Here is a 1,002,500-nt window from a genome sequence, read left to right as displayed (position 1 = left end):
ATCTTCAGTCATACTTCCATTTGTCGGAGCTCGGTGGGTCTCTGCTTGGATTTTTAGAGGTGCAGAGTCTCAGTGGCTTTTAACAGACCCAAGAGTATCCAGAAGTTTTCCGGTCTTCACCACATTATGGATAGACCAGTCCTGGGATTCACAGATATGCCAACAAAAGCATCCCTGGGAACTGATTTATCTTTAAGTGCTTGCTCTTCTGAGGACACATTCTGTATACTCAAGGTTCTAATTTAACAGTCTACAATGCACTTCTGAAACTCCTTGGTGGAAGGGTATCAAAATCTGAGTTTTTATTACAGGATGATTGCCTTCTTCAAAAAGTGCATATGGTTTTGACATAGGCAACTATATTTCGCAGGCCTTAAGGATGTTCTGTGTTCTTTTAATATTTTATTATTTTTATTAATATTAGTTTTAGTTATGTGCTAGCCTGTATGTGTGTGGGTGTGTTTACATTAGTACAGGTATCCACGGAGGCTGGAGGCATTGTGTTCCCTCTGAAGCTGTGGTAACAGGGAGTTGTGAGCCACCAAATAGGGTGCTGGTCTGCAAGAGAAGTATGTGCTCTTAACCATGAGTCATCTCTTCAATATTTCATTAGGGCGTGGTATGTATTCATTTATACAAAGAGCTGTGATTCATAAAGACAATTTAAAGTGTATTGTGTGTGTGATCATACTCAGTCCTTATTTTCTCCTCTATCCAGTTCTCTTCCCTTCCCATTTACATTTGGCTTGCATGATATATATATGTGTGTGTGTGTGTGTGTGTGTGTGTGTGTACATAAAAACGACAAAATATGTGTTATTCATCTTTCCAAGTCACCTTATCTCACATTATATGAGGTCTCTAGTTGCATCCATTTTCCAATATATAACACAATTTCTTTCTTTATAGAGGAATAAAACTCTGTTGTAGGAAAAAAAACCTTTAAATTTGAAAAGCAGTCTTGAAATTCACACAGAAATATAAGCAACCCAATAACAAAAGTCTTCCCCCCCTCCTCCCCGAGCAAGAACAATGCTGCCACTATCACCTGACTTCAAATTGTCATATTCAAATCCACTTTATCTATTCTCAGTCAATGTAGTCCTTGAAATCTTAATTAAAACATTAAACCAACAGAAAAAGTTAAATGCAGAGAAAAGGAAACAAAAAATGGATAAGTCATGCTATGCATATATGCAGATATCTAATGATATTATCTTAACTATAAGAGAACCTAGAGTCCAAGACTAACAATGAGGATAGTGAAGAAGCATTTTCATCAACAATATCTTGAAAAAAAAAAGCCAGGAATAAATATAACCAAATAAGTGAAAAATCCCTACAAATGACCAGTTTTAAATACTAAAGAAACTGGTGGACACAATAGGCTGCCACAGATTGGCAGAATAGTGCACAAAGGATAAATTACCAATATTATCTATAGATCAAATGCTTGGTGTCATGTCAGCTTGACACCAAATAAAGTTATCTGAGAAAAGAGAATGACAATTAAGAACATGCTTCCATTAGACTGCCCTACAGGCAAGTCTGTGGATAACTTCCCTGAATGATTTATCACAGTATCCTAGATAATGTGGATGGTACCACCTCCAGACAGGTGATTCCCAAGACATATAAGAAAGCAAGCTGAGGAAGCCATGGAGAGCAAGCCAGTAAGAGGTGTTCCTCCTCTGCCTTGAGTTCCAGCTCTGAATTTCCTTTATAATAGACTGTAAACTGTAAACTGAAATAAACTTGGGAACTTTCTTCCCAAGTTGCTTTTTAGCATTTTTTTTATCACAGCAAACTGATATATCATCAAAATTCTAAGCACATCCTTCACAGAAATATGAAAACTCAGTCTTAAAATTGACACAGAAGCATGAACAACCCAAAAACCAAAGCACTCTGAGCAAGAACAGTGCTAAAGCCTGATTTTGAAATATAATGCAGAGCCACAGTAACATAAACAACATGGTATTGGCAGAAAACAGACACGTAGATCAATAGCCAGCCAGAGCCACCTGCTTTTTGAAAATAATAGAAAACAACATGTATTGAAGAACAAACAGTCCCTTCAACAAATGGCACTGAGAAAATTGTGCATCCATGCTGTGCAATTCCTATTACTCTTCTTATTTCTTTTGAAACTCTGACTTGAGTCTAGCTGTCACAATCATAACACAGCATCATCCTGTGACCTTCTAGCACAGTGACAAGTTGGGTTTCTCAATCCTTCCACTCAAGGAAGTCCTAGATCTGAGGAGGCAGCACAGTACTTTCAACCAATCTCTCCTTCTGATGACATAGATACAAATGGCGTCTGCCCACCCTCCTTCAACTACTTTCAAATATTCAAAAATTAAAAAATGGCAATGTGGGTTGCTTTGAATAATAGTCCCAACTGGGTGGTTTTGCTTTACCACATCACATGGCAGACCGTCTCTCAGAGGTAGCAGTCCCAACCTTTGCAGGGTGAGGCAATGAGGCAATGATGGTGTGTGCCAGCCTGTGCTACCGATTGTCATGAGCTGTCAAAGGCCCATGTTTCTTTTCATAGCAGTGTCCCACTGGCAAGTGAAATCATATTTTCCATGTTTATGCCAGCCTGCTGCTGGAATGTTAGTACTCACCAGCACATGCGTGTCAAATAATCCCACATGGATATACACACATCTGTGTTAGAATCTAGACTCATGGCTATAGAAGGAATTCATGGCTCTAAAACTATATAATCCAGAAAGCTATCTTACAGTCCACCCCAGGGTATCTTATAACCCATACCTTAGGATATCCTACAACCCACACCCCAGGCTACCCTATAACCCACACCCCAGGCTATCCTATAACACACACTCCAGGCTATCCTATAACCACACTCCAGGCTACTCTACAACCCACACCCCAGGCTATCCTATAACTCACACCCCAGGCTATTCTACAACCACACCCCAGGCTATTCTACAACCACACCCCAGGCTATCCTATAACCACACTCCAGGCTATCCTATAACCCATACTCCAGGATATCCTATAACCCACACCCCAGGCTATCCTATAACCCACACCCTGGGCTATCCTATAACTCACACCCCAGGCTATTCTACAACCACACCCCAGGCTATCCTATAACCCACACTCCAGGATATCCTATAACCCACACCCCAGGCTATCCTATAACCCATACCCTGGGCTATCCTATAACTCACATCCCAGGCTATTCTACAACCACACCCCAGGCTATCCTACAACCACACCCCAGGCTATCCTATAACCCACACTCCAGGATATCCTATAACCCACACCCCAGGCTATACTATAACCCACACCCTGGGCTAGCCTATAACCCACACTCCAGGCTATCCTATTACACACACTCCAGGCTATCCTATAACCCACACCCCAGGCTCTTGTTATTCCTTCATCCACTGACAGATGTTTAGTGAGAACACACCATTCACAAATGCCTACATTTATCCTGTGATTGTTGAGTTTTCCATTGTCAACCTCAATCTCTTTCCAATACCAGCACACAAAGGACAGAGGGATTTGTTTTCAAATGACCTTGGCAGAAATTGATGTAGTAATTAACTTTTCTGCAAGAATCCCCCACTGTTTCACAGTTTACTAACTTCTGTGCACTGGAATGAGAGACCTGCCAAGTGCAGCATTCTTCTTGAGAAAAAAAAAAAAGTGAATTCTAGCTAAGGGTGGGGGGGGGGGAGAAACCCTCTACACAATCATATCCTGCTTTACTTGCCAAAACTATTAAGTCTTTTGATTGAGACATCAATTTTACTTTTAAAAAACTCTGAAACAGTAAGTTGTTCTCTTCTCCAAATCTGTGTTGAACCTATGTTTGCCATCCATGTTCTACCACAGGTAGTATATTTCTAAAATGCTTTCCCAAATTGCATTGTGACCTTTCTCTATTGAGCTATCCGCACGCTACACTACCTGTTAGCTGACATCTGCTTGCTGCTCTTTTCTGCAGCTGCCTTTGCTGTAACATTGAGTTAAATGTGACAAGTTATTATCGTGCTTGCTATTCACTGCCATTTGCAATTGTCATCTTTTAAGACATGCTGTCTCCCTAGATCTCTCTTGAATATTTCTGTGACATGAAAAGAAATGACTGCGAAATAAAAATGGCTCAAGTGTTATGGCTGGTTGTAGCTTAAAGTGAAACATCTGGGCTCATTCAAATCACCTTCCTTCTCAAATGACTTGGTTAACCATGACTGAAAGGCAAGAGGTTCGACCAGGTGGCTTTCCCCAGGAGATCCTGGGGCAGGAGTTTTCCTCCACTGGGCATTGTGTTTCTGAACTCCTTACGGGCTTTAGGATGATATGGCCAAAATTTGTGTCGTTCCCATCTTGCCTGGAAAAAGACAGAAAAAGATATTTGGAACTTCTGTTAGCAGGGTGTGCAGAGGCAGCCCACCCAGGGCCAGAGGAACACGTTGGGAATGTAGAGAATGCATCAGAGGACCTGGCCACCATCTTTGAAATTGAGCAAGGGAACCGGCTCTTGTACTGGCCGAACTAAGGTTGTGAGAGTTAGAGATCACTCCTGCAGTGAGACGGTTCCTACAGAACTCAGCTCACAGAAAACCTCCTTGGAGAGACTTTCTCTGCCACCAAACAAAACCAGATCTCCTTCCCTCCATGCTCTTGCTCATGCCATCCAGCCATCATCTCCAAATAATGCTGGGACATGGAGATTTTTCTTGAGATTTATTATTGGTATTAAACTCCTTCATGACAATAACAGCCTGTTCCCTCCTTCGTTTTAGTTTCTAAGTTAATTTAAAGAACAAGGATAGCTTTGGTATGGAGCCCAGTGCAAAGTGAAAATATGAGCCGTAGGCACAAACACATACAACATCCTTTACTGAATAGTTTCTCTAAGATGCCGAGTTCTTCGTGTGCTATCTATTGTCATTCTGAACTTTCACACTAAAACTTTAAATAGATATTAAGGAGTTAACTCTTGTTAATATAGTTTGAAAAACCTAGTATGTATGAGTAGCAGGTGTCCTTCCACTAAGGTACCTCCAAGCTCCTACTCTTTATTTTTACATTCTAAGACACCAGCTTTCCTGACACATATAAGAGCATTCACACTGCATTCAAAACTTCAAAATCACATAATCCATAGTTTGTTGTTTATATCCACACATGCATTTCATTCTTAGCATCACCATGGAAAATGTTGCATGAAGCTAACAGTTTGGGTTCCACTTCAGTCTACCAACACTCCCTTCAGCTTGTTAACATTGAAATACTTAAAGGGAAGAGGAAACTATGCATTGCTCTACAGTTCTCTTTCCTTTTCTGAATTGATTTCTTTGGGGGAAAGGGACTTTAAGTGATTTACTGATAAGAGGAAATGCAATAAAAAAGAAAGCGTATGAAAAGTTCCCTTTGTTTTTGTCCTTGATCTGATCAAAAGGGATAATTTTATTGTTGAAGTCTGAGATCATAGACCTGGCTCTAGGGAAACTCAGAAAGACAGATCCAGCCCCTCGCCTTCAAACAAATGTGGTAGACATGCAAGCAGATTACTACGGTGTGACCATGCTGGGAAGAGCAGCATGCTAGACCCTCAGTTCTTTATTTCTGTAATGAAATGCCAAGACTTCACAGAAGAAGAGCAAAGGCTCTGGCAAAGGAGCCACAGTATTTATTATATGGAGGAAAGTTTCAGTTCACATCATGAGATGTTTGCCTGTAAGTCTTGATGTTCCTGGAATCTGAGAGAAACTGAGGAGAAAATCATCAAAGGAAGAACAGGTGAGAGATTGAAGTCATTAAAGACAGGGCAAGCGCATCCTCAGACTCTAGAAGCCAGAAACTCTCCTAGTCCTCGCCTTTCTCAGTCCTGGCCCCGCCATTGCTTTACCCTTGCTTTGAGTATCACTGATTGCCCATGGCTTGTGGATCACCACATTTGTGCACATGGAACAGCATGAACATGCTATGTGTGAATGGAATACGCTTATTTATTACATTATTGCACTGGACTCGGTTACAAAGGACAGAATGAACGAAAGTATTTATAGGTGCAAGATGAGAGCAGCGCATCAGACCAAGTGTGGGCCACTTGGCTGCTCAGGCCTTTGCTGAGGAAGCCAGCACGTGTCCAAGTTCAAGTAACAGAACCCACAGAGAGAGCAGGGAACAAGTGCATATCTTCGTATCAAATGGAGAATAAGTGAACAGTTTAGAGTTGTCTGTCAATGAACTAGGCTGCAAAAATAACTTTTGTCATAACCCAGCAAGAGAGGGAAAAGGAATGTTGGCACAGCCTTTGCTCCATATCATCTATTAGAATCTCTCCTCCTATAGTCAATGAAACTTATACCTCCTTATAATTCTCTGTGGCTTCAGAGAGCATCAGAATCTTGCAGCTGCTGGAAAAAAAGTTTGTGTCCTGAACCATCCATGGTGCTCTCCATTCTAGCTCTCCATACTAGCCACAAAATGCTCTTAATATGCCATGATTTTTCACACCATGGTAATTTTGCTCAGCAGAGCTTTTCTGGGACTGTCTGCATGCTATTTTATAATACACCAACTCCTTTTGCTTCTTTAAGAGCAGCCATCAGCTCCTACTTAAGGTGATCGCTCAGATGTCATCATATTGAAAAAAGTTGACATTTATTGCTTTGAAATCCACACGAGGACTGGGTGAATCCATGTCCTCTTTTGTACTTTTCACTTAATACTTGGCCCTTGGCATGAGAGTTCGTTGTTGACTTACTAAATTTCCATATGTGGTTAGACTTGGGGAATGTTGTGCCAGGATTTAGAATACCTCTGTTACAAGTTAACCTCCACAATCTGTCCCTACTCCTTTGTTCAAAAGTTCTTCTTCAAGGAAACTGTCTTTACGACTGTCTTATTCAAGACAATAGCAGTAGAAAGGGTATGAACAATAAAGAAAAAAGATATTAAAATGGGCTTGGAAGTAAGCCACCCTAGGGATCATCTGGGTTCAGCTGTGCCTAGAGTACTTTGGGAACAAGCTATTTATGAAGTTACAGACAACAGGTTACTGCCTACGACACCCACATTCATTCTTGAAAAATATGACTCAGTAAAGCTGTGCACATGTACGGAAGCAGGACTCTGAGGGGGAGAAATCTCCATCTATTGCAGACCTCATTCATAGAGGCCTGAAGACAGTCCTCGGAACAGACTGAACTGTCTGCTCTGCATTCTCCAGGGAAATCATCTGAGGTGTTTAATATGTTCACCAAACATGGTGGTCTACTGACCATGACGTGAGGTTTTGAAGGGACCTCTCCCCGTGGAGCATTGTTTATTGTTTACTTCTCATCTCAAGTGAGGATTGCTATAGAAATGAATGCTGCTTCCATGGAGGACGCAGATTTCTTTTCAAAGAGTCTCTGAAATACACCAGATAATGCCCTCATGAATGAATGATTTATGTTTTAGAATACATTTCCTTTATTTTCAAGACTCGGCCGTGAGTGAAGCATAATAGATTTTGTGAGGACTACGAAGACTCAAGTACAAGAGACAAGATGAAAATCTACAGGAAATAGAAGCCCTGGCATTTCCTTCTTATTTCCTCTCCTTGTTTTTTCACTGTTTACCCATGAAGTGATTTCTACTAAACAAGAGGGAGAATTGGTCCTCCATGCTCCAGTTCAGTGTGAGCATCCAGACTCCAAGCCAGCTTAGCAACCGGGTCATTGTCAGTAGCCCTAGCCATGTAGTTCCCATCGTACTACTCTGTTTCTGACTATAAGGTTTTGTGTCAAGTGATAATCAAGCCTCTTATTGTTCTCCCCAAACCTGATCAACAGAAGTCATGTGGAACCTGCTAACTAGGTGCACAACGTGTGTACCCTAGAGGGTGACCATCCTTCACAACACCTTGAAAACATGTTTTAATTTCATTGCTTTATAATCTGGGAAGGGGAAAAAAATAAAAGGAAATCCTTGGCTGAAGGCAAGAATACTTTTCGGAAGGGAAACTTTTCCCAGGGTGCACTGTGCAGACAAAACTTACAGCATCCCTTCTGGAAATGTGTCTGGAACCAACTTCCAAGATGATTAATAGAGCAAGTATTTCTCACAAGGGTCTGACCTTTGAGAGTGCAGGCAGACAAAAGGCACAAATAGCCAGAGATGGATAAAGAGAGCAGCCTCACAGGATACCGGAGCCCACATTCTGACCTCTCATCAGGACACAGGGAGTATACTACCCCATCCCTCGGGGAAAGCTGCCAAGAACCAGGAGACCTCTGAAAAGCTTCTTGTCACTGCAAACTCTTCGCTTGAGGAAGATTTCCTCTCAAGTGATGGAAATAATTCTTGGTAACTGAAGAAGCAAAGATGATTTTAAAAAGTTAACCAGAGGATTCTTTCACCGAGCCATGGGCTTCAAGTTTAGAAACAAATTCTTAAATGTAATGTTTTTCACTGGAGAAGAAGGTAAATATCGAAGCCAGTGTTGTAAGAAGGGTCTGCCTTTAAATTGTTAAAGCAGATGAATATGTAAGCATTCCTATCCCCATTTCAAAGGCAGGTAGTTGGAACACGATGTGTTTGGTTAGGTCACACAGATAGGAAACACTGGTAACGCTAAGATTCAGTTCTAACAAGTGTCATTGCAAACTTATTCCCGTTCCACTATCTCAATGTGTCCAACACTGAGAGAAGAAGAATTAAAGAGGTGTTGTTGGTAATTATATACCTTACAGAAGCATACTTCTGGATTCACCATTCTGGTATGGTGAAGGCTCTGCTAAATTGCAAAGCCCGGGTAGTGATGAATTTCCTTGTACCAAGTGCTTTATAGCCAGCTTCCATTCTTAGCTGTTGGTAGATGATACTTTCCATATTTGTTTTGTTATTGGCTAAGTATTCAGCACCATGCTGGATAATGGGTATAAAGTGGTTGGTTGTCTCAGCTTTGGGGTCCTAAAACTGAGGCTCTGACTAAATGTGGTCTATTTGGAAAGTAACTTCAGAGAGATGCAAAGGGTTAGAAAAAGCAGACCAAGGAAGGGGAGACAGGGAAGCTGATGTGAGAAGAGACAGAACAGCTGCTCACACTTTGTAGCTGATGCTCAGTTGTGTAGGCATCTTTGATAGATTATATAACACACTGACTTTCGGGCTGTTTAAATCAGGCAGGTTCCCCAACTAAGAGAAAGGGAGGCGTCCAGGCCCAAAGCAGAGATGTGCAGTATAGGCTTTGGGTGATTATTGCAGATGGAGAGCAGTAAGATGCCTTGTGGATCTTGGCTAAAGTTATGGCATAAGGCTGAGGAGTTGTGATACAATGAGCAGATCTCTGATATAAAACCTTAAATGTGTAGTCTCAAGGAAAAATCAGTAATTAGAGAGATACTTATTGAATGTTTCATTGGGCTTAATAATTCAGATTTTGAGAGACCACGAAGGAAAAAAGGCAGATGCCAGGAAAGAGGCAGACAGACAAGCTCACCTTAAATTGTAATGGGGGTGAGGGAGGCTTCTCCAGGAGGCTAAATTTAGTCTGAGATTCCCAGCATAAGAAGGGGATGACCAGGGGAGAAAGAAAAGTATGCGAGGATCTGCTAAGAGGATGTCTTTGAAGGACGGAGTCAGAAAGAAGCCTAACATGACCTACTAGTGTGAGAATGAGAGGCAGTGAGGGGGTGGAGAGAAGAGGGGAGATCCCTGGAGAGGCAGTCAGCTGCTTCTGAAGTTCACTGTGGCAGGAGATGAAAAGCCAGTAACGGTGCTTTAATAGTTTGAGAGCTCTCTCTCCCTCTCTCTCTTTCTGTCTCTCTCTGTCTGTCTGTCTCTCCTCTCTCTCTCTTCCTCTCTCCCTCTCTGTCTCTCTCTCTCATACTGAACAATAGAAGGGGCAAGCTCGTCTGACGCTAGCGCTAGGCTGAGGAAGGGATTAATATTGCTCACTTAGACTAGGGTATGCCACTGAGGGAAGAGAAAACTGGGCAGGTTATAGAATCATTTTTACCTCTTATAAATGGAGTTCTTAATTGGTCTAAGTAATAGAAACCTGGAGTCAGATATAGTGGGAAATACTGAGAGATCAAAATAAATAAATAACTAATAAAAAAGGAGCAAGTTGCAACCACACCTTAGCATCTCAGCAGACAGGAGAGTGAGTTTGTGTTTCTCCATGCTTATATCCTGTTTCCCCAGCTACCTCACTTCTTGTCTGTCTCTACAGCCTCCAGATCTCTATGGTTAGGCAGTGGCAAGCTCCATTCTCCGACCTTCAGACAGGCTTTATTTGTACAAGCAAGGAATCAACACAAACTCCAAAGAGTGTGGTGGTAGATACACTATTAGGCCAATGATGAAGGAAATTAAGATGAATCCCAATTTATCCATTCACTTAGCAAATATATATTAAGTATTCAATATACACATCAGTCAGCTGGGAAAATGTAGGAATGTAAATATTGATAAAATCTGCCCTGACCCTTGAGTATCTCACTATCTGGTGGGGGAAGACAGAGAAGTAAACAAATGATTCTGGTAGATCCATGAGAGTTGTGTGTTCTTATGTCATTAAAAACTAACACAATCATATTATTTCCACCTGTCTGGATGACCAGAAGTATATTGTACTGGAAGATTATGTCCCCATCACCCCAAATTCCCTGGAGGAATCAACTGCAAGTGTCCTTTTCTTCTTCACTGGTTAGTATGGTTAGTAATTTTTATCTCACAACTGTCTAGATATACAGGCCCTAGGTCCCTAGGAGTGGTCCCTCATAGAAATAGCAGCACTAAGTGCATCAGAATCAGTCAGTTGTAAAGCAGTGCCTCTGAGTGTGATTCTATGTCCTGATGTTAGAAGAGAGAGCTAATGCAAAAATACTGTCCTCTGACCTCTATGTGAGTGCCCCCACACACACCCCACAGGGCAGGGAGAGAAACAGAGACAGGCAGGAAGAGACAGAGAGATCAATCAAGTAAGCGTTCTTGGCATAAAGCACTGGTTCCTCTTTTGTGTTTTGTTGAAATCCAAGGCCTTGGATCCCACCACCAGTACCGACTCTGGTGGTGTTCTCACCATTAATTACTGTAGTCTTCTCAGTGCTGATGTGAGGATGGCCTTGGTAATGTCAAGGGACTTCCCTGGAGCTAGCTGGATCTTATTCTCTATGCCTCTGACCACTTAATTGTAGGTCACTCCATCTGCTGTAGAACATACACTTGGCATTGCCATGAAGTATCACCTAGCACCTCCCAGGGCAGGGGCTCCAGATTAAATTCAGAAAGAGTAAGACAAATACTGCTCAGGACCCATAAGGCCAGAGAAACACTGCAATATGTAGACTTCCGGGGACTAGAAGCCTCAGGGTTTCTACCCTCTCTCGTCCTGCCTCGGAGGCCGGAGGACACCGTGTCTGACTTTCCCTCTGAGAAGATTAACATTGTGCTGAGTTGGTGATGGTGGCAACACTAAGGAAGCGAATGTGTACTTTAGAGGCGGACTTTTCCTTCTGAGTTATCACCACAGCTGCCTTCCATTCAACTTCCAAAACTTAGTGATTCTGCTTCTTGTCCTCCAGATAGTTTAAAATTTTTAATGACAACCCAAGTTGATAAAAGCCTGAAATTAGTTTTTCTTTTGAATTCAAGGAAGGCACTTTCGTTAGTTTTTAAATGTATATTTTACAGGTGGGCTGGCATATTGACTTGATGCTATGTTGAAAGACAAGATATGAGTTGCACTGCCAGTGCCAATGTTTAGTGTAGCTCATGTCCCTGCCAGAAGGTCTAACTGAACTCAGTGGGTCACCTCCAAAAGGAAGCTGTGCCAGTGGTGGGCTAGTAGGGACTTGTTGGGAAGAAGCAAGATTTTAGTGGAAGAGAGAGGGGATGAAACGAAGGTATGAAACTGTCAGAGGGTAAGTTTTTTTTTTTTTTTTTTTTTTTTAAAAGAAAGAAAAGCAAAGAAATGGGGGAAAGCAGAGAGAAGTTACAGCCTTTCTCTCGTCATTCCTGCCCGATGTTCCCATCCCGCCAACTTTGCCTCTGGACCCATTCGGGGTGCTTCAGCCCCCAAGGGCAGAATTTGATTCAGAGGTGAGCAAGGTAACCTCGTAAGGCCCACCGGAGACTCGGGAGGGTGATAAAGCCATCGAGCGTCTTCTTGTTTATTATCTCAGTCTGTGGGACCAGCATAGACTTGAAAATGTCAGTGGCAAAGTGACAAAGGAGAGAAGAGGAGACAGACGATAAGGGAGAGGGAAGAAAGAGAGGCGAGAGGAAATTCGTGGAGAAGAGGGTCGGGGTATGGAGGAAAAGAGAGAGTGGAGGGAGTGAGATCTGAAGGCAGTAGTTGAAACCCCGAACATGAGCTCTCCTGAAGAGAGCACTGTCCTAGTTTTTGTTGCTGAGATAAAACACCCTGACAACAAGCAATCTAGGGAAGAAAGGGCTTATTTGACTTACATCCAGGTGACACCCAACTTTGCAGAGTCAGAGTGGCGGCGACTCACAGCAGCTTGTCAATCACACCCAGAATCAATAACAGGAAAAAGGGATGTATATTCGTTTGCATGCTTGATCAAGCTCATTTGCATGCTTGTTTCTCAGCTTGGTTTTTGTGCTCTTGCAATAGAAGGATCCTGAATCACACACATTAGACAGGCTGGATTTCCCCACACCATTCATGGACCAAGCCAACGTATTATACACAACCCCTCTCTGAGAATCCCTTCTCAGGTAATTCTTGGTTGTGTCAAGTTGGCAATTAAAAATTACCATCACATATTCATATCTAGGAACTGAAGCATCCTGACAAGTACATAGTGTTCTTTAGCTGCTGCATTTTGGCAAGAATGCAGCCTCCTCCAGATTCCTTTGTTATGAAACCTTTGCATGGATGTATACATGCTGGAATAAAGTTTGGGGCACATGCTTAATGACACAAGAAAATCTTCATGATTAAGTGTCAACTCAAAAATTTTAAGCACGTTATAGGATATAATTGGTGTTTTATAAAATATATATCTATATAGCTATGTAACAAGACTAGAAAAACATATGCTTCAATTTAAAAGTGGTATGCCAACGGTAAGATTAAAATTAATTTTAGGTTTGTTTTTCTTTTTTGGCTTTTGGTTTGTTTGTTTCCTAATCTTCTATACTTCAAATGAACTGCCATGTAATTTTCATTAATTTATTAATGAAAATCTACAAACTTACACTTTTGGGTTAATGAAATATCTTCATGTAGCCAGGCAATAGCCACTTAGAAAGATTCAAATGTCATGTCTGAAAGCATCTAAAATAGAAGACTTTGGGTGTTTGTATTTGTCACTGTAGATACTTACCTCCTTAGCCGGTGATTCTAGCCACGTCACGTGTTAGTTACTATTCTATTGCCGTGGTAAACCACTACGACCAAGGCAACCTAGAGAAGGAAGGATTTTCTTTGGACGTACAGTTCCAGAGGGCTAAGAGCCCATCACTGTCATGTGAGGAAACCATGGCAGCAGGGGCCACACTTGGCAGAGGAAACAGCAGCTGAGAACTCGAATCTCAAATCACAAACAGGAAGTAGAGGCAGAAAACTTGAAATGGCATGAAACTTGACACCTCAAAACCCGACTCCAGTGACAGGCTTCCTTCAGAAAGGCCACATCTCCTAAACTTCCCCTAAATAGGGCTACCAACCAGGGATCAAACATTCAAATGCTGGAGAATATGAGAGACATCTTTAAACCAACACAAGCCCTGTGGCACTTTTAGTTTAAATTAGTAATGGATGATTGCTACCACTGTTAAGGTAAGGGACAGGATGGTATGCCTTCTTGGAGTCATCTGAGGACATTTATTCTTTGTTCCATCTATTGAAAAGGCCAAATATCAGATTCGTAGGTAAATAATACCAAGCTCCTGTATATGGAGATCAAGTCAAATAGGAGATGCTTGCTCTGGGTATGGAAGCCTGTTCCTAAAAATTAACTTATTGTACCATACAGATCATTGTAAAGTACATGCAGTTGGAAGGAAAGGGTCAATGGATACTCTAACTATTCTCTTTGGAGCAACCAGAATCAGATGAGGTTTCCTGGAGCAATGAATCAAATAGTAATGAAAAATGAACATACATTGGCCACTTCCCCTGGTCAAAGACTTGGTGGAAACTGCTACAGCCTCCTTGAGGGCACTGTCATTGGTCTGGCAGAGAGTCTCCTTTTGTAAAGAGCTGACAGTCATGCAAGGTCTGGCCTTCAAAACACAGGCTGAAGGAAAACAGCGGTGATGATTTGGCATTATTCTCACCCAGCCTTGGCTTCAGAGTTTGCTGCTTAACGGGAGGCTTATGAGTTTCTATGGTGTGTTGAGTGGAAACGGTCTATGCCTGGTGAATTTCACAAACAGATGGGCATGCTCCTACTTCCAAGCATGCGATTCAGCCACTTGGACCCAGCAGTAACCGCCACCCATTTCAAAGGAGCTGGTGTAATGCAGGCCTTCTATCTGAGCTCAGATCTATTACGAAAATCAAGCTGCATGTTTTTCCAGGTGCTACCATCTTGGAAACAAGGCACAAGGGAACCAAAAAATGTGCTTCAGAACCTAATGTGAAAGCCTCCAATTAGGCTTTTATTCTTAAATCCAGTTATTGCAAGCTGTTTTGGCTAAAGTACCCAGATCTACTTAAGTGTCTTCCAATCTGGTATATGCTGCTTTTGCTACTGATGAGTTATTTTGAAAATGTTTGTAAATGCCATTAAACTGTGTATATTTGACATTGTAGTCTACTTTCTTCTTTTTTCCCCTCATCTGAGTGTGAAGTTAAGCAATGCCTGTTGATTGTCAGGAAAATGAGAACGGCAGAATGACTAAATAGCAAATAGTCCCACTGTCAGAAGACCTCTGAAACCAGACCAGGAAAAACAGCACCATGGAATTAAATGTCATTCAGGGACTTTGAATCCCTGTCTATCTGTCTCTTTATGACATTTTGCATTTCAGCCCAGTCCTATTCCATCCTCAGCCCCAAAGCAACATGAAAAGCAAAGAACAATTTTCCTACTAAACACTGTTATTCTGAATTAGATTTCTTAAGAGTTTTGCCCAAGTTAGTCATATGTCTAAAAATGCATAGAGCATCCTCTTAAGCAAGAGTGTGACTCAGATCCTTGCTAAAATACTTGCAAAAGGACTTTGGCATGCTCTATCTTTGAGTGGAGTTGAGTCTAGACCCAGTAGTGGCAGCATGTTTCTTAGACATAGAGGTTACCCCTGAGATTCAGGTTAACGTATGTAAAGGGTGAGGCAGCTCCCTAGGTACCACATAAAACGTTCTGTAATACTGGGGGAAATTGAACAGGCACTGAAAGAGTCAACCCAGTCTTACTCCATGTGTCCTCTTCTTGTCTTCTATGGTGAATCTGGAATCTGCCCTTATCTTTTACAAACCCCACCCCACTCGCCTTTAGTGGAGTCTGGATGTGTTCTGGATTTGCATGCAATAATATTTTATGTCATCTCCCAGCCTTTAATACAGTCTCTTGATTATAAATATGGCCATTTCCATAACATTACAAACCTTCCAGCTTGTTCAACAATCACATGGTGGTAGAGGAATCCCTACTACCATGATCCTACAAAGATGCTCTACTGCTTTCTGAAACTTTTCTGGAAGTGTCTATGGGAAGTTTTCTTTTAATTTCAAACCGGGTATCTTGCCTATTCTTTCCATAATACTCAAGCAAATTATCCGTACCAAGTAAACAAATCCTCTGTGAATTTACTGCAAAAGGGTGGGTTGGATGTTTAAAAGCATGATTACTCTACACAAAAGTCCTTAAGTTGGTGGCACAGACATCAGGGATTGTTGCGGCAACCTCCAGAGCTAAGGCTCAGGGATCATAATGAAAGAGTGGGCAGAATGATTTCAGAAGGCAAAGAGCCAGGAAGTCTGCTTCAAGATTGTGACTTCAAGAAATGACAGGGGAGCTAGAAGCATGAAACTTAAATGATATAGAAGCATAAACAAGATCCAAACAATAACAATACTAATAGACATTCAACCAAAGAAGAGACAAGGCTCATGAGGTCCTACTCCCAAATGAAGAGCTAAAGACAGGCACTGAATGCCTTCTGAGGGAGGGAAAATTAGTCTTACCCAGGGATGAGCACCCTAGTAAGTATCCAGTGTCAAGTTGTCAGCCTTGAAATCACATACATACAGGCAACACCAAACAGACTCAGGAGGTTGTGCTCATATATTTATGCATATATATGTTAACAATAATAATTGCAGAAAAAAGAGGCCATGAACTTGAGAGGGAGCCAGCAATGAGACATGGAGGAATTGGAGAAAAGAGTAAATGATGTAATTATGTTTATTTTTTCAAACTCTAAAACTAAAAAGAGAACCACTTGGCTAGCAACTGTCACTACAGAAAGACAAAAATGTGATCTGATAATACCTCTTTGTGGCTATTTAAACACTATGTTTTTTTTTTTTTAATTACTTCTACTCCTTAGTGAGTCTTGGTAAATAAGCTATCAATGGAAAAAGCATTTAAATAATGAAAGATAAATACTTATTTAATGATATTTATTGTATTGACCAATAATGTAGCTACATACACAAACACATGTGACAAAAACTGAGATTAAGGTAGCTCTGAGATATTCATCCTGCTCTCTCCAAATATTAATTTGCTTTTGCATGATTCAAATGAACTCTAAATGACCGAGTAAGAATAGAACTCAAAACATGTACCAAAAATTGGAGCATGGACACATATAGTTATGTATGGTAAGTTTTTATGTATGTTTTGGGTGATATTTCTCACTAAAAGCCAATATCGAAGTGGCTCCATGGGTCCCTGTGATAGTTTGACGTAATTAGCCCCCATGAGGAGTGGCACTTTTAGGAGGTGTGGCTTTGTTAATGGAAAGTGTGTCTGTGTGGGGGCGAGCTTTGAGGCTTGCTATGTCTCAGTCAGCTTCCTGCTGCCTTCTGATCAAGATGTGACCAGCGCCATGTCTGCTTGCATGATGCCATGCTCACCTCCATGATGACAATGTACTGAACCTCTGAAATTGTAAATGAGTCACCCCAAACAATGTCTTCCTTTATAAGAGTTGTCATGGTCCACTGAACTTCTCAGAAGAGAATGTGGGAGGTACCCTTGAACACATTGGCACAGAAAACCACTTCCCGAACATACCAGTAATGCAGACACTGAGATTGACTACTACAAATGGGACCTCCTGAAACTGAGAAGCTTGTGTGAGCAAAGGACACAGTCAATAAGATAAAAATGGCAGCCCACAGAGTGGGAAAAAGTCTTCACCAACCCCACATCTGACAGAGGGCTGATCTCCAAAATATACAAAGAACTCAAGAAACTAGACACCAAAACATCAAGTAATCCTATTAAAAACTGAGGTACAAATTTAAACAGAGAATTCTCAATAGAGAGAGAGAGGAGGGAGGTAAGAGAGAGGTGGAGAGAAAGAGAGCGGGGAGAAGAATATGAAGGATTGGGAAGGCCGAGTTGGGGAAAGGACAGAGAAGGAGAGCAAGGAAAGAGATAGCATGATAGAGGGAGACATTATGGGGTTAATGAGAAACCTGGTACTAGGGAAATTCCCAGCAGTCCACAAGGATGACCCAACTAAGATTCTAAGCAACAGTGAAGAGGGTACTTTAAATGCCCTTCCCCTATAATGAGATTGAAGACTACCTTAAATGCCATCATAGAGCCTTCATCCTATCTGATGGAAGCAGAAACAGAGATTCATAGCTAAACACTGAGCCAAACTCCTTGAGTCCAGTTGTAGACAGGGAGGAGTGATGAGCAAAGGGGTCAAGACCATGCTGAGAAAATCCACAGCAACAGCTGACCTGAGCAAGGGGGAGCTCAGGGACTCCAGACTGAGCTGGGGAACATGCATAAGACTGAACCAGGCCCCCTGAACGTGGGTGTCATTTGGGGGCCTGGGCAGTCTATGAGGCTGTTAGCAGTGGAACCAGTATTTCTCCCTAGTGTATGAACTGATTTTTGGAGTCCATTCCTTATGGAGGGATACCTTGCTCAGCCTAGACACAGTGAGGAGGGCCTCTGTCCTGCCCAACTGATGTGACAGACTAGACTTTGATGATTCCCCCATGGGAGGCCTCACCCTCTGAAGAGTGGGTGAGGGTGAGGTTGGGAGATGGTGGGGGTAGTGGGCAGATGAGAGGGAGAGGGAACTGGATTGGTATGTAAAATAAGATTATTTTAAATTTAAATAAGAGTTTCTGTAGTCATGGTGTCCCTTTACAGCAATAGAAACCCTAACTAAGACAGTCCCTGAGTAATAGTTCGCTTTGAGTAAACTCACACTATCAAACTCAAATGGTCTGAAAGAGAAAGTCATGACTCTGTATTTGAAATATGACTATAATTGTAATCTCCACCACTGTCTTCAACACAAACAAGGCAGTACATCTTTACATAGTTAAGTAAGCACTGTATTCCACAGAACCATAATGACCAACTCACAAAAAGGTCCCACTGGTATAATAGTGGCACAAATGTAATTGGTGTATTTCTGGTTGGCTCTATGACTTACTTCACAAGATGGAATCCATGCTTAGTTGTTAGAGCCAAGAATCTATGGCTATGTAGCGCAAAGGCCTTAGGGAAGAATATTCTATTATTCGGCTAAATTTTCTGCGTCAACTCCTAATGACTTAATGCTGTCTCCATAGATCAGTGCATTCTCAGCCCTCCTCAGAGAGCCTTCTGTTTGTAGTAGATGGTGATTACCACAGAGACCCACACCTGTTCAAGACACAGAGACTAAGAGACTAAGGAATGCTTGGCCCTACGTGGGGCATTTATGTCACACCCCCTCATCCCAAGGCTCAGAGATCACAGCGAAAGAGGGGTAAGAAAAGTTTTGAGTCAGAGGTGGAAGATGAGGAAACTGCACGTTAGAACCCACAGTCACAGCATGCATAAAACTTGGACAAGCTCAAGATAGGCACAATTCCATCATGGAGCATGGAGGTGGGCACAGAGTCCCACCCTTAGCTGAGGAGCTATTGGTAGTTCATGTATGTTGGGAGACAGAGAATAGATATTTTAAGGGTGTAGCCTCTGGTAGGTCAACCATGCTCCGGTGGAGTGTATAGGTAAGACAATTTGTGTTTTTAAAAAGTGTGGTGGAGGGCCTGGATATGGGAGGACACTGCGATTGAAATACATTGCATACAATTCATAATGATTAATATGATTAATACAAATATTTAAAAATAAATCTAAAAAGATAAAACACAAGGCTCCAGATAACTTTATAGTAGATCTCCTTTACCTGAGCATTTTAGGTGAATCAAGACCTGGAAAACACAAGAATTCATGCTAATTGTCCTTGACAAAAACTCCATAGATTGTTGACACAGCTTGTCCCACTTACAGGAGCTCCATGGAACTCTTAATCTGACGTAAGTCAAAATCCAGCAAGCTGTGCTCAACACTTGGTATCCATAAACATATTTCTGTAATATTCAAACTACTTTTAGAATTTAATTTTTGTCACCTTTTCTTAAAACAAATCATAGTTCAATGAACAACCATAACATTAAATTCAATAGAATTAATTCAGTTTTTTAAAAACTCACCCACAGGTACATATGGTGAATTGAGCATGCCTTTCTCCAGTATGGCTGCTTCTCAAAAACTGAAACTAGATCCACCATGGTATCCAGTCACAACGTATCTGGATTTCTACTCCCAAACTCGAAGTCAATGTATCACAAAAACACCTGAACAGCGATATTTATAGGTAGCACTGTTCATAGCTAACCTAGAAAACCAATCTAGAACCTAGAAAACTAACCTAGAACACCCAACAACAGAAGAATGGCAAAGAAAGTTGAAGTCAAAATTTTTGACATACGCTAAATAATTCTATAAGGGTGAATCCCTAGAAGTAGGACCAGGGCCTCCTTGGTATTTTTTTATTTTTTTTAAGAACAATAACTTGTATCATACATACATGAAGTATACTGTTCGGAGAGACTGAATCTACTTTACCAGCATTGAATAAGTGTCAGGGTTAAAATGTTATTTTAAAATTTCCTATAACCTTTCCCATCCATCCTCAGTAGAGAATCTCTTTCTCGTTGTTTGGTTTCCTTGCTTTTGTAGCAGGGTTTCATGTAGGCCAGGTTGTTCTAAAGCTTGTAATGTAGCCAAGGATGACCTTGAACTTCTGATTCTCCAGTTTCTACTTCCCAAGTGCTTTGATTACAGATGTGCATGGCCGTGCCCAGCTTACATGGCATTTGTGATGGGACCCAGAGCTTTCTATAGGATAGGCTAGTATCCTAACAACCGAGCTGCAACCTAAGTCTCAGCCCTGTGCATTTCTAAAAACTGTGTAGATAGCACAGAGGTGTGAAATCACATGAGCTACCTGCAGTTTGCTGAGCCCAGTCCTGTGCTGGACCTGTGTGGCATCACTCCATGCATAAATCGGAACTCTTCAGTCAGTTCATCCCCTTCCTTCTAGTACCTACTGTACATTTCTGGAGCACTGCACACCCTTCCCTTTAGAATCCTGTTGAGATAGTTTTCTTCCTGGAATATTCTGCTTTTCCTCAGACCTACTTTTATGTGGTATTTCCATCCTACATTTGCAGCCTCTCTGAGCATGCCGGCTTTCTGTATGAATTCACTCACATTAGAGCCACTTGAATGTGCCAAGGACAACCCCAAGGGACAATACCATTACTAAACGTGCCCCAGCGCTGCCTATGTCCTCCCTTTCTTTCTGTTTCTTTTTATGAGCTCATTTCTGGTTTTGCCGGGTTCTCTATCTTGCTGTAACTCTTTCATCCCACTTTAAAAATACAGTTTAAAGCAATAAAATTATTTACAAAGGGGCGGAAGAAACAGGATGGGCTAAAGAACACACCATGTATGTGAACTTTCACTTCTACAGCTTGGCAAAAGTTGTAACAATGTTGTTTAGAGAGAAACAAAAACATTAACAGCCTTATAAGCTGTGAGTATAAACTGATACAGTGTTTCTGGAGGGTAGTTTGGAAATATGTATCAAAGTCCTTAAAAGCATTTAGTACATGCAATTCTATCTTTATGAATTTTTCTGGAAGAAATATCTAAACAAGTATACAAAGATTGATGTAAAAGCAGGTTTATTGCAACTTCATTTGAGTGAAAATGGAAATAAACAGAATGTTCAATGATAGGTAACTGTTTCAATAAAATAAGGTTCTATGTACATATGGAAATATATACTGATAGTAAAAGTATTGACTTAAAGTTTTGTTTATAGTAATGGAACGCACTCACGTTATGATATTAAATAAAGAGGGCAGGTTGCAGAGTCACTCAGTATAGAATTATTATCCCTTCTAGGTAATAAAGACATCTGTGTGCATATGCCAGAGCAGAAAGCCTGTATTCCATGTTTGCTGGCGTGCCTGCTTGGTGTATAAACAAAAGGCACTGGAAAGAACTGTTAGGGACACTGGTGGAAACGGAAAAGGAAAAAGCAGAAATTAGAACCTCAAGCAGCCCTTGTTGAGCTTAACCACCTTTGAGACAATGCCCTGAGCATGATGGGAATTGAGGGACTACACGGTATTTACCCTTGTGGAAGGACCGCTCTGTAAACAGCACACTGCTTGCTTGCCTAGCACTGATAGAAGGCAACTAGTTACAGAAAGAAGAACCTCTTATGAAATTCACACACAAAAAAGGGCATGGCTTCTCCGTGCTGGTTGATAAAGCAGCTCACATGGTTACCCAATGGGAATAGGTCAACTTCCATGGCTACCTTTAATGGGTATGGGGCGAATAAAGTCATTTGGCAAAGGATCTGGATTTAGGGTAGGATAAAAATCTCAAGGCCATTTTTGTAATATATCACTTGCATTATGTTAGGTTTTGGGTAATAACCACACAACCGTGCATTTATCATCAGAATGGCAGATAGTACAGCAGACTAGTGGACTGATGGTCCTCAAGGATGCAAATCTCTCAGTGTTCAAACCTGTATTAATTATCTATGGCTTTTGAAACAGAGTACTCCAAATTGAGCTTAAAGTCACACACACACACACATTCTCTCTCTCTCACACACACACACACACTCACACACACTCACACACTCACTCACACACACACTCACACACTCACACACACTCACACACACACACACTCCTGAGGGCTGTAGTGTATAAAATAAAAGGGGCAGAAAGGCCAGGATCCACGAGAGCATCTTTTGTCTCCCACTTTTGGAAGTTGCCGGTGTCCTTGTCATAGCAGTGGAGCGAGCTCTAACAAGGTCACCAGTCATGCTTATTCACGAGTCCACCTTACTCCAGTACAATGACAACGTGACTAGGGTATATCTGAAAAGTCACTATTACCAAATCAGGTCACATGATGCAGGCACTGGTAACTGGTTTCTCCATTTCTGTTTGAGGACGCACTTCAGCCTTTGCCACTCAGCCCTTACAACATACTTCAGTAAACACAAAAGCAGTGGGCTGACCCAGGAAAGGCCTGAGAGGCCTCGAGCACTGGGCCCTTGCTCTGGAGTGCTATCCCCAGCAAATGAAGAAGATGGGTGTAAGTCCACTGAGACAACAAACTCCTACGTGGGGTTATTTGGAGTCCCCAGTCCATGATCTGCTGTCCTCACTGCTTCTGGCCTGTGGTGAGACAGCAGCACATCTTGAGAGCAACCAGTAAAATAAAACCATTTACCTCAGGCCGAGAAGTAAGAGAAGACCCTGGAACCTCCTAATCTCCTTTGGGGATGCATTCCAATAATCTAAACGTTCTAACTCTCTCCATACTACCACACTGCAACCAAGCCCACACAAGAGCCTGAAGAAGACAGGCAAGATCCAACCTGTAGTATCAACTGCAGCAACTCTGGATAGAAAAAACAATAAAATCAGTGAGGCCAGGCCACCACAGATGATCCAGCCAAGCAGCCTGCTGTCCATCCTTACATGGATCCATTCATCTGACGCCTGGGTGAAGCCACCTTGCTTCCCAGGCAAATGACCGCCTTGTAAGAAGCTGTATAGTATTGCTCCTAGGATTGAATGAGTTTGGAGATAGCAGCACCAGAAATCCAGTGGATGTTGGTTTTCCTAAGGTATAAACACACAAGCAGGGTTGGGGTTCCTCAGCCTGCCATTCTGGAATCGTGGATTTAACTAGAATTGAAAAGAGCCTTACGGATAACACAGCCTGATTTCGTGGTCTCACAGATAAGAGTACTGAGACCCCGGTGTCACAGCAGAGGCAGGCATATCCCTGCAGACCGCTTGCTTTGCTGTTTCTTCATTGTCCCAAGTCACATGATCTCATATGAGACCACTGGTCTAAGGGTGGGGCCGGCTCATGGTCACACGGCTATTTAGTGTCACTATCAGGGCTAGAAATCATCTGTCCTAATTCTCATCTACAATTCTCTTCCTTTGGGGGGGGGTGATAAATACATGTGCCATTTGCTCCCACATTTAGCTGAGGACTGTCCTAGGAAGTGGCCTTTGTCCCCCAGGAGGGTCCTTTATCTTTCCTAGCTGTGAAGTCTTTTTCTTTCATTCTCTCCTTCCCTAAGTCCCCCAGCCCTGGAAATATGAGTAAGAATTCCTACCCCTCCCCACCAGCCACTCATGCAAGATGGATTAATGAGGTTATGTCTCCAAAGGACTTGGAGTTCCTTGGAGGAAAGGCATCAACATGCAAAGTGGTGGTTGTTATTGCGATTACTTCACTGAGTAGGGTTTCACAGCTGTCCTGATGGAAAAGGGGCCAACAAAACAAAATGCCAGTTTCCCCCAACAGAAAAGCAGCTGGGATGGATTATAAACGAGACCCGTGTGCCCGGTGTTCTTTTTTTGTCAAAGCCCATCAACCTCTCTCAATGCCCAGCTCTCCCCTTGACAGCCCAGCAAGTTCCCCGAGCCAGACAGGTGTGGGCAAAGACAGCCTCTGAGCTCTGTATGCAGGAGCCTACTTGGCAGGGACAGAAAAACCTTATATTCTGAACCAGGGCCAACCCATTACCAGTGCTCAGTAATGCGATGGATTTCTCCAGTGGTGACTTGGGGTAAGTAAAACACTCTCATTGCTCAAACTTCCCTCCACTTTATGGGGCAGGGGGGATGGGGGAGGGAGAGAGAAGAGCGGGTGCAAACTCAGAGAAAAGTTATGCTGCCAGGACTGCAGCATCTCTGCTCACCTCTCCTCCTTTCCCCTCCCTCCCTCCCTTCCTCCCTTCCTTTCTTCTGTCCTTCCCTTCCAATTAGCACATATGTATTGAGTATTGTGTCAGGCACCATGTGAGATTCTCAGGAAATACAAACTTAAGATGTGGCCCTTGCTCTCTGGCACAGAAGAGGCAGCAGAGAATGGAGCAGAGATGGATAAAAGGACCGAGACTTTCATTCCATAACATCTTCCCTCCGTCACATTTCTATGGCACATACATGGTGCCACGGAGACATAAAATAGACACTCACCTAGTTTTGAGAGGGTGTTGGAAGGGTTTTAAAAGACTAAGTGTCAGACTCGGTGTGGGAAAAAGAGCATATTAAACAGCCATGCCTCCATTGGTTCCAAAGTGTCATGAAATCAGTGTTGTATGTCTAGAAAAGAATAGCAGACTACCACTCCGAGCTACTGTTATTCTTCTTACTAAACAGTCTTGTGTCAAGCACAATAGAAAACTTTAAATATAATTGCATGTTCAAACCTCACCCGTGATTTTATAGAGCAGATTTCATGACTATGTTAATTTTGCTTTAGCTGATGAGGTGAACTGATAAGCTTAAAGCCATAGGATTAGTAACTAAGAGCTTCATGTTTGTCCCTATGCAGCTTAACACAGAGCACATACCTGGAACCCAACACTGCAAGCCCATCATGCAAAGACCAACCCACCCATGACTACCTCCATGTCTATGGACTGTGTCATAATTTGACTTCTTTCTTAAAGGGCTGTGCAAGCAAGATCAGCACTAAAGAGTGAGTGCCTAGAAAACACTTACTAACCAAAGGCAATGTGTCCCCATGTCCAGGAAACACATTTCTGAGCTTATTTGGATGAACAGGTGAGCACACCAACACTTTCTTCAGATTGGAGAACTCTTTCATGAGACAATGTCCTTGCTTTTTAAAGTCAAATCCTCATCAACCTATTTTGTATAACTTTTCTGAACTATGACATAGAACTATGTATATTAGAAGTGCAGTGTGGTATTTTGTTATACAAAGACATTACAAAAGGATTACAATATACTCAAGCTGATTAACATACTCATTGCCTCACAAAATTATATTTTGTGCACCCCTCTCCCTGTGTGTGTGTGTGTGTGTGTGTGTGTGTGTGTGTGTGTGTGTGTCTGAGGGTGCAAGGGGGAACTTACATGGAATTGAATTCACAAACACATTGGAAAAAAATAGTGTCATTCAAGAATAAAGTTAAATATGTGCCTAGAGAGCATTTGGCTCGTTTAAATTATAAATTCTCTTTGTTCATGAAATTTCTCCAACCCCTTCTTGTCTCTCTAGGTAGATTATATGCTCCCTGAGATCCAAAATCTGTTTGAATCTTTTTCTGTCCCCAATAGCTTGTGCTCCAAGGGTTAGCTTCCCTTGTCTTTAATGAACAGTTTATCCCATATCTATTAAGATAGAAGATCCCTTGACGACATCTAAGGAGACCCATACAGATTTCCAGTGAGCTGTTTTTGATCTGAAAACAGAAGACTCTTGATCAAAACTCGGGGTTGGTTGATAAATGAAACCCAAGCCAAAGGTTTCTAACCAGTTTCCCAGACATTTCTTCCACACCCTAGGCACTGTGCCCATGTAGCTCCCAGTGTCCCCCGCTTTCAGCAAATGTATGTCCTCAATCTCCTGGATTATGGTATTGTTTCCCTCTAGAGTTTACTAAATCATCAGACTTCCCCAAAGCCAATGAAGTTTTCAATGCCAGTATTTTGCTGTGGTTTGTAATTGAGCTGTGTGTGCCCTTGTGTTTATGAACGCCAGCCATTGTCTTTAATGTATTCTAGTAATCTGGCTTGAGTGCTATCTTTAGTGCTTCCTGATTAAGCAGAAGTCCTTTGTAGATATAAAGGATAAATATTTATTTAATCATCAAAATCATAGATTTCAAAGCCTTTACTTCTACTATGGTATTAGTTCCAATATTTTTAATATATCATTCAATCAAACTTGACAATACCTCTTATGGGACGGACCTTACCGTGTCCTCACTATAGTGAGGGACAATGCTAGGGCTCAAGTGGGCCCGATTCCCTTAACTCTTGTGCTTCTTCCTATTGTCCCTGAAATAATTAATTCTCTAGGCTTGACCTCATTTACTTCCCACATACACAGGGAAGCGGTGAGCACACACAGATGTGCCCACGGGTGCCAAACACTGTGAGCACAGGGTCTGGTTTGTTGGTGACTGTACTCTTCCTCTCTGCTTTGAGTAGTGGGGTCAGGAAAGGAAAGATCAGGCTGTTCCTGACAGCTTTGTAGCATGCATCACACCCAAGTGACAGAAGTAAGCAGATGTCAAAGAATGTTTGAATGCATAACCCTGTCTTTTTCAACTTCCAAGATCACCCCAGTGACAAGGACGCAGGATGAGTGGCTGACTCGCCTGCCACAGAGCACATAGCTTTCAGTGCTTACTTCATACGTGGCCAGGCATGCGTAACCCAGTTGTCACTGCCCAAACCTTTCTATTGCATGTGGCATTTCCTCTAAAGCAAGTACTGGAGGACAGGGACCCGGAAGGCTGCCTATTGGTATGCAAGCCCCCCGCCCCCAACAAAGAAACACAAATCTGGGACTTGGCATCTGGTTGAAGGAAATGCCTCTGCCGGATTTTTCCAAATTCTGAGGAATGACTGTCCACGGTGGGAGCATTAATTGCCCCGTCTCTCCAGCCCTCTGTACATGGCCTGGCTTTGAAGTCCCTGATGGCAACTGACTTCATGTGCTGATGGTTTTCTATGGTGTGTGATGTGAAAGGAACCATGGAAGCTATTGCCCAGAAGTAATCCAACTTCCCATGACGCCCATGTGTCCAAGGAGCCTCTCAGTCAAGCCTTCCGACCGCCACTCGCCTGCTTATAGTTTTCTGTATGCTACAGGCTGCGGGCTATCTTCAGTCCTTTGCTCTCGCTCTTCCCTCTGCCTGGAAACAAACAGAAAGGGAACAAAATGAATGGAGCATCTGCCATTTCAACAAAACACCCAGTTGCCCACGCCTTTCCGGTGTCCACTGCACTGGGACACAGCTCTAGAGGAAGAAAGGAGCGCAGAGCGCTACTCTATTCCGGAAGAAAGCACATCTTATTTTAGGCTTCCCTGGAACCCAGCAAAGTCTCTGATGCATAATGAATAGTAAAGAAATAGTTCTTGAAAAGGTCAATGAATAAATGAGGCTTAATTAATTCTCGGTCTTCATAAATCCAGGAAGAGGACACGAAAATGGACCATTTTCACCAGTTTGAGCTGCTCTGGATAAATGGCCCTTAGAAGAGAGGCTCACATCCTTAGCTAAAACACTCTTGGCAGACGTACTTGGTCTCACCCTCCTCGTTTCTGGGCCAGGCAGCACATGGCTCAGCTGAGTGCTTAGGAAATATCTTACAAAAGGATGAGAGATCAAAGCCCCTGGAAGGAGGTGGCTCTCTGGTATAGAGCCTGGGAAGGACAGGAAGCCCCAAACCCCAATGCCTGGAGGAAGAAGCTTAGGGAGCACAGCTCTGTCCTCCCCTACTGACTCAACCTCTGGTGATTTAGTCACAAACAATGAGCACAATATTTAAGTGATCTTTATATTATCATACCATATCATATTATCATCATATTTAAAATAATACTGATATTTCTGCCGTTTATTTCTATAACCATGACAGGTTTTCCAGTAAATTCATAATAATAATATTACTCCAGCATAATAGGAAATTAAAGGAAAATCACTACTGGGTTAATTTTTTTGTTGTTGTTGTTATTTTATGTGTTTTTGTGTTTGGTCAGCAGTAAGACTGTGCACATTGTGCATGCCTGGTGCCTGTGGAGGCCAGGAGAGGACATCAGATCTCCTGGAACTCGAGTTACAGATAGTTGCAAGCCACTGTGTGGGTGCTTGAAATTGAGCCATGTCCTATGGAAAAACAGCCAGTGAGTGCTTTTGACCTCTGAGTCATCTCTCCAACCTTCATTCTTAGGTTTTTGAAGTTTAAGAGGATATGGGGTCTGGAAGGATGGTTCAGTCAATAAAATGCTTACTGGGCAAGCATAAGGACCAGAGTTCAGTTCCTCAGCATCTGTATAAAAGGTGGACTTGTGGTCATACTTACAATTCCAGCGTTGGGGAAGTGGGCATAAGTGGTTCCCTGAGGCTTGCTGGCTGGCTTGTGCCAATAAATCCTCCAAGTTCAATGAGAGACGCTAAGAAATAACATAGAAAATATTTGAGGAATACAGCCACACAAATACATATTCACATGTTCCACAATACACACACACACACACACACACATATTTTGCAGCAAGACAACAGTGTTGGAAGCAAACATTGCTAAGAAAAATTCCCTGAATTATGATACTGTCCATTTAACATGTCAAGGGGAATCTTGAATGAATACATGCACTTTACACAAATTAAAGATGGGGACAAAATGGCGGAGGAAAAATGAGAGGTTCCTCAAATACCTGAGTATGTCTTCTCCAGGTCTCCAGAGCTGTGAGAGTGACAAGACACTGTAGACAGGCTGCGACAAGAGTGAGCACAGGGACTTTTGGACCACCTTTTGGTTTGGTTAGAACAACTGGGCCTAGAAGCACACAGAAGTGTGTGAAGTTTCATCAGTTGGTGCTTACGTTGAGATAGGGACAGGTTTATGTACCTGAGGCCTTCTTGTGCTCTGACAGTATGGATGCTGATGTGAGGAGTCCCACACTGGCTACCAGCTTCCAGGGTTGCAGCTGAAATAAACCATCACCTTCAAAACCGGGGTAGAAATCTGGTGCTTTCCGGAAAGCTTCAGAAATAACAAGGGTCCACATGCATGGAGTGGGGTTGGGGGGTCTTACCCACAAGAGTAGGGTGAGAGAATGGGCAAGTCTTCAGGGAGGAGCCCCTGGATAGAGCGAGGCAAGCAGAAATAGACCAAAAGTACATCAGCCACAGATGTCAGCTGCAGGCGCCAGCTGTGGACGCCAGCCAGACGGCCGTGCCAAGCATTCCTCATAGACACCAGGCACCTCACACCCAAGCACAAGTGCAAGCCCAGGGGCTTCCTTCCCCCAACCCAATGAACCATAGCACTAGAAAAGAGAGGCAAGAGAGGAAGACATGTGCCCTGAAGCCCTGAGCAGAGAAATCAGTGAATCCAAAGGTTCCAAATAAAAGACTGGGTTTTCAAAACTGATTTTAAACTGAATTAGACTAAGTAGTTACTGATTCTTTTCTTGCTCTTAAATCAGGTGGGGGACTAATGTGAGGGGGATCAAATACATAACGTAGCTAATTTTCTTCACATGCCTAAATGCTGTATGAGAAATTTTGGAATGCAGCTACTCTCAAGCAACTGTGATCCCAATAAGCTTAGCCACTGGGCTCAGCAAGGCTATGGCTTACAAATAAAGTGAGTGGAAGTCCTCCCAATATCAACCCAATGGTGCTCATTTCCAGCCTCAGCCTTCTCTTCTTGTTTGTCCTTTCTCCATATCTTTTCCCATGCCTGAGGCATCTCTCCCTTCTCTTCTCCTTTTTTTCTTGCTTCTTGATTCCTTTCCTTTCCCTCCGGAAGACAGAAACTACAGCAGATGGGCACCCTACCTCGGATTGGCTGCCACATGAGCCCTTCTGCACACAGAAGGAAAAAGTGAACTACTGAACTACAGAAGACCGCAGCAAACATCTCTGTGAAAAAGTTATAGGTGTCCCCAAAGGACCTAACACTATTACACATCAAACATGTCATTTACACTTTAGAATAACTAAGGAACCTGAAAGGGGAAGATGGAGCTTGGAGGAGGCCTCCACAGTGCGTGGATGACTATGCTAGTGAGTGGCAGAAACCCTCAAGAGCTGAGCAAGTGGAACATTCCTGGTGCACTACGTTAACTCAAGTAACCTAATATAATAACCATAGGGAAAAAACAAGTCATGCTCCCAAGAGACTATCTATAGACATAGAAAGAAGATGTGGAACTCGAAGTAAATAACTAATAGGACTGATCTTAAGTGTTTGTACTAATGCTATGGGCTATGGTCTCCATTTGGAAATATGAACTATCTTTGCTTTGAGGTCTCTCTCTCTCTCTCTCTCTCACACACACACACACACACACAAATAATCTTGCTTCAGTGACGTTTCTGAGCACTTAGTAATGGATAAAATCTTGGAAAATTGGAAGAGAGACTCAAACCAAGCAAGTTCAGGGCGCTCATGCAGGACATAGAGAAGCAGGTTGTGCAGTGCCCTGCCATACCTCATCTGTGGCCTCTCCTAGCCTGATGAAATCTTAACTCAGAACCATTACATTTTAGAACAAATTCAGTTCAGCACAATTAAGAGCCACAGGGATGAGTGGGGATGGAATGCTTTGAATTTAACAGTTGACTTCCTTCCATCAGGAAGGATTTCTTAACTGTCATAATCCATTGCTTGATGATAGGAAGACAAGAGTTGAGCTCTTACTATGTGACAGACACTGCATTAATGTGGATTAGGTCATTTAATCTTCACCAGAATTCTGAGTCTTGAAATACCTCCATTTTACAAGCAAGCGATCATTTGGTTTAGTTCCTTGAGTGGCTTCATTGACTATTAGGTGAGATATTTATCTTCTTCTCATAGTCTATAGATAGAGAAGCTCTATCCACATCCTCAGCATGACCTGTGTCAACAGAGCTTCTTGGTACACTGTTTTACTCTGTTTGTGTATGTGTATGCATGCATGAGTAGGGGAAATGCATGCTTGGTGTGTATGAGTCAGAGGCTAGAAGAAGACAAATGGCAATCACTTTCCACTCTTGAGACAGGTTTTCTCACTGAATCTGGAGCTAGGCTGGCAGTTGGCAAGCTCAACTGATCTTCCTGCCTCTACCCACAGTGCTGTGGTCACAATCACACATGGAGTCATGCCTGGCTCTTTACATGGGTGCTATGGATTCCAATTCATGTTTGTGCACCAACTGATCTTGCCTCCTGAACTATCTACCTAGCATCTCTGAGAGATGTTGAACTTAAGTTCTAACGTATAGTCCAAGTCTTCATTAGACCTGCAATCTCTTGTTGAATGAGCCATGAGTCCTCTTCCCAGAAAACTTGTGTATCCTGAACCCATCAGGTAGAGCAAGATAAAAGAATAAGAGAGATACTGACTGGAATTGGGGCTTTGGGTCTTATCCTACAGCTATGAAATACAATGAGTGCTCCTCTGGAATTATATAATAACCATCTACCCCTTACTTTAAAAAGTGAAATGTTTTATAGTACAATAAGAAAAGCGATAACTGCTGTGCCAGTATTCTCTACTACTGCAAGGTAACCTGAGGACCTTAAGTTTGTAAAAGCCCACAAACCTGAGCATGAATCCTAGATGCCACATGTTATGACAACACTGATTCTCAAGGTGTAAAGAAGCTTAAATATTATTCATATATGTAAATCTTTCAACACAGTGCACATACAGCACAAAGTGGGTATTTGATAACCATATCTAATTTAATACCACAGACACTCCAGACATTAGGAAACTTCTGCCTGAGATAGAAAACTACCAGCTGTGTGGCAGGCTTTAGCTTTCACATTCTTATTGTTTCTTTCTCTGAGTCAATGACTAGACTTCAGCCATAGAGTTTATGGAATAAGCACTTGGTTAAAGCTAGTTGATTTTTGATAAGATTTTTCTTCTGTTTGTATATTCTTTATTGATTAATCAAAGCTTCTCAAATATTCTAGAATTAGTGATTTATTATATAATCTTCAGATGCTGGAAATAAATCCTGCCTTTGTAATGGAAGCTGATCATACCTACTGTTGATGAACTGATACCTTACTGGCATCCTATCTGGCTTGGCCCTAGGTTGGGTGTGGAGCCAATGCGGTGCTGGAGAGTCAGAATAGGAAAGTAGGGCTGTCTAAGGAGTGCCCAGCCACCCCACTTGCTGTGGCTGAAAAGCAGGACCCGGAGTCTCAGACTCTGACTGCCAAGATTCTGTCACTCTTAATGCGCTCACTTCCAGCTGCAGCCCACAATGCCTCCTCAAACAAATTATTCTGCAATGATCGATCGTGTCCTGCTCCCTTTAGAGGGCCCGTAACCACATTTGAGAGCTGGACAGAAATACTGACTGACAGATTATATTTGTTGGGGCCAGAAGACTTGAAGTGCAACATCTCCCAGACGACTTGCCAGTGTCGGACGTGCACAGGGTCCACACCTAACAACCATGTCAATGTGCCTGTACACTTAGCAGCTTCTAAGTTTGCAGCAAAGGCCAATCTGGGTCTTCATTTCTAAAACACCATACACAGCTCCCAAAAAGGCCAAGCATGTGGCTAACTCTTTGTCTCTATTTAGCTGGAGAATCTGCTCCATGGGGAGAAAAAAAAATTGTCAGCTCCTATAAGTCCAGCTCCTCCCTATGTGTGCATTTGGCCTATAACACGTGCTTAATTTATATTTGTCAAATGATTGGAACAAAAATATAATGTGATTTCTCTTTGGTTTTCCTCAAGGAAAAATGAGCCCTAATAGAAACAGCAGGTAATAACTGAAACTCCAAATATATACAATTACTTGTCCATCAAAAATAGGAAAATGGACTAAAGTGGAGGTTTATCCAGGAAAGAACTTGTTGGTCAAGTGTGAGGGCCAAACTCTGGATCAACAGAACCCATGTAAAACCTGGTGTGTGGTAACCTACACAGGACACAGGAGGTGAAGACAGAGACCCTTAGAGCATGCTTACTACTTAGACCAACCAAATTGGTAAGCTCCAGGTTCAGCAAGAAACCTTGATTCAATATCAGATTCTCTTGATAGAGAATTATTGAGAAAGACACCAGGAAACTTCAGGTCCCCAAAAGCATGTGGACAGACAAGAGTACACACAAAATAAAAAATAGTAAACATACCATATGTGGAAATTTTCCTTATTGAAATATGAGGCAGATAGAGCTACTTGTCTTGCAAATATAAAAAAGTGTTCATTACTCTAGGGTTAGGTTATAGTGAGGTAATTTATGACTTCATTGGGTTGTAAAGATAGCATTTGAAATATTGAATAATGTGCTTACTTTTTTTTTTAATCTTTTTTACTTTTACTAATTGTATTCACTGAATAGCCACATGGGCCACCTTAGTAATTGATATGCCAAAAAATACATATAATTTAATCCCATAAAATTCAAAAGTTTACTGCTTTTATTTTGAAACATGGAAGTGACTTGAAGATTCTAGAAATATTTTTCCCTCAGATCGTGACCAAAATAGTTTAAGCATTCTTCCTCATTTCACTAAAAGTTTTTCTTCCTGTAATATGTAGCCACAGATAGCCACATGTGACCACACTAAAAGCCTATAATCTTTCCTGGGTGGCACTAGTGTGGGTTTGTTAAATTGTTTCATATCCATGTCTCTTAGATCTTGGATAAATTGCAAGCAGTTGTCAGTTTTGTTTGCGTTGCACACTCAGTGCCTAGAATAGTTCCAGAATGTGATTAAGTACTTAGTAAGTATTTACTAAATGGATGAATTGACTAAAAGTTATATTACAGATCATCGTGTCTGTGCAAACACAACTTAGAGAGAAAGTCATATTAAGGAGGACATTGGTGTCCAGGATATAACCCTTCATAAATGAAAGGGGTCTGGAAATAGGCTTAAGAACAGTTCACCTCTACGCTTTTCTAGACATAGCACCATCCAGCACTGAACCATTGAACATCCTCAAGGCTCAGTTTTGGCATGTCAAAAGTGGAGAATAATAATCACCTCAAGGATAATTTTAGCAATTACATGCAATAAAGCATATAAATGTATTTGTGAAAACTTTACAAAGACTCAGACTACATTGGGTGTTGGGCATGCATGACTATTAATGGCATAAAAACATTGAGTTGCATGAGCCCTAAGCTTACTCTGTCTGCTAAAGAGTCTTCTAATAGATGTTCAGTTGTCACAGAGGTATAAAAATTTCTGGGAGCAGGGGGGCTCATTACATCTAATAGGGATTTTTCTTAATTAACTGTGTACTCAAGTTTAATGAGCAATAGTAATTGTTTAAAATGATTTGTTTCCCTTGGTACCCTAAAACCTGCCATATATGTCTTCCTTTCTTGTGGAGAGAGGTTAGTCCTGTCTCCAAAAACACTGGGTGTGCCCAGGGATTTGCCTTAGTCAATGAAGTCTAAGTGGATATGATGCATGACACACCAATGTAGAAATCTGAGATGTGTTGGCATGGTTTAGCCTGGCATCTTTTAAGCTTCTGCCCTTCGTTATGGGAACGGCATGCCCTACTTATATATACTCCTCAGCCCGGGTTCTGGAATGAAAGTACACATGCCTCCAGGTCAAGCCCAGGCAAGCCCAGCAGAGCTACCACAGACCACGACCTTCACACAATGTAAGCACAAGTGTTTGTACAAGCCACTGACAAGTCCAGGTGGTCTGTCAGCTCAGCACAAATATGCCAGGACCCACATCTCCTCACATATTTTGAGGCTGAAGCATCTCTCTCCTGTCAACTCTTGGTGTGATCGTTGGTATAATGTCGTATTTGGGAGCCTCTCTGCTGTGCTATCCACACTCCCTTCCTTCCTTCCTGCCACCTGTCTGCATGAACAGACCCTGAATAATGCCTGCACCATAACTCAGTTAGTAGTGTTCCTGTTTATCAGGCCAGTAAGAGAAAGAGAGGGGCCCTCTGATTTGGGGATGGAGATAGCATGAGAAGCTGCAGAGACCATATGAAAATGGAGGCTTCGGGGCCACCTGACCTTGCCTCTCCAGTACTTTATTGGGAATGTGATAGAATAATTTATTGCTGAAAAAGCAAGATAAAGCCTATGGAAGAACACACTCCATTACAGGACAGATGGTTTGAATTTGTGTGTGGTAATTATTCTAGTTTCTGACAGAGCCTAATAAGTCTGTCTATGTTAACTGCTAAATTATTATTGGCTCATCATTGTCCAGCAGTCTGGCTGATGACAAGGTTTGCAGGCACCACGAGGAGCTGGAACACAATCTCCATGGTCACTGGTAGGTGCCATGCCTCTGGCTCCAATGGATACTTTGCTTTTTACTCACTAGCAACACGATAACAAAGCCAGAGCTAGTATGCTTCTGTTCTGGAGAACAATGGCCTTTGGACGCTTGTTATTAGGTTATATTCAAGGTTAAAATTATTTTATATAATAAAAAATCCTTAAAGCAATTTGGATAATGTCACAATTGTGACTGCCTCTAAATAAAATTCATGAAAGCCAGATCTGTAAATGTTCTCTCCATGACACATCTAGCTTGATATTTTAAATTTTTTATTTTATTGAAATACAATTTGCAAATATAATGGTGTATAATCAAGTTGTATAACAGGTTGTTATATGTGTATATATTCATTGCAAAAGGATTGCCATTATCAAGCTAATTTACATAATTATCATCTCATTAGGTAGCATTGTTATGTATACTGAGAATATTTAAAAGCTGCTCTGACACCAAATGTCATGACATTGTATCACTTAGTTTACATCCTATATCTCAGTTTTTCTGAACTTATTCTGTGCCACTAAAATAGGGTGTCTTTAAACTAATGTCCTTCCATTTCCCCCAAGCCCTAATCACCATTCTTCTCCCTGCTGTGAGTTGAAAATTTTCAGGCTTTTTAGGTAAAAAGATCATAAAATATTTCTCTTTTTTGTGCCTGGATTATTTCACTTAACATAGTGCTCTACAGTTTCATTCATGGTTTCACAAAAGTCGATTTCCCTCTTCTGCAAGACTAATGTGCTTATGGAATGATCATACCAAGTTTATATCCTTTGGGTATATTTCCAAAGAGAACTGCTGGATCACAGAATAATTGTATTTTTAATTTTATGAGAACCTTTGTACAATTTTTCATAATAGAAACGTACATTCTCATCAACTGCATATGGGTTGGTAGTGTGATTGTTTATGAAGGAAAAAAGGATAGGAAAATAATTTCATTGTTATTACTTACTTCTGTCTTTCCAGGGTTGGTTATATTAAGCTGTCAATCACTAATGTCTTCATAGTATAAAACAAAATTCCCAGAACCTCCACATCATGGTCAACCGTGCATAAACAATGACTGTCTGTGTTCTATTATGCCCCAAGGACCTTTTGTACAGCTTATCATTATAGAGCTTATTTGACTGGAATCAATGTGCCTTTCCTTCCCTATTCAGATACCCAGCAGGTCCAGAGGTACCATTACTCATCTCAGGCAATGGATATGCAGTAGGCTTCTTGTACATTTACTTCATCAGCAAAGGAAACTTGGGAATATTCTATATTCAAATATAACAAAATGGCGATACTTAAAACCAGAAGCTATGTAAATCCCATTATTCCTTGAAGGGGAGGTCTACAGTCCTCAAGGTAGCTGTCCTCATCTCCCATCTGAAGAGAAATGTCCTTCTGTATGCTGTGAATATATGTTTGATGAATATTGGTTGATGAATGAATGCTGATTGGCCAGTAGCCAGGCAGGAAGTATAGATGGAGCTAACAGACCAGGAGAATTCTGGGAAGAGGAAGGGATCGAGGGAGCAGTGAGGAGAGGCCATGTAGCCCCTGAAGGAGTAACATACCTGGGCATCAAAGTTAAGCCAAAACAAAGTAGAGATACACAGATTAATAGAAATGGGTAAATAATTGAGAGAGAGCAAGCCAAAAAAGAAGCCTGAGCCATTTATAATTTATACATTTTACAATTTATAATTAATATAAGCCTCTGTGTGTTTATTTGGGACTGAAGAGTGGCAGGACCAGGCAGACCAGAAACGCTGTCACCAAGTGGCACTTAGCTTTCGGCAACTATATCCACATAAATCTTGAGAGAGATTCTAAACATAAAAGAACAGAGGCAAGCATTGCTTCTTGGTATCAGTATTTTCTGAGGTGGGCTAGAGGGTTTGCTAGAGGCAAGCAGAGCCATGGCTCCTTCAAGAGAGGCTTTCTGACTCAGCATTAGCAGCAAAGTCCACAAGGCTCTTTTAAGAGACTCAGGTCTGACAATGGTGTGACTGGGACAATATATAAGGCCACTGGCAGTGGGTCCCAGATCTAATACTAATGCACAAACTGACTTAGTGGAGCCCATTCTGTATGGAGAGATATCTTGCTCAGCCTAGACACAGGGGTGTGGGGGTAAAGAGGTGCCTTGGTCCTGCCTCAATGAGATGATGGGACTTAGTCGACTTCCTGGAAGAGGCCTTACCCTCTTTGAGGAGCAGATGGAAGGTGGGGGGGCGGTGAGTGGAAGAAGCAGGAGGAGAGGAGGGAGGGGCAACAATTTGAATTAGAATAAAAAAATTTAAAAAGCCATAGACCCTGCTACCAAATAATAAATGGTGTTTATGAGCATCCAGTGGCATGCTTCTTGGTGGTGGCAATGACCTAGAAACTCCACAAAGTTTGTGGTAATACACATGGCTCCCACCAGTTCCTCCCTGATGAAGACAGCCAAGGAACAGAGCAGGGCCAGCCACCACTTTAATTTTAGCCATTCTGACTAGCAAATTAAAGATTGATGGTCAGAAAAAGATGGAGATATACAATAAGGACAGATTCAGATGAAGAAAGCCCTCTAAAGGGTTTACAGTGTGTTTAAAAATAAATGTAGGTTTGGGAGAGAAAACAAATGATAGAGAAAGTCCTGGATGTGGTGGCACTCGCCATGAATCCCAGCACTTGGGAGGCAGAGTCAGGCAAATCTCTGCGATTTCAAGACCAGCCTGGTCTACAAAATGAATTCAAAACAGCCAAAGATACACAGAGAAATTCTGTCTCATCCCCCCGCAAAAGTAAAAGAAATAGAGTAATTTTTAAAAAAAAGCCACATAAAGGTAGAAAATACACAGAGAATCTGGATGCTGTATATTGTGTTTTCTTTGAAATGTTTGACTTCTGAGGAAGGAGCAACAGCTGTTAAAAGACATTTGATTATAAATGTTGCTGGAATAATCCAACCTATATATTTTGAAAATGTCTTGACTTCAAAATTTAAGTCTAAGGACATGTTACTTTCAAAAAGAGATTCTGCTTTTGTTTCCACAGAAGATGAAAAGCTGTGGATTCCTTCCAGTCTAATAAAGTTTGATCAAGCAAGACCCCCTGAAGCAGTGGCCCAGGTGATCCAACATCCAAAACAGCTGACACCCTGCAGCCTAAGACTACTACAGCCAGGATTTGGCCATGGTTCTGAGTTTCCTCAGGATCCCCTTGAGATTGACAGCATCCCCAAACATCAGGAAGCAGTTTGGAAAAAACTAATCCCTCGTTCCCAGATATTGTTTACAAATGTTTGTTTTTATTTAAACAGGGTTGGTTATAAATGGTTAATGGTCACAGTCAATTCCTTTCTAAAGGAAAGAAAAGGAATATAATATAGAAATGTATACTTTGCATTGGTATGGATTTTGGTTTATTAATACAAATTTATAGTCAATTTTGTTATATGTATGTTGCTACTCTTGTTTAGATATTGTGTTTATACAGCTCATTTAAAAGTGTAATGTATAATGGGGGAGGGCCTAGGTCCTGCCTCAAATGATGTGACAGACTTTAATGATTTCCCCATGGGAGACCTCACCCTTCCTGAATGGGATGGGGAGATGGTAGGGGGGAATGGGAGGACAGGAGGGAGAGGGAACTGGTATTGGTATATAAAATAAGATTTTTTTTAATTTAAAAAATAATTTAAAGATATAATGTATAATTAAATACTGATTATAGTCACCTATAATAATCAAAATTTATAGCTATTTTGTTAGGTTTTCTAGATATACAGAGATATATTTCAAATGGATAGCTTGTATTCAAAACCATTCAAAGACCTACAGAATATAGCATTTAAAATGGTTAATTAGGGATTTTCATGATGATGAGATACATTTCTCCTGGCAACACCAATTACTTCAAGAGAATAATGGGCATCGAAGAAGCTCCTTATGGAGTTTGTTTTCAATATGGCAAGACTACTGTTTGGTCAAGAAACTGTTCTTGCCTGGACTGTTTGAGTGTATGTTGTATAAACTGGACATGTAGGACCCAGAGGTAAGTGACTGCTGAACTTGCAAATTAAGGTGGGACAGTCCTTGAGGGTTTCTGTTTCATGGAAGAGTCTGCCAGACATTCTACGAAATACAGAAAAAAAATGACTTGACAAACTGCCAATATAGGTGGGACAGTTTCAAATTTCCTACTTCATCAAAAAGTCTGCCAGATACTATGGCCTATGGGCTGAATATGGAGGCCCCAACATTACAGAGAAAATCTGGGGGACTGGAGAGATGGCTCAGCCATTAAAGGCTAGGCTCACAACCAAAAACATAAGAGAAACTTTGGGTGAATGTCTAGGCAGTGAAATGCCTCTGTCAATTCTAGAGTTTGTATATTATCTTTCTAAGGTATTTGATGTAGTTGAAGACAGATAGTTGTGGTTATGGTTTTCCTTAGTTATGATAAAAGATAAGTTATACATAAAACTTTATAGTCACAAAGATAGGATATGATAAACTATTTCCTTTAAATTTTGCCAAATGTAGTGGACTTGTTCTTACTTGAAAACTGTTTTGTTATATATAATTTTATTGTTAAAGTTAAAACCTTTCTTTTTATTTAGACAGAAAAGAGGAGATGAAGGGGAATGTCCTTCTGAGTGCTGTGAATATCTGTTTCTCTTACTGGTTGATGAATAAATGCTGATTGACCAGTAGCCAGGCGGAAAGTATAGGCAGGGCTGCCAGACCAGGAGAATGCTGGGAAGAGGAAGGCAGAGAGGAGCTTCCAGGGATTTGCCATGTAGCTGATGTAGCTGCCTGGGAAGCAAGAGGGCCAGGCATCATTGATAAGCCAAGACAAAGTGGAGATACATAGGTTAATAGAAAAATGGGTTAATAATTAATAAAGAGCTAGCCAAATAAGAAGCCTGAGCCATTGGCCAATGAGTTTATAAATAATATAATCCTCTGAGTATTTTGGGGGGCCTAAAGGGCTGTGGGACCTGGTGAGAAAGAAACTCCATCCTCATCTATCCCCATGACTCCCAGAAGTCTGAAATGGGTAGGTATCCAATTACCCTTTGCAAAGAGACATAACAAGCACCACTCACAGTGGCTTTAATTACTCTCTGTTATAGTGTGACTGTCTTAATATTGCTTAGAGACTAAAACCTCCACCCCTTGCAAAAGTATTCAGAGTATTCTGGCTGATGGTCATTTATACTGTGATGCACAGTATAAACTTGACATTTCATTGATTAAAACCTAGGATTTCTTTTTTTTAAATCCGGCTATTTCTTGTCAAAATAAAGGCAAAAATTCTTGAATACTTTTTTTAATTATTTAAGAGTCTATTATCCTCTTTTAAAGGAAATGCAATTCTCCTTTGTCAAAATATTATCGAGCTGTAGAAGTCTACTGAAAATAGACCTCCTTCTCCCCAGAAATCTAAATGTCAAGGTTTCAGGATCCTTAAATTTCAAGCCTGCAGCAAAGGGCCTGTTTAACATATCAAAGTACACTTTACTTTCATGCTTTTCCTGGATCCCTGGCCCTCCCACCTGTGACAGGGGTTTGTATGGCTAGCACATCCTGCCCCTTACCCTGGACTCTACATCCCAGGGACTGGACTGTCCTTCATCCCTACATAGTTCAGACATTTTGGATACCCACCCCTTTTGTACCTTTGACCTCTTGGCTGCTGCACCTGGGTTCTTGTCTTCCCCTCCCCCTCTCCTCACATGGCCCAGCTCAGTCTGGTCAGGTCCACTCTGGACTCCCCCAGATGATATGCTCTCCTATATATCTTTAGTAAACTTTCTCCTCCCATGCCTAGGAGCCATCATATCCTTTCTTTCTTTCTTTATTTTTCTTTTCTTTTCTTTTCTTTTTTTTAAAAACATGGTTTCTCTGTATTGCTTTGGAGTCTGTCCTGGAACTAGCTCTGTAGACCAGCCTCAAACTCACAGATATGCCTGCCTCTGCCTCCCAAGTGCTGGTATTAAAGGCGTGCAACCACCAAAGCCTGGCTTTCTTTCCTTTTTATTCCATTGTTTTCATTTGTGGATAAGGCCTCCCAGTCCATAAAAAAACAAATGGCACAAAAATGTACACTACCATTACTCTTAAGTGTAACAAACTTGAACTTTCACCACTAAGGTTATGAATAAGGTAGGATGTCTCTTCTAACTTCTCCTTTTCAACATTGTGCTGATGTCATACTTAATTCCATGAAATACAAAATTTTGAGATGACAGGGCCCTCTGTGGAAAAGCTGAAAGAACAATAACAACAAAAAATGCCTGAAACAACAAATAAATTAGATTGATTTTGCAGGATAGGTGGTTGTCCTAGGAAGGATGCCTATTGCTGTGATGAAACACCATGACCAAAAGCAAGTTGAGGAGAAAAGGGTTGTTTGGTTTACATATCCAGAGTCACCATCCATTGAGGAAGGCCAAAGCAGGAATTCAAACAGAGCAACAACCAGGAGGCAGGAGCTTATGCAGAGTTTGTGGAGGGGTTCTGCTTACTGGCTTGCTCCACATGGCTTGCTCAACCTGCTTTCTTATAGAATCCAGGAACACCATCCCAGGGTGGCACCACCCACAATCAGCCGGGCTCACCACCATTGATCACTAAGTAAGAAAATGCCCTATAGGCTTGACTGAAGCCCATCCTTATGGAGACATTTTCTCACTGTTTATTTATTTATTTACTTACTTATTTATTATGTCTCATTTGATATACTCTAGATGTGTCAAGTTGACATAGAGTAGCCAGTATGGTGGTTAATAAATAAACATCTTCCAATTTCCAAAGAAAGGTAATGGCCTTCCTCTTTACTAGAAGCAGAAAACTGGAATTTGAATGTTAAAGCAATACATTTATAAAACTCCCAAATAAAATACATGGGCAAATTTTGTTTTTCTTTTTACTGAAAAAATGTTTTCATATAATACATTCTGATCATGTTTTCCCCTCCTCTAGTTCCTCTCAGATAGTCCCTACTTCTCTAGCCACCCAACACCTTGCCATTTCTATCTCTAAAAATATAAATAAGCAAGGAAACCTGCCAAGAATCAGTCTCCCCTCTCTCTCATACACACATGCTACAAAATCAGAAAACAAAATATACAAAGAAAATATCAATAAGCACCCCCTCCAAAAAAAATGCCCAAACAAAGCAAATACCACTGAGTTCATTTTGTATTGGCCATCTACCCCTGTGCTTGGAGCCTCCCTGAAGTGTAATTAGTATTACCAATAAGACTCCATTACACAACACTAATTCTTCCCTTGCAAGTGGGTACCAAATGCAGATAGCTTCTTCACTGGGGGTGGAAGCCATCTCCATTCCTCTGTCTCAGCGCTGAAATCCAACATGACGTGAACACATGCAAGCCCTATGTCTGCTTTCACAGTCTCTGTGAGTTCACATGTACATCTGTCCTGCTGTGTCTGGAAATATGTTTCATTGGAATCATTCCTCTCCTTTGGCTCTTGCAATCTTCCAGCCTCCTCTTCCACAAATCTCCCTTAGCCTTGAGGGGAGCAGTTTGATGAAGGCATCCCATTTAGGACTAAGTGTCCCAAGCAATCTCCCTCTCCCCACATTACCTACCTGTGGGTCTCTGTTAGTCTCCATCTATTGTATAAGGAAGCTTCTCTGATTATGACTGAGTGGGGCACTAGTCTATGGGTATAGCCGAATGTTATCAGAAGTTATTCGATTGTTATGTTTCTTTAGCAGAAAAATAGTACTAGATTTTTTCCTAGGCCTACGGCCTATCCAACCTTAAATTCTTAAACAAAATATGTAAGATATATATGAAGATAATAACCAAAATCTGATGAAATAAATCAAATAAGAATTTAATACCTTGGACCTACTTTCCAATTGAGACTTTAAAAACCAGAAAGTTTGGACCAATGTGTTAAGTTCTGAAAGAAAACAAATACCAATGCACACAAACATCCCTAGCATAACAATCTGTTGTAATCAAAGAAGAAAGAAATATATTCCACAATAAAAGCAGGTTACATAGAGGATATTGAAAGGAACACCTCAGAATAAAGAAATAAGAACCTCTACAATGGAAACTAGGAGACCATTGGTGGAGAGGGTGAATGAAGTTCTTGATGGTGGAGAGAGGGGAAGACATGAGCAACATGAATAAGAAAGAAATAGTGGGGAGGAAGATTTAAGTGGAGAAGGGTTTGGGAAGGTAGTTAAAAGAAAAAGTTGTGGTAATAAAAGATACAGATGTTTGAAAAAGACATATAAAAATTTACTATATTAAATAGCTTAAAATGTAAATTACAGTTACAGACAAAATAGCCAATATATGCTGGTTTATGTTATATATGATATACATTATACTCATATAAAACAATTTAACTAGACTTATCCTACATATGGAACTATGCTCATTACAGAATCCATAGGTTAATGACAACAACAATAAAAAAAAAAATCTAGTTCCAAGTGAGGGAACCCTCCTCTAGAGGTTTTGATTAGAGGTTTCCTGCTATGGCCATTGTTCTTGACTCACCAGAAATGATGCACATTGATCACGGGACATGGAGAAATCCAGCCAATAACAACAGGGAAGCTTCCTCCCATAGAGCTGGAAGATGCAATGCAGTCTGCTGAGGAGAGGGCATCAAGAGAAGTTTTTCCAAGCTGTGAACCCTGTGAGCTGCAATAAAGACCAGTGTAGCAAGTTATATCCATGGGTGCAATAGTGACACAGATATTATAAAGGCAACTAACGGCTTTCCAATTGGCCCATTCTACAAGAGGAAGCCCATGCAATGCACTGCAAATCTTATCAAAAATGCAGTTATAGACCTTGAACAGTTGAGGTGCATTATACTCCAGAAAGATTTACTCCTGTATTTTATTCTGAAATGTTTCTGGTTTTATGCTTTAGCATCGATAAAACTTTTAATTTTCAGAAATCCAGTTCTGCTAGCTAGTTTTATGTCAGTGTGGTGCAAAATAGAGTAATTTTAGAAGAGGGAACCTTAATTAAGAAAATATTCCCACTAGACTGACACACAGACAAGCCTGTGGCACATTTTCTTGATTGATGACAGACATGGGAAGGTCCAGCTCACTGTGGGCAATGCTAGCCCTGGTTGATGGTCCTAGGTGCTGTAAGAAGGCAGGCTGACCAAGTCATGAGTAGAAATCCAGTGAGCAGCATGCTACCATGGCTTCTGCTTCATTTCCTGACTCCATTCTTGAGTTCTTGCCCTTACTTTCCTTAGTTATGGAGGATTGCCTGGAAGTATAAGATGAAACCATTTCCTTCCTCTGGTCATGGTGTTTTATCACAGTAGTAAAGACCCTATAACAAAAATTGATAGGAGCAGACACACTCATATTTTGGGGAGGCTTATGGTAGCATTTGAACCTTAGGCTGGAAAAGGCATTTCGTACTCGGAACTCGGTGGGCTGTGTTTTCATTGCTTGAGAAGAGACGATGCTCAGAGTCGAGTGATCAATGGAGGCCTAGCTGGGGAAGTGTGATGTTCCTTGAACATCGGGGCTGTTCAGCATTATAAGAAGCACTGAAAGGAACCTTTGCCTTGTTGGGACAATCGACAATCCAGCGTGGGCTGAGGAGTCAGCTAGGACTAAGAGGAGACCAGCACCCCTGAGGATGTTAAATTTGGGAAGTGTTTCCTCCGGGTCAGCATGTAGAAGTGCAATCCCGAGGGTGCCAAGGCTACCTCTCATGCTGGCAGCCTAGCTTGGTAGTAAGTGAGGCTCTCAGGTGGTACTGATTTTGAGGGCCTGAGGGGATTATGGAACACAGCTGAAGCTTGCCACTATGGGAGGCCAGGAGAGGCCTTTGGTGAAGGTGCAGCAACAGCAGACTAGCAGTGAAAACCTGGGCATTGAAGAGATCATGGAGGAACGCCTCAGCTTCCCTCAGAGTCCCTGAAGAGCAGGTGAGAGACTATCAGCGAAGATGAAGTGCAGTTGCAGACTCTAGCATTTTGGAGATGCCATACCATGGGATAGCCACACAGGATGAGCAGGAGCCTAGGACAGAAGCTGTGTGCTGTGACCAACAGAGCAGGAGACGTGCTGCTGTCCCGGCCCTTTGGAGCCCAGGGAATCAGGAGTCGGTCTCAGATGTCAAGGACTGAACTTTTTACACTGTTGAGTTTTGGTTTTGCTTTGATTTGATCATCAATGTGCCTTAGTTTTCCCCTCTTGTGTTATGAAAGCATTCAACCTATTTTTTTTTTTTTTATTTTGTAGGAGCATAGGGTTAAGAAATAATGGGATTTTAAAGAGATGTTAGAATTTTAGGAAGACTTTGGATGCTTTAAAGAGATTAAATTTTTAAAGTTTTGAAATTTTTGAAGATTGGGGGACTTTGAAAATCGGATTGTTGTTTTATAATGTCTTATTACTATTAGCATAATATCTTGAGGACAAAAAGAAAAGAAAGCTTTTGGTATGGCCTAATAAGTGCTATGTTTGCATGTCAAGTTGACAAGAGGTAAATTGTTCTGGCTAGTTTTTATGTCAACTTGACACAAATTAGGGCCACCTGGGAAGAAGGAATCTTAATTGAGAAAATGCTTCTATAAGACTGGTTTGCAGGCTGGTCTGTAGGGCAATTTCTTGATTGGAGATGGATATGAAAGGGCCCAGCACTCTGGGGCTGATGGCCCTGGGTGCTTTAGGAAAGCAGTTGGAGTCACAGGGAACAAGCCAGCAAACAGCTCTCCTCCATGACCTCTGTCAGTTTTTGTCTTCAAGTTCCTGCCATGAGTTCCTTCCCTGACTTCCTTTGACAGTGGACTATAAGTTGTAAAATGAAATAATAGACCTTTTCCTTCTCAAGTTATTTTGATAATGGTGTGTTATCACAGGAATAGAAATCCCAAGACCACAGTCAAAGCGGTTGTTTTTCCTCATTTAGTAGACTTGATATTCTTATCAAAACTTAATTTCTGAATTCTTAAGTCTATCCACCAGTCCAAATATCCGCTCTTGTGTGATTACCAAATGCTTTATGTTGCTATAGAATTGCACTGTTTTGACATGGTGAAATCTTTTTTAAATAACTGGCTTCTGTTTTTTATACATAAATACATTTATTGAGTTATATACAATGTATTCATTATTATTATTATTTAAAAATTTCATAAATGAGTACTGTATTTCTATAATTGCTACCCACTCTCGCCTTTCTCCATCTCCTCCCATATCTCCCCTACTCCCTCTAAACTTATGATTTTTCCTTAATTACTATCATTACACGTACACACACATATGCATGGATACACACACACACACACAGAGACATATATGAGTTCATTTACTTTTACTCAAATGTATGTGTGTTTAGGGCTGACAGATTGGAATTAGATAACCTGTCAGGGACTTGTCTCTGGAGAAGACTGAGTACCCCCTCTTAGCAGCCATTAATTGCCTGTATCTCTTTATCTAGGGATGGGGTCTTGTGAGATTTTCCCCAATCATGTTGAGATGTCAACTGGTGTTGTCATTGAACAAGCCTTGTTTAGAAGACTGCCCTGTTAAGATTTTATAGGTGTCACTCCCTGTTTTCTACAGAAGACACTACCTTGTAGCAGATGTCTGGTCCTTTGGCTCTTACAATCTTTTTACTTTCTCTGCAACAGTGTTTTCTGAGCCTTAGGAGTAGAGGTTGTGTTGTAGATATATTGACTGGGCATAGGCATACCATAGTCAGTTGTTTCTGCATTTTGAGTAGCTGTGGTTTTCTGTGACAGTCTCCATCGGCTGCTAATGCTACAAAAAAAAAAAAAAAAAAAAAAATCTTCTTCAATAGGTAATTAGAGCTGTATTTATCTGTAGGTATAAGAATGTATTTAAGATGAAGTTGGGAATTATACTCTTTTAGGAACAATAGTAGGTTCTACCTCATGGGCTACATAAAGGTGTGTTAAAGCTGGGTCATGGTAAATCTACACATTAGCATTTTAAGCATTTTCCATGCTGATTTCTGTAGTAGCTTATCCATTTGCAATCCTGTCAACAAGAGAATGAGGGCCCCATTTCCCCACATCTTTGCCAGAATTTGCTGTTGGTTGTTTTTTTTTTGTTTTGTTTTATCTTAGCTGTTCTGGCTAAGGTAAGATGAAATCACAAAGTAGATTTATTTTGCATTTCCCTATTTGCTGAAGATGTTGGACATCTTTTTTAAGATGTTACAAGTGAAAGAATCAAATTACAGCCATGTCTATCACACTGCACAAAAAAATTCCACTTCAAATGAACCAAAGACCTCAAATGTAAAAACTGAAACATGGAAACTGCAGAAGAAAATGCAGGAGACGTCCTACAAGATATTGTTATAGGAAAAGACTTTCTCAATAGAACTCTATTTGCCAAGGAATTAAGGCCAACAATTGACAAGTGGGATCTCATAAAATTAAAATGCTAAAGAAGCAATCCAGTAAAGAGAAAGCCCATAGAATTGCTGTCTATGCATCTGAAAGAGGATTAATGTCCAGGGTACACAAGGAACTCAAAAACACAAAGAACCAATAAAACAATGACCCAATTAAAATTGACCTGTGGTTCTGAACAGAGAGTTCTCAAAAGAAGAATGGAAAATAATTTCTGTTTTTTAAACATATATCGTGTGTGTGTGTGTGTGTGTGTGTGTGTGTGTGTGTGTGTGTGTGTGTGTGTCCCCTGATGCATGTCTATGTTCATACATGGATGCATGTGCCCATGGAGTTCAAAAGAGTGTCAGCTCCCATGGAGCTGGAGTTACAGGCAATTGTGAGCTTCCTAATAGGGGTATGGAGAACTGAACTTCAGCCCTCTGCAAGAGCAGCAACTGCCCTTCACAGCTCAGCAACCTCTCCAGGCCTCCACACTCACTTGCTTTTCTTTATTTCTGAGACGGGATTGCATGTAGCCCAAGCTGGCCTGGGCCTCACTTTGTAGCTGAAAATGGCCTTGAACCTCTCATCCTCTGCTTCACGGACTGGGTGCTGAGGTTCCAGGTGGGCACTGCCGTCCTTGTCTATGGAGTCCTGGGCTTCCTGCATGATGAACAAACATGACTACGTCTCCCACTTGAAACTCATGTTAGTTCTTTTAAAATGTTGCTTCCAATAAGCTACATCAGATTTGAGGGGTTACCTGAAAACAAAAATAATTCACACATACACATTAAATCCTTTGCATAGCATTTCAGTCTTAGTAATATTAACTCTTTAGTAGGGAAGTGATTAGTATCAAAGTACATTATAAGTATTGGTACAAATCTGATAACAAAACTGACTTTTTTGTATGATTACTATATACTAGCAAAAATGTTTTTTTAATTAAAATTCTAATTCTCAAACAAGGGATATACTGCCTTTTATTTAATTCTTCACTTCCTGTTCATAATGCCATAAGTAAACCAATCAAAGACCTCATCATATACCCCTATTTTCTCTATTGCCTACTTACTGTGCCTAGAACTTTCAGGAGAACCCTGAGAATAGAACTGAACCTAAACTTTGCTCTTAGAGAGAAATCTTCCAGTTTGTTACCACTGAATGTGTCGCTAGCTGTGAGCTTTCCACAAATACCCTGTCATGTTTGGAATTCCCTTTCCATTCTTAGTTTTCATGATGGTAAGATATCGGGCTTTAATTGTGTTCTTTGGTTGAATTATTATTATTATTATTTTAAAGAATAGTTTGTGTCACATGGATTCCCTTCCTTTTGCTGACTCTAGAACAGATCTCATTTGGGCATGCTGGATAACCCTTTCAATGTGCTGTTGGACTGGATTTGTAGTGTTTTTCAAAGTGAGGGCTTTCAAATTTAATTTCCTTTACTTTTAAAAGAAAATTAGAGTTGGTGAGCAAGGCATTGTGGACTTGTGTTTCAGTAAGGCTATTAAAACGTCAGTCAGAAGAAAACTGATTAGTGGAGCAAATTAACACTAAGGAGGCTCTCTCCACAGTGTATTGCTTTACCCTGGCGTTCCAACTGGCTCTCCTACATGCTTGTGAATGAAGAAGACACGCCCTTCACACTCTGTTGAGACGCTTTGGAGACATTTAATGTTTGAAGAACAAAATAAAAATTCCACAATGATGATGATTCATCCTTTCAATTCCAGCAGTTGGGACGTAGGGTCAAGTTCAAGGTCAGCCTCAACCATATGATGAGTCCAGGCTAGCCTATGCAACATGAGACCTTTTGTCAAAAAGAAAAAAAAAAGTTCTGACAGCCTGTGACAATCCAGCCATGCTAACTAGATACATTTACAACCTGGGATTGATAAAAATATTTATGGGGGGGGGACAGGATTGGCAGTCATTCCCTCGAAAAGAATAGGATGGGCTGCCTACAAAGCCCACATCAGGAAGCATGTGGGAGCTCCAGAGAAGGACTGTGAGCTGGAATTGCTGATTCTGTGGCGTCCTCAGTGCACATGTGCACATATGTGTAGGGTGTGAGGCTTGCATAGTGCTGCTTTTGGCTCTGTGGACCAGTCAACATCTGGAACGTTTATTGCTTGCAGCTCTGGGTGCCAATTTTTAAGTGACATCCTGGAACTCATCCAGAGAGAGTGACCAGGACAAAGAAAGGCCTCAAAATCATGTCAGGCCAGGAAGTGTGGAAGGAACCAGGGCTGTTTAGCCTAGAGGAGAGGAGATTAAGCGAAGGGGTTTTATAGTATTTTAGAATCATGTTAAAGTATAAACTGAAGTGCCTGCATGCTTCTAGAGCAGAGAAAACACCCTGCAGGTGGAAGTCAAAGGAAGGGAGAGGTCAGCTCTGTGTCAGAGACAAGATCTGTGCCTGGTGGGACAAACCACCGCTGGGTGCCTAGGAAGGAGCTCCCCATCACTGGGACAAGATTTCCTATACTTCCACGGCTCTCACAGGAATGCTGGGGGTACACCTGACACTAATCAGCCAATGAGTCTCCCCCTGGGATTTGCAGATTTGGGAATGAGGAAGAGTTAGGCTGCCTGCAGCTGGAGCTCTAAGACAGGATTGAAGAAGGGGGTTTTTTTGCTTGTTTGTTTTTTGTTTTTGTTTTGTTTTGTTTGTTAGTTTTTCCATAAGCAGAAGAAAAATAACAGTAGAAGAGTAAAGGAAAAGAGAAAAGACAGGAGGAGGGGTGAAGAAGGGGGAAACAGAGGGGAGCAGGGATAGACAAAGAAAGGGACGAGGAGAAAGGAAAACAGAGGGAGAACAGAGATGAATGTGTGAGCTCTGAATCCCAGATAACCCTGTGGTTCACTGCTCTGTCTTTCCACTGTATTTTCTTGATTCTCTGAAATGTTGTAGTATTAATCTATTGGCTAGTATCCACTGCCTTACCTAGCATTGAAGGGGGTTTTAAATTTTTTTAATTAATTAATATTTGAGTGTGAGAATTGGCTATTTGCTTCTACTATGTGGGCTCTGGGCGGAGAATTCAGTTTGTCTTTATCCTCTGAGCCTTCTCACTTACCCTAGAGTTGAGTTTTGTCACATTCTATTTAAACTCCCCCCCTCCCAACAGCTGTTCTCTTGGTGGTAATGAGGTCTTCATCTCTGGAGATGGTGGACAATAAGGTGGATCACAATTTGGACGTGGCAGCAAATACCAAAGAAAAACAGGTTAAATGGAGAAATGGTACATTTCAGCTCATGGAACTTCAGTCTGTCATATGCGGGAGGGTATGTCAGAACTATCTGGAAACACACACACACACACACACACACACACACACACACACACACACACACACGAGAGAGAGAGAGAGAGAGAGAGAGAGAGAGAGAGAGAGAGAGAGAGACTGACTGAGTAATTGAGTAACTATACTGGTACTTCCTCCTCTGCTCTCCCTAAGGGATGGCACCAACCATGTTTGAGATCTGCTCTACTTAACTAATCCAGTCTGTAAACATCTTCACAGACACACTCAGGGTTGAACTTTCCTTTGTTACTTCCCAATCCAATCAAATGGCAGTCAAAATTTGTTGTCACTCTGGGTAATGGGCCCATTATCTTATTTTCCCTGTTTTAAAATATGTTTTGTACATTTAACATTTTCACTCAAAAAATGATAGGGGAAGGATTCTAGCACAGAAAGAAGTTAGACTAAATCAGCAGGTCTCGAAACCCTGGGTAGATTTAGGAAGTAAGACTCATCATCCTGGAAATTATGACTGAGTTCATAGTGGAATTCCACACCTGTTCAAAGTCCTCTAGATGCCGGGTTAGATGACAGAAGGCAAATCCCAAAGATGGGCAAGTCCAAGAGAAAGAACCGCGGCTGAAATTGAGCAATGTCTTGGCTTCTAAGTTGTGGAGACTCACACGGTTAGTTAAGTGGCAACAGAGAAATCTACAATGCAATCTCACATTCTTCTCACTGATTGTTATAAATTACAACAAGTTTCTTAAAGAAATATATATATATATATATATATATTGGGTCTAGACTTCTGGGTTCAAGTCCTGGTTCAAACACTAAAATGCATGTCTCTGTGTAGCACAAATAATAAACACCCAGAGGCAGATATTAGGATTCAAGTTGAAGATCAGAGAAGCAAAGCAGCCAGCCACTGGCTCTTACCTCTACCTCAGACTTTGAGGTGGGGGTGTGATCCTGGCTCCCCAAATCCTCAGTGTGGCTGGAAACTGAATACCACAATACTGAATGCTGAGACACTGAGCCCCTATTTTATATACCTCTCTAGTGGAGGGATTAAAGGCATGATCTCTGTTACTCTATTAGACTGATTCACTTTCTTGCAGCCCATCTGCCTCTGTCTCCTGCATCCTGGGATTAAAGGTGTCTGCCATTACTACCCAGCTTCTATGGCTATGGCTAACCTTGCATTCTGATCTCCAGGCAACTTTATTAGAGCATAAACAATCTAATTTCCGTGCAAATTAAGTAAATCAATATATGTACAGTGGTTTAGACAATGGTGACTGAGTAATAGGCAAGGGTTTTCTGGTGTTCTATTTTTTATTTGCATTATATTAGTGAGGACTCCGGTACTACAGACCTACAGGACACTTCAGATGGTGACTAAGCTTTGGCAATGAAGGGCACTCACACCATAAGTCTGCTTGGGCTTCGTAACACCACGTTCATTGCTTAAGTCACAAGGTCATCCCTGGTGGGCCAGCCTGGCTCCATGATAAAGACACAACATCTGGGTAGGAGAATCTTGAAGAAAAAAAAAAAAAAAAACAATTAACCTTTGTAACTGGAAGGGTTCATCTACACTTGCTTGCTTTAGTTTTTATTTATTTGTTTCTCTTTAACATTCAATCTTCAAAAAAAAAAAAAAAAAAAAAAAAGCGTCTAATTTGAATGTAAAGAAACAACAGCAAAACAACCAAAGAAGATAGAACGGTTTTCAGAGTAACTGAAGAATGCCCATTGGGAAATGAGAAGGTGATCCCAGGAGAGCCTGGAGGAGAGCCTGGTCCCAGCTGCCTTACTCCCTGTCCTTCCTTGGGAGGGTTCCATTGAGTGTGTGTGTGTCCAGCAGGAGACCTTTCAAGGAATGCCTCAGGACAAGGACAGATTAACAATTGGGGCTCAGAGTGTAAATTTACATCTAGTAATTCCTCCCAAGACTTGGCTTTGGAAAATATATTTAAAAATGTTCAAAGAGAAAAGCTGAAGTTAATCACAAATGCAGATTTAATATTTCCTGTGGGCTAGAGAGCTACTTCTAATTCTGTGGGGAGGAATCTTCAGGATGAGCACAGGAAAGTAGGGCACAGTGGACAGGAAAATCACTCATCACTCCAGCCCCTTCCTTCCTCCTCCCATGCTTTGGATTCATTATTAGCCTCTCCAAACCTCTTCCATCTCGTTTTGAAAGTGGGATTTGTCTCTCTTTTCCACTCCTTTTCCTCTCCTTCCTCTCCTCTTCCCTCCTTCTATGTTGCCTCCGGTTTCTCCTTTAATCCAGTCTTTCTCTCCTTGCTATTCCTTCTTTAGCACAGTCTTCTTTTGGGACAACTAGGAGGCTGAAGTATTATTTAGTTAGACAGTTAATTAATTTTAATAGTATTTAGAAACTTCACACTATGTACCAAGCATACTTTTACTCATGACATTTTTGCGGATACATAATTTACAAAACTCAAAGTGCACATGCCTCTCATATCCAGCTTAAGGAACTTTTGGGCATGTGCATACCTAATTAACTAACACCAGGTGAAGACAAAAGATATCTCCAGTTTCCCTGGAGCCTCATCTTATCCTTCCTCTCCAAAGTCAATCACTATTCTGACCTCCAGAATTTTTGAGTATTCAGGAAAAAAAATTGATAAATCTTGAACTTCATTATGATTAAGAATCCTACAAGTATTTTTCATATCTAAGTTTCTTGTTCAATATTATGCTCCACACATTTATGAGAGCCATCTATGCTGCTATGTGCAGTGGGTACGATTTTGTCAAATGAAATGTTATGTCCGTAAGAGGAATGTTTCCCTTCAATAATTATTAGCCGAATTAGTCTGCCTTCTACAGAAGGTCAGTTTAAGGTGGTTGGTCCATCCACCTACAACTTCCATCTGATAATTTCATGTAGATGTGTCAGCACTACTTAATGAGGACAAAGAAGTTTTCTATGCCGGAATGTACTCCCACCTCTCAATTGAGCTAGGGGTTTGTAGATGGAGGTGGAGGGGTTGTAGATGGAGCTAGAGATGTTGTAGATTGCTGGAGGTGGGAATTATAGATAGAAATTTCAGAGGGCTTGTAGCATGAGGTTTCTTAGAATAGGTTCTCAAAGATTATCTCTGAAAGCATAGCTCTCTACAACTGAGCCATTGAGGACCAGTAACCAACCCTCTTAGGAATTCATTGATCTTACTCAACACTTCTTGATAATTCTTTCCTGCCACTAGAGGTCAGGATTCAGTTATTACTATAAAGGACTGAGTGTGAGGGGTCAATTAACAAGGGCCCTCTCTCTGTGAGGATGAGTTGAGTTGAGTCAAATTGAGAGCAAGAATGAACAGCACGAGCTTCTCAGATTGGTTGCTGTAAGAAGACCTTAAAGACTGACCTCCAACAGCAATTCATTTTCTCTCTATATACCTAGTTATTTTAATTGGCATATTCATTGTGTCTAACACAGAATAGACATTTTGATTTATTTCTTTAAGATACAAGAATGTTTCACATCCAGCAAATTTTAGGCATTCTTACTTAGAAGTTTCAGAAATTTTTGGATCCCAGAATGAACGGTAATAGCAATAGTGGCAACAGTAAATCTGACTCATGGAGCTGAAGGAGATAACTTAAGTGTCACTAAGGCTCTCCCAACAACTCAAGTGTTTATAGTTAAACATCACTATTTTATAGACCACACTTCACACTCTGAAGCTCACTTCTTAGAACTCCACTTTTAAATACCTCCTAATTCTTTATTCCATTGCCCCAATTTATCCAGAAGAGTGCCAGCAAACTACAAGGATTAGGAATAATACTGGGCCATTGTTTTCAGGGAAATGTTTAAGCCACGAAGCACTGGGTTTTGTTAAATCTAACCCAGTAACTCTGTGTATTAATTGTTAAATAGTAGATTCCCTCTGAGCCTCTTAGGAGTATGGACCAAAACTTCTGGCATTCTGCTTCCAAGTTCCCCATTAGATTGGATGCCAAGCGTTACCTGTGAAATACTTCAGTTTCAGCAACACTGTGGGGAATTTACTAGTTATTCCAAAGCCATCATTGCATGAATGAAGAAATTGAGAGCCATCCAGTATTGTACACCTCTCTCTCTCTCTCTCTCTCTCTCTCTCTCTCTCTCTCTCTCTCTCTCTCTCTCTCATCCCACACAAACGATTGCAGCTAAAATTAGTAAAAGTCATTTTGGTGGGGCCAGGTGCTTGATTGGTAAAAACAATAACCCTGCCATTCCTGGATTCAACAGGTTAAATTGTATCCTAAAAAATTTGAAATGGCCCTCCAGGAGGTTTGATCTCCTCTGAGAAGAGAGTGTTCCATCTTGAGTGAGTAAGAATCTGTTGCTGTGGACACCACATATTTATGCCACATACTGGAAAACCACACAGGAGTGACCTCAGTAAAGAAGGAGGGGCCTTCTCTGTGTGTTGTGAAGGTAGCTGCGGCTCATGCTGCTGGAGGGAGAAGACACTGCCAGTACAGCAAAAGAAGGAAAGAGAAGTCTAGGAGGGGAAGCTTTTCAGAGCACAGTGAGAACTAGAATCTAGGCAGTCACTGAGGGACCGAGTCTGACACCAACTCTTCTGACTCGTTCAGGTCTGCCCATGCAGTTATTTGAAAGTCTTTGACTGAGATGAATGACAGCATCCTCAAGTTCAGGAGAAAGCAGGCAATCGCTGCCAGAGCAGGAGCAGTACGTAAAAAGTTTACTGCTGCCTAAATACTTTCATTTTCAGATCTTGCTTGCTCCATATTACATTTTAAATGAAGGCTTTTCTTTTAATAGCTGTTTTACATGTTAAAATATTCTTGAGGATCAGAGCAAAAAGGTTCATTTTCATTTTTTCTGTGGACTTAATAAATGTGGAGTCTACTTTTTTCAGGGCATTGGGGCAACAATAAAGAAATCTGTGGACATGTGTGCTAATTCAGTTCTTGGGTCTGGGAAAGACTAACTCCTTGCACAGCTAAACAGTAGCATCACCGTCTAATATTTATCCATTTCATGAATGAGATGTGAGAAGACTTGAGGATTGGACACTCCTGTGGTCATGTGTCTTTGGATAAGTATAACTATTGAGTGTTTGACTCACCTGAGTGGGGTATGTTAATATGTGCACGATGTGACTAATGACCACATTCTATCTATCTGTTACACTGGTTGAAACTGAGCAAAGATGTGAGGCATTGAATATTCCTTAAGGTTGTATCTTTTGTGTAAATATATAGTTTTAGAGTTATTGAGTCATTTAAGTGGCTCTGTTGTTATATGCATGGCATGAAGGATGGAGATTTTTGCTATGCAAAAAGATATTAGCTACAAATATTAAAATCCCAATATTTTATGGGGATGGTCAAAGTGAAGAAACATTGTCCAATGCGCTCACCAGGAAAAGGATACGAGGTTCTGATTTTTCTCTTTGAATATCAGCTGCTACTTTGAAAAACTGGGAGCCACGAATCAGAAGACTGGTCAACTAAAAGCTCTCAATTCTGAAGAGCTTGACCTGAAACACCACTTTCAACATTCCATCCTCCCAGGGCTCGGATAGTCATAGCTTCAGTGAGATGTTATTCTTCGTAGGACCAAATCTAAGGTCCCTGGAAAGTCAGCATAGAGAAGCAAAGATTTATCCTTAAGGGCAGAGGGTCAGTTAAAAGTTGATCCTCTGCCTCAGGGTTCCAATAGAAACATCCACTTCCTAGCACCTTCTTTGAAATCTCTGTCCTTAGACTGGCTAATGGCTGGATGGAGTCACGTTTGAACAGAATAGAAGTATTCAATGCATTATAGTGCTGAAATGCTCATGTCTTTTGTCTTCACAATTGAGCTAGATCCATACCACTAGTTGACTTCTGACCTTTTGATTTATTAACCTTCCAAGTCAAACCCCAAGTCTGGCCTCACCAGTGTGTAAAAAGGGAGATTTCACCTGCAATGCTTTTGTCTTTTGGTGCATGGACACAGGGGACTGGGAGCATGAATCAGTAGCTATAAACTGAATACTAGGCTTATGGACTGGTTAAGATTATGAGTTAGTGACAAAGGCTGAGACCACATCTGTTTCTCAAGATGCTTCAGCGTGTTAGCAAATGTGATTTTATGCCTGGGATACCTCTGTATGATCAAGAGATATGCCTTGGGGCTCAGTTTATCTAGCCAAGCAGAGACACAAAATTGCCCCATTGATGATTGCATACAGCTGCTTAGATAACTATGGATGGGCAAGGGAGGGTCTCAGCCCTTCTTCTAGCAGTGAAGGGAGATGCCTGCAAGGATCTTCAGCTCCAGGATAGATTTCCCTCCAGGACAAAGAAATGGCAACATTGGAGCCCAAAATGGTTAGCATATTTCATGGTGGTCAGAATCATTCACCAGCCAGCATGTCAAATAACAAATGCTTGAATTAAAACAGCCAAGTTTGCTCCACAGTCACATCTGTAGGCAGGGTTACCCCTCAGCAGCTACACTAGTGATCAGAATTACAATATGCAACTTGTATCTAAACAGAATCTTTTGTCAGAAAAAAATAAAAAAAAAAAACTTATTGAGCACCTACGATGTGTTAAGTATTATTGTAGACGTGAACAATATAACAATGATAAAGTCTCCTCTGAATTTATAATCTAATAATTTGGGGGTGTGACGCATGACACACTGTCTCTCCTGATGCCTCTAGGATGAATGAAAAGGCATTGGAAAGATGGAGGAACAAGACGGGCTTTTCATTTGCTTGTTTGTTTGTTTGGCTTTTAACTAATTTTGGAAGGCGTTCTGCAGGAGTGAGGAGGAGAAGATATGGGGGGGCCTGAGGTGAGTGCAACTGGGGTGCACGATGTGAATTTCTAAAGAGTCGATAAGGAATTACATTTTTCTTTTAAAGAACAAGTCAATGTTAATTCAATAAATATTTCTACATACAATTGAAACCGTGAGTGAGCAGAAAACTTATTAACCTGTGCTTTTGCAAACTGGCCTCTCTTATTGTGCCCAGTGTCTCTCTTTCATTCCTAAAGCAGCCTCTTGGGCCTTCTGCTTTTCTTCCTCACCTCATGATGTTTATCTGCTGCTGTTGCTGTTTTCCCTGCTGGTCCTTACCTAGAAAATTTCTCTTCAGAGAATGGCAAGCATTCTCCCACTAAACACAAATAGACAAAGCCTTTATTCCTCCTATGATCATTTTACTGCAGCAGCCTATTACAACAGCACCTTAACAGAGGAGGGAAAAATCGTTCTCGGCCTCATCATGGGACAGAAGCTCAGAGGTCAAGAGGGACAGACATTATAAGACTCGTTTTGTGACAGCCTCAGTTAGTCCTTGGTACCAAATTCCAAAAATACTGGGCTAGGGCTCCAACCCAGCTGGAGCACATGAAGAGTTGGCAAGAGTTCCCGAGCTTCTCCAGGGAAGCAAAGATACATGGATCAGTTTTAGAGACAGAGTTGTCTCCCAAACAGTAATCAGATTCCTGTCTCGCATCCCACAGTCCCACAGGTGTAAACCACATGAACAAATATGTGCTTGGGGGTGAGGGTAGGGGTGGCGGGGAGGTGATGACAGCTCTGAATTCATAATGCATCATCTCAGGTGGCAGCTGTGCATCTGTTACAGATTTTGAAACCTCCCTCCCTTACCAGCACAACTATTTCAGCAGATAATATCTAAAACTGACTAAGGGCAAGTCATATGTTACCCAATGGCCTGAAATGGCATAAGAGATGGATAAGGGGAAGGTGTTGGGGTTGAAACTTGTATTTTACCTCCTGACTTTCAAAACCCTTGAAGTGGCAGCTTTGATTCAGTCTTAGGAACTGGACTTAATTAATGGGAACGGGCTCTCTATGTGGAGTTCTCTGAAAGGCTCTTTGGGTCCCTGCTTCCCCAAATCTGCTTCCCAACCATGGGGATTTGAACAGTTGCAGCCCTTGGGGCTCCTACAAAGTACTTCCAGCCCATATGTGACTAAAAGCGATAATCCCAACACGTTCTGCACGAAGAAAAATTGTGCTGGGAACAGTCAGTGAAGCATTTGCTGAGTTTTAGTAGGAGGTGTGAAAAATATGTAACTCTACTCAGGGTCATCCCTGCTGGCCTCACTGCTAGCCCCAGCATGTGTGAAGGGAGGGGTGGAGGCAGCCCTGAGCTCATATCCATCTTTCTGTGGTCCCATTAATCTCTCCTCTTCCTGAAAACCAACTTATCTTGCAATTGGTTTAAAATCTCCTAGGGCTGCAAATAGTGCAATAGGGTAGCTGCAACACTGATGGGTGTCTGCCCTGATTAGAAAAAGACGGTCCCCTTGGGACAGAGGTTTGCAGAAAAGATGCCCCCTTTGGGCAGACTTACTACTAAAGACAAGAGGTGCCTTTATTTGGGCTGAAATGGGTCCATATCAGGACTCTCACTCAGCGGCTAGAGAAAGGGCTGAACCCTCACAATTCAGTTGGACAAAACAGTGTTCACTGGCCATGAGGGCAAGGCAACTCTGTGGCTAAACAGACTAGAAACAACAAATTTCCAAAGTGGATGTAATTTCTTCCAACCAAATCCCCTCTCAATTTATACCTACATTCATAACTCTCTGTCTTAGCAAACACCATGCACTCAACCCCCTCAGAGATACAGATGGGCATCAAAATGAAGCAGAAGACAACAATAATGCCAGCTGCAATGTCTTATTCAACTAGATCGTGTGTGTGTGTGTGTGTGTGTGTGTGTGTGTGTAAAAGTTCTATATTAGATGTCTTCCTTAATTGCTTCTATAATAATTTTTTTGAGACATGCTTTTAGTTTTTCATTGAACCTAGAGCTCAGTGGCTAGACTAGCTGACCAGTGAGACCCAATGTCCTCATGCCCCTGTCTCATCAGTCCTGGGATCACAAGTACAAGCTTTTTACACAGGTAAAGATCCAAACTCATGCTTGCATGGCAATCACGTTATTGACTAATCTATCTTCCCAGCCTCCATTACTGGCTTTTCTTAGGACACAAACATTTTCCTGGTTGCTTTTTCTCCTGTGACAATCCCTGTATATTTTATTTCATATTTTTCCTGACATTAGACATAATTTTTTGTCTTGTTTTTTTCTTTGATTGGTTCTAATCTTCAGAAACCATTTCATCTTTTTTCCCTTTTGCCTGAAGGTATGCCTCTGCCTTCAGATTTCTCCTGTCTACAACAAAAATGCAATAACAATGATAACAATGGCTGATTGTACAGTTTCCATGTGCTGTGGACTCTGGCATGTGTTTTTCTATTGATCAGTACCTTTTAATTTGTCACATGGTGCTGACATTATTGTTGTACTAAGTTAGATGGGGGTGGGGATTTCAACTAGAGCACATAACTAGTAACAATGGAGCCAAAATCTGATTGAACCTCAGCAGTCTGGCTCAAGAGCTCATGTGCTTAATTACTATTGCATCATCTCTATTCATACACTAAAAACTCCATCTACTCTACACCTGTCCTCTTCTCTATTGTTCAATTTACCCATTCCCTATACAATGTGTGCTGAATACTGTACATGAACTTCATGGATACTAAGGATCAAACCACTAAAAAGCTGCATACTCTTCTTGTTTGTTTTGGTTGTGAGCCTAGCTTTTAATGACTGAGCCATGTCTTTTCAAGACATGCGGAGCATAGTGAAGGGGTGCAAAAGCATATTGGCAATTGGGTTGCAATGTTTCATATACAAATTATCTGGAATGTCTATGTTCTAGTCTTGGAACTATCCTTCTCCAGTACTCCTATTAAAGAGACAAACCTAGGTGTCATGTCCTTGTCATAATTTTTCTGATGGCCACAGATGTTTACAGAGTGGATTAAGACCCATGATTTCAGAATGCAGTAGACCCAATAAACTCTTATGGGGAATTTAAACTAGGTACATGGAAGATTAGGCTATTGACCATAAACAGAAAGGCTAGAAGTTAGTGATTCGACATATACAAGGTGAGGAGGTTCTTATTTGGAAAGGCTCTGACATGAACCAATCATGGTAGCTCATTGACCATTAAGGACTTGCTTTTCTGTTGGGTAGATAATTTCTTGTTTGACAGTATGACCGACTGTTGATAAGGCATTGAACATAATTCCCATGAGTAACAAAGAAATAGCTATCTTATTACCAAGTTATAACCAATGACTGGGAAAGCATTCTAATAAGGTAGTGTCTTTTGTGGTCATGAGGATGTTCAAACACAATACAAGTGGTTGGTGCTCTCAAATAGTTGTTTTGCAGATGGAATTACATGAAGGACCTCAATATATAAAGACCATGGTTCTGTTAGGAGTAAGGGTCAAGGCCATAGCACCCCCTTCCCTTTCTCTAAGAAGGTATCACTGGAGTTGTATTACTTGAAGGTTTCCTTTGGGAGTTTTTATCAAAAGAGCAAAGAAGAAAGTCTGCATGAAGTTCTTGGGATTTTAGGTTGCCTGCTATGGCTCAGAGGTGAGAGAATGAAGATATGGGAATGGCAGAAAAAGGTAAACTATGCCAGGACTTTGCAGGACAGTATGGCAGTCAATTTTGTTATCTGCAGCTAGTTACCCTTGGTGGACAGTCCGAGCGTCTTTCTCTATCATGCAGCTGGATGGTGTCCAAGCATTCTGCATAGCAAAGATGACCTTTGCTTTTATTCAGCAGGATTTGAACCACATGGTTTCAAATAATACACCATAAATCCTGCTTATTCTCAGTTTGATTCACTTTCCACACTAGAAACGATGGCATAAAGATGACCGAAATATTGAACTGAATTAAAATAATTATAAAGAAACAACTAGTTACTCCAGAATCATCAAAGAATAGAATTAGATTGTTGCTACACAATAGGAGAAAGGCCCTATTCTTACTAGAAATTTCAGGCAGACTATTTAAGTAAAAAGACTGGATAAAAAGGTAATTATAATTCTTGTACTTCATATACAGAAGCATTAATAGACTGTGGCTTCTGCAGTTAGGCAGACATGGGTCACCAGCATCCTGGAATTCTAAAATTCTAGCTTACTATGATTAACACTTTGTAAATGCAATTTAAATTTTAGATTCTCTTAGTATCAGTTTCTAGAACAAGATGATAATATCAACCTCTCGTGCTGGTTCTGTAGACCAAGGAATAAAACATAGAGCAGGCAAGGAGGCCAGTGCCTGGAATATAGTAGGCCCATAATATGTTTCATTAAACAGATGAGTGCAAGCTAATTCAGTCTTTTCATCTAAAAGAAGTAGGCTACTGTCAGTCTTTGACAGCTTTTTGAGATGATACACCAGAGAGTCTTTTGCACTTAAATTACACCAGTCCTTCTTGAGATAAGTGGTTGTAATAGATAACCCGAAGGGAAGAAAAGACAAAAAAAAAAAAAAAAAAAAAAAATTTAGAGAGGCAGCTGGGAACATTTTCCACTCCTCTGTAAATTAAGTCAAAACAAAAATCCAATTTTTCTGGTGCAGACAATACACCATGCAATACAACAGCTAATATGTCTGTAGATTTCTGACTGCCTACAATACTGGGGCTTTAGCAGTGATTGGCCAGGTATTGTGTGAGAATCCAGAAGGAGAAATGAGTTCCTCTCTGTACACCATAGGTAGCTGCCTCAGCATTGTCTCTCCATGCCACTGTGTCAACCGGACAGTAAAGTCTTTGCTGGAAAAATGTGCTGTCTGTGGTATTGTTTTAGGACTGTCTACCAAAGCAAGCCCAAAAGGGATTTACTCCACTATTCCACCTCAGAATTCCTTCTTTAATTCAACAAGGCTCTTAGGAATTCAGTTTAAGGGTTCATTAAATTTATTTGGCAAAGAGTTAGAGCTTTTTACTTTAAGTACTTAAAATGATTCTATAATAAACCACAGATATGGGGAGGGCCATTGAAATAGAAGTTTAAAAATGTTAGTGGGTGTTTTAATGAACAGAGAATCTAATCCATTGTCCAATACTTTATGTGAGGGCGTCAAATTCATAAATAGTTGTCACCCAGTCTTCAATTCTGGATTTGTATGGCTTTTACTTAACATCTTATTTTGGAGTATGTTATTTGTTTTAGCATCATGGGATTTATAGCTGCTACTTCCACAGCCTTCTATATAAAAATATATATTGTCTTATTTCAGTGAATTTATAGAAACAAGTTTACTAGCTAAAACAATTTACAGATTTGTTGAAGAAATTAGAGAACGGAACATACGAGGGGGCCAGCAGCTCTGTCAGAAGTATCTTGAGTAAATACAAGGTCCACTGTGGAAGGTCATCCATTTGTTCTGATTTTCAGACCTGTTCTGGACAAGGTTGCTACTGCCTGTATATGGTTTTTAAATTTTATGTTAAATTAACCCTAAACGTCATTAAAAACTAGGCCTTTTGCTGATGGTAACAACATTAGGTATCTACTGATAGCTGAGAACAAGATACTAAGAAGAGAAAGTTTGTTTTGTCTTTTTTATTAGAAAAAGCATTTGAATAATGAAAGACTCTATTTAAAAATGGGGTAGAGAACTGAAGAAAGGATTCTCAATAGAGGAAATCAAAAAGGCTGAAAGACATTTAAGAAAGTGCTCCACATCCTTAGCTATCAGGGAAATGCAAATAAAATAACTTTGAGATACCATCTTACTCCTGCCAGAATGGCTAAAATTAGAAACACCAATGATGACTCATGTTGGAGAGGATGTGGTGAAATGGGAACACTCCCCCACTGCTGGTGGGAGTGCAAACTCATACAGCCATTTTGGAGATCAGTATGGCAGTTCCTCAGGAAAATGGGAATTAGTTTACCACAGGACCCAGCAATCCCCCTCTTAGGCATATACCCAAATGATCCGCATCCATGCAACAAAGACATCTGTTCAACTATGTTCATAACAGCACTATTTGTAATAGCAAGAACCTGAAAGCAACCTAGATGCCCCTCAATTGAAGAATGGTTAATGAAGATGTGGCACATCTGCACAATGGAATACTACTCTGAAGAAAAAAATAATGGTATCTTGAAATTCGCAGGCAAGTGGATGGCACTCGAAGAAACCATCCTGAATGAGGTAACCCAGTCACAAAAAGAGGAACACAGTATGTACTCACTCATATATGGATTTTAGACATAGAACAAAGGATCACTAACCTATAATTCACACCACCAGAGGAACTAGGATACAAGGTGTATTCTAAGAGATTCATATAAAGTCCCTCACAGAACCGGGAAGGGACAAGTCCCCCAGAGCACAAAGGAAGTGGAGGGCAGTGAATGGAGAGAGAAGTAGAAGAAAATGAGGGGGAGGAAAGGAAAACATGTACGACCAGCAAGATTGAGCCTGGTTAGGAATAGAAGACAGGAGAGAGAGAGAGAGAGAGAGAGAGAGAGAGAGAGAGAGAAACAGAGAGAGAGACAGAGAGAGAGAGAAACAGAGACAGAGAGACAGAGACAGAGAGAGAGAGCATAAAAGAGGGAGCCAATATTGGTTTGAAGATGAAATTGAACACAAAGAAAGGTCTAGAGAACTACAAGACGGCTCCCAACTAACAATTTGAGCTTCCGTGGAAAAGCTACCATAAATGCCCTTCCCGGAGCGTGAGATCAACAACTAACTTATCCATGGAGCCCTCCACTAATGTCTGTTGGAAACAGGAGCAAACACCCATACATAAACACTGAGTTGAAGTACAACCCAGATGCAGATGGAGAGGACAAGACCAGGTGGCAGAAACACATAGAGACAGCTGACCTGAACAAGGGGGAGCTAACGGGCCACCAGACTGATAGCTGGGAATCCAGCATGGGACTGACTCAGGCTCCCCTGAATATGGGTCTCAGCCAGAAGGACTGAGCAGTCTAAGGGACCTCAGACAGTGGAGCCAGGATGTATCCCTGGTGCACTAAAGGACTTTGCAAACACATTCCCCATGGAGGGATAACTGCCTTAATCTAGAGACAGGAGAGAAGCCCTAGTCCCTACTTCACATGACCTGTCAGACCTACATGACCCCAACTGGATGGCATTCCCTACATATGGAATTGGGGTGGGGGATGGGAGGGGAGGGTGGTTAGAGTGCATGTGAGAGGGCAGAGAGGGTAAAAGGGAGGGGAGGAGGGAAGGAGAGAGGGAATTTGGATCCACATGTAAAATAATAAATTAAATAAAAAAAATGCTTTGACTCCAAAATTTAAGTTCAAGGACAAGTTACTGGGGAAAAGGATTTCTATTTTTGTTTCCACAGAAAATGAAAAGCTGTGGATTCCTTCCAGACTAATGTGGTTTGATCAAGCCAGACCCCCTGAAACAGAGTACCAGGTGATTCTACATTCAAAACAGCTGGACAAAGCAGCCTTACAGACTACAGCCAGGATTTCTGCATCTTCTTAGTATCCCCCATGACAGCGCCCCTTACCAGCAGGAAGTAGTTTGGAAAGAACGACACCCAAATTCCCAAATATTGTCTATAAATGTTTGTTTTCATTTAAATTGACTTGGATGTCATATATATATATATGACCCACAGAGGGGCACATGAGTAGAGGTGTCTGGAATTAAATTCTGGCTCTGTCATTTGCCACCTATATGACTTTGATTTGTTCAAATGATTTATTCTGACCTTCCGTTTGCCGGTCTGTAAAAGGGAGCTACCTGTAACTTCATCAGTAGTGAGAATTATAAATTACATGCTCAGTAGGTAATACTGCCTTTGCAAACTGACACACAACAGATGAGGGTAACGGAGATGGAGAAAGAATGCAGGGTTCTCCATGAGAATTTACTCCAGCTTTTGAATCATCCTCCATGAAAGAAATGTACGTTTGACAGTGCGACTCCGGCAAGAAATTTTCCGAACATCTCTGCTGGGTGCACAGCTCTCTACCGTCCCCTCCTTCACGATACTCATTGCTTCACCAACACCATGCACGAGGCATTACCTTACTTCTCCCTATTTTTCAGAAAGAATCTGAAAACTCACTAAGTAATTTGTCAGATGTGCAATCTGAGAATTAATTAAAAGTTGCAGCTAGACATGGGAGGGAGGGACAACAGGTTGTAGCTAGCTAGTGCACAATGACTTGGGGCAGCAGCAAAACATCCCATCCAGGGACCACCTCTGAACACATCTTTTCCCTTTCTCTGATTTCTTTCAGACAAGACACTGGGTTAAATTCCCTTGGCTGTTCGAAGGCCAAAGCTGCTGCCCCTTCAGAGACCCACACACCTGCACTTGTTCTGTTCTTTCTGTCACACTAACCACTTTGCAACATCTGGATAAGTGACTTAAACTCAGCATCTTTTCCTGTTGGGGGGCTCAGGCTCCCATGGACTACAATGTCAAGTGTTTTTGCTTAAGTCCACCCTCCCTCCCTGCTGTGCCTACCATTAGTGTTGTCATTTTCTTAGTTGGAGGCCCAATGGCCAGTTTGGACAACAGGTCTGTTAGAAGACAGTTTTTGCCATGGATATAAATGACTCATAAATCATACCTTTATAACCGTAATCACACTCCCTGGTGTCTAGCAGGAGGTGTGTTGCCTAATGATTTGTGGTCTCTCTGGCTATTGAGGCGACTGTCAAGTGCATACTTGTGGACTGCTTGTACTGAGTGTACCACTCCCAAGAATTCCTTTGTCTTTCTTGTTCTAGAAAGCTGTTGTTCTTCCAGAAAAGCCAGCATTCAAGATCTGCAAGCGACGTGCAGATAATCCATTTGCTTGCCTGGAATCTCACTGTGATGCTCTGTGGCCTTTTTCATTACCGGGCAGCTTTTTCTTCTTTTAAAACTTTAATTTAGAAACAATCCTATTTTACATATCAATTCCAGTTCCCTCCCATCCTCCCATGCCCCCACTGACCTCCCTTTTCACCCCCCATTCACTCCCCAGGGAGGGTGAGGCCTTCCATGGGGGATCATCAAAGTCTGTCATGTCATTTGGGGGAGGGCCTAGGCCCTCTTCCATGTGTCTAGGCTGAGAGAGTATCCCTCTATGTGGAATGGGCTCCCAAAGTCCATTTGTACACTAGGGATAAATATTGATCCACCGTCAGAGGTCCCATAGACTGCCCAGGCCTCCTAACTGACACCCACATTCAGGGGGGCTGGTTCAGTCCAATGCTGGTTCCCCAGCTATCAGACTGGGGTCCATGAGCTTTCACTTGGTCAAGTCAGTTGTTTCTGTGCGTTTCTCCAGCATATCATATAATTCTTAATGACAGGAAAGATACTGTTTGTCCAGCATGTGCAGCATGACAAGCACTGTAGTCCTGCCTCACCAATGATATTTTTGTTTCTTAAGATGCAGGGATTTTTTTGTTATGTGCATGTGTGTGTGTTTGTCTTAAGTGTGTGTGCCCATGGAAACCACAGATGTCAAATCCTTTCTAGTTAGAGTTATAAGACGTTGTGAACCACCCAACAAAGATATTAGCAGCTAAACTTCTGTACTCTAAATGATCAGGGTGTATTCTTACTGCTGAGTTATCTCTGTTCCCACCATAAGGCAAGTACTATCTTTAACCATATTTCAGAAATAAGAAAGTGAAGCTATAGGGATTTAAGAACAACACCACTTGATGTAGGATGTCCTTCTGTATGCTGCTAATAAGTGTTGCTTTTATTGGTTGATAAGTAAAGTTGATTTGGCCAATGCTCAGACAAAATAGAGCCAGATAGGAAATCCAAACACAGATACAGAGAAAAAGAAGGCAGAGTCTAGAAGATGCCATGTATCTGCCAAAGAGATAAGATACCAGAACATTACTGGTAAGCCACGGCCACAGGGTGTTACAAAGATTAGCAAAAATGGGTTAATTTAATTGTGAGAGCTGGTCAGTAATATGCCTGAGCCATTGGCAAAACAATTATAATTTATATTAAACCTCTGAACGTTTATTTGGGAACTGGTGGAAGGGAGACAAGCCTCCATTTATAACCACTTAGTAGCTTTTAAAGACTGATGACAGGAACAGTGATTTAAAATATAGCATCTCGTTTAGTCCCTAGAGGTTTTCAATAAAATAACTATGAATATGCAAATATTTCTCAGTACATCTAATGGCTACTGTTTTATATTATACAGATATGGGACGTTATCACCATCACCCAATATTCTATTTTCTATTGGCCAATCCAACCCTAGAACAATTCTGAAGGGAAGTAGAGTCATTAAATAGCCTACATAAGGAAGGGAAAAACAGAGGCTTTGGTTGGTTATGTAACTTGCTGAGAAAAGGCAAGAGATAGTGACTTGGATCCAGGCTTGGATCTAGGACACAAGACTTGTCCTTTGTACTAGGTGACCATTTAAGACTGGTCCACTGGGGTATGGGGCTCCTAAGCAAGAGATGTCCTTGGGAATTCACAGATAGCTGTAGGAGGCTCACCAGATCCTTTCTAACATGTTCTGTCTCTGGCACTAAACCAGCAATCTTCATCCCTGTCATCGTCTGGATCCAGTGTTATTCTCTGCCTCTACTGCTTTATTGCATGAGCTTCTGTAGAGGGGGAGCCCATCTACCACTCCCCGCCACATTCGCACCCCATCTGCACTGGTGTGTGCTTTCTCCCTGGTCATCTGTCAAGATTGACATGCTTACTACTGGAGAATCTTCCCAAGCCCTTATATACTCAGAAAGCTCCTGGAGGCTAGCTCAGTCCTGAATAGCAGATTGTGTCTGTGATTCTGCAGCACTCTTGGAAAGCAAGAAGGATGCAGACTAAAATGGTTTTTCACCTGATGTTTTGCAAAGCCCTCTTTTGCTGGATCAGGACTCAAGGCCTCCTCAGTGGTCCAGAAGAGGGTGTGGCACATGACCAGTTTTCTCTTCTGATTTCAGCATTGAGCCTACAATCCTTTTCTCAGCACCATTCAGTGGAGCCAAAACTTTCACTTATTCCAAGAACTCAATGTGTATAACAGTGGAAATGTTTTCCTGGGATTTCTTAGAGTAGCAGAGGCTGCACAGTAGGCCTAATAGCTTTTTGAGTCTACCTGACCTGAGAGGGTTTGAGAAAAAGTAATGAAGACTCCTTCAGCCTCTACTGCCTGTCAGGGACTTTGATGAGAACTTCCTGTGTCCCATTTCACATATTCCTCACAAAATCTTTAAATGCTGCGTGCTCTGTTCACCCCACTTAAAGGCAGAAAACTCAAAGCTCAGATACATAATTTGCTTGAGAATAGACAACTATTTGTGACTCAAATGAGGTTGATGCCCCTGATCAATCTACTCTTTGCTGTAATTATGTAAATAAATCATTGTCTATGGTTGGATAATGAGAAAAATGAACCTATTAAATGCTAAGAACCGTCTTCTAGGACACATATAAGAAATCTCAAAGCTATAAATCACCAGCCATTTAAATACATATTTTGATTATTTTAAACAACTCAGCTTGGAAAAAAAATGAGTTTTAAGAAGTACATTGAGAAGTATGAAACAGTCCTCAAATTTAAAGCATATTTTATACAGCAAATTGATAATTTTTAAGTATTACTTGATTATAATTTTTAAGCTAAAACCACCAATGACTTTTACTCTAAAATGTTCAAAATCCAGAAAAGAAAGCAAGTTCATCAGAAGGATGAAGAAAGGGTGTGTTCTGGGAACTGACAGTTTTTAAAGTCAATGGAATTCTATTTCTCTTTAAGAGAAACTCAGATGTGAAACTCAGGGCACCTATATGTGCTTCCCTTCTAGATCTCATGTTCATGGACCCACATGGAACCAGAATGAGTCATTATGTCCATGATGAGGGAAGCTTGATTAATAAAGAATGGATACATTTCCTGTTGGGAGCACTTCATTTGTATAACAATTATATCACTGGTAGCCTGAAAAATAGGTTCTTTTGGCCAAGTAGGGATATATACAGCTAAAGACCACAGTTCTGTTTCCAATGTTAAAGGGAAAGTAGACAGGCATGTATATGGTGGTAAGCTAACCACAGTGCCTTAGAAACTGTCTAAGCTAGCATAAAATGAACTCGGGTCAGCTACTCTGTAATTGGGGTCACTGTCTTTCTTTATCTCGCTTCTCAGTCTGGTGTTCTGGATAAATGAACAGAGACTTTTCAATGTTAGATAGAACAGACTTCTTTGGGTTTTATGTCCTAGAATCAAGAACAGGAAAGCCAAAACATTTTGGTTTTCTGTTTCTTTATTCAACATTCCATCCAGGGTCTTTACCAGGCCATTTCCTCCTAATAGTGGCCCTGAGAAACCATACTTGAATAGTATTCCAATGTGCCACATCTTCTTTATCCATTCTTCAGCTGAGGGGCATCTAGGTTGCTTCCAGGTTCTTGCTATTACAAATAATGCTTCGATGAACATAGCTGAACAGGTGTCTTTGTTGCGGGATGTGGATCATTTGGGTACATGCCTAAGAGTGGAATTACCAGGTCCTCTGGTACACTGATTTCCATTTTCCTGAGGAACTGCCGAACTGATCTCCAAAATGGCTGTACATATTTGCACTCCCACCATCAGTAGAGGAGTATTCTCCTTTCTCTACATCCTCTCCAGCATAAGTTGTCATTGGTGTTTTGATGACTAACTTACCCGCCATAGCTGAGGGAAGCAGAAACAGACACCCACAGATAAACACTGAGCCAAACTCCTGGAATCTAGTTGCAGAGAGGGATGAATGATAAGAAAATGGGGGGGCAAGATCAGGCTACAGAAACCCACAGAGACAGCCGGCCTGAACAAGGAGCACATGGACCCCAGACTGACATCTGGAAAACCAGAATTAGACCAACTTAGACCCCCTGAGCATGGGTCTCAGAAGGCCTGGACAGTTTAAGCAACCTCTGACTGCTAATCTAAGTATCTAGACTCTAGGGATCCCTGTGTCTTCAGCTCCCATCAGCTACCACTAAGGTTACAAGTATGCACCACCATGTCCAGCTTTTTCTATGAGCTCTGGGGATGGAAAGTGTCCTTACATGAGCGAGGCAAATACTTTGTTGTCTAAGACATCTTCTCAGACTTTAACTTGATGCGGGCCTTCTCTTTCTTTTCATTGGTTGGTTTGAACTTCTGGGAAAGAAATAGTTTCCTCTTTCTTTCTTTTTGTAATGCTGGGTTACTGCTTGTGTCAGGCAAGTACTTTTCCATGAGCTGCACCTTAGTCCAGAGTTTCGGTTACGTGGCTTACCAGTCACCTTTCTACTCTCAGTTCTACAAGTCAATGGCCCTGTGTGAATGGGCCCAGTAGAGCTAGTGGTAGGACGAAAGCATGGCACTAAAAGGGAGGTTTGGATAGAATCAAACTCTTTATGGATTTTGCTACTTTTCTACATTTTTCACTTGAATCTGAATTATGCTTGAGGCAGGAAGAAGGGGCAGATACTATTTTCTTCTCTAAGAAGTGGCAAACGCTTGGAGGACAGGTTTGCATGAGCATCTCACTGTGGGACAGAATGAGAACGTACCTCAGAGTTGTCCTTTAGTCCTCCTGCTCTGACTTTGCCTGCTTCCCCTTAATTTCCTGCACCAGAACAGCTTCTTGAATCGTTGCATTTCCGTGTCTTCCGGGGTTCTGGTATCTGTCTCCCTTTACTTCTCAGTCACTGTACTCTTCCTTGTCCCTCTTAGCCACAGCATTTGCATCTGTGTTACAACCTTTGTGCTCCATAGTCTTAAAAATAAGCTTCAGGAATCTTAGGAAAAAAAAAAAAAGCGTGTATATAAATGAGCCCATCCCCTTAAAGCATACCTATGTTCCAAAATTCTCCATGTCTAAAAGCCACTCCATAACCTTACTCAAGGGACAATGGAGAAGCCTGACAGTCACTAAAGGCACCTCCAGCAAGTTAATTAAAAAAAAAAAATAAACTATGAGTTCTGTACCCACCTCTTCACCTATAAGGGACTGACATTTTGGTCTTGGAATTTCCTAAACAACCTATCAAAGAAACTATAAAAATGATATATAGTAATCATAGCAACGATAGTAGAAAAATAGTCACTACCATTACTTTCCCTGTATGCTATAGGTATTCAAGTTATTATATCCAACACTCAGAACAATCCTACCATGTGTTTGTCATTTCCCCATTTTCCAGATGTAGAAACTAATAGGCTAAGCAAATGCCACCAAGCTAATACATAGCAGAGCCTGGATTTGAACTACGTTTTCTCTAGATTCAAATCCTTTTCTGTCCTCAAGTCCTTCCTTTCTCACCACGAGGCCTTCTCGCATTACCAACATGGACCATCAGCCTTCTCAGCATAACACACATGTGCCTTAACACACCACTACTTTGCAGTGTCATTGGCTGCAATGCCCACCCTACCACATGCCATATATTGTTCAGGACTACTGTTGGCCTCAGCATCTTTTCCTTTCTTTGGTACCCTCTCTTTCTTTATGGATCCTTCTTGGCAGGCAGCTCACATTCAAAGTTTGATGCTGTCGTTTTGATTATTAGTTCTACACTTTACTTATTGAGAAATCACTTTGATGTTCTTTTAAATGCAAATATATTACATATATATGCACATATACGTAAATAAATATTCAGCGTTTAGATGTATGCATGCACAGAAATCACCCCTGACATTTCTTTGTGTAATATTATTATAGTAATTATAAAAGAGGAGTGTGTGTGTGTGTGTGTGTGTGTGTGTATGTGTGTGGTTTGTGTGTATATGTGTTTGCTTTTTAATATGTCATTGCTTTCGAAGACCCTCTTAGGAAATCTACTGCATGTTAATAATTCTCCAAAGTAAGATAGTGTCTATGAAGACATGTAGCAACGGGAGTAAAAACTCACAATCATCATTCTGAGTAAAATAAGGCAGCCAAGTGAGCATGTGCATTCTGTGGTTCCACTGCATAGAGTTTTAAAAGGGATGACCTTGATCTCCAGTGATAGAAACCACAGGAGAGGCTGCTTCTAGGGGAGTTCACTGGGAGAAGCCTGAACAACGTTGTATGTATTAGAATGTTCTCAGTCTAGGCAGCACAGTGGGCATGTGCAGGAATGTGTACAAATGTGTATGATTGAGTGGGAAACTCTGCCAACCCCTACCTACTCCCCAGATTTATGAAATTGCTTCTTTTCCAGTTGTATCTCTGGCTGCACCTCAACCAGTCATTAATAGAATAAGAGCCATTTACTCTCTTGAACATTCAAGGATGCCGCAACCAAGTTTTAAGTTAACATGCTTTTTAGGTGGGCTTCTCTCCAAGTAAAAGCCCCTTGAAAATGGGAGGGGACAATGGTTTTAGCTCATCAAGTTGGAGCCTTTCTGTTCATAGGAACACTCACTCAAGCCTTCGCATCCCCCCCCCCTTTGCAGCTCTCAAGCACAATAGCCAGTGTAAGCTACAATCAAAAGGTCATTTTCTTCCTTCAGTAACAGTAACACAAAGTGGCTACATTTCCTGATTTTGGATTAAGTTCAAGATTTCAAATACACCTGATTAGAAAGTTTGATATTTATCATGGACTTCCCTGTCTTCCATAACCAGTGTGAGAGAGATTGGGAAAAAGTCACCTGAAAGGGACCATTCTTTTATTTAACAATTAACCCCATCTGGGTAAATAATACGAGGCGGTGCACTTGAGCCGTTGCTGTCGGGCTCTGGGTTCAGAACTCAACACGGCTTCAAAGCAGTGTCCATGAAACGATGACAAGATGCTACAGAAGTGGCTCTTTATGTGGAATATAATGCTCATCTAGAGTTACCCTGTACAGTAATGAGGAGCCAGGGGCATAAAGGCAGTAGGATAGAGTGTCTGGAAGTACTTACCTGGGGAAACACAATCTTGGTTTAGTTTAGGCCTTTAGGCCTACAAGTGCAGTATATGGTCTAGAAACTGGAATGTTCAAACACAACTTCAGTGGGAGTTGCAAGGTTTCCATCACAGGCAAATAAAAACAAAACTCCCTGGCAGGCATCCGAGCAGCCCAGAGCTGAGGTGCTTCTGAAAACCCGAGCTTCGTTCCCACTTTCATCAGATAATTTCATTATACAAAGGGGCATATGTCTTTTAAAAGTATCAAACAGCACATTAGAACCGTGAAAGCCCATCAGTCAACAAATCCTCATGATAAAGATCGATCGTTTCCCACATAAGGGGAACACGCAGACCAGGTCAATCTGTCAGCAAACCCATTCACAAATCTATACTCTGAATTGAGACAAGAAACTCTAATAAGCCGAGATTACTTTCCAAGAAAATATTTGGGTACCTCTACATGCCCAAGCCTCACACCTGACTGCATTTGGCATCCCCTGGGAAGACCAGGCTCAGGGACTGGAAGGGTGGGCGGCCAGCTTCGGTTACTTCTTAGAAGTAGACCCGTCTTGATCTCTACCCACCTGGATCACTTTTAGTAAAAAGCACAAGGAGAAATTAGTTGGGGAACCCGCTTGAGACACTAAGCTCCGATTTCTTGGGTGGATTTCCTATTGTTGGTGGGCAACCCGAAAGCCTTATGGGAAACCAGGGGCCTGGGATCTGCTTGAACAACCAATTTTGCAAAAGCCTCAGCTAGAACAAAAAGGTGTTGTCATCAAGTCTCTGTTAGTTATGGATATTTCTAGATGCCCCTGAAGAAAAGAAAATGGGGGAAATGGATTTAGTGCATCTCTATGACCTTTTAGAACCTTTAGGACCTCACTTAATTGTAGTCTTCCATCTGTGTCCCAAGGAGCACAGGGTTTGAGAAGGGATCACAGACCAAGCTTCTACTGTGTGTTTTGTAATTCTCCAGCAATGCTGCTTGCAGGGACCAGCACCCCTGTTATAGACAGGATACAAGAGTCAGGGGATAGTGTTTCTGACTCAGGACAGAGCAACTGTCAACAGTGGAGCTTCATTTTGTTTCTGTTTTTGTAATTGCAAATAGATTCTTCTCTCATACAATACATGCTGACCATAGTCTCCCCTCCCTCTATTCCACCCAGCTCTGCCACCTCCTTTCTCCCCCAGATCCACTCCCCCTCTATCTCCTTTCAGAAAAGAGCAAACCCCAAAGAGACAACAACCAAACACAACAAAACAAAATACAGTAAAACAAAGCAAAAGTTCTCATTTCCAGGCTGGACAATGCCACCTAATAGACAGAAAAGAGTCCCAGGAGTAGGCAAGAGAGTCAGAGCACACACACACACACACACACACACACACACACACACACACACACACGCACACGCACACATGCACACACACACATACATGCACACACGCACACACACACACACACACACACCAAGCTAACATGCCTTCACTGTGAAATTCATGCTGCAAGGCCACGTACTTATTATCACCACTGATGTATACTTAGAGCTTGGGCTGACCACTAGGTCCTCTGCCATATAGTCAGAAGGGCTGGCTAAAGATGTTAGACAGACAGGGAAGAGCTGGAGGAGAGAGATGCATGTACAGAGGGTAGCTGGGAAACTAGACTAATGATCAGAAGCAGAGAAGAGTACAGTCTCCACCTTGATGAATGGATGGTCAGAGTGCAGAAATGAAGAGTCAGTGGCAGAGGCTCCTTTCTGGGGTCAAAGGGATTAACCAAACCAGTTTGCACCTAGGTTCCACCTATAAGAAAATAGAGAGCTTAGATTGGGTGTGGGGGAAACAAATACAAACGTGAGAGTTGGGGCAATCTACCCATGGGATAGAGTCCATCATCTGTAAGTTCTAGAATACCTCCACCACCGGATGTAAGAAGCATAAAGATTAAAAGCAGTGATGCACAGGACCCACCCAGCTGACTGACAGCAGGGACCCTCCCTATAAGTCCTGGAAATGTTAGTTCCCATTTCTCTTTTCAGTCTCTTCATTAAGAACTGTTCCCACAATGACAATGACCCACTAGCCCAGTGTAGAAAAGACCTGTCTGCCATTTGGATGAGGAACTTCATTGCAGTTGTGATGCAGCTATTATGGAGGCCTAGAGCAGGTATCAACCTCCTTCTTCCTGCTAGAGAAGATACTTGAAGAAAACAGGACTGCTCATTTGTTTCCTACAAGACCTTGTGCAATGAAGAGACCTGAAATTCATGGGAGTCTCTTGTGGTGTGTGTCTTCCTGAGCCTAACCTTAAACCCATCAGTCGGCTGGACCACCTGCTGCATGATGAACATCATTCCTATCTTCCAGCTACCCGACCCTCATGATGCTCCATGCCATTATCCCTTGGTCTCAGCATGGATTTCCAGTTTTCTTTTCTGCATCACCTCCATGCATATATATATGGCTCGAGCTTATAAATGCTCAACTGTGTGGTTACCTGAACACAGCCAGTATAAGGATCATAAGAGTTGAGATGCCAATTTGGACAGGGCAAATTCCCTATGGTCCTGCACGTAGATGAGGAACTACAAAAACATCAATAGCTGTTGGGAGAGGGAGAACCGTGACCTCTAGGATGAACTCCTATATAGGTTGTCCAATACCAAGTGTCAGGTCTGGACATATACATATATGAGCAAAGCTAAATAGACTCAGTGGGTTTTATTTGTGTGTGTGTGTGTGTCCATGTTACAATGGTAAGAGATTTGGGAGGGGGATTGCTTTCTCTAACCAGTTCTTACATCTTCAGGGTAGAAATCATGTGAGAGTTGGGGCAACTCTTCCTTTTTGAGTTTTCCCAAGGTGTTCAGTGAACAAGGATGCTCGCCATGGGCTGAGCTAGTGTCTGACTTCTTTGGTTTTTGTCTCTGTGGGTTCTCCAGGAGAACTAATCATCATATAGAGGATGCTCCTGTGAGCAGCTAAAACAAAGATGCATAGTATGGAATAAACTGGACGGTTCTACCCAGCACCCTGGAGCTCTTCAGAGCCAAGCCATGTGGGAGCTGAAGGTTCAGTTTAGAAGTCAGAGCCTTTAGAGACTTCCACGGGAGAGGGCTGTGAGGTCACTGTGGTACACTCCTTATCCCTGCAGACAGCCGAGTCCTTCCAACCTCATCTATTTTGCTTGACAAATCCTTTTGTATTCGAGGGGGACAGAGATTCAGGAAATGAAAGCTGAAGATGGTCCTAGGAGCCTGAGACCGCCCTAACTTGTCATGCAAATGACGTTCCTTTAGTCCCCTCTCTGCAGTGGAGGGGAGAAGTGTCAAGTCAAAGGAAAGCAGCTAGTGAGCTCTTAGGAGCTGAGGAGGTGAAAGCACCTTGGCCAGCTTCTCCTTCACAGAAAATAAAGCCCCACCCCCCCCCCCGAGAATCTGAAATAGAGCATTACCTGCTAAATCTAATCCTCCCCCCCCCCCCCCCGCCTTCTGAAGTAGCAGCCATGTCCATCTTTAGTGTAGGCTGGACTATAGTTGCATGTCACATGACTGCTGAAGGGGCCTGCCCTGGCCCATGAACCTCATTTTTATTGAATTCCATGACCACCTCTGCTCTTGTCACATATAATGCAGCATTTTTGACAGTTTCAGCTGTGTGTCTTCCAGAGTGTTTTACTCTAAGGAAAAAAAAAATTAACAAATTCAGCTGCACTTTTAGCAGAACAGTGCAGCAGATTCAGTCAGGGTTATAAAGAAGTCAAAATGTGCAGCAAGCTAAAGTAGCTTGACTAGAGTCTCAACCAGGTGGCTTAGCATAACCAGAGAGAATTAAATTTCTTTTCTTTTCTTGAAGTTGATTTGCCCCTTGCATTTCTTCTCAGTGATTACCAAAGGAAATGCTTATAATTATTGGCTCTCCAAGTAATGGTTATCATATATATTTTTATTATTATTATTTCAGAGCAAACACCTCTGCAAACACATTGCTTGTGGTAACTCGAAACCGCCTATCTGGGTAAGATTCTGATTGATTTTAGCAGAACAAAGGGACAATTGCATCTCATTTGAAACCCAGATGAGGCATTCCCTATTTCACTTCAAGTTGGGAGTGAAAATAGTTGGGTGGTCAATGTTTCAAAAAAGAAGTGGGGGGGGGCAATCTCAAACAGAGTGAATGTACAGTGGATACTTTTCTGACCTGGAATTGGTTAAATGAGAATTGAAAAGTCACCCTGGTAGCCCGAACAGGAACCTACAGTCTGCAAACACTTACCCCCATCACCACGGCTCCAAGGAGGTGGCGAAATGCAGGGTCCCTCTTTCTGATCTGTGTCTGTCCTGGTCTGAATTAACAGAGGGGGGCAGGAAATGGACCAACACTGCCCATAAGTAAGAAAGCCGAGAAGGACGGGCCCCTTCTGCTTTCAATCAAGAGAAAGTGCAATCTGAAGTATCATCAGTGACTCTCAACCACTGGCCAACCCAGGCTTCTGCAGGCAGCGGGATTCTTCACGGATGGAATTACACACTTAGTGAGTGAGAACTACTTCTAGTAGAGAATACCCATCAACAGTGAACAGTGTCTGCAGAAGGAAAGCAAGCCAACTGGGTGGATTTGTCCCTGAATCTGACAGAGAAGTCCCTGCCATTGTCATTACCAACTTTCTTGTAAATATTATTTCCAGAGAGTGAAAGGTTTTTGAAAGTACCTTTCATGGAGACCGGGAGTTCAGATCAACTTTGTTTCCCAGCACTGCATTACTTCTGTTGTAGTAAGCACTGCTTGTGAAAGTATAGACATTTCTTGTGGCTTTGGGTAGCTACTAATAAGATCTGGGAACTAATTTGCTTAATTTCAATTTGCTAACCCAATGCCAACAGTTTGGGTGTCGTTTTACTGGATTTAAGTTTGTATGTGAGCAGTTGATTTTCAGCAGAAGGAGGATGAGCCTGTCTCATGGTGATTCCCGTCAGACATGCTGTTCTGGGCTTAGAAAAGGTAGGAAAAGAAATGCTCAGGTTGCCAGTCTCTTCCCAAGCCATGGCTTCAAATGTGGCTATATTTATTTATCCCATTTGAAGTAAATTTCCCAAACTGAAAATTGAGCATACATAATAGAAAACCCCATCTCTCCAGCCCTGCCTCTGATCCTCTGTTTTGTGATAGAGGCAGCTGCCTGTGGTACTGTGGATGCTCCAGTCCTGGTGAGCAGTTGGCCTTGAACTGTGATTGCTCCAGCAAGGCACTACCATATCCTTGTTATAAACTGGGTGTATCTGAACTTGAATATTGTTGCTGCTGAGGCAGCTTTTCGCTTCATAGCCCAGAGTGGCCTTGAACTCACTAAGTAGTTCAGGCTAACCTGGAACTTGTAAATCTCCTATATTAGCTGGGACTGAGATATACATTGTCCCACCTAGCTGAAACTATATTACTGTATCTTAAAAGTCTGTAACTATTTATGGAAAATACTTAGTTTTGCTTTGTTTTTTTTTTCACAAAACAAACAAACAAACAAAAAAAACCACAAGCTGGATATGGTGTCCCAGGCCTGCAATTCTAGCAAATTGGAGATTGAGACAGGAGGATTCCAGTGAGTTCCTAGGCTAGCCTAGGTTACAGAATGAGAGCTTGTCACAAAAGAAGAACAATAACAAAGAGAAAACGCCATTAGAAAGGCATGGTGGTGCATGCCTTTGACTCTAAAACTCTGGAGGGAGAGGCAGGAGAATTACAAGTTCGATGCCAGCTTGGTCTACATAGCATGTTCTAGTCCATCCGGGGTTGCATTGCAAGACAGTCTGAAAAATACACAAGACAATAAAACAAGAGCAAAATAAAAACCACAAGACAGTAGACTATGTAGAAAAACCATTTAAGTGCCACCAGAGTATAAAGATATCCCCAGGCTGACCCCAGCATCTGGAGCATTTTGGGAGCCCAAGGTTTAACAAATAAATGGTTTGTGTCTACTGCTTTGTCTAGGACAAAATAAAGTTCCTCAATGCTCCAAAATATCTTGTCACTACAGCTGAGCCTGTATGAAAGTAAAACTACTGCTAAAAAGTATGCCCATCAAGTTTGGGCAATATTTAAGCAAAATTCATGGACTTTTCCCAAGCTAGGCCTCAGCCCCAATTTGCAGTGTTTGCCTTTGTGTCTATAACAAAGGTTTGTGGTTCCATTACCCGCTGTTCCCTGACTTTGTTTTTAAGAAAAGGTTTCCTTTATAATTCAAGGGAAAATGGGCCTTTACATTCCAGACTAAGTACAACAGTACTATTGGGGAAATGTTCAAGCAAATCTTATTCATTGTCCAGAAGTTTAGTTCAAGTTAAAGAAGAATTCTACTGGTTCTGAGACCACAGAGCCATAGGGGAACTTTTGGATGGAAGTCATAATCCAACAGAGAAGGATGCAAGAAATTTGAAGGTGAAGTTGGGGACTTAGGAAATCTAATAGTGGTATCAGATTTAAATTCCTTCCAAAGCCACTATGAAACCAAGGTGGAGGAGAGGCTACTTGAAGAGTGTTGAACGTATTTAAAACTATGTATAAAAGTGTTTACCAAACCCTTTTTTCCTCCCCAACAACTTTCAAAGTAGCTCTCTGTGTTTTATTGAGGTATATGCTCTAACAATAACTATGTGCCTGCTATTAAAGATTAAATCGCAGGATTAAAAAGAGAGATTGTACTATGATTTTATAAATCTGCATATCCACCAACCAATTGGTTGAGTTCTTTAATGTTAGAGAAAAAAATCCTAAATTATCAGTTGCACGAATGGCTTTAAATCAACATCCCACCATGGCCTGATTGGCTCTGGTGGTATTTTGAAGATGTTTTCTTACATTCCTAATAGGAAACTCCAGAGGTGGAGAAAATCAGGGAACCGGGATGTATGCTATTGAGGTACCAAAGTGGTAATGAGTGTTTACTTCCCTAAGAGTTGAACAGTATGGTAATATGATTCCCCCAAGCATAGCCATAGCAGCCATTAATTTCACCTAGAGCCCGAGGATGCAATATGGTACCAAATGAAAATTACTCTTTCCCTAAAGTTCACACCACTTTGGGTCATCCTGTTAGCTTCAAGGACTCCAGGTGGCATGGTGTTTCTGGGTTTAAACCCCCACAGGATTCAGAGTTACTGAGGTTGGAAGCTTGGCTCATACACTTCCCCTTTCAAAGTCTTCATGACCTTACCTTCGGCTGGAGATTCTAACAGCAACTTCACTGACTTCCTCTCAAGGACAGCTGAGGTAAACGTGGAGAGGTGTAAGCATAGAAGACTGTTTCAGTGAAGTGTACATGGCCTGGAAGCTCCGTGCCATTGCCTAAAATACTCAAGAGCTTTTACTAGACGGTATCCTGGTCAAATGTGTGCCCACTTTATGTTCAGTTGTGTTTAGGAAAGTACAGCTAAAGCAACTGAATCAACAGCTTCACCAATTTTTCTAATGCTGTTTGGAATTTGCTGTGCAATTCTTTTGGTAAATGTTTTTGTTTGTTTACTGATAGTCTCATATCTGCTCCATGTTTCAATGATTCAACCTTGACTAATCCCTTTCATGGGATATTTGCTATCAGTGTTCTTGCTCATCAATTGAAAAAATATGAAGAACGTGTGTGTACTCTAACCAGCACTAAATTAGTTTCTTCCTGTCTCAACAAAGTTCACCACCTGTTTTTTGTTGTAATGACCTCTCTCCAAGTGTACCCATTTCTCTTCTAGAGGTTGACTCCCTTTCTGTGTCCCATAACTAGCACACCCTTTAGAACACTCTGAACACTGCCCTTGCACCTACCAGTTTGTCTCCATTGGACACCAGTGTGCTGTTTCTCCTGGAGTAACGGCTTTTTAATCCCTCTTCGCTCAATTTGTATATATCAGAGATCTACCTGTAAATACACTTGTATGCTTTTCTGAATTAAATTAATCCTAGATGTCCAGAGCACACAGACTCTATAGTCTCTTATGTTAAAGTCTAATCAGTATGTGATAAATAAAACTTCTCAGAATCTGGGTAGCCAGATTCATGTATTTTATCCTAAGCAGCACTGAAGCTGCAGAGATTAAGAGTATGGCCATTAGGAGGGGAAATGGGGTGTAATATCAATAGTCACATCCTCTGGCCTCTGCCCATCCACACAAGACATTGATGAAGCTCAAATTCCCTGTGCTTTTACCAGAACTCAATTGGCAGCTACTATGAGGCAGCCAAAGTCAGCAAAGTCAAGAAATATAAATACAGTTGTTACAGAAAATATGTGACGTGAAATATCTTATTTAAGGGTATCTGTTCTTAAATTTCTTCTTCTTTTGTGGAAATGTAACTCCTTTTAATGTCTATAAAGCCGTTTCCGGGAGTCTAACCCTTTTCCCTTTCCTTTTCCCTTTTCTCTTTCTTCTACTTTTTGTTTTTGTTTTTTTGTTATTGAAGCAGGCTGGATTAGAACTCACTAAGTAGACCAGATTGGCTTCTCAAGCCATCGCCTCTGCCTCCTGAGTGTTGAGACTAAAGGTTTGTGCCAACATACCTGGCCAGAGTTTCACTTTTGAGAAAATTGGTAATCAGTATTCCCCAAGTCACCATTTCTAACGATAGCTCTGTAATCAGTATTGTTTATAACCAGCTGCTAACATTATTCATCTTGGGTATTTTCCCCTGAAATGATTGTTCTGCAAGGCTGTGCTCAAGACAATGGGAACACTGAATAAATTTATGGAGCCATGGGAAGCCATCAAGTACGCAGAGGCGCAAGAGACAGAGAGATACACAGAAACACTGCATCTGCGGATTTGGTATCTGATAATTTGTAACAATTACTAAATGAGTGTTAATTAACCATTTCATCATCTTATTTATTATCTGCAACAACACTGAGTTAGACCTAATCGTTATTACTGTTTCACAGATGGATAAAGGAAGGCTGGGGGAAAATCTAAGCAAACTTTCCAAGGTGACCTAGTTATTAGATATTGGAACCAAGATTCAGCCCAGGTTGGCTTGACTTCAGAACACTTTTAACCACCATACTTTCTTGCAGAGGGAGGCAACAAAAATATGATCACCAGAGGCTGGCTATGGCTGAGTCTGTAAAGTCCTTGCTATTCAGTCATGAGCATGGCAGCTTAGAGGTAAGGTCTGCATATATCTACAACATTGGGCTTCAGAGAAAGGAGGATTCCAAGGGCTTGCTGGACAGCCAGCCTAGCTGAGAAATCACTCCAGCCTCAGAACTTAGAAGTTTACCAACAAAATGAACAGAAGATTTCTTGCGGGATATTAGTCCAACAATAATGCCCTTTCATATAACAAGTCAGCTTCTTTTTGTTGTGAAAATGGAATTTACATGATCAGATGAAGAACAAAGCAAAGGAGTCTATGCCACTCACTGCACAGAGACAGCCTAGAGCAGGGTGGTTTCAGACCTTACGTTGATCCCAGATTACAAGTGTGTGTGTGTGTGGTCAGGTAACCTCTGTGGCCCCTGCCCTGGACTCGTCTGCCCCAGGAGGGAATATGAGGAATTGATTCCACCCCCACCAAACTGTTCAGCTTCAGGAGGCCCAACCTCGTGATTTCTCTAGGTGTCTTAAATCCCTGGCACAGTGACTGCTACATTGGATAAATGTTTGCCGGATATTTAAAGGTGATGGGTGAAGAGGGCAAGGAAAAGAGGGAGAGGAGAGAATGACATCAGAGAAGAAAGAAAGGGAAGAAAGAAACGATGGCCTTTAGCATCTTGCCTGAATCCTGTTTTATATGCCCCCATCCTGTGTGGTCTATGTCTATGCTAGCTCCTGCTTCCCTGCTGAGACCTCTCTTTTGTGATCACTGAGATGCTCCATGCCACCTAGATGCTCCCAGCTTGTTCTCAGCTGTGACCTCCTGTTCTTATTACCACTTTTCTAGGGAGTTATCAATGAGGGATGAGGACAGTGTGGCAGATGGTGGGGATCCAGCCAGCAGGGCCTGTTCAGGGCTGGCTTACTTCTCCAGCCTACATGAAACCAGCTTTCACCCTTGATCTTCTAGGAGTTAGCTCTCCCTTGAAAAGTAATGTTCTGCTTTTCAGACAGACCCTTGTAATTTCCCCAGACTTACTGGAAGTCGCATCTTCATTAGAATCGACAGTCTTGCGCCTCCAATTTCCATACTCAACATTCCAATGCACGTGACACAATGGGTATCTTAGGCATTCATTTATTGACTGTGTACTACCAAGACACTAAATTTAAGGTTTATTGAGAATGAGAATTTGATGTCCAGTACTGGGACACCACATCATAGTAACTAGAGCAGAGACTCTATCTACAAACACCCCTGATCTAGAAAGAAGTGAAGTTGATAGCTTGATTTAACATGGGAAAAACAAAGGTATGGATTTCTCACGGACCTAATACCTACCTGAGTGAACAATGCCATCTTCCAGACGGTGAAGCACACTCTGTGAGCTCAAACTGAGGCACTGACGCAGGATGAAAAGCCAAGGTCACACAAGCAATTGGGCAAGAAATTAGGATCATGATCTCGACCACATCCCTTCTTCTTTCGGGTGTTGGCTATGCAAAACATTATCTTTGGAGCTGGTCCATATTTCATGGCTGTTTCATTCAAACACGTATGACCAAGAGTCTCTCCAAAAGAGCCAGGCTTGTTAGGTGTCCAAACCTGTGGTCACCATGTGTGATGGGACAGGTGCTGTGAACTCTCAGTCCTTGGTGAGTCTCCCTCTGGGCGGCTCCTACTGCTTCCCTCTGTTTGCAGACATAATACTCAGCTACTCCAAAACACCTTTGGTTGCAGAAAGGAAAATCTGTGGGAAAAAATTGTGAGGATGGTCAAACAAAGAGTTAACCCAACGAAAACAAAAACGCCAGTTTGAAATATTTTTACAACAGTCTTTACACTAGAGAGCCTCGGAAGGGGGGGGGGGCGTGCAGAACGCATTTTTAAGTGCTGCTCTCTTTACCCTCAGGTTGTCTGCTTTTACAGGTGGCAAGTTTCAGCGAGATGTGAGGGAAAGGCTCACACAGGGATGGGCTGCAGCAGAAAGACTTGACCCCCCCCACACACACACACACTCCTTCCCACCCCACCCCACCCCTGCCCATGCATACAACATAATCACTCAGAGAGTAGATACTAAAATAATGTCGGCAGCTGCCTGGCCTAAACTAATAAAACTGAGCACACTGAGAGTTAAGTAAGAAAGCCTGTCCTTAACTCACCCCCGCGGGCCTCGGCATTTCCTCTTCTCTGGCCTGAATTAGTGGAGCACAAACCAAATGGCTTTTTGCACCTCCTTTTGCTGGTGTCAGAATGACACTGTTGATTTTTTACCCCCTCAAAGGGCCTGACTCAGTGAGTTTAAATGTCCTTCTCTTTCTCACTCACCACATGTAAACTTTAATTAAGGCTGCCTCTGCGGAACACCAATGTCACTTAAGCGGGCAGTGAAACAGCTAGCAGAACGCTGTCTGGGGCCCTGAAAAGAGGGACATGGGAGACTAGGGACAATCACACAGATTAGCAACAATGACACTTCGCATGGTGCCCAGGTCACCCCCCACACCCTGCACTTCTTCCTCCGCCAGGCTGTAAGCGCCACCTCCTTTCCCCTCTTTCCAAAGAGCTTGCATCCCTTCATGAAGTTCAACTCCAAAGCCACTGCTCTTGTGGACGAGCTTTCTTATTTTACTATCTCTCCCGAGAGCAAGTCATCATCTCTCAGTACCCATATGGAACTCCAAGGTTTTAAAGCCAGGTCCATTGTTTCAATTACCTACTAAAAATTAGATGATCCTTTGTAAAATTAAATTTTAAAAACCATAGGATTAATAAAAGGTATCTTTTATTATAAATTATTTTGATTTAATAATATGATAAAATATGTTAATTTGTGTGTTATATATAAAATGAAAAATTATGTTACTATATAATATATAATAAAAGACCAAACAGAAAACTGACCTTGCAATTCATAACTGAAAAGTTTCAAAGTGGTCAGGCTACCCTAGCAGATGACATTCTCTGCTCATTGTAGAAGAACCCTAAGACCCCATTCCTCTGTTCTTAGTTTATGTATCTCCTTTTTTTTTTTTTCATTAAGAAATGCATCCTTACTTTTAAAGGGCAAATTAGTAACAATTAGGCTCAATTTTTTTAAGTAAATTTTTTCTTATTTTATTTTATGTGTTCAAGTATTTTGCCTGCATGTGTGTATGGTATCCACAGAGGCCCATGAAGGGCATCAGATCCCCTAGAACTAGAATTCCAGACGGTTGTGAGCTGCCATGAGAATGCTGGGAATCAAACCTGGGTCTTCTGAAAGATCAGCCACTCACCACTTCTCCATCCCCTAGACTGGAGTTTTAAATTATGTCTCTAATTCCCTGCAGATACGTCTTAAATGGGAAAAAGATTGAGTTTGATTCCTGGTTTCAGAGGGTCCAGTTAGGGATCAGACCACTCTATTGCTTTGTAGCCTTTGGTGAGCACAGTGGCTGACCGAGTATAGAGCAAAGCTGCTCACACCTTGGCCACAGGGGAGTGTGTAGAGTTATAATGGAGGCAGGGCGGGAAGGGGCTGAGTCCCAGTATACCTCTCTGGAGAACGCCTCTCTATGTCAGCCAAGTAGCCTCTCTTTCCTAACAGATCCTCCACCTGGAAATAGCCCCATCAGTTGGAAACCAAGTCTTTAGTGCATAAACTTTTGGGAGACATTGAAGATGCCACCCCCAAAGAAAGTTTCATTGCCTCCATCATTCCTACCCAAAGATTTGTTTCAGGAAAGAAAGTATTGCAAAATTCCCTTTAGATTGCAGTAAGAAAGAGAGACAAAAGCCAGAGGCAGAAATCAGAGAGGCAGAAAAGCCAAGGCTCTGAGGAGTCCTGGTTAACCTGCCATTGTAACAAATGATTTTGCTGAATATATTGGAGCATTCAACCCTCTCTAGGAATAAAATTGACAAGCTTTTACAAATTTTAAATTTCCATTTTTCAAGTATTTTAAACACATCTGGCTCTGAAAATAAAGCCTTTGAAAGGAATAGCAGCTTGGATTTTATATAATATCAACAATAAAACCAGTTAACATTTGTGAGTGCTTATATGTGTTATACCTATATTGTCTACTGAATTGAATTATTAAGTTCTAAATAAATATATGTCAATTACATTTTATTTAGACATTACTGAATATTTTCACTCTGAGGGTAGTAACCACCTAAACTCCAACAGACTGTTTTGAAAAATAAAAGCATTTTAAATATGAATAAAAAATGTAATACTCCCAATATTAGGGACATTAATGCAAAAAAGTATTTATACATATTCAAATAACTGGATCTACAAAGGCAGGATAATTAATCAGAAGCATGTGGGTCAGCATGTCTGGAGTACACAGCATGGCGGAGGAGACATGAGTAGCCCTGCCTGAACAACGTGGACGGGCGAACCCTCTACTGTCCTCCATATGGATGCTCTAGCATGTATTCATGTGCTCACTCTCCCTCTTCCTCTCTCATAAGGAAAGAAACAAATATTCACAAATGATGAAGCACATTGACTTCTGTTGACACAGGACGGTGCCGAAACAGAATGCATCACTAACAGCTGTTCTTCACTCACAGTTGCAAATTCTGTGAGGGAGGCCTGTCCCTATATTGAACTCTGCAGTGCCCATGAGGTCTGAAAAACACTAAATCATTCCATAAAACTTTACTGAATGAAGAAATTAAATGTAGAAACTGTCTATATGTATGTGAAGAGAAAAGCCATAAAAACTGTAGTTACTGCTAATCCCTACTTAGACTTAGGAGGTAGATTATCATACAATGCAACATTCTCTATTGTTTCAAGATTTTTATATCAAGAAATGATTAGATTTATTCTCGTTTCAGAGTGATAAAGATCTAACCGAATGTATGACCACAACCATGTAAAACTATATATGGTTATAGGTGAAAATTGGGAAGAAACAAGAAGAAATAGAAATGAATAATACATTAGGTTAGTGTTATCCATTCATTATTAAATGCATACTACAATGCTTTAAATACATTTTAAATGTTATTAATGCTTTGTATTTAAAAATGTTTTGTTATACTCAAATTTTTAACAAACATACTTTTGAGAGATAAGATGTATTTTATAAAATTTTACTATAAGAACATTAGCACTAGATTCCATAATGAGAAAAGGAACTTTATTGTGAAGATTGAAGCCACTCATTATTTTTATACATCATTAAAATGAATATAAAATAAAATTTAGGGGGGCTTGAGAGATGTCTCGGTGGTTAAGAGCACTGGCTGCTCTTCCAGAGGACCCGGGGTTCAATTCCCAGCACCTACATGATAGCTCATAAGTGTCTGTAACTCCAGTTCCAGGGCATCTGACATCCTCACACATGCAAGCAAAATACCAATGCACAAGGAATAAAAATAAACAAAATAGAATTTAGAAAATGTGCTGCATTTAGAAACACCTTGCCATTTGAAGATGAGCTCTTTTTTACAACGATTATATCTAGACATAGATTACATTGAAAAGCAGGCAGGATAGAATCAGAATTTGCAGTTACATGACTGAATAAATCTCATGAAGTTAAGGGGAAATCGTGTCAAGCCTACTACACCCCACTCCACAGAGCATCCTCAGTCTCCCCCATACACAGATACTGACTTATTGCTTCCCTGGGGCAAGTTGGGAACAACAGGGATGGCAACTCTGAGGACTCTTTTTCTGCTTTTTGCTTGTTTGTTTCCTTTTCTCCACAGTGCTAATGACACAGCTCGGCACACTGTGAGCAATGAAATGAGTTTTGAATAAATGAATTCTCTTTTGATAAGTAGCCCTTTAAAAAAAAAAGATTAGAAAGAGACTATAGCAAAAGATAGGGCGAGGAAAGAGAGATGAGAAGATTAAAAGAAAGAAAGAAATATTAGAGAGTAGGGGAAAAAGTTGGAGTCCAATCAGAGATCTTGCTTTCTCTGGTATTTTTACTTCTCTAGGACCCTAGCAATCAGCAAGAAGTCATGAAAGTTAAGTGTCTCTGCAAGGCTGATTTCAGTAGCTGCGCTGGCAACACTTGCAGAATGTATTAGTTCCTGGGGGAGGATGAGGCTTGAAAAGAGAGCCAGGTCTTTTATTCTGGACCTTGATCTAGTCTGAAGATACACATCTGGGCAGTCAGCAAGGCAAAGGACCAGCTCCGTCATTCAGCTGTGGGAAAGGGCAGAGATGGCTTTATGTATAATGTGAGCAAAAAACACACAAAAAGTTGTTGAGCCTGAACTGCTGTTTCTTAGCAGGTAATAAAACATGTGATAAGTCATGCCCAGACTGAAAGAGAGTCTGCCACAAGCCATTGAACATAAACCCAATCATACAGTCCAAAAAAGGATTTTCCCCCATTTCTTCTATTTGGAAGATGAGAGCTTGGAAGTAAAAGAGAAGGGTAAGGAAATATTTGAAACCTCATTTCTCCAGGCTTTTAGTGCCTTGTACAATTTTATCTCTCATTTTTGATGGGTAACAGCGAAATCACCACTCCTGCTTGCATGCCTCATTCTTTGATCAAGCAGACAGAGCTGAAGGGAGACAATATACTCACCCCGGAGCAGAGATGCTCGAAAAAGTGCTGCAAGCTTGTGTGTGCTTGAGATGGAAAAGGTAGTTTGGATTTGTTCAAGGGATTGGAAAGAGATGAGGATGTCCATTACAGTCCCCATAAGAGTCCTTCCAAGTAAACTGGAGCTCCTGTGTTACCATCATCTGCTTACCTGCCTCCATGTACTCACACCAGCCTTTGAAGGAGGCCATGCTGCTGGGCACCTTTGAATTCGTTCCCCCTTTCCCAGCCTGTTTCTATGAATGCATCCAGACCGCATTGATGAAAGGCCTTCACTGTGGCATCTTTCCCACACTCCCAACCTCCCAAACTTCCTCCTCTGTGGTCTCAGCTAAAGAGCTGTCCACTGCAGATTTGTCTTCTGTGTTTATTACATTGATTTCATTTACATTGCCTTGCAATTATCAAGGATTACAAGAGCTTTATTTTACTCCCAGTGTCTAGGCAATGCTTGGGCTAAAGGAGACACTTCTCAGAGATGTGTCATGCAAACTACATAGGGAAGTCTGAATCTATCGATTCCAAGGAAAACAGGCTGGGAAGATGGCTCAGCCTTCAAGAGGTCTTGTTCTTGTGAAGGACCTGGGTGCAGCTCCCAGCACCCATGTGATAGCTGACAACTGTGTCTAACTCAAGTTCCAGGGGATCTGATGCCCCTGGCCTCCACTGGCACTGCACAGGCATCGTTCACAAACACCATCGTAGGTAAAATACCTATGCACAGCAAATAACTCCAGGATAGAAATAAGATTCCCTGAGAAAAAACAAGTAACAGGAGTCAATATGTAATAGTAACAGGTAAATAAGTACATCTTAAAAGAAAAAAAAAAAAAAAAAAAAAAAAAAACCACTTGGGCACATCTGAATTCCAGCATTGTAGCATATAAACACTGAGAAGACAGTGTGAATGTCGAAGAAGGTCTGGCATGGACCATTTGTGCTCTATAGACTACAAATGGGGGAAGAGAATGTGGGATTTGAGGGACATAATAAAAACAACTCAGTCTAGCTCCTTGGTCTCAAGTGAATTAACAGTGTGATCACACCATGTCATGATCTTGAGAGGAGTAACTGAGTGGTCGTACCCACCTCTTCAGCTGTGTGATGAGGCTGATGTAAGGACAAATGCATTATTAGGGGCAGATGCAGTAGAGCCTGGCATGCTGATAGGCAGTTTCACAGCCCAAGAGCACTGCAAACTCCAACTTCATAGTGTCTGTGGAGCACAATAGAACCCTGCTAAAGCACGGCATTCAGCTGCCTCCCCAGATGGGATTATTTTCTACCTCGCTCTTCTTGGGGTGACATGGAGTTAAGCTGTGGGAAAACTAACTTTCAAAAGATGGATTCGCCTGTCTTGGCTTTAAAAAACACTTCTATATAGAATGGGACTTTCTGAGAAAGAAGCGCTAACATAATCTGTGATTGGTTTGTGGGTTATAATGATTGCCCTACTCATAGATAGTTGTGGGCAAGTGTTCTGTCCTGGGGAGGATTCCATGATCTCTGGGGAGCATGGTGAGGGAGAATGCTCCCAGGCAGTGGGAGAATGTCCTGGCTTCCCCTGATGTAGAAACTGAATTCAGGGAAGCCACAGCTGACTTGAATTGGAGAGGCTCTGCACTACTTCAAAACAGGTTTGTGTTTACACTTCGTGGTGAGATTTTGTAAATGGTTTGAAATGGCCCAGAGGAAGTTAAGTAATGGTTATGAAGACACGTGCTGGAAACCAATCCAGGAGCTGCAGTTGTCATGTTAGGGGCAGCGCCTGACTTCTCTCAGTTATTTACAAAGGATGGTGATGACGGGGGGGGGGGATTGGTTCAGGTTAGCTCTCTTGTCAAGGAGAGCAAGAATCTTTTCTTTTCCTCCCTAACCCTGGCCACAGGACCTTCTTGAAAGCCACTGGGAAGAAGACTGGGAGAGAAGTAACATCAGAGACCCAGAGTTTCCTGTCTCCTGTCTGAGGCAGAAAGGGTAAGGATGTACTGAGGAGTCAAGGTCTGGATCCTGGACTGCCGGTCTGGCTTGGAATGATGTTGGCGGAGCTGTATACTGACTGGAAGGGAGTTGGTCATGGGGGAAAGAGCACATATCGGAATAAAAATTCTTCTCAGATTCTTGGCTGACTCGCATGCCCTGCTCTGGGTGAGACTCCAAGGAGAAACATCAGAGAGCACAGAGGTGGCGTGTGCAGGTAACTTGCTGGGGAGGCAGGGTTCGGGGCAAGCCCTACCAATCTGGAGTCTTGCTTTCAGGCTTTCTATTAAAAGCCTGTTGTCTTCAACCTAAGAACTATCTCCCAGAACTAATGGCTATATCATTTTGAGTAAAAGCAGAACCTAATACGCCTTTCTGGATAAAGGCCTAATACCATGCCTCTGTAGAAGTGAGATAATCTGCCAGTAATTTAGCATTTGCTAGAACTCAACACTCTAAAGGGAAAAATGACAAAACCCAGAACATCTATAGCAAGTCATTTTTTCCCACTGATGCTAGTGACTGAACCCAGGCAATCATGTAAGTCAGACAAGCTGTCAGCCGCTGAGCTACATCCCTGGCTCCCCGTCTTCCTTTCCTTATTTTGAAAAATGGCCTCACTGGGTTGCCCAGGCTGACCTTGAGCTTGCAATACTCCCATTTCTCCCTCTCCAGTACCTGGCATGCACTGGTATGCCCAGCTATGGTGTCTCTTTTAAAATAAAACTTAAAATAAGAAGTTATTTACTATAACACACACACACACAAGAAAAGTGACCTTTCTGTCAAAAGAAAATATAGCCTTAGGAAAGTAACTCCTACAGAACACAAATGTAGTCATAAGAAGCCTTGAATTATCTTCAATAAATGTGTTAAGGAAAAAAAAAAACTGACTTAGTACTTTAGATATAGAGAAATTCAGAGAGCAATGGCAATCCTGCAAAGAAAAATTTGAAAATCTTGCTACTGAAAAATAAACAGAAATGGGCTTATTGGAGGGCTCAGTGGCAGACCAAGAGCCCTAACTAAATGATCAAAGCTCAAAAAGGGGAACAGTGAAAATGGAAGGTAAGACTTTGATCAACGTGCTTGATGATGTCAAGCAAACTTGTATAATCCAAACCTCAAGAGAGTGGAAAGAGAAGCAGGGACATACTTTAACTCCCCAACATTCAATGGAAAACAAAAATCCACTGGCCCAGGGAGGGAGACAAACTCCAAAGAAGACAAATGCAGGGGAAATCATACATCATCAGTCGACCATAAATTCACCATAAAGAAAGGAACTTTTAAATGCAATTGAAGGAAAACTATCATAAGGAAAAATGGTAAGAATTATGCCCGAGTTCTCCTAAGAAATTATAGAGAGCAGGTGACAATGGTACAATAGTTTTAAATTTTGAAAGGAAAAAGGTATCACTCAAAATACATAAATGCACTGAAAGTTTCTTCAAAGGTTAAACGTGGGACTGGCAGTGTACAGCTAATTAATGAAAGCTTCAGATTCAGGAAAGTAGAGAATATGTCTAGTTCTGAACTGGAAGACAATAATACCAGCTGCAAAGTAGATACATGGGAGAAAATAAAAATGTTGCGAATAGGTAAATAAAATACTCATTTTTTACTAATATATATATATATATATATATATTTAAATCATTGAATTCTAAACCAAAAATAATAGTAGTGCATTGTGGCGTGACAGGACAACAATAACACAAAGGATGAGAGGACTATATCATTTTAAGGTTATGACATCTGTATCTATATCAACTTAACATAGACTATTAAATGAAGAAGTCGTGTTTGAGTACTACTTGGAGAAAACATGCAAGCATACACACAATCGAAAGAGTTATCTATGAATGACCAATAAATGAGGCTAGATGGTGCTAAAATGTGTTTGATTATTCTGAAAGAAGGAAGAAAGAAGAAAGCAGGAAATAAAAAATAAGGGAGAATGATACGATGGTGGAATTATCCAGTCATGTGTATACATGTTCATGTGTACCTTCACCCACACATAAGTACACACATGCACATGCTTGATCTATGTTGAAATAAATAAAACATCTTGAGATGAGGTCATCATGGATCAGAATGGACCATCACTCCAACAATAGATGTTCATACAGGAGAAAAGAGAGGGAAACCCTTGTGTGGAGATGGAGGTTGGGGTGATTTGTCTGTAGAGCGAAGGGCACCAAAGAGCGAAGGGAAGCATGAGACAGTCACCTGTCAGGCCCCCACATGGAATGACCTCTTCTAACACCTTGACTCTAAACTCCCGATCCCCAGAAATGTGAGATAACATGCCTCTGTCATTCATCTCATGTTGTGTTATTTTTGCTGTAAAGGCAACATATTAGCAGTGTAGCAAAACAATGTTATGAGGAATTGAACCTTTCATAATACCACTACTTATTATGATTAGGCTATATTGTATTCCTTCCTAGCTATACACATACATATGCACATGTGGGAAGCCACAGCCCCAAGATGGCGCCTGGCTGGATGCCAGGTAGTCCAAGCTTAGCTGTAAACAAGCCTTATTTGGAAGTGCTTGATGGATCTGGTGTGCTTCCTCCTTCTGTGGCCTATCCGGGATCGCCAGGTGGCATGAGCTGATTGGGCAGTGAGCGCACATTTAAGGGTTTGCTGGGGCTGGGGGAGGCAGAAGCTGATGTACAAGGTTCCTGAATAAACTGCTTGAAGAAGAGTCCTGGTCGTGTTTCCTTGCTAGCCAATGTAGACGCAACGTGCACATATAAGTATAGAGGGAATTTATATGTGCTAATGGTTAAGAGGCATGTCACCCTAGATTTTTCTAGTAAAGAGTTCTCAAGGTAAAGGTCAGCTGGTTTTATTGCATGATCATTGCATTTTTTTTGAATCCTGATTCTTGAGGATAAGTAATTTTACATATTTCATATAAAGAGCAGAACTTAGTTTTGGTCTGGTTCTTTGAGAACAGATAGTGAATATTGTATGGGGAAAGCACATATTTATGGAATGATTCAAACGCATACAATACTAAAGATCAGCACATGTATGAGTTGACATGCTTCTGTGAAAAACTGCTTAACCCAAAATAAAATTAGGAAGCAATCACTAACTAGGAAATAATGGCATATGTCAAGGGTGAGTTTTCTTCAACCTACCAATACCCATGGTCTTAGTTTTGTTGTTGTTAGCTAGTTGTGACACATCTGAAGAAAAGTTTTGCCAGAACTTTTCCCAAAGGATGAGCATGAAAAGATAATTGCTACATTAAATTCGCATTTTACAGTTTTCCTACCACTGCCCAAACAGACACGCACAGACTATTTGCTGATTGTATTTTCCTTTTTGATACTTGGAGTAGAGTCATAAATCCCCAATTATAGCCTCTCAGTCTGCTTAATGAAAGAAGTCAGCTGTCTGGCCAGAATCTGAAGTCCCCTGTGGCCTGTGGTGATCACTCTGTGACTTATCCCAAAACTCTCATTTCTCCTGCTGTCACCCAAGTCTAGTCCCTCTTGAAGTAGTCATTCCCCATAGCAATGAATCAAAGAATCAACATCAACTATTGTGTAAGCCAGACCCACAGCATTTGGTGTTGGGCAGTTCTTGGCCTAAATAGCCCTTTTTCTTTCTTTATAGCTTAGAAGTCAGCTGTCTGGGTTCTTCTGGCTCTCCCATTAGGCTTGAAATCATTGACATTGATCCCTGAGAACACTTGTCAACACTCTCAGAAAAATCAGGTTGCACTTCGTGAACGGAATGAAATAAAAGGTGACCCCATCCTCTGGTCATTAATTCCATAATACAATCACTACTATTTTGGAATAATGGTCTAATGCCAGGAAGTGTGCTAAAGGATTAGCTGTCACGGTCTCATTTAGTCCTCACAATGACCCTGTGGACTGTCCCCATTTTACAAAAGAAGTAAAATGCACTACAGAGCTAATAAGGAGCAAGGAAGAGCTTCTGACTGAAGTCCTCCTCCTTGCTTTAAAATTATGTCTAACTTCCACCAACTGTTGCTTCCCCACTGAGCCAAGGACCACCTGAAACCAAGCATTTCCTTTCACTTTTCCACTATCATTATCCAGCCACACTAATGGCTTTGCATATCTGACCCTGGGCAGGAGCAGCAGATAAGGGGACCTTGGCACAATATATCTTTGACCTAAAGGAAATTAAAAAATTACGTAGTGTGATACTGGCAAGCCTCTTGAATTTCCCGGTGTTTCCACATTGTTGAGTAGCTGACGTTCCCAAGTTCTGAAAGCCTTCTTTATGTTTGACATTGTCATAGGATGCATATTTCCCTAAACTCACTGGCCTGGAGTCTCTTGTTTACTTAGGATGTCTCTCCTTGAATTAAGGGAATCTCATAGATAGCCCACACCGTATAGTTGCATGTTGGCATGCACCATGTAAGATTCCTACAGGGCAACTGATATCTGGATTTTCTCATGTACCAAGTGTCTTAATCCTCAGCATTAGTCCTTCTTTGCACATTTGTGAAAGCTGTTTGATGGCAAAAGCAAAAATGAAGCGTTCATTTCCTCTATAAATATTTATGCAGTGACCTCTGACTGTTGGCCAGCCTGCCTGCCAACACTCCATTAGAAATCATCCCTTTTACAATCAACTACCATCGTTTGATAACCTCTGGAGGTTAAAAGTACAGATGTAAGACCTTGGAGTTCCTGATGGGAATACTTCACATCCCAAGTATGTTTTCCCTTGAAAATGACATCACCATAGGGATACATTTTTTAAATATTTGGCTTTCATTTTAGAAAAAAAAATCCTCACAAATATAAAGAGAGAAGTACTCTGAGCCTCAGACAAAATATTTCATAATCTACAAATGATATAAAAATAAAATAACGTTCTAATTATTTGGGTCTAGATGATTTTGGTGTAGCAAGGCCATAAAACCAGGCTAGAAACAATCAGTCTACAAAGGCAGATTTTTTTTGACTTTTACATGGAACTTTAATGTCATAAAACTGAAGATAAATCAGCTTTGCCTTAGAGACAGATTTTATGCTTCTAGTTGGAAGCACAGCACAGAGATGACCGGAGATAGATAGATAGATAGATAGATAGATAGATAGATAGATAGATAGATATCCATCCTTATTCAGGAACAGAGCAATCACAAACCATAAGTTAAGATTTTTAATCTACAAGTGTCCCCCTCCCCACCAGTGTTTTTTAACAAATGTCATGAAACCATGTCTGTAACCACGCCCTTAGTCTGGCTAGGCAGTGTAAGTAAGGGCAGCATTTTCCTTTGATCAGAAATGGGTCTCTGTGAGAGAAGTATTGCTGCTGATAGCTGTCTGAATTCTAGTTTTCAGGGAAAATACAATATTACATGTGCATTCCAAGGTAAACATTTCTCGTAGTACCTAGAGTTAGGGAAAATGTACTACATTTTCATTGAGGATATACTATCTGCCATATTCTGGGTTAGACATTTTTATTCAGAGATGATAGGAGACACAATTTCAATATCAGACCACACTGACTAAGAAATTATTACATGCAAGTTACTTCTCAGTGTTTTACAGGTAATTTCTTATTTGAATTTTTGCAGCAATCCCATGAGACAGACTCCACTGTATATTTTACAAGTGAAGAAACTGAGGTTAAAGAAACTGAAAATGCAGTTAATTAGAAAACAGAACCAGTATTCAAACTCAGGCAGAATGACACCGAAGTTAAACTTCTCAAACACGTAATCAATCTTGTTTGAGTGAGTCAAGATCTCGGGAGCTGTCAGTCAACGATGTAAATCCAGAATCTATCTTGAAAATCCTCAGAAAAGGGATGCACAGGAGCACAAAGGAATAAGCAAGCTACCCACCTTTCCTGTGTCAGACTGGGGAAAATTTGCATCGTCACAGCTGATACATGGACAGACAACTGATGGAGGCTTAAGGTCAAGGAGACATGCTGAGCACAGGTACGGGCACATACAACACTGTGGGTGGCAGTCACTATAATGAACTTTTGGACTGCAGGTAGAAAATGTGATCATAGGCTTCCTGCTCTTGCCACCATGCATCTCCTGCCTGTAGCCATACCTTCCTATCCCTCTGGAAACACGAGCCCCAATAAACCCTTTCTCCCATACCTGCTTTTTATCAAGTCAACCTCAGAAACAGAAATCTTAGCTGGAGAGACAGATGTTAAAGTACAATAGCTCAACAAGAAAAGTACAAAGTTATAAATAACAACAACGACCAGTTTAGATAAAGGAAAAAGCAGCTAAACATCAAAAGGGAAATCTCCATACACAGTACCTCATCATAGAAGGTACTATACTCTTAGTTCATTTTTTCCCTCACTGGGACAAGATGGTTTTTCTTTGCTCTTAGATTTTCATTTATATCTGTCTCCATAGGTCAGAGAGGAGACCTGCCAGTCTCAGTAGTTCAGACAAGTTATATCACTGTACCTTTTCAGAGGAGGGATTTCTGTGAGTGTAGACAACTTTCTGCCTGACCTTCCTGGCTGGAGTTCCTCATGCCTTCCCCCAGGAGTCTTGTCCTTAGTGACTTAGGGATCGAGTTTTTCTGCAGGAAACTCTTCCTGGGATCCTGGCACTGAAGAGAAGGCCTGACTATCTGAGCATCTTTGTATGCCGAAGTCACTGGGGTCTGTTCATGAGTGCAGTTCACTGATAGTACCCATAATGGATGTATATCCCTGGCAGAGTCTTTCAGGGCAAGTGGGCATGGTGGCCATGGGAGCTGCTGCAGTGACAGTGGCATCCATGACCATTCATGGGAGAAGTTCACTGACATGTATGGCAAATACTGGTCGGGGATTCGGAGAGTTGTGGGGTAGGAGTGCAGTGAGCCATTGGTTTAGTAACCCTAACCTTTCCCTTCCCTTATGACTATATTTACCCACCTGCTCAGATGCTGCATCTATCTGCCACTTTACCCAGAATCACCATTACTTCTAAACCAAGATGAAAACAATCTTAGTATCAAATCTAGAATCATTTTAAATGAAGAAGCTAAATATAGGAAATTAAATCAGTAGGTTAAAGTAAGTGACACAATGCATTTGGAACTCGGGAAATCTGTCTCCAGATTGTAAGCTTAACCACTATGTTATCGCCCTTCTGTTGGCTTAGGAGTAAATTCCTAATAAGTCTTTAGGCCAATGGCTGTACCACCTAGGGGTGATGGGACACCTTGTGAAGGACACATGGTAAAGTAGGGTTGTAGGCTCTGTTCTTTTTGCTGGTGCTCAATATTTGTATATTCACTCAGATACAATTCTATTGTTCTACTTTCTCTAATGTATTATTCCATGCATTGTCCTGTTTTTCTCTACTGACTACCCTAGAACTTAATGTCATAAGCCTTGTCTGAATCTCCATGCCAGAGTCTTCACACAAACTCAGCCTTTACCACTCCATAACTGTCACCAGTATTAAGGTCAGTTTATTCTGTTTCCTTAATGTTTTGTTGTTGTAGTGGTTCACACATTTGAAACTTCAAAAGATTATCACTATACCTGTGTTTTTATATAGCTAATACCTCCTCATATATATCATATATTTATATAAAATATTTACTCAACCTTGCTAATACCTCTTTAAACTCCAAGTCTTCGTTTATCCATCCAAAATCATTTTCCCTTGCCTGAATGAAAGACCCTTGAGTATTTCCTGTAAAGAACACCCACTAGTGACAAATAAACTCCATCACTTTTGAAAGTGTGCATGTTTTTCTTTCAGCTTGTAGAGGATTTTCACCTCTCTCATTTGATCTTTTGAGAAGGTTACTTCTTTCCTTCTCACTCTGAAGAGGTTGCTTCATTATCTTCTGTTCTCATTGTTCCTCCTCAGAACCTCCTGGAAATCACTCTGGTTTTAGTTTCCTCTTAGCCAACGCTCCATGGTGTTTGAGGGATTAAATTGTAGAAGCCCATGACCCTGTGTCTGCATATGGTTATTTCTGTGTTTACCTGCTTGAGGTTTGCTGAGGAGCTTCAGTGTGTGAATTAATGTTTTCTGCCATATTAACAAGTACTTAGCCATTATCAGTTGACATTCTCTGTCTCCTCTCGTTTTGAAGTGTCATTAACATATATATTTGAATGGCTCATATTTGTCATTTGTGTGACAGGTTTTCCATTCTTTTTCCCTGTGTTTCAGTTTGTGTTATATTTCTGTTGACTTAACTTTCAAATCAGCAATCCCTTTCATCTGCCATGAACAATCCCTTGCTAAAAGCACTCACCGAGCTTTCACTTCGCTGTGATTTTCTTCTCAAAGCAATCTTTCCTTCTCGAGAATTATTCATCTTCAGACTTCACAGGTTTTACTACATTTTTAGGCTTATAATTTATCTGAGTTTTCACTGTTTAGAGAGAATAGACTGCCACATCTTACGAATATTTATTTACTGACAGTGCATTTCTTGAGACAGTATCTTTTACTAATGAGAAAACTGATCCATTATCTTTTCCAATATGTAATAATCTTCTTTTATATTTAAGAAATGTGTTTTGCTATGGCTAGAAGGACTAACTATAGTGGCTACTATATAAGAGTTTCTCTTGCTCACTTGGAAGACTCTGGATTAGGCAATGCATGATACTGTTTCAAAGCTCAGTGTTGACACCTCTGGAATCCTTTGGACCTTCTTTTGAATGTATCTCATCTCTCACCTCAAGCTCATCAAATGAGCAGAACAGCCAACTATCGTACTACTGATAGCAAGAGACCCTCAGAAAATTCAAATAATTCCGTATGTTTGGGATACAAAGGACAAAGCTGGGGAAGAAGTAAGGTGGGATGGGAAGAGCCAGGTCGTGAACAGGCTAGGGCTGAACCCAGTGGAGAGCCACTAAGCAGTGAAACTGAAAGGATTGGTGTCTTTATGAAGAATGACAGTCACAAAGCGGGACGGGATTGAAGACAGGAAGATGTGGCAGACACAGAGAGTGGCTGCAAAGGAAGGAAACGTTTTCCTGTGAATCTAGCAAATGTTGCTCACATTTGCCTGAATGAAGTCATGAGTACTTTGTGACAGCGTGAGAAAGAAACTTAGACTCAGGGTTAAGTAACTTCGCAGTGTTTTAAGACGAAAGTGTCAGAGAAGGAGTTAGTAGCCCTGGAGTCTGTGAGGGTGACCACTGTGCTGTGACCCCTTTGTAGTAAACGAGAGTTAACCTAGACACCTCTGATAAGTCTTGTAGATACACGACTTCAGGCCTATGACTAAATCAACCAAACGGATTTATAATAGGACTCTGGGGTTTTGTTCTACGTTTGATCTCACCAGCGCCAACTTTGGCTAAGTTTTCTGAGCCCCCTGGGATTATTAACTCACCTGTATGGCATAAGGAGACCAACTGTACTTTTCAAAGTTATGGAAATTAAATTGTGAGAAAAGCTCTATAAAGCTTTCCGCAAGTGAAAGGCTCTTCAAGAGTGTTCAGCCTGTTTCTTGTGTTAGGTCAAACAGCAATGCCATCATGAAGTGGACATACCAGATTCCTAGATAATCTAAAAGTCTAGAATGCTAAAGAGCCAACGGGGGAAAAAAACTGACACCGTATCGGTGGTTCTAAACCTGGGGGGTGCATGAAATTGAGAAAACTCAATCACTTCTTGTTTTTTTATTAACCTCTATCTAAAATTAAGCATGCACTTCAATATGGATCCTAAACAACGAACTTCATTGTTACTAGGAGTTAGTTGTGCCTCTTGCCACCAACAGAAATCAGGTATTTCATGTCGCATTTCAATCACTGTGACATCATGAAATAATCTTCACACTTATCACTACTTTGAAATGATATCGGCTATTTAATCTCACACTGAATCTTGTCATTTAATGAACTACACATACACACACACACACACACACACACACACACACACGTGTTTAACTCAAACTGTTTCTTAGGCTGGGGTTTCTAAGGCTATAGCTCAAAAGCTAGCACTTTTATGGCATATGTAACACCATTGGTTTGTCCTCCAGCATCAGAAAAATAAATCTGGTTTTAATCTCATAAACTTAAAAATAATTTGATATCTCAATAAAAATTTTGGTACCTTTAGGATCTTATGTATCTTGTTTGATGTGTCTAATATGATTTTGAGCCAGCAATGAGTTCCACCAACAATGAAAGACAGCCCATGGTACAAATCGAACCTCTGCACTGGAGGAGCTCACATCATGGTGGGGGACAACAGAGGAATGAAGGAAGCCTGACTACTTCAGTCAATGTACACTAAGTTTGGGTGAGGAAAGTCCAATGCTCTCCCGCGTACAACCCTGGGGCAGGATTCGGATGACCTGGGTCTGGCAGCTTCTGAGACTTTTTCTGGAGCATTCCTGTAAAACAGCAGCCACATTGCCACATGTCCCTGGAATTTGATTTCCACGCCAAGTGTCAGCTTTTCCGTGCTGAGACTCCCTCGGGTTTTGGCCCAGGTTCCCCTGCTGTCAAGGCCTGGGCCTTTCAATATCTCGACCACCTGCCAGCTCCAACAGAGTCTGGAATTTTGGCCACCACTTCTGAGTCACGTCCCCAGCCACAGGCTTCCACCTGCAGCCTTGGGAGGCCTGGGCTGCAAGGTACCTGAAGATACAGCTGGAGCTGACCTCTCCCTATCAGGGTAGCATGTCCTTCTTAATGGATCAGGAGCCTGTTCAAAGATGGATTAATTTCCTCTTTGCTCAAAAAAAAGAATTCCTTTTCTATGAGAAAGTCCGAGTTCTCCCTCTGAAACCTAACAACAAATTTACTGGAGGAAATGGTGGGGAGTATCTTGGGCCATGAAGAATATTATTGTAAAGTCATTGCTTGAGGTCCTTTAATAAATAGTCAGCTTGTGTCTCTGCGAATTGGTAAAGTTCACTCTTTGGGATTGATGAGAAAATTCTCTTCCCAAACAATTCTTCTTCAGAAGTGAAAGAACCCATTAAAACAGAAAGTATAAATTAATTGGATGCCTTCAATACAACATAATAAAAAATTTTATGGACTTTTATGTATCACAGATTAATTACAGAAGGATAAAGAATTATCTTTACATCTTAAAATTAGTAAGCAAAACTAAGTTTCTAGCTTTTTCTCTCTAGTCTAACCTCATTGTTAGTTTTTGCCATCCCAATGTGTTGTGGTCGGTCATATGACCTCATATCAGGTGGATTCAATCAAGCCTGGCTCACCTTAGATATGGGTACCAAACATTTAATCTTCATAATGTAAACAAATATAAACAAAAATTTCCCAGAGCATCTGTCTCTAATACAAATAGAAAATATTTTAAGTTAACTCAATCACACTTTAATGAACCCCATATCCCCACCTATGGGCTTATCAGGATCATGCATGTCTCCAGAGGAGAGTGAAAAGGAAACAGAGTTTTAGCTAACCTGTGTCAAATAAATGGAGACAATCAAACCAGATAATCACTTTGGGAACTGAAGGAATTATCCACTTGACCTAAATTGGTAGAATTGACCTCATATTTGCTAAATCTAAATCTTTTTGTCCCTTGGAATAATTACCAATACTGGTTTAAATAAACAGTTACAAAAATGTCCAAAAGTCTATAATATGCAGTAGAAATATCATTGTATTAGCAAGTCAGTTGAGAACTAGACAGAACTGGTCCTTCTCTAACTTCTGTTTGCTCATAATTACTATTTAGAGATTTAAAGTTCACCCTTCAGTACAGATACACACACACACACACACACACACACACACACACACATACACACTGCAAGTTAGTTGTAATTTCCCATATGCAATACTCTTGAAAATTGAAAACATTTTGTAATTTTCCATTCCAGGAATAAATTCAAACTTCTGGTTTTGGAAATAAAAACAGTAAAAACAGTTATCAAGAGTTCAATATCCTGCTAATTACAGTGCAAATTAGCACTCACAGTATTTTATTTTAATGTAAAGTGATTTTATGTAGTGTTTTGCTTGATCCTTTATTTTCTACGATTGATAGATAATCTTGTGTATTCTTATTAGGAAACAAGTTTTAAATGAGAAGAGGGGGGGTTTATAAATCATTAATTCATTATATATAATGATTTATAAATCATTAATACCATTTATAACTTTTAATCCCCGCTATTGGAGATCATGAGATTTTTGAGACTATGTCTTATATCTTTTGTATTAGTTAATTCAGAAACAGCTTCATCATACAATGTTTGTTCTCATAATGAAATTAAAAGATAATGAACTAAGAAGTGGGTTAGACCTCAATTTTAAACAATGTTTCTCTAATATGTTGCAAGATGTTCAGAGTAGTTAACTTTTATTGATTATTTCAGTGAGCAAGTGAGGTAAAGGTGGGCCAAACCCATTTTATTGATGATAACACTGAGTTGCCTTGTGCTCAAATGTTATATTTTGAATCCCATAGTTGTTCGGTATTACATTTAGAAAGACTTTTCAACTAACTGGGAGTGAACTCACTGAAAAGCAATGCCAGGTTTGACTGTGCGTCTTGGTGTTCTACTGCAAGAATATTTTCCTGCAGCGTCTGAACGAGGCAGGGGTTGACTTAGGAGCCCCACTTTGACAGCCATTCCTCCTTTGCTCTTGTCAGTGGCTTGCACACAAATTATCTTTCCAGGTCCCAGAGAAGAGGGGGAAAAAGAAAGGGGTAGTTCTAGTCCAATGGTAGATTTATTTTCTTCCATTTATTCTTGAAAATTCAAAATGTCTTGAAAAAAACTAATTTTCCACTCTTTAACATTGGCCCAGTGTGAGAAATTCCAGTCACTACAACCACAGGAGGAAAATCCACATGCAGAGGTCATGGGCATCTTTAATGCAGTTTCAGAGAGAAATCACCACTTTGTCATCTACTGGCACCTGCCTGATTGGGTTAGTTAACACATCTTTTTAGTAGAATGTGGGATACACTGAGAAATTCTATATGAGTATGTGAAGCTCCACTTTATTATACAGAACACAATGTGAGCCTAGATGAGGAGCCACACTTTTTCGGGAAATACAGTATAATCTCTGTGGCCCTTCAATAACTCTTTCCAATTGGCATCTGATATTTGTATTTGCGAAATGAAGATATTATTATAAAACAACTTTACCTCCCACCATTCCTAATGTACCATTGTAGATGTAGTTTTATTTGTTTGTGTCTTCTTCTCATTGATGTGTCTGACAAATTTAAGAACAACCAGGCATTTCCATAACAGCCTGAATCTATCCTGCAGCATCTTCCCGCTTCCATGCTTTGGAAGCACTCCTAAGACAGAATGAATTGAAAACGTCAGGGACAACCAAACCATTTGGTATTGAAATATATGTATGTAACAATTAATGAAAAATAGCCATGAATTTTAAATAGATCACACAGTCCCATATGAGAGGGTTTGGAGGTGGGGGAGGGAAAGAGGAAATAAAGTAATCTTATTATAATCTCAAAAATAAGACAAATAAAAAATATTTCTTCAAGTAGGAATGAGCACTCTCTGATAGTCCATACCATGCCTTCAAAGTACATTTTTAAGATGAGGTAAGCATAAAATATAATCTTATTGCTGTCATGAGAATAACAACCTCACCTGAAAAACCTTTCATCATACATGCTTTAAAAGCTCACCTTCTGGGGCATTCCTCTGTGAAAGTGGCTCTTTCTCTATGCGGTAATGGCAGTCTGTAGAACTTCTAAATCTCTATCTGCCCTTGTTCATTTCCTCTTTATCTTATTTTTTTTAGACATCTTTTCCTTCCTCAAATGGAAAACAAGACACTTCTGACAGTTGGTATTAACAGCTTTTTTAACAGTCACAGGTGTCAACCTTGTCTTACAAGTAGAACAATTCAACATTTTTTCCTCTTTTAAAAAATTTAAAACCCCAAAATCACATTTTTTGAGTATGTGGCCCTTGGGCCTTACTTGCTTGTATTCCCCACTCTGGCAATGGGACACTCTGGCCAGGCTCCCTCCACTGTCCTACTTCTCCTCAAATACACCAGACATTACTATGGAAACCAATGAGTACTAACAAGGGCTCTTTTTTGGCTCCAGCATTGCTCCAAACAACCAGATTAGGGTTCTAAATTCCTTTAGAATTTAAGGAAAATGAACACAGCTGCATCTCACTGCTCTACATGAGCAGTGGCTTTCAGTGTGTTGTGATTCTGCCATGCCCAACAAACAGCTAGGACCACATGACTTACACTGGAAAATTCAGCATTTTAGCAAAAACATATTCATCTAAATGTGGCCTGAAACTAAAAAGGAACTGAAAAGCCAGGAACCACCCCCCTCGATTGAGAAGTGCAAATGTCTTTGCTTTTTGGCTGGCAAGGGCAATAGTTTTTGCCATTAGACATTTTTTCTTTCCTAAGAAACAGCTGTCCAGTTTGAACCTGTCATTTCTGTGTTAGAAATGTTAGAGATAACAGAAACAGCAAAGTTACTCAGGACATTGGAGCCTATGAAGGCAAACAATCCAAACTAAACTGTATTTTTTTGTAGGGGATAGAATTACTTAATGGAAACTTAGATAATACATTTCCTTCTGTGAGTGATTGTCTTAACACTTCCCTTATCTGAAATATAGACTTTCATAATTAATAGTTATTTTTAGATATATCGTTAATTGCCATCTACCTGAGGGGAGGTGTTGATTAACTCTTTATTGGCTCTGAGATGTAGAACAAATGAGAAATAAGCAATGACACTTAAGGCTTATACATAATAAATGCTCATATGTATTTATATTACATTTTATAAAAATGTATAATGTTTTCAAGCCTATCCAGCAGATAGCAAAACCATCATTATTCTTAATCATTGTGAACTCAAGAATGAGCAAGTAACACATGCCCAACTTTCAATAGTTCTGCATTCATTAATTACATATTTTACAACTATTGTAATAGTTATCATCTGTACATACAAATGAATGCTTCTTGTTGGAGCCTGTTGCTTCATCTGCTAGCATTTGCTCTTTAAGGAAAGAACCAAGCAATTTATTTATTTCTGCATTTTTACATAAATAAGAGATACAATAAACTCTGAACAATTTTCCATTGATTCTTTGATTCACAAGACAAAACTCATGATGTTACCATTAAATTGTCCCAAATCCTTTGACTGAGTCTAAAAGAGAGCCAAATAGTATTATTATTCTAAATGGAATTAGTATTAAAGTGATCCCCTAAGTTCTTACCTTTATACCCTCATCAGAGGTTACTTTTGCAGTAGACAGTGATCAATTCAGAGTCCCTGGAATCCATCCTCATCTTGATAAAAAAAAAAAAAAAATCAGTTTGCTAATGAACAAATTAAGAGTATGAAGCAAGGTAAAACTTGATAGTTGTTGTGTCCTAAATATTTGAGGTGCTAAATAACTATAACATTGATTCTTTCAATATGTGTAGGGAATCGGAAAAGACTGTGTCGGCAATTCATCCCATGACTAGTGTAAATGTCTTAGCTGCTTAGTTCTTCCAGTCTTTACTTCTCAGAAGAGCCTCCTTCATCTTTGCTTACAGATAGCTCAGATAAGGGACCACTTTCCAACCTAAGAGATTGGCATCTCCACAGGCAAATTATACTTTTTCTATATAGAAAGAAAAGAGGCATGTATAAATTTAAAAACTACAGTCTCTTGCAAATGGGTTTTGACTGTCCCTTATCTTGAACAAATTAGGAGGCTATTCAGAACATAACTGTCAAGTGTTGCTATTGGATGCTAGCAAAAAAATCAGGTTGTAGCTCACCCTGCCTGCACCAATATGGTTGTATCATGATTATAATAATTGATGTCCACTCTAGTTGGCATTTCTGATCCACATCATTTGTTAGAAACTTTTTCTAACACCTGTGAGATCTTTTGATAGAGTTCTAGAAATATATGTTATATGTGTCTTACTCCTAGGGCTTTAATAAGGCATCGCCCTGTCCTAAATCTGGATGTGGCTTCAGCTTCTCATCTCTGATTTCCAGATAATCCCTATGAATTGGTCAGCTCTGCCATGTAGAGGAGTACCTACTTGTCCTGCCCTATATAATCAAAACCTTTCATCTTCCAGATGAAGATTTGTTCTCCCAAAAGGCAAAAATGGCAATAAATAAATAAATAAATAAATAAATAAATAAATAAAGCTCTGAACATCCAGCCGGTGTGACAGTCAAGTTGGAAAAATACATAGAATACATAAATAATGACCACAACACTACAACCATAAAACACTGACTTCTGACCATAAGTAAGCCCCTCTCTTTATGGCCTTGCAGTCATGCTGAAGAATCGGTCTTAGTTTTTCTCTCTTATTTCTTTGGAAAAGAAGACTGTTCACTTAAAGTTTAGGTTCTGTATTCAAGAATTTTTCTTTCTGTACTGCCCCACTGATCTCTCTGAGTCCATCAAGCAGGCTAACTTATATAAATTAAAATGGTGACACTCTCTATGAATAAGTTCAGATTAGGGGAAAGAACAACATTCACTTCTAGGAGTAAAAATCCATCTACCAGAATTTCTTTACTGCTTAATATATCTTCTGTGTCCAAACATGTGAACACAAGTGCATAAACCATTGTTCTGGAATTGCTTTCTGCATTATCTAATCCAAGAAATTGTCTTCTCAATCAAAAAAAAATAATAATGTTATACTTTTCAGGTATAGATCTGAAGTAATACACTCCATTTTGCTCATGTATCTTAAATGACAGGTGAGGATTTCATGGTGGTCACCTTTTCCATGACAGGTGAGGATTTCATATTTTAAAAAATGTGAACATGAGTGTCAGACTGAAGAAATATCTCAGAAAACCTACTTAGCATGGATGAAGCCCTAGATTCAATCTCCAGTGAAAGAAAGGGGGAGGAGAAACTGAATATTTAGACGACAGATGAAGAATAGAAAAGGAAGGCAGGCCTTCTGCAGCAGGTCAGTTGGCCACAGTTGATAAGCCCAAAGGAAAGTTCTAGAGAAGAACTTGGCCTATGTTTTGAGGTAGCTGTCAATTCTGGTATTGAAGGAAAGTCAAGGGACCTTGGCCTGTCCTGAAAACTGGGAGTGGCCCTTTTAAGAAAGGCTACTTCATAAAGAGGGAAATAGCGGGGTACAAGGGAACTGATCAGGCAAATGTGAAAAAAAAGATGGACCTCTAATTATGTAGAGAGAGGAGACAAGCATAGAAGGGTGAATGAAGGTAAAATTATAGTAAAGTTGTCTGAAAAATTACACAAAATCATACTATTAACTATAGAAAATAAAAACCCTATGATACATGTACATTAATGTATAAGTATACATATACTGTTTAAATGAAATTTTCTCACTTGGACTGACAATGCTCCCTCCAAGACCGAAGCTCCATCTAACAAAAACACCATCACCAAGCATGAGAAGCCCTCTTTTGACTTGTTGGTCGTGGTGTTCAAGAGATTCCTAAAACATTATAAGCTATTGCTTTAGCCCTCGGTTGCCCACTAGAGATGGAAGGTAAATACCTATTGCTGAAGACACCATATTCTTCAGACAGAGGACCCAGGGACCCCAGACCTGGGATTGACCTGAAAGTGCCCTCCCTGAAGACTAGTTTTCATGGCACTAGAAGATGTCATGTAAGCTTTCAAAAGAGAGAAGTAACCAATAGCCATGCTCAGCTATCGCACCTATGAACCACGACAATGACCAGCTCAGCACATCAACTCCAAGGGTGTAATAGCAGACACATACCTTGACAGTAGTCTGCAGCTCTCTAATTGGATTTAAGATCCGCTCAACAAGAGAAAGATCATGTATGGTACTAGAAACCTAGCCAACCACGCTGGCTAGTGAAGTCATGAATCTCAGAGAAAAATCCACAGCTGCCACTTTACTAAATTAAGACAATTCCTAACTACAGTCTGAAAATCTGACCTTACACCCACAGAGAAGTATAGTCCTCAACCCTAATCAACGAAGCTTCCCTTTACAACAGCCAAAGACCATTCAGGAAAACACAACCAATCAAAATGCAGAGTTGTGAACTCAGTGCCAACAGACACATCTACAAAAGAACTCCTGCACCAAAGGCCCAGGAACATTGAATGGGGTGGGGGATTGTAAGAGAAAGGGGATCAAGGAGTTTATTATGAGATTATGTCTCCCAGTAAAGTCAGAAGCTACACCCATAAACCATCACCAACATGACTGAGTAAACTTGAGCTGGACAAGGACAACAATGGTAGACACAGCAAAGTGAAGTGGGTGGGGGGCAGAAGGCCTCAACCCTACACAAACTACAGGTAACTAAGGAATGCAGAGAGCAGGAGAAATAGTCTTCCTCAGGGAAGAACACAACTGGTGTCCAATGCCAAGTGGTCATCCCTGAAAACATCCATCCAAGTAACATTAGACAGACTGAGATGGTTAGATTTAGGAATATACATGTATATGCATATAACAATAATTAATGAAGAAAAGACCATGAATTTGACACAGAGCAAAGAGGCGTTTATAGAAAGCTTTCGAGGGTCAAAATGGGAGAGCAATGATGTAGTTATGTCATAATCTCAAACTGTAAATGTAGTAATAAAAAAGAGAATAAAGGTTCTATAAATGCTTTCTGAAATGAAAAAGAAAGAAACCCCACTCATGATCTTGTAGTGACCTTAATAAACTCTTTGGTTCACCCAAGAATGAAAAAGGGAGAGAAAGAGGGAGGGAGGAGCCAGGCAGGGAGGGAGTCTTCTACTTGTTCCTGAGTTGTCCTCTCCACCCAGGATATTGCAGTTGCTAAAAAATGAAAGTGTAGAGAGCCACCGGTGCCATTCCCGAAGATGGTGCCGGTTTCTTGTCCATAAGCCAGCAAGGCGCGGATGTGCGATCCACATCATGGGGTGACCATTAGGACCGTTGCAGGCTGCAACTGTCAGTAACAGACACAGCTCCTCTGCAACTGTCAGTAACGGACACAGCTCCTCTGCAACTGTCAGTAACGGACACAGCTCCTCTATATAAGCAGAGCCCTTTTTCCTCCTCGGGGTCTTCCCTCAACTTGCTGTAATGAGCCGCGCAATAAACATAGCTGCAGAAGAATCCTGTTGTTGAGCATCGTTCTTGCAGGCAAGGCGATAGCGCCCGACATGAAAGAAAAGAAAGAGCCTACTCAAGGTGGGGACACCCAGAGCAGGGTCAATCAGGGAGGACGGTGAGCCAGAGGGAAGAGGCCACAAAACGTCCCACCTCTGGAGGCCTTTCCATCCCTTAAATGAGAGCTGTTCGTCCTAACAGTTTGCCATTTTGCTCCTTTCTCTCCATGGCTAGTATTTCTATGTTCCCACCCAGTTAATCTGCCATTTTGTTCAGGGGACCCTCAGAATCTCTACTTTCTGCTGTCAGTGGCTGGGGTCATGTTGGCATCCTGACTCCAACTGTCATTACACTCTCATTCTGAGTGATTCTTCATTCTGGCATATACCGATCTTTGCCTGTCACATGGAACAAACTCAGTAGTGCCCCTAGACAACCACTCTTCATCCAAGCATCTGGCATCTGTATTAGATTGCATTGCTGTCATTGATGCTTTTCTGGTGTTGCACCCACAGTTGCTATCTGCAAGCTGTCAATCATAATCTCTTAAAGAGCACAGGTTGCTTGTGGTTATTTTGCTCTGGAGAATTAAAGGAGAGGCCAGTGCACACACTCAAGGCAAAGAGCAAGGAGGAAAGCAGCGGGTGAGCGAGGAAGGCTCCCAGATAAGAAAAGAAGAAAATGTCCTGTGTTGTGGCATCCTGTTTGTGAGCCATGATTGTGTGAGTCAAAGAACTAAGTTAGTTAAGGATCATGGGGAACTGAACAAGTGGGCTACCTGTCATCAGATATGGAACTGAGCTTTAATTGGTCATTAAAAGATGGTGCAGCTTCTAGACACTGAAGATGATGAGGAAATTATTTGTCTCCTAAGAGTGTTTGATGCATAGGGCTGGCATAGAGGCACACATTGAAGAATGACTGAGTGCAGAGGTGGATGCTGCTTCAGATGCTTTTTAGTTTCTTCCCCTGACTAACTCCTACTCATCCTTTAAAAACTACTTTAAATAACTGAAATCCCCAGGCTGATGAGTCACTTCCTTCTGTCACACACAACAGGCTGCATACGCCACTGTTTTATTAAACTGTATCGTGGGTGTGTTTTTGTGTCTGTTCATTCCCGGAACTATGAAATTCTCCAGGTGGCGTGCCGTGCACTGCTCACTTGTGCATTTTCAAAGGCTACCACAAAGCAATTGTTCAATAAATCCTAAAGGAAAAGAAGAACTGATGGGAAGAAGTCTATTTCCCTTCGGTCTTTCAGCAGAATTGCTAGTTAACAGTAATATCGTTTGTCTTCTCTCCGGAACTATTATTTCCTGGGGGAATGTGGTCTGGCTTTCATGTCTTATTTCTTTTCACCAAAAGTGCAAAGAAAATCTCTCGCTATCTTTCTAAGGGCTCCAGAGACTACAGGTTCCTACCAGTCTTCTTCGTAGAAAATGTCCCTTTGGCAGCACACAGAGTGTTATCATTCACAGCCACTGACAAACTGAGCATTGTAGTAGGTGGGGGGCTCCCTAGACATAGGAGTCTCCTTAATCAAGAGAGCTCACAATCAAGCTCTGGGGATTGTTGACTAAAGGCAGAAATGATACTAGTTCCTCTGTGCTCTTATTGCTTCCCCTGACTAACAAGGCATGACCTAGAGCCAAAATAGCAGTGTTCAAACCTCACCTGTGTTCCTACCCACCACGTGTTTGGTGGTAAGATGTCTCATCCCTCCATGACCATTTCTTCAGCTGACCAATGAGGACAATATTAGTAACTGTCTTCAAAGTGTTTTTGCCAATTCCAAAGAAACCTCTCTACAAAATATATAGTACAATTTCTGGAAATAAGTAAATCTTCAATGAATATTCATCAAAATAATGGTTGCAGCAAATAAGATTAATATACCTACACACATATGAATGCATAAATTATATATATGCATATATACATATATATGTCATTCATTCATATTTGTACATATATATCATTGTGTGAATGCAGAAACAAAATATTTTGTCTATGTCTATGCAACACATATTGTATTCTCATAGTAACAAAATATTCCACTTAAGTTTTAACATAATCCTGACAACCACAATTAAGGGTCAGCAAGATGGCTCAGTAGGCAAAGGCACTTGCTATGTGAGCCTGGAGATCACTTTGGGCTTCAAACCCTGTGAAAGGTAGATGAAGAGAACTTATTTTACAAAGTGTCCCCTGGCTTCTAGGCATATGCTTTGGCAAATATGTCTCTCCCATACTCTATTTTCTAATTTCTTTTAGAATCACCCAAATAGCAACATATTCTCTTTCTCTATCTCTTTCTCTCTCTCTCTCTCTCTCTCTGTCTGTCTCCCTCTCTCTCCCCCTTTTTCTTTTCCTCTACCCCCTCTCTCCTTTGCAGCATATTAACAGAGCACTTACTGAACACAAACCATTCTCGAAGAATCAAAGATACAGGAACATGGACATCGGAGTGGCTGACCTAGTTGGTGAGCAAGCTACATACAGCACTCTTAAGTTCAGGTTGAAACAGAATCAGTGCCAGCGCTAAAAACAGCAGGGGCTGGTCTTATTTAACATTCCCCAAAATAAAATTTAATTAAAATAACATTTTCAACTAACATTTGAAAACGTGGAAAAGGCAAGAGCAATAATAAAAGTCATATTGTGATCTCTGCTCAGATCCCCGGTTGGTGATTGCTTTGTAAACCTCTGCACTTAATAAAGATTCCCAAGAGAAACAAATGTGATAGAAATCGGCAATGGACAGAGACCATTCCCTTCCATTGTGAGCAGTGGAGAGATTCATGCTGACCTTCGGAGGGAAAATCCACAAAATACCCACAATGCTTAAGCTGGAAGAGCCTCACATTCTCCACACAGCACAAGTCAGGGAAAAGGACGGGGAGAGGAATGCAGCTTGCTACTCTCTCCCACTGCCAGATAGGCCATGGTGCTCACAACAAGCTCAGGGCCACATTTGGGAACAGCACTTACTTATAACGATGTCTGAGCAAATGCATATTTAATTCTTATAGTGCCTTGTGCTTACAACGACCCTGAAGAGCAATTATCATTCTCTCAATTTCACAAACTTGGAAATAAAGACAGAAGAAAATTGAAAACACACCAAGGTTAAGCCAAAGTCTACCATAGGAAAATGGTGGACTTAGGATGAGAAATAGGTAGGTCCTGGGCTGTGCAGGAGTAACTACTCCAACCACTCATTCTCCATCTTCCCTGCCTGGTAACTGTACCTGCTCAGGAAAGCAATACTTCTCAGCTGTCACCAGAGGAAATCCAGCCAAGGAGGAAAGGCCTCCATAATATAATCTATTGATAACCTAGTCTGAATGGGCCCCTGACTATAATGTGGGGCCCATTTCCTCCTTAGGTTGCAAGTTTCCTTTTTCTCTTCTTTTCTAACAGTTCCTTGCTGATGCACCATGCATTGCTGCCATGCCCACACCTCCTAACTGCAATTCTTTACCTTGTCCACCTGTGGACCTTGCTTCCCAACTAGTCCTCTGCTACAAGTTTTCTCTTTTGGATGCATGCAAGGCTTGTGAGCGTGCTTGTGACCCCTGAACATTCATGATCCACCCAATCTTTCAGCCTTTCCCATCTTTCTGTCTCCTTTCCATGATGTTCCCTGGGCCTGAGAGTAGATGAAGTAGATGCCTCATTTAGTACAAAACTGATTACAAAGTGATGCTTCTCAAAAAAAAAAAAAAAAGCTTAAGACAGATAGAAGATAGATAACATAGTAGAAAGGTGAAAAGGCATCAGTCAAATTAGTAGCTGCATGTAAATTGCCAGGAATATGAGTTACGGCATTCCATTGACTGAAATATATTATAGTAGTAGCTACTGGCTGAATAGAGAAAATTGGTCTTTATTTACGACTATCTTTCATACCTGATTACCAGTTTCAGTAACTTAGTATGCATATCAGTGAGGATGGTCATGGCTCATTAGGAAAATCCTTTTACATCCAATGGTACAGGATTTAGGCAAGAGGTAGAACTCTGAGACAGCCTAAAACTATTCCACATAAATGACTTCATTGTCAGTTTATGGTAGAATCCAAACTTTAAACCAATGGAATCTTTCAGTTTCCAAGTTCATGTGTTTTTATACAGAGACATTATCATGTATCATTTATAGTTCAATAACATGGTCCAGTAAGATATACATACTTAAATATGAATTTTATAAGGATTTAGCCTAACAATTGTGTCAACAATTTTGTTCATATGTACTGCCAGAGTAGTGGCAGGCAGAATTCATGATGTCACCTCAGATCACAAACAAATATGGTAGCCCAGGGTTCATTTCATTTTCTAGCAAATCCCTCTCAGAAGCCCATAGCTTTTCTTAAACAAGATTAGCTATCTAAAGAAGATGGCATGGATTTGCTATAGTATATTAGGTCCCCAATAGTTGAATCAACTATTGGGGACCACAAGAAGTTCTATATAGTGTCTCTATTTGCCACTGACACATTAAACATCATTAGATCTGTTTGGCCATACAGCCAAGGTGGCAGAACATTTTATATAAATCTGGCCCTCTGCCCCTATTCCTAATCAAAACAGGCTGCAATTCAGGTGAAATGGTAAACTGGTTGTGGCATCATGCCCAAATAATTTACATGCTACCTCCAAAATCTGAAATATTCCATAAGCATTGTCATTCTTAGTGATAGGAGAAACTGGGTGTAGTAATTGGCCTTTCCCATGGAAAGAATAACTCAATATGCTCCAGACTGTTGAAATCTTAGAAATCCACCAACATGGCAGGCCCTTAAATTTGTGTAGCATTATTCTCTCTGATATGTATGTATGTATGTATGTATGTATGTATGTATGTCTGGGATAGGTTTGACTTTCCACTTACTAGGTAGGTCCAAAAATCACAGTTTTGTCAGTGTAACAGAATATTTTTTTAAAAGGCACTAAAGTTTCCGGTGGGCAGCATTATGATAAAGGGATGAATGGTAGTATAACCTTGAGTTAGGACAAGTTGCCTAGCTAGCTGAAAGCAAACCAATTCCAGTCATATTTATTCACATGCATGGGGGGGGAGGGGACATTAAGTTTTGATTTGCTTTACAAATAAGGGCACATTGGGAAAACCAGTTGCAAGTAATAGACTAGGCCCATAAGCAACACAAATCTCTTTCTCCTAGGTCTGGAGTCCGAATGCCAGCATAACCAGGGTTCAGTGATTCCTCTTTCCGGGTGCAGATAGCAGGCTCCCTGCTAGACCCTTGCAGGGAGAACAAAAGCTATGAAGCTCCCATGCTCTGTTGCTTAGGACGCACTAACTCTACCCATGAGTGTGCCATCTGTGTAACTTAATTTTATCCCCATTTCCTATCACGACCACGTTTGGGGTAGAATTTCAACGTATGTTTTTGGGTAGTATGTTGGAGGATATTCAAACATTCAGGCCACACAGGCCCTTACCATTCTTTAAGGTCATCTGTTTTCTGTAAAGCCAAAATACATCAGTTGTGTGAGATGATGCAAGAGTTTCCTTTTCTGAACCTTTAATCCCATTAATTATTTGACCTCCTCAAGCTCCTTTTCCAGGTTCTGGGCCACAAGGCATTTTGGTACTAGAGCAAGACCCTTCCTCAAGTGGGGCCAGCTTTCCCCTTCAATTTAGAAAATATACAAATTGGTTGAAATATGAAAAACAGCAATATGGTGTTATGATCGAGTTCTGAAATGTATGCCAGAGTATTGACAATAGCCTGTAATGTTTGGGGGTCTATGGGATCACACTGCCTAATGCTTTCATGGTGTTGGAAGGTACTATATCTGCTATCTGAAGAGAAATGATGACATTGACCTTATTCAGTTATAAGCAAAAGGAGCTAAAATGAAATCATAGAAATGCAAGGCCTGCCCACTTGTGCAAGAGTGGCATGAATAGCATTAGAGTAGCCAGCCTTTTTCTAATTAGATTTAAAATCTTCTCCACAAGATGAAACCATATATGACACTATTATCAGTGCTAAGCACTTGTGATTTGACAGCCATAGATCCTACTGGAGAACCTACTTCTATTACTCTGCTAAATGGCCATAGTATTAAACTGACCTCTAAAGGCTTATTGTTATAACCATATATCAGTGCACTTCTCTACCCTTCTTTCATCAGAAGAAAGCAATTAACACAATACCCCCAAATTGGTCAAGGTACAAAGAATAAGAGATTTTGTAGTGTGCAGCCCTAAGAGGGACATCTAAAACATACTCCCTCATCCCAAGGTTCAAAGATCTCTGAGGAATAATTTGAAAAACTCAAGGTTAGATATATAGTGCTTTCTAGAAAGCATGGGGCTCATGGGAACTCATGGCTGTTGTGACAGCATGCTCACATACTTCACAGGCTCAAGCATAGAGAAGGGAAGTGAGCATGAAGTCCCAGTCCTAGGAGCTATTAGCAATTGATAGGTTCTAGAAGAGGAAGTGTTTGGCTTTTATGGACATATGCCCCGGTGGGATCAATGTGCTCCAGCAGAAGGCCACACATCCAACAGTATAATGATCTAACATGTGTTTTAAAAATATCAAAGAGGACACAAAGTTGGGTGGATAAGGAATGAAAGATGGATTTTGGAGGAGCTGTTTGAGGAGGTGACTATGATCAAATTACATTATACAAAATTCTCAAAGAACTAATACAAATTGCAACAAATAATAGATTCACACTGAGACAGTAGAAACATGTCTCATAACCTCCAGGGTATTTTTACTATAATTGATACTGAATAAATAAATGACTGAAATTCATTTGCCAATGGATTGAGAACCAATTAGATGATTCTCTGTTTAACACTATAATATACTGCCTTCCTATGAGTGAGTTATTGCTGAAGGCATAAAATACTTTAGTCATAGATCGTGGCGAAATCAAGCTGTAATTCGTCTAGAAGCTTCACCCTTGCTTATAATTGAGCTTTTGGTAGTAACAGAAGACAAAATTATCCATTATTCCACCATGGCATAGATTTGAGGATTACATGATTTGTAAAATAAATGTCAATATATAAATATCATTAAAATATATAATTTTTCATAGCTTCTACATAGGTACAATTTAAGCAGAATTTATCACACTATAGTTTCTTAAAATGTGACTATATTTGAAGAGTCTATCATGAATTCATTAAAGTGTATGTAAATATTCACATCTTAAAAAGCATAAATCATTTGTATATAAAACACTTGTAATTAATTAGGAACATTTTAAAAAAATATAAGGATCTGAATGAAAAACCAATATTGGACATTTGCTTCAAAAGAAATAGCTTTAAGCAACTTCATTAACTACAGTACAAATATAATCCAAAGTCATTTCCAAACCACTTACACTGAGAACATATTTCTCAAAAATGTCAATGTTCTAAACCATGTGAGATGTTTCATTCACAGATACTTGTACCAATCAAAAGTGTCTTTCCTTGTACAACAACTTTGCAATCATGCTTTTATATTATTAAACTTAAAGAAAAGCGAAATTATGAAAATTTCAGGGCAATAGATGGAACTGGAAAATATATATATTGAGCGAGGTCATTTAGTCTCAGAAAGCAAAAGTTGTATGACAGTGGTTTTCAATCTACCTCTCTGGAGTCAAATGACCCCTTCACAGGGTTGCTTCAGACCATCAAAAATACAGATGTTTACATTACAATTAATAACAGTAGCAAAATTGCAGTTTTCAAGTAGTACCCAAAATAATTTTATGGTTGGTGGCTACCACAGCTTGAGGATATGTATTAAAGAGTTGCAGCATTAGGAAGGCTGAGAACCCCTGCTGTATGTGCTATATTATCTATTTCATGTAGATCCAGCTCTAATAGTGTGTGTGTGTGTGTGTGTGTGTGTGTGTGTGTGTGTGTTTAAATTGTAGCACAAATGGAAGACAGGAAGCTAAAAAGGAGCCTTTGACAGAGCATGTTAAGGGGGTGAGGATAATACATTACAGGTAAAATTAAAGTGTAATGGAAGATTTCTGAAACAGAAAATTTGAAATAGATAGGAGTTGGGATGGTGGAAACCAGAAGATGGGGGAGATAATTAATTCAAAGAAAGATTTTGTTTAAAATCATATAGAAACCTACTATTGTACAACCCAGTCTATTTATTTGTTTGTCGTGGAATAGAATATTTGTTTAGTTACATAAAGATGTGTTACACTTGTTTAACTATATACAGATGTGCTGCATTTGCTTCACTTTGCCTGACGAGGCACTTGATTGATCTAATAAAAAGCTGAATGGTCAATAGCTAGGTAATAGAGAGATATCTGGGGCTGGTGGGCAGAGAAAATAAGTACGAGAAGGAATCTATGCTCAAGAGAAAATGAGACAGAAAGAGAAGGTGCCTGGGGCCAGCAACCAGGCAGAGGCAAGCCAGCCAGACATGGAGGAAGCAGGAAAGTAGGACATACAAAAGGAAAGGAAGGTAAAAAGCCCCCAAGAAAAATGTAGATGAAGAGAAACAGGTTAAAACAAGTTCCAAGAGCTAGTGGGGCAAACCTAAACTAAGGCCGAGCATTCCTAACTAATAATCTGTCATAATTTGGGGGAGGGTGGTCCAAGAAAGCTTGCTATACTTATTTGTTGATTGATTGATTTTTGTTTTCTCTGTGTACCCTGGCTATCCTGGAACTCTATCTGTACACCAGGCACTCCTCAAACTCAGAGATCAATCTGCCTCTACTTCTCTAGTTCTGGCATTAAAGGCATTGGCCACAACTGCCTGGCTATGCTACTCAGTTTAAGTAAAATAAAAATTGGAGAGATATCATATATTTGAAATGAAAAAACAGGAGGGATTATTAATGGTTGAAGGGTTAAGCATGGGAGGGGAAGAGGAATTGGCAGTGAGTGGGTTATTCAACATCAAGGGTTTTAGAAAACCCTTCCGGAAACCCGCTATTTAGTAAGCTAATTTCAAAGTACAATTTTAAGAACTAACAAAAAAAAAAAAAAGAAAGAAAGAAAGAAAGAAAGAAAGAAAGAAAGAAAGGAAGAAAGAAAGAAAGAAAATAAAAAACGGAGAAAGAGAAGGATGGGGATCAGTTGAAGGTTGTGAGGCCAAAGGTACTTCCTTATATACTGTGGGAGAAATATCAAAAATCTTTGGGAGATTGGACCTTCACAGTGGATTTTAAGCGTTCCCTCTCCTCCTTTTATTGTGTCTTTGTGAGAGGTCAGAGGACTGACTCTTACTTTAACAAGACCTGAAATCAGGACCAGCAGAGCATATCAACTATAACTGAACTGTAATTATCAAATCACCCCAAAGCTGGCAAGTCAGTTTGCAGGTACAGAGCAGAGAGCAAAGTGTGAGGAGGGCTAAAAGCTGGAGATGCAAATGTTCTCATGGGGTTTTTATGACCGGTTGAACCTAATAAAAAATAGTTCCAGGTTAACAAATAAAACACCTCTGGAATACCAGTCCCAATCGTTCAGTGGTTAATAGCACTTACTGGTTTTGCACAGGACCTGTGTTTGATTCCCAGCATGCTTTCTGTAACTCCAGCACCAGAGGACCTGAAACCTCTTCTGATGACATGGAGCCTCATACATGTGGTCACATACGTATAAATACATGTGGTCACATACGTATACTGGGGCACATACACATAATAAAATAGATGTTTTTAAATAAGAAAAGCTAAGCTAAATTATTGATTTCAGCATCAGGCTTAAAAATGACAAGAGGTATCTGTACAGGAATCGGGTTAGCATAACTCTTCTTTGGAGTCTTTATAAACATGAAACACATACTCTTTGCTCATTCACAGATATCGTCTCTACCAGCCAATGTGTCTGTGGTGGTTTGAATAAGAATGGTTCCCATAGGCTCAGAGATTTGAACATGTTCTGCCAGTTGGTGGCACTGTTTGGGGAGGCCGTGGAACATTTGGGAGGTGAAGTGTTTGCTGGAGGAAGTAAATCATTGGGAGTGGCCTCTGAGTGTTTATGCTCTCCGTCCACCTTCAATTCTCTTCCTCTGCTTCGTGCTCATGGTTGACTTGTGACCCCGTTCCCACTGGCATGCCTCCTGAGGGCTGCCTTGCCTCCTGGTAATAATGGACCTTCTCTCCCTGGATCCATCAGCCCAAAGCAGTTCTGTCTGTGAACTGCCTTGGACATGGTGTTTTAACAAGTAAAAAGAACTAATACAGTTCCCATTTTGATATGTGCTGGCCAGCACTCTAATTCAAACATGGGAAGCACAGGTTCATTGCTGGTTAGAGCCGGAGGAACACCAGATTTGTTGATTAGAACTCACAGTACATGTGTGCATGACTTGGCTATTCACACCTTTTCCTTGTGACTTCTTTGGACAGTTTCCATGATGCTACCTAAATACTTCTCACACTGGCTCCATCCTTTAGCCCCATTTCTCTCTGCCTCTTTCACATTTTTGTGATTTATTGATTTAATACCACTTCCTGATATCTGCCTTGAATTTTCACTTGCACCGTGAAAACAATCAGTCTAAAGCTCAGTTTACTCCTTATTTCCCCTAATATTTCCCAATTCAAAACAAAATTCAATTCATACAACACACACAAAGAGATAGAGAGAGAGACAGAGACAGAGACAGAGAAAGACAGACAGACAAAAACATGATCAGAGCACTTAAGATTTTGACCTCCAACCCTAAGAGGGATATACATGGTCCCTTGGAGAAGGGAAAAGGGACAAGATCTCTCAAGCAAATTGGGAGCATGGGGGAGTTAGGGGGAAGATGAAGGAAGGTGGGCATGAGGGAGCAGGAAGACTGAGTCAGGGAAAGTGCAGAGGAGAGCACGAAAATAGACACCATAATAGAGGGAGCCATTACAGGTTTTAAGAGAAATCTGGCACTAGGGAAATGTCCAGAGACCTACAAGGATGACCCCAACTAAGAATCTAAGCAATAGTAGAGAGGCCCTTCCCTGATAACGAGATTGATGACTTCTTAATATGCCATCCTAGAGCCTTCATCTAGCAGCTGATGGAAGCAGAAGCAGAAATCCACAGCTAAACACTGAGCGGAACCCCTGGACATAGAGGAGTGATGAACAAAGGGGTCAAGACCAGACTGAAGAAACCCATAGAAACAGCTGACCTGAACAGGGAGGAAGCTCATGGATTCCAGTCTGATAGTTGGGAAACCAGCATAGGACTGACCCAGATTCCCTGAATGTAGTGTTAGTTAGAAGTACTGGGCAATTTATGTGGCCTCTAGTAGTGGATCAGTATTTATGCCTAGTACATGGATAGACTTTGGGAGCCCATTCCACATAGGATACTCCCTCAGCCTAGACACATGGGGGGGGGGGCTGGGCCCTGCTCCAAATGATATGATAGACTTTGAAGACTCCTTGTGGATGGCCTCTTCCTCCCTGGGGAGCAGAAAGGGGATGGGATGGGGTTTGGTGGGGAGACAGGGGAGGAGGGGAAAGAGAGGGAACTGGGATTAACATGTAAAGCAAGTTTGTTTCAAATTTAAATAAAAATATTATCATAAAAAATAACTTGGTCTTATAACATAGCTTATAACAATTTTTTTCAATACTACCTGCATGTTATAATCCTTTAATATCTTTATTCCTTCCACTATATTTGGATTCTTCTTTGACTCTGCAAGCCCATTCATAATGTCCATCTTAACATCCTTCTAATCTATATAATTTTAGAGGATTTATCCATTCACCATTTTTCAAGTCGCTGGTTGCCACAATTTCACACTTCATACACTTACTAATTTTTTGCTAGGTGCAGATACGTGTATTCTACAGTGTTGAGTAATGGATGCAGTATTGTTCCTTTACATGTTTGGCTTTGCTTTTATAGGCATTTATGGTACTTTTGAACAAAATAAATATTTTTTCCAAGACTTTTTTGAACTTTTATTAAGGTTTAGCACATATTATCTCTTACACTGAGGGCAGTGTTGTGGAATGTCTCAAGTGTGAGACTTGTAGGAGCTTAACTGCACTCCCTGAGTAGTAGTGAAGACTCCTGTCTTCTTCTGGGACACGGTTGGATATCTCCCACCCTGTGTGGGTTCTGGAAACTACTGAGTTGGTAGCTACCTTCCTGTTGTTTCAGAGCCCTTCCTACACACACTGGACTTAGTATGAACTCAGTAGAAACCTTATGCAGATTCCTCTACACCTCTCTCTGCTCTCTCTAACACTTTACTCTGAGAATTCTTACTGGTTTGGTTTTCCTGAGCTCTGATTATCTTTTACTCCCTCACTGGGTGTATTGTTCAGATTCCTCATGCTGCATGTGGTAAGAAAAAGTGTTTAGGGAGAAAGCTAAGTAATCACAGAGTTTGTATTCTGAGTTCCCTTCTTTTGAGGGGGACAACCCAGTGCCTTCTCTTGATCAATGCCTGAAAACACACACACACACACACACACACACACACACACACACACACACACACACACACGAAAAATGTCCAGTTCCAGATACAACATGATAAATAAAAGCTTTGGGCACTGAAAAAAAAAAACCTCTGGCAAGATCTATTCTTAGAGACTCTAAGCACAGTTCCTTCTTTTAAACTTTCCTGATTTGTCCTACTGTTTATCGGTGAAAGTTCCAGCTGGATCTTGTGGGAAAGTTCAGGTTTGTATGATCAGTAAGTGAAGGAGGCTGAGTGTGTCTTCAGGAGTTATTCCTTGAGGATAAGGAGCTGTGAAAGGCTCTAGGGCCGGGTTATGCGTGTACACCTTCTCTACAAGGAGGTGTGGGTTCTATGTACAATCTTCATAGCTTTCTTCTCTTTTTCTTTCTTGCTTCTCTTTTCTTCTTCCCTCCCTCCCTCCTTCCCTTCATTTTCCTCCCTCTTCATTCCTTTCCTCTCTTACCTCTTTCTTCTCTTTCTCCCTCCCTCACTCCTTCCCTATCTTCTTCCTTCCTTCCTTCCTTCCTTCCTTCCTTCCTTCCTTCCTTCATTCATTCATTCCTAGAATGGCTGGGTGAAAAGTGGTCCAAATCATATTTGCACTAGATTTCTTATTATTGCATAACAAAGTCACTTGAGGTGATAGGGGCAAATCATGTCCACCAAGAGGATGCCAAAGTCTTCAGGATTGCCAGAGCTGTCCGGAGAAACCAACCCTGATGATCTTGGACTTTTAACCTCCAGAACCACTAGACATAAGCACTTATTCCATGGTATCTTATTATGGTAGTATTATGGAATTAATACACAGAGAAAACTTTATAAAAAAAAGTATCAACTTCCAGCCCCAGAGATTCTGATTTTATTGGCCTCTGGAAAATCGAGTCATCTTTAGAGCTCTAGCAGGTGGTATGTAAGAAGCATTGGGAGCTCTGCTGGAGGACTGAACCGGTGTGGGATGGAGTCTCACTGCAGTTCACAGTCTTTCCACTTCTTTCTCACCCAGCACATACTGGGTTAGACATCCTGGAGACTTTCACTTCTTCAGGGTTGCCAATTGGGGGGAAATCATGAGACCTTAGATTATGGCTTCTTTATGATGGTTCTTATATAACAAAGTCATCTAGAATTCTGCATTTCTAGACTCTAAGAATTAACATGTGAAGTGTAGTCATATTACAGCCACAACAGCCTCTCTATTAGCTTTATGTTATTCAAGCTTTGTCCCATAGTTTATAGGGCCAGAAGACAACTGCCAAACATTTGCCTCTGTTTCCACTAGAGAGCTGTTTGTGCTATTGATGTCTGCTGGCTCACACCAACAGAGGCTCTGGCTCTTCAACAATTGTTATTTTTGGGAAGTTCTCCTTGACCCTGAGGTCCTGTTTGTGTCTAGGATTCCCAGCCCTTTTCCATTATGTCCTCTGACCCTATGCACCTGTGTGGGAACAGAGACTAATATTAACCTTTGCTAGCCTAGGCAACTGAGATTCCACACCTCATCATGTCTGGATATTACTTCTAGGAAACATCCTTGCCAAGGATAAAAGGCAAACATGAGTCATTAACACTTTCCTTTGATTAATAACTAACCAGGGAGACTGATCATCCTAAGACACTTGGAGTAGCGTTTCCTGTCGTAAAGATGTCCCAGAAGATATTAGGAGGTTAAGGGGTAGTGAGCCAAACATCCAGCAGAGAACTGAGCTCATCAGAAAACATTTTGGAACATTCAAGCTTGCAATTATTTTCCTAAAGACAACATAATGTGTGCCTCCAAAGACACAAAACTTTAAATATGGTACAAGGCAAGCATGATGGCCCACGTTTGTGACCTCTGGGGAGGCAGAGGCAGACAGATCTCTGTGAGTTTTAGGCCATCCTGGTCTACATAATGATTTCCTAGGACATCCAGAGATACATAAAGAGGCTGTGTCTCAAAATAAATGAATGAGGTATAAAATGAACCCCTGTAGCATCTACCTATGTCTGTTCACACATTACTAATCCTCCTGACACCTTTGCTCAAACCTCATCTGCTCTTCTCTGCTATCCTGCTCCATGTTTACATCTGAACAATTAATTCAGTGCATGTTCTCTGAGCACTTCTAGTAAGTGTCAGGTATTTCCCAGTGCTAGAGATTTGATTCCATGACCTTCTCTTCTTAAAAAACAAAACAAAACAAATAATAATTACTTTAAAAGTGATCCTATATAGTGATTTATATATGGTATGAAAAATACATTAAAAGCAGGAGACATTTGAGAGGCGGCTCAGTGGCTAAGAGCACTGGCAACTGTTCCAGTGGGCACAGGTTTGATTCCCAACACCCAGGCAGCAGCTTACACCTATCTGTACCTTCAGCCACAGGGAATCTGATGTCCTCTTCTGGCCTCCACAAGCAGCAGGCATGCACATGGTTCACACAAACATACATTCAGACAAAACATACGTACACATACAATAAAAACAAAGGGAAATTCTTTTAAGGATAGGAAGAAGATTTTGTTAACACTTTGGGATGAACAGAGAATAATTTCCAACAGGGCAACATAGCAACAGAAAAGTGAAGGTAGGGACACTGTGAGCCGCATGACCTCCTGACGAAAGGGTCCTGGGCAGAGGATACAGCCACTGGGATAGGCCTGTGACATCTCACTGAGAGGAATACACAGTCAGCTTATTCTTTTCCTCGGTACCAGTTCCAGTACAGAACCCATGCTAGCATGTATTTGTATATTTTAAAGGAGAGAGAAAGAATAAGAGCAGACTCCTATGTAAGCAAGAATCCACCTGTGACGATGGCTGTGTGTATTGGTTAAATTCGGCTCCTGGCTGATGGGGCAGTGCCCAAGTCACAGCAGTTGTGAAGCAACCTGGAAAGCCAGCCTGTTTATTTACTAGTGAATAGTGGGAGTTACTCTACCCCTGCATGGTATATATGACCTCTTGGATCTGGGCCAAAAACTGCTGAAGAGCAAAAGAAAAATTGTTTTAGGAGGATGAAAGAAACAAAGGATCATTCCCTATAGAACATTTAAGAGCAAGAATATGTATGGCTTCTGTTTTTGTGTTTTTAAGGGGTGTGAAAGTGTGACTATGCATTTATATTTGTTTCTTTGGCTCTGTGTCTTCTTCTTTTGTCCTATTCTGATTTTATTTCTATTATTATTATTATTATTATTATTATTATCCCTTAGATGCCTGTTTGTTTCATAAGAAGAGACAGAAAGAATGGAGCTAGAGGGGAGAGGAGATGGGGAGAAACCGGGAGGAGCAGGGGGAGGGGAACCATAAAAATAATATATTGTATGAAAAATACCTATTTTCAATAAAAATAATAATGAGAAGAAAAATTAAATTAAAAAAGAGCGAGGATATGATGAGAATGGCCTTCCCAAAATTCACATGTGAAGTTGAGAGTCACTAGGGAATCCAACAAATTACCTGATACAGAGCTGGTCTTCAGTGTTGGCTGGCACAGTCAGAAGAATCCACCTGGTATCTCCAAACCATACCCGTGTCATTCAAGATTCTTCCCAGCTTCTATTACCACACAACACAATATCCCATTACTCAGGCCCGAAACCACACTGTACATCTTTTTTTCTTATGATGATAATTTGGATAGGATTTCCACGAGTGGTTCACTTCTACTCTGTGTGCCACTAGCCGATGCAACCCTGCTAGGGGCTGGAAAGCCCACTCAAGTGAATTTACTCACATGGCTGGAAATCAAGGTCAGTGTTCAGGCAGAATCCAACCCAAGTGTTCTCATTTCTCTCATGGCACAATTAGTTGGCTTTGAGCATGGCACAAAGAGAAAATTGAAAAGGATGACATTATTACAACTGACCCTTGAAACTCATATGGCATCTGTGTGTACTCTATTTTCCAGGGCAGTCAAAGAAAAAAAACTCACCCAGGATCAAGAAGATGAGACATAAATATTTTGTGAGAATATGAGAGTCTAGAAGAACATGTAGGCTAAGAGACACTGTGGAGGCCATGTTTGATGAGTACAGGAGCTTCAAAAGCATGCTAATTCTGTTTAGTAGCCATTATCTTTTTAGTACCCCAAGGTGAAGATTGGCCAAGCTAACCTTGTTCAGCCTGATGTGGAATGTGAAGGGATCAGCTCAATCAGTCCCTCAATTGAGCTATTTCTGCTTCTGGGATCATTACCTGAAAATTAGAATTCAGAAATCATCTCAGGAAACAGAAGAGACTATACAATGAATACTATAATGATAGACATTTCCCTTTAAGAAACCAGGTTGGGAAAAACAAAAAGAATAATCAGAAATCATCTGCCTGATCATATATTATTAATTTAATTAGTTATTTATTCAACCTACCTGGACTATTAGCCTAATTCAAACTTCTTACTGTATGTGCAACTACAGTAATAATCATAAATTTTCAACTTGCCTTAGAAATGTTTGCTTTGACTGATATGAAATAATTTGCTTTTGAAGTGGAAATAAGAAGAGCCTTAAGCCTTACAAGAATCTTACCCTCAGACATGAAGGACAAACCAAGTACAAAGTATAGTGTTAAGACTTATTTAAATTTACTTTTGATTATGTTTATGTACATGTATCTATCCATCAATGTGTGCACATGAGTCCAAGGAGACCAGAGAAGTTACAGGTGATAGTGAGCCATCTAACGTAGGTGATGGGAACTGAATTCAAACCCTTTGAAAATGCAGTGCACGTTCTTAAGTGCCTAGGATCTCTCCAGCTCCAGTGGTAGTAGACACAGAGTTCATGCTGAGAAGTTAAAAAAAAAAAAACCAGAATGGAGACAGGTATGTTAACTATTTAGTGATGCTAGCCATGGCAAAATGGTGAGACCAGGGACTTCTCAGAAATATGGTGTTTACTGACATGGCCATAGGCCCTGGGAACAGTGGAGTTCATAGGTAACAGAAAATAGACAACTCTGTCCATTGAAATTGTCTAAACATGTTCTCAGGGTGTCTGGCTAAGCTCTAAACTATAACTGTGATTAGGTAAGGGCCAGTGATTCCAACCTGGAAGGAAACATTAGCATCCACCCAGAGAACTTTCTAAGTAGCTTAAAATAAAATGATTGTGCAAAAGTCAGAAATAAAGGCCATAACTAAGAATTAATAAAAGACTATTCTAGAAATAGTACCTCGGATTAATTCCAGGAACAAGCTGGACCAGGAGACCACAGAAGAAAGCCGAAAGGACTTCTAACACCAGGAACATGAATGTAAGGGCTGGAACTTCAATTTTATAGATAAAAGAAATGTAGCAAAACTTGTGAGTGCTCCATCTTTTCTACAAAAGCAATTGATTTGTTAGTTACAAAGGATGAAATATATACTGGACCAAAGAGTAGAATTACAGCCTGGTACAGACCTGATGGGATGACAAACTGGATGCTCTGGGACCATTGAGATTATGTGGAGATTAATTCTTGTCAGTTATCACCCACAATGAGAAAATGCACAGATGAATGAAAATATTTTTATATAGGGAAAATAGCATTCTACTAAGCGTGGGTGAACAAATTTTGATGTCGATATAATCAACATAGAAAGGATTAAGTTTAAACTTCGTTAGGGTAAACCCCTGGGGACTTCCTTTTGTAATTTCTGTCAGGAAAGGGCAGACACAGCACAATGAAACCATGCTTCCGAAAGGCATTCAACAGTGTTACATGGTGGGAATGGGAAAATAAGTAGGTCATAGCTAATTTTTTGACTCTCTGGTTATCCATAAGACTTCTCCTGATCTATGATGGGGCAACACTATTATATTAGTAAGTATAAATATTTAGAAGTTAAGAAAACATCCCAATATTCCATGGGTTTTGTACTATAAGAAAACTCATGTAATAAGTATAACATGAATGATATATCACAACACAATAGACACATGGGCATAGTTTTATATTTCAAAAATTTAGTAAGGGCTTATTCATTTTTTTCTGTTGCTAAGGATAAAACCCAGGGACTCACTCATGTTAGATAAGTGTTATACCACCAAGTTTATGGCCTCAATCCCTTAAATTGTTCTTTTTGTCAAAAAGAGAGATGTGTGATGAGGATAAATCTTGAGACTTTAACTCATCATTTGAATCTTTGGAGAAACAACAAGGACATTATGCTAGTGACCCAAAATAACACTGTTGTGCTATGGGCTGTACAACATGTCAGATTTTAGCTTTTCAATGTAAAATCCACATGCCTTTTTTCAGGGGAGGAAAATGCACTCACCTGTCATAGGAGACAGTATTATATTGTTTGCCTGGCTAAGGATTGGTTTTCGTGGTTTTATTGCCTAACCTAGGAATAGTTACCGGAATACAAAGAGAAGTCTCAAAGATGGCCTGTGTGATTAGTAAAACTACTAATATTACAGCAAAAATATTCACAAAAATTAATCAAGAGATGGGTGAATTTCAGACCATAGTTTTCCATAATAAAGCTACTATAGATTATGTGTATAATTTTGGTTTTCAGCAATTTCCTGGCACATGTTGCATATTGGGTCAGATTTTTCTCATTCTATTGATGGTCAAATGAATAATTTGTACAAAGAGGTAAATAAAATCTCTCAAGTGACCTTTGAGTGATCATTATGGCTAAGATGGGCTTCCCTTTTCCTTGGTCCTCTGTTTGCTGTTCTTCTCATTCTTATACTTGCCTATAGTGATTAGATTAGCTATAGCAGCAATGCATTCTACCGTACCCTCTAACGCAGCCACAACTAAAAAAAACAAAACAAAACAAAACTGAGGTCGTTGTGTGCATGGATAAGCACTAGGGAAACCAAGAAAAGTTACATCTGCAATCTTATCACTTTAAAGGAAGGAGAGGTTTACCTGTCTTTCACACAGAATACTGGCAAATGATATCCTTTAGAACCTGCTGATCTTTCGCTATCTGTAGGACCAGGTTCCCACGAATTCCCCAAAACATTACATTTCTTATTAGCATACCTCACCCCTAAATCTTTGCCTCTCAGTCCACAAAAGCCATCCTTAAGGGAGATGTCATGTGTACTATACAACAACCCATGTTACTTAGGGCCAGGCCAATCCTGACTCCCGCTGGCATTAAGTTTACCTTAGTCGTTCTCCCTAGATCCTTATCTTGGGCATTGTTTCTGAGTCAACAGAACCCATCTTCTTGAAGAAGCCATACATACTTTGTAAAGTTTCAATGTAAACATGTCTTGAGCTTGTTATACACATGAGACTGGGTTAATTATCAGATTTTTTCCTCCACAATTGTGCTGTGTTTAAATACGGCTAAAATAAGTTATCTGGTGTCAGTCTCCGGAAGTTTGAACCAGCTTAACCAAGTCAAGCTAACCCCAGAGTTTCAGTCTTGCTTCTCTGCACATTTCACTGGCAGCTTTGATGCTTTTCAGGGACCCCCATATTCTTCTGTAACCATTACCAACACACACACACACACACACACACACACACACACACAGTTTCCTGAGTCCGTTTAGATTTGCCTGCATGTGATGGATTTACAGCCGAGTCCTTGGAATTGCAAAGTCTACTGGGCTACTGGGGTCTCAGCCCTGGAGAAAGCAGATTCTCTCTCTCTCTCCCTCTCTCTCTCTCTCTCTCTCTCTCTCTCTCTCTCTCTGTGTGTGTGTGTGTGTGTGTGTGTGTGTGTGTGTGTGTGTGTGTGTGACTAGTGTGTGAAAATGTCCTTCAGAAGTGACTTGTTAGAACAGGTCTTACCTAAGACTGCATATTCCATATGTCTGTTCTGACTGTTATCTCTTTCCTCATGTAGCACACCACACCATCCAACAGTGTTGGGTGGCATTGATGGATAGCACTGTTTTCCTGCAGCTGAAGGCTTTGAAGGCTTAAAGCAAAACATTTCTTTCTTGAACTGCACCACACAGCACATACCACACAGCACATACCCACTCTCTGATTATCTAATACAAATGATGGTTTCATTTTAAGTGGAGGAGGTTGAGGTTGGTGGATCATAAAATGATTTTTACCCTGGAAAATACAGCATTAACTCAAAGGGGAGCACTGAAATATTTGAAAATAAAATTAAGTGCCTATGACAGGAAAGAGGGTGACTGGAGGATTAGTGATTCAGAAGAGGGGCATAGAAAAGCTCTTACATTTTTCCTATGTCTGTGTTCTCAGAAACCTGTCAGACATCAAACGGAAGAAACTTCTGGATTTATCTCTTGAAGCAAAACTCCCCAAAGATTAAGTAAGTCTGAGAAGGATTAGGGAGACAACTGCTGCCCAAGCCTGTCTACACGATTTATAAAGAAAGGTCACTGATTTTTACTTTAATAAAAGAATTTAATAGAAAATCCCAGAACCTGTTTGAATGTGAAATGCTTGCTGTGTAAACCTGGGACAGGGTGACCTCCAAAACACATCCAGTGTGGGGCTTTGTCCTTCACATCCATGCACTTGCTCTGTAGTGAAAATGGCGTGCTCTGGAGTACCAGGTGAGGTCAGAGGATTGTGTAAAAGACAGTTCTCTCGCCTGTCTCCACCCTGAAGATCACAGTTCACAATTGCAGCCCCAGTGTCTGTGTTAAAACTTAGCCCTAAAAAAAAAAAAAAAAAAAAAAAAAAAAAACTTAGCCCTGTGAAGGAAAATGGGGCTTATGTGGCCTTGTAGAGATGATGTGTATTTTGTGATGGTGGCAATCTCAGATGTTAACATGGGTTGTGTGCATGTGTGCATGTGTGCGTGTGTGTGTGTGTGTGTGTGTGTGTGTGTGTGTTGTGTATTTACCATGCTGATAAAATAAACCTGTTTCATTGCAAAGGAAAAATAAGGTAGCTCTTTCAAGGAGGAATGTGAATGATAAGATGTGGTAGCTGAAGAATCTTTGTTCTGTTGGGAAGAATACAGCCAGTCCCACACAGATGCATGGATAAGCAACCATTTATAATGCTTCCATGATCTATGTGCCAGAGACACCTGCCTTGGAGTAAAGGAGAGTCATCTTCTGGAGGCCCAGAGACAGATGACTCATGTCAGAATTCCGAAACAGTCAGTTGACTGTATCTGGTTGGGACAGCAGGTGGAAATTTGCCTTTCTTAGAAGTTGTGCACCGAGTGGCACTTGTCTTTATTTCCTGCCGGCATTCACAGCCTGCTCAGAATGCCAAGGCTGACCCAAACCACTATTTATCTTTTGTGAAAAGAGAAAATAGATCACTGTCCTGACAAGGCTCTTGGTCAACGAACGCAGGCCCAGGGACTCCGGAGACACCAGGAAACATTTTAAAGAACTCACATACATCAATTGTCATCCTCAGCTACTGAGATAAGCAGCACTCCCATCCCTAACAAAGTTACATCTTGAAGCTCATCAGTCTACAAGTCTCTAATCTATGTAGTCTATCTATCACTCATGTACCTTACTGGGAGGTGTTGCATGGGCCTGAAAAACATTTGAAAATTATGAGTTAATTGTAAAATATATTTTAATGTGATAAAAGATCATTTCCAGAGATATAATGGATGTTTTTCCAATAATTTCCCATTTTACATAAGCAGTTAGGCTATTTTTTAAATCTTGGACTCAGGCAACAAGAAAGAAAGCCAAAGTGTACTTATTGACCCTGTTCACAAACGCCTCAGTTCTTGGAAAATCAAAAGGGTTCCCACATTGCATAAAATGTTTTAGAGAAGCAACAGGAAATAGGGTCATTGGAACATTTACTGCCTATTAGACAAAGGTGCCCTAAACGAAGCAAAGAGACTGATGAAATGAATACGGAGGGAAGGGGGACAGAGGGTGGGTGGACTGTTCTACCACAGCCACAAGGGGTTTAGCAAAGGACGAATGTGAGCACCCAGGAGCCATGTGCCAGCTGAGCGAATATTCAGGTCATTCCACCCTTCACTACACTAAGCATCCCTATGCTCTAGGTCCAAGTCAGCTGGCCCAGAAGAGGACTGACTTTGTATCTGGGGCATCTCTGGTAATCATCAAGTAGAAGCGATGACAATCATACCTTCCTCCATAGGCCCCCAGAATAACACAGATTATTTCCATTGCTCGTGGTTGCCCACCAGAACTAGATGGCAAGACTCTAATGGTGAAGACCGTATATGTACTTTGAATACAGGACATAGAGAACTGAAGCTGAAACAGATCTAGAAGCTCCCTCTCTGTTCTTAGAGCACAACTGCCAGAAAATAATGTGCAGAGTGCTGAGAGAAAGAAGTCTTTAGTTGTTTTACCCAGCCATGGATCTAGAATGCTACAATAATGACCTACTAGGTAGGATATGTCCACTGGCACAACAGTGGTGCAGCTGTTTGGAGGGTAACCAAATATTTTCTCAATGAATATGAAGGCTTATCCATGGATAATACATGCCTTGTACTGAAAAACTACAAAAAAAATCAATTAAAAATAAACTACAGCTAGAGAAATTACAGGTCCTGGGAGAGAATCTACTACTGATGTTTTGCTGAATGGATATAGAGTTCTAACTGCCTGCCCTCAGTCTTTGTCAAGGGGATGTTTCATTTGGCAATGGTTAATGTTTAGTTCAGAGACACACAATGGGTTAAAATGCTGAGAGTGGACGACTATGAGTACTCACCTCTGCATGGGTCACCTGTATCATTCCCTCCAAGGCACAGGAAATGACAGAGAGGAAGAGATGGAGAGCAGGGGCAAGCCCATTGAAAACTGGTTTTTACAGGGCATAGCCATCATAATTGTGAATATCCAGAGGCTGTCATTACCTGTACAATAGAAAGGAATGAAAGTTAGTAGGAGGACAAACTGGAAAGAGAATAAAGGTCTGTCAGAGTGGGGAGAGGAACAAGAGAAGGTAGGTTAGGGTGCTTTGTGAAGTTCTTTAATGAGTTATTTACTTCCTATGCCTCAAAACCTCTCATTCCTGGATAGAATGTTTCAATTCACAGGAAATTGCTACACAACAAATGATCAGAAACTTGGGAATGGGGAATAATAGGAATATATTTCTCACAGTTTTGAAGAGAAGTCCAAAACTGATGTATGGGTAGGGTCATACTCTGGAGAAGGATCTTTCCATGACTGTTGTGAACATTCATGCTTCTCCAAGCTTCTGGTCATACCTTGAACCTTCTTGTAGTTTCACCACTCCTATTTGCATGTCTACCATTGCCAAGCTGCCTTGTTTATCTGCTTCATGCCCTCCTCTGCCTGGAGATGAGAAGATTAAGATAGATTATTTAGGTGGACTGAATGCCATTGCAACCTCCCTGGACCTTGCTGTGCTCTCTGAAGGTGGGGGTGTAATGACTTCACTAGACCCAAGATAAATGATAAATGGGTGTTTATTGGGGAACACTTACATAGAAAAATATACAAAGAACCATGGGAGCACTTCTCTGCTCTTCCTACCAGATCAGCTGACCCACCAGAAAGAGAGTACAAAGGAAAGCCACCCTCAAGCTTCCCTCCTTCTGCTTCCAACTGCCTGAGGCTACGCCCAATGGGTGTGGCCACTGTTATATGTTCACTACAAGATGGCTACAGCTCTCTACTTCCTGATTGGCAGTGGTAGCCACAGATCCTGCAATCACTCTGTAAACTGAGCTTTTCCTCCTCTCCTTCCCTACTGTGATGGATCCCAAGACCTCAAAACCACTAGCCAGAGCAGCTCTTTCCTCTCTTGAATTGTTTGTTTAGAAGACTATGTTACAACAGTATAAAAAATTACACAAAAAATTGGTGCCAAGGAAGTATGTTTGATTAAGCCTGACATACTGTACTTTAGCCGTTGGAACTAATTTGGAAATGTTAGTCATAGAAGCCTTAGACTATTGTAAGAAGTAATTAGTGGGGCAATGCTCCTGGGAATTTTACAAACTACTATGTCAGTAGAATTTGAAAACAGCAAAGGCTCATGAGGCTTCAGGGCAAGTAGAAACACTTTTTAGAACTGGACTAAAGATTATTCATGCTACGGAACCAACACCCTACTTCGGAGACTTCTTGGAGCAACTCTGAACAAAGGAGACCTGACTATCCACGTGGGACCACCTGTAATTTCCACCTGCTTGGTCTCTGACCCCACCTCCAGTCCTCTGCTGGAGTCCCGGGCCCCTCCCAGAGATCCGCCTATCTCTTCGGGTCCACTCGGAGTTCCTGCAGGCAAGATCCTTGACCCCCAAATCCGGGCCTCTGCTAAAGAAAGAGGCCTCAGCTGGAGAGTTCCAGTTTCCAGTGAGATCCTACTATCTTGCAAAACTTTCCCAAATTTCAGCTCAGCTCTTTTCCGCCAGCTATTGGCCAGAGGTGAGTCTGGGCCCAATCAGGGCTGCCTGTCCCCTACAACCTCTCCCCCTCCCCCCCTGCCCGAACTCCCTGGGTTGGCCCCTGATCCTGCTGCTCCTGTCTCCTGTCCCCATCGAGAGCACCCTTGGAGCTCTGATACACCCCTACCCATCCCCACTGTGAGCCTGCCCCCCCTACCCTGTGCCCTACCCTACCCACGGTCCTGCCCCTCTGGTTGAGCACTGGGACAGAGGGTGGAGACAACGGTCCACCTTGCTTCAGAGACTTCTCTGAGAAACTCTGAACAAAGGAGACCTGACTATCCACGTGGGACCACCCGTAATTTCCACCTGCTTGGTCTCTGACCCTGCCTCCAGTCCTCTGCTGGAGTCCCGGGCCCCTCCCAGAGATCCACCTATCTCTGCGGGACCACTGTGAGTACCTTCTGGCATCTTCTACTGGATCCTCATCCTTGACCCCATCCCTGGGTCCCTGTCTGGGGAGAAACCTCCTAGAGAGCTTGGACCACACAGAGTTACAGATATTGAATCTCTGACCCACATAAGCCCACCGGGGAAGGACCATAGAGAGAGGGGGGAGACACCACCAACACCTACTGGAAGAAGCTATGGGAAGTCGGCAACACAAGAGAACACCTAACAACAGAAAGACAAGGATGACACCACCAGAATCTAGGGAATCTACACCAACTAGAATGGAACACAACAACAAAGCAGAGGAAGCAGAAGGGAACGACTTAAAAATTACCATCATAAAAATGATAGAGGCCCTCAAAGAAGAAGTGAGAAAATCCCTTAAAGAAATGGAGGAAAAAACAAACAAAAAAGTGGAAGAAATGAACAAATTCCTTAAGGAAAGTACAGAAAGTCAAGAAAAAAAAAAAATTAAGCAGGTGAAGGAAACAGTTCAAGACTTGAAAACTGAAATAGAGAAAATAAAGGCAACACAAACTGAAGGAAAGCTGGAAATAGAAAAACTGGGCAAAAAATCGGCAACTACAGACACAAGCATAACCAATAGAATTCAAGAGATGGAAGAGAGAATCTCAGGCGCAGAAGATAAACTAGAAGAAATAGATTCATCGACAAAAGAAAACCATAAATCCAACAAATCCTTAACACAAAACATCCAGGAAATGTGGGACACCATGAAAAGGCCAAACCTAAGAATAATAGGCATAGACGAAGGTGAGGAAGCCCAGCTCAAAGGCGCCGAAAACATATTCAACAAAATCATCGAGGAAAACTTTCCAAATCTGAAGAAGGGCATGCCCATGAAAGTACAAGAAGCATACGGAACCGCAAATAGGCTGGACCAAAGAAAAAAGACCCCTCGACATATAATAATCAAAACACCTAGCATACAGAATAAAGAAAGAATATTAAGAGAAGTGAAGGAAAAAGGACAGGTAACATATAAAGGCAGACCTATCAAAATTACACCTGACTTCTCCATGGAAACCCTCAAGGCCAGAAGGTCCTGGATAGATGTTCTAAAAGTATTAAGAGAACACGGATGCCAGCCTAGGCTACTATATCCAGCAAAACTCTCAATCACTATAGATGGAGAGAACAAGATATTGAATGACAAAACCAGATTTTCCCAATACGTATCTACAAATCCAGCCCTACAGAAAGTATTGGAAAGAAAACTCCAACCCAAGGAAGGTAACTATGCCCACAAAAATGTAGGCAACAGATAATCCAACTACACCAGAAACCAAGGGTAAAGCAGAACTAATATATTCACAATACCACTGCCAACAACAAACCTAAATCAAACAAGCATCAACAATCAATAGTCCTTACTCACCCTCAACATTAATGGTCTTAACTCACCTATAAAAAGACACAGGCTAACAGAATGGATACAAAGACAGAATCCATCCTTCTGCTGCATACAAGAAACACATCTAAGCTTCAAAGATAGACATTACGTCAGGGTAAAGGGTTGGGAAAAGATTTTCTAATCAACTGGAAATAAGAAGCAAGCAGGCATAGCTATCATAATATCTAACAAGTTAGACTTCAAACCAAAATTAGTCAAAAGAGATGAAAACTGTCATTTCATATTCATCGCAGGAGAAATCCATCAACACAAAGTCTCAGTTCTGAACATCTATGCCCCTAATACAAAGTCACCTACATTCGTAAAAGAAACACTACTAAAAATCAAAGCTCATATAAAACCTCACACACTTATAGTAGGAGACTTCAATACACCACTCTCAACACTAGACAGGACCACAAATCAGAAACTCAACAAAGAAACAAAAGAATTAACAGAAATTATGTCTCAACTGGGGTTTACAGACATCTATAGAACATTCCATCCAAAGACAAAAGAATATACCTTCTTCTCTGCTCCACATGGAACCTTCTCTAAAATCAACCACATACTAGGTGACATAACAAACCTCATCAGATACAAGAGAATAGGAATAGTCCCCTGTATCTTATCGGACCACCATGCTTTAAAATTGGAATTCAACAACAACACAAATAGCAGAATTCCTGCAAACTCATGGAAACTGAACAATGTGCATTTGCACCATACCTGGGTCAAAGAAGAAATAAAGAAAGAAATTAAGGACTTTCTAATATTCAATGAGAATGAAGACACAACATACCCGAACTTATGGGACACCTTGAAAGCAGTGCTATGAGGGAAGTTCATTGCACTAAGTGCCCACATGAAGAAAACAGAGGATAGTCACATAAGAGAATTAACAGCGCAACTGAAAGCCTTAGAACAGAGAGAAGCGAATTCACCCCATAGGAGTAGATGCCAGGAAATAATGAACTTGAGGGCTGAAATCAACAAAATAGAAACCAGGAAAACAATACAAAAAAATTAATGCACTCTCTCCTTTCCCTCCCCCCCCCCCCCGCCCCCGACTGGAAGGAGCCATGGAGGCCAAGCAGGAGAAGAAGAAGGTTCCTGCTGTGCCAGAGACCCTTAAGAAAAAGCGAAGGAATTTCACAGACCTGAAGGTGAAGCGCTTTCGGAAAAAGTTTGCACTGAAGACGCTCCAGAAGGCACGTAGGAAGCTCATCTATGAAAAGGCAAAGCATTATCACAAGGAATACAGGCAGATGTACCAGACGGAGATTTGCATGGCTAGGATGGCAAGGAAAGCCGGAAACTTCTACGTGCCTGCAGAACCCAACCTGGCATTCGTCATCCGAATCTGAGGTATCAATGGTGTGAGCCCAAAGGTCCGCAAGGTGTTGCAGCTGCTCCGTCTTCATCAGATCTTCAATGGCACTTTTGTTAAGCTCAACAAGGCTTCGATTAACATGCTGAGGATCGTGGAACCATACATTGCATGGGGGTACCCCAACCTGAAGTCAGTAAACGAGCTCATCTACAAGCGTGGCTATGCCAAAATCAATAAGAAGAGAATTGCCTTGACGGACAATTCCTTCATTGCTCGATCTCTTGGTAAATATGGCATTATCTGCATGGAGGATCTGATCCATGAGATCTACACAGTGGGAAAACACTTCAAGGAAGCCAACAACTTCCTGTGGCCTTTCAAACTGTCTTCTCCACAGGGTGGGATGAAGAAAAAGACCACTCACTTTGTGGAAGGTGGCGATGCTGGCAACAGGGAAGACCAGATAAACAGGCTTATTAGATGGATGAACTAAGGTGCCTGTGGTATTTTTGTAATCTGGTCAGTTAATAAACAGTCACAGCTTGGCAAAAAAAAAAAAAAAAAAAAAAAAAAAAAATTAATGCAACGAAGAGTTGGTTTTTTGAGAAAATCAACAAGATAGACAAACCTTTATCCAAATTAACAAAAAAGCAGAGAGAGAACATGCAAATTAACAAAATCAGAAACGAAAAGGGGAACATAACAACAGACAGAGAGGAAATCCAGACAATTTTCAGGTCATACTTTGAAAATCTGTATTCCACAAAAATTGAAAATTCAAAGGAAATGGACAAATTTCTGGATAACTATCACTTCCCAAAATTAAATCAAGAACAGACAAACAACTTAAATAGACCTATAATCTGCAATGAAATAGAAGCAGTCATCGAAAGCCTTCCAACCAAAAAAAGTCCAGGGCCAGATGGATTCAATGCAGAATTCTACCAGATATTCAAGGAAGAACTAATACCACTACTCCTCAAACTGTTCCACAAGATAGAAACAGAAGGTTCATTGCCAAACTCTTTTTATGAGGCCACAATAACCTTGGTACCCAAGCCTCACAAAGACACAACTAGGAAAGAAAACTACAGACCAATGTCCCTGATGAACATCGATGCAAAAATACTCAATAAAATACTGGCAAACCGAATTCAAGAATACATCAGAGAAATCATCCACCATGACCAAGTAGCCTTCATCCCTGGAATGCAGGGATGGTTTAACATATGAAAATCTAACAACGTAATCCACCATATAAACAAACAGAAAAAGAAAAACCATATGATTATCTCCCTAGATGCAGAAAAAGCCTTCAACAAAATTCAACACCCTTTCATGATAAAGGTCTTGGAGAGGTCAGGGATAACAGGAACATACCTAAACATAGTAAGAGCAATATACAGCAAACCAACTGCCAACATCAAACTGAATGGAGAGAAACTTAAGCCAATTCCTCTAAAATCAGGAACAAGACAAGGCTGCCCTCTCTCTCCATATCTCTTCAATATCGTACTAGAAGTTCTAGCTAATGCTATAAGACAACAAAAAGAGATCAAGGGGATCCAAATTGGAAAGGAAGAAGTCAACTGTCTCTATTTGCATATGATATGATAGTTTACATAAGCGACCCAATAAACTCTACCAGGGAACTCCTACAACTGATAAACACCTTCAGCAAATTAGCAGGATACAAGATAAACTCAAAAAAAATCAGTAGCCCTACTTTTTTCAGACGACAAAGATAAAGAGAAAGAAATCAGAGAAACATCACCCTTTACAATAGCCACAAGCTACATAAAGTATCTTGGTGTAACACTTACCAAACAAGTAAAAGACCTATAAAATATTAACTTTGTGGCTCTAAAGAAAGAAATTAAAGAAGATACCAGAAAATGGAAAGATCTCCCATGCTCTTGGATAGGTAGGATAAACATAGTAAAAATGGAAATCTTGCCAAAAGCAATCTACAGATTCAATGCCATCCCCATTAAAATCCCACCACAATTCTTCACCGACCTTGAAAGGATAATAATCAACTTTATATGGAAAAACAAAAGACCCAGGATAGCCAAAACAACCCTATACAATAAAAGAACTTCAAGAAGCATCACCATTCCTGACTTTAAGCTCTACTACAGAGCTATAGTTCTGAAAATTGGCATAAAAATAGACAAGTAGACCAATGGAATCGAATTGAAAATCCTGATATTAACCCACACACCTATGAACACCTGATTTTCGACAAAATGGCTAAAATTATATAATGGTGGAAGGACAGCAACTTCAAGAAATGGTGCTGGCACAATTGGATGAGGGTATGTAGAAGACTGCAGATAGACCCATGTCTGTCGCCATGCACAAAACTCAAGTCCAAATGGATCAAAGACCTCAACATCAATCCAGCCACATTGCACCTCTTAGAAGAGAAAGTAGGAGGTACCCTTGAACAAATTGGTACAGGAGACTGCTTCCTGAACATAACTCCAGGGGCACAGGCACTGAGAGAAACAATTAATAAATTGGACCTCTTCAAACTTAGAAGCTTCTGTAAGGCAAAGGACACAGTAGACAAGACCAAACAGCAGCCCACAGACTGGGAAAAGATTTTCACCTGAAACAGAGTACCAGGTGATCCTACATTCAAAACAGCTGGACAAAGCAGCCTGACAGACTACAGCCAGGATTTCTGAATCTTCTTCGAATCCCCCATGACAGCGTCCCTTACCAGCAGGAAGTAGTTTGGAAAGAACAACGCCCAAATTCCCAAATATTGTCTATAAATGTTTGTTTTCATTTAAATGGACTTGGTTATATAAAATTAAATAAATAAATAAAAGATTATTCATGCTACATGAAGATGTTGACGAATTTGTCTGCATTTTGCATATATCTTAAAATGTTTGATGCCACTGAATTCAACAGTAACAGACAATTTGGCAGAAGAAATTTCAAGACCATGTGGCAGTTAGTGTTTGGCTTGATCATTGGTGGCTGCTTTTAGTCAAGTTTACTGTGAGCAGAAAGCAGAGCAGAAATATGTGAAAAATGTTCAGTTTGGCCATAAAATAGAAAAAGTGAACTTACCCACAAATAAAGAATCCATAAATGTTAAACAAATAAAAAAGAAGCTAAATAATTGTCTCTGGTTCATTCAGAAGGGCGATTTGAGGGCATTTCAGGAGTTGCTATGATGCCCATAGGTCAAAGGCTCTGGGGTGTAATAACACAAACTCAAAGGCTTCGCTTTGAAAATCTAGTGCTGTCTGGATATTGTACTGGAAAGGAGCCACCTAGGGAAGTGTTTTCCTGGGTTCAGCCACTCAGGTACTCACAGGCTCCTGTAGTTCTTGTTCAAGAGAACCCTGACAGGGATGTCTTCTGTATATATGTTCTCTTATTGGTTGATGAATAAAACACTGTTGGCAAATAGGGCAACAAGATAGGTGGAACTAGGAGACAAGGAGGATTCTGGGAAATATAGCAGAGAGGAATCGTCATGTGATTCTAGGAAATGATGTAGCAGGGCAGAAACTGCCACTAGCTAACCATAGAGTTCTGGAGGTCTTACAGACAGTCAGAAAGTGATGTAGTTGGGGAGAATTAGAGTGTATAGGCAGGGACAAACAGGAAACAGCTCTCGTCTTATCTCTGCAGAGACATTGAGCAGTCACCATGTAGAACACCAGATGAGTAAGAGGTCCCTGGACCTTTCTCCGGCAAGAGAAGGCCACAAGGAAATACTTAAATTGATAGAAAATGTCTTAATAATTAAGTCTGAGCTAACCAATAAGAAACCACAGCCAATGGCCAACAGCTTTATAACTATATAGCGCCCGTGTGCTCATTTGGGGCAGAGAAGGGTAGTGGGACCAGCTGGGCCAGAAGGAAACTCACCAAAAGAAACCCAGCTACTATTTAAACTAGTAGCAAAACTTGTTGTCATCTACATGATGCTGTTTTTCAGGCATACATAGTCCAAGGGGCCATGGTAGCTTTCATCAAGATTTTTGAGAAATACCTGGGTCATCAAACAATGTGCATAGAATCAGAATCTGTAAGAAGAAACTATCATGAGTGAGGTTACCCAGTCACAGAAAGACAAACATGGTATGTACTCACTCATATAGGGATATTAGACATAGAGCAAAGGATCACCAGCCTATAATCCACTCCTCCAGAGAAGCTAGGAAACAAGGAGGACCCTAAGAGAGACATACAGGGCCCCCAGAGAAGGGGAAAGGGACAAAAATTCCTGAACGAATTGGGAGCATTGGAGAGGGTGGGGGGAGGGTGGGGGGAGGAAGGGAGGAGGAAGATAAGGGGGTAGAAGAATATGAAGGATTAGGAAGATTGAGTCAGAGGAGGGATGAAGGAGAGCAAGAAAAGAGGCACCTAGGTAGAGAGCCATTATGGATTTAAAGAGAAATCTGGCATTAGGGAAATGTCCAGACATCCACAAGGATGACCCCAACTGAGAATCTAAGCAATTGTGGAGAGGCTACCTTAAATGCCCTTCCCTATAATGAATCTTAGAATCTTCACCCAGTAACTTATGGAAGCAGAAGCATACACACACACACAGCTAAACTCTGAGTCAAACTCCTGGAATCCAGTTGTAGAAAGGGAGGAGTAATGATCAAACGGGTCAAGACCAGGCTGGAGAAACCCATAGAAACAGCTGGCCTGAGCAAGTGGGAGCTCATGGACCCCAGCCAGACAGCTGGGAATAAGAATAGGTCCAAACTAGGCCCCTTGAATGTGGGTGTCAGTTGGGAGGCCTGGGCATTCTATGGGGCCTTTGGCAGTGGAACCAGGATGTATCCCTAGTGTACTAATGGACTTTGGGAGCACATTCCCTATGGAGGGATACTCTGTCAGCCTAGACACATGGGGTTGGGGGGACGACTAGGCCCTGTCCCAAATGATGTGACAGACCTTGATGATCCCCATGGAAGGCTTCACTGTCTCTAGGAAGTGAATGGGAGGGTCAGTGGGGAGAATGGGAGGGTGGGAGGGAGATGGAACTGGGATTGGTATGTAAAATAAGATTGTTTCTAATTTAAATTTAATTTAAAAAAAAAGAAGAAGAAGAAGAAATCTATGGGGAAAGACCCGAGGATGAAGCCTAAGGAAATAGAGCCCTAGGATAATGAAGCTGTCAGGAATCTAAGATACCCACTAAGAAAATCTGCTGGCATGAGGGAGAGCTATCGCAAGCAGGCCATTCGAACTACAAATAGCAAGGCAATGGCTCACCCAAGCCTTTGTGAGTTCACAAATGCCACTATATACTCTGAATATCAAACATGCAGCTCTGGGGTTTAATATCTGCTTTGCTTGGTTTCAGCTTTGCTTTATTCTAGTCTTTGTTTTGTACCTTCATTTGTAGGTTGGCAACCAGTACTTGCCTTATTATTATTTTTTTTTTCTTACAGGGGCTCCCAGTTAAAGAGATTCCCTCAAGTCTCAACTAAGAGTCTGGGCTTAGACTTCTAAATAGTATTGACCCTGCCAAGATTGGGGGGCTCTTTAACTTGGACTAAATGAATGTTGTATTGTGAGGCAGGCATAAGCTATTAGGGGCAGGAGAAGGTTGTTGCAGTTTGAATCTGAAAGACCAAAAATTGTCACCAGGATCCCCAGCCACAAGCACTAATTTGAGGACATTTAGGAGATTGGGCCTAGGTAGCAGAAGTAGGAAGCCAGCAAGTGTGAGCCTTTGAGGGTGGCACCAAGCCTGTTTTCTGGCTCTCTATACTTCCCAGTCTATCATGATGTGAGCAGCCTCTGCTCTGTGTTCCAGCTGCCATCACGCTTTGAGTGGAACTGCTCTAACAGGTGCTTCACCCTCTACAGTGAGACCACAGAGAACCACGTGCCAGAGTGAGCCTTCCCTTCCTTACTGTGTTTGTGTCAAGGGTTTTGATCACAGAAATGTGAAAGTAACTAATACAAAGAATGTGTCCGTGCCCATGATGGTTACAAATCACCTCAGAGGACACAAATGCTAGCAAGCATCCCAGAGTAGTTTTAAAGAGCACTGGAGAAACCTCAAAGCAGTACCATAAACGCATCTTTTAAGAACATCAGTCCATTTCTCCATTGGGCATGCTGAGCACCAGAGAGGCTAAATGTATTGGCAGCTAATGAAAGACAGCTTGGATTCCATTACATCCCCTCTGACCCTAAAGTCTGTAGACCCAACTGCTTGGCTTTACACGACATGAAAACATGTTTCTAAGCTTCAGGCTTCCAGCCATTATGTCCTCATATGTAGCTATGCATTGCAAGAAAATCACATATTTTCCATATTTTCTTCACAGAATTACAATTAGGGGAATGTATATGTTTTTGGAGAAAAGAAATCTTAGATGAGGGCTTGGTTTCTGGCCTTCATTTTTGAGCTTCACCATCTTCACCTGTTAAACCTTGAACAATTAATTCTCTAGGTTTCAATTTATTGTTCATTTGGGAGAATGGATTTAACGATGATGAAATTTCTTCAGCTGTAGTCATCATGTTTTATACATAGTGCAGCTGAGGAATTTGAGCATGGGGCTGAAGTGTTAACATTTTACAGAGTAGGTAGCAGGGATCAGCTCCTTAAGAGAAGTGTGATAGCTATCTGAGAATTATTTCAGATAGAATTTTTTAGCAACTAAATATAAACTTGAAGTGGAAGGTGCCAGAAGTAGAGGGCTAAGAGCAAATGTTACTGAATTCCCCTAATGTCCTCTTAACAAGCCGGAATTCATTGAGATAGCAGCGTGGGACAAAGAGGGATTTCTCACTGTAACACTTCTGTGTCCGTGGAGGCCCCTCTCATCCAAGCACCTCAGACTACGGAAGCTTTGAAGTGGGCTGAGGTGTGTGAGTCTCTGGGAAAGGCTTGGTGTTGAAATCCTGGCCTTTGGCCACCTGACAGAGAAAGATGAAGCTGGCTGGCAGCGACACTGCCCACTGGCAGCCAAGAGCAGGTCTCCGGGTGAGAAAGGACACCAGGGACAGCCAGAGGGTGCAAAGGTAGATCCCTGGGAGCCAGAGGGAGCCCTGTGTGGCTCCTACCTGAGTGGGTGCGGCGTGGGGACGCAGCAGCAGGGTGCGGTGGGTTTTCTCCCAGTTTCAGCTTCTGAGGCACACTCTTCTTGTCTCTCACAGATGGGAATATAAGCAACCCTGTAAGCATCCAGGGAAATCAGAAGTCTGGACAGTGAGGGGGAGGGTTGTGGTCATTCTTCTTGCTCTGCCACTGTCTTCGCTGTAATCAGTTTTTCATGGCCTCTCTCTGCCTCCAACAAGTGGATTTCCTGACAAATGCACAGAACCAAAAATGTAGTCCAATACATCTGAGGGGCTGTTTGCCATCTCACCACAGCAACCTTCCATTAATGTATGTCCACAACTGTGAGGGAACTATTAACCATGGAAAGCAAGGAATAAATAGATGAAGAAAACTTCAAGTTTCTGTTCAAGTCATCCAACACAATAATAGTAAAGGAAAAGAAAACACAACTTCAGTTGTTAAAAAAAAGTATAGGGAGTTGTGAGTGGGCGTTTGGATTAAAATGACCACATTGGGTCCGATCTCCTATATGGTTCATCAAGAGCCTCCAAGAAGACCTCCTGGGTGTTTGCTGGATGAGATCTTTGAATGTTCATGAGGTTAAGATCCAAGGTCACTGAAGTCTCTGAGAAAGATACTTAAAAAAGAATTATGTATTGTGTCTGTGCTGGGAGGAAAGGTCAACACAAAGGCTGCTTCCACAGTTATCAGATATAAAATCTTAGAGATGGTTTTGTATTCAGTAAGGAACTCAGGGGCTTTTCTTCTTATGTAGGAAATTGGGAACCGCTTATTTTCTCTGACCACCAGACATATTTGCATTCACTTTCTGCAGATGATAGCTCTGTAACCTGAAAATCTGTTTTGATCTCTTCACCTTACCCCCTGTCTTAAGTCCTTAGACTATGCACTATTTTCATCTGTAGCTGTAAGAATTTGTGTTATGCTGGGCTGTGGTGGCACACGCCTTTAATCCCAGCACTCGGGAGGAAGAGGCAGGCGGACTCTGTGAGTTTGAGGCCAGCCTGGTCTACAAGAACTAGTTCTAGGACAGCTTCCAAAGGTACAGAGAAACCCTATCTCAAAAAACAAAAACAAAAAAAATTATTTTATTATGATTAAGAAGTTCAGGGACATGCCCTTAAAGCCAAAAAAGATGCTCAGATGTTCGTGTCAGGAGGGAGGGAGGTTTTTTAGTGCGCTATCAGTGTTATGCAATTAGAACTAGGGGTTTGTTATAGAAGAGACAACCTTTACAACGAAGCTTACAAGACACCTAGCGGGGCCTAATAAGCAAAGTAAACAAAGTAAGTGTTACAGGGCAAAGAGTAGGGTGTGTGTATATACATGTTCAGAGATATTCTCAAGACCACAGTCACTCTGCAGCTCCAACTTTTAAGAATCTATTAACCTTGAGGGAGATTTACATGTGCAAAACATCCTTTCAATCAAATCATGCATAAATTACAGTCAGGAATTTAGACTCTCTAACTGATTCTACTATTCCAAGTTAACTGATATTTTCATGTTGCATTTTAGGTGATGGAATTGGGAGATTAGAAGGAAAGCTGTAGTCATTTCTTCTGCAAAACAAGGAAGCTGAAACCCCTTGAAATTCAAGGGTATTTTATATTAGTCCCTCATGTCACCAGAGTTCAACTAGGGTAGGGAATCTTTCTCAGAAAATAACATAGATCACCTTGAGTCCTGTTGGTATTGGCAGATGACCAGAAAGTTTGTGTTTTAGTAAAGATTGACATGCCAGTAAATCAGAAAATTACAAGGTCACCATCAGGCAAGGTGTGTGTGTGTGTGTGTGTGTGTGTGTGTGTGTGGTAGGGGTGTACATGGTGTGAGCAAATTTGTACACACATGTGCACACCTAAGTGGGTCATCCTTAGGTGTAATTTCTCAGGAGCCATCCACTTTGTTTTAGAGATGACTTCCCTCACTGACACACCACTTAGGCTGCCTGGCCAGGAGACCCTAGGGACCTTCTTGTCTTCACTTCTCCAGCACTGGGATTACAGGTGTGTGACCACAGCTGCATGCTCCTCTGTTTCAGTTTGGGTTGTTTTGTTTGAACACTGGCTCTGGGACAGAATTTGTGTATCAACTACTTTACTAATTGAACTTGCTACCCAACCTCATTATTGGGTGATTTTTAATTAAAATTTATAGAAAACCAGGATTTCGAAGGCAGTAAGAAAGGCAAAGGAGGTCCCAATGGATATTGCTGACGGGCAACAATGCCCTGGGATAAGCTGAACTGGCAGTTGGGATACAGGCAGAAAATCCCGTTTGGGCAGCTTGGTCAGAGTCAAAGTGTTGTTTCTAAATATCAAGTTAGGAGCAAAACTTAGGCTCCATTCTCTTCTCAACTCCACTCTGCAAGGCTTCAGAGAGGCTGCTTCATTCTCCTAAGGCCTTTGAGAAACAGAATCTTAATGGTGGCATTTCAAATCTGACATTTTACTCAAATGAACACTGTAGAACTCAAACAATTGTTTCACAGAAACCAGGAAATGGGTCCGCAAAACTGGCTCTGCTAAGGAGATTACTGAAAGAGTCCAAGTTCATAGATTGGAGGGAAAAAAAACCTTAAAATAAACTGTGATTGTATTTCAGGGGTGTAGACAATCTGATAAAACCACCTTGGGAAAGAAAAAGTAAGGGAGGCATCAGGGTGTTCTAGAGAGAGCTGCCTGTCATTTGTGTTGTGCCTGGAACAATAACGACCCAGTGAAACTGTAAGAGTCTAATCGGATGAACATTTGCATGTCAAAGCACTCAGAGCCTCCACCCCCTTCTGCAAGTTCAACATTTTCTGCCTTATGGTGGACTGGCTCACAATGGAATAGAAATACAAAACAATCGTTCTTTCTTCTCTGACTCACCACACTGGTTTTTATGTTTTGTTTATTTGTTTATTGGTTTGTTTTTGAGGGGGGCGAAAAGAGAAAGTGAGAATCTGCCAGGTCCTGCCAATGATTTGTCTTTTCTTCCCCAACTACATCTCTCAGTCTGTCCTTAGAAAATGGTGAAGCCAGCTGAGACCTGAGCAAGTGGGAGCTCGTGGACCCCAGCCAGACAGCTGACATAGGACTGTACCAGGCCCTCTGAACGTGGATGACAGTCAAAAGGCCTGGGCAGTCTATGGGGCCTCTTGTGGTGGAACCAGTATTTATTCCTAGTGCATGCATGGGCTTTGGGAGCCCATTCCACATGGAGGGACACTCTCTCAGCCTAGACACATGGGGGAGGGCTAGACCCTGCCCCAAATGAGGTGACAGACTTTGATGATCCCCCCATGGAAGGCCTCACCCTCCCTGGGAAGGGAGGGGGAATTGGGAGGGGGTTGGAGGAGGAAGTTGGGGGGGGGGGCATGGGAGAATAGGAGGAAGAGAGAACTGGGATTGATATGTAAAATAAGATAGTCTCTAATTTAAATAAAAAATAAAGGACCAGCTAAAGTTGGACTCTAGTGTCTCTGTGCTGAGTCTGGTTTCTATGGAACAGAAGAAGGCAACATGCATGTATCATGATAAGTCTTTTGTGAATAAACTACGACGCTTGACCTTAAAGAGAACTGCCTCGTGGCCGAGAAAGCGGGCACGTGGTGCTGGTGGAAAGGAGACAGGCTCTCTACAGCACTCAGGCAATGCTGTGGTGTGGCGGTGCAGCCCGCTGGGGATCAGCAGGCGAGCACTCAATCGGTCCTCCTAGGGGCAGAGCACTTTTGTAGCAGTCGATTCATAAACAAGAGGAGATGTTTACTGATGGCTCAGACCTCTGCCACTTCACAAGCCCCAGTTCTAAGGTGAGCAGGGACAAGTAGAAAAGACACAAATAGAACGACCTACATAACTTCAAACAGGAGGGCAGGGCAGGCTCCAAAAGAACAAAGCGCGGTGGCTTGGATTCCATTCCTTCCTTCCCACCTCCTTCCTTAGGAAAGCCACTTAAGAGGGACGTGAGATTCCTTGGTGACAAAAGAGGGAGAAGGATAAATACAAAAATTTCCCAAAAGGTTGCTGGCCCAGATGTGGTAAAGGAAATTATGCCGCGTGTGGGTTTGGCGTGGCCTCCTCGCCTCCTGGTGCCCTTGAACCAGGTCGGTGACTACTTTGCTGCCACCAGGAAGAAAGCAGGAAGTGGTAGCAAGAGAGGGCGGTGGAAGAGTCCAAGTGTGGTTCTGGAGCCTTCTCCACTAATATGAAAACAATTGTGACTAATTGCATTCAAACATGATAGTATAGTTTCAAATTTTTAAACCCAATCCAGTAAAGGACAATCTGCTACAAGTGAAATCCATAAGTAAAAGTTATAAAATTCTGGGGGAATTCCGTTTGGTGGTTTTTATAAATTATGTGGCTGTACTCTGGCTCTTATACTTTTTTTTATCCAGAAAATATGAGACGAAGTGATATATTGGAAGCACTTTCGGAGATACTGCTCATAAAGTTGCTTTTTAAAAATAACTTTTGGTCAGGTTGACCGCTCTAAATTGAGTTTCTTCTTATCAGCCTCATAAAACATTTCTAGAAGTGGTCCAACTTTCTATAACTCCATGGTATTTATTGAGCAGTTAGTATATGCCAGCTATTGTTCTCAGCCCTGGGGAAACAGCAATAAATAAAAGGCAAGGCTTCTGCTCTTATGAAGTTTCCATTCAGTGTGTGAAACAGACATAACTAAGAAAGCTGACATAAGTAACTGGGTTCCAAGAGAAATGGGTCTTATAAAACACCAAACAAGGCGATGTAAGCAAAAATAAATAGAAAGATCTACTTTAGGTGGTCAAGGAAGACCTCCCTCCCTCATAATGATGAATTGAGCTGAGGTTTCAGCTGAAGTAGAAATGTTCCATTGAAAGTCTCTAATGGTAAGAATGGGTAGATACGGTTTCATCAATCTGTAATTCCAGCACTTGGAAAACTGAAGCAAAAGGATGGTGACTTTTAGATCAACCTGGGCTCCACAGTAAGATTAGATCCAAACCACAGAATTATCAGATATACAAACGATAAAAAAACATAAAATACAGAGAGGAATTAGTTCTTACAGGAAACAATAAAATTCATGGTATTTTTTGATGGAGAACAGTAGTAAAGTACAGTCTGCCAGGCAAATCATGCCTACCACCTGCTACCAAAAATACAGCCTTGTTGTAACAGCCCCACCCACTCATTAACATATTTCTGTGGTCACTCTGTATACAGAAGCAGCAAACAGCTGAGGCAAAGCCGACATTGTCCTCAAAGCCAAAATATTTAGTTGCTTTACAGAAAATATTTGTTTATTCCTGGGTCAGAGCATTGTGCATTTGCTCAAAAGGGACAAAAAAGAAGCCCAGGGAAAGGCCTAGCTTTGCAATATGGCTTCTGATTCATACGGCTGGCGTTATTGGCCAAGTAACAGAGCAGGGTAGAAGGGCCTGGCCACAGAGAATGACCTGTAAGTGCTCTGTTTCTTTGCACAGCTGCTCAGCAATCTCACAATTGCTGAATGGAAAGTATTGGTGTATTTTAAAAAGCCCTGAGATTGTTTTATTAAGATCTTTTGGAATCTCAAGTCTATGATCCCACAACTACACTGCTCAAGACAACTCAACTGGACTCAACACATTCCAATGAAAATGCACCATTCCAAATTAATTGTTGTATCTTCATTTTATGCATCCCTCCATGTCACTGTCTTATCTGCCAATCCACTGTAGTGGAGGATAAATTGTCACCAGGCACGTATTTTACACCTGCTTTTCATTGAGTATCTTCTACACAATTCATGATTTCTAAAGAGTTGGGTTGGTCAGAAAGGTCCTGGCCACATGAAAGCTGAGATGTTACAAAACATTCATAGCAGAGTCTCCCACTCAAAGGGATAATAATTTTCACCACTCAGTTGAGTTGAAACATTCGGCTCTTGTATTTCCAAGCCAGCTGGTCATTTAACACACATTCCACGCACAGGAAATGTCCATGTATCACAAACCTCACTAAATAACTATGACAATAAGCTCAAGAATGTTATGGCCAAGGACACAAACAGCAAAAGGATTTGGGGCGTTGTCCAGGAAGAACCACAATTTGATTCTTGGTATTTCATGGTTCAGAATAACAACTAGCTGGTAAAGTAGCCATGGGTAATAAGACAATGGGAGAAGTTCTGACAGAATCCTAGCTCACATAAATATGTTGTTGAAGGAGTGGAGGATGATGGGCTTCTTATCCACAGAGCACAAGTATCGTTTAGGACCACTAGGAATCAAGTAGCAAAGTATTCAGCTCAGAAGGCAAAGACAATTATCTAGCAGCAGTTTAAAAGAGAACTAGATGAGACACATGCTTTCGAATATTTTACATAAGAAAACAAATCTACCTGTGCAGTAAACAGTGTTGCCCATTCCACGTAAAGTTTCTGTAGAAGAAAATTCCTGCTGGTTTGGGCCACATTGCAGCCTGGAACGAAACTTTTAACTTGAAGCAACTTATATAGACTTGGACATTCATCAAACCTTGAAAATGGTCAATTACATGCTCTGTTGAATGAATGAATTTGTGTCCTGGCAAAAATAGAAATGTATGCCAAGAGCAGGATACACTAGTAGAGCCGTGGACAGCCTCTCTCATGGTTTCTTCTGTGTGTCTTCTTTAGTCTTGCCTGTGCATTAGTTCTCTCCTGCCTAAAGCAGTCACTGGGGTAGGGAAGTCATAAGAAAGGAGGTAGCACCAGAATTACCTATTAAATCACAGAATTCTTTGCTCTCAAGGAGCCTTGGAAATCTCCTAACCACACAGTTTTTTTAAAAAGTCAGGAACCAAGCAGCTCTGCCCACAATTAAATCCTAATAAGCCTTTGACAAAAAAAAAAGAACATTAATACAGATGTTTATGTGTGTGCACCTACATGATATGTCTCCAACTCTCAATTCTTACAAATTAAGTATATTTAATTAAGAGTATTAAATTTATTTAATTTGATGACGTATATTAAAATTCCTTTTTGTTCTTTTTCTTATGTGGTGCTAATTGTGGCAGGCATTAGGTATGCATGCATGTGTGTGTGTGTGTATATGTGTGTGTGTGTGTGTGTACGTGTGTGTGTGTGCGCACGTGTGTGCTGGTGCTGGTAATTGAGATGAGGGTCTTACACTTGTTTTAATATCTTCACTTGGCAGATTTAAAGAACAGCAATGCTGCCTGATCCACTGACCACAGATGCCAAGGTTTTGAAGTTTCACTGCTAACACACATGCAATCTGAAAATCCTGCTCCTTATGGCCCCCAATATTACCTTGTTTAACTAAAAGCTTGTTATGCTGATGAAGGAACCTACCCAGATTGGGAATAAGCTTACTCTTGAGGTCAGTAAGAAATAGGGTGCTGTACTTTCTTCAGGCCTGTTGTCTCTGGATGCTGTTATTTCCTAAGCCTTGGGTTTTATCTTCTGGAGAAGCTTAGATCATGCCAGTGCCTCCTGCACATTCCTGGAATCAGCTGAAGGTTTTGTGGATGAGTAAAAGTCTGTGGCCTTTCCTGATAAATCACCAGAGGAACAATTGTTAAGTTACACTCAGTTGAATTACACTCCTAGGAGGAAGAAACACATAACATAACCAGAGCTATTTAAGGAACCAGGCTTCGTTAGTCTGAGCTAACTGAGCTAACTAGGGTTAGCATTTCAAATGTCCCTCAAGACCCATGTGCTAAAGATTACTCTTCTAGAGCCTAGTCTTTAAAAGGTAAGTTTAGTATTGATCACTAAGTCATGTCCACAAAGGAGTTGTACTTCCTAGAGGATAGTAAGTAAATCTAGACAATATAATGAAGGGGACCTACTGGGCAATCACTATGTAATAGTGACAGTAGAAGAATCTGGAAATGTAAGTTTTTCATGATTAATTAATTCTGTTTAAAAGAACACATTATCTAGGGATAGGGAAACAGCTCAATAGGCAAAGTGCTTATCTTCCAAACGTGAGAATCTAAATTTGATCCCAGAACTCGTGTACAAAACCCATATGGTAATAAACACTTGTAATCTCAGCTCTGGAGAGGGAGAGATAGGAGAATTTCTGGGGCTCCATGACTAGCTAGTTTAGCCTAACTGGTGAGTTCCAGGCCAAAGACAGATCCCATGTCAAAGCAGCTGGACAGGATTCCAGAAGATGCACCCTTAGTTGTCCTATGGCTTTCACCTATCCATGCATCATGGACATGTGCAACTTTCTTCATGCACTTGCATGCACTTGCATGCACACATGTACACACACACACACACACACACACACACACACACACATTAAAAAACACAAGCTCCCTGAGGATATATCTTTCTTAAGGAGAATCTTGCAAGTTCTCTTAAAACATCAAAATTCACAATTTCTTATTAAATTGAGTGTATATGAGAACCTGTCAGCCAGAAGATTGTTGCAATTTACAAATTTGTTTGTTTCTGTTGTCTTATGTTCTAATTATCAGTAGCTAGACTCCTAGAATAGTGCTCAGTGAGTTAGAGTAAGTTAATAAATAATTATTGAGTGTGAAAATGAATAGATTAATTATGTGAGTGTTTTTACATAGCATTTATGATAACCCTCTAGAACTAATTTCCTAGGGAACACGGTGGGGAGGCAATAGTAACCAGAAAAACATAATTGAGGGAAAAACAAAGACTTAATTCTTACCATAGTGTATGCACTTCCAGAATTAATGCAGTAAGAAAGAGGACACAAAATTGTATGTAAGACTAGAGAAATTAAACAGCCTAACCATATCCTCCTTTTTTGATTTGTACAGATATGGATCTATTGCACAACCTCTGTTCTTGGTTTTTAGAAGTATTCTGGTGCCTGTGTCCCCAACTCCCCTGTCTCCTGCCTGTATTGATCTCTACTCTGGCATCCTCTTCCAAGATGTTGACTGGCTTCATCTAAATATCAGTGATGGTTATTGTTAGGTCTGCACTTGTTACTGGGTGGGGTTGGATAGTTTTCTTTCTTACAATGTACAAATTATTGTACATTAAAGCTAGGTTTCCAAATATATAGGCTGTGTCAGCTCGAGGTCCAGGTATTCATGTATTACTTAGCCATTAAGACATTCTCCACAAGACTACAATGTGCTGATCCCATTGCATTGTCAGATCCATGTGGCTTTGAGATCATGGTCACTCAGCTGGGGAATGAACTACATTTAGAAATTTGTTCAAATTAGCAGCATAGTTGTCAAAGCTATCCAAAATATATGACTCTTAGGTAGAGGTTAGAGGCCTCTGGGGTCAAAAGAGAGGGAAACTAGAGAATGAATCCTGATAGGTCTCAGGATCCTTTGAAGATGATTAAAAAAAAAAACTTTTTGGAGTATATGGTGGTTTTCAAACACTATCAATGTACTAAATGCTATTGAGTTTAGTTTTGTGTTACATAGATTTTACTTTAATTAAAAGATACGATCCAAGGAAATCTGCAGTGCAAGTTCCTATCATGAGCTAACACATTAAGAGGAGAATGCTCCAATAGCAGTAAGTACACTACTATGCACCAAAGAGCCCATGGGACTCACTTTGCCTCATTTCAGCTTCAAGATAATTGTCTTTGTTAAGGCAAAAAGAAAATGGGTCACTAGGTATTTGTCATCATGACTTTCTTTAACTCATGTGATATAACTTATTCAAAGGAGTTTCTGGATCTAGGATGGAACCACAGAATGAGGACACTGAAATGTGCTATGACTCTGAAATACCCTATGTACAAGAGTCAGTGGTTAAATTACATATGTGAATGCTTTGCCTTCCTGCATGCATGTATGCCTTTGTGTGACCCGCTGAGGTCAGTGGAGGGAGTCAAATCACTTGGAATTATAGATAGTTGTGAGCTAGTATGTGGGTACCAGGAACTGAACCTGAGCCTCCGCAAGAGCAACAAATGCGCTTAATCACTGAGCCATCTATGCCACCCAGGCTCCAGCATTAAAAACAAAACCAGAAATGGTCTCTGCAAGTCTGGAGCTACGCATGGGCAATAGAGAGAGACAAAGAATTGCTAAGTCGAGAAAAACACAGCTGCAAAGAAGAAAAGTAAAGGGAGACCTAAAGGGAGACCTGGCCGTTTCTTTAGACGCATGGATTAGTCCCAGCTCTGTTGCAGTTTGAGGCAAGAAGCTGCAGCTGTGAAGGGGAGTATAGAGGGAGGACATGATTATGATTGTAAATGTATTTATATTAAATCATTACTGAGAGGGGCGGAACAGGACTAGGAATTTGCAGCTGGGAGGAGGGCAGGGAGAACTTAATTCTCTTCTTAGAAATAGATGTGCTAACTGGGTCTCCCAGTGGGTCAACGGGGGCAACCTCTGCATCTGGAAGTGGGAGGGCCACTGGAGACAGCGAGTGTGCCTGTCACTTTAAAATATGACCCTTCCCTCTCAGTGCAGACACCTTTACACCAGGCAAAGCACAGGACAGTGGGAGGAAGGGGCTATTCGCTTCCCAGTTTAGGGGAGAGCATAGATTTTTGTTACACAGCCTTATTCTTGTTTATTTAGCAGTGGGGGCAGGAGGGGGCTGAGTACCAACATTCATAGCATTCTTTGGATGCCAGGGAATTCCTTTAGGGCAGAAGCTATTAACCTTCCATGTAAATCCCCCCCCCCAGGTGACATGAAATCATTTTATTTAGTATGTATACAGATAACAGCATCTAATGTTTATTGGGTGTGAAATCAAGTGTAGCTTCTTAGAACAGTGTTAAGCAAAACAAAAATGGATGCCTATTCTCCTGTAGCATGTAATAATCCCTAGACAAGAAAGAGGAACAGGCAGGTGAATTTCATTTCATGGGACAGTGAAAGAACCGTGAGGGAACAAGACCACAGAGGGTGAGGGCAGTGATGCAGGGTTCCCAAAGGCCGCAGATCAACCGGAAGTCTTGCCACTCAGTGAAAGAAAGCATCCTGTTCAGTTGCAAAGTAATACATTCCTGGGGCTGGAAGGATCGTGCGTTTGGTAAAGCAAGCAACATGAGGACAAGGTCCAGTCACCACCTGCCTGCATGTGGAGTACATGGAGAACCGTGTAATGCCAGCTCTGGAGAGGCTGTGCGCTGGCACAGCAAGTCTAACCCAACTGCTGAGCTGCAAGCCAAGGAAAGACACTGTCAAAGCGGTAGATGGTGTTCCCGAGGATGACACCTGAGGTTGTCCTGTGGCTTCCACACCTATGCGTGTACCCCTCCTGGATGTAACCCCCCCCAAACACACACACAAACACACAGGCATACATATGCACACAAACACACCAAGTGCACACATTCTCTTTGTCTCTCTTACTGTCTCTCATAAGAAGTTATTGTAACTTATCCGTTATTACAGGTCTCATAGAAAAACATGTGTGCTCACTGCCAGCAGACATCTGTGGCTGCCTGACACCAAGAAATCATTCTTAGTTCAATAAATTCTCAAGTAGTAGACAGTTTCCAACTAAGCCCAGAAAAAATAATAAAAGCTAAGGCCTTTTCCCATTTGAAGACAGAGTAGCAGAAGCTCCTCATCTATTCACTCCTTAGGGAAGGGACAAGAAGATCACAGGTCAGTTAGAATTTCATTGATGAAGAAGTCAAACAACTTGTGTTGGTAGAATGTTTTAATATCCCTGTTGAACACTCAGGTCGGCATGTATCTGAAGTTAAAGTATTTGGTGTATGTGTATGCATGTGTGTAAGTATATGTGTGTGCATATGTATATATTAGCTTTGTGTATGTATACATGCATTTGTATATATGTGTGTATACGCATGCATGTGCTTATATGTCTGTGTGTTTATGTGTGCATGCACAAGCATGTGCCTATGTCCGTATATACATGTGTGTGCATGTATGTGTTTTATTTTATATTTTTATTAAACTTTCACTTTATTTAGTCTTTGTGTATTTCACATCCCATTCATTTCTCATCTCTCTGCCCTTGCAACTCCTCTGACCAAAAGAAAAAAAATCAAATTAAGAGGAAAAAGAAAAGGAAAAAACTCTCGTCCTGGAAGCTGAAGTGTGCCTTAGTGAGTCACACGGTATACCCTTTTATCCATACATCTTTACATGATAATGTTTATTGCAAAGAGTCATTGGTCTGGCTTGAGGCCTCTGGCTTCTGCCACACTATTGATGCTGAGGCCTCGGTGGAACTCCTTTTGGTTATGCTGTTGTTGTCCTGTGTCATGGAGATCCTGCAGCTTTGAGTCTGTGGGTCAGGTCCCTTCATGTGCTCCTGCATATCATTATCATAGATGGGGTGGATGATGGGGCAGAACAAGTCATAACCCTGGTTCTGGGTCTGGGTAGTTGCAGGGTTGGTTGGTCTTCTATCTCTTCCCTGTCTTCACCATCAGGATGAGCTCTCCAGCATTGCCCTGGCTAGTTCACCCCTTGCTTCAATGAGCCAGGGACAGGAGCAGCTTTCCTGCTCTTATGACTCATTCTCACACTCAGGAGTGCCATAAAAAGACTAAGGTATAATATATACACAGAGGACCTGGTACAGCCCTGCATCAGCCCTATGCTTGCAGCTTTAGTCTCTGTGATTCATAAGCACCTTGCTTAGTTGATTCAGAGGGGCTTGCTTTCCCTGTTCTTATGCTTTCTGCTTCTTCTTCTGTAGGAATCTCTGAGCTCTGGGGGGGGGGGGTGTCATTTAAATCCCATTTAAAGCTGCATGTTCCGATGACTCCTTTCTGCCTAATGTCTGGCTGTGGGTCTCTGCACTTGTTCCCATTTGCTCTTGGTAGAATCCTCTCTGATGATGACTAGACAAGGCGCTGATCTATACATATAGCAGAATACCGTTAGACGCCATTTTATTGGAAGGGTTCTTTGTTGTCATTGTTGTTGCTTTGTTTTGGACCAGAAGTTTCTGCTTCTTGATCACCCAGACCAAATCAGACGTTGGTCGGCTACTCCTACAAGTTCTGTGCTTCCATTGCCCTGGCATATATTACAAGTAGGTCAAATTGTAGGTCAAATGATTGGTGGCTGAGTTAGTGTTTACACTGGTGTTTTGGTAGCCTGCAGAATACCTTCTCACTCTCTAAAAAACTGTAACATAAAGGTGAAGTCTTCATGTAGGCACCAGCCAGATTTCTTCATGTTCAATGAGTTGTATGGGTGTTGTCCTCAGCAATGGGGCCCACACTGCCAGTTTACAGAAAACAATTCATTGTCTTACCAACAATCTGGATTGTTGGGGGACTTCCACTGAACCCTGCTTACCAACAATTTTATTGAATATAAATCAGTCCTCTGCTGGAAGTCTCATTTGATAATAAGAGATGGCCAGTTGAGACTCTGTATCCCCCATTATTAGAGACCTCATTAGGATCACCTTTACATATTTTTAGGAAGTTTCCACTGCACTAGATTTCCATCTAAATTTCTTTAACACAGACTCTTGAATGTGTCTTGCATAATTATGGACATATGGATGGGAAGAGTCGATAGCTGGATGGGTGGGTAGATAGGTAAGGTTGGGGTGGGTGGATAGGTAGATAGATAAATGCCCTCAAGAAATTGAGCCAGATACACATCAAAAAACAGCCATGAATGTAGCTAGGAACTACAGTTTACAATCCTGAGGTAAGCTTAGAAAACTTAAGACAAAAACAAAATGAATAGGAAAACATACATCCAAACTTTATTACCACATATAGTGGTATTAAATGCAGGAACTCACCTGGCTAGAGTGTCTGTAGAGTTCTCTGCCACAAATGGAATATCTATAGCACTTTCCTTGGTCAAGGCTCAGGAAGCATCATAGAAGAGAACATAGAAACACTGTAAGAGCCAGAGTCAGGGAGCATCCATCTTCTGAACATGTCAGGCCACTGATGCATGAACTCATAACAGCTGTGCTGTCTGCACAAGACCAAGCCAGTCAACATCCCAGCATGGAGGGAAATGGCTCATCAGATCTAAGCCTTAACCTAGGAGCTGTGAAAGGTAAGTCCATTTCTTCAAAGATGTAACTCCTGTAGGTGAATCATGTGTAAGTGTGGCTTTATCCCCTGGAGTAGAAAGACAGCAGAAATCAGAGTCAATGGGTCATTGTAAAAACAGTCTAGACATATAAAATGAAGCACAGAATAGGAATCTCTTCATAGTATATGGGAGACTAACTGTTCTCCTTCATGTTTTTGTAACACACTTTTCATGGTATGCTGCATTTGAATCCTTGATTTGGATGAAGGTGGCTCAGAACATTTGTTTCTTCGTTTACCTGGGAGAAGAGGAGAAAAACAATCTCTTTGTCTCAGGCTTCAAGTTACTCCTACAAATAAACTTTTCAAATATGGTAGATTTGTAATCAAATACAACCAGGCATTTCAGGGGAAAAGTATCCATCAGGTAAAGAAGGGAACAACAAACTACCGAAATCAAAAACCAAGAGTAACAGATTTATCAGATGAAACATCCTGTTACAAAACAACCATACTTGAATGATAAGGTTGAAAATAAGTCAAGAGAATAAGGAAAACAAACATGATATATTTGTTTTCTAAATACATAGCTAGAGGACACAAAAATTTTAAACATAAAATAATCAAAGTTACATGATCTTTAGTAATATAGCAGTTTCACAGCCAAATCTAACCCAAATTCACATAGGATTTTCTCAGTTTGACCCATAGTATTTTTAATGACTCAATCTTTAAACATAAAATGATTTCAAGGCAAATTTTAAAAGTAAGGCTTGTAAACTGAGATCTCAGACTCTTGAGTCAATCCCCAGGCAATGATCTGGTCACACTGGTTAGGAGCTGCCCTGTAACACACACTGACACTACTAAGTTGGTTCCAAACCTACTACCCTGACCCTTCAGGTTGACAGAGGATCTGATGTCTCCTTTGTAAACTACGTACACTAGGTTTTTCAGGTTATATTGTGTCTGTCATAAGTAATTAACCCCATAAGTTTATCATGAAAACAGCCACAAGTAATACTTGTGTTAAATAAATGTGTTATCATTGCTAAAATAAAACATAATATAGTGCTAGATTATTCCAATTTATATATTTTAAAAATGCTTTGACTCCAAAATTTAAGTCTAAGGACTTAAAAAATTAAAAAATTTCTATTTTTGTTTCCACAGAAAATGAAAAGCTATGGATTCCTTCCAGACTTTCCAGACTAACATGTTTGATCAAGCCTGACCCCCTGAACCATTGTCCCAGATGATCCAACATTCAAAACAGTTGGGACAAGGCAGCCTTGCAGACCACTACAGCCAGGATTTCTGTGTCTTCTTAGAATTCCCAAGATAGCGCTCCCTACCAGCAGGAAACAGTTTGGAAAGAACAATGCCCAAATTCCCAAATATTGTCTATAAATGTTTATTTTCATTTAACTGGGGTTGATTATAAATGATTAATGACCACAACTGATCTCTTTAAAGATCTCTTTAAAGGTAAAAAGGGGATAATGGTATAGAAATGAACACTTTGTTTTGGAATGGATTTTCATTTATTGATACAAATTTAAGGTCAACTTTATGATATGTATATTTCTCCTCTTGTTTAGGTATCGTGTTTATATAGCTTATTTAGAAATATAATGTATAATTTAGTAGAGATTATAGATACTTACCTATAATAGTCAAAACGTACAGTTAAGTTAGTTAGGATTTATAAATATACAGAGATGTATTTGAGATGAATAGGCATTCTTCAACCTTTTCAAAGACCTACAGGATATGGCATTTAAAATGGTTTAGGGTTTTTCTTAACAATAAGGCACAACTGTTCCTGGCAACACCACCTGCATTAGAAAGGAAGATGGACATTGAAGAAACTCGTTATGGAGTATGCTTCCAATATGGCAAGACAAGCCATTTGGGCAAGATACTGATCTTGTCTGGACTGTTTGACTTTATGCAGGACCCACAGGAAAATGACTGCTGATACAAGATGAACATTGCTACAGGGTTCCTGCTTCATGGAAGAGTCTGCCAGACATTCTACAGGACACAGAGAAAAGTGACTGACAAACTGCCAACACAGGGGGACATTTTGAAATGTCTTGCTTTGCTGAGGAGTCTGCCAGACACACTATGGCCTACAGGCTGAAGATGGAACATTACAGAAGAACTTCAGTTGACTGATCAGGTAGCAAGGTGTCTCTGTCATTTCTAGAGTTTATATATTATCCTTCTGTGTTCTTTGAAGAAGTTGAAGAAAGATAATTATGGTTATAGTTTTCCTTAGTTAGGATTAAAGATAAGTTACATATAGACTTTAGATTCACAAAGATAGGATAGATGATGTAATATTTTCTTTAAATCTTGCTAAATGTTAATGGACTAAATATTGTGAACTGTGGTTCTTATTTGATAACTGTGTTATTATATATATTTGTATTATATATATATATATATATATTTGTATTGTATATATTTGTATGTTAGGTTAAAACCCTTCTTTTTATTTTAGACAGAAAAGAGGAGATAAAGGGAGATGTCATTCTGTAAATGTTTCTCTTATTGGTTAATGAATAAAGCCCTGTTGGCCAATAGGAAAGCCAGGTAGGCAGGACTAGGAAAGGAGGATTCAGGGATAGGTAAGAGAGAAAATTCAAAATGTAGGACTGAGAAGAACTATGAACCCTCTCCAGATAAAATAAGACCATGTGGAAATCCTTATATTAAAGAAATGAGTTAATCTTTAAGACAGAGCTAGCCAATAACAAACACTAGTAACAGGCCAACAGCTTTATATCTAATACAGCATCTCTGTGTGTTATTTGGGGCTGATGCGGCTGTGGAACCAGGCTGCCAGGAACAATCAACAGAGTAAGACAACCTATAGAATCTGTATATTAATAAACTATATATGTGGAAGGGGGTTAGTGTCATACATATATAAAGAACTCAATTCAACAATTCAACATCAAGAAACAAACAGCCTTATCAAAAAAAAAAAAAAAAAAAAAAAAAAAAAGCAAAAGCCAAGAATCAATGTTTATCAAGTAATGGCTATGTCTAAGGAAAACTGCTGAGTACTACTAACCTCTCAAAGATACGCAAGCCCAAGTCACAATTAGGTGTCACCTTATCTTTACTAGAATGCACTAACGGAAAACTGGAATTTTGGTGCACTATTCATGGGAACAGTAAAAAATCGATGTATAGCTTCCTAAAAATATTATAGACAGAATTACTTCATGATTCAGAAATCTCAGTAATTTGTATATATTCAAAGAAAATGGAATTAGTGTTTTAAGGAAGTTGCTTCACTACAATGTTGCTGTAACACTGTTCATAATAGGTAATATATTGAATCCAAATGCCCATTAAGAGTTGAATGGCTAAAGAATACATAGAATATACCAACGAATACTGTTCAATAATACAAAGAAGAAATCTTCTCATTTGAAAAAGAGATGGGCTGGGTGGTGGTGGTGCATGCCTTTAATTCCAGCACTTGGGAGGCAGAGGCAGGTGGATGTCTGAGTTCAAAGCCAGCCTGGTCTACAGAATGAGTTCCAGGACATGAGAGCTGTTGCACAGAGAAACCTTGTCTTGAAAAAAATAATGAAAAGGAAAAGAAAACAAAATTATATTAATCTTGAGACATTATGTTAAGTGACATAAGTCAGGCACAGAGAGGCAAATAGTACAATATCTCAGTTATTTGTGAAATGTAATAAAGTTCATCTCCTGGAAGCAAGAAGCTGAGCTGTTACCAGAGACAAAGGTTCTGGGGGACTATGGTGGGAAGAGATAGGTGATGGGAAAGACAGGTTCAAGGGGGATACATTATCATGGCAAGATAAAATGAAGATACTTAGGAGATGCATAATGTAAGCAAAGTGCCACATGGTGGTTGTAGTAGTTGTCTTTTGTTTTTCTGCTCCTGTGATAAAATACCATGACAAAAGCAATGTAATGGGGAAAATGGTGGTATATTCTGTCTCACAGTTTGGGAATACCATTAATCATGGTGGGGAAAGCATTGTATCCATGTTTGAGCTCGGTAGCCTCTTTGAATTCATTAAAAAAATTCAGGGATGAAAAAAAAATACTGGTACTTTCTATACTGTCTGAGTGTTCCCCAGGGAAGGGTGCCATCCACTTTTAGGATAGATTTTCCTATTTCAAGTGACCTAATCAACATGATTCCTAGAAGGCATTCCCAGAAACTAAAGTATCCCTCACAGGTGTGTCTAGAAGTTATTCCACAATATTAACCATTACAGTGGCTCACACCTGTGTTCCTAGGTTGGGAGGTGAGGAAAAAGAATATTCACAAATTCAAAGTCATCCTGGGCTGTATGGTGAGTTCTTGACCAGCCTAGATATAGAGTGAGACCCTCTCTTTTAAAAATTAGGAAGATATAGTATAGTGTATGGTAATTACAATTTGCTACATGCTTGAAAATTGCAAATGCCTGAATGTTGGGTGATGTCACTCCAAAATAATAACTATGAGAAGTAATACATATTTACACAGCTAGACTTAGTCATTCACATATATACTTGATAACACATCATGCATTCTAAATATACATAATTTTATTTCTCAAATCAAAACTATATTTAAAGCTTCATTGATAAAAACAAGAAGTGGAATGGATTTAAAAATGGACTGTTTCCTGATCTTGCCCAAGTATCTTCACTTTTGCTCAAAGAAATATTTCTCTTTACTCACATCATAAAACCAGTAGAGCAAAGTAGGTATTTACTCAGAGAATGACGAATTTAAAGAAAGAAGGAGCAAGACCTACTGTAGATTTGTCTTCCCTCCCTGAGCTCTGCCTGCAGGCTTATATATTTGTGTCACAAAATCTAAACGATTTCTTTAAGTCGTCCCAGCCTGTAAGCTATCACACTACAAAGGAGACTATGGGAAGTGGAAGGGAACTGCAATAGGATAGAAAGGACATGCAGGTGGAAAGGGGGCTGAGGTTGGGGAGATCAGTACCCAGGAGTTGAGAAAGGAGGGGAAGACAAGAATCAACAAAAAAAAAAATTTTCTTGAAAATGCTGTAATATGCCATAATGACATGTATACTGATTAAACTGTTTTGTTAAAAACAACAAAATTAAGTAATAACAAGACTATTGGCTCATGACTCCTATCAGTGGAGTGGACATCAGCGTTCTCGGGCATTGTACCCTCCTCTTGTCTCTTACTAAGCAGGCATCCTGAGGTTCAAACAGATGTGTTAGACAGGCTTGGTGGGGACAAGGCTGTGTCTCTGTGGATAAGCGAGTGGTGTGGATAAAAACATTCATTCTTCCCACTATGATTCCTCTGCTAGTTATTTTTATTTAAATAAGGGATTTGTTTCCTAGGTTCATGAATGAAAAAAAATGTGAGGAGACCTCTTTAAGTTCTTTGAATGACAGATAATTTTTAAAAGTTTTAATACTGCTGAAAAACAGGTAAGCCACCTACCTATCCATGGAACCCTTCCACCATTCCCCTGGTTCAGTTTCCAAAGACCCAATCCACTACCGCCCATCCCATCACTGCCTACCCTGCTGCTGGACCCCTGCCCCCAACTCTACAGACTTCCCCTCAGGTCCAGCACATGACAGCCAGAAGAATAGCCCCCAACTCAAGTAAAGAAATTAGAATCAACCAAATGATGCTAGTCACCAGAAATCCAGCCCCCAAATCTGATGGAGACTTCTTTCTGGAAACAACAAAAAAAGCCTACAAACACAAGGAAACTGAATGACTCTCTACTGAATGACTATCTGGTCAAAGCAGAAAGAAGGAAATTAAACATATCCAAACTCATGGCACACAATGAAAGTAGTGCTAAGAGGAAAGTTCATAACCCTAAGTGCCTACATAAAGAAATTGGAAAGATTACATACTAGCAACTTAACAGCACACCTGAAAGATCTAGAACAAAAAGAAGCAAATTCACCCAGATCTTGTTATCACCTTACACAAAACCACAAAACTCAAGTCCAAGTGGATCAAAGACCTCAACATAAACCCAGATACACTGAACCTGATAGAAGAGACAGTGAGGAATAACCTTGAATGCACTGACTTAGGAGACAGCTTCCTGAATATAACACCAGTAGCATAGACACTAAGATCAACAACTTAATACTTGGGACCACATGGAACCAAAAAGCTTCTGTATGGCAAAGGACACTGTCAATAGGACACAATGGTACCTAGAGAATGGAAAAGATTTTCATGGACTTCACATCTGACAGAGGGCTACTATTCAAAATATATAAATAACTCAAGAAATTAGACATCAACCAAAGAATCCAATTAAAAAGTGGGGTACACATCCAAATGGAAAATTCTCAGCAGAAGAATCTCAAATGCTTGAAAAACACTTGAGATGTTCAACATCCTTAGCCATCAAGGAAATGCAAATAAAAATTACATTTGTCAGACTAGCTAAGATCAAAAGCAAAAGTGACAGCTCATGCTGGAGAGGATGTAGAGCAAGGGAAACACTCCTCCATTGCTGGTGTGTGTGAAAAGTTTGTACAGACACTTTGGAAATCAATATGGCTCCTCAGAAAATTGAGAATCAATTTACCTCAAGAACCAGCTATACCTTCTGAGCACATACCCAAAGGATGATGAATCCTACTACAAGGACACTATCTCAAATATTTTATAGCAACTTTATTCATAACAGTCCAAAACAGGAAACAACCTAGACATTTCTCAGCTAAGGAATGGATAATGAAAATATGATACATTTACATAATGGAGTATCATTCAGCTGTTTAAAACAACATCATGAAATTCAAAGGCAGATGAACTAGAAAATATCATGCCAACTGAAGTAACCCAGACCCAGAAATACAAACATGGTATGTATTCACTCATAAGTGGATATTTTCCATAAAATAAAGGATAACTATACTACAATCCTCAGACTCACAGAGGCTAAGTAACAAGGAGGGCTCAGTGGGGGAACACATAGATCTCTCTGGGAAAGGGAAATAAAATACACTTTGCAGGTGGATTGGAGGTGGGTAGGGATGGGGACAGGCAGGACCAGGTAGTGGGATGGGAGAGAATACTGGGAGAGATAACTGGATTGGGGGTGGCATTTCAGGGACCATGTGCAACCCTAATGCCATGAAAACTCCTTAGAATCTACAAGGGTAACCCTAGCAAAACCTCCTAGTAATTTGGGATACAGAGGCTGAAATGGCCATCTTCTGAAACCAGGCAAGGCTTCCAGCAGTGGAACTGGGATGACAACCCAGTCACAAAACCTTCTACCTACATTTGTTTGGCCTGCAAGACGTGCCGGGGTAATGATGTCACAGAAATTGTGGAAGTGGACAGTCAATGACTGGTCCAACTTGAGGCCTATGCCATGAGAAGAAGCCCATGCCTGCCTGGCACTGCCTGGCACTCCTGGATGGCCACAAACAAAAGACCAAATAACCCATGGACAGAGGGTAGAAGAAAACAGGATTGGTTAAAAAAAAAAAAAAGTCAATGAAATGATTCCTAATGATATTCTGATATACTCATAGGCCGGAGCCTAGCCCAATCATCATCAGAGGGGCATCATCCTGCAGACAATGGGAGAAGATGCAGAGACCCACAGCCACACATTAGGTTAAACTTGGGGAACCCAGAGGAAGAAGGAGAGGAAGGATTGTAGGAGCCAGGAGGCTTGAGAACAACACACGAATCCACTAACAAGGGATCATAGAGACTCACAGAGGCTGAGTCAGCAATCATTGAGCCTGTATGGGTCTGAGCCAGGTCCTCTGCAGATATGTTATGGTGTCATAAAACCATTGTGAAGCTTGGTGTTCTTGTGGGAATGCTAACAGTGTGAGGGAGAATGTCTCTAACTCATTTGCTCTTGGGACCCTTTTCCTCCTACTGAGTTGCCTCATCCAACTTTGATGCGAGGGTTTATGCCTAGTGTTATCTTGTTAGGCTGTGTTCAGTTCATGTACCCATGAAGCCTGTTTTTCTGAAGGGAAATGGAGGAAAGGTTGATCTGGGGGAGAGAGGGTAGATGGCAGGAGAGGGAATGGGAGGAGGGGAGGGAGAAGAAACTACGGTCAGGGTGTAATATATGATATAAGAATAAATAGAAAATAGAAGTATTGATACTCACAAACTAGATTAATCCTGCAGCATAAAGCCAACATTTAATCTGAAAGTTCACAACACACAGGACTCCACAACGTTTCATCTTTTCCTTGGCATAATCATAGTGAAGTATTGTTATTGGTATTTTCAAACAAAATCATAGTCTTAATAAAAATGGGCTTCATAAAGGAAATAGACCACATATTTTCTCTGTGTTTTCACTTCTTAAATTCATTCTGAAACATGATGCTGTGTATATAATCCCTTCAAATATAGAGACCTTTGTTTTCTCAGGCTCCGTGTACTTAGATTACTAAAATTCATATAAGCCTATATTTATTGATATTAAACTATGTCCTGGCTAGTTTTATGTTAACTTGACAAGAGCTGGAGTCATATGGGAAGAGGTATTCTCTATTGTTCAAAATGCCTCCATAAGTTCTGACTGTAGGCAAGTGCATTTTCTTAATTATTGATAGATGTGGGAGAGAGAACACAGACCATCTGTGGGTGGTACCAGTCCTGGGCAAGTGGTTCTGGGGTACTATAAGAAAGCAGGCTGGGGCTGTGGAGATGGCTCAGCCATTAAAGGCTACACTCACAACTAAAAATGTAAGAAACCAGGCTGAGCAAGCCAGTAAGCAGAACTCTTCCAAACCCTCTCTATCATTTCCTGTCTTCAGGTTCCTGCCTTGATTTCCTTCCCTGACTTCCCTTCGTGAGAACATATTGATTGCCTCTTTAAGTTGCCTTTCATCATGGTGCTTTATCATAGCAACAGAAACCCTGACTATTAGACAAACCATTCTATCAGTTCTAACATATACATTTTAAAAAAATCTTTTAACATTGACATTGCTGAGATGATTATCATAGTTACTATTACCTACTTGATAAATGTTGTAACATCAAATATATGATTGATGTCAACACACATGTATGGGTTCATAAGTTTGGATTACATGACTGGATTCTGTATAGTTCAATGATGTTTGTCCGCATGCTACACAGCCAGAGAGCTTGACAACTGCTTAATCGAAGAAGCTGGGGGCCCTCAGAACAGAGGGCTCATGGGCAGCTAGTGACACAGTCCCACTCCAAGGTTCAAAGTCTGGAAGCTCTCTCTAGGGATTGTTGGTATGAATCTGTAATAAAAAGTTAAAAAGCTGAGGTCATCCGATTTCCATGGGTGATGACAGCAGGAGCTGACACACACCCTCACTGAGGAAAGTGGTGCTCACAGACAGATTAGGTCCCTCTTTCTTTCATCTGTGTCCCACCCAGCCTATAGAAGGGTGACGCCCACATTCATGGGTGGTCGTTCAAATCCAATGGTCTCTGGAAGTTCCCTCAAAAACATCCGCAAGTATGCTTGCCTATTCTCCTAAGCATGTTTCAATCAGATCAAGGTGACAGTCAAGATTAACCCTCACATCTGACTGGACTGCACTGCCACCCAGTGCCATGATGACATCTGGGCCTGAGCTGCAACCAAGGGCCCTACTGCAGCTAGAGTCTGTGCATGGCTCCTGATCCCATGAAAGGCCATGCAGATACCCAGCTTCTGGGTCATTACCTAGGGCCATGTTGGAGTCCTGGAACCACATTGTTACTGATCCCATGCCTATCAAAGAGGCCCACACTGACACTGGGACCATGGTGATATCTTGGCCCAAGCTTCAGCTGACAGTCATGTCTCAGTCCCTGGTGCTGATACAGCTGAGGTTTTTGTTGATGTCTATTTACTCTTTTACAACAGGAGTCCAGGAAAGCCAAGTGTTGAACCATATGTTGAGGTACAAGGGATATTCTGAGCTAGTCCCACCCCTCATTAGCCCTGGGGAAGCCTCTTCCTCCCACCCACCCACCCCCCACACACCCACCCCACACACACCATAGATCTAAGCCCACCACTTGCCAGCCTGGGTTAGGGGGCTCCCTAACCCACAGCATGAGAGAGCTAGTCCCACCCCTCATAGAAGAGGTATCCTCCCATGCACTTGTGAAAGCTGGCTCCACCCCTTAGCACAGGCATGGGAGAGTTGGCTTGGTCCCTTGGTTGAGGAAGTATGGTCCCAGCAACCTTGACTGACCAACTCAGCTACCACCCAGGCACACATCCAGGACTTTGAGTTGGCACACCCCCAACCTCTACACCATTTATGACCTTCTGGAGTACATGAAGGGACTAACCTTGTGAAACCATAGCCTCAGCATCTCCATGACTCTGGGTATCAGTAGGATATCCAAGAGGAGTTTTGGTGAGGATGAGTACCAGAAGACAGAGGCCTTGTTCCTGACCAGTAACATACCGCACAATAAACATTTGCAAGTAAAGCAGTTTGGACAAAAGGGTACAATGCGTGGCACACCACAACTCCCAACGCCACAAACAGGGATGAAGAAACGATGGCGACAGAAAAGACAGGAGTGAGGAGGATTTTTGTTTTGCTTTCCTTATGTTGTTTTTATTTGGTGGGGGGGTGTTCTTAGGTTTTTTTTGTTGCTATGAAGAGACATCATGGACACAGCAACTCTTACAAAGTAAAACATTTAATTGGAGCGGCCCACATACAGTTTCAAAGGTTCAGTCCATTATCATCATAACAGGGAGCATGGCAGCGAGCATTCACCTTTACTTGCAAGTGTTCATTGCCATGGGTTATTGGTTTGGCTTGTCGCCTCTGGCTTCTGCTACACCACTAGTACTGAGCCCTCACTGGGGTTCCTCTTAGATATCCTGTTACTGTCCTGTGTCATGGAGACCCTGCTGTCTTGGGTCTCTAGGTTTGACCCTTCACCTGCTACAACAGTTCATAGATGAGTTGGATAGCCCTGGTTCTGGGCTTGGGTGGCAGCTGTGTTGGGCAGCCCACCAGCTCTCCCTCATTGTCCCTACCCAGGTGAGCTCTCCAACACTGCCTCAGCAAGCTCACCCAGTGCAGCCCACATTGAGGAGCAGGACCTGTTCTGCTCTCAAATCCTCAGATGTGGGTCACCCAAGCTCAGAACACCTGGGCTGTTTCACCCAAACAAAATGCAGGGTCCTCTCTCCTGAGGAAAAAGGGTAAGGGTTGGGGGTCAGCGCTCTCCTGCTCTCATGTCCTTAGGGTGGGCTCACCTGCACACCAGGGCCAGCCCTAGTTCTGTTCAGTTGGGATGCAGGGCCCACTCCCCTGTGTGCTGCAGCCAGTGATGGGCAGGGCTAGTTCTCTCTCTCATAACTCCAGAGCTGGCTCTCTTGCCAGCCACAGGTAGCAAAGGAAAGAGAAGGGAAGGCACCCTTCCTTCACCCATGCCACCACATGGCAGAGGAGGGGGGAAGGGGTCAGCTCTCCCGACCTCAGGCCCCCAGGGTCAGCTTACCTGCAAGCCCTACCACAGTGTCAGTGTCTGCTCTTCTGTGCTGCCCAGGTGAGGCACAAGTCTATGGTATGGGGTGGGACCATCATTCCTCAGTGCAGATACCCTTCCAGGGGAAGGACCAGTGAAGGGCAGGCCTGGCTAAGCATAGCATGGTTCCAATGACCCTCTGTGCTAATGCAAGCCAAGCACATCATGACAGACCCCAGTTCCAGTAGACCTCAGATCCAGACAAGGCCTTCAGCAGCAGCTCGGGCCCTGACATCCTCCCAGTGGCAGCATGGCCCTTGGTGACCAACATGGCCTCAGTTGGCTGACCAAACCCCAGTCATCTGCACAGCCTTTGTTGTTAATAGGAGACACAGACATCAACTCAGACCCCAGCTGCCACAGTGCCATGGACCCAGACACATCCCTCGACAGCAGCCCTAGCCTTGATGACACCATGGGCCTTGGACACCCTCATGGCCAAAAAAAAAAATGTGACTAAAAGAAAAATATGAAGCAGAACTGAAAAGGACTTGTATTAATTCAATGTGTTTCTTCACTTAAACACAGATTAACTTTCAGAGAGTGTGTGTCTCATGAGCTCAGCTGCTTGAGTGAAAGTGTGGCCCTATGATTGCCTAACCAATGAGCAACCCGCATCCAGGAGCATCTCGTGTGTGCTTGCATATGTGTGTGTGTGTGTGTGTGTGTGTGTGTGTGTGTGTGTGCGCGCGCGCGTGCGCGCGCGTGCGTGGTGTCTATCTGAGGTGAAAAAAGAACATAGGTCCCTCTGGAGCGGGAGTTTCAGGTAGTTATGAGCCATCTGATAGGAGTACTGTAAAGTAAACATGGGTCCTATAAGAGCAATAAATGCTCTTAAACACTGAGCCAATTCCCAACCCCAGAAATACAATTTTCCAACAACGGAACTATCTGTGACTATATATTATGAAAGAGACAGTTCCTGCAATTAAGACCAACCAAGTTTCTCAGAATCAGTAATAATTAATATTAAGAATAGAAAGTCAAAAACCATGGTCTCTGAATTCCAATACATGAAACGACAAAATTTTCAACTACATAATAAGGGGGAGGGGAGAAAGAGAGAGAGAGAGAGAGAGAGAGAGAGAGAGAGAGAGAGAAAGAAAGAACACCAAGCAAACATAACCCATACGAACAGGCAAAAAAATCTGATTGGGCCCAGATGTTAGATTTAACAAAGACTTCAAAGTAGCTATTAAAAATATGTTCAAAAAAATTAAAGGAAAACTATGTCTAAAGAATGAAAGAAAAATATGATAATTACTCTACAAATAAGTCATCACAATAGAAAACAGAAACTATTAGAACCGAATGAAATGTCTATGGTTGGAAAGTATAAGAACTTAAAAAAGAAGAAAGAAAACATTTTCATTAGATGAGTTCAACAGCAGATATGAGGTGGCAGAGGAAAGAATTCCTACTGACATGGTCTGAAGACAGGGAGAAATAAGATCAAAGAAAAATTAACAGAACTTAGAGACCTGTGGACAGGATCCAAAATACAAATCCATGAAAAATGGGAGTTCTAGAGCAGAGGGGACATTCAAATATTCAGGGAAATAATGGCCCCCCAAACCTCTCAATTTTGAGGAGAAACAAGTTCAATGAACATAAGGCAGGTAAACTGAAAAAGTTCCCATCTCTATACATTATAATCTAACCACTACACAAAAAGAAGACAAAACAACTTGAAAACCTCAGGAGAGAGATGATTCACCGAGTGTGGGGAACAACACGACGAGTGAGCAGCTTGTAATCAGAGGCAACAGCAGTTGGGAGGCAAGAGTATAGCATAGCCAAAGAAATGAAACAAAAATCGTCCAACATCTATGTCCCCCTGGATTCATCAAACTAAGACAAAGCCCATCTGGAGAAATGTGAGTAGAGACTCTCCTATCTGAAGGGTAATTCTGAAAGGCACTCTAAAGTGACTGAGGATGCACATACCTCTGTGTGGTAAATGTAAAAGACCATATTTCTTTCTGCTTTTACATTTTAGGTCATGAGACTGAGTAAAGTGATAACTATATTATACATTTTCTGGGTTTATAACATCTAGTTATAATATTCATGACATGAGCTAAGAAGTAAGGGAAAAATTAATAGCAGCAACTGGAGAAAAGTTACTGTATTTTAGGAAAATTAAGTTGGTATTACTCAGAAGTAGAATATCATGAATTAAGATGAGACTTGTGGACCCCCCTGTAAGGAGTAGGGTTTTTTCCTCCCACCGCTGGGCTTGTCCCGCCAGCCCCAAATAACACACCGAGACTCTGTTTTAGATATAATTCTGTTGGCCAGTTACTTGTTTCTTATCAGCTAGTTCTGTCTTAAGTATTAACTAATTTCTATTAATCTCCACGTGGTCTTGTGTTACCAGAGAGAGAGCCCGCTGACGTTCTGCTCTCTCCGTCATCCATCTTGACTCTTCTTTACTACTTCCTCTTTCCTCCTTGCCTCCTAGTCCCGCCTATCTTGCTTTCCTATTGGCCAACAGTGCTTTATTCATTAAACCAGTATGAGAAACATATTTACAGAATGACATCTCCCATCACCCCCCCATAACATCCACTAAAAGAATATTTCAAATGTGACTAAAAATCAACAAAATAATTATAATATACTGAAAATATTTAGCAAGAAAAGGCAACAAGAAAGGAGAAACAGTGGATGAGATATGTAAACCAAACAGCAAAATTAGCTGACAAAATTTTACCATCACCAATTATACTAAATGCGAATGAACTAAATGATTCTAGATACAGAGCAAGTCGGGCTGAATAAAAAGGTGAAATCAATCATATCTTACATAAAAGAATAACATTTTATTGAGAGGTACAAATAGACTGAAAAGTATGTACCATGAAAACATCAATGTGAGAAAGCTGTCCATACTATAAAAATGTTTCTAAAAACAGAGTGACATGACAGATTTTATTGATCCCTCCTAGAAGACATCACTCCCTGTGGAGTGGGGGGGATGGGATGGGAAGGTGATCAGGGAGCATGGGAGGGAGAGAGGGAAAGAAGGGGAGAGGGAAGGAGGGAGAGAGGAGAGAGAGAGGGAACTGGGATCGATATGTAAAATAATGAAAAGAAAGAAAGAAAGAAAGAAAAGAAAAGAAAACCAGAGTGACATGTCAAAATTTTCAAAAAGCATTTCAAGCATTATAAAGAAACATTAAAAATATATTTAGGTATAATTTTGAGGTAATAATTTTTAAAAGTTAAAAAAGAAAAATTCAAAAATTCTGATTAGCAGTTTTGATATTGCTTTCTCAGTAACAAAATGGAAATCACTAATTAATTTTATACACACACACACACACACACACACACACACACACGCACACGGTATTATAGGATTTTCACTCAATCCAACAATAGAAACCTACATGTATTTGTAAATGTGTAGTCCATGTGTTAGAACATAAGTCCAATCTTAATAAACTTAAATGTTTGAAATCATTTAAAACATGTTTTCCCATAATAATTTAACTAAATTATGAATAACCTTCAAAATCAAATTTGGAAGTCCCCACATTAATGGAAATTAAATAATAACTGTTCTTAATAACCATTGGATCAAAGAGAAAAATAAAGTACATTTACAAAATATTTTGAACTAAGTTAAGTAAAATCACAACCAACCCCACCTTGTTTAGAACTTACTATATTATTGCTACTCATATGCACACATGACTTGATGGCAGTCCCCTCTGTCCTCGAAACTGTCTACTTCCTTATTCCGTGATCATGTGTGTACAGGAATTCCATTTCCTGGATCATTAAGGAAGCTCTTAATATGCATGGATGAGTACCTTCCATGTAGCTCCTTCTGCCTGATGCTGAGCACAGCGCCCTTAATAAGCTCAGCTGCCACTACATTGTCAACTGGGCTGCTTACTCCTTACAGTTGACCAGTGTGGGCCAGCAACACAAAACACCGCCTTCACTCTTATACCTCACTATTCCGGGGAGGCCTCCAGATTAAAATAATTCCAACTTTATATGCATAAGATGATAGAAACCTAGCTGGATGGTTTGTTTTGCTTATCTTTACAAAGGAAATACAGTTTACTACAAGCAGAATTTTTCCTACGTGCCTTCTAGAGATGTGTTAACTGACAACTGTATTTTTGCCTTTAAACTGTGTTTGTATGGTTTAGGCATAAAGAATAAGAATAAATTGTTCTCCCTGCCTTCAAGGAGAAGGAAAAAAAAAAAACAACAACAAAAAAAAAAACATAGAGCCCTCTGGTGGTAGAATTACTATACTCACAATCAGATCCCCACAACATAAGCATTTTGCTGACTCAGTGACAAAAACCCACATATCATATCCAGAAGCTTGGCAACTCTTAATCTTCATATCTGCCTGTCTTTAAAATAACTGTACGTTTTTACTTTAGCTCTAGAATGTGAGAGAACTAAGATTTCTTGGCAAGAGTTTGGAAGTTAATAAATATTTATCCAAGCCATAACATGTCCTATGTCACGTCAAACTAAACTTGAGGTTAGCATCACTCTGATAGAAGTTGGCTACCTCAAATAGAAAATGGTTTTCCAAGCCAAACTACTTTTCAAGCATTGTAGCTTATTTGGGAAAGTGATTACATCCCACACCCAGCATCTAAATCTCTTCATTATAAGGTAATCTATTTTCTTGCAACCCTCAGTTTAAACATGCGTCTTATAAGGTACAATAAGCTTGTTTGAAATACATGGCAAAACTCTTCCATATCCCACAAATCTGTCTTTTGGAAAATAAATCAAATAGCTTTTTGTCATTGAGGAATCAAAAAAAAAAAAAAAAATCACCTGTTGATCCCCACATTTATTCAGTCTCTTACTACTGTAAAACAAGAAAACACAGAAGGCAGGAATACATTCTTTAAAGACAAGAGAGAAGCCTCCTACAGACCAACCTCCTCAAGACTAGCCTGCTATGGAACTGAGACACTGTAGAAGGCCACAATGGCCTGGCTGCACCCTGGAGCTCTTCTACTTTTTAAGTAGATTATGTTTGAAGAATGTGAGACCCCCAATCCCAGCTGAGAGGCACCACTTTCTGAAATAATGAAATTGCTTTCAAACACTCTGTGAGAAAACACTACTTGGTGACAGGCAAGGTCAGCACTGGGCTAGACATATACACTCTATATAGCTCCCAACATTAGCAAATGTTACCTACCCATGACTGGGGCTATTTCCTTACAACTCACACTATACAGTTATACCATCGAAGCCATCTCTCCTCCTCAGCTTCAATCACACAACTGCACCAGCTCTTAAAGAAATCCATACCTCCCATACCTCACAAAGAGGTATCTATTACCAGGAGTGCTAAGAAAATGTTCTTTTAATTAGATACATTTATCTTTAATCCATGTTTTGACAGAAACGCTAACATAAACATGCATAATAATACCTAAAACCCAGCTCAAAGTATGGTTAATTTTTATACTTGACAGAGCCACTTGGAAAAAATCCCTTTGACCTTTCTCCATCTTTGTGTGATCTCACGATGACCCAGTGTTAAAGCCTAACACTGAAACAGTGGCATCTGCACCTAAAGTACAATAATGACCCTTACACTGCTCCTTAAAAGTCCCAATAAAAAGCCTAATGAGACCTCTGGGCCTCATGTTGAAGCAGCTGCAATATCAAGTTAAATAATTTCTGCAAGGACTACAGTGATTATAAAACTGATTAAAGTTTACCTACACTTCATTCCTAGAGAGTTTTCACCAAGGACTTAGAAACCAGATGGTTCAAGACCAAGCCTGATGGATATATTCCATGAAGCATGTCCATAGTCAAGGGAACAACAGAAATAACATGATCTTTACCTTCCATTCCTCCACTTAAAAACTGCGCTTAAAAATCCCTAACAATGTAAGCAAAATTCAAATGAACACCTGGGTGTCAGGTCAAAAGCCAGCTGCTCCCTGTATTTTATGCTAAAGCTCAACTATTGAATTTACTTGCCTGTTTGTAATGAATACATTCACTCCCTTCAGTGGTTTTCATAATTTGGAGGCTTTTGAAACCTGCAGAGAATCGAATGAACTCATCATGCTGTATCTGAAGGTGAGCTTTGGTGATGGTCACTCTGAAGAGAGAACCTAGGGAGAGAAACACCATCCCTTTACAGCTCAGACTTGTCCACACCCACCAACTTAAGAGCTCCTTTTCCAAATTGCCTACGTGCCTTTTTGATGTGTCGTCTATGTTAAGATAGGAGTCAGATTCTTAGAAATGTGAAGGTAATATAAGTAACTCAGACCAGTTTCTGTTGACAACAGCTTGAGGGGGGAGATAACCCAAAGGCAGTTGGGAGGATAGAGGGTACTAATCAAGGGAAAATGGTAGCTCAAGGTGACTTTTGTTGAGTGTCAGATAGGAAGATGCAAGGATCACTCATACAGCTGAGACTTAATTCTCAATGCTCAGGAGAAGGAAATGGCAAGTTCCAGGTATATTGTAGAGTCTAAGGAGAAAAATACAACAGATAAGGAAACACTGGGGCTAGAAAACAATACTTGCAAGGGATAAGAACAATGGACCCTTTCCCTGAAGTGGAGGAAGTCACTGTCTACTTTCTTTGAGCCCTGAGCTGCTGGAGGCTGGTCCCCCTTGCAGTGGAAGTCCTTGGTACCACCTTTGAACCTAGAATCTGGATTTAGAGTATGTACCTTATAAATTTGCAAACAATGGGCTGGGCTGAACATCCAAACCATATAAAAATCTACCGTATGGGCTTAGCTTTAAGGGAGTTCCAGAAACAACCCCTACATGTGTCCTTTCCCTTCCAGAAAACCCTTCCACAGATTCCCCTACCCTCAAACTATCCTACAAGTCAGGAGAGCTCTGGAGTTAGTCCAATAAGACCAAATGCCGACTCTATAACTCACAGGATGCAATATTCTAGGTAGGATGTTCTATCCCTCTCATACTGACTCTCGCCAGTATCTCCTCAAATGACAATAACTTTTCATATTGCAAGGATGTTGTGAATGAGCATTAAATGGATTAGCATTTTAAAAATATCTAGGATAATCTAGACAAAAATATCAGACAATGTTAGTAGTCAGTGAGACAGGGGTCTAGATGCTGCATCTGTTTCCTCACGATGTCCAACTAGCTGCACTCCTTCCGTCATGGCCACTACCTCAAAGGGCTCCCATGTCTTACTCCTCCATCACAACTCTTACTGCTGACAACTCCATACTTCCCCCATACAAGGACCTTTGCGATTATGTTGGGCATACCTAGACAACCAGGATACTATCCTCATCTCTAAATCCTTAATCACACTTGTTGCATCTCTTTTACCAGGTAAGGTAGTGTATTCCTCCAGTGTGTATTTTTGCCATCTTTGTCAAATATCAGATGTAATAAGACTGTAATAGTGTGAATTCATGTTTAGGTCTTCTGTCTTGTCCCATTGATCTACATATCTGTTTTTGGACGCATATCATGCTGTTTTTATTAGTATAACTCTGTAATACAGCTTGAAATCCAGCACACTAACACTTCCAGCATTATTCTTTTTGCTCAGTATTGCTTTCTTTTTCCAGGGTCTTTTGTGCCCTTGCTGAATTTAATTTTCTGTTTCTGTGAAGAATGTCATGGGATTTTTATTGGGATTGTGCTGAATCTGCAAGTTGCTTTTGATATGATGGCCATTTCCACAGTATCAATTCCACCAATTCATGACAGTGTGTAAGGATGAGAGAGCCAGTGTCCTACAGACCTGCAGATGATGGACAAAGCCCCCACACTGGAACACGAGAGATGACCTCTGTCGGAGCACTACTGAGCTTCCAGAAGCTGAGGCAAGAATACTCAACCCCAAGGGACACAAGTGAGCTGTGCTTTGTAGATGACTTAATCCACACATGTGGTCATGGAGTCTTCCAGCTCCCTTTGTCTCTTTTATTTACCCAAACTTGCTCTCTAGGCTCCCTGACATTTCTAGGAACTTGTCATTCTTCCTCTCAATGCGTATCTTTTCTATTTAGATGATGTGTTATGGATTTCTGTTGCTTGAAGCTGAGAATGCTTATATAGTATTCATTTCTTACAGACTCAAAAACAAAATTAGGTAAATATAAGATCTGGGAATTGTTGTAGTACTGACATTCATTAAGCTCTGCTTTTTCTTGACCTCATAGTCTCTTTTGCTTTTTTAAAAAATTATGTTCTTGTGAGATAGTATTTCTCTTTTGACATCACTGAAAGGAAGTTGTCTACAACATTACAGAGGGGGAAATAAACTTCAGCAAGTCTCAGTAAGTTACCCAGGGTTACACAGCTATATCCAGACCCAAGATTTAAATATTTACCTAATGAAAAGATGTTCTGTCAGCATCTCCTCCACTAAAATCTCTGTATTATAATAATTAAAATCACGAGTGAAATTATATGCTTTCAATTATTTTAGATGTGTATAAGGATTATAACTATTTCAAAGACTAATTGTAATTGTTTAGTATTCTAGTGTATGTTCAAGTCACAAACTTTTATAGTAGGATGATCACCACAGAGAATGACAAACAGGAGTAAATGAGAAGTGAAGGGAGAGAGGAAGGAAGAGAATAGATGTGGGGCAAGAAGGATGAAGAGAAAAGGAGAGAGAGAGAGAGAGAGAGAAAGGGAGAGAGAGAAAGGAAGAGAGAGAGAGAGAAAGGGAGAGAGAGAGAGAAAGGGAGAGAGAGAGAGAGAGAGAGAGACCTTGACTGTACTATCTACTTTCCCCAAACCCTAAGTTCAAGCAGAAGTAAAATCTTTAAATGTGTAGTCTCTTAAATATTGGGGCATTAGACAGAAGGTTTGAAGATCTGAAACAGAATTTTGTACACAGAGAGCAGAGGTTTACTGCTTCATCTGTTGCAAGAATCAGGCAATGGAAAGGGAGAGGGATTTTCTAAAATTTCAAGAGGTTGGTTTTGGCATCACAGTCAAAATCCTGGGGGACCCAGAACACATCATTTACACCATGAAGTAGGGATGAATGCCAGGTGACGCAATGCCATCCACCCACCCGAAAGGATCAGAGAGACCTGTCATCTTGGGGTAGAAAGAAGCGGTACCCACTTGCTCCCTGCTGATGCTCACTCATAAGTTTGCTAAACCCAAAAAAACCTTGATAACAGGCTTTAGGCAATCTGAGGAAGACCTCAACAGAGCAGGTGACTTCTCAGTTGACTTCCAGACCACAAGCTGTAAGGGTGCAAGCCAATAAGGAAGAGTCTCTCAGAATCTCGGCTCAAGTAATCACCATCCCTACTAGTTAGTAAGGGTTAGAGTACAAGTTAGTAACTATGTGATACTGACAATGCCAAGCTTTCTACCACAGCTATAATGGTACTTAAGGCAAAAAGCAAGCAGAGCTGCAAGAATGTTTCAGGGGATATAGGCATTGCTTTTAAAAAAGCTTCACAGAGCCCTGAACATCCCCATGTGCTATAGAGGAAGCTTCCAGACACAGCTGCTCACACCCAACCCCAATCACACACACACAGGTGTCTGGAAAAGCTGGTCCACCCAAGATAGATCAGAAAGACCTCTAGGTTGGTCAGAAGGCAGAGCTAGGACAGAACACATCAACTGGAGTAGGAAAGACCCAGGCTTGAGGGCATGAGCTGCAGTTAGGCATACACATCAAGAAGGAGCCCAGAAGGAAACACACCAAACTCCCCAAACCACTGTGTCCGTGGTATATGTGATAGACTCCTCTTAAGGAAGAAAGATGGAAAAAAATCTGGAGAAAATGTGAACTTGGATAATTAATTTCTATTCCCTCCTTGAAACTCTTGCCTGGAAGTAAAATAGTTGTCTGCTTTCAAAACAAAATGGGTTTTTTTTTTAATCTGACAAATCTATGCTGAATCTAGTTGTAGATGAATAAAGCCACTTTTTTTTCTGTATACTCAAAATTGTGACTATAAAATCCACACTTGGTTTGTTAGTCTTAAGGAAATGTGGAATTCCCATTGGTGCAGTGTACCTCCTCATTAAGTATTCTTTCTAGTCAAATTTCTCTGATGTTCCCACATTCATGAATCAGAAAGACACATTTCCATGACAGACTGAGAAACTTTGAAACAAGAGGTCATTGGTCCTACCAGTTGCTAAGAAGCCTGGGGAGCTCTCATTTGTGACCCACACTGTGTAAGGGCAGCAGCAGTGAGCTGACAGGCAGCTTATGGGCCACCTGAAATAGCTTTGTGAGCCACTCATGGCTCGTGACAGAACAGGTAGGGAGTCTTGAGGAGGGAAAGGAAGCAATAAAACCCATAGAATGCATGAGTGCCGTGGAGAGCTGGAGCTGCAAGAAGCCGAAATACACTGCAGTGTCAATAAAAAAGGAAAAAATTAAAACATTAAGAAATAGATTCTTCAGATTCACACGGGAGAATTCAAAGACCAGGAAGGGGAGAGATATCCCACCCCTTTCCAACAGAGAAAACCAAATGGAATGGAGATTTCAGGAAACAGTGTAAAAGACAAAGCTGTACATACAGATGCTGCTCCAATTTTTAAGGGAAATTAAGACCTTCAGAAATCAAACAATAGTAAAAGATTTAAAGCAAATAGGAAAATAAACAAAGCAAAACTTCTCATGAGAGAACTTTCATTAAACACTTCACAAGTTAAATTGCTCTTTTTAAACACTAATTTGTCCAAGAGAATTCTAGCACCAGTGTAATACAAAGAGATTAAGAATCGATTATTCCAAGGCAGACATCTTAAAATCATTAAATGGTAAAATGATAAAGTTATTTACAATTTAAAAGAAAACATGTAAGTAATCACTTGATTTACAGATGCTGTCTAGGTTCCAATACTAGGAACTGTATTTAATGTGATGCTACCTTCCAGTGTTTGTGAGATGGTCCGGGTGGTAAAGGTACTTGCTGCTAATCTAGAACCTGAATTCAAACCTGAGACCCTGGTAGAAATCAAGAACTAACTCCAGAAAGTTGTCCCCTGGCTTGCACAGACATGCCTTTGTGGACACACAAGCATGCACCCACAAATTAATTAATTAATAAAAATTTCAGAACAGTACCTTCTATTAATTAGTGCCAGACCATCAACCTCCTTATTAGTCCATTATTATGCCCATTATATAATATGATAAACAATGGTTAAATGCTTTAACCCAGGTCCAAATGAAGTGAATACAAACATCTTGTTCTTAAAGGAAATGTATATTCATGTATCATGATACATGGTGCTGACTTTCTGGGAGACACAGAGACCAATAGGAAAAAAATGAGAGCCCACAAATAGATTCACTCTCTCTGGAGCTATGGCAGGTACTACTGTAGATGGAGAAAAACAGACTTTTCAAAACGGTGCCGGAACAATTAGTCATATAGCATTTCTACTGATATTGGATACCTACTTGATACCATACACAAAAATAACTCCAAATTGATTCAACCTCTAGATATAAAATGAGAGCCTATGCTTTAAGATAATAATAGAGGAGAATGCAATCGTGTCGAAGGCCTGCATGGCCTTATGTTTGCTTCTCATTGCAGGTACTATTACAACACATTTCCAAGGACATCTGCCCATGGAAGTGACTGATAAATAGCACTAGCAAGCCAGACTCATGCTGCCCTTGACCCTCCTATCCCTTCATTTCATTCCTCTTCAGTCATCAGCCGGTCGCATCCGGGGATCTGATGGAAGAGCCCAACATCCTGGGAAGGGAGAGATCTTGCAGTTTGAAGAAACCAGGATTCTCAACGATGACACAGAACACTTGTAGTGTGAAGATTCCATGCATATCAAGAAAATAGCCCAAAAGGACCTATACACATGACTAAACATAAAACTCACAAAGCCTTTGATAATTAAAGTAATGCAGGTCAAAGTTACACTTGACATTTACAAATGGGCAAAAGGAGAAAGTCTAACAGTGTAACACGAGCAAAATGAAATGGAAATTTTCACTATGTTGTTAGAGGAAGTATTTTATAAATGGTTTGTCATTAGCCACTAAAAATGGAAATATGAGTAGTACAAAGATTGAATAAAATTAAGGGTAGTTGTTTCCAATAAAAAACAAGCACACATATAACAGCATATATGCCCCAAACTATGCACTTGCTGGTAACTCAATTTTATTGAATTAATATTGAATGAATAAATAAAATTTTTAAATGATCTACAACTATACCCAAAATTGATTATGCCCACAAGCATAATATTGAATAAAAAAACAAGCCACGGAAAAATTGCACATTTTTAGTTGTACATATAAATTTTAAGGATAACTGAAGTTAAACTATATAATTTAGGTATGTTTAGACATCAAAAAAAAGCAAACAACCTTTTCTTTTAATACATCTGGATGTTTATTTTAAGAAGAGGCTTGTGGGTACATAGATGTTTGTTCAATAATGAGTTGTTAAACTATAATGGCATATTTTATATGTATTCTAGTAGATTCATAATTAAATCACACACACACACACACACACACACATATATATACATATATATATATATATATATGTTCCTAAACAATGGGAAATAGTTAAATAATAATCCAGGACCAGGGAATTGTCTCCACAGGTAAAAGTACTTGCCACCAAGCCTGATGACCTAAGTCCCCATCCCTGGGATGCACACATTCTAAGAAAAGTAGGGACTCCTACAAGTTGTCCTCTGACTCCCATATGTATGCCCTGTCACATGCAAGCATGCATACATGCAAAAAATAAATAGGACAAAAATGTAAAGAAAATGTGCTTTAAAACAAGGCAATAATCATGAATACTTTATGTAAGGTAAATGGAAGTCAGCAAAATGTAAAGATAAGAAATTCAACATTGGGAATAAGGAACTATTACTGATGGAATAAAAGGCGATAATATCTTCAATACCATTACAAAACACAATCTTTTTTTAAATTGAATCAATAATAAATTGACAGCCAACCATTGGACTAGGTCATATTTTGAAATAATTTGACTTTGTTCCAACTTCAAAAGTTCAGCTGTTATAAATTCTTTGAGGAAGAATGCATTGGGCTTCTTCAAACCAAAGCACAAATGGCTCCTGCAGAGGCACTTAAGCTGAGTTTAAAAGACTAGCCTAGCAAAGAGTGTTTCAAGCAGTGAGAACAGAAAGGGGGCATTCTAGGTGGGAAAAGAGCTGGTCTCCTGGCAGGAAGTGAACAGGACCTCCTTTGCAGAAGGGCAAGGCTGCCATTCAAGGTGGCTAAGAAGCACAGATGGGACAAAAGACTACAGGGATTTGGTGTGCTGGTTACTCTTGGCTGTCAAGCTGAGGAGACAGTTGGTGGCCATGCCTGTGGAGGATTATCTTGGTTAGGAGAGTTGAGGGAGGAAGATGCGTCCAAGGTGGACTGCAACATTTCCTGGCCAGGAGTTCCCCTGCTGTACAAGAATCAAAAGTAAGACAAGCACGAGACTGTCACACTCTGCTTTCTGGTTGTGGATGTGAAGTGAGCAACCTTGCATGCCCCTGCCTTGACTCCCTGTCACGAAGGACAGGACAATACTTTGAATTGTGAGCTGACATAAATCTTTTCTCTTTTGAGCTTCTCTAGTTGGAGTGCTTTAGTTGGAGAGCATCATAAAAGCAACTCAGTGGGTCTTGTTCTTTCCTGAAAAAAAAAAAAAAAAAAGTGAGTCCTAAAGTTCTGTAAGGGACCTTCGTTTCCCCGCCGCAGTGACTGTACCCTTCCATAGAAATGTTTAGCAGAAAAGCAAATGAGAGCAGACAGATTTTTTCCAGGGTGTGATGATCTATTTGCCCTCTCTATTGTAAGATAAGACCTGCACTATAACAACCTGTTGACACAAAGAAAGGGGGTTTTAAAGTAAACAGCCACAGCATACTTAAACTGACAAGTCTGCCTTTTCACATGCAATACATACACTGTTTCACATAGACATTTAAAAGGACAGGTATGCACCTGATTCTTAAGAGAAATTCTACATTTTCTAGTACTGAAGCACACAGGTGGTCCACATACCACTTTAGGACATTTGCCATTGTTTTTGAAGCAGTAAATGTTTCTTTTCCCCCACTTAAAAAACAAATTCCAAGTCTATGAAATTCTCCAGACATTTTGGAACCATTTTCAGAATCCTCAATGTTCAGAACACTCAAATAAAGTACTGAGCCATGATTCATCCAGAATTTATATAAAATTTAAAATCTGTAAGAATATACATTCAGAAACTGATGTGAGTCAATTATTCTATTAAATAGCATAACATATTCATTCAGAGGTAGCATACAGGAAGTCAGGAAGGTACTTATACATCATAAAACAATGCTGACTAAAATCGATCTCTTGAATATCATTTTTTCAGACATAGATAGGCGAGACATAAGTACGAAGAACTCTAAGTAGATTAGAAGCCATAGCATTACATTATGTTCAACTTATTTTATTTCTAATGACATTTCTCTTCCATCAACAAACAAAAAGTTAAAGTTGCGGTTTCTAAGTTTAGCATCAAAGAAGTAAAATTGTGTATTTGGCTCTGAAGAAATTAATCACATTATCAAAATGGAAATTAGGATTTTCATCACTACTCCTGAGGTATGATCCTTTGATTTCTTATATTCATCGTTGCTGAAAGAAAAATCAGAAGGTGGAAAGATAGATAGTAATGGTTTTTATTAGTTGGTTAGTCTTGCAAAAGGCTGCATGAACTATATTGATGGAATGATAAATCTTTTGAGTACCTAAATATACTAAAGATCTCTCTTCCTAGCTCAGTATTTGTTAGGTTCCAGACTAAATGCATTTTAATCACTCTTCTCTGGTTATACAATAATTTACAAAGTAAACATACCTAGGTATTATACAATTCCGAAGGCTTTAAAGCTAGCTTTATTTTCACTTTTATTGTCCACTCTAGTCCTTTTACACATATTACCTCTTTATTAACAACCTAGTCAGATCAATTATTGCATGTACTTGTATTACAGAAATAGTATGCTTCTTAGATTATTCCAGAACCAAAGAATGAGCAAACTGTTGATGCAACAAAAGTAAATCCACAGTGAAACTCAGCCATAATATCTCATCGTAACAAATTTATGAGGGATTCCTACAGTGAAGGCAGATGATAGATAGGTAAATACATAGATAAACAGACTTTTTTTCTTTGTTACAAAGTCTGTCCTTTGTGAAGTTCAACAGTCATTGCAAGGTCAAGGTGGTTTTACATTCCATTTTTTAAAACTCTTGCAGGTGAGGGTGGGTTTCACCTGCTAATTGTCATTCAAAGAGAGTCACACATTCAGAACACATGTCGCCCTTCCTTCTCAAATGCAACAGCAGCAGGAGCCATCCCAAGGCAACAAGGTTACAGGCAGGGCTTGGGGATTAGGAGAAAGAACTGTCAAGAAATAAACTTTGGCATGAGGACTTGAACCTTCTACCAGGGACAATTCTCAAGAGCCTACCCTTTTTTGTGATACATCCCTATTCCATTTTTTAAATGCCAATACAATATACAAACAATTAAAATGAAGATAGTTATCCTTCTTTAGAATGGCCTCCCATATTTTCAGAACTCTTCCTTCCTGAAAAGTTTCTGCACCCCAATAAGCCTCTCTGACCACGAAACAATCAAAATCGGACCAAATCAAACCAAATTGGAAAAAGCCCACGTTTAAAGGATACAATGCTCCCAGAGGGCTTTTCAGCCCCGCCCCCACCAGGAGATGGGAAAGAGAACAGAAACCCACTTGTCCTGTTTGTTTTCTGAAGGACAGTTTAAATACCCTCTGGGAGTGGTCTTGAGCATCTCTGGTAGAGGGTTCATCATTTGGCGGGCTTTCTGAGATGTAGCAGGGTTTGCAGAGAGACAGGGGAGGAAGGTTGAGGTGGATCTTTAACCAGAACACTGCAGACTCTTTGGGTATATGGGCATGGGGTAATGTGGAGGAGGGGGGAGTTGGGAGTCAATGAGCTGGCACTCAGCGGCTGGTATGAGTGAAGAAGCAATCTATCAGCTGCCATCACGAAGACCTCAGGCACCCGCTCCTTGCCGAGGCGGAGAAGGCAGGTTGCTAGGAGAAAACATAGATTGTTATCATTGGCCCTATGAACCGGGCTAGCAACGGGAAGCGTGATAACTGCCCCAGAAGGATGGGAATGGAGACTTGTCCTGGTAGTACAGAAGAGGCAAGGGTGAATGAGTGAGGCAGGAGAGCAGATGTGTCCTTCATTGGGACATCCTGGGAAACCAGATTCCACTTGAGCCTGGAGAGGTGGTACCCATGGTGAAGGCAGGAGGAGTGAACCTGCAATATATCCTGGAAAATGGGTAGGGTCAAAGTAGGCGCTAAGACTGTACTAATTTCCATCAAGCAGATTTCTTGACACAGTAGCAGAGCTCTTTTCCCAGGAACCTTCAGGTGTCTGTGAAAACATTTCCTTCTTACCTAGTCCATCATTTGACCATGCAAATAGTCAAAAGAAGTAAAGCCTGGGTATGGGGACCCAGTCTCTGGCCATCACCCTTATGTGGCATGCACCTTGCTCAATGAGCCATCTATCCAGGGCTAGATTTTTCTCCTCTTCTGTTTCACTTCAACTTTGTCTGCGTTTACTGCCCAGTCTTGTTTCTTCAGCTTGTCTTCTCACTCTCTCAAGTCCTTGAGTCAGGCTTGACATATACCTACTACCAGATCATTCTTGTCATAGTGTCTCAGCATACCATACATTTTTTTCAATTTGAAGGAATTTCTATGGAACCAGTATTGCCTTGCCCAGAAGAAGCAGATGTAGGTGGACCCTTAAAACAACAGAATTTATTCAACTATTCCAGATAAGACATTTTCTAGAGTTATCTCCCCTTCAACTACATCTACTTCCAAGTATGAAGAGAGAATATTTAGTTATAATTGCTCAGCCCACCAAGAGATAAATTTGTGATTGTATATATCCACTTTTCCTTCAAGTCTCTTGACCTTGACATGAAGAAAATTTCAAGCCATGTTCTTTTAGGCAAAGGTTTCTCTTATCCAAATACACCTCTTGAGACTGTAGGAAGGACTTGCTGATAAGGGTTTCAACAGCAAGCTCAATGAAAACAAGTTATTTCTGTTGTGTACTGTGTGGTTAGCCCCTGATGGAAAGCAGATCTTCAATGGTGCATTTTTGTGCAAATTCCTTACCTTTCTGTTTATAAAAGAAAGTGAAGACCTTTCAGGGCTATTTGTCACCATGCTCCAGTAGCCAACAATGAACATTGTCAACTGCTTAAGTTTTCACTTCCTCATTAACTCTCCTAGAAGCAGGAGCTGTCCTCAGACACAAAGCTCTCCCATTTAGCAGCCCTCCTCGTTCCATTTGACCCAGTCCCACTTGGATGACGAGCATACTGAAGCTCTAGCTTGGAACTATCTTTCACACAAAGAGAGTAACCAACAAGGCTTTCTGCAGGACAAATGAGTTATCTACTTCAGTGGAAGCCTTTTTAGAGGATTACAAAATGAAGGCAGTCTTGTCCAAACCCATGTATAAATGTTGAACCTTTTCCAAAACACACTTTCTTCTTTCATTCCCAAGGTGAGATTCATTTTCACTTAATCACTAATGATATTTCCCAGCTCTTGGCTGACGGTTTCCAGATCACACATGCATACCATATCTCCATGTATGGTGAACTTTACATAGAATCATTATTAGAAAAAGTGGAATTGTATTTTGTATACTTGTATGATACAGAAATTTGTAATACAATTCATTCCATAACAACCTAAATAATTACTCAGGTATCCTCTAGCTATCATGCTACTGTCCATTTTAATTGAGAGATATTCTACTGGTAAGATTTAGGATATAATTGTAATATTGCAATACTGCAATTTTACATACTTATGTGCAGGATTCCTGTGCTTTTCACAGGGGGGAAAGTAAGGGATAATAAAGTTAAATCACAAGCCCCAAATTGTATTCCGTCAATCATGAAACTCAGAACACTCTTGACTAAAGTAAGACATCTTTTGACCTAATGACTTTAGGATAGTCTATTCATAATAGAGAAGTAACTTGCATGATTTCTCAGGCAAGTTCATTTAGAATACTTCTAGGTCTGTGCAGTACTCTGTAGGAGCCATTATGGGAGAAAGGATGAAGGAGCATGGTGTGCCTGGCTCTCCTAACACATGGTTCTGACCTCATCCTTGTAAAGCTTTCTGAACCTCACTTTAACAGACAGAGCACTATTTCCCTAGGCTACATTTAGGCACCATCATTGGGCAGGTATCCAAGTCCACTTCCATAATATTCCCAGCTCAACCTGGATACGCAAACCACTGTCCACTGTGCAATCATCTGATTTTTACAGCTCAAATTCACTGTCATAGAAGATTGTCTTTTAATCCAGTTACCTACCAGTTCTTTCTAATTGCCTGTAATACCTATCACAAAGTCCAGTTCTGAGGAATACCGAATTTGTTGGGACAGTCACCTGAAGGGCCGACCATAATGCAATATAGATTCAAGTATAAGTGATTGTCACTGGTCCTGCAACCACTTGGCCACAAGCCCAGCTAAAGCCAGGAAGAGCTAATCTCCCTCCTGCGGTTCAGATGCAGGGAAAGACTCTCTTCCTTTATAAAACTCTTAAGGACTAGTGGCTAGGGTTAGTAAATGGAGTATTTTCTAAGTCAGGTCAACTTTGCCAGGTACTTATCAGCTGGAAATTCAAGAGCAACATAAGTTAGTTTGCTCAGTAAACCTAGGGAGGAGATTATGACCTTGAGGTTGAGTGTGCATCGTCCTCTTTATACAGGAACATTTAGAAAGCCTAGCCGGACCTAAGTGGTGCTTGCTTGCTGTTGTTAAGTGCACGAGGCAATGACACTGATCATTCCTAAGTCTAGACTTAGAAATGGTGACTCACCAGTGCCATTCAAATTTACTGAGACACTTACAGAAACACTTTCCAGGACTATCAAGCAGGAACTGAATATAAGAAACAGAACAACTATTACCTAATGTTCCCGCCCAGAAGAGTGGTATTGCTTACTTTCTTGAAGCCCTGCCTGGCTACATCTTTATTCTAACCTATACACACTGCCAAATTATAAAGTGGTAACTATGTATAGATTTTTTTTTCACTTAGCCTTGAAGTAGCCAAAGAGCAAAGGGAACAGAAAAAAGAAAGAAAGAAAGAAAGAAGGAAGGAAGGAAGGAAGGAAGGAAGGACTCACTATCATAAGACTGTCTAAGTAAGGACCAAAATTAAGTTTGCTTCTCAATACGTACTCAATGTAAACTCCACCTTCCCCATGAAAGTGCAGCTTAGAATGGGTATTACTGAGACAGTTAATCCAGTAAAGGGGGTAATTAAGAGAAGGTGAAGCTCACCAATGACTGAATACAGCAAGAGGGGAAAGGCGCAAAGAGAAAGCGCCCTTTTACAGTTATGGTGAGAGTAATGGAAGCTAGTACCAAACACCAGGGATGGGCAAGGCTGGCCAATGGAACATGTGCCAGGGCACAGATAAGCAGAGGCTTGTTAGCCCTGCAAAGGACGCGCATGTGAGGGGACCGAGAATATTCATAGGAAGGCGGGCATCCCAAGTACAACGATAAGGACAAATTCAAAGCCAATTGGAGGTGACCTGGCATCAGAACACTAAGATACTGGGAACTTGGTGATTGTAACTGAGTGGTGTTTTGCTTTGTTGGTGACTTTCTGTATAGCTAGTTCAGAACCCACTGCTCTTGTAAAGAAACATAAATTAACAGCCAAAAATCCATTCACCTATAGAAATGACACTTTCAGATACCAAGTGGGAACCAGAGAAAACACAGAATGCAAGCAGCGTTACTGAGGTCAAGCAAAACGCTCATTAGCAAATGTATGTGGGTAAAGCTTATAACATCGTTTTGCCTCTAGAAGAACATGGACACAGGTTAGCTCACATAAATTAGTAACAGGACAGAGTACAAAAGCCAAATTATTAGTACATGTGCTTTTACTCATTTTCAAAATACAAACATCCTCCCTTGACTAATTTTATAACTACTTTTTATTGAAAAGAAAGCCTAACACTCCATGCGATGAAACACCAGTAAGCAACCCAAAATGCAGAAGAGAAATGAAAGCAACTTCAATGAGGTCAAATAACAGCATAGAGTAGTGTTAGAGAAGGAATAAAAGACAGCATAGAGCAGTGTTTGAGGAAGGAAAAAAGAGGGAGGAATAAAAAGGATCAGACAGACTGTACGAATGGTGTCTCAGGTCAAAAGTGGGAGGAGAAAATCTAGACTATCAATCAAGTTACTTCCAGGCATTCTGCTGAAACTCGCTTTGTGGTGGTTATTTTTAAAAACCACAAATTGCAATGTTCCCCTGAAAAGCTTAGCTGTTAGTGTCTCCTACTTCAAACACCTGTCACTCCACCTTGTTTGTGGTATTTGTGGACCTCACACCTTTCTTCACCGCATGGTGCTCAGCTCCATGTAGTCAGGTTCCTTGTTTTGGTTGACCACTGAAGTTCTGACCTCTGGAACTGTAAAGCCTGTAAATGCTAAATAAATATCCTAGGGAGGGAGGTGGAAGGAAGGAAAGGAGGGAGGGAGAAAGAGAGGGAGGGAGGGAGGGAGAGAGGGAGGGAGGGAGGGAAGGAGAGAGGGTGGGTTGGAGGAAGAGAGGAAGAAATGAAGAGGAAAAGCCAGGGAAGGAAGGAAGGAGAGGAAGGGGGAGAGCAGATAACATGGAATTTTAAATAATAACCCACATCCCTAACTTCTAAACGGCGTAATTTGGTGTAAATTATTTGTAAATATTTTTGAGAGAACATTAATATCACTGATGCACCAAGAATGATGGCATGTGCAAAAGAATAACCCATGTAGTGGAATAAGAGATTCATTTATAACATTTGGAAAACAGGAGTTCACACAGAATGTCAATTTAACATGGAAAATGCCAGAAGTTAGGTAATGGTCAGGCAAATGAACCAACGGAATAATTAAATGAAATAATGCAAGATTCGATGGACGTAATTGCTAAGTATTTTGACATTAACCCTTCTTCGGTTTTTTTGTTGGTTGTATTGTTTTGCATTTCTGTGTTTGTACTTGATTAAAATTCTTGTAAAAAAAGGAATTGCAGCTAGCATTACAGTAGCCCTTGGAAGATTAATAAAGTACCAGGTCCAAGAGCAGTGTGACATTAAGGTATAGTCTTTAATTCAAGAGATTTGGATATTTAATCCCAACAATATAATCAACCAAATACGTTTCAATTTCTTCAACTATAAAAGGAAAGTAATGAATCATATTTTTACTCACTCAAATTATAAACATTTCCTATTTATAAAAATAAATATAAAACCAAGTTTATAGTTGATTACAAATAGGAACATTTGGAAATCAGCAACAATAGCATGTGTTATTATTCAGAGATACTTTTTCTGTTTTAATTTTTTAAAATACTGTATTTTGTCATATTTTTCCTTTATCCCAGTTCTTCCTAGATATTCCCCTACTCACCCAACTTCATTTTCTTAAGATGCAAGAACCAAAAGAACAAAACAAACAAAGTTAAATATAAACTATGCAGTCCTTTTTGCATCTAACTTCCAACAAGAAAATTGAAGTTTATAGAACTTCAGCAAATTGGTTATGAATGTCCAGGTAATAAAGGATGAAACTAGGCTTTGCACCCAGATAACCTTGTTAACTATAATAATGACCTGCCTGGCAAAATATCCCCACTGGTATTTGTATAAGAATGCACAAATATATAAAGATAATCTGCTGAGTTTGTTTTTGTTGGTGGTTTGTATATGATTTCAGGGCAGACCACTTTGTGGTGGATAACTAATTAGGAGGTTTATCCCTGGAGAAGTTAATTCCCCCTCATTAGACAACTGTCGTCCGTAGTTCTTTGTCTAGGTGTAGGACCTCATGAGGTGTTGCCCTCCTATATTACCACGTCTATTAACATTGACATTGTTCTGGTCATGTACATGTAGCCATTTCTAGGAGAAACTTTTACAGCAGACTCTTACAGCAGACTCTTATTCTGGCTCTTACAATTCCCCATCCTCTCTTCCATTATGTCCCCTGGACCATAGATGCAGGAGTAATTAATAGACCTACTAAGCTTTGAGTCCTATGAACCACAACAGAGACTACCATGGCAAGAGAGCTACAAAGGCGCAATAAATAGTACTTGACTATTGGTGATCACCAACAGCTGTCTAGTTGGATTTATGACCCACTCAATAGGATAGAAATCATGTCTGGTACTAGAAACTTGGCCAACTTCCTAAGGCTAGCGAGGTCAGGGATCTTACATGGGAATCTACTACTGCCACTTTGGTAGACCAGCACAATTCCTAACTACACTCTAAATATTATCCAATGTGACCTATGGTGGCCCATAGCTTTAATTCTAGCATTTAGGAGGCAGAGACAGGCATATCCCTGAGTTCAAGACCAGCCTGATCTAAAAAATGAGCTCCAAGACATCTCAGGCTGCCCAGAGAAATCTTGTCTCAAATAATAAAATAATAATAGTAATAAACTTTTGTTCTTATACCCACAGATAAGTAGCTACCACCTCTCATCAAAGAAATAAAGACCTTCACCAAGAAAAAAAAGGAAAGAAAAAGAGAAAGAAAAAAGTAACAAAAAAGAAAAAACCAAAAAAAAAAAAAAAAAAACAATTCGACATAATGTAGACATCAAAAGATCATGGGAGTCTTGCCCCAATGAATACATCCATTCAAAATTCCCGACTAAAATAAATAAATAAAATCTGTAAGTACATTAGTTATTTGTTTCTTTGACAAAATTCCCTACAGAAGCAATTTTAGAAGGAACTTGTGGCATATATACATCATCACAGTGGGGAAGGCATGGCAGTTGGATGAGGTGGTCATGTGGCTTTGGCTGTCAGAAAATGGAAAGCAAACAGAAAGTTGTCCCTCAAAGTCCATTTCCCATGACCTGTCTCCTCTGTCTCCTCCAGCAAGGCTTAACTCCTACGAGTTCCACAGCCTTTCCAAATGGTGCCACCCTCTAGAGATGTGAACCTGTTGACAGGAATTTCACATGCAAACCTCTTCAGTAGTGACAGAATCTGATCTGTGGTTGCTGAATTATGAAGTAGGGATTGAAAGGGGAACAAATACCATTGGAGATGATGGAAATTTGCATATTCTTTATATGGTGAAGGGTTGTATATATGCCTGGTTTTCAAAACTTGTTGAACTAAAAACTCATTCCCTACCTCTTTTCCAAAGAAATACCTAGAAAGGAATTCGGCTTATTCTCCAACTTTCTAACAGTTATTTCAATAATGAAGTTAATTTTTCTTTGCTATCAAACATTACACGAAAACCATGCTGCTTCTCTTACATTACTGGTGAACTTGTTGGCCTTGCTTGTCTCTATCAGTGATATACAGCAGTGCAAATGGAGCAATGTCCACTGCATTCGACTTCAGCAAAGCAGATGCCAGAAGAATTTGTTTGGGAGCATTTCCCGTGAATTTATATTGCCTAGGTTGCCGAGTTTTCATAGCTTGGGATCAGGTGGCAAATCCTGAGTTAAAATATCTTCTCATGCCTCCTACCTGACCCATAGTCCAGGTCTCTTCATGACTTGGCTGGAATATGCTGGAAAGCCAGCTGAAATTCAATCCCAGTATGTAAGCCTTGGCAAAGCATGCATTTGCTTCCCTCTCCTGAGGACCCTGGGGCCCAGATTTTCTGTGTTTGTGTTGTAGGTGTTCCCAAGCACAGGTTGTTGTCACTTTTCCCAAGGTTTCAAATCTATCATCCTTGATATTGGTCACTACACTCCAAAGAAAAATTAAAAATTCAGAGACAATGATGAATATGAAATTTTCTATGGCATTTTCCAAAATGGTCAGTTTTTTTAAACTTGCTCCCTTGCCAGCCCCAACCCTCACCCCAAGAGCATTCTTATGTGATCCCACATCCTGCAATGTACTGAAAGAGTCTTGCTACCCTTCCTTCTGCAGTGTCCCACAGTCCTATGTGAAAGTCTATCAGGTACATAAAGACCAGAAGGAAGTCTCCAAAGTGTGTTACTCTCACAATTAAAGTGAGATGGTCTTCAACACAGTATTTCCTTGTGCTATGAGAGACTAGTCAAGGAAATCTCATAATTTAAACCTACGTTTCCATTAAAAATATCTGTGGTTTCTTCAAGTTAACAGGGAATATTGCAATTTTCATTTTATGATTGCATTGCACTCCAAACTGTTTTTCTAAATGAAATGACTTTAAAATGCATGACAATAAAGCAAGTGAAAGAAAAAATAGAGATGGGTACAAGGTCATAAAAATATCAGAAAGCTATAACAAGGATCTCCCCTCTGGCTACCATGCAACTCAGTAGACTGACAACAAGTTTTTCAAAAATCAAGAATAAATAAGACTCTAATCAATATCAAAGTAAAGTAAAAACTTTAAGCTGAAACTTCTTCTATTTTTCCAAGGAAAAATAATTTCTTATTTCCAGCACATAAATAAAATGCCTCATGGATTCTAATTTTCAAAGGGGTTCACCTCAAATTTTCTTGTTGAAGCAGTGATGCAAAATATAACATTTCAAGAAATGTAAAATTCAATTTTCCTAGTTAGTTCACAAATATTAAAGAAAGCACAAGGTTAATGGTGGCATATAACATTTCTCATCCATGACTAGTAATGGTTCAAAGTGTTATGATTTTAAATGCAACTCAAAAATATGTTTCAGGGGTCTAGGGAGATTGCTCAGTAGGTAAGAGCACTTAACTGTTCAATACAAACATCTGAGTTCATGTTCCAGGCATCCACATAAAAGCTTGGCATGGCTACAAGGAAGCATGTATAACCCTAACCCTAACCCGACCCCAACACTGGGGGTGGATACACACAAAGCCCGAGAGTTCATTGGTCTCTGATATCAAAATGCCAAGCTTCTGGCTTAGTGAGAGGCTCTGCCCCAAGGAATTAAGGTAGAAAGTGACAGAAGTCACCTGGTGGCCTGCTCTGACCTCTACACAAAGATCTCTGATCTTACACAAATATACACACAATAGGCACACATTCATATAACACATGCACATACAATATACACTACACTACACACAAAAACAACCTAAAACAAACAAAAAAAAATCCTTAATATTCCTTAGAATAATCCTGACTAAGGTTGGATCAAATAAAAGGACAAAAAGAGATAAATACTTGGGGCCAAATTAAAAAGAAAATTTGAAATTAAGATCACATAAACATTGACAAACTGGAAAAATACCATAACTAGGAATGCATTCAGGCTTTTGGACTCAAAGAGAACTGTGTGACTCCAAATGTACAATAACATCACCCACCACTGAGTTATGTAGGAATGACATACTAGCTGTGGCCTGCTATCAAGTCTACCCTGTTAACCTAATGACCTAGTTACTTTGGTGATCAAACTCCACACAGCTATACGGTATTTTTGACACAGTGGAGTGTGTTGATGTTGGAGAGCATTGAATGAAATAGTGCATCATACTCCATTACCATGCTTGCTGAGGGTGTGGTCCATTGTATCACACTATTTTATTCCGATCTCAGGATAGGTACTTGTCTCTGATTTTAGCTATGGCATGGCTGCTGATCTCCTGAGTGTCTGTATACTTTTGTCTTCTGTATTCTGAACTGCAGATTTTGTTCTATTTCCCACTTTCCACTTCAAGATTGTCAGACATTTGGAAACAAATATGTGATTTTCTTTCAGCCTGATCATGACCTTATAATGACAGAAAATAAATTATTAAATCCTTAATTTCACTTTTGTCCTCCCTGCCAGACTGCCAGTGCTCATTCTCATACATAGGCTTAGAAATACAGCAGAACAGAATGGATAAAATTAGAAACCCTAATGACAATTTATGCTGGAGAGGATGTGGATAAAGGGGAACACTCCTCCACTGCTGGTGGGAGTGCAAATTCGTACAGCCATTTTGGAGATCAGTATGGCTGTTCCTCAGGAAAATTTGAGATCAGTCTACCACAGGACCCAACAATCCTCTCTTAGGCATATACTCAAATGATCCACAAGTGGATGGAACTTGAAGAAACCATCCTGAATGAGGTAACCCAGTCACAAAAAGAGAAACATGGAATGTACTCACTCATATATGGATTTTAGACATAGAGCAAATGATCACCAGCCTATAATTCACACTGCCAGAGGAACTAGGATACAAGGAGGATTCTAAGAGATTCATATAAGGTCCGTCTCAGAAGTGGGAAGGGACAAGATCTCCAGAGCACATGGGAGGGTTCAGTGAGTGGAGAGGGAACTAAGAGAAAGAGAAGGGTGTTACAAGTAGGTTTTCCCGCCACTCTGGTCCCACCACCACGATAACCCCAATTAACACACAGAGACACTGTATCAGATATAACGCTGTTGGCCAGTTACTTGTTTCTTATTGACTAGCTCTATCTTAAGTATTAACCCATTTCCATTAATTTAAGTATTTCCACGTAGTCTTACTGGAGAGTGGGCCCGGACCTCTGTTGTCTCCAGTCTCTCAATGCTGACTCCTCCATACTACTTCCTCTCTCCTCCTTGTCTCCTAGTCCCACCTATCTTGCTTTCCTATTGGCCAGCAGTGCTTTATTCATTAACCAGTATGAGAAACATATTTACAGAATGACATCTCCCATCAGAAGGGGAGGAGAGGAAAGCATGTGGGACTAGGAAGATTGAGTCGGGGGAGGAATAGAAGAGAGGAGAGAGAGAGAGAGAGAGAGAGAGAGAGAGAGAGAGAGAGAGAGAGAGAGAGAGAGAAATACCATAAAAGAAGGAGCCATTATAGGTTTGAAGAGAAAACTGAACCTAGAGAAATGTCCAGAGACCTACAAGACTGACCCCAACTAACAATTTGAGCAACAGTGGAAAGGCTACCATAAATGCCCTTCCCTGATAATGAGATCGACGACTAATTTATCCAACATCATGGAGCCCTCATCTAGTAGCTGATGGAAACGGAAGCAAACACCCACAACTAAACACTGAGCCGAACTAGAATCCAGATGCAGAGAGGGAGGACAAGACCAGGTTGTAGAAACACATAGAGATGGCAGACCTGAACAAAGAGGAGCTAATGAGTCCCCAGACTGATAGCTGGGAATCCAGCATGGGACTGACTCAGACCCCCTGTATATGGGTCTCAGCCAGAAGGACTGAGCAGTCTAAGGGACCTCAGACACTGGAACCAGGATGTATTCCTAGTGCACAAAATGACTTTGGGGGCACATTCCCCATGGAAGGATACTGCCTTAACCTAGAGACAGGAGAGAAGGCCTAGTCCCTACTCCAAATGACTTGACAGATTTAGATGACCCCTCCTGGAAGGCATCGCTTTATATGTGGAGTGGGGGGTGGTCTGGAGGCATGAGAGGGTGGGAGAGAGGGAGAGAGGAAAGGGGGGAGGGAGGGAGAGGTATCTGGAATCGATATGTAAAATATATATATATATATATATATATATATATATATATATATATATATAACCATATGCTTAAAACAAAAAAGAAAGAAAGAAGGAAATACGGCAGAAGCGTCTTTCCAGCATTCCTACTAAGTAGAAGCAATTTTCTGTTCTTTAAAGGAGAGACAGAAAAGCACTCAGAAAAAACTCCTTGCCTGTCATTCCCCCGTCGACCACACCTCTTTGTTTCATTTCTTTGTCTTTTGAGACAAAGCATTTCATTGGTCTGGCACTCATCCAATGGGCTAGCCTGTTAGGGGGAGGAGTCTCCTCTCTCCACCTCCCCCAGCACTAGGTTTCCAAGTGTGGACTACCATGGCCAGCTTCTTCTTCTTCTTTTTCTTTTTCTTTTTTTTTTTTTTATTGTATACTGTATATGCATACAGATTTTTTTATTTATTTTATATAACCAAGTCCATTTAAATGAAAACAAACATTTATAGACAATATTTGGGAATTTGGGCCTCGTTCTTTCCAAACTACTTCCTGCTGGTAAGGGGCGCTGCCAAACCACCTGAAACAGAGTAGTACCAGGTGATCCCACATTCAAAACAAGTGGACAAAGCAGCCTTACAGACTACAGCCCGGATTTCTGAATCTTCTTCGAATCCCCCATGACAGGGCCAGCTTCTTTTATATGTTCCCTGGAATCAAATCCAATTCCTTATGGGTGCAAGACATGTACTGACTGAGCCATCCTTCCAGACCCCACATTTTTACACTACAAATGTGGTTAAGTGACAGCTAGTGTAAATCATGATCATCAGGTCAAAATGCAACCAGTCTGCCCTGTACTGTATGAGGAACACACCGTCAGGGGTCACCATGGTAACTCCAAGCCTTATCTGAGTATGAGTCCCTGCAACAGCTCTCTCCTATCTGCTTCTGGGATTAAGTTTGTTTTGTCGGTTCTGTAGCCACTAAAGCTGTCACTCCAAATAACCCCAGTGTACTCAATCTCTGTGATATAGCTTTTCTTCCCATTTTTTTTTCAGGTGGGATAAGCAATTATTGGCAGACCTTCGGATTATCAAAGAGAGCCTAGGATTGACTTCTGCTATTTGTAACAGTGTTTGGTGGGAAGCAATAGCATAAAACCACAGAAAACAACTAAAGGATTTAGACAAGATAGTTTCTTTCTTTCCTAATTTCTCCTTGGACTAGTTATCATTTCCTCAGTTATAAGTGCACATTTAAACATATACTGCCATGCTATAATTATACATTTCATAGAAACCTAAACAATTCTGAGACACCTGCTGTCTTTTGTCCCATGCTCCGATTGTTGCTTGCTCATGTTTCTAAACAAACTTTATGGTTTTCCATGCTCTAAGCACATGACAAGGTAGAACTTCCTGGCCCTCTGCTCCTTGCAGGGGCTGTTCAGCACGGTGGGGTTTGAGTCATGATGAACAAAATAATGTCTCCATTGACTTCACAGGGTATACGAGTGCATGAGATCTGAATGTGTTCCACTTTCTAATGTGCATTCCACCCATAGACCTCATAAAAATCTCCATCCTCTCTTTCTAACTTGAGTTTTACCTTCTCCTCTCTTGCTAGGAGTCTTAGCTGAAGTCATCCTTGTAGATTCCTGGGACATTCCCTTGCTCTGAGTTTTTACCAGACCCTGAAATATTTTTTCCTATTCACTTAAAAAGCTCCATTTTACTGTAACCTGTTGATCTTCCCAATGAGAGACAAACTGGTGAAGACTTATGTGTATAATTCATTTAAATTATTTGATTTCAAGTTAGTGTATTCAAATAATTTCTATTGTCAAATATTGTAGACAGATTTTTCTTTGGGCTGCCAGCTCACAAATAATCACATGGAGACACAGTATTCATTATGAAGGTTTATGAAGGCTTGCCCAACTAGCTCTTATAACCTAAATCTCCCCATTTATATAAATCTACATTTTGCCTCATGGCTTTTTGGCTTTCTTTCACTCTGTATGTCCGACTCCCTCCTCGTCTCCTTGGTATCTCTTTCAAAAGCCTAGAATCATCCCAAGTTTCGCTCTTTTTCCCAGAAGTCCTGCCTGTCTCTCCTGCCTATCTATTTGCCATTCAGCTTTCATTACACCAATCACAGCAACGCATCTTCACAGTGTACAAACATTCTACAACAAAATTCGTTTGAAGGACAGTGTTCATTTTAACCCTGTCATCTGTTGTTCCCTTAACACAGTCATTCTTCAGCTTGCAGCCCTCTCTGGTGAGTGATAAACCCTGGACTAACTAGATAGGAGTTGAGTTTCTATCAGTCAGAGCCTGGAGTTGCAAACAACAGGGGTAAACTATGGCTAAGAAGTAAGAAAAAAGTATTAAGATATTGTCAAGCACTTCACAATCCATAGAAGACTGAGCTGTTGTGCAAATTTCTTCATCTAGAACCCAATCTGTTGAAGAAATAGATTCATATGATTAGCTCTCCATCTACAAAACGAAAGTTATTATTCTTTATTTCTTTAGCCTAGCTCCTAGATCAAATTCCAATGTGGGTACTCGTGACTGATATATTGTGTGGCTGTAAAGAAGGTCGGAAAAGCAAACCACTGGTATTTTTAGCTTCTATAATAAGACAGCCTTTGTTCTGCCTCTGCTGCCCCACATGAGGGATGGAGAGCTAAACATTCCATTGACCTTTTACTATGGGTTTAAATGCTGAACCAAAGAGAACAAAGCCGAAAATATGAGAAGTACCTATTCTCAGCATAGCAATCCAATACATCAGTGCAGAAGACATGTGGCTTCCATCAACTATGGCAACAAATACCCATGGTCCTATTCTTCCCTGCTCACTAAAACCATTGCTACTATTTGGAACATGAGATTCATTCATGAACTCTACAGAAATTTTTATATTCTTCCTTTACTATTGGCTATGTAACAAATACCCTCTCTTTTACCACACACAGACACACACACACACACACACACACACACACACTCATACATTCACATGTGCACACTTATGCAAAATGTCAGGAGTGACATTTCCATCCATACATTCAGGCAGAGTAACTACTTGTCATGAGCACAGGTGAGCTCAAAGTAACAAACCCATTTGTCCACTCACCTGGTGGTTTCCACTGGAACTCCATTTGCCAAAATACAGGCTGTATGTCAATGTTAAATCGAAGTATTTTATTCCAGGCTGAGGAGATTGCTCATCATGTAGAGCACTTTCTGGTGAAGCAGGAAGACCCAATCTTGAATCCCCAACAACCACATTAAGAAGCCAACATGGCCCATACACCCTGCAACCCACTAGAGTAATGTAGACAGGGGGCTATCTGGGGTTTAGTGGCCATTAGTGTGGTGGGGGAAAGAACGGTAGTTTTCAGTTCCATGATAGACTTTGTCTCACCAAAGTAAGGTAGAAAGCAATGAAGGAAGGCACCCAAGCCTGTGTTCACTACAAGCATGTGTGCCTTAGCTGCAGGAGTTGTATTGTAGATTTATAATTAGAACTTGGCTCCACAACTTTGCATTTTGACTAGCTGGAGTTTTCTGTAATGGCCTCTGTAGGTTGCAAAGAGACATTTCCTTGATGAAGTGTGAGGCTTACTTACTTATGGGTTTAAGGGTAAATATTAAGAACAGCGGTCTGTGGGTTACAGCCCCCTTTGAGGTTAATCATTTTCACAGGAGCTGCATATCAGATATCACCCTATGTATCAGGTACTTACATTACGATTTATAACAGTAACAAAATTAGTTATAAAGTAGCAACAAGATAATTTTATGGTTGGGGGGGGTCACCATAACATGTGGAACCATATTAAACAGTGGAGACATTGGGAAGGTTGAGCACCACTGATTGAGAATGTTCAATTATGCTGATTTAGTAAAGTTGTGGTCCTCAGGGAGGCTTCATCCAGCAACTAATAGAAACAGATTCAGAGACTCACAGCCAAACATTAAGGGAGCTTGGGGAATCCTGCAGAAAAGGGAAAGGAAGGATTGTGGAAGTCAGAGGGGTCAAGGGCATCACAAGAAAACCCACAGAATCTACTAAACTGGGCTCATAGGGGCTCACAGAGACTTAAGTGAAAACCAGGGAGCCGGCATTACTTACCCCTGGTTCCTTTGCAAAACTGTTATGGTTGTGTAGCTTGATCTTCTTGTGGGACTCCTAACAGTGAGTGTGGGGCTGTCTCCGACTCTGTTGCCTGCTTTTAGGACCCTTCCCTTTTCCTCCGACTGGGTTGCCTCATCCAGCCTTAGTACAAGGGGAGGGGCCTAATCTTGTTACAACTTGATGTGCCATGTTTGATTGACATCTCTCAGAGGCCTGCTCTTTTCTGAAGGCAGAGGAGTGAGTGGGCTGGGAGGAAGGAGGGTCAACCAGTCAGGATGAAATACATGACAGAAGAATACATTTTTTAAAAAAAGTATTTACAACTTAATAGACATAGTATATTTTTAATTCTACAGTTTTCTTCCATTTCTAAGCTTCTAATTTCATTCCACATGGTCTGAGAATGCATTATGTAAGATTCCAATACTTTCAGATTTATTGAGTCTTGTTTTGTAGTCTTGTGTGGATCTCTCCTGGAGAATGTTCCATGCCTGCACATAAAGAATACATCTTTTATAGTTATATGGGTTGTTCTATCAGTCAGTTTTGTTCTATGTAGTGTTAAGAGGGGCATAGTAGAATATTCAAATATTACTACTGATTTGTCTATATCTTTCTTTCATTCTGCCAGATTTTGCCTCGTGTATGTTGTCTGTGGGAGAGAGATCATCCTGCTGGGTGAAGTTCTTACCATCATTGTGAAACGTCCCTCTTTATCTGCAGTAATCTTGTCTGTCTGCTTGTTTTAAAATGTATTTTGTCTGATAGTGATAGAGATATTCCGTGTTCAAATTGTTATGGTTTAAGTGACTTATCTTCTTACATCCTTTTGTTATTAAAACATGTTATACATTTAAATTTATTGTATATCATATATACATACATATATATATATAGTTACTGTGTCCTTATTTTTAATAGAATATGACAATCTCAGCTTTTTCAGTTCATTTAGTTCTTTCACATTTAGTGTCATTGTGGATAAGTTTCTTTATTCCATGTTTAATTTGGTTTGTCATATAATACATCATTTTTATTCTTTTTCCATTTTTCCTGTTTTATTCATAGCAAGTAAGCCAACATTTTGCATTCATTGATTTTAACACTAACTTTTCTAGCACTTCTCTTACTACTTTTTATATATTTCCTCTAGGACTATGCACTCGGACTTAAAGGAGCACACTTCATATGACTCTCAGTAAATCCTGATAATATATAAAAAAAAGTTTCTAGCACACTTCTATTCCTAGTCCTCTTTTGCACCATTATTGTTACACATTATATATATATATATATATATATATATATATATATATATATATATATTTCATTCAGAAGAACTTCCAATTTATTGCTATTGGATTCAGCACTAACATGTGTGGACTAGAGCTGGCCTGTGATTGCTAGATATGTATAAATATATGATGTGGAGAATTAGTTCTTAGCATAGCCTCACACCTACGGAATCTGATAATAAATTTGGAAGTGATGTTGTATATTTTTATTTGGGAACTTCACTCTCATACTGGTTTGTCTCAATGGACTTTGAGAAAGTATCAGTCAGTGATAGATTGAAAATGAGCAGAGCCAATGCTTCCCCTCAGAAAGTTCCAGATTATTTACCCCAGTCTAAGTCCTCTCAAGCCTTCCTTCTTATTATTGTGGGAAGAATGCTAAACAATTAGAACTTCAAGTTTCCCTTTGGTATGCTTCTTACAAAATGTTAGTGTATGCTGTATGTATTAGACTGTTAAGGACTCATCATCACATTGTTTGCAGGCTAAGATATTATGGATTTATCGGAAGTACTGACCAGGAGACTGCATGGTGCAGCTGGACTCTTTGCTTGGGACATGATGTGAACCATATCATCAATATATTAACTGAACTGAGTTCTTAACTGGAGACTCTAGGAGAAAGTCCAACATCCTCCTCCTCAGTGTTAACAGAATTTAGCTCCTTGCAATGATAAGAGTCCCCCACTTCCTTACATCCCGAGTCTTCTCTCAGCTTCTTGACACTGTTCACAATTTCCTTATTTTACCACTTGCCTCTTGGACTTTAAGGTAATAGAAAGCAGTGTAGGGTGTTTCTTCTACTACAAACCCTTGATCTTCTCTGCTTTGACTAATCAGAAAGAGCCTTTGGGGTGGGTCCATTTGGCTTCTCTCCTTACCTTAACATTAGTCTTGCCATGTGGCATAACCCACCAAGCACACAGACCCAGCAATTACATAGCAACACATCATGTACCCACAACACAGATCAGACAACAGGGAACACTTGGGGCCATCTTGGAATTCCACCTACCACATGCTCCATGGAACTCTGTATATGAATTCAGAAACTGTTTCCTTGAATTCTGGCTGATAAAGACTCTTGACTATTAAGGAACTATCTTTACATCAATCTGCCCTTTGTTTGGAAGGAGTCTGTCTGTGTATACAATAGGCTGAGATTGTTTAATTTCAATGACTAAACTAATATTCACTAAATACCTCCTGTTTAAAAGCAAGGAGCAATAGCACCTGTGTGCTATATCACAGATGTTTAATTTCAGTGCCTCCGATTTCACAGGGAGTGTGTAAACTAAAATCGCTTTCTTTGAAAATTCATTTTGTACATTTTTGATACTCTTGAAGCTTCCCATTAAGAGGAATTTCAAAGGAATGTTATGGCTCCTGCTACCTAATTATAGAACCATCCCTTTATAACATAAACTGAAGACTGTGAGATAATTCATTCCAGTTAGAGATATAAACAGATTACTACAGATAACTTAAGTAATGTTTTTCTCTCCTGTGAATACAATTTGTGTCACTTAAAAGCTATAATCAAAAGAAGCTTAGCTTTACAGATCTTTAGAGCTGGTAGAGAGAGAAAGCAACAGCATCACTGCCCAACTAAATAATATGCTATGCATGACCTCTGCTAGCATTTGAGGATCTGTATGAAACGAGATGGGGAAAGTGTGTGTACCCTTGATAAGTATCATTTGCAACAAGCTGGCAAACTGGCAGGCACTAAAAGCCAAAAATAGCAGTTTTTCTGTGGAATTAATTTTCAATGACTTCATGGCTCCACAATCCAACTTGCATTTCTATTTTTTTTTAAGATAAAAAACTCACTCTCTCAAAGTAGATTATTCTAGAAAATTTGTCACTTTTAAAAAGTATTTTATTATGATGTTCTTGGGGCTGTGGATGACAAAGAGAAAACCAACCATTCTTTGACACTGAGCACAGCAAAGTCAAACCTTCACCTCTGGTTGATGACACAGATGTTTTAGGTGCACCTCAAACACTCCAGCTAATGCCTTGTTTCTGAATTCATTTAACTTTACTAATGTTTTCAGCCCCTATCCCTGCTTACATTTCTATGCCAAATGCATCTTAAGCGTTGCAGCCAAGAGGCCAGACATGTTTTATAAAATAGACAGCTGGTTAGAGAGTACCACACATGTCATAGTGCCCTTTGCTGTGGGAGGAGACAGAGTCACACGAAGCTAGCTTTTTGTTGGATGAGTTGACCCTTGCCTGGGTCTGGCTCATGAGGTGTCTTCCTAACAGAAGGGATAGAAGGTCAGGTTTGTGCCTTTTGGTGTCTTACTTCATGTACTGGCTTTATGTCTATGCCCTCAGGGAGTGTTCCCAGAAACTTAAAGATGTGCTTGGCCACAAGTGAAGCCAAGCTCTAGCCCCTGATATCACAGTGCCATAGCCTCTCACTCACCCTGTTCATGCAGAAGAGATCACCATTCTCAAAATTACCAGACGGCAGAGCGCAAGCGCTACAGCGGACAGATGAGAGTGGTGGCAGTTTATCAGTCCCATATGCTCCTAATGTGGGACAAGAAGTCACCACATGCCATGCTTGGCCTCACGGGAATCACCTGTGATGACCACCTAAGTAACTGGGACTGTGAAAGGCAGGCTTTGTGGGATCACAAGGGTGTGGTGCCCTCCATTCCGATGGGTAGATGTCCTTGGATCACTTGAATTTCGTAGAGTCACAGGGAAATGGAGCCCAGTGGTTTGGGGACTGGGCTGTGTGCAGCTGACAGAGCTAACATGAAAAGTAGCTGAGTGTGCACATCTCCACTGGGCGGGAGTACAGTTTTGAGTATAGTGGGCTCGCAGCTAGGTCTCTTGTAACTTATTAGATTTAAACATGTCTAAATAGCCCTTAAATGTTTCTTTCTAATAGAGTTCAGGTGATAAAACTGAACTAATTAAGATTCAATAGAATCAACTATTCTTTTGAAGATAACAGTAATAGCAAGTATAATAGCAGCAATAATCCCAGAACCTCCTTTTAAAGTTCTGAGATGGAGGAACTCCTAAAACCTCCTTGCCTGGGAGCTTTGTCGCTCTTTCTAACAAATGGTCATGGTTCTTAGCCGCCTACATACTGGTTCCTCTTACTTTTCTTGCCTGAATAATCTCTTATTTTCCACCCTGAGCAAGATTAGATGACTCCCGGAGGTGACCAGGTGTTCAACCCCCTGCTCACTTCCTTCTTGGCACAAAGTCTACCATTTCAATGATGCACTGTTTCTGTGTTTTTCCAGAAAAGTTCTATTGAAGTTGTATTTACTTGAAGTGATTCATTTCCACCTTTTTGTCCCCCTCCCTGGTAGCTTAGAAAATGCCAAAAAACTCAAAGTGCCTCATGCTTATGCTGAATCGTCTTTAGGTGTTCTTGGAATACAAGTCCGAGTTCATCAATGTGCCTGTCACCAGAGAAGTGTCCCCTGCACTGGGACTCAGACCCTAATGGGGTCATTTCTTCATATCTGTGTACCACCTCCAGGGAAAGAAGGGGTGCATGTGACAGAGGGGGACAAGCTTCAACTTGATTCCAAGAAGCAGTGCCATCAATAACATGTGTCACTCCTGATGACATTAGGTGCCAAATTCTGGACTTCATGGCCAGCCACCAGGGGACGTTTTTGCTGGTACAGTCACTATGTAAACTCCCATTTGGTCTTTTTTGATACCCCCTGCTCTGCAAGCATCCTGTAAATTTTCTTGACTTAATGTCACTAGATTTTTGAACCTGCACGTCCTTCCTGTGTACCCAGTGCCAACAGGCCTGAGGTCACAGGCACAGGCACCGCTGGGGTTTGGAGGAAGGTGACAGGAAGCAGCTGCCCTACTCTCTACTCTCCATTACTGAAAGTCACCTGCTGCTTCAGTGCAGCTGAATGCCAACTGCTTCGGAACACTCCCGCCAGCCTGCCAGTGGCCAGCCTTGCTCTCTTCATTCGTTTGCAAAGCACAAATACGAGCTAGGCACTCCTGCGCCCACTGTTAATTCCTAGCTGGGTCCACACAGGGGAAGAAAAAAAGAGGAATCATGGAAACCCATCCACAGACATGATCTCAAATCCCTTTGCGTACAATTCAAGTCCTAGATAAAATAGATCCTGAAATTTTAATATGTCTAAGTTTTTATGTTGGAATCATTTTGGGAGTGAATACTTTTCTTCAGGGTTTCTAACTGGGAATGCTAACGTCCAAACGTGGACCTTTACCATCATGTCTCACTCTGGGTGGATTAGAATACTAGCTGGCTAGAGAGATGGGTCAGTGGTTAAAAATCACACACTGCATGCTGTTCTTCCATAGTTCCAACCACCATGTCAGGCAGCCCACAACCTCCTGAAACTTCAACTTCAGAGTATCCAGTGTCATCTCCTGGTGTCTATGAGGACCTATTCTCATGTGCACATATCCATACACTGATATACACATAAAATCTTTTTTAAAAAGAACATCATCAACTAAAATGTTTTAAAGCCTGTGGCACTTTGAAAGAAAATGGCCCCAAAAGGGGGTAGCACAGTTAGGAGGTGTGGCCTTGTTATAGGAAGTGTGTCACTATGCAGGCAGGCTTTGAGGTCTCTTTTGCTCAAGCTTCCCTCAGTGTGACAGTCAGTCAACTTCCTGTTGCCTGCAAGATGTAGGACTCTCAGCACTAGCAACACATCTGCCTGCCTCCACCATGCTCCCCATCATGACGATAATGGACTGAACCTCTGAAACTGTAAGTGATTTACCTCAATTAAATATTTTCATTTATAAGAATTGCTACAGTCATGGTGTCTCTTCACAGAAATAAAGACAAAGCCCTGTGTTGACTGCAATCCTACATGAGGCCCAACTAGCTAAGACTAAGTGGAGCTATCCACACTGAAATTCTATACAACCAACCACAAACTAAACTGCTTAACTGACTAGGAAATGAAATGGGGTGGATTTTAGCCTGTAGGGGGAAAGTAACTGCTGCAAACTCATAATCCTGCCCTCTGATTCTTTCTTGGTCCTTTTCTGGCTACATAGCCATCCTCATCTGTTCAACTCATTGGATCTCTAATTCCAGAATTACAAATAAAAATAAATCCTTGAATCACATCTGTTTCTGTGAATGCTTCTTTTAAATATCTACAAAGTTCTCATAAGGGACTAGGAATAGCACTACATACCTATAATCCTTGCATCTGGGAGGCTGAGGCAGGAGGATTATTGAGTCTGAGACTAGTCTGGACTGCATAGTAATCTCTTGTCCCAAAAAATTTCCATAAAACTGCTCTAATTTTCTAAGACATTTTTATTTATGATTGGCACTTTATTTATGATTTTCTAGATAGATGGATTAGATTATACTTCCTGGTGTATGTATTGTTTGTAAAATACCATTTACATTAGCAAGCTATTAGATCCCTTAAATGAAGCTGAGGGAAAAGTTATACAGAAAATTTAAGAAAGAAATCAATGTTTATTGCTGCCCTATATTATAAAAAGAAAGCAACACCTTCACTTGTTTGAAAGAAAATTGTAGCTTATTTTCTTCTGAGCAGTATGTTATAAATATTAGATCATATTCCTACCCTAGTTCTACCCTAGTCCTTTGGCTTGTTAAGCCTTCAGGCATCTTCAAATGTCTACCTCAGAAGTCAAACATCCAATTAGCAAAATCATGAATACTTTTAGAAAGCAGGGGAGAGGAAGGGGGATTCATGTGTATCATAAATCAAAAAGTAAGATTTGCTTTCAATAATTTTGGTAAAGTATGTAAGAAAAACTTTCTGAAAATCGTCTAGATTGTTGAAGTGATCATGTGTAAAGTACATGAAATATCCCAGATGGCCCTGAGGTCAATGAGAAGAGACAACAGGCTTTAGCATCTCAATTTTCAATAGGGTGAGGTCATAAAGTCACAAGAATTTAATTTAAATAAAAACCTACACACAAAGCATTAACCTTTTAAAACCTATGAAAGAGTCTATGTGTGTTTATTGTTTTAATGAGCAAAGTGCATGGACAATTACGTGAAATAAGGGGACACTAACTTTATGAAATAGATAGGCATATCATGGAATCATGGTGGAGCAAACCACCGAGGGAGTAGAAGCCATCCCCACAATTTGAGGCACCTAAAGAAGTAATAGAAATGATGACCGATCCCACCATGCTCTAATTATGAACTCTAGCTTACAAAGACTCACTTTTGGAGAACTTTCCAAGCTGCCTGTGTTTTCTGACCTTTGGGATTTGAATAAGTGGGTTTTGTTTAAAAGTGATAAATTTGTAGTTTGTTACACAGCAAGGAAGCTATCAAGTAAAGCTAAGGAGCAAACACTGATCCCCTGCTTCCAACTGTTGCTCTGCATGGATCAACCAGTGCCATCCCTTATTCAGTTCTGTCACTCTGCATTCCTAGTCCCACCCTCGCCTCCTTGGCCCACTTCCTACTTTCCCCACCCAAAATACAGCATGACATTTTCTACCTATGGCTTGGGTTCAGTCTACTGCATTCAGTGTCTTATCCTTGGAGCTACCTCATGGGAAGGAAGCCTTTCCTGATAAAATCCTGGATCCCACGCATCCCTTTAGCACTGCTAGCCTCTCAGTTTGCACCAGAGAAAGCCTGATCCATATGAATTTTTACATGGGTTATTTGTACTTCATTCCAGAAGGCTGCCTTCCTGGAGAAAAACAGATGGGTATGGAACATTTCAGGAGAAAATTAGCCAGATTTGGAATTGGTGAGATACATAAGATGAAGGAAAATAGTCAAAAGTATGGAACTCTGGAAGCATGAAGACTGGTGATGTCACCATCCAATATGAGTAGGACATTAAGAAGGGCTGGAATCAAGACAATGAAACGGATTGTATCAGGCTGAATGTGCAGCATTACAGGAACACCCACAACTGCTATGAGCTCCTTGGAGCAGTTCGATCCCTAAGTCCAAGAGAAGTGTCTATCTTCTTCATGACCTCTAATGCTAGCTATAATTTAAGTTCTCGTTAACTGTTATTCAGTGTCTTCATGGATGTGTTACTTATTCATTTAACATCTGGGCTTCGGAGGGAAGAGTATTGGAGACATCTCTAACAGAGCAGGAAACTGTGAATGCAAAGCCACAAATACACGTTTGAGAAAATCAAAACCTTACAGGAGGTTTGGAAGGCATAAAAACCAAACCATATTGAGTATTGGTATTCTGGGTTGATAATGTGTACGGACTGAAAATGTTTTCATGCATATAGACACATTTTAGAGTATTCTTCTACTACATACTACATACTAAAATAATCATAGGTATAATTATACAATGTCTATATTTTTATTTAAATTCCCACACTGGACCATTTGAAAGGAGGAAATGGACCAGAAGGAGTGGAGGGTAATATGAAAGGATTAAGGGAGTATAGTTAAAATGCAGTGGAGATATGAATGGAAAAGAAATATACTTAAAGTGCAGTGTAAACATGGATGGAAATGTCACAATAAAACCTATTTTGTATGCAATTAATATACAGTAGTAAAAATGAAGTCTAAATACCTTGAAAGTGTGTAAGGAATAAAAGATAGTAAGAAGGAAGAAAAGATAGAGAGGGGCTCAACTGTTAGAATAGTTGCCTTTATCTGAAGACTGTCTGAAGTTTTCACTGTACCCTTGTAGTCTAGTGTAAACCCATCTCATAGGATTTGCACCTATTTCTGTCTTCAGAGATTCCATCCTTACATCATCAAGTGTTACTTCATGATCACCCCATGTGTGGTTTTATATTAAAATTGAACAAACATAAATAAGAAATAAGAATGTTATGTGTAAAAAGTATTTGGTGTTCTATTTTTTTTAACCATACAATGTATTTGGTGTGCAATTAAACATGGGACAGTCCCCCACGAACATCTGAAAATGCATGAACACCACGTTCCTGCAACAAGGACTCTCCATTAGCTTCTCATCGTGTCTCCATCAAAAGCACCTATCTGATCTGACTCCATCAGGAAAAGATAGATTTGCAAGTAGAGACCACCTGCTTCAAGAGGGGAGTTGGGAGGGGCAATGCCCAGCCAGCCAGCCCGGAGCAGCACCTTGACCTCGTCCTATAACAGCAACCCCAACAGAGAAGTTAATCTACTTAATGAAAAACAGATACGTTTCTTATTTATGTCTACTACAGTTCTGATCTTAAACATTTCCTGCCTTTGACATGTTCTGCTCAGCTAAGGAGATGAAGGTTGTGGCAGAGTAAAGTGAGGCGGGACCCAGCAGATAAGATTGCCTCAGAAAAGCGTTTCTCCTCTCATTCTTATTGTGATTCCCAGGAGATTCACAGAGAAAGATGAGCTGACGTAGTTAGTATAATAAAATGTGGCAGTTATTCTTCGTTTGTGGCTTATTCTGTCCCTCTGGTGGACTATGACCCACAGTGAATTGTGCTGGGTTTATTAAATGTCATCACTGTATTTGGAAAAGGTGTACAGCACTCCAGACCTTTCCGTGATCTCTTCTCATGAGAGGAGAGGGTAATAACACCCACATAAGAGTCGGTTCTCAAATCAGACACAAAAGACTGATGTTGCAGCCATCTGGCCCTAGTGCCTTGAGAATAAATCACAGTATAATGATGTTCCGAGTTTGGGACAAAACCTTTATGGTTTAGTCCTTGACAGATGTCTATGTGATAGTTACATCTTCCTCATTCGTGAGCTCCCTAGCTTGGAGATGGAGTCATCCTGCATTCCGAGGTAGCTGTGATGGTGAACTTAGACATTACAATGGGTAAGGTGCTGTTTAGTATAATAAATTAAGCACACGTGAATTCTTATCAGGCCAAAGTTTAAATGTGTGAAAGTGCAAGTGTACCCTTTGTGACTGCCCCAAGATGATACCTCAAGCTCCCATTTGTTCCTTACAGTGACAACATTTAATACTAATCTGTCCCAGGTAGGTCAGGTGGCCTCAAGAAATTCACAGTCAAGAGTGCTGGACACTGTCCCTTTCAACTATATGAGTGAGGCTTGCCCTTCTTTGGTTGTGATGGGTGGTATGGCCATAAAGAATAAAGCTAAGTGCGGGCTCCCTACCTGTTTTCAAATAGCAAAAAATGGGAATGAGTGCAATAGTGTTGGTCAAAAAGACTTACCCAAGAGACCCAGACCATCCAGAGTAGGAAGGAAGGAGTCCTGCAGAATTTGTTCTGGCAACACCAGTAGCAGTAGCGTCCAAAGCACTATTCTGGGCGTGGTGGAAGTTCACTGCACTGGTGTCCTCTGTCCACTTCTGACTGTAGTATTGCCAAGGGCAGTGTCATTGGCATCTAACCAGATGCTTCCTGTGCTGTGGTTTTGGCTGAAGGGAGTCCCACCCTTTCTCTAAGCTCATTGATTTTGCTCTCCTTCTCTGCTTGTGTTAGAGTAGCTTTTCTTGTTTATAACCAGTCCTGAAACCCCTCTGAGAGCGTAGTGGAAAGATGCCATCAGGTATGCGGAGTTCCACAGAGCAGCATACATGAATGGCAGTTGCTAACATAGGTGATGACTTGTTCTATACATATCTGCTGAGGTGCATACTGTTTTACCTCATCAGACGTTACCCCCTCCCTATGAGACAGACTTTTCCTCATTTGGCCCCTGATATTATGTATCACCTAGGAGCTATTATAGCATCTTCATCACCCAAGCCTTCTACTGTCTCTCTTTGGCTCTGGACAAGGTTGATCACATGGAATGTCCATAAATTTGCCTTAGGTATTGTTTTGGTCTTTTTGGCACTAAATGCTGGTGCTACCATTTCCATGAGTCTAACTTACAATGAAGTAAGGAACTCTGGTTATTTCCTGCTTCCCCAGTTCCCCACTGTGGCAATTTGAATGTATTTGGCCCCATAGGCTAATAGGGAGTGACATCACTAGGAGGTGTGGCCTTGTTGGAGGAGGCTGGAGAACACACCTTTAATCTGGGCCACACCTCCCGTTGGAAGTGTGTCACTGTGAGGGCAGTCACAGGGGGTGTGACACAGGGGGTGTCAGTGTGACAGTCAGTCGACCTCCTGTTGCCTCTGAGTCAAGACATAGGACTCTCGTCTCCAGCACCATGTCTGCCTGCATGCTGCCAGGCTTCCCACCATGATGGACTGAACCTCTGAACTGTAAACAAGCCCCCTCAATTAAACGTTTTCTTTTATAGCAGTTGCTGTGGCCATGGTGTCTCTTCACAGCAATAGTAAACCCTAACTAAGACACTCACCAAGAAGTAGGACTCCTCTATGTTTGGATTTCCAAATTGTCTGGACCACACACTAAGGTTTATACCAGGGTAGGACTAAGGCTAGCTTCATTACTGGAGATGTCACCAGATTCTGACTCTTCTCTTGTTTTCTACCAGCCTCCCAACAACTCCATCTTGGAGGATCTTATTGACAGGCAAGGTGAAATGGTCACACATAGCTTGTGTTCTCCTGTATTTAATCCATGTTCATTTTTTATACCAGGGCTTTTATATGACTCTATGTGTCACATTTTGTTTTAAAAATATATTCACAGAACTAGCTTATTACTTTATTATTAATTTTTAGTTATGCAAACAATTGGTTTCATCCTTTTATGTGTATTTATATCATACTTTGTTGATATGTGTCACTGTGATGGCTAACATTGTCAAGCTAACAGGATCCAGCATCACCATGTCCATGAGGGATTTTCTACACACAATTAATTGACGCAGACAAACCCATTGTAGTGGTTTGAGAGACACCAGAGGCTCACAAATTTGAATGCTTGGTCACCAGGGAGTAGCAGGATTTGGAAAGATTAAGAAGTGTAGCCTTGTTGGAGGAAGTGTGTCACTGGAGGTGAGCTTTGAGGTTTTCAAAAGCCCAAGCCAGGCCCAGTGGCTCTCTCTTCCTGACACCTGCAGCTCTGGATATAAACTACTCAGCCATTTCTCCAGCTCCATGTCTGTCTGTGTGCTACCATGTTCCCTGGTGTGGTGATAATGGACTATACCCCTGAGCAAACTCCAGTGAAATGTTTTATTTTACAAGATTTGGTCATGGCGTCTCTTCACAGCAATAGAACACTGACTAAGACAACCCCTCTGACTGTGGGTGGCATAATTACATAATCTGAGGTCCCAGGACGTATAAGAAGGAGAACCTGAGTTGAACCTGTAAATGCAATGTAAGCAGCTGCCTAGAGCTCCTGCCACATGATATTCCTGACATAAGGGACTGCACCTGCAGCTGTGAACTAAATAAGTCCTTCCTTCCCCTCCCTTTCTCTCCCTTCCTTCCCTCCTTCCCTCCCTTTCTCACTCCCTCCCTCCCTCCCTCTTTTCCTCCTTCCCTCCTTTCTTCCTTAAGTTGCTTTTTACCAGGTATTTTGGTGCAACAGCAGGATAAGTGACTAATACAGGCATTAACTCCTCCCCAATCTCTGCCTTCCCTCTCACCCCCCCCATAGCATCTTCTTCTGCTTTGATGATGCATGTGTTCTATTATGCTTTATTGATCCCCCCTCCACTTAGGCCTATTCCTCTCATAGTCATCTCTATACGTTTATGTTTTTCACGGATAGATGATATAAAAGAGGAGTGGGGAGGAAGGAAGAAGGGAAAGAATGAAAGAAAACATGACATTTGTCCTTGGCCTGGCTTATTTATTTATTCATTTATTTATTTATTCATTTATTTATTTATTTTGCTCATAATGATATTCAGTTACCTTTGCTTTTCTGCAAATGTCATAACTGCATTCTTCCCTGTAGATGAGCAAAAGTTCATGTGTGTATCGCTGTATTTTCTTTATCTATTCATCCACTGATGGACCTTTGGGCTGTTTCACAAATGTTAATAGTGCAGCAATAAACGTGATGTGTAAGTATCTCTGCGGTGTGCTGACTAAGAACCCTTTGAGCATATAGCCAGAATTGCTATACATGGGCTAAATGATAACAGGCTGACTTTTCATTCTATTGTTTTATTGCTTTGGAGAAGCTTTTAAATTGTATGTGATACTATTTATCAGTGTTTGGATTTGTTTCTTACGCTGATAAAATCCTTTTTAGAGAGTCGTTGTCTATGCCTCCATGTCCTCTAGTATTTTCAGCTTTAGATCTCACATTAAAGCCACTGATCCATTTTAAGCTGATTTTTGTACCAAGTAAGAGATGTGCATCTAGTTTCAATCTTCTAGATATCAGTATACAATTTTCCCTGCACCAGTTTTTGAAAAAAAATATTCTTATTCCAATATATGTTTTTGATACCTTCATTAAAAAGTTAGGTGAGGAACAGTAAGATGGGTTCATCAGACAAAGGGCTTGTCTCCAAGCCTGACAGCCTGAGTTTGGTTCTCAGAATTCATAAGGCAGAAAGAGAGAATCAACTCCTACAAGTTATGCTCTTCTCTCCACACCCACACCATGGCACACATGTGCACGCACACACACACACACACACACACACACACACACACACACACACACACACTGTACTGGATGGTTTTATGTCAATTTGATACAAGCTAAAGTCATCTGAGAGGAGAATACCGTAAATAAGAAAATGCTTGCATAAGATCAAGGGTAAGTGAGCCTGTAGGGCATTTTCTTAATTAGTAACTGTGGGGGAGTGCCCAGCCTAATGTGGGTAGAGAAATAGGGCTGGTGATCCAGGGTTCAATAAGAAGCAGGATGAGCAAGTCATGTTAAACAAGACAGTAAACAGCATCCTCCATGACCTTTGCATCAGCCTGCCTTCAGGTTCCCTTGCTGTTTGAGTTCCTGTCCTGACTTCCTTTGATGATGAACAGTGATAGGGAAGTATAAACCAAATAAACCATAAGCCCTTTGTATTCCAAGTTGTTTTGGCCATGGTGTTTTATCCCTGAAAACACACACACACACACACACACACACACACACACACACAAATAAGTAAATAAATATGAATTATGTGGTTGTAGTTGTACATAATTATTCTGGATCTTTGATACATTGATGCTGGTCTTATGTCAGTACCATGCCACTTTGTTATTATGACTCTATAATACAATTTGATGTCAGATATTGTTATCCAGCATTGCTCTCTGCTTAGAATGGTTTTTTTGGCTATGTGGGTCTTTTATGCTTCTATATATGTTTAAGAAGTGGGTTTTCTATGTCTGTGAAGAAAGCCATTGGAATTGTCACAGGGCTACATTGAATCTGCTGATTACTTTTGTAATGCAATAATTTTCACAAGATTAACTCTGCCAACCGAGGAACATATAGGTCTTCCCATCTTCTAGTGTCTTCATCAATTTATTTCTTCAGTGCCTTGAAGTTTCCATTGTAGAGGTCTCCCACCTCTTTAAATGAGTTTATTCATAGGTATTTATATTTTATTTATCAAAATTAGAGATTTCTACTGATTTATTTCTCAGCACATTCAGTATTGGTATGTTAGAAAGCTATTCATTTATTGAATTATACGGTATACCCCAATATTTTGATGCAAGTATTCATTAGGTTTAATGTTGGGACACAACCCAAAGATGAAGTCATAACAAGAATTCTAAGTACTTGTGAGAAAACTTCAATTAAGACAAAAGTCTTGTGACCTCAGTTTCTTCAGAAATACGGAGCTGTTCTTGGAATGTGTTCTCATGTCCCTCCTAGGTGTAGTGCATACGAAAGAATTTACTTCAGATTCTCCATCACAACTGGCCATCGCCATTTGTTCATACTCCCCTGGGGGTGGGGGGCTTGTTTTTGCCACTTTCAGCTTATCTGCCATGTGTCGCTTGTCCTTGTGACCGGACACTTTACTCAATTGACTGCTCTTAACCCTCAGAGTATAAATTGTCTGGTGCTCTGAATAAAGTTGGTTTTTGCATGAGACTTTAGTCCGCTTCCTTTATCAACGCCATTCTCCCAGGTCCAAATGGTGCCACGAATCAGGGACTAGAGCTGGCCACGCCCTCACAGAAGGAGGCAAGAGAGAATTAACGGGGCATAAACCACAAAAGGCTTTGCCTTCTGTCAAGCTCGTGCATCATTTCTTAAAGGAAGGAGGGGCACAGACATCAAAATCACAGCTATCAGAATGCTTGCAAGTAGTTTACAATTGTAATACCTGGTTTTCTGAAGAAGGAACTTTAGATGAGGAAGTATGGAACAAAGTTAGAAAGAATGCTAAACAGGCATATAAGCAAGGGGAAATGGTCCTGTTCAATTCTGAGTTACTTGGTCAGCAATTTGGACTGTTATTAAAGTGCTTAAGGAAGATAAGGAGAATAATAATCATGAAGAAGAGAAGGCTAATTCATTGAATGACTATCAACTAGGCAGTCAAACCTGAAAATTGGTAAAAAGGGCAAAAAACATAGACTCTTTTTTTCCTGGTCAGTAAAAATCAAAAGTGAAAAGACGCCACCAGCAACAATGTGGATGACAACGCCCTCTGCTCCTTTACTAGAACCTTCTTTAAATACGTATCCTCTGTTGCCTGAAAATGACTCTGAAAGCATGGGGTAGAACTTATAATCAATCTAATCTTATATTCCCTCCATTTCCTGATGAGGATTTATGGTGGCCTATGAAAATGCTAACTTTTCAACCTGGGCAAGCTAAGGCCTGACAGAGACAAATCTCGTTTTCTAGTTCCTCCCTACCACGTGAACTATGCTTGGTATTTCCAACACTAATCAATCTATTTAAACTCTAGAAGGAGAGGTGGCTTTGGACACTCCTCTAAAATTATCTCAAAAGGCAAGAGAACAAATACAGCTGTTTGAATCCAGGCTGAAAGAGGCCTTTGTGTATCGTGTGGGTTCTTCACTGCCTTAAATTACTTATTTTCCCAGCTAAATTGTCTCCCACAGGTATTATAACACAAGAGGATAGACCTTTGAATGGATGTACTTATACCACAAAGGCCATAAAATACTATCTGCTTACCGTAACCTTCTTGCTCAATTAGTAAATGGGGGAGGACCTGGTGTCAGCAGCTATGTGGATTTGGTCCTTGCTGCATTATATTACACTTAACTCACAATTTGTTTTTAAGAATGTTAGAGATTTCTGTGGATTTTCAATTTTCATTTGCAGATTACTATAGAAAGATAGGAAGTCATTGTCCAGATGACAAGCTATGGGATTTCCTCATAGGAACTGAATTTGTGATTACAAAAATTGCCCAACCTTCTCCCATTCCACAGGCAGATACTTATTTTATGGATGATTCATCTAAGGGTATAGGAGGGATTCATGGTCCTAGTATTCATCAATCTACTAATACCACTTTTTCTTCAGCTCAGTGGATTCATCTATTAGAGTTAAATCATAAACCTTTAAATATCATTTCAGATTCTGATTATGTTATATAATTCTTTCTAGCAATAAACCCACATTCATGCATACTCTAATCTCCCTGATTTTATTGCAGAAGTAAATAGGCGAGCTGATACATTAACGTGCTTTATTTTTACTTCTCCAAAAGAAAATCAAAAAGGGATATCCATCTGTCATTGCAGATAGATCCACTGAAACATGAATTCCTCTTCAGCTTCTCCAGCCCCAGGCCATCAAAGACAGTGTCAGAGGGTGAAGAGACAACGGAATTCACCAGCAAGATAGCAATCCTCCAGCTAAATAATGGGTAAAAGAAGATATAAACCATGTCATCAGAAGTTGTCTGCCCTGCTGGAGCCAAGTTAAAACCCTGTGCACCAAGGGAAAGGATATTCTATGAAGCACACAGAGCCATCACCTGAGAATCTCCTGGCAATGCTTGCTACTTTGATCTGTGTGTCTTCGATGAATGCCTTTGAGCACATTGATCTTATGTTCCTTCTGTGACATGTGTGTCTGTGATGAGTGACTCTGAGCATGTATGTTGATCTGATGTTCCTTATCCTCCTACTTCAACTTGTATATTGGATGAATTCAACTCCTGTTATTTTTACTAAGGACTCCGTTTATGACTGGACCTAAGGACCATAATACACTCACTCATTCATGGAGGAGTGGCTGTATTAATTTACCTTGGGTTGTAAAGCACTTCCTATGTGCATAGGACATCACAACAATTGTAATCCTAGTAAAGGCAAATATGATCTTACACTCTACAATATACCAGAACTACTAACAATGAGGACCTCTTTATAAGACATTCTCTAGGTTTTTCCTACTCAATATAGTAATGTAATCAATAGTAATGGACGTGGTTTGAATCCCTGTTGTCATATACTACTGGTTGTTATATATAGCCTTTACTATGTTTAGGTAGTTTCCTTCTGCTCTGGGGTTTGTATAATAAAATGATGCTAAATTTTGTAAATACTGTTTTCTGGATCTACTTAGATTAACATATAATATCTATTTTAAGTTTAATGATGTTACATTTATGGTGTGAATATACTGAACCTTCCTTGCATTCCTGGAATGAAACAAACTTGGCTATGGTGTCTTGTCTTCCTCACATACGCTTCAGGATTTTTTACTGAGAATTACTGCCTCTACATTCACTAGCAAAATGACCTGCCTTTTTTGCTGTTATTTTATGTCCTTCCATGGCTTTGATGTAGGAGACATTTTGGCTTTGTAGAGTGAATTAGGTAGTGACCCTGTTCTGGTTTACAGAGCAGTTAATGGAATACAAGTGATGACTCCATTTAAGGGTTAGTAAACTTAGCAATAAATTCATGTGGTCCTGGGATCATTCTTACTTCTTTGATCTTATTGTTTGTGGTGAACTTACTTAAACTGTTTGAATCCTCTGGATTTAATTTTAGTAGGTTATATGTGCATAGACATGTATCCATTATTCTGGATTTCTCATATTTTAATATGAGAAATAATATTTTTCACATTATTCCCTTATGATTCTCTAGAATTCAATGAAATTAGTTGTAACATTCCATTTTTCATCTCTAATTTTACTAATTTGTTATTTTTTTCTGTTTATTTGTTTATCTGACTAGGGAGATAACAACAGTACTTACTATTTTGAAGAACTAATTCTTTAAGTCTGAGACTTGTCCTTTCAGTGGCCACTTAAGTAATTTCTGCCCAAATATTTATTAATCTTGGTCATTTTCTGCTTTGGAGCTTGGCTTATTCTTGTTTTTCTAAGACTTTGATGTTCATCTTTGGGTTAATCGTTTTATATCTCCCTGATATTTTAGTTTAAGTGTGCACAGTTGTATATTTACTCTTAAACTTTCTTATCTTAATCTAAGACGTCCTATTAACTTGTGTTTTCATTTTCCTTTTTTTTATAATTTTTTAAATTTATATTATAAACAGTCATGTTTTACATCTCAATGCCAGTTCCCTCTTCCTCTGCCCCCCCGCCCAATGACCTCCTTTCTCATCCACTTTCTGCTCTACAAGGAGGGTGAGGCCTTCCATGGGGGAACTTCAAAGTCTGTCACATCATTTGGAGCAAGACTTAGGCCCTCCCCCATGTGTCTAGGGGAATGGGCTCCCAAAATCCATTTGTGCACTAGGGAGAAATACTAATCCACTACTAGAGGCTCCATAGACTACCCATTACTCCTAACTGACACCCATGTTCAGGGTATCTATGTTGGTCCTATACTAGTTTTACAGCTATCTGTCTGGGGTCAATGACTACCCCTTGTCAGCTGTTTCTGTGGGTTTCTCCAGCCTTGTCTTAACCCCTTTCCTCCTCCCTCCTCCCCTTCTGCAACTGGATTCCAGGAGTTCAGCTCAGTGTTTGGCTGTGGGTGTCAGCTTCTGCTTCTATTCACTACTGGGTGAAGGTTCTAGGATGGCATATAAGGTAATCATTCATCTCATAGGGGAAGGGTATTTATATTAGATTCTTAGTTGGGGTCGTCCTTCCAGATCTCTGAACATTTCCCTAGTGCTGTATTTCTCTTTAGACCTATAATGGCTCCCTCTATTATGGCATCTCTTTTCTTGTTCTCCTGTATTCTTCCCCAGACTCAATCTTCCTGCTCCCTCCTGTCCTCCTCTCCCCTCCTCTTCTCCCTTCATTTTCTCTTAACTCCCTCTCCCCTCCCCCCCCATGCTCCCAGTTTGCTCAGGAGATCTTGTCCATTTCCAATTCTCTGGGGGACTCTATATGCCTCTCTTAGGGTCCTCCTCGCTGAATAGCTTTTCTTGTGGTGTGGATTGTAGTCTGGTAATCCTCTGCTCTGTGTCTACTATCCTTATATGAGTGAGTACACACCATGTTTGTCTTTTTGTGACTGGGTTACCTCACTCAGGATGTTTCTTCTAGTTCCATCAATTTGCCTGTGAATTTCAAGATTCCATTGTTTTTTTTGGGGGGGGTTGTTTTGTTTTGTTTTGTTTTTTTCTTCTGAGCAGTACTCCATTGTGTAAATGTATCACATTTTCTCTATCCATTCTTTAGTTGAGGGGAATCTAAGTTACTTCCAGGTTCTGGATGTTACAAATAATGCTGCTATGAACACAGCTGAACAGACATCCTTGTATGAATGTGCATCTCTTGGCTATATGCCTAAGAGTGGAATTGCTGGATTTTGTGGAACTGCCATATTGATTTCCAAAGTGTCTGTACACCAACAGTGGAGGAGTGTTACCCTTTCTCCACATCCTTTTCAGCATAAACTGTCATTGATATTTTTATTGTAGCCATTCTGACAGGAGTAAGATGATATCTCCGGGTTGTTTTGATTAGCATTTCCCTGATGGCTAAGGTTGTTACAATTTCTTAAGTGTTGTTCAGCCATTTTAGATTCCTCTACCATAATAGAGGGAGCCATTATAGGTTTGAATAGAAAACTGACTCTAGAGAAACATCCAGAGACCTACAAGGATGACCCCCAACTAACAATCTGAGCAACAGTGGAAAGGCTACTTTAAATGTCCTTCCCTGATAATGAGACTGATAACTAACTTAAATGCCATCATAGTAGCTGATGGAAACAGAAGCAGACACCTAAAGCTAAACACTGAGCCGAACTCCTAGAATCCAGTTGCAGAGAGGGAGGAGTGATAAGAAAAGGGGTCAAGACTAGGCTACAGAAACCCACAGAGACAGCTGACCTGAACAAGAGGGAGTTCATGAATCCCAGACTGATAGCTGGGAAACCAGCATTGGACCTACTCAAGCCCCCTGAACATGGGTCTCAGTTAGAAGGCTGGTCAGTCTAAGGGACCTCTGGCAGTGGAACCAGGATGTATCTCTGATGCACCAAAGGACTTTGGGAGCACAGTCCCCATGGAGGGACATTCCCTTAGTCTAGAGGCAGGAGGGAGGGCCTAGTCCCTACTCCAAATGACTTGACAGATTTAGATGATTCCCTCCTGGAAGGCATCACCCTACCTTTAGAGTGTCCGGGGGGGGGGGGAGGAATGGGAAGAGGATTGGGGAGCGTGGGAGAAAGGAAGAGGGAACTGGGATGGATATGTAAAATAAGAAAAAATTATATATATATATGAGAATTTTCTATTTAGTTCTGTACTCTTTTTAATTGGATTATTCATTATTTTGGTGACTAGCTTATTGGGTTCTTTGAATATTTTAGAGATCAGTCCTCTGTCAGATATGGGGTTGTTGAGTATCTTTTCCCATTCTGTGGGCTGCCATTTTGTCTTGTTGACTGTGTCCTTTGCCTTACAGAAGCTTCTCAGTTTCAGGAGGTCCCATTTATTAATTGATGATGTCAGGGCCTGTGATACTGGTGTTATGTTCATTAAGCAGTCTCCTGTACCAAATCATTAAAGGTTTCTCACTTTCTATTCTAAGAGGTTCAGTGTGGCTGGATTTATGTTGAGGTTGTTGATCCATTTGAACTTTAGTTTTGTGCATGGCAAAAGCTGCGGGTCTATCTGCAATCTTCTACACAACAGCATCCAGTTGTGCCAGCAGCATTTGTTGAAGATGCTTTCTTTTTTCCATTGTAAAATTTTAGCTTCTTTGTCAAAAATCAAGTGTTTGTAGGTGTGTGGGTTAATATCAGGGTTTTCAATTCAATTCAATTCAATTCAATGGTCTGTCTATTTTTATGCCAATACCAAGCTGTTTTCAGGACTATAGCTCTATAGTAGAGCTTGAAGTCAGGGATGCTGATGCCTCCGAAAATTCCTGTATTGTGCAGGGTTGTTTTGGCTATCCTGGGTCTTTTGGTTTTCCATATAAAGTTGAGTATTATTCTTTCAAGGTCTGTGAAAAATGTGCCTATATTTTGATGGGGATTGCATTGAATCTGTAGATTGCTTTTGGCAAGATTGCCATTTTCACTTTGTTGATCCTACCTATCCAACAGCATGGGAGATCTTTCCATTTTCTGGTACTTAATTTCTTTCTTTAAAGATTCAAAGTTGTTGCTATACAGATCTTGTATCCTGCCACATTGCTGAAGGTGTTTACCAGCTGTAGGAGTTCCCTGTTAGTGATGTTTGAATAACTTATGTAAACTATCATATCCTCTGCAAATAGAGAAAGTTTAGCTTCTTATTTTTTCCAATTTGTATCCTCTTAATCTCCTTTTTGTTGTCTTATTGCTCTAGCTAGAACTTCAAGTATAATATTGATGAGATTTGAGGAGAGTGAACAGCCTTGTCTTGTTACTGATTTTAGAGGAATCTAAATTAATTTCTCTCCATTTAGTTTGATGTTGGCTATTGTTTTAATGTCTATTGCTTTTATTATGTTTTGGTATGTTCCTGTTATTGCTGATCTCTCCAAGACCTTTATCAGGAAGGAGTGTTGGATTTTGTCAAAGGCTTTTTCAGCATCTAGTGAGATGATTGTGTGGTTTTCTTTTTCAGTTTCTTTATATGGTGGATTACATTGATAGATTTTCATATGTTGAACCATCCCTGCATCCCTGGGATGAAGCCTACTTAATCATGGTGGATGTGTTCATGGATTCGATTTGCCAGTATTTTATTGAGTATTTTTGCATCAATGTTCATGAGGGATATTGGTCTGTAGTTCTCTTTCTTAATTGTGTCTTTATGTGCCTTAGATACCAAGGCAATTGTAGCCTTCTAAAAAGAGTTTGGCAATGACCCTTCTGCTTATATTGTGTGGAACACTTTGAGGAGTACTGGTATTAGCTTTTCTTTGAATTTCTGATTGAATTCTGCACTGAAACCATCTTGCCCTGAGATTTTTTTGGTTGTGAGATGTTTGATAACTACTTCTATTTCATTAAGGGTTATAGGTCTATTTAAATTGTTTATCTGTTCTTGACTTAATTTTGGTAAGTAATATCTATCCAGAAAATTGTTCATTTCTTTTAAATTTTCCAATTTTGTGGAATACAGGTTTTCAAAGTATGACCTGAAGATTCTATGGATTTTCTCTGTGTCCATTGTTATGTCCCCCTTTTCGGGATTCCATTGTGTTTTTCCACTGAGTAGTAAGTACTCCATTGTGTAAATGTACCACATTTTCTTCATCCATTCTTCAGCTGAGGGGCATTTGAGGGGATTGCAAATCAAAACAACTCTGAGATACCATCTTACTCCTGTCAAAATGGCCAAAATCAAAAACACCAAAGGCAGTTTATGCTAGAGAGGATGTAGAGAAAGGGATACACTCCTCCACTATTGGTGGGAGCATAAACCCGTACAGCCACTTTGGAAATCAGTATGGTGGTTCCTCAGGAAAATGTGAATCAGTCTACCTCAAGATCCAGTAATCCCACTCTTAGGCATATATCCAAAATATGCACATTCATACAACAAGGATATCTGTCCAACTATGTTCATAGCAGCATTATTTCTTTCTTTATTCTATATGTTTGGTGTTTTGATTATTAGGTGGTGAGAGAACTTTGTTTGTGGTCCATTCTTTTTGATATTCTGTAAGCTTCTTGTACTTGCACTGTCATGTGTTTCTTTAGGTTTGGAAACTTTTCTTCTATGATTTTGTTGAATACATTTTCTGTACCTTTGAGTTGGGTTTCTTCACCTTCTTCTATACCTATGATTCTTAGGTTTGGCCTTTTCACAGTTTCCTATATTTCCTGGATATTTGGTGTTAGGGATTTGCTAGACTTAAGATTGTTTTGGTAGATGTATCTATTTCTCTCAGTGTATCTTTAATGCCTGAGATTCTCTCTTCCATCTCTTGTATCTGTTGGTTATGCTTGCATCCGTAGTTCCTGATCATTTATCCAGATTTTCTAATTCCAAAATTTCCTCAGACTGTGGTTTTGTTTTGTTTTTTAATTGTCTCTGTTTCAGCTTTCAAATCTTGCACTGTTTGAGTTGTTTCTTGCAATTTTTGGTTTGTCTTTTCTTCCATTTCCTTAAAGGATTTTCTCATTTCCTAGTTTAGGGTCTCTATCATCTTCCTTCATAAAGTTGTTTCTAAGGTCATTCTAATTCTGCTTCATCTGTGTTAGGATGTTCAAGTCTTGCTGGTGTAGAGTCCCTAGACTCTGATGGCATCATATTGGTTTTTCTGTTGTTGAATGTGTTCTTATATTGTCGTCTCCCCCTCTCCTGGTGGGTATGGATCCAAGTTCTCTTCCAGTGGGTACAAGCACTATGGGTACAGGGGAGTCTGAGACACTCTCTTTCCTGGGGGGGGGATAGAGTTGGGATTAGCACTGTGATGTCATCAGACACTGGATTGCTTGGTCCCCTGGGGGTGAGTCAACCTGCCTGTATTCCTCAGGCCATGAGATCCCAAAGAGGGCAAGCAGAAGTTGGGCCTGAGACAGGGGACGATGCTTACCTTCCCGAGTGGGGGTGGTACTAGCACAGTGATGTCAGCAGACGCTGGATTTCTTGGTCCACTGGGGGCAAGTCGACCTGGCCACAGTCCCTGGGCCAGAAGATATCAAAACTGTGTTTTAATTTTCACTTTTCTTTTCCAGGTTCAAAAATGTATTGTCCACTCTCCAAGCACTTGTACAGTTTCTCTTGTTACTGACTCCTACTTTTCACTCCACTATGCCTTGACAAGATTAAAAAATTTTTTAAATTATTTTGCATTTTTTAAGACTCACTTTGTGACCTAGAATGTGATGTTTGTGGAGACTATTATACACACAAATGATAAATATGTGCATCATATCTGCTGGGTGGAATATTCTCATAGAAATATTGTACAATACATAACCTCATTAAAATATATGTGATGGAAACAGTGGTTTCTGTCTCATCTTCACAATCCCTAATAACTAGTTTTAAATACAGTGCCTATTTTCTAAAACAACACAATATTGGTACGTATTATAGATTTATTTGCTCCCTCTTATTATGAAGTATATGTTTAGATGTACTGCATTTCCTTCCTTGCAGCTTCCCTTCCACTAACACTCCAGTAAGTAGCTAAGAATTTTAAAGATATCACACACAGACAAAAAAAAAAAAAAAAAAAAAAAAAAAAAAGCGCAAGAGCAGCAATTTATCTGCCAAGGAACATATTGAAAAAATGTGGAGACAAGTGTGACAAGAGCATTATATTTGTAGAGCTAAACAGAGAATTATTCTTGATAAAAGCTGAATGCAAACGCTCAAAAATATTACCAAGAGGAACATAGAGAGAATGTGTATATTCATAAAATTATACAAATTTAAGATCATCTAGGGCATTTATAAAACAAAACCATGCTACAATATTGTGCCAGTTAGGTTAGATTCTCTCTCTCTCTCTCTCTCTCTCTCTCTCTGTGTGTGTGTGTGTGTGTGTGTATGTGTGTGTGTGTTTCTTTTGTTTTGTTTGTTGACTTGATAAAAGCTTAGGTCATCTTGGAAGAGGGAACTCAGTTGAGAAAATGCCCCATCAGATTTGCCTGTGGACAAGTACATTATGTTGCAAATAATAAATTGTAGAAAGCCAATGAAGTCTTGAGAAAGTCTGTTTTCCTACAGAGACTTCCCCTACTGATAGTTACTAAACCTTATTCATATATATGTACATACATACATATATTGTAAACCCTGTCTCCTTGTTTATCTATAATAATTCTGCTTCTTTGTTCAGCTATATACAATAACCATGCTTCCTAGTTCAGCTGTATACAGTAGCCCCGCCTGCCTGTTCAAATGCATCTAATAAATACGCTGAGCTTCCCGATGACAAAGCTTTTCCATCAGAGAACTCAGACCACAACCATGTGATTTCAGCTTTTCTCTATATGTGTGCCTGTCATTTCTTCATTTTCTTACCACCTCAGTTAGGTCAGTTGCTGGAGCTTTGTAGAGCATGGCAAAGTGGTGCCTGAACAGGGATCTGAACAGTAGACACATAACAATGGAGAACTTACCTTGGTCAGACTTGTGTATTAATCAAGGTAATGGAAAAAATACTGGAACACAACAGAAGCAGCAGAAAGGAAAATCAAAAGACAGAGGGAAGCTTTTCTCTATGTCCCCACATCTGTCCTTTCTTTGTTCCCTCATTGCCCTAGTCAGCTCAATTCTCAATTCTCTGGAGGACACAGCAATAAATACTTAATACCTTCCACAAATAAAAATATGCATTTGATTCTTAAATGCTTAATTTTTTACATCATCTTCCAAACTCTACCTAATTAGCAATCTGAAAATGGGCATTATTTCACTGGAGGAATACTGCTGTCCCAAAGAGAATTTATGATTAGATTAAAATGTAAATCCATAATGTGAATAACCGCCTCCTGGTGTCTGTACTTTGTGCTTGGATTTTGGTTTTTGGGTTTTTGTTTTGTTTTGTTTTCATTTTATTAAAGCAAAGCACCTGCCTGTACTCTTAGGGTCTCCAAGGACTCCAGTGTGAAACTAGATCCCACAGAAGAACCCCTTGATTGTTCCAAACCTTCCAAAATAAGGTTTTCTTTTTCTCCTGACACTTTAGAAGTGTTATTAAAGCTTGCTGGATTCTTCAGATTTGGAGAGTGAAGAAAAGAAAGAATGGAAACCTTGGTTTTCCTCCCCTGGATATCATGTTTGTTTTGACATGTGGGTGTGGTGTGCTTTTCTGGCAATGACTGTGAAAATTCAGCCTTGGGTGTCTACAGGACACAGCACAGTCATGTCTAGGTTGCTTAGACAAGAGATATTGCTTTCCTCACTACAAGTTATTCACACACAGATGTTAGAGTCAGGTGTCATAGGACCAAGTTGTTTTACTCTTTAAGCTCCCTAGTTACATATTAATGTGTTTGATAACAAAAAGCAGAGAAGAGACTAGTTAAAATTTTAATGAAGCATGGGTTTTGGTAGGTACGGATCTGTAGAAAAGATACAAATTAGAAGTATGATGTGTTAGACATCTTTGAAAGCTTGATGCTTGCTTCTATTTTACATAATTTGCAACATGATGTAGACAAATAGCATGTAAATATTGTTTCAGAATTTCTTTGTTGAAATAAGTTCTAATCTTTTTCTATTCCATTATTTATGGGTGATGTCCTTCTGTATGTAAGTTTCTCTTAATGAATGAAACACTGTTTGGCCAATAGAGGCAGGAAGATAGGTAGGACTAGGAGAGGAGGAGAATCCTGGGAAAGGTAGTCAGAGAGGTGCTGAAAAGAGATGTCATGTACCCAAAAAGGAGTAACAGGTCCAGGCATTCTCCACTAAACCAAGACCATGTGGAAATACTTAGATTTATAGAAATGGGTTGATAATTAAGAAAGAACTATCCAATAATAAACACTAGCCATTGGACAACAGTTTTATAATTAATATAGTGTCTGTGTGTTTCTTTGGGGCTGAGAGGGATGGCAGGACCTGGTGGGACAAGAAAACTATAGCACCAAAATGGTGCCATCATACCATGTTCCTCTTTTTGTGATTGGGGTACCTCACTCAGGATGTTTTCTTCAAGTTCCATCCATTTGCCTGTGAATTTCAAGATTCCATTGTTTTTTTTTTTTCTAGTGAGTAGTATTCCATTGTGTAAATGTGCCACATCTTCTTTATCCATTCTTCAGTTGAGGGGCATCTAGATTGCTTCCAGGTTCTTGCTATTACAAATAATGCTGCCATGATGACAGTTGAACAGATGTCTTTGTTGAAAAGATGTGGATTATTTGGGTATATGCCTAAGAGTGGAATTGCCAGATCCTGTGGTAGACTGATTCCCATTTCCCTGAGGAACCGCCATACTGATCTCCAAAATGGCTGTACAATTTTGCACTCCCACCAGCAGTGGAGGAGTGTTCCCCTCTCTCCAACTCCTCTCCAGCATAAACTATCATTGGTGTTTCTCATTTTAGCCATTCTGACAGGAGTAAGATGGTATCTCAGAGTTGCCTTGATTTGGATTTCCCAAAAACTAGAATGCAAGGAGGACCCTAAGAAATTCATACAAGGTCCCCCACAGAGCAGGGAAAAGGACAAGATCTCCTGAGCATATTGGGGGGGCAGTGAATGGAGAGGGAGTTAGGAGAAAGAGAAGAGGATAAGAGGATGGGTGAGGAGAACATGAGGGACCAGGAGGATTGAATCAGGGGATGAATAGATAAGAGCAAGAAAGGAGATACCATAATAGAGGGAGCCATTATAGGTTTGAAGAGAAAACTGACACTAGAGAAATGTCCAGAGACCTACAAGGATGATCCCAACTAACAATCTGAGCAATAGTGGAGAGGCTACCTTAAATGCCCTTCCCTGATAATGAGATTGATAACTAACTTATATGCAATCCTAGAGCCTTCATCTAGTAGCTGATGGAAACAGAAGCAAACACCCACAGCTAAACACTGAGCCAAACTCCTGGAATCAGTTGCAGAAAGTTAGGAGTGATGAAAAGGGGTCAAGAGCAGCATGGAGAAACCCACAGAAACAGTTGACCTGAATAAGGAAGAGCTAATGGACCCCCAGAATGATAGCTGGGAAACCAGCATTAGACTGACCCAGACCCCCTTGAACATGGGTCTCAGTTAGAAGGACTGGGCTGTCTAAGAGACCTCTGACAGTGGAACCAGAATGTATTCTTGGTGCACAAAAGGACTTTGGGAACACATTCCCCATGTAGGATATACTTCTTTAATCTAGAGGCAGGAGGGAGGGCCTAGTCCCTACTCCAAATGACTTGACAGATTTTGATGATCCCTCCTGGAAGGCCTCACCATCCCTCTGGAGTAGGTGGGGAATGGGAGGGAAATCAGGCAGCATGGGAGAATGAGAGGGTGAAGGAACTGGGATTGATATGTAAAATAAGAAAAAAGTAGAGGGGGAAAATGGTGCCATCAACATGGGTTGCACAAATTTCCATGTAAAAACTGACAAAAGTTTTAAAAGTGATTCTAAAAACAAAGGAACAAAGTCAAGCATGGCTTCTTGGTAGCAGCATTTTCTTGGCTGGGTTGAGTCTTTTAAGAGGCACTGCTACCAATTGAATGATGTGGTGTCTACATCTCCAAATCAGCAAGCAGCATGCTGCTTAATGGAGACACAGATCAAGGGTTTACAGTGTGTTTAAAAATATGTAGGCTTAGGAGAGAAAAGAAAAAGGATAAAGTGGTTAAAAAAGAAAGAAAAGAAGGAAGGAAGGAAGGAAGGAAGGAAGGAAGGGAGGGAGGGAGGGAGGGAGGGAGGAAGGAAGGAAGGAAGGAAGGAAGAGAGTAGCTTGGTGTGATGGCACATGTCTTTATGCCTTTAATCCCAGCATTCAGGAGGCAGAGGCAAGAAGATCTCTGGATTTCAAGGACAGCATGGTCTACAGAGTGAATTCCAGGATACCTTCCTGCTTCAGAAGATGCCCCTCCAATCCAATCTGTGACCCAACAGAGTGAGAGAGAGAGAGAAAGAGAAAAGAGAGAGAGAGAGAGAGAGAGAGAGAGAGAGAGAGAGAGAGAGAGAGAGAGAGAGAGCCTGCCTTCCACTTCTTCCCCTTCTGGTGACCTGAAGCCATGCCCAAAGGGATGTGGCCACTAACACAAATTCACTGGCAAGGTGAGATGCTACGACATATTACTCCTGTAATGCTTTTTCTGGTGCAGTCATATCTGATAAACCTGATGCCGTTTCATACCACCAGATCATCTACTTGCAGTAATTTAAACCATCTCCATTTAGTGCTCATTCCCAAAGCAACTGAGAGATAAGAATTTGTTTACAGAATTGTATCCATGTTAAAAGGAGCAGCCATAGAGGAGTGATGTAGTGATACAGCTCAGAAATCTGGGGCCCTAAAGTTTTGAGTCTGTTTCCTATTGCTTTAACAAACTACGTGGGACTGAGACATATATAGAAAATATAGAGTTAGTTGGTCTATGATTCTACAACAGCAGTTCTCAACCTGTGATTCATGACCCCTATGGGGGCCAAACGGCTCCTTCACAGGGGTTGTCTAAAATCATCAGAAAACACAAGTATTTATATTACAATTTATAACTACAGCAAAATTACAATTATGATATAGTAACAAAAATAATTTTATGGTTGGGGGCACCATAACATGTAGAACTGTATTAAAGGGTCACAGCATCAGGAATGTTGAGAACCACTCTTATAGAAGTTAGGAAATCATGGTAATGATCAATGCATCATTATATGGCAACACATGACAAACATGCCAAAGTGAGCTCACTTGTATATTTTTAAAAAGCCACTCATTTGAGAATCAATGAGGTGGTTGACAACCTGAATTCAATCAATGGAATAAGGTGAAAGGAGCCAAGGAAAAGCACCTGACTTGACCTCAGGACCAGGGCTTTAAATTCCATCAATCCCTGAGCTTGCCCCAGAATTGGGTTACAAATATCCACCAATCCTAAACCACACTAGAAAACTCTGCCCCTTACCACCACCACCACCACCACCACCACCTGCAAGAAATCTTATATAAGCTCTGTAGCCTGTTCAGTTTGCTGCTGCTTCTCAGCAGCAGCCACCCTCTGGATTCTTCCTTCCCAATAAATCTCTTGTGGAGGGTTTGTTTGTGGTGTGACACTTTCACCAGAGCAGAGCCCAGCTGCAACAACCTTTGCTAGAGCAGGGAAGAGCTGTAATACTTTTACTGGGGAAACTTTTCCTTAGTAGAGCAGAGCTGTAACACTTCCACTGGGGAAACTTCCTTAGTAGAGCAGAGCCGTAACACTTCCACTGGGGAAACTTCTCCTTAGTGGAGCAGAGCTGTAAGGCTTTTCTAAAGCAGAGCTGCAACAACTTTGCTTGGGAAACCCTCCCCTGCTGGAGAAACATTTCCCTGGAGCAGAGTTGTAAGCTGCTATGCTTACAATAACTTTGTGGTATTCCTTGTCTCTCAACTGCTAAGATACCTTTCCATCTGAGCTACAACACTTACACACGGAACCCAAATGGTGGAAGAAGAGAACCAACTGCTGTAAGTTGTCTTCTGACCCCTACATATGCACCTTAGGACATCCATCCATGCACACACACACACACACACACACACACACACACACACACACACACACACCCCAATGTAAAAAAAAAAAAGTGGTCTTTAAAAAGAGCCATGTATTTGCTAATTTGTTACTTCATTAATCCACAAATGTATTAATCCACTCATAATGGAAGACCATTATGTTTTGATTATCTTTAATGATCCCATGTGATCCCTCATAATATCTACAATTAAATTTCAAAATGATTTTAATGAAAACATATCACAGCATTTAAAGGATGTGTCAAGCAGTTAATAAGTACAGTTATGTGGCACCTTGAAACAAATGTGGATGCATTAATAACCCCATTTAAAGGAACAAACTAGTGATTTACATGAGGAAAATATGACTGAGACCTATGATGATGAAAGGAGGGATTAAACACTTGCCAGACATTTGAATGTAGGAGTGAAAAAGATATATGGTACATTAATAATGAAGCTATAGAACTAGACAGTGATTAGGAGCACTTAGGAGGCAGACGCAGGTGGATCTCTATGAGTTCAAGGCCACCTGGTCTACAAAATGAGTTTCAGAATAGCCAGGGCCATTACGTAGAGAAATCCTGTCTCAAAGAACCAAAAAGAAGAAGGAGAAGAAGGATAAGGAGAAAGAGGAGGAAGAAGAAACAGCTATAGAAATATAGAAATGTATCACCCAGCTTAAGTAGAAGGTTGGACTAAAATACGACAATGGAAAAATTGTGGATAAGATAACCAGGAGAGAACAAATGAATAATGTTCATAATAATACAGAAAAAGAAAATACAACCTAAAAAATAAAATTATCTAAAAAATATGGGAAAATAATTATAGAAAATAATACTTGCCCACTAGAATAGTGTGGTTTTTCATATTGGCTGAAGAACAGAAAGGATATGGTAGCATCTATAATGACACCAATATGTTCCAGCCCACATACTCTGTGTTAATTCATTTAAGATGAGTCTCAGTATCTGTAATTTTCAGAAAGCTCTATAAGAGAGACAAATGTCATACTAGGACTCAAGCCTTTGCCATATGAGCTGGAAAACATGAAAAGTTACTATCTATAATTTAAAAGACAGGCACAATGCATACAAAAATTCAAGGAAATGCTTGCAAGCCAACTTCAAGAATACATTAAGAAGACCATAAGCCACGCTCAAGTTGACTTTATATTCTAGGAATGAAAGTTTGGTTTAATGAAGAAAATACTTGGAACCCTGTCCTTATACAATCAAACATTGGAATCGACCCAAATGGCCACTGACAAGTTAATGATTAAATAAATTATGGTATAATCATGCTTAGTACTTTGAAGAAAATAGGAACAATGAGTAACTAAGACTGCTATATGACCAAGTGAAAATAAAAGTAATTTGGAGAAAAACATGTGTGGCATGACAATAGTTTTCCTTACAGGTACAGTTTATAGGCCACAAGTGGTAGCAACAACATGTTATCCCAGCACTCAGTAGGCTGAAACAGAAGAATTCAATCCCAGCCTCAGCTAAAGAGAAAAACTCTGTCTCAAATTCAAATAATAATAATAATAAAGTATATTTATGGATGAGTATACTATATATAATCCACCATTAATATGTCTTTATGCTGATAGATAAAAGGTAATTTGTATCATTATAGACTATACATTTTAAAAAGTTCTCTTATAAAAGAAACTCAGAGTAGTAGCATTTGTTGTGGGAGAAGGAGCTTAATGTGAATCAAATATGAATTATAACAGCAAATTGTAAACCTTTGCTCTCTTAAATAGCAATTAACTCATCATTTCTAGGAAAATGAATACTCTTTTGAAGAAAGGTAGAGCAGACACAATTTCAGAGAGTGAAATGGAAATTTCACCTCCTACTTACCCTCTGGATACACTATCTCCACACTCTGAGAACTGAGTTTTTCTTCAAAAACTCACAGCTGCTCAAGAGTAGATGTCTCCACCCATTCTGTGCATTATATGTATATATCCTACTTTTATATAATGTCTACATATTTCCAATAAATGGAATCGTAACATAAAAAAAGAAAAGAAAAAAGTTTGGTTTAACATCTACACAACAATAAGTATAATTCATCACTTAATTAGACTTAAATTATAATTCACATGACCATCTCAATTAATGTAGAAAAATATCCTTTGACAAAGTTCAAATCCATGATAAAAGCTCTCAAAAAATTGGGAAAAGAAGAAACACATTTCAACATAGGAAAAGCTATTCATGGCAAACCTATACCAACATTATTCTAAACGGAAAAAATGGGAGCATTTCTTGTGAAATCTGTGTCCCTCTCTAGTCTTATCTGATGCAGTGCTCTGAGTTTTAACTACAACAATAAGATAAAAAAAAATGGGGAACACAAATTGGAAAGGAAGAAGTCAAATTACTGTATTAACAAATGGCATGGCTCTCTAAAGACTACAACTCTAGCAGGAAATTCTTGGACCTCATAAACATTTTCAGCAAAGTAGTAGGATACAAAAAAAAAAAAAAAAAAAAAAGAAACAAACAAAAAATACAGTTGCTTTTCTATAAACCAATAATAAACTTGTCAAAAAAGTAAAAAGGGGGAAACCATCCACAGAAGCTCCCCAAAATAATTAAATGCCTAAGAATAAACCTATGAGGTAGAAGAGTTCTATAATGAAAACTTGAGGAAAGCCTCAAGTAGAAAGCCTCTCCATGCTCACAGATAGGAAGAATGAATATTGCAAAAATGGTTGCATTATCAAAGTTATCTACAGACTAAGTGAACTCTCCTTGAAAACTCTGATAGCATTCTTCAGAGAATGAGAAAAAAAATCCTAAAATCCACACAGAAGACACGGGAAATAGTCAAAGCGATCAGAAGCAGAAAGGGCAGTGCCAGAGGCAGCACAGCACCTGGCCTCAAATTATGTTACAGGTGTAGGAATGAACCAGCATTGGACTGGTGCAGAAACACAGAAGGTGAGACTCTGAATCAAGTATCAGATGGGGAATTAGTGAGCTAACATGATGCACAATGAACTCCATCCTGAGCATCGTCATGGGAATGCAAAAATCAGTACATTTCTAGGCTCATTGTTGGAACATCCGACTCAAACCTTATTTAGCTCTCTCTGTTTATGACTACATCACAGCTCTACAAGGTAAGTAAGCACTCAATGCAAAGGAAAAGTCAAAGATTTCAACAGCAAAATGGAATGTACTAATGCCTTTAATAGAATTCACTGCTAGATAAGCTGAAGGTCAAGAAAGACAAACACCAAAAATAAGCATAACCAAAAGATACCTCAAAACATAAGTTTCTAGGCTGGAGAGATGGCTCAGAGGTAAGAGCAATTAGCTGCTCTTCCAGAGATCCCAAGTTCAATTCCTAGCAACTACATGGTGGCTCACAACCATCTGTAAAAAGATCTGGTGCCCTCTTCTGGTGTGCAGGAAGAACACTGTATATATAATAAATAAATAGTAAATCTTAAAACACACACACACACACACACACACACACACACACAGGCTCCCAGACTTTGTCCATCTTGTTCCCAACAGATTCCCCAACACTCAGAACAGACCTGGCCTGTGAGTGGTGACTTGACTGGGAATATGGCACATATCAGATTCTTACACAGGTTCAGCCTAGAAGGTGATATGAAGTCATCAAAACATGACCAATGAATCAAAAATATTCACAAGTCATCAACAGTGCCATCTGTATAACTGATGTCTTCCACGGGTATTTTCATCAACTTATCTTGGTCACACCACATGTGGCAAGTACAGCAGGGGTAATTCACATAAAACATTAACTTGAAGCTGAGTGTGGTCACTTGGAATTAATACAGATAATAAAAACACTTTAAGTTGTAATACTTGCCAAGTTAATTTCTCTCTTCAGCCAAAGGCATGTGCTTTTCTACAGAGGGCCAAGAAATCTTGATGTTGAGTCTATACTCATAATGCAGGGCCAGCCCCTGGGAGCACCTCAGTTGTGGTCAAAACCTTCCCAAATGCCCTGATATCTCTACGTTCTTGTTCAGTTTTTTTAAACAAGAAAATATAGTCCTCCAACTTAGAACTTTCCAAAGAATAGGAGCTCTCATAGGAATCTAAACTACCTGTCATGACTTTGAACTGGTACCCCTATTTGAATTGCCCATCCTGGCTCTATCACGTTCCAATCGAAAAAAAAGAAAAGTGAAAGCCAAAATGGAAGCATATGCATGCCAGTAAGTTAGGCTAAGTTTTCCAAGACTGTCCTTTCACCCAGCACCCAACAACATGTATTAACCACCTACTTGTATTGGCCACTGTACTAGTGATGGGAGCTAGAAAGCTCAGGGAGTACTATCTGTTCTAGTGGGAGAAGCAAGCCCATGTCTAAAGAGGAAGATAAAAGACAGGAAAATGATATTTGTTAAGAATATGCTGGAAACAAGATGCAATGTCATATTCATTTTCTACTCTACTTTGTATCACCACACAGAATCTCTTACATAGAAGAAACCGAAGGTACAGACTGGGTATTCACTCACCCCAAGTCTCAGACCTGAGTACAGCAGAGTACAAAGGATAACCTGATTTGCCCTCTTTGGAAGTCTACATTCCTGGCCTCTACTATGCATTTCCAAGCACTTAAGCTATCAGTGACTGTTCAGTGCCATTCCAGCAGCTTAACACAAGGGAGCACAAAGGGCTCAGTGACACTGTAACGAGAGTGGCAGGTCAGGAAAGGCATCACCAAGGATGTGACATTTGAGTTAGACCATGTTAAACAGCTGGAGTCAGGCCTGCTGGATTACTAATGTGTTGATTTTTTGACTACACCTCTTGGGCACTAACCAGAGCCACAAAGTGAAGGAAGCAATAATTCTTCTCTGGCCACCAAAACTGCTGAAACGGAGTCACCTGCAATTGCTACGCCCACTGTCTCCACACAAATAAGGCTATGTGTGGAGGATGTTAGCTTAGGGAATAGCAGGTGTGTGGAGTAGAGCGGGGGAAGAGATCTGCTGAGTACCAGAGGATCCCACATTAGACAAATGGAAGTAAGCATCCCCAAAGGGGCTTTGCAGAAGTATGTGGGGCAACTGTTTTCTGAGAGTTGTTAAAAAAAACAAACAAACAAACAAAGAGATCAAGCATGGCCTCTAAAAAGTCCCCGCATACATGCCAATGACAAATCAGTGCTGTTGATAGGGCCAAATGGGGCTTTGAAGGTGCTATTTCTTTTTTTATCATGAAGTCCAAGGAGAGTCCCATAAAATGGGGAAAAGACAAGCTTCACGAAGCCAAAATCTGAGTGTGTGATCCACTGAATAAAACACACGGAGCAAACAGTAATGGAAAGTGCCCTCTTGTAAATTGTGACAAGTTTAGTGACTCGGAACTCTGAAATGAAGGTAAATAGTGGAGTGCCTCCAAAATGTACAGATTTTCTCCAAGAGGGGAAGGAAAGGGCATAGCAAAAGACTTGCTATGCTACTTCTCTACAGGACATACTTCAGGGACACCAAAGCACTTACGGAATTAAGGGGGTAACTGAGACATCTCGCCACTGACTTCTTGTCAACTGATACCAAGTGTCATTTGCTGATGAATACTTTCTTAGTATTTGTTGGGATGGGAAAAAGTTTCTCATATCAAATTTCTGTTTGTGTGACTGATCTTTGGGACGTGGTTTCATACTATATCCAAGGCTACCCTGGAGCTCTCACCATGTAGCCCTGGCTAGATTTGAGCTCACCAGCATCTTCCTGTCTCAGCCTCCTGAATATTAGAATTACAAGCTGAGCCACACTGCCTGGATCTCACTTCGGTTTTACTTGTATTTTCTTAATTACTGGGATTCATTATATCATAACTAATTTATTGACCATTTGTATTATATAAATCTAAGGATTTTATTCAATTTTCTTTTAATTCTAGGAATTCTTTATTATTATAACTATTAAATCTTTGTGACTTTGTTTTGCTGCAAATACTTTCCCATACTGTGGATGTTTTCTGTCTTTAATGAACAGAAAATTTCCATTTAAATGTGGTTAAATTTAGCAATGATTTTGTTTCACATTTATGAGTGATAAAATGTCTTTTTTCTGTCTTTAATGAACAGAAAATTTCCATTTAAATGTGGTTAAATTTAGCAATGATTTTGTTTCACATTTATGAGTGATAAAATGTCTTTCCTTCGATCTGGATCTGAGTGCAAGTTCCCTTCCTTCTAAGTAACTTCCTTGGTGCCATAAAGTACAGTGTGAGTTCAGGGGAAAAGTAATCATCAATGGTCCAACCCAACTGCACACCTCACAAACCATGCCTAGCAAGATACCCTCACTGGTGAAATAGTGACATGACTATTATGAGCAGAGGTTCTCAACTTGTGGGGTCACAACCCCTTCACAGAGGTCACATAGCAGATATTCTACATGTCAGATATTTACATCATGATTCATAACTGTAGAAAAATTACCGTAGCTAAGCATCAATGAACTAATTTTATGCTTGAGGGTCACCATAACATGAGGAACTGTATATTAAAAAGTCGCAGCATTGGGAAGGTTGATTATGGGGCCAACCAACTGCCTTCTGATTGGATCTGAGACCTACTCCACTGCCTGTTCTATAATCCTAAGAACCCATGACTGAAGAGGTCATAGTCCCAAGGGAAAACTTACTATAGCTGTCTTGCTAAAAAGAATATGGTGTTAAATCACCTTCTAAATACGAATGTTTATGCACATAGATAAGTGCTACTCTAGGCTTTCATTGAGGAATCCTCCTATTGCAGCAGATGGTGCTCAGTACAGAGATTCACAACTGGATAAAGGGCAGAGAACAAGTTACTCTGGACCGTTCAACACTAAATGGGATAACTGTGTTACTCCTCTTCCCCAAGGCTCCGGGAGCAGCAAGCAAAGGAGAAGGAAAAGAACGTAAGAGAGCCAGGGATTGCTGAGAACTGCTCTGAACAGGGTCTCCTAGGCATAGCCTGCCCATGAATTTAGGAACTCATTGCCCATGAAGTTTCGTACACAAGACTTGCACAGCACTGGCCCTGTTACCATTCCATCACTCATGTGAGGAGGAACCTAACACTTAGGACCTAGAGATAAAATGGTCCCATCAAAATAGGAGGGAGATTGTTGGGAAGAGGACGGGCTTCATCAAGGATAGAGGGTAAGAAGACAGACAGATGATATTTGGAGTGGGGGCTCAATGTGCAAAATATATGCAATATATGTGCAGGGTATGAAATCATCGAAGAATTTAAAGAAAGAAAAATGTCTTCTTTGGAAGTTCTAAAGATGATATATAGGCTGTCCTTTCTCCTGGAATGCTGTTGATTTCATCTTGCCTTGTTCCAGCTATAACTGAATGGTATATGTAGTGTGAAATAGGAATCTAACAATATTCCCCCACAGAGAGCCAGTTATTGCAGTAATAGCGATCTGCTATGCTAGTCCTAAAAGACTGATGAATCCACACAGGCCTGAGTCCTTCCTTCCACTGATTTAAAATTTTCTATTTATTGCCAAACAGTCACTGTTGTAATGACCTGTCAGACATGTGACAATCCCTGAGATCAGTTAGGCCAAATGGCACTTAGTTCTTTAGCGTCAACTCAGCTATCTGGGGCCCATCTGTTGGCGTCATTAGACTTAATCTATCAAGTTTTATGAAAAAATCAGGCTGAGCTCTGTTTTGGAATTGACTAGATTTGGGTACAAATATGAGGAGAATTGATGTAACTATAATCCTGAATATTTCACCATAGGAGAAGAAAAGGTATATATCTCATTAATGTTTTCCTACACATTGCCCCTATTTCCTTGCTAAAGGTTGCCCATATCTCTCATTATATTATTCTTAAATTACAACCTTACTTTTGTGGCTAATGTAAATAGTAACTTTCTTTTTTTAATTATTTTTATTTTTATTTTACATATTGACCCCAGTTCCCTCTCCCTCCCTCCCTCTTTCCCTCTCTCACACCCTCCCATGCCCCACCACCACCCTCCCTTTCCATCCCCCCCCACTCCACATGTAGGGTGATGCCTTCCAGGAGGGGTCATCTAAATCTGCCAAGTCATTTGGAGTAGGGACTAGGCCTTCTCTACTGACACTAGGTTAAGGGAGTATCCTTCCATAGGAAATGTGCTCCCAAAGTCCTTATATGCATCGAGTATACATCCTGGTTCCATATTCCAAGGTCCCTTAGATTGCCCAGGTCTTCTAACTGAGACCCATGTTCAGGGGCTCTGAGTGGGTCCAATGCTGGATTCCCAGCTTCAGTCTGGAGGTCTAATAGCTCCTCCTTGTTCAGGTCAGCTGTCTCTATGTGTTTCTGTAGCCTGGTCTTGTCCTTCTTCTCTGCATCTGGATTCCAGTTCAGCTCAGTGTTTAGTTGTGGGTGTCTGCTTCTGTTTCCATCAGCTATGAAATGAGGGCTCTATGATGGTGGATAAGTTAGTCATCGATCTCATTATCAGGGAAGGGCATTTATGGTAGCCTTTCCACTGTTGCTCAAATTGTTAGTTGGGGTCAGTCTTGTAGGTCTCTGGACATTTCCCTAGATTCAGTTTTATCCTCAAACATATAATGGCTCCCTCTTTTATGGTATCTATCTATCTATTTCTTTCTCTTTCTCTCTCTCTTTTCTTTTATTTATTCCTCCCTGACTCAATCTTCCTAGTCCCACGTGCTTTCCTCTCCTCCCCTTCTCTTTCTCCTAGCTCCTTCTTCACTCACTGCCCCCTCCCACTCCCAATATGCTCAGGAGCTCTTGTTCCTTTCTCCTTCTGTGAGGGACCTTGTATGATTCTCTTAGACTCCTCCTTGTGTCCTAGTTTCTCTGGCTATGTGAATTATAGGCTGGTGATCCTTTCCTCTATGTCTACAATCAATATATGAGTGAGTACATACCATGTTTCTATTTTTGTGAATGGGTTAATGGGTTACCTCATTCCGAATGGTTTCTTCAAGTTCCATCCATTTGCCTGTGAATTTATAGATTCCATTGTATTTTTTTTTTTTTTTTTTTTTTTTTTGCCACAGAGTAGTATTCCATTGTGTAAATGTGCCACCTCTTCTTTATCCATTTTTCAGTTGAGGAGCATCTAGGTTGCTTCCACGTTCTTGCTATTACAAATAATGCTGCGATGAACATAGTTGAACAGATGTCTTTGTTGAAAAGATGTGGATCATTTGGGTATATGCCTAAGAGGGGGATTTCTGGATCCTGTGGTAGACTGATTCCCATTTTTCTGAGGAACTGCATATTGATCTCCAAAATGGCTGTACAAGTTTGCACTCCCACCAGCAGTGGAGGAATGTTCCCCTTTCTCCACATCCTCATTCTCATTGGTGTTTCTAATTTTAGCCATTCTGGAAGGAGTAAGAAGATATCTCAGAGTTGTTTTTGATTTGCATTTCCCTGATGGCTGAGGATGTTGAGCACTTTCTTAAGTGTCTTTCAGCCTTTTTGATTTCCTCTATTGAGAATTCTCTCTTCAGTTCTGTATCCCATTTTTTAAGAGGGTTATTTGGTGTTTTGGTGACTAGCTTCTTGAGTTCTTTGTGTATTTTGGAGATCAACCCTCTGTCAGATGTAGGAATGGTGAACATCTTTCCCACTCTGTGGGCTGCTGCTTGGTCTTGTCCACTGTGTCCTTTGCCTTACAGAAAGCTTCTCAGTTTGAGGACGTCCCATTTATTAATTGTCAATCTTAGTGTCTGTGTTACTGGAGTTATGTTCAGGAAGTCATCTCCTGTACGACTTTGTTCAAGGGTATATCCCATTTTCTCTTCTAAGAGGTTCAGTGTGGCTGTATTTATGTTGAGGTCTTTGATCCATTTGGACTTGAGTTTTGTGCATGGTGATAGACATGGGTCTATCTGCAGTCTTTTACACACCCTCATCCAATTGTGCCAGCAGCATTTGTTGAAGATGCTTTCCTCCCCCCATTGTATACTTTTAACTGTTTTATCAAAATCAGGTGTTCATAGGTGTGTGGGTTAATATCAGGATTTTCAATTCAATTCCATTAGTCTATCTGTCTATTTTTGTGCTAATACCAGGCTGTTTTCAGGACTATAGCTCTGTACTAGAGCTAAAAGTCAGGGATGGTGATGCCTCCTGAAGTTCATTTATTGTACTGGGTTGTTTTGGGTACCCTGGGTCTTTTGTTTTTCCATATAAAGTTGAATATTATCCTTTCAAGGTTGGTGAAGAATTGTGCTGTGATTTTAATGGGGATTGCATTGAATCTGTAGATTGCCTTTGGCAAGATTGCCATTTTTACTATGTTTATGCTACCTATCAAAGAGCATGGGAGATCGTTCCATTTTCTGGTATCTTCTTTAATTTCTTTCTTTAAAAACACAAAGTTCTTGCTATATAAGTCTTTACAACATACTAGAAAATTCTGAGAAGTTATCTGTTACATAATTTTAAAGTATTTGGTAAAACTTCCATATGAAAAATATTTAAGCCCAACATCTTTATGATTTTTCTAACCATTTTACTTTGTGATGACTAAGGCTTCCCACTTTTGTTTTCTCTGTAAGTCTGTTCCCATTCATGACCTTTCTGCAGCTTTTTGCATTTCTTCTAAATATTTGTTTCAGGCACAGATTCCTGTATCCCAGGCTGGACTGAAACCCACTTTGTGATAAAAGCTGAGCCTGACCACAGTTCTTCTGCCCATCTGCACATCGCTGGGACTAAGGCATGACCACCAGAGCCAGCTGAAGCTTTCAAATTATTGTCATAAGTTCTATGTGTACTGTTCTTATCTTTCCAGTTTACTTTGTGCAAGGCCTTCAAAGGTTGACCAGTAACTTACTTTAAGGTCCAATATTTTTTGTTCTTCAATTCCAGTGCCTTGAAGTCTATACTTTCTCTAATTTGGGTTATCATCACCAAGTGTCTCTTAGCTGTACTAACATTTTCTATAGCCTTTTATACTTCTGTTTTTAATTTAATATTTAATTGTATTTAATTTATGTGTACTTTATGTATACATATATCTTTGTGTGTGCATACATCTGCCAGAGATAAATTTTGATTGTGTTCCTCTAGAGCTCTCCACTGTATTTATTGACACAGGGTCTCTCCTTGCAACTGGAGCCCAGAGAGCAGAAAGACTGGCTAGCTGGTACATCATCCTCTCATCTCCATCTTCACAATGCTAGATGCTACAGGCCATGGTGCCATGCCCCACTTTTTACATGAGTGCTGTTGATCCCAGTCCATCCATCATGCTAGCGCAGCAACCGAGCCATCTCTTTGGCCTCCATTTTGTTTTTCAAAGCAATATCTTTCTGTGTAGCCTACAGTGACATTAAAATAATGATTTCTCTCCTACCTCAAACTCCTGAGTACTGCAATGGTAGGCATGCGACTACATCGAGTCCTTAATTTTTCTTTAAGTTTAAAACAAAATAATGTTCATTTCCCATTTTGTATTTCTTAATTGAGTTAGCTAAGTCTCCTGATGTTTCATTTAGCTTTGGAATATCTGTGCTAATTCTCAGCCATGATTCTTGTTCCTACACTTCTTCTATTGTGTTTCAATATTGAATCTACCATTGATACAGTTTTGTCTGAAGGAATTTGAGAGAGTTCTAAAATCAAAGGTTCTTTAAAACAGAGAAGATTTCTACTTTCCCATTTGCCAACAACATTAACATGACTTTTTCCCAACAAATTTCTTTTGCCTGGATCTGAAGTACAGATGGATGTGTTTTCTTTGTAAAGTAGAACTTTGCTCTCCTTTGCCATTCAGTGTAACTGGGACTTTCTGGTTGGATAAGGCCTCAGCTTCAACAGGAGGACTTTGATCTAACTCCCTTCATTATAGCCACACTAAGATCTGTTCTCTATTCCTATGAGACCATTAAAGTCTAATCCCTGGATTCCCACAAATTTGCAAATGACCCGAGAGTCATCAAAGGCTTTTCTCCCAGGCTTTTGGCTTTTCTTTAAGTATGACTCCTGGGGGTTCTCTTGCCAGATTGCCAGCTAGGTCAGACACTAAAAAGCTTTCTGAAGCTGGGGAGGTAGTTCAGTGAATATCAGGGCTTGCAGTGCAAGCATAAAGACCTGAGCTCACATCCCCAGGACCAACATAAACAATCCTAAATAGACACAGCAACAAACTGCCCTCTAAATGCTTATCTTTATACCCAGAAATTAGAGCAGCCCTCAGACTTCATCAGAGAAGTTTGTTCAGTAGATAGTGGTTAACTCAGAAGCCCACAACTGATCAAAATGCAGAGAATAAGCATCATTGGAACTCAGCTACAAAATGGCTTGTCTATACTACTAGTGTGTGTTCATGTGTATGTGAGTATATGCACACACACACACACACACACACCCCAAAGGATCAAGTGACAAAGTTTGGGAAGGTTTTCTGGACATGATAGCATCACCTGCATAAGACCTGTACAAGATCAAGCCAATTAGCATTCTAGCATGGACAGGGTAGGGTCCACAAACCTCCATCCCTAACTGAGGAGTTATGGGCTCCAAGGCAGCTGATGGCTTTTATGGAGGGGGTCAATTTTCTTAAGATGTGTTCTCTGTAGGTTGACCACACTCCAGTCATACCCAGTCATATTCCCATACCCAGGAGTATATGAACACCAAAGATTGGACTCAGAGTAAATGTGATCAAAATAAATTGTATGAAATTCTCAAAGAATTCATTTTAAAATATATTTTTAATACAAAAATCTAGGCATAGCCACATAGGTCTTCAACTCCAGCACTAGACTGTGAAGTGGTAAAGACAAGAAGATTACTAGGACTTAAGTCAGCCTAGCTAGAAAAACAAGCCTCAAGTTCAGTGAGCCACCCTGTCAGAAGGAAATAAGGCCGAAAGTCATAGAACACAACATTCATGCGTGAACATGGACCCAGATGCCTGTCCATTCATGCATTTGACTGTTACACACTTTACATAGTATCTTGGATTATTCTTCAGTATAAAAATGCTTTAAAGTGTCCAATTTGTAATACTGCTCAGAATCAAAACTCTTATTTTGTTTTTATGAAATTATAGCAGTTCTTTTTTTAAATGAGAGGCTTATTTTCTATTAAAATTATTCTCATAATTATGAAAATTTGATAGGTTTCTAGAAAAAATGGAAATTATAAAATTGCACAGAATGTTACTGAGAATGTTATCTTTTCCTGTAGATATGCATGTTATCAATATTAGACTAAACAATGAAAAATCAAGAACTTCAGAACACAACCATGTGTTCCCCTACTGCCTATCTATCTCCAGTGACAATTATACTCATTTGAGGTGGTAATTTGACTCTATGTTGTTACATGTAATTTTATCTTTGCAGAAATGGCTCTCCATTTGGATCTCAATAAATATCACACCTACCATAAAAGTCTTGTTGTACTAACTTTTAACTTTAATTTTTTAATTTTTCTCTATTATGATTATTATCTCCTTATGCACAGAGAATTTCATGAATTTTACATTTCCTCTCAGAATGGTACACAGGATGGAACTGGTGATTCAAACAGTAAATGTTTTAACAATCTTGTTACCTGTCAACCAATCAGACTCAGCTGCAGGCATCAAATACCAGAAAATAAGTATCTGGAGCCCCTCTCAGTTTCCTTGTTTGGGACTTGAAATAGAACATAAGTGTGATGCTTTGTACCCTACATTGTGTCTCCTGTGATTTGTCCTCCTTAATATACACTAACTGTTCATAGTTAAAACTGTTCCCAGAGACTCACCTCACTCTATTTCATGAATACCTGAAAAATAAATCCACCAGTTCTCCCTTGGAACAGTATTCAAATGTCCTATAAAGTCAAATTACAAATTCCTAACAAAAATGTGCTCTCAAAGAGGCATGCTAATTCCTACAAATGCCTAAAATTCAGTTTCAGGCAAGTGTATATTACATTGTGTTTCCATTAGAAGAGAAATCAATTTGTTTGTCTTGCAAATTCCTTGTTATCTAAGCAGAAATGTCCATAACCTCTACATTTTCCCTCATTAATGGTAATTGGTATTAATAGTGAAGAGAGATATTCTTCACTGTTTTCTTTCCCTACCAGGACTCATGACAGGTCTTCATGTGTTTGTCCCCCCCCCCACAGTAAAAGTGCAAGGTAAAAATACTACAGTTGAGGAAAACTAAAGCCCAAAGAGGTTTAAGATTGACAAAAAACAATGAGGTGTTCAAAATTGAAATGGATTTGGCATAAGACACTGACTTTACAGAAATAGACATACATGCAGCCTGTTAAAGATACAGCTCAAAACACAAAAACAAAATGCAATCACTTTTGGTGTCCTGAAACAATCTTAGGGCAACATAAAGGCATGTGTTTTTAAAATAGGATTATTGTTGTTGTTTTGAAGTTTAATATGATAAAAAGAGAAAGAGATTCTTTGCCATTTAGAGTCGGTCTTAATCTGAAGACCCAGAGCTCAGTGTTTCATCTTTGTGTTCTGCATGGAGTTTAAAGGATGGATGCACTGGGGACCCTTAGCTACCAAGCTTAAGGAATCATGGCAGGGAAACGAGGAAACGGAGCTAAGAAAATGAATACATGGCTCTGACATGATTTTCCCTGTGGCTCTAGTTTAATCAGCAAGTAGCACCCCAGAGCAGCATAGCCCTTTCATTCAGTGCCATCATCACAAGATGCCCTCTCACAATTTTAACAGTCCTGTCCACAGCCATCAGGAAATCAGGGCACCATCCAGAATCCTGCCATAAAACACACTGCCGCCTTTAATGAGTGTTGTGCCGCCGTCAGCAAACCCGGGCTTTCCTATGTTGCATGATGTCCCTCACTCTCACCTTCCTCTCACCAAGACTCAGATGAATCCAAGGGAAGCAGAAAAGTGTGAGGCAACTGAATAAACATTCTTGGGTAGGTTTCACAGTAAACACGGAGTTTTTGATGCCATCGCCTCTTTAGAAAATAAATAGAGTATGGTAGGAAAATCCAACTCTCATGACCATGAGTTATAGATGCCCTGCACACTGAACACAAATTCAGTGAAGCAGAGGGACCCAGGGATAGGTCAAGAGTCCAGAGACACCAAGGTCGACACACACCTACGTATCTCCACAAAGAATTGGTACACACACAGGAAACAGGGAGGCAATTTTGATGAGCTGGTTTTGTTATTTCTTTATAAATAGTATTGTTTACAAAGAGCCTTACATTTGCACTGTGTTTTCAAAAATATGGTAAGTTTTCCATAATTATCATGCCAGGTTTCTGGATAAATCTATGTACTCACTAAAACATGAACATGGAGCTCTTCACATTACCTGAGATTCATCAGCAAAGTGTACACTTGTTTTTCCTGGATACCTGTGCAGCCTAGAGAGTGCTGTTGAGGCCACATTTCAACCTGGTCACTTTTTAGTCAGATGCTTCCAGTGTCCTTGAATTAAATGGGAAAAGTTTATTCCTTTTTTAAATCTTGACCTAAAGCTAGTTCTTCATTTAAAAATAAATACTACTGGGTTTAAGGTATAAATCAATGGTAGAGAACACGACTAGCATGTGAGGCGTGCTAACTAGCATGATTAGGAGCACTGCAAGAGCAGCTGTCTGTGTTGGGAGGGAGGGCGCTGAGTCAGGATCTCACACTGGAGCCTGAAACTCTCAGAAAAGAAGATGTGGCACATTTATACAATGGAACACTACCCAGCAAAAGAAAGCAAAAACCAATGGAATCTTGAAATCTGCAGGCAAACAGATGGAACTCGGAGAAACCATCCCGGGTGAGGTAACCCAGTCACAAAAAGAGAAACATGGTCTGTACTTAGCAGTCTTCTACCTCAGCCTCCTGAGGCAAAGACATGAGCCACCTGCACCACCATTGCCCCAGCACATCTTGCAGGCAGGACAAATTGTAGGTCAGTGGTTATGTAGCTGGGCTGATGTCCCAGTCCCAGCACTAGAAGCCTTGCCTGGTTACAGAAGATGGCCAGTTTAGGATCCGTAACCCGCATTACTAGAAGTCCTTGCTGGGGTCACCACATGTAGATTCCAGAGACTTTCTGCTGTACTAGGTTCCCACATTGCTCCAAAATGGCCCCAATTCCAGTAATCTCTCACAGTACTCTTCCCCCACCCCCCCTCAACCCTACTGATCCCTCATCCTCAGTGTACCTGCAAAGTTCTATTTGCCATTCTTAGGGAGATCTATATGTGCCCAGCCCCCAGCTGCTTTGGGCCCTTTTTGTTACTTAGACTCTCTGGGACTTTGGAATATACCAAGATTATTCCTTACTTAACGGTTTATGTCCAATTATAATGGAGTGCATATCATGTTTTTCTTTCTGGGCCTGAGTTTATCCCAGGATGATTTTTTTTTTCTAGTTGTATCCATTTGGCTACAAATTTTATGATGTCATTGTTTTTGACTGACATTTATTGTGTAAATGTACCACATTTTATTTAGGCATTCTTTGCCTGGAGGATATCTAGGTTATTTCCAGAGTCTGGGTATTATGAATAAAGCCATCCTGAACATAGTTGAGCAAGTGTCTTTGTGGTAGAATCGAGTGTCCCTATATGCCCAAGAGTGGCGCAGCTGGATCTTGAGGTAGATTGATTCCTAGTTTTCTGAGGAACCATTATATTGATTCCCATAGTGGCTGTACAAATTTGCCCTCCCACCTACAAAGGAGGAATGTTCTTCTTGCTCTGCATTCTTGCTAGCATGAGCTGTCATTTTTGGTTTTGATCTTAGCCGTTCTGTCAGAATGTTAGATGGAATCTCAAAGTAGTTTTGGTTTGCATTTCCTTGTGACTGGTCCAAGGTTTGTACCTTGAGAGGGAGCCCACTCTTAACACTTCCTGGAGGGTCAGGACCCAGAGGCTGAATAGAATCAAACAGAAGAAGAAGGAGGAGGAAGAGAAAAGAAAAATTCGATGAAACAAATTGTTGGGTTTTTTTCCTCTTTACTTTTTTGGCTCTTTACTCTTTTAGGGGGCCTGCCCACCCAGCTCCCAAATTAATCATACAGAATCTTACTCATTCTTATGAATGTCCAGCCTTAGTTTGGCTTATTGCAAGCTAGCTTTCCTTAACTTAACTTATCCCATTTACTTTTTGCCTCTGGGTTTTATCTTTATTCTCTATGCCTTTCTTTCTTACTCCATTGCTGCTTGTGCAGCTGGGTGGCTGGCCCCTGACATCTTCCGCTCCTTCTTTTTCTTGCACCTCAGTCTTCTCTTCCCAAATTTCTCCTTCTATGTTTTTCTCTCTGCTTGCCAGCACCCCCATCCTTTCTCCTGCCTTGCTATTGGCCATTCAGCTCTTTTTTTTTTTTAACACCAAACAGGTGTTTTAGACAGGCAAAGTAAGACAGCTTCACAGAGTTAAACAAATGCAGCATAAAAGGACACAACACATCTTTGCATCATTAAAACAAATGTTCCACAGCATAAACAAATGTAACACATCTTAAAATAATATCCCACAACACTGATTCCTAAATGATATTCTGCTATGCTCATAGATGGAGCTTAGCCCAATAGTCATCCCAGAGGTACCATCCTGTAACTCTGGGAGCAGAGACCCACAGCCACACATTAGGCAGAGCTCAGGGAGCTCTGAGGAAGAGGGTGAAGGAAGACTTGTAGGAGTCAGAGGGGTTGAGGTTACCATGAGAACATAGCCCACAGAATCAGCTAAGCAGGGCCCATAGCAACTCACAGAGACTGAAGCAGCCATCATGGAGCCTGCATGGGTCTGAGCTAGGGTCCTCTGCATACATGTTGTGGGTGTGTAGTTTTGTCTTCTTGTGGGACTCCTAACAGTAGGTATGGGGCTGTCTCTGACTCTGTCGCCTGATCTTGGGATCCATAAGCTCTGACTGTGTTGCCTTATCCAATCTTGATATAAGGATTTATGTCTAGTCTTATTGTAACTTTATATGCTGTGCTTGGTTGATCTCTCTGGGAGACCTGCTCTTTTCTGAAGGGAAATGGAAGGATCTGAGAATCAGGGGAGATGGGGGACTGGGAGGGCTGAAAGGGAAGGGAGGCTGCAGTCGGAATGTATTGTGTAAGAAGACCTCAACATAAATCCAGCCACACTGAACCTCTTAAATAAATTTGTATAGGAGACTGCTTCCTGAACTTAACTCCAGGAGCACAGACACTGAGATCAACAATTAATAAATGGAACCTCCTCAAACTTAGAAGCTTCTGTAAAGCAAAGGACACAGTCGACAAGACCAAACAGCAGCCCACAGACTGGGAAAAGATATTCACCAATCCTACATCTGACAAAGGGCTGATCTCCAAAATATACAAATAACTCAAAAAAATAGTCACCAAAACACCAAATAACCCTATTAAAAAATGGGATACAGAACTGAAGAGAGAATTCTCAATAGAGGAAATCAAAAAGGCTGAAAGACACTTAAGAAAGTGCTCAACATCCTTAGCTTTCAGGGAAATGCAAATCAAAAAAAATTTGAGATACCATCTTACTCCTGCAAGAATGGCTAAAATTAGAAATACCAATGACAACTTATGCTGGAGAGGTTGTGGAGAAAGGGGAACATTCCTCCATTGCTGGTGGGAGTGCAAACTCATACAGCCATTTTGGAGATCAGTATGGCGGTTCCTCAGGAAAATGGGAATTAGTTTACCACAGGACCCGGCAATCCCCCTCTTAGACATATACCCAAATGATCCACACCCATGCAACAAAGACATGTGCTCAATTATGTTCATAGCAGCATTATTTGTAATAGCAAGAACCTGGAAGCAACTGAGATGCCACTCAACTGAAGAATGGATAAAGAGGATGTGGCACATCTACACAATGGAATACTACTCTGCAGAAAAAGTAATGGAATCTTGAAATTCATAGGCAAGTGGATGGCACTAGAAGAAACCATCCTGAATGAGGTAACCCAGTCACAAAAAGAGGAACATGGTATGTACTTGATCATATATGGATTTTGGATCTAGAGCAAAGGATCGCCAGCCTATAATTCACACCACCAGATGAACTAGGATACAAGGTGTATTCTAAGAGGTTCATATAAAGTCCCTCACAGAAGGGGGGAAGGACAAGTCCCCCAGAGCACATGGGAAGTGGGGAGGGGGCAATGAATGGAGAGAGAAGTAGGAGAAAGAGAAAGGAGGAGAGGAAAGCATGTGTGACTAGGAAGATTGAGTCAGGGTAGGAATAGAAGACAGAAGAGAGAGACAGAGGGAGAGAGAGAGAGAGAGAGAGAGAGAGAGAGAGAGAGAGAGAGACAGAAAGAGAACACAAAAGAGGGAGCCATTAGGAACATAAAGAAAGTTCTAGAAACCTACAAGACTGCCGCCAACTAGCAATTTGAGCAACCGTGGAAAGGCTACCAAAATGTCTTTCCCAGATAGTGAGATCAACAACTAACTTATCCACCACCATGGAGCCCTCATCTAGGACGTATTGGAAACAGAAACAAACACCCATACCGAAACACTGAGTCGAAGGAGAATCCAGATGCAGAGGGGGAGGACAAGACCAGGTTGCAGAAACATATAGAGACAGCTGACCTACACAAGGAGGAGCTAACAGACCCCCCAGACTGATAGCCGGGAATCCAGCATGGGACTGACTCAGACCCCCTGAATATGGGTCTCAGCTAGAAGGACTGAGCAATCTAAGGGACCTCAGACAGTGGAACCAGGATGTATTCCTGATGCACAAAAGGACTTTGCGGACACATCCCCCATGGAGGGATAACTGCCTTAACCTAGAGACAGGAGAGAAGTCCTAGTCCCTACTTCAAGTGACTTGACAGATTTACATGACCCCACCTGGATGGCATTGCCCTACATGTGGAATTGGGGTGAGGGGATGGGAGGGGAGGGTGGTCAGGGTGCATGTGAGAGGGCAGAGAGGGTAAGAGGGAGGGAGGGAGGAAGAGGGAACTGGGATCGACATGTAAAATAAAAAAAAAAGAAGAGAAAAGAAAAGTTTAAAAGGGCACTCAGTCTAAGTAGCTCTTATTCAGTGGCAAGAAGGAAGGTGCACATTTTGAAACTCCACCCACTGATGCTCATGTTGCCATGACCGTTGAGTTTTCTAAGGTGAAACAATACAAGGTGAGATAGCATAGTCTTTAAAAAAAAAAAAAAAAGAAACCTGGAATCAGATTAAATTTAATTTCTTTTAATTTCTTTCATATAAATATATAACATCAAAATGTATAGATATAAATAATCTCAGTCTACCAAAATATGCTTTCATATTTCATTCTCAAAATTAAGATATTTTCCTTTAAAATTTACATAATATTTATTGCCCAATATTTATGTCCAAACTATGACTACTCATTTGTTTGTCTTGACTAAGTTTCTAGTATAAGTTAGGAAATACAACCTTCTGGGGAAAAGCATTTCTGAAAATCAGTTTCCTCTACTCAAAATCAGTAAGCACTTCACTTTACAGAACTTCTTTGCAGGAATACTTGTTTTTCTTGCTAAGAAGAGCTCCAGTAACCAGGATGTATCCCTGGTGCAAAAAAGGACTTTGGGAGCACATTCCCCATGGAGGGACACTCTCTTAACCTAGAGGCAGGAGGGAGGACCTAGTCCCTACTCCAAGTAACTTGATAGATTTGGTTGACTCCTTCTGGAAGGCACCACCCTCCCTGGAGTGGGAGGGGAATGGGATGGGAGGGTGATTGGGGGGGGCTGGGAGGGAGGGAGAGAGGGAGAGGGAGGGAACTGGGATCGATATGTAAAATTAAAAGTAAATAAATAATAAAAAAGAAGAGTTCCAGTAAGACACTCGTTGTATGTGTGAAGCATCTCACTTCCTGTCACATCCCAAATAGCAAGATACAAATTCATGTGATCTAGAATGAGTAAGCTGGAAAGATAAGCATATCCATGGGGTCATATTTCCACTCACAGTGATAATCTGAGAGTACCTCTGCATTTTCACAAATTAGGTTTGAGGCCAGAGTAGAACAAAACAGGTGAGGAAATTGAACTTGTTACGTTCCTTGTAATCGTCGTAGTGGGAAGTGATGTCTCATAAACTTGCCTAAGAATAAAATCCTGCCGTCCCGTAATAAGATCACTCTGTGCAGAGGAACAGTGTGAAGCCAAACTAGGGCCTACCGTGTCTTCCCTGGAACACACACCAGGGCACCTTTGCTCATACATGAGTCTGAAAGGGAGACATCCAAGTGTCTTGTCTTGAACATACTTCTCCAATTCTTCCTCAAGATGTATTATTGACACCTGAAACTCCACCAATCATGATTCATTCACCTGTCATGTGTTGCTCATGCTGTAAAGTACAAATAGCAAACAACAAAATAGCATATGAAGGTGATAGCACTTCTGTCATGTGATGAAGAATTTATTTTAGTTGACACGTGATAACTATGTGCTCACAGGGTGCAGTGTGATATTTGGCAGAAGTATGCAATGTGCCTTACTCAGATTTGCATAATCACCATATCCACCACCTCAGCTGTTTTTCATTTGTTATAGTGGGAACATGTGAACCTGTCTTTCTAAAGTTGAGGGAATATGTCAGTCATTGGTCCAGTATTTTCCTAGATGTATAAGATCCTGGGTCAATTCCCAGCACTGAGTGGGGTGACTTTCTAGTTATTTTAAAATATCTGATAATTTACTATAGTTCTCAAATATAGAACACATAATCCAATTTAACTGTATTCTTATACCCTTTACTGAACCCTCCTCTCCCTACTCTTTCCTAACTCCAGTAACAGATGGAAGAACAGGAACTCACAAAAATGGTGCTGGGAAGTTGGAGGCTCATGTGCAGAAGAATGAAAACAGACATACATCCCTCACCCAATATTAAAAACACGGGCTTTATTAATGGAAGACTTAAATCTACACACAAAATTGTGAAGCAATAAGAAAATAGGAGGAACACTTTAAGAAACTGGTAGGAGTGAAAACTTGGAGGTCAAGACTCCAAAGTCCCAAGGGACAAAAGAACAAAATTAGACAAATGGAACTACAGTGATCTACAAGATTTCCTGCAAAGAAACAATCAACAGAGAAGCCACAACTGGACTATTCTCTAACAAGGGATTGCATCCGTCATGGGATTTCCTCATTCATTAAGATCTGTTCATAGACAGCTTCACACATATGCCCAACGCATGCTGACCACTCCCATTCCTGCCACCCTTATCTGTCCCCTTCCCTCCCCACAAATTGCTCTCCCTTTTGTCTATTCCTCTTGCTTAGTGACCCACGGGCTTTAATCAAGGCCATCTGTGTGGCTATGGCTTTGGAGCTATCCACTGGAGCAGGGCCACAGTTTGCATCCACACATCCCAAGAGACCTTGCTTATTTACCAAAGCTCTGGAATGGTTTATTGCATTCTTTGAGTTTAACCAGGGTCAATATCACTCATGCACCTGCACAAATTTCAGTTTTTAGGAAAATGCTTATTGGCATCAGATTATGCAGACTTCATAGGCCAAGAGAACTCATGCCAAATAGAACACACAAGTTGGGGTTCTCAGTTGTATTTGTGAGTGAGTTAAATACTTACCCACACAGTAGCCACATACTAGGAAGAAGTGTAAGTGCTTTGAGGAAGGCAATTGGATAACAAAGAGTTAAAGTTTATAAAAGATTGTCATATACCAAGAACTATGCTGTGTTTAAATATATTAACTCACTTAATTCTCAAAAGAAAAAAAAATCCATGAAATGGGCACTATCACTAATCTCATTTCCTAACTAAGGAAACTAAGTAATAGATGGGCATATAACTTGCTCAAAATTATAAAGTATCAAATATATACATATATGTATGTAAATATCCAGACACTTGACTTGTATATATTTACACATTCATATCCATATCATGTAATACATTCTCACAGTGGGTGAGAAGTCCAATTCTTCAGACCTTATGATCATAACAAAGGTGCCATCTGGCGTTGGAACCCTCTAATTGCAGAAAAAGCACCAAGTAGAAATGAGAATTCTCAAATAATATAAATTAAATGCAAATTAAATACAAATTAAAATGCAACGTCTCTGGAAAGCTAGCAACATGAACATCAGAGGATGACTGAGCACCCTCACTCTTCTAGACATAACTACTCATGCCTGAAAGTTCACATCAGTGCTTTTCATGCTGCTTCTGGCTCGAGCTTCACAGCCTGCCAGTACCACTCCATGGTGGGACCAGTTTTCTCTTTGTGTCAAGGGACAGAGAACAACAGATTTTCTTTTCTCTCGAGACAATGCCTTGCCCTACAGAATAATATAGACACTCCCATATTTAGCACACAGAGCAGCAGCCCTATGTCAAGTGGCTAAGTTTAGAGGCAACACAATACTTTTTTCATTCATTTACAGTCAGCAAGTAAAATGTGATAATTGCAAACCTTGTCCAGGAATTGAACACATGGGGACCATCTCTGTGTTTAATTTTTGTAGCTGCTTTGTTAAACATTGGCCTTCAAACTCATGTTCCACAATAGAAGAGCTCACCCAAGAGATCCCTTGGCTAGAAGCCCAACCCCAATTTACTTTTCCATCTCAGAACAATTGAACTTGTGTCCCATGAGTTACTTTGACAGTGGAGAAGCAGCAGCATCTGTGAAGATGAAAAATGTTCCAAGGTTGTCAATCAGCAACAGTGAAACTGAAGGAACCCAGTTCTCAAAAGCTACCTGTGCATCCTTGTTTTATAGGTCCGCTTGTAGTCACTAAGAATTTTCTCAGAACTTGGACCCAACTTACATACCAAACCAGGAACAGATGGGGTCCTCTACTCTGCTTCTTTTATATAATCTGGAAACTTCAAAGCTTAAGCTACCTATTTTTGAAAGAGACCATGAAAACATCCCTTACATTAAGTCTAAAGATGCCTCAATGTTTCTAGTTTACCTACTTTTCCTGTAGAGTGAAAGCTTTCCCTTGACTCCATGGACTACAAGTGACTTCCTTTATTCGGGACCTTGGCATCCTTCCACAGGCACAGCATCCCCCATCTAGCATTCTTTCTCTGGGTTTTCACAAGAGCCAGGGTCTGAAGACTAGATTTCAAATTCTAAAACTTGATACTAATACTTGATAGAACTCTGCCATGGCAGAAATGTTACTAATTTCACTTCGAGGGGTAGATGAGGGTTTAGGATTTTTTCACAAGTCATAAACACTAGTACCTACTACACTCTTCTTTACTCTTCTTTGCATGAAACTGAGAGATTTTTTTTTTCTTTTTTTTTTTTTTTTTTTTTTTTTTTTTTTTTTTGAGGTGATCAAAGGACCGCTCTTCTCATTCAGAAATTCTCTTTAGTGAGCTTAATTTTATTTCCTCCATTATGACAGCCATCTACCAGACAAAACTCAGGATGAAAGAAGATGTTTCCACCCCAGGCTCTGTGACTATGTGCTGGTGATAGTTTCTGAAGAGGGACTTTAGTGACCAGGTCCCAACTCCAAAGAGGAATCTCTGCCAGGATGGAGATATACAGGATGCAGGAGTATATGTTTACCTCCAAAGAAGTGACATTCACAAATAAAATTTTATGGTTCTTTAGACACAGGAGAAAAAGGAACCGTTCCTAAAAAATCTCAGTCTTTGGACACTCACTAGCATAAGGAAAGAGAATCAGAATACTTTGCAATAAACAACAAAACTACAGCTTTGAATGGGAGCTGTAGACAGCTCATATAGACCATGTACAAGGCTGTTGGCCATAGAGATGTAAATATAAGAAAATAGGCATTCCCTAAGGGTCAGGAATCAAATTTTGGAGTCTGCCTGAAGCCACAACAATTCCAATCTTAGATTTTCAAAGTCAATGGAAAAGTAGCATCCGAATTCCATTATTTTACAATGCCCAAGTGTGCATTTTCAAGCCAGAAATGAAGAAAATACTAGGCTTCTTTCCAATATTACTATCTCTATTAGGTCTAATAGACTATTTGACTATTTGAATCAACTATTCAAAACTCCAGAATAAAAACTGTTAGTCATATTCTGAAAATGTTTCTACTGAGATGTTTCTACTGAGATGAGAAAATGTTTCTCTGAAATGTGCCTTAGGGAGAAAAGAAATGAACAGTGTTGAGGTGCCTGGACCAGAGATTTTTAGTGGTCTCTACCAAACTTGACCTTGCATGTGAGGCTTCTCAATGTTCAAGTATATGTTATTTTACATTAACAAATTGAAGTTCAACTAAATTCAAAAAATTAGCAATAACAAGTAAAGCTAGGTTGGCAAATCTAGTTATACAACCTAAATGTGCATATGCAACGATGATTAAGTTACTCTAGCTCCTCTAGTCATGACAATTTCTGACTAATTATTGATGTAAGGAGTGTTGCTTTAAAGGTACATTTATATGTCTAAGATTTTAACTCATTACTTTTTTCTGTACTATAGTGTGTATTTTTTACTAGTAAGAAATACAAAATTTCAACGAACAAAATTTTAGTTTCATTTCCAGCCATTAATCTTCTTCAGCTTATCAGTAGAGTCATCATATAGGGAAAGTATTTCAGGCAATCTCTATCGGTATTAAGTATATTGCAAATATAACCAAGAATAAGAAGTAGTTGAGGAAAGTGGAGGTTGTCAGAGGCTATGTCTTAGTCTGACCACCATTTTTATAATCTAATATCTGGCATATTATTATAACGATTTCTCAACTTTTTAAAACAATTCTCTTCACTCCTTATTCATCATTCACATTTTCTCACATTTTATAACAAAATGCCTAAGATTGGATCTTTAATATAAAAAAAGAAATGCATTTTTATCACAACATGGAAGCTTAAGTATGGTACAACATCCTACACATTCTGGTGATTGCACCACATAGCAGTAGGATATGCAAAGGTGGCAATCAACCCATGCTACAGAGGCATTCAGTAGAGGTATCAAGGTCCCGTAAAACAATCCACTCTAACAGGACCTAATCTAGGCCTGTGGAACCTATACTAATCCCCCTTGAAATGGTGCCTCCAGGACTTAATTATCATCCATTAAGCCAAACTTCTTGATAACTGCAACACCTAAATAAGATCATGCTGGGGAAACAATTTGCAGGTGCATAAACCTTTGGAGGACACATTTAAGTTATATTCAAACCACACCAACATTGTTTCTAGATTCTTCCACAATTCCAAATTCTTATTGATCATGGTTAAAATCAATAATAACTCTAATTTGTCTAAAGGAGAATCAGAAATGGTCTTCTTCTTGGAGAAGTCAGAGCCCTTGTCTAAGGCTTAATTTACATAGTATGAGTAGGAGTCCACTTGCAAGTTTATTTGGAGAAATTGGGTGTTGGCAAAACCAGCTAGAATTGGTAGTAGCAATAACAACTCCATCTCTTGAGCCACTCTTCTTCGCTGCCACTTGATAACAATGAAAAACGTAATAACTTCACCACACTAAGACTCCTGGAAGCCCAAGCAGAATATGATCATATCATTATAGAAACAAATATGGAAGTTTCTCAAAACATTAGATACCACAGGACACAGCTATAACACTCTTAGATGTCTACCAACTGTTTTGAATGGATAATGAAAATATGGCATATAATTTTACTCAGCTATGAAGAAAAATGAAATTTGCAAATAAAAAAATATATCTGGAGAGTTATATATTAAAGGGGGTTATCCAGTCTCAGAAAAATAAAATTCTCAAGTTCTCTCCCCTATGTGTATCCTGGCTTTTATTTTATGTATTCATGTATGCATGTATATGATTAAAAAGTGAGGGTAAGACTGAACAAGGAGGAGCTAACAGGCCACCAGACTGATAGCTGGGAAGCCAGCATGGGACTGAATCAGGCCCCCCTGAATATGGGTCTCAGCCAGAAGGACTGAGCAGTCTAAGGGACCTCAGACAGTGGAGCCAGGATGTATCCCTGGAGCACAAAAGGACTTTGCAAACACATACCCCATGGAGGGATAACTGCCTTAATCTAGAAACAGGAGAGAAGCCCTAGTCCCTACTTCACATGACCTGTCAGACCTACATGACCCCTACTGGATGGCATTCCCCTACATATGGAATTGGGGTGGGGGGATGGGAGGATGGTTAGAGTGCATGTGAGAGGGCAGAGAGGGTAAAAGGGAGGGAGGAAGGGAGGGAATGAGGGAGGTTGGGAGAGAGAGAGGGAGGGAGGGAAGGAGAGGGAACTGGGATCGACATGTAAAATAATAAATTAAATTTAAAAAAAAAAAATGCTTTGACTCCAAAATTTAAGTTCAAGGACAAGTTACTGGGGAAAAGGATTTCTATTTTTGTTTCCACAGAAAATGAAAAGATGTGGATTCCTTCCAGACTAATGTGGTTGATCAAGCCAGACCACCTGAAACAGAGTACCAGGTGATCATCCTACATTCAAAACAGCTGGACAAAGCAGCCTTACAGACTACAGCCAGGATTTCTGAATCTTCTTCGAATCCCCCATGACAGCGCCCCTTACCAGCAGGAAGTAGTTTGGAAAGAACAACGCCCAAGTTCCCAAATATTGTCTATAAATGTTTGTTTTCATTTAAATGGACTTGGTTATATAAAAGAAAAAAAGAAATCAGAAAATAGAAAATAAAAAAAAAGACATTTAACTGAAAAAAAAAAAAAAAGTAAGGGTAAGAGTGTGTATAGACCATGAAACTATATGATAGACCCAAGAAGGGACTAAAAGGTGTCAAGGAATAGGGAAAAGATAAAGTACATCTGACATGAACACAAGAAGAAAAAATGTGGGAGAAATGAGGTCAACGAGACATAAAATAAAACAAAAACAAATTTTGTTTGAAAGCTACCATAGTGAAATATTTGTATGATAATATAAAGTTTTAAACACAATTATGCCAGTTAGTCCTGTGGTTGTGGGCATTTTTTATTCTCGATTTTCTCATCTGAAAAGTGAGAGGTGGGGCCAGATAGTCTCCAAGCTCCTCCCAAGCATAGCATTCAATGGTTATGACTCATTGACCATGGCAGCTTAAACTATGGATGGCCCCAGACTTGTGCCAAGTTTACATCGCATCAGAGTAAAGAGACAAACAGCTGCTGAGCCAAACCCTATGAGTTAATCACCAAGGCACATTAGGATAAATGAGAAAGTATCAGATTCCTGTTTAAGGGACCAGGTGTTTTACATAGTGTGTGTTGTTCTTCCATAAATGTTGGGGACTTAGATCATGTCTACAGGCACAATTTCTTCTGTAAAACTGTGGCAGTGTCCACTGAGACAAACTCTGGTGTACTCTCTTTTTGCTACCTAGAACATCTTTCACTCCATTGGGCAAACAACTGAGAAGAAGTAATTTTAAAATTGCTGCATATCAATCTAATTTATACAACAAATATTTCCATATGGTCAAGAGCCAGTTTTCTGGTATTTGGAAGACAGGCCAGATCTTGGAGTGGTCTTTTAAATTGAAAACCAAATGTGGGTGAGCTCATTCGCTGGAACTTCATGAAGGAGAATCCATTTCACTGCCTTGGCATAAATTAGCTGGATGAATTAGTGTGAGAGCCTGTCACCTTTCACTGAGATGTTGCCCTGCAACAGAGGTTAGAAAGAAGCCCGAGTCCCATAGAAAATGGGGTAGAAGAGGAAAGCAAGAAGGAGGGCATGTTGGTTTCCTGGCTAGAATCTTGGAACAGGAGGCAAAGGGGTACTTACAATAAGACTGTAGGCCTGCAATGTGCTCTGGGAGAAGTTGGGGAAGCCGTAAATCCAGCCAAGGCTACAGTGAAAGGAAGAAAATAAGAGACAATTTTCTGCAGGAGTGAAGGTATATCTGTCTATAGATATGAATATCCATCACATTCCTTTCTGCATATTGACCACCCTAACCCAAGGCAAGGAACAGCCAGCTGAAGGGCCCTCTGCCCCTGAAGAGCAAAAGCACTCAACCATCATGCCAATAAGCCTCTGGGGAGGAAAGACTCTGAGAGCCAGAGGATCAGGGAATGGGCTGTAAGATTGTGTCTCCTAATAAGATCAGAAACTACACCCCTAATGTCTGACTAACGTGGCTGTCTAAACATGAGCTGAACAAAGACAACATCAAGAGATATGTCAAAGAATTTGGAGAGATTACAAGGCCTCAACCCCACACAAAGAACTAAGACAACTAAGTAATTCTGAGAATGGGAGAAATAGTCTTCTACAGGAAACAGCACACCAACTGAGTACCTGATACCAAATGATCAACCCTGAAAGCACCCATAACAGTAACATACGACTGAGAAGGCTGTATTTAGGAACATATACGAGATAGATATAGTAACAATTAATGATAAAAGAGGTCACGAATTTGAAAGAGCAAAGATTTGTTGGGAAAAAAGAGAAGACTGACATACTATAATTATAATCTCAAAAAGAAAAAACAAGTCTCCACTATCAGCCCCTCTTTTAGATGGACCCTTAAATTTGGGTAGCCATGGGCTGCCTGCTCAGACCTCTATATTCCTCAGAGAAGTTTCATTAACTACTCGTTTGATGTTGATCGTTACCTGAGCACCACAAAATCCAATCACCCACACCTCAGTACAGGCAGCTCCAAGACACACTATCTTGCCCACTGCATTTTCTCAGAAAGTGCCACCAACACCCTCCTGTTGTTACTGACTCAGTAACCTGAAAGTCGACATCAAGTCCCCTTGCAACAACCAGTCAAAACATCACACAGATTTTTCTTCTCCTTCACTGCTATAAACTTAATACATCCCCTTACATTCTTTTCCTGGCAGAATAATTTCAACTAGACTTCCAGTAGCTGCCCAGATAGACACCAGTCTTGTTTCTTGCAATTGGTTCATCATGCAGAATAAATTTTCAAAATCGTTAACATAGCCTGATTACAATACAATCTGCTTTGCTCAAAATCCTTTAGTGACATTGTGAACAAGTCAGAAGGCAACATGAACCATTCAGCATATATGATAGAAAGTTAACATCCTCAGTCTGTACAGAGTGAATATAAAGTTATGGGATAATCAATGTATGATGAAACAGAAAACTGGACAGAGTCATTTTTTTCTTTAGGAAATGAAAGATCAATACAGCTATGGAAAGCCTCCTAAACTCTAATAGTTAAGTAAGTTCAAATTAAAAGAATGATGAGATTCTAGTATTACACATTTATGTCCAGCAAAAATGAAGAAACTTGAGAACATCTAAGGCTGAGGGGGTATAAAGACTTAGGCACTCTAGTCTACTGCCACAAAATGTGAAGTTAGTTCACTCAATTCTGTCATCAGACCTTCTTGCAGCAGATGGTAATTAACGCAGAGACCCACAACTGAACAATGGGCGGAGTGAAGGACTATGTCATGGTCAATGCTAAGGAGGACATCTTCATCACAGCCCTTCTCTTAAGGCTCAGGGACCTGTGGGAAAGACTGGGTAAGAGGAATGTAACAAACAGTATCTTCCAGACACAACAGGGTACAGACACATGAACTCAAGAGACTGCTTCAGCATTTGCAAGAAGAAGACAATATCCCAGCATGGAAAAGAGGAAGTGGACACAAAGTCCCACCCCCTAACCAAGAAGGAATGTGCAATGAATATCTGCTGGGAAAGACAAAGTCAAATTTCTTCAGTGGAGTGTTACTGGGTATATCAACTATACTCCAGGGCAGGTTCAGTGCCCAGAAGTAGTTAACAAAATTGGACTCCCTCTCTCTCTCTCTCTTTCTCTCTCTCTCTCTCTCTCTCTCTCTCTCTCTCTCTCTCTCTCTCTCTCTCTCTCTCTGTGTGTGTGCTTTTGGTATTTTTTTTTTGTCTTACTGGGTGTTGTTGCTTTTGTTTTGGCCTTTGCTATTGATTTTTTGTTTTATAGGGTTTTAAAGAGAGGGAGAGAGAATAACATGCATGGGGAAGACCTGGGAGGAATTGAGGGGCAGCAAAGAATACGATCAAAATATAACATATGCAAAACTTTTAAGTAACAGTATTCCTATATCAGTTAACATTAATAAAGGAAAAAACCTTCAGATATCTCAGTCAGAGCTCCACCATATATAGCAAAAAAACAAAACAAAAAACAAACAAACAAACAAAAGGAATGGTGGACAAAAGACACCAGAATAAGAAAGGTTTTTATACTATTTTTTCAGAACTGTAGAACTACAGCCACCTAAATTATCTTCAACAGAGGAAAAGTTACAGAGTGTGTCTACAGCACAAAACAATAACAATTAGCCATTTAAAAGAATGAATACAATAATCACATTACCATGAAAAACTATGCTGAAAATATGCATGACAAAGACAGCCCAGATGTACCCCACACCTTGTGGTACCAGACAGATGGCCACCATTGTGATGAGCAAGTGCACAGCAGGGAAATGGTAGAGAAAGAGACCCAGAACAGTCACTGGAGAAGGAGAGGAGGTCAGGAATGGGCTGGTGTGGGACTCCTAGTGGGACCACCAGGGACCATAGTGATGTTGAGGCCTCTTATTAGGGCCATTTGCTTAGAAGATCTTTTTTCTCAACTCTTTACTCTGAGGTAATGTCTATCTTTGATTTTGAGGTGTGTTTCTGGTATGTTTCAGAAGGATGAATCCTGTTTTCTCATCCATTCTTATAGTGGGCTGTACCCTTGAAGGAATAGGTACAGGAGACCACTTCCAGAACATAACACCTGTAGCTCAGACACTGAGATCAACAGTTAATAAATGGGAACTCCTGAAACTGAAAAGCTTCTGTAAGACAAAGGACGAAAGACAAAATGGCAGTCCACAGAATGGAAAAAGATCTTCACTAGCCCTACATCTGACAGAGGGCTGATCCCCAAAATATACAAAGAACTCAAGAAACTAGTCACCCAAACACCAAATAATCCAATTAAAATGTGGGGTACAGAACTAAATAAGGAATTCTCAATAGAGAAATCTAAAATAGCTGAAAAACATGTAAGACATTGCTCAACATCCTTAGCCATCAGGGAAATGTAAATCAAAACAACTCTGAGATACCATCTTGCTCCTGTCAGAGTGGCTAAAATTAGAAAGACCAATGACACCTTATGCTGGAGAGGATGGGGAGAAAGGGGAAGATTCCTCCATTGCTGATGGGGGTGAAAACTCATACAGCCACTTTGGAAATCAGTATGGCGGTTCCTCAGGAAAAGAGGAATCTGCCTACCTCAAGATCCAGGAATTCTACTCTTAGGCATATACCCAAAGGATGCACATTCATACCACAAGTATATCAGCTCAACTATGTTCATAGCAGCCCAGAACCTGGAAGCATCCTAGATGCCCCTCAACCAAAGAAAAGATAAAAGAAAATTCCATTTACACAATGGAATACTACTCAGTGGGGGAAAAAATGAAATCTTGAAATTAGCAGGCAAATGGATGGAATTGGAAGAAACCATCCTGAGTGAGGTAACCCAGACACAAAAAGGCAAGCATGGTATGTACTCACTCATATATGGATATTAGACATAGAGCAAATCCACATTGCCAAAGAAGCTGGGAAACAAGGTGAACCCTAAGACAGGCATGAATGGTCCCCCACAGAAGGGAAAGGGACAAGATATCCTGAGCAAATTGGGAGCACGGGGTAAGGAGGAGGGAGAGAAGAGAAAGAGAAAGGGAGAAAAGGAGAGGGAAGAGAACATGGGGTCAGGAAGACTGAGTCAGGGGGAGAACAGAGAATGAGAGCAAGAAAAGAGATACCTGAACAGAGGGAGCATTTGAAGAGAGAATTGGCACTAGGGAAATGTCCAGCGATCCACCAAGATTACCCTAGCTAAGAATCTAAGCAACCGTGGAGAGGCTACCTTAAATGGCCTTCCTCTAGAGTGAGATTGATAACTACTTTAAATGCCACCCTAGAGCCTTCATCTAGTAGTTGACGGAAGCCAAGACAGAGATCCATAGCTAAGCGCTGAGCTGATCTCCTGGAATCCAGTTGTAGAGAGGGAGGAGTGATGGGCAAGGGGGTCAAGACCATGCTGGGGAAACCCACAGAAACAGCTGACCTGAGCAAGGGGGAGCTCATTGACCCTAGACTGACAGCTGGGGAATCAGCATTAGACCAAACCAAGCCTCCTGAATATGCATGTCAGTTAGGAGGCCTGGGCAGTCTATGGGGCCTCTGACAATGGAACCACTATTTATTCCTAGTGCACAAATGGACTTTGGAAGCCCATTCCCTATGGAGGGATACTCTCTCAGCCTAGGCCCTGCCCCAAATGATGTGACAGACTTTGATGATCCCCTATGGAAGGCCTCACCCTCCCTGGGATGTGGATGGGGGATGGGGGTCAGGAGGCATGGGAGGATGGAAGGGAGAGGCAACTAGGATTGATATGTAAAATAAGTGTTTCTAAATTGAATAAAAATATATAATAAAAAAGAAATGAATATTTAGAGAGCTTTCATTCAGTTTCCATCCTGCCTTTGCCATGAGTCTCATCACCAGGATTCCTACAGCATGGCCTCCTCCAGTCCCAGGGGCTTTCATCTTCAGAGCTAAGAGTCCCTAAGGTCGGAGACCACATCTTACTGTAAGTTGTATTCTGTACCTTATATTCTACTCAGCACTCACGGAGTGTTTGCTAACTCTGCGTTTCAAATACAGATGAGGAAAAGGTGAATGATGACCCAGATCAAAACAAGGGATCTTTGAAAATCTAGCAAGAGTTGCCTCGCTGGTGATCTGCTCTAGGACTTTGGGAAGACCACATACAAAATGGAGTTAACCCTTTACCAGATTATGAAGAAGACAGAAGGAGCTGGGAGGAAGGCTTCCTTCCTTGTGAAGAGCTTCCTTCACAAGCCTGAAATCTGAGTCCTAACCGCCCCCCCCAGAACCTACTCAAAAACCAGGCACAGTAAGGAAAGTGTCTATAATCTCAGTGTGTCCCTATAGCAAAAGAATTTGTAGTTCACCAGCCAGCTAGTGTGACTTGCACAGTAGTAAAAGAAACCCTATCTGAAACAAGGGATAAAGGCCAAGACCTCTTACCAAGGTTATCCTCTGACCTCCACATATGTGCCTGGGCATGCTGCACACACACACACACACACACACACACACACACACAATTTTGAATAAGTGTTCCCTAGATGGAGGCACTGTTTTGGAAGATTACAGGACCTTTAGGAGGTGGACCCTGTCTGATAAGCTCTGGGAGGTTATAGTATTGCTTTGAGCACTCCCTCCACCCCTTGGCCCACCACGTCATGAAATGAACAGTCTACACACACCTTAAGCTCTTGCTGCAATGGACCACCTTGCAGCAAGGATTTCTCTCATATCCAGAACTAAAATAAACCTTTCTTGCCCTAAGGTGCTTTTGATCACATTGACCAAAAAGTAATTAATGTGGAAAATATATGCCAAAAATATAGTCACTAAAATGATAAACCCAACCACATGGCTGTAATCAGGTCTTCAAATAAGTTGGTAAGAAGGATAATGGGTTTGGAGACAAGGCAACAGATATCCTACCATGGTGTGAGCATAGCATAAGGGATGATTCTAGTAGACGATGGAAGACCAGACTTTGGACAGGGAAAACCTATGCTAGAGAGTTCTGCTGGAAATTAGAGAGGCCATTTTTGTCGCATGCTGAAAATGACGCTATACATGTTCTGCTCATGTCCTGAAAACCTGAATGAGGCTAAAATCAAAAATAGTGTATCAATTAAGCTGGTAGTAGACATTTCATTTACATTTACACTGTGGTGTGGTTCATGCCCACTGCTTTCAGTCATATTTGCAGTAAGGATCAGAAACAAAAAGAAGACAAGAAAGATTTGGAAGCCGGTAATTCAGCCAGAAAAGGCTTTGCAGTGATTAAGCACTGCTCCCGAGAGTACCCACACTTCACAGGAAGGTAGCAAGACCTTGCCCACAAAGGGCTTTCCAGTATAAAACTGAAAAGTTACTAAACATGGTTTCCTTTACAAAGAGAGTGATGCCCATGTTTGTTTGGCTTTAGTTTTCAATTTATTTTTAGGGGACTTTTTAAAAAAAAATCTGTGTGACTAAACACTGAGCCGGACTGGAATCCAGATGCAGAGATGGAGGACAAGACCAGGCTACAGAAACCCACAGAGACAGCTGACCTGAACAAGGGGGAGCTAATGGACCCCCTGACTGATAGCTAGGAATCCAGCACAGGATGACTCAGACCCCCTGGACATGGGCCTCAGCTAGAAGGCCTGAGCAGTCTAAGGGACCTCGGACAGTGGAAACAGGTTGTATCCCTGGTGCACAAAAGGACTTTGGGAGCACATTCCCCATGGAGGGATACTCCCTTTACCTAGAGGCAGGAGAGAAGGCCTAGTTTCTACTCAAATAACTTGACAGATTTAGATGACCCCTCCTAGAAGGTGTCACCCTCCATGTGGAGTAGGGGGTAGATGCGAGGGGAGGGTGGTCAGGGGGCATGGGAAAGAGGGAAGGAAGAAGGGAGGGAGGAAGAGAGGAAAGGAGAGGGAACTGGGATCGATATGTAAAATAAAAATAATCTTTAAAAATTTTAAAAAATAAAAAAAAAGTCTATGTGCTCTTAAGTAAAAACAAAATCATAATTCTTCCTGGAGGAACACAGATAGAGTTCAAAACTAAGCTATACATAGGAAAAACAAGTGTTACTTGTTGTCTCTCAAGTGTAAAGTATATATTTTTATATATGTTCAATGGGTATTAGAATAACTACTAAAGAAAAAAGGAACCAGCTAGCTGGAAGGAGATAGATGAAACTAATTGGAGATAAATATGAGCAAAGTGTATGATAATATATGAAGAGTTCATAATGAAACATAGCATTTTACACAATGACGATAGAATGTATAAAAACATCATAAATATAAATAATAATCTCCACATGAATCACAAAATTATTTTAACTAGAATCTGTCCCACGCAACCGTCTCGCCAGCAAGAATGACGCGGCACACTCAGGATCCTTCTGCAGTAAAGCTTTAATGCATCTTGAGAGGGAGAGCATAAGCTTACAGAGCGGAGACGCCAAACATCCAAAACCCAACCCTTATATAGGTTCACAACCTTCGCCTCGGACGTGTCACCTCCTGATTGGCTGCAGCCCATCGGCCCATATGATGCAACAGGAGAGGCAGAGCCCAAGGGATGGAAAGTTACCCAGCACCTGCGCACTAGCTTGTTTACCATTCGGTGCCTGCCAGATGCAGGCACCATCTTGTAATGGAGAATGCAGGGACGGCTCCCTACAAGAATCAAATATAATGAACCCAAAAACAATTTTGAAATGTATCAAGTTAGCAAGGTATGACGGCACACACACTTAAGAATCTGAGGCAAGATGGCTATAGGTATGCAGCCATCATGAGTTATATTGCAAAATCCTGTCTAAAATCAAAACAAAAGAATAATTAAAACATTTTTAGATCCACATGTAAGATATCGTTTTAGAAAGGAAGAAAAAGCTAAAACTAATCACAACCCTTTCCATGCAAATGTAGTTCATTCTAACGTCTATGATCATCTCTTGGTCTGAAGACTTACTCTGAATTAACAAGCAAAACAACTAAGCAGCTTTAGCCAGTGCCATCACCATGAAGTCTTGGTCAAGCTGGAAATGGAAGAAATGTGATGAATTGTCCTGTTGTGTCCTTGGACTAAGGATGAACTAATTGTAAGATTTTTATCTGGGTAAAACCTGTAGTCTCCATCTTTTTACATCGGTGTATATGCTCCATCATAATTACTTCCTCTAGTCTGAAAATTGGGTGAAAAATCAGGTGGTATTCAAATCTGTACTCTATTAAATAACTTAGGGTTTGATTGAGTCAGATTTGTAAACAAATGATTTCCCTAAAAACACAGTCATATAAAATCTTTTACCATTAATGCCTTGTTCTCTTCTGACACCATAAATAAACCTCATTTCCCCCCGAGGATTAGTAAGAAAGGCGCACTTTGCAAAGCCTCTCTTTCTGCAAAGATATTAGGTCATTGCTTTCCTGCCTGTACTTGCTTCTCTTGAGCTCCTAATGGCAAAAGTAAACAATGTTTCAAGTGGAGCATTTCTTGGAGCTTGGCTTCAATTTCTACTATCTTGGCCTTCCTACAAAGTCTGATAAGTGATTTTCAGTGGGACTGGCTGTGGTAAGCGACATCAGTCCTGACAATGCCAGGCAGCATCACTGGCAACATTTTATCCTTGCTCCTGCTGCTTTTGCCCACTATTATATGCCCTTGTAACTCACTGTCTCAGTACTCACAGCATCCACATCAACAGCATGGGCATTCTAATGCCTTCTTTTCTGTATCCAGGAACATGTATAAGTTTCTGTTTTGGCATCACTCCATTCTAGTGTCTGTGAAAAGGCCTGGGACACAAACCCAAATGCCCCAAGTGGCTTACAATAGCAAAGTCAGAGTCCCCAGGAAGTTCTCCTACAAAGATGCAAATAACAGTATTAACTGCAAAATATATATCCAAAGGAAATGAATTTATCAAAGACAGATGCGTTTGCATATTCATCATAGAACTGGTCACAACAGCCCAGAAATAGAAACAAACCAAGTGACCCTCAATGAATGAAAGATACAGCAAGTGTGTTACATAAACATAACTGAATATTATACATCCAAAAAGAGAATTTGTGACAAGAGGGATGGAACTGGAAATCTTTATGATACAAGAATAGAAAGACAAAAACCCATCTCAAAACATGAGTGATCACTTTGGAGGGGAAAGGGGAGAGTACTCAAAGAAACTACTGGAAAAGGGGTTGCATTTCAGGGTTGCAAGGGAATCTCCCAGGAATCTGCAAGGATGGCCCCAGCTGAGACTCTCAGCAATAGCAGACTGTATATATGTAGCCTGACCTGGCCATTTTCTGTGACCAGGAAAGACTTCAAATGGAGGAGAGATTGGGACACCAACACAGCCACCTAACTTTCAACCTGCAGTCTGTCCTGTCTATGGTATGTGCTGGGGCCTAGAGATTGAGGAAACCAAATGAGAGGCCTACCGACTGGTCTAGCCCAAAACCCATGCAGGAAAGTAAGCCCACCCCTGGCACCACCCGAATCACCAGGGCCCATAGGCTGCGTCAGCCAGAGACATAGAATAAAACCAAGCAGGACTGGAGAAAAAAAATAAGAAAGATCAAAGTAATGATGCCTAAGGACATCCTGCTACACTCATAGATGGTGCCTACCCCAACTATCATCAGAGAAACTTTATCCAGCAACTGACGGAAACGGAAGCAGAGCCACAGCCAACCATGAAGCAGGATTCGGGGAATCCTACAGAAGAGGGGTCAAGGACACCACAAGGAAACTCACAGAATCAACTAACCTGGGGTCACAGAGGTTCAGAGACTGAAACAACAGCTAATGAGCTTGAGTGGGACTGACCAGGCTCTCTGCGCATATTTTACAGTTGTGTAGCTTGGTCTTCTTGTGGGACTCCTAACAGTGGGAACAGGGTCTGCCTCTGACTCTTTTACAGGCTTTTGGGACCCTGCACCTCATACTGGGTTACCTCATCCAACGTTAAAACATGGGGAGGCGCTTAGTCTTACGGAAACTGCATATGCCGTGTTTTGTTGATAACTGTGAGAGACCTGTCCTTTACTAAACAGAAATGGAGGAAGAGTGTGTTATGCATAGAGACAGAGAGGCAGTGTGTGGAGGGACTGGCAGGAGAGGAGGGAGGAGAAACTTCAGCCAGGATGTAAAATTAATTAATTCTTTTAAAGTATTTTTTTTTAAATTTAAAAACCCATCTCATAATGTCACTCTTATGGAACCCCGAAATAGTTGATCCTATGAAAGTTGAGAGGAAAATAATGGTATGAAACGCTCAGGACAGTTAGTGTGGAATGAGCTTAAACAATTAGGGGTAAGTTACAGCTAGGCATCAGAGTTAGATGTGCTATTGCACAGGGTATGACCCAGGTAGCTTTGATGTGCTTTACCTTTCACGAAACCAGAAGAGAGGATCTGACTATTTCTCCATAGAGAAATGATCTATGTTAGTGGAGATTGACACCATTAGCCCAGTTTGTTTGTTTGTTTTTGAAAACAGATCTTTTTTTGTCTTGAGAAAAGTATATGGAGTATAAACAGACAAGATACACACACACCTGCCCCTTCCTGAGGGACTATTGACAGTCAGTGATTGCTGGGAAAAGGCATGCCACTATCTTTAGTGGTGTAGCCACTAATACAATAAGCTGTCACGCTCCTGTAAATAACCTTCCAGCCAAGCATATTAAACACAGTGGCTTATACACTTGTCCTTCTTCTTTCTATTATCAAAGGACTTAAACCTTAGCAAAGAATTTGATAAGGGTCCAAGTGTAACTGCCTAAATTCTAAGTTAAAAAAAAAAATGAATGTAAGACGCCACAGACAAAAACTGGATAACAAAAAATGAAAGCAGATGACAAATACCTGTTCAAGACTAGAAAGGAATGAAAAGAAGAAGAAAAAGTTGCTCATGGTGTAATGAGATATTTACTTTGTCTCCTTCTGTGGCACTGAACACGCCCATTTGGGGTGGAGCCATGGGCAGAAGTGACCTGTGGAAGGAGGTCTGAGGAAGAGCCGGGAAAATCTCTCTTGCTGGCTGGACTCAGACAGGAGAGCATCCGGTGGAACTTGCTGGTGTTCATCTGTCTAGGTTGTAAGTTTTTTCTCCCTGAATAAACATCTGTTCAGCCTATTTGTTTATCCTGATCCTTATTTAACCGCAATATCTGGTGTCAGAAGCAAGATTAGGATTTTCACGGGACCTGGGTTTCACCCAGGCGGCAGATGCTGCTCCGCTCCCCTCCCCTACCATCCCCAACGGGCAGGGTCCCTTGCCTAACCAGGTGGACTCACTACATTATGGGATGTTATTTATTTTCTCACTGTTTCCTAAGTGAAACTGTGTTCAAAATAAAACCACCTTAAAAGATCAAAGGGCTCTGTCAACATCAAAACAAGTAATCAGAAATCATTCCCCAATTCTTAACTCATCTTCATGAGTCTGGTTAAATATCCAGGTTTTCTCTCAAAGTTCTATAGACTCCAACTCCAGAAGTGTGCAGGATAGGGCTATTCCATGCCAACATATCTTAAGGAAGTCACCCTCAGTGTTGATAACCTTCCTAAGACTTCCCTTCAATGACTTGCACTTTAGTTTAAATTTACATAGGGAAAATGGATGTCCTAGATGGGCTCTGCCATCATGCCAGGGAGCCCGACACCTACCACACAACAAGTAATCTTTGTCATTATAGAATGCAGTTATAATAAAGTCTTTCTGAACCAGATCTCCACCAATACATCTTGAGACAAGCAATCTTTATCAATCCATGCTAACTTCTTTCATAAACTGTCAATCCTAAGTGGTGCAAATGGAGTAATTCTTGTGATCTCATAGGTCCAGAGCCTCGGTAATGCCATGTCCACTTCAGTTCGATTAACTCTGAATGAAGGAGAGAGTTCTGCTTTGGATACTTGGCAATATAACCATAAACAGAAGGCTAATCTTTCAATAATACTCATTTAAGAAAACAAGAGGTGACTGGAACTCTGTTGTAATGAAATTACCCGTGCTTGGCGGTTTCAGGATGTAGTTTGTTTTTTTCTTCAAGGAGTATAGACAGAGCCCCATTGCTTCTGCCCAATGAAAGTAAATGAGTGAATGATTTCACTTGTTTCTTCTTTGGACTGAATTAGGTCGTTGCCATCTGTGGAGTGTGCTAAATACCATAGGGAAAGTAAGCTGTTTTCTCATGTCATTTATGTAATGACTGTGTTGTCATTTGCCACCTTTGAGCAAAATCAATATGGAGCGGAATCTTGGCCAGATTTTCCATTGCTGAAGTGAAATGGGGAATTGGGGCATTTGTTCAGTTCAGTTGAGCACATTTTAGAAAGGCAACTCTTTTCTTAAAATGAATCCATGCTTCAGGGTACATTTCTAATTGCTGTGGCCTAACCTCATTTCAGCTATTGAAGTCTGGCCATCAAGCCTCTTGAGGTTGGGGCATAACCAACCATATGTGGTAAGTAGTTTTCAAAGAGAAACTTTCTGCAAATAAGACATCAAGGATAAGACGGATGATAGCATCTAGAACCACAAGACAGTAGGTGGGATGTATCACGGGGCAGGATGAAGCTGGCATGAAAGAGGACTCCTGATTTCCACAGTAAATGTATGGCCTGCCTTGTGAAGCCTGAGTCATCTGTATTTGGAAATAGTCAATGAAAAAAAAAGTATCAACAGTTCTCACATTGGTAGGAGAATTCAAGGAAAGATCTAAAACCTATTCCATAACTTATAAACACCACTTCAAAAAATAGAACAAAATGGAATGAAACAATGGAGAATAAAGTAGTAGAAAGAACTGCATTAGAATAATTGTTAAGGTGTCATAAGGTCTCACAGTGAAAACAAAGTCATAAGATAAAAACATCTTTAGTGTGGGCTGCACGCTACGGAGTTGAATCCATACACACACATTGCTCTCAGCGTCCAGTTGATGGAGCACAAGGATAGCATGGAGCTGACAAACTATGTGACTTCTTTCATTTTCATTCTTTTTTATGTGGGGTGTTTAGTCTGCATGTGTGTATGTGTACCACATGAGTGCACTGTCTGCAGAGGCCAGAAGAAGGTAGGTATCAGATTCCCAGCAACTGGAGTCACAGACAGTTGTGAGCCACTGTGTAGGTCCTGTGAATTGAATCCAAATCCTCTGGAAGAACACCCAGTGCTCTTTACCATTAAGCCATCTCTCCAGCCCTGAACTATGAGACTACTGGGACCCAGAAAATAAAGGAAAACACAGTCCCAATGATAAAAGGTCATGCTGTTTCAATTCTAAAAATAAATCAGTTCTCTAAATAAGTAATTGATCCCTGAAACTGGGAAGTAAGAGTTAGGAGTGACTTTACTTCTAGAGTTATATACCTTTCACCAAGGGGAAATGTGTCAAAGGCCCAGCAGCTCAAGGACTGAGTAACCAGCACCTTCCTCTCTGCTTCTCCTAAGAAAGCCGAAGTGCCTTTTGTTTTGTGTTTTTAGCCTCTGAATGTTTACCAATTATATCATTGTCAATTCTTTGGAAAGGCTCTCTCTCTCTCGCTCGCTCTCTCTCTCTCTGTCTGTCTGTCTGTCTGTCTGTCTCTCTGTGTGTCTGTATCCATAAACATATGCGAAATTAGTTCTCTGGAGAAACAGGTACATAAGTTATTTTACTTTCTCAAAGCAGCATAACCCATAGAATGAAGTAGATTCTCCCTAAATGCTTAAGAAATAAGCTGTACAATGGCATGGCCATCTACAGTGAGAAGAGCAAAGGTCGGAAAGAAACACAAGAAGGGTTGAATTAAAGATATTCTAGGCTAATAGCCAAAGTTGGTTGCTCCAACGTTGCAGAGAGACTTTGGGTGACTACCCAGGTAGCCAGCTGTTTCTGTCATCTCTTGCATCTTTTGGAAGTCATTTCCTTGTACTTCCTGCTTGCTCAGGTAATATTTTCCTTCTCAGGTCTTTGATGAGGATGAAGACTAGAGAGTCACAGTCACTGTCCTCTCACATCTTAGCTACGGTGTATCCAGTTCGAGACTTAGACCCTTTAGGATAGAACAGCTATCAGAATAATCTCTGTTATTTGCTAATTACCTATATTTAGTACATGTTTCTTGCTTGATGTTATTCTTGCTGATTGCAGTTTCATTGTGTGTGTGTGTGTTAGTTATTATTCTTTCTTTCTCCTGAACAATACTTGATAATTGTTCTGACTGTGTATAGTTGTGTATTGGATTTAGAACCTTCTTATTTAGACAAAAGTAGGAAGTATAGTATTCGCTCCACCCACGGGCCTGATAGAGGCACTGCTTCTTGCCTGCCAATGTGACCTCTTAAAAGGAGAGGGCTGTCACTCATGTGCTCTCTCTCTCTCTCTCTCTCTCTCTCTCTCTCTCTCTCTCTTCTCTCTCTCTCTCTGGTCAGATATCAACTGGATAGTTCCATTCATTCGCCCCTATCAGATTGGAAGCCCATGGTGGCTATCTATCTTGTTATGTGTCTGTGAGTGTACCCTAATAAATCTCTGATACCCCTTTGAACATGCTCTCATGGACTCACCTACAGGTCTAAGCAGAAAAATCAAGAGACATCTCTGAAAATTCAGGGAAGGCAAGCTAGCTTGGACACAGAAAGGACAACAATGTTTTTGTTTGAAAGCCCTCTTCTCTGAGATCTCAAGGGAGGCAACAAGGAGACATGAACTTCAAAGATTATCCCACTGTAGAGTCCATCGCTTCAATAGACTTGTCTGTTTGTTTATTTGTTTGTTTGTTTGTTTGTTTGAGATAGGGTTTCTCTGTGTAACTCTGGCTGTCCTGGAGCTCACTCTGTAGACCGGGCTGGCCTCTGCCTCCGAGTGCTAGGGTTACAAGGCGAGTGCCATCACCACCCAGCACTTAGACACATTTTATACTGTTGGAAATTGTATCTTTCTTAACCAGCTATTATCACAATACGCTTCAACCTACAGAACTCAGGAAGGTCTTACCAAGGAAAAGTAGAGAGATGAGGACAGAAAGATACTTCATACACTGGGGCGGTGAGGGGTTAAAAGAACCAAGACTCAAGGTGGCAGCAGGGAAGGCTCTGCCGTTACCCCCAAAGGAGGGCATTTCTTGGTTTTATAAGCCAACTAGCAATCCATGCCCCTTTAAAACATTAAGAACAAATATACTCCAAGGAGGGAGTGGTGTCTAGTCATTAGGAACAGGACATAGAGCCAGATTTTTGACTTTTTATTCTTGGCTGTGCCACATGATCTCATTGTAATTCTGGAAAATCTTCCCTTTCAGCATCTTGAGCTCTCTCTTGACACATCTGTAAAGCGTATATAAGTACTAGGGAAGACAAAGGCTGGAGAACATCAAACTACAAGGAGGAATCATGATTCCAGTGGAGAAGGGTGAAGGCAGCAATAAGCTTCATATTATGATGACAAGCTTAGGGAGCCTACCATTGAGAAATATTTGAAAACCACAAGAGTGAATCAAGGGCCAAGAAGACCATACAAAGTAGGAAAGTACTGTATAAACTGTACAGGAGAAGTCTAGGCAAGATACAAAACCAGGCTTTAAAATAAACTTCAAAGCAGAACTGGGAAGATAGCTGGATGGGTAGTGTTTACTGAGTAAGCACAGGGAATTGAGTTTGCCTCCTCAGAACCTTTGTAAAAGCCAGTTGTGATAGGAAGCATCTGTATCCTACAACTGGGATGCAGAGTCAGGCACATCTAAGGGTTCACAGTGGGCCAGCCAGTCCTGCAGAAATGGTGAGATCCAGGTTCAGTGAGAGGCTCTGTTTCAAAAACAAAGCTTGAGAGTAATAGAGCAAGACAGTGAGCATCAATGTCCAGCTTCTGCATGCACACACATTGTCATATATACCCTCATACACATGCATAAAGCACACACACACACACACACACACACACACACACACACACACACGCCACATTTTTAAAAAAACTACAGAACTTGTACAGGACACATGAAATTACCAACAGTTAAGATTTTTAGATGTTCACTTGTAGCCATAATGTTTCTTCTGTTTTGGAGCTACTGGAGAATTTTTAAACTTCAGGCTTAGGAAACCACTTAAAGGTAGTAAAATCCAATCTTTCTTACAAAATAGAAATCTTTTCTTGCAAATTCAAAGCAGGTAATGATTCCCAATGCCACTAAACCCCTCATTGCAACACTCAGTGAGAAAGTGGTTCCTTATACTATATCCTACCAACCTCTTCTCTTTATTATATCCAACTGAGTTGTAAAAAACAGAAGTTATTCTGCAAAACTAAGATAGCCAACTGTCTGCTGTCACAAGACTTTTCAGTGCAAACTGGAATGATGCTCAACGTAAGAGTAAACATACAGACACCTTCAACAGAAGTTCCAAAAGGATATATGCTCTCCCAGAAGATAAATACACTCCTTTGGGCTGAAAGTCCTGTGGAAGCATGACCTCTCAGATCAAAGAACTGCAGGGAAGTGTAGATTTTCCTGGATCTGGATTTTCAATATGATTATTTTATTTCACTTACATGGTACATGACTGCTCTAGTATTCTGGGGAAAATTTTTTTTAAAAAAGCATTTCCTGGATTAATCAGAAAATTTCATTGAAACCCTACACCTTGTAGACAACAATGTGTCCCTTCTACAGAGTGCATGCAACCCAGATTAACAGCAAAGTAGGCCCTTTGGAGAAATTGGAGAAGAAATGGGTAAGAGGTTAGGACTAGAGGTTGGATACTGCTATCAACTCAGCAAACACAAGTGAGCAATTTAATCTTCAGAAATCTTCCCGAAAGAACAATGTTTGTTAAAACGCCAGGGAAAGGAATCTGAGCCCTTTTAGATTTGCTTGGTGGAATGTATTCCGTGAGATTCCAGAAGCCTTGGAGGAGGACCCTCAGAGTTACAGAGGAGAGTCAGTGGAGTCCAGCATAGAGAGGTGGTTCTTCAGGGAACCAGCATAGGGAGGTGGTCCTTCAGGGAAGGGATGGTGAGAATGGGTGACCCTAAGGCAGTAGAGCAACACTGAAAGGAAGAATAGTAGAAACTGGGGAGTTCATTGATGGAGACCTCCAGCTCTACGCGTGCAGAAGCCATAAAACCATCTATATGAGCCAGCTAGCAATTTGTGAAACAGTTATAGAGTCAAGGTCCCTAGAATAAAAGAAATATCAGTTTTCCCTCTGAGCAGGAGAAACCTTTGTTCTAATGAAGGATGAAGGGTAAGAAGAGAGGTTCCTACATCAAGATTCCCTGCTGGCTTCCCTAAATTGCAAGCAGCTTTGCATGAATCAAGAACTTTCCCAGGCTATCAAGGGGCAACCAACTTCTTTCTCCTTTAACTCATTTTCCTACCGGGCAAGAACAAGAAAGTCATTCAGTATGCACTTTTTTTTTTCAGCCCAAATTTTATTTGCAAATACAAATTGGCTGTGTAGCTGCAACTGGCTTGTATGAACTCCATTTGGAATAATGATGAAGTTCAAAAGGTTAATCAAGTTATTAACATTTTAAAAGAAGGGAAATTTTCTTTCCCAGATGGCTTAACAGGTGACTCCTATAAATTACACAGTACATTACAGCGGGCATCCGCTAGCACAGTTATAGTAAAGAGCCTGTCAACATTTCCATTATATAGCCCTATTTTCAAAGTTTATAACTCAGCCATAAAACTCTGCTCCAAGATGGCTCTTGGCTTTCTAGCAGAATTTTCAACTTAGCAGCAATGGTTGTTTTGTTATGTTTTCCCCCCTTTTTGCTTCGATTCTTTCTTCTCATCTCCCTCATCCTTCTTTCCCTAGTGCTAAGCATTTTTAGATGACTGCTCTAGGGCCTGGAGAGGTGGCTCCAGAGTTAAAAAGACTTGCTGTTCTTGCAGAGAACTCATTCCATTCCCAGCACCTACACTGAGTCTAACAAGCTCCTGGAACTCCAGGTCCAGGAGAACTGATGTCTTCTTCTGGCTTTTGTAGGCATCAAGCACACACATAATGTATATGCATACAGACAGACAGCAGAAAAATACACATAAATGAAAAGTGAGAATAAATAAATCTTAAAAATACTGCTCCAAGTTTCAAATGGACTTCCTCATAGGGAAACTTTTCAACCCCTTTGTATTTAAACATCATTTTAAATGCTAATGTATTAAAGAACCTTATTTCTTCCTTTCCTTCTTTCTCTCATTTTAAAGAAACCATTAAGATCACGGTATTTTCATCATAGTCTTTATAGCCATAATGAAGGTGTGAGCTTCCCAAGAAGAGATTTCGTACCAAAGAAAATCTTTCTCTTGTTTTTCTTCATGAATCAAAGTACCATGACTCCCATTATTGTGCATTGGAAAACATAGTGCCAGCACAGTATCTTCCAGAAAGAGTTTAACGGCCACCAGGGTAGAGAGAGACCAACACAAAATACCAAGTGACAAGAAAGGGGCACAAATAACAGAAGGGCCCGCGTTCCAAGTTTGGTTGATCACAGCCTGGGGAGGTTTTATGGCCTCTTCAAGCCTGGGATGCAGACTAAACAAAGTTCCCTTGACTTTGACCATGACATCCTCAGGGGCCAGGCCAGAGGGTGGGGAAGACAGATGCAAAAACAGCCAACTGCTCAAACCAGAGCCTGCCTGCTACCTCACTGCTGCTGACCTCGGAACTTCACCCCACCATTCTCATCTCAGACAGACAGCTAAGCCACATGGGGAATTTCTCTGCCAATGTAGGGGAGGCAGTGTTCCAGGACTGAGATAGAAACACTCTCCCAGGGACAAGCAAGGACAGAGTAGTTCCCGGTGGCCCTCCGCCAAATTTCCCCCAACAACCAGGGCAAAAGGGTTCATCACAAAAAGCTTCAGAGAAGTGGTCTTCCTCAAAATGTCAGCACTTGTCATGACGAGAATTTAGTGCTTCCTAAAGTTAGGCATCAGCTGCCCCCTGGAGGAGAGATGTCCCCGGGCATAAAGCAGTCAGTTTCTCAGGGAGAAACCCAGCCGTCTCCACCTACATCGAGGCCGAAGACAGGTTTCTTGGATTGCTCATCCGACAGCATTTTGGATTGAGAAATGTTCCAGTGGACAGTGCTAAGATTTATCTCTTGAAGTCGGCCCAGGCACATCTGTTCAAGAGCCTCGCTCACTCGGGTCGCTCTCCGCCTGAGTGCCTCCTCATAAGCTGTTCCTAGGTTTTGGTTAACACGCTTACTCATTAGCAAAGAGATTTGGCGCAGAAGAAAGCTGTGTCTCGCTACAGTTCATCTTTTCCTCCTCTGAGCCCTGTAGTCATGTCATAATATTTGAACTTGTGATATACATCACCATCATTTCCATAGCAATAGAAACAGCAGTGGTTGTGGAAACAGGATTTGTATTTCAGTAAGAGAAAAGAGATGGAAAGAACTTAAGAGAGAACATCTGCTCCTGCTCCTGCCTCACACAGGAACACAGCTAAGCAACCTGAGAACTGTTTTCAATCAACATGGTCACACAAGTATTATGCCTCAGCTTGTGGTTCTATAGCTGAATGCATGACCGTCCTAGGCCTGTCTAAGCCAACCAGAGCTTCAGATGGTAGGGATGTGTCCCTTCAAACCCTTTCTCTGTACTGTTTCACCCAATGTCTACAAATAGTGGATACTTACATAAGTTCATTGAATGATGGGAGTGTGGTATATTGAGCCGGAAATCACCGTAATGGCCAAGATTTGACCTTGGTTTGTCTAAGTAAAACAGCTCCTGTTATAATTTAAATATAATAAAAATTTTGATTCTTATATATGGAAAAGTAAACTTTTGAAGTACACTCATGAAATAAGTTTCATTCTGACCCCTGATGTTACTGATTCCCTGCCTAACTCTTTAAATATTCTTCTCAAAAATTAAGTTCTTCATCTTAGTAATTCCCTTTTTGGTACAGCATCTGTGATGAGCTGTTTCTTTGTTTATGTGTTACACTCAGTGGGTGATTTAAAGCATTAAGTAAGGATTCTGGAGTCCTCTGTTCTAGTCCCGATATTGCCGGCTAAGGGAAATCTTTCTATCTTCATTTCTTTTTCACACTGTGATAAAACACTCTGATGGAAGAACTGAAGGCAGGACAATTTTACTTTGGTTCACAACTCAAGGACTACTTATCATGGCTGGGAAATTAAAGTCAAAGTGACAGGAGCTTGGAGCTAAGGAGGTGGGGTGCAGTAGAGGCTCGCTCCTTCTCTCAGATCTCTCAGCATTTTCCTCAATATATGACTGTGGGGGTTTATTATTTAGACCAATTAAGAACTCCATTTACATGTTGGGGCCCACATGGCCAGAACATTAATGACAGGACAGGGGCAAATAGCCCCTCTAGAGTTTCAGTCCCATCCTGAGAAAGCTGCCAGCTGCTGTGGGCTTGTTCAGTCAGGCGGGCTGCACTTGACTCTGTGATGCTCCACTCCACCCAGCGCCATCGGCTTACTGAATTTGGTGGTTTGACCCAGATTTATTTAGACTAAGGGACACATTTCCAGAGCTCAATACTTTCCAGAGCCGGCACATCCAGTCTGGCTCACAGCTTCAACCTGCAGCTCATGGCTTCCAGCCCACTGTGTTCTGATCAGTGATTGGCAATCAGTGCATGTAGGTTGCTCCCTTTTTTACCTTTCTCTTTAAAGAAAAACAGCCCAAAGTGCCACCGGTATTTATCCCTAGTGCTCCCAAAGCCCATTAGAGCACTAGGGACACTGGGGAGGGTCTAGGTCCTTCCCCAAAACGATGTGACAAACTTTGATGATCCCCTCATAGGAGGCCTCACCATCCCAGGAGTGGATGGGGGATGGGTTCCGGGGTTGGTGAGGGGCATGGGAGGATGGGAGGGAGAGGGAACTGGGCCTGGTATGTAAAATAAGATTGTTTTTATTTTAAATAAAAATTTATTTTAAAAATATTATTGGAGCACGATAATAAGAGGAAAAAAGGTGTTTAAATTACAAAATGGTAAAAGCAGAATTTATCTGTTTCAATAGTGAAGGAGGGAAGCATCCTGCTATAAAACTGAGCTCAGTTCCAAAGACAAATGTGTGGGAAATTGATTGCCAAGAAGCCAAGGAACAGATTAGAGTTAGGATTGGGGTGCAGATGGAAAATTAAGACATCAAGGACAGGAGAGTTTCTTTTTCTAAATTGGCCTAACAGTATTCTTTCAAAAGGCAAGCTAGAATCTATATACAAGATGAGGTATGAATAAGTAACACAATATCAAGATATCTTGATTGAGGTTGTTAAGAGTCTCAGCAAATTTAGTAGGACTCTTGCTAAAACTGGGTATGCAAGTCCAGCAAAAACAAAAGTCAACGTGAAGACCTATTAAGCCACATACCCAGAGGACAATATAAGCAATGCAATCAAGATAAACCTTAAACTCAACCTTCCAATTTTTTTTGTAAATGGGACATTGTCTCACTTAGCTTTTTCTGTTGCTATTAAGAGACAACATGACCATGGCAACTCTTAGAAAACATTTAATCGTGCTGGCTCACACTTCCAGAGGTGTAGCCCATTATCTTTAAGACAGGAAGCATGGCGGCATGCAGGCAGGCATGGTGCTGGAGAAGGAGCTGAGAGTTCTAGATCTGGATTGGCAGGCAGCAGGAAGAGTTAATGAGCCAATGAGCCTGGGATTGAGCTTCTAAGACCTCAAAGCCAGCCCACTGGTAACATACTTCATCCAACAAAGCCACACCTACTCCAATAAGGCCACATCTCCTACTAGTGTCACTCCCTGTGGAGCAAACATTTAAAAATATGAATCTATCGGGGCATTCCTATTCTAACTACCACAGATGTGTATTGTGTCATTTCTAGTTAACAGACTGAGAAAATTTCCCATCAGCTCTTTCTTTTCCTTTTCTACTCTTTTATGTTTTATTGTTATTCCTCCTAACCCCTCCAGCTGCAGTAAGAATGAAAATTGACAAAATACAAAATGAAATTTGTCCAAGGTAACTGCAATATTTTATTGAAATATTCTTTGTGAACCTAGAGTCTTCGTAATTTGAATGCAGCCTCTGGGTTCCCACTAGACAAGGAGCCAAATATAGTCTCAATAAGTGCTGGAGAGCAATAGATGCAATATGTCTACAGCTCCCTTTGGGTCATATCCATAATCACTAACAATTTCAAAACTTTAGTCCTGTGATAATTATTTTTCACTGTCAACTAGACACCTTCTAGAGTCTCATGGGAAGAGCCTTCATGAAGGATTATCAGGTGGACCTGTAGGTGTGTCTGGGGGCATTTCTTTCTTACTTTTATTGATAAGAGAAGTCTCAGCCTAACAGTGGTGGCACCATTCCCTAGATTTAGATTCTGAACTATGTAAAAGAAGAGAAAGTAAGTTGCACTCAGCGTGACTAGATTCATTCTCTCTGTTGTTGACTGTGGGTGTGTCTAGCTACTTTGTATAGCTGCCTCTTTGTGAGACTGCTACTTGCACTTGTGAGCCAAATAAAGCCTTTCTTCCTAAGTTGCTTCTTTTTATGACAGTAATAGGAATAACTAAACATCCCCTGATGGCTTTCCCATTCTCTTTTTTTTTTTTTTTTTTTTTTTTTTTTTTTTTTTTTGCCTCTCTGCCACTTTCACCGGACAGAGGGGCATCCATTGGTCTTCCCTATACGATCTTAGCATAAGACCAAGAGATGTCATGTGTCTTGCCTTTCTCTTGTGTATGAGTTAATTTATGAGGAATCTGTTTTCTCATTAATCCTTTTGTATTGTGTGTGTGTGTGTGTGCGCGCGCGCTCGCGTACATAAGAGAGAGAAAGATCATCTTTGTGTCTCCTCTTACCAATATTGATTTCCTAGAATTTCCTTCCACACCTAAGCAAACCTCATTTTCACTTCACATGTTCTTCTCATGTTTCTATCGGTATTTTTTATCGTTCTTTAAACCTTAATATAGTAGTAATAGCTCAACCAGAGCTTTGTTAAATGAATTGGTGAATGAATCCATGAGGAAATAAATGCTAGAAAAACCAGAAGACGTCTAAGCAGACCTATATCTTAGCCAACTGTATGGGAATATGTGCTGATTATAGACCAACAAGGCACCCTGCCTGTCCATGTGATTTCCTAATGATCTGGATCTCATTAAGCACTTAGTGAATTAATTCCCAAGAAGTCAAACAATGATTGGGTCCTAGAAAACTAAAATGAAATAAACCCAAGCTGTGAACATTTTCAGTATGAGTGATCTTTCAAAACATTTCAAATTAATATATCTCTTTTATATTTCTGATGTTGGGAATAAAATCTGAAACAGCCAAAGCAAATACAGCATTTGTAAATATAGCCTTGATAAGTAGAACAGTGTGTGTGGTAGGTAGGAAAGAAGGCCAAATTCATGATCCCTGAAATTGCAATGTCTGCCCCACACCTGTGAAAGAAGTTGTAATTCAAATGATGGCATTTTCTAACAGAGACTGTTGTCTAATGTGAACAACAGTTTCTATCCAAATAAAAATATTTTTAAAACTTCTGACTGTGAGTGTAATATGGAAATGGATTTGAAATAAACATTAAACATGTCCTCATTTGTTGCTGTGCTGAGTCACTGAAGAATAACCCCCCATGTTCATATTTTCAGACTAATTGGTCCATGGCTGCCAGACAGGAAGAAGAAAGAAAATGTGAACGTCAGTAATTCCACTAGGCTGTAAAAGATGCACTGCAGACACATCGCTATGTTGAGATGAAGTCGGGGATTAACACTGGAGTCAGACCAGGGTAAACATTCCTAGGTTGTCAGAACATTTTGTCCCACAATTAATCATAATCAGCACATTCCAATAACCTTGATTAATTGCATGCCTAATTTTTTATATCTCAAAACTTCTATCACAATATATTTACATATCTAATCTTTAGAAAATATTGTTTCCTAATGAGTTTTGGACATACGAGGAAGAATTTGGAGCAAAAGAAGAAAAAGATAAAAAGGGCGGAGGGCACATGAAGTTGGAAGGGGAAAGTGTGAAGAATAGGGAAGGAATTGGAAGGGCGAGAATGTGGATGGATTTGACCCACACATACTGTATGCATATCTGAATACTAAGTTATTTTAAGAGAAGGAAAATAAAGAGAATGGAATGGGAGACGACAGCAGCAAGTCAGCATCACCTCGGCAAGGAAGCAGAGGAGAGGCTTAAAGGAAGCAGGGCACTCACATTGCTCTGCCCAGTTCGGCCTGTTGCTGGGGAAAGATCAACCAACAGGCAAGCCCTACTCCTGTCTCCTCAGGGTAGAGACGCACAGATACCTCCTGCCCACCTGAACCCTGACTGCTTTCAGATTCATCAGATTCAGTGTCGTTGAGTCCACTGAGTCTAAGGTAATCTCAATCACAGGTTCACCTAGCCACTTTTATAGTTTTGATGTCATTGTGGGTCAACAGCACGTAGACCTGGGGTACTCAGGATGATGCCAATGGTAAACAGAGGCAGACATGGGGAAGACCTGTAGCAGTCTCTTTAGAGGATCAGGGAAATGTCCTTAGCCAATGGGAATTTTAGCAATTTTAATTTAAACCTCGGAGGAACTGTTAAGTCTACAAGTTAGTGTTTAAAACTACGGGAAGTCAAAGGGTATATTATGACCAGACTTACTTGAAAGCAGTGAAACTGAGGCAAGAACGGCTGTGCACGTTTGTAATCCCAGCACTAGAGAGGTAGAGACAAGGGTGGAGACACCCGATTTAAGACTCACTCAGAAGTTACAGCAGCCTGCGTAAGACGGTATGGGTGAAAATGCGGACTGCAGATCAATAGAACACGGCAGACTGCAGACACTCAGCACACATGGCAGCAGTGTTAAAGCATCCAAGAGACAGACAAACCCATCGGCAAATGGAGCAGAACTGAGGAAGAAAGTACAAGACACAGCTTAGCCCATGCTTTCCTCGTCACTCAAAAGCACCTCAAAGAAGGGTCACAAGTGCAAAATACAAATCTGTGAAACTCTCAGAAAGCAACGCTCAAGGCAGTTAGAGCTGTGGCCTAAGCAAAGAGTATTCACTGAAGATGTGCGCACATACCACACACACACACAAAACAACAACAATACATTGGTTTTCACCAAAACCAAAAGTGTCATCTTTTTAAAATACAAGGTTAAAGAAATGGAAGAGCCAGACACAAACGGGGAGAAGATATTCACAAGATACCCTGACAGAGACTGTTAGGGAGAATGTAGGAGCTGCTGAAAATTCAGAGAACAAACAACCCAGATATGAAAAGGATAAGAAAACTGGTTTAATGGATTTGAACAAGACAATTTGTCAAAAGGAATACATGGATTAAATAAGTGTATGTAAAAGCTTGGTATCTTCTGACGTGCCCGTTGACTGACACATTGCTGCATACCTGCGGTGCTTTGCAGAGAGTAATACCCAGCAATGGCAGCAGTGATTGACAGCTGATAAACGGCATGATGAACACAAGACTCTAGACTCAAAGGAGTTCTGAGTAAATTGTCTCATTTACATGATATTCTAGAAAATGCAAAACTAGAGAGAGATGCATTAGCTTGCCTGTGTTTATGAACTCGAGTAAGAAAGGATTATCTAGACAGAAACCTGAGAAACATCTTCTGGAACCACGAAAAGCACTCTGTAACTTGAATGTAGCAGCGATTTTATAACTGTGTCAGTTTGTCAAAACTGATTCAGCTGGACACCGAAAATGAAGCATAAATATCATAAATGATATTTCACTCAACCAGAAGTGAACACTACAACAAACCCAAAATTGACTGCATAAATATCAGTTTATGAAACAGATTTTATTGGCATTTAATCAAATTGAATTAGAATTCACTATCATATAGACTATTAATATTTTCCTTTTGATGTGCTGTCAAATGAATAAAATATATTTTCTTGAGTGTTAATCACAAATAGAAGTTGCTTGAAGCTGATGTCTCATTTAACCTTGCTGTTATTATTTGATTTCTATAGCCTGTCACAAGGCCTACAACCGTTCCTTGAATATGATTAAGCTAGAAGTCTATAAAGGATTCTTTACCTGGACCAGTGGGGAGGGGTAGGAAGTCCTTAGAATCGTCCAGTGAGTTTCCAGAAAGTTTGATCAGGTGAGTGCTATTAGAAAAATAACTTCAGGCTTAGTTTGAGCTGCTCTGCAATGATAAAACAGAACAGCACCATTACAAAGACAATAATTACATTTAGAGCAGTGAGACTCACTAAAGACATAGTAAGTGGTCCAGAAACTATTAATTCTCTGGTTACTCAAAAACAAACTGTGGAAAAAGAAAAAAAAAACATCTAACATGGTTCTAATCATGTTTGGAGGCAAGTTAGAAGTGTGGCTTTCTGGCCATCATTCTCTACCAAGGGCATTAGTTCTCAGGCTCTGTGACTTTTGGCCCTGGATGCTACTGCATCTATGACTGATCAGCATCTCCTTATTTCTCATAGCTGTAATAAGCAGCTGCTGGTTTCAACGGCAGTGATTTCTGTGCACATGAACTCCCCAATATTTTGAGAGTGACTTTAGTGTTGATTTCATAAGAATGGCATCTGTGTGACCCCACAGGTGCCTGTGGGTAGAAGGGCCTGAATTTGGCTTAATGTCTTGCTGTCACCATCTTGAAGTTCTTAAACAGCTTTAAACAAGGGTTCTGCATTTCTTTTGCAGTGGGCCCCACAAATTATCTAACTGGCCTTAACTCCAGAAGTAAGAAATCTGATCCAAGGATTCTGAGTTCCTCTTCATGTGTAGTTGGGTCTGTGTTGACTAAAATCAGTCATCTATCTCCAAACACCTAAGAAATTAGAAATTGTAGCCAGATCTGGTGGTGCAAGTCTGTAACCCCAGAGCTAGGATGTTGAGGCAGAAGGTTTGTGACTTTTGTCACAGTATACAGCGAATGTGAGATCTACCTGGACTATATGTGATACCTTGCATCAAAGACAAATTTTCCAAGAAAAAAAATTAAATAACAATTTACATACACTAAACACAGAAAACTGGAAGGTTGGGCTGGTCTCTTGTATTTCCAGGAATGTATAGAAAGTAGGAATGTTACAGAAACGATTTTTTGAAGGCCTGGGAATCCGATGCCTCCAGACAAAAACAAAGCACAGAAAATTCAATAGAAAAACACCTTTCTTTCCTGTGCTCAACTATCTTTACATGGAGGCATGTATTTAGATTTTAGGCTGGGCTTTGATTTTTATCCTTCTTGCTTGCTAATATTTTATATGTTGCTTTATCAACTCATTCGTAAAGATAAAGGAGGCCCTATTATGTGACAGATATCCTGCTTAACCAGAGACATAACAGAGAAAGATAAAATGAAACAAATACACAGCAAAGAAAACATGAAAGCTCACTACATAGTCCTCCCTGGTCTTGCTACTTAGAGCCTTTATAATTCTCTGTCTTTCTCGCCGCCACATTGAGTATCTGACCGGTGACCCTGGGAAATCAATACGTTACATACCAGTGACATTGTGGTGTATTTTTTTTTTTTTAAATGCCAGGTTTTATGATGCAATAATTGGAGAAAGTCCAACTGTGCGAAAGTGCTCAGTATATGGTTAGAAGTGCTCCAACGCTAAATCACATCACTTTTCTTTCCTGTATGTTAAATACACACGGTATCATGGTGCCCACAGATTTGGCTTCCAGCACAGTCAGCCGCGGCAGCCAGCAGGGCCCAAAGCACCCCTGTCTGCCATAATGTGGGTTAAAAGCATTTCACTTGCATTGCAGATGCAGATGCCGAGTCTTTCTGCAAGATGGCAAATACTACCCCGTGTGCTATGGAGCGGAGCTGATGTTAAAAGCTTCGGAGTAACTGAACCTTCTCCGACTTGCAGGCCAAATGAAAACCAGTTGGTCCCCTTCAAGACTTTCTTCATCGCCAGCAGCACTACCAGGGCTCTTGGGTTCTGGAAAAGCATCTCTCTAGTGCCTTTGCCAAAATACAAAGCAGCAGACATCTGATACTTCCATGTCAGCTCCTGGGCTGAGGAAGTGACAACTGGTTGGAATTACACTGGACCTGGAAACATCCTGGGGTTCATTTATACTTGAGGTTACAAAATCACCAAGTGCTGTTTTTCTGGGGTGTAGACAAAGGAGGCAGTGTAAAGGTATCACATGGCACTTGTATATTTGAATGTGAATGAAGGGTCATAGTCCCTGACAGCTCAGCTGGAGTGATGTTGGTGACCTTCCAGTAAGGCACATGGAAGCTTTGGTCCCTCCCTTCATAGTCAAACTACCGCTGTCTCCCTCAGGAGCCTTAGTAACATCTATTTCCCTGAGACCTGACAATTTTCTTTCCCTAAGCCCCACCCCATTGGACACATGACCAGTTGGGGCCAGTCAGAATCCTCCTCCAGGTTTTCTCACTAGCTCTGAAGAAGAGCAGTCTTCTCTGGTCCCTGGACTGTGAGAATGTAAGGACTTAGCAGGCTCTCATGGAGCCCGGTGACTGGAAAAGATGGAGCTAGGATGTTGGCAGAAGTCCAGATCCATTGCACTCTTTCTCCAATGGCCTTTCTGACACTTCCAAGGGCAGCAGTCCTGACCCCTTCACTCCGTGTTCTGAAAGCTACATGTCCACCACCATATACATCAGGCAAATGCAGAAAGAAAGTGTCCAAGAGGACGAGGAAAGTGGCTCTTCTTACCCCGGGAAGGATCTAATGTTCTTTTCTGTGCCGACCGGCTGGCTATTCTGTCAGAGTCAGGAGTAGCAAATAAGCAGAAAGGGCTGAGAGGAAGCAAGGCACAGCTAACAGGCTGCTTATAGGCAGAGCCCTGCAACACACAAATGACAAAATTAAGAGCTGTACATGCTTTGGTTTTTTGTTTCATCGCTGACTTGCCCTGTCCCTACCCCGCCCCACCCCACCCCACCCCTGGCCATCAGTAGCTCCCACACCCACCCACCCAAAAGTCAAAACCAGATTAAACCAGTGCTATTCCATAATTACTAGAGAAGATAGGTCCCAGGCAGAGCAACAGTCTCCAGAGTGATTTCACAAATGTGACTTCACCAAACAAGGTGAATGGGATGAAAATTGAGGCCACAAGAACAGAAAAACTAATGGCAGGCGCATTCGCCTAAAACCTAAAATTACTTATTGTGTCTAACAAGGTTAAAGTCCAGGGGTAATCACAATAAATGCACAGTGGAAAAAAAAAGGGGGGGGGGAAACAATAAAGAAATGGCAAAATAAGGTCAAACTTCCAGTCTCCCTTTGGTGTACAGTCAAATACACAGAAGACAGAATCATCGATATTACTACAAGAAAATCCCCCCCCAAGAAAAAGCCCGAATCTGCTGATTATAAAATACTGTATTGTGAATATACCTGATTTTTCTCCATTGGATCTTTCATATCACTTCCTAACAACATCTTCTCTACATAACTTCTGTGCTTTGGGAGTATTGATCCTAGGCCCAAGGCCAGCTGCAAGCTCTAGTTGGCTTAATTCATTGAGAAATCTGCTAATGGAAGTTTCTATCCAGCCTGGTCCTGCTGCCCCTCAGTTCCAAATAAGCACACAGAGGCTTATATTAATTATAAACTGTTTGGCCTATTGCTCAGACTTATTACTAACTAGCTCTTACACCTTAAATTAACCCATAATTCTTATCTATGCTTAGCCACATAACTCGGTACCTTTTCTCAGTAAGGCATTCTCATCATGCTTCTGCTGGCGACTGCATCTCTGCCTTTCCTTTTCCCAGAATTCTCCATGCCTGGTCACCCCTCCTATACTTCCTGCCTGGCTACTGACCAATCAGTGTTTTATTAAACAAATATGATTGGCAGATTTTTACAGTGACTAAGAGAATTCTTCCATGTCAGAAGTCTTCAATCATTATTTCTCAGAAGAGAGTCTGGATTTTGTGTCTATAACTAAGATGCTACCATTCTGCAGTTTCCCTTCCTTGAGAGCCAGTTTGGCATATTTAAACTTGACTGGGATCCCGCATTTGACCCCGCTTAGATACACTTGCAGAAGCTGATCACTCATGCCATTTCAAATTGCTCTCAGTGAAATCTCCCTGGTAACCTGGAAACAGCTGTGATGGTGATACTTCCTCCACCGAAATTAGCAGGCATTACAAATTAGGCCTAAGTCTTTATATTACACAGCTGATTGTTAAACATTTGCCAATGTGACATAGAGCACATGGTCCATTAAATTAAAAGCTGAAAAGTAGGTATCAGTTTTATATCTTCAAATGATGGCCTTCTACAATCTCTTTTTATTCTGTCTTCTATTGTCTCTTAAACTCTTGTTTAGTTTTTGTTTTTAATCTCTTCATCCAGTGCTTAATTGTAGGTTATGTTCTCAGTGTTCTATCTAATTCACTAAATTTTCCTCAGCTGGATATATCTAATATCTAACTCACACTTGGGGATATCAATGACATGACTTTATTTCTAGATGTCTGTGTTTTTCAGATTTTCCTCCTGCATATTGTTCTGTTCTTAGAGTGTTTTATCACATTTCAGATAATTTTTTAGTAGTTCTATTACCTGGAGATTTAGCATTCTTCTTTAGAGTCTCCTAGCTCTCCATCATGACAGCTGATCTTTTCATGGTATTTAAATGTTTTCATTGCCCCCCTTTGCCCTCTTCCTACCCTTAAAAGACCTGCATGCCTAGGTATGCAACCGTCTTTTGCCTCATTCTGAAATAAAATTTGAAGATAGCTTCACAGCTTGGACATTCCAGCACTGAGTTAGTGATTTAAATCCCACTTTATATCTAGTTCTAGTTCAGCATTCTGAAAGATAACATTCTCAGACACACTATCTGAACCAGTTAGCAGATTTTTCTGGTTTCACTTTTCTAATTTACTTCCCTTTCCGAGATCCTGCTCACTTACAACCACTGCCTTACTTCTCAAGTCTACAAAGACATTGAACCAACCAGCCTCTAATCCAATCCCCTCCCCAGCCTTCGGAACCCTCACCATGCCTGCTTATAAGCTTGCTGCCTGAGCCTAAAATCACCTTTATTTCAGACATGCCAGGAGAGATATTTTCCAAACTTAATTTAGATATTTGAATTTTATGTTTCTAAATTGTATCTAGCATGTTCATATTTTCATGACTAGAGAACTCAAGAGTGGATAGAGATCTTGTTAAATCACTTGACTTGCTGCCAAAACCAGAAAACAACCCAATTTTCTTAAATGTATTATATGTCTTCTTTCTGTGTATATGCACAGAGAAAATTCTAGAACAATAACCACTTAATGCTAATAATTTCATGTCCAGAGACATGGGTACATTTGTTTATTTACTTGTTTGTTGAACATTCTGTATATGGATACCCACTGATTATTTTGGCAATTAACTGGTCTCATAATTTTACTGAAAAAATAAACAATTTGTTATAGATAAATGTTAGTGACTTCCCACATCTGTTAGCTAAAGACCAATTTCCTTAGCATGCTAACCAAGGATATTTAATAAGCTGACTTCTCTTTGCCTGTCGAAATCCATTTCTCAATGGTTTTCCCATTTTTTCCCCACTCTCTGGCTCACCAGACTACCCAGCACTTCCCATGAATGCCTTCCATTGCCACATTCTTGAGCCTCTATGGAGGGTCCTCCCTTGGTTGAAATAGTCCCAGCATGCCCTCACCTTCCCAGAAGATCCTAGTATTACTCACCATCCAAGATCACTTTTCTCTTTAAAACATAAAACCCTTCATTTCCTTCTTTAGTCTTCCCCAGTCCTGAATATGTCTCACATTAGATCACAGTTATTTTTCTGTCTGTTTCCTTCTTTAGGGAAGGGCAAAAAGACTGTGTCTACTCTTTTTAATGCCTCATTTATCCAATAAATGAGTTCATGAATGAATAAATGAAATGAATGTTCAGATTTCTCAAGGATTTCATACAAGTGGGTGGATGGGACACAGGCTTACTTGAGATGCCAGATTTGTGTCTTGCTCTGGGTTAGTAGTAAATTGGAACGTCTGTGTAGCCCTGAATGACTGTTGGAATTTCTTAGGAAGAAAAAGTCAATTATGCTCTGTAATGCATTATAAGTAAATTACCTTTAGTTGCCAAAACACTTTCACAATAAGCATTTCACTCAGTCCATTCAGGAGATGAGGTAAAGGCATGTGTCCAGAGAGAAAAGTGATGCTGGGTATTTGAGACTTATCCAAAGACTAAGGGAAACAACTGGGACCTATGTCTTCTGTTACCTAACCAAGTTATCTGTTCGCTGCAAACCCTGTTCCCAGTGATGTCTGAGTCATAGCAACAACCATCATCTGTGATGTTGGGGAAGCAGGACCAAGACTCAGTGAAGTACCAGTTTCTCTCTGATTTGATGGGTGTCTTAGTGGGACACCTCAGCTTCTCCAGATCCCAAATGAAGCTGCAACATTATCTAAATTCCTTATTCTTGATGGTTTACAAACCTGAGTCCATGACAATTTGCTGAAGAGCCCATGCCTAGTACAAGCTCTTAACTGCTTTCGTAGCTACATGTCTAAACTTCTGCCAAAACCTATAGTCCTGCCACTGAAAGACATGAACCATTGTCATGTTCCATCATTTTTTTAGAAACCATGATTCTTTCTTGCTGTAACATGTTCTTTCTGTTTAACACTTAGCCATAACAGCTGTAGAGCAAGGAATGGCTAGAGTTAAACAAAACATATAACAACATTTGAAGATAGTCCACAAAAGAGAAAAGTTCAGTCATCAAGTATAGTACATAAACCCAATGGATAAGTCTCATATGCCTTTTATCCCCCTTACCTCCTTGCATACCAATAACTTTTTGATTAAAGCTTTATTAGATTGCTTACCACATTTTAAATGAAAGCAAAAAGTTCTACCCAAATTGTCCAAATGAGAAATGTATATGTTATTGAGCAGTATTCCTTATTTCATATAAAAAAGTGAGCATAGTGTTTTTCCTTACAGAATCACAGGCTAATTTTCCATGGTTGTCAGGAATCTATACAAAGAATTAGGTAACTGAACAGACTTTTGTTACCTAACAGTCTTTTCAATGTTTCCATTAAAATAAGATACAGGTATTCAATCCAAACTACTAAACCCATTATTATTATTGTTGTTGTTCTTTATTGTACTGTTATTATTATTATTATTGCTCACATGTATGGTGTACCACATGTGTGCAGTACACAAGGTGGCCAAAAGAGGGCATCAGATCTCCTGGAAGTAGTTACAGATAGTTGTCTACCCCCATATATATTCTGGGAATTGAACCCTGGGCTTCTCAAACAGCAGCCACTGTTCTTAACGTCTGAGTCACCACTCCAAACCCCAAATGCTACAAAGTCTTAAAGAATAAAGCAGGAAAACACATTTCTCTGAGACCTTAATACAGGAGAGGTGGAGCTGATTGGCTTCAACTCCCCATGCCTGGTGTATGTATAATTTTATCACATGAAAACAAACATGTACCTGCTATCAGGAAAGAGTGGACAGAGCTAGGCACTGCTGTAGCAATAATTCATAGAGCTGACAAGTGATAGCTCACCAAGGCCGACTAGCTGGAATTGACTATAAATATGGCACAAAGCCGAAGAATGAAAGTTGAGTAAAACTGTTCGGCTTGTTTTACTTTTCTGATGAAATGACCATTTGTTTCCAAATAGTCCCAAAGCTCGTGTCTTTAATGGCCATTACTCCACTGCACTGGCATGCTTCTGAGGCTTCGCTTACTCCCTAATTATCAAAAAGGCTGCTGGAATTTATTAAGAAATTATAAATAATATCCCAAGAACCTTCAGAACCAAGCCTGGCACTGCCCTTAACATTTCCATCAATGACAGACTCCTCTTGTCTCCCGCGAAAGAGAATTAGGCAAATACTGGAACCACCTGAGTCGAAGATGAGACAGGCAATTATTCTCTAGTAATTGCTGTTCCCAACACTAGCTTTGAAAGCACTTCCAATTGGCACACAAGAATAAATCAAACCAATTTAATTAACAAAGTGTAATCACCAAGTTAGGTACAGCTGTTTAATTAGCTTAGATATTATACAAAAGTCACCCTCCACTTTGAATTGTAGCAAGCAAAATGTGTGCAGACAAGTCATGTCAGAGACTGGAAATCTTTTCACTGTTGATGTTTACTCACCCAAGTCAAATCCTCTTCCAGTAAAGGTTATCAACACATACTACACCTTTAAAATGGCAAAGCAAAAATAGTACTTGGTATGGTCTGAACCTTGTCTAATTCAATATCAAATTTCAATTCAACTGTAGTGGAGATGGTCTCTATGTTAATTACAATAGATTTTAGCATCATCGTATCCTGTTTTCCTTCCTCAAAAATCAGTTTTCTTCTACTATAATTTTATGTATTCTTCATTGATCTTTAATGTGTCTCAGGTTGACTCCAAAACCTCAAACCTATGCACACATGTATCCACAAAAAAACACACATACAAAGAGAGTTTTCTCTTACCTAGAATCTACAAGTGCTGATATTATAATCTATTCTTTGTTTTCACGATGAAATATTTTCCCTATACCATAAACAGCCTCATCAGTATACAAGCAGGAAATATCACGAATGCTTAGGTACACATTCATGGTATTTATATCTAATATGCACATTATTTGCATATCCATATAGAGGGAATTTTCATATAGAAATATATTTATATAATTTATTTATATATTTATATAATATATTTATAAATTATTTATATAATAATTATATCTATATAAATATGAAGAGGAGGACAAAGGGAAATGGTGAGAGACCCTGATCGAATACAAGAAAGCATGAGGCAGAGATAAATGTAGGTCCCTACATTTGTCAGCACTCTATGAGATCTTCCATTCCTAGTACCTAACATAGTGTCCTGCACAGGTAAATACTGAACAGACATTTGTTGAATACTAAAGGAAAGAAAAGGAGTATTGAAAAAGTGACACTAACAGGCAATTGGATAGATGAGACAAGGCTTCACATGTGAAAACCACCAGTGGTCCTCATTGACACTAAGGCCGGTATGAAATACAGCCACAGCAGTCATGTACATGTGTATACATGCCTCCATCTGAGGGACAGAGGTATAAGTCCTGGTCCTTGTGATACCCAACAGTATGGACATATAAATAGGAATATCCTAGATAAGAATATGGATGACAGTTGCAGCCCCACTATGAGACAAAACCTCAAAGAAAATGCTAAGCACCATGGAGCATTCTGTGGAAAGGGATATGACTGGCTTCATCTCACCTGGGTTAATAACTGGTAACAAACAGTAGCTGCAGAAAGAGGCATCTGGGGCTCCAGTGGGAAGAACAGGCATTCTCCCTCTCTCCAGTGATAGTTCCGTCCTTCTTCACCACCTTCCCATGCAGAACATCTTTCAAGATCCAAAACAAGTTTCAAATATATTGGAGAAAAAGATGGCTTCCAGGACTCTCCCTTCTGAGAACATCCACTTTCCCCCATGATCTCCCCATGGACAGCGTTGTCTTGGCTTCTTCTCTTAAGAACTTACTGCTTGGGGAATTATCATTCTTTGGGTACCTGATGTTTGATATTGATGGTCAACTTAATGCAATGTGGAATCACTTAAGAAATACACTTTTAAAATAATAAATTAAATTTAAAAATAATGCTTTGACTCCAAAATTTAAGTTGAAGGACAAGTTACTGGGGAAAAGGATTTCTATTTTTGTTTCCACAGAAAATGAAAAGATGTGGATTCCTTCCAGACTAATGTGGTTTGATCATGCCAGACCGCCTGAAACAGAGTACAAGCAGATCCTACATTCAAAACAGCTGGACAAAACAGCCCTACAGACTACAGCCAGGATATCTGAATCTTCTTCGAATCCCCCCAAAACAGCGCCTCTTACCAGCAGGAAGTAGTTTGGAAAGAACGACGCCCAAATTCCCAAATATTGTATATAAATATTTGTTTTCGTTTAATTGGACTTTGTTATATAAAATTAAATAATTTTTTTTAAAAAAAGAAAAAAAAAAAGAAATACACTTTTAGGTTTGCCTTTGAGAACATTTCCAAAGGTACTTCACTGAGAAGGAAAGACCTACCCCGTGAGCTGGGGTCTGGGACTGAATAAGAAGGAAGATGAAGAAGCGACTGAAACTCCTCTCTCTCTCTCTCTCTCTCTCTCTCTCTCTCTCTCTCTCTCTGTCTCTCCCCTCTTTCTCTCCCCTTTACTCCCTCTCTCTCAGCTTAGGACACAACGTAAGCAGCTGACTAGGTGACTCATGCTCCTACCGCCACAGCACCACCATGATAGACCCTCAAACTGTGAGCCAAATTAAGCCCTTCCTTCAGTTGTTTTTGTCCAGCATTTTGTCACAGCATCAAGAAAATTCAAACAAGGTACCTTCCAATTTTAGGTACAGGCAGAGAAGGAAACCAAAGATGACAGCATAGTGCAACTGAGAATTGGTGATTCATTAACGACAGACACCCAAACAAAACTGTGATTCAGAGAGAATGCAGAAGAGTGAAGTTTCTTGTATTTCCCTGAGAGGTTTCCAAGGAGAGTCTGGAAACTAAGCAAAATATGCAAAGGGATTCTCAAAGCACAGAGAATAGCCTCTGAAGACAAGGAAATGTGTTCTAGGTAGCTTGACATAGCCAGTGTCCACCTGTGAACCCCTAAACAAGGAATATTTTCTCCCTGAAATGTATGCCCCTTAACACATAATGTGTTGTCAATGAATAGTTACTTCTCTGGGTAGAACAGATACAGTAAGGAAGAAGGACACAGAACTAGGGTAAACCAGTAACCTGGTGTTTATGTAAAAACCATTGTAAAGAGCTTGTATGTGAAACATCCCTCACAGACTCATCTGTTTGAGCACCTGGCTCTGAGCTGATGGTGCTGGTCAAGGAATCTTTTGGAGATCAGTACGGCTGGCAGATATAGAGTCGTAGAAGCAAAACCTGAGTGAGGGTTCTAGACTGGTTCTGCTTTCTGTTAAGCACTGTATAAAAATGGTTACACAAGACTCTCGTTGCCACAGTCTGTTCTTTCCCCAACATGATGGACTGATACCCTCTGAGATGTACTCCCTGAGAGTTGTTTCTGTCAAATACTCTATCGCAAGCAATGATCAAAGCTAAACCACACAGATAATTTGTATCTAGAAGTAAGAAGTAAAGTAGCTGCTATAAACCCGGACCATGTGATCTGTAAGCCATCAGAACCAGTTTGTGGAAAGAATGTGGAGGTGTTTAGGCATATGGGCTATAGATGCCTTATGGCAAGCAGTGCTCACTGAGGCATTTCCATGGGAATGGAAGACCAGGATGCTAAATGAAACACAGACAGTGAACAAACACCAAGTTCATGCAGTTTCAGAGGAGAGAAGGGGCTCTATCAGAAACTGGGCTAGAGGACATCTGTGTTACAAAATGGTAATCAACCTGGCTATATTCTGATCATGTCCTGAAAATCTGAGTGAGACAGAATTCACAAACAGTGGACTCATTTGTTTGGCAGAGGGAATTTTCAAACCAGAATGGCATTCTGGCTGTGGCATGGTTACTGTTCAAACCTTTTAACCAGGTTTTCAGTGAGAGAAGCAAAAACAGTAAAACAGGAAGATTTTTTTTTAAAGTAGGTGCAATTTGACAAGGAAAATAGTGTGGAAAATTTTAAGGAAGGCAAGGTAATAGGATATATGTATATGTATGTTTTTCTTATTAATTGATGAATAAAACACTGTTCTGCCACTTGCCAGGCAGAAAGTATAGGCTGGGCAACCACACAAGGAGAAGACTGGGAAAAGGAAGGCAGAGGGAGGCTCGAAAGGACACCATGTAGAGACTGGGAAGATAGGATGCACCAGGCATTCTCTGGTAAGATAAGGTCATATAGAAATACATAAATTAGTGATTTGGGGTTAGTAATTAAGAAAGCTAGCCAGTAAGAAGCCCTAGCCATCAGCCAACAGTTTTATACTTAATATATTATCTGTGTGTTTATTTGGGACTTGTCAGCTGCAGGACCAGGCTGGAAAGAAACTATAGCTACAGCAAGGTACCAGTAGTCGTTAAAGAGCTTTAAAGAGACACCACACATACTTTGCATTTAGAACAGTAGGGCAGATGTCCTGAAGACAAAACCCCACTCATTCATTAAAGTTTGCTCATAAAATTGCAAATGGATCTTTAAGGAGAGTCGCTGGAAAAAAAAGAATATGTGTAAAGATAAAAATTCCAATATGATTGATTAGAGAAACATGTTCCAGATTCAGCTTCCCTTGTACCATGATACCAATGAAACCAAGGTCCAAGGAAGCCAAATTATACTTCATGTTGATAGCAGAGTCTACCCTTGTCCATGTAGTATTCATTTTGCAGGAATACAGACTACAAGAATCATGGAGTCATACTGATGTATACTAACGTTTCAGAAAGCTGTTGGAGACAGTCAGTGTGCAGGAGAACACATCCTACAGAAGAACCCTGAGAAACTAATATATAAAGCTTTAAAGGTGAAGTCTGTTAAACAGAAGACCCCAGGACATTGGAGATGCCAGATACATAGGATTGTCTCTGAAGAAATCTGTAGATACTAAGCGGAGCTGGCTCAAGAGGGACATCATGTAACCACCATTTTATGATCACCTGAACCTCAGATCCTACAAATGGGCTACAGGGTTTGATGTGCTTTTCCTGCTTTGTTGTAGTCTTTCTTTGATCAGTATATCCTTTTTATCTTCTTATTCCTTCCTTTTGAAATGGGAATATTTACTCTATGCCATGTGAAGTATATTATGCGCCTGGGACTTTTACTACCATCGGGGTTCACAGTTAAGAGATTACCTTGATTCTCAGAAGAGACTTTTGAGTTTTGAAGGTAGGCTAGGATGCACTGAAAGATGAGATACCCATGACAAGCCTATAAGCCCAAGTGGTGGAATACTGCGGTTTAATTATAGAGTGTTCTTCACAAACTCCTATGTCTGGGCACTTAATTGATCTCCACCTGGAGACATTGTTTTGGGGAGCTTGTGGAACCTTCTAGAAATAGTGTCTAACTGGCAGATATCAGGTCAGAGAAGGGCTTGATGGTTCAAGGAAAACTGAACGTCAGGTTTGATTTCTGTCCCTGGTCAACAAGCAGCTGCTCACACGTGGATCAGAAAGCTTTCCTCCACATGAGTCCCATGCTCTTCTGTGCAGAGCCATGCATGGTGACCATGGTACTGGCAGTGCCTGTGGCCTACAGTTGGCACCTAGTTGGTGTTGGGCTCAGTGTTTCTCCAAAGTACGGAAACCGAAGGCATTGCGATGGTGATGGAGTAGAGCAAGGAGTGAAACACCTGTCTCAGCAAGGGAAACTTCTAGCTTCCCAAGGAAATAGCTAAGTCCACTGAAGGGCTCTATGTGGAAATAATTATACCATCTAAAGAAGAGGGTGGAATCTACTATAAAATGTTCTGGGCAGTCTAACTACTCAGAGGAGTAGCCATGCTCAATCATTGCATCATCAAACAAATTAGAAACTCTTAACTAAGACCATCTGTGTCCCTTAAATATATAAGTTTAAATGTCAGAAAAAGTAGACCCTAGCCTCACAGGCCTATATATTGAGAATATTTACATTTTGTAAGGAGCAACAACAAAAAGAAAGAGGCATCATTTTCATTTTCTTATGATGTAGAATGGCAGTGGCTGGTTGGCTCCCTGTGAGTTTGCTTCAGCAGGGAGCGCTGTTTTAGAAGCTGGTAGATGGCATGGTGATGTGGAGAATCATTCTGCAACAGTATGCCTGGTTAGAGATGAAAAACTTCTAGGGATCCGCCATACACGATGGTGCCTATAGTTAACTGTGTGGCATTGTGCAACTCTAAGCTGTGTTAAGGGGAATGATTGCATGTTGTGTCCTCTTATCCCACAAAAACATGAACAAGGAAGGATCAAAAGGGACACAAGGAAATTTTGGAGGTGACGGTTATGTTTTATATTTCAGTTGTAGTGACAGCCTGATAGTCATATATCCAAATCCACCAAAATGTTCACATTGAATGTACACATTTTGAAACCAGAGCCCCTTGCCTAAGCAAATCCCCTGGTCCCTAACTAGTCATCATAAGTCAACAAAACTAAAGGTGGAACTAAGCATTGTGATAATCTACTCATTATTATTCATATAACTACATCCATCATCTGTCTTCTCTGTAGGTTTGTGCATCTTACTAAACCTCTGGATACATACAGACTGCCCTCTATTTAATCATGGAGTTACTAAATCAGATTGTGTTTCTCATCTTCCAAGCCACTGACTTTTCTCAGCTCAACCAAGGCTACCTATAGCATGGAAATTTCCCACATCTAACCCAGCCCATCACACACCAAAACAATTTCTGCTGAGCCGTTATGCCTTCATGCCATGAGAGTTAAGTCATCTGGTTACATTGCCGTTGATGATATGTGTCTGTTTGTCTCCTCTAATGACTTGTACAGCCTTGGGGGTCGGGCTCATGTCTAATCTTCACTGCATACATCTAACACCACTGAATGCATCATTACTGTGCATTACTCCAACCCAGTAGGGACTCAATAAAAACTTGTTGACTGACTGGTTTAGCACAGGGGTGATTATTACGTAAGCCACTTTGGTAAATAAATTTCAAATAATGACCAGCTCACACAAATGTTTTACTAGCTCACCTTCCCTGTGGAATTAACATAAAGAATGAAAATCAACAGTCATTTCTACTTGCCCAACATTAAATGTTAATTCACCCCAAGAGAGTAGCAATTTTCAAGGCTAATTTCAAGTCAAAATGTCTAAATGGGTTGTCATTTTCGGTGACACACTGGGAAGAATCAAGAACTGGTATCAAATCCAGCTACTAACCTCAATACTGAAGATCATTATTTCCAGCAATTAATTATGATAATGATACTTCTGACATATTATTTTAATTCACATTTATTCAAAAAAGATATCATTTACTCTTAAGGACTTATACCAAAAGCATTTTCAGAGGAATATCTGCTTTTAATTTTATACCTAGCTGAAATTAAATTGATTAGAACTCTTATTTTGTAGAATTCTTCAATAGCTAAATTAATGCAGTATATAGAAATGTGGCCATAAAAATAACCACAGACCTACATATATATCTGAAGATCAAATTTCCAAATAAATTTGATAAATTTCTCTTCTATTTGTTATCCCTTTAAATAAGCCTACACTGAGGTAGACAGGAACATGGAATTTTATGGTCACCATATTTTTGGCTTATAATATGAGATGAGACAGAGAGGTGGTGTAAGGGCAAGAACTAGCAAACAAGCATGGAATCAATTCCAACTTCATAATAGGCAAAATGTTCTTACCTGACAAATTATTTTGCCCAAATATCTTCAGTATCAATTAACTTTTGTTTTTCTCTACGTGCGAGATTTTTTTTTTGTCTGTATACAGTTTTTTTTATTTCTATATAACTACTGAGTAAATGACCAATTTGGGTTATAAATTTTATTTAAAATGTTGCAAACCTCGAGAACTCTCAGTGCTACTCAGTCAACGCTATTAGGTTTATTCCAGGATATTTATGGAAAATATGGTTTAGTCTATTCTCTGTGAGCTGTCAAAAGATAACCTGATTTTGCTGTTTGAAATTGTCTCAGCAAGTAACAGGTTCCACCAAATAAAACAATTGCAACATCTCAGGTCCCAGAAGGTTTCTTCAAGTCAGGCTCTACTTGATTTGCTGTGACAGTTTCTCTGGGGCTGTATCCTGAGAAGCAATAATTGTCTTTTGAGAACCTTCTGGGTAAAAACACAAAACAGCAGCAAAGAATCCAGAATGTAGCATCAGACATGCAGAGAAACACCAGAGGTCTCCAGGGCAACAAAGGGAGGGAGTACTTTAAGAATACTTGACTTTAACTTGGTCTCTCTACATTTTCTCCTCTCATGAACAAACTATTATCAAAATGTGAGACTTGCTGAGATAACTCCATTTTCAATCTGTCTGGCTTCTTGGGCCCTCCTTGCAGTATCAATAGAAATAGTGTTTTCATGAAAGAGACCCCTTCAGAACAAAGAAGGACCATGACCTAATACTGAACAAAGTTAACAAATGCCATTAAGTGAGATGGCGGGTGATGAGTGATGGTTCCGCCCAGTTTACTTCTCACAGTTGACAGATCAAAGTCCCTTCCTATGGGATAAAAATGGAATGTAGTTAGCTTAGCCTTGGAAAATTCTTCCACATAATAGGAAGTCTTTCTGGGGTCTGATGTTTGGTGGGCATGGAAATGGGCAGGAAAAAAAATGTCACACAAAGTGGTGAAAAACAAGTAAATGTTGCATCACAACATATTGACCTCTTAAAACACAGGACTAAATAATAGGGAGATGCAGTCCTACCAGATCTTCAGATATTGTGGCATACTATACTCAAGAATATCATATTGTATTAGGATATATAAAAAAGAGATTACCGATGTCATAAACAGTATACTTTTGAGACTGGAAGGCACTAAGGAGTCATTGTGTCCAATACCTGTTTCGTTCATGAACATTCTTCTGGCCAAAAGGTAATTCATCTCCTGCAGGACTTTCCTCCTGTTATATCCATGACATGGCTCTCAAAACTCCTTCCTTTTTCTGTGACAACAGGCCTAGATATTACAGTCTGCCCTGCCCTGCCCTGCCCTGCCATGTCATGCCATGCCATGCCATGCCAAGCCCCTTGAGACCAACAGAGGAAACTGAATCTTCCCACAACCTAACATCCCTCAGCTATCTGAAGATGGTTTCCTCACCCCCCATGATCACTTCAATCTTCCCCATGTCCCCCAGTGTTCTCACTGATGTAGAGTTCAGTCTTCTCGATGTTCTGATTAGGCTCCCTATGAAGGAACCCATTTGCCTCAGCCTTTCTGATACTTTTTAGGCCTGAACATAGAAACTGGTACCCTTCTGTCAGGAAGGGCAGTGCCAGCAGCTCTTGCCTATCTTGCTGTGGGTTGTTTTCTTGATTGTCCCAAGGTTTCATCAGTATTTATGGTAAGTACATTTATGGTGAGTACATTTTCACTAGTCTGGACTACGTGTTTAGTTCTTTATGCTACACAAATGGCTTTCATCTCTGTATCTCACTCAACCTTGACAGAAACATGCAATAAGGGTATTTCTCTCACCATTTTCATAAAAAGAAACTAATTTTCTCCAATCAAGGGCATTTTCCTAGAACTCGTAAATCAGGTGCAAAGCTGAGATGCAAATTCAAGTCCTATGACCGTAAGTCATGGACTTCTGTTACTATAGTTCTCTATTGCAGACTCCTTGATGGTGCTCCCAGAGCACAAGTCATGGACTTCTGTTACTATAGTACTCTACTGCAGACTCCATGGTGCAACCAGGGTGCAGTGCTGTATAACTGCAAAAGGCCAGAATCCTATGTCAAAATTGGGGAATTCCTGCCTTTAGCTAACTTAGTGACTAGTCATTAGTGATCTGATTATTTTCCAACTTGTTTCTATTTTATTTATTATTCTGTGTGTATATATAATGTGTGTGTGTGCCCACAGCATGTAGTGAAGGTCACAGGAAAATTTCTGGAGTCAGTTACCTCCTTCCATTTTGGGTACCAGGAAGTGAGCTCACATTGTCAAGTTTGTTTGCATAGCAAGAACTTTTATATACTGATTGATCCCTTTCACCAGCACTTATTGTTTAGTTTTTGTTAAAGACCACAGTTTTAATAGTTCACCCTGTTGAGTTTTTCCTATGCTCCAAAATTGCCAAAAAGATCATGAACCATACTTAAGTTCTTAGTAAATTCACACCTTAAAATGAGTTTTTCTATTACTAAACTTCTTAAATACCAACATGTTGTGGCTTTCCTTCATCTTCATGGAAAACATTGATTTAAATATGAATGCATATACATATAAATATGTATGAACACACATAAACATATTTGTATATGGTTGCAAATATACATATATATATATATAGAGAGAGAGAGAGAGAGAGACATGTGTGTGTGTGTGTGTGTGTGTGTGTGTGTGTGTGTGTGTGTGCAAATGAATGGGTCTGAGACCAGGGTCCTAGGACACCTAGAGGCCTGTTTGCGCTTCCTCCACTTTAAGAGCAAGGTATAACAGAAACTCCAATGAAGGAAGTTAGAGGATATACAGGGTTCATGTTATTCAAAATAATAATTTAATTTTATATTGAAAAATTAATAGTTTCTAGTTACAAACTGCAGGAACTGAAGCAATTTTCAAGTTTACTAGGTAGAGCCAGGGATTTGGGAGTTTTAAGAAATTTTTCCTGAGTTAATAATGTTCTATAAATCAGGATCCTTGGATATAACTGAAACTTAGCTTGCATTTCCTACACAGAGGTACACAGCGTTTTCCATGTGATTTGCTGAAAAGTCCAAGCATTGCACACATCACTTTCCTGCCTGCCAAATCCATATCCTCGTGACACATTTAACCTGCTGTCCTGCAACTCACTTGACTTTTCCCACATATATTTCTGGGTATTTGGCCAATTCTTCTTTATTCGTCTTGTATCTAAAAGTGGAAGTACCCCAGACCCTGTTCTCATCTTCTCTCTTCTAATCACATCTACCACTCCACAATTGCATGCAACTGCGCCCCCGGTGGAGCATCTCTACCCTGATGATACAGCCCAGCTTAGTCCCAAACACAGCTGTTAGCATCCCATGGGAATGTCTAAGGCAAACCCCAAACCTAACTTGCTGAACCTGTGAACTTGCTGAGCCTTCAATAACAAATGGATATAGAATAGCCATATCCATTACTGAATAATTGTACTTTTTATTGAGTTTCTCTATTAAACTCAAATATTCTAAATTCCAAAAGGGACAACTCTGACATTTTCAATAAAGAACTATGTGTTGTTTCCCTTGTAGTGGAAAAATGGAAAGAACAATAGAAAGAGAAAGAAAGAGAAGAAAGGGAGGGAGAAAGGGAGATCTCCTGAGCAAACTGGGAGCACGATGGGGGGTGGGGAGTTTGGAGAAAGAGAAGCCAGAAGACAAGGGGGGAGGAGTCATAAGGGAGCAAGAAGACTGAGTTGGGGAAAAAAGAGGAGAGCAAGAAAAGAGATACCATAATAGAGAGAGCCATTGTACATTTACATAGCCATTATAGAGAAATCTGGCACTAGGGAAATGTCCAGAGATCTACAAGGATGACCTCAACTAACAATCTAATAGTGGAGAGGCTACCTTAAATGCCCTTAGTCTATAATGAGATTGATGGCTACCTTATATGCCATCCTAGAGCCTTCATCCAGTAACTGATGGAAGATAAACACTGAGCAGAACTCCTAGAATCCAGTTGCAGAGAGGGAGGAGTGATGAGCAAAGTGGTCAAGACCAGGCTGGAAAAACTCACAGAAAAAGCTGACCTGAGCAAGGGGAGTTCATGGATCCAAGACTGATAGCTGGGAAACCAGCATAGGACAAACCCAGACCCCTTGAATGTGGGTGTCAGTTAGGATGGGGCCTCTGGTAGTGAAACAGTATTTATCCCTAGCGTACGAATGGACATTGGGAGCCCATTCCCCATAGAGGGATACTCTCTCAGCCTAGACACATGGGGGAGGACCTAGGCCCTGCCCCAAATGATGTGACAGACTTTGATGATCCCCCAAGGAAGGCCTGACCCTTTCTATGGAGCAGAAGAGGGATAGGATGGGGGTCGGTGGGGGCATGGGAGGATGGGAGGGAGAGGAAACTGGGATTGATATATAAAATAAGATTGTTTCTAATTTAAATAAAAGTGAAAACAAGGGAAGTGGCAGGGAGAGAAGTATGGGAGAGAGAAAAGAGATGGCTCTGATGCTTCCTGGTACCTGTTCAAACCCTCTGTAGCCGGTCTTCTTGACCACACCCTTCCTCCTTTGCAGAGAACACGTGCTCTGCTCTCTGATGGCAGTCCAGCCCTCTCAGCACTGTTTGAATCATTAGCATGTTATCTACCTGATCAGATTTCTTTAAAAGACTCCAAGCAATCCCCTATTAGAAACGGGTTCCAAGAACACAGTCTGCTGGGACCGTTATCACTCATATCTCAGAATTAAGAACCTGGAGGGAAGGAGCCAGGAGGGGAGATGAAGGAAGGGATTTGGAGAATTTGCAAGTGGTGGAACTTTTCACACTCTTCTTGCCCAGCCTGTCCACAGAGGGTTGATTTGAATCAGAATTCTTCAAACCCTTTTGACATCTATTTTCCCTCTGTCCTTAGACCCTCCACTATACAGGCATGGAGCAAAGAACCACATTTCGTTGTGGGGCCTTGGAATTGATTTAAAGCAAATAGTTTCCTTTAAATGTTTCAATCCACAAACTGGGATTGTTTTTCAAGCTTTTATTTCACTTTTTCTGTTTCCAATATGTTCTTGCTCTGGCCCCATGCGTAAATGATTGTGGACATATTAAATTAGAAACACATTTTTTATTGTTATCTTTATCTCTCCAACTTTTAGTCTTCCCTAAAATATCTTGTGACCTCCATAGTACCAGAGCTCCATCACATGCGTTTTCTGTCCCCTCCTTTCTAATCAGATGTGGTTACAGAACAGAAATTAGGCTCAGGGAAGTCCAGTACTTTCTCTCAGAAAGTTCAAGACACAAACATTTGGGTCAGATGCCTCAACACCTTTGTAGTAATTGGATTTGAGGCCAAAAATAAATTACCTAATAGGTTAAAATGAAGTAATGTTGATATAACGACTTGAGCAGGAACTGCAACAAGACAAGACCTTCCCCCGTGAACACGTAGGAGCATCTTGCAAGGGAAGGAAAAGCCTGCATGGTTCTCCAGTTCATGGGGACCCTTCATCATGTGGCACCTGTGAAAATGATTTTGGACAACAATATTATTGGCCATTAGTGTTTAGAGGTAGAGTACGTGGGTCTGCAGTGCAGAAAAAGTGTCCCTAGTTGTCAAGAATCTGGCGTCCCCTTCGGGATTCCGTTCTTAATCTAGAGGCAATCATTTTTTTCCTGTGAGGTGTGTCCTCCAAACATTCCCCTGCTGTGACAAATACCTGAGAGAAAGGATGTAGAGAAATGGATTATTTTACCTGAGAGAAAGAATCTAGAGAAATGGATCGTTTTGATGTATTCGTTCAGGGATTTCAGTCTGTTGTAGCTGGGAAGGGATGGTGAAACGGAGCGTCACACACTGTGAGACCAGGGAGCAGAGAGAGTAGATGCCTGCACTAGCAGGCTGCTCCTTTGTTCTATCCAGATACCCTGCCCATGGGCTGGTGCCACCCACATTCGGCATGGGCCCTAGCATCCCCACAGATCCTCACACAAGTGTCCTTTACCAACCTCCTATGCATCTCTCAGTCAGGTCAGCAGTTTCTATGGGTTTCTCCAGCCTGGTCTTGACCCCTTTGCTCATCAGTCCTCTCTGTCTGAACTGGATTCCAGGAGTTCGGCTCATGTTTAGCTGTGGGTGTCTGCTTCTGCTTCCATCACCTACTGGATGGAGGCTCTAGGATGGCATATAAGGCAGTCATCAATCTCATCATCAGGGAAGGGCATTTAAGATAACCCTTTCCACTATTGCTTAGATTGTTAGTTGGGGTCATCCTTGTAGATCTCTGGACATTTCCCTAGTGCCAGGTTTCTCTTAAAACCTAAAATGGCTCCCTCTTTTATGGTATCTCTTTTCTTGCCCTTCTCTATTATTTCCCTGACTCAATCTTCCTGCTCCGTCATGCCCACCTCTCCCCTCCTCTCCCCCCCTAACTAGCTCCCCCCTCCCTCCATGCTCCCAACTTGCTTGGGAGATCTTGTCCCTTTCTCCTTCTCAGGGGACCATGTATGTCTCTCTTAGGGTCCTCCTTGTTTCCTAGCTTTTCTGGCAGTGTGGATGGTAGGCTGGTGATCCTTTGCTCTATGTCTAAAATCCATATATAAGTGAGTACATGCTGTGTTTGCCTTTTTGTGACTGGGTTACCTCACTCAGGATGGTTTCTTCTGGTTCCATCCATTTGCCTTTGAATTTTAAGATTCCATTTTTTTTTTTCCGTCTGAGTGTACTCCATTGTGTAAATGTACCACATTTTCTCCATCCATTCTTCAGTTGAGGGCATCTAGGTTGCTTCCAGGTTCTGGCTATTACAAATAATGCTGTTATGAACATAGTTAAGCAGATGCCCTTGTTGTACAAGTGGAATTACTGGATCTTGAGGTAGACTGATTCCCATTTCCCTGAGGACCTGCCACACTGATATCCAAAGTGTCTGTACAAGTTTGCACTCCTATCCGCATGGGAGAAATGTTCCCCTTTCTCCACATCCTCTCCAGCATAAACTGTCATTGGTGTTTTTGACTTTAGCCATTCTGACAGGAGTAAAATGGTATCTCAGAGTTGGAAAAACTGGTTTTCTACAATGAAGTTTCACTGGGTTTACAAAACACTCTTAAAGCCAGGCCCCATGCCCAGAAGTAGATGGTCAACAAAAAACAAACTCAATGGCATTTTTGGAAGTTCTTTGTCTCATAACGCTTTATCGGTATTGTTGTTTGGTTTTTAAGCATTATAGGTCTTGTGTATATATTATAACTTCCAATTTTATGGGATTGAGTTGTGTACAAATATGTGTCTCTGTGTCCACATGTGTTTCTTAAGCTTTTCCTTTGGTTCTTTTTCTTCTGCTTTTTTATTTTGTCCTTGCTTGTTTTTATTTTATTTATTGTTGTTATTATTATTATTATTAATGCCTGTTTGCATCCTAACAAGAGAAAGAAAGGGTGTGGATCTGGGTGGGTGGGGACGTGAGAAGGATTTCAAGAAGGAAAACTATAGTCAGTCTTTCTTGTTGATTTTCTTTAAAACGCCAGCCCCCAAATCATAACGGAGACTTATGAGTGCTTGGCCTTAGCTTAGGCTTGTTCACCACTGGCTCCTGTAACTTAAATTAACCCATTTATAGTCCACATTTTGCCATGTGGCTTTTTACCTGTCATCCATTCTATATATACAACCCCTCCCATGTCTCACTGTCCTGCCTGTTCTCCCCTACCTCGCTATTGGCCATTCACCTCTTTATGAAGCCAATCAGACAGCACCTTAGGCAGAGATACATCTTTATAGTGTACCAGAAGATTACCACACAACAGAAAACCATAATCAGAATACACTGTCTTTTTAATATCTATTTTAAATAGAAAACAATTAGTATGTAATCCATCTAGGCAATAAATTAAATAACATATTTATCAAGTAAAAATATAAAACAAAAAAGTAATTTCATTAATATTTTCATTAATATTCATTAATATTTGTTTCTAAATTCCCTTATCCACACAGACTTGGCAGTTCCTAAATGGTGACTTTTACATCCCCTGCCTAAATGTGTACTGATGTCAAGCAAATATTCCCACCAGGACAACAGCCACTCACTCCCCCACCTGAAGGAGAGATATCACCCCTTTCCTTCTGTGTCTGTGTATGCCACCGCTCTGGCTGTTGCAATCTGTGTCTTGTGAAACGGAGCCTTTGGCTGTAGTCCCCGCAGTTTACAGAAAGGGCACACATACCCCTTAAGTTGTTTGTCAGAGTATTTTATCATAGCAACTAGACAGGAAACTAAGATATCCAGCAATAAGAACTCTTTTTCCTTTTAGAATATTTTTATCTTTGACAATTCCACATGTGTATACAATGTGTAATTGATAATCTTTTACCCTAATTCATCACCCATTCTCCCTGAACTCTACCATTACTACCCCACTCATCCTAATTTCCTCTTCTCCATTTTGTAAAATGGCCTGATAAGTCCTGTTAGTTTTGTCTGCATTTGCATAGGCGTAGAGTCATTCACTGGAAGTTGGGCAACCTAACAATGGTCATACTCCTGAAAAAAAAAATCCCTCCTCCAGAAACTATCAATCACCAACAGCTCCTCAGGGGTGGAACTTGATTAGCCTCTCTCTCTTCCAACATTGGTTGTCTTGGTCCTGTACAGATTTTATGCAGGTAACTATAGCTGCTAGACATTCCTGCATCCAACAGCTATGCCATGTCAAGAAAAAATCTTTATAAGTAACTTCTGTTCCAGCTCTTAGAATCTTTCCACCCCTCTTCCATGATATTATCTGAGCTCGGTGCAAGGGTGAGGGATGATGTAAATGTGCCATTTAGACCTTACCACTCAACTGTCACTTATTTTCAGCACCCTGACCAGTTATGAGACTCTATATTGATTGCTGCCCAACTGCAAAGAGTTTCCCTGGCCAAGGTTGAAAAGCACTGATCTATGAGAATAAACATAAGTATTTATAAGGCAGGTTGATATCATTTCCTTTTAGCCAAACAATAGTAGTAGGTTCCCTCTCTAGGGCCTCCCCAGCCATGGACTTTCAAACATGGTAACAATAAAGATGGGTTCTTTCCAATGAAGCAAGTCACAATTTCAACCAGAAAGCTGTAAATTATCCCTCTTAAAAGCCATGCCACTGTTACACTAGTGGATATATAGATTACAGAACCTACAGCTAAGTTCATAGATGACTTTTCTCCCTCAGTCATAGCCTCTTCTGTTATGAAAGTTGGTCCAGACAGGAAGAAGTTCCCACAGCGGTTCAAGCGTAATTTCTCTGTATTCTACAACCAGGTGTGCTGTGTCTTCAGCAATAGGATCTTACTGTCTAGTTATGGTGGTAAAACAAAAACACTGGCAATAGCCTGTGTTGTTTGTGGCTTCTGTAGCCTCTATGAACTATACTGGCACTGGGATTTTCATTTAATAACCCACATCTTCTGGGGTAAACTCATGTCCTCATGCAGGGTACCTCTGTTCAAACTACTTTTTAAGTGTGTGTGTGTGTGTGTGTGTGTGTGTGTGTGTGTGTGTGTGTGTTTACAAAGCTGTGTATTTACATTTAGGCTTTTCCATACATCCTTAGTTTTAGTTAATCCAGTTCATCACTGCTTAAACCTTTAGCTCCCAAAAGACCCCCCCCCCAAATTTCATAACATGTGTCCTACTTTCCTTAACCCTCCTTAAGGACTTTTCTACTCCCCTTGTCATGGTCTCTTTCTAGCTTCTTGACCTCTATAGATATTCCAAATGAAAATCTAGAAGTTTTATGTGTGAATAGCCACATGAGAAAGAATACATAGCATTTACCTTCCTGGGTTTGGGTTTCTTCACTCAGTATTATTTTTCCAGTTCTATCTATTTCCCTGTAATTTTCATAATTTTATTTTTCTTCAAATATTAATAAAATTCCATTCTGCAATATACCAAGTTTTATTGTTCATTCATCAATTAATAGACATCTGGGCTATTCCATTTCCTAGCTATTGTGAATAGAATAGCAATGGATATGAATTTGTAAGTATCATTATAGCAAGATACATAGTCCTTTGAGTACATGCCCAGGCATATAGTAGATCTGTTTTCAGCTTTTTGAGATACATCCACATTGATTTCATAGGGACTATACTAATTTATACATCCACCAACATGGATAGGAATTCTCCTTTCCCTACATCCTAACCAGAATTGTGGTCATTTATTTTCTTAATGATAGAGATTTTGATTAAAGTGAGATGGAATCTCAAAATCATTTTAATTTGCATTTCCCTGATGGCTACTAACGTTTATTGGCCATTTGTATTTCTTCTTTTGAGAATTCATCATTAAATTCCATAGTCATTTCTTGGATGGGTTGATTGATTTTTTTAACATTTAATTTATTGAGTTGTATATGTATTCTAGATATTAATCCTATATTGGAAAGTTAGCTAGCAAGGATTTTTCCAATTCTGTAGGCTTTTTGTCACCCGTTTAACAGTTTCTCTTTCTGTGCAGAAGCATTTTGATTCCCTGAGATACCTTTTGTCAACCATTATCAACTGTCTGTCTTTAAACAGATATTACTCATAAATTATAGACAGGGAGAACTACCAACCAATCTGAGGTCTCAGCTACCAGAGGTTCTCATGAAACAGAACTGCTGCTTGAAGAAATAGAACTATGAGTAAGACATGGTGTTACTATGGAAGAAAAGAAGCTTACAGAGAAACTGGCATAAGTTTAATGAGATTCTATTTGCATAAAAATAAATGCCGCTAAGAAAAAAATTCAATAAATGCAAAGAGAAGATAATGTTAAGATTCTAAGTGATGCTCTGGAGAAGCAAATGTAAGTAATACTCCAAAGTACTGATTTAAAAGATAAGAGCATCAGTGGAAAAATAGGAACTAGAGAACTCAGTAGGTGAATGAATATAAAAATGGTATGTGTTACTAAATGAGGTAAAGGACCAGACTAAGAAATCATGTGATACAGAATAAAAAAAAAAAAGAAAACTTTCTAAAAAGAAAATTATAAATTATCTGATCATAATTATTTATATTGTGTTAACTGGGCTTAGAGCAGTTAGAGTTCTTAAGGAAAAAGTCTTCCAAGCAACTGCCTGGCATAACAAGAAAAAATTGACTTGCTAGACCTAGTGGTGCAGTCCTTTGATCTCAGCACTCATACAGCATAGGCAGGTGGATATTTGTGAGATGTGGGTCATCCCGGTCTATATAGACCACATAGTGAAACCCAGTCTCAAAAGAAAGAGACAGAGACAGACACAGACAGAGGGAGAGAGAGAGAGAAGCAAGTGAGAGAGACATTATCTTACCCTCCATAAACTAGGAAGCTAGACAAAGAGATGTCATCTAAAGCCAATTGAATGGAAGGACTGAGAACCAAGAGTTCTATACCCAGCCAAGATAACATTCCCTTGTCAGATGAATAAAAAAGACTATAACATGATCAAAGATTTTAAAATGTGTATTACTCTAGTGATCCAGCTAAAGAAAATATTTGAAGGACAGTTAACAAACTGATAATAAGAACAGAGATGTCAATATGAGAAAACATAAGAAAAATAAAACTCACTGTCAATATTTTTTAATATGTGTATAGATGAGTACATGTAACTCTTCATCAAAAGGTATAGGCTATTTCTGTAGTATATAATTTGTGAAAAGTAAAAACTATTGATTGAAATGGAAGAGATATAAATTAAGAAAAAGCACTAACTAACAACAAAATTCAGCAGATAGACATGGAACATTTGGAGAAAAGGAACATAAAATGTACTTTCAAGAGGAGAAAAAAGAAAGAAAATTTAAAATATTCCACAAAGGGAGAACATAAGTGGGAAGCCACAGAAGTCACACATCTTCCTTCAAGAGAAAGCAACCATGGGTAGTGGGAGAGCCTGTCAGTCTTCAAGTGATGGAAACAAGTGATTTTTTTAAATACCAATGAAAGACCAAATATTTTAAAACAGGTTAGAGACACAACTGAAAAAAAGAATTGATATGAGCTAAAAAATAAAAACTAAAACAATGATGTAACTCTATTCTGGAACAAGCAGCTAGTATAGAAGTGGGAGAAATATTTTAAAACAAACAAAAGTATGAAACACTCAAGAGCAAGATATTTTTAAAGAACTAGGTGAATAAAACTAGAAACATTAGGCAAGACCAAGATCATGACTCTATTGGATGGGCAAACTATGCCAGTTTTCCCAAAACTAACAAGCAAATAATGGGTAACAGAATACTCCAATAAATTTCTGGCAGGAAGAAAGGGGTCTTCTAGTATTTTCAGAAAGCAATATTATAGCATTCATTAAATATTAATTATTGATATTTTATCATTAATTATTAATGATATTATTTGACTTGGTAACTCCAATCCTGGAATATAAAGGCATCAATACTTAAATATATATATATGTTCAAGCATAATTACTGTGGCATTCTTTCTACACATTATTACTTAAAACAGCTACATAAAGGAAACGTGGATAGTATGCCACCATCTTGGTATGTCGCTGTATTGCCACGCAGCCTTTATCAGGTGTCATCCCTGGTGCCTCTCCCCATTCTTGTAGGAATCCCAGTGAGATTAGATTATGGCCTCAGCCTACTGGCCTCGTGTTACTGTGACTACCTTTTCAAAGACCCTATTTCAGGTATGTTCTAAATTTGAGGTTAGATTTATTATTTATAATTGGGAGAGAAGGGTATAATTTGGTTCCATGGGTTCCATGGGTTCCAATGGGTTCCATGGGGAGATATGGAAAACAACAAACAATAAACCAAAAGAATGGGCGAGAGAAGAGAAGAGGAAAAAGAGGAGGGGAGGGGAGGGGAGGAGAGGGGAGAAGAGAGGAGGGGAGGGGAGAGGAGAGCAGATCACATTTTTTAAAACAGGTATGCAATATAAACACACACATAAATCACATTTATATGTAGGTAAGGAGTAAGGATGTAAGTGTAAAAGAGTGTCTTAAAATATAGAGTTAATAGTTTCTCATTGTCCTGGGAACAGGTCCAAATCCCTTCAGCAGCAGCTGGCCTCCCTTGCATGGCCTCTGCCTCCTGCATTTCTTACCTTGCTCTCTCTGATCAGGAAGTCCCAAGCTGTGTGCATTTGCCTCCTCAGAAACTCCAGTCTTCACTAACTTAACTTATTGTCCCTCTCTCAGAATGTTGTTTCTAGCCTATTCATTCAGACTTCAAGTCTCAGAGGAGATTTTACTTCCCTGGATGGGATTTTTTTTCCTGCCTGGATCTAGAGTTGGATTGCCTAAGCTGTCCAAGTGTCAGTACAGCCATCTCCTTTTTCTTCTCTCATGCAATACATCCTGACCACATTTTCCCTCCCTGCTTCCCCCCACCCACACCTCCCCTCTCCCCCTTTCCCTCCATTTCCCTTCAGAAAAGAGCAGACCTCCAGGAGACAACAACCAAACAGTTCAAGATACAATAAGACAAGGCCAAGCCCTCATATCAAAGCTGGATAAGGCAGTCCAGTAGGAGAAGGAGTCCCAAGAGCAGGCAACAGAGTCAGAGGCACACCTGCTCCCACCGTTAGGGTCCCACGAGCTATGAGAATTGCTGTTGATTTATTCTGAGAATATTGTCTACCATGACATAACTCCATTGAGCAAGAATGTGGTTATAATTAAGAGTCAAAGTTCCCAGCACGGAAGGAGACACAGATATAAGAATAACGAGGTTAAATGGCAATCTAGGACCCCTGGATTTGAAGTAGAAGCATCAGCATGATTTAAAAAAAAAAATAGTACCTGTCCCACAACTTTGTCTGCTAGAAAGGCTAAGGAACTCCAGAAATACGTATCTCTGGTATGTATGATTTTTGCTAAAAGTGTTTATAGATACTTGTGAAAATGGTAACTCCAAGTCTAGGGTAGGAATTACAAAAAAGAAGAAGAAAGTGAACCTGGAAAAATCTCACCAAGTGAAAAAGTAATGGAAGCAGCCGGAGACTGCTTGTCTCCCTGAGCTGAAGAAGTGTGAGACCCTCAGTCTGTGTGTAAGGAGTCAAGAGTGGGGGGGGGGTCTGAGCTGCATGCAGTTACCACGGCTGTGTGAGTCCGTTGTCTTCAGCAGTGTGGGCCTACGTCCTTATCTGAGTCAGCAGTGTAGGCTTACGTCCTTATCTGAACCTTCCCATCAGCCAGCCAATCTACCAGCTCTCAGGGAAGGGACAGTTCTCTTTCACGTTTTCCTGTGATGATTTCATTCTGCATCTTGTTTAATATCCTCTGAGCCTATTATGTGTTATTAAAACTACTTGTATCGTTTTATAAAAGGACTGCTAGGATCATGTAAATGGACTTGAAAACGCGACATAGTTTCTACTAGCCAAAACTGTAGCAACGTAAAGAGCAATAAAAATGGTGAATTAAAATATTTTAGGCATGTTTAAATATGTGAAACCTTAATGAAACTTTTAAAATTTTATTTTATATTTTTCTTATTTTACATATAAATTCCAGTTCCCTCTCCCTCCCACCCTCCCTTACCTCCCAACACCCCACCCCATCCACTCCCAAGGGAATGTGAGGTCTTTCAGGAGGCACCATCGAAATCTGTCAAGTCGCTTAGGGTAGGGCCTAGGCCCTCCCTCCTGTCTCTAGGCTAAGGGAGGGAATATCTTTCCAGGAGAAAAGTGCTTCCAAAGTCCTTTCATCCCCTGGTTCCACTCTCAGAGATCCCATAGACTGTCCAGGCCTCCAAACTGAGACACACGTTCAGAGGGTCTGGGTCAGTCCTATACTGGTTTCCCAGCTATCAGTCTGGGATTCATGAGCTCCCCCTTGTCCAGGTCAGCTGTCTCTGTAGGTTTCTGCAGCCTGGTCTTGACCCCTTTGCTCATCACTTCTCCCTCTCTGCAACTGGAATCCAGGAGTTCAGCTCAGTGTTTGGCTGTGGGTGTCTGCTTCTTTTACCAACAGCTACTGGATGAAGGCTCTAGGATGGCATATAAGGTAGTCATCAATCTCATTATCAGAGAAGGGCATTTAAAGTAGCCTCTCCACTATTGCTTAGATTGTTAGTTGGGGTCATCCTTGTAGGTCTCTGACATTTCCCTAGTGCCAGATTTCTCTTCAACCCTATAATGGCTCCCTCTATCATGGTATCTCTTTTCTTGCTCTCTTCTATTCCTCCCCCAAATCAATCTTCCTGCTCCCTCATATTCTCATCTCACATCCTCTTCTCCCCTTCTCTTTCTCCTAACTCACTCTCCAGTCACTGCCCCCTCCCCCGCTCCCAATATGCTCAGGAGATCTTGTCCCTTTCCCCTTCTGTGAGAGACCATGCATTGTCTCCTAGTTTCTCTGGCAGTGTGAAGTGTAGTCTGGTGATTGTTGCTCTATGTCTAAAATCCATATATGAGTGAGTGCATACCATGTTAATCTTTTTGTGACTGGGTTACCCCCCTTATGATGGTAACACCCTGAGTTCCATCCATTTGCCTATGAATGTCAAGATTCCATTGTTTTGGTATTTTTTCCCCACTGACTAGTACACCATTGGGTACCATATTTTGTTTATCCATGCTTCAGTTGAAGGGCATATAGTTTGTTTCCAGGTTCTAGCTATTACAAATAATATTGCTATAAACACAGTTGGACACATATCTATGTTGCATGGATTTGCATCTTTTAGGTATATGCCTGAGAGTGGAATTGCTGGATTCTGTGGTAGACTGATTACCATTTTCCTGAGGAAACACCATACTGATCTCCAGAATGGCTGTACGAGTTTGCACTCCCACCAGCAGTGGAGGAGTGTTCCACTTTCTCCACATCCTCTCCAGCATAAATTGTCATTGGTGTTCCCGATTTTAGCCATTCTGACAAGAGTAAGATGGTATCTCAGAGTTGCCTTGATTTGCATTTCCTGATGGCTAAGGTTGTTGAGCACTTTCTTAAGTGTCTTCCAGCCATTTTAGATTCCTCTATTGAGAATTTTCTATTTAGTTCTGTACCCCAGTTTTTAATTGGATTATTTGGTGTTTTGGTGGGAACTTCTTGAGTTATTTGTATGTTTTGGAGATCAGCCCTCTGTCAGATGTGGGATTGTTAAATATCCTTTCCCACTCTGTGGGCTGCCATTTTGACTTGTTGATTGTATCCTTTGCCTTATAAAAGCTTCTCAGATTCAGGAGGTACCATTTATTAATTGTTGATCTCAGTGTCTGTGCTAATGCTGTTATGTTCAGGAGCAGTCTCCTGTACCAATTCTTTCAAGGGTACCTCCCATTTTCTCTTTTAAGAGGTTCAGTGTGGCTGGATTTATATTGAGGTCTTTGATCTATTTGAACTTAAGTTTTGTACACAGTGATAGACATGGGTCTGTCTAAAGTCTTCTACAGGTCAGCATCCACCACCATTTGTTGAAGATGCTTTCCTCCTTATATTGTATAATTTTAGCTGTTTTGTCAAAAACCAGGTGTTTTTAGGTGTGTGAGTTAATATCAGGGTTTTTGATTCAGTTCCATTGGTCTACCAGTCTATTTTTGTGCCAATACAAAGCTGTGTTCAGAACTGTGGCTCTATAGTAGAGCTTGAAGTCAGGAGTGGTGATGCCTCCTGAAGTTCCTTTATTGTACAGGGTTGTTTTGGCTATCCTGGGTCTTTTGTTTTTCCATATAAAGTTGAGTATTATCCTTTCAAGATCTGTTAAGAATTGTACTGGGATTTTGATGGTGACTGCATTGAATCTGTAGAATGCTTTTGGCAAGATTGCCATTTTTACTGTTGATCCTACCTATCCAAGAGCATGGGAGATCTTTCCATTTTCTGTTATCTTCTTTAATTTTTTTCTTTTAAAGCACAAAGTTCATGCTATATAGGTATTTCACTTGTTTGATTAGAGTTACCCAAGATATTTTATGCTGTTTGTGGCTATTGTAAAGGGTGATGTTTCTCTGATTTCTTTCTCAGCCCTTTATCATCTGTATCTAGTAGGGCTACTGATTTTTGTTTTTTGTTTTTTAGTTAATCTTGTATCCTGCCACATTGCTGAAGGTGTTTATCAGCTGTAGTAGTTCCCTGGTAGTTTTTCAGGTCACTTATGTAAACTATCCTATTATATGCAAATAGTGAAAGTTTGACTTCTTCCTTTCCAATATGTATCCCCTTGATCTCCTTTTGTTGTCTTGTTGCTCTAGAACTTCAAGTATAATATTGAAGAGATATAGAGAGAGTGGACAGCCTTGTCTTGTTCCTGATTTAAGAGGAATCACATTAAGCTTCTTTCTATTTAGTTCAATGTTGGCTGTTGCTTTACTGTACACTGATTTTATTATGTTTAGGTATATTCCTGTTATCCCTGATCTCTCCCATACCTTAATCGTGAAGGGGTGTTGGATTTTGTCAAAGGCTTTTTCAGCATCTAGTGAGATGATCATGTGGTTTTTCTTTTTCAATTTTTTATATGGTGAATTACATTAATAGATTTTTCATACATTGAACCATGCCCACATCTCTGGGATGAAGCCTATTTGGTCATGGTAGATGATTTCTCTGATGTGTTCTTGGAATTGATTTGCCAGTATTTTATTGAATATTTTTTAATCAGCCCAGCTTAAAGATGTAGAACATATATTTAACAAAATTGTAGAAAAAATCATTTTAGAGTGGACCTGGGGGATCCAATGTATCCCACCTTACCAAGGCACTGACCAGCCAGAGTAGAACTGGGAATCAGACACAGAAAAGAGAAATGGCTATCAGGCTTGGAAAATAGTGAGCAATCACACTTAATTGGATGTCTTCATATATTGTGTGCTATAATGATAGACTCCCCTAAGCTCGGTCACTTACAATGAACAGAAATGTACTTGCCACAGTTCTGGAAGGTAAGAACCCTAAGATGAAGATACCAGCATTTGGTAAGATTTTAATGTAGCATAATCCCATGGGAAAAGAGCAAAGAAAAAGACTGGAAGAAGGGAGTGAACGTGTTCCTTTATAAATATAGCCCTCAGTACCACAGTAACAAATCTACTCCTTTAATAATAGTGTTAGTCTCTTCATAAGAACAAAGCCCTGTCTTCTGGACAGGATGAGACCTCTGCACTCAGGAACTCACAACAGTGCTGGTTGTCTGCAAAAGAGCTGCAAAGATCAAGCCAGTTAGCACTCTACATGGATGAGGGATGGACACATGAGCAGCCAGCCCTAGGTGAAGAGCTGTGAGCAGTAGACGGCTACCAACAGAGAAAGTGGGTTTTCTTTAAGGGTGTGATCCTTGGTAAGTTGACCATGTTCCAGGGATGGCCACACACTCATGCATATATGAGCTCTCATGCTCTAGTCACTTTTTAGGGTTACTACCTCTCAACACCGGCATTGGAGGCCAAGGAGCTTTGGCAAATATGTTTAAACATATCAACTAGAATCTAAATTGTCAGGATAAAAAGATAAATTTAATTAAATACAAAATTGAAATGCTATCAGGTTTTGGGAGATGGTGATATGACATTACCCTGTAGGGCAATTTGGAAAAGCTGATTTTTAAAATGGAGAAAACTGAGATTTCACTCCAAGAGCCCAGCATGCAGGGTCTCCTGTTTAGGCATCACCTACATATCAGGGAAACTCTATGTTCCCCTGCTTTGGCTCACATATACCACCCAGAAGCCATGCCCTAGACACCTTCTGCACCAGATCCACTTCCCAAGAAATTTTCTCCAAGAGTCTGTCCAACACAGCGTCCTGGGTACCTGGGCATCCAGCACAGCATCCTGCTTACCTGGGCTTCCTCTCGTTAAACTTGCCTACTTTGCATTTATATTCACCTGCACTTCCCCCTTCCAGTATCATAGAAGTGACATCCAGTACACAAACCCATTTAAATTGAACAACACACTGCTGAATGATAACTGGGTCAATGGAGAAATTGAGAAGGAAAAATTTAAAGTCCTATAATTGAATGAAAATAAAACAAAACAAAACTTATGGGAAGTGATGAGAGGAATCCTAAGAGAAGAGTTTGTAGCACTAAGTATCTACATCAAAACAAAAATCAAAAAGATCTCATCAATAACTTAGTAATATACCTTAAGGACTTGGAAAACCAAAAATAAATAGCACTCAAAAAGAGCATATGAGGAGTTCAGCAAAATCAGGGCTGAAATTAGCGAAACATATTTTAAATGATTTCAAAGAATAAATGAAATGAATAATTGGTTCTTTGAAAAGATTAATAAGAAAGACAAACCATTAGCCCTGGTTAATCAACAGAAAGGGGAAAGACGACTCAAATTAATAAAATATGTGATGAAATGGGGGAAATTATGAGTATTGAAAAATTCAGAGACTCATAACTTTATAACTCGTAAGAGCATAACTTTAAAAACTATATTCCACAAAACTGGGAAATCTAAAAGAAATGGACCAATTTCTAGATTATATAATCTGCCAAAGTTAAATCAAAATTTAAAAGATAATTTAAACATACACACAATCAATGAAATAAAAGCAGTAATTTAAAATCTCCCAACTAAAAATACCCAGAGGCACAGAATTCTAAGACCTTCGAAAAAGAACTAACATGAATACTTCTCAAATAATCCATAAAATAGAAAATAAATGAACAGTTCCAAAACCAAAGACTCAAAAGGAGAATTATAGGCCAGTCTTCCTGGTGAACATGAATGCAACAACTCTCAATAAAATATTTACAAACCAAATTCAAGAGCACATCAAAAAAAAAATCATCCATCATGATCAAATAGAATTCATCCCACAAGTGTGAGGATAGACCAACAGATGTAAATCAGCAAGTGTAATTCACCACAGAGATAGACTCAAGGGCAGGAACCACAGGGTTATCTCACACCACAGAGATAGATAGACTCAAGGGCAGGAACCACAGGGTCATCTCACACCACAGAGATAGATAGACTCAAGGACAGGAACCACAGGGTCATCTCACACCACAGAGATAGATAGACTCAAGGACAGGAACCACAGGGTCATCTCACACCACAGAGATAGATAGACTCAAGGACAGGAACCACAGGGTCATCTCACACCACAGAGATAGATAGACTCAAGGACAGGAACCACAGGGTCATCTCACACCACAGAGATAGATAGACTCAAGGACAGGAACCACAGGGTCATCTCACACCACAGAGATAGATAGACTCAAGGACAAGAACCACAGGGTCATCTCACACCACAGAGATAGACTCAAGGACAGGAACCACAGGGTCATCTCACACCACAGAGATAGATAGACTCAAGGATAGGAACCACAGGGTCATCTCACACCACAGAGATAGATAGACTCAAGGACAGGAACCACAGGGTCATCTCACACCACAGAGATAGACTCAAGGGCAGGAACCACAGGTCTCAGGAGACACAGGCAGGCCTTTTGACAAATAAAATATCTCTTCATGATAAAGATCCTGGAGAATTTAAGGATACATAGGGCATATATTAACATACCAGAAGCAATATACAGTGAGTCCACAGCCAAGGTCATCTTAGAAAAACAAGTTAAAGCATTTCCACCAAAATCAGGAGTAAGACAAGGATATCCACTCTTTCTACTTCTGTTCAAGTCTTAATTGGAACAATAAGACAGGAAGGGGAGATAAGATACCAGTAGGAAAGGGAGAAGGAAAGGTCTATCTATCTATCTTTATTTGCAGATGATATGATATGATTCTATGTATAAAAGACCCTAAAGACTTCACCTTAAAATCCTCATGCTGATAAACAAATTCATCAGAGTAAGAGGATACAAAATTAATACACAAAGAAATGGTACCCTTCCTACATGCCAATGACAAGTACACCGAGAAAGAAATTGGAAAAACAATCCCATGCTAAACTCGAAAGAACAAAAAATTAATCTAACCCAGGAACTGAACTGAAAGACTTATACAATGAAAACTTAGACACTAAAGAAGGAAATTGGAGAATTTACCAGAAGAGGAAAAGATGTCTCATGCTCTTGGATTGATAGGATTAATGTTGTGAAAGCTGATATCCTACCTGACTAGTTATTTTTTGTTGCTATGGTAAGATACCAATACCAGGTGCTGAAGAGATGTATCAAAGGTTAAGAGCACTGACTACTCTCCCAAAGGGCCTGAGTTCAATTCCCAGCAACCACATGGTGGCTCACACCATCTGTAACTCAATCTGGTATCCTCTTCTGGCCTGCAGGCATACATGCAGGCAGAACATCATATACATAATAAATCTTTAAAAAAAAAAAAAAGATACCAATACCAAAAACAACTTGTAGAAGAAAGAGTTTATTGTGGCTTACAGTTGCAGAGAGAGTCCGTAGGGCAAGGGAAGCAGGGCATCAGACAGCCAGAGCAGGACGCTGAACAAAAGTATTTTAACCACAAACATGCAGAAGAAAGGAAAAACAGGGATGGTGTGAAGTTGTAAAGTATCAAAGCCCAATTCCAAAGGCATGCATACTTCCTCCAAAAGGGATCCACCTCCTAAAGTTCCATAACCTCCAAAGAGTGCCATGAAACAGTGCCACCAAGCAGTGCTGTGGAATAATCCTCCTGTACACTGTGAATATATGTCACTGTGATTGGTTTAATAAACAAGCTGATTGGCCAATAGCTGAACAGGATAATTAGCTGGGACAGCCAAACAGAGTGGTGAGATGAGGAAGAGAGGAGTCAGGGCCGCCACCAGGAGACACAGAGGGGTTAGCCATTCTGGAGGACAGGTAAAGCCAGGAGCCACTTGACAATACATAGATTAGTAGAAATGGTCAATTTAAAATGTAAGAGTTAGCTAGCAACAAGCCTGGGCTATCGACTAAGCTTTTGTAAGTACTCTTGGGTCTTGATGATGATTATTTGGGAGAAGGCTGTTGGGATGGGAAACTCCACCTGAAAAGAAGTTGCACCAAATAGTGTCCCAAACAGTTCAAACACTGGTCCACTGGGAACACTCCTCATTTAAACCACATACAACCAAAAGTAAGCTACAGTTTCAATGCACTCCCTGTTAAAATGCCAATGCTAGTCTTCTCAGAAATTGAAAAAAACAATTCAAAATTTATATGGAAACATGAAAGACCCCAAACAGCCAACACAATCCTGAACAATGAAAACATTGCTGGAAGGATCTACTGCCCTCTCGGATTTCAAGTTCCACTACTTCTACTTTTTTACTATACTACTAATAAAAACAGCATGTTCCTGGCATCAAAACAAACATTTAAACACATTCATCAATTGAATAGAATTGAGAGCCAGGTATAAATCTATGTTCCTGTGCTGGTTTCCCAGCTATCAGTCTGGGGTACATGAGCTCCCCCTTGTTCAAATCAGCTGTTTCTGTGTGTTTCTCCAGCCTGGTCTTGATCCCTTTGCTCATCACTCCTCCCTCTCTGCAAATAGATTCCAGGAGTCTGGCTCAGTGTTTAGCTGTGGGTGTCTGCTTCTGCTTCCATTAGCTACTGGATGAAGGCTCTAGGATGACATATAAGCTAGTCATCAATCTCATTATCGGGGAAGGTCATTTAAGGTAGCCTCTCTACTACTGCTTAGATTGTTAGTTGGGGTCATCCTTGTAGACCTCCAGACATTTCCCTAGTACTATAATGCCCCCCTCTATTGTGGTATCTCTTTTCTTGCTCTCCTCTATTCTGCCCCCAACTCAATCTTCCCACTCCCTCATGTCCTCCTCTTCCAGCATAAGGCTGACCAAGACCCCCTTAAAGTGGGTGTCAGTTAGGAGGCCTGGGCAGTCTATGGGGCCTCTGGTAGTAGATCAGTATTTATCCCTAGTGTACAAATGGACTTTGGGAGCCCATTCCAAATAGAGGGATACTCTCTCAGCCTAGACCCATGGGAGAGGGCCTAGGCCCTGCTCCACATGATATGACAGATTTTGAAGAATCCCCATGGAAGGCCTCACTCTCCCTAGGGAGCAGAAAAGGGACCAGGTAGGGGGTTGGGAGGCATGGGAGGAGAGGAGGGAGAGAGAACTGGGATTGGCATGTAAAACCAAGTTTGTTTCAAATTTAAATTTAAAAAGAGAAATTTACAGCTTTTAAATAAACAATAATACATAAATAAATACATAATAAAACTGTATAAATAATAAATAAATCCATGTTCCTTTAGTCACCTGATTTTTGACAAGACAAAAATACACCCTGAAGAAAAGACAGTATCCCCAGTCAATGCTGCTGGTCAAACTGAAGGGCTGCATGTAGAATAATCAAATTAGTTCCTTATCATCTTCCTATTGGATCAAGGAGATCAAGAAATGATACCTTAAGTCTGTTAGAGAGGAAAGTAGGGGCTACATTTGAAATTAATTGTAGGCAGAAAGTTGAGGGGAGAGAATGGGAATGGATTTGATCAAAACACATTTTATGCATGTATAAAATTCTCAAACAATAAAAAATAGGGAGTCCTTTTACCATAGATGGGAAGAGGGTTTGAATATGGACCATAAACAAAACCAAGACACCGAAATTATGGAGTGTAGTTGAGACTGGCTTCTTGGATTAAGCTGGCTGAGTTATGAAACATTAGAAGGACAATGAGGTACAAAGCCCTCCCTTACTTGTCAAAGGGAAAGGCTGCTGAGAGGCTCTTCTGTGGTCTTATGGAGTCTTCTCAAAGAAGTTACAAAACAGAGGCCTTGCAAATGGGCCTGCTCGGAAAAATAAAGCTTGGAAGGGCCAAGGGATAGAACCGTCCATATGAACAGCTGTTGTACAGTTACTTCCTCCAAGTGGAAACATTCCATCCTAGAAAGAAGATGTGGGAAGCTCATGAGATTGACCAGATTCAAGATTCACATGAAACTTTCAAGTGCCTCCAGGCATGCTTCTGAAAAAGAAACCAATCCACAGAGCTGCCTGCAAATTGTGCAAAGGCCTCCTAGGCTATAATTTCCATGAGTTATCACCCATGCTGTGCTAGACTTTTCCTTTGAGTCACCATGCCCCTGTAAGTAGGCTCAGGAAACTCACTGGTCCCAAGTTACATTTGGGGAAAGAAGTGTCATTGACCCACTGTGTCCATGATACCTGAGGTAAAAGGATGGTTTTTTGTTGTTGTTGTTGTTGTTGTTGTTTGTTTGTTTGTTTGTTTTAACATATCTGCAGGAAAAAAAAGGCATAGAATTTCTGCCTACATGCTCAGGAAATAAAAGATCTCAATCTCTCTCACATACACACACACACACACACACACACACACACACACACACACACACAAGTCCAGGCTTGGAACTCTGAGCTCTGCCATTTTTTCCCCTGAGAAACCACAGAGAAGATTGCCAGGCTTCCTGAATTCCTCTGTAAGGAAAGCTGTCCCCAAGAACATCAGTAAATGCACAAGGCATTTGGCACAGAATAGATAAGAGTGTTATCTTAGAGTAAACCTACAATTTTACACACCAAAGGAATGCCACTTTGTGCCATGCATCTTAAGCGTAACAGTAGGTATAGGAATGACATTTGGCTTGGTCTTATAATATATACCACATTTCTATCAGGCTAAGAAGACTCTAGCTTCAGCCAAAACATTTCCTGAAAGATCAACATGCAACAAACTCCAGTGATGATCTCTGACTAGAGAAGCCAGCACAATAGAGGGCACAGGAGATGGTGGCACCAGAGGATTCGTGCTAGTGTTAGAAGGCGCATCCAGATCCTAAAAACTGTCATTCCTCTATCCCGTGCTTCAGCGGGGTGTACAGAGGTTACCAAAACATCAAATTAAACAACTATGTGGCTTTCTGGAAAGTCACAGACAGAGTATGGGGAACACCAGGTTTCTGTGCAGGCCAACTGGTTCCTCTGGGACAGCAGCCGGTTTACAAACACCTGAGAGCAAGCATGAGAGCCGGTGTTCAAGCGGCCCCGACATATCACCAAGGGCTTCAGCCAAGCTAATGAGAACCAGAGCAGCAGACCAAAGCACTTGGTTTGAAAATACCTATTTTTCAAAGATTTTTGCATTTTAAATTAAACCAGATGAATAATTGTGTTCTGGTTTCGCAGTACATCCAAAAAAGGCAAAAGTTTTATCCCTCCACGTAGAGAGAGGACACTGCGAGTTTTCGAAAGAAAAACCGGCAGAAGGAAAATGGGGTGCTCGAGCCCAGGTAAGCAGATGGCTATGGCCAAGCATGAGACTGGAAGTCCAGTTCTCTGGCCCCGAAGAAAGCCAATCCCTCTTCTGGATCGATTTTTCCCACCTGTGCCATGCTCCAAATAAGTGCTTGAGGCATTTCAAGTTCATTGATGACGAGAACTGTGGCCAGCATTGTTTAAAGGCCATTACACGGGGCAAATTTGTTTTGTTGGTGGCAGAGAACTATGTGTTCTTTCTTTTTATTGCTTTCCTTAATTAATTTACGTTCACTTCCAGTAGTTGTGTATTGCTCTCAAAGCGATCTCTAGACAAGCTGGGTAGAGTTTAACACATGACTGGATACAACCCCAGTTTCCCACAGACCTAACATTGTGCCCAGAAATAGTTAGCTCTGTAACAAATACCCTCGCGTCTTTGGAATCAAGTAAGAAGCTTCAAAAAAAATCTAAAGTGTATTTTTTTTCTGAAGAAGAAGAAAAAGAAGAGTAGGAGGAAGAAGAAAAGAAAGAGGGGAAGGAAGAAAGGAAGGAGGGAAGGAAGAAATGCATTTCTTAATAGGCTATTACCTCTACACTGAATCACTCCTTGGTGGAGGGAAGAGAATGGGCTCATTCATAACTCATGAAAAGGTCATGAGAACTCATACAAGCATTACAAGACAGGCATGGTCACTTCTGGAACTTATATAAGTAGTAAACAATGTGGGGGTTAGGGGAGGGAGAAATGCACTTCAGTAGAGCTATCTACAAACTGGTCAAGGGATCCCAGCGTTTGTGGTCATCCCAATAAACCAACTGTTTCACCAAGCTGGACTTAGATAGGAATGTTTCCATGGTCAGTTTTCACTACCCTGTCTGGATGACTAGAACGTTTGTTCATATCTACCCAGGAAAAGTTACAGAACAGTATTCAAACCCATAGAACTGTCATATAGAGGGGTGGTAGGAGGGTGTGGAAGAGCACATGGGAAGCAGAAACATAGTTTTAAGGTAATCAAGGCTAATCTTCCTGTTACTGGTACCTGTGCACACATCTAATGCCACTGAAGGGAAGCCAATGCATCCAGAGATTTACTAGGCTTTCCGTCTTCATCGCAGCTTCTGGCTTACGCACAGAAAACCCAGTGTTGTGATAAGAAATCAGAGTGCCATATATGGATTTTAGACCTAGAGCAAAGGATCACCAGCCTATAATTCACACCGCCAGAGAAACTAGGATACAAAGAGGATTCTAAGAGAGTCATACAAGGTCCCTCACAGAAGGAGAAAGGGACAAGATCTCCTGAGCACATTGGGGGGGGGGGGGCGGCGTGAGTGGAGAGGGAACTAGGAGAAAGAGAAGGGGAGGAGAGGAAAGCACGTGGGACTAGGAAGATTGAGTCAGGGGAGGAATAGATGAAAGAAGAGAGAGAGTAAGGGAGAAAGGAAGAGAGGAAGAGGGAGAGAGAGACCATAAAAGAGGAAGCCATTATAGGTTTGAAGAGAAAATTGACTCTAGAGAAATGTCCAGAGACCTACAAGACTGACCCCAACTAACAATTTGAGCAACAGTGGAAAAGCTACCATAAATGCCCTTCCCTGATAATGAGATTGATGATTAACTTATCCACCAACATAGAGCCCTCATCTAGTAGCTGATGGAAACAGAAGCAAACACCCACAGCTAAACACTGAGCTGAACTGGAATCCAGATGCAGAGAGGGAGGACAAGACCAGGCTGTCCTGAACAAGGAGGAGCTAACGGGCCCCCAGACTGATAGCTGGGAATCTAGCATTGTACTGACTCAGACCCCCTGGACATGGGTCTCAGTTAGAAGGCCTGGGCAGTCTAAGGGACCTCTGACAGTGGAACCAGGATGTATCCCTGCTGCACCAAAGGACTTTGGGAGTAGCAGGAGGGATACTCCCTTAACCTAGAGGCAGGAGAGCAGTCCTAGTCCCTACTCCAAATGACTTGACAGACTTAGATGACCCCTCTAGGAAGGCATCCACCCTACATGTGGAGTGGGGAGACGTGGGATGGGAGGAGGGGGGGTCATTGGAGGGTGGAAGAGATGGAGGGAGGGATGAAGAGGGAACTGGGATCAATATGTAAAATAAGAAAAATAAATAAATAGAAGAATGGAAAAGAAAAAAGAAAAGAAAGAAAGAAAACAGAGTGCACAAAACTAAAGAACCCTCTCTCTCAAGACTTGGGTCTGCAATGACAAGATTAACCCAAATGGCCCCCAGGATTGAGCATGTTTTAAAAACTTGGAGTTACCTGATTTGCATCCAGCCACTTTGGATGTGGAAAGAACAAGGCATTCACTCTAAACCCGGTATTTTTCTCTTACGAGTGGTGTGACCTTGAAGTAGCCTTTTTAACTTGAGCTTCTGATTCCTTAACTGAAAAACAGAGCTGATTCTTCTGTCCTTCTGAGAGGTGAGAGCATCTTTCACAGAGGACTCAGCAAACAGCTACTCACAAGTACATAGGGCATGGCTACTAAGCACCCAGCCCTCTGCCATAGCAAGACCAGATCATTGCAAATAGCCAAGTCCACAGAGTTGCTGTGGTGACATGTGCACTGTCATATAATAGTTCCTGATATATAGCTAGTGGTGTGTATGTGTTTGTTACTAAGATTTTTATGAGGGAAAAGAATAGATCACTTCAAAGTGCTACATAGTTTGACTCTCACATGTTTGGAGGGCAAGAATGTAGAATTTCCACAGAGAAGAAGAAAATACAATCTATAGTTATGACTAAATGAGCTGAGCTAAATACTTAATACTTGGAAACACAAATATATAGTAATGACTCCATGGGTGGGAGTTGCCAACCATTTTTAAAACAGATCAGAAACATTGACTTGCTTTTTCTACATATAGAACTTTCCAGGCGCTGTATCTGGATTGAGAATGTAAAACTGAATGCTATGGGTTCCTGACCCTGAGAAGGGTGTTTCACATGGAAACAGAAAACTGACACAGGTACTCCATGAAAAGTGTGGTGTGAGGAAAACAGATCATTGGGAGATCTTGTGGTTGATAGCCACTCCCCCAGATAATTACCTTCTTATAAGACTCAAAACAAGGCTCTCTAGGACCATTATCAATGAGACACCAATGTTAGTGTAACTAATTATTCATTGCTGTAGTTGGATGAGAATGCTCTCATGGGCTCTACCCTTGAATGTTTGATTCCCACTTGGTACACTATTTAGGAAGGATTAAGAGGTATGGCCTTGTTGGAGAAGGTGTGCCACTAAGGGTGGGCTTTGAGATTTCAAAGGCCCACACCTAGCACAGGCTCTGTTCCCTGCCTCTTGCTTGTGGATCATATGTGAGCTCTCAGCCACTGCTTCATCACCATCCTGCCTCCTTTCCTCCTGCCATACTCCGTGACAGCCATGAACGAACCCTCTGGAACTGTAAGCGATCTCCCAGCTAAATGCTTTCTAAGTTTCCTTGGCCATGGTGTCACTTCACAGCAACAGAGCAGCAAATAAAGACACCCACATATCACATAGCCAGGCAATTCTCCAGAAAATTTTCAGGAAGTTCTTGCTCACTTTAATGGCTATGCTACATAAATGGTAATTCTCTAAATACCTACACTAGGTCCTGGTTAGCCAAGTGTCTAGGAGTCTCGCTCTGTGATGGGAAAGATGTGGACGTGGGTGGCAGGGAAAGAGATGGGAGAGAACCAAAATGCAGGAAATAGGTGGTTCTTCAGGACTAACATGAGGGAAGATACATACCAGATAAATACCAGCCAAACTGCTGAGTCTGGAATAATTATGCCAGTGATGGTAATCAGATGTCCAAGAAACTAAATACATTTCAAATGACAAATATTTTTTAAACCAATTGTGAATTGCATTTTTAATTTTTATTTATTCTTTGGTAATTGCATACATAAACACAACATGTTTGGATAATATCCACATCCATCTTCCCCCCTCCAACTCTTCTTGAACAACCTACACACATACACACACACACACACACACACTTCCCAAATTCATGTTCAATTAGTGTTTCCCATATGTACAAGGGTATAGGGAGTCATCCACTGGAGCCTGGGGCATCTACCACAGGCTACACCGCTGCAAAATAACTGGTTCTCCCTCCCAAGTAGCCACCAACTGCCAATAGCCCCTTGCCATGTGTGGGGCATCATGGGACCCTAACCTCTCATTGCTGGCTGAGTCTTGTGCAGATCTTATGCTGGCAACAACAGCTGCTGTGAATTCACAGGAACAATGACTCTGTTATGTTCAGAAGACAGTGTTTGGCAGAAATCTTCTCCAACACATTTTAAACAAACCCCCAGAATGACACAAATACTTGCCAAACAACATGTATCAAAAGATATGCATCAGAGTTATACACAGTAATGCAGTTTAGAAAGGGATGGCCACGGGGAGGCAGTGCTTGAGGCTTTACTGGGCTAGGGAAGTAGCCAGGAATGTTGCTGGAGGTAAGAGGAAACAAGAGGTAGCACAAGATGATTTTTCAACTTAGTGAGAAATGAGTTAGGAAAATCAAAGGCTGAGAGTCTCCAACTGTATGTGGTCATGAAGGTTCCTGTGCAAGAAAGTTGAGGAAACTTTTAGCAACTTACTTGCTTATGACCCCTGCTTGTTTGTTTGTTTTACTGTGGTCTCAAGCCCCAGATACAAAGTCAAGAGTAGCCAAGCCAGAACACCTGTAAGATCCTCTCCATTCGAAAGAATTAGGACTGGCCAGGCCAGTGTGGGCCAGATGAGCAAAACAAAGTGAGGAGACTTCTGTGGGGTCTAGGTCACACAGGCTGTTCTTTGTGGTGCTCTGGACCTGACTCCTGTCACCTGCCACTTTCTGCCCTGAGCCACCCAGTCAGCCATTCCCCTCCTAGACTGCAGCAATGTCTATATCTCTAAGATCATGTGGCATAAAACTGTGACATTGTGAATAGCAAAGAAATGTGTGGACCAGAATAATATTGTAGGGCAATGGTTGATATAGTGTGAGCAGCCTGTTTTCAAATTCTCTGTGTTTCTTACAAGTTCCAAGAACATTGGTAGCCACTTTGGTTTTAAGTTTTTATATCAGCAAAACAAGAGTGGTGACAATAATGTCAACCCTCAGTGCACTGAGCATCAAATGAGAATCAGCACTCAGGAGAGTGGCACACTGTGGTTGGTCACACTATTATTACCCACCACTTAATGAACCACTGCATCTTAACTTGTCTCTCCAATAAGGGTGCGTAGGATCCCATCTCATAGTTTAGATAATGGAGGTAAAAAAAAAATATGTCAAATGTGAAATATAATCCAACTGTTTATCATTGCATGGAGTGGGCACTGAAATCAATGACTGCTAAAATATGGAAATAAAGCAACCATGGAGATGTTGGGCCAGACCCCCTTAAGACTCACCATCTTGAGATCTTACACGGGAAAGTTATTTGGAAATGTGAATGCCAGACAAGTGTTCTTTGTTAGCTATGCATGGGCCCTGGAGATCAGTGCTGCTATGTGGTAAGATCAAGTGAATGGTGAACTCTGCCAAGCATAACTCTAAGACCATCCCTCCCATGTCCCCAAAGCTCTTCTGTACCGTGCTGTGCCCTGGCCCCCATCTTAGCCACATCCCTGAAAGCCCTTGCCCTACTTGCAATAGCCTCCATGTTGCCCAGTCCCAGTTGGCATGGAAATAGAGGGCTTGGCACATTCCCTGCTCTGTCTTTCTGCCTTCACCTCAACAGGGTGCTTCTGTCTGACCGCCCCAGATCTCCAGGAGGGTCAGAAAGGAATGTGCGTACTAGCTAGTGCTGGGACAGAACAAAGCCAGCATGTCTGTCATCTAATGGGGTTTAGGCTTCCCATCATCACCATGACACAGACATAGAGCAGGCCCCCAGGAAGAGCCTGCGCCTCCCCAAGAGCTAGGGAGAGTTGCCAGGAAAGCACGTGTGATGTGGGTCCTCCTGCAAAGGCTGAGCAACCAGCACCCAGATCTTGGAAAACTAAGCAGACATTTGGCAAATGAAAAAAAAGTGTTTGTCTTTGAAACTGCTTGGCTCTACCTAAGACTTTAAAATGATTGGTTAAATTCAAATCTTAAAGATTTGTAAAGGGCCAAAATACTAGCAGTAATCGATTGAAAGCCATTCCTCCTCTAGGTCTCAACTGTACAGAAAATGCATGTGAGTGTGCACACATTCCTGTGCACATGTATAAGCACATGTGGAAAGCATAGGCTGGTGTCATACGTTTTCTTCAATCATGCCCCCACCCTGTATTTTGAGACAGGCTCTTACTGAACCTTGTTGGTCAGCAAGCCCAAGGGATTGCCAGCCTCTGCCTTCCAGCACTGGGTTTACAGTGTGCATTCCTGTACCCAGCTTCTCGTGTAGGCACTGACCTCTGGTCCACAAGCTTGTATAGTAAACACTTTACCAACTGAGCTATCTCTCCAAATCCTAGAAAACAAATGGAATTTTGATCAAGATGTTTGACCAGTATGAGAAGTGTTGTAGAACATCAATGGAATGGGAGTACTAGCTCAGCAAGCATTTGTGAAGATAATGTGCACGGTACGTTTGACTACTCATTAGCCTAGATGCTTCACACAGTTCAGAGTAGATTTTGGTTCCCTTCCATGTGAGGCTCTTTCATCTAAGTAGTACCAACACCCCACATAGCCTAGAGCCAACTGACCATACCACTCACAGCCCACCCTGGGGCCAGCACTTCCCAACCTCCACTCATCATCCATAGTGATGTCTGTGGTGATCCTCCACTCACCATCCACAGTGATGTCTGCGGTGATCCTCCACTCACCATCCACAGTGATGTCTGCGGTGATCCTCCACTCACCATCCACAGTGACGTCTGCGGTGATCCTCCACTCACCATCCACAGTGACGTCTGCGGTGATCCTCCACTCACCATCCACAGTGACGTCTGCGGTGATCCTCCACTCACCATCCACAGTGATGTCTGCGGTGATCCTCCACTCACCATCCACAGTGACGTCTGTGGTGATCCTCCACTCACCATCTACAGTGATGTGGTCTCAGTTGATCGAAATTTTGAGTCACTCATTTCCTATGAAATCCTTCAATATTTTTATTTTTCGTATGTAGAATTACAGGTATTAATTCAAATATATTGCTATTCATTCATTCAACAGATACTCACCAGGCATCCTCTATATGCCAGGCACTATGGCAAGAATGAGAGACAGTGTAGTGATAAAAGCCAGAGGCAGTACTGATTCTTACAATACTAGTACTACTTGTTCAGGTAAGCTGGCACATGTATTCCCCACAAAGCAATACTCCCTCATAGGAAAGACATGCTTGGTTCTTGTATAGTGAAACCTTTAACACATGAACACATAGGTATTGAATTGAATTGGTTTTCTATTATTATAATAATAAGCTACCACTAATTTAATAGATTAAAATAGAACATATTATCTTATAGTTCAGTGAATCAAATTTTTGATGAGTCTCACTGGACTGGAACCAGGGTGTCCTGAAGGGGCTGACTTCCTTCCGGTGGCCTTTGGGAAAACTGTCTCCTTCCCTTTTCCAGATCTTCAAAGCCGCCCACATTCCTTGTCTCATGACTCCTTCCTCTTCCATCAAAACCACCCATGTGTCTACCAGTCTCTGTGACCCTCTACCTAACACAGACTCTCGAGCCTGCCTGCTGTACTTGTGAGACCTGATTACATTGGCTCCATCTCACCCAGGTAATCCAGGGTCACCACCCCATCTCATGTCAGTACTTTAGCAACCTCAACTCCACATACAGCTTTCACTTCATGCCATGTAATACTATAATAGGGGGCTGGCAGCCATCTAGGAGATTGTCAAGCTTGTTCTACCAGTACTCTGCTCATCACAACTGTGTGTGTGTGTGTGTGTGTGTACATATATGTATATGTGCATATATGTAAAAGTCACAGAGTAAAAAAATACCACACACACACACACAAAAAAAAAAAAAAAAACATTGACCTCAAACAGGGGTATATTAGTTTTTTATTCCTACAGTGAATTTATTACTGCATAGATACTTATGAAGACAGTGAGTCTTATTTGCATCACAGCTTTGGAGTCTCAGAGTCCACATCTAATTGGCCCCATGGGTATAACTTGTGGAGATGCTCTCACAGCAAGTGAGTAAGACAGGACTCCCTGGGGGCAAATGGTCCCGTTTTGAGGCAGGAGCAATGGACAGGAAGACAGGAAGGCTGGGATTGACTAGAATCCCAAACTCTCGAGAGTACTCACTCAATGACCTAAGAATCTACCACTAGGAACCACTTTTTAAATGTTCACACCATCCCCCCACAATAATACCAACCTAGGCACCAATTACATGAGGCTTTGACTAGGAACAAAAACTATTTTCAGTAGCAGAAGGTACAATGACATCAAAATGAATGGCATATACACACTGAAGTCAATCTGCCTAGCTCAGCAGATCTCAGCCATATGTTTACTGGCCGTGGAGTTGTGGGGAAATTACTGAAGCCTTCAGAAAGGTCGATAAGAAAATGTATTTCCTTTGTTTTTGTAAGAGGAGAAATTGGTTAACACATTAACACAATTCAGAAGTTGCCTGTATGTAGTAAAAGCTCACTACAGATTTCCATTGTCTTTAGTGGGGACAAGATTATCCAAATAATCACAGAATAAATGTATAGGTTTAAGTGATGATAAATGCTGAGGCAGGAGAAGGTTGTAGTGTTGCAAGCACATGAAGTAAAGGACTCACTGAGCTGGGTGACCAACAGTTCTCTAACGGCCTGATCTCTGAACTGAGACTCATGGGATGGGCTGGAATTGATCCAAAAGGAGAATTATAATTAGCTTCCCAAGCAGAGAGAAGAGCAGGAAGGTGTCCTTAGAAGGGACATGGTGCAGGCCATGTAACCAACAGTCCAGAGTGTAGGATAAGGTGGCCGCCTGACCAGGGTGGAAACTATGTGGTATCAGATCATAGGGGCTGAGGCTTCTGTCTTCATCCCCAGCGCTACCTATGCTACCTATGTATGGAGCTGTACCCCAGAAGAGGGTATGAAGCTGTCAGGGACTTGTAGAAAAGCAAGAGAAGATGCAAAAGCAAACAAACAAGACTACTGAACAGGAAATGGAAAAGGCAACCAGGATGGAGATGAGAGAGACCCAAGAGATACGTCGAAGGCAAATCCACAGGACTTGCTGAGCACAGCAGAAAGGATGAGGTGTTTCCAGTGCCTGGTCCATCAGTGCCTCAAGCTATCTCTTCCCGACACTGGGGCATTCCCTGCCCAGTGAGAAGGTTGAGAAGCATCTGATTGGTCCTGCCCAGATGTGCGGTGACTTCTGCAGTGTTCTGAGCACCATTCTGTACCCAGGAATAAAATAAACTTTAAATTGAATGCAGCCTTCTCAGAAAGTGATGCTGGCAGTGATCCCTCTTCTCAGGACTCTGTTTACTGTGGAGGGTTTTAAGCATGACGCTTTAATTTCGATTTTTTTTAAATATGTATTTTGTAAGAAATAAACAGAGATGACTTAACTGGAAATTAAACTGGGGTCTCTTGGATCTTGGCCCACATTTCTACCCAGGGATCAACTGTCTGCTGAAGCACAAATCCATCTACTCAGCCTGCAGCATGACCAATGTGAGCTGTGTTTGTGCTCATCTTAAAATCGTGTGTACTTCTTAGCCAGAGGGCACAAGGGCCAGAGCATAGATCTGTTAGACCTTCTGCTCTAACGGCACTAAATTTGATTCCTGGTATAATAAAACTGAATTAGAGATGCACATATTTCCAAAAGTTCTCTGCATTTGTCTATGCAATGTCGAGTGTCTCCCTGCTTCCCTTTGGCCTGGCATAGCTGTCGTTTACAAACCATAGGTCTGGGTTCCCTAGACCGTGTGCCATGATAGTGGTTGGGCAAAGAATGGGAGTAGGGACAACTAGCAGAAACTAGACTTTGAGGAGAAATAAGCAAGGGTTAGGGTGGAAGGAGGAGGGCAGAAGGCTGCCCCTGTTTCTGTCATTTAGAAGAAATCAGATAAAAAGAGCCGATGTTTGTCCATCTCACTGACTCCTATATAACCCTCTGTGTGTGGTCCAGGTCATAGCAACACTGAGATTAATCAATTTACCAAGCATATTCAAAATGCCTAACACAACCACACACTGGAAGGCCAAAGACACCTGAGATGTTGTACCTACCCTGGGGGAGGCAGATACCAGTTCCTAACAGATGCACAGCACAATATCACAAATGACAGGTATGAATACACCCAAAGGAGCAAGACAAGTCCCTGGGGGCCAAGAAAGACTTCCTTAAGAAAAAACCAACCTATGTTTGAGCAGTACCACAGTGGGGTGGAAGACTGTATATAAGGCAGGAAGGAGTATAAGACAGCCATAGGATCATCACCAGGCTGGGGGGGTCCAGGGACGGCTGTAACACTTGGAGCTTCTCGGCCGGCCTTTGGAGGATCTTCCAGCACTTACAGCTTGGTTAGGTGACCACTGCAACACTGTTCCTGCTGAGGGTGACAAGTATGTGTACGGTTTAGGATTGGACATTCAGATACTTGTGTCATCACTCAGGAGCTAACAGCACAAAGGAACACAGACCACATCACTGCTAGCTTTTGACACAGCCATCAAAAGTCTAGTTTCACAGACAGTGGTAGTAAAGAAGCCAGAAGCAGCCCGGCACCCTGGGTAAAAGCTGGACAAGGCAGGCTGCCATGGAGAGCCTCAGCCACGTGACCGCTATCCACCTGTTTTGAAAAGTGGTTTGTGTTCAGAGCCCAGCCTCTGACTTAATTCTTCTGCCTTTGTGGCCAAACAACATCGTTTTATACGTTTATTTTCTGCCCCAGTCAACAGGGACCGATTTCAAATGTTTGTGTCATCTGACATAGGAATAACGGAAGAAAAACCTCACAGAAAGAGGGCACAGTTTGTTCATATAGATGTACAACTGGACGGGCCATGGCTCCATACTTTAAAAGGACATACAGTGAAGGAGAAGGACAGAGATGATCGAACAGAGACATATCAGTCACAGGGCAGTTAGGACACAAGCTGGGACACTTGGGACTCTTCCTAAAGATAGGAATGCCATAGACGGTATTGGAGCTCAAGAGAAACACTGGATGTATTTGTATAATAACTTGACGTTTTAAACCTCAATGGAAAGTGAACAGACTAAGAGGTTCTAAAGAAAAGTGTTAAAGGTAACCATGGGCAATAGTGGTCAGTTGAAAGAAATAATGATCACGCTGAGAAATAATTAGGCGACAAAATAGTTACACTACAAGGAATCTGAGCTTGAGTCTGGTGCCTTACATCACTTCTGGCACTTTACACCACTTAGCCATCCTGACAGACTGGTGACAAGACAGTTGTATTGGTTCATTTTATACTGCTATGATAAACCCTCAAGGCTGAGAACTTACAAAGACAAGAGGTATATCTAGATCACAGTTTGATAGGTTCAAAGCCATAGTGCAGACATTAGCTCTACTCTGGTGAAGGGACCCTTAATTGTATCACATTAAGTTGATGTTAGGTGGGAGTTAGCACAATTAGAAGCAATCACATGGAAACGAAGGAAGCCAGTCTTGTGCTCTCATAAAAATACCCAGTAGAATTGAAGATGATTCCAAGAGAACCATTCTAACTGCATCCAAGAGCAGAACCCTCAGTGATCCCCCATTAGGCTCCAAGTCTTAACACTACCACACTGAGGAACAAGTCTGTAACATACGACACCACACACACACAGTCCACAGCAACAGGAGATAGCTGTATTCTTGTTGAGATGAGGTGCCTTCTCAGCTCAGTTTCGGCCTCTGTAAGTCTGGATATGTTGCAAGGCAGGCAACAGTTCATGGCTCTGCATACAAAAGATGCAGACAGAGAACGTCTAAAAACAGCAGAAATTGTCTCCGCAAAGGAAGAGACTTTCTGCTAAAGACAGAGTGAAGAGGTGAGCCACCTCCAGTGAGAAAGGGAGTTGTGGTGGGTTAACATGAACCAGAAGAGCTGACAAAAGCCAGCACACAGTAAAGATGACTTTGTTTGCTGAAGTTTGTATTCCTGGGACTGAAAGCTAGACATGTGACCAGACAGGGGAGTGTTGTTCTGAACAACGGGTGCACTGCCCACGTGCACTGAAGTCTAAAAATATGAAGTCTTGTGAAACCGTCTACTTCAGAAAGTGATTTTTTTTTTTTTACCATTTGCCCAGATGTTTTCCTATCACAAGCAGACTTGATTTCTTGAGCGTGCATCCTGAAATGTTTCTTTCATCAACAATCTACTCCTCTAGCACACCAAATATCTGAAGGACTGGATGTCAAAACCCACAACACAGGAGCAGCTGTTTGTGTGTATGAAGCTACAAGTGAACAAGAAAGAAGGCCATCGCTAGAAGCACGGAAAAACTAAGATTTTTGCAGAATCTATGCATGCAGGGGTAAGCACGTGTGCTGTGGCCCAGGGAGAATTTGCCTTAGCACTCTGAGCTCTCTCGGCATTAGGAAAAACCATTTGAGTTACAGTGATTATACTTTTGTTTGAAATTTCTAACAGACCATGAGACTTTGTTAAAAAATGGTTTCCTTGAAAACTCTAGAAGGAAAATTTGGCTGGCATTATTTTTCACAGTGAATGGGTTTTCTCTGTGTTCTGGCCAGTATCATTTGAAGAGCTAAGCTGACAGACATTGGCTTCTTCTTGTACACTTGAGTGACTTCTCACGTAGGACTGCAGAATTTCTGAAGAAAGACTCAGGTCCCCATGTAGTTTCCCTAAACTAGCATTTCTGCATGAAGGCTCTACCTCTGGACTATCATAAGGACTGAAGGGTACCCACTGTAGCCTCTCTCGCCCACTTATAAGTACGCCAGATGTCCCATGACTGTCACAATTATTTGACCCAAAGAATAGCGTAAGTTAAGATAAAATGTTCAGGAAACTTTGCAGTCTCATCTATTTCTTCAGTTTTTCAAACTAAGACTTATTAGCAGGCTTCTGACAGATGATGAGTGGAAGCAATCAACACACACACACACACACTCACACACACACACACACACACACCCAGCATCAACCCACCCACCTTCCCACGTCAACCCACCCACATGTCATGAGGTGACCATTAGGACTCATGAGAAAAATGAAGTTGATCTTGAGAAGGCAGGAATGAGTTCTTGCTTCTGTGTTTCTCCGATTTTTAGTTTATTTATCATTATTATGTGTGAGCATGCCCTCAGGGGTCAACTCTCTTCCTGCCACAGCAGATTCCAGGGACTGGACTCAGGTTTGCATGGCAAGGGCTTTTGCCAGCTGATCATCTCTTCTCCCATCTCTCCCTTTGTTCAGTGAGCATGCCCTTGGGGTATTTTCTCATTTGGCCACCAGAGCCCTTTTTTTGCAAGATTTAAGGAGGAACAGTTTCTTTCATATAAAAAGACATTTTAAAGTAACTGTGTGCTCTGACCTGGGCAGAGCTGAATTTTAATAACTAAAGGGTTTTCCTACCACCTTCCCCCAACCAAGACAAACTTCCTTTTAAATTCTGCTTTCCTGAGGCTTTCTTCCTTCCAGTTTTGTTCAAGTGGTAGAAACTTCAGAGGTGGAGAGCAACCCACTCTGGCCAGTGCAATTTTTGAGTTTGTTGATTTGTGTTTTATCCCATTTCTAATAGAGTCCCCCAAACACAGAACTCAGCAAAGTGGTCTAGACAGACAAACATGAGCACTTCAGACAGCTCATCTCCATAAGAAACAAGCCGTCCATGGCTGGAGATGAGCATGGTGGACTCTTCATCTGCTCTTCCAGCCCTCCAAGCCAGTGATGTTCAGCAAAAATGACTGCAGCCACCCCATCTCTCCTAGATATGGTACCCAGGTCAAATGAGCTTTGGGATCCTGGAAGATGGTTCCGTCAGTGAAGAGTTTCATGTGAACATGATGGCCTGGGTTCAGTTCTCCAGCTCCCACATAGAAAAGTAGCCCTAACTGGGCGGTGGTGGCCTTTTACCCCAGCACTCTATGAGTTCGAGGCCAGCCTAGTCTACAGAGCAAGTTCCAGGACAGGCTTCAAAGTTACACAGAGAAACCCTGTCTCGAAAAACCAAAAAATAAACAAGAAAAAGAAAAGTTGATCCCAATCTGGGTAGATAGAGTCTAGGGGCTTGCTGGCCAGCCTGCAACCCAAAATTGGCATGCTCTGAATTCAGAGAGAACCCTTGTTGCTAGTCATATTAATATACTGGAAAGCAACAGAGGACTCATGACATCCACCTCTGGCCTCCACAGGTACACAGTCAAATGTGTGCTTATACCTGCACACACACGTGTGCACACACAAAATAAAAGTAAAGGGACTTAGGAAATTCACGTCCACTCTCGTTTCCTTGCCTTTTCTCTTTATAAACGTGGCCCTTACTGGCTGACAGGGACACATTGCCCCTCCTCCCCATCCACTCCAAGGTGGAAGGTCAGCCATTTTCCCAGCCCCTTGCAGTCCTGCAAGCTGAGTTCCATGACAAATAAATCCTACTGCTGCCACTGCCACTGATTGTATCTCAAACCAGAAAATGAACTCAATTTCAGAAACCTGTTTTCTAAAGTCCAGCAACTGAGACAGGAAGGGGCGGGGGAGGACGGCGGTGTGTGTAGACCCGCTGGCAGCGCGTCTTCCTCACCACCGACCTTTCCATGGAAATTCTGGCTGCATTGGCCTTGGCAAGGCTTGGGACTATTTTTGGACATCTAAAAACCTCAAGGGAGCGACTTTTCCCTTTATTCATGTACAGGGTCCCTACCTTTATTTATTAAAGAAATAAAAACATGTCTCCTGCTTAACTTCAACTAGCTTTCATGTCAAGTAAAACACAACTCTTTGGCTGGTCCTATCAGCTATGGGCCAGGTGGAAAAGGGGGCCCCTTCCATTGCAGGTCTGAAGCTTGTGTGACCTGGGTGTTAATCACCCCTCATGAGAGGGAAGGAGCCATAGATTTCAGAGGCTCTTGTCCCAAAGGAATAACGTTGGGAGAGTTTTTGAGCCTGTGAGTGGCCGGGGGGGGGGGGGGGAATTTAGGCAAAATTACAGCAAATTTCCAATGTGACTTTTGAAACCATTCAGGTAAGAAGGAAGAAACAGAACACTGGACGTTACTGCTTTCCACCCCAAAACTGTGACACTGACATCGCCCCAAACCAGTGGAGAGGATCACAGGGTAAGAATCAGCCCCCCCCAAGCTCTGGCTTCACCCCCCAGAGGGTAAGTGTTCAGTTTAACAAGTTGTGAAGGGCAGGCAGCCAACAGCTCAGCCTCCAGGAGACAAATTGATTCAAGGTTTCCTGCTTGAGCCTGCAGCCAGGATGCCTGTGACCACAGCAGCTAACGGGGTGCTATTGTTCTACGTCAGTCAGGGGAGAGTCAGACTCCCCTAGCTGGGCCTGGTGATCCACTTGATGGCTACAAATGGGGTAAAGAAACCATAATGGAAACTAAAATCCAGATGAAGCCCAGCGAGAATCCAGAAGGAACTCACCTGAGGACACACACAGGCCAAATACCAAAGCTGGTCCATCTCCCGATGCTATAACTAAACATCACAGACTAGATAATTTATTTAAAACACAGAAGTTTATTTAACTTGCAGCTCTGGAGACCGTTAGGTTCAAAGGCATAGTGTTAGACCCTGGCAAGAGTCTTCTTGATGTCAGAGGACATACTGTGGCAGGACAAAGCCATATTAGTTGGAGTTTCTCCCCTTTGTCTTATTAAGCTATTGTCATTCCATCCCAGAGTGGGGTGCTCAACCTCATACGATCCTGATCCTTTGTTGGCTCTAGAATTTGAATGCTTAGTCCCCAGTGTAGCCCTGTTTGGGACCCTTGATGGAGAAAGTTTGCCACTGGGGGCAGGCTTCCTGTCTTCTCTGCCTCCTTTGTTCAGTTGAGATGTGACCTCTCGGTTTTCTGTTCCCGCTGCCACCCTCCCTTGCTACTGTGAACTCTCCCTCTGTCCTCTATATGTTGTTTTTGATCATGGTACTTTTATCAACACAATAAAAAGTAATCAATACAATTCCCAAAGAGTCCCACCTCTAAACAATACTCTAGGTATTAAGTTGCCAACATGGAAACTCCAGGAGCTATTACCTAAGCCACTGCATTAACAAGACCTGGGCTCTGTATACCAGCTTCACTAACCCCTAATTGTAATTCTAGCTAGGGTGTTTACTGTATCCCAGAATGTTGCAGGGTGGCTACAAATACCTCATCCACATGAGGCAAGTCACTTTTGCTGCTCTAGAGCTTAGTTTTATTCTCTTAAGTACACGTGTGGCAGACACTGCTAGCTGCTTACCATGAATCTGTTCTTCATGATCATACGGTTTGTGTGCATTGATCCTAGGCATAGCCATGTGTCTGTCATTCTAGCTAAAAGAATATAAGCAGAAGTGATGTGTACCAGTATCAGGCCAAGAAGTAATTGAGTCAGCCTTTCTCTACTTCCTTCAACTGCCTGTCTGTCAAAAAGTGTGTGTGTGTGTGTGTGTGTGTGTGTGTGTGTGTGTGTGTATTGAAGATGGTAAAACCAAAAAACACATTCCAGTATATTCCTGTGAAAAACAGCTACCTTCCAGCCCAAAATCCGTTCCGTGGATTATTTCGTGGGTAATGAGAAGGCATTGGCTAGTTTTTGGAGGACTATTTGTTACTGTGGTCTACACTATCCTGACTAAAATAAGCTTATAAGAAAATTTACTCTGCCTAATTCAAAAGAAGGTTGGGAAATGTAAATCATGTTAAATACTTTAAAATGTGTCACATTATTTAAAACGGAAATACCATATAGAGATGGATGACCTTTGGTGAACTAAGCCAGGAACAAATGCCCCAATTCTTGCTTCGGTGTGGAAGCTAAAAAGGTCTGACTTTACAGATATGGAAGGTAGAATGGTTGTCCATTAGGATGAGAGGAGCAGAAAGGAGGGATTGTGGGAGGCAGAACAGTAGCTACTGTCTTGGTTGCTTTTCTTCTTAGTGTGATTAAAATACTCTGACAAAAGCCATGTATGGGATAAAAGCTTTCTTTTGGCTCATAGACTGAGTTTATAGTCTGCCCTGGAAGGTAAATCAAAAGCCAGAGCTTGGGGCAGCTGGCCAGGTTGCATCTCCAGCCAAAAAAATAAAAGCATTGGATGTATATGCTCAGTTCACTGTGCCCTTTTCAGACAGCCCAGTACCTCAGCCTAGGGAATGGTGGCACTCACAGTGGATGAGTCTTGCCACTTCAGTCAACCTAATCAAGATCAGCCTCCATAAGCTTGTCCACAAGCTTATCATTTCCCAGGTGAGTCTAGATCTCATCAAGTTGACAACTCAAATGAATCTTCTGAAGTAGCAAAATACAGTTACTTTGATAAATAAGTACTATTTGAAGCACACAACAACAACTATATAGTTGGCAATTTATTATATGTTTTATGAAGAACTAGTCATGAGATGGAGTTCAAAATATCCCCCACATAAATGAATGCTAAGTAGCTGAGTGGCAAATGCCAATTATCCTAATTTGGTTATTGCACACTACAATACATAATAAACATGCACACTTATTGTGTCAACTAAAAATTGATTTTCAAAAGTCTGTAGAAGGAGAAGCATTCATAAGTTAATAGTACTAAATCAAAGCATCATGTTCTTTGTTTGCTTTATAAGAACCATCTCATTAAATTCCTATAACATGTCCAAAGATTCACTTTTATCATCCCAATTCACCTGCTGAGAGGTCTAACCCTGCAACTAATATTCTGAAGCAGACATCTAGATTCAGATAAACGAGTAGCTGGGACTTGTAATTGACCTTTGAAGCATTTAAACGTCCAGCACTTGCATCATGTAATCTGAGAGCTTTGCTAGCTTGCCATTTGTCTCCATGCTGGTCCAGTCTCTCCAGGTCATTTCACACATACGCTTGCAGCTTTGTCTCTAGTGGCCGGAGTTCTGTTGAGGCCTACTTCTCATCTACAGAACTCGGTACCTGCCATCAGCTTGGAGGGTGGACTTAGCACCCTTTGGTGAATCTCACTCCAGTACACTTTCCTATTCCCCCCAGAACCTATTTTGTCAGCTTAAATACACTCAATGTAAGCTAAGAGACAAAGAAATTATGTTTAATGAGGGAAAGGAGGCAAGGACACCTCCAAGGATTAACTCATTGAAGAAATTGTAAGGCAGTATTACTTCATGGCCACCATCCGACAGAATCCCAAAGAATAATTTCTGAAGCCTACTAACAAGACCACCGAAGGTAAAGAGGCCATTATAACAATTTAAGAGCTATTGAGTGTTATGAGTTTTTACAGTGGGTTGGCTCAGAGTTATTAACTAAGCACATGTTTCCATCCTTTCGATGCATGAGGAAAATTCACAGTGTCCAATATCTCTCAAAACCACATTCCCATCGGTGTGGGACAGTAGAGTTAATAAGCATATAGAATAAGCTCACAAATTTGGATCCTGCTCATTTGGAATTCATGACATTTCACTTACCCATATGTACACCTGACCAGGCAAGAGGCTAGTAGAGTAGAGGGGATCATCATACCAAACTAGAGCTAACTAAGGGCTGTCAGGATGGGATGGGGAGCCCGTGGGGTGGGGCTTCATCACCCAAAGATCATTAATGCAGACATGTTTTAATGTTCATAAATGAATTGTGCATACAAACGTCCTGATTGTATGCTAAGATTAGGCTTGCCCTTTGATATTTGTGAGGGCTTAGGAAATATATTTAAACCCTTAAATGAAATTGGAGTACAGAGCAGAGGCGGGGAGAGGGATGTTTAACCTACTTGGCACAAAGGCAAATACAGCGTTTTTTTGTGCTTTTCAGAAATATGTTCCTCTGGTGGTTTGAAAGAAAATGACCTCTCAAATGGAGTGGCACTATTGGAGGTTTGACCTTTTTGGAGTAGGTGTGGTCTTGTTAGAGGAAGTGTGTCACTGTGGAGGTGGGCTTCAAGGTTTCATATATTCTGAAGGTACTACCCAGTGTCTCAGACTACTTCCTGTTGCCTGCAAGATGTAGGAATCTCAGCTATTTCTCCAGAACCATGGCTGCCTACATGCTGCCATGTTCCACCATGATACTAATGGGCTAAACCTCTGAACTGTAAATGAGCCACCCCAATTACATGTTTTCCATTATAAGAGTTGCCATGATCATGGTGCCTCTTCACAGTGATAGAACCCTAGCTAAGACAGTCCCCAAAAGCTGCTAACATACTTATCTCTTCCCTGGAGGATGTAAAGAATGTAAGCTTTCATGGCTGTCTAGAATACATCTTAAAAGATATCATTCTATCTAAAGGGCAAATGCTTGATTTTGTTTATTTGTTTAATCTGAAATAATTTAAGTCATAAGCAGAAAGTACGGTGGTTGGTAGAGCCTGAGGGTAAGGAGAATTGGCAATTGCCAAATGTAACAGTTCAGTTACACTAGGTTAATGATCCCTGTAGATCTATCATACAGCACTGTTCTTACACTAACAACACTGATGTGTATTCACACATTACTAAACCACAAGGATACAGTCCTAGAAATGTAGTGTTAGGTGATGTCATCATTGTCTAAACATCACAGGGTTAACTTCCCAAACCCAGGTGGTATATCTTCCTGCATTATTAGGCTATATATGATCACATATGCAGTTCAACATGCACTGAGAAATTGTCATGTGGGGTGTAACTACAGTTAAACTTTACCAGGGGGATAAACCTTATATTGAGTGTTGTTACCACAAAAATAAATAATGATAAAAGAAGTACCACAGGTAGGGGGGAACTTTTGAAAACTGTTGATGTTTATGGCTTTGTAGTGATGATGGCCTCCTTTCACAGATAATTGTCTTTAAACTTGTCAAACAGAGATAAGTCACATCTCAGTAAAACAGTTTGAAACATTAAATGCCAGCCTTCAAGACAAAGTTCAAATATGAGGCTTCCAGGGATTCCCTCCTGCAATCCCTAAGAATGGCTGCATACAGAACAGCTTTGCTGCCTGAGGTTGGCCCCATGTTGGAGAAGAGGCAGAAGTCACACCTAACTCTGGACCTGATGTTGCATGGGTGTTTGTTGTTTTTGTTCCTTTTGTTTTAAAAACAGTAATAAATAGCATCAAACCAGACTTCTAAAACCCCTTAAATGAACCGTTCTGGGGCCTGGGCTTTGTTTGAACATAGATACCTGCTCCTCCAGCCTTGTCAGCCAAGGTAATGACTATAAGGGCAACACTGTTATGTCTGGGGTCGGAAATGGTAAAGTAGGGACTGGGATGTCACTCAGTGAGTAAAGTGCTTGCTACGCAGACATGACCTGAGTTTGGACCCCAGCACACACCTGCAAGTCACACACATATGTGCATGTATGTAACCCAGTTCAGGAGATGGAGACCAGCAGATCCTAGGAGCTCCCTGACCAGGCATTTTAGCTGAGATGGTGAGCTTCAGGTTCATGAAGAGATCCTACATTCAAACAATAGCTCACTTCCCAGTGCTTCACCGATGTAAGTTTAGATCTGGATTTTCTCTAAGTATGCTGTGATAAATAGTCTCTGTGTGTATTGGAGCAAAAATGCTTTACCAGTATATACATTTTCTGGGGAATTTGATACTACAAATTGTCAAACTACACTCCAGAAAGCTCCATATCTGAGTTCACTGTCCTGTGGTAAAGCAAACCTGTCTCTCCAGCACTCAGTGTCACAGAGTCCCTCTTGTGGTTGACATTCCATTTCTAGTGAGGAAGGATAAGCACATTTGTCAGTGCTCAGGGTGTGCGTGTGTGTGTGTGTGTGTGTGTGTGTGTGTGTGTGTGTGCGTGCGTGCGCGCACGTGTGTGTGTTCCTTGGGATTAGTTTCCTTATTTGGTTTTGGTTTGGGGATGTTTGTTTTTTATACAGGATGTTAGTATGCAACCCCCTGGCTAGCCTGGGATACTCTGTCTAGATGAGGCTGGCCAAGAACTCAGACATTCTCCTGCCTGTGCCTCTGCTGAGCTAGGTTAAACGTGTGTCCTGCTCCTTTCTGCTCAGTCTTTAAACTGCTCCATAACCTCTAAACACCCAAGCTGTTTGTGCTGGATTAAGGTGTTTGCTGTTGTTGTTGTTGTTGTTAAAGAATGTTGTTAAAGAGGGATTTCTTCCCTCCAGTCCAGACCTCATGGAACTATACCCTCAGTGTCACGGCAGTGGGATTTCACAGAGGAGTTTCGGTGAAGATCCGGTGATGGTGGTGTGCCAGAAAGCAGAGGCCTTGAACCAGACCAGTGACTCACTGCAATGGATAGGACACACTGTGTGACACACTGCTCCAGCGCCACCAGGACGCATGAAGAAGAGAAGAGGGGGTTTGTTTGTTTGCTTGCTTTGCTTTGCTTTGGTTTGCTTTGGTTTGGTTTGGTTTTTTAATTTTCTTTGTCGGGTGGGGGGGGTATTCTGCAGGAGTGAGGAAAGAATTAGGAGATGAGCTGAATTAGGGTGCAGGATTTGAAATCCCCAAAGAACCAATAAAGAAGTTATGTTTATGAAAGGAAAAAGAAAACGAGAATTTTCTAAATAAAAGGCTAAACTTTGAAGGAAACAAGAGTATGGATCACTGGCCGTGACTTTGACAATCAGGTCTGTGAACCACATGGTGTTAAACCGGAAGTATAGGGACAATTATTTATCATAATGCTATCTGAATAGAGAAACTACTCAGTGCAAGAGACTGTTTTAATTTCTTCTGAACCATAGATAATACTGAAAGGGATGAAGCCGGGGGATGTATCCAGGTTCAAAATATTAGCAAAAAAAAAAATTTAAGTCAAGGTTAGCACTACAGGTGAGTTGAACCATGGTGAGAGGAGCAATGGCAGCCAGAAGCTGCCAGAAGCATGGCAGGAAATGAGAACTCACGGTCCTCCAAGGCGTGAACAGTTCCCATAGGGTAAATGGTAAATGCATAGAACTACAGTCATCTTGATGCGGGAGGAGTTAGCGAAGGAACGGTATCATATCTCCATACAAAGTCTTAAGTCAAGGGGAGGCATGCAAAGAAACAAATCCTTGTGTAAGCCCGATTTCCCATCAGGTCTCAATTTTAAGGCCTGGCAGCTCTTTGATAGAGATAAAATTGTACAAAAAATAAATAAATAAATAAAGAGGTGGGTAGAAAGCAGAAAAAAAATATAAATCTCCCACTTAAACCCCCAACCCAAAAGTACAAAATACTAGACTTTTAACACCAAAACCTCTAGACAATGCATTTGAATATAAATTGATTCCAGATGAAGTAAAATATGTGGAAGAATATCTAATAATAATAGTAATAATAATTATCACATTAAGATGCTCATATAATTGAAAGGTTGGTGCCATTAAAAACACAGGGGGCTGGGGAGATGTTTTAGTGCAACATAAACCTGAGGACCTTGTTTTGACACAGACCCATGTAAAAGCTGGCCGTGGCAGCATCTGCCCTCCCTGTGGACATCTACAGTAGAGGCAAACAGAGGGAGAGTTAGGAAATTCACAGGCCGCCTGGCTGGGCTTACATAACAACAGAGAGACCCTGTCTCAAACAAGGTGAAAAGGCAAAGACCGTAACCCAAGGTTGCCCTCTGACTTCCATGTGCCCACTATAACACACGTGCACCTGCACCCACCCCTATAACACACGTGCACCTGCACCCCTATAACACACGTGCACCTGCACCCCTATAACACACGTGCACCTGCACCCCTATAACACACGTGCACCTGCACCCCTATAACACACGTGCACCTGCATTCACCCCTATAACACACGTGCACCTGCACCACTATAACACACATGCACCTGCACTCACCCCTATAACACACGTGCACCTGCACCCCTATAACACACGTGCACCTGCATTCACCCCTATAACACACGTGCACCTGCACTCACCCCTATAACACACGTGCACCTGCACCCCTATAACACACGTGCACCTGCACCCCTATAACACACGTGCACCTGCACCCCTATAACACACGTGCACCTGCACCCCTATAACACACGTGCACCTGCACTCACCCCTATAACACACGTGCACCTGCACCCCTATAACACACGTGCACCTGCACCCCTATAACACACGTGCACCTGCACCCCTATAACACACGTGCACCTGCACCCCTATAACACACGTGCACCTGCACCCCTATAACACACGTGCACCTGCACTCACCCCTATAACACACGTGCACCTGCACCCCTATAACACACGTGCACCTGCACCCCTATAACACACGTGCACCTGCACCCCTATAACACACGTGCACCTGCACCCCTATAACACACGTGCACCTGCACCCCTATAACACACGTGCACCTCCACCCCTATAACACACATGCACCTGCACCCCTATAACACACGTGCACCTGCACCCCTATAACACACGTGCACCTGCACCCCTATAACACACGTGCACCTGCACTCACCCCCTATAACACACGTGCACCTGCACCCCTATAACACACGTGCACCTCCACCCCCTATAACACACGTGCACCTGCACCCCTATAACACACGTGCACCTGCACCCCTATAACACACGTGCACCTGCACCCCTATAACACACGTGCACCTGCACCCCTATAACACACGTGCACCTCCACTCACCATTATAACACACGTGTACCTCCACCCCTATAACACACGTGCACCTGCACCCCTATAACACACGTGCACCTGCACTCACCCCTATAACACACGTGCACCTGCACCCCTATAACACACGTGCACCTCCACTCACCATTATAACACACGTGTACCTCCACCCCTATAACACACGTGCACCTGCACCCCTATAACACACGTGCACCTGCACTCACCCCTATAACACACGTGCACCTGCACCCCTATAACACACGTGCACCTGCACCCCTATAACACACGTGCACCTGCACTCACCCCTATAACACACGTGCACCTGCATCCCTATAACACACGTGCACCTGCATTCACCCCTATAACACACGTGCACCTGCACCCCTATAACACACGTGCACCTGCACTCACCCCTATAACACACGTGCACCTGCACCACTATAACACACGTGCACCTGCACTCACCCCTATAACACACGTGCACCTGCACTCACCCCTATAACACACATGCACCTGCACCCCTATAACACACGTTCACCTGCACTCACCCCTATAACACACGTGCACCTGCACCCCTATAACACACGTGCACCTGCACCCCTATAACACACGTGCACCTGCACCCCTATAACACACGTGCACCTGCACCCCTATAACACACGTGCACCTGCACCCCTATAACACACGTGCACCTGCACCCCTATAACACACGTGTACCTGCACTCACCATTATAACACACGTGTACCTGCACCCCTATAACACACGTGCACCTGCACCCCTATAACACACGTGCACCTGCACTCACCCCTATAACACACATGCACCTGCACCCCTATAACACACGTGCACCTGCACCCCTATAACACACGTGCACCTGCACCCCTATAACACACGTGCACCTGCACTCACCCCTATAACACACGTGCACCTGCACTCACCATTATAACACACGTGTACCTGCACCCCTATAACACACGTGCACCTGCACTCACCATTATAACACACGTGTACCTCCACCCCTATAACACACGTGCACCTGCACCCCTATAACACACGTGCACCTGCACTCACCCCTATAACACACATGCACCTGCACCCCTATAACACACGTGCACCTGCACCCCTATAACACACGTGCACCTGCACCCCTATAACACACGTGCACCTGCACTCACCCCTATAACACCACGAGCACCTGCACTCACCCCTATAACACACGTGCACCTGCACCCCTATAACACACGTGCACCTGCACTCACCATTATAACACACGTGTACCTCCCACCCCTATAACACACGTGCACCTGCACCCCTATAACACACGTGCACCTGCACTCACCCCTATAACACACGTGCACCTGCACTCACCCCTATAACACACGTGCACCTGCACTCACCCCTATAACACACGTGCACCTGCACTCACCATTATAACACACGTGTACCTCCACCCCTATAACACACGTGCACCTGCACCCCTATAACACACGTGCACCTGCACTCACCCCTATAACACACGTGCACCTGCACCCCTATAACACACGTGTACCTGCACTCACCATTATAACACACGTGTACCTGCACCCCTATAACACACGTGCACCTGCACCCCTATAACACACGTGCACCTGCACTCACCCCTATAACACACATGCACCTGCACCCCTATAACACACGTGCACCTGCACTCACCCCTATAACACACGTGCACCTGCACCCCTATAACACACATGCACCTGCACTCACCCCTATAACACACGTGCACCTGCACCCACCCCTATAACACACGTGCACCTGCACTCACCCCTATAACACACGTGCACCTGCACCCCTATAACACACATGCACCTGCACTCACCCCTATAACACACGTGCACCTGCACCCCTATAACACACGTGCACCTGCACCCCTATAACACACGTGCACCTGCACCCACCCCTATAACACACGTGCACCTGCACCCCTATAACACACGTGCACCTGCACTCACCATTATAACACACGTGCACCTGCACCCCTATAACACACGTGCACCTGCACTCACCCCTGTAACACACATGCACCTGCACCCCTATAACACACGTGCACCTGCACTCACCCCTATAACACACGTGCACCTGCACCCCTATAACACACGTGCACCTGCACCCCTATAACACACGTGCACCTGCACTCACCCCTATAACACACGTGCACCTGCACCCCTATAACACACGTGCACCTGCACCACTATAACACACGTGCACCTGCACCCCTATAACACACGTGCACCTGCACCCCTATAACACACGTGCACCTGCACTCACCCCTATAACACACGAGCACCTGCACTCACCCCTATAACACACGTGCACCTGCACCCCTATAACACACGTGCACCTGCACTCACCATTATAACACACGTGTACCTCCACCCCTATAACACACGTGCACCTGCACCCCTATAACACACGTGCACCTGCACTCACCCCTATAACACACGTGCACCTGCACTCACCCCTATAACACACGTGCACCTGCACTCACCCCTATAACACACGTGCACCTGCACTCACCATTATAACACACGTGTACCTCCACCCCTATAACACACGTGCACCTGCACCCCTATAACACACGTGCACCTGCACCCCTATAACACACGTGCACCTGCACCCCTATAACACACGTGTACCTGCACTCACCATTATAACACACGTGTACCTGCACCCCTATAACACACGTGCACCTGCACCCCTATAACACACGTGCACCTGCACTCACCCCTATAACACACATGCACCTGCACCCCTATAACACACGTGCACCTGCACTCACCCCTATAACACACGTGCACCTGCACCCCTATAACACACATGCACCTGCACTCACCCCTATAACACACGTGCACCTGCACCCACCCCTATAACACACGTGCACCTGCACTCACCCCTATAACACACGTGCACCTGCACTCACCATTATAACACACGTGTACCTCCACCCCTATAACACACGTGCACCTGCACCCCTATAACACACATGCACCTGCACTCACCCCTATAACACACGTGCACCTGCACCCCTATAACACACGTGCACCTGCACCCCTATAACACACGTGCACCTGCACCCACCCCTATAACACACGTGCACCTGCACCCCTATAACACACGTGCACCTGCACCCCTATAACACACGTGCACCTGCACCCCTATAACACACGTGCACCTGCACTCACCCCTATAACACACGAGCACCTGCACTCACCCCTATAACACACGTGCACCTGCACCCCTATAACACACGTGCTCCTGCACTCACCATTATAACACACGTGTACCTCCACCCCTATAACACACGTGCACCTGCACCCCTATAACACACGTGCACCTGCACTCACCCCTATAACACACGTGCACCTGCACTCACCCCTATAACACACGTGCACCTGCACTCACCCCTATAACACACGTGCACCTGCACTCACCATTATAACACACGTGTACCTCCACCCCTATAACACACGTGCACCTGCACCCCTATAACACACGTGCACCTGCACCCCTATAACACACGTGCACCTGCACCCCTATAACACACGTGTACCTGCACTCACCATTATAACACACGTGTACCTGCACCCCTATAACACACGTGCACCTGCACCCCTATAACACACGTGCACCTGCACTCACCCCTATAACACACATGCACCTGCACCCCTATAACACACGTGCACCTGCACTCACCCCTATAACACACGTGCACCTGCACCCCTATAACACACGTGCACCTGCACTCACCCCTATAACACACGTGCACCTGCACCCACCCCTATAACACACGTGCACCTGCACTCACCCCTATAACACACGTGCACCTGCACTCACCATTATAACACACGTGTACCTGCACCCCTATAACACACGTGCACCTGCACCCCTATAACACACATGCACCTGCACTCACCCCTATAACACACGTGCACCTGCACCCCTATAACACACGTGCACCTGCACCCCTATAACACACGTGCACCTGCACCCACCCCTATAACACACGTGCACCTGCACCCCTATAACACACGTGCACCTGCACTCACCATTATAACACACGTGCACCTGCACCCCTATAACACACGTGCACCTGCACTCACCCCTGTAACACACATGCACCTGCACCCCTATAACACACGTGCACCTGCACTCACCCCTATAACACACGTGCACCTGCACCCCTATAACACACGTGCACCTGCACCCCTATAACACACGTGCACCTGCACTCACCCCTATAACACACGTGCACCTGCACCCCTATAACACACGTGCACCTGCACCCCTATAACACACGTGCACCTGCACCCCTATAACACACGTGCACCTGCACCCCTATAACACACGTGCACCTGCACTCACCCCTATAACACACGTGCACCTGCACTCCTATAACACACGTGCACCTGCACTCACCCCTATAACACACATGCACCTGCACCCCTATAACACACGTGCACCTGCATTCACCCCTATAACACACGTGCACCTGCACCCCTATAACACACGTGCACCTGCACTCACCCCTATAACACACGAGCACCTGCACCCCTATAACACACGTGCACCTCCACCCCTATAACACACGTGCACCTGCACCCCTATAACACACGTGCACCTGCACCCACCCCTATAACACACGTGCACCTGCACCCCTATAACACACGTGCACCTCCACCCCTATAACACACGTGCACCTGCACCCCTATAACACACGTGCACCTGCACCCACCCCTATAACACACGTGCACCTGCACCCCTATAACACACGTGCACCTCCACCCCTATAACACACGTGCACCTGCACCCCTATAACACACGTGCACCTGCACCCACCCCTATAACACACGTGCACCTGCACCCCTATAACACACGTGCACCTGCACTCACCCCTGTAACACACGTGCACCTGCACCCACCCCTATAACACACGTGCACCTGCACCCACCCCTATAACACACGTGCACCTGCACCCCTATAACACACGTGCACCTCCACTATAACACACGTGCACCTGCACCCCTGTAACACACGTGCACCTGCACTCACCCCTATAACACACGTGCACCTGCACCCCTATAACACACGTTCACCTGCACTCACCCCTATAACACACGTGCACCTCCACTATAACACATTTCCACCTACACTCACCCTGTAACACAGGTACACATGGACCCACCACTATAGCACACATGTACCTGCATTCACCCTATAACACAGCTGCACCTCACTCACGCCTGTAACACATGTGCATCTGCACTCACCGCTGCAACACAGGTGCACCTGTACTCACCCCGTAACACCACTATAACACACCTGCACCGTCCACTATAATATGTGTGCATGTGTGCTTGTGACACTCTAACACTTACACACCATACACACCTGCACCCACCCCATAACATATGTGCACCTGCACCTGTTACTACAGCACACCTGCACCCACCACAATAGCACACGTGCAGCTTCACACACCCAAGAGCCTAAGGCCATGGGTTCAAACCCTAACACCTAACCCAAAGTGATTTTTGTTTTGTTTTTGTTTTTGTTTGTTTGTTTTTAAATGTTGAGTGAATTTTCTTTCAAGTGGATTTATATTAAAAAGTTTAAGGACCCGAGGGAACTTCATGGATCTGCTCTGAGCAGACTAAACTCACCTATTCACGTGAGACCACCCTGAGTCCCTGACTGCCTGATCTCTGATGCCCGTCACCGGGCTTCTACCAGAGGTGAGTCTGGGACCAGTTTTGGTCAAATCCCCCTCACACCCTTCCCTGGGAACTCCCTGGATTGGCCCCAAATCTCGCTGCCCACTGTATTCTGTCCCTAGCAAAAATGCTCCTGTTGCTCTGATCCACAAACCCCCAACCCAGAACCCGACCCCCCACCCTGCAAAAAACCTAGCCCACTGCCCCACTACTCTAGTTGATTACTGGACCAGAAGACAGGTCCAACAATCCCGCCACCTCCTTGGAACTTCCTGGATTTGCCCTGAGCACACTAGACCCTCCTATCCACACACCATCACCCTGAGTCCCCACCTGCCTGATATTTGACCCCCATTGCCGGGCCTCTGCTGGAGAACCACACTAAATCCTCACCTGCCTGATCTTTAACCCCCATTGCTTGACCAATGCCCGAGGAAAGACCTCCTAGAGAGCTTGGAGAACCCAGAGCTACAGACATCAAACTCCTGAACCACCTGAGCCCACTGGGGGGAGCAGTGTAGAGAAAGAGCCCCCACCTGCACCCAGTGGAAGAAGCTATGGGAAGACAGCAATACAAGAAAACACCTAACAATAGAAAGACAAGCATAACATCACCAGGATCTAGGGACTCTACACCAACTAGACCGGAACACACCAAAGCACATGAAGCAGAAGAGAACGACTTAAAAAATAACTTCATAAAAATGATAGAGGCCCTCAGAGATGATATGAGAAAATCTCTTAAAGAAATGGAAGAACACACAATCAAAAAATTGGAAGAAACAGAGGAAAAGACCAAGCAAAGAATGCAAGAGATGAACAAATCTCTTAAAGAAAGTAAGGAAAGCCAAGAAAAAAACAATTAAACCGGTGAAGGAAATGGTTCAAGACTTGGAAACTGAAATAAAGACAATAAAGAAAACACAAACTGAAGTAATGTTAGAAATAGAAAAACTGGGCAAATGATCAAGACTATAGATGCAAGCATAACCAACAGAATATAAGAGATGGAAGAGAGAATCTCAGGCACTGAAGATAAACTAGAGGAAATAGACTCATCAACCAAAGAAAATATTAAATCCAACAAATCCTTAACACAAAACATCCAGCATGTGGGACACCATGAAAAGGCCAAACCTAAGAATAATAGGCATAGAGGAAGGTGAGGAAGCCCAGCTCAAGGTGCAGAAAACACATTCAACAAAATCATTGAGGAAAACTTTCCAAATCTGAAGAAGGACATGCCCATGAAAGTACAAGAAGCATACCGAACCCCAAATAGGCTGGACCAAAGAAAAAAAGACCCCTCGACATATAATAATCAAAACACCTAGCATACAGAATAAAGAAAGAATATTAAGAGAAGCAAAGGAAAAGGCCAGGTAACATATAAAGGCAGACCTATCAAAATTACACCTGACTTCTCCATGGAAACTCTCAAAGCCAGAAGGTCCCTGGATAGATATTCGACAAAACTCAACACCCTTTCATGATAAAGGTCTTGGAGAGATCAGGGATAACAGGGACATACCTAAACATAATAAAAGCAATATACAGTAAACCAACAGCTAACATCAAACTGAATGCAGAGAAGCTTAAGGTGATTCCTCTAAAATCAGGAACAAGACATGGCTGCCCTCTCTCTCCATATCTCTTCAATATTGTACTTGAAGTTCTAGCTAAAGCCATAAGACAACAAGAGGAGATCAAGGGGATACATATCAGAAAGGAAGAAGTCAAACTGTCACTATTTGCAGATGATATGATAGTTTACATAAGCGACCCAATAAACTCTACCAGGGAACTCCTACAGCTGATAAACACCTTCAGCAAACTAGCAAAATACCAGATAAACTCAAAAAAATCAGTAACCCTACTTTATTCAGACAACAAAGAGGCTGAGAAAGAAATCAACAACATCCTTTACAATAGCCACAAACAACATAAAGTATCTTGGGGTAATGTTACCAAAGAAGTGAAAGATCTATATAGCATGAACTTTATGTCTTTAAAGAAAGAAATTAAAGAAGATACCAGAAAATGGAATGATCTCCCAAGCTCTTGGATAGGTAGGATAAACATAGTAAAAACTGGCAATCTTGCCAAAACCAATCTACAGATTCAATGAAATCCCCATTAAAATCCCAGCACAACTCTTCACTGACCTTGAAAGGATAATAATCAACTTTATATGGAAAAACAAAAGACCCAGGATACCCAAAACAACCCTGTACAATAAAAGAACTTCAGGAGGCATCACTGATTTCAAGCTCTACTATAGAGCTATAGTCCTGAAAACAACCTGGTATTGGCACAAAAATAGACAAGTAGACCAATGGAATAGAATCAAAAATTCTGATATTAACCCACACACCTTCTAGCATCTGATTTTTAACAAAACAGCTGAAAGTATGCAATGGAAGGAGGAAAGCATCTTCAACATATGGCGCTAGCACAACTGGATAATGTTGTGTAGAAGACTGCAGATAGACCCATGTCTGTTGCCATGCACAAAACTCAAGTCCAAATGGATCAAAGACCTCAACATAAATCCAGCCACACTGAACCTCTTAGAAGAGAAAATGGGAGGTACCCTTGAACAAACTGGTACAGGAGACCACTTCCTGAACATATAACTCCAATACCATAGACACTGAGATTGACAATTAATAAATGGAACCTCCTAAAACTGAGAAGCTTCTGTAAGGCAAAGGACACAGTTGACAAAACCAAATGGCAGCCCACAGACTGGGAAAAGATCTTCACCAATCCTACATCTGACAGGGGGCTGATCTCCAAAATATACAAAGAACTTAAGAAACAAATCACCAAAACATCAAATAACTCTATTTAAAAAATGGGGTACAGAACTGAAGAGAGAATTCTCAATAGAGGAAATCAAAAAGGCTAAAAAACACTTAAGAAAGTGCTCATAAGTATCAGGGAAATACAAATCAAAACAACTGAGATACCTTCTTACTCCTGCCAGAATGGCTAAAATTAGAAACACCAATGACAACTTATGCTAGACAGGGGAACACTCCTCCACTGCTGGTGGGAGTGCAAACTCATACAGCCATTTTGGAGATCAGTATGGCTGTTCCTCAGGAAAATGGGAATCAGTCTACCTCAAGATCCAGCAATTCCACTCTTAGTCATATACCCAAATGATCCACATCCATGAAACAAAGGCATCTGTTCAACTATGTTCATAGCAGCACTATTTGTAATAGCAAGAACCTGGAAGCAACCTAGATGCCCCTCAACTGAAGAATGGATAAAGAAGACGTGGCACATCTATACAATGGAATACTACTCTGCAGGAAAAAAAATGGAATCTTGAAATTCACAGGCAAATTGATGGAACCTGAAGAAACCATCCTGAATGAAGTAACCCAGTCACAAAAAGAGTAACATGGGATGTACTCACCCATATATGGATTTTAGACATAGAGCAAAGGATCACCAGCCTATAATTCACACCACCAGAGAAACTAGGCTACAAGGAGGATTCTAAGAGATTCATACAAGGTCTCTCACAGAAGGAGAAAGGAACAAGAGTTCCTGAGCATATTGGTGGGAGTGGGGGCAGAGAGTGGAGAGGGAACTAGGAGAAAGAGAAGGGGAAGAGAGGAAAGCACGTGGGACTAGGAAGATTGAGTCAGGGGAGGAATAGACGAGAGAAGAAAGAGACACAGAGACACAGAGAGAGAGAAAGAGAGAGAGAGACCATGAAAGAGGGAGCCATTATAGGTTTGAAGAGAAAACTGACTCTAGAGAAATGTCCAGAGACCTATAAAGCTGACCCCAACTAACAATTTGAGCAACAGTGGAAAGGCTACCATAAATGCCCTTCCCTGATAAAGAGATTGATGAGTAACTTATCCACCATCACAGAGCCCTCATCTAGTAGCTGATAGAAACAGAAGCAGACACCCACAGCCAAACACTGAGCCGAACTGGAATCCAGATGCAGAGAAGGACAAGACCAGGCTACAGAAACAGATAGAGACAGCTGACCTGAACAAGGAGGAGCTAATGGGTCCCCAGACTGATAGCTGGGAATCCAGCATGGAACTGACTCAGACCCCCGGACATGGGTCTCAGTTAGAAGGCCTGGGCAGTCTAAGGGACCTCAGACAGTGGAACCAGGATGTATCCCTGGTGCACAAAAGGACTTCGGGAGTACATTCCCCATGGAGGGACACTCCCTTAACCTAGAGGCAAGAGGGAGGGCCAAGTCCCTACTCCAAATGACTTGACAGATTTAGATGACCCCTCCTATAAGGCATCACCCTGCATGTGGAGTGGGGGGATGGTATTGGAGGGTGGTTGGGGGGTGGGAGAGAGGGAGGGATGGAGTAGGAACTGGGATTGATATGTAAAATTAGAAAAATAAATAATAAAATAAAAAAAGAAGTTTAAGGACACAAAAGATACTGTGAACTCTAGATTAGAAACAAAAAGATCATTGCTGAAATGAAAAGTAAAGTACATGAAGCAGGATGAAGGGCTTTCACTGCAAGAGAGCAGGCTGAGGGGAAGGAGGAGCTCACACACGGTAGGTAGTCTATGTAGGCGTGCATATAAATGCACATATTGACACATATCCATTGCATGGGTGTATGCTTGTATGTATAACATATAGGTATTATTTCCTAGCTCTGTTGTCTAAGAGAGCCTTTGGTCAGGCATATCAACAGTAAAAATGAGCCCTTCCAGATACTGACTTCTAAATGCTCTGTTTCACCCTGAGACGAGAGAATCTTCAAAGAAGACTGGATTGGGGAGTTTATGGTGAGCCTGTAACACCTGGCCATGCAAGTATGCAAAGGACAGTGGCCACACGCAAAAAAGACAAAAAAAAAAAAAAAAAACGCCTGCGCCCAAATTAGGGATGGTTTTCAGCATCAAAGGCACTTTAAAAATCCTGTTTCAATCCATCAAAGCCAAGACCATCCGTTCATATAGATGGAATTCACGAAGAAGGAATGCTTATTTTCAGTTTGGAAGTATCTCACTCACTCACCCAGCACATATTAACTAAAAAGAGAAAGGAGAACTTGACACTCGGCAAAGTTGACAAAGGAAACACTGTCAATCATGGGATATATCAATCAATTGATAGGATGCAAAGAACACCTTTGGGCTACCACCACCTCTGTGACCGTCCTGCAATATTCATGTGCATAATACATACATGTACAGTCTAATGTAACACATTATGATATGATATATCATGTATGATCACATATAATTATATATGTAAAATCATGAAGAAACACTAGACAGATAAGCATTCTATCAACTATGTGGTCTTTAATTCTAGAAACCTCAAGGTCATGAAAGTCACAGACATATTGGTAATCAACTGCAGACTAAAAGGGAGAGAGACTATGCACATGCACTCTGTGGTTCTGGCCATGGCAACTTCACTGTATTGGAAGAAATGATGAGCCTGGAACAGAATCTGGTAGTCAAAGAACTTCTAGTTCTCCGATTTGGGTGGTGACCTCATGATTTCAGAAGAAAATGACCTTCACAGCGGGAAGGACACACTTGAAGCTGAGCACTAGAGCATCAAGGCTCCGGCTTCTAGAGCCTGGACCCATAAGCCTCTGGGTCACAAGACTTCAGTACTTCAGGGTTCAGCACTGCCAAAACTAAAAGACACCCATTTATGATGTGGGGTAGAAAAATAAGACACATGATCAACAGAAACAGATGTAGAACTTACCCAGTGTGCTGCATCTTGACTGCATCTAGATCATCGAAAGCCCAAGTAGCTGGGCATGCCTGGGGAGGATTTTCTAATCCAGTTACTTGGAGTACCCTCTCTAAATCTGGGCCATACCTTCCGGTGGCAGTCACATAAAAGGACACAGAAGAAGCAAACTGCTTTTTTACCTGCTCTCCCTCATCCTTGATATCAAGCACATCTAGCATGCTGCTGAGGCATTCCTTTATGGTATTAGAACCCACTTCTTCATGATTCCCACACAAACTGAAGACCAGCAACTCTCCAGGACTCCTCCAAGATGCCAGCACCCGAGAGGGACTGCTGAGAAATCCAGCCTCGTGAACTAAATAACAATTGAATTCTTAGCCATCCTATCATTATACAGCCATTGGTAGACACCTCAGACCACAGCCTGTAAGACACTCTAATAAATCACACATGCACACATGCACACACACACACACACACATACACACACACACACATACATAGCACACACACACCCAGCACACACACACGCATATACACATGCACACACACACATACATACACATGCATGCATGCACACATGCACACACACATGCATAGCACACACACATACACACATGCACGTGCATACACACATACACACACACATGCACACACACATGCATAGCACACACACATACACACATGCACGTGCATACACACATACACACACACATGCACACACACAACACACACATACACACATGCACATGTACACACACATACATGCACACAGCACACACACATGCATACACACATGCATAGCACACACACACATACACACATGCACGTGCACACACACACAGCACACACACACACACAGACTTTATCAGCTCTGTTCCGTTAGAGAACCCTGACTAACACACACATTACAAATAAATACTCCAGAACTGAGTCTAAACCCTGAAGAGGGTATTGCTTCCTCAAGTGATAAAGGGCTCTGTTAGGAGTAGGTCTTGTCCTACCGGCGGGGAACCTTACTCCTAACAGGGATCACTCAGGGAAGACAGGGTATTGGACTTAAGACAAGAGTGACAGTAAGAAGGCTGTGTGATCGTTTCAGTAAGAAAGGCCCAGCTGGGAACGGCAGGGGATGGTAAAATTCGGAGTGCGTTGAGGAGTGAAAAATGTAGGCAGTGAGCTGGAAATGGGAAGAGCGGTGAAGGAGGAGGTGAGCAAGGGTAGGCAGGGCCAGACCACACTGCTGGCCTTGCGTGCCGGCTCAGGGAGTGCGGGCTTTAGTCTGACTTCAACAGAAAGACCCTGAGTTGATTTACAGGTGATGAACTGTAAAGTCTCACAGCCACTTATAAGCGAATGGAGCAGTGGACGCAAGGCCACGTTCCTATACTGATGTTTGCCCGCCCTGGACAGGGTGTCCTCCACATCACGGTAATATTACACTGATCAGAGAGACCAGCAGAAGAGCCTCATGGACACCAAATGCCCCCAACCCATGTGGAGGGACAGACCACGACACAACCTTCAATCAAAGAGCTCAGCTTGCCCTGACTGTGTCGTTTTCTCACACCCTCCAAAGTACACAGTGCTAGACAGCCACAGTGTAACAGTCACCTGACCTCAGAACGTCCTACCAGAGGGTGCTGCCCGAAATATACATGCTGCACTGTATCTTGGGACATGGCCGACAAGCTCAAGATCCCTGCCATGGCCCACAGCTCCACACTCTCAAAAATCTCCCATTCAGAAATCCATGCTCAGCTCTGCAGTCCAGCCTCTCTCGTCTTTGACTCTTTGCTCAGTTTTGGCCTTCTCACTAGGCCCCCACAGAGTGGGAAAATTGCCTTGAAGGTCGACAACCCTTACAGGGGACAGACTCTAAGACGCTTAGTGAACATTAACCCCAGAGCCATTTACAGGTTTACTCGATGCCGATGGTAGAAAAACACAGGGACAGAAAAGTGAGCTATGGGGATTGCAGAATGCATAGAACTTTTGTCTATGCTCAGAGGCTGCATATTTTGTGAGACAAGTACAGAGAACTTCCATCAAATTATCATCATGGTCCCTAAATGTTCGAGAATCACAGCCTGGGAGTAACCATGGGAGAGCAGTAGAGTTAACAGTTGTGTTTGAAATAGACCAGGCACTTGTTCACAAATCTGTTGCCAGTTGACTGTATAGTGTAATCAAGCCTCTTAACTTCTCTGGGCTTGTCCACACTCTATAGAAGGAACACAGGGAGAAAACAGCAGAGAGTAACAATGAGAAGTTAGAACTGATCCTCTGTAAAGTCCAGTTCAAGACACAGAACCCCGTTTTCTTATGAACACCAACTTGTCTTACATTCTATTTGCACTAATTCCCTCCAGCTCCTGCCTAGCTGTAGAAGCTGCTGATCCTTGACATACTCCTGCTATGTGCAAACGGCTGTAGAAGAACACAGTGGAGACATCCAAGTGCAGATAACACCACTCTTTTTAGGGTTCAGGCGGGGATGCTTTGAAACGGACCAATCAACTGTGCCTTATTCTATAAATAAGGAGCCGTTTTCTATGGGCGCGAAGTTAAATCTGTGACAGTCCTATGAAGAAAACCCCAGGGTCAAGAAGCCAGTCATGCCATAGGCACAAGCAAGCCACTCTCTGTGGCACTGTCCTGGAGTAGTTATTGGTCTGGTTTACATGAGACAAGAGGAGGGATTGAAACGGGGCTAAAGTAAGAAGAGGCTGTGGGTCAACCAGCTGTACTAGCACCTACTCACTATCTCAAGAAGGATATTTTCCCACCCTCCGCACTGTCCAGAGATGTGTTGGCACAGCCCCGGAAGGAAGAATAAAAACCTCAGCCCAAGTTGCACAACACCCAAGTCTAGTCAGGAAAGATGTTAATGGTTTATGCTTTTCGTTCCGGATTTTCTTCCACTGTAGAGAAAACCGATGTCTACATGAGATTAGCGCACGAGCGCTCTCCCAAGGAGCAGGGTCCCAAACAAGCCTGAGCCACTGCCTTCAGTGGTAACAACCACCTGGTGTGATGCTTCCCACACCAAAGAACTGACAATAGCTGCCTCTTTCCCCCACGTGGCTAATATTTCTTGCCTGTGTTCTTTTCAAAGCTTATTCTCATAAAACAAGAAAGCACTTCTCTTATATGGCTTGTCAATTACAAAGCATTCTCACCTGACAGTACCAAAATACACAGGCATCTACATTTAAATTCTTCACCACTTGTGTTGGTAATAATAATTTGCTCAGACCAAAATGATGCTAATCAAGTAAGACTAGGCTCATGACAGTGATTAAAATGGTCACCACACAGAGGCTACAGTTAGTCTTCTACAGTCCAGGGATTCAACATATGACAAATAAAAAAAGTGAATCAAAGGCTAAGTGTGTGGTTTAGTGGTAGAATACGTGCTTAGCATGCACAAGGCTATTCTTAGTACCAGCCTGGTTTTATCACATACATACATACATACATACATACATACATACATACATACATACACTCTTTCCCTGAGATTTACATTGTTTAGATTTTATACGTAATCTAGACTAAAAGTCCCAACAAGGTCAACGGTGAGGGGGACAGAGCTTCATGTTGTAAAGAACAATTCTAAACTCTGAATTGAGACTCTGGTCTAAGGCGTGGCTCTGCGGCTGTCAGCTCAATGTCATGAAGTCCCTGGGCCTCACTGACTGATGTGTGCGATTACCCTCAAGTATTCATTTTCTACTTTAGCCACTAAGTGAGGTGCTGGAGATTGAGCAGAAACACCACACACTTCTCTCATATGGGAAATGCATGGAAATTATGAAGTCTACATTTTGATGAGGTGAAAATGGTGCTATAAGAGCACAAAGACAGGGCACTTGATCTTGGGAAGAGCAGGGGTTGGGAGGGGAGAATAAGGGAGGGAAATGGGCTTGGATGAAGAGTCAGGAAGGGTTCCAAAGTACAGATATTCTCTCGGCTGCTGAGTGTCATCCCAAGCACACATTCCAGAGCTAAGGAGATCACTAGGAGATGGGTTCACAGACCTGCTGAGCCTGCTTGGGGAGAGACCTCAGTGTTTCCAAAGAGTCTCTGGTGTCTGCTCTGCCTAGACCACAGTGTGGCTTTGGATCTCTGGAAATCAGGGTCAGTTCAGTGACAGCATAGATCCTCGAAGACCTGGTTATTTCCCTGACCTGAGTCAGTCACCCTGGTAAAATGCCACAGACCTTTCAGGAAAGGAAGGAAAACCTGATGTGATGTGCTGTGCTGTGCAATTGTTCTATTCCTGCCCAGTCTCCCTGCACAGCAGAGCTGTCATGAAGACCAAAGAGCGGAGTCCTTGGTGTGAATGATGCTGGACATCTGATAAAAATGAGTGTTGTGAGCCATTTGTTATGGCACTGCTCCTCTTCCATGAGCAGGAAACCACCATTTTCTTTCCTACTCAACCCTGATCAGAATTCATATCTCCCATATAAAGATACTCTGACTAGACTAGATTAATCTCCAGCTTTCAGTGTGTGTGTGTGTGTGTGTGTATGTGTGTGTGTGTGTACTCATACTCACTTTGTGTGCACATGTGGGCAGGAGGCATGTATGTGTGTGCATATACATGAGATCCATAGGTTGACACTGGAGTCATCCTTAGTTTTTTGTTTTGTTTTGTTTTGTTTTGTTTTTGAGGCAGGGTCTCTTGTTGAGCCTAGAACTCACTGATCAGGCAGACTGGCTAGCTCTTGAGTACAAAGTATCTGCCTGTCTCCACCTGGCATACCAACAGGCAGGTTTTTTTTTTTTTTTATGGGCGCTGGGGCTTTAAACCAGGGCCTTGTGCTTGCAGCCAGCTTCCAACTTCTAAGAACACAGATGTTCTGGCAACAGTAAGGAATCCAGCTGATGAACTCACCACCTCTCACCCTCGGGACCAACAGTCCAGCATGGCCTCCTCTTGTCCAGCATAGAGGGCTGCAGATCTGGACTGATGTTTCCCACCTCTGGCCTCTGCTTCATGCTGCACCTATAGATGATACCTTCGCCATTCCAATGTTATAACTGCCCTTCTTTCTTTTAATAACTCATCAGTATGAGCAACATGGCAATTTTGGGGGGGTGTTTTTTACGATTGGGTATAGTTCAATTATTTTCCAGAGCTGTGAGATCTCTGTAATTACCTAATTTGCCTGGTGATACAACATACCATATCTTCAGCTAAAAGCATGTTTATACTGACAGAGGTCCGTGGTTCTGGGAACACAAGTGAAACCTCTGAGACAATAAATCAATAAATGATCAAGTGTTCAGAGGATGAGGTCCTTCATTGACCAAGAATCTCCTGGCACTGACTTTTTCCCATCATGAGCCATTCCCAGTTTGAACTGATAAGAGGACATGAGGCAAGTGGGTCTCCAGCCTACAGTGGCTCTAGCTACTCTGTCCTGTTGCCAGACTGGCCCTCCCTAAAAGAAGTGACACTTTTAATGCAGATGTCTATAGGTTTCACCTTGACTTCTTCATACTAACTTATTTTGCCTTCACTCCCCATTTTATTCTCAGAACCACACGACTAAGGCTGTCAATGACCAGGCCCCATGAATACAAGAGGGATTTTACTCCTAGGAGATGATTCATGGACCTGCCCAGCTTTCTGGGCTCCCTGGATGACGGGTAAACCAGATGGCTGGTTCTGGCCAGTGAGCTCAGAGTGGAAGTTATATACATCATTTCTGGACTGCAATATGAAAGAGCCAATGTGGGCCCCTCTAACTCTGTTTTCCACTTCCAAAAGCACTGATGTGCATGGTGTTAAGCAGCCTCTGTCTGTGAATCAAGACCTAGAAGGAAGCCATATTAGGTAACTGCCAGACTATGCTTAAATAAAAGCTAGGCATTCTACAAGGATCCGCTAGGATTTGGTAATGCACTTAACTTTTACAGAGCCTTGCTGAGAATTGTGACTAAGTGGCCAGAAGCACCTGTCTCTCAGAAGGAGTGGAAGCTATGAACAGAACACAGTGGTCCTGCCCTCAGATAGGGCTCTTTGACCGTTCCACAAGATTATCTGGGTCACATATGACCAATTATAGTGACCATTAAACTACAAATAAAAGAAAATTAACAAGGTGAAGTGCCAAATCAAGTATGGAAAATGCTGGTAAACAGTGAAATGTTGCCCTGCCATACAGACACACTGATTGTCCCAGCAATAGACACTTAGGAGGGCTGCTGGCTTGAAGAACACAGGAGAGCATGGGAGTAGAAGCTATAAAACTCAGAGTGGAACTTTTGCTTTGCAGCCAAACCCCAAATGTTCACATCATCATCATGCCAACAGAAGGGCACGTTAGGAAACTGAAAACCTAGGAAGCCATAGACAAAATCATGAAGTTCATTTTCATAACCCGGTATCTCCTTAAAGCTGGGAGCTCCACACTTCCTGAGTTAATTGATCCTTCTCCTGAGGTATTACCATTTTAGTACCTGGTGTCCCATCACCCAGCCTTCCAGAGTCCCCTTTTTCTAGGGTCTCCCGGTGCCGAAGTCAACTTGCCAGCACCCATCCTCCAACACCTTCTTCTCAACCCTAGCTTGTTGGTCCCAAGTACGATCCTCATAGGATCTGGACAGGAGCTCAAGTGTTGCACCTACTTGGGGACAAAGGCTTAGCATTCCCAGGTCTGGCAGCATGGCTGCTCTGACCAACAGATACTCTTTGCTAGCACAGTGAAGAAATCCTTGGAGAAATGAATACTTCACCAGCCTTTTAGTCATCCTAGGGATATGGGTGCCTGCCTCCTTTGTGCCCTTGAACCAGAGGGCCAGGCATAAGTGGCCATGGAGCCTCTCTTCCTTTCCTGTCAACCATAAGCCTCTCCCTCCTGTCCTATTCTCAATCTGAACTTCCTACCTTCCTTATTCACTTGTGATGATGCATCCATGTCACTCTTACTCTAACTTTGGAGACAGAAAAGGAAGCAGAGACACCTGGGTTTTCTGCCACTGAAATTGGAAATGAGTCCTTGAAAGAAAAGAAGTCAAGGTCCAGCGGGACATATTTTTCCTTCAAAACACTGTAAATTGAGTAGAGGTTTCACATGACGCTCACGTCTTGGTATGTGTTTGTTGTTTTTAGAGCTGTGGGCTGCATATCTGAAGCAACACATGCATGTATGATGCAAGTGTTACCATGGCAAATAGCATGCATTTTTTTGGTTGAATAGAAGAGTAAATAAGAGTATAAATATTGCATTTTCTGTTACTATGGAGCTGCAATAACTTGAGCCCTTGTCATTTTGGAAACTGTATTTTATTATTTGGGCTCACTCCCCACTGTGAACATTCCTATCACAAAATCTCCAGCCCACTGCAGCTGTAATTACACTTAACCAACAAGCACCCATCAGTTGTCCTTTTAGACAGGACGTCACTAATCCCAGGTAGAGAAAATTCATCCTGTAGTTTTACTTTATTCCCAGATGTAAAATCTGTATTTCCAAAGTTAAAAACATTAATATTGCACAGGCAAGATGGCTCAGTGGCTGAAGGCACCTGCCACCAAGCCTGATTGTCTGAATTCAGTCCTTAGGACCCACATGATTGAAGAAGATAACTGACTCCTGAAAGTCGTCTTTAACTTTCAAATACCTCTCGCTCTCCCCCTACCCCCCACACATACATAAAAATGTAAAATAATTATGTTTAAACTTTAAAAATAATATTAAAAGTATGTCTCAATACCATGAATCTTTCATCTGTCTAGCTATAAAGAAATATAGTGTTGAAAATGTTTTAAACTGTTTTGTTTTATTTAGGCAAAGAATGGATTGAATGTTATTTGAATTATTACTGAGTAAAGCGTCATGAGTTCTAACCCTGACATATCAGCATAGGAAAGTGGTATCTTGATCTTTGCATCTTCCTGACAGTTCTATTGTAATCATTGATTTAGATGCTTCTGTCATCCATATCAAAATCTATGTTTCAGTCTCTGCTAAATTTATCTCTATGCTGAACAAAAATATGGACTTGGAGATTTAAATGACTTAGCCTGAGAACTGTTGGTATGTTTCTTCCCAAGCGATTGATACACTGCACAAGCACTGCTATACCTAACACCTCGTGTGCAAGGCATTGTACCGGATCCTTTTAAAGTTAGCAAAGCACAGTTATGCCACAAAGGAGCTCATTTCATTGATAAAAATGTATAGCACCGTGTCAAATCATTTCCCACACTGTCAACTGTCCGTTACTCCAGTTGTATGCCCAGTTCATTGAGACATTTCTAAGATACTTTGCAGCCAGTGTCCAAAGTTGTGCTAAATATAGGACAAACTGACTTAATTTGACTTCTGTCTATTGAAGGAGATAACTAGAGCATGAAGGAACAATCCAATTACACTGTCTTCTCTCCCTGACTTCAACCAGCTTCTGCTAGCAAATGCCAAGAGGAGGAGAGATTTCCAATATCCCCAGAGATGCCAAGCCCTGGAAACATCTTAGAACCATTTCATCCCTTTTGTTGTCAGTATCCAGACAGATAACTGGTGGTAGTGGGTGAATACACACGAGAGAGGCTTGAGACGTGCATGGCACAACACCTATATTAAAGATAGGTCTTTTGTTTTAATGATTTAATGTTTTTTCCTTGAAGGTTATGTATGTTGATAACAAAAGAAACAAACAAAACCTTTCAAACAGACAACCAAATACTCTACAGGTCTATATCCCCGTCAGGACTTTTCTCTTTCAGAATTCTTTCTCCCCTATTTCCTTTTTTTTTTTTTTTTAATCATACTAGTTTTATATGTAGCAATACAATTAAATAATGCTATACTAGACTGCTTTGACATGATTTTAAACAGAGGAAACAGGGAAATCTTGGGTTGCCGAATCATTCCCTCTAGATCCATCACTTTTTCTAAGTGAGTCAGTGATAGATGCCTCTTGCATGAATGACAAAAGGAAATTTTTTAAGCCTGGCTTTCACAGTCACATGAGTAGGGAAATGTGACATGGGCACTCTTAAACTTGGATGCAGGCTGAGACCCTTTGACATTTTTGAGAGCTTTTACTTCTGAAGAAAGATGGGAGGAGGAAGAGGAGAGTGAGGAGGAAGAGAAGGGAAAGGCTTGGCTTAAACTTAAACCAGTCTGATTTGGATTTCAGCTACCACTTGTGTGTAGACTTTTTTGCAGACAGGGACACTAATTCAACACATCTAGTATAGCTGAGATATTCTGCTTTATTGACACCTTATGCCCCTTGAGCCTGTGGTCCCTAGGGATATACATAGTAGAGAGTTTTTGTCTGACAACACAAGGTCATGGTAAAGGCCTAGGTCACCATGAGGGGACAGGGCCTTCTGTAGGCTCCAGAGGTGTCTAGATCTGCAAGCATGGCACAGCATTTCCAGAGCAAAGAGTTGCCCAGGCAGAGGTAAGCATCAGGAAGCAGGCATGAAGGCCTAAGGAGAGCAGCAGGGAAATGAGTGGCTGGAGGATCTGGGGACCAACTAAGTGGTCTAGAGAGAAAGGCAATGGGAGATCATGACAAGGACACTGACCTTTCCAGAATCTACCTGGTGGGAGGAGAGGTTATGGAGGAGTGGAGAGTGTTCCAAGCAAGACTAATGAATACCTAGTGGCATCAGAAGGTAACAAAAGCTCACAACTAAAATCTGAGTGCACAGGACCCATCTTGAGTCATCTGAAGCACTGGAGGCACTGATTAGACAAGGTCTCCACAGAGACAGCAAGACACTGGTCATCAAGTGGAGAGTGAGGATCAGGAGCTAGACAGAGACTCACAGATAACACCTTAGATTCAAGACTAGACACACAGATAACACCTTAGATCCAAGGCTAGACTCCAAACAGCAAGCCTGTGACCAGGAGACCACCCACATGCTCAGGATAAAACAGAAGAGGCTCTTGGGAACCTCTACATCACACAAACTTGGGCATCAGGAGAAATGGAAGCTCATGCTGGGAATATTCCTACAGGTGCCACCCTACTCCACTCTTGAGCCAGCCTCTTTGCTGACTCTCCCACCAACCTGTCCTTTCGGGGTATCAGCAAGTCACCTCTGAGGACACATCCCTACAGTGCAGGTCTCCCCCCCTTGGACTGCCAGCTTAGGAGACTTTAATGCCTGTGACAGAGGCTAAAAACTGGAACCCTATGAGCCGAATCTAGCTTACAGATGGCTTTGGTTTGACTCTCACTGTGTTCTTACAAACTTTGATTTAGATACATTTTAAAATAAAGATAATGCACACATACGTGCTTGCTTGTACATGCATGGGTGCACACACACACACACATACATGGGGCTTTCTGGCTTCTCTTAGAACTCAGAAAGTCTGGCAATTCTGAGCTCATGTCCCCACCTGGCAATAATCAGCTGCCACTGAGCAGTGCTGCCCTGTCTGTCACTAGCATCTGCTCTCTATAGCAGCCACCTCTTGTCTTCTTTGGCCTTTCACCTACTGTGGGCCCTGCCTGCCCCCTGCAGTTGTTAGAATTTGTTAACCCCTGAACTGACCTCCATTTCTTCACTAGCATTCCAGTAAGCTTGGGTGTGAACTACTGCCCAATATCTGTAATAGTTCTTTTCTTTTTCAAACGTCTCTTCTTTGAAAGTCCCTTTAAGGCCTTCTTTGGAGCTAGAGAGATGGCTCCATTCATAAACTACCTGCTGTGCAAGCATCAAAATCTGAGTTTGAATTCTCACATCCCCAAGAGCCCACATTTAAAAGTCGGGTGAAATAATGAGAGCCAAGCACTGTGAGAGGTAAGAGTAGGCAAGTCCCTGGAGCTCATTGGCCAAGCAGCCTGACCAAATGAATGAGCTCCATAGTGAGAGCCTGCCTCAAAAAACAGAGGGGTGGGGGTGATAGAGGAAAGGCACTTGACATCTAATGACCAGCTGCACATGTGTGCACACACCACACAAAATAGCACAACACACACGGAGATGCACACATATACACAGGAGGAGGAGATATAACCCGATCAAATGTGTTTTGAAACTGTCACAATGAAACTAATATTGTGTATACTGACTAAAATAAATGAATATTTTCTTGCATCGAGCCAACATGTCTGGCTAATCTAGAACAAGTGAGATGCACACCGTGCCTGGCCTCAGGAAGCTGATATTGCAGTAGTATTTAACCGTTATGGAGAGGGACAGCAGCAGGCAGACTGGGAGAGCTGAGAGAAAGGGGCACTCATGGCAAGGGCACTAACCCAGGGACAGCCTTTGCGGACAGAGCCGGATCTAACACAGGGGAGTGGGGATTGGTGCACTCCAGGAAAGCCAACCGGACAGTCTAGTGCCTAGAACTAAACAGAGTTCAGGCTAGGTGCACAGGGCACTGATCAGTGTGGGTGCAAAGAGACTAAGGGATGGATTGAGGAAGTGGGCAAGATCTGGATATGGTGCTTACCCCAGGGAAGGGAGAAAGCGTGGGGCCTTGTTTAGCAAGAATCTTACAAGCCAGCACTCCTTTAATCTAGCACCTGGGAGGCAGAGGCAGGTGGACTTCTGTGAATTCCAAGCCAGCCTAGTCCAACTAGGGCTGCATTGTGAAGGAGAGAGAGAGACGGAGAGAGAGAGAGAGAGAGAGAGAGGAGAGAGAGAGAGAGAGAGAGAGAGAGGGAGAGAGAGAGAGCAGGTGAGTACCACACTGCTCTTCTAGGTAATATACTGGAAAGGACACAAGGAAGATGAAAGAGTCAATACCATGTAGTGTCTGGTCAAGGTTATACATTGGATAGTGCATTTCTATATTCATGTGTCTGGCATTGACTTATTTATTTAACACAGCAATTTAAAATACATCAACAGCTAGCCATTATTATGGGGAAACAAGGGCACAGTGTAGCTTTAGGTAATTTATCTCCAACTAAGTTTTATGTTTTTGGTTGTGAGCCATCTCTCCAGCCCTCCAACTAAGTTTTCAATCATCATGTTGGTGACAATTTGTTATGGAAACTGTTTAGTCTCTCTAATTTTCAGTTTTCTTCCTCCTAAAATAGTGAGTTGTTAAAATGAGAAGGGGCATAGAAAACATTTAGTGTGGACCTTTGAACGTGAATGTTCAGTAAGGTTAGCTTTTGGTGGCACCGACCCATTATGGCTAAGAGAACGGATGTATTAGTGGCTGACTGTGCACAGGAGACAAATACAATGCAGGTCTTTGCAGGAGCTTGTCTCAAGGGAGAGGATACAGAGCAACTGAAGAAGACACCTGACATTGACCTCTGGCACACACCCGCATAGGCACACATGCGCACAGGTACACTCTCATGCAAACATGTAGTGCACCACATACATATATGTACACATACAACCAAAAGGAAGTCTGTCTATTGATGGAAGTTTCTGTCCCGACAGGTTCCACCACCTTCAACCCCAAATAAGCACACAGAGACAGATTAACGATTAAACTGTTGGCTAGGGATTCTTACTGGCTAGCTCTCTCTTAATTATTAACCCATAACTACTAATCTATGCATTTCTACATGGCCTTATCTTACCAGAGAATGCCTGGCGCATCCAATCTTCCCAGCCTCTACATGGTATCTCTCCCTCGAGTTCTCTCTCCAGCATTCTCCTCATCTCCTAGCCCCACCTATTTTCCTGTCTCTACTGCCGAATCAGTGTTTTATTCACCGACCAATAAGAGTAACATATATGGAAGGACATCCTCCATCATCTGCCCTGCATCAATTTTACATTTACTCTCCACTTTCGGTGTTTGGTCAGATGTACACAGGCATGTCTCACCTGTGTGTATCTCTGGTGGAGGGATGAGGGTTTTCAGGAAACAACTGACAAGCTATTGTCTTCCCTTTCACTTTGTACTATAAATTCCAAGCCAGCACTACCCCTGTTCCCTTTTCATCCTAAGCCACTTAACTCAGGACACGTTCATCTGCCATATACCTTATCCAGATACTTCCTTTTTTTTTTTTTTTAAGATATGTAGGTATTCTTCCACAAGGTAAGTTCACAATGACTTTCACAATGTGCCTGTCATTGATAGGTTTGCTTTTAAATCTTTCCCAACAATCCCTACCTCTGCTCTCTACATCCCACAGTCTTCCTGGAAGGTATAGTCAGTGGAAGGTGGGCATTTAAACATAAACAGTCTAGAGATAATATAATGGTTTTGCAGGTGTTGTGGTTTAAAAGAAAACGCCCTCCCCAAAGGGAGTGGCACTATTAGGAGGTGTGGCCTTGTTGGATTGGGCGTGGCCTTGTTGGAGTTAGGTGTGGTCCTGTTGGAAGAAGTGAGTCACTATGAAAGCAGGCTCTCATATATGCTCCAGTCATACCCGGTGAGACAGATCACTTCCTATTGCCTGCACGTACAAGATGTAGAACTCTTAGCTACCTTTCCAGTATCATCTGCCTGCACACCACCATGTCCTGCCATGATGCTAATAGACTAAACCTGTGCACTGTAAGCTACCTCAATTAAATGTTTTCCTTTGTAAGAGTTGCCATGGACTCTTCACAGCCACAGACACCTAAGACAGCAGTTAGTATATTAAAGGAGAAAGGGGTTCTTTATGAGTGTTGGTGCTCATCATAGTGCTATTCCTTTTTACCGGTCATGTGCTTCCTCTCTCTTCAATGCGCACCCATTTGGAGTAAAACCTGTATGTTCAACCTCCTCTACAGCTACATGTGGTCACGAGCTGTCTCAGCTACTTTTCCTGTAGAGTGATAAAATACTTTGGCAAAATCAACATGAATAAGTGTTTCTTGTGGCTCCCATTTCAAGGGTATAGTCCATCATGACAGGAAATCAAGGCAACAGGAGCTTCAAGCAACTGGTCACATGATGAATGCAGTCAGGAAGCAAAGAACCACGAATGTTCATCCTCACTTAGTGGTTTCTTCCTTTCTGTGCAGCTCAGGGCTCAAACCTAGGAAATGGGGCCATCCTTAGGGCAGGTCTTCCCAGCTCAGTTAAGTCTAGACAGTCAGTAGTTCACAGGTGTGCTCAGAGGCCTGTCTACAATGCTTCCATAAATGATACCATAAATTCATAATTGGTATTAACCATCACATGTGTCTATATTCTGGGATACAGACAATTTAAGTACAGAGTCTCCATGCTTGCCTACCTGCCTACCAGCCTCCTTTTCTCTGGTTGAACTATGATGTGACGATGAACAGCCTTGAAATATGTGAGCCAAGACTATGCCCTGCTGACCAAACGGCAAGATAAAACTTATCTACAGCCTTGAACCACTGAGCAGCGGGGTCCACAGCCACCCTGGCTTCTAGAGAGCCAGAAGTAAACTGTTTAAGCCTCAGCTATGTAGGACTAGGGCACAATCAAACTCAGCTCCTGTAACAGAACACATCCGGTACACAAGGGTGTGATAATGATGTGATTCCATTGTGGTCAGCAAGGCATCTGCGGAGACCAAACTGGCTTTCTTAAAAGCCAACCAAGTAACAGAAAGTTGCTGCCTTCTGAGTGGAACCCAGAATTTGCCTTTGAAGTTGCTTGTCCCTTTGTTCTCAAAGCATTTACTTGGTTGAGCCTTTTAATTACACAGGAAGGAAGTTATCTTAGAATTGGCTGGGGAACTTTGGAGGAAAAAAACTCATTTCCTGCAATTAGGCCAATAGTACTCCAGCAAATTAATTGGAATATTAAAAGAAAATGAACTCTTGTTTGCAAGACACAGACTAACAAGACCAGGGACTTAATGGTTCCACATATTACTTTGAATCGTTCATCATGGCCAGCCCTCAAAATAGTACATGAGGAAGTATCTGACAGAGAAGCTGGGTGAGACGATTCCATGAAATTCCATCCTATTGCCCTCTTGTAACAATTCCAACAATTCTTGCCTTCTTAAAATCAGTTCTCAGTAGTGTCTCTTCATTGCAGGAACTTTAGACAAAAAGACATCCTGCAAATGCCACCCTCCTTCCTTGTGAAGGGATAGAGAATAACCTTGGCTGACGTGACTGTGTCACCAGGTGTCCTTTGGAGATGGTCCTTCCCCTACTACCTCTCTCTCCATATTTACCTAACAGTCAACTTGTGCTCCTCCCCTTCCTGTCCTGACTGACAATTCTGTCCTGACTGACACAAAACGCTTGGCTGTCACCTGTCCCTGTCAGTAAGCTTGCTCTCGGCATCTCCTATTTTATGCTGTCCTAGTACAGTCATCAAACATGACCAACTCATACTGGGACTCTCTGTTAGGGCGGGTCTTCTATAGGCCAACTCCACAGGAAAGGGCAGTCCATCGATGGGTGTGATTTCTTCCTGATTTACAACCTTGATTGCCAGAAGCGCTGTTAGAATAAAGAGAGTTTCCATAGTTATTCAAAAGCTCCAGTTTGTAGGCTTGGTTGGGAAGATCTGTTTTAACCTTTTTGTTTTCGTACTTCCTTTTCCTTTTCTTCATCCTCCTCTTTGGCTATGGCTGCACCAGCACTGCTTTTTTTGGGGGGGGGAGGGAGGTGAGGGTATCCTTTACATTGAGGATTTTTTTATTTTATTTAGTTTTCTTATTTTACATATCGATCCCAGTTCCCTCTCCGTCCCTTCCTCTCTACCACCCTCCCATGCCCCCACCACCACCCTCCCATTCCATTCCCCCCACACTCCACATGTAGGGCGATGCCTTCCTGGAGGGGTCATCTAAATCTGTCAAGTCATTTGGAGTAAGGACTAGGCCCTCCCTCCTGCCTCTAGGTTGGGGGAGTATCCCTCCATGGGGAATGTGCACCAGGGATACATCCTGGTTCCACTGTCTGAGGTCCCTTAGACTGCCCAGGCCTTCTAACTGAGACCCATGTTCAGGGGTTCTGAGTGGATCCAATGCTGGATTTCCAGCTATCAGTCTGGGGGCCCATGAGCTCCTCCTTGTTCACTGTGGGTTCTTGTAGCCTGGTCTTGTCCTCCCTCTCTGCATTTGGATTCCAGATCAGCTCAGTGTTCAGCTGTGGGTGTCTGCTTCTGTTTCCATCAGATACTAGATGAAGGCTCTATGATGGTGGATAAGTTAGTCATCAATCTCATTATCAGGGAAGGGCATTTATGATAGCCTTTCCACTGTTGCTCAAATTGTTAGTTGGGGTCAGTCTTGTAGGTCTCTGGACATTTCTCTAGAGTCAGTTTTCTCTTCAAACCTATAATGGCTCCCTCTTCTCTCTCTCTCTCTCTCTCTCTCTCTCTCTCTCTCTCTCTCTCTCTCCTCTCATCTGTTCCTCCCATGACTCAATGTATAGTGGTGAGCATAGCTGCCTTCTCCTGCCATTATTTAAATGGAGAATTAATCTCAGCTCATGGACCCTAAGTCCCTGGCCTTTGCCTTTCCTACCTGGCACAAGCCCTGTATGATCCCAAGGCTCTATTTTGAAAACTGGGGTTATCTTGGAGAGATGAGGCAAGTTGCCAACACCAGCAACAAGTGTCCCCCTCTGTCCTAAAGCCCACTGTGTCACCAGTCCTCCACTTTGACAGGAAAGCTTCACCATCCTCGGGCACAGGCTGCCTCTCTGTGACTTGATTTCCTTCCAGTGCTTTCTCTGCCGGTGGCTCTGACTGTAAGGGTGCGTGGAGAACTAGGGGGAGAGAGTCAGTACAGGGACTCCGGTGAGGATAGTGTTTGAAGGCACTGGAATGGCAGGAGCTTGGGGGAGTGTGAAAATCATATACGCTGCATCCTCACAGCCGACCCTGATCATGCCCCAAAGGACATTCCTCCCAGGGTCTTCTCCCCTTGAGTTCTTGAAGCACAGAATCACTGCCACCTGCTCCTCCTGGTGGGTAGAGTCCCTGGCAAAGTGATGGGAGGCTGAGGTTCCAAAGTGTCCCTGGGCATCATTCCAAGCAGAGGGCCCTCCAGGGTGCCTCCCATCCTGGCTTGTTTATATTTGGAAAATGTGGCTGCATCCATCTAACACCTCTGCAAAAGCAAACACCTATAAAGCAGAAAGCTGGCCCCGCCAAGGACCGTGGAGGTGAGATTCAATTCGCACAGGCTTCGGCGGAAGAATCACAATCTGCAGGAAGCAGACCAGAAATAAAAGTAGATTCCCACCTCCCACTCACCCAAGGCAAACTTGAAAGGGCTGAAGTGGCCACAGCTGGGCTGGCAGGCCTCTGCCCTGGCAGTGCCCTTGGCTCTGGCACCCACAGGGTTTGCTCTGAGTCTTGCCTCAGGGTTTGCTGGCCAGGAGGAGCCCCTTAACCACCATAAAACAACACACTCAAGTGTGTTTTTAGTTACGATAATGTGTGCTTTGAACCTCCCTCCTATACTGGGAAGGAAAGATACAATTAGTGTATGGAATGGAACCTTGGAGAATTCTAAGCTAAGCAATTTTTCTGTGCTTCAACTTCCACGTCTGAAGTAGGGAATGGAGGCCAGTAATTTCTCAGGTCCCACAGGGGTTGAGGCCAGGGGAAGAATGGTAACAGAAAACAAACAACATTATGCACATGCAGCTCCTCTCTTCAGTTCCACATCAAGATGTTTACTTCTCTACTCCCTGAATGAGTTTGGCCACGTCATGTACTCTAGGCAATGGAACACTAGCAAACAGTGCAGACGGCCTGGGTGTAAGCTCGCGCATTTGGTGCTTTTCCCTCTCTCGATGTACAGGGAAGTGTCATGTGGAGAAGCTGAAGTACCTCAGCCATGAAACCATCTTAGAACTCTATGTCCCTTACCCACTGTTAGGCAGTGGATGAGTGACCGACCCCAGAAGAGGCCGAAGCTGCTGCACCGCTGACTATCGCCACCAGAGAAGTATGGACATAGAACCAGGGACTCAAGATTCATGGGATTTGGAAGGGCAAAGAGACAGAAAACTAAGTAGAATCATGAAGGGAGGTGTCCCACTACGTCACTCTGGCTTTTCCCAGGGAGAAGAATGGCCAGCAATTGGCAGTGTATTCTGAGAATAAAGAAAGCTATGCAAGGATGTCTGTTCTGGGAAAGATCCACTCTACACATGAGGGAGCACTGCTAGGAGGAGGAGGAGCACGGACTGCTGACCATTCTGCACAAGAGGTAGGGGAGGTCAAAACTGCTGAGCATCCCGCTTCCTGTCACCTGGTACCCTGGCACAGAGGCAAGCATGTCCTCTGAGCGCTGTGAGTAGGCAAATTCCAAACTTTATTCCTCTCCCCCACTTTCTAAATTCAAGGAGACCAAAAAAGAAGAAATGGACCTTTAAAATGATCATGCCCAGGATTTTACCCAGTGGAGATATTATTTAGAATATTGAAGATAGTCACGACCAGAAAAATAATCATTTGAAGTATGTTATCCAAGAAAAAAAAAACTTCCTACTTTGGTAGCTTCAAGGAAGATAATTGTATAGTGCTCTGTTTATCAGAAAAAATAAATTAAAAGCAAAATATAAATGATTTGTAATAAATTTGATTAGTAAAATATCCATTGTTTTACTTGCATGATAAATAACATGGGACCAGTGGTTAGTAAGAAAGACAGGCAAAGAAAAGATGAAGACAAAACCAGGGTCAACGCGATTGGGAAGCTCCTCAGCACCAGGGATGAGCTCACGTTATTATTTATTTCCCTGAATGGACATAGTATCAAACAGCCATCAAAGCCATACAACTGACATGCTACCTGCTGTGCCCACAAGGCACCGGAGCCCTCTAAGCTACATTTCTCTGTCCATTGCTTGGCAACTCTCAGATTTTAGCAGAGAGGTTTTCTGTGCAGTGGGCAATGGTTAATGCAGAAATTCACAACCTGCCGAAGTGCTGGAAATGTGTCTTTGGAGTACTCGGCCATGAATGGGACTCAAATCATGTTCTTCCCCATGTGTTAGTAATGGTTCCTGGCTTCTGGAGGAGGGAGATTCAGTTTCCTTAATAATGTGACCTCTGCCAGATCAGACACCGTCCAGTGGACGGTCCACATCCACGAATGTATGGGCAGCACAAATATGGGGTGATGGCTTACAGTTCAAACGAGGTCTAAGAACAACTAAGAAAAAGAACCATGAGTATGAAAGAGACCAAGAATGGTACATGCAAGGGAGAGGAAAGGAGAAATTATATGATTATATTATAATCGCAAAAAATAAAACAAATTTAAAAGGAGGATATGTAGTTCTATGAGGGTTAGGGTTGATGAGTGAGGAGCTGGGCTGAACACGAACAAAATATGTTGTGTGCATATATAAATTTCTCAAATAATTGCTTTAAAAACAAGAGTAAAACAGTATAAGAAGCACAGAGGCTGCAGTGGTGGCTCAGTGATTAAGAGTAGTCCGCTCTGCCAGAGGACTAGAGTTCAATTCCCAGCACCCACACACACTGCAGCTCACAACTGTCTGTAACTCCAGTTCTAGAGAATCTGATACCTTCCTCTGGCAAAACGCTCATAAACATAAAGACAGTGAAATAAAATCGCCCACTATGCTTTACAAATCTTTAAAGAAACACTTAGGACTAACTTCAGAAACACACAAGCACACTAGCACACTCATGTGTGATGTCAACATTTGAGAATGGAGCAACGTATTCATTTTGTAATATTATAAGATGTGATTGGCAAAGACACTGAAATTTGTGTTTGTGTTTTCATATCCATGGACATAATGGCACTGTCTCTTCCTATTGAACACAAACAGTAAATGGAATTAAACCATGGGGAGGAGACCCTGGCTCAAGTTCTGTTCCCTTTTCCTCAGAAGTAATTCATGGTAGTTACATAGAAAGATTGGCACAAGAAGGACTAAATACTTCAAAATTAAGTGGAAAGGAAGGACAAGTATAGTTCAGAAACACAAAGAACAAAAAAGAGTCATAAATTCCAAGGAAACGATCAGTGTCTTTTTTACTAGAATCCTCTACCCCTCACTGAGAACAAACTCTCGTGTGTGTGTGTGTGTGTGTGTATGTGTGTGTGTGTGTGTGTGTGATTTTTATTTAAATTTGAAACAATCTTGTTTTACATATCAATCCGTTCCTCTGCCTCCCCTCCTCCCTTGCCCCCCCCACCAATGCCCATCCCATCCCTATTCTGTTCCCCAGGGAGGGTGAGGCTTTCCATGGGACTTTCAAAGTCTGTCATATCATTTGGAGCAGGGCCCAGCCACTCCCACATGTGTCTAGGCGGAGGGAATATCCCTCTGTGTGGACTGGGCTCCCAAAGTCCATTCCTATACTAGGTATAAATACTGATCCATTACCAGAGGCCCCATAGACTACATAGTCCTCCCAACTAACACTACATTCAGGGAATCTGGGTCAGTCCTATGCTGGTTTCCCAGCTATCAGACTGGAGTCCATGGGTTTCCAGTTTCTATGGGTTTCTACAGCCTAGTCTTGATGCCTTTGCTCATCACCCCTCCCTATCTGCAACTGGATTCCAAGAATTCAGCTCAGTGTTTAGCTGTGGGTGTCTGCTTCTGCTTCCATCAGCTACTAGACTAAGGGTCTAGGGTGACATATAAGGCAGTCATCAATCTCATTATCAAAGAAGGGCATTTAAGGTATCCTCTCAACTATTGCTTAGATTGTTAGTTGGGGTCATTCTTGTAGGTTTCTGGACATTTCCCTAGTGCCAGATTTCTCTTCAAACCTTTAATGGCTCCCTCTATTATGATATCTCTTTTCTTGCTCTCCTATATTCTTTCCCTATCTCAATCTTCCTGTTCCCTCATGCCCACCTCCCCCTCATCTTCCCCCTAACTCCATCTCCCCTCTCCCCATGCTCCCAATTTGCTCAGGAGATCTTGTCCCTTTCCCCTTCTCCAGGTGACCATGTGTGTCTCTTTTAGGGTCCTCCTTGTCTCCTAACTTTTCTGCTGGTGTGGTTTGTAGGCTGGCAATCCTTTGTTCTATGTCTAAAAACCATATATGAGTGAGTACCTACCATGTTTGTCTTTTTGTGACTGGGTTACCTCACTCAGGGTGGTTTCTTCTAGTTCTATCCATTTGCCTGCAAATTTCAAGATTCCATCCCCCCCCCACTAAGTAGTACTCCATTATGTAAATGTAATGTACCACATTTTCTCCATCCATTCTTCAGTTGAGGGGCATTTAGATTGCTTCCAGGTTTTGGATATTACAAATAATGATGCTATGAACACACAGTTGAACAGATGTCCTTGTTTGTATGAATGTGCATCCTTTGGGTATATACCTAAGAGTAGAATTACTGGATCTTGAGGTAGACTGATTATCATTTTCCTGAGGAACCACTATGCTGATTCCCAAAAGTAGCATATGAGTAGAGGAGTGTACCCCTTTCTCCACATCCTCTCCAGTATAAACTGTCACTGGTGTTTTTTGGTTTAGCCATTCTGACAGGAGCAAGATGGTATATCAGGGTTGTTTTGATTTGCATTTCCCTGATGGCTAAGGATGCTGAGCACTTCCTTAAGTGTCTTTCAGCCATTTTAGATTCCTCTATTGAGAATTCTCTATTCAGTTCTGTACTCCAGTTTTTAATTGTATTATTTGGTGTTTTGGTGACTGACTAGCTTCTTGAGTTCTTTGTACATTTTGGAAATCAGGCCTCTGTCAGATTTGGGTTCTCCTTCAGTAGCACCTATGTTAAGGTTGGAACAATCAAGAGAATATTACCAGTGACCCCTGGAAATGGATGACATACAAATCTATGAAGCATTGCACACATTTAATTTCTACTGAAGATACTCGAAGGGCTCATACAAAAAGTAAAAGGATAAACACATTCATGAGTATACAGAAAAGAATCGTGTCAGAGCAGTAGAGACTGTCAAATGAGGGTTAGGGTGTAATAAGACATTACCAAAAAAAACAACAAAATGACAAGATTGTTATACACGTTTCAATAATAATTTTGAATGTAAATATTTACTTATTATTTCCAAATAAAATATTTATTTATTTTCTAAATAAAATACACAGGTTGGCTGACTGGATGGATAAGACCCAACTGTTTCCATCTATCAGTGAGAAACCTCACTAGCAGCAACAAATACAGAATGAAATGAAAGGATGGGAAGGGGGCCTTCTGAGCAAAGAGAAACTGAAAGCACAGGGCGGGATGTCATGCTCGGTGCAGTGTGACCACAACATAATCCCAGGCGTGAGCTGGCTTGTTGGAGCCAACTCCCTATGGCGGGATGCCATGCTCAGTCTTAATACAGGGGAGAGGGGCTGGCCCTGCTCCAACCTATTGTGCCAAGCTCTCTTGACTCCTCATTGGAGCCCTTACCCATGAGGAGGAGTGGACTGGGGGTGGGCTAGAGGGGAGATGAGGAGGGGATGGGAGAAGAGGTGGGAGGGAGAACTGTGGCTGAAATGTAAAATGAAATAAAAAGAATTCAAGCCAAAATTACAGGAAACAAGGTCACCTCATATGGATAATGAAAATACTCCAGCAAGGGATTATAATGTAACACATATATGTACCAAATATTGACACACTAAATTCCATAAAAGACTATTAGACATAGAAAGGAGAGGCAGACCCCCAAAATAATAATAGTTAATACCTCATTCTCAGCAACAGAGACATTATCCATACAAAAAGCACCAGCAAGCAAAGGTCAGCTTTAAATGATGCTATGCACCAAACGGACTTAGCACACATGTACACAGTATTCCACTCAATAACTACATAATACATATTATTCTTAACAACATGTGAAGTGTTTTTTTCTAAATACATAATATTGTAGGGCATAAAGCAAGTCTTAAAAATGCAAAAAAATAATTTATATAGTTTATTGTATTTTATCAGATCATATTGTAATGAAACAGAATTCAACACAAAAAAGTGCAGAAAAACATGGAAATTTAAAGTACACTTTTGAATAATTAATTCGTTATTAAAGAAACTAGGGGACAAGCACATTTAAAATTTCATAGACTCAAATGAAAATTAGATAAACTAACCCAAGGGAAAGATGATCCAAATCAATAAATTCAAATAAAAAAAAAGAAAAGATGTTAAAACAAATACCAATAAGGTCCAAAAAATCACTGCCGAATATTTTTGAAAACTTGTATTTCAGAAAACTGAAAAACCTAGGGGGTGGAAGAAAAAATAGCTACATTCCTGGACATTAATGTCAATCAAAATGGATTCAAGAAGACATTAATCTAAACAAATCAATAATGAGCAATGATGTTAAACTAATAATAAAAAGCCTTTTCCCTTCTGAGTTCTACCAGCTCTTTGAAGAGCTAATATCAACAGTTTTTCCCTCACACTGTCCCATAGAGCAGAAAGTGAAGGAACTCATTTACAAAATGAGCATTACCCTGACAGTAGAACCAGATAATACAACAATAGAAGCTATAGGTCAATTTCTAGATAAACATAGGTCTAAAAATTCTCAACGGAAAACTTACAAACTGAATTCAAAACACATTGAAAGGGCCAGACACAATGGCCAAGTTGGTTTCTTCCAAGGGTATTCTGAACAAAGAGAAAGTGAAAGCTTGACAAAGAAGATTCGAGCCAAAATTATAGGAAACAAGGTCGTCTTATATGGATAATGAAAGTCAAAATTCATAATGCGGTATGTAAATAAAATCAGGGTCAAAACTACATAATCATCTAAATAAATACAGTAAAACTCTGACAGAACTTGGAGTCCCTGTGATAAAAGCCCTAAATAAACGGGAATAGACCAAGCATGAGAAAGGCTATATAATAGACAAATGTCCAATTTTATATTAATTTAGGAAAATCTGAGAGCATTTCTTCCAAAATCAGATGTGAAAGCACTCTTTACTTTTACTCAATGCAGAGCTTAATATACTAGCCAAAACAATAGAGAAAAGAAAGAACTGGAATATGAATAGCAAAGGAAAAGTCAAGTTACTCATATTTCTATATTTCCATACACTCTCATAAATACTTACTCTACCAGGGACCTTTAGGTCTGTTAAGAACTTTCAGCAAAGTAGCAGAACACAAATTAAAAAAGAAAAAGAACAAAAACAAAACCTCACAACTATAATGAATATAGGATTAAAAGTATACAGCAAAGAGAAGAAATAAAAAAAAAAAATAATGAAGATACTGAGAAAAATAATGAACATACTCAGAGAGAAACCAGGAATACAAAAATGAATAAAGAAGATCAGAAGATGGCAGATTACACCCACCAAATTCTAGAATGTTTGGAAACAAATCAGAGATAGCTGAAGAGCAGCTGTCCTGTGAGGTGAGAAAAGGTGGGAAAAGTCAGCTTCAGCCTCAAAAAGGAAACACTAGAAAAGAGAGCAGAGGGGGTGGAGCCTGTTCCGGGAGGCTCAGCCCGGCAGAGTGTCCTCTGAGAGCAGGGGTAGCACGTGCAGAGAGACTTCAGTACCAGATTATCTAAAGGAGGGAGACAGAGACAGAGCTGCACAGAGAGAGATGGTGAAACAGAGAAGTCACAGATGCTGTAACAGAAGACAGGGTAGAGGACTGTACGAGAGGAATTTCAAAGTCCAACCAATATCAGACATATCACTGAGAAGATCTGCAGTCCAACCAGATAGGAATCTTGGTGCATAACCATTTAGGTGCCAGGAAAAAAAATCCTTTCTTCTCAGTGTGGGCTGGAGCAGTGGCCAGGATCCATTTTTTTTTTCAAGACCTTTGCTAAGTCTGTGGCCTTATTCTAAAGCAACTTCCCCACATACTCCAGTCTGGAGATCCAAGGCAAGTGCCAAAGGACTATACCCTGAGACCATGTCTGCAGAATATCCCAAGCTAGAGAGGAGACTTTGAGTCAGAACCACAGTGTTCTGTATGGTTGAAACCTGTTCTGAACTATAAACTGATTCACTAGGTCCAAAAAAAGATGAAAAAGCAATGTGATATCTTAAAAGGGCTAAAGTCTAAGTTACAGCACATGAAAGCAGGTTGACAGGTGTACCAGTTGGCACCTAGAGACAGAAAACTTAGCCCATAAACCACACCCCTAGCTGTAGAGCAAACAACATGAATACTAGCACAGGAAGCAAATCCCCACAAGGTCCTACTCTCATCAGAAGACACCACCCAAATAGCCAAAGAAGAAAAGCAAGGCATAGAAGCAGACTGCACCTGAAGGCATAGAAGACATGCACTTCTTCCAATAAATCCACCCGGCTGTGCTGTGGAATAATGCCATTGTACACTGGGAAGATTTGCCACTCAGACTGGTTTAATAAAGGGCTAAATGGCCAACAGCTAGCAGGTAGAGGTTAGATGGAACTTGCAGGCAAAAAGGAGCACAGAGAAGGAGAAAGGCATAGTTGCCAGCCAGAGACAGATGGAACAGGAGACCAGCATGCCATGTTAAATGCTAAAAAAGTTTTTGATAAAGCCCAGCACCCCATCATGATAAAGGTCTTGAAGAGATCAGGGATAACAGGAACATACCTAAACATAATAAAAGCAATATACAGCAAACCAACAGCCAACATCAAACTAAATGAAGAGAAACTCAACTTGATTCCTCTAAAAAAAGGCTGTCCACTCTCTCCATATCTCTTCAATATTGTACTTGAAGGTCTAGCCAGAGCAATAAGACAACAAAAGGAGATCAAGGGGATACAAATGGAAAGGAAGAAGTCAAACTTTCACTATTTGCAGACGATAGGATAGTTTACATAAGTGACCTGAAAAAGCCTATTGGGAACTCCTTCAGCTGATAAACACCTTCAGCAGAGTGGCAGGATACAAGATTAACTCAAAAAAAAAAAAAAAAAAAAAAGTAGCCCTACTATATAGAGACGATAAAGAGGCTAAGAAAGAAATCAGAGAAACATTACCTTTTACAATAGCCACAAACAACATAAAATATCCTGGGGTAAGGCTAACTAAACAAGTGAAAGACCTATATAGCAAGAACTTTGAGTCTTTAAAGAAAGAAATTAAAGAGATACAAGTAAATGGAAAGATCTCTCCTGCTCTTGGATAGGTACAATCAACATAGTAAAAATGGTAATCTTGCCAAAAGCAACCTACAGATTCAATGCAATCCCCATCATAATATGAACACAATTCTTCACCAACCTTGAAAGAGTAATACTACACTTTATATGGAAAAATAAAAGAACAAGGATAGCCAAAACAACCCTAAACAATAAAGGAACTTCCAGAGGCATCACCATCGATGACTTCAAGCTCTATTATAGAGCTATGGTCCTGAAAACAGATTGGTGTTGGCACAAAGATAGACAGGAAGACTAATGGGATCAAATTGAAAATCCAGGTATTAACCACACACTTGTGAACACTTTATTTTTGACAAAGAAGCTATAATTATACAATGAAAAAAGACAGCATCTTCAACAAATGGTGCTGGCATAACTGGATGCTGCTGTGTAAAGGATGCAGATAGATCCATATCTATCACCATGCACAAAACTTAAGTCCAAATGGATCAAAGGCCTCAACATAAATCCAGCCACACTGAACCTCTTAAAAGAGGAAGTGGGAGGTACCCTTTTATGAAGAAGACCACTTTCCTGAACATAACACCAGTGGCGCAGACACTGAGCTCAACAGTTAATAGATGAGACCTGAAATTGAAAAGCTTTTGTAAAGGAAAGGACACAGACGACAAGACAAAACGGCAGCCCACAGAATGGGAAAAGATAATCACCAATCCCAAATCTGACAGAGGCCTGATTTCCAAAATGTACAAAGAACTCAAGAAGCTAGTCAGTCACCAAAACACCAAATAATACAATTAAAAACTGGAGTACAGAACTGAATAGAGAATTCTCAATAGAAATGGCTGAAAGACACTTTAAAAAAGTGCTCAACATCCTTAGTAATCAGGAAAATGCAAATCAAATCAACTCTAAGATACCATCTTGCTCCTGTCAGAATGGCTAAAACCAAAAAAACACCAGTGACAGTTTGTACTGGAGAGGATGTGGAGAAATGGGAACACTCCTCCACTGCTGGTGGGAGTGCAAACACATACAGCCACTTTGGAAATCAGTATGGCAGTTCCTCAGGAAAATGGGTATCAGTCTTCCTCAAGACCCAGCAATTCCACTCTTAGGCATATACCCAAAGGATGCACATTCATACAAACAAGGACATCTGTTCAACCATGTTCATAGCAGCATTATTTGTAATAGCCAGAACCTGGAAGCAACCTAAATGCCCCTCAACTGAAGAATTCATGGAGAAAATGTGGTACATTTACACAATGGAGTACTACTCAGTGGGGAAAGGGAAAAAACAATGGCATCCTGAAATTCACAGGTAAGCGGATGAAACTAGAAGAAACCATCGTGAGTGAGGTATCCCAGTCACAAAAAGACAAACATGGTAGGTACTCACTCACATATGGTCTTTAGACATAGAGCAAAGGATCACCAGTCTACAATCCAACCACCAAAGAAACTAGGAAGCAAGGAGGACCCTAAGAGGGACAGGCATGGTCTCCCAGAGAAGGGGAAAGGGACAAGATCTCCTGAGCAAATTGGGAGCATGGGGGTGGGAGAGGGAGTTAGGAGAAGGGGAGAAGAGGGGAGAGGAGGGCATGAGGGAGCAGGAAGACTGAGTGGGGGAGATACAGGAGAGCAAGAAATGAGGCACCATGATAGAGAGAGTCATTATAAATCTAGAGAGAAATCTGTCAATAGGGAAATTTCCAGAGATCTACAAGAATGACCCGAACTAAGAATCTAAGCAATAGTGGAGAGGCCACCTTAACTCATGGAAGCAGACTCCCACAGCTAAACACTGAGCTGAACTCCTGGAGTTGCAGCGAGAAAGGAGTGATGAGCAAAGGGGTCAAGGCCAGGCTAGAGAAACCCACGGCATCAGCTGACCTGAACAAGGGGGAGCTCATGCACCCCAGCCTGATAGCTGGGAAACCAGCACAGGACCAACCCAGACCCCCTGAACATGGGTGTCCGTTAGGGGTGCAGTCTCTGGGGCCTCTGGTAGTGGATCAGTATTGACCCCTAGTGTACAAATGGACTTTGGGAGCCCATTCCACAGAGGGATACTCTCTCAGCCTAGACACACGGGGAAGGGCCTGGGTCCTGCTTCAAATGATATGACAGACTTTGAAGACCCCCCATGGAAGGCCTCACCCTCCCTGGGGATCAGAAAGGGGATGGGATAGGGGGCCAGTGGGGTGGGGAGGGAACAAGGGAGGAGGGGAGGCAGAGGGAACTGGGATTGATGTGTAAAACAAGATTATTTCTAATTTAAATTTAAAAAATCATAAAAAGGTACTGCCACATGGTAGATTATAGATGATCTATTTATATATATATGTGTGTGTGTGTGTGTATATATATATATACATACATATATCTGATGTAAGAGCCAGTCAGTAGCAAGCCTAAGGAGTGGGCTGAGCATTTATAATGAAAACTAAGTCTCTGCGGTTATTTGGAAGCTGGCTGGTGGTACAAAGCTGACTAGCAAGAATGAAAACTGCTGACACTTCTGTACATTGTTGCCACAGCTATGGCATAAGGAGTTACTCTCTTGGTTTTTCCGTTGCCAGGTTTATTATTGGTCTGTAAAAATGCCACTGTCTTTTGCTGGCTCGCTTAGTGTCCCGCAACTCCAATCTCTTAAACCTGTGATGTCTCATGTTCCTCCTCATCACTCAAAGAAACTTAGCATGCACTAGCCACTGAGATAGACAGGTTTTGTTTTAGTTGCTCTTACTTTGGCTGTAATGAGCTACTTCTAACCAATGCATTGTAAGGAATAAGATTTATTTTGGCTCACAGTGGCTGGGGCATAGAGTCAGTTGTGATGAGGTTGACTGACAGCAGGTAAGAAAGTCAGGTGGCAGAGCCAGAGGCTGGATGGTCACATTGTGTCCATACTCAAAAAGCACAGAATGAACTCAATGGGCCAGGGCTGTAAAGCCCACCCAGGGACTGGCTTCCTCCAGAAAGGCCTCCTCCCAAAGGTTCTACCACCTTCCCAAGCAGTCCCACCAGCTGGGGAGCAAGTGTGAATCACATGTGCCTGTGAAAGACATTTAACATTTAAACCACAGCTGCCATAATGCTCATAAATAGGGACTTTGCTATGTCTGTGAGTTGTTACAAAATACCCACACAAGAAATGGAAACCCTGTCATCCACTGGAATATTGTTCCAAAATATCATGGATTTCATCTCATAATATAAAAATCAGAAAAATATTTAAGTAGATGAAAATCTTCATACATTCTAAAATATCAAAAAGAATGCTTTCTCTCTCTCTCTCTCTCTCTCTCTCTCTCTCTCTCTCTCTCTCTCTAATATCAGCGAGTCACTTGTCACAAAAGCTGAGGTTAATGCCTCCCTTCTCTGGAGATTTCCAGGGGGAAAGTTAAAAGCAATAAAACTGACTTGGAAATAAGGAAAATGAAGTGTCAGGCAACCTGGGGCAGACGACAAGACTGAGTGCACACGCTCCTCTCTACCCTGGGAACAGAGGGGTTTTTCCTCTTGATGCTCTGAAAGTAGGGCAGGGGCTAAAGTTTACAACTGTAGTCCTGGAAAAGTAGAGCCTACATTTTCTTCTCTTCAATAACTCTCCTGAGGAGAGCAGAAGCCAAGTGGCCATTCTCTTCATTCAGCAAACACTTTTGACCAGCATCGGAAAGAAAGTAAAGTCTAAGAATCTAGTGAAAATCTATTTGAACCCATAATCTATTTTATTAAGTATTCACTCAGAATTATAATAGCTTTGAACGAACAAAAAACATATGTAGTGTACTTGTGAGTAAGCAGTTGGGGTGAATCTCTGTGGGAAAACTCCATCCCCTCCCTCCCCATGAAGCAGCAGGAAGCTTGAGTAGGACAGAAGGACTACCTCCCAGTAGGGCACATGCAGAAGCCTGGCAAATGACTGCTGGCTGACAGCTACGGTCCAAGAGCCTTGGTTCTTCTCCACAGAGACCTCTCCATGGGATACCTGGAATCCTTCACAACATAATCTTCTACATTCTATTAGTCAATCAACAAAGACTAGCCCAGCTCAAGGGATAGGCAATTAGACCGTCTCGTTACAGGAGGTAGTAACAAAGAATGGGTGCCCTCTTTAATCTGTCATAGCAAGAGGCTGTTATAGTCTAGTCCATGGCTCCCTTTCCATTGTTCTGGGAAGTTCTTTTACCTGTGTTGTGTCTAAAGAAAGAATTTCTGAAGAGTCACTGAGGAATGAACTATCCAGGAGACACTATGGAATTGGCATGGTAGTCTGCTGGGCTTTAGACATTCAAAAAAAAAAGAAAAATACCACTACACCACTATACTTTAGGTCTGTTCGTGTGAACATGCATACATGTGTGGGAGGGAGCATTGTGGGAAGGGCATGCATGTGCCACCCTGAGGATTAAGTCTGGGTCCTCATACTGTCAAGGAGAGTCCTTTCCAACTTTCACCCCAGCCCCTCCAACCACTTTTTCAGAAGTTCTTTCCATTAGCACATACAGGTACGCTTCATTTAAAAAGGTACAGGAGAAAACCACTGGCTGGTTACCCCAATTAACACATCCCCCTCCACTCACGAAACCGCAGTTTCACTCAAAATAACCTTCTCTACAAGCCACATACTTAAAGAAAAGGGAGATCCTAAGACACAGTATACACAGATCTGCAGCTACTCCTGAAGTCTCCATTTGTGATTTTATCTACTAACTTAACTTATTCCTAACCCCTAAATGCAGGCCGTGGCCATTTGAAAGATACACGTGTATAGATTTGATGAAACCATGAGCCACTTATCATGCAGCTTCCCAGTAAAACAAGAGCACCCTTAGCCCTGCCTCGATTCTTGCATTGCAAATGAGAATCTTTTGGCGGCGTGTTGGCAGCCCATGATTTGAATTTTTGGTGATCTTCGTTACTCTTTGTATTTAAAATGGCCCCCAAGGACTAGGGAGGCAGCTCATTGGATAGAATTAGGAGAACCTGAGCTCAACTGCCTCAAACCAGAGCTGTGTGTGCTTCCAGCATGCCTAAGAGCTCTTAGTGGCCTGGAATCACGGCCAGATGATGCAAGGTAATTCACCTCTACATCTAATCACCATTAGCAAGTCACAGCATGTTACAGTGAGAGGCTCAACCTTCACGGTCAGAGATATTACAAGAAAGCTTTTCCAAAAGCAGAGTGTTCTCATAAAGCAGCTATTTTCAGCCCAGACCTGGCTGCTCTCCCCAGTTTCCCCATCCCAATAGCACACCTTTGCTAACATGTCACTTTGACCTGGCCTCTCCTCCCCACCCTATTAGACAGGCAGGTTTCTTTCCAAACACAGTGTTTGACCTCAGATTCAATGTCCCCTCTCTATACTCTGAGCCAGGGGTCTATCACACTTTCCATGTCCAGCCTGAACGATAGCTCCATCTTTTTTTTCCCAAGTGGTGACATCTTGCATTGGCCATCATTGAAGTCAAGAGCACTAAATCCTACACTGATTTAGCCAATACAGGCTACTTCCACCACTGCCAGAACTTGGCCAGGACCCTAAGAGAAGGGAGTGTGGGTCTGTCCTCTGCAAGAAGAAGGAAATTTAGACCCTCCTGGGGCTGGTCCTTATAAGCTGGACATGCTCCTAACTTAGATGACCTTGCCTAAAAGGCTGAACTCAAATAATGCTCCCCAGAACGTTTTCCAATTCCTTGTATGTTTCAAATTAGTCCCGATGCTTACTGAACCATCTAAACCTTAGAAAAGCTTTCAATGAACTGACAAGTGGGTACTTTTCAGCCTCAGCATTCAGTGGCTTACTGCCAACATGCCCTTCTCTTTGCTTTCCTCTCCCTCTCTGCCCCGCTCAGTCCCAGGTGTCATGGCTTGCTCTTCCTCTCCAGGTCATTCTTGGAATCTCAACCACCTGGACCTAAGCTCTCCCCTGCCCTTCATGATAGATTCACACTCAAATCAACCTTGGCCCCACGGTGGCTTCACTTAGCATGTATTAATGAGCCCCAAGTTTATTAGCGCAACTCAGACTTTTTTGAGCTTTGTAAATAGGCACCAATAGCATTCTTTACATATGTGGATCTCCTAGGAACTTTAAATGATACCCACTTTGCAGATAAAGAGACCGAGGGCCAGGCACCATGGTGCATGCTTGTGATCCCAGCACTCATCAATCAGAGCAGGAGTGACAACATGCCCGGGATGCTGTGCTATTGAGACCCTGACTCGAGGAAAAGGAAGACTGAAGAAAAGCAACCTGAGGGACAAAACGAGAGTAACTTTCCCAAATTCACACAACGGTTTTCCATGTGGGTTCCAGAAGCCACACAAGACCTCAATTTCAGTTCAGTTGCTTATTCAAATTCTTATTTAATGCTCATGAAACTCAATCTGTCTCCTCAAATCCGGTCTTCCTCCCCTGTCTGGGGAATGTCACCATCACTCTCCGTGATCATTCAGTTGCTCCCCCAATCACATGTCCAAACCACTGCCAAGTCTAATCCAGCCCACCACAAAGCTCCTCACATACACAAACCCCTCCCTCCCCTCTGCACTCATGCACACAAGCTCCCTCTCCTAGGTACACACTCAAACACACAAGCTCCTTTCCCTGTGTGTGTGTGTGTGTGCGCACGCGCACGCGCACGCACACACCAGCCCCCACCCTCCCACACCCCCATCCCCCACCCCAACCCCCCCCACCCCACCCCCACCCCCTTGCACTCACACACACAAGCCAGGCCATCTCCGGGAGGGACTTCTATGCAGTCTTCCTGATGGGCCTCTGCAGGAACAGACCCCTACCTCCCCACTTTCTGGTCATGTCACATCATTACAGGTTCCCAGTCCGTAGAAGCAGGCACACAGTCCTCCTAGGGCTTTCAGGGCCCATTTTCACTCAGTGCTGTGTTCTGCCTCTCATCGTACTTCCTCACATGTGAAACACCCTCCCCTCCACTTCCCCTCCGCTTGTCTTCTCCCTGACGCTCATCTCAGAGTTACTTTTTCTCCTACCCCAGAGCATCCTCTGAAGTTCAGTTGTTTTGCTTTGCCAGGAAGCCATTGGCTTCCTCACAAGCTACTTAAACAGCAGCCTTCCTCATTAGACTATCAGATCCACAAAAGCAGAAGCACATTTTGTCTTGTTTGCTACCATGCTCCTAGAACCTGTTACCGTGTGCTGAAGTGTAACTTTCAATGAATGGATGGCAGACTCAGCCATGATGCAAACATTTTTAAACATCAGGTCAAAGCTGACTCAGCAAAAAATTCAGGACAACCATGGTGTTCTGAATAGAACATGGGAAGGGCCAAGGCCACATTGGGGACATTTATTTAATGGCAATGAACTGCATAAAGCAGGTGAACAGTTCCCCCAGTCATGTACAAGTCAGAGTCCAGACTGACAGACTGGTGTCAAGAAGTCCAAGTGGGTAAAATTAAAAGTGAATAAAAAATCTACAGTGCCCCGTGACCTCAGTGGCTCCCTGGGACACAGAGACCTACTGCACAGATTGAAGTGAGAGAAAGGACAGACAGGATTGGGACAAAGACACTACCTTCACCAAGGGGAAGAAGAAATGGGTAGATTTCAATGAAAGAATAGATTCAACAACCTAAAAAACAATACAGCAACACTAGAACCTAGTGGTACTACATCAGGAAGACCTTAACATCCCATCACAGAAGATGGAGGAGGGTGAGGAAGAGGAAGAAGAAGAAGACCCTAAAACAACTTTATCAAGATGATGGAGGCCCTCAAAGAAGAAATGAAGAATTCCCTTAAAGAAATGGGGGAAAAGAAAAAATTGGAAGAAATCAATAAATCCCTTAAACAAAGCCAAAAAAAAAAAAAAAATCCAAGATTTGAGAACTGAAATGAAGTCAATAAAGAAAACACAAACTGAGGGAATTCTGGAAATGGAAAATCTGGGTAAGCTAACAGGAACTACAAATGCAAGCATAACCAACAGAATGCAAGAGATGGAAGAGAATCTCAGATGTTGAAGATCCGATAGAGGAAATAGATCCATTGGTCAAATAAAATGTTAAATCCAACAAATTCTTAATACAAAACATCCAGGAAATTTGGGACAACATAAAAAGACCAAAGCTAAGAATAGCAGGGATAAAAGAAGGAGAAGAACTCCACCTCAAAGGCACAGAAAATATATTCAACAAAATAATAGAAGAAACCTTTCACAACCTAAAAATGGGCATGTGTATAAAGGTACAAAAAGTTACAGAACACCAAATAGACTGGACCAAAAAAAAAAAAAGTGTCCCCTCATCATATAATAATCAAAACACTAAACATATGGAATAAGGAAAGAATAATAAGCAGCAAAAGAAAAGGGCCAAGTAACATATCAGAAGTACACTCAAATTCTCAATGGAAACTCTGAAAACCAGAGGTCCTGGACAGATGCTTTTCAGACACTAAAAGGCCATGGATTCCTGCCCAGACAACCATAACCAGGAAAGCTTTCAGTCACCATATATAGAGAAAGCAAGATATTCCATGACAAAACCAGATTTAAACAATACCATCCACATATCCAGCCCTACAGAAAGTACTAGAAAGAAAAGTCCAACCCAAGGAAGCTAACCACACCCACAAAAACACAGGCAACAGATATTCTCACACCAACAAACCCCAAAGCCGTGAAATACACAAACACTAACACCACCAAAAATAAAATCAAATCTAATAGGAATTAACTACCACTGGTCATTAATATCTTTAAATATCAGTGGACTCAACTTGCCTATAAAAAGACACAAGTGAACAGAATGAATAAGAAAATAAGACCCATCCTTCTGTTGAATACAAGAGACATACCTCAACTTCAAAAACAGACATTACCTCAGAGTAAAGGGTAAGATTTGCCAATCAAATGGCCCTAAGAAACAAGCTGGTGTAGCCATCCTGATATCTAACAAAATAGACTTCAAACTAAAATTAATCAAAAGAGAGGATTTCATATTCATCATAGGAAAAATTCATCAAGATAAAGTCTCAATTCTGAACATTTATGCCCCAAATATAAAGGCACCCACATGTGTAAAAGAAATATTACTAAAGCTTAAAATGTACATCAAGCCCCATGCACTAATAGTGGGAGACTTCAACACCCCATTCTCACCAATGGACATGTCTGCAAGACAGAAACTTAACAGAGAAATAAAGGATCTAACTGATGTCATGACTCAAATGAACTTAACAGACATCTATAGAACATTCCACCAAAACTCAAAAGAATATACCTTCTTCTCAGCACCTCATGGAACCTTCTCTAAAATTGACCACATACTTGATAACAAAGCAAATCTCAACAGATACAAAAGCAATAAAAATGAAATAACCCCCTGTGTTTTATTGGATCACCATGGCTTAAAGTTAGAATTCAACAACACTAATTGCAGAGAGCCCACAAACTCATGGAAACTGAACAATGCTCAACTGACTCAATACTGGATCAAGAAAGAAATAAGAAAGAAAAATTAAAGACTTCCTAAAATTCGATGAGAATGAATATACAACACACCCAAACTTATGGGACACTGTGAAAGCAGTACTAAGAGGAAAGTTCATAGCACTAAGTACACACATAAAGAATTTTGAGAAATCTCACACTAGTGACTTAACAGCACATCTGAAAGCACTAGAACAAAAAGAAACAAACTCACCCAGGAGGAGTAGATGATAAGAAATAATCAAATTGAAGGCTGAAGTCAATAAAATAGAAACAAAGAGAACAATACAAAGAATGAATAAAACAAAGAGTTGGTTCTTCAAGAAAATCAACAAAATAGACAAACTAACCAAAAAGCAGAAAGAGAATATCCAAATTAACAAAATCAGAAATGAAAAGGGAGACATAACAACAGACACTGAGGAAATTCAGAGAATGATTAGGTCATACTTTGAAAACCTGTACTCCACAAAATTGGAAAAGTTAAAAGAAATAAACAATTAAATCAAGACCAGATAAACAATTTAAATAAATCTATAACCCCTAAGGAAATAGAAGCAATCATCAAAAGTCTCACCAAAAGGGGGGAAAAAGCCCAGGGCCAGATGGTTTCAGTGCAAAATTCTACCAGAATTTCAAAAAGCTATCTCCAATACTCCTCAAGTTTTTCCACTCAATAGAACATAAGAAACACTGCCAAACTCTTTTTATAAGGCTAGTCGCCCTGATACCAAAACCACACAAAGATGCAACAAACAAAGAGAATGACAGACACATCTCCATCTCCTTCGTGAACACTGATCCAAAAATATTCAATAAAATACTGGCAAACCAAATCTAAGAACACATCAAAAAATCATCTACTATGATCAAGTATGCTCCATCCCAGAGATACAGTAATGATGCAACATACAAAAATCTGTCAATGTAATTAATCCATCATATAAATAAACTGATAGAAAAAAAAACACATGATCCTCTCATTAGATTCTGAAAAAGTCTTTGACAAATTTGTACACCATTTCATGATAAAGGTCTGGGAGAGATCAGGGATACAATCAACATAGCTAAATATAATAAAGGCGATATACACCAAGCCAACAGCCAACATCAAACTAAATAGAAACTCAAAATGATTCCACTAAAATCAGGAACAAAATAAGTCTGTCCATTCTCTCCATATTTATTCAATATAATACTCAAAGTTCTAGTTAGAGCAATAAGACAACAAAAGGAGATCAAGGGGATACAAATTGAAAGGGAAGAAGTCAAACTTTTGCTATTTACAGAGGATATGATAGTATACATTAAATGAGCCCAAAAAAAAAATCTACCAGGGAACTCCTACAGCTGATAAACACCTTCAGTAATGTGGCAGGATACTATATTAACTCAAAAAAATCAGTAGCATTCCTATATACAAATTATAAATAAACTTAGAAAAATCAGAGAAGCATCACCCTTTACAATAGCAACAAATAACATAAAATAAGTTGGGGTAACTCTAACCAAACAAGTGAAAGACCTGTATGACAAGAACTTTACGTCTCTGAAGAAAGAAGTCAAAGAAAATATCAGAAAATGAAAAGATCTCCCTTGCTATTGGATAGGTAGGATTAACATAGTAAAAGGGGCCATCTTACCAAAAAGCAATCTACAGATTCAATGCAATCCCCATCAAAATCCAACACAATTCTTCACAGACCTCAAAAGAACAATATTCAACTTCATACAGGAAAACAAAAATCTCAAGATAGTCAAAGCAATCCTGTACAATAAATGAACTTCTGGAGTCATCACCATCCTTGACTTCACACTCTACTGTAGAGCTAAAGTAATAATAATAATAATAATAATAATAATAATAATAATAATAATAATAAAAGACACTTGAATCAATGGAAGAGAATTGAAGACTCTGGTACTAATCTATACTACACACACACCTGATTTTTAACAAAGAAGCCAAAATTGTACAATGGAAAAAAGAAAGCATTTTTAATAAATGGTGCTAGCATAACTGGATGCTGACATGTAGAAGAATGCAAATAGATCCACAACTCAAGTCCAAATGGATCAAGGATGTCAACATAAATCCAGTTACACTGAACCTCATAGAAGAGAAAGTCTGAAGTAGCCTTGAATGCATGAGCACAAAAGAACAATTTCTCAATATAACACCAGTAGCACAGACTCTGAGAGCAACAATCAATAAATGGGACCTCCTGAAACTGAGAAGCTTCTACAAAGTCAACAAGACAAAACTACAGCCGAAAGAATGGGAAAAGATCTTCACCAATTCCACATCTGACAGAGGGCTTATTTCCAAAATTATATGAAGAACTCAAGAAACTAGACGTCAGAATACCAAATAATCCAATTAAAAAATAGGGTACAGATATAAACAGAGAATTCTCAACAGAAGACACTCAAATGGCCAAAGACTTTTAAGGAATTGTTCAAATCCTTAGTCATCAGGGAACTGCAAATCAAAGTGACTCTGATAGGTAATCTTACACCTATCAGAATGGCTAAGATCAAAAACACTGACAACAGCCTATGCTGGAGAGGATGTTGAGTAAGGGGAACACTTATACAGCCACTTTGGAAATCAGTATTGTGGCTTCTCAGAAAATTGGGAATCATTCTACCTCAAGACCAAGCAATGCCACTCTTGGGCATATACCCAAAGGATTCTCAATCACATCACAAGGACACTAGCATTCCTAGCAATATTGTTTGTAATAGCCAGAACGTGGAAACAACTTAGATGCCCTTCAACCAAAGAATGGATAAAGAAAATGTAGCACTTATACAATGGAGTATTACTCAGAAGTAAAAAAAAAAAAAAAAAAAAAAAAAACAATGACATCTTGAAATTTACAAATGGATGGAACTAGAAAAAAATCCTGAGTGGGGTAACCCAGACCCAAAAGGACCAACATGTTATTTTTTTACTCATAAGTGGATAGTAGATGTAAAAGCAGAGGATAATCAGGCTACAATCCACAACCCCAGAGAAGCTAGGTATAAAGGGGGACCCTAAGAGGCACACACATAGAGGGCCCTAGGAAGTGAAAACAGTTGAGATCTCCTAAGTAAACTAAGAGTAGGTAGAAGGGAGGGGATGAGGGATGGGAATATGCAAGATCAACAAGACCAAGTTGAGAGAGACCAATGAAAGAGATATCTTGGTAGAGAGAGCCATTATGGGGCTAGGTAGAAACCTGGTGCTAGAAAACTTCTCAGGAATCTACAAGGATGATCCCAGCTAAGACTTATAGCAGTAGTGGAGAGGATATCTGAATGGGCCTTCCCCTTTTATCAGATTAGTGACTACCTAATAACCATCATAGAACCTACATCCAGTAACTAATGGAAGCAGATGCAGTGATCCACAGCCAAGCACTGGGCTGAGCTCCTAGAGTTTAGTTAAAGAGAGGGAGGAGGGATCATAAGAACACAGGGTGTCAAGACCATGATGGGAAAAACCACAGAGACAGCTGACCTGAGCTAATGGGAGCTAATGGACTATGGACTGACAGCTGGGGAGCCTGCATGGAACTGAACTAGACCCTCTGAATGTGAGTAACAGTTATGTGGCTTGATCTGTTGCGGGAGGCCCTGGCACTGGCACTGGCTTATCCCAGGTACATGAACTGGCTTTTTGGAGCCTACTCCCTATCCCTATGGTGGGATACCTTGCTCAGCCTTGATACAGAGGGTTGGGGCTTGGTCCTGCCTCAACTTGGTATGCCAGACTTTGTTGATGGGGGATCGTAAAGGGGGAGGAGAAGGGGAGGGAGGGGAACTGGGGTTGGTAATGAAAACTAAATGTTTTAAATAAATAAAACAAAGTGTGCCTCCACTCTGTCAGCTGCCTCTCTTGTTTCCTTTGCTCTGCCTAAGTTTTTTTTTGTTTTCCTGCACTCCACTGGCAGTTCATCTTATTATATCTTGAGCAACTGGCGGCCTTTTCGGGGTCAAGATACAGTCTTTGCTTACACATTTAAAGATGTCAAAATTGGTGCAGGCTGCGGTTCCCTATACTAATGGGGTGGGGTTTGCCAGACTCTTTAAGTCATTTCTTATCACACTGAGCACAATGCAAATGCTATTTAAATCAGTTACTATACCATTTAGAGAAACACGGAAAGGAAAAGTTTACATGAGGCCAGTGTAGACGAAATTTTTCTCTGAATATTTTCGATCAGTGGTTGGCTGAATGCACGAGTGTGAAGCCATGAAGACAGAGGGCCTACTGCAGGCACATTGATTAAAACAAGGGCAGATAAACAATTATATTTCCAAGAACTCTCACTCCTCTCCAGATAGTGTCAAAAAGAATTTTACCTGTTACAACTTAAAAACAGGTCAACATAACAGAAATCAAAGCCTTTTGGGTAGTCCTGAAAAAGAAGGAGGTCACAGGAAGGGAAAGGGGGCGAGTAAGGGTAATGGGAGTAAAGCTGATCAAAGCATGTTACACAGGATGAACATGTCATAACAAACCCATCATCTGTACAATTATTAGGCACTAATAAAACCTTCTAAAATGCCTTTCTGCTTGAGTCACACTCTCGTTCTCACCACCAAACCACCATGCCTTAAGTGTGAAACTGGAGTTTCGTTAAACTGCTAATCTGTTCTTTGTTTCATTTTTCCCTTTTATTGAAAATAGATTCTTTTCTCATACAATATATCATTATTATGCTTTCCCCTCCCTCTGCTCCTCCGAGTGCCCCCTCATCCCCTCCCCTCTGGACCCACTCCTTTTCTGTCTCTCAGAAATAACAGGCTTCTAAGAGATAACAACAAAACATAACAAAATAAGATATAATAAGATAAAACAAAAAGCGTTATCATGTAGACATTGGACAAAACAAATCAACAGAAGGAAAGGAAGCCAAGAAAAAGCCCAAGAATCAGAGACTCAGTCGTTTACATGTTCAGGAGTCCCATAAAAATACTAAACTGAAAGCCATAATATATCCTGATCTACTTTTAAACCTCCAGCTTCTCATGAAACAAAACTCCATAAAACATGTTATCAAATAAGCTGGCTGTGGTTACCAATACGCAATAATAATTAAAATCACCCATTGTGGTTATCAATACATAATAATAAGAAAGTCACTGACTGTGGTTATCAATACACAATAATAATAATAAAGTCACTGGCTGTGCTTACCAATACACAATAATAATAAAGTCACTAATCTGAGTGTCTCAGATTACAGGTCCCTTCTGATTTCCGCGTGCAAGGCGTTCTCCATCATGCATATAGTAAAGGAATGGAAAGTCAGAGGTAACCCACACATGAGATGGCACTTAAGTTTTGAGGGTTCCCTTCATTGGCCAGTAAGTACTCATGGAGAACTTCAATTTTCAGAGATGGCTCAGCTATAAATAAAATACAGGGTCATATATAAAGTGTCAGCCCACATTTATCATTCTTGACCTTAGGTTCTGTACTTCTAGTTGATGGTAGCTGAAGTAAATGACACCCACCATAGTCTACAAAGTATTTTGGATGTATCATATAATTTCTCACCCAATAAAAGCTTGCCTGATTCAAAATACATTGGAATTTTTGTTTAAAATGCAACATTCTATGAAAATCTGTACAGAAACTCACAATCCCTCACCATTTCCCAGGGAGGCTATAAATGAGTTTGATAAGGCAAATCAGAACTGGGCTTCCATTAACTCACTATGGAGCATTTATTTATCCCAGCCTCCATATGGTGACCAGCTTTCCATGTTTGTGTTAACATCTCTCTTATCTTAAAAATCATGATTTATCTGGACCAACTTTTAATAAGGTCAGTGGTTATATCAACAAAAGAATAGTATCTGGTCTTAAAGTGAATGGGGAACTCTAAGCAAAATGCAATTAAGGACAAAGCAATAATCCACTCAAATCAAGAGGAAATGGCTTGAATAAAAACAAATGACTTGAATTTTTAAAAAATAAACCATTTTCGAATTATACAAATGCAATTTCCCACTCTTGTTTACTTTGGCCATATTATTTTTCTATTTTCAAATAAGCCAAGAGGGGTCTGAGGGCTGATTTCATCATCAGAAAAAAACAACAGAGAAGCAACAAAATACAGTCCCCACCATGACAGAAATTACCCCTGCACAATTATTAGAAATCATTAGCTGACCTATTTTTACCTTCACCCAGCACTAACTTTATCCTTACAACAAGCCAATGTGCCCACGTTATGCATATCCTAAGAATCAAAAGTTTGCACTGCCAGAAATATTAGGTCATAAGCCAGCATGGGTAAGAGATGTCACATGAACTTGGACCATCAGACTGTATGTCCATTCTACACACACACACACACACACACACACACACACACACACACACACTATGGTGTGATAAACAGAGATCAAATTCCTGCTGCCTCCCAGGGAAAGAGGCTTCCAGTCTGAGCCTAGCAGCCACTCTTCTCTTCCTGATGGGTAGACTCACCACTGTAAGTTTCTCAATTAAAAAGATTAATTCCATCAACTAACCTCTAAAGAACACCCCCAAAAGTTTCCAGATATCCCTCTGTTAAGGCTATGGGTCTTAGATCTCATGAACCAAATATTTTCATACTTACAAAGTTTTTAAAGTGTCACTTCTTCCGACTTATCTATCATAATGATCGCAGATGCTACAGCTACAGCTAAGGGAAGCTATGGTTCTGAGACATGGATGACCTTCCCAGACTACATCACATGGTTACCCTTTCCCATAGTTGAATGGTTTTGTAGGTAGCACCAAAACCATTCCATATAAATCTACATCCTTGGGGTCAAGATGTAGGCTGTGATATAAATAAGAGGTCTAGACACATTCTCTCTCTCTCTCTCTCTCTCTCTCTCTCTCTCTCTCTCTCTCTCTCTCTGGTAAGACCACATGGAAACACTTAGATTGATAGAAATGGGTTATAGCTAAGACAGAGCTAGCCAATAAGAAGCTCTAGCCATTGGCCAACAGCTTTATAACTGTTAGAGTCTCTCTGTGTTATTTCGGGGCTGATGCAGTTCTGGGACCAGGCTGGTGGGAAACTGCTCATAACAAAATGGCGCCATTGAAAACAGCTGGGACAAAGCAGTCTTGCAGACCACTACAGCCAGGCTTTCTTCGTCTTCTTAGGATCCCCATGGTATAAACAGCATCCCCAATCAGCAGGAAACATTTTGGAGAAAGTAATGCCCATATTCCCAAATATTGTCTATAAATGTTTGTTTTCATCTAAATGGGGTTGGTTATAAATGGTTAGTGATCACAACCAATCTCTTTTAAAAGGTAAAAAGGGGATTATAGTATAGAAATGAATACTTTGTTTTAGAATGGATTTTCAGTTATTGATAACAAATTAAAGTCAATTTTGTGATATGTATGTTTCCACTCTTATTTAGGTATTGTATTTGTATAGCTCATTTAAAATGTAATGTATAATTAAGTACAAATTATAAACAGTTACCTATAATAGTCAAAACTTAGGTTTGTTAGGTTTTTAATAGATACAGATATATTTCAAATGGGTAGGCATTCTTCAACCCTTTCAAAGACCTACAGAATATGGCATTTAAAATAGTTTAGGGTTTTTCTTAACAATGAGGCACAACTGCTCCTGGCAATATCAACTGCATAAAAAAAAAAGAAAAAGAAAAAGAAAAGATAGACATCGAAGAAACTCATTATGGAGTTTACTCCCAATATGGCAAGAATAACCATTTGGGCAAGAAACTGCTCTTATCTGGACTGTTTGACTTCATGCTGTTTAAACTGGACATGCATGACCTACAGGAAAGTGACTGCTGATACAAGATGGACATTGCTGTAGGGTTCCTGCTTCATGGAAGAGTCTGCCAGACATTCTGCAGGACACAGAGAAAATTGACTGACAAACTGCCAATATGGTGAATAGTTTAAATTAAAGCTTCCTGCTTTGCTGAGGAGTCTGCCAGACACAATATGGCCTATAGGCAGAAGATGGAACATTACAGAAGAACTTTGGGTGACTAATCAGGTGTGAGATGTCTCTGTCATTTCTAGAGTTTATATATTATCCTTCTGTGGTCTTTGATGGAGATGAAGACAGATAGTTATGGTTATAGTTTTCCTTAGAATTAAAGGTAAGTTACATATTAGACTTTAGACTCACAAAGATAGGATAGATGATACAATATTTTCTTTAATTCCTTATAATGCTGTTAATTAGGTATTGTTAACTATAGTTCTTATTTGATAACTATTTTGTTATGTATTTTACTATGCTAAAGTTAAAACCTGTCTTTTTATTTTAGACAGAAAAAAAGATGATGGGAGATGTCATTCTGTAAATATGTTTCTCTTATCGGTTAACAAATAAAGCCCTGTTAGCCAATAGGAAAGTAAGATAGGTGAGACTAGGAGACAAGGATGATTCTGAAAGAGGTAGTAAGAAGTGTCAAGATGTAGGCTGTGAGATGAATAAGAGGTCTGGACTCTCTCTCTCTCTCTCTCTCTCTCTCTCTCTCTCTCTCTCTCCAGTAAGACCATGTGGAAACACATAGATTGACAGAAATGGGTTAATATTTAAGACAGAGCTAGCCAATAAGAAGCTCTAGCTATTGGCCAACAGCTTTATAACAAAAAAAAAAATCTACACCCTGACTTGTTTGCCACAATTGAGAGCATCTTCACACAGAACCAGAATACATATTGTCTATGGTTTATTAACCTTTTCATCCATTTACAGACATTGAGTATAAACAGTACTGTGTGACAAACAATGTTAGAGCTCAAGGAATAATAATTTGTGAGTGATGTGTGATGATTAGAAAACAACTGCTCTGAGGTACACTACAAATGATGGAAAGAAAAGGAACAAGCATCTGGGAATCCTACAGAAGATGGTAGAGAAGGAACAAATGCTCTGGGCACACTACAGAAGATGGTAGAGAAGGAACAAACGCTCTGGGCACACTACAGAAGATGGTAGAGAAGGAACAAACGCTCTGGGCACACTACAGAAGATGGTAGAGAAGGAACAAACATCCTGGGCACACTACAGAAGATCATTGCCTTAGTTGGGCTTCTTTTGCTGTGAAGCGACCATGACAACACTTAGAAGGAAAATATCTAACTGAGAGGGCTCGCTTACAGTTTCAGAGGTTCAGTCCATTATCATCGTGGTGGGGAGTATGACAGCATGCACGTAGATGCTGTGCTAGTTACATCTTGACCAGAAGGTAGCAGGAAGTCAACTGACTCACTGGGCAGTATTCCGAGCATCAGAAACCACAGTGACACACTTCCTCCAACAAGGCCACACCTCCTAATAGTGCCACTGCCTATAAGAAGATTCTGAGAGCCAAACTCCCACAATGGTAAAGAAGGGTGGGGCTTACAGAAGAAACATAGATTTAGGAGACAGTGTCTTGAAGAAAGTGAAACTATGAAGGGCTGAAGGCTTGAGTGTGTATTTGACATCCTTTTAGCTCCCTTGTGACTTTCTAGGATGCTGAGGACACAAGCACATTCACAAGCCTATAATGGAGCCTGAGCATTCACTCCTGAATCCACCGTTTAGCATTTTTCCTTCCCCAGTTCTCTGAGCCTTTACTCTCACTCTGATCCTCCTCAATAACACCTCAAGTACAATCATCCAAGGCCAGAGCCAAGAAGCCCAGAGAAGCAAGCAGACACAAAAAACGCTTCAGCTGTCTTGATCTTCACTGATGACCAGGCCTGGCTAGTGGACCATTGTCCTCAAGTACTGCTCTGTTAAGTCCCAGGACTTCCAAAAATGCCGAATCTGTCTTGTACTCCTGGATTAATCTCTACCATCTCGTTTTAATACTAAGAACAATAGCAGCAGACATTTTCATAACTTTCCTAAGCTCTTTTGACTGCCTCTCCCAACTCAAGAAACACTTGTGAGTTGACCTCAACTAGTTCTGGATGACAGTAGAGAAAACAAAGCAGAAGAGAGAAGGGGGAAATGTGTCCAAGACTTACTTTACAGTGTGGGGATATGCTGGGCAAGGGGAGAATGGCTGGAGGTGGAGATGCCTGCAGGCATCAGCACCTGAGTTCAGAGACTCGGGCTTTGCTGTCTAAGCCCAGCAACAAAGCAACCTCTATTCATCCAGGCTTATGATATGCCCAGGATACATCTAGACCTCCATGTTGATGTTCTGGAGAAGCAGATGCAGAGTGTATATATTGTGAGGGTTGCTTTTACTCAACAAGAGAAGCCTATTGTGCTGAACCTCCCTGACTATGTGCATACATTAAGGCAACACAAAAGTCTGCTTGCTGTTTCACAGCTCTGGACTGGGCACCTTGGGGATACAGGATAAGTGCTCACCAGGTGATACATTGAGAAAACAAATTCCCTGTCCTCAGAATAGCATTTAACCCATGAAAAGACAACTTCCTGAAATAAATGCCTACTTCACAGATCAGATCTCTAAAGACTGCCCATGTGCTCAGAATAAGCAAGTGGACATGATAAAGTCCGAGGCCAGGGTGCCCCTCAAATGTGGGCACATGTGGTAAAGGATCTGAATCAGCTCCAAGCTTGCAATTGCTTTGTTTCAAGCTTGGCAGCCCTGCCACTTGGCTCCCACATCCAAAGAGATGATGTATTTCCCGATATTTATTATTTGCACTGGACTACTGAGGGACAAAGCAGAGCAGCAGGCGATGTGTCTCAGTGTTCCTGCCAGGAATAACAGAGAGGCCTTGCACCAGCGCCTCATTAGCTTATGGAAAACAGTTCCCCAAGGAAACTGCAGGGTGTAAATAAATTTAAAACATTTCAGCCTTTTGAGGCCTGCAGATGCCAAATTTGTAAAACAGTGGTGGCTCAAGAACGCTGTAACTTTCTGTTGCACGTCTCATAAATTTAGAATAAGGTCTATAGTTCATTTATTAGCAAAATAATGTGCTATCATGAACAGACTTTCTTAACGCAGTACACATCACTTTGTTATTCATAAAACCAGAAACTGTCTGGTGCTGTCGATCAGAATAAAACAACAGGATCATTCCAGAGACAGTCATGTGTATGTCTTTCTAACTCAAGGTACTGCTTAGGCACCTCCAAGGATGCTTCAGCACCCCTAGAGCACTAGCCAAGTCTGGAAGAGCCCACACATTTTCCTTGCTCAGATATGATGCTAGAAAACTGTGCATGAGAGCAATGACTGTAACTGAATTCGTCTCTGTTAACTGATTACATGTCACACAAAGGATTGTGGAGTCGGCAATCACAAACAAGTATAGTTGAATCCCACAACTTTATAGATAAAAACACTAAGGCCCAGAGAAGCAAAGTAGTTTCCTGAAATCTCACCTCCACAGGCTGGTGGCAGAACTGGAAGTAATACTTAAGATCCTGTGCCCACTGCCCATAGGACTACAGGGTTGCATCCGCACAGCACTCAGCCCCTTGCTGATAACCATGAGTACATAAATACCAGCTAGGACTGTCCTCTGCTGTCATTATCTTTAATTCTGCTACCCCAGGTGCTGACTAACCAGCTTGTTTTTATCTTTTTCAAGCAGTGACAACCTCTCAAAGAAGCTCAAACAAGAGTTCATTTCACATCTGCTATCAAAATATTTCAAAAGTGCCTTCTTGACCCAGTGTCATTATCTTGCTCATTAATTAATCTCCCTCTCCCAACACTGACTCCTAGGGCCAAGAAATAAACATCCTTGTCTCTTTTAATGATATAAAATGTATTTTCAAGTAACTCGTTACTTATTCATTGGGCAGCATGAGAACATAAACTCTATGGAGTCGGCAACCGCATCTTTCCTGCTATCGTTATGAGCCCTAAGCCTTGAGCACAGAAGACATTCAGTAAGAGTTGGATAGGCATTGTGGGGTGATGGAGACATAAAGGCAAGCAAGGAACATCCTCCTTGAGAGCACCACTGTCTGCTGAAGCCAGCCTCTCTTGAGCTGATTTCCTGGTTTAGTCCACAACTGTTCCTGTCAGTTGTTGAGACTATATAATGTACCTCTTCTCAGTGTGACTCATATTCTTGTAATCCAAGAAGAGCCCTCAGGTAAGATTTCATATAAGACGTTCTTTAAATAATAGTTCCAACAATGCTCACACACCCAATAGACAGAGAAAGGTGTCTCTTGGGGGGGTAAATGGGGACTGTGGCTGTGTAATGCATGAAGGCTATGTAGCTTCTGCTGTATAATTAAAGGCTATGCACCTTTTTAAGAAGCAATGAGAGGAGTGGATGGGGGAGGGGGTAGATGGGAGGCAGGAGAGGGGACAGGGGGAGAGGAGAGAGGGGAAGCTGTAGCTGGTGTGTAAAATAAACTAAAAATGATAATTAAATAAAAAAGCAGTAAGAAAATAAATTAAGCTCAATTTGGTTCACATCAGATATAAATATGTCTGCCTGAAGCATTAAGTTCTGAGAAACTGTTTGTCTACACCAAAGATATGCAGCACATGAGCTAGTAGAACAAAGACCTCGTGAAGTTCTTGGACCGGAATATTGACACTAAGGCCATCAGCTAATGGTAGCCCTAACAGAGGAGTAGCTGGGAAAGCCTGGGGATTCACAGTGAAGACCCCAATCCTTACGGGAACTCACCCGAGATTCCTGTCGCTTCTCAAACCCTGAAGTACATCAGAGTTCCCTGAAGGGCTTATTAGCACAACGAGCTGACCACATCCCCAGCTCCTGGAGTGGAGCCCAAGGTTCATATTCCTAACAGGTTTCCAGGTGATATTGGACTGGTCTGAACAGGAACCCTGGGGATAAGGAAGCATGGTGACATGTGTCCCAAGGTAGCCGGACACCAAGGAACCAGTGCCAATGACCTAGGACCTAGGACCTAGGAATCAGGACCAATGTAACAGGTCCTACTTTTGCCTTTTGTAAAAACGCCCTTGATGCCACCACCACCCTCAATACAAGGTAAGTAAGAGGACTGCAAAGCCACTTGGGTTACTGAGACAGAAAATAGGGAACAGCCCAAAAATGCAAATTAAAATGGCCCTGTGATAGAGGTGAATCAGAACCAAGTCAGGATGTGGCTAGAAAACTTGACAGGGAAAACAGATAAGAAACCACACCACAGAGGCTGTACTGCAGTACTGTGGGTCATCAGACTCTGCATGAGCCTTCTTAACCGAGCTCTTTCCACTATTTCAAGCCCTGACCCACAGGCTACATGTGCTTGGAACCTCACTCACAACATCCTGTTTCACACATGTGTAAACAAAGACTCAGTGACTTTAAGTAGTGTGTCTTCAGCTCGTGTTGACATCATGAAGACACAAATCTCCCTGTCCACTCTGTTTTCTGTTGCTGCCACTACAAAAATGAAGGCCAAGGGGGAAGGAATTCAGTATGCCACATACACTTTCAAAGAGGGAGGACATAGACAGCCAGTGGAATTGTGAAGCTGTGGCTCAAGTTCAGCCTTGTGAGTGAAGAGAGCCGAACTCAGATTTGTGCGACTCCATTTAGGATCAATGAGGTCTTGATAAATCACTTAATTGTAGCACAATAAGTAAAAGACCCAGAGACTGATACTGGGGTTCAAGCTTCAAGCTGATGATCAGAAAAGCAAAGCAGCTCTTACCTCTAGCTCAGGCTGAAAAGCGATCCTGCCTCCACTAAGCCTCAGACTGAAATCCCAGACTGCTATCTCTCCTCAATGTGGCTGGAGAATCCTGAGACTGGGCCTTCCTATCCTCAGTGTGGCTGGAAAATAAATGCCAGCTCTGAGACCCTGTTCCTGTTTTTAATACCTCTCGTGAGTCCTGGGATTAAAAGTGTGAGCTCTGTTACTCTTTTAGACTGATTCACTCTAATGTATCCCTGAATGGCCTTGTGCTAACAGAGATCTGTCTGCCTTTATCTCCTGAGTCCTGGGATTAAATGTGTCTGCCACCACTGCCTGGTCTCTATGGCTTGTGGCTGACTTTGCTTTCTGAATCCTTAGGCAAGCTTTAATAAATCGTAAGTCATATGTCCCTACAATTAATCTGACCCTAAATTCTTTATCTGTATGAAGGGCATGTTAGCACCTACATTCCAAAGTTCTGAATAAGCTTTAAAGTTCTAAGTGAACTTTACTTTAAAACGTGACTCCTAGGTGGCAGACATTCAAAACTCAAAGGTGGCAGTGGTGCTGATGTTGGGGAAAACACTGAAATCCTGATAAAGTGTAGCACCTGCGCGCACCTGCGCTACGATCCGTTCCAGGAATCGGGCGAAGGCCTAGGGATTGAGATGAAGAGACAAGACAGCGCGGGTCATTCCTTCAATGGCAACGTCGGAATGCCAAATGCCAAATGCCAAATGCTGTTTATTGAGGGGAAGAAACAGGCTTAAATACTGACTTAGAGCACAGTGGAAAATAACAGGATTTTTAGGCTTAGCTCCTCCCCACGCGGTGTGTGTTATCAAAACAGGAAGACTACTTTGGGGCAAGGAGTTCCAGCCAACAGCTTCAGGCTTGCTCAAGGTGCCTCAGGGGTTTGTGCAGGGCCCTACAATAAAGAGTTAAAAGAACACTAAATACCTTTAGATAAATTTCAAGTCTCCAAGGTTTAGACAGAAGCTATACCCAATACCAAGAGGATTGGCCACCGTTAGCTACCAAAGCAGAGTGTGAAATATCAAGAAGTGTTAGAGACTGGAAACAGGCAACTTTGGGTGGCATTTTCAAAAAATAGAATAAAATATACATTCTAGAAATTCTAGACTTTTATGGCTGAGTCTGTAAGTATACAGCACTTGGACCCGAAGTAAAAACCTTTTTAGATTTGTTTATGTATACGAGTGTTGCCTGCATTTGCATGACAAGTGTGCCTGGTGTCAGCCAAGGCCTGAAGAGGATGCAGGTCCTAGAAGAGCAAATGGGATGCTGGGAGCCAAACCCGGGCCCTCTGCAGTTACTGTGAGTGCTCTTAACTCCTGAGCCCTGGAGAAGAATTCTTTAGTAAAAGGTTACCCCAGAACATCAACAAACAATGCTAGAGTTAAGATGAGAACTAAGGACATCATCCTGAAGAGACAGTAGAACCGCACTGCTAGGCAGAAAACTGTAGCACTAAAGAGACCAGCGGGGGAGGCTGTGATAAAAACAGGAGCGGAGGGCGTCCGCCTGGCAGCAGCACGAAGGCGATCTCGATTCAGACTTCTCTGGTCCCACCTCCTGGCCCTGAACAAATACTCCTTGAAAACAGGTTCCGTTCTTCACCTCCGCATCCTGGGACTGAGCACAGGGCCTGGGACTTCAGCACCCAATTTGTGAAATCCGCTGGAGAAGCCAGGGCTATAAGGACTGCCTTCACAAAAGGCATGTCACTGCCTCCACTGAGCCATTCAGAAAAACTGCCCCCGTCCTCCATAACCCACAGACCCCCGTCATTCTCCATTTTATTTCCCGATGCCTTTTCCCTGATCAGCTCTCTGCTGCTGCCAGACAAATCTATACACACCCACCTTCCAAGGTGCCTTCCGTCCTGTCTCCCCTCCCGCATTGTCCCTAATATAAATGTGCCCGGTCTCCCTTTTCACCTCTCAGCAGAAATCTTGAGTTTTTCTTTCTCTCCCACATACTCAGCATCCATAAAACACCACCTTGTTGTTTGTGTTGCTTTTACCATTCATGTCCTGCCTCCCCAGGTGAGCTGCAAGTACTACATCCTCTCCTTGTTCCTTAGCATGAGCCTAACAGAGTCAACACTCCAGAGCCATTCCGTGATGCTGTCGATGATGGAAAGCAAATGCTTCAACAATTCTAAGGCATATGTGATCCTATCCTACTCATACTCCAGCCACCATCTCCTCCCACAGGATTCTCTCTGTTCTTTCAGATGTCCTGACTAGCCAGGACCAAAGGCAGCACCACCATCAACCTCTGCCTGGAAGAGCATCTCCATACTATCCCAGGCTCTCACACGACAGCAGCCACATCCCTAAGTCATGTGGTTGCCAGTTCCCTGTCAGTCCTTCTAAAAAGTACAACCTCCTCAGACCCCCGTTCCTAAATGTCTTTGCCCATCACATCAGGTTATCATTAAGATATATGAGACAACAGATCTGAAAATGATTTGAGAGTCTAAAGCTCTATGCCAAAGAGAAACGTGTTGTTAAGAAGCCTGTTCAGCCCTGTGAGTTCTCTGAGAGTTCACTTGGCTTGGTCCCTTGGCATCCTAACCAATTAGAATCATTATCTCCTCTCTTAGAGCCTAGTTTTATTTTGTTTCTTAATCAGGAAAAGACTAAAGCATGAGAGAGAAACTGGCTCTGAAAGAAACCCTCGGGCAAGGGGGAATCAAAAGAGTTCACTGAGCTTTCTTCTGTGGTCAATCTGCCTTCTTACACACACCAAGTGTCTCTCCTTTCTGGTGCTTCAGAAGCTGGCCCCAAACACCAGCGTACATGACCTAAACATGTTAGACATCCCGGAAAGAAGGTCAGAATGGCTTAGGAACTCCGGTCCTTCAGGCTTCTCTAATTGCATGGTTGGGTATGTGGATTTCATAACACCCCTAAGAGGAGTCAGCAAAATGTACCCCACTATAATCTCGGGCATTCTGTGTTCTACTAAGCTGAGTTGAGAATGCACCCAAGAAAGTAAACCCTCTTGGTGATCTTAGGAGATAGCTCAGTAGCTAAAAGCACTTACTGCTCCTGCAGAAGACCTGAGTTCTGTTCCCAGAACCCTTATCAGCCTCCTCACAACTCCATATCAAAGTCATCCAACACCTCTGGCTTCTACAGATGCCAGCATTCATGTACCTGGGCCTGCTATTATTTATTGACAGGTTTATTATTAAAAAACAATAAAATAAATCTTTTTTAAAAGAAATAAAATTAATTTTCCTCTACAGGATGCCCTAATTATATTAGCAGTGGGTAGACCCTGGAAAGGTTAACTAAGGTGCCTTCAAACATCTATTGAGTGCTTACCGGATGTATAGCAGGCCATAAGGCTAGCCACGCTTTAGGATACCCATATATGATCTAGAAGTATGGTTGGTTGATATGCAGGCTCCGTTAACAGACAGGCTTGCTCTGCTTCCTCTCACCAAAGTTCCATTCAAGCTGCATGTAATGAAAGTGGGGGTCTCATGGTGGAGACGGTTTGGTCCTCATCAAAGATTCTCTTGTTCTATCATCTTCTCCCCGCCCCATGCACAACAACACCATGTGAGCACACAGCAAAAAGGCAGACAGGCAGACACGTCTAAGACCAGAGGAGCCATCTCAGAATTAATCCCACCTCGCTGGCACTTTGATCTTGACTTTCTCAGGCTCAGGAACTGTTAGAAATGAATGTCTATGGTTTAAGTCACCCCCTATCTGGTATTTGAAATGGCAGACTGAGCTAACACTACCAAATCCCCCATTTCTTTCAAGACTGAAGGTTAGATACTCTCATCTCCAAGTAATACATATGAAAACTGGAGTTGAGAATAGTCGCTTAATGCATCACATCCAGAGTCAGTGGCTCTGCTAGAAAAGATTGCCAGTTAAAAGTGTCTTTCGATAGTGTCATCAGTGCAGCGATAATCAATGATGGCATGTGTGAGGCATGTGCCATATTAAGGTAACACATCAAACACTTCGCATGTAGACTCCTGCCATCCTTGTAACCACCCACTGAGGCATGCACTGCCATTACCCGTTTTATGGCACCTATTAGAGAAGACGATTTCCTGGCCCCTTCACTTCTGACTCCTGTCAGCGTGTTTACCCCACGTCTCTCTCTGTAGCCACGTCACCAAACACTTAGGGAAAATCCTGTGTCATCATATTGGGTCACGGTGTCTTTCCAAATGGCCTTACGTTCTTTGTGGAACAAGTAGGGTGCGCCCTGACTTTTCTTCTAATCCACACACCAGTGATATGTCAGATCCCCACTGGGCTCACGGGAATGAGGTCTGGAAAAGGTCCAGACGAGATGCTTTCTGCTGGTAGTTTCTTACTCTCTGTCAGTTCATACAAAGCCTGGGGTCTGGTGCTGAGGGAAGCAAATCATATCCAGGCACACTCCAAGGAACAGGTCCAACCCCACTTCTCTGGCAGAGCTATAGCTCCCACCCCATCCTCCTCCCAGGCTTGTGTGAGCAAACTGCCAGCATCATGCATCTCAGGTTACACTGGACGGTGGAGGAGCCACCTCCATCACAACCACAACAGAGGTGGGCCACCACTGTCACCGCCCACAACGCTAACAGAAGGTCCTGGGTTGTGCTCTGGGAGACTCAGAAATGTGGCCTTTGCCTTTTCTGAAACTCCTACAACTGTCCAGGTATCCTCTGATCTCCTAGACTTCCTGGGGTTGGTTTCATCCCCAGGCTTTAGGGTAGAGTCTGACATCACAGCATACCCAGAGTATGAAGTCACAGGTGGCCATATGCCAAGAAAATGTCTTTATTCCTCATGGACACAAACACACACACACACACACACACACACACACACACAATGCATGCACAGCATCTTGAGGAAGGGCTGTGGACTCTCAGAGAGAGTTTTAAGACTGACAACAGCCTGCTCAGGCTCCTAACTGATTTTCAGGAATAAAACCAGCACCTACTCCATATCCAGCTGTGTGGTGGTCAGGATAACCGGCATCAACTCCACATCCAGCTATGTGGTGGTCAGGAAAACCAGCATCAACTCCACATCCAGCTGTGTGGTGGTCAGGAAAACCAGCATCAACTCCACATCCAGCTGTGTTGTGGTCAGAATAACCGGCATCAACTCCACATCCAGCTGTGTTGTGGTCAGGATAACCGGCATCAACTCCATGTCCAGCTGTGCGGTGGTCGGGGTAGGGAATTCGTATTTTCAGAAAAGAGGACTCCTGGTGCTCTAGGACTTAAAATTATTCCAGCTTTACCTATGGGTGTTTCCCTTATGTTGGCAAAACCAAAACAGTAATATAGTTGCTGCCTTCAGACAAGTCCTTCCTAAGGACCGTGTGATTCCTTTTAAGCACTATCAGATACTGTAAGGTTGTTCCTACCTGTTCCATGTGCCAAGAGCTCTCAGGACTCTAGGTTTGACAGGGTGTGCCCTGAAAAGCCCATGTGATATGGCCTCCCCCTGGAAGCCTAGCCAGCCTTTGGTTAGAAATATCCATCTCAAGGTACTCTTTCAGGTGACAAAGCCAATCAGGAGCAAAAACTTCCAACTATTATCATAAAGGATCCTGGTTCCTTTTTCCAACTGGCAACATGCAGACAGGAAGTTTACAAGTCATCCAACAGGCAAGGCAGCTGCTCTCCACTTTTCCTGTACCTGGACAGAAGTAGCTCCAAAATCCCATCCCCATACACTAACAAAAAGTGACAATAAACTTTCCGGTTGAGTTTTTCCACTCAGTTTCTTCCTATTTGGGGGTAAATATTTTGCTAAGATCTAAACTCATGTTCGGGGTTTTTCTTTTCCACCAAAAGGAAAAGAGTTAGTGGGCACAAGATGACACGTTTATATCCTTGTGATGACTGCACCCTATCTGCTAATCAATGTGATATAGTCCAATATCTGGACTTTAGCTTCTACTACAAATTCTTCTCAAATATCCATAGCAGGACACATAATCTATATCGGTGTTGTAGTTTGAATGTAATTGGCCCCCATAATCTCATAGGGACTGGCACAATTAGGAGGTATGGCTTTGTTGGAGAGGGTATGGCTTGTTGGAGGGGGTGTGTCACTGCGGGGGCGGGCTTTGATGTTTCCTATGCTCAGGATACTGCCCAGGATCTCTGTCAACTTCCTGTTGCCTGCAAGATGTAGGACTCTCAGCTGCTCCAGGATCATGCCTGCCTGCCACCACCATGATAACGGGCTGGGCCTCTGAACCTTGAGCACCCCAGTTAAATTTTTCCTTTATAAGAGTTGCCAGGGTCATAGTGTCTCTTCACTAAGACAATTGGTTTATCACCTTGGCCAAGAATGGGCTCCAGGGAACCCATTCGCTGAATCAGCTCCACCCTGGCTCAGGTTGTCCTGCTGACCCTCCAAGTATCAGCTGTCCACTTCTTCTGATCTATGAAATGGCTACCACAGAGGCTCTGGAGACTCGCTTTGTTTCTTCACCATGGTTACCCCCAAGGGAAGGACTGACTCTCCGCTTTCATATATTTTCTTAATGCCCATCAAAGGCACAAATCGCAACCACCTCCCAACCCTTCCAAGATGCAGAAGTCTAAATGGTCATTTCCTGCATGGCTGCAGTATCTTCCCATTCCTGCCTTTCAACATGATCCCTTGAGAATGAGCTTGAAATCGCACCACCCTTTACTCAGCATCCTTTGGTGGCTCCCACTTGGTACTTTAATGGGTTCTGTGGCATTCCCTGAAGCTCACACCTCTCCCTCCCTAACTTCATTTCTAGCTCATCTGACACTTGCTCACTCTGCTCATCACACAGGCCTCCCTGCTGTATCCGTCTTAGGCCTGGAAAGTGAAAATGTGGAGAAAAAGAGTAGGAAGTATGACCAATAAAGTAAAAGTAATAGAAAGTCAGAGAGGGGAAGATAACAGACACCTCATAGTGGACTGTGCCAAACATGAGAGAGGTGTACGATTAATTTGGTCCCTCTCCCCAAAACACTCTTTCCCAAGCATCACTTAGCCAAATGTTTCTCTCCTTGCAACCTTGTTCATCCCTCATCTCTTCTGCAGCCTGTCCCGTCCTCTGAGATCACAAGTCCCTTCCCGCGTTCTACATATCTGTTCTCTCGTGGGTCTTGTTGCCCACCATACCTTTTTTGTCACATACCACATCTGTTTGAGTTATCTTCCACATCTGTTTGAGTTACCTTGCCCACTCCTCGCCCCGCCCCACTCTCCTAGAACAAGGTCTGCTTGGCTCCTTACTGAACCCCTAGTGTTTAGAGAAGGTTCCTGTACACGGTAAGAATTCAACAGGCAAGTGAACTGCCTGGATCTTTTCCAGCCATGTTGGGAGAGTCCCTGTTTCTGCTGATACATCGCAGTAGGCTCTCCATTCCTCCATAGCCAGCCTGGGGTAAGTCTCAGTTCTCCTGAAACTCCCAATCAAATTTAGAAACTCAAGATTCTCTCTGTTTCGTTCTCCTCCCTCAACATATTAAATATCTATATCTAGATTTTCCTCCTGACCTGCCACTCTTCCTTTCTGCCTCCTTCCCAGTTGAAAGGAACCTCGCCTACTTCCGATCCTGTTATCTTCCACTCACATCTTAGGTTGTAACATACTGAACTTTACTCTTAATATAATTGGAGTTGATTAATGAACTCTCATTTATATTTCAAGAAAGCCTGTATTAGAAAAATATAGATTATAAATGGTGCAAATTGTATTAGTTTTTAGAATATTATAAATAAATAAAATTTATTTACAATAGACAAAATTCCAGTCTTTTCCCTTCTATATATCAAAGCCGAGCTGTTTTCCATATACTGTCATGCTTTTTCTGACAGAGTATCAAGTTTAATGTATAAGGAGAAATGGCCTTCTTCTGTGATGGCAAACCTGCAACTTTAGTCCTTTCTCTTACGAATTCTTCCTCCATGAATAAATATATGTTTCTGAGACCTGCCTAGAGCTTGATCCTAGAGCATCTTGTAAAAGCAGACGCTATCAGTGTGCCAGCACCATGGTCACACTGCAGCTCTCATCATAGCCTACTCGATTTTGCAGAATTTTGACTTCATGTCCCTCCGTCCTTGACCTTGCAGACTAAATAGTCCTGTCTTTCCTAATCACATCTATTTAGGGCTTCGGTTGTTCAAAACGTCCTTCTCATGAAAGAAGTGGGTAGATATGCCTAATGTTAAGAAATGATATGATCAATCACTGAATAGCTGGTGACAGGGGCATTCCTCTACAACTAATTTACCACATCCTTGAATTTCTGGAACCTGGCAAACATGAAGCCATACGTGTCCACGGGCTCATCGGAAGAACAGTGTGCAAAAGCAGGTTTGCCATTTTCCCATTGTCCCCGAGTGGGACCCCAACGTAGACCCAGAGCATAAGCAGTGCCGCCACCTCTTCTCTGTGGCGCGAGGGACCAGGGGGACTGCCTAGGCGAGCTGGCACTCCCTCGCACAAATGCCTTTCCCCTCAGTCTGCTGAGAGCGTCTAAGCACCCAACGCTTCTCCAGATCATCGTGGAGAGTGCGATCTCAGGTCACCTCGCCCATTCTTTGTGCCAGAGGTAAACGTCTACTCAGAGAGAGCATTCAAATAGGAGAGTGGCTATTCACTCCCATGGTCATCAAGCAGATGTTGAAAACAAGCCAAAAGAGAGAGAAGCTGCTGTCAGCAAGATTTATGCTTCCCAGAGTGTGGTAGGCCACAAGAGGTATGTGGCTCACCAAAGTTCAGGCTTACCTTATATATCATAAGAATATAAGCCATAGATTTCTGACGGTGACCATTAAATAGAGCGTTCAACCTAGGGGCTGAAGGCATTCTTCAGAATGTCCTAGCCAGCAACTTTTTATTTTGGAAGATATGGGGAAATGGCTCTCTTTTCTCATATATATGAAAACCATGTAGGCAATTCCTACTTCAGCAATTCCTACTTCAGAACCAGGACCGTGGTGTTTTCCGGCCTTAGAGCTGGTGATATATATTTCAGCTGAGAAAGAAAGTGAAAGTGATAGGGTTCTTTCCTAAAGTTCCATCGTAATATAAAGTCCAAGCTGCAAATAAAAACCTCCCCAAACTTTGGAGGTGACCTTAAAGGAATTAGACATCAGATGGAAAAGAAAAATACAAAATCAGTTCTTTCAAAAACTACAGAAGTATTCTTTTTAGTATGTATGTATGTATGTGTATGTACCTGAAAGCGTGTGTGTGTGTGTGTGTGTGTGTGTGTGTGTGTGAGGAGCCTGTGGAGGTCAGAAGATGACATCATATCCCTTGAAGTGGGCCCATATATTTGAATGCTTAGTCATCGAGGAGTGGAACTATTTGAGAATTAAGAGATGTGACCTTGTTGTTACTGGGGGTGGGCTTTGGGGTTTCAACAGCCCACACTAGGCCTGGTATTACTCTCTGCCTGTGAATCAGGATGTAGCTTTCAGCTACTGTTTCAATACCATGAGTGCTACCATCATGCCCTTACCATGATGATAATGGACTATGAGACTCCCCATTAAATGCTTTTCTTTATAAAAGTTGCCTGGGTTGTGATGCCTCTTCCAGCAATAGAACACTAAGACAAAAGTTGGTACCAAAGAATGGGTTATTACTGTGGCAGGCCTGACCATGCTGTTTGTTGGAGGAATATGGAAGAATTTGGAACTTTGGACTAGAAAACCAGTTAAACAATTTAAATGGGGGTTAATGGGTCATCCTAGAGGGAACATGAACAATAGTACTGAGGGCAATATTAACTATGACAGCATAATTCAAGAAGATTCAGAAGGGAAGAATATTGGTAAATGGCCTAGAAACCATTCTTGTGATATTTTAACAAAGAAGGTGCCTGCTTTTAGCCCTTTTCCTAAAAATCTGTCTGAGGTTAAATTGAGAGTTTTAGATTAATGGAACTGGCAAAGGAAATTTCAAGACAGCCTCATATTGACTGTGTTGTATGGTTATCAATAGTCATTCTTATATAGATCTGTAAGGAAAGGAAGCAAGCTAAACAAGGAAAAATACAAAATGCACAATATCAGGAGGAAAAGGTACACCAGGAAGTGTAATGGAGCTAAGTCCAGAACTCAAGGAGATAAAAAGTTTAAAGAAAAGCTTGATGCTTACTGAAATAAAGGGAATGGTGACTTCAGAACAAGACCCCACATACTTAAGCTTCAGTTTGTGAAAAGGAATTGAGGGAGAGCTTAAGGAGTATAGGAAACCATTAACAAGAGGAAGCTGATGCAACTATAATGGAAAGAGGAGGCCAAATCTCAGCCCCATCAAGAAGCAGAAACTGAGATTTTCAACCACATGGTTTGGGATTTAGTGTCAAGGATACAAGAAAGAGGTATGGAATCTCCCTCCACAGCTGAGGAGAGCATCTGAGGCTGAATGTGTGTTAGAGGAGGCCCTGTGTGGAGGCCCAGAGAAGCCATTCTTTGAAGCTGTGAAGGTAAAGCCTGGATTGTGTTGGAGACTCAAAATGTTGAAGATGCCAGAGTCATGGGATACATGCTGAGGGATTCCTGGTGTGGGACCAGCCCAAGAGGGGTTAGAATGCTGCAACAAAGTTGTAGTCAACTAAGTTGAAAGGAAGTTGGAGATCTGAAGAGCCCTTGGCATCAGACATGGAGATGCAGAATTTGGAGTTTGCCCTGAGGGTTTTTGGTCTTGCTTTGGTCCAGTATCTCATCACTATGCCCCCTTTCTTCCCTTTTGGAATGGCAGCGTATATTCTGTATGCTGTATGTGGGAAGTATGTGATCTGCTTTTTGCTTTTGCTTTTACAGGAAATTATAGTGGAGAGATTGCCTTGGGTCTCAGAACAGACTGCACTTTGAAACAGTGTTAAGATTGAAAGACTAAGAGAACTTTTGAAGTTGGACTAAATGTGTTGCATTTGATATGGCTATGGGCCTGTGGAGCCCAGGGAATGGGATATGCTGGCCTGAATGAGAATGTCCCCCATAGGCCCATATATGTGAATGCTTAGTCATCTGGGAGGGGAACTATTTGAGAAGGATTAAGTAATGTGGCCTTTCACCCTCCCTGGAGGGCACAAAGGGGATGTGGTGGGGGTTAGGGGATGCAGGAGAGGAGGAAAGGGTAGGGAAACTAGGATTGACATTTAAAACACGCTTGTTTTAAATTTAAATTAAAATTATCATAAAAAAAAGAAATGTGGCCTTGTTGGAGGAAATGTATCATTGGGAATAGGCTTTGAGGTTTGAAAAGCCCACACTGGTCCTGATGTTGCTCTCTCTGCCTGTGAACCAGGATGTAGCTCTCAGCTACTGCTCTGACACCATGAGTGCCTCCATGTTCCCACTATGCCCACCATGATGATAATGGACTAACCCTCTGAAACTATAAGCAAGTGCACAATTAAGTTCCTTCTAAGAGTTGCCTTAGTCATGGTATCTCTTCCAGAAATAGAACAGAGACTAAGACAGATGGTAAACAGCATCCTTTCTCAAATATAAGTAGTCTCTTGCCACACACATTCAAATATAAGTAGTATTCTCTTCTACTGCCAAAGTTTGATTCATTAACTGGAAGGAAGTAAAGGGTGTGATAAACAAAGGTAAAGTTTCCTTCTTATTATTTAGCTTTCTGCTGTTATCCTTCCTCTTAAACAAACAACAAATTCTTCTACTTCCCCCTTCACCTGAAGAATTTCTTTCTATATGATGGAATTCTTTTTTTTTTTTTTTTAATAGCAGCTTACACCCGTCTCCCCTTCTTACCCCCATCCCAAAAATCATTTTGGTCTTGAACTGCAGAGAAACCACTTAGGTGGAGCTAAAATCTTGTGGTGCCAAGAAAACCATCTACATGAAATTAAACCCCCTCTATGGCAGCATGGCACCCTTCATTTTGATGTAAGTTCCTCGTGCTATTGTCTTTAGATAATAGCGAAATATTTTTTCCATCTCTCCTCTTTACCAAAAGATGCACCTGCCATATGCAGGGGGTGGGGGTCACTGAATTTCTACAAGAACTGCTGGCTTGTTGTGGCAATAAGACTCAGGTACCAAGGTCCTCTTCCAGCCAGCCCCCACCCCCTCACCCCCCACCCCCGTGAGTGGAAACCAATGCAAAGAAGGCAGCTGATCTACTTATTATACAAGTGACAAACACAGCTGGGTAGATGGCTCAGTGGATAAAGTTCTTGTTGTACAGTCAGGAAGACCCAGAGTTCAGATCCCCAGATACCGTGCAAAAGCAGCTGCCCAGAACCTATGTAAAAGCAGCTGTGGCAGTGTGCATGCCTATGATGCAACTGGAAGACTAAGATGAGTAAATCCTGGGAGCCGGCCTGTCTCAGACAAGGCAGAAGGTGAAAGCTAGCACCTAACGTTGTCTCTTGATCTCCACACACATGCCATGACCCACACTTACACATGAGCACTCACACAGACACACACACAAAAAAAGTTAAAAAGAGAGTTACAAGCAATGACGTTGCTGAGCTAGCATACAAATGGGCTTCAGGTTTTCCTGAGACACTTGCTGCTCCTAGACCCCCCACAGACAACTCAAGAAAGCACACCTGGCAAGGGCTGACAGCACTTTCTCACCTGACTAATTACATATACAAATGTCTTGCTGTCCCCTGTAGAGCAAAAGTATAAACCAAGAGTTCGAGACGTTTGTGCCTTTTTTTTTTTTAATAATTTATTAACTCAAGGAACTCTGTCTCCACCCACAAGGTCCAGAGACTTTCTGAACACCAAGGTTAAAGGTTGAAAACCAAAGTAGTCCTGTGTTGAACATCCCCAACCAGTTGCTGACAGCCAGAGGATGTGGGGCTGTAGGCCTCCTTCCCTGGGCTCACAAAGGCTGGATGGGGTCTGGAATTTGGAACATTCCTTTGTCTGGAGATTGCAAATGCCATGAAATTGAGTCATGTGGAGAGGAGGAGAAGGGAGGAATTGCCTCCTGGAGCCACGGGCCTTGTCTTGTTGCAGCACCAGCAGCATGGCTGAGCTTGGAGCAGATGCCTTTTCCATCCCCTGAGGTCTCAGCTTGATCGGGTGAAATATTGCTGGCCTCATCACAGCCCAGCCATCACTTTCAGCTCCATTTCTGTCAGGCATCATGGGCTAAGGAAAAGCTACAAGGATAAACCAGGCATCTGCTTATTCAAGTGGTGTCACACACACACACACACACACACACACACACACACACACACACACACACACTGCTGTTTCCCAGAACCCCTGGTAGCAGGAGCGGCTTTGTCAGTAACACCAACTGCTTCAGAGGAGCAGCAAGTTCAAGAGAGAGGGCCGATCGCCCGTCCTCTTGCCTGGGGAGGAGTCACTCCACCAGGGTCACTGAATACCAGCTGTCTTGGAGGATGTGCCACTGCTCCGCTGAATCTGTCTCTGTGCATATTGCAAAGCTGCCTGTCCAACTCAGAAAGAAATGCAACAACTTGCTTTCTTGCTAATTAACCAAGCTCTGGGCATATGTCATGAACTGTCACAGACCCAGAACAGATACCTGCTCACTTTGCTCATCTCTGCCCCTCTTGTCCATACACTAAGCTAGCCAAGGCTGGCCCAGGGCCCTTTCTTAAACCGGAACTACTTTCCAGAGGGTGTCAGGAATTACTGAGGCCTTCATAAAGCTGGGATGATCTCTCTGTCAACTTTCTCGTGTTTAATAAAACAATCAAAGTATGAAATCTCCTCCTCCAGAATACAAACTACCGAGGGCAAAGACCACATCATATTCATCTTACTCCCTGCCTCTTACTTAGGACACAACACTCATGCTTCGAACAGTTGAACCAAATTAGTCGTTTTCCGGAATTAAACATAATTCCTACTTTGTATGTTCACCAAGCTGAGTTCAAGTCATCAGCCTGTCTTGTGTCTTTAGCCCCCTCAGTCAAGACAATCAGACCTCAGCAAAGGTTGCTCAGGATTCCCTAGACTAGCTGATCCATTACTGATGCTTTTAGTGTTGTTATTTCATCCCCAGAGTACATAATCCATCTGAAGTATAGAAGACACAGTTTAGGCCCACTGGAAAGCAGATACCCGGAGGGAGTGCACAGCATCTTAATAAAGACTTGCTTTTAACAAATAAGTGGGGAGTGTGGTGGCTTGAATGTGAATGTCCCCCATAAGCTCATATATTTGAACCCTTGATCCCCAGTTGGTGGAACTATTAGGAAGGCTCCTCATTGGAGGAAGTGTGCCTGGGGGCAGCTTTGAGTTTTCAAAAACCCATGCCATTCCCAGTTAACTCTCTTCTTTCTGCTTCTACCTCAAGATGTGAGCCCTCCCCTACTGCCCTAGCACCATGCCTGACTGCTGTTTCGTTTCCCATGATTATCATTGACTCCAACCCTCTGAAACTGCAAGTCCCACTGTAAGTCCCAAATAAACACTTTCTTTTATAAGTTGCTTTGGTCATGATGTCTCATCACAGCAACAGAAAAGTAACAAAGATGAGCGGTAACCCTCAGAGCTGCCAGGTTGCCAGACAAGGTGAGTTGTTTAAAAGAAAAGAGGGAGAGGGGAAGGATAGGAGGGCAACGTACAGAGGGCTCATTCAGGCCGTTGAGGAGCTCCTGAGCCAACCCTGGCCATCACAGGATGTCTGTGTCCCAGGAATGGGCCTCCCTCAGCAACTTGGCTTACTCCCTTGTTATCAAAAGACATATGGGTGCATGTGATAGGGGAAGGAGGGTAAGAGGGAGGGACGGAGGGAGGGAGGGAGGGAGGGAAAGAGGAAGGAAGAGGGAACTGGAATCCACATGTAAAATAAAAAAAAAATAATAAATAAAGAGATCAATGTAACAACAAACCTTACTTAGAGAACATTGTAACAACCAATCTTAGAGAACAATGTAACAAAAAACCTTAGAGAACATTGTAACAACCAATCTTAGAGAACAATGTAACAACAAACCTTACTTAGAGAACATTGTAACAACCAATCTTAGAGAACAATGTAACAAAAAAACCTTAGAGAACATTGTAACAACCAATCTTAGAGAACAATGTAACAAAACACCTTAGAGAACATTGTAACAACCGACCTTAAGTGGTTTGGGTTTTCTATGTATCCAACTTTTACAGACTATGCTAATACATATCTTTCATCTTAGGATATGTGCAGGCCCATGACCCAGAGATCCATATATGTGTGTTTGCATGTTGTGACAATATTTTATGAAAACAAAATGGGAAGAAAGTGGCCTTGTGAAATAAATGTTCACTACAAACACTGAAAGTAGTATAAAGATACTGTTTGAAGGGGAAAAAAAAAAAAAAAAGACAGATGGTCCCCAAGCTCCCCCAGGCAATGCATCTGGGGTCACCTGAAACTGCCAAATAATCCAGACCCTGATACTATTCCTAGGTTTGGGTTGCTTAACTCCCTAGGGTCCTACAATTGCCTGGCCTTCATAGCCAAAGTTTCCCTAAATCCGACAAAGGTCGTAAATGTTGATGAAAAATTACATTGTGCCTATAGCCACAAAATTTTGGAAGGCAAAAAGAATTTTAAAATTTTAAATGTGTCCTTGAGACTAGGGAAGATTATGTCAGCCTCCTATATTTTGTGCTCCTAAGGGCCAGATGCACCTCATACTGAGAAGTTCATAAGACAGAAATCTCTAACCATTTCCTCCACAAGTCCTTGCAGGCCATAAAACAGACCCAGAGAAGTATTCATCAGACAGTTCAAGAGGCTTGCCCATATCTGAGCCTGACCACAAGTCCAGCCTGGTGACCTAATATGAATAAAAGGGATCCCAACATAAAGCCTGGTCCAGCAAGGAAACGTCCATACTCTGTGGTCCTCGACCTAGAGCAGTGAGATGAACAGTCACCTATTGACCCACCACACCCAGCTGAAGGAGGCTACAGAAGATAATGACAGATGGATCATCACCAGATCCTCCAACCCCCAAAAGGTAAGGCCGACATGGGCCATATAAATATGGTTGTCTGTCTTAAACTGTCCTTTTGTCTCCCCTCAGGAAAGGCCTGAGACCCCACCCCATGAGCCAGGACCTTGAGTATGCGGAGTAAAGAAGACCAGAACCAGGGAGCTCTTAGTCAATCTATCCACCCAGACCCAGCCTACCTTCCAGGAAGATGTCTATAAGATCTTTCATCCAGAGGTACTGATGAATGGTTTGCTTGCTCCTGGGGAGGAACATGCCCCTGGTGCTGTGGGTCCATGCCTGGCTAAACACCTCCTGAGCTGCCAGAAGCCAGGTGGATACCATTGTGCTTGGCAGGGTTACAAAACCAAGTCCTGCTAAGAGCATACAAATCCCTTCATAGACCTGTGGTCAAGGGCAATGCGCTCTCATAACCATAAAGGCTAGGGCCTGGCAGGAAGCCACAGGTAGACCCTGGGCAGTTAGGTTATACCTAATAGTCCAAATCCAGGCAGTAAATTCTCTCTCCAAACAAACTGTCTTAGGGTTTCTATTGCTGCAATGAAACACCATGACGGAAAGCAAGTTAGAAAGAAAAGGGTTTATTTGATTTACACTTCCATATCATTGTTCAACATCAAAGGAAGTTAGGGCAGGAACCTGGAGGCAGGAGCTGATTCAGAGGCCATGGAGGGTACTGCCTACTGACCTGATTCCCCTGGCTTGCTCAGTCTGCTTTTTTTTTTTTTTTTTAAATAGAACCCAGGTCCCCAGTCCAGGGAAGGCACCACCCACAATAGGATCAATGGACTGGACCCTCCCCCATCAGTCACTAATTAAGAAAATGTCCTACCCAAAAAAAAAAAAAGAGGGAGGAAAAGAGGGAGGGAGGGACAGTCAAAGAAAGAAAGACATGAAGGAAGGAAGAAATAAAGGAGAGAAAGAGAAAGGAAGGAAGGAATAAAGGAGAGAAAGAGAAAGGAAGGAAGGAATAAAGGAGAGAAAGAAAGAAAGGAAGGAAGGAAGGAAGGAAGGAAGAAGGAAAGAAGGAAGAAAGAGAATTGTCCTGCAAGAAAGAAAGAGAATTGTCCTGCAGCTGAATCTTATGGGAGCATTTTCTCTGTTGAGACTTCCCTCTTTGCAGGTAACTTTGTGTCAAGTTGACATAAAACTACCCAACATACCAAGTCATCTTGGTACCCCACAATACAAGCTCCCTAAAATGGTAAGCCCTGAAAACCTAATTTCCCTATAAATCCCTTTGGTAATCTCAAAGACAAAGGTTCAGGAGGCAGGGGAAGCCAGCCCCTCAGTGTTCAGGATGCTAGTATCATTTCCTTAAGCATTCAACCAGGCATTGGTCAGGACTGCTGGCTCTGCCTGGACCCCCAAGACCCTCTGTTATGTTGAGACTGGAACAAATCAAACAGTAAGTTTCACTTCCAGCCCTGACAGCTGTAAATGGGACCAACCTAAATTCATCCTGGGGAACGTCTAAGGGAAAGATGCCCATTTACTGTCACCAAGATACTGCCAAACAGTTCCTGCTATGCAGATTCCTGTTGCCATGAATAGCAGGTTAATTGCAGGTTGAATGTGTTTCTAGGCCCTAGAGACTACCTGGCTTGCTTGCACTAAGGCTTAACCAAGTATATATCTTATAAATTTGTTTACACTGGAGGAGAACCCATGCCTTTCTGTTGTCATGAATATTATGCACCGATGTTCATCTATAATTAAAGGAAGGACATGGCCCACCTAAATCTAGATTCTGGGCTTCTCCATACATGATAAGCCATCTCCATCACATGCCTCTATTGGTGAGAGCAGGTATCCTGGGCTCTGCTGCAGTTGAAACTTGAGTCCTAGTTATGGAGAACAAGCACTTTCAAACAAACTCGGTGCTCAAGTAGATACAGACCAGGCCATGGAGATAAGTTTACTTCCTGTCTCGATGCCCAGTTGGATTCTTTAAACGAGGTTGTTCTGCAGGATCAAAGAAGGTTAGAACCCCTCTTTATGAGACAAGCAGGTCACTGAAATAAATTTTTAAAGTTTAGCCATGGTCAAAAAATAACCTTAACAAAACAAAAAAAGACAACAAAATCCTAACAATTGGTACCAATCTTTGTTCTCTTAGCCCCCACCCCACCCCAGGTTAACTACTCAACATATGACCATGGCTGGGCCATTAAATTCCCAGCTCTCACTATAGGATCCTGCTTGCTCAACTGTTTCCTTATCTATATAAAACGGAGACCAAATCCTGTTAAGCTACTAATGCTAAAATAACTATGATTTGACGCATGCCAACAGGGCCGCAGACCTTAGCAGAGCTGACGCCATGATGGAAGTACCATTCAGGCCATGGAACCAAGCACATAGACAACACTGCCAAGGCCAAAACAAAGACACAAACCTGAATCAAAGCCCGTACGTAGCTCTGGCAAAGTCTCTAAATGTACCAACCTTGTTCTTAGGCTTCTCTAGTTCCATCTCTGGCTAACTGTTCTTGCCAACTGAGGTGTGTCAACCAGGGGTATGTTTTTGTACTTTTGGGGCTATGCTGGGATCCCAAACACCCAGTGTGACACTGGCTAGCTAACAAGGGCTTTGCATTGGCTTAAACAAATACCTGAGTAGTCTTCTAGATGCCCCACAACACAGGAGGGTCTGAGCGACCCACAAAGGACAGAACAACCTGTCCTCTCTGTATTTCCCAGGAAAGTAGCGTCCCCAAGGACAAAAAGGCCCTCGTGCCAAGGTCTGATAAAAGACTATTCTGTTCCTGATTTCTGTTTGCTTTCAGCACTTTGATTTCCAAATAGAAGAGATCTGGCAGTCCAGGGTCCCCATGGCGCTGCTCCTCTTTCCACAGCACAAATGGCAGACCAGGCTGTCTGGTGCCTTCTTCTCAGCCCTGCAGTCATTCTAGCACTGAGTCTCACATCTCCGTCCTCAGAGAAAGCGTGGTCTAAATTCGGCTTGAAATCCTGCTAAAGAATTGCTCTCACCCACCTAAATGCTCAGATTTCCCACTATATTATGTGAGTAAAAGAAAATTATCTCAACTTTTCCTCCTACTCTTCTAAAAGCAATTTCTCACCTAGGTACTAGGGGAAAATAGCTCCTCACAGGTTAGTCCCCAAGCATCCATTTCATCTCTACAGTCTATGTTCTGGCCTTTCTGAGCACTCTGACAAGCCATTTGTCCACATGCCCTTTACAAAGCCTCACACAGCAAAGGCCTGCTAAATGTTGACAGAAATCACTATCCACCCCTGCCCCAAGCCAGCTGCTGCCCATTGCTCTAAACTGAAACAGGAGTAGAACTCTAGCTGGCCATATTTGTGTTACAGTATATGGTCACAGCTGATTGGCTAAAAGGAACACAGCCCTCACAATTGGACCAATCGCATTATCGGTCCTAGGAATTTCGAACCAGCTTCTAAGGATTGATGGGATTCATATGTGTGTCTTGGAGAGGTAGAGAGTCATGGTCCATCATATAAATAAAGAAAAGAAAGGTGGGCTGCAGAGAAAACGAACATCTAGAGCACATGGACAGCATCCCAGACGATATCCAACTGCCTATATCTGCCTGGGAACATTCTCTGGGGCCTCCTTCAGCAGCCCTCAACTGATGACTGATAGAAATGGCCTGGAAATAGCCTCTTCTCTGCCTGAGAAGGGTAACTCCGGTGTGTTCTTGAACACTGAAGGAGAGACATATGGTGGCATCTGGAGTCTGAAAGGGGAGTGAGGAAGGGGAAAGGGAATGGTATTTATGGATCAAGATGAAGGATACTACTAAACACCCTACAACAGTCAGGACATCCTCCATGACAACATAATTCAGCCAAAATGCCAATGGTGCCAAAGTTGAGAAACTGCCACTGAAGGGAAAAGGAGGGAGGAATGTCTTAAAGTCACAGAGAGCAGGAGGCAGCTTCCAGAGCTTTTCTTTCCTGAATGTCGTCACACCCTACTCTCTTCTTCCCCACCGGCTCTTGCATTCCAGTAGGAAGAATACACCTTGTCCTTGAACCTTTAACTTGAGGTCTGCTTCTGGGGAAAGAACGTTTTTATCCTTTCTGATAAATTTGTGTCTCCTGACTCCAATGTCTCTTAATATGCAAAGAATTTAGAACAACTCCAAGAGCCCGCCAATGACTTATCTGAATCACTAGTAAGCAATTGTCAGCAACCCAGTGACTGTCTGGGTTTTAGCAATGAAGCTCCCACTTTCCAGGAAGCCCTTCAGTCTAGGTTCCTGGGATCTTACCTTCCCGGGGCATCTTCTGGTCTTTAAAACCAATGTATATATTTCATAGATCAAGTCATTGGGCAGGACAGGGGTGGGTGGATTCAAGCACTTTCTCTAATCTGATCACATTATTAAACATCCGACTAGTGAATGAGAGACTTCCCCTTGAGCCACATGGAGCCTCTCATGGTGAGGGGCTGTGTGTGTGTGTGTGTGTGTGTGTGTGTGTGTAACTATAAAAAAGTAATTCATTTCTTGCCATAATTCCTTTTCCCCATGCTGTTTTTTGTGTTTTCTCCACTCTGCCTACTTCATCAGGCTAGTCACCTCATATTCCAGCAGCTTCCTGTTTGCATGTTCTGTTTCCTTTGTCCCGCCATTATGTATGTGGCGGTCTCCTATTATAATATTTAGCACCCTGTTCAAGATCCCATACGTCTCTCTTCCCTACTAGGTACATGGAAGTAGCTCACTCGGGTGCTTGTGGCAGTCTTTATTCAGTCAACAAAATACTGATAGCGTTTAATAAATGAACTGAAAAATTCATGAAATGCAACGATAAACAGAAAACTAGCTTTTAGGGGAAACACTCAAGAAGGTTGGAGTATAAGATTTATAATTGTGCACAGAGATAGGCAAATGTAGCTCTGCTGTTTGGTAAGACGTGGCTGACTCTTGAGAATATGTAGCACTGAGCATTCCAACGTTCAGACTCGGGGCTTTTGGGTATGGCGGAGAAAGAGCGAAGGCGTGGGCGACAGAAACCTGCAGGGCCGTATGACTGACATCAGCCCTGGAAATGACACAGCAACGGAAGTACCCGCGTTACCGTGTGCTATGCCTGGAATGCCTGGCCTCTGAAATTTAGTGACCATTTTAAGTGTTAAGAAATGGGACCTACAAGAAGTGATTGGACCATGAGGGTTTCGTCTTCACATAGAGACCAATAGTCAACACAGTATGGAATTCCTTATTAAAGGACACACTGGGCCCCTTTTTGCTTCTCTCCTCTTTTCCATCCTGCTCTTACTTCCCCCTTCTGCCATATTGCCATGCAGCAAGAAGGACCTTGCCAGGCACTGGCACCAAGATCATGGACCTCACCATCTACAGGACTGTGAGAAAATAAACTGCAAAGCCTGTGTAGTAGATACCCAGTCCAACCCAGACTGTGTTAATGTGTTAAAGACAGAAGAAAGAAAGATGTAAGCCTCCTTGTCCTCATTAGCCAAAAATATTTTGAACATCACAAACCAAACTCTCTTTACCAAAAAGAGGTTACTGCAAATCAGAATGCCAAACTAGCAAGTAAACAGAACAAGATTCAGACTAACCAGTATACGCTATGGTGCAGATGAGGCCTGAGTGTCCCAAAGTGGGTCCCATTTCTGTCAAAGTACCAGCAAAGCAGAGCTACAGGTTCGAACTTGATAACAAGAGCAAAAAAAGCTTTAACTGTTTCTCGAGCAGACCATGTCCACTTCCTGGCTAAGGATCTGGCCTGAGGAAATCAACAGACACAGAACACAACTCAAGGTTGTTCACCTTTGTGCTGTTTATGGTACAGAAAATGTGTAACCAAGAAAATGGCTAAGGGGAGAGATAAAGTAATTTGCATGATTTTGAGATGAAACTCTACATAAAGATCCTAGTCTATCAGAATATTTAATTACTTGAGGACACGTTTAATGAGACGTTGAGCAAAAGGGACAGATTCTGAAAATACAATGTATCACTTGATGTCTCCATATGACAGGTGCAGTGACTGAAACTGATTCTGAATTTAATTGTTACGCTGCCACTTAAGTCTCTGTATAAACTTAAGCAAGGAGTTAGACTGTGTGACTTGGCCTCTTCATTGGTAAAACTGGGTTTAAAATAGTTCTCACTTCAAAGAGGTAATGAGGGTATGTCACTATGCAAAGGGGACTTTGAAGAGTGCACAACATAAAGAGCTTAATGAAGGATAGCAAATATTATTCCTAATGACTTTAACTCATAACGAAAGAAATGTGTATGGGTGCACATATATTTAATATACATATATTTAGAAGGTTGCATGTACATACTTATGCAAAGTGTGGGGTGGGGAGGGAGAAAACCAGATAGAGACTTCAAAGATTAACAAAGATTTTAAAAAGTTGAAAGGATTATGCCAACATAATCGTGGATGACTTACTTTTTTCTTTGTACTTTTTCTCTACCTTCTGGTTTCTATTCGTGAGTATGCATTGGTTTAATAACTAAACTTGTTCCATCTATGGCATAGATTCTATGCTCTGAACTACTTAATAGAGTGTCAGATGGCATCTATTAGATAGACATTAAAGTATCGGCCTTGGTATTAGTGAAGCTGCGTTTACATACACAGATATGTGTATGGATACGTGCTGTGGACACAACAGCTTTCTACGGAATTGAACTTGTGCCAAAACTCCAGGCTTCCAATCAGGCCAAAGGCAGGTAAGATGCTACTACCCTGTGCTCACAGAGAGACTCTGCCCTGGCCCTTCTGTCCCACCACTTCTCCAGAATTCTCCATCCTGTTGGGGAGGTAGAGGAAGAAGAGGCCAGCAGTGCCCCTCCAGCAACCTCCCTTCTTCCAATAATATGAAACCTTGGGGAGAGCCCCCCAACTCCTCCCAAGCATGGGGATCTGAAAGGCATAACGGAAAGTCCACACTGCACGGTGTGGAGCTGGGAAATCTAGAGTGATCTGAGATCGTGAGCCCTCCTAAAAGATTGTGCAGGCCTTTTTAACAAATCCCAGTATTTCAGGTTCTCTTCTTCACATCTCAGAAAGTGAAAGATGGATGGAAAGGTGAAAAGAGACATTCTAGAGCTGGCCTCTCAAGCCTCTCAGACTTGTGGATCAATCACATCAATCCATGGTATTTACAGTGCCCAGGTGCATTTCACTTGATCGAAATATAAATGCCCTTTCACATGTACAGGTACGCATGACCTGCTATTTAGCCTTTCGGTCACAAGGGGGAAAATATGCTTATTTGCTCAGAAATATAACGTGTAAGCCCCTGAAGTACTCCACAGAGGAACATCTGGAATTCATCACCAAGGTTATGTTGTACAAAAAAACCACCATGAGAGGATAGGCTATGCTTTAAAACTTACACAGAAATGGAAGGGATAAGGCAGAGAAGTAACAAGGCCATTTCCAATTTTATTTTGTTCCTAGACAACTTGCTACCATTCACTAACAGTACTTGGGTTAACAAAACTACTTTTTGTAAATACATTGAGATAGTAGTACATCCTGGGATTGTGGCTGGGACAGGACTGAGAGTTTCAAACCAGCCTGGACTACTTGGTGACTTTGAAGCCAACCTAAAATATGTCGTAAGGAAGTGGATGATAGATAGGTGATAGACAGACAGACAGACAGACAGACTTAGAAGCAAAAAATCTGGGGAAAACTGAAATTCTTGAGAAAAATCCAAGTAACTCCTAACATACGGCTTTTTTTTTTAATATGTAAGGGTGTGAGTGTGTGTGTGTGTGTGTGTGTGTGTGTGTGTGTGTGTAAATGGTTTCTCCATACCTCAGTCTGAAACTTGACACTACATAATTTCATTATATAATAACTATATGATAAAGCTGTCATTGCATAATGATGACAGCAGTCTCCTTGGGACAACTCAGCTTCCTTGTTCTCTGAGGGGCTCACTGTACCTAGGAATGCTGTCATCCTGGTGACCCGTGCATGTGAGTCCTTCAGGCATTACCCCATCTTATGCCACTGGACCTGGTGAGAGGCGTGTAGTACCGGCGAAGTTGTTTGACAGTCAAGAATCTACCTGCATACTACTCGGGATGGAAAATCTACTCTCCACTGTGGAAGAGCCTAGGGTATCAACAGAACACAGGAAGCCAGGAAAGGACCAAAAATTAGAATCATGAAGGCTATGGACCCTGGAACTGACCAATTTATAATCCTGGCCCTGATACTTCTTCTAATATAGTTTATTAATTCTTTTAGAATTTCATATGTGTATACAATGTAATTTTACCATATTCACCTCCCCATTCCTTCACCTAAGTCCTCCCAAATCCGCCCCATTCCCAATTTTATGTTCTGTAAAAGAAAAAACCTACTGAGTCTAATCTGTACTGTATATAAAGGGATGGTTATGGGGTCACCCACTAGAGCATGGTTGACCTGCCAGGGACCACACAACTTAAAATCAACTGACCCTCCTTCCCCTAGCAGCCATCAGCTGTCACTGGCTCCTCACCTACAGGTTGGGAGCTCACAAGCCCCTCTGCTCTCCATGCTAAACAGAATGTTGCCTGGCTTGCTCTCGCGATGGTCATGTGCAGGCATCTGCAGCTGCTTTGAGTTCGTGAGTGCAGTTGTCCTGTCATGTGCAGGAGACAGCTTCACCATCGTCCTAAATGCTGGCCCTTACAATCTCCCTCAGGGGCTCGTGAGCCTGGTGGGGAGAGGTACATCAGCGTCTCACTGACGGCCGAACACTCACAGACACTTACTCTCTGCACTTTGATCAGTTGTGACTTTCCGTGTTAACTGCAGTCCACTGCACAGACATGCTTATCTAAGACTGGGGGTTACACTAATCTGTGGGTTCAGAGGTAAGCATCTAGACAGCACTTTGATGCTTAGTCATTTAACAAAAAAGTCACAGTAGGTTCACCTCTCAGGCCTGTAAGCTCGCCATCAATGGGCTCTTCGTTAGATTTATGGATCCTCCTGTGGAGCAGGCTTTAGATCCAATCAGAAAAGGATAATTACCCTTAGGATACCCATGCCACTGATGTAGCCATAGGCACATCTTGTCACATCTGTCATTATTGTAGCACAGAGATTCATAGCTGAGTAAGACTACTGATAGGTCTTCTTCCCCAACGGGCTACATACCATCCTTCCGGTAGTAAAAATGCCAGTCAGCAAAGAGGAAGCTTCCAAGTCAGTGCCAGCCTGATCTCTCCACATCCTATAACCAACGTGTGTGGCGTGTCCAGCAACAGGGTCTTACCACCAAAAACTGGGCTTACCATGGCCTTCTGGTGCCAGCCCTGATGATTTAAAGCTGGGTTGCTTTGTCTCCAAATTGTAGTCTCTCATTTTTTTTCAAATGGTACCAATAACCATACTAACATTTAACTGATTTCTGGAGGACATAAATACTCAATTATCTGAATTACTGAGAATGGAGACACAGATTTCAATAAATGTTCCCTTGTCATGCCTTTGATACTATATCCCTTGCAATTGTTGTTCAAGTTCTCACCCTTAAATTTTAGTAACAATCCCTGAGGACAGATAATATGGTACATGTAACTTAGCTGTTCACAGGCTGAAAAGGTCAAAGGCTTTGGGGGCCACCTACAGACTCCCAAAATTTTAGAATCTGAAGAAGCCTGAGAAATAGTCTAGAATGAATGCTTTCCTTTTAGATTAGACTCTGACCTTTAAACAAAAATCATCGATGAAAGTTCTATACAAAATATAGGCAACTGAGCTAACATGGTGGCTATGGTCAAAGCAGAAAGGCTACATCGCCTCCTTAACTATTCATTCTCATCCATACAGTGAATGATACCCTTGAAGCACAGACACAAGATTCTCCGAGTCACCAAATAACATGGTCAGAAATCCAGAGGTCCACTGTACTGCTCCTATTTGGTATTTAAAGAACTGCAGCCTAGAAACGCCAACTCAGTCTATAATGATAGTCAGACATTAGTAACAGACTCAAGTCTAGAACCCCAGACACTTGGAAAGTGATAATGATGTTCAGTCCTCAAGGATGTCACAAATGAAAACAGAAATCATCTATGGTGTTCTACCACTTTGGCAGCTACTTCTGCCTTCTCATCATTTTCTAACGCCTACCACCTCATTTTAACCTTTAAGTGGCATGTATTTCCCATCTGCCACTGATCTGGTACCCCACTCCAAACTTCTTTCCCCACAGTAGCCAACCTCCACACCTGTCATGTCCCTTCTCTTTCAAAATTTAGCTGCCCTCCCTCTTGCTCCTTCACTGTTCTGGGTAGATCAAAATACTGTCCAAACAACCCACAAATATGTGTTTGGAACATTCATCTATCATGTAAATAATTTTTATAAATACATTTAACAAGAGTCTCCAAAATTCTCTTGTAAAAATAAACGTAAGGGAAAACTCAAGTTTGTCATTAGGAAGTTCTAGATTAATTCTTTTCGATCATGCCAGGCCATGGCCATACTAGGAACACTACACTGGCTTTCCGTCACTTTGCCCACGTCTGTGGTCCCAGCCACATTCTCAACATGGGTAGTGGAGTGCTCGCAAGTTCTCCAGTAGTTGACACATTACAGTTGACAGATGCCAGGAGAAAGTCAGCTTTCTTCAGAGTTTGGGGCCCTCATCGGTCACAGTGGACAGACTAAACCCCGTGTATACAGGGAACACTAATTGGGTGCAGTGATAGTGCATATATTTGTATATATAACACACATGTATAGCAGTGTGAAAAGGGACATGGAGGTGGGGTATGAGGGAAGCAACAGGAGGTATGGATGAGGGAGAGGAGAGGATCTCATTTCTTTAAAATGCAGCCATGTATAAAAGGGAAAAAATGGTCCCCTCCTAGGCTCAAAACTAGTGCAACAGAGGGGCATATATTCCGGTGAGAGACGCATGTAAAAGCTCCAGAGACAAGAATCAAATAAAGCCCACTCAACTCACCTCACTGAAAACATTTGATTGAACTCTGATTAATCTGCAGGTTAAGTTGGAAATATTTATTCTGCTTCAGTCATGTCTCCTGATGCTCAGGGTGGTACATACCATCCTTAGGCTCACAGACTTGCTCTGTGATGAACACCTGCTCTCTCTACACATGCCCCAACTCTCTGCGTGTCCATGCTGAGGATGTGGACCACAGATCACCTCCACCACACACACTCTAATTCCTGCCAATAAAGAAAGAAGAGAGATAGGCCCCATCGCCATCCATAGGGATTGTGAGGGGAGGGGCACAATTACCATTGTGGGAAAGCCATCTGAAAGGAATTTCAAATTTGCTAACATTTCTAAGAGGAGAACAGTCGTGTACCAAGTGATCACTATCCACTGAATGTCACTCTAAACTACCCAGTCTTGAGGACATTTGTCAGTTATTCCTTAGAGACTTGTCAATGTATTATTTTCACACCACTAATAAATACTGTAAAGTTAAAATTAAACAAATTCTATAAATTCTGGAACTTGTCTTATCTAAATCTATGTGATCTGGAAACATTTGGCAAGGGAATCTGTAATGCAAAACAGATATAGGAAAGGTCCCAAGGAAGACTGGGGAAAAGCCAAATTATTAATTACACATTAAACAGAAAGTCTCAAGCATCAATTGTCTATGCTGGGAAGAACAAAGACGGATGTATGCCAGGGAAAGGAGCAGAGAAGTCTAAGATCCTTGGTCCCGTTACTAAAGTCCCAAATGTAAAGGGCATTGTGATGTGGGTTTTGTTTGGATGGGGGGCGGGGGAGAATTTTTCTCATATTGGCTAGAGTCTAGAGAGCCTACTCATGCAGAGGACAAGAGTTTGGTTCCCAGCCCCCACACTGTACAGCTCACAACCACCTGTAATTCTAGTTCCACGGGATCTGCTGTCCCCCTCCGGCTTCCAGTGGCATCTGTGCTCACATGCACAGACCTACACAGAGGCACTTGCATACACACATGATTTTAAGTGAAGGGAAAAAAAGAGAAGCCGGGATAGAGCGATCATTGGCACATGGAGCCCTCCCTGGGATCGGTTCTAGCAATGCAAAAATAAATGAGAAGAATTTTAAATATACTGTGACGGAGAACCCAAACTAAACTTACATGAAGATTATTTGGCAAAAATTCCAAACTAAAAATAAGATTTCCTGCCATCCTGTCCAGAACCCTCTTCCCACACGAGACCCATACTATGCCTCAAAATACTTCTATATTAAATATAAATATTTTAACATAATTATTATTAAAAATAAGACGGCGATGTATGGGTGGAGGATCACGCCAGGGGAACATCAGCCACAGTGTATGTTACTGTGTCCTCTGTACTCCCTGAATTTCACAGACCGTGTACTCTGGAGCAGCAACAGCCATCACACACACTGATGTGGTCAGATTCAGAGTGCAGAATGCTGTGACCTGCGCAGAGGGCACAGTTTGACCCAGATTGCAAATGGATCCTCAAAAGCCCTCAGCCTCCCACATAAAACGTAGCATCTTGCTTGCACCGCCCCAGCTCAGCTCTGCATCTTTCCAAAAGTCATAACCACCCACGGTGACACATCCCTGCACAGAGGCCCCAAAACAGCTAGCACACTGCACTGTGCCTCGGAAGCCTGTTTTTAAGTTTTGTTTGTATTTTCTTTATGTGCTAAATTCCTCTACCTCCTTTCCCTGGCGCTATCAAGTGCTCCTTTCTGAAGCTGGTGCAATCTTGTTTTTCCTTTGGCATTTGCCATCCAGCTCTCGGCCACTGTCCACCAAGCTTGGGAAGAGCCAGCTGGCTCTTGGGTTCCTTCTTGGCAGAAGTCACTGATCCTTTCATTCAGTGCTACCTGGCTGCTTCCTGCCACAAGGAGGGTTTCCCAGAGCGGATGGGAGCGGATTTGACACAGGATGAGCAGTTGTTTGTGCCGTGTCTCACCACCAGGTCTCTTTATTGATCTCCCAGGAAGATCTGATAGAGTTCCTCTAAACAGGCAGGAAGGATGTGAACCAGGGAGGTTGCAGTCAGCTGCTTCATAAGGCTATGATTGTACCACTGATAAATTTTAGTGTGTGTGTGTGTGTGTGTGTGTGTGTGTGTGTGTGTGTGTGTGTGTTACTTAGGATTGTACCCAGGACCTTATACTATGCAAGCACTCAACTACTATATGACCATCCTTTATAGGTATTTCTAAGTATTCATTTCTCCAAGAAGGTATGTTTGTTTAATATTGGAACTTTTATATTTAGTCCATGGTTAAGTGTAAGCAATAAAACAAGGACCTATTAGTATATGAAATCAGTATTTTTCTGAAAACTGTCTTTAGACCATTACAACTTGTCATGTAAAGTCTGTTGTGAGAGCACAGGTAAAATTCAAATTAATTAGTTCATATCAGGGTTGCTTTTTAAAATAATCATCGTTTGAATCATAATAAAAATTGTATATTCACAGAAATTGCATAAAGTTTTATCAGGTAATGATGAACTTGAAGATCTATTTTTACACCCATGTATATACAAATATACAGAGAAAGGGACTCAGAGAGAAAGAGAGTGAGCTGCAACCTCAGAAGAGAAATAGCATTATCCACAGAAGACCAACTTATAACACACATCCCAGCAAACTCCCAGAAAGTGACCATTCTGCACCTGGCCTCGCCCTCAGAGCCACAGTCTCCAAATTTGATTCTAGCTGTAGGCTTCCCCAATCACCATGGGGAAAAAGAAACAAAATGATCAGTTCTTAATTTAACAGCCAGGACATTTTACTTATATAAAGTCTTCAAATTCATGTCAACAAGGAGATAAAGTACATATAAGCATATTTTGCACAACCTATAAAAGAATTATAATAGAAATATTAATCCAGACTATTCAAATATGTAAGTAAATAAAGCATATAAGTCAAAGGTAAATTTAAATGGTTTTTATTTTAGCATAAACATACATAAGATTAAAGGTTTGTATAATTAAAGTAATAAAGATTATGTAAGTTAGAGTTAAGCTTAAAAGCATGTATGTACCTATACTTAGAAAGTGACAATGTAATAATGTAAATAAAGAATATAAGTAAGGCACATGAGCTTGAAGGCATAAATATATAAACACATAAATGTTTAAAACAATTAATTCTGGAATTAGAGCAGTTACAAGCTTGGCTGCCTTTGCAGAGGACCCAGGTTTAGCTCCCAGCACCACAAGGTGACTCCAGTTCCAGGGCATGTGATGCCCTCTTCTGGCTTCTGCTGGCACCAGGCAGAGACATGGTACACGACACACATGCAGATAAACACTCACACATAAATTGAAAAACAAAGAAGAGTATTTTAAAAGCTAGTTCTTCGGTGTTTAGAGTCAGTATTTGGGTGTTTGGGGGAAGTGCTTCAATCGGGAAATGGGAGGCTGCCACCACACACACCATCAACGAACTCACCTCCTGCCCTACACACTTGGACTGTAAAGACATAGCCAGCCGGGTCAAATAGAATTTGCTTGTATATGGGCCCCTTCTAGCTGCACTATCTTCTTATTTGTTTATTAACTTAGTATAGCTTTTTAGTACTAAAAAGAAACCTGACATGGAATAAAACTTGCTTATGATGTGTATTTGTGCCTCATTCAACTTTTATAGAAAGATAAACATTTAAAATGAACAAAAGCAAGTGATCTTAAAAAAAAAAAAGAAAGAAAGAAAACTGTAGCATTTCTAATTGATCCTCTGCGTTTCAGGGTATTCATCAATGTTAGAAAGACAGCTAGTATTCCTGGAATCCCAGCTGTTTTTCTATACACTTCTGAGGAGTAACCATGGGAAATCCATTTCCCCACAGAATGGTCACAATGTTCTTGACTTCAGAGTTTCAAATCAAATTTGAACCTTTCGGGGTTAACTTTGTTTGTGCTCAGTGATACATGGTTTCCTGTTTATAAGCAAGAAAAGTTCTTAAAAAGCTTATTGTAAAAACTCAAAAAGCTTCTTGGACCATGAATCCCTCTCACAAAACAACATTGTGATGATTTCAGGATAAATAAATCTGAAACATATGATTAAATTTCCATTAAAATGCACATGGGTTTAAAAATTACCCATAGGACTTGAGAAGTATTTCAGTGCCACCAGAACATAAACACACCTTTCCAAGTTTTGGATGCCATGCTCTCCATCTTATCAAGCCATCATCGCCCAAGAGCCTTGCTACAGAAACACGTGCCAGCAGGGCCTTCACCCGGCCAATGGCTATTTCCCCTCAGCCTGCACCCTAAACCCTAGGTGGCCCATTCCCTTTGTGGGGAATGGGTCCAGCCAGGATGTACTAATATCAGGGCTGCCCCAGGAGAGCTGGCTACTCCTAAGTGCTCAGAAGACAGAGAGATGCATGCTCCCACCTAGTCTCTTGGAGCCCTTCTCCACCATGAAGGGAAAAATTAGAATTTCCATGCATTTCTTAAAATGACAATTTCTGTCATCTGCCCCACTTTACTATATACTCCAACCTAAACCACCCTTGGGTTTCTTCCACTAATACTGGCCATAAACCAGAGAAGTACTGTACGACCACAGGTCTTGTTTTCAACTAAACACAGGAAGCCGGAAGTAAAGATCAAAAATGTGCTCATTTCCCTAAGGTACGTGTTCCAAATGACATCCTACTCTTCTCCACTGGTAGTGCAAACTCAATGGAGTTTCTGAAAGTTACCGCTGGTGTCTCCGGGTTCTCTGTAACGTGCTACAAGCGTGTAAGGGGAATGGGCTTCATGGGACTATCATCTCTAATCTACCTACCCATCCTACTTTATAGACAAAGAGAGTGAGACCCAGAAAAGCTGCAATGATTCACAGGCATCATTTAGTTAGTACTCTTCCCTAGGCCTGTATCCAGAGCTATCATTAACACACTAGACTCACTGCTCACCTCTAGCAAGGTGCTGTTGTGGCTATTCTGAGTAAGACAGGAATTTTCAATGACTCATGTAAACTTCCCCAGCTGTCTGAAACCAAAAACAAGAACAAAACCTGGAGAATTTGGGACACACGTGGAGATACTTTTTGACCTGGGAAGAGAAAGGTCTAAATTATCAGACACAACAGCAAGTCTCTGTCACAATTAAGTCTAATGTCATAAACAGGGGTGACTTTTCAACAATGAATGGATGGCACTTGGGCCCTGACCATTCCAGGCATCACTGAAGAATGAGAGTAGCCATGGAAAAGTCACATCTGAGCTTTTAAAATAGTGATGTGTGTGTCTGTCTTCTCATATGCAGCTTGAAAGGACACATGCTTGCACTAGGAGGCAAGAGGGAAGTTACCCACTTCTTGCTTGGGAAAAGCTCTCTGCAGTGCCCTCTAGAGTTCAGAGTAGAGAACAGAGCCCAAGTTACTGCTGCCTGAAAGCATAGGAGGGCTGAGTCATTCTAAGTTTCTGTGGCTCTTGACTTCAGATTAGAGCCCTTAACAAATGGGGATCTACTTTTTCAAGTAACTGTTTCCAAAGTTGGTTGAGTTTAGGTAAAATAAGCCTATTTCACTTTCAAAGTCTCTAGAAAGAGCTACAAGTACCTTCTTCCCTGCCCCCATGTCTATAATGCTAACCATGCATTAGTTCTACTATTTATGACTACATAACACACCATTCCAATAATTAGTGACTAAAAACATTAATCATTTTTCATCTGTCAGGATTATTACTAAGCTGAGAAAGTCTCCTCATCCACCTGATTCGGGCTGAAGCTGTAGTGATCTGGAGGCCCAAGTGAGAAGAACTATCAAAGTCACAAGGCTGTAGTTGGAGGCCATCTTTTGACCAGAGAACCCACCATGGCATCTCGTGGCCACTGCATTCCAAGTGGAGGCATCTTGAGGGCAAACATTCCAAGGAAGAGGCCAGTAAGGCCAGCCTAGAGCAAGTATACCCTCTCCGGAATTCTGTCCATCTGTGCAGCTGGCTCAGTTCAGATCAAAGGGCACAGAGAAATAAAGCTACCTCTTAGTAAGAGAAATAACAAAGAACACACTACACCTTCAGTCCACAGAGCCACCTTTTTTCCTATATTTCTCACACTTAGAGAAGTAGATGTGTTGGCTCTACATAAAACCATCACTGTAGAGGTGTGGCTCCTTCCCTGGGGGAGGAGTCAGCTTCTTTAGGAAGAAGAACTTGTGATTTATCAAAATTATAGCACCAATTTGTCACCCCTTTCCACATCCATGTGCTTCGTCAAGTGACTTGGCAATAATCTCCATTCCAATTCCGGGCTCATCAACTTGAGTTACCTTGGCCAATGAGGTGCTAGCAAACTCTAGTGTAATGAGACTTTAAAGGATTCCACAGTTAAGCTGTGCTTCCCTCTGGCAGCTCTGCCAACTGCACATCTGGCCCTACCTGGCTCAGCTGTCAGAAGACATAAGATTTGTGGCCCAAGTTGTTCCCTCTACCTCAGATCATGACCATCCAGCTAATCAAACAGGGTTAGAGACAGCCCAGCCAAGATTGCCCTCTAGACCATGCCCAGATAACTTCACAATGAGCAACATACATTACATAATTATTTCTGAGTTGTAGCAATAGATGACCAGTAGAGAACAAATAATGGGGCTGAGGGTGTTGTGGATGATTGATGTGTTGTTCAAAAGCAAAGACAATCAAATGACATACTTTTATTATTTGCTATGTGGAGGTTTTTTTTTTAATCATACAGATTAGACTATAGGTATTTCAGTGACTCACAAACGTTGACTCATTTGCAATAGGGGATCATTTGGCACCAAGACCAAGAGAATGGGATTATACACAACTTGTGATGACAACAGGAAAATGAAAAAAAAAAAAAAAAACCAGCTCATTTGGTTCTGCTGGAATCCGTCACATCCATGGGCACTTGGGGCTGGGTCTGAATGTAGCTCAGTAGAGCCCAGAGCAAAAATGACAAATGGGACCACGGAGTACTTGTACATGAGGGGGACTCTGGCTCTTGGCTATGCTTCATTAACAAGACTGAGGGTTCCCCTTGAAAGCCTAAACAGCAGCTTTGAGAGACTTTTCAGGGATTCGTCCTGAGTTTAACAGGCACATGGAAAGGCTCCTTTTGTCGGTATTTGGCTGTTTTGCAAGTTTTGGCCACTTAGCTTGTTTATTTTCTTTGCAATAAATTACAAGCACAATGTGTGTGCATATAATATATGTGTATAAGTCTATTACTATATACACATCTGTGCGTCTAAATACACATCCATCTCAATCCATGGGAGTATACTCGCGCAAGTCCTTCAGGAGCTATAATAAATAATGGGAAATGCATGAAGCCCTTGAAAAGGTAATAGTCCATGATTCACATTGCCTGTGACAGCCACACAGAAATTACCGCCTCCTTGCAGGTGCAGCTTTTCTTTCCAGCAACAGCCTCTGTTATCATGACCACTGTAAATTGTCTTCTTATGCAATGCACCGCTATGAGCTTACGCAATCCAGTTTTAACAAAAGATTTTCAGCCACGCATGGCCTTTTTCCACTGCAGATATGCCCCCCAAACGTGTAACACTGTGATATACAAGCAAAATTACAGTGTGCCATAAATTTGAAAACCAATAAAACAAATTGAATTCTCATGGAAACGTTAAATTACTGCCTTTTAGCCCTCTCCCTTTCATTTAAAATCCGTAATTAAGTAAAGCATGCTAACAGTCACACCAGTGAACAAATGGCTATGGAACCAGTAACAGCAGAGATTCGCATTTGGTTTCTCAGGCGTGACAGATGTGTTCTATTTGATACATAGTGCTCAAGGTCACATACATAAATGTGAACATAAATATGAATATAAAGGACCTACACATATAAATTACTAACAGGACACATGCTTTGATGCTAACATTTTTTTCAAACACCTAAGTGACACTATGGACCTGCAAACATGTATACTGAACTGTGTGACAGCTAGATTCACGCATGTTGACTACAGGTCCTCTTTTGTAGTATCTAGGTAACACCCAAAACATTTTAACTTCAAAGCATCTCTGTCAGTGGACCCTCCCACAATTGAACAAACTGAGTTACAACTTTGGCTACTCTGTGAAGTGTCCAAGTGGAAGGGTTGAGAGAAAATGGAAGGTGATCCACTTCTAAAGACTTGTTTCGCTTTAAGTTGTCTAATGGAGAGTCATGCTCTCTATTGACAGTAGCAAGCATAGAAGCCTGCACTGGAGAGGGTAGAAGACACTGACCAAAATGTATTGAGGGTTTTTCAAAGGAAAAGTATCTATTTCTAGGTGGGCTATGTACTCACAAACTCAAACCTTTTTTATTTAAATTTGAAACAATCATGTTTTAAATGTCAACCCCAGTTCCCTCTCCCTCCCCCTCCTCCCCTCTACCCCCCCCCCACCTTTCCTTTCCGTTTTTGCTCCTCAGGAAGGTTGAGGCCTTCCATGGGAGATCTTCAAAGTCTGTCATATCATTTGGAGCAGGGCCTAGGCCCTCCCCCATGTGTCTAGGATGAGAAAGTATCCCACTGTGTAGAATGGGCTCCCAAAGTCCATTCGTATAAATACTGATCTATTACTAGAGGCCACATCGACTGCCCAGTCCTCCTAACTAATACCCACGTTCAGGGGGTCTCGGTCAGTCCCATGTTGGTTTCCCAGCTATCATTCTGGGGTCCATGAGCTCCCCTTGTTCAGGTCAGCTGATTCTGTGGGTTTCTCCAGCCTTGTCTTGACCCCTTTGCTCATCACTCCTCCCTCTCAAAAATCTTTAAGACAAAACAATACTCCAAAAAGTCAGGGAGATAAATCAATAGGTAGGAGTGCTTACTGAACAAGAGTTCAAATCCTCAGCACCCACATACAAAACCCACTATGGCTACATATGAACCTGTAGCCTTAGCACTGTAAAGAGTAGAGACAGGAGGATTGCTAAAGCTGCCTGCCAGCCTAACTCAAGGTTCTATAAGAAACCCTATTCCAAGGAAACAAGGCAAAGTGTGAAAGAACAAGACACTTGACATCCTCCTGTGGCCTCTGCATGTATACACACATAAAGTACATAGACCACACACACACACACACACACACACACACCAAATTATTCAAAGCCTGGATCATTTCCAAACAAAAATTAAAAAGACTAAATAGCCATATAGGCATCTGTGATTTATAGTTTTTCTTTTTTTCTTTTAGGAAAGAACCAAGAAGTCATTTGTCAAGACATGGCAGTCCACTCTCTCCATAGCTCTTCAGTATTGTACTTGAAGTTCTAGCTAGAACAGTAAGACAACAAACGGAGATCAAGGATACTAATTGGAAAGGAAGAAGTCAAACATTCACTATTTCCAGATGATATGATAGTTTACATAAGTGACCCGAAAAACTCTACCAGAGAAATCCTACAGTTCATAAGCACCTTCATTAATGTGGCAGGATACAAAATTAACTCAAAAAATCAGTAGCCCAACAATGAATGGGCTGAGAAAGAAATGAGAGAAGCATCATCCTTTACAACAGCCACAAACACCATAAAATATCCTCGGGTAACGCTAACCAAACAAGTGAAAGATCTGTATAGCAAGAACTTTGAGTCTTTAAAGAAGGAAATTAAAGAAGATACCAGAAAATGGAAAGATCTCCCATGCTCTTGGATAGGTAGAATAAACATAATAAAAATGGCAATCTTGCCAAAAGCAATTACAGATTCAATGCAATCCCCATCAAAATATTGGCACAATTCTTCACAGACCTTGAAAGGATAATACTCAACTTTATATGGAAAAACAAAAGACCCAGGATGGCCAAAACAACCCTATACAATAAAGTAACTTCTGGATGTATCACCATTCCTGACTTCAAGCTCTATTATAGAGCTATAGTCCTGAAAATAGACAGGTAAACCAATGGAATCTGTCTACATATCTATGAACACCTGGATTTTGACAAAGAAGCTATACAATGAAAAAAAGAAAGCATCTTCAGCACATGGTGCTGGCATTAGATGTTCGTGTATAGAAGACTGCAGATAGATCTACATCTATTACCATGTACAAAACTTAAGTCCAAATGGATCAAAGACTTCAACATAAATCCAGCCACACTGAACCTCTTGGGAGAGAAAGTGGGAGGTACCCTTGAACAAATTGGTACAGGAGACCACTTCCTGAGCAAAACACCAGCAGCACAGACACTGAGCTCAACAATTAATACATGGGACCTCCTCAAACTGAAAAGCTTCTGTAAGACAAAGGACACAGTCAACAAGACAAAGTGGCAGCCCACAGAGTGGGAAAAGATCTTCACCAATCCCACATCTGACAGAGGGCTGATCTTCAAAATATACAAAGAACTCAAGAAGCTAGTTACCAAAACACCAAATAATACAATCAAAAAGTGAGATACAGAACTAAATAGAGAATTCTCAATAAAGAAATCTAAAATGGCTGAAAGACACTTAAGGAAGTGCTCAACATCCTTAGCCATCAGGGAAATGCAAATCAAAACAACCCTGAGATACCATCTTGCTCCTGTCAGAATGGCTAAAACCAAAAACATCAATGACAGTTTATGCTGGAGAGGATGTGGAGAAATGGAAACACTCCTCTGTTGCTGGTGGGAGTGCAAACTTGCTCAGCCACTTTGGAAATCAGTATGGTGGTTCCTCAGGAAAATGTGAATCAGTCTACCCCAAGATCCATCAATCCCACTCTTAGGCATATACCCAAAAGATGCACATTCATGCAAAAAGGACATCTGTTCAACTATGTTCATAGCAGCATTATTTGTAATAGCCAGAACCTGGAAGCAACCTAAATGCCTCTCAACTGAAGAATTGATGGAGAAAATGTGGTTTATTTACACAATGGAGTACTACTCAGTGGGGGGGGGGGGACAAAAGAATCTTGAAATTCACAGGCAAATGGATGGAACTAGAAGAAACCATCATGAGTGAGGTAACCCAGTCACAAAAAGACAAACATAGCATGTACTCACTCGTATACAGATTTTAGACATAGAGCAAAGGATCACCAGCCTGCAATCCACACCTCCAGGAAAGCTAGGAACAAGGAGGACCCTAAGAGGGACAGACATGGTCCCCCACAGAAGGGGAAAGGGATAAGATCTCCTGAGCAAATTGGGAGCATGGGGAGGGGAGAGTGAGTTAGGAGAAAGAGAAGGGGAGAAGAGGAGGGGAGAGGAGGACATGAGGGAGCAGGAAGATTGAGTCAGGGAAAGAATAAAGGAGAACAAGAAAAGAGATACCATAAGAGAGGGTTTGAAGAGAAATCTGGCACTAGGAAAATATCCAGAGACCTACACGGATGACCCCAACTAACAATCTAAGCAATAGTGGAGAGGCTACCTTAAATTCCCTTCCCCAATGATGAGATTGATGACTGCCTTATATGCCATCCTAGAGCTTCATCCAGTAGCTGATGGAAGCAGAAACAGATACCCACAGCTAAACAATGAATTTAACTCTTGGAATCCAGTTTCAGAGAGGGAAAAGTGATGAGCAAAGGGGTGGAGACCAGGCTGGAGAAACCCACAGAGACAGCTGACCTGAATAAGGGGAAGGGCATGGACCCCAGAAGCTGGGAAAACAGCATAGGACAGACCCAGAACACATGAATGTGGGTCTCAGTTAGGAGGCCTAGGCAGTTATGGGACCTGTGACAGTATAGTGGGATGTATCCCTAATGCAGGAATGGGCTTCGGGAGCACATTCCCCATGGAGGGTTACCCCCTTAGCCTAGAGATGAGTGGGAGGGCCTAGGCCCTACCCCAAATGACTTGACAGACTTTGATGTTCCCTTGAGGAAGGCCTCACCCTCCCTGGGGAGTGGATGGAGAATGGGATGGGAGGTTCGGTGGGGGGCATGGGAGGATGGGAGGAAGAGGGAACTGGGATTGATATGTAAAATAAGAAAAATATTAAATAATAAAAAAATTTAAAAGAAGTCATTCATAACCAAAGGATAATTTAGTAGGTAGGTCCTCTCTACATAAGGGACATTCATTCCCATGTTTAATTTCAAATTCAGTGCTGAAGTTTACCCTCAGTTTGGATGCAAGGAAAACTCTTTTTCTCTCCAATGTTACTCTTTTCTGGTGTGTTCATATTAGCAACTACCTCCTTTCTCACTCATAAAATTGAAGACATTAGGGTCCTATCAAAGACTAACAACCGTAGTCTTTTACTGAGCGCCTCGAAGGTACTAAGGCCTGGGTTACGTGAGTTACCTCTTCACCTCCCCTAAACCTGCCAATATCACTCCAAAGCTATGCTATGCCCCTTGAAGTGTGTGAGGAATTGAGACATTTGAGGACAGAATGGTAACTGGGAAGCAACAAAGACTGATTAAAATACATATCTTCTCATCACCAGCCAGACCTCTCTACAGTAAGGTGGTTTCTAAAGCATTCTACAAAGGGGAGGAAGTCTTGGTGCTGAGGAAAGAAAAAAAAAAAAAAAAAAAAACACCAGCCAACCTGTGTAGAGAGAGGAAAGACTGCCTCCTCCTTTCCAAACTGTCTTTACACCGTCTCCTCAGGCCACTCCCATCCCACCACCACATCCTGGAACCCAGCACTGACTTTCGTAATCCCAAATAAACTCAGGCCACGCCCACTGAGGGAGATGCCCATCTATCTGAAGGTACTACACATGTGCTCAGTGCATTCGTTTATTGGTAAAGTATTCCCAGCTCTTACAAAGAATTTGGAGTTGGGTTTGGACAAACCTAAAAGACATTTTGCCCTGAGCTTTTTCCCATAATTTTAAACCTAAATGTATTTTATGAGAAATTTAATCCGTATGTTTCTGATTAATTTGTAAGAGCTATTTGATGTCAAAGGGCCTTTTAAGTTTTTATAAGCCTTTTAAGAACTTTCACTTGGAGATATTTTGCCAGCAGAAAATGAGCTTAGATCCCCTGTCGTTTCAGTTCAGTCCCAACCGCAACAACAACAGGATCTGCCTGAAGTCTACTCCTTGCTACTCTACACAGATCGTCTACAGCTGGCCCAGATGTAATGAACTCATCACTTAGTCCTTCCTTCACTCAAGGCTCCCAATGAGATAGTTCTTATCACAGAAATGGAATGGTATTGAGTTCCATTGCCAAACTCTTAACTCACAGTTTAGCCTATGTCTACGGGCAGCTACCAGAGAGACCCTTGCCATCTGAGTTGGGTGGTTAATCCACTACCATATTCAATCCTCACATAAAGGTCAAAGGTTTTGTTCTCATCGTTTTTGGTTATTTTTTCACTAATCACCTTGCTTCCCACCTCCCCCCCCCCAGCTTTGTAACTTACTAGTTATCTGATCCTAAACAAAGTGTTTATTTTTGAGCTCCTTAACTACAAAATAAAAAATACAATTTATAGTCATTTTAAAATTAAAGATATAGTGTGTATTAATGTTTTGAATATGGTACAGAGGACTTCCTAAATTTCAGTCTGTGGATGGCATGAGGAAGCATCTGAGAGACAGAAGAAAGGAGAGGGAAGAATAAGACCTTTGCTTTGTCTTGCGTAGAACATTGAAGTCCAAGTTTCTAGACCTACCACCAAAAGTTTGCCACTGCCTATCTGGAAGAGGCCTTAGAATATACACTTTTTAATAAGATTTTTGGGTGATACACAGTGCCTCAGAACCACTTTGAAAATGATTATTTATGGTGATTTAAGGGAAAATAAGAGAACAATATGTAATACCATTGTACTGACATGGTGGTGGTGACAATTTGAAGATGTTGCCAAGTCAAACAAAGAGAGATTGTGAAGCACCAGACAGAAACAATACAGAGCAGCTTCTGGACACATGATGATTTCATATCTCAGAAGAATATGGTAAGCACACACGTAAAAGTAAATCATGGATACAGTCTAATGGCCAAAATATGTTTCCTCCTACACTGCTGGATGTAAGCTGTTACTACTATTATGAAACACAATATGAAGATTCCCAAGAAAATTAAGGCTACAACTAAACTGTGGTCCAGCAATCCCCTCTCTTGGTGCCACACCTAAAGAAAAGAAAATTGACACCTCTAAAAGATAGCCATAAGCTCTGGCCCTCACTGTAACATGGCTCAAAGCAGCCATATTACAAAACAAGTGTGTGTGTGTGTGTGTGTGTGTGTGTGTGTGTGTGTGTGTGTACAAACATCATTCAGCCTTAAGAAAGGATGAGATACAACACAGATAACCTGGAGGACATTAACAATCAAAATATGCCAGACAGTAAGAAAAGGGGTATTTAAACAGAATCTGGAAGAAGGAAAAGAAAACCTGTAAATACACAGACACAAAATCAGCACTATGTGTAGCCCTGGCCAGGGACTTCTTTATTCACCTTGCTTCCTATTGCTCTCCCATGCTCCTCTGACTTACCTCCTCCAAGTCACCTTGGACAACTGCTCCTTCTGAATGGGTTCCAGCCCCCCATATTCCTCAAAGAGCAACAATCAGCTGTGGAGAATCAGGAATATTCAATCAGAACAAAGATATTAGTTCTGCCCGGATGTAAACTGCAGGTGTGCAGCACAAAATCCTGACAGCCACACACGGAAGATCACATGAGGGAATGCAGACACACCTTAAGCAGAGGTGATAACTATTAAAATGTGTATTAGACATGCAAATTTGACTGATCATAAAGGACTAGTAAAAATTCAAAGAGGCCGTGACCAAAATCTATAAAAATCATTTCCTGAATGAAGGGGAAGGTGAGTGAGTCCTGCTGAGTCTCACGGTGGATGAGTTTAGAGCTGAACTTGAACTAGTAGAAATGTACACCACCTACTGACATACAAGATTCCAGGGTACTGTTTAAACGAGCAACTTGTGCTTAGGGAAAGGAAAATGAAGTACTACCTCACAAAATAAAGATTAAATTCACAGAATGCATTGCAAGCAAGGGATAAAAGGCAAAAACACAATTTATTTAAAAAAAATAAATAAATAAATCATGGATGACCAAGCAAGAAATGGCTGTGAGGGAAATCTAAGCTGAAAGGAGGTTTTAATATTTCAAGCCTTCCTTCTGTGGAGAGGGATTCCAGAGTGACTCTCAGTCAGGGTACCTGGGGTCGTCTGAGCAGGAGGGTAGCATTCAGGAGAGCCATGACATTCAGAAAGGGCATGGGGACTAGATCTCTCACACAAGGTGGAAAATGGAAAAACTAGCATGAGCTATATAGCACATGCCTGGAATTAAAGGCAGCTGTGAGAATTGATCATTTCCAATATCAAGAGGTACATCTAGGAATAATCCATGCAAACGTGTACACATGTGTTTATGAAAACACGTCTCCAGTTCTGTCTTCTCAAAGGACCTTGGAACTGCTACAGTAGAATATCTGGTATTGGGATAGTAACTTCCATGTCACTCTCTACAAAAAGAGGAAGGGCACCAAGACTAAATAGGTGAAAAACAGGAGAACCCTGGAACATCTTAAACAAGAGTTACCTAGAGAAGCCGTCTAGGTCTGGAATATTTGAGCATCGGAACAAATAATGACAATAATGAATTAACTCATTGAATAAAACAGTAACTGAGTCTTCCACAGTCACATAAATAAATAAGTAAATAAATAAATAGAGACCAAGAAGAGGTCATCTTTGTAGCAGGATGGCAAGTATGGGTGGGGGGGGGGACCTGTGGAACTACAAAATCACCTTCCGGCACAGCAATAACGAAGCAACAAACTAATTGATTCTGAAAATTAGTTGATAAAACTACAAGGAATGGGGTTTACTGAGTGTCAAAGCTTCTGCTCATAAAATTCTCATTAATTGTGTGTGTATGCGTGTGTGTGTGTGTGTGAGAGAGAGAGAGAGAGAGAGAGAGAGAGAGAGAGAGAGAGAGAGAGAGAGAGGAGAGAATGTTGACATGGAAGACACTTGGCAGGTACCATCCTCACCAAATGATACATGTCAGCAGCTGCAGTGAAGAGGCAACCCCGCACCATGCATCATGCTATATGACCCAATATGAAGAATACAGACCCGCTTCTGGGACACCCAGCCAAAAGCAAACAACATGAGTCTAACCCCTAAAATAAAACAAATAATTGCAAAACTACTGGGCAAAGTCAGATTGAGTAGTATTTTACAAAGTGACTGGCCTTTAATCTTTAAAAGATGTCAGCTTCACGAGAATCATAGAAACACCAAGAAACTGTTACAGACTGACTAGAAAGATGTTTTCTTTTTTCCATTGTATAATTTCATCCATTGTATATTTCTGGCTTCTTTACTAAAATCAGGTGTCCATAGACATGTGGATTTACATCTGTGTCTTCTATTTGAGTCCATTTATCAACCTTTCTGTTTTTATGCAGATACCATGAAGTTTTTATTACTCTTGCCCTGTAGTGCAGCTTGAAGTCAGGGATGGTGATGGCTCCAGCAGTTCTGTTATTGTTCAGGGTTGTTTTAGCTATCCTGGGATTTTTGCTTTTCCATATGAAGTTGAGAATTTTCCTTTCAAGTTCTTGCTGGCATAACTGGATGTCTGCATGTAGAAGAATGCAAATAGATCCATACTCATCACCCTAAACAAAACTCAAATCCAAATGGATTAAACATTTCAGCATAAAGCCAGATACACTGAACCTGATAGAAGAGAAAGTAGGAAATAATTGAACACACTGGCACAGGATACAACTTTCTGAACAGAACACCTATAGCACAAGCACTAAGATTGACAATTAATTAATAAGTGGGACCTCATGAAACTGAAAAGCTTCTGTAAAGCAAAGCACACAGTCAACAAGACAAAACAGCAGCCTACAGAACAGAAAAAGATCCTCATCCACCCCACATCTGGCAGAAGGATGATCTCCAAAATATATAAAGAACTCAAGAAACTCAGTATCAAAAAAAAAAAACGGAATAATCTGATTTTAAAATGGGATACAGATCTAACAGAGAATTCTCAATAGACAAATCTCAAATGGCTAAGAAACAAAGAAATGCTCACCATCCTTAGCCATCAAGGAAATGCAACTCAAACTACTTTGAGATTCCATCTTAGACCTGTCAAATGGCTAAAATACCTTAAGATTCCATCTTAGATCTGTCAAATGGCTAAGATCAATAATACAAATGGCAGCTGATGCTGGCAAGGGTTGTTAGTGGGAGTACAAACTCATACAGCCACTATCAAATCAGAAAACTGCTTATCTATCTTCCTCAAGACTCAGCTATGCCGCTCTTGGGCATATACCTAAAAGACACTCCATCTTACTAAATAAGAACACTTACTCAACCATAGTCATTGCAGCTTTATTCATAATAGCCAGAAACTGGAAGCAATCTAGATGTCCCTCAACAGAAGAATGGACAAAGAAAATGTGGTACAAGTATACAATGGGGTATTGCTCAGCCATTTAAAAAAAATGGCATCATGAAATTTGCAGGCAAATAGATGGAACTAGAAAAAAATCATCCTAAGTGAGGTAGCCCATATTCAAAAGACAAATAGGGTATGTACTCACTCATAAGTGGTTATTAACCACTAAGTAAATGATAACTAATCTACAATACATAGACTCAGATAGGTTAGATAAAGAGGATGTTTGATAAAGGAAGGATCTCCTTGGAAAAAAGAGAATAGAAATAGATTTTATGGGGGGGGCACTCTGCGCTGGTGGGGATGGTGGAAGGAATCACGTTGGGTGTAGATGGAATGAAGAGAGAGAGTACATGGAAACACAGCTGGAATTGGTGGACATTTGGAGGTGGTGTGGAAACCCAGTGCAGTCACCATCAGAGAGGCTTCCTCTGGCAGAAGACAGGAACAGATGCAGAGACCCACAGATAGACATTATGTGTAAGAGAGTCTAAATTGGAGGTCTCCATCAAATCCCTCCCCTCAGAGCTCAGGAATTCCGCAGAAGAGGAGATGGAAAGATTGTAAGAGTCAGAGGGGATGGAGGGCACCAAGAGACACAGTCTTCTGAATCAACTAAGCAAGGCACGTATGAGCTCACAGAGGCTGACGCAGCGAGCACGGGCAGACATAAGTGTACACCAGATCCTCTGTGTATATATCACAGCTATTAACCTAGTATTTCTATGGGACTCCTGGCTATGAGGACAAGTGGGTCTCTGACTCCTGTGCCTGCTCTTGGGACTCTTTTCCTCCTGTTGGGTTGCCATGTCCAACTTGGATATGGGAGCTTTTGCTTCGTCTTACTGTATTTTGTTTTATCGTGTTTGGTGTTACCTCTTAGAAGGCAGCTCTTTTCTAATGAGAGACAGAAAGGAAGTGGATCCGGAAGGGAGGGGTAACTGGTAGGAGGAGGGGGGAGGGAGGATAAATTGTATGAGAAAGAATCTATTTTCAATTCTAAGAAGAAAAATTATAAGCACGCAATAGGAGAATAAAACAAACGACAGTGCAAATGGTCTCTGCCTGCCTAAGCTTGTTCTGGAGAAGGCTGAAAACTAGAAAACCCACCAAATGCAACACTCCAGGGGACTCACAGAGAAAAGATCCAACGCTGCCAGTGTCAATTCTGAAAGAAATAAAATATGCACCTTAAATGTACAGCTCCAATTCTAAGACATTAACAGCAACTCTGCAATATAAAAGATAACTGAAAGAAATTTCCAATGCAATGGCTTCTATTTCGGTATGTAAATACTTGTGACCTGCTGGTGTGTAACTTTTCTCATAAATTTTAATTTAAATTAGAAACAATCTTATTTTACATATCAATCCCAGTTCCCTCTCCTGTGTAACTTTTTATGGGCAAACATTCTATTGTTCCCACATAGATAGAACATTGACAGACCACAAAAAGCTATTCCATGCAAGTCCAGCTTGGTGAGCCGATGAGGTTAGTGGGGTTACTAAGGGGGCATGGGTGACTCAAGCAGCTCCACGGGGCTCAGAAAGCTGGTCACCGGGGTCCCTACCACATGACAGCTACATGACAGAGTCTCCTCCACCCCAGTTTTGTTCACTGCTTAGATCACTCCCAGGAGGGGGTCTCAGAAATGTATGTTTCCTGAGTCTTAGGAGTCTCTTATACAGTTCACTAGCCCTGTGAGCTTTTTTCCTCCTTCTAGTGAGGAAAATGTTTCCTCTAGTGGGCAATGTTTCCACCCAGGAAACAACTACAGGAGCGGAAAATGTGAAATGGTCTACTCACATATTTACTTACATGAATGCTTACATTTGAGAAAAAGGCGATCAGAAACCATTTTCTCTGAGTGAAGGAAATGAAAACAGAAGGGTGCTGGTCCACACTAATAGTTACTAATTAATAATGCATTAATTACTTCAGGCCTGGAGTCCAGAAAGAAAATGGAGGACTCCGTCTTGAAGTATCGGCGAAGATAGGGGAATGAGGCAGGCCTTGCTAAGTGCCGCAGTTTTACAAGTCACAAGACATCATGAATCCACGATCTGCTCTTCTACACACAATAATCACCCCTCCAACTTGCCAAAACGCCTCAGCGAAGACACCTGACCTCACCGGCTTTTCCTAGAGGCGGGCTCACCCTCTTAAATTCTGATCGACAACCACAGCCCCCTAGGAATTCAGAGGGTGGAGAGATGGCTCAGAGGTTGACTGCTTGCAGCTCATCCAGGCGAACCAAGTTCAGTTCTGATAACCCAAGAATTGCCGCATACCATCATGGAGACTGGGTTACCACAGTACACCATCTGAAAGCCAGAGAATGGAGACAGCTAACACTGGAATTGCATCTGAGTCCCTAAGCCTGAGAACCGGGGTTGGGAGCTGCTATTGGCTAAGAGTCTAAGGGTCAGACAGCCAGGAGCTCTGAGACTGAGGAAGTGGATGTCCTAACTCCAGAAGATAAAGCTGCCTTTTTATATCTTTACATCTTTTCAGGCTCCTGGTATTGGTGAAGATAAACCATATCTCAATGTACAGTCATCAGTGTTAATATCTCTCAGATACACCCTCATAGACACATGAAGAAAGGATTGTAGTAGCCATCTGGGGATTCCTTAGCCCAATCAAGTAGAAATAAAATCGATTACCAAAAGCACACTTTCTCTTCCTCCCTGTTCTGTACCTCAACATAATAGGCCAGCACTCCCCCTCTGAACTGTACTCCCAGGGATCTTTATAGATTACTGTGAGACAAGGTCTCACTAAGCTGCCAAGGCTGGCCTTGAACTTGTGTTATTCCTGCCTTGGCCTACGATTATAGGCCTGTGCCACCAGACCCAGCTCTGCTGTTATCTTTCAAAACACAAGTGAAGACACAGCTAGAAGTTCTCAGTTTCTTCCCTAAACCTACAAGTTAGGAACAATACTACAGTTGTTACTTAGAAAGTCTGTTCCCTTTTCTAAGATAAACAGTTTTATTATCGTCAAATAAAAAGATCACTGTGTACACAAGACCATCGTTTAAACTGGCTTTTGGCTCAGCACACGACAGTGAGTTGTTTAGCTCACCTATGGATAATATCCTGCTGTTAACTGGTAAAGGATGGGGCAAGGTTCTCAAGCAGTGCCTGAAGGGTGACTGCTTCCTCTGTCGGGAACTGGGGGATCTGGATTTTCTTGTCATCCTCTTGCAGCTGGGACACCCTGGATTTTTGGTGACCTTCCAAATGATGAAATGAAATTGTTTGGCATTAATGACACTCGCCTCAGTACAGTCCCCATGGTTGATGAAACAATGTCCTTTGTTGTTTGCGTTCCCATCCAAACCCACGTCACGTGAAAGTTAATCAGGATGGAACTCTCCTACACCACATGTAAGAAGACAAAAGGGCACAACCGTCACGGGGAAATGCTTAACCGTGCCTTCTGAGGGGAGATGTGTTTGTGCCTCTTGCCCAGCATTTTCCTCAAGAAAAAAGATGAGCATTTTTTATAAGAATGTTACTAGAACTCTACTGTAGTGAAATAACCACGCTGAAATCACCGAACTGTTCAACTGTAGGATATGATGAAGAAAGTAACACAGCCACCATTCCCGCCCATGTAGATAACTATCACAAACACAAGTCACTCACTTTCTGGACACATACTGAAGCTTCAGGTTATATTTCCAGTGAGATGATGCAAGTGTCCATTCATCACTCCGCTGTGATGACTTTATTCTTTCTTGACCTTGGGGAAGCCATGACCTTCCAGACAACTATGACCCTTTGAAGTCAAGAGAGCTCAACCATATCAGCAACTGCAGTGCTTGCTGTGTGTGAGACCCTGCTTTCAGGTTTCTTCTCTAAAACAAAAGGAGGCTGCTGAGTGTGGTAGCACACATCTGTGACCCCAGCACTTAGACGATGAAGGCAAGATGATCAGATCGGAAGTTAAAGGCCACCTACAGCTACGCAGTGAGTTTGAGGCCTGCCTTGGCTACATGAAGCCCTGTCTCCAAAAGCTAAGTTCATTTTTAATTACCCAACTAAAAAGAGAAAACCTGTTGTACGGTGTAAATTAATAGAGAATATTCCATCCCTGAAGATCGTGGGAAAGCATTTAGCAAAGCGCCTGTGACTACCTGTTAGAATGTGACCCCTGGGTCTAAACAACTGCTCCCCAGGTGGTGCTGCTGTTTCAGGGGGGCTGCAGAACCTTGAGAGGTGGGATCTAGCTGGAGGAAGTGAGTCTCTGCGGGGCAAGCCTCAAAGCCTGGTCTGGCTTCCTGGCCTGGAGATGTGAGCTCTCTTTCAAGTTCCTGCTGTCACAGCCTTGAGCTGCTCCTGCTGCTCTCTCCACCATGAAACTGTGACCCAAAGTTAACCCTTTCTGCTTTACGTTGTTTCTGTAAGGTATTTTGACACAATGATAAATGAATAAATAGATACCCATCACCAACAATGATTGGTTTTTCTCGCTTCTTCTCACCCATTTCCAGCCTGTGATTCCCACTTCCTACTCAGTAATCCCTAAACTTGAAGAAGCCAACCTTGGGAAAACCTACCCTGTTCCCATTTTTATGTCCATATGATTTGTACCAAATGTTTTACAGAGGATCGTGTGTCTCCAAGTTCTTGGCCTCTTACACAAAGAACTGAAACTAAAAGCTCACACATATTTGTAGAAATAACAGGCCAGCTTTATACAGACTGGAAAGATAATACAGATTAAAAGAGGGATCTGTTATCAAGATTGACTGACATCAGGCCACATGAATAAGGGTAGTCAAGGGCCCCAATTAATGTTTGGATTTTCCTTCTATAGAGTTCAAGAGGAGTCTGGTTGCTTGTTCACTATACTGGTCTGAATTAAATACAAATACACATTACTTATCTCTAAATATTCCTCTTATCATATTGTCCCTTCAGCCCTCATATAGAACCCAGGGGTTTATATACTGTGAACTGCCATCTCTGCTGAGACAATGTTAATTAGGAAGTATGGGAAGAGCTGATAAAATGCTGTCAGTTGGTAACATCTACCTGCTAGAATGACAGACATTTCAATAAGTAATCGACACTTTTTCAACTGTTGTCATACATGACCAACTAACTCAAGAGAGAAGATTATAAGAGCAAAGAACCATTAGGGTAATGATCCCATAACAAATCCTAGAAGTGGCTATCTTGACTTAATTTTACAGATACTTTCCAAAATATATACTCTATCTTTGCACAAAAAAAAAAATAGTATTGCTCAGATTTTACTAGTCCATGAACTCTGTAGAAGAAAGTCTCAATTTGTCTTTCAATGGCGGCCGGCCACATTTTCCATAGATATAAAAGAATTTCAATTTCTCTGGACACCTTTTTCCTCAGCTACCAATGTAGTAAACTCCTAAAGGAAGACCATTTTTTAAAAAATGAACCATAATTCCAGAGAAAACAAAACCCAGCTAGTTAAACTATCACCAATAAGAAACATAAACAGGAACCATTTCAGCTGCTTGGAATCAAAAGCTCTATTTGAAAAAGCTACAAAACAAGAGTTTACTGTTTCCCGGACATCTGCAGTTGAAAAAACACACACACACACACACAAAAAAAATACAGTTCTGGAAAGTACTTCATCCTGAGTGATTTCCAGGTGCAGAGGGGAATATCAGGGCAGAACAAAAACTGAAATGAGTGTGGACCAGGAGATTTTCAAAGCCGTATTTATTTATATGCACTTCTTCCTGGCTTGTTGGAATTCTTCACATGTAAAGCTTGCATGTGCTATTCAGTGTGGTCTGTTTGAGGACAGCATTATCCTGAGACAGTTTTGTGCGATTTCCATCTAACAGACTCCGTGGGTATCAATTTCTAGGTCAGAGATCTTTGACTTAGTATAATTCATCATTTCCCCTGGGCCTGGTGTTGCAGGTGGATTAAGAACTTAAGACAGCAGGGCTGGAGAGAGGGCTCAGAGGTTAAGAGCACTGGTTATTCTTCCAAAGGTCCTGAGTTCAATTCCCAGCAACCACATGGTGGCTCACAGCCATCTGTAATTGGGTCTGGTGCCCTCCTTGCAGTGTGGAGCCAGAACTGTGAGAGAGTGCCAATTATTTTCCACCCAATGGAAGAAAAAGAGGCAGGGGAAAGTGGTGTTGATCAAAGGGCCCTTGCATGCGTTAAATAGGCTGCTGTCTTGACTAACACAGTAGACTTAAGAAACTCACACACCATTACTAATTCTCAAGCACCAGACAATAACTTTCAGCCCAGGCAAGTGGTGGTACACACCTCTAATTCCAGCACTAGGGAGGCAGAGGCAGGTGGATCTCTGAGTACCAGGCCAGCTTGATCTATAAGAGTGAGTTCCAGGACAACCAGAGCTATACAAAGAACCCCTGTCTCAAAAATGCCAAAAAAAAAAAGGCCTTTGTTATGACTAAAAGTCTGTATCTTACCCTCTCTAAAGTTCACATTTTGAAGCTCCAGCTTCTAATGTGATTGTATTTGTTGTAAATAGACTAATTAAGCTTAAATGAGATTGGAGTGATCAGATAAGACAAGCATCCTTACAAGAGACACCAGGAAGTTACTATTCCGTGTACCCTCCCAATCTCATGTTCAGATATTCCTTTTGTCTTTAATCTATATGAGGCCAAAATGGACATTTACAAACTAGGAAATCCACCAGAAACTCATACCCTCTGGATCCTTAATCTTTGACTTTCTAGCCCCCTACTAGTGTGAGAAAATGAATTACTGCTGTTAATACCTGACGGTATTTTATGATGGAGACCTGTGCAGGGTAATACAGCTGGCCAACTCCAGTCATCAAGAAGCAACTTCACTTCAAAATAAAGTCAATGTTTCTAGGAATGGCAGTTAATCTTGGCTATCAACTTGACACCTGGCAAGAGGTGTCAACTGTATCCCTCAGATTGGCTTATGAGCATGTCTGTGGAACATTTTCTTAACTGATAACTGATGTCAGAAGGTCCATCCACTCAGGGCAGCACCATGTCTAAACAGATGAGCTTAGGGCTATGTAAGAAAGCAAGCCAGTAAACAGCAAGCTTTCATGGTCTCTTCATCAGCTCCTGCCTTTAGGTTTGAGTTCCTGCCCTGGCCGCCCACAATGATGGCCCATAACTTGTAAGCTGAAATAAACTATTTCCTCCTCCATTTGGTTTTAGTTTGTTTGTTTGTTTGTTTGTTTGTATGTTTTGCTCAGTGTTTCATCACAGCATCAGAAAAGACAAATAGACTCTGGCTGGTTAAACATTTTAAATGCCTACCTGTCCATGTTTCCCTGAAGGGCACACGAGCCAGGCAAAGATGGTGCCAAGGGGAAATCAAAATCAAGAGGGCGAGTCCTGAGATGTTTATTTAAAAAAAAAAAAAAAAAGGTGATTGGTTGCCTAGATCAAAAGGGATGAGGTCACTGCATGACTGGCTCATGCTCACTAGGTAAATCATGGAGTACCTAGACACCGATAGGCTGGCCTTTAAAACCACTGGCTGGCTGTTGTCCCACCCTGCGGTTTTTGCTTTAAAAGATGCTTGCTATAGGGCAATACCCGAGTTCCTGTTTGACTAGACTCCCACCTGCATCTGATTGCCTTTGGGATCCTGGGAGGCTGGGGAACATTCGGGCAGCACGCTTATCTTTATCTTTCCTCGAACCCAGCTCAGCCATCCGGGGTTGGGCTAAGACCCTGCATTTCCCCTTCATTTTACATACATGAAAAGCACCATCTTGAGTCAGTGATCACCTGCAGGAGAATTTAATGGGGCCTATTAACTGTCCTCATGAAAGGAAGGGAGAATCTCAAGGCTCATGATGTCACTTTTCTCACGTCGTTTATGTAGGCAGTGTGGTGGTTTGAAAGCAAATGGCCCCCAAAGGGAGCGGCACCATTAGGAGGCGGGGCCTTGTTGGAGGAGGTGGGCTTTGAGGTCTCCTATATGCTCAAGCCACACCCAGTGGAACAAATCATTTCCTGTTGCCTGTGAGTCAAGGTGTAAGGACTCTCGGATCCTGCTCCAGCACCATGTCACACCATGAGGATAATGGACTTAAACCTCTGAATTGTAAGCCACCTCGACTAAATGTTTTTTACTTTGTAAGAGTTGCCATGGTCATAGTGTCTCTTCACAGCAATAGAAACCCTAACTAAGACAGACAGTAAAGGGTCGACTGAGGGTTGGGACTCCTCGGATATGTCACTGCAAATGAGTCGCCCAGGAGGCTCTTTGACAGTCCAGTTCCCTGTGACTCATCCATGCAGTGGGTGGGATTGGTCTGTACTATAGCTGCTTTCAAGTTACTGGGAGGATTTCCCAATTAGAAGCTAGCTTGGAGTTACCCATGTTCCTCATTCCAATAAACTCATTAGTTCACCAAGCTATCGTGGAGCATAGTATTCCTTTGGTCTCTTCATTCTATAGATATGCTGGATATCCTTGGCTACTGACTGGGGAACGTGGGATTTCAGAGAAGCAACTGCGCACACACAGAAATACAAGGTCAGATTTTTCCTCTGGTGTCACACTCATCTAGTGCCAGGAATCCATACTGTGTGATCTTGGAGATATCTGACTAAACCTTAAAGCTAAAAAATATCATCAACAAAAAGTAGACTTCGGTTCACTCATCAGTTCTATCATATCTAAGCGTCTTCTGTCTTGCTATGTTTGTTTTGTTGTTTTTCTTACTAAATCTATTTATTACTTACCAATTTCATACATGCACACAGTGAAATATGATCAGGTCCATCCCCATTTGTGTCTATAATGCCCCCTAGCTCTCTGCCAACATGTCCACCTTCCCAACTTCATGTCTTCTTTATTCTTCCAATAACTGGGTCCTGATAGTGCTATGTATATGGGTCTTGCACTGGAGCACGGACAGCCTACCATGGGCCACATCTCTAAAGAAGAATAACGCCCCCCCCAATCAACTGACAACAGCTCCTAGTTAGGAGTGGTGAGTGCCCCTCCCACCTATGACGCCATTTTGTCTGACTTGGTCTTATATAGATCTTACTTAGGTAGCCACAGCTGATAGGAGCTCATGTGTCAATAGCTGTGTCATGCCCAGAGAACAGCACTCCAAAGCATGCCTCCTCACACTCTAGCTCTTACACTCTTCCTACTCACCCCCCTTTCTGAGGTATTCATGGAACAACTGTTATGCCTTACATTTTCCTCTGTACTAGCTTCCTTATGCTTGAAAATAGCCCATGAAATAAAAATGTCAACTGCAAAGTAGAAAGAAAGGTAGTTTAGTTCCTGTCATCTATGACCAGAGGAAACAAAACTATAAACTGGCGAACTCCAACTCTAGAGAGTAACTGTGCCAGCTAGGAACAATTAGAAAATTGCTGAGTGGATGCATCAGTATCAGAACAGCTGGTGAGCTCTAGGTTATGGTATGGATTCATGCTACACCTGAGCATCTCATGACCACAGGGCCCTAATCTCTCCCTGCTCAGGGAGGTCTGGGTAGAATGAGCTGTAGGCAACTTCCAGCTCAGAAAGGATGCATCTCAATGCCTTCTAGTGAGTTCAGCAAGAGGGTGCAGAACTAGCCAGGGAAAGCATCTAAGACTTTTCAACCTGTTCCCTTAAAACACTCCACAGATTTCATTACATAAATTCAATAAAAAAAAAAAAACCCTATGCCCACGTGAAGGCCAAATCCAATTATGGCAGTTCAGCTCAGGTCTTACCTCATATGACTCCTGTAGCCTTTGCATAGCTGGATAGTCTGACTTTCTTCCAGCTTTCTCCTTGATGACTCCACCCTCTCTTGGCTTTCTTCTGGATCTCTGGCTTCTCTCCCAGCTACTCACACCTAACACTGACAATCCTCAAGCCTCTCCTAGCCCTGGGACCCTCCTTGGCTTCACCCTTATCTTGCACATGCTTACATCACCCATGTCTGTCCCTTCAAATACCAGCAGCACAAAGTGTCCACTTCGTTCTAATGAAGGGTCTTCCAAGTTCCGGATGCAGCCACCTACAAGATAACATGCTCCCAATCGGCACAACTGCAAACATGTCCAAAGCTGACCTCATTGAAGGCAATGGATAGTGATTGTCAAGCATACAGGAGGCCCTGAGTTTGATCCCCAGCACCATATAAATCAGGCATGGTGGTACACACCTAAAATTGCAGTGTCAGAGGGCAGAGGCAAAAGGAGAAGTTCATAGTCTTCCTCAACTATGTAGCAAGTCTGCAGCCAGCCTCAGATACATGAGACCCTCCCAAAAAAAAAAAAAAAAAAAAAAAAACTAAACTCATTACATTCCCACCCATAGTTTTGCCTTTCCCAAGTTCAGAAATAGAAGACATATCTATTGAGGCACAAGAAGTCATCAAACTCCTTAAAATAACTGACCTTTGAGTCTTTTCATTACAGCTTTAACATCTTACAACACCTCTTTTTCCACTCTGAGCACCAGCCTTGCTTCTGATAACCCTGCCTCTCTCCCTGTCTTAGTCACTGTTCTGTTGCTGTAAAGAGACATCATGACCAGGGCAACTCTTTTGTAAGAAATCATTTCATTGTGGGCTGGCTTACAGTTCCACAGGCTTAATCTGGATGATCTATTATCATCAAGGCAAGGAGCATGGTCCATTCAGGCAGGTGCTGGAGCAGTAGCTGAGACTACACCCTGATCCACAGACAGAGAGACAGAGAGAGAAAGGCTGGGTCTGGCATGGGACTTTGAACCTCGAAGTCCACCCCCAGTGACACATTTCCTCCAACAAAGGCACACCTACTAATCCCTCTAACCCTATAGAAGATTTCCAGTCTGATTTAGTTAGGATCAGTATTGCTATTATGAAACACCATGACTCAAAAGCAAGATGGAGAGTAAAAGGTTTATTTGGCATACATTTCCACATTGCTGTTCATCACTGAAGGAAATCAGGACAGGAACCTGGAGGCCCTAGCTGATACAGAGACCATAGAGGGTGCTGCTCACTGGCTTGCTCCTCGTGGCTTGCTCTGCCTGCTTTCTTGTGGAATCCAGAACCAGCAGCCCAGGGATGGAACCACGCACAAAAGGCTGGGCCCTCTCCATCAGTTACCAATTAAGAAAATACCCTTAAAGCCTGGCCTACAACCTGATCCCATGGAGGCATCTTCTCAGTTGAGGGTCCCTCCTCTCAGATGACTCCAGCTTGTGTCAAGCTGGCACAAAACTGTCCAGCACAACTGACCCCTCGTCAACTTGGCACAGAAGCATGTCACTGTTAAACCACAACTTTCCTTTCTCATTCATCTCTAAGATCTTTTAATTTATATTAAAATATAAATAACTTTGAAAACCCCACAGTCTTTACAAATTCAAACACTTAAACATTCAGTCTCTTTAAAAAAAAAAAAAAAAAACAGTCAATCTCTTTTAAAATAAAGTCTTAAAACTCAAAGCCTTTCTACTGTGGGTTCCTATAAAATCAAAAATAAATACTTTACTTCAAGAGGGAAGAGCCAGATCACTGTCCCGATCAAATTAAAGCAAAACCAAACTCCAACAATGTAAATAACTCCATGTCTAATGTCTGGGCTTCACGCAAGATCTCCCGGCCTCCTCCGAGAGCTTAGGTGACTCCTCCGGCTCCGCCCTCTGCAGCACGCAGCTTGTCTCTAGGCCCCCTCTGCTCCATTCCACTGCTCCTGCTGTTCTGATTGCTCATCCCACCGTGCTGGCATCTCCAGATTGTGGGGTCCTCTGCTGCAACGGGGCTGCACTTCACCCGTAGTCTCTCATTGGCTTCCTTCATAGTGCCGAACCTCAGCATCTCTGCATGGCCCCTTCAGTCCTGGGCCTTCCTTCAGCTGCCTCTGAGGCCTCACCTTCTGCTAGGGCCTCTCCTGGCCTCTCACAGTGCCACGCCTCAGCTGCTCTCCATGACCCCTTCATGCCTTCAAAACCATCTGGGTGACTCTTACACTAGCTACCGAGTTTGGCTGCCAGCACAAGGCACAACCTTGGCCACCTCTGGAAACACTTCCTTGGAAGATTTCAGTTCAACAATGCTGGCATCGTGGTTTTTTGTTTTGTTTTGATTTTGACTTTTGTTTTTGTGTTTTGTTTGTTTCTTTGTTTGTTTTTACATCAAACCACAGTTTCCCCTCCTTCCTCTCCTCCTGATCCCTCTCCACCCTCTCCCCTGCCCCAGCTCACCCACCCCTCTGCCATTTCTCTTCAGAAAAGGACAGGCCTCCCTCAAGCCGCCATGGTATATCAAGTTGCAGTAAGACAAGGCACCTCCCCTTCTATTGAGACTGAGCAAGACCACCGGGTAGGAGGAAGGGGTCCTAAAAGCAGGCAACAGAGTCAGAGCCCCCACCCCCTCACCCCCACCCCACCCCACTCACCCCCCACTCTCCCACTGTTAGAAGTCCCACAAGAAGAGCAAGCTAAGTAGCTGTAACATCTATACAGAGGGCCTAGGTTGGTCCCATGTAGGCTCCCTGGTTGTCAGTTCAGTCTCTGTGAGCCCCTATGAGCCCAGATTAGTTGATTCTTTGGGTTATCTTGTGATGTCCTTGACCCATCTGGCTCCTATAATCCTTCCTCCTTTTCTTTCATAGGATTCCCTGAGTTCCCCCTAATGTTTGATTGTGGGTCTCTGCATCTGTTGCTAACAGTTGCTGGATGAAGCCTCTCTAATGCTGATTGGGCTAAGCACCGATCTATGATGTATTATATAGCAGAATATTATTAGGAACCATTTCATTAGCACTTTTTCTATCTTAGTTCTCTAGGTAATCCTGCCTTTGGGTCCTTGCCGTCCAGGCAGTGTCAGGAATGGACCCCCTCTCATGGTGTGGGTCTCAAGATGGAAAATTTCTGTGCCATCTTTACTCCAGCACATCTTGTAGGCAGGACAAATTGTAGGTAGAAGATTTTGTGGCTGGGTTGGTTTCCCAATTCCTCCACTGGAAGTCTTACCTGGTTACAGATCATGGCCAGTTCAGGCTCCATATTCCCTGTTGGTAGGAATCTTAGCTAGGATCAGCCTCACAGAATCCTAGGAGTTTCCATTGCACTAGGTTCTTAGCTCATCCCACAGATGCAACTCCTATTCCAGTTGTCTTTCCCAGTACTCTCTCTCCACCCTCCCCCCAATCTGATCTGTCCTGTCCCCATGCCCATCCCGCCATGCAGACTCCCCTATCCATCTGTGAAGTGTATTCTATTTTCCCTTCACAGTGAGATTCATGCACCACCACCACCCATCCTGGAGCACTCCCTGTTACTTGGCTTCTTTGGGTCTGTGGATTGTAGCATGGTTATCCTTTACAGATAATATCCACTTGCAAGTATGCATACCATGTTTGTTTTTCTGGGTCTAGGTTACCTCACTTGGGATCACTAATTTCTCAGCTCCAGCCAACTAGCAATGAGTATCCCAGTATCCCAGCAAAGCAAATGTTTCACTTTATAGTTCTGGTCTCTTGTTAATCACAGCTGATTCTTCATTCCCAGCTAATCAGAACAACAGGATCTTAATTCAAAATAACAAATGGCCCCAATAGAGTCTTTAAACTTCCCTCTGAAATGTCACAAGCCAGGCCTCCATCTTCTATATTTGTCCTCAACATTTTTCTCTTCCAAGCTCCTACTGAACAGCTCACTAAGCATTGAAGCTCAATGACTTTTCTTACAGAAAGTTCCAAAGTCCTTTCATAATCCTCTCCAGAACAAATAGTCAGGTCTATCACATCAATACCCCACTTCTGATACCAACTTGTCTTAGTTAGGGTTACTATTCCTATGATAAAACAACATGAACAAAAAAGCAAGTTGGAGAAAAAAGGATTTATTTGGCTTACATTTCCACATTGTTGTTCAAATCAGGACAAGAACTCAAATGGGCAGGAACCTGCATACAGGAGCCAATGTAGAAACAATGGATGGGTGCTGCTTATTTTCTTGCTCTTGATGGCTTGCTCAGCCTGCTTTCTTATAGAACCCAGGACCACCAACCCCAGGGATGGCCCCACCTACAATAGGCTGGCCCCTCCCCTATCAATCACCAGTTAAGAAAATGCCTTATAGGCCTGCTTACAACCTGATCCCATGGAGACATTTTCTCTGTTGATGTTCCCTCCTCTCAGATGACTCCAGCCTATATCAACTTGACACAAAGTTATCCAGCACACACTTCCCTGTGACTATTCAAAGATATGAGCTTGTAGGGGCCATACTTACTCAAACCACCATTTTCCCTATTCGTTCCAAGACATGCCTGTATAATATTTCTGATCCACTTAGTCATGAACCTTTCAATACTGGCCAGTTTCTTCAAATATGGTCAAATACAGAAAATCTAAATGATACTGCATTCCCTGCATATACGTGATGGATGGATTTCTAGACCAGTGAAGTTCCAGTTTGCATCACACTGGCTTGTAGTATAACCACCTGGTTGTGCCTTTAAATGTCTGGCTATATGATGAGGAGAGGCTAAGCCCATGCCAAAAATAAGTAAATAAATAAATAAATAAATAAATAATGGGTAAATGAAAGATGTTCCTCAACCTACAATAAGAATATATGATCAGCATTATAAGCTGAAAATCATAAGTTTAAGATGCATTTAATACCCTGACAAACTCATTGTAAAGTCAAGTGCTAAATTAGAGAGGCAGGACAAAGAATATATTTATATAGTATCAAGTGATCTTTTTATAAACACCTTCTAGATCAAGAGGAAAATGGGAACTTTATATCAGAAATTACTTCATTTTAACTGTGTAAGCAAATTTCACACAGTCAATATTCAGTTAAAACACCAATTAACATTAAGTACTTCCCAACATATGAACTTCTAAGACCATAGAACCATATCTATGATATTCTTACCCAAAATTAACTTTAATAAATTATGAAAAAATACCAGACAAATCAAAACTGAAAGACAATCTACAAATAATTGCCCAAAGTAATCAATAATAGCAGGACCAAGATCACAGAAGAACAGACCAAGGAACTGATCGAGATTGAGAGAAGTTAGGAAATACAATTACCATCGTGTGTCCCCACCATAGGTTCAGAAGTTGGAAGCTTGGGCAAACCTGCAGGGACAGAAAACTGGGGAAAGCTTTAAAGATGTGGCCTACCACTCAACAGGAAGGAAATCATTGCCTGGTACTAGAAACTCAGCCCTACCCCGGGTTACTGTGATCGTGGATCTTAGAAAAGGACATGGCAGCACCATTTTACTAGCACAATGTGACTCATAACTACATTCTAAATTTCATACCACAGACAAGCATGACTCTCATCTTGCATCAGTGAAGCTTCTCATCACAGCAGACAGAGAGAGCATTACATAATTCAGAGAGCGGTGGATCGTGTAGAGGCCAGCCCCAACAGATACATCTACCACACAACTCCTGTACTAAGGCTCATGAACAGCTAGGAATAGCAGAGTAGAAAAACTGTGAGACAATAGACCAGGAAGTCTGCTGTGAGGTTGTGTCTTAGAAAAAGTGACAAGGAAGGTGTGTCCAAGGTGCCTCATCAATGTGCCTGTCTGAACATTATCAAAAGATATGCTAACACATAAAGGGGAAATCTCAGAGGCCTCACCCCCAAGATAAAGAACTACAGGCAACTAATGACTTCTGAGAGAAGGTGACTTAGCTTCTTCCAGGGATGAGCCCCCTAGTTAGTTATCCAACATAAAGTCAGGCCTGAACTCATATACACCCAAGCCACACTATACAGACTCGGCAGGTTGTATTTATATGTTTGCAAATATATAGATATATATGTAACAATAATAATCAAAGAACAAGAGGCCATCAATTTGACAGGGAATGGAAGGATGGGAAAACTGAAAGGGAGAGATCATGAGAAAGAAAAGGGAGAGAAGCAATTTAATTATAGTTTAATCTTGAGTCGAAATGTAGGTCCAAGAGGAGTAAGACATCCAGACCCTCTCTCCAGTAAGATAAGACCATGTGGAAACACTTAGATTGATAGACGTGGGTTAATATTTAAGACAGAGCTAGCCAATAACAGACACTAGTAACAGGCCAACAGCTTTATACCTAATACAGTGTCTCTGTGTGTTATTTGGGGCTGGCGCAGCTGTGGGACCAGGCTGGCAGGAAAACTGCTCATAACAAAATGGTGCCTACAACGTGGGGCCCGAGAACTTTCTCTTAAAACTTACAAAAGCTTAAAAAGGGATTTTAGAAACAAAAGAACAGAGACAAGCAAGGCTTCTTGGTAGCAGCATTTTTCTCAGGTAGACTCTTCTGTTTTGCTAGAGACTTGCAAGGCTCCTTTAACGGAGGTTTCCTGACTCTGGAGTAAGTGGCAAAAAACTGCCAGGCTCTTTTAAGAGGCCCTGCTAACAACTGAATGGTGGGTAAGACAGCTGGCAATGGCAGTGACCGCATCTCCAAGCCGGCAGCATGCTGCTGGATGGCAGCGTAGACCAAGGCAGTGAGCACAGCTCTCAGGGCTGGCTGTAAATGTACCACTGCCATAATGGCAATGTTGTTGTTAGCGGATAAAAGACTCGTGGCCAGAAAAAGATAAAGATCTACAGTAAAGTCAGATTAAGATAAAGAAAAACGTCTAAAGGTTTACAGTGTGTTTAGAAATATACATAGGCTTGAGAGAGAAAAAAATAGGATAAAGTGTTTTTTTAAAAAATAGAAAGAGAGTAGCTGGGTGTGGTGGCACAGGCCTTTAATTCCAGCACTGGGGGGGGGGGGGCAGAGGCAAGGAGATCTCTGTGATTTCAAAGTGAACCTGGTTTACAGAATGAATTCCATTCACATCATGAGATAAGAGAGCAGGGAAGAGGCTTAGCCATTTATAACAACTCGCCTCTACAAGAATTTAATCAGGTCCCTTTCTGAAACATGAACACTAGGACTGTGTACCTCCCACTAGGCTCCAACACTTAAGCTCACATCCTATGCCTATCACATCACCACACTGAGGACCAGTCCTCCAACACATGCAAACAAGCAGCGTTCAAACCACAGCTCTGAGCACCATCCCTTTCGCTCAGAGACTCTCATATTCGGGAATCGGCTCACAAAAGGTGCTGCTCAGGGCATGTATCCAAAAGTCATGGGAATGTCTTCTATCCTTCATCTCCCTAATTCTTACTCACTTTTTTCTTTCATTCCTTCTCCCTCGCCCAGACCTACTTTTACTATTCACGTTCTAAACCGTTTTCTTCTGGAAAGAGCCTAATTTCATAATCCATCTTGAAGCTGGTAAGTAAATGATATATAATCTCAACAGAACCCTATGTGAATCTTACTAACTGGCCATTGTTATAGTGTCACAGATGTGGACACAGCTCTCCAGCTGGTGTCTATGTCTTTTCATGGATGTGTTTACAGACCCTGATGGTAACTCAGAGAGTCCACAAAAAAATTTTAACCAAAAAAAAAAATTAGAATAAAATTATCATTTCTTTGCCTTTATCCAAGTTCCTTGAAGACCGAATTTCTGTCCTGCCCAGTCCAGCAGTCCTTCAGTCCCAAATAATCACACAGAGGCTTCTATTAATTATAAACAGTTTAGCTGATGGCTTAGGCTTCTTACTGGCTAGCTATCTTTTAATTATTATCCCATTTCTATTAAACTGTGTATTGGCACAAGGTTGTAACATACCCATAATGCTCCAGCATGTTACTCCTTTGGCAGTTACATGGCGTCTCCCTGGTGACCCCTCTCTGTCTTCCTCTTGCCAGAGTTCTCCTAGTCTGTTAGACCCATCTATACTTCCTGCCTGGCTACTGGCCAATCAGCATTTATTCGTCAACCAATAAGAGAAACATATTCACAGCAAACAAAAGGACCTCCCTCATCAGTACCTCTTTAATTTCTGGCTTTAAAAGAATGGAAATACAGTTTACATTTCAGAGTTCTAGATAAACAAGGCATGACTCAGAAATGGCACAGGACTAGATGAAGATGGTAAGGAAGCCTGAGGATCTTTCTACGAGAAGCAAATGTTAGTAGAACGGACTAGATTAGAGTTGAGACGATAGATCCCAGGCTCCATCTTGATTTATGTTTTCGGGTCTCTGTCAATGCATCCTCTCTGTAAGTGCCCGAGCAGTACTGACTTCCTAACAAACCATCATCCACAGTCTGGAAGACTGAAAATAGCCCTGATGCCTGCCTACAGACAAATCAATCAAAGAAGGAACATCTAAAAAACCAAAACAGCACCATTCACAAGTTATAGTCAAACAAACAAAAAAAAATGAAGCCTGGATAATGACTCACTCATATGTATGAATATACACAAAAATATCTCTAGAAAGCTGAGGGAACAGAAAACTGGTGAAAGCCAGAATGAAGAGGGTGGTACACTGTCTATCACAAGCCTATTTGAACCTCTCCATATGCATTACATGAGAAGATTCTGGAGTTAAGAAACTGAGACAGCAAGATGGCTCAGTAAGTAAAGGTGCTTGCTGCCAAGCCTGATGAACTAAGTTAAAACCCTAGGACCCACATGGTAGAAGAAAACCAACTTCCAAAAGCTGTCCTTTGATTTAGACACACAGACACAGACAGACAGACAGACAGACAGACACACACACACACACACACACGCACACACACACTGGGTAAGGGGGTAACAAATGTAATAATAATTTTGCTTTAACCATTGATAACCTCAGCTTCAAATCTGCTTTGAGTTTTCATTTTTGTATCTACAGCCCTTTAAAAGTCTATCGTCGTTTTCCATTTATTTTTCACCTCAATTTCCTTTTCTTGACAAAGGAACTGTTTGTCCCTTCATGCTGATTTTATGATAGACTTGCTGCTGGTTTTAGGTTCACTTGTCTGACATTCAACAAAACCCCAGTCAGCAGGGAAGACAGTTGTCTCCTGATGCTTCAAAACACTCAGTTCCCATGTCCCTGGCTCCCTCCACATCCCTCAGGGGAAGGCTGCCAGATCCTTCCTTCAGTGCCAACCCAAATGTCACACACTGGGCCTAAGACGTATAGCTTTGTAACATGTTGTAGGAATGTAGCCACAATCCAAGCAGAAAATTCCTTCTTTCTTTAGCTAATCATATCCCAAAATGACAGCTCTTAAATTTATAATCTCTCAGCAAGTATCATTGTGTCTAAAATAGGTACATTTTAGCCCATACTTTGTGTTCCAATTATTTTTTTTTAATATGGATAAATCAAGACAGTGCTGGGAATCTCACCCTGCAGTGCCCCCTACTGGTTATTTTAAGAAGAGACTAAGAACAGCCAGCAGGATCTTTCTAAATGGTGCTGAGGGAATAATCCATGTGGCGAGGCATGCACATACACTTGCATGCCTTTCAAATTGAGCATCATTTTTTTATCTCTGTCATCCTATTATTAGCAAACAGAGAATGTGCTCAAGTCAGGTAGATGACAACCTAGTGGGCGTAGAAGAGGACCACTCTACAGACAAGCAGTATGCTTCAAGTCTTCTCAAGAGCTCCCAGGTCCTGACCCCAGCCCAGTTTCAGCAGGGGAGGTGCCATCTGTCTGCACTCAGAACAAAAACAAACTATGCTGAAATTCTATTCTTTGGGTCTTTAGTCCCCCTTATGAATTTTCCCCTTCTCAACATGTAAGCAACTATGGTGGGTACCTTCACCTTCATTGATTTGGAGGTTTAATATGATTTCCTTCAACTGACACCTTAGCTTGGGCCAACAGGGACTAAGAATTAAGGTTTCTGCCAGGGAATCTGGACATATACAAGGAGGCTCAGAGCCCAGGGTTCCGGATGTCCTGAAGCAATCTCTCCCCAGTCCAGCTTGCATGAGTCTAACCTGGCTGCAGTGAACCAGGATGTTCAGGGTTCTTCCTACCTACCTACCTACCTCAATGTCCTGGTCAGAGCCTAAAGCTGAGATGGCAATGTCAAGGGCATCTTTGCAGGATTTTCCAGGGCACAACCAAAAACTTGTTCTAATGGGAGCCTACTCCCAACTCCTGATAACTCCAAACAAAGGAGGACACCAGGACACAGGGGTTTAAAGAAAGCTGTGGGAGTCCCAGGCATCCTTTCACCAAAGACAGGAAAACTCACATTCTTGTGTCAATGAGACGTCAGAGAGAGTCTGTTGTTGGTTCCCTAGACACTGCAGATGACTCCAAGTACCAAAGATGAGAGGCTGGCTGGAAAAGCCTGGTAGCAAAGTGGGAAAACAGAGAACCGCCTCTCCGTTCAGGGTATGGTAAAGCAAAGACTTTCATATACCTGTGTCTGGGAAACCATAAACTGAGGAAGAAAGTAAGTTGGGGTTGCCTGGAGCAGATGCAATAGAGGGACAAGCTGATCCCATAACAAGGACAGGTTTCCAAGAGCCATAAACTAAGGAAAAAGGCAAAGATGCACAGTTTCAGCGGTCCCTGCCCATATCTGAGGTGCTACTGGTGGAACCTGCTAGAATAGGAGTCCCTGAAAACTCACTGGCTCTCTTGTCCCTGCTGAGAATAAACACCAGGCCCACAGCCTCTGACTCACCCAGTCTTCCCCACAGAAGTTTGAGACCAATCAAACAAAAGTGATAAAGTGCTGAGCCCTGAAAAGCCCTCTGGTTAACTCTTTAGAAAACGGGACTTAGAGAGAGTGACAACTAATATTCAAATAGTGCCCAACAAAACACATTCATACAAGCTGTTACTAAATTTAATTTCCATGATTACTCCCATTTCAAAGATGGGAAATTTTGAGATTCAGTACCCTACTTAAAGTCAAGAATGCTAGTCAGTGAATGTGAACCTAAACTATTGAAATCTAGGGAACTGTGGTGGTTTGGATAGGAATGGCCCCCATAGCCTCGGTGTTTGAATGTTTGGCCCATAGACAGTGACACTATTAGAAGGTGTGACCTTGTTGGAGGAAGTGTATCACTTTGGAGCGGGCTTTGAAGTCTTATATGCTCAAGCTACTCCCGGTGTGGCACACAGTCTCCTTCTGCTACCTGTAGATCAAGATGTAGAGCTCTCAGCTCCTTCTCCAGCACCATGTCGGCCTGTACACTGCCATGCTCCCCGCCATGACAACAATGGACTAATCCTCTGAAACTGTAAGCCAGTCCCAATTAAGTGTTTTCCTTTATAAGAGTTGTTGTGGTCATGGTGTTTCTTCACAGCAATAGAAACCCTAACTGAAACAGGTACTGTGATAAACACCATGACCAAAACCATTCATTACATCTTACAACTCCCAGGTCACAATCTATCACGAGAAAAGTTGAGCAGAAACTTTGAAGGGAAGCTGTTTACTGGCTTGCTCCCCCTGTCTGCCTCAGCCACCTTCTCATAAAGTTCAGGCCCCAGGGGGGCCTCCTCACAAACATGTCTGTATGAGTTTGGTGGAAGCAACCTCAATTGAGCTTCCGTCTCCCTAAGTGACTCCAGTTTTTGTCAAGTTGACAGAAACTAACCAGCACAACTTACCCTTTGTCAACTCGACATACCAAAATATCACTGTTAAACCATAACTCTTCTCGTTTATCCCAGAATTGTGTTAATATTGCAATATAAATCATAGTTCAACTTTGAACAATTCCACAGTATTTTAAAACTTCCAGCTACTTCAAGGTCCAAGTTCTCTTTAAAGCTCCAACATTACTTAACTGTGGGTTCCTGTAAAATAAAAAACAAGTTAAATAATTTCTTACTCCAAGAGGGAAGAACCAGGACACAGTTATAATCAGATCAAAGGAAGCAAAAAATCAACGGTATAAGTAGTTTAGTGTCAACATCTGGAATTACTCCTGATTTTCTGGGCTCTGATAGACTTGGATAGTACCACTTCTCCAGCTCTGACATCCATAGCGTGTGCGCGCACACACACACACACATACACACACACACACACACACACACTTTGTCTTCTAGACTAGGCCAGCTCCATGCCACCTCTGCTACTGTCCTTGGTAGTCATCCCAATATCATTGCATTTCTGACATGCTCAGGTCTCCACTGAAACAGAAGCTACAACCTCACCAATGGCCTCCTGAACTCTTCAGGAGCACCAGGGTACCAAGCCTCAGCTCCTCTTGGTGACTCCTTCAACCCTGCAGTGCCCATGCTACCAAAATCAGTACCACATGGGAAAACTCTTACACATAGCCAAGTTTGTATGCCAGCTAGAGATGCAGCCTCTGGACCACAGTGTCTATGTGATAACACTGAGACAAAGCTGTTTTGCCTCAATGATGCTGGCATCTTATCACAGTTGATTTTTCAGCCCCAGATAACTAGCATCATTGTCCTGTAAAGCAATGCTTTTATTTCCACAGATACTTTTGTTTCCCTCTGAAACTTCACAAGCCCAGCTTCCATAGTCTGTATGTCTCTCAATGCTTTTGCTTCCAAGATCTCACAGAACAGCCCATGGATTTTCCAGCCCAACTTTCCAAATACTGCCACAATCCTTGCAAAAATTACATGATCGGCTCTCTCTCACAGAAATAGGCTACTGTCTATTGCCCTAATAAAGCATGATCATAACCAATTTGGGAGGAAAGGGTTTATTCGGCTTAGCAGTTACAGTCCATTATCCAGGAAAGCTAAGTAAGGAACTCACAGTGGGAACCTAACAGCAGGAACTGAAGCAGAAGCCCGAAGCAATGTTGATTACTGGCTCACTTCCCCTGGCTTACTCAGCTACCTTCATGAACAGCCTAGGCCCACCTGACTAGATGGAACACTGCCTATAATGGCCGCACCTTCCTACCTCAATTGTCAACCAAGAAAATGCCCCCGCAGACACACCCATGGACCAATTCCATGAACACAATTAAATCCTCTACTGAGGTTCCCTCTTCCCAGCGGACTCTCATTTGTATCAAGTTGGCAAAAACTAACCAGCATGGGTACCAATTCTGGAAATCACTTATAAAACTCACTGTGATGGTTATTCTTGGTTGTTACCTTGACTGTATCTGGTGTCGCAGGTCACCCTACTCGGACACCCCTTGTGGAGGGGATGAGAATACACAGCACTGACTCAGGCACTGGGAGTCAGTGAGTAGCAGAGCGTGCTGTGGACTCCTTTATTAAGGAAGTTAGACCTGCCTTATACCCCTCCCAAGGTCCCACTGACCTTTTTTATTTAAAAGGTTTTTTTTTTTTTTTACTTTCCATACTAGCCACAATACCCCCTCCCTCCTACCTCTTAACCCCAAACCCCCATCCACTCTTCAATAAGGGTAAGGCCTCCCATGAGGAGTCCAAAAAAGGCTGGCATATCAACTTGAGGCAGGGCCAAACCCCTCCCCCCTCCATCTTTGTTTTGGGTTTGTTTTATGTTTTGTTTTTGTTTGTTTGTTTGTAGGGTAATAGTAGGCTGCTATTTAGTAAGGTTCTTGAGACCATAAAAGGAAGATACATACTAAATCGCACAGATTATCCCTACACCCAATAAGAGTTACACTGCTGAGAAATTATACAATAAATTGGGAAACCTGTATGACAGACTCTTATCCCTCTAAGAAATGCATTAGCCTTCTGCCCTGCCTTAGTAGCAGACCCAAAATGAGAAATAAGCCAGTTCCCGTAACTTCTCTTAGTCCCAAATTGTAAGTGGCTAGCTTGGTGGTCAAAGAAAAGACAGATAGCAATGCCAAGTCTGTCCTTCAAATTTAAAAAAGTCGCTCTTTTCCACTGGGAAGCTAATGAGTAGGCAATCGATTCTCTGACAAGATATGAAGATGCCCGGGTTTGTCTTTGGCACCATGCTGGTCATGCGGCTCTAGCTGGCAGCTTTCGGTGTCATCAGTGTGGTCTCTTACCTCATCCTGGCTCTCCTCTCCATCACCATCAGCTTCAGAGTCTATAGGTCTGTCATTCAAGCTGTGCAGAAGTCAGAAGAAGGCCATCCATTCAAGGCCTACCTAGATGTGGACATTACCCTGTCCTCAGAAGCTTTCCATAACTACGCGAATGCTGCAAAGGTGCATGTCAACAGAGCCTTCAAACTCATGATCCGTCTCTTTCTGGTATAAAGATCTGGTTGACTCCTTGAAGCTGGCTGTCTTCTTGTGGCTGACTGATGACCTATGTTGGTGCTGTATTTGATGGAATCCCCCTTCTGATTCTTGCCGAGCTGCTTGTTTCCAGTATCTCAATTGTCTAGGAGAAGTATAAGATGCAGATTGATCATTATGTTGAGATTGCCTGGGATCAGACCAAGTCAATTGTTGAAAAGATCCAAGCAAAGCTTCCCGGATTCGGAAGAAAAAAATAAAATAAACACAGAATAAGCATATGGAAGCCAGAAGTGCAAGTTACTAAAGCGCCATTTACTACTTATAACATCGTCACTTGTACCATGAAGGATTTGCTCAGTGTCAGCCTGAGCCTGGTTCCAAGTTGTTCACTTTAATTTGGTGTTCTCTCTCCTCCTTTCCCTTTCCCCTCAGTACCAAGCACAAGACATATTAGACAAAAAAAAAAAAGAACTGATGTCTTAGAACCCAAAAGGAGTAAGCTAAATTCATAGAATTAATCAGACCATAACAGTGGTGGAGCTTTTACAATGAAAGGAGAGAAAGAAGAGAGAAATGTCTCTAGGATCCACTACCCAGTTTCAAGGACTCGTATGCAGTTCCCATTTATGTTTCTGCCCTTATTTTTAAGTTGGGAAATAATGTGAACTTATGACTTGTCTGGGGCAGGAGTGGGATTCCTTCCGTTGGGTTTGTGTGGTCCTCCAGCCCCACCTTCCTGCTTTACACCCCAGCTGCCACGCCTACTGTTCTTCTTAATGAAAGGCCTGTCAACTCTAAATAACTTACAGGTGACAGAGCTAATTCCCTTTTCCCAGAATGCCATCGGAGAAGTACAGAGGGCGCAGAGTGGGTGGAGCAGCCAGCAGTCATCCTCCGGCTGTTCTGGGGGGGCGGGGGGCTCTGCTGGCTGAGAGGGCTGTGTCCAAGCCACTGGCGTGGGATACCCATGTGAGTGCTGGTTTGAGAAATCATTCCAGAATGTGCTTCTCCCTCTTTTCCCTGCCCACCTTACCTCGTCTAATAAATATGGTTGTGCTTTTCTTATTATGAAATAAATATCTGTAACTGCCGTACACTGCTATAAAGTTAAGAAAAATAATCTGCATGAGGGCTCCCAGCCATTGAGTTATTGTAATCCTATCTTAGTCTGTGGGGAGTGAGGTACAGGAACACAGACACCTTCCTTGTGTCTGTCTTCCCTGCTGCTTCCACAAGTTCAGCCTCAGGACTGAAGGCCCGCTGGCTGCAGGTCACGTGTCTGCAGGTCACGTGTCTGCAGGTCACGTGTCTGCAGGTCACGTGTCTGCAGGTCACGTGTCTGCAGTCCGGAGGCCTCAGTTAACGAGGGGAAGGTGACTGAGTGTTGTTCTGAGGAGATGTCCGTTTTCAGACACATTTATGACATAGATCCTACCATGGTCCACGGTGCTCATTTGGAGAGTATTTTCCAGAAGTTTTAGGTTGTGGGTGGCCAGGCGGGACCAGGAGATGTTGATAGACAACAGAATAATTTATGATTGACTGGGGCTCTTGATTTCTATTTGAGACCTTGCATTGCTCCTTCAGCGTGGAAATCCAGTCAGCCCGTAACCTGGCATCCAAGAGCTCCTTTAGTTCTCAGCCTACCTATGGTGAGGAAAAGCTGGGGCCTCAAAGATTATTGTCTTCAATGGTCATAAAGTTCTGTGACTGGAAAAGCAGGAATGGAATCTCTTTCGCCTCCTTTTGGAAAATGACAAGGATTTTGATAGGTAAAATGCCTTACTTCATTTTCTTAGTTTCTTTGCTCTTACTCATTTTGAATTGTTGGTTTCCATGGTAGAAAACACTCCATCGCCATCCTGGTCTTTGGGGCCTCCCAACAAGGGACCCCATTCTGCACTGGAAGCCTCCACACCTTGCTCTTTTCTTTTTTGTTGTTGTGCTAAAATAATTGGAAAGATTTTTGTGCCATACAGTATTTTTTTTTAAGAAAAATCTATAGATGAAAAAGTTACTAAATCGTGTACGTGTCTGTGTGTGCAACATAAAAATACAATAGCCTCGAGGAGTTCTTTTGCTCCCTGTAAAACTTCAAGTTGATGTATTAATTATAAATAAAGAACACAGTCTCAAAAGAAAAATTTTTAAGTCTGTCATGTGACTGATGGCAGGGAAACAAGGTAGTAAGCAGACACACTTTTGGTGGCATCATTTCACACATGCAGTAAAAGCAGCTGCTGGGACTGGAGAAAATGGGCACCCTTGACTTCTTTCAGATTTGAGAGCAAATCCTCTCAGTTTTTCCCCATTTAGCATAATGTCGCCTATACACCTCTCATATATAACCATTATTACATTGGTGTGTTGGGGAGCTTTTATATCAACTTGACACAAACTATAGTCATTTAGGAAGAGGGAACTTCAGCTGAGGAAAAGTGTCTCCACAAGACTGGCCTGTGAGCAAATCTGTGGTGCATGTTATTGATTGATGATTGATGTGGATGGTGCTCCCCCGATGGGTGGTGCTCCCCCCTGATGGGTGGTGCTCCCCCCTGATGGGTGGTGCTCCCCCTGATGGGTGGTGCTCCCCCTGATGGGTGATGCTCCCCCTGATGGGTGGTGCTCCCCCTGATGGGTGGTGCTCCCCCTGATGGGTGGTGCTCCCCCTGATGGGTGGTATAAGAAAGCAGGCTGGGTAAGCCATGCAAGTAAGCTAGTAATCAGGGATCCTCCACGGCCTCTGCTTCAGTTCCTGCATTCAGCCTTCTTTATTTCTATTCCCTTGATAGACTGTCTTCTACCCTTTGACTCAGCCTGGGGATGTCTCATGAAATGTGTTTCTTGAAGACAACGAAATGTTGAATCTAGTTTTTTAGTCCCGTTTGTCCCACTTTGTTTCTTTATTGGTGGTTGAGACAATGCACATTTAAGTTTACTATAGAGTTGTTTTCTAATTCCTGCAGATTGGGGGGGGGGTCTGCTTTGTTGGGTTGTTGTTTATTCTTTACTTTCTCCCCTATAACAATCAAGTTTACTGTATTGGCTATAGTGAGTTCCTTCCATGTTCTCCTTTTTTTTTAACTTTTCCTCCTCTGAAATATCTTTCTTGTACTTTATAATGGAAACATTCTCTTGTCTGTGTAGTAGTCTTTTTAAGTGTTTTCTGTAGTGCTGGCATGACAATCATGGACTGCCTTGGTTGTAGTGACAAAAAAAAAAAGTGTATTTCACCCTCAATTTTAAAAGATGGGTTTGGTGTATATAGCACATGTGGGTGGGATTTATCTGTTTTCAGGGCTTGAAATATGTAATTCCATCCTTTCCTCTCTTTGAGAGTTGGTGCCTTCATATGTGAGTTGGTGGTTTCTTCCTATAGTTTTCCATAGGTTTTTTTTTTTTTTTTTTTTTTTTTTTTTGCTTTGTATTTATGACATCTCAACTGTAATGCACTGTGGAGAGCTTCGCCTCTAGTTTCTCAAAGCCTTTTGTGTTTGAAGGTGTATTTCTTTCTCTAGAGTTGGGAAATTTAAGGAATATCTGTGCCTTTAGAGTTCATCTCAGCTCCTTCTATCCTGTGGGTTCTTAGGTTTGGCCTCTTGATCTTGGGTATTGTTATCATGTTTGGTGTTCTCATCAGTTTTAATTGTCAAGTTGACACAATCTAGACTCCTGGGAAGAGTCTCACTGGGCTATAGCATGACTTTGTTCATTGAGGTAGGAGAAACTGCCCATTGTGGCAGTGCCATTCCCTAACTAGGCAATTGAGGAGAGGCAGGCATTTGCTCCTCTGATTTTGACTGTGGGTGAGATGTGACCACCTGATTAAAATGCAGCTGAGACTTCACCAGTCGTGTTAGTTAGGGTTTCTATTGCTGTGAATAGACGTCATGACCACGGCAACTATTATAAAGAAAAACATTCCATTGGGAGTAGCTTACGGTTCAGGGGCTTAGTCCATCCCCATCATGGTGGGGAGCATGCGGACAGGCATGGTGCTGGAGATGGAGCTGAGAGTTCTATATCTTATTCTACAGTCAACAGGAAGTGAACTGCATGTACCACAGTGGGCATAGCTTGAGCACAGGAGACTTCAAAGCCTGCCCCCAGTGGCACACTTCCAGTAAGATCACACCTACTCCAACAAAGCCACATCTCCAAATAGTGTCACTCCCTTCAGGGGCCATTTTCTTCAAACCCCACACCACTACACAGATGGGCTATACCCTGGAATTGTGAGCCAAATGAACCCTTCACCCTGAAGCTGCTTTTCTCAAGTACTTCATCACAACAGGAAATGAAACTAAGACAGGTGATCCTCTCCCCCTTATTGATATTTGAGTGTATTTTTTCATCAACCTCATTCTCTGTTGCTGATATTTTTTTCTTCTGTTTGATTGAATCTATTGGTGATGCACTCCACTGTACTTTTTATTTTATTCATTGAGTGTTCACTTCCAATATTTCTGCTTGTCTGTTCAACCTCCCTGACTTTTTCACTCATTTTGCTGACTTTTCCCTCTACAGTATGGACTGAATTATGTCCTCTTTCAGACCATTGATCTTTCTATTAGAGGGGGGGAAACGACTTGCGGCATTTTACCCATTTTGGAGTCTCTGGGCTCTGGTGCTGAGTGGCAATGTTTGATCCTTTGGAAGAGTCATGTGCTTTGCTCTTGCGTGTCTGTGTTCCCACGTGTGGTCGGGGCTGTCTCTGAACTTGCGGACAGGTCTTACTGAGCAGCCTACTCTTCAAGGCTCAATCCCCAGTACCACTTGGTTTGGAGGAAACAAATCACTCCAGCAGCAACACTGTCAAATCATCCAAGATGAAATCCATTACAGCCCACTGTGACACTACTGATGACCACAGAGATGAAGAGAGTAACCACTGTAGACTGCTGCCCATGCAGACGGCAGTGTGTGGGTAAGAGCTGAAACATCAACCACGTGAGGGAAGGAAGGGGGAGAAAAGAGAAGAAAGCGGAGACAAATAGACTAAGAGGAGAGGGGGTAGAGAAGAATATTATGGAAGGGAGGAGAGCAAGAGAAAAGGAATAAACAGAAAAAGGAGACATTGTAAGCATTGCCGCTCTGCTGGAAAGGTTTCCTGGCAGCTGGAAGCCAAGGAATACCACACAGCCACACTACACAGCAAACCTCATCCAAGAGATGTATTGGGAGGGAAAACAAAAAACAAAAAACAAAAAACAAAACCGGATTGTGGCTGCCTCTGTTGAAGCGAAAAATAGCCGCAAACTGAACAGGGGCTTATATAGAGTTCCTTGCAAAGGGAGTGGAATTTTTGAGGGTGGAGCTTTCCACGGTGGAATGGGTGGGATTTTGTGACCAGAGACTGGGTAGAATGGGGACAGGGTCCAGCAGATAGGGCAGTTAAGAGTGTTCTGTGGGTGGAATCTGACAGTTAGAGGTCCTGGGGAAGGGGTCTGGCAATTCCTGTGGCATGTGGCTGGAGGGGCTTACAAACACTCCACAGAGTAAAAAGAAAACTTACAGGATGGATGGGAGAACATAATTTGTGAAATATTTATGTAACATGAAGAAATCTCTAAAACATATAAGCAACTCTTACAAGTTCTAGGGGTTGAGAGATGGCTCTGTCAGTAAAAACACCTGCTGTGCAAGACAGAGAGGGCAGGGGACTCAGGGATGTCCCCGCACCAGTGTAGCCAGTCAGAGCAGCTTGCTTCTGTAATAGCTGTTCTCAGAAAGCAGACACAGGAGGGTTCCGGGGCTTCCTGGCTAGCAACTCTTTGACCCCAACATGGATGGCAGTGGCGTTTTCTCTATTATCCTGAATGTGGCTTTCTGGGGAGGGGAGCACCGTAAAGACAGAGTATCTCTGTGTCATTGCTCTAGAAAATCTCCACAAATCTCCTCACAGCTCTAAAAGACAGGCCATACTGAACTGGCCAAAGAGAAGGGTCCCACCCAGATGGGAGCTACAGAGCACTTCCCCATTTCACTTCCAGTGATGCAAACACTGACGGATGTCATACAGCAATGAGGAAGCAGGCCAGGGATCCTGATGCAGCCCATGTATGCCACATATGGAACACGTTACTGAAGAAAGTGCTTCTGGCAGGGTTTGTTAAAGCTGAGTTGGGGGCAGCTCAGAAAAGATTGAGGGTGTGGTGGACAAAGAATAGCAAAACAGGATTAAGATAAAACAAAGCAGAAGAGAAATACTGGGCCTGGTAAACTTTCACCTCCCCTAAAATGATTGATGGACTTATAAAGAGCTCTTCTGGCCTTGATCTCTAGGAGTGAGGTTGCTGGTGAACCTGCATGAATCCATCATTTCTGCGGCATCCTGAGCAAAGCTGCTGTCTGTCATGGGTAGAGGCAATACTGATATTCACTGGCAATGCCGATGAGATCTGGTATTTAGGTGGGGCAAACCACAAACTCTTATTTGACAGTGCACTGAAGGAAAGGGAGAGGAACAGAAAGGGAAGAAGAAGGGAGAGAGAAATACAAGGGCAGAGCTCTGGTCTTTTATATTTAGTCCAGAGAAAATTAACCACTGTGCTTCATCATGGCTTGGTATCAGAAGTCAAAGGAGAGTCAACTATGACTGAAAGCCCTATGAGAATTAAGTGGGATCAAACTGATATATTTCATAACCATTTGGGCTAGAAAGGGTTGAGCCATAAAACCTAGAAACAGCTTGTCAAGCCCATGTTGGCATATCTACTGGTCCTGGGGAAGGCAGCTGCTAGGATCGTCCAGGAGATGAAGTGTAAAGCCCTGTGTTGTGGAACAAGACTTTGCCTGGGGAAATGAAAAATCATATCTATTCACCCTAGATCGGGAACCCACAATCGAACAAAGTATGAATACCACTAAAGCCCAATTTGGTGAACCATAATTTTCAATATAGGTTAGGGAATACTTATAGGAGCAGAAATGACTCAAAGACCACTGCATCTCCAAAGTGCATGCCACTTTGTGATAGCTCACAAAAGCTAAGATTACTGGAGAACACTGCACAGTCTGCAGGCAGCTCTACAGGTTGGAGGGTGTCCTTTCCAAGTGACTCGGTTAGTCTAACCCTCTTCCAGGTAGTTAGGCTGGTCTCTGCTTCTTCCAGGCAACTGGTCTGGACTCAGAATCTTCTCTGCACCATAGCTTGTCTGAGAGTGAGTCTTGGAAGTCTTTATCGGTTACTCTTGGGAAGGAGGGGCCTAGTGACCCTCAGTCTCAGGGACTTTCTGATACTATTTTAGGTTGTTTGCTTTCTGTCTTAAGGAACTTCCCTGCAGGGTAGAAGGTCTCAATCTCAGAGGAACCTACAACAGAGCACCATGACATGTTACTGCATTGTAGGCAGTGGGAGAGAAAGTCAAAGAACTGTAGGCTTGCCAAGTGCAAGGTCCAAAGAGACAGCCCATGGTTAACCAGGAAGATTTGCCAAGAATTTGAGTTCCATGGAGGGATTATAAAATTGAATTATTTGGGTATTCCTCTGACTCTTTAGAAATAAAGTAATATAACATGGGTTAAAATAGAATGTATACTCACTGTTAGAAGGTATAAGATAGATATTCTAGTTTACACTTCTGTACAAAAGTTAAGTTTTATTTTATTGAGCTTTTAATTTGGATTGGATATACATGTGTGCTGGCTCATTATATAAAATATACATTTTCTTCATTTGTTTCTTTGTAGCAAGGTCTCACCACATAACACAGACTAGCCCCAATCTTGTGATCCTCCTACCTCAGCCTCCCAAGTGCTGAAATTGCAGCCATATGCCACAACCTCTGTTTAAAATAGTCATTTCAACCATAACTCAAAAGAATAAAAAAAAAAATAGGGTCAGGAGATGGCTCATGGAGTAAAAGTTCTTGCCCTACAAGCCTGATTGACCTGAGTTCAATTCCAGGACACCAGTAGAAGGAAAGAATCAACTCCTGAAAGTTGTCCTCTGACATGCATGTACACCCACACACCCACACACCCACACACCCACACACCCACACACCCCCCACACACACACACACAAATAACAATTTAATTTTTAAAACAGGGTTATTAGCAAAATACCAAAATAAATAAATAATATCCCAGAGCATCTGAATTCACAGTGCAAACACTGAGACCTTTTGCCCCACGTTGTAGGAGAAAGTGGATGGGAAAGAATACAGAAAGGAGATCTGCAGATAATGCCATTTCACTACTCGTCTTGGACTGGAACTACCTCCACAGTCAGCAACAGATCTGTAATTAGAACTCTCCACTCTGCTACCACCCAACAGTGAGGGCTTGGATAACTACTACCCTTCATGACCCTTGGCTTTTCCTTTGTCAATTAGCATCATCTATTTGGAGTGGACACTGTTCCCAATATCCATTCTCCTTTGCTTCTTCCCTAAGTGCAAATTTTGTTCATTCATCCACTCACACCCAGATGACTTAGTGAAAACTACTCCTGTCGGGTTATGCCAACCACTATATCCTCACTCTTCCGTGCCAGTAATTGAGTCAGTAACCACCCAGTTTCTGTGGGTTATTTCCTATGGGAGGGATAAGATACTTAGCCAGGGGAGACCTTTTCTTCTGCATATGGGTGAGACATTTTAATTATTGTAAACTGAGTATGAATAATGAGGTGGATAGCCCCAATTGCTACTGACATGAGGGAGAGTAGCCTTAGATGCTTAGATGGAGTTGATGCTATTGATGACCAGGTGTAAAGAATTACCTGCATGCTCCTCAATCTGTTAACAGTCCTGAGACTCCTACACATCTGGATTAGAACTGAGACCATTGTGACTTACTTTATTGTTTAACAATGTTTGAATCGGGCTTCCTATTGCTTACACCCGACTAAATGACTGTGCAGCAAGGCCAAGATCAGGATCAAACTAGATAACATACTGGAAAACATTTTATAAACTATAGACAAAGCAAATGCATAAAGTTTCAACTAATTACAGAAAGAGATTTTTAGTAACCATCCTTAAGTGTTGTAAGCTTCGTCTTCTCTGTGTTGGGATAACCTAATTCTCTCTCTTGGCCTCTGAGATAGGCAGAGATATGAATTCATGTAACATTTAAAGCAATATCAACACTTAATAAATGCAAATTATGTTGTGTTAACTAACAAATTGCCACCAGATGTTCTTAAGGCTTTAGAATCTTCAGGCAAAACTGGTCACATACAGTAATAGTTTAACTATTATGTCATCCATTTCTGTAATCCTGAGTATCTGTCTTGCGGTTGAAGTCTCATTAGACTTTTGCTGCCCTGTTTAAGATTGAGTGCTTAATATGTGGTCCTTAAAGGCAGTCTTGGAAAAGAACCAGCATCCAGCTTCTCCATACATCATTATCTTGATTTATGTTATTCAAAGGACAAAGTTCAACATCCAGAAACAAGGTGTCAAAAAATAAAAAAGTGTCTGCAAATGACAGCAAATGCAGGAAATAGAAGGCCTTATCCCCTGCAAGTGGGTACGTGAGCTGGAGCACCCATGATGGAAATCAGTATGGAGCCTTTTCAAAAGACTGAAGACAGAACTGCCTTATAACCTATGCCACTCTTCCAGAACCTACCAGACAGATGCTTGCACATTCATATTGACTGATGCTCTGTCCATAATAGCAAGCAAATAGGATCAACAGATGGATGGGTAATTAAAGTGTGATACTTACATACAAATATATACAAATCGTCAGGAAAATGCATGAAACTAGGAAGCATTGTCTTAAGTGAGGCAACCCAGGCTCAGAAAAACAAGTACTGTATGCTTTCCCTCATAGGTGGGCCCTAGCTTCTAACTGTAAAGTACGAACATCTAGGTAGGAGCAAAAGTGTGTACAATCCCGGGACCCGGGAAAGGAGGCATGAGACGGGGAGGGAGGGAATGGAGTGCTGTGGGAGGCACTGGGACCCGTGTGGTGTGACAACAGAGCACAGCGTGGAAGGGGGCAAAAAGAGGAGGAAGGGGAACTGATCAAAACAAAGTCTGAAAATGCTATAAGGAAACCTTTGTAGGCTAATTAAAATAAACGTTTTTATTTTATTTATTTATAAATGTGGCCCACTGGGTAAAGCAAATCCACAGAATGTGGATTTCTATCCCTCCCTCAACACTGAGAGTGTGGGGACGGGTGGATCCTGGGAGCTCACCGACCACAGCCTGGCCCCAGACTTCTCTCAAGAAACAAGATGAAAAGGCAGAGGCATGGACTCCAGCCTCCATATGCTCATGCACAGGTAAAGACATCCATGCACACATGTGTATACATATGATTACACCACACATGTAACATTAACAATTCTTTAGATATTAAAGAACCTTCTTTAAAGATACAGAGACATGAACCCTAGAAGTCCTAACTTCATAATTTTGGGGTTCTGCTTACAAAGTACATCATTCATCATACCATTTTTCTCTCTTTTTTTATTTTCTCTGAAGATCTTTGTCTATACTAACTTTAATAATCTTAATGTTTTAAAAATAGTCTTTTGACTTACAGAGATTTAAAAGCCACATTCACAAAGGATACTGAAAAGATCTGTTGGTAACCAGATGTGCTTCAGATGAACTGAAGCACTGTTTTAAAGAATCAGAGTGTGCTCGCACACAGACACATATGCATGGGCTCGGAAGATGACAGGCATAGCACTAATGTACTGATACAAAACCAATAGCAAGAGGGTCAGCACATAGGTAGTTTACATGTGCATAAAGGCTCTGATTAGCATAAAATGATTTTCTAGAAGAACTTAGGATAACTGCAATGAGGGCTCTGAGAGGATGGCTAAGTAGGAAGTACCAGTAAACTGCCCCACACACCCCGATGACACATGCATTGGAAGAACTGATGTAAACACTAAGAATTCTGGCATCAGTTGGATTCTGGAAACTTCCATGCGAAGGTTTAGATTTAGACAGTGAAGCAGAGTAATGGGACGAGCCCATGCTCAAATCCAGGAGGGCACTAGACCCTTCCAGAGAAAGGGAGTAGAGGAGTTTTGGGACTCAGGGAAGTGTGGTTCATACAGCCACACTTCCCATGTGCATGGAGAACATACTGTGTGCCCTCCCACGGACCCATGCTGTGCTGTGCTGTGCAGTGTGTGGATGCTTTCTGTGACTCAAGCTCCATGCAACACCAGCTACCTCCTCTCTGTTCTCAGCAGGGCTCCCTGTAGGCCCTCTGACTCGTCCACTACTCCTTCACTGTTAGATTTAACTATTCTCCCTAGGGCACAAGCAAATCTCTGGTTTATGACTTTGTCCAATGATCACAATTCTCATTTTTAACAGACAAGAAAGTGACACAGAAGATAAATTATGCATTCAAGAATCCACTTTCAGTTAGTAAATGGGGAAAAAACAAAATTGAAATCCAGCACCATATGACTTCTGAAGACATTTGTCCACCCTTTAGAGCACTCCTTTTACTATGTTTCCTATAAAGTGTACAAGCTCAGTGTGTGTGTGTGTGTGTGTGTGTGTGTGTGTGTGTGTGTGTGTGTGTGTCCACAATGCTAATTTTTTTTATTTCTCTGTAGCTTTGAAGCCTGTCCTGGAACTCACTCTGTAAACCAGGCCTCGAACTCACAGAGATCTGCCTATCTCTGTCTCCTGAGAGCTGGGATTAAAGGTATGCACCACTAATGGGAGACGTCATTCTGTAAATATGTTTCTCTTATTGGTTAATGAATAAAGTCCTGTTGGCCAATAGGAAAGCAAGATAGGTTGGACTAGGAGACAAGGAGGATTCTGGGAGATGTAGTGGAGTAGAATCAAGATGTAGAGACTTGAGAGAAGAGGTCCAGACCCTCGCTCCAGTAAGATAAGATCACATGGAAATACTTAGATTAACAGAAATTGGTTTAATATTTAAGACAGAGCAAGCCAATAAGAAACACTAGTAACAGGTAAACAGCTTTATACTCAGAGTCTCTGTGTGTTATTTGGGGCTAACAAGGCTGTGGGACCAGGCTGGCAGGAAAAATTGCTCATAACACGCCACTACCACCCAGCCAAAAACTATCTTTTCAAAATTCCTTTTCATTTAGGACCAGCAAGATAGCTCAGAGAGGAAAGCTGCCTAACAATTAATAAGGCTGATAACCTGAATTTAATGCCCAGGAATCCACATTGTCAAGGGAGAGAACCAACTCTTGCAAGTTGTCCTCTGACCTACACACACACACACCATAACCTCTACATACATAAAAGAGTATACACCATGCACATCCTAGCCTCCACATTCGTAAAAGAGTATACACACATACACATAAGTATAAAAATAAACTGTATTTTCATTATTATACCACATAAATCTAAAATACAAAATCATGCCGAATATTTAGTAGCCTGTTTCAGTTTAGGAAACTGAAAATTAAAAAGCTCTAGTGTCTCAGTGAATATTGTAAAGGCAGCTCAAACCGAAACAAATAGAAAGCCTATGGCTCTAAGTCACTCTAGGTTTGAGCATTTTAGTGTAAGTACTGAGGGCATGACTATCTAATGGACAGTGAGGGAAGTGTGTGAGTCCAGTGGATGTCCCCTTCTTTCAAATGTGGACTTGAAACCTTCCCCTGAGCTGGCATTGTCCTTCATGCTCACATCTCATCTTTCCTGTGTGTATTAGGTGGTGATGGTCAGTGGCAGGAAGTACAAGCTAACTCTGCATACAGAGCAGAGTGACAGCAAGCATAGACCATGCAGGCTCTGTATGTGTTAAAAACTCACATTCACTCAAACTAGAAAGATTCCCCACAGACAAGGTTTAACAAGTTGTCTGGTTGAAGATATTTGTCTGCCAAATAGGTAGGAAAAGCAAATAATGCTAGTTCCTACCTCAATTCAGTTTTGTTTATTTATAAGAGATATCAAGATAACTAACAATGATACAGTGCAGAGTAGTAAACTGAGTTTGAAGTTGGTAGCAAGACCCCTTGTAAACCGGCTGTAATGGTGAAATACTGTAAGTCCTACAGAGTTCAGAATGTGGCAGTTATATAAACAGCTACAGTATGGAAATGAGAATACCATCCCCAGCAGAAAATGCCACCAGACAGCAGAACCCAGAGACCTGAGCCTGGAAAAAGGAGTGTCGGATTAAACCAAGGCATTTAGTAGCAACTTGGGTCTAGTCTAGTCCAGCATACACATAGAAGGGGCTAGAACTGAGGTCCTAAAGCAGAAATAAGAATGTATGAGCTGTGGAGACAGCTAAGTGGGAAACAATTTGATTCCAGATGTACTCCTTCATATTGAAACATAGCCTCCTCCAGGACCAAGAGAGACAAAGACCCAGTCTCCTAGAAGGAGAGGTCAGCAGAGGCCATAGTGTGGCAAAAATTCACCAACACCCTAATATATTGCAGCTGTGGTTATGGAATCTTAAGGTGTAAGCTTATCCTAAATGATCTGGGTAAGCTCTAAATGTGATCACTTACATCCTTATAAAAGAGATCCATAGAAAAAGAAGGCAGTGTGCAGGCAAATCTTGGAGTGATGAGGCTACAAGCCAAGCAACACTAGGAATTTTAGTAGTCGCCAGAAGCTGGAAGAGGCAAGGATCAAACTCTTCCTTACAGCCTGCAGAGGGAACACAGTCCTGCCCACACCTGGATTCCTGTTCTTTTCAATGGTGGTCTCTTTGGGAAGCCCTAGGAAACTGTTATAACCCTGGACAAGAGTTTATAGTTCAAAGCTCCACAGCTATAAGTAGGGTTCTTCTGTGGGTTAATACTCTTGTACACTGTAGAGATTTGTTCCTCATGTTGGTTTTGATAAAACCCTGATTGTTTTAATAAAACGCTGACTGGCCAGTAGCCAGGCAGAAAGTGTAGGTGGGACTAGGAGTCTGAGAAGAGGAAAGGCAGAGACGTAGTTGCCAGTCAGCACGGAAGCATGATGAGAATGCCTTACTGAGCTTACTGAGAAAGGTCCCAAGCTATGTGGCTAAATATAGATATGAATTATGGGTTAATTTAAGGTGTAAGGACTAGTTAGTAGTAAGCCTGAGCGATAGGTCAAACCATTTATAGTTAATATAAGCCACTGTGTGTTTATTTGGGACTGAACAGACCGGGTAAGACAGAAACTTCCGTCTCCAGACTTTAGTCTAAAACAAAGTGGCATTTCACTCACTAGATATCAGACTTGGGCCATTCAGACTATTCCAGACCTTACCTTGATGGGGAAGAGTAAGTCCTGGATTGGCTCAGGAGCTGATGGGTTCATCTCAGCCATCACCGCCAGACAGAGGAAACAGAAATGACAAACAAGTCCATAACTTTTTTTTGCAATAAATGACAAATGTCACCTAGAACTTGAACATATACAATTACAGATGATGTCCACTTTCAGAAAAACCAAAAGTTCATAAAACACACTGTTCCTTATGTAGAGGGCTCTGTCCCATGGTCTGGAATGTTAGTTACCTCCATCCATTCATGTGCCAAACAAATGCCAGCACATGAGAACAAGGACAAGACTAGCTGTGCCACCCTGAACCCCAGAAGCAGCTCTAGTCTTCCTTTATAACCCCCAGATCCCTGCTGGAGCTCAGCCCCATGGAATAATCAGGAATACACCCTCCTTAGCCAAGAGCCTCTGGGGCTCAAGAAGTCCATCTTGTGCCCAAATCCATATGAGAGTAGAATAGAGGAAGAAGAAACTGGTTCCTATGGGAAGTCCAAGAGTCAGCATAGAATGGGGGGCTTAATCACCCCTACCCCAAGATAGTATCAAAATGGAATTTCAGTTTAGATGTTCACAAAAGCCACGCACATGCCACTAATGTCTAGGTAGCATAGGAAACTAATGCAGACATCAGTTACAGTTCGTCTTCTGGAAGCTTCTGTTCATGTTCATAATATGAGGTCTACCCCAGTCCTTAACCTCCAGGGCTATGGGTACAGCTGAGTGACACAGACCATCAGACTTAAGATGAAAATTAATAGTTCAATTCAACCATGAAAATATTCTAAAATGTGCCAATCTGTTATTAAAGTGATGTGGCCTATGTTGCAGTTACTGTAAACCATCTTGTCCAAAGTAATCAGCGTGATCCTAAAGTAAGAGGATGCAATGCATGGGCAGTGACAGTCCCCAAGGTGGGGACAGGAAAGGATGTCTCAAATATTCCACCTCTCCGGCCTTAATCACTTCATTCATAGGATGAAAGTTATGTATGCATCATCACTAAATTCCTTCCCAGCCCCCAAACATCCCTTAGGTGATTCTCTGTAAGATATACAGCATCTTCATTAAATCATAAAGTTTGATCACCAAACAAAAGGTGATTAAGAAGTAAGGTAAAGTGGTATGCTTAAAAGCTGGTGTTCCTCCATGACAGACTGCATGGCCTGTACCAGTCTTCACTCCTAAGCTGAGGCCCAGGAGACATTTCCAGGCATCTCCACCAATACAGTTCTATAATAGCTGCCTGGGATTCCTCTCTGGCTCCTGTATTTCTTGAATCAGATTAACTTTCTAAAGGTTAAAAAAAAAAAGTCAAAAAGCAAAACCTAACATAAATGCTGGGGTTACAGCTCAGCAGTATAGAGTTTGCCTAGCATGCAGAAGACCCTAGCTATTCCCATCATACACACACACACACACACACACACACACACACACACACACACACACACACACACACACGGCCCCATGGAGAAGGAACTATGCTTGCAAATGAACTAAAAGGAACACTTTGATGCAAATGTCTCAGAGACAGGCCAGACCAGTGACTTCTCAACCAGTTGATGTTTGAGCTACATGCTTACCTCCTGCCTCCTCAGGATACTCTGTATGTTGCCTGCTACGTGGTTGGCTGGTGCTAAAATGTTCATTTGGGTAGAGTCAAAAATGGCATTACACTCCTAGCACATCTGTGAAAGTTTGCCTTTTGAGCAAATGACCAAAGCCCACCAGCCCCCATTTGTCAGGAGGTGCTGCTACCCAATGCCAACCGTAAACCTGGTCCTCCCAGACAGACACATGGGGGCAATGAAAAATGGTGTCTGAGAGGTCCCAGGCATGAGCCAGCCTAGTGAAAGTGACAGCTTTTATCCTGGCTGCTAAAGAGAAATGTACTAAGATTAAGAGACTGCAGAGGTGCATGCCTTCACAACAGGTCTGTGGATCAAAGCACGCCCAGCTCCCTGACAGAGCTCCTGGAGGCCTGTTAACCTGGCATCATTATCGTTGGGCAGCAAAGCTCATTTCTGGCATCTAACACTGGACACACTGACAGCAACAGGGTTGATGAAGAATCGGTTTTTGTAGTTTAAAAAAAAAAAAAGTAAAAGAAAAAGCTCTCAGATTTCTCAAACCTTTTGAAATCTCGCCAGAGAAATACTTGATTTCAGCATTCTTCAGCTCTCCACAGTGATGCTGAAAGTGGTGTCCCCCTCATGTGAGGACATATTTCAGAGCCAGAGTTTTCTCAAGATGTTCCAAGCCTGCAGGCTCCTGATTCTTTTTCAAATTACAAAGATGATAGTATCCCAGGGAGAACTGTGATTAGTCTAAACTCTCCACAGCTGTGAGAGATGAGCGTACAAATTCCAATAAAGATTCTGAATGTTCTGGACTGAATTTACCTACATGGCATCCAGGACCACTTGAAAGAACTAGAGCTGCTAAAAGCTGTTCCGTGTCTCCGCTAGCACCGGAGGCTGGGAAGCTTGCCACAGCTCCGGGAGAGTGCCTCCCTCAGCCAGTGCCACCAGGCCATTTACTCAGCAGGGCTGTGGAGTGTCAGGAGCACAGTGGGGCTGGGAAATTAAACCCAACATGTGGAATTCAAAGAGGCCTTGCACTCATTCTGTGAATGGTCAAGAGGATTATTAAACACCTTGTAACTGGAGGGATTGGCCTGGAGCGCCAAGGAACAACAAAACCAGCTGCCTCGCCGCCTCTAACTCATTGAACACACACTCAGGACATTCTTCAGTTACTTGGAAAAGTCCACAGGGCCTTGTTTGCTTAATTTGGACACCTTGCAAACATACTTCCCTGGACATGGGCGTGGCCCAGACCTAGGACACTCTTCATCCTTCTGCCATCACCCGCACTTCCTCCTACTCCACCTTCATCCCTCTGAGATTCACCAGCACCTCAAGCCCACTCCAGACAGGCTACCACCTACTCCTTGTCCTCCTCCACTCGGGTACTTCCTAAGGTTCCCCCAGACCTGCAAGCTGGACCCACCCTCGGCCTCTCCTCCTGTCCTGTCCCCATTCCCTTGAGACTCAGGACCACATGTTCTAGACTCACAGTACCCCTAGTTCCACCTCCAGTACCCTGCACGGAACCAGACCCCGAACCCTGCTTGAGACCCCCAAAGCCACTCCCCTCCCCCATCACTAGCCTGTCACCCCATCACACATTGGGACTGCTTTGCGTATGAACCCAGAGTTCCAACCAGAACTTCAGAACAGAGACCAGTCTGAGCCTGGACCCTGAAACCCAGAATGGCACCAACATTGAGAAACTAACATTATCCCCTCAACTGAAGAATGGATAAAGAAAATGTGGTATATTTACACAATGGAGTACTGTTCAATAGTAAGAAACAATGACATCCTAAAATTCCCAGGCACATGAACAGAACTAGAAAAAAAACCATCCTGAATGAGGTAACCTAAAACAAATACAACATGTGCTCACTCATTATTGGATAGAAGATGTAAAGCAAAAGATACTCAGCCTATAATCCATAGCCCCAGAGAAGATGAGATGGAACCCTCTTCTAGAAACAAATGGAAGCAGAAGCAGAAATCCACAACTAGTACAATCGAAGTGAGGGAAGAGAGATATTATGAACAAATGAGTCAACACTATGATGGGTAAACCCACAGAATCAGCTGATCTGAGCTAGTGAGAGATCACTGATGCAGGTCTGACTAGACTCTCTTAATATAGGTGACAATGGTGTGACTGGGACAATATAGGAGGCCACAAGCAGTGGTTCCAAGATCTAACTCTAATGCACAAACTGACTTAGTGGAGCCACTTTATATGGAGAGATACCATGCCCAGCCTAGACACAGGGTGTGGGGGGTGGAGAGTTGCCTTCATCCTGCCTCAACTAGATGATGGGACAGACTTAGACTTCCTAGAGGAGGCTTTACTCTCTCTGAGGAGCAGATGGGAGGAGAGGAGTGGAGGAAGGAAAGGAGAGGAGAGAGGGGAAACTGAGATTGGAATGTAAAAAATAAATTAATAAAAAAGCTTTAAAAAAGCCATTATTCGGCTGATTCACAACCTGACAGACTAGGATAAGAGCAACCAAAGAACCAAATGCCCAACCAACAAAGGCAAAACCAGAAATGCCTACCAAGAAACAGCATGTGGTTGGTTTGAAAGAAAATGACCCCCCAAAGGGAGGACACTATTAACAGGTGTGGCTTTATTGGAGTGGGCATAGCCTTGCTGGAGGAAGTGTGTCACTGTGAGGACAGGCTTTGAGGTCTCATATATGCTCAAGTCACACCCAGTGTCTCAGACCACTTCCTGTTGCCTGTGAGTCAAAGATGTAGAGTTCTCAGCTCCTTGTCTAGCACCTTGTCTGCCTGCATGCTGCCATGCTTCCTGACATGGTAAAAATGGACTAAACCTCTGAATTATAAGGAATCACCACAATTAAACGCTTTCCTTTATAGGAGTTGCCGTGTCTCTTCACAGCAAGAGAAACCCTAAGACACACCACAAATGTCTTAACTTCAGGTGTCTAGATTCCATCACAGAAATGACAAATATGAATGACAGAAACAACATGCCTCCTCTATTGTAATAGTCCTTGAGGAAAGGAATTTAGCTGAAGTACAAGACAAGGACTTCAATACAGCAAGTATAAATGCATTCAAGGACCTTAAAGAGGGTATGAGTAAATGCCCGAATCAAGTCCATGAAGTCACGGTTGAATGAAATAATGAAAATATAATTCCATATATAAAAATAGAATTTAACAAAGAAATATAAGAACAAAATAAAAGCAAACTAAAACAAAATTTTAAATGTAAAATGCAGTCAGTCAAATAAAAAGCCCAGGGAAAAACTCATCATACTAGATGAAGTAGAAGAGATCATTTCAGGTCTTGAAGACAAAGTAGAAAAAATGGATCACTCAGTCAAAAACATCAAATTTAAAAATAATTAACTAATTAATTATGGCCCAGACACAAAACATCCAGGATATCTGGGGCACTATGAAAAGACCAAATCTAATAATAATAGGTATAGAGGAAGATTAAAAACCTAGGTTAAAAGCATAGAATTTTTTTTTAATCATAAAGGTGCTGGAGAGATGACTCAGTGGTTAAGAGCTGCTCTTCCAGAGGTCTTGAGCTCAATTCCTGGCAACCACATGGTGGCACACAACCATCTATAATGAAACCTGGTGTCCTCTGCCATGCAGGTAGAACATTGTATATATAATAAATACATCTTTTTTAGAAGTCATAGAGGAAAATTTCCCAAATCTTTATAAAGAGATGCCTATAAAGATGCAAGAGGTATACAGAACATCAAATAGACAGGACCAGAAAAGAAATTCCCTACAACATGTAAAAATCGAAACACTACATAAACAGAACAAAGAAAGGATACTAAAAGCTGCAAGGGAAAAAGACAAAGTCACATATAAAGGCAAGTCCATAAAAATGATGTCTGACTTTTTGATGGTGACTGAAATTCAGAAAAGCCTGGACTGACTGATGCTCTACAAGCTCTAAAAGACCACAGATTCAGTTCAGCCTACCATACCCAGCAAAACTATAAATTACTGAAGGAGAAAGTAAATTTCATGATAAAAGCAACTTTAAGCAGTTTATGCCTACCAATCCAACTCCACAGTAGACATTAGAAAGAAAATTTCAGTCTAAAGAGGTTAACCACAACCAGCATTGCAATTCATCACTGAGGGGAGGAATCTTGAGGCAGGAGCTGATGCAGATCCTGCAGAGGATGCTGCTTACCGGCTTTCTCCTTATTGTTTGCTCAACCGGATTTCTTATAGCACTCAGAACCAGCAGCCCAGAAGGCAGCACTGCCCACAATGAGGGCCAATTCCCACATCAATCGTCAATTAAGAAAATGTACCACAGGCTTTCCCATTGACCTCTCCGGGGCATTTTCTCAGTTGAGGTTCTGTCTTCCCAAATGACATAAAACTAGCCAGCATAATATCATTGGTCATCGGGGAAATGCAAATTAAAACTACTTTGAAATTTCATCTTATCCCAGGCAGAATAGCCAGGATTATAATAAATTACATTGGATGCTGAGGAGAATGTGGGGGAAGGGGAACATTTATGCATGGCTGGTGGGAACACAAAGTGGTAAAGCTACTATGAAAAACCAGTGTGAAGGTTCAAAAGGCTAAAACATAGATTTACCAACAAGATCCATTCTTGGACATATACTCAAGATCTCTATATCTTACTACAGAGATACCTGCTCAGCCATGTTCATTGCTGCTCTAGTCATAATAGACAGAAATTCCCAATAGCCAAGTAGCCCATCAACTGATGAATGGGTAATGAAAATGTAGTACATTCATTCACACAGTGGAACTATATGTTAAGAAAAATGAAATCTGAAATTATATGGATGTAGCTATAAACAATCATCCTTGGTTAGGTAACCCAGACTCCCAAAAGACAAATATTTTTATATGTGGACATTATCTTTTAAGCTTTTGATATGTGTGCTACAATCCACATAACCACAGATGTTACAAACTTACGTTAGCGTTTTTGTGTTCTATTGCCCTGAAGAGACACTATGACCATGGGAACTCATAAAAGAAAGCATTTACTGTCCTTATAGCTTCAGAGGTTTAGTCCATTGTCCTCATGGTGGGGAGCATGGTGACACATAGACAAACATGGTGCTGGAGGAGAGCTCTCCATCCGGATCTGAAAGCAGCAAGAAGACAGAGAGAGCCTGGCTTGGGCTTCTGAAACTCCACAGCCCACCCATGATTGCCTACTTCCTCCAACAAGCCCACCTTAAGGCCATTCCTCCTAATCCTTCTAAGTAGCACCACTCCCGGATGACTAAGCACTCATATGAGCCTGGGGGGGGGGGATTCTTATTCAAACCACACCTAGAAAGGGACCAAAGGTGGAAAGGGGAATCTTCTCTGAAAGGGGATATGGAAGATGGTGTTATAAAGGCTAAAGGGGAAATTAGGAGAGGATTAAAAGAGATGCAGATGGGAGTGGGGATAGAGAAGGGAACATGGAGAGGGAGAACTAACACTACAGTTCCACTGAGAAGCCATATGAAATCTACTGTTGTTCAGGCTTCCTAAAATATATACATATGTAAAAGCAATATAAATGGAGTCATCATCTAATAAAGAAGATACTACAGCAGCTAGACAAGACATCATATGCTACCAAATAAAACCTCCAGTACCAGGAATGGTATAGGTCATTGGCCAAAAGGGGTTCCATAGACACACACACACCACCCCCCCAAAGACTAAGGCTATTGCCAATTCTGTTGGTAACCTCCCACAACCTGGGGGTAACATTCTATTGCTGAAGATACCAGATAGTTATGACATAGAAGATGGAGAAATTGAGCTGCTACTCAACTGGAAGCTTCACAAATACTGGCTAGTGTTCATTATGCTAGCAGGTGCCATACTACCAGTTGCAAACATTGCAAACTACAATAACAACTGACCTGCAAGTAATATAATAGTGATATAGGGAAGAAACAAACCACTTTTTGATTGGAACTAAGGCCCACTCCAAGAGATGAAAGCTATACCTGATTTTTTGTTTGTTTGTTTGTTTTGTTTTGTTTTGTTTTGTTTTTTGAGACAGGATTTCTCTGTATTGCTTTGGAGCCTATCCTGGAACTAGCTTACCAGGCTGGCCTTGAACTCACAGAGATCCACCTGCCTTTGCCTCTGCCTCTTCTTCTGCCTCCCAAGTGCTGGGATTAAAGGTGTGTGCCACCAACACCCGGCCTTATACCTGATATTGTTAATTATGCCAAGAACATGAGACTAGATAGGTCCTGGACCATAGAGGAAAACTTACCACTGTGATTCTATTAAAGGAACATAGCAATAAAACAAATCCTAATGACGTGTTGCTATACTCGTGGATCAGAGCATTACTCTCATCAAAGAAGCTTCTGGTAGTTGACAGTAATTAACACAAAGATCCACAATTGGACAATGTGCAGAGAGTAGGAGATTTAGAATGGGATGTCTTTATCACACTCCTTCACTCAAGGCTCAGTAATCTATCCAGAAGAGGAGCATGCCCAAGATCAGATTTCTATTGCTGTGATAAACACCATGACCAAAGCAAATTGGAAAGTGTCTTAGGGTTTTATTGCTGTGAAGAGACATCATGACACAGGAAAACATTTAATTAGAGCCGGCTTACAGTTTCAGAGGGTTAGTCCAGTATTGTCACGGTGAGAAGCATGGTGGCATGCAAGCAGACACAGAGCTGGAAAAGGAGCTGAGAGTTTCGTATTTTAAGCCACAGGTAACAGGAAGTGGACAGTGACACTGGGTGTAATTTGAGCATAAGAGACCTATAAGCCCACCCACATAGTGACGAACTTCCTCCAACAAGGCCACAGCTCCTAATAGTGCCCCTCCCTGTGGGGGACATTTTCTTTCAAACACCCACAGGGAGGAAAGGGTTTATTTGGCTTATGCATCCAAATCATTATTCACCATTAAAGGAAGTCAGGACAGGAACTCAAACCTGGAGGCAAGAGCTAATGCAGAGGCCATGGAGGGGTACTGCTTACCGGTTTGCTCCTCAAGGCTTGTTCAAACTGATTTTTTTTTTTTTTATAGAACCTAGGACCACCTGCCAAGAGATAGCATTACCTACAATGGGCCAGGTCCTCCTTCCTTGATCACTAATTAAGAGAATGCCCTACAGCTGTATCTTGTGGAGGCATTTTCTCAATTGAGGTTCCCTCCCTTTGCCTGAGACCATCGGAAAACATGGATATTTATATTATGATTCATAATAGTAGCAGAATTACAGTTATGAATTAGCAACAAAATAATTTTATGGTAAGGGGTCATAGCAACATGAGGAACTGTATTAAAGGGTCTCAGCATTGGGAAGGTTGAGAACCACTGTCAACTTGACATAAAACTAGCCAATCCGAAGTAAAAAGATTCTAAGAGCCAGAAGTGCATGATTTTAAGGGAATAGCATCTCCCAGACACAGCAGGGCTGTGCATGTGAACTCGCAGACTGTGACAGCAGCAAGACCTGCACACAGTCAAGCCAGACAAGATCCCTGCACCGAGCATGGGAGGAAGAGCAAAATCCCACCCCTAGTCAAGCGATTCCCAAGTAACAGCTGCTGGGAGGGAAATCGGTTTTCTTCCATGGAATGACACTGAGCATACGAAATACACTCTAGAGTAGTCTTCCTGCTCAGGAGCAGTTGGCTAACACAAATCATACTCCATAGTTTTTAGTAGCTTTTTTCTTTCATGTTTGTTTTTAAGACAAAGGAAGAACATGAAGTTGCTTGGGGGACAGGAATTAATATGATAGAAAATATACTGTATAAAATCCTCAAAAATATAAAAACCTTTTTAAACATCTTTGGAATACTAAATACATACAATAATATATTACATGCTCCCTTCACCATGTTAATTAAATTGAGGCATTTGCCTCTTTTTTATGAACTACAGGGAACTCCTTAGAATGATTTCAAAACCTTGGGACAAGGACTCACAAATCCTTAATTTAAGGTGCTTTTTTTTTCTTTTTTTTAGTTTTGTTTTGCTTTTTGTTTTGTTTTAACTCACACATACATGAGCACCTGTGCAGGTCAGAAAACATTGGATCCTTCTGGACCTGGAGTTACAGGCAATTGTGAGCCACTCAGGATGAGTGCTGGGAATCAAGCCTGGAACCTCTGAAAAGCCTGGAACATCTGGAGGAGCAGAAGAGTTGCCATCTCAACAGCCCAAGCACAGCCTTTTGTTTTGTTTGGTTTTTGGTTTTTTGAAGCAAGGTTTCTCTGTATTGTTTGGAAGCTGTCCAGGAAGTCGCTCTGTAGAGCCAACTCAAAGAGGTTGGCCTGCCCCTGCCTCCCTGGTGCTGGGATTCAAGGCCTGCGCTACCGCTACCACCGCTTCCAAGTGGCTTCCTGTGTCTCTACTGGGGTCTGTTCCAGGTACAAGGATAAGATTGTAGTAAACCCCTGTTCTTTCTTACTTTTTGTAAACTTGATGAGCAGACATCTGAGATGCAGGCGGTTACTCCTACTGCAAGCACGAACACTCTGAGGCTCACCACCCCTGCTCCAGGCACCTGAACACAGTGTGCATACTCACACACAGCCAAGACACATATACATAATTGAAACGCACAAAAATATAACTTTAGTTCCACCAGTTTAAAAGAAAATGACTTCCAAGGTAAAATGGTGAATTAGAAGTCTCTCATTGTGACTGAATAAGAAAAGACCAGTCTGAGAAAAGAGGGGAGAGCAATCAAGAAAAAGCTATCCAGACAACTGAAAAGCGTGGAGAATAACTGTCTACAACTTCAACAAACCCCAGGCCCCTAGGACGATGAGGGGGAAGCCACAGCCACAAGCTAGCCCATCGAAATAGGGATGACAACAGATTCCCAGATCTAACCCCAGGAAAAACCCACAGTCCTTACAAATTGTATCATGCACGCAGCCTCAACAGCAACAAAACCATGCAGAGATACAGCCAGGAGTGTGCTAAACATCGCCTTTGTTACCATGAGAGAACAGCCAGGAGTGTGCTAAACATCGCCTTTGTAACCATGAGAAATACAGCCAGGAGTGTGCTAAACATCGCCTTTATTTTACTATAACTGCAAATTTACAGAATCTCATTTAAAAAAAAAAAAAAAAATGGTTGCACCTAACAACAGGCCTCTAAAAAGGCATCTGTCCAAAGGCCTCTGATGAGCTACTAGCTACTGTTCACTCTAGCACGCCACTACATGTCGCTCTCAGGAAAGTTAGAAATACTTCAAACGAATTAAAGAAATGAAACTAATAAATCGTCTGGCCCAAATGTCTCCCGAGTTCAGAGTGCCGGCTTCCTTTGCTAATTCAGCTTTGGAATGCAATGTGAGCTGGCTGTCTTTATATAGTGGTGTTGTAATATGGACCTATGATGAAAACCAGCACCAGGCAGGCTGACATATGAGGGATTTCATGTGCTAAGGCTAGCCTAGGCTCTGTGGTGAGACTGGAGAGAGAGAGAGAGAGAGAGAGAGAGAGAGAGAGAGAGAGAGAGAGAGGGGAGGGAGGGAGGGAGGGAGGGAGGGAGGGAGGGAGAATGACTGAGGGGAGGGAGGGAGGGAAGAAGGGAAGGAGGGAGGGAGGGAAAGAGAGAGAGGGGGAGGGAGGGAGGGAGGGAGAGAGAGAGAATGACTGAGGGGAGGGAGGGAGGGAGGGAGGAGGGAGGGAGAATGACTGAGGGGAGGGAGGGAGGGAAGGAGGGAAGGAGGGAGGGAGGGAAAGAGAGAGGGGGGAGGGAGGGAGGGAGAGAGAGAGAATGACTGAGGGGAGGGAGGGAGGGAGAATGACTGTTCAAAGCATAAGAACCGAAACACTCGTGTTTTCTGCGCTGCGGTTCATATTCCTCTTCAGAGCGATGCTTTACAGCCCGGTGAGACAGTCTCACCATGCATAACACATTTCAATTGATAGGTAATAACAATTTAACTGCTAACGAGAGAAAAATGTCTGTCAAGGAAGGGAGGTGGGAGGCTGGCCGGAGGCCTGCAATTCCAGCGTCCCTACTGGAAGTGGCTCCATCAATGGGCAAGGTCTCCCTCCCTCCCTCCCCTCCATCCCTCTGACTCTAGCCTTGAAGACTCGTCTATATGACGGGACTCATTTATATGACGGGATCAAGATGGACAGATGGCTCTTAGAATTCTTCAAACCACGAAAATGACTGGACCTGTGACGTTCGAGCGCGTGTACCTAAGCCGCACTGGCCGTGTTTTACCGCGATCCCGGCTGGGGTGAGTGTGGCAAGAGCAGAGTCTACATAGAATCTTCCTGCCAAAATTAGCATCGCCAGTAGTCGTGGCCGAGTGGTTAAGGCGATGGACTAGAAATCCATTGGGGTCTCCCCGCGCAGGTTCGAATCCTGCCGACTACGGGAAGAGAGGTTGCTTTTGCACGCATTTGTTTTGCACTCGCGGTTGCCCCGGACCCTGCCCGAACAATTAAAGACATTTGCAAACGTCTGAAGCGCCTGGGGTCGGGACAGGGTGGGGAGTGACGCTGTGTTTGTGGTCAGGCACCGCAGCGAGAGGAGAGCGTGAGCCGGGCGGGCCGACAGGCTGCTCGAAGCCCAGGGCAGCGCGCTCGCACAGGCTGGACCCACCGAGACCGCCTGCGGCGGCGGAAGCGGCCGCGACCCCGACCGCCACCAAGCTGAGTGCGAGGGCTGCGCGCGTCCGAGGCCCAGGGCGGTTTGCGCACGCGCGGCGGCGGTGGGCCGGGCCAGCGGCCCCGACGGGCTCTCGCGTTGCCGTGGAAACCACGCGCCCAGACGCGCCGAGTCAAGATGGCGAAGGACCTGGACGAGCTCCTGGATGAAGTCGAGACCAAATTCTGCAGACTCGAGCCCCTGAGGCTGGGCCTGGGCGAGCGGCCCACGGGCTGCGGCGGCGGCGGCGGCACCCACAGCGGAGACCGGACCCGAGCCCAGGAGGAAGAGAAGCTCAGGTTAACGCGGGCGGGTGGACGCCCGGGCACGGCCCTGCCCTGCTGGGCCCCAAGCCGCGGCCTGGGCCCCGCTACCCCAGTGCTCGCCCTCGGTGGCCTACCCATCACCCCGCCCCCGGCGCTGGGCGAGCCCGCGGGAGCCGCGGCCCCGGATCCCGAGGGCCCAAGCGCACCCCGCCCAGCTGAAGCATCCCCCGTTACCAGGCAACCCTTAGGCCAATTGTTAGAAAACCAGCCCGTGTTATAGTTGTCTGACGTCAGCCCGGGGAGTTAGGTGAGACTAAAGTATTAAAGAAGTATCCACTTTAAACACCTGAATTAAACAGCCCATTTGCCTGCCATTCCCCATGGCTCCAAGTTAAGGGACCCAGCAGATCCAGGTCGAAATTTGAGGACACTTAAGTCTTCCCGGGTTTGAACAGCAACAAAAAGAAAGCATCATCACGTTACCCTTTAAAGTGCGGGGTTAGGATCGGCAATAACCCTTGCTACAATCCTTTGGAAATGTGTCGCTTGCCTAGAACCTTTGGGAAAGGCGGGTGGTAAAACAGTAGTAGCTTTGCAACTGTGGTCGGAGCCTTTGTGGTTCTGCAGTATTACCTGAAACTGAACCTACCATCACATTTGTTTATAATAATTAAATCTGGAGGCGAGAGAAGCATTAAAAAGATTCTAAAAGCATTCAAAATAGAAGTTCCGAAGCATGTTTTTAATCGACAACTAGCTGGGCGGTAGTGGAACATGTCTTTACTCATAACGAGCATTCAGGAGGCCAAGGCAAAGGCCAACAGGTTTCTGAGTTACAGGCCAGCCTGGTCTACAACGAGAGTTCCAGAACAACCAGGGCTACACAGAGAAACTCTGTCCCAAAAACTAAAACTAAAAATAGACAACTAAAGTGGCCGCTTTTAACTGGCCAACCCCCATTTGGCTGAATGTTTATGAAAGTATACTTCTGTTAACTTATAAATTGCTGTCTTCCATGTCTCGGTTGTTTATGCAGCTTGTGGTCTCTTTAATTGTTCCTTTATGGTTGGAGAGAGTGTATCACCCTAGGACCAGTATAGAGAAGCACAGGCTGTCTTGGAGCAGGCAACTCAGTACTGAAGAGATGGCTCTGTGTGTGTGTGTGTGTGTGTGTGTGTGTGTATCTCCCCAACCTTTGTGCCTGTTTTTCGTGCCTGTTTCTGAACTACTAGAATCCATCCACGTGCTCACGCTATCCACCTTAACACATATGTCAAGCCTCTAGTGAATCAGAACTGTAACTATTTGTGTTAAAACTTTATCCGGCACAGTGCTTGGAAACTGTACAAAAAGCAACAACAAATCCCCAAAGTCAGGCTTTAAGTACTATTCCTTTGTAGTATAGAATGTTTGCACTGAGCCAAAGGATGCCATTTATGAGTCTATGGACAGACTACCTGCTTATTGCATGGTATAACTTTTATCTTTTTTACAAATGAAAATGCTGAAACCATCTCTTAAAATCATAGCTTTGCAAACAATAATGATAAATGGCCATACTACATCTGGATACCAGAAATAGCCATAATATAAATTGTAAATGCATGCAATTTGTTGAAGTGTTCAAAATGATTTTAAAAAGGAAGAAAGAACGAAAGAAAAAGTATTTGAATGGCTTTGTGTTCATTTAAAGACCAGCATGGGTTGAGTGAAATATTACAAGAGTAATAAAGTGGTTCAGGGTGATACAGATGTGAATACTTAAGATAATGCCATCTCTTAGATGATAGCTATAATAGCAACAGCTAACAATTACTAAGTCTATTCTGTGTGCTAAATCCCCTGTATGTGTTACCACTATCACCCAGTGGGTTGGATTCTATTATTTCTTCATTCATCAAATTGAGGTAGACCTGATAGCACTGATCTAAGGATGAGTTTGAGGCCAGACTGAGTAATTAGTAAGACCATGTCTCTAAATAAAAACCAGCCTCAAGATCCATCTGCCTCTTAAAATTCATGGATTATATGAGAAAAGATTCTAGACAGTATGTCATTGGAACCAAAGGAGGGATGTCATGAGGAAACATTATAGCCTGGGCCCAGTGGTACACATCTTTAATCCCAGAAGCAGAGGCAGAGTGGTCTTTGAGAGTTGCATAGTAAGACCCTGTCTTGCCTGGCACACGCCCTTAATCCCAGCACTTGGGAGGCAGGGACAGGCAGATCTCTGTGATTTTTGAGGCCAGCCTGGTCTACAGAGTGAGTTCCAGAACAGCCACATCAGTTACACAGAGAAGCCATGTCTCAAGAAAAACAAGAAAGAAAGGAGAGAGACCCTTTTTCAAAAGACCTCATATACAACTAGGTCATGTGCTTCTGAAAGAGACTTAAATGATTTAAGGTAATAAGTTCACTGTAGCTGAGAGAAATAGAGATGAAACCAAAGATAGAACATTAGACCTGCAAGCAGTTTGAAAGATGGGAAGAACAGAGGAGAGCAAAAAAAGAGATACCTTAATAGAGGGAGCCACTATAGGTTTAAAGCAAAATCTGGCACTAGGGAAATGTCCAGAGATCCACAAGGACGACCCCAGCTAAGAATCTAAGCAATAGGGGAGAGACTATCTTAAATGCCCTTCCCCTATAATGAGATGATGACTACCTTAAATGCTGTTGTAGAGCCTTCACCCAGTAGCTGATGGAAGCAGAAGCAGATACCCACAGCTAACACTGAGCTGAACTCCTGGAATCCAGTTGCAGACAGGGAGGAGTGATGAACAAAGGGGTAAAGACCATGCTGGGGAAGCCCACAGAGACAGCTGAACAAGTGGGAGCTCATGGACCACAGTCTGACAGCTGGGGGGGCCAGCATAGGACCGAACCAGGTCCCCTGAATGTGGGTGTCAGTTGGGAGGTCTGGGCAGTCTTTGGGGCCTCTGGCAGTGGAACCAGTATTTATCCCTAGTGCATGGACTTCGGGAGCCCATTCCCTATGGAGGAATACTCTCAGCCTAGATACATGGGGGAGGGCCTAGGTCCTGCCCCAAATGATGTAAAAGATTTTGATGATCCCCATGAAAGGCCTCACCATCCCTGTGGAGTAGATGGAGGGGGGGTTGGTAGGGGAATTGGAAGAATGGGAGGGAGGGAATACTGGGATTGATATGTAAAATAAGATTGTTTCTAAATTAAATAAAAATTTATATTAAAAAAAAAAGACATGTTTCAATAGGGACATTATCTAAAGTTCAGAGACATGAAGTTACTTCAACTAGGTCAGTATCACTAGACCAGTGAAGATTTGTAATGGCCAGAGTTCTTTTGGTTATCACAACTGGAAAAGAAGTATACTATAAACATCTAATAGGTAGATAGGGACCCTGTTAAACAGCCAAGAATGTCTAGTAACGCCCCCTCTTAACATACAGGAGTTATCTGACCCCAGATTCCAGTAGTTCTAAGATTGAGGCAGCCATGTGAATTACAGATACTAAATCAAATGATGGACTAGGCTACCCCACTTGTGAGTAAGAAAGAATGGTAGCTTCAGGGGAATTTTTAGAGTGATTAGAGTTTGCTGCTGTTGTTACTTGCTTAGAATAACAAGTCTTCAGCATACTTCTAAAGCAAAGGAAAATGCTGTGAAAGACAGGATGGATAAAAGTGAGAACAGGAACAGCTAACAAAGCAAAGCCTGTAAATAATAGTATCAACCATTTGGCACAAGGGACACATTCCTAGTGTTAAGTTTCAAAGTAAATACATTTCTAAAGAATTTGAATCAAAAAAATAATCTAAAACAAGTCATAAAATGGCCCAATGAACTTCTGAAGTTGATTAACAGTGTCTACACTATAAAAGCTGTAAACAGTTGTCTCGGAGGATGTAGGTATGTGAGCTGCCCTTTGTCTTCACAAGCTGCTGGATCTCTCAGTGCCTTTTCCTCGCCTAACAATAGAAGGAATGAAAGCCTTAGGACACTGTCTGCCTGACAGTTGGTAAATGTTCACCTTTTGGGGGTGGTAGCTGGACGTTAGGACCCAGGAGTGCCCATGCTAAACAGGTACTCTACCAGTGTGCTGTATCCCCAGCAGTAGTTTGTCCTAATCATCCACTGGTGGCTTCCCTTGAAGAATGTGGTTTGTTGGGCTATTCTGACACATAGTGGTGGTTCTTTGGCTTTTATTATGTATACAGTGTTCTGCCTGCATGCATGTATCCCTATTACAGATAGTTGTAAGCCACCATGTGGTTGCTGGGAATTGAACTCAGGACCTCAGTGCTCTTAAACACTGAGCCATCACTCCAGGCCCCCCATAATCTTAGATATCTTAAGTGCACAATAGTAAGATACATGTATGAATTTGTACCAATAAACTATATCTCAACAAACAGCTTATTTCTGTGTGTTTGGTTGAAGTATGTTATTGACACAAGGTTGGCCATGTCAAGGATCCTAGTGCCTCGGACCCACAGTAATGGCACAGCCTTCCCGATCAAGCTTGTTGACAAACGGTTGGCCTTTGGTTAGAACCAGTGCACACAGAGACTATCCAAAGCAGCCTCCTCCTTCCTCTTCATACTGTTTGTAATAAGCACTGAGTTTCCCACATTGCTGTTGGTGTGCTCCATCAGAGTGCACAATCCACCGGATCCCAGGCGTTCTGTGTGGGGGTCTGTCATTTCTTTCTCCCCTGTGGCATTTAAACTGTTGGAGTCATCTGTGTGGGAGGGTTTATTATGTGTGTGCCTGTTTTCTTTGCAGATCAACAGAAACATGTGAAAAAGAAGATGACCTTGACAGTCTTATTAATGAGATATTTGAGGAGCCTAACTTTGATAACAAGTCTTTTGTAAGTCATGTTATAAGTGTACAGTAATTCTGTCATTATTTAAGGTGCTTAGAGTAGCCTCAGAAGTTTAAGGCACAGTAGCCACCTGACGTAATCCTTCGACCTCCACTTTAAAGAGTGTACAGAGTAAAATATTAGAAACTGTGTGTGTGTCTCTGTTAATGTCTCAGCAAGAGTGAGAAATGGGAAAAGTTGAAGTGGACAAGTCAACCACAGATCAAGTAGACCCTTAGATTTCTAAAAGGCCCAAAGCAGTTAGCTTTCAGGATAGGAACGTTTTTAGTGTCTAAATTCAATGACATTACTGTTATTCCCCAAACCAGTGGATTTCACTACACTGTAAATATTTTAATGTTTTAAATGCTTATCTGTTTTAACTTTTAAAAAGTTCAAAAAGTAACCGCCACCTGTACACCACTATGTGAGGAACTCATTGTCATATCTACCCATTCTACACATGTGGACACTTTTCTATATTCTCTGGACTTTTTAAAATTAGCTGACCCCTCTCAATTGGCGTACGGAGTGACAGGTTTCCACATGCCGTTTTCATACACTGTTTTGGTTAAGCCTCCCTTCTCCTTCTTCTTCGCTCCTCACCCCCACTAGCACCTGTAAAATCCGCCTTCTGTCTTTATGTCACCCGTGTTCTAATGTCCCCTCCATTAAGGCATCCCCCAGACAGTGGCCCTTCCCTTCTCCTCTGGCTTCTACACACACTCCGAGTGATTTTATTGTGACTCCAAGTGAATTAACAGTGTCTCACTAGTTAGCCCATATGCCAGCGTGCTCAGCTGGGCTTTTTAAAGATAAATTTTAAAATATAATATAGACCTCTGCAAATCATACTGTACTGCCTTCCTTCCCAAATAGAACCACTATCCTTTTCGTTCACACATAGGTTTAAATGTCTTAAGGATAGTAAGTGTGGTACCTATATAAATTTGTACCAATAAACTATCTTTGTCTTAACAAACTAGCTTATTTCTGTGGGTTTGGTTAAGTCCCAAGTGAATGTGAATTTCTATATTGGTTTTGTTTTTTATTTTCATTTTTCTGCTCCTCACCCCATCTTCTGCTGTCTCACTGCATTTTTTAAACTGCTCTTGGACCCCAAAGCAACAACAAATGTTAGTGTGCCAGCTTAGCGAGGTAGTTGTGATCCTGCATTGTACAGGAAACATGCTTCCCAGATGAAAAGATACTCCTGTGCACGGTTGAAGTTTTACAGATGCAGCACAATATTTTCCTGTTTAACATCAAATAAAAATTGAGAGAGACGGTAAAGTGAAATAGTTTTGCCCTTAAGTAAGCTTCCTCGGCCACTGAGTGAAATGAAGGTATGTCTGCAAAGCTTTAGATGCCTTTTCCCTGTCTTGCTTCCTCTTGCTGGCGGTGGTCCTAGGATGTGGATGGTTTATGATGTTCGCTACTTGGTACCAGTTAACACTTAATAAATGCTCACTAATGACGGTAGTGTTGCTAGAACATAAGGAACTACTGTGTGGCTGTGACTAGGTAGCTCTCATTTTCCGTGGCCATATATTGTTTGATGCCATTACGTTTGGTCAAAATGAATAACCCTGAGGTTGTACAGGAGCTTACTTTTAGTTGAGATCAGTACCGTTCAGAGCGTCAAAAGTGGGGCTGGGATTTTCCCCCTCCTCGATTGAATTTTTCCAGAATGAAGTTTTAAGTAGCAGGCCCTTTATATTAAATCATTGAACCCTGGTATTAACTGAAGAGGTATAAAATGACTATATCTTAGCCTGCATAACAGCAGTAGATCTGTTTCTTGGGCCAAAAACATTTTACTTTGCAAATTCTCCAGGGAGCTCTCCTTCCCGCTTACCTTTAAAAAGTCTTGAGCACTGGTTTTGGGTATCTAGAAAGGATACCACCAAAATGTTTTATTTACATCATTTTAAAATGTTGTTGTTCTCTAAACCTTTGGTCTTTTATTTTTGTTTTGTTTTTTAGCAAAAATTGAAATCCAAATCTTCAAGTAACACATCTGTCGGAGTTTCCATTCAAGGCCTCAGTAAGAGGTAAGCTGAGATGGCTTTGGTGAATTCTGGGCTGAGTGAGCAGAGGCCTTGAGGATAGGCTGGTAGACTGTTACCATTTCAACAACAGTGCCATTGAAGAACAAGGCACCGGTTGGCCTTAAACAAAAGACCACTAGCAATATCTGGAGTGTGTTTAGGATCTATGACCCCTTTAGTGTAAAGGAAATTAAATAGGAGATTATTGCTATTGTAAATAATTTTCTGCTGTGTTTAAAAAAATAGTGTTAATGTTTCTTAGAATTAATGTTCTGTAACATGCTTTAGTATTTACTTTTATTCCTTACATTATTGGCACACATTTTTTTGTGTGACACATTTTAACTCCTTGAATGCTTTTGGAGGCAGGTTATATCTTATAGAGAATGATCATGTAGTAAATATCTCCTCCTTGAAATAGTTGGCCTGCTAGAGGAAAGCATATAATATGATAACAAGAACATGGACTCGGTGAGACCAAACTAACTTCTCGTGTTTCTTTTCTGTTGTAATTTCATTTCTCTCCATCTGCTGGACACATGTAGCTGTAGCCCAGTGTATCTCAGTGGGAGCACCATTCCATGTGGGATTGGAACACACACCTCACAGAGGTAGGATGTGGGAAAGGTAGTCTGCTTCCTTGCTGGGATGCCCTTTGTTAGAGTACAGGTCTTACTGCCTTGGCATCAGTCTGCTTTACTATAAGAGCCGCGTATTGTACTGAGCAGTCTAAGGACACTTCACTGACTCATTTAATGTTCTTGGGAAGTAACTATTGAAGGCTGAGTTGTGCAGGTGGCACATGCCTGTAATCCCAGCATGTGGAGTCTGGGGCTGGATGATTGCTATAAATTACAAATTCAAGGCCAAGCCAGCCTGAGCCAACATAACAAGACCTAGATTAACAAAGAAGGTTGCAGTGTTGGGTTGCAGTTCATTGTATGGGAGCCCTTTTCTGAGTCCCGCCCAGGCTCTTACAGAGCACCAGGAGAGTGCAAATGTGCTGTCTTCTAAGTCATAGAAAGTGGCTCGTGTGGATGAAGTGATTGAGCTATCCAGCGGTGCGGTGCCTTTGGCCTCACTGATTTGGCCAGAAGACATGAGAAGCTAAAGGTCTTTGTTAACCAGAGTTCTCAAGCTTGACGTTACATGTTTCTGCTTGTCTCTCCCACCCCTGCAAGACCCTACTGTCTCATTTAGTTCTCTTTTAGCCTTAGAATCAAGGTGGCACTCACTTCAGGTACATTCTATCTCTGTTTTCACAGGTTGGGAGAAAGCTGACTGTAAGCAAACCTATGTTCTGGTTTTGGTAGAGGCCCACCTACCTATATATGTGTTCTGCCTGCATGTATGCCTACAGGCCAGGAGAGGGCATGAGATCCCATTACAAATGCTTGTAAGCCACCATGTGGGTGCTGGGAATTGAACTCAGGACCTTTGGAAGAGCAGACAGTGCTCTTAACCTCTGAGCCATCTCTCCAGTCCCCTAGTTGTTTCTAAAATAATTCATTTTTGTTTATTTTTAAGAAGAAAGGACTATTACTACATATTGAGCAGACTTCTGAAAGGTTATTATATAATAGAAGCATGGATTGGGGTGAATTTTAGGAGCCCAGAACGGAGAGGCCATAGGACCAAAGTAAAGTTGGGAGCCTGGGAAGCTGCCTGCTGGACAGAAAAACTGATTTTCAGAGCTACGACATCTCTAAGGCGACTTTTGTCAGGTTACCAGGAACCACAGCAGCAGTTTCTGCTGTCACCCACTTCCAGCTTCTCTCACCTCATCACACCCAGCTTTCCCAGAGCAGAGGACCCTGCTGAAACACCTGGTCTCTTCCCCTGAGCTCACCGTGTCCTCTCGAAGGTGCTGGTCTTCCTCTTCTCTCCCGTCTCTTCCCTGAGTAAACCCTGACGTAGGTGCAGTTTGTACTGGAACACTTGTCTTTCCCCTCTTAAATCTCCTACCCCTGAGTATCTTAGCATCTGTTCCCTGTGGAGAATGGTGCTCCTTCCTAACACATGTCCCCTCTTGTCCTCTGCGCTTTATTCACATACTACAGATTCACTTTCTTACTCCATTTTAATTTCTCTTTTGTTGTTTGTTTCTTCTTTTAAATGTCGGAGTGCACACCCAAAGCCTTGGGCTCGTTGACCAGTAAAGGAGCAGGTAAAGATCCTGGAAGAAAGGGTCAGCGTCGCTGTGTCACCATGACACTCGACCACCAACCCTCAAGAAAGAATAGTAGCTTCTAGAGCCTCACGCAGTAGCCTCGCCTTTAAAAAGCAAACATACTTTTTGCAGATATCGTGAGACCTTATATGGCAGGACAAGAGGAAAAGTCCCCGATTGCTAGATGATCAAAGCAGAAAGGGGTTCCAGGAAAAGAGGCACCCAGGCTGCAGCCACCACCGTCTAGGAAAAAAGAGAAAGGAAGCTGTGGCCTGGGCATGACTGACTGGAGGGGAAAGACGTCAAATTTTAGATGTAGAGTATAGAATTGATAGAATTTGAAGAATAAATGCCCATGGCACATAGAAAGTTACTGACAATTTATGGAGAGCCAGCTGAGTGGCTCAGTGGATGAAAATGCATGGAGCTGAGATCCTGACCTAAGTTAGATTCCCCAAAACCCACATGGTAGAAGGATAGAGCCAGCTCTGGCGTCCACACATACAGACATGAATGAATGAATGAATGAATGAATGAATGAATGAATGAATGAATGAATGAGGGAGGGAGGGAGGGAGGGAGGGAGGGAGGGAGGAAGGAAGGAAGGAAGGAAGGAAGGAAGGAAGGAAGGAAGACAGACTTCTAGATAGCCTAGCTGACTGGCTCATGCATATAACCCCAGCACTTGAGAGTGTGAGGCAGGAGGCTTGCCACAAGTTTGAAAGCAGCCTGGACTATAGAGTAAAACCAGGCCAGCCATAGGTACACAGCAAAATCCTGTTTCTCCACCCAGCCCTGAAAAAAAATAGGCTCCCAGGTAATATGTCCAGCATCAGTGGGTGCATTGTAACAAAACAAGGGCTCTTCGCTGCTTTCACTGTTATACTGTTGCTTTGGTTTGTTTGTTTGTTTGTTTGTTTTCATGTGCGGTGTCTTGTGGCCCAGACTATACCTCTCAAGCACTAAGATTATAGGCATGTGATACCATACCTAGCCAGCCAATATTATTTTGAAACTTTCTAAGTATCAAGACTTTCTAGCCCTTTGTGGTACATCTGATGGGATTTAACTAAGAACTACAGAGTCTGGGCAGTTATGTGGGAGAACTATATTTTGAGTATTCCTACTGTAAACATCCATAACATGGTCAGTTCTGCTTTCCCGTTGGATAAACATATAAATACCCTTCCTTAGTATAGTCCCTCCATATTTTACAGGGGAAAAACTTAGTTTATTCTCCATTGAAGTCATGATTTCATATTATTTTATGCTAACAGATATTTGACTTACAATGACTCCAATGTGGCTAACATATTCAGTATTAGCTGTATTTCAATTTTAATTTTTTTAATGTGTTCCAAAACTAGCAGTATGTAGTGTACTGGGGCAGGATACAGTTCTGAAAGAAATATTCATAGGTCCCAAAACTAAGTACTAACGTTTATGTCAAGGTCATAAAGAACGTCAGTTGTGTTGTGCCTATTTATTTTACTCATTTGATTCCTGGGTTAGGCCCCAATGCAGGGACAATGTGGACTGTTTTAAAGTGTGAACATGCAAGCCTCTGCCCAGTTGGGGGAATAGTAGTGGGAACATAGTCGTTCAATGTGGACTGTTTTAAAGTGTGAACATGCAAGCCTCTGCCCAGTTGGGGGAATAGTAGTGGGAACATGGTCGTTAGCAAGTGGCGTAGACAAGACTGGACTGGACTGGGCACCCTTGCCTTTCCTTCCTGTCTTTCTTTGGTTTGTTTGTTTTTGTTTGCTTGTGCTTTTTCGAGACAGGATTTCTCTGTGTAGCCATGGCTGTCCTAGAGCTCACTGTGTAGACCAGGGCTGGCCCTGAACTCAGGGATCCACCTGCCTCTGCCTCCAAGTGCTGGGATTAAAGGTGGGCTCCATCACGTCTAGGCTGAGGCATCCTTTTCAAGCTTAGCAAGTTCTCTGTTAATGTGTTTGTGAATTACTTGCAAGGCTGGATTATCCCGCTGGCTGGCACTAGTTATGGTCTAACGGTGCATCATAGCAGCAGAATGACTTCTTAGCTGCAAGTTGGCTGTAGTTTTCTTATCAGACGGTCTTTGTAAGAAAACATAGTAGTGTGAATAAACTTGATAAAATACTAAGTTTTAAATTAAATTTATATAACATAGTGGTTGAGATTTTACACACAAAATGTCATGAAAATGTAAATTATGGTTCCCACAATAGCAATAATTCAGCCAAATTGCACATATGTATTAAGGCATTAAAGTTAACACTCTGTTGTGAGCATGTAATAAACTACATCTGCATAAGAACACAAGTTATGGGAGCCTTGGGAACCATCATTTGTATTCCCTGACTTACATTCAGAACCCGATTCAAGTGTTAAAAATGCAACTGGATTGCATTGCCATAGGAAGTGACTCGCGGCAGCAACCACTAACTTTAAAAGGAGTGGCTTAGGAAACAAATGTTTAGCTGTAATTAATACTCTTAAAAATATTAAGCTTAAACTGGAGGCCTGGGGGAGTGGAAGAAGGTAAGAGAGTAGAGGGGGAACCAGCATGAGACAGAACTAGGCCCCCTGAACGTGGGTGTCAGTTGGAGAGCTTGGACAATCTATGAGGCCTCTGGCAGTAAACCAGTATGTAACCCTAGTGCAGGAATTGGCTTTTTGGAGCCCATTCCCTATGGAGAGAAACCTTGCTTAGCCCAGATTCAGGGGGAGGGTCCTTGGTCCTGCCCCAAATGATGAGACAGACTTTGTTGATTCCCCATGGGAGGCCTCACCCTCCCTGAGGAGTTGATGGGGGGGGGGGGTTGGTGGTGGGAGAATGGGAGGGAGCGGGAACTGGGATTAGTGTGCAAAATAAGATTGTTTAAAGAAATATATTAAGCATTAATTCTCGAGGGAACTTTGAGATCAGAAGTTTCCTAGTATTATTCCAGTTTTGAAGTTACACATCTGAAGTTTGAGACTGTTCATGCAGTCCAAGCTGGCCTTGAACTCACCATGTAGCCTCTGATGATCCCCCTGCCTCCATCTTAAAAGTATTGTGGTTACAAACATGTGCCACCTTGCCTAGCCTGTATCTTAATTTTAAAAGGAAAAAAAAAATCTAATAATTGGTTTGTTTTATTTGTTACAGAACTATTACTGAAAACAGTATACTAGTAAAATATTTTGAAACAACACACTATCGAAAAGAACAAAAGCAAAATTGGAAAATATATAAAGAAAAATTGAGTCACAAAGAAATTCCTTGACTAAAGCACTTTGTACTCTGAGCCAATGTCAGTTCTGCCCACTAGTCACACGGAAATTATGTTGCTAGTTTTTTCACTTTGTTGTCACTTGTAAGTACTTTATATAAGATAATTGTTTTGTAAAGTTTTCTGCACTATTACTGTGTATGTGCTCACTGCTCATACTTGTGCATGTGCGCTCTCTCTCTCTCTCCCCCTCCCTGTGTGTGTCTTAACAATTCATCAACTTCTACTATTTATTAAATGTATCCATTAAATTTGTTTATTAAATATTTCACATAATGGAGAAAATTTCTGTTTCTGTTGCTGCAGCAACAATTCCTAATTCTTTTTAACCTTGCTAGGTATATAGATATAGATATAGAATAGATATATTATCACTTTCCTTGCAGTTACCATATAACACATAATGCCTCCACTACATAGTCCCTACAGGGACTTGCCTGTCATTCATCTTTTTACACAGTCACTGAGTGCCTCTCTGTTGCCCTTGCTCTCCAACATAATCATAGTCTCGCTCTTCATGCATCTTTGCCATCAGTATACAAGCGGGATCCTTTTCTCCCTCAAATAACCTCAGTAGTTTTTAAAGAAAATGCTCTGGTACATTGTAACTGAGGCCAGTTCAGGCTGCCCCCATCTCATTCCAAGCACCTTTCCTCTTCTAACACACTAAAAGCTCATTTGCAGTGAATACTGTCTAGTTCACCTACCATGTGTAATGAGAAAATGAGAGCCCTGATGCCAGACACTTTGGAAACAGACAGGTGCTGGTTCCAGAAGTGGCAGTTTATGGAAGACAGTTTCATTTCAGGGTAGCAATTCACATTCTTTGATATGCCAATCCACTCTTCGCTTTGTGTTCATATTATACCCATTTGTATGTGTATGTATGCAGGTATTATGCAAAATCTTTATCAGATAGATGGGAAAATTAACCTGGAAGCTTCTTTTTTTCAAGAGAGGGTCTTGCTGTGTAGTGTAGTCCTGGCTGGCTTAGAATTCACTATATAAAGACCAGGCTGGCTTTGAACTCACAGTGCTAGGATATCTCCCCATGCTGGGATTAAAGGAGTGCACCACCACATCCAGCCAGAAAGCTTAAACATATACACAGTCCTTTAATACAAACAATTACAATCATTAATCCATGCTTTCCTGTTTCCTATTCAGTTATCTGAGCCTGTATTTTCCTATTTAAACATAGCAATCATCTTTAATGCATTTGTCTCTCTCTGACCAGAGCATGTGACCGACTGCGTTGTCTAGCCTGTGACTTCCGGATAGTGAGCTACGATGACTATGTGTGGGACAAGTCATGTGATTACCTGTTCTTCAGGTATGTTTCTGCAGGATGTTCGCTCTTGGTCTTAGTTAGGGTTTTGTTGCTATGAAGAGACACCATGACCACAGCAACTCTTGTAAGGAAAATATTTCATTGAGAGGGCTGGCTTACAGTTTCAGAATTTCAGTCCCTTATCATCACCATGATGGGGAGCATGGTGACGTGCAGGCAGTCATGGTGCTGGATAAACGGTCAAGTGTCCTACATCTTGTAGACAACAGAAAGTCAAACTGACAGTCACACTGAGGGAACCTTGAGCAAAAGAGACTCAAAGCCCACCCCCACGGTGACACACTTCCTCCAACAAGGCCACTCCTCCTAATAGTGCCCCTCCCTTTGAGGCCATCTTTTTTTTTTTTTTTTTCAAACCACCACAGCCTGTGAAAATGTACCAAGGGCTTCTCATGGCTCATTTTTTGTTGCACTGTTGATCTATTCAGCCATGTGCTCTCTGGCACTCCTCCTCACCTAAGCAAGAGCTCCGAGCATGCCATTGTCCTGCCCTGGCTTCTTCTGCTCACAATGTATGCTGGGATTCCTAAACGCCATCTTTAGGAGCCCATGGTCCAACTGCTTTCCAACCTGCCTTCCCACCATGGACCCCACCTCTGCTTAGCTGCATCAGCCCTTGGTACCCTCATTCTTTCCCTCTGCCTTTGCAGGTCCCCTCTCCTGATGCATCCGACCCCATTCTCTGTCCCCAAACCCGCCCTGTCCTTCCAGGTGCAGTACATCATGCGTGAACATATTTCAGAAGTTCCACAGTCCTGACCCAAAAACAGTCTAGTATAGTCCCAAAATCCCAGGCTCAGACCACCTACCCTTAGCTTCAACCCCTTCTACTCTGAGTTGGAAAATTACATTTCAGTCCCCTTTGGGATTTGTTTCTTTGTTTGTTTGCTTCTTGCTTGCTTTGTTTGGTTTGGGTTTTCGCTATTTACTGTCTTCGGGTTAATCTAACAAGTAATTCTAAGTCACCAACATGGGCATGAATTTTATAAGACTAGCATAGGATAATAAAGTGTGCAACATCAACACAGGCACAGAGTGAGTTTGTCAGGGATTGACTTGGTTCATGAGAAATGTACAGCGCCTCAGTCTTCCAGGATGGCAGACGTGGAGATACACCCTGGAAACTGAGGCAGGAGGTCAGTGAGTTCCAGATCAGACCTATTCACAAAAGAAAAGACGAGACACCAGTCGATTTACTCCAGAAAGTAGTTTACCTAAAATAGTGATTACTGAATTATTATAGTGTTATAACTGAATTGGTGGCTGTTGCATAAATCAGTGACAAATACAGTCTTTACCCTCGAGATACGAGAGTATTTTAGAAAACAAGAGAATGAAGCAACTAGACAATATGGTCATGTCAACCGTGGTTCAGGTCACCACGCATCTGCTCCCTCTAACTCCTTAGCATCTCTGACAATGGACATTCTTCAGCACCGAGTTGGGCCACTCTTAGGACGAGCACCCAGTTCCTGCTGTGCAGAAGCACACAGTTCTGAGAGGGAGGGGACACGGTGTGGAGGACATGGTACTAAGTGTGACAGTAGAGCCAGAGAACGGGGGTGACAGGCACACCTCAGCATGAACCGGGAGGCCTCGTTTATTAGTGGTTGGGTTTGAATCAGACTTCGTGCATGCTGGGCAAGCACTCTGTGAACTGAGCTATGTCCCCAGCACTTAGGGGATATTTTCAAAGACACAGACAGGGGAAATCGCATGGCATGGTGGGAAGTCAGGAGTGAGTAGTTTAACAAGAGCAAGAGATGGCCAGGGCTGAGGTAGTGTAGAGGAGTTAGCAACAGTAAGGGGATTAGATGTAATCCCTTCAACGGTAGCTCACGGGTCAGAGCTTTCCAGTTAGACAGAGGCCTCGTCAGACTTTGGTTTGGTTTGGTTTGTATTGTGAGACAGGGCCTCACAATGTAGCTCTGGCTGTCCTGGAACTTGCTTAGCAGACCGGGGTGTTTTTGAACTTGTGGCATCGTCCTGTCTGTTTCCTTGGTGCTCGGTTTATAGGGATTCACCACCACACTCCGCTTAAGCTCTTAACCGTTAAAGGGTAATGGGCTGTCACGTAGGGAAAGCAGGCCAGTGGAGAAGGATGACAATCCGTGAAGGGATGTGACTAACAGCAGTAAGGAAGGCAGAAAGGAGCAGATGTACCAGAGACAGCACAGGCAGCATCACAGGACCCGCCTGCCAGGCCTGTCTTGGTTCAGATGGACTGTATAGTGTCCTGTAAAGGAAGAAGCCAAACGTAAACATTGGGTTGCAGGTCCTGTTGAAACTGTCTCTGAAGGTCAGCTGAGGCATCCGTTTGGACATGGTGGTCCTAGAGGGCCGCCTGGAAGAAGCCAGTGCAGAATTGGGGGCTGGTCTGTTCAGGGGTTTTGAGGCTGATGTGGTAAAGGGAGGGATGTCTGTTAAGGAAGCAGTGAGGTCTTGAATACTGATGGAAAAAGAGTCTGTGTCGGAAAAGGAGGACCTCCTCCTCCGTGTCAGAGGGGGCAGTAACACACTTGGTAGGGAGGGTAGGGAGATGCCACCTCTGCTGTTCCCATCTTTAGAATTAGGATGTGATCTGATGAAGCTAAGGGTAGCAGAGAGTGGATAGAACACAGGAAGACGGGGCGGGGCCTCGGGGCTCCACAGAGCGAGCTAGCCTCTGTTTCACTGTGTCAGCTGCGCGCCTGTTGCGGTGGCAGTGTGCAGCAGCTGCGCGCCTGTTGCGGTGGCGCTGTGCAGCAGCTGCGCGCCTGTTGCGGTGGCGCTGTGCAGCAGCTGCGCGCCTGTTGCGGTGGCGCTGTGCAGCAGCTGCGCGCCTGTTGCGGTGGCGCTGTGCAGCAGCTGCGCGCCTGTTGCGGTGGCACTGTGCAGCAGCTGCGCGCCTGTTGCGGTGGCGCTGTGCAGCAGCTGCGCGCCTGTTGCGGTGGCAGTGTGCAGCAGCTGCGCGCCTGTTGCGGTGGCAGTGTGCAGCAGCTGCGCGCCTGTTGCGGTGGCAGTGTGCAGCAGCTGCGCGCCTGTTGCGGTGGCGCTGTGCAGCAGCTGCGCGCCTGTTGCGGTGGCGCTGTGCAGCAGCTGCGCGCCTGTTGCGGTGGCGCTGTGCAGCAGCTGCGCGCCTGTTGCGGTGGAGCTGTGCAGCAGCTGCGCGCCTGTTGCGGTGGCAGTGTGCAGCAGCTGCGCGCCTGTTGCGGTGGCGCTGTGCAGCAGCTGCGCGCCTGTTGCGGTGGTGCTGTGCAGCTGCTCCATTGTTATAACCATATGCTCGTTTCATTATGTGTTTGTTTCATTCACTTAGTTTTACTGAGCTTATTTTTCATTCTGATAAATAAAACCAGATTATTCTGTTCTTCCCCTAGTTCTTCATAACCCTAGATAGGTCACTGCTGGTAGGAGTGTCATTTTCCTAAACTCAGACACTTGGCCCAGAAAGTCTCTAGAGTTTTCTTAGGTTCTGACCTGCTAAACAGTGCCTGAATTTGCACACTGCAGTGGTGAACGTGGTCTGCATTGACCACCAGAGGGCAGTCTGGTAACTGCCCTCTCCCGCAGAGTAAGTAAGGATGTTGACCACCAGGCCTCTTCAGCAAGTACACACTGCATTGTGTCATCTCCCCCAACGTTTTATTTTTAGCTTGACAAAGATATGTTCATAAACGTATTACATGAATTATCATAAAGAGGATAATTGGTTTTCTGTAATAACTAAACTTACACTAACTTCTGTATTCTTAAATACAATCAAAGCCTATGGTTTTCATTTTAATAGTTGTCTTCTGGTTGCTGTGGTTGCTTTTTACATCGTTAACACTTCAGGATAGGCACTTTGGTACTGATATAGCAAATAAGCAGGGGGATAAAGCAAATAAACAAAGGGAAGAAATAACTGAGCTGAGCATAGAGAACTCTCCGGCTCGTTTTCCTTGTCACGGAAGTGTGTTGTAGCTAATGCACCAGAAGCCCACTGCCTTTCTGCCACTTGCCTTAGGCCTCTATGGCATGGGTGAGTGTCTGAGGTAGGGTGAGCCTCCACGCTTCCCGTTCTCTTCCCATTCCTGTCATCTCTAATTCTTCAGACACTCATGTCTAGAAGATTATCATTAACAAGTATGGCTGTCCAAGAAACACAGTCGGAACAGAACACCCAAGCATGGCTTTTCCTTCTTTTGCATCCTAAACACCAAACACGAACGCTGTGCTCAAGCCTGTCTGTTTTGCCACAGAAACAACATGCCGGAATTCCACAGACTAAAAGCAAAGTTGATCCGGAAGGAAGGAGCACGGGCGTACGCCTGCCAGTGCAGCTGGAGAAGTGTGGAAGAGCTGAGGGACCTGCAGGCAGACCATGAGCTCCGCTGGGTGTGTGGCAAACACTGAGAACACCGGCCGCATCTGTGAGCCAGCGCCGCTACCACACGGGTACAGTGCATAGCAGGACATTGCCCTCGGACACAGGCAATGGATTTTATGTGGCCACGCGCCCTTGTGAAGACCAGATGAACTGGGGAGACAGCGTGCTGCGACACCTTGACATTGTTCCTTTTGACCTGGACATTTTACTTAGTAGGTTAAAAAATGTCCGAATGTGCTAGCCTGTCTCCTGACATTTTACTTAGTAGGTAAAAAATGTCCGAATGTGCTAGCCTGTCTCCTGGTAGGGATTGGAATTGTGGCATTCGTGTAAGTTACAGCCTTTTGGTAGCAACTGTAGCACTGACCGCTGATGCTCTCTGACCCAGTCCTCCTATGGCATTGTAAACAAGCACCCAGCTGCCCAGGGCAGGAGGTCATTGTGTGTGAGCGTTCATGGTTGCTGCTCTGATCCGTGATTATCAGAGACTGTACATTAGACATGAGAAAGATGACCATTGATTAACTGGGGGGTTGTCAAGAGTACAGTACGTCATAAACCCTGCCTTATATGTATCTCATCTTGTCTCACCAACTCAATTCAGTATTATGCACAATAATAATAGTAGTAGTAACGTTACCATTGTTAGCATATTCCCCTCCTTTGCTCATTGAAATATCAAGTTAGTTTTCTATTGGCAAATGTCTATTTATATATAAAAAGAGTTTTGATGTAACTAAAATGACTAAAGTCCTTGTTGGATTTTTCAAGTGTAATCCATAATTTTCAAGTATAATCCATATTCTATAATTCCAGCAACTTTCTCAGGCAGCCTGTGGACTTTCTAGTACTATCCTGTTGACACATCATTTATTGGAGCATAGCTAGCCTGTTGGGCTCCTGCTGATACCACTGAGATGGAGGAACTGTATCATAGTAACATGGTCAAGAAATGCATTATCTCAGCTTCGCTTCCCAATGCCAAAGACATTTCAGGGCCTTTCTAGTCTGCCAAAATTCTACTCTGAGTGCTTACTCCTCAAGTGTCTGTATTATGTGGTTTAAGTGTGTGACACAGGGCACCCTGGAAGGATATAAATCTTAACACAGGTACGATCTGCTTGGTTTTATGTTAGTGTCACCCCAGCCACTGATCACTGAGAGCCTTTTCCTAGCCCGAGCTCTGCTCAGTGGTAGAGCGCGTGAATAGCATATGCCAGGCCCCAAGTTCATCCCCAGCAGCACAAAACAAGGGAAAAGAAGATGGAAAAGCAAGCTTTTCCTGACCATGACATATTTATGCCCTTGTAAACATAATTGCAACAAAAGAAATCTCAAAGTAGCTGATGCTCACATTTTTGTATTAATATTTATTTACAGTTTTTATCTTTTAATAAATCTTTTTACTCCCCAAAATTATATCTCAGTGTAATTATGTAAGAAACATGGAAAGTTTTGATTGATAACATGTACTCCAGAAAACCTAACAGAGCAGCAGCCTGCACATACAACTCAGACTCACGAGGGTTGAGCAGAGCGGTGCACACTTGTAATCCCAGCACCTGAGAAACTGAGGAAAGGGGTTGTGACTATGAAGTAAGGCCTCATCTCAAAAACAAAAAGTGAGAGAGAGCCAGAGAGAGAGGGAGGGGGGAGAGAGCCTGCCAGTTAAGCTGGTTAGCTGTAATGGCAGTGATTTCTTTTCAGTATGTACAATGATTTGAAAATATTTTTGGAGCTGGCTATGGCTACTCAGAAGGCAGTCGCAGGCAGAGCTGTGAATTAGAGGCGATCCTGGTCTATAGATTAAAGTAGGGTGGTATCTTTAGTCTATTTTGCCTCTGGAAGAACAACCATCACTTTTCCTTTTATTTCATTATAAATATCTGGAAAATTGAACATATTACCCATTCTATACAGTCATAGTTGCAATTCTCCAATGTCAAAAATGCCTATGTGTTTCCATGTTTTACTCTAGCTTACTTTGTAAGATTTTAGCACATTTATCCTATGAGCTGAAAGCTATATGCATATTTCAACTATAATCCTAAAATGAAAAGCCTATGGAATTTTCAAGATGTTTTATCTTTGTCAATGTTTTCTCAATATTTATGATCTTCTACCCTTAGCAAGTGCCCATTATGAATCCAGGCAACTTCTTTTTTGAGCTATATTATATTCTCAGATGCTTACCTACCTAGAAGTGAATATATAATAGACTTCTCTGTGTTATTACTTTTAATTTTATAGGAAAGTATTTATCTGGACAGTAATGGGAAATCATTTTGATAGCAGTTTCCAATGATTCAATTTGAGCAAAGAACTTCTTTACCCTGTGGGGGGGAGAACTATGCTACAAGTGAGAGAGAGAGATTCGCTTGTGCAAAAGAGCATGGCATTCATAGGGTAGGCCCAAGCTGAAGAGAAACGACATGCTGATTTCATGACACATAGCCAGATGTCGCTGAGCTTAGCGTTGTCCTTCTCATGGGTCAAGGCTGAAGAAACTAAATTTCAATTACTTTTCTACCTTTTCTTAATTAAAAACCATGTGACATTATGTAGGGTACTATATAAGACCTTGCTTTATAAATGAGGCCTTCAAAAGTATATAGGCTTTAAGCTGGCGTCTCTCCCGCTCCCTTTGTAATCCTTAATGTGTGTAGAGTTGGTCTGGATTAAACAAATATGTGTAAAATAAATGCAGTTACTTGGGGCTAAAAAGACCACAGCTAAGAGCATTGGCTTCTCTCCTCCCAAGGACCCGGGCATCATTCCCAGCACCCACACAGAGGCTTAAAACCTTCTGTAACTCCAGTCCCAGAGGATCTGATGCCCTTTTCTGCCCTCAGGTTCTTAGTCATGCAAGTGCCTGTGAAAGCATCTGTACATATAAGATAAAAGTAAAATAAATACAGTTACTGAGGAGCAAAAGAAATATTGCCCAAGTTCTAACAGAATGTTAAAAACGTTTTTGTAGTCCTGTCAAATGATACCAACTTTTATGAGCTCAATCCTCAGGACCTACACCATAGGAGAGAACCTACTGCTACAAGATGTCCTCTGACCTATACACACACGTGCACATGCACACACACCCACAATGGCAAGTATGCACCCATACACATGTATGCACACACAAACAAATGTAATGTTTTTTAAATGCTGCAAATACATTTTAAAGGTTTAAAAAGGATTGCATAGGATATATACATGTGCATGATAGTTAATGTCCCCTTCCTTTAAGTGCTCTGCAATGACTAAATGACATATTCCAGAACTCTCAACTCTGAGAGTCATGTTCCCACAGAGCTGCCTGAGTTTAGGCTTCGTGCAGACAGTCTATGTGAATGGTGGCCTCTCTCCTGAAAGCTGCTGCTAGGACTAAGTCATAGAATGTGGAAAGTGGCAATGGCAGTGTTTAGTTACAGCATTCGATTTCTGAAGTAAATTCTGTATGCTGAGGTCATACACGGTACATCTTGTTCATCTGTTCATCCCAGCAGACCTGGGACCACGTGTGTGTTTGCTCCTCTGTCTATGGTTTCATCGCTAACGAAGATAAACATGCCCACCTTAACTCTATTTAACTTGTAGCTTTGGGCATTTCTTAGTTTTGAGATGGCCTCACCATGTGACCTGGCTGGCCCTTAACCCTGCCTCTGCCGCTGGAGTGCTCTCATTGAAGGCACACACCACAGCTGGGTGTGGTGCACACCTTTAGTCCCAGCACTGAGCACCTGAGATTCTTTTTTCTATCTCTTGTATTCTGCCGGAGATGAGTGCCTCTAAGATTCCTGTCCAAGTTCCTAAATTTTTATTTCCAGACCTCCCTCAGTTGGGGTTTTCTTTCTGAATCTACTTCCACTTGCTTGTATTGAACTGTTCTATTTGTCCCCTGACATTGCTTGTGTTTTCATAGACTTCTTAAGGGATGTATCAGTTTCTTCTTTAAGTACCGCTATCATATTCATAAAGGGATATGCAGAGCCTGCTGTGGTAGGGTCGCTGGGTTCTACTGGAGACAGATTGTCCTGGCTAGAGTTGATTATGTTTATACACTGGCATCTAGGCATCTGGGTTTGGGAAGATTCTAATTGTGGGTGCTGATATCTGGTCTTGTCTTTGTTGGGTGGTGTTTTCATTCCTAGGTATCTGTTGTCCCCTTTACTTCTTAGGAGAATGTGGTGGCTGTGTGTTGCCTGGTGGAAAATTCTTCTGAAGTCCTACTGGGTATGACCACTGCTTCCCTAGCCCGAGTCTTATTTATGTAGCTCACAAAGACAACAGAAGTTCTAGAGAAATTGATGACAGTTGTAGTATTCAGGAATATTTGAAATCACTCAAATGAATTTTCTAGGTGAGCTCCATCAATCTTAGAAGTTGTCACAACTGCTTAACCTATAATCAGTCAGCTAGGGGGAGCTAGAGAGATGGCTCAGAGGTTGAGAATACTGAATGCTCTTCCAGAGGTTCCGAGTTCAATTCCCAGCAGCCATCTATAATTCTCACAACCATCTGTAATGAGATCTGGTGCCCTCTTCTGGCATGCAGGCAAACGTGCATGCAGCCAGAACACTATATATAATAAATAAACCTTTGGGGGTGGAGACTGAGTCTGCTATGGAATTCTCTGTTTTTTACAATATCCAAAAATCCTTGGAAATCAGTCCCAGCACATTGCTTTTGTTTTACTTTGGTTTTGTTTTGAAGACAGGGGACCACTGTGTAGCCCTGGCTGTGCTGGAACTCACTCTATAGACCAGGCTGGCCTCGAACTCACAGAGATCCGCCTGCCTCTGCCTCCCGAGTGCTGGGATTAAAGGTGTGCGCACATTCTTGAGAGTGTGGCAGTGCTGAGAACCATCAGACAGCCCTGACTGCCCTGCTGCTCACACCGCACTGCGGCATGGTGCACTCCCCCACCCCCAACCCCCCATCCCCACCCCCCGCACACCCCCTCCCCGCTTTCCGTCCTGGGAAATCACGTCAACTCCTTACAGTTTCTTAGTGCCACCAGCTCCCTGGGACACCGAAGCCACTCTGTTCTGAGTTCTTTTGTGAAGAGAGACAGACTTAATGGCTTACATTTTCTTCTAGCTTAAATGACAGGAATGCTGCTTCCTTGCTTTGCAAACACTCAGACACCAGGTAAAGCCTGGTGTGGTCCATCTCTGTCCTTTCAGCACTCAGGAGGCAGAGGCAGGAAGATTCCCTCCGAGTTTAAGGTCAGTCTGCAGAAATGGTTCTGTGGATAAAGGTGCTGGTTACACAAGCCTAAGGACCTGGGTTCAGATCCCTGACGCCCACATAAAAGCCAGCTGCAGCAACACAAATCCGTAACGCCAGCATTCTTGCAGTAAGATGCCTTTAGACTGGGTCAGCAGGAAAACACTGAGAAGCATTTACACCCAATTCACTGTTCCAAATAACAATTCATCGTCAAAAGCAGTGAGGGCAGGAACTCAAACAGGGCAGGAGCCTGGAGACAGGAGCTGATGCAGAGACCATGGAGGGGAGCTGCTTACTGGCTTGCTCATCATGGCTTGCTCAACCTGTCCTCTCACAGAACTCAGGACCACTAGCTCAAAGGTGGCACCACCTGTAATAGGCTGGTCCCTCCCCATCAATCACTAATTAAGAAAATACCCTAGTGCCGGGTGGTGGTAGCAGTAAGTATGCACACACTTAAGACAACTTTCTGCCATTACGCCAAGGAAGATATTCTCCTTTGACATCAACATTTTTGGTCCCACCAAGTTTCATCTGATAGCAGGAGACCCAACATGACCTTTTGAAAGGAGCCATCAAAACACAAGTGGATGTATTTAAATACCTACCATTCTGTGCCAGGTGTACAGCAAGAGAGCCCGGGGCCACTGGTGATCAGGCAGGAGTAGGGCTAGTAAGACAGGCCGTTTCCAAAGCAGTTATAATTGGTCAAACGGGCCAATATCTCTGACTCGGTCATAACCAGACATTGGAATATATAGGCAGATGAAGTGTCACAGTTTCACAACCTAAGGAGACAACTCTGGACATCTTGTGGCTCATCATTGTTCTAATGTGACCAAAATGGAAACTGCCTCGCTACATGTCAATATATGAGCAAGAAATGCACACTGCTCCCAGACAGGAAAAGGAACGCATGTCTCTTAAAACTTCTCCTTTCATAGTCCAAATTCTTACCACAACGGGCACGTGGTTGTCACCAAGTCATACTCCAAATCAAGGGAGCCAGCAAAGGGGAGTCCCTGAGGCTGTCTTTCCTGGGGGGAAGGAAGACTGGAAAAGAGCACATCAGAAAGTAGGTGGGAGCCCTACAGTGAATTGAGAATCTGGCCTGTAGGGGGCAGACGTGCACCAGGGACTGCGTCTCCTTTCTTCGCTTCCGGCTCTTGGGAAGAGGGCAAACGGATAACATCTCTGTTATTTTTTCATCAAATCCCGCCTGCTGTTATTAACAGTGGCTCTTATTTTCCTCCGGGCAAAGCGCCCTTTTCTAAGCCACACAACTCTGTTTTCAGGCAAGAAGAGTAAGCATCGCTTAGTTGACCCTTGTCAGGGGTTTTGGTGGCGTTTCTGGACAGATGCCCTTGTAGCCACCTTGGGAAGAATGTTGGGGCAATTGATTCCCCTGATGAATCTGTTCCTGTAGGGATCTAGGGAGACCTGGAGGGAGCCATAAAGTGGTTCCTCAGTCACAATCAATCGGAGACCAAGGTGATGGCTTTGACAGAGTAAGGCACTTGGCGGTGTTGCAACTGTGCTAACAGGCATTGGAGGCCAGGAAACCATGTCCTTGTGACCTTTGAACATGAGTGTTAGCACAAGCATTCCAAGGATGTAGAGAATTGGTTTTGTTTTTTTAAGATTTTTATGACCACTGCAGAAAACAAAACTTGATTATGTGATACTCTCACATTTTTGTGCATAAAAATGCAATGCATAGAAAAGCAGAATTTCTCCCTCTGCTCCAAAAGACAAGCGCTGTTTACTGGTGTCCATCCTAGATTTTACAGAAATTGGCATAAACACTACATAGAGGCCCTGCAGGACTTCAAAGGCCTCTCCCTTCTGCGCATGAGCCACTTGGTGTTCTTGCCCTAGCAGAGGATTGATAAGTTTAGAAGGATTGGGAGGTGTGGTCTTGTTGGAGAACATGTTTTCACTGAGAGTGGGCTTTTAGGTTTCAAAAGCCCATGCCAGGCCCAGGTTCTGTCTCAGCTGCAGATCAGGATATAGCTGTCAGCTACAGTCCCCATGCCATGGCATACAGCCATGCTCCCACCATAGTGGGGATGGACTAAACCACGGAAACTGTAAGCCAGCCCCCAGTAAATGCTTTCTTTTATAAGTGTTGTCTTGATCGTGGTGTCTCTTTACAGCAATAGAACAGTGACTAAGATAGACTGATTTTTGTTTCAGGTACAGCTTGATTCAGAGCTTAAACTATGTCACTATGCGCCATCTTTGGATTCTGACTCTCTTGGCTACTTGTGGTGGCCCAAGCTTACTTTGTCAGCATTTAGACTTGTAGGAGTGAGTCAGTGAAGCCACACCACTCAGGTGTCCTTCACCTTGAATAGCCATGTATATCACCTGCCCATTCCTGAACCAGTCATCAAAGCCAACAGGGATTGACTGCACCGACTGGCCTAGCCTGGGTCACATGATCCGCTCTCAGAGGCTAGGGTTTGGATCAGTGTTCCCCGAAGCACAAGATGGAGAGGTGAGGAGTGGCACCTTAAAACAAAATTACTGTAGCCACACAGTGGCTGCGAGGTCACCCCACACATGTAATTAAAAGGGAGATCAATGACTTGAGCCAACTGCCAAGTGTCAGGCAGCCCTGGCCCAAAAATAGGCATCAGAAGTTTTCCCAAGGAAGGGTAGAGGCAGGAGAGGAGGAACCATAGGCCCCTGAAGAGTTACACTAGGCTAGAGAAATGGCTTCAGAGCACATGCCGCCCTTACAGAATTCCGGGGTTCTGTTCCCAGCGTCCACCCTGGAGAACTTAAAACCTCCTGTAACTCCAGCTCCAGAGGTTCCAACACCCTCTTCTGGCCTCTACAGGCACCTGAATGCGTACAGTGCACATATAGACAAGCAGACACATGTGTATACATGTAATTTGTTTTTGAGTCACAGTTCAGACAAGCATAGTGGCTCATGCTTGGAATACCAGCACTCAGGACCCAGACGCAAGAAGATTGCTTCAGGCCAGCCTCGACTGCTCAGTGGGACCCTCTCTTTTAAAATTAGGGTAGAGTAGAGAGTAGAGTAGAGTAGAGTAGAGTAGAGTAGAGTAGAGTAGAGTAGAGTAGAGTAGAGTAGAATAGAATAGAATAGAATAGAATAGAATAGAATAGAATAGAATAGAATAGAATAGAATAGAGATCTGCCTTGGTGAGTCTCCACATTCCACTGCCAATATCCACCCATAATAGATTTCCTGGTGGACTCGGTGTTTAGTAGATGAGACCCAATGCTGTGAGTCTGAGGATTACGTCTGACCAGGACCCCTCCCTGCCTGACCCTCGTCCCCTCTTCTTGTGCTTGCTTGCTCCACTGGTCTCACACCCTGGAGCCTCCAAGTGGTCACCGCTCAAGCCACAGGCAGTGAGGAGGCCCAAAAGAAAGGCTCTGTGAGACAGCCGTAGGCATCTGTGTTCTCCTCTTGCAGACAAGCGGAGAGGCTGGCCAGGAAACTGAGGCTTGTTGTGACATCATCTACAGGACCTAAATTTAGAAACAATATTCTTCCTCCTGATCCATCTCACTATATACATAGAGGCCACCTCCCACCTGGGCGCCCACATGTGAGGTACAGTCAGGACAGGCCCTTTCACAGCTTAGGGTCAGAAACAAGCGGACCAGGAGAGAGTAGCAGAGAAGACTGGCCTGGGCAGCTCTGGAAGCAACTGGACTGCCCAGAGTCCAGCTCTGACCTCCTGGGGAAAGGTTTGGTAACTTCTTTAGGAAAACCCTGGGGTAGGCACCTCACCAGCACATAGACATGGGAAGGTAGAAAAGCAAGCAAAGAGTCTGGAAAGACTTTGTCCCTGCATCATCTCACAGACTCTGCATCCTTTCTGACACATTGACACTGCCTAGCTGGTGTGTGTGTCCACAAACCGTTGCTTTCATTATCGTCTGGAAGACGATCCAGGAACAAAAGAAACAGAGGTGATCAGTGTTTTCTGGTTCCACAGAGTCTCCATTGAACCAATCTGTTGCCCATCAGCTCCAGACCCTGGATGCCAAGTGCTCCCTTTATCTCCTGTCTCTCCAAGGGGCAGCCTAGGCCCCGCTGGGGAGGCAGCATCCTCTGCTTACTCAGCTGCTCCTTAGACATTAGGGTCCAGTTTCCTCCTTCCATGCCCAGGGTAAGACAGCCACAGGCACACATCTGTGCCATCCTGGCAGGCCAGCCAGGCTAGCGCCAATCATCTCTTTTGTTCAAAGAAGACCAAAAGAAAGGGGACAGAGCCTCAGAGGAGCTTTAATGGCCCCAGCAAAGTACCTTATGTACAGTCATTGCCATCTGCCGTTTTTCATTTCTCAGCTGGAAATTTGGACTTCTCCAAATCTCACATGAGAGATCAACCATTCCCACCCGTGGCGGCCCAACCTCCCACTACAGCTCAGGCCTCTGAACATCTTCCCCTGGTGGCCCAACCTCCCACTACAGCTCAGGCCTCTGAACATCTTCCCCTTCGTTTGGGCTAATTTAGAAAACCTCAGCCTTCTAATTCTTTGCAAGAGCCATGCGTAGCCAGCCCTGTGCCTCTTGCTCCCTGTAGCCCACAGAATACAGTGTGGAAGCCACCCCAGCCAACAGCAAGCCCATATGGGGTCCCAGCCCCAGAACTGCTGGGAGTCCCTCAACGCAGACGTCAGCCCCTGTCTTTGACATCCACTGTCTGCTTCTGTTTCTCAGATATCTGGTCTTGTGGTGGAAATGACAGGACCACTCTTTAAAACAGGCCTGTCACATGCCGGTGTCACAGCTGTTCTGAAAGTCAAGGGACTGAAGTAACCCTTCTCTGCTTACTCCCATTTGAACTGAGAAGGAACAGGAACAACAGAAGATGGTGGCCTCCTCCTCACTGTGCTTCGCAATAACAAGCCGGTGGGTAGGCGGGGAAGCACTGGCATCTAAGCTCTCTCTCAGTAGCCAATCGAGTCACAGCAAAGAGTCCTCCAGTTGACATTAGCCACGTGGAGGCTGTACCTATCTCACCCGCCTTCCTCACCAGGCATCAGACCTGTATGGCCTTCTTAGAGACAAGCCCCCGGGTGGCTCACCTCCCAGGGTCCACACAACTCCGGGTATTTCCTGGATAAAAGGTCAACCATCCTGAGAGCACACGTGGTCGTCATCCCCTCCTCCTCCACAAGCAGCTTTTCCCCAGCCTGCCTCCCCTGCACTTCAGAAAGTTACCTGGCATGCATGGGTGTGGAGACATTCGGGTAGGAAAAACTATGCAAGGAGATGTGGATGTCCACAAAAAACTCTGTAAGGAGATGTGGATGTCCACGAAAAACTCTGCAAGGAGATGTGGATGTCCACGGGATTAAGGAGGCAGAGAAGGAGGAGCTGTTGTTTGGAGCCCTGTCACTCACAGTATGCTATCTGGGCACCCTCTGGAAACTTGTTAAAAATGTAGGTTCTGGGGTCCACCATGTCAGCCTGCAGGTCACATTCCCTGAGTGATTCTGACAGGGGATCGGAAAACTGAGAAACCCGTGCTTAGAGCTGACGCGCAGCCTTCAGTCTCCCCCCCCCCCCCCCCGCAGCTGCTGTGAGGAACTACAAGTGTTCAGTTCTACCTTGTGCAGAGTTAGTTCTCTAGCAGCTTTACAGATGAGGGAACTATATTTAAGGAAGCCACATGTCTCATCTAAACATGAAAAACTAAAGGAGCTAGGATTTCACCCCAGGCTCCTTGACCTCTGTGACATTCCCCACAATTATCTAAATCAGGTTGGCCTGTGGGCAAGCGTACCTTGCTTGTGTTCATTGATATGGGGAAGCCCACTCTGGGTGACACCATTCCCTGGACAGATCCTAAACTGGATAAAGTGGAGGACGTGAACTGTAAGCTAAAAGAACTTTGTCAGAAGAGTCATTTCTTCACAGGAAACTAAGATAGCCTCCAGACTCACCTGCTTGGGGCGAGAATTACAGCTTCTACATTAGGTGACTTAGTGCACACCTGCATGCCAGCACTCAGGCAGGAGGACCATGAGTTTCAGGCCTACTTGAGCTACATAGTAAGATTCTGAAAATGACAGAGAGAGAGAGAGAGAGAGAGAGAGAGAGAGAGAGAGAGAGAGAGAGAGAGAGAGAGAGAGAGAGGAGAAAGGAAGGGAGGGAGTGGTTTTTCAAGGGGGGAAGGGAGGGAGGGAGGGAACTGAGCAGGAGGCAGGCTTTATATAGGGATTCTTGGGGGTGGGGTTTTCCAGGGTGGGGATTGGTGGGATTTCAAGCTAAACCCAGATGTTAGTGGGATTTTGAGCTCAGGCATTGGTGAGTTTTCAAGTTCAGGGGTTGGTGAGTTTGGGTCGGCTTTCTTAAATTCAGAAGTGGGCTCAGACCTTTTGCCCTGTAGGAAGAAAGGAAGGAAGGGGTTAGAAAGGGAGGAAGAAGGGAGATCTACAGCTTCTTTGCTTGGGGTTGTAAGACTGAAGACAAACCACCAAGTACAGCACGCTCCATTCTCACACCGAGCTGGAACAAACTTGCCCAGGTTCCTGGGGACCTCCCTTGAAGGAACAAGTAGGCAGGTCTCTGAGTCACTCCCCTGAAATGGAGCTGGACATGGTAGCACCCAAGCAAAGGCCTTGTCCAGGCTTGTTCTGCAAGCCGATCACCAGCCCTGCGGCTGGGCATGGCTCTGGGACAAGAAGTGAATGACCTCAGTCATCACAGCACTGATCCCCTCAGAGAAGCTTCTCCAACTTACAACTCCAAGCTCTAGCCCAAGGAGCTTGGCTCCAGCACTCTCTCCAGAAACACGCTTTCCAGCAGCTTCCCCTGGTCCAGTGCCAGCATAACTCCTCTGTGACATTTGCCTAACAGCTCTCAGGAAACTCAAAGGCTCCAGGCTCTGAGCTACCACAAAACAGGGCACAGTTGTCTCTGCAGCCATCTATAGCACAAGCCCAGTGACCATCGGATGCTTTGCAAACGGTTTGGCCTTTGTTCCTAACCCACGGGAAAGCGCTTGTCCATTTGACCACTATGAATACAGAGGCTCCCCACTGATGGAGCGAAGAGTAAGCTTGGCGCTTGAGTCCCAGGTGACACTTTCGTTGTTTCGCATTTTCAGACGAGGTTGATCTCAAATTCTAATCGTGTGCCTCGGTCTCCTGGACGCTGGGAGTCAGGTGTGTGAAGCTGCACCCAGGCTGCAGGCTGTTTCTAAAGCATACATGAGCAGCAGCCTTCGTACATTTGTTGCAGAGCTTGGCGGGTCTGAGGATAACGTTGATTGCAAGTGTGCCCTTCCACTATGCCTTACCCCTCCAGCAACTCCACTTTGTCGGGTGCAAAAGGAACTGGGGACAAATGGCCAACCATGGTGCCTGTTCACATACCAAAGCCCATGCTGGCCTCCATGCCCACTCAGTTCCTGTGGCGCCTTCAGCTCTTCTTACCCCACCCCTGCCCTAAGCTTGTCCAGCTCACGGGCTTCGCTGCCCCCAGCTTCCCTTTCCCATAATACCCTGCCATTTCAGCCATGTGCTGGCTTCCTCTCCCTCCCTCTTCCCCCCTCCTTCCCTCCTCTCTCTCTCGGGCCTCCTCTCTAGCTTTCCCCATTAGCCATATGGACTGGTTCATTCCGCCAGTCGTGTTTATTTACTGCTGTCCACAGCACACTGACAGGACATGAAGCCCTCGAGAGATGTTGGTGCCGTGATCTTCTGCTTCCCAGCTTCTAGAACCACAAGCCAAATAAAGGGTGCTTTATGCATTATTCAACCTCACATACTCTGTTAAAGAAACAGGAGAGTAAGGTAAGTGCCAGCCCTAACCCTACCCTTACTGCTTCCAACACCAACAGTAACACCATCTTCGCAAATGTCCTCAGCATCTCCACAGCCAGAGAGACCCTGGCTCCAGTCCAAACCTGCCTCCCTTTCTACCAGCATCTTTCAACACTGGCTGACACTGAGAACACAAATTTGCATTAAGGGGTAAGAATTATTATTCACCCCACCCATAGTGCCTAGCCCAAGCAGACAGCAGTGCCCAGAATCTGGGTATTTACATGTACACCCACAATTAGCAAGTTCTGCTTATGCTGCCCTGAGAGGGAGGCAGGACCTTGCCTATCCTACCATCTCCATTTTTCTCAACAAAGACCCAACCATTGTCTCTTGCCTGAATTGTTGCCATAGATCTTCCTGTCTCTGCCTTTGTACTATTCTTAACATGGAAGGCTGCATGTAATTTTAAAACATTGATCAAAGCCGGGCAGTGGTAGCACACATCCTTGATCCCAGCACTCGGGAGGCAAAGGCAGGGAGATCTGTGTGATCAAGACCAGCCTGGTCTACAAGAGCTAGTTCCAGGACAGCCTGCAGAGCCACAGAGAAACCCTGTCTCCAAAAAAGCAAAAACAAACAAAAACATTGATCAAGCTATGTCATTCCTCTGTACCAACCCACCTCAGATTTTAACCCAAGTCCCTACAGAGCCTAATGGCATGTGCACACAAATACACACACACACACACACACACACACACACACACAGAGAGAGAGAGAGAGAGAGAGAGAGAGAGAGATTCATTTATGGCCACTCCCAGTTCATGATGCTTCCTTCTGTCCTTATGTGAAGAGTCTCTGCTGGACTGCCAAACATAAATTTCATACATTTAGCCTAAAGATGTAATTGGCTTTTATTGGTGACTCGTGAATCTAGCAGCACCCTGTGTCAAGACTTAGCAAAAGTACTCAATGAGCAAAACCAAGGTGGGATTCTGAGGGTGAAAGGGGGAAGCAGAAGCAGAAAAGAAAAGAGTTGGTCATTTTATCTACTTTTAAAAAAATTATTTATTTTTACTTTAAAATAAATGAATACTCACATCTGTGTTTGTGCACCATATGCTTGCAGTGCTTACAGAGCCCAGAAGAAGGTGTTAGATTCCCTGGAGCTGGAGTAGCAAGTGCTTATGAGCCATCATGTGATGCTGGGAACCGAACTCAGGTCCCTGGAACATTAACTGCTCAGCCAGCGCTGCAGCCCAGCTACTTTCTTTTTGTTTTGTTTTAAATGTTTTTTATTTTTTCTTGAACAATTTCATACATGTATAATGTATCACACACACACACACTCACACATACTCAGACACTCAGACACTCACCCAGTCATACACACAGTCTCACATACATACACACACATACACAGTCACACACACACACATACATAGTCATACACACACACATACACATACATACTCATACACACATACACAGTCATACACACATACACACACACACACACACACTCACACACACTATTTCTGTGGGTTTCCCCATCCTGGTCTTGACCCCTTTGCTCATATAATCCCTCCTCCCTCTCTTCAACTGGACTCTAGAGCTTGGGCCAGTGGTTAGACGTAGATCACTGCATCTGCTTCCATCAGTTACAGGATGAAGGGTCTATGATGACAGTTACAGATGTCATCAATATGATGGCAGGAAAGGCCAGTTCAGGAACCCTCTCCACTATCGCTTAGAGTTTTATCTGGGGTCATCCTTGTGGAGTCCTGGAGTCATTTTCTTAATTGAGGTTCCCTCCTCTCAAATGACTTTAGCTTGTGTCAAGTTGATATGAAACCAGCCAACACACCTCTGACTGCCTTGAACTCACACTCAAGAATCTCCTGCCTCAGCTTTCACAGTGCTAGAATTCCCAGCACAGTGGGAAGCTTTGGGAACTTAGACAAGATGCTTGTATTTGTGTCCAGGGAGGAAGCCACCAATGAACAGGGTGAGGGGACCGGAAATTGAAAGGACACTCGAGAGTAGTGAGCCAGAGAAAGCAGGAAGGTGAGAAGTTCAGTCAGGGCAGTAAGGGGAGCATGCTTCCTCCATGGGCAGCACGGGCATGTCTGAGGGGCTCATGGGGATGCTCAGGAAGAGGAGGAGCCACAGCTGAGCCCATCTGAGATCAGTTACCCCATGGCGTAGACCACAGTGGCTTCTCTCTATCTCACTCTAGGAGACCCCCATTTGAGTGAGAAGGGTGCCTTAGGTGCCCTAGAAACCGCCACCCATCAGACACCACCATCCAGGAGACTGAGGAGTGACTTGCTCCTAAGAACAGAAAGGGAGTCATCCTATAACTTTACTGGGGAGACTGGGCACATATAGGCACATTAAAATCGTATCAGGAAAGGCAGGTGTAAAAACTTGCCAGACAGACAAAAGGGCACACATAACACCCCATCCTGGACCCCATAAATGATGACCACCATGCACTAAGAGTGCAACCACACCAGCCTATCACGTGATATGGTGTTGAGCGTCAAGGACCCGGGACTCCAGATTTGGCTCCGTCCCCCTTTGTTGCTGTGGCGTACTCAGAGTCTTGCCCATCCACCTATCCCATCCGTCTCAGTTGAGGAAGAAGCTGGCCACCTTGGAAGCTCATCATCTTTGTTTCCTAGGCTCCCTTCCTCTCGCTACCTGTCTGTCTGCAATCTGTCTAATTCCCAGTCCCCTGTTCCTTTCTCAGAGCACATCTCTGGCGATTTGAATGAGAATGTCATCCCCCTCCCTTGGCTCCTACATTTGGCTGTTTGGTTCTATTTAGGAGGGATTGGTAGACTATTTAGGAAGGATTAGGAGGTGTGGCCTTGTTGGAGGACTCAGGTCACTGGGGATAGGCTGTGTGGTTTCAAAACACTCCAGGACCAGCAGTCTCTTTCTCTCTCTCTCTCTCTCTCTCTCTCTCTCCCTCCCTCCCTCTCCCCCTCCCCCTCCCCCTCCCCCCTCTCTCTCCCTCTCCCTCCCTCCCTCTCTCTCTCCCTCCCTCCCTCTCCCCCTCCCCCTCCCCCCTCTCTCTCCCTCTCCCTCCCTCCCTCCCTCTCTCTCTCTCCCTCCCTGCCTCCCTTCCTCCCTCCCTCTCCCTCCCCCCTCCCTCTCTCCCTCCCTCCCTCTCTCTCTCTCCCTCCCTCCCTTCCTCCCTCCCTCTCCCTCTCCCCCTCCCCCCTCCCCCTCCCCCTCTCTCCGTCCCTCCCTCCCTCCCTCCCTCTCTCTCTCCCTCCCTCCCTCCCTCCCTCTCCCTCCCTCCCTCCCTCCCTCTCTCTCTCTCTCTCTCTCTCTCTCTCTCTCTCTCTCTCTCTGGAATAACACATAAGCTCTCAGCCCCTGCTCCAGTACCATACCTGCCACTGCCATGTCCCTGCCAGAAGTCACTGTCTGAAACTTAAGCAAGAGCCCCAACAAAAGCAGTAAAACAAGCACCAAGCTGTGTCCAGACTATCAGGTCACTGTGTCCTGTTTGCCCCAGGTGCCCCAGAGGGACAGCTCAGGGCAGGACCCAGGTTCTCCTGGTTCCACTGACTCAGCCAATCACCTGTGAGGGATGTGAGCCACTGGAATGAAGCCTGTCCCTTTCCTAGGCCACCCACATCTTCAGAGGCAGCTGTGGTGTTCACCAGCTGCAGAGGGTTAGTCTTCAAACCCTCATCCGCTTTTGCTGAACCCTAACCCTGAGCTGTCCGTTCCAGATCTTTGAATCTCACAATACAATTAGATAATGACACCCATGGACTTAAATTCCTTCTCTAGCCAGGCTAGCTGTGAGTAAGCAAACAAACCCTTTCTCCTAGGATTATGGAAAGAGCTAAGAGAAGGGGTATAATGGGGTCCAGGCCCTCAGGAAGGTTCCATGGAGTGGTTTGACAAGAGCCGCAGGTCGAGGGTACAGCTCTACCCCCCCCCCCCCCCCCAGCCTGGGGAGCTCCCAGATTTGAAACCTCAGCTAGGGTAAAAGCTGTAATCTTGGCTTCTACACACACACACACACACACACACACACACACACACACACACACACACACACTAGAACTCCACAGTACAAAGCGGAGTTGAGGTTTATTGCAGAGATTTTCATTTACAGTGTATATTATGTTAAGATAACGAGAGCCCTGGGAAGGAAGAGGGTGGTACCCTGAGCACAGCTTCTCACGGGTGTCACATTTCACAGTCTGTCATAGTGTAGACCTTCGGTGGCCTTGGCTCTTTCACGTCCCTGCCCTTCTAGCCCTCCTCGGTTGTGTTTTGTTTCTGTTTTTTAGTTTGTCTTTATTTGGTTTATTTTGTGGGGGGGGGGGGTAGGGCCGGGGGATTCTGCCTGCATGTTTGTCTGTGAACCACAGGTGTGGGGTGCCTGCAGAGGCCCAAAGAGGATGTTGGATCCCCTGGGGCTGGAGTCACAGATGGTGGTTAGCCACCGTGTAGATGCTGCACATGAAACCTTTTCTGGAAGAGGCAAGGGCTCCTAATCTCTGGGCCATCTCTCGCCTCAGCGTTCGCCAGGATGAAGCAAACTCTCCCTGTCTTTAACCACACTTGCACAGGGCCATTTCGCACACACGCAACGCCTAAGACTTTACTGTGTCCCCCCACCCCCCCACCCCCCCACCCCCCCACCCCCGCTCATGACTGCCCAGCCCGGCAGTGTCCATAGTCAAACCCTCACCACCCTTCCCTCTTGGTGGGCCCCTCTCCCTGGCGTGTCCGTCTACATAAGCCACACCTGCACACCGAGCACCTCAACACAGCTCTGATCACACCAGGACTGCGTTAAAAAAGCCTTTAGGCAAAAAGCCAAACCTCTTCGAATGTCTGACGCCACTGTGGCAAGCACTAGCCTATTTCTCCATCTCTCTCTCCCATCCCAGGACCGAACTGAAATACTTGCACTATCTAACCTTGCGCCCGCCCCCCTCACTTCTATGTGACTGCTAAGTTGTCCCTGTTGACCAGAACATTCTTTTGTTCATTCCTCATATTATTTACTCAACCTTCAAGACTTAGCCTTTCAGAAGGGCCTGTCAGCATTCTCCTTCCAGACTCCTGTAGCAACCCATCAGACCTCCCACAGCACTTGACACACATGTCATCAACACCTGTTGCTACCTGTCCACCCCCTCCCATCACATCCCATACACATACCCCAGAACCAGCTCTTTGCAGTTTGGGGCTGTCTCCTCTATCTGTATTTGCAGAGCCTGGCCTGGTTAATATCTGTCCATCCATGCCAGTGCCGTAAGAACAGTTTACTGACATCTTCAAAGCCAGGGACAGAGCAACATGGCATTTCAAGATATACCTAGTTCATTCTTAAACACTCCCAAAAAATCATTTTACAGGATAAACACGGGCAACAGTCCTAATCATATTTTGCTGGAACATGCCAGAATGCTCTTTATATGGCTGTCCCTTCCATGGGCTTTCCATGAAATCCCAGCCATGCAAGGCCTGTCTAGGAGACTGGATTAATGTAGTTATATAGAAGTTTCCAGCAGTCCATTGGTGGGAATTTAAAAAAAAAATCACCATTGAAAACACTAGCCAAATAGCTCACCTTATGGAAGCTACACTCTGGTAGCATCTCAGTTGCCACTGGTTCAGGATTAAATTTCCTGAAAAGAGTTGAGGGCTCACGCATCCTTTGTGGTTGATAAGAGCTGTGAATATCTTGGCTAGCAAAGCTATGAGTGCTGAGTGTGCATGGGAGGCGTGCCTCTATTTGGAAGACTGTAGTTTATTAAAGATATGTGACCCCTTTGGTCACAGGCTTGGACAGAGAGATGTCCAAGTCACAAAGATTAGTTTTAGAGGTTACCAAGGACTTGCTTAAAAGCATTTTCATGTCTGACTGCAATTCTGACCTTTAGAGATAGATAAGAAAATGTGAATGTTTAAAACCATGTTTTCTTTTCAGAAATAAAAAGGATGAGACCTCCCTAGAGCCACCCAGAGGTGGGTCACAACCCCCTACACATACCCGATGCTCCAGCCATGCTGGGTGGTCACCTGCTCCAAATACAGCTTGCACCTTCCCTGCGGTTATTTCTTCTTCTTCTTCTTCTTCATCTCCTCTTCCTCCTTCTCCTCCTCCTTCTCCGTCTTCTTCTTCTATTTTGTGAGAGGGAGACTGGGGGGCATGATTGGGGGCAACGTTTTTATGTGCCACAGTGTTTGTGGAGATGAGCTCTCTCCTTCCATTTTTCCATTGTTCACTCAACAAGGCCTAAGTCTTGGTGACAGGGAAATGGAGATAATACCCCTGTCACTTCTGCCCACATTAAACCGCTTTCGGCCTGGCCTTGGGCTACATTTGCTGGCCTCCTTTGTTTTTGTTTCTTGAGGTAGGGTCTCACTATGCCGTCCAGGCTAGTCTCAAACTCAAACAGATCTGCCTGTTCCTGCCTCAGGTGCTAAGATTAAAAGCAACCACCACCACACCTGGTTCTGGATTTTTGTTGTAGCCAGAAATTGACAGATAACAAAATACTAACCAAGAGGATGTATGAGCCACCTCTATGTTGTGTGCTCCTCAAACCTTTCCATTATCTGGAATGCCTAAGTGACCATGACCAGGCCATGGCCTGGTACAACTCCTACAGAACAGTGGGACAAAGCAAGATGGAGAAACCTGGGGGCCTGGTGGCCCTGAGCTGCCCCACCAGCCTCCGGGTCCCTCTGCATGTGAGCGTCCCACATAACAGAGAAAGAAAGTCACACCGGGTGGCCGATCCCTGCACCCTGGCAGATCTAACCCTGTGCCATCTGCCCTCTTGAGACTTCCCCGAGGGCTCTAGAGTGGGAGCCTTGGTGACAGCTCCCCCACTACACTCGTGGCATTGTGGGACTTGAGTATGCTGGGCCATTTGTAGTGGACTGTCAGACTCCTGTGGCAAGGCCACCCTGGGCTCTTCTGTGACGTCCCCACAGCAGTGAGGAGACGTGGAAAGGAGGGAGACAGCAGCACTTCCCACACACCCTCCTTTAGAGCCCAGACAAAGCCGTGAGTGAAGTCAATACACAGCATACTTACTGAGAAACCAGAGAGACCGCAGCTGCCGACTGAGAGGCCCAGTGTGCTCCACTGAGACTTGTAATTCTCCAGTAAATGTGTTGTGGTAACACAGTCTACAGAGAGTTCGTTCGAGACACAGGTGGTTACTGAGACCCTGGCTAAAGTCTCTGTCCCATGACCCCACGACCCTCAGGAGATCCTGGGGGAGATGGCCACATGTTTCTAGGCTGCAGACAGTTACTTCTGCAGCCTAGATAACCTCGACTGGGTAGTTAAGTTTCCATAGAGCTGGACCAGTGAATATTGGTTCTCAGAGCTACTTACCCCCAAAGACGGGTACTAATGTTATTCTACCAGCCCATAGGAAGGAAAGACTATGTCACAGGCCCTCAGAAAAACACTTGTACGGTGTGGGGTCTGGGCCAGTGGGCTTGAAAGCCACTCTGTAACTCCGCTTCTTCCCTAGAAAACGCATGAGTGAAGAGAACCATCTCATGAGGCTGGTGTAGGATTTAGTTTCGTCATTAAGACACCTAGAAACTTGCCTGTGCCGTGGCACAGGACAGTCACATGGAAACTAACATGCTCATCGTCCTTGTCCCCACCCCACACAGCACTGTACAACAGGTAGAGAAACTGCTTCTGATCAAAATGAAAATAACCTTCCAGGTAAGGGTTGTACACGTGGAGTCCAAGAGTTCGGGAAGGTGAACAGGAAGGGCATTCGAGTCAAGAAGACAGACACAAAGAAAGAATGGAGGGAGGAAAGGAAGGTGTGTGAGTCATTTTTCTCATTGGACTGACAAGTGCATCCCAAGAGAGGAGGGTTCCTTTTGGCTCATAGTTTGAAAGGACACCCGCGGTGGCGGGAAAGCATGGCGGTTGGGCATGGGTGTCCTCAGTCAGGGAAGCAAAAGGAATGGATGCTGGTGTCTGCTCACCCCTTCTTTAATTTTTAAAGGTCATGTGTGTGACCTGGGTATAGTGGGCACCCTTTAATCCCAGCACTCGGAGGCAGAGGCAGACGGATCTCTGTGAGTTTGAGGCCAGCCTGCTCTACAGAGTGAGTGCCAGGGCAGCCAGAGCTACACAGTAAAGCCCTGTGTCAATAAATAATAAATATGTCGTGTATGTATGGGGTGTGTGTATGTGTGTGTGGTGTGTGTGTGTGTGTACCAATGCATATGTGTGCAGGTGAATAGACAGCTTTGGGTACCATTTGCCACCTCTCCAACTGGCTTGAGACAGGGTTTGCTGTGATCCTTCGGACACCAGGCTAGCCATATGCTCCCGGGAACTCCCGTGTCTGGGCCTGCAGCCTTGTGCTGTGGTACCCGCTTTACTTAGGCCCTCACACTTACAAAGCAAGCGCTCTGCTCAGCCATTTCTCAGTCCTTGTTTTCTTCCTCTTCAGCTGGGCCTCTCGGCCCATGTGATGGGGCTGCCCACACTCAAGTGTGTCTTCCTTTCTCACTTAAACCTCTGCAGAAAACCCTCAGAAACACCCAGAAAGGTCTCTTCTGGGTAATTCAGGATTTTGTCAAGCTGACGATCAAAATTTACCATCACGGAAGGGAAAACAGAGGGGAAGGGGTCAAAGTGCATTGCCTAAGCCCATGTGGCAAAAAGAAAAAAAAAGAAAATCAATAAAAATGAAAATAAAGAACAATGAAGACCAGAGCAGCAGCGTCTCTTTCCAAAGGATCACATTTTCTGGCAAGTGCTAGAATGTTGTGCCCGGCGAGCAGCACTGCCAGCCTCCTGTTCATGTTGATGGTGCCCTTCTTTTTCCCCTAATCTGTTTCTTCCACAGTACACAGGGAAAAGGATTGCCTTGACCCCGGCCACTGCCCTAGTATGTTGGAGTTGTCTGGTTCAGTTTGCCAATGGAAGGATTCCCATCCCCAGGTTGGACGGTCAAGCTCAAACAAGGTCTAGAAACCCTCGAACCCAAGGTCAAGGTCACCCATCATGCCCATCTGTGACAGGGGCCAGAGGGGCCACTCCTTTTGAGACTTGGCAGAACAGGAGTCGGGAGTATGGCCTCGCATTGTCCTAAAAGAGTGCTGCAGAGCTGGCTGTCACTTCCACGAGCCTGCCACAGCTCTATCCCTGCCCTCTAGTGCAAACTGCAGGTCTCTGAGGTACCTAGGAGCTTGCCGGTAACCCACTTGACCCATGAAATTCCTCCTGGGTCAGGATGGATTCCAGGTTGATTTCTGCCACCCCACCCCACTCCCATCTTAATTCCAGGAAGAAGCTGGAGTCCTGGGCCAGCCCTGGTACTCTCCTTGAATCTGCTTTCGGTGGGGTGCCTCAGAATTCCAGCTCCTTCCTTCCCAGACACCTACACCCCTTGAGCAGAGGCTTAGAATTCCTGCACCCCAACAGCTAGCACCAATCCTGTCTCTGGATGGACATACCCCAGTGTGGACCACTGCCCAGCCCCAAATGCTTACTCTTTACCTAGTGAAGGAGGAAGCTAAGAGGATAAGATGGGAGGATGATGGAAGTCAGGGGACAGAGTAAACACCTGGGCAACACCTGGGCAGAGGGATGAGGGAGCAGTCTTGGCCTTGGGCAGAGGGATGAGGGAACAGTCTTGGCCTTGGGCAGAGGGATGAGGGAACAGTCTTGGCCTTGAGGGTCACATTACTCTTGTTTGTTGTTTGTTTGTTTTTCGAGACAGGGTTTCTCTGTGGCTTTGGAGGCTGTCCTGGAACTTGCTCTGTAGATCAGGCTGGCCTTGAACTCACAGAGATCTACCTGCCTCTGCCTTCTGAGTGCTGGGGTTAAAGGTGTGTGCCACCAACACCTGGCTCGCATCTCCCTTAATAGACCTGTGACCTTGAATAATTTGCTGAATACATTCAACCATTTTATTTTTATTTTACTTGAGGTGGGTCTTACTTATATACTCCTAGGTTGGTCTGGAACCCACTATGTAGACTGAGCTGGCCTCAAGCTAGTGGCAATCCTCCACTCTTTACTTCCTGAGTGGGATCAGAGGCATGCACCACCAAGCCTAGCTCAAACATTTTTGAGCATCTTCTGTGTACTCATAGGCTAATGTGAGCCAGATTCCTTGTCTATATAGAGCAGGAAACTGTACTGAGTGTGGTGTGGGTGTTGTTTAACATGGTGCCTGATGCCTGGTGCCTGATTCACAGTACACAAGCATTCTAGCTGTTACTATTGAAATACAGCAAGCATTCAGGGGACAGAATTTGACCTTCTTTTTAGCCATTGTTTATTTTGTATGAGCATGTATGGGGTGCACACACACCACAAGGAATGTGTGGGGATTAAGGGACACCTTATGCAAGTCAATCACTTATCTCCTTCCATCTCATGGACCCTGAGGATCAAATTCAGGTCATTAGACTTGATTCCTTTACCCAGCTGAGTCCTCTCACTGGCCCTGGACTTATTCTTCACATGCAAGCCCTAGGGCCGTGGAAAGCACAAGAAATGAATGTCTCGCCTCACCTCGTTTTCACACCACCTTTCCAGTTGGGTGGTGTTTTTTATTTTACAAAGAAGTAAGTACAGAAAAGGCAAGTCTAGGCTAGGGCTGTAGAGCAACTAGCAGAGCATTTCCCTGGCATGCAAGAGGGGCTGGGCTTGAGCCCGATGGTACATAAAGTGCACCGCATTGTGACACCGCATCCGGGTACTCTGAAGGGAGAGTCAGGAAGATCAGAAGCTTGGTATCATCTTGAGCCACACAGAAAATTTCTGTCGGGCCTCCAGGTTCCTGCCTTGAGTTCCTGCTGTGACTTTCATGGTTGAAATTACAGCTGTGAGGTGAAATAAACCCTTTCCTCCTTTCTTGATCAGAGTGTCTTGTCACAGTGCTAGAAACCCTAATTAGCATATAGCCTAAAGCTGAGTCTACTCATCTGACCTTTTCAATACCTAACCCCTGATCTCTTCAGGGGTCTCATGCTTCCTTATTTCCTCACAAGTCTGCTTCTCCACCCCACCCCCACTTTCCCATCAGCAAGCCTGGGGAGCAGTCAAGGTGGTTGCTGAAGGGAAGAGTCACTCACCCACACCGTAAGAAAGAGACGGGTCCCTGTGAGTAGCAAGCAGGCAAGAACGTCTCTTTCCCCGACTCTCCTTCCTGTGGGTTAAATCCTGAACACAGCGGGTGGACCAGCGGGGTCTGCGGAGAGCTCTGGTACCCGGTCAGGTGCCTTTCCTACTTCCTATGCTTCCCCTTCCTGTGATCTTTTCTAATGACACCAACGCAGGGGATCACAGCTGAGGCCTGAAAGAAGGGTCGATTGCCTGCAACATGTCAAGTTAGTTCCAAAGCGATGCCATCCTTAAACAATGGAAGTGCGGGGATTTTATTCAGGAAGCCCAAACATAGTCACTGGGGTGCGGCCCACTCCTGAGCGAGCCCGGAATTCAGGAAGGAAAAGTGGGCGTGGCATAGTGGCGCACACCCCTAATTGCAGCCCTCAGGAGGAAAAGGACATGAAGATAATCCTCTCTACAGTGAGGTCAAGGCCAATCAGGCTGCACACCCAAAAAAGAGAGAGTGTAGGTACACTGAGCATGCTTAGCTAAAGTTTAGGGGGGCGGGGTCAAGGAGAACATGTTTGAAGGATTAAGATGGGGACAGGGACGTCCTGACCATGCATCATACCATTATGATGACGTGCCTACTACAGCCACCTGCCTCACCCTTCTAACATGTTCCCTGAGATGCATGCGGACACAGGTCTCCCTACCAGACTCCTCAGCAAAGGAGCCAGCTAGTCTCCTAGTGTGTCCATCTCCTTTGAGAGGTGGGTGAGGGCCCTCTCCGTGGATAACCATTTCCTGTAGATGCTACCGTGGATGGAAAGGGGAGGTTCTTTGCATGTGTGGGTTAGACATCCATCATGAGATAGGGAGAGTCCCCAGATTATCTGAGTAGGTTCTGCTGCCTTTGTGGGCCCTTTTACAAGAAGGCCTTTGACCCAAGCAGGAACTGTAGCTTCAAGACAAGGAATATGCAGCCACCAGAGACTGCAAGTCACAGATTAACATGCTAGCATGCTGATTTCAGCCTAGATGTACCGATTTCAGACTTTTGGCCTCCAGAATTATGACAGAATAAGGGAATGGTTTTATAACACCCAGTTTGTGCTAATTAATGTGTTCCAGGAGTCACAATTCAGCAAATACTAATTGAGCAAATAACCTCTGAGGATGCATTTCTATATACTCATTCAACAAACATTTACTGGAGGCCAGGCACTGTGATAGGTTTTGAGATATAGCAGTAGACAGGGCTGAAATCCAGTCATATAACCATCAGAAAGGTGCATACTGCATAACTACAGAGGGCGTAGGGAACAAAATGGTTGTTGGTCAAAGAACCATACTGACCTCATATACCAGTAGCAATTCCTGCGCAAATCATGTATGACATACTCATGATGGCAGGACTTATATGCAGAACACGAAGCTATGTAGGGCCCAGTTGCATGCCAGCAGCAATAGTCAGGCTCTGCTGGAGCAGCTGTCGGGGAAACCGGAGTTGCAGGCTCCTACACAGGGTCAGGGATAAGCACCACACACAGCTCCGGACATGCCCGCAACGGCCGCAGCTCCTTGAGGACTCCAAATGCGAAGCGTCCTAAATAGAGGTTTTTCCACATTAACTCAGAGATCAGCCGTGTGTAATTTGGAGGGCGAGGTCATGACTCTGGCGACGCCTTGTTCAGATGAGTTAAAACATGTTGCAACTGGAGGTGAGCTCGCCAGACAAACTGCCTTCCATCTGCCAGTTGGTCACCTGTGGCGGGAAGTGACCTCATGAAAGCTCCTGTGTAATGCATTCCATAACAAGTCATGCCCAAAGCTTGGTAAGTTCCCAGCACCAACCTGTTATTAGAGGACACTTGCATCTGCAAAATAACCTGCTCATCTAGGGTGCAGAGCCCACTGCCTGAACCACCGGAGATACCCAGTTGAGTGGGCAGGAGGTGGTGGGTGTGGAGGCAGGCGTGCACATGCATCCCCGGTCCCCTTCCCCCCCCCCGCCCCCCCGTTGCTCATCCTAGGACCCTGTCAGTCCCAGCTTCCATGGCATCTCAGAGGCTAAACCACACTCCTCTATTGAGGGTTAACAACAGGTAGGGACACACTTCAGCAGGGTTAAGGGCTTGCCAAGCACTGACCCGATTTCCATAAGAGACCTTTCTTCAAGAACCCACTCAGGAGTCACTGTTCAGGGATATTTGAATCACTAGCATTTATTCTATTGTTTCCGTGAGCAGTGAGCTTTGTATCATCTTTGCAGAGAACAAAACAATGTTATTATTTTCCTATATTGAAAATAGTTTTTTTCTTTCCCTCATGGAACATCCAGAATAAGGTTCCCCCCTCCTAGTCCTCCCAGTCCCTTCCCCTACTCCCTCCCATCCAGATATACTCCCTTTCTGCCTCTCAAGAGAAAACAAGGAGGCGTCTAAGGGATAATAACAAAATAAAACATAATAAAGATAAAACAAAAACTAACACATTGGAATTGGACAAAACAAACAGACAGAAAAAGGCCCAGGAGAAGGGACAAGAATCAGAGACCCACTCATTCCCACAACCAGGAATCCTGTAAAAACACTAACCTGGAAGCCATAATGCTTATGCAGAGAATCACATGCAGACCCCTGAAGGCCCTTGTTATGATGAAAACTTTGTCCCAGCCCCTGGCATCCATGTACCCAAAGAGGCTGGGATGTTACAGTGGAAATTCCACCCAAGCCCCCTCCCTCCAAACCCTGCCGCATCTCAGAAAGCCCAGATGATGTCCAGAGATGCTCAAGGCCACTCCCACGGGGTATTTAAACTGCCTTCCAGAAAAGGGGTATTTAAACTGCCTTCCAGAAAACAGACTCGTGGTTTAAGTCTCCCTTTCCTGTCTCCTCTCTGGGGGGGCTGGAAGGCCACCCCGGAGTGTTGTATCCATTAAACCAATTAAAAGTGGGCTGTTTTGTTTTGTTCTGTTCTGTTTCTCTGTGGAGGCTGTCCTGGAACTTGCTCAGTAAACCAAGCTGGCTTCGAACTCACAGAGATCCGCCTACCTCTGCCTTCCTGGTGCTGGGATCAAAGGCATGTGCCACCAACGCCCAGCTAAATGTGGACTTTTACTAATTCTGTTTGATTTGGTCTGATTTGAATTGCTTATCCGGGTGTAGAGACATTTCAGCTCTGTGCATGCCACCCCGGTCTCTGAGCTCCTACGAGCTTTGATCATGCTGCTTTAGAAGTTTTCCTTGGTGTCCTCCATCCCCTCCAGCACTTACACGCTTTCTGCCTCCTCCACAGGGATCTCTGAGCCCTGAGGGGAGGGATTTGATGGAGACATCCTTAAAGTAAGGTCTCTTATGGGAATCAGGCTGGCTCCACCTCCTCATTCTCTGCTGCCCTGAGTGCAGGGACTGCAGGTCTGTGTCTCTGTGACTGGCAGGGCTTAACACCACTATTTAGGGTTCAGTGTTCCAAGGCCTCTCACACTCCACATAACGTCTGGCTGTGGTCTCTGTATTCCCATCTGAAGCAGAGGCTTCTCTGATGAGGCCTGAACAAGACACTTACCTTTATGTACATACATACATACATACATACATACATACATACATACATACATACATTACACACACACCTACCTTAGGGTTTCTATTGCTGGATGCAACACCATGATCAAAAAAGCAAGTTGGAGAGGAAAGGTTTATTCTGCTTACACTTCCAGATCTTTGTTCATCATTGGAGGAAGTTAGAACAGGAACTCAAGTAGGGCTGGCTCCTGGAGGCAGGAGTTGCTTGCTGGCTTGCTTCCCCTGGCTTGCTCAGCCTGCTTTCTTACAGACCCAGGACCAGCAGCCCACACTGGGCTGGGCCCTCTCCAATTGAGAAAATGCCTTACAGCTGGATCTCAAGGAGGCATTTCCTCAGCTGAGGCTCCTTCCTCTCTGATGACTCTAGTTTGTGTCAAGTTGACACACAAAACCAGCCAGTAATACATACATACATACATACATACATACATACATACATATATTTTTTTAACAACAGTAGTATTTGGTTTTACTCTAGGTCTCAGGTGACCAAATCAGTGCCGGGTATGAGTTCCCATGGAGTGGGCCTTAAATCAGATATTGGTTATTCCCACAGTCTCTGTGCGGCCATTGCCCTGGCATATCTTGTGAGCAGGACAGATTGTAGATCAAAGAGTTTGTGGCTGGGCTGAGGTTCACATTTCTCTTTCAGTAACCTTGACAGTACCTTTCTGTACCAACGTGTAGGTTTGAAGCCTCTCTGCGGGAGCAAGCTCCACTCTCGATGGTCAGTGAATTGTGCTGGTGTTGTCTTCAGTGATGGGATCTTGCGATCAGTTTGTGGAGAGCACCCTATAACCTCTGCAACAGCCTGGGTTGTTTGAGGGTTCCCTGGGACATCTTCAGCCAATGACCCAATCCAGGTAGTGCAAGCATCTTTTAGTGACAAGAAATGACCAGTTAGGGGTCTGTCTCCCTCATTATTTGATGGTTACCGTTAGGTCACCTTCATATATGTATGTATTTTAGGAAACTTCTACTGTATTAGGTTTCTATACTATCCCCCAAATGGTCCATAAGTTTATTTGTATATGTATCTCTTTATATGCCCTTCCTCATCCACCTCTCTACCCCTCTTGAGCCGACTTTAGCCCTCCCTTCCACCTATATCTATGTATTATTTCCCCTGTCTATTCCTCATACCTAACCTCTGAGGTTCTACAGAGTGTAGCTTTATTATCATTGGCTGAACAGTTAATATCTACGTATAAGCAAATACATACATTTGTCTTTATGGATCTGGGACTATCTCATTTTTTTCAACTTCTATCCATTTACCCTAGAATTTTATGATTTCGGGGCTGGAAAGATGGCTCAGTGGTTAAGATCACTGGCTGTTCCTCCAGAGGACCCAGGTTCAATTCCCATCACCCACATGGCAGCTCACAACTGTCTGTCACTCCAGTTCCAGGGAATCTGACACCTTCATACCAATGCGTACACACACACACACAGTGTGTGTGTGTGTGTGTGTGTGTGTGTGTGTGTGTGTGTGTGTGTGTAATTTCATGATTCCATTCTTTTTAAGGACTAAGTAATACTCCATTGTATAAATGTACCACATTTTCTTTACCCCTTCTGTCGAGCTTGTTTCCAGTTTCTGTATATTGTGAATAGAGCAGCAGTGAACATGGTTGGTCAAGTCTCTGTGGTGGGATGATGCACACTTTGGGTGTATGCCCAGGAGTGGCATATCTGCATCTTGAGGTACATCAATTATTGTCTTCCTGAGGAGCCATCACATTGATTTCTGTAGAAGCTGCACAAGCTTTCACTCCCACCAGCAATGGAGGAGTGCTGCCCCTTCTCTTCCTCACCTCGACAGCGTGAGCTAACGCTTGTTTTTCTGATCTTAGTCATTCTGACATGTGTAATATTAAATCTCAGAGTAGTTTTGATTTGCATTTCCCTGATGACTAAGGATATTGAAAATGTGTTCATCAGCCATTTTAGTTTCCATTTTTAAGAATTCTGCTTAGATCTGTATCTCAATTTTTTAATTGGATTATTTTTTGATATCTAGTTTTTTTTAGCTCTTTATAGATTTTAAATATTTGCCCTCTATTGGATTTGTAGTTGATAAAAAATCTTTTCTTATTCTGTACACTTCAGCCTTGTCCAAATGCCAGTGTCCTTTGTGTTAAAGAAGCTTTTCCATTTCATGAGGTTCCATTAATAACTGTTGATCTTAGTGCCTGAGCTAACAGTGTTTTGTTGAGGAAGTTGTCTTCTGTGTCAGTGAGTTCTCTTCTACCAGGGTCAGTGTGTCTGGTTTCATGTTGATGTCTTTGATCCATCTGGACTTGAATTTTGTCCAGGCTGAGGAGTTTGGATCCATCTACATGCAACCACACGGTTTGACCACCACTATTTGTTGAAGATGATGTCCTTTTTTCCAATGTGTTTTTCTGGCTTCTTTTGTAGAGGGCAAGAGGTCCTTGTGCACACAGATAAGCACTAATGGAAACCAGGAAAGTTAAACACACAGGCTTATCTCTTCAAAGGAAGGAGATGTTTACCTGTGTTCCAACCAGAATGCTGGGAAAGGATGTGGTTTACAACCCAGTGATCTTTTGCTATCTATAGAACCAAGCCTCACCGAATCCCCCCAGAAAACTATGTTTGTTTATTCCAGACCCTTCCCCAATCTTGAGCATTGTTTCTCAGTCCGTAAACCCATCCTTATGAGAGATGTCACATGATCTTTACATCAACTCATGAAACACCTGAACGCCTGCCTTATCTTAGGGCCAGGCCAATCCTGACTCCCACAGAGAGGTATTGTCTTTATCTCAGTCCTTCTTCCTAGACCCTTATCTTGAGCATTGTTTCTGAGTTAATAAAACTCTTCTTTATGGAAAAAGCTATGTGTACTTTGTGAAGCCTGTCTGCATGGAGTAAACAAGTCTAAAGCTTTGTTCTACACACCGGACTGAGTTAATTGTCATGAGGAAACTTTTTACCAAAATTGTGGTCTGCTTAAATGTAACTAAATAAACTGGGCACACCACCATGTCCCAACATGATGATAATGGATTAACCCTCTAAAAATGTAGGCTACCCCAGTTAATGTTTTTCCTTTATGAAAGTTGCCACGGTGTCTCTTCACAGCAATAGAAACCCTAACTAAGACAGTGGAGTAAGGTTTTAAAGTTATATCCTTATGATTCTCCGGATTTCCTTGGTGTCTATTGTTATAACCCCTTTTCATCTTTAATTTTGTTAATCTGAATAATCTCTTTATGCCTTTTAGCTAATTTAAGTAAGGGTTTGCCAATCCTATCAGTTTTCTCAAAGAACCAACTCTTTATTTAATTGATTAGTTGTATTGTTCTTTGTTTGAAACGATTTCCAGTATTGAATTTGATTAATTTCTTGCCATCTATTCATTTTGTGTGTGATTTCTTCTTTTTGTTCCAGAGATTGCAGATGTGCTGTTCAGTTACTATCGAAAGGAAATTGGCTTAGGACCCTCAAGCTCAAGTTCTCAGCACAAAAGGAAATGTATTTACCCCAGAGAAAGAGGGGCCAGGGATAAGGGACAAAGACATGAGAAAGAGGGAGGGAGAGAAGGGGAGGGCATGAAGGAGAGAGGTAAGGGGGATTTTTCTGGGGGCAGAACAAAGGTCCGCTTCTGGTTAAAGAGGAGACAGATGTGGCCCATAGGCAATTTATAATGGTAAAATGGGAAACCCTGTGTTAGGATGAGGAGTTTTATTTTAATTGGGCATGGTAATTAGGTGAGCCAAAGGTGGTGTTTGACTTCAGTACTTTGATAACTGGACCTTTGTAGTTAGCCTTAGTTGGAGGAAGGGACCAAATAAGGGAATGGACTTTGGGGCTAGCTTTAGGAATGTGACCTAACAGTTTTCAGCAAGGCAGAGAAGGGAGAGAAGGCCAAGGCCTTCCAGAGTCATGCCCTCCATGCTCAAGCTGGCCCAAATACCTTCAACTACTATGAGATTAGTCCTGTTTTTTTTTTTTGTTTGTTTGTTTTTTGTTTTGTTTTGTTTTGTTTTTATGTAGGCACTTAGTGCTATGAACGTACCTCTTAGAGCCACCTTCATTGAGTCCTATAAGTTTGGGTATGTTGTATTTTCATTTTCATACAATTCTAGAAAATCTTTACTGTCTTCCCTAATTTCTGTCTTGACCCATTTTTCATCCAGTAGAGAATTGTTCGTTTCCATGAGTTTGCAGGCTTCCTGTTGTTTCTGTTCTTGTTGATGTCCAGTTGAGGTTTTTTTGGTTTGGTTTGGTTTGGTTTGATTTTTTTGTTGTGGTTTGTTCCTTTTGGTTTTTATTGTTGTTGTTTTGTTTTTGTTTGAGACAGCATTCCTCTGTGTAGCAGCTCTCTGGCTGTTCTGGAACTTACTCTGTAGACCAGGCTGACCTCTGCCTCCTGAGTGCTGGAATTATAGGTGTGTGCCACCATCACCCAGCTGATATCCAGTTCTAATCCATAGTGGTTAGACAGTATGCAGGGAGTTATTTTAATTTTCTTCTATCTGTTGAGACTTGCTTTATATTCAAGTATGTGGTCAGTTTTGGAGAAAGTTCCATGCAGTTTGAGAAGAAGGTATAGCCTTTTGTGTTTGGAAGAGATGCTCTGTAAATATCTGTAATATAATGTCAGTTAGCCCCAGCATTTCTCCGCTTAACTTTGGTAAGAATAGGGTATTGAAGTCTCCAACAATCAGTGTGAGATATAAGCTGTAGTAGTATTTTCTTTTTATAAAAATTTGTTTGTTTATTTATTTATTATGTATACAGTTTTCTGTCTGCATGTATCCCTTCAGGCCAAAAAAAAAAAAGGGGGGGGGTACCAGATCTCATTACAGATGGTTGTAAACCACCATGTGGTTTCTAGGAATTGAACTCAGTACCTCTGGAAGATCAGCTAGTGTTCTTTACCACTGAGCCATTTCTCCAGCCCCTGAAGTTGTCGTAATGTTTCTTTGTGGGGGGGAGGGCGAGACAGGGTTTCTCTGTAGCTTTGGAAACTGGAAGTTGCTCAATAGATCAGGCTGGCCTCAAACTCACAGAGATCCTCCTGTGTCTGTCTTCCGAGTACTGGGGATTAAAGGTGTGTGCCACTACCTGGCAGTAATGTTTCTTTTATAAACTTGGGTACCTTTGTGTTTAGTGCATAGATGTTAAGAATTGTAGTGGTGGTATCCACCTTTAACCAAGCACTTAGGAGGTAGAGGCAGTTGGATCTCTGTGAGTTTGAGGTCAGCCTGGTCTACAGAGTGAGCTCCAGGACAGGTTCCAAAGCTACACATACACACACACACAGAGAGAGAGGGGGGGGGAGAGAAGGCAGATCTGCAAGTCGGAGGCCAACCTGGCCCACTTCCAGAACAGCAAGGAAGAGCTACATAGTGAGATCCTCTTCCAAAACTATGAAAAAAAAAAATATAGAATGAGTCTCAGTTTGGGGCTATGTGTCCCAGTCTTACAAATAAGGAAGCATGGCTTGGAGAATCCAGGCAACTTACCCAAACTACAAAGCTAGGAGTTCACATCCACTGAGTTCTAATTCAGGACAGAACAACCACAAATTCAGCAGTATAGACCTCTACAAACCAAAATGGCCAAGACAATACTACAAGATGTGAGGACCTGCCTGACTCCATTTTAAAGGCAGCTCTGTTTCCTGGAACCTGACCTTCCCCAACCCATGACCTTGCTTTGTTTCTGAGAATACTGTGACCCTGGCCCTCCCTGGCTCTCCCTGACCCTCCTGAGCACATGGTGGGCAGTCACATGATGTTTTTATGGCTTCTTTTTTCCTAGTTGCCACATCTCTCCTTTCTGTAAAACTACTTGGGATTTTTGGTGGTGGTAGTGGTTTTGTTTATTTCTCTGTGTAACAGTCCTGGCTGCCCTGGAGCTCACTCTGTAGATCAGGCTGGCCTTGAACTCACAGAGATCCACCTGCCTCTGCCTTCTGAATAAAAACTACTTGTGATTTTACTCCTTAAAAGAGGCCCAAGAGATGGATTTGGACTTAGGAGACAGTTGCTGGCCAGCTCTTCCATTCACCACAATAATCAAGCTTGCTTCAAATTCAACTCAGATTGTGGTAGTAGTCTTATTGTAGCCACTGGGAATACCAATGTCCTGGGTTAGCTGGGCTGTGGTGTCGCATACCTTTAATCCCAGCTGAGGCAGTTGGATCTCTGAGTTCAAAATCCAACCTAGTCTACAGACCTAATTCCAGGATAGCCAGGGCTACACCCAGAAACCCAGTCTCAAGAAAAAAAAAAAAAAAAAAGTAACAATGTCATAGGTTCATTCCTCTGGGGCTCCTCTGTGGTCACAGCCTGGAAAAAGAACATAGTAAGTGCTCTTGCTCCTGAATTGTGTGGATTAACATGTCAATGATTGCCAAAACTATGGCCAAGTTCCTGGAACTATCTCCAGCGTTTAGAGTCCAGGACCCTGGGGTTTGTGGAAGATTAACTCACTCAAGGAAGAACTTTCTGGCTTTGCACACAGAGAAGTCTGCAGGGCCTCATCTAGATTGACACCACCTCCAATACCTGCTTTCTCAAAAATGAAGAGAGAATGATGCTTAGGCCCCCACCTCCCATCCCCAACCACCTCGCACACACTAACTTCTTAGTCTCCGTGTGTTCCCTCAACCTCTGGGCATGAAGTGTCTTTATCTGCAGGGCTGTGGCTGCTGAGAGCCTGAGACCTGGAGGACATGCATGTTTCTCATGGCTTCTGGAACAAGTCACCTCAGACTAAGAGCCGAGAACAACTCTCAAATGGGTGAGCAGGGCTCTGATCCTTCTGAAGGAACGCTAAGGGGAGAATCTTAGCTTCTGGAAGTTCATCACTCCCTGACTCCTGTGCACATCCTCTTTCTTCAAAACCAGTGTCAGCTGACCTCTCCCCTGGCTGGTTTCTGTCCCCTCCTGATGCCTTCTGCTTACAACTCTTGGCCTTACTGGACTCAGCTGAACAACACAGACTGATGTCTTCATGTCAGGATGATGCCTGTGGCTAACAGAAGCCGCAGGTCTTCTCTGGGGGACTGCTCAGCAACTGTCTCCAAGTGAGCCTGCTGTGGGCTCTGCTGGGGATTGCAGTGCCTCTTGTTCTGATCCAGGCACCAAGAGTGATGGCCTTGGCTAACTTCCTACATGTAGCTCCGCAACCCCGCTGAAACAGCAAACCGCGGGAGGTTATTTTCACGAGAGGCTCAGGTCCTCAGCACACAGGAGACGAGGGTTGATCTTGGCTTACACTTTGAGGTCACAGTCATAGCAGGAAAAGCGGGGCATAATGGTGGCTCTATTTTTGCAGTCAGGAGCAAGGGCGGTGATACCAGCATTGAGCTCCTTGTCCCTTTTGGTGCAGGCTAGGACTGGGGCCCGTGGAGTAGCACCGCCCACGTCGAGAGTGGGTTTTACCCCCTCAGTTAACCCAACCTAGAAAAGCCCCTCACAGGCATGGCTAGAGGCTTGTCTCCTGGTTCACTCCAGATGCTGCCAGATTGACAAACCACAGAAGGTGGGTAATTTAAGGCCCTTGAGCCTGGCCTGAGCCCAAGGTGTCCTATCACCGCCCACTCCAAGAAAATGTGAACATGTATGCTTTTCCAAAGAAGCAGTGAATTTCTCAGATCCTGGGACTGGCCTGCACTTGTTTTCATTAAAGAAATCCTCCACTCTGCACAACCTTTATTTAAGTCTTTCTTTAGCTCTAGGCTGGAGGCAGGTGATATACCAAGACCAGGAGTTGAAAGACCAGTTAGAACTGAATACTTGTTAGGTTTTACATGAATGATCTTGCACCTTCCTAAAGAGAGAGAGAGAGAGAGAGAGAGAGTGTATACACGCGCGCATGCATGCGTACTGTGAGAGTGTGGCAAAGGTGATCGCCTATTGTATGTACTGTTTGAGTTTGGGTCAGTAGTTCTGGGCAACTGGAAAGTCAGCCTAACCTTCTAGACCAATGGTTCTCAATATGTGGGTCCTGATTCCTTTGGGAGTTGCCTAAGAACATCTAAATACACAGATATTTACATTATGATTCATAACAGTAGCAAAATCGGTTATGAAGTAACAACAAAATAATTTTATGGTTGGGGTCACCACAACATGAGGAACTATATTAAAGGATCGCACTATTAGGAAGGTTGAGAACCACTGTTCTACACCAAGATAAATGTGACCAGGAAAATGCGTAATACAGTGTAGAATGCAAACAAAACCATCTCCCCTAGACTAGGAAGCTGGCTCAATTGGTAGAGTGCTTACTACACAGTTCAAGGACCCTAGAATTTGGTCCCTAGAATCCATGTGGGACACAGGTGTAATCCTGTGCTGGGTGGTCCCCTGTAACTGACCAGCTTGCCAGCTAAGCCCTAACAACTGTCCACCTCAGGTCCTGGTGAGAGACACTTTCCAGAAGCACACATGATGACTCAGTGTAGGAAAAAGCTTGCTATGAAAGCTTGAGGATTTGATTCAGGTTCCAGCCCCCGTGTAAAAAGCTGGTGTGGTAGTGTCATTCACCTGCAAGCCCAGTACCAGGAACATGGAGATAGTCGCATCCTGGGAACTTGCTGGCCAGCAGGTCTGAGCCAGGGAGCATCACATTCAGTGAGAGCTGATGGGAGATGTCATTCTGTATATGTTTCTCATACTGGTTAATGAATAAAGCACTGTTAGCCAATAGGAAAGCAAGATAGGCCAGACTAGCAGACAAGGAGGAAAGAGGAAGTAGTAAGGAGGAGTCAAGATGGAAGACGGAGAGAGCAGAATTCCCTGCGGGCTCTCTCTCTCCGGTAAGATAATACCCCGTGGAGACTAATAGAAATGGGTTAATACTTAAGACAGAGCTGGCCAATAAGAAACAAGTAACTGGCCAACATAATTGTATCTAATACAGAGTCTCAGTGTGTTAATTAGGGCTGGCGCAGCACCAGGACAAGACCATCTCAATTTGGGACAAGAGCCCCATCTGAAAATGCTAAGGTGGAGAGTGATGAAGACGGACACCTGGCATTGATCATTGATCTCTGGCCTGTACATACATACATAAACATTTGCACATGCACCCTCACACACAAGAACATATAAACAACACACACACATTCCTCATCAATTCCAACCCTTCACAGGGTATATCTTGCTCCATCCCCTCATGACACTCCAGCCACCTGAGCTGGCATCAACATTTTGCAGAGGAAGCCTCACCCTGCGACATAACTGAGTTGACACGAGGAGCCAACAATGATTTGATTGGCAGTAGGCTTGAATAGTGCCAGGGGGCTGGGGGTATAAGGTGCTGTGAGTTTGTTCAGGCTGCTATAACAAAACACTGAGTCTTTTTATCAGGGTACCAGTCCTGTATAGGGCTTTGCTAGATAATGACTTTCCAAAGCCCCCCTCCCTCACTCCATCTTCACTGTAGAGGCTGAGAATTTCAACCTATGGGTGGAGAGGGAACAGCTTCCAGGCCTCGAACCTACCATGCAGCTGTGTGTGGGGGAGAACAGAGGCTGCCTCCAAACTCAATGATAGTCACCACGATGGATACACAGGATGTGCCATGAGCATGGTGGGCAGGGCTGATCTGAGGCCTACCCATAGTGTACTGTTCTGGAAATCTTTTGTCTTATTCAATAGGAACTGTTTCTACCCAGCATCTGAGCAGGATTTCCCTTCTCCTTAATTCTAAGTGCTAGACAACGTATTTCCAATGCATATTCTTTTTTATTTTTCCCTCTTTGTCTTTTTGAGACAGGGTCTCATGTAGCCCAGGCTGACTTGCAACTCACTGTGTAACAAAGGATGACCTTGAACTTCTAACTCCACTTCCAAGTACTGGAATGACAGATATGACCATAATGCCTGGCTTTCCTGGGCATCTTCTCAACACATCTCATGACAGCCCCATCCAGCTGGTGTTTTTATACTGAACTTTCAGAGATCAAGGTGGAGAATAAAGGCATACCGATCTAGGGTTACAAGAACTGAGCCAGTACTCCATCCAGGTCTGGGCCATGGGGCTCTGTTCCTCTTCAGAGTACTGCACACCCAACCAACTGCAAGTCATGTGACCAGAGTTTCAAGAATGGCAACTTCACTGCCCCTGAAGGGGGCTTACAGATCTGCTAGGTGCCTTGATGTCGCCTGAGTCACCAAAGTAGAGTCTAGTGCACCAGTCTGTTTATCTGCTACTGTCCCAATGGTAGGTGGCTCATTCCTCCACCCTCTGAGACAGGGACCAGAGCCAGAGTGACGCCTTTGGCTTCAGCAGCTGGGAAGACAATGGAGGTATTAGGTGAATTCCTCTCTTCTTGCCTGGAGCACACAGCAGATGCTGTACTCTGAACCTGTGAAAGTGTAAACTAAAGCTGCTGCCTGTCCTCTCCTTTTATAGTGCTGAGTGTTGTTATAGGCTAAAGCTGGTGAAGGAGGGGGTGGTCCCTCATGGGGGTCCCAAGGTAAGGGACCACATGGGTGAGCATAGCAGGTTCCACAGCAGGTGAGGGTCACCGAGGCAGAATGAAGGGTTTCCTTGTGTACAGGTGTGGATTGGGCTGAGAGGGGTAATCATGCTTTCTTCTCTAGCCTGGCTGTGACCGGGCTCTTCCCCTGCACCGCCTGGCCATGCCTGGAGACCCAAGGGAAGCGGGAAGCTACTGCAGTAAGCTTCTGAGAAAACTCAAATGCTGTTCTCGGCATTTCCATTCTGGAAGGGAGCATGGGAACTGCATCGTCTCCATAACACCAATAGGCTGTCCTTGAACAGCCTGGCCCTCCTCCAAGCATTTCAAAATATAAATCCACACTTCAGGGAAACTTCTGTGTTTGTCCAAGAAACATGTCGGTTGTATGGGTTCGTGGGGCTTTGTAGACTATTGGTTACTTCTCTCCTGTAATATCCAACCAAATCTATTCTAGGGAAAGTGTAATTTGCCTCACAGATTCCAGACTGGTTAGTGCCTCATGGCGGGGGGGGGGGGGGGGGGTGGGGGGGGTACAGCAGCAGGTCAGGCGGTTCGTCCATGCAGCAGGTGAGCAAAGCTTGTTCACATCTTGTAGGATTAGGAAGCAGGATGGGGCTATAATGCTCAAGGCCTGTGTCTAGTGATTTGTGTCCTAACGACTCCACAGCTCCCCAGACGTGCTCCCAGCTAGCAGGACACCAAGAGTCTGGACACTTGAGCCTGGAGGACTTTTCACACTAAGATCGTGACAAATGGGATTTTCCCAGTAAACTTCCAGCTGGTCAAGGTTACACAGTCATACTTACAGACTTCAAGGATGGAAAGAAATTGACTTTTGATGAGGCAGAAGTATCAGATTTAGCAAATGCAAGCATATTTCCAGCAAGTGATTTATTTATTGTGTAAGAATGTCCTGGGCCTGGGGGACATGGCTGACTTGGTAAAGTGCTTGCCACAAATACGAGCTCAGTCCAATGATGGTGCACCAGTAATCCCAGTACAGGGGATGCAGGGACAGGGGGACCTGGCCTTTAAAAAAAGAGTGGATATCAAATGAAGACACCCAGCGTTGATCTCCGGCCTACATTCTTTTCCCCCACCCTCCTCAGGAATGAGGAGAAAAGGAATACCTACCTAGGGAGTGGCCTGGTTTGCTTCGTTTTCCACCATTCAGCACAGCTGATTGGGGGGAAGAATCTAGAGCTGCCTGTCCCTCAAGGGACAGGTCCTTTTCCCTCCTTAGTGTTGGGGGTAGAGTGGGGGTCTGTATGTTGAGGAGAGACTGGTTGTGCCTGACCTGGATGGGGTTCCTCATAGTTAAGGCCAAGAAGAAGGCTGATCCTATGAGGAAGCCGAGCTCTGGAAGCAGAGCTCAAACACACAGGTACAGTGGACAGCGTGGGCAAGCAGGTGAGACGCAGGCCAAACACCTGAGCGTAGCTCGTGACTGATGCCTTTGTACCAAGTGCTTGAGGGCCACCCGAGGATGCCAGGGTGCCACACCGATAGTAACCGCCTTGATTAGAGCCAGGCTGACACCAGTCACAGATGCCCGGCACTGTGGCAGCTCTCTCTTCCTTCTTTGTCTTTTCTGGGGTTTATTTTATTATTTTAATTTCTTTGGTTTTTCAACTCAGGGTTCCTCTGTGTAGCTTTGGAGCTTGTCCTAGAACTCTCTTTGTAGATCAGGCTGGCCTCAAACTCACAGAGATCCACCTGCCTCTGCCTCTCCAGTGCTAGGGTTAGAGGTGTGTGCCACCACCACCAGGCCAGCTCTTTCTTCCTTTTTAGAATCTCCACTTTCACGGAAGAGTGTAACTGTTATTACCACTGGTTACCATTTGGTAAGTGCCACTGTGTAACAAGCCTCAGTTACCTATGAGGCTGAGCACCGCTATCCACGTCTCAGATGACCATCAGTAAAGTTACGAAGGATGCCTGAAATGGCCCAGCTGTCAGAAATCAAAGCCAGCTCTGCCGTGTTGTGAGGCTTCTGAGGCTTCTTCTGCTCCTCCAGCCTCTCTGGGGATCCCGGAGGCCCGAAGCTCTCCTGCCCAGCTAGTTTGTTGCTGTTGAAGGGAGGCAGGACAGCTCTCCCACACATGCCCTTCACCCAGTCAAAGCGGTCTGTGTCATGAGATCTGTGTCACTACACACCTTACTTCACCTGGGGCAATCTAACCAGGAACAAAACTTCAGAATAAGGCTGTGCCCCATAACGCCCTAGTTTATGGATTCCCACCGGGAGTGTCCCTGTCTTTCCCACGACTTATAGCCACTTCCTTAATCAAGCCAGGCTGAGTGCCTTGGCTTCCCCTTCTCACTAAGGCCGCTTTGCAGACTGTGTGGGTCTACCTAGCTAGGTTAATATGTAAAATGGAGCCAGGAAACTCAGCAGTTTCCTGCAAATGAGAAACCACTGGAGCATTGCTCCCCAGCCCATTGATAGCTTAGTTAATTTCACTTACAACTCTAATAGAAGGCTGAATGCGTAGCTTAGCTGGTGGATGGCTTGTTTAATATGTATGAAGCTATGGTTTCAATCCCTAGAATTGCATAAACAAAGTGTGGTGGATATCTGGAATCCCAGGCTAAGGCATGACAATCTGAGTTTAAGTCTCTTCTTTGCCTTAGCAGAGTTCACAGAGGCTAGCCTGGGCTACATGGATTCTCAAAAACTAAACAAAAGAAAGGAAAGGGAAAGGCGAGAGAAAGGACCCACAACTCTATTTGTTTTGGGTTTGTTTGTTGTTTTTTTGAGACAGGATTTTTCTGTGTAATAGCTCTGGCTGTCCTAGAACTCACTGTGTAGACCAGGCTGGCCTCAAACTCAGAGATCTAGCTGCCTCCGCATCCCCAGTGCTGGGATCAAAGGCATGCACCATCACTCGGCATGTCTTCTGTACTTTAAGACTAAAAATATTCACCTGCATTTCAGTATTTTATGGTTTCATTTTTCATATTTGAATTATTATCATCCGTTTGTTTTTAAATAAAGAGTAAGAGGATTCAGGTTTATAGTTTGCCTTGTAATAGCCAGTCGAAGCTGACTGTAGGGAATCACAAGTCTGGAGTCTGTCGCCCATGTAGTGAATTCAAGGCCACTTAGCAAGAAATGACACTCATAAGGGTATGTCTGAATCAACAGTGAAGTGAGGAGGTGTTGAAATAAAAGGTCACACGAATATTCCATTAAAAAGAATTCATTTGCAGTGTTCTGACATCTATGGACTGTACGGAGAGTGTGCCTCTTTCTAACACCGCGTCTTCCTGTCCTGTGAGACTTGCCTCCGATGCACACAAGCCATAGCTCACCCAGCACAGACTCCAGAGACTTCATTTCACTGTTTTGTTTCCCTTATCAGCTGTGTGTGTTTCCAGGCACTCTGTTTTACTTATGCTATTGTGATAGATTCTACTTTCTAATTGTTATTGTTACCATGTGAAAGGCTCTTGTTTTTTTAAAGTTATTTTGTATTTATGACTTTGTTAGACTTTAGGATTTTTTTTTTTTTAATTTTATTTATTTCATGTGTGTTGATGTTTTACCTGCATGTATATCTGTATGAAGGTGCCAGATCCGCTGGAACTGCGGTTACAGACAGTTGTGAGCTGTCATGTAGGTGCTAGGAATTGAACTGGGGTCCTCTGGAAGAGCAGCCAGTGCTCTTACCACTGAGCCATTTCCCCTGCACCTACAACAGTCTTGTTCACTGTATTAACTAGCACGTTTAGAACACAGTCTATGTGACTGTCACACAGTGTTGGCCGATTTCCAGTTCATGGCATGATTTCACACAACTTTTCAGGATCAATAATAATCAGTGGGTTTTCAAATAAGGTTGAATGAATGACCAGACCTCTTGTCTCTGCATTCCTAGAATGAACTCCACCTGATAATGGTACATTCTTTAAAGTATGTGGCTAGGTTGTCAGTACGGTGTCTTACATTCTTTATCATGCCTTTATGAGATTGAGATACAGAATTTGAATGTAATTTTGCTGTCTCTTCTCTCACGAGACAGTTTGTGCTGTGTGACTTGTTTTGGGAAAACCCGTGTGTTGTAAGGCTCTAGTCCCCTCTATCACTGGTCTCATTTTTCAGGGTTTCAGTTCATCTTGGTCAACAAGAAGAGTGAGTTTAACACAGTAACGTATTTTGAGAAAGACCCTAGCCACATAAATTTTATTACATTCAGCACTCTGTCACAATTGTTCAGTTTTACTCTGTCCCTGTTGTCAGTCTCGGATGCCTGATTTATCAGCTCTGTCATGGATGCCGAGGAGGTCACATCTACAGGAGTCAGAACTCCGCAGCTTCAAGTGTTCATGTATTCTGTATCTGCCTTTGTATCAGAGAGTGGGAAACAAGCAAAGTACCCACATACTTTATAATAGTAACACCAGTGAGCTAAGTGATGGGCCCAGACAGGTTTCCATTAAGAGAGACTTCTGGAGGGCTGGTGAGACGGCTCAGCCACGAAAGGCTAGGCCAAGACTTCTAGAGAAATTAGTAGTGACCACTGCAAAGGGGAAATGAGATACACTTCCTGCTCTTTGTCCCCTTGTAAATCTCTTCAGTGATCAGCACTTCCCCTCTCTGTCTATACTCCACCCATGCGGCTAAAAATAAAACTACGCTTGTTTACATAGAACATAATTACCGCCCTCAGTGCCTTACGCCCGGGACTTCTCAGACCGTAAGCCATGGCAAACAGACCCAAACTCTTCTCAGACTACAACGAACAAGAAATTCTGTGTGTGTGTGTGAAGTAGAGAGAGACAGGCTGAAGATGGGTGGCTGTGAGCACTGCGGTGTAGAAACTCGAGTCAGATGCAAGCCGTGGAAGCCAAGCCTCTGCTGAAACGAAAGCAGACAATGTGTTGAAATTTCTGGGAAACCGTAAGATCCTTTTTTTTTTTTTTGAGACAGGGTCTTGCTATGTAACTCAAGCTAGACTTGAACTCATGACCCTCCATCCTCAACCTCCTGTGTACTAGAAGAAGTCTCACTTCTATAGAAAGATGCTGTTTAGGACTGAGGGACTACAGCAGTCTGTAGCAACATGTGATGTGCCTGTCTTCACACAGTGCACCAGACATGGATGCTGTCTCTCTCTTCCAAAGTCTCCTCAGTGCTGTGTCCAATGGGACTATCTTTCTTGAAACCATTAGAAAACTTACTGAAATTGCGTGCCGATGTATCCTTTATCCCAGTGATGCAGGGTAGACTGAGCAAGTCCTCAGACTCCTGAAGACGTCCCATCAGCCTGACATGGGGCTGCGTTGATGCCTGAAAAAGAAAACTTTGTCAGTGAGCAGAGCAATCTGCTTTTCTCTCTGTTCCCAAAGGCTGCCACAGCTTGTCAGCTCATTGCTTTTGGGCCAGCAACAAAATCTACTCTTTCTAGGGAATTCTCACTATAAAGGAAAATTCAATTTTCCCATGTATGTATGGTATGTGTGTATGTGTGCACCTATGTGCACATACATGTGGGGCTCTTTCCCCGTATTCACCCAGGGCTGACTCATAGAGCTACTCCTGCTCTCTACGGTCCCCACACTCACCTGGCATTTACGTGGTTCTAGGAGTGGAAACTCCCATCCTCACACTGTGGGCCACATGCCTTAATCACCGGGCTCTCTCTCCAGGGCCAAGAACGATAAAATTTAACAATATTGTACTGCTGGTGCTGGAGAGATGGCTCAGAGGTTAAGAGCACTGGCTGCTCTTCCAGAGGTCCTGAGTTCAATTCCCAGCACTCACATGGCAGCTCACAACTGTCTATAACTGTATTTCCCATGGGATCTGATGCCTTCGTCTGGAGTTCAAAACACCCAAAAACTTAAAATAATTTCAAAAAAATAGCCAGGCAGTGGTGGAGCCTAGCACTTGGGAAGCAGAAACAGGAAGCTACAGAACTACTTCCAGGACAACCAGAGCTGTTACACAGAGAAACCCTGCCTGGAAACACACACACACACACACACACACACACACACACACAGGTACGCACGCACGCACGCACACATGCATGCATGAACGCACACACGCAATTACTGATGCTGTGACTAGGAACCACAGAATGGCTTTCAAAGAGTATGGTGAGGGCTGGAAGGTGGCAGAGCCTGCCCCTTCCCAGAGCTGTTGATGCTCTGACTGGAGAGACATACCAAGGCAGGAAGACAGTGAAAAGGCCACAGTGGCCTTGTCTTCTGCCTTTCCTTGATTCCACACATACGGACTATAAGAGCACCACATATCCCCAGACCCCAGCCTGATCTTGTTTAAATCACATATGTCGTGGGGGAGGGGGGTCTCTGACCACCAAGGCCAGCAGAGTAATGATCTTCAGGAAGCAAGAAGGAAGTTCTGGTTTTGATGAAAATATTACTGGTGATAATTAACTCAATCCTGTGTGCCAAATAAAGCTTAGGACATGACTACAGCAAAACTCTTCGTAAAGTCATAGACATCTCCCGTAAAGATGGGTTCTATAGCTTAACTACATGTGACACCTTCCATAAAGATAGTTTCTATAGGTGGACAAGCTCACAACAGGGACCTGGGGGATGATTCAGTGTGGTCTTGGCCACACAGCACAGGTCACTAAGCTATTGAAAGTCACGTCCTTAAGGTTGCCGAGCCTTATGGGCAGTTAACTGGCCATGAAGCCCTTCCTTTGAAGGGACATTCCTGGTCCCCTGTGCTTATCTGTGAACACAAGGACCTCTATGTCTCCCACAAAATCCTTCCAGGAACAGAGGGCTCATGCTTGTAATTCCTGCACTTGGGAGGCTGAGGCAGGAGAATTACTGTGAGTTCAAGGCCAGCCTGGGCTACATGATGAGTTCCAAACCAATGTAAGCTATGGCGTGCAACCCTGTTCTCCCCAAACAGAAACTTTAAATTATGTTCCTTTTTAAAGATTATAGACAATATTTAGTTCTTAATCACTATTTTATTATTTTATGTGTATAAGTGTTTTATGTCCATGCATGTCTGGACACCACAAGCATGCCTGGTTCTGAGGTCAGTTCCTCTGGAACTGTTGTCATAGATAGTCGTGAGCCACCATGTGGACGCTGGTAGTCAAATGAGGTCCTCTGGGAGAGCACTCAGAGCTCTTAACCTCTGAGCCACTTCTCCAGGACTACAGTTTTAAAAGAAGCTTATGTTGGTACTGAGTCATTGAGATTGCCCATACATCCCTTGCCTTCACTCATGCATAGCCTCCCCAACAACAGCATCCTTATCAAACTCATACTGTAAGACCCTCAGAATGAGGAGTCTCCCAGTTTCAGTCGGTACCCCCAAGAACTCAATGTCCAGTCCAGTTGCTGCAACACGCAAGAGGCTTTAATGAACAGCAAACATTTGCGCAAACGGGCTCCCTCAGCATGCAAACCAGAGAGAAGCATCATTCCCCAGGCACAGCTGTTTTTAAAGGCAAAACCCACAAGCTTGGGGAGGGGGTGGGACCCTCTGTCCATTGAGTATGTGACCCTTTGAGGCTGGATGGTCTCGCTGCTGTTAGGGTCAGCAGACCTTAGGGCCTTGGGGTGTGCTAATTAATCTTGTCTGGGCAAACTGGAGTTGCAGCTTTCTCTTTGCTTCTTAAGGACCCTATTTACCACCTGCTGACTCACGGAAAGGAGGGGCAGTGTGAATTCTTGGTATCCTGCTATCTCAGGGCCTATGGTTAGCAAATTCTGCCCAGCATTCTAATTATTTGGGCTTCATTTCATTTCTTTGCTAGTTTAAGTCTTTCAATACTGACACATCACTGTTGCTCACTTTCCTTCCTTTACCTGAGACTTTGTTCGCCGTGTTACATGTTCTACACATCTGGACAAATTCATATGGTACCACCACAGTCTCATATGGGGTCTTCAACCTCTCAGCTCGTTCATCCACATGCCACCTGTTACCTGGAAACACCCAGAAGACTCTTTATCATCTTTCTATGGGTCTTTTAGTCCATTCCCACCCAACCTGCATGGCTGGGAGTGGCAAGGTAATGAAGAAAGGACAGACACACAGACACATCTACAGTAAAGCTGGGGTTCTGCTGTCACCGCTACCTGTAACCTCAATGTGTTATTATGTACAGGGGTATGAGGCAGGGGTTAACTAGTCTCCTTAGGAGGTCTCTGTAGCCAGCAGTCTCAGGCTGTAAGCATCCAGGAGAGGGAAGTCACACTTCCTAGTCTTTGCATCCCTTGATCAGTCATCCATACGCTCTCATACCCCTAAGATTCCTAAGAAAAGCTTTGCCACGTCTCTTGAGCCTGGGCCATGTGAGTAACGGCTCTGCCAGTTATCCATGGGTCTAAGACTTGGGCTTCCTTGACATGGCCATGCCCATGCATGTCCAAATACACCTCCACTCAGAACTTCACTCACTCGGGACTTCCCCTGCTCCCTACATAAGTCCAGGTGACAAGCAGATGCCAGCAGAGGGCTAAGGTTTGAGGGGGAATGTCCCTCTATATGCTGTGAATATATGTTTCTCTTATTGGTTAATGAATAAAGTTGTTTTGGCTAATGGACAGGCAGGTTTTAGCCAGGTGGGAAATCCAAATAGGGATAGAAAAGGGGAATAGGCAGGGTCAGACAGAGGCCAGGTGGGTATTAGGAAGGTAGAACGCCCGGGCATTCTCCCATAAACACGACTACACGGAGATATACAGACTAATAGAAATGGGCTAGTAATTAAGGGAGAGCTAGCCAATAAGAAGCCTGAGCCATCACCCAAACATTATATAATTAATATAAGCTTCTGTGTGTTTATTTGGGACTAAATGGCCGCCAAAGCAGGCGGGAAAGAAATTTCTGTCTACAAAGGTCCTGCACAGTGCTGGAGTCAGGAGCCTCCCTGTTCCTAGCTGGAGCCTTGTTCACACATGCACCCCAATTGCCTATTAATATCTACATTCCCAGCAGGTACACAGAGCTTTCACAGAGACTTTAAACTGTTTCCTAGGTTACTTCTCAGCCAGTGGTATTGAGTGCCCTGCCACGCTTGAACTGAGTGATTCTAAGGAAATGTGTTGAAATGGGATTTCTTTTTTTTTTTTCTTGACAGTGCTGGGGATAGAATCCAGAGCTTTGAACATGCAAAGCAAGTACTCTTCCCCTGAGCTTTGTCCCCAGTCCAGGTCTTTGCTAGTTTGCTTGACTCCTGTTATACAGCCCAGGGTAGCCTCAAACTCTTGGATCCTTCCAGCTTGTACCTCTCAAGTGCTAGGATTATAGGTGTGCACCATCACACCGGCCCTGAGAATTTAACACCAACTTGGTGTTCCTCTCCTCTACAGGATGGAGAGCAGACAAAGTGATACTTTGTCGATTCCTAGGGGTTCATGAATATATTTATGACCCCACCCCAGAGACCAACTAAGCCAAAAGGGAAGAGCAGTGCCTGAGATAGGTCAGAGCTCACCATTGCAGGGACACAGGCACTTGCCGTGACCAGGGACACCAAATAGGGGCACAGTAGGGTAGTCTGCTTTTCCCCAGTGGGCAACGGTTGCTTCCTGTGTCCTACAGCAGCCTGGTGGCAGATGGCAGCCTGTCGCAAGGAGGGGGCCGAGTTGTCTCGGGTTACCACTTCCTCCTCCCAGGCAGAGGCCCTCTGCCAAGTGGACATGTCTGGAAAAGTCTCCACCCACAATTGTCAAGTAAGTCCGAGTGGCATCTGGACAGCCTGGATGATGCTGGAGGTGATACACTTGCACTGACGTGCAACATGCCAAGTCAGGGTGAAAGAGGAGAATACCACAGAGACTGATCTTGTGAGAGCTGCAACTCAAAAAATAAAAAATAAAAAAATAAGAAGTCCCCCTCACTGTCGTCTCACACCTCCGGCTAAGGCCGTGACAGCTTCTGAGGGAAGTTGGCTCAAGCCACTAAAGAGCGAATCACACCCCCACAAGGCTCTGTGAGTGAGAGCCAGGGATATGACTGAACCACGTGGGCAGCACTGGGTACATCTTCCTCTGGTAATTCAGCTGTCCCTTTGTCCCTAAGCGGGGACTAAGGATTAAGTGGGACTTTAGAGAGGTCACCAAAAGTAACGCAGTAGGAAGAAAAACAAACACCCAGTGATTCCAGCTCTTCTCCACATTTTATTGGGGTTTTTTTTTGGGGGGGGGTTGTTGTTTGGAGGAACTCATGTAGCCTCAGCTAGCCCCAGACTTAGTATGGAGCTGAGTTAACCTTGTAGCCCTGATCTTCTTGCTTCTGCCTCCAAAGTCCTGGGGTCTCATGCAGGTGCCGCCATGGCCTCGGGTCAATGGGCGTTCTAACACAATGAGGAGATGTAGCTGTGTTTTTCTTTCCCTGATTCGTTGTGACATTGTACCTTCCTTTTCATACACCTGTGGCCATGTGTATGCTTTCTTTTGAGAAATGTCGACAGTTAGAGTCTTTCTTCAAGGAATAACTGGACAGAAAAGCCCAGACAGCACTAAGACAGTTCTCGTGACTTATGCACATTTAAAAAAAAAAGTTTCTAGGGCTGAGAATGTAAGTCAGCTGCTGTGTACAACAGCCTGGGTTCAATCCCTAGCACTGCATCATAAACCAAGGCCAGTGGGTTTGCTTGGGAGGGAAGAGGCAGAGGGATCAGAAGGTCAAGGTCATCCTAGGCTGCACAGTGCACAGGGAATGAGAGTCTGTCTTAAGAAAGAAAGAAAGAAAGAAAGAAAGAAAGAAAGAAAGAAAGAAAGAAAGAAAGAAAGAAGGAAGGGAGGGACAGAGGGAGGGAGGGAGGAAGGAAGGAAGGAAGGTAGGAGCGAAGGAAGGAAGGAAGGAAGGAAAGAAGGAAGGAAGGAAGGAAAGAAGGAAGGAAGGAAGGAAGGAAGGAAGGAAGGAAGGAAGCTCCTGAACCTACCTGCAGACCTGCAGCATCCGAACGCCTAAACTGACCCCTCTGAAAGGCTGAGGCTTCCTTCAACCACTGTGCTGTTCACTTGAGCAGAACAGTCCCTGAGGAAGTCTAAAGAATAAACTGTTCCAACTCTGCATCAGGAGGAGATAGTGTATGTTCTTTTTTTTTTTTTTTTAATCTTTTTGTGGGGGGTCAGGGGATAGGGTTTAAGATGGGGTTTCACTATGTCACCCTGGCTAGTCTAGAACTTGCTGTATAAACCGAGCTGTCCTTAAAACCCCAGAGACCCAAGTTCCAGGATTGTAAGTGTGTGCCACCACCCCTGGCTTCGAGGATGGATTCTGTGCATCAACAACCAAGATTCTCTGCTAGTGTTGAGTGGCTCAAGTAGCAAGAACCAGCCTGAAACTATTGGGGCTAAATAAAGAGGCACCGAGGCATTGCAGAAGATGTAGCCTAAGCTTGTTGGGAAAGAACGAAGCAGAGGCGAGTGTGGTGGCTCATGTCTGTAATTCCAGCACTGAGCAAGACGATCTGCTAGAGTTGGAGGCCAGCCTGGGCTATATAAATGAGGACATACCAACCAGGACTACACAGCAAGACTGTCCCCCCAAAAAAACAGAAAAGCAACTTTTGCTTTTCAAGTAAACCCCTCCTGGCTAGAGCTCTTTACTGGTTCTCCTAATGATCAGGTACCAGACTAAAAACAAAAGGGATGCACTCCGCCCTAGCTGCAAATTCGCTCAACTAGGGTAGTTGCTCATTAATTCTCATGTCCCAGCTCGCCTGCCCAGCTATTAGAAACAGGTCCACAGCTGGGCATCTGGGAAGAGTGCACATGGTCAAATATTCCAGGAATTAGCTATATTAAAGTCAGTTTTTGTGGGTCAGTTTGAAAACCTGACACTATCCAAAATAATGCTCCCATAAGAAAGGATGTGCCGGGTTCTAAGCTATTGGCTTACTTAACAAATTAGGACCTCCTATACTTAAGATTTTATTTTAGAAATACAGCCCCAGGATTTCACAGACTGAACTGAATTATTCAACCACAGCCATGAGATCCCAGACCAGCTACATTCCCAGGACCCAGTGGTGGGGCTCTTATCCAAAGAGCAGTACAAAAAAAGCCATTAAAGGCTGAGGACGGTGTGCTGGCAACAAAGCATCATCCTGATATAGATAGAGGTTCCTGTTTGTTTGTTATTTGTTTGTTTTGAGACAGGGTCTTGCCATATAGCAAAGGCTTTGACTTAGCGTAGTCTGATATAGAGTTCCCTGCAGTTCTGCTCCAGCCTCTTGAGTGCTGGATGTTTCTTTGTTATTTAGTAAGTTGTCCTCAACAGAGGAAAAGTAAAGTTTAATATAATTATCTAGAACTTCAATCTTACATTGCATAAGACCAGCTTCGATGTAAATAGAAGAGGTGTAGGAACCAGACAGTGGTGGCATACACCTTTAATCCCAGCACTCAGGAGGCAGAGGCAGGTGGATCTCTGTGAGTTCGAGGCCAGCCTGGTCTACAGAGCTAGTTCCAGGACAGACTCCAAAGCCCCTGTCTGAGAAAAAAAAGAGGTGCAGGGTGGCATGCATGGCAGGCTCACTCTTTACAGAACAGTGAAAACCTACATGAAGCTGGCACCATGACTTCTTTTCTTTTTGAAATAGGTCTTAGGAAACCCAGGCTGGCCTTGAACTCTCAACTCACAAGATGTACTGAAACATTAGCTGCTGACCCTCTTGCCTTGCAGGCATGTACCTCCACAACTGGTTTGCTTCACTTCTTAGCACAATCAAAAGGCCAGGACCCTGTCCCCGGCTTGCTGGCCTGACAATGGGGGGACAAACCAACAGAATGGTATGACAGTTGCCTGGAAGCCCCTTCCTTCAATGGCTTCATTCTTAATGCAAGTGCTTGCATGATAGAGGGGAGAACAGAACAAGAAAGGAATGTGTGTGTGTGTGTGTGTGTGTGTGTGTGTGTGTGTGTGTGTATGTGTGTGTATATATATGTATGTATATGTGTGTGTATGTGTGTGTGTATATATGTATGTGTGTATGTGTGTGGGGGGTGTATGTGTGTGTGTATATATATATGTGTGTGTATGTGTGTGTGTGTATATATGTGTGTGTGTATATGTGTGTGTGTTTGTGTGTATATATGTGTGTGTGTGTGTTTAATTTTTAAGGGGCTAGAGAACTGGTTCAGTGATTAAGAGCACTTGTGACTCTTACAGAGGACTCCATTTAGTTCCCAGCATCTACACGGTGGCTCATAATCATCTGTAACTCCAGTAGAGGGGATCTCATGCCTCTTCTGGCATCTGAGTATTCCAGACATGCATGTAGTACAGGTAGACATATAAGCAGAACAACACCCATACACATAAAATAACAAAATTTTTCATAAAAATTTTTGTTTGTTTGGTTAGTTTTTTTGGTTTTGTTTTCGTTTTTGTTTTTCCAAGACAGGGCTTCTCTGCAGCTCTGGAACCTGTCCTGGAACTCACTCTATAGATCAGGCTGGCCTTGAACTCAAAGAGATCCTCCTGCCTCTGCTGGGATTAAAAGCACCTCCAACCAGCAAGTTTCAAATGTTTTAATGACTCCTTTCTATTATTTTTTATGTGTGTCGGTGTTTCGCCAACACATATGCTTGTGTGAAACCCTGGAACTGGAGTTACAGACAGCTGTGAGCTACCATGTAGATGCTGGGAATTGAACCAGGGTCCTCTAGAAGAGCGGTCAGTGCTCTTAACCTCTGAGCCATCCCTTCAACCCTTAAAAATTCTTTGAGAGGACAGGACATGTTCCTTGGTCATGCCTACCTCCACCCTTCTTTCTACGATCTGAACAAGCTCTGACTCGAACACAGAGCCAGCTCTGGGCTGTTAGGACCCACCTCCTCCTTGGGAGGACACATATGCTTTATGTGTGCCTGCTGTGGGTGTCACTGAACTTACCACGTTGTGGGCTCACTGAAAAACTGTTCCGTGGCATCACATGTAGCTCACTGGTTGGGACGTCTGCCCAGCATGCAAAAGGCCCTGAGTATGAGTCCCAGTGCCACACAAGCCAGATGTGGTGGCTCATGGCTGTAAGCAGAACTCAGGCTGTGGAGCCCGGAGGGCAGGCTCAAGGAAAAGAGAACTGTGTGAAGAATTTTCAAATGGCAGCAGAACATGACATGCCAGTTGTATCCCCTCACTAAAAAGTCAGTCTTCCTATAGTTAGCAGCTCAGAACAATACTGAAGGTGTGGAGTGGGCTTGGGCCACTGTCCATTCATTCAAGTGCTTACTAGGCACCTGCTATGTACCAGATAAGGTACTGCAGAAGAGCAAAAGGCCAAGCTTCCTGATATTAATTAATTGGTCTGTTAAATTGTCACGTGTCAAGGGGTCAAAAGTAAAAGTAAGCCAGGGAAGGAACAAGGATTGGAGTGGCCCAGAAGGTAGAGTTTTAAATGTTAACATATTAATCTTTTTATGGGTGCTAGTGGCTGGTGACAAGGATGCTGAGCCCCAATGCCTGTCAGCTGAGCTGCTCCCCTTGTGTAGTGTGCAAACACATTTCCTTAAAAGGCTATTTCACAGCCAGACATGGTGGCACACGCCTTTAATCCCAGCACCTGGGAGGCAGAGGCAGGTTGATCTCTGTGAGTTCCAGGCCAGCCAGAGCTACACAGTGAGATTCTATCACATAAACAAACAAATCAATAAACTTTTATTTATTTATTTTGAAAAGCTGTTCCACTGACTATAAAGGATAAGCCAATTCTTAGTTCTTACAGCCCTTAGGAAGTTCAGTAGCCCACACATGAATCGGCTTTTCAGCCAAACCTTTCACATCTTCACGTATAAACAAGCCAGTTGACCAGACACCTTAAAGGAGTCAAAGGGAGTGTGGGTGGGAGGGGCCGTATCCCGCCATCCTAATGAAAGTGAGGCCCCCAGCTCAACCCACATTAGCACCAGCTAGGGAGGCTCTGTGCTGGCTGCTTTTCATGTCAACTTGAACCAAGTCGTTTTAGAAGAGGTAACTTCAGGCGAGGAAATAAATGGCTTCGCGGGGTTGCTATGGGCAAGCCTGTGGGGCATTTTCTTGGATTTTCTTGGTTGACTATTGATGTGAGGCCCTGGTTCTGTGTGTGGTGTTGTTCTGGGCTGGTGGTCCTGGGTTCTATCAGAAAGCAGACTGAGCAAGCCATGAGGAGGGAGCCAATAAACAGCATACACACACACACACACACACACACACACACACCATGGTCTCTGCATCAGCTTCTGCCTAGAGCTCCTGCCCTGAATTCCCAGGAAGGTGGACAGGAAGATGAAATAAAAATCAACACTTTCCTCCAAGTTGATTTTGGCCCTGGTTCTATCCCAGCAATAGAACCCTAAGGCAGGCGTGGTACAGGTGAGTCAGTCTTAAAATCATTATTCTCTGTCTCTCTCTCTCTTCCCCGCCTCCCATGCTCTTGTTAAGCTCAGACTGACCTGCAAAACTCTCTATATAAGCCAGACTGTCTCTTGAACCCTCCAGCCTCCTGCCTCAGCCTCCTGAGTGCTGACCCTACAGGACGCACGGCCCAACCACACCCAACTTCTACTACATTTCTTGACACATCTAAGAACTTACAATAGCTACAAAGACAGAAATATTTAAACGAAAGTAAGAGTCCCTGCTTAACCCTTGCTTTCCTGCCTTCTTCCCTAAGTCAATCGGTAGACAAAGATTACAAGGAGGTTTGGGAACCTTATTCTCAAGTTATTTTTTTACCTTCCAGGTTCAAATTCTACTCGTTAATTTTTACTATGCCTGGCTGTCAAAGAAGAAACTGTACATTAACCCCTGGGAAACGAAAACTCTAGTGGCCTTGAAAGAACTCAGACCACATACGCCAAGAGCCTGGCCCAGGCCATCCCTGCACATTCCCACTTGCTGTTTTATTTAAGTGAGGGGAATCTGAAACTCTGTGCCCACCTACTTTTTCTTCCTGGGCCCCCCACCATGTGCCAGGAGACAGGCTGGGTACCAGTCTGGGCTGGAGCTACTGGTTCACTCAATCGCAATGAAGAAAGTGTCTGGGGTTGCTTGTTGCTCCTTCCCAGCTCTGAGACCTGGGCAGAGTGGATGCTGGCCTGATTAACTGCTGGTGGATTCTGCCCACGTTCCTCCCATGGTGAGGGCCAACACCACTGAAACTGGCTTTGTCTTGAACCTCATTGTCCAGTTCCGGGTGCCTTCCTGCATTTCAAGGCTCTTAAAGACTCCGTGAAGGAAAAGAGACAAGAAAGGGCCAGTCAGACAGGACACACTGGCTGCACTATTCTTCCCAGGCTGCTTCCAAGGAGCTCCTGCATCTTGCATGAGAACTGAAGTGGGCCGCCCCCCTAACTGCCACATCCTCATACTCGGGGGCTACGGATGCAAAGGCAGGTTCATCAACTCGCTCCAATGTACATCTGGTGCAAGTATTTGGTGCACAAAGCTCTCTCTACCCTTAACTCAGTTTTGCTGGGGACACACAACACAAGCAATAAACTAGACTTGGGGGCACAGGCCTGGAATGTCAGAACTCAGGAGGTGGCGGTTGGGGAAGCAGATTTCACCTACGGCCTGGAATAATGAAACCAGTGGAAGAAAAGGGGGCTGACAAGATGGTGTGAAAGCCCCGGCTGAGCAAGCCAGCAGAGCGAGTCAGTTAACAGTGCTTTGCAGCCTCGGCCTCCGCTTCAGTTCCTGCCTGCAGCGTCCTGGCCCAACTTCCCTTGATGCTGACCTCTGATGTGGAAGTGAAATAAGTCCTTTCTCCCCCACGTCGCTCTTGGCCACATGTTTTACCAACAGAAACCCTGGCACTAACTAAAGCACGTCTCCTTGGCACAGTGTTGCCTTTCCAATACCGGAAGTTTCGGTATCGCCCTCGTTAGAGTATGCACTTATGTTTTTCCTTGAATTTCAGGGTCTCTGCGTAAAAGCACCTGCCACCAAGCTTGAGTTCAACCCATAAGAGCCCGCATAGCCACAGAAGACAACTGACTCTGACAAGTTGTCACCTGACCTCCATGCATGGGCCATGAGAGGTGTGCCAGCCCCTACCATACACACACACACACACACACACACACACACACACACACACACACACACTGGCTTCATGCTCCTGGCTCACTTGGTCCCTACCTTAGTCTCTGAGTGGCCAGGACCACAGATGTAGACCCGCACCCTCTGCTTTTATTTATTGTTGTCTTTCTCTTGCTACGTATCTGAAGCTACTAACGCTCAGTGGCCTTCGATGCCCTAAATTTTCAGTGGAGACTGCTTTCAGCTTCTCGTTCCACAGCCAACTCAACAGTGTCATCTAGATTTGGGAACATCCTTTAGCGGAAGAAAAAGAGAAAGTCTCTCCTCCAAGAGGTGGGGCAGGTTCCCAGGACGCCATTTCCTTCTCCCTGGAAAGGGTGTTTGCCACCAAGTGACAGCAGGGAAGGTGTGGGGAGAAACCGTCACCCTCACGAGATGTCACCCTCACGAGACGGAACTCAGAGAACATACTGAAGAGGGGGAACCTGCTAGACTCTGCCTGTGATGGTGTGAAAGTCAAAACAAAGGCCTTTGCAAATGAGAGGCTCAGGGCTCTGCCAACGCAGAGCATAGCCCAGCAAAGTGGCACAGATGTCTTTTCAAAGAGAAGCCCTGTGGCACCGGCTGGCACCTAGAGCAAGCCACCCTCCTGTCACACCATAGAGCTGTCTGGGGAGCAGGAACAGGCGCCTGGTTTCCTTGGCACTCTGCTGCCTGAAGTGTCAGCACCAAGCAGCCTGGTTCGGTTCGGTTCGGTTCGGTTCGGTTTGGTTTTTGAGGCGGGAATCTCACTGATCCCAGATGCGCCTTGAACACAAATGTAGCCAGGAATGACCTTGAATTTCTGATCCTCTATGCCCACCTCACCTCCCTGAGTGCTGGCATTACAAGCTTGTGCCATTAAATTATTTGGTGCTGGAGATCAAACATAAGGCTTCATGCATGCTAGGCAAACACTCTACCCACTGAGCCCCACCCCCACCCCCACAGAAATGAATGCTTCTTTGGATCAAAGAAGACAGTGTGCCTACAACTGATGAAGACATCCTCCTCCAAGAATCAGTAAGCTCAGATGGATGCTGCCACCAAATTCAGCTCAGCAAGCCTGTCCTGTGTCAGGGTGTGAGTCATACGACAGACAAATCAACTGCCCCCTTTTTTTGAGACAGACTCTTCATGTGACCCGTATGCTGACTTTGAACTCACTATATAGCTGAGGATGGCCTTGAATTCCTTCCTGATCATCTGGCTTGGGCCTCCCAAGTGCTGCAATGCCAAGCACGCATCACCACACTCAGGTAGGAAAGCCAGTTGTTACAGAGCCCCAAACTAACCTAAGGCCCAGGCCCAGGCCCAGGTAAGGCCCTCCCTGTCAGCCCCACTCCAGTACCAGGAAGCAAATCCATTCCTCCCCTTCTAAGTTCTTTATTTTAGGAGCCGACAGAGGTTTGGAGTCACATTCTTCAGCTTCTCAATGTCCTAATTAGTGGTTGCTCTCTGAAGCCAAACAAAGCAGCCAAGGGTGGCTTCAAAGCCACCCTTCCGACGACGGGCTGGGACACAGGAGGACTTTGAATAAGAATCAGCCCTGGCTGAGCTACATTTGGGCTGGCTTCCCAATCGTCACCATTGGAGGCATGCCTAACTTCCTCAGAAATGTCTTTTCCTCTTTGTCACTTTTTCTGCAGCAGTGCCCAGGGGAAATACTGACACACCCCTTAATTAAAAGATGCACGCAAACTTAACCTTGAAAACTATCATTGCTTCTGGATGCAGTGAGCAAGCAAGTTCTTGAATCAAGGTAACAACCAGGACGCTCGACCATGCGTGCGTGTGTGCGTAGGACTGAGAATGGCTTTCCTTCCAAGCCTGAGTTACTTACGGGCTCATCCTTCGGGGTGGAACAGTAATAGCCGATTCTCATTTAAGACAGTAGATGCAATTTCTGTTGTTATTTTATTACATTTATGGGGGGGGGGCAGCGCTACCATGTATGTCAGGACAGTTTTCTGTCACCTTGACACAAGCTAGAGTTGTCTGAGTAAAGGGCACCACACTTGAGAAAATGCCTTTATACGATTGCCCGCTGGCAAACCTGTGGGGGCGTTTTCTTAAGAGTCACAGATGAGGGAGGGCCCAGTCCACTGTGGGCGGTGCCATCCCTGGGCTGGTGATTCCAGGGTGCTACAAGAAAGCAGGCTGAGCGAGCCATTCGGAGGTCTCTGCATCAATTCCTGCCCCCAGCCAGGCTCCCCCCTGAGTCCCTGCCATGACGTTTCTGGATGATAGACTGTTACATGGAGTGAAAGATGAAATAAACCATCTCTTCTCCAAGTGATTTTCAGCCAGGTTTTGGGCTGGTTGGTTGTTTTGTTTTATTTTGTTTTTTGAGGCAGGGTTTCTCTGTGTAGCTCCTGGAACTCACTCTGTAGAACAGGCTGTCCTCGAACCCACAAAGATCCACTTGCCTCTGTTTCCCCAGTGCTGAGATTAAAGGCTTTTGCCACCACAGCCTGGCTTAGTCGGAGTCCTATCATAGCAAAAACCCCTCAGGCAGTCTGCACGTGGGACTCACAGAACAACTTCCAGAAGTGCAATGTCAGCAAGTGCCTTTGCCCACTGGGCCATCCCCACGGCTCACACACTCAATTCCTTCTTCTCCTTTTTTAAAAACGAGACAGGATCGATCACATTATGCAGCCCAAGCTGGTCTTGAACTTTGAATTCTTCTATGTCAGCCTACTGAAAGCCCAGATTGTGGACATGCACTGCCACACCTGCCGATACGAAGCCTTATTCATTCCCTGTAGCATGGCTGAGGACTTGCCATGTACACACGAGAGCCTCAGAGCTGGCCTCCCCCGATCCATGCCATCCCTAGCACTATAGCTCGCTTGTCAGCGCAGAGCTCAGACTACACGACACCACGTTATATGAGCCCGTTAGTGTTCATGCTTCCTGAGGGTGAGGACCTCAAGGCTGCTTTGATCACTGCTGCATCTCCAGCAGGTACTTTGTCACTTAGTCAAATGGCTGAGCATGGAAGACATGCCACAACTCAACATTTCCATGTAAAAGATGACTGACTGGAAGGAAGAAGTTTGCCCCAGAGCAGGTTCTCCATAGCAAGCATCTTGTTTCTGCCTAGATCATAATTTAGGGTGCTTTGGTGATTGAGGAGGTGCTAAGGTAGTTTAGTTTGCAGTATAGAACGCCTTTCTCCCAAGGAAGGTCACATTCATCAGTCAAGACGGGTTTATTATAAACTGAAATGTTACAATAAACATGACAGATAAAATGCATAGATAATGCAAGGGAAGCCCCAGAAAACCAACGACAAAGTAAGGAAAGGCTGGGATCTTGCAGCCGAAGCTTGCAGAACGTGACTCTACCAGTGTGGCCCAGAACGCAAACCTTCAGGAGTTCCCCAAAACACAGAAAGATTTGCATCGCTGAATAAATAACTACTTTCTTAGCATAGGCACAGGGATGAGCCCCACGCCCTGGGGCTGCCACTTACTAGCTGCGTGGTCCTGCTCTGTCTCATATGTTACAGACGTATTAGACTCAACCTCAAAGGCTAACATAAGTATCCGACTGACTATCACCACGCTTAGGGTGACACTGCCATTAGTTACTATTGTAATTCTCTTTAATAAAAGCATGGCAAGTATCAGGAAACAAATTACCAGATGTCTTAGTCAGTGTTCTACTGCTGTGAAGAGATGTCCCGACCGTGGCAACTCTTATAAAACATTTAATTGGGGCTGGCTTACAGTTCAGAGGTTGAGTCCATTGTCATCATGGCAGGAGGCATGGCAGCATGCAGGCAGACACGGTGTTAGAGCAGGAGCTGAGGGCTCTACGTTGGGATGGACAGGCAGCAGGAAGAGAGGCACTGGGCCTGGCTTGAGCATTTGAAACCTAGAAGTCCATCCCCAGTGACACACTCCCTAATAGTGCCACTTCCTGGTGACCAAGCATTCAAATCTGTGAGCCTATGGGGCCATTCCTGTTCATTACACAGGGGTAACCAACATAAAATCAACTTCTACTTGTATCACACACACAGGCAAACGGGGCCTTTGGGGGGGGGGGCGGCAATTTTAGCTTATTATTCTCTCTCTCTCTCTCATGTCAGCGTGTGCCATCCATGTCACACGTTCAGGATTCGGGTCTCTCTTTCTACCATATGGATTCCAGGAATTGCTTCCTGGAAGGAACTTGGGTTTTCAGTCATGGCCACAAGAGCCTTTACCTACTAAGTTGGGTTTTCTGTGGCTGTGAAGAGACACCATGACCACGGCAACTCTGTTAAAGGAAAAACAGTTAATGGTGGGTGGCTTACGGTTTCTGAGGCTCAGTCCATTATCATGGCCGGGAGCATGGTGGCGTGCAGGCAGACATGGGCTGGAGAAGGAGCTGAGAGTCCACATCTGGATCTGCAGGCAGCAGGAAGTGAACCGACTACATTGAAAGTGGCTTGAGCATAGGACGCCTCAAAGCCCACCCCTGTAGTGACACACTTCCTCCAGTGAGGTCACACCTAATCCAACAAAACTACACTTACAATAGTGCCCCTCCCTATGAGTTTATGGGGGCCAATTACATTCGAATTACCATACCTACTGAGTCATCTGGCCAACCCACAGGAAAACCAATTATAACAGCACATACATAGTTTAAGAGAAATCACAAAGGAGAGGAATAACTTGAACTTTAACTCCACACAAGGAATTCCACGATGTATAGCATATAATATTAATGAATAGAGCATTTCATTTCATATCCATTTGTTCGCTTGTTTATAACACACTTCTTTCAGACTGACATTTTCTCTGTATTCTGTTTTGTTTAGGCTATTTGCTTGCTTGTTTTTGAAATAAGAGCTCACTGTATAGACCAGTGAACCTCCTGCCTCAGCATCTCAAATGGCTGACATTACAGATATATATCATCATGTCTGGTGCCTGTTTCAAGACTGATGCTGATTATATCCACTTTATATTCATGTAATTAAGAATTCCCTGTGTTTATTTTATATATATATATATATTTTTGAGACATGGTTTGTCTGTGTTAGCCCTGGCTGTCCTGGAACTTTCTCTGTAGACCAGGCTGGCCTCAAACTCATAGAGATCCACCTGCCTCCTGAGTACTGAGATTGAAGGTGTACACCACCACCACTCAGCCTGGAATAAAAGATTTCTCATGAAAATAATGTAGGGGGCCAGTGAGATGGCTCTGGGTAAAGTCACTTGCAGTCAAGCTTGATCATGTGACTTCAATGTGTGGGTCCAACACACTGGAAAAAGAAAACAGACTACAATAAGTTATCCTCCAACCTCCACGGATATACTGTGGTACATGTGCACCTGTACAACACACACACACACACTCACTCACACAGACACACACACTCACATAGACACACTCACACAGACACACATACACTCACACACACACATACACACTCACACACATACACACTCTCACACACAGACACATACACACGCATACACACTCACACACACAGACACATACACACTCACACACAGACACACACACTCACTCACACAGACACACACTCACACAGACACACACATACACTCACATGCACACATATACACTCACAGACACACAGACACTCACACACACTCACACACATACACACTCACACACTCACACACACATACACACAGACACATACACACATATACACACTCACACACACTCACAGACACACAGATACACACACACACAGACTGAAAAAAAAAACATGGTTTTGTTTTTGTCTTTTTGTTTGTTTGTGTTTTGGTTTTGTGAAACAGGATCTCACTATGCAGCCCTAGCTGTCCTGGGAATCACTGTGTAGGCTGGCCTTGAACTCAGAGATCTGCCTATCCCTGCCTCCCAAGTGCTGGGATTAAAGGTGTGCACCACCATTGCCTGAACCAAAGCAGAACTTTTTAAAAATAAAATAAATCTGTATAAAATTTAAAAGTTTTTACACAAACTAACAGAGTAAACAGCCCACAGAACAAGGGGAAATCTTTGTCATGTGTAGTGCAGACTGGGAGTTAAAATCTAGCATATATAAAGAACTGAAAAAATTAAACACCATGAAAACAAAATGACAGCCAATGAGCTACTAAACTGAGCAGGCAGTTCTCTAAGGGAACACAGATGGCTACTAGAGGTTTGTTAACGTCTTCAGTGTCCCTAGCTGTCTGTGCTTTGATGTTATCTCAACCCTGTCAGAGTGACCATCGTGAAGAAAATAAGTAAATGACGATGTGGGTGACGGTGTGGGGAAGGTGAGCCATTTCTTGTTGCTGGTGGGAGTGTAAACTGGCCATGCCACTGTGGAAATCAGTATGGAGGTTCTACAAATAGAACTACTATATGACCTAGCTATTCTACTACCACCGCAAAGGACCTCACAGCCTCCCGCAGAGACATTTGCACACCCTTGTTCGTTGCTTCTGTGTTCACCATGGCTAAGAGATGAGATGGACCTAGATGCCAATCTGCTAAGGAAGGCAATGAAACAGCCGTGCACACACACCAGAACCTTACTCAGTCACAACGAAATGAAACTGGCAGAAAAACGGAGAGACGGGGGAAATACTACATTAACTAAGGTAACCCTCCTCATATATGGATCCAAGCTTCTAGTTTTTATACATGTGTATACATGGGAGTCATCAAGTGGATATGGATCAAGAACTAGAGAAAGGGCTGGGAGCGGTGGCGCATACTTTTAACCGTAGCATCTGGGAGCCACGAGCCACGTGTGCGTCTGACTGAGGCCAGCCTGGTCTATCTAGGTAGAGAGTTCCCTAACAGGCAGCCAGTGCTGGGTAGTAATACCCTCCCTCAAACCAGAGGAGAAGAAGAGAGGAGAGAAAAGGAAAGGACAGAAATGAGAGAGACCATGAGAAGGAGAAAGAGGTTTTAAAGGAGGGACATGGAGAGCTGAGGCACATGTGTGACATGGAAGGAAGAAGGAGAAGACAGGAGGAGGGGCAACAGGGACACGGGGGGGGGGGGGGAGCAGAGGAGGACTAACCTCCACAAAGTACGTCAGGGTCAGAGAGACCTACAGACACTTGCAGGCCAGCCAGGGCTACATGATCAGACTGTCTCAAAACACACACACACACACACGCACGCACGCACGCACGCACCTGCACACACACGCACCCACATACACTCATACACATGCACTCACACTCATGCATACACACACACACAGGCACACACCTGCACACGCACACACACACGCACCCGCATACACTCATACACATGCACACTCACACACATGCATACACACACACAGGCACACACCTGCACACACACACACACGCACACACGCATGCACGCACCTGCACACACACGCACCCACATACACTCATACACATGCACTCACACTCATGCATACACACACACACACAGGCACACACCTGCACACGCACACACACACGCACCCGCATACACTCATACACATGCACACTCACACACATGCACACACACACGCACGCACGCACCTGCACGCACACACACACGCACGCACCTGCATACACTCATACACATGCACACTCACACACATGCATACACACACACACACACACACACACACACACGACACACCACTCAAACTTTATCTTATTGTTTTGGGCATAAGCTGTTGGCTTGCAAGAGCTCATAGCAAGAAGGCACAGCCAGCCACAGCTGCAGTGTAATTGCACGGTAAGGCACAAGGCGGTGGCACGGGCCGATGCAGCTCCGGAGGAGGTGAGAGGCTTCAAGAGGTAGTCTCCTGGGTAGAAGGAAGCAAATATGCCAGGGCTGCAGGAGCAGATTAGACAGTGGGAGCAGGGACTGGAGAAGGGAAGGCGTCAGAGTACTCAGGCAGCAGCTACTCCAGTGTGCCTGACACCCGAGGTTAACCAAGGAAAGCACGGTGTAAATCCTCCGAAGACCGTGTAGGTTTAACATGCAGCTCGAGCACTTGAAAAGTGCACGCCCTCACTAGCTTTCACAAACACATTTCTCAGCCCGGCAAAAAAAATAGCTGTGCTTAGGTATAAATGGCGAGCTAAAATGTAAAATCACATCTCTACAATAAACGTCTATGTTATAATTCAACGTGAGGACCGTGGCGGATCACATGGCGAGGGGCAAACACATCATCCGGCAAAACTTACCAGGGAAGGAAGTTTTATTGGAAAGGGAAGGGAGTGGGAGAAAGGAGAGAGAGAGAGAGAGAGAGAGAGAGAGAGAGAGAGAGAGAGAGAGAGAGAGAGAGGGAGGAGAGGGGGAGAAACAGGACAGACATAGATCTGTCTGGCTCCTCAGAGAGATGGCAGAAAGAGAGGAGGAGGAGGTGGGCAGAGCTTGCCTCTCAAAGAAACCTTTTCACCTGCATGCAGACTACATAGTGACGTAGGAGACATAGGACCCTGGGCTGACCAGGGCACTGCCTGAGTGCATGCTGCCAGGTGACAGAGGCCAGGCCAGCGTAATGCCTGAATCCCAATAGTCTACAAACAGAAAACATGACCAGCATATCGATGACAATAATGAACACTAGCTTTGTCAGCTTTTTGCTGATAAAATATCCTCGTCCGCAATAGAAAAATCCACATTTACCCGTTAACCATATTCTTAAACATTGTATTTTGTTAAAGCTGAAAGGAACCTGGGCATGGTGGTTCACACTTACAATCCCAGTTCTCAGGAGGCAGGATGGTGAGTTAGAGGCCAGCTTGGGTTAGGGAATGAGTCACAAGCTTGCCTGACTACAGTGCGTGAGAGCCTGTGTCACAAAGCAAACAACAAAAAACAAGTCAGGGATAGTGGTGCACACACCTTTAGTCCCAGCACTTCAGAGGCAGAGGCAGGCAGATCTCTGTGAGTTTGAGACCAGCCTGGTCTGCATCGAGAGTTCCAGACAAGCAGGGCTTCATAGTGAGAGCCAGTTTTAAAAAATTTAATTAAGATTTTAAAGGACATGTTTTAGGCAAATGGTTTCATTTGCTTTTGGTTTTTCACTTAGGGGTAAACTGGATGTAAACTCCAGTGTCCTCAGGCTGTGTGAACTGATCTGATTCAGTGAGAGTCTGGTTATTCTGTTTGAGACTCTAAAACAGGGCTGAGATGACTCACCGAGCCTGACAAACAGGAGCCCACGTGGTTGAAGGACAGATCAGACCCCTCCAAGTCATCCTCTCTCTCTCTCTCTCTCTCTCTCTCTCTCTCTCTCTCTCACACACACACACACACACACACACACGCTAAATAAATGTAATAAGTTTTTAAATTCTGGAGTGGAATTTAGTCATTAACACACACCACTATATCATGAGCTTAAACTCTAGCTGTGTATTACATAACAGGGATCCCGTATCACAATATCAATCTGCATTGCTCAGCCCAAACTCTGTAATGTGCTTTGGTTGAAGGTCCTTTCGAATGTAAGCAATTACCCCAGGAAAAGCTGTTTTAACATTCATTGATCCTTCCTGCTCTTAAGGCCTTAAGGTTGCTATCAACAAAATGCTGTAGCCAAGTAGAGTAGGTCACATTTGTTGTCTGAGATGTAGCTGGGTAGAGTAGGTCACACTTGTCTGAGTTGTAGCAGGGATAGTAGGCCACACTTGTCGTCTGAGCACTTAGGAGGCAGAGACAGGAAGACTTCCAGGAGTTTAAGGTGAATTCCAGACCAGCCAGGACTACAAAGTGACTAACTGCTACCCTGTCTTAAAAAACAAACAAATAAATGGCTTGGCATGGTGGCATATGCCAGTAACCCTCCAGCCAACCCCTGCATGGTAGAAAGTGCCCTGTTCCTGTCTCTCTCCAAACCCCCCTATTCTGAGAGTCTCTGAACAAGGGGCACGCGCCAAAAAGCCCAGTTCTGCATTCTTGGTGATCATATCAGCTTCCTCCCTAAAGTCGCCACTCAAGTCACCACCTTGAGCACAAACCCAGCTTGTGGTGGACACGTCATCGTCCCTGCCTACAACCTATATGACCTGGAGAGATGGCTCAGGACAGACTGCTTTCCCAGAGGACTAGAGTTCAGTCCCCAGCATGTGATTCACATTCACACCCATCTGTAACTCCAATCCCAGCACCCTCTTCTGGCCACCAAGGGTGCACAGACATGCATGCACGCAAAACACCCACACACATAAAAATAAACAAGTATTAGAGAAATCAAATGAAAAATAAACTATCTCCCCAAAGTTAAGCATGGTGGCACAGGCTGTAACTGAATCCTGGGGGCTGCAGGAGGATCTTGAGTTCAAAACTAAGCTGTATTATATAGTGAGAATCTGTCACAAAATAACTAAACAAAACATACTCGAGAATGCTTTAAAGTTAATGAAACTGAATGCCATTAAGCCTCAAAATAAATAATATGCTCTATTATATCAAGTTAAAAGTAAACTGGTTTTTGAAATAAACAAGAATTCAAATGCATATGTTTAAATGTTTTTCCTTTTTCTAGTAGATTACTCTGTCTTTTCAATTTCTAAATGGCACCCTGTTCTGTATAATTATTGTAATTTATTCAGCAATGTCCCTGTATTCTAGTGTGTATAGCAGTTGCTATTTACAGGTTCTTTTTCTGAACTATATTGTGTTATGTTGACTCAAACACGAGACTGTGATTAATCATGGTCACTTACCTTCCATGTCAATACAGATTTCCAAGTGTTTTCTAGAGGCTTGGGTACCTCAAAGCCATTATCATCAGTTCCTTCCTCCAAAACCCTGTTACAAGTCCTGTCAGTCACATTCAGGAACCCCTCATCCAGATGGAGGTCCTAGGTGTAAGGTGTTTGCCTTGGGCAGGGACCGTCGGAAAGCACCAGGTTGCTTTAAGGGGGCAAGCACTTGGGGGGGGGTGGCAGACCAGGTCAGGAGATTTGGTGTGAGCCGTGTGGCGGCCTGACAAAGTCCCAGCATTTCAAAATTGCAGAGCACACTTCTCCAGCACCGTTCTACTTCATTTCTAATGATTCTCATTATTAATTTGGAAAAGCTTTGTGTAAGTTTTGGTAAAGGATGACAATGTGTACAAGGGCAGCCTCTTTAAACTAAATAACTCTTTGGGAAAAAAATCCCCACAACCGTGGAACCAGGAATCCCGCTGCGCCTTCCTACCACCAAGAACAGGAAAGTTAGAGGTTTACTAGACACAGCTAGTATGAAATGCCTAATTCAGATCCAAAGCCTGAGGCCACTAAGGGTAAAGAGTTCAGCTAATAAATACAGAGAAATCAGAATGGTGCAGGATAATGGGAAATGAGAAAGACATTTGGACCTTTCCTTTTGGGAATGTGTAAGGGAACAGGCCTCAGAGTAAGACTAAGTTACAAAGGGGTGCAATTAGGAGTTGCTCTTAAACTTTAGTGTAGTGTGTGCTCCCCAGAAAAAGTTCTTATCCCAAGGCCAGGCCTTTCTATTTCCTTGGGGACTTGAGGAAAGTTCCAGTTTGCTAAAGCAGCCTTCTCCTTATCAGTGGCAAATGGAACCTTGGCCCTTCCAATAACACGACTGGTGCCTATAATCAATGCTAGATTCCTCAACTCCTGCTCTCAAGCCACACCCCAGCTCACGTGGCCCTTGTCTCCCCTTTAATCCTATGTGCAACTCTAGAGTATAAAAGCTGTATTCTTACTGGGCAGTGGTGGCACATGCCTTTAATCCCAGCACTCTGAGGCAGGTGAATCTTTGTGAGTTCGAGGCTAGCCTAGTCTACACAGCTAGTTTTAGGACAGCTAGGGCTGTTACACAGAGAAACCCTGGGGGGGTGATAATATTCTTTTTTTTAATAAACTCATTGACAGCCATCCTGATTAACCCACAGTCCCCAAGATTTCCTCCTTTTTTGTCATGACTTTGGCTAAACCATTTGATCACTCCTGGCTAGTTTTTATGTCAGCTTGACACAGAGCTATCAGGACAGAGGAAGCCCCAAGTGATCTTACCTCTGTAAAATCGGGCTGCAGACAAACCTGGAAGGCATTTTCTTAATTAGTGGTGATGGGAGAGGGCCCTGTCCATGGTGGGGTGAAAGCAGGCTGAGCAGGCCATTAGGAACAAGCCAGTAAGCATGGTCTCTGCATCCTCTCCCGTCTTCAGCTTCCTGCCCTGCGTGAGCTCCTGCCCTGCTGCTTTTAATGATGAACTATGAGTAACACAAACCCTTTCCTCCCCAACCTGCTTTTGGCCATGGCCTTCCATCACAGCAATAGTAACCCCAAGACAATCAGTCACCAACTCTGGCCCCACCCAGCCCTCTCCCTGATGCCTCTTGAAGCCTTCCTCAAACAGATCTCACCTCAGCACCCTTCCGTACTCTGCACAAGCTCTCACAGGGTTGGCCCACACCGCTTTGTTCACCAGGCTGGCCCACCATTACCTCATCTACTCCCACGACTCCTCAGTCTCACTCGGGGCTGATCTTTCTCTGCTGTGTAGACATCCTTCCCCATACTGCATCCTTCCCCAACACTGCATGACATCGCTTGAACGTCAGCAGCCAGCACTAGCCCTAACCCTAACCCTCATGCTGCCAGCTCTCACACTATTGGGGGGGGGGGGCAGGTTCGGTCTCAGATGCCTCTCATGGGTTACCCCATGCACTACTATTCCTGAGCATTCTCACTCCGAGCCTTGACACCAGACCCTTTTGTAGCTCTCACTCCATCTTTATAACTGGGGTGAGCCATGCTGCTCACCCCAGACAGGTCCTCTCATCACGCTCTTAGCTCCCACAAGTCATGGCAGGCTTCTCCTGAGGCGGACCCCTCCCTTCTCTGGGTCTGACCCCTGCCCCAGGTTCCCAGCTGCCCAGGTTCTGTGACCCTGTGCAGGGCCCCCGTCTGGCCCTTAGGAATGAATTGTCCACAAGGAACTAGGAAGAGAAATGCTCATGATCTTGTGTACAAAACATTAAGTCTGAGAAAGAAATAAGGGAAAGGGCAGGCTGGAAGGAGGGGAGGAAGACAAGGAGAGGAGGAAGGACAGAGACAATGCAATATGTTTTTTCAAAAGAAACAGCATGAATCAGCAAGACAGATACGACTGTGGCTCTCACTCGGAGATCCACCTGTCTCTGCCTCCCGAGTGCTGAAATTAAAGACGTGAGCCAGGACTGCCCAGCAAGGCTATTTTCTGTGTCTGTCTGTTCAAGCTGGTTACAGTTTGAACTGCATGATGGAAACCAAACTCCTGTCCTTTGGCTACACAGCAAGTTCAGGTGTTAGCCTGGGCTATATCCTTTACCTATTTTAAAATCGGGTATTCTGGTGTTTTATTTGAGACAAGCTTGGCTGGCTTCCAACTCAACATGCTGACCGCTGGGACTGCATCCTGGCTCCTGAGTTCTGGGACATAAGTGTTATAAGTGTATATATTTCTTACATATCCTGTAATCTGGTTATAAGATCCTTATCAAACACAATGTACAAATATTTTCTCTACCTCCCCCCACACACATTTCCCTTCATTTTTCTGATGCAGGAGTCTTGCTAATTTAGCATGGCTAAGCTAGACTAGAATTTGTGATCCTCCTGCCTCAGATTTCCAAGTGCTGGGATTACAGACATGCATGACCACACCCAGCTCTTAGACTTCTCAAGAGACATACAAAACATCAATAGGTATATTTTTAAAATGTTCACTGTCATTTTAATCATCAGGAACCAGACGCAGGACAGGCTCACATGTGTCAACATGGCTATTATCAAGATGAAAAGTAACAAGGGCTGGTAAAGGTGTGGGGAAAGGGAACTCTGGCACGCTGGGTAGGAATGTCAATTAGAACAGCCATTATGGAAAGCACTATGGGAAAGAACATTAAAGGTATGGGCTGGAGTGATGGCTTAGCAGTTAAGAGGGCTTGCTTGGGTTCCAGAGGATTCAAGTTCAATCCCAGCACCTTCTACCTGGAAACTTATAATTGACTATAACTCCAGTTCCAGGAGTGTCAATGCTCTTTCCTGGCCTTACACACTTGCATACAAATCACACACACACACACACACACACACACACACACACACCTACCTTTAGAAAAAGTAAGCCGGGTGGTGGTGGTGCATGTCTTTAATCCCAGCACTTGGGAGCCAGAAGCAGGTCGATATTGTGGAATGATAAGGATTGGGAAAAACAGACTGAATAGATGTTTATTCAGGGAGAAATAACTTACAACAGAGACAGATGAACACCAGCAAGTTATGGTCCAAGAATGCCACTGAATGCTCTCTGTCTCTGTCCTGCCAGCAAGAGAGCTTCTCCAGGGTACCTGACTCAGACCTAATTCCCCCAGGTCACATCCACACCTGTCCCCACCCCCAATGGACGTGGTCAGTGCAACAGGTGCAGACAGAGTGAATATCTCACTACAGGGGGACCTTTGAGTCCAGCCTGGTCTACAGAGAGAGTCCCAGGACAGGCTCCAAAGCAATACAGAGAAACCCTGTTTCAAAAAACAAAAGGAAGGAAGGGAGGGAGGGAGGGAGGGAAGGTGGCAGGGAAAAAAAACTAAAAGTAGAGGAAGACAAAAAGTATTAAAATAGATGGTAAAGGCATCTACTGTCAAGGCTGACAACCTAAGTTCGATCCCAGGGATTCACATAAGTGGAAGGAGAGAATCAACTCACAGGGGTTGCCTCTGACCTCCACATGTATGTGTGAGCACACACACACACACACACACACACACACCAAATAAATTTTAAAAATTATTTGGTAATAAAAATGTTAAATGCTCATGAAATGTTATATAAACAAACCATGAAAACATGTCAGGGAACTAAATGGGTCCCTAAAGGCTACATAGTATATGATTTTAAATGGTCCCTAAAGGCTACATAATATATGATTTTAAATGGTCACTAAAGGCTACATAATATATGATTTTAAATGGTCACTAAAGGCTACATAGTATATGATTTTAAATGGTCACTAAAGGCTACATAGTATATGATTTTAAATGGGTCCCTAATGCTACATAGTATATGATTTTAAATGGTCACTAAAGGCTACATAGTATATGACTTTAAATGGTCACTAAAGGCTACATAGTATATGATTTTAAATGGTCACTAAAGGCTACATAGTATATGATTTTAAATGGGTCCCTAATGCTACATAGTATATGATTTTAAATGGTCACTAAAGGCTACATAGTATATGACTTTAAATGGTCACTAAAGGCTACATAGTATATGATTTTAAATGGTCACTAAAGGCTACATAGTATATGATTTTAAATGGGTCCCTAATGCTACATAGTATATGATTTTAAATGGTCACTAAAGGCTACATAGTATATGACTTTAAATGGTCACTAAAGGCTACATAGTATATGATTTTAAATGGTCACTAAAGGCTACATAGTATATGATTTTAAATGGTCACTAAAGGCTACATAGTGTATGATTTTAAATGGTCACTAAAGGCTACATAGTGTATGGTTTTAAATGGTCACTAAAGGCTACATAGTGTATGACTTTAAATGGTCACTAAAGGCTACATAGTGTATGATTTTAAATGGTCACTAATGCTACATAGTGTATGATTTTAAATGGTCACTAAAGGCTACATAGTATATGACTTTAAATGGTCACTAAAGGCTACATAGTGTATGATTTTAAATGGTCACTAAAGGCTACATAGTATATGATTTTAAATGGTCACTAAAGGCTACATAGTATATGACTTTAAATGGTCACTAAAGGCTATATAGTGTATAATTTCACTGTGAAACAGCCCCCTCTCCCAAAAGGCAAAAATAAACAGAGACAGAAAATGGTTGCCTAAGGCCAGGGAAGTGTGGAGTAACTAGGGAGTGAGTCACGGGCAGGGCATGATAATGATATTCTAAAAACAGTAGTGACAGCTTTAATGAATATGAATCACAGAACTGAACAAACCAAACAGGTGAACTGTAGGTTCAAAAATGGAGTATGGTTCAAATAAAGCTTTTAAAATTGCTAAGTTAATAAAGGCGCAAAACTACAATTTCTCCGAACAAATTTATAAGAGCATGCTTAAACAATACCTGGTAAAGTGGTACTTACTCTTTTTTTTCCCTGATAAATATATTAGCTATCACCAAAGCTTTCCAACTATAATTTTAATGTGGACTACTTAATAAAATTGAGTAGCATAAATGAGAGTACCAACAAATCTCCCCTGTTCTGTCTATCCTTAGAAAAGATAAGAATTATCAAGACAAGCAATTCTGCCAATTCCTGTGTTAGCCACCTCCTAAAGTGCCCGCAAGGGCTGGGGTGTGGCTCAAGTTGGTGGAGTGCTCACCTGGAAGTGCTAGTACTCATAAACAGGGTGTGAACACATCTCACAGTCCTAGCACTTAGGATATGGAGACAGACAAATTCAGAGTCCAAGGGTGTTCTCAGCAACACAGTGAGAGTTACTTATTCCAAAGTGAGTTTGAGGCTAGCTCTGGCTAACAGAGACCATATCTCAGGAAAAGTTACAAAAACTTCTGCTTAATGCCCTCCACTAGTGCCTATAACATACTTGGCATTCATAGCTACTGAATATTGAAGGCAGGGTTTAAATGAGTTCACTAGACCCAAGATAAAAGATAAATAGAAAACATAACACAAAGAATTTGAACCTTTTATAATGCTTTGTTAATTTTAATTATTTGAATGCTGATGGACCAAAAAAAAAAAAAGCTCCTGAGATATTGGATTATGGAAACTGCCAAATTAAACCAACCTATCTATCTTAAGAAATGTCTGAACTTCAAAATGGAAGTGAGAAAACATGTTGCATTGGGGGAGAGGTTACAAGTTTGTTTCCACAGGAAACAAAAAGTTATGGTTCTCTTCAAAATTAATAAAGACCAGATTTGACTGGGGAAGACCTCCTGAAATCTTGGCTAGACATGCAGGAGAAAAGCCAAGACAAAATACAACATGTATGATGATCCCTCAGCCTGGGGAACAGCTCTGAGACTGAAATGAGACATAAATCTTGCTGGCTACAGAACCCTCATGACTTACTATTATGTCACCCTTTCATATGGCGTGGGTAGAACTTTGGTTATAAAGTCTACACAGACTTATAAACAGATGCCTTTTACCTGCTTCAAACATAGAAATCTTTAGCTGACTGTGTACATACTTGTGTTAATGTGGATATATATGTTATCTTTAAAAGTTTGTGTTTTCAGAGAAAAAAAAAAAAGACACCTTTAAAGACAAACAACCCAGGTGATCCAGCCTCTCAGAATTCTCTAATGCAATTTCCTCAAAACTCTGCATCCAGAACAACTTCAAAGCTGAGAGGGTCCAGCCTCACAGAGTACTCCAGCCAAGACTTCAGATAAGCCCTGCATTTAGCATTACAGAAAAACTGGACAACAAATGATACAGCTGGCTGTCCCAGGACTTGACAGTTATCCCAGTTTTCTCAGAGTCCTCTAAAGATGCCATCATCCCCAGAAAACAGAAACCTTGGGTGACTGCCCAGGCAACCAGCTGTTTCTATCTCTACCTCTGCACTTCCTGTATACTCGGGTAATATATCCTTCTAAGGTCGCTGATGGGGATTAAAAACTCAATAATATATAGTTTTCCTTGTTAAACAAATTCAGAAAAAAAACTTACATAAGAGATATAAAGGTTGTAAGGCTTAAAAAGATATCTTTCATAATGGTAATGCAAGTTATTAAAAGTGATTTAGGTATAAATCTTTGAACTCATGAAGTTAGAATAGAAAACAATTTCTTCAAATTTGCCAAATACAAATGGACTGGACATTGTGAATGTAATTCTGACCTGATAATTCTTCTTATTTTTTACTATGTTAGAGTTAAAACCTTTTCTCTTTATTTAGACAAAAGGGGGAAATGTTGTGGGATATTTGTACACCATGTATTTGCTGTGATTGGTGTAATAAAAGCTGAACAGCTAATAGCTAGGCAGAAGGTACAGGTGGGATTTCCAGGGAAAGAGAGGAAGAAGAGATGGAATCCAGGAATGCAGGAGAAGCTAGGAGACACGGAGAGAAAACAGGAGGTACAAGATGAAGAGAGGTAATGCCGTGTGAGGGAACGTCAATATAAATAGATTAGTTCAAGTTATAAGAGCTAGTTAGGAACAAGTCTAAGCTATAGGCCAAGCTTTCATAATTAATAAGAAGTCTCCATGCCATTTGTGAGCTAGCAGCCCAAAGTCCAATTACATAATACTTTACACTTAGCAAAGAAAACCAGGAAGTAAGCTGCAAAATATTTTTATTGTAAAAACAATCAATAGAGGTTGACAATGCAAGTGTTACCTCAGGACATTTCCCCTTGGTTCCTGAATTTGCTCAACTCCTGTGTACAGCAGTTTCCATCCAAATTTCTCTGATTTTATGGTCCTTTTCACACATTCTTATGACTACATGTATTGTTGCTTTGAAACAAACAAAAATCCATCTGATAGTAAAACCAACAAAAACCAAAACCAAACCCCAAGTCCTAGTTCTATTGTGCTTTTCTTCACATTTCCTACAGGGAGACCTATATGGTGCAGGTGATCCTGAAAACGAATAGCAATGTAAGATTGTACTGTGACCACACTGGGAGCTAGCACGAAGCTTCCAGCCATGAGTTACTGTGTCAAACATCTGCACCATGATGCAGGCTTCCCACATTTAAACCCCTAGTTACTGCAGCACACGGATGACTAGAGCTTGCACAGTGCAGGTCCAGCGCTATGCAGGGATTGGGCCTAACTTATGGCTGCCTCCAAACACAAAGAGGAAAAACTACCACTTCTCAAAGCAATTTCACTGATAATCACAATTTAGAAGCATCAACTGCTCTATTTCCATATATTGCAAAATGATTTCAGAAACAGATTAAACATACAATTGTTTTAAAAATAGAAATTGTTTGGGGCATCACAAACTCCATAAATACAACACTACCTGTAAATCAAGATAATTTCACAATAAAATTGACAGTGTTTGTAGACTGGGAGTCTAGTCAAACTTCAATCTCTTCCTGGTCCTTATCCTGTAAGACTCAATGGTTTATTATGAGATAAGAAATGTTAATTTTGCTAGGTGGTGGAAACCTTTAAGCCCAGCATTCAGAAGGCAGAGGCAGGTGGAGCTCTCTGAGTTTGAGGCTAGATTGGTCTACAAAGCAAGTTCTAGGGCAGCCAGGGCTACACAGAGAAACCCTGTCTCAAAAATGAGGGTTTCATTAAAATTTTCCTTTTAGAAATAATGTAAAGCAAGTAAATTTGTATGTAAAAATGTCTTAGGAAAGTAGGAGCTAAAGGACTACGCAACTTCTGTGTGACAAATTTCAAATCAAATCCTGAGAGTGGCAACTGGTTAATTTTAAACTGTATGTGATCATTAAGATTTGGTGCCTAGAAGATGTAAAAATATAATCACAACTATTTTATGAAAAATATGTATTCATTTAAGAGTGAAGATACCTCTAAATTTAGTTCCTTGTGCTGTCAAATAAATATTAACTACATCCATCACACAGTCATTTACCACCTGTAAGAGCACCAGTGTGTTTTGAATCAAAGAAATATGAAGGTAGGGTCTTGTGTTTCGTGTGACAACGTTGCCACAATAAGGCACCACTTGGCATTCAGAAAAAGTAAAGAATTTCTAACCATGTCTGTCACTGATGTCTTAGCCATTACACTGAATGCTTGAGGAAAAGCTACTCACATTATTAATCACTTTGTACTCTTGTTCCCATCATTCTGTGCTTCTAGTTTTTCCTCATCAGTGGAAAAAATGTCATACAAGATCTGTTAAATAAACACCTTTTCCAACTTACCAGAAACTAGTCTAGAACTAAGGAGAACAGAGGCAAGACTTTATCACATACATTTGTCCCTGTGAGAGTGCAGAGAGGAGCAGAGAGCGAGGGGGTACTTTCTATAGGATACAGAGGCACAAAGGTCAAGCTTCCTCAGGTGAAGCCATGGCTAGAGCAAGATTGAGAGAGCCAGGAACTTTACACTTCCCCCAAAGCTGATTCTCAGGTAGTCACACTCAATTAAATATTTCAAAACATGTCCTTAGTCACTGCTATCATCGTCGTCGTCATCATCAGATACGTCATTTAAAGGGGACTTCAATGACTGGCTGTAAGAGTCTGATCTGGTCGGCTGACACGCAGCCATGTCCCCAGTGGAAAGCAGGTCATAGCAGAAGTCACATATCCTCACAGGCTTAGAAGACTGGCTGGGAAGAAGAAATCTCTTCTCAGAGCAGGGACCACAAACCACAAAGCCACATTTGCGGCAATGGTGCCGCCGATTAACGGGCGTGAACTTAGCCTTCTGACAGCGCATACACACGGTGGCCTCAGAGTCAGGGACCCAGACAGCAGCATGCTCACTACTCGGTGTCTTCCCGCTTTTGGAGAGTAAATCGGTGACGCACTTATTTATGTGGTTCATCCACTCGGACTTCTCGGTGGCAGTGGCAGCATACACTGCAAATGATTTAGTTGGTGTCTTAATAAGCCATCCGTTCCGCAATTCTCCCTCATCTTTAATGGAATCAATGGTGACATTTTCCAAGGGAATAATGTGTTGTTTGTTGTATTTTTTCTTCTGGATGACAATGTTGCCGTACACAAGAATATCATTAAACAGGAAAAACTGCCTTGCTTTCGGCTTCTTTCTGCACAGTTTAGTCAATACTCCCTCTCCAATAAGAACACGTCCAGGGATGGTTAAGGGTTGACCAGCTGCTCCAAAACAGTTCTCCACTATACTTATTCGTCTAGTATTTGCTTCACTGTTTGCTAGGCGATCCACCATTTTTTTTTTTATTTTTTATTTTTTGCTAATAACCTTTAGAAAAAAGAAAGAAAAAGAAATTACACACAGAAATTATAAATTCCTATAAGAGAAAATAACACAATTTAATCTACTAAGACATCGCTTTTTCCAAAGGCAAATACTCCAATATTCTTCCCTTCTAAAATAGTTCCTAAGCACACTACATCTTGAGTGTTTACAGTAATCCAAACCTCTACTCCTCCACAAAGCACAACCTAGTCACATGACTATTACAAAGGCTGTAGAGGAATGTGGCCTCCATTACAGCCTGCCTCTACCTCCCAAGCACAGATTGCAAGTGTGTGCCATCATGACCAGCACAAGTAAAAACAACAGCACAATTGACAAGTTACTGCTGCAAAATAATAAACCCAACTGCATGAAACTGAATCTCAATGGGATGCTGGAGACTAGAAGCCTATTACACTTAAAAAACACATGACCACTGTTTTCTCAATAAAACACATGTAACCCCTGAGCTAAGGCTAATTTCCTTTCCTGGATTATTCCCAAATGTTTCTCAACATGTTCCCCTGCTTCCAGATTTCCCCTCTACACCAATCCTTACGCATTGCAAAATGCTAATTTGACCAGTTGTTACTTGAAATGATTCCCCTTTATCTTTAATATATAAAGTTTAATGTAGAGTGTGTAAGACCTTTAATTACCCGGTAGGTTTTTGTTTTTAATTGTTTTGTTTTTGAGACAGGATCTCACACTATGTACCTCACTCAGGTTGGCCCTGAACTTGCCATCCCTCTACCCAAGACTCCTAAGCACTGGAATGACAGGCACGTGTCACCACATCCAGCTATTACCGAGTTTTTGTTCTCTCCAACCTCAACCTAAGTCATTGCCTGCCTAAAACATAGTATTTGGAGAAAGCACTACCATGTATACCCTGCACTGTTGTGTTCCTTACTACTTAACAAGTTCAGCTACCTCTTAATCGTCTTCCAAATCTTAGCACCTCTCTTCCATCTTCCTATGTTAGACAGAAACAGAAACAGTAACAGCAGCAAAAATCCATCCTCCATGTTTGTCATAGTCTATATATTTCTTAGCTTTATTTTTACCAAAGGACTGAAATCCATGCCCTCCATTGTCCGCAGTGAAACCTAAAAGGCAGAGGCCCTCTGACAGCCATCTCTAAACTAACATGATCTAAACTAACATTGTACCAAATGTACAAGATAAACGAGAACATTTTTAACAATGTCCAAAAAAAAAAAAAAAAAAAAAACCCTATTAATTTAATGATCATAGGTCTAATCTCTCGGTCCAATATTGAGCTCTTCCAAGTCCCTGAATGGTGCTCTGTTTCACTATTGTTGTAACACTAACAAACACGCTGAACAACACCAAGGTTTGGAAGGGAACTATTTAAAGACAAACACAGCATGATTAAGCTATCTTCAACTCACCAATTGATGCTACTGTAACCCTTCTCCCTATTCCTCAGTCTCTGCTCCCTGTCACCAGGAGCAGCACTGCTGAGTCCTAGGGTACTCCCAACAGTGAAGGAGACATTGGATGGCTTCAAATTTTGAAGTTCTCAACTAAGTGACCAGTCCTCTAGAGCTGTCCCTTCTCTTCACTCCCTCTTTTAAGACGAGTGCCACAACGCAGGACACAGTGCTTGCCTAGCCCACACAAGGCATGGGCTTCTTAAGGAAAACAAAAAGTCTACCACCTTATGAAGAATATAATATACCAAAGAGGTGGCTCAGTGGGTAAAGGTACTTGCTGCCAAACTGGGTGTCCTGAGTTCAAAACCCCAGGTTGCACAAGGAAGGAGGACTGACTCCCCCAAACTCCTCTGATTTCCACAAGCACACCTTGATAAGCAAGGCGTCTACAAGCATGTACGCACCCCCACACTAAATGTAAAAAGTAAATCACAGAATTAAAATGACATGAAAAGCCCAACCTCATTTATAATTAAAGCCATTAAAACACTAAGATACTTTTATCAGATTGACAAAAATAAAAAAATAAAAGGAAATGCCTAAGATGTAGTATGTGTGACAGTGTAGGGCAACAGGTACTTTACAGAAAACAGTATAACCACCAATGCGATATCCAGTCAAAAGAAACTCTGAACCAATGCGATGGCACCATGGGTAAAGACACTTGCCAACAAGCCTAACAAACTGACTTCCATCTCAGGGCCCAAAGGAGCTGACTTGTGACTTTCGTGCACAGGTCTACCCATCCACACAAATAAACAGGTGTAGTAATAATAAATTTGATTCAGTACATAAGAATATGGACCGAATATTCAACATAGTACTATTTACCTAAGCTATGATGCATCATCCTTAAACAAATACCGAGAATGAGACAGACCTAAAGAAAGTTATAGGAACACTCTATAGTCAAGTGGGAAAAAGAAGGGAACATTACTATCCATCACCATCTCAAATCCACACTACACTTCATCAAACCTAAGACACTGCAGATTTAAAGACACTCACATCTTATATGCCACTGATTAAAGTCTCCAACTAAACATAGCATATTCTCAATAAGACATTTCAACTTAGAGGCATAAAATACAATTTAAAAAATTATCTTGAGATTAAGAATGCTACTAACGCATGATCATAGCTACTCATACAATGTGAAAGTACACAGAAAATAAAATTAAAAAACACTACAACAGAAACTACGAAAAGCATTACCTATCAGATTTACATTCAATCATTCAAAGTATTCTCAGACATTGATTTAGGTGCATGAAAAAACACAATACAAGCAAATTCCCTGCTCTTCAAAGGGAAACAGAAAATAAAATCCAGAACTAAGTAAGCAGTAACTAATGCTACAAGCTTTCTCCCCTCCCCTGAAACCTATTCTTCCCTTTCTTCCCGGTCTCAAACTTGCTATATGTAGCTAGAAACGACTTTCGGATCCCCATCTTTATCCAGGCTATGGTGCAGGCTTGCAATCCCAGCACCTGGTAGGCTGAAGCAGAATGAGGAGCACAAGGCCAGCCTACATGACCCTGTTTCCAAACACCAGAGGGAAAAGAGAAAGTTGAACAGATAAATCAGAAGTCACCCCAACTACATGGTCAAGAAAGGCCTCTCTAAATCGGTAAGGGGACACAAGGCTAGGAAAAAAGGATAATTTCAGAGGACCACAGGCAGGGCAGACATTGTCACGTTTTTAAAACTAAACTACTTGTCCCCATTTAAACCAACGCATGAGCAAAGCAAACAGGTTTCCTATTGTGGCCACTACTGGGATTAAAACACAGTGCATCTCATATCTATTACATTCTGACTGAAACTGATCCAAAGCCTGGTGAGTGGCCAGAGTTTCTTATGATCCCCAGGGAAGCTTCTACAATTAGCTAATATGAGCAACTCTGACACAAAGAGGCAAACGTAGTGTGGAACTGACTTGCGGAGATGAGTGAGGTGCTGGACACTGTATCCATGGCAACCTCACACACACATGCAGTATGAGCTCCATTTTATGAATGAGCAAACGGCCGCAAAAGAGTTACATGACTTGGCAGAGACTGTCATAGCTACCAGGGATCAAGCCCAATGTCTCTATACTGTTACCAGTATAATTTGGTACCATTCTGCCCACAGGGAAGAACACAAAGTTGTCACTAAGTTCTGGAAACCCTACACACGCACGGAAACACAGGGATGTAAGCATAAGACCCAAAATGTCATCATCTCTGTAGTCGGTCTCGAACTTTGCAATTATTAAGCCCAAATTTTTACTCAGGAATTTCCCCCTCTTAAAAATTATGTTATTGTTGCTATTATTATTATTGTGGTGGTGGTGGTGGTGGTTGCTGCTGTCACTTTGTGGATGTGTATGGATGTCAGAAGACCACTCTGTAGACAGCTCTCTCCTTCCACCTCTATGTGGGTTCTGGAGATGGACAGAACTTGGGTCACCAAGCTAGCACAACAAGCACTTTCACCTACTGAGCCAGCTTGTGAGCTCTCCCCCATTTAGAATGATGAACCTGGAGAAGTCTGGACATTAACAATTAGTATTTGGCTAGGACAAATTATTTTCAAAATTTGGCAGTTACACATAAATATACTACATACTACAAGGATACAAAAACACACTCATAATTCTTTCAATAATAAGTGATGTATTTTACTATCTTCATTTATTTTAATGTCAGTTCTCTTCTGATTTCACTGCCAGGCTCTGACCTATGTCTAAAAAGCAATGGGTATGTAGAACCCAAGTCCTCTGGCTTTACGCAGACCTTTCCATTATCCTTCCTGGTCCTGAAACACTTTCCATGTGCTGACATGAAAAGCAATGGATTAGTAAATACACAAACTTCTTTACATGTTTTACACATGCACACACATTGGGGATAGCATACAAACTATACTGGGGTAGAGGTGGAGTGCATGGGGGAGTAGTAAAAAAAAGGTCATCGAAGGGGGCATACATACCACTGTGACCCATAGACTAGACACTCCAAAGCAACATTCTTTGGTAAAACAGATCCTCTGGTTCTACATCAAAGAGGCTTCTCTTCGAGGCCCAAACTCACTCAGTGCCCATAACCAGGCACTGAGGCGGCCCAGAGACTGCTGTGGTGATCAGAATGAAAGAGCACTGGTACCCAAGGCCCAGTCGCTAGGGGCTGTACTGAGGGTCTTAGAAGAAAACAAGCCCAAAAAATGGTGTTATTCTAAACGCTGCCTGCTTTCCTTGGGGAAGAATACCGGAGAATATAAAGGACTAGGAGAGAACAATTCTGTAGACAAGAGTTTCTGTCCCACCTGGTCCCACAGCCATTTAGTTCCAAATAAACACACAGAAGCTTATATTAATTAACTGTTTAGCCAATGGCTCAGGCTTCTATTGGCTACCTCTCTCTTAATTATTATACCATTTCTATTAAACTGTGTATTGCCATGAGATGACACTGAGGCTTACCCGTAATGCTCTGACATGTTGCTCCTTTAGTGGCTACATAGCGTCTCCCTGGTGACTACTCTCTGCCTTCCTCTTCCCAGCATTCTCCTAGTCTGGTAGCCTCGCCTAGACTTCCTGCCTGGCTACTGGCCAATCAGCATTTATTCATCAACAAATAAGAGAAACATATATTCACACATAAAGAAGGAAGTCCCCCCAGCACAATTCCATTCTCTGGCAGACAAGAACTGCATTTAAACTGCCCATGCATGTTTTTAAAGTAACACACTAGTCAGTGGGGTACACTTCGCACCTGTTAAAGTGTAACAGAGACAAACCGAAAAGACAAAGAATCAATTTACAACTAAAGGAGACCCACCTGTCTAGACTACTGTGCTGGAAATCAAGGTGTCTCACATCATTCTCACAGGAGTTTAAACTGAGAAGGCATCTAATTTCTTTCGAGATAGGGTTGCACCAAGTAGGCTTGGTGGGTCTGGAGCTCACAGAAATCTGCCTACCTCTGCCTAGTGTTAAAGGCGTGTGGGCCATGCCTAGCCAAACTTATTTTCTTATTCATACTCTCAATTTCTGGTATTAATGAATTCTAGGTATTCAAACTTAACAGGTTGACAGTAGGAAAACAAACAAACAAAAAAAAAAAAAAAAAAAAAAAAAAAAAAGAAAGGCCTGGTGTAAAAGAAAAAAACAGCAACAGCCACCTTCAACAGTAAGGTACTGTCTGTAAAACAGTGACCTTAAATAGTGGGCTGGCCGGATTTCCCATTTACATAAGCAAGTCTTATTTGCCTGAATACCAACACGCCCACCCCAACATCCCTGCCCCCCCCCCACAACTCCCTACCCCCTGCCCAGGGCAAATGCTCTACCACCAAGCCATACCCTGCAATGAATATTGTAACCATACATCTGACTGCTGATTTGCCTGATCAATGCTTTAAAGTGAGAGCTACTGCTGAACTGAGATTTTACAAAGGAAACAGAGAAAGCCTGCCCCAACACCCAGCACTAACTACCTCAACAAAACTACACGATAGCAGAAAACATCCCACCAGGGGCAAACAACTCCACTCTCAGTCACATAATCTAATAACCAGCATATTAAATCATTCTGGGCAGAAGTCTAAATAAAATATGAGGATAATAAAACAAAACAAAAAAATACTTGAAATTTTGGCAGTCTAAATTTGAGTGTGTTTTACTCTTTCAGTCACAAGAGGCTTTGTATCTGTGGCATGTCCACTGAGACTCCTGCCCTGGGAGCGAATCCCACTAACTGGACTGCAGAGATCAACGGTGACACAGGAAGTGGACTGACTTTTTAGATAAGAAAAAGGGAACTTCTGTATTTTATGTTTAAAGCTATCAATGCCGTATTTTACATTTAAATTTACCAAAGCCAAGAGAAAAAGAAACTTCAAGAGTTGAATCACATTATAAACTATGTTATCTATTAAAAGTCTTCCTAGGCACCACATCTGCCTATTACTAAAAAAGAAAAGTTATTTCACAATCTCAATCACGAAAGGAAAAACAAGCATGTCTAACCAATGACTATTAGACATTTACTTTACTCTTTCATTTAATAACAATGTTATGTGGTGGCTCACGCCTTTGATCTCTGTACTCAGGAGGCAGAGGCAGGTCAATCTCTGAGTTTGAGGCCAGCCTGGCCACAGAGTGAGCTCCAGGATATCCAGGGATACACTGAGAAACCCTGTCTTGAAAAGCCAATAAAATAATAATAATCATGATGATGAAAGGCAAAAATAATTCACTTTACTAAGTCAATAAATAAGTAAATATAAAATGGTTAAGAGAGCCCAGCAGGGTAACATACACCTACTATCCTAGCACTAGAGGCTAAATCAGGAGGACTGAATGCTCCAGGCCTGCCTGAGCTAAGCGATAGAACTGTTCTCCAAACAAGTGAAAACATCCGAGACCCTACCTGGCAGCTCACAGCCACCTGTCACTCCAGTCCCAGATGTCACGCCCTCTACTGACCTCTGCAGGCACCAAGCATGCATGCTCATGTGCTTATTCCAAATAAAGTTGGGAGTTCCTGAAAACAAAAGTATTGCCTATAACCTGACATTATCAACAGTGCCTACAAAACTGAGCATGCTTGCTTTGGCAGCTCACATTCTAAAGGAAAACATGAAAAAGCTTTATGTCCGTGCCACCAAACAACTGAACACGGCCAGGAGTGACAGTGGCTTCTCAATTGGGAGGTTTGCTCCAGTATGTGCAGAGGATTCCTGCAAGTACCAAAAACTCAAGATCTGACTATTTAGAGTGTCAGTAAAGGTGGTTTCAAATAGGTTAGGTCTGAGGAAGAAACACATCATGCTATGCGAGAACAACAGTCACAGGTTAAGATTTTAGGGAATAAAAAAGAAAAAACCAGAAAACCACTGAGGGGCTGTTGCTGGACTGGCTGGTGTGTGTTTCAAAGGTCTACTCAGGAGAGGAGAGTATAGCCCTCAAGTTTACTTAGGACCAACAAGCAAGATGAACATTCTCCAACTATAGGGAACTCTCTAAAAAAAAGACAGCTGGCTAGGAGAGACCCCAGCCCCCTGCAATCTTTCTCTCCCATCTGACCTGCTCCAAGCTCTCAGCTGAACATGAACCAGACCAGCAGCAGCAGCTCCCTCCCCCTGTACTCAGCAGGGCACACTAGTCCTCTAGTCTTTCAAAAGCCTAAGAGCTGGGCACAAGTTCATCTTTAAATTCCTACACCACTCAATAACAATACTTTATCATCTGCTTCATTAAAACTAGAATACATGTTTACTCCAAATAGTTTGGGAGTTCCTGGAAACAAAGACAGTATTTCCTACAATTCCGCATTCCCAACAGCACCTGCAAAGCTGTGGCATTCTATATGCCAGAGCAGACACTGGGTTGAACGTGAGCCACACTTACAGTACAGCAGCTTCGCAATCCAGGGTTTGCTGAAAATCAACTACATCTTTAAAGCCTACTAATCTTCAAAGGAAACAGGAACTGCTCCCCACACATCAAGCACTTCCCTGAATCCACAGACTTCGACAAGCAAGTGTAATCTATCTAACTATATCTAATTATGAATTCTAAACAGCCAGCCTGGAAGTTACTATTTAAAAAAAAGAAAAAATCTCAGTATGTCACGATAATCTGTAAGAGTTCTTCTCTTTCTAAAAAGTGCAGCTGCTTTGTCAACACCGAGTGATGCTATGAGCATATTTCCTCCATCATCAACACTGATCTGAGAGTAGCTCAGAGCTGGCAGCTTAGAAAGCACTGAGCAACCCTGCAAATGGGGGGGGGGGGTGGCTTCCCAACACTTCCTTTAGCATCGTTCAAAATGCTTCTGATTTGCTCGCTATATTTATATTCGGTAGGAAAAAAGAATGAACACAACACAGGGAATAAAGGATTTACAATAAAGTTTTAAATACTGGTCCCAAATAATGTGACAGACAAACCTGGATGATCCCCCCATAGAAGGAGCAGAAGAGGGATGGGAGTGGGTGGGGTGCACAGGAGAATGGGATTGATACATAAAATAAGGGTGTTTCTAATTTAAATAAAAAATTTGAATATAAAGCACAATTGGTAAAGTATTATAATAAAAGCCAGCAGAGCAGGAAGTGGGGGAATAAATATGGGGCACACATAATTTACCATTCTAACACCTGCGAGAAAAAGTGAAACTTCAAAGGAAATATACACAACACAAAGAAAAGGAAGACAGCCCACTGAGCAAAGGCGCACAGCCTGAAGTGGGAGGTTCTTTTTCTTAAGTTGATTGCAGCTCAGGAATCGGAGGGGAGAGGAAAGGACAAGACACCTGACCACACTATCTTCCTCCCAGCTTAAATTTGCAGAAGGACTAGCCTGATCTGATCTGGGTTTTCCTAAAATAACTATGCAAACAGTAAAAGCCACTGCTTTAGAAGGAAAGCTGGACCTAAGAGCAGGCGTGAACTCACACCTGGAATTTAGCATGCAGAAGGCTTAAGCAGGAACACAGCTCTAAGCTCCAGGTCAGTCTGGGCTACATGGATTTAGGGCCTGCTAGAGTAAGAGGAAGAAGTTGGGGGTGAGGTTACTATGACAACTGCATACAAAGCTAAAACTCACCTCCAGGCTGGAGCCGCAGTTCAGCAGCAGTGTCCACACAGAACACTGAGCATGGGGAGAGGACGGAGGGTCAGTATAAAATGATCCTATGGTTTAAGTAATGTGGAAGCAAATAAAATCATTGATAGTGCCAATGGATTTCGAATAGTAAGACAGTCACTAAACATTTGACACCATATTAAAACTCTAGTAAACAAGACACTCAAAACTAAAACTCCTGTGGTTAAAAAATTTATAATCTCAAGTTTATACAAGCAAGTATGTTTCTATAAGAAAGAGAATGGTGCAAGTAATTGGCCGGCATGGTGGCACACACCTTTGATCCCAGCACTCAGGAGTCAGACAGAGGTGGATTTCGGTGAGTAAAGGACAATCTGATCTACAAAGTGACTTCCAGGCCAGCCAGGGCTACACAGCCCTGTCTCAGGACAAACAACACCCCCTCCCCAAAAAGCACACAGTAAGAAAGGGAACTGGTCTCCTTCCTACTAGAATGCACTGGAAACTCAGGAGTAAAATTTGCACTTAAAGCCTACACAGCAAAGAAGCAAAGAGCCAGCTAATTACACAGACAACACAAAGATGGTTTAGGGCTAAGAGCTGAACTGTGATAATTCTGACCATGTGGATATCTAGGCCCAAATCTTTAAACCAAATAAGTAGGTTCTCCTCCAAGATAAGCCTGGGGCACATTTCCTTCTGGTACTAAGCTAGCCCTCAGGGAGGGGCCCTTCAGGTCAGATCCAGCTCAGGTTCCTCTGGGTCCTGTGTCAAAGTGCATGGTGTCTTTGGCCATAGAGATTTACATTCCACCTCAGGGAGTCAACCAAGGGCCATAGTAATAGTTTGGGAGTCTCTTTAACACCCTGGCCAACGATTAGAAACATGGCTTCTCATGCCTGGTGTTGGGATTTTGTTACTGACACTTCACCAAACCAGCTTAATTTCTAACTCCATTCTAAATATTTATTCCTATACTCACTGATGAGTATAGTTCTCACCCCTCATCAAAGAAACTTCTCTTTGCAATAGACCAAGAACTCTACAGAAAACCACAACTAATCAAAATGCAGGGAACAAGACATCACAGCATGGTGCCCAGTCCCAAGTGATGTATAAAGTCCCTGCATCTAAAACTCATGGATGATTGCAGAAGAAAGGGGCGGAAAGAGCCTAAGAGCCCAAGAAACAGGAAGTTTGCTGTGAGACTGTCCCCTAGAAATGTCAGCAACCATACACCCATGAAGTTTCATCAACATGGCTGCCTAGACAAGACCTGAACAACAGTGACATCGATGGACATGCTAAAATGTAAGGAGAAAGTTCTGGGGGTGTCAACTCTGGACAAAGAACTACAGGCAACAGGAATGCAGCGCTGGAAAAATGGTCTTCCCAGCAAAGAGCCTCCTAATCAGTTACCCAATACAATGTGGTCAGCCCTGAGATCATATACACACAGGTAACATTTCTCAGGCCGAGCAAGTTCCACTCATATATAGTCAGGAACACACACACACACACACACACACACACACACACACACACACACACGTATATATGTAACAAAGAAAAAGAGGCCACAAATTTGGGGACAAGGGTGGTGTGAAGGAGGGAAGGGAGGAAATGATGGAACTATAATTTCAAAATTTAAAATCATTCTTCAAAAAGTAGGGTAAACTGTTTGGAAGGGCAGGTAATGGCATATATGTCCACCCTAGAAAAAGAGACAGCAGGCCCAGGCTGTGAGAAGGAAAGCAAGCAGAAAGGACAGTGGTGGAGTACTAATTTAAAAATATTTTTTACGTGTGTGCGTGTGTGCGTGTGTGCGCGCGCGCGTGCTCATGCTTGGTCCCATGAGTAGTAGGGCAACCAAACACAGATCAGAGAACAATTTGCAGAAAGTGTTTCCTTCCACCAAGGGGGTTTCAGGGATCAAACATGGATCATCAGGCCCAACAGTAATAGCATTCACCTGTTTAATCATCTTGCTGTAGCAAGAGTATTAATTTTGGTAAAATAAATAGGTGATGAACTTCGAAAGAAAGCATCAGACTAAAGCTAGGTGTAATGGCACAAGCCCATAATGCCAGCATTTGGGGAAGTAGAGGCAGGAGGATCAAAAGTTCAAGGTTATCCTCAGCTACATAGTGAGGGGACTGCCGAGCTATGTGAAATCTACTCTTGTAGATTCAGTTCTCGGCAAGGGTATTAGGCGGTTCACAGCCACCTTTTATAACTCCAGCTCAGGGACCCCACAACCTCTTCTGGCCTCCACGGGCACCTGCTCTCATATGCACATACCCACACACAGATAAGCATAAATACACATAATTAAAAATAAAGTTTAAAAAAATCAGACAAAACCAGAGAGCGTAAGGCTGGGGAATTCAGATTTGAATATACAGGCAATGGGGACCACGGGTTTTGTTTTGGTTTTTTTTAAAATAGGAAAATAATAATAATGTACAAAAACAGCACACAGGATGAAGTGAATAGGAAGGCACAGACTTGAAGGCAAAGAAAGCAGAAGAGTATTACAGAAAAAAAAGGTAAGGTAATCAAAGCAAAATACATCACATACACGACTAATAGCATCACAGTGAAACCCAATGTGTGTAATTAAGACATGCTAATGGAAAGAAACATTTGTAAAGGGTAACAAAGGCATAAAAACAATGGCGAGCACAAACAAAAACAATGAAGCAAAGGAGAGCAGGGGCTGAAAAGCTACAATTCAGGAACTGACTGAATTCATGGATGAATGAGTTAAGACTGAAAGCTGAGCCGAACCCTGCAGAGGTCTGTTAAGTGTTGCAGGAGGAAGAAACCCATTTGGCTCACTTATCTCCAAGTCCTTCAGGGAGTCCACTTGTCAAACAGAAAAGTCAGAATGTGCAGGTTCCAGAACACAGGGGATTCAGTAGTCGTCCACAGAGGAGGTGCGTGCTAAGTGGAAAACCCAGTAAACTGAGATACTGCTGTGTGCCCCATTTACACAAAGGACTCAGACCCCTCGCCACCTTTTGAAGCAAACGGCTGTGTCCACTTCACAAATGGCTCCAGTGGAGCTCAGAGAATGAAGTGACTTGTTTAGGAACCTAGCTCATAAGGAGCAAAGGCCAGGACTCGAGTTATCCGTCCAGTCTGCACTGCCTTCATTTCAGTTGCTTTTTTTCTAGTGTGCTCATAGCAATTATTAAAATGCCTTCATTTTCCTTCCAGGCCCTCCTAACATCGTGCACACTATACACTGAGGCCTCAAATGTTTGAGGTCAGCCTGAGCTCTCGAAAAAAGAAACTGCCACCAACAAAAAATTAAATAAATAAATTAGGTACAGTAGAGAGGAATTAAGGAGTTAAGGTTATCCTTAACTACATATGGTGCTGAAGGCCAGCCTAGGCTACCCTGCTTCAAAAAATAAATAGACCCCCCCCCCAAAAAAAAAAAAGACTTATCTTAGGTGAGGACAAGAAATTAATCCAAAAATTTGCAGTCTTACAAAATTATAAAACACCTTAACCTAGAAAAGTTTTGCAAAGGCACACTTAGGAAACATTCTTATTTATACATCAACCTGAGGATTGTTACACAAGCGAAGAGCTTGTATGCAAAGTTGAGTCTCAAAGATAACTATCAATAGAAAAGCAGATTATATTCAATGATCACTGCCTCTGAATCGTCGTAATTCTAAGACAATTATGACAAAGCCACAACAAAATGTGTTGTTTAATTGAATGGTGTATATACACAAACACAACCTTCTCATTTTCCAGGCATTAATGTTTCTATTAAGGGCAAACTATTCAGTCACACTTTAAAGCAGTGATGTCATCCTTTCAAAGTTCATCTACAGCCTGTCTGCACTCATCACAAAAATTACAGACATGTCAGTCATTATCCGACTGGAAATTTCATAGATAAATATTCAAGTCTGTATCCCCACCAACATTCAGTTACCAAAGTATTTTTTAAAAAGGCAACACTAGAAAGGAAGAATCTGACCACATAATCTGTGGACTACATGGAGTTGACAGTACGATGCAGAAAGACAACAGAGTTTAACAACTGTCCCACAGAAATTACAATCCAGTAAATTCATGAAGCACATTTACAAGGAATCCATTCAAACCTTTCCTGAGCATCTGCTATGTTCTCAGCTTGCTGGAGAGGGACAAGCAAAGAGGACTTCACTTGATGCCCACTGTCAAGGACCAGCCATAGACCTACACAGTACTTCCAGGACCCTGTGGGGGAAGGGAACTGAGTTGTGGGGAGCAAGAGGAAGCCCAGCAGCAAGTGGGCAGAAAGGCTTCAGAAAGTACAAGATTAAGAGGTTGTTTTGGTTCTGTTTGGGTTTGGTTTGAGACAAGTTCTCACTATGCATCCCAGAACAAACTCTGCAACCCTGCCTCAGCGTGCTGGGATTACAGGACCCACCCACCCCCCTGCATTAACAGAATGTTTTTAAGAAAAAAATTCAACTGCATAGCCTTGCAAGAGGGCAGAGAAGGCCCCCAGAGATGAGTTATGCTATAAAATGAGATGGCTTCAGAGTCACAAGACTTAACGATCAGCTTGACTGCTAGATTTGTGACATTAGAGACTTAACCATCAGCTTGACTGCTAGATTTGTGACATCAGTCAACTAACTCCTTTCTAACACATATTTTTGTAAAAAAAAAAAAATAATAATAATATTTACAATGTAATTAACCCGACAATGTAGCAAAGTAAAATAATTGTTTCAAGAACTAAGGAAACTGACGAATGTACTTTTATCTATTAAGTATGCAATGAGGGGGGCATGGAGATGGTTCAGTGGGCTAAGTTCTTTCCTTGGGGGAAGGGGAGAAGCAACTCCCAAAATTTATCTTTTGACTTCCACACTTGTGACATGTGACTTTGCGCACGGGCGCGCTCGCGCACACACACACACACAAATGATAATTAAAGGTGGCTCAGAAAGTAAAGAAAAGCGCTGGCCCCCAGCCCAACCACCTAAGTTGGATCCCTACAACTCACGCGATGGCAAAAAGAAAACTGGTAATTGGTCGTGACCGCTTCACAAGCTCACTGAGGATGCGCCCCCCCACACACACGAGTGTTTTTTTTTTTTTAAGTAAGAGTAAAAAGGAACACATTTTAGGGCTTTTGCATTAAGAGCCTTTTAGCCCACTTAGCATAATTTTAAAGCCGTCTTTATTTTTTTAAATAATATTCATTCACTAAGTTTATTCATGCTGTACATCAGTTTCGTCTGGGGGAGGACGATTACATGTGCTTTCCAAACAAGCAACTTAATACCATCCACTTCCCAATGCTATTATGACCCATGGTGATTAAAAATAACCTTTGTTAATTCTGAATTAAGCCGAGGCCCCATATGCTACAAGAGTACAGAAAGTGATAAGGGCCAAAACTCAGGCACCAATAAGGAACTAAAAGGAAAAAGAATGGGGAAAAAAATGGAAACGTCAAGATCACGTCACCCTATTCTATTTGTGTGGTTGGATGATCCGGAGGAGGTTGTTTCTGACAGGCTCACTCTGTAGTCCAGGCTCGCCTCGAACTCACAACGATCCTCCGGCCCTAGTCTGCCGAGTACTCGGAACGCAGGCATGAGCCAACACACTGAACTTTATTCTTAAGAAAGTAATATAGGCCTTAACGTCTCAAGTGAACGTTCATGTCTAAATGTTTCTTTAATGAGTCTCTTAGGTAACGCTTAAAAAAAAAAAAAACAAAGAAGGCATTTACCAATTTCACATACTAGGAGTCTGAATTGCTGCTTAGGTGTACCCTGAATTCTATTCATTTCCACCGCACACTCACAACTTACAGCTTTAATATTCTAGGAGTATAAAAGGCTACTCGAGCAACCTCGGGAACCAGCTCTTGGCCTTTAACAACATTAAGAAGAAGAAAAAAAGTCAGCAAGAGATCATAAAACTTTAAACACTCCAAACAGCCTGTAAGCCATTGCCTTTAATAGCTTGTAAGGCGCTGCTCCCATCAGAGCCAATTTCTGCGGTGCCATTTTCGTATAAAGTCCTACAAAATACGCTGCTCCAGTCACAGCGCGCCCCTGACGCCCAGAGCCTGCAAAGTTTCCAGGACGCACGATCTGGGGGCCCGAGAGCTGGCGCCCCACAACTCGGGGCGCGTCGCGGGTCCCGTCCCCGGCCGCCGTGCGGGGTCCCGGCCCTCGGGCCGGCGTCCCGCGTTCGGGCGCGGCGGGACCCAGGCGGTTCCAGCCCGAGCGCCAGCCAGCCCGGCGGGGAGCCGCCCGGGAGCGCCCCGTTCCCCGCGGACCCCAACATGGCGTCGGCCGCCGCCGCCCGCGCCGACACCTCCCCGCGCCGCGGCCGGCCGGGGCCCGCGGGAGCAGGCGCCCGCAAACTTTCCTCCCTGCGCCGCGGCCCGCCGCCGCCCGGCCCGCGCGCCCCGCCCGACCCCCGCCGCTCCTACCCGGCCCGGCGCGGGCGGCGGCGCCGAGGCTGCGACTCCTCCTCGTCGCCGACTCCGGCCGCGGACTCCGCCGGGGCCCGGGCCCCAGCCTCGCAGGCTGTGTGCGGCCCCGCGAGGCCGGCGCGATCCGGACGCCACGGGCGCACAGGCTCGCAGGTGACTTCGCCGCCCCTCGGGTCGAAGCCGACAACGGCCGCCCGGCTGGCCTCCCTCCTGCGCGCGCACCGGCGCGCCCTCGCCCAAGCGCCGAACGCGGGCGCGAGCGCACCCGCCCTGCCCTTTCTTCCCGGTTCCCTCGCCCCGCCCCTCGCCCCGCCCCTCCGGCCCCGCGCGGCGGGCTCGAGGGGCGGGGCCTTGGGCGGAGGCCACACCCGCCGGGGCCTCCCGGGGCGGGGCTGCGGGGCGCACGCCTCTGCTCCGAGGTGGCGCGCGCGCTCCCGCGGGCTGGGGCAAGCCTGGCCGCCCAACCTGACTTTCCTGACTCGCTCTAGCCTAGGGAAAGAAAGGGCCGTGGAGCTGCGCGCGAAGTTGTCGGGAAGAATGGACGGAAGCCGCCTCCACGCCTCCCTAAGGAACAGGAAAGGAAGGCTCTGCCTCTCGCCACCCTAATGCGTCCGCCGGCCCCGCCTGGCTCGGCCATGCTGCCGAGCACCTGTGATCGCTATCGCCCGACGCCTGCCCCCTCGAGCCGACCGTCACCCTGGCCCCGCACACTTCCTTGTAACCGCATGCCCTAGAGCTACGCTCTTCTCGAAAGTTCCCTGGCCACGCATGGGCTCCGCTACCTGCTTCGAGTACCTAGATAACCTTGGTGAGAGGAGCCCTCGAGCGTGTGCTAGGCGCCGTGGAGAGAGAGAAGTAGCTAAGCAGGAGGGGTGGGGATGCCATTAAAGCCTACCTTTAAACAGGGAGGGGTAGACGATGGGTTAGAGTAAATTTTATTTCAGGGTGTCTTTTTAAGAACCTCTATTTCAGCGTTTTCTCAACTCGTGGGTCTCGACCCCTTTGAGATCCAACGACCCTTTCAAAGGAATCGCCTAAAACCAACGGGAAAAACAAGTACTTAAAATACGAATCATAACAGTAGCAAAATTACAGTTGTAAAATGGCAGCAAAAATGTTGTGGTCGGGAGTCAGCACACATGAGGAGCTGTATTGAAGGGCAGCATTAGGAAGGCTGAGAACCACTGCTCTAGTTTTTGTTGAATTAACGCGTCCACCAACCACTATCCACAAGTGAGCCAGGGGTGAAAGTGGATGAGCAGGTTTGGGTTCTGTTGGTTTTCCTCCTCCCCTTATGTCTGGATTTTTTTTTTTTTTTTTTTTTTTTTTTTTTTTACGTTCTCCCCACCCTCCCCTCTGCAACAAAATTGGCAAAGGAGACCAGTTGTGACACTAGGGATAGTTACAGGGTTCCAATCATGCACACACAATCTTTACATGTGTTAGGCTACGCAGGATCTAAGAGCCCTTCAAATTTGCAGATTGGGAACTGCTTTGTCTGTAGGGCCCATTCTACAGCATTAAACAGCAAACATTTTTGGTTGCTCATGTCATCCATACAAACGTTGCCCTCCCTACCAAAACACTTATTTAACTTAAAGTACACAGATGCAAGCCAGAATATCTACACTCAAAGTCTTGGCCTGCTGCTAACTATAATACCTGTGTCCTTGGACATACTCAGTTGCCCTTAATTCCTTCATATGTACAATAGGGGTAGTAAAAGAACGTACCTCAATGAGTCATTAAAGGAACTGATATGCAAGCACTTGCTGAGTGCCAGCTAAGTATGATGAAATTATTAAACATACGTATACTGTGTGTGTGTGCACACATCTATTACAATTTACCTCATTTTAAAGTATTAAATAAAACATACCAAATAATGGTTTACATATATGGAATGCTATGTTTTCTTCCATCAGTCTGTGTATTCTCATCCCTTCCTGGGATGTGTGCTGCCCGGTTTGAAAGCCATTAATTGAGTCATACTGGCAGAAATGTTAGCCACTAAGCACATGTATTTATTAAGTTTTAAATGTAAGATCTGGTCCCTCGCTGACACAGTTCTGTTGGATGGCACATAACAAGCTGAACAAAACCAGAGAGCAAAGTCCCCTAATGGCATTTGAGACCTGACTTATCCCTGACTGCAGTACCTGTTCACTTGGTAAGAGCTGTCCCTCACCCATCACCTCTCAGCTGTAACAAGAAGATAAAGCTGGAACTACTCTATAGGCTGCCTTAGGAAAGAGTGTATAGACTGTAGAAAGTCTGGCAAAGGTCTAACACATACAAAAGCTTGAAAACAGTAAAGTCTGAGTTTCAGTCCACTCCGTTCTATAAGCCTGTAAGACTTCAATCAAAAGGGGTTTTTGGTTTGGTTTGGTTTGGTTTGGTTTTGGGGGTGCCTACTTTGGGAAAGAGATGAGCTTGGTTAACTGAGAACAAAATGTAGCAAACTCCTACATTTTTATTGCTCCTTAGTTTCATTGTGTCTGTTCTCCATGAGCCTTGGTTCCCACCCACCTACCCCCTCCGGTCTTGACCATCACAGTAAAATGGCACCGCCACACCCACAAGCCTGATAAGTCCTTATCCTTTTATCTTCTGTAGGAATCCAAACTCTACTTCTGAAATGTAGAAGGATCTTCAAAACACTCCATCGTTCAGCCTGTGGTGGTACTCACCCATAATCAGAGCAGAGGGGGAATGGAAGAATGGGAAGCCTGCATCTTCTTCAGCAGGGTACATCTAGTTGGATGTCAGCTTGGGATACATGAGACCCTGTCTCAGAGAACAGCAATAAGGGCTGTGGGGATGGCTCCGTCAAGGAAGAGCTTGATATGCAAGATAAGCATGAAGACTTGAGTTCAAACCCCAGCACCACACAAAAAGCTGGGCATGGTGGCACATACCTGTAACCCTAGTGTTGGGAAGACAGAAACAGGAGGATCCTTGGGCTCACTAGCCAGCCAGCCCAGCCTACAGCCAGGTCCCAGTGACATTCTGTTGGGCAGTTCCTGAGACTGACCTCCTGTCCCACAGCTCGTAAAACTGAGTGTAATGATGCGTGCCTGGAATCCCAGCACCTGGGAAATGAAGCAAGAGGATCATAAGTTCAAGGCTATCCACCTTCAGCTACACGGAGCTTTTGAGACAAGTCTGTCTCCACTAATAATGCCACAGACAGTAAAACCACCAGAGGCTGTCAGGTATTCGTGGGGAGGGAGAGGTGAGTGAATGGGTGGGGCAGGGAGGGAGACACGGTCTGATACTGCTATAACTATGCTTTGCTCAAACCCCAAGCTTGTATAATAGCAAACTCTCTAGGGCTGGTAGGTGCTTGGCCAACATGCACAAGGTACTGGGTTGATCCTCAGGTAGATGTAAGTTAATCTATTGTAGCAGACATACAGCCCTGTTTTCAGGACAGTTAAGGTTGGGGAGATGAGCAGTGTGTGTGCTTTTCCCTCAGGGTTGCTCTGAACTTAAAAACTGCTTAAAAAAAAATACATAAATCTATCCAAAAAGAAAAAATATTGATATGTCTCTCAGAGAAGTTGGGATTTAAGCTTAGAAGTGATTTGAGATGCTTTCTGGCAAGCATTTAAGTGCATTTTGTGGAAGAGTTCCTGTAAACTGCATTTCTAAGGCAACTAGCTGCTCTTTTTACCATCTGTCAAAAATCTCACCTTAGAATTTTTAAAATTGTGTTTAAATTTGAATAGAGATCCTTATTTATAGTCTTAAATTATAGTTTCTTTTTCTTTTGAAACAAGCTACAATCACCATGTCACCAAGGATGGCCTTGGACACAGTGAAGAACATGGAAAGCATCTAAGGAGGACAGCTAGCATCAATCTCCAGCCACCACACACTGGTGAAGACAGAGACATGCTCGCAAACACACACACACACACTCATACACTTACTCACACACACGTACACACACACTCATACACTCACACACATACACACACATACACATACACTCAGGGAGGGGGGCACATGTTCACACAGACACAGGCACAATTGTAGTTGGTTAAGTTTTATTATAGAGTATAGATCCTACTCAAATACTCTCAATACAGACAAATATATAACATCTACTTCTTCTGTAGTAAGTTTCTAAATCAATACAATTACCATCTTTGTCAGTAGAGGGAATTTTCATTTATGTTGGTCTTCTGGGCGCATGCCTTTGATATCTACACTGGGGAGGCAGAGGCAAACAGATCTCTGTGAGTCTACAGAGTAAATTTCAGGCCTGCCATGGCTACACAGGGAGACACTATCTTCAAAACAACAAAATTGTATTTATTAGTAGTATGTGTGGCAGGCAATTATTGAATAATCTTTCTTTTCATGACTACTTCAGAATAAATATACATCCATCAAAGAATAGTTTTTAAAACTTGGCTTCCAATTGAATAAAATTCAATAGAATATTTAAATCCAAATATTGCCAAGAGAATCTATTTCAAAAACCTGGTATCATTCATGTGTTCCTTTGAAAAGAGAAATTTAAGTATGATTTCATTTTAAAATTTCTTCTCAAGTAGAAACAGAATCTGGGGAACAAAACAAACAAAAACTTCTATACTTTGGAGTCAAACAGAGCTGGTGATATTGGTATTGTGTTATCAACCATATAACTGTGTAAACGGGGTAGCGTTGCTGCACCAGAGTTTCCAATTGTTTATAAAATGAGGAGTATGAACTCTAACTCCTAGGAGTTAGGCAGGAGAAACGCAAGTGAACCACCTAGCCTGGCACCTGGCAGATGAAGGATGCTCTCAACAAACTAGCTACGGCAGTAATCACTGCAAATGTTGCTGCTACTGCAGTTACTAACATAAATTTTTACCAAATTCGTGAATGCACAGGAAATTGTATGTGAAGCTTTGACATGTGTAATTCATAGGTCCTTGGTTCTTGCTCACTTCAGACAGGCTCCTGTGTATCTCAGAAGGATGACTTTGAACCACTCCTCCCTGTCCCAACCACGTTCCTGGGTTATGAGATGTTCCACCATGCCCAGTTTATGTGGTTCTAGAGAGCAAATCCAGGGTTTCCTCCAGGCTCTGGGCTCCGTACTCTGTATCCTTCAACCAATCCTTACAAAGCTTTTTCCTTCATAGTGTGCCTTCCCTCACTTCTTCAGTTTAAACTGAGAACGCATAGCCTGTTCACCAGCAGGAAAACCACTCTTTAGACATGCACTGAAAAGCCCAAGTTGTATGTGTGTACAGCTGTGGCCTCCAGGACACTCGGTAGATAAGCATCGACTCCAGCCCACTGGGGGAACCATTTGGAACTCCAGATGAGTCAAGAGGAGACTGTCGCTCTGGCTATCGTCTGCCTGCAGCTGTGTGGGTGACCCAGAGAACTACTGTCAGAGCCCAGCCAGCCCTCACAGAAGCACAAGACAGTAGCAAACTGGTGTTCTTGGATTCGTTTTGCTGGTCTCCCTTGTTTCTGCTGCTGCATTGCTTACTCCGGGATAGCTGGCCGGTGAGTGCAGGTCAGGAGTGCTGGGGTCATGGATGTGACCGCTGCAACAGACTTTTTATTTGGATCCTGGGAACTTGGTTCACCCAGTTTGCACAGCTAGACTTTACCTGCTGAGCCATCGTCTCAGCCCCAAGCTAAACACTGGGACGACCTGCTATACAGTAATCAGGGAGAAGAACATCTGGCTGTCCTCCAGGGCAGCTGACAGCAGCTTGATGGCTCAAGGGTCCTGGCATCTTCCAGCTGCTCCTCCTCGATATCTCTCCTCTTTTTCTGTTCATTCAGAAAGTGCTAATATTGGTGCCAGCCCTGTGAGCAGCCACATCAAGTCCCTTTCGGTTTCTCAGAAGACAGTGCTTTTCCTTCAAAATACATTCCTAAAGTTATTTTTCCATTTTTTAAAAAATTTTCTTTATTGCATTTTTAAAAATTTTTATGTACATTGGTGCTTTGCCTCATGTGTGTGAGAGTGCTGTGTGGGTGCTGGGAATTGAACCCAGATCCTCTGGAAGAGCAGCCAGTGCTCTTAACCGCTGAGCCATCTCTTCAGCCCCCCTCAAAATACATCATAAATATATCTAAGAATGATCTAAGAATCATGTCCAGTGGCTTCGGTGGTGCAGTACTAAGCATATATACCTTCCTTCAAAAAGCATGTCCAGGTCACATTCTCATGACCAAAGACCAAAGCCACCACCTCCAGCTAAAGGCTGTTCCAGATTTCCTGCTGTTCACATGTGCCGTTCGGCTAGCATTCTCTTGGAGTCATCTGTCGCTTTGACAGATGACAGGATGTGCCTGGGCAAATGGACACTCCTCTGAGCCCCAAGCTTCTGTTGGGTTGGGCGGCCTAGAAACAGCGTTGGGTCACACGAGGACCCTGATAGGAGGGTGCTGGTCGGAAGCCACATGCCTTGCCGAGAAAAGCCCCTGTTGAGTAACAGGAAGTTAGGCTCTTAACTTCCCAGTGGGTTGTGTGGATGAGGAAGTGTGTGTTCCCCTGTGTGTACAGCGAAGCTCTGGCCAGTGTGGCTCAGTCCACACCAGCATCTAATGGATCCGGTGGGGAAAGAGGGCAAAGGGGAGATTGGCTTCTCATAGGAAGCCTCACCACATGCCAGAGAATGAGGGATCTGGCCACATTCACGCACCTGCCTCCCGGAAAGCTGATAAGCAAGGCCGCAGCTCTGTCTTCTCAGCCCCATGGCTCATCTTTCTTGGGCTACTATAATTTCTCCCCTTCCTAAATAAGGTCTCTCAGCCCTCTTGGTGTTAAACTACTGACTTGTTCAGGACAAATTCTTTACATTTCAGTGAGCTGCCTGTGATGACACACACTTGTATTCCATGACGTAGGAGGCTGAGGCAGAACGATCACAAATTTGAATTTGAGACTAGCCTAGGCTGCTTAAGACCCTGTCTCCAGAAGAAGGAGGGTGAAGGAAAGGAGGAGGAGAGGAGCCGGGAGGGGAAGGAGGAGGGAGAGGAAGAGAGGAGGAGGGAGAGGAGGAGGGAGAGGCAGGGGAGAAGGGGAAGTGGAGGCAAACTAACCCATAAACTTCAGTGCCAATGATAAAGAAAAGAGACCCATTATCTATGACACAGAAGCCTGGCTGTGTTTAAAGCCAGCCTGAAATACATAGCCAGATTTTGTCTCAAAAAAAAAAAAAAAAAAAAAAAAAAACATAAACTGGGTGGGGGGAGCTAAGAGTACATAGACGCCAAGAGCCCTTCCTGCTCTCGCAGAGGACCCAGGTTTGGTTCCCAGCACCCACATGGCTGCTCAGAATTGTCTGTAACTCCAGTTCCAGGGGATCTGACACCCTTTCCTGCCCCCATAGGCACCAGGCATTTGTGCGAGGCACACATGCATACAGGAAAATATCCATTATCAAATAATTTCTGAAAGAATTTTTGAAGAGTTGGTCATTGGTCAAGATAGATATACAATTTGGTAGACCCATCAAAGGCAAGACTGTGTCTGTCTGTCTGTGTCTGTGTATCTCTGTATGTATGTATGTATGTATGTGTACATGTTGATGGCTGAGTATGTGTGTGTGTGTGTCTGTGTGTCTGTGTGTCTGTATATATATATGTGTTAGTATCTGTGTGTCTATATGTGTGTATGCCATGCATATGAATGTGTGTATGTTACTTTTATTGACTACAGAAGCAAGACTCTCCTCTTTTATTATAGTTTCCTAAGATTACCTATTTACAGCATTTGAGCAGGTAGAAAAGTGACAAGAAATTATAAATGTGACCATATTTAAAAGAGATGCTTTTGGGGGATTGGTCAAGGGGCCCTGCAAATATTTGACATGCACTCAGTCAGCCAAAACTAAGACACTCTTATCTGTCATGAAGCTCAGACAAGCATTTGTATTGGCTCAGTTGTCATCTCAAATCTAAACTGGAGCACACTGTCAGGGTTAGCTTTAGCCACCTCTATGAAATGGTCAGGGAAACTGTGACTGCCTTCTCCATTATTGAGGCCATCTTGATATCACAGAGGAAAAGTTAAGCAAAAAAGAGAACACAGTCATCGGCAATACACACTGAACAAAGGAATGAGATTATAGAGCAGAGGTAAAAACTGTATACAGAGAATCGACAAGATGACTCATAATCACAGTCCCTGAAATAGCTCAGCTTTGGTATATGGTATGACAGATCTGCCAAAACTAAGGTAATAGGATCACTAATAACTTACCACTGGGGTTATTTGAAAGTACGCCTACACCTGCCGTGCCAGAAAATGCCACCTTCGGTCAGACATGGCTGTCAGCACATGAGGCTCAAGACAAGCAAGTTGCCCATGAACACACTGCATGGCATCAGTTGCTTTTCCTTTCAGGTGGCTCCCTCCCTGTCCCTGCTACCTATCTGCCCACAACCTCTGGGGAGCGCACGTCTAACCAGGGCCAAACCAGGGGCCTCCATGTTCTCCTGCCCTCTCTTGTGCAAGCTGGCAGTTTGAGGCCCTGCCCTCTTTCGGTTACCTGGTCTTGGTCTGTTTACTTCTCCGCTCTGAACTGGAGATACGAGTTTGATGTTCAACCCTGTCCTTGCTTTTTCTCACAGAAACCTTTGTGTCCTCTTAGCTCCAAGGCTTTGCTGCTGACAGGAGAGGACAGCCACGGCGGGGAGCCTCTGGGCTCAAGGAAGTGGCCTGGCCATAGTCCCTGCCTCCTTGGTTTTCCCTCTTAGTTGTATCGGGACTGAGCTCGCCCTGAAGTGGACAGCAGGACAGCTGACCCCACAAGCCTGCATTCCTCTCTGGCCTGCCTCCCAGCCTTCAGACCTGCTTGCCAATGGGGACCGAGACGGTTAGGGTCTACCAGCACCATTTTGCTGTGAAGTAGAGTTTCCTTTTTTTGAGGGCATCCAGACTGGAGGTCTCCCTTCTCCATGTATTCCTTAGTCCACAGAGAAATTATTTCTCTCCAGGTGTCGGTGAAGACACCAGATTTCCTTCCCTGCTACCTGTGTGACCGCCAGCATATAAATGAACCTCAGCCTCTGTTTGCTCATCCAGAGGCTTATGACAAAGTTTGAAAAAGTCAACTGAGTACAGAGACTAGTACATGATAAGAACTGACATCAGGGGCTGGGAAGAAGGCTCAAATGGTAGAAGAATGTGCCATGCATACCACTGGCTTGAGTTCAATTCCCAGAAGCTATGTGCACTCCCATCACAACCACACAGACAGCCTCCTCCCCCCACTTCCTCTCTTCCTCCCCTCCCTCCTCCTTCCCTCCCTCCTCCCTTTCCCTCCCTCTCTCTCTCTCTCTCTCTCTCTCTCTCTCTCTCTCTCTCTCACACACACACCGTCCTGCAGCCCCTAAACTGTCAATGTCTGGCCCAGCTAGGGGCCTCTTGGACTTTGCTCCATCCCCTTAGCCACCATCCTTCTGGGTTGTTGACAGCTGTGCCAACCTGGCATGGTTTTCATCTTAGTGTGTTTGTTCTTGCTGTGCTGAATGCAAAGTGCAGAGAGATGTGCATTAACGGTAAATCAAAGCACAGCGGGAGGTAGGCTGGGACCACAGGCCCACATGCTAGAGGCTCAGAGGGAACCTGGCCAGGGGACGTCTGTTTTTAGCATGGTCAAAACAGGGGATTGATGACTATGGCTCAATAAAGAAACATGGAAAGCAATTACGCTAATGACTGTAGCTACCAGGCAGATACTGAAAGCATGGAGGCTTGCCAGCCAGGATTTTCTCTCAACTCTGGAGGCTGGAAAGCCTGTGCTCCCCAGAAGGCTCCACAGTCCTCCCTGCCTCTTCTGCTTCAGGGGACTCCAGAGCTCCGGGGCTTGTGACAGCATCACTCCAGTGTCTGCCCTCATCTTCACATACATTTCCCTACTGAAAATCTCCCTCTGCCTGGCTCAGAAGGACACCTGTCACTGGAGATGTCCAGGATGATCTCATCCTGAGTTCCTTAGTGTCATTGCATCTGCAAAGAACGTTTTCCAAATAAGATCATACTCAGGGGATCTGGGGGGGGGGTGATATTTGAACAATATTGAACAATAATGTCTCTGGCAGACATTACTGAGCCCACTGCTGACCTTCCCTGCTGCCTGTGTGACCACCAGCATATAATATATACAAAAGCAGAAGCCATGAATGTGGTTCACACATGTGTATCTAATGTTTGGTGGTTCTCAAGCTGTAATTCTATGACACTGAAGTATACAACATGGAACTCAGCATCCTTCTCCTGCTCAGAATACAATCCTTAATTGCCTTGTGTTCCCTCTTTCTACAAGCTACTGGCATTCCTAGTTCATGATCACTTCAATCTCTCTTTGATTCTGACTCTACTTCCTCTCTATAAACACCCCCAGCCAGGTGACTCAGGGCCATCTCTCATTTCAGAATCCTTAACCATACCATAGCCTTTACCGTAACATAACAGGGGCCAGGGATTGAGGTATAGATAGATGCCTTTGGGGGCAATTACTCTGAAACGTCATAGTAGAGAACATACGATTTCCTTTAAGATGAATCAGTGCAGGATGTACTGGATGGTTTTTTGTTGTTGGTGGTGGTGTGTGTGCGTGTGTGTGTGTGTGTGTGTGTGTGTGTGTGTGTGAACTTGACACAAGCTAGAAAGTCATCACAGGAAATGCCAGCTGTGAGGCATTTTCTCAATTAGTGCAATAGGGTGCCCATGTGGGTGGGGTCATCCCTGGGATGGGTTCTGTAAGAAAACAGACTGTGCAAGCCATGGGAAACAAGTCAGTAAGCAGCATCCTCCATGGGCTCTGCATCAGCTCCTGCCTCCAGGTCACTGCCCTGTTTGACTTCCTGTCCTGACTTCCTTCAGTGATGAACAGCTATGCCGAAGTATAAACCTAATAAACCCTTTCCTCCCCAACTTTTTGGTCACGGTGTTTCATTGTAGCAATAAAAACCCTAACTAAGACAGACCATTTTCAAGGAAGGGAGTGAAATGAGCAGTATTCAAATGACCAAAGCGTGGCTGTAGGATTAGATAGTAACACAGAAGCATCCTGCACAGTACTTTTATCCTTATGGACGTAGAAAAATAATGTGCTTCTCCTCTTGTATTCTGGTTCCCCCTTTCTAAGAGCATCCTGGCAGGTTTATATGAAGCCTGCATCTCAGTACGCTTTGGTCATTGTCATTAGGTGAACAGCTGGAAAAGAAAGTCTGGTGATGGTGTGAGGCCTGTGTGATGCTTCTCAGGGCATGTTTCCACAACACCTACCACAGCACACCCTAGTGGAGAAGAACCAGTCAGAAGAAGACATGGATGAACAGCCATTGGCAAGAGCACACCAGTGCACATGCCAGCACAGCAGAACTGCAGAGTACTGCAGAGGAGTCAGCAGTCCCCACCCCTAACTGCAGCCCTGTCAGGAAGAGTCACCTCCTGGTGGGTCAGCCCCGCTCCAGTGCATGGCTCCACACCCATGAACATATGGGCAGCACAAACGGAACTGCATGGGTTACTTTTAAAAAAAAAAGAGAGATACTGGCAATGGGGCTTATGCTTTTAATTCCGGTATTCAGGGGCTAAGACAGACAGATAGCTGTGAGTTCAACGCCAGCCAAATGTACATAGAAAGTTCTAGACCAGCCAGGACAATATAATGGGACCTTTCAAAAAAAAAAAAAAAAAAAAAAAAAAAAGCCGGTGGTGGTGCACGCCTTTAATCCCAACACTCTGGAGGCTGAGGCAGGAGGATTGTTGGAGCCAGACTAGACTATACAGAGACAGTGTGGGCTACAGTGTGAAAAACCCTCTCAAAAAAGGAAGGGGAAATGCTGGGTGCTGGTGGTTCATGCCTTTGATCCCAGTGTTTTATCCAGAGCTATGAGTTCGAGGCCAGCCTGGTCTACAGAGTGAGTTCAAGGACAGCCAGGGTTACACAAAAACCCAGTCTCAAAAAACAACAGCAAACAATAATAAAAACCGGGGAGAACGGGGCTGTGAAGAGAAGAAAACTGGTAACGACGCTGACACACCTCAAACTATCCAGAGGACTAGGAGAGCCCACAAAAAGAGCCAGGATGTTATGAGACACAGCTCAGTGCTCGCCCAGCAGGAGCCGCTGGGTTCCATCCCCAGCGCCAAAAAGAAAAACCTCAGAAAGAAAAGGCACCGCGGAGGCAGAGACAGGCTCGCCCCTTTCCTCTGTGCTGGCACCTCTCCTCTCCTGATCTGTTATTTAGATCCACCCAGCTCATCTTTCCCAGAGACCTCTGGTGCTCTTTCTCCTGCAACCCCAACTGTCTGGAGCCGCTCCTCGTTCTTGTGGTAGTGACGACTTGTTTTTATTTGGAGTCTTCTCTGTGTGCTTGTTTACGTGGGATTGGGGTCACCCTAACCTGCAGCGGGGATTCCTCAGATCAGGCCTGCTGGAACAGCAAAGCCACCTGCACACCAAGATTGGCTCAGAAACAAATATACGACATGTATTTAGTATATCAGAGTCAAGTATAATCTGGGATAATCTGGTGCCATACTGGCAGGGCAGAGTGCTTTCTCCATAGGGTTGCTGAAAGGAATGGTTCAGGCCTGGAGCAGAAATGCTCCGAAGTAGAAAGGGTGTGTGCAGCTGGAGCATGAACCTTCGCGGTATAAAAGGCGCGTGCAGGGCCTGCAGAGGGAAGAGAAACGCGAAGGTGCATCTGCTGCTGAGTACTATCTCCACTCCAAACTCACCCTAATCATTTGCTCTTTAAACGTTTCTCCTCTGCATCTGTTAGGGTGCGGACCTCCATCAGTAGAGGGCGCTGGGGAGACACTGCAGAAGAAAGGATTCGGCTTTCAGGTTCTGGTCGGTTCCACGCCAGCAGAGCTGCTGCTTCGGCGCCACCCCTGGCAACACTCATCTTGGCTCTTTCTGCTTCTTTAACCTCCCTGGTACTTTCAGGAAAGCACTTCCCCGTGAACAATTTTTCCCACTGACGCCAAATAACAGCAACTTCTGTCTGTCGTAAAACAGCGGCGTTCCGTTCAACACTCAAGATTTCAGCCCAGGTCGGGGGACTGGGTGGCAGGTGTTCGCCTTCGGCAGGTACGCTGTCTCTGCCCTAGTGTTCTCCATAGCTGAGTACATGTGTGTATTTATGGGGTTCTCTATGCCTTGGCTGTCCTGGAACTTGCTGTTTTATGAAAGTGGTGCACCCCTTTAATCCCAGGACTAGGGAGGCAAAGGCAGGCAGATTTCTGAGTTTGAGACCAGCCTGGTCTACAGAGTATAAGTTCCAGGACAGTCAGAGCAACACAGAGAAAACCTGTCCAAAAAAAAAAAAAAAAAAAAAAAAAAAAAAAAAAAAAATCCATAAAACCAAAAGCTAAGATCCTAAATATCATAATCCCAAATGTTGAAATCATGAAAATCCAAAACCCCTAAGTCTAAAATAACAAAAGATTAAAATACTAAAATTACACTTCTGGGGGAAATTTTAAATTTATTTGAAAAGACTTTAACTTACATTTAAAAAGGAGATTTATTTGAGAAATATAAAAATGCAATAGGATATTTCATAGGCCACTTGACACATGAAACAATAATAAGACACCGTGTATATTTATATGTATAGATGTATATATAGAGAGGACAATAGCTCACAGATACACTAATGAGAATTGCATCAGTACACTGTTTGTGAGCAGATGAACCATATCATATATTGTTCAAAATGCAAAATTGCAAAATCTAAGAGCTTAGAAGAGCTGGAGTCCAGGGTCTTCGTCAGGTGCACATCTGTTCAAGGCCAGCCTGGATAATCAAAAAGCAGGGAGGAGGCTGGAGAGATGACTCCGTGGGTAGGAGCTCTAGCTGGGAGGACACAAGTTTGATTCCCAGGATCCACATGGCAGCTCACAACTGTGTGTCACTCCAGTCTTGGGGATCCAACACCCTCAGGCACCAGATCCCTCGTGGTGCACAGATATACGCACAAGCAAACACCCAAACACATAAAATAAATCTAAAAAAAACCCATGAGACATGGTGGCACATGCCTTTCATGCCAGCACTTAAGAGGCTGTATGAGTTCAAGGCCAGCCTGTTCTACATAGAGAGGGAGCTCCAGGTCAGCCAAGGTTACATAGTGAGACCCTCCCCTTCATTCAAAAAAAAAGCAAAATGTGTATGTACATATCTCTTGATTAAAAATTTTGTGCACTCAGCTTTATAAGTGCAGTCATTTTAAATACCATGATGAGCAATTGCATGTTTTATAGATAAAATTTAAAACATATTAGAAAGGATGGATGTCGCTCAGTATTAAGTAGAGCACTTGCCTAACACATGAGAGGTCCTGGGTTCAATGCCAGCACTACAAGAAAACACATACACACACAGCAGGTCAACACTGTTAATATGCAGTTACCCAAAGAGCTAAGGGCTTGAGAAATTTTATCTTTCCCAAATGGAGATATACAAAAAAAAAAAAAATGGATTTTAACTTTTTTGTTGTTGCGCACTTTATGTTTCCAGGCAGGATTTCTCTGTGTAGCCCTGGCTGTCCTGGAACTCACCCTGAAGACTAACTGGATTGGCCTGAAACTCAGAGATCTGTCTGCCACTACCTCTGGAGTGCTAGGAACTAAAAATGTGTGCCACCACACCCCGGTGAGATTTTTACCACACCAAATCAACTCTAACAAAGTTTTTCGACAGTGCTGATATATATATATATATATATTAGTGGTGGTGGTGTACATCTTTAATCCCAGCACTTGGGAGGCAGAGGCAGGCAGATCTTTATGGGTTTAAGGCCAGCCTGGTCTATAGAGCAAGTTCTGGGACAGCCAAGAATGTTATACAGAGAAACCCTGTCTCAAAAATAACCTAAAACAAACAAAGACCCTGTTTACCAGTCCCCACCCAAAAAAAATCACACACACACACACACACACACACACACAAATCTAATATCTGAAAAGACATGAAGAGGAAATACTTAACACAGCTGTAAAAAGTAAAGAAACTAAAACAGGAAAGAAAGCTTCAAAGGAAGTTTAACACAATAAAAAGTGTGTTGCAGGAATGGGCTGTGGGCAGCCGGCTGCATGTGAGTCTGTAGCAGCAGGCAGCTGTGGGTACATTTCAAAGTCCTTCATCCTTATCAATGCCTGCTCCTCCTCTTCCTCCTCCTTCTGCTCCGCTCTCAGGAAAAAAAAAAAAAAAAAAAAAAAAAGATCACAGTCATTTTGTAGATGGTACTGATCAGTTTTGTTTTCACAGTGATTCACTTTTATTTAATGTGTGTGAGTGTTTGCCTGCCTGTATGTATGTGCACGGATGCGTCTCAGAGGACATGATGTTATCAGATTCCCCAGGAACTGGAGTACAGATGACTGTGAACTGCCATGTGGGTGCTGGGAATCGAACCTGGGGCCAGTGTTCTTCACTGCTGAGCCATCCCTGCAGCCCCATGCTGCCTGCTTTAACTTTTCCTATGCTTTCATATTCACTGGCACAAGAATTCCCTCCCATTTTCCCATCTCCCATGTCACGAGTCTGCGTTGTTTCAGACATACAGAAGCCCATTCTGCGTGTGTTCAGGTTCGGACCACACATTTGCAGAGAGGCGCCCGGTGACCTACAGCAGCAGGGATTCGTGCTTTCTTGGCCTGTTGTTCACATCATGATTTTGGAACCAGTCACTGACTTGTCTGGCTTCTGCACACAAATGCGGCCTAAGTTCATTAAAAAACTTGAAGGAAGGTCAGTTCAGAAAGTAGACATGTTTTAAACTGAACTTTCGTTCCTGTCACAGCCTGTGACTAGTCCCTTCCCCCAAGCTGCACTGAAGACCTGTACTGGCTGCATTTGTGTGTCAGCTTGACACTGGATGGAGCCAGTGGAGGAAATGTCCCCTTAAGATCCAGCTGTCAGGCATTTTCTTAGTTAATGATTAATGAGGGAGGGCACAGTCCATGGTGGGCGGGCCACCCCTGGGGTGCTGGACCTGGGTTCTGTAAGAAAGCAGGAAGAGCAAGCCATGAGGAGCAAGCCAGTGAGCAGCATCCTCCATGGCTTCTGCATCATCTCCTGCCTCTGGGATCCTGCCTGTTTGAGTTCTTGTTCTGACTTCCTTCAGTGATGAACAGCAATGCTTAAGTGGAAGCCAAAGAATCCCTTTCCTCCACAACTTGCTGTTTGGTCACGGTGTTTTGTCTCAGCAATAGAAACCCTAACTACAACTGTGCAATATTTTTCAGCAGTTTTCCCCATGGGAATTGCAGTCTGGGTCTTCACTGCGGTTTTAGGGTTTCGGCATTCTCAGGAACTGTGACTTCCTGGAGTTTAGGCTTCTGGGAGAATTTGGGAGGATTTCAATCACCAGGATTGTGGCATGTGGGGTTGTGTCATTGGGGAGTTAGCATCATTACTCGATGATCCCTTACTCCAAATAATCCATTTTTAGACTTTTTTTCCTTCTGATCAAATGATCACATAGCTTCTCTGTCCTGATGGCCATGACTGCAGTGTCTGAGTTTGGATTGGACCAGATCAAAAGCCACCTTTAGCCACAGCTGGAGGTCTTGCCTGTGATCTCAGCTCTGGAGAGACTGAGGCAGGAGAATCAAGCATCTGAATCTACATAACTAGGACCTATCATGAGGTTTTTGTTAGACATTTTTATTTGTTTGTTTGTTTTATTTACTTTGCATGCGTGTGTGGGGTGTGCACTTGCCCATGCACACCCACATGTGGAGGTCAGAGGACAACTTTAGGGTGATTTTCCTCTACCACGTGGGACTTGTCCATGACCTCAGGACAATAGGTTTAGTGTCAAGTACCTTTACCTACCGAGCCATCTCCCTTCCCCCAGTCTCAAAAATGGTTTAAGCTGTCTCTCTCTCTCTCTCTGGGCCTTGCAGCTACACAAGCTTTTTCCTTTACTTGAGCTATTTTAGTTGCAATTTTCTACCGCTGGCAAATTAAAGATGAGCATTCATATGAGTTATGAAATAGAAACAAGAAAGGGAACAAAACACGCTTACCCAGAGCGTCACCCTGTCAGGAGGTGAGGTGAAACTAGGCATAGTCATCACAGCAAGCAGCTGCGTTTTACAATCAACCCCAATTATTTGGCTTCAATCTTGCTAGCAAAATGTTACAGACAGACAAAATCGGAGTTAACTGTGACAGCATGAAGAACCATCCAGAAATCCAGTATTCAAAATGAATGAAATCTAGGAGTGGCGGTGTGTGCCTTCAATCTCAGCCCTTGTGAGGCAGAGGCAGGAGGACCTGTGTGAGTTCTAGGACAGCCTGGTCTACACAGCAAGTTCTAGACTAGTCAGGGCTACATAGTGAGACCCTGTCTCAAAATAAAATAAAAAGTCAATTCAAATGCCTTGTTCAATTGTGAGTGCCTGGTCATAGAGATGTTGGGAACAGGGAGTGACGGTCACTGCCCAGAATACTATGGTAGAAATTATTGCATTGGGTGTGAATTTCAACTAACTGACCCCATAAAGTCCCTCCAAGTGTAAGATTCTAGTAAGTAAGCTGACTGAAAGACAGCACAGGCAGCGCTGCGCACTGTGTCAATAACTCGGGAACTCTGGGTAAGGGCAGATGCCATTAGACACAAAGAACATGGACCAAGTGAGCAGATCGTGAAACCTAAATACAGACTTCTTTCCCCACTGAGACCACAATGTATTGCATGAAAAGCGGTGAAACAATCACTGGAAATAAAATTATCCTGAAAAGATCTAAGGCCGCTCGTTTACCTGACTCAGAATTGCATGGTTTAAACAAGCCAGCAAATGACACTTGCCCTAAGACTGGCTTAATCCAGGGTGGATCATGAAGCTGGGCAGCTGCCAACACTGATTCTAATCCTGTTTTTATAGTAACCTCGAGGAGTAGAGGGGAGAAGAGAGCAAAAGAACTTGACTTTGCTGAGCGACAAGGATAAACAAAGCCATTGTCACAGCACACCTGCCTTGGACAGTGTGTGAAAGTACAGCAGGAAAAGCCCGGGAAGTAGAAAACAAAGCTTTGGTTGATGGACACAATAGGCGTTTCAAGTCAGAAGCATCTCTGGAAAAGTTCCTGAGCATGAATTAGGCGAGAAGGTCAGTAGATGTCCCAAGTCAGAAGCTTCTCGTGGAAACGTTCCTGAGTTAAGCAAGAATGTATCCTTTAGCCGATGTTTGCCAGCATCTTCTGAGTTGATTTCACTTCTGAAGATGCTGACTCCCAGCTAGCTGGGTCTAGTTCTCCCAAAGCCATTATGCATGCAGTGGGTTTGATGCCCTGACACCGGTGTAGTCAGAGGCCACGGAAAGCAGGAACCTCCAGACCAAACATTCAGCTAATCAGATGTAGTCAGAGGCCACAGAAAGCAGGAACCTCCAAACCAAACATTTCAGCCAATCAGATCATTTTATCTTCAATACCAACATTGTTTTTCTTTTGAGAAGGAAGAAAATTCTAGCTACAATTGCCATGTTAAGGATGTCCTGAGGAGGAAATCAATTTGAAACCTATCTCTTGCAGATATCCCCATTTCAGGATCACTTTGTGACTGCCCAATTATCTCTTGCAGATTGGGAGGAAGCAGACAGGAATTGGTTGGGGGGAGGGGGTTGCAGGTGGATTGGATTGACTGATAAGGGTCGGAGACAGATTGGATTGGGCCTTTAACGTTACTTCCTTCCATAATTTTAAATTTGTTTTCAATTTCCAGATCACTCAGACTTGGTCATGTTTTACTCCAAGCCTTTGTCTGCATCTGTAGCCAGGCAGGGGAGCCTGGACTTTTTCCGCAGATGTTCTGTGACGCCTGGGGCAATGAAACGGGTCAGCAGAGGTGTTATTCAAAGGTTGCTTTATCTAGTGGAGGGTTAATTATTTTACAGGCAGTTACAGACGCCCTACAATAGGAAATACTCCAGAGAGGAGACTGTGGAGGAGCACAGCTAGGAGTAAGGTGACCTGAGGCTCAAACCCTGTGTGGAGCGAGAAGAGATTGGGGGAGAGAACACAGTCCGTGCAAGCAGTCTGTGTGTGTGTGTTGCAGGTGGGGGCTGGGGGTTAGGTTACGTCAATCAAGCATTTGATACTCTACCTTTGACCCCGTATATGAGCCATTAGCAGTCTGAGCCCCACCGTGTAAGTCAGGACAAACCGGGATTGTGGAGTCTGGCACAGATGACAGTGACCATTTCTGTCAGCCACCAAAATGTTGAATCTACTCTTAAAAAGCAACTGCTAGTTTTAAATATTTCACATTGGATTTGATTTCTGTATATTGTATACAAATGTTATATATTGATACAAATTTGAGATTAATCTTGCTAAAACATCCTATACATGTTTCTAATATTCAAGGTATTGTATCTATACAGCTCATTAAAGAATGTAATACACATTTCTAATCCTTGAAAGCTATTATTATCAACCATAGAAGACAATTAGAAAATGTAATTTAGTAATTAGTCAACTATAACAATCAAACTTGTAGTCATATTGGGTATGTTTACAAGGTCAAACTGATGTATTAGAAAGACAGGTCATCTTCAAACACTTCAGAGATCTACAGAATATGGCATTTAACATGTTTTAATAACATAGGTTCTTTTTTTTTATGGCATTTAAGACATGTCTGCTCCTGGCAACACCAATCTATGTCAGAGAAGATGATGGGCCTAGGAGAAACTCCACATGGACTTTACTTTCTTTGTTTTTAGCTTCTGTTCTAGAAAAAAAAAATGTAGCTTCTCCATCAAGATAGAAAAACAAGTAGCCATTTTTTCAACGGATCTTAATTTTCTGGAGTCCATCAGCACATTTGACAGATTTCTTCACTTACAGCACTCATGTGTCAGCTGGGAAAATGGCTCAATAGGTAAGAGCCTGTGACATTTCGGAGGCTCTGGTGCCCTCTTCTGGCCTGGGGGGCACCTGCACACAGGTGCTGTAAACACAGACAAGGAGGCACACACATATAAAAAGAGCATGGCATAATGTATCGTTCGTTTCAAGTTTTAAATAATATATGGAATACATTTGATTAAATTCTTAGAGACAGGATGTATTAATGGCCATTGTTGCTAGGGCTGTGGTTCTGTAGTGGAGGTTTCACCTGGCTATCGAAGGCCCTGGGTTCAACCTCCAACACAGAAAGGAGGGAAGGTTGCTAGGGACTAAGAGGAGCTGTGAGGAAGTTGTGTGTGTCGGTGAGGGTGGGAGGTGGGTTAGCATGACCTGTGGTTTTGAAAACGAGGTCTCACTGTTGTTAGTATTCAGGCATCTGTGCTGGCCTGTCCTTGGGGTCCTGACGGATGCGCTCTCAGCTGCAGCCACTAAGAGCGGCGTCTGTGCACGTTCACCGTGTTCCCTTTTGAAAGCGCCTGCCCTCGTCCCATCCTTCTCTTTCTCTCCCTCTCTCTGCCTGTTCTTTGTCTCCCTATCCCCCCCTTCCTTTCTCCTCTCTCCTGCTGCTTCTGTCTCCTGAGGCCCGTCTCCCCGTTTCCCTTTCTCCTTTTTATGATCCCTTTCCCTAATAAAAAACAAAGAAAACAAATCAAAACCCTCTGCTTGAACCCTGTCGAACGGTGTCTTTCTCTCGAGCATCATTTTTCTTATAGTACAACAGCTGTTAGCTCAGGCTGGTCTAGAACGTGTCATGTTGCCCAGGCTCGCTTCTAGCTGTTGGTTCCCCTACTTCTGCTTCCTGGGTGCTGGGATTGCAGGCGTGCAAGTGTGTAAGTTATGTTTTAGTGCACCCAAGTTCTAGTCTGTGAAATGGAAAGCCTTCGGTAGTAACACCTGTGGGATGCCGTGCGTGCGCATGCGTGTGTGCGTGCGTGCGTGCGTGCGTGCGTGTGTGTGTGTGTGTGTGTGTGTGTGTGTGTGTGTGTGAATGTCTGTATTGTCCCTCCCCGGACACTTAAAGAGGTTAATACAGTCCGTTTTCAGTTGCATATATGCACTCATATGTTTCAGAAATTGTACATTCAGCTTTAACATACTTGAAAACATACAACAAAATGCCAGGAGTTGTCGTTTCAGGGTAGTGGGAATATGGGGTTAATTTTCTCTGTAATTCTCTCCCAGCCCCAAAGTTTTCTACAATAGACTTTATTTGGACAGGAATTTACTGGGTAGGCCAAACTAGCCCCGAACTCTTGGCAGTGTCCCTAGTTCAGACTGTCAAATGCTGGGTTACAGGCCTGTGTCACCATGTCTGCTTTAACAATAGACATGTTTTAATTAAAAAAAATTAAGTTTAAGCACTTCCCTTCAAATCCCCATTTCCTTAAGATTTCTCTCATCACTCGCCTACTCTCTACTTCCCAGGCAGAGCTAATCTCCAGGGCATTTGTTTCCACGAGACAAATATCTGTCTAATTTCCCAGTACACCTCAGAGTGAGGAGGCCACGGATGCCAAAGTCTCCAGTCACGATCCCTCCTGTAAAGGGACACCCACAGCAGTGACTGCACTCACTGCCCAGTCCACCAGCTTCTCCATACTTCGTCTCATGGTCCCTTTGATGGGTAAGCACGGTGGTGACAGAGTGGACGTGCTGTTATTTCTTGCTCCATGATTTCCATCAGTTCGTTGTCCCAATGTCCAGTGCTCTTGACATCCTCTGAGTTTTAAAATTATGTTAAGAAAATTTAGAAGACACCATAGTGGATGCCTGAATCACAATACTTGGGAGTTAACTGCAGGAGAATCGGGAGTACAAGAATAGCCCAGGCTACCTGGTCAGGGCAACCTGGGCTATCTTAGACTCTGTATCAAAAGAAAAAAAGGGGAGGGGGAGGGAGAAAGAAGGAAGGAGAAGAGGGGAGCAGGAGTGTGGGAAGGAAGCAGGCACGGACGGTCACATTTAGTAGGGCAGGAGGAAAGATTTCAGGTCAGGCCATCTGACAGCTCTCACCTGAAGCCCTGTGCAAACAACTTAGCAGTAGGACATATGGTATCTCCTTCACCTTCTCACGTAGCAACTCCACACAACAGGGCCTCGACCCAAGCCAGAGCCTCCCTCCAACACCCGCTTTCTCTCTCCTCATCCAACCCTTGGCTTTAGAAAACACAGGCTTGGTAGAGGTAGGTCCAGAGAACCCAGGCTAGCAACGGAGCAGTCACCGTTAGGAGCAGCGGGCAAGGCGCTTCTCCAGCTGTCAAATCCTAAGCTCTGTGGGTAGCTCGAAAGTTAGACATTAGAAGTTCAGTGTTTTTGTTTGTTTGTTTTATCTTTTGTAATATCTTGTTATCTGTTCCTTGTTTCATTTCATTTCCAGTCAATGAGTATGGCACATACAAGTTTCCGTTTGTTTTTATTTTTGAGGCTGGCCGAAGCTGACCTCACATTCTCGGTAACTGAGAATGACCTCAAAGTTCAGACCTACCTGTCTCCACCTCCTAAGTTTTAGGATTACAGGCCTGCTGGGCGCGGATCGAACCCAGGTTTTCAGGCATGCTAGGCAAGCACTCTGTTAACTGAATTATGTCCTCTAGCCTTTGGTTTGAAAACGTGGCTGAGTACATTGTATATTTCAAGAAGGGACATTCTACGTTTACACCATACCTTTTCTTTTCCTTCTGCCAGTGTCGCTGATTGAACCCAGACTTCATGCACGCTGGGAAAGTGCCCCATGCTCCCTACAAAAAGGAACAACACATCCAGCCAGAATGAAAGAAAAAAAATGGACAAATTATCATCCTTGGACCTGGGTTCTCTGGAGTTCAGATTTATTAGGATCTCACTGTCATCTCCCCTCAGAGCCCCGTTTTGTGATCACCATAGAAAGAATTCAGAGCAGACACAGACAACATGACACAGAAGACAGGTTTATCAGAGAGCAAAGTGGAACACTCAAGGAGCGAGTGTGTGCAGACACCCAAGGGGGCCAGTCCAGTGCACTCATCTCTGTCCAGGTAAGCTTCGTCCTATTTCTGAAGTCTCTAGAAAGGGCAGCTTTCCCTGAGGGGAGTTTTCCTGTCTGGGGATTGATTGACAGATCCATTTGGATTGACTCTTCCAAGTGGACACACACACACACACACACACACACACACAGACACACACATACATACACATACATACACACATATACACACAAATACACACACACTCATACAGACACACTCTCTCTCTCATACACACACATTCACACACACACACACTCACACACATACATATACACACACTCACACACATACATATATATACACTCTCATACACATATACAGACACACACACACATACACACACTCTCATACACATAGACACACACATACATACACACACAACACATACACATATACACACACATACACATACACTCTCTCACACACACACACACACACACACACACACACGGGGGTGGGGGCTTGCCTCCAGTTAGATGGAAATCTTACTAAGTTTAGATAGTTATCTATTAATGACCTTCCAGGAAGTTTAGAATGCCATGTCTCCACCCAGACCCATTCTTTTGACTAACAGTTAAGTCCTAAAGTTTCAGGCTTTGGTTTTACAAGCCTCTGATTAAGAGGGAAGGGTCCATCTCCAGTGCCCTCCACATCTGCTAATGTATAACGGGGCCTACCACAGAGTTTGTGCTCCTCGATTCTCCTCCACCTCAGGTTAGCAATCACAACGTTAAATGTGTTGAGTGTCAAGGCCTGCGACCTTTATACAAATGACTTTCAAAGGTGTCATGGGGGGGGGGACTGGGAGACAGCTGTGAGGCAAGAGGCCTGAGTTTGGATCCCCAGCATCCACACAAAAAGCTGTTTACCCAGGCTTTCAGGTCAGCTAGTCCAGCCAAACCAGTGGCTCTGGGTTCAAAATAATACTTGGAGCAATTGAGGAAGACACCCAGTACCAACCTCTGAACCCCATACATAGCCATGTTCCTTGACAGCCACACACGGTTTTGAGCTTCCTCTCCTCTCTCAAACAAGGTCACACTATAAAGCCCCAGAGTGCCTGGGCCTCACAAAGGTCTGCCTGTGGTGCCTCCTGAGGGATGGAATTACAGACATGCACCACGGCCTGCCTCTGCAGCATGTATATTCTTGATAAGCTGGTTTCAAACCTTCCTGAGTGCGTTCTAGAAAAACAACTCAAACACTTTGTTCAAGGAATTTATGCCCATGTATGTTTGGGTTTTAATTGATTTCACTGTTATTTTGCCTTAGGGTTCTTGTTTAGTTTTGTTGTTGAGACAGGCTGAGGCAAAAGAATTAGAAGTTCAAGACTGACCTTAGCTACATAAAGAGTTTGAGGCCAGTCAGGGCTATATAAGACTTGTCTACAAATAAAAACATAAAGACTCATTACGTAATTGGTCAATCAAGTAATTAAAATGAAGTCTCTTATTTGCCAGCTCTTCCTCAGGTTAAATATCTCTGAATGTCTGGTTACAAAATCTATCTTCTATACTGTAAGGTACCTGCATTAATTAGTCCAATTTTGTTACTAGAACAAAATACCCGAAATGAGAGTTTGTTGTTGTGTTCATTAAGCTCAGTTTAGGAGACAAAGGAGGGGTCGCACCAGGAGTGGAAAGTGATTTAGGGTTTGGGCTCACTCACCATTCACTCTCACAGAAAGCTCAGAAGGCCCGTGAGGATGGCCTTACCCTCTCAGTAGCAGCCCCACAATGACCCATGGATTTCTGACTAGCCCCCACTGCCTTTCTAGTATCACTGTGTCATCCAGGCTGGTCCTGAACTGGTGGTAATCCTCCTGTCTCAGCTTTCTGAATACCTGAGCCTGGTCTAGACTCTACATCTTTAAGATTCCAAGCTGTCACCCAACACCATCTCCCAACAAGCTTCCAACACACAAAGGTTTGGGGGACAACTTAAAACCCAAACCACAGGAGTAGTGGGCATTGTTTTGGTGCCGATGGAACCTGTGCGTCCGGGTACAGCACAGAGGTCTGCAAATGTCTAGTGACTTCACTGCTTGTGATGCTGTGCTTTGCTGTGCTTGGACTGGGAGCCAGAACTGGCACCAAGCGGGAGATCGGAACGAAAGGGGCACATTGGAAAGAGGTTCCCATATGCTTAGCTATGTCCCGGGCTGGTTGTGTCCAGGTGTCAGATTCAAACCAAAGAGGAAAGGGCATGGAGGGCAATGCTCGGACATTTTTGGGTCCTAACGTGTTGTTAGTTATGAGAAAAGTACTTAAACACGAATAAATACTTGCTAATGTTAAGTTTTTGCACTCGCTTTCTCTTTTCATATTTCTTTACTGTGGAGCGTGTCATTGGTTCTTTCTTCTTCGCTCTTGTCATGAGAAGAACGGGGCTTCGGAACAAGCAGCCTACTCTGCCTGTCCAGCCCAGGCTCTTGGAAGCGTCACTGGGGCACTCGTGAAACTGGGGGCTCTTTTGTTCTCAGAACAAAGATGAATGGGAGGGATCCTCCTCTCGAGACAGTGATGAGTGACAATGCTCACTTTTCTACTGCATGAACAGTGCTGCCAGCAGACGCGCAGCTGTCCCGTTCACTGGAGACTTCCTCATTGTCCCGCAGTCCCTGGCATTCCTGGGCGGACGGGGTCCCACTCCACTTTCTCTGCGGTAGCTGCTTTCTCTTCACCCCCAAACCAAACCCAATGGTTCTTCCCAGTCCTCATGGTTCGGGGTTCTCTTGGGCATGTCTTGGTGTCCTGGGCTCACGATAGCACCCTGTTCACGACTCTCTCAAAACTCCATTCTCTTGTGTAGTTCTCTGTCTTCTCAAGTTAATCAATCACGATCCCACCTCTCTGCACGGTCCCCTTTGCCCATGATCTTCTTGTCAGCTTATCTAGGTGCTCATCCTACACAGGGAACTAACCACCTGACCATGCATTGTTCCCTTCCTGAGCGCTCGCTGTGTACTGATCTGTAGCAGTGACAGGTAACAGGCTAGTGTCATGGAAGACACAGAGACTACACAGTTAGCAACCATAACAAGTGAGTTATGAGACACACACCATTTCAACAGTATAGCATGGGTAAGATTTTGTGTATATAATCCCTGCTCTCCATTCTACTGTTGAGATAACAATCCACTGAAGACTATGGGTACAACTTCATATTTATTTGTGATGACTTATTTAAAGGCTGGGCTTTCGTATAGTTGGGGGACTTACAAAGTATGTTGAATTAAACACCAATGCATGTGCACACAAGAGTTCTGGTGTCCTTGAAGGCCGGAGGGTGTCAGATCCCCTGGAGCTGGCATTAGAGCCAGTTGTGAGCTGCCTGACATTGGGTGTTGGGAACCAAACACAGGTCCTTTGCAAGTACACTATGTGCTCCTAACTTCTGCACCGCCTCCCGAGCCCGCTCCAAGCAGCTTTCAGTGTTAGTGCTGGTTCATAATTGATTGAAAGCCTGCCTGATCTCAGTCTGGAGCAGTTGCTTAGCAGTCTGCACCTTTGCCATTCATGTCTTCAGGCCGAGCTTCCCCAGGGACTGTACTCACTCCAGCGTACAATCTCTCCTCCTACCTGCTGTTAATCAGGAGGTGTTCCAGGTACTGAGGGAGCCAAGATGAGGCAGACAATAGCCTTGCCCTGGCCAACTTCTGTTTGGATTTTATTTGAAAAAAAAAAGTGTTATTTTATGCCATTGCTAACTCACAATAGAAGCAGATGCAATTCAGAGCTAAAACAAAGACTAGATTCACCTGCCAAGTATGGGGGGAGGGCAATAAGAACCCTGAAAAGGCAGGAAAAAGGACCTGCCACAGGACTCATGTAAATACTTTCAATCTTTGCAACCAGTAAGCATTTTATAATTTGAATTTTAGCTGCTTTAATCCTAGAACTGTGAAGGCAGAGGCAAGTTCTGGGCCAGCTTGGTCTACATTAGAGAGTTCCAGGTCAGCTGGAGCAACAAAGTGAGACCCTGTCTCAAAAGAACAACAAAACTAAATAAACAAATAATTAATAATTACCAAAAAAGTCATTTCAGCTTTTAAGATCAAGTGAGAATTACACAGATGCATTTAATATACATCATATATATTCAATGCTTACCACTTGGAAGCCCAGTGAACACTACTTTTTTTAAAACTGCACACACCTGGCTGAATATGGTGATACACATCTTTAGTCCCAGCAGTTAGGAGGCAGGGGTAGGCACATCTCTAGAAGGTCAAGGCCAACTGGTCTACCTAGCAAGTTCAGGCCAGCCAAGTCTAAAAAGTAAGACTTTGTCTCAAAAAAGCAAAAAGCAAAGTGCATAACCCATTGATGGCTGTTCAACACAATACTGTTAGTATAATTTACACTAATACAGGTTTCTGCCAACACAATTTCTTTCATGATCATGGCGATGCTGAATGATTGAAGCTGTGGCTTCAGTTAGCTGGGCTTAATAAGAAAGTTAAACCTTGGGGCTGGAGAGATGGCTCAAAGGTTAAGAGCACTGACTGTTCTGCCAGAGGACCCTGGTTCAAGTCCCAGCAAACACATGGTGGCTCACAACCATAATGAGATCCAACACCTCTTCTGTCATGTAGGCATACATGAAGACAGAACATTAAATAACTTAATCTTAAACAAAAAAAATTAAGAGATTCATGAGAACTTACTTTTTTTTAGAAAGGCAAAGCTTTCAGACCAACCAGAACTGAAACTAATAAGGTTCCAACTGTGATGAGCAGCTGCTCTACCTTTTCTTTAATATAATTTGACTTTTTTGTGACTTTCACACCATGCACCCTAATTCCAATCACCTCCAATCCCCCCATATCCTCCCCTCACCCTGCAATGCCCCCAAAAAAGAAATAAAAAAAAAAAAGATTTATTTATTTATTGTGTATACAGTGTTCTGCCTGCATGTATTCCTGCATACCAGAGGAGGGCACCAGATCTCATTACAGATAGTTGTGAGCCACCATGTGGTTGCTGGGAATTGAACTCGGAACCTCTGGAAGAGCAGTCAGTGCTCTAAACCTCTGATCCATCTCTTCAGCCCCCAAAAGAAAATTTTTAAGTCAAAACAAAACAAAGCAAACAAAACCTGTTATGAGTAGATTTTTCTGACAGCAGGGTCCCATAGCAGCGCCAGCCACAAATAACGCACAGAGACCCTGTATTAGATATAATGCTGTTGGCCTCTTACTAGCATTTCTTATTGGCTAGCTCTGCCTTATTAACCCATTCCTATCATCTAAGTACTTCCACGTGGTCTCATCTTACCGTAGAGACCTACCCTGTAGGTCCTTCATCTTGGAACTCCTCTCTACTACTTCCTCTTTCCTCCTAGTCTTCTAGTCCCGCCTACCTTGCTTTCCTATTGGCCAACAGTGCTTTATTCATTAACCAATACGAGAAACATATTTACAGAATGACATCTCCCATCAAAAGCCCCTCTTCAGTCCTCTACCTTTCTCGCCTCTTCAACACCTCTTCATTCATCCTGGTGGCACTGGAGCAGTGTGTCACATAGCAAATGTGACAAATTGAATCAGCTTTAATATCGAATCTTCATTGCAGTGAGTCACTGGTCTGGTTCAAGATGGCTGGTTTCTGGCACACCACTCACCGAAACTCCTCTGGAACATCCCCGGCTGCCCTAAGTCATGGAGACTAGTCCCTGCAACCACGAGCTTCCATGGGTCCCAGAAGGGGTAGATGTTAGTGTGGGTCAATGCCGGGTAGCAGAGCTGGTCAGTCCGGGCCCACCTGGGGCCACCCACCTCAGGCTCCCCTACACCCATGCCATCGGGCTGGTTCTCCCTTGCCTGGGGATGGCTGGGGCACCACTCCATGAGGGTTGGGACCAGCTCCATTGCTGCAGTGTCCAGTGAAGGGTGGGCCCTGAAGTGACCATGGACCCAGACATGGCCCTCGGCAGCACCATGGGACCAGATGACATTCTGGCTCTGGATGGAAGCACAGGCCACTCATATCAGGATGGCTCTGGTGGTACTGCCCCAACACCAATGAGGCCACGGGCATCGACTCCGACCCCAGGCTTCCATGTGAACTTTGGTGGCAACACTAGCCTTTGGACTACATCACGGATCTGGCTACAGTAGGACCACAGACACAGGCATGGCCCTTGGCTGCACCTGGCCTGGATGTCACCATGACACTATCCAGTATGTGTCACTCAGACCTGTATGGCCCCAGATGCAGTATGGTTCCAGGTGGCTGATCAGACCCCAGACAAACACACAGCCTTCAGTTACAAGAGAAACCACAGACTCAGACCCTGGCTGCTGTAGGGCCATGGACTCAGACATGGCCCTCACCAGTAACCCAGGCATGTAGGGCACCAGAGCCCTAAGTAGCAGCACAGACCACTCAGACACCAAGGCCACAGGCTTCTGTGTGGTCTCTACTGGCAACACGGGCCATGGATGCTAACATAGACCCTGGCTGTGGAGGACCACAGGTCCAGACATGGCCCTCGGCAGCAGCCAGGGCCGGGACATCACCATGGCCCCAGGTGGCAAAAAGGCCTCCACCTACTCCTCACAGCCTTCACTTCTGTTCCATCTCCACAGCACGTGACTGCTCTGCCTCTATCTTTATCCAAATATTTGCTCATCATAATGGGACCCACCTGCCCAGTGCACAAGGCCCGCGCCAGCATCGCCAGGGCGGCAGCAGGCTGTGGATCTCTGCCTAATCTTTTTGTTGGTATGTTTGTTTTTTGGGACAGAGTTTGTCTGTAGCTTTGGAGCCTGTCCCGGAACTTGTTTTTTGTAGACCAGACTGGCCTCGAACTCACAGACCTGCCTCTGCTTCCTGAGTGCTGGGATTAAAGGTGTGCACTACCACTGCCCAGCTTGCTGCTTAATCTTAAACTCAGTTTTTTTCATCATTATGGGTAAATTTTTAGTTAGAAAGCCTAGCATTAGGGTTACATAGCCATCAACACAAGACTACTACTTATACTTTAAGTTCATTTTTCATGCCTTAAACCAACCTTCCTAATGCATTGCCTCTTTAAAACAGTGCCCCATGTTGTGATCCCCACCATAAAATTGTTTTTGTTGCTATTTCATGACTATATTTTTGCTACTGTTATGAACCAGTGTATAAATATTTTTGGAGACAGGTTTGTCAAAGGGGTCATGACCCACAGGTTGAGACTCACAGCCCTAAATGAATGCATTTTGCAGCTGCAGGGAACATTCCTAACCCTAACCCAGCCCTCAGCCCCTAGCCCCAGGGAAGCTCTGCTGCTGCTCTGTGAGCTACTTGAACTTGGGCAGTAATTCCTTTTCTCCTTAAGTAAAAAGTTGGCTCTGGGGGCTGGGGCGCTGGCTCAGATGCTAAGAGCTCTTACAGAGATCCCCATATCCACATCAGGTGACTCCCATACCCGGGGATCTGACACCCTCTGGCCTCTGTGGGTACTTGCACATAAATTGGCAAAGACAGGCAGGCAAGCAGGCAGGCAGGCAAGCAGGCAGGCAGGGGCACGCGCGCGCGCGCGCGCGCACGCACGCACACACACACACACACACACACACACACACACACACACCATCCCCTTCCCATGGCTCTGGTGCTTGGAAGACAGCTCAAAGGATAAAGCATCGGGGCTCGAGCTCAGTTTCCCAGCACCACATAAAAAGCTGGGGCAGCTGTGTGCCCTGTAACCCCAGGGCTTGGAGGCAGAGAAGGGAGGACCTCAAGAAATTGTCTGGTCACCCATTCCAGCAGAATCAGGTGGCTCTAGGTTGACACACCACAGGCATCACACACACACACACACACAATTATCATTTATGGTTTCTAAACAAAAACCCAAAACACACATTTTTAAACCAATACACTAAAAGTAATCCAATGTCAGTACATGAAATTATTTAGTATTTTTTTCTCCATGATTGAATATACAAAGATAACGGAAGTAGAGTATTCTTCTGCTGTAAAGACGGGTGGAATATGTCAAAATCCACTCGCTGGATTTTCTTCAAATAGTCCTCTAGTGTAACCTGGGAAAGAGAGCATTGTCAGTAGATCATAAAGCGAGCAAGCTTCCCCAACAAACTAAAGAAAAAGTATAGCTGGACACGGTGGCCACACCTGCAATCCTAACTCAGAAAACTGCACCAGGTGGATTGCCAAGAGTGTGAGGTCAGCCTGTGCTACTTGGTGAAATCAAGGCCAGCTTGGGCTAAAAAGTTAGACCCCCATCTCAAAAAAAAAAAGAAAAAAATCAGATATGAGTAAGAGAAGGCTGGAAGCAGTACCAGCCTGGGCTTCATAGAAAGACTGTTTCAAAGAAAGAGAGACAGTACAAGTACTAAAGCAACTTTAGTTTCCTGAGGTGACATGACATAATAAGAAAAACATTCTTTCCCCCAAGACAATGTCTCTTTATGTAACCCCAGCCAGCCTAGAACTCCTGACCCTACAGCCCAAGCACTGGCTTACTTACAAGCGTGCAGGACTGCAGCCAGTCCATGAAGTGCTGATTTAGCTGGTCAGGCACTGGCCTACATGCCCACCCTCACAGCCACCGGAAGTTGATTCATTTTGCACTCCATGGTCCTCAGACAATGTCCATAGCAGGGTGGGTGTCAAACAAGGGCTACTTAGGCCGATTGCAGACTTTTTATTGTTGTGTGTGATGTGTGTGGGACTCAGAAGGGCTGGCTCTCTTCTTCTACCATGAGCTCCAGACCAGATCCTCAGACTAACCCCACAAACGCCTCCCTGGCCCCACACCTGAGAACTGTGTGGACCAGTCTCTTCTACCTCTGCCTTCTGGGGATGGAATTCAGATCAATAGGCCTATATAAGAAGCACCTCTAGCCCAGGTGGTGGTGGCCTTTAATCCCAGCACTCAGGAGGCAGAGGCAGGTGGGTCTCTCTGAGGCCAGCCTGGTCTATAGAGTGAATTCCAGGGCAGCCAGGGCTACACAGGGAAACCCTGTCTGAAAAACCAAAAGAAAAAGAAAAGGAAAGAAGCCCCTTTACAGCTGAGCCATGTCACAGCCCAGCACCCAGGAATCTGACTCAGGAAAATACCTTTTAAACAAGCCTTCCAGGTTACTCTGATGCAGCCAGCTCAGCAAGGACCTGTGGGCTGGCACTACTGTGTGTTCCGGTCACCATGGAGACACACTCACAAGGTGGTATCTTCTATCATTCCCATTTTACTGATGAGTACACTGAGGGGTTACGGAAATGAAGGCCCATGGCTACAGAGAGGAGAGCAAACCCAGTGTGGCCTGGCTGCAGAGCCTGTGCCCAGGACCACCCAGAAGTACAGGTGTGGCCACTCAGAGTAATCACTGCCCCCAGGAGGCAGTGAACCAGAGCCAGGACTGGACAAAACTAACCCTGAGAACTGGCCCCAGTCACAGGACCCAGCCTTCTCGGCTGAAGCACTCACCGTCTGAAGAAAAGCAGGAAATGCTTTAGCAGGGACGCTTCTGTGGAAGGACCTCGCCTTAAAGGAAAGGAAAAATCTGGTTGGAATGCGTCTGAAAAGTCTCCCTCTGAGGGTGAGCACAGTTCAGACAAAAGCAGCAAACAGCCACCTCCTGCGGCCAGCTCAGCTTCAAAGGCAGCTGTGTGTAAACCCTCTTCCTTGTAGGGGTGGCTGGGGACATCCAACTCCCTGACATCTCCCCTAACTCTGCCCCTCAGCCCTGCACTAACACTTCCCTAGCTTGGCTCCCTGTGTAGATCTATTGCAGATAACCCTCTCTGGTGGTCTCCTGCCTCTAGTCTAGCTCACTCAACACTGGTGAGTCCATGTTGTTACAGAATTACATCATCTTAATCAGGGATGGCTATTCTTCCTGAACTCAGATGCCTCAGTATTCAACCCCTAGTCTCAAGTCAACCTGACTCTGCCAGGCCCACTCGGGCTGGTGCCATCAGCGGGCACTGGCCAGACCTAGCCTTGTCCCCAGGCCTTCGTCTGCATTGCCTCTTACACCCTGCCTCTACTTCCTGACTGCACACTAGGGTTTTATGCCCCGAGATCACCCACAGTTTGCTATACCGTGGTCACCTTTCTCTCGGCCTCTCTCAGCTTTCTTCTCCGCTCCCGGATGCAGCCCCAAGCCCCCGTCTGCCCTTTGCCTTCTTCCTAACAGATGGCCCTGCTTCCTTCCACTCCATGAATGGATGTGGCCGCAGGGCTCTGTCCCTCATCCTCATCTAGAGGCACACTCTGCTTGAGCAACAGCACCCAGAAAGTGACTCTCACACGGTGACTCCAATTCTGACCTTCCCAAGTCATAATCCTGCATCCTCCAGTAGCCCATCTCCCTAAATGTCAGTCCTCTCAAATCCACCTACAGCCAGGACAAAGATCAGCACACCGCTGTGTGGCATCTCTGACTGGCACTGGTTGACTTTGTGTGAACTCACTGTGCAGCCTCTGACTTGCTCTCCTCACCACCTTGTGACAGTCAGTTACCAAGTTTCATTGTGGGTGTGGGCACACGCACATGCATCTCCCTCTAAAAACACCGTATCCTTCTCCAAGTAAACTGAACAGTGGAAAGCACAGCCGTGTCAAGCCCCGACCCCCACACCTACGCAATGGCAAAGGCTTCCACTAGTCTCTGTGGATGCTGACACATGTGTGGAAGCTTATCAGTTTATCGCCTGAGACCACTCTCCTACAGAACCTCTCACTGACACTAGCTAAGCCTTCCTCCTGGTGCTCAGATACTAAACACTGGTTTCCAGCAACAACTGTCCTCAGAGTGAGCACACACCAGCTGGTCCTAGTTTTCCTGTCTCTGCTGACACTTCTTCATTCCTGAGAAGCTCCAGTGAGGTCCAGGACCAAGCTGTGTGGGCCAGATGTGACGAGACACTAACTCATCTCCCAACCTTCCCCCCACTAAAACTATGTGTACATTTGTGTGTCTGTCTGCTCATGAGAGCAGGTGCCCAGGGAGGCTAGAGGCATCGGGTCTCCCCTGCCCCCAAGCTGGAGTCACAGGTGGTGGTTCTAGGCCACCTGATGTGAATGTGCGGATTGAACTCAGGTCCTGTAGCAAGAAAAATCTGCTCTCTTAACCATTGAGCCATTTGTCTCCAGTTTCCCATCCTTCTTGTCTCAAACGCTGCTAGAGTCAGGCATGGTAGCACACACCTATGTTTCAAAGCACACACACAGCAAAACCCAGTCTCAAAAACCCAAAAGCAGCAGAAACAAACAGAACCCATTTCTGCCTGTTTTCTACTGCAGCACTAATATCACAGCTTTACTCCATGGGGACAAACTAACTTATATTGCACTTACTACATGGCAGGTGCTATTATGAACTCTTTATATGTTAGCTCATCTATCTAAATAATACTTTGGGTAGGAAGTACTACGATCCTCCTATCTATGTGGGAGCTGGGGCATGGTGAAGTTATAATGCAATCAATAATCACAGGACTAGATTACAGCCAGGCTTCTGCTTCTGAGTGTATACCAGCATCCTCCACGTTCTTGAATTTCTCAAAAGCCTCCAAAGAACCTCGATGGTTCTTCAACCCAGCGCTCCAATTATTTTCTAGGAGTGGATTGCATGTAACCAGTAAGTGGGCAGCTTTCAGTCCTAGCCACTGAAATCACTTAGAAGCCAAGGATTCAAGCTCTCGGGCAGCTTTCCTAAGATGCGGAAGAACCCTGAGTTGATCCCGAACACTACACAACAAATAATCTTTTTTCAATTTTTTAAATTAATAATTTTTCATTGTTTGTTTGGTTGTTTGGGACAAGTGTGTCTGTGTAGCCCTGGCTGTCCTGGTACTACCGCTGTAGAACTCAGAGGTCTGCCTGCCTCTGATATTAAAGGCAGGTGCCACTATGTCTGGCCACAACAAACAAACTAATAAAACACTTTGGAAATTATAACTCTCAGTTTAAGTTACTCTATCAATTTCCAGGTAGAAAGGCCTAGAACTTGGAATTTGGGAGAGGTAGATCTCTGTGTATTTGCAGCTGGCCTGCTCTACACAGTGAGTTCTAGACTATCCAGGGCTGTCTAATGGAACCCTATTTCAAGAAAGATTTAGTCCACCTTCACAATTACACACACACGGTGAAAAAAAGTGTCCAAAAGGAATTAAATAGAAAGTGAAATGACTGTTCACAGACATCTCATTAGAGTGGCTAGGACACATTAATTGAGCATGAGGGACAAGCTGGGATAAGGAGCGTTCCGGAACCTCCATGGTAACAGGGAAGCAGAGCACTCACTCAACAGGACAAGACCCAGGAAGTCCGAGCCAGCTGTAAATCCAGCAGGCAGCAGCAACAAGCCCGGACATAAAAGGGGCAACCGAGATGCAGCTGTGGATGGGGTCCAGCAGGGAGACAGACTGTGCATGGGTCCAGCAGGGGAGGCAGACTGTGCATGGGTCCAGCAGGGAGACAGACTGTGCATGGGTCCAGCAGGGGAGGCAGACTGTGCATGGGTCCAGCAGGGAGACAGACTGTGCATGGGTCCAGCAGGGGAGGCAGACTGTGCATGGGTCCAGCAGGGAGACAGACTGTGCATGGGTCCAGCAGGGGAGGCAGACTGTGCATGGGTCCAGCAGGGAGACAGACTGTGCATGGGTCCAGCAGGGAGACAGACTGTGCATGGGTCCAGCAGGGAGACAGACTGTGCATGGGTCCAGCAGGGGAGGCAGACTGTGCATGGGTCCAGCAGGGGAGGCAGACTGTGCATGGGTCCAGCAGGGAGACAGACTGTGCATGGGTCCAGCAGGGAGACAGACTGTGCATGGGTCCAGCAGGGGAGACAGACTGTGCATGGGTCCAGCAGGGAGACAGACTGTGCATGGGTCCAGCAGGGGAGGCAGACTGTGCATGGGTCCAGCAGGGAGACAGACTGTGCATGGGTCCAGCAGGGGAGACAGACTGTGCATGGGTCCAGCAGGGAGACAGACTGTGCATGGGTCCAGCAGGGAGACAGACTGTGCATGGGTCCAGCAGGGGAGACAGACTGTGCATGGGTCCAGCAGGGAGACAGACTGTGCATGGGTCCAGCAGGGGAGGCAGACTGTGCATGGGTCCAGCAGGGAGACAGACTGTGCATGGGTCCAGCAGGGGAGACAGACTGTGCATGGGTCCAGCAGGGAGACAGACTGTGCATGGGTCCAGCAGGGAGACAGACTGTGCATGGGTCCAGCAGGGAGACAGACTGTGCATGGGTCCAGCAGGGGAGACAGACTGTGCATGGGTCCAGCAGGGGAGGCAGACTGTGCATGGGTCCAGCAGGGAGACAGACTGTGCATGGGTCCAGCAGGGGAGACAGACTGTGCATGGGTCCAGCAGGGAGACAGACTGTGCATGGGTCCAGCAGGGAGACAGACTGTGCATGGGTCCAGCAGGGGAGGCAGACTGTGCATGGGTCCAGCAGGGGAGACAGACTGTGCATGGGTCCAGCAGGGAGACAGACTGTGCATGGGTCCAGCAGGGAGACAGACTGTGCATGGGTCCAGCAGGGAGACAGACTGTGCATGGGTCCAGCAGGGAGACAGACTGTGCATGGGTCCAGCAGGGAGACAGACTGTGCATGGGTCCAGCAGGGGCAGCAGCGTGGGCCCCGAAGGCAGACACAGTCTGTGGGTGAGCAGGGAACCCAGGTGAGAAAGCTCAGGCTCCTCACTCACAAAAGGGTGTGTTCACCAGCTGAGGGCAGGAAGGGGCTTTTCTAGAGTAGGAAGTTTCCAAGAGTCCCTGAGATAAACCCTGGGAATCCAATGAACAGTGGAATGAGACTGCCAAGGTCAGAATCAAGAGTGTGCTACAGAAATGCTATCATGTGTATACAAATCCAGTGTCTTAGTGAGGGTTCTATTCTGTGATGAGACACCATGGCCACAGCAACTCCTATACAGGCAAACAGGACACTGTGATCTCAGCTTGTAAGACCTGAAAGCCGGCCTCCACAGTGACATACTTCCTCCAACAAGGCCACACCTCCTAATAGTGCCCGTCCCTATGGGCCAAGCATTCAAACACCTGACTCCATGGGGCCATACTTGGCTGTGGAAAATTTAACTATGTAAAGATGCATAGTATTTGTTTATGCTTTGGAATATTACTTTAACTGTATAAAGATGTATTGCATCTGCTTCACCTTGCCTGCCTGAGGTATCTGATTGGTTTAATAAAAAGCTGAACAGTCAATAGCTAGGCAGAGAGGGATAGTTGGGGCTGGCAGGCAGAAGGGGTAAGTAGGAGGAGAAATCTAGGCTAAGAGAGAGGAAAGAGAGAGAATGAAGGAGAAAGAGAAGGGCATACCCAGAGCCAGATGCCAGGCAGCTGCCAGTCAGGCAGGAGAAGCAGGAAACGCAGGACACACAGGAAGGAAGGAAGGAAGGAAGGAAGGAAGGAAGGAAGGAAGGAAGGAAGGAAAGAAGGAAGGAAGGAAGGAAGGAAGCCATCCAGCAAGCCCCGAGGCAAAACACACATGAAGAGAAACAGGCTGTCATAAGAGCTAGCAAGAACCGAGCCTAAGTTAAGGCTGAGTGTTCACAGCTAGTAACTCTTCGTGTGTAGGAGCTGGCTGATGGCCCAAAAGGAAGCCTGGTATAAAGCCTATTCAGACCATGACAGATAGCATGCCATGGAAACAGCCCCGTCTAATAGTGACAACTCCCTAAACAACTGGGTAAAGGAACTACTCACATGCTTTAGGTGCAAGTGTGCCTGGCTGGCAATGTCATATATTACATCTCTCACATTTCTATCTTGTTTCCTCTGTAGAAAGTCCTCCTGTGAAACACCATGCTGTGAAGAAAATATAATTTCAGGAATCTACAAGCACACTTAAAATCAATATTGCTTAAGAAAACAGGCAGAGACAAACACATGTAGATATAGGACCATGGCTAATTTTAAAACTGTGTGTGTTTAAGTAATGGTCAATCTCCCTTATCAATTTGATCGGCTATATACTCAACTAAGAGACATGTGTGTGAGACATGCGTGTAGGTGGGTCTGTGACCGTATTCCCCGAAGGTTAACTAAGGGGAAGATATCCTTCCAGATGGGCAGACATAGAATGTCTGAATGAAAAGCAGTGCTGTTTTTGCCTGCTACCCTTGCTCCTTGTGGTGAGTGCATCTGCCATGCTGCAGTCATCCTTCACTGACGCTGGAGGACAGCTCCTCTGGCCTTCAAATGTACACTAAAGAGCTACAGCTCTCCAGAAACCCCCAGACCTTCAGTGCCAGGCTGGGATTGCTGTGGCATCTAGCCACGGGGACTGACCACGCTCTCAGCCTCTCCTGTGGGCAGGCAGTCCATGACGCAAGCCAGTGTTATAGACCCGTTAGAATACATAATCATTCTACTAGTTCTGTTTCTCTAGCAAACCCCAACCATTACAGTGTGTGTGGTGTATGGAGAGAGAGAACATAACAAAATACAAAAGGATTAAAAGAAGGGCTGGAGGGATGGCTCAGTGGTTAAGGGCACTTTTGCTCTTGGCGAGGACCTGGGGGCTCCCGGCTCAGCTCCCACACCTGTTGGCTCAGAACTTCCTGCTCCAGAGGGTCTAAGAGTCTCTCTGGCCTTCACAGGCACTAATGGGCATATATACACATTCACATATTCATACACATACAAAATATAGGTTTTTAAAAGTTTAAAAGGGCAGACGGTAAAGAACCTCATTCAAAACCAGTCACATTTTCAGACACTGCGCCATCTCTCCAGCCTCTGATAAACATTTTTAAAAGACATGCTCCAGCGGGTGAGGTGGCCAACACCTGTAATCCCAGTACTGGAGAAGTGGAGACAGGAGGGTTACAAATTCAATGCCATCCTCAGCCACTTAAAGATTCAAGACTTCAAGTTCAGCCTGAACTACCAGAGTGATGGGGGGTGTCCGTCTGTAAATGTTTCTCTTATTGGTTAAAGAATAAAACACTGCTCAGCCAATGAGGCAGGAGGATAGGCAGGTCTAGGAGACAAGGAGAATTCTGGGAAACGTAGAAAGACTGAGTCGTCATGTAGAGCCTGGGAAGAGAGGACCCTCTGGGCATTCTCCAGTAAGCCAGGACCACATGGAAATCTATAGGTTGATAGAAATGGGTTAATAATTAAGACAGTGCTAGCCAATAAGAAGCCCAAGCCACTGAACAACAGTTTTATAATTAATGTAGTGTCTGTGGGTTTATTTGGGGCTGAAGGGCGGCAGCAGTACCCTGCAAGGCCAGAAAAGTTTCAACAATGAGAGAACTTGTCCCCAAAACAAAATCAACAAATGCTATTCTTACTGATAAAATAAATGACAAACAGACCCAGGTGAGGTTACTATAACTACGTGAAGGGACTTAGTCACTGGCAAGGAGGTGCAGGCTATCCAGGCCGTCTTTCCTAGCTGAGTATCTCAGTAAGCAGGGCAAAAGCAGGAAGTGGTGTGCCACATCTCAAACAGCAAGGGAAGAAACAAAAGAAACGAAGAGCGACTCCGCTCGCTCCTGCCGCCCTCAGGGAGCCATCAGCAGGTCACCGCCTCACCTGCACACAGACATCCATGGGCAGGAACACTTTCCTCCGGCTGCCATGATAGGGTGTCGCTCTCAAGCACGTGACAATGCCTTGTGCCTTTCCAATGTGGCTCGCGGCATGGTCTGCATGAAGATCCTTCACGCCTAGAATGACAGACACCAAAAGGGGTTGCTCTATTGCCCTTGAAGCATAGTAAACCAAGAGAAATGGCATGAGACATCATCTGAACCCAGAAAAAGTATTTATCCTGTTCAACATCTGGAAAATAGGATTTATGAGGGAAAGTGGGTGCCAGGGATGAGCCAACCATCTTCCTGCTAGTAGGTATCCAAATGTGCACTCGTTAACTCTCCAACTTTAGCACACACACAGAATTTAACCAAATTTTGTGGAAAACTTGAGTGTTTTCTTTCTTTCCTCAAAGCAATTTCATAACAACCTTACTTTTAGGGTGCAGAAGGACCAGCCTGGGACATTCAACAGGAACTGTACTCTGGGTTCTGACATAAAGACAGATCACTCTCTTCAAATAAGATACTACTGTCCTTGGCCCCAATAATCTCCTCCTTATAATAAGATGCCAACAACTTGGAACAAGCTCAGATGAAAAGTGCCATTTCAAATGTTCTTAAAGGAGAGGAGAAAGAAAAATCTCATGAAACTGTGTAAGTATAGTTTTGCTCTATCCCTCCCCGCCATGGGGCAGAATTCTTGACAGGGAAGAACTGAAGTTCAGCCCCTCCTGCTCCTGTGAGAGTCTGAGCACTTAGGAGTCTGCACTCCGAAGAAGATGAATGCACACGTGTAAATGGAGTCCAAGCTGGCCTAGATAATAAAAACCCGGAGTCAGATATAGAGGAAATGCTGAGAGATCAGGGAGAAGGCGGCTCGAGCCACAGCCACCTTTACCTCATTAGTTTCCCAGCAGAAAAGAGAGCGAGTTCCTGTTTCCTCCCATTTACATCCTCTCTCCGCCCAGCCATCCCACTTCCTGTCTGTCTGAACAGACCTCACTTCCTGTCTGAACAGATCCCTGACCTCTATGGTTAGCTAGTGGTGAGCGCCATCCTCTGATCTGCAGACAAGCTTTATCAGTACAAGCAAGACCACACACAGACAGATAACAGAGGTGTTCCCTTACTTCCTATTAAAAACAAAAGTCGGCTGGTAGAGCACACCTTTAATCCCAGCACTCAGGAGGCAGAGGCAGGAGGATTTCCGTGAGTTAAAGGATTGCTTGGTTTACATACTGAGTTCCAGGTTAGCCAGGATTACATCAAAAATAAATAAAAGTTGTGGCTAGGCATGATAGCACATTCTTGTAATCAAAGCCCTTAGGGAAGCTGAGGCAGGAGGATTCACGCTAGTTTGAGACCAGCCTAGTGTGTACAGTGAAGCTGTCTCAAAGGGGAAAAACTGTTACTTCATGGACAATACAAACAAACTTAGAAATGCAGTCTGAGGCATAAAGGGGAAAGCATCTTACCCAGCACCTCCAGTGTCAAGTAAAGAAGAGAGCTCTGTGTGTTCTCAGCATAATTCTCAAGCTCCTGGATATTGCGATATGCTCTGTCATCAAGATTCTTTTCCTGAAGTCAAAGAAAACACAAATGAAGGTGCTGAATTATTACTCTAGAATGAAAAGTGCTAATTTTTTTTTTTTTTTTTTTTTTTTTTTTGCCTGAAATAAATCAGAATGTCCTTGCTGAGATCTTTTAAGTTTACCTTTAACTAAGAGACTAAAAACAAATGAAAAAAAGATGTCAGAATTCATATAATCTACATTTGTCACTCTTTTCCAGTCAAACCAGAAGAACTCAGAGGTGAGAAGTCGTTAGTTAGCTTTCTTTTACAATTTAAACCATTCAAAGACCTACAGAATATGGCGTTTAAAATGGTTAACTAGGGTTTTTCATGACAGTGAGACGCAACCGTTCCTGGCAACACCAATTACATCAGAGAGGAAGATGGGCATCCAAGAAACTTGTTGTGGAGTTTGCCTTCAACATGAAAGGAATGCCCATTTGGACAAGAAACTGCTCTCGCCTGGACAGCCTGACAGCATGCACACTATCCACACTGAACACACAGGTCACAAAGAAAAGTGACTGCTGAACTTGCCAAGGAACAGGACGGCCATTCAGAAAGTCTGCCAGACATTCTGGGCCTGTAGGCTGAAGAAGGATGCCCCAATGTTACAGAGGAACTTTGGGTGACTGTCCAGGCAGTGAGATGTTTCTCTCAATTCTAGAGTTTGTATATTATCCTTCTGGAGTCTTCGATGGAGTTGAAGACAGAGAGTATGGCTATGGTTTTCCTTAGTTATGATAAAAGGTAAGTTACACATAAAACTTTAGGCTCACAAAAATAGATTGACAGAATATTTTATTTACATTTTGACAAATGTTAATGGGCTAAATATTGTAATTATAATTCTTGACTGATAACTGTTTTGTTCTATATAATCTTTTACTATGTTAAAGTTAAAACCTTCCTTTTTATTTAGACAGAAAAGAGGAACCGATGAGGGGTGTCCTGCATGCTGTGCATATGCTTCTCCTATTGGTTGATGAATGAATGCTGATTGGCCAGTAGCCAGGCAGGAAGTACAGGTGGGTCTACCAGACGAGGAGAATTCTGGGAAGAGGAAGGCAGAGAGAACCACCAGCGAGATGCCATGTCGCGACTGGGAAGATAGGAAGCCAGGCATTCTCTGGTAAGATGAGGCCATGTAGAAATATAAATTAATAGTTATGGGTTAATAAGTAAGATAGAGGTAGCCAGTAAGAAGCCTAAGCCATTGGTCAAACAGTTTATAATTAATATATGCCTGTGTGTGTTTATTTGGGACTGAAGGGTGGCAAGGCTAGGCAAAACAGAGACCTCCATCTTCACTTAACAGATTTGTGTAGTGCACAATAAAGATTAAAACATAGCTAGGCATGGAACTGGAGTGGTACTTCGTGGCTAAGAGTCCTTACTGCTCTTGCAGAGACCCAGGCTTTGTTCTTAGCATGCCAGGGATCCAATGTTCCCTGACCACCTCAGACACACCTACACATGCTGTATGAAACATTCATGCAAAGTAGTTATACATATAAAATAACTTTAAATATAGTTTTCATTCTATATAATCTTTTTAAAATTCTGAATAAATGCCAAGCCAGCCAGGGCTACCTGAGACCCTGTCTCAAAAGACAAGAATAATTCCCTACCCCAATCAAAGTCTTACATATCAGTGCTAACAAATCACCTCTCAAAATAAGGCTCAAGAGTAGCTGGAAGGGACAACCCTGCAGGCACTGGGGTTCCCTTCTTCAGTTCTTATTGGTTGCTCACAGTCTCTGTCTATTTTATTGCTGAGTTAAAAGAGTCCTGACGTATGGTAGATATTAAGCATTTACCAGATAAGTGACTGACAACGTATTTCCCATTCTCCCTAGGTTTTCAACTGTTTGAAGCATTTAATCTTGATGAATTTTAATCTACTCTTTTCTTTTTTCCTATCTATGCCTTTGGTATCATCTTTTAGAAACATCACCTAACTTTAAATCACAAAGATTTACAGTTTACATCAATGTTTTTTCCAAAGTTTTGTTTTGTTTTTGGATCTTTAATAGGCCATCAAACTAAATTGCTGACTTTCAGATACACTGTGAGGAAGGGGTCCTGACTCAGTCTATTTATTTATTTAGCTTTAATATTACTGTACCTAAGAATGACCTTGAACCTTCACCCCACATGCCCAGTGCTGGGATACAGAGCTGCACCACGACACCTAGCTAGAGTCCTTTTGCAGCTGTATACCCTGCGGTCCCTGCACTATCTACTGAAACAATACCTTTCCCCTGAATTGTCCAGATACTCTTGCCACTCAACTGACCATAAATATACTCATAATTGACTGACTGATATAACTGTGTGTCTGAATATATGACAGCAGGTATAATGGTTGCATATGGACATGTGGTGGTCAGAGGACAACTCTGGGAAGCCAGCTCTCTCTTGTCACTTTTGGGACCAAGGGGTCAAACTCATGACATGAGGCTTCTGCAGCCAGCACTTTTACTTGCTGAGCCATCTTGCCTGGCCCTGTACTCTACTTTATACCACTCATCTGTATGTCCGTCCTCTGCCAATACCACAGTTTGATGACTACAATGTTACAGCTACGCTTTCATATAAACAGCTTATTAACTGAACGAGGAGGAGAGGATGACGATGGAGGAGGAGAGGATGACGATGAAGGAGGTGAAACTTAGATGAGGCCTGCATCACAAGTGCAGCTTCCAGCAAGCTGGACATGATGGGACACACCGGTAACCCTGCACCCCACAGGAGCAGCTAGGTGACCTATCAGAAGCTCTAGAACAGGGTGACCACATGGAGCCTGGCCTTAAAAAAAAAAAAAGGTAACCTGAGTCCTTTACTTTACCCAGTCTCCCTTCAGCCACTAAATGTGGGAATGAGTATGATGGCATACTCTTGTAGCCCAGTACTCAGGAGACTGCTCCAAGTGAGAATTCTAGTGAGTTCCAGGTCAGTCAGGGAAGAGACACACAGTGAGACCCAGTCTCAAAACCTTTTAGGGCTGGAGAGATGACTTGGTGTTGAGAGCATTTGCTGCTCTTTCGGGTGACTCTGTTGATTGTCAGCATAAAGTCTGTCTACAATGACTAAAACCAACTAACTCCCATTCCGGAAGATTCAACACTTTTTCTGGTTTCCTTGGGCAATGCACACACATGGTGCTATATTTGCAGGCAAAACACCTATACACATAAAATTTAAAAATCTTAAAAAACGGTAATAATAACTTAGGGGCCAGGGATGTAGTTCAGGGGGTAACATCCATAAACCCAGCACAGCATGAACACTAGGAGCAGAACTGACCAATCGGAGCCCATTCTGTATGGAGAGACAGGGGTGCGGGCGTGGCGAGGGGCCTTGGTCCTGCCTCAATGAGATGATGGGGACAGACTTAGAGGACTTCCTAGGGGAGGCCTTACCCATTCCCAGGAGCAGATGGGGGCGGGGAAGGTGTAGAGGTAGGGGAGGAGAGGAGGGAGGGGGAACTGCGATTGGAATGTGAAAATTAATAAAAAATAAAGAAAAGGAAACTAGGCACAGTGGCACAGACCTGTAATCATTATAAGCAAGAGGATGAGAAGTTGAAGGTCATCCTGCACCAGTGAGTTCAAGGACAGCCTGGGCTATCTGAGACCCTGTCTGAAAAAAAATTAAAGTGTAAGTAAATAAAGTAGATGTGCATTGTTCTGATAACGGTGTGTGATTAAATATTGGGCTGAGGAGGACACTGACCCAAAACACATTAAAAGGGCTACAAAACTGATGGCGGGGCCCAGAGCCGAAGCAGCTGGGTTGGGTCAGAATTTAGCACTGAGCAGTTAACAGTGGTGATCTCCGCCCCTGGGACCTCATTGTCTTTACTCCTTAGACACCATCTAAGAGCAGGGCAGACGTGTGGCCAGCCTTACCAGAGGTCACTTGAGCAGTTGGTGGCGGCAATAAATGAGTCATTTCTAAGGTACGGTGGTCACGTGTAGTCAGTGATGTTCTTCAGAAGGCTTTCTCCTATTTGCTTTCTTATCCACTGACCTACTTTTTGTAGTGCTATGGATTAAACGTAGCGTTGCAAAGTTTTACCACTGAGACACATCCCCAGGCCAGGAAGTCTTTCCTTCTAAGATACCTATGTGTTTACTGATCAAATGATACAACTCCTAGTCAACCCCTAGTTTACTTTTTTAAAATATCCAGTGGAGTCAATGAAGACAGAATATACATGAAACAAGATCAGATATCTGGGTGTGGAGACCTATTCCCCTTTGTCTGTAATGCCTGTAATTACAGGCCTTGGAACACACGAATGCACGCGCACGCGCGCACACACACACACACACACACACACACACGCACACACGAGCCTAGGTGCCAGCCTCTACCTGACTGGCAGTAGGGAGTGAGGTGACAGGTACGGCATATCAGGACGGACTACAGATAAAATACCTTTGTTCTCTAGTTTCCTTCCGCTGAAAGATTAACACGCATACAAAAATTTTTCCTCCATGAATAATTAACCTAAGGATCAAGAAGGGAAAACACTTAAGACTTAGGCAATTCCAACTTACCCTTTCATCAATGATTCTCAAAAGCCATCTTTTAGTTAGATTATGTCTCTTGACAGCCTAAAAAAACAAGAGCGTTGTTACTGTTTAGAAGGTACTAGAAATGACTTCTCTAGATATTAACAAAATACACCATACAATGCAAGTTAGGTAAGAGAACACTTGTTACCGCTCATCAGATAGGCAGCCATGCTGACAAGACATCAGGAGAAAAGCAATGACCTAGGGAGTCACATCAGGCCATTTCCAAGTAGAGTGACTTTGTATGTAAATAGAGTGACTTTGCATGTTTCCCACAGCCTTTTATCCCGCTGTCCTGGAACACATCTAATGATTCTACGCTCTTCCTTTTTCTTTTCTTCGTTTTCAAGTTAGGTGCCTTCATTTTTTGTTTTATTTTGACAACATTTCTCCCTTCCCTTCCCTCCTCTACACCCCCCCATGCCCGATTACACTTTTAAATAAAATCAAGAACCCAGTGGTGAGCTGCCAGCTGCCATACCTGACTTCAGTGCTCACATACTACATTCAGTCTTTCCCAGCACAGAGTCTCATTAGCAAAAATAACCACTTCCCCTAAGTGAAGAGCAACTAAAACGCGAGAACAACAGGGCATGGTTCCACACATTTGTAACCCCAGTATTTGGTAGCCCAGGAAGGAGGATCATTGTAAGTCTGAGTCTGAGCTATAGAGTAAGGCCCAAATAAATAAACAAACAGACAAATAAATAAATGGCAGTGACACGGTGGACAAGGTTCTCTCAGTAGTGACACCGTGAGAAGCATACATTTCCTATTGAAGCCCTCCACCAAGAATTCATACCCTACACCTAATGAGAAAATGTTAAGACAAACCCAAAATGAACGTCCAGAGAGGAAAAAAAACACGTTGAAGACTGACTACTCCTTAAGAAAATGGCTGGATGGTGGTGGTGGTGCACGCCTTTAATCCCTGAGCTCAGGAGGCTGTGGCAGGCGGATCTCTGGCTTTGAGGCCAGTCTGGTCTACAGAGTGAATTCCAGGATGGCTAGGGCTTCACAGATAAACCCTGTCTTGGGGGTGGGGTGATGTCAAGTGGGGTTGCCTAAGAGGGGGCCTGGTGGGGGGAGGTACATGGTGGGGTGGAGGCAGGCTGGAACTCTATGGTACAGTTTGTGCCTAGTATGTGAGAAGTCCTAACTTCAGTCTTCAGTACCACCAAAAAAAAAAAAAAAAAAAGAAAAAGTCTATGTCACTTGGGCAATGATGAGGCGCACCCGTAATTTCAGCACTGGAGATGCTGAGGCAGAAGGATTGCTACAAGTTCTAGGCCAGTCAGAGATGGTGGATGGTAGGAGTCGATTTACTGAATTTTCAAGCCGCTCTAGCTATAGGAGAGACTTGTCTCTAATCTTTTTGGGGTAGGGAGGGGTTGCATGATTTCTTTTGAGATGGGTCTTCTCATGAAGCCTAGGCTGTGGCTTCCAGCACCACTGCCTGGGCCTCCCAGGGTTAGGGTTAGAGTTAGCACTAGTATAGCAGGAAAATAACCCCATTATCAGGAAATCCCAAAATACTCACTGTGTGTGTTTGTGTATATGTGTATATGTATATTCACACAAATAATTCTTCCTAACTCATTTGAGTGTGTTCATCATTTTCATAATGTAATACACTAAGTATTTTAGTGGTGTGTGCGTGCGTGCGTGTACATATTAAGAAGGAGGGAAAGGGAGACAGAGAATAAAGCTGGAGAACACAAGAGAGGAAGAGGAACACTTGTACATGATTAAACAGGGCTGGGGATACAGCTCAGGGCTTGCCCTAAGTTTGCTTTCTGTTGCTGTGACAATAAAATATTCTGAAGAAACACAGGGAGGAAAAGATTTAGTTGGCTTACACTTCAGCTCACAGCCCATCACTAAGACAGTCAAGGCAGCTCCACCAGCCAGAACCTGAAGCAGAAACCACAGAGGTGTGCCCTTGGCTTGTTCACTGGCTTCTGCTCATGTGCATTTCTTATACAGCCCAGGACCAGCAGCCTAGGGATGGTACTGAACACAGACAGCGGGCTGGCCCTCCTAAATCAAGACAGTGCCTACGGAAAACCCACAGCCCAATCTGAAGGAGGCGTCAACTGAGGTCGCAAGGACTGAACTCAGATTGCAGGGCTTGGTTGGGAAGCTTTTGCCTGCTGCTTGTTTGTTTTTTGAGACAGGGTTTCTCTGTGTAGCCCTGGCTGTCCAAGAACTTGTTCTGTAGATCAGGCTGGCCTCGAACTCACAGATATCCACCTGCCTCTGCCTCCCAAGTGCTAGGATTAAAGGTGTGCGCCACCACGGCCCGGCTTCCCCTGCTTCTCTTTCACAAAATATGCTAAGAAAGTGTCGTTGCACACAAGATTAACACTTTCCTTTGCTCGGTCTGGATCAGAACTGGCAGAAAAAAAAAAAAAAAAAAAAAAAAAAAAAAAAGCTGCTTAGCAAAGAGAGCAGAAACATTCCTACCATCGCATCACACTTGCAGTTTCCATCCTGCAAAGTTGTGTGGAAAACATTAGCTTATAATACACAGGTAAAATTCCTGTTTTCCAACAAGATGCCTCAGGAGGTAAACACTCCTGCTGAGCAAGCCTCAGTACCTGAATTCACTGCATGGAATCTGGCAGTGGATGAGAACTGACTTGTCCTTGTCCTTGGACCACCATGTGTGCTCTGCCACATCCCAATACCTGGCCTCTCCCTCTCTCCCTATCCCTCTCCCACTCCACCCCCACCACACATAGAAAACAATAAATCGAATGTAATTAAGGTACATTTAATTCCATTTTAAAAGGAACATAGGGTCTGCTGAGATAGCTCGATCAATAAGTAGAGTGCTCACACCCAAGCATAAAGCCTGGAGTACCCTCCCACTACCCACGGGCAAAGCTGGGGATGGTGTAGTCCCAGCTTGTAGTCCCAGCTTCCATCCCTGTAGCCCTCTGGCCACTCAGATGAGCTTGCTTAGTCAGCTCCAGGTGTAATAAGACATGCTGTCTCAAAAGCCAACAAACAACAAAGGCGGCTGATGTCCACAGAATGCTGCTCGAGATTGTTTCCTGGCCATACACATGTACATACACACAACCCAAGAAATACAGAGCTTGGAGGTAGATGAATGGGTAAAATACTTCCTATGATAGGGGAACGGCCTGAGTATGGAGGGCCAGGCATGGTGACACACGTGTATAACCCCAACCAGGGAGTAGCTGGGGGAGGGGGGCGGGGATATAGATGCAGGAAGATCCTGGGAATTCACTGACCAGCCAGTCTGCCTGAATGGTCAGTTCTAGATTCAATGAACTAAGGTGGAGAGCAATAGAGGAAGGTACCCAAAGTCAATCTCTAGTCTGCACACTCACACAGTAAGTGAGCAGTTATCTACATCAGGTTAACTGAAGTGGAAAGACCCACAGTAAATGTGAGCAATACGGTTCCTGGGCTAGGGCGGCAGACTCAATGAAAAGAAGGGCCAATGAGGACACTCAGCAGGCAAAGGTACTGGCCACCCAGCCTGGCAACCGCGTTCAATCCCCACCCCGCACAGCGCTGAGTCCCACAGCGTGTACCCTGACCCTCACACTACTTCATGTGGGTAGCAAGCTGAGCACAAGTATTTACTGTTCTCTGCTTCCCGACTGGATGCAATGTGACTGACTCTCCCATTCCTGAGCTGTACTTTCCCCCACGATGGACTGTGCCCTTGGAACTGCAGCTCAAATAAGCCTCTCTTAAGGAAATTTTGCTGCAGCAAGGCAAGTAACTGACACGCAGCTCAGAACACTAAAGGAGCCCAAGACTGCTCAGGACAGATCCCACTACCATCACCACCAACGGAACTACATCCACCAACAAGTAGGCTCAAACACAGCTCTTATATATTGAAAATAATACACACACATGCATGTCAATATATATATATATATATATATGTATGTTTTTGTTTTACCTTCCAGAGCTCAATGGCCACGGGCTGGTGTGGGGGGCGGTCACAGTACATATATATATATGTGTGTGTGTGTGTACATACATACATACATACACGTGTCTTACCTTCCAGAGCTCAATGGCCACGGGCTGGTGTGGGGGGTGGTCACAGTATATATCTTCCACAGCTTTTCTCCAGAACTGCATTCGCATCAGTCCGATTGTTTTCTCAGAGACTGAGTCCTTCACCTGGAAACAAGAGCTTAGAAACTCAGTTCTGAGCTGCTCTGGTACTGTGGATCCCAAATCTGCAACTTGATTTCTTTTGGTGACTAACTTCAAATACCCAACATCAATTATATGAGGACAGCCAGCCACACATTTCCCCCTCAAAACTAATGATGAGTCAACAGCCTGGAGAGATGGCTCAGCAGTTGAGGGCGCTTGCTGCTCTGACAAAGGCGTTGTTTCCCAGCACCCATGTGGTGGCTCACAACCATCTGTAACTCCAGTTCCAGGGGAACCACATCCACTTCTGGCCTCCATGGGCACCAGGCACATATGCAGTGTACATACATACATGCTGGCAAAAAGGCTCATACATGTAACATTTTCAAAAAACCTTCCTTTAAAATGATAAACCAAGGAAGATTTTCCTACTCTCATACCCCTTTATGTAAGAGTGATTGCGTGGAGCTTGGCATGGCATACACCTTTATCCCCGGCACTTGGAAGGCAATGGAAGAAGGTTCTTTGTAGTTGGAGGGCAGCCTGGTCTACACAGCGAGTTCCAAGAAAGCCAGGGATGCATAGTGAGTCCTTATCTCAGAACAAAATGAAAACAGAGTAACTGGATGGTGCAGATGCCTCCGTGTCCCTGGGGAGCTGCTGGTTGGTAGCTTCGAAACTTTCCAGGGAAGTGTAGCTGAGGAGAGGGACAGACTGACTGGGACAGAGGACAGTAGCCAAGGCTCCAGCGGAAGGTGAGCTGCCAGGAGATGCACATGCTCAGCACTAGCAGTGGCAATAGCCTGATCTACACATGAATTAAGCTCACTCATATGGCTGAGTGTGTTGTGGTATGCGTACATGTACCACTTTCTTCAAGACCCCACACTCCCTAGTCCTTATTTCCAATATCTGACCTCTCCACTTGCTGTCCTGAGAAGACCAGGAACCTTTCACACAACTTCACATGTTTGCATCTGCCCATGTTCTGTCCACTTGAGGAAAAAGGCTCTAGTCTTCCCTTGTAATCCCGAGACAGAAACCAGCAGGGGTCTCCTAGACTTTCTGTGTTCTACCATGGAGGTCTGCCAAAATACTATCAATCTTCACTTCATATTAAATTTCAACCTTTTCCAGTTTTCTATGCACACACAAAGTATGTAACTGTTAAGAGAAAGCAGTACGATTCTCATTAGTTTATTCGATTAACAGAAAATGCTAACTGCAAATTTGTAATATCCTCAGGAAAACTTAAAAATCCAGAATCATTTCCAGAAACATTCAATTCATCAGCTAGTTTTATTTTTCGGTAGTGAATTAAGCCTAAGCAGTAGAAAACATAAACACTAGCAGCGACTTTAAGTACATCTAACATGAATTACTCTGTCTCGATTGTTCAGTACTAAGCATGTCCTACAAGCATCTTGTCACATTATTTTAATACCAGCCTGAGCCAGTTCCACATTGAAGGCCCTCAGTGCAGACACAGAGCTTCGACATCCTGCAGGAAACAGCAGGGAACACAAGTAACTTTCATAGTCCCGCTTCCTACAACACACAGAGCACAGAAAGGAAAGTAGTTAGCCTTCACTAAGTTGCACACAAAATACTGACAAAAAACAATGGAAACAAGCTTTGGTCCACAGTAGGCCTTGTTCTTAAATTATATAAGTTTCTCTACAATTACTTTTTTAAAATGTGGCTGCTTCTCATCCCCAACATGTTAAAAAGGAAATCTATGTTTTATTTTTATTTACAACTTAGCCAGGGTTTCTCAACCTGTGGGTCACTCACTACCCCTTTGCGTTGAATGATGCTTTTAAAGGGGTTGCCTAAGACCAATGGAAAATACAGAAATTTACATTATGATATATAACAGTAGCAAAATTACAGTTATGAAATAGCAATAAAAATAATTTTATGGTTGAGGGTCACCACGACCTGGGTATTAAAGGGTCACAGCGTTAGGAAGATTGAGAATCACTAGCTTAGAGGTCCTTGACACCAGGCATTTTTAAAATCAGGTGCTGGGGATGGAGAGATGGCTCAGCAGTTAAGAGCACAGGTTGCTCTTCCAGAGGACCCTGGTTTGATTCCCAGCATCACAACTGTTCCAGGGGGTCTGATGTCCTCTTCTGACCTATGGCACCAGGCATGCACAAGGTGCGCATACATAAATACATTCAGTCAAAACACATAAACATAAAATAAAATAAACACATCTTTTAAAAAAATGAACAAACAAACAAACACCTGGTGCATAGACCTTTAGTCCTGGCACTTGGGAGGAGGAGACAGGCAGATCTCTGTGACTTCCGGGTCAACCTGGTCTACATAAAGACCCTGTCTCAGCCCAATGGTGGTATCACACTCCCTTAATCCCAGACTCTGGAGGCAGAAGTGAGTTCAAGACCAGCCTGGTCTACAGAGTGAGTTCCAGGACAGCCAAGACTGTTAAACAGAGAAACCCTGTCCGAAAAACTTAAAAACAAAAAACCCTGTCTCAAAACAAAAACTGTACCAGATACCACTTTTAGCAAGGAAGGGTAAATCGTCTATGAAAGAACTCCAAGCTATCTTTCCTGGTACCACATCAATAGAACATAAGTCATGAGACTGTACTAGTAAATCTCGGGCAAATTCCTTGTTTCCTTCATCTGACATGAAGTGAAGATAATAACCTAACTCTGTGCCACACACTGATCTAATTGTTAAACTTTATTTTTTTAATTATATTTTTTATGTATATGCTTACACATGTCAATGCACCTCGTGCCTACCTAGTGCCTAAGAACGCCAGAGGGGATTGGCCCTCCTGGAACTGGAGTTACAGGCAGTTGTGAGCTGCCATGTGGGTGCTGGGAATCGAACCCACATCCTCCAGATCAGCCTGCGCTCTTAACTGCTGACCCCATCTCTCCAGGTCCTAAATGCTACTTCTTACAACCCTTGATGGGAGTTGCAATTTGTAAAGGCCATTAAGTTAGTTGGATTACGTTTTTGTAAACAATTTTTAGTAGGGTTTCATGAGGGTGACGTGCGGCCAAAGATGACCTTGAACACCACCACCCGTCCCTTCGCTCCCCCCCCCACCTCGATCCAGTCTCCTAAGGTCAGTCACAGGCGTGTGTGCCAGGTTTGTGAGGCGCCGTTGATCTAACGAACCCTCGTGCATGCTAGGCAAGCACTTCACAAACGGGGCTAAATCCGTAGCCTCCGTGAAACAGGCTTTAGTGAAACAGGCTTTAGTGAAACAGGCTTTAGTGAAAGAGGCTTTAGTAGTGCAGTGCACACGGAACCCAGAGTCATTTAGCGGCGGTAAAGTCACTCGCTGTCCCTGAATAGAAAGTGCTCAGCACGCAAAATTGCAAGGTGACGTGTTAGGCAGAGGACGAAGTCCTGCCAGGGTTCCACGGCCACGTGAACAGACACCCGCGCGGAGCCCGGCAGAACGCAGGACCCGGAGGACGCAGCCCCAGCTCGGGGCTCAGCACTGCCGGCCCCGCAGGCCCCGGGCTCTCGGGGATGCTCACCGCAGCAGCTGCAGGCAGTAGTGGTGGGAACCCGGGCCGCCGGGCCCGCTGGCCGCCGCCACGCTGCGCAGGACTGCCGAGGGCCCCGGGGGCCGCCGCACACGCTCCCACGCATCCCGAGGCGGCCGGCGGCGGAACAGCCCCGCCAAACCCAAAGGCCTCGGGCCGCCGACAGAACCGAGCATGGAGGTCGCCATGACACCCGCGTCGCGCGTGCCCTCCGACCCCGAGGCCACGCCCCCGGCAGCGCCACGCCCCCGGCAGGTCCCCGCTTGCATCCCGGCCAAGATGGGACGGACCAGAGCCAGGTGTCGCTGTGGGGCCACGCGCTGGCTGTAGGGCTGTCTCTCCAGCGCCATCCTCTCCCCGCCTTCCCCGAGACGCCCCGCCGTCCTCCTTCCGTCTTGGCTCTGCCGAAGCCTGCCGTACTGAATGCCCACTGCTCACCCTCACGTTCCCAGAGGCCTCCCCGTGTTGCCCTGAGTGGGTACCACTGGGTATCCCTGCAGCTCCAAGAGAGAAACACAAAGATGCTTGGCAGACGCCAACAGGTTCTGCCGCCGTTATCAAACACCAAATCACCAGCCGTAGTCACTTGCTGTTGGTGGTCTCTCAAACAGCCCAAGAGGGCGGGGTCATTACTTTGTTTCCTTTGACCATTGCAGAAGCCGACTTGTCTCTGCTTATATGAAGGCAAGCTCAAAGCCTGGGAGTACACATTTGTAATGCAAACACTAAAGAGGCTCAGATGAGAGAGTTGAGTGTTCGAAGCCAGCCTATGCTACACAGTGAGGCTGAAGCAAGACAGAAGGAGATAATTGTATAAATATGATCTTAGTCAAATTATCTGATATCAAAAGTGACTTTGATCTCTGAGTACTTTCATTTAGAGTATAATCAAAACAGGAAGCTCATTGCCTGTGCAAAAGAAATGTTAGTGGACACAGAAGAAGTATTTATTACCTGGGCCTTAAGACGAATTGGTTGCCCACTATGACTGCTTTGGTGATCACTCTGTGGTGGTGGCTAGAACTGATCTGTGCTGTGCACAAGACATAATGCCACATTTCCCCAAATATAACCCAGTTTTCATTGTTCTCTGGCTGATTAATAACTACACTGTAAAGAGTTATGTCTTACTCTTCTAAATGTTATTCCACCTCTGGTTTATTTTCTCATAGTTCCGAGTTCAGTACGCCAGCATTTTTTGTGTCCTGATGTTGGGTGCAGCCAACAGAATGTGTCCTCTACAGAGACAGCCAGTGCTCTCAACCCTTGCCCAACAAAACAGACTTCCTCACTATGGAAACTGCAGTGGTTCTCATTTGTAATCAGAGCACTTGAGCTATAGAAGTAGGGGATCAGGAGTTCAAGGCCATTCTCACCTCTATGCTGAGTTAGAGACCAGCATGGGCTACCTAAACCTGTCTCAACTCTCTCCTTGCCATACCCCCAGCCCCCAAAAGACAAAGCACAGGTAAATGCATAAAAATATGTCATACTAATACCTGTCATGTAAGCAATTACTGTCCATATTTTGGTATGTTCCCTTTTATGCATAGGTTTTTGTTTGGTTTCACAAACTGCCTGTCCAATGTTACCTGACTTGTCTAATCTCATATACATCCTTGCACAATTATTTTGTTCATTTCCAGATATTTAAAAGGCATCTGTTATGTGCTTACACAGGTTCAACAGCTAGGATGCCAGGATGTACACACATGTTCAAAGGCTAGGATGCCAGAATTATACACAGGCTCTGTGTTGACCTCCTCTGCTCCTCTTCCTCCTTATGCACTGAGATAGTCTCACCATGTAGCCCTGGGCTTCACTAAGTAGACCAGGCTGACCTCAAAAGCAGATACCTGTGAGCTGCCCCTGCCTCCCAGGTGTCCTTTTAATTAGCTTCTGCTGCGGCTGTGTCCACACACAGAGAACCTTTGTCGTCTGTAAAACCAATACTAACAATAAGATAAAATTTTAAGCAAATAAAAATGATCACAATAAATAATTATAAAACATGGCAATTGCTATTGTATTAATAAGAATATATGTTGCCAGGTGTGGTGGTACTCAACTTGAATCCCAGCACTGGGGAGGCAGAGGCAGGGGGATTTCTGAGTTTCAGGCTGGCCTGGTCTACAGAGTGAGTTCCAGAACAGTCAGACCTACACAGAGACACCCTGTCTCAAAAACCCACAAAAAGAAAGACAGAAGGGAGGAAGGGACAGAGAGAGAGAGAGAGAGAGAGAGACAGAGAGAGAGAGAGAGAGAGAGAGAGAGAGAGAGACTTAGGGTTCCTATTGTTGTGATGAAACACGGTGAGAAACAGCAAGCTGGGGAGGAAAGGGTTTATTTGGCTTACACTTCAGCACTACTGTTTATCACTGAAGGAAGTCAGGACAGGAACTCAAACAGGGAGGACCCCAAAGGAAGGAGCTGATGCAGAGGCCATGGACGGCTGCTTACTGGCTTGTTTCCCATGGCTTGCTCAGCCTGTTTTCTAAAAGAACCCAGGACCACCAGCCCAGGCATGAACCCACCCACCATAGCCTGCCCCCCCCCACTGATTACTAAATGAGAAAATGTCTTACAGCTGCATCTCAAGGAGTTATTTCCTCAACTGAGGCGCCTTCCTCTCGGATGACTCTACAGCTTGTGTCAAGGTGACACACAAAACCACCCAGTACCCAGTACAACTGACCCCTTGTCAACTTGACACACAGACACACCGCTATTAAGCCACAGCCCTTCCTGTCTTACTCATCCCCATGATCTTAAATAACTTAAAAAGTCCTACAGGCTTTACACATTCAAACACATTAAAATGTCAGTTCCTTTAAAACAGTCAGTCTCTGTAAAAATCCAAAGTCTTATAAAATTCAAGTCTCAACCATGGGCTGCAGTGAAATACATTCTTACTTCAAGAAGAAAGAACGAGCACAGTCACGATTAAATCAAAGCAAACCCAAACTCCAACCGTCCAGTATCTGGGGTCCACTCATGGTCTCCTGGGCTCCTCCAGGGAGCTTGGGTCACTTCTCTGTTCCCCCCCCCCCCCCCCCGCAGCACACCCAGCTGTCCTCTAGGCTCCGGCTGGCTCCACTCCACCGATGCTGCTGCTCTTGGTGGTTTTCCCATGGCACTGGCGTCTCCAAAACAACTGGGCTGCACTTTGATCCACAGCCTCTTATAGTCTCTCCTCATGACGCCAGGCCTCAGCTTCATTGCAGGACTGTTGAGGCTGCACCTTTACCAAAGGCCTACCCGGCCTCTCACAGTGCCCAGCCTTAGCTGCTCTCCATGACCCCTTCGTGCTTTCAAAACCAGGACCACCTGGGTTACACTTACACATCACGGAGTGCAGCTGCCAGCCTAAGTACAAGGTCAGTCACCTCCGCAGCACAGCTTCCCTGTGCTCTCAGGAAACACTTCCAGAAGGTTCCATCTCGGTGATGCTGGTCTCTTCTTAATCATCACTAATTTCTTAGCTCCAGCCAACCAGCATCCATTGTCGCTGTAACATAAAGGTTTCACATCAGTAGTTCTGGTCTCTTGTTAATCACAGATGATTCTTCAGACCCAGCTAACCAGGACTATACAGGATCTTAATTCAAAATAACAAATGGCCCCAATAGTCTTTAATCTTCCTTCTGAAATGGCACAAGCCAGACTCCATCTTCCACACTGCTCTCAACATTCTTATCTACAAAGCTTCCAAAGAACATCCCATTGGGGACCTCAGCATTCAGTGGCTTTTCTAGCCCAAAGCCATGGAGGGGTGCTGCCTATTGGCTGGCTTCCCATGGCTTACTCAGCCTTTCTTTCTCTTCCTTTCGTTCTTCCTTTTCCTTCCTTCCTTTCTTTCTGTTGTTTTTGTTTTTTTGAGACAGGGTTTCTCTGTGTAGCTTTGTAGACCAGGCTGGCCTTGAACTCACAGAGATCCACCTACCTCTACCTCCCGAGTGCTGGGACTAAAGGTGTACACCACCACCGCCCAGCTTCAGTCTGCTTTCTTGTAGAATCCAGGACCACCAACCCAGGCATGGCACCACCCACCGTGGTCTGAACTCTCCCCCATTGGTCAGTAAATGAGAAAATGCCTTACAGCTGGATCTCATGGAGGGACTTCCTCAGCTGAGGCTCCTTCCTCTGATGACTCTATAGCTTGTGTCAAGTTGACACACAAAACCAGCCAGTACAGAAAGAAAGAAAGAAAGGAAGGAAGGAAGGAAGGAAGAAAGAAAGAAAGAAAGAAAGAAAGAAAGAAAGAGAATATAGGTAGTCTACTCAAGTAGCACAGAAAATGAAAGGGACTTGGAAAATGTTAACTCTCAAACAGCAGGAGTGGGGGGGGGTGAGCAATCAAGCCCCCCCCCAATTCGGTTTGAATAGGAAATGTCTCCCAAGGCTGGATGCTGCTCCTCAGCTGTTGGTGCCGTTCTGGGAAGTCCTGGGATCTTTAACAGTAGGGACTTAGCTGGAGAAGTAGCTCAATAAGGTCCCGACCTGTTCCCACCTCTAGTTGGGCCTGCACTCCCTGTTTTCTGGTCCATGGCATGTGAGACACCACCACTGCCTGCCCCTGCTGCCATGTGGCGCCACCGTGATGGTCTCCTCCGTCTGACTCCATGAACCGGAATAAGCCTTTCTCTCGGGGTTGTCTACAGCGGGGCTTTTGCTACAGTAAGAAGAGTGATCATTGCATCCCCAGCCCCAGACAAGCTGCATGCCTGTGGCTGGCACCCTACCCACACTGCCGTCATCCGCGTTTTTAAAAAGGCAGGGTCTTGAGACATTGTCACTTTTGGCTTGGCATTCCCTTCGGCAGCCCTCACACTTACAGCAATCCTCCTGACCCACCTCACAAACACTACGTTATAACTGTGTGCCACCATGCCCGGCATTTAGATTGTTTTGTTTTAATGCATTGTGATGCTGGGCACTGAAGCCAGGGCTTTCCGTTAGACAAGGGAATGACCACTAATTCCATCTCTGTTAGTTTATTTCTGTTTTATTTTGAGACAAGCCTCACTAAGATATGTAGGCTGGCCTTGAACTCCAGATCTTCCTGCCTCAGCCTCCAAGGCCCACCTCACCCACATTATTCAACTGGTAATAACTGGGGGAGACAAACGTGTACCTTGTCCGGTGTCTCTACAATCTGCATCATCTCTATCTCTATTTTTACTGCCAGGCAAAGACTGAGTGGAAAGACTGTTCCACAAGAGGGCGCTGCATACGCAGGGGACCGTAGTCCAGGTCCCGCTCCTCTCCGAGGAGAGCTGCAGGCTTGTACCCAGCCAGCTTTTACAGAGCGAGAAAAGAGAGGTCACCGGGGAGCAAATGCTGAGTGGCTTTCTAGGGAAAGCTGAAATTTGGGGATCTTTATATACAGTGTGTTAGGGAACCGCTAGAAAAGTTTAAAGCGGGCGCTTGATATAACTTGTCTTAGATTTGAAAAGGGAGACTCTGACTCGTGTTGGGGGATTAGCTCGGAAGCAGAGAGACCTTTGGGGCTTGCTGATGAGAACCAAACCAGACTCACTGATGAGTTGAGTGGGTGCAACTGTGGAAGTGAGAAAAACGGGGATTTCAGTCATGGAAAGGTGGCATCCAGAATTCGCTGGTGCACGGGAGAGCTAGGAAACACCCCAGCCGCCTTCCCATGTAGAAGCCATCTCTTCCTCCAGAGGATTCAGATCTCCCTCAGGCCAGGGATGCCAGTGATTGAAGACCCAAAGCCTCGTCACCAGTGCTGGTGCAGTGGAGGGCATGTCTCTCTGATCCTCTCAGTGGGACTTGAGGAGAAGTCTAATGAGCTTCTGAGGAAGTCACTCACTAACAGGAAGCACAAACACAAGACAGCGTGTAGGAACCAATGAGGACAGCAAGCCTAAGGCCTTTGTCCAGTCTCCAGACCCACATGGTAAAGGAGAGGTGCGACTCACACCTCCACCACCCCTTCACACACACAATAAATAAACAAGTATGGTTTTTAAATAACTAAAGGCTTGAGGGTATACCTCAACAGTAGTGTTTGACTCACATCCATGATGCCCCGGTTCAATCCCTAGCACTAATCTCTCTCTCTCTCTCTCTCTCTCTCTCTCTCTCTCTCTCTCTCTCTCTCTCTCTCCACAGACTAGATTCTAGGGGGCAGGAGGAGGTGTGTGTGTGTGTGTGTGTGTGTGTGTGTGTGTGTGTGTGTGTGTGTGTCTTAAACCCAAGACTTCTTGCATGCTTAAAAGGCATGGTGCCACTGAGCTCCGTCTCTAGCCCTCTATTCCCAGCCTTAACACAGGCTCTCAACCTGTAGCTCAGGCTAACCTTCAACCTGAGACCCTCCTAAATGCTGGGATCACAGGCATCTACCACCACGAGTGAGTATGAAAACTGATTTCAAATTTTACAGGAAAAATAAAGACAAGAACAAAACAAACGATTAGAGAAAACAAATCTGAAAATTCACCTCCCCCTCAGAAAACCTACATCAGTACTCCTGAGGTTAGGTTATAAACAATCTTTCCCTGCCATCTTCAGATCAAAACACACACACACACACACACACACACACACACACACACACACACACACACACTGCCTCCAGGCCCCCAGAATCTAGTCTGTGGGAAGTCAGATGCCCTGACTTGGGAGAGATTGCTGTCCTTGTCTACGATACAAATCCCTGATTCACTGATTTCTTTTTTCATTTCATTTTGTTTTTGTCTTTGCTTATGGAATCTTTCCCATCCAGGAGTTTGTTATACACAATACACCTTTATATACTCAATTGCCTACAATCATCCCCCCTTCCCTCACCTTCCTGACACAAGGTCTCACTCTGTAGCCATGGCTGGCCTGGAACTCCTAAATGCTAGGCTTAAAGGTGGTGGAGTCCCAGCCCCTATGTTTACTGTTGTAACTTTTAGAGTTTGAGAATTTGTGATTTGTGTTGTCTTTAGAAAGGTACTCAGTTTTGTTTTTCTTTTGAGGTTTGTTTGCTTTTTGATTTTTTTTTTTTTTTTTTTTTTGAGACAAGGACTCATTCTGTAATTAAAACTAACCTGGAACTTTTATGTAGCTCAGATGGCCTCAAACTCATGGCAATGGCCTTTCCTCATCCTCACAAGGACTGGGATTAGAGATGTGGACCACTATGTTGGGCTGGGTTCTTTTTTAAAATAATTTTTGAGACTATAATTATATTATACTATTTCTCTTTTCTCCCTCCAAACATTTCCATGGCCCCTTCCCGGTTTATTATTATCACATGCATGTATGTGAGCATATGTGGGCTGTTGGTTTTGCTTTTGTTTTTCGAGACGGGGTTTCTCTCTGTAACAGTCCTGGCTGTCTTGGAACTCCAGTTGTAAACCTAGCTGGCCTCAACCTCCCTGAGATCCGCCTTTCTCTGCCTCCTGAGTGCTGGGGTTAAAGGCTTGAGCCACCATCACCCAACATGTGGCTGTTGTTTTAAGGCTCTTTTGGAATATTAACTGTTATGCGGGGTACATACTCTGTTTTCCTCATCTCTACAGCTGTCTTCCTCCATGACTTATTCAGTAGCCTATTTCTTTCTCCACTGTCTGAGATACTCCCCTTTCATATGTACATGCTGTGTTCATACCATCGCATTGGTCTACGAATGTTCTGCCCCCGTCCCTCTTTTTGGTGACAAGCTTGATGAACAGTACCCAAGACATCTTCTATATAAACAGAAACCTCTGATGGAGTATTTATTGTTGCAATGTTATGGCCACGTTATCGGCATCCATGGTTATTGTAAGTGGTTTCTAAGCTTCAAACGACTCCAGAACTGTCAACTGAGCAGTGTAAGAAGCACTATTTAAAGGTGGCAATCTTGTCAACACAGAAAATATTTTTAACGTGACCACTGCCCCAAACTGCTCCCATACACCCAGGGGCAGAGGTTCCACGGGGTTTCTTCATACAGAGGTAGCTGGCAAGTCCTCCCTCTTGTTCTTTTCTTGTCCTGTAGTCTTCCTGTCCTTTTTCTTTATTTTTCTATTTGATTGGCCTTGCTTTATTTTGTGTTTGGCAACGCCAGCTATTAAACTCAGGGCCTCTCACATGCTAGGCAAGTTCTCTACCTCTGAAAACATTTCTATTTGATTTTTAGGATCAGTTTCTGCAGTCATTTTTAAAGGCATTTATGTTAGAATTACGGTAAATTCATACCTAACATAACTTTTTTAAATATTGAGGCTTACACTGACATGATGGTGCATGTCTTTAATCTGAGTATTTTGGATACAGAGACAGATGGATCTCTGTGAGTTCCAGGCTAGCCAGAGCTAGCAAAGTGAGGCAAAGACTCAAAATAAACAAATAAAATATTTAACCTGAGTGGCTGGAGAGATGACTTGGAGGTTAAGAGCACTGGCTGCTCTTCCAGAGGTCCTGAGTTCAATTCCCAGCAACCACATGGTGGCTCACTACCACCTGTAATGGGATCTGGTGCCCTCTTCTGGCCTGCAGGCATACATGCAGGCAGAACACTGTATACATAATAAATCTTTTTTAAAAAAATTAACTTTATAAACATTTAATAACATCATAGTTGATTTCATTGGTTATGTAATGCTTTAATTATTTTCTAATTCAATTCTCATTATTAAAAGGAAAAGCAATTATATTTTTCTATATTCACACAATATATCTAATACCAGTGGAAAATCTTTCATCTAAAATTATTATAACATAAACTATAGAGAGTTACTACAGATTCCACAGATTCAAAGGGCATAGTGTGTCAAGACTGACTCCATTTCAGATGCAGGAACAAGAAATGGGTCCCCAGGCTACCAATGCTTTCTTTAACATGGCTGTAAATCATAGATTCCATGACTCTCTTCCCCAGACATAGTAATTAGATGTAATAGCTCACATAATTCTGTGAAATGGTAATGGATATAGTAACGGGCATAGATGAGCACCCCGACAAAGAATTAGGTAAGATCTGTGGGGAGGCTGTGGAGTTTCCATGCAATCTCTAAGCACATTGTTCTCCCGGCACCTAGAAGGTGCTTCCCACCTAGAAGGACCTCCCAGGTCCTAGAAGATCTCTAGAAGACCTTTATTAGAGAGGATTTTTATGGAGGCTTTGTCAAGTAGGCATGACTGATTATTAACTCGGTTGCTTGCTTGCTGCTAGGGGATGGGATGAAACTGAAAGTCCCAAACTTATAATTGACCCCCAGCCCCCTTTGATCACACCCTAAATAGAAGCTACTCAAAAAGTGAGCAGGAGTCACTTCATGAGGACAAAAGATACTCCTACGACATTTGGAAGGGTTTAGGAGCTCTGCGTCAGGAATAGGAGTCTAAGACAAATACAACAAGTATATGACAAAAATGTTCTATAGCTCACGACTCTTAAATACTGTAGAAGTTCTCTGTCAAGAACCTGACACAGAATCAAATTCCTTATTTCTTTGTCATAGTTTATAGTTGAGCCTGTACCTTGATTTATGATATTACCTTATAATTGCAAGTCAAAGCTGTGAACTTTTAATATACTTGACATTGGCAACTCTCATACGAAGTAAATTCTGTGCTCTCAAAAAATTGTGGGTGGAAGTTTTAGATCTATTATATTTGGAGGACTGGCAGGGCTGCGCTTGGAGAAATGGCTCAGAGGCTAAGAGCACTTACTTGTTGCTCTTGCAGAGGACCTGGGTTTGGTTTCCAGCAGCCACATTTCAGCTCACAACCATCCTGAACTCTAGAGAATGTAACTCTCCCTCCCAACCCTTGAGGGAGCACACACACACACACACACACACACACACACACACACACACAAATAAAATAAACAAATAGAGAAATCCTCTAACAGAGAAGCCAGAGGTGGAGGGATCCCCTCTGAATGTGAACAAGCCAGTATCTGGGGACAAGGTTGTCCAAGTAAGAGATCATTGTGGCCTGGCCTGAGATGGCATCCATGTGGCGTTTTAAGGGCTGCTTGAGGACATTTTGTCACACACTTCTGGACAGTATTCACAGCAGGACCATGAAATACAATTGACACACCCCTGGCCTCTCTCGCTGCCCTGGATCTTTAGTCTTTAACCTGGTCTGTTCTAACACGCCTGCCTACTTTGTAGGAATGTTCTCCACAGTGTTTACACCGTGTTCGTTGTCTCTTGTTCTCTGGTGATTGCTTCCTGGGTATGAAGGTGGGCTGGGTTCTTGTCACTAGTTAGCTGGGTCCTTCAGAGTGACATTTGTAGCACGGAGGACCCCGGGCGGGCATGGCAGGGTTCACTGCAAACGGGTAAGTGAGGACGCACAGGTGGTTCTGAAGTTGACTCCTTTCACTGACATCCACCCTTTGTTCAAGGACTATCGAAGGAGAACCTGGCTTTGCAGTGTGATGCCTGCAACTGCCCGTTTGGAGCTAATTAGAAAAAACACAGCCAGTGAGGTTTCTGCTTCTATCGCTGACACCGTGACTAAGCGGACCCGTGCCCACTGAAGCTGCTAGTCTGCCATTAGCTCCACGAACAGGTTCAGAGGGCACAGCCATTCCGCACAGCAAAGCAATATCAAAATGCCTACGAAACAGGAAGAAATGAAGACGGCCGTCTTGGGCTGGTGAGGTGGCCCAGCAGGTTTCGGTACGGATGCCAGGACCAACAGCCTGTGCTCCACCCCGGCACACAATTGGGAAAGGAGAGAGCAGACCCCTGAATGCTGTCCTCTGACCTCACCTCCACATGGGCACTGAAGCATGTATGCATGCGTGTGTGCGTGTTCACACACACGCTCACACTCACACTCACATACACTCACACACTCTCTCACACACATACTCACACACTTACACACTCACATACACAGATACACACATACCCCACACACAAAGACACACTCACACACACTCTCACACACACATACACTCACACACTCTCTCACACACATACTCACACACTTACACACCCACACACTCTCACACACATACTCACACACATATCCACACACACAAAGACACACTCTCACACACTCTCACACACTCACACACATACACTCACACACATACTCACACACTTACACACCCACACACTCTCACACACACATACTCACACACATACCCACACACACAAAGACACACTCTCACACACTCTCACACACTCACACACATACACTCACACACATACTCACACACTTACACACCCACACACTCTCTCACACACACAGAGTTACTCACACACATACCCCCCACACAAACACACTCACACACACTCTCACACAAACACACTCACACAATCTCTCACATACTCACACACTTACACATACACACACTCACACACACTCTCACACATACACTCACACAATCACACATACACACATACCCCCACACACAAACACACACACACTCTCACACACACAAACACACACACAGACACAAACTCACACACACTCACACACACACACTCCTACTCTTACACACACACACTCTCTCATTCTCACACACACACACTCACACACCTACATATACACTCACACACACTCACACATACACTCACACACACACTCTCTCACACACTCTCTCTCACACACACACTCACACACCTACATATACGCTCTCTCTCACACACACCTACACTCACACTCTAACACACACTCACACACACCTATACTCGCACACACACTCACACACACATGCACTCACACACACACTCTCTCACACACTCTCTCTCTCTCACGCACACACACACACACACCAAGGTAGTAAAAATGTTGTGAAGACCATTGTCTCTCATTCCCATCCCTCACCCCCCATATGATCAGTCTGCTCGATGCCTGTACATAACGTCACCTTTCTTAATGACTCAGAAGTACCCCAACTTCCTGCCAAACAGCACTCACCAGTTGTTGTTCTGAGAGTGAGGGTGTCTTGTGTCACTAGTTTAGACACAAGTGCCCTCTGGATTTTTCTGGCAAGTAGCAACACAGCCCCCAAACAGGGAAAAGATCATGAGAATTGGAAATGTATTCTGTGATCCCCAAATGGCTTCTGGGACAAAAACAAAAACAAAACAAAACAAAACAAAAAACAACAACAACAAAAAAAAAAACCCCGGGGAATTTCTTGGGCAATAAGCAGTTTGGAGTTTCAAAATTCTACTTTAGCTGATCTTCAGTGCTGACTCATAACCAGAGGTTACACCTGTTTATCACCAAGGATGTTACATCTGGCCAACAAAATGTTGTGGTATTTTGCTGTTCCCTCTTCCTGGAACATCCTGTGTGCTGTCTTCAAGGAGACCTTTTAGGAATGACCGAAACTCCCAACCTTTGACCAGCCACCCGGGGGCTCTATGAATTCCCAAAGGAGCTACACGGGGGCAGTCCTGACCAAGAAAGCCATCCATTCCTCTGTTGTTTATAAACTCTGCTGAAGGGTTTATCTGAGTCATGTCAAAGGGAGGGAGAAAGGGTGGGAGAGAGGAGGGGGGGAAGGGGGAGGGAGGGAGGGGATAAGACTATAGCGGGACAGTTTCAACAGAAAGGTGTGACAGGAGACCTAGATGGAAGCCCCAGAGTTACAGTCTGCCTTCCTGTGGTTTGTAGGGACAGGAAGAGTGCCTAGAGTTTGTCCTGGTCACCAAAAGCTCACTTGTCCCTCTGCCACATCGCGGATTTCTATTAACCTTTTACCTATTCAAATGCCTCTTACTTTCTGAGTTGTCCTGGGTCGCAGCCAGGACTTAAAAACATGAGTCATCCCTTCATCTGTGATCATAAACACTGCACATATCTTTGGTCCCTTTACCCGCCTTTCCTAAGATCTGTTTACGTGGCCCTCTTCCCCAGCTGCCAAAGATAGACAGTCTCATTCTCCCTTTTATGGCTAGTACATGGCCAGATGCCCAGCATTGTTCTGAAAGACAAGTCTTTCTGGGCCTGGAAGCAAGGCACCTGGTTGTGCATTTATGGACTGCACAGATATGCCTGGCTGACGGAGCTCGGGATGCTGGATTGGTGTGGGTCGTCTCTGCCCAGGGGAAGGGGGGCTTTCTGATCACCTAGCACGTGCTGACAGGGGAAAGGAGGCTTGTTCAATAAGTATCATGCTACCAACCAGCCTTGCAATCCCACAACTGGCTCAGAAATCAGACCTGGGGACTTGAAGAATGACAGAATATGAAGAAAATAAAAGTGTTTCAAAGCATTATTATACTCCTTGTGAAATGTCTCCACCACTAGCTGGGCCTTGCCATGCACGCCTGTGATTCCAGCACTTGGGTGGCAGAGGAAGGAGGGTTAGGAGTTTAAAGTCATCCTCAGCTACACAGCAAGTTCAAGGACAACCCATGCTACACGAGACCCGGTCTCAAAAGTCAAACCTTATAGCTCTCCGATTTTAAGGAACTCATTGTCAATTATGAGTAAGAGAAACTTGAGTGCATGGTGTTTTTCCTATCATACTTATCCATAATTACCACTTTTTAAAATGTAGAATTATACACTTATACCCAAGAGGTAGTCATCTAATGACGCAACAAACATTTTTGAGCATTTAACACTGGTTACATGTTTGCTGTGGACCAGGCACCTATAAACTGTAGCAAAATCTCCTAGCATGTAATACTTGTTCAGTGGAAGGTCTTTGATTTTCCTTTCTTTCTCTCTTTTTCAGGCTGGCTATAATGACCGTGCAGCAGATGGCAGCTGTCATTCTCTGTTCCTCCTTCCTCCACTCCCAAGGGTGAGGATCATAAGCACGTACCACCACGTCTGGTTTATATGGTTTTCATTTTGCTTTGTTTTTTATTACATGTACTCAATGTGTGTGTGTGCGCGCGTGCGTGTGCGCAAATGTAACCAACCTTGTGGAAGTCAGATGACAAACTTTCAGAGGTTATTTCTTTTCATCTAGTATGTGGGACCTGGGGATTGAACCTAAATCTTTGGGTCCAGAGGCAAGTGCTTTATCCACTGAGCCACCTTGCCAACCTCTTGTTTTATTTCCTAGAGAGTACCTACCATACTGTTCTAACAGAAACTGCAATTGTAGTTTTATCCACTTTGTTCTTTGGTTTTCTCGATTCCTTAGCCATTCTGGGGATGTGGCCACTAAATGTTTCGTAGATTTCATACATAAAATCATATATATGTGAAGAAGGAATATTATGTCCCATGGTTATGGTAGATTCTGCATTAATTTTTTTCTAATCAGGCTGGATAGAGGATCTAACATTTTAAAACAGTGTGATATATATGTATAAAGTGTGTATTGTGTACATTTATATCGTTACTTTAGATTTGGTTCTATATTTTAGTTCTATATATTTTGGTGAACGTTATATACATACATGTATTACACACACACACACACAGTTCCAGGCTATTCCTATGATAATGTGGAAAAGGGCGGGGCACAGCTGTGCAGCAGAGTTGTGAGAACTTCCTTTCTATTACAGGCTGAGACTGGTGCTTGAGGAAGCAGCCTGCCTGTGGGCATCTCCCCAGCACCTCTTGTGCCTAGGGCTGACTGCGTCATTTCTTTTTTCTTCTCATCTTTCATCTAGTCCTGCCCCTCTGCCTTTTTCCACCCACTTCTGCTGCCAATAACTTCTTTGTGTGTTAAGGCAAGGGCTCCTATGGCCCAGGCTAGCCTTGAGTGTGTTAAGTATCCAAGGAAGACATCTTGGGAGGAGTGGGATTATAGGCAGGAGGCAGCTGCCCCAATTGAAGTCACTGTGCCTTTGTCTTTGTCTGGGGTGTGCATCACTGCCTTCTCCCTTAGTATTTCCCGTGTGTCACCAGACGCCACACCAGGAGTCGTTTGAAGCCTGGGAAGACATTGCCTGCTGATTTTCTGTTTCTCCTCTGGCTTTATGGTAAACTGACATCCCTGGTTGTTACAGGAAAGGAAATAAAGAAAGCACGAACGAGTATGTGAATAGAAGGTAATGGGGGAAAGGAAGCCTTTGCCTTTATATCTTATTTATTTTAAAAAAAATGGAAACAGGTGCTGGAGAGAGGGCTCAGTGGTTAAGAGCACTGCTGCTTTCGTAGGCCACCCCTGGTTTTGTTCCCATTACCCAAGTGGTGACTCAGCTGCCTGCCTTTGTAGTTCCAGAGAATCTGATGCCCTCTTCTGGCCTGTGTAGGCACCAGGCATAAACGTGGTGCATGTTCTCTCTCTCTCTCTCTCCCTGCACCCCCCCCACACACACACACAATCAGTTAATAAAGGTTTTTTTAAAGTTCTGGAAGAAACATATAGGGGGGGAAATCTACGCATGGTATTCTCCAAATTTTCACTTTAAAAAATATGGTTTTGAGAGTGTACATAGCTTGGAGTGGCCTCTGACTCTCTATACAGCCAGACAACCCTGCATCCAGCTCCCAAGGGCTTGGATCATGGGCCTTTGCCACTAGTCCCAGCTTCAAGTTCCCACTTTTAAAACAAAATGGCGTCGTTTTGCACATCTGTAATATCAAGACATAGAAGGCAGAGGCAAGAGGGTCAAACTTCAGGGTGTGCTTGGCTATTCAGTAAGTTAGAGGGAAGCTTCAGGGTGTGCTTGGCTATTCAGGAAGTTAGAGGGAAGCTTGAGTGAACTGCATGAGGCCCTTTAAGAAGAAAAAAAGTTTGGTTGTGAGCCGAGCACTTGGGAGGCAGAGCCAGGCAGATCCCTGAGTTAGAGGCCAGCCTGGTCTACAGAGAGAGTTCCAGGACAGACTGGCTCCAGAGCTACAGAGAAACCCTGCTTGAAAAACAAAAGCCGAAGAGGGGAAAGCAAAAAATGTCCCCCACTTTTTCTAAGGATATCAGTTATGTCGAATGAGAAACTATTCTAATGACATCTCTACTTGGTCATCTGCAAGACTCTGCTTCTAAATAGGACTAGAGCATAGGTGCCAGGGCCTGGGACTTCAGCATCTGTGGCAAACACGACACACAGAGCCCTTCTCATACATGTCTTTCTTTGTGTTATCCTCCACACTATACGGTTAGGCCTTGGCTGATTTCTCGCTCTCGTCACTTGGAGGTAGGTGCCATGAACATCAGTACCATGCGGTGGGTTGTGCAAGCATTCTCAGCACTGGGGGAGCTGTACTGTGTAGTGAGATAGTCACTCTGTCCTCACCTGTGGCCACGCCCATTGGGGGCGGAGACGGGGCTGACGTTACCTGGGGAACTAGGTCTGGGGAAGGGGTCCCCCCCCCCACCCCAGCTCTCTCTTGCTTGCAGCGCAGGGACAGAGAGCTTCAGGAGGCATCCTTGGGACCAGGAACCCGCTGGTGTTCATCTGTCTCCGTTGTAAGTTATTTCTCCCTGAATAAACATCTTTTCAGCCTATTTGTTTTTCCTGATCCTTATTAAACCACAATATCACTGAGCCTATATTGTGGGTTATAAATGAGCTCGTATTACAGAGACCTTGTTTCAAAGAATAACTTAAAGAGCCAGGGAGATGCCTTAGCAGGTAAAAAGACTGAGTACGCAAACTTGACTCCCTGACTCCAGTCTTGGAATGAACTCCAAAATGCCCATGGTGGGAGAGAACTAACTCTCGAAAGTTTCCTTTGACCTCCAACTCAGGCACACACAGGAGCGCATGCGCGTGCACACACCAGTTTTTAAATATCACAAGGAGTGAATAGAACATTATACTCATATCACATAGCAGTGTTCCTAACCTAAGAGTGTAGCTGTGGTGGTCTGAAAGAAAGTGGCCCCCAAAGGCACTGGCACTATTAGGAGGTGTGGCCTTGTTGGAGGAAGTGTGTCACGATGGGGTAGACTTTTATTTCTCCTATACTCAAGCCGTGCCCAGGGTCACAGTTCACTTCTGCTGCCTGTGGATCCCCGTGTCAGGGATTGACCCCACGGCATCACACAGGCCAAGCAATCACTCTGCCGCTGAGCCACTGTCCACTGTCTCAGTTTGGGTTTTTATTGCTGTGAAGAGACATTACGACTGCAGCAACTTTTACAAAGGAAAACATTTCAGTGGCTTGCAGTTTGAGAGGGTCAGTCCATTATCATCATGGTGGGAAACATGGTGGCATTCAGGCAGGCATGGTGTCAGAGAGGCTCCCGACTTACAATACCGACACCCGGAACTTCGTCTTGCAAAGTCAACTATTTGAAATAAAACAGTGGGCTGACAAGATCGCTCATTGAGTAAAAGCACTTTCTTCAAATGCCTCAAGTCCGACGTTTGGATCCGCAGAACCCATGTTAAAGACCCAACTGCAGTGGATCCCAGCACATGCTATGACATGGAAGACAGAAACAGGAAATGCTCTGGTGAACACGTGGGCCAGCGAGCCTGGGGTGTGCACTGCAGCAGCAGAAGCAAGACAGGCGCTGCCTCAGAGGGGGAGGAGAAAACTGACCCCAAAGTTGTCTCCCACCTCCTCGTGCACACTGTGGCGCGCCCATGCGCATGCACGCGCGCACACACACACGCACGCATGCACACACACACACACACACACACACACACACACACACACTGACATTTAAAAAAAAGATCAGCGGAAAAAGAAACGGCTTCTTGGACCTTTTATGTGGGTGTTTGGAGTGTGAGTCTCACGGTGGCTCACACCCGCCATCACTTTTTGTTGGTTAGTTTGCACATGTGAGAGAAAATGTACAGAAAGAAAAAAAAAGATGTTTTTGGTGTAAAAGGGAAGCCTGTGGCAGGTATTAGAAGTGCCTCATTCTGGCATTAACTGAGATGTAATAACCTAACTGACCAACCTGAATTTTGTCTTCCATCTCGTGTTCTCAATGGACTATGAGCTGAGGAGCGTGGGGAGGATTCTATGAGACAGTCAAAACACACATGGTAAGCTGGAAGAGAACATTTGTATGTAGCATACAAAGGAAAATAATAATTAAGTGTCCTTATTTACAAAAGGGTTAAGATTTATTTTTATTTATGTGTGTGTCTATGTATGTATGTGAGTGGATGTCACATGTGGTGGGTACACATGGATGACAGAAGAGTGTTGGCTCCTGTAGACTGGATAGGCTGGAGTTGTGGAACTGTGGGTTCTGGGAACTGAACTCAAGACCTGGAAGACACAATCACTGAGCCACCTACGCAGACCTAAAAGGTTGTGTTTTTTTGTTTGTTTATTTGTTTTTTCCTCCAGGAGTTTTTGCTTGTTTATTTTGTTTCAGAAAAAAAAAAAAACCCAAATTACTTAAAGGATCAAAAGAAGAGCCCAAGTCATAGAAACATGGATGTATGATCTTGCAAACAGCCAGAGAAATGCAAACTAAAGTAATAGTAACATTGTAATTTTGCTCATCTGTCTAGTGTAAGTTTAAGGTATAATTTCCAAGCTGAGGTAGGTTAAACATCTAACCTTGACCTAAAACGCCATGTTTGTGTTCGGGAACCTAATCTGTTGAGAAACAACCTGCAATTCACCAGAGAAAAAACACCCACCCTTTTGACCAAAATAAAGCAAGTTTTTATTAAAATATTAAATACTGACCAAGATGGAATTTGGTCAGGACAATCCACCTGGGAAGTTTCCAGGTGAATGGCCCCAGATGCATGTTGGCAGCCTTCTGTAGGCAAGACCCATAGGCCACCATACTTTCCCATAAGGCATTGTTGTTATTTTTCAAGAACTACAACTCCCAGAATCCCAAGAAGTTACCTGGTTCTTGAGCAGATGGGGCTTCCAGGTTAACATTGTCTCCCAGAGAAAGAATTGAAGACACAGGAAAGTAGTATTGTAAATGTAGATACTGCAAGTAAACACACAAAAGGGTGTGTTCCACAGAGTGAAAGAGGGTTCAAGCAAGCACATGGCTCAAGCACCCCCTCATTTTGGGGACCAAGGTGTTTTAACTACAAAAGAAAATGAGAGGTTCCCTGAAGAGATGGGCCTTGCCTTGACTGGTGCAGATGACTGGCATCTTTAGCTCACATAAAGTTATCCTTATGTGTACATCCCATGATCCTTTGTGTTATCTTATGTGTCAGCCTTCCAGTGGTTTGTGACGTCAATCTTCTCTGGGCTCTACTTTCTCAACTGTGGTCAGATTTTTTGTTTTTTGGAGCAGGGCTGCAAAATATAAGGGATGATCAAGGGTAGTTCTAAGGGGAAGAGTTTGAGGCTGTTGGATCCTGGAATTAACCTTCATATGACTCAGTCGGCACGTCTGACCCTGCCTTCTAGCCTCAGGGGTTCAGTGAGAGAGCATTTACCTAACATCCTCCAGGTCCTGACTCTGATTCCCAGCACCGTAAAAAGGAATGAATGCATGCATGAATATATACTCAGCATTGATTCAGCCCAGCAGGAAACTACACAGCAAGACTATTTCAAACAAAATTAAAAACTAGGCATGGTGGTTGTTATGATAAAGTGTGGGGACCATGGTGGTCGAGGGTGGCTGATGCGGGGGACAAACAGACCAGGCAGACAGAGCTTAAGTGACAAGTTTACTAGAAAGGGGAGGGAGGGGGAAGGAGAGAGAAAAGAGGGAAAGGGACACAGCGAGAGGAGAGACAAGAAGGGGAAGACAGGAAAAGCCCTGTCACCCCCAGGGGACAGCAGGAAAGAGAGCAAAGTGGGGGCCTTTCTTTTACAGAGCCAGGGTACACACCCCTGCCATGAACAGGTGGGTGAGAGGGGCCAGGTTTGCCTGCGTTACACCCATACTCCCAACAGTGGTAAACATCTGTAATCCCAGCTCTTGGAGGCTGAGGCAAGGGGATGCTTTTAGATTCAGGCCAGAGTGGGCTACATAGTAAGATACCATCTCAGGAAACCAGAGGGAGAGAGGGAGGGATAGAGAAAGAGAGAGACCAACACACACACACACACACACAGAGAGAGAGAGGTAGTCACACACACACAGAGAGAGGCAAACACACACACACACAGAGAGAGAGAGAGGCAGACACACACACACACACACACACACACAGAGAGGCAGTCACACACACACAGAGAGAGAGGCAAATGCACACACACACACACAGAGACAGAGAGAGACAGACACACACACAGACACACACAGAGACAGACAGACACACACACACACAGAGAGAGACAGACACACACACACACACAGAGGCAAACACAGAGAGAGAGAGAGAGAGAGAGAGAGAGAGAGAGAGGCAGACACACACACAGAGACAGAGAGAGACAGACACACACAGACACACACAGAGACAGACAGACACACACACACAGAGACAGAGACAGACACACACACACAGAGAGGCAAACACACACACACACACACAGAGGCAGTCACACACACACACACACACACACACACACACACACACACGGGGAGGGGGGGTGACCCAGAGGCTCCTTCCATGATATTTGTTCCCTAAACCAACCTCAGACCTGTACAAAACTTTAACCCCACAGGTTAAGTTCGGTGCAGCCCAGTGGCTCATACTTCAAGGTAACCAGAGCTGTTAGGGTCAAAGCCAGGGTGCCAGGGTTGTGGGTCTCTAAGGAGCTAGACTTGATCATCCAACCCCAATATTTCAATTAACAAGTCACACCAAGGTGAAAAGCAGAGAGGAAACACAATCACTATGGCCACAAAGGAAAGCCCGTCTCACTTCAAGTTCTGATAGAAGCTCTGGGTGTTAAGTAGAGGGTAGGGGGCGGGGTACATAACTAAGCTGTGCAGCTTAAGGTGTGGCCGACCCATCACTGTGTGGGCACTCCTGGGAGAGGTGTGAAGACATCTTTATTGCCTAAAGGGATCAGGTGGTTCTCCTGAGAAGACAACTTCTGTTCCAGGGTGTGGCCCCTCCAACAAGGATAATTACCCTGAGCTGCTCTGTTCTGGAAAGTTCTGTAGTTCTGGGAATCTAAAATGAGTACAAGAAAGATTAAGGAAAACAATTTATCTCTGTGCCTTCAGCCAAAGAAAAGAAGACCCGAGGGAAGTGAAGACTAAGATGGCCAACCTTCAGTTACGCTGTGGGTCCAAGGCAAAAGTGAATGGTTTTCCTTTTCTCTTTTCCCTCTTTTAAAAAATTAATTTATTCTTCTCTCAGTTGTTACATCTCAATTGCAAACTTTCCCCTCCATCCTCTCCTCCCAGATCCCTATCCCCAGCCCCAACCCACCCTCTCCCCACATCCATTCCTCCATGTCCCTCACACGTGTATCAACCATCTGCTGGAAGCCTTGCCAGGCTACAGAAGATAGCCAGTTCAGGCTCCACATTCCCCATTGCTAGAAGGCTTCGCTAGGGCCACCCTCACACTCCAGGAAGTTTCCCTGGCCCTACGTTTCTACTTTGAAATGCCTCCCACTTCTAGACGTCTCCCCCAGTAAATACTTCCTCCTTCCATCCCTATACCCGGTCCCTCCTGTCCCTATCGGGCCCCCAGTCCACCTGAGAAACCCAATCCCCATTCCTCAGACCCATGCCCCTCCCGTCCAGCCATCCTTGTTTGGGTTTGTTAGCCTCTCCCTGCATGATTACACTTTACTTATAGGTAATACCTCACTCAAAATGATTTTCTTTTCTAGTTCCAACCATTTGCCTGCAAATTTCATGAAGTCATTTTTTTCTTAACAGCTGAGTAATACTCCATTGTGTACACATTTTCTTTACCCATTCTTTGCTTGCAAAATCTTTTTCCAACTCTTTACTCTGAGGTAATGTCTATCTTTGATTTTGAGGTGTGTTTCTTGTATGCAGCAGATGGATGAATCCAGATGACTCCTGTTTTTGCATCCATTATGTGAGCCCATGTCATTTTTAATTGGGGAACTGAGTCCATTGATACTGAGAAACATTAATGACCAATGATTGTTAATTCTGGTTATTTTGTTGTTTTGGAGGTGGTAGTATGTGTGTGTGTGTGTGTGTGTGTGTGTGTGTGTGTGTGTGTGTGTACTTCCCTCCTTTTGGTTTTTGTTGGTATAAGATCATTTTTTTTTTCTGTTTTCATAGGTGTAGTTAACCCTGGGTTGGAGTTTTCCTCATAGAATCTTCTGTAGGGCTGGATTTGTGGACAGATAGGTTTAAATTTAAATTTGACTTTGTCATGGAATATCTTGTTTTCTTATCTATGGCGACTGACAGTTCTGCTGAGTTAATCTCTGGGCTGGCATCTGTGGTCTCTGAGTCTTCAGGACTCTCTCTCTTCAGGCCCTTCTGGCTTTCAGAGTCTACCCTGAGGAGTCAGGTGTAACTCTGACAGGTCTGCCTTTATGTTACTTGGCCTTTCCCCATTCCAGTTGTTAATATTCCTTGTTCTGTGTGTTTAGTGTTTATTATGTTGTAGATGGTTCCATCTCTTTGGTGTTTTGTAGCCTTATATGTACCTTTGCAGGCATGTCCTTTTTAGGTTAGACATTTTTCTTCTATAATTTTGTTAATATTTTCTGAAGCCAGGGAGTGGTGGAGCACACCTTTAACGCCAGCACTTGGGAGGAGGCAGAGGCAGACGGATCTCTGAGTTTGAGGCCAGCCTGGTTCGAGACCTATTTCCAGGACAGGCTCCAAAGCTAGACAGAGAACCCCTGTCTAGAAAAACCAAAAATTCTGGGCCTTTGAGCTGGGATTCTTCTCCTGTTCCTATTATTCTAGCTTTTTAGATCTAACATTTTCTCTGAGCAGTGTATGTTTTCCTTCTGTGGTGTCTTCAGTGTCTGAGACTCTCTCCCATCTCGTGTGCTCAGTGGCGATGCTTCCTCTGTACTTCCGGTTTGCTCACACAGATTTCCCTTCCTTATTGCTTTCATTTCCATTTTCGAGGCTTGAGCAGGGTTATTCATTTCCTTTACCTGTTTGTTTTTTCTTGGTTTTTTTTTGAAGGGATTTATTTATTCATCCCCCCCCCCAATTGTTTGTGTTTTCCTGGATTTCTTTAAGGAATATATTCGTTTCTTCTTTAAGGACATTTATCATCTTCATAAAGTTGTTTTTAAAGTCTTTTTCTGTGCTTCAGCTGTTCTGGTATATTCACGGCTTGCTGTTGTAGGACAGCTGGGCTCTAGTGGAGACATATTTTTGGCTGTTGTTGATTGGGTTCTTATGCTGGCCTCTAGACATCTGGGTTTGGGATATTCTAAGTCTAGGTGCTAATTTCTGAGTTTGTTGGATGGGTGTTTTGTTCCTTGGTTTCCATTTCCTCTTTGGTCTTCTGGCCTATGTTTCTGACAGCAGGGCATGGCCTCTGATCCAGCAGGGAGTCTCTGTCTGAGCTGGGGACTGGACTTCTGGCAGCTGGCATGGCGTTTCATCCAACAGTGGGTCTTCACCAGAGTAGTGGGGTGTGGGACATAGTGATGGGGATTGGGGGTAGCGTGTGTGGGTGCAGAGAGTATGCCACCTATCTGCAGTTCCGGCAGCCCTGTGCTCTCCGGTCCAGCAAGGAGTCTTGCCTGAGTTTGCCTATGTGTTCCTCAGGCTGGTGTGGTCTGCTTTTCTGCCTGGCAGTGGCCTGCACCTGAGAAGCAGTTATCTGTCTGAGGTGGAGGCAGGGGCATGGCAGTGGTGGTATTGGGATTGCACCAAGGGCATGGGAGGCTTCCACAGGCAGGTAAGCCTCTTACCTGTTCTTCTGACTGAGTGATTGAGTTTTTAGCAAAAGTGACTTCTAATGGGTGTTTGGTGATTTGGGGAGTTCAGAATTTGGGCCCAACAGATGTAGGCAAACTAAGTAAACACAAAATAAAATAAATCTTTAAAAATTAAAGAGGGCAGATGTGGTGGTGCAGGCCTTTAATCCCATCAGTAGAGAGGCTGAGGCAGACAGCACAAGAGATCAGTATCAGCTCAGGCCCCCAAGACCAAGTTCTCAGCACACAGGAGACTGATTTGCCCCACAGGGAGGGAGGGAGGGCAGGGGGTGAGAGACGAGACAGGAGGTAGAGGACACGAGAGAAAGGGAAGGGAATAAGGGAGCCGGGTAAGGAACTTTTGTCCTAGAGGGACAAAGGGCTGCCTCTGGTTAGAGAGAGGACAGAGGTGACCCTTAGGGAAACAGTGGTTTATAAAGGAAAGGGGGCCCCATGTTAGAATGAGGTGTCTAATTTTAATTGGGCATGTTAATTACGTGAACCAAAGGGGACTTGTTTGTTGGACTTTGGTAGTCAGCCTCAGGAGCAGGACGTGGAATAAGGGAGTAGACCTTGGCGGTTGGCTTTAGGGATATAATCTGTTTTTAGCAAGGCAGAGAGAATGGAGGAGAAGAGCAAGGCCTGCCACAGCCATATTTGCCATGCTCAGGGTGGCTCCAGTCCCTTCAGATGTATCTCTGTGAGTTCCAGGATGGGCTACATAGTCATACCCTGTCTCAAAAAAAGAAAAGAGAAAAGAAAGAAAAAGAGAAAGGGAAAAGAAAAGAGAAAGAAGGAAGCAACCCCTTTATCTTCATCTTAGACTATCTGAGAACCATAAGTTAAGATTTGTATCTTTACTTTGTGATTCAAAATAATAAATAATGGCTCATTACATAAATGTTAAATATGGTCAGGAAGAAAATAACACTCAGAATGAGTATATGTTAGCATGCACGTACCCCTAGACTCAATCCCCGGAACCTTTCATCTCCCCCAAAGAGGCAGAGTACCCCTTTTGGTAGAGTGGGTAATGGGGATTGAACTCAGGGCCTCAATCACTGAGCTACACTCCAAGCCCTGTCCCATGCATGTCACAGGGGCCTGTATTTGTAAGTTCCCTTTATTATCTCACGGCTTCCCTGGCCTCTTTTGTGATACCTGCTGAAATTACATCTCCCTTGGCTCCTCTGCTCAACCGTCATTAGCCGACTTTCCGGCTGTGCTGGCAAGGGCAGGTGAGGATATGGTGAGGTTGTTGACCTCTCAGACCCCCCCCCTCCCCCCGCTTGTGAGCCACTCTCTGTCCTTGCTCTGGGCATCCCGGAAGCACCATCCTCCTGTCTCCAGGAGAAGATGAGATGGCTCATGACCTAAACCCAACCTAATCTGGTTTTAACAATGGCATGGGCCAGCAGATCACCTATACAAAAGGCTGGTTTCAACTGTGAATTATGCACAGATGCTTGAGGAGCCCTCTGTGCTACTGAAGTGGAGAGAGGGCAGATCCAAACCCAAGGCAAGCATTTCAGTGAGTGGGATTTTTGGTGTATGAGTATGCACACGTGTTACCCACTGGCTCACTGGTAGTGTTTGGATTTACAAGCATAGAATTCAGATAGCTCTCCATCTACACGTCTACAAGTAAAAACATTAGTGTAGCCATCTTGCGGTAGGCCAGTTGGGCATAAGGTTAAAGGAGGACAGGCAGCATGGCAGCTAGAGGCGGGCACACCTCAACAGCAGGCCGTCATGTAACACCAAGCAAGACCACCCCAAAGCCCCTGGGACTCGTGCAGCTGAATAAGACGGCACCAATCCCCCTGCTTCACTGTGATGGTGTCTCCATAATTAGCCCCGGAAACCAGTTGTACCACCATTGTGCTGCCATGACATAGTCAAGAACCCATGGAAGGGCAGGGCCGGGAGAAACCCCTGCGGCTGAGATCCACGCAGTCCTAGAATCCGGCTGAGATCCACGCAGTCCTAGAATCCGGCTGAGATCCACCCAGTCCTAGAATCCGGCTGAGATCCACGCAGTCCTAGAATCCCTACCTTTTCTCCTCTTAGCTCCTGAATAGTGCTGGTTCCAGTGCCTCTGAGACTCAGTCTCAGGCCAAGGCCAAGCGATTGATCTCTCTCTCTCTCCCTCCCTCCCTCCCTCCCTCTCTCTCTCTCTCTCTCTCTCTCTCTCTCTCTCTCTCTCTCTCTCTCTCCTTTGCTCTCACTCACCCTTTGAAAGTCAAAGGGAAAGGCCCAGTAGTAAAATGCCTTCCTACCTCCTAACTTCATGGCCTCTCAACTCTTTCTCTGACCTTAACCAGACATGGGAATGTGAGAAGGTTGTGGCTCACTCATAGAATACTTGGGAGCATGTGTGTGGTCCTGGGTTCAATCCCCAGCATGAAAAAAAAAAAAAAAAAAAACAAAAAAACAGGAAACACCAGATACAGGTTTCAATCCCCCCTCGCTCTAAGACTTCTTCAGGCTTTTTCAGTGGCAACCACATAATTACTGTTGTGAGTTCCAGGCCAGCCAGAATAGCAGAGAAAAATCCTTCTCAAACTCCCCCTCCTTCCAAAATAATAGCAACAGTGACCATAAAAGAAAAGCTAGACATAGTGGCTCAACACACAATCTCAGAACCCAGGAAGGTAAAACAGAATGGACACATCAAAATTTCAAGGCCAGACAGGGCTACAGTGAGACCTTGTCTCAACCCCTCAAGGAGGAGGGTGTCTTAGTCAGTGTTCTATTGCTGTGACAGACACCATGGCCATGGCAACTGTTACAAAGGAAAACATTAAATTGGGGCTGGTTTACAGTTCAGGTCCATCGTTGTCAGGGCAGGAACCCCGGCACATCCAGGCAGGTGCTGGAGATGTAGCTTAGTGTTCTACATCAGGGTCCACAGGCAGCAGAAAGAGAGAGTGGCACTGGGCCTGGCCTGAGCATCTGAAACCTTAAAGCCTATCCCCAGGGACACACTCCCTCCACCAAGGCCACACCCACTCTCACAAGGCCACACCTCCTAATAGTGCCACGCCCTGTGAGCTTATGGGGGCCATTTCCATTCAGACCGGCAGAGGTAACACAGAAGACACCAAAGGGGAAGAGGTTTGGGTCTGAATTCCTCCTTGACTCCAGGAGGGCCAGGAAAACAAGGTGGTCTTCTGTCACCAGCCCTGCCTCGGCAAACTGGGAAGTAAATAAACTAGAACTATGACACTGCTCGTGGGCTGGCGGTTCAGCTCAGCTGGCAGACTGAAGCCCTGAGTTCGACACCAGCACGCCTGTAATTTCAGTGCTTGGAAGGTGGAGGCAGAAGGATCAGGAGTTCAAGGCTGACCTGGAAATCTCAAAAAAATCAAACTACTCATAAAACCAAATCAAGTAACTCACTGACTATAATTTAAGAGCTGTAAAAGTCACCAGATCTCCTTCTCCGTGCTTCAGTGATTTTTTTTTTTAAAGTAAACGAAGGCAGGTCAATATGACCTGGGCGCACTCCAATCTGGGCGAGCAAATGCAATGGTGGTGATGCTCTCTTCTCTAGGAAGCACCTCCTCCAACTCTGCATTAAACATGACCATGATTTAAATAAATAAATAAATAAACAAACAAACAAATAAATAAATAAATAAATGCCTGGCCCAGACTCCCCACACTGGTGCTCTAGAAATACTAGTTGAATAATCTATGGCAAATGTGTTCCTGACTGAATGACCATGTCTGAGTTCCTCACACTGCTTCCTCTTCAGCCCACCTCAGAAGTTTAGAGGTCAGTCTCAGACAAATTGAAGCAGAAGTTTATAGCAACACCCAAGTGTCATCTTCAGATAGCCTAGGGCCATCAGGAAAAACTGGCCACCTGTGCAGACAGGCCAAGCAGCAACACACAGCGAGCATCTTAAAGTACCTGGAAATGACAGGGACCGGCCAGGTGCCTGGCATCTAAGTTGGGTTGCACTGAAATGGAGCATTGCCTCATGGCACTCCGTTTTGCTGATCACAAGCTTGATTAGACCAGCTCTCCAAAGGCAGGGTGGCCAAGCTCTGAGAAACTGAGTCACACTCAACAACAGCAACAAAACGTTCCAAAGGGTCAGAAATTCAAGCAAAAGTTCAGTCTGCCTGTCCCAATGAAATAAATACAAAAACGCTATACACAAACAGCTGGTTGGCTTTTCTTCCCTTTGTTTTGAGAGTCTCATTGTATAATCCAAACTGACCTGAATCTGACTGTCCAGCCTATGCTAGCCTCAAACTGAAAATCTTCCTGCCTCAAATGGGGAGTGGTGGTGATTGTCTCTAATCCCAGCACTCAATAGGCAGAAAGATCTCTGTGAGTTCAAGGCCAGCCTCGAATGCATAGCAAGTTCTAGAACAGTCAAAGCTACATGGTAGAGAGACCTTATTTCAAAACACCTATAAAAGAAAGACAGAAGGAGAGAGGGAGGGAGGGAGGGGTCTTGCCGCTGCAGGCTCCTCCTTCATGCTGGAGAACATGCACACACACACACCCACACCCATCTTGAATAATGAACATCCAGATAAGCTTACTGACTCTTGGTGACATATTTCTGTGGAGCTCTGAGGACAACCTGCAGAAGTTAATTATCTCCTCAGACCATGTGGGCTCTTGGGATCAAACTCAGTTCCTCGGATTGGCAGCCAGTGCCCTCACCCACCGAGCTATCTCACTGACCGGGATATCAGAGTCCTCACACACACACACAGCCCAGGGTTTTCCAACTTGCAGATGGTGCCTATTAGTGGTTTTCAAAATCAACGTAGGGAGTCATGACTAGCAGTTAGAAAACAACGAAATGGAATTGAGCAGAAAAAATACCTGAGTACATTTAGTCCGGGCATTGTTTGATTTTCTCTCTACTTTCCTTACATGTGCTTACACGAATGCACACCAGCACATACACGCTGTGGTTATGTGAGTGTTTGGCAGGGAGCTGTGGTCAGAGGCTTGAGAACCACTGAGCTCGTCTAATTGACACTCTTCTGCCCACCCCGACCTTTCTCTCCAACTCTAAGGAGCTACTTTCAGTTCCCTAAAACACTACACTGTGTGTAACCGTAGCCCTTGCTTTCTGCCCCCTCCACAGGGAATGGCTTTGCTCTTGGGGTCTACCTGGAGGCTTGCCCCTTGATGACACATCTGAGTCAGTCTACACTCCCAAGGAGACGCATCCTCTCCCCTTACCTCCTGATTTAATTGCAGCATTATGCACCTGAAATGAATGTGCGTTAAAGCCACGTGTTTGTGTGTCAGGCTGACAGGGGGTAGGATGCCCTACTTAGCTTTAACTGTCGACCAGGAGTGTCTGCTTCCTAAGAGTAAGACTCATGTAGTCTTGGTCTCTGTCAGTGGCTTCATACACTGCCCAAGCCACACCACTGTCACCTGCATTCAGGGGTCCTCGTTCAGTCCTTTGCTGGTCCCCTGACTTTGTGGGGCCCATTCTCTAAGGAGAGATACCTTGCTCAGCCTAGATGTGGAGGAGGGGCCCTTGATCCTGCCTCAACAAAGTGATGGGACAGACTTAGTTGACATCCTAAGGGAAGCTTTACCCTCTCTGAGGAGCAAATGGGAGGTGGGATGGGGAAGGGAGAGTAGAACAGGAAGGAGAGGGGACTGGGATTGGAATGTAAAAGAAAATAATTGACTAATTAGTTAAAAAGAACATGTAGTCCACCTCTTTACTGCCTGGATCTCACATGATGCTTCTAGCTCACAATAAAAATTTCACGGTGGGTATTTACAAAATGAGATAAAAGTGGCATCCACACATTAAGAAGATGCAAAGTGTGGTATATACATACGAAACATGCTCCCATGTGTGCTCATTTGTGAGAGTGTATGTGCGCATGGGACCACAAATAACATCTTTAGATGGGTGTTGGTGGCACATGTCTTTAATCCCAGCACTTGGGAGGAAGAGGTAGGCAGATCTCTGTGAGTTCGAGGACAGCCTGGTCTACAGAGCTAGTTCCAGCACAGGTTCCAAAACTACACAGAGAAATCCTGTCTCGAAAGACAAAAGAACACAGAAAAAAAAAAATCTTTGAGGAATACAAAGGAACTTGGTGCCCACTATACCTAGCCTGGTGGGTCGAAGCAGGGAACCAGAGTTTGAGGTCATCCCTAGCTACATACCAATCTGTTATGAGATGGGGATAAACAAATGAAAATTGGTAACAATGGTGGCCACCTGTAACGGGGGGGGGGGGGGGAAGAACACTAGTGTTTCACAGGTTACGTCTTGATTTTTGTGCTGTATTCAAGGGTTATCATTCACTAAAATAAATTACATTAATTAATATTACACTGAAATATTTTATAGGTAATGTATATGCTTTTAAAAAGACAAGATTTATGACTTCCAAATATCCCACAATACAAAAGGGCATAATTATCTTTATTGACTGATTAAAAAGTGGAAAGCTTTTATTGTCTATAACGCTTACCTCTATTCTTTCTCTGATTTGACAGCATCTCAGGGTATGCTGGCACATATTTCTAATCCCAGCCCTTGGGAAGCTGAGGCAGAAGGATTTCTATAACTTTGAGGCCAACCTATGTTACATGGTGAGACCTGTCTCAAACAAACACACAAACAGGTGGGTGGTGGAGGCACTAGCCTTTAATCCCAGCACTCCGGGTAGTAGAGATAGACAAATCTCCAAGTTCAAGGCCAGCCTAGGCTACACAGTAAGTTCCAGGACAGCCAGGGTTACACAGGGCTTCAGGGCTACACAATCTCAAAAAAAGTCATCATCATCATCATTCAACAACAATAAAACCAAACCAAATCAACCAACCAAACAAAAACCCAAATAAGAGGGGGTTAGAGAGATGGCTCGGTGCCTAGAAACATGTACTGCTTTTCCAGAGTTCAAGTCTAAGTAATGACATCAGGTGGCTAACAGTCCCTTGTAACTTTACCTCCAAGTGGATCCACACCTCTGGCCTCACACATAACTAAAAGAATAAAAATAATGGGCTGGAGAGTTGGTGCGGCAATTAAGAGCTGTTACAAGCAGTTTTCCTGCCAGCCTGGTCCCACAGCAGTGTCAGCCCCAAATAACACACAGAGACGCGGTATTAGATATAAAGCTGTTGGCCAGTTACTAGCATTTCTTACTGGCTGGCTCTGTCTTAAATATTAACCCATTTCTATTAATCTAAGTGTTTCCACATGGTCTTGGCTCACGGGAGGGTCTGGACCTCTTCTCTCAAGTCCCTACATCTTGACTCTCCTCACTACTACACCTCCCAGAATCCTCCTCGTCTCCTAGTCCCACCTATCTTGCTTTCCTATTTGCCAACAGTGCTTTATTCATTAACCAATAAGAGAAACATATTTACAGAATGACATCTCCCATCAAAGAGCACTGGCTGCTCTTACAGAGGACCATGGTTCAATTCCTAGCACCCACATGGCATCCATAACTTCAGTTAGGGGAGATCTGAGGACCCTCTTCTGACAGGAATGTAGCATAGACACACCTAGAGTAAAACATTCATCCGCATAAAATAAATCTTTAAAAATAATAATAAGATCAAATTTAAATTTTATAAAATCAAGCAAACAGAGTATGGCTTCTGAAGCCAGGCCTGGTGGTATGGGCCTGACACCTTTGCTAGTGTAGAGGAAACAGGAGAATCTTGACATCAGGTCCTGCCTGGGTTGTTGGGCAAGTTTAAGGACATCTTAAGCAACTTGGCAAGATCTTGTGTCAAAATTTAAAAACTACAAAAAGAAAAAAGCCAAATAATAATAATAATTAAATAATAATTATGAAAAGGTAGAGAGTAAAGCTCAGCTCAGGGTACTTGCTAGCGGTGCAGGAGGCCCCGTGTTCAAGCCTCAGAGCCACTTTTTAAAAGTCGTATCTTTTTCATACTGAGATCAATCCAGGTAAAAGAGGCATGGGGCAACAAAACTTCATTTTCTTAATAAGCACCCCCATCTCACCCCCATCATAAGATCTGGGGAAACAAAGAACCATGGAGGTTAATTTTGCAACTGTTTGCAACAGGATTCTTCTGGCTGGGCACTGTGAACTTTTCACCTCATCAAAATTGCCTTTTATTAAGCCTAATATTCAGAAAGAAGAGAGCTGCTGATTACAGTCCTGAGTTCCTATGGCAACAGTAAAACAGATGCTGAAGAGTCTGTAGCACCAAGGCAAATAATACACTAATAATGGGTAGCCTGTGAATCCTTTTAATGAGAGCTCATTGAGAGCCAGCTATTTCTACTTGTTGGAACAAGAATGACTGTAGAAATCTTCAAACTTCTAAAACCCAGAATAACAGTCTTTGCTAGTCACAGAAACAGCTCTGGGTCAAACCATGCTTAAGGCTAATTCAGATATCCTGAAGCTTTAAATGTATAGGTTGGTAAATCATTTTACCTGGAAAGTTAAAGGCTACCTTCCTGCCCCCTCTCGTGCTCATGGAAAGCTCTCAGGGTGAGCAGTTCCCAGCAACACCTGTCCACAGCCACATGTGATTGCACAGGAGACTGGCCTCTTCTGCTTCTGTGTGAATATTTCTGTGTTGAGAGTGAAGAATCAATTCCCAATAGGGAGCCTGAGTGTGCCCTTTTTTGTTTTATGAACAGACTCTACAGTTTTCCTGGGATTGCCATACCAAACACCACAGAGCAATGTGGCTATGTGGCTAAAAATAGTTTCCTTACAGTGACAGAGCCTGGAAAGTCTGGGTTCGTGGTGTCCATGGGAGTAGTTTCCTCCCTCGGGTCTGTCCTTAGCTTCCAGACAACTACCTTCTCCCTCTGCTGAGGCTTGCTGCTGTGTTGTCTATCAGGAGGCTCCCAAAGCTTAGGACCATGGTAATGAATCCTCGGTGCCTTGCCCAGGGTGTAACTTGATGTAAAGCCGAATGACATGTGGCATTCACCACCCAAGGACAAAGACATTCTAAGGCAGTTAGCAAAGCAGCCTGGACACCAGAGAAGAGGCAGCTGCTGCTGCTCAGAGTTCCACAGGACGGTAGGGATGACAGCTCAGTGAGAATACTGGATAAGTTTTTGAAAGCAAGCTGTGCCAGCGGGTCTCTGAATAGGAATGGTCCCTACAGGCTCACATACCTGAATGCTTAGTCACCAGGGAGAGGCAGGACTTGAGAAGGTATGGCCTTGTTGGGTTTTGATTTTTAAAAGCCCCCACCCAGCCCAGGCTGCACCACTCACTCCCCTACCTGCAGTTCAGGGTGTAATGTTTTCAGCTGGTGCTCCAGTGCCTCTGTGCTCTCCGCCATGATAATGGACTAAGCCTCTGAAACTGTAAGCCAGCCCCCGTTAAATGCTTTCTTTTATAAGTGTTGCCTTGATCGTGGTGTCTCTTCACAGCATAGAACATTGACTAAGAGAATTCTCGAGTGCTTTTAGAATAAGGTCTGACTTTTTTTTTTCAGTTTTATTACAAATGTGTAATATTAAATTTATCATCTTAACTCAAAGAAAACAACTTTTTTTTTTTTTTTTAAAGACAGGATCTTAGAACTCACTATGTAGACTAGGCTGGTCTTCAACTCACAGAGATCTGTCTGCCTCTGCCTCTTCAGTGCTGGGAGTAAAGTTATATATGCCATCATATCCAGCCTTTAAGAATATTATTATTATTATTATTCTATGAGTAGGGACAGTGATGTTATAACATGTCTATGGAAGTCAGCAGGGCATGTAAGGGAATATGTTCTCTTCTTCCACCATGTGGTACCCAAGGGTTGACTTCATGCTGTTAGGCTTGGCAGGAAGCATCTTTACCTGCTGAGCCATCTCACCAGCCTCCCTTTTAATTGTGTGTGTGTGTGTATGTGTGAGAGAGAGAGAGAGAGAGAGAGAGAGAGAGAAAATGTGCATGAGTGTGCGTGAGTGTGTGTGAGAATGTATGAGTGTGCATGAGTGTGTGTGTGTGAGAGAGAGAGAATGTGCATGAGTGTGCGTGAGTGTGTGTGAGAGAGTGTGTATGAGTGTGTGTGTGTGAGAGAGAGTGTATGAGTGTGTGTGTGTGTGTGTGTGTGTGTGTGTGTGTGTGTGTGTGTACATGTGTTTGCTTGCCTGGTGATGAGGATTGAATCTAAAACGTCACACATCCTCTACCACCAGCCTACATTCCCAGCTTGATCTTAACCATGGGACAGGGTGTTGAATATTTATGCATTTATTTGTATATGTGGGTGCTCTTGGAGGACAGAGGAGGTTGCCTCCCACCACGTGTCCAGAGATCCAGCTCAGGTCATCAGTCTGGACAGCAAACACCTTTTACCCACTGAGCTGTCGACATGGCCTACACACTACACATCTGAGCTGGCCTCGAACTGGGGCTCCTCCTGCCTCTCTCCTGAATGCTGGGGTTCAGGTATGTGCCACCACCCCTGACAGAATCTCCCTTTAAGGCTGCATAAATTTTGGCTTCGGCTCTGTGTGTGTCCTTAACTTAGTACAGGCCTGAATTAAGCCCTAGTGACATATTCATGCCACAATGCATAGATAAGTATGATAGAAATTTTAAGAATTTTCTTTTTTTTCCAGTATCAATTTAATTTCTTTTCAAGATTATTTTTTTTACTTAAATGTGAAACAAGCTTGTGTTGCATGTCAATCCCAGTTCCCTCTTCCTCCCCTCCTCCCCTGTCCCCTCCTCCCCTGTCCCCTCCTCCCCTGTCCCCTCCTCCCCTGTCCCCTCCTCCCCTGTCCCCTCCTCCCATGTCCCCTCCTCCCCTGTCTCCTCCTCCCCTGTTCCCCCCCAACATCCATCCCATCCCCTTTCTGCCTTTCATGGGGCAAAAAAAAAAAAAAAAAAAAGAGGCCGGGCAGTGATGGCTCACGACTTTAGTCCCAGCACTCAGGAGGCAGAGGCAGAGGCAGGAGGATCTCTGTGAGTTCAAGACTAGCCTGGTCTACAAGAGCTAGTTCCAGGACAGGCTCCAAAGCCACAGAGAAACCCTGTCTCAAAAAAAAAAAAAAAAAAAAAAAAAAAAAAAAAAAAAAGAGCTTACACCAGGCACATGGAACTCCTGCTCTGAGGAATTATTTTCTGAACTACACTCTTATCACTATCACACTATCCAAGTCTCATCTGATCATTGAAAACACATTAACTAAAAGAATACAGCTGGTAAAAATTAAGCCAAGCCAACTGAGGCGTGCTGAGAAACAGTCTCCCCAGGGAAGAGCCCACAAGTTGGTTATCTAAAACTAAACTATCAGCCCTGAAAACACACATACAAATACAACGTACAAACTGAGTAGGTTGTATTTAGAAATATATATTTATACACATATGCATGCAATAACAATTAGTGAAAAAAAAGAGGCCATGGATTTGAAAACAAGCAAGGAGGTGTGTATGGGGCAGTTTAGAGGAAGGAAAGGAAAGGGAGAAATTTTGTAATTATAATTTCAACCATTAAAAAAATTAAGCAAAGTGAAGAAGTAACACAATACATAAATCCCAACACAGTAACATAAGGAACTCACACAAAAAGCAATGATAATATTAATTATTAATCCTACAGCAATGGCATCTAGTGAGAGTAAGTTAGATAAACTCAGAGAACTCAGACACAGCTGAACAAAAGAAGCTATCCTAGTCTGCTTTTTGCGGCTGAGATAAAACACTGACCCAAAGCAACTTGGAGAGGAAAGGGATTTCTTTAGCTTCTGTTTCCAGGTAAGAGTTCACCACTCAGGAAGCCAGGACAGGAACTAAAGCCATGGAGGAAGTTCACCAACTTTCTCAGCCTGCTTTCTCGCTTGCCTGAGGACTACCTGCTCGGGGGTGGCCTGGCCCACAGTAGGCATCAATCATTAATCAGGAAAATGTCCCCACAGACATGCTGACAGGCCAATCTGATGAAGGCAACTCCTCAAGTGAGGGTCCCTCTTCCTGGATAACTCTTGTTTATGTCAAGTTGTTGAAAACTAGCCAGCACAATGGAAGCTACGAAAGAAAAATTCAACAGAAATATAGACATACTTCAGACAAACAAATCCAAATGCTGGCAATAAAAAAACATAGTCCAACCAAAATCTGGAGCAGTCTCCCAGCAGAACAGACCAAAGAGAAGACAGAGCATCTAAGCTCCATACAAAACGAAGGAACTGGAAAAATTCAACAAGGTTGGAGACAGTTATAAAAGGTACTGTGGAAATTCTAGGACGTAAGAACACGATATAAACTCCAGGTTTATGGTATGGTTCTAAAGGCATAGAAAACACTCAGAATCATAACAAAAATTTCCCAAATTAGGAAAAGAGATGCCAATGTAAATACAGGAGGCAGCAGGCATGACAGCACAGGCCTTTAATCCCAGTACTTGGGAGACAGTTAAGGGGATCTCAGTGAGATTGAGGCCAACCCAATCTACCAAGTGAGTTTCGGCAGCCAGAGCTACATGGAGAGACTGTCTAAAAAACAGAACACCAAACAGACAAGACCAGAGAGGAACCTCCCCACTGTAGCAGAATTAAAACACTGAACGAACAACGTGTCTTGTAAACAGCAAGAGAGGAACATGGACTCAGAAAAAAGTCTCACTGGAATGTAACAGATTACTCAAGTGAAATCTTCTAATCAGAGGGCTCAGAATGATGTATGCCAAGTTCTGAAAGATAGCAACTGCCAACCTAGAATAGTATTCCAAGCAAAGCTATCTGTCATAATTAAAGGAAAACTAAGCACTCTTCATGATAAAAACAGATGAAAGGAATTTATGACCATGAAGGCAACTCTACTGGGGATACAGGAAAGAATTCTGCACACTGAAGACAAAAGCAAACCTCTCACAAGGTAGGCCAGAGGAGAGACTAAACCATGCTACACCACACAATCAAAACAGTGGCCAGAACCAATACACAAAGTTCTTTACCTTGGATTTTCTTTTCTTTTCTTTTTTTTTTTTTTTTTTCTGTTTTTAGTTTTGTTTTGTTTCCAAGACAGGGTTTCTTTGTGTAGCCCTGGCTGTCCGGGAACTAGCTCTGTAGACTAGACTGGCCTTGAACTCAGAGAGATCCACCTGCTTCTGCCTCCCCAGTGCTGGGATTAAAGGCGTAGCAACTACTGCTTGACAATTTTCTATAACAATTCTGAATACTAATGGTGTCAATTCTTCAATCAAAAGACACAGACTAGTAAACTGGATCAAAAAGCAGGAACTGGCCATGCCTTTAACCCCAGCATTCATAGGTAGAGTCAAGCAAATCTCTGAGTTCCAGGCCAGCCTGAACTACAGATTGAGTTTCAGGACAGCCAGAACTTCCAAAAACAGACACTGCCTAATGGCGAAATGATGGAAAAAGACATTTCAAGAAAATGAACTTAGGAAACAAGCAGACGTGGACGTTCTAGTATCCGGTAGAGCAGGCGTCAATCCAGCAGTAGTGAGGGAAGAGATAAAGCTGATCTCTTCATACTAAGCAAACAGCAATCAAGGGGACATTACACGTCTAACATGCACACTCTGAATTCAGGTGCACAGTATCAAAAAACAAATGCTACTAAAGGTCAAGTCACAGATTAAACCCAGCTTGATAGTAGAGAAAATTTCAGGGCCCTGTTGTCATTAATTGACAATTGTAGTCTGAATGAGAATGGCCCCCTTAGGCTCATATATTTGAGGGCTTCGTCCCCAGTTAGTGGAACTGTTTGGGAAGGATTAGGAGGCGTGGCCTTGTTGGAGGAGGTGTGTCACTGGGGTTTTGAGGTTTACCAGTCATGCTAGCTCTACTCCCATCCTATGGATCAAATGTAAGCTCTTAACTACTGCTCCAGTGCCTGCCCGCCAACACATTCCCTGCCGTGATGACCATGAACTAACCTCTGAAACTGTAAGCAAGCTCCCAATTAAATGTTCTTTGATAAGTGCTTTTAGTCACGGCGTTTCATCACAGAAAATAGTAACTAAGATGCAGGTCATCCTGACCAAAATTAAATGGTCTGAAATATCTGAATGAAATGACAACATAGAGCAAATGGGCTTTACAGACATCTATAGAACATCCCATCCAAACACTGTATGCTTCCCAGCATCTCATAGTACTTTCTCTAAAATAGATATTTTAGGTCACAAAGCAACTCTTAAGAAATACAGGAAACTTGAAACATTTCCTTGTGGTCTATCTGATCATGATGGAATAAGACTATAAATTAACAACAAGAGAAACCCTAGAACATACACAAACATGTGGACATTAAACAAAACACTACTGAACAATGAATGGCTCCTTGAAAAGAAGTCAGAAGGAAATAAAAACATTCCTACAATCAAATGAAAATACAACATACAGAAAGCCTCGTGTCACAATAAAAGCAGTCATTAGGGAAGTCTGTAGCTCTAGGTACCTACAAAATTAGAGGTATCTCAAATAAATAAGATATACCTTACAACTGAAAGAATAATAAACAAAATAGAAAGAAAAGAAATGGAGGGAAAGAGAGAAGAGGGGCTGGAGAGATGGCCCAGCAGTTACAGGCACTGGCTGCCCTTGCAGCAGACCTGAGTTCAGTTCCCGGCACCCACTCGGTAGTTCATAACCATCTGTAACTCCAGGAGATCTAATGTCTTCTTCTGACCTTCATGCCAGGCACACATGTGATACACATACATACATGCAGGCAAAACATGCATACACATACAATAAAAGGTAAAAGCGCTGAAAGAAGCAAGACTTTTCATAGAATGTTGTCAGGTTCCCTCACTGATCACAGATAAGCTATGGTAACCCTGTAGCTATTCTAACGTTGCAATTCTGACAAGAACAGGAGATACAAATTTTTTGGTTCAAACTATGATTTGCTAGCATACTGCAGGGTTCAGTTTAAGCTGTCACTAAATTGAAAAGTCATTGAGAAGATAAAAGTATGAACAGTATGATGGTTACTTTCTTTTCAGTTTTGGAAAAATATGGTTCCCAGCTATCAAATTTATTTGTGTCTGTTTAACAATAATTTATTTCAAATCGAAGTTGAAAAATTACATTACCTCGTATTTTAATATTAGAGTGTTTGAGATTACTTGGAGAGATTTTTCCTTAAAAAAAACATTAGGCCTATTTACTCTATTTTATGTATATGAATGTTTCACCCAAGTGTATATATGTGCAACACGTGCTTGCCTGGTGCCCACAGATGTGAGAAAAGAATGTTGGGTCCCCCGGAAGTGGCAGCGGCATTATGGATGGTCATAAACCACCCTGTGGGTGCTGAAAACCAAATTTGTGTTCTCTGCAAGAACCAGTTCTCTTAACTGCTGAGCCAACTCTCCAGCCCCAAGAAAAAGGACTTGTTTTGATTACTGAGAGACCCAGACCCCAGCAAATCCCTGAACAGCTTGGCTCTGAGCCCCGACCCAATGGAAGAAACACACCCTGCATTTGGAAGCTGAGCCAGCGAAAGAGCAACTTTATCCCTAAACCTAGAGCCAGGGAAAAACACCCTAACTCTGAAACTAGCGCCAAAGGAACACACTTTGCCCCTAGAATCAGAACCTGTAAAAGAAATTCGCCCAGGCGCTAAAACAGGAGCCTAAAAGCCAAAGAGAACCACAGAAACAAACACAGTTGGCCCTGAAATGGGAGCCATCTTTTTGCCTGTGACACAAAACCAGCCAATCCCTGGGCAGGAAAAGCTGACCAATCTCTGTCCAGGGGCGACCTTTCTACGCCAGGGAAACAGTGAAGTAGTAGCCACTAGTCTAGACACCTTTTCCAGAACGCAGCCCATGGGGGCAGCCAACCCCAAACCCCTGAGCTGGGGGGCAGCCAATCACCAGCCTGAATGCTTGGATTCCCCCTGCCTTCTCTTCTCCTCTATAAACCCCCTCCCTCCAGGCGTGGGGTCGCTCCTGCTCTGCCTATCACTGTCCCTGTTGCAGCTGCAGCTGCTGTCACCGTTGTTGCTGGCGCTTTGGACCAATGGAAGGACCCGAGTTAACTTGTTTTTTGCATCAGGCGGACTTTGGGCTTAACAATTATCATTTTTCTTTGTCTGTATAAAAACAACGATTTCCCCCATCAGGAACGACAAATTTCCACATTGGCTTGGAGAGGGAAAGAGGAATATACACTAAACATTTAGTATTTTAATATGGTAGCCTATTAACTTCTGCTTGAGCGCTGTAGGACAAAGTAGGGACCAGATGAGTTAAGATTTCACTGAGTTCTACTCTTGGTACTCCCTTGAATCCCCCTACTTTATCTTGAGAAACCGAATGCTTGCAGAGGCTTATTTATTTATTTATTTATTTATTTGTTGTTTGTTTATTTATTTGGTTATTAGAGACAGGGTTTCTCTGTGGTTTTGGAGCCTGTCCTGGAACTAGGTCTTGTAGACCAGGCTGGTCTCGAACTCACAGAGATTCGCCTGCCTCTGCCTCTGCCTCCCAAGTGCTGGGATTAAAGTAATGCCCAGCTAAGAGATGGCTCAGCCGTTAAAGGCTATGCTCACAACCAAAACTATTTTTATTTTATAGGGTTTCTCTGTGTAACTCTGGCTGTCCTGGAACTCGTTCTATAGACCAGGCTGGAATTCTGCCTGCCTCTGCCTTCCGAGTGCTAGGATTAAAGGCAAGTGCCACCCCAGTCCCACTTTTATTTATTTTTGTTTTATGTGCATTGATTGGTGTTTTGCCTGCACATATGTCTGTGTGGGGGTGTTGGGTCTCCTGGAACTGGAGTTACCGATAGCTGTCTGGGAATTGAACCCAGATCCTCTGGAAGAGCAGTCAGTGCTCTTAACCGCTGAGCCATCTCTCCACTCCCTTGTAGAGCCATCTTAAGAAATGGTCAACACAGCCATTCCATTAAACAAGACCCTGCCTGCTAAAGAAAGAATCCCTTTTCAAGGTAGGTAGTGGTACATGCCCTTAATTCCAGAACTCTGGAGACAGAGACCTGTGGGAAAACTAACCCTCAACCGGCCTGACAGTGGACCTAGACTGACAGTAAGACATGCACAGTAAATATCTCCTGACAGCCAGCCTGGGGCCCAGGGCCTTGACAGCAGCAGCTGAGTCTGACGAGAGATGACGTGGACCTGTGGACAGCGACCACATCACCTTTGCAGATCTCCCCCCTGGAGCAGGGTCGGGGATATATAAGGCTCACCCCTGCTTACTTTCCCCTACCCCCAAAGGGACACCCGCCGGGACCCTGCAACAGACCACTACAGAAAACCACAACCAGTCAAAATGCAGAGAACCGTGATCACAGAGTTCTGAGCCCCAACTGATAGACACATCTACAGCACAATTCCTACATCTAAAGTGCAGGGAACGTCATGGAAGAGGGTGCAGGATTATGGAAGCCAAACTACCAGGAAATCTGCTGAGCAGGATTATGGAAGCCAAACTACCAGGAAATCTGCTGAGATTTTATCTTCTAGAAATGACAGAGGGCTTCAGTCATAACTCAACAATATGGCTGCCTAAACAAAACTCACCAATAGGCATGCTAACATGGGGGGGGGTGTTCATGGGGCCCCACCCCCAAACAAAGAACTGCAGGCAACTAAGAAATGCCGAGAGTAATCTTTAAAAGTCCCACTCAAACCCTTACACCCTGTGGAGAAATAAAATGGCATGACTGGGCAAAAGGTATCAAAAATACAAGGGCAGGAAATTATACAACAGTAAAATTACTCTTAAAAATTTCAAAGCCATCAACTCCTTAGCCTTACAGCCAAACGGCACAATGGCAGTGTGCATCAAAGGGACCCTGTAGTGATATAGTGTTTGTGATTTATTGAAGCCACTGGAGATTACAATAGCAAAGCAGACACACTAGTTAGCTGCAGAAGCCAGGCAGTGTCAACACGCACCTTGAATCCCAGGACTCAGAATTAAGAGGTGGATGGATCTCTGTGCGTTCAAGGCCACACTGACTACACAAAACTGATCCAGTCCTAAAAGAAACAGCTCACACAAAATGATCTCAGAGCCTTTAACCCCAGCACTAGGGAGGGGAGACAGGAGTGATGGGGCTGGGTGGAAAGATAATAAAAGGAGGAGGAGACAGGAGCAGAGAGCCCTTTGCCTCTGAGGATTCCTAGATCTGCCATTTCAGCGGATCTACTGGCTTGGCTGCTTTGCTTCTCTGATCTTCAGCTTGAAGCTTGAACACCAAGTCTCTGGGTCTTTTATTTACCATGTTATAGAAATCCACTGCCATTTGTAATAAATCAAACCAAGCTTGAAAATACTCCGTATGGCTTACCATAAGGGGTGGTAAATAAACTGTGCTATCACCACACACTAGTATCTCACTGTGCTGTGGACAGGGGTGGGGAGGAGGGAGGGAGGGAGGGAGGGAGAGGGATATGCTCTCTTCACAGAGATATGAAAGATTTCCAAGATGGGTTAGGTAGAAAAGCAAGGCACAGACAAACGTATGTTCCTCTTTGGAAGCAAAGAGATGAAAGACAAATACATTCATTTGCTTATATTAAAAAACAAAACAAAACAAAACAAAAACTAACTCTGGAAGGATAAGTAGAATTGGGACAGGTCTGGAGTCACAAGCCTGTAATCCCAGCACACCCAGAAGGCTGAGGTGAGTTCAAGGCCAGACTGGGCTATGGAGTGAGTTCCGGGTCAGTGTGAGCTAAAATAAGATTCTGCCTAAAAGCAAACACGCAAACCAAACAACCCCAGAAAGAAGGCTGGCAGATGGCCAAATGGGGAAGAAAAGAAAGCTTGAGGACCTGATTTTAATCCCAGACCCAGGGTGTGGAGTGTGTGCCTGTAACCATATCAGTGGGGTGGGAAATGACACAGGAAGAACCCCCAAAGCTTGCTGGCATCCAGCCTAGCTGGGGGCTCATTGTGATAGGTAGAGTGATGGAGAAGAATGCTTTCTCCTCTGGCGTCTGTGTGCTACACATGTGTGTATCAGCATGAGCATGCGCGCGCACACACACGCGCACACACTCTTTTTAAAGGAAAGAAAACAGAAGTGAAGAGAAACAGAAAGAAGGGGCAGGAACAATCTAGATTATGTTCTCATTCATATACGCAATCTTATTATACCATTACAACAAATCTGAGGTAAATGTTGGTACGGTTCCCACCTTACAGGTGAGGACAGCCACTGGCCTGGTTACCACCCCACAGCTAGTGACTTGTAGCTGGATTTTAGTCCCCCCTACTCCTCAGAGTACCCCGTGAGCAGACACTGCTTCCAGGTGTTTATACTTAGGGTCAGACAATGGGCATCAAGATCAGAAAGAGCAGGCTCCAGCCAAAGGTCTTTTAAGGTGTCCCTGACACAGGGAGCCAGCGCTTGGGGAACACCGGTTGAGCGAGCAGTTCAGGCAGCTTCTGTTTATCTGTTCCTCTGATGGTTTCCTGGCTTTTCAGATGTCTGTTTTGGAAGCAGTGAGTGGAGGAGGGGATGGAAACATGATCCTCTTTATGTGGTACATGTAGTTCCCTGAGGCAACTCCTTATTTTTTTCCTGAGACTTTTGATGTTTAGAGTTATTGCTGTACTAGCTCTGGACACTTTGTCCAAGTGAGCTTGTTACGGGACATGAAATCAGAGGTGACGGAAAGTGGCTTCCTGGGTCAGGCTTCTGCTCTCAGGCTACTGGGTTTCCTGGGCAGGAAAGACAAGACTCAAACTGGGAATCCTGGAGGTTTGCTGGCTGAGAAGGTTTTGGTAACTGGTTCCATTACACTACTTCAGATGCCTGGGTGTTCTGGAACTTTTGTTAACCCATTATGGCCTTTATTCCTACCATGGGGAAATTTCTCTTAAGCCAGATTTATTTTCTATGTGGAAATTTCCAGGCTTTGACTCACTAGGAGTAGTCAGATTCTAAAGGGATTTTCTGTTTTGTTTTGTTTTGTGTTTGTTTTTGAGACGGGACCTCACATTACAGCCTAGGCTAATCTGGAACTCATGGAAATCCTCTGTTGTAGCCTCTAGAGTACTGGGATTACAGGGAAGAGCAGCCACAGCTGGCCGAAACCACTTTCCCACATCTGTCATGTATATGATGATGGAGAGGCAGACAGATGGCTCAGATGCAAAGTGCCAGCCTTAAAACTGTGGGGACTTGGGTTGGATCCCCAAGATCCAAGTAAAACACACACATCTCATAACCCCATCGCTGGGCAGGCAGGCAGGTGGATTCCTGGGGTCCACTACATGGACAGCCTATCTGAATCAGTGAGCCCCAGGGCCCAGTAAGAGACCTGGTTTCAAACAGTAAGATGGGAACTAGAGAGATGGCTCAGCAGTTAGCAGCACTGGCTGCTCTTGCAGAGGACCCTGGTTCAGTACCCATCTGTTCACACCATCTGTAACTCCAGAAGATTCAGAGCCCTCTTCTGGCCTCCATGGACACCAGGCACACATGTAGTATATACACATACATGAAGGGAAATACTCATACACATACAATAAAAACATACGATTTTTTAAAAATGAGGTGGATTTTACTTAAGAAATGACACCCAAGGTTGACCTCTGGCTTCCATAGAGACACACACACATTCACACATATACACACACATGCACACATCACACTCTCATACACACACACTCACACACAAACACACATTCACATACACACAAACACATACACACAAACACATACACTCTCTCATACACACACTCTCACACACAAACACACATGCACGCACATACACACATACAAACACACATATACTCTCATACACTTACACACAAACACACATGCACACACATACACACACATACACTCTCATACACACACTCACACACAAATACACATTCACACACACAAACACATACACTCTCTCATACACACACTCACACACAAACACACATGCACACATACACACACACTCACAAACACACTCATACACACAAACATGCATGCACACACACATACACTCATACAACACTCTTACACACACATGCACACATACTCACAAACACACATACACTCTCACTCATACACACTCTCACACACAAACATATGCACATATACAAACACACATGCACATACAAAAACACAATACACTTTCATAAGTATACACTCTCACATACAAACACACATGCACACACAATCACAAACACACATACACTCTCATATACACACACTCTCACACACAAATACATATGCACACATACTCACAAACACACATGTACTCCCATACACATACACTCTCACACACAAACACATACACTCTCTCATACACACACTCACACACAAACACCCATGCACACACATACACACACTCACAAACACAATACATTCTCATACATACACTCACACACAAACACCCATGCACACACATACATACACTCACAAACACAATACATTCTCATACACATACTCACACACAAACACACACATACTCACAAACACATATATTCTCTCTCATACACTCACTCTCACACACAAACACACATGCACACACAGGGTGATGATGCAGAAGGGTATGTAGAGCTTTTAAAACATGTATTGGGGACATGTCGCATGTATACCGTGGTGATCCTGTGGAGGTCAGAGAACAACCTTTCTTTCTATCATGTGGGTTCTCTGGATCAAACTCAAGTCATGGGGCTTTGTACAACAGGTGATTTTTGTTTCTTTACCTACAGAGCCATCTTGCAGACTCCATGTAGAGTTCTTTGGAAAGAAGTGGAGTGGAGGATTTGCAAGAGAGGGACATCCTCAAACCCCACATGAAAAACTGGATGTCCTTGCACCACAGATTACTCTCTCTTGATTTAATCTGTGACACTGGCTTGCCACACTGCCAGCTGGGCCTGGGTTAGGACCGTGGTCCTGAAAAATAAACAGCTCCTAATGCCAGAACCCTGAATGTTGAAATCCCATTTTTCCCCCCAGATGAGAGCTCATGTGGCCAAGGCTGGCCTCCTGCCTCCACCTACTAAGTCCTAGAATTACAGACATGTGCCACACACTCAGATAATCACATGATGAAAAGAGGACTCATTTGAAGCAAGTTACAAGCATGACAGAACACTTCATAGGTCACATGACATGACACGTCACACATCTTTGGGAGCATAAACATCCAGGCACCATCACAACCCTCAGACAGACATAACAGTTTTGAAAAGATGAACAGCGTTCATAAAGAAATACGCCCAGTAGTGGTGGTGCCCACTTGGGAGGCAGAGGCAGGCAGATCACTGTGAGTTCGAGGTCAGCCTGGTCTACAGAGCGTCAGGACAGCCAAGGCTACACAGAGAAACCTTGTGTCAAAAAACAAACAAACAGAAAAAGAGAAAACAAACAAAAAACCAAATAGGTCAAAAATCGAAATGCATGTTGAGTGGGGTTGTCCGAGCGCATCCAGCTTACAGCTAGCTGCAGGTACCTGAGATGCTGCGGGCAGAGGCTGGGAACATGGCTCAGTGAAGAGTGCTTGCCTATGTAGCTTGAAGCACCAGGCCAGGATCCAAATCCTTGGGGGAGGGTGTGTGTGTGGGGGGTGCCCAAAGCCCTGCTGTGAGTCACTCCCACACAGGCTGGTCTTCAAGGAGCCAAGTCCAAAGGCCCAAGAACCAGAAAAGCCAACCATGCAACTCTTAGCCCTGAGGCTGGAAGTACTTCCAGCCCCCAGAAAGCAGCTAGCTTTCTGTGTCTGTTCTTTTCAGGGCCCTGGCAGACAAGACAGTACCCCACACGAGGCTGGACCTTCTCTACTTCAGATTCCCATTCTAATGTCTACACCAGGCTTCTATCTTATATCCAACTAAAATGCATTCATCCCCACCCCAGAACTTGGCTTTCTGTCTTTTAAAAAAGGAAGTGTGTGTTTGGGCATGTTTGGCTTTCAGGGTTTTAACCTTTTAGGATAACCTTACTCAGTAGCCCATGCTGGCCTTGGATTCACTATCCTCCGGCCTCAGACCAAGGGCTGAAGTTACAGGGACACTCTACCCTGGCCAGCAAAGGGGCTTCGGGATTTGGATCTGGAGATCTGAGCATTTGGCATTAGTGAACCTGGGACTGTCTCTTGGGGTCCTTACTACTTAGTTCTAACTCTTGAGACTTCCCCAACCAGCAAAAATGCAGAAACAGATACAGCTGCTCCTTCTCAAGGCTGGTCACTTTTGTCCTATGATACCTCACGATGCCACACCCACACAGACCCTTGCTGTAATGCCACCTTACAAATCTTTATCCTGGTCGTGTGACTAAAACAGACATCTCAGCCTCCCCAGGTCCTGCTGGAACCAAGCCTTGGGTTGCTGTAGTTCTAGAGGTCTCTCCAGGGCTCATCACAGAGGGCACTCCTGATGGTGCTAGTCTTAGAGAATAACAACTCTGCAGTCTGAAGGAAAAAGAACAGAGTGACTGAGGACACTCAAGGGAATTCGCACTGGAGTGAGCACCCCAAGCCCCAGCCACCATCAGCTTGAGACTCACAGCCCCAAGCCTCATGTCCCTGGGCTGTCAAGACGATTCAGTGAGTAAGGTACCTGCAGCCAAGCCTGATGACTTGAGTTTGATCCCTGGGAGCCACATGGTGGAAGAAACCGACTCTACAAAGTTGTCCTCCGGCCTCCACATGTGTTGTGGTGTCTGTGTACCTCCTCCAATAACAACAGAAAATTTAAATTGCCACTCCATGTTTTTATTTTCATGTCACTCTTAATGAAATATATTTCACACAGCACGGAATTTAATTACTGAAAATGTACCTGCAACGCAATTATTATTTTTAGTATTTTCAGTTTTGAATACAAACACTGTCATAATGATTTAAGGACATTTTCATTAATTAATTTTCCCATCTATCGCCAGGAGTGTGGATTCAGCTGTCCTATCCATTATACAAGCTGGATTGTGCAGCTTTGGTGTGTGCTTTTGCGGCTGGCATCTTTCACACGAGGCAGAGCCTTGCGGGCTCACCCATGTTGCCGGAAGTGCTGGTACTTCATTCCTTTGTGCTGAGCCATGGACCTGTGTGGTGTTGCATTGTTTGTCTGCTCCTCGGTGTATTTCCTCATGTGAGTGGAGAAGCTGAAGCAAACAATTAGGTCAGGGGTTGGAACCATGGAAAGCCAGGTGTCCTCAGCCCTCACTTCAGTATTCGCTCATTAAATAGACACATCGGCCTTCATAATGTTTTTTCTTGGTGGTGTGTATAAATGTACGTGTGCATGCATGTGTGTACAATTGAGCACGCACGTTTGGATGGAGACCAGAGCAGGAGATCAGATTCCTCCATCCCCCTCCACCTCACCCATTGCACTTGAAGCTAGACTGGCAAGCAGCAGGCTGAGTGGGCTTCGGTCTCCAGCCTCCTACAGTGCTAGGTTTAGGGGTGTGAGTGGCCACATGCAGCTCCCTCTGTGGGCGCCGGGATGTGGGCTCAGGTCCTCACATTTCTATGCACATGCTTTCCCTCTGAGCCACCTCTCTAGCCTCTGAGGCCTGTCATTTAAAAATGCAGATTCATGTCTACTTTCACAACACACTGGCCTAAGAAATTTTGCAAACAGGAATGAAACTTAGAAGTGTGACTGTGGTGCAGGCCAGGCCACCTTTCTGGGTACTTGGTGGTGTTGAGAATCTTCCCACTTCCGAAGAAAACGAGAAGAAACATTTCAAAGGTGGAAAGAATTCAGTTTAAAAATCTTTGTAGAAGGTAGCAGTCAGTGTCCACCTCCCCTTTCTCAGATTCTCTCTCTCTCTCTCTCTCTCTCTCTCTCTCTCTCTCTCTCTCTCTCTCTCTCTCTCTCTCTCTCCCTGTCTCTCTCTGGTTTCCTCTCTGTACAAGCCAAGCCAAGGCTCATGGGAGCTGAGAGGGGCAGAGAAAATTCAGTTGTGGATACAGGAGTAGAACACAAGAGGCCAACAGTCATCCAACTTCAGCCTAGGCGGAAGTATGGGCCCTGCAATGCAGAGGCCACAAGGGAGCCTGGCCAGTGGGGGCCGCTGCTCTTGGCTGGTTGGTTGGTTTCACACTGCTGGGTGCCAACCCTGCCTCACACATGCTGGGCCTGATTAGTTGTGTCTTCCCAACACTGTTAAGACACTCAGATGAGCCCTTGGGTGGGGTGATCCTAGAGGAGACAGTGAAAATATTTCACAGATAGTAAAAATAATAAAATTGACAAAATTAATTCAGGAGTGAGATTCACCTTCAGGCTGAGAAAGGCCGAGACACACAAGAAAGCACTGTGAGAGCTTGTGCAAGCATTCGGGGCTGCAACAGCTTGGAGAGACTTCTGCCGTCTGTCTCTGATTTCCTCTTCCTCTTCTATGCTTCATAGAAGCAAGTGGGGATTCTGACTCAGGAATCCTAGACTAACCCCCGACAAGTGGGAAGATCCACTAGCCAGGACTGTCCCTGATGATGGCGGCCACTCTAATACATATTCAGGTGTACTCAGAATTTCAAACAAATTCTGACTGCTGCCCTGCTTGGTTCCTCTTCTACTGCAATGCCTGTGATGGCTGACACAGGTGTGTAGTGCTGTGGGCAAGGGCCTCCTGCAGGAGAGAGTGACCAAGGGACACTTTAAAGGTAGACAAAAACAAAATCAATGCGAGTTGCAGCACAGGGCATAGGAACAGTAAGGCTGTGCCAGCTGAGCCACTGGAAACTATGTGTCTCCAGGGGTTTAGCCAAATTTAGAAAAGCCGCAGAGAAACTCTCAGTAGACCTGAGTCAGTGAGTGGTTCCTGCTGGGAGCCAAGGCTTTGGTGTGGACAGTACGGAGAACTAATGGCTCATTCAGAAAATTACATTTACTTATTCACTGTGTGTTGGGTGTGCCATGTGTGCATGTGACAGTCAGAGGGCAACCTGCAAGACTCTGTCTCTCTGTCCAGCTGTGGGTCCCAGGAGACCAGACTCAGGTCATCAGGTCTGACAGCAAGTGCCTGTACCTGCTGAGCCATCTTACAGGCCCAGACCTCTCGCTCTTGGGCCTAGTGTAGAGACAGTGTGGGCATCGGCTATACTTGTGCTGGCTAGTTTCCTTGTCATCCTGGTCATCCTGACACAAGCTAGTCATTAGATATGGGGGACTTCAACTGAGAAAATGACTTCGTCAAAATTTCCCAGCACTCAGGAGACAGAGGCAAGAGGATCTCTGAGTTTGAAGCTAGCCTGGTCTACAAAGCGAGTTCTAGGATAGCCAGGGATACGCAGAGAGACCCTGTCTCAAAAACCAAAAGCAAACAAAAACTGTCCAGCAGGCAAGCCTGTAGAACATTTTCTCAGTTAATCATCGATGTGGGAGGACCCAGCCCACTGTGAGTGGTGACATCCGGGCTGACGGTCCTGGGTTGTATAAAAAAAGTAGATTAACCCAGGAGTTGGCAGATTAGACTGGCCTAGAACCTGTAGCAATCCACCTGCCTCTGAGTTCTGGGATTATGGGTGTGAGTTACCATGCCCAATTTAAGTATTTACTTATGTTTTTTTTTTTTTAAAGAATATAAGAAGGCTGCAAAGAAAGCATTCTTAGATGAAAGAATTACGTATTTTCTTTTCTATGTCTGAGCTGATGTTAGATTAGTGGCTTCTAGGGGCATCAAACTTTTTTACATTGCAGCATGACATTGTTGGACCCCATGCACTGTTTCTAGGGACACAAGCTGTTTATAGGCCTCAGGCTGGACACATCTGAAAGTACATCATTTTATGCAACTTTGAGTTCCAAACATGGAAGAGCATATGTAGAGATGTACAATGACATCATCGAGGACAACGTACTGTGCCTTGTCTGCCACCCTTGGCACCTTGGGCTTGCAGCTTTATATACCCTCACGGTCACGATATAGTTGCCTAGCTGCCACAACCCCAGAGCTCCCACTGTTACACAATCACGCTCAAAGCGGAACAAGAGAGACGTTCTTACATGGGAGTCTTTTATGACTAGGGAGAAAACTCTTTCCAGAAATCCCTCTGCAGATTTCCCTTCCATCCCCTTTGGCTACCCTGGGATCATATAGGCACAGCCTCATTGAAAGATAGACAGATAATGATTATCTAGCATTTCCAGCCTGTGGGGGAGAGGCAGCTCTACCAGTAAGGAAAACAGATGTACCCAGCATTGTTCCCAAGGAAGAAGGTGACCAGACTGGTCTGTCTGCTAACAGTATCTGCACCTCTAACCCCTGCTTTTGACATCACCTGCAAGACTCATCCAGCTGTTAAAACACCTTTCATCACACACCCCCAAGAACTCCTGATACTTTCCTACCTCACCTCGCTGTTCATGGGGCTCCCTCAGCCTGGGAGTCTACTCCCATCCACGTTGTCTTTAGACATAGAATCCTCTCAAAGATAGCGTTCAAAAGCCATTTTCCCAATTATAAGCCTTTGAATTTCCCAATAAGGCCTTTACTATCTTAGTCAACGCTGACTGCTTGCAGTCTCCTGGGAAGCTCTCAGAGGCTCTGAGACCAGGGTGTGAGGCGGGACTGTTGCCTCTGAGTTGCAGAGGGCAGCACCTCACAGGTGAACAGTCTCACCATGGTGGCTCACCACGGAAGACTGGGCCAGGGGGTGGAAGGGGAGGAGATGCCAGAGCCTCAGTGCTGACAGGCCGCCCGGGCTCAACACTACAGGCATCCCACGCTCCTGTGAGTTTTGCTTCCAGGAACTGGAGGAAGAAACCATATTGAACACTCTGCTCTCCTGAGCTAGCTAGCTACCGACAGGGACTGGTCACCTGGAGGCACAGCCCACAGTCTGCAGAGTGAACATCTCCGAACTTCCAGTCACCCTGTCCTCCCCAGGGACATGTGTGGGGCCCACAGCTAGAGGCTCATTAAACGCTGACACAGGGCTGCAGAAGGCATCCCCTCGCTACTGCACTACCACACAGGAAAAGCCTATTTATAGCAGTTCCTTTAACCTGGTACATTCTGTCCCCTGCTGAGAAGATAACATACTAAGAGACAAAAGTCGTTATTTGGAAGCCAAGTGTGGTGGTGCACACCTGTAACACCAGAGCTCTGGAGACGGAAATAGTATTGCGGCAAGTTCAAGGTCAGCCTGGGCTACACAGCTAGACCATCTCAAAAAGCAACAATTAAAAACAAAACACACAGTCTGAGGAGGACCAGACCAGAGGTGGCAGGAATGCTGGGATTATCAGACCGAAAAGTTAGCACAGGTTTTATTGGTTTTTTTGGGTTTTTTTCTGGTGTTTGTTTTATTTGAGGCAGGGTCTCATGTAGCCCAAGTGAGCCTAAAACTTGCTATGTAGGTTAAGATGATGCTGAGCTCCTGCTCCTGCTGCCCCCACTCATGAACACTGGGACTGCAGATACACACACACTGTACATGGGGACTGCAGACACACACTGTACACTGGGAATGCACGCGCGCGCGCGCACACACACACACACTGTACACTGGGAATGCACACACACTGTACACTGGGAATGCACACACACACACTGTACACTGGGAATGCACACACACACTGTACACTGGGAATGCACACACACACACTGTACACTGGGAATGCACACACACACACTGTACACTGGGAATGCACACACACACACACTGTACACTGGGAATGCACACACACACACACACTGTACACTGGGAATGCACGTGCACGTGCACACACACACACACACTGTACACTGGGGCTGTGATAGACTTTAACCTGGAACTGAGAACTAAAGAAAACTCTTCTCCCTTAAGTTGCTTTGGTCAGAGTATTTTATCACAGCAACAAGAAAAGAAATGAAGACAGTCTCCCTCAGATGAACCCCACCCCCACCACACCCCCGCTGGAAATGATGTAGCTTGCTCCAGATCATGTAGCTTCTGAGAGGCGTCACTTAGGATTCTTCTTCAGAAATGAATTTTTAGTCAGTCGGTGGTGGTGCACACTTTTAATCCCACCACTCAGAAAGCAGAGGCAGGTGGATCTCTTCTGAGTTCGAGGCCAGCCTGGTCTACAGAGAGAGTTCCAGGACAGCCAGGGCTGTTACACAGAGAAACCCTGTCTGAAAAAAACAAAACAAAACAATAAAAAAAGGTAAACTTTCTTTTTTTCATATACACTAGACTAACCTTGAACTCCTTATCCTCCTGTTTCAACCTCTAAATCCTGGGATTATAGCCTTGACTACAGCTCCACCCACCCCTATGAACACAGTCATTAGAAATCAATGTCCAATTTACCTCTCTTCTTTTGACTCAGGGTTTCACTATGTAGTCCTGGCCCTGAGGTCACAGAGATCCACCTGCCTCTGCCTCCCATGTGCTGGGTTTAAAGGTGCTACACTTATTTCTATACTCCGAAATTCATTTTCCTTTACATTGATTTCACAATCTGTCTTTCTATGCCACTGACAAAAACATTTAATCCTTTTTTCTTTTCTTTGTAGCCCAGGCCATCAACTCACCATGTGGCTTGAGGGTAACCTTTAACTTGGGATACTCCTGCCTCCGCCTCCCAAGTTCTAGAAACACAAATGTGAGACACCACACCCAGTTTTATGAAGTCCAAAGGATGAAACTCTGGTCACTGTGCTTGCTAGGTGAGCAATCTACCAGCTGAGCTACAACCCCAACACCCAGACCCAGCTTAAAGACTAAGTTCTCAGAATCCCCTCCGCACATCTGAACTTCTTCTGGTCGAGCATTGGTGAAGTTGCTGTAGTTTGGTCGGGAGAGAAGGTTCATGTGAAGGAAGGACACAAGGCCAGAAAACAGATAATACAGCTGGCTGTCCCTCAAGCACCGGTGCTTAACCGGTGAGTTAGAAGTCTAACAATCAGAGTGAGGCACTGATAAGGACAGAACTGTGGCTGGGACGAGCATCCTAAGCGATCTCCATCTTTATGTGAATGGAACAGAATGCAGGAGGGCATGCACTCAAGGCTAAATGGTATCGGATCCTCCATCTAGGGCTCCATGCAATCAACAGATGCAATAAACACAAGGCCTCTGCTGGCATAACACAGTGTGGAGGGAGGGGCTCTGTCTGTCTGTTTGTGGTTTGGGGGTTTTGTTTTGGTTCTTGAGGCAGAGTGTCCCTGGCTGGCCTGGGATTCTCTATGTATATCAGGTAGGCTTCAAACTCAGAGATCCTCCTGCTTCTGCCTCCCGAGTGTGAGTGCTGGATCAAAAGCATGTGCCATCATACACGTTTGTTTGTTTGTTTTTTAATTAAGTTCAGAAACGTTTTAAGAACTATTAATTTTTCCCCCATGTATGCATGAGTGAAGACTGTGCATGTGCACATGGGTGTCTCTGTCCCCTATTTCAGACACTAGATCAGAAAAAGAACAGCTGGGACCCTTCGAGGGAGAACACTTCCTTGGAAAGCTGCTGTTTGAATGGCGGACAGCATGCATGCAAGGTCAGAGCATACCATGCTGAAGTCTACTCTCCTCCTGTCAAGCAGGATTTGGGGACAGAACTAGGGTCATCAGGCTTGTGAGGCATTTCACCAGCCCGTTCTGTTTTGTTTTGAGACTAGGTCTCACTATGTAGTTGGCTGAGACCCGGGCTGGCCTTGAACATGTGGCATCTCTCCTGCCTCCACCTCCTGAACTCTGGCATGGGGCACTATCATTATCATGCCCAGCTGTGCATATGCGAAACTTTTCTTTCAATTAGGCATATACTCTAAAGTAGGGATGAAAAGTGTACTATAGTAAATTCATAAACCTAGACATGTTTGTTTATTGTAAGTAGCATGTACTACATATAATTGTACAATAGTGTCTCTTCCTTTTCTTTTTCTTATCCTTGGGGATTAGACCAGGGCCCTTGCACTTACAGGCGAGTGTCCTGCCACTGAGCTACACAGCCGCCTGCTAGACCTTTACATAATGGGCAGCAGAGCATGTTTGCTTACTCTGGGATCACTGCAAACGTGAGTAATCATTACCTTATGGAATCACTAGGCAGTGAAATTCCTCACCCTCATTGTATTCGCAGCCCACGGATGACCAAAACATACGTGTTGCTAGGTCTCAGAAACCTGGGACGAATGGCTGAGGTGCCTATGACACATGACTATGTGAATTCTATGTGAGGGACTCACAGCTGAGCCTGACGCAGAATCGGGCACTTCCAAGCTAGTCTTTGTCACAGAGGTGGACAGGACAACTCCCGCCAGGCGGCTCTGAACACAAGCTGAGCAGGGGCATGGCCCCACAAATCCATTCAGGGGGAAGACAGAGCACAAATGCATGAGGGATATCAGCCTCACCCTACAGCTCTGTAACCTCATCTTTCCCTCCCTCCTCTCTCCCTTCTTTCCTACCTTTCTCCCTCCACCTCTCTGGTAATCCATATTGACTCAGGGTCTCTGTGGTGGCTTAAATGAGAATGGCCGCCATAGACCGCTTATGTGTGTCCTTAGCCCCCATGAACTGTTTGGGAAGGATGAGGAAATGTGCCCTGCTGGAGTAGGTGTGTTGCGAGGGATGGGTTTTGAGGCTTCAAAACCTATAAAAGGCCTGCTCCCTACACATCAGGGTTTAAAGTTCTCAGCTACTGCTCCAGCGCCATGTCTGTCTGTTTCCCACCATGATGACCATGGACTAAGCCTCTAAAACTGTAAGCCAGCCCCCAATCAAATGCTTCCTTTTATAAGAGTTACCTTGGTCACGGTGTCTGTTCACAGCCACACAACAGTGCATAGCACCTTATTCAAAGCTGTCCAGTAATTTCTATACCATGGGCCTCTCCATCCCAGCCTTGACGTCCTGCCCTTTATGGCCAGGGCCACCTTCACGCCTACAGGAGGGTTTCTAAGAACCCAGCTGATGGCTAAGTCCATGCCACAGTCCCCTGTCAGCTTTCAGACCTGAGGGTGCAGACAGGAGCAGGGATAATGGGAGGTACAGCCATGAGCCACCCTAAACTAAGCTGAATTTTTCTGGGTTGTTTTTAGATCCCTGTGTATTTACATCTTTTAGGCTTTGTTATTTACTTCCAAAGATCAGTTTTTCAGATGAGATCAGCATGTCAGGTTTGGAAGACGATAGGCAGATCAGTTTTCAAATTTCAGTTAGACACACAGCAGAACCTTTTGAGTTATCTTTGTATTCCTAATACTTAGAAGAGGCCACCAATAGGGATCCTGCAGGAAACAATGCCTTCCTGCGTGACTATGGGCGAACACATAGCTGGGTTTCCCTTTACCACAGGCTTCCATAAGTGAAATATGTGATATGATATGCAGTTTAATCTTACGTGGTGTGTGTGTACATATGTGCAGTCTGTATGTACACATGTGCCCATCAGAGCGGAGGCCAGAGGCCCTTAGTCATTCTCTATCATATTTTTGGGACAGTGTCTCTCACTGAACCCAGGGCTCACAATTCAGCTAGACTGACTGACCAGCCGACAAGCCCCAGATCCTCCTGGCTTTTTTGTTCTATGTGGGCTCTAGTGAACAAACTGGAGGGCTTACACTTATGTGACAGGTACTTAGCACCTGAGCCATCTACACAGTCCCTAATCCTTCTTACAAATCAATGCAATATATACGTTTTCCCATTACTAGAAATTCTTCCTAGATAATTTATACGTCTCTGTAGTTTAATGATAGTAATTTAACAATGTCTTAAGTCTCTGTTCTGTTGCTGTGAAGCTACACTATGGCTGGGGCAACTCTTTTTTTGTTGTTTTGTTTTTCATTTAAATTTGAAACAAGCTTGTTTTACATGTCAATTCCATTTTCCTCACCCTCTCCCCCCCCCACCTAACCCCAATCCCATCCCCTTTCTGCTCCCCCATGTGCCTAGGCTGACAAAGTGTCTCTCTGTGTGGAACGGGCTCTCAAAGTTCTTATACTAGGGATAAATACTGATTCCCTACCAGAGGCCCCATAGACTGCCCAGGTCTCCTAACTGACACTCACATTCATGGGCTTTCTGGGTCAGTCCTATGCTGGTTTCCCAGCTATCAGACAGGGGTCCACAAGCTCCCCCTTGTTCAGGTCAGCTGATTCTGTGGGTTTCGGCTAAGGCAACTCTTGTAAAGGAAAACATTTAATTGGGGGCTGGCTTACAGTTTCAGTGGTTAACATGGTCATCATGGTGGGCAGCATGGCAACATCCATGGTCCTGGAGCAGTGGCTGAGAGTTTATATCCTGATCCAACGGCAGGCAGGCCAGCAAAGAGAGAAAAGCTGGGCCCGTACCGTCTTTTGACGCCTCAAAGCCCACCCCAGTGCACACATCCTGCAACCAAGTCACACCTTCCAATCCTTTAATCATTCTCAAACAGTGCCACTTCCTGGTGACTGAGCATTTAAATATATACAGGGGCACCATCTGTATTAAATCACAAGTAATAGTATAGCTATGCTACAATTTCCCAAGCTAGTCTCTCAGTGTTAGCATTTGAATTATTTTCTATTATTATTATAAAACTGTGGTCAATTTTTTCATCCACATTTTAGCTTACTTTCTTAGCTTTCCCTGAATTGGAATTACTGGGTAAAATGGCATGAATAGCTTTTTGTTCATTTGATAGTTGAAAACATATCATCTTGTAGTTCTAATCTGTATTTCTTCCTTTGTTGATAATGTCAAATGTTTTCTTAATCTTTGTTTACTAATTTTATTTCCTTCTTTGTGAACTGTCTATTCATAATCTTTGTCTGTTTCCTCTTAGGGTCTTAGTGTTTTTCACATTAATTTGTATTCTTTCCCACCATAAAATTCCTATCCTTTGTCTTAATCCTAACGTCTTTCTTGGCCTGAATTTCAGTGTTAGAGTATTTGTTGGTTCAAATATTTTTCATAAGTTAAAGAGTTTTTCCCCCATGCTTTTCCTCCTCCTCTCTTGTTCTTTTCTGAGAAGTGACCCTAAAAATGCAAGATGGTTGCAGCAGAATCATCTGCCCTCTTCCCTCCAATGTTCCCTCTACAGACTCATTCCCTCTCCCCATTTCCAAAGGTTCTGAGGGCTCCTGGGCTCAGTCCAAACATGACTTCTCAATTCCTTTAATCCCCTAGGCAACAGTTCATGTAACCCAGGGCTTTGACTGATGGGACTCCACTCCAGCTTCTACTGACAACCCAGACTCCCTGCCTCTCCACTCCAGCTTCTGACTGTCCAACAGGAATCCCAGGTCGTGATAAAATACCTCACAAAGGAAACTGAAAGAAGACGGGTTTGCTCTTGTCAGTTTGGAGGCAGAATCCATGATGGTCAGGAAGGTGTGGTCACAGTGGCTCTCGATGTGGCGGCAGGGGACTTGGTGAGGCAGCTTGTTCCTGTTGGGCCTAGAATTAGGAGCAGGAAGATGGATTCTCATGCTCTTCTTTTTGTTCCCCAGATCCCGGTTAATGGGATGCTACTGCCCACGTTCAGGTAGACCTTCACTACTCAGCTAACTTCTCTGGAAATACCCTCAGGTGTGTTCACAGGTCATTTTAAAATCCACTTGACAAAATGAAAACTAAACATTCTTTACAGCCTTTATATAAAAGTTAAAGCTGTTTGTTTGTTTGTTTGTTTTGAGACAGGCTCTCCAGTGGTCCAGTCTAACCTTGAACTCCTGATCCTCCTGACTCTACCTTGCCGCGCCCAATTTGAATTTTAAGCATTTAATCACCATGACCAGCTTCAAATTCTTTTTTTAAACTATTTTAATTTTTAAGGCAGGTTTCTCTGTGTAGCCCTGGCTGTCCTGGAACTCAATTCACAGGCCAGGCTGGCCTTAGACTCAGAGATCTGCCTGCCTCTGCCTGGGAATAAAGGCCTGCACTATGCCTGGCTTCAAATTCTTGACACCCAGATGGAATCCTGAATCCTAGGGATGCTCATTTTAAAAGGTCTGCTGTCACCATTGACTCCTTCACTAGAAAGTCCTACTAAATAGATCTGGGGTCCAGTTTTCCACTTTGCATGTAAGTCTCACTGTAGCCGCCAGCTGCCACAGCAGGAGCATCTCAGTGGCCACCCTACTCTCTCTCTTAGCCCTTCTGTTACCTACTTGGCCTACTGCAGTCTTTTGAAAACGAGGCAAATCATATTTCACCACCACGGGAGAACCTTCCAGAATGTTTGTTTGTTTGTTTTTACTATTTCCTGGCCGTCAGGTGATCTTCATAACCCATCCTATCTACCCAACTCAATCTTCTTTGCTCACTCTGCTCCTGCCACGCTGATTCTAAGATTCCTTTATGATGTCAGTCAGGTGTGCTCCTACCTCCGGGATAAATTAAAACATTATAAATGGCACCAGGCAATAGGCTGGTGCTTTTGAGCTGTTTCACTTACATGCCCCACCATTACTCCTGACAGTGTATCAGATCTCTTCCACCATTTTTCTTTGAGTAAAATCCCCTTGCTACTTTGCAAATCCGTGTGAACCTTTGAATAAGAGGCCCAGAACCTGAAAACACCCTGCCTAGACCATTGCTAACCCTGACGTCCTTCCTTTTTTGTTTCGGTGTTCAGGATCTTACACATGATAGACAACTGAGCTACGTTTCCAACACTAATCCAGCACAGGGTTCCCTGAAAACTCCCAACACCTCATTGACCAGAACTAGGTTAGCATTGACCAGAACTAGGTTAGCATTGACCAGAACTAGCTGCAAGGGAAGCTGAGAAGGGGTAGGAAAGGGAGAGAGCAAAGGATGTGAATGAGAACATTTTCAGACCCTACCTTAGAGCTGCTGAACCAGGAATGCTGAGGGTTGTGGCATGAATACGAACTACTTATGTAGTAACATAGGTAACATAGGTAGTAACAGACCTTCCAGAATATTCTGATATACTTGAAACTAGTGAATCATAGCCATATAATGGGGAGGGTTTGTGTGTTTGTCTCTGTTTTGGAAAAGGGTCTCATGTACTCCAGGTTAGCCTGGAACTTGCTTTCCTGGAAGGTTTCCTGGAAACCTTGACTTTCCTTTCTGATTTATTTATTTATTTTTACCTCCTGAATGCTGCCAGCATTACAGGTGTGAGCCACCACACCCCATTTACGGACTGTTGGGGATAAAACCTAGGACCTCCTCCATGCTAGGCAAGCATTACACCTACTTTACATCACACTATTCTCCCAGCTCCCACTGTAGCCAGTCTTGTGGTATGAAAAGAATCCTGGACTAGCACACATGCCGCCTGCTTTCTTTGTAGACGTTCTGGTGCTTGATCACCAGAAGGACATTAATTTTCTGATCTATACAGTGGGAGTGATACCAGCTACACTGATTTCATCCAATAAACTGTGGTGACCAGTTAAATAATGCAGATGAATACATTGGAACCTGTGAATCATTAAGCAAATGTGTTGATTTCTGAGTGGACATTAGGAAGTTCTGAATGCATTAGGTCTAAAACTGGAAAGAATATGGTGGCGACAGCAGAGACGCAGGGCTGAAGCGGTGGAGACCCTCATTATGCTCATCGTATTGCATCATGGGTCAACATTTCAGACAAGGGAAACGCTCTTGACGAAGTCAAATATTTGGGGAGAATTGCAGGTGGCCAATCAATACAAGGTCAATTCTTCTATAACTCCCAGAGGTGTGGCATTTTAATTATACTCTTACGTTATTCTGAGTCAATGTCTCATGCATACTATGTAGCTCAGCCTGGCCTGGAATTCACTATCAAGAAACTCAAAGCAGGTTCTCTGGTCTCAGCTTCCCAAGTGTGGGGTCACAGACATGTGCCAGCACGCCCAGTTTGAGTTTTGGACTTTCATAGATATTTCCTGGGATCAATGATGACATTTTGTCATAGCTTTGTCAAGAGTTTATGTAGCTGACATGATGGGCAGAGTACAAATGCCTGGGAAACCCAAAACCACCCATAAAATGTAGAAGGAGATAGAAAAGTTATAACAGTGAGCGACAGAAATAGAAACTGAAACCACAGAAATTAAAAAAAAAAAAAAAAACGAACCTTTGCAAAACAAACTTTTGGGGTGGCTGCTCCAGGTGGTTTCCAGAAGAGGAAGGAGGTTTGATGGCTTCATAACAAACACTTCGGAGGGTACTGGGAGGGAGCACTCACGGGAAGATGGGTGAGAAGCTAGGAAACACATTGGAGGGATTTAAAAAGACCGAGATGCTACTGTGTGAGCATCCATGACTTCTGCATTAAAGCATGCTCACCTCTCCCGTGTCTATTCACTCCACTGCAGCACCCCACAGATGGCACCTGGAGTTGTTTTCACTGAGGAAACAGACCAGTCCTGGAGGCACCCAGCCATATCTAGGAAACTCAGACAAGGCCTGGAAACTGCCATGACTGACATCAGGACCCAACTGAGGCGTTTGACCTGTCTCTTCAGGTGAGCCTGTGTCCAGGAGGAAGTGTTGGCAGGGTATCAGCTGGCTACAGAAACTGGAGTAGTTAGGAGATTTTGTCTATGTGTCTATTCAATTGGTCTGTACAAAATGTGAAGCCAAGATCTATTTATTGATTGATTTGTTTAACATTTGGGCTGCAACGCACAAGTGCCATGATAAGAGTTGAAGAAGCAACATTGCAAAGCCACTTATTCCCCGGCACTAATCTGCATATGGAAAGGCAATGATGTAACTCACTGAAACAGCCTAGGGAGACCGGTCAAGTTCATCATCAAATTGACCATGCTCGGTTCAAACAAGTAGGCCAAGGCTGGGTCATAGTTTCAAAATACTCAATCTTTGGACCTTCTTTCTAACAGGCAAACTAGGCCCATATTTTCCTCCCCGACCCTACAGTGAACCTGCTGACCTATTTCATTCACCTCATCAGCCTTGAGCATCTAGTACATAGGCCAACAGAGCAGCTGTCACTTGATATATGAACAGCTTTCCTCCTCTGGACCCTGAGGGAGAATTCTGACTAGTGCCTCTCAAGGAAAGGATTAAAATGCAGCTTGATGGCTCTAGACAGCTGCAGAATGGTAATTCCTGGGGTCAAGTGTAGGCGTCGTGACTTAGGTTATGTGACAGGAGTGTCATTTAACACCTCTTGATCCCATCCCTTCTCAGGTAGGCCCTGCTACTGCAATTACCCCACCCCGTGTTCTAGCCAGTTCCACTTCTCTGTGACACCCTCTCATCAGTAATACCTGGGTGTCACTATCCCCCAATAGAAATCTGAGATGGAACCACAATTTCCCTGCCTCTCACTCCCTCTGGTTGCCCTGGGCTCTCCTCTCCTGCATTTCCTTTTCCTTGCTTTCATTTTCTTCACTTTGGTTCTGGTTTTGAGACAGTCTCAGACATCGGGCAGGCCTCTCTAACTCACTATGTAGCTGAGATTGGCCCCCAGCTTCCTGCTTCTACTTCCCTAGGCCACAGGTGTAGATCACCAGGCCTGCCTCAAGCTTCCTTTTAAAAGGGTTCTTTTTTAGACCGGAAAGGGGGCTTGGTGATTAAGAGTACATGCTGGTCAGTTCCCAGCACATAACTTCTCTCAACTGTCTACAATTTCAGTTACAGGTCAGCTGTCGCCCTCTTCTTCTCTTCATGGGCACAAGGCGCGCGCGCGAGCACGCACGCGCACACACACACACGCGCACACACACACGCAGGCACGCAGGCAGGCACTCCTACATCTAAAATTAAAATAACCTTAAAAGGATGGCATGATTGTTTGAACTGAATTGTTCCACCCTCCACCTTGAAATTCCTGTTAGATGCACTTCAGAGTGGGCTAGATCTGGAAAGGTGGTAAATTAGATACAAACCATTAGGGTAGGTAGTGATCTGGTTATTTGACCTCTGATTTCTACCCTCCAAAAGGCAAGGCAGTAAGAACTGTTCTGTCCTCTGCCTGTTCTGGGGACCTGCTTAGGCTGCTGAGCAGATAGATACAGTTAGACTTTTGTTGTTGTTTTCTGCTTTTTTTGTGACAGGGTTTCCCTGTGTAAGGGTCCTGGTTGTCCTGGAACTCGCTCTGTAGACCAGGCTAGTTTCGAACTCACAGAGATCCACCTGCCTCTGCCTCCTGAGTGCTGGGATTAAAGGTGTGCACCACCATGCCCAGCTCAGTTGGGCTTTTAAAATTCTGTTTTTAAAAGTTACTTGTTTTATGTATACAAGTGTTTTGTTCACATGTGTATCTGTGTACTACAATTGTGCCTGGTGACTACAGAGGAGGGCCACTGGATTCTCTGGAACTTTATGAACATGCGCTACCATGTGTGTGCTGGGAATGACACCCAGGTCTTTTTCAAGAATGAGCGCTCTTAACCACTGAGCCATCACTCCAGCCTTACAGGTAGAGTTATTTCTACTGCTCTTCTTAACCTCTCCCACCCAGGGTCTCACCAATCCCCACAACTGCTGTTTCAGGGTCACCGCTGACACTATCCAACAGGCCGGAAGTCACTGGGCCCCTCTGGGACTTGCAGCCGGTCAGACTCTCTGGCGGGGCTAGCTCAGGGACTCTGCCGTGAGGCTTGTGCCTGGTAGGCAAGTGATGGGCCACTGAGATATAGCTCCTACCCTTATTTGAAACACTGTCTTAAGTTGCCCAGGCAGGACTGGGTCACAGGGATGACAGAGACCCATAGGCAGAACCTGGCTCTCATCCCATCTTGAACACAATGCAGATTTACTCCAGTTTGCAAGTTCCTAAGACCACACTGTCTTCCCTCACAACCCTTTGGCTCTATTGACAGTCTCCTGGGGTGGTGAGAGGGCCTGTAGGCTCATCACTCCTGCTTCCTCTTTGGGTCATTTAAGGCTGACTCAAAGCTCACCCTCTGGGGAGGTCTTTCTAGAAACCTTCCTCTCACCTAGCACTTGCTGGAAGGTCAGAGAAGCCAGCACACTCGGGTTACACCCAGACCATATGCCAAACACTGTATCAGATACTTCACATTTATTACCTCAGTCAGCCCTCACAACAAGCTTTAGAAGAGATGTAGTCCATTGTCTGCGGGTGGGAAGCATGGCTTGGGCAGCCCTCATGCGTGCGTGCTGAGTTCTACTTCCTAATCTTCAAGCAGCAGATCTGGGCCCAGTGACATCCTTCCTCCAACAAGGCTACACTCCCTAATCCCTCTCAAGGGTGCTACTTCCTCCTGAACAAGTATTCAAATCTACAAGCCCTGTGGGACCATTCTTATTCAAACACACTTCTTTCCCAGGCTTTCTGGGCCCCTTTGACTCTTTCTCTTCATCAGGGATAATGGATTTCATTGGAATTTTAAGTAATTGATCTTCTTAAATGCATTTTCCCTAGACAACTGGCAATAGTCTGGTCCAAGGTCAAAGCCCTGCTAACCCTCGCAGTTGGTAGATAGACTTGAAATTTGAAATGCCCTAGCAGACTTCACTTTGGGATTCTCTGTCTAAAGCTGAACAGCTCGGTGCTTTAGGAGGCCTGTAGGGTCCTCCTTTGTGGCTTAGAAACAAACAATACTCTTTAGTAATCTCAGTGTGGCTGGCAGGTTGACAGCCACAACCTAATTTTGTGACCAGGAGGCAGTAGCATTACTTGTATCTGGATGCTGGCATAAATGTGGTCCAGCTCTGTGATCCTTCAACTTGAGGCTGAATTCCTTTTGTCCTGGTAGATAAGGGAGTGTATTGTGCACTATGGAAAACAGACTAGGGTGCTCTGGCAGATGGGGAGGGAGAGTTGCAGCACAGCAAGGGGTCAGCCTGGAACTGGGTACTATAGCAACACTCTGAGAATTAGCCTATGAATTACAGGATGGTTGCATTCATGGCGTCTGCGCAGGCAGGGAGGGAATGGCCAGGTTTTTGTCAGCCAACAAAGAGTGTGTTGCTGTTGTGTGATCTGAGTTCAGTTGCCTGCAGACAGCTGAGTTGTGGAGGTGACCTTACTCCTGAGTCTTATACTTCATAGAAGTATGCAAACCAGTAGTGTTCCAAGCAGGGAGGCAGCAGGATTTATCCACTACTGCCAACACCAGCACCATCCCTCACCTCTGTGTGGGCAGTAGGCAGTGAAGAGTTTGGGGAATTTCTGTTGTTGTTAGTAGTTCCTTTCACTACTATATAGTCACCACACTTTCAGACAACGTCCCTGATAAAATACTCCTTCTTCATAGGGCAGACATAGACACATTCCACAAACAACCATCCAACCTCAGTTTCTCGGTACATCATAGGAATAAACAAGTACCAGGTGGTAAGATAATGAAGTAATAGGAGTAAACAGAAAGCAAGTGATGGATGCCTGAGATAAGATATGGCTTTCCTTTTGTGGTGCTGGGTATTGAACCCAGGGTCTAGAACAGGTACTGGCAGGTACTCTATCACTGAGCTAACTAACATGCTGGGCCTGATGAAAAAAAACAAAACAAGAATTTGTTAAATTAGAGCTGGATGTCTGTGATGGGCCTTTGGGGATTTGTGGCTGTTGGTTGTGCTAGGGTTTCTGTTTTGGTCTGGTTTGCTTGTTGGTTGAGACAAGGTCTCTAGTAGACCAGATCGGCCTTGGAAGATGGCCTTGAGCTCCTTCTCTCCGCCTCTACCAGCCAGCACCCACTTTACAGGTGTGCACTCTGTACTGGCTTTTGGATTTTCCATTCTGTATTTTGATCATCTGAAGTTTTAAAAACTGTACCAAGGGCTGGGCATATAGAGGTCTATCTCTGCCTATCTTAAGATTTCCTGCCCATCTTAAGAAAAAGGCCCTAGCCTCAGTCCTGAAAAACGAAAGTGAAACCACAAACCACCTGCATGTAATGCATTCAAACAATTATTTGCTGGGTACAGAACACAAATCCAGTGACCCCAGCCCTTGGGAGGCAGAGGCAGGGTCAGGACTTTAAAGCCAGCCTGAGCTCCATAGTGAATTGGAGGCCAGCTGGGACTACAAGAGACTCGGGAGAGGGAGAGGGAGAGAGAGAGAGAGAGAGAGAGAGAGGGAGCGGGAGGGAGGGAGGGAGGAATCATTTGTTCAGGATTCTGCCATTTGGGCAGGACTCTATGAAGACAGCTTACTCCACCTTCCACACGGTGGTCTGCTGAGCTGGGGCTGCCTGCAGGGCCTTTTTCTCTCCTGTCTGGAACCTCAGCATGGCAGGACTGTACCCCAGGGCCTGGCCAGGCACCTTTGCCATGTGGCGTCTTTACACAGCCAGGTTGAGCTTCCTCACAGCATGCCTGACAGTCTGTCCTGTCGTGTGGTTGTCTCCTTCCAGACTACAAAGTGGAAATGGCCAGATGTTGTTACTGCTCAGAAGTGTAAGTCCTGGCTATTATTACTAGTTTATGGTGTGGTTCACAGCTGTCACAGAGCCAGCCTGCATCCAAGGTGTATCGTGTGGGTAGAGGCCAGATGGCATTTCATGGTGGAGATGTTATGGCAGCTATCTCTGGGAGTCATTTGACTCAGGTGCTATTGTATGCTTTGACACATCGCCTTAGGGGATCAAACTTATTAAGCTGGACAAAACTAGATGTTTTGTAGTTGTTAATAAATTTTGGTTCTAAATGGAAGATGGATTATTAAAGGGAAGGGAGATGGTGGAGTTCCTAACACACTGATAACATTTGAGAGAAAATAACCTGATTTGCCAAAATCTAAAATGCAGACTGCATGTAAGATCATTCATTACCCGAGTGCCAGACAAAATTCCCTGACTCCCTGCAGATCAGAGAGGATCCATCTCCCCCTGGAAGGCTGGATGTCTTAAGTGTTCTTGCTGACCTGGAATGGATCCCCCTCCTCTAGTTTGGGGTTGGCAAATTAGACAAAGAAAAGCTGATAGGCCCACAGCTTCAGGAAAGCATCGTAAGGACCAGCCTGGGACACACCTGGACAGCCTGGACTAATCACCAAGAAGAGAAACCCTGCTGGCAGGCGCAAAAGCCACAAGGTCTTTGTCTCGGCCCACGAGATGAGGAAGGAGCCAGGCTTTGCCATCTTTGTCTATCTATAACCCGTTTCTCAGATTCCCCCTCGGGGACCTAACTCTGGTTCCCAAGTTTCCTAATGCTGGGATCCTTTAACCGTTCCTCCAGCTGTGGTGACCCCAACCATGAAATTATTTTCATTGCGGCTTCCTAACTGTAGTTTTGCCACTGTCATGAATCATAGTGTGAATATCTGTGTTTCCCATTGGTCTTAGGTGACCCTGTGAAGGGATCTTTCGACTCCCAAAGGGGTTGAGATCCACAGGTTGAGAACTGCTGGTCTAGCTCCCACTATCTTAGAGAGACCACTTGAGCTATACATCTCAGCAAGTACAGAGGTGACACCTCAACCCAATGGAATCCACAGAAGTGACAAGCGTCAACATGACTCTTTCCACTGCCAGTTAATCCGCCTATGCATGTGCAGTAGAGCTTTGGTTTGGAAACCCTTTGTGAATGCAGTGAGTAGGTAGGTCTCATGTGAATGTGTATATTTTTCATGCATATAAACTAAAAAGCTCATAACCTCTTTGGGTCATGAGAGCGTTGATGCAGACCTCTGGGAAGAGTTAATTCTGTACTCAGCTCAGGGTTCCTCTTTCTGAAGTTAAGGCCCTTTAGGCCTCAACTGGGAGCCTCCTCTGCCTGGCTTTTGCTTGCAGAATCTTGTGGGCAAGACCATGGCTCCCAGTTGAAGTTCCTAAAAGAGAAGAGGCTCTGGCTTCTTGCTTTCCTGGGGGTGGGGTGGGGGAGGAGGCTGAGCATCCCACGCATTTGGGCCCCGGACTTCGAGGAATGCCCAGGGGTGGGTTTCCCTCTGCTCTGGTGTCCCCAACCACCGGCTCAGGGGAAGGGGTTCTGCGTGCCTGTCGCGTGCCCACTCCCCGAGCTCCTCACTCGGCGGGAGCGGCTCTCCCTCGCCCTCCCCATCCTCGCCCTCGCGGGCGGCCAGTCCCGGGCCCCCGCTGTCCCCTCCTCCCACTCGCCCCGAGTGCGCTCGCTCGGCCCCCGCTTTGTTGCCCGGGCTTGTCTCTGCCCGGGGCGCGCCGCGGGCCGCCGGCCAGGTCACGTGCGTTAGTGACAGCCTGGCGCGGAGCGGCCCATTGGTCGGCCCGGGGCTGGCGCGGCCCGGGGCGGGGCCGGGGAGCCGATCAGCTGTTCCCAGAGCTGCACAACAACAAAAGGACCCGGACGGGCCGGCGGCCGCCAGGGCGCGACCGACCGCCGCAGCCGCCTCAGCGCCGCCGCCGCCCGGCTCGCGTAAGTGCCGGGGCGGTCGGGTGCCCGCTCCCCGGCCCCGCTCCCGTGACCCGCAGGGCCGCACCGAGGACCCGCTCCGTTACCCGGAGACCCGCCCCGGCCCCTCCTGACCTCGCGCATCGCCGAGCGTGCACCTGGGGCGAGCGCTTGCGTCGCCGCGGTCCGCATCAGTTTGGTCAGGGACACTTGGGGTGTGCCAGAGACGGCTGGCGGCTCTAACACTTCACCCATCGCAGACGGTCGCCCGGTGAGGCCAGCTTTGCTTACTTAAACGGAGGAAACTGGGAGGCAGAGGGAGGTTAAGTAATTTTACGGCCACACAGCCAATTAGAAGGAAACGGTGTTTACTGCCTGCAGAGGGATTTCACGTGCAATTCCTTTTTGCTTTTATTTCCTGGTACGTTACTCCGTGTAAAAGTTCAGAGTAGATCAAGGGGCATCCCTTTCCACCTGTAACTCCCGAGGACTTCAGCGTCCTGGCTGCAAGAGTCCTTTCAGAGTGCTTAGTTGGAGAGGAGTGGGACTCTTCCGTCTTTGAACCGCCATGGTTACAGATGTCCAGGACCCTGAAATCACAGGCTTGGTGACTGTAATACTTTCCATTGTCAGGTGTGAAAACCACCAGGCAGCCTTTTCAGCCTCAGCCACTATAATTCCAAACTATAATTTTCAAAGGCTTAATTTTTATGATCAAGGTGTCTTTTGTTTTCTCATCCAATCTTTTATTCTTCTCTGCTCCCTGGCGTATTTCTCTTGAGAATGGTTGCTTACAAAAGTCAAGCTTAACAAGCAGTGAATTACCAACCTAACTGCTCTCTGCCCACTGTCTTCAGACTTCAGGACAGGAGGTGATGCGTCCACTGGGGAATAATCTTGTAAATTAGCTAAATAGACAGTAGAGGTGGAGTGGGTAGAGAGAACTTTCTTGGCTTGTTCTTTTTTCTTTCTTTCCTTCCTTCCTTTCTTTCTTTTTCTTTTTTCCAGTTCAGAATTGATTTTTTAAGTTACTTGAACCAAAGCCAAGGCTTGATGGCTCACGCCTTAATTCCAGTACTGGGAAGGTGGAGGTGTGAGAATCTCGAGTTCAAGGCCAGCCCTTGTCTCAGACCAAAAGAACAAACACTTGTATTAGCACCTTTGTTTTTCTGAACTAGTAGGCTCTCTCCTGCTACGATGTAGATTCTGGGTATCCAACTCAGGTCATCAGGCTTGCCGGCAGACATTTCTACCTGAGCTATTCTGCCGGCCCCAGAGAAATAGTTTTAAGGATGCTTTTCAATGATATGTTTAGTCAGCTGGTATTTCACAATTGCCAAGGAGCCACAACAACACTCATCCAAGTTGTGGGTGCTTTGTTGTTAATTTTAAAGTGTTTTTGGAGCCGCCTACTGGCAGCCCAAACAACTGAAAAGTGCTTGTCTCTGAAGTTTTTAGGACCAGGCTGGGAGGAGGTGGAGGTCACCGGCAGGGAAAAGCAAGGTGCCAGGTTGGAAGGATTCCTACCCTGTCAATCGAAGCTTCTAGATACCAGCTCTCTTGCTTTTGGGCAAGTGTTTTTCATTTCTTGGGCTCAGCTTTTTCATCATAGGACCAAGAAATAAATATCTCAACTGCCTATCACATACCATAAAGCATTCTGCAAATTGTAATTCTAGTTAACCAGTGCAAGACTAGTTAGTCTTACATATGTATGGGCCTTTAGACCCAAAGATGCTTACTGACCTGCTCAGGTTCCCTGTGTGCCTGCCTGCTGTTCACGACTGGTCATTCCTGAGGAGCAGGTAGCTGTCACTCTCATCTTAAAGATGGGGAAGCTGAAGCAGAAGGACCAAGTTTGGAAAACCATCGGTTAAGTCCACACCACTCACTCTCTTCCCCTGAGTATGCATCTCAGAACAGAGAGGCACCTCAGCAGGAACTTACAAGCTAACTCCACTCTAAGTCCCCAAAGGAGAATATTCCTACCCACAAAGAAACTCAGCCACTTTCTCTGCCTATAAAACAGTTTCTCCCCATATGTGGGAAACAGGACAAAAAATTCAATTAAAAAGATACAGCTTGTTGAGTGGTTGGTGGTGGCATACACCTTTAATCCCAGCGCTCAGGATGCAGAGGCAGGAGAATCTTTGTGAGTTTGAGGACAGCCAAGTCTATAAATCCAGTTCCAGGACAGCCAGGGCTGTTAACACAGATAAACCCTGTCTCAGAAAAACAAAACAAAGATGACATAGTATGGGCCATATGCTAACAATGATTGAACAAGGTGGTGGCATAGAATCTACCACCATTCTCTCAACTTCTTTTTTTTTTTATAATGCAAGCAGTAATGGGGAAATCTGCCTTGATCAATACTTGGGCCAGATAATTTGTTTCTTCTTCCTACCCAGGGGCTTCCAAATACCTCAGAGCAGCAGGCTGCCTCCTCCAGATTCTCTGGCCTGTTTGTTAAATTCCACAGCTATATTTGTCAGTCTGTCCTCTTGGGGATTCATGTTTTCTCTGGAACTATCATTATAGTTTTACTACTGCCCTAGAGTTATGAATGTGTCAGTAACCATATGGGGAAGCTCTGAAACCCTACTTTCCCTATTTGTCTCCACATAGAACCTGCTCTCCTCGGAGCTAATATTTCTGGGTAGGTGTTGAGGTTAAAAGGAATAGTGATGACTATTATGAAGGGACATTCTCTGGGTCATCAGTGGGAGGTAGGGTGTTAAAGTTTTGGGAGACTTTAAAGAAATATTTTCTTTTTCTCACATACAGATAGACAGACACAGACACAGACACACACACACACACACACAGAGAGAGAGAGAGAGATAGGTCCATGCATACAGGTACTGCAGAGGTCAGAAGAGGGCATTGGGCCATCTGGAGCTAGAGTTAACAGGCAGTTGTGAGTCATCTGATGTGGGTGATGGGAACCAAACTCTAGTCCTTCTGTGGGCAGCATATATTCTTAACTATCTCTTTAGCCCCTGGGAAAAGAAACTTTTTTAAAAATAGCACTGTCCTATAAGAAGGCTTAAATTTTCTAGTAGCTATGATTAAAATGAAGGGGAAAATGAAATTAATTTTATTACCTTTATTTAACTATAACTATCAAAACATCATTATACTAACATGTAATTGATATAAAATTATTAATGAGATAATGTTTTCAGTATAAAAACCAAGTGTGTTCTAGTATATACCTGATATGAGTTAGGTATAATCAGATGCAAATTCCTCAGTGTAAATACTTAAACCATATTTAGTTTTTTTGCTTTAAGGAGAGTTTTTTGAGCCGAGCAATGGTGACACACACCTTTAATTCCAGCAATCAGGAGGCAGGAGCAGGCAGATCTCTCTGTAAGTTCAAGGCCAGCCTGTCTACAGAGTAAGTTCTAGGACAGCCTTAGCTGTTACACAGAGAACCCCTGCTTCAAAAACCAAACAAATAGTTTATTGCATATACAAGGGAGCAGCTGGCTGGACAAAAGCTAGAATACTCCTTACCTGGCTCATTTTTATAGTTTATAGTTGAAAAAGGAGGCTCATACTTGGTAATTGTTCCAGAGGTAAATTGAAAGTTCTCTGAAGCTTGACTTAAATATCAGTTTAAGAGGCTTAAAATTTAAAGTTCTGGATGGGTATGGTGTGTATACTTTTACTCTCAGGACTGGGGAATCACAGATAGGTGGGTCTCCATCAAAAGTTCCAGGCTGCTCAGGGCTCTATATAGTAAGGCCCACTCTAAAAAAAAAAAAAAAAAAAAAAAAAAAAAAAAAAAATTAAATGAGGGACTAGCAAGACAGTTTAGCTTTTAAAACATACTGTTCTTTCAGAGGATCATAGTTTGATTCCCAGTAACCATGGGGTATCTTACAACTGTCTGTAGCTTCAGCTCCAGGGGGATCCAACACCGCTGGCTTTCTTGGGCACATGCACATGCACACACACAATTAAAAACTAAAAATGTTACCCAGGTGATGGTGGTGCACACCTTCAATCCTTGCACTTGGGAGGCAGAGGCAGGTAGGTTTCTGTGAGTTCAAGGACAGCCTAGTTTATATAGTAAGTTCCAGGACAGAGCTACATAGTGAGACCCTATGTTGAAAACAAACAGCAACAACAACAACAAAAAAAAAGAGAAATAAAATACCTCACCCCCCCCCCAAATTAAAAACAAAAAGTTTAAACACAACAGAATAGTTGTAAAAGTTAAAACTCTGTGTCTTGGACACAGGAGTAAAATACATGGGATGGTTTATCTGCTGCATTTGGTGGCAGCCTTGATGGAGTGTGCCATACAGGATTTGACGCTCTAGCACCTACCTGGTTGTCCCTGGCAACCCTAAAGTAGGGCCAGAGAGCCTCATACAGTTAGACCGTCCTCACACCAAGATTGTAGTTGTGGTAATCCTGTTCATTTCTCTGACTTTTCTCCCAGTGAGATTGAGGCTCACAAGGATTATGTCACACATTTCTAGCCACCTATGGTAGTGCCAGGGCTTCCCCTGCTGGTTCCTAGTCTAGCGCCACCCACCTCTTCCCAGGATTCCATTCTGAGTCCTTCCCAAGGCCACCAAATGTGTCATGTAGATAGCAGCAGTGACTCTGAGCTGAAGAGAGTTCTTTCCTTCCCACTGCTGGTCCTTGCAGAGAAATGGAACCACCCCCGACTTATGAAAGCAAGAGTAGACTTATGCTATGTCTCACAGAGATCTTCGGGAGCAGCCTGTCTGTGGCAGAGCCCAGATATTACACGCATAGCCAGCCTCTCTGGGTTTGGCTGTAGCCAAAAGGGGCAGTTTGCAACTGTCCCAGTAGCCTTCACCCAGCCACATTTTGTGGCTTATAGCCACTGATATTGCCTAAGTCCCAGTGCAAGTGGAGAACGAGGCTTTCACCCAGGATGACTGAAAAGGTCCTCTGTGAGGGTCTCCCTGCTGTATGGCAGCTCTAGCTAATGAGGGCATACAGCTAGAACCTTGTACTCAGGACGATGATAACAGCTCTCTAAGCTCCTTTCTCACAGTTGTACTTGGGCTGTTATCTGCCCTCATAACCTAAGAAAAACTGGGAAAAGCTTGAAAATGTATCTTTACATTTCCCCTTTCTTACATGCTCAAAACCTTTCATATACGCCCAACCTCATAGTGGCTCATCCTTTGGTTTCAGGCAGATTGCATTCTCCACCTTTCCTATAATTTCTCTTGATATAATTTCTCTTGAATTCTGTTAGCATGCAGCCCTCATGATCCGACCATGCTGTTTCCCAGGAGGTTTCAGGAAAACTGGTTATGCAAGTGATATTTCCTGTTTACCCACTTTTAATAATTAATGGCTGAGGATGATACATAACCACAGTGTCTTAATGTCGCTTGAGGTTTTACCCTTGTATGCCAGATAGTTGTGGCTGTGTATTCTCTACACAAAGGCAGCACAACACTCTTCTGTGAAGATGATTTTAAAAGTGAGCTGTATCTCATGTATGTAATCTAGCTGATGCAGAAAGATCACTATGAGTTCCAAACCAACTTGGGATAAAGAGTGAGACCCTGTTTAAAAAAAAAAAAAAAAGACAAGAGCCTATTTCATTCCCCTTGTGTCGATAGCTGAAACCACATTGCTAAACTTGTGTTCTACTGCCTAACATCTCTAGCTGTGTCACCATGCACTTCCCTAACTCAGCCCAGGAGTAGCATCCAGCTTGTACTTTGTGTGGTATCCCTGCCCTCTAAATAGTCCCATTATAACTCAACTTATCCAGAAATCTGGTTCTTCCTGACCACACCTTTTATTTAAAAAGCAAAACAACCAGGGTTTCACTATGTACCCCAAACTGGCCAAGAAATATTGATCCTCTTGTCAAAGTCTGCAAAGTGGTGGGATTACAGATAGCATTTCCATGTCTGGGTTTCTCCTCTTAATTTCTTCCCTATAAGCTCCTGCAGGATCTGGTCCAGCTTGTTCCTTCGAGTCTCAGTCTGGATCCTGAGCCATCTGGACAGTGCCATGCTGTCACTAACGTAGGCCTCCATGGTGTGCTGTCTGCCCCTTCTGCACTCTCTCAGCTGTGGGAGGTCACTCACTGGAGAGTGCACCAGGGAGGTCAGAGGAGCATCTGGAAATTCTTTGTCTACATCAGTGACTTCACTACTTCCCTTCCTGTGTGGTTTTTGTTCACTGCTGGTCCCGTGCTCAGCACTCTGCCTTACACACAGCAGGTACACACTAAATATTTGTAGAGTAACAGCTGACCTATCCAGAGAGCCTTGGACATGAGCATTCTGCCTGTACAGTATCACTTAAGAAGAGTAGATCAGGGAGAGTGTTGTTGGCCTACAGTAGATTGAGAGCAATTAAGAACAGCAAGTAGATTTAGGCTATTTGTATAGGTAGAGTTCACAGAACTTGCTGGTAGTTTGGATAAGGGACTGAGAGGCATCAGAGTTGGTAGTAGGAGGTAGCATAAGGAAAAAAAAATCCATAATCTCAGAAAAAGTAGTTTAAAATTCTTTTTGATGTGTGTTCCATTTACTGTGCTATTGGATAGCCAGGTAGAAATGGGCAGTTACATCTGTAACTCTGTGCTTAGATGAGACAAGCTGTGTTTCCTCATTTAGAACTCACCAGAACTACCTGAGGTAGGAGCCATTATCAGCTGACTTTTTAAATGTGTGTGGTTTATCTGTGGAGGTCAGAGGATAACTTGTATCAGCTGCTTCTTTCCTTCTACATGTCAGCTCAGGGATCAAACTTCCATCATTAGGCTTAGAAGCAAGTGCCTTTACCCACTGGGCTACTTCACTGGCTCATCTTCTGTGGATTCTTTAAAAAAGATTAAAAAGATTAAAAAAGATTTATAAGTGGGTTTTGCTTGCATGTATGTACTGTGTACATGCCTGGTGCCCTCTGAGGTCAGAAGAGAGGGTATCAGATCCTCTGGAACTGGAGTTACAGATTCGTTGTCATAGTTAGGGTTTCTTTTGCTGCGAAGAACACCATGACCATGGCAACTCTTACAAAGGAAAACACTTATTGAGGCAGTGGCATGCAGGCAGACATGGTGCTAGAGAGGTAGCTAAGAGTTGTACTTCTGGATCCACAGGCAGCAGGAAAAGAATTGAGAGCTACACTAGGCCTGGCTTGAACTTCTGAGACTTCAAAGCCAGCCGCCAATGACACACTTCTTCTAGCAAGGCCACACCCACTCCAGCAAGGCCACACCTCCCAATAGTGCCACTTCCTATGGGCCTATGGGGCCATTTTCTTTCATACCACCGCAGTTGTAAACCATCATTTGGGTATTTGCAAACTGAACTGGACATCTGCAAGAATGAGTGATCTTAACCATGTCTATCTCTCCAGCCCCATCTTCCTAAGTTTTAAAGTGAAAGGGGAAATCAGGATTTGATGATGTACACACTGATTCCTGAACCACCCACAGAGAACAGTGTCTTGCACAGTTAGGTTTCTACGGTGTAAATGTCCCCATGCCTGTAATAGGAGTTCTTTCAAAAGCTAAACTGTGCTGTTCTTATAGTTCAAACATGAGGCTGGTTTAAAGTAATACACGAAGAAATAGCAGGGTCATGGGGTGGGGAGTTGAGTGCTTGGCATCGTGGTGGAGGCGAGAGAGGAGTGAGTCAAGGCCAACCTTGTCTCAGAGTCTTACAACAAATAAAAATAACCTTTTTCTGTTTAATTTTAGGGATGATGACTCTTGTCCTTCACCTGCATTGAAGAAACACTGCACTTTAGTCTCCTGTTTGTGCCATCAGGCCATCTGAAGACAGGGTTTTGAAATCTCAGCTATAGAGATATCCAGCCAAAGTCTCAATCTTGCCTTAACAATGTTTCAGAGACTGAACAAAATGTTTGTAGGTGAAGTTGCTACTTCTTCCAACCAAGAGCCAGAATTTAGTGAGAAAGAAGATGATGAATGGATTCTTGTTGACTTCATAGGTAAGGTATACTCAAAATTAATCATCACAACACAAGTGGCATCCAGCAAGCTATGTAGCTAAGGATAACCTAAACTCCAGATCCTCCTGCCTTCATTTCCCAAGGACTATAATTAGAGACACACCCCACTACACCTGGCTCAAAAGTGGGAACTCCTGGGGCTGGGTGTGTGTACATGTGGCTCCATCTACACACACACACACACATACACACACACTCTCTCTCTTGTGTGCATTCAAACGTTAATGTATACATATTTACACAGAAAATGTGAACTCTTAAATGTAATTTTTAAAGTTTAAAAGTAAATAAATAAGGACATCTCTAAAAGCTTTCAGGAAACATTTTGTGCCAATCGAGTCAGTGAGTTTTATTGACTGGATTGTCTGACTTCCCAGTTTTGCAACTCCCAAAGCCTGGTCCAAACAGAGATACTTTAATGGGAAACCCTCATATGAGCAACAGGAACCCACGAGGCTCACAATATGTTTATTTGCCAGAATATAAACTCCTAAAGCCATTCCTTAATGCCAGTATAACTATACATAGACAGATTGGAAATTAATTTATAATTGCTACAATTGAATACTGCCTTTGTGAGCATCTGTTAATATAGTGTTGTCTTTTTTCTGTTGTGAATTTGATGGATGACTCCACCACCACTGACTGCTCATCCTCCCATGTGCAATGTGGATCAAAATCTAGATACCTGCACTGGTTTCTCAGCAGAGGAAGAGGAAGATGACGATGACATCAGTGAAGAGTCCCCAGCAGAGCACACATCAGTCTTCTCCTGTTTACCTGCATCTCTGGAGTGTCTGGCTAACACAAGCGATTCCTGCTTCCTCCAGTTTGAGTCCTGTCCAATGGAGGAGAGCTGGTTCATCACCCCTCCCCCATGTTTTACAGCAGGTGGATTAACCACTATCAAGGTGGAAACCAGTCCTATGGAAAACCTTCTCATTGAACATCCCAGCATGTCTGTCTATGCGGTGCACAATCCCTGTCTCAGTGAGGCCAGCTGTGGGAATGAAGAATACAACTCGAACAGTTCCAGGTATGTTCAGACACTTTACTCTCTGAACAAGCAGTCTGCTAAGCAAAAATTCTTCTACATAGTACAAGCTAAGGCTCTAGAAGATAAAAGTAATTGTGTTGGAAATTTACTTAAGTAACCCGATCAAGTCTATAATTGCAGTATGTAGGTTAGGATTGCGTTCTATAAGGTTATTAGTTGTAGCATGACTCAGTTGTATAATAGAGAGCCATCTCACTTATAAAAGTATGCTACTGGAAGAAAATAAGAAGACTAGTATTTCTGATAAATACATTAGAATACAATTCTGGTATACTGTAGACTAAATGATTTAGGGCATCAAATTCATCTAAATTTATTTTCTTCCACATATTTTAGCTAAATCACCTTAAGTGGTGCTTAACCTAGAAAATCCAAGTATTTGTTCTAAGAGTCGTCGTCAGATTTCACATTGCAGTGACATCTGTTGTTCAGCAGTCCAAAATGGCAGGGGGCTTTTGAATGGCAGATGGGTAAGGGCCCAGTAAGCTCAGGGGAGGGAAGTCAATGAAAATTAGTGTTTCGCAAATCAACCTTCCAGAGATTCTATGGCCTTCTCCAAGAGAACATTTTCAGCAGTATGTCTGAGACAATTGTCTCCGATGAAAACTACGTCCTTCCCTCCATTTCATCTGCCAGTCAGTCATGTGTGCCAGTGAGACATGCCCCATAACAGCAACCACGTTGTGAGCTTGCCACCAACTTACGTATGCCTTCTCCGGACCCTTTGGAGTACTTTACCGCCATCCTAAGGGCTCCTTTTGTACAGTTCAGGCCATGACTCCACTGGCCCAATGTAGATAGCTTGTCCCCATCTATGGAGTAAAAACCAAACCCAGGCAATGCTAACCTTTCCAGAATTGCTACCCTTCCAAGTCTCACTATTATAGATGCACTTTATTTAGCAAGGCTAAATACTCTTCTTACTTGTACCAAAGTAAAAGTTTTGTTTTTATATAGTCATGTAATACCAGGCATAAACTGGTGCTTCAAGTGGCACTTTTTTGAAAGACATAAATTTACTGAGTTAAGTGTTTTTGGCATCCCAATGAAAATTAAAAATATACCTTGTTGGGAGGTGGTGGTGATTTCTTCAGTTCTTAAAAATTCTTCCCTACTAATTCTGATTGAACCTCTGAGGAATCCACTCAAGAATTTTACAGGATTAGGGGCTAGAGAGATGGCTTACTTCAGATCACTGGCTACTCTTTCAGATGACCCAGATTTATTTATAGCATCCATATGGCAGCTCCTAACTGTAACCCCAGGCCCTGGGGGTGATGCCATCTTCTGGCCTCTGTGGGTACTGCAGGCACATGGTACACAGATTTACATGCAAGTAAACATTCACAGGCACAAAATAGAAGCAAATAAAATCTCAAAAAATTAAAAGGCTCTAACATGATTAACAGTCACTTTTAATTTACTTACTATTTGATACTTTTAAATAAAGTACGTGTGTGTATAATTGGCAGTTCTGTAAAGTAATGTTATAGCATACACTGCCAAATTTAAATACGCAGAAATTTAAAAATTTGAAATGACATCTCTCACGATCCACAGATAAATACTGTTAACACCCTAGGCTTGTCCTAAGTTGTTTTTACTATATAGGGCAGTTCCAGTACCTGTTCACCTGCCATTAAACCCAAATGGGGGCATGCTCCCAATTTATTAGGCTTGGTACCCATCATTGTGTTTCAGCAAATTTTCACTTTATCTGCTAACAAATCATACTTTAATCTTCCCCTTAAGAGCTTGGTTTTGGAGCATTTCAGCTTTATCCAAACCAGCATCTGTGTACCGTATCTGGAGGCTGTTTCCTACTTGATGCCACAAGAAGTTGAATTTACATTATCAGCAGATAAGAGACTTTTCATACATGAATTATCAAAGGCAGCCATGGTGATACATGCCTGTAGCATTTAGGAGGGTGAGGCAGGAGGATCACTAGTTTAAGGACAGTTTGGAATACATAGTGAGATCCCTGTCTCAAAAAGGATATGTATGTATATTTCTACATCAAGGTAGAATCAGGTGTTAACCAAAGTAGCAACACTGTAAGCCTGTGCTTTTGGAGCAAGCAATAAGCCATCTTTCAAACATACTACTTCCATTCTGTCTGTCCTTAGGAATATTAGTATAAATCACTAGAGGATGAAGCTGAGTACTTATAATGCTTTAGAGTGTACATTTTATTGCATCTTAGCCTTTATAAATATTGTTTGTGAAGGTTTATGAGCAACCATAATTTTAAGTAATATGTCTTTAATTGTCAGTCTTATTAAAGAAAAATGACCATGTCCTAGTAGTAAAATTTAAAATGGCATTTTAAATCTTACTAGTGATTTAATAGTTCACCATTTAACATTTGTAGGGCCAGGAAAAGCTGCTTATAAGACTCATGGGCACAGAGTAAGTATGTTCACTTTGAGACTGTATGATCTGTGTTATCGGTCTGAGCAGGGAGCCCAGGAACCCAAAATGCCTGCCTTCTAAAAGTCATCGAGCTTATATTAGCTTATTTCTATTTATTTCTTTGTTTCTTTTTGCTTTTGTTTTTTCCGTACTGCGAGGGATCAAGCCTAGTACATACTAGACAAGCACTCTACCACTGAGCTACACTACCACCCAACCCTCTGTTTCTTAATGGGATCTATGTGTATGTGCATGAAGATAGCTTACTCCCATCATTTTAAGCAAAATATGTAACTACCCTTCCTTAATAAAATAACTCGTAAAAATCTTAAAACTCAGACTGGGGTATAGCTCAGTTTGTAGAGTGCTTGTCTGGTGCACAAGAAAACCTGAGTTCAATTGCCAGTGAATAAACCAGTCTTGGTAGTGCACACCTGTAAACCCAGCCCTGAAGAGGTAGAGGTGGGAGGATCAGAAGTTCAAGGTCATTCCTGGCTACAATGGGAGTTTGAAACCACCCTGAGCTAAATTATCTCAATCCTCATCCTCACTGTCAAGTCATGCTGGGAATGTAGCTCATTTGTCAACTCTGCAAGAGGCCTGAGATTAATGGACAGCACTGCCAGAAACTAAAGCTTTGTATGTGTTAGTACAGAAAACACATACTGTATACAACCATGTCCTAATATATGTTTTTAAGGATCGTGAAGCACTCTGGTATAAATGCCATTCCAAAATATGCTCTCCTGTGGCATAAATAAAAAACTGACATAATAGGCATTTTTTTTTTAACCCAGCAAAGGTGAAGTTAGAGGAATGTCCTTATATACATTTCTGTGAAATACAGATTCATATGCTGCTACCTAGGACATTTTATTGTAGCTAGAAATCATCTGTGAAGGTGCTGTTGATGTAAATGCTTTTTGATCAGTCAAATTTGAGGATTAAAATATTTTTAATACTATGCTAAAACTGAAATAGATAATTTCTTCAAAACAGCTAAAAGCGGGGTGTGGTGGCTCACACTATAATTCCAGCACTTGGGAAGTTGAGGCAAGAGGATCAGTGATTCAAGGCCAGTGTTGTCTACATGGCAAATTTGAGGCCTCCCTGAGCTACATGGGATTCTATCTTAGAAAACTAAAAAACAGATGTGCAAATGTTCAGTAGTCAGTTCTCCTCTTGGAGAACCATATTACATCCACTCAAAGTATGAATCACGTTATTAATATAGGGCCAATTTACTCACCTCTGGATTATATACTACATTACTATTAAAAGTTAACATTTTCAGGGGTTGGAGAGATGACTCAGAGGACCCAGGTTCAATTTCCAGCACCTACATGGCAACTCACAACTGTTTGTAACTCCAGTTCCTGGGATCCAACACCCGCACATAGACAGGCATGCAGAAAAGCACCAATGAACAGAAAATATATTTTTTTAAGTTAACCTTTTCACTTAGAAGTTATAAGACACATTTGTAATTCTAAAACTTGGGAAGCTGAGGCAGGAGATTGGTGAATTTGAGGGTAGCCTAGGCCAATAACAAGACACTACCTCAAAAAAAAAAAAGTTGGCTTCCCTCTTCTACCAATATCAACAAAAACAGTCACAAAATGTAAATCTGCCCATCATCCAGCAAACACTTAGTTCTTACCCAACCTGAGACAAATAACTACTAAGCAGCCTCTTGGCACTCTGTTGGTGATACATTCCACTTTGATCTGTTTCAGAACGGAAGCCCAGAGTGAAATCCGGGAGCACATTCGCTGCTGCGTGGCAGCTCTTGCTGCTCAGGCAGCGTTTTTGGAACAGCCCAAGAGTTTCCGCCCTTCCCAGTGGATAAAAGGACACAGTGAAAGGCAGTCTCTGAACAGAAATGGCCTTCGTCGCCAGAACCTTACCAGGGATTACCACACTCGACAAATGAAGCACAGTGGCTGGGCGGTTCACCAGCCCTGCCCTCGCCAGTATAATTACTGAGAACACGGAGCTCTGCTGGCTGCTTTCCTTGGGTTTATGCCTATGTATGTGGATGTGTGTGCATAGGATGACCAACTGAAGACCAGTCGCCTAGTGTAGCAGTGTCTACACACTGTCATGCCTAGTGTAGCAGTGTGTCCACACATTGTCACAACCAGATTGTTGTGCAGTGTATCACATAATGCCTTGCTCCTGACAACTACTTTTAAAAACCTTTTCAGAATCTTTTTGGAAACATATCAATACAGTTACAGTGTTGAGGTGGTCTTTAAATACAGTAAGGTATACATGAGTTAGTTGGTGTCTTAAGGACATTTCTTAACCCAAGTATAAGAATAGGCATCTTTTCAATTTCATTTATTTTGTATTATTTAATCTTTTTTGTGTAAGCAAAAATTTATTCTCAGGGTCAGCCATATACTTTATTGACCAGTACTTGATAGTCTTTTCTGTATATAAGGAGTACATTTTTATACACTAACATGAGCATTAACAGGTGATTTTTGCCATGGATGGAATTAATGGCTGAACTTTTGAAAGAAAACTTGACGTATTCTGTATGTATGGTTCTTTTTTCCCAGATTAGTCACTGCAGTTTATTGTGGAATTCAGGTACCTTATCTTTGGTGAACAATGCATTCAATAATTCTGTGACCCCACAGTATGGTACAGATACTACAGCTGTCATGGACAAAGCGCTTGTCTCCTATGCAGAGGGGAACAGTGAGGGCTGTGAGGTGGTGTCTGACATGTGTCTAGGTAACCCTCAGAGCAGTCAGTACTTGGGGGTGTCTAGAGTCTTAACTGCCAGCTCAGCTGGAGAATGCAGCAGGCATTTGGTGATTTCATGCTCATGTGTGCCCTTGAGAAAGGAAGAGAGACAGTGGCACTCCTCAGACATGGACCCTGTCCTCCCAACAGGACAGCATTGGGGACAGGGTACTTGTAGAGGTATCTGTTTATGTCATCCAAGTGAAGACTGATGGGTTGGTTTCCTTGAGCTTTCATTTTTTTAACTTCACAAAATCTTTAACCACTTTGGCCTCTGTCTCCTCCATAGCAGGGGAGCAGTATTTATTACTTAGCTCCCAGAGTTGTGAGGATCACACACGAATAGGAAGTGGAGCTGTCAGAACTGAGCTTTCCTGCTGAACCTAGTGGTGGGAGGCTGTGGCATTTCTCTGCCATGATTTCCCTCAGGGTTGGTGCTAACGGTGCAGGGTTGCACTCACATAGGCCACTTAACTTGATGCAAAGGAAAGTCCATTTTCTTACCTCTGACTGGTCACTTCTTTGTAAGAGCAGTTTTGATGGCTCTTCGTGAGCCATCCACACTTGCAACCAACTTTCTGGAAAATTAAACCCATGTACAGCTTAAAGCACGCTCTACTGAGAATACTATCATTATCTATACAATCAAACAGCTCACTTCCCTATCTCCTCTGCAACCCTCATTAAACACTTGTTCATGAACTAATTTCAAGGAAAAGGCAGCATACTGTTACATGAAGTATTGTCCCTGGAGCAGCCTGACACAGGGAAGCTTGGGAGACTTTCAGGGAAGCTGAGTTCTTTCTTTGACGAGGCTGGGGTTTAGAGCTGCACTTAGACAGTGAAGGGTGTTTTTGCACTGTGATAAGTGCCAGGATCTCTCTCTTAGAACAGGAATTGAGATTCCTTGTCCTTCCCTAAACCCTTTCCATACTGACTTCCCCTTTTATTTATTTGTTTTCTAATTAGGGGCCAAGTCTGTAAAGTTTGTCAAACTGAGAAGTTATTTGTTACTATTTGTGTTTTCATGAAGGTGTGCATGTTTTACACCATGTCTGTTATAGGATCATATGCTATAACTTGAAAATAGAGCAGCTGTGTCTTCTGGACACAAGCTTCTAAATACATGTAAGCCTTTCCTACCCCCTTACATCACAAGCAAGTTGTGTCTCACAAGCTGGAAGTTCAGCCATGATAATTTGTTTGGCCAGCATCAACTGATTTGTGTATTATTAAACTACAAGTGTTGTTGTTGGTTTTTTTTTTTTAAACAATTTTCCCCCATATTTGTTCATCCTTTTAAGTACATTTACATCTCTTTCAGTTACTGACTTCATTTGCCTTGTCTGTGCCGAGTGTTTCTGCCTTGTCCCTGAAAACCTGAAAACAAATCAATTACTGGGATTTTTTTTTTCCCCTTTAGGGTTAAGATTACTACACCACCTACAGCACGTAGCACACTGTGGTTCCTGTGTGAAAATTTAAAGTTTATGTCTAAAATTAGCATATGTAAGAATGGAAGAATAATTAAGTTCTTGGTCATTAGGTGTTTTGTTAGGCAACTACTAAGACACAAGTCCAGTAACACAGACCAATGTGAACCTGTAAAATGCTTTTGAAACATGTCAAGGATGTATTTTATGAGTTGATTACTCACTGATTACCATCATCATAATTTTGCTGTTGTAACATCTAGTGCTTTACAACGTACTTCAGTAAGTACAAGTACAAACAGTAAGAAGAAAGAACCCAAGGGTTGGGGATGTAGCTTAGTGGTAGAATACTTGCCTAGTATCTGCAAGGTTCTGAGTTCACCCCCCAGCACTGTAAAACAAGACAAAGAAAGTAAAACTTCTGAATTAGGAGCTCTGACCACTTCTAAACTGATAGCCTAGAATGGCACCTGGAAAGTCTAGAATACATGCTGTACAATGTCACATATCTGTGTTTTTAGCTTTTACAGTAGACTCCACATTCCATGAAGTTTGTGATTTGTGTTAAACATGTTAGAGTATTCTGTTAATTACTATTTCCTGAGTTATATTCTGCACTGTAGGTATACACTTAGCTTGCCATACTTGTGGCTATTTGTATTTGTGTGTTTGGGTAGATGCAGTGATGGTAAGAGATTGGATTTATACTTGCCACTGCAGGAAGTTAAAAAAAAGAAATCCAAAACCCATTAATTTTCAGTATATTTTTACAATTCCCATGCAGATTGTTTCTGTTTATCAGTTCTTTGGTTCTATCAAGAAGAGTGTTTACCTAAAACTTGCCAGGGCTCATAAGCCTACCTGTTGTTTTTGCTTCTCAAATCTACACACTGTTTCTGGTCTCCACTTGTTTAGAAATCTGATTGCTTTGCTATTTTGCTCCATCCTCACAGCAGCATACTGTCTTTGTATACACTTGTATGAAGGACTACAACTAGAAGACATTTAAATGCATTTAAGTAGTTTAGTGGTGAAAGTTTCTACCATTTTCTTCATATTTTAGAGAGTTGAGAGACTGCTCCTTGTACTAGGAGATGCTACTATATGTCTTTTGTTCCCTTGAAGTTATCTTTTTATTTTATAAGGCCTATAGATACTATTAGTATAAAATTCTTTAAAGTTAGGTAGTTCCATGCCATCAGCCCCTGATGTGTTATAAATGGCAATCCTACCTACTTATACTGAAATTTTACCTGAGTGCTTGTCTATTTAACAAATCAACCCATATGACAGTGTTGTCCACTTTATCATAGGCCGGTTTCTCTTGAAACGTGACACCTATTCAAGCAGCTTAGGTGCAGACACACCAGGAAGAGTCTCCTCTTACTGGCAACAGTATCCTTCATGTGGAAAAGAAGTTACTATTCAGAGGAAGGCAACTTAGTGGATGATGCTCTGTGTCACTGATAAGTTTCCTTATGACATTCAGAAATGCCTCCAACTGTTAGTGGACAATCTGGCTCTGTACTTCACTGTTTAGAATTGTTTTCTAGGTGGACTTGTAAAAACCAAACAGTGCTTGGGAGTTTAGATGTATGTATTTGGGGGCCTCAGGTGTGTGTGTGTGGTTTTGTTTCCTTTTTGGTTTTGTTTTCCTTTAGAAGTTTTGAACTTTAGTCAATAATTTTGTGTGTTATTTTTAAGTGGCTTTATTTCTTTGCTCTAGTAAAATTGTGAACACACTTGCCTTCTGAAGGCAGGGTATGAGTTATGGATACAGAAAAGTATTGTAGGTTGTACTGTGTGCCTTTGTAATGTGTTTATGGGCACAATTTTTTCTCATCAACTTGAAAACTTAAAAGGGACATTTTGGTTGGGTATATATACTGTACATCAATCTATGCATAAATGGCAGCTTGTCTTCTTGAGCCACTATCTAATTTTTTTTATAAATTTTTTATACTGATTGGGTCACAGATGGTCAGTTTTATACAGAATGAACAGCACAGCACTTTGCCAAAAACATGTGTAGCATTGCTTAAACATTGTGTATTAACACCAGATCTTTGTAATGGGTTCAGTAGTGCATTTTGCACTGCCCAAAGTTACAGTTTTTTAAAATCTGTCAGTAAATAAAATGTCCTTTAACTTAACATGTGTTGGATACTTTTCTTTATGGTCATTACTTTTTTTTTTTTTTTTTTTAAATGTGCATTGGTGTTTTGACACAGGTGGCAGGTCCCCTGGAACTGGAGTTACAGACAGTTGTGAACTGACATGTGGGTGCTGGGAATTGAACCTGTGTCCTCTGGAAGAACAGTTAGTGCTCTTAACCCCTGAGCCAAACCTCTAGCCCAGTCATTATTCTAGAAAGTATTACAACTTAAAACATTTGTTTTCTAGCTTTGCTTGTGGAAAAAGTTGTTTAATATGCATTGCAAATACTCCTTTTAAAGGTGTGGTGATGCATATCTGTAATCTCAATACGGAGGAACTTCTGCAGCAGGAGTACTGCTGCTAATACAAGGCCAGATTGGGCTGCACAGCAAAGCCTTGTCTTTTTAAAAAGGTCTTTAGCCAGGAGTGGTGGTGCATGCCATTAATCCCAGCATCAAGAGGCAGAGGTAGGTGAGGCCAGCCTGGTCTACAAAGTGAGTTCCAGGATAGCTAGGGTTACACAGGGAAACCCTGTCTCAAAACAAAAAAGGCCTTTGTGTGTGTATACATAACACACACACACACACACACACAGCCATGTAAAGTGAACAGTCATTTAAATGAATTTAAGGTTGATATCTTACTAGTACTTTACCCTCTAAACAATTTACTCTTTCTTTGGGGGGGGGGGAATGGGTATATGTACTTTATGTGTATGTCTGTTTACCATGTGCATGCACTGCCTGTGGAGGTCAGAAGAAGGGGATGGATCCCCTGGGTCTGGAGTTACAGTTGTGAGCTGTCAAGTAAGAGCTTGGAATCAAACCCAGGTCCTCGGGAAGATTAACCAGTGTTCTTAACCATGGAGCCACCTCTCCAGCCCCAAAGTTAAGGCCAAGCCTCTGAAATCACAACAGAGCCTGACAAGGTAGCACAGGGCACCAGACCCACCCTTACCAGCATGTCTGGAAACACTGAGGGGCTCAGGTCAAACAAGGCCACTCAAGACACAAATCCCAGGGGACTCAGAGCATTCAGATGGTGTCATCATTTGTGGTATCTTTGTCTCTAGAAGACCTGGACTCTGTCACTCAAAAGGGAGCCACTGGTTATGCTGAACATCTTATTAAACAGAGAAGCTAACAAGTTTCTCAGTGGGGCTTGGTGGTCCATGTGTCCAATCCCAGGAATTGGGAGGTGGAGGAAGGCAGGAGGATCAGGGATTAAAGGTCATCCTTGATACATAGCAAATTAGAGGCCAGCCTGGATTACAGGGGACCTTGTCTGAAAACAAAGTTTCTGAGTATTAAGGACTCAATCAATATTTCAGATATTCTCTTACAGCAAGTTTGAAAGTATTAAATTTAAGAAATAACTTTCAAAAGAAAGATTTTTGTTGCATTAGAGAGGGACAGTTGGACAGGGTCTCAATATGTAGCCTCAAACTGGTGTCCTTCCTGCCTCTGCCTCCCAAGTGCTGGAATTCACAGGTGTGCACCATGTTTAGCTCAAAAGATAGTCTTATTGGACAAATGTGCCAGAGAATGTCAATTTTTAGTCCTAGTGATGTACGTAGACACAGCCCTAGAAATGCCCAAGGAACTACTGGCCTAAACTATCTACATTAACATTCTTACACTGTGCTGGGGGTGGTGGTGCACGCCTTTAATCCCAGCACTTGGGAGGCAGAGGCAGGTGGATCTCTGAATTTGAGAACAGCCTGGTCTCCAGAGCAAGTTCCAGGATAGCTATGGCTGTTACACAGAGAAACCCTGTCTCCAGAAAACAAACAAACCCAAACCTAATAGGGGTGGGGATGTAACTCATCTGGTAGATTGCTTGCCTAACATGCATGAAGTCTGGACACACTGGATAAAATTGGGTATGGTGTTTTGCCTGTAACCCCAGGGACATGTAGAAAAGATGATCAAAAGTTCTGATTCTTAGAACAATGTGAATTGCTCTTGTATACCTTGTAACAGAACTAGTCTGGTAAAACATTAATTCTCTGGCATAACATTTATTGAAGGACTTGACAAAGCAGAGACTTCTTATGCTCTAAGCTGTCTTTTCCTACTACCAGGAGTTTGATCCTCAGCACTGTCAAAACACAGTAACAAAATCAGCACTTTTCTTATAGATTTAATGGTTTTTATTGGTGTGTGTGTGTGTGTGTGTGTGTGTGTGTGTGTGTGTGTGTGTGTGTGTGTGTAAGAGCTTGCTATGCAACCCCAGTGATATGAATTCAATCTCTGGATCCCCCGATGGAACAACAGAACAGACTGCTAGATATTGTCCTCTGATTGCCACAAGTGTGCTGTGTTCCCACAATCTCTCATATACATACTAATAAAAAACAGAATTTAAAATTCAGTCCATAAAATCCTTTATTTGTAATAGTCGAAAAGCTCTTAAAATGACAATATTTCCCCCTAAGTTTGTTGCCAAATTTATTGCCCAAATTAAAAAAACAAACAAAAAAACTTATTTGAACTGACCTAAGACTCTGCTGTCATAACATTCCATCCAATACCTCTCCCATGTGCCAAAACCTGTTACAATTTTGTTTTTCTGTAACCATGAAAGTATCAAATAGAGCCAAAGATTTGGTGGGGCTATTGAAGTGCGGGATGGCTCAGCCACTAAGAAGAGCACAGGCCAGTCTTTCAGAGGACCCAGGTCAGTTCCCAGAATCTATCTCAGCACCCATACACCCATCTCAGAATCAGAGAGCAGCACCTGCTGGAACTCCAATTCCGAAGGATCTAATGCCCTCTTCTGGCCTAAGCAGGCACTGCATGTATGTAGCGCAGAGACATAAATGAAGGCAAAATGCCACCCATAAAAGAGAGGGGCAGGAAATACGGTTCCATTGGTAAAATACCTACCATTCAAACATGAGGAACTGAGCTCATATCTCCAGCACCTACACCTGTGACCCCAATGTCAGAGGGAGGTAGGGATAATAGGGTTCCACTGTCTCACCTGGCCTTTAGCCAAATTAGCAAGTTATGTTCAGTGACTGTTTCAAAAACTAAGGTGGACAGCAATTGATGAAGATAGCTGACATCCACCTCTGGCTTCTACACACACAAATCCCAATAAATACACATATTAAAAATTTTAAAGAAATGCTATGTTTGGCTTATGGATGTATTACTTCAGGCCCCGCTGGGCTATCAAAAAAAAAAAAAAAAAAAAAATACGGCATGAATATTCATTCATGCTCTTTCAAGACATCTGAGAAATTCTGAATTCTAAAACTCATCCAGCTTCCAGATTCCAGGTAACAGATTGTAACCCTGTCCTCAGAGAGCAGCCAGGTTTGGTGGCACAGGCCAGAAATCCCAGTTTAGAGGCTAAGGCAGGGTTCCAAATTTAAGATCTGCTCAGGTAAGAGAAGAGAGTGAGTTTAAGGCCAGCCTGGGCATGTTAGTTTGACAGTCTCAAAAAGGGAAGTAGAAAGAGGTCAGGGCTAGAAGTGCACGAAGGGTACCAGCCTCTCTTCCCTTTGCCACTCCTCTAGTTCTTTCCCATCTCTCAGAGAACAAATGACTTCATTCTTTTTTGGGGGAGGGGGGTTCAAAACAGGGTTTCTCTGCAGCTTTGGAGCCTGTCCTGGAACTAGCTTTTGTAGACCAGGCTGGTCTCAAACACAGAGATCCTCCTGCCTCTGCTTCCCAAGGGCTGGGGTTAAAGGTGGGTGCCACCAACACCCGGCAAGATTATCTCATTCGTGGTGTGTGTGTGTGTGTGTGTGTGATTTACTCTTCACATATTTGTAACTAACATCTTACTCACTAGAATACATTATTCAATCAACTAGTAGTGGGTCATGGGTGTGTATAAGTAGAAACTCATATATTAACTTTAAATGCACAACTGTTTCTAAGAAGTGATGGCTTCCTATGACCACCAAGTTTTATTGTGTGATTAGACTATTTGTTCTAATTAGATGCATGGATCCACTTCACCACCAAAAGGATGGATGGCTGGGGATACAGCTCAGTGGTAGAGTACTCACCTACCATAACTGAGGGCTCTATTTTCAACTTCCAATACTAAATGAATAGGAAAATGAGCACACATTGAGCTAACCAGATTCCTAACTGAAGGCAGTCACTCTGCTTTTCTCTTGTGGTTCTTGGACAAGCACACACACTTCCTCTCTTTATGAACACAATGAAGATGAGCAGGCCGGGTGGAAATACTTCTGCTCCCTGGCTTCCTGCTGTTACATCCTTGCTAATGAATGGAAGCTGGTAAGGCTTCTTTGGGTTTTCTGAACAGGAGCAAATGGGCTGACAGATCTGAAAGACACGCTATGCTTTCCTCCTTACTTCTCAGTTTGCCTAGTCTACAGCCTTGAGGTATACATATCACCCCCTTTTACAGACAGGACTGAAGAGAAGCAACTTCACAAACATCAAGACAGAAAGTAGATTAGAGCCTTCTCACCATATCAAAGTTGTTCTCTCAAAACTTACATTAAAAAGTTAAGCACCATACTTGAGCCATGCATAACTAGAATGACTAGAGTAGAGGAGACAACACTTCTGAGAGGTTGCCCTGTAGGAGACATTATAAAGCATGTCCACAACAGAGCGTTTGGGAAGAACCTGAAAATCGGGAGAATACCTCCAGTTGATATATAGTCTGCCGGGAAGGCAGGGAACTTACTATGCAGAACAGGCTGGCCTCAAACCCAACAGAGGCCTGTTTCTACTTCCCAAGTGCAGAAACTAAGGCTTGTACCACTATGCCTGGCCCTGTTGTTTCGTTAGTTTAAGAGAGGACCTTCCTGTATTAGTCGGGGTTCTCTAGAGTCACAGAACTTACGGAACGACTCTCTCATTCATATCCATCCATCCATCCATCCATCCATCCATCCATCCATCCATCCATCCATCCATCGGAATCCCAAAGAAGTAGGCTCTGTGTCAGTGAAGGGATGGATGTGCTGACGAGGGGAAGGCACACAAACAAGCAAGCAAAGAATGAGTACACCTTCTTTCTTCTTCCCTTGGCCTTTTAAAAAAGTAATCTTATTTCATGTGCATTGGTGTTTTGCCTGCATGTATGTCTATGTCTGTGTGAGGGTGTCAGGTCCCCTGGAACTGGAGTTACAGACAGCTGTGAGCTGCTATGTGGGTGCTGGGAGTTGAACCCAGGTCCTCTGAAAGAGCAGTCAGTGCTCTTGACCACTGAGCCATCTCTCCAGTCCCCTTCTTCCCTTTCCCTTATATAGGCTTCTGGAAGAAGGTGTGGCCCACACTAAAGATCTGCCTTCCAGAGTCAAGATGCAGATCAAAGGTATGTTGTCTTCTTGCCTGAAGACGTGGACCACAAGTGTGCCCTCCATTTCTCAATTACAATTCATTCCCCACATAGTCAATCAAATTGATAACCAAGAACAGACATCACATTATGTAAGCCCGGCTGGCTTGAAACTTGGTATGCCGGCCAGGCTGGCCTGGAGCTTGTAGTTCACTTCTTGGCTTTGCCTTCCAAATGCTAAAGTTTACAGGAATGTACCACCATACCAGGCTGTCAGTTGAATTTTTATTCCCTGCCCAGTGCTGGCCAGGTACAGAGCTAGGGTACCAGACATAAGCAGTGAAGAGCTTTCAGTGGAAGATGAAAGCAAATCAAAAAGCAGTCAGTGTCCGTGAAATGAGTGCAGTAGGTCAGTCAGGGGAGCTGGGCTGTGTGAGAACAAGCAGGGTGCATCTGTCAGGGTTCTTTCAGTTGCACGTGACAGAATGGACTCCAATACTGCATGGGAATACATGGCAGAATGGTCTGTGCTGCAGGCTGACGGCTGTCTGCTTTTTCAGTGATGCACTTCAGAATGGTAAACACCCCATGCCAGTGACCCTGAAACAACAGCGGGCTTCTCAGCTAGCTCTTGTCAGTGGAAGTTCAGAGAAAGGTTTGGCCCTCCCTGGACATTATTCTTTCCCTGAAATATCACTGTTGCCAAGGTAGTGGCACTACTGAGTCACAGGTAGGCCACTGCATCTGGTCTTTCTGGAGATGGTGGGTTAGGAGGAAGAGAAAGGGATAAGGTACTTCCCTTACCTCATAACAGGATTGTTTTACTCTTGGTATGAAAGTACAACATACCTCAAAATAAAAGTTAAAAGGTTGAAGTGCTTTGAATGTAACTAGCCCCCATAAGCTTATAGTAAGTGGTGCAATTAGGGGATGTGGCTTTGTTGGAGTAGGTATGGCCTTGTTGGAGGAAGTGTGGGCTTTGAGGTCTCATATATGCTCAAGCCACACCCAGTATCCCAGACCACTTCCTGTTGCCTCCACATTACAGGACTCTCAGCTACTTCCCCAACATACACAACCATGCCTCACCATGATGGTAATGGACTAAAACTCTGAACTGTAAGTGAGCTATCTCAATTAAATATTTCCCTTTGTAAGAGTTGCTGTGGTCATGGTGTCTCTTCACAGCAACAGAAACCCTAACTAAGACAAAGGTGTGACTCAGCATCCAATCAAAAGCAATATATTGCCAGAAAACTGAAAAGGAATAGGAAAACTTGTCCGAGAAGGAAAACTCACTAGGAAAATATCATCGTGGGGAGAAGACAATCTTAACCCAGTGTTCTACTATGAATTTAAAATGTAATGAGGCAGTGGCTACGCAGGAAGAGTGGCCAGAAACCAGAAGCTATAGGCATTACCTGAGCAAGGGACTGCAAGTTCTGCAAGGAAGAGGGGAAAAACACTTCACAGCTGAAATACCAATTAAATAACAAACAAACAAACAAAACCAGGGACACATGGTAGCATTTGAAGAACCCCCTGTGGAAGATGAAGTAAGGAAAGTAAAGAATGGGCAAGTTGAAAACACACAAATGAAATACTGAGTGGCCAAAGAAAAAGACCCAAAACAATGGAAGAGAATAAATATTTCAATATGTGTCTTAAATTTGCCCAGCACCAGGTCAGACCAATATTCAGAGACAAAGGGAAGGCAGACCTGCCTGCAGGCTCTTGTGAGGCAGTAGCTAGGAGCAGGTCAGAGGTACTCTGTCCTAGCCCCCAAGGAACTGTTTCTCCAAGGTGGTGGCCCAGAGAGGACAGGGCTGTGCCCCACCTCCTAGTCCCACCCAACTTCAGCCAACTCCATGAGCAGGAGAGGGCTAACGTGGTAAATAAATAGTTCGGGATATCCTTGGGAACTAAGTCGGCAAGTAGAAATCCACAAAGCACCTGTGGTGGAATGCATTCACCATTGTCAAATCCTGACATTCACTATAATTGCTTCTAATGTCTTTAAGGAAATTTAGTTAGGGACTATTATGAGTCCCTCTAATCCCATGTGTCACCAACTTTGGAGGTTTCACTGCCCTGATGTCAACTACTTATTTTTGTAAAGATGTTGTTAATTCGATAAGTATGTAGTTATGCCAGGGCATACCATTTGTATCACATGCTTTCCAATTTAAAATAAACGCAACCATATTGAATGTGTCAACTTAGCCTTTTTTTTTTTTTTTTTTTAGTAAAAAACTATTAGTTTTTTCTTGGCTTTTTAAATTAAAAAAAAATATGTTTTTGACAGGGCAGTGGTGGTGCACACCTTTAATCCCAGCACACGGGACGCAGAAGCAGGTGGATGTCTGTGGATTTGAGGCCAGTGCCAGGACTGTTTACACAGAGAAACCCTGTCTCAAAAAAAAAAAAAAAAAATTTTTTTTTCTTTTATATGCATGGATGTCTTAACCTGCACATATATTCGTCTGTGCACCATTTCATGCCTGGCCCGGGAGCTCAGAAAATGTCATATTATCTGGAACTGAACTTACATGTGTCCTGGGAATCAAAGCAGGGTCCTCTGGAAGAACAGTCAGTGTTATTAACTACTGAGCCATCTCTCCAGCCTCCTTTCTTGGCTTTCTGAGACTGTCTCACTTAGTCCAAGTGAGCCCTGAACATGTAGCTCACTTGTCTTGGATTACCAAGTGCTGGGATTAGAAACTACGGCCATTTCATTCAGCAATGAAACTGATACCTATCTCTGCTTGAGGCTTTAAAACTGACCTCCTCATGGATATACAGAGCATTTATGCCATCTTTATTCACAATAGCTAAAAGCTAAGCCATTATACATCCATACACCAGCACATCAACCAGCAATAAGAAGGAACAGAGGGGAGCTGGAGAGATGGCTCATGGGTTAAGAGCACTGGCTGCTCTTTCAGAGGTCCTGAGTTCAATTCCCAGGGTGGCTCCTGACCATCTATAATGAGATCTGGTGTCCTCTTCTGGCATGGAGGCGTACATGCAGACAGAATGCTGTATGAGGGAGGGGTGAGAGGGGGCAGTGAGAGTGGATTAACACGTGCAGCAGCATGGTGTAACGGTGCTACAGGGAAGAGCGTTCACTCAAGAATAGGTATATGACTCCATCCATTGAGCTCTGGTGAATAGGTATATGACTCCATCCATTGAGCTCTGGTGAATAGGTATATGACTCCATCCATTGAGCTCTGGTGAATAGGTATATGACTCCATCCATTGAGCTCTGGTGAATAGGTATATGACTCCATCCATTGAGCTCTGGTGACGCCAATCTAAGATGGAAAAGCAGAACTACAAATGCCTCTAAGGAAGTGAAGTGGGGATTAATATGGAAAAGAGACTTTCTGGGATATAGGTGGTGTTGTGTAACTGAGAAAAATATGAGTATACAGGATGAAATGTCATAATGAAACCCACTATTTTGTATAATTAGTAAATGCTTATAAAATGGGAGAAAGGCTGAAGGCAATTGAGAAAGACCCCCAGTGTTGACTGCCTCTATACAAATGTAAATACGCACACAGACACGCACACACGCACACACACACACACACACACACACACACACACACACACACACACCATCCAGGGCCTGCTTTAAAAAAATGAATGAATGGATTAATGAAAGAAATAAAGAGCCAGGCAAGGTGTTGTATGCCTATAATCCCAGCACCAATGATGTAAAAGCAGGAGTATCAGTTCAAGGCCATCCTCAGTTACACTGAGTTTGAGGCCAGCCTGAACTATATGAGACCCTGTCTCAAAAAGGTTTATACACTTTTTATATATTTTAGGATGAAGGTACATACAGCACAGTGGTAGACACTTATTAGCATGTTTAAACAACCGCCAGCACTATGCCTCAAAAGAAAAGCTAACCAAAGTATTGACTCCCAATATTATATATGCTAAAATATCTAAAGGTAAATATACAATCTTTGATTTGCTCCCCAAAATAAGGCAGAATAGATGGGAAATTTGATGATAAAGTAAACATAGGGAGATGGTAGTAGTGGATTCTGGGCATTCATTGTTTCAACACTTCAAACTTTCTGTAATAAAACGCAAGTGAAACTTTTCAAAATTTAAGTTGTCCATCATTTAAGCTGTCATCATGCCTATAGCTCCTCCTCTAAGCAAGAGACAAGCTAGTCACCTGACTAGCCTTTGACTCCTCTCTCTGTGGTCAACTTCGCTCATTCAGAGCCATTCAGCTCTACCTTTGACACCAACACTGGATAGGACACCCCATCATTTCCCAGTGACCGCACCCCCACTGGACCCTGCTTGTGCTCTATTCCTTCCTGGGACTGTGCTTCAAACAATGCATCCTTATCAATCTCCCCTACTGCAGCTCTGCCCACTTCCACCAAATCATATACTCTGTTGAAATATGCCAAGGACTCTGTGCCTATCAGTTCTCTACCTGGATCATTCTCTGCTCAAATGTCACATCAGACACCTTCACTGACATCCAACACAGCACATCCATCACCCTGTCCTTACTTCCTTCTCAGTCACAACCACCTGGCTTAGGTTTGTCCTTTCCTGTTGCTTACCCTTTCCTGACTAGATCTATGTTCTAATCAGTTAAAAACTATATACTAGCATGTATTGTGGTCATGAATTCAAGAATGAAATGTTTCTGCTTCCTTCCCAGGTCACTCCCCTCTGAGATACCATGTTTATCTTTCCCTCAGGGCTTAGCAATAGATACCCTCTTAGTCTGCCTCCTTCCCAGAGATCATTTATTCTTTTTTATTTAAAGATTTATTTATTTATAGTGTTTATTTATAGTTATTTATAGTGTTCTGCCTGCATGTATGCATGACAAAAGATCTCATTACAGATGGTTGTGAGCCACCACACAGTTGCTGAGAATTGATCTTAGGACCTCTGGAAGAGCAGCCAGTGTTCTTAACCTCTGAACCATCTCTCCAGCCCTCATTTATTCTTTTTTAAAAAGATTTATTTATTTTATGTATGAGTGCTCTTTCTGTATGTATGCCTTTATGCCAGAAGAGGGCATCATATCCCACTACATATGGCTGTGAGCCACCATGTGGTTGCTGGGACTGAACTCAGGACCTCTGGAAGAGCAGCCAGCGCTCTTAACTGCTGAGCCATCTCTCCAGCCCCCGATCATTTATCCTTTAAAAAGATTATCTGTGTGTGTATACATGTGTCACTTTGTTAGAGAACAACTTGTGGGAGTTGGTTCCTGAGGGTTGAACTCAGGTCAGACTTCCAGGAGGTGCCTTTACCTATTGAGCCGTCTTGCAGGCCTTGGGAAAAGTTACTGGTGAGTGCATGTCTCCTGCAGAAATCTGGCTTCCTTTCCCCTGCCCATGTGAGCATTTACTTGCAGCTTCTAGATTCATAATATCCCACTTGTCGAGGTCTTCATTCTCAGCACGGAGCACTGAGAAGGCTGGGGAAGCATACCCACTGTCCCTGGACTGTGCTACAGCTCTTGCCTCTTTAGGCCTGCCTTCTTGTGTTCCTTTTTCTTTAGTTTTTGTTGTTGTTGTTGTTATTAGGCAGGAACTGAACTTGTAGCCCAAGTTGGCCCAGAGCTTACTTTGTAGCCAAGGATGATCCTAAACTCCTGACCCTCCTACCTCCATCTCCCAAGCACTGGAGTTATTCTCTGCCTTAGCTCCAAAGGCAAGTCTACAGAGCCAGAGGGACATCTACCAAAAGGCCAGGCTTTTGCCATCCTAGATGTCAGGAGCAGCTCTCCCTCTAGAGAGTGAGACACTGGGGAGCCTGTTGAGGGACAAGGGGCAAAGTTTCCCATGGACTCTGGTCCACAAGAGAGTGTACACACCTCTGCTGGTAGCTGTTATCTCATGAGGGCTGGGGTTGGCAGTCCCATTCTGGCAGGCCAGTAGGGCTTTGGTGGAGGTAAGCAGGTACAAGGGAGGCCCAGCTTCCAAGTCCCAAATACTTCCCCACAGGCACGACAGTTTTCTAGAGGAGGGGTGTGGATTGAGTGTGAATGGATAAATGACAGCAGACAGCAAAAGAACAAACGGGCAAGCGTGTGTACAACAGCACATGGCTGTACTCCTCCACTCCTGAATGCCTGGACTATGAGTGTGTGATGAGGCCTGGCTCAACAGGGTTCATTAGATGGATTCCCTTCAACTCCAGGCAGTACTAGAGGTTAAGTCCAGGCATGGATCCTAAATAAGCACTCTATTATTGAATCATACCCCAGGCCTGGCTTGTTCTTTTCTTATTATGTGAGATTATCATTTTGTATTATTATCTAATTATCATTATGCATAATTCATTGTTGCTTAGCTTCAAATCAGCTTCATGATTTAAAAAGTACTAAAATATAAAGATCAAAGCTTTACATAATTTGCAAAGATTAAGTGCTGAGTTACATAAAAATTGTTCTACATACAAACAATGGAGTAAACTAAACAGTAACAAATCTTCATTGCAGAGAAATGGATACTTCACTTTAAAGCAGAAGAGACAGCATTTCCTTACCTAGTATGAGCTGCATATGACTCTTAACAAGGAGTACAGCAAGGAATGGGAAAAAAAGACTAACTTTATAATGGCAAAGATTACCTCAGACAAGTGATCACTGGTCAGCATCAATCATGATACATCATGGCAGCATACATCTTAATTCAATGAATGAAAACGCATTTACATCCATCCTACCATGACTGACACACAAAGCAGGGCTGGACGGTTAAGAATACTTGTTGCTTCTGCAAAGATTCAAGCCTGAGCCCCTACACAGCAGCTCACAACTACCTGTAACTCTAGTCCTAGGGGATCTGATGCCTTCTTCTGACCTCTGTGGACACCAGACAAGCACAGGCACACACACATACATGCAGGCAAAGCACTCTACACACAAAATACATGAATCCAAAAAATATTCAAACAAACAACCCCATCAAACTCCTAAAGAAGGGCAGCCTACAAAACATTTTATCAGCTTTCTTAAAAAAAAATTTCAGTCCTGAAAAACAAGGCAAAGCTGAAAACTGTCACAGGCTAAAGGAAACTAACAACACAATATCTGAATGCGATATGCCTGGGGAGATCAAGACCAGGCTGGAGAAACCCACAAAAACAGCTGACCTGAACAAGGGGGAGTTCATGGACCCCAGAATAATAGCTGGGAAACCAGCACAGGACCAACCCAGACCCCCTGAACGTGGGCCTCATGAGGCCTGGGCAGTCTATGGGGCCACTGATGGGGGGGGTCAGTATTTATCCTAGTATACGAATGGACTTTGGGAGCCCATCCCATATAGAGGGATACTCTCTGAGCCTAGACACATGGGGCAGGGCCTGGGCTGTGCTCCAAATGATATGGCAGGCTTTGAAGACTCCCCATGGAAGGCCTCACCCTCCCTGTGGAGCAGAACGGGGATGGGATGGATGTTGGGGGAAGAGGGGAGGAGGGGACGGAGAAGGAACTGGGATTGACATGTAAAACAAGCTTGTTCAAATTTAAATAAAAAATTGTATATAAAAAAAGATCTGCTTGTGGAGGGATAAAAGCACAGGTAAAGTCCTGTTGCAATGATGCACGCCTGCCATTCCAACATGTGGGACAAGGAGGCAGGAACGCCAAAACTTCAAGGTAATGCTGGCTAGCAAGTTCAAGGCCAGATAGAGCTGGCCAAAGACAGTGAGAGATCCTGTCTCAATGGGTTAGAGCCCCACCCACAACCATATAAATTGGTAATGATAAAGCACACCTGTGACCCCAGCACTGGAGTCAGTAAGTTCAAGGCTATCCTCAACTGCAAATACAATTCAAGGCCATCCTGAGATTCATGGGAACCTATCTTAAAGAAACCAAACATCCATTAGGTAAAGGCTAAGGAAATCTGAATAAAGTATATACTTTGGTTAATAATAACATATCAACACTGACTTATTAATGACAAATATATCATGACAACAAACATGTGACACTGGAGTATGACTTACTGGGCACGTGTGTGAAACAGGCATCTTAGTTAATTCTCCTACCCATCATCTAGCAGATTAGCATCTACCAAGGTCCTGAACCCTGTCTCTGAACCACTATGTTAGCAAACTATAAGAATATGAGCAAAGCTGGGCCTGGTGGTGCAGGCCTGTATCCCTGCTATGCCAGAGACAGAGACAGGAGAGCTGCAGACACAGGCCAGCCCAGGCAACTTATTGAGACCTGATCTCAAAAATAAAAGTAAAAATGAGGTCAAGAATATACTAAGTGGTACTTATACAGGAGGTGCTAGGTTCAGGGCTTAACAGGTAACTGTTGTACAAAAATAAAGATCTGGGAGGGCATGGTAAAGACACAGGAATAAGAAGTACGTCTGACTTTATTTGAAGAAAAAGGGTTTTACTATTCTGTTCAGATTAGCCTCGGAGCCTGGGCTCAAACAACCCTGCCTCAGTTTATCAGTAACCAAAGAAACAGGTATAAACCCAAACCTTGCTTTCTGGAAAATAAAGAACCTTTGTAGGTTTCTTTTCTCCTGAAAATTAACATAGAACAATCAAAATAATTGCTCTAAGAAATGTTGTAGAGGTTAACAGTTTATTAGCTGTACCACAAATTCCAATTGGTATTAATAATAAAGACCCGGAGACAGATATTGGGGCTAAAGCTGAAGATCAGAGAAGCAAAGCAGCCAGCCACTAGAGAGTTCTCACCTCCACCAATGCTCAGACTGAAGGGCGATCCTGACCTCAGACTGCATCTCCAAAAGGCATCTGTCTCACCAGACCCCAGCTGCACTGAGCTCCTGTCTCCTCCCATCTGATATTCCTCTCTAGTGCTGGGATTAAAGGTGTGCGATCCCAAGTGCTGAGATCACCTTTGTGTCAGCTCTGCTTCTCTTTTAGATAAATTCTTTGTAGCCCAGGGTGGCCTTGAATTAACAGAGATCTGTCTGCCTCTGTCTCCTGAGTGCTGGGATTAAAGGTGTGTGCCACCACTGCCTGGTCTCCATGGTTAACTAATGTGCCTCGCTTTGCACTCTGATTTCCAGGTGAGCTTTATTTGTTAGATCCACAAACAAAATAATCACCACAATTGGCCATAGATTTTAGGGCATGCACAGTAGATTCTTCAGAAAATAAAGGAATTTTATACTTTTTCTACATAGTCCTGGCTGTCCTGAAACCTACTATGCAGACCTGACTCAAAGATCCACCTGTCCTGCTGGGATTAAAGGTGTGGGTCACCATGCTTGTCAGAATTTTATACATTTTAAAGCAGATAAATGTAAAACTGGAGGGGGGAAGACACCAAAAATGAACTTTAAGATATGAAAGATGACATTCTTAAGATGACACTTAAAAATACCCAACAAGTACTAGAACTTGCTCTGTAGACCAGACTGAGCTCACACTCAGAGATCTACCTGCCTCTCTCTGCCTTCTAGTATTTATTGATCATCAACTGTGTGACTGGTTGGTATTTAAGGAATCTCTGTACATTTCCAAATTTAATCTTCTTTACCAGCACATATTAGCTATACAGAAAGGTTTCCTCATATTATATGCCTGCATAAAGCCCGGATCATATGTATCTCCCACTACCCACTTTTGTTCCGCTTCTCTATAAACATCCCCTTTTTATTTCATGACCACCAACATGTTGATCAAACTCATGATAGGCAAGTGCTCTACCACTGAGCACTTTAATTTTAATCTAGTTTTGCATGAGAAAACATGCTGTACCTTTCTTTCTGAATCTTATCTCCCTTAATATTATGTCCCAATTCCATAAATTTCCCTACAAATATAACTTTGTTCTTTGTGACTGAATAATACTCGATTGTGTATGTCTAGCATGTTTTCTTTACCCATTCATTGGACAGTCGCTTAAGCTGATTCTGTAACCTAGGTATTGTGAATATCAGTGCCATAATAAACTCTTGTAGACACCTTCTGGTTTCTCAAGAGTTTCTCTGTGTAGCCCTGGTTGTCTTGGAACTCAATATGAAGACCAAGCTGGCCTCGAACTCACAGAGATCCACCTGCCTCTGACTGCCAAATATTGGGATTAAATTCGAGTGTCACCACTGCCCGGCTTAGTATCTTTGTTTTCTGTTGATTCAATTCTTCTGGGTGTATGCCCAAGAGAATCATCCTATTTTTGTTTTCACTACCCTGCTCACACAACAGCTCAGATTTGACCACAATTCTAATGACTTATTTAATTTATAATAACGACATCCCTCCTTTTCAGTACATCTTGATCAAGGTCGCGCACACAGGCCACCAGTTTGGTTTTTTAGGACAATGTCACACATAACTCGGGTTGGTCTTGAACTCACCATGGAGCTGAGGCTACAGGCCATCTGTTTAGCTTACACTCACTTAACACACATTTACCACAGGTCAGATCTCTAAGCTGTACAAGAGGGCAGCAACTCGAGCCCTGTCTAGAGCCACGGCAGATGAGCACCATTGGTTGATGGAACTTTCTTAGGCCGAGGGCTTTCTTGTGCCTGTCCCTGATCCTGTCGCCTACGTGTCAGTCTGGGAAAGTGTCCTGAGAATCCAAAGGTCCTTCCCGGGCTCCGAGGGGCTCGGGCGCAGGCGGCACAAAAGGTGGGCCGCGGGCTCCACGTGCATCTCGGAAGGGCGGCCGGCCTTGCCCGCCCGCCCGGCGGCCTTTGTTCCCGGAGCGGAGGGCTGTGCGCGGAGTGTCACCGCACCGGGGCCCGTGATGAGCAGGCGTCTGAGCGGTGGTGGGAGGCTGGGCTGAAACGGCCGGATCGCGGCCCGGCGGCCCGCCACGTCCCAGCGGCTCGCGGGCGGGCGGGCGGGCGGGCGGTTCTCCCGCGCAGGCGGTTCGCGCGGGCTCCGCAGGGCGCGCTGGCGGCGGGGCAGGGCGGGGCGGGGCGGGGCGCGCACGTGGCCTGCGGCCGGTCCCCGGAGCCCGCACTCGAGCGGACGGGGCCGGCGGCCGCTTCCGCGCGGGGAACAGAGGCAGGGCCGCCGGGGGAGCAGGGCAGGGCGCGGCGCCAGGGCTCCCCGCCGGCCGGTGCGGGGCGCGAGGCCGGGGCCCACACGTACCTCATGCGGCGGCGGCGAACGGCTCGGGCCCGGGCTCCGGCCGCGCACGTGGCGGCCCGCGCGCTGCGGCGTGTTTACATTCCGCGAGCGCTCCACGTTGTGCCGCCGTCCTCTCTCGCCATTGGCCGGCTCCTCGGCCGCCGCCCCGCCCCGCCCGGAGGGGCGGGCCCTCGGCTCCCGCGCCCCGCGTCGCAGGGAGGACCCCGCTTCCCCGAGGCCCGGCGGCCCCGCGTCCCCTCGCCCGAGGGCCGCGCCGAGCCGCGGCCTGACGCCCCGAGAGCCGCGGCGGGAAGGCGCGGGCGAGCGGCGGGGCATGCGGGGGCCGCGGGGCGCCGGGCCGGGGGGAGGAGGGGCCTGTGGGCGGCGGCGGCCGCGGCGCGCGCAGGTGAAGCGCCGAGGGCGGGCGGAGGAGCGCGGCGGGAGGGCAGCCCCGCGGCCGCTGGGCGCGCACTGAGGGCAGGGCAGGGCGCGGCGCGCGCGGGCGGGCGGGCGAGCTGGGCGGGGGAGGGGACGGCGCCGGCCGAGGTGTCAGTCTGCGGCGCATGCGTGCGGGGCGGTCCGGGCCCGGCCTATATATTGAGTTGGCGCCGGCGCCAGCTGAGCCGAGCTGGAGAGGGTCTGGCGGTGAGGAGGTGCTGACTGCTGCGGGTGCGGGAGGACGGCGACCCCGGCGGGCGGGAGCCATGAGAGAGGGAAGCGGAGGAGGGGAGGGGGCGAAGGTAGCAGCCTGGGGCCAGTGGGTCCCCGAGGCCGGCCGCTGCGCTGTCAGGATCCTTGTCAGGGGCGAAGGAGAGGCCGGGGATGGAGGGTACCCCGGAGAGAGGCCGGGGAGAAGCCTGAGGCCAGCCTCGGGCAGGGAGGGTCTGCCGCGCGAGAGGATGGAGGCGTGGACCCTTTGCCGGGGAAAGTTCTTGGGCAGAGTTTCCTCATCCCCCCCCACCCCGGATTTTTTCCCTTTTGCTCCTGTGAAATTGGGGTCCCGTCGCCCCTGCTAGCCGCACTGCCCGCCGGGTGGGGCTGGGAAGGAGGGAAGGGAGCCTGGAGGACGTGACACGAGACGCGGTTCCCTCCACCCCCTGCTTCCCCGCCACTGCCGCTCTCCAAATTGGCGCGGAACCGGCTGCTCAGAGCCCGCTCTTGCAGGCTCGTCCAGGCGCCTGGCGGGCCGCGGCCGGGACGTGCCTCCCCCACCATGGATGTACCACCATGGATGTACAGGGAAATGCGTGAATGGCCGAAAACGCCTCATCGGAAGGGGGCTGCTGGGGAACTTTGCAAATTTCTGAACGCACTTGCTTTCCCAGTGTACGTTCAGTTGAGGAAATGATGGCATGTATGTAAGATTACCATAAATGAGATAACTAATGTATTTCAGAAGGTAGCGTGGTATTTTTCCCCCAAGGATCAGGCCACCTTTAGAACGTTAGCTGTTAATTTCTGAATTAGTTTTAATTGGCACTTGGAGAATATGACTGACTCGTTGATTTTGGTTTTCTCTTCCGTTTAGAGATTTCATAGGCCTCAAAGAAGAGAATGTCGAGACGCAGGTAACACTGTTAGTCTTGGAGACATGTTTCAAAATTAGCCCCTGCCTATGAAATACATGACGTACTAATTAAACTTCCTTTCAAAAATTCATCACAGTAGCCGTTTACAAGCTAAGCAGCAGCATGTCCAGCCCAACCAGCCAGACTCTCCCCAAGAAGCCCAGATAATTCAGGCCAAGAAGAGAAAAACAGCACAGGTGATTTAAGAGAAATGAGGGGGAAGGGAGGAAATTTCTTGCTGAGACCTGGGTTTTATGATTTTTTTTTTCCCTGTTCTCCAGGATGTCAAAAAAAGAAAAGAGGAGATCACCAAGAAGCATCAGTATGAGATCAGGGTAATGCAGGCCTGGACTGGGTGGGTTACAGTAGGAAGATTCCTCTGTGACACTTGTGATGATCTTCGCGGTTAACAGGAAGGGGTTCCGTATATCCCTGAATACTATAGCTACAATGTAGTTGGCCTAGAAGCAGCTGGTTCCTTTTTGTAAATCCCCCGCTCTTGGAGCTGGCTGGTATATTAGGGCCCGCCTATATACAGCTCTTTGTTCACTTTCAGACTGCAGTGAAGGGACCTAATAGCTACCAAGTTGGCATAAAAAAGGATGTGAAATCTGACAGCCTGTGCTGAAGCCTTTTCTACCCCTCTTCCTATGTGTTCACTTGGAGACAATTTTTTGGAAAAGATTCTCTAAGTAACCTCTTGATTGAATTTTTAAATTTTCTGAATTGTTAAAAAAAAACACTTAAAAAAAAAAGCTTTTATTTTAAAAAAGTTTCCCTGCTAAAATTTACAAATCCTGATAATTGCAACAATTTCTTTTAAAATTATTTTATTTTACTCTACAAATGTATTCATTATAATTTCAACTCTTAATATCTTGTAGTAATAAGATTTGTTGCCTAATGGTATGAATTGTATGGCTTTAGAAATTTAACATGAGTATCTAACTGGCTATCATTTGAAGATGCAGAACAAAAGCCATGGTTTCCCAATGCACTAATAAGTTTTTCTCTTTCTTTTTTGAAATGACAGAATTGTTGGCCACCTGTACTGTCTGGAGGAATCAGTCCTTGCATTATCATTGAAACACCTCATAAAGAAATAGAAACAAGTGACTTCTCTAGATTTACAAATTACAGATTTAAAAATCTTTTTATTAATCCATCGCCTCTGCCAGATTTAAGGTAAAAATTTTTCAATAATTTCATATTAAAGGTTAAACAGAATTAAAATAATGCCATTGACTCTATTATAAAATAGGAAAACTAGGGTTTTTTTTTTTTTTTAATACTTCCCTTACTGAGAAACATGTATATTGCTACATGAGGCAATATTTGCAAGTGATGGCCAGTGATATATATTTAAAACCCAGACTTTTTCACTTGCTTGGTGAGTGCCTCCAAACTTAGAAGAACTGAACTACTTTTTAAATGTATAATTTGTCTGATAAAATGGGAACTAATTTTAATGGACAGCATTTTCAATTGACTTACAGCCCCACTTATTCCAATTACTATCAGTTATGAGTAAGAGATATAGCTTATAGAAAACATTTATGTAGTAATTGACATTTAAGTTGAATAAGCAAATTAATAGTCAAATACTTAAATAAATCATCCCACACTGACTACTTTGTTAACCCCATTATTAAATGAAATTGATACATAAGTGCTGCTGCTGATATATTTTTAAGTGTTGGGACTTAATTATTGTGATTACATATTTTAATTTTTTTTCTAGTTTGCTTTTAAATGGTTCCTTAAACCATAACTTTTAAAAAAGTATAAGAATTATACAGCATTCCTGAAATTTACCAATAAAGTGGAAATCTATCAAGTTGGTGCTAAGAGCTACTTTTTTCAATTTGTAGTTGGAAGTGTGGAGTTATGCAATTATAAACAAAACTTGTATAGATAACAAGATATCAATTATGTGTCCCCCGCCCCCATGTAGCTGGGGGTGTTCACAGGAAGTTTGGCTAAACATGCTACAAAAGGAGAACAGATATGTGCATGACAAACATTTTGAAGTTTTGCATTCTGACTTGGAACCACAGATGAGGTCAATACTTCTAGACTGGCTTTTAGAGGTATGTTCATAGAAATTTCTTCTTGCATATAGTGGAGAAATATCTGGATGGGTGTGTACTTTCCATGTGACTTTAGGGCATGCTATCCAGTACCAGGAAGCTACCTTTTGTGGGACACAAACTAGTTTTTGGACCTGAAATAGAATATGTCTTGATTTGTTTTCTTTCTTTCTTTCTTTTTTTTTTTTTTTTTTTTCTCTTTTCCTTGTAGTGCTGGGGATTGAACCTAGGGCCTTTGTGTGTTAGGCAGCACTGAGCTACAACTCCAGACAACTACCTTTCTTAAGAGTAAAATCAGGAGTTGGGGCATAGCTCAATGGTAGTGGGCCCTCAATAACTAAACAGAGTAAAATCCTAAGAACACATCTTCTATGATACAACCCAACCAAAATTAAAAATCCCTGACATGCCAGGTTTGGTTCTATTTGAGGGAACCAAAGATGAATACAATGTATAGCAGAAGGTATAAGTTTTGAATACAAGTAAACAGAACCAGCTTAGACTTTAGGGCCCTCAGACATCCTTTTTCTGCATTATCAAAGCCAAATCATGAACTTTGATTTTATACCCAAAGCCAAGAAGCTTTGGATATCCAGAGGCCCTAAGTCCTCTAAATTCCATTTAGCTTCCTTTCAGAAGTACAATATACTTCTTGGTGTTGTGGTGTGTGCCTGTAACCCACTAAGGCTGAGACAAAAAGGTCAGGGTGTAAGGGAGTATCATCAGTAAGCCTGAAATCTCTAGATTCATGCAAACATTGTTTTATTATTTGGGTCCATCCACCTTCTCTCGATTATTGTAAATCCCTCAGATTATTGCTGAGGAAACAATTACTTAATATTAAACTGATTTTCTTCCAACCCTGGATATTTGCTGGGTAGTCTGATGGGAGATGATGATTGTGGCATGAGAATTTACAAGTTTGAGGCAATCCAGTACAGGCTGTATGTCAAAACAAATTAAGGGGTTTAGTGGCCAATGATTGCCCAACACAGTAAAGCCCTGCGTTTGATCCCTAACATTGGGGTGGGGGCGGTTTGTAGATTTGTTCTAAGGGAGGAAGGCTCTGGGTAGAACTTTTGGTCGGTAAACATGGCAGATCTCAGAAATTATCAGGTCATTGTCTGTAAAGATTATGCATTAACAGCATGGAGAGGAAACAAGAAAGTTGTTAGGCTTGCTTTTTTTTTTTTTTTTCATTTGGGGGATCTGAAATTGAACATAAGGTCTACTTCTGAATATATAGTTATATAATTATATCTATATAGTAATTCTAGTCAGACATCTGTTAACTAAAGTTTTTACTTTGTGTGATGAGAAACTTACTTTCAATCTGAATGTAAAAGTAAGTTCATTGTTTGAAAAAAAAAATACCTGTCAACACATGGGAAAGGTATTTTTGAAATGCAACATCTATTCCTGATTTATTCCTGATTTTAAGATTTCTAATTATGTGTAAATTGAGTGCAAGTGCCCAGATCAGAAGAGGGCATCAGATCTATCACTGAGGTTATAAGCAGTGATGAGTTATCGAGACTCTGGTGCCAGGAACCAGTATAAGCTCTTTGTTTTATCACGATGTTTTTACATTAGCCTACAAAAAATATGAAAAGGAAAAGCTGTAAAATTAGGAGAATGAGGACGATAATGGGCTCACTATCCATACATGCTATGTTATGTTAATATATTAACATAGTAGCCTCAAAGCAGTCCATAATTTGGTATAATAAGAATGACTTTCTAATTTGGATGATATTTGAATATTTTTATCCTTCAGGTTTGTGAAGTATACACACTTCATAGGGAGACATTTTACCTTGCCCAAGACTTTTTTGACAGATTTATGTTGACACAAAAAGATGTAAATAAAAATATGCTTCAACTCATTGGGATTACCTCATTGTTCATTGCTTCTAAACTGGAGGTAAGTTTTTACATTTCATCCAGATATATTTACTGTAAACCTAGTTTCTAAATGAGCATATTAATCTCAGGTTACTATCATTTTCTGTATTAAATCTTTAGGGAATAGGAATTGTTTCATTAGCGGAAGAAGAAATTATCGTAGGTCTTAATTTTAATCTCTAGTATATAGTTTGTCTATATTAGTCTCTAGATGCTGGGAATATTACAGCTCATTTCATCAGATAAATTACATCAGTGTTCTTACAAAGTTATATAGCACAGGGGTTCAAAAGAATGGTCTTTAAAAATTACAGTCAAATCAAAGAAATGTTGTGTTGGTTAAGAATAATAGTCTATCAAGACAAATTTTTCCTATCTAATGTTGGTATCATGTTGGGAAAAAACTATTGCCTCAAACTTTTAAAAATATGTAATTACCATATATTACTTTTAACACCCTATTTGGTTGTTACCAGTGTTCTTTGCAGCTGGTACCATTAGGAGCACATTAATATCCCAGAGTATATTTTTCTCTTCCAAGTGTGCCTTCTCAGCTTTTAAGTTATCTCCCAGTCCTGCAACATAAAGTCACCTGTCCTATTGATTCAGGCACTTTGTATATTAAAGTCATAGTCATTAGATTGCTGCCATGAGCCAGGTATCTCTTCTAAACCTCTGATAATTTTTTTTTCCTTCTTTTTCTCCTGTTATAATTTCTAATCCTTGGGACTTAAGACAAATTTGCCATCAGCCAAAACAATCCTCTCCTTCCCCCTGCCTATACTGGGGATTGAGCCCAGGGTCTTTCGGGCTGGCCTGGAACTTACTACATAGACCTCAAAGAGATTTGCCTGCCTCTCTGTCTCTTGACTGCTAAGATTAAAAATGTGTATTATCACATCTGGCCTGGTTTTGTTTTTTAAAGTATACGTGTTACCAAAGCAATCGTAAGCCAAATATATTTTGATAAATTTTCTTTCATACCAAGTAGTATGTTTAGATTCTAGAACTTAATTTTGTTGCTTTGAGTGGCCCAAGCTGGCTTTGAACTCAATTCTGCAGCTGGATGATCTTTATCTTCCTGCCTCCACTTCCCAAGGGATAGGATTACAGACAGTCCTGTTTGCAGTGTTAAGACTTCCTACAAATTAGGCAAGAACTCAACCAAATGAGCCACATCCCAGTTTGTTTGCAGAGTGTCTTGTTGGTCTGACCAACAGACTAGACAGTATTAAAAAGTGATTGTTTCCTTAATTGAAATAACGGAATAAGATGTACATTGATTATTATACAAAGTCAACTCTAGAAAAATAAACCTTGAAAATCAGCGCATACGAAAAAAAACCCATGTTTTTGATTTATGATCACTTATGAGACTGTCCTTAAAACTGAAGCCTGTATATAGTCTGTACATATTTTTATTTATAATGCCTAATAAAAATTTTCTAAATTAAAGGAAATCTACGCTCCCAAACTTCAAGAGTTTGCTTATGTCACTGACGGTGCTTGTAGTGAAGTAGATATCTTAAAGATGGAACTCTCTATATTAAAGGTAATAATAATGTTCTTTCTTAGTTGCAGCATTGTAGTATAAGAGTTAATGAGTTAACTTTGGATATAGCAAAAATCCAAACTTAGGGACAATGAGATGACTTGGTAAGTTAAAGGCATGTAACTGCCAGGGAGGCATGACAGACTTCATTTTAATTCCTAGGGGAACCACATGGTGTAAAAAGTCCTATGACTGTCACATGCCAAGACACAGCATGTGCCTACACCCAAAATACAATTTTGAACAAATTGTTAAAAAGAGCCAAAATTTATGTTTTAGTCTAAGCATAGAATTCTAAAAGGTTAATGCAGCAAATATTGCAATTGATTGATTGATGCCTCTAAACTACTATATACACAATGTAGACTGTGTGCCCAGAATCCTCCTTGTCTCCTAGTCCTGCCTATCTTGCTTTTCTATTGGCCAACAAGGCTTTATTCATTAACCAATAAGAGAAACATATTTACAGAATGACATCTCCCATGGTATGTGTGTGTGTTTTAGTTATTAATGGGAATTTTAAATTCTCGTTGACAGGCTTTAAAATGGGAACTTTGTCCTGTAACAGTCATTTCCTGGTTGAATCTTTTTCTACAAGTTGATGCTGTTAAAGATGTTCCCAAGGTTCTTCTACCTCAGTATTCTCAGGAGACATTCATCCAGATAGCTCAGGTACTGACCCTGTTACTGAACATAGCTAATGCTACTGCTCATTACAGATCTGTTTACTTTATATATGAGTCCTGGACTACACAATGATATGGCATACTGAGTTAACATCTTAGTTGACAAAAACCTTTTGTCCCTAATATTTACACTGCTTAATAATTCTAGAGAAGAAAAATCTTAACCTTTCATAAGTATTTCCATTTTTTAGGGTTTGGGGTTGGAGTAAAATACCCTTTTGATATAATATGGGGCAAAATGTTTTAACTAGTTGTCTTTGGGGTTTTTTTGAGGGGGTAGGCTGTTTTGTTGTCTTTTTTTTTTTTTTTTTTTTTTTTTTTAACCACCTCCCGACAGGATTCTTCTATGTAGCCCTGGCTGACTTGGAACTTGCTTTGAAGACCAGGTTGGCCTTGCACTCAGAGATCTACCCCCAAGTGCTGGGATTAAAGATAGCATATACCACTATGCCCAACCTGCTGTTATTTAATTCTCATTAAACTTTTCCTAAACCAGCATATAACAGACATTCTAACAAAGTAACTATAGAGATTGAAGATCCTATTCTTTGCATATAAGTTTTGAAGGCTGGAGTTCTACCATATATAAGTGTAAAATAAACTTCAAGGATAGGAAATTGAATTTGGATGAGTATTAAGTCATTTGGGTTAGAACCTGTGTTTTAAATCTGTTAGCCAACAAAGATGTAGAATGTTTCTAGTATGTACTTTTGTTGAATATCCTTATTCCAAAATTTTGAAAATACTCTGAAATTGGAGTTTTTGAGTGTGAAAAATCCCACACTTCAGTAATTGGTCACAAGGAACAGGCACACTAAAAATATTCTATAAAATTGAATACATAAGTATATAAGGTATATGTAAGTGAAGCGAGTTTTGATAAGAATCCCAACTTCTCATACATGTAAATAAATACTTAAATCCCAAAGTAACCCAGAAGATCTGTGGTAGCATTCCACTTCCAACTCTCCTCCAGTTTATAGCACTTTCTTGCCAGAAAAGTACAGAAACTAAGTTTTATTCACTGAACAGCAATCGCCTTAACCCTGAAAACCTAACGTTTACATCATTCCATCCCAACTGCTGCTGTTTTGGTTCTTGCATTACCAAGATGATACCACTTAATTAAGAATACTGCATTCTGGTCTGTCCAGGTTACCGGCCTTTTTTCTAAGTGTAACTTTCCTGGATTTAGAACCTTAACAGTAGTTAAAATAAGCTTAAGTAGTAGTGATCTAACTTCTAAAGGGCCTTTACAACTTAACTGGCTACTTCTAGCTTTCTTTGCCTTAGCCTTTGGCTAAGGAAGGTATTTCTTGCTTATTTTATAGTAATGGCAATGTTCTTCTATCTCAAACATTTGTGTCCACCAATCTTTCTGCCTAGCTTATTATCTAATTTTGAAGGATGTGTTAGCTTTTTCCACTCTAAATGAAGTGCATATCCTGCTGATACATCATCATGATGTTCCTATAATCCTATCCTGGTTTTTACTCCTTTCCCTGCTATCCAGACACTGGGTAGTGGCTTAATTATTTAAGAGTTAGCAGTTATAGTATAAAGTAGGGACATACTCATCTTTTAGATTACTTAAACTTTTGCTTTTTCTTTGTTAGCTTTTAGATCTGTGTATCCTCGCCATCGACTCATTAGAATTTCAATACAGAATTCTGGCAGCTGCAGCCTTATGCCATTTTACCTCCATTGAAGTAGTTAAGAAAGCCACAGGTATGACTGTTGTTCACTTTTAATGGAACTTTAACACCTTATCAAGCACACAATTTAATAATTTACTGTTAGAAGTACTTTATAGCCTTTAGGGTATCTCCACAAGCAAACTAATACATGGAAATTAAATTTATTAAATTCCTTTGAAGCAAATAAGTACAAACTACTTTGTACTAATATGTGCTGGTATAAAGCTCTGGAGTGGGGGCTGGAGAGATGGCTCAGAGGTTAAGAGCTCTGGCTGCTCTTCCAGAGGTCCTGAGTTCAATTCCCAGCAACCACATGATAGCTCACAACCATCCATAATGAGATCTGGTGCCCTCTTCTGGCCTGAAGGGATAAGGGATACATTCAGACAGAACAATGTATATATGATAGATATAAATCAATCAATCTTAGCTCTGAAGTGGGCCTGAAAGGACGGCTCAGTGGTTAAGAGCACACACTTCTTTTACTTCTTTTGGAGAAGACCCAGGTTTGGTTCTTAACCTCATATCAGGTGGCTCCCAACCACCCATAACTCTAGTTTCAGGGCATCTGATCTCTGTGGGCATTTGTGCAGAATCATAAAATTATAAACCTAAAAAGAAAAACACCTTCAAAAGAGTCAGGTGAGAGGCACAAGCTTATAACCCCAGCACTTGGGAGGCTGAAGCAGGAGGACAGCCAAGTTGGGCTACAGAATGAGCCTTGAGAAAACTATGTGTTCTTTCAGCTTTAAGGTCATGAAATAGTTTTGATAAATGTGTGACCATTTCTTTTGAGTTTTTAAATGACTTAAAGATTGGAAGCAGGAGCCTGGAGAGATGGCTCAGCGGTTAGGAACACTAGCTAGTCTTCCAAAGGTCCTGAGTTAAATTCTCAGCAACCACATTTTGGCTCACAACCATCAGTAATGAGATCTGGTGCTGTCTTCTGGCCTTCAGGGATACATGCAGACAGAATACTGTATACATAATAAGTAAATCTTTTTAAAAATTGGAAGCAGGAAAAAGTACACTGGCCATATAAGGTAGTTTCTGTTGCTAACTAACATTTTATTAATTTTTAAAATCTAGGTTTGGAATGGGATGACATTTCAGAATGTGTAGATTGGATGGCGCCTTTTGTCAGTGTAGTAAAAAGTGTAAGTCCAGTGAGGCTGAAGACCTTTAAGAAGATACCTATGGAAGACAGACACAATATCCAGACACACACAAATTATTTGGCTTTGCTGGTATGGTTTTTCATTTTTGGGGCTTGTTTGTTTTTCTTTTAACTTAAAACCTCGCTGTTCTTTTTATGTCTTGCTGTCTAGTCAAGTCCTGCAAGTACTGGAGAGGATACTATAGATTAATATTTCAGGCAGTTATATAAAGTGATTAAAAGTAATGCTGATTTTAAAATGTGAAGGGGATAATAAAATTAAGGCAGGTTTTGTGTCACAGGCCTATAATCTTAGCTTTCGGGAGCCTGAGGCAGGAGGATCATAAGTTCAAGACCAGCCTGGGCCACAGAGTAAGATTGTCTCAAGAAAAATATTACTGTGAAGCAGTTCAAAAATCAAGACCAGCAGCCCAGATAAGAAATTAAAATACATTTTTGTTGTTTTAAAACAGAGACTTATTGGAATTAGCTATATAGACCAGGCTGGCCTCAAATTCATATAGCTCCATTCTGCCTCTGCCTTCGGAGTGCTGGGACAAAACAACTGGCCTAAGGGAGACTCATTAAATTAGGCTTGGATAGTCTCAAACAAGTAGGCATGTATCTGGGGGGGGGGGGGGGGGAATGTGTATATGTGTAGTAGATAGATATAAAAGTATATATTACATATGTCTTAGCTGTTAATTATGAATAATTCCTTCACATGTACAGAATGAAGTAAACTATGTGAACACCTTCAGAAAAGGAGGGCAGTTGTCACCAGTGTGTAATGGCGGCATTATGACACCACCGAAGAGTACTGAAAAACCACCAGTAAAACACTGAAGTTAACAAATTGGAATTGGTTCATACAAATGAATAAGTTACAGGAAGAGTAGTGCTGTGGCTGTCCTTGCCTACTGAGGCATTACACTGCCATTTATTTTATTTAATAAAAACTACATCAATTTGGCACTAAATGCCCAGGATGCATGAAGCCTTGGGTTCGATCCTTAGCACCATAAAAGAACAGAACAGAAAACTTCACAAAAAGATGGGCACTAAAAATATTTCCTCTAGCCATTTAAAAGAGGACATGTTTACAGAGGAGACTTCACTCCCAAGGACAGTGGATAGAAGCCAGCAACAATTTATGCTGTAGCAGTTTCTGTTTGTTATTGTGTTTCTTTAAAGTCTAGTGTTACTGTGTATCTCTTGGTAAACTAGGAATTTTATCATTGGAATATGGACTAAACAACTTAAAAGATGTATTAGCATACACAGAACTCTGAAACTAGATTTTAGATTCTTAAATTCCTATACTCTTGAATGGTGCAATTTGTCTTTTGAAAATGAAACTTAAACTTATTTACAAAGATTGTTTTGTAATAAAGTGACTAATTTATCTAAAGCTGTTTGTAATAAACAATGACAAAACTTGAAATTTTACAAATGGTGAACTTCAATCTGTTTTTAACTAGTTTGTTTGCCTTGCCATATTTTTTAATCAGTGGCATGGAACCAAATGTTTAAACTGCTCTAAACAATGGGAGAACCAAAGAAATTATAAATAAGATAAAAATGCTTTGGCTTTTACAGGGATTTTAGTTTAGCTAAAGCTTGCTTTATAATCTTTTCATACATCACAATCTGGGTGAAACTTTAATGCCTTTTCAAACTATACTAGAAAGTCACTTTATTACACTAAGCTATCCCTAAGTATTTTTGAAATGTAATATGACTAATGTTTACAAAACTGTCAGTCCATTTTTAAGCCCTTATATTATGAGATGAGGACCGTGTCAGCATGGTAAAACTTATGTGACCTAAAATTCTATTTTCTATGGCAGAAAAAAATATTAAATGTATACTGACTCCTAGAAACCTATTTATTTAAACTTGCTGTATATAGAATAGCTACTTATACATTAAATATTTTAAATTAGCCTTTGAAAAGGGAATTTGGGCCTAAAAAAGTCAATATCATTAGAAAAAAAAGTGATACCACATTGACAGGTTATTAGACATGTGAACCTTTTCTCTTTGAAGAAACTGTATACTATTTGTTAATGTGTTAAGTTTTTGTATAGTTATTGTTTATAAAACTATTTTGTTTCAGGTTTTTGTCTAAAAAGAAAACACCACTAAATGTACATATGTATTATATAAACTTAATCTTTTAATACTGTTTACTTTTAGCTCATGTTTAAAAATAAAAGTTTAAAAAATTAACTAACTGCTTAAAAGTAAAGTTTTGCCATTGCTTGTAGAAACTTCTTTTTCCTTCTCTGTGCGGCCAGCTGTAGTACTTCTTCAGGGTTGCTTGCATTCAATTCCGTTTGGCCAATGGCTTTGATCTTAAAAACAGAAAAGTGTTATTAGAATAAGTACAAGTGAAAAATAAATTGAATTAAACAATTAGTTTAACCTAACTGTTGCATTGATCCCCTAAGATATAATTACATGGAGTTACATGAAATTCCTGTATGCTATGGGTAAGCAGAGAAGGAAGGGTGGGTAGAAGGGGTGGGGTTGGGTCACAAGCCTAATTTAGAGAAGCAGAGAGGCAAGGAAGTCAGAAGAGGCTATGGCAGAGTGGCTTATAATAATAAGACCATGGGAAACAGGTGACAGTAAGACTGTAAAAGTGGGAAGTAAAACTGTAGCTAAGAGGCCTCTAATGTGGGGATAAGATAAGCCTAGGCCTCAAAATGGATGTAGAACAATCAGGAGGCTAACTGAGACAATAAAGATATGTACTTAGAAGCTTTAAAGGAGAAGGGACTTTAACAATAATACAGTTGGGGGGTCAGGTATGGTGACACACACCTTTAATCCTAGCATTCAGGAGGCAGATGATCTCTTGAATTTGAAGCCAGCCTGATCTTCATATTGAGTTCCCAGGCCCACAACTGTCTCAGAAAATTAAATGTACCACAGGCCTTTGCCCTTGGTTGCCTCCCAGACATGGAAGGTTAAGTACCTACTCCTGAAAACTCGGTACACTTCAGCTACAGGGCCTAGGGTCTCCTGACCCTGGAATTGACCTAAAAGCCTCACCAGGACTAGTTTCCATGGTACCAGAAGGCATTAAACAAGCTTCCAAAGGAAGCAAGCAACCAACAGATCTACTTAGTTATGATGCACAGTAGCCAGCATGGCACAATAACCCCAACAAGGGTGCAGCAGTGGCAGGTACACGTTGGCGTAACCAACAGCTCTCTAACTGGACCTAACACTATTCACTAAGAGGGAAACCATGCCTTGTACCAGAAACCTGTCCAACTACCCAAGGCTACTTTATTAAACCAACATAATCCCTAATGCAGTCTAAGTATCTGTACTTACACCTATAGGTAAGTTAGTTCTCACTTCTCATCAAGAAAACTTCTCTTTGCACCAGACAGAAACCATTACAGAAAACCTCAAATGACCAAAATAAAGAGATGTGGAGCCTGGTAACAACAGATATCCACACCCCACAACTAAGGCTCAGGGATCATCTTAAAGATTTTAAGAACCAGAGGGTAAGGGAGTCTGCTCTGAGATTGAATCTCCTAAGGGCGTTAGAAGCCCATAAACCCCACAAAATGAGCTGAAGAGAACAATGGGCATGCTCAAGTGGGCAGGGGGAAAGCTAGTCTACATGAGGAAAAGAGCCCTGATACCTCAAAACCTACGGCCACTAGTGAGACTTCCTCCAATACCACCACATGCGTGTGTGAGCTTACACGCAAACACACATACATACATGTATGCAACAATTCTTTTTAAAAGGCTATGAATTTGAGAGGAAGGGCATATGAGAAGGCTTCAAGAGAGGAAAAGGGAGAAATGATACAATCTCAACTGTTTAATGACACAGTATAAAAATACCAAGGGAACACTAAATATTGCCTTCCAGCCCCAGGTAAATTAGGCATGGAGGAACAGAAGCAAAATGGCTCATTGGTAAAAGTGCTTGCCATGCACGCCTGCTGATGCCACGGCAGAACTAGTTTCCCAACTCTGAACTCTACATGTATACTGTGGCGCACACACAGAACAGACATGCACTAATAGTGAAAAGGAAATGGGATTATGGGCTGTGGAGATGGTTCAGGTGGCAGTGTTTGCCACTCAAGCCTGACCTAGTTCAGGTTCCCAGACCACCGTAAAGGCCAGCCACAATAACACTTACATCTGTAATTCCAGCACACTGCTCTAGAGATGGGAGGTGGAAACAATACTGAGAAGCCAACAGACCCGCAGGTCTAATGCACCCAGCAATTAACAAAAGGTCTTCACTCAAGGTAGAAGGCAAGGATCAATTCCTAAGGTATTGATCAGCTACATGTGCCCGCACTTAAACACCACAAATGCTAAACACACCATTAAAAAAATAAATGGGAGAAGGTATAGCATTCAATCAAGTGACTAACTTCATGCTTCATGTTCTTTATTATCCTTCACTATTTTAGGGGGATAAAAGTCTGTTTCATTAAAATAATAGTCTTATGCCTGGCGTTGGTGGCACACACCTTTAGTCCCAGCACTCAGCAGGCAGAGGCAGGCAAATTTCTGTGAGTTCGAGGCCAGCATGGACTACAGAGCAGGTTGCAGGACAGGCTCCAAAGCAATACAGAGAAACCCTGTCTCAAAAATCCAAAATAAGAATAGAATTATAACTTCATGTCAGTATACCTTTTTTAAGCATTTATTATGTATGCAGTGTACTGTCTGCATGTATGCCTGCAGGCCAGAAGAGGGCACCAGATCTCATTACAGATGGCTGTGACCCACCTACCATGTGGTTGCTGGGAAATGGACCTCTGAAAGAGCAGCCGGTGAGTGCTCTTAACCTCTGAGCCATCTCTCAGGCCCCACCCAAGTACATCTCAGAAAGTACTAATAGAACATACTTTCATTAAAGAGTAGAAAAAGAAGAAAAAAAAGTAAAAGAAAATATCTGCAGCAATACCAATTTACCATATGTAATACATGTAAAATTTTAAATTTTGGGTCAGTGTGATGGTTTGAAAGAAAATGACCCCCATAGCTCACACGGAGTAGCATTTTTAGGCCGGGTGGCCTTTCGGAGTGGATGTGGTGGTATTGGAGGAAGTCTCACTAGTGGCGGAAGGTTTTGAGGTATCAGATACTCAAGCCAGGCCCAGTGTGGCGCTCTTCCTGCTGCCTGAGGATCCAGATACACAACTCTCAGCTACCTCTCCAGCACCATGTCTATCCGCATGCCACCATGCTCCCCACCATGATGACAACAGACTAAAACTCTGAACTGCAAGCCAGTCCTAATGAAATGTTTTCCTTTATAAGAGCTGTGGTCATGGTGTCTTTTCACAGCAACAGAAACCCTAAGACAGCTAACAAGATCGTTCAGTGGGTAAGAGCTTGTTGCCAAACCTGACACCCTGAGTTTCAATCTTTGACATTTACATAACAGATGTAGAAAACAGACTAATGCAAATTGTCCACTGATCTGAAGAATACACCCACACATATACAGAAATGTTAAAAAAAAAAAAATGGATGGTTCAAATTTAAATAAATTACTTAGTAACTGTTGGGCACCACTCTGGTTATCTATGAATAAGCTGAGTCCTAACAGAATAGTAAATAAGTATACAGCATGTCAAATGTTGGTAAGTGTTAGAGAAAAACATTAAAAGGAGAATGAGAATAAGAGTAAGAGAAGGGGATAGGAGAAGGAGGCATGCTATTCTATAAGATGTCTAGGGAGGCTAACCACTAAGATAACAAAGCAGAGACCTGAAGGAAGTAAAATGTTCCTGGATAAGAAAATGCCAAAAAGTCCCTAGAGAATTAAGTATTCTTGACATGTTCGAACAATAGTAGGGATATTTGTATTGAAGTTTAGCAAAGGAGAAAACCAAATCAGCCACTGTAAGGATTCTGTGAAATGAAAGTTCACTTGAAAATTTAGAACAGATATATAAACTATTTTAAAGTCAATTAACATTACAAGCAAATTATGACTAAATTCTGACGGTAAATGGGCAAACAGGATCTCCGCTCAATCTCACAAATTAATATTCTAAATACAACATCACTGAAGAAAGGTATAAGGCAACTTACAGCAATCTGTCTTTTATCTGTCTCTCCTCTTTTATGATGAAGATCTAAATGTTCAGTCAAGAATAATAATTGATTGTTATGTCATTATAGGATCTCAACTCTGTGAGTCTGGTGAGGTGGTTCAGCAGGGAAAGGACCTTGCTGCCAGATCTGATGATAGGAGCTCAACCCCCAAGACCCATGTGGCAGAAGAAAATGGACTTCAAGGTTGTCATTGGTGTGTGTGATACACACTGCAGAATGTGTACACACACACACACACACACACACACACAATCATATATGTGGTCTACTTTTAAAATTTTGAACTGTTTCTGTTTTAGCTTAAGAAAAATGTTCCATGAAATAATATTTTTTGGTTTTCAACACAGGGTTTCTCTGTGTAGCCCCAGCTGTCCTGGAACTCACAGAGACCCTCCTGCCGTTGCCTCCTGAGTTCTGGGATTAGGGGCATGTGCGAAATACTTGCAATTACAGACATGAACTGCTGTGACATCACAGGCACTGGTGGAAGGATACAAGTCAAGTACTCCAAGATCGTGACATCCCAAATGTAATCATAGTAGGAGTCCATAGCATCATGGCTGCAAAACACAGTCTCATTACTTAACGCAAAGGAGCTTCAGCCTCATGTTAAAAAAAAAAAAGAAGTCCATACCTGTTTTGTTCCTGCAATGACTTGAAAGCTGTCTTGTAATCAATTTCTCTGAGGAACTGACATAAAATTGCCACCTATGTAAACAAATATTTGAAAAAGGTAACATGACCCTTCCTGGTTTGGGAGAGAATCTTTTACTCTTTTCATATTTACCTTATAATGTGTCAGTGCATGTTTTGTCTACATGTATATCTGAGCATCACATGTATGATCCCCCCAGGACAGTGGTAGGGCGCACCTTTAATCCCAGCACTTAGGTGCATCTCTTAGTTCACGGCCAGCATGGTTTACAAAGAGTTCCAGGACAGCAAGGGCTGTTTACTATAGAGAAAAACTCTATCTTGAAAAACAAGAAACAAGATCCCCTGGAACTGGAGTTACAGATGGCTGTGAGCTGACATGTGGATGCTGGGAACTGAACCCAGGTCCTCTGGAAGAGAAGCCACTGTTCTTAAACACTGAGTCAATTCTGCAGCCCCAAGAATATATTCTTTAGGAAGACTTGAAATCATGCTGGATAAAGTTAGTTCACATTAATGGATCCCACTTAATTTTCATTTCAAAACCTTTACTCTAGATTTTTGTGTCTATCTGAACCACAAGCTAGTTCATCAGTGACCTAAATCACTTTTAGATCTTCATTGAATGAGAAGCTGAAGATGGAAACTGCCTAGCAAGTGTCTTAGCATTCAGACATAGACACATGAAATTGGACCATTAAAAGCTGGCAAATAGTGGAGGTCATTTTAAAAAGCATAGACCCAGTCTCTAAACACAGAGAGCAGCTAGTTCAACCAGACAGATAGGTCTGCATGCTTACCTTGGAGGGATCTGGGAATGGTGAGTCAGTGTTACAACATTTGGTACCATTTGTGAGGAGCAGGGTTCATCTCCAGTATTAGAGAAAAACAAGTAAAAATTGAGGGGCTACACAATAGCTCAAAGGTTAAGAGCACTGGCTGCTCTTCCAGAGGTCCTGGGTTTAATTTCCAGCAAAAACACAGTGGCTCACAACCATCTATAATAAGATCTTGTGCTCTCTTCTGGTGTAAAGACATACATGTCTGCAGAACACTGTATACATAATAAATACATCTGAAAAAATAAAATTGAAAGTCGGGTGTGGTGGTGTGTGCCTTTAGTCCCAGCACTCAGGAGGCAGAAGCAGACAGATGTCTGTGAGTTTGAGACCAGTCTAGTGAACATAGTGAGTTCCAGGACAGCCAAGGCTATAGAGACCTTGTCTCAAACGAATTTAAAAAAAAAAAAAAAAAAAAAAAAAAAGTGTTTTATATCTGTATTAGTTCATATACCAGGCAGTGGTGGTACATTCCTTTAATCCCAGCACTTGGGAGGCAGAGGCAAGAGGATCTCAGTCAATTCAAGGCTAGACTGGTCTACAAAGCAAGTTTCAAGACAGTCACGACGGTTACACAGAGAAATCCTGTCTTGGGGGTGGGGGATGGGCACAGACAGCCAGAGCTACAGAGAGAAACCCTGTCCCTAAAAACAAACAAACAAACCAAAAGGCCAATGGAGGCAGCAAACTTTTGTCCCAGAACTCCAAAGGCAGAGGCAGGTGGATCTCTGAGTTCAAGGCCAGCCTGGTCTGCATAGTGAGTTCCATGACAGCCAGGACTACGCAGAGAAACCCTGTCCTAGTGTCCTTACAAAATTGTATAACCATCCCCATTAGTTTTAAAGCACGTTCATTACCTTCCTGAAGAGAGCCAGTGACCCCATCCTCTCTACCATCAAGTCCCTGATAAGCATTAGACCACACTCTCTGTCTCTGCGTACATACAGACTTGCCTTCCTTTCACTTAGCACTTTTTCAGTTAACCCATGCTGTAGCACATATATAATTCACTCCTTTGTATAGGTACACCACTTTACTTAACCATCCACTATTTAATGAGCACTGGGATTTTCTCTCTATGTTTGGCTGGGGTGAATGTTGCTGCTGTGAACATTCAAGTACAACCTTTTCTAATTCTCTTGGGAATGTAAGTGAAGTGGAACCACCAAACGTTTGCCAATGCTGCACTTTTTCAAGTACCTAGTGGGATGAGGGTTCTAATTCTTCCCAAACATGGGCGATTTGCGTTTCCCCAGTAACTAGTATACATATCATCAATGTAAGAAAGCATAAAGTGCTTCTTTTCCAGCTAAGTTTAATGGTCAATGTTTACTAATTCCTACCTATACCTAGTTCAGTTCTACAAATTATAAACAAATTTAAAGAATATGCTAAGCTGCTAACAGCCAATCTGATTCAAAATAAAAGCTCCTTCCCAGCATGAATTTCCATATAAACACATGAATATAAGCCAATAGTATGGTACCACAAACTAACCTGTGTGTGACAATTCAGCAAAGAACAGCACTTTATCATTCGTTTTATCACCTACGAAAAGACAATTAATAATTATTAATTTAAAAAATTAGCTAGCACTGACTGTAATAGATGTACCTCTCTGGTAGAGGACATCAACAGAAAAGAAGCAGGAAGTATAAGATTAGCTAGCACTGACTGTAATAGATGAGCCTCTCGGGTAGAGGACATCAACAGAAAAGGAGCAGGAACTATAAGATTAGCTAGCACTGACTGTAATAGATGTACCACTCTGGTAGAAGACATCAACAGAAAAGAAGCAGGAAGTATAAGGGAGGACAGCAGTTATGTGGAAGCTCAGGGCTTTATTCACTTTTGCGAATTCAAAATGTTATTTAAAAAAATAAACTTAAAAAAAAAAAATCAAAAAAAATTTTTTCCCTTAAAGCTTGTTAAATACTGAAAAATTTCATGTTATGTTATATTGGTGACCTAAATCGGACTGAATAGCAACATGTATTAAAAGAGCAAAACAATCTGGTTTGAGGAGGATGGGGCAAAAGTGTGCCAAAGGTGTGTAACCAGCAAGATGAATACATCTACATATCTAACGGCCAGCATGAGGAAGAGGTAACTCAATAGTATAACTCTTAAGTAGCATACACGAAGTCCTGGGTAAGACCCCCAACACCATAAAACTATGATGATGCTACAAATGTGCACTAAAAAATAAAATCTAGAAAGAGTGGATTTCAGGGACTGGGCATAGTGATGCACACCTTCAATCCCAGCACTAAGGAGGCAGAGGAAGAAAAATCTGAGTTCAGGACCAGCCTGGTCATAGTGAATTCCAGGCCAGCCAGGGCTACAGAGACCCTGTCTCAAAACAAACACAACCACCACAATGTGTGGATTTTAGAGTTTCTGTTTGTTTTCACCCCAGGCTGGCCTTGGACTTGCAGTGATGTAGTAGTCCTCATGCTTTCAGCCCTCCAAGTGCTGGGATCGTAAGTAATTACCACAGCAGCCGACTCCTGACTTCAGGTGTCCTTATCACAGAAAGGGTCACTATGACTACAGAAGGCAATGAACATTTAATGTACACACAAGGAAGGGAGGATGGGTTTTATGCCTTAATTCCACACACAAGGAAGGGAAGGGGGTAGAGGTAGTCAACAGACCCTATGATTTGAGAGCTAAGTGGATATTCTAACAAGATTACTTCAGTGAGGAAAATAACCAAGCATGGTGCTCAGGACTGGCTGGGGCTTGGTGAATGGCTAAGGGTGTTGGGTAATTTGGAGGGCTTTGTGGAAGGGCAGGGAAGATTGTTAGGAAAGTAAGATTCTGAGGGATGTGGGGGTATAGGTCAGGATATCAAAGCAGCAACAAGCACTGGGAATACTGATCCCGAAAAGGAGACACAGGCTGGGCATGGTGACGCATGCCTGTAATCCTAGCACTGGGATGGTGGAAGCAGGTGAATCACTAGTTCAAGGCTAACATGGGCTACATAACAAGACCATCTCCAAAAGGCCCAAACAAACAAATGGAGAGCAATACGATCTAAAGCCATCAACTTGAGAGTTACCATCCAGGGCTCATGAATTAAAAAAGACTGAAGATAGACAAGAAGCAAGCGAGCCCACAAAACAACTTACTTGATCAGTGTACACATCAGGGGGCACGGCCTTATTAAAGAAGTCAGAGCACACAGCCCCAGCCTGGAGGTAATAGTGAAGAGCTGCGGAGTGCTGGCTTGTTGCTAAAAGAGGAAACAGGAGTAAGTGAGCGCCATTACAATACAGGAGTTGAAGCAGCTTCAGACAACAAAGATAAATTCCGGGGCCAGCAAGATGGCTCACCAGGTAAGGGTGCTGCCACCAAGCCTGACCACTGAAGCTTGAGTTTTGAGACCCACAAGGTAAAAAGCGAGAATACAAGTTGTCTGAATTCCACATGTATACCATATGCATATACAAATGTTATTTCTTAAAAGGGTAAAACTTGTATTTGGCTGAGTAGTAATAATAGTTTTTATTCAGGATAACAATGTGAAAAACTACATATAAAAACAAATAAACAAAAACTTTTCAAAATGGTAACAACAAATTCTCTATCTCCTAAAACTGATTAGCCAAAATCTAGCTCATATTTCTCATTAAATTTATAGTACTGTGTACACACACACTTTGTAAGTTTAGGTTTATTTTGTTTTTTTGGTTTTTTTGAGACATGTTTTCTCTGTGTAGCCCTGGCTATCCTAGAAATAGGTCTATAGAACAGGCTGTCCTAGAATTCAGAGATCTGCCTGCCTCTGCTGGGATTAAAAGTGTATACCACCACAGTCTGGTGAGTAAGGGTTTACTATAATGGAGATTTTTATTTCCTATATATTCAGACTAGAACTATATCCTAATTTTTGAAGGTACCTTACAATCTAGAGTGCACAATTAGACATTCAGATTTGGCAATGCATTCTTTTGAAAGCTAGGGTGAAAATAGATGTTAAAAACAAGTAATTAGGACTAGAGAGATAGCTCAGAGGTTAAGAGCACTCACTGTCTGTCATTCCAGAGGTCCGAGTTCAATTCCCAGCAACCACATGGTAGCTCACAACCATCTATACTAAGATATGGTATGTTCTTCAGGGGTGCAGGCAGAACTATATATATAAAATAAACATTTTTTTTTAAAAAAGCAATAAGCTAACTGTGGTGATGCACACCTATAATCCTAGCCCTTGAGAAGTAGAGACATTACAACAGGAGTTTAAGGCCACTCTCAGCTAAGCCATGAATACCAGGCCAAAATGAGTTACAAAAGACCCTATCTCAACCCTCACAACACCTTCAAAAATTACTAGATACATGGAAGTTCATGTTATTATCTCTTCTACCTTTAAATTTTGAAATTCCTTTAAAAAAAAAAAAAATTGATCCCAAAAATGACACCAGTCAGAAATTTTATCTGTAGAGTAATATGAATTTTGGAAACTCCATATTAACTTGGAAAGCCTATGACATACAGAATTGTTTATGTATGTGCTAAACAGTAATTTCTAAGAATACAGACTATGAATTATGTATGTATTCTTGTGTGAGTGTACAAACACGCATGTGCTTCAGAGTCTGAGACAGGGTCTTACCATGTAGCCTTTGCTGGCCTAGATACTATTACGTATCTTGAGCATGTGGCAATCCCTGTGTCAGCTTCCCAAGTGCTGAGATTGTATAAGGATGAGTACCACACTTCATCAGGATTGTGACATTTATTTATACGTTTTATTTACTCTGTGTATGTGCATACCCTAGCACACATAGAAGGTCAAAGAAAGGACAACTTTCCACAGATAGTTCTGTATCCACCATGTAGGTCCTACATATTGAACTCAGGTCATTAGGCATGGTACATAGATAGTACCTTTAACCACTAAGCCATCTCTCCAGGACCAGGCTAGAAATCTTAATCAATTTTACAAACAAGCCTCACTCATATTACCAGATTTGGGGACATGGTTCAATGGTTAATAAAGAATACATATGGCATTTCCAGAGGACCCGACACAAATGAAACATAAAGCAATGACTATCTCACTTACCAAAATAAATATCTGCTTGAATAATTAACCAAGCATGGTTGTTCGGATTTATACTGAGTGTATATCGAACTAGCTCTTTCACTGTGATCGCTACAGCTTCAAAATCCACAGACTGGAGGCTGAAGGAAAACATTACACATTAATGTCTATTTTCAAAGTCTGTTTCAAATTCCATACATGCATTATTAAAAAACAAAACACACAGCCAAAAATCTCAGGAGCCACAGAATGATATAACCTTTACCTCCGATTAACACTAATTAGAACACAACAAAATGTTTTCTAGTAGCCACAAAAACTCTAAGATCTCGAATACTAACAAATCCTGCTCGTGACCTTAAATCTCCCTAGGACTTGTCACAAGAAGTCCAGGTTTGCTGTCTCTCTGGCCCTAGTGAGGGTACAGGGTGGCACATACACCACTTCAACACTTTACACAGCAGCACTGCAGAGAAAACAGGGAAAAGGGCCGAATGCTCTGGCCTGGGAAAGCGGGGCCAGCAACCAAGAAACCTCTTTCCTAGAAAGCAAACGCTTAGTGAAAGGGCAGGCACTCAGGCCTCAGATTCAGAAGCAGACGAGGCTCCTAAGCACGGCAAGGGAACACGACAAAGCAGTTCTGCTGACCTAAAGGGTCAGATTTTACCACGGTCCACAACTGTACCCAGTACAATGAGGGGAAGACTGTGGTGCTATCAGCAAAAACCAGTACTACATTTACAGCTAAAGGAATTAAACTGGCTTATGCTATTTTACCAAAACTGTAAAATGTTAGCAGCTGTGAGAGTCCTGTCTATGTAGTAACCGGTGTTAATAGTGACAATCCAATGCCATCCACACTCTTCTTGGAATGCCATCTTAGGAATCCATAAGGACTCTTCATCAGGAGAAATATGGTTTGTGATCAGACCTTTTATTTTTTTTCAGACTCAATTTACATTAAAGCATTACCATCACAAAAGACAGCATTAAACCTGCACTAACTTATTAACTCTCACATGTCAAGGGTAAAGACTATTTTTATTCTCATTTTAGAGATGAAGAATTCAGCATAAAAGCAAGGCGCTCAGAGTCACATAGCTAGTGCACACAGAAGCATACTTCAGGGCTCCAATACAAGCCACAGCTGCTTCTTATGAACATAAAGTAGAAAGTGACTGTGACAGTTTGAACTTAACCCAAAGAAGTGACAGAAGTAACAAATATAATCACTAAAGCCACCAGTTAAAAAGACAAAACTAGGGGCTGGGAATGTAGCTCAGTTGCAGGATGCTGGCCTAGCAATGGTTCAGAGTTCAACTCCCAGTACCATTCAAAACAAAGAAGCAGGCCACAAAACTGTCTGATTCTTGAAATGCTGTACTGTATAGCAAACTATATATAAAATCAGAAACAAACACAGTAGTCTGCAGCCTGGGTGCTGGGGCGCACATGCACACGGATAATAAAGCGAGCTGTTCCTTCAGTCACAGAGGTACTCTACGTTCCCAGACTGCTGTATGTGACACAGCGGCTCAAGCTTGATTATCCTCCTACCTCAACACACTGACTGCTGGGATTATAGACATGAACCACTGTCAGGAGGAACCCATTCCAAGAATGGAGTCCTGTGAGATTTCTGAGTGCTTGTGACAAAATTCCAAGAAACTAAGACTAGAGTCTTGTAACCCCAGCTTCACAAAAAACGTGGAACTGTTCTTGGATTATGCCTGTGTGCCCATCTCACAGGTAGTGGATAAGAGCAAGTTTACTTGAGATTATCTTCCCAGGCAGGCCCCACCCCTCTAGAGTGCTGAGCATACCAGCAGACCTGCTGCTTCCAATCTGTGTGAGAGGGAAGAGAATTATTTATATTCACTGTACTACCTTCCCACCTACCTACTAAATCCTTGTCTTCTTCAAAGACATCACTGAGACTGAAAACTGAGGTTGGGACCCTGTCCTTCCAGCACATAGGAAGCTTAGGTGGGGTAGCAGGGTGTGAAAGGGAAACTTGGGGCCATGACCCTAGCACTGGAAGCTCAAGACCAGCCGAGACTACAAGAAGAAACCCATGTGAAAGCAGGGGGGTGAAGGGTTGGGCTGGTCCTGTGACAGCTACAAGGGGCTGAGAGACTGATAAAATCACAGCAGCGAAGACATCTACAGGGAATTATAAAACAATCACTCTTATAATTGTCAGGAAGGTAACGATGGGAGCAGAGAGACACAAATCCCACCCAGCTGTGGCCTTTAATTATCTCAGGTTATCCATATCAAACAGGATAATTTCTAAATACATAATTTAGTATATACTACTACTTACTTGGGAATGGAAGATGGCCAAATAGAAATGTGTTCAGCTGTGATATCATTCACAATGTCCTCCTTTTAGAAAGAAAAACATGCTTTTTATTTTTAAGCAGTATGATTTTTAACAATTTCTTTCAAATAATTTTAAAATGAAATTATAAGACACTGACCCGAACATTGTGAAGTTTCACAAAGAGTGATAAAATAATAGTCAAAACCAGTGGTTCCTATGAGGGAAAAAACACACACAAGAATATTCAAAAACTATGCGTGCTGGTGCACGTGTATCCTGTCAATCAGGGACACCAATACTTTCTTAAAAGAGAACTGTATCAGCTGAGAATCTGGCATCTACAGTGGAGCACACTACACTGACATTCAGCTTCACAATAAAATCACAGCACATATTAAAATCATCACAGAAAGATGCCTGGCTTATAATCACTATTGTATTTTTACTTATTTATTTTTGATTTTTCGAGACAGGGTTTCTTTGTGTAGCTTTGGAAGCTGTCCTGGAACTCGCTCTGTAGACCAGGCTGGCCTTGAACTCACAGAGAACCACCTGCCTCTTCCTCCTGAGTGCTAGGACTCTCTCTCTCTTCTTTTTCTTTCCCATGTTTTTGGGAGAGCAATGCTAAAAAATTGAACTCAAACCCCTGAACACACACTCAGCCATCCCAGAGTCCCCTTTTATGTGACTTTTGGTATTTTCCAAGACTTCTAGCTACTTCCAAAATTGAACTATGTATTCATTTAAAGTGGTATTTAAAAGATGAAACCTAGGTTACGACCACTAAGTAAACATGACATTAGTATTAAGTAGAAATGAAAGCCAGAGCCTCACACATTTATGGAGACTTGTATGTGATGGGTAACTTGATTTCTGTACATTTTGTTGAGACTAGGTCTCCTTATATAACCCAAGCTGACCTCAAATTTGGACTCCTCCTATTTCAGCTTCCCAAGTGCTTGGACACAAGTGTTTGCCACCACATCTAACCTAAGGCTTAGTTTTAAAAAGCCCCACTATATTTATTAAAACGAGCAAGCAAAATTCATTTCTTAATTCAGACTATCCCATGCCCAATAAAAATCACTACAAACAGATGTTAGTGATCAAACCAGCATTTGAAATCTTATAAAACTCAGTAATTACATTAAAAAAAAACTTACCCGTAATTTTTTGATAAAAGAAAGTAGTTCACTCCTACAAAAAGATTTGTATATATACTTAATACAAGACATAAAAATAAGATAAAGAATGCAAATGATATAATGCTTTACTTCCTTCTCTTAGTTATGAAAAGTATGTCTCTAGCCAGGCATAGTGGTGTACATCTTTAATCCCAGGACCTGGGGAGGCAGAAGCAGGGGGAACTGAGTTTGATGAGGCCAGCCTGGCCTACAGAGTGAGGTCCATGATAGCCAGAGCTACACAGAGAAACCTGTCTCAAAAAACCAAAAAGAAGTTTATCACTGTCATAATAACCTAATAACATTTATTCTCAATTTTAATCACATGAATTCCTCAATATTACACAACTGCAGACATTACTGACTTTGAATTCACAGAGATAAAATTAAATTGCTAGAGCTGGCACAATGGCCCGATAGTTAAAGGCACTTGCTAATAAGCCTGATGACCTGAATTGGATCCTTGGAACACACTTGAAGAGACAGGAAAGAACCAACTTGCCCAGTTGTCCTCTGACCTCCACACAGCAACAAACAAATAACTAAGTTGCTGATACTCTTCTCAAACAAAAAGGGATTTCCAGGAATGGCCAGGCAGAAAACAGCACCTTTGAATGCTTTGTACTCTGTGTATTTATTGCATGCGCACACATTCGAACACACAGATGCACAGAAACACACATGCATACATGTGGCATGGTGCACCTGTGGAGAACAGGAGACAACCTGCAAGTGTTAGTTCTCCCTCAAGCATGTTGGGGGAATGAACGTGAGATTGTCAGGCTTGGTGGAGAATGCCTTTACCCGGTGAGCCATTTCACCAGCACAGAATTCTTTTTGGTTTTTGAGACAGGGTCTCAAGTATGTAGCTCTGGTTGTCTTGGAACTCACTCTGTAGACTAGACTGTCCTCAAACCCAGAGAGATCGGCTTGCCTTGACCTCCCAAATGCTAGGATTAAAGGCGTGTGCCACTGTGCCCTTCTCACTTCCCCAGAACTCTTAAAATCTTGGGTTTTAAGATAATTATACATTATACATTATTATAATTATGTATACATATGCATACTATGTTAACTATACATCTTAGGTTTTTTATTTAGTTTTGCATAAATGAACCCACAGTCATGTGAACACTAAGTAATACTCTCCTACTCAGCTATATCACAGCCTTAAGAGTATCTATTTTTACAATCTACAGGATAAAGATGTTCTGGAAAAAGTACAGGCAAATGTGAATATCACTTGAGAGAAACATACCGATACATTATGCCTAATGTAGATTCCCTCTGCTTTATTAAACTAACTCTGCCATCGTTTCCTCGTTTGTGCTGGTTAGACACACTGCAGATCTGAACAACAACTTCCCAAAGGTCTTTAGCAGTCCTCCTACTCTCTTTAGGGCCTGGAAGTTCCTTGCACGTGGCTGCTAAAAGCTGTCCAAGCTGTAATGTGAAAACCAAACAAAAATGCATAAAAGTAAGTCTGATTCACATGACAATCTTAAAATAAGGGCACACTGGAGGAATGACAGGAACATATACAAACACTCAAACATTAATGCACAGTATTCAATACACTGTCTGAGAACTCTCCTTATACCATGTATGTAGGTCCTGGGGATCAAACTTGGGTTGTAAGACTGGGTGTAAAGTACCTTTTATATGCTAAGCCACTGCAGGATAAAATTAAGATGATTACAGAAGGTGGTTGATCTAATTAAAATTGACAAAAGGCCCTAAGATGCAGGGCCAAGTTTGGAATAAAGGATAGAAATGAAAATCAGAGGAAAAAAGGGGCCTCAAACAAAATGGTACAAGTTTAAATCAAATTCAGGGCCAATAAGATGGTTCAATGGGGCCTGGCGATGGTGCATGCCTTTAAGATCCCAACAGTCGGGAGGCAGAGGCAGGAAGGTCTCTGCGAATTCAAAGCCTGGCTCCACAAAGGTTTCTTAGTGAAGTTCCTATTATTTTAGATACCTTCTTTAGGGGGAAGGCAGGATTGTGAAAAGCAAAACTGGTGTTTTCCTACTTTTTGTTATAAGAATTTTCTAGCAAAAAAATCTAAATAGTTCATTCAACAAATACCAAATACCTGGTACTCCATACACTGCAGTATTTGCTGTTATGTTTTATTACAGCAACACAAAAATAACTAATACACCAGAGATCATATGTTTAGCTTAATTCCCTTTTTTTTTTTTTTTTTTTTTTTTTTTTTCTTGGAGGGAGAGAGGGTTTTCCAGACAGGGTTTCTCTGTATTGTTTTAGAACCTGTCTTGGAACTAGCTCTGTAGACCAGGCTGGCTTCAAACTCAGAGATTCGCTTATCTGCACCACCATCGCCCTGATTAAAGGTATTACCTTGGAGTAGTGGTTATTTCTAAAATCCCAACACTCAGGAGAGGCTAATGCTCAATTCTAAGGCTAGCCTGGACTATTTATCAAGTTTACGGCCAGCCCAGGCCACACATTAAAACCTGTCTCAAGAGGGAAAACGTCTCCCTGCCACACAAGCTTAAGTACCTCAACTCTACAGCCTGAACTCTACAGCTCCTCTGGAGCACCTATGCTGGCTAACATACAGAGCACAAGATACAAAATTAACTGCTTTCAAGGACTCCCCGTCTCACAGGAAAGACAGATAAACAGACTATTATGTAAGTCTCTGAGTTGCTTTTGTGAGCTGGCAGCCCAAGGAAAAACCCAACTACATAAACCAAGTAAGAAGGATGATCCTGGCGTGGAGAACAGACAGCATGTGCCAAGAACAGAACGAGAGGCATCTGGGCAATGCCGTGAGCTGCCAACAGAGGATGCTGACCACAGCTGCAGGGGGACAAGCACCTGCCAAAGAAGCACTCACACCTTAAAAAGACCTTGTGGGTCAGATTAAAACCTCAAGTGTGGGTTCAGGGAGATGGTTCAGCCGTTAGGAGAACTGGCTGCTCTTGTACAGGATCTAACTTCAATTCCCAGCACCCACATGAAGGATCACAACTATCCATAACTCAAGTTTCAAGAGATCCAATGCCATCTTCCGACTTTTGAGGACACCAGACATGTGAGTGCATACTCAAGCATGGATACACATAAAATGTTTCTTAAAACTTAAAAATAAAAACCAAGTTGTTTTCCTGAAGACTCATCACTACCACACCAACCACTCGGTAGCCTCACAAACTGTAATGGAATGACAATAAGCCCCGTGCCTGTAAATCCTCTGCTGTTGCCATTGTACTTCCATGGCCCCTTTCTGGTCCAAGGAGGGAACTTCATAGTTTTTATTATTTCAAAAGGGACTATTTCAGTCATCTGCTGAAGGCTGTCCCTTTCCTTTGATTATATATAATATATACTGTGTTAAAAGAAAACATGGTTTCCGCCCTCAGCCTACTAGCCAAGAGGCATTCTCAGGGTGGCTTCTCTTCCTTAACAGACACTCTCTATGTAAAAAAGACAGTGGGGCGGGGACAGAAGCTGCATGCACATCTACAACCGCAGCACTTGGCAGGAAACTGAGGTAGAAAAATGACAAATTTCAGGACAACCAGATTTACATACTGAGACACTGTCACAAACACAAAGCAAACATGTAACAGAGCACATAAACATGATAAAAGTCACTCAGTTTCCTATTCCTCAGAGTAGCATCTCATCCTCCTACATTTTCACATACGCATAGTCACATGAAATCAGGAAAAAAAAAAAAAAAAAACTGCTCCAAACTGTATTTTCAAAGTGTAATTCTCACTCTATTGCCTCTGCTTCTTTCTTTATACTATCCAAAGAGGAAGGGTCCAATTATAGAAGGAGGCCTAATCACCTAATCACCAGGTGACTTGACTAATCACCTTTTGGCAAGATCACAACACACTCTTCCTCCTTTTGGTCCACATCAAGGGACTACAGGAGGCAACGAGATACCCTGGATAACTCATGCAACCCACAACACAACATCACAGGCCAAAAAAAATCATTACATAAGTATGTGCCTTCTGTCTTTCAGGGTGCATGACCCCACAGACTGCTAGAAGCCAAGAGAGGATCTACTTTACTGCCTTAACAATGAGCAGCAAACGTAATTCTAAACGGAAGCAATAATAATCATGGAAGAACATAGTTCTGATTATTTAAGGTCATGGGGAAAATACTCTACTTACCATGACTATCAGAACTCATACTCCAGAAAATTTACTAAAGGGATAACAAATATCTGAAATCCCAAAGAAACAGCAATTTAAATATACCAGTACATTCACGAACTATAAAAGTGGAAGAAAACTGAAGAATCTATGGATTTTCAAAGGGTTGAGCTCCAGCTGGACAGTGGTAGAGCACCCTTTAATCCAAGGACTTGGGAGACAGAAGCAGGCAGATCTCTGTGAGTTTGAGGCCACCCTGATCTACATAGAGAGTTCCAGGACAGGTTCCAAAGCTACACATATAAACCCTGACTCCAAAGAGCTCAAATGCATGCATGCCTAAGTAGTTCCTGATTAACTGGGTAACTGTTCAAAAGGGAAAGTGATAGAAACCATGTTCTCCAAAGCAAGAAAGGATATCAAATTTCCTGCTACTTTATGATTTCAGCAAAATGTTTGCTGAACCTCATAACTTGTGTTTGTATGTTCACATTACATGGTATTAGGAAGCAGTATCAGAACAAAGTCAAGTGACTTGTACTATCCAAACTATAGGGTGTTGGGATTATTTTGATTTCATATATGCTAAGAAAGGGCACTAGAAACTAAGATACATTCCCAGCCCAAAACTATGTACTTCACTACAAATTGACAAGTATTTGCCTTAACTGACATGGTACCAGAGAAATCAGACAAATTTCAGAGTAGTATAAACCAATGACATGGGTACAATAATACAGAGAGTCCTATAATACCAACACTCTGATAATCATTCCAGATTAAACATTAATTACCTTTACATATGGATTACTCTGAAGTAAAAATGCAGGAACTTGCAGAGTGAGATACTCATTTTCTCTCCAGTTTAACATAAAAGCAACACACTCTTCAGCTACAACTTGACGAAGAGGAATATCTAAAAACACAAGGAAAGAAACAGTTGGAAGAGCCAAGTGTGGAGACAAAGGTCTGAAATCTCAACACTCAAGGACAGGCACCCCAGGCTCCACAGCAACAGCAAATGAAGTCTGAACTAGAAAAGACCTTACCTATGAATAAGTGAATGAATAAATATAAGTGTACTAGAAGTAAGTTAAAATATAAAAGCAGTAAAGGAGAAAAAATAAATCATCAAAGCTTGTTTTAACCATTTAAATATACCAAAGTATGTTGTGGGTTTTTTTGGCTCAAAGCAGTAATAAGATTTTAATGTACTTTAAGAATAAGAATATAATGCATCATAAGTCACAATTCGATGGAGAGACAAATGAATCTGGTGCCTGAGGCCAGAAGAGGCAATTGGTTTCCTGGAACTGGACCCAGATCCTCAGTAAGAGCAGTCAGTACTCTTTTAACTGTGCTGATATTTTGTTTATGATCTAAAAAATAATCCTGAAAATCAAGTGCAGATCAGCCACAGAGACCAGGCAGTGGTGGCACACACCTCTAATCCCAAGGCTCAGGAGACAGAGGCAGATGGATCTCTAAGTTCAAGGCCACCATGTGCTACACAAGCGTAAATCTGAAAAACAGAGCTCACACCTTTGATCCTAGCACTTGGGATCACATGTCTTTCATCCCAGCACTAGGGAGGTGGAGACAGGAGTGATGGGCAGAGACAGGAATTTAAGGCAGGAGGGGACAGGAGCTCAGTGCAGTCTGAGGAGGCATTCTGAGGACAGGATATCCCCTTTGCTCTGAAGACTCAGTAGAGGTAAGAGGTCTCTCCTGTGGCTGCTCCTTTAACTTCTCTGATCCTTCAGCTTTCACCTCCTGATAACTGAGTTTTTATTATTAAGAAAAATTAAAATTAGTGCTACACCTAACTGCTGAACCATCTCCCCAATCCCTCTCAACTTTATTTATTTACTCATTTTTATTTATTTAGAGGCAGTGCCTCTCAGTGAATCTGCAAGGGCACACATGTACATCCACACCCTGACCCACACAGAGAAACCAACTGTGGCTCATTCATACAGTGGCACTGATTTGGTCTATGCTGCAGTCAAATACCTAAGACACAATTATGGCTTAGACAAAGATAAGAACTATACCAATGGGAAGAAGAATCATTTTCTTGTTTTTCTCCAAAATATTTCAAATCATTTTTCCTTCTCATTCTGAACAATAGTGACAGCATAAGCTATAGGACAAGTTGCTGAACAGTTATGTAAGAGTTTACATAAATTATATGTTGACAGACAATCCACCATTTGAGGGAAAAAGAGAAAATGTGATATATATGACTTCCATATTAGTTCAGCAATGTAAAGCATGGGCTAGACCTATAGCTCAGCAGTAACGTGCTGGGCTGGCATGTGAGGCTCTGTATACAATCCCCATTACCACCCAAAGCAAACACATGCTAACTAAGAGCACTGCTTCACTAAAGGTGAAAAATATCAACACACACTGTTGAAAATTTGCCATCTAAATCTACAAGTCTCTTTGGAAATTAGAATGTAATAAACTTGTTCAGAATATACTAGAGGCCTAGCAGCTAGTACAGTTTGGGTACAGTGTTAACATCATTCTTCACCATTCAATTTTAGCATCTATAGTATCAAACAAACAAACAAACACAAAAAACCTCATTCCACCCAAACCCCAACCCCTGCCTCCAAACTTCTGAGTGTGATCTTACTGGGAAATAAGAGTTCTACATATATAATCAGGTAAACTGAGGTCACTGGTGTAGGGAGGACCCTAAATGCCATAAGTAGTGTCCTTCCAAGAGAAAAAGCAGCCACATGAGAGAACAAGGAAAAGAGACTAGAAGGATGCAGTGACAGCCAAGCAATGGCAAAGATTGTTGAACACAGCAAGGCTAGGAAGCCAAGGGTAAACTGGTCCCCACACCCTTGGTGGGGCAAGGCTGAGTCACTCTGATCACATGTCTAGTATCTACAATAGTGCAATGATAATTTAAGTCATTTTAAGTCACCCTGATTGCATGGCTGCTATGGAAACCCTAGGGAAGAAAGATCCTCCTCTATCACCAATGTTCTCAAGTCACCTCCAAACCCAAACTGTGCTAGGACAGAAATTTTCCATGTGCACCACTCTTACCAGGAAGCCTCATTTCCAGATACCCTCGGACCCTACTAATAAGGTCAGACGGAGGTCTCTCTCCTGATTGCCCCATTCCAGCTTCATGGGTGTGAATATCCAAAAGTAACATCTCATTCAGCATAACCTGACGGAGTTTCGGTGAGAACTCCGTTACCAACTCCAAACAAGCTGCAAATAGCTGTTTAGCATGGGGAAAATCCTATAAAAGAAGCAAAAAGATATAGCTTCAGTCAGCCCCCTGGAGCCAAAGTAATGTGCATCTTCACAGATACTGGGAAATAGAGAAGGGTACGAATAAATGAAATGGCTAACACTGTAGCTAGGAAAGTGTGGTTAGATTTTCTTTACTGTTCATTTACTACATAAAAACCTAAACAAGTTGGACACAAATCATACAGTAACAAAGACTGATATACAAGTATTAAAATTTTATGACAAGAATCCCTTTCCACTTAAGATACTTGAATTTGAACACAGACCCTAAAACAGGTTTCACATTCCTTCCTTGCATACCTACTGTATAACTACCTAACAAAGAAAATATAATCACCTATGTTCCATTCACTACTTTCCTATCCATCACATTGCAAACTAGTATTAACTCTCTGCCCATCCCTTTCCAACAGTATGATTTCCCCAATCACTATGAGGTTAACAATCCTCACAATAAAAGGTCTTCTCAGTTATCTTACTGGAATCAGGGGCTACACCGCACGCAGGGTTCTGCGTCTTTGGGGGGGGGGGGTGTTTTTACGCTTGTTTCTTAGACAGGACATCAAGATGCAGACATGGCTGTCGGAAGCTTCCTATGTAGACCAGGATGGCTTCATCAGCATGGCCATCACAACCAAGCGCTTGTCTTTTCATTACAAAGTTTTTCTTTTGGTTTTTCAATACAAGGGTCATTATGTAGCACTGGCTGCCCTGGAACTCACTCACTCTGTAGACCAGGTTGGCCTCGAACCAGGAGATTTGCCTGCCTCTGCCTCTCAAGTGCTGGGATTAAAGGCCTGCCCCACTGGGGCAGGACAGATGGCTCAGAGGTTAAGAGCACCAGATGCTCTTTCAGAGGACCTGGACTCAGTTCCCAGCACACAACTGCCTGTAACTCCAGTTCCAGGTTATCCAACAGTGTCACACAGACATACATGAAAGCAAAACATCAATGCACATAAAGAAAAAAAACAAATCACAAAAGACCACCACAGCCAGACATAGACTATTTTTATTTTGTGTGTACTAGTGTTTTGTTTGGATATATGTGAATGGGTGTGTCCATAAAGTGGGCATTAGACCCCATGGAACTGAATTTAGAATGTTGGTACACCACCACATGCATACTAGAAACCAAACTCGGGTCTTCTAAAAGAACAGCAAGTGCTCTAACTGAATGAGCCATCTTTCCAGACTTGCGATCATTTCCTGTTTTGAGTCTATGGTACCAACAATCATCAGACCACTCTGGGACTTGATGTTGCTCTGCTCTAGGATTCCATAGTGGACTTTGCAATCAGGAAAGGAGAGCTAGAGAAACAGCTTAGCAGGCAAGAACACATACTGTTCTCACAGAGAGCCCGAGTTCAGTTCAGAGCACTCATGTCTGATGCTCACAGCCTCCGGTGTAACTCTAAACACCGGGGGGTCTGATGTCTCTGGAATCCAAGGGCACCTGCAGGCATTATGCACATGCCCACAACACACCCCAATACAGAATTAAAAGTAAAAATCTTTTTTCAAGTCAGAAACAGTCAGCTTTAATTCTTTTCTCCTGAAATTATGAAAGTAGGATTTGTGTCATGTGTGGTGCACGTGCCATGTCATATATGTGGAAATGAGGACTTCAGGTTGGTCTTCACCTTCCACCATGTTTGACAAGTACAGGAAGCTAACTGGCCCTGACTTGTGGAGTCCTAGCAGTGCTGTGACTAAAGGCTCCTGCCACCACATCTGACTTTGTGAGTTCTGGCATGTGCACCCAGGTTCTCACGCCCATGCACCAAGCACTTCCCTGACCAATGAAGGAGGTTTGAACAAGTGTTTCACATACAGGTGCACTCACCTTGACAGTGCTGCAGTGCAAACCTTTGGCCATGAGAATATAAACCAAATCTCTTGTTAAATTGTCCTTAATTCCAAGGATAACACCACTATATACAGAAGGTACTTCCCACTAAAAAATAAACAATTAATTAATTAAAATACATAAGCACACACACAGGGGAAGGCAAATCTAGATGAGACTCTCTCAATAATCTTCAATTGCATTTTAAAAAAATAAATACTGCACCCTTAATCTCAAGAGGCAGAGGCAGGTAGAACTCATTTCAAGGCCAGTTTGGTCTACAAAGCTAGTTCCAGGACAGCCAGAGTTGTTACACAAAGAAACCATCACTCAAAAAACAAACACAAATTAACACCAGTAAGTATCATAAATACCAAGAAAATTCAATTAATATTTAGAACAATTTCCATGTCACAGACTTTATGTGTTTAAGCTTTATAAAATATAAACAATTTCAGGCTTTCCCTAAACAGGGTCACCAAGGGGAAAATGCATTAGAAATACTAGAGATGTTGGGCTGTTATAGACTAGGCTCCCAAACAAACCATCAAGGTATTGTCATGCTATCTGAAGTTTCTCCTGTGGTTACTCCTTTTACCCTATAAACTACAACCCAATGAAAGAGTGTATTATGTATTTTTATGTTTAGTACATTTTTGAGACAGAGTCTCAAACTCTGGATGTTCCTACTTCACCTTCTTAGGTGCTGGGATCAGAGGTATGGACCTGTGTTTCTAGCTTGAATCACTACTTGAAATTATTTTCATGCAAGAAATTCTACCCCCCCCCCCAAAGATTTAGTTATTTATAATGTATACAGGGCTACCTGCATGTATGCCTCCCTGCCAGCAGAGGACATCAGATCTCATTACAGATGGTTGTGAGCTACCATGTGGTTGCTGGGAATTGAACTTGGGACTTCTGGAAGAGCAGCCAGTGCTCTAAACCTCTGAGCCATCTCTCCAGGCCTAAAAAATGCTTTAAAGAAAAATAAATGTCTATAATGACATTTCAATAAGTTGATTGCAAGTGGAAGCTGTAGATTTCAAGACAATCTCAAAAGGAAAGCCACTGAAAACAAAGACAGGGTTGTTTTGAAAAAGCAATCCATAGGGGCTAGAGAGATGGCTTAGCAGGTAAGAGCACTGGCTGCTCCACACAGCAACACTCGAGTCTCTAGGGATCTGACACCCTCATACAGATACACACACAGGCAAACAGCCAATGGACATAAGTAAAAATAAAAAGGAAAGAAAAACAAAACCCAGGTTCGCTCTGTAGACCAGGCTGGCCCAGAACTCAAGAGATTCACCTGCTTCTGCCTCCGAGTGCTGGGAATAAAGGTGTGCAGCACCACCCCTGGCAGAAGTAAAAGCACTGAGCAAGAGATCAAGTCAGTCAAACTTTCAGCACGGCTAGGGAACTCACGAAGCCTTCCCACCCAAAGCTGAGGAACGATCGCTATTGCAGGCTGCTAGGGCAGGCAGAGTCTCCTTCAGGCCCATCCTCCAGTACATTACCCCAAACCCATGCAAACTTAACCCAGTTTAGTTGAGTTCAAGAGAATATAAAAAGAAGAAAACAGAACAAACAAACAAACAGGAAAAGGAAGTGGGGAGGGGTTGGGGTGGAGGTCCAGGAGGAGTTGGAGAGGAGTGGGAGGTTTATGATCAAAAAACACTGTAAACATGCATGACCTTCTTAAAGACCAAAAAAATATTTAAAAAAAAGAAAAGACAAAAAGTACAAAGGTTGGAGGTACGGCTCAGTGGCCTAGCACTGGCCAAGAGTGAGTGAAGCCTCCGGTTCAATGCTCAGAATCAGAAACAAAGAAGACAACAACAAGAGCCTTGAACCCCTGAAGGTAATATAAATGATCACATTTTACCTACATTTACAGCTGTGTTTCAAATGCATGGAGGTGCTCAGACAACAAATGGAATATAAGCTCACTGTTCCTGTTACTGAATTTGTGTGTGTTTTCCTTTTTTCTTTCCACTGTAAATGTTAAAGGTACCACTGTGGTCATATGAAAGTCCTTATTATTATTTTTAAGGAATCAGAGAACAGCATTTCTCCTAGAGTACAATGTAAAACAAATTCATACCTATACTTAACAGAGTTTCTTACCTTATTGGACACAGTCCAAAATTGTCGATCTGAAGTCATACCATGCAATTCAATTAAAATCTGTCTTATCCGCCAGGGATCCACTGATAATATAAGCTGATGTTCCAATTGGCCAATGTTGACACTTGCTGAAGCTAAGAAGGAGAGTTCCAGTTCAACTAATGATGAAACTCAGGGTTAAATTTTAGGTATGAGACAACTGAGAGAAACAGCACATGTGAAATGTCTTCAAAGTAGAACCCATTTTGAGAATGGAATTATTTTAGTAACTCAAATTAAGTACTAACTTTATTCCGACATAGAAAATCTGCCACAACTTGTATGCACTTAGTAAAGTGTATGCATCTTTAAAAGTACACAATGCAGGGGCTGCCCAGATGGCTCAGAGCACTGGCTGTTTTTCCAAGGTCCTGAGTTTAACCCCCAACACCCATGTGGTGGCTCACGACCATCTGTAATGAATATGGTGCCCTCTTCTGGCCTGAAGGCACACATGCAGACAGAATACTACACTGTACACATAAGTAAATGTTAAAAAAATACACAGTAGAAATGTAACAATCAAAGTAATTAACTGGCCCTCAGGATTTGCAGATCACATGGAAAAACCAGTATTAACAGAATCTCCCTTGTGAATGTATTTTAATAAAAGTGTGTATGAAATAAATCTTTACTTGCAAATACTAAATGAGTCTATGTTTGTCTTCACCCATTTTTTGTGTGTGTGCCCAAATGCCACAGCATATATGTGGATGTCAAAAGACAGGCTTTAAGAGATGGTCCGGACCTGAACAGTCATCAGGCTTGGTGGTAGGTACCACCTATTAGCCTAGTTGTGTATTAAGGGGAAAGAGAAAGAGGAAGGAAGGATTCTGAATCATACTCTTACTGCAGAAAAAGAACAAAAACAACAACCCAAATGATCACTAAAACTCTTCAGCTCCGTTATCAACCTTCAATAACACACATCTGGCACTTTTTTGTGTTAATACCATTCTTTATACTGAACATTCAGACAGTTTAAGTCCAATAAGGATGAACACAGACAAAAATTTTGCTTTTAATAAACCAAGTAAATGACTAAAAACCTGTGCGGTTTTACGTTATAGGCTGTTTCTTATTAATAATAGAGATGTATTTTGTGTACATACTAGTAAGGTCAAAAATGAGAGAAAAGTCAAATAAGATGAAAATGACAACACTCTCAACCTGAAATGCTTAGCCAGCAGCTGAGTACACAGCCATACTGGCTGACATTCCCAGCATCCCTTACTAACCCAACTCCATTCACACTTTACCCTCAAGAACACACTAGCAGTAGTGTCTGTCTGGGTGTATTCCAGATAAAGCCTTTTATGAACTATAAACAAATCTCCAGCAGCCTCTGGCTCAGAGGCTGCTCACACAGCAGACAGATTAAGTTTCTATTAATTACTCATACAAACACCAACTGAAATACCAAAAAAGCATTAGGAATATCTTAGTGTTAGCTTGAACTGGGCAAGATATGAGCAGGCAGAATAGGGCTAACCTGGGATATCATAAAAAGAAGTCACAGGCTTAATGCACAGGCTGACTCTGGGGGACCTCTTCCTCATTTGATCCACGAGAAGCTTTTGTTCTTCATCTTTCAGCAATGTAATGAAAAGCTCATGTGAAGAAATCATAAAGACATACTGCAGGTCTTCCAACCCCAGACACACATTCCTACAGCAATGACAAACATTGACACATTGCAAACTTTAGCTTGGGAAAAACATTCCTACCAATCAATTCATAAGTCACTTTAAAGAGCCACCATTGTGGAAAGATTTAACAAGATGGGCACAGCAGAGAATACCTATAATCTCAGCATTTGGGGCCACCTGGAAGTACATGGTGAGTCCCAGTATCAAATAAATAAATGGGGTGAGTGTAGCCCATTAACAGAAGACTTGCCCACCATGTGCAAATCCTGGGTTTGATCTCCAGTATCACACTTCTCAGCAAGGCATGATGGTAGCACACATATTTAATCCCAGCAGTCAGGACTCAGGGTCACTGGATTAGAAGTGGGTATTCTAAGAGCTGGGGCAGGGGGTTAGAGGTGCAAGGGGAACATAGGGTATAACTCATAGGGTTAAAATACTTGCTGCTATGCCAAGGGTAGTTCCCACCTGAGACAAGGAAAGAACAAGATCCTTTATCCTGTCCACTTACATTCACACACATAGCATGGCATGTGCTCACACAGATACAGACAAATATAAGGGCGCAAGCGTGCACGCGCGTGCACACACACGTAAAATTTAAAAGCTAAAATGTCTTTTTTAAAAAGGCACTTTAGCTGGGCAGTGGTGGTACACACCTTTAGTCCCAGCACTCAGAAGGCAGAGGCAGGCGGATCTCTGTGAGTTCGAGGCCAGCCTGGCCTTCAAAGAGAGTGCCAAGACAGTCTCAAAACCTACAAAGAAACTCTGTCTCAAAAAACCAAGGAAAGAAAGGAAGAGAGAGAGAGAGACAAACAGACAGACACTTTCATGAAACTAAGTTCCAGGTTTTAAAAAAAGAAAATGATACTTACTTTAGAAAAGCAGCCATGTTTCCCTTCAAAGAGTCTGAAGCTTTTTCTATGTTTATTGATCTTGAACATACCTAGGAATTTGAGTAATTTTCATTTGAATATGGATCTCAGTTTAAAAATTTTAAATTTACAAACAACTAATGGCTGCAGAGGCCAGAAGGCAGTGCTGGATGGAGACCCTGGAACCGGAGTTACAGACAGTACTTGAAAGAGGTAAACTAATCTCAAAGGCTGCACTGGGGGAAAATTACATAAATGTGACAAAGCCTTATGTTCCCATACTAAAGAGAAATAAAGGGACCAGACCCGCACTCAGCTCCCTGCTTGAGCAGCCATGACAGGCCACAGAAAAGACATGTAGGCCTCTGACTCAGCATATGACACAAACTCCAGATACCCTGGCCTCCCAGAGTCCAGGGCCAAAACTGAACTCAAAGAAACCAGACACTCCCTACCCCCCCCGGCCTCCTTGATGGTTGGTTCCTGGGAACTGTTTGGTCACTAAAGAAACTCCGGGGGAGACCAAAGCCTCCCCTGTGGTCTCCAGGACACAGTTCTGAAAATCATTGGTATCCATGAACAACAGGCTACCTGACAAGACAAAGCCATAGAAACCACAGAACGTTCCCTCTCAGCACTGGCCAATGAGAATAATTGGTACACAGGTATTTCATGCCAAAATATGACTTTGAGAACTTCCCCTGATTATTCCCCAAATGTCAACCAATCAGAACCCAACTCATACCCACTAATGTAATCCTGTGATTTTTGCCTTTAAAAACCTGATAGTAGACAGGAAACTCGCTTCCTCTGGTGGCTGCTGCATCAGCCAGCTAGACAAGGTCCCTGTCATGGCTGGATGCACAATAAACCTTAGACATTTACATCCCTGGGTCTGTCTCCCTGGTGATCTCTTTGGGGATCTTCACGACTTGGGCACAACAGTGGTGAGTGGCCAGGTAGGTGCTGGGCCTCCTCTGAAGAGCAGCCAGTACTCTTAACTGCCAGATCTGCAGTGCTCCAAAAACCGAACTTTTACGTTTTGATCACTGTAGTGGTTTTAAAAAAAAGGCCCCCAAAGGGAGTAACACTATAAGGAGGTCTGGCTTTGTTGGAATGGGCGTGGCCTTGTTGGAGAAACTGTTGTCACTGTGGAGGTCTCGTATATGCTCAAGCCACACCCAGTGAGAAAGACTACTTCCGGTTGCCTGTGAGTCAAGATACAAATCTCTCATCTCTAGCACCTACACCATGTTTGCCTGTAGTCCACCATGATGATAAAAGACCAAGTCTCTGATAATGTAAGATACCCCAATTAAATGTTTCCTTTATGTGGTGCTGAGATCATGGGGTCTCTCCACAGCAACAGAAACCCTAATTAACACAATCACTAACTGCCGATTTAGCCAAATATTTTAAGACAAAAGTCAGATAAAAATCCATTAAGAGGGGGCTGGAGAGATGGCTCAGGAGTTAAGAATTCAATTCCCAACAACCACATGGTGGCTCACAACCATCTATATATAATGAGATCTAGTGATCTCTTCTGGTGTACAGACATTCATGCAAGAGAAATCTCCAAATCTTAAAAAATAAATAAATAAATAAATAAATAGATTGTGTTAAAGAGGGACAGACTATTTTTGTAAGTTAACTTGAAGAAGCAGGGGCTAGAGAGGTTAAGAGCACTGACTGCTCTTCCAGAGGTCCTGAATTCAATTCCCAGCAACCACATGGTGCTCACAGCCATCTGTAATGAGATCTAGTGCCCTCTTCTGGCCTGCAGGCATACATGCAGGTAGCACTGTATACATAACACAATTCACATAATAAATAAATCTTAAAAAAAAAAAATGCTGGGCAGTGGTGGTGCACACCTTTAATCCCAGCACTCAAAGGAGGTAGAGGTAGGCGGATCTCTGTGAGTTCCAGGCCAGTCTGGTCTACACAGTGAGTTCCAGGACACCCAGGGCTGTTACACAAAGAAACCCTGTCTCAAAAACCCCACCCCCCAAATAAGAGTAAATATTAAGTTCCTATAACAGATCTGTCTTCTACTAAGTTTCAAAAATTCTTCTTACATATAAGAGGAGAAAATATGAACAAACACCATTAAAAAAAGGTAGAAGTCTAAATACCTATGATATTAGCCAACTAGCTACACTCAGAAATTTCAATAAAGTTATGCTTTTTTCTTTCTCCCTTCCTTTCTTTTTTGAGACAGGGTCCCATGTATTCCAGGTGGCCTCCAGTCTGTCATGTGGCTGATGACAATGTTGAACTTCTCATTCTCCTGCAGTTGTCTCAGTACTGGAATTACAGCCTTGTGTAACCAAACAACCAGTTTTCTATGTTAATGGGATGAACTCAGGGCTTTTAGGCATGCTAGACAAGCATTCTACCAACAGAGCTCCAGCTCCAGTCCGGTAAGGAAAGCTTTTAAAAGATTAGCAAAGATGATGGATACAAAAATGTGGAAAGTTCACTATGCCTGTAATCAATACATCAGGCCCATGATAAAAAAATATTTAAAGCAAGACAAGGTACCACATGCCAATAATCCCAGCATTTAGAAGGTCAAGTCTGATGTCATCCCAGGCTAAGCAGGCAGCCTTCATTTAAAAAAAAAAAAAAAAAAAAATTAAAACTCAGAAATTGCTCAATAGTTACTATGAGAATCCAAGGAGCAAACCTCAGATTGTAGCACTCACACAAGGGCAGTGAACCCAGCTCCTAGGGATCAGAGACAGGAGGACCCCTAGGCCCTACTGCATTCCATCTAAGTGGAGAGAACACAAGGTCAGCAATGAGACCCTGACTCAGAAGATCAGGTGGAGAGGGGCTGAGGAGGACACTTAATGCCCTCTTCTGGCCTCTGAGCTCATACACACGTGTGTACAGCTATGTGCATATGCCCATCCAGACACCTAAATAACTAAAAGTCAATCTTTACGTCTGGCAAGATGGCTCAACAGCTAAAGCTTGAAAAAGCATGATAATCTTTGAGTTCCAACCCCGATAAGCTGTCCACTCATCTCTACTTTTGTGCAATTGCACGTGCAGACAGATCTCTGGGTTCAAGGCCAGCCTGTTCCAGGACAGCCAGGACCATGTAGTGACCATGCCTCAAAAAAATCAAATAAGAAACAAATGAACAACAACAAAAGCCATTGGGGACTGGAGAGACGTCTCAGCAGCTGAGAGCTCTTCTCTTGCAGAAGACCTAGGCTTACTTCCCAACACCCACTACAGACAGCTCCCAGCTGCTTGCTTATATTTCCAATTCCAGCAGATCTGATGCTTTCTGGCTTCTGTAGGGACCTGCACACACATGGTGCACATAAACTCAGACACACACAGAAAATACAAATCTTAGGCCAAGTATGTAGTATAGGCCCGCAGTCTCTTCCCCTGGGTGTCAGAGGCAAGTGGATCTCTGGTCTATACAGCAGGACTCTGTCTCAAACTCATTTATTTATAGCCTCAATAAATAACAGATTTTTCTCTTAAAAAAAGAAAAAGCAGAGCTTTAGGGTGCAGCCCTAAGTGCCTGAGTGCAGCAGAGGAGAAAAGTAAAGACCAAGAAGGACACGATCAGAGAATACAAAAGGAACCAGGTGGGAAAGGAGAAAGGAGCTGTCTGAAGATGAAGCAGAACACAGTGTGGAAGGCACATGCCACCTCACCACTGGGAGGCTGCCAGCAGAAGAAAAGACAATCTGAGGCCTGGGCTACACAGCAAGACCCAGTCTTTTAAACCAGGGGTGGAGGAGGAGAGGGAGAGGAGGGAGAGAAAGAGAAGGAGGTGGAAGGGAAGGAAAAAGAAGAGGGAAGAGTGGGGAGGGAGGAGGGAGGGGGGAGGAGGGAGGGGAAGCAGCTGCTGCTGCTCAGTTTGTTAACACTGTAACTATATGCCACAGGGGGAAAGGCAGAGGAGGGCGGGGCAGAGAGCACTCACAGCCCCTGGTAAACACAAAGCAGTGGTCTATTACCACAGGGGATGCCTTACCTCAAGGAGAAAGTCTATTTTTTCCTTGTTTGGTCTAACAAACAGTTGGTTAAACTGGACACTAATTGTTCTTCCTTCCAGAATATCACGTACTGTGTTGCAGGCACACACTTTAAAACAGATGTCATCTAGAGCTTCATTTCTACAGAACACAGAAGTAGAAACATGAGTGTTGTTTTTATTATAAAATGGGAAGGGTAGCACAAAACAAAATTTAAAAGGATGAACCTTCTTGAGAAGCAACATTTTAGGATTTAGTACACTACTAAATATCATATACCAACTTAAAAAAAATGTACAGAAAGGATTTAATTCTAAAAATTATGTATAAGAACAGAATTGGGCTCCATAAACTTCCTCACTTCAAGAACTTTAAAAAGAAGCCAGGAGAGATGGCTCAGCAGTTAAGAGCATTGACTGACTGCTCTTCCAGAGGCCCCAGGTTTAATTGCCAGCACCCACATGGCAGCTCACAACTGTCTATAACTCCAGTTCCAGGGGATCTGACACCTTCACACAGATACATATGCAGGAAAATACCACTGCACATAAAATAAAAACAAACAATCCAAAAAAGAAAAAGAAAAAAAGAAAGGAAGAAACTAGGAGAAAGAACTTTTAAATGTCTGCTCTGGGCTAAAGGGCTGGCTCAGAGACTAAGACAAAGTACTGTTTCTCCAGAAGACACAGGCTTGATGTCACATCACAACTGCACTTAGCTCCAGCTCCTGGGGATCCAATACCCTCTTCTGGCCTGAGGGCACAAGGCTCAGACATCCAGACAAGGAAAACACCCATATACATAAAAGCAAGTAACTTTTTAAAATGTCTCCATGACCACATTAGTAGTCCTTATATCAAAAGTGAAAATTATGTCAATGATTGACAGTTAATTTGCAAATGTGATTTAATTAAAAACTCACAGAGTACTTGTTCTATTATTCAAAGATCAAAACTAATTTTTCAACTTACCCTTGTTGAGCTTTTTGGAAAAGCTCCCTTAATACCGACTGCCGGAACTGCACAGGTAAAGTGAAGGTTAGGTTATCTTCAATGAAAATCTGCACTACCTCCTAGAACAAAGACATAAAATTGCATCCAAATAAAAAACAAGGCAGTTCTTTAAGACACGCTTTCTACAGGGTAAGGATGTAGCTCAGTTGGCAGAATGCTTCCTTGCCTGGCATGGACAAAGCCCTGCAGATGGTGGTGCATGCTGTAATCGCAGCACTAAGGAGTAGAGGCAGGAGAATCAGAAGTTCAATGGAACCCTAACTAAGCTATATATTGAGTTATAGAAAATTATAAAAACCTTACTGGAAAAGTATTTTCTTTCAAAAATCCCAAAATTAGATTAAGAACGAAAATAATCCTCTTTTCAAAGTTAAAGACCATGGACCACAGTGAGAAGAAGAGAAACAAATTAATGAAGCCTTGGCCTCTAACTAGGAGCAAAACAAAAACTACACCAAACCTGAGCCAAGAGTGCTATCATACATAACTGAGCACTTGGGAGGTTGAGGCAAAAGCCTGCCTGGACCGCACAAGCAAAAGTCCATTTCAATACATAAGTAAGAGAATTGGACAAAAAACCTAAATAGGACATTTGAGAGACACAAAATATCTCTATATGCAACTGTGATACCTATGTTTCTGATGCACTGTACAGATGCTACTCACATTCAGAGTAACAGGCTTGTCTGAGAGGGTTACTCTGAACGTCTTCTTTGCACATGAAGGAAGGAGCTTCTGAAGCCCTATACAGCCTGGGACTGTGTACACTACGCTGCCCTTCAAGGAGATCCACCTACCTCTGTCTTCCAAGTGCTAAGATTAAAGGTACATGTGACCACACCCAGTTAACCTTCCTTTTTCATAAAAAGATATATAAGGGCCTTATTATAACCCTTGTTTTATTGTAGAGCACTGGTTCTCAACCTTCCTAATACTGTGACCTTTTAATATAGGTCCTATGTTGTGGTGACTCAACCATAAAATTATTTTTGTTGCTACTTCGTAACTAAAATTTTACTACTGTTATCAATCATAATGTAAATATTTGATATGCAGGCTATCTGTGATACGACTTCTGTGAAAGTACACAAGTTGCAAACTTTCTCTTCATGTAGTTTTGGATGAATGAAGAAATGACATTTCAGATAAAGATAGTGAATTATTTAAACCTGAGATAAAAACCCAATTGGGTGCCTGGTAGTGGTGGTGCATGCCTTTGATCACAGCACTTTGATCACAGGAGGCAGAGAGGCAGGCAGATCTTTAGTAGGAGTTCAAAGCCAGCATGGTCTCTAGAGCTAGTTCTATGATAGCCAGAGCTATTAGACAGAGAAATCTGTATGGAAAAACAAAACAAACAAACAAACAAAAAAAAAAAACTGATGAATGTTAAGCTTGACCTTTTCATTTTTCCTGCTCTGAGCTAAATAACATAAAGGCAATGTTTGGATGAAAACATTCTCAAAACAACTTCCCCACCACAAACTCTCATTGCTAGTGACTTTCACTAAAAAGCACAGGATAGCCAGATGCGGTGGCACATGCCTTTAATCCCAGCAGATGCAGGCTCTGACCAGCCTGGTCTATATGAGTTCCCAGGACAGCCAGAGCAGCATAACATAGGAGACCCCGACTCAAAACAAACAAGCAAATTTAAATAAACAAATCAATAAACGAGTGAATAAATAAATAAAATCAAAGGGCGAGTGCCCAGACAAGACACTAACTGTAGCCTGAGATAATAGGCAGGCTCACTGACACAGGGAGGTGTTAAGAACATCCACCCCACCAAACCACTCTGTTCTCCCCGTCCAAGGCTGAGATGGTAGATGAGCTGTGCTAAAACATAAAGACCCTGGGTTCCATAGAAAAGCTCCCTCTCTACCTGTGATTTTACAGCCCAGTTTTCTGGTTTGAACAGCTCTTACAGTTTCCTAGAAAAGTGATTAAGACAGACAAGCTTTTCTGTCAGTAACAGTGAACACATATGTGACCAATTTTAACGTCTCACCCGAGTCTCATGAGCATCTGAAAAAACGAGATAATAACAGTAAGGGTTACATTACTGTTCGGGCCTGGCTGACACTGTAAGTGACTAGTTCCAATCATACACCTGGTGTATGCAGGGTTTGAACTCAGTTTATTTCTAAAACTTTTCAACTACACCTCTATAGTCCCACCTCATCTTACCTGATAGCTGCCAGATCGTAAACAAATGTGGACTTGACTATATGGAGTCAACTGCTGAGAGTTATTATCAGAAGAAGGTACAAGAACATCACAGGCTTGACAGTAGCCGGCTAGCCGCTTCTCATCTATGGTACAATGAAGAGATAATGAACCTATCTGTAAAGTAAGAGTTATACATCATTATCCGTTAATGAGATACAAGTAACAGACCAGTACTCCTTAGTGCATCTAACAGTACGAGAAAACAACAATGAAAAATTTCAAAACTGGAGGAAACATAAGTTATACCATGGTTAAATGTTTTGAGAAGAGATCAGCAAGTGCAATCTGTGATCTGCTTTTACTTGTCCCTTGGGCGAAAACATTTTTTAGTGTTGAAAAGAAAAAAACACCCAACACAGACTGAATGTGGTCCATAAAATCTAAGCTATGTGTTCTTTGGCCCTTTACTTATTTTATTATCACTCAGTAGGTATGACAAATAAGGCATTAATGGTGAGTGACAACTGTTACAGCAAGCCTATATAGCATAAAATCCATACACATGGCAGATTTAAAAGACAGTTAAAAAGAACAATCTTCTCTCAAAAACTATTAGAAATGTTACTGCCAAAAACAACTCTAAAAATGTTTTTCTTGTAAAATTTTAAATAATTATACCTAAAATCACAAAATTAGCAATTTCTAATAGCTCTACACTGAGTAAGCCTAGGGTAGAGATGCAGCTCCATGACAGAGCAGCTGCCTACCGAACTGCAACCAGGGGTCCAGCCCTCCTGCTATAAAAGTGGATGACAAAGAGTAAATTAAGCGCTGAGGGTGTCTGATTAAATTTTCTAATGAGGAAAGGAAATTAAAACAATTTTCCAGGTTCTTAGATTTAAAAAACCTGTTACATGCTTTTAACTATTCAATCATCTGAAGCTGGAGAGACGGCTCAGTACTTGAGAGCTCACACTGAGGACCTGAGTTTGGTTCCCAGTGCCCATGCTGGGCGGCTCGCAGCCATCTATAATTACACTCCAGGGGACCAAACACCATCCACTAGTCCTCACGTGCATACACCCACCCACAGAAGAGAAACATACCCAGAATTGAAAAAATAAATCCTTCTTTTTAAAATGTGACCATCAGAGTCCTGAAAGCAGCTTGTTCTATAGAGCAGGCTGGCTCTGCCTCCTGAGGGCTGAGAATAGAGGTGTGCACACCACGTCTGACTAGCACTCTACTTCTTGACGCTGGACACAAGACGAACAGCTGCATCAAGTCCTCACTGCCTTCACTACCTGCCATGAAGGACCTCAAACATGTTCCAAACTAAACATCTCCTTTTGGATATTTTATCACAGCAACAGGTAACAAGGAAATAATACACATTTTAAAAAGCTCATTTGAACCACTTCTTTTTAACTTTCCAAATTTTCTGCAGTGGTCACACTAGTTTGTTGGTGCTGGGATTGAACCAAAGGACTTGTGCATACAAAGAACACATTCTACCATGAAGTCCTATCCCCAAACTTGGTTTGGTTCCACTTATCTAATCCCAGCAATAGGCCAGCCTTGTGCACACTGTTGAGTACTAGGCAAAAAAGACAAGCCATACAAGTTACACTCCAGTACTCAACTTAAAGCCAAAAACCCTGCAGGTTTTTAAAGGACCAAATATTGTGGATTGTTTATCATTGTACCTACCTCTGCAATTAGTTCTTTAGTTCTAAAAAACTTTTCTCTGGCATTTTCATAGACAGCTGAATTTGTAGAGCCTTGCTGGAAGTAGACTGCACCTAAATCATAACACACCTGAAATGATAACAAAACACCAATTTGCTTAATAGTTTTTATACTTAAGAAGTTGATAATCCAGGGGGGTGGTGACACACACCTTTAATCCCAGCACTCAGAACGCAGGCGGGTTCACTTAGTTTGAGGACAGCCTGGTTTACACAGAGAGAGTTCAAGATAGCCAGAGCTACACATATAAACCCTGTCTCAAAAAACAAACAAAAGAAGTTGATTAAACTCATATTTATTTATCCATTCATTTTGTATTGAGATAGGGTTTCTCCGTGCAGCCCTGGCTATCCTTGAACACCCAGACATCCACCTGCCTCTGCCTCCCGAGTGCTGGGATTAAAGGTGTGCACCATCATGCCTAGCTCAAACTTATGTATAATGGCAGGAAAAAAGAAAAAAGACAAGTAAAATCCATAATCAAAAGAAATAGTATAGGCAGTAACTTTGATTCAAGCAATGAAACAAAAACTACTGAAAGGTTTCAGATATCTTTCAAAATCATTTGGAAGGGTGAAGTATTGGGTCAGAAAAACAAGAGAAGAAATGGGGGAAAAACCAGGCCAAAACTGTCTGGGGACAGTACCACTGTGGCCATTCTCCAAACTAATGCTACAACTTGTGGGAGTTGGCCACAGCCTCCAGCAGTCTTGCTCCTAGAAACTATACTTATTGTCACTGCTGCCGCCTGCCAGATTCTTTACCATTCCCACTTTAACTTACAAGATCCTGATTCCGTCTAAACTATGTGCATCATGTATCTGTAACACATCCCTGCTTCAGAGCCATGCAGTGGTGGTACATGCCTTTAATACCAACACTCAGGAGGCAGAGGCAGGCAGATCTCTGTGAGTTTAAGGCCAGCCTGGTCTACAGAGCTAGTTCCAGGACAGGCTCAAAAGCTACAAAGAGAAACCAAGTCCCAGAAAAAAAAAAAAGAAAGAAAGAAAAAAAGAAAGGAAGGAAGGAAGGAAGGAAGGAAGGAAGGAAGGAAGGAAGGAATCAAGCAAACAAACAAAAGAAACATTTCTGCTTCTGAGCTAAACAAGAGGTAATACAGTCCAAAAAAGGGACAAGGACAAGGTCTATCCGTTTAACAGACTGAATGGAAACATGCAGTAACTTTAGTATTATAAAGCTTTCTTGGTTATTTTTCTAACTGTGGAATGTGTACATTTCCCAAGAACACCTCTCCTCCTCCACACAGTCTCCTTTCCTTCCCTCCCTCTCTTCCTCCCTGACCTCCCTCTCTCAGGCAGGTTCTCAGACTTGGCATGTAGTTACAATGCCCTTCAAGTTGACACTTTGTTTCCACATCTGTGTGCTGGGATCACAAGCTCCCTTTACCATTCCACTTTCATATCCAGGACTTTGTGCAAGCTAGACAAGCACTAGCAAAGTCACTGAATCACCAGTCTCCAAGAACCTTGTCTTACATTGATGCCCTTGCTCACTATAGACTTCGGAAAGTCTGGCTTAATCCAGTAAGCTGAAAAGTGATACTAAAGAGCAGAACACCAAGACATAGAGGTGAGGCTTAAACCCTATCAATTATTTTCTTCATTGAAGTACTCCCTCCTACAAATTCTCATCATAGCTTGAAAAACTAATTACCTTTAGCTATTCCCAACACTAAAAAGATACCCTTTATAACAACACTGCCTTATTTCTACCTCTTTTCAGAACAGTAAACAGAAAAAGATGCCATGTTATTTGAACAAGTAAAAAGAGAGAGAGGAACCTTTAAAATTATGATGTAGCCAGACATGGTAGTACACACCTTTAATCCCAGCACTCAAAGGGAGAGAAAGGCAAGCAGATCTCTGTGAGCTTGAGGTAAGTCTGGTCTACACAGAAAGTTCTAGACCAGCCAGGGCAATATAGACCCTGCCTTAAAAACGAAAATACTCTAATAGCTACTGGTCCTAAAAAGGTAATCAATAAATGTTTTAAGGCAAGGCTCTGCACTAGAAAACAAGCTGCAATGAGTGATAGACCTAGCATACTTTCTAATCCAGTGTCTTAGTTTGACTTCTATGGCTGTAATAAGGGCTATGCCTGAGAACAACTTGGGGAGAAAAGTGTTTATGTCATCTTACAACTGTCACATCACACTCCATCCCTGAAGGAAGTCAGAGCAGAACTTGAGGCGAGGCTGGATGCAGGAACTGAAACAGAGGACATGGAGGAGTGATGCCTACTGCCCTGCTCAATCCACTTTCTTATACAACCCAGGACCACCTGCCACAGGGCGGCAACAAACAGGGAGATGGCCCATCCACACTCATCAGAAATCAAAGAAATCAGCCACAGGCCTGCCTACAGGGGAAGCCGATGGAGGCATTCTGTCCGTGAGTTTCCCTCACCACAGGTGACTCCAGGTTTTGTCAAGTTGACAAAAACCAGCAGTACATCTGGTAAAGAAAAGGAAGGCTTGAACACAATGACATTTGATGATAAAAATGTCATTTTTATTGTTGTTTTGTTTTGAGACAGTCTTGGCTGTCCTGGAACTCACTATGTAGACCAGGCTGGCCAAAATCTCAGCTTCTGCCTCTTTGGTGCTAGGATTAAAGGCATGTACACCATGCTCAGCTAAAACTGAAAACTGTCAAAGGAACTAGGAGCCCAAAGTCAGAGAAACAGACAAGATCCTTAAAAAATCATTTATTTCATGTGGAGGCCTACATTTTCAACCTAGCACAGTATTAGTTTTTATTGTCCTTGGGGGGCTCTAAAAACATGCCTAACATGAATGTTTACTGCAAATCAACTCAGAAACCACTTCCAAAATAATAGGCTCCATGAAATTTCCCCTTCGTTTTCTTTAGAAAAATTTTGTGTAAAGGCCTATAAAATATCTAAGATATAACTGCCAATAAAAATCTAATAGATTATATGTGGTAGTATGACAGATTATATGTGGTAGTGTGATACATTGTATGTGGTGGTAGTGTGATACATTGTATGTGGCAGTGTGATAGATTATATGTGGTGGTAGTGTGATAGATTATATGTGGCAGTGTGATAGATTATGTGTGGTGGTAGTGTGATAGATTATAGTGGTAGTGTGATAGATTACAGTGGTAGTGTGATACATTATATGTGGTGGTGGTATGATACATTATATGTGGTAGTGTAATAGATTAAATGTGGTAGTGTACACCAATGACCCCAGCACTGAGGAGGCTGATGCAAGAAGGTTGCAAGCTCAAACCCTGGTCAAAAGGCAACCTTTTGTTCCAGGGCTTATCTTTGTATTAATGAACAAGTTTCTTTAAAAAAAGAAAGAAAAAAAAAAAAAAGCAACTCAAATCTAAATCACGGAAACAAAGGTAGAAATGCATCTAACTGAAGCATCAAGGTCTTACATGCAATTTCCAATACACTGGCTAAGTAAAGAAGGAAATACCTGGCACTGCATCTCCTCAGTTTTGATTTTCAACCCAGCTGTAGAACTGTCAGTTTCTCCATTCACCATGCCTGGTTCCATTGCCAGTAAGTCTAGAGTTCTCATAGTGTGAACATATAGATCCTTGTTTAATTTCAAGGCTGCTTCCAGGACCAAAATAGAATCAGCAGCTTGTTCTTTTAGCTACAAAATTCAATAAACAAATGAAAATGCAACAACAGTAATTGATTATAATAACCAAAAAAATTTTAACAATACTTAGTCGTTTCTGTACTAAAACAGGAGACGCTTCAGCAGGTACAATTATTTGTTGTAATAATCTTAAATATTAAAAACAGAGAGCAGGTACAATTATTTGTTGTAATAATCTTAAATATTAAAAACAGAGTACTTTTTTTATAAAGTTGGAAACAAAGTACAAGAAAGAGTTGCACTATTTCTCTTTAATTCAATTTATGCAATGGATATTTGTACACTTCACTGTGCAAAGCCGTGTTACTAGACACTACGTAAGAAGAACAACACACTTTTTGCTTCTGTATTCAAAATATTACAAATCCTCCTGTGTATTTGTTTCATATAGGTGGGATTTTTTTTTCTTTTATCTCAGTTCTCCTTATTTACAGCAAACCTTCAGGACACCGTAGGTGTTAAATACTTACAGAGATTATCTATAATTTATAATCTCCCATTTCTTTTACATTGAGAGAGCTAGCAGTTAAAAGCATGTATTTCTCTTCCAGTGGACTTGGAGTTTGAGTCCCAGAACCTACATATGGTGACATACAATCAGCTCTAACTTCAGCTCCACGGGAATCTGACACCTATGGCCTCTTACAGACACTTGCACTCACGCACACAGACACAGACATACACACACAAACAAATGAGAAATAATAAAAATGCAAGAATCATGAAAAAAGAAAAAACCCTATGAGGTAACACATAGCTCAGTGGCACAGCATTGGAGATATAATTTTCTGGCAGTATTTTGTTTTTCAAACACAACTGCTGTAAAGTTTAAAATGTATTTATTTATTTTAAATCCAAGCCCATTTCCCCTCGCTCTTCTCTTCCTAGTCCCTACATGCTGTGTTTTTTAAAGAAGTACAAAGAGTATAATAATATCACCTAAAAATCAACTTTGTGATTTTCTTAAGTTCTTTTTTTTTTTTTTTAAGACAGGGTCTCCAGCCCAGGTTGGCCTTCTTATGAAGTTGAGGGTCAGCTTAAAACTTTGATCCTCATGATTACACCTCCCCAGACATATACCACTACCAGTTTATGCAGTCACAGGGATCAAACCCAGGGTTCTGTGCAGGCCAGGTAAGCACACTCTATCAACTGATCTATATCTCCAGCCCTGTTTTGTTAACAAGGCCTCATGTAGCTCAGGCTAGTTTCAAACCTGCTACATACCTGAGCATGACCTTGAATTCCAGATCTTCAGCCCCCAACTCCACTCAGTGTATATAACCATACTTGGTTCTGTATGTATGACTGTGTGCACACATGAATGAATGCATGCCAAAGCCAATCGGAGATGTTGGAAGTCTCTCTCAATTACTCTTCATCTTGGTTTCTGATGATGAGTCAATCACTAAACCTAGAGCTCACAATCGTGGTAGATAAGCTGGCCAGTAAGCTGGCCAGGAATCCTTCTGTCTCCATTTCTCCAGTGGTGGGATTACAAGCAAGCACAGTTTCATCTGGCTTTTACATGGGTGCTGAGGAACACACTCATGTTCTTTGCTTCAACAGCAAGCACTTTACCAACTAAGAGACCCCATCACCCAGTGCCATAAAAATCATGATTTTAACAATGTTAGCTAAAATATCATGAAGCTGAGCTGGAAAGCTGGTTCAGCAGTTAAGAGCATTGGCTGCTCCTCCAGAATTCATATAGCAGCTCATAACTGTTGGTAACTCCTATTCCAGAGTATCCAACACCCTTACACAGACATACATGTGGGCAAATTGGTAATGTATATAAAGTACAAATAAATAAATTTAAAAATATAACAAAGTTAAATACCATCAAGTATTCAACAAAACAACTGATGATAAAGTGTTGTACCAACAGTGTTGAAAACCATACAATTTAGGTCAAGTAATGGTAACAAATGTCTGCGATCCCAACGCTTATGAGGCAGAGCTAGGAAGATAATGAATTAGAGACTTCTTGGCTACATGGAAATCTTAAGGCCAAGCAGGGCTACATAAGACTATCTCATAAAAGCAAAAAAAAAAAAAAAAAAAAAAACACACACACACACCTTATTTATATGCTTACGCCAAACAAACCTCCATCACTATGCTTAGACCTTTGCAATACTCACAAACCTTAGAAGATACATGTCTATATGCTAACACCTAACACTGCAGTCACTGCCAATACTTACCACTTTCAAAATGTTTTCTGTTAGTTCTTTTTCCTGTTGCATTTGATTCATGCTAAAAGAGAAACAATTCAAGATCACTGAAACAGAACTCAAGGCAAGACTGTAGAAGTCTAAACTTAACACTATCATTCTGCAGCATGAAGCTTATCATTTTTTTTAAAAGTATGTTAACAGTTTACTTTTTATTTGTTTAAACAATTAAAAGCAGATTATCATGTTGATCATTAATTTACCAGAACCTTCTCAACTGCTTTACATAAAACTTTCATTTAGGATTAAAACCAGCTAAGTAGGGCTAGAGAGATGGCTCAGGGGTTAAAAGCACTGCCTACTCTTCCAGAGGTCCTGAGTTCAATTCCCAGTCGCCACTTGGTGGCTCACAACCATTTATAATAATATCTGATGCCCTCTTCTGTCATGCAAGTATGTATGCAGACAGAACACTGTATACATAATATTTAGGGAATAAAGAAAATAGCTAAGTATAACATACATCTATAATACCAGCACTTGAGCAGTAGAGACAAAGGCATGCACATGGTACCATTACATATGTGTTGGCAAAACCTCAGCAGCAGAAAATAAAATCTTTAAAAAAAAAAAAAAAGGTATAGAAGCTAGGCATGGTGGCATGCCTTTAATCCTAGCACTCAGAAAGCAGAGGCAGGAGGATCTCTTAAGAATTCAAGACCAGCCACCTGGCCTACATTACTGAGTTCCAAGTCAGCCAGAGTTAAATAGCAAGACCTTAATAAATAAATTTAAACAAAAAGCGCAATAAAAAATGTATCAAATTACAAAGAAGTGTGTTGATTTTATGTCCTAGTATGCTGTCGTTCCTTGAATACTGGCAGTTTCCTCAAGAGGCATGTTTGTTAGAGGTTTGCTCCCCAGATGGTTCTTCTGGGATATGCTGCAGACGTCTGGGAAGTGAGGTCAGGGGAGGTAGGTAGACCACTGGGGTGTGCCCCACAGGTAATTATTAGCCCCTGCTCCATCCTTTCTCCCTTGGCATCCTGGCTCATGAGGTGAACATTTGTCCTGACAGAGCTGCTTCCTACAATGCAGTTTGACACAATTCCAAAAAATTCAGCTAATCATTCAAACCTGTGCCACAAATAAGTCTATTGTGCTTTTAAGTGCAAATTAACAAATTTCACTTATATCCAGTCACCATGGTGTCTAGCTCCCAAGTATGATGAGCTGCCACCTAGAATTTATGAATTAGGTTTAAAGCTCCATATTCAACCAAGCTTTTGTCATGAACTTTGTATTGTTAATATTCATAAATACTAAAATTATTTACCTAGGTACAAAACTAATACATACTAAAGACAATTATATAGAAAAAAAAATCTTCATAGTCGCTTTTGCGACCGCAGCTCCTTCACACCAACCTCCATAGAGAGATCTGTCCCCCTCCCTCTGCTCCAGTACCTCTGTAACCAGAGCTAGAAGCCTGGAAAGCAATCTTAAGTGACAATGAAAATCGTCCCAAGTAAGGGTTATGTCAGCCAACTTACACATTTAGTTGAGGGGGTCCAGGTTTTGCCTGTTTGACAGGAAAACTACTTTGAACAATTGTCCTAATTGCCCTAAAGAAGAGACAGGGAAAAAATAAAAAGGTCAGTTTAATCATAATAATTTAACAGCAGCATCCTTTTTGTCTACATAGCCATTAATAAGTCTGCCCACCTCCAGACTCACAGTTCCAAAGATGCCAAGAGAGATCCCCAGAGAGAAAGGAGACCCTGAAAAGCATAGCCCTGAAAGTCGGCGTGCAAGGACAGGAGGTGGCTCACCATCTGTTGTAGAGGAGGATGGCCATGGCAGTGGTTGGGGGCAGGGCTGCCAGATCCATGTCCACATGCTTGGTTCCTGCAGGGACTTTACTGATGCACAGCAGCTCGTTCAGCAGCATGTTCAACACCGGCACGGACAGGCTGAAGAGGAGCAAAGGTGATGTATGCACATTAGCTGCACAAGCCACTGAGTACAAGCCCCACTAGGAGACAATCTGGTAAATTCCTAGACCTTTAAAATGAGCTTACACAATCCCAAAGTAGAAAATCCCAGATGAGCACTTCTCATATGCCTTGAACTGTTCACTAAAGACCAGTCTTCTTTCATTTTTACTCTTATCTACTTCCCAAATTATAAAGATCTCAGATTACATCTAAAACATTTAGCTTTCCTTTTTTTCAGATAGGGGTTGGGTTTGCCATGCGACCCAGGATGGCTTCAAACTGGGGGCAAGCTCCTGTCTCAGCCTCCAAGATATTGGCTTAATAGGCGTATACCACCATACCTGCAAAAAGTGAACCCTCAACAAAATGACAGCATTAATTTCATAGAGAAATAATGTAATTTCCTAGCACTCTGGAGGCACAGGCATGAGGATCTCTGACGTTGAAGACAGCATGGTTGACAGAGTGAAACCCTGTCTCAACACCATTACTAAGTTATCACCTCTCCCCTCCTCAAAAAAAAAAAAAAAAAAAAAAAAAAAAAGCAATAATTTACACTTGATTATCATCAAGTAACCAATTGGAGTTTCTGCCTTGTGTAGCCAATGGCAGCTACTTGTCCAGCAGGCATGAGGATCATGGATTCAACTCCTAGCACCAGAAAATTCCAGCAGCTATTCAATTTTCCAATTGTTTCATATAAGCCATGTGTGCCTTAACACTCCATTCATTACCATGGACAGAAATGTCTCCTACAGTCTAGTAATTTACTAATAGATTAAAAAGCCTGGAAGCCAGGCATGAACACACTTACATTCCCAACACTTGGAAGGCAGAGGCATGCTATCAGAAGCCCAAGGCCATCTTCCAGTACAGAGCTTGAGACCGACCTGGGTTACTTAAGAGCATGTTTCAAACAACCAAAGACTAAACTAAATAATTTACTTTGTAAAAAAACTATATTTAATGCTGAAGAACATATGATGGGGAAAGGTGTTTTGAAATGCTATGCTGACTAAAGTATAAACTCTCAGATGCTGGGTGTGGTGACACCCAACTGCAAAGCAGAGACCGGAGACTCTGAGGACAGCCTGGGCTACAAGTGAACTCCTGCTCAGACAAAAATAGTTAAGACCTGACAGTTTACAAGGTGAAAAACTGGCGACAGGAGCTGGAGAGCTGGCTCAGTGGTTTTAAGAACACTGGCTATTCTTACAGAGGCCCCAGGTTCAGTTCCCAGCACCCACAGAGTGGCTCACAACTCTAACTCCAGTCCCAGCGTGTCTGATTTCAGGGGCACCAGGCACCTATGTGGTACACAGACATATATGCTGGCAAAACATCCGTATACATAAATAAACTAAATAAAATAAATAAAAAGGCTGAGTGATGGCGCACACCTTTAATCCCAGGGAGGCAGAGGCAGGCAGATCTTTGAGTCTAAAGCCAGCCTGATCTACAGATTGAGTTTCAGGACAGCCCGGACTACAGAGAAGCCCTGTCTTGAAAAGAAGCAACCAAACCTACATACATATAACACATGTCTCTGTGTGTGTGTGTGTGTATGCATGTATATATGTGAAAGAAAGAAAAAAAAAAAAACTGGAAACAAACTGACTTGTTGCCAGTGAGGGATAGCTAACGATGCTGGGTACTGACTTGTTGCCAGTGAGGGATAGCTAACCACGCTGGGTACTGACTTGTTGCCAGTGAGGGATAACTAACCATGCTGGGTACTGACTTGTTGCCAGTGAGGGATAACTAACCATGCTGGGTACTGACTTGTTGCCAGTGAGGGATAACTAACGATGTTGAGTGGTATTTGTAGAAAGGTGGGGAATTGACACTGGCTCTTGCTATGAGGCTCAGGCTGACCTTGAACCACTGGATCTTCTTCCCTTAGCTTGCTAAGTGCTGGGATTATGAGTGTACACCACCATACTCAGTTAAAATTACGTTCCATGAAGAAACAAATCAAAATATTACACAGGGTATAATAACATTATTTTAAAATGTAGGAAGTTGGATATGAATAATAGAAGCAACTCGGGAGAGAAAGGCAAGACAATGAGTCAAGATCCTCCTTAGTTCCATGGCCAGTTCATGGTCGGTGTGAACTACATAAGACCCTGTGCCAAAAAAAGGACTGTGTAGGGGCCCTGGGTCGGATTCCCAGCACTCATGCGGTGGTTCACAACCATTCATAATTGCAACTCAGGGAGTTTGACCTTCTAACCTATTAAGGCACCAGGCATTCTCATGATCACGTACTGTATATGCAGGCCAAACATTGATACACACAAGTTAAAAAACAAAACAAAAAATGTTCAAATACATTTTTTTCCTTTTTTTTGGGGGGGGGGTGTCCAGGACTGGGTTGGAGACAGGGCTTCTGTGTAGCTTTAAAGCCTGTCCTGGTACTTCCGCTCTATAGCCCAGGCTGGCCTCTGACTGCCAAGCGCTGGGATTAAAGGCGTGCACCACGTCACCCCACTCAAATGCATTTTCTAAACAAACTGTCACACGCCTTTACTCCCAGCAATGGATGGCAGAAGCAAATGGATCTCTGTGAGCTTAAAGCCAGCCTGGTCTACAAAGTGAGTTCCAGGACATCCAGGGCTGTTACATAGAGAAACCCTGTCTCAAAAGACCAAAATATTAAAAAAAAAAAAATTAAACCAAACAAAAGTCCTAAAAGTGGAGGAAGGGCTGACAGTGACTTGGTGGCAGTGTGCCCTTGCACTGCTGAGGTCCAGGCTCAGTCACTTGACACTGGACAAACAAGGGCAAAGGTTACACAGAAATGTTACTTCCGTCTTCTAAATTCCTCAGGGTTTCCTTTTTTTTTTTTTTTTTTTTTTGTAAACAACTTTCTAACCACAGTTTTCAAAGTATTTGCTTTCAGGTAAATGAATCCCGATTCAAATAGTATTGTTAACAGTTTTGAGGAAGGAATGACTGACTCCTGACCAAAAAAAAAAAAAAAAAATTAACCAAATTATCCAAAAGTAAATCATATGTCACATCCATCACTAAACTGCTCTTGTTGTCACCCGATATTAGGATGGCTGAAACATTTAAAGCACTTGAAGTCTGGATTTTCTCCTGTTATAGCACCTAGAGTGGGTGATTAGCTCCCTCTAGTCCATCCGTCCATAGCCTGGCAGTAAAACCTGGCCTAGGATGCCTGAGGCCCTGACTTCAATTTTCACTAAGGGGAGGGAAGTGCTTCTTCAGTACTGACTGAGAAAGTTTAAACTTTAAAGGGTGGTTTACCAAATAATCCTCAGTCCTTGCTTTGTTTGGGGCTGTATGGTTTGAGTTCTACGTAGTTCTGTCTGGTCTCTAACCTCAGGGCTCTCTGGTGAAATCTACTGTCCACCTCAAGATACTGCAACTAGACACACTTATAGTTTTTAATACTTTCTTACAGCTTTTTTAAAAAGCTTGAATATTTTGTCATTATCAGAAAAACACAAGCATATAGACAGAAACAAAGGTATCTAAATAGTGTCCAAATGGAATGCCATTTTAACTTTCATACCTTTTCTCCAAAATGTCCAAATCCCACTTCAAATGTGCAGCAACCTTAAGAGCAAGAAGCTTTAGGATTCGGTTTCTCTTGTTATCAGGCGGAGGCTGAACTTGGTTTTGCTCATTAACTGAAGGTTTGGAAGCCTGCTCCAAAAACTGAACTATAAGCTGAACTGGCGCAGGATCTAGGATTTAAAAGAAAATAAATTCTTAGTTTTTATTATAAATATGCAAAAAGAGTCAGTGTAAAAGGGGGCGGGAGGGGGGGGGAAATCATGCCTTCACTCTTTTGTAGCCAGCAAAGGCAGGCAGATCTCAAGAAAGCCAGGGCTAACAGAGAAACCCTGTTGTGGGGGGGGGGATTGGGGGGTGGAATGGATTCACTGTACTCTTTCTTTTCTTTTTTTTTTTTTTTTTTTAAACCACAAGGAATAGAAACAACTATTCAGGGACACTGACTAAATATGACACATGGGGGTGGGGGGGCAACATCTGGAAAAGTGGTAAAATAGACAGTTGCAACTCAGTGGTTGCCAGCTTGCCTGCATTCAATTCCCAGTACTAGAGGGAGTTAGGAGGAGGAGGAAGACATCAAAGATATCAAAAAAAAAAAAAAAAAAAAAAAAAAAGTTCAGAACAAAGCATTTCACAGGGAAGAACTAACCATTACAGGTTCCCACTTCACCACAGGACCAGTGCTAATTAGAGGAAAGAAAGCAGGCTGCAGAACTAGCGTTTGACAACTAGGGGGTCTTTTATTTAGTTATGTCTCTGCCACTGTTTTCCACAATGAAAAGTAGAGGCTAATGCCACTTACATCACCTATTATGGAGATGTCACTAAGGTGAGTGATAGAAAGAGCTAAGACCGCGGCTTGGCACCCTGCGAGCCCTGAACAATATGCCAGTAAGGAAGCCCTAAAAGCATCCAAACACTCGTGATAAAACTGCCTCCCTAAGGATGCCAAGTTTCCACAAAGTACTCGCCCACAAGTAAGGCCACATTTGGATAGAACTGAGCAAACCACAGCTCACACTACCTTTTCAGAAAGGTCTGGAAAAGAGGAAAGAAAGTAGCAGCCCAGCAACACTCATGCAAACATTGGGAACCCAACACAACAGCGCCTGGAGACTGCGCGGCCGTCCCTGCTCTCGGGGATTTCATCTGAATTCGGGTACACAAGCACCCAAGGCCCGGGGCTGGCCCCAAGCTCGGCAGCGCGGAGCCGGGCCCCGCGTGGCAGGTGTGGGCGCCCCACGCAGTGAGGACGGTGGCAGACGAGGAAGCCTTTGTGTGCAGCTTCCCTCGGACGCTCGGCGGCGCCGCCCGCGGCCCGGGCAGTCCAGCTGGGTTCGGCGGCGCCTGCCAGGCCGCAGGCGGCGGGGAACCGGGCAGCGGGGCCGCAGACCACGCCCGCCCGCCCGCCCGCCCGGGAGCCGGGAGCCGGGAGCCGGGAGCCCGCTTACCCGGGCAGGCTTTGCGCAGATGCTTCTCCAACAGCGACTCCTCCAGCAGGAACTCGAACCAGCAGGTCTGCGGCGGGGTGCAGGGCCGGCTGGAGGTGGCCGCCTCCCGGTCCGCCGCCTCCGCGCTCATCCTGCCCCCGCCGCCGCAGCCGCTCCCGCCGCCTCCCGGCTCCAACCTGACCCTGCGCGGAGCCCCGCGTCCAGCGGAACCGCCCGCCCGGAACGTCCCGACGCCTCGCACGGCCCAAGATGGCGCAGTCGCCTGCCCGAGCCCCGCCCCGGATTAGCGGCTCCCCGCGGCTCTCCACCAATCGCTGTCGGACTTCGGAGGAAAGGGGCGGGAGCTACAGGCCGCCCCGCCTCCCGGCTGCCATGGCGTCGCCCTACCGAGAAGCCCGGGTCTGGCGGGCCTTTCCAGGTTGCCTGGGAGATCCGCACAGGGGAAACGGAGCGACTTCGAGGCCTGCGCAGTCAGAGGGACGAGACCAGATCTAGTGGTTTGGTCTCCGGTGTCTTCCCTTTCTGAGATTCCTTCCCACCTAAGCTCCTGTCCCCGCTTTTCCCAGTGAAGATTGCGTGCAGTGAGATCCAACTTTTCGGGGACTTCTCAAGACTAGCTTAGGTGGTCAGGACCCAGTTAATTAATGCTCTCCAGCTCTCCGGTGTGAGCACACTAAGCCCTACTTTACACTTACCGCCATTCTGTAACGTTCTTAGGTATCGTCACCAACGAAACTAAAGAGCAAAGCATGGTGGGGCCTGCGTGGAAAACCCCGCACCTCGGAGCAGAAGCCAAAGGACCCCTTGAGTTAGAGGCCAGATTGGTCCTCACAGAGAAGAGAGTTCCTGGTAACCTGGGGGCTGACTGACAGCTGATCTGGCCAAAGTATCCCCTGGAGAGAGATGGGGGAAAAAAAAAAAAAAAAAAAAAAAACTTCTGACATCTACCATCTACTCTGTCCTACACACACCCATGGAAAATTCCACAAATATGTATTAATAAAGATGATTGTTTTCATTAAGGGACCCCGAGAAACACAGAAATAAATAAGATTTAGTCAGATGCCTCTCCATTTTGTTTTGCTTTGTTTGAAACAGGGTTTCACTCTGTAGCACAGAATAACCTGAAACTATGTAGCCCAGGCTGAAATTGAACCTGCTTCGACCTTATTGTCTCAGCCTCCCAAGAGCTCAGATTATAGATATTGAGGGTATTTGTGATACATACATACATACATACATACATACATATCACATAATATATATAAGTATATATATATGTGTGTATATATATATATATATATATATATCACATAGTAAAACTATTTTATAAATACGCTGGATCTTATGTCCTTTAGGAATAGTTGGGATGACAGACCTTTGCCACTAGCCCTGGTTTTGTCGTAGATTTTAAAAATCAGCAATGAATGTAAAGCTGTTATAAAGTCATGCCGATACCTTTAGCTTCTTTCTTTGAATTGCTTGTAAACAGTATCTCACTGAATGGAGAATTGAAGGAGACCTCAGTTACCTGAATCAGTAGAGCCAGCTCTGGTTGCCACATTATGCCACAGTTGAGTGTCTGAGTCATTCTGTCTTTAAATGGCAACTTCAACCTTCTTCCTTTAAACTTTAGCGTCTTCTACAGTGGCAGCCAAGACTGGTAAAGAAAAGGTCTAGACAGGCACCTCCATGTTGACATGTTCAAGTTGCATAGAGGGAAAATACAGTTTTGAACAGTGGGAAGTCTGCTACCTGGGCCTCTGGAGAAAAAGCCATAGGAACCTCTATCTCCATTCCAAGGAATAAGCTTTTATGTGACAGGATTTAAAACACATAAAATCTTCTCTGTATAAACAGCACACAAATTTATGGTGTGCTTTCAGGATTAAATCTCAGCAATTTCCTTGGCAGTTAGAGAGATACTGTCATTTAATATGTCACCTGTAGATCACAGGTCCCATTTACTATTTTTGCCCGGTGCTGTTAAGTCACAATTGTCAAAGGCAGAGCCACCCTGGCATAAGCTAACCCTCTAGAGTCTTATCCATAGACTTCCAAAATGATGAGAACAGGTGTGTGTGTGTGTGTGTGTGTGTGTTGTGTGTGCTAGCAAATGTGATTTCTTCTAGCAATCTCTTAAAGATTTTCTTCTCAAGCTGGCATGGCTTGAGAATACTCCTAGCATGCACAAGCTGTAGGAGTGATGAGTTTGAGACCAGTCTTGGCCACAAAGCAAAACTCTTACCCCAGTAGCAACAAACTCCACCTCTTACACCACATAGAAACAAAATCAGATCTTGTTTCCAGCCATTTTTTCCCTTTAAGTTTTTGAGAGAGTGTTTCTCTGTGTAACAAACAACCATAATTGTCCTGAACTAGCTCTGTAGGTCAGGCTGACCTTACTTGAGTCAGGAGCCAGGAGTCTTTTATGTCAACTTGATGCATTTGGGATTCTCATTACAGACAGCTGTGAGTCACCATGTGGTTGTTGGGAATTGAACCCAGGACCTCTGGATGAGCAGCCAATGCTCTTAACCTCTGAGTCATCTCTCCAGCCCTCATTTAGGATTCTCAGTTGAGAAAATGCCCCTCCAGATCTCTGGTAAATCTGTACTGCATTTTCTTGATTTACTATTGATGTGAGTGGGCCCAGGTCACTGGCAGTGGTCCTAGGTGGTGTAAGGAAACAAATGAGCAAGCCGTAGGGGACAAGTGAGCAGACAACACTTCTTCAGAGCTTCAGCATCTGCTCCTTCATGCAGGCTCCTGTCTTGTTGGAGTTCTTCCCACCCTGACTTCCCAGAGATTGACTGTGCTGTGGAATTGTAAACGAAAATAAACTCTTTCCTTCCCAACTTGTTTTTGGTCATGCTGTTTTATCACAGCAATAGAAATCCGAGACAGCTGCACAGAAGTTTCCACAATGGTCTTTGAACTGGTTGAATGAGAATGGACCCTATGGGTTCATTCATTCCAGTGAATGTGTAGACCTCAAAGGGTGGGACTGTTTGAAAAGGGTTAGGAGGCAGGGCCTTTTGAGGAGGTGTGTCACTGCGGTGGGCTGGGAAGGGTTAGGAGGCGGGGCCTTTTGAGGAGGTGTGTCACTGCAGTGGGCTGGGATTGGTTAGGAGGCGGGGCCTTTTGAGGAGGTGTGTCACTGCAGTGGGCTGGGAAGGGTTAAGAGGCGGGGCCTTTTGAGGAGGTGTGTCACTGCAGTGGGCTTTGAAGTTTCCGAATCCTGTGCCATTCCAGTTAGTTTTGTCTTCCTCTGCCTCACACTTGCAGATCAGATATAAGTTCTAAGTCACTGCCCCGACATTGTGCCATGCTGCCAGCAACGATCAATACTCACCAACTCTAACTTTCTGTGAGTCCCAATTGAACGCTTTCTTTCCTAATTTGCCTTGATCATATTATTTTATCATGGCAATAGAACAGTAACTAAGACAGGGCTTATCAAGGTAAGTACTGCCAATGAGACTGTCAGGTCAAAACTCTTTTCAACAGCCTGCTTTGTGCTGCAATCCAAGTGAACTCTTGGTGGTCACATGTGGTCGGGCAGGTTTTAACATGTTTGGGTGCTGGGGAACCTGAGTGGCGAATTGAACATGGAGCACAAGCTGGAAACTGCTCAGAAACAGTAGACCACATATTAATCTATAAGAGATTTACACACACACACACACACACACACACACACAAACTGGTTCTTGAATATAGATAATTTAAGAAACACTTTCAGAATTTACATGAAATAAATTCTCTGCCATGTTTAGTAACTGAATTTTCCAAATAAACAACAAAATCTACAGAAGTTCTCTATGAGGAAAGGTGGGACTTGTTTCGGCACATCAGAAACACACAATCCCTTCATTTGTTGTGGAGCAAGGCTGGTTTGTAGAGTTAGGATGCAGAGTTAGCCCTGGAGGCTGCTTCTCCACACTGCACAGTGAGAACCACCACACACTACTGCATCTGGACAGAGCAATTGTCCCATTGTCTACAGTCATGACAAACACATCGTTGTTAGCTTTTCAGACAGGATCTCATTACTTAGTCCTGGCTGTCCTGGAACTCACTATGTAGACCAGGCCGGTCTCAAATGCACAGAGATCCACCTGTCATGGCAAATTCTTCTGGGTAAGATTCTCAGCACTAAAAGTTAACTAATTGATAAGAAGGTCTTTGGTTTAGACCCAATATATGCAGTCTGTATTATGGAAAACGCACTGTGTAGATGAGGAGTCACCAGACTGCCAGGGGAAACTAGAAGCTTGGCAACATCAGGACGCAATGACTAACCAAAAGCTACCTCCCTTTTGCAAATAAGCTTGGAACAGGAGGAACTCAGCTCTTAGCTCTAACTAGGGGCACATACTCCAAAGGTGGTTATATCCAGGCTAGGAGTGTAAGTAGGTAACTTCTAACACCCTGTCAAACTCTAACCATTCAGAAGTTGCTGACTCCCAAGAATAGGCATCACCTGACTCAAAGGCAAGTAGCTCATTGGCTGAGAAGCAGTCTATGGTTTTTTTGTTTTGTTGTGTTGCTACAAGCCTCCATCAGTCTAATTAAAGGGCTCAAAAACCAAGACTGTGATGGCTGTGATGGGTACTTAGAAGGTGGAAATGGGGATATAGCTCAGTGGTAGATCACTTGCTTAACATGTCCAAGACCCTGGGTTCAAATTCCTGTACTTTCCCTCAGCATCCGATGATGATGATGCCCTGCATTTGACTCACAGCACCCACATGGTGGCTCACAACCAGTTCTAGAAACTACTATGCCCTCATGCACACAAGGGGTGTGTAGAAACACATAGGCAGACAAACAATCATCACATGCATTAAATTAAAAAAAAATAAATATAAAAATCTACTATGTGGGTCTACAGAGTAGAGAACAGTACAAATATGAAAAGAGAAACACAGAAAAGAAACCAGGCTTAGCTCCTCCATGACAAGGTAATAGCCTAAAAATTTATTTTGTCTCCACTGTGAACCTGAAATTTAGTATTCCTTAGAGCAGTGGCTCTCAACCTGTGGGTCACGACCCCCTTGAAGGTCAAACAACCCTTTCACAGGGTTGCCCAAGACCTTTAGAATAAAACAAACAAAAAGCTGGGTAGTAGTAGCTCACGCCTTTAATCCCAGCACTTGAGAGGCAGTGACAGGTGGATCTCTGAGTTCAAGACCAGCCTGGTCTACAGAGAGTTCCAGGACAGCCAGAGCTGTTACAGAGAAAAACTCCGACAAGGGTCAGGAGGAAGGGGAATACCACTGGAAAACATATATTTACATAAGAATTTACAACAGTAGCAAAATTACACTTATGAAGTAGCAACAAAAATAATTTTGTGGCTGGGGATCACCATAACTGTATTAAAAGGGATGCAGCATTAGGAAGGTTGAGGAATACTGCTCTAGAAAGACAGAACCTGAAAGAGATATACGTAACAGTTCACACTAAGAAGGAATGATACCCACTACAGCATGTATGAGTCTTGGCAAAGTTGTCTGAAAGCAGCCAGCCATCAAATACCATCAAAGGTATGTGGTTCCATTTAATATGCAATGTCCACAATGAGGGCATATATATGTAGATCAGTAAGATTTGCTTAATGCTGGGGGCAGGGTGATTACAGTCGACAGCTAAGGAATGGAGTTTATTTGTGGGGCGGGTGACGAAGGTGTCTGGAAGTTGGCTGTGGTGATAACTGTACAACTGTGAACACTACTGAAAACCACTATATTAGTAAATGAGTGAGTTGCACGATGCATTAATTACATCGCAGTAAATTTAACAAGAGAGTTCAAGTATAAGTAAGAAGCTGCTTAAGATCCTGAGAGGTTACTATGAAAACAAACAAGGGGATAAACGAGCATGAAAGAGCCATGGGTGATGAAGGACATTAATGCTGTACAATCTGGGATGAAACTGCCCATAAACAACTCCTTTAAAGTATTTGCATTTCCTGACGTTTTATAATTTTGCAGAGGTGCAACCTTAGTTACAGGAAGAACACATTTAATCTAAATACAGATATGTCATTGTAGATATGACTCGGAGACCAAACTACATAAAGGCAGCTGTATTCATTCGTTAGTAGCTGTGCAAGGCGACTGGCTTAAAACAGGGGAGGGTTATTAATGAGATACTGAATGTTGCTTTTATGTCTTTATTTCACAAATTATAGATAATGATCACAAGTAAAGTCTTTCATAGAATTGCACATAGTGTTCTGTAAGTCAAGATTACAATGTTACCATTCTAGGAGACAGAAGCAGAAACTATACAAAGAAACCTTTATACTAAATTCAACACATTTGGTTCCAAAATGTCCATTTTATTACAGAAGCAAGTAAGTATACTATTTAGAAACTTTACTAGACAGAAAGTAAGCTGTCATATATATATATTCCTTTGCACTGCTGCATTTAATTTTATTTAAAGCAATTAACCTTACACATAAAAAGACTCAGTAATTTAAATAAGAACTTGTTTGATTTTCCTTGTAATTTGCAGAGCCAGAATTCTTTTTGTGTTTTCTAGACAGGGTTTCTCTGTGTAGCACTGGCTGTCCTGGAACAAGCTCTGTAGCCCAGGCTAGCCTCAAACTCACAGAGATCCACCTGCCTCTGCCTTCCAGTGCTAGGATTTAAGGCTGTGCCACCGCCCAGCCAGAGCCAGGATTCCAATACAAGTAGAGTGTAAATGTTATTGGCAAACAGCAACAACAGAGACTTTGTATTTAATGTATGGACTTTCTTTTTTCTTTACAGAGGGGCTCATGAAGCCTAGGCTAGCTCAAACTCATTTATACACTGAGGAAGACTTTGAACACTTGAACTCTTGTCTCTATCTTCCAAGTGCTAGAATCACAGGTGTGCACTACCACACACAGTAAGACTAGATGTGTTAAAAGCTGGATGAAAGAAGGGTATACTAAGATATAAATTAGAACGTAATCATTAGGCTTAAAAGGGTTCTTAAATACACAGAATTAGTAGCACATGTACTTGAAATATTCATACAATGAAAATAAATTTACCAAAAGATCAACTTACATAGAAATATTAAAAACTCTGCCAACAGAAGAAAATACTACTTTTATACAAAAAGAGGCTTCAAAACGTGTTACCAATTCAAAAATAACAGGCCCCAAGGAAGACTTCTTAAAACTAAAGTAATTGAATAAAAGAGTTATACAAGAAATTAATATTCTATTTTTAGGCATGTTTTTCAGCCTCAATTTTCTAACACTTCGATTTCCATCTCTCCATTGTTTGTTGACTGAATCTGGCTGGTATGGAAGAGGCAGAATACTGAGATTACTGGCGCTTAGGTTACTGTCCGGGAAAGCAAAGCCTGTGTGTGTGTGTGTGTGCAAAGTTAGTGCTGAAGTACATACCACTTAGATTGTAAAACTCTGCCAGTATAATACAAAGAATAATACCGGGATACAGATGCCGAAGTCATAAAACCATTACTAAACTCACAGAGTCCATATTACATCTTGTATCAAGTCAGTTTCACTTGTCAGACTATTTGGCATTCAAGAGGCTAACTAAATGAACTCAGGAGACTCTGTTCCTGAAAAAGGCTTGCTTATTAACTTCAGGAGAACTGAAGTTAATAGTGACAATGGCATGGAGACATGCTTTGTTATGCTGGGAATAAAAGTGCCTCTTGTGCACTAGAAACGTGCTCTACCACAGGACTTCCTCCTCAGCCTCTGTGCATTTCTCAAGGTGGAAAATTACCAATATTTTCTTAAGAAAAAGAAAATAGATAAAATGGTATGAAATAGAAAATGAATTTAGAAATAAAGAAGTTAAGGCACTTATTTCAATGGGCTTGTTATATTAAGAGCAAAAATGTTTTCTATTTCTTTGAGGAACTCTTTCCCCCCACAACCGTGAGCTCTGCTCCATCACGGGAGCTTCTCTGTTGTGTAGATCTGCTAGGTTACCAATTTTAACTACCTGCAGAATGGCCCGCTTGTTATCCTGCAGGTTCCTAATAAAACATTGGATGCTTTGCACACACAGTTTCCTAGTGTTGGTGACAAGAAAGTGAATCAACATGAGAGCTTGCCTAACATTATCATTTTATTCTTGTCTTTCCTTCATTTTTGTCTCTTTCTGTTGTGCTAGGGACTGAACCCAGGACCTTGTGTATGTGAACCCAGCACTATGCCACTGACCTACAGTCACAGCCAATATTATCATTTCAACAATAAAGCTTACGCCTCCGTTTCAGTTCATGCTGAGTGTAAAGTTAATTATAAACTTTTATTGGGGGGGTTGTTTGTTGAGAGAGAGAGGGAAGGAGGAAGGGAGAGAGAGAAAGAGAGAGAGAAAAGAGAGACTATGTTGCTCTGGCTGTCCTGGAACTCACTCTGTAGGCCACGGTGGCCTTGAACCCAGAGATCCTCCTGCCTCTGCCTCCTGAGTGCTGGAATAAAAGAGTTCACCACCATTGCCTGGGACTAATCATAAACTTTTAAGTAAAAAATTCTTTCTAGCTATTTAAGAAATACATTAACAGAAGCGATCAACGTACTATTACGGGGGGGGGGGGGACTAAAACACCACATGTTAACATGTTAGTCAAAATTTGATCAAATATTTCATATTACAAGGGAAACAGGGTTTGGAATTCCCTTTATAATACACAAGCTGTTTCCACATGCTTTCATACAATATGACCACATGACTACTCGCTGTGTGTGGGAATAACTGGTAATTTTTCATAAAGCCAAATGCTAACCACTACTGGCTACCAAGGTGTTCAGAGTCAGTCCAACATCCATTGCTACAGCTGCTTTCCTATAGTTATAGTAAGTATGCTCCACTATGGTAAAGCATCTTAAAGTTACTCTAAGTGCACAGACTTGAAAAAAGAAAAATTATATGTACATATATTTTACACAAAGAAATGAAATATTTTTCCTCCTGATGTGATAATTTGGAGTTCTGAAAATGCTCTTACTGCACTCTAACAAATAAAAGTTAGAGGCCCCGTTCACTGAACAACTATATAACAGAAAATTAAATATTCATTTTATTAAAACCATTTATCTGCAGGCTTCATCTATCATGAATCTCTCTCTCTTTTTTCTTTTTGGTTTTTTTCCAGATAAGGTTTCTCTGTGTAACAGTCCTGGCTGTCCTGGAACTTGCTTTGTAGACCAGGCTGGCCTCAAACTCACTAAGCTCCTCCTGCCTCAGCTTCCCAGGTGCTGAGATTAAAGGCATCTTAAATCTCTTTAAGAGGCCAAATTAAGTTACAATCCCCCTGCCCTCCCCACTTCAAACAGGGTCTCACTATGTAGCTTTGGCTGTCTGTCCCGGAACTCGCACAGATCTACCTGCCTCTGCCTCCCAAATGCTGGGATTAAAGGCACAAGTCACTACACTGGCTTAGAATCTATTTTAGTGATATAAAACTGAAAATACACAAAGGAATATAGCATTTATACTGTGAATTGTTGAAATTTTTATTTAACTCTCCTTTTGCTCTTACTGTTAAACATGCAATGTTTCACAAATAACGTCACTTTATTGGTTATACTTTATAACCAATACACCTATATGCAGAAGTGTGTTTAAAAGTATCTGCAGATACCTCCAGAAACTGGTATCCATGGTAGTGTACATATTATTATTGTGGCAGTATTAATTATTTTTATTTAATATGTCCATAAAAAACACGTGATTAGGTTGTATAAGCCACAGTCCAAAAACCCCTACAAAATTCTTTTAAATGTCCATATATATACATATGTGTATATGCATATATGTCCATATATGTGTGTATGTCCATATGTATACATACACATATACATAGGCATAAACCAACACAAGTTATTGTTTTAGCATGATTAAGCTGCTAACAATTTAATGGGCATAAATGAGAAAAGGCAATCACTTAGTAGTCATGAAATAAGTACTAATTCATCCTATGTATTGCTGAGAGCGTGCTAAGTCACTTGAGCAGCAGATGACAGGAACAGTATCATAAAAAACACTTTCCTTTCGTTATTTCCCTTTTAATTTAAATGTCACATATTTTCAACTAACATTCAAGTTACTTTTAATTGTAAATAATTTACATCTGTTACAAACTTGCTTGGAGAATTTTTCTCCTCTACTATAGAATTAAATCACATTAAGTACTCATTAAAAATTATGTTTTTGGAGTCAACACTGACCTTGAAAAATATCCAAATTAAAGATCAACATTATGACAGATAAGATTTATGAGGGGATGATGCAAGAGGGAAATCTTTAAGTCGTGTACTAAGGAAGAAAGCTATCAGTAAGGCTGAAGCACTGGACTTGAGATTGTACTCACAGACAGAGACACCTGGTCTTCTGCTGCCAACAAAAGCCTAAACCCAGGAATCAGCAGCAGGCATGGGAAGAGCAGCAGAATTCCAGATATCCACACTCCATCTGCAAGGCTCCATGTAGGTCCGGAAAATTGCATTTTACTTCAAGTAGCAGGTCTCTGAAGGGAAGGCTGTAATTTTCAAGACTGGAAGGAGATCACAGTGTTGACTTTATATACAAAATAGGATCTGTTCCAGTACACACGAGTGAAGTAATTCACATATGGAGAATAGTTAATTTTGACCTCATGACAAAACCGTCCATACTTTGAATAGGTTAATTTGTCACCTTCTTCACAAACCACCTATCAAAAAACAAGGGACAACATAAAAAAAAAACTTACTAAATTTATAAGGAATATAATCCTTGTACTAGTGTGTATATTCATATATATGAAAATTATCAGCCCTAAACGTGACTATAAAATATCTTGGTTTGTTTAGCAAATTTAAGCCTTTCCTAAGTCCTCATCATGACCAATGAACTCCCGAACTTTGATTGAGAAATATAAAATGTTTGCAACTTGTAAATTTAATCCTAACATTTAGCTGAAATTATTTCTGTAATCCAACATCACTGGTTTGAAGAACTCAACCATACAGATCCTAAGGATAGAAAATGAAGATACCATCTCCCGCCTATAAGATTAGAAGCAGTTAGTAGGCAAGCACACGTGTGACCCTTATCTAGCATTGGGCTTCTACATTCCCATCTAACAATGCTCTCACTGGCATAGCGCAGCTAATTTTAAGTTCTGTGGTTTTTCTATTAGGGTCTTTATTTTGTGTGCGCATGCGCACGAGTGTGTGAGTGCGTGCGTGCGTGCGTGCATGTGTGTGCGTGTGTTTGTGCTTTGGTCAGAGGAAATTTACAACTTTCAGGAGTCCCGGGGGTGGGAAGAACTCAGGTTGTCAGGCTTGGAAACAAAAGCTTTTACCCACTAAGCCAGCTTGCTGCCCCAGGTTTGTTTTATAATACTTTTGCACCACCCATAACAGACATCAGGCAGCCAACATTAACAGTAAAGTGGTTCACATCTACACCTAGTATCACATGAAAGAAAGAGCAGAAAGGTGGGTCCCAAAGAATAGAAAGGCAACGTGATACGCCATGCTTTGTTGCCTCCCATGGGAGGCCTCCCTTTTCTGAACAGAAACAGGAGCGGTGTGGGTGGAGGGGAGTGGGGGGGGGGACACAGGAGGGAGGAAACTGCAGTAAGCATGTAAAGTAAATATATAAGATCTTTAAAAAGAACAGAAAGACGCAGAGAGCAAAGCAAGCATATCAATGATTACTAAATATCACTTCTCGATTACAGTCCATCTGTCACCAATAAACCAAAATCACATTATCAAGCACTCTGAGAGCATTCGAAATACACAAAGCCTAAGTAAGTTTACAATGCAAGCTTACTGGGTCATGAAGACATGAAAATAGGAAAAATTTTAAAGACATTTTTATTTTATGTGTGTTTTGCCAGGCATGCATGCAGTGACCTCAGAGGCCAGAAGAGGAGCTTGCAAATGCTGAGCCATCTCCCCAGTCCTCAAAGATGGGACCTGTAAAAACAAATTCCTCACCTCCAAACTGGTCTTGGCTTATAAGACAAACATGATTATTTCAGAAGGGAAAGGAAAAATCCTGGCTGTGGCCTAAACAGAATTTGCCTCACAACTCAGAATGATCTATTCACCGTTTCCCAAGTCCTCCAGCCTAAGTTTCTCAGGAAGAAGCATTTATCCCTATCGGTACAATTCATCATACTTGCAAACTCCCCTGGGAGTCTTCTTGGCTCCTAGGTGTGTAGTGTATCTTCTGTAAGGGTGTAAGTGGAGAGGAAAGGTGGCTTGCTAACCCTGCCAAAACTCATGTAAGAAGATTATAAAGCTAAACAAAGTCATTTTTCGAAGAAACAACCAGCTTTTGAGATGGTTACGTACATGGCCATTTGCCACATCTAGTAAGTCCTTAACCCTGCAGCCTCTGGTCGTTCCTATCTCATTGCAGATGGCATCTTCTACGATTAGGTAGTTAGCCTTGTAAGATGTCAGTATTTTATAAATGTCCTCGGCAGATCGCTTTGAATAGATCTGGTAAATCTGAAAGGAAATGAGACGAAATGTAAGAGGCACCGAAAGCACCTATTAATTAAAATTACACAGCTCTAATAAAATACACTTCACAGGGTTGGAGAGATGACTCAGCAGCTAAGGGCATGACTGTCCTTGGATCCAAGTTCCATAAAACATAAAATATTTAATTAAAACACTAATCAATTTCCGAGGGGCAGATTAGAGGTTTTTTTTTTTTTTTTTTTTTTTTTTTAAAAAAAAAAAAAACCTCTAATCAAATTATAAATGATTCTAAAACATCATACTGGGGCGAAGTTCTATCAAAAGAAATCAAAGAAAGTGGGTATTGTGGTAGCCTGGGCTACACAGTGAGATTTTTGACTCAAAAACAAAAAGCTGTTTAGGGATTCCTGTCCATATTGTACCCAAACAACACCATCTCTTTGGGGTACGGCAGGTAAACAGTACAATCCCAGGCATAAATTTTTTCCAAAGCAGTTGCTTATTTTCCAGTTTGATCTTGAAATTGTTATCCACTGTCTCCATCTCCCAAATTGTTTGGAATATAAAGATGCTAACATGCCTGGATAAATCTAAAAAGCACATATGTGTCTATAGGGGAAGGGCATGAATGTACATGAGTTGATTTACTCGAACCTTTTGGCTTTTTGAGACAGGGTTTCTTCGTGTAACAGCCCTAGTTGTTCTGGAACTTGTTCCGTAGACCAGGCTGGCCTGAAACTCATAGAGATCCAATGGCCTCTCTCTCCCAAGTGCTGAGATCAAAGGCGTGAGCCACCATCACCCAGGGCTCCACCTTATTTCTGAGGCAGTCTCTTACTCAAGCTGGAATGCCGATTGGGCTGAAATGGCTGCTCATCGAGGATCCTGTCTCCGACTCCCCACACGCTGACACCCTTGGCTCCAACATGCAGCTCATGCTTGCACAGTGAGCCTGTCCCCATCTCTCACTACCCCATCCCTCCAGCCCTCGACGTCCACACCACACTTGTACTTTATCAGCAATAGAATACTCTGGAAAGACAGCGTGTATAGACACAGGAACAGACAGTTTTCTTCAACAATATGAAAACCATGCTACTTTGGAAGGATGGTTCCCCTTCCTGAAATATTACCCATTTATCCCCGATAGTGTTATGGAAAGAATCTTTCACAGAAGCGTACCCACACTTCACAAAACAAAGAATTTAGTATTTTAATCCTGGATTTTCTCTTGGTTAAATTAATAATACAATTTTTGTCTTTTTTTTTGGGGGGGGGGTTTGAAGTCTACAGTCTCTAGAATGAGGAAAATATAAGTCATTCTTTATATACTGTAAATCAAACTGTGTGGGGAACCAACACAAAACTTAAACTAATGTATAGTGAGCTAAAATAACCAGAAAGAGAGAAACTAGAAAATAAAAATATGGAGCGTAGGTTGGAAATGCACAAAAAGAGAACACACAGAGGAGGATGGAGGCTTGTCTCTAAGTACCCAGAGAGCTTTCACACGGAATGTGGAATTAGGTTCACAGGAAAGGACTGTGATGCTAAAGGGTTAGTATGCACACATTGAAGGACTCTTAGAGCTCTTATGAAAGGCAAAAGAAAATATCTTACAAATGGGCTAACACTTGTTAGCTAGGAATGCTACAGAGGACTAAATATTTACCCTTCACACATGAGATTTTAATTTAATGAGTTTGTATTTTTTATTTTTTTTGGTAGACTATTTTATTTATTATTATTATTTCTATTTTTATTAATTTATTTAATTTTATTTTATATAACAAAGTCCAATTAAATGAAAACAAACATTTATACACAATATTTGGGAATTTGGGCGTCATTCTTTCCAAACTACTTCCTGCTGGTAAGGGGCGCTGTCATGGGGGATTCAAAGAAGATTCAGAAATCCTGGCTGTAGTCTGTAAGGCTGCTTTGTCCAGTTGTTTTGAATGTAGGATCACCTTATACTCTGTTTCAATTTTTGTCTTTTTTTGTGTGTGTTTTCTTTTTCTGTTTTTCGTTTTTGAGATGGTCCTGCTATGTAGCTCTGGCTAGTCTGAAACTCACTTTGGAGCACAGGCTGACGTCAAACTCACAATGGCCTAACTGTTTTAACATCCCAACAACTTTTACAAACTAATCTGAATTACATCTTCTAAAATTAGATTTTCCTCGCTATCAGGAAACACTCACCAGCACAGAACAAGATTAGATTATAGTGTCCCTTTAAAATCCCCAAATGTGGGCCCTGAGATGGCTTACGTTTTCATTTCTCCTAAGAAGGTCATCGTCACTGTAGAGTGGCAGGCTCGTCACCATCCACCCAGTACACAGCTTAATCACTCCCATTAATTGTGGGCTTCCTGCAAACACAGCTGCAACTGGAGCCTGCCTCCTGTAAAGAACCAAAAGACCGTATGAGAGCGCAAATACACTAGATCATTCATTTATATGAACTCTCAAATGCCACTGCCTGCGATAGATGGCACTTAGATTTCAAAGTCAATGCAGCTCATTTCACTTACATACTCATTAAAAAGCAGGCTACAAGCCGGGCGATGGTGGTGCACCCCTTTAATCCCAGCACTTGGGAGGCAGAGGCAAGCAGATTCTGTGAGTTCAAGGCCAGCATGGTCTACAGAGCTACACAGAGAAACCCTATCTTGAAGCAAGGGGAAAAAAAAGCAGGCTAGACTGAACATCCACTGTATGTTAGGAGCTGTTTTAAGTACCAGAGATGCAGAAATTCTTTTAAACAAAAGGAATGGGGATAAGAAACAAGAATATGGGCTGGAGAGATGGCTCAGCTGTTAAAGGCGAGGCTCACAACCACAAATGTACTACACCAGAGAGGGTTGCTAGTCCTCACACCCATGTTCTGAAAACACTAACCCACGTGACTCAAACCCATCCATACCCATTCACCCCCTGCTCCTGTCTCCTGAGAGCAGTGTAGACCTCTCCACGTTAAGTCCACTTCAGTCTCATATGCCACTTACAGGGTGGGAAACCAACCACCAAGTGTCTTCCATCCTCCTCATTTCCACAGCACTAGGTTGAAACATCAAACCTCTGTGTATGACTGATCAAAATGTACTCGATCCGACTGGAGAAAGGCCCAGCAGGTAAAGATGCTTGCTGCCAAACCTGACAGCATGAACTTAATTCCAGGACGATATAGTGGAAATAACTTGTTCTGACTTTTACATATATCACAGTACATGCATGCTGTGGTAGTTTGAATATAATTGGCCCTATTTGGAGGTGTGGCTTTGCTAGAGAAGTGTGTTACTGTGGGGACAGGCTTTGAGGGCTTATATATGCTCAAGCTATGGCCCAGTGAGACAGACCACTTCCTGTTGCCTGTTGATAAAGATGAAGCTAGCACTATGTCTACCTGCACGGCCCATGCTCCCCGGCATAATAATGAACTGAACTTCTAAAACTGCAAGTGAACCACCTGAATTAAATGTTTTACTCATGAGAGTTGCCACAGCAATGGTGTCTTTTTGACTGCAACAGAAATCCTAAGACATAGGTACAGGCACATATATGTTTTAACTCTGAGCTGCACCTCCAGCCAGCCAAACTTAATTATCTATTCACTCCAAGTATGCAGAACTCAGAATCTGGCTACTATATACCATGGATAGAGCTAAGCTCCAGAAGAATAGGAACAACATCTGGCCAATGGGAGACTCTAGAGTAAGGAAACAGACATAGGCCAAAACAATTACACTCAGATAAATATCCAATCATATGACATCCAAGTGCTCAGGCCTTTTCCATGTCGTCTCCAACCCCTCACTGCCCACCACCCCAGACAGGGTTTCTCTGTGCAGTCCTGGCTGTGCTAGAACTCACTGTGTACACCAGCCTGGGCACAAACTCAGAGATCTTCCTGCCTCTGCCTCCCAGTGCCGACCTTAAAGGTGTGCACCACCACTTGGCCTCTTCCAGGACATGCTAAAAGTATTTCACCCCCTTTTTTGTGTGTTTTGTTTCTTTACGTATCTTTAACAACTTCCAACAGTTATTTGGAGTAGACTGATCACAAAAATGGCTGTAGTAATTCTTCTCTCTTAGCCATAGTTATGGAGGGAAATGCTAATCCTAGCCATGTGATTTTCTGGATCAATGAGACAATAGCTGAGTGGGGGGGCTAGTTCCATGTCAACTTGATACAAGTTAGAAAAATATCTGAGAGGAGAGACTATTAACTGAAAATGTCTCCGTACAATTGGCATGTCTGTGGTGTATTTCCTTGATTCATAATTGATGTGGGTAGACCCAGTTCCCTGGGGGGGGGGGGTGCCACCCTTGTGATGGTGGACTTGGGGCAATCAATGGTGGCACAGACCTTCAAACTCAGCACTCAAGAGAGCAAGTTCCAGGATAGAAACGCTGTCTCTATAAAAAAAACAAAACAAAAAACAAAACAAAACAAAAAAACAAAAAAAAAAAAAAAAAAAAAAAAAAAAGGAAGGAAGGGGGAGGAAAGACAGAAGGAAGGAAGGAATGAAGGGAGGTAGGGAGGAAGGGAGGGAAGAAAGGAGGGAGGAAGGGAGGGAAGAAAAGAGGAAGGGATGGAGGGATGGAGGGATGGAGGGAGGGAGGGAGGAAGGGAGGGAGGGAGGGAGGGAGGAAGGAGAGAAAAGCAGGCTGGACAAGCCATGAAGAACAAGCCAGCAAGCAGCATGGCCTCTGCACCAGCTCCTATCTGCAGACCCCTGTCCTGATGTCCTTCACTGAAGGACTGTGATAGAAGGAAAAGTGAAATTAACCGTTTCCTCTGCAAGCTGCTTTTGGTCAAGGTGTTTTATCACCACACAATATTATAACAGTGTGCTTTACCCTGAACCAAGTCCACACTGTTTACCTTGCGAATTCCAGAGCTACTACCTCATAAACAGGTGCACATACCACAGGACCACAGGCCAAGTTAATCTCATCTCAGGTGACGACTAGTCAAACACAGACAGGCAAAAGAGGCCATGTCAGACTACCGCCCCACTTGAGCTGGCCAAAGCCAGAAAAATGTTCCCCACCATGTTACCATTTGCTGTCCCTCAAAAATGTGCAAAACACTAACTACTGATTGCTTACAATTCAATAAAGTTTATGACCGTTTGTTACATGCCAAAAAGGAAAGAACAGAAATTACCAGACATTGCTAAAGTCAATTCTATTATTTATCACAAATAATAGCTGGTATTTGCTATGCTGAATTGTTTTCTCATTTGTTATTTCAGAGTTTCATAAAACTATTTATGGAATTCTGTATAACCTGAGTTGAGAAAGAACCAATTCAGGGCTACTTTTTATGAACACTTCAATATGTCAGGTTTCCTGAATCATACAAGTATAATGTCAAACTCCAACCCCATGTGAACTTTGATACCTTACTATACATACACTCAGAGAGGAGTTTGACTTTTCATTGTTGTGGTTGTGTCCAACTAACAGAGGAACATGGCTATTTTGGGTAATTTGTTATTTGAATTTTCCCTGACAATACAGCCTTTTCTGAATCCTGAAGTTATCCACCTTCAGCCCACAAGTAAGTAAAGGATATCTGTCCCTGTATGTCCATCGACATTTCTGCTGTGTGCAAAGGAGGGCCTCCGAACCTCCAATTTAATACTTACCAATGTTGTGCCAACATTTACAAATGAATGTGGAGCACAATTCATTTATCATTGTCCCTTGATTCACGAGACAGCAGACAATAACTAGTTAATGACACTTAACAACAGTCTTGGGAAATTTGGTCCTTACTTTATCCAGGTCATAAGTTCCACTGTGTCTGGATCATAGAATTCCTGTAGTTCTGTTAATTCTGTAATTAATCTTGGAAAAAACTAAAACACAAAACAAAATACCCAGAGGTGTAAGTAACTGGAAGTCTAAAATTGTTTCAGAGTATTCCAAAGACTAACTTTAAGCACTGTCGACCTAGCAAAACTGGCAGGTCTCTGCCATCTTCACTGACTGAATCATTCTTTTCATCCTAAATAATTATGATTTTATAGTTTACTCACTGCTTGGAGTCAGTAACTAATGTTATCTCTAAACAATCATCAGTTATATCATTTACACATGGACATTTAATGGTATTGCATAGACACATTAAATAACAAATTACAGTTTTATTGGCAGTTAGTTTCCTGTTATATTAAGCCAAAAACTTTATTTCATTTCATGGATGTTAGAATTGAAATTACCAAAATATATTTAAATATTAAGACATCCTTATTATTCAACAATTCTGTCAATTATGAAAAGAATTGACAATGGCATTAAAGAAAACTGCATTAGATGGCATTCTAAGAATGTCTTAGGCTGGATCCATGTGTAATCCAAGCACAAGCAAATAAAGACATAAAATGTTTGAGGAGCAGAAATCAGTAGTGCATGTCTTTAACCCCAGCACCTGGGAGGCAGAGGCAGGCAGATCTCTATGAGCCAGAGGCCAACCTTCAACCTTATCTATGTAATGGATTCCACAACAGTCAGGGCTACACAGTGAAAACCTGCCTCAAAAAAAGAAAAAAGAAAAAGGAAGGAAGGGAGACAAAGAAAATTTGTTTGGGCTCCTTTGTTAGGTTTCAAATGGGGGAAAAGAAGACAAAAGGAGGGGCTGGAAAGGTGGCTCAGTGGTAAAGAGCACTGGCAGCTCTTCCAGAGGACCTGGGTTCAATTCCCAGCACCCACATGGCAGCTCATGGCTGTCTGTAACTCCATTTCCAGGGGAGTCTGACATCTTCACACCAATGTGCACAAAATAAAGTTAATGAATTATTAAAAAAAAAAAAAAAAAGAAGACAAAAGGAAGCAACATTAACAATATCAGCACTCAGGAGGCAGAGGCAGGCGATCTCTGTGAGTTCCAGTATATCCAGGGTTACACAGATAAACCCTGTTTAGAAAAACCAAAATAAATAAATGAGCAAGCTTTGTTAGTGCAGTGTCGTGATAGAAGCTTCCTACACACACACACACACACACACACACCACTTCATAAGTACATTTTCACATTTTCATAATATAAAAATTCAGTTTTCTTACCTCTTTCCACAAGCTTAGACCTATAATAGTGGGCACAGCCATGCTAAGAATGAGAGCCTAAAAGAGTAAAGCAAAAAGGGTTCTGGATAAGCATTTTAGAATACATGTTATAGGAATTCACATTTATTATGACCAAATGAATACCCTTATAGTTGAAAATTCAATCGGACAGACTGACATCAGTATGAACCTGGTCCAAAGTGAGGCGAGTAAATGTGCTTCAAACACAGTGAAGTGTTGTAAAAATATTTGCTATAGTCAGGCGATGATGGTGCTCACCTTTGATCCCAGCACTCGGGAGGCAGAGGCAGGCGGATCTCTGTGAGTTTAACGTAAGTCTGATCTACAGAGCGAGTTCCGGGACAGGCTCCAAAGCTACAGAGAAACCCGGTATGTATGTATGTGTGTATGTATGTATGTATGTATGTGTATGTATATATATATATATCCATCAAAAGAGGGGGGAAGCATGGTGACACATGCCTTTAATGCCAGCACCTGGGAGGCAGAGGTAGAAGGATCTGCATTCTAGGCCATCTGGTCTACAGAACTAGCTGCAGTCCAACCAGGGCTACATAGTGAGATTCTGTCTAAAACAAAAGCAAAATTAATGCTGTGCTAGAGATGGCTCAACAGTTACAGAGTGCTTACTGCTCTTGCAGAGACCAGGGGTCAGTCCCCAGCAACAGCACATGGCTCACAGCAGACTGTAACATCCTCTCCTAATGTCCACAGGCTCATGCACACATGCGGTGCACATACATGCATTAAAGCACATACATATACACATAAATCAGTTTTCAGGAAATGGTGGTGCATGTCTTTAATCTCAGCACTCAGCAGCCAGAGGCAGGGGAATCTATGGAAGTTCAAGGCCAATCTGGTCTACACAGAGAAATTCTGTCTGTAAATAAATAATTTAAAAAATATTTTAAAAAGTTAATGCTTCATTGATCTGAACTTCTGGTTGCCTGTAATCCTAAAACTGAGATAGCCAGGAAGACTATGGATTTGAGATCAATCTGAGAGATTCTGTCTCATGGAATACTAGAAAACATACTTCCATAGTAATCTTCCAAATAACAAACATGTGAAACTGTTAAAGATTTATTTTCCTTTTGACTTATGTAGGAGTGTGTATCTCTCTGTAAGGATGTACATGTTGAATGTTGGTGTGAGATAGGTGGAAGGCACTGGCTCTCCAGGAGCTGGAGTTACAGATGTTTCTAAGTCAGCGGATAAAGGTGTTGGGAAGCTAACGTGGGTCCTCTGTAAGAGCAGTTAATCTCTCCAGCCCCAAGATGTGAAACTCCTGCCGCAGCTCTATGTTATAAAGAACATACAAGTAATTATGAATTTGCACTAAAAGCTAACAGCAAAAGGCATTGAAACCAAACAGGAAAAATAGCTAACATAGATCACCATACTGTGTTCTGCAACTAATTCTGCAACTAAGACCGGAAAAATATAAGAAGACCACTGTTAACCATAATTTATCATCTGCCCACACCTATCCTTCCTACTCTATGGTGGGGGTTTGTTCATTTATCATCATGGGGGTTTGTTCATTTATCATCGTTGTTGTTTGTCATTCTCTCATCCCCTTCAAATCCACTGGAAAGCATCAACAGTGCCTTCTCCCACGGCTACTATACTTCTGCCCAGATTCCCATACTTGGGGAAATTACAGGGGTTAGGACATCCAGATTCAATGTACGAGCATCACTCAGAGAAAACCATATCACCATGAAATTCCCCACCAGGTAGAACCCTTCCGTAACATTAGGCACTATTTCCCCCTTGGTGGAGATCCAACTGAACCCTCAGGAATGCTAGACAAGCATTCCACTGAGCCACACCCCATCCTCCATCCTTGATATGTTTTGTGTTGTAGACAGTATCTCACTGTGCAGCCAAGGCTGACCCCAAACTTGGAATCTCCCAGTCTCAACTACCCCTGTCTATCACACTGGACTCTAAAATTTTATTTATCTTTACTTTAAGAACATAGCAGAACAGTGTAAATATTCACATGGGAATCATGTGCATCAATCACACAGAAAATCTCTGCTCTTCAGAAGGCTAAGGCAGGAGGGTTACTACAATCCAGGGGTTGGAAACTGGCCTTAGAAACACAGTAAGAAATCTTTTTGAAATAAAGGCTACACTTCTTCTATGATCTTTGGGAGCACGTGAAGGGGCTGGTTCTGCAGCCCCAAAGCTACAGGATCCCCATAACACAGGGCAACAACAGGGTATCCAAGAGGCGTCCCAGTGAGGGCCCAGCATTGATAGTCTTGTAGAAGCAGACAAATAATTCTTTGCAACAGACATCTGCAAGTAAAGATACATGGCCAAAAGAGTTACTGCATGACTCACTATGCCACACGTCAGCTTCATTTTTTTTTCCTTTTCTTTTTTTTCTTAAAATTTATTTGGGTGGGGGGGGTTGGTTGCAAGGGCAGAGGGTGGATACAAAGGGATGGGGAAATGAATGGATGAATGAAATCAAGATGTATGATGTGAAAGGCACAGAGAATAAATTAAAAAGTTAAACATCTGTAAAAAAATGCTACAATGCTGTCTTAAACATTTAAAAATAAACAAATGATTCTTGACATCCTTAAGAGCAGTTGAGAAGAAGAAATTCTAATGGCATCTCATATTACTGATACATTTCATTTTTTGCCTTTTATTTTGAAAATGTACAGATTGAGATGCATTTGTTTAAGCAAAAACTTACAAGCTGAGAGTGGTGTTCATGGCTGTAATTCTACTTTTTGATGACTGAGTAAGAGTTTGAGGGTACCCTGAGCTATGGAGAAAGATCCTGTCTCAACAAAACTAAAAGCTGGGTGGGGGTGTGGTGGGGCATGCCTATAAGCCCAGCACATGGGAGATGGAAACAGGATCAGAAGTTCAAGGCCAGCCTGAGCTACATTCAACCCTATCTCAAAAACACGAGCAAACCAGTAAAACAATGAGCAGCAGATGAAGCTGTGGGCTTGGGCCCAAGCACTGCATGCTCTGGTCCTGGGAGACAGGGGCAACAAAATCAGGAGATCAAGATCATCCTTCACTACAAACAAGAACAGAAAACTTTTTAAAAATGTTTATCATAGAGAAGGGGATATGATCTCCTGAGCAAATTGGGAGCGCAGGGGCAGGGGTAAGGGAAGTAGGAGAGAAAGGAGGGAGAAGGGGGGCGGGGAGGAGATCGTGAGGGAACAGGAAGACTGAGTCAGGGGAAGAACAGAGGAGAACAAGAAAAGAGATACCATAATAGAGGGAGCCATTATAGGTTTTAAGGAAAATCTGGCACTGTGGAAATGTCCAGAGATCTACAAGAATGACCCCAACTAACAATCTAAGCATTAGCAGAGAGGCTGCCTTAAATGCCTTTTCCCTATAGGATTGATGACTACCTTATGTGCATTCCTAGAGCCTTCATCCAGAAACTGATGGAAGCAGAAGCCGACACCCACAGCTAAACACTGAGCCGAACTCCTGGAATCCAGTTGCAGAGACGGAGGAATGATGAGCAAAGAGGTCAAGACCAGGCTGGAAAAATCCACAGAAACAGCTGACCTGAACAAGGGGGAGCTCATGGACCCCAGTCTGATAGCTAGGAAACCAACATATGACTAAACCAGGCCCCCTGAACGTGGGTGTCAGTTAGGAAACCTGGGCAGTCTATGGGGCTTCTGGCAGTGGAATCAGTATTTATCCCTAGTGCAGGAATGGGCTTTGGGAGCCCATTCTCTAAGGAGGGATATTCTCTCAGCCTAGGTACATGGAGGAGAGAGTGTCTAGGCCCTGCCCCAAATGACTTGACAGATTTTGATAATCCCCCAAGGCAGGCCTCACCCTCCCTGGGGAGTGGAAGGGGGGGGATGGGGGTTGGTGAGGGGGCATAGGAGGACCAGAGGGAAAGGGAACTGTTTTTAATTTAAGTAAAAATGTATTTCAAAAAATGTTTACCGCAGCCAGGCAACTGTGATGCTCCCCTTTTATCCCTACACTCAGGAGGCAGAGGCAGGTGAATCTCTGAGCTCGAAGCCATCCTGGTCTACAGAGCAAGTTACAGAACAGGCAGGGCTACATAGACAAACCCTGTCTCAAAAAAACCAAAAATAAGTAAATTTTAAATGGTTACCACAGCCTGTTTTTCTACCTGTAACATTATTTTGGTTTTTCTAGGCAGGGTTTCTCTGCATACCCCTGGCTGACCTGGAACTTGCTCTGTAGATCAGGATGGCCTGGACCTCACAGCAATTTACCTGCCTAACTCCTGAGTGCTGGGATTAAAGGTGTGAGCCACCTCTACTCTACCTGACTATACCCAAAATTTGTTATATAATTTATTGAGGCTATTTCAACTGCCTTGGGCTTCATTTACTAGATTTTAATTTTTTATTGTGTGTGTGTATATGTGTGTGTGTGTGTGTGTGTGTGTGTTCGCGCGCACACACACACACCAATGCCCACGCATCTGTACATGTAGAGAAACTAATGGGTGTGGTTCTCTCCTTCCATCGTGTGGGTCCAGGGATTCAACTCAAACCGTCAGGCTTGGGGCAGGTGCCTTTACCACACTGAGCCATATTTGTGGCCCTAGCATTTTGTTTTATATAACTGGAAGATAAACAAGTATTAAACACAAAATGACAATGGCTCACCAACAATATTGGGTGTACGGTTCTTAAACGAAGCCACTTTAAAAGTGTCATCCAAAGTTCAGGGGAACATACACCAAATGCTGCTAACATGCACACGTAAGGAGTCCAAATGAATTTCAAGCTGAAAAACAAATGTCACATATCATATATCCTAAAACTATCATTATCTGATTTCTCCTTTCTAAATTCTGTTTAACTACCCAAAAATATTAATGGACAATGAAAAAACTTTACTTCTAATTTTCAGCAATTAATTAGTACCCAATTTGTTGTTGTTTGTTTTTGAGATAAGGTCTCATTGTGTAGACCAGGTTGGCACCGAACTCACAGATCCACATCTCTGCCTCCAAGTGCTGGGATTAAAGGTGTGCATCTCCATGTGAGACAGGGTGATCTACTCCAGTGGTCCAGGGTGTGCTGAGCTCACTAAGTAGGCTAGGCTGACATTTTCTAGAGTGAGTCTCCTGCCTCAGCCTTTTGAGTTTACAGGCATGAGCCACTGTGGCTGCTGTTCCTTTAGTCTTTGGGACAGGGTCTCCTCCACAGTCCCAGCTGCCTTCAAACTCAAGGTAATCATCCAGCTTCAGTGGTCTGAGAGCACGAGCTACCATACCTGACATTCCTTTTAATTCTTTTTTTTTTTTTTTTTTTTTTTTTTTTTTTTTTTAGGTAAGGATTCAAGTATCAAAAGCTAGCATAGAACTTGTGATGTGGCCAAGCCAAGGATGGCCTCGAACTCTTGAACTTCTGCAGTATTGTGATTACTCAAGTGAGTCTCCTTGCCCAGTTTTTAGTCCACGTTCATTTAAACAGAAAGAAGAGGCTGGGGTATAGCTCAGTGATAAGAGTATGTGTCTAGCATATATGAGGCCCTAATTTAATTCCCAACACAAAGGAGAAAAATTCAGAAAGGATGGAAGGAGAAAACAGGAAAGGGACAAACTGGACAAGGGAACATTTTGCTTTGAATTTCAATCTAATAATAAATTACCTCTCATCATATTTATTTTCATGCATCTTAATTTTTGAGAATAAATGTTAATCTTGCAAAAGAGAGCTCTGGCCTTTGCCCTCCACTCCTAGGATGTAAGCAGCTGCCCGACAAGAATGTCTTTGTGGAGATGGGATGAGTAGGCCAAGCCTATGCATTAAGCTAAGAGCATGATTTATTGTGGGCTCCTTGGGCCACAGAGTATCAGTTCAATCTCTGGGAGGCTTCAGAATCTGGCCAGCCACAAGTGGCCACCTTCACATGTGCCCAAGCACCAACGACAACTGAACACAGATGGGCTTGCCTGACCGACAGCTGTGTCTCCTGTGTATTACCATGTCTGCACTGTCCCTGAAAAGTAGGTACTGTCTGTGCATCTCCACAGCATGAAGACAACTAGTGTCCTATGCCTATGTCTCTCCTAGACCCTACTCTGTGTGTCGCTTTCTTCTGCTCATTATATGGCCTGTTTCACTGTAGTAAGTGGTAACCATGAATCCTAGTAACAGAAGCCATGCTGTGGGATAACCCTTCTGTACACTGTGAACATGTGTTATATCAATGGTTAATAAAGAAGCTGGTTGGCCTATAGCAAGGCAGGATAAAGTTAGGCAGGACAATCAAACCGAGAACACTGAGATGAAGAAAGGAGGAGCCAAGGAGTCAAGAGACACCGGCCAGCTGCCAAGGAAGCAGGGCATGTAGAAAATGAGGTAATAAGCAATGAGCCACGTGACAAAGCGTAAATAGAAATATGGGTTCATTTAAATGTAAGAGGTAAATAGTGACAAGCCTGAGCTATTGGCTGACAAGCCTCAGTGTGTTTATTTTCGAGCAGCTGTGGGACAGAAAAACTTCTATCTACAAACCCAGAAATGTTTTTGGGAACTTGCAAACCTGTAGTTAATTTCAAAAGTAGGGATGGCCTTAAGGACTCCTGAATACTGTACTTACCATCTTAAACTCTGAAAAAAGGCATCCCATCTTATCTGCTAAAACCGACTTACATATAAAAATGTAAAACCTCTGCTTGGGCTAGCAATGCTACAGTTTCCTTCCAGACTCGTTCTACAGCCAATTCACCCCAAATAAACATACAAACTCTGTATTAATTTATAAACTGTTGTCCGATGTCTTAGGCTTCTTATTGTCTAGTTCTGTCTTAATTACTAACTCATTTCTATTAATCTCCCTACTGCACGAGGCTGTGGCTTACCGTAATCCCAAATGTTACTCCTTGGGCAACATGGCATCTCTTCGCCTCCTCCCTCTCTCTGTTCACTCCTTCAACTTGTAAACCTATTTATCCTGCCTCTATTGGCCAAACAGTGTTTTACTCATCAACCAATAAAAGAATCATACATACAGAAGGACATCCCCCATCAGGCTAGGAGTATAGATCGGGGTACACTGTTTACCTAACATGTGCAAGGTCCTGGGTTCAGTCCCTAGCACTGCACAAAAAGGGGGAGCAGACTTTTGAGGCTCTCAAGTTCAAGACAAGACAAAACAAAATAGCAACAAAAACCGCTCAAGAAATACATATTCATAAAGTCTATTAATAAGTTGGTATGCTGGGACTTGGTGGTGCACACATTTAGTCCCAGCAGTAGATGCAGGCAGATCTCTGTGAGTTCGAGGCCAGCCTGGTCTATAGAGCTAGTTCCAGGACAGGCTCCAAAGAGAAACTTGTCTTGAAAAACAAAAAACAAAAAACACAAGCTGGTATGATTTTACATATAAGCAGCAATAAGGGAGGTTTGAAAACTAAAAACTCTTTTAAAAATTAGATATATATATATTTTTAGGGGTTTTGTTGTTGTTGCTGTTTCTGTTTTCTTACTGGGAAACGGAGTCTCACTATGTAGCCCTGGCTGGTCTAGAACTCGAAATGTAGATCTTGAGTTCACAGAAAGCAACCTGCCTTTGGCTTCCATAACTATGACATAACTTATCTGAATAGTAATAGTGTATGCTACATAACAGTGCTCTGATCAACAACAGACTGCTTATATGACAGTGGTCCCACAAGACGATTGCCTCGTAAAGTCATGGAGGTGTCAGTCTGAGTGGGCATACCTATGAAGTTCATACAGCACAACAGTGCACGTCTCACATACACTGCTGGGAAGTGACAACTGACGGCACGCAGGCACTTCCCCTATCAAATCTAAGGACATACAACAACAGAATAATTAGAAAGAAATGTGAACATTTGACTTGCCAATACTTCAGGGTATGGCAATAAAAGTCAGGGGGAAAAACCGAAAGGATCTCACCCCCACTTCACTCCCACCCAGCCAGCTCCAGTCTATGGTAAGGCCCCTCCCTGCAGGTCACCATCCTTCACCACCCTTCCAGGGTGGGCTGTGTGCCTTCCTATTACAAAGCTTGGCAGTGCGACTCCCTCTGACTGGAATAAGCTCCCCTGTTCTGTTCACAAGTTCATTTTTACCCACCATTCAGGCCTCCCTCAAGCATCTTTCCAAGTCATACCCTGACTTCAAGTTCTTCAGGACCATCTACCCTTCCTTCAACTATCAAGTTATAATTTTACTTTTGTATAATTAACATCTGTTGGCTCCACTATGCCAACAGTTACACAAAGTAGAAACCCTGTGTTCATGTTGTTTTACCACTGTACTTTGAGTATTTAGGACAATGCATAAATCTTAGAAGACAACAAAAAAAAAATGAATAAATATCAGTTTGCTATATCATAAAAATCTGCCAAATTTCTCTAAAAGTTTGTATTTTTGTTTTTTAATTGTTGTTGCTATTGTTGTTTTTTGAGACAGGGTTTCTCCCTGACTGTCCTGGAACTCACTATGTAGACCAGGCTGGCCTCAATCCCAAAGATCTGCCAGCCTCTACCTCCCAAGTGCCGACATTAAAGGCCACCACCTGGTGCCCTAAAAAGCTTATACTTTCTTACATAGTTTTACAAACTGTTTTAAATGTACTCATTAGCTATCCATAGAAAAGACAAGTTTTAGAACAACACACCGATCAAACAGATGCACTTACCCTTCCATGAGCATTGCAAGAGAACCCAATATAAGAGTATGAATTACATGATAAATTATTTCTGGCCTTTCTCCAATTCTTCCATCTTCAAGGGTTACAGTTTCTTTCTGGGATTTACCACTATGGAAAGGAAACATATTTTTAATAGTTTTGGAAAAACATACATGAAAAATCAAAGGCACATTATCATCTTTGAAGGCTATACATAAATCTGAATTTCTCCTTTTCTAAGATCTATTATGCCTGAACTAGCAATGAGAACCAATACATTTAAACTTCAAAGTTAAGCTGTACCAACCATCTTCCTCTTTCTGTTTCTGTTGTTATTTAGACATAGGGCTTCACCACTAGCTCAGGCTGACCTAGAACACATTATGTAAGTAAGCTTGTGTCTACTCCAGGCAATCATTTTGCTTTAGGATACATAGAGTTGAGATTACAACCATGAGCTGTCATAACTGGCTTCAAGATACTTTTCTCTCTTACTTCAGTGCTAGGGGGTCACCAAGTACAGGTATTTATACATTAAATAAGTACTGTATGTACTGTCAGCCTGTAAGGAGACTGTGAAGTAGGTTTTTTTTTTTTTTTTTGCTAGTGGTTCTTATGCATTCAGTTTTAGTTTCTGCAATGGGGTCTCATGTAGCCTGACTACTCTGAACTTGATATACAGGCAAGGTTGGCCTTGAACTCAAGATCCTGCCTTCACCTTTCAAATGCTGGAATTACAAGCATACTACAAATACCCAGAACTACCTTTCTAGAATGCTAAATATATTAAAAACTATATTTATAGTGATTTTTTTTTTTTTTTTTTTTGCTTTTTTCTTTTATTTTGAGACAGATTAACAGTATGTAGTCTAGGCTGTCCTTGAACTCACAATTCAACTCAGCCTCCAGAGTGCTTGGATTATAAGCATGCCCCATCATATTCAGAAAAACTGACAGTAATTTCAATGTGGTTTGTACTGTAATATATTTTGTACTGTAACACTAACACACACACACACACACCAATCCCCAAAGATAGTTTTCCTGTATAGTCCTGGCTATCCTGGAACTTGCTTGGTAGATGCCCTTTCTGTGTGATATGAATGTGTTTCTCTCATTGGTCCATGAATAAAGCTGTTTTGGCCAATGGACAGGCAGGATGTAGCCAGGCAGGAAGTACAGGCGGGGCTACTAGACTAGGAGAATGCTGGGAAGAGGGTTGCAGAGAGTGAGCTGCCGAGGAGACACCATGTATCTACCAGGAAGGCAGGACGTTCAGGCATTCGCTGGTAAGCCAGGACCACATGGAGATAGAAATGGGTTAATAATTAAGAGAGAGCTAGTAAATAAGAAGCCTGCACCATTGGCCAAGTAATTTACAATTAATATAAGCCTCTGTGTTTTTATTTGGGACTAAATGGCTGTGGGACCCGGTGGGAGAGAGACTTCCGTTAACACAAAATCATAGACCAGCCTGCCTTAGCCTCCCAAGTGCTAGGATTTAAAGGCATGCACCATCATGCCAAGCCAAATACATTATTTCTAATTAAGTAAAAATTTTAGTATATTAGTAAATAAGTCTTCCAAACTTACAAAACTTAACCTATTACTTACCTGTCCATATATCAAAGCTGGATTCTAAATATCCATATATATAAAGCTCACATCAGCTTTCCTGATTCATTTACAATGACCAATGAAAAGAGTGGAATTGGAGGCTCTAAACAGGCAGTACTGAAAAGATGTGAGGCGGCATACACCTGTAGGCTTACATGATTTGGAGGCTGAATCAGAAGGATATGAGTTCTGGGTGATTTGGGGCATCGAAGTAAAACCCTTCTCTCGGCCTCCTTTCCCCCTTAGAACTGAACCCTGTGCAGGCACTTAAAGTGTCCTACCATGGCACTACAACCCTCCTCCCATACCAGGTCTCTAAAAAAATACCAGGATCTGAGTATAACTTAGAGACAGAGCATATACTCAACATGCATAAGGTCCTGGGTTATTCAACCCCAGCACCAGACAATACATGCACACACCCTCATGCACTACTTAAAATATTTTATATCTTTAAAATACATTAGCAATATAACTGGTTATCATAAACACTTACTTCATTCTCCTAAAAATAACTTGTGTCATAGAAAGAAGACAAATGCTTAACACTAAAATATAGAATGGCAATAGGGAAGATTGTGTCAGTCGTAAAAAGAAATCCTGAGATGGTGCCTGAAGAGATTCTTGACAGAGCAGCCAGTTCAGGGTGAAACTCCTACAAGAGACAAAAGGTATCCTGTTAAAATCCCATGCACTTTAAACCAATCTCAGTAAAAATGAAGATAAAACACATTTTCTAAATCCCAGGCAGAGGCAGGTGGATCTCTGTGGGTTTGAGGCCAGCCTGGTCTACAAAAAGCGAGTTCCAAGATAGCCAAGGTACACAGAGACTCCCAGTCTCAAACAAACCACTGTCTCACCAGCCCTCAACCTTACAAGACTGTAGCATGAGCTCAGGGGTAGGGGGAAAAAGACGTCCTTATGGAGGGAGGGCTATCCCAGCTTCCACCGTCTATGCACCAGGAGTACAGTCTCAAGGACCCTTTATCATAGTGAATAAATATAAACATCAAACATTCCACTTGCTAACTGTGTTGTACCATAGTGAGAAATTCAATCTATAAGCCTATATAATCACACAAGTGAGAAAAAGGTTCCAACCTTTCTTGGAACCTGAGACATGTGTAAGCAAATATAATCAGCTATACAGACAGTATCAGTACATAGTCATTTCTTTCATTTTGTTTCATAAAACAAAGCAAAGAGTAATTCAACAACTAGAAACACAACATTACTTAAAATTAAAAACAACAATAATAAAACCTAGCCAGCTTTTGGTCTAATTCTAAAACAATGACTGTTTTAGGAAACAAATAGCCTGTCTGTCTTGCCCTTTCCATTTCCTCATTTGGCAGTTTTAGAGATCCAATGCAGGGCCTCTCACATGCAGGCAAATGCTTCATTACTAAGCTGCGTTTCAAGCCTGCTACTGAGCTTTTTAAAGTGCTGGCACAGTGGTTACTGGCTATTTTATTTATTTTTCTGCAGTGTTGGTGATCAAACCCAGGGCTGTGTACCTGCTGGGCCCGCACTCAGCCCCTCAGCTACATCTCCAGCATGATTTTAAGCCTCCAGTTATTCTAACTGCACCAAAGGTCAGACATAAAATACTTTGAGGGAGCTGGAGAGATGTCTTGGTGGGTCCACACACTTCAGGCTCTTGCAGAGAACCTAAGTTCAGTCTCAGGTCCCACCTCAGGTGGAGCTGACTCTCAAAACCACCTGTAAGTCTAGCTCCAGAGAGTCTGGTCCCATCATTCACCTGTATGTACATGCCAGCACACATATGCATACAAATAAAAATGGTGGTGCACACCTTAATCCCGCATGGGGGCCAGAGGCAGGCAGATCACTGAGTTCAAGGCTATCCGGTCTACAAAGTGACACAGAAACCATCTCAAAAAACCAAAACCAAACAAACAAGCAAATATAAAAGATGAGTTTCTTTAAAAAATAGTGAGGTCAGTGAGATGACTCACAGGTGAAAGCACTTTCTTTGTTTGGACCCCCGGGGCCCATGGTAGAAGAAAAGAACTAACTCCTGAAGTGTACCCTCTGATCCTTACATGTGTACTGTAGCAAACACTTGCTTACTCACACATATATAACATATGCACACACAACCACAAATAAATAAATAAAAATACTATAATGCTGCTAAAAGTTTAAGTAAATCTACTTTTTAGGAGACTAGAAATTTATTTACTTATGCTGTTGAGGTATTCAACCCATAGTCCCAAGCATGCTAACTATGTGTTTTCTTTGCAGTGCTGGGTATAGAACTGGGGGTCCCATGCATACTAAGCAAACACTCTACTAACTCCCCGACCCCAACTCCAAATATCAATGGCATGTCTCTTCGACAGGGCCAGGACTATAGCCTATATGTAAGATACTGCTTATAAAGTTCTCAATCGCCCTGGAGACAATTCTCAATACCACAAAACCAAAACCACAAAGTAATCTATATAATATACAAAACTATTTTCTAAGTGACATATAAGACATTCCTTCCATCAAGTGTTCTTTTTATTTTCTGGGAGCTATAGAATAGGTGAATGTGAAACTTACTTAGTCACATTTAGTCCAAATTTTACTTCCAGAAACTTCAGCACGTGTTCATTTTCTTTGTGTGGGACAAATGTCTAGAAGAAAGAGAGTGAGACAAACAGGCACCATGGCCAACTTATGAGGTGTCATTCTCACAGAAGAGAAAGCAGCTAAACAAAGAACACTCCCTACGCCTCATGCCTATGATTTTGCTGTTTTCATTTTTTATTTATTTTTAATGTGTAGGTCCCATTTTATTTGCCATGGTATTTTTCCTTCTGTCTTCATGAAGCCATCTCTTTACATGGGCTTTGGTGGAGGTCGTGGCATAGCACCAGCAGGTCTAAATCACAGAAGCTGGGGGGGGGGGGGATTTCAGTTACTGACTACTTTGCTATGAATAGCACAGCTCACACAGTAATGTACCTTGACATGACATAGAGTATGAGAAGCACATGAGCTTCGAAGACACTTGCTTCAGATATGTTCCTGACAGCAGCGGCCTCTACAAAGTTCCCAATGACAAACTTAATGGCCTTGTCCTTGGGCACACACCAGGGGCAGTCAGTGCATCCAATTAGCCACACATGCTCACTGCCCTTTTTGGCATGCCCTTTTTTTTTTTTTTTTTTTTTTCTCATCTTGGAGCCAAGACCGAAAGAGCTGTTTTTGTTTTTTGAGACAGGGTTTCTCTGAATAACTCTGGCTGTCCTAAAACCCACTTTGTAGTCCAGGCTGGCCTCAAATTCACAGAGATTCACCTGCTTCTGCCTCCTCGGTGCTGGGAGGTATGTGCCACTACCACCCAGCTCTGTCTATGCTTTTTAACCATATATGTATTTCTAATTAGAAAACACAGCCAGATTATAACCAGAGAATTAGGCCGGACTGTGGTGGTACACACCTTTAATCCCAGCATTTGGGAGGCAGAGGCAGGTTAATTTATGTGAGTTCGAGACCAGCCTGATCTACAGAGTGAGTTCCAGGACAGCCAGGGCTACACAGAGAAATCATGTCTCAAAAAAACCAAAATAAAATCATTGAATTAAATAACACATGGTGTGACTATGAACACATTTACTGTATGCTTAGGCATTTTGAGAGTATGAAAATTTCAACCTAAGAGAGCTGATTTAAACAATCCCCGCTCCTGAAGAAATTGTTGTGTTTATCTTTATTTTATGTGCACTGGTGTTTTGTCATGGGTGTTAGGTTCCCTGGAATGGAATTAGAGGCAGCTGTGAGCTGCCATGTGTTTGCTGGGAACTGAACCCAGATCCTTTGGGAGAGCAGTCAGTGCTCTTAACCACTGGGTCACTCTCTAGCCCCCTTGTTTAGTTTTTGACATAGACTGATGTAGAGAACATTAGCCTCAAACTCACTGTGTCACTGAAGTTAATTTTGTATGTACTCTATCCCTTTGTTAAGTCATCATTCTCATTAGAGCTGGCATAGTATATTTCTCTCCTGAAAATGATCTAGATATAAATCTCGGAGTTACTTACCTTCATTATCAAATTCAAGGTCAGTGGCAGAGCACATACCAAGTAAAACTTAAACACTTTCATTACTTTAGCCACAAAGGTTCCTTTTTTCCCATTCAGCTACAAAGGAAAAAACAAAACTCCATGAATAAAGGAGTGAGTTGTAAGAATTAACAACTTACAATCATAAGACTTCCTTTTAAAACAGCAATGTTAATTACCTGAAGGCACTTAATAAGCATCAATGCGCCTACTAAACTTAATAAAGGAGACACCAATAAAGCTGGATTCTCAAATTGTAGTAAATACCCAAAGAAGAGAGAAAATATGTACATCTTGTATACTTCATAAACCTGTTGGAACAAAAACAGATGAGACTAAAATGAATGCTAAAACTAGTAATTAGTAATCAGAAGCAAATGGTCTGCTATAATTTAGCAGAGTGTTAGGAAATGTTCAATCTTATTTTTAGCATTACAGTCTATAATAAATTTACCATTTTCTTCTTAGCATTCTATAGAAACAAAGTGAAGAGCTCCAAAATCATAAGTGAAAGCTAAAGAACCTTGTTTAATGCCAAGCTTTAATTTCGGTGACCTCTGTTTTCAACTCAGTTTTATGTAGGTATGATACAGCACTGTCAGCAAACCCAGCCTTGGACGCTGGCACGGGGTTGTCAATAAAGATGAGCTTGGACTACATGGCAAGAGCTTGTCTCAGCCAGGCGGTGGTGGCACACGCCTTTAATCCCAGCACTCAGGAGGCAAGGGCAGGCTGATCTATGTGAGTTCAAGGCCATCCTGGTCTACAGAGAGCTCCAGGTCAACCCAGAGGAAAAGGAATCAAAACAAAACTAAAAAACAAAAAAATAAGAAAGAAAGATAACTTAAAATATAAATAAATAACCCTGAAAAGAAAGATTTCACTGTAACAAGTCATGATATCCCTGGAGAATGTTGAGCATGCCTGGGAGAGAGTGTAAGAGTCTTCCGTTGTTGGCAATGTTCAGTTCCTGCCTTGGCTAATTCCATACAAGTGTGTGCAGTTACAGAGAACTCTGAGCTCCCCAGCCAACTTCTCCTGTGCACACTTCTCTTTTCTAGCTGATGTTCTGGCAACAGGAAAGCTTCAGCGAGAGCGCAAAGCTGGAGGAGGAGGATGTTCACCCAAAAGCCTCAGTTCTTGGTCCCAACAGAACAGTTCCTCCTGTTGAAGCTCAGCATGCAGGTGTGAGTTTCCACACCTGATGATACAGCTCCATCCCTTCTGCTTCCAGCCGTTGCTACTTCCCCAATACTTGCAGGCGCCTATGGTCATCACCCTTTCAATTGACCACTTAGTAAGATAGCAAGTTTGTTCTTGATTAACCACCATTTTAGAGAGTCCTTAAGTTCTGAGGGGTTTGGTGTTACAACTAAACTGCAGGCATGTTCAACAGGTGCTCTGCCAATGAACTAGCTGCAGTCTTAGTTACTGAATCTGTACATTATGTCATCACTGTTCAAATAATTTAAATCTTTATGTTAATCAGAGTTCTGAACAGCTGAGAATAAGGGATGGAGATGTAGGAAAAGATTTTGAGACAGTGCCGTAAGAACATTAGCCTTTGCATTTAAAATCTTTATTTCAAAATGCCATACTACCTTGTCACCTTGTTCCTCTGAGAAGACGTCCAGCAGCAGCAGAGAGACTGCTTGAAGAAACAAGACATAGTGGCTGTACTCCCACACCATCATGAAAGTATACGTCGAGGCGCTCATCAGCAGGTAGCAAAACCTCTAGAGAAAAACGTCAACTAAGATCAGTAGCTTTACTACTGTAAAACCCAAGGAGCTAAGGCACTTGAAGCTATTTTTACACTCACAGAACCAGTCAAGTGTGGTGGTGCATGTCTTAATCCCAGAACTTGGGAAGTAGAGGCAGGTGACTATGTATGCGTTCAAGACCAGCCTGGTCTACATAGTAAGTTCCAGGACATAGCCAGGTCTATGTAGAGAGGCCCTATCTCAAAAAAACCAAAACAAAACCAACAAATAACCCAATAGGATCGTAACAACACAGAGAAAGGTATCAGCACCTGTCCTACACATTACAAAGGGGTAGGACAAAAAGGGGTGGAGTTCCAGGTACAATTTTTTTTTTCATGACAGAGAAGCAAAACTAAAAGAAATTAGTGAGTGTGTAATAACCTTTTGTTAACATGGAAGCTCTTTCTGTCCTAAAATAATATTTTCATTTCTGTGCATGATGATTTTATTTTCCTAAAGACTATCAGGAGCAGGGGATGCCTAGCCAAGGCTCTACTTCTCCCCAGGTTTGGCCCGTCTTCATCATCTTTAGGGGCTGCACTCATCAACCGTGCAGACTGGATGCTACTTCTCTTTACTTCATACTAAAAAAAGAGCTGTGCCTGGGGGGTGCACTTCCCTATCTCAGCTCTCATAGTAGAGCAAGAGGACCCAAGGCTAGCCTGAGCTATGTCTTTGACAACATTCTGTTCCTTCCTCCTTTTGATGGGGACAAGCACCTGACCACAGCAGACTTTACTGCTGAGCTGTTATACCCTGAAGTTTCACTTTCATGTAAAACAACATGAGCACATTTCAGCTCTGTAAGAGCTATTTCCCATAGTTCAATGCTTCTTCTGGTGCTAGGGATCACACACAAGGCCTCAGCCCTGCAAGTATTCTACCATGGAGCTATGTCTGCAGCACAGGTCCTTACATTTTAAACAAGAGTTCTTCGTGGAGAAAAATGAACTGTCAAAGCTGCTTTAATGGTATCTGTTTTGAACTAAAACAAACTCTAGCCTTAAAAAATTAATAATGTTTTTAGTAAAATCTGATTAATATTTTTTATTATTGTGTATGATTTGGGGGGCACACATGTGTAGATCAAGGGACAACTTTGTGGTATCTGTTCTTTCTCTATTTATTGGGTCCTGAGTATCCAACTCGAGTTGTTAGGCTTGCAGAGCCTAAGCAGAGCCATGCTACAGACAGGCGGGCCATGACCTTAGGTGCAGCTCCAAGTGTCTGTGAGCTGGCAGTAAAGAGTGCATCTACATGTCCCTCTGTCCTTACTCTTAGGGGCGTTTTACCTTTGTTACTCTCCTTCTGTATATCTTACTTTCACTGCTTCCAGTATCTGCCTGGTGGAGGCTGCCTGACTTCAGGCCCCAAGGTCTCACTCATTCTCTCCTCCTCCTTCTCTGGTTCCTTTCTCCAATCTATTCTCTCTACCCAGCAAGGTGAAACAAATGTAACACATCTTTACATAATTAAACAAACATCCTTACATCATTAAACAAACGCAGCATAAACAAATGTAACACATACCCTTGCCCACTTAAAATAATATTCCACAACACCTATCTTTGCAAATGGATCTACAGCAAAAACAAGATTATCTTTCAGTTTCCTAATGTTTTTACTTCTTAATAATGTAAAGTACAAATGGAGATTTAAAATGGAGGAAGGAATCATCTTTGTTTGGTCTCTCTGGTCTCTTCCTAGCCACCTTTTTTTTTTTTTTTTTAACCTAAGACAGGCAGGCAAACTGCCAAAGGGCTGATACATTCCAGTCAACTTCAAGATAATTACCTGTCTCTGCAGACACATGTCCCACTAAAGTTATTCTGTAGCACAGTCTCTAGGTGTCATTCAATTGCCAATAGGGTTGTGGCATAACAGTAACAAAAGATTAAGAATTAGGTTGCAAATAAAGATGGGCTTGAACTACATAGCAAGAGCTTGTCTCATAGCCAGGCTTTGGTGGCACATACCTGTAAGCCCAGCACTAGGGAGGCAGAGGCAGGAGGATCTCTGTGAGTTTGAGGCCAGCCTGGCCTACAGAGCTGGTTCCAGGCTCCAAAGCAATACAGAGAAACCCTGTCTCAAAAAACAAAACAAAACAAGAACAAACAAAAAACAAAAAATAATCAAGAATTAAGTGATCTGGGATGGACTTTCCTTAAACTTTGACTAACTCACTACATTTCAGCCAGGTAAGACATGAGAGTGAACAAAAGAATCTGCCATACAGCCATCAAAGTTCACACCACCATCATTCTCCATCACCACTGTATCTTCAGTACTATTTCTTTAGACTAAAGGACATAAATGTCCCTGAAATAAGAGAAATGGTAAAAACAATACTTGAATAGATTAACTTCCAAAATGATATATTCTTCATGTAACTGTCAACCACATTAAAAGTTTTATAACGCCTGTTTTTCTAAAAATATTTGGCTGCCATCAGATTACAGAAAAAAAATGACATAATAACCTAATTACATGCTACATAGTAACATCCTTCACTGAATGTAACTGAACTCTTAATATTACTTACTTTAAAATTATGCAAATTAGTGCCCCACGGTTCTGAACAACTACAATCCTACATGGAGGTAGATGGATTAAGTGCTCAAGACCTAGCCTCAGCTACGTAATGAGTTTGAAGCCAGCCTGAACTACAAGAGATTTTTGTCTCCAAACAAAACATGTCCACATTTGCAAAGCATCAGAATTAGCTGTGCTGTATAAAACAGATTTGCATCTTACCTCTGCATAAGTATTTAAGTTTCTTTTTAAATACCCTGTAAGTGCAGCAACTTGGCATGCAAAGTAAGGTAGAGCCCAGTTTTCTCTTAAAGGAATGGAGTATTCGATTCTTGTTGTATCTACCCTAAAATAAACCACAGAGGAACACCGAAGTGAGGATACACTTGTGTAACACTATACCTTTCTCTTTATCTATTTTCTAAGTATTATTATTTTATGCATATACATTTGAATGTTTTGCCTGTATGTATGTCTGTGTACCCCGTATGCCTGGTGTTCTTGGATGCCAGAAGATGGCATCAGATTCTTGGAATTGAAGCTAAAGACAGTAGTGAGCTGCCACTCAGGTGCTAGGAGTTGAAGCTGGATCCCCAGAAGAGCTCCAGTGCTCCAAACTGATGAGCTCCAGTGATTCACAACAATAATCCCAGTATTTGGAAAGCAGAGGTAGAAGGATCATTGCAAGCTTGGAGCTAGCCTGATCTACATATCAAGTTCCACGCTAGCCAAATATAACAAGATCATCTCAAAAGTATCAAAAATAGGGAAATAAAAAAGTGACAGAAGTCAGAATAATCACTTCCACTTCCACCCTTATGAAACTGTAATCAGTTTTTAGTTACCTAATATATAAGAGTATAAAATAGTCAGAATTTGGGACCAATGAGTGAGGCTAAATGGGCAATGGTGATTCCAACAAACAATTCCTGAGACCCACAGTGGAGGGGAAACCAGCTCCCAAAAGGTCCCCTCTGACATACACTCATGATATTATGTCTTAGTCGGTTTGTGTTCCTATATCAGAATACCATAAACTTTGCAATTTGCTTTGCTCACAGGTCTAGAAGGTGGGAAATATAAGACCAAGGAAGGTGCCGGGAATTGGGTGTCCAATGAGGACTCAGTCCTCACAGATGAAACCTCCCAGCCCTTCCCCCATGTGTACAGGCTAGGTGAGCCCTCTTGCTCACAGCCATATCCCAGTGGCCTTCACTGTTTTACAGGGGTAGTAACCCCATTCATAAAGACTCCTCCTCATGCATGACCCCACCCCTCAATAGTAACACATTTACAACGGAGTTTTAATGTATGAACTCAGGGAGACAAACTCCAAGCACAGTAGAACAAATGGCAATTCTAACAAGTCTGGGCTCAGCAAGGATTTATTAATTTATAACATAAAAGTATGAAAGAAAGAAAAAATAAAACCCAACTCAATGGACTTGATCAAAATTTAAAACTTTCAACTTTCATTATTAAAGAAAGCATGTGGCCGGGTGTGGTGGCCAGCACTGAGGAGGCTCAGGCAGGCAGCTCTCTGTGAGTTTGAGAACAGTCTGGTCCACATAGAAAGTTCTGGGAGACCCAGGGCTACAAAGTGAGAGCCTGTCTCAAAAAAACAAGAGAGAAAGCACAAAGCACACAGAAAAAAATCTGGCAAGGACAAAACATAGGGAGGAAACATCTACAAGTGTCACTGTCATTTATGGACAGAAAACATTCTCAGAAATGCATGGTTAGTTATTTTACTATGAGGAACCGCCAGCATGTGTTCGCTCCACTACTGATTACAATGTTGCCAGCATGTGTTCTCTCCACTACTGATTACAATGTTGCTATTCCATGCATAACTGTATAAGAAACTGTGCAACTCAATAATCAGAAGGTAAACAATGGCACAGAAAACAGAAAAAATTTCTTCCCCTTCTCCTCCTCTCCCTCCCCTATTGTGGAAAAATAAGGATCAGGGAGAACAGATGGGCCGAATAGATAGATGTTTATGCAGGGGGAAATAACTTACAACAGAGACAGATGAAGGCCAGCAGGTTCCCATCCCACAGATGCCTCCGTCCCGCAAGCGAGAGCTCCGGGGTCCCCTATCCCAGACCTAGTTCCCGTGGTCAGTGCAACAGGTTCAGACAGAGTGAATATCTCACTATACCCACACACACACACACACACACACACACAAAGGTCATGATACCCCCCCCACACACACAAAGGTCATGATACCCCCCCCACACACACACAAAGGTCATGATACCCCACACATACACACACAGGTCATGATACCCCCCACACACACACAGGTCATGATACCCCCCCCCACACACACAAAGGTCATGATACCCCCCCACACACACACACAGGTCATGATACCCCCCCACACACACACAAAGGTCATGATACCCCCCACACACACAAAGGTCATGATACCCCCCCACACACACAAAGGTCATGATACCCCCCACACACACACAAAGGTCATGATACCCCACACACACACACACACAAGTGGGCATGTGGGTCACTTACAGTCTTTTAGAGCATGCCCTGGCTCCAACCCTCAGTACTATAAAAATAGAAGATGGGAACAGATACTGGACACAAATATCAAATATTTCAATTTTTTAGAAAAAGATGTAATGAGACTTTACCAACTGAGAGCATGATCATCATTGGTCATTAATTTGTGGTCATTAATTCCTGGCTATAATGGAGTCACACACACCTACAACTGTCAAATTCTTCCTTGCCTCCGACCCAAAGCAATAAATCCAGCACATCTTGGCCCCAACTCTCCAAAACCATATTCAAATAAGGACTGCAGGGGAAATGCAGCAGTTTACAAATCAGCAAAAGCAGCCGTCTGAGACGTCAATCAGAGGGTTTTCTCATGGACTTCGGGCTCTTCCTGTCCTAAGAGTTGTGCCTCAAGCCTCCAGGCATCCTCAAATGCAGTAGAGCCCTGCAGACAGCCCTGATGAGACAGCAGTGCTACTCCTCAATGGAGCCAACTACCCCACCCCAAATGCCCCTCAGCAGACTCAGGGAAGATCTTCACTGAGAACGGTCCCCTTAAGCAGTATGTCTGTGAAGACTACTCCTTAAGGGGTCTACTTCACAGACCCAAAACTGAAGGAAGTGAGAGAGCAATCCAATTCTCATCAGGTCATGGAGGATGTATGTATGTATGTATGTATATGTATGTATGTTTCTCTTATTGGTTGATAAATAAAACACTGATTGGTCAGTAGCCAGGCAGGAAGTATAGGCAGAACTACCGGAGGAGGAAAATTCTGGAGAGAGGAGAGCGAGAAGAGAAAAGCCACTAAAGAGATACATCATGTAGCTGTTGGGAAGATAGAATGCTGGACCCATCTCCGGTAGGATAAGACCACATGGAGTTACTTAGAATAATAGAAATGGGTTAATAATTAAGAGAGAGCTAGCCAATAAGAAGCCTGAGCCATTGGTCAAACAGTTTATAATTATATAAGGTTCTGTGTGTTTATATGGGACTAAATGACTGTGGGACCAGGCAGGACAGAAACTTCCATCCATAACCACCACGTGTAAAGAGCTTAATTTAAGGTTGACTTCAATACCCTTCCTTCTTAGATTGTGCTCCATCTTACTCATTGAGGTAGTCTCGTGATCAACAGAGAGCTTGCCAATGTGACAAGACTGGTTAACCAACTTGCTCCAGGGATAATTACAGGAAGCCCCCTGTCCACCCAGCATTTACACAGGGTCTTGAGAATCCAAACTCTAGTTCTCATGCTCATACAGCAAATGTTTTAACCACTGAACCAGCTTCAGTGGTTTATAGTGTTTATAGTAACAAAACAGTCTTGGCTGTCTTGGAACCCGATTTGTAGATCAGGCTAGCCTTGAACTCACAGATATCCACCTGCCTCTGACTTACAGGTGCTGTGATTAAAGACCTATCTCACTCCAGACCTCCTTTTAAAGTAATCATATATCTAGATTAGGCCCTGGTTGGGGGGGGGGCTACCTAAACTACACCATGTCAATAGGTTTGCAAATTGTAGATGAGAATTGTAAAGAAAGTAAAGAAGGGAATAATTTTGAAATGAATTTTTTTTTTTTTTTTGAGACAGGATTTCTCCATGTAGCTTTATAGACCATGCTGGTCTCAAACTCACAGAGATCCACCTGCCTCCCAAGTGCTGGGATTAAAGGTGTGTGCCACTACCACCCGTCTGGAATGAAACTTTGTAAATATCAATTAAAAACCTTTCATACCTGTTAATTAGGAACCACGCAACAGTAAGCATTCCTGCTAACCATGTGCCACTCATAAGCCAACTTGTAACAAATAAAGCTGTAACATATATTCCTTGTAATCCAAAAACAATGCCAATGTAGAAATATACTGGTTCAATCATTTCCTAAAGGCAAAAAGAAAGGGAATGATAAAGAAGATGAAGCTACACAACCCAAGGATATATAACTATGTAAGAAAACGGACAATAGCCAGGTGGTGGTGGTTCATGCCTTTGAACCCAACACTCCAGAGGCAGAGGCAGGTGATGTCAGCCTGGTCTACAGACTGAGTTCCAGGACAGCGAGGGCTGTTACACACAGAAACTCTGTCTTGAGAAACGGGAGGGAGGGAGGGACGGAGGGAGGGAGGGAGACAGACAATTAAGGAAAGGGAGGGCTGGAGAGATAGCTCAGTGATTAAGAGTATTTTTGTCCTCTTGAAGAGGGCCTCAGTTCAGTTCCCAGAGTTCACAGGGTGGATCACAACCACCTCTAACTTCTAGAGCAGTGCTTCTCAAACTTCCTAATGCTGCTATCCTTGACACAATTCCTCACATCCTGGTGACCCCCAACATTAAAATTATTTTGTTGCCACTATATAGCTGTAATTTTAATACTGTTATGAATCATAATGTAGATATATGATATGCAGGATATCTGATGTGTGACCCCCAAAAGGGGTCAAGAGCCACAGGGTGAAAACTGTTGTTCTAGAGGATCCATGCCCTCTGAACTCTGAGGGCACCAGGCACACATGTGATGCACATACAGACATGCAAGAAAAACTCTCACACACAGTAAAAATAATGGAGTGAAAAAGAAGCACATACGTTGCTCCCAGTTGCTTGGTAGAGAACACTGGCAACCAGCTCTGGGTACAGTGACATCTGCCTCACTGCATTAATGGTCCTCAGGGACACGGTTCTGTTATTGTGCGTCAGCTCGTGCATACCTAAACATGCAAAGAGTTCTCTCTAGATTACTGCTCCGCTTTGACAATGATTGAACATGTTATTCATCAGTCCCCATGATTAATATCAAAAGAAAGACGCTCAAATGCAACACAAGGTGCCTCATTTTCCCATCTTTCTTATTATGTACATAAAGAAAAATAACCTACATTCTGGGACAAAGCCCCACATCCAAAAGCTGTTAATCTTTAAGAATAGTGTTTTACTTTAGAACAATATTGTTACTATAATTACAACTGTGGTTGATCATACCTCTTTCAAATGAAGGCGCCTTTAACATGTCTTTATAATAGGAGTAATAAATAGCACTGTCACCCTGAAATGTGATTTCTCGTTCAAGTTCCTACAATGAAATAAGTATTTAGATGTCAGTGTTAAATGTCAGCTGTACTTTCTTGTCTCTCATTTTCCTGTATTTGGTCTGTTTGTCTCCTTCATATTTTACATTGACATGACAAAGTTTTACCATTTTATTCCAGGAGATATTTGAATTTTCCTTAATTACCTTATTAAAAAGGTTAACTTTCTCAATGGTCTGGCAATCATTTTAGTGAAAACATTTAAGATTTCAAATGGATTATAACTGTTAAATTGTCATATATTTCACATATAAAAAAATTCTAGAAGGAAAATCCAAAGAATCTCCTAAAAACAGCAGTAATAGTAAAAAGGCAAGGACAATAAACTGAAATGTCAGACTTTAAAATAAAAGCCAAGTATAGTCCTAGCATTTAGGAGGTTGAGGCAGGAGGATCAAGTTTGAGACCAGTTTGAGGTACATAGTGAATTCCAGACCAGCCTGAGCTACATAGTGTGACTTGTATCAAAAAGAATAAAAGCAGGGTGGTGATGGCCCATGACTTTAGATCTAGCACTTGGGAGGCAGACAGGAGGATCTCTGTGAGTTCAAGGCCAGCCTGGCATATAGAGTGAGTTCCAGGACAGGCTCAAAAGCTACACAGAGAAACCCTATCTTGAAAAACAAACAAACATATATATATATATACATAAACACATATATGTGTGTGTGTATATCTATATATACATATATATTTATACACCCACACACATATATACATACATATTTATACACACACACACACACACACAACTTTAAAAACAAATAATGCAAAATAAGGAGATAAATTTGCCCAGTGGTGTTTTCCATGACTGTATATACCCTTGAGTGCTGGGAAGAGCAAGGCCTTAACAGGTACATCTGAGGGCCCACAGATTCTATCAGTGTCTCCCAAGAAAGCGAGATTCACAGCTCTGTGGTGGACAGCTTGCAGGTCCTGGTTCAATCCCCACATCAAAAAGGAAAAAAGACTCTAAGATTAAACCATAAAGAACCAAAAACATAGTAATTAAAAACCTAACAGTAGGGGCTGGAGAGACAGCTCAGGGATTAAGAGCACAGGCTGCTCCTCCAGAGAACCAGGTTTAACTCCCAGCATCCGCATGGTGGTTAACAAACCATCTATAACGGGATCTGATGCCCTCTTCTGGTGTGGACACATACATGCAGGCAGACAAAGCACTCAGACCAAGAGATCAAAACAAAACAAAAAAACATAAAGGTAAAAGCCAGGTGTGGTGTCTCACACCTATAATTCCAGCACTCTAGAGGCTGAGGCGAGCTTGCTCTCTAGTAAGTTCCAGGACAACCAGATAATACACAGTGAGAAGCATCTATAACAAATACACAGAAACCAACAGAATGCTATATATTCTTTAATGCTAAGTCAGTTTTTTGTTACACCATAATCTTACTTCCTCCTGTACTGGGTTAAAGCCTAGGCCTAGCATTTGCTAGTCAAGAGCTATAACCTGCGCTATAATCCCAGCACTGAAATTTTCACCCATAATACAGATTAAATAGGAATACTTCAAAAAACTTATAAATCTTTGGTTTTTTTTCCTTCTGGGTAGCCCTGGCTGTCCTGGCACTCACTCTGTAGACCAGGCTGAACTTGAACTCACAAGATCCTCTTGCCTCTGCCTCCCGGGTGCTGGCATTAAAGGCATGCGCCACCACCGTCTGGCTAGAACCATTATTTAAAAAAAAAAAAAAAAAAAAAGATATATTTTTAATTGTGTGTGTATGTGTGTGTGCGTGTGTGTATGTGTGTGTGCATGTGTGTGTGCATGGTGTGTGTGTGCATTGTGCATTGTGTATGTGTGCGGGCACGTGTGTGTGCGTGTGCATGTGGCGCATGCGCGCACACGGACACTCACATGTACACTGTGGTACTGTGGAAGCCAGCAGCACCGATTCCCCCTAGAGCCAGATCACAGGTTGCTGTAAGCTGCCTGATCCGGGTGGAAGGAACTGAACTTGGTTCCTTTGTGAGAACAATATGTTCTCTTAGCCATCTCTCAAGGCTAGGAGCAGTTAAGCAGTTTTTCAAAGTTGAAACTTTGATTGTAATGAGTGTTACTTAAAGAGTCTTGGGGCCAGCAAGATAGCTCAGTGGGTAAGAGCACTTGCCACCAAGCCTGGTAACCTGAGTTTGGTCCCCAGATGCCACATGTTGGAAGGACAAAGTTGTCATCTGATTGCCCTGAGCACACATACGTAAGATAAATAAATACAAATAAAAATTTTAAGTGTTTGGAACTCAAGTCTGTAATTCTAGCACTTAATGGGTCAGACAGGGGCATTAAGAGTTCAAGGCAAGGCCAGGCTACACAACAAGACTTTGCCTTTAAGTAAATGTAAAATATACAAATAGTTCTGTAGTTACACTTTGAAAAGAACCAGGTTAAACTGTCCTATGAGTTTCTTTATTGTAAAACATTTCCGTTTCCATTTATATTTTCCACTGTGAGTCTCCAAGAGGAAATACTTCCAGGTCAATGAACTGTTCTCCCATTTAGAAACTTCTATGATCTGGATATTAATGTCCCTAGACGGGTCAATTTTGTATGAATTTTGTTGAAACTTAATCCCTAGTAGTAGGTAGTATTTTAAAGAGGGCTTTTGGAAGGTGGATATGTCATGGGGACATAGCCTTCATGAGCAGGATTAGTGTCCCTATAAAAGAGATCCCAGAGTCCCCTTATCCATCTGCCACAGTAAGATAGTCACCTATGGAGGGCTGGACCTGGTGGCACACACCTTTACAGCACTGTGGAGGCAGAGGCAGATAGATCTGTGAGTTCCTGGCCAGTCAGTGTTACATGAGAGAGGAGGCTTAGATAGAGAGGTGGAGGAGAGGGGGACATAGCAGGTCCTCAACAAATACTAAATCTGCTAGTGACTTACGTTGGTCCAATTTGTAGCATTTTGCTTTAGCAACCCAAATATACTAAGACAGATCTAAATGAATTTCTTTTAAAATTATTTTTCCAGCCAAGCAGTGGTGGCACACATCTTTAATTCTAGCACTTAGGAAGCAGAGGCAGGCGGGATCTCTGTGAGTTTGAGGCTACTGTGGTCTACAAAGCAAGTTCCAGGACAGCAGGGCTACACAGAGAAACCCTATCTCAAAACACAAAACAAAAATCCTTTGGTGGGGAATGGAAGATTTGATTCTAGCTGGGTGCGTATCTCATGTCTCTAACTCCAGCACTCAGAAGGAAGAGGCCAGGCTAGATTAGATACAGTGAGTTTCTGGCTGTCCCAATTAACAGAATGAGGTTGGTCTCAAAAGCAAAACAGACACAAGATTTGTTTCTTTGCAAGATTTCAAAAATGAAACTCTAATCACCATCTTTTAAATTAATGATGCATATGGAACACATAACGATCTTACTAACTATCTGGGCACTCCAGACTGCCAGCCTGAAGAACCGAGAGGGAGTTACTTTCTGGAGGCTCCTGGGTGACGTCCCTACACTTGGCACAGAGAACTATAATGACAGAGGCAATTTTCTTCTTTCCTTTCTTCCTTTTTGGAGACAGGGCCTTGCTGTATCGTCCTGCCTGTTCTGGAACTTAATGTGTACACCCGGCTGCCCTTGAAATCGCAGAGTTCCACACCTGCAGAAGCCTAAGTACTGGAATTAAAGGTGTACCCATTATGCCTAGCTTAAGATGCAGACTTAAGGAAAAGGCACAGGCTACTAAACCACTATACAGATATTATTAAACTAACATACAGATATGGTCAGTAAATACTTAAAGTGTTCATATTTATTCTTTTACATGAATCAGTGTCTAAAAATATTCAGTCAACTTAACCATAAGCACAGTAACAAAACTAAACAAAAAGTATCATTGTAAACTCAAATTTTTCAAACTCCATATAGTCAGGTGAACTTTGAGAGCAAATTTATTCAAAGGTCAAATGATGAAATTTCAAATATAACTATAGTGATTAAGGATTCTGTAAAATACCCATAATTTAAAGCCAAACATTAAACATGAGGCAACATCTTAATACTGCTATTGGAACCAGTTAGATTATTTGATGGATCAAGACACTTGTTATACCGTACACATACACCCAATAAATTAAAAAATGTAATTTAAAATTTTTTAATTAATAAAATTTAAAATGTAATCCTATTGTATGTTAATCATCTTTAACTTTCCTCCAAAATTGCAATTATATAATCTAATTCCAAAATTAAACATGTGTAATTACATAATCTAAACATTAAAGTATTTAATGCTGAAATCCACATTTCTGAAATGTGAGCTACCAGAACTACCTAGAGGCTAACCAATACCATCACACTGTACTGCAAGTCCCAGAGAGAATTAGCTTGATCTGACCGTGGCTCTCCTGAGTAGCTCTGATCTATTCTCTGCTTTTTAGCACACTATAAACAGTCACAACTATTAGAGTGGTCCCTGGAACCTTAGATGTATATCCTACCTACTTCGGCACCACGAATGTGCCTGGTGTCCTTGGTATTAGCTTGATATAAACCAATGTATTCCTTTGGGAAGAAGGTAGCACTATTCTGACATTTTAATCACCACTTCCTTGGTTTGTTCGGTTTTTTTGGTTTTTTAAGACAGTGTTTCCCTGTGTAGCTTTGGAGCCTGTCCTGGAACTAGCTCTTGACCAGGCTGGTCTTGTACTCACAGAGATCCACCTGCCTCTGCCACAAAAGTGCTGGGATTAAAGGCATAGGCCACCACTGGACAGCCTTCCTTTTGATTTCAATCCAAGGCCTCACTTGTTTTGCTATTACCCACAACTCACTTCCATACATGAGCCCAACCAGTAACTTTTCTGCCTGCTTTTCTTTGGTCTGGTGCCTCCTGCAGTCGGTTGAACCAAATAGTCCTGAAATGGTCCCAGATGAATTAATTGTTCTAGAGAGTACCCTAATAACTTCCACATTACAAATTACATTAGATTGTATTTGAGACAGTGTCTCACTATGGTAGCCTGGTCAGCCTGAAAATAGCTATGTAGACCAGGATAGCCTAGAACTGAAGAGATCTACCTGCTTCTGCCTCCCCAGTGTTGGATTAATGACATGAGCCATCATACCAGCTTATTACATATTTTAAGGTTGATACTGTAACTGTCTCAAAAGAGCTTCTATAGCACTTTGCTAATACCTAAAAACAGGATGGCATTTGTCACACCTACCAAATGTATATATGATCCCTTGAGAATCACATTACTCAAATTAATAATAAGTATGGAAACACTTTTAATATACTCAAAATTCTTCTTACCTGCCTGTTGGAAAACCAGAATTTCCGTTCATGATATGCTGATAAGTAGAAAACATGCATCATACCACTAATGACAGCTGCAAGACAGCCAATAAAAATCTTTGCAAAGCGCTGAAATGACACATCTGAAAAAGAAAATTAAAGATAATCAAAAAATGATTAAAATGACATCCTAATCCAATGGTTTCTCCCGCAAAACACATAACCCCAGCCTAAGCATGAGCAAATGTTAAAGTCCAACAGAAGTCCACCCTACAGGTTTGACCAGCACTCAGTTACTGAATGTTTCCCTGGGCATCTACTAGGCCCTGGGTTAATCTCCACTACAGCAAAGGGACAAAGAGGAGGTGGGAAGGACAGGTGGATGGCATCAGACACCTAAGAAACTGCCAGAGCAGAGTCCAGAAAAACATGGCAGCAAAGGTAAGGCCACACAAGGTAAAAACCAAAACCATCTGACTTCACTTAAAGGTAAGTGAAAGGCTTCACTTAAAGGTAATCTATCAGTATTTATTACAAATACTGCCACACTAATTAAAAACGCTAACAAGGCTCAGGGCCAGGGAGAAGCTTTAGTGGGGAAAAGTACTGGCCACCAATCATGATGACCTGAGCTCTATCCTTGGAACCCACATGGTGGAAGGAGAGAACGAATTCCCAAGCGTTGTCCTCTGATCTCCATGTGTGCTCATAAACCCAAACACACACATACACACACATACTAAAAAGAGAAGAAAAAATGTTTAATTGAAGTTTACATAATGAACATACTATAGAGATTTGTTTCACAACAGGTAAATATGTATAAAATAAAAGAATAATACACTGAAAACTGGTTAAGTCATGAAAAAAATCCAGGTGATGGTGGCATACGCCTTTAATCCCAGCATTTAGGAGTCAAAGGCAGGCAGATCTCTTGAGTTTGAGGCCAGGTTGGTCTACAGTGAGTTCCAGGACAGCAAGGACTACAGAAAGAAATCCTGTGTTGATAAAAAAACAAAAACAAACAAAAGAGTCCATTGATTTTAAAAGTAATCAAAATGAATGCTGTGGTGATACTTTGTTTATGATCTAACAAATAACGTTGCCTGTAGCTCAGAGTGCACAGCTAGCCACACTAATTAGCTACAGAGGCCGAGTACTGGTGGTACACAACTTTAACCCCAGCACTCAGGAGACACAGGCAGAAGATCTGTTAGAGCCACCCTGGGCTACACAAAATCGATAAGTTGATCTCAGCACTTGGGATCGCACACCTTTAATCCCAGCACTAGAGAGGAATATCAGATGGGAGGAGACAGGAGCTCAGTGCAGCTGGGGTCTGGTGAGACAGATGCCTTCTGGAGATGCAGTCTGAGGTCAGGATCGCCCTTCAGTCTGAGCATTGGTGGAGGTGAGAACTCTCTAGTGGCTGGCTGCTTTGCTTCTCTGATCTTCAGCTTTAGCCCCAATATCTGTCTCCGGGTCTTTATTATTAATACCAACTAGAATTCACGCTACACCATGCACTAACATCTAAAAACATACTCACTGTGAATAACTATTGATATACTTTACATATTCTATCTATTTCAGTGAGTTTTGATGGTTATGTCTTAGAAGGGTGCACAGGAAACTATTTGCAGAACTACTTACAGTACACACTGGGACTCTGCACACAGGACACATCCCACCACAGCTGCAGAGCATGGGAAGTAAGGTCCCAAACTCATGAGACCCAATGTGCTGGGACTGAACGGCAGACAACTTTGGGGAAACCAACTTTTGATTTATTAGATCAATAGATTTAGTTCAGTGTTCATTGCTACCTAGAGTGGGCAATGCCCAGGACCAACCCCTAGCACTGAAAGGCAAACGAAGCTCAGTGTTTGCAAATGTTACTATATATCATATAGAATACATATCTCTAAATAAAAAAATAACCAGTCTAAACATTTTTAAACTATTCAACAAAGCAACTACTAGTGCCAGCATAATTGTTTTATGGTTTTGGGCTTTTGTTTTTGCTGGTGACAGCAGAAGTGTTGATGGCATTTTTTGGAACAAGATCTGATTTTGGTTGGCCTGGAATTCATAGAGATCCACCTGCCTCTGCTTTCCAGCCTTGATATAACTATCTTACAATTTGGTTTTGGTGTGTTTTAGCTTCTTGACAAGATGACATGTAGACTATGCTGACCTAAAAGTCACAACATAACATGGACTGAAATTAAATTCTTGATCACAGTTAAATGCCACGGTGCCTGTTTCCTTTAAGTTACTGTTTCTAATATTTGTATAATTATTATAGTATATATAAACACATATATAATATATACACACATATTTCCAATTATATACATATGTAAAATCACAATTAGTGATTAATATGGGCAAAGAGCATAACAAATACCAGTTATTATTACTGTGCTAAATAAGTGTACTTTAATAAATATATAAAGCAACTGAAGCAATGACAGCCTAATATCTAACCCTTAAAACAAAACAAAAAACTAGGTAGTGATAGGGCAGACCTTTAATCCCAGCACGTGGGAGACAGAGGCAGATGGATCTCTTTGAGTTCAAGGCCAGCCTAGTCTACAGAATGAGTTCCAGACTGTCAAGGCTACACAGAGAAACTGTGACTTAAAAATCAAACAAAATAAATAAATGAATAAAATAATAATTCAATTTGAAGATGACAGTGTATTCCCATTACCCCAGCAATAAGAAAGTTAAGGCAGACAAAGCACAAATTCAAAGCCAACCTGGGCTATAGCTGGGATCTAGGCTACTCTGGGATCCCTAGCAAGACCCTTTTCTAAATAAGTAAATAAACAACAAAGGATAGGACTTTCAATTAAGTTGTTAGTCATAAACTAGCATAATCAGATAAATCTTTCAATTGTAAAATGCTGATCAAGCGTAGAAAATAAAAAACATAAATTTCAGTATCAGTAATACAGATGACAGCTTTTGTTTTTGTTTCTTAACATTTCAATTTTTTTATTTGTATGTATGTATATGCTACCATGGACATGTAGAGGCCAGAGGACATTCAATGGAAGTTGTTTCTGTCAATCAGAAATGATAAGTTTATTAATTAACTTTTTCTGATAAAATAAAAAACCTCAAGGGCTGGAGAGATGGTTCAGAGGTTAAGAGCACTGTCTGCTCTTCCAGAAATCCTGAGTTCAATTCCCAGCAACCACATGGTATCTCACAACCATCTATAATGAGATTTGCTGCCTTCTTCTGGCCTGCATGCAGGCAGAACACTGCATAAGTAATAAATAAATCTTTAAAAACAAAACAAATAAACAAAGACTCAAAATATTAGTACTTACAAAAAAAGCTTCATTTCTCATTTCCATTATGTATGGGTTCTTTTGTGTTTGGTTTCAAGACAGGGTTTGTCCGTGTAACAGGCCTGGCTGTTGTGGCACTCACTCTGTAGACCAGGCTGGCCTCACACAGATCGGCCTGCCTCTGCCTCCTGAGAGCCGGGATTAAAGGCCTGCGTCACCACTTCAGGCAGTGCATGGGTGCTAAGTCAACCATAACTCCAGTTCAGGCTGGCGCTTAATTAGCGCTAGTTCTTGGTCTTCTTGTGCTTTCACAGTTGCAGACTAGCATCACTCCCTGGCTAGGACACACTATTGTCCCTGTAAAGGAGGACAGACCCCTCGCAGTTGGTGCAGGACACAAGGACACACACAGACACCAAATTCTCAGCACAAAGATTTATTACCTCGGCTGGGGGAGGGTGGAGGGGTTGGAGGGTGCTGCAAAGCGGACAAAAACCCACAGCAGCAGGTGTGTTTACAGGGGTGGGATTTTAAGGGGAAAAGGGAGTCCGTGCTAGGGTGAGTTAGTAAATCCTGACTGGATATATCACCCAACAATGGATTTTGATTGCTGGACCTTGGTGTTTTGTCTCATTAATTAGCCAGTGGCCAAATAAGGGAATGGCCCTTAGTGGCTAGCTTTAAGAATGTAATCTAACAGTTTTTAGTAAGGGAGAAGGGTTAAAGGCAAAACCGTCAGTGCCATGTCTGCCAAGTGCCTGCCTGTGGTTGCCATGCTTGGGCCTGCTACAGCCCTTCTGTCCTGACAGCACAGAGCAGGAAGGCAGTCTCTTGTTCAGAACTGCTATACTGCTCTTCCACTCACATTGCACAGGCTCAGACCGTCACAAGCCTGCCTCTCACTGGGACAGAGAAGGGCACTGCCTCAGAGAGGCTGTCCAAATTAAAGGGCAATTGAAGGATTGTAATCCACTTTTAGGAAAGACAGCATGTGTTTGGGAATGGATAATAAAATAGTAACCGACTATCTCTCTCCACAGCCACAAATATTTACTTCCTTCCCCAAAGCACAACACACTCATTGAATCACATGGGGGCTGGACAGTTTTCTCAGATCACTTTCCTGCCTGCAGACAGGCTCATAAATCAATTAAGACCTGGTGAGCTTGAAGCCAGCCTGGTCTACATAGTGAGTTCCAGGACAGCTAGGGCTACTCAGAGAAACCCTGCCTCAAAATAAAAAATAAATAAAAAGACTTGGAGAGTTGGAAAGTTACAGGCCTTTTTAATTTTGACAGACACTCGCAAAGGTTTAATTAGTTAGAGGTCAGGTTGCAAACCTCGAGTCCAGTTGCTGAGGTGGAGCAACAGCAGACCAGGGCTGCATCCTGGTCTGGGAAACTGCCTAGCCACTCCCAGAGTATTAGCCTCAAAGCTGGAGAGAAAGGAAAACATGTAGTAGATGGTTAAGTGTTTTTCTTTTGTTTTTGATGATAAAAATGGAGAAGTCAAGTTTGTTTAAATTACTGTGTAAAAAGACTGTGTCATATGTAACTTGAATTTCATATAAATGTGAATGCTGAAAAGAAAAAAGAGTTTGAGGCCAGCCAGAACAACTTAGTGAGGACCTGACTCTTAAAAAAAAAAAGGCTGGGTATAATAGTGCACACTTTTAATCCCAACACTCAAGAAGCAGAGGCAGGCAGTTTCTGAGTTCAATACCAGCCTGATCTACAGACTGAGTTTCAGGACAATAAGGGCTACATAGAGAAACCCTGACTCTAGAAAGAAAGGGAGGGAGAGAGGGAACAGGGAGGGGAAGATGGTTAATAAAACAGTTTGCCCACAAGAAATAAAAATACATATCCACAAAGTTCATAGCATGAACATTTGTAACTAAATATTGAAAACAACCCAAATGTCCAACAAAAGAAATAATTATGGTTGATTCAAACATTGAAATACTGCTAAGCAGGGAGCTGGAAAGATGGCTCTGTGGTTATGAGTACTCGCTGTTTTCCCAGAGGACCCAGCTCAATCCATTTCTGGTGCCTTACAACTATCTGTAACTCAAGCTGCAGGGTTTCTTCCTTTTTATTCTTTTTTGTTTTCTGGTTTTTCAAGACAGGGTTTCTCAGTAGCTATAGAGCTAGTCCTAGAACTCACTCTGTAGACCAGGCTGGCCTCGAACTCACAGAGCTCCACCTGCCTCTGCCTCCTCCCAAGTGCTGGAACTAAAAGCATGTACCAACACCTCCCACAGTCCAGATTTGACACCTTTGCCCTCTCTAGACACCTGCACTCATATGCACATACTCATGCAGACACACACACCTATACACACCTAATAATAGTAATACAGGGGCTGGAGAGGGCTCCATGATTAGAGCACTGGCTGCTCTCCCAGAGGACGCAGGTTTGATGCTCAGCACCCATGTGGCAGCTCACAACTGTCTGTAACTCCATTCTCAGGGAACCTGACCCACATTTCTAGACTCAGCAGTCACAGGGCATGTATGAGGTTCACATACATACATGCAGGCAAAACACACACACGTAGATATATATGTAAATTTAAAAAAATAACTGCAACTACTCAGAGCAACAGTACCATCAAATATTTGCCACTGGATGATATGCTTGTGCGTTGGTCTGTGTGTGATAAGGGACTGCTTGTCAGCCTTGAGCTCTCATCCTCCCTCCTTGGTCTCTTGGGTGTTGGGATTACAGGCGTGCACCACCATGCCAGCACCATGATTTACTTCAGCAAATATATACAGGCCCTTAACTTTGTACCGGGAGACAGCACTCTAAGGGAGCTGTGTGGCCCTTATGTGTGACACAGCGCTAACGCCCTCTTCAGGGAAGGGAGGTAAATGGGGAAGGGAGTGCCTCTGGGAGACAAGCCAAGGACCACAGGGAAAATGAACTTCAAGCAACTCCCAGACAACAAAACAGGACACACAAAAGATGTCCTGCCTCGGAAGGAGATCTTGTGCTTAGCTATGGACTGCTATGGTGCATGTGATGGAGAACAGGAGACTGTCCTTTCAAACACAAGCATTTACTGTACCACATTAACGGTGTACTGAGGGAGGCACACACAAAGAATTAGCAAGGCAGGCCTGGGGCAGTGTCAGAGCACAGGGCTGCTTACAAGCCAGCTGTTGGCTGGCATCTGACAACTTGGAATTCAAGAGTTTCTACCATTCTCTGGTAAGTGTGGTTTACTATGCCTACCTTATTTGTACAATGTCATCTATGCTTTCTTCCAGTCTAAAATCTGGTCAGATGACAGGCAAAGGGTACCTACATGTCAACTCCCTGTAAAAACCCTTCGTGCTGTCTCTGATGAATTTCATTCACTCTGGCAAAAAAATAAATACCACAGCTTGAGAAAAAAAAGAGATAAACAATGTCCTATGACTCCACTCAACCAAGAAGGCCTCTCCTCTATGCTGATTTTGTTTTAATCACTCTAGCAAATCAGAACTTTAAGGACAATTATAAGCTCTGTAAGTCCTTGAAGCAAACCACCGAACATGGGTGTTTTTGAGGATTGCAACATATTGCATATAACTTGTTTTTTTAGTTCATAAGTCTAAGGTCAAAATGAGTCCTACCTGATGTAGAAAAGATAAAATCTTGAGTTTTAAAACTGAGACTATGACAAAGTAAGGTTGGACGCCTTTCTTAGTGCAGGGGAGGTATGTTTTGTCTGATTAGAGTGAGGCAAATATTGATGAGGAAAAGGATAAAGTGTAGTAAGATTTCAGAAAAATTTCAGGGTGATGTAGCTCATCCACAGCATGAACCACACCTTCAAAGTCCCAGGCTTGATCTGAAATGTGATAAATAAATGAATGGAGACAGAAGATTACATATTTCTACCCATGACCATAAAACTTCTGTTTCCTGTAGTCACAGTGTGCTTCCGTAACTCATTATCTGGACCCAACAGGGCTTGCTTGGACATGTGACAGTGGGCCAGTCCAGCAGGACCCCAAGGGGCACTGTATGATTCTACTTGCTCTGCTGCTCTTTTGCTCCATCCCCCCAAAAACATGTCCCTATAGGGGCTACATGAAGCCAAACCAGACAACCTGGGACTAAAACATAACATAACTCAGAAATGTTTGTCATATCCTGGCCACAACACAGAGCACAAACAAGGTAAGAATGCTTACTGTAAGGGGATACAGTTTAGGGGCTATTCTATAGCAAAACTCCATTATGTCAACCATGAATTTAATCTCTTTATATAATATCTTTATATAAGATGGTACAGTGCTTGCCTAGCACAACACCTCAAAACACAAAAAGCAAGAGAACTAATGTTTGAACGTTCACACGCTTAAGTGATGGAAGCACACTTTCTCCAGCTGGGGTGCTACCCCCAGGGAACCCCAGATCCACATGACTTACATTTTGGAGCTCTTTCAGGAACCGGGGTGCTGATCTTCTCTGCTCTGGCTTCCTGACTTCCTGTAGTCTTTGGCTTTTTCCTTTGGCGGAGTTCTACAGGTGATCCTTAAGACATTGAAGACATTATTGCAGTGTGTGTGTGCATCAATCTTCTGTACCTCCAGTGGATCAACTTTGCTACGTGATAAGCAAAATTTACCTACATGGCCAGAGCCCAGCAGAAGCCCCTGAGCCCTGTTTCTACTGAGCTTCCCTGCTGATGAAACCACAAATCGCACAACTTTGATACTGCAGGAATCAAATATAATGTCTATGACTCTATAAAAAGAAAAAAATTGGAATTCCTTGACTAAAGCAAGTCATGAGACCCATTAGTGCCAGAAGTAACTTTTCCTATCTGTGGCTATTCCTCAAACTGGCCTTAGTATCCAAACGGAAACAACAAACAGATCCTCCCCACCACCATCACCGCCACTCAGGTTTTGAGAGTCCAACTGATAAAAAGCTTCCAAATTCTTCTCCTGAAATGATGCTCTTTTAAAATGTTCCAAAATAAATACTATTTTTTCCCAAAAAATTTGAGAGGTATTTTTCACCTTACCATGTCATCTACCTGAGATTATCAAACCTATCATTTGTAAGTTAACAATTTTTGGTCAAAATACAATGTATTAGCCATAAAACTGCTTTTTTTTTTTTGGTTCCCTCTTCTTTTTAAAGGCAAGCTCTTGAGTAGCCTCAAGCCCCTGGTCCTCCTACCTCAGCCTTCCAAATGCTGAGATCACAGGCGTGCAGCAGTATTTTTCTCTCCCGGATTTGGGACTGAATGAAGGGTTCTGTGCACACCACGCAAATGCTCTCCCAATGCTCTACTGCCGAGCTATCACCCAGCACCATGCTCGACAGCACAGTCCTGGAAGCAGAGTCCCACAGAGCTGACAAATGCAGGTGTGTTTGCTGCCCCCTCATACAAGAGCTTGGGGAATGCCCTATCAAATGCTCACCTGTCCCCATCCCTAATTTGTAAAAACTGCAATGTAAAGTTACTAAACCAGTAAGTCAAATTCCAAATTAAAAAATAAGAGACTCCAAATTAAACAGGAATTTGACATCGATAACATAGCTTTTTCCTTTCCTAAAATTATCTGTGAGCTAATAACTAGTAAAAATTAAAGTGCCCCTGTTAAGGTAACAAATAATGTGGCTCAGGTTTTATTTCTCTTCTTTTTTCACAGTTCTGTCTTTAAGCTACAAAATGTGAGACTAAAGGGTGGGATCAGTAGCATAGAGAATGGGCTGCTCTCATGAAATAGACAACTCTTTAGCCTTACTATGAAAACTGAGTAAAACAAATGTATTCTGAAACTGTTTCCGAGCAAGCTCAAGCTTAATAAAGTCTTTAAATAACAGTGTAGTAATAAGAAAGTGAACTGTACATTTAGAATTCTCACCTACTTTTATGGCACAATTCCTAACCTCATTCTAAATTTCCACAGTGTACTCTTCACTCCTCAACAAAAATGCCTCTTTGCACAGAGACCGTCACAAAAAAACCACAACCAATCAAAATGCAGAGTTGGGGAGCCGGGCCCAATGGACACATCTACAGGACAACTCCTATACCTAGGGTTCAGGGAACACTGTGGAAGAGGAGTTGGAAAAGCCAGTCAGAGCCAGAGGATAAAGGACTTTATTGTGAGATTGTGACTCCCAGGAATGTCAGAGGCTACACCCACAAAGTCGGACCCACACGACTGCCAGAACAAGAGTAGTAACGGACATGCCAAAGTGGACAGGGAAAGACCACCAGGGCTCAGCCCTGCACAAAAACTAAAGACAACTAAGGAATGCGGAGAGTAGGGGAAATAGTCTCTCAGTTATTCAACATCAAATGGTCAGTCCTAAAAACACGCATACAAGTCAACATTATACAGACTGAGTAGGTTATAATTAGGGGTGTGTGTGTGTGTGTGTGTGTGTGTGTGTGTGTGTGTGTGTGTGTGTGTGTCAACAATTAATGACAAAGGAGGCCATAAATTTGACAGAAAACAAGAAAGGGTATGTGAGGGGGTTTGGAAGGGAAAGGGGAGTAATGTAATTATATTACAATCTCAAAAATAACAGAAATAATTACAATCTCAAAAATAACAGAAAAATATTTTTAAAATAAATTGATCTTTTAATGTTGTTTAGTTACATTAAATTTTTTTCAGCAAAGCCTGGTGGTGGTGGCGCATGCCTTTAATCCTAGCATTTGGGAGGCAGAGGCAGGTTTGAAGCCAGACTAGTCTACAAAGCGAGTTCCAGAACAGCCAGAACTACACAGAGAACCCCTGTCTTGAAAAACAAAACAAACAAAAATTAGCAACAAAAAATAAAAACAGTGCAACCTCTAGCATTCCAGAGGCAGGCAGATCTCTGAGAGTTGAAGGTCTACAAAGTTAAGATGCTGTTTCAAAAGGAAAAATAAAAATAAAAATAAAAAAGTACAACCTGGCAAAGAGAACATGTATTATAGCCAACTCATAAACGTGGTCAATAAAACCAAGTTTTTGCCTGGTACTAAAAAACAAAAGCTAAATGAATACAATTTTCTCACTTTATATTATTGTTCATGTGACTTGACAATACAAAGACAAAACTAATGGCATGGGGATGACAAAGTTAGGCAACAAAATTACACCCTAGGTTTGAGTTAACACTGACCAAAGGATCTGGATGGAAAATAGCAAAGCTGAAAGCAATCTCTGGAATGAATTCGAGTTTCCTTTTCAACAGGTTACATTTTTAGCAATATAAAGAAAAGAGCCAAACCAAAAGACAATTACATACCCACAAGAATAATCTGCTACTTCAATCTCTAGTACCATCATCATCACATGAATTAACAGCTATAACAGGCTTCTAGATGTCCATCTAGAATAGACAGGAAGGGCCAGGAGAAACTAACACTTCTGTCAAAAGTCTGCGAACAGCCAGGAAGGGCCCAGGAGAAAAGCTTGCTGTTCCTTTCTGTGCCCTGTGTGTGTCTCAGGAAGTACACATGTAAGCACCAATAAACTACTTCGTCAAGACAGATGTTTGGAAGACTATTACTTTGAGAGACAGTTGTAAAATAAAGAGGTTCCAAGTAAATAAGCCAAAAGCTAGAAATAGCACCTGGAATCAAATAAAACTATATACATTGACCTAATTTTAACATAACAAATACAAAATGTGTAAACAGAAAGTACTCAGGGCAACACCTGCATGTTTGCTGTAAACATGATCATCACCAGCATCATTACAAAAAATATTATTCATTCTCTGCCTTATAGCCCAGCACTAAAAGAGTATAGAGGCCTAGCCATGGAATTAAACATTTGTTGAAGGAAACAGCATATTTCAATAAAACTGCCACCCACTAATTGTCTCAAATAAAACACATTGGTTTTTAAATTATCTATAATTCAACAACCAAAAATCAACTATTAGTTTACAGCCAAATACTTTTACAAAATGATATAGTCTTTTAACAAGTTCGACATCATTGCTTTAAACATAATTACATCCTAAATGTCATTTTTTTCATATTTACAATATCGTTTTAGTAGTGTATATTATTATTTTTTTTCGAATGTGCTTACAAGGGCATGCAAACTGGTTTGTCAACCTTCCTACACAGACTTGTAGCTAACCACATTAAAAAAAATTTATAAAAAAAAGATTCAAATGATATCATGTTGCAACCACGGGTAAAAACTAAGGAAACAAGAGGGAGAGGCTGTTTTAGGTAGTATCTTAAACGAGGATGAATTTGAGCTCGGAGAACTGCAGGTGGAGGAATAGTTAAATCCTGACCTCAGGAACAAGTTCAAGTCCCAGTCAACAACACTACAGTTCTGATAATCTTTTGAAAAATGGCTTTCCATTGAATTCTGCAAACTCTCTTCTTGTGCCATCGGTTCAACGGCTCAAATCTAAATTCTATGATCACGTTTACAACTCGGCTGAGTAAGGTGAAAAACTTTTCCAGCAGGATGGACATCTAACTGCTCATCCAAGCGAGGGAGATCTAAGAGCTCAGTGATGCATACCCGTACCATGAGGTTACCGTACCACAAATACTTTTTTGAACTATGAATTACTGGCTACTTAGTTTTTATTCTCGCTTCCTAGTTCTCTCTTAACGTGGGCATCCTCTCTGGATAAATACTGCAGGCTAAAAAAAAAAAAAAAAAAAAAAATCCATTTCCTTGGCCTTGACCCTGAAAGGCGTGCAGAGCTCTCCAGCCCCATTAGTGTTAACCCTAGAGGTGCTTTTGGCCTCCTCATCTCCTAAAACCACTTGCACGCCCCAGCCCTTGGCCATTAGTTATCTCTCACGGCACAAGTGGCTTTGGCCAGGTTCTGCGCATCCGTCCCAGATCCCCGCCTCCGTCTGTCTCGCGGGGTGCGAGCCCTTGCATTCTGCACCCCAAGTTTCCAGCGCGCACCCGAACCCGTACCCAACCTCGTCGCGCTTTCCAGCGCCGAGCTCCTGACTCCCAGCCCGGCGCCCGACTTCGGGAGACAACACTTGGGGCCAGTGTGGCCGCGCGCCCGACTCCCCTGCAAACTCAGGGGCGCGCGCCCCCGCCCGCTCCCCGCTCCCCGCTCCCCGCGGCCCGCGGCCAGGCCCCGGCCCTCTCCCGAGCCCGCCCGCCGCGGCAGTCGGCGCGCGGCCGTCACCTTCTTCCTTCGCCATCGTGTCCGCGGAGGCGCGGGTGGCCCGCCGGCTGCCGAGCGGCCCGCAGTCTCCCAACCTCGGCGTCTGCCCGGCCGCGGCCGCCCCGGCCCGCTCCCGGCTGCCGCGCCCCCACTTCCTGACCCGCCCCCCTCGGGTGTCGCCGCCAACTGTGTCCCCCGGGCGCGCCGGGAACCAGAGTGCAGGGAGCGGCGGCCGGCCGGAGCGTTTCGCCAGCGCGCCAGAGCCGAGCCCACCGCGGACCGGTGTGGGCAGGGCTGCGGGGAGGAGCGAGGCGGCTGCGGGGAGGAGCGAGGCGGCTGCGGGGAGGAGCGAGGCTGCTGCTCCCGCCGCCGCTGCTCTCCCTCCGGCGTGAGCCTCCCGGGGAAGCGGTAGCCAGAGACGTGGCTTTGGACTCAGGGTCCAGAGCCCGTAACCGTCCCATTTTACAAACAGAAAACTGAGGTCCCAGCGCAGAGCAAGTCGCTACTAGCAAGAGCGGAACCGTGGACGGGATGGGCCGTTAGCGCCTGCGTGTTCTCACGATGGCTTCAGAGCCAGGCGGGAGGTTTCACGGGGTCTTTGGCTTGGTAGGATTTTGTTTAGTCGGTTATTTGTTTTTGCTTGCTTGTTCGTTTTGGGGCCTGGATCTCTCTGTATGGCCCCAGCTGGTAACTTGCCTCAGGTTCCTCAACTACTACCATGGCAGCAGTGATCCACTGTTTGGTTTGTAGACATTTGACTGCTACACGAAAGAAACTTTTACCAGGTAATTCCCCATTGTAATCCCAGAACTTCACAGAGAGAGGCAAGGTCACACACAGCTACATTTGCAAGTTAAACTATCATCACACAAAGAAGGAAGCACACAAGAAAGCTATGTGTCAGTCACCAAAATTGGCTTCAACAAAATAGTTGCACATCTCAATGTTCTGGAAGAAAGCACAATAGTACTTTGGTCTGTTGTGAAGATTATTCCATAACAATAGAATGTGGTTTCAATTTGTTGTACTGAGCATGTCTCTCTCATGTTGCATACAGTGCTGGATGATGCTTGTAAAGTTTTAAGAAGAACCTGCTAACCAAATTTTCAATGTAAAAAAAAATAGGAGGCAACTGAGGCGGGAGAGATGGCTCGGTGGTTAAGAGCATTGGCTGTTCTTCTAGAAGACCTAAGTTCAATTCCCAGCAACCACATGGTGGCTCACAACCATCTGTAATGAGATCTTGCACCCTGTATGCTGGCAGCATACAGACAGACACAGTATACATAATAAATAAATCTAAAAAATGTTTTTGAAAAAAATAGGAGAAAACTTGTTTCATTTTTTCATGTTGTTGAACTTTATAATAACAGTACATACTTTGTGGAAACTTGTATAGAATTTTCCTGAAAATAATCACAGTGAAAGATATACAGTTGTTTTAAAAAGGCAGACATTTTGTTATTGAACCCTAAAGCCTCCAAATATAATAAAAGTAGAGTGTTGTTTTTTAAAAGAGGTATGTCTTTTAAAACACTGCACAGGTGGAGCTGAAGAGATGGTTCAGAAGTTAAAAGACCAGATACCAGGGCAAACACCCATATTCATAAAAAAATAAAACTTAAGAAATTTAAATGTGTTCTATTAAAATATTTGTAAAGTGGGTTTTAGATTTGTGTATATAAATGGTTTTCGTGTCTGTGTATGTACCACATGTGTCCCTGGTACCTGAGCCAGTCAAGAGTGTAGTGGGCCTGGGTGGTGGTAGCACATGCCTTTGGTCCCAGTGCTCAGCCGACAGAGACAGGTGGATAACTGTGAGTTTGAGGCCAGCCTGATCTACAGAAAAAGTTCCAGGACAGGCCCCAAAGCATCACAGAAACCCTGTCTTGAAAAACCAAAAAAGTGTAATGGATCCCTTGGGACCAGTTATGGGGATGCTGGGAGTCCATCCTGGGTTCTCTGTAGCAGCAGAAAGTGTTCTAAACTGCTGCACCATCTCTCCAGCCCCATGCCAAAGTATTTTTGAGTTGGAGAGATAAACATCTTAAAACGTTTTTGAAATACAGATTTTCCTAGCCAAAAATATTCTAGAAAGAAATTTTTAGACTGCTTATATTGAAAAACAAACAAACAAAAAAAAGTAAAGTTAAAGAAACCCCCCACTTGAAATGAAGGACTTACCTGGAAACCAATATCTGTTCCTTGGAATTTGCTAACTTCCCCTCACAAGATCCTGAAATAACAAGATACCAAGAATCCACACTGCCCCTCCTTTCTTGTGAGTCAGCAGGTGGTGAATAGGGTCCTTAGGAAACAAAGAGATAACTGTACCTCCGGTTTGCCCAGACAAGATTAATTAGCACACCCTGAGGCCCTAAGGTCTGTTGATCCTAATAGCAGACCACCCGGCCTCAAAGGGTCAAGTACTCAATGGTCAGAGGGTCCCACCCCCTCCCTAAGCTTGTGGGCTTGTCTTTAAAAACACCTGTGCCCGGAAGAGGGGGCTTCTCCCTAGCCTGCATGCTGGAGGAGCCCGTTTACGCAAACATTTCCTGTTCATTAAAGCCTCTTGCTTGTTGCAGCAACTGGACTGGACATTGAGTTCTTGGGGTACCGACCGAAACTGGAAGACTCCTCATTCTGAGGGTCTTACAATATGAAGCAATATTCATATATATATATATTTCGAAAAGATCATTGTCTAGCATTAAAACTTTCCCAGATCAGACAGGCATAGTGCCACATGCCAGAGGGAAGAGGATAAGGAGTTCAAGGCCAATCACAGCTACACGTGAGTCCAAGTTTTCTGTAGGCTATGTGAGGCCATGGCTCTAAGGGAAGAAACAGAACAAACAAACCAAACCAAGAAAAGGCCAGCCAGTATAGTGAGATAGTCCTTCTGTGGCACTAACCACGCCCATTGGGGGTGGAGCCATGGGCAGAAGTGACCTGTGGAAGGAGGTCGAAGAGAGTCTGGAAAAGCTCTCTTGCTGTCGTGACTCGGACGGGAGAGCATGGGTTGAATTTCCTGGTGTTCATCTGTCTAGGTTGTAAGTTATTTCTCCCTGAATAAACATCTATTCGGCCTATTTGTTTATCCTGATCCTTATTTAACCACGATAAGCCAGATGGCTCAGTGAGTTAAAGAACTTGCAGTTAAACCTGACAGCCTGATGAGATGACTAAGGTAGCACCATCTTGTCCTAACTCTGTTTTGCCTCTGCCTGGGCCTGCCTCAATCTTCCACACCACCAACGGCCACATCTGCCTTGGCTTTGCTTTTGGAACTGCTTGTGACCCTGACCATGGTCCAGAGGCATTAATCAAAGTAACTGATGTCTCTGCAAGCTAAAATAGATATCAAAAATAATTAAGAGGAAGTATAAATCAAAAATAATTGTCTAGAAAATACTGATAAGCGCTGCAAGAAAACATATTACTGGGCCGCCCCAAATCCCTCACTGATAACATCCCCAAGCACAAGTAATTATGTTTTTTGTCTTGCAAAACACTGTAACCATGCGGAAGGTGATGTCACATGCCTTTAATCCCCAGCATTCGGGAGGCAGAGGCAGAAGGATTTCTGACTTAGAGACCAACCTGGTCCACAGAGTGAGTTCTAGAACAGCCAGAGGGCTATACAGAGAGAAAAACCCAAACCAGTTGGTCACTGCCCGCTTGGGCCTATTAGCGCCGGTCCTGTCAGCCACGTCCCGCAGGGTGGTGGGCACGCTGCGCCCCCCACCCCGGAGCCTCCTGTTCTGGATGTGAAGTGACCCTTCCTGTCCCGAGAGTCGCTGAGTGGCCAGGCCTTTGGTCGCCACTGTAGGCCTCAACGTTCCTGCTTGTGTTCGTTACTCCCATACAGCTGTGAAGGTTGCCGACTTCTCCGATTACCGTGGTGCGGATGTCCTAGACAGCACAAAGTCTTCTAAAGAGAACAGTGAGGCTAGAAAAGGCTTCTCGGACCTGGTAACTGCAACTACTACTGTGGGCGTTGCGTACAGTCAAAAATGTGGTCACCCGGTTTGTTTCTAGCATGAGCGCTTCTGCTGATGTACTGGCCATGTCGAAGATCGAGATCAAGTTGTCGGATATTCTGGAAGGAAAGAATATGGCTTTCAAGTGGAGAGGCAAACCTCTGTGCGCCATAAAACCCAGAAGGAGTTTGCCCAGGAAGCTGCAGGTGAAGTGTCCCCGTTTTGAGGGATCCCAGCATGACTTAGAGCCAGTAAAGTAACTGATAGTATTTTGATAGGTGTGTCTACACTCATCTTGGTTGTGTGCCTATTGTAAACGCAGGTGGCCATTATTGCCCGTGCCATGGGTCGTGCAAGCACTATGATGCCTCTGGCAGGATCAGGAGGGGGCCTGCGCCTCTCAACCTGGAAGTGCCTACCTAAGAGTTCACCAGTGATGGTGTAGTTGTTGTGGGGTAGACACTGGACAGAGGCCCAGGCTTCTTTCAGTCTTTCTGTCCCCTCAAAAGGGTTGAGAGTAAGCCTTGTGTTCTTCTAGGTTGGCTGATTTGAAATATTTAAGAATGTGAATAATGTATTGGCAAACATTAATGTGAAGTAATTGAATTCACTCTTAAATATTGTCAAGCATTACCGTAACAATGCCACCGTTGAACATCATTAAATTAAAAAAAAAACCAAACCAAAAATTAATTTAAATAAATAAATAAAAATACTGTACTCCTAGGCTTCGGCACCAAGAGACTCTTGGGAATGAATTCACCCTTGATTGCTAGCTAATAAAAGAACTCACACTTTTTTTTTTTTTTTTTTGCCATTTTTTTGTTGTTGTTGAGCTAAAAACTTCCCCCATTTCCCTCCTGCCCTCCCCTCTCCTCCCACCCTTCCTCTGCCCTCCATGCTCTCAATTCACTCAGGACGCTTGCTGGGACTCTGATGGACATTGCATTGAATCTATAGATTGCTTTAGTAAAACTGCCATTTTTACTGTTAATTCTACCCATCCAAGAGCATGAGAGAGCTTTACATTTTCTGATGTCTTCTTCAAAGACCTAAAGTTCTTGTAATAGAGGTCTTCATTTGTTTGGTGAGAGTTACCCCAAGATATTTTATGTGATTTGTGGCTATTGTAAAGGATGATGCTTCTCTGATTTCTTTCTCAGCCCATATATATATATAAAGGCTGTTTTTTTTTTTTTTTTTTTTTAGTTAATCTTGTATTCTGCTACATTACTAAAGACTTTTAATTGGCTTAATTAACATAGTTGTCAATAACAATCTTGCATGGATCATTTTCTGTGGATCATTTCTCTTTCTTACACACAAACACACACCCCACATAAATGTAATATTTTATTAATTTTTTTCATTCATTTTACATCCTGACTGAAGTTTACCCTCCCTCCTCTCCTGCCGCCTTCCCTGAGTCTTCCCTCAATTCCCCTTCCCTCCACTCCCCCTGGAACCCCTCTCAAAAAGGGCAGGCCTCCCTTGGGAGTCAACAAAGCATGGCACATCAAGTTGAGGAAGGACCATGCTCCTCCCCATGCATCCCAGCCATCCCAGCTTGAGGAACAGGTGCTTTGCAGAGCACCATTAAGGCATTTTTCCAACAGCATGAGAACACTCCTCCACTGGTGGTGGGAGTGCAAACTTGTACAGACACTTTGGAAATCAGTATGGCAGTTTCTCAAACAATTGGGCATCAATCTTGAGCATATACCCAAAGGATGCTCAATCATACCACAAGGACTTTACTCAACTATGTTTATAGCAGCTTTATTTGTAATAGCCAGAACCTGGAAACAACCTAGACGCCCCTCAACTGAAGAATGGATAAAGAGAATGTGGCACATCTACACAATGAAGTATTACTCAGCTATAAATGTCATTAAAAAAAAAAAAAAAAAGCAAGCAAAGACAGGAGGTGGTGGTGGTGCATGCCTTTAATGACAGCGCTTTCAGGATAGCCAGGGCTACACAATGAAACTGTCTTGGGGGGAAAAAAAGCAAACAAAAATTCCCAGGTAAAACATCTAGATATTTGCTGAATTTTATTAGCATTGTCAGTTAAAATAAACATGTACCATGTGATATTTGGGACACATACTAAAAGTCTGCATGTTTGTGTGTGAGCAGATGCATGTGTGTGCGTCAACCTGTGTCCTTATTATTTATCAGTGAGTGTATGTGTATTTGCCTCAGCACGCATGTGTAGTTCTTCTCTCCGTCCATCTTTACATGGATCCCAGGGATCGAACTCCAGTTGCCAGGCTTGCTCCACCAGTGCCTTTCCTCACTGAGCTGTTTCCAGACAGGGCCTCTTACTGGGTATAGGAAGCACAGCTTAGAGTAAGCACTGGAGAAACCAGGACTGTCAATTACACTGGAGAAATCAGGACTGTCAATCATGCAGGTCCATTGTCTTCACCTAAGGAAAGGAATGTCACCTGGTCTCCTGGAATGCCAGTGAAAGTGGTCAAACACCAAGGGATCCCTTGCTGTCCTATGAGGAGCCAGGCTCCACCTGAATCCCCCAATATCCTGAGCATTGTTGAGGCCCTAATCCTGAGCTTTGACTGTGAATAGAACACATCCATATGAAGGAGGCCCCGTGTACTCTGCATCCTCCATTGATAGAATCCATCATTATGCTCATTACAGTCCCTCCTCTAGGTCCTAGCCTTGAGCTCTGTTTATCAGCCAACAGAACTGTTGCAATGGTTACTTGTTTTGCTACTTTGCTAGGGAGTTTCTCTGTAGCTATGCCTAGCCTAAACTGTGCCTTAATAATTGTCACCTTGCAATCTTTTTTCAAAGCTTTACTGTGTTGGAATGTGTAAGCAGAAGCATCAGACTCTCTAGAGAAAGCTTGATCATGTCTTCAATGTTTCTTCCTTGCTGGTGATACCTGAAGGGACCCCACAACAACTGGCATTTGAAGCTCACCGATTAGCCTAGGCTGGCTGCACAGCAAGTGCCAGGCACCCACCTGCCTTTGCCTCGGCACAGCTGGGACAGCAACAGGTGCCCCCATGTGCTGCTCTTGGCTTGCATGCTGGGGCTCAGCTCCACCCTCATGCCATCTGCTCAGCCCCTTTATGATGCTTTGTGTTTTCTTATTAACTTGTGCAAACCTGGATACAGGGATGCCCCACTAGAAGATAAAAGTGTTAATTGGCCTCAGCCATCTGGGTACATGGAAAGGACAGGTTAAATTCATTTTTCATCTTAAAAATGGAAAGGCCCCAGGCAGTGGTAGTGCACGCCTTTAATCCCAGCACTTGGGAGTCTACTTCTCTGGAAGACAGATCTCGGTGAGTTTGAGATCAGCCTGGTTTACTGGGGGAGTGCCAGGACCGTTTCACCTAAAAACCTTGTCTCAAGAAACAAATACAAAAAGGAAAAAGTAGTTAAACATCAAACGGACTCAGTTCCTTATGCAATTAACTCAGAAACAAACTGACAAAAGCCCTCCCTGCCCTAAACACTGACCATGCAGTGTCTCCTAAGGCCAGAGAGGGAAGGGCTCATTAGAGTCCTGGGCTGCCACTGAAGTCCTTTAAACAGCCAGGGTGAACCACTCACCATCATGTGCAGATAGGATGTGCTAGGTGTTATAAATCAGGCACTCGCCCAGTGCCAGCGAGACAGCAGCATGTGTCATTACTGAACCCTTCACATTTCAGGGAAACTCGTTTATCGAAAGCTTTTATAACTTTGTGCAGTAATCTAGGGCAAAGTACCTACAAACTACAGAAAAAAACATACTTCCCTACCTGCGGCCACCACCACCCCTTCTCAAAAACAAAGAATGCCAACAAGGAGATTAAGCAGGGAGTTTTATTACTGAATGTAACAATTCTACAAAGGCTGCAGTCTGCTGTGTAAGTGTTGCTGCCCGTCTTAGTCCCTCAGAGCTTCGGGCAGAGTGGCTTAAGGCATCAAGTGTAAACCTTTTTCCTTGTTTCATTTTGTGCCAGATCTCACCAACGGTCACACAAAGCACTTGCTTTTTTCTTCTTTCTTCCCACTGCAGTTGAAGGGCTAGTGTCGGTCAAGTAAGAGGGTAATGCTTGACTCCCAGTCAAGGTGTTAATGCAAAGTAACTAAAAATAGCAGCCACAAAATCTGCATGGTATTGCATCCAAGCAAAGGACAACATTAGTAACAAAGAAATGTGTGCATTTAATCGAATCGCATTTCCCCTTGAGTTACAGGAGGCAGCGCTAGGTAATAGCTAGTGTCTACGATTGCACTTCTGAAGCATAAACAAAGCTAAACCCGGAGCTGTGGTTCCTCTCCAACAGCATCAGGGTTTACCTTAGTCCAGCATGCTGACTAGCCTTAAGCTTTTACAGGCTTTCATTACTCGACAGTTGAGGCATCAGAGAAAAAGGCTACCGTAATATATACAAGCATTCACTTTGGTTAGTATACTGCTTTCCAGAATACACTGTTCAAATAGTCTTTTTGTGACATTAAAAACTATGGAGTTTTTCTTATTAAAGTCCAAACCATCAACAATGAAAAAAGTACAATATAAAATAATACACATGAAGCCGAACATTCATACAGCTCAAACTACGAATTCTAACTACATGTAGCTGCTTCATTTTTGGTCTCAAATTTTGGCCCCACTTTATCCTTATTTACAACTGGTACCTGCTGAGAAAGCCATCCAAACCCTTCAACCAGGCATATGTATGTGTGGAGATGGGACATGGGTGCTGGGACTAGAACCCAGGGATCAAGCATACTAAGCAAGAGCTCTACCACTGAGCTACAGGCCCAGCCTGTCTGAGGTGTTTTAAAAATCTGTTTTTAACTATAAGGCATCCTGATGGCATATTGAAGAAAACTAATATTTGGGAAAATACTAGTTTTATTTTATTTCTTTTCTTAGTTTGGTACTTAGTATTCTAAGAATTCTAAGTAATTAAGTACACTTAAATAACTTAGAAGAGTGGGAATACACAAGGAAGCTTCCATAGCAATTAGTGGTGGATAGTGGATACCAGTGGATACTTTTTACTCAAAGACTTAAACAGGAAATAACTGATGCCACTTTACCTGGAAGTGAGACATTTGACTTCAAATTCACATTTTAAGTTCCTATTTGCACTCAGCAAGGAGCCTGGTATGTGCAAGCTGCTTGCTATTAAGATTTGGCTTCACCAGGTGTTGGTGGTGCACAGCTTTAGTCCCAACACTCAGGAGTCAGAGGCAGGTGGATCTCTGAGTTCGAAGCCAGCCTGGTCTACAGAGCAAGTCCAGGACAGGCTCCAAAGCTACAGAGAAACCCTGTCTTGAAAAACAAAAACAAAAAGATTTGGCTTCACTGGCTCAACATTTTTCACCCCACCAAAAGACAAGGCCCAGGCCCAGTGTCCAGACACGCTGTCTGAAAATACTGCAGCCTGAGTGGAGACAACATCCCCTGAAATTGCTAGAAGTTTTCTTGTCGGATAGTTTCAGGATCACCATACGTCTTTCAGACACTGAAGGGAGAGAGAGAGAGAGAGAAAAAAACAAACACTATTATAACTTCTCAATTTAGTCTTTAAATTCTTAGGAGACTAACAGCTTTCAGACAGCCCCCGTTGTCATTTCACAGTGAGAGTCACATACTCAATGGGTTAGGAGTGAACGGGCTGGCAAGGCCATCTGGCGTTTTCGGTAATACCGTTCCCCTTCTATTACTCAATGTATTTAACATGTACCATTGCACCTGCCAAACTCATTTCAGTTCCAGTTTTACCCATTCTTCAGCGTTGATCAAGTAGTTATCATATTCTTCTAGCGTTAGAAGCTCCACTCAATATTAAAGGCTTCACACACAGGAATAAGGAGGCAGAAGAAAGATTTTCTATGAGTTACAGGCCAGTCTGCTCTACATAGAGATCTAGTCTTGAGAAAACCAATAAAGTGAAACAAAACATAGGTTTGGAGAAATGGCCCAGTGGACAGCTCTGCTTGGGGCTGCCTGTAACTCCAGCTGCAGGGCTCTGCTGTCCTGTTGGCCTTAATGGGCACCACATACTCACGTGGTGCACACATGCAAACACACAAACCTTGACAGGCTAGAGAAGGCTCAGTGGTTAAGAGCACAAACCACTCATATACAAGACCCAAGTTTAGTTCTCAGGATGCCAATCAGGACATCCCAGCTGCCTGTAACTCCAGACTAGGGTGATCAACATTTCCAGTCCATCTCTTCAGGCACACAGACACACATATAATTAAAATCGAACCTTTAAAAATAAATGGTGGTCAGGCAGTGGTGACACATGCCTTCAATCCCAGCACAAGGGATTGTGAGTTGGAGGTTAGCCTGGTCTACAAAGCTAGTTCCAGACAGTCTCCAAAACTACAGAGAAACCAAGTCTTGAAAAACCAAACGAATCTTGAGGAGCTGAAGAGATGGCTCAGAGGTTAAGAGGACTGACTGCTCTTCCAGAGGTCCTGGGTTCAATTCCCAGCACCCACATGGCAGCTCACAACTGTCCATATCTACAATTTCAGGGGATTTGACACCCTCACAAAGAAAAAACACCAACGCACATGAAATAAATTTAAAAGGAAAAAACTTGAGAAAAAAATTTTAAACAGTAGCAAGTGAAAAAAAAATCCTAAAATTCACAATTTTAAACAAAAATGACAGACATCAATACAGCACCAAGACGTGAGTAAGCCAATGGGAGTCTCTAAGCCAGTGACTGACCAGCACCACTGTCCAATCAGCTCCTTCTCACCCTCTGCGGGTCGTCTCAAACTCTTCGGCAAACCTCCACCTTGACACATTTACATTACAATTCATAGCAGTAGCAATTACAGTTATCTGTTAGCAACAAAAATAATTTTATGGTCAGGGATCACCACAACAGGAGGAACTGTGTATTAAAGGTTGCAGCATTAGGAGGGTTACAACCATTGCTTTAGGTGGTCATGCTACATCCATTAGACTGACTGGTTCTGGTACTAGGGATCAAACCCAGGTTTTCACACATGCTAATAAGTGCTGCCGAGCACACCCCTGAGTCCCCTCGGTCACCTTGAAGATAAGAAAGTGTAGTAGGCAGTGGTTAACCTGGCATAGCAAGCCACTCATACTCACAGATACAGATGTATAAATCTTAACAGGTGGCTGGTGATGAACACCCAGGAGGAAAAGCTGAGTCCTGATCATGTACACTCTTGTGGACAGCATCCCTTTTAAAATGTCTTATTATTATTTTTTTAAGTGTATTCATGTGTGTCTGTGTGGGATATGTGTGGGATATGTGCGTGTCAGTGCAGGTGACTGAGGAGGGATGAGAACCCCTGGAGCTAAAATTACAGTAAGCTGTGAGTCCCCTGACTTGGGTTCTAGGAACCAAACACAGCTTGTCAGTGAGAGCAGTATGTGCTCTTTGGTTTTTCAAGACTGGGTTTCTCTGTGTAGACCATGCTTGGCCTCAAACTCAGAGATTTGCCTGACTCTGCTTCCTGGATGCTGGAATTAAAGGCATGTGCCACCACCGCCACCACCGCCACCTGGCAAGCAGTATGTGCTCTTAAAACACTGAGGCACCTCCCCAGCACATTCTGTCACTGATCTCCAAACAAGAAACCATCCCCAGTAGCAGTAACCAGACTAGGTATGGTGGTGCACATTTGTAATCCCAACACTCTAAAAGAGGCAAGCGAACCACCCCCAAATTCAAGGCCAGTCTGGGCTACACAGACAGTACCAGGCTAGCCAGGAGACACAGCAACACCGTATCAACATTCACTCTGCAAATAGTCCAGAAGCATTTCAAGGCATATGGGAGAGTAAATATGGGCTATAAACTCATGCTGTCCAGGTTTATATGAAGGTTGGGGGCACCTGTGGATTTTTGGTACATGAGGTCTCGCATTCCAAGGGCTGGCTGGAAGACAGAGCTCGGATAAAAGCTTTAAAAAGACAGGTTTCCCCATGCTGCTTTATTTACAGGGTATATAGAACAAAAACAAAAATACTGAAAATTAAAACCTTGGCATTGGTCACACTTTTACATGTAAATGAGAGACAGATGAGATTAAAATGGAAATGCATCCGGTTTCCTTTCATGGGGCCAGTCTGAAATATGGTCAAGACTAAGTAACAAATTCTAGACTCGGTGCAACTTAAAATCAAGTACTCAAAAAATAAAACCAAAATCCTACATGCTAGTTTGTTAGCACACGCGTTTAAAATGTGGTTTACAAAGAGGCAGCTTAGTGCTTAGCTTAAAACACTAAATGGAAGAGCTCTTAGGATACAGAAAAACATGGGTAAGGAAATCTATCAATTACACATCATGGTTGTACAATTTCCCACTTCTTTAGCCAACAATACCCTAGTTTTCCTTTTTGCCTCTCCTCATTGCTAATACCACAGAGAGGCAATTTTACCACCAGCTAAAAGAGCAAATCAGACAGCCAGTGAGAGTCTTGCATGACCCAACAAGATGAGAGTCATGAGGCATGCCAGTGAGCCCAATTCCTGGCTTGCTTCCGACTTAAAAGTTGTTGACGGGTATTTCATGACATGAACCCAGCTAACACAAGGTCCTGGGTCTCCCACGTCAGTCAAATCTGAGCCTGGTAGTTATCTGTCCATCAATTCCACTCGCCTATTCCCAGATCACTAAACTGAACTAAGAGTGCCCTTTGTGAGCACCTAAAAGTACATACACGACCTCAGTTGTTGCGGGGAAGGGTCAGAATGATTAAAGGGCATTAGTTTAGTCTCCTCAGACCCTCCTTGATCTCAGTGAAGTCAGCGGCATTCCAGGGTGTAATGATGGAGCTGCAGCATCCTACCGGCTAGCAGGAAGAGAGACTCTCAGGACAGAGAAAAGTGTTTCCTTTTCTTCTTTGCAACAATAAAAACAAATAGCATGATCCAAAGATAATTTTTAAAGTTTTAAATATAAACATTCACAAACTTCTCTTTCCTTTCTGGTAAGATGTATGTTAAAACAATGCTTTGTTTTGTCATGAACTATCATTAAACTATTATGTACACATATTTTTTTTTTCCTTTTCTTTTTAGAGACAAGGAAAGTGTTATGCTGCAGACCAGCTTGAGTCCACCAGTTGAGAGTTGAATTTTGAACTCTTCCAAGAGTTGAGATTACAGGTGTGAATTGCCATGCTCACTTGTTACTTTGAGTTTAATTTTTGAGACTGGGGACTCTCTTTTGTCATCTGGCCTGAAACTCATGGAAATCCTATCTCTGCCTCATAAGTACTAGACTTGTGAACATACACTAACAAGCAGCTACATAGGAATTTTAAAAGGTATGAAATTAGCCTGGGTTATACAATAAGAGCCTGTCACAATAAAACAAAAAAGAAAAGAAGCATAACTCATTATGTATGCTGACCTTGAATTCTTTGTAATTCAATGTCTTTGTAATTTCAATGTCTCCCTTAAGTGTTGGGATTACAGACAGAATCATCACAAAGAACAACCTTTACTGGCCTCTGTGGTGTACAGACATACATGTAGGCAAAATACCCATACACGATATAGAATAGTGTGTATATATACGTGTGTGCATGCGTGCAAGCACATATGCACAAAAGTAATAGATTCTATGGAGGGAATAGAAAACACTCTCGAAATGTAAGTTCCTATTGTTTGGGGATGACAGCACAGTGACAAAGGCTGAAAGGAGGCACAGCTCAAGGAGGTTCAGACCCAGAGAGACCAAGAAGCCACAACCCTAGGTCAGTTATATGAGAAGACTCTAAAAGAGAAATCTTAGGGATGAAACACGCTAAAGAGCCGAGTAGAGCAGACTGAGCTCCTATGCCCAGAGGCAGGGCATTCTGAGCAGCACAGAGCACTGAATGGACGGCACAATTCAAGGGACAGTCCTGGGCTAGAGGCCGGAGCAGGAAAGGGTTGGTGCGAAGAAGCTAGAGAAATCTTCATTAGTTCTTAATTACTCTAATTAGACAGTGAGTAAAGCACATTTCTGTAAGCATAAGATCCATAGTATCAAGACAGAACCTTATAAAGCTTACAGCAGGGTGGGATAGGGTAGGGCACAGCTCAGGAGCAAAGAGCGCTTGTCTGGCTATACACAGCCCAGGGATCTGTTCCCAGATCCACAAAAATATAGTTTACAGATTTTGTTTATATTCATTAATCCACCTGATTCCCAGATGTTAGGTCAAATACTCAACATTGATGTCTGTGTCTCTTACAGCACTGAGAAATGTCACCTCTAACACAGAACACATCTATAGACAAGCAATAGTGATAGATTGAAACTTAGGTAAAAACACCATCTTTGGGACCTCAGGAGTAGACTACAGGGAGAGAACAGGTTAGGCATGATCATCTTTAACCCCAGCACTTGGGAGGCAGAGGTAGGTGGATCTCCATGAGTTAGAGGCCAGTCTGGTCTACAGAGTGAGTTCCAGGATAACTAGAGAAATCCCTGAAGAAACTAAAGAAACAAACAAAACAAACACACAAAACCAACAACAACAAAAAGACTTGTCTTGTTAGAACAGAAAAGGAGACATTTCTTTCACCCAAATGTGAAGCCTCCCTCTCAGGGATGGGGTGCTCTGGGCACACTCAGTAACTTGTGAAGGACTTTCACTATCTTGCAGGAACATGAGCAGACAAATGAAAAGGAAAAGGTATCATGAGCTAAAATGACGCGGTTTCTTCCATGGGACCCGGACACGTTCCCACTTAGAGGAACAACAATCCTTGCCAGGCCCCAGCTACTGTGAAGCCTCACTGGAAAAGGCCAATCCAAACCTCTTCACTTGCCCCAAAACTATGTGTGGCTCAGAGTGAGCACCCACACCGAAGAGTCACAATTCTAGAAAACGATGGAATGCTGGCAATTACATCTCCAGTTTCAGTTCCAACAACCAAATGTGAAGAAATGGGCCTCACGAATCCACGGATGTGGCTCGGTGGTACCACCTCCCGGGCAACCAAACAGAATGCCAGCAACCTTCTTGCAAAACTTGTGGGTTAATAGGAAGGGCCCTTCTTACCAACAACCCGTTAGCTATCAACGTTTCTTCCCTTTAGCTTTAAATTGAAAGGAGAGAAAAAAAGGCACACAATGAAAGTTTTTCAATAATTTTGGAACAAAAGACATTTTTGAACATGAGGTCTTAACGATATTGTCCAGGTTGGTCTCAAACGCTAGTCTAGGCTCAAGTGATCTTCCTGGTAGGAAATAGCAGGTATGTAGGTATATACCTCAAAAAAAGCAAATTCCTCTAGAATGGTGATTTTTGTCTTTTCTATAACATTTGTATGTAGAGCACACGGGGGAGTCAGTTCTCCATATGTGGAACTCAGGAATCAAATTCAGGTTATCTGGCTAAGCAGCAAATGAGCCATCTTGCTGGCTACCTTAATTACACACACACACACACACACACACACACACACACACACACACACACGGAGGAAGAGAAAGAAGGAAAAAAGGAAGGGGAGAAAGAAGAAAAGCACTCTTAGCCCACCTCACAATTGAAAAATAAAGAAATATCCAAAAAGACATTTATTCCAGAGTTGCACACACAACTCCACAGCAGCACACAATTCTCATTCATATACATTACACTGATACCATGTCCTTAGATTACAAACTTCAGTCCAGACTACATTCCGTCAAAGTCTTCTGACAATTCAGTAAGGTCAGCATAGCCCTAATCGTCCTACAGAAGCCTCAGATGGATCTTGGCATCTCTATTTGGGCCTCTCTGGGTTAGCTTACATGATAGGTCCTTACAGATCCTTACCTTCTTTTCTGAGGACGATCTAACTGCTTGGGCCCTTAAATACAAACCCATTCTTTGGGTAGAGTCCTGGCCTGGTCATTTGTGTGTACAAGTCCATCCTCGGTTGCATACTAAAATGCAAGTTAAAACAAACAGGATCAAAAGGCGGACAGCTTGTCACTGTAGATGTCATTTTAACTAAATATATCAACAAAAGTAAATGACATTTAGATCTTAGGAAATGACACCATTATAAGCCACACACAGATACTCAATGTTTCATTTATTACTTAACAAAATCTCTCCTTGGAGGAAGCTACATTGAGTACTATATGGATTAAAACCTGAAGCACAATCACCTGACCACTAAGGAGGAGGATCAAATCTGATATTTTGGTTTGAACATGATAATATTATGTATGGATCGATGTACATCGGTGGACCAGAAGAGGTCACTGGATGCCACAGATGGTTGTGAGCTGCCACATGGGTGCTGGGAATTGAACTGTGGACCCCTAGATGAGCAGCCAGAGAGCCATCTTTGAAGCCCAGATCTGATCTCTTAATAATAAGTTCATATAGCTTCAGGTGTGACAGGATAGCACCTATTTGGGCATAAATTACTTTGTCAAGCATTATATACGAGATCTCCCTCAAACCAGTGAATTTCATTTATTTGTTTGTTTTTTTGTTTTTGGAGACAGGGTTTCTCTTCATAGCCCTGGCTGTCCTGGAACTCACTCTGTAGATCAGGCCAGCTTCAAACTCACGGAAATCTGCCTGCCTCTGCCTCCTGAGTGCTGGAATTAAAGGCATACACCACCACTGCCTGGCAAAATTTTAAATAGTTTTAAATTTGAAATAAACCATTCTTGGTTGGGTACTAAATAAAATTTTCTGTGAGTCATGGAAAGACCCAAAGTCAGAATGTCGAGGAGGAAACCCAGTATTTATTGAAAACTCAGAGCCCTTGGAAGTAACAGCTAATGGGGGGTGTTTTAGGTAGTGAGGGCTCTCTGGAGCCACCAGTATAACCAGTTCACCAGTCACTTTACTATCAAATCAACTCTCTCCCTGCCAAATATTTCTAAGTATTTTATCTTCAGAAATTCCTTTTTTCATTCCTGACAGGCTTCTCTCCATACCACAGACTAGATCCAAACTGCACATAATTTCTAATCCTCTTGCTCGTACTTCCAAGTGCTGGGGTTACGGACACATGCTGCCATGTTGGGTTATGAATTGTTGAAGATGAAACTCAAGGCTTCCTGCATGGAAGTAATCCCGTCACCAGGGGAGCTGTAGTTCAGTCCTGTTTTGTTTCTTTTTGTTTTGCAAAAGCAAAACATAAAATCTTTTGCTACACCTTAGGCTGGCTTCAAACTTCCCTCTTCAGCCTGAGCGCTGGGATTACAAGTATGTGCCATTACAACCTGTTACAACAGGTTTGGTAGTAGGACCTATGTCCTATATCCTACTTAAAAATTACTCCCGACTCAAAAGTTCCGTACTCCTCTACAAGCTCTGTACCCCTCCTACTCCTGTAAGTAGGAAATTCGCAAAGTTGGAATAGTTAGAAATGCTACTGAACTTAATGGGGACATATATCTACATTCCTTATTTAAAGAGTATGGGGTCCCCCTTTCTTTTCCTGTGGTTTTTTTTTTTTTTTTTTTTTTTTTTTTTTTTTTTCAAGACCATGTAGCTCTAGCTGTCCTCACTCACTATATAGACCAGGCTGGCCTCACAGAGGTCCACCTGCCTCTGCCTCCTAAGTGGTGGATTAAAGGTGTGCACCACCACACCTAAGATAATGTATCCCTATTACAATGATGTTTGCCATTATGATTCCAAGTTCTATATTCATTTAAAAGATGAAATTGGACACCACTGGCAAATTTCACTTAATCAAGAAGCTATTGCTGAATACATAAGCATACATATGAAATTATAAATTAATCACTAATCATAGTCATGTAAATAAAATTAATCATAAAGAACCAGAAATAAAATTAAAACAAGTCATTAACAAAATAACTGGCATGGTGATACATGCCTTAAGTCTCAGTATTTGAGTGACAGAGACAAGTGAACCTCTGTGAATTCTAGGCTAGCCTGGTCTATAGAGTGAGTTCCAGGCCAATCAGAGCTACATACTTAAATCCTGACAGAAAAGAGAGGAAAAGGAGAGCGGAAAGCAGAAGAGAGGGAAGATGGATAAATGACTATAAACAAGAGCAAATAAAAAATGGCCAACAGCCATTTTTACACTGTGGGTAAAGATTGTAAACAGACTTTGAAAACAAAGTTGTAGAACAACTTTGAAGCAACCATCTACAGATTTTAGCACCTGTGACAAAGCCAAGAAATCTAGGGCCCCACAAAGGAAGCAGCTGTTACCTGAAGAGCCAACAACAGCTAAGGTGGCACAGACTTTTTAAGAAAAACCTAAGTTTTACTTAAGAGCGAAAAGAAATTGGCTTAGGAATAAGCACTTGAATTCACGTCTCACAGCCTGAATTGCTGTAGGCAGATACTGGAACTACAGTTTTGAATGACTGAGTCCCAAAGCAATGCAATTCATTGATCCAGTTTATAGGTTTGAAATCTTCAGCAGGTGCATGGTGCTACTATAAACTCAGCACCTGGGGAGCAGAGCCGAGAAGTCACCGAAGTGGAAGGCGAGCCTGATCTACACTACATCGTGAAGATGTACATGAGAGTGTATCTCAAACTAATTCAATAAAAAAATAGAAAACAAATTTCAAATACTTTCAAAAGAGGAGCGGAAAACCCAAAGAAATGACGTAGCGTCATCGTGTTTCCAATGATAGCAGATAATCCTAACTCTGAATGACTTTAGGAGCTACTCAAGAGAATATACCATTTTTGAAGCATGTCAGATCTTTAAATGTTTAAATCATTGTCACTTTTCATTAACTTAATTTGTCATGTATGTGTTTGTACACACACATGCTTAAGCACACGTGTGTGCCATAGCAGAGACATGGAGGTCAGAGGACAACTCTGGGCCGTTGGTTCTCTCTACCACGGGGCTCAGGAACTCCGGCTTGTCTGCAAGCACCATCATCTCCAAGCTACCTTGTCAGTCTGCGTCAGATTCTTCATCATAAATATAGAAATGACCCTAATTATGTGTTTGAGGGAAATATGTATGTGTCTATAATTGTCAACCATGGTACTTTTTACATAAGATTAATATTGCTTAATCTCACCATTAATGTATGTGTAGAGCTGCTTAATTTTATTCAGTATGAAAGTAAATGAAATTGGTCAAACCAAGCTTAACCGTTAAGCAAGCATGGCGGACCATTAGATTTGAAAATTCTTGAGTCTCTACAATGAAACAATACAAAAGTCGATGTTATTTGACTGAGTAACCTTTTCAATTCACTTCTAGTAAAAACTGTATAATTTTCCAGGTGGTGGTGGCACACACCTTTAATCCCAGCACTCAGGAGTCAGAGGCAGGTGGATCTCTGAGTTCCAGGACAGCCCTGGCTATACAGTGTCTCAAAAAGCCACAAACAAAAACAAAGAACAGTTGTGCAACTAAATCAGAGAAAAAGGAGGACTGTGAAGCAACGTTTAACACCCAGTCCTCCAGGAGCTGAGTCTCAGTCATCTGGAGAAGAGTGATGAGCTACTGACCAACCGAGAACCCCAAGATCTTCCAGAAGAGCACACCACGCCAGGAAGAAATGGCAACTTCCTCCTTACTGACAGAAAACAGTCCTTAAGACCATGATGGTTAGGGTCGTGAACGGGGGCTACCTAATCAGACACCGTTTTTGCTTGAGACCTCAGCCTCCTGAGTCGTGGACCACACTTGGGAAACGTACCGAGAGTAGAATGGCCTCTGCAGACATGCTCTCCCACTCTGTCCTGAGCATGTGCAGGGACATTCAGGGATCCTGCTATTCTGAAGACTCAAGCTAATTTCGGCTCTAAGATGAAAGACGACAGTGTTTGCTCACAGTCTAGTAAGACTACAAGTCACTGGATTGCAGACTTTGAAGGAAGTCTACTCCATTTTAAGTAATCAAGTGTCTTTAAGAAGGAGTTGGGTTTGCTCAGATGAACTGGAAAGGAACAGACTTCATTCCCTATTACAAACTTGTTACCAAGAAAGGCTTATGCTCAAAGACAGAAGACAGTGATGGACACAGGCAGCAGCAAAGATGGGCGAGAGAAGCCAGCGGCAGCAGAGGAGGTCATTTCATGGAGGCCAGGTGCCCCACTCCAGGCCATGTACCCAAGTCTTAGCTGAGGTGTCTGTTTATTTTCTTTTTCCAAGGGTAGTCAGAGATTTTTCAGCTTCATTTTCACCCAGTGCCATTAAGAGGCTTTCTGATTTTTAATTAGTCAGCTTGAAGCTCCATATTTAAATGTTTATTTTTATTATTTGCAGTAAGTACTGGAGACTGGTCAAGTACTCCATCATTAAACTATGTTCCTACCTCTCCTTTTCTTATCTAAAATTGTTAAAATGACATTTATTGTATGTTTGGGAGGTGCATATGCTGTAGATTGTGTCAAGACAACTTTCACGAGTGAATTCCAGGGATCAAATTCTAGTCACAAGGTTTGGTGTTAAGTACCTTCTTAAAAAATAAAATTAAGGTGGGTGTGGTGGTGCATCTTCAATCCCAGCACTTGGAAGGTGGAGGTAGGCACGTCTGACCTCTGTTGAGTTCGAGCCTACGCTACACAGTGAGTTCCAGGACAGCCTGAGCTACAGAGTGAGAGACCTGATCTCAAAAACCTAAACAAATTTTTAGTTGTAAAATTCCTGCATGTATGTATCTATGTACACACATGTGCAACCCTGATGCCCTTTGAGGCCAGAAGAGGGCACTGACTCTCTGGACAGAGTTACTGATGGTTGTGAGCCAACCATATGGGCTCTGACCCTGAACCAGTGCCCTCTACAAGGGCAGGGAGCACTATTGGCAGGCAAGCCAACTCCAAGCCCTATGGTTTTACCTACCTGTTTCTGGTTTGGTTTTCTTTTTTTGAGATAGTGCCCCATTTTGTGGCCTTGGCTGGCCTGGAACTCAGAGATCTGCCTGCCTTTTCCTATGATTAAAATCATGCACCACTATGCCTAGCTTACTTTACGTCAAGAAGTTAAGAGATGATTCCAAGGAAAACGCCTCCTTCGCAACCCTGTTCTGTTCTTCATGCACACACCTGTACTGATATGCCCTCATGCACTTTCCCATAGCACACAGGTTTGAAAAGCACAGACAGATTACAGGGCGAGAGGGTTATGGGGCAAGGATGACAGCAGAGGAAAGCCCTCATCTTGCCAAGAGGGTGAACCTGGAGTTAGGTCCTCAACAGAGACCCCGTCTGCACATCCATTAGCACAGGGACATGTTTCAAAGAATCTGTTTCTTTCCTAGCTGCATTCTTTAGGCAAACCGAGTTTATAAGGGCACTGATGACTTTTTCTTCTTCGAGCTACTGACCTGGTAACCTTGGAAGAAGTTAAGAATTTCCTTAACTCCAGTATTGTAGGCCAGGCCCTGCATTCTGACCACCGTGCCAGGCTGGGGCGGGACGCTGCTAAGATTAGCAGCTGTAGGGAAGTAGCCAAGACTATTAGGCGAACCTGGGGGGCTAAAGGGAGAGAAAGCACAGTGAACCGACTGGAACACACAATGGCGAATATTTACTCTAAAATACATTGCTTAAGAAACAGACTTTTTGAAGGTGATGTTTCTTACACTCTCCTAAGACAGGGAAGAACACCACAGAGACGCTGCTTCAGGTTTCCACAGCAGTAAGAGGGAAGGAAGTGAGGTAATGCAGGGTTAGGTGCAGGATTTTCTTCAGCCCCTCAGGTCTCACAGGGAGAGAAAGAAGTAAGATATCTCAGCCACTCAACCACCTCCAAAGCCCACATCCCTGATGGAAGGCATGAAGAAGGACCATGGCTATAAGGGACTAATAGGAACCACAGGCAAGGACAGAAAGTGTCCCAAGAGAATGCTCCCAAGAACCAACAGCTCTACCCACGTGCACGAGAAATGCAAAGCGTAAGAATGACACAGCACAGCCGATCACACCAGGGCGATCTCTGCCAACAGGTCTCTTTAAAACAGAAGAGGCAGAGTTAGAAGGGAAACAGCAAGCTCAACGATCACCATTAAAAGGAGTAAGGTCTCCTGGCATCTTCTGGAGCAGTTTCCTCCAAGAAGCACAAGGCTTGTCAGTGCCTAATTTATGTGTACCTCTAGTGACCACCATATTAGTCTCATTAACTAACTCATCAATCACCTTTATGAGATTCCCATCCAATCAGATCTCTACAATTGGAGGCCAGGTCATTACAATCTGAAATATGTACAGGAACATTTTTAACCCAGTCATAAACTTAAGAAGCAACACTGATTCCAACTTTAGATTATGAACTTGTAGTCATCTTCCCATAGAGGTAATTGCACCATTTCAGAGTAGCCACCCTACATAATTGCAACAAACAGGTTACTAGATGTGTTTCCAGCCCATAGATTACATTAATTAGCCCAGAAACCTTTCATTTGCTGTTACAAAGAGATGATCAACACCTTCAGTTTCACAGCAGAGTCCTCAGACCATAATTTAACATATCCAATCATTCATGAGATTCTGAACATTCTAAATCTTGTTAACTTATCCCTTATTAATTATTAAACACCTGAAAACAGCACTGGGCATCCAGCACTAAACCTTTAAATTTCTAAATCAGTAGATGCCAACTATGCGACAAATTTGAATTACCCTGGGAAACCTTTACACTTCTGATTAAGAACCTGCCTGTACATCCCTCCAAATTACAAATCAAAGACTCAAGAAAGCCAAATGCCCCATTACTGTACCAACATATTGTAAAGCAACCCAAGTGATTTTAATGATAACCAAGACTGAAATCACTGTTTAAGAGACTTGTGAAATCAAACTAGAAACAGAGTGTACGCTGAACTGAATCTAATCTAACATTCTGGCCACCCTTCAAGCCAACACCTCCACAGTTTTACAGGTTGAGAGAAACCTTATGAGTTAAATAGTTTCCTACTAAAAACATTATCAGTCACTTTGTCAAACTAGAAAACCACTGTTCTCTCAAGTTCAATGTTTTCTTCATATTTAACCAATATTCAGTGAGTATATGTGTTCATATTAAATATCTGACAGTCTACTATGCAAAGACTATGAAGATCTCTCCATATATTTCAATACAACCTAAACTCTTCTGTAAAAGACATGAATAATTTGTCATGTCCATAAAATATTTCTTTTCATACAGTGCCCTATCACGTTATATTGCCTTGCCTGAAGGGCTTCTATAAATTCAGTTTGGGGTCTTTGGTACCTTCAAAATATATTCAAGATAGAAGCAGATAAGGGACCAGTGAACACAGCTTAATGGGTAAAGGAACTTGCTGTCAAGTCAAGTCTGATCCTTGGAACCCCCAGGGTGGAGGGAGAGACATGGCACATGCACACACATGCCAACATAAAATGAGCACATGTATGAATCAAATACAGCAGGCTTCTTAAACTAAAAAATACAAGTAGTCAACCTAAGGGTGATGGATCAGTGGATAAATGTACTTGCTGCATAGACCACATGATGAGTTCTGTCCCTGAAATCCACACAAAAGCAGGTGACAACTGATTTGCCCTATGGCATGTGCACCGCCTGTCCACACATTCACACCTGTGCATGCGCTGTTACCAGTGTCTATTAAGAAGCCACAATTTGAAATTTACACTTATGAAGGACAATATATTCAGCTCTTGAGGTAGCAATTATCCCAATGAACATTATTTTGTCTCATTTTTCTTTCCGTTTTTCAAGAATGTCTCTGTGTAGCCTCAGAAGTCTTGCCGATTTCCTAGCATACTTATTTTCATACACTGTCCTAGTATATTTTATTGCTCTTAACTAAAGATCTTCTATAAATTTGGTACTTGCTCTGTAGACCAGGCTGGCCTGGACCTCACAGAGATCCACCTGCCTCTCTCCAAGGGCTTGGATTAAAGGTGTATAACACCACCACCATCTGGCTTCTAGTCTCGTTTTTTTCAAAACTATAATTAACTATTATAGTTTAGAAGCCATAACGAAACACAAGAAACCCATCTCTCTCCTTGACAGGGAAGGAAAGAATTTTCTATCCATCTAAAATTTAAATTCCAAGATTTTGAAAGGATTATTCAAATAATCAGCAAACTGAACAAATTTTAGAATAAAATTGACAGAGACAAACATGTACATATACAGAAAAATCAAAGGATAGTTACAAAAAAAAAAAAAAAACAACTAATAGGGCTAATAAGTTGGGGCATTTTAAGAACACAAACTTCAACTGTTTTTCTACATACGACAACAAACGCCACCACCACATCAAAAACAGTTCTATTTACAGTACCATCAAAAGGAACATTCCCATGGGAAAACTCAGAAAGCCCAGGAGTTGTAAACTATGTATTTCTAGAAGCTCATGCTTTGGACCTGTAACCCCAGCATTTGGGATTTAGGGAATGTGAGGAACTCAAGCACCGAGTTCTCAAACTATGCTTCAAGTACTGACAGAAAACAAGACTCAGTAACTTTTGAGGTTTGAGATTTTCAGGTATCAATGTTATCAGTTCCCATGTACACTTGGTATGAAGGATTTAACTTCTACAAATGCCAAACTCTCTACAGCACTAGAAAAGACTGGAATGGAAGCCAAATGAGATGTCAGGGTTACGCTGAACTCAAGGTGTGCCCTACCGGAGAGCTGGGGTCCACATAAAAGAAGCAGGCAAAGAGTGAGTCTGCACTGGGTGACAAACCCTGGAGGGGAGGCTGGAAAAAGTGATGGGAGCTAGAGGAAACGAGGGGAAGAAGGCGGCGGCTCCCATTCTGGAAACCACTGCACCACCGGACTGTAAGGCAGGAAGAGTAAGACGCTACCACAGCTCCCTCTGTGTAAGGTGCACCAAGAGCTCTACCACCCTCAGAAGCGGATGGAGGCGAGCACAGAAACTCACAGCTTGTCAAGATGCAGAGTCAAATGTGCAGCCCCAAATGGGATGTCTATCATATCCCTCCCACAAGGCCCAGAGACCACCACAGAGGGAGGGCAGGCACGTTTAAGAGCCAGAGACAGAGAGGACGGGAATAAACCATGGCTTCTGGTCACGACAGGACAAAATCCACTCAAACATTTGCATGATGAAATTTTTTGTTTTTAATTTTGCAAACTTATATACAATTTGTACCAATTTAAGTATACGTGTTTGGTACACAAAAGAAACAGAAATAAAATAATGTGATCACAATCTGTACCCTATTGTTTCAGTTGTGCCAAATGGCCCAATTGTCACAACAGGCTAACAGTTAACATTGTTCTATCTAAAGTACGAAAGTATGGTTTTGTCCTTTGAAAATGGGTCTCTGTAGCCATGCTAATCTAATCTAGAATTTGTGGTAATCCTCCTGCCTCAACCTTTCAGGGTGCTAGGATTAGAGGTGCGAGCTACCATTCTTGGCAAATATATCGGTTAAAAATAACATCTTTATCGTTTTGGTTATTTTTTGGGGGGGGGGCGATGCCATGGTCCACATGCATAAGTCAGAGCACGATGTCCCATTGTCAGGGGGCTTTCCTTTCACCAAGTGGGTCCCAAGCATTGAACTCTCATTACTGATCTTGGTGGCAAAGGTCTTTACCTGCTGAGACATCTCTGTGGTACAAATATTTTCTTTTTAAATTTTATTATTAAATGGCTCCAGGCTGGAAGCCCCATGGTAGAGAGTTTAACTTGCTTCTATAAAGACCTTAAAGTTCAAACCCAGCCCAGAGTGAGGACCAGAGAGATTTTAAAGCATGAAAGCATATACCGGTGTTTCAGTAAGTTTCTGTGTTTGTGTAGGTAATGCCACTGGAATTGGGGAAATGGGGATTAATAAGCATATTAAGAGTGAAGCCGGGACTGGAGAGCTCTGTAGAGGAGAGTAGTGTTCTTCAGAGGACCCAAAGCTGGTTCTCAGTGCCTATCTATCACCAGCTGGTTCATAATCACCTGCAACTCTGTGCACATATACACAAGTTAAAAATTTACATAAGTTATGTAAGTAATCGGTTATACATATATGGATGGATATACATACATATATACATATGCTAGTTTTACGTCAACTTGACACAAGCTAGAGTCATTTGAAAAGACAGAACCTCAATTGAGAAAATGACTATAAAATCTGGTTGTAGGATATTTCCTTAGTGATTGATAGAGGGAGGGCCCAGCACATTATGGATGGTGCCATCACTGGGCTGTGGGATTAGGTTCTGTAAAAAAGCAGGCTGAGTAAGCCATGAGCAGCAAGCCAATAAGCAGCCCCTCTCTATGGTCCCTGCATCAGCTCCTGCCTCCAGAATCCTGTCCTGTTTGAGTTCCTTTTCTGACTTCCTTTGATGATAAACAGTGATTTGGATATGTAAGCCAAATAAACTTTTTCCTCCCCAACTTGATTTTTGGTCATAGTGTTTCATCACAGCAATAGAAACCCTAATTAAATACCCTACAGTCAGACTCTATGTGTGTGTGTGTGTGTGTGTGTGTGTGTGTGTGTGTGTGTGTGTGTGAATCCAGAAGAGCAACAGGATAGATAAATCCAATGCACATACTTCAATTCTGAAATTTCATGCCTATAGAAGTAAGTATTAAAGGAACTTTGGGATACAGAGAAAATCAAAAGCTTAAATGTGTAAAGATAAACGTATTGAGTGTGTGTGTGTGGGGGGGTAATCTCTGCAGCTCTGGCTGTCCTGGAACTCACTTTGTAGATCAGGCTTTACCACTCTAGTGCTGGGTTTAAAGGCATGAGTCACCACACCAAGCTTGTTTTATTATTTAGATACAGGTTCTTCCTCTATAACCCTGGCTGGCCTGGGACTCACTAAGCAGACCAGGCTGGCCTTGAAATCAGAGAGCTGCCTACCTCAACCTCCTGAGTACTAAGATTAGAAGTATGCACCACCATGCCTAACATCTGACTAGTATTTTAAAAAGTAGGTACATATTTAGAAATACACACACACATGTTTTTAAACTAATAGCGACACTCCTGGGCTAGGCAGTATTCAAGATCAAATCTTTTTTACTCATCATACATCTAGACTCCTCGACTTAATAATGAGCATGTCCAAAATTTTAAAACTACTAGCTGGAAAAGTATTCATCCAAAGGCAGGGTCCCAAATTTATAGACACGATTAAGGTGTAAATGTTAGTTTTTCAATCTTTGGCATTTATTTCCACTCAGCACTCCTGGTCTCTTTTCTAAGAGACCCCTTCTGATAACATGGCCCAGGCCGTGAGCCGGTGATGGGATGACTGTGGATACACCCTGAAGCTAGAAGAACTAGAAGAGGCTCATCATCTTTCAGCCCTGGCATTTTAAAGACATAAAGAGTCAAAGAGTACCCTGACACAAGAGCCCAGCAACAATGAAGGGTTACACAAGGTCAGCACACTCGCTCACACTAGGCGAGCACTTTACCTTCAACCCCCACCACACCCCTTTCTGAGCCACTCTAATCCTTTAAAGGACAACTTCCTGGCAACCATCACGGCTTTATTCCATTCCTGTCCTCCAGCACATTTTCAATAGCACAAATGCTTTCAAAATTCCCAATCAGCAAGTGTGACACCTACTGGAAGACTCCACAATGCAAGTGACAGCAGGGTGGGACAAGCTAGTTTCAGGCCATTATCAAAAGCCTCACACAGATTCATAAATACCCTTAAACACCAGTCTAAAGAGCTTAGAGTAAAACCAAGCCCTGCTATAAACTCTTTTTGTCAAGCACCTACGGCTTAACAAAACTCAAGTTTTATATGAATGAAGAAAGCTTACTATTGGATAAGCAAAGGTACTGAACAGTTTTGAAAATGAGGATTAGGCCAGGTGGTCCTGGCACACACCTTTAATCCCAGCACTCAGGAGGCAGAGGCAGAGGCAGGTGGATCTCTTGAGTTTGAAGCCAGCCTGGTCTATAGAGCGAGTTCCAGGACAGCCAGGGCTACACAGTCTCGAAAAACCAAACACCAAACCTGAAAACCCTGATTAGAACTATTTCTTATATACCCGTTAGAATCACAGGGTTTCTGCATCTTCTTCGAATCCCCCCATAACAGCGCCCCTTACCAGCAGGAAGTAGTTTGGAAAGAACGACGCCCAAATTCCCAAATATTGTCTATAAATGTTTGTTTTCATTTAAATGGACTTGGTTATTTAAAAAAAAAAAAGAATCACAGGCAAGATAGAAAAGGGATTCCAAAAATCTTCCCCAATTACATCACTTTATAAGACCCAAGACTTCTGTTCCACGCCACAGTGGAGTCTCTAACTTTCTCATGTGCAACCTGGCATGTGTGTGCACATTCGTAATTTTAAAGAAACACAGATTTAGTATGGTAGCTCATGCCTGTAATCCCAGCACTTGGGAGGCAGAAGCAGGAGGATAAATGTCAATGTGAGGCCAGTGTAGACAGAAAAGGACACAAAGTTAGATCTTTAAAAACAGAGGGAGGGAGGAAAAGACAGAAAGAAAGAAAACCAGGCTAATGAATACCAATACTGACATTAAGAAAAGCTCCGAACTCCCCAGCTATATTCTTCCCATTGCACAGTTCACTTCCCGAAACTGACTGTAACAGAAATGAAGCAAAGACATAAAATGTGTGGACCTTGGAAAATACTGAATAATTTCATTCTGGATTTGTTTATAGCATGTAGTTAAGGAGCAAGGAACACAACACTGGGAAATTTAAAGCAAAGATTTTCATGGGCTGACATTCAAGCTAGAATATCATTGTTTCCAATATTAATTATTCTGTGATTCATCTCCATGTTGTTACCACCCCATCACAAGGAACAAAGAGCTAACCACTTATAGTTCAATAACAGGAGTTTGAAGGCGGAGAGCTGAAATCATGGCCAATCTAAAGACTACACTAGTCACATACCACGAAACAAATAATGAACTTCTCCAGTCTGTTTTAAAACAACCTATGGGTCAGAGATACGACCGACCAGAAGCTGTGACTCACCGTGGTAACCGTCTAGGAAGGAGATAAATATTCTTTTGTGAGCAAACACACACCGGTTATCAAAGGAGTCCTTTGTTTCTGTCCCTTGTTGTCACTTCCTGTGTAACCTTACCTGGGGTAGTAGGCTGTGTAGTTCATGAAGAGCTGGGTGCCTGCTGGGTAGTATGCAGTGGAGGGCTGCAGTGGCCGTGGACTGAAGAGCAGAGAAGGCTGATAGATGGCAGCTTCGGTAGGAAACACTGCTGCAGGGGCTGGGAATGTGTAGGAAGGAGGAGACAGGCCTAAATAAGCAGAGAGAGAGAGAGAGACTCTGTAACGCCAGCACAGGCAGCAGCACTCAAGCCATAGTTATCCTTCCAACTACATATTTGGTAAAGACAATTGCTATTTGTATATATATACCTGAGTGAGTTAATATGAGATACATGCATGCGAGAGCCTTTGGAAGCCGGAAGAGGGTGTTAGAACCCCTAGAAGGGAAGTTAAAGGTGGCTGTGAGCTGCCATGTGGGTGCTGGGAACTGAAACCAGGTCCTCTCAAAAAGCAGGAAATGCTCGGAGCTGCTGAGCCATCACCCCCTACCTCGGGTATGTATTTTAAATGAAAATACCACCACAGTTCTTTATACCCAAGCAACTTCTTTTGCTTTTATGGATTTTTTGACTCTCTAGTGTGACACGAAATCAAAGAGATTAGGATAAAATGCTAACGCACATTTGTGTCCCAGGGACTGCTTTACAGAAAACAGATCAACTACATCATGTTCATCTAAAGGCAATCCAAAAACAGGCTTTGAAGTTATTCTACACCTTCAGACCAATAAACAAGTCTGACTAGGAACTATCCAGAGGAAACAGACACATATTCTTTTCCCAAACCAGCTGATTAAAAACTGAGTTAGCATACCTACACTGCCCGCACTCAAGAGGCAGAGGCTGGAATTATCATCATGACTTCAAGGCCAGTCAAGTCTATACAGCAAGTTCCAAGCCAGCCAAAAGGGCTACATCATGAGACTGCCCCACAAAGCTAAACCAAACCAAACCGATCAAACCCCACATATACAAAAAGGTGGCTCAAATGTTAATGAAAGAAATCTAGGGAGGGGCTGAGGGCCCAGTTAAGTGATAGAGTGAGCGCCTGTTTGCCCTGGGTCGGGCCCTGGGTTCAAGTCTACCACCACAGGAGGCAGGACAGCAAAGTCCTGTACCTTCTAGTTATCCTGCATTTTCCTTGACCTGAACTCCCTTAAACTGGAGCTGCCAGTGAGTGCTAGCTTTCTCAAGTAGCATGAATACACTAGATAAACCACAGGTACTAAAAGGAAGATGGATAACTAAACCAACAGAATCTGGAGTCCCTGACTTTAAGAAGCAGAGTGAGATCATTAGATTCTGTAAGTAGCAACTTTGACAGGAAAATCTCAAATAGGACTTCCGATTTTCTTTGTGCATGCTAGCTGAGCACACAACCACTGTACTACATCGGCAGTCCTTGAACTTATTATTATTTTTATTTTTTTTTAATTTAAACTTGAAACAAGGTTGTTTTACATGCCAATCCCCTCACCCTCCCATCCTCCCCTATCACCTCCAACAAACCCCAGCCCATCCCCTTTCTGCTCAACAGGAAGGGTGAGACCTTCCATGGGGAGTCTTCAAAGTCTGTCATATCATTCAGGGCAGGACCTAGGCCCTCCCCCCGAGTCCTTCAACTTTTAAGACAGTTACATTATATAGCTCAGGCTGGCCTCAAACTCATAACCCTTTTGCCTCAGCCTCCACAGTGGTGGGATTCACATGTATACAATCACACTTGGCAATGATTAAAAAAAAAAAAAAAAAACTTAATTTTAGACAATGATAAATCTCTGAATTACGTTGTTCAGCCTTCAAGACCACAGAAACGCCTACAATGTCAACTAAAATGAATGGGACAGGCAAGTGGCTCAGTGGTGGAGCATGTAAAGGTTTGAGGTTCCATCCTCAGAATCACTCACTCACACACTCACATACACACATACACACACTCTCATACACTCACATACATACATGCTCACATACACACACACTCACACACACATACTCTCTCACACACTCACACACACTCTCACATACACACACACTCACACCCATACACACACTCACACTCTTATACACACTCACATACATACACACACACTCACACCCATACACACTCACATACACACACTCTCATACACTCACATACATACATGCTCACATACACACACACTCACACACACTCTCACATACATACTCTCTCACACACTCACACACACACACACTCACACACATACACACACTCACACCCATACACACACTCACACACACACTCACATACATACACACACACACACAAGACCTCGAGCATGACAGAAGATTATGGAGCCTGTGCTTATAACTTGCTTGCCAAATCATCAAGAAACTCATCGCATAAGCGTTGTGTGCCCTTAAGACAAGTATAGGTGATAGGCCTACAGCGTGGTGAAAGCTCATTTGTCTTAGCATGGTCAGGACCCCGAGTTTGACCTCCAGCAACACACACAAAAAAAAGGAAAGAACAAAATATTCTATTTGAAAACAAAAAAAGTTAAATAAAAATTGACAAGAGATGAGATGGACCTGGGCATTCAAGTGGGAGTATGGCTATATTTTTATTTTCCTAAAGAGAAATCAGGTGTATCTGTGCACAGACAATAAAAAGTCGACTGTGAAATTAAACTGACTTTTTTCTTTGACTTTGTGCTTTGGCTGCCCTGGAACTAACTATGTAGACCAGGCTGGTCTTGAACTCTTAACCTGCCTGTGCTTTCCTGCTGGCATCAAAGGTGTGTCCCACCATATCCAGCTTAAGCTGGTTTCTTGGTGAATTAAGGTGCCACACTGTAATACGGTAAGACCAGCATTTCTTTTGACAAATTCATCTAGAAAGTCTTCAGAGGAAAATGACAGCCCCATCAGTAGTGAAATTGCTTTAAATCTTTGAGATTAGGCAAAAGATCAGGAAATTTTAGAAGGCTTGAGGTTGTGAGATAAACAGGCAGTCACCTAAGGTGGTGGCACAGATGGCAAGCATATGCACAATGAGATTCTGATTGGTAAAAAGTTAGCTCTTCTGCCAAAAGATGCAGAAATACAGTCAGGACATGGTTTCTCTGTGTAACAGCTCTGGCTGTCCTGGACTCACCCTATAGACCAGGTTGGCCTTGAAGCCACAGGGATCCTCCTACCCCTGCCCCCCCCAACACCCCATTACCCCTCCACCACCAGTATTGGGATTAAAAGGCATTTGCTACCATTTCCACCATTTGCCTAGCTGCAGAAGTAGCCTTTAAAAAAAATTTTTTAAACACTAGGTCTTCAGACATAATTTTACAGGAAATGAGGATTTAAAATTTTTCCTTTGCTGGATGAGAATCATGGCTCAAAACCTCTAACCTTAGGAGTGCTCAGGAGGCTAAGGTAGGAAAGTCACTGAGCTCCAAGGGCACATGGACTCCACTCTGAGCTCCGGGCCAGCCTGGTATACAGTGAAACCCTGTCTCAAAACCCGAGTCTACAATAAAGTGAACAGGAAACAATGGGGATAGTTCTCTGTTTCATGGTATCTGATGGATGGTCACTAAGGGATACTATGTTTAATGGTATTGACATGACAGTGATTTATAGACAGAAGACATTCAAGTATTACCCTGAAGCACTTTTTTACACTCAATCATACATTTCTAAAACCATCTATCTCATTAACAATAAACTATTACATATTCACCAATAGCAAGCAGCAGGTATAGGGAATTGTTAGAGTTCAGGAGTTCCAAGGGGGAAAAAGGATTAAGCCCCACCAAACACTCTACAAATGGTACTTTATTCAAATAAGTTAGTTGACGTAGATCCCTCTTTGCCTCAAAATAAAACTCAATGCCTCTAATGGCCCACTGTAATAGAATCAAACAGATCAATCCAGTGTGCTTCTCCAGTATTTATCAACTCCCTCAAGTTCTTTAAACATACCCAACATGCCTATAAGATATGTGAACTTAAAGGCTAAGAATTGCATTATCAAAAAAGGCTCATGTTTTAATGTCAGGTTTCCAAATGCTCCTGAGTCATTAACTATAACTTATTTCTAGACTACGGGGCTTATTCCTCTCAAACAGGATTCCAGATCACGTGCACCCAGTTGTCATTGAGCAAGAGCACAGCTTGGAACTAAGCACTGATCCTGTGAGCCAATTACACATTGGCTAATCAAACACGCATTTATATATAAACATAGCTTACTAACTTGCTCATTCCAGATATCCTGGAGAGCAACAGGAATGCTCTCCAGGTTATCATTTGAAGACACAGTAGATGCTCAAAACAAAGGATCCAAAACAGGCATCAAATCATCCTTCTTTAAAGTGTAACGTGTAAAAGAACGATGAATAAATAAAAAACAAATGAAGACATAAAGGAAAGGATCCAGCCATATGTGTATTTTGCCTTTAAATGCGTATTAAATTATCTACATAGCCAGGTTGCCTCCCAGAGTCAGTGCTTATCTGGAGCACACTAAGCTTCAGAAACCAAATGCTTATCACTGGAAAAGCAAGAATATAATTTGAAAGGAGGTATTTGTAGCATCTCTAATTACGGGTGTCCACAACCAAGGTCTTAACTGATTACCAGATACGAGTGATTTCAGACGGGAAAGCCTTACGTAACCGCCTCACCTGCCTCAGAAAGAACCAGGGGCATAGCAGGTGATACGGAAGCAGCTCAAGCACCTACCAGCACATAGCGTAGAACAGCGCCAAGACCCAAGACAAACTTACATGGTAACTTACATGGCGGTGGGGATAAGCCATTTCGATTTAAAGTGCCCCCCATTAACACAAAGTTCATCTCCTCAGCTGAACACTGAAAGACTTCAACATATCTGTCCTTCATGGTTTTTTTATGATACTTCTGCGCAGCCAAGAACGCTCTGTCTGCAGACTTCATCTGGATAAAGGCGTCTCCTGATGGGCGTCCCTGAGTGTGCAGAAGAAGAGAAACAAAAGGAGGCTGTCTCCTTCAACAAGGAAAGCATGCAAAGTGACAATCACCCATAGTACAAAACATGTTTAGCCACAAAATCTGGGTGATGGTGTGATCTGATGAAATCTGATTTGGGTTTCATTCCTTTATCTCCAGAATGGCCCACAAAATCTCGAAGAAGTTTGAGGATCATGGTTGAAAGTGACCTGTTTTGGTTCTATTAAATCAGTATCATATTTACAGGTCTTTAAAAGGTCTCGTTGTGACTGTAGTTTCAAAATATAGGATTATATATTGGATTTTTTTTCCCTTCTAAAAATCCGATTAATATCATTTGATGAGAAAAGCTATTAAAAACACCTCCTACAGGAAACTAACTAAGCCTGTGTTGTCCTTTGGCTCTCTCTGACGTGCCACATCCCTTCAAGCTTGTCCCTCATCCCTGGGGGACTAGGTTGGGATGCATCTTGAGGATAAGAAACAGGAAGCTGCAAAGTATGACTCTAAGTGGCCATCTGGCATGCTGGGAAGCCATTCTCTCCCACATGCTTCCACTCTCCTTAAACAGCTCAAAGAGGTATTCAGAGGCAGTTTGTTAGCTAGACTTTCCCTCTGGAAAAGCAAGCCTCTGTTTGTGTTACATACAAGTACAACTACTTGGTAATATTTTTACATGAACAACATTAGAGGGAGAAAAATGACAACTAGTTTATAGGACATTTTTTTTTTTTAAAAAGTTAGCTCTCCAAGTCTACTAAGAAACATTTATAATATTATATATACCATTTTACAAATGATTACCATGGAAGTTACCATAATAGTCACCACAACAGGGAAATTAGCAACAAACCCAGTCCACATGAAAACCCAACATCTTCCAGGCAGATAAGAGCTTGGCCATCAAAGGAGGTCAAATGAGAGGCAAATCTGTCTACTGTGTTAATCAAAGGGTAATGGCCCCAAGGTTATTAGAAAATGGTAACCTGAAAGAAATAATTCCCCAGTGATGCTGAATAATGGAGAATTCTATTTCAAAGCATTCGTATCAGTGAAGTGTGCTATGAATGGTCAGATCAGAAAGGTGTGCTTACACAGTCTGAAGTGTTAGATGTGCAAGGGCTCAGGAGCTTGCGCCCAGTAAGTAGGAAGACAGTCATAGAAGTAGGGAGAAGTGGGAAGTTAATAGTCCGGAAGAAAATGAGTATTTCCACTAAAAATCTGCATTCAATCCATTAATACTCTGAGAAAATATCCAAAATTATCCACATTTAAATTCTTTGCTTTTAACAGAGTTCCTAAGTTTTAACCTAGTGCTACTTGGCCTATGAGTATTTGGGATTTTGTCCTGCTTGAGGTAGCACAGGGTACCAGCTGACTGAATACCCAGCACCCCATAGGTTAACTTGGTTGAACCAAAACCCAAGTAGCTCCCAGGTGGTAAATACGCCCTGGCGTATGGAAAGAACTCAGCCAGCCTTTTATAGAAAACCTTTGCAATTTTATTCCCTGATGCAATGGAGACTAGAGTATGGAAAGAACTCAGCCAGCCTGTCATAGAAAACCTTTGCAATTATTCCTTGATGCGGCAGAGACTGAAATCCACCTTTGCTACAGCATGTAGTTCTCTAGGCCTTCATTCTCCTGAACGTGAGTGGAAATCTAACACATGTCTAAAAAGCACTTGAAGTAAATCACTTGCAATGTCTGTGGATGTGAAGTACTTTAGAACACCGCTATGCTCATTGCTTATGTCTGGTCTGTGACCACTCACACCAAAACAGCACAGTTGCAGAGTTCAGTAGCTACAATAGGAAAATACTGTATACACTCATAATATTGCTGCTGATAATGGGACAGATTTCTATGATGGAAAAAAAAAAAAAAAAAAGCTGAATTTCAATTATCACACTAACAGCAGGCTAATTTTTGGAGTACAGCCTAAAGATTTCTTATACTTACAGCCAAATCTTTTCTTAAGGACAATGTAAAACTCTGAACTATTTATTGTACTTATATCTTACTCAAAGGGGCACACTTCACCACCAGAAAGAATGAGCAAACACATTTCCAATACCCCTTCCTTACCTGGTGATTCAATACCATGTGAACACCATGGGTACGAATATCTGTGGAAAACTCCCCCAGGAAGTCCAGAATGTCCTCTATTGTGGCAGCATAGGGAAGGCCTCGCAGACGTATACAGTCTCTTACATTTGTGGGGGGCACAAATTGCTGAGGTAGTACTGGGATAATGGGAGGGGTGGGAAGTGGAATCAGAGGGGCTGAGGAGAATCGATTCAGCACCTACACACAAGGCAAAACACAAGTGACTGAACAGTCCTGCCACGCCTTTGCTGTACTACAAACCGCCACCAGCATCACCAAGAACCCCGTGGGAAATGCAGGCTCTACTGATACAGCACAGCTGCGAGCACACCAGCACACAAGAGGCTGAGTCGAGTCTGTAGGGGTTAAGGGTATGGTGGGTACGCTCATGGCTCTACTACACAGCCATTACAACATGTCTGTTTCTCAGGGTCCGTTGGGGATTCATAAATGCACGGAAGTTTGAGAAGCCCCGATGAAGGACTCACATATTTCCTCTGGGAAAATGTGACATTGACATCTATCAAATACATAAAGTATTTGATCGAGGCATGGTAGTACACGCCTGCAACCCCAGGCCTCAGGAAGCAGATACAGGAGGGCTGTCTATTAATTTCAGGCTGGTCTGCTCTATCTATGAGTTTTAGGCCAGCGAGGCATAATTGTGAGACCCTGTCTTAAAAAAATAAATACAATAAAATAAATCAAGGCACACACTCCATATCATACACTGCACTTATTAGGCAATGTCTATCTGGGTGAACATATTTAAAAATCTAGGCATGCTGCAAGATGTGGACTTTTGAGGTAATTTACACGATTTCATTTCACAAAGCACATTTAACACAGCGCTCCCTCATAGTATCTTCACAGTCCAACTCTGAACTCAAAAAAGGAAAGAGAATGGCCTCAGGTACCAGCATGCCAGTTTTCAATTATTTTTTAATTAATTTCTTTCTTATGCGATGTAATTTCTATTTAGGAAGCTGTTTAATATATGAATACATACTACAGCTTAATAAACGGAAAAGTGAGTGCAAAGGTCCCAGAGCCTGTCACACCAACCTGCTGAACTTCAGCTGCCGTGCTCCTGAACAGCTCGATGTATCTTTTGCCCAGCAAGTCCTTATGCTTCCGCAGGGCATTCTGAGCGTATTCCTCACAAGCGAAGAGCACGAAAGCATCCCCAGTAGGTCTACCATCTGGATAGGTGACAAAGAGGATGCCTTCCTTTCCCCCAGTGATGGGGCAGTGCTCTCCAAAGAAGGCTACCACCTCTTCAGCTGTGGCTGTAAAAGGGAGTCCCCGCATGCGGACGATGACTTGGTTTTCCTTGGAGAGGAACTGGGCGACCTCATTGGATGTTCCTAGAAAAAATGATTATTAGAAAACCCGGGGAGAAAGAGTCAACATTACCAAATTTACAATTATAAAATTCCTGACAGAGTGTGTATGTTGCTGGGAATCTTACCCTGTCAGGCAAGTGCTCCGCCACTGGGCCACATCTGAGGCCCTTCTGGCAATGTAGAACCATTTATGAAGAGCCACACCACTACTGGATTGAGAATGATAGCATCTTAGGATTCAGAAGTCCCTTCCTGCAAATTTGAAACTCTCCGCATAGGACTTTTGTAAAGTACTCTCCTAGGAGACTGGCTAGATAAATCAGAGTGCTGACTCATTCCTCTCGCAGACAGCCAGTAAGCCGCCACAGCACTCACAGACACATAGGTCCTGGGGGATCAAGCTCAGTGCTAGAGATTTTGCCTAATGCATATGCCTTTGAGTCCAATGTCCAGCACAAGTCACGGATCTAGAATACCCGGGCCTCATCTTAGCCGTCCTGTCTACTAGGCCATGACTTTATTCAAGCTAACATCTACACCTTCATTTCCACATCTGCTAAATTAAAAACTCCATAAACTATGAGAGTGAATGAATTAGATTAATAAAGCACATTACCTATAATTAAGAAACTTCTGTAGAGAACAATACACAGCCCCAATGTTTACCAACTTCTGCCCCAAATGTAGCATGTCTAGCACTGCATGTAGCATGTACTGATTGCACAGCTGCAGACTCTCATAGCATGCTTTCTCCAAGCAGACAACACATGTCACACTGTGCACATACAATGAAATCCAGTTAACTTAAAGTGCAGGATACAGGAAGAACCCAGCAACTCCAAACACATCCAATGTCCAACACTACTGTGGAACTAAGTAAAAAGTAACGCCTTGACCTTTGAAGCCTTAGGATTTAGCTACAGAAAGCATCAGGGGGAGGGGAAAACAACAAAAGACAAAAAAACCAAACAAGAAAATTGGAGGAAAAGAACACTAGAACTTTTGGAGAAAACAATCCTAAGCTGGAAAGATTCATCAGTGCTATATTATACAGGGTCCTGCATGAGTCAGAGTCACCCTGGTGTAACTGGCACCTCCAAAGATTCAGTTCTTGGGTTCCGCTCTCCTACTTTCTGAACAGTACACACAAACATAGAAAACACCACAACATACTTAGAAATTAAAAATAAGCTCCAGTTCACCAGGGATGAATAAAAGCATGGTATACAAGCTGGCAGCACAGTGGTGCACGCCTGTAATCCCAGCACCCAGAAAGCAGAAGGCGGCGGATCTCTGGAGCTCGAGGCCAGCCTGGTCTACACAGTGAGTTCCAGGATAGCCAGGGCTACACAGTGACCCTAACTCCAAAAACCAACCAACCAAACAAAACCATTGTATACCCAAAACTGGTTACAACTAACATTAAAGAAACTTAAAATGAGACGTTTAGAAAGTATTATAAGTTTTTAAACCACATGAACCAAACAATAGAAGCTTAGAAAGTAGATGTCTAGAAATTACCATTAAAAACAAACAAAAAAACCCAGCCCAACATCATGGCTCCTGCTTCTAACATGAACACTGCAAGGCTAAGGAAGATTGCCTAGAGGTCAAGGGCCAGCTTGTTCTACATAAGAAGTTCCAGGTCAGCCTTGGCTATGAACTAAAACAATCTCAAAAACCAGAAAGGGCTGGACTGAAGACGCAGTTGCTAAAGTACAGTGGCTGCCCCTGCAGAGGTCCTGGGTTCGAGTGCAGGAACCCATGGGGAGGCTCACAACTCTGTCCTCCTCGGCACCGAGGAAGGCATGCGTGGTGCACGTACGTGCTGGAAAAACACGCATACACATAACATTTAAAATTTAAAATATTTTAAAAATTTATTCTTTTGTGAAATTTCAGGTTTTAAAATTATAGCGATAACAGTGATATCTTGGGGTTAATATCAACAAAATATGCTCTATGTGTGAATATTCTAACAAGAAAACTTTAAACCTAAAAAAGTTTTAAAAGCTCTTTATTCCTCTAGTTTTATTTCTGTGAATGCCATATATCTGAAAATACTGGATCAGGACCTGTTGACTTAAGTTCAATCCTCAGAGCCCAAATAAAGGTGGAAGGAAAGAACCAAATCCATAAAATTATCCCCCAAATACAAGAAACCAACATGGTCCTGGGCACTGGTGAGTTCAATAACAGAGAAAAATCTAGAAGTAGATCTGTAACCGCCTCAGGTTCTGCAGGTGGCTGTTTCCAACAATTCAGACACATTTTCCTCAAGAACTACCCTTTCTCTTTATACGTGACCGTGTGTGACCTTTCACCTTTCAATGGTCTCCTTCTTAATGGCTCTTTAGCCATAGTAGATTGGCTCAGGCCTTGGGGCAAATGTTACAGTACATTAAATTCACCTGCAGTACTGAAGTTCCTCCTCCCTATTTATAAACCAAGGCCAGGCTTACTAGGAAGGAACCATCATGCTCCCAGGGAACTCAGTATATATATGCACAGAATCTCAGGTTATCAGTGAAATGCGTACCACATAAAAGCAACTCTCACCTCCAGCGATTTTAAGAAAATCTTCCCCTGTAGCTTTGTAAACCTAGGAAAATAAAGAGACATTAAATCCATTTCTAAACCATCCATCATATTCTAATAGCCAAGTGGCGGGGCCCAGACATCGGGCTGTGAAACGTACCTCAATGTACCGGGTGCCCATGTGGTGTTTGTGCCTCTGTAGGGCCAGGTCTCTGTGCTCCTCACTCACAAACCTCACCAAGGCCTCTCCATTCCTCCGCCCCTGAGCGTTCAGGCAGAGTGCCGCACCTCCCCTTTGAGAGAAACAAAACAGATGGCAGGTCAGGAAAACAGTGAGACGGAACGACAGAAAAACTTGCAGTCCCTTCGGAGTTGAATAAAACAAAGAAAACCAACTTGGCAATATTGAGTCCCTTGAAGAACCTTGCAATATCTTGATCTGAAGACTGCCAGGGTAAGCCTCGAGCCCTCACGACCGTGTTGTCGTCGATGAGTTCCATCTTGCTGCTGCAAATGAAACACAAATGAAATGTTGCCTTGGTGAACGCAAGGCAAGCTGCTGGCTGACATGAGGCCTGCTCCAACTAGACATCAGACTGACTTGTAATCCCAGCTTCCTCTGTATCCTCAAAACTTGTCTGGAGACAGTCCAGAGAGATGGCGGACTGTGTAGTTCCAGCACAGCTAGCTCATGGCAGGAAACCATCTCTCAGCTGACAGATAGCTCCTGGCTTGCCATACATTCTAAGGCATCTCAGCATTTACAGGAAGCAACGTCTCTCAGCACCCTTAAGGCCTGACCTAGGATGGAGCTTTCTTCTTTGTTTTGTTGCTGTTTAAGAGACAGCACTTCAATAAGTCACCCTGGCTGACCTTGAACTTGAGCAGTTCCTACCTAAGATTCCTGGCCTGAGCCACCATACTGAAGTCAAGTGGGGTGGGGCTTCAGGATTTTTTTTTTTTTCCCCCATGTGTATAGAGCATGTAGGAGTGAAATCCAGCTTGGCAGCAAGGATTAGAACAGAGCTACAATTAACCCACACTGGGCATGTGAGCATGTGGTCAGAGGACTATTTAAGCGTCTCCCTCAGCAAACTGGACTGCCAGGCAGCAAAGGGATTTACGGAGACACCTGGTGTCTCCACACCTTAGTGAGTCACCTGCAAATCGCCCATTATAAATTCTGACACCTTACGACGATCTGTCTTTCCCCTGTTCCTATATTCAGTAATCCTAGGACATTTTCCTACCGAGTCACCTGCTCTACAACAAAATCAGTCTGACATCTCCCCACTGGCAAAGCTGTCAGTTTCTGCTCATCACCAGGTACCAGACAAGGAATGGACACCGACTGCCTGCCATAACCACATCTATGATCTATCTGCCACTTCAGACTCCCCCCAGACGTCTGTTTCCATAAGTAGATACTGAAAGGACATATCTAATTTACTGCATGAACATAAGAACTCCTTTAGAGATCTGTTTTATATATATATATATTTATACATATATAAATATATGTATGTATGTGTGTGTGTGTATGTATGTATGTATGTATGTGTGCCTACGCAAATTTCTATTATCATGTGCAGAGGCCAGACAGCACTGAATCCCTTGGAACTGGATTTATCCACAGTTGTAAACTGCCTGGTGTGGACTCTGGGCTCAAACCTCAGGTCCTCTGCAATCAATTAATGAACCATCATCTTCCCAATCCCTTCATATATTTCAAATCCTGATTTTTCCTTAGAATGGGTAGGCAGACATGGAGACAAAAGTAAAGAGTCAAAAATTAAACAGCATGTACCTAAGCCAATTAAAGTAACTAAAGACCCCAAGTCTTCACTAAACTGTCTTTCTTTCTCCCTTTCTTTCTTGACATGGTGTCTTTGTGTAGTCCTGCACCTCACTACGTAGACTACTAGACTGGCCTTAAACTCATAGATACCCACCTGCCTGCCTCTGGTTCCTGATTGCTGGAATCAAATTTTAACTCAAATTTTAACCTCAACCTACAAGCTTGCTTTAAATAATAGATGGCCTGGCAATAACAAATGGTAACTAGGAAAACTAGGAAAATCTAAAGGGACTTAAATGTCATGAGTAAGAACAAACCTAAGGTTCAAATGAATAGAACTTAACCACTCACCATGTGCCACTTTCAAATTTGTGGTTTACTCTCTCTGGATCTGAAAATCTGTGATCTAAAAATGAGAATAGATGGTCATCATTCTGGCTGCGAGACAGCAAAGCTGTGCAAAGCAATCAAAAGACTAAAGGGATCAAATTCCAGCACTCCTCATGACAGTGACACCTACTGTAAGGCTCCGAGATCATTGCTAAAATTATGTTCCCCATGTCTTCAACTTGAGAGGCTCCATACCGGGAGACGGAGGCATTCTTCTCAAAGTTTAGAGCTGTGGGGCTAGGTTAAGGAAACATTTGGCGCAGTAAAGGTGGGTTACTGCTAGGCAGAAGTCAAACTTGAAGTCAAGGAAGTTGCTTCTCAGCGGTCAGGGCTGCACCCTAGGCCCTGGTACCAACCTCCCTACTCTCTGGCTGCAAGTGTCCAAGTCAACCCTGTCCTGGGGCGTTACCAGTAAGTTTGCTTTACTGAGGAGATAGCAAATGCATGAAAACTGAGTGCATTTAGGGTCAAATCATAAAGCAACCAAGTTAGAATCCTTCATCATTATACATACCAGGTAACCAAAGACATGGTTGTCAGTCAAGATCAAGAGGCGTAACCTATGCAATCCACACTTGAGAATACTAGTGACGTCATTCCCATGCTTTTCCTCAAACTTCCCCTCCAGAATACTTTTAGAGCCCTGTGGGGTATCGCATCTTCAATGACAGTACATAAAACGCAAGTCCTTTGACAGCTGGAACCAGTAATGTCCTGTGCGTTTTGACATGGTGATCTCACTGTGGTCAGGACTCTGGGGCTCAGGCAGCACACCTACGACCAATGCTGATGCTCCTTGACCAGGGGTCGTCTTACATGTAAATCACATTTTTGAAATATTAAAGTATTTTTAAATTTTGTATTACATTTTAATTATTTGTGTGGTATTTTGCTCTAAAAACTGGCATTCAGTATGTGGTAGTGCCCGTACCACAACCCATGTGTGGCAATGAGGACAGCTTTGAGGGCAAGTCTCCCCCCTTTTACCATGTTGAGTCCCAGGAATTGAACCTGGGTCCTTAGGCATAGCAGTAGTTCCACATGCTGAGCCATCTTACGGGTCCAGAATACACTTTTAAAGACTGCTGTTTTGACTATATAAACTCTTTGAGGGTGTGGGATCCCCCAGACTGGAGTTATAGACAGTTGTGAGCTGCCATGTGGGTGTTGGGAATTGAACCCAGTACTCTTGAGCACGGAGCCATCTTTCCAGCCCCAGAAAGCATTTAACAGCACAACAGGAATCAAAGATGGCACTGAGAACACACCTGGTCTCTAGAATGAAGGCACTTGTCCCCAGACTCAGCTTCCCCCTTTTCTCAGCACGTACAGTTCCCAGAAATGACTTCACCCCACTACACTCCAGCTTATCTGTGGAGCCAAAGCTGTGATAAAGTCACTCACCCTCTGGGCTCTGTGTGAAGACGAGATAAAGAGGCACAAAGCAGACATTTAATAACAGTGTACTCCTTTCTTCACACACCCCAGTGCCTACTCTAACCCATGATGACCATACATACACTTGTAACTGAAAAAGCCCTGAAAATTCTCATAAGACAGCCATCAGTCTCAAATGGTAGATGAAGTCTACACTCTGGTCTAGCGAGAAAATAAATGTGTCAGCCTACTCTAAAGGCCATCATCTGTAGGAGCTACCACTCCTATTTATGTTTTTATGAACCTAGAAGATCAGAACCCTAGGAAGGGACAACCATCTACATCTTCAGGGGAGTCGGGACAGAGGATTGGGACCTTTAAAGAACCAAGGAATGGAAACCAGCCCCATTGTACAAGTCTGGTGTCCCAGGCTTAACACTCATCACACGTAAGCCACACACTGCTTTGTTGGAAGGGCAGGGATGGGGTGGGGGCAGGGCCTGTCTCTGTGCAGCGTGTGACTTTCAGCAGCATGTTGTCCTCTACCCTCCAGTGATGATATCTGAAATAACAAAGTTAAAGTCACTGTAGGCCAAGGACGACTGGTGCCATTGAATAGCTTCTAACAATTCCTATGCCACCCTATGGCATGACTCATTTCTCAGGGAATGTTCTTCCACCCCAAGAATCATTAGATCATTTCAAGAAAATTGGCCAAGTTAATAGTGCATCAGGACCAGTATGATTCAAGGCCAAAATGGCAGATGTGACATTCAATGAGCTGACATGTGTGCGCATCCCTTGGGAAACCTGGAGAAAAAGCACCTGCTTCTTGCAAAGTTGAGACTGGCTCATCAAAGGATTTATTATACAGCTGGTACAAAGAATAGATTTTATATTGTTAAGGTATGGGGGGTTACCCTATATGGACAGCAGACCCTAAATTTTCAGTTATCTGGCCATTTATGGACTTTTGACCAAGAGCGATATAGGCAGCGAAAACATGGCCAGATACAAAGACAGACACAGCAAAGTCAACCACAACCTAACTTTCTGTCTGAAAGAAAATACCAAAGCTTAGGAGGAGGTTTGGAGAAATAGGGAGTATAAAAGGGTATTCTACTCACCAGCCGTGGTGGCGCACATCTTTAATCCCAGCACCAAGGAAGCGGAGGCAGGTGGATTTCTGTGAGTTTGAGGCCAGCTTGGTCTACAGAGTAAGTTCCAGGACAGCCAAAACTACACAGACACGCCCTGCCTTGGGGGAAAACACACACACACACACACACACACACACACACACACACACACACGGAAAAAAAAGGTTATTCTACTCAATTTTTATTCATCATCATTCATCTTTCTCTTCTATAGTCCCTCAAGTGAGTTATAAGATACCCATGTTCTCAATCCCTTCACCAGTTCAGCCCAGAGGAACTGGTACCCAGCATTAAGGCTTCCCTAGCTGCTCCAGGCCACAGCCAGCAGATCTGTCAGCCACTCTCCCTCTAGAAAACTGCTCTTCAATTGTATCACACATTTCCCGAGCATGGACCTCACCTTCCTTTGACCTCGTTCACTTGCCCTTCCATTTAGTTCTATGCAACTACACTGTAGTAATGGCAGGGAAACAATGATATAAACGAGTGTATCCTCAGTGCTCACACTGTCTACAGGACGAACACCCAAGCAACAGATACAGTTTGCTGTAGGCTGGAGAGTCCAGGGTGCGGAGCTCCATCCCAAGGTGTGCTGGGGACTACAGAGGCTGGCGTTCCAGCCAGCTACTTCTGTACAGAGCTGTGTGCTGCCATCAGGCTGGGGCGTGTCTCTCTCTGGTAGGCCAACAAGTACACACCCACTTTCATCCTGTACAAAGAGGGTCTGTCTCCCTTGACAAGAGATGGACTTACATTTTTTGTTTTGTTTTGTTTTATGCACAGGTTTGACATTTCTTTTCTTTTTGTTTTGTTTTTTTATTTGAGACAAGTCTCAATGGTGCTATTCTGGTTGGTCTGTTACTTGCCTATAGACCTGGCTAGCCTTGAACTCTCAATGTCTTTGCTTTATGAGTGCTAGTATTGAAGACATGAGACACCATGTCCACTAGGTGTGGCATTTTCTAATCCAACTTCTGGTGATTTCAGGCTTCCTTTTCATATTATTACTAAGCAAATTAAATATGTACCTATAAATAATTCTTTAGATGCCAGGGGTGACTTTGAGACTAGCCTGGTCTACACAGACACCCTGTCTCAAAAAAATAAAATAAATAAATTTTTTTTTTTTTTTTTTTTTTTTTTTTTTGCTGGACAATGGTGGCAAACGCCTTTGATCTCAACACTCAGGAGGCAAAGGCAGGCAGATTTCTGTGAGTTCAAGGGTAACAGGGTGAGCTCTAGATGACATATCAAATCATAATAGGACTATTTAAAGGATCCCTAGCAAAATATACATAGCCATATAATACACATATGTATTATACAGCTTGAAGCTGTAACAACTTTTAGAAGAGACTCGACACGCCACATGTCCAAATCACCTCTTTACACATGCGTGCGCACACGTACACACAGCTTAAATGTGACTGATCCTTTTCCTTACCAGAACTGAAACACAAACAACAGGGATGTCTGTCTTGTCTTTTCCACTTGCTAGGAAATGCACTACTGGTGTATTACATGCCTGGCCCTGGGCAAGTTTGGGCATTTTCTGTTTTTAATTTTTTTTTTTTTTTTTTTTGATGATTCCTTGATTTTTATGTGCACTGGTGTTTTGCTTACATGTATGTCTTTGTGAGGGAATCAGATTCCCTAGAACTGGAGTTACAAACAGTTGTGAGCTGCCATGGGGTGTTGGGAACTGAACCCTGGTCCTTTGGAAGAGCAGCCAGTGTTCTTAACGCCTGAACCATCTCTCCAGCTTTGGGTTTGTTTCGAATGCTTTAGCATCAATACTTCCTTCCATTAAGGCCTGTTATATTTTGAATCACTTGCTTCACATCTTGTGAGAAGGTGAGATGGGCTTGAGTCTCCTGACTTACTGCAGGGCTATTCATGGAAGTTACTCACTGTGCCCTCAGGCAGCCACAACAGCACAAACAGGCTCAGCCAGCTTTACAAACCAGAAATGCCAGGAGGGAATAATACAGCCTAGGACTGTGGGAACAAAACCCAACATTCTAAGCTATATTGAGCAAAGGTCTATCCATCCACAGAGAGGCTGGAGCAGTAGATAAGGCTATCCCAACAGCAGCAGCCTTTCCTTAACAACCACCTTTGGTGAAATGGGCCATTATCGCCATCAAGTTCATCTATACTGATTAAATTCACAGTTTTCCTGACTGCCAGAAACCTGACACATTTCCAGACCAGTTACTATCCACATGTGAGCAACATCTTTCTCAAACTATGCTTTTAGTTTGTATCTAAGACAATCAATCACACATAAGACTGGGAATGTATTAGTTGGGGAAGAAGTATGTTTCCAGTCTTAGAATTCCATCCCAGCGGAAACTCTGTATCAAAGCCCAGCTGAGACTCATCAGAAGACAGTCCTGTCCCCTCTCCTTTGTTTTATAGCACAACACAAATATTATGTTGCCAGACCTATTAAAACACCTGTGGTAGGGACTGAGGGAGAGCAAAGAGGGAGCACACACAGCAGTGGCCGCCAGGAACCAACATTCCCCAAGGACAGGAAACAGGAAGAAAAAGGAAGTAACAAGGCTTTTTAAAAGACAGAATACAGGGCTGGAGAGATGGCTCCAAGGCCAAGAGTGCGAGCCCTGGCTGCTCCTCCAGGGAACAGGGTTTGATTTCCCAGCAACCACACAGAGGCTCCGAATCAGCCAAAACTCCAGTCCCAAAGAATAGGACATTTTCTTCCGGAACGATACAAATATGGTACACACATACACATAGGCACAAAAACAAAACCATACACATTTAAAAAGGAAAAAAGTAAGACACGGCTGAAGATGTAGCTCAGTTGGTAAAGAACTTGCCTAGTATACATGAGATCCGTGGGTTCAAACACCACCACCACCACTACAGCAAACAAGTCAGAGCATCTGTGGGACAGTGGGAAGAGGGTCATAAGGTCTCCTCCACTACAGGGCAAGTTTGAGAACAGCTGGGACTACTTGAGACTCTTCTCACACACACAACTAAAAGGATACCTGCCAGGCAATAGTAGACCACGATTTAACGCACTGGGAAGCAGAGACAGGCAGATCTCTGACTTTAAAGCCAGGCCTGTCGACAGGTCAAGTTCTGGGACAGCCAGAGCCATACAAGAGAAACCCTGTCTCAAAAGACAAAACAAACAAAGGATACCACTATATATATGAGTAGGAGCCACAGCAGCAACTTCCTTATAATAGAAATATGCTGGGAAAAGAATCTATAACTTTAATTACTCTTTCCAAGGGGGTGAGGAAGGGGAAGATATCTACCTAACAATTCTACTTCCCAGAGGTTATTAGATTAATGAAGGGCCAAGTAATGGAATTTGAAACAAATCTGATGAGTCAGACACACCATAGAAGCAGTAAGAAATAGGTAGACACTAGCGAACAGACATGAATGTGGCAGCTCACATCTGTAACTTTAAGGCTAAGAATGAAGGCTCATGAGTTTGGAGCTACTCTAGCACCATAATGGACTAGCATCTCAACAAATACAACAGTAACAAAACAAAAAACGACAGGTAAAATAAGAACTGGAGGGTATAGAACAATGGCACCAGAACACAAATAACATATTTTTTTTTCTTAGCTAGAATCTCATTCTGTAGCCCAGGTTATCCCAGAACAATTTAGACCAGGCCAGCCATAGATCCCCAGTGATATACTCAGACTTAAAATATTTATAAAGAATGAGTGAATTAGGAAGAGACTTAGGAAACAAAGACATAGGCCTGTCTTTCATTTTCTCCTTCATTCATGAATGCACTGTGTGGATCAAATCTACCCTCACACGTCTGCCTCTTAACTCCGCCCGAGTCCCACAGTCCCTCTCCCAACTTCATGCTCTGTTGCTCTCACATGTACACACGTAAACTACTCTTGATCTCATATGTGCATGTGTGTCTGTATATGTATGTATATAAATAAACCTATGGGTCCAAATGCTGTTGCAAAGAGCCTTCTAAAACAACAGATATCGGAGAATTCTCAAAAGGATTTCTTTTTGAGACAGGGTCTCATTCCCATTTGATTACATAGCTGAGAATGACCCTGAACTCCTGATTTGCCTTCCTCCACATCTCTTGTTCTGGAATTACTGATGTGAATCACTATGGAAACACCTGACTTACATAGTACCAACAACCATTAGTTATCAAACCCTGGGTTTCCCGGGTGGGTGCTAGACAAGCATTCTACCAAATCAACTCTATCAAAAAGCAAAATATACTTCTAGAATTGAAGAGTCACACACAGTTAGCCTGTGTGCCAGCTGGGACAAGAAGGTATTTCCAGAGCTTAACTTATGACAGACCACAAGCCAATGTATTTGCTAACTTGGTTCACACTGTGCTGATGTGACTGATGCCAAAGATAATTTCTTCCCCCTCCAGCTAACAAGGTCAACTACCAGAGCACACCTCAGCTGCACACTTGACATTTTAAGTCATTCTCACATAAAGAGACATCTATAAAGAACAGTCAGTGACTTTCCTCCATCTTTTAAGTTGGGTAGTGGTTTGTGTAATTACAATGGCCCTGTTCAATCAGTAATAAAAAAAAAAAAAAAAAAAAACCTCATGCAAAACTGAGCTGTGAACTGGGAGTTGGTGGAGCAGGCCTTTAGTCATAGCACTCTGGAGGCAGAGGCAGGTGGATCTCTGTGAGTTTAAATTCCAGAACAAACAAGGCTACACAGAGAAAAACCCTGTCACAAGAAAATCAAAACCAAACCAAACCAACCAACCAACCAACAAACAAGAGTCATAATCACACAGAATTTACAAGAAAGGACAAGTTAACATAGCCATTTACCCAAACTTATATGTACCTGTTAAGAGCTCTCTAGCCAGGGTCACACTAGGTTCAAAAACTTAACTATAAAATAGTCCAAATAAGATTTCACGTCAATACGGAAGTTCATTTTAAAGTTGTTGGCACATGTTTTATCTCTTTTCATATATCCAGTATCTGGGAGGAAAACAGTCACACTGGCCAGGGACTGGATAATGCGCTGGCATGCACCATGGCATTAGTCTTTTGAAGTCTTTCCTATTTTCATATAGGGAAACTGAGGCTGATGAGTGCCAACGTAACTCTAATACACAACACTCCACACTTCATGTCTTCAAGCACTATGCTATGCCATTTTTGTTGTTGTTTTCCTAAACATGTAGCTTTGGAGCCTGTCTTGGAACTTGCTGGCCAGCTATTTTAGTAAATGAATAAAAATCACTTATACAAATGGCTCTGTAATCAAGATGCCAAGAGGAAGTAGCTGTTAGTTTCTCCGAGGGATCGAATATCATTCCTTAAAAAAAAAAAAAAAAAAAAAAAAAAAGACACCACACCCCATCATCACCCTCTCCCCACCTCGCCTGATTAAAATATTGCAATGCAGTGCGCCTGATAAGGCCTTTCCATCCAGTGTTGTGTAACTCAGAAACACCTGGCACACCTGCAGCTGGAATCAGTCTGGACGCCTGGACCAAGGCTAGAAACAGTTTCCGAGCAAACACAGAAACAGGTGAGCCAAAGCGCTGACGGAACCAGAGCTGCAACAGAAAATCCCAAGCCTGCCTGTCCTCAAAGCGGCCGACAAGGTCCACGAAACTTTCATTTGGGAGCATCCAACATAAAGAAAGTTTAGCTCCCACAGGGCAAATCTACAGAGTGGCAGCACCCTCTCAAGACCCAGTTACAAGACTTCTACACTTAGGTCTCCTTTTCCACTGGAAAATGATGACCCTGGGGCCAGGACTCCAGCAGGGCCTGGGGCAGAGCAAGAGCTAAGAGGCACAACAGCCTCACAGAAAACGCCAGCATTCTCGTTTCCTTTCTTCTCCCATAAGCACCTTGAAAAACCACACATGCAAGTTCTACATTCTTTTTTTTTTTTTAAATTCAAAGTCCCTGCTTTCTCTACCAAAAAAAAAAAAAAAGTGTTAAACACACAACTGCATGAAGACAAAACAATCAATTGCAGTATACAGACAATCCAGCAATCCCAAATCCGTACCTAGCCCAAATGATTTAAAAATGTATGTCTACCCACAATCATGTAGTAAGATGTTTAGACAACTTTATTAATAGTTGCCACAGCTGGGAATCAACGAAGGTTTCAGTAGGAGAATGAACCAACTGTGGTACATCGAGACAAGATTATGCATCGCTTAAAGGATCTGAAATATCAAACCATGAAAACACATGCAAGCACCTCAGACGTGTCTTGCTGGATTTAAGAAGCAATCCGAAAAGACTATTACCCTTTAATTTTGATTACAAAACATTCTGGAAAAGTCAAAAGCAAAGGGGCAGGAAACGGCTCTGGCGGAAGGACAGGTGAAGAGAGGGGCTCTCCCTGTCCTACGTTTCCTGATATTACATGCTGGAGACACCACTGGACACCAGCAAAAGCCCAAGAATGCCCAACATCGAAAGAAAGACAGCGTTACTGTAAAGCGAGGGTAACATGTCAAAGGCGGTTCAGTCTTCACACACTTGTGGCATGTGACACAGTGAGGGGAGAAAGGAGGAGCTAATGGGGAATCTGTACTTTCTGCTCAATTTGCTCCGATCTAAAATTACTATTGAAAAAAGTAATAATTTTAGTTGGGCGTGACAGCTCATGCATATAACCTGAGCAGCCAAGAGGAAGCGTGGATGCAGGACCGCCCAAGTTCCAAGCCTAAACTGTGTAGCAAATCTCCACTTCAAACTGAAACAAAAACAAAACAGCACCAGGGATTTACATTTTAATTGGATTTAAAGTGAAGAAATAATCCTAACACAGTACCACAGCCACTGACAATCCAAACAGACCCACATTTCTACACTTTTGTTAAAAACAACAAAATACACCAGGCTGGCCCGGTGATAATCCCGACACTTAAAGGGGCCCAAGGGCACACTTAATGACGAAGCAAGGTCTAGGCCAGCTTGGACTCACTCCATAAGACTGTCTCAAATGACAAAGATTTAAAAATAAGACTACAACTAACTGCACAGCAGGAAAAATTTAAAAAGTGTGTCAACCTGCACTCTGGTTACATGTGGGACAGACAAGATTACAAGAGCCAGGACTCTCTACCATTTGACAAAACCCATCACATACGTTTAATGACTATCTTCATGTTTCCAGATTCAAGACCATTTCCATATTAGCACACAAAGTGTTTAGTAGTGTTTAGTAATGTCGAAAACACAGCCCTTCAGGTCAGACATGCTCGGAGAGACGAACGCTGCTACAATTAGTTTGGCAGCCCTAGTCAGGGATATGATCTATTTCTCCTAATACAAACTTAGATCAATTGATCTCAGCAGGAATGAAAAATAAAAACCAAAACATTAAAGGGGAAAAAAACCCCACAAATAATCAAAACATTTAAGGTTAGAATCCATCTTTTTTTTTTTTTTTAAAGACAGGACCTCAAATAGACCAGGCTGGGCTGGATAATGTTTAAGTAGTGACCCTCCTGCCTCCACCTGCCATGGGCCAGAGCTCCATCTGCAGGAAGAGAGTAGGCACCCACCAACTGAGCTACACCTCCAGCCCTTAAACAGCTACATTTTAAAGAATAGAAAACCCTGCCTTTGTTTTTTTATCGAATGCGTCAGGAACAACGCATGTGTTATCTATTTACTATAGACAAATATTTCTGAACTTTATCACCACCACACTTGGAAAAGAACTGCCAAAGACACTTATAGAAGTAGGATCAGCGGTAACAGTAGACAAAAATACTGCCACATGGTGCTGGTCAAAAGATGGCTATTAAAACACGTTCGTTAGGAAGTACTGCCCAGAGCAAGGAAGCAACCTAAGTAACATTCTTCAAATGCCACCAAAGCCTCAACCTTACACAAGCCAAGACTGCCTGAAAAAAGGGATAGGGTATTATTATTTTTATCAAGATAAAAACGCCAACACAGAGGATCTCATACATACAGCAAAGGACATTTTACCAATTTGATGAGAATACCAACAGGGTAAAGTTTTATTTTAGGGAGTGGGGACAGAATCCAGGGCCTTTATGTGCCTTGGATTTTTTTCTAGTTACTTTTATTTTCTATCTTGCATCAAATAGTTCAGCACTTGCTAAGCACTCAATTGAATGTGCATGTGTGCACCCTAACTCCCATGGCGACTATCTGAAAAGAAGGTCTTCAGAGGCTAAAATATTATTAAAATCTCATTAAGAGTGAACAAAGCACACACCTTTAATCCAAGCACTCAGGAGGCAGAGGCAGATGGGTCTCCGAGTTCAAAGCCAGCCTGGTTTATAGAGTGAGTACCAGGACAGCCAGAGTGGTCATACAGAGGAACCCTGGGATGTATGTGTCTGTGAGGTCTTAGTTATTGAAAACAATGAGGAAGTTTAAGCCATGTACAGTTTTGGTGGCGCACTCCTGGAAACCAGCATTCAGGAACAGAGGGTCATGAGATGACGTCGGCTTAGCACCTTACAGAAGAGAAAGGAGGATGGCAAGAAGCATGAGCCAGCAGCCCCACAAATCCGACAGATAACTTAAATTGGACTTTAGGATGTATGTGATGCCTGCAATATATAAATATATATATATATGCCATGTAGGTACCTGGTACCCAGAGGTCAGAAAAGGATGTCTAATCCCCTGAACCTAGAGCTACAGATAGCTGTGAGCCACCCCATATGGATGCTCAGAACTCAAACAAGAGCTCATCTCTCCAGCAACCCACAACCCCACAAAGTGGCTTTTTCAAGGAACAGTAACCCAATTCTCAGCTTCCACTTCCGACACATTAACACGTGACCACTTAGCACATTACAGAGATTCATTCCATAGGTGCAAGAAATGGGTCATTGAAGATATAAGATTTCTAAGCATTAAAACTTAATTTTACAATGTATGAAGCATTTAACACAGTATTTTTGTAGCCAGGTAGCATATGACTTTATCTCAGCACTTAGGAGGCAGCGAAGGGTAGACCTCTGATCTACAAAGTGAGTTGGAGGACAGCCAGAACTACTTAGTGAATCCCTGTCTTGAAAATAAATAAAATTTAAAAAAAAAGAAAAAAAGGGGAAAAAAAAGGAAATACTACCTTTTAAGTAAATACTTCGGAGACAATCTGTTCTCCTCCCTCTGTTTTTTGGTGGGTGTTTGGTAGGTTTTTTTTTTGGTTTGGTTTGGTTTTTGTTTTGTTTTTTTTTGAGACAGGGTTTCTCTGTATTGCTTTGGAGTCTCTCCTGGAACTCACTCTGTAGACCAGGATGGCCTCAAACTCACAGAGATCCTCCTGCCTCTGCCTCTTGAGTGCTGCGGTTTAAAGGTAAGTGTCACCACATCTGGCTTAGTCCTGGTTTTATCATTCTCCCAAATGTCTTACTATGAACAAAGAATAGGGCTGACACATATTTGAAACAGGTGAGGTCTAGAGGACACTCAAGATGTCAACACAAAATCTTATCTACTGTAAAGAAGCCAAAACAGATCCCAAAACCAAAGGAACTGAGCACAAGTAGCTTCGGGATCTGTAGACAAGAGTAAAGTCTTTCTATTTTATAATCCATCAAGTATCTATGTGTGTATCTTCATTCACACACACTCACACACACACACACACCTCTATATGACATATTCACATCTCTACTATCAGAAATGCAGCCACCTCACATAGACTTGTAAACCATGTAGCTGCTCACGGAAGATGCTATGTTTATATTGTTACTTCCTACTGGTACAGTATATTGACAGAGTTTGGACAGGAACAATTTCAGCCATACACTGATAGAGTTTAAAGCGCTTTCCCTGAGCCAGGAACAATGATTAATGCCTTTAATGACAGCACTGGGGAACATTTGAGGTAGGAGGACACCTGAATGCTCAAAGGCAGCCTCCCTCCAGGCTCTAACAAGACTCTGATCTCCAAACTTATAAAACAAATGAAAATGACAACAAAAAAGCATGGGTAGAGGTACAAAGCCTTCTTATGTAACTTTGAAGGATACTCTCCGCCATTGCCGCTACGTCCAGCTTGTCGATATCAGGTGAACCAGGGCAACATTTCTTGAATTCTTTTCGAAGATCAAAAAAGGAGTAGAAGCATTCGGGAAGTAATACATTCTGAGGGAGGAGAAGGTAGAGGCTGTTAACTGGGTGAACCTGGTCCATATTTCTCTAATAACTAGGAACCTGAGATCGGGATACAGTACAACTTACCACAATATTTAGAAATATAAAAGTCAATGTTTGTGATGAAATGGATAACAATGTTTATGGCCCATTGTACATCCCAATGAAACCATTTTTGGTTTTTACTTTATTTGTTTAGGAGACAGGGTTTCTCTGTATTGCTTTGGAGTCTCTCCTGGAACTCACTCTGTAGATCAGGCTGGCCTCAAATTCAGAGATCCTCCTGCCTCTGCCTTCCCAAGTACTGGGATTAAATGCATGTGCCACCATCACCCTGCTTCAAACCATTTTCTTTACATTTTATCTTACTTTTTGTGTATGTGCGTATTTGCCTGCATATGCACCAGATGTATGCGGGTTCTCACCAAGGCCAGAAGAGATTGTCAGAGCCTCTGGGACAGGAGCTGCAGGAATTGAGGCTGGCCAGACAAGAGGGCAGGGAACTGGCCACATACTCCGCTAAGTGCTGAGCCACTCCCCTCCTCATCAGCCCTTTCTAAGGCTATTACACATGTGCCGTTATTTTCAGGTCACACTAGAGCTTTTCTAGCCCTGACCATTTTAGACATCTGTGTTTGCAGGTATCAGTTTTCAGTGATAAATTTAGACTAAGAGTAAGTGGTAAGATGTTGTAGTTCCAACTACTATTGAGTCCCAGTAGGAGTAGTGATGTGCCTATTCTTTGCAAAAGATTACTTTTGTGCCAGATTACAGTTCCATTATTAGTTTTTGCCCATTGTTCTGGCTTGGTCTGAAAATTCAAATTAGATTTTAAAAACATGCATCCCAGGGGCTGACGAGGAGGACTCAGAGTTAAGAGCACTGGCTGCTCTTCCAGAGGTCCTGAGTTCAATTGCCAGCACTCACATGGTGACTCTCAATCATCTGTAACTTCAGGTCCAGAGATCTGACACCCTCTTCCGGCTTCCACAGGCCAGCATTCAACACACATAATCCATGCAGGCAAAACACCAATATATATAAAGAAATAAAATAAGTCTTAAACAAATAAACCATAGGGTGGTCAGGTGGCTCAGCAAATAAAGTGTTTAGGCCTGATGGCTGGAGTTTGATCCCTGAAACCCACATCACACTGCAAGGAGAGAATGGCCCCCAAGATTCTCCTGACCCCAACATGCAAAATGCGGCATGGTAACACCACACACACAGTAATAAAGCATTTAAAGCAAAAAGGCACACAAATAGACAAGGTAGGGCGCACATAATTGTGGAGGTGGATGCCAGAGAATTGTGAGACCATGCCCAGCCTGAGTTATATACGAAGACTGTCTCAAAAAGGCCCAGGAGTAAGAATGTAACTCAGTGGTAGAGTCTGCTTGCTGAACATGTACAAGACTCTAGGTTCAATCCCCGACAACAGATCGAAGAGACACGGTACTTTAAGTCAAAGCAAAGGAGAAGCTACCTACTGTTCCTAGGTTTCCCTCCCTTTTACATTATTTGCTGGGTGGAGCACACAGGTGCCAGTGCCATGAACCTGGAGGTCACAGAACTACCTGGGAGAGTCAGACTCTTTCCTTCTGCCATGTGGGTCTTGGGAATGAACTACGCCCAGCTTGGAAGCAAGCCATCATTAGCCTTATTTTTTTTTTTTTCTTTTTCAATTTCAAAATAGTTCGTGCTCATTGACTTGAAAATTCCCTTTGCTATTTAAAAAAGGAAACACATGTTGTTTTCTTAATTTAAAACTTTGTATGTGTATTTTGCCTTCATGCATGTATTGCAACACGTGTAAGTCTGGTGCCCACAGAGATTGTAGGCAGGCATTAGAGTTACTGATGGTTGTTAGCTGTCACGTAGATGCTGGGAACCAAACTCAAGTTCTTTTCAACAGCAAGTGCTCTTAACAGCTGAACCATCTCTCCAGCTAGCAAATATGTATCTTTAATGTTTGGTAAATATATAATAATGTCTCTAGTGGATTCTAGTTGGCATGATTTTCTCATACTGTATCTGAAATCAGCATCATTAAGCCAAAGTAACTGGTTTGAAGAACTACATAAAACATGACTCCTCACAATGTCCTATGGCCATGATAAACTACAGCAATAACTCGCAACAGGAAAACACCAGTTTAAATCACCATTCCTATTTAAAACACTCAGCACTGTATTTAGTTTATAAATGTATTAACATTACACTAAAGTATAAAGCAAACAGGTTTGTATAGTATAAATGTTATTGCAAAAGTAATGCTTCCCCATGGAATTCTAATAATATTCTAATGTTAGGGAAATTCTTTCATCTATTGTTTCCTGTGTAGCCAAGTTATTTATTTTCTTTCATGTCTTACCATTTTGTGTGTAAAGGAATATGTATAATTTTTGTTACAACACTACTTTTATACAAATGGTTCAGGAAACTACCTTGGTTTTTCTCTATAGTTTTCTCCCCTAAAAAGCGAGGCATCTAAAAATTAACAGAAGAAACTGTGCTGGAAACGATGGCCCTTACCTGTAACCCAGCACTTCAGGAAATCAGGGGGAAAAAGCCCTTGAGTAAGAGGCCATCCTACAATACATTCAAAGACTAGCTAGGGCCATAACCATCTCAAAAAATTAGGAGGGGGTTAAACTATAATAAAAAGCTATTTCCCTCTTGCCAATAGTGAAAGAATTAAGGAATTAAGTCTTGGCCCTTCATCTGTGACTTGGGGGTTGGAGCGGAAGCCTCCTCTGGATTTCTGAGTCAATAACACGGTTATGGCATTCCATTCCATTCACACCAACTGGTTACTAAGACTCTTATAAAAGGAGTGATCAACCTTCAAGGTGGAGGACCTGGGGTCTCTCCTGCAGACTTTCCAGATAATTATACCAGCTTTTCCTACTTTAAAGAATGAAGCCAAGGAAGTCTGGGCTAACTGTACCTGCCTGTGTCTATTTTAATCTACCAACTTTCTTAGCCCCACATCTTCTCAGCCTCAGCGCCCGCCTTCTACTGCGCATGACACAACTAATTCCAACTGTTAACAGGTCCGTGCTCTTCACTGTCCTACCAGGGAGAGAAACGGTAGCGCCCGAGAAAGACTCACTTTCCTGTCTTCTTTTTAAGCACTCATTTTTCTTATTCATGGTCTTTTCCACATGAGAAAAGTCAGTAAAGGTAACCCACTGATACAACATTTTGGTGTACCCTTGGAATCCCAGCACACAGATGAGGTAGGAGTACCATGAATTTGAGGTTGGCCTGGATTCCAGAGTGAGACTGTCTCAAAAAATTCCACACATTTATGAAAATAAATAAAAATTTTAAAATTTAGTTTTCAGCACTTCAAAGCAGAAGTGTTCTTTTTTTTGTAACAGAAGTGTTCTAAAATGTCATTTTGCTGTTATGTTGGTAATTATTACCTAAGCAGCTTTAAAAGTATTTAGACGTTTAGAAGGTTTTTGATTCTCTTTCAAAGATAAAGCATTTCACATAAGAAAATTTCCACAGTGCAGTCTTTTCTACTTTAACCAAAATTCAAACCTTATATTAGCTTTGCAAAATGGAGAGTGTCAAGCTGGAAACATAACAAAGAAAATGTTTTAAATCACCGTAGGATACCTATACTGCAATCCCAGACATCTCCATGAAAATTACATGAGTTTTTCGATTGTGGTAAAATATCTACCATGTTAACTCTTTTAAATTACAACACCAAGTTACACGATGGACCTCCAGTTTTATCGCTTACAAGTACAGCGATTCAAGTTCACTAACGATTTGCAACTGTCACCACCATCCTTTTCATTCAGAACATTTTTATCTTTCCAAAACTAAAATCTGCACCCTTAAGCAATAAGCCCCTGCTTGTACTTCTGTAAAAAAGAGAATAATTTGGATGCCGTTTTAAAAAACTCTCCAGTTAACCCCGAAATACAGAAGTTTTTTTTTTTTTTTTTTTCCAGAAGCCAGAATAAACAGATTTGGATAAACCATATGGTTTCGCTTTTTGTTTGTTTTCAAATTCCTCAAGTCACCCCGCAGAGAACATCCAGAAGCCAACATGCACTTACTTACCTTCTTGGAAGCCTCAGGATGCAAGATCTGCCTGACATGAAGTTGCCCGTCAGTACACAAACAGAAGGAGGTCCCTACCCCAATGTTCAGTTCATTGCTCACTGACTGGTTAAACTGTAAGAACAAGAACACGGGGGATGCATCGAAAGCGGAATTTACAAGCATGTCAAAGTGGCCCAGCTTCAAAATAACCAGGAAAACCATCCTGAGGGACACGGGCAATATCACAAAGGCCGCCCCCTCCCCTTTTTCCGGGAACCTGCCCCTTTCCTCTAGGCAAGGAAGCTCGCAGACCAATCTGCAGTTTTTTGCTTGGGAGAAGTGGATGCCCCTTCCCAGAAGCCCTTATATTCAGAAAAAGACTATCGGATGTCTCTTTTTACAGATTGCCTTCAGATTACATCATTCCATAGTGCTACTTTTTAAACGTTTGGATGTTCCAGCTTAAGGCACCATTTCCGACAAACAAGCGGGGTAATGAATAAGCAGAACGCTGTAAGGTGAATAACACTTTCTTTAGAAAATACTCTACCTATTCCTTTAATAGGAAACTCGTGCGCTAAGGCAGGGGCAGGAGAGCGTAGAACATACATCGCTGCACAGGTGTTGAGACCCGCCCTATCCCGGATTCTAGCAACCGTCAGCACCCACAGCAGCCAGTTTTTAGGTCACCTCAATTCTAATAGGGGATCCCGCCAGCTCCACGGTGACCCCAACAGACAGCCCCACAGTTCGTACCTGCAACCCCTCCCTGGGATCCCAATCAAGGCACTAAAGTAATGAGGAAGCAGAGCCTCTGGGGCCGAGACTTCAGGCAGACCGGAGGCGGGCGCTCAGGTGCTGCGGCTAGCGCGGGATGACTGATGGCCTGGCCCTCTAGGGCACTGCCGCTCTACATGACACGGCTGCAGACCCAGACACACGAGGAGCTGAGCTTGGAGTTACGCGAGCCGGTATTCAGAATCGCTTAAGTAAAACGCGACTGTTTCCCCCACCCAAAGACTACCCAGGAGGCAACTGGAAGTCGAGCGAAATTGTCTATCCCAAAACCCTGGGGACCAGGAAGCCAAGCGCAGCAGCCCCTCCAGAGCCCCTCCCCAGCCCCCAGGCCGGACTCCCACACACAAGGCTGGGAGTCTCGCCACCCCGCCCCAGAAACAAGCGGAGACCGCCCCACGAGGGCGTGGAGCCACAGGGCTGGGTCGGGTCTGGGGGCGGCTGGGATGAGGGTGGACGGCGTGGCCCGGCCCAAACTGTCACCTGTCGGAGGGCTTGGTCCAGCTGCGGCGCTGAAGACAGGTTTTCGGTGTCTATTTTAGTTTCTTCTTTACAATCCTCCGTCAGTTCCAACTGATCCGGTCTAACTAGTACTTCGTGCAACTGTCCCACCTCGGGGGGTGAAGGGTGGAGAATAAGGGGTCAGGTCCCCTTTTGCAGTGTGGAAATTCTTTCTCCTCCCCGGCTTCCCCGAGGCGGCTCGAGGCTTTCCAGACAGCCAACAGCCGAATCAAGGCTCCCAGCACGCCCAGGGAGCCGGTCACAGCTCTCCCACCCCACCCCCACCCTGCCGGGATCAAGTCGGCGAGGCCCTGGAGGGGACCCCAGCGCCCCAAGAATCACAGCCTGGCCCAGGCGTCCCACGACCGGCAAGAGAACGCGGCTCGGCAGCGCGGGGCCTCTCTCCCTGAGCCAGGTTTCCGAAGACTGAAATGGCTCCAAGGTGGTTGGCCAACAGGTTTGACTCTACTATGGATTCTCTAGGCCTCGGGGCCCCGCTTCATAAGCGTGCAAACAAACGAAAAGGAAAGAAAAAAAAAAAAAAAAGAAACCATCTCCTCTCCAACTTCTACAATTAAGTCCTGGCCCCACTCCTTGTTTGGAGCAGAACGTGGCGAAGTACCTTCTTGTTGGCCAAATCCACGACTTTCCACAACAGCAGGATCAGCTCCTTCTCATCCGAACCCAGCTTGGCTCCGGTGGCCCCAGCAGTGATCCCAAAAAGCACCACCAAGTAATCCGGAGACGCCGTCATGACGGTAGGTGGGGAGGGGGAGGAGGGGGGTCGGGAGGTGGCGAGGAGGGGTTGGAAGTGAGAACGAGAAAACCTGTGCTAAAACCCTCTTCCAAGAGAAAAAGAAAGCGCCCACCCCCCTCCTCGCGGCCGCCAGGGCAAAAGGCGGTAACCAGCCACCCAAGCCCACACCTGGCCGGCGCTCCACACCCAGGGCAGGAAGGGGGGTGGAAGGAGGGAGCAGCAGGCCTGCCCTTTCTCTATCCAATTGCTGGTGCGTCTATGAAAAAGCCGAGGAGCCCGGCTGCACCCCCGGGAGGCGCGCGCAATGGCTGAAAGCTTTTCTGTTTTGGGATGTGGCTCTACCTGCCCGCCCCTTCCCCCTCCCCCACGTGGTGCAGGTAAGAGACACCTGGCGGCGCCCGCCCATTGGCTTCTTCAAACCACGACGTGGCAGCGGTGGGGGGGGGGGCTGGAGGAGGGAGAGGAGGGGGCGGGAGACAAAGCCTGGATGAATGGGGAGGCAAGGGCTGGAGAGGAGGGGAGGAGGGGAGGAGGGGAGGGGCGGGCTAGAGCCGGTTGTCACCCGCAGAGTAGCCCAGGCCAGACCGGGAAAGGGGGGGGGCAAAGGGCGCGCGATGGTGGAGAAGGGTCCCTGCTCGGGGGTGGGGGGGACAGAGAGGTGAGGGGGCTGGAGGGGAAGAAGCTGAAGGGTCGCGCGGAAGGCCAAGGCGCCAGGAGGCAAAAGGAGGCCAGAGGTGAGGCCCAGGGCGCGGCGTCCGGGAGGGACCGGCCTACGATCGCCCGGGAAGGAGGTGCGGGTAATTGCGGAACCCGGGAAAAGCCGCTCCTGGGCCCAGCACACCTTCCAGGGCAAACAGCGGGAGGGAAAAGTCCTGCGAGCCCTGCCGGACACTGCGCCGGAGCTGGTGCTCGCTCTCCACCTCGGGACGAGGACCCCCCCCCCCCCGCAGCCGCAGAACCCACGCCTGGCTGGCTTGCGCATCCCGGGACGCAATCTCAGCGCCCACAGCAGCTGGGGAGGGAGGAAGCTGCGGCTCCTTCTCCGTCATACACTTGTTACATCTTCGCTGTGCCGGCTGCTAGTGTGAGACCGGAATGCCCTCCAGGACTGGAGCATAGTTAACTGATTTGCCTTGAATACGAAATAAAATGCGTCTGCCCCCACAGGCCTCATAAAGGCCCTCCTGAATCGGGCCCAACAAGCTTTTTGCTGTTTCTGCCCTGTCCCCACGCTCTCCACTCCTGCCTCTTAAATTTGTTCTTGGAGTGTGACTTGACCAGGGTCTCCTGCTCAACTTAGGCCCACAGACTCTTGCGTCACCACCGACTCCACCTCCAGCCCCCGCCACGAGCCACTCACGGCAAAGGCAGGTCATGTTGACAGTTTAGAAAAGTTCTAGAGGTGTAGCTCCCTTGAGTTTTCTGTTTCAAACCACCCACTCTCGGGAACTGGATTTTATCTGAAATGTTACTAGCTTGGCGCCGGGTCTTCGGCCCTGCGTATTCCTGATGTGAAATGAGGACCCCACATCCTTGCAACCCCTGGGACCCATCGGTACTCTCCCGGGGATGTTTATCAGGGCAAACTAGGGATCAGGCTTTCCCAGTGGGAGCCTGAACTCTGGCGAGTAGGGAGAGGAGTCGAAGGCCCGCAACGTGCGTTTTCCGGTAAGACGGGGTGCGGCCGGTGGCAGGAGGTGCAGGTGGCAGCGGCGTCCGGGAGAGCGGGTGGAGGCCCGGCTCGCGCTCCGCCCCCGAGAGGGCGCTGGTACCACCTGGGTCCTCGGCTGCCTCTCCTGGGCTTCAAGGACGCCTCGCAGCCCCGCCCTAGCCGCTGAGTCTCTGAGCCAACCTTCTTGTCCCTTGGAGTCGCGGGGGCTGGAACTGGGCGGGGGATCTGGAAAAACCACCCAGATTGCTTTGCAGTGGGCGAGGCTGCCTGGAGGAGCCGGTTCCCCCGAGAGCCGCATCGCCTCGGGGCTCTCCACATTCAATTTCTCTGTTGCTCAGCTCTACCGTGATAGGCTACACCTGGAGGGAGCGCGGGCCTCGGCAGGAACGAGCGCTCAGCACCCAGGCTGGGAGGCCCGATGTCTGGCAAGCGAGTGGCGCTGAGAAAGTGATTACAACCGCACCTGAAGCGCCTCCGACAGCCCTTTGGAGTCTGGATTCGACGTTTATATAAAGGGTTTCGACGAAAAGTCAAGGAGCGCTCATCCTGGGAGATGTCTCAGTAGGAAAACTAGAATCACGAATTTCAGGGCTGCCCTCTTCTCTGCAGACTCTTCCCTTTCCCATTTAAGAAAGACGGATTCTCTGTCTCTAACACTTAAAAAAAAAAAAAAAAACAGCTTAATTTGTCCAACAAATTAATTTACCTTAACAGGGGTTTTGTTCTTGAATAGATTTTCAGGACTTCTAACCGCCTGGCATGTACTCTGTACTCAACAAATATTTATTGAGCAATTTGGATGAAAAGAAAGGAAGAAAAGAAGGGCATGCCGGCTCCAAGGTGTGGATTGAGGTTTTTTGTAGATGTGAGAGAGCAGGGCAGGAGGCATCTAGAAGGGTCCAGATGGAACATGACTCTGAGCCAGACCTTGTGAGAAGAGGGGAGAAGTATGAGGAGAGAGAGGAACCTGAAGCATCAGCCAAGATCGCAAAGGACGGGTGTAGCCAAAAGGACTGGGTTTCGTAGGGAAGGGCAGTCTGGCCACTGTCTGGGCTGAAGAGTTCAGGGTAGGGGACCTGTAGTAGAGACGACTGAAGGATGCTGGGAGAACCTGCGGGCACCAGTTTTGATGTGTTAATATGCGCCTGGACCCTTCCTCTGGCATTTGAGGTCTGACATCGCAGCCTTTTTTGTCCTTATTGTGGCTGGAATTGGGGCGTTGTCAGGGACCCAGGAAAGCTGAAATTCCCACTAAGACCGGAAAGTGAAAGGGGTGAAGGCTGTTTCCCCCACTGCTCTCTGCCCAGGGAAGTGCAGAGCAGTCTGTGTGCCTGGAACACCAAGGGCTAGCTGCTGCCTTTGTAACTGTTGGCTCGAAACTTACCGGGACAGATAGACTGGAGAGAGAGAAGGCGAAGTTAGGAGTTGAGTGGAAATTTTTATCTTTAGTGTACACTTTAAACTTTCAGACGCATGGTCTTGGTAGTTAGGAAAGGGGAGAGGACCCCCCCCCCTTCAGGAATAAACAGTAAGAAAATATAGCCTGTTGATTGACAGGAGTGTTTATCTGGCGTTCATTTGACCTGTGAGAGATGGATGACTCTCTGAAGCTTATATGAATTTGTTTGTTTTCAAGCAGGGTTTCTCTGTCCCAAACTCACAGAGATCTGCCTGTCTGTCTTTTGAGTTCTGGAATTAAAGCCTTGAGCAACCACCTCTAGCATGAATTTTTTTAAGTTTAGAGACGTTTTTAGCACAACGAGAAACATTTTTAAGTCTATACTTAGAAAATTACCACAGGAGATTTATAATTTTGAGCTTGTAATTATTGTAATAGTACCAGTTCTTTATCCAGGATCAATAGTTTATCAGACTTTGTTGATTAATGTTAAAGCTCTGAGCTTTTGAAGCATAGAAAGGAAAAGAAATCTGAAACATTTCTCATTTTTATATACCTCAAATCACTTAGACCTTTATAAGATACATTCATACATCTTAAAACACTTTTTTAGACCTTCACAGCTTTACTTAAGGTTTCATATCCTCACACCTTTACAACTTGTATTTATGTGCCTTAGAACACTGTCTGAAACCCTCAAAGTGTGCATAACCTTTAAAACGTTTTTTAAGGTTGATTTTGCTGGGCTGTGGTGGTTCACACCTATAATCCCAGTACTTGGGAGGTAGAGGCAGTTGGATTTTGTGAGTTCTAGGACAGCCAGAATTATTTCACAGAGAATCCCTGTCTTAAAAAAGAAAAAAAGAAGAAGAAGAAAAGCATTTCATGTGCACTGGTGTTTTGCCTTCATGTATGTGTGTGTGAGGGTATTGGGTCCCCTGGAACTGGAGTTACAGACAGTTGTCAGCTACTATGTGGGTGCTGGGAATTGAACCACTGTCCTCTGGAAGAGCAGCAGTTCAGTGCTCTTAACCTATGAGCCATCTCTCCAGCCCTAAATTTGTTTTGGTTTGTTTTTCCAGACAGGGGTTCTGTGTGTAGCCTTGGCTGTCCTGGAACTCACCCTATAGACTTGTCTGGCTTTGAATTCACACATATCCACTTGCTTCTGCTCCTGAAGTACTGGGATAAAAAGGTCTGCCACCACCTCCCGGGTTTTTTGGGTTTTTTGTTTTTGTTTTTTGTTTTTAATCCACTCATTTACCATGAGATGCAGGTGATTGTTTACTGAGTGGTCAGGTTTGATATTATAATAGGCACCTCAACCATCCATCCCTGGTTTGAGACCTAAAGTAACTGTAATAATATGCACCCAGATTTGCAGCTTTGCCTTATGAGCTCGGTGTTAACTCATCACCATAAAGATGAGATTCTCAGCTGAAACAGTCCCATGCCACCACCACTAACCAGGGTTTCTCTGTGTAGCCCTGTCCTGAAACTCGATTGTCACCCGAGGTGGCCTCAAATGAAGGTCATCTGCTTCTGCCTGCCTCCCAAATGCTGGAGTTAAATGAATGCGGCACCATGAGAGGCTAGCCTGCAGAAAATTTAAATCCCAAGTGTTCTGTAAAGAATCAGCAGGCCAGGTCCATTTTTTAAAGGACTTTGGGGAGTTGGGCATGGCAGTACATGGCTGTAGTCTAGGCATTTGGGCAGGGGAAAGTCAAGATCAAGGAGTCCTGGCTACATGAGAGAGACCCTGTCTCAAAAAATTAGATTTCAAAACAAAACAAACAACAGTAAAAAACTGTAGATTAAGTAGTACTGTATCACTTTTAGTTTCACAAATGTAGTATCGCTGCTTAGGCAGGAACATATACTGGTTAAGGAAGTACAAATGAAACTTTTAAGGATAAAGAAAAATGAAAATCACTCTCCATAGATTCAGGCAAAATCCTTATAGATGTTAATAGATGTAATGAGGGATAGGTATCACATGCTGGGTAACAGCTTTGTAGCCTCAGTAATGGGTGAGAGTATCCTTTGTTCTGTTCTCTATAACTCTGCTGCTAAGATTGCTTCAGGCTTCCCAGGCTTTGCTTTAGCCTCTCTGCGCGGCCCCCCCCCCCCCCCGCCTCCATGCAGGTATATAGCAAGGCTCTGTGCCACCACTCCTATTAGCATAGAATTCATATATGTTTGTTGTTTTTCTTTAATGACTAGAATAACGGTGAAGAAAAAAGGTTTTCTGTCTGTAAATTTATTTTTTATTGGGTTGGGATCATGAGTATGTGCATGTTTAGTATGGAGGACAGGACTGGAGTTATGGCTGTTCTGAGCCACCTGATGTGGGTCCTGGGCACCAAGCTCACTCTACTTCAAGAACCGGAAGCTCTCTGTGAGGGCTGAGTCTCTCCAGCCCTCACACCTTGTTTCTTATCACAGTCTTTTACTTAAAGGCTGCTGTAAAGTGTCCTTTCCTAATCTTCATTTCCTGCTCTTCAATTATTTTCATTATCATCTTTGGGGTGTGTGTGTGTGTGTGTGTGTGTGTGTGTGTGTGTGTGTGTGTGTGTGTGTGTTTTGTGTGGTGCTGGTAACTGAACTTCTTGCCATTTTAGGAAGTTTTGTTTGTTTTGAGAAATGTGAACTAGACCAGTTTATAAGCATAGGTGTTGGGTGGAGAGAGTATGCTTCTCTGTTTTGAGAAACTCACTTGCTAGCCAATTGTTAGGAACTGGGGGAGTTGAGTACTTGGGAGGAAGATACATCAAAGAAGATGGAGCTACCACTCCGCCAGTAGCTGAGAACCCAGACTTCAGAGCATGCACACAAACTAAGGCAAAGATCTGTCTCCAGCCAGCCCATCAGAGATGCACCAGAAAGGGGCCAGATGGCATGTCAAGGGATAGTGGACACAAGTCTAGCAACTAGCGACTGGAGTTTTCTTTCCTTTTTTCTTTCTTGAGACAGGATTTCTTTGTGTAGCCTTGGCAACTCACTATATAGACCAGGCTGGCCTTGAACTCATGGAAATCTACCTGCATCTGCCTCCTGAGTGCTGGGACTAAAGGAGTGCACCATCACTGCCTGGCTGTGACTGAAACTTTTAATTACACAGGAATGGAAGAATGGTTGAATGAGGAATTTGAGCATTTCACAACGGAAAACTCCATTATAAACAAGTGTGGTTCTGTGGAAATGTCCATCAATACTCTCCTTTACTAGCCAAGAAGTCTTTCAGAAGCAAAAGGAACTTGACAGCCTCCCCACCGAGGAAGACATGAAGATCCTGAATAAGAATCTCCCAGATAGGAATGAGGTTAACATGTTGAAAACACTCACCCGTGAGCTTGAGACACTCTCTGAATTCATGCTCTGCAGCCAGGAATCAAAAGTCATCATGACTTCTGCAGCCAGCTCAGATCCCCCTGGACCTCCTCCGCCCAGTGCCAGCCTGCCTAGAGGAGCAACCCAACATGTCCCTATGTATACTTCAGAAAGTTGAGGACAGAAGTGTTCACAAAGTGGCTATGCCCACGGGAGCCATTTTCTTTCAAATCACCACCGGCCACACTCCCTGTAACACACCTTCTGTGCTCCTGTAAGCAACTCCAATGAAAATCAAAGAGCGGAAAATAAAGGGGAAGAGTTAGAAAGAGGAGGGACCAGAAGGCGTGGGAGGGGACAAAACAGAAAAGGGGTGTGGGCGATTATGATCAAAATACACTTTATACATGGATGACAATGCCATAATAAAGCTCTGCACAGTGTATTAATACATACCTTTTTTAAGGAAAAGAAAGAATTGTCTCTTATTTCCTAAGTCTCTGGTTTCCTTGTAGTCACTATCCCTTTGACAACTGCTGCTGGTCTGGCAAACTATAACCCAGGGACCAGGAAATGGTTTCTTCTTGCCTTGTGTGTGTTTGAAGTATATAGAATGTTATGTTGAAAGAGGACATCTGGCAGAAACTGCTGTTTGGAGGCAAGGGAGATCATTTTTATGATGGGCCTATATTTGCTCCTTACAGGGTAGTTGGCCCTATCTCAAGGGACTTCTCAGTGACAGAGAGTGTCAGACTTGGTGGGTGTGTTCAGTAGTCATTCATCTTGTTGACAGGCTTGTTGCCCCAAACAAGAAACTCAATTGTGAGTAAAAACAAACATGGTCCTTGCTCAGTGAGGGGATGTACAAATAGCGAGTCACAAAAACAAAGGCATAACCATCCAAGGGTCCTCGGACTCCACAGCACTGATGTTCATAGGCCTCCAGGGAGACCGGAAGTGCCATTGAATTCCAATCCACTAGTCAAGGTGAGATAATCACAGGGAAAGAGCTGTCTGCAGCATCAATAGCCGAGGGGGGGAGGGCTCACAGCACACCAAAGTCATTAAGGAAATGCCCAGGAGAGAGCTGGGGGTTACACTTTGCCTTGCTGTGTTCAAGTGTGTGTGTGTGTGTGTGGACCTAACATTCCTGATATTCCTGATTCTGTGTGTGTGTGTGTGTGTGTGTGCGCGCGCGCGCGTGCGTGCGTGCGTGTGTGCGTGCGTGCGTGCGTGCGTGTGTGCGTGCGTGCGTGTGTGTGTGTGTGTGTGTGTGTGTACCTGATATTCCTGACTCTGTGTGTGTGTACCTGATATTCCTGACTCTGTGTGTGTGTGTGCGTGTGTGTGTGTGTGTGTACCTGATATTCCTGACTCTGTGTGTGTGTGCGTGCGTGTGTGTGTGTGTGTGTGTGTGTGTGTGTGTACCTGATATTCCTGACTCTGTGTGTGTGTGTGTACCTGATATTCCTGACTCTGTGTGTGTGTGTGTGTGTACCTGATATTCCTGACTCTGTGTGTGTGTGTGTGTGTACCTGATATTCCTGACTCTGTGTGTGTGTGTGTGTGTACCCAATATTCCTGACTCTGTGTGTGTGTGTGTATGTGTGTGTGTGTGTGTGTACCTGATATCCCTGACTCTGTGTGTGTGTGTACCTGATATTCCTGACTCTGTGTGTGTGTGTGTGTACCTGATAGTCCTGACTCTGTGTGTGTGTGCGTGCGTGTGTGTGTGTGTGTGTGTGTACCTGATATTCCTGACTCTGTGTGTGTGTGTGTGTGTGTGTACCTGATATTCCTGACTCTGTGCATGCGTGTGTGTGTACCTGATATTCCTGACTCTGTGTGTGTGTGCGCGCGTGCGCGCGTGCCACAGCACACCTGTGGAGATCAGAGGACACTCCTGAGTTCTTTCCTTCAATCTTGGTGGTGGTTGGAATCTAGATCTCTTTTCTTACCGCTGCTGCACACACTTAAGCTTCTAACAGGTAACTGTGCTTCCCATTGCACCAGAAGAAACCTAAGATTGCCTGGGCAGTGGTGGCTCACGCACACCTTTGATCCCAGCACTCGGGAAGCAGAGGCAGTCAGATCTCTGGAAATTTGGGGCCAGCCTGATCTATAGAGCAGGTTCCAGAACAGCCAGGGCTACACAGAAAAATCCTGAGTTGGGGAAAGAAAGCTTACAGTTGCACATGTCTGTGTTTGTGCGTGGGGATGGGGGTCAGGCAGGGTTTCTCTGTGTAGCCCTGACTGTCCTGGAGCTTACTCAGTAGACTAGGCTGGCCTGTCTCTGCCTCCCAAGTGCTGGGATTAAAACTGTGAGCCCCTCTCCCTGGCTGCAGGTGCCTTTTAGATAGGGTTCTGGGATCAGATTTGAGTCATCAGGCTTATGCCGCACTGAGATGTCTTACTGGCCCTAAGAAATAATGAATATGAATTACTATGCAGTTTTGGCTACCTTTAATTCAATTTAGGAATCTAAACCTAAGGAAGATCTCTTTGAGTTCAAGGCTTGCCAAGGCTACATAGTGACACCCTGTCTCAGGAAAAAAAAAAAAAGTTTTAATGTCAAAAGGATTAATAATAAAGGATTTTTTAACTGAAAAATCGGTCACATCAATTTCCTATGGAAAAAAGTAAATTGTATACTAGGAGTTTGGAATCATTACCTTAACCTTTTCTGAAATTTTTAAATAAATTGATTTCCCTAAACCCCACTTTTGTTTTCCATATAGTTATTTAAATAAAAAAAAAAACAAGCTTTCATATAACTTAGGCTGGCCTCTAGCTTGTTTTATGGTGGAGGATGACCTTGAACTCCTGATCTTCCTGCCTCTACCTGCTGAGTGCTAGGCTTGGGCTCTAATCTTAGCATTTACACTGGGATCAAACCCAGGGTCTTTGACTTGCTCAGCAAGCATTCTACCAACAGAGCTATGTCCTCAGCCCTGGTGGATGATTTTCCCCCCTTTTACCTTTCTTTCCTCCTCCCCCTTTTGTGATATTTATTTTATGTTAAATTATATATATGTCTGGTCTACAGAGAGTTCCAGGACAGTCTCCAAAGCTACACAGAGAAACCTGTCTTGAAAAATCAAAAATAAATAAAGTGTGTGTATGTATGTGTCTCTGTACATGGACATGAGTGCAGATGCCTTCGGATCCTGGAAAAGGTGTAAGTGCCCCTAGAGCTCCAGTTACAGGTAATTGTGAGCTAAGTTTTGTGCTGGGGATTGAACTCAGGTCCTCTGGACGAGCAGCCCGTGCTCTTGACTACTGAGCCGTCTCTATCCTCCTTTCCTTTTTAACAGGATCTCATTCTGTATTCCTAATTGTCTTGGCACTATGTGTCCCAGGCTGGCTTCAAATTCCTGGTAATCGTACTGTCTTAGCCTCTAAGCACTGGAGTTACAGGCCTGAAGAACCGTGCAGCTCCTTCTGCATGATTTATAATGAAGTCTGTAGTCACCAAACTGTACCTTCCTAAACCCCAACCGTTTCCCAGAGATAGCTCTCTCCTTTCTCACTTCACTGTTTTTGTTTGTTTCCCAGTGTGGCTTTGGAGCCTCTCCTGGAACTCACTCTGTAGACCAGGGTGCTCATAGAGACCCGCCCTGCCTCTGCCTCCCGAGTGTGACACCCGCTCTTAACTTTTAAATACGATACACTAACATTCGTCTAAGCCAAGCAGTCTAACGTTAGTCTAAACCATGCCTCTAGTCCCAGCACTCAGGAGGCAGAGGCAGGCTGATCTCTGAGTTCAAGGCCAGCCTGGTCTACAGTGCAAGTTCCAGGACAGCCAGGGCTACACAGAGAAACCCTGTCCTGAAAAACCAAAGCAAACAAACATCAGTCTAAAAATCTAATCTGGAGCCAACAAGGTGGCTCACTGGGTTGATGGATGTGCTGCCCAGCCTGTGTGTAGACAAACTGCAAGACCTCTGCTAGCCTAATGGCATCAACAATATTGGACCCATGCCACTGAGTAAACTAGCTGCTGTCCAGTGTGTTACCACCAAAGGTTTGCATCCAGAATTTGTTCTGAACATGAATAACTGAGCAGAGGCTCACAAACTCTTGCCCTTGGTTCACAGGAAGGTGTGGATGTTGCTCTGAGAACAAGAGGCCAACACGTGTATATATGAGAAAATTCTGGAGACCACTTTGTAAAAAGCTCAAGTTGAGCCCAGGTGATGATGGCGCATACCTTTAGTCCCAGCACTCGAGGTAGAGGCAGGGATCTCTCTGAGTTCCAGGCCAGCCTGGTCTACAGAGCGAGTTCTAGGACAGCCAGGGCTACACAGAGAAACCCTGTCTTGAAGACAACAAACACAGAAAGGGCTCAAGCTGGGGAGAATCGCAGAGAAGAGGGATGCGCCCTGTTCTGAGATGCAGGGGGTGTCTCAGTACCTCGTATATGGTATGCTTAAACACGAACACAAAAACACAAGACAGCAAATATTTGAGCACATGCCCGGGATCTTAGCACTTGGGAAGCTGAGATGGAGACTCACCAATTTGAAGCCATCTTGGCCTGTATACCATGGACCTGTCTCAAAAGAGGGGACTGCTGAGATGCTCATCAGGTAAAGGCACTTGCCACTAAGCCTGAAAACTGAGTGTGAACCCCAAACCCACATAGTGGAAGGAGACAACTTGTTCTCACAAGCTGTGCTCTGACTGCCTCACACACTGCTGCATGCACTTCCCAACCAGAGGGGAAAAACATTTTTCATTTTAAAATGTCAATACAGCATGGGTGGTATGGACAGAGTTGAGGTTCCCACATAGGAACCCAGTGATTGTGTTTATCACTAACTTCCACACTGTCATGAATGAGAACCTCTTGGAGCAGACTGTTACAAATTAAAACACTGTTGTGGGGCTGGCGTGGTGGCTTAGTTTTTCAAGAGTTTGTCAGGGCAAGCATGAAGACCTGCCTTTGGGCCGCCAGCATCCACTCTGCTGGGAGGTGCAGTAGGGTGAGCCCCTCAGCTCACTGGCTGTACAAACCTCTCCGGGCTAGAGGTGGCTATGTGGGTCAGTGGATGCTTACTGAGTGCAGATCACAACACCCATGTAATAATCGGTCCACCCCTTGCCCATGACTGCCATGGCAACTCTGAGGGAGGCAGGGATAGGAGTGGATGAGCTGCCAGCCTCGCCAAGAAAATGCAGGCCCTAGGTTTAGGGAGAGGCCCTGCCTTGAGCAGATAGGCAGCCGTGTGCACAAAAGCAAGTGAACCCTCACCCGCAAGTCCATTTACTCAGACACGTGCATAAATGAGTCGGCCTTTTTAAAAAGACGAATAAAAATATTTCCCTGTGTCAGCTTGAGGATAGCCTTACACGTGACCAATGCTGAGCCACAGCAGGAAAACCTCAGTGAACCTATTTACTACAGTAGTCATAGCACATCTTAAATGCTATAAGGAACTAGCATGGTATAGCCTCAGAGTATTATAATCATATGAGTTGTGAAGAACATTTGAGAACGTCAGTCAAAATAAGCGGTAAATATGCCATCAAAGCGTACACTTTGCATATTAGGAAGAGTCAAGTATCTATTTTATCCCACGCCCTTGTTTCGCAATAGGCCAAAGAAGTGACTTGCCCAACCAAGATGACACAGCTAATTGGTAGCACTACTGCACTTACTGCTCAGGTCCCCTGGCTCACGGGCCAATGCACTCCCCCTGTTGTGTCCATGGCTACCCAGACAGGTCCCCCTGAGAATATGCTAAGCTTTCATGATAGACCTTGGAGAGTCTGTGTAGCTGGTGTTGCTTCAAATTAGTTCTCTTATGATCAAACCCAGGGTCAAATAATAGGGCATGAATGTTACTAAGATTCATTATGTAAATTCACAAAACCGTCGATCAATGTGAATACATACAAAACAAACAAACCTGGGGTCTCATGCTGGCGGAAGAGCCACTCTGGCCCTCCACTAACAGAGACAGCCCAGCTCTCTTGGTAAGAATTGTGGTAGAGAAAGCATATACTTGAGAGATCTTGTTTACTTCAGATTAGGGAAGTAAGCGGGGTAGACGTTCACCCCAGTGTTGGCCCATTCCTTCCTCCCCTCCTGTTATGGTTCTGGAGCTGCTGCTTGGCATATTGAGAACTTAGAAGAACTGGGGAGGTTTGGATACGCTTTCCTGTTTTAAAACGTTGAGAGAAATTTATTATCTGTTTAACATAGCCCTGGCTGGCCTATAATTCTCTGTGTAAACCAGGCTGGCCTCCCACTCACAGAGATCTGCTGCCTCTGCCTACTGAGTGCTGGATTAAAGTTATGTGCCACCTCACACAGCTGAGATTTGTTTGTTCATTCATTTTACAGGGCTGGGGGCTGGACCTGGGGCCTTGTGTGTTCTAGCCAAACATTCCTAATCCCCATTTCCTTTTATTAGAAATGAGGTCTTGCCAGAATGGCCTTAAGTCCTAAACTAGCTCCTGCCTCCACTTCCAGAGTAGCTAAGGCCATAGGCACCTGGCTAGGAAGGCTCTGTGCTCCTTTGGTGAGGAGTATGACTATTTATTTGTCTCCTCACTTTCTTAACCTCCTCCAACTGTCAGTGGGGCTGCACTCTTCACCCCAAGGCATGACTCTTGCTGACCAGCAGTGTGCTTGCTGAATTCCTCCCATGGCTTGGTCACAGGCCCCCTGCTTCTGTGTGAAAGCCTTCACATCAATGAGGCCAAGCACCTGGGGGAAGTAGCAGACTGTCTGGTGAGCTGATTCATCTCTCCTGACTGCCTGCCTCTCCCTCCACATCCCCATAGCAGGGCCCCAGCAATGCAAAGCAAACTCTTACTGCTTTCTCTTCAACCTTCCCCTTTGCTCTTGAGAGGGCGGCTCACTAGGTAGCCCAGGCTAGCCTTATGCTCACTCCCCTGAATGATGGCATTACAGATGTGTGTCATGCATCAGTTAACATTCCCTTAAGGAATAGATACAAATGGGCTCCAGATAAGAGTATGAACTCAGTGGTGAAGAGCTTGCCTTCTAGGAGTGGGATATTAGGTTTTGTCCCAAGCACATACCTTGTAATTTCAGTAATAGGACTGATGCAGGAGGATTGGGAATTTGGAACCAATTTCTCTGCAACACAATTAGACCCTGCCACAGATATGTTTGTGTTGATATGTGTTGTGTATATGTGCATCTAGACCATAAGACATAAAAGATGTAATGTTATTAGTTGTTATGGAAATGCCAATAAAAAATAAAGAAATACTACTTCAGCAAATTGGGTGGGCTAAGATTAAAGAGGCGGCAATAAGACATGAAGATACTGAACCCTTACACATTGTTGGAAAGATAGTCCAGTGGTATAGCCACACTTATCAAAGGATAAAACATAGGATTACCATATGTCCTGGCAATAGTACTCCCAGGTACAAATCTAAGAAATAATGAAAACAGCCAGATGCTCTCCAACTAAGGAGTAGTAGCTAATACTACTATGGAGTATTAGCTCCAGAAGGGCAGTGGCAGAGACTGGAAGTACTATTCAGTGGTAGAATGCCTGTCTAGTCTGTGCCTACATTCAGAGGCCCTAGGTGTGATTCCTCAGTACTGGAGGAAGGGAAATAATTTTGTTAGGGCAATGAATTGCTGATACATACTATATCACTGGCATGAACTCTGAAAATATGAAATATGCCAAGTAGAGAAGCTATCTATTATATGACTTCATGTGTATGAAATGCCAAGAAGTAGAATTTTTTTTCTGTTTTTGATTTTTGGAGACAGGGTTTCTCTGTGTTGCCCTGGCTGTCTGGACCTTGCTCTGTAGTCCAGGCTAGCCTGGAAGTCAGAGAGATTGACCTGCCTCTGCCCCTCCAACTGCTGGGATTAAAGATGTGGGCCACTACCTCCCAGTGTACACAAGTTACAAAAAATAAAGCTTCTTTATTTTTTTGTCTCTGTGAATATTCCACTTCTAGCCTGGTGTACAGAGTGAGTCCAGAACAGCCATGGCAATACAGAGAAACCCTGTCTGGAAAAAATAATAATACAACAAGCATTTCTGTGGAATTAGAAGGAAGGAGAAAAGAACAGGAAATGTTTGGTCATGAATCCCAGGTTTCTTTTGGGGGTGATGGAATGTTCTAGAATTAGATAATAAAGTTGATTTTTAGACTCTGTGAGATACTAAAGACCATTGAACAGCATGCTGGAAAAGGACACATTTTATAATGTGTAAACAATGTGTCAATAAAGCTGACCCTAAAAACCAGGCCCTCTCACACAGCATTAAAACTGCTTCCTTATATTCCTGTCCTAGTAAAATACAACTATGTGCTCTCTTCCTCTTCACCTGTTGTGTATATGCAGGCCCCACAATTAACTTGGTGAAGGCATCTGTAATAGAACCATGTGAGAGGCCTTGAGTTCAAGCCTTCGCCTACTGCAAAAACCAACACAACATGATAACCTGTCATGAATTCACTGATGTAATCTTTGAGAGAGTTAGACAGCTGACAGGCAGCTGGGAAAGATAACTGTTTGTTACAGAGGCTACAACCCAGCAGATGCTTGGAGAGACCCCCCCTTCATTCCTCTTTGAATAGCGGACCAGGAAATAGGAGCATGGGGTGGCCTGTGTGGGATGTTCACTCCTTCACTGATGGCCTGCGAAGTGTGTTCACTCTTCTGTTGATATTCATCAATGGAATGTAGCTAAGATTACGTTCAAACAAAATGCTGCTTCTGCCTTTCGCCATTTTCCTGCCTCCTTGGTTTAGTCAAAATCTGTAAGTAAGACGTATCTAATAGGAAACAAAACAGAAGATGACTTTTAAAAATTGTATTTATTTATCTGGTATGTGTGCCACAGAATGTGTGTGGAGGTCAGAGGACAATTTTCAGGAGTTGGTTCTTCCCTCCACCCCCATGCAGGTCACAGGATGATCAGGCTTGGCAGCAAATTCCTTTACCAAGAAGTCATCTTGCCAGCCCTACCACTCTGTCTTTGGCATACCACGGCCATGTCTGCCTACTCTGGACACCCTGATTTAAAGCTCAGGGTGGGCCCCAAACCAGAAAGGCAAATATAGTATGTACTCACTCATAAGTGGATACGGACATAAAGCAAAAGATACCCAGCCTACAATCCATAACCCCAGAGAAGCTAGAACCCTCTTCCAGAAACAGATGAAAGCAGATGCAGAGACCCACAACTAACCATTGGGCCAAGCTCCTGGAGTACAATCGAAGTGAGGGAGGAGCGATGATATGAACAAAGGAGTCAAGACTATGATGGGGAAACCCACAGAATCAGCTGACCCAAGCTAGTGAGAGATCACTGACTCAGGTCTGACAAATGGGGAACCTGCATAAGACCAAACTAGACTCCCTTAATATAGGCGACAATGGTGTGACTGGGACAATATATGAGGCCACTGGCAGTGGGTCCAAGATCTCACACTAATGCACAAACTGACTTAGAGGAGCCCATTCTATATGGAGAGATACCTTGCCCAGCCTAGACACAGGGGTGTGTGTGGTGGTGGAGAGGTGCCTTGGTCCTGCCTCAAGGAGATGATGGGACAGACAGTAGACTTCCTCCGGCAGGCCTTACCTTCTCTGTGGAGCAGATAGGGAGAGGAGGGGAATGGAGGGAGGAGAGGAGGGAGGGGGAACTGGGATTGGATTGTAAAAAGATTAATAAAAAAAATGAATAAGAACAAAAGAGCTCTGGGTGGGATCTAGGGACATGGCTAAAAGTAAGGTCAAGTTTAGGATGTGTCAGCCCTGGGTTCAGTCACTCTCGTGCACACGTGCACTCACACACACAAAGTCTGTGGTTGTTACCACGTGAGAACAGGCAGGGCTACTTGGACCACACTTCTGGGCTATGGGATAGCAGCTTTCAGGCTGTGCCTAGCCTTGAATGACTCCATCTTATGACGCAACAGCTGCAACCTGAGAAATTTGAGTATCAGAGCCAAGAAAGGTCAACTCTACATCTTGCTTAGACGTAAGGAACCTTCTGTACACCAGGACAAACACGCTGATTGTTTGTTTGTGCCCAGGAAGAATGGCATCTGCAAATATACCCAGTCGTGGAGCACACCTGACACCTGTCAGTCTCACCAGATGTAACCCCTTGCCGGGATTATAGAAAACAAGCAAACAAAAAACCCACCACAGTGCAACAGGCGCACTGACTAGTCACCCACACGCTCATCAACCACCCTCATCTAGAAAAATCTCACAGTAAAGGAGCCCTATCTCTGTTCCCACTCCCAGCTCGAACAGTCTCTCCTGTGAGGAGCCTTTCTTAGCCCAGGCCTCCTCCTGCCAGCTCAAGCTACAGATTCTTCCTTGCATCTGAACCAGCTCCTGCTTCAACTTCAGGACAACCTCTGTGATTTCTAGAAAGCTTTAACCCTTTCTCTGACGTTCTCTCACCTGCATAGGGATTTTTCTGTGAAGTATGAGGTGTGATCTCAAAGTTAATATTAGTAACTGAGGTTGGAATAATGGAAACAGCGATTGCCAATAGTTAGCCATCAAGGGAAACAGGCTACATGACAAACTGTGCCAATAGAATGAACAGATTGGCATTCAATAAACTTTGACAATGTTAATTAATCTATGTTTCTGACACAGAGACAATGGTATGCTCTATTCACTCTGCCTAACTCTAAAAGTTCCAAAGTCAGAATTCTCCTGTTTGGGCCAGAGAAGGGGTTCAGCAGCCTGGAAACCTGAGTTCCATCTCTGGGTTCCATGTGTTAGAAGGAGAGAACTAGCCAGGCAGTGGCGGCACACTCGGGAGGCAGAGGCAGGCAGATCTCTGTGTTCTAGGCCAGCCTGGTCTACAAAACGGGTTCCAGGACAGCCAAGGCTACACAGAGAGACCCTGTCTAGAAAAAGCAAACCAAACACACACAAGAAAAGGAGAGTTCTACCACAGTCTTCCTCAGACTGTCACACATGTTCCATAGTGTGCTCTCCCTTCAGAGAAAAAGAGAGAATAAATCCTGAAGCCTCCTGTTTGCACCTACCTACCCAGATTTCTTCTGTTGTTAATTTCACTGCTTACAGAGCCTGGAGTTGGTGGTGCACACCTTTAATCCCAGCACTCAGGAGGCAGAGGCAGGCAGATCTCTGGGAGTTCGAGGCCAGCCTGGCCTACAGGCTCCAAAGCTACAGAGAAACCTTGTCTTGAAAAACAAACTTATAGAGAGGCAGATAGTGTCTTCAGTCTACAGATGAGACTGCTGAGTTTGTCTTCCAGTCCAGACAGCTAGCAAACAAGAAAACCTGCTCTGACACCCCCTCCTCCCCAAGGCTACCAACTGGCTGCTTTTACTATTGCTCCTTCCCAAACAGGAAGTTTGACTCCTTAGGGAGCAGCTGTCTCTGTGTGAAAACAAGAACGCAGCAGAGAACTGTTAGGTTTGATCTTTTAAACGTTTTTTAATAAATCACACTGCATGTACTATTGATTTTTATAAGCAGGCAGCCATTAAGGAGCAAAGCCAAGGAAGCCAGCAGATGGGGATGAGGTAGGTTTCTATGACACTTGTAAGTGCACAGTTAATGAGAACAGAAGTCAGTCTGCAACCATCAGTGGTACAGTGCATAGTCCCTCATCAACCAGGGTAGTCCACACAAAGCCGCCTACAGAGGAACTTGCCATTCATCCCGAGGGTCAGTTCTCTGTGAGTGAATTTTCTAAACTTAGCTCAACCTGCAAGGTGAAAACAAACAAGAATGAAGCCCTCTCTGCTCCAGATTTCAATTTACATTAGAGAAACAGGATTAAAGTACACATAAACACACACACACACAGGAAAAAAAAAAAAAAGCTGTCTGTAGTGGCACACTCTGTGTGTGACTAAAGTTTTCCTGGGGAGATGCAGCACACATGTATACTCACCCCAGACGAGGAACCAATGGATGACAGAACAAAGTACAGATAGCAACAAAGTCCAACTTAGCAACGCATGAGTTTTATTGGGGTTACTTACAAGAATACGGGCAAGCAGTTACTTATAGGAGCAGAAATGGCTTACAGACCGCTGAATCACCAAAGCCTCCCCCTGCACGTGTGCTGGCAAAGCTGGGAACCTGGCACACCCTGCACAGCCTGCAGACTGCCCTCTAGGTTGGACAATGTCCTTGTCATGTGTCTCAGTTGGTCTAAACCTCTTTCAGGCACCTCTGCTGGTTTCTGATTCTTCCAGGCAGCTTGGTCTGGTCAGAGTCTTGGCAGCTCTGTTCTGGCGGCTCGTTTCCCAGTGACCCTGACCTCTATTGTTTATTCTAGCAGGAAGGAGCCTAGAGCTAGTGAATCTGGTTAGTTTGGGGGACTTCCTGAATCTGTTTTGAGTTGTTTATCTTCCTATTTAAGGAGCTTCCATGTAGATAGAATGTTTCAATCTCAGAGGAAATGGTTACACAACACATACCTTTAATCTTTGCATACCAGAGGTGGAAACAATTCCCTGACCTCTGTACACATTACACACGTACCCACACCTCCCTCCGTCCTATTGGATCGCTCTAGGACCTTGCGTTCCCTAAGCCGATAGTCTACCGCTGGACTGCACCCTCAAACCTTCAAAAAACCTCCATTTTCCCAGTCCTTCCTTCAATGTAGCATCTGGTTTGAGGGCCGCACAAGCTGTTGCACAGCCTGGCAGAAGTGAGTGCAAAGAGATTCACAAAGCTGCTCCGGCAGCCCTTCCCAACTGCCAACCCTCCACATTCATGTCCTGTGTGTCCCAAGGAGTTTCATTGTGGTTGTTTACAGACGCATGAGTGAGGGTTTGTTCACAGCAACATGGACCCCTTACCAGTGGCTACACCACTAAGAAAAATGTCTCTCCCTCTATTGGCACTGTGTATCGTGTCCTCGGGTAGCAGCAGGGCCCCGTGAGGCCCTCCCCTTCCATGCTTGGGTGTTAATGAACCTAGTGCTGTGCAGACCTAGTGCATGTCATTACAATGGCTCTGGGTCCAAGGGACAGCAGCCCTGCCATGCCCAGAAGTCTTTATTCCACACATCTTTCTCCTCTCTCCCCCAGATCTTATATTCACTTTCTCACTTCTTTCAGGATGTTTTCCGATCCTTAGAAGGACTGATATAAATGTCCCATCTAGGGCTGGGCTTTCCAGTCATTAATGCTCAGTTCTTTGACCAGTTATGAATCTCTGCATCAGTCACCATTCACCACTGCAAAAAGAAGCTTCTCTGGTCAAAAATAAAATCAGTACTGTTCTATTGGCATAAACACGATTATTTAGAAGGCAATCTGACAGTTACATAATGTCCACCTAGCAAAAGCTTTCCTACTACGGAAAGTCCCAGTCACAGACTTTTGAAACTGTTCAGTACCTGTGGTGGTTAGAGTGGGTATGGCTCCCATAGATTCAGGTGTTTGAATGCTTGGCCCATAGGGAGGGGCTCTATTAAGAGGTGTGGCCTTGTTGGAATAGGTATAGCTTTGTTGGAGGAAATGTGTCCTTGTGGAGGCGGGTTTCGAGGTTTCATACATATTCAAGTAAGGCCAGTATGACAGTTCACTTCCTGTTGCCTTCGGATGAAGATGTAGAATTCTCAGCTCCTTCTCCTGCACCTTCCTGTATGTTGCCATGCTTCTCAGCAAGATAATGTAAGCTTAAATTGTAATTCTAATTACTTTTTCATTTTTAAGAGTTGCCATGGTCGTGGTGTGTCTTCATAGCAATAAAAGCCCTAAGATAGTATGGGAGGGGTTTGGAGAGATCCCTCAGTGGTTAAGAGCAATGACTACTCTTCCCAGAAGACCCTGGTTCAATCCCCACACGCACCCACATGGCAGCTCATACCTGTCAGTAACTCTAAGATCTGACACTCTCATGCAAACATGCAAGGAAAACACCAATGCACATAAAATAAAAATAATTTAAAAAGACCATATCAGAGTTGAACTCTCATGGTTGGTTACACCAATAATGGACCCGCCACTATTGCATCAGTAAACTCTATGCCTGTAGTAAAACCCTGTAGCTCTTGCTCTTTATAATCTGTACTTAGCACCTCCTTTCCGTCTTTGCTTTCTTTTTCTTTACATTGCTGATCTCAATTGCTCCAAGTTCCCTGATCCCAGAGTTGTGTCAGCCTCTCCCCCAGTCCCCTAACTAACACATGTCTTAATCGTTCTAGCCACATCTCTTACTCAAGGGTGTCTCTGCCCCACTCTTGCCAGGTCCAAGAGACACTGGCCGGTTCCACAGAACCTGGACAGCAGTGAAACAACCAGCTGCCCCAGGACATGGCCAGCACCCCAGCTTTATCGGTCCCGCAGTTCAGCAGGAAGCAGTCTTGAGAACTCATTGCCTTATTCCCCTAAACCGCTGCTCCTAACTCCTCACCTTTTCAACAATCAAGAAGGGAGGAGTGTTAGCATCCAGGCGTACCGGCCTGTCCCTTGAGGACCTGGTCTGCTTTCTCTCTCCCTCCTCTTCCTCTTCTTCTCTCCTGCCTCCCCATCTCTCACGGTAGCGCGCGCGCGCGCACACACACACACACACCACCACCACCACCACCACCTTCGTAAATCCACTTACTGCTGTAGCATCAGCCAGGGGTAAATCTCTCTGGTAAGACAAGTTCCCCTTCTGGCAGGAACCAGCCTTTAGCTTTTCCCCCCCCCCCCCCCCCCAGCCTGAGATTCCTGGAGACACTCCTGTGTTTCAATAGTCTGATAGCCAAGGGAGGGCTATAGGTAGCTTCAGAATATTTTCACTCCTGCCAAGACATTTGTAGAACAATGAAACCCATGGTGCTACCTAACACAATGCCTATCCAGGAAGAGGCCAGGACGATCACCACTCCCACTGGGTTTGCAGCATGGTTTCTGCTGCCAGGGAATATTTAGTGGTGGCAATTCCTTCTGTCACTTTATCTTAGACAAACGACAAACACAAAAGGCTGACTTCGTTTCCTAATATCAGGCAATACTCTTTTGTGACAATTTCCCTTCTCCTTGCTACTGTTTAAATCACCTATTTTCATACATTTGCTGGATGCATGAATCACCTCCTTTTCCCAGCAACACTCTGCCACATCCCTCCTACCCTCTGTCCAATCCCCTCCTCTTCCTTAGCCACCTCTGTTATGAATAATGTGCTCGGGGAACCTTGTTGAAGTACATGCTGGGCAAGGGTGACTGAGGCGGAGGGACAAACGTGCCAGGCAGACAGAGCTTAAGTAAGAAGTTTTATTAGAAAGGGGAGGGAAGGGGGAAGGAGAGAGAAAAGAGGGAAAGACACAGCGACAGGGATGGGACAGAAGAGAAGGCAGACAGGAAAAGCCCTGTCTGCTCCAGGGGAACAGCAGGAAACAGGAAAGAGGGGGCGTGTAAGTGGGCGGGGTCTTTCTCTTAAAGGTGTCCTTCGCATCTGGGTACAGACAATTGCAACCATAGAACCCAGGGCTGACTAGGCTAACGCCTGCATGCATTCTGCCAGGTGACAGGAACAGGCCAGCAGAGTCCTTACAACCTCCATTCTTTCTGTCGCTCGCAGGTCGTTCCCACTCACGATTACGTGTTGAGCTGCATAGTCTTGAGTTCATGGCACATACTTTGCTCAAAGAACACAGATCTTCCAGGAAGGATCTGAATGAAGCGGTCTGTTTCTGATTACATCAGCCAGGGTCCCTCCATTCCTTGCCAGGAAGGCATGTTTTTCTTACACTCGGACAACGTTGAAAGTGACTTCAAATGCAGGTGTGGCTCTTTTGTACTGTAGGCGAGTGTTGTGGGATATCCAGCAGAGAAGACCGCTTGGACATGAGTTTAAGTGAATAAAAAGTCTTAAATAGCTGGACAGCAACTACACTGGGTGTTCAGGACTCTAACTGTTGTTTTAATCCAGAAATGGAAACGTTTTTTGAGACAGCGTTTCTCTGTGCAGCCCTGGCTGTCCTGGAATTCACTCTGTAGATCAAGCTGGCCTCGAACCCAGAAATCTGCCTGTCTCTGCCTCCCAAGTGCTGGGGTTTAAGGCGCGTACCACCATCACCTGGCTGAAAATAGAAACTTTTAATACCTCTAGGTCCTGATCAACCTGTCTACTTAGTTTGGAAAGCATCAGAAGAGGTCCATTCAGTCAAACAATAGGTACATACCCACCAATTAGTCTCAGAGGCTCAGTGACATTGCTGTTATTCACATGAATTAACTCATATGTTAGAATTGCAAGCAGAAGCATAGGAAGCATGAGGGTTAAAGGTTTTGGATAGCGGAAATTTTTAGCCCCTTACAAGTCCTCTAATGTTAATTTGGGCTGTTCCCAGTAACAATCGGTTTCATCAATCAATGAGCTGACAGTATGGTTGCTTGCTATCCCTATGTAGTACAGGGACCAGGTGCACAAGCTTAACAAGCCATCCTGGCTGATTTTTGGCTGGGAATGGTTAATGTGGCATAGAATCTGATTCTCTCAGATTTTTCCTGTTCCCAAAGGTCAGAATCTTTTTAAAAGATTTTTTTTTTTCTTTTTAGGAAATCCCAGTTTTTCCATTGGAAACAAGGGTCCCCAGCCACAGGACATGCATATAATTGCAAACTCTGTATTGCTATCCCAAAATATAAACTCCCACATCGTTCCTTTCTCCAATACAACCAGACACTTGAAGTGGGCATCAGTGAGCAAAGGTCAAGATGGATATGGGTCTGATCTATAGCCACATTAACTAATAACTTCTCCATATCTGTCTTCCATAGTTCCCAGGTCCAGGCCCGAGGGCAGTGAGGGTTGGACCACAACCTGTATTTGTACCAAACACAAGTGTCAGGGTAGTGTAGAGGAGTCGGGAGGAAAGGGGCCTGAGGGCCCAGAGAAACCTTCATTTCAGTGGGTTCATAGTTTGGAGACTGTCCCTTTGGCAGCATTTGCGGCTTCCAGTTTCTTGACCTGGGTGTGGTATATCCATGGTGTATTGCCAGCTACTGTGTTCACAGCCATAGAGTGGAGAGACTTACCATGTAGAGTCCTTTCCAGGTTGGTTTCAGCTCCCCTTTGGCTGCCTGCCTGACACTGGACTAGAGCAAGGGGAATGTGGTAATGCACTCAGTGGCTAGGTCTCTAGGATAGTCCAATGAATAGCCTGTGTGGAGGACTAGAGAGCCGGTAGCTACTTGAGAGAGGAATGGTTAGGGAGTCTGGAAACTGCTGGACTCAGAGACGGAGAGGAGGAGGTCTTCTGGTCTTCTACCATAGTATCACAGTGAAGCAACGGGAAGGAGGTCTCTCCACCCTTTGCAGGACTCTGATGAGAGTTTCGTTAGAGTTTCCTTTGATGTATTGTTCATTCTTTCTACCTGCCCAGAACTCTGAGGTCTCTTTGCACAATGAAGATTTTACCCTATAACTAAAGCTTTAGCTGTTAATTGGGAGATTTTGGCTAGGAAAGTCAGGCCATTGTTGGATTCTATCTTAGAGTTTCTATTGCTGTGAAGAGACACCATGACCATGGCAACTCTTATAAAAGAAAACATTTAATCGAGTGGCCTACAGTTCAGTGGTTCGGTCCGTTATCATAATGGTGGGAGATGGCAGTGTGCAGGCAGACATGGTGCTGGAGAGGTAGCTGAGAGCTCTACACCTTATGTAGGCAACAGAAAGTGGCCTAAGACACTGGGTGTGGCTTCAGCATATATGAGACCTCAAAGCCTACATCCACAGTGACTCACTTCCTCCAACCCGGTCACACCTCCCAGTAATGCCACTTCCTTTGGGGGCCTTTTTCTTTCAAACCACCACAGACCCTAATGCTAGGGAAAGGCCAGATCAGGCAATAAGTTCCTGGAGGAACTTTTTGGCTACAATTTGAGCAGTTTCAGTCCAGGTGCAGAAGATCCTACCAACCAGAAAAGGCTATCTGTAACAACTAAAAGGTACTTTTAACCTCTCCTAGCCAGATCTCCGTGAAGTCAGTTTTCCAGAGCTTAACAGGGAGTCTCTCATTTGGACTTCTTCTTAGGTAAGAGCTCTGTTTCAGATTCACTTAAGCCAAAGCTGGGATCTGGCTCAGACAACCCACTCCAGGCTGTCCAGTCTAGGATTAGCTCTTGGGCTGAGATCCCAAGTGTCTCAAGGTCTGGTCTCTGGGATCTTAGGACCTACAGGGATTTTGTGGGGTATTTACCAGAGAAGATTGCTTGGATCTGGGTTTAAGCCAATAGGAAGTCTTTATTAACCAGCCAGCGACTACACTGGGTGTTCGGGATCTTAGTGTACCCCTGAGCCTTTCTCAGGGTGAACTTCTAAGCACAAAAAAACATGTTCTGAGTTGACATACTTCAGTTAACAAGAACACTTAGCCAGAAGCAGAACTACAGAAGCCAAAAAGCAAGGTTAGCACATTTAGAGGCTTTCCTAGAACTATAGACTTTGAAAACTCAGAGAGGCTGCATCAAAATAGCTGACTTAGACATCAAATGTTAGTGTGCAATGGAGTTTAGGTCATCTTGGCTTTCACCATGGGAACATTTTTGGAAGTCTATTCTGGGGAATTCACTTCATCTCCTAGGGTAAGGCTTAGCTATGCCCACTTTCCAACCTGCCCAGAATGCAGTGAGTCAGGCTGGGGTTTGTAAAGTTCAGGTCATACCTTCCTCTGTCACACTCAGGGGTGACACACAATGCAACAGGCAAGATCCAGGCGCCAGGGTCACAACCTGACTCATTCGTTATTTGAATGGAAGATTTTTATGGAAGTAATTATGGATTCATACAGAGTTCTAAGCAATTATATTGAGAAATTCTCTGCTCCTTTTATCATTAAGTAGCATTTTCATAACTAAGCTGTTGAGAAGATGCACTATTGAAAGCTCCCCCATTTTTTGTTTTTTGAGATAAGGTTTCTCTATAGTCCTGGCTGTCCTGGAACTTGCTCTGTAGACCAGGCTGGCTTCGAACTCACAGAGATCTGCCTGCCTCTGCCTCCTGAGTGCTGGAACTAACAGCATGTGCCACCACTGCTCAGCAGAAAGTTCCGCAGTTTTAAATCTATACACTGTGGTCACATTGGAAGGTCCATGCACCCTATCTAGGTTAAGAACTGAACCATTCCTTCAGCATCCTTTGCACTGTCCTAAAATAAGCACACCTCCTCTCTGCCATCGCCTCTTCCCATGGTACCCAACCCTTTCCAACCACTATTGCCAGTTCTAAACTTTTGTCATACAGTATGCAAACTTTTTTTTTTTCAAGACAGAGTTTCTCTGGGTAGCCCTGGCTGTCCTGGAACTCCTTCTATAGACAAAGCTGGCCTCAAACTCAGAGATCCACCTGCCTCTGCCTCCCAAGCACTTGGATTAAAGGCATGTGCCACCATCACCCGACTAGAGCATATGAACTTTTTGGCACTGGCTTTTGTGCTCAGCAGAACACTCTGGAGAATCGTCCAGATCGAGTCATGACTTGGTGCTCATTCCCTGTCATTGCTGAGTTCACCTTTAATCCTGTGATTGTGAACAACACGGTTACAGGTCTGTGCTTTCCCACCTGAAGAAAGGACTGTCGTGACCCACCCACGCTTCTGCCCGTGGATCTGCTTCTGCCCGTGGATCTATCTTTTTACTTCTCTAGTATTAAATGGTAGGAAGTTGATTATAGCATCGTTCCAGGAGTGATAACCGAGTGAGCCAGGTGTGGAGCTGCTTGCCTGCACGTCTGTACAGCTGACACTCAGGAGACCAAGGAAGAGGGTGGAGAACTCTAATCCATCTCCTTAGTGAGACTTTCTGAAAGGAGCAATAACAGGAAGGCTCTGTGGGACAGTCCACACCTGTAATCCCAGCACTTGGGAAGCGAGATGAAAGGATTGTCAACTGCCACAAGGTTGAGACCAGCCTGGGCTACATAAAGAGTTCCAGATCAGCCTGGACTACAAAGTGAGACAAAACAAACAACACACACACACACACACACACACACACACACGGACCACACACAAACCCATAGCAGAACAGATCAAACGAGAGACACCTGCAGGAAGGCGTCCATCCACAGGAGGGTGTCGCTCAACAACTCAAGGACTTCTGTCTTTCCTGCTTTACTCCTGTTCGAGAATATTTTTGTGAACACAAGAGGAGCAGGAATTAGACTCTTGAGTCTCCTTCGAGGAAATGCCTTCCCTGAATGAGGACTCAAAGAACACAGTCTAAAACTGTGGTGAAACTATTAAAGGCTCTTCCCAGTCATCCTGTGGTGCAGAATCCTGACAGTGTCTGAGCCATGTGCACAGCCAACAAAACGTTAAAGCCTTCCAGCTTTTCAGTCAAGTGAGGAAATTCTCTCCAGTTCTGTGTAAGCCATGCCACAAGGCACATGAGCTCGAGAGAGGAAAGAGTCATCCCAGGGCTAGTTGGTTCTGAGTTTCCTTTAAACGTTGCATTTGGCTTCCAGAGGAGCTCATTGGAGAGCAGTGATAGCAAGACCTAGAGCTTGAAGCAATAAAATCTGAGTGCCCTACCTATATACAGTGGGAATAGTCCTGCCCAGCTTTCTGCTCTAATTTAGCTAAATTACAACTGTCTTGATTCCAATACAGACACAAATGTTCTCTCTTATTAATTCAACAGATATGGGATGGGACTAGGAAGTGTCCATGCACATGTACGTGTGTGCATGTGATGTGTGTGTATATGTGTGTAATATGTGTGTATGAGTGTGTGTGCATGTGTGTGATGTGTGTCTCTTTTTACTTTTATTACATTTATTTATTATTTGGGTGTTGGGGCTGTGTGGAAGTCTGAGGACAACTTGAAGGATCTAGTTCTCATTTCTACTATATCAGGTCCTGAGGATTAAACTCAGGCCATCAGGCTTGCCCATGGGCACCCTGTCACCCACCCCATGTGTTTTTTGTTTTGTTAACTTTCTTGGAAGATTACAGTAGTCACCCAAGTTGGGAACCTCTCCTACTTGTGATGTCTCTGGTTTTGGATTGATTTGGTCTGACGTCTCTTGAGTGTTCCCCTCTTGAGATCTCCTGTAAGATCTCCCCCAAAAGTTTTCTGCTTAGGGTTGGGAATGTAAGCAGAACACCCTTAGGTCATTATAATGCCCTTGCCAAGGGAAGATCCCCATTGTCTAACATGTATGAGAACCTGGATTTGTTCCCAGTACCAGAAAAAAAAAAAATAGTTTTGTTATTTGCGACAGGGCTTCCCTGTGTATCCCTTGCTGCCTTGGCTGGACTCAAACTCACAGAGATCTGCCTGCGCCTGCCTCCCATGTGCTGGGATTAAAGGTGTGCGCCACCGTGGTCCAGTTTGTTTTGTCTTTTATGAGCACTGCTGGGGTTGGAACTCGGAGCCCCATGGATCCACACGGTGCTCTACCCCTGGGTCTCACTACAGCCCCAAAGGGAATTTGCAGCTCCTCGAGTGGTGCTGTGTCCTCACACTCCTGGGAATTACATTTGTCCTGGTCACCCTCACATTTTCATTCTGACAGTTTTGAAGCCATTGACTGACAGACGCAGTTGGTATGGCGGGCCACTCCTCTTGGCCTGAGATGCTCTCAACTGCTCTCTCTTCGAGGGTAGATTATTCTTCCCCTGGTTCTCCTCCATCCTCCCTCCTCTGAGTCCTCTGTCCATCTGGTTGGAAGTGTTTTCTTTTTGTTTGTTTTAAATTTAAATGGAGTGTGAACCATGCAAGTTCCATGGCATGCATGTGGAGGTCAGAAGTCAATTTTGGGGGTTGTTTCTTTGTGCAATATGGATCCTGACAAAACCAGGAGCCATCTCTCCAGGTCTGGGTTCTCTTTCTCCGCTGCCTTATCCACACTCTTAGATGACTTAAAATAAGCTGCTAAGTTTGAGGCCAGCCTAGTCTACAAGAGCTAGTTCCAGGGCAGGAAAAGCTGATAAGATGCACAGAGCTGCCTGCTTGGGTTTTCAGTAGGTGAACTCCCCAACCTCTATCAGCACCATTAGCCCAGCTCAGCAGTCTCCTCCCATTGTACAGGGCCAGCTGTAACACCATCTGTGGAGTTGTTCTAGAGAAACCTCCAGCAATCACCTGTGCTTGTTCTTTCGTCATCCACTTGTGAAACTTCTCCCTGTCTCTCTGCTCCTTCCTAGTCCACGGTGCCATCAGCCTGCATCCACTCTGGCCATGCCCTTAACTACTCTCTGTCTCTGTTATATTCTCAGAGCTAGAAATGGAACCCAGAGCTACCTGCATGCCAAGCGAGTGCTGTGCTGCTGAGCCTGACCCTTTTGTCTTTTGTCTTCTCCCTCTTCCCCTCCCCCCCCTTCCTTGAAAGAGGGACTCTCTAGGTAGCCCTGGCTGCCCTGAAACTATGTAGTCCAAGCTGGCCTTGAACGCTTGCCTGCCTGTGCCTCTGCTGTTCTGGGATCAAAGGTGTGAGCCACTATGGTCAGATTCCATTCATGTCTCCTTAGAGTTAATATTCCACTGACCACTATTTGTTGCTCTTTATTTGTTTATTGTGTGTGCCTATGAGTACATGTGTGTGTGTCTGTGTCATGGCATGTGTGTGAAGGTCAGAGGAAAACTTGTGGGGGTCTGTTCTCTTCTTCCATCACCTGGATCCCCAGTATTGAACTCAAATATTCAAACTTGGCAGCAGGTGGCTTTACTCACTGAGCCGTCTCACCAGCACTGGTTTTTTTTTTTTTGCTTGTTTGTTTTTGTTTGTTTGTTGTTTATTTGTTTTTTACTCAGGCTTTATATAGCCTTGGCTGCTCTGGAACTTGCCATGGCCCTCCTGTGTCAGCTTCCTGAGTGCAGAGATTACAGTTTGAGACATCATACCTGGTCCACTGATCACTATTACAAACATGAGTCGGGGCAGAAAAGATGTGGATTCCTTCCAGACTAACGTGGTTTGATCATGCCAGACCGCCTGAAACAGAGTACAAGCTGATCCTACATTCAAAACAGCCCTACAGACTACAGCCAGGATTTCTGCATCTTCTTAGAATCCCCCAAGACAGTGCCCCTTACCAGCAGGAAGTAGTTTGGAAAGAACGACGCCCAAATTCCCAAATATTGTGTATAAATGTTTGTTTTCATTTAATTGGACTTTGTTATATAAAATAAAATTAAAAAAATTATAAATAAATAAAAAAAAACAAACGTGAGTGGGGGAAGTGAATTTGGGGGTTGGGGATTAGTTCTTGCCTAGCATGCTTGACACTGAATTTGATCCCAATGCTAAAGAGAAGAAAAGTAAATTCAAACCAGTGTCCTGATTAAAATCCTGTACTGACTTTGCTTTGTGATAGGATAAAACCCAACTCCTTATTTCAGAGCCTACAAAGTCTAAATAATAATACAGGCCTAAGTATCCGTGCTTTTTCCTCTGCCTGGGAGGTTTTTCCCACACATCTTTGCTCTGCAAGCTCCTTAGCATTAGCCTTGGCTCAGCCGGCACACTGGAGACACAGACGCCTCAACACGTGTCCCGAGGACTCAGCGAGCTGCCCAGCCGGCACACTGGAGACACAGACGCCTCGCCACGTGTTCCGAGGACTCAGCGAGCTGCCCAGCTTCCTCCTTTCTCTTGGTCTCTCGTGCTATAGACATTATATGTGTATTCTTGTTCACTGTTTATAGCTGTTCCAGGTAGCCTAAGTGGTGCTCCAGCTCCGTAAACCATGTGCTCAATAACTCTCATCCCCACCCCCAAGCTTCTGGCCATGAACTAATTTTGAGACAAGTGTCAGATAGTTCAGGCTGACCTCAAATGCTGACATAGCCTACAAGGGCTTGAAGTCTTCTCCCAAGAGCTAGAATTACAGGTTTCAACTGGCATACTTGGCTAAGAGTCCTACTTCCTTCCTTATTCTCTTTTCTTTTCTTCTTCTTCTTTTTTTTTTTGGTGGTGCAGGGCCCAAACCTGGGGCCTTGCACATGCCAGGCACACATTCTTCCACAAGCTACAGTCTCTGCTCCTTTTTGATGTTTCATTTTGAGGCTGGTTCTCAGTAAGTTACGCAGGCTGGCTTTGAACTCATTCTGTAGCTCACGTAAGCCCTGAACGAATGATCCCCCTGCCTCAGTTTCCCGAGTAGCTGGGGATTGCTATACTATGCAGCCAGGTTTGGTTTCAATTAAGATTTCTTCTTTTTATAAATTAAAACCATTTTGCATTGTATATATTCGTCGTGCATGACAGTGACTGTTAATGTTTCCTAATCAGTCACTAATTCACACCATACACTAGATGACTGGCAGGTGCCTAGGGTCGATTTGGAACTGGGGTCAGAGTACTGGGATTTTAATCGTCAGCCTGCCGACTGAGGAGAATGTCTTCACCACTCCCCAGGAGTCATCCCTTGCTTTTTACAGGCCACCCCCATACCCTGTCTGTACTTGCTTCTGGATCCCCTCCAACTTTCCTGGGAGTTTCCCTTGGAATAAACGTTCTACCCTAGGAGGGCTCCCTACCCCCGCTCCCAACTCTGAGCAGAAGTCTGAGCTTCCAGGCTCAGAGATTTCTCATTTGTGTCAGCCACACCTTAGTCTCATTTGAGGCGACGCCAGGGCCCGGGGGTCACCACTGCTCCATCAGCAGTTGCAAGATGCCACCTCAGCAGCGCGTTCCTGGGCCGGCCACACCCGGTCTCACCCACCGGCTGTGCCCTGCCCTTGTTTCCTGTACCTTTCCTGGCCAGCACCTTGCCTTTCCTCCTCTCCTCTCCTCTCCTCTCCTCTCCTCTCCTCTCCTCTCCTCTCCTCTCCTCTCCTCTCCTCTCCTCTCCTCTCCTCTCCTCTCCTCTCCTCTCCTCTCCTCTCCTCTCCTCTCCTCTCCTCTTCTTTTTCCTCTTCTTTTCTTTCTTTCTTCTTTTTTAAAAGCTGGATGTGTGCTAATTTGGCCTCCAGAGTCTTCAGGGCTGGAAACATCTCGCCGTTACCAGTGCTGCAATTCTGCCCTCTAGCCGCTGAAACTGGAAACACACGCCTGTGCTGCAACGAGCCCTCCCTTTTCCTATCACCTCCCTCCTTTCCCTCTGTCCTTTGAAGAAGGGCGGAAAGCTGCTTACTGTCAGTTTACCCAAGACTTCTCCATGGCACCATGAAGGCCAGTTCACACGGTCTTCGCATTCAAGCCAAGGTCTCTATGGCTATGTCCTTCTCTGTTTTATTCTCCACAGCCTTGCTCATGACAGAAAGATTCCAATGGTCCTTTTTGTTGTTTTCCAAGACAGGGCTTCTCTGTGTTACAGCCCTGGTGCCCTCATCTGCCTCTACCTCCAGAGTGCTGGGATCCGGGTGAGAACAGTACTTCTGGGTTTTTTCTTTGTTTGTTTGTTTGGTGTTTGTTTTTGTTGTTATTTTGTGTTTTGGTTATTAGAGACAGGGTTTCTCTGTATTGCTTTGGAGTCTGTCCTGGAACTAGCTCTTATAGACCAGGCTGGTCTCGAACTCACAGAGATCCACCTCCCAAGAGCTGGGATTGAAGGCACGTGCCCCCGCCCGGCTGAGAATGGTTCTTCTAATAGAAGACTGTATACTGAATACATCCAAGGGAAATTGGGATGCACAATGCAAACCTGTGGGAATTACTGCTTCACATTTTTCATAACAAAAACATTGCATCCTCTGGGCGGTGGTGCACACCTTTGATCCCAGCACTGGGGAGGCAGAGGCAGGTGGATCTCTGTGAGTTTGAGGTCATCCGGGTCTACAGAGTGAGTTCTAGGCCAGAAGGCTATTTAACAGTGGTTCTCAACTTTCCTATGCTGTGACCCTTCAATACAGTTCCTTATGTTGTGGTGACCCCCAACCATAAAATTATTTTTATTGCTACTTCATAACTGTAATTTTGCTACTGTTATGAATCATAATGTAAATATCTGTTTTTTTCCTTTAGAGGTCTCAGGCACCATTGCGAAAGGATTGCTCAACCCCCAAAGGGACCATGGCCTACAGCTTGAGAATTGCTGTTGTATCGTGAGACCCTGCCTCAGAACAAAATAAAAACAAAAATTATGCTCCTAATTTTAAAGCATTTGGACAGAGATACTATGCATATATATGTAGGCAATGCTTCCAGAAGCCATGTTTTTATGGTTTTAGTTTTTTGTTTTGTTTTTATGGTGACATTGTTTCTTTGTGTAGCCCTGACTGTCCTGAAATTTGCTTTGTGTACCAGGCTGGCCTGGAACTCACAGAGATCTGCCTGCTACTGCCTCTTGAGTGCTGGGATTAAAGACTTGCACCACGCAGCTCATGGAGGTATGGATTATTAAACAAAAACCCAAGTGTCAGGTGGGGTATACCTCCTTAAGAGTTGATAGCCAAGAGGGCCCCAGAGGGCCCCCAAACTATAGGTGATAGCCACTGCCCACAGGACTGATGCTAAGACCCCATTGTTGAAGACTCCACACACCCCATTGCAGAGCATAGGAAATGACTGAACTGCAAGTTCTTCCTAGCTGACTAGCCTTCATAGGAGTTGCTGGATGGGGAAAATCTGGAATGGCCTTTCTCAAGCTTGGATCTTACATGCTACAATGCCAACGTGCTAGGCAAGAGGTGTGTTCTGGTATAATAGTAACATGACAATTATTGGTGTGGCCAATTGATTTTTGATGGACTCTGAGGCCCTCTCTTTAGGAGGGGGTTCATGTCCAGTTCTGTGGACCTTGTCTGGGGAGGTTAAAGGCCCCAGGGGTGAATCTACTTTGTTTTACTGAATGGACGTGTTGTCTAAAAGTAAGCTAGTGTTGCCCACAGCCTTGGTCAAAGATGCTTCTCTTCACATCCAGTGGAAGGTAGATGCTGAGATACAGGGCTGGCCATCGTGCTGAGAATGGTGACTGGCTGTTGAGAGTGCTCAGGCTTAAATGTGGTACCCAACTCACCATCCAAGGCTGAGGGAGTCTCCCAGAAGAGAAGGTGAAAATCAGTGTGCGATGAGGAGGGTGGGGAGGAGGTTTGGGAAATGCTTTTTCTTGGGCATGACATGGCCATGTCACTCATGAATTGTAGTAGCTGTAATTGCATGTATAGTGCCTGCACAAGACTGAACATGTAAACATTTGGTCATAGGCAAGGGGAAGGCTCATGGTGACCAGCCTCGCCCAGGGGAGCTATTGGCAACTGAGGGCTGCTGGAGAGAAAGATGGGTAGCTCCACCCCCGAACCCACTGGAGAGGCCCTGGTTAAAACCCAATGGGCCACAGAACAAAAGTACAAAGATAAGAAAATGGGTGGGGACTTGATGGGATGGTGGTGAGTGGTGGGGATGGGAAGAGGACAAGAGATTGGGGGGATGTGTGACTCGGGTCTGTTGCTACATGCATGTCATAGTCAAAGAATAGATTTTGAAGAGCTCCATGTTTCCAGGAATCTGGAAGTTCTGATCCTGAGGTCCAAGTGGCCCAATGCTTTCACCAGGTCTCACTGTTCGAGAGCGTGTATGTGAGGTACAGCAGTTCGAGACCCTGTTTGTGAGGTAAAGCAGCCACCTGAGGTCCATCGGAACCCAAAGATGATGCTGTTAAAAGGCTTTCAAACTGGTAACTCTCAAAAAGGGGCAAACCCCTGAGAGGTGGGTGGCAGTCTGGCTGTTACAGCACACATTGGCTGTTTCTAGCAGATAGGACACGGGCAAAACCTTCCCTTATATGAATGACTCTACTAAGCACCCCTCCCCTGCCCCAGAGCTCAGTTCTTTTGGCCACCTGTTTTAATGTTAATAGATACTTAAAAATGTTTCTTGCATAAGAAGGTTTTGCCTCCATGTATGTATGTGCATCCCATGCATGCCCGGTGCCCTTGGGTGCCAGAAGAGGCCATCAGATCCCCAGGAACTGGAGATATTGTGTACCGACTGTGGGTGTTGGGACCTGAGATCAGTCCTCGGGAGAGCAACATGCGCTCCTAACTAACACACCAGCTTCCAGCCTCCCAAGCCGTATCTGTCCACATACACAATTTGACTTGTGTTTAAATGTGGCTAGTCCTCTATAGTCAAAACTGAGAACAAAACCGAGAACATCACCTGCTCAGCCCTGGTGTGAGACCCCAGGACCTGAGCTGTGACCCTGGCCACACTTGTTTCCCCCTGTCCCGTGCAGTTTCGTCTGCAGCCAGACCTGGACTTACTGATGCTCAGTGACTCCTACGTACATGCTCCTGAGCTCCGGGACTGGTCATGCAGACACCGTCTCCTGAAGGTGTCACATTGTCTGGCCCAGCCCTGATTCTTGCCCACCTGCCTTATCGTAGTCATCACCAATCCCTAGTGGTTTGTGACCATAGACCAAGCTGCTGTCTGCTCGGTGTCCACAGCAAGTGGGCACTAAGCCTGTGGTTACCGTTCCATATCTCTGGAGTTGTTCCTCCTCCTTTCTGAGCTGATAGTTATGGCCTCTCATTGAGATAGATAGATAGATAGATAGAGAGAGAGAGATAGAGATAGAGAGAGAGAGAGCAAAACCCAGGGCTTGTACATGCTGGGTAAACAATCTACCACTAAGGTATATCCCTAGGTATAATGATGCAAGCAGTTCTAGCACAAGAGAGGCTGAGGCAGGAGGATCACTATGAGCTGGAAGTCAGCCTGGCCTACATAGCAATAAGTCACTTTCAAAATGAAAAAGGAAGGGAGAAGAGAAGAATATGAATTCCTAACATTTGAGGCTGGGCGTGGTGGCACACTCTTTTAATCCTAGCACTGGGGAGGCAGAGGCAGGCAGGCCTTTGTGAGTTTGAGGACAGCCTGGTCTACATAGCAAGTTCTAGGCCAGCCAGAGCTTACACATTAAGACCCTGTCTAAAAAAGTAAGAGGCTCTAATATTTGGGTGCAGAGGTGCAGGGAGATGGGTCTGCTGAAAAATGCTGGTGACACAAGCTGGAAGACCTGAGCTTGAGCTCTAGGACCCACATGGAAAAAGGCTGGTTTGTTGGCCTGTGCATGTGATCCTAGTGCCAGGCTAAGGGTCAGACACAGGAGGTTTCCAGGGCTCACCGGCCGGCCGGCCAGCCCAGCCTACTTGATTAGATTTAGGATCCTGAGAGATTGTGTCTCCAAAAAACAAAATACACACACACACACACACACACACACATACACACAAACCCCAAAAAGGACAAACCACGAGGTAGACAGCTCCTGTGCAATGATACCCGAAGTTACCCTCTGGCCTCCAAAGGCAAGTGTGAGTGCACCACACACACACACACACACACACACACACACACAAGCCTGACAATTCTAACAAAAAGAAAGGAAAAAAGAAAGACTAATGGAGAGTTGTTTTTTTTCCATTAATGCGAAAGCATGCTGCGGAACTGTGAAATGCTTTGTGGGAGGTTAACACATGAGACATGCATGAGACGTGCATGTTTGGTACTCCCTGCTTGCACACGCCCAGAGCAGTACTTTCACTGTGGCTACGGAAGGGTTTACGCATCTGAAATGCTTAGATTAATTTCAGAAATTACTCACAGCAGAGTAGGGGTTAGCAAAGCAACAAGACAAACAAACAAAAACGAAAACCGAAAAATTCAAACTGTGAAAAGACTCTGCCGGGATAATTTTGCAATGTTCAAATGTGAAGCTTTGACTTCACTCCTCTCCACCTTTTAAGTCACCGAACTGGCTTTTCTGGTGGCAGGCTTTGTTCAGGTGAATGACAGTTGTTGATCCATCTGGTTGGGCAAAAGCTCCTTTGAATTTTTGGGATCTAGGCCCCATTTTTAACTCTTTAATCAGTCTGTCTTAGCTCAGTTTCCTCTGGGCTCTGTGCCCTGTAGGGTCTCTTCCTATTTCTCTCGGCCCTTGTCATTCTTTCCCAAGCAGAATTCTGTGCCTGTTCTACTAGGCAGTGTGTTTGGGAGATGACCTGGAGTGGGAAATAAACACAGCAAACTTTGCATTTCAACTGCCCTGAATGGCATTGATGAGTGTGACAGATCTTTTTCCTTAATTTGGTTTTTGAGACAGGGTTTCTCTGTGTAGCCCTGGCTGTCCTGGAACTAGCTCTTGTAGACCAGGCAGGTCTCGAACTCACAGAGATCCCCCTGCTTCTGCCTCCCGAGTGCTGGGGTTAAAGGTGTGTGCCACTGCCGGGGATCAGAGACAGTTCTTTCCTCCCATTTGTTGGGAGGTGCTGTCTCTCTTGCTCGGGCTGCTGAGCTAGACACTTCAGGCTAGCTTGTCCTCAAGCTTCACCTTAGGAGTAATGGGATTAGAGCTACATGGCACCATATCTGGCTTTGTACGTAGGTTCTAGGGAATCAAACACAAGTCTTTAGGCATGCACAGCATGTGTTTTTACCTACTGAGTCAATTACTCAGACTCCAGCCTATGCTTATGTACAGATGACTGAATGAACTAAATGTGAAGTGTCTCAATAAACAAAAACTATGTCATCAAGACAGCTGCCAAACCCAACCAGAATTTGATCCCTTGGACCCATATGGTGGGAGAAGAGAACCATCTCTTGCAAGTTGTCCTGTGACCTCCTCATACATCCATAGCACACATGTGCGCATGTGCGCACACACAAATAATAAGCAAATGTACTTTTTAACAGAAAGAGAGATCGAGGTGTGGCAGTGTTCAACTGTAATACCAACTCTAGAGGCAGCAAGAGGGTTACTGAAAGTCTGAGGCCAGCCACGTCCAAACAAAGAGTCTGCAAGGACTACATAGAGAGATCCCGTCTCATAAACAAACAAACAAAACAAAACAATGACGACAGGCAGCAGGCTAATAAAATAATCCAGACCTGAATGAGGCACGACTCCACCTATCAGAAGTACTCGGAGCAATCGAGTTCACTGAGCAGAACAGTGGCTGCCAGGAGGGAGAAATGGCGGTTGTTTAATGGCAGCTTCTGCTTGGTTATAAAAAAGTCTGGCAGACCTAAGTTGTGGTTGCACAACCTCATGCAGTGTCAGCTGAATGGAACAGTCACAAGTGATTGAAATTGTAATTTAAAATTCTTTGTTGGTCAGGTGTAGTGGTGCATGCACTTGGGACACAGAGGCAGTCGGATCTCTGTGAGTTCAAGGCTAGCCTGGTTCACATAGTGAATTCTAAGACAGTCAGCGCAGTTATACAGAGAAACCCTGTATGGAAAAAAACAAACAAACAAACAAAAGTCACATGTGTTTTTCCGCGCACTCAGTTCTCCAAATGGAGCCACTATGGGCTTTTCTGAACTGTCTATGTGTCTGCCCCAACTCCAGGGAAACGGTGTAGCTTCCAAACCCTTGACTAGAGCAGAAATCACCACACTGCTGCTAAGAGCACCCTTGGAAGTGCTATTCGATAAGAGGCAGAATTCTGGAAAAAGCGTGCAACTGTGTATTGCAGGAATTGCCCAGAGTTCTAGTGGAAAACATTAAATAAAAAAATACTGTCTTTACTGTCAATATTGTAGAAAATAAAGATAAATCAGATTAACTTATAACCCTGTCACCTGAAAAAAAAAAGTCATTTCAATGATTTGGTCTATAACCTCTGACTAATTTCTATTTTATAAATAAACATGTAGCTGTCTGTAGACATCACTTTCTTTTCAATTTAAGTTTAAAAATAAATTTTATTTCTCTGCTCTCTCTCTTTTTTTTTTTTTTTGAGATGGATCTCTGTAAGGGTTTTCTTGGGGCAAGGACATCTTGGCAGTTGGAATACTACAAAGTCATACCATGTAACAAACCTCACACAAGAGATTTATTGGGGACAGGAACAGAATAGTGGCTGCATCTGACTGGCTACAGAGACAACAGTGGGCAGACGAGCTTTTAGGGGGTCTTTGGAGCATGCGCAGTGAGCCAGTGGAAAGGGTACAGCCAGAAGTATTGCCTGGCTGTTAACTCTGGAACGTTGTTTCGCCATTATGGCTGCGACACAAGGACAGGATTTCCAACTCTCAGAGCTTGGGCGCAGAGCAGGGCCAGGGTGATTTTCTGCTGGCCTATGACACTTCAGTCTCTCTGGGGACAGACTTTTAATCCCAGCACTTTGGAGGTAGAGGCAGGTGGATCTCTGTGAGTTCGAGACCAGCCTGGTCTACAGAGCAAGTTCCAGAACAGTCAGGGCTCCCCGGAAAAAGCCACCCGCGGGGAGGTCAGAGGGGCTGGCATGCACATGCTGCTCACAAGAAAATTAAAAAAAATTATAGTAAAGATGGTTAATGTACAGTCAGCACTAAGAGCTAAAGAAAAGTTGGGGAAATGCCTGTGAAAATTAACGGGAGTTGAGACATTAACACTAGTCTGTTCTGTGACACCCCAGATCAGCAGTTACCATTTAGCAACTTAGTAAGATGAAATAAGAAATACCAAATTCTGGGCTAGCAAGATGGCTAAGCAGGTAAAGACACTTGCTGCTAAGCCTGATGACCTGAATTAGATCCCCAGGATCCACGTGCTAGAAGGAGAAAACTGACCCTGAAAATTGTCCTCTGATCTCTGCATGTAAGCTGTGGCATTAGTGTCCCTTTCGGGACGATAACTAACTAAATAAATGCAATAAGCAAATTGTAAAAATCCAAACCAAGTTCTTTGCCTCCCTCTTGTCTTCTCTGTGGTCTATTTTTATTTTGTTTGTTGAGATGAGGACTTGTTATGAAATCCTGTATGACATGGTACATGTATCCAGCTGGTCTTAAACTTGTGTTAGCTGCCCAAGTGCACCACCATACCTGGCTTAATATGTATTTATTTTGAGACATGGTCTCCCTATGTAGCTTGGGATGACTCCTGCCTCAACTTCCCAGCTCTCGAATTTCTGTCTCATGCTGCCATGCCTGATTCTCCCTTTCTTTTCTTGTGATCCCCCCCCAAATGCATTGACCATAAATAGGGAAAAGAGGGACGCACATTGACAAACATATAATTGCTTTAATTATACAAATGTAAAGATAAAATGCATAGACTCATATAATTTTGATACAAATATTAAATACCTTTAAATATAGGATACAGATTGTGCTGCTTGCTTCTGATGTCTGCGTAAGATATGACTCTGGAATTCATTTTATAATGGATTTCTAGTTATAAGCATGTTTGCTTAGTGATGTTCCTATGTGGTATCCATAGGACAGCCTTCGCTATTGTCTGTGCTTCTTATCAGATTAAGACAGTAGTGGATGTACTGCAAGCCTTCCGTAATGGTTCATGAATGGATGAATGAATGAGAAAATTAATGAAACCAAAAGCAGTGCCTTAGGAAAAGCAGGGTGCCGCAGAGAGACTGTGTTGTGAAGCTGAGAAAGAAAATTGGTAATGAAGTGTGGTTGGTCCCTGTGCGGTCAGTGGGATGGGAGATGAGGTAGCTTCTGGACAGTCTTGCTTAGGAAGTGACTCTACTGGCCAGGTTTTGATAGCTTAGTTGCACACACCTTTAAGCCCAGTGTGTGGGTGGCAGAGGCAGGCAGAGATGAGTTTGTGGGCAGCCTGGTCTACAGAGTGAGTTCCAAGAGCCCAGGTTGTCACACAGAGAAATGCTATCTCATAAAAAGCAAGAAAACCGCTCTCTGTCTTCTCTACCCTGGAGCAGCTCTCCTGCCTTGGCCCCTCACCCCTGAAAATGCTTGCGAGTTCATCTCCACCCACTCCTTGATCAGGAGCACCTCTCAGCTGCTGAGTCGCCCCCTGTCTGCAGCGGAGTTGAATCGACCACAGACTTGGACAGATGAGGGCTTCAGCAGCTTGACAGCATCTCGTCCTCGGACCTCACTCATCCCTACCGGCAGCTTCCAAACCAGCATCATTTCTAGGGACATTGACACAGCTGCCTCCTGAGCACTGGGATTAAAGGGTTGCTCCGACGCCCCCCGGCTACAGTTTACTTCTTGTTGATCTAGAGGGAAAACTCTGAGCTCCTCCTCTAGTACCATGTCTGCCTGCGTGCTGCCATGCTTCCCGACATGACAATAATGGACTGTACGTCTGAAGCCGTAAGTCAGCTCTAATGAAATGTTTTCCTTTATAAGAGTTACCACGGTCATGGTGTCTCTTCATAGCAATAGAAACCCTAAATGAGACATATATTAAATTAAATTACTTAAAATGGAACTTAATCAATAAACTCTGTTATTACTACTATTTGTGTGGGTTTTTGAGACAGGGTTTGTGGCCCTGGCTGTCCTGGAACTCACTCTGTAGACCAGGCTGGCCTCAAACTCACAAGAGATCCACCAGCCTCTGCCTCCCAAGTGCTGGGATTAAAGGTGTGCGCCACCACTGCCTGGCATTTTTTTTTTTTTTTTAGATTTATTTAATTTTATGTACATTGGTGTTTTACCTGCATGTATGTCTGTGTGAAAGTGCCAGATTCCCTGGAACTGGAGTTACAGATGGTTGCGACCTGCCTTGTGGCTTCTGCCAGTTAAACTCAGGACCTCTGGAAGAGTTGTCAGTGCTTTGAACTGTTGAGCCTTTTCCCCAGCCCAACTCTGTTACTTTTATCCTATGAAAAAAAAAGTTGGCTCTCTGAGCCAGAAATGCTATAAGCGCTGTAAGAAACCCCTGAAGACACAGTAAATAATAAAGGTAGTATACATATTGCAGAATGTGCCCATAAGCCTACGACTTGGAAGGCAGAGGCAGAAGGGTCATAAATTCAAGACCAGCATAGATTACATGGTAAATTCTAGGCTGGCTTGGAGTACAGGGTAGACTTGGGGGTTTTGTTTTGGTTGTTTGTTTAAGGAAAGGAGCTATAGGTGTAGTTTGGGGATAGTATGTGCACTTAATAAGTATAGGAAAAACCCAAGGCTCAATTCCCAGCACTCTAAATGAAAATAAAAGTAAAACTAAAGAATGTAAACAGTTCTGGGCACATTCCTTTAGTAGATGGTGAAGTAGCAGTATGAAACGGAGTCACTTTCCCACGAAGTTTAATGCTCATCATAAAATAACTTGTGGCTCCTCCGTTGTTACAGTGGAACAGCCCACTAGTTATCAGGTGAAACTCCCACGTGTGGTGTGAGATTACCCTCACAGTTCTTCATCTGTGAAATGGGTGGGAGTGCTCAGAATGTGTTGGACTTCACCTTTTGTGGTTTTAATGCTGCTTGCAACAATCTTTGCAGTGTGTAGGGTTCCTACATTCTCTTTTTAGCAACTCAGAGGATGTTCTATTCAAATTGTAAAAGAGGACCACGTCTGTGTGAAAAGCTCAGTTCACCTGGGGTTTTCACCGGAGTATCCATGGGGGCTTCTCCCCACACTGTAGTGGCTACAACTGGATCCTAAGAGCTCTGTTTAGAATACCCGCTTTATCTTCCTGACACCTCAAACACTTGAGTGACTAGACCTGGAAAGATTGTGGTTATTACACTAGCGGAGGAAAAGAAACCCGGATTTCAGGACTGGGGCGGGGGGAGGCACATCTCAATAAAGTGCTTGCCCTACAAACCGGAGGACCCGAGTTCAGTCCCCAGCAGCCACATAAAAAAATGCACGTTTGTCTTCCTTCTGCTGAGGAGGCTATTGGGGAGGGAGAGGGAGGAGGAAGGCAGAGACGGACAAATAGACAGCCAGCCAGTCAGACAGACAGAGACAGAGAGAGGCATAGATAGAGACAGAGAGGAGGCTGCAATGCAATTTAGACACATTTGGGGCTTCAAAGGTTTTGCCTAAACAATGGACGCTGCCATGGCACTGTTGGTAAAAATGTAGTTTTACCATGTGCCTCCCTCTGGTGGCCACATCAAGTCACTGCAGCGATCCACAGCCTGACCAGCTAAAGGCTGAAGTCCCCTTTGGTCCCCTTTGGAAGGAGGTCTTGACATGTCAGGGAGCTTGAGTTTAGAGATTTTTTTTTCTTAGGTCAAGTATTCTGTCCTAAATGTAAGCACAATGATGACATCCTGACTTGAAACCACAAAGGACAAAAAATAGGACATAAAGTCTAGGTGAATGAAGTATAGTTAGTAGAGACACAGGAATGTGCCAATGTCAGTCTGGGCACAGGTACATAGAAACCCAGCAGAAATGGCAGCTCTAGAAGATAAGAAACGCTGGTGCTGACACTTTCGAGAAATAGATAAAACATCGTGCCTACTTTTTTTTTTAGGTCTATTTTTATATGCATTGATGTGTTGCCTACACGTAAGTCTGCGTGTAAGTGCCAGATCCCCTGGAACTGGAGTTATAGATGATTGTGGGTGCTGGGAATTGAACCTGGGTCCCCTGGAAGAGCAGCCAGTGCTCTTAACCACTGAGCCATCTGTCCAGCCCACTGTGCCTAATTTGTATTTAGTTGAAGAATACCTGTTTAGTTTGGTGATTGTAAAGTTGTAAAGTTCATGAGTACAGAAGTTTGTTTGTTTGAGATAGGGTCTCCCTAAATAGTCCAGGCTGGCGTCAGGCTCACCATCCTCCGGTCTCTGCCTCCCACCATTGACATTACAGGTGTATGCCGCCATGCCTGGGCAGTATGGTAGCTTTAAAGTAACATAAATATAATTAATATTAACATTCTCATTAGGAATCTCAGCTGGAGGCAGGAAGGGTTATTTCGGCTCGCGGTCTGTCACGGCTAGGAAGGTATGGTGGCGGGAAAGTGAAGGATGTGAGCTCTGCAGTCAGGAGACTCAGGTGAGGCTGATGCTCAACTCACTCTTCCTTTGTTTGACCCAGGACACCAGCTCATGGACGGATGCTCCCACACACAGGGTGCAGCTTCTCACCTCAGTGGACCCCATCTAGAAACTCCCTCACAGACATGCCCAGAGCTGCCACTCCTGGACCGAAGTCACCATCAACCGTCACACCGTCACAGCATGTGTGCTGGCCGGATGCTGGCCACCTAACTCTGGAGCTTGATTTTTCCTCCTATAGAAAAGCAGTCTGTTGGAAGGCCTCGACCAAACTCAGATGCCAAGTCCCAGCAGTGAGGAGGCAGGAATCAGAGCAAAGGTTTCTTTGCTGGAAGTGGCTGCCTTGGGCTGCGGCCAATCTGAGACAGGGAGGAACCGGCCATGGGTGAGCACAGCCTCAATGTGTCAAGTCCTGCAGGGAAGCGAGTAAGCTTTCTTCACAGAACCTGTGCCCAGCTGACACACCGAAGAGTTGATGTGTGGTCCTGTACAGGCAGGGTTGGTACACGGATGTGTTTGGTCCAGTGTTTAAGCTCCCCTGCGCATAGCCCCTCTGCCAACTTCTCTCCTCAGCCTACACAGCACTGGCCCCTGATCCTGCAAGTCCCTTATTAAATGTAAATGTCGCATGCGTGGCCTTTTCCACGGCCCTATGATTCTCCTCAGAACACTGCTTGCTTTTTCCTTGCAGCTTTTAATTATTAATCAGATTTATTGATTTTCATATTGGTCTATTTGATCTTCTGTAACAAAATATCATAAACTTGACAGGTTGTAAACAATAAAATTTTATGTCTCACCATTCTGGAGCCTTGAGGTCTAAAGTCAGGATGCCAGCAACGTCAGTGTCCAATGAGGGCTCACACATGAGTTCTGGCTATTTCCTCATGACACAGAAGAGTGAAATCCAGAACTAGCATTGAATAAACACCTGCTAGCCAGGAGGAAGACTGGAAGCTATTTTGCTCTAGGCCAACTGTAACAGATAAGATCATGCCTGGGAGAGCTGGGGCTAAGAAAATGGCCTTTTTTGCAGCTGGAGAGATAGCTCAGTGGCTGAGAGGACTTGCTGTTCTGTTGCCAGCACCCACATGATGGCTCACAACTGTCTACAACTCTCATTCCGGGGACCTGAGGTCAGCAGGCCCACACTTGGAGCACACGTAGGCATTCACTTAAAATACAAGTGATAATATACAGACCAGGTTATTGCTGATATTCTGGCTTCTCTGTCTCCCCAGGTCCTGGGCAACCTGGCCCTGTTCCTGCTCCCAACTCCTCTCCTTCTCAGGCCCTGTGGGTTCTCCTTAGCACCCGCCTGTCACTCCGTGCCAGCCCTCACCCTGGGCCTTCTCCCTAGGGAGCCTTTCCTGGTTTCAGGGCCTCTCTAATCCTTGGGCTCTCCCCCTGCCCTGGGATGGCTCTTCTCTGGGTGCCCTTCCCTCGCCTTGGGATCCATCTTTGACAGGTGATGGCTCCTCACTGACAGCTGTCCAAGGTTGCATGGCCGCATAAGGGTTCTGCATGCAGAAACCAGCATGGCTGCATTGTGCATGCATTGGGTGGCTGCATAAGGACTCTGCATGCAGAAACCATGAGGAACTTGGGCTGCTTGGAGCTGAGCCAACAGCAGCTCCATGACTCCAGTTTCAAAGGCCCCAACTGCTGAGACTCATTCTACACTGTTCCCATTCCCTATAAAAGCAAGCACCTCCTCCCTGTTCTCTCTGTTTCCATTCTGCTCCTGATCGGTTAACACCTACCCCTATCTTTGCTCCCTTTCCTAATAAACTCCATGTGGCTTTGTTGAGTTTGGTGGATCCTGTTTCATGGTCCGAAGCTGCAGCAAAGAACAACAGGTATATTTGGGAATATATATGTATCTATACATACATATGTGCATATAACAACAATTAATGAGAAAGAGGCCATGAATTTGAAAGAGAGGAAGGAGGGGTTTGGGGGAGGGTTTGGGGGAAGAAAGGGTAGGGGGAAATGATATAGCTATATTATACTCTTTAAAAAGAAAGAAAGAGAAAAAAAAAAAAGAAATGTCTGGCTGTGGTGGTACACGCCTTTATTCCCAGCACTTGGGAGGCAGAGGCAAGCGGACCTTTGAGTTCGAGGTCAGCCTAGTCTATAGAGTGAGTTCCAGGACAACTAGGGCTACATAGAGAAGTCTTGTCTGGAAAAAACAATAAATAAATAAGACATAAAAAAATAAAGAAAAATCTACTTTACTCCATGTACTGCCGTAAACTTTGCCCCGTGGCTTAATTTTTCTGCTCTCATCCATTTCCTTGGAAGTGTATTCTTTCTTTTCTTTTTTTTTGGGGGGGTG

The 1,002,500-nt window shown here is 42.9% G+C and overlaps 8 protein-coding genes, 2 non-coding genes and 3 pseudogenes across 16 annotated transcripts; 8 read left to right on the top strand and 5 right to left on the bottom strand.

Moving 5' to 3' along the window:
* Positions 1 to 138,096: 138,096 nt before the first annotated feature.
* LOC127233392 (60S ribosomal protein L7-like) lies at positions 138,097 to 138,872 on the top strand (annotated as a pseudogene).
* Positions 138,873 to 384,975: 246,103 nt separating this feature from the next.
* On the top strand, positions 384,976 to 385,082 carry LOC127233662 (U6 spliceosomal RNA). The gene has a single exon (XR_007835501.1). It is a non-coding gene; the product is annotated as a U6 spliceosomal RNA (small nuclear RNA).
* A 10,244-nt stretch (positions 385,083 to 395,326) lies between these two features.
* Ints8 (integrator complex subunit 8) lies at positions 395,327 to 834,914 on the bottom strand. 2 transcript variants are annotated; one of them, XM_051198256.1, is made up of 28 exons: positions 834,746 to 834,914; positions 833,290 to 833,464; positions 829,581 to 829,721; positions 829,302 to 829,373; positions 827,779 to 827,830; positions 825,377 to 825,559; positions 821,866 to 821,973; positions 820,174 to 820,329; positions 817,942 to 818,042; positions 816,970 to 817,111; positions 812,961 to 813,031; positions 811,929 to 812,104; positions 810,398 to 810,531; positions 808,265 to 808,375; positions 806,203 to 806,404; positions 803,928 to 804,049; positions 800,247 to 800,431; positions 798,968 to 799,001; positions 797,962 to 798,018; positions 797,805 to 797,866; positions 795,500 to 795,618; positions 793,560 to 793,663; positions 791,920 to 791,970; positions 789,564 to 789,637; positions 789,425 to 789,489; positions 788,906 to 788,949; positions 785,018 to 785,166; positions 395,327 to 395,336 (listed from the first exon to the last, which is right to left on the bottom strand). In XM_051198256.1, the coding sequence occupies exons 1-27, from the start codon at positions 834,873 to 834,875 to the stop codon at positions 785,050 to 785,052; spliced, it is 2,988 nt and encodes a 995-aa protein (XP_051054213.1). In that variant the 5' UTR covers positions 834,876 to 834,914; the 3' UTR covers positions 395,327 to 395,336; positions 785,018 to 785,049. The 2 variants fall into 2 exon arrangements, with proteins under 2 accessions (XP_051054213.1, XP_051054202.1); XM_051198245.1 differs by lacking the exon at positions 395,327 to 395,336 and having other exon boundaries at positions 784,967 to 785,166.
* On the top strand, positions 479,613 to 480,989 carry LOC127232992 (reticulon-3-like; annotated as a pseudogene).
* Trnas-aga (transfer RNA serine (anticodon AGA)) lies at positions 506,829 to 506,910 on the top strand. Its single transcript has one exon. It is a non-coding gene; the product is annotated as a tRNA-Ser (tRNA).
* Positions 511,897 to 526,895, top strand: Cfap418 (cilia and flagella associated protein 418). Its single transcript, XM_051199311.1, has 6 exons — positions 511,897 to 511,978; positions 512,088 to 512,305; positions 514,286 to 514,353; positions 514,896 to 514,961; positions 521,015 to 521,110; positions 525,352 to 526,895. The coding sequence occupies exons 1-6, from the start codon at positions 511,897 to 511,899 to the stop codon at positions 525,503 to 525,505; spliced, it is 684 nt and encodes a 227-aa protein (XP_051055268.1). The 3' UTR covers positions 525,506 to 526,895.
* Plekhf2 (pleckstrin homology and FYVE domain containing 2) lies at positions 598,910 to 617,178 on the bottom strand. Its single transcript, XM_051198290.1, has 2 exons — positions 617,037 to 617,178; positions 598,910 to 601,513 (listed from the first exon to the last, which is right to left on the bottom strand). Exon 2 carries the CDS (start codon positions 601,478 to 601,480, stop codon positions 600,731 to 600,733), a length of 750 nt encoding a protein of 249 aa, XP_051054247.1. The 5' UTR covers positions 601,481 to 601,513; positions 617,037 to 617,178; the 3' UTR covers positions 598,910 to 600,730.
* Positions 647,853 to 670,587, bottom strand: Ndufaf6 (NADH:ubiquinone oxidoreductase complex assembly factor 6). Its single transcript, XM_051198277.1, has 9 exons — positions 670,355 to 670,587; positions 668,270 to 668,369; positions 666,720 to 666,842; positions 662,649 to 662,705; positions 657,983 to 658,085; positions 656,506 to 656,639; positions 654,667 to 654,768; positions 649,405 to 649,461; positions 647,853 to 647,998 (listed from the first exon to the last, which is right to left on the bottom strand). Exons 1-9 carry the CDS (start codon positions 670,549 to 670,551, stop codon positions 647,870 to 647,872), a joined length of 1,002 nt encoding a protein of 333 aa, XP_051054234.1. The 5' UTR covers positions 670,552 to 670,587; the 3' UTR covers positions 647,853 to 647,869.
* Positions 731,138 to 755,786, top strand: Tp53inp1 (tumor protein p53 inducible nuclear protein 1). Of its 2 annotated transcripts, none has more exons than XM_051198310.1 (4): positions 731,138 to 731,198; positions 745,697 to 745,950; positions 746,656 to 747,007; positions 751,180 to 755,786. In XM_051198310.1, exons 2-4 carry the CDS (start codon positions 745,839 to 745,841, stop codon positions 751,427 to 751,429), a joined length of 714 nt encoding a protein of 237 aa, XP_051054267.1. In that variant the 5' UTR covers positions 731,138 to 731,198; positions 745,697 to 745,838; the 3' UTR covers positions 751,430 to 755,786. The 2 variants fall into 2 exon arrangements, with proteins under 2 accessions (XP_051054267.1, XP_051054257.1); XM_051198300.1 differs by lacking the exon at positions 731,138 to 731,198 and adding an exon at positions 738,007 to 738,244.
* On the top strand, positions 773,671 to 784,253 carry Ccne2 (cyclin E2). Its single transcript, XM_051198266.1, has 11 exons — positions 773,671 to 773,723; positions 773,821 to 773,920; positions 774,005 to 774,058; positions 774,757 to 774,908; positions 775,678 to 775,813; positions 777,591 to 777,737; positions 779,175 to 779,270; positions 779,808 to 779,942; positions 781,573 to 781,684; positions 782,743 to 782,900; positions 783,542 to 784,253. Exons 1-11 carry the CDS (start codon positions 773,710 to 773,712, stop codon positions 783,653 to 783,655), a joined length of 1,218 nt encoding a protein of 405 aa, XP_051054223.1. The 5' UTR covers positions 773,671 to 773,709; the 3' UTR covers positions 783,656 to 784,253.
* A 9,320-nt stretch (positions 834,915 to 844,234) lies between the features above and the next one.
* Positions 844,235 to 896,466, bottom strand: Dpy19l4 (dpy-19 like 4). The gene is made up of 19 exons (XM_051198231.1): positions 896,307 to 896,466; positions 891,597 to 891,701; positions 883,885 to 884,009; positions 878,493 to 878,583; positions 878,100 to 878,221; positions 877,249 to 877,394; positions 873,199 to 873,322; positions 870,280 to 870,414; positions 868,858 to 868,989; positions 868,658 to 868,756; positions 867,174 to 867,247; positions 865,099 to 865,257; positions 862,995 to 863,114; positions 858,977 to 859,097; positions 854,298 to 854,354; positions 853,008 to 853,090; positions 849,492 to 849,624; positions 847,086 to 847,244; positions 844,235 to 845,449 (listed from the first exon to the last, which is right to left on the bottom strand). The coding sequence occupies exons 1-19, from the start codon at positions 896,320 to 896,322 to the stop codon at positions 845,285 to 845,287; spliced, it is 2,166 nt and encodes a 721-aa protein (XP_051054188.1). The 5' UTR covers positions 896,323 to 896,466; the 3' UTR covers positions 844,235 to 845,284.
* Positions 896,467 to 897,003: 537 nt separating this feature from the next.
* On the top strand, positions 897,004 to 900,727 carry LOC127232978 (cytochrome b-c1 complex subunit Rieske, mitochondrial-like; annotated as a pseudogene).
* Positions 900,728 to 904,093: 3,366 nt separating this feature from the next.
* Esrp1 (epithelial splicing regulatory protein 1) lies at positions 904,094 to 957,416 on the bottom strand. Of its 5 annotated transcripts, none has more exons than XM_051198222.1 (16): positions 957,047 to 957,416; positions 956,407 to 956,535; positions 955,147 to 955,260; positions 950,937 to 951,051; positions 938,512 to 938,610; positions 938,343 to 938,397; positions 936,590 to 936,700; positions 936,354 to 936,486; positions 936,215 to 936,257; positions 933,375 to 933,676; positions 932,289 to 932,507; positions 929,999 to 930,197; positions 925,274 to 925,442; positions 917,539 to 917,689; positions 912,065 to 912,174; positions 904,094 to 905,769 (listed from the first exon to the last, which is right to left on the bottom strand). In XM_051198222.1, exons 1-15 carry the CDS (start codon positions 957,176 to 957,178, stop codon positions 912,100 to 912,102), a joined length of 2,046 nt encoding a protein of 681 aa, XP_051054179.1. In that variant the 5' UTR covers positions 957,179 to 957,416; the 3' UTR covers positions 904,094 to 905,769; positions 912,065 to 912,099. The 5 variants fall into 5 exon arrangements, with proteins under 5 accessions (XP_051054179.1, XP_051054149.1, XP_051054157.1 ...); XM_051198192.1 differs by having other exon boundaries at positions 930,011 to 930,197; positions 957,047 to 957,378; XM_051198200.1 differs by lacking the exon at positions 912,065 to 912,174 and having other exon boundaries at positions 957,047 to 957,378.
* Positions 957,417 to 1,002,500: the final 45,084 nt, after the last annotated feature.

Source organism: Phodopus roborovskii, unplaced genomic scaffold (genome assembly GCF_943737965.1).
Source record: "Phodopus roborovskii unplaced genomic scaffold, PHOROB, whole genome shotgun sequence".
Lineage (NCBI taxonomy): Eukaryota > Metazoa > Chordata > Mammalia > Rodentia > Cricetidae > Phodopus > Phodopus roborovskii.
This window is presented reverse-complemented; position numbering and strand designations above follow the sequence as displayed.

What these genes read in the sequence shown, in the direction of transcription:
- Ccne2 (XM_051198266.1), top strand. An exon ending in TTCTAGACTGGCTTTTAGAG is followed by an intron (nt 775,814 to 777,590) that starts GTATGTTCATAG and finishes TTTATCCTTCAG; the next exon opens with GTTTGTGAAGTATACACACT. An exon ending in TCATTGCTTCTAAACTGGAG is followed by an intron (nt 777,738 to 779,174) that starts GTAAGTTTTTAC and finishes TCTAAATTAAAG; the next exon opens with GAAATCTACGCTCCCAAACT.
- Ndufaf6 (XM_051198277.1), bottom strand. Translation starts at nt 670,551, where the DNA reads ATGGCGACCTCCATGCTCGGTTCTGTCGGCGGCCCGAGGCCTTTGGGT. An exon ending in TCAATGTGGAACTGGCTCAG is followed by an intron (nt 666,843 to 668,269) that starts GCTGGTATTAAA and finishes TCTTGTTTCCAG; the next exon opens with GTGAAGGACTCAGTCTCTGA. An exon ending in TGAGAATCATTGATGAAAGG is followed by an intron (nt 658,086 to 662,648) that starts GTAAGTTGGAAT and finishes CTTTGACTTCAG; the next exon opens with GAAAAGAATCTTGATGACAG.
- Esrp1 (XM_051198222.1), bottom strand. Translation starts at nt 957,178, where the DNA reads ATGACGGCGTCTCCGGATTACTTGGTGGTGCTTTTTGGGATCACTGCT. An exon ending in TTTTCTTAAAATCGCTGGAG is followed by an intron (nt 933,677 to 936,214) that starts GTGAGAGTTGCT and finishes CATTTTTTCTAG; the next exon opens with GAACATCCAATGAGGTCGCC. An exon ending in ACCGCCATGTAAGTTACCAT is followed by an intron (nt 925,443 to 929,998) that starts GTAAGTTTGTCT and finishes CTGCTTATTTAG; the next exon opens with GCCTGTCTCCTCCTTCCTAC.
- Ints8 (XM_051198256.1), bottom strand. Translation starts at nt 834,875, where the DNA reads ATGAGCGCGGAGGCGGCGGACCGGGAGGCGGCCACCTCCAGCCGGCCC. An exon ending in AAATAGACTTTCTCCTTGAG is followed by an intron (nt 813,032 to 816,969) that starts GTAAGGCATCCC and finishes TCAAATTCCTAG; the next exon opens with GTATGTTCAAGATCAATAAA. An exon ending in TGAAACTTCACAATGTTCGG is followed by an intron (nt 797,867 to 797,961) that starts GTCAGTGTCTTA and finishes TCTTTCTAAAAG; the next exon opens with GAGGACATTGTGAATGATAT.
- Cfap418 (XM_051199311.1), top strand. Translation starts at nt 511,897, where the DNA reads ATGTCAAGGATCCTAGTGCCTCGGACCCACAGTAATGGCACAGCCTTC. An exon ending in GGAACACACACCTCACAGAG is followed by an intron (nt 514,962 to 521,014) that starts GTAGGATGTGGG and finishes CTCTCTGACCAG; the next exon opens with AGCATGTGACCGACTGCGTT. An exon ending in TGTGATTACCTGTTCTTCAG is followed by an intron (nt 521,111 to 525,351) that starts GTATGTTTCTGC and finishes GTTTTGCCACAG; the next exon opens with AAACAACATGCCGGAATTCC.
- Plekhf2 (XM_051198290.1), bottom strand. Translation starts at nt 601,480, where the DNA reads ATGGTGGATCGCCTAGCAAACAGTGAAGCAAATACTAGACGAATAAGT.
- Dpy19l4 (XM_051198231.1), bottom strand. An exon ending in GCGTGGTTCCTAATTAACAG is followed by an intron (nt 873,323 to 877,248) that starts GTATGAAAGGTT and finishes GGTTTATTTTAG; the next exon opens with GGTAGATACAACAAGAATCG. An exon ending in TTTGGACTAAATGTGACTAA is followed by an intron (nt 865,258 to 867,173) that starts GTAAGTTTCACA and finishes TGTCTCTTGTAG; the next exon opens with GAGTTTCACCCTGAACTGGC.
- Tp53inp1 (XM_051198310.1), top strand. Translation starts at nt 745,839, where the DNA reads ATGTTTCAGAGACTGAACAAAATGTTTGTAGGTGAAGTTGCTACTTCT. An exon ending in GATTCTTGTTGACTTCATAG is followed by an intron (nt 745,951 to 746,655) that starts GTAAGGTATACT and finishes ATCAAAATCTAG; the next exon opens with ATACCTGCACTGGTTTCTCA. An exon ending in TACAACTCGAACAGTTCCAG is followed by an intron (nt 747,008 to 751,179) that starts GTATGTTCAGAC and finishes GATCTGTTTCAG; the next exon opens with AACGGAAGCCCAGAGTGAAA.